A 1,153,433-nucleotide genomic window follows, 5' to 3' on the forward strand; every position below is an offset into this window, starting at 1 on the left:
AGTGTAACCTGGAACCAAAAGGAAGAAAATTCTCATCCTGAAAACACATGAAAGTGTAAAATTCACTAGTAAAGCAAACACACAAATGAGGAAGAGAAAGGAGTCACATGGTACCACCACTGAAAAACACCAAACCACAGGAATAAACAGAGGAAAAAAAAAGAAGCAAAGAATATACAAAACAACCAGTAAATAACTAACAATATGATAGGAACAAAACCTCGTATATCAGTAATAACCTTGAATAAAAACAGATTACATTCTCCACTTAAAAGATATACACTGGCTGAAAGGCTAAAAACAGATCCAACTATATGCTGCCTACAAGAAATGCACTTCACCTATGAAGACACATATAGACTGAAAATAAAACTATGGAAAAGATATTTCAAGCAAACAGAAACCCAAAGCAAACAGGAGTAGCTATATTTATAGTACATAAAATAGACTTTATGTCAAAAAGTAAAAAAAAGACTACATAAGTCGTTTCATAATAATAAAAGAACCAATCCAGTGAAAGGAAATAACAATTCTAAATATATATGTACCCAACATTAGAGCATCCAGATTCAGAGAGTAAATACTACCAGATCTAAACAGAGAGACGAACTCCAATACAATAATATTGCAAGAATTCAACACCCCACCTTTAGCATTAGGCAGATCATTGAGAAATAAAATTAACAAAGAAACATTGTATTTAAACTGCACTTTAGGGTTGGGCATGGTGGTTCATACCAGTAGTCTCAGCTACTTGGGAGGCTAAGGTGGGAGGATTGCTTGAGCCCAGGAGGTTGAGACTGCAGTGAACTGTGATAATGCCACTGCAGTCCAACCTGGGCAACAGAGTGAGACCCTGTCTCAAAAAATAAATAAATAAGTAAACTGCTCTTTATACCAAATAGACCTAACGGACACTTATAGAACATTTTCTATAACAACTACAGAAGACACATTCTTCTTATCAGCACATGCAACATTCTCCAGAAAGGACTATATATTAGACCATAAAACAGTCCCACTGAATTTTTAAAAAAATCAAAGTCATATCAAGCATCTTTTCAGACTACAATGAAATAAAACTAAAAATCCATAACAAGAGGAACTTTGGAATGTATACAAATAGGTGGAAATCAAACAACATGTTGCTAGGTGAACATCAGATCAGTAAAAAAAATGAAGATGGAAATCAGAAAGTTTCTTGGACAAATGAAAATGGAAACACAACATACCAAAACCTGTGTAATACAGTAAAAGCAGTGCTAAGAAGGAAGTTTATAGCAACAAATAACTACATAAAGAAATATTTCAAATAAAATCTGACAATGCACTTCAAGGAACTAGAGGATCAAAAACAAACAATACCCAAAATTAGCAGAAGAAAAGAAAAATAAAGATTACAGCAGAACTAAATGAAGTTGAGACTAAAAAAATCAATACAAAGGATCACCAAAATGAAAAAAATGGTTCTTCTAGAAAAGAATCAAAATTGATAAACTTCTAGCTAGACTAACCAAGAAGAGAGACACAAATAAACAAAAACAGAAATGAAAATGGAGGCATTAAAACTGATATCACAGAAGTATAGAAGATAATCAAAGACTATTATGAACAACTGTATGCTAACAACCTGCAAAACCTAGGAGAAATGAATAAATTCGTGCAAACATAAAACCTATCAAGATTGAATCAGAAAGAAATAGAAAACAAGACCAATAATGAATAGTAATTAGAATTGGTAATAAAATGTCTTCCAACAAAGAAAAGACCGGGACCAAATAGATTCTCTGCTGAATTCTGTCAAATGTATAATGAAGAACTTATATCAATCCTCCACAAACTATTCCAAAAGACTGAAGAGGAGGGAATTCTCCCTAACTCATTTAACAAGGCCAGCATTACCAAATGCTGATACCAAAACCAGACAAGGAAAACTACAGGCCAATATACCTGATGAACATAGATGCAAAAATCCTAAAGAAAATACTGGCAAATTAAATCCAATAGCACATCAAAAGGATAATACATCACAAACAAGTGGGACTTATTCCAGGGGTACTATGATGGGTTGACATATGCAGATGAATAAATATGATGATAAATCACATCAACAGAATGAAGGACAAGAAACATGATTATCTCAATAGATGCAGAAAAAGTATTTGATAAAATCCAACACTCCCTCATGATAAAAACACTCAACAAACTAGGTATAGAAGGAATATATAACAAAATAATAAAGGTCATTTATTACAAACCCACAGCTAACATCATACTGAATGGAGAAATATGGAAAGCATTTCATCCAGGAACTGGAACAAGACAAGGATGTCTGCTTGCATCACTCCTATTCAACATGTTACTGGAAACCTTAGCCAGATTAGTCAGTTAAGAAAAAGAAATAAAATGCATCCAAATTGGGGAAAAGGAAGTCAAATTGTCCCTCTCTGCAGACAACAGAATTTTATATTATTTAAAAAAAAGAAAAAAAAACCAAAAGACTCCACAAAAAACTCCTAGAACTGATAAGCATATGCAGTAAAGTTTCAGGATACAAAATCATAACACAAAAATCAGTCACATGCCTATACACCAATAACGAAATAGCCCAAAGAGAAATCAAGAACTAAATCCTATTTACAACAGCTACCAAAAAAATGCCTAGGAATAAATTTAATGAAGGAAGTGAAAGATTTCTACTAGGAAAACTACAAAACACTGATGAAAAAATTAAAGAGGACAAATGGAAAGATACTATGTGCTCATGGATCAGAAGAATTAATATCATTAAAATGATTATGTAACCCAAAGCAATCTACAGATTCAATTCAATCCCTATCAAAACACCAATGTCAGTTTTCACAAAAATAGAAAAAATTAGCCTGACACTTGTATTAATCAAAAAAGAACCAGAAAAGCTAAAGCAATCCTGAGCAAAAAACAAAGCCAGAGACATCACAATACCTGATTTCCCAACATATTACAAGCCTATAGTAACCAAAACAACATTGTATTAATGGAAAAATAGACAGATAGACCAAAGAAACAGAATAGAGACTAAAGAAATAAATCTATATATTTACAGTCAATTGATCTTCAACAAAGTCATGAGGAACATACACTGGGGAAAAGACACCTTCTTCAATAAATGGTACGTTAAAAAAAACTGGCTAGCCATATGCAGAAGAATGAGACTAGACCCCTATGTCTATGTACAAAAATCAACTCAAAATGGATTAACAACTTAAATGTGATACCTGAAACTACAAAACTACTAGAAGAATACATAGGGAAAACTCTTCAGGACATTGGTCCATGCAACGATTTTATGACTAAAACCTCAAAATCACAAGCAACAAACCCAAAATAGACAAAAGGGACTATATTAAACAAAAAAGCTTCTGCACAGCAAAAGAAACATTCAATAAGTGAAGAGACAACTGCTTGAATAGGAGAAAATGTTTGCAAACTACTCATTCAAAAGGGGGCTGTATCCAGAATATATAAGGAACTCAAACAACTCAACAGTAAAAAACCAATAGTCCCATTAAAAATTGGGCTAAGACATGAATAGACATTTCTCAAGAAGAAATACAAGTGGCCAAGAGGTATATGACAAAATGCTCAAGATCACTAATCATCAGGGAAATGCAAGTCAAAACCACAATGAGATATCACCTCACCTCAGTTACAATGGCTTTTATTTAAAAATCACAAAATAACAGATGCTGGTGAGAATCCAGAGAAAAGGGAACTATTAAACACTGTTGGTGAAATGTAAATTATGCAGCCACTATAAAAAGCAGTGTGGAGATTTCTCAATAAACTAAAAATAGTACTACCACATGATCCAGAAATCCCACTGAGAGGTGAAGCCAGTTGGACTTCCTGGGTCAGTGGGGACTTGGAGAACTTTTCTGTTTTACAAGAGGATTGTAAAATGCACCAATCGGCTGGGCGTGGTGGCTCACGCCTGTAATCCCAGCACTTTGGGAGGCCGAGGTGGGCGGATCACAAGGTCAGGAGATCAAGACCATTCTGGCTAACACAGTGAAACCCCGCCTGTACTAAAAATACAAAAATTTAGCTGGGTGTGGTGGCAGGCACCTGTAGTCCCAGCTACTCGTGAGGCTGAGGCAGGAGAATGGTGTGAACCCGGGAGGTGGAGCTTGCAGTGAGCCAAGATGGCATCACCGCACTCCAGCCTGGGCGACAGAATGAGACTCCCTCTCAAAAACAAACAAACAAACAAAACAAACAAAAACCGCACCAATGAGCACTCTGTGGCTAGGATTGTAAAACGCACCACTCAGCACTCTGTAGCTAGCAAGAGGTTTGTAAAATGCACAAATCAGCACTCTGTAAAGGGATCAATCAGCATCCCATAAAATGGACCAATCAGCAGGATTCTAAAAGTAACCAATCATGGGGAGGACTGAGAAAAGGGCATTCTGATAGGACAGAAACAGGACATGGGAGGGGAAAAATAAGGAAATAAAAGCTGGCCACCCCAGCGAGTAGTGGCAACCTGCTGGGGTCCCCTTCCACGTTGTGGAAGCTTTGTTCTTTTGCTCTTCACAGTAAATCTTGCTGCTGCTCACTCTTTGGGTCTGTGCCATCTTTAAGAGCTGTAACACTTACTGCAAAGGTCTGCGGCTCCATTCTTGAAGTGAGCAAGACCATGAACCCACCAGAAGGAACCAACTCTGGACACACCACTACTGAATATGTATCCAAAGGAAAATAAATCTGTATATCAGAGGGATACCTGCACTCATAGTTATTGTATCACTCTTCACAATAGCAAAGATATGGAATCAACCTAGGTGTCTATCAATAGATGACTCAATAAAGAAAATGTGGCATAAACACACAATAGAATACTAATTGGCCATAGAAGAAGAATGAAATCACATCATTTGCAGCAACATGAATGGAACCGGAGGTTATTATACTAAGTGAAATAAGTCAGGCACAGAAAGACAAATACCACATCTTCTCATTCATATGTGGGAGTTAAGAAACTTGATCTCATTAACATGGAGAATAAAATGCTAGATACCAGAGAGTGGGAAAGGTGGGTAGGCAGGAGGCTGTATAAAGAGATGTTGGTTAATGGGTATTACATGCATTTAGATGGAAAAAAATAAGTCCTAATGTTTGGTAGCAGACTATGATGACTATACTTAGCAAGAATATTGTGATAAAACTTGAAATGATACCAAAATATAGAAAGGATAAATATGCAAGGTGACAGATACCCCAAGTACCCTGATGTTGAAACCAACCCAATAGTCCCATATACTGTTCTTTTTGATAAATGTAGAAATCGATCCTTCTGCTCTTAAAGCTTGAAGCTTATATTTGTTTTATCTGAGTTCCTTCCTTTGGACAGGATCTTCAGGCCTCTCAGAAAAGTATCAAAGAACTGAAACTTGCCTCAGAAAAGTATCAAAGGACTGAAACTCGCCAGATCACAGCACCAGTTGTCAGACTTCTCATTCATGATGATGGCTTCCTTGCCCCTCGTTAGTTCCTGTTTTCTTATGCATGGTTACATTTCTTCCCTGCTATATAAACCCATAGTTAGTCAGTCAGGGAGATGAATTGGAGACTGAGCTCCCATCTCCTTGGCTGCAGCACCAAGTTAAAGCCTTCTTCCTTGGCAGTACTCATCATCTCAGTGATTGGCTTTCTGTGCAGTGAGCAGTAGGGCCTAGACCAAACCCTTGGTATTGCAGTAACAATGGGACCATTACATATTCTATCCCTGCAACAAACACTCACATGTACCCCATAAATATGTAAAATATTATATATCAAGGAAAGAAAAATAATGGGTAACTAGGTAATATGAACAAATTAATTTACATCACTATGGTAATAATTTTACTATCTATAGCTATATCTTAAAACATCATGTTGTATACCTTACATATATACATTCAAATTTATTTTTTAAAATGGAAGATATATTTCAATAACGTTAGAAAATGAGAAGGGATCAAAATGATAAAACATAAAAATCAATGGAAATGAAAGGAAGTGGCAATTGAGAAAATGAGGAACAATAACAGTATAAGACTAAAAATCCATATTAGCAATTACTTTAAGTGTAAATGGTTTAAACACTCCAATCCAAAGGTAGACATTGGCAGAATAGATTAAAAAAATAAACATAATCCAATATATACTGTCTGAAAAGACTCCTTTTAGATCCCAAAGCACAAAGAGGCTGGAAGTAAAATGATGGGAAAAGATATTCTATGCAAACAGCAAATAAAAGAGATTTGGTTTGGCTATATTAATATCAGACAACATAGATTTTCAGTCAGAAACTGTTATAGATTCTGGGGTGACCTGGCAGTGTTGCCACACAGGCATTTTAGTCTCAAGCGGGAGACTGGAGTGCCTGGCCTGGAGTTGGGTAGGGGCCTCCACAGCCAGAACTGTGGAAAGCATCTCAGCAGTAGGTGTTGGAATTGTGTTCTACCCTGTTGCAATCCTGGGGAAAGAGGAGTACTTCTAAAGCTGCAGTTTCTCCTGGACAGTGAGATTTGCAGCCAGGTCAAGTTTAGTAATCTGGAATCAGTCTGCATGTGCCATTTCTTGGTGCCCCAGCCTGCTATCCTGAGATCATGATGCAATGGGGTCCATACCACTCCACTCCCAGGCAGAATTTCAGGCACTTGGAGCATCTATTTGATTGGACAAACAGCCTGAGCCACCCTATCCTTCATAGACACAGATTGTGGTGCAGTCAGGCCCTCTCCACTCCATGCCCAGACAGATGTCCATGCATGCAGGGTACCCATTCACCTGCTTCAGCAGCCTGAGCTGCCCCACACTTCCTGGGCATAAATTGTGGTCTAGCATGGCTCTCTGCTCCATGCCTAGGCAAAGCTCCAGGTAGTCAGAGCATCCGCTTGCCTGATTCAGCAGCCCAAGTTGCCTCACCCCTCCTGTGCAGAGATCTTGATAGAGGGGGGCACTCCTTGCTTCATACCAAGCAGATCTCCAGGCACTCAGAGGACCATGCTTACCTGGATCAGCAGCCTGACCTGCCCAGTCCTTCCTGTACAGAGATCCTGGTGCATGGAGGCCCTCTTTGCTTCATGCCCAGGCAAATCTCCAGACATTCAGAGCACCCACTCATCTGGTTCATTAGCCTGAACCACCCCACTGTTCCTGGATATAGATTATGATGCAGTGAGCATCTCCCCACTCTGTCCCCAGGAAGATCTCCAGGAATTCAGAGCACCAATTCACCTGTATTACCATCCCAAGCTGCCCCATCCTTCCTATACAGACAACCTGGTGCAGGGGAGGTCCTCTCTGCTCCACATCCAGGTAGATCTCCAGGTACCCAGAGCACCTACTTTCCTCAAATAGGAGCTTAAGCCACCCTCCATCCCCAAGCAGAAAACTTGGGGCCAAGGAGATTTTCCAGCTCCATGCCTAGGCACACCTCTGGGCACGTGCTGGCCACCCACTGGATTCTCTCTTGGCATTGGCGGTGTGCCTGACATTGGGGGATAGGTAGGTGAGCCTGCCTAGTCTGTCCTCATCTATTGTAGCCCCTGCCCCCTGCCTCCAGGGCTGAGCAGGGAACTCAGATAACTGTGCATTTCATGAATCAGCCCTTTGCCTGAGGCAAAGAGAGCCTCTACCAGAAAATAAGGATCAAGTATATACAAAGCTGTGTTGGCTGCAGCTGGCTCTTTTCTATAAGCACCATCTAATATCTTGTAGGCAGAAATGCACAGTCTAATATAAAACCTGCTGAAGGAAGTAAATAAGACTATAGAAGCAAACCCAAAAGACCCTATTCAGCATTTTCTACAGTCACACCCCCTAGGGAGATAGGGAAGAGAAAACGAAAGAAGAAAACCCAATAATATTATAGGAAAAGAAATAAAACACAAAAAATCCTACCTACACAAAATAATTACAAATATTGGAAGTGCCAGCATCTCCAGATGAAAAAACCCAGTGCAAGAATTCTGGCATCACGAAAATCTGATTGTAGTAACACCACCAAAGAATTGCACTAGCCCTCTAGCAATGGTCACTAGACAAAATGGAAATTAAGAAATGACAATTTAAGAACTGAAAGCATGGACTGCAAGGAACCTTAACGAGATCCAAGACAAGGATAAAAGTCAACACACACACACAAAAAACCTCTATAGCAACCCAGTAAACAAAGGAAAACATTAACATATTTTTAAAAAATCAATCAGAGCTCCTGGAATTGAAAACCTCACTTACGGAATTTCAAAATACAATTGGAAGCTTTAAAGCTTTATTAATAGAATAGATCAAAAGGAAGAAATAATATCACAGCTTGAAGATTGGTTGTTCAAACTAATTGAGTCAAAAAAATTGAGGTAAAATAATTTTTAAAAATGAACAAAGTCTTTGAGACTTTGGGATCCCACACATAATATGGGACTATGTAAACCAACCAAACCTATAAATTTTGGCATTTCTGAGAGAGAAGGAGAAAAAAAGTAAACAGCATGAATAACATATTTGAAGGAATAATTCAAAAAAATTTCCCAGCTGGGTGCAGTGGCTCATGCCTGTAAACCCAGCACTTTCAGAGGCCGAGGTGGGCAGCCTCATGAGGTCAGGAGATCGAGACCATCCTGGCTAACACGATGAAACCCTGTCTCTACTAAAAATACCAAAAAAAATTAGCTGGGCGTGGTGGTGGGCACCTGTAGTCCCAGCTACTTGGGAGGCTGAGGCATGAGAATGGCGTGAACCTGGGAAGTGGAGCTTGCAGTGAGCCGGGATCACGCCACTGCACTGCAGCCTGGGTGACAGAGCAAGACTCTGTCTCAAAAAAAAAAAAAAATTTCCCTAATCTTGCTAGATAGGTAAACATCCAGATACAAGAAATAGAAAGAACACCTGTACAAAAATACCTATACAAAATGAAAATCACCAAGGTATACTCACCAGACCATCCAAGGTCAACAGTAAAGAAAATATCTTAAAGGCAGCTACAGAGAAGGGACAGGTCACTTACAAAAAGAACCACATCAGGCTAACAGTGGATTTCTCAACAGAAACTTACAATCCAGGAGAGACCACAGGCCTATTTTCACCATTCTTAAAAACAACAAATTCCAACCAAAGATTTTATATCCTGCCAAATTAAACTCCATACATGAAGAAGAAATATTTTCCAGACAAGTAAGAACAAAGGGAATGTGTCATCACTAGACCAGCCTTAGAAGAGATCCTTAAGGGAGTTCTAAACATGGAAACGAAAGAATGATACATGCTACCCCAAAAACACACTTAAGTACACAGTGAACACATAAAGCAACCACATAATAGAAACTACAAAACAACCAATTAACAACTTCATAATAGAATCAAAACCTCACATATCAATATTAACTTTGAATGAAAGTGGTCTAAATGTCCCATTTAAAAGGCACACAGTGTCAAGCTGGATTAACAACAAGACCCATTTGTCTGCTGTTTTTAAGAGACCGATTTCATGTGTAATGACACCAGTAAGCTCAAAGTAAAGGGTTGGAGAAAGATTCTCCATGCAAAAGGAAAGCAAAAAAGAGCAGGGGTCGCTAGTCTTCTATCAGATAAAACAGATTTTAAACAAAGAGCAGTAAAAAATGACACAGAAAGTCACTATAACAATTTATAACAGAGCTGTGGTGGGCTCCACCCAGTTCGAGCTTCCCCGGCTGCTTTGTTTACCTACTCAAGTCTCAGCAATGGCGGACGCCCCTCCCCAGCCTCACTGCCGCCTTGCAGTTCAATCTCAGACTGCTGTGCTAGCAGTGAGCAGGCCTCTGTGGGCATGGGACCCTCCGAGCCAGGCACGGGATATAATCTCCCGGTGTGCCATTTGTTAAGGCCATTGGAAAAGCGCAGTACTATGGTGGGAGTGTCCCAATTTTCCAGTACCATCTGTCACGGCTTCCCTTTGCTAGGAAAGGGAATTTCCTGACCCCTTGTGCTTCCTGGCTGAGGCGATGCCCCACCCTGCTCCATGGGCTCCACCAACTGTCTGACAAGCCCCAGTGAGATGAATCTGGTACCTCAGTTGGAAATGCAGAAATCACCTGTCTTCTGTGTCACTCATGCTGGGAGCTGCAGACTGAAGCTATTCCTATTCAGCCATCTTCACAATCTCCCAAGATTGAATCAGGGAGAAACAAAAACCCTGAATAGACCAATATAAATTTCCAAAATTGAATCAGTAATAAAAAACCAACCAATTAAAAAATTATTTTTTGGAATAATTTTAGTAGAATTGGTAATAGTGTTATAGCTCTTTATATTTCTGATCAAATTCAACTGTGAAGCCATATGGGCGTGGGTTACTCCTTAAATCACTCTATGAAGCCAGCATCACCCTGACATCAAAATGACATACTCATTTTTCTCACTATTTCATCTATATGCAGGCACCAAACCATCCTCTACCCGTGGTCTGTGGTTTTCCCTTTCACAGTCCAACAGCTGGCAGTAGTCACAAGACATGTGGAATGAGTCCTCACATGTGTTCTGAGAAGCTCTAGAGAGGCAGGTAGAGCTACACTTATTCCTGGAACTGAATTGATGGCAGCACCCTCTCTGTGCCAGCTGTCACACTGCTGTAGGTTTTGTTTCCTCACAGAGCTTTGTGTTTTGTTACAGCTTTAGAAAACAAAAGAAGAGTAGGTAGCTTATCACAGAATCCCATTTTTTAAAGTCAAAGCCCCTAGAAAAATATATGTCTGGAACACTGAAGGCAAAGGTTGAAAGTATATGCACATACACCTGCAGTCTCGCATGTGCCCCAGCTACTAACTACTTCAAGGATATAGCCCAGCCACTGCCTTAGACTCCCAGTCACGTTTCTTTCTCTTGTCACTTCTCCTTCTCCTGATTCTCCTTCTTCCTCTTCCTCTCCGTTTTATCTATTCTCCTCCTTTTTTTTCAAATTTGATTTTTAAATGTGATAAAGATCAGAGCAAGGTAGAGAAAATCTTGGGGTGATTAATTAGTCTTGAGAGTCACTAAAAATTATTCTCCATCAGCTCAAAAGTCTTGATGAGTGTAGAAACCAACACTTTGTATTAAAAAACTATCTGCTGAATGGAATCTGATGTCCAGTAAAAAATAAAAGCATGATGGAGAGCTCCCGTGCACGGACAGTGCTATGTAGAGAATTAGCACAATGAATTACCCTCAAGGTTTTAATGAGATGCAAGAAATAGTACTTCATTGTGATATGACCATCTTCATATTTCTTCACTTCTTAAGTATCAAAAATTAATAAGGTTAGAGAAAATTTGAATAATGCAATTAGGAACTTTTCTCTGATTGCTAGTACATGTAATAATTTGAGAATATACATATACAATCTTCTCATGCATATAAGAAACGTTTATGAAAACTAACCATGTATTAAGTCACAAAACTACTCTACAAAATTCGAAGAATAAGTGTCTTAGGAACTATGTTCTCTGACGACATGATCAGTAATGAAAGATAAATAAGAAAATCAAAATAAAATGGCTTATGTCTGGCAGTTAATAAGACTACTTCTAAATAACTAAAGAGGCAAAAGTTAATTAGTCAAAATACTTGAAATAACCTTAAAATATTTATTAAAATGTATGGAATGCATCCAAAATTATGATTAGAAAAATTTATATCTTAAATACTTTTATTGGAAAGAAGTTAGAATGAAAATTAGTGAGCTAAGCATCCAACTTAGCTAAGGGAATTAAAAGAACCAAGAAAAAAAGTTAAAAGGAGACTATTTTCTAAGAAAGTAAATTAAGGAGATAATTAATATTAAAAATTTATTGACACATAAAAAAGAAAAACGATTGATAAAGCCAAAACTAAATACAACTATGACTATGCCTTACTTAGCAACAGGATAAATTTAAGAAATGTGTCATCCTTGTGTAAACATCATAGACTGTACTTACACAAACCTAGTCTACTACATACCTAGCCTAACCTCCTAGGCTACCAACATACACAGGGGTGTTACTGTACTCAGTACTGTAGGCAATTGTAACACAATGCTATTTATGTATTTAACCATATCTAAACATACTAATGGTACACCTATATAGGGCACTTACCGTGAGTGGAGCTTGCAGCACTGTATGTTGTTCTCGGTAAGTTAATGAGTGAGTGGTGAGTGAATATGAAGGTCTAGCTCATTACCGTACATCACTGTAAACTTTATAAACACTGTACATTTGGGCTACACTAAATTTATAAAAAAAATTTTTATTCCTTCATTATTAAATTAACCTTGGTTTACTGTTAACTTTTTTACTTTATAAACTCTTAATTTTTTAAAATTTCTGACACTTTTGTAATAACACTTAAAACACACACCCAGGTTGTACACCTGTACATAAATATTTTCTTTCTATATATCATTATTCTATCACATTTTTTCTATTTTTTTAATTTTTAAACTTTTTTATTAAAAACTAAGACACAAACACACACATCAGCCTAGGCCTGCACAGGGTCAGGATCATCAATATCACTGTCTTTCTCCTTCACATCTTGTCCCACTGGAAGGTTTTCAGGGGCAGTAATACACATGGAGCTGTCACCTCCTGTGATAACAATGCCTTTTTCTGGAATAGCTCCTGATGAACCTGCCTGAGGCTGTTTTACAGTTAACTTTTTTTTTGATAAGTAGAAGGAGTACACTCTAAAGTAATCATAAAAAAGCATAGTATACTAAAAGTTAGGCAATAGGAATCTTTTAGTTCCATTATAATCTTATGGGACCACCTTCATATGTGTGGTCCATTGTTGACTATAATGTCATTATGTAGCACACGACTATATTTCAAAATAATAATAGTTCAACAACATGAGCTTGGACATGCATAGTGGTAGAAATAAAAAAGAAAATAAGTGAGAGATCCATTGTAAAAAGTATGTCAATAGACATGGATACAGATTGCATCCAGAGGTAGAAAATTAGTTTAAGGATGACAAATTCATTATGACAATAAGAAACAAAACTTTTGCAGACAACCTTAAGTTTTTATTTATTTCATCTCTTGTAACATACATGAACATCTCAGAAAGAAGGGAACAGCCCATGCCTAACAGTACCATTCTCTGGGAATACTAGTGGCAGTTTATTTATTGAATTCATATTTTACAGCGAAGAAAGAATTGTCACACAGTAAATAGCTAATAATCCACCAACACGTGCACACACACACACACACAAACACGCACACACATACACCCTTTCCAATGTCCCCTGGCAATAGTCCCTCACGTCTGGGTCCCTGGCAATACTCCCTCATGTCTAGTTTTTTTCTAGGCTTTACATCCTTTATTTCACTCCTGTTTACTTTCAGCTGATTCTATTTGTGTGTTTTCTATATATCACACCTGTTGCTAAAGAGATTTGTTTACACATTGATATGGCCTGGCTCTGTGTTACCACCCGAATCTCATGTTGAATTGCAATTCTTAATGTTCGGGGAGGGGCCTGGTGGTAGGTGATTGGATCATGTGGACAGATTTCCCCCTGCTGTGCTCGTGATAGTAAGTGAGTTCTCATAAGATCTGGTTGTTTAAAAGTATGTGGCACTTCCCCCTTCACTCTCTCTCCTGCTGCCATGAGCAGACATACTTGCTTCCTCTTCACCCTTCTGTCATGATTTTAAGTTTCGTGAGGGCTCCCCAGCCATGCTTCCCATACAGCCTGCAGAACTGTAAGTCAATTAAACTTCTTTTATTCATAAATTATCCAGTCTCACGTACTTCTTTATAGCAGTGTGACAACTGACTAATACAGAAAATTGGTACCAAAGAAGTGAGGCATTGCTATAAAGATACCTGAAAATGTGGAAGTGACTTTGGAATTGGGTAATGGGCAGAGGTGGGAACAGTTTAGAGCACTCAGATGAAGACAGGAAGATGTGGGAAAGTTTGGAATGTCCTAGAGATATATTGAATGGTTGTGACCAAAATGCTGATAGTGACATAGACAATGAAGTCCAGCCTGAGGTGGTTTCAGATGGAGATAAGAAACTTATTGGGAACTGGAATAAAGGTCATCTTACTATGCTTCAGCAAAGAGACTGGGGGCATTGTTCCCTTGCTCTAGGGATTTGTGGAACTTTAAGCTTGAGAGAGATGATTTAGGATATCTGGCAGAAAAAAATTTCTAAGCAGCAAAGCATTCAAGATGTGGCCTGGCTGCTTCTAAAAGCCTATGCTAATTTGCATAAACGAAGAAATGACACTAGAGAACATATATTTAAAAGGGAAGCACAGCATAAAAGTTTGGAAAGCTTGCAGCCCAACCATGTGGTACAAAAGAAAAAAAATTTTCTAGGGAGGAATTCAAGGCTGCAGAAATTTGCATAAGCAAAGAAAAGCCTAATGTTAATAGCCAAGACAATGGGGAAAATGCCTCCAGGGCATTTCAGAGACCTTCATGGCAGCCCCTCCCATTACAGGCCTGAAGGCCTAGGAGGAAAAAATGGGTTCATGGGCCAGGCTCAGGGCCCCACTGTTCTGTCCAGCCTTGGGACACGGCACCCTGCATCCCAGCTACTCCAGCTCCAGGAGTGGCTAAAAGGGGCCAAGGTACAGCTTGAGCCATTGCTTCTGAGGGTGAAAGCCCCAAGCCTTGGCAAGCTTCCAAGGCTTGTGCCTGCAGGGGCACAAAAGCAAGAGTTGAGCTTTGGGAGCCTTTGCCTATATTTCAGAGGATGTATGGAAATGCCCGGATGTCTAGGCAGAAGTCTGCTGCAGAGATGCAGCCCTCGTGGAGAACCTCTACTTGAGCAGTGCAGAGGGGTTGCAGCCCCACAGACAGTCTTCACTGGGGCACCGCCTAATGGTGCTGCGAAAAAAGGGCTACCATCTTCCAGATCCCAGAATGACAGATCCAGCAACAACTTGTGTCGTGTGCCTGGAAAAGCTGCAGGCACTCAACGCCAGGCTGTAAAAGCAGCTGTGGGACCTGTACCCTGAAGGGCCACAGAGGCAGAGCTGTACAAAGACTTGGAAGTCCATCCCTTGCATCAGTGTGCCCTGAATGTGAGACATGGAGTCAAAGGAGACTATTTTAGAGCTTTAAGATTTAATGACTGCCTTGTTAGGTCTCAAACTTGCATGGGCCCTGTAGCCCCATTGTTTTGGCCAATTTCTCCCTTTTGGAATGGAAGCATTTATCCAATGCCTGTACCCCCATTGTGTCTTGAAAGTAACTAACTTGTTTTTGATAACAGGCTCATAGATGGAAGGGACTTGTTTGTCTCAGATGAGACTTTGGACTGGAACTTTTGAGTTAATGTTGGGATGAGTTAAGACTTTGTGGGACTATTGGGAAGGCATGATTATGTTTTGAAATGTGAGAAGGACATGAGATTTGGAAGGGAACGGGGCAGAAGATATGATTTGGCTCTATTTCCCCACCTAAATCTCATGTCATATTGTAATTCTTAATGTTAGGAGAGGGACCTGGTGGGAGATGACTGGATCATGGGGTGGATTTCCCCCTTTCTGTTCTCATAATAAAGAGTTCTCACAAGATCTGATTGCTTAAATGTGTGTAGCACCTCCCCCTTTGCCCTCTCTCTCTCCTGTCTCCATGTGAAGATGTGCTTGCTCCCCTTCACCCTTCCACTGTAATATTAAGTTTTCTGAGGCCTCCCCAGCTATACTTCCTGTACAGCCTGAGTAAATTTGAATCAATTAAATCTTTTTTTCACAAATTACCCAGTCTCTGTTAGTTCTTTATAGCAGTGTGAGAACAGATGAATACACACATATTGTGTTATATATGCAAAAAATAGAATATAAATTTAAAATCAATGAATAAAATAAAGTAATGGGTAAATAAGGAAAGGAAAATACTTGAAGCCCAGATTGAGATGTATACTAAATGTCTCCCCTGAGATTCCCCTTTTCTAGTGCTGTGAGATGACCACAACTCCTTTATATCACGAGATATTTTCTCACTTTTGTATTTCACCCTGCAACTTATCCCCAAACTATAAATATAGTAATGATGGTGTTTTAGGAAGTTAATAATATATAATGCCGTTTTTATTCTTACACAGTTTAATTGGAAAATGACACAGGTGATAGATGAATGGAAATACAAATGTCAGCCTTGTGACTATAGTAAATTTTCTATTGCTGCTATTAATGAGTTACTATTAAATTAGTGGTAATATCACTGTTCTCAAAGTCAGATGTCTAAAATGGACCTCACATGCTAGAATTAAGTGGCTGACAGGGCTGTGTTCCCTTCTGGAGGCTCTAATGGAGGGTCTTTCTTTGCTAGACAAGGGAAGGGCTGGATCTACAAAGTAACTGAATAAGCCAAGGTGGAAAAATAATGGGGTCCATAAGAGTCATGTACCAGAAAAGAACATGAATATGTGCTAATAGATGTCTGCTAAAATACTTGTCTGTATTGTACATTTTTTAAACTTCATATTTTCCAAATACTTCAACATCCCCACAAACAGGCTGTGAACACCCTGCCCAGGCATCCAGGCGCACTTCTTTTCCTCCACTCACTGTCACCTACTGACATTCAAACACACCAGTGAAATCCCCTCATCCCTGATCCCCAACAAAGACACTTGCCCAGGGGTCCTTTCCCTCTCTTTGCTCCCCACCTACTTGGTTGAACCTGAATGGTGACCATTCCTCTCCCTCTAGAACCTGTGAGTACAATAACTTTTCATTTCCTATGCCACAGCAAGTGTACTGTCTACAGCCATGTTGGATTGATTTTTCAAGATCCTATAATATTTATAATCCAATTTATAACCCAATTTATAACCTGCTATCAATAAGCAAAAACCTAGATCATCCTTCATTTTTCTCATAATGTCATATTCGTTATATAATCCATCAACAATGTAAGCCTACTTGAGTTTACACCTTCTCTCCCTTTCTACTGTAGCTAATTTAATCCAAGCCACACACTTGTGTCATGATGACTGTCATAGCCTCCTTCTCTCCTTGCCTCCTCCAGTCTGCTTCTCACGAGGTAAAAGAACATCATTTGGAAACGCAAATCATAGCATGTCTTGACCATGTCTTGGCCAAAATGTTCCACTGTATTCTTCAAATCTATAGCCTATAAGGCCCCCTTCTTCTATTCCACTCTAATCTCTTACCACTTTCCTTATTTACTTCACACAGTCACACTACCCTTCTCAGTATATCTTAAACACAACTTTATTCTCCCATCAGGCCTTTGCACTGCTGTTTCTCTGCCTGAAATTTTTTTCGTAATTTCTTCCTTTTTTTTTTTTTTTGAGACAGGGTGTCACTCTGTCACCCAGGCTGGAGAGTGCAGTGGCACAATCATGGCTCACTGAAGCCTCGACATCCCAGGATCCAGCGATCCTCCTACCTCAGCCTCCTGAGTAGCTGGGACCACAGGCATGTGCCACCACACCTGGCTATTTTTGTATTTTTGGTAGAGATGGGGTCTTGCCATGTTTTCATGGCTGATTTTGAACTCCTGAGTTCAAGCAATCCATCTGCCTTGGCCTCCCAAAATTCCGGAATTATAGGCATGAGCCACTGCACCTGGCCTGCCTGAAAATTTCTTTCTCCAAACCTTTGTGTGGCTTTTTTCCTCCCCACTCCCAACAGTTTTTATATAATTATCTGACCCTTATCCTATTTTGTCAATGACTTTAATAGGACATAAAATTATGTTATATATTTAGGTGCAAAAACTGCAATTACTTTTGCACCAACCTAATATTTCAGCCTCAGTGTTATTGAACTGCAGACTCAACCTGCATAAAATCAGCCAGGGTTGGGGTATGATTCTTTCTCAGAGAATTAAACATCTATGTAGAGTTGTATCAAGAAAGCCAGGCCCTGTAATAAAAGGGTCTACATTTTCTGGTTTCTAGGACATTGTTCAGCTGCATCAGCTATGATGAAAGCTTGTTATCAACTTCAGAGTCACAAAGATGTGCAGTGCAAGCATTATTAATCCATTTATTACTGGGAAATTAGATTTGGTTTCAGATTGGTACACCCACATAAATAAAAGAGCTAATACTGGTTTAATCAAATGCATTGGTAAGACACAATTTTTTTTCATATGCACTCAACCTAGTAGGGACTTCACCTGCTTGTGATATAAAGATGATACAGTGGGTCTTTATTGCACAGGAAAATATAAACAGGATCACAAAGGGATATTGAGAGGAGCAGGGACTAGCTTTGAGTATATTCTCTGGTTATGGAAGCCTTGCTCACTTATATAAGATTTCTTGCAGTAGCAAAAATTCCTATAAAGGTCAGCATTTCAAGTTGATGAGGTAAAGCTTCCCTTGACCCAGTTACTGATTCATGCAAAAACTGTAGTATCAAACATCCCCCAACATGTTCAGACCTTCCTTTCTTTTGATAAAAATGTCATGAATGAAAACTTCCATTTCTGGGCAAGATGGAGCAACCTCATTTCTTCCAGGTCTTTTTTCTTACAACTCAAAAAAGGTCTTCTTTCTTAAAACGCAAAAACCTTGGACACAATATAAAAGTAAGAGTAAGAAGACTGAAACATGAGAAGAAGAAAGCGAACTACCTAGTGATCTCAAGTCAAGGAGCAACATGGCAATATGTTTCCTGGGTTTCCTTATTGACTCCCACATATCCTGGCCATGGTGCTACAGAAGTCCATGACCTAGAACTGCCAACTGGCACAGATAAAACTAGTCCAAGAAAAGCCTATTTTACCCCAGCCAAATGACCTGAACAAAGAGTGGTCTAATGTAGAAAGCCTTTTTGGCAATATCCGTTGCTATGCTTTGAATATGTTGTCCCCAAAACTTAATTGGAAACTTAATCTCCAATGAAACAGTGTTGAGAGGCAGGGCCTAATGGAAGGTGTTTAGGTCACAATGGCTCCACCCTCATGAATGGATTAATGCCAATTATAAAAGGGCTTCAAGCTTCAAGTTCAGTCTCTTACTCGCTCATGTGCTCTCTCTCTTGCCCACATGATGACTTCTGCCATTTTATGATGCAGCAAGTAGTTCTTCACTATTCTGTGTTCCCTTGATCTTGGACATCTCAACTTCCAGAATCATGAGCCAAATAAACTTACATTGTTTATAAATTACCCAGTCTGTGCATTCTGTTACAGCAGCACAAAATGAACTAAAACATCCATCCTACTCCTTCCAAACACCAATAGAAAAAAATACAGCAACTCTCCTCCACTGCAGTTTCAACAGAGCAGAGTGAGAAGCTAATCCACTGCCTGTGCCCCTGCCCCATAGAAGCAGACAGTGGCACTCTCATTCCCTTGCCTGTTGGTGCTGGCAGGGCTGAGCAGGGAGCTATTATTCCATTCCCTGCCTAAAAGAAGCAGGTGTTGCTCAGATTCCCTCACCAGGATGATGTCAGCAGGTTCCAGCAGCAAACTAAGCCCCTACCCTTACCTGGCAGCAATGAGAATTGATAAAGAACTAAGAGGTCGGGCTAATCACCACTACGCTTTACCCTCTCCTGGTGGCATTAGGGCCTTCTGAGTCTCTCCCTGACTTGCTATCAGTGAGAATGAATGAGGTAGTGTGAAGTGGGGCTCATTGGTACTCTCCTTTTACCTCCCTCCCTGACAATTCTCCATGTGTCCCTGAAGTGACCCAGTTCTCCTCCCTTTCTTGCTTGTAGTTGTCCTCAAGAATAACTATGGAATGTGCTGTGAATGCAATATTCTGAGATAAGGGGGAATTGGCTGGAATCATCCAGGCTCTGTTTTAGTCTTCCCCAGAATAGGCTGTGCATTGAAATTCTTTATCCCAGTGACTCCTGTTGCTATGGGGTATAAAAACCAAACCAGGCTGCTTTCTAAGGTCCCTCAGCTGTGGTGCAAGTAAGGCCCCAATAGTTGAGATTTCATCTTCCTTGCCAGCTTTCCTGAGCCTTGGGGCATTAGTTCACAATGAATCGGAGGCTTCTGTTGTACCTTGCTGCCTATCTGTGAGTTATAAATCTGCCTCATGTAGTTTGCTGTGCATGAGTGTGTTCTTTCTCATCAGACTAAGACAAGTTGGTAAACCAGTACTCAGTGAACCTACTTCACAGTGTGTACCAGGGTTGGGATGGTCCGCAGTGGAATGCTGAGCTTCCACTCACAATCAACATCAATAAGGAAGAATGAGGTGTAGCAAAGCAGGACTAATCAGCTCTTCCTCCATACATACTCCTGGTGGGAGCAGGGCCAAGCAGGCTGTTGAGCTTCCATCCCCACCCTGAAACAACAAAGCAATGTGAACCACGCCTCTGTTTTCATTCTCCCAGGTTGTCGGCAAGGCCCAGTAGTGAGTTAAGTATACACCCCCACTAAAAGGCAACAAGGCAGGGGAATTCACTGTCCCACTAACACCAGAAATGTTTCAGAGGAAGTATGGGAGAAGCTAAACTTCAACAACACCACTATCTGCATTGAGGCAGTATAAGCCTATGCTCCGTTTGTCATAGTGATATCAGCAAGACCTAGCAGGAAGCTAATACCTGCCTGGCTCTCAAGCTGGTGAGGCTACACTTCACCAAGGAGATGACCTGTTCAAAAAGCATATTAAATATGATTCAGTGTTTCATCATATAATATCCAAAATGTTCAAGATACAATAAAAATTACTCATTATACCAATAATCAAGATAATTAAAACTTGAATAAGAAAAGACGATCAACTGATGCCAATACCAAGATCAATCTGATGTTAGGATTATTTGAAAAGAACTTTAAAAGCATCTATCATTATACTGTTTCAACAAGCAAACACATTCTCTGGAAACAAATGGAAACATGGAAAAATCTGTGAAAAGAAATAGAAGTTATAAAGAAGAACCAAGTGGAAATTATTGAATGGAAAAATATAATACAATAGCAAAAATCATTCTTCAAATATTTTTGCATGGCTTTAATAGTAGAGGGAAGATGACATAGAACAAAGTCAGTAGACCTGAGGATAAGTCAATAAAATTTACCCCATCTGAATAACAGGGATAAAGTGACTGAAAAAAGAAATAAACAGTTTTAGGAACTTGCAGGACAAAACCGAAGAGCTAACATATCATTGGAGGCAAAGAAGGATAGGGAAAAAAGGGTGGATCTGAAAGGGTATTCAAAGAATTAACGGCTGAAAAGTCCCAAATTTAACAAAAGACAGACAACTTCAGATTGAAGATGCTAAGTGATCCCCCAGTAAGACTTGAAAGCAAGCAATGCCAAGAAACATCTTAAACTTCTGAAATCTGTCAGAAAAAAAAAATATTTAAAGCAGACAGAGAAAAGTAACACATAACTAATAAAGAATTGCCAATCTGAAGCCATAAAGGCCAGAGGAGCTTCAATCATAAGTTTTACATCCAGGGAAAATATTCTTTAGGAATAAAGAGGAAATAAAAACATTGTCCCATGGGGAAAAAATGAAGAGAATTTATCACCAGCAAACCTATTCTTAATGAGTGGGTAAAGGAAGTTCTCTCAACAGAAAGAAAATGAATACAACAGAAAGAAAATGAATACAAAAGAAAGCACAGGACTTCAGAAAGGAAAGAAGAAAACCAGAAAGGAAAAGAAATAGAGTTAAATATAATAGAATATTCTTCTCATGAGCTTTTTAAATCATATTTGATAGGTGAAGTGGAATTTTTAACATTATCTAAAGTGGTGCTCAATGTTTTTGGAGGAAATATTTAAGGAAATTATATTTTAAATGTGTGGAGGGCAAAAAAACCTAAATAAAAATAAAGTGATAAAAACTTTGATACCAGTATACTGTGATAAGTTACATGTGTATTGCTATGGTTTCCACATGTCCCCCAAATTTCATGTTTTGGAAACTTAGTTCCCAGATTCATATGTTGATGATATTTGGAGATGGGGCCTTTGGGATTTAATTAGGATCAGGTAAGATCATCTGAGTGAGATCCCTATGGTGGAACTGATGACTATAAGAAGATAAAAAGATAATTTGAGAGGCTGAGGAGGGTGGATCACTTGATCTCAGGGGTTTGAGACCAGCCTGGCCAACATGGCAAAACCCCATCTCTACTAAAAATACAAACATTAGCTGGATGTGGTGTCACACGCCTGTAATCCCAGCTACTCAGGAGGCTGAGGCACAAGAATTGCTTGAACCTGGAGGCGGAGGCTGCAGTAAACTGAGATCACACCACTGCACTCCAGCCTCCAGATAAAAAGAGACCTAAGCTAACATACTCATGCCCTCTCACTGTATGATGCTCTCTGCCACATTATAAAGTAGCAAGAAGGCCCTCACCAGATGCCAACACCATGCCCTTGGACTTCTCAGCCTCCAAAACCAGGAGCCAAATAAACTTCTGTTCTTTACAAATTATCCATTCTGTAATATTCTGTTATAGCAACAGAAAACAAAGACACGTACATTGCAACACCTAGAGCAACCACTAAGAATACTACATATAGTGATATACTCGAAAACAATATAAGTGAATCAAGAAGTATGCCTAAAAATGTTCAGGTAATTCACAGGAATACAAGAAAGGAGAAATAGGAGAATAACAAACAGAAGGAACATGAATATTTATAGCATAACCTAAAACTAGAAACAAGTTAAGTGTCCTTTAATGGGTTGATAGGTGAACAAACTATGGTACATCCATACCATGGAATGCTATTCATTAATAAAGAGGAAATAAACTATTGATATAAGCAGTGATTTGGACGGTCTTAAGGAAATTATGCTAAGTGAGAAAAGCATATCTCAAAAGGTTACATATTGTATGATTTGATTCCATTTATATAGGTGTTTGCTGTTGCTGTTTTGTTTTGTTTTGAGACAGTCTCGCTCTGTCACCCAGGCTGGAGTGCAGTGGCATGATCTTGGCTCACTGCAACCTCCACCTCCTGGGTTCAAGTGATTCTCCCACCTCAGCCTCCTGAGTAGCTGGGACTACAGGCCTGAGCCACCATGCCTGGCTAATTTATGGTATTTTTTGTACAGATGGAGTTTCACCTTGTTTGCCAGGCTGGTCTCGAACTGCTGACCTCAGGTGATCTGCCCACCTTGGCCTCTCCGAGTGCTGGGATTACAGGCGTGCACTACCTCACCTGACCTCCATTTACATAGGTCTTGAAATAACAAAATTACAGAAATAGAGTACAGCTAGTGGTTGACAGAGATTAAAAAAGGGGATGGTGTCAGATGGGGAAGAGAGAAGGGGTGTATGGAAGAGAGTGAGAGGGAAGTGAGTGTGGTTAAAAGGGCAAAGAGAAGCATCCTTATGGTGATGGAACTCTTCTGTATCTTGGCTGTGGTGATGGATATACAAACCTATGCATGCAATGAAATTGCATAGAACTAAATTCACATAAATGAGTGCATCTAAAACTGCACTATTAAATAATAGATCATTTAGTGTTAATTTCCTGGTTCTGATATTATATTGCATTATAATTATGCAAGCTGTTACCATTTGAGAAACTTGGCAAAGGGTATACAAGATCTCTTGTGAATTATTTCTTGTAACTACATCTATCTACAAATTTCTCAAAATAAATAATTTAACAATTGACTATTGCAGGACACCTTGTAAAGGACCAATGACAATACGATTTTTTTCCCCTCTTGGGAAAAGGATGGGAATGAATTGTGGCCACCATAATTTTTCTCCATCAAATCTCACCAAGGACTCTGCATGTGTTTCTCAAAAACAAAAATTACATTTTATTACCACAAATAAAACATAAAATGCTTTTAGAGTTCCTATGTAAACTCATTCTTCATAAATTGTTGCAGGTTACTCCTTAAAGTTGTTGCTAAACATCAAAAATAAAGCTGCCCATTGGACCCACCTCAAGGTGGTTAGGTATAACTCCTCTCCTTTAAGAAGATTCTGGATTGTAAAAAATATCTCAGTTTCCTCCTAAAAATGAGGAAGTCAGATTCGCTCAGTAATATGAGAAAAAAAATCTTCACGTCTCAATCAGACTCATGAAACTACAAATGGAGGAAAGCATCACGACAATATATTAACATTGTGTACCATTGTTTTGAGTACAGATTAACAGGCAGTAGAAAAACACTTTAGTCTCTTTTTTTATTATTATACTTTAAGTTCTGTGATACATGTGCAGAATGTCCAGGTTTGTTACATAGGTATACATGTGTCATGGTGTTTTGCTGTATCCATCAACCCGTCATCTACATTATTTCTCCTAATGCTCTCCCTCACCTTGCCCCCCACCCCCTGACAGGCCCTGGTGTGTGACGTTCCCATCCCTGTGTCCATGTGTTCTCATTGTTCAACTCTCACTTATGAGTGAGAACATGCAGTGTTTGGTTCTCTGTTCCTGTGATAGTTTGCTGAGAATGATGGTTTCCAGCTTCATTCATATCCCTACAAAGGACATGAACTCATCCTTTTTTATGGCTGTATAGTATTTCATGATGTATATAGGCCACATTTTCTTTATCCAGTCTATCATTACTGGCATTTGCGTTGGTTCCAAGTCTTTACTATTGCGAATAGTGCTGCAATAAACATATGTGTGCATGTGTCTTCATAGTAGAATGATTTATAATCTTTTGGGTATATACCCCAGGAATGGAATTGCTGGGCCAAATGGTATTTCTGGTTCTAGAACCTTGAAGAATTGCCACACTGTCTTCCATAATGGTTGAACTAATATACACTCCCACCAACAGTCTAAAAGCATTCCTTTTTCTCCACATCCTCTACAGCATGTGTTGTTTCCTGACATTTTAATGATCACCATTCCAACTGGTATGAGATGGTCCCTTCTCATTGTGGTTTTGATTTGCATTTCTCTAATGACCAGTGATGATGAGGTTTTTTTCATATGATTCTTGGCCACATAAATGTCTTCTTTTGGGAAGTATCAGTTCATATCCTTTGCCCACTTTTTGATGGGGTTGTTTGTTTTTTCTTGTAAATTTGTTTAAGTTCCTTGTAGATTCTTGATATTAGACATGTCAATTTTGGCTTTTGTTGCAATTGCTTTTAGTGTTTTAGTCATGAAGTCTTTGCCCATGCCTATGTCCTGAGCGATATTGCCTAGGTTTTCTTCTAGGGTTTTTATGGTTTTAGGTCTTACATTTAAGTCTTTAATCCATCTTAATTTTTGTATAAGGTGTAAGGAAGGGGTCCAGTTTCAGTTTTCTGCATACAGCTAGCCAGTTTTCCCAGCACCATTTATTAAATAGGGAATCCTTTCCCCATTGCTTATTTTTGTCAGGTTTGTCAAAGGTCAGGTAGTTGTAGATGTGTGGTGTTATTTCTGAGGACTCTGTTCTGTTCCCTTGTTCTATGTATCTGTTTTGGTACCAGTACCATGCTGTTTTGGTTACTGTAGCCTGGTAGTTTAGCTTGAAGTCAGGTAGTATGATGCCTCCAGCTCTATTTTATTTTGTTTGTTTGTTTTGTTTTTGTTGTTTTGTTTAGGATTGTCTTGGATATAGGAGCTCTTTTTTGGTTCTACATGAAGAACAAGAAGAGTTAACTATCCTAAATATATATGCACTCAATAGAGGACCACCCAGATTCATAAAGTTCTCAAAGACCCACAAAGAGACTTAGACTCCCATACAATAATAGTGGGAGACTTTAACACCCCACTGTCAATATTAGACAGATCAATGAGACAGAAAATTAACAAGGATATTCAGGACTTGAATTCAGCTCTGGAACAAGTGGACCTAATAGATATCTACAGAACCGTCCACCCCAAATCAACAGAATATACATTCTTCTCAGCACCACATAGCACTTATTCTAAAATTAACCACATAGTTGGAAGTAAAACACTCCTCAGCAAATGTTAAGGAATGGAAATCATAATAAACAGTCTCTCAGACCATAGTGCAATCAAATTACAACTCAGGATTAAGAAACTCACTTAAAACCACACAACTACGTGGAAACTGAACAACCTGCTCCTGAATGACTACCGGATAAATAACAAAATTAAGGCCAAAATAAATAAGTTCTTTGAAACCAATGAGAACAAAGACACAACGTACCAGAATCTCTGGGACAGAGCTAAAGCAGTATTTACAGGAAAATTTATAGTACTAAATTCCCACATCAGAAAGTGGGAAAGGTCTAAAATTGACACCCTAACATCACAATTAAAAGAACTAGAAAAGCAAGAGCAAACAAATTCAAAAGCTAGCCAAAGACAAGAAATAACTAAGATCAGACAGAGTAGAACTGAAAGAGATAGAGTCATGAAAAACCCTTCAAAAAATCAATGAATTGGCTGGGCACGGTGGCTCATGCCTGTAATCCCAGGACTTTGGGAGGCTGAGGAGGGCAGATCACGAGGTCAGGAGATTGAGACTATCCTGGCTAACATGGTGAAACCCCGTCTGTACTGAAAATACAAAAAAATTAGCTGGGCGTGGTGGTGGGTGCCTGTAGTCCCAGCTACTCAGGAGGCTGAGGAAGGAGAATGGTGTTAACCCAGGAGGCAGAGCTTGCAGTGAGCCAAGATCACACCACTGCACTCCAGCCTGGGAGACACAGCGAGACTCCGTCTCAAAAAAAAAAAAAAAAAAAAAAAAAAAAAAAAAAAAAAAAAACCAATGAATCCAGTAGCTGATTTTCTTGAAAAGATTAACAAAATAGATAGATCACTAGCCAGACTACTAATAAAGAAGGAAAGAGAGAAGAATCAAATAGATACAATAAAGACGATAAAGGGGATATCACCACTGATCCCACAGAAACACAAACTACCGTTAGAGAATACTATAAACACCTCTGTGCAAATAAACTAGAAAATATAGAAGAATTTGATAAATTCCTGGACACATACACCCTCCCAGGACTAAACCAGGAAGAAGTTGAATCCCTGAATAGACTAATAGCAAGTTCTGAAATTGAGGCAGTAATTAATAGCCTACCAACCCAAAAAACAAAACACTTTAGTTTCTAAGTGTCTTGGTGTCCAGAGTTCTTGCAGTGCTGATTTTAAGCAATGAAAATGAGATTAGCCCAAAGAAGGGAGAGACCTATAATATGGTACATGAAATGATGGGTTAGTCTCAGAAATCAGAATATTCTTCTATCTCCAGACAAAATGAAAAACAGGTTTTATTCTAAGCCAATGTAATCTATTTATAAATAATAGCATACAAAAGATCCTCTTTCAGTAAGACATCTGGGTGGCAGGAGACAGCAAACTTTTTACTCTGAGGAAAAAATTTTATGTTTTAGTTTAGGATCTAAAATAGATTCTAGAACTCTGACCTGAGGCTAAGGGTAAAGGGGGAAGATTATTTATATATAAATTACAATATATATGATGAATAGATTGTGCCAGAGGATTGATAGATGCATATATTTAACACAATGAGACCAATGGTAAACAGATCGAACCCACTTTATTTCTTTGTGCTTTTCCAGTCACTTATATACAATTACAATAAAGCAAATCATTCTCTATATTTTTGTTAAATCATCATAAAATGTATGTTTAAAAAGTAGTTTAAGTTTACTAGAAAGTACTATCTCAATAGCTGTATAGCTAACTTATGTAAATCATATTTATGCTAATTGAAGAGAATATATTTCACCTTCAGGATATTGTATTCATTTTTTCTAGCCTTAATAAACATTTTATAAATACTGACACTGGGGATAAAATTACTGATAATATTATATTTACCTTGGCTTCACAGAGTAAAAATTGTTATTCAGTCACATACAACATTCTCGCATTTTTTTAGTCAATCCTCAAACTACCTGAGACGTAACCATTATTACTCAGTTATAAAAAGAAACCAAGATTCAGGTATACTAAATAATTTGTGAGTATTCATGATAGAACATGGCAGGTTTGATTGCAACTCTGTTTGATTCCAAAGTGTTTGCTCTTTCCACTTCATCGTAATGTATTTCCACTTTATCATAATGTATTTTTGGCAAGAAGCATAAGAATCAAAAACGTGACCTGAAAAACTACTATGGAATTATTTTTAAGTGGTTTGCATAGACTTTGTTTTTAGACTTTGTTTAACTTTTCCCAAAAAGTTGTACTCAGTTGTTCAAAGGCTAAGACAACGTTGTCGTCTTCATTTTCACATAGCTCACGCAAGGAAACACTGGAAATGGGGAAAAAAATATAGGATCCACTTTAGTGAGATTGAATATTATAAGAAAGGCTTTCCTTGGTTAGGCAGAAGTAAGGAAATCCCATCAGATGATGAAATTATGTTAGCAAAATATGAGGAATAATGATAAGAAACATATTTCTCCTAAAAAATCTTGTATAAAAAATTTAAGAAAAGATAACAAAACAACCCCATGCAATTCTTCTCCATGACTATTACCAAGAGAGTCTGAAAAGCCATCAAATTCCACATAACTTGATCCCTTCTCCCTTCAAAAGTGCAACGCAAATTCCTTTTCTTTCCTCTATGTATCTCTTGTGGAGTCATTTTGTGTTATTTATGCTACTGTGTCCAGTGTATACTGAAACCCACAGGCAGCTACATCTACGAAGAGGAAAATATTGCTTTCTTTACCTAGATGTGTAAAAAGATAAGGACAACAAGATATGGTAAGCAGAATAATGGCCCTGCAAAGATGTCCACATCATATATTCCCCAGAAACCGATGAATAGGTCAGGTTACATGGCAAAGGGGAATGAATTATGGCTGCAGTGCGAATTAAAGTTGCGAATCAGCTGACCTTGAGATAGGAAAATAATCCTGGATTATCTGGGCAGGTTCAGTGTAATCTCAAAGGTCCCTGTAAGTGGAAGAGTGAGGCAGGAGAGAGTCAGAATGATGTAGTGTGAGTCTACGAACCATTGCTGGCTTTGGAGATGAAAGGGAGCCACAAGCCAAGGAATGCCGGCAGCCTCTAAAAGTTGGAAAAGGCAATAAAAGTAGATTGTCCCTTAAGAGCCTTTACAAAGAAATGCAGCCCTGCTGACAACTGGATTGAGCCCAAGAAGACACATTTTGGACTTCTGACCTCCAGAATTGTAAAATAATAAATTTGTGTTGGTTTAAGCCACTAGGTTTGTGGTAATTTGTTGCAGCAGCATTAAGAAACTAATGTACAGGTAACAAAAAAGGAGAGAAGAAATCCAAGAATGAACAGTACAGCTGGACTGATCAAGGGCTGAAAACTGTCATGATCTGACATCTTATCAGCCTTTTATTATTTGCCCCTACCTTGTTTCCACTAGAGTTCCAGTTATTTTCTAGTGTCATCACTGACCTACCACAAAAATTGATCAGTTCTGTCTCTACAACACCAAATTTCCTTCTGAGTTACAGACTTATCATTGTGACTACTGAACATTTCCTCCTGATTGATATCTCCCAGATATAATGTGATGTGTATAAATTCTAGCTCACTATTTTTCATTCTCATCCCCAAATGTCATGCTCATCCTTGTTTCCTATACATCCTTAACAAAAATAGGAACTTTGGTCATCTTTACCAACTGCATAAATTTTTTTACCAATTTCTTGAATTTTACTTCGTAAATATTTTTCTGATCACTCTTCTGCATCATATTTCAATTCCCTTAATTCAGACCTTCACTCATTTTCACCTGCATGACTGTTACAGCCTTTGCACCTACACATTTCTGCCACATATATAATCCGCATGCTCATGCTCCCCTCATGCTTATGCACTGTCTACACATTGCTCAAAAGATGAAGCCCAAACTTCTTAATGTTAACATAAAGACCTTTCCTGATATAGATCCAAATTCCATTTAAAGTCTCTTACAACAACCCAGCATCTTCCCCCATCTCTGTCAAATGCCCATAATCTCCATGTTGACATAGTGAGCTTGGAGTCTATCCCTGACACATCAGGCCCTTTCTCATTTCTGTACTTTGAAAATACTATTTCTTCTTCCCCATAATTTAAGGCTTAGTCAAAAAATTACCTCATTTGAGACTCTTTCTTTGAATGCAAGTCGCATTAGTCATTCCCTTATCTGCCATCATAGCTCTGACCATGTTTGTAAGGTCTATAAGTCAGCTTCTTTCACTACACATGTAAGAATTTTTTTAAAGCAGGTATATCAATTTAACGATCCTTTGGCCAGGCGCAGTGGTTCTTGCCTGTAATCCTAGCACTTTGGGAGGCCAAGGCGGGTGGATTGCCTGAGCTCAGGAATTTTGAGACCAGCCTGGGCAGCATGGTGAAATCCCATCTGTACTAAAATACCGAAAAAAAAAAAAATTAGCCAGGCATGGTGGTATACACCTGTAGTCCCAGCTACTTGGGAGGCTTAGGCAGGAGAATTGCTTGAACCTGGGAGGTGAGGTTGCAGTGAGCCGAGATCGCAACACTCCACTCCAGCCTGGGTGACAGAGCGTGACTCTCCGTCTCCAAAAAAAAAAAAAAAAATTATGAACCTTTATAGCTCAAATGCTTAGGAAGTGTGTCTCATACCAACAATGCTTCAATACTTCTTGGATGAATGTGTGAATGATTGATTGATTGATTGATTTCCTTGCCCAGGCTTTTGAGACAGCTTCCAAGTCTGTGGAGTTTCTTGGGCTGCTCTGGAGATAATAACTTCAGTAACTATGAGCCACTCAAGGAATACCCCATCTAGAGATATTCCAAGTGGACAAAGCAGTTTCCTTCTGCTCCCAAAAGTTTTACTCTGTTATTAAAAGTCCAAACAGGCCGATTCTGCTCAGATCCAAGATATAAAAAGAGAATTGATTAGCAAGAACCTAATAATGGAGAGAGTTGTGGCAAATTAAATATATAAAAAGGGATAGGACAAAGCAACACCTATGAAGTATTGAGTTGCATGCAGATTGAAGGCTTTAGAAAGATGGACATTTAGGCCAGGAGCGGCAGCTAATGCCTGTAACCCCAGCACTTTGGGAGGGCAAGGCAGGCGGATCACCTGAGGTCAGGAGTTCGAGACCACACTAACCAACATGGAGAAACCCCCTCGCTACTAAAAATACAATATTAGCCGGGCATGGTGACACATGCCTATAATCCCAGCTACTCAGGAGACTGAGGCAGAAGAATTGCTTGAACCCAGGAGGCAGAGGTTGCAGTGAGCCGAGATCATACCATTGCACTCCAGCCTGGGCAACAAGGGCAAAATTCTGTCTCAAAAAAAAAAAGAAAAGGAAAAGAAAGATGGACATGCAACTAAGCAACAGTAGATGGTCAATGAAGCCTAAGAATGGGGTACCCACATAAAGTTTGGTGTTGCTTGGGACCCCACTAGGTTTTGTTAAAGGTGAAAATAGGAGGCCAATATGAAAGATCAGAGTCAGACGGAGCCTGGAGAAAACATCAGAGAAAACACAAAATTCAAAGTATGTAAGTGAATATAAACTAGAGACCGGATGGAACCCTAAGGAGCCCTCTGAAATATCATGTCCCATGTCATTGACATACACTGCTTGTGGTAATTGAGAATACCAGGATCTAGGAGTCAATGAAGCTTTTGAATATTGCTGCCTGTCAGTGCATGATGCCTGGGGCTGAGACTCTAGTCTGGATGAAACTTCATCTCAACTAGACATTGGAATTAATTCTGTTATAGAAATAATACAACACGTTGAACAGACATTCTGCAGAGCCTTTGGGGAGTTGAAACGCATAGCACAGAAGAAGCTTAATGGCACCTTCATGTACCTGGCTTATAGTAACAGCTCAACATTTTTCAAATTATAAATAAATTCTTAAAAAATCTAAAATCAATATTTAAATATATAACACACCTGATAGATTTAATGGTGAGTGCAAAATCCTTCAACAAATAATAAGCATCTCCTTCATTCATCCTAAAGAAAACAACATTTTGAGAATTAATAATACAAAACATTAAAGAACATCCTATTTTATATTTAAATGCTGAATTTATCAGTAACAGGTTGCTTTTGTCTGTCAAGATCTCTTTCCAAAAATTATTTCTGCCACAGACTCCTAGATATTGATCTAACCTATGGCAATGGTGATTATGAATTCAAGAGTTGAAATTTCACAATCATAGATAAGCAATAAAAATAGGAGGCTGGCCATCTCAGGAGATAACCAAAACAGGAAAATAAAGCTCAGGAGGGTAAATTGGAACTAGAGACTCAAAAGGGAAGAAACAGTTGTATCATTTACTAATGTCACAGCTGCTTTATTCACAATGAGTCACTTTTTTTCAAAACAGTGCTCAACATCTTTGAAGAGTGTCAGATATTTTAATACCTTCATTCTATAAGGACTGCTCAACATTTTATGTAAAAAACAAAATTGGTTTCCTGCTTTGATGTGACAGAATGCCCCTCCCCAAATCTATGTGCTCAGTGCCCAAGTCAATTTCTTCATCCTGGATAAATCCAACAGTGTTTACCCCGGCTACTATTTTTGAAAATGTTTTTCCTGCCACAGAACTAAAACAATTGTCATGTACTCAGTCCTCTATCTACTCTTCTCAAATACTGGAGAGCATGCCATTATTTGTTATTCAGTTTTAAAATAACTAATAATGAATAAACAGGAGAGTAATAAATACAAATATATCTATGAGCATGTGCAAATATTTATATCGTTAGAGCACAGCATGATGTCATGTGAGCTGGGCTAAGTGCCAAGATTTTGCTGGAAAACCACAAAGAAAAATAATACCGAATTGTTATTCTCTCTTGCCATTAGTCTCTAAAAAAAAACCAATCTAGTATGTTTAGTATGATTTAACCTGCACTTGAAACTGTAATGAGGTTTCTTCCTTAAAATTCATTAAATTAATTCATTAGAGACGGAGATGGGAGGACAGAGAAACAGAGACAGACAGAGAGGACATACCTGTTATCCTGGACTAATCCTATCAAGGAACCATGTTTGTAGAAATCCAGTGCATAGGCATTAAGCGACATTTTCCTTCCTCGGTTATCAAATTTCTGTGACAACAGCACTGGAGCCTGAGAGCGATTGACACCGATTGTGCCTAGAGTAACCTGAAAAAATACGATTATTCTTAATGTATTATTTATGTATAAAGAAAGTTGATAATTTCTTTTCTTTTTTTTTTTTATTATACTTTAAGTTTTAGGGTACATGTGCACATTGTGCAGGTTAATTACATATGTATACCTGTGCCATGCTGGTGCGCTGCACTCACTAACTCGTCATCTAGCATTAGGTATATCTCCCAGTGCTATCCCTCCCCCCTTCCCCCACCCCACCACAGTCCCCAGAGTGTGATATTCCCCTTCCTGTGTCCATGTGATCTCATTGTTCAATTCCCACCTATGAGTGAGAATATGCGGTGTTTGGTTTTTTGTTCTTGCGATAGTTTACTTATGTGGTGCTTTGTAGATACATCCTTTAGTTACCATTTTTAAAGCCCATTCTTCGCTGTGAAGGAAGAGGGTGCCTTAGCCACACATTGTGGTAGCACCATCCTAAGCAAGAGTGGAGAGTGGCTCAGCTCCACCCCACGAAGATTATTGCCTCCACAAAATACCAATGGCACTTTCAACCATCCATCCACTAGAATATAGAAACACTCACTAGGAAAGAAAACCTAACACCATTTCATTCTCCTTATTGGTGAAAGGAATTTACTTGTAAACAGAATATCAATGAGCTAGAGGATTATACATCACAAGAAAAGAATTCAATTGAACAACTCTAACAATCTTGGGAATGCAATTACCTGAATAAAAAGGAGGAAGAAGGAAAACAAAAAGAAGGCGGCGAATAGTTTTCCCATGTCTGCTCATTTTTTGCAAACTGTACTGTAAAGGATCAATAGAACTCTAGCATACTGTTATTATGAGTGTAAATTGGCACAGCTACTTTTTTTTTGGAAGTTACAAATAAATTTTAACAACTAAGCAAATTCATACATAAATATCTATGAATAATAAGTTGACTCCATGTACTATATGCAGATCAGTGATGCAAATTATAAATTGCAGCAATATCTAAACAAGACTCTATTATTAAAACTTAATAATTTGCAGGTAACCATTCAAGTGACAGGTATCAACTGCGTTCACTCCTGCTGAGACTTGTTTGGCACAGCTACTTTTTAAATGAGTTGGTAGTAGCTTGAAAAGTTTAATATTTGAGTATTCTTATTCCTATATGACTCAGAAAATTATTTTAACCCAGAAAATCAATACCTAAGAGAAACTATTGCACATACACACGAGACATCCATAGCAACACTGTGTGTAATAGCAAAGACGAGAAACAAACACAACTATTCGAAACAGGAGAACAGATTAACAGGCTGTTTGATATTCACACTACAAAATATTATTAAGTACTAAAAATAAAAGAGAGTTTGATGTTGCAGCAGGGATGAACCTTAAGGCATAGCACTGAATGTAAATAAAAGTGACTTTCAGGTGACTGCAGTAACTATTCCTTCACTTTTCATAAAATTCAAAAGCAAATTAATATAAAAAGGGATTTTGTAATATGTAGTTTTTAAAAAGAAAAGTGAAAAACACAAAGTTTAGAAAGGTTGATGGCCTGGGGGAAAAGGGGAGACAAGAAAATGAAACGTGGGAGGAGTACACAGATCCTTAGTACATGGTGTTCATTTAGTTCGATGCTTTAGAACTTATCTATATGCTATAAAAGATATATTTGTATGTACACTTAGCATTATATTAAAATGTAAAATTAATTTTATTGTTAATTAAAATAATAAAAGCAAAACAATTTTAAGAGGTTATAACTTACTCTAGTAAAGTAAATTTGTATAAAGTGAGTTGGGTAAGGTAAATGTGAGGGAATATAGAAAGAAAATGTGAGTTCAAGAGGAAAAGAACTGCAAATTTATAAATCCTCATAAAAAGTTTTCCTGACTTGTTCTTAACTTACTGACCATGGGTATGAAAACACTTTCTTGTTGATATTCCATTTTATACAATTAAAAGAATGATGCATTGGTTTTAACACACCAACATTTATTTGAAACTAAAAACTATATCTTTAGAAAGTATTTAAATTTAGGATAAAAATGTATGTGTTCATTTAAAATGCACAAGATGTATATAGTTTTCAAAATTATTTTAAGTGATACATGACTATGATTTTGGAATAAAATAGAGTTGAGACACCAATGTCAATCCATCATATCAAATGTAATAAAACACTTTTTCTCAAAGTTTGTATTAAAATATAAATTAAATTTCACCAAGTGTCAACATTCAAATGAATTAGCCAGGATCTTCCAAATGTGTCTAGTTCTTTGCATTCCATTTTAGGCATCAATGATGCAGACTGTAAGTAGTATTTACAGCATTTATAGCAGTACTGAGAAAGTCTGAAGACAGTTTTATGTGCTACTTCCACAGCAAACTTGTGTCAATATCAGTAGAGCCTTCAAAGATGGAAGAAAAGTAGTGTGCCTGGAAACTCTCTGAGCAGGGTCCTCAGGCCAACTCTGAGAAACAGAAATCATATTGACTTCAAGAGCACCAATTCCTGAATATATCTGTTGATATATCCAGATTTTTTTTTCCTTTTTAATCTGGGAAATTCGGAGTTCTTTCTAAGCTGCCTAGCAATATAAATCCATTCTTTCTTAAACACCTTTTATTAATAAACCCCACTCTTCACTTACGTGGTTTGGAGTTTCTAGTCGAAGCAAATCATCATCAAAGTTCCCAGACAGACAAACAAATGGTGAAATTGCTACTCTTCCTTCCTTGCAGCTCATCAAATGAGATACGAGTTGAGAGTCTTCACATTCTTTACCTGTGAATTCTGACAATAATAGTTAGGGATAGATTAGTGTTTTGAACTCAGTCAAATTGTCAAACCTCAGATACTTTCTCTAGACCATGTTACAAGGGGAGCCATTCAGCTTCATGTAATGAAGACTGAAATGTTTTGTAAGTTATATCACATAAGGTTAGTAGTACAGCTTGGCACAGAATACATTCAATGAAAGTTGGCTATTAATGTTAGTATCACTATTATAAAAATGTGTATTATATTTTAGTTGCCTTAATCAGTAAGAAATGAAAGACTAAATTTAAATTATATACTCTTATCAGAGAATTATTGTTATTACCTTTGTACTTTTTCTTACTGAACTCAGACTTGCCTTCAGAATCTTTCCTGAAACCATGCAGCCTCAATTAGTAAGTTTGGAAGTAGTGCATGAGAATAAATATATTTTCCATTTATATTCTTATAAAACCCAGATCAGACATTCAAACTGGGCTCCAATTTGTAATTGAGGCATAATATTCACAGACTCCAATCTCACCCCACCTGTGATGGTCACCTTTTTGTATCTATTTTCCCTTAGAAAGCTTCCGTCTATTAGCTCATGAAAAAAAGCGCAAATGCTAAGAGTGTTAACCATGTACAAAACACTATTTTAAGATTTTCATATATGTTAACTTAATCATTTAAAACTCATCAAAACTACGTAGATAATGCTATTCCCTTTCTCATATATCCGTTCAGAAAACTAAGGCATGAGTATGGAGTCTCTTGCTCAAGATCTCACAGCTAATAAGTAGCAGAACCAGAGTTTGGACCCAGAAAATATGCTCAGAATCTGTGTTTATGAAAACTAAGTGTATTTCCTCTCAAGGGAGAGTGACAGAATTAGTCTCTAGTTTCTCTTCATCTCATAGATGCCCTTACTCTGTTTTCCAGGCTTGACCCTGAAGCAGCATTTAACAAGATGGTTATAAATTGCCCTGCTTAGTTTCAGTCTCTTTTGCCCTTTTAATGTCTAACAAGCAAAATTTTTTTCTTTAGAAAGGAAAAGGAATCTCCTCACTTGAGGGCAAAATAAACTTTCTGGGGTTCCACTCTTCTTCCAGAATAAACTATTCTTAGGCAAGATTATTTATTCTTCAAATTGTTCCACAATGGAGGTAAAATATACTTACTGATTTTTGACAATGGGAGTTGATATTCCTGATTCATATCAGCCAGTTTGGAAACAATTCGTAGGAAAGTGGTAAAGTCCTCCATAATTTTCATGTTATATTCATCTAAAGCATCACTAAAATCCTCAGGGAGATCATCAAGGAACACCTAGAAGCCGAATAATTTTCATAGAGATAGATCTATTCACCTTCCTTCAAAACTGAATCATTGGAAGAAGAAAGGTAAAGAACATTGCAATATAATTCTATAGTTATCTATTAATATTTATTCAATAATGCCACTGTTTTATTTTTTCACTGGTGAAGTTCAGGTAACTTCATCTTTTGTTTCTATTTGCAATTATGAAAACAAATACCTTACTCATTACCCTTAAAAATGTATTTTGACATACTGAATCAAAACCACTTTTAAATAGAAGCATGCCCTCAAATAACATTAGACTTGTGAAAATTTCAAAGACTCTAGTGACACTTTTGAATAGCAAGCAATGAGACAAAGTACATTTGCATGCCTAGAGTAAATCTCATTTTGTTTTGAGGGTTTTTTAAACCTCACTGGATTCATTTTGCTAATATTTAGTTAACTATTTTTTCACTTACATTCATGAAAGAGAAGTATCTCTAATTTTCCTTTTCATTATGTCCTAGTCAGGTTTTGGTATTAAAGCTAACTTTTGTCCTTAGAAAAAGTAAATATTCCCTCTTTTTGTATTATCCAGAAGAGTGTAGTGGACTGAATGTTTTATATTTTCTCAACATTTATATGTTAAAATATGAACACTTAATGTGATGGGATTAGGATGCAGGGCCTTTGGGAGATGATTAGGTCATGAGGGTGGAGTCCTCATAACTGGAATTAGTGCCCGTAAAAAAAAGACCCCAGAGAGCTCCCTTGCCCCTTCCACCATGTGAGAACACAGCATAAAGACAACCATCTATGAACCAAAAAGCAGCCCCCAGCAGACACCTTGATTTAGAACTTCCTTTTAATTATTAATTTTTTATTTTTGTGGGTCCATAGTAGGTGTGTATATTCATGGATTATATGAGATATTTCGATGCAGGCATGTAATGTATAATAATCACATCAGAGTAAATGGGGTATCCATCACTTCAAGCATTTATCCTTTGTGTTACAAACAATACAATTCTATTCTTTTAGTTATTCAGCCATAAAAAAGAATGAGATCCTGTCATTTGCAACAACATGTAAAGAATTGGAGGTCATTATGTTAAGTGAAATCAGCCAGGCACAAAAAGACACACTTCACATGTTCTCACTCCTTTGTAGGACCTAAAAGTTAAAACAATTGAACTTATGCAGATAGAGTAGAAGGATGGTTATCAGAGGCTGGGAAGGGTAGCTGGGGGACGGAGAAGTGAATGTTTAATGGGTACCAAAAAATAGCTAGAAAGACTGATCTCTTCTCAGCCTCCGAAACTGTGACAAGTAAATTTCTGTTGTTTATTAGCCAGCCAATCATTGCTACATTATAGCAGCCCAAACGGACTAAAATAAAATTTGTAAAAAGTTGGTGTTATTCTCTTTACAATAAAAATCATGCATATTTAAGGTATACAAACTGGTGTTTTAATATACATATATAGTGATGTTATCCTTACAAAGTTTGGAAGAATTCACCAGAGAAGCCATCTAAGCCTTGGGTTTTCTTTGTGGGAATGTTTTTTTTTTTTTTAAATAATAGATTAAATTTCTTTACTAGATATCAGAACCAGATTAATTATATCTTCCTTGCTCAGTTTGGGAAAGTTGTATTTTCTAGGAATTTGCCCATTTGTTTAAATAGTCAAATATGTTGCTATAAAGTCATTCATAAAATCTTCCTTTGCTCTTTGCGATGTCTAAAATAGAGCCTGTAGTACTGCCCCATTTTCTTTTCTGATACTTGTGCTTTTACTCCCTTATTCTTAATGAGTTTTGCTAGACATTAATCAATTTTATTATTCTTTACAAAGAACCAACTTAGAGGCTTTGTTGATTTCTTGTTCATACAATTGTTGTTAATTTACTTTATATCTGTTCTCATGTTATTATTTCTTTCCTTCTACTTACTGTAGGTTAGATCTTCTTGTTCGTTTTGTTATTTTCTTAAGCTAAAGTTTAAATCATCGACTTTTCAGCCTGTATTTTTTTCTAATTTATGGTTTTAAGGCTGCAAATTCCCCTGTGAGCACTGAATAAATTCCAACTTTTAAGCATTCTTATGTTTGCTTTATTTTTATTTAATGTAAAATATTTTTAAATTTCCATTTTATGTCTTTTTTATCCTTTGTGTATTTATAAATTAATTTTCTAACTTTTCACACAATTGAGATACTTCTGATTCTTCTGGTTAGTGTTTACCTGGCATATATTTTTAATCATCTTACTTTCAAGCTTTCTCAGTTTTTATACCTAAAGTGTGACTTGTATAAATAGCATATATAGTCTGATGTCACTTAATGGCAGGGATATATTCTAAGAAATGTGGCATTAGGTGATATTGTCTTTGTGCAAACATCACAAAGTGTACTTAAACAAACCTAGATCACATTACCTAGGCTTTATGGTACAGCCTATTGGTCCTAGGCTACAAACCTGTACAGCATGTTACTGAATTGAACACTTCAGGCAGCTGTAACACAATGGTAAGTATTTTGTGTATCCAGATATACCTGAATGAAGGAAAGGTACAGTAAAAATACAATATTATATTTATGCAACCATCATGTATGCAGTCTGTTGTGGATCAAAATGTCATTGTGTGGCACATGTCTATAGTTGTCTGTATTTTAAGATATAGCCTGAAAATCTTTGTATTTTACTCAGTGTATTTAGTACATTTACATTTAATAAAACTATTGATATAGCTATTTTCTACCTTGCCATTTGTTTTCTGTCTGAATTTGAACCACTCATTACATATTTTTTCTCTTCCCTTCTTGTTTTTACCAGTTTTTCCTTTTGTTAACATGTATGTGCACACTATTTTACTAGTCTTTTAGCTGTTACCCCAGAGATTATAAGATATAGCTTTAATTTTATATTTCTTAATCTTCCAAAATTTTAAAACATTTAAATGTATTAACCTTCTGAAGTCTTACATTATAATTTTCATAAACTTCAGTTCTATGTATTATTTCAAATTTTATATGTTACAATTATTTTTTGACACAATGTGTATTCCTTTATATGTAATCACACATAACCCTTTCTATTGTGATTCATTCCTTCCTGCATTTTCATGTTTCCAAATTTTGGATTTTTTTCTATGTACCTAAAGTATATATTTATTTTACTGCAGACTTGATAGCAATGAATAACCTCAGATTTCACGTCTGAAAACATCTTATCTTTATTTTGACGAATATTTCCTACAAGTGTAGAATTCAGGGATAGGAGTTATTTTAATTGAGCACATTAAAAATATTGTTCCATTGTCTGGAGAGCCAAAATAAAAATAAAAATAAAAAATGGCAGACAAGAGGCAGAACTAACTTGCAGCTCCCACTCGGACAGACAGATCAGCATGTGGAGACTCACACCATGAACTTCTGCTCCAAGAACTACCAAAGGAACACACCAGGAAAGCCAAGAGAATCCACAGACCCTTTGAAAGAAGTAACTTGCCTCTTCAGGCAAGCTGAAAAACTGTGAATGTCCAAAGTGTGAAAGGGGGAACATCCACCCCTTAACACGTATCATCAATGGGGAAACTGAAGTTCCAGATCATGGGAGAAGGATCTGGAATTGAGACAAATTTAGAGAGCCAAGTGAAATATAGGTGTAGAGGAAGCAGTGGGATAAGCACTCTGGGCACTTTCGGTCCCCAGAAAAGCCGTTTCTGACTTTGTCTCACAGGGGTCCTTGGGAGGGCTGCCAATGGAATTGGGGAAAGACCACATGGAGAAGGAAACTTCCAGCTGAACTCTGTAACAATTTCAACCAAACACAAAGTTTCCTGGAGAGAACCTGGGGCAGGGGGGTAAACAGGGAGTGCAGATACAAGCACAGAGGCTGCAGCAAGTGGGGAGGTGTGAAACCCAAGAGCCCTGCTTGCTTTCTCAGTGGGGAGGCTTGTAGCCTGGGGAAAGTTTTCCGCCCTGCTCACAGATTGCCTGGAAATAAATTCAGTGCTATTGGGGAGTGGGGGACAGTACTACAAGAACTGCTGAAAGGAGCTCTAACTCTTGAAACAAATCCCTGAAAGACACCAAAATAGAACCTCCTTAAAGCACAAATCTCACAAGACCTATAAAATAATAGCACAATGGAAAAAGAAAAAACAAGGTATTCGGGCAACAACTAGCATGATAAATAGAATAGTACCTCACATCTCAAAACTAAAATTGAATGTAAATGGCCTAAATGCTCCACTTAGAAGATTTGGAATAGCAAAATGGATAAGAATTCACCAACCAAGTATCTGCTGTCTTCAAGAGACTCACCTAACACATAAGGACTCACATAAATTTAAGGGAAAGGGGTGGAGAAACATATTCCATGGAAATGGACACTAAAAGCAAGCAGGAGTAGCTATTTTTATATCAGACAAAACAGATTTAAAGCAAAAATAGTTTAAAAAGACAGATGGACACTATATAATGATAAAACGACTACTCCAACAGGAACACTTCACAATCCTAAATATATATACACCTAATACTGGAGCTCTGAAATTTATAAAACAATTACTAATATACCTAAGAAATGAGAAAGATAGCAACACAATAATAGTGGGGGACTTCAATACCCTGTGACGGCACTAGACAGGTCATAAAGACAGAAAGTCAACAAATAATGGACTTAGACTACACCCTAGGACAAATGGACTTAACAGATATTTACAGAACATTCTACCCAACAATTGAAGAACAGACATTCTATTCATCAGCACATGGAACATTCTCCAAGAAAGACCATATGAAAGGCAACAAAACAAGCCTCAATAAGTGATCTCAGATCACAGTGGAATAAAATTGGAAATCAACTCCAAAAGAAATCCTCAAAACCATGCAAATACATGGAAATTAAATAACCTGCTCCTGAATGATTATTGGGTCAACAATGAAATCAAGATAGAAACTTAAAAAGTTGTTGAATTGAACAGTATTAGTGACACAACTGATTTAAAACCTCTGGGACACAGCAAAAGTGGTGCTAAGAGAAAAGTTCATAGCATTAAATGCCTACATCAAAAAGTCTGAAAGAGCAAAAATAGACAATCTAAGGTCACCCCTCAAGGAACTAGAGAAACAATAACAAACCAAACCCAAACCCAGCAGAAGAAAAGAAATAGCAAAGATCAGAGCAGAACTAAATGAAATTGAAACAAACAAACAAAACCAATACAAAAGATAAATGAAACTAAAAGCTGGTTCTTTGAAAAAATAAACAACATTGATAAATAGACCATTAGTGAGATTAGCCAAGAAAAGAAGAGAGATCCAAATAAGTTTCATCCAAAGAAATGAAACAGAAGATATTACAACCAATACCACAGAAGTAAGAAAAAAAAAAAATTATTCAAGGCTACTATGAACACCTTTACACACACAAACTGGAAAAATTAGAGGAGATGGGTAAATTCCTGGAAATACAAAAATCTCCTAGATTAAACCAAGAAGCAATAGAAACTCTGAACAGACCAATAACAAGCAGTGAGATTGAAATGGTATATATTTTTTAAATGTCGACAAAAAAAGTCCAAGACTATATGGATTCATGACTGAATTCTATCAGGCATTCAAAGAAGATTTGGGACCAAGCCTACTGACACTATTTCAAAAGAAAGAGAAAGAGGGAATCCTCCCTAAATTGTTCTATGAAGCCAATATCATCTTAATGTCAAAACCAGGAAATGACATAACAAAAAAAAAAAGAAAGAAAACTACAGACCAATATCTCTGATGAACATAAATGCAAAAACCCTCAACAAAATACTAGCAAACAGAATCCAACAGCAGATCAAAAAGATAATCTACCATGATCAAGTGTTTCATACTAGGGATGCTGGGATGGTTTATCATATGCAAGTGAATAAATGTAATATACTACATAAACAGATTTAAAAACAAAAATCACCTGATCATCTAAATAGATGCAGAAAAAGCATTTGACAAAATCCAGCATCCCTTTATGATTAAAACCCTCAGCAAAATTGGCATAGAAGGGACATAGCTTAAAGTAATAAAAGCCATCTAAGACAATCCCACAGTCAACATTATACTTTACAGGGAAAAGTTGAAAGCATTCTCCCTGAGAACTGGAATAAGAAAAGGATGCCCATTTTCACCACTCTTATTCAACATAGTACTAGAAGTCCTAACCAGAGCAATCAAACAAAAGAAATAAATAAAGGACATCCATATCAGTAAAGAGGAAGTCAAACTGCCACCATTTCCCAATGATATGACTGAATACCTAGAAAAGCCTAAAGACTCGTCTAAAAAGCTCCTAGAACTGATAAATGAATTCAGTAAAGTTTCAGGATACAAAATTAATGTACACAAATCAGTAGCTCTACCATACACCAACAGCAACCAAGCTGAGAATCAAATCAAGAACTCAGCCCCTTTTACAATAGCTGCAAATAGTAAAATAAAATACTTAGAAATATGCCTAACCAGGAGATGAAAGACCTCTGCAAGGAAAACTACAACACACTGCTGAAAGAAATAGTAGATATCACAAGCAGATTGAAACACGTATCATGCTCATGTATGGGTAGAATCAATTCTGTGAAAATGATGATGCTGCCAAAAGCAATCTACAAATTCAATTCCCACCAAAATACCACCATCATTCTTCACAGAACTAGAAAAAACAATCTTAAAATTCATATGGAACCAAAGAAAAGCCCATATAGTTAAAGGAAAACTAAGCAAAAAGAACAAATCTGGAAGCATCATACTACCTGACTTCAAACTATACTATAAGGTTATAGTCACCAAAACCACAAGGTCCTGGCATAAATACAGACACATAGACCAACGGAGCAGAATAAAGAACAGAAATAAAGGCAAATATTTACAGCCAACTCATCTTTGACAAAGCAAATGAAAACATAAAATGGGGAAAGGACACCCTATTCAACACGTGGTGCTGGGATAATTGGCAAGCCACACGTAGCAGAATGAAACTGAATCCTTATCTCTCACCTTATACAAAAATCAATTCAAGATGGATCAAAGACTTAAATCTAAGACCTGAAAGCATAAAAATTCTGGAAGACAATATTATAAAAACCGTTCTAGACATTGGCTTAGACAAAGGCTTCACGACCAAGAACCCAAAAGCAAATGCAACAAAAACAAAGATAAATAGATGGGACTTAATTAAACTAAAAGCTTCTGCACAGCAAAAGAAATAATCAGCAGAGTAAACAGACAGCCCACAGAGTGGGAGAAAATCACAAACTATCCATCCAACAAAGGACTAAATATTCAGAATCTACAAAGAACTCAAACAAAGCAGCAACAAAAAAACAAACAATCCCTTCAAAAAGTGAGCTAAGGACATGAATAGACAATTCTCAAAAGAAAATATATAAATGGCCAACAAACATATGAAAAAATGCTTAACATTACTAATTATCAGGGAAATGCAAATCAAAACCACAATGCAATGCCACCTTACTCCTGTAAGGATGGCCATAATCAAAAAATCAAAAATAATAGATGTTAGCGTGGATGTAGTGAAAAGGGAACACTTTTACAAAGCTGGTGGAAATGTAAACTAGTACAACCACCAGGGAAAACAGTATGGAAATTCCTTAACAAACTAAAAGTAGATCTACCATTTGATCCAGCAATCCCACTACTTGGTACCTACCCAGAGGAAAATAAGTCTTTACACAAAAAAGATACTTGGACATGCATGTTTACAGCAGCACAATTTGCAATTACAAAAATATGGAACCAGCCTAAATGCTCATCAGTCAATGAGTGGATCAAGAAAATGTGGTACATATGTATTATGGAATACTACTCAGCCATAAATAGAAATGAAATAAGAGCATTCACAAGCAACCTGGATGGAGTTGGAGACCATTATTCTAAGTGAAATAACTCAGGAATTGAAAACCAAAAATCAAATCTTCCCACTCATAAGTGAGAGCTAAGCTATGAGGACACAAAGTCATAAAAATGGTACAATGGACTTTGGGGACCCATAGGAAAAGGTGTGAGGGGTGAGGAATAAAAGACTACACATTGGGTGCAGTGTACACTGCTTGGGTGATGGGTGCACCAAAATCTCAGAAATCACTACTAAAGAACTTATACATGTAACCAAACACCAACTGTTTCTCCAAAACCTACTGAAATAAAAAAAAAATACCAAAAAAATTCATATATGGTCATCTGGAAAAGTATCTTTGATATAAGTATAAAAAAGCAATAGCATGTCTAATATGATTCTAGTCATGTAACACCAACAGTTTATATATGTATATATCGATGATTGCATGTATTTGCCTGTAAAATATCTGAATCAACAACAAAATATTGTTCCATTGTCCACTAGCTTCCATTATTTTGATTAAAAAGAAATCTAGCATTCTCATTGCTTCTTAGAAGGAAATGTGTCACTTTATTTCTGTCCTAGGTGATTTATGATTTTCTCTTTGTGCTTTTCAGCAGTTTAGTTTAATGTTTTTCTAAATTTATCCTCCCTGAAGTTGACTACGGTTTTAAAACTATGGTGTGTTATCTTTAATCAGCTTTGGAAAATTCCCAGCTATTATCTTTTTGAAAACTCTTCAGCCATTTTTCTCCACCATTTTTTTTCTGGGACTCCCATTATATACACATTAAACTTTTTCCATGTGATTCATGTTTCTTATGCTGTCTGATTTTTTTAATTTTTTTAATCTCTGTGCTATACTTTGGATGCTTTCTATTATGCTGTCAACTTACTGATCATGACTTCTGAAATGCATATTCTGATGGTCAGATTTTCAGTATTTTCAGTTCTAAAATGTCCATTTAGTTTTATACATTCTAATTATCTAGTAAAAATATCCATCTTTTTATCAGTTTTGTCTCTCTTCCTATTTTCTTGAACATATTAATCACACTTATAATCCTTATATGTTAATGCTAATGTCTGGATGATTTATGGATCTACAATTATCGACCTCTTTTCTTCCTGCTTATTGGTCATATGTTCATGCTTACTCACCATTTTAGGTTTTGTTTTGGTTTTGGTTTTGCACCAGAAACTGTTTTCAAAGGACTTTACAGGCTTTAGATGTTATCTTTCACCAGAGCGAATGTCCCCATTTTCGTGTTTGGCTAAGAGAGTGAAAGTATGATCACCTCAGTACAAGTACAGACTGCAGTGGGTACTGTTTTACAGTTTTAGTAAGCCTCATTTATGCTTTGTCTCTCTTTCTAGGTCATGGGTTTCTTAAGATTTTGAGAATAAGGCTAGTTAGTCTTAGTCTTCTCAAATCTAAAAGACTGCTAAAGATCCACCTTTTTCCTATAGCACTTCCTAACCTGCTGTTTAATTTTCCAGTCCTAGATAGCTTCGAAAATGTCTTGAGGGGGATACAAGCCTACCTATGAAGGCAGACCCAGATCCTTTTCTCTAGTGAGTTTTTATTTAATATAATGGGACTTTAGGAATTATTATCTAATTTTTTCTCTTTCTTAGAGATGGGCTCTCCCTCTGTTCCCCAGGCTGGTCTCAAACTCTCGGGCTCAAGCAATCCTCCCACCTCTGCCTCCCAAAGTAGTGGGATTACAGGCTTGAGTCACCATGTCTGGCCTATTTTTTAAAGCTTTTTGGTGTAGTACCCCAACATTTCACGCAGATCTGTCTGTTATGCAGTAAAGTGTATTTTTATCATGAGCTTCTTTTTTCAAAATAGAGATAGTGAATTTTCTGTTAAATATAAATTTATATAAACAGAACAATTAAATAATTGTTTCAAAAATGTATGGGTGGTGAAAAGTGTAAAGATGATAGGTCAATGACTAAAATTGTGTTCACTGCTCTAGAGAGCATTCTGTGAGAGCACAGATTTTTAATCCAGCATTGTGGGATTAGAAAATATATACTAATTCTTTTTGTTTGTTCCATAGCAACTTTTCACTAAGGTTATCTTATATAAACCAGCATATCCCATTTTATTCTAGGGAAGTATAATAGTAATAGTATTTGATGTTGACTTGATGGTAGAGAATCATAACCAAAGAAAATGTTGAATGTTACAAATAAAATTGAAAAAGTGTTTCTCTGTTTTTGGTCTCTGTGAGTCAAGTAATGATTTCTTAGATAACTATTCTAATATTTTCTCAGTGAAGACATTATAATTCACAACATATACTTCCCTTCCATAGTTCTACCTTAAGGTAAAAGGATCCTAAAAGAACAGTATATTCGGTGATACAGCTAGATGTTTCACTTAATGTATAATTAGCATATCTTTTCTTTAGTCACCTGATATTATAATTTGATACAATCAAATGAAAAACATGAATAAAATGTTTATCCTGTTTTTTTCACAAAGACTTTAACTTTTTGGTAGATTTACAGAGGGAGACATCAATTACAGATTAAATATCACACTGATTACAAAAAGAACAAATTATTCTATAAAACAAATGAACTGCCCTTTGAAAGAAAATTCTACAGCTGCTAAGTCATTTTAGGTAAGATCTATTTAGTGATTTTACATTACTAAATTTTATGAGAATCACACAGTTTACCTTTGATTGATAAAACTCGAAGTGTGCATCTTGGAACTTTGGTGGAAAATATCTTCTTCCAAAGAGATGTGCCAATACTAATACTAGCTTTTCCATAACGTCTTGAGAAAAATGTTTTGAGCCTATATAAAGCAAAGTGTCTTCTTGTAAATATGAAAGGGTATAACTCTATTTTTTCATGTTTAAATGGAATGTCATATTACATTTAATTTCATGGAAACTAAAAATTTATGACAAACATAGCAATTGAAGAATTACCATATATCCGCTAATAGTTTTTATCTGTGCCTTCTTTTTCATCCTTGCTACCTATACCCTAATTTAGATTCTAATGATCCCACACAAATTGCCTTATTTCCTTACCTAGATTTTCCTCCTTTAGTCTATCTTAGTGATTTTAAGAACTACCTATAGATTTAGTGTTTAAATGTAAAAATCAAAGGATTTTAATCAAAAATGTATTAAATAAAATGTATTTAAAAATTTACTCAATATGGATAAAATTGTGCTATTTTTAGGGGAAAATATGATTCTAAATTACACTATTAATATACTATTAGCTATTTAGGTATACTATACAATAATATTCAAAGAAAATATGATTGGACGAAAATATTCACAAACATTAATAGTGATTATCTGTGGATAGTGTAATTATGAGTAATTTTTTATTTTTAACTTAATGCTTTCCTATATCCTTTTTCTATGATGAATATATATTATATTTAATTAGAAGAAAATATTTTCTAAAAAGTGTATGTTATTTAATATGTTATTAATCCTGGAGGCAAGGAATCACTGAAGTTAATATTTTGGAGGTGTTGACATTGTAAATACATGTCATAAAACATGGCTGACTATCATTTAATATATATTAGTAGGTATTTACTTTATCAATTGAAGATCTATAAATTATCTACATATTAATTGTATTTTCTTTATTAAAAATATTCCTGAAGTGTTGGTTTTCTACAAATCTGTTGCTATTTTTGGACTCTCTCTCTACATATATATATAAAATCTCAAGCTTACCTTTCCTGGTTGGCTGACAGAGATCATGGAAGAGGCCATTTACAAGAAAACTGACAAAAACAAGATTAGAAGGTTCATGATAATGCAAATGTGATACAAGTCCAGCAAACCCCATAGGATTACCTTCTTGATCTAAATAGCCCTAAAGAACAAAAAACAATTTATTAGTTTGACTCAAGTCACCACATAATAAGTAACTTATTAAGTACCAGTTTAAAATAGTATTTAATGCCAATATAAGAAATATTTATAACTATTACTGGGCCCAACTTTTATAATTATACCATTTATAAATAATATCAATCATTGGATAGAACCTTCTAAAAGCTACAATTTGTTCAGCATGATAAGAAATCTAGATAGTAGTAATGCTATTTCCCAAAACAAAAGTGCAGTAATGCATACCTCTTTCACCAGGAACTGCAAAGAAAACAGGAAGTAAAGTTTTAACATGTCCATGACTCTGGGTTGCTTGAAGGACAGCAATGAATGCTTTAGCACTGATAGCACCTTTAAAGAAAAGAGTATTTTTAGACACACAATGTTAAGTGTTACGAAATACATTTGAAAATGATAATAAATGATAGATCAATATCTATTATACCACACAGATATCAGAAATGTATCAGAAAAAATTTGATTTCATATTATTTTATAGTGTTACATGGCAACTTCTTTAACAAAATAGAGCACATAAACTGAATTGTCAGAAATGAAACGTATTGCCAAACAGTCTGATTATTAAGGCCATTCCAGTTCAAGAGTTTATAGCTTTTAAGTTGTTCTAGGAGTAAAAAGATATATTATCCTATGTTCTGCAGTATTATTACAAAAATAATGTAACTAGGTTGATTTCACCAATGTTATAAAAATATTGCTTGTTTTCCAGAGTAAAACTGCATTAAAGTACATGTATCTTTCAACTTCCCATTGAAATGTCTATGAAATTCCGAAAAAAAAAAAAAAAAAACCAGCATCACCAAAATTGAAACTTAACCTGTCTTTAGGCCTGAGGGTTTATAGAACCTAGAAAGAATCTCGACTTACTATAAGGTTAATGGACTAGGAGGAGGAAGGGAAGGAAAAAAATAAGGAAGGGAAGAGAAAGGGAGGGGAGGGGAGGGGAGTGGAGGGAAGGGAAGGGAAGGGAAGGGAAGGGAAGGGAAGGGAAGGGAAGGGAAGGAGAGAAGGAAGAGGAAGGGAAGAGAGAGAAAAGGAAGAAGAGAGAAAGGGAGAAAGTGGAAGGGTAGAAGAAGGGAGTGCACTTTCCATCTCCTTACTGTGGGATGATATTTTTGAGGGCACCATATCTGGCCTTTTTTGCAACCTCTTCTCTCTCATATGCCACATTTAGTCAGAGATGGCAATAGTCAGAAAACAGCATAGTAAAGGGTGAGGGTTTCATGGTGGTTCACTATAACCACAGAGGTACAGACCTCATATTAAAGTCATACTAAGATTATAAGAATCCTGATAGCATTGCATACTATAGTTTATTGTGATTAATGTCATCCAGATAATCAATGTGTAATAAGACTAGCAGAAGTAGAACGCGACCTTTCAGTCCAGAAAACTACATAGATGAAGATCTGCTAAACACTGATATTTGGGCCAAACACTATTCATCCAGCTCAGCTCTGAAAGGGTATTTGATTAGCATTTAGGTGGATAGAGTGAAGCCAGAAGAAATTTCATACATCCTATTGCTTGGCAAACCATCAGATTTGGACAGATGTATCCAAAGTGATAAAATAGAAAAACACACAATAGATCAAATCTTCTTAAGAAAAATTGATCATCTTCCTAAAATTATGGTCATGCTGTAAATATTTACTGAATGTCTACATCAGAAAATCAGACAAACAAACATTATTGGCCTTGGAGTGCTTACATTCTAGTGGAAAATATAGAGAAAATATATAAAAACATGATAGAGATAGGAAGATAGAAAGACAGATGATAGGTAGATAGATGATTGATAGATGTAGATAGATGGATAGAAAGATAAATGATAGAATGATACATGATAGAAAGGTAGGTAGACAGCAGATAGCAGATAGATGATAGAAGGAAGATAGATAGATAGATAGATAGATAGATAGATAGATAGATAGATAGAGGTAGGTAGATGGATAGAAATATAGATGATAGACATAAAGAAAGATAGGTCAATGTAGATAGATACATAGATAGATTTAATGCTATAAAGGAACTGATGAGAACTCTATTTAACTGAATAAGGAACATTGTCAATGCAGCAGACAGGGAAACATTTACAATTTAGAAGGCATGGTGAGGGTAGGCTTCACTATGTAATGTTAGAGCAAAGAATTTAATGTGGTAAGAGAGTGAGGCCATGTATATGTCTCAGGGAAGATCTTAGAAGGAGAAGAAACAGCAAGAGCCATGGTCCTCAGACTGGAATGTGCCTGGGGTGTTCATGAAGCAGGTAGCAGGCCATATGGGAAAGAGGAAGGAGTGAGTTTTACAAGCTGGTAAGAGATCATATTCTACAGGATCTCATAGACTGTGACAAGGACATCTTTTCCTCTAAAGAAAAGATCTGACCTATGAAAATTGTTTTCTACATGCAGCAAAAAAAAAAAAGTTGTTTTGAAAAAATACTTGTATGCCCTCTCTCACCACCCTTATTCAATACAGTATTGAAAGTTCTGGCCAGGGCAATCGGGCAAGAAAAAGAAATAAAGGATATTCAAAGAGGAAGAGAGGAACTCAAATTGTCTTTGTTTGCAGATGACATGATCCTATATCTAGAAAACCCCATCATCTCAACCCAAAAGCTTCTCAGAAGCAACTTCAGCAAAATCTCAGCATACAAAATCAATGTGCAAAAATCACAAGCATTTTACTATAAACCAACAACAGGCAAGCAGAGAGCCAAATCACAAATGAACTCCCCTTCACAACTGCTACAAAGAGAATATAATACCTAGGAATACAGCTAATAAGGGAAGTGAAGGACCTTTTCAAGGAGAACTACAAACCACTGCTCAAGGATATCAGAGAGGACACAAACAAATGAAAAAACATTTCATGCTCATGGATAGAAAGAATCAATATTGTGAAAATGGCCATACTGCCCAGAGTAATTTATAGATTCAGTGCTATTCCCATTAAACTACCAGTGACATTCTACACAGAATTAGAAAAAAACTATTTTAAAATTCATAGTGGAACCAAAAAAGAGCCCATACAGCCAAGACAATCCTAAGCAAAAAGAACAAGCTGGAGGCATCATGCTACCCAACTTCTACCTTTAACACAAGGCTACAGTAACCAAAACAGACACACAGACCATTGGAACAGAATGGAGAACTCAGAAACAAGACTATACATTTACAACCATCTGATCTTCAACAAAAACAAGCAATGGGGAAAGGGTTTCCTATTTAATAAATGGTAATAGAAGACCTGGCTAGCCATGTGCAGAAAATGGAACTGGATCCTATCCTTACACCTTATACAAAAATTAACTCAAGGTGGATTAAAGACTTAAAGGTACACCCCAAAACTATAAAAATTCTAGAAGATAACCTAGGCAATACTATTCAGGACATCGGCATGGGCAATATTTCATAATTGATGTGGTTTGGCTGTGTACCCACCCAAATCTCATCTTGAATTGAAACTCCCACAATTCCCGCATGTCATAGGAGGAACCCAGTGGGAGGTAATTGAATCATGGGGGCAGATCTTGCCCATGCAGTTCTCATAATAGTGAATATGTCTTATGAAATCTGATGGTTTTAAAAAGAGGAATTCCCCTGCACAAGCTTGTTGTCTCTTTGCCTGCTGCTATCCATTGTAAGACATGACTTACTCCTCCTTGCATTCTGCCATGATTATGAGACCTCCTCAGCCATGTGGAACTGCAAGTCCATTAAAACTCTTTCTTTTGTAAATTTCCCACTCTTGGGCATGTCTTTATCAGCAGCATGAAAACAGACTAATACAGTAAGTTGGTACCAGTAGAGTGGGGTGCTGCTGAAAAGATACCTGAAAATGTGGAAGTGACTTTGGAATTGGGTACTAGGCAGAAATTGGAACAGTTTGGAGGGCTCAGAAGCAGAGAGGAACATGTGGGAAAGTCTGGAACTCCCTAAAGACTTCTTGAATGGCTTTGACCAAAATACTGATAATGATATGGACAATGAAATTCAGGCTGAGGTGGTCTCAGATGGAGATGAGGAACTTGTTGGGAACTGGGGCAAAGGTGACTTTTGTTATGTTTTAGAAAAACGACGGGCAGCATTTTGCCTCTGCCTGAGAGATTTATGGAACTTTGAACTTGAGAGAGATGATTTAGGGTATCTTGCAGAAGAAATTTCTAAGCAGCAAAGCATTCAAGAGGTGCCATGGGTGCTGTTAAAGGCATTCAGTTTTATAAGGGAAGCAGAGCATAAAAGTTCAGAAAATTTGCAGGCTGACAATGTGATAGAAATGAAAATCCCATTTTCCGAGGAGAAATTCAAGCTGGCTGCATAAATTTGCATAGGTAATAGGGAGCCAAACATTAATCACCAAGACAATGGGATGTCTCCAGGGCATGTCAGAGATCTTTGTGGCAGCCCCTTTCATCACAGGCCCAGAGATTTAGGGAAAAAAAACTGGTTTCCTGGGCCAGGCCCAGGGTTCATCTGCTGTGTACAGTCTAGGGACCTGGTGTCTTGCATCCCAGCTGCTCCTGCTATGACTAAAAGGGGAGAAGGTACAGCTCAGGCTATTTCTTCAGAGGGTGGAAGCCCCAAGCCTTGGCAGCTTACACGTGGTGTTGAGCATGACAGTGCACAGAAGTCAAGAATTGAGGTATGGGAACCTCTGCCTCAATTTCAGAGGATGTATGAAACTTCCTGGATGTCCAGGCAGAAGTTTGCTGCAGGGATGGGGCCCTCATGGAGAACCTCTGCTAGGGCAATGCAAAGGGAAAATACGGGGTTGGAGAACCTGCACAGAGTCCCTCCTGGGGCACTGCCTATTGGAGCTGTGAGAAGAGGACCCCCACCCTCCAGACCCCAGAATGACACATCCACTGACAGCTTGCGCTGTGTGCCCAGAAAAGCCACAGACACTCAATGCCAGCCTATGAAGGCAGCCAGGAGGGGCACTATACCCTGCAAAGCCATTGAAGTGAAGCTGCCCAAGGCCATGGGAGCCCACCTCTTGCATCAGTGTGACCTGGATGTGAGACATGGAGTCAAAGGATATCATTTTTGAGCTTTAAGATTTGACTTTCCCACTGGATTTTGGACTTGCATGGGGCCTGTGGTGCCTTTGATTGGCAAATTTCTCCCATTTGGAATGGCTGTATGTACCCAATGCCTGTACCCCCACTATATCTAGGAAGTAACTAACTTGCTTTTGATTTTACTAGCTCATAGGTAAAAGGGACTTGCCTTGTCTCAGACGAGACTTTGGACTGTGGAGTTTCGAGTTAATGCTGAAATGAGTTAAGACTCTGGGAGACTGTTGGAAAGGCATGATTGGTTTTGAAATGTGAGGATATGAGATTTGGGAGGGACAAGGAGTGGAATTATATGATCTGGCTGTGTCCTCACCCAAATCCCATCTTGAATTGTAACTCCCACAATTCCCATGGGTTGTGAGAGGAAACTGGTGTGAGGTAATTGAAACATGGGGGCGGGTCTTTCCCATGCTGTTCTCATGATAATGAATAAGTATTATGAGATCTGATGCTTTTAAAAAGAGGAGTTCCCTTGCACAAGCTCTCTCTCTCTTTGCCTGCTGCCATCCATTGTAAAACATGACTTGCTCCTCCTTGCCTTCTGCCATGATTGTGAGGCCTCCCCAACCATGTGGAACCGTAAGTCCATTAAACCTCTTTCTTTTGTAAATTGCCCAGTCTTGGGTATGTCTTTATCAGCAGCATGAACATGGAATAATACAATGATGAAAATGCCCAAAGCAACTGCAACAAAAGCAAACACTGATAAATGGGATCTAATTAAACTAAAGAGCTTCTGCACAGCAAAAGAAATGATCATCAGAGAAAACAACCTACAGAATGGGAGAAAATTATCCATCCAACAAATGTCTAATATCCAGAGTCTACAAGGAACTTAAACAAATTTATAAGAAAAAAACAAACAACCCATTAAATAGTGGGCAAAGGACATGAACGGACACTTCTCAAAAAAAGACATACATGCAGCCAACATATGAAAAAAACTCAACATCACCACTCATTAGACAAACGCAAATCAAAACCACAATGAGATAGCATCTCGCACTAATCAGAATGGCAATTATTAAAAAGTCAAGAAACAACAGATGCTGGTGACGTTGCAGAGAATCAAGAATGCTTTTACACTGTTGCTGGGAGTGTAAACCAGTCCAACCACATTGTGGAAGACAGTGTCGAGATTCCTCAAAGAACTAGAGGTAGAAATACCATTTGACCCAGCAATTCCATTGCTGGGTATATGCCTAAAGATATATAAATCATTCCATTATAAAGATATATGCATGTATATGTTCACTGCAACACTATTCACAATAGCAAAGACATGGAATCACTCCAAATGCCCATTAACAATAGACTGGATAAAGAAAGTGTGGTACATATACACCATGGAATACTATGCAGCTATAAAAAGGAATGAGATCATGTGCTTTGTTGGGACATGGATGGAGCTGGAAGCCATCATCCTCAGAAAACAAATGCAGAAACAGAAAACAAAACACCACATGTTCTCACTTATAAGTAGGAGGTGAACTATGAGAACACATGGACCCAGGGAGGGGAACAACACATACCAGGGCCTGTTGGGGCAGGGAGAGGAAGAGCATCAGGAAAAATAACTAATGCATGCTACGCTTAACACTTTGGTGATGGGTTGATAGGTGCAGCAAACAACCATGGCACATGTTTACATAACAAACCTGCACATCCTGCACACGTGCCTCAGAACTTAAAATAAAATAAGAAGATGGAAAAAAAGAAAAAAGTATTTGTCATACTTAATGGGTGCCAAATGATATGACTTCTTTGAGACAAGGCACTACAGCCTGTGGTATAGAGACAATATAAACTGACATTTAAAAAGTACATTATTATGATATAAAAGAGTGATGGATGGAGTAGTAAAGAATTTCAGGGGCCAGGTGCAGTGGCTCACACCTGTAATCTCAGTACTTTGGGAGGCTAAGGTGGGTGGATCACAAGGTCAGGAGATCGAGACCATCCTGGTCAACATGGTCAAACCCTGTCTCTACTAAAATACAAAAAATTAGCCAGATGTGGTGGCGCATACCTGCAGTCCCAGCTACTCAGGAAGCTGAGGCAGGGGAATTGCTTGAACCTGGGAGGCGGAGGTTGCAGTGAGCTGAGATCATGCCACCGCACTCCAGCCTGGGCTATAGAGCAAGACTCTATCTCAAAAAAGAAAAGAAAAAAGAAAAAAAAAAAAGAATTTCAGGAAAACAAAAGTCCAGTAGTAGCAGAACTAAAATCCACATTTGCATTATGAAGAGCCATAACTGACACTTAAGACCATCAGTGATATGGAAGGTAAGTTTTATGTTTTCTCATAAAGAAAAAAATAGCAATGAAGAACAGAAAAGTGGGTTTCAATTTAAAAACTATAACTTTTCCTGAAAAAACAACAGAACAACTAACAGAAGCAAATAACAAAGATATAATTCAAGGATCTCTTCTTCATTTGAAAAATACCTGAGCATTGCACAGCAATATGAATGTACTTAACACTACTGAACTGTACACTTAAAATGGTTAAGATAGTAAATTTTATGTGCATTTCACCACAATAAATAAAAACCTCAGCATGAAGATTGAAAGGTCTCATATAATAACTAAAACATCAATTTTTAAAGGATCCATAAAATAGAAAATCATAGGAAATAAAACATTTGAAATAGAATAAAGAAAAAGATTCATATAATTGCATAAACAGAAAAAAATATCAAGTTAACTGCAAGAAAACAGAAACTGCCATGGCTCCTCTATGTAAAACATTAAATGCCAGAAGGCAATGGAAACAATCTTAGTTTGATTTGATGAATGAAGATAATAATATTCTAAGAACGTTATGCCCACTTTTAAGAGTCCCATATGTGAGAAGTTTACATGTAGGTCTTCCCAAATATGCAAAGCAAAGAAAATGAAACACCCTGATAACCATTTAAAAAAATAAGAAACCTTATTAGAAGATGTACTCCTCTTTATAGAGAGGTAAAAATGAAGAACTCAAGAATAGGGAAATTTTGGTCTTAAAAATGATGTATGACTGCTCTGTAGGATCAGCCAACTCATCAAAAGAATCCTAGAAGAATCCCCACTTCAGAAAACAGTATCTGATTTAACTGGGCATGCTAATCACTATACAAAAACAGAAAGAACAGGTATCATTAACAATGCATCTCCATAAAGATGAGAATCAAATTATGTAATTATGAATTTTAAGTCTGTCATTGAGGGATTGGATACAAAATTTTTATCTGGGCAACATACATCAGGACACATTTACAACCATATTTTGAAGTTCAGTTACATAAAACGATATCAGTGTTTAAAAATCAAATGCACACCCATGCCTAGAAAATTGGCTGAAAAAAAAATGATAATGTGAATGTCTTTGGGGAGTGGAACAGGGGCACTTTTTCCTTATTTCAACGTTCTACATTTCCCACATATTCCTAAGTTTGAGTTACTTTTTTTATGAAACACTTAAACCTTTTTGTTACAAAATCATAAAAATAAATATTTTTTTCTTTCTAAATTGTAGAAAGGAATCTATTAATCGCCTAGAGCTTTTTAAATCCATAGCCAGCACTTAACTATTATAGGACGCTGCATTTCACACCTGAAAATAGTAATCCTGGGTAATTTTCAGTGCCCATCCAGCCACAAATGCCATGTCTGATGGTGGAAACAAACAATACTGTTATTCTCCCTAGCTACCCCCAATTCTATACGATTCAAGACATTACAAAACATTAAAAGACTGACGAAACTCAAGGGTGATTGCTACAGACTTCTAAAAGAACAGGAGACCTGACTAGAGTCAGGCCAGTGATGAAGACTGAACCTCAGGCAGTGTCCAGCATGGTACCTTTGCCTTGGCATCCTCTGGGTCATCTCCCTTGGAAGCCAGCAGCATGAGTCGCAGGACCAGGGTTATGCTGAGAGGGAACTGTCCTCTCAGCTCAGGAACATTGGATTTTATGAGTTTTCCTATTTTGGGGAATGGAATATCAAAGAAATATACATCTCCCATCAGGTCTTGACCTCTTCTTCCAGCACGGCCAGACATCTGAAAAGAGAATAGAATTACAATGTAAAAGTTCCCTAAATGCTTCTACTGCCATAGTGTAAGAATGAGCCCTTTACTCTGGTTTAGAGCATGGAAATTGTGCATATGTCTAACCATTAAGGAACAGACACTAACATGCAACTACATAGTGCTTAGGAAATTTGCCATGACTGAGATAGATCTAAAAACTGAGACATTTGTCATCATTATGTACGTATTTCATGCCATTAATTGCAGTAGGCATTTGTGTAATATATATCAAAGAAATAATGATCTATTGAAGAAACAAAGAACACCGGCAAAACAGTGATGTCAAAATCATTTACAGCTGAACTCTAATATACCAATTTTCTCTCCCGGCCCATCTTCCCCATCTCTCATCCCTTTTCTACCCTCTCTCACACACAAGTGTGTTGAGTTACAAATCACAAAATAAAATATGGGCACAAACAGAATAAATACATGAGTGAAATAAAATTCAGAAATGCTACTTGTGAAAAGCAAGTTATGAATAAACTCTTTACAGAGCTTATGTTAACTCTTATTTATTAAGTGCTTAGATTATGCTAAGGCACTGGGAATATAAGAGACGTACCCATACTGAAACAACCACAAAGTGGAAGATCTAGAACTCAAACCCTGACATTTCAGTTCCCAAGTCCGTCATCCCAAATATCAAACACCCTAGCTCCAGAGCCCAAAGGAGAAGATTCCCAAAAATGAGTTAGAAGAATTGATTCAGAGTATGGCAGCAGCAATAGAAATAAAAAGCAGGGGTTGTTAACATGCTGGGAAACGATATAAGAATGTTATATTGGGTAGGAACAAGGTCTATAAGGAGAATAAAAAGTGTTTAGAGATAAAGGGAGGGAAGCACGTTGATAAAAACCTGAATGTGGGTGACATCTAAATTTGATTCTGCGAGCAGAAATAATTATCAAATGTCTCTGAGCAGGGAGGTCGTATGAAGATAAACCACGTTGTCTGCAGGACGTGGTAGAATAAGGAGAATGGAGAATCAGGGAAATTGTACTAATAATACAAGGCTAAGAACATATGATGAAAGATGGTGGATACAGAAATTGCAAGGCAAAAATCAAATATCTCTATAGGACAGTAATGAAGTGGGCCTGGTAACAGATTTGGTGTCAGGAGTAAAGATGAGGTCAGCATTAAAGATAATTCTAGAATACAAAATCTTGTGCACAGCAAATGAATGAGTAAATGCTTATCAAGCACCTTTGATGTCTATCTTCCGTACAAATCACTTATTTAATTCTTGCAAATGCCGTGGGAGAGTAATTATTACCCATATTTTGGAGATAGAAAATGAGAATCAGGCAGTTCAGATATCTCATCCGAGGTCACACATCTGGTTAATCACACAATCCCAAATGCAGGTGCTTTCAACTATACCACAACTAAAACTGAAAGCCAGGCAAGGATGAATGTCCAGTTATGCTACTGTGAATTGTGGCATGTTTGTAAACTAAAGGTTCACATGTTTTACTATGCTATGGCCATATTTCAGCAATACAATAAGCAAGTTTATGCATTTTGCAATACCTGTCTATAATTCAACGCATCCAGATAGACTGAGTTTTGAGCAAAAACCACAGATTTACAAGGCATGTTGACACCTAAAGCAAGTGTTCCAGTAGCTGTCACCACCTTGAAAGAGAATAAAACAATTACTTCATAAAATAGCATTTTAATAGAATGCAAGTATTTCCTGTCATAAAGTTGCTGAAAAACTCTTTGAGCTTCAATTAAGCCACAATGGGAAAGCTAGAGAAACTAGACACATTGGTACTCTAGCTGTTTCACAAACACCACAAGTACATTCCCAAATGCGCTGTTTGCTTTGCACAGAATATTCTTCCTCAAATATTCATTTGTCTGGCTTCTTCAGCTGCCTACTCAAATGTCACAGAGGAATCTGTAGCCCACCACATCCAAAATAACCACCCCCTACCATCATTATCTATCTCCGTCTCACATGATTTATCTTCATAGCATTAATGACTACCTCAATAACATTACTTGTTTGTTCACTTGTCTTATACCAGACTCCAAGCAAGATTCATTACTGTATCCACAGCATCCGTAAGAGTACCTGGCAACTGATAGGTGTTCAGTAATTTTTTTTTTTTTGAGGCGGAGTTTCGCTCTTGTCGCCCAAGCTGGAGTGCAATGGCACGATCTCGGCTCACTGCAACCTCCGCCTCCCAGGTTCAGTCGATTCTCCTGCCTCAACCTCCCAAGTAGCTGGGATTACAGGCACCCACCACTACATTCGGCTAATTTTTGTATTTTTAGTAGAGACGGAGTTTCACCATGTTGGCTAGGCTGGTCTTGAACTCCCGACCTCAGCTGATCCACCCACTTTGCCCTCCCAAAATGCTGGGATTACAGGTGTGAGCCACTGCGCCCGGCCCAGTAAATATTTTTAAATGAATAACTAGAAAGAAAATTTTTTATGATAGGGCAATAATACTTTTACAAATCCACTTTTGGACAATTACCTATTTTGTCTATTAAAATTTGTTGAGATTATGCCTATGGGAAAAACATACCTCAGTAATTTTAAAAAGTTGTCTTTCCCCCCTAAATTGTCATAACTGAGCAGAAAAGGAGCAGGACAAACTTAAAAGTTTACTTAGATAATCCTCTTTTCATATAATGCTGGATATTTCTAATCATCTTCTCTTTCTTTTTATATTGATTGTCATACATGCCAATGGTTAGTATTAATGTTTAAGTATACGGAGTGATTTTCTGTAATTATTCTGTAACTGAAATCTATATATCTGCGAAAATGCAACACATCATTTATTACCTGTTTTTCTCAAGTTTTTTGATAAGAACAAAAATGTAGAAAATAATAATACATTTAGAAAATAACTAGAATAAATACCTTTTTAAAAAATGTTCTCTATAGCAAAGCTGTCACTATTTTCATAGTACTTTTGTGGAGTGATCTCATTAACCTATTAGTAATTGAGCAACTACTATTTAACAGGTACTATTTTAAACACAGAATACACTGATCAAAATAGGTGTGTCTCTCTTCTATCAATTCATAAGCATGTAGAAAATATTGTATGTGGTTATTAGACTTTAAAAGAAATACATAATTTGTTATTAGTTAAGAGAAAAGCATAGCAAAGTTGCAAATGCTACATCTTATTTTTTTTTTCAGGGAATAGGATTTTTAACTATGATGTCAGATTTTCCTCAACATTTAGTTTAAAAGATGCTACCTAGAGTAGCAGAAACAATCTCAATCTCTTTGTCTTTCTTCCTCTCTCTCTTTTGTGAATGTAATATATGTCATACAAAATTCAATGTGAACAATTTTTAAAAGTCAGTCTATTTTTGAATATTACTAAAGATCCAAATTTACAAGCAAACTATATAAAGCTCCTTCATGAATTTATCCAGAAAATCCCTGTGCACTGTCATGGGACACACTACACAAAACATAGCAAGACTTCAGTTTGAAAGTTATTTTAGTATTCCTTTTGTTCATTATCACTGATAGGAGAGAGAACATAGATATATTTCATGGTAGAAAAATTTGCCAAAGTATTTATTTAGGAAATGTTTTTATTCTCATGAAAAAGAGATAAACTAGGCCTTGTGCAGTGGCTAACACCTATAATCCCAGCACTTTGGGAGGCTGAGGCAGGCGGATCACCTGAGGTCAGGAGTTCGAGACCAGCCTGACCAACATGGAGAAACCCCATCTCTACTAAAAATACAAAATTAGCCGGGCATGGTGCCACATGCCTGTAATCCCAGCTACTCAGGAGGTTCAAAAACAAACAAACAAAAAGAGATAAACTGAGTAGTACATTTCAATCCCCTTTTCAATTAAATAAGACAGAGGATATCCTGACTTTTTTTTTTTTTTTTTGAGACAAAGTCTTGCTCTTGTCCGCCAGGCTAGAGTGCGATGGCATGATCTCGGCTCACTGCAACCTCCACCTCCCGGGTTCAAGCGATTCTTCTGCCTCAACTTCCTGAATAGCTGGGATTACAAGCACCTGCCACCACGCCCGGCTAATTTTTGTATTTTTAGTAGAGGCAGGTTTCACCATGTTGGCCAGGCTGGTCTCGAACTTCTGACCTAGGTGATCCGCCCATCTCGGCCTCCCAAAGTGCTGGGATTATAGGTATGACCCATCATGCCCGGCCAACTTATTTTTTTAAAAGACAATTACATGAGAAAAAAAGAAAAATGATGGTTGTATTCTTTACTTTTCCTGAACATTCAGCTTGAAACAGTCACAATTTCAATTTTTGGAATGAAGAAAATTTACCTACCCTAAGATATCCTTTTCTAAAGAGGATTTCAACTAATTGTTTTTCTTTGAAACTCATAGCACTGTGATGATATCCAATACCCCTTTCTGCCAAGGCTTTCAATTCTTCACCTTTTCTTTCAAATTTTACTCGACCAAATACCTTCTGCAAAGTCTAAAAGAAGCAAGACATTTAGGGATTATGATTTAATTTTAATTATAATTAAAAATGTCTAAATGAAAATAACATGCATACTATGTAATAATTTGGCTAAACAGGCAACTATTTGAAATTGACTCTACATGAATACAAAGAACATTATGGCAGCAATAGTAACTACAAGAAAAATCTTCCCACTTCTTTGGACAGACTATCTTAAACTGTCTTACTCCACTTCTGGGGCAGAAAATTTTGACAAAGTAGCAGATAAAACACCCAGCGGTGGTGAGTGCATGACTGCTCTTGCCTGAGGGATATCAGTTGGCTATTGGAGCCTCAGGAGTTTTCCCCAACAGGGAGACTTCTCCAAGAAGGCAGAGGAGGTTCCTTACCCTATGTGGTCCGGGAATGTCTACTTCCCATTGAAACTGCGCACAAATGGACTTAAAAATATCCAGGGCTTAAAGAAGAAATACGGTTGTGTCCAGAGATACATGGACAAAGATGAACACTGCTTATGAAGGAAGAGCGACAAAAAAACGCTTCCAAAAGCAAAAGGCTGGTTAGTGGTTACTTCAATTATGTATTCACTCACACAACAGAATATCAAGTATTCATTAAAATGATGATCGAAATACATGGTTATAAAAAATAAGACACCATGAAGCTTACAAAAGAAGGTGCACAATAGAATGATAGATATATGTGTACACACATACGCAAAATGTATGTAAGTTTGTATGTGTATAGTCACAGGAAAATGAGATAAAAGGTTGGTCTGGAAGGGCAGTGAGTACTATGAGTGATGACATTGATTTTATTATTACTATAGTTATATCTTCAAATTTGTCTACCATAAGCATGAGTAATTTGCATTTTAAAAGGTTTCTGCATACTAGTTTTAGCTATTCCAATGCCTCTTTGGTGTTTTAGCTATAATGTAAAAAGCCCCTGATTTTGAGAAATTCTGTGAATATTACTTAAAGTGTATTGGACCACATGCACCCAAATTTTCAAATGCAGCATGTGAAATTGAAGTCTAGATTTCAGGCTGTGGAAACAATGTAATAGAAAGAAATAACGAAACGGCAAACATTTTCAGAGGTGAACTGTTAACAGGCAAGAAATAATCTACAAATGCTAAATCTCTTGCACAGGTATCCTCATCTCAGTGTGTGCTACTAGGGAATTTGACCTAGGAGACTCCTCCATGAACCCTGGCTTAGACTATTATGTCCTTTTTAGATATGCACTGCAGAGCATTCAAGAGTGATATGTAGCTAAGGGAGAGTTCTCCTTTGGTAGGGATCTTATTAATTATGTATTATATTATGCATATATCCTATTAAGCATTATCTACAACTAACAAGCTATGGCTGACAAATGAAATAGTTTGGAGAACGATCAGGTTGTAAGTGCTAACCTCAGTGTCCACTGCTTTTTGATCAGCATATGTGCAGTCCTGTGGGATTTCCAGGTTCTTCTCTAGACACTTCACTAGATTATCATGTTCAGCTTCATGTATTAGGCTTTGATCCACATTTCTGGTTTTTTTCTGGCTCTTTTCATCTCTGTTCATAAAAATAAAATTTTAATTAATGAAATTGTAAATAATGAATGAAGTAATTAATTGATTTGGCCACCAGAGGATGCCCAAGACTTCCCAAATCAGTCTTCTCACCCAGACTTCCACGGCTGTGCATCTTTATTATTTTATTTTATTTTATTTTCAAGATGGAGTCTTTCTCTGTCACCCAGGCTGGAGTGTAATGGCGTGATCTCAGCTCACTGCAACCTCCACTTCCTGGGTTCAAGCAATTCTCCTGCCTCAGCCTCCCGAGTAGCTGGGATTACAGGTGTCCACCACCGCACCTGGCTAATTTTTGTATCTTCAGTAGAGACGGGGTTTCACCATGTTGGCCAGGCTTGTCTTGAACTCCTGACCTCATGGTCCACCTGCCTCGGCCTCCCAAAGTGCTGGGATTACAGGCATGAGCCACCATGCCCGGCCTGCTGTGCATCTTTAATAACTCAGTCTTCCTCTAATGCCCTTCCTCTTCAGCCTCTGGATGTTATGATCCATCATGAGAAAATTCTATCACATATTGATATTTTCTGGGATGTTCCCTTTCCTTCTGGCTGTAGTCTTGCCAAACCCAGTTCTCCCAAGATAACTCTGTTTTTCCTTGCTAAAGTGATGATCATTTTCTCTTCCTCGGCCTTCATGACCCTGGGCTTGGATGTAAGGTAGGCATTCTCCTTGCTCCACATTGCCAATTCTAGTCATTCTCCTTCTCTCCTTGTAGTGGATGCTACAGCTGCTTTGAGTTTGGTTGCTAAGGCTCTCAGCTGCACCATTCCCTGCACAATTGCCCTAAACTGACAGAGGCCTCTTGGAGATTCCTGGGTGGTTACAACCTCTCCTGGGGATGGGAAATAGCCCACACCCAATGTCTGAGTGACATGAAGTATAAAAATCAGCCCCCTTGACTCAAGGTGGGGCAATTCTCTGGTGTCCCAACATTCCCAGTAGGGTTAGAATCAGGCTATATTCTAGCAGAAGCCACATTCTTGCTTTTCTTCACCTTCCCTTTCTTGCTTCATTCATTTTCTCATAGGTCCCTCATGAGCACACATCTTCAATAAATCCCTTCCACAGATATCCTCATCTCAGTGTATGCTACTAGGAATCTACCTAGGAGACTCCTCCGTAAACCCTGGCTTAGACTATTGTATCATCATACTGTGTTGTCCATCCATCACCCCTCAATGTAACATGCACCCAAGTCACTTATCACTTATTTGATTTTTTATATTTTTCTCTTAACTGTGCACAGAAGACAATTCTAAATATGAGAAGATGTGCCCACTTGTATTTCATCATTATGTGTTAAGTAATGTTACCTTTAACTCAGGGGAGAACGCTCTGACTATGGAAGGGCCTGGCCCTAAAATTTGCAGAGCATGTGGCAAAGCTCCACATATTATTGCCTCACTATAAGTTTTTAGTCAAGGTAATAAACCGTCAAATAAAATAAATTCTATCCACCTACCTTGACAAATATAGCTCCATAATAACCTGGAATTCAAGGGTGAGAATGAGCTCTGGGTGGGCATGTCTCCTTAGCTCCACTGGCCCCTTGGGAATGGATGCAGATGGAAGAGGCCAGAATGGGACTATCTAAAGGGTCCCCTCACCCTCACTTTATTTTTATAACTTGAATTGTTGGTCACTAATCCAACCTGAAATGTGGCCCCTGGTGCCCTCAGGTAAAGTTGAGGATCAGTCACTAAGAAGGCTTACACCTCCTATGCTGTCCCTGGGTTTTTACCTCCCACACTTCTAAGGAAACAGAAAAATAGGTAGAGGAAATATAAGCAGAAGGATCAGCAGCAAATTCTAGTTTGCTCTAGAATTTGGAAAACCTAAATCAGAAATGCTCTAAAAGCTGTTTCAACTTGGAGAGAAATATCTTTCATTCATTCAAATATATTTATGGAATAATACTACCCGCCAGGTAATGTGCTAAGCACTAAAGACACAAGAAGAAAAATACACGGTTCCTGTTGAAAAGGAACTTAAAATTTAGGAAAAAGAAATACATATAAACAACAATACATTACAATAATTGATCTACTAGCTATTGAAAGTGTAGAAAAACATAGGAGAGAGGGTAGGAATTCTAACTGCAGGAATCAGGGAAAGATTCGGAGATGAGATACCAAAAAGGGAGCAATCAGGAAGGAGGGCACTCAAGGCAGATGGGTCAGTTCATGGAAAGGAAGAGGTAGAAAAGTAAGTCATGTGAGGAGAATCATAAATATTGAGTATTGGTAGAGGAGAGTGGTAGGAAGTGAGACTGATAGAGTTAAGGCAAATACCAAAACATTTTGGCATAATGGTAAAGAAGTTTAGACTTCATCAGCTAAGCAAGGGCAAAGGAATAACATTGAGCATGGGATAATTTAATCAATTCAAATGTGTGCAAGATCATTTGTTGACTGGATTGGAGACTGGTGAACCTCAAGGCTCTCAAGTCCAAAAAAAAGACCTCTGTGATCATCCAGGCAAGATATGATGAGCTTCTAAGCCAGGAAGTTACTTAAGATGGAGAGGATCATAGAGAGGGGATAAACATTTTGGCCCTAGAGTTGACAGAATTAGACATTGAGAGCAAGGAAGAGATGTTACATTAGCTAAGTCTTTCCAGGCATCAAATCAGCATTTCCATCCATTCTCAAGTTCTTTTTATGATCACTCATAAAACTGTGATGTTATATTAGTGAGACTTCTTTGTCATGACCAAAGACAAAGTGTGTAGTCTATATTTAAACCTTCTGAGAACTAAGTGATAGCCAGAGTTCATATATGTATCAAAGATGTGCTTATTGTGTAGGATGATTATGTTGGGTTATAAAATCTACCTAGGCTGACAGGCTGTGGTTCTACCTCTCCCAAGTCCTAAATGAGACTGATTGATGCAATTAAGGAATGAATGTACAATTATGGTCACTCATCTTTATCCCATTCTCTCACCCAAATGTACTCAATTTAGAAATAAGTGCAAGCGACAACTAGAACTTATTTATAGAACATATTCAATTTACGTTTCCTACTAGGACTTGGGGAGTATTTTAACCCTCTACTTATCAATTTGTTTAGTTAACTACTTACATGATCTTTTGTTTCTCTATGGATTTTTTAACTTTTCGAAGTTTGTTAGCCATGACATGGGCTTCTTTATCAGCTTTGGGAGGCCTTTTTGTCTCCTGCTTTTTCTTTAGGAAAGTGCTCACACTTTCAGCTGCATTTTCTACAGCTCCTAACTTGAATCTGGAAATAAAAAGAATGTGCGCCTTGAAAATAACATCATAAATACAATTCAAAACCATATTTCCATCTACTACTATCATCCCGACATCTGCCTGTTGGGTTTTTAATACCCACCTTTATAAATGTTACCCAGAATGTGCACACCAGGTGTTCTGAATCAGCAGACTCCTTATTAACTACCTTATAGTAAATAATGTTGCCTACCCTCCCCTTCTCCCTCCCCCACTCCGCTCCCGCCACCCAAACATTACCCCTGGGACAATGCAATCAGAACTCGTGGAAATTTTTCCTCTAAGAGTAGTCAAATATTCCATAAGCAAGGAACAGAGAACAATGGTTTTTCTCCGTTTATCTCCATTTATATACAGAAGACAGATAGCTATCCCCAACACCACCCTTCTCTAAAAATGAGAAAAAAAAGATTAATCAACAAAAAATTGTTCTTTTGGTAGAAGGTGAGAACCTATGATTCTTTCCCAAAGAATAAACCCTAGTTGTTGCTGGACTTTGCAATGCAGAAATGTCTCCAAGGTCTGGGCTTTATACTTCTTGAAATGTAAATACCTAGGAATATAGTGATCCATACTTCCTGGCACCCTGGGGCTCAACCTAGCAACCTGGTCTAGGTTGGCTTTCTCAGATCTGAGCAATTAGCTACAAATTGCTAGACATTTATAGACAAATGGCTGCAGATCAAATTCTCCTGATATATGAAAAGTAAAATGTTTCTAGAGGAAGTAAAGGCAAACATTTCCTATGTTTATTTCACATGCATTTTCCTGTGTCAAGAAGCTAGGGCTTTTTACAGGAGCACTGAAAAGCCCAGGGAGGTCTTATTTCTCCACTGCATCTTGGTGGCAAAATGCTGTGGCTGCAAGTAGCCAATAGCTATTGCCACTATATTAACCATAGCTTATTATAGCAAGTCATAGATTTGGTTTGTATAATAAAGCTTTTTAAATCTATGTTGTGAAGCAAAGGGCCTTTCTAAAGTTTTTATAGAGCTAATATCAAAAGGAAATGTGTTTAGCTACTAAACAGTAAATAAACTGGCACACTGGTGAAGTAAGAATTTTAAAACTGAGAGTCTATGCCACATGGCAAAAAATTTCATATAGTAGACAATAAAATAATAGTAATAGTAAAATTTAAGTTATACACAGTTGGCCGGGCATGGTGGCTCATGCCTGTAATCTCAGCACTTTGGGAGGCCGAGGTGGGCAGATCACCTGAAGTCAGGAGTTCGAGACCAGCCTGGACAACATGGTGACACAGAATACAAAAATTAGCCGGGCATGGTGGCACATGCCTGTAATCCCAGCTTGGGAGGCTGAGGCAGGAGAATTGCTTGAACCTGGGAGGTGGAGGTTGCAGTGAGCTGAGATTGCACCACTGAACTCCAGCCTGGGCGACAGAGTGAAACTCCATCCCCCTTCAAAAAAAAAAAATTATACACAGTTGTCAGGCATTATTCTCAGTGACTTCAGTATGTTAACTCATTTAGTACTCACAACAATCCTATGAAGAAGGCACTATTAATATTAATATTTCTATTAATATCCTTATTGCCAGATTCAGTGACCTGCCCAAGAGCCCACAGTTCATATGTGGCAGAGTCTGGCCTGCAGGCCCCTGTTCTCAAATCCTGTTTTTAACTGACATATGTTGCTTCTCTTTTTACATTAATGCAAGTTACTGGGGCCTAGGAATATATTACTTTTTTAAATAGTGTCACTTTCATCATAGCACTTCATTTTTTAAAAAACTCTTGTTCAAAGATCACTTAGAAATAATGTTGCCTCTTAAATCTCTCTGATAACCTACACTTTATGTCAACCCAAACAAAACCAAAGAAAAAATATCTCCAAATATGTTGACTATATTTGGAATTAGAAATGAGAATTATAACCCAAGATGCACAGCTATGGCAAGCCACATATGTATCTGAAGGGAGGAAGATAAAAGGAAGCTTGTACTGGCAAAAAGGGAAGTTCACATAAGCTGCTTAGAAACACAGTTCTTTGGTTTTGGAGACGCAAAACCAGAGCTGGCATCAATTTATCGGTGGAGATGCCATTACTGGGTGGGTGTTCTTTCAAAGGCATCTTATCTGAATTGCTTCAGCCCTAAATAAAGAACTGCCTGTGGGATTATTTTAGAAAGTCCTTGAGACAGTTTATCTCAGCCATGCAAGCATGAACACCCTGCCTTCATGCTCTCTCAGCTCCAGTCTGTTTGGATCTGACAAAAAGGGATCATCCTGGTATCTGCAACTTTCACAAGAATGAATGCGACCTAGAGATTAGACCTTATTCAATAACATTTTTGTAGCACTGTACTAAGTGCTTTTATAACTTATGTTTATTTAATTCTCACTCCAATCCTTTGTACTATCATTCTGATCATCTCATTTTGCAAATAAGTAAATAAAGGCTTAAAGTCATTAAGTAGCTGTCCAGAAATAACACAATTCATGGGGGCAGAGGTGGGATCCAAGTTTGGGCCTGGCCATGAAGTGTGTGCCCTTAAGCACACACTGCCATTGCCATCAAACACTGAATATGCTCCATGTATTTTTTTTAAGAGATCAGACTGCAAAAGGCTTAAGGGTACACTACTATTTGAAAAGCTCCTAGAGATAAAACTTGAGCCCAGACAAATCCTCAGATCTCTTGATGATCTGGGATCAAACTGTGTAATACCAAGGATGTTCACAGTTTATTTTGTAGAGAATTCAAGAGTCATATAAACATGCCAAGCTTCAATTCTTCAAGTATAATTAAACTTTTGATGTTTTGTGAAATATTTTAGTTTTAAAATATTTTAAGTATGTGGAGGATTTTGGAACATGCTACTCCCAAAATATACCACTCTGGCATATTAACTATTTTGAGTTAAAAGCACTAGAAAAAACAGCAGGGTCAAGAAGATCACTCTGATCTTCTTTCTTTTTCTTAAAAGTAGCAGATTAAATGCCCACAAAAATATGTTTTTATACCAGAAGGACAGTAACACTCCTATCTTCAAAGATGGGAACTTGAAGACAAGGAAAATCTATACTAACAAACCTTGTTAAACTAACTCTTACCTTCCCAGTCACATCTTCACCCAAGTTACCGTAGCCTACACCCCTTTACTTTGTCACATTTTTCACAATTTACCACTCTTTGTCCAATTCACTATGTAAGTGTCCAACTCTAACTGCATCGTTGGGTTTTCATCTCCTTATGGAGCCTTCTGCACCATATAAAACATACTACATACATGTGCATGCTTTTCTATTGATTTGTCTTATATCAGTCTAATTCTGAGGCCCAGGTAAAAAAGCCTAAGGTGGTAGAAGTAAAATTTTGCCTCCCCTATATTTGTATGAAGGTATGAATAATAAACAGCTATTTTTCAGTTTCTGTTTTGCAGTGAGGCTTTCAGAAATATCCCAGAGGTACAGAATTACTTTTGTTTCTAATTACAGTCTATAGCCACACTTGAAAGTGAAATGGGTGAGCTTTGTAAATCCTTGGCAGTGCAGAAATGTATTTTCCTTATCCCAACAACAAAGATAAAAGGAGTAATATTATTGCAATCCCCCAAATTTGCAAACACAATCTTACATTCACCCATCATCATTATTTCAGAAATATATCATCAATGATTCATCCCTATATGTCTGTTTACATGTGAGCAAGTTTCATTAAACTTTTCCACCTAACAAAGACTCTGGATTTATTTACTTCAGCTTCCATGGCTTAAGTGTAGTTTGAAATTGCCCAAAGTAAATAGAGTATTGTGTTCTAGTCCCAAACTATGTTACCAAAGTTAATCCAGGATCTAGTATGTTATCCATTTAATAAATTATACTTTGATGTCCAATGAAATTGCACTATTTTGTTCAATTTTAAGCTATTTGATACTATAATATATAAAATTTAGCAAGCTATCAGTGTATCTGGATCAGAGTTCTCATTACCATAAATCAAATATAATAAAATAGACTGTCAATAAGTAGTATATTGTGAAGATACTTTAATTTTATGTGGGATTCTTGTGTGCATATACATTCAATTTGTTTTGCAAAGAACCTTTATGTATTAAAAATTAACAAGGCTAAATAAAAAATAATAGTTTACAGTAGAAAGAAAACAAAAAACAGAGTAGCAAACTAAATAAAGAAGGTAATTCATAATAGCACAAATACAAATATAAGAATTGAACTAGAAAGTTGTATTTTTTTCTATGTCCTCTTTAATTTCTTTTTTTTAAATTATACTTTAAGTTCTAGTGTACATGTGCACAACGTGCAGGTTTGTTACATATGTATACATGTGCCATGTTGGTGTGCTGCACCCATTAACTCGTCATTTACATTAGGTATATCTCCTAATGCTATCCCTCCCCCTTCCCCCACCCCCACGACAGGCCCCAGTGTGTGATGTTCCCCTTCCTGTGTCCAAGTGTTCTCATTGTTCAATTCCCACCTATGAGTGAGAACATGTGGTTTTTAAACAAAACGTATGCATTCAAATAACCAGTGGGTCCCAGAAATAGTTATGAACACTGCACTACGATAGGGAACCTTGTATAACTCCCCTCACCTTAAAGCAGCAGTCCCCAACCTTCGTGGCACCGGGGACTGGTTTCATGGAAGACAACTTGGCAGTGGGTGGCGGTGGGGAAGTGGTGCACAAGGATTGAGGGGGATGGTTTCGGGATGAAACTGCCCCACCTCAGATCACCAGACATTCGTTAGATTCTCATAAGGAGCACGCAACCTAGATCCCTCACATGTGCAGTTCACAATAGGGTTGATCTGACAGGAAGTGGAGCTCAGGCAGCAATGCTCGCTGGCCCACCACTCACCTCCTGCTCTGTGGCACAATTCCTAACAGACCATGGGCCGGGCCAGTGATGGTCTGTGGCCTGGAGGTTGGGGACCTCTGCCTTAAAGGAATGAGTCTAATACAATTACAAGCAAAACCAAATTAAATTAAATAACTTACAAAAAAAATAGTGCAGGTAACTTCTCCATTTTCCTCAGTTTTTCAACTAGAAGTGGAAACATGGTGATCATGTTTTCTGGACTCAAATCTGCTTTAGGACTAAGATTCTGAAGTACCATTCTGGCCTGTAGTGGTGAATACAAAACAATTTTAAGTTCTGCATGAGAAAGAAAGAAATTGCTACTTTTTGCTAAAATATTTTCATAGTTGTCTAATATATGTTTTTGGGTTTTTTTTAAATAGTCCTATGAAAGTACATTATAAAACGAGGCAAAGAACCATCAAAGAAACATACAAATCCATACACTAGAGAACAAAAATTTGGCAGTAATATATACACACATATGCAATTTAACCTGCAATTTTTAAGACAATACAAATCAGGAATAGAAGGATTTTTCAGCAAATGATGCTGGTTTCACTATGACAGGAGGGCAAGTGTGAATCAGTTTCTACATTATGTCAAAAAATCACATCCAAATATATTTTCAAGGTCTGTAAATGACAAAATAGCTAGAAGAAAATGTAACTCAATTATATTATGTTTTTGAATGGGAGTAGATTAAGGTATTACAGCAAAAAAAAATCCAATGAGAAAAGTCTAATATATGTCATTCCTCAATCTGCGCCAATAAATCAAATTTCAAAATATGAAGACCATCAACTTATTAAAACAAATATCCGTAACTTATATAATTCCAGGTAAAGTTTTAATATACAAATAGTTCCTACAACTTGAAATAATAAGAAGAAAAGGACAATAAACTCCAAGTCAAAAAAGACAGAGGAGTAAAACAATCTTCTCAGAGACTGTTACTGTGAGTTCAGTTTCTCTACTGCCAAAGTATCAACAATATCATCTCTATGGATAGTGAACCTTCTGTTCTTATCTGCTATGCCATTTAGAAGCAACCAGTAGCCTCTGGCACATGGTTCAGAAGACACTGAGGATAAGACAAAGACCAGTTTACTTTCTCTTTTTATTCTATCGCAGAATTACTAGACTTCAAGTTCAACTTAAATTTCTAAAATAAAAATTGAGGATTAAAAAAAATCAGAAAATGGTATTAACTGAATGATATAACTCAAGAAAACAATAAAAATAAAGTTTGGCCAAAAAGTGTATGAAAATTACCTGCTCTACGTTGCCATTTTTAATCCAACTTGTTAATTCTGCCTTTAGACTCTCTTCATATTTTCTAGCATCCATCTTTTTAATGACTAATTTATTGTTAAAATGAATGAAGTTTTCTGGGCACAGTTCCTTGGAAACAAATATTACAAAATTAGGCACAATCATGCAAGAAAATCCAAAAGTATTTCTCAATTATATGCCTCATTAACAGCCTTACAAGTTTCTTGAGCGCAGAGATGGTTAAACTTTTTATCTCCACATGGCTTCTAATGCATAACGTTACTAGGATGGATGAGCTCTTCAAAAGAGAGGATACAAAGCAAAACAAAGTAGAAGATGAAAACAAACAGCAACTGGGACTTAGAAGGGAAGCAAGTGTAATAAAAAGAAATATGAATCTAAGGTGTAAGAAGACTGAAATATAATAGTGTTCTAGAAGTTGCAGAAGTTGAAAAGATTTCAAAAAAAAAAGAAGAAATATTCTCAGGAATTAAATAAAATACAAATTAAAACCCATTAAAAAACAAACAGATAATGTTAGAAATATGAGAAGAGGCACTTTTATTGTAGGAAGAGTCAACTAATAATTTTAAAAGATTAGATGCCAGTGATTAGAAAGGGTAAGAGTTTGTCAATGTTATCATCCTCTATAATAGGATTAATTACATCATTATTATTTACCTGGGCCCGGGGCCAACTTTTCCAAATTTGAAACATGGCATCATACAGCTGGATGCTTTCTCGAGGTGAAAGGGTAAGATCAGGAGGGAATCCATACCTTTCAATCTGTTTAAAATAAAATTAAAATTTTTACTCTTTATTTTATTTTATGTCGTATCCTTTGCCTCTTAGTCACTATCATAACCCAAAGACACTGAAAGGCAATAAACTAAAATGTTCAAATGCTGATAGGTGCTAAATGCTACCAAATTCTATCAACACAGTTCCCTGAATCACAAAAGAGGGAAAAAAGCCAAAAGCCCACCAAAAAATTTTAATATTACTTCCTAAGACCTTTTCATTGTGCTAATTTTCTATGAACTGACTTCATAATTGAAATCAGAGCGATAGGAAGCTGAAAGATTTGTGGACTCAGTTTAGACAATACATAACCTCTACCTTACAGCTAACATCAAAACTGATGTAATTAAGAATGTGATTCTTTACTTTTATGTGTACCAAGCCAGGCTAAAATGGGAAAATCTTATCTGCTTAAGTTTCAAGATAAGAACTGGGTCAACTTCAAGATAAAGGCTCTCAAACCACCTTCAAGACTCCAAGAAATTTCTCCCAAAGGTCACTGACAGGTCTGCTTTAAGTCTTCTTAATAATGTATGCCATTCATTTTTTCCACAAATATTTTTAAGTGGAAATAAAAAATTCCTGTTCTCAAAAAGTTTCACTGTAGTATTTTCTACTGGTTTCAATCACTACTGCTACAAATCATTTGCATGTAGAAACATACTCTCTGAGATGTTAATAGGAATGTAGTATAGACTGAATGTTTGTCTTCCCCCAAAACTTACATATTGAAACCGAATCCCCAATGTGATGGTATCTGGAGGCAAATCCTTTGGGAGATGATTGGGTCATGAAGGAAGAACCCTCATGAATGGGATTAATGCTGTTATAAAAGAGACCACAGAGATCTCCCCTGTCCCTTCTGCCATGTGAGGGCACAGCAAGAAGACAGCTATCTATGAACCAGAAAGCAGGCCCCCACAAGACACCAAATCTCCCAGTGCCTTGACCTTGGACTTCCCAGCCTCCAGAATTCTGAAAAATAAATCTTTGTTTCTAAAGCCTCTCAATTTGTGATATTTTTGTTACAGAAGCCTGTTGAATGGGCTAAGACAGTATTCTTCAAAAAAGAAAAAGGAGAGAGAAATGATATATATTGTATCAAATAGGATTCTTTGGGATTTCTCACTGGAAATGTTAAATCTCAAAGAAGTAAATATAGCATGCAAATGTATCCAAAATAATTTGACAATAGGGCACTTGCTTTCGTAAATAGCTATTAATACGTTTTAAAATTCAGGTTTCAAATTTCGGGGCTAAAAAAGCCACTCCAAACACAACACAGTTGAAAAAAACTGGAGATGATGTTTGGTAGAATGGAAAGTACAGGAGAGTTTGAATCAGAAGATCTGGTTCTAATTGCACCTGTAAATGCTAGTTCCTCATCCATAATATAGGAATGAAAATACAGCATTTTTACTTCCACCCTAAAGACTGCAGTGAGAGCAGACAAAATCAACATATGTTCTTCAAACCTTTAAAACTATAGAACGTAAAACAATTCCCGGAATCATCATTTAACATCTCAGTTGGAGTACTGAAAGACAGCTAAATGCTAAGGACTATATTATGTCAACACACTAAATAAAACAAAACACCTATTATTTTATAATGTTGGCATCTTGCTCTCTTGTTAGGTATTACTTGAAAGTGGTTACTTATTCGACCTATCTAAAATAAAAACATACAATAAATCCAAGATTTATTATAATTTTAAAATATAAATCTTCTGGTTTTGGTTGCTAGAATGCTTATGATTTCTTAAGTCTCTTAGCCTTTTAGAGAGGTCTGAGCTTCCTCATTTCTAAAATGGAGGATAATTCTGCCTGTGACATATATTTCTTATGAGAATTATATTAGATAACATATGTAACAGACTTAGTAAAATGCCTGGCATATGATTAATGCCACAGCCATCAATATGATTGACTAATTATCCCTTATAGTTCTTAATCTTTTAAAGCAGTTTAACAGTCCTATGCCTAAATACTGGGGATCCAATTCAGTTGTTCTCTACTACACAGTGACTAATGATCCTGCAAAAGTTGAGTGAGTCTAGGCAGAAAATGAACAGAAATAAAAGGTCACAGATTTGTACCATTCTTTATTTATAAACACAATAGTATTATACCATGATGCTATTTTTGTAAACCACATTGTCCCTAATGTCATAGGTGACGGTAGGCATTGATCTATGCTGAGCAGAAACAGATAGATAGCAGTTCTTTCAAGGACTTCCTGGGGCTGATAGCTCTCCAGGAGTCAGCAGCTGTTCCTGTGTGGCATGAAAATTGGGCCAAAAGCCAAAGACACTGTCCTTAGCCAGAAACAAGCCATGTATGGATTGAAGGCGATCCCTCATCATGGTTGGATTCAGACCAGCTCACTGGTCCTGCCCCCACTCCTGAAATCATTTTTATACTACAACTATAGAGGAAAGGACCCAGGTGGATGGCCCTTCTTATGTTGCCATAGTTTATTATGTTTTTTTCTTGCCACTCCATTTTTTCATATTAATCTGAAAAATGGACTACACAAGACCAGGAATTATTTACTCAGTTGAAAGGTGTCCTTGGTTTTTATCACTGCTTCTTTAGGATATGTCCTATATAAACACATGCTATACATGCAGCTGTCAAAACAGACTTACTAATACCTAAGTCTTTATGTTCATTCTGCATTCCTGCCACAAAAGTCTAGACATCTTAAGAAGACTCATACAACAGCATGACCTTTGCAGAAGTCATCTGGGGTCACAGCACACTGTAGCAGTTCTATTGCTTTCCAGTTACTCCATTAATAGCTACTGAAAATAGAGGAAAGGCACTTGGACCAAAATGACAATTTCAGCAAGTACTTCAAACCACTGTATTCATTGCTGCTTAAAGATAATCTGCCTTGAACCATCCTACACAGAATAATTTTTAAATACTATACTGTTTTTAAAATGCCAGGTAATGATGAAAATGTCAGATAACTCCTGGATATCACAAAGGAAAGAAAGGAGGGAAGGAGGGAAGGAGGGAAGGAGGGAAGGAAGGGAAGGGAAGGGAAGGGAAGGAAGGGAAGGGAAGGGAGAAAGAAAAATGAGAGAATAAAGTGCCTTTTATTCTTATATGTGGGTTATCATCCATATTCTAGATTTGGGGTATGAGTTAAGTCACGAGAATTTTGTCCATATTTAGGTTTATTTAGAATTTGGATTGGGCCATTGTCACACAAGAGATAAGTTCCCATAACAAAATCCTATTAGAAAATTACCATCAGCCAGCTTGCTTTTAGAAGCCAACTTGTTTGAGATTGTATCCTGGCCCCACCATTTACTTAATGATGCAACACTGAGTTAGTTAAGTTCTCTATGCCTCACTTTCCTCATTGTAAAGTGGGAATAGTATTAAGACGTCTATCATAAGATTGTTGTAATGGTTAAAAGAGGTTTAAAAACGTAGAATTTTTAGAACATGAAGTAAGTGCTCAATTTAGGTTAGCTGTTCTTATTGAACATACACTTAGTACCTTTTATATACATAGCAATTTGTTAGGAAATGAAGGACACAAAATTTGTCTTCAAAGAGTTATTCTAGTAAGTAAAGACTATATGCAGGTAAACAACTTAAGCAGTAAGCTCATCATGGCTGGTGTCATATTAGAAACACAGACAAGGTATTATTGAGAGAAGAAAGATTACATCTAGCTAAGAAAGTCAGAGAAGAATTCAGAAAAGGTTTCACATTTGAAGAATTATGGAAGATGAACAGGATCTGAATGACTGGTATTTGGGATCCGGTTTGAAATATTCTAAGAGCAATATATAGCATGAGGGCTGCCAGGTAAGATATCCCCAGTGAATGAATGGAAAGGAGATTGGGGCCAGGTCATAGATGACCTTGGTTGTCAAGCTAAGGAGGTATGCATTTAGCTTTTTCCAAAAGAAAGTCAAAAGAGACTTGGAAAGATCAAAATTATCTTTAAAGAAAGCTGAGAGTTACATTTAATTATATTCGTGTCAAATTAGGTTGACTTTTGTGCTCTAAAAATTTTACATATTTTACCTCCTTTAATCATCACAACAATCTTATGATGGATGTCCTATTATGTTTAACATAAGAGAATTTGGAATATATTTAAGGTTTTAGAAGGGAGACAAAACTATTGACTAATCATCACTTTGAAAGCCAAAGGAAGTTTAAATGGGCCATGTATGGGACTAGGATGAGAGAGGAAGAGAACTATGCAAGAAAAATGAAGAAATCTTTCCCCACTCACACCCCGGTGTCCCAGCTGAAATCTTCCTAAGACCTCCACCTTACTGGCTCACCACCAAAAAAATCATGTCATGATTGCTACATTAGTGAGAATGTCTTTTACCTGATTTTTCTATGTACTAGGGATTGTCTACATATAATTGTATGGCTGCACTATGAGAAGAATTAGTGTCATAGGGGTAGACAGACAGACATGGGAGCTGAGAGGAAGAAAAATTGCCAAAGAAAACATCCGAGAATAAATAAAATTAGCTAAAAATTCAGGTTAAATTTGTAGTGGTTTTTAATCTTTGTGTATTCAGGCATTGTTGAAGAACCAATGAGAATTAGAAAGAATACTCTTGTTATTTTTTAAATTAAGGTTAAAGTATCAGTTTCTGTAATTCTGTAATTCTATAATTCTGATAAATATCAATTAGGCAGCATTTATTTATAATATATACAAATATTTTATATTACTTAGAACAAATATGGCTAAAATATTACTTACATGATCTGTTGTTAGTGCAGCACATGGGTGAAAATGATCAAAATGAATGTCACCATGTTTTATTGAACATACATGCTTCTCTAGATCATTATACCTCTCTCCATAGAGCACTAAAAATGAAGAACAAGAATTTCCACATCAATGGAAATGTAATCACTGAAACAAATTTAAAGTAAACGGCAACAAGATCAAGGTAATGGTAGATTTTTTAAAAATAATAAAGTAAAAGGCAAGCTTTATATAAATATATCAAACATACCAAGTCTAACTTTATACGATTGTTTTACTTGCAAGTGGTCTTTGGGAACGCCGGCCTGACGACCCACATGCCTTTTAGAAGCGGTATTGTTTTCAATTATTTTGTCTTCTTGTTTCCAGTACCGTTTTACCGATTGTAGCCACCTTAAAAAATAAATGTACATATTATTTAGGCAGAACACGGAACTACTTCCTGTGAAATTAAGTAGTTTAAGTAAAGACAATTTCATCTTCCTTATAAAGTGTACTTAGGGGAATAGACTCAGAAGCCAGACTACCTGAAATTAAATCCCAGCCTTCTTAGTAATAGCTGTGTCTATTGGTTGAATAACTTCATCTTTCTGTACCTAGTTTTCCACATTTTAAAATGGAAATATGGTAGTTATATTGGAACTGTGACTATTTAATAGTAGTAATGGAAGTAAGCATAAATCATAAGGGTTGCTGGGTATTTAAAATAAATTAATACATGTAAAGCACTTAGTACTGGGCACATAGGAGGTATTATAGGATTGTTATTAGTAAATAAATATTATTGTAAAGTAAAAAAAATTATTAGTAGTAGGCAAAAATCAAGCCCAATGACAAGATAAAATGGGGCTTTCAACTAATAAGAATTTGCTATCTTTCTAAACATCTCTGTAAAGTGGGAAAATGGACCACAGGACCCATGGCTGAGTGTGTTGTTATATCATTTTATTTTTTATTTCTTGGTGAAGGACAAAAAAAGAAACAAAAATATATCTTTTCTGATGAATCATTTTTGGGATGGGGGAAATTTCCTACTCAATTGTAGATCTAGGTGGGGAAGACCTTAATTTATACAGGGTGGCTTTCCTCAACTATGGCCAGGAGGTGTAGAGAGATGCAGTTTCTTGAAGATCCAGAAATAAACTATTAAATTCACTAGAAAATTATGAAACTCCTCAGAATCCACAGAGAAATTATGAAATTCAAACATTCAAAATAGATAAACACTCTGTCCAAATTGAAACTTAATGCCTACTCGGTGAGATGTTCAGGATTACTTATGGTAGCTGAAAGAGCCAAAAAGGGACATCGGATCATGACAAGGAGATGTTCCCAGATTTCTGCTCCAATTTCTCCACCAAGACAATGAACCTATTAAACAAACAAAAGAAAATCTCAACTGAAAAGTTGATTTAAAAATAGCAAATGAAAGTTAAGACATGGAATCTTGAAATTGTCATGCATGCCTTCCCATTGCCTTTAAGTGACCATGCCAAGTTTAAAGAAATATTAAAAATCCTCATAACCAATGCACCAACAGTTCTGCTTTACTTTACTTTCAAAAATTTCCTTCAACTCAATGCATTTCTCTTCATGTCTACCGCCAACCTAGCTACTCTCATATCTCAGCAGCGTTACCACAATATCCACTTGACTACTGTACTTAGCCTCCCTATCTGCCCTTAAATTCTTCACATCACAGCCAAAATAAAAATGTTGGCTGGGCGCGGTGGCTCACGCCTATAATCCCAGCATTTTGGGAGGCCGAGGCAGGCGGATCACAAGGTCAGGAGATCGAGACCATCCTGGCTAACACAGTGAAACCCCGTCTCCACTAAAAAAACAAAAAAAATTAGCCGGGCGTGGTGGTGGGTGCCTGTAGTCCCAGCTACTTCGGAGGCTGAGGCAGGAGAATGGCGTGAACCCGGAAGGCAGAGCTTGCAGTGAGCTGAGATCACGCCACTGGGTTCCAGCCTGGGCAACAGAGCGAGACTCCATCTCAAAAAAGAAAAAAAAAAAGTTTAAAAAGATAAACTATATCAAGTCATGTCACTAAATAAATTGCTTTCATATCTTCCCTTTGCATGTGAAATAAAATATAAACTCCTTAATGGGATGTATAATGTCTGGCATCATTTGGCCGCTGCTGCCTCTCTGGCTTTATCTCAATCCACTGTCTCCACCTTTACTATGGTCCAGAAAGAATGACCTTTTCTTTCTTCCTTGAACTCACCCTTTCTACCCAAGAGCTTTCACGTATATTATTCCCTCTGCTTAAAATACTCTTACCCTCTATTATTCAAATGGTAGAGTTCAGCTCAATGCACTCCATAAAAAAGACTTTTCTGACCACCTATTCCAGAGTTGCCTCCTTCTGACACTCTGCCAGGACTGCAGTCACGACAGCCTGGTCTCTCCCTTCACAGTTTGTACCAACGTGGGCTGGCATCATCATTTGTGAGCTCACTTGTTTATTTCCTCTTTCTTGATTAAACTGCTGTCAGCTCCAGTGTCTAATAGATAAGGCATTAAGTAAACTGTAACCTTAGACCTGAATATTCTATTCCTAGCCACTGACACAAAGCCTAGCACTGAGGAGGCACTCCTTAAATATCTGCTGAGTAAATGAACGGATGAGCAAATCAAACTAGATTCAGAAAAGAGTCTCAAATGTGGTCTTCATTTAAGAGATTAAAGTATGACACCTAGCAAGCAACTGAAAAAGACTTACTATCAAAGTCAAATTATATACCTATTAGAATATGCATACCCACTGCCCATCTGGGCTTGTCCTGGTGAGATAAAATACCACTCCATCAAATATTGACCTTATGCTTTGCACTAGATAGCACTGTTCCCTGATTCTGCCAGAATAGACATTAGCCTTTAAAACCTTTTGGTTTTATCCCTTACACAAAATTTGAAAAACTGAAATAGCCAAAGTCATATCGTCATATCACTTCAGAGTTTTGAGATCAGATTTTAATTCAAAGTTCTAGATTGCATAGACAAAGTTGTTGGATTTTTGAAAACAAGAATATTCAAGACCTTCATGATGGAATATGAGATTAACCAAAAATAAATATAATAAATCAGTATCAAACAAATCCAAAGCACAGCCTATTTGGTGGCTCCAAGTTTACAGCAAGGAAAAGGTAAGTTACAGAGATTTGTTAAACTTTTCTCCTTTGAATGTAAAATTCCACAGAGTCAAAGAATATATCTTTCTATCATGTTTTAAATCTCTTTTAATAAATATTCCCCCTTTTTTTCTTTCTTTCTTTCTTTTTTTTTTTTTTTTTGGAGATGGAGTTTCGCTCTGGTACCCAGGCTGGAGTGCAGTGGTACGATCTTGGCTCACTGCAACCCCCACCTCCTGGGTTCAAGTGGTTCTCCTGCCTCAGCCTCCTGAGTAGCTGAAATTACAGGCGCCTGCCACCACACCCAGCTAATTTTTGTATTTTTAGTAGAGATGGGGTTTCACCACGTTGGCCAGGCTGGCCTCAAACTCCTGACCTCAGGCAATCTGCCCACCTCAGCTTCCCACAGTCCTGGGATTACAGGTGTGAGCCACCGCACCTGACCAATAAATATTCCAAATAATGCTGCAATATAGCTTTGCTAAGTATCTTCCATTTGCCCCAATAAATCATTATAAATCTACATTGTTTTTTATTCTGCTCTCTCTTCCCAGGGAAGCTGACCTATAGGCACTTCGTCAAAAGGACTCTTACGATTTCTGGTTCCACTGCGTTTGGCCTATGGAGGGCCTTGGCCATAGATGAGAAGTGGGGAGACTGAGGCTGAGGTCATTTTTCCATTGGCTCCTTTCCTGCAAAGCTACCTTGAATCAGCTATGTTCCTCACAATATGGCCAACTCAATTGGAATCTCCTTTTGAGTTTCCATAAATGCTTCCACGCCTTGCCCCTTTAAGCCTAGGGGTAAACTACTAGCTCTATATTACTGCACTAACCCTTATGGATTCCCTCACATACACCTTTGAAAAATACCCTTCTTGAATTATTGCATTTCAAGAGTGTCATTTAATTATGTTGGGATCATGACTGACAAAACTCATGTAATTGACATCATTGTTAGAGCCAAAAATTATTTACTTTAGAGGTCAAAGATTGGATTGAAATCTCTGTCCAGGGAAACTTGTACCAGGATGGTTGAATTCTATTTCCCCTGAAACAGTTGTCAATGAAAGATTCCACTCCCATACAGAACTCTGCAGGGTGCATCATTTTACCCTACTGAGTCACAACATGAAAAGGGAGCCAAAAAAGTGATTTTTCCTGAAAAATCACTCAGGAAAAAAAAACGGAGGCCTTCTCAATCTGAACTCCATCCAAGGGGATAGATGTCCTGAAACACCAAATATCTTCATTGCTATGCAAGTGTGCACTAGGGAATTAAGCAAAGAAAGAACACCAAACCTACCTCATCAAATATAACATATCTGATCTTTTTCACCCAGTTTTGGCGATGAGGAGCAAGCAGCAGAATTTCAAAGCAGGCAGGCACTGTAATAAGTACCTACAAAAAGAATAATATTGTGTGAAGTAACATTTTGAGCACTTACTATGTGTTGACTTAGTTACAGGAATATGTAAGATCTAGACTTATGAGTCCTGAATGTACCTGCTGATAATTGGCATACAACATTGCTTCTGAGAATTCAGGGTTTCATCAAAACTGTGCTATATTCATTGGAACCATATGAAACTGAAATTTTGTTAGGCCAAAAATGGTAGAAAATCAGATTTGAAGTTTACATCCTTGTTTATGAGCATTCAGGGTTTAAAAATAGAAATTATTCATTGTCACAAGTTTCATTCTTTAAAACCTGACACTGACATAGAGTTTAGATTGAAAGATGTTTATTAAGAATCAGCTAGTGTGAAAAGAGCAGGGAAGCAGGAATGAGCAGAGGGGGAAGCCTAACTGCAAGGCAGGCCTGATGGAGCCTCAGCCAACCTAGCTCGCAGTTCTGGAGTAAGGACTGCTGTCAGAGTTGTTCCACATCGAGCCACAGCAGCCCGCTGTTTATACTTCTACTTAGCTCAGTTGCAGGGTAGAGACTGTGGAGGCAGAACTCGGGGAGCTGATAGCTGGCATCTATCTTAACCACACTCCCCACATCAAGTCCTTCTTTGAAAGGCAATCTGGGTAGAACATCTCCATGTCTACCATGCAATCTTCTATAATCATGTGTTCATTCTTATTTAGTCTTAATTGTTGATCTGTGAGTTCATAAGGGTGAAAACTGTCTATGATTTAACACCAGGTATACGATTCATAATACAACATTTTCTAAATCATGAGTATCCTTAATAGATACTTATGAAGAAAAAGTAATTGATTTAAAATTGAGATTTATTAATTTTCTGTAACATAGCATTCTTCAGATCATTCTGAATCCCTTTACAAACCAAGCCAATGCAATAAAATATTAATGAAATCAGAAATCCAAAGGTCAGTGTCCTTAGAGAAAGATGAGTTCTAGTTCTCACTCTTTGAAATGTAACAATATTACATTTTTTCTAAAAGTATTTTGTCTTTCATAAATTCAAAGAAATTATTTTCACAAGCCTTGTGAAGATGTTGAATTTCTAGTCAAAGAGACATACAAGTACAGTTATATAATTTGATAACACACTTATTAATTAAAATACCCTACCTGACAGTTTAAGGCATCATGACGATACTCCCTGGTGAAAACACCACAGAGAGCTTCACCACTTGGCAGATTTTTCGTAAAACGATTCTGAACAGTTGCTGCCACTTGATTAACAAGGGCCTGATTGACAAAGAAAAAGATCCATTAGTCACATAAGAGAGAGAGGTGAAATATCAGAGGACAACAAGAACTGTCTAAAAGTGTGTCCTGCTTTCAGTGCAGAAAGCTTACTAACCCCTTTCATCAACCCACTACTCTAAACACACTAACACATTCTCTTTGAGATAGTTGACTCAGCATACAAACCTCATTGATAAACCTCAACCTAAAGTAAAATGGAATTTAAAAAGTATTCATCAGAAGGAAAAACAGAAAATGTTGCCTATACATCAGAAAAAAAATTGTGTCTCCTATATTTGGTGACTTTCCCCTGATGTCTAAAGTTTGAATATGTATATGTTATTTTATGTATATGTTTGTGTGTGTGTGTATGTATGTGTATATGTATATGTATATGTATATGTATATTATTTTAGCTTCAGACACTGGAACAAGAAAATGCAGGTTAAAAAATAAAGTGAACTAGATCTACCATGTGACCATGTTCATGATTTTTAAATAGTAGGTTCAGGAATGAAAGAGAATATTATAGTCACTTGAGCACTACCTTTGTGGGTGCAACGTACACGACCACCCCGTCGTCGCTCTCCTTCAGCACTTTCTCCATGCAGTAGTAGGAGGCATAGGTTTTGCCTGAGGACGTTGGGGCAACAATCACTGCTGACTCATTCTTATCCACAACATCAAGGAGCTCTCGCTGCAGGGTGCAGAGTACCATTCGTGTCAAGAAAGTGAACCGTATGTTACCAAAACAAAGACAGTATTTATAGACTTCCAATACGATTTTCTGAACCTCAAAGGATCTGTAGGAACATCTGAAGGTCTCATGTCATTCTCTCAGAAGAGATCATTTTTATGCTTTTGAACATCTGTAAGGTGGGTTTTATGTGTGAAAAATGGAGAGGATGTCTGAACAAAATATCTTATTATTGAGAAAACATCTTGTAATTATTTGCTATTTACTAAGTGCGGCTGAGAAACTAAGTTCTAAGAAAGAGACAATATGTATATTACTGATGGTGAAGAAAATAGCTGAGGAGAAGAAACATCAAACATTCTTAATTTTACTACTGATATTCTACTTTCTACATAGAAGAATGCCAGGATGAGAGCGCTCCATCCCTTCAGCCGAAGAATGCTGACTAGCCGAAGAATGATAATAAGTCTATGTAATAGGTAGAAGGTGGGAAAACAACTCAAAACCCCAACCGGTCCACTCCTGGCCACACCTCAGCGTGAATTGGGCATCAGAAGAGTTACAATGTGAATGAAATTAATGGAGAGCATTACTGCCTCTAGCCCTGCACTGAAGCAAGGAACCGGTCTTCCTATTCATGAAGAGGCGCCATGCATTTTTTAACCTACCCCACCATCATAAGAAAGATTCTGAAGGGGGCAGTCTATTAGACTGAAGCTATAAAACTGCATTTCTGTAGGCAAACATGTTCAATTTATCAGCAAGTTGGTATGGTTCAATGTATGTAGAAATGCATCCTTTTCTTCTAAATTTTATATCCCTCAATATTAATTTTATGTACGTTTTTAGAATAGCTACTATGGTGACAGATGCAATGTGTAAATATCTAAACAATTGTCCCTACTATTTAAACTATCCAAATTTCTCTATGCACTTTATATATTTACATATGAAATCCTATTGACACAGGGAAAACCTGGAGGCTGCTCCATGATGATACAGCTGGATGACACTGAGATAACATCAGAGCTAAACATATGACTCCATTAATGTACCTCCAAGGAAATGGTCTATATAATAAAAGAAAATCTCACTTTCTTTAAATGGGGAAAAAATAGTCCACATTTGACATTTTCAATAACAAAGTATCTTTAAATGACATGAACATCAAATATAACATGTACAGCCACAATAATGAGAAACCTCTGAGATCACATATAATAAGAAAATACAGTAATTTTTGTTTCATTTGCAGTATTACCTGCCATGTGTCGGGAATAAAATCCTGAACCCTGGGATCTGGGTCTTTTCTCTCATCTCGTATCAAATAATGGCCCATGTATTGCAGTTGGAACCGAGCTGGCCCAATGCCAAGTGAATATTTATTCCTTTTCTTCACTTTTACATCATTTTCTGCATCCTGCATTATTTTAAAAGTCCATTTTGAAAATGACATTGAATTAGAATATCATTTAAATAAGTAAAACATTTATTACTGAGCACTCTCTATGTGAAAAGCATTTTACCACCTTTTAAATTTAAATTTTTTAAATCATTGTCTTAACTAGAAAAAATTAGTAGACATCAAGATTTTCAAATATACGTCATGATATTTGTGGCTACAACCTGATATATTTAAAGACAATTGAATAATCACACTAGTTTTGAGATGTTTTGCTAGAATTAAGTGCAGGGTTAGTTTTAAAGGATCTGCAGAGATTATCTGGCATTTAATCTGTTTGTCCAGGTAAGCATTTGTACAAATTTTCTAATTATGCATTACTTCAAGATTGGGCAGTTGGGTTACTACTAATAATAGTATTTTCAGTAAAAAAAAAAATCTGGAAGAGATGACTATCTTTGCAAAACACTTTATGTATACCTAATAATTACCCTGTTGAAATTGAGCTATTCTGATAATATTACCTGGGTTGGATGTAAAGAACTTGCCAACTCATCAAATCCTAAATACTTAAGGCATCTGGCTATGAGTTGCCGATCATCTTCTTGTAAAAGTTCTGAGTATTTTTCCATCAAGGAGTGGATCCTTTTCATCATTTGAACAGCTATACTTAAATCTTTCGTGGTTTTACCTTGATAAACAATAAACAATAAAATTGTTATAAAGACCATCAAAAATAATTCATTTGATTATCCGAGATTAATCATCTAGATGGCCTCACTATCTCACTTGGCATTAGTGGAGGTTTTGGAGTAGAAAGGACCAAATAAAGTAAAATTGAAGTTCCACTATCCACACTTCATCATCTCTGTGGATTGTTGAGATGTAGCTATATCAGTGTTGGGAAAAAAATTGTAGTTCATAATAGAAATAAGATCAAAAAAGCTCAAGTTTGTAAAAGTTTAGGAAGAATAACAAATATTTTCTCCATCTTTTATTTTCATATGTGCTCTACTCTGTTCAAAGAAAAATATCTTTATGACTTGAAATATCTGGTTAAAACCTTAGCAACATTTATTGAGTCCTATGGTTGACCACAGATAAGTATTTGGTGTAATCATTGGAGCCCTTCAATTCAATCCACCTCTTCCAACTGTCACATTCTAGATGTTGCTAATCTCTCTCCATTGCTTTATATTCATACATACCCTTTTTGTTCCTCTGCTCTGCTAATTATTTCATACTTATTATGTCAGGGTTTCTTCTAATCAATCACCTATATTTCACCTATTTAACAATATTAACTAACACCTACTGAATACAGTAACAGGCTACAAAGGAAATGTAATACAGTTCATACTGATTGTTATGCACTGTTTTTCTAAGTGAGCAGTTCACTTAGAAAAACAATGCATAACACTTGATCATTCCCAATTAAGCAGCAGAAACAATAGGAGGTTGCTGGAGAGAAACAATAGGTCAGGGTGTAGGAGAGAACATGGAGGACATGTGTTAAATGGATCAAAGTGTGGAGATGCTCAAAACTGACAGATCAACTAGGTTTGCTCAGAAGAACAGTCAGTTTGGAGGTATTATGGAACAAGATCATTTCACTTGCTGTGAATTTACACATCTTGATGTAATCCTATTTCACCTGTATCTTCCTCTTTCTGCCTCTTCTTTTCTTTTTTACTACCTGCTATGGAAATTGTAAAGTAGAGCACATGGTATCCACAGCAGCTTTGGAAGAACTCAGCGTGCCAGGGAAGCATGAATACAGTGTTACCCAAAAAAGAAATGTTTACTCATTGGTCTCAAAGGTGAATGACAGATTCTTCCTGGGTGCCTCATCGTTTTTGTTGGTTCCCTTAACCATGCCCACAACTTTATAAATTGTTCTTTTTGCACCTGTCTTTGAAGGTGCTTATGGATGTGCTATATATTTGCCCTTGGGACCCTCTCTGAGATTTCATTGCTCATTGATAAAATACAAAATTGTCCTTTTATTGGTGGTGTCAGGGATCTGAGCTAAACTGTGGTTCAAAACTATTAAATGAAAATTCCAGGCCGGGCGCAGAGGCTCACGCCCGTAATCCCAGCACTTTGGGAGGCCGAGGCGGGCAGATCACAAGGTCAGGAGATCGAGACCATCCTGGCTAACATGGTGAAACCCCGTCTCTACTAAAAATACAAAAAATTAGCCGGGTGCGGTGGCAGGCGCCTGTAGTCCCAGCTACTCAGGAGGCTGAGGGAGGAGAATGGCATGAACCCAGGAGGCGGAGCTTGCAGTGAGCTGAGATAGTGCCACTGCACTCCAGCCTGGGCGAAAGAGCGAGACTCCATCTCAAAAAAAAAAAAAAAGGAAGAAAAAAAGAAAATTCCAGAAGTACATAAATCATATGTTTTTAAATTGCACACCATTTTGAGTTGTGTGATGAAATCTTGCACCATCTCACTTCATCCTGCTCAGGACATGAATCCTTCCTTTGTCCCCCATGTTCACACTGTAGACACCACCTTTCCATTAGTTACTTAGTAGCCACCTTGATGATCAGATTGACTGCATTGATGCCTCAGTGTTGGTGTTCAAATAACCCTTCTTTTACTTAATAATGGCCCCAAACTGTAAAATAAGTGATGTTGGCAATTCAGATATGCCAAAAAGAAGCCATAAAGTGCTTTCTTTAAGTGAAAACGTGAAAGTTCTTGACTTAATAAGTGAAGAAAAACTCATATGCTGAGGTTGCTAAGATCTACAGTCAGAAACAATCTTTTATCCATGAAGTTGTGAAGAAGAAAAAAGAAATCTGTGCTAGTTTTGCTGTTGCACTTCAAATGGCAAAAGTTTTGGACACAGTGTTTGATAAGTGCTTAGTTAAGATAGAAGGTGGAAGACATGAATAGAAAATATTTTCCAGGTGATGGAAACATGTTGCACCTGAAAGCATTGAATCTGTATGAAGACTTCAACAAGGCATCCTCTGAAATGAGTGACAATGACCCATTTTCTTCAAATATAGGATGGTTACACAAATTCAGGAATAGGTTTGGACTGAAAAATATAAAAAATACTGAAGCGGGCCAGGCTCAGTGGCTCACACCTGTAATCCCAGCAATTTGAAAAGCTAAGGTGGGCAGATCATGAGGTCAAGAGATCGATGATCCTGGCCAACATGCCAACATGGTGAAATCCCATCTCTAGCAAAAATACAAAAATTAGCTGGGCATGGTGGTGTGTGCATGCAGTCCCAGATACTCGGGAGGCTGAGGCAGCAGAATAGCTTGAACCCAGGAGGCGGAGGTTGCAGTGAGCAAGATCACACCACTGCACTCCAGTCTGGTGACAGAGCGAGGCTCCATCTCAAAAACAAAACAAAACAAAAAAACTACTGACTGAAGAGGCTCCATCTGCCAATGAAGAAGCTGCTGCCACATTTCTGGCAGAGTTGAAGAAGTTGGTTAGAAAGAAAGGATACCATCCAAAGCAAGGTTTTAATTGTGATGAAACCAGGCTCTTCTGGAATAAGATGCCCAATAGAACCTACATTCATAAAAGTCCAAAGGAGGCACCAAGACATAAAACATGGAAGGACGGATTAACCCTGGTACTAGGTGGCAATGCTGCAGTGCATATAATAAAGACAGGCATAGCATACAGACTGAAGAAGACATACACTCTCAAAAACAAAAGCAAAAATTATCTTCTTGTGTTCTGGCAACATAATCAGAAAGTGTGAATGACAGCCAACATTTTTATGGAATGGTTCTACCAATGCTTCTTCCCAGAAGTGAAAAAATACTTGAAAGAGGAAAGCTTGGAATACTAGACAATGCACCTAGCCATCCCAAATCTGTTTTTCTTGAAAATGAAAACATTGAGATTGTATTTTTACCTCCAAATACAAACTCACTGCTTCAGCGCCTTGACTATGGCATCATTCAGTTTGTCAAAGCCACATACAACTGCCTGGTGTTTGATTACATTCAATCAGCAATTGATGCAGACCCTAATCTGGACATGATAAGGTGCTGGAAATTATTCACTATTGCTGATGCAATAACACTCACTAAAGATGCAATGGATTAATTAAACCCAAAAACTATAAATGCCTGCTGGAAGAATTTATGGAGTAAAGTCCTGAGTGATTTTCGAGACTTCCTGGGGATCAATGGAGAAGTTAGGAAAATAATTCAGGCAGCAAGACTGATTGATAGAGAGAGATTTGCCAACGTGTTTGATAAAGAAGTGAAACAACATATTGAAGTTCATTAGGAAATGTTAACAAATGAGGAAATGGAAGAACTTATTGAGTCATCTAGGGAGGAAGATGAAGAACCTGAAGCAGAACCTGAATTTGCTGAAGTGTTTCAAATTACATGGATATTAAAAGAAAAAATATGGAATACAATTCTGAGATGGAACACAGCATTAAAGTCACCCATATAATCACAAAAGAATGGCAACCTTCACAGAGACACTTTGATGAGTTAAAAAGTGACAACAGTGGCTGGGCGCGATGGCTCACGTCCGTAATCCCAGCACTTTGGGAGGCCGTGGCAGGTGGATCACAAAGTCAGGAGTTCAAGACCAGCCTGGCCAATATGGTGAAACCTCGTCTCTACTAAACATACAAAAATTAGCTGGGCATGGCGGCGCACACCTGTAGTCCCAGCTACTAGAGAGGTTGAGGCAGAAGAATTTCTTGAACCCGGGAGGCGGAGGTTGCAGTGAGCTGAGATGGTGCCACTGTACTCCAGCCTGGGTGACAGAGTGAGACTCCATCTCAAAAAAAAAAAAAAAAAGGTGACGAGAGTTACTGATAATGTTATTCTTCTAAAAGATTTCAGCAAAACTTTTTCAACCATGGAGGACCCCAATCATCAATATCGTCTGCTCCTAACATCAGTCATTCACTCCATCATGGCTTAATGACGCAAGGATCACCTGAAGAAGACGCTCCTCCTTCTGTTGTATCATCAGAAGGTCAACAATAGCGTTCATCATTCACCTCACATCACCTCATCATGTAGCCATTTTATCATCTCACATTCTCACAAGAAGAAAAGGGTTGAGTATAGTACAATAAGGTATTTTGAGGAAGAGAGACCATATTTACATAACTTTTATTACAGTATATGGTTATAATTATTCTATCTTATTATTTGTTATTGTTGTTAATCTCTTACTGTACCTAATTTAGAAATTAAACTTTATCATAGGTATGTATGCATAGGAAAAAGCAATATACATGGCATTTGGTACTATCCACAGTTTCAGGCAACCATTGTGGGTCTTGGAACATACCCCCGGCAGGTAGCGGGAAACTATTGTAAAGGTAATAATATATAAAGTAAGATAGTGCATGTAAGTCTTCTAATGCAAATTTCCAGTTAACAAATGGCAACTATCATCATTACATTTGTATTAATTCTCCAACTCACCGAAATAACAAAACAGAATTACATACCTTCTTCACTTCGGCAATGTTCTTTCCAGGCTTTCAAGCAAGCAGTTAACCCCACCATTTCAACCTGAAGTTTCACAGAGCTACTTTTACAGGATTTCAAAAAATCTTCCAGGCTCTTTATTCCAGAGTGTAAATTTTCTTTCAATTGCTCTTCAATAGAAAATGACAAAGCATTCCACTTTTGCTCTTCCTTTTGTTCTTCCTTGGCAAATAACCTTTTCTTATTCTCTCTAGTAATTATTTCAGCCTTGGTCTCCTGCCCCAAAGGAAAAAACATCTCTTAAGACAAGTTGAAAATATTCCAAGATAACAGGTCATGAGCGAGACAATATTATGGGTGTATAGAAGACTTTGACCATCATCCCATTTTGAGTAGATGTGAAAAATTTCTTTTTTTCTTTTGGAAATTAAGCCTCTGTTAATTTATAACTTAAGACAATTTAATTTAGGGAGTGTAAAGGCTCTTTGTAGATAATTTTCTAGATTTCTGAGTGGTGTGGTTTATAAATAAAACAGTAAATGTTGCCGGGCATGGTGAATGACACCTGTAATCCCAGCACTTTGGGATGCTGAGGCTGGAGGATCACCTGAAGCCAGGAGTTTCAGACCAGCCTGGCCCACATGGTGAAACCTCTTATCTACTAAAAATACAAAAATTAGCTGGGCGTGGTGGCATGCTCCTGTAGTCCCAGCTACTTGGGAGGCTGAGGCATGAGAATCCCTTGAACCTGGGAGGCAGAGGTTGCAGTGAGCCGAGATTGAACCACTGCACTCCAGCCTGGGCAACAGAGTGAGACTCTGTCTCAAAAAAAAAAAAAAAAAGAAGAAGAAAAGTTAATGTCACAAAATCAGAGACAAGAGACTGCCTCTCTTTTCATTTCTCCATGCTATGATATCTGCTGCTCTCTCTGGAATCGCCTGTCCTCTTCCATTCTTCCCACATCACCTCCCTGTTCTCTACTTGTTTACGATATTTCCTCCATGAAGCTTTCCCTGACTCTCCCAAGTCGAAGTCATGTATTCTTCCTCTGCTCAGACACCTATTGAAGCACTCATTAACATAAACTGTAGTTGTATTTCATTTGCCATTCCTCCTCTCTTGATTGAGAACCTTGAGACAGGAATGTGCCTTTGTTGTCTGTATGTCTCAAGCACAAAGCATTTAGTCCATAATGTTTGATGAGTGAATAAGGAAAGAGGAAGAAGAGGAGTGGATAAGAGGAACAACACAAATACAACTGATTTGCTCTTCCTCAATAAGCACTTCCAATTAACTTAAACATAGTATGGACCCACTTTTACTATGCTTTTACCAACCTGACTCATTAATCTACAAAGACAAATTAGAGAATTGTTGTATTAGCAAGAGGATTCCAACACATTTTCCACACTTCTGGTTAGTCACGAAATTAATATGTAAATGCCTGCCTATAATGAAGTCAATTTTAGTTGTCATCACTCTCTAAATTAGAAACAAATAATTCTAATCAATAATATTTGAGCTTTCCCAGTGTTTAGTCTTCCTAATTTGCTGTGTTGGGCCAATTTAGCATGGTTCTGTTTCAAGAGTACAAGGGTTACCTTTGACCCTTTGCCATGCAGATTTTTCTATTTTCATACATTGTATTATGTAACAAGAATTTCTGCAAATTTACCATTTCATAACATCTCTCAAAACAACAACAACAACAAAACTGAAAAGCAGTAGCCTTTTGTCACCCATAATAAAAAAGTAAATGTTTAATTAAGTAGTCTCACTGACAATACAATTGGCTATAAAAACGAAAAGGAGGAGAGAAACAATGATCACACAGTTGGGCTCAGAGAGGCTTCTCTTTGGCTCTTAAAACAAAAGATGGGACAGCCCAACTGCTTAAACTTTTGAAGCAGTTCAAGAATAGAGGCTTCACAGAACATGTGAGAACGTTTTAGAGTAATTTGTGATTATTTTTTGCAGTTATCCTGAGTAGAAAATACAATAACTTTTTTGATAAGTCCTTGAACTGATGAACTATCTGTCTCTCGGAGTTCTGAAAATGTCCACTGACAAAGAGATGCACATTTTCCTGATCTTGCCAAAATTTTCACAAAAGTAATTATTCAGAAGTGAAAATAAAAATATTTTTTGAGGTCTTTATATGTTCCATTCCCGATAACTTCACCACATTTATTTCAATTTGTTAAGGTGGATATGTGACAAATACCTTTATTTGTGATTGGTTTTGTTAAGTTGGTACTTTCTCTAATATACTAAAACCTTTCATCTTGAGAGAAACTTTTTGTGAAAATAAATGCCATTTCCAAAACCCCAACTTTGAGGCCACAGAAAGATACTAAAGCCTGATGAGTTTTCTATTTGTTTAAGATGGAAACCATTTATGACCTGCCTCTAAAGTCAAATAATCAGAAAATTCAGTTTTAAAATAAAAATATCTGTACTTAGACATTAATGTTTCAGGAATTATCAACTGATAATTTTAGATCATAAACTACTAGTATTATTATTCCAGAAATAGATTGGAACTTTCCTTATTTACTCCTTGTATTCCATTCCCAGTTACGTCTCCCAGGAAAAGAGTAGAAAAACGACATCCCAAGAAGGAAAAAGGTAAGGTTGCAGGAGTACAAGCCACACAGAAAGAGGAAATGGAGAGTTCTAACCCTCCACTCACAAAATGTGGTGGATTAATCAATCATTTAAATACTTTGGAAAAGTGTAAACACTCTTTATAATTTAGAAAAAAAGTAGATAAACATTTCATATCCATTTTTACTACCTATATGAAAAAGATTTTCACTGTCATTAATGAACAACTGTATTTTTAACGTTAGTTTAAAATTTCTAAACTCAAAACTTTAGTCACTTAATTATTCTTCAAATAGATACATATGTTATTATGTATAGAATATCATTACAACTTTTTATGCAGGTTAGGCTTTTTCAGCAAGAAGTAAAAGAATAAGTAATCATATATAAAATATATGCATATATATATCAAGAAAAGGCATTATATAAAAAGAAACCACCAAAGGGATAACGCATATCAACCTGATAAAAGAAAAGGAAAATTTTTTTAATTGGATAGAATTTATAGAACCTACGTGTGCCTTTTTGCTCTTGGGCCCACTAAAATCCTTCTTTGACTTAATAGTTTGAGTCACGATGATTTTCGAAGAGACTGTTTCTAATGAATTCCCATAAAACCGTTGGAAAACATGATACTTTTGCACAGATCTAAGAACACGAGGGTCTCTAGATTTTTCTGAAAAAGAAAAGACTTAAAATGTAACTTTATTGTAGTTTTTCAATAGCATTCTCATCAATTCTTCATATCATTCCACATCCAGTAGTTAAATTAGTGGAAAAGTAATTTAATCTCATTATCTTTCTTAAAGAGACAATGTAAAATCATGTTATCTATGGATAATAATTCCTTTTCTTATTTAAAAGATGGAAGTGACAAAACACACTTTCATGGTCTACCTCCTAAATTAGGTATCAGGGTGCAACAAAAAAGTGACAGATTCCAGTCATTACCTATGTCCTGTGCCCTGTGAATTAGTTTAAGAAGAAGGTAGAGGCAGAGTGAAGAAGACAACCATCTAAGATATTCTGACTTCTTCTATCACTGGATAGAAAAAATCCTTACTCCGGACCATAGCCACAGAGCCAGAGCCCAGAGCATGGCAGCTAAAATGGTAAAATTTAATAACATAAGATGCCCCCAAAGTCAAGATATGCCTTACTCCCTTATCTCCATAAACACTGTAATACAGTAATGAAATAACTAAGCTGATTAATTTTTCTATGTCTGTAACTATACATATCACACCAAACCACTCTGAAGCATGTTAATGGTTCATCTAAAGTATCCCCCCACACCTTGGTCATTATTTACATACCCAGGTACTTCACAGGAGCATACTTGCTATGCCTACTCCTAGGTTATTCTCAGAGTAAGTTTTGTCAACTCTAACGGGGCTGGGGGTAAGCATAGGGATACAGAAAGTTGAGATGAAGACAAGATTCCAAATTCAGTCTCTGTTGATCCACTGTTAGTGGTTTCATGGGCCTCCTTCTGTAGTTTCAACCACCCTGAGCATGAAGGCAGAGAGAATGCTGGTGCTTGTTACATGCAGCCAATCGGGTGTTATGAAACAGTTAAAATTGCTTGAAAGACTATGGCCTCAATATATATGACTCCAAGGAATACATACATTGCTTAAACTACAAACCATCTTTCCTTGAAACAACTTCTAGCACTTCCTCCTAAAACACATACATATCTACATACGTACGACTGTCAATAAAGAGAAAGAGAATTTTTCATTACCATCTTTCCCAATGCACATCTAAATATCTTGTAGACTATTTTCATTCAAAAAAATTTAATTTGTGTCTTATGATAATTTTCCACTATAAAATAAGAGGCAAAGAGTAAAGTAGATTTAAATTTATGTCACTGGAGTCACAGAGCTTACCATCAAACTGACACCTGGACCTGTCATAATCATCACTCAGGGGTTTATGAGAATGCCAGTGCACAAGTTCATCAAATTCCTTTTGCTTAACCAGTGAAGTAACAATAGGATCATCACTGTGAGACAAAAAAAGGCATATTTTAAATTGCACACTTCCAAATATAACACAGCACAGATTTTATTTTATAATGTTTTTGAAAATCATAGTTCCCCTTCTTCTTTCTGCAATATGATGTGGGTGGCAGACTCCAAAGAGCGGTTTATTAGAGGTTTAATAAATCAAAATCTACTCCATGTCTCTAGCAGTCCCATCAATATCAACTAATAGGCATTCATTAATTCATTAATTTAAAATATGCAGCTGTAGTGATTTATTCTAAGATTAAAAACTATACAGATTTTTACATAGTAATGGCCAAAAGGCATTGAAAATTTTGATTTTAAATTCATTATGTATTTACAAACACATACTACATGTAATGTACTCTAATCGTCTGCATTTCAAATAATCCTTGTTGAGTAACTCATGTACTCCACACAAGTATTTATTGAGGCACAGTTTTTGGCCTTATACCTCTTTAGAAAAGGCAAATCTTTCAAAATATCTCCAGCAAATTTATCAACCACAAAAGATGACGTTGGAATAAAACCCAAATTGGGCACCATTTCATTGGAGCTGTCTGTAAACAAACAAAAAAAAATTGAGACAAGGTCAAATGTAAAACTTTCAGACAGGAATATTACATATTATTTTCTAAAACTTCATATTAAAAACATTTTATATTAATCTTATTTACATGTATCAAGTTCAGCCCTTCTCATAAAGCTATTTCCCACAGTAAAACACTTTGGAACACAGTAGAGTATAAAGAATTAGACAGCATTTTGGCATATATGTGGATATGCATGGGGGATGGGTGGGTGGATATGCATGGGGGATGGGTGGGTGAATGGATGCATGGATGGGTGGATGGATGGATGCATGGATGGGTGGGTGGATGGATGGATGGGTAAGCAGACAGATGACAGATGGATAAATCAGATAGGTAGGTAGATGGGAAGAAGAAAGGAAGGAGGGAAGAAAGGAAGGAAGGAAGGAAGGGAGGAAGGGAGGGAGGGAAAGGAAAGAATGAAAGAAAGAAAGAGAGAAAGAAAGGAGGGAGGGAAGGAAGGATGGAGGGAGGAAGGAAGGAAAGAAAAAAGAAAAAGAAAGAAAGAAAGAAAAGCAAGCAAGCAAGCACACAGGGAGGGAGGGAGGGAGGAAGGAAGGAAAGAAGGAAGGAAGGAAGGAAGGAAGGAAGGAAGGAAGGAAGGAAGGAAGATAAAGAAAAATACCTATGCCTTTTATTTTCAAATGTGAATTCCTTTTATTATCCCTTATTATAAGACAAAGATTTTGACGATGGAAGCCTCAGAGATTATATATCTATATACATATACATACACATATACAAAGACTTTCATGAAAATGAAATAAAAAAGAAGTAGGGAAAAATACAGATGGTAATGAAATTATTTGATATGATTACAGTATTCTCTTGAGTCCTCCTTGATTTTATACACACACACACACACACACACACACACACCACACGAGATAGATAGATAGATAGATAGATAGATAGATAGATAGATAGATAGATAGATATTACGTATCAAGTATATTATGATAATAGACAAATGAATGACTTTTTATTCTATTGAATGTCTGGTTCATGATTCTAGGTTAACCACCATTGCTCTGCCTGGGATCCTCCTAGTGCTCCCTGTGCCTGCGTTTGTCGGGATCCTTTCTTATTTAAGCCCCTGTAACTTGCTGCCTAAAAGAGGTGGAGAGCCCATGTGGCCTTCCCTAAATTTTTCAGCCCCTAGGATGTTTTGAGCTTAGCTATAATGATATAAAAAGATGTTTGGTGTCTCTTATTCAGCATCTCAAGTGCTTTACACAAAGAGATTTTTCTGTGGACCTATAACTGCCATATTGCTGGAAATGGAAGTCATATATATCTGGCTGTGTTTTTTAATTGAAACAATATTAATTATAAGCAAAATGTAAATCTTCATAATTATAGTCACAGCATACCACTCCAAGGATATAAGAATAAAGGTAATTTATTTTTATTATTAAAATTCAAGTGCCAGAAAATTATTTATACTTGCAGCACTGAATTAGTGGTGTTTCCTAAACACTTTCAGAGGAATAATGCTTTCATTTCAGATTAATTTAGAAATTTATTACCTTTGATTGGTGATGGTCTCTTTTCAAGAAAACAAACTTTTGTTGTTCTCAGAGGAAATGGCTGTCCAACCTCAAAGTCTCTGACCAACTTTGATACGGTATTCCAGAGATATTCATAATCTTTCATAATGGTATCTCCCAAATTCAAATGTAGGCCTACATAACAATTAAAAACACTAAATACTAGAAGCCATTCACTCCCACACAAAGAATCATTAGTCACATTTTGAGTAAATTCATGGAATTCTGAAATACTTTCCACATAGTGAAATTTTTAGTGAGTTCCACACTGGACATAAATGAAAATGGTCACTAGTGTTGACTATGAGATACAGATTGTAAAGTTTATCTTGTTTTTATTGTTAATAACTAAGTATTAAATTTGTAAGTACATTAACCCACAAACGCATCGTGAACATTTAACTACTCTTTAAGATAATAAAAATGTTATGCCACACATAACTTTACAACCAACAAAACAGAATAAAAACTTTAGTTTTTGAGAGATGAGAAAATTGGTAAAGGATTGTTAAGTTTATATGCAGCTAATTCATTACAATGATTACAACATGAAGGAACCACATCACAGTGGTCAAAGCTTCAATAATGTTCAATCAGTTAGAGTTCTGTCCAAATATGTTTTTGTTTTCTTTTGTTTGCTTTTACTATTAGGAAACATCAGAAATCTTACCCTAAGAAAAGATTTTAAAGAAAGAAAAACAAATTACATATAAAAATATATAAATTAGCCTTATCTTTTGGAAAAAATAAATTTTCTAAATATCTCAATAGTAGTGAAATAATTAAATTAATTAAACTTTATGAAGAAATATTATGCATGCATTTAAATGAAAAGTTCAACTTTTGAAATTAACTGAAAATGCTGGACACGCAAACATATATTTTCTCCTGAAATACTTTTAATGTAATATTAAGTGAAAAACATATTTTAAAATACAGCATTCCCTCTGATTGCAACTAAAATATTACATACATATGTGAACAAAGATGAAAATAATTGCTATGTTATATGTTGGAAGTACAGAAAAATTATTTTGTAGTTTTAAATTCCTTATAAAGTTTATCTGTGGATGGAAGTATGATTATAATATACTGAGATGGTACCTTTTACATTTTCATTTTCATAGTAAAAAGCAATATTCTTCAACAAAAGCTCATCATTTAAGTCAGAAAGGTGAATTAAATTCAGATTCCAAAATTCAAAAGTATGTATATTTCTTAAGATGAAATATTCACACCACTTTTTCTGAAAATTGAAAAGAAAACCAAGTTATTGGCAATATTCATATTAGCAATAGACTATAGGGTTCATATGCTTCTGAACTGAAAGGCAGTGGGCAGGATCCTTCCAAACCTTGTTAATGCAAGCCCATTCAGGCTGGGTAATGGTGAATGCTTTACACCTTAAGGAATTAAAGCATAAAATAAAATAAAAACTGATCCAAAAGTGCATTCTGTATAGTTCTTTATCCCGAATCAAGGAAATCTGCATTTGACTCTTAAAATAGTGTTTTTTTCACACTGTTACCCACAGATAGAATTCCAAAGCTACAGAAATACTTCTGCTTTGAAATGTGCTTCTGTTCTTTATTTAGATTTTAATATGTTCAGATTCAACTTTCAGGTCAAAAGAGCATTTAAAAAAATGTGTTTGAGTGTTCAGGGACCTAGAAGATGCTGAATCCTTCAAACTCTTAAGATTCCCATCCACCTACCTGGTTGGTCTCCATGCTTCAAGTTTCAGAGTAAACCTCATGGAATGATCCCTTCTATGATTTGCTTAGTTGCTTTCTCAAGAGGCCTCAAGAAATGTCAAAAATTTCTTTTATTTTGAAAATATTAGGGGCTACCTGAAATTACACTTCGAGCTACAGAGTGTTACCAAAAATCAGGCATGGACTATGGGAAAGGCAGGAAGGTTGGCTGACTATGGGCTGATCAGCTGTTACTCCATAGGGCATATATTTGGAAGCTGGACAGAGTGAAGTCAGATCTCAACTTGATCATTCATTAGCTGTGCTCATGGACCACATAGCTGAGTCCAAGTTTTTCCTTTGCAAAATGAGGACATAAGAGGATCGTTGTTATGTCTAATTAAAGACTAATTTTTTTATTAGGTAAAGTACAACCTAGACCTTAGTCTCTTAATTATGATCAACAGTGAGCTCCGTTTCATTAAAACCAATGTATTTTCAGTCCTCAACCTATTACAATCCTCTATAGCAGCTGAAACTATTAACCACATCCACATTTTGAACTGCCCAGTTCCTTTGACCTTCAGGACAACCCATTCTCCTTGATTTTATTCCCATCTATCTAAGTAGTTCCTTCTCAGTATCTTTTGCCACTGTCTCAACCCATACTTAAGTGTTTAATATTGGAATATTTGAACTCCCTGTCCTCAGCTCTCTTACCATATCTCTCTTCCAAAATAATTTCATCTCTTAGCATAGCATCAATTAACATCCACAGGGTAACAATTCCTAAACTTTTATCTCCAGCCCATTCCACCCTTCTAAGTCCAAAACATTATTTCAAATTGTTTACTAGATATCTCCATGTGGACATTGCATTGGCGCTCAAAACTCAGTATTTCCAAAAAAGAAACTCATGATCCTTCCCCACTAACGTGCCCTTCATACAATGACGGCATCCCCACAGATGCTCAAGCCTGGGGTCTAGGAACTATTTGACTCCTTCCTTTCCCTCATTACCCATACTCAATCACTAAACTTGTCATTCTTCACCTTAAATAACTCTTAAAATTGCCCACTGCTATTCAGCCCTACTTACCTCTCACTGGTCCCTGGCACCATCAACACTTACATGACTGAGGTAATAGCCACCTAATTTCCCCAAGTCCCCCCTGTTTTGCCTCTACAATGCACTCTCTGCATTGCAAGCCAGGGAAAGTTTCTGCAAATGCAAGTGCCACTCATCCATTTGAAACCACCCAGTGAATCCTCATTGTGCTTCTATCAAGTTACATCTCTATTTTCTTAATAGGGCCTACAGAATCCTACGTGACTTGTCTCTTGCCCGCCTCTTCAGCTTCATCACTTTCCCATATTTTTGCTACCCCTGCTGTGATAGATGTATCTCAGTTCCTTGGTTATGCCATCCTCGGGATAATCACACATGCTGCTTCATGCCCTAGAATCCAGTTTCATCCTCTCTGCATCCTGCTAACTCCTTCTATTCCTCCAGGACTTGGGTCACTTCACTTCTCTTCATTTCTTTCTGGTTTTTTTTTGTTTTTTTTTTTTTTTGAGATGGAGTCTTGCTCTGTCACCCAGGCTGGAGTACAGTGGTGCGATCTCGGCTCACTGCAAGCTCCGCCTCCTGGGTTCACACCATTCTCCCGCCTCAGCCTCCCGAGCAGCTGGGACTACAGGTGCCTACCACCACGCCTGGCTACTTTTTTTTTTTTTTTGATATATTTTTAGTAGAGACGGGGTTTCACCTTGTTAGCCAGGATGGTCTTGATCTCCTGACCTCATGATCCACCTGCCTCGGCCTCCCAAAGTTCTGTGATTACAGGTGTGAGCCACCGCAGCCGGCCTGTCTTCATTTCTTAAGAAACACCATCGTTTTCAGACTACGTTGGATCTTTTTATTATCAGATTATAAAGCATTCTATGATTCCGTCTTCATAATTACTTTTAAAATTTAATATCTGTCTTCTGTGGAAAATGTAGGTCTATGAAGGGGTTGGAGTGGGAAGGGTAAATATGTTTTTATTTTTCTCACTCTATCCCAGTGATTACCACAATGCACTAAATGTTTGTGGACTGGCTTCCTAGTTAATCGGTCATAAAATACTTTCCTTGAACATTTTCACTATATGTATAATGATCCTTAAAAAAAGTTCATGCCAATTGATCCTTTAATCCCATTTCTAGCTCTCAAGCCAAAATCAATAACCCCAAATTAAAGGAAAAGGCTTATACACAAAGAGAATAACAACATCTATAATACAACCATCAAAGTCTTCTTAATATTCCATAATAGAGAAATGGGTAAGTAAACCATGGTACTAAAAGATAACTAGTAGCCATTAAAAATGATACTAATATTGTGAAAGAAAATAGAAAAACATGAAAAAATATATGTATATATAGAGTTCCAATATAAGAAACAATAAAACATCAGAAAAATCTATGCATTTAAAATAAAAATAATAAACCAAAATGTTAACAGTTATCCTTATTGATTAAAATGGTAGGCCTCCAGGGAAGTTTTTCTTCTGTTTTTGCTTCTGTTTCTCTAAAGTATCCAAATTGTCTCTAAATATTCTCTATAACAGTTGAAAGTAATAAACTACGAAACTGATTTCTTCAGTTCCTCTTAAGAGCAGACCACAGTGATCACCAACCATCAACGATAGTTGATAACACAAAAACCTGACCTTCGCAGAGATTTAACAAACGAAAAATAGAGAGGCTTTTTCCTTAGGTTAGATATATATCATGCTATTTGTTAGTTCTCCTAAACATAGATGCTGAAGTTGGAAAGTGATTGATGTAGCCCATTAAACTTTCATAGCCCCCAAGGGGCTAATAGTAGTCCCACATAAGAGAATTTTGAAAGTTATTGTAGTTTCTATCAAACATTCAAAACACAAAAATAGTAAACTAATAAAGAGTACATTTACCATTTGTAATAAAGGCTTCATGTCCTCAGCCCAATGGGAAGTGATGACTCTAGCACAAGCTCTTTGAGAAAGAGGCAGATGGAGTAGAAAAACCACAGTGAGACAATGCAGTTTACACAAATCTTCCATCTCCTGCAGGGTTAAGCAATTACTGTTCACCTGAATAAAGTAAAGAAGGTATAAGCCAGAGAACAGCAGGGTGTGACATTGCATAATAAGCATCTAGGACCACAAAAGCTGGCAGCTACCTTTGCTGTTCAGGAATCATGAATTATTCCTTTCTTTCTCTTTTTTTTTTTTTTTTTTTTTTTTTTGAGACAGAGTTTTGCTCTTTCACCCAGGCTGGAGTAAAGTGGCCCAATCTCAGCTCACGGCAACCTCCAACCCAAGGTTCAAGTGATTCTCCTGCCTCAGCCTCCCGAGTAGCTGGGATTATAGATACCTGCCACCATGCCCAGCTAATTTTTGTATTTTTAGTAGAGGCGCGGTTTCACCATGGCCAGGCTGGTCTCGAACTCCTGCCCTCAGGTAACCCACCTGCCTCGGCCTCCCAAAGTGCTAGGATTACTGGTGTGAGGCACCATGCCCAGCTGAATTATTACATTTTTCATTCTACATTTTTTAAGACTTTCCTTTTCTTTATAACATAAACTGTACTGCATTTATACAGATGTGAGGTAAGTGGAATGGGAAGCTGCCGGCTTAATCGCATTTAAAATAAAACAATTTTCAGGATTTTTAGTTAAGCCAAACTCTACATGAGCTGATCGAGCAACTAATAAAGTCGTAATTTCACAGGACTCTACGCTGATGGAGCCACGCATTGAATGCTCTATCCCATCCAAGGCATCATATTTTTAAATAATATTGAAAATTACCAGGGCGAGGACACCAGGATGGTAATATATCTGAAAAACCTGCCCTGTGAGAACACGGGTAAAGAAGTGGACACATCTGATATCATGGGACAAGAACGTCATAGCTATCTTCAAACATTTGCAGGGCTATCAACAAAGCAAGTGTAAGATTTCATCAGGGCACCTCCAGAAGGCCAAATAGAGTCTAATCATTAGAAATTCCAGAGAGGCAGATTTGACTTAGTATCATTTTTGTGAGAATGATTTAAAATACTATGTCTAGTTATGAAGAAATGCTTCACTAAAAATATATTCAATCTGATAATTGGAAAAACAATTATAAGGATGCTAAGTAAAAGATAATGAGCCCTGAATATTTCTGAAATGTTCAGAAACTTCATTTCTCTTTAATAGAAACCTTTAGCCAAGAATCCCCCAGTAGGTAGATTGTATACAGAATAGTATGTATACACATGCGTCTGAGTGTGTGTGTGTGTGTGTGTGTATGTGTAAACATGCACACCCATAAGCACATATACTTAGAGACAACTGTATATTGGGGGAAGGAAAACAGACTGGCCAACAGATTCTTAATGGACCCTATTGGCCATAAAGAAAGTTAAAAACTTTAGTATCTCTCCAGCTAGGATGATGCCAAGACACTACAGCAGGAAGGTTCTTTCAAAAGACACCTTGATATTGTGGAACTTGCACAAGATGGATCGGAGTTCAATCCACATTGCTATTTAGTACGTTTGGTTTGAAAAATGTTACCTGGACTATTTGAACTTCAGTGTTCTCATAGGTGAAATGGGAATACTAATGCCTTTCTCACAACACTGTTGTGAGGATTTAATGGCACAATGCATACAAAAAGCCCAAAACATACTAGCATATTAGGCCTCCATCAAGTGCTAATATCCTGTCTTGTTTCATTTTCTTTTGGATGATTTAGACTAAATATATACTAAGTGAAACATGCACATAGTAAAACATTAAATTATTTAATGGCACAATAAGTGTTTCCTGATAGACACAAATTTCAGTTTTATTTTCTGAAGTTTATATAAATAAGAGAAAAACATGAAGTACCAAATAGAGAAAATGCAAGATACAAATCAACAAAATTTCAAATGTGGAGAGAAATAGTATTTCTCAGTAAAGTTATAACAACCACACCTGTTGGATCTCAGTTTCCTGACCAGAGGAGGGCTCTCTGTTTCCTAAAAAGCGATGGTACATTCTCAAAGATAATGAGCATGAAGTAACACAAAAGACACGCCGAATGTCAGATCCTTCTGGCCAGACTTGTGTAAGCAGAGATACAGTCTCGTGTGCCTGTCAAAGAAAAAAATTGTAATGTGTCATGCTATTTAGAAAAATATTTTTATTTGTAAGTGATCTTACTAGTGGGTACTACTAGGCTTAATACATGTGTGACAAAATAATCTGTACAACAAACCCCCATGACACAAGTTTACCTCCATAAAAAACCTACACATATACCCCCGAACTTAAAGTTAAAAAAATGAAATAATAAAATTTTTCTGAGAGGAAAGGAAACCTGTGTACATAGAATAAAAGAGCTCACTGTATAACAAGAGAAACAACGAAATTAGATCCTCATACCATATACAAAAAGCAACTCAAAATGGATTAAAGACTTACATACAAGACTTGAAAGTGTAAAACTACTAGAAGAAAACATAGGAGGAAAGCTCCACAACATTGGTCTGGGCAATGATATTTTGGATACGGCCACAAAAGCACAGGCAAGAAAAGCAAAAATAGCCAAATGGGATGGCATCAAAGTAAACATCTTCTGCACAGCAAATGAAAGAGGCAGTCCACAGATTTTGCAAACGATACATTTATTTATTTATTTATTTATTTATTTAGAGACAGGGTCTCACTCTATCACCCAGACTGGAGTGCAGTGGCCCAATCTCAGCTCACTGCAATCTCTGCCTCCCAGGCTCAAGCGATTCTCTTGCCTCAGCCTCCCAAGTAGCTAGGATTACAGGCATGTGCCACTACTGCCAGGCTAATTTTTGTATTTTTAGTAGAGATGGGATTTCACCCTGTTGGCCAGGCTGGTCTCAAACTAATCACCTCAAATGATCCACCCACCTAGGCCTCCCAAAGTGCTGGGAATTCAGGTATGAGCCACCGCGCCCAGCCAAACTATACATTTAATCAGGAGTTAAGAACTAAAGTATAGAAACAACTCAAACTCAATAGTAAGAAAACAAATAATCCAATTTAAAAATAGACAAACGACCTGGACAGACATTACTAAAAACACACAAACAAACAAAAAAACCCAACGGCCAATAGGTACTTGAAAGATACGCTCAGCGTTAATAATTATACCAATCATTAGGCAAATGCAAATTAAAACTACAATGAAATATCACCTCACATCCGTCAGAAGGGCTTTTATCAAAAAGATGAAAGATAACAAGTGTCAGAGAGGAAGCAGCGAAAAGAGAACTCTAATGCATTGTTGGTAGGAATGTAAATCAGTACAGGTATTATGGAAAACGATATGAAGCTTCCTCAAAAAACTAAAATTAGAACTATCATATGACCCAGTAATCCCATGTCTGGGTATGTATCCAAAGGAACCGAAATTAGTATGGTTAAAGCAAACTAAATATGGCTGGAGAAGGACCTCGTACTTCTATATTTGAATCCTTGTGGATGAATTGCAACGTAACTTAATAGGTAGACAAGATTGAAAACCTAGTTTAGGAGTATGTTCTTGTAACAGTCGCTGTCTTGGCCAATCCCTTACTTCAATCACTCATACACTGCTGAGCGTTCAAACTGTGTTCAAATAAGGCAAATGCAGAGTTGTACCCAATCCAGCTATTCTGTACCTCACTTCTGATTCCCGTACGTCACTTTACATTTTTTGTCTATAAGTTTGTTCAGACCATGAGGCACCCCTGGAGTCTCTCTGAATCTGCTGTGATTCTGGAGGCTGCCTGATATGTGAATCGTTCATTGCTCAATTAAACTCCTTTAAATTTAATTCAGCTGAAGTTTTTCTTTTAACAGTATTTTGAAGGTATATCTGCACTCCCATGTTCATTGACCCATTGTTCACAACAATCAAGACGTGGATCAACCTAAGTGTTTATCAACAGATGAACGGACAGTGAAAATGAGGTATATATACACAATGGAATACTATTGAGCATTTAAAACAGGGGGAAATCCTGTCATTTTCAACAACATGAATGAATCTGGAGGATATTATGCTAGGTGAAATAAGCCAAGACAAAGAGACAAATACCAAATGATCTCACTTATATGTAGAATCTAACGAAGTTGAACTCATAGAAATAGAGAAGAGAAACTCTTCTCTTCAGAGGGTGAGGGGAGAAACGGAGACTTGCTGACCCAAGGGTACAAACTTTCAGATAAAAAAGAGGAATGGGTTTTGAGATCTATTATACAGCAGGATGACTACAACCAAAAATAATGTCATATATTTCAAAATAAGTGCATAAATTTCAAATGTCTCACAATAAAAAATGATAGGTAAGCAAGGTGATCGATATGTTAATTAGCTCCATGTAATCATGTCACATTGTATACATATATCAAAACAAAACATTGTACTTCATAAATATATAGTTATGATGTGTGAATCAAAAATTTTTTTTTAATTTAAAATTTTTAAAAAGAATAGAAACTATTTAAAAGATATGAACTACCTAAGGGGACAATTTTCTGAAAACAGGTTTGGGAAAGAAAAGGAAGCTTTAAAAAAGGAAGAAGTATCCTTTGGCAATTAAGTGGCGAAAGGGTAAAAGAAGACAAAGAAGAATTTGAGGGCTCTGCAAGTCAGAAGAAAAGCAGGTAATTTGAAGACCCAAAACCACTCACCCACTACCAAACAAATAAATGAACAAACTAACAAAAACCCTACTAACATGCCTGGATTCTGACAAGCTAGCAGAAAAAGATTACATTAAATTAAATTATATTAAATTAATTGGATTGGATTAAATCGAATTAAAGTATCTTGTAACAAACCTCAGTATCATTAAAATGAAAAGAAAGTACATAGAGAGCTATTACAAAAAATAATAGCAGGAAAAAAAATTCACACAAATTGCATGAAAAAATCTCATCATTATCTCCAAAAGTAATAATAATATCAGCAATTATAAAGCAGAAGAAACCTCTAAGTCTACATTCTAAATATGGATATACTCAAACAAGCATTCGAACATACAAAAAATGATCTTTTTTTTTTTTTTTTTTTTTTTGAGACGGAGTCTCACTCTGTCTCCAGGCTGCAGTACAGTGGCATGATCTGGGCCCACAGGAACCTCCACCTCCTGGGTTCGGCAATCTCAGCTCATTGCAACTGCCATCTCCAGGTTCACGTGATTCTCCTGCCTCAGCCTCCCAAGTAGCTGGGACTACAGGCATGCACCACCACGCCCGGCTAATTCCTGTATTTTTAGTAGAGACGGGGTTTCACCATGATGGTGAGAATGGTCTCAATCTCTTGACCTTGTGATCCACCTACCTTGGCCTCCCAAAGTGCTGGGATTACAGGCATAAGCCACCACGCTCAGCCAAAAAATGATCTTTATTCAGCAACTGATAAACCAAAAACAGAGCTGGAAAGAAAGAAAGAAAAAGAAAGAAAGAGAGAAAGAAAGAAAGAAAGAAAGAAAGAAAGAAAGAAAGAAAGAAAGAAAGAAAGAAAGAAAGAAAGAAAAAAGAAAGAAAGAAAAAGAGACAATAAATAATTCTGCAAAATAATCATAGAAAAATGCAAAGCTATGCAGAAATAAAGAATAAGTTACAAGATGCCCAAAGGAGAATAATCTCAATAAAATTTAATGAAGACAGGTAAGAAAACAACCAAATGACATAAAATAAAAACCAAAAAAGGTCAGAAAAATAATAGTGGAAATGAAAGAAAAATATTTGTATCATCACACATCTTATCAAAAACAAAACTGGGCCAGGCGCGGTGGCTCATGCCTATAATCCCAGCACTTTGGGAGGCTGGGGCCAGGAGTTCGAGACCAGCCTAGAAAACATGACAAAAACTCATTTCTTATAAAAATACAAAAATTAGCCAGGTGTGGTGGCACAGGCCTGTAGTTCCAGCTACTCGGGAGGCTGAGGTGGAAGAATTGCTTGAATCAGGGAGGCAAGGAGGTTGCTGTGATCGCGTCACTGCACTCTAGCTTGGGCAATAGAACAAGACTCTGTCTCAATGAAAAATAATAATAAATAATAAAATAATAGTAATAATAATTTAATAATAAAATTAATATTTTAAAAATAATAATCCAAGAAAATCCACTATACACAATAAATGAGTGCTAATGGATACTGAGAAAAATTAAAACTTCAGAAACCAGATAGTGAAAGGTAAAATGAGGAAACAGAGAATTGAGATTATTCTTTTTATAAAAATGGTACAGCATGGTAATTACAAACGTAATTACCATAACGAAACATGTAAAACAGCCCAAAGTTTAAAATTGTTTAAATAAAATAACAAAGAATACACATATCATAAAGAAACTTAACAAACACACCAGAATACAAATGCCTATAATATATTATAGAATCAAGACCAAACGTATCAGTCATAACAGTAAATGTGAGACTTACCTATAAAAGAAAAAATAATTTCAACTTGCACCACATTCCATGTACAAGACACACAACTAAAACAAAGTGATTCAGAAATACTAAAAATAAAGGAATGGACATAATTCTATCAGGTAAATGGAAACTAAAAGAGAGCAGAAGTTAGTATCTTTATATTGGGCTAAGTAGAATTCAAACTCAAAAGCATTACATGTGAAAAAGAAAAGCAGTCTTTTATTCTAAAAGCCATAATCTATAATGAAAAGATAATCCTTATGAAAAATTATCCAACATATGCATGGCAACCAACTTTGTGAAACAAAAATGACAAAAGATAAAAGAAATTCTATAGAGAAACTCACCTATAATAACAAATTTTAACACACAAGAGAGACAGCTGGACAAAAAAATAAGTTAAGGGATAAAAGACAAACCACCATAATCAACAGAGTAGACCTTATGAATCAAACTACACTGTGGTGATAGGGAATCTTCATTTGTCTTAAATGTCCCCAGCACATCCATAAAAATTAACTACATGTTAACATCTTCATAATACAATAAAGGTAGTGGAAAAAAAAAAAGAAATTTAAAAAATCGTGAACGTAGCCGGGCACGGTGGCTCATGCCTGTAATCCCAGCACTTTGGGAGGCCAAGGAGGGCAGATCACAAGGTCAAGAGACTGAAACCATCCTGGCCAACTTGGTGAAATCCCGTCTCTACTTAAAATACAAAAATTAGCTGGGCTTGGTGGCATGAGCCTGTAGTCCCAGCTACTCAGAAGGCTGAGGCAGGAGAATTGCTTGAACCCAGGAGGTGGAGGATGCAGTGAACCGAGATTGTGCCACTGCACTCTGGCCTGGCAACAGAGCGAGACTGTCTCAAAAAAAAAAAAAAAAATCACAAACGTGCTTTAATCTGGAACTTAAAAACATTTCTATTCAGTCAAACTTGGGTGAAAGGAAATACAAACTAAAATTACAGAATTTATTTTTTTAATGACAAAAACAATTTACAGCACAATCTACGGGATATATTTAAAGCAGTGATTCAGAGGAAAGTTTATTTCACTAAATATGTTTAACAATAAAAATAAACGAATTTTAAAAATGAGTAAGTTCCCAGCCCCCCCAAAAATCTAAAAAGAAACAACAACATAAAAACCAAAAAAGTAAGATGAAAGAAAGCACAAAATAAATTAAAAAATCAACAGATCTCATTAATAAATCAAAATTCTTGGTTTTAAATAACTTAAAAACAGACAAACCACTAGCTAACTTGATCATAAAAAAAAAACCAAGAGAACTCACAAATACACAAAATAAAAACTAAAAGGGAAAGTAATTATTGAAACAGAAGATAAATCACAAAAGCCTACTTCACAAAGTTCTATGCAAATAGACTTGAAAACTTAAGTGAAATAGATAATTTTCACAGAAGAATAAATTACTAAATTTGACCCCATTAGAGTTAACAAGCCCAAAGAAGTCAATTGCCATGGAAGAAATACAGAAAATTAAGAAACTACCCCACAAAAAAGCACCAGGACTATATGGCTTCACAGGAGATTTCTATCAAATCTTCAAAGCCTAGATAATCCCAATGATCTACACATTATTTCACAATATTGAAAAAGAGGAGAAGAGATTCTAATCTTTTTTATAAAGAACATATCACACTGACATCTAACCAGATAAAGGCAATTCAAAGAAACAAAATTACAGAAATATCATTCATGCATACTGATGCAAAAATTCTAAACAAAATGTTAGTAAACAGAATCCAACACCATATTAAGAAGTAATAAACTACGACTAAGTTGGATTTATTCCAGTAATACAGAGTTGCTTCAATACGGGGAAAATCATTAATACCCTATACAATACTAATAAAACTGAGGAGGAAAAATCGTATAATTATATCCATAATTTTAATAAACATTCATGCATTCATGATAAAAACACTCAAGCAAATAGAAGCTATGGCTGGGTGCGGTGGCTCACACCTGTAATCCCAACACTTTGGGAGGCCGAGGTGGGCAGATCACGAGTTCAGTAGTTCAAGACCAGCCTGGCCAACATGGTGAAACCCCGTCTCTACTAAAAATACAGAAATTAGCCAGGCATGGTGGCGGGCACCTGTAGTTCCAGTTACTTGGGAGGCTGAGGCAGAAGAAGTGCTTGAACCTGGGAGGTGGATGTTGCAATGAGCCGAGATCATGCCACTGCACTCCAACCTGGGGGATGAATCGAGACTCTGTCTCAAAAAAAAAAAAAAAAAAAAAATAGAAGCTACGATCTATGTGTTTAACACCAGAATGTGTGTGTGTGTGTGTGTGTGTGTGTGTGTGGGTGTGTAGTGGAAGTGTTTCCTATACCTTTCACATACCTTTCAAAATGAACATAATTAAAAACAACCAGGAAATAGGTGGGAGGGACCAAGATGAAATACAAACACTAACCAATGACTGTAACTGTATTACATAATAAAGGATAACATAACCACACCAAAGGAGGTGGGTGAGAAAGTCACTAGCCTGAATAACTTTGGAAACAGTATATTAACATATTCTATGGCTACAGTTAAAAAAGAACTGCACATAAATCTTATAATCTCATTGACTTTTTCTCACAGGTATGGTTAGCAATTACAAAATTACTATACGGAGGGAGATAATAGACACGGGGGCTTCAAAACGGGGTGAGTCAGAGGGGAGTGATGGTTGAAGAGTTACCTGCTGAGTACAACATTGGGTGATGGGTACACTAGAAAACCAAACTTCAACATTATGCAACATATTCATGTAACAAACCTGCATGTGTATTCCCTGAATCTATAAAAATCAAAATAAATAAAATAAAATGACTTTCTGTGTGTATAAAAATTGAACAAAAAAGTGAATATATTGTAGATAATGAAAGCTGGATTTCTCATGATTGAAGAGAGAAATTAAAAATAAAGAAAGGGGAGGGGTAAAATAAACCATTATGGATTTGGATCCTAGTTCAATTTGCTGAAAAGCCCTAGTAGCAATGACACCCCAGTAGCAGTTCACCAACAAAGTTTTCAGATCTGAACTTCTAAATGCCTTCTTCCTTGGCAAAGTAGTTAATTTCAGGGGTGGGGCAGGGAAAATACAAGATGAGACTGGACCATCTTGTGATTTCAGAAAGTTAGAAAGCACAGAAAGATGAGGGCTTGTAAAAGAACACAGGCGCCAACCTAAAAGGGCTTCTAATGTTCAAACCTGGAATATTTTGAGCTCCAAAATAATTATAATGTTGGATTTTAACCTGTAATATAAAATGAATATATTTATCCATACTGACATAAATAAACAAATAAATGGCAGCACTAGGACAGCTGTTGTCCCTTACGGTGGAATTCCAAGGAAAGAGTGAAATAAAAAATCACCATTAGGCAAAAACATCAATAATTATTGTTGCAGACAAGATCCACGGTGGACATTAAAGTGAATCAACTAAAGTTTGAGAACAGGATCTGCATAGTCACAAAGCATGTCCTTCAAGATTTATTAACTACAAAGGGAAGATAGTAACTTCACAGTAGAGAAAACTGTCAGGCACCAACTTAACTAATGCTCAGACATATTGTTAGGATGTACTGAGGACCCAAGATTAATTCAGTGACATTCTGGCCAAAGATGTATAACCTCATTACTGATTCGCAGTCTTCAAAAATGTCAAGGTCATGAAAGACAAGAAAAGACTGAGAAACTGTTACAGACTGGGGGACACTCAAAAGTGTGACTGGCAACTGAATGGTTGTGGTATCCTGGACTGGATCCTGAAATAGCAAAGAGACATGAGTGGAAAAGTCAGTGTAATTGGAATAAGGTCTAAAGTTTAGTTAATAGGATTGACACAATGTTAATTTCCTGGTTTTCATAAATGTTCCGTGGTTATTTAAGATGTTAACATTAGGAGAAGCTGGATGAGAAGTATATGAGAACTCTGTATGATTTTTGCAACTTTTCTGTAACTAAAAACTTAGTTCAAATACAAAGCTTTTTAAAATGTTTTGTTACCTCTTCCATAATATTATTCCATTTTAAACTTCCAAAAAGAGGTGCTAATGCTGAAAGCTTAAATCTTTCCAACTGGTTAAGCAGGGTTGTATAAGCATCTTTAATGTTCTGCTTATTCTGTAAAATAAAGAAAAATCAGAAAAATTGTTATAAATAAAATATGTAGTTATTTTCCAACTATAGAAAATTACATATTTTAGATATAATTATGTTACGATATATTTCTAAGGAAAAAAATATGCCAATGTAATTGTAAGTTTTAAACCCCATTGAACATCACTATTGTGTCTTTGAAAGTTAATTTTTGCCTAGGAATATAGCGTATTTTGTTTTTTAACAGCTTCATAAAAGTATAATTAACATAACATAAAATTCCTTCATTTTGTTACAATTCAATGGCTGTTAGTAAATTTATCAACTTTGGAACCAATATCACAATCTAATTTTAGAACACTTCCAGCACCCTCCAAAACACCGTCATCCCCATTTAATGCCATATATTTTAACAAATTTCAAACATACACATGAATGAAAGATAGCATAACCCCCTTTCAGGTACCTATCACCCAGCAGCAGCCATTTTCAATATGCATTGTATTTTCAATCGTATTTCACATAATCCTCAAATTGACTAATAACATAACTTCTTTAAGGTGAATATTCAACAAATTAGGAAATAGATTTTAACAAAAATAAAATCCTTCATTAAAAAAATTATTCAGCCGGGCGCGGTGGCTCACACCTGTAATCCTAGCACTTTGGGAGGCAGAGGCAGGCAGATCACGAGGTCAGGAGATCGAGACCATCCTGGCTAACATGGTGAAACCCCATCTCTACTAAAAATGCAAAAAATTAGCCAGGCATGGTGGCAGGTGCCTATAGTCCCAGCTGCTCAGGAGGCTGAGGCAGGAGAATGGCGAGAACCCGGGAGGCGGAGCTTGCAGTGAGCTGAGATCACACCACTGCACTCCAGCCTGGGCGACAGAGCAAGACTCTGTCTCAAAAAAAAAAAAAAAAAATACTCTTAAGGAAAGACTCCACAGTGTGTAGGTACTGTTAAAACTCAGATTTAGAAATTGCTGTAACAGAGTAAAATGAGAAAATTAATAACAGTACTTCCTTCCAATATAAAAATGAATCCCAGGGCTATTCCTGCTCAGAGTAGGCAACCAGAATTGAAAATAGTTTAATAATAGTCAAGAGCCACATAACAATGTTTCTTTCAGCCACACTTATATGTTGGTGATCCCATAAGATTATAATGGAGCTGAAAAATTTCTACTGCCTAGTGATGTCATAGTGATGTCATAACACCACAGTGCAATGCACTACTCAAGTGTTCATGAGGCTGGTGTAAACACACTTACTGTGCTGCCAGGCATATAAAAGTACAGCATAGGCTGGGCGTGGTGGCTCACGTCTGCAATCCCAGCACTTTGGGAGGTCAAGACGGGCAGATCATGAGGTCAGGAGTTCGAGACCAGACTGGCCAACATAGTGAAACCCCGTCTCTACTAAAAATACAAAAATTGGCCCAGCATGGTGGTGCATGCCTGTAGTCTCAGCTACTTGGGAGGCTGAGGCAGGAGAATCGCTCGAACCCAGGAGGCAGAGGTTGTGGTGAGCCGAGATCGCACCACAGCACCCCAGCCTGGGCAACAGAGCAAGGCTCTGTCTCCAAAAAAACAACAATAAAAAAAGTACAGCATATACAATTATGTACAGTATATAATACTTGATCATGATAAAAATGACTGCTACTGACTTATGACTTACTGTACTATGCGAATTTTTTATTATTATTTCAGAGTATACTCTTTTCACTTGTATTTTTAAAACAGCTGCCAAACAGCCTCAGGAGGCCCTTAAGGAGCTATTCCAGAAGAAGGCATTGTTATCATAGAAGATGACAGCTCCATGTGTGTTACTGCCCCTGAAGACTTTCCAGTGGGACAAGATCTGGAGGTGGAAGACAGTTGATGTTGATGATCCTGACCCTGTGTATGCCTAGGCTAATGTGTGTGTTTGCATCTTTTTTTCTTTTAAGAAAAAAGCTTAAAAAGTACATATTTTAATAGAAAAAAAGCTGACAGAATAATGATATAAAGAAAGAAAGGCCAGGCACAGTGATTCACACTTGTAATCTCAGCATTTTGGGAGGCTGAGGCAGTCAGATTGGTTGAGCCCCAGAGCTTGAGACCAGCCTGGGCAACATGGCAAAACCTCGTCTCTATAAAAAATACAAAAATTAGCTAGGCATGGTGGTGTGCACCTGTAATCCCAGCCACTCGACAGGCTGAGGCGGCAGGATCACTTGAGCCCAAGACGTGGAAGCTGCAGTGAGCTGTGATCACATCACTGCACTCCAGCCTGAGTGACAGAGTGAAGACTCTGTCTCAAGAAAAATAAAGAAGGAAAATATTTTTGTACAGTTGTATAATGTGTTTGTACAGCTGTCAAAAATTTTTTGAAAATTAAAATTCACAAAATAAAAAATTACAGTAAGCTAATGTTAATGTATTAAATAAAAAAGTATTTTTTAAATAAATTTAATGTAGCCAAAGTGAATACTGTATATATTAATAACATCTACAGTGGTGTACAGTAATGTCCTAAGCCTTCACATTCACTCGCCAGTCACTCACTGACTCACCCAGGGCAACTTCTGGTCCTGCAAGCTCCATTCATGGTAAGTACCCTATACAAGTGTATCATTTTTAATCTTTTATACCATTTTCGAATGTACCTTTTCTATGTTTAGATATGCTTAGATACACAAATAATTATCATTGTGTTACAAGTACCTAGAGTACTCAATACAGTAACATGCTGTATAGGTTTAGCCTAGGAACAGTAGGCTACATCAGATAGCCTAAGGGTGTCATAGGCTATACCATCTAGCTTTGTGTCTGTACACTAACGATGTTTACACAACAGTGAAATCGTCTAATGATGCATTTCTTGGAATGTATCCATGTGATGCATGACTGTACTAACTAAAGCAATACAAACTAGCTTATTTTATGGCAACCATGTGGATATTTCCAAATACATGAGGAGTATGACATAATTCTCAAACAGTGACAAATGTTAATTGTCTCAAAAATGATTTTGATGAATTAAAGAATGGCCCTCATATTCACAATTCACCATCAGTAGTGAAAAATAAGCAGAAACTGGATGTATTTATAATTTTATAAATAAATTTAGTAATTTATAAATAGCTATATTATTTAATGTACTAATTTTATTAATTTACTATATGGTACTGTATTGTTTTATTTATAATTTATTATGTAAATAAATTTATTATAATTTCTATTATATATTATATTATTATAGCTATCATTTATTTTATACATATAGTAATTTATAAATACATCCGTATGCATATTTACTCCCAAAATTTCAATACAATAATTGTCATATATACTAATGTATCAAAATAATAACATCATGGAATTCGAACTCTAAGAACTTTGAAAATTCTCCTATTGATTACTTAATAATAAGAAATAAGCTTATTTCAGTTATTTTCCTTCTTTATTGACCTTCTCCATTGTTTTCTTATTAAAGGCTACCATATTAATAGCATTTTGTCAATATGTCTCAGCAACAGGGGCGTAATTTTTGCCTAATTCCATGCATTTCTGGCCTTCAATACCTTGAGGTCAACATATTATGCAGCGGTTAAGGACACAGGGGCTTGAGTCCAACTGTGTCTTTTCAAATCCATGTTCTACTATTCATTTGGTGTGTTTGGTGAGCAGATTACTGATTCTAGTACCTATTTCATCACTGTAAAATACAGACAATACTTAAAACCTACCTTATAAGATTGGTTTTAAGGTTAAATAAAAATTATTCATGAGAAATACCAAGCACAATTTTATAACAATAAGTGTTTGATAAATGACTGCATTTGCATTATCATTATTTACTTAATATTATTAATTGTTATACCTATCTGTTAAGCCTCTGATAATTTCCTAGAGGAGGAGGAGAAAAAACTGAGTCAAGTAACTTAGAACATTTTGAAAATTTCTAGAAGAAATTGTCTTTTGGATGTGAATTACCTTCCAGGAAAAAATCTGGTGTCTGTACATGCTTGGAAGAAGGTATGCATAAAGGCGAAGAACATCAGATTCTTGCCCTGAGGAAAGTACAACGTTGACCTTCCTTGCCCAAGAATGAATGATTAAAAAGTTGAAAAGCTGTGTTTGTAGATCGTTCAGGCCTTCGTCTGCAACTATCAGGAAATATGGGTAACTCTCTTCCAAGAAACTTCCCCACTCTTTTGATAAGCATCTCGAAAATGTTGTTCGAACATCAATGGTGGTATTCTTCTGAAGATGAAGAATTAAAGCAGTTCTCAAAGAAAGAAGTTCAGGGAAGTTGAAATACGCATACTCGGCATCCTGTGGAGGAGGAGGTGAAGTACATTTTATTTCAAAATTATCATTTAATCATTTAGTTGGCTAACACATCATTAAAGGCACTGAAGGAATAAAATCCAACAGTTTTGTTCTGTCTGATGGTCGGGGAATAGACCCCTAAACTTTACTACCATCTTACAGATATTTGCTGAAAAAAATCACAGTTTGGATTTAAATGCATGTGTCTCCTTTAAGCAGGCACTTAATACTCGGAGCTTATCATGCTTACCCTTCCCACTTTCTAATTCTTTTCCTCTCCAATCTCATTTCAGAAAGAAAAAGAACAGAAAGCAAGTGGTAGATATAAATCATCTGCATCAGAAAGCTGAGGTGAACCACTGTGTTTTAGAGGATTGCTCCAGGTTACTGCAACCCTCCTTAAGCAACTGAGATTGTCTCGGCATAACAAAATCGGGGCAACCAACTAGATTGTAAACATTAGATCGGAAGCCTAGCTCTTTATGCAAAACATGGCTGGCAAGCATTCAGCCATGTTCAGAAATGTAACAATAATTGAGACTGCAAAATGACTGAAAAGACCCACACCAAAGCTCTTTACCTTTAGGTATAGGATTAGGAAGGGTGGTAGTGGTTATACATATCTTTATTTGAAATTGTTAAAAATTATATTAATTATATTCATAATAAAAAAGCAAACCAAAAATAGTATTATTTTGGAAATACCTCGAACAAACCATCATAAAACATTGATTATTATTGTTAGAGACTGGGTCTCACTATGTCACCCAGGCTGAAGTGCAGTGGCGTGATCATGGCTCGCTGCAGTGTCAAACTCCTGGGCTCAAGTAATCCTCCCACCTCAGCCTCCCGAAGTGCTGGGATTACAGGCATGCACCACTGTGCCCAGCCAACAAAGCATTATTAATGACTGTCCCTAGGCTCAGATATATTTTCCTCTGGGCTCATATAAATTGCCTGCTGAGTTTTGAAAACAGAAGTAGTTCTCAGAGCAGGAGAACTAGAATCCAGAGTTCAACTGGGCCGCTATTGAGGAGCTTTCTCATCCTCTCTCATGATCCCGTGTGTCCTTACAATAAAGTTCTCTTCATTCAAATAAAACATAATCTCAATTGTGGTGATTTCTGAATACTGGGATTGTGGGTAATTTTTTCTCTTTTTTCCTTTCAATTTTCTGAACTGTTATAGATATAATCTACTTTGTAATAAGAAAAATATATATATAATAATTTAGGAAATTTTAGTTTTAGTTCTCATATTATAGAAAAGAACTCAACTGTCATGTTACCTTGAAGAAAACTATGGTGAATTGTCCTCCTTTGCTAATAAGATCCACAAGATAGCATTCAACCAGATAGAAGAAATGGAGGTTCTGCCCAGGCTTAAATGATATCTCACAGATACATGTGATAAGTAATGAATCCCCATCAATCAAAAAAAATTCAGATTCAACAAAATCATTGAATAAACTGGAATATCTAAAATGAAAAACAGTTAAAACAAAAATCACATATGCATTAAATCATGTTCCAAAAAGGCATCGTTCTTATTAGCTCATTATCATTATCATCAATAGCTAAATTTGCTGAGTTGTCTCATGGCAGTGTCTACACTAAGGCTTTTCAAATATATCTACATTCACAACTATCCTTCACAGGAGAAAGGCAGGATTATTCACATCTTAGGCTCAGAGAGCAAAGTATCCAAAGCCATATGGCACAGCCTGATTGGACCATGAATATAGTACTTGTACCCTGCATATAAACCTAAATTATATATATTTTATGCTTAATCAACCTCAGCCCCTTACAAGTGGATTCACTGACGGCTATTGATAAATTAAGCAAAAGGAAACTGTTTCCATTCACTGTCATATAGCTCTAAAAGTGCTGTGTTGAACAATCATATATACATATATATAATAGTGTACATAGTTCTATATACTGTTATATATAATATTCTATAATATATATAGATATATATTATATATGTATATATATTATACATAGATACACACCAATATAAATACTGATACATATATATATACTGATAAATGTATACTATATATTCAATAAATATATTAGAAAAATTTGTGAAAATTTGTGACTATTTGAAAAAACTCTCAAACCGTGCAGCCTACAAATATGAAAAAAATTTTAAGTTACCTATGTCACGAATGCATAAAGTATATGTAGTCTATTTTAGCATTTACTGCCATAAAATATACACAGATCTATTGTAAAAGTTAAAAATTATCTAAACTTATGCACGCACTTATAGACTATACATGGCACCTTTCAGAGTTGAGAGAAGTGTAAACAAATGTTATGCTGCACTATTAAATCATAACTGCATAAAATGAACTCTAGTACATACGGTACTACTGTAATAACTTTGTAGCCACTTCTTGTTGTATTGTGGTAAGTTAGCAGCTCCTCTCCAGTAAACTGCTCTCCAAACACAATAAAAAGTGATCTCTCATGGTTCTTGCGTATTTTTCCATCATGTTTATTGCAATATCATAAACCCTAAATAAAACCATGGAACCCATATGAAGTGCCATTAGTGATGCCAGAAGTGTTCCCAAAAAGCAGAGAAAGTCATGACATTACAAGAAAAAGTTGAATTGCCTGATGTGTGTCATAGATTGATGCTTGCAGCTATAGTTGCCCACCACTTCCAGATAAATAAACCTAATGTAACGACCATTGTAAAAAAAATTTTTTAAAGAAATGAGTGAAGGTATTGTTGCAGCAGTCATAAAAATCTTGCATTTTTTTGTGAAAGGCTTTTTTTTTTATCTCGCACTGAAAATAGAGCTTTTATGTGGGTGTGGGATTATCTAAAAAGCAAATTTATAGACTCTAATATGATTCAAGAAAAAGCAAAGTATACGACAAAGCAAAAGGAAGACGAAATATCTAAAACTGGAAAATCTAATGCCAGCACAATATGGTTTGACAATTTTGGAAAGAAGTTTGGCTTTAAAAATGTCAAGATAACAAGAGAAGCAGTTTCAGCCAACTAAGAGACAGAAGAAAATCATTGAGGGGAAAGAATATCTGCTTGAATAGGTTTTTAATGCAAATGAAATTATTCTGGAAAAAAAAGTCACAAATAATATTTATTAGTACAAAACAAAAGTGAGCACCAGGATTTAGGGCAGGAAGGGATAAGCTAACTCTACTGTATTGTGCAAAGGCAGTTGGTTTTATCTTCAGGCCTGTCTTTATCTGTAAAGCTGCCAACTCCTGAGACTCGAAGGGAAAAGATAAACACCAGCTGCCAGTCTCTCAGATGTACAACAAAAAGTCCTGGACATTGAGGACACATTTTCCGAATTAGTTAAATTGATACTTTGTCCCTGAAATCAGGAAGTACCTTGCCAGTGAGGGAGACTGCTTTTCAAAGTACTTTTGATACTGGACAATGTCCCTGGCCGCCTAGAACTCCATGAGTTCAACACAATGATGTTGAAGTGGTCTACTCGCCCCCAAACAAAATGTCTTTAATTCAGCCTTTAGATCAGAGTGTCATAACAACCTTTAAGGCTCATTACACACAGTAATCTATGGAAAGAATTGTCAATGCTATGGAAGAGAACCCTGATAGAACATCATGGAAGTCTGGGGGGATGGCACCATTGAAGATGTCACTATTGTTACGATCCACTCCCACTTAATAAATACATTTTTGCTTCCTTATGATTTTCTTAATTTTCTATACTAAGACCAGAGAAACAAGAGGGCAGGCAAGCCTTTGAAGGCATGTTTTGGGATTTTCTCTTCATCCCAGAATCAAATATTAGCCATTGAAGAATTTTAAGCAGGTGGCATTACGATGGGCTTTGCATTTGGAAAAGACTAGTCCAGCTACAAGATAGACAATAGATAGGATGGGTGCAAACTTCTTGGTAGAACAGAGAGAAAGCTATTGCAGTTAAGTTTTGGAGGAGTAAAAAGTTAAACACCATCCTTTTGTAGTTCATAAATGTGATGATTGGGTTTTCATGTGTATGTGTTGGATGTGCCCTACTCAACCCTTGTTACAAAGTTATCTCATTATCTGTCTGGCATGAATTTAAAAAAATATATAAAAATTAATTAACAATAATTTTTAAAAAGTTAAACATGGATTCTCAACTGCATAGTTGTTCAGTGCCCTTAGCCCCTACATTGTTCAATGGTCAACTGTCTATAAATCAGCATAAGGCCAAATAGACATACAGGGAACATAAGCTATGATTTCCCGTCTTTATTACTATAATAATACTCACTCAGCTTTTGGCATTTCATTCAAAATTAACTGGGACATTTTCTGTGAAAATGTTGTAAGAACATTTCTTTCTAAATTTAAAAAAAAAGAGAGAAAGAGAATGGGTTATTTTTCAATTGGTCCTTTTTACAGGAGCTATCATTTAGTTATTATTCAAGAAAGTAAAACAGTAATGTGGTTATTTTAATTCCATTAAATCTATGTAGTTTACAGAGTAACATTGTTTTATAATCTATAAATATTTTAAGTGGAAAATTACCCATTCTTGCTGCTGCCTGTGCCTCCAACCTGAACTGGCAAGTATTAAAGGTAGCAAATACCCTTTACTTTGGTACCTCTAAGTGGCAGTTCTTAATGAAAATGGCAGTCCTGCAAAAAAAGAAAAGAAAATGAGTCTTTATTCAACAAACATGTATTGAATGACTACTATATGTAAAGCAAAATATTAGACACAAGGAATACAAGAATGAACAAATCAACATTGCTGATGGTTCTCTCAAAGCTTAAAGATAATTATTAATCAGATAATCATAGAAACAATGGAACATTGCAAAAACGACAAAGTCAAGAGGTCAGAGGAAGTTTCCCTAAAGAAATAATGCTTGAGCTGAGTTCTAAGAAATAAACAAGAATTAATTAGGCAAAAAGAGAAAAAGTAGCATTTCTCGCAGAGGAAATACCAGAATACCATGTGTAAAAGCTCAGTGGCATGAAGGGTTGTGGGTGACATTGATTCCAGAAAGAAGCCAGTAGGGCTGGAGTGGAGACCATCAAGGAAAAGACTAGAGAGGACAAGAGAAATAGAAGGACTTGCAGAGCATTTGAAGTCATGTTATAGAATTTTCTTTTCATGCTAGAATGAAAAATTAGCCACTGATGGATTTTAAGCAGGTGGTATTGTGATTGTCTTTGCACTTTGAAAAGATTAGTCCAGCTACAATATAGAGAATAAACAGGATGGGAGTAAGCTTCTTAGTAGAGCAGAAAGAAAGTTACCGTGCAGGAGAGTAATGATGATAATTTGATGTAATATAGTTTGATGGTAGCTGAGATAATAAAGCTGGAGAGATGTGGATCCACTTGAAGGACATTTAGGAGATGAGCTTGACATAATTTGGAACTGGATTGGATGTGGATGGAGAAGAGAGGAAAGGGGGTTGTCAAGGATGACACAAGTTTCTAGCTCAAGTAACAGGATGGATGACTAGGCCATTCCCTGGGCTGGGAATTTTAGAACAAGGCTACATGTCAGGAAAAGATTATGGCTGCATTTGTGAACCACCTGAATTTGACTTGCTTTCAAGATTTCCCATAAGCCATGATATGTAAGTAGTAAAATATACAAGTCTAGAGGACAAATACAAAGTCTGGACTGGATTTGAAGAGGTAAGTAATCTGAGTATTAATGGTAAATGAGGCCATTGGTGTAGATGAGCTTGCTTGGACAGGGAGAGACAGCATCATGGGAGAAGAGTACTAAAAATCCACATTTGAAGATACTAATACTTAATATATCAAGAGAGGAGGAAGAATCTGCAAAGGTAATAGAGAAGAAAATACTAAAGAGGTAGATGAAAATGCACTTGAGCATTTTGTCATGGACACTAAATATTGAGACACTTGCCATTCAATATGTTAGGGCTGTGAAACAGATAGGTAGATACATACATGATTTATGGATAGATAGTAGATAGATTGATTGATATAGATAGATAATGATGGATACACAGATAGATAGATAGATAGATAGATAGATAGATAGATAGATAGATAGATAGATAGAGATGATAGAGAGAGATTCCTATTCCATGATAGTAAGGAACATATAATGGTGATGCACATGCTGATATTAAATATTACAATAATAATGCAAGGAAGTATATGACTGTAATGACAAATAAGTTTAAAGAAAAATGGAATTACTGTGGGCTGGGGAGTTTAGGGACCCTTAATGGAGACACGAGCGTTAAGTATGGTCTCTCACTCACTCAGTTACTATCTTATTTCAAAGATTATAGAGTATCTACACTTTACAAAATATTGTACCTGCTGAAACATATGCAAATATGCATGAAGCATGATTCTGTCCTTGTACAACCCAGTGTAAGTTTAAAGATAACTAAGTGACACATTACATCTAATTTGCTGTGTTCTAGCAGAAATGGCACAGGAAGCCATGAGAGAATTGAGAGGGAGCTCCTAAATCAGAATGAAGGGATCAGGGTCCTGTGTTCTGAGGTTTCAAGAACGGGTTGAAAAGATGATGAAGACTTATGAAAGCATGTTGGGGAAAGTGAGAGATATAGAGAATTACTTTGCAGGTAGCAAAATCAGCATCAGTTTAATGCATAAAGTTGTGAAACTACATGACAAGTCTGAGATCCTATGGGTTGTTCTACATGGCATAGGACAGGGTGACTCATTGGAGATGACATTGGAAAGGTAGGTTAGAACCAGGCTATAATGGGTCTTGTGCCCAGGTAAGGAGATTAGGTATTTTCAAAAAACTCTCCGTCACCCATTTCACGCAATCCTCAACCTCACTAACTGCATTGGCCATACTATCTTTCTTCAACTCTCCAAATTGTACCAAGCTCAAATGGAAAAAAATGGGTCAGTGAGAACTGAACAGGCAAGACAGAATTAACCCCAAGTATATTACAGAAAACTTCAGAAAGGATAGCGTCAGATTCTACAAGATGAAATAAGTTAATTTACAGGTTCCCAGATGTTCACGATGCTCTTAGAGTCTCAGGAATTTTTTTATGCCACTCCTAGGACAAAATCAATACCTAACCGTTTCATTTATTAAGTAGTTAAATACAAACAAATTAATAACTATTTATGTCCTGACAACTTAGAAATTGTTTTAAGAAATAATATACATAGATTAAAAGGAATAATATAGTTTTTATAATGAAATATAACTATGACTGAGACGTGGGTGCCCGTTAAACACTGTGAAACTTTCAACAATAGCTATGGTGACAAAATAAAACTGCGTTAATGGGCAATCCCTCCTTAATTTGACAATCAAGGGATTCCGTAGCCTGCCTATGGGAAGTTTGAGATCCTACAGGTTGCTCTGCATGACATAGGACAGGGTATATAAGACAATGCGTGTAAAGCCTAATAGGCTTTCCTCTTACATGCCCTATACTAAAGTAGGCTTACACACCCTAGGCTTTCCTCTTATATACCCTATACTAGAGCTACCCTATTAACCTCTGCCCCAACACATGCACGCCCTAACACCTAAACAGAATTCACAGTCATTATCCCCACTTCTCTGTCATTTAAGGGAGAGACATGCTAGAGATCCAGCCACCTGTAGTAACTGATGATTGAATACTCACACACACACACACACACACACACACACACACAAATTAGTACCAATAGACATTTGAGGCACACAAAAAAAGCAAAAATAAGAAACCAGATGAATAAGCATGATGCAGAGACAGAAAAGACCTTCAAAATTTTCTAATTACTGCTTTCAAAGAATTAAAAATATTTCTCATAAAATAGTAACAGGCTGCTAGAGAGAGAGAAAGAGAAAAAAGAAAGCATGCAAGTATTCATACACATTTAAAACATAATTTTACAAAGAAGAAAGTCATTGCAGAACAATAAAATGAGCATGCTGGAATTTTTAGTCAGTGATCTGTAGGGTTAAAATCCAGGAAATTTTGTAAAGGATAAAAGTAAAAGACAAAGAGATGAAAAAATTCTAAAAATACTAAAATATCCAGGAATAAGTCAATAAGCTCTTTCTCCCCCTACTAATAATTCTAGTATGAGATAACTAAGATTCCAAAATGAGTGGGGATAAAAATAATCAAAGATATATACTTAAACTAATATACTAATATTAGACTAGAACTAAAGAACAACATAATGTGTTTAGATTGAAATGTTTCTCCAACTACTGAGTAGAAATAATGACAAAAGAGAAAACTACACCTAGGCACAACTTGTTAAAATTGCAGAGCTCCAAGAATAAAGAGAAAGACAGAAAAGGTACAAAGAAATGGAAGTCAGGCCATATGAGAACTGGTTTAAGAAATGAACAATGTTGGCCGACTACTTGCATTTTAATCTTGGTTCTGAAATATACTATAGTTCTATAAGCTTAGACAAGGTATTTACCATCTCTGAGTTTCAATTTACTTATCTATAAAATTGGAACAATAATATTACTCACCTCAGATTGTGTTTTCAAGCTACTTAAATGTATGAACTGATGGATACGAATTGATTAAAATAACACCTGGCACACAGAATTAATTAAAATAAGCAACATTCCTGGATGTTTTCATAAAATAAAGCATTTTCAGATTTCTAAAGGGAAAATAATTTGAATTTAGAATTCTGCATCTAAATAGTGATTCAATTCATGAAGGAGGCAAAAAGATGTAATTAGACTTTTAAGAAGTCATAAATTTCACCAACCATATATCCTTTTTTTATTTTAAGTTCTGAAATACAGGTGCAGAACATGCAGGTTTGTTACATAGATATACATTTGCCATGGTGGTTTGCTGCACCTATCAACCCGTCATCTAGGTTTTAAGCCCCTCATGCTAATTTAGGTATTTGACCTAATGCTCTCCCTCCCTTTGCCCCTAACCCTCCGACAAGCCCCAGTGTGTGAGGTTCCCCTCCCTGTGTCCATGTGCTCTCATTGTTCCACTCCCACTTATGAGTGAGAACATGTGGTGTTTGGGTTTCTGTTCCTGTGTTAGTTTGCTGAGAATGATGGCTTCCAGCTTTATTCATGTCCCTGCAAAGGACACGAACTCATTCTTTTTTATGGCTGCATAGTGTTCCACGGGGTATATGTGCCACATTTTCCTTATCCAGCCTATCATTAATGGGCATTTGGGTTGGTCCCAAGTCTTTGCTATTGTAAATAGTGCTGCAATCAACATACATGTGCGTGTGTCTTTACAGTAGAATGATTTATAATCCTTTGGGTATATACCCAGTAATGGGATTGCTGGGTCGAATAGTATTTCTGGTTCTAGCCATCCTTGAGGAATGGCCATGCTGTCTTCCACAATGCCAACTATATATCTTAAATGATAATTTTATTTAAAGAGATAATACAGAAAATTGGGGAAAACCCATCAAGAATGAAGACAATCAAAAAACCATGAAACTTTGTGTGATTTAGAAAAGTTAAAGGAAGCTATAAAGAAAAACAAGAGAACCCATGGTACTTCGAATTTACAAAAGTCTATTTCAAACAGCAATTTTAACAACATAGAACTACATGTCTTAGCCTAGCAATTCCTAGATTGCTTCTACACTGAGTAATGTGTACATACTCATAATTTTGTCACTGCTGTTTACTTCTTTTTTACTGTTGACTCAACATACAAACAAATCACAAGAATCAAAGTCACAAACTGCTGTAAAATATGATAAACCTTGATAGTATGAAAATAATAATATAATTAACCAACTTGGCAGTTCACAAAGGGATGAATGAAAGAAAAATAAATATGAACGCTAAACTCTTCATCTTTCACAGCAGGATGTCCAGCAATAGCATCTGAAGACAATATATGAAAAAAAATAATGGTTTATGGAATCAAGAAATTATCCTGCTTTTCTTCTAAGTACTGCACCATCGCATTAGCAAAGAGTAGATACAAAAGTGATTCATTTCTAGAAATAATGCAGCTAATAAACACAAAAGGAATGATAGAATTAGAATATCATCATTTTACAACTCCTAATGAATTAACAGATCTTGGTATTTTTAAACGATAGCACAACAAAAATAGAGGCAAGTGTCCACACCATCACTGAAGTATTGTAGTTCCCCCAGCCAAAAATAAAAGAAACCCAAAACTTGGGAGGCCAAGGCGGGCAGATCACCTGAGGTCAGGAGTTCGAGACCAGACTGGCCAACATGGTGAAACCCCATCTCTACTAAAAATGCAAACATTAGCTGGGCATGGTGACAGGGACCTGTAATCCCAGCTACTTGGGAGGCTGAGGCAGAAGAATCGCTTGAACCTGGGAGGCAGAGGTTGCAGTGAACTGAGATCAAGCCACTGCATTCCAGCCTGGGCAAAAGAGCAAGACTCCATCTCAAAAAAAAAAAAAGAAAAAAGAAGAAGAAAAAAAAAAGAAAACCTGAATCTGATCAAAACGCTAGTAGTAATGATTAATTTACAAGAAATTTAGAGGCCAGCAAAATATGTTAAATGACACCACAGGGATTAGGACACATACACTCACACACACGTAAACACATACCCAACAGGACACACACATACAAAAACAAACAAACATAAGACCACAAATCTTACAAACGAATAAATTAAAAGGGGATGAAAGAAATTGCAAGAACCTTATAAGGCTTATCATCCAATCACAGTAGTGTCAGAACCATATTCTGATTCAAACAATCTTAAAAAGGAAGAAGAAAAGAAGAAGGGAGGAAGAGAAATGGAAAAGAGAAAAAAGGAGGGAAGAGGAAAGGCACAAAGGGGAGGTAAAGAGGAAAAAAATGGGGGCAAGGGAAGGGAAAGGAAATCGTGGATTCTGTATTGGAACAGAATGGTGGAGCTACTTGATGAAAGGCATCAAGCTCCTGAAACCCTGCCTGGAGAAGAGCTGGTGGGTTAAAATGGCTTCCAGTACCCGGTATAACCCTCTCCCCTTGAGTGTGGACAGGACCTGTGAATTTAATGGCATAGTCTCTTTAATGATTCGGTTATATTATGTAAGACTTCATCATAGTAGACTCGGGAGATGCCCCCAAAGAAGGCTTATACCTTCTTTAAAGGTACCCTATACCTTCTTTAACGGTATAAGCCACCTTGTTGTGAGAAGGCCACTGTAGCTAAGATCTCAGGGTGAAATCTAAAGACATGGGAACCCCCAGCCAACAGCCATCAAGAAAGCAGGTAACCTCAGTCCTTTAGCTGCAAGAAACTGAATTCTTCCAACAACCTGAATGAGCATCCATGGTGTCCCATGAGACCACAGCTCTGACAAACACCTTGATTTCAGCTCCATGAGATGCTGAGCAGAGAACTCACTTTACCCATGCCTGGGCTTCTGATCCACAGCAATTGTAAAATAATAAACTTGTAATGTTTTAAGCCACTATACCTGCCCCTTGACCAGGAATAAATTAAGTTACTGGAGTAGGAAATAAATTTCTATTGTCTTAAGCCACTGAAATTTAAGGGTGCACAGAAATTACCTGGAGGAATCTTATTAATAAACGCAGATTCTGATTCTACAAGTCTGGAGCAGGGATTGAAGGTGGAAGCTTCTTGCTGCTGTCAATGTACAGGTTTTACTGGCTGTGCTTAGATATGATGTCCCTTAATTTCTCCTCAACCTCCATTACCCAGCTCCCACCTTTGACGGGGACTCCTTAAATGCCTAACTAAGCACTCCTCTCTCTCTCAGACTTCAGGCCTTTCGCGGTTGTCCCTTTCCTCCGCCCCTCCCCGCGCCCGGCCTCCCGGGCCAGCAGGGGGCCCGTGCGCCACTGCTTTGCGATCCCAGGAGGCTCCCCAGATTCCCGCGCCCCGAGCCCAGCATTCCTGGGCCACCTCCCTGTCCGGTCCGTTGAAGAAGACCTAGAACTCCCGCTAGACAGCTCCGCCCCAGGCTCTTCCCAAGGGACATCCCCGGCTCCTCACCGCGGACTCAGGACCGGTGGTGTCCAAAGACCCGCGAGCTGCGCGCCCCGCGGGGAGGGAGTGAAACAGAGACCTAGCGCAGAGCCCAGGTGGAAGTTCCAGGTTACCCCAGACCTGGCCTAGGACTCTGAGCCACCGCTCTGAGCCACCGCAGCCAGTCTTTTATGCATCCGGCAGGAGTTTCGGTTTCCTTTCTCCCCTCAGAAGCACTTAGGTTTCAGTTTCCCTTCAGCACGAATTAGGCGAGGCACTTTCGTGGAAAGTTTAGCATCCTTCACTTCAATCAGAATCTTAAGAAGGGGATCATGGCGAGACGTTAGTTAAAGGGTATGAAGTTACAATAGCTAGGAAGAACCAGTTCTGGTATTCTATTCTGCAGTAGGGTGTGTATAGTTAACAAGAATGCATATTTCAAAATAGCTAGAAGAGAGAATTTTGAATATTCTCATCACAAAGAAATAGTAAAGTTTTGAGGTAATAGATGGGCTAATTATCCTGATTTGATCATCACACAATGTATACATGTATTGAAACGTAACATACCTCAAAAATATATACAATTATTATGCGTCAATTAAAAATAAAATGAAATTAAAAAAACCTTAAAAGAGAGAGACAAAGGCAATAAAAATGGGCTTTGGAATTTGGGCATAAATATAGAGTAAATTGAGGCAGAAAAATTTGTAACATCTAAACAAGATAAAATCAAGAAGAGTTAGAATTTAGAAATAGATAAAATGTGAAAGACACTGTGGAATCTGAAACCCCACAATGAAATGGGAGATCTTGCTGCTTCTACTTGTATGCAAAAAGAAAAAAGAAAGTATGTAACAATACATGAACTTTGAGTTTCTGTTATGAGAAGCTGATGATTACTGTTCTGTATAAACTGTAATTGGTACTTTCATGGGCCAAGAATCAACATTAAAAAATAAATTGAAAATGCAGAATGGTCACATTTATTTGTGCCTTAAATTGATGAAATGTTCTCTTAATTTTTGCCTGTTGATACTTGCAGTGTGGGTTTCGATACTCATCTCCTTTCCTTTCAGTGCCCTAGTATGCTTGATTTCATTAATGCTACAAATATGCATTCATATATTGGAAATAGAAGAGGGTGTGGAGGAAAGACAGCAGTGAATTTGGGTAATCAGGATGATAAGAAGCCACAGGCTGCTTTGTCTACAAGGAAAGAGCCAAGGTCCAGGCACTGCTCCACAGAGAACACAGAACAGAGAGAGTAGTGAATGATACTTTGTCTTGTGAAAAATTAGAGAGTCAAGTTGTTAAAAGAGGGGGATATGGGGAAGGAGGACATTTCTCACATCCATCAGACAATTACTTGTTTATTCATTTGTTTAGAAATTCACGTGTTTGTTAGTGATGAGATTAAGAAAGAAAATAAAAGACTCTAGAATTTAACACATGATTTGTCTTAAATCAGCCAATATTCCTGTCTTCTTCACTGTGATCTCTGATGTACCTGCCTGGGGTAGGCTGAATAATACCCTGCACTCCTCCCTCCAGAAGAGGCCAAAATCCTAATTCCTGGAACCTATGAATACAGTAACTTTCATAGCAAAAGTAACTTTGCAAAATAGATTAAATAAGAATCTTTAGAAGAGGAGATTACCCCTTACCCGGGATTATCCAGGTGGGCCCAAGGTCATCAGAAGGGCCCTTATAAGAGGGAGACAGGAGTTCGAGAGGGCAATGTGATGATAGAAACAGTCAGTGACAGAATGTGGGGACACTACACAGATGGCTTTGAAGACAGTGGAAGGGACCACGGGCCAAGGAGTCAGGTGGTCTCTAGAAACTACCAAAGGCAAGGAAACATTTTTTTTTTCTAGAGCCTCCAGAAATCAGCCCTGATAACACCTTGACTTCAGCCCAGAGAGACTGATTTTGAACCTCTGAGCTCAGAACTGTAAGAGAACAAACTTGTGTGGTATTAAGCCACTAAATTTGTGGTAATTTGTTACAGCAGCCATAGAGAACTAATACAATATTGCAAACTATATTGTAGGAAATGAATAACATATTGGCAAACAGCAGAAATAATGGATTGTGTTATAATAAGAGGTAGAATTAATTCAGACGGCTACTATGTGCTAAGCAATATGCTAATACCATATCAATGATCACAGCAAGTTCATGAGGTATGTACTATGATTTCTGTCATTCTGTATATAAGAAAAATAAAGCTTAGAGGGATAAAACAGCTAGTAAATTATACTAAGATTCAAAACGTGGTCTAACCCAATGGTCTATCTACAACATTCTCTATTACATAATTTCATCAAATGCTTCAAATTCTACAACTGAAAGTGTTTCAGCTAGTGGACAAATGATTTTATTTTGCTTAAATTATAAAGTTTTTTTAGAATATATGATGTTCTACAGTTGTTTCGACTTTCAGTGACCGGATTTATCAGGTGAGAGTTCAAGACAACTTTGACTCATCCTCTTCAATTTTCCACCCCAAAGTATGTAAACACACAGAAACTTTTTTTTTTTTTACTTTTTCACTTCAACAGCCTACTCCCATGACCACACCCTGGACTTTGTTCTGAAGCTTGATAGTCACATACTTTATTTTTCCTTTTAGACCCCTCCCTTTATGCCCTACACTTTAACCTCTGAGGACTCCCAAATGTTTGTCCTATCAGGGTGAGCTCCACGAGCCAACACTTCAACTCTCCTCTTAATTAACATGTTCAACTGCTTGAACCTACTGACTTTCCTCTACACTTGCCTATAATTTGTTAATCCTGATTAATTCAAGTTTTCTTTTCTTTTTGATACCTGGCCACCAAGGGTAATGACCCAGTTAGGATCTCATCAAATGTATTGTTTAACAACACAGCTGATACCTTTTTTTCTGTTCCCCTCAGCCTTCTGCATGTTTCACAATGACAGTTACAATTCAGCACTTTACCATTCTCAAGTCTTTTAAATGATAGTACATCTCTTCTGTTTTCAAGGAGAATTCTCTCCAGCTTTCTGATAACTCCGTATTCCAGTCTCACACAGAGTTTAAGCAGAACACACAGCATGCCACTTACACACAACATAACTAGCCTTCTAGATCTGGGTTTGGATCTCCCCTCAAGCATCCTAGCCCATCATTCTTCAGTTTGTTGTGTATTTTAACATCTCTTTGTCAACTAAAACATAGTGTTCATTCCACTAATAGGTTCAATCAGAACCTATTCAATTCAATAGAATTCAATTCAATAGAATTCAATTCTAATTGAACCTATTGAATTGAATAGGTTCAATAGGTTCAAACTTCCATTTTCAAACAATAACAGAAATGATGTCATGCGCGATTTCAACCCTTCTCTTTTCAGCATGGTGCCCTGTAGTGGTCTTCATCCATTGGCTACACTTCTTCACCTCCCTTCAAATTTCTCAGGCCCATTAGCCTAAATCTGATCTGGAACTGCTCTGTCAAAGATATCCAATGAGGATCCACTAATTGACAAATCCAAACAATGCTTGTTTAGTCCCTGTTTGATTTACTTGCCTCTGTTCAGCATTAGAAAGATAGTTTGTACAGTCCCTCTCTTCCAAAGTGCCTCTTCTCCCTTGATTTCAGTTACAATCTTCTCCTTCAGATCAATTTCTTTTCCCACCTTCTCTGTAAAGATCAGCAGAATCATCACATAACTACTGCTCAAGTTAGAAACCTGGGAGCCATTGTTGCATCCTCACTTCCCTCAAATCCCAGTAAATTCCAACTCCAAACACTTACAGAATCTTGAATCTCTTGTCTCTTCCATTTTTCCAAAGGCTAGAGCAAGCCACATCATTTCTCATCTGGATTATTGAAACAACCTTCTCACTTTCTAACTCCAGTCTGTCCCTCCAATTCATTTTCTACTCTGCTGCATTTTTTCAGCAGGTAAAACTGAGCACATCGAGACCCCATTAAAAAACACTTCAATATATGCTCATTGCTTCTAGATTAAACTTTCCTATCAATATTTCCTCTCTTCTTAGAACACTCCAAATAGTTTATTCACCTCCTCTTCTCTCCATTGGTGAGGGAATGATTCCCACCCTAGGGGAAAGGGATGGCCAGACTCATGGCACTTGACACGGAAGTTTGACAGCAGTTTATTAGTCACATGTCCTCCCAGCCAAGGGAGGAGGAAACTGTGTGCCACACAGGGCCACACTGGGATGGAACTCAGGAGCAAAGTGAAAAAGCAGGGACTATGGGAACCAGGGTCTGCAATTACCAAAGGATGGGGGGAAGCTCCCTGTTTCCCACAGGAGGATGTGATTGTTTGATTGAATAATTTTGCTGGCTGACTAGACAGTGAAAGCCAAAAGTTAAGTGCAACTGGTAGGGCTGATAGAGAAAGAGCTAGGTGGGAAGGCTTTGGAGCTGGGTGCAGAGTATATCTGGTGAGAGCCCAGAACTACTGGTTAGGTCTCTGGGGCCCCAAGAGCCTCAAAGCAGCCTCAACTTTCACATGGAGCAAGCACATGAAATTTTCAGCCTTATGATACAATGCCTTTCTATCCACTTAAAATTTGATGATGTCTGAGACTTACTGAGAGTAGGAGGGCTTTCCTAGGAAGCAAATCATGTATTTGACCAGGAGGGAGAGGATCAAATAGTGAGATGGAAATCAAGAACACAAAATTTAGAGGTGCCCCCATTATGACCAATAAAAACAATTGAGGGACTCCTGTGGCACTGGTATAGGGAGTGCGAGTCCCCAGTGGTTGTGAATTTACATTAATCAATGCATGCATGTAGCAGTGGTGACACCCACGAGGGCATCTATTTGCCACGTTGTAACTTTAATAAGAGCTCTTTGAACTGCCTGTTAGGCCTCTTAAATTAAACTGACTGGTACAGATATATAGGCAAGGTGGAAGTTCCACTGAATGCTTTCTTCAAGAGCCCACTGTTATATATTCTGAGAAGTGAAATGCACCTTTCTCACATTCATTAATGTCTAGAACTCCAAAGGGGATAAGAAATGTCCTTGTGAGGGCTTGTATTATGGCCTTAGTATGTATAGAGGTATCTATTACCTTAATTTATATTTTGGGTATCAGTAAGAAAGGAGATTTCCAGAGTTTTTTATCCCAAAGGAAGGAACTCATAGGCCATGGCCCAAGAATGGCCCAAGATTATGTAACAGTGGACAGATGGGACCAATTCTCAGTGAGGGCATCTAATGCTGAGATGACTTTCAAAGTTTAGCCAACTGTGCTGATGCTTGGGTTCCATCCTCTTTCAGAGACACCCTGGTTAAAGGATGGAAAGTCGCCACATTCCATTGAGCTCTAGCACATATGGTGGTGGTGATTCCATTCATTAAATCTATGAACTCCCATTTCTGTTCACTCAGTTGATCCCAGAGGCTCCCCAGGTAGTGTGGAGGCCTTCTCCAGCAATGTGGCATCTGGCAAGAGACTCAGGACAGGGGAGACCACCTCTTTCTACAAGTGAGCTATGCCAGAGAGCCCAAGTTTGGCTCCATCCTGCATCCAGGAGGCCTTGGTAGCAGAGCCAGGCCGTGGAGTGTTGCTTCCATGACCAAAGCATAATGGGCAACTGGATAGAAAAGGTCACAGGCTTGGGGGCTGTGAGAGCCTCTGTTTTCAAGAGAGCCCAGGATGTGGCCAGTAAAATGCCAACACAATGGTGTACAGTAGAGGGCTGAAGAAGGGCAATATTTTGTATCAGAAGTCCATGGACAAGTTATGGCCATCACAGGTGGTTCAGAGACTTCATGAGGCATGAGAAGAGGTTGTTAAAGCCTCTACAGTGAAGAAGTCCCTGAGGGCACTAACAGAGATGCCTGCCCATTTCAGTTTGGACAGATTTTACAGCATTTGTTGGAGGGGGCCCTGTTTAAGGTGGGCTGATTTGCAAGTAAAAGCATCAGCGAGATTAAGTAAAATTTGTAAATGTGGAATATGTTGCCTCCAGAACCCAAAAGGACTAAAAGATGATAGAGAGGGACAGTTATGTTCCTCTGCTCATCTTGACAGCATCAGAGATGGAGCAGTCCTCAGTTCGCCAAATAATTTTCAGGAATTTAACCAAGGTGGTAGGGTCTTATACTTATGCATGAACCAATGGTCCATCGCCTTTTTAAAGCTCCTTTATGAGTATTTGCATGTCTTGAATGAGTATCCCAAATGAATCTCTGCAGAGGAGGATATCATCAATGTATCATACCTGTGCTTCTGGAGAAGGGTAGAAGCAGTTAAGATCTTGTCTGCAAAGACTGTGTGCAACAGAAGGCTGCTGAGGTATCCATGGATGGCCTGGTAGAGGTGTATTATGTCCCTTCAGAAGTGAAGCCAAACTGCAGTCAAGAGGCTGGTGAAATACACACCGAACAGAAAATGTTAGTGAAATCTATTATAGCAGATTTTTTTAAAAAACAAATTTCTGGTTGGATAGAATCAGTAACTTTTTTTTGAGTATTATGTATGAGAGCCTTAAAGGGGCCCACAGCATTAAGTTTGTGAGGAGCCATTCATTCTTTCAAGGTTTAAGAACACGGCAAATAGGGCTGTTACCCACTGTTACCATATTGTTTTAGTTTTGATTTTTCTCTGACTCCAATGTGATTGTTTCAAGAGCTGTATCTGACATGTGGCTTTGTAAGAAAATTCAATGCTACTTATTTCTCCAGCTACAATAGGTTTTGACAAAGCCCAGATAATTGCATGCTTTCTTAAAATTAGGATGCCAACAATTTTTATTTTTTACAAAGAGAGTTCACTCTCTATTAATTTTGTTTAGGTTTGAATTGTGTAGTCATAACTTCAGTATTAAATTTATAAATCAGAAATAAACCTATGGTATTAATAAATTCATATGTGTATCTATGAAAAAGTGATTACATCAATAACAATTTATTTACAGAAACAAAGAAAACATTTCCTCATTTAAGAATACATTCAAACAAAACCACAGATGCAGGTATAAAATTAAAATGAGTACACTCCATCTGTGATATATCTGCCACAGGCTTTTTCAACACCTGTTGACTGGTCAGTGAGCGGAAACATTGGGGTCTAAGGATATGCCAGTTCCATAGAAATTCTTTCCCCAAATAGTCGTGAACAAACTGCTTGGCCAACAGATACACAACAGACCTCAGGATTTTAAGTTGCAGAGCAACTGTCTTCAGTGGTTGGCATTTCTTAAATATTTAAATCCTTCTTTGGTTCAACAGCTGATTTCCTCCTTTGTCATATTCTTTCCTATTTGTTTTCCCAGGGAGTGACAGCCACATCTTTCCACATTAGACTTCTTGGGTAAGCAGCTTCTGAAATTGTCCCACAGCAGTCCATAGCTGTCCAGCGGTGACCTCTTTGCTTGCAAGTTGGATATCCCTTTTGACAAATATCTCTATGAGGCATGTATAATGTAAACTTTAAGAGAAACAAAACACTGTGCATTTTTAATTATGTCAAATAAGTCTTAAAGCCATTTTAAATGTTCAATTATTTCGGTAGATTTCCCTTTTCCCTTTAGTGGAGAAAAATAAATAAAATAATGTAGAAAATCAAACTGTTTCATCTAGTCAATATGTTATCCTTTATTTCAACACAATTTAAAACATTAAAGCCTTCAGCCATAGAAAAGATGCTTACATTTTTAAATAATGCCTTCATAGTGTAAATGCAAATAATTTCTTCTTCTTTCCATTAGCATTCAGTAATGAGTTTTTACTGTGCTATATCACTTTAAATGGTCCCTATGACCATTTAAAAATTTCATTTATTTCCTTAGCCATCCCACAAATTAGAGATTTATGTTGTTTCCAATTATTAGTTATTATAAATAACAGGGTGAATATGATTTTATACATGTCCTCAGAGTAAAGTAGAATAGGTCAAAGATATGAACATTTTAAAGCGTGAATATTTTATTTTATTTTATTTTTATTTTATTTTATTTTGAGACGGAGTCTCACTCTATCACCCAGGCTGTAATGCAGTGGTACGATCTCGGCTCACTGCCATCTCCGCCTCCCGGGTTCAAGCAATTCTCCTGCCTTAGCGTCCCGAGTAGCTGGAATTACAGACACCCGCCATCGCACCCGGCTAACTTTTGTATTTTTAGTAGAGACTGGGTTTCTCCCTGTTGGCCAGGCTGGTCTGGAACCCCTGACCTCAGGTGATCCGCCTGCCTCGGCCTCCCAAATTGCTGGGATTACAGGCATGAGCCACCTCGCCCAGCCTAAAGCATGAACATTTAAAAGTGTGAACATTTAAAGTGTGAAGAAACTGGTACACTTAGAAATGAATCCAAAGATTTGCAAATCTACAGACAATAGATGGCCTGGAATACAGGACACCTTGTTTCAGGGATTTAAAATCAATTAGGGTCACCTTTAGTGCTCTGGGTAAAAATATACTAAGTTCATATGTACATATTTTTTTAAGCCACTATATCACTTCTCGGCCTTTGGCTAAGATCAAGTGTTTAAAGCCACTATGTTTTGTAGTAATTTCTTACCCAGCAATAGATAATTGACATACATTTTGATTTGGGATTTTGGAAGCAGAGCACATCCAAGTGCAGCTGTGAAACTGAAGGACTGAAGATGAATAGAGGTGAGGATCAACAGATGTGAACAGGTCACAAAACAAGCATTAAGCAATATGTGAAGGTGTAGGATAAATAGAGAAACAGGTGATGATGTCTCCCAGGGTAATGACAGGACTTGAAAAAGAACCACAAGTCCAAATGGATCCAAAGTCTTGATTAAACAAAGTAGGTCAACTCAAATGTCAAGAGCTTCAAAAGAGCAGGACTTTTTATAAGAAGAAGGAGTGATCATTTGGCAGCCACATCAGGACCCAGCCAAAAATTGCTCACCCCTCTTCCCAACTTCAGCTACATGTGGAAGTGGGCTCCAGACAACTGTGAAAATGCATGAGACACTCGTTTTAACCATATGACCCTTGGTGAGGCACAGTAAGGCCAGATGCGAGCAAGAGAGAGGGAGGCTAGAGAGAGTTTTTCAATTTTGTTACTCACAGTTCTCTGAAGGAACACCACCTGGAGGGTCACTCAGAGGAAGTACGGGTTTGGCCAAGAGGCATGAGAGAGGCACCTGCCAATAAGTGGCTATATTGTGGTTCATGAGAGGGAACATGGAAAAGAAAAAGCAGTTTGGATTGGCTAGTTTGAGTAATTTCAGTGGGTTCTGGGGCCGAAGGGCTGCCCCTGATTGTCTGGTATCTGGCCCTGTGGTGATTAGGTGGGTGCATACAACCCCATATGGGAGATGGATAGGCTTAATGGGCTTCTCACAAGAGGAAGCTGGCCAGCTTCCAGCCAGGACCTCAAAACTGGGTCAAGAAAACATATTTTTTTTGCTTTTTTTTTTTTTTTTTAAATTCTGGGATACATGTGCAGAACATGTAGGTTTGTTACATAGGTATACATGTGCCATGGTGGTTTGCTGTACCCATCAACCCGTCATCTAGGTTTTAAGCCCTACATGCATTAGGTATTTGTCCTAACGCTCTCCCACCCCTTGCCCCCCACCCCCCGACAGGCCCCAGTGTGTGATGTTCCCCTCCCTATGTCCATGGGTCCTCATTGTTCAACTCCCACTTATGAGTGAGAACATGTGGTGTTTGGTTTTCTGTGCCTGTGTTAGTTCGCTGAGAATGATGGCTTCCAGCTTCATCCATGTCCCTGCAAAGGACATGAACTCATCCTTTTTTATGGCTGCATAGTATTCCATGGTGTATACATGCCATATTTTCTTTATCTAGTCTATCATTGATGGGCATTTGGGTTGGTTCCAAGTCTTTGCTATTGTAAATAGTGCTGCAATAAATATACGTGTGCATGTGTCTTTATAGTAGAATTATTTATAATCCTTTGGGTATATACCGAGTAATGGGATTGCTGGGTCAAATGGTATTTCTGGTTCTAAATCCTTGAGGAATTGCCACACTGTCTTCCACAATGGTTGAACTAATTTACACTCCTACCAACAGTGTAAAAGTGTTCCTATTTCTCCACAGCCTCACCAGCATCTGTTTTTTCCTGACCTTTTAATAACTGCCATTCTAACTGATATGAGATGGTATCGAATTGTGGTTTTGATTCGCATTTCTCTAATGACCAGTGATGGTGAGCATTTTTTCATATGTTTGTTGGCTGCATAAATTCCTTCTTTTGAGCAGTGTCTGTTCATATCCTTTGCCCACTTTTTGATGGGGTTGTTTTTTTCTTGCAAATTTGTTTCAGTTCCTTGTACATTCTGGATATTAGACCTTCGTCAGATGGGTAGATTGCAAAACTTTTCTCCCATTCTGTAGGTTACCTGTTTACTCTGATGATAGTTTCTTTTGCTGTGCAAAAGCTCTTTAGTTTGATTAGATCCCATTTGTCAATTTTGGCTTTTGTTGCCATTGCTTTTTGTGTTTTAGTCATGAAGTCTTTGCCCATGCCTATGTCCTGAATAGTATTTGCCTAGGTTTTCTTCTAGGGTTTTTATGGTTTTGGGTTTTACACTTAAGTCTTTAATCCATCTCGAGTTAATTTTTGTATAACGTGTAAGGAAGGGGTCCAGTTTCTGTTTTCTGCATATGGCTAGCCAGTTTTCCCAACACCATTTATTAAATACAGAATCTTTTCCCTACTGCTTGTTTTTGTCAGATTTGTCAAAGATCAGATTGTTGTAGATGTGTGGTGCTATTTCTGAGCGTTTGCCAGAAATGCTATACAGAATTGTCTATATATCTGTTTGGTACCAGTGTCATGCTGTTGTGGCTACTGTAGCCTTGTAGTATAGTTTACAGTCAGGCTGCATGATGCCTCCAGTTTCGTTCTTTATGCTTAGGATTGTCTTGGCTATATGGGCTCTTTTTTGGTTCCATGTGAAATTTAAAGAGGTTTTTTCCAATTCTGCAAAAAAACTCAGTGGTAGCTTGATGGGAATACCATTGAATCTATAAATTACTTTGGGCAGTATGGCCATGTTCATGACACTGATTCTTCCTATCCATGATCATAGAATTTTTTTCCATTTGTTTGTGTCCTCTCTTATTTCCCTGAGCGGTGGTTTGTAGTTCTCCTTGAAGAGGTCCTTCACGTCCCTTGTAAGTTGGATTCCTAGGTATTTTATTCTCTTTATAGCAATTGTGAATGGAAGTTTACTCATGATTTGGCTCTCTGCTTGTCTATTGTTGGTGTATAGGAATACTTGTGATTTTTGCACATTGATTTTGTATCCTGAGACTCTGCTGAAGCTGCTTATCAGCTTAAGGAGTTTGGGGGCTGAGACGATGGGGTTTTCTAAATATACGATCATGTCATCTGCAAACAGAGACAATTTTACTTCTCTCTTCTTATGTGAATACCCTTTATTTCTTTCTCTTGCCTGATTACGCTGGCCAGAACTTCCAATACTATGTTAAATAGGAGTGATGAGAGAGGGCATTCTTGGGATTACATTTATTGATTTGTATGTGTTGAACCAGCCTTGCATCCCAGGGATGAAGCTGACTTTGTAACTGTGTATGTTTCACGAAGTTCTTGTGCTGTGTTTTTCAGCTCCATCAGGTCATTTATGTTCCTCTCTAAACTTCTTATTCTAGTTAGCAGTTTCTGTAACCTTTTATCAAGGTTCTTAGCTTTCTTGCCTTGGGTTAGAATATGCTCCTTTAGTTCAGAGGAGTTTGTTACTACCCACCTTCTGAAGTCTACTTCTGTCAATTCTTCAGTCTCACTGTCTGTCATTTTGTGCTCTTGTTGGAGAGGAATTGTGATCATTTGGAGAAGAGGCATTCTGGTTTCTGGAATTTTCAGCATTTTTGCTCTGGTTTTTCCTCAACTCTGTGGATTTGTCTACCTTTGATCTTTGAGGGTGATGATCTTTGGATGGGGTTTTTGTTTAGGGGTTCTTTATATTGATGTTGATGTTGTTGCTGTTTGTTAGTTTTTCTTCTAACAGTCAGGCCTCTCTTCTGCAGATCTGCTGCAGTTTGCTGGATGTCCACTCCAGATCCTGTTTGCCCAGGTATCACCAGTGGAGGCTGCAGAACACCAAAGATTGCTGCCTACTCCTTCCTCTGGAAGCTTCATCTCAGAGGGGCACTGGCCTGATGCCAGCAGAAGCTCTCCTGTTTGAGGTGTTTGTCAACCCCTGTCGGGGGATTTCTCCCAGTCAGGAGGCACGGGGGTCAGGGACCCACTTGAGGATGCAGTCTGTCACTTAGCAGAGTTGGTGAACTGTACTGGGAGAATCCCTCTTGTCAGAATCAGCTGCTCTCTTCAGAGCCAGCAGGCAGGAAAGATTAAATCCACTGAAGCTGTGCCCACAGCCACCCCTTCCCCCAGGTGCTCTGTCCCAGGGAGATGAGGGTTTTGTCTGTAAGCCCCTGACTGGGGCTGTTACCTTTCCTTCAGAGATGCCCTGCCCAGTAAGAAGGAATCTAGAGAAGCAATCTGGCCAAAGTCTCTTTGCCATGCCCAGCCCAGATCTCCCAGCCTCCTTAGCACTGCCAGGGGAAAACTGCATACTCAAGCCACAGTAACGGCAGACGCCCTTCCCCCTAATAGGCTCGAGCATCCCAGGTCGACTTCAGACTGCTGTGCTGGCAGCGAGAATTTCAAGCCAGTGGATTTTAACTTGCTGGGCTCCATGGAGATGGGATCCACTGAGTGAGACCACTTGACTCCCTGGCCTCAGCCCCCTTTCCAGGGGAGTGAATAGTTCTGTCTTGCTGGGGTTCCAGGTGCCACTGGGGTATGAAATAAAACTCCTGCAGCTAGCTCGGTGTCTGCCCAAACAGCCACCCCATTTTGTGCTTGAAACCCAGGGCCCTGGTGGTACAGGCACCCAAGGGAATCTCCTGGTCTGCAGATTGCAAAAACCATGGGGAAAGTGTAGTAACCGGGTAGGGTAGCACAGTCCCTCATGGCTTCCCTTGGCTGGGGGAGGGAGGTCTCCCAGCTTCTTGCACTTCCGGGATGAAGTGACGCCCCACCCTGCTTCTGCTCGCCTTCTGTGGGTTGGATCCACTGCCTAACCAGTCCCATTGAGATGAACTGGGTACCTCAGTTGGAAATGCAGAAGTCTTCCTCCTTCTGCATTGTCCTCCCTGGAAGCTGCCGACCGAAGCTGTTCCTATTTGGCCATCTTGGTCGCTCCTCAAGACAACATTTTTAAAAAATGGCTTTCAGATGGGGGTCTCACTATGTTGCCCAGGCTGCACCGAAACTCCTGCACTCAAAGGATCCTCCCACCTCAGCCTCCCAAGGAGCTGGGTCTATAGGCGCACACCACCAGCCTAACCTGACAGCATCTAAAAAACTAATTTGTAACACTGTATTACTTTCCAGGCACTAACCTCATCTTTAATGAATCAGTCCAACTTTGTTATAATAACTTAACAGTCTTAGTCTGGTGTAAATTTTCTAAGGAAGAGAAGTTCTGTATTTCATATTCTTGTATTGCAATATTTTTAACAGGTATGTTTTTCTCCACTCTGTACAGAATGAAAGAAATGTCATGTTGCATTATGTTTTTTGATGAAATCATATCCAGTTTTCAGACCTTTCAGGAGAATAAGCTTTTTTTTCCTTTTTTTTTTTTTTTTTTTTTTTTTGTTCTTATGGATTTCTTCCTTCACTGGCCTTATACCCGGATTTATGGGCCAAGGAACCCAGGCAAATGTCAGGGAGGCCTCCTCTGGTCGGTAGTCCACTGCGGTTCACCATGAGACTCATTGTTCTAATCTCCATGGTCCATTACAAAGAAGAGGCATCCACTACTTTCACTGCAGCTTCAAAGGCCATGATGCTTAATGCTGAGTGCTCAGGAGTCTATGTCCAGGACTGCTATGCCTTGACACTGTTCTGTCCTGCATGAGTGTCCTGGCCAATCACAGAACCCACCACCCACCTGCTTTTCCAGGCTCTGAGAACTCAACTCCTTCTCAGGCTGAGACCAGAATCTTCCTCTAGAAGCACAAGCCCCATCTGATGCTTCTAGAATTATTTCCATCATACGTATAAAACTGTATCATTTTGAGGGTTTTTACACCTATACTTGCAATTTTTTTATTCTTATAATTGAGAAATACGAAGTGAATTTCTCTCTGAGATAGAGGAAGTCTACCTATAATAAGACTTGGCAGGACTTCCTGAGAGGTAGAAGGGAAAACTTGTATTTTTTTAACACACCTTAAGAGGAAGGGAAACATTTTTTATTCATTTTAAAATGTCGGCCAGGCACAGTGGCTCATGCCTGTAATCCCAGCACTTTGGGAGGCCGAGGGAGGTGGATCACCTGAGATCGGGAGTTTGAGACCAGCCTGATCAACATGGAGAAACCCCATCTCTACTAAAAATACAAAATAAGCCAGGCATGGTGGCACATGCCTGTAATCCCAGCTACTCGGGAGGCTAAGGCAGGAGAATCACTCGAACCCATGAGGCAGAGGTTGCGGTGAGCGGAGATTGCACCATTGCACTCTAGCCTGGGCAACAAGAGCGAAAACTCGTCTCAAAAAAAAAAAAAAAAAAAAGAGTCAACAACAGCAAAAAGAAATGAGTAAGGTTTTATTAAAGGAAATATTAAATGAGTGAGCATTTCTTCAGCACTGCATTGAGATGGGGTTGTAAAGTTTACCTACGATTTATCAAAGTTATTGCCTGGGTGCAGTTCACTCTGGAGAAAAAAAAACCTGGTAAGACTCTGAGATCTGTACTATTCATTCAATAATAAAACATTGGAGGGAAGTGGGGAGGGTTAATGGGTACAAAAAAATTAGAAAGAATGAATAAGACCTAGTATTTGCTAGCACAACAGGGTGACTACAGTCAATAATAATTTAATTGTACATTTTAAAATAACTAAAAGAGTATAATTGGATTGTCTGTAAGACAAAAGATAAATGCTTGAGGGGGTGATACCCAATTTTCTGTGATGTGATTATTACATATTGCATGCCTATACCAAACTATCTCATGTAGCCCATAAGTATATACCTACTATGTATGCACAAAAATTAAAAATAAATTTTTAAAATTAAATAAAACATTTGAAAACATTAACTTGATGGTAGATTTATATAATTTAATTGTTAAGAGAAAAAGCATCTATTTTATTTAAAAATTAATAATATATTGTATATATGATATTATTCACCATTTATCTAATTAATCCTGATATTCCACTCCCTAATGCTCATACCACCACCAAGATTTTTCCAATGTTAATATTTTTACATATTGTACCATATCTTGTGTGAAGAAATAAAATTACAAGCACAGTTGAAGCTCTTATTTTCCCTTCCTCAATCCAATTCCCCAGACCTCTTCCAGTGATTCATCTGCTGTCTTCTAGGATGTGCGTTCTTAGGTCTGAAGGCTTCCGGATTAGTTTTTCCGGAGAAAAGTGGGGATGGGAAAGTAGGGTCTAACTGCACCTTAGGGATTCTTTCATCCTGGTTTGAAGCCCCTAACTCACTACGTATATCCATAGTTTGCCAATTAAAAGTATTTGTAAGGAAGTGACTGGTGCCTCCAATTCCTGAGCCTCCCTGGGCTCTAAGACAAATTGTTTGCATGTCATCAGCATCTCTTTCTGAAGGGGTTTCAGTTTTGATTCGCTCTGCTCTTCAATTCAGTTACATCACTACTTCATCTGTTTACCATTTCCAACAACCTTGTTGATTTCCAGCATATTTTACTATCTCTTACTCCAATCTTTGTCCTGTTAGGTTTGTATTATGATATCTGTGATGTTTTCAAAAGAAAAATCATATGTTAAATCAGCCAAGCTTACTTAGAAACTTGTTTAAATAAGAAGCAGGATCAAGTGTGATGATGAAGTATCATATAAATAAAAGACTCAGTACTTCAATTCCAAGTTAACATAACAAAGCATTTTTCATTATAGTTTCACCCTTTAGATATGGTTCTGCTACCAGACACTGGGACAGCCTTGATTTTTGTTCTATTTACCTATATTTGCTATTTGGAGGATTAAAATATTAGACTACATTAAACACAGACTCTACAGAATAGGTAATATGGGTCTTGTGGTGTCATTTTGACAACAAAAGAAAAGACTTATCCTTGTTATGAACAAGTGTCCTACCCTACAGGCTATACTTAATTCTGACATCTTCTGATGTTGTATGATCTAGTACCCATTAACAATAGGAAGAAATCTTTGACATTAGTCTTATATTTATATTATTTATAAGTATTCACAATCCCATTTATAATGTTGTTAATAGATGAAAAAATGGAACGTTGAGTCATTATCAACTGAATTAAATCAATATGTAGAGATAATTGCTTGGGCTTTTTATTTTAAGCCTAGATACAATCTTAGATTGCCCCAAATTAAAGGTATACAGTATAAAAATACGTAAGTTAGGTTCGTCCATTCATCCATTTAGTTATTCTTCCAACAAACATTTCTTGGACGCTTGATGTATTAGGAACTGATCTGAGAAATCAATGTATGACTTCAACCAGAGGTGTCCAATCTTTTGGCTTTCCTGGGCCACACTAGAAGAGGAAGAATTGTCTTGGGCCACACATAAAATATACTAATACTAATGATAGCTGATGAGCTAAAAAAAAATCACAAAAAAATCTCATAATGTTTTAAGAAAGTTTACAAATTTGTGTTGGGCCACATTCAAAGCCATCCTGGGTCACAGGTTGGGAAAACTTGGCTTAAACCCAGTCCCTATATGATTCCTGACAATCAATTTGATTTTCTTGTTATGAGCTATGTCTGTAATATTCATCAACATTGATGACCACTTTTACCTAACAATGTGAGTAAAACAGGTAGCTATTTTATAATAGTTACTGGGTTACTACGTTAAGATAATCTACCACTTGAATAAAATTTAAATGCACATAGAAGATCATAGGAAGAAGAGCTTTCATTGGAGTGTCACTTCTTCTACTTGGAATCACACACTATACCTTTAATTGATTAAAAATATGCTGAAATGGCAGGTGGTGATTTTCAGCTGCAAGTCCACAGTACAGAGGAACATGTTTAAATCCTATGTTTATCAGATCTGTAAATATAGTTCCTTCTATGTTAAGTGGCTTTATTTCTAAGCACTCAGCCCTCAGTCCTGGGGGTGCTTCCCAGCCTGCTGCTGGAATTCCTGATAATGGCAGTCTGCTGAAACATGAGCTTAGTTACCAAATATAGCTGAGGAGAGTAAGAAGACAGATGAGAGTCTGAGGCCACAGTTGCCTCAAAGTGGCCATGGACCAGGCATTCTTTAATAAATAGACAAGACCAACCTCCATTCTCCCAGTAAAGAAGAAATACTCATCTGAAATTCACCACTTTTCTGGAGGCCTCAAACTGACCAAGTGTTGAAAACATCTTTAAGGTGTATCTTGAAATGTTAACAAATAGTACAACATTTCAAGAACTTTAAAAAAAAACAGCTAAAATCATAACAATTTTTTTTCTGAAGTTATGATGCTATTTAGAAGATGCCTTGATTTTGTTTTTATCTGGAGAGGAAAGGTGATAGGAATAGTATAGTCTTTCCAAAATACGCAATACATAAGATTACCTGCAGGCTTTATATCCACCTATGCTCTCGGAGAACTACATTTCTACTATAATCACAAGCATGCTACACTGGTGCTTTCAATCACAAAAGGATTAAATATACTCACGGAGAAGATTGTGCATGTTTCACAGAAAATGATAATGCAGTTATAGGAAACTTCACCCATACTTAAGCTAAATACCGATGGCTAAAAACCAATACATTGCATATTTTAGTAACATTTGAAGTTGTGGATTATACTTTCAAAGGATTTTTAAAAATAATTCACTAGATATAATAAAGTAATTGGTACATTAAATAGAAGTTTTTAAAAATTATATTAATACATGAAATGTATATATTTCTCTTTCAAAAACTTAAAACTTGCCTAAGAAAACCACTATATAGTCTCTGGATGCTGGTTAAATTAAAACATTGCATTATAACATCACATTGCTTTAAGTTACATGTGGAATTTTCTTGCATCCAGTATATGAGGCTGATAGAGATTAATTTTAGGTTCATATAGTTTTTGACATTTGCTATAATTGCTAATTGCCTATTAGTATGAAGGCTACATATAAATGAAGAACACATATAAATTATTTCTAAAAGGTTACCATTAAAAATCAAGTAAATCACTTTTGTACAGAAATTAAATCCTTACTACATGATAAATATCCCTTTCCATAATCAAATCTTACATAGATATGATTAAGAGCTTGAGAAATAGTCCAATGAATTAGAGGAAAGTCTCTATTCTTCAAATGAATTATGCAAAATGATAAAATCATGGATGACTCATTAAATTATTACAATTATGGACAGGGGCTGGGAGATTTATTGGGCCAACAAGCAAATGTATTATTTACAGTCCTAGGAAACAAATTAGAAGACATACTTGCCTGGCACCAAAACCAACTCAAATCCAGTTTCACAGCAAAAAAGATGTCATTCTCCCATATTAAAAAAAAAACTTCACTTAATCTCATCAATGACTCCAACTATCACTCCATATCTCTGCTCCCTTTTATATGAAAACTAAAAACTTGTCTGTTCTTGCCTTCTTCACTGCTTCACCTCCCAGTCTTTCCTCAAACTACTCCATCAACATTTTTATCCTGATCACTCACTTGTGAAACTGCTCTCTCACGGTAACCAACAACCTCCACATTGCTACATCCCTTCTCATCCTACTCAACGTCGACATAGTTGATTATTCCCTCTTCTTAAAACACAGTCTACTCTTGACTTAAAGAACACCACCTTCTCCTTGTTTTTTTCCTGCCTCACTGGCTACTTCTCAATCTTTTTTTCCAGCTCCTCAATTGATTTCTGACTTTAAAATGTTGGAATGAACAAAATTTCATCTCTCTCCTATTTATACTCACTCATGGCGATTTCACCAACTCCTATGGTTTTATGTATTATTTCTGTGCTAACTACTCCCATCTATTTATCTCAAGCCCTGGTCACTGCCTGAGTCCAAGCTATTCCTGGAATGTCTCATATGCTGCTCAGACTAGTTTGTTCCAAAACAGAACTCTTGAATCCTCCACATCCTCATACCTCCTCTTCTCTATCTCTCTAAATAGTACTCACCCTATCACAAGGCAAAATTCTCCAGGTCACCCTCGTTTCCTCTCTTAACCTCCTAACCATTATATGGTTCATCAACAAGTTCTTTCTTGAATTTTCCAGTTATCTGGAACTTCACTCAGAGTTAACCTAAATACTGATGGTCAAATACTGATCCCTTCTAATTGTATCCAACCAATTCCAAGTTCCATGACTATCATAGTAACATGCTTCTCCTCCCATCTCCTTCTCTCTATGCTTGTGTCACTGGAAACATCTTTTATAAATGCAAGTCAGATCATATTCATATCCTGGCCAAACTGTTCCAATGGCTTTCTTTAATATTTAGGTTTCACAGCCTACAAGATCCAACATTCCATCACCTTTCAAACCCCTCCACGCTCATCTTGCACTGTGCTCTTTTGTGCCGCCTAGCTATGCTGGCCTTCTCTCTACAGCTTGACCACAGTTCATTCTTTTCTCAGGAGCACTGATCTACTGTCACTTCTGCATGGAAATTTCTTTCTCCCAAACAATTGCATAGCTTGTTTCTTCTCCCACATTCTACATCACTCCCTATTTAGTCACAGACTCTATTACTACATAAAACATATCATATGTTATATGTTTCTTTATTATCTTCCTACTTCATTAGAAGGCAAACTCCTTAAAAGCAATGACTTTTTTCTTTTGCTTATTTATGTCCATATCTAGATCAGCACCTGATGCATAGCGGGTGTTCAATGAACTAGAAACTCAACTGTTGTCAATACTGTCTCTTCATGACGTATTTTTCTTCTTTGTGCCAACTCAACTTCTCTGATCCACAGCAGAGAGCTTTACATCTTACTGCTTTATTTGCTAAAGAAATATTCTCTCTGTTGGTATTTTCATGTCAAAAAAATTCCAGAAAAGGAACTCATTGAAAGAGAAATTTTACATTATTATAATAAATAGAGCATGAAATGCTGCCAGGGTTCCCTATGAAACCATGGTGCCAGCTTGCTCTTTAAAGTTCCTGCTCAAAAACAAAAACACAAAACAGAACAGAGAAGTGCTGCTATTAGACCTACCTCAAATGTAATTATGATTGGACACAATTACCGTCAATAATTCCTACCCAAGAAGAGGTCTGAATAAAGAAGTTAGAAACAGATCCTCTTTTGAAACAGATACCAGGTTGCATCCCATCTCCTCTATTATTCTTTCAAAAAGAAGGGGTCAAAGATTCACTCATTCATCTGAAAAACAAACAAAAAAAGACTTTATCTTCCAGCCAAAGACTTGGAAATGTGATAAAGGGTATAAAACAAGTAAAGAGTGAAAGCTAATTTGGTAATATATTAAGATTATTTATTATTCCAATGACAGAAATAAACCACTCTTACATTAAGCATATGGTAAAGGGTAAGAGATGGTAAAAGTGTCTAGAGTCTCTCGGTCTCTATTTTTCTAAAACTGCTATCACTGCGATTTTTTTAATATATTTTCAGAGCAGTTTTAGGTTCATAGAAAAACTGGAAGAAGAAATAGAGATTTCTTGTATACCCCATCCTAAAATACGCATAGCCTCTGAGACTATCAAAATCCTTATATGAAAGTAGTACACTTGTTACAATTGATGAACCTACAGTGACAATCATAATCACCCAAGTTTCATAGCTTACATCTGTGTTCACCTGTGATAGTGTACGTTCTATGAGTTTTGGCAAATTTGTAATGACATGTTTCCACCATTATAGCATGACACATAGTAGTTTTACCGCTGCTAAAAAAAATCCTCCACCCATTCATCCCTCCCTCCTCTCAACTTCTGGTGACCAAAAATCCTTTGACAGTCTTCATAGTTTTGACTTTTCCCAAATCTCATATAAGTGGAATCATACAATATCTAGTCTTTTGAAATTGACCTTTTTCACTTAGTAATAATGTGCATTTAAAGGCCTTTCAGGTGTTTTAATGACTTGATGGCTCATTCCATTTTAGAGTTGAATAATATTCCATTGTCTGGATGTATCATTGTTTATTTATCCATTTACCTACCGAAGAACATCTTGGTTATTTTCCAAGTTTTAAAAATTATGAATAAAGCTAATATAAATATCCATGTACATATTTTTGTATAGGCATAAGTTTTCAACTCATTTGAGTAAATAACAAGGAGTACAATTTCTGGATTATATAAGAGTATATTTAGTTTTGCAAGAAACTGCCAAACTGTTTTCCAAAGTGACTGTACCATTCTGTATTTCCACAAGGAAGTAATGAGCATTTCAGTGGTTCCACATCCTTGCTAGCATTTGATAGTGTTTTAGATTTTGGCCATTCTAATAGGCGTGTAGTGGTGTCTCATTGTTCTATTAACTTCCATTTTCCTGATGACATATGATATTGAGCATCTTTTCATATACTTGTTATCCATATATCTTTTTGGTGAAATGTCCATTCAGGTCTTTATTTATTCAGATTTTTTTTTCATTTAAAACATTTTATTTATTTTTTTCATTTAAAACATTTTATAAAATCCAAACATATTTTGAAGAAAAATTCCCCAGACAAAATGAGAGAAATAAACCTCTCTTCCATTAAGTATCATATACTTCCTTTCCATTTAGCTTCATTTTTAGCTATTTCACCCTTGTAAAGAAGTATTCTGATAACCCCATCTCTCAGTCTTACATCATATATGGTCTGAAGGTCATAACTTTGAAATTTAAAGACTGTAAGATTATATTCTTTTATGTCTGTTTATTGAAGTTCTCCATGACATTTTCAAGTAGAGTACTATATTAGAATTTTGCATTTGCTGCTCCCAACCAAATTTTTACATTTATGTTTTCTTTGGTTGTATTTTTTTATTGTTTTAACTTTTAAGTTCAGGGGTACATATGCATGTTTGTTTTGTAGGTAAATTGCGCGTTGTGGGGGTATGGATTATTTCATCACCCAGGTAATAAGCGTAGTACCCAAAAGGTAGTTTTTCAATTCTCACCCACCTCCCACCCTCTACACTCAAGTAGGCCCTGGTGTCACTTGTTCCCTTTTTTGTATCCATATGTACTCAATGTCTAACTCCCACTTAACAAGTGAGAACATGTGGTATATGGTTTTTGGTTCCTGTGTTAGTTCACTTAGGATAATGGTCTCCAGCTCCATCCATGTTGCTGAAAATGACATAATCTCATTCTTTTTTGTGGTTGCATAGTATACCATGGTATATATGCACCATTTTATCTTCACCAGTCCACCACTGATGGACATTTAGGTTAATTCCACATCTTTGCTACCATGAATAGTGCTGCGATAAATATATGTATGCATGTGTTTTAATGGTAGAGTGAATGATATTTCTTTGGGTATATACCCAACAATGGGATTGCTGGGTCAAATGGTAATTCTAAGTTCTTTGAGAAATTGCCAAACTGCTTTCTGAAATAGTTGAACTAGTTTACATTTCCACCAGCAGTGTATAATTGTTCCCTTTTCTACACGACTTTGCCAGCATCTGTTATTTTTTGACTTCTTAATAATAGCCATTCTGACTGATGCAAGATAGTATCTCATTGTAGTTTTAATTTTCATTTCTCCCATCATAAGTAATGTTAAGCATTCTTTCACATGTTTGTTGGCTGCGTGTATGTCTTCTTTTGAAAAGTGTCTGTCCATGTTAGATCTTTCCTGCTTTCTCTTGTGGGCATTTAGTGCTATAAATTTCCCTCTATACACTGCTTTAAATGTGTCCCAGAGATTCAGGTATGTTGTGTCTTTGTTCTCATTGGTTTCAAAGAACATCTTTATTTCTGCCTTTATTTCGTTATTTACCCAGTAGTCATTCAGAAGCAGGTTGTTCAGTTTCCATGTAGTTGAGCGGTTTTGAGTGAGTTTCTTAATCCTGAGTACTAGTTTGATTGCACTGTGGTATAAGAGACAGTTTGTTGTGATTTCTGTTCTTTTACATTTGCTGAGGAGTGCTTTACTTCCAACTATGTGGTCCATTTTGGAATAAGTGCAGTGTGGTGCTGAGAAGAGTGTATATTCTGTTGATTTGGGGTGGAGAGTTCTGTATATGTCTATTTGGTCTGCTTGGTGCAGAGCTGAGTTCAATTCCTGGATATCCTTGTTAACTTTCTGTCTTGTTGATCTGTCTAATGTTGAGAGTGGGGTGTTGAAGTCTCCCATTATTATTGTGTGGGAGTCTAAGTCTCTTTGTAGGTCTCTAAGGGCTTGCTTTATGAATCTGGGTGCTCCTGTATTGGGTGTATATATATTTAGGATAGTTAGCTCTTCTTGTTGAATTGATCCCTTTACCGTTACGTAATGGTCTTCTTTGTCTCTTTTGATCTTTGTTGGTTTAAAGTCTGTTTTATCAGAGACTAGGATTGCAAACCCTGCTTTTTTTTTTTGTTTTCCATTTGCTTGGTAGATCTTCCTCCATCCCTTTATTTTGAGCCCATGTGTGTCTCTGCACATGAGATGGGTCTCCAGAATATGGCACACTGATGGGTCTTGACTCTTTATCCAATTTGCCAGTCTGTGTCTTTTAATTGGAGCATTTAGCTCGTTTACATTTAAGGTGAATATTGTTATGTGTGAATTTGATCTGTCATTATGATGTTAGCTGGTTATTTTGCTCATTAGTTTATGCAGTTTCTTCCTAGCATTGATGGTCTTTACAATTTGGCATGTTCTTGCACTGGCTGGTACCGGTTGTTCCTTCCCATGTTTAGTGCTTCCTTCAGGAGCTCTTGTAAGGCAGGCCTGGTGGTGAAAAAATCTTTCAGCATTTGCTTGTCTGTAAAGGATTTTACTTCTCCTTCACTTATGAAGCTTAGTTTGGCTGGATATGAAATTCTGGGTTGAAAATTCTTTTCTTTAAGAATGTTGAATATTGGTCTCCACTCTCTTCTGGCTAGTAGAGTTTCTGCCAAGAGATCCACTGTTAGTTTGATGGGCTTCCCTTTGTGGATAACCCGACCTTTCTCTCTGGCTGCCCTTAACATTTTTTCCTTCATTTCAACTTTGGTGAATCTGACAATTAGGTGCCTTGAGGTTGCTCTTCTCGAGGAGTATCTTTGTGGCATTCTCTGTATTTCTTGAATTTGAATGTTGGCCTGCCTTGCTAGGTTAGGGAAGTTCTCCTGGATAATATCCTGAAGAGTGTTTTCCAACTTGTTCCATTCTCCCCATCACTTTCAGGTACACCAATCAGACGTAGATTTGGTCTTTTCACATAGTCCCATATTTCTTGGAGGCTTTCTTCATTTCTTTTTACGCTTTTTTCTCTAAACTTCTCTTCTCACTTCATTTCATTCATTTGATCTTCCATCACTGAAACCCTTTCTTCCACTTGATCGAATCGGCTACTGAAGCTTGTGCATGTGTCACGTAGTTCTCATGCCATGGTTTTCAGCTCCATCAGGTCATTTAAGGTCTTCTCTATGCTGTTTATTCTAGTTAGCCATTCGTCTAATCGCTTTTCAAGGTTTTTAGCTTCTTTGCGATGGGTTCGAACATCCTCCTTTAGGTTGGAGAAGTTTGTTATTACCGATCTTCTGAAGCCTACTTCTGTCAACTCATCAAAGTCATTCTCCGTCCAGCTTTGTTCCATTGCTGGCAAGGAGCTGCGTTCCTTTGGAGAAGAGGAGCTCTGATTTTTAGAATTTTCAGCTTCTCTGCTCTGGTTTCTCCCCATCTTTGTGGTTTTATCTACCTTTGGTTTTTGATGATGGTGACCTACAGGTGGGGCTTTGGTGTGGATGTCCTTTTTGTTGATATTGATGCTATTCCTTTCTGTTTGTCAGTTTTCCTTCTAATAGTCAGGACCTTCAGTTTCGGGTCTGGTGGAGTTTGCTGGAGGACCACTCCAGACCCTGTTTTCCTAGGTATCACCAGCAGAGGCTTCAGAACAGCAAATATTGCAGAACAGCAAATGTTGCTGCCTGATCCTTCCTCTGGAAGCTTCATCTCAGAGGGACACCCAGCTGTATGAGGTGTCAGTCATCCCCTACTGGGAGGTGTCTCCCAATTAGGCTACTCAGGGGTCAGGGACCCACTTGAGGAGGCAGTCTGTCCATTCTCAGATGTCAAACTTTGTGCTGGGAGAACCACTACTCCCTTCACAGCTGTCAGACAGGGACTTTTAAGTCTGTAGAAGTTTCTGCTGCCTTTTGTTCAGCTATGCCCTGCCCCCAGAGGTGGAGTGTACAGAGGTAGACAGGCCTCATCAAGTTGCATGGGCTCCACCCAGTTCGAGCTTCCTGGCCTGGTTTTTTGAAAAGATCAACAAAATTGATAGACCGCTAGCAAGACTAATGAAGAAAAGAGAGAAGAATCAAATAGACGCAATAAAAAATGATAAAAGGAATATCACCACTGATCCCACAGAAATACAAATTACCATAAAAGAATACTATAAACACCTCTACGCAAATAAACTAGAAAATCTAGAAGAAATGGATACATTCCTCGACAAATACACCCTCCCAAGACTAAACCAGGAAGAAGTTGAATCCCTGAATAGACCAATAACAGGCTCTGAAATTGAGGCAATAATTAAGAGCCTACCAACCAAAAAGAGTCCAGGACCAGATGGATTCACAGCCAAATTCTACCAGAGGTACAAAGAAGAGCTGGTACCATTCCTTCTGAAACTATTCCATCAATAGAAAAAGACGGAATCCTCCCTAACTCATTTTATGAGGTCAGCATCATACTGATACCAAAGCCTGGCAGAGACACAACAAAAAAAGAGAATTTGGGACCAATATTCCTGACGAACATCGATGTAAAAATCCTCCATAAAATACTGGCAAATCAAATCCAGCAGCACATCCAAAAGCTTATCCACCATGATCAAGTTAGCTTCATCCCTGGGATTCAAGGCTAGTTCAACATATGCAAATCAATAAACATAATCCATCATATAAACAGAACCAAAGACAAAAACCACATGATTATCTCAATAGATGCAGAAAAGGCCTTTGACAAAATTCAACAGTCCTTCATGCTAAAAACTCTCAATAAACTAGGTATTGATGGAATGTATCTGAAAATAATAAGAGCTATTTATGACAAACCCACAGCCAATATCATACTGAACGGGCAAAAACTGGAAGCATTCCCTTTGAAAACTGGCACAAGACAGGGATGCCCTCTCTCACCACTCCTATTCAACATAGTGTTGGAAGTTCTGGCCAGGGCAATCAGGCAGGTGAAAGAAATAAAGGGTATTCAATTAGGAAAAGTGGAAGTCAAATTGTCCCTGTTTGCAGATGACATGATTATAAATTTAGAAAACCCCATTGTCTCAGCCCAAAATCTCCTTAAGCTGATAAGCAACTTCAGCAAAGTCTTAGGAAACAAAATCAATGTGCAAAAGTCACAAGCATTCCTATACACCAATAACAGACAAACAGAGAGGCAAATCATGAGTGAACTACCATTCACAATTGCTTCAAAGAGAATCAAATACCTAGGAATCCAACTTACAAGGGATGTGAAGGACCTCTTCAAGGAGAACTGCAAATCATTGCTCAATGAAATGAAAGAGGACACAAACAAATGGAAGAACATTCCATGCTCATGGATAGGAAGAATCAATATCGTGAAAATGGCCACACTGCCCAAGGTAATTTATAGATTCACTGCCATCCCCATCAAGCTACCAATGACTTTCTTCACAGAATTGGAAAAAACTACTTTAAAGTTCATATGGAACCAAAAAAGAGCCCGCATTACCAAGACAATCCTAAGCAAAAAGAACAAAGCTGGAGGCATCATGCTACCTGACTTCAAACTATACTTCAAGGCTACAGTAACCAAAACAGCATGGTACTGGTACCAAAACAGAGATATAGACCAATGGAACAGAACAGAGCCCTCAGAAATAATACCACACATCTGCAACCATCTGATCTTTGACAAACCTAACAAAAACAAGCAATGGGGAAACGATTCCCTATTTAATAAATGGTGCTGGGAAAACTGGCTAGCCACATGTAGAAAGCTGAAACTGGATCCCTTCCTTACACCTTATACAAAAATTAATTCAAGGTGGATTAAAGACTTCAATGTTAGACCTAAACCCATAAAAACCCTAGAAGAAAACCTAGGCAATACCATTCAGGACATAGGCATGGGCAAGGACTTCATAACTAAAACACCAAAAGCAATGTGAACAAAAGCCAAAATAGACAAATGAGATTTAATTAAACTAAAGAGCTTCTGCACAGCAAAACAAACTACCATCAGAGTAAACAGGCAACCTACAGAATGGGAGAAAATTTTTACAATCTACCCATCTGACAAAGGGCTAATATCCAGAATCTACAAAGAACTTAAACAAATTTATAAGAAAAAATCAAACAACCCCATCAAAAAGTGAGCAAAGGATATGAACAGACACTTCTCAAAAGAAGACATTTATGCAGCCAACAGACAATGAAAAAATGCTCATCATCACTGGTCATTAGAGAAATGCAACTCAAAACCACAATGAGAGATACCATCTGACACCAGTTAGAATGGCAATCATTAAAAAGTCAGGAAACAACAGGTGCTGGAGAGGATGTGGAGAAATAGGAACACTTTTACACTGTTGGTAGGAGTGTAAACGAGTTCAACCATTGTGGAAGTCAGTGTGGTGATTCCTCAAGGATCTAGAACTAGAAATACCATTTGACCTAGCCATCCCATTACTGGGTATATACCTAAAAGATTATAAATCATGTTACTATAAAGACATATGTACACGTATGTTTACTGCAACACTATTCACAATAGCAAAGACTTGGAATCAACCCAAATGTCCATTAATGATAGACTGGATTAAGAAAATGTAGCACATATACACCATGGAATACTATGCAGCCATAAAAAGGATGAGTTCATGTGCTTTGTAGGGACATGGATGAAGCTGGAAACTATCATTCTGAGCAAACTATCGCAAGGACAGAAAACCAAACACCGCATGTTCTCACTCATAGGTGGGAACTGAACAATGAGAACACTTGGACACAGGGTGGGGAACATCACACACCGGGGCCTGTCACGGGATGCGGGGAATGGGGAGGGATGGCATTAAGAGAAATACCTATTGCAAATGACGAGTTAATGGGTGCAGCACACCAACATGGAACATGTATTCATATGTAACAAACCTGCACATTGTGAACATGTACCCTAGAACTTGAAGTATAATAATAAAAAAAAGAGAAGTGTCTGTGTCTTTTGCCCACTTTTTAACAGGATGTTGTTTTTTTGCTTGTAAATTTGTTTAAGTTCTTTATAGATGCTGAATATTAGATCTTTGTCAGATCCAACAGTTTGGAAATATTTTCTCCCATTCTGTTAGATTGTCTGTTTACTCTGCTGATGGTTTCTTTTGCTGTGCAGAAGCTCTTTAGTTTGATTAGGTCCCATTTCTTGATTTTTATTTTTGTTGCAACTGCTTTTGGTATATTTGTCATGAAATCCTTACCTGATCCTATGTCCAAAATGGTATTTTCTTTGTTATCTTCCAGGGTTTTTATAGTTTTATGTTTTACACTTAAGTCTTTAATCCTTCTTGAGTTGATTTTTGTAGGTGGTATAATGTAGGGGTCCAGGCTCAATCTTTTGCATATGGCTACTCAGTTATCTTAGTACCATTTATTGAAGGTGGAGTACTTTCCCCATTGCTTGTTTTTGCCAACTTCATTGACCATCATATGGTTGTAGGTTTGTAGCAGTTTTTCTGGGCTCTCTATTCAGTTCCATTGTTCTATGTGTCTGTTTTTGTATCAGTACCACACTGATTAGTTACTGTAGTTTTGTAGTATAGTTTTGAAGTCAGTCAATGTGACACTTTCAGCTTTGTTCTCTTTGCTTAAGATTGTCTTGGCTATTCGAGCTCTTTTTTGGTTCCATATTAATTTTACAATATTTTTTCTAATTCTGTTAAGTATGTCATTGGTTTGAGGAAATTGCATTGAATCTACAAATTGCTTTGGGCAGTATGGCCATTTTAACAATATTGATTTTTCCTTCCATGAGCAATGACTGTTTTTCCATTTGTTTGTGTCATCTCTGATTTCTTTTAGCAGTGTTTTGTAATTCTCTTTGTAGAGGTCTTTCACCTTCCTGGTAGCTGTATTCCTAGAAATTTTATTCTTATTGTGGTCATTTTTTTTTTTGAGACGGAGTTTCACTCCTTTTGCCCAGGCTGGAGTGCAATGGCGCAACCTCTGGCTCCCAGGTTCAAGCAATTCTTCTGCCTCAGCCTCCCAAGTAGCTGGGATTACAGGTGCCTGTCACCAAGCCCTGCTAATGTTTTGTATTTTTCATGAAGATGGGGTTTCACCATGTTGGCCAGGATGGTCTCAATCTCTTGACTTCATGATCCGCCCACCCCAGCCTCCCAAAGTGCTGGGATTACAGGCGTGAGCCACCGCACCCGGCCTGTGGTAATTATAAATGGGATTGCAATCTGGATTTGGCTCTAGCTTGGATGTTATTGGTATATAGAAATGTTGCTGATTTTACTACATTGATTTTGTATCTTGAAACTTTGCTGAAGTTGTTTATCAGAACAAGGAGCTTTTGGGCAGAGACTGTGGGGTTTTCTGGGTATAGAATCATATTGTCTTCAGAGACAGTTTGACTTCCTCTCTTCCTGTTTGGATGTCTTTTTTTTTTCTTGCCTGATTCCTCTGGCTACGATTTCCAGTACTGTGTCAAATAGGAGTCATGGGAGAGAGCATTTTTATCTTGTTCTGCTTTTCAAGGAGAATGCTTCTAGTTTTTGCCCATTCTGTATGTTGGCTATGGGTTTGTCATAGATGAGTCTTATTATTTTGAAGTCTGTTCCTTCAATGCATAATCAAGGGTTTTAACATGAAAGAATATTGAATTTTATTGAAGGCATTTTCTTCACCTATTGAGATAATTATTTGTTTTTTGGTTTTAATTCTGTGTATGCGGTAAATCACATTTATTGATTTGCACATTTTGAACCAACCTTGCATCCCAGGGATGAAGCCTACTTGATCATGGAGGAATAGCTTTTTGATGTGCTGTGGAATTTGTTTTGCTAGCATTTTGTTAAGGATTTCTGCATCATATTCACCAAGAATATTGGTCTGAAGTTTTCTTTTTTTGTTGTATCTTTGCTAGGTTTTGGTATCAGGATGATCCTGGCCTCATAAAATGAGTTAGGGAGGAGTCTTTCCTCAATTTTTTGAAACAGTTTCAGTAGAAATGGTACAAGCTATTTTTTATATATCTGATAGAATTTGACTGTGAATTCATCTGGTCCTGGGCTCTTTGTGGTTGGTAGGATTTTTATTAGTGATTCAATTTTGGAACTCATTATTGGTCTATTCCTGTCCTGGACCAAGTTATTTCTTCCTAGTCCATTCCTGGGAGGTTGTATGTTCCCAGGATTTTATCCTTTTCTTCTAGGCTTTCTACTTTGTGTGCATAGAGGTGTTTACCATCACCTCTGTTGAGTGGTTTTTAATATTTCTGCAGGATTAGTGGTAATGCCCCTTTTGTCATTTTTTTCTTTATTGGTCTAGCTAGTGATTTATCAATGTTATTTATTCTCTCAAAGAATCAATTATTAGATTCATTGATCTTCTGTGTGGTTTTCTACATCTCGATTTCCTTCAGTTCAGCACTGATTGTGGTTATTTCTTGTCTTCTGCTAGCTTTGGGGTTGGTTTGCTCATTTCTCTAGTTCCTCTGGGTGTGATGTTAGGTTGTTAATTTGAGATCTTTTTAACTTTTTGATGTGAGCATTCAGTGCTATAAACTTCCCTCGTAACACTGCTTTAGCTGTGTCCCAGAGATTCTGCTATGTTGTATCTTTGTAATCTTTGGATTCAAAGAATTTCTTGATTTCTGCCTTAATTTCATTGTTTACCCAAAAAGTCATTCAGGGGCAGGTTCTTTAAATTCTATGCTTTTATGTGATTCTCTTAGTATTGATGTATATTTTATTGCACTATGGTCTGAGAGTGTGGTTGGTATGACTTTTTTTTTCTTTTAAATTTACTGAGGACTATTTTATGGCCAATTGTGCAGCAAATTTTAGAGTATGTGCCATGTGCAGATGAGAAGAATGCATATTCTGTCGTTTTGGGGTGGAGGGTTCTGTAGATATCTGTTAGGCCCATTTGGTCAAATGTCAAGTTTTGATCCCAAATATCTTTGCTAGTTTTCTGCCTCAGTGATCTGTCTAATACTGTCAGTGGCGTATTGAACTCTCCCATTATTCTTGTGTGGTTATCTAAGTCTCTTCATAGGTCTGTAAGAATTTGCTTTATAAATCTAGGTGCTCCTGTCCCGGGTGCATCTATATTTAGGATAATTAGGTCTTCTTGTTGAATTAACCCCTTTACCATTATGTAATATTGACATGGTTTGGCTCTGTGTCCCTACTCAAATCTCATCTCGAGTTGTAATCCCCACATGTCAAGAGAGAGCCTGGTGGGTGGTGATTGGATCATGGGGGCAGGTTCCCCTATATGCTGTTCTCATGAGTTCCCACAAAATAGTGCGTTCTCATGAGATCTGATGGTTTAAAAGTGTGTGACAGTTCCCCTTCACTCTCTCTTTCTCTCCTGCCACAATGTAAGATGTGCCTTGATTCCTCTTTGCCTTCTTCCATGATGATAAGTTTCCTGAGGCCTCACCAGCCATGCAGAACTGAGTCAATGAAGCCTCTTTTCTGGCCAGGCGTGGTGGCTCACACCTGTAATCCCAGCATTTTGGGAGGCCAAGGCAGGTGAATCACCTGAGGTCAGGAGTTCAAGACCAGCCTGGCCAACATGGTGAAACCCCATCTCCACTAAAAATACAAAAATTAGCTGGGCGTGGTGGTGGACGCCTGTAATCCCAGCCTCCCAGCCACTTGGGAGGCTGAGGCAGGAGAATTGTCTGAACCCCAGAGGCAGAGGTTGCAGTGAGTCAAGATCACGCCATTGCACTGCAGCCTGGGCGACAAGAGTGAAACTCCCATCTCAAAACAACAACAACAACAACAACAAAAAACCAACAACAACAACAAAAAAACAAAAAAGCACTTTTCTTTATAAATTACCCAGTCTCACGTAGTTCTTTATAGCAGTGTGAAAATGGACTAATACAAATATTCTTCTTCTTTTTTTTTTTTTTTCCTGGCACAGGGTCTCACCCCATCACTTACTACAATCTCTGCCTCCTGGGTTCAATTGATTCTCATGCCTCAGCCTCCCAAATAGCTGGGATTACAGGTGCCTATCACCACCCCTGGCTAATTTTTGTATTTTTAGTAGAGACAGGATTCTACCATGTTGTCCAGGTTGGTCTTGATATCCTGGCCTCGAGTGATCCACCCACATTGGCTTCCCAAAGTGCTGGGATTACAGGCATGAGCCACCATACCTGGCCTTGTCCTTTTTTATTGTTCATTTAAAGGCTGTTTTGTCTAAAATTAGAATACCAATCCCTGCTATTTTTCTGTTTTCCATTTGCATGGTAGGTTTTTCCCCATCTCTTCACTTTGAACCTACTGGTGTCACTGCCTGTGAGATGGATTTCTTATAGACAGCATACAGTTGGGTCTTGCTTCTTTATCCAACTTGCCACTCTGTGCCTTTTAATTGGGGCATTTAGCCCATTTACATTCAAGGTTATTATTGACATGAGCAGATTTTAAACTGCACATGTCTGACTGAGATATTTCAGGTAACTGTTCTGCAGTCTCTGAGATTCTTTCCTCAGCTTGGTCGATTCTGCTATTAATACTTGCAATTGTATTCTGAAATTCTTGAAGTGAGTTTGTCAGCTCCTTCAGTTCTGTTCGGTTCTTTCTTAAATGGCCCTTTTGTCTTTATCTCCTGTATTGTTTTCTTATATTCCTTAGAGTGCCAGGACTAGGTTTTGACTTCCTCTTGAATGTTGATGACCTTCATTTCTATTGTGTTGTTAGCTGGTTGTTATGCAGACTTGATTGTGTAGTTGCTTTATAGTGTCAATGGTCTATGTACTTAAGTGTGTTTTGTGGTGACCGTAACAGTCTTTCCTTTCCATATTTAAAGCATTCCCTAAAAGACCTCTTGGAAGGCAGGCCTCATGGTAACCAACTTCCTTAGCATTTGCTTGTCTGAAAAAGATCTTATTTCTCCTTCACTTATGAAAGTTAGTGTGGCTGGATATGAAATTCTTCAGTGGAATGTATTTTCTTTAAGATTACTGAATATAGGCCCCCAATATCTTCTGGCTTGTAGAGTTTCTGCTGAAAGGTCTGCTGTTAGTTTAATAGGGTTCCCTTTGTAGCTGACCTTCCCCTTCTCTAGAACTGCCTTTAACAATTTCTTTCTTCCATTTTGAACTTAAAGAATCTGATGACAATGTGTCTTGGTGATGGTTATCTTGTATAATATCGTAAAGGTGTTCTCTGTATTTACTGGATTTGAATGTTGGCCACTCTAAAAAAGTTGAGGAAATGTGCATGGATGATACCCTTAAATATGTTTTCCAAGTTGCTTGTTTTCACTCCCTCTCTTTCAGGGACAAGAATGAGCCATAGATTTGGTCTCTTCACATAATCCCATATTTCTTGGAGGCTTTGTTCATTCTTTATTGCTTTTGCTTTATTTTTGTCTGACTGAGATATTTCATGTAACTGTTCTGCAATCTCTGAGGTTCTTTCCTCAGCTTGGTTGATTCTGCTGTTAATACTTGCAGTTGTATTCTGAAATTCTTGAAGTGAGATTTTCAGCTCTATCAATTCAGTTTGGTTCTTTCTTAATATGACCCTTTTGTCATTATCTCCTATATTGTTTTCTTATATTCCTTAGAGTGCTAAGATTGGGTTTTGACTTTCTCTTGAATGCTGATGACCTTCATTCCTTATCCATGTTCTGAATTCTATTTCTGACATTTCAGCCATTTCAGCATAGTTAAGAACCATTGCTGGGAAACTAGTGTAGTTGTCTGAAGACAAGAAGATACTCTGGCCTTTTCGGTTGCCAGAGTTCTTGAGATGGTTCTGTCTCATCTGTGTGGACTGATGTTCCTAAAGTCTTTGACATTGCTATCCTTTAGATGGGCTTTTTTCCTTTCATCTTCTTTGATGCCCTTGCTTTCATCTTCTTTGATGCCCTTGGGGGTTTGATTATGACATAATGTGGGTTCAGTCTACTGTTTTTCATTCTAGTCTGCTCCTGGGTCTTGCAGGAGCCCCTTCTGATTACTGTCTCCATGCCCACATTTCTTTTGTTGTGTGTTCTGGTCCACAAGACTCCCTCAGGTAGGGACTCCTGTTGGCAGACAGGCTGAATCCTTGCCCGTCAGCCTTAATCTGCTGTCCAAATGCCTCCTGGGAGAACACGGGGTTGCACCTGCCCAGAGAGTTCAGGCAGAAGTGGTACCATTGGGCTGGAAGCTCTAGCAGATGTGGGCCATCTGGCTATGAGAAGCTGGGGCAGGTAGAGCTGCCCACCCTGCCTTTGGGTCATTTCCAGAGTAACAGCAGGCTAGGCCCCTCACTTAATTCAGGCAGTGTAGGACTCTGGTCCAGAAGCTGTAGCTGGCATGGTTCCCCTGGTTATCAGTGACGGGGATAGGTGAGTTCACCAATCCTGACATCTGGGTGCTTCCTAGAACAAGGGGCTGTGCCCTAGGGCTGAGTTCACACAAGTGTGACCACTAGGCCAAAAGCTCTAGCAACCATAGCACTTCTGGCCATGAGTGAAAAGGGTAGGTGAGGTAGCCCATCCTGCCATCTGGGCATTTCCTGGGACAATGAGAGGCTGCAGCTGCCAGTTGAGTTCAAATCAAAGCAGAACCACTGGGCCAGAAGCTAGCACCAGTACCGACCCCCATTTGGCAAGTAGGGTGGAGCAGTCTTACTACTCCCAGGCACTACAACTATGGCCTCCATTGGAGCTACCATGCCAGATTCTGGTTTGCTATAGGGCCCAAGGCTTGCAGATGTCCCCTTTGTCTCAAGAGTTGCCCCTACTAAATTTCCAGGTGGTTCTATGCCTCAGCCTAGAAGCAGGGTAGGGGAAATGTGGATGGGAAGAGACAGACAGGGAGATCCTGTCATTTCCAGTATTGCACAGGTGCCTGTGAAGAGCATGAGTCACCCAGGTGTCTCTTACTCACTTATCCTTTCCCATGTCAGAGAGATTCTTCTGGCTCTATGATGAGCCCAGACAGGCTGGTGCCTGGCTTCATGACTCCCTGCTCCGTCCTCCTGCTACCTTGATGGATTCCAATGTGGTTTCTCTAATGATCAGCCTTCAGGGTGAGTTTTCACTAGCTACTTTGTTTCCTTTCCATGAGAGTGGTGCTTCTAGTCTGCCATCTTAGCCCAATCCCCTTCGAGATTTTTATTTTGAAAAGGTAAATCATCGATTTAATTTCACTGGATGTTTCATATAAAGATACTGTCTTCAAATACTAATTATATTTGCAAAGCAAAAGAAGAATAAAAACAATATGTATAATCATCATTTAAACTCTGAATTTCAGAATTTTTAAGTCTCAAAAAGGGGAACATTTTTAGTAATATATTAGGTCAAACCTAAGTTGACTAAAATTATCTAACGGAATTCTTAGCCTAAGCAAAAATCTCATGAATCCATTTTATTTCTTTTTATATTTTATGTTGCCTTTTTGTAAGAAAACAATTTACAGAAATTCCAGAATTTTATTTAAGAGGGTATTGTTTTAGTTAGGGGTCTCCGGAGAAACAGAAACAATAGAACATATACAGAGAGATATGAGGAGATTTATTTTAGGAATTGGCTCATGTGGTTATAAAAGTCAAGAAGTTCTGTGATCTGCCACTTGCAAGCTGGAGAAACAGGAAAGCAGGAAGTATAATTCAGTCCCAGCCCAAAGACCTGAGGATTCGCGATGGAGCCTGTGGGTTGCCAATGGTGTATGTCCCACTCTGAGCCCAAAAGCCCCAGAATCAGGAGTGCTGATGTCTAAGGGCAGCATAAGATGGATGTATCTGTTCAAGCAAAGAAAGCAAATTTGCCTTTCCTCTACCTTTTTATTCTATTCTGTCCCTCAGTAAATTGGATAATGCCTGCTCCTCTGTTCTTGCTTGCTGCCTACTTTATCCATGGAAGCCCACAGCAAATTAATTATTTTAAATTAACTTTTAAATTTCCATTCTGATAATTCCAACACTTCTGCCAAGTCTGACTCTGACGCTTGCTCCATCTCTTCAAACTGGTTTTTTTGCCTTTTAGTAATTTTTTGCCCAGTAATTTTTTTCTTGATAGCCAGATATAATGTACTGGGTAAAAAGAACTGCTGTAAACAACAGGTCTTTAGTAATGTGGTGGTAAGTTGTTGGGGGAGTGGTCTATAGTCCTATACAGTCATGCATTGCATAATGACATTTTGGTCAATGACAGACTGCATATATGGCAGTGGTCCCATAAGATTATAATACCATATATTTATTGTACCTTTTCTATGTTTAGATATGTTTAGCTATACAAATATTTACCATTGTGTTACAAGTACCTACAGTGTTGAGTACAGTAAAATGCTATACAGTCTTGTAGCCTAAGAGCAATAGTTTATACCACATGGTTTAGGAGTATAATAGGCTACACTATCTAAGTTCATGTAAGTACACTCCATAATGTTCACACAATGACAAAAATCTCCTAACAATGTATTTCTCAGAACATATTTCCATTAAGAAGAGACTTATGACTATAATTATTTCTGACATTTAGTGAGCTTGTGCCTCAAGACTATGAACTTTACAAGTGCTCCTCAGCTTTATTCTACGTCCTGCTTTAGGTGGGATGGCTAGAGTGGGCTGAAGTTGGGTATTTCCCTTCTAACTGGTGAGTTAGTCTCTGATAAAACTCCAGCAGGCTAGTGTCTGAGTAACTAGTTTCTCTTGAGGGCAGACCTTATTAAAAAGAACAGAGTGCTCTGGCACATTTTAAAACAGTTTATTTTATTTTCCTCCTTCCAGAAGCATGAGGGGATTCTTCTCCAATGTTCAGTTCCCAGATATAAAACTCACAGAAGCATGGCTCCGAGCTGAACATATCCCCCTGGAGTTTTCAGCTCTCAGATGTGCCCACACTGAGCAATTCGTTCATTAAAGTTCAGGTTTTCCTACTCCAGCACTATTTCCTGTGGAGGTTTCCGCCTCAGTATGTTGTGATTCTCTGTATCCACCTGTCTTTTGCTTGAATTTGAGGGGCCTGTGACATCACTTCTCTCAGGGATGTAGAATAATTATCAATTTTTCAGTTAGTTTCTATTTTCACTAATTAGGATGGAGTGGTTGATTCCAAGATTCTTACATGAGAAACCAGAAACTAGAAGTCACATCCATTTACTTTTAATTTGCATATGTCTTTATATTTAAAAGAGGTTTCTTGTAGACAACACATAGTTGGTTATTGTGTTTTGATCCACTCTGACAATCTCTGTCTTTTGCTGTGTTTGAGCCTTTGATATTTAAAGTTATTATCTATAAAGCTGGATTAATATCTACTATGTTTGTTACTATGTGCTTATTTTAAATAAAAAAATTTAGGATTAGCCCTAAGAAAATAGTCACAAGTAAGATTTTGGCACATGACTGATATAAACCAATTTTGGGTTCAATTCTAAGGAAAAGAGGCTTTTCCATTTCTAGACAAAGTGTTTTTCTAAGCTTATATAATATATCTGTTAAGTAATGCCATATGATAAACGGTGTCTTGGTACATTCTGGATGATACAAAAGGTTACATCTTTCACCCTGAGAAAGAAATGCTCTGTGTTCAAGGTCTAGGTCTGAAACAGATTTTGTAGTATGTGACCTAGGGCTGCAGTAAAGATAGATAGCAATGAAAGCAAAGTACCTAATGCGTAGGTGTCTACAAATGGATGGACTAACAGATTTAACATAAGGAACACAACAGTAAATCAATTTAATGCCCTTTATTTTCTGATGGGTGCCAAGTCACTTACTACATAAACTACAACAATACCAAGTTTTCAGCTAATTGTTTGCTTAAAGAATCACAGAACTTACATTCAAGATTTCATTTACATACAAAATTCACTTGAGGTTTTCTGGTCGAAACTTTCAATAGCTTTAAGAATTCTATTCTCTAATTTTTAAATCACCTGCAGTTTAAGCTCATTTGAGAAACTTTTCTTCTCCTTCAGAGTACCGTATTCATTTATCACAGCAAAAACGCACCTTTAAAAGTTTGTTTTGTTATGGTTGCTGTTTGTTCCCTTATGTTTGTTTGTATGCTTGTTTTTTAAGTATGATATTGAGGGCAGAAACAATCTGAATTCCATATTCGGGTTCACAGGGTATATATATTTTTTCTGTTAGATACACACTCCTTAATCACTGCCAGGAAGTGTACTCTTGATCATTTAGAAAGAAGAAATAAGAAAGTGTAGGGGACTTAAACAAAATCTATCATTGCTATTGAACAAAACAGTTGAATCAGCATGTTCTGCTTTCAACAGGAAAGTGGTTTATAACTACTCCAAGTGACTGTCTTAGTCAATTCAGACTGCTTCAACAGAAAACCACAGACTAGATGGCTAAACAACAAACATGTATTTCTCACAATCCTGGAGGCCGGAAAGTTCAAGATCATGGTGTAAGTAGATTCAGTTCTGTTGAGGGCTTGCTTCTTGGTCTGCAGATGGCCATCTTCCCATTGTATCATCCAGTGGTAGTGAGCAGAGATTGGAGAACAAGCTCTCTTGTCTCTCTGTTAAAGGCACTAATTACATCCAAGGAGCTCCACCCTCATGACCTATCATCTCCTAATACGATCACATTGAGAGTTAGAATTTCAATATAAAAATTTTGGAGGGGAGGGCACAAACATCCAGTCCACAGCAGTGAGTTTCTTGTAATCTCAGAAGTCTTCTTACATAACTAAATTGTTGTTCAGAATTGATTTGGGTCCTTTGTGATTTATTGATCATTAATTTAAAATTCAATTAACTTGGGGATGTATTGAAAACTTGACAATGTGAAACTAATTTTGCTATACATTAACTTTAACTACTAAAAAAAACACTACCGTTCATTAAGTCGCCACCCAATCCCAATCACTTTTCTTACACTATCTCATTTAATCCTCAAAACAACTAGAGGTATTCATTTTTACTCCGGTTTTGCCAAAAATGAAGTTAAAGCTCAGATATATTACATAACTTAAAGTCATTCAGTTAGAAAATAGCAGAGCTAATATTGGAGTTTAATTCTGTTTGGCTCCAAGACAAACATTTTTTCCATTTCGTTGTGTAAGCTTAATTACATCTCTCCTTGCAAAGGGATAAATACCACATAATCAGACTTGAAAGTTTTCCATGGTGTTATTCTAAATGATTTTGACTCATTTGAATTTGCATTTCTTGAAGTTTCTCATAAAAGGTTTGACTCAATTGTTTAAATGCCAGGACTACATTGTCATGCTTATTTTCACATAGTTCACTCAAGGAGTCACTGTATAAATGATAATAATAATAAAAAAAATGAGCCCACATTTTTATAACAATCAATATTATTAAAAGGTTAGCAGAAGTAATTCCCCCCAAAACCTATCAGATGTAAATATGGAGAAAAAGTACGCAGAATATTAATAAAATGCACAGTTATCTTGTAAAATCTTTACAACATACATCATGTATCTTGAGAAAGATAAAGATATATACCTTCACATAGTTCTTCTTTTTTTCTTTTTTCTTTTTTTTTTTTTTTTTTTTTTTTGAGACAGAGTCTCGCTCTGTTGCCCAGGTTGGAGTGCAGTGGCGTGATCTGATCTCAGCTCACTGCAACCTCTGCCTCCTGGGTTCAAGCAATTCTCTGCCTCAGCCTCCCGAGTAGCTGGGATTACAGGCACCCGGCTAATTTTTATATTTTTTGTAGCAACAGGGTTTCACCATCTTGGCCAGGCTGGTCTTGAACTCCTGACCTCGTGATCCACCCGCCTCGGCCTCTCAAAGTGCTGGGATTACAGGCGTGGACCACCGTGTCCGGCCACAGTTCCTCTTTATATTACACCTAAACTTGCTCTGTGAGTTTGTAAGACCACAGAATTCCATATTCTTAGAAGCTAGAAGTGTTATTCAACTTCTTTTCTTCTCTCTACATATCTCATGAAAGCCATATGGACTTCCTAATATAGGGACAATTATTTTTAAAAACCCACAGTCACCCAATTCAGTGGAAAAAAATTCTGTCCCTATCCATATATCTTAGGATAGAAGCTGGGGTGAATGAGAGAAGACGTAGAAAAGTGAGTCCCTCAGCTACCTGACATGCTATTCGAGCATTGCAATCAATTGGGATTTGACATTTTGCCATCCTTTTTGTTTTCATGCTCCACCTTGTTCAGTCTAGAGCAGAGTTTCAGTTTTTTACTAGTCCTCAGTGGCTGAATATTAGGAATGATCACATCTTTTATCTCTAAGTCTGAAATTCCTCCAGAGTTTCAGACCTATTATTCTATTGACTGCTCAACATTTCCCCCTGGATGTCTTATAGACAACACATGTGACATTTTAAATTCCAACTCATACTTTTTTATTGTCAGTTCTGAAGTCATCATCATGTATTCCCTATTTTCATTAACACTATCATTAACCAAATTAGAAACCCAATTTGTCATAATATCTCTTTCCCCATTGCATGAATTCCTCCTCTTAAATATTTCTCCAATCCTTATCATTCATTTCTACCACCACTGCCTAATTCAAGCCTTCATTTTCTCTCACCTGGAATATGGGTATAGCCTCCAGCTTTAGCTCCCTGCTTTCAGTTTCTCTACCTCTTGAGTTAATCTATATACCCTGCCAGAATAATATCTCTAAAACATAGATCTATGTCATACTCATCCTTAGAAACTCCCCTTTGTCTACCGTTTGTCTCACCTTTGTCTACCATTTTAAATCCAAACTTCATTGCCTAACAAATAAGACCCTTCACATATACAACCAAATTCCTTTCAAAGACTCCACACTCACTTCTCAGCATTTTCCCCAGTCCCTGTCACAACCTCCACATTCTGTACTCCACCATCATTAGCTTGGGGCCTATCCCTGAATACATCAGGACCTTTAATATTTCTGTACATTTGGATACACTATTCTCCCTGCTTAAAATCTGACTACCCTAATTATTCTACTTAATTATCCGAATTAACTAGAATTATATTAAGTATAATTAATCTACTTAATGAATTTTCACTTCTCCTTTAAGACCTGATTGGAAATTACATCTTCTATAACGCTTTTTCCGATTATAGTAGCATTAATCATAAAGTTATTTATGTTATCTTAGTATTTTGTGTATAACTCAATCATAGCACTTACCACATATGACTGTCTACAAGAAAGTTTCTCCCACGACATTGAAGTGCCGGGAAGAGTGCCTCTAACACAGTAAGACCTTGATACTTTTATAATTGATAAATGAATGAAGGAATTATTTTTCCTGTTTAAACTCTTGAGATACGTTTAAAATCTCCAAAGTTTCTCAGGCTACTCAAAGAGGTTGTAGCTTTGGTAGCTATAAGCCACTGGAGGAATCCTTTATGTGGAGATACTCCAAGTGGGCGAAGTAGGGTCATCCTAAGACTTTCACTCTTTGTAGAAAGCTTCCCAAAGGGTCAGACTCGGCTCAGACCAAGGAAAACCACAAATATGTCCTCACTAACAAGGAACTCTAAATAAATATTCTCCTTCCAAAACTGAATTTATGTGAAAAACCACATACACTTGATAAAGAAGTAAGGACTAGAGGTAAGGAAAATGGAGCTAGACAAAAACTGGATGACCAATGGAGCATAGAGAAAGGAGTGCCCACATAGAGTTCATATTTGCTTGGGTCTCTGTTGAGCATTGGGCAGATGAACATAGGAAATCAATGGGAGATGCCAGAGTCTGGGAAAGGCACTGGGTACGAGAAAGATTTAACTGCTTTGAAGTGGATATAAACCAGAGACCTACTGAAGTCATTTATCTGACTCAGTGTGACTGCTCAGCATTTGTAGAAATTGAGTATAGTGAGAGTATAGCGAGGCCTGGAGATTTATGAAGTCATGAGGAAGACCCTTCCAGGCTCTGATCTGAATGAAATTCAATTACAAATGGATTTGAGATGAATCTTAACACACAAAAAAACAGTGTGACAGTGTCCTGAGGAATGGGTCTACAGAGCCTTTGGATAGCTGAATTGTAGAGAACCTGGGAGGCTCAATAGTATCTTCAGAGTGCTCCTTCATGAGAATCACAAACTTACACAAAGGAAGAGCTATATGTTTGCCAAACTATCATTAAATAATTGAGAAAATCAAACTCAGCATGAAACATACCTGATAGCCTGAATGTTGAATGCAAAATCTTTCAAACACTTTAAAAGCTGTCCCATACGCATCCTAAAGAGAACAACATTTCTTAATTAAAAAGTATAAAAACATAAACATAAAAGAATTAACTCAAACTTTAATAGTGGTCTGTCCATGGCAGTTAATTTATCTGCCAAATGCACTCCCAGTTAAGCATTCTATTGTATTAATCATAATGAAATTGAGAGGCATAGGTAAAAACCACAAAAAAAATTATTAAAGAGATAATTTGACCATTATCAAAGGGGGAGGGTGAAATATAAAAGTAAAGCTTAGAAGGGTCAATGAGGACTACAGATTAAAGTGAAAACAAAACAAGTTGATAGACTGTTATTTCTACTTACTTCTTCTACTTTCTTAGTTCTATTTCTACTTTCTTAGTTCTTCATAACTAAGAACTAGACCTAAGAAAAACAGATGTAGCTCAAGATTTGTCAAGAATAGGAGAACATTGAACAAGATGCAAGATGCCTCTGCCACACTGTCTCTCCTATGAGAAATGACTGGGAGTCAGGGTGGCTTCTTCCTACAGGAAAATGGTATGCAAAAGACTTCCAGCGGTTTCCATAGCCATCACAGATGCCAGCAGTTCTTGCTACAAGAGAGTCTCCCAGTCCTCACAGGCCCAGAATCTATTTTGGAGAGTTGCCAGAAGTTTAAGTAGTTTCGTTGCCCCAGAGTAAGAGCCCACATTGTGTATCTCCTCCTTCATGACCTAAGCAGCTATGGCATGATGACATTTTGAAGGCCAGTAGCCAATCTCTCTCTCCATCCCTGAAGCCCCACTATCATTTCACATCCAAAGCTATGTGGCAGCCCACCACCCACTGGGGAAAAGGCAGACATGCACAGCAAGAAAACCACTGAACAGGTGGCCAGGCCACTGCACCAGTGCATACTCCTGCTGCGTAGCCAGAAAAACCACCATGCCTGCACCAACCCATGCCAAGCCTGGCAGCCAGGGCAGAGGTGGCCCCACCTCCTGAAAAGACTGCGGCACGCCAGTCAGCCCAGCATGCATTTACATGTGCCTGGCCTGACAGCCAGTTCAGCAGAGGCCTCACCTTCCCAGGGACACTGCCACACAGCCAGCAGTCCCACTACACATGCACTTGGCCCAGTATCCAGTTCAACAGCAGCCCGACCTCCCCATAGACACTGCCACACAGCTGGCCAGCCCACATATGCCTGCACTCAAACCAACAGCAGTCCAACAGTGGTCTTACCTCCTCCAGAGACACTACTGCACAGCTGGCTGGCTCACTGCACCCACAGATACCCAGCTCAAGAGCCAGCCTGGTGATAGCCTCACTTCTCTGGAGAGTCCACCATACAGCCTGCTGGCACACTGAACCAAAATATGCCTGCCCCAAATAACCAGCTCAGTGCCCCTGCCCCCACCAAAACCATACTACCAACATCTGTAGCCTATCCTCCTGTAGATATCATACAAAAGAACCAAAAAAATCTTGGAGCTAAAGAATTCAATGCATTAAGTTTTAAAAGAATGAGAGCTTTAGCAACAGACTAGATCAAGCTAAAGAAATAATTTCTGAATTTGAAGACTGGTCTTTTGAAATAACCAGTCAAAGAGGGAAAAAGAATAAAAAGGAATTAAAAAACTGTATAGGACTTATGGGACACCATTAAATGAACAAATATTCACCTTATAGGGGCACCAGAGGGAGAAGTAGAGAGATATTTTGTTATTATTATTAACAAAATAATAGCTGAAAACTTCCCATGTCTTGGGAGACATATGCATCTAAGAAGCTCAAAAGTCCCCAATTAGTTTCAACCCACAAAGATACTCTCTGAGGCACATTATAACCAAACTGTCAAAAGTCAAAGACAAAGAATTCTAAATGCTGAAGAGAAAAGCATCAAGTCACACATAAGGGAATCCTCATGAGACTATCAGCAGATTCCCAGCAGAAACCTCACAGGCCAGGAAAGAATGGAATGATATATTCAAAGTGCTGAAAGAAAAAGAAAAGTCAGTCAAGAATACTACATCCAGGAAAGCTATCCTTCAGAAATGAAGGAGAAATAAAGATCTTCCCAGACAAGCAAAAGCTGAGGAAATTTATCACTACTAGTCTAGGCTTACAAGAAATTCTTAAGTGAATGCTACAACTAAAAATGAAAGAATGATCATTACTATCACAAAAATATTTGAAAGATTAAAACTCATCGATAGAAGTAAATTCGTAATCAAATTAAGAATAACCTCATGTTGTGTGGGTGCTACGGAAATCCTTCAATTCTCTAGTCCGAAAGCTTTAAGTCAAAATGGTCAAAAAACAACAAAACCTACAATTAATGACTAAAGAATACACAATAGATAAAGATGTAAATTAAGTCAACAAAAACAGAAATTATTGTGGGGAAGCAAGAAAGTCTAAAATATTTTTATGTGACCAAAGTTAAGTTGTTATCAGCATAAAATAGTCTATTATAACTACAAGACTCTTTATGTTAGCACATGATAACCACAAAGAAAGAACTTACAGCAGGCACACAAATGAGAAAAAAGAAGAAAATAAAGCTTAGCACCACAGAAAACCACCAAACCACAGACATAAACAACAAGAGAGGAATAAAGGAACAAAGAATCTACAAAACAACCAGAAAACAATGAACAAAATGGCAGATGTAAGTTCTTACCTACTTATAATTACCTCGAAAATAAATAAAGTCTCCAGTTAAAAGATACAGAGTGAATAAATTTTATTTTAAAGGTAACAGAGTAAAACCCTGTCTGTACAAAAAAGAAAAATAAAAAATTAGCCAGGTGTGGTGGTGTGCACCTGTAGTCCTAGCTACTCAGGAGGCTGAGCTGGGAGGACTGAATGAACCCAGGAGTTTGAGGCTGCAGTGAGCTATGATTGTGCCACTGTACTCCAGCCCCAGTGACAGAGAGAGACTCTGTCTCTTAAAAAAATTAACTAAATGTACGATTGTATGCTGACTACTACAGAATCACCTCACCATTAAAGACAAGCATAGAATGAAAGTGAAGGAAGGGACAAAGATATCCCATGCAAACAGAAATCAAAAGTGAGCAGGAGTAGCAATACTTATATCAGATAAAATGAACTTTAAGACAAAAACTATAAAAAGGACAAAGTCATTATATAATGATAAAGGAATCAATTCAACAAGAGGATATAGCATTGTAATTCTATATACCAAAACATCCAAATATATAAAGCAATTATTATTAGATCTAAAAGGAGAGATAAACTGCAGTATAATAATATTAGGGACTTCAACATCCCACTTTCAACACTGAATGGGTCATCCAGGCAAAAAAATAACAAGGAATCATCAGAATTAAACTGCACCATAGACCAAATTGACCTAACAGCCATTTTTTAGAGACAGGGTCTTGCTATGATGCCTAGGCTGGTCTTGAACTCCTGACCTCAAGTGATCATCCCACCTCAACCTCCCAAAGTGCTGGGATTACAGGTGTGGGCCACTGTGCCTGGCTGATATTTTTTACAGAATATTCTGTCCAACAGCTTCAAAATGCACATTTTTCTCAACTGCACATGGAACATTCTCTTGGATAGATCATATGTTTGATCGCCAAACAAGTCTGAACAAATTTAAGAATATAGAGATCATATCAAGTCACTTTTCTGAGCAAAATGGTATAAAACTAGAAATCAGCAACAAGAAATGCTCTGGAAAATTTACAAATACATGGAAATTAAACAATTACTCAAAAAAAACCCAACAGATCAATAAGCAAATTAAAAGGGAAATTTAAATATTTCTTAAGACAAATGAGAATGGAAACACATTATAACAAAACTTATGGAACACAGAAAAAGCAGTTTTAAAATGGAATTTATAGCAATAAAGGCCTAAATCAAAAAAGAAAAAAGATTTTTACTAAACAACCAAATGATGCACCTCAAGAAACTTAATACACAAGAACAAACTAAACCCAAAACTGGTAGAAGGAAAGAATAAAGCTTAAAGAAGCAGACGTAAACAAAATAGAGGCAAAAAGTGCAATTTGAAAGGTCAATGAAATGAAGATGGTTTTAAAAAGATAAACAAAATTGATAAACCTTTAGCTAGACTAAGAAAAAAAGAGGGAAGACTAAAATAAATAAAATTAGATATTAAAAAGGAGACATTACAACAGTTCCACAGAAGTACAAAAAATAATAAGATACTATTATCAACAACTATACACTAACACATTTGATAACATGGAAGAAATGGCTAAGTTCCTGGACATATACAACTTCCCAAAATTAAATAAAGAAGAAATAGAAAATCTAAACAGAGCAGTAATGAGAGAAGAAATTGAACTAGTAATCATAAGTTTTTCATCAGAAAAAAAAAAAGCCCACGACTTAATGGCTTCACTGCTGAATTCTACCAAACATTTAAAGAAGACTACTACCAATCCTCTTCAAACTATTAAGGGAATTTAAGAGGAGGGACTACTTCCAAATTTTTTTTACAAGACCAACATTATTCTGACTCCAAAACCAGACAAGGATACAGCAACAACAACAAAAATTATAGGCCAATATATCTGATAAACACAAATCCAAAAATTCTCAACAAGATACTAGCAAACCAAATTCAAAAGCACATTAAAAATGTCATTCAATAAGATCAAGGGGGATTTATCCAGGGAATGCAAGGATAGTGCAATATATGCAAATCAATAAATGAGATAAATCGCATTAACAGGAAAACAAAAACCATATGATCTTTCAATAGATACAGAAAAGGCATTTGACAAAATTCAAAACATCCCTTCATAATAAAAACTCTTAACAAATTAGGTATAGAAGATATGTACCTCAACACAATAAAAGCCATATATGACAAATCCATAGCTAACATCATACAATCAGGAATAAGACAAGGATGCCGACTTTCACCATTTTTATTCAACATAGTACTGGTAGTCCTAGCCAGGGCAACCAGACAAGAGAATAAATAATTAAAGACATCCAAATCGGAAAGGAAAAAGTCAGATTGTCCCTGTTTTCAGACAGGATCTTATATATAGGAAACCCTAAGGACTTAATGAAAAACTGCTAGAACTGATCAACAAATAATATAAATTTGCAGGATACAAAATTAATACACAAAAATCAGTAGTGTTTCTATGCAATAATAGCAAACTGTCTGAAAATAAAAAGTTTTTTTAAAACAAATTCATTTACAATAGCTACAAAAAATTAGATAATAAATAAACAAGAAGGTAAAAGATCTCTACACTGAAAACTGTAAAACATTGATGAAAGAAATTAAAGAGGACACTAAGAAATGAAAAGATATTCCATGTTCAGGGAATGAAAAAAATAGTATTGTTAAAATGGCCACACTACCCAAAACGATCTATAAATTTAATACAATCTCCATTAAAATACCAATGACATTTTTTACAAAAATAGGAAAAAAGTCCTAAAATTTGTAGGAAACCACAAAAAGTCCCAAATATGCAAAGCAATCCTCAGCAAAAAGAATGCAGCTAGAGGCATCACACTGACTTCAACACACTATATACTACAAAGCTATCATAAACAAAACAGTATGATTCCATCATAAAAACCACATACTTTGACCAATGAAACAGTAGAAAACCCAGAAATAAATCCACACATTTACACCCAACTGATTTTTTATAAATTAGCTTTTCCCTTATGTGTGCCAAGAACACACATGAGGGAAAAGGGAATGTGTGTTTAATATGTTATGCCATTATATTATATGTTAATATATTATATGCTATTATATATGTGTTTAATAGGTTATGCTGATATGTTATATGTTAATATGTTAATAACATATTAAATATAATAGCATAATTTAATATGCTAATATGTCAATATATGATGCTGGGAAAATTAGATATACACATGCACAAGAATGAAACTAGACTCCTACTTCTCACCATATACAAAAATCTACTCAAAATGGTTAAAGACTTAAATGTAAAACCTGAAACTATAAAACAATTAATATGGTTTGGCTGTGTCTCCACACAAATCTCATCATGAATCTTAACTCCCACAATTACCACATGTCGTGGGAGGAACCCAGTGGGAGGTTATTGATTTATGAGGGCGGGTCTTTTCTGCACTGTTCTTGTGATAGTGAATGAGTCTCATGAGACCTGATGGTTTTAAAAACAGGAATGTCCCTGTACAAGCTCTCTTTTCTCATCTGCCACCATGTGAGACGTGCCTTTCACCTTCTGCCATGATGGTAAGGTCTCCCCAGCCATATGGAACTCTAAGTCCAATAAAACTTTTTCTTTTGTAAGTTGTCCAGTCTTGGGTATGTCTTTATCGGCAGTGTGAAAATGAACTAATACAGTAAATTGGTACCAGTAGAGTGGGGTGCTGCTGAAAAGATAACTGAAAATGTGGAAGTGACTTTGGAACTGGGTAACAGGCAGAGGTTGAAACAGTTTGGAAAGCTCAGAAGAAGACAGGAAAACGTGGGAAAGTTTGGAACTTCCTAAAGACTAGTTGAATGGCTTTGCCCAAAATGCTGACAGCAATATGGACAATAAAGTCCAGTCTAAGGTGGTCTCAGATGGAAATGAGGAACTTATTGGGAACTGGAGCAAAGGTAGCTCTTGTATGTTTTAGCAAAGAGACTGGCAGCATTTTGCCCCTGCCCTAGAGATTTATGGAACTTAGAACTTGAGAGAGATGATTTAGGGTACCTGGAGAAAGAAATTTCTAAGCAGCAAAGCATTCAAGAGGTGACTTGGGTACTGTTAAAGGCATTCAGTTTTATAAGGGAAGCAGAGCATAACAGTTTGGAAAATTTGCAGCTTGGCAATGCAATAGAAAAGAAAATTCCATTTTCTGAGGAGAAATTTAAGCCGGCTGCAGAAATTTGCATAAGTAACAAGGAGCCTAACGTTAATCCCCAAGACAATGGGGTAAATGTCTCCAGGACGTGGCAGAGGTCTTCATGGCAGACCCTCCCATCAGAGGTCTGGAAACCCAGGAGGAAAAAGTGGTTTCATGGGCCAGGCCCAGGGTCCCTGTGCTGTGTGCAACCTAGGGACTTTGTGCCCTGCGTCCCAGCTGCTCCAGCCATGGCTGAAAAAGGCTAATGTAGAGCTTGAGCCATGGCTCCAAAGGGTGCAAGCCCCAAGCCTTGGTAGCTTCCACATGGTGTTCAGCCTGCAGGTGCACAGAAGTCAATAATTGAGATTTGGGAACCCCTGCCTAGATTTCAGAAGATGTATGGAAACGCCTGGATGCCCAGGCAGAAGTTTGCTGCAGGAGCAGGGCCCCCATGGAGAACCTGTTCTCAGGCAGTGCAGAAGGAAAATGTGGGGTCAGAGCCCCCACGCAGAATCCTAAGTGGGGCACTGCCTAGTGGAGCTGTGAGAAGAGGGCCACTATCCTCTGTACCCCAGAATGGTAGACCCACTGAAAGCTTGCACTGTGCACCTGGAAAAGCCACAGACACTCAATGCCAGCCTGTGAAAGCAGCCAGGAGGGAGGCTGTACCCTGCAAAGCCAAAGGGGTGGAGCTGCCCAAGACTATGGAAACCCAACCTCTTGCATCAGCATGGCTCGGATGCAAGACATGGAGTCAAAGGAGATCATTTTGGAGCTTTAAGATTTGACTGCCCTGCTGGATTTCAAATTGCATGGGGCCTGTAGCCCCTTTGTTTTGGCCAATTTCTCCCATTTGGAATGGCTGTATTTACCCAATCCTCATACCCCCATTGTATCTAGGAAGTAACTAACTTGCTTTTGATTTTACAGGCTCATAGATGGAATGGACTTGCCTTGTATCAGATAAGACATTGGACAGTAGACTTTTGAGTTAATGCTGAAATGAGTTAAGACTCTGGGGGACTGCTGGGAAGGCATGATTGGTTTTGAAATGTGAGGACATGAGATTTGGGAGGGGCCAGGGGCAGAATGATATAGTTTGCCTGTGTCCCCACCCAAATCTTATCTTGAATTGTAACTCCCACAATTCCCATGTGTCATGGGAGGAACCCGGGGGGAGGTGACTGAATTATGGGGGCAGGTCGTTCCTGAGCTGTTCTCCTGATAGTGAAGGAGTCTCACAAGATCTGATGGTTTTAAAAATGGGAGTTTCCCTGCACATGCTCTCTTCTCTTGTCTGCAGCCATGTGAGACATGCCTTTCAGCTTCTATCATGATTGTGAGGTCGTGGAACTGTAGGTCAAATAAACCCCTTTCTTTTAAAAATTGCCCAGTCTTGGGTATGTCTTTATCAGCAGTGTGAAAACAAACTAACACAGACGTTTAAAAACAAACAAACAAACAAACAAACAAAAAACCAGCAGAAAAACTTCATGATATTGGACTGGGCAAGGATTTTTTAAATAAGATCTCAAAAACACAAGCAATAAAAGCAAAAATAGACAAAAGAGATTACATCAAACTAAAAAGTTTTCCACAGTAAAGAAAACAACAGAGTGAAGAGATAACCTATAAGATGGGAGAAAAATATCTACACACTATACATCAGACAAAAGATTCACATCCAGAATACATAAGAAACATAACAGCAAAAAAAATCAATTTAAAAATGGGCAAAAAACTTTAATAGACATTTCTCAACAGAAAGTATACAAAAGGCCAACAGGTATATGAAAAAATGTTCACTATCACTAATCATCATAAAATGCCAATCAAAACCACAAGCAAATACCACCTCACTCTAGTTAGCATGGCTATTAATAATAAAAAGACAAAAGAAAACAAGTGTTGGTGTGAATGTGAAGGAAAGGGAACCCTTACACGCTGTGGGTAGGATTATAAATAAGTATATCCATTATGGAAAACAGTGTGTAAATTCTTCAAAACATTAAAACTAGAATTACGATAAGATCAAGCAATCCCACTACTAAATATATATCCAAAGAAATTAAATCAGTATGTCAAAGAGATATCTGCACTCCCATCCTTATTGCCACACTATTTACAATAGCTATGATATGGAATCAACTTAAGTGTCCAACAGTGGATGAATAGATAAAGAAAATGTGGTACATATACACAATTAGATACTATTCAGCCATAAAAAGGAATGAAATCCTGTCATTTGTGGCAACATGAATCAATCTGGAGGACATTATGTTAAGTGAAATAAGCCAGAGACAGAAAGAAAAATATTGCATGATATCACTCACATGTAAAGTTTAAAGGAAGAAAAATTAATACAATAGAAGTAGAGGGTAGAATAATGGTTACAAAGATTGGGGAGGGGAAGAGAAAGGAGAAGGTGGGCAGAGGTTGAACAACATGTACAAAATTACAGTAAGTAGATAGGAGGAATAAGTTCTAGTGTTTTATTGCACAGTAAGGTACATATAGTTAACAGCATTGTATTGTAGATTACAAAGTAGCCAGAAGAGAGGTTTTGAACATTCTCACCACAAAAAAATGATAAGTGCATAAGGTGATGGGTACCCTGGCTAACCTGATTTGATCACTATGCAACATGTATGTTTCACAATATCAAACTGTATCCTATATCCATGCACAGTTACAATATGTCAATTTAAAAACTTTAAAAAGAACAGCATTTAAATATTTAAAACTTATTTTTATCAGAATTATTTAAAAATTTATGTAAAATACATATAGAATTCCTGAATCACTGTTTAAAAGCATGACTTTCCCCATTTCTACCTACCTGTTTCCATGGCTAAATTCTTCACTTTCCATGTGAATTCTAAGTATTCATCCTTCTTTACTGCTTTGTAAAATGTTTTCCATGTCAAAGAACTAGAACAAGTGTCACTTTCTAACAGACACCTGCTAAGTTAACTTTCTCATAATGGAAGTTTCAGATTTTTTCCCTCCATGTCACATTTGTGGGAAAAAAATAAATATTAATTTATTTTGAAGGATAGTGGGGGGAGGAGCCAAGATGGCCGAATAGGAACAGCTCCGGTCTACAGCTCCCAGCGTGAGCGACGCAGAAGACGGGTGATTTCTGCATTTCCATCTGAGGTACCGGGTTCATCTCACTAGGGAGTGCCAGACAGTGGGCGCAGGCCAGTGGGTGCGCGCACCATGCGCGAGCCGAAGCAGGGCGAGGCATTGCCTCACCTGGGAAGCGCAAGGGGTCAGGGAGTTCCCTTTCTGAGTCAAAGAAAGGGGTGACGGACACACCTGGAAAATCGGGTCACTCCCACCCGAATATTGCGCTTTTCAGACCGGCTTAAAAAACGGTGCACCACGAGACTATATCCCACACCTGGCTCGGAGGGTCCTATGCCCACGGAATCTCGCTGATTGCTAGCACAGCAGTCTGAGATCAAACTGCAAGGCAGCAGCGAGGCTGGGGGAGGGGCGCCCGCCATTGCCCAGGCTTGCTTAGGTAAACAAAGCAGCCCGGGAAGCTCGAACTGGGTGGAGCCCACAACAGCTCAAGGAGGCTTGCCTGCCTCTGTAGGCTCCACCTCTGGGGGCAGGGCACAGACAAACAAAAAGACAGCAGTAACCTCTGCAGACTTAAATGTCCCTGTCTGACAGCTTTGAAGAGAGCAGTGGTTCTCCCAGCAAGCAGCTGGAGATCTGAGAACGGGCAGACTGCCTCCTCAAGTGGTTCCCTGACCCCTGACCCCCGAGCAGCCTAACTGGGAGGCACCCCCCAGCAGGGGCACACTGACACCTCACACGGCAGGGTATTCCAACAGACCTGCAGCTGAGGGTCCTGTCTGTTAGAAGGAAAACTAACAAACAGAAAGGACATCCACACCAAAAACCCATCTGTACATCACCATCATCAAAGACCAAAAGTAGATAAAACCACAAAGATGGGGAAAAAACAGAACAGAAAAACTGGAAACTCTAAAACGCAGAGCACCTCTCCTCCTCCAAAGGAACGCAGTTCCTCACCAGCAACGGAACAAAGCTGGATGGAGAATGATTTTGACGAGCTGAGAGAAGAAGGCTTCAGACGATCAAATTACTCTGAGCTACGGGAGGACATTCAAACCAAAGGCAAAGAAGTTGAAAACTTTGAAAAAAATTGAGACGAATGTATAACTAGAATAACCAATACAGAGAAGTGCTTAAAGGAGCTGATGGAGCTGAAAACCAAGGCTCGAGAACTACGTGAAGAATGCAGAAGCCTCAGGAGCCGATGCGATCAACTGGAAGAAAGGGTATCAGCAATGGAAGATGAAATGAATGAAATGAAGCGAGAAGGGAAGTCTAGAGAAAAAAGAATAAAAAGAAATGAGCAAAGCCTCCAAGAAATATGGGACTATGTGAAAAGACCAAATCTACGTCTGATTGGTGTACCTGAAAGTGATGCGGAGAATGGAACCAAGTTGGAAAACACTCTGCAGGATATTATCCAGGAGAACTTCCCCAATCTAGCAAGGCAGGCCAACATTCAGATTCAGGAAATACAGAGAACGCCACAAAGATACTCCTCGAGAAGAGCAACTCCAAGACACATAATTGTCAGATTCACCAAAGTTGAAATGAAGGAAAAAATGTTAAGGGCAGCCAGAGAGAAAGGTCGGGTTACCCTCAAAGGGAAGCCAATCAGACTAACAGCGGATTTCTCGGCAGAAACCCTACAAGCCAGAAGAGAGTGGGGGCCAATATTCAACATTCTTAAAGAAAAGAATTTTCAACCCAGAATTTCATATCCAGCCAAACTAAGCTTCATAAGTGAAGGAGGAATAAAATACTTTACAGACAAGCAAATGCTGAGAGATTTTGTCACCACCAGGCCTGCCCTACAAGAGCTCCTGAAGGAAGCGCTAAACATGGAAAGGAACAACCGGTACCAGCCGCTGCAAAATCATGCCAAAATGTAAAGACCATCGAGACTAGGAAGAAACTGCATCAACTAATGAGCAAAATCACCAGCTAACATCATAATGACAGGATCAAATTCACACATAACAATATTGACTTTAAATGTAAATGGACTAAATGCTCCAATTAAAAGACACAGACTGGCAAGTTGGATAAAGAGTCAAGACCCATCAGTGTGCTGTATTCAGGAAACCCATCTCACGTGCAGAGACACACATAGGCTCAAAATAAAAGGATGGAGGAAGATCTACCAAGCAAATGGAAAACAAAAAAAGGCAGGGGTTGCAATCCTCGTCTCTGATAAAACAGACTTTAAACCAACAAAGATCAAAAGAGACAAAGAAGGCCATTACATAATGGTAAAGGGATCAATTCAGCAAGAGGAGCTAACTATCCTAAATATATATGCACCCAATACAGGAGCACCCAGATTCATAAAGCAAGTCCTGAGTGACCTACAAAGAGACTTAGACTCCCACACATTAATAATGGGAGACTTTAACACCCCACTGTCAACATTAGACAGATCAACGAGACAGAAAGTCAACAAGGATACACAGGAATTGAACTCAGCTCTGCACCAAGCGGACCTAATAGACATCTACAGAACTCTCCACCCCAAATCAACAGAATATACATTTTTTTCAGCACCACACCACACCTATTCCAAAATTGACCACATACTGGGAAGTAAAGCTCTCCTCAGCAAATGTAAAAGAACAGAAATTATAACAAACTATCTCTCAGACCACAGTGCAATCAAACTAGAACTCAGGATTAAAAATCTCACTCAAAGCCGCTCAACTACATGGAAACTGAACAACCTGCTCCTGAATGACTACTGGGTACATAACGAAATGAAGGCAGAAATAAAGATGTTCTTTGAAACCAACGAGAACAAAGACACAACATACCAGAATCTCTGGGATGCATTCAAAGCAGTGTGTAGAGGGAAATTTATAGCACTAAATGCCCACAACAGAAAGCAGGAAAGATCCAAAATTGACACCCTAACATCACAATTAAAAGAACTAGAAAAGCAAGAGCAAACACATTCAAAAGCTAGCAGAAGGCAAGAAATAACTAAAATCAGAGCAAAACTGAAGGAAATAGAGACACAAAAAACCCTTCAAAAAATCAATGAATCCAGGAGCTGGTTTTTTGAAAGGATCAACAAAATTGATAGACCGCTAGCAAGACTAATAAAGAAAAAAAGAGAGAAGAATCAAATAGACACAATAAAAAATGATAAAGGGGATATCACCACCGATCCCACAGAAATACAAACTACCATCAGAGAATACTACAAACACCTCTACGCAAATAAACTAGAAAATCTAGAAGAAATGGATACATTCCTCGACACATACACTCTCCCAAGACTAAACCAGGAAGAAGTTGAATCTCTGAATAGACCAATAACAGGAGCTGAATTTGTGGCAATAATCAATAGTTTACCAACCAAAAAGAGTCCAGGACCAGATGGATTCACAGCCGAATTCTACCAGAGGTACAAGGAGGAACTGGTACCATTGCTTCTGAAACTATTCCAATCAATAGAAAAAGAGGGAATCCTCCCTAACTCATTTTATGAGGCCAGCATCATTCTGATACCAAAGCCTGGCAGAGACACAACCAAAAAAGAGAATTTTAGACCAATATCCTTGATGAACATTGATGCAAAAATCCTCAATAAAATACTGGCAAACCGAATCCAGCAGCACATCAAAAAGCTTATCCACCATGATCAAGTGGGCTTCATCCCTGGGATGCAAGGCTGGTTCAATATACGCAAATCAATAAATGTAATCCAGCATATAAACAGAGCCAAAGACAAAAACCACATGATTATCTCAATAGATGCAGAAAAAGCCTTTGACAAAATTCAACGACCCTTCATGCTAAAAACTCTCAATAAATTAGGTATTGATGGGACGTATTTCAAAATAATAAGAGCTATCTATGACAAACCCACAGCCAATATCATACTGAATGGGCAAAAACTGGAAGCATTCCCTTTGAAAACTGGCACAAGACAGGGATGCCCTCTCTCACCGCTCCTATTCAACATAGTGTTGGAAGTTCTGGCCAGGGCAATCAGGCAGGAGAAGGAAATAAAGGGTATTCAATTAGGAAAAGAGGAAGTCAAATTGTCCCTGTTTGCAGATGACATGATTGTTTATCTAGAAAACCCCATTGTCTCAGCCCAAAATCTCCTTAAGCTGATAAGCAACTTGAGCAAAGTCTCAGGATACAAAATCAATGTACAAAAATCACAAGCATTCTTATACACCAACAACAGACAAACAGAGAGCCAAATCATGAGTGAACTCCCATTCACAATTGCTTCAAAGAGAATAAAATACCTAGGAATCCAACTTACAAGGGATGTGAAGGACCTCTTCAAGGAGAACTACAAACCACTGCTCAAGGAAATAAAAGAGGATACAAACAAATGGAAGAACATTCCATGCTCATGGGTAGGAAGAATCAATATCGTGAAAATGGCCATACTGCCCAAGGTCATTTACAGATTCAATGCCATCCCCATCAAGCTACCAATGACTTTCTTCACAGAATTGGAAAAAATTACTTTAAAGTTCATATGGAACCAAAAAAGACCCCGCATCGCCAAGTCAATCCTAAGCCAAAAGAACAAAGCTGGAGGCATCACACTACCTGACTTCAAACTATACTACAAGGCTACAGTAACAAAAACAGCATGGTACTGGTACCAAAACAGAGATATAGATCAATGGAACAGAACAGAGCCCTCAGAAATAACGCCGCATACCTACAACTATCTGATCTTTGACAAACCTGAGAAAAACAAGCAATGGGGAAAGGATTCCCTATTTAATAAATGGTGCTGGGAAAACTGGCTAGCCATATGTAGAAAGCTGAAACTGGATCCCTTCCTTACACCTTATACAAAAATCAATTCAAGATGGATTAAAGATTTAAACGTTAGACCTAAAACCATAAAAACCCTAGAAGAAAACCTAGGCATTACCATTCAGGACATAGGCGTGGGCAAGGACTTCATGTCCAAAACACCAAAAGCAATGGCAACAAAAGACAAAATTGACACATGGGATCTAATTAAACTAAAGAGCTTCTGCACAGCAAAAGAAACTACCATCAGAGTGAACAGGCAACCTACAACATGGGAGAAAATTTTTGCAACCTACTCATCTGACAAAGGGCTAATATCCAGAATCTACAATGAACTCAAACAAATTTACAAGAAAAAAACAAACAACCCCATCAAAAAGTGGGCAAAGAATATGAACAGACACTTCTCAAAAGAAGACATTTATGCAGCCAAAAAACACATGAAAAAATGCTCATCATCACTGGCCATCAGAGAAATGCAAATCAAAACCACTATGAGATATGATCTCACACCAGTTAGAATGGCAATCATTAAAAAGTCAGGAAACAACAGGTGCTGGAGAGGATGTGGAGAAATAGGAACACTTTTACAGTGTTGGTGGGACTGTAAACTAGTTCAACCATTGTGGAAGTCAGTGTGGCGATTCCTCAGGGATCTAGAACTAGAAATACCATTTGACCCAGCCATCCCATTACTGGGTATATACCCAAAGGACTATAAATCATGCTGCTATAAAGACACATGCACACGTATGTTTATTGCGGCATTATTCACAATAGCAAAGACTTGGAACCAACCCACATGTCCAACAATGATAGACTGGATTAAGAAAATGTGGCACATATACACCATGGAATACTATGCAGCCATAAAAAATGATGAGTTCATGTCCTTTGTAGGGACATGGATGAAATTGGAAACCATCATTCTCAGTAAACTATCGCAAGAACAAAAAACCAAACACCACATATTCTCACTCATAGGTGGGAATTGAACAATGAGATCACATGGACACAGGAAGGGGAATATCACACTCTGGGGACTGTTGTGGGGTGGGGGGAGGGGGGAGGGATAGCACTGGGAGATATACCTAATGCTAGATGACGAGTTAGTGGGTGCAGCGCACCAGCATGGCACATGTATACATATGTAACTAACCTGCACAATGTGCACATGTACCCTAAAACTTAAAGTATAATAAAAATAAATAAATAAATAAAAATAAATATTAATTTATTTCATAAAAAATATTTATTTCATTAAAAATATTAATTTATTTCATAAAAAATAATTTATATACTCCTAGAAATCAACACTTTCTTAATGAATAATTAGTGTAATGGTAAATTATACTAATAATTTAGTATAGTTTATTACTAAATTATATTAAGAGAAATGTTAGTATAATTAAAATATATTTTTGAGCTTTGTAATATATCCAAATTTTCTGTCTTCAGAATTACATTCACCAGAACTAGTTCAAGTGCCAAAATTTTGGTAGTAGCCCCAAAATCCCAGATAATACTGGAGTTTCTAATCACCAGAAATCAGTCTTCTATGAAGTGATCTAGTATGTTTTTTATGATTCATCTGTATTTTAAACTCTTAAAAAGATTAAGTATTAAAATTTCTATTTAAAAATATATAATATAAATTTATGTTTATATAACTATATAATGTAAATTATATGCTGTTACATATATAATATGAATATACAATAATAAAACATAGATATATATGTATGTATATATTTTACAGAAACATACCCATAAACCTACCCATTTTTTTGGTCTAATCTTGTCAAGCAGTTGTGTTTATAGAAATTGAGCACATATGCATTTAGTGGCATTCTCCTTCCTCGGTTATCTAATTTCCATGGCCACAGCAGAGGAGCCTGAGTGCCACTAACACCGACTGTGCGCAGGATGACCTGAAGAAAGACATTTTCTATTACTTTATTTTGATATGTAAAGAGTAACCGTTTGCAGTTTGAGATTTCCTTTGTATAAATCTGTTTCTTAAAGTACGTTCTGAAGAAGTTGAAGTGAAGGAGGCAGGCAGAGGGGGATTCCCATGGGGGTTGAGGGAAATAGGGCCCATTACAGTGAGGGAAAGGGCGTGTTACAGACACTGGCCAGTGTGACACTAAGCATGTCTCGGGAATGGGCAGCACCGCTGAGGGAAATAGGAACTCTCGCAGCATACTGAAGGCAATTTCAACCATCCAACTACAGTACTGTTAGCAACATTCACTAAGGAAAAATAAATAGAAGCTGATTTTAAGGTAGAATTTTCATCCTTATCTTCATTGGTGCACAGAATGACCTTGAAAGGAGTGTCATGTAGCTAGTGTCTCCCTGTGCTCACAGGGAGAATAAAATGAAACAGCACAAACCTCTGGACTCCAGAGAGAAGAAAAAAGTGGCGGAGGAGGAGGTAGAAGAGGAGAAAATGAAGAGAAGCAAAACAAACAAACAAAAACTAAGTCTCCATGGTTCTGGGCATATTAGACAAATTAATCTGTACAGAATCAGAAGGAATCTGCAAATTCTGCCAGTGCATGGGTAAAATTAAACTGTGGAGCAAGTTGGAATAAAAATACAAGTTCAGGCCAGGCATGGTGGCTCATGCCTGTAATCCTAGCACTCTGGGAAGCTGAGGTGGGTGGATTGCTTGGGCCCAGGAGTTCAAGATCAGACTGGGCAATATGCTGAAACCCATCTCTACTAAAAATATAAAAAATTAGCTGGGCATGCTGGCATGTATGTGTAGTTCCAGGTACATGGAAGACTGAGGTGGGAGGATCACCTGAGCCCAGAAGTTGAGGATGCAGTGAGCCGAGATAGTGCCACTGCACTCCAGCCTGGGCAACAGAGTGAGACCCTGTCACAAATAAAAAGGGGGGAAAGGGAGGGGAGGTGAGGGAAGGGGAGGGGAGGGGAGGTGAGGGAAGATATAAAAGTTCAATGAGAAAAATACATAATGTAGAATTTGTAACTTTGAAGAAGTTTGATCATCTGTGTTCTTTTCTATTTGTTTACTCTGGGTATCAAATAGCTTTGATATCTATATTCTTTTGGATAAACTTTTAAATAATTTAACAGTTCTTTTAAAATGTCAATATTTATAATGAACCTGAAATTACATTAGCAGCTATTAAAATTTTGGTTAACAAAATTTTTAGATATCAACCCAAACTGTGCAAGAAGATTCATGGTTTTTTAAAATTCCTTTAAACGTTACATATGCAAAAATACTTGAAGAGCACATTTGACATGATGTGTGACTCTGACCCAGGCATAAAATAAGCCAGTGCACAGTGTCAATCTTTATTATTAAATACATTCAATGTGGAATTTATTTCTCATATTTCAAATTGAATCTAAAATCTTCCAGCACCCTAATATTTTATCCAGAACCTCCCAGAGGTTCTAATGCTTTGTGGCCCCCTTTGTGGACCACTGTCCCCAAAGATCCATGTGGTCTGGAGTAGAAAAGCACTATGAGGTCTATGATCAATTTTGGAAAAATGTGAGCCGCTTTCTTTTCCTCTTCCCACAGCAAACCTGTGGCAAACCTCATTAAAAAAATGAGAAAAAAAACAGTGGTGTCTGAAATTTTAGACAAAGAAGCCAACTCCATAGAGCATAAATCACACTGGCCTCCAGGGCTTCATTCTCTTAGGCAATGATGCTCATCAGTGACATTTTTCAGTGTTTGGGGTTTGAGGTCCTATCAAGGCTTCACAGCAATGTAACCCCACTCTGTCTGTCAAACACATTTTGTACATAAGATGTATCCTTCACTTACCTGGTTGATAGTCTCTGGTCGAAGCAAATCGTTATCTGTGTTCCCCGAAAGACAAACAAATGGTGAAATGGCTACTCTTCCTTCCTTGAAGCTCATCAAGTGAGACACGAGTTGGGAGTCTTCACATTCTTTACCTGTGAATTCTGACCATTTTGGACTAGGTCACGTTAGGTTTTAAAAATCAGCCCAAATGTTAACGCTTTTAAACTCACTATAGGTCAAGCCACAGTAGGTGACATTCATCTCATCAGAATGAAAACTGATTGAGATATGGTGCATAAAGTCATTAACACAGCTTGGCACAGAGTAATCATTCAATCCATGTTGACTATTAACTTATTATCATTACCTTTTTTTAATTACCTGTTATTTTTGGCTATGAACTCAGATATAACCTCAGAAACCTCCTAGACATGATGTTCAGGCAGCTCCTACCAGTGGATTTGGAGCTGGCATAAGAGATAAAACAGAGGTTCCGTCCAGCGAGTACCATCTCGCTGGACTTGGGAAGGCACCAAGTCATGCACTCAGGTCTGGCTCGTTTTTCCCATCATGACACAATCACACACTCCCATCATCTTTTCTCTGCACTACTTTTCTTGCTTCCACCATTATTGTCTGCATTTGCTCATGTTGTGTCCTACATCAACAAATCTTGAGTAACTACAATGCTTACCTCCCTGTCTTTTACTCCAACTAAGACTATATTAGGAGACAGGGGAATATGGGAATCATTTTATGGCTCCACTCTTTACTCTTAGTCTAGCTTCTTCTTTCCATTTATTCTCCCCTAAAAGTTTCCTGCTATAAAATTGAAATTTGGAAGCTTAGTTACTTTGCAATACCAGTTACTCCTCAATCAAGAACAAATAATTGAAGCAAAGAATGATATTTGCAACGTCCGCTAGAACTTTCCGTAATGATAGAAATATTCTACCTCTACTGTGTCCAAAGTAGAAGCCACTAGCACTGGAAAGTTAAAGTGACTAAAGCTAAAGTGACTAAAGAATTAACTTTTCAATTGTTCCATTTTTAATCAGCTTAATTTAAATAGTGACACGTAGCTAGCTGGTCGCTACCACGTTGGGTAGAATAGACTTACACGATGTTGACTAAGTGCCATGCACTGTTTTAAGAACCTTATAAACATTAATATACCTAATCCTCTAAAATTCTGTAAGCCAGGTAATATTTTTAGTCATTTCATTTTACAGATTAAAAAAATGAGACACAGAAAGATTAAGTGACTGGCATGAGACCTCATGGTTAATAAGTAGCAGAGCCAGGATTTAGACCTTGGCATTCTGCTTCCAGTGTTCACATTTGTAACCACTATGCAACTGCCCCTCAGGGGAAAAAAATGCCAGAAATTATGCCATTTTCTTTTTCATCTGTCACTTTTTCTGATCCAGTTTTCCAACCTGAACAGATAGGCAACCTTCCATCAAAATGGTTCATGAATGACTTTTATTTTTTTTCCTCCATTGCCCAATTAATATTTGGTAATTATAAAGTTTTTTTTTAATCGGAAAACAGAGCCATTACCACACCCTACAATGGGCTAAATGGTTTTCTGGGGATAAAACACTTGGGTTAGTACAGCTGCCCTGTAATAAGCTCCTTTACCAGCTTTGAAGCATCCAATATCCAGAGGCTTTCTTAACCAAGATTGTTTACTCTTTAAATTGTTCCAGAATGGAACTAAAATCTGCTTACTGATTCTTGACAAAGGGAGTTGATACTCTTTTTTCATGTTCACCGACTTGGAAGCAATCAGCAGGAAGGAGGCAAAATCCTTCATTACTGCCAGGTTATACTCATATAAAGCAGCTTTAAAATCCTCCGGGAGTTCGGCAAGGACCACCTGTGGGCGAAATACATTTCAGAAAGATCTCTTTACTTTTATTTAAAAAATTAAACTGCTTGGTGATAAGATTGCAGCATAGTTCTGTAGATTGATGCTGATTCATCAAAACCCTTGATTACTTTATTCACCTGTGAGATTAAGGTAAAATTTCCTTTTGATTTCAACCAACATTTATAAATGTAAGTATCTTTCCTTAAAAAAGTTATTTTGACTCCACTTAGCCAAAACCACCAATTTAATAGAAACATGTCCTACACTGATCTTAAACTTAGGTATATTTCAGAGACTTGAGGGACATATTTAGAGAGCAAGTAACAAGTTAGTGTAGCAGTAGTAGCGTCAATTCTTTATTGACTTCAGATTATGTGCCAACACTGTGCTGTGCTGCCCCAAGCACTTGTTATATGCTAGCTCAGTTAATCCTGAGAACAACCCTATGCAGTAAACATTTTCATCTACATTTTGTACATGAGGGAGCTAACCCTCACAGAGGTAAACTTGTTCCAAACCTGACAGGTAGTAGATAGAGAAGTAGCTGGTATTGCAAGCTAACTCAGCTTCCAAATTTCATGTTTAAAAACAAATTCTTTCAGAATTAGGACTAGAAGTTTTTTTAGTGTGGGTTAGAAATAGCTATGACATTAGAAATGTTCTTGGTTTTCTTCTGTTACAATTATGGGTTTTATTATTTATTTGATATTTTCCTTAATTTATTCATACCCTGTACTTTTCCAATAATTGAGGTATTTTATAAGGGTAAAGATAACACAATATGATCATATAAATCAAAATTTGGTAAAAAGGAAAGAAAAACAAGAAAGAGACTTAAATGGGGCACAAATTATATTCTAAGATTCCTAGGAGCAAGTGTGAATGACACATTTCAGAATGTCTATGAGATAAACAGCTATTTATTCTCAGCACTAATATCAGATAAGAATTTTCCAGGGGGATTCTTACAAAAGGCAACCGTGTGGACATAATAAAGAATGCCCCTACCAACTCCTTACAGTGGATAGTATGACAATTTCCAGAAGCCTACTTCGGACTCATCTCTATCTGTGGATGGACCAAGACAAAAGAATACATTGACAGGTGCAGCTCTACACTCTGGTCAAAGTGATATGGTCTCTTTACTGCTATGCCTTCCATGTCCTGCCATTGTGCCACTGCTGGACACCGTTCTAGGGCAGCACGTGCTGCTTACCATGTACACCTTGTGTTGTTTGCCACCTTCTCGAATGTGTATGCTATACAGCCCCATCAGGAGAGCAAGCTCTTGGAAGGTAGCAACTATGTTTCCCAATCATGATTTTTGCTACAGTTTACACATATTTATTGCTCAATAAATCTTTGCTAATTGACTAATATAGAGCAGTTATCCCAAATTATGGTACATAATATAAGAGGTACATGAGATGATTTAGTGTGACACACAGAACATTGAGTAATTATACATCAGTTTTAAAAAATAAAAAGTGGGCTGGGCATGGTGGCTCATGCCTGTAATCCCACCACTTTGGGAAGCCAAGGCGGGCGGATCACTTGAGGTCAGGAGTTTAAAACCAACCTGGCGAACCTGATGAAACCTCAACTGTACTAAAAATACAAAAAAATTACCCAAGCGTGGTGGCGAAGGCTGTAATCCCCGCTACTTGGGAGGCTGAGGCAGGAGAATGGCTTGAACCTGGGAGGTGGAAGTTGCAGTGAGCTGAGATTGCGCCACTGCACTCTAGCCTGGGTGAGTGAGCAAGACTCCGTCTCAAATAAATAAATAAATAAAAATATCTTCTTTCCAGTCCTCTTCTATTCTTTCTGATAACCCTAGAAAGTCCAGAGGCAATAGACCACTATTGTTTCTCTAAAAGTTTATAATCTCTTTTTGTAGCAAAGAGAGAGCAGCTTCAGCTGAGAACCATGTTAACTGCATCTATTCTTACGGCTTCCTTAGTTTTGAAATCAAAGATCCTGGCTTTCTATTTACAGTAGTAGTAAATATGAAGTTTCCTTTTTAAATACTTTAAAATGTGTATGCATTTAAGAAAATGATTAACAGTTCCAGTGGTTTGCAATGTGGATATATGTCAGTAACTAAAATTGGGTGCTCAAGTCTGGAGGTATATCCAGAGGCATTGTGAGGTCAGAAAGCCTAGATTAATGCTAATTCCCTTTTTGTTCTCTATTCACTAGGGTTACTGGATAGAAACAAGCTTCTTCTACATTCCCAGGTTCTAATGCACATTTTCTTGGGTTCTGTTTGCTCGTTATTATTTTGTTGTTGTGTCTTTAAAAAAATAAGAAATTGGAAACAAACAGTGTTACAAAAAAACTTAGAAAATAATTTTTCTTTCAGTCTCTCAACCCTTAAGTTAGGGGATTCTTTCTTAGGTGACCACCTCAATATTGTCTGAAGAGGACATTAGAGGTCATAATGTAATTCCTTCCCTGCAGTCCCATCCCTAGCTGTAAACAATCCCAAGGGAACTATAGGATCAGCAGTAGGGCTGTCATTCTATTTAAATGACTATTTGTGTATGTAATCTCTGTTGCTACTGAATTACATAATTTGCTCCAATAAAGTGAAAAAACTTTAGGGATAAGAATTGTTTGTTAGATTAGCAGGGGAAGATGTTTGAACTAAAAATTAAATAGAACTCTAATTATGAAAAGACAACACTATTAAAACAAATGGAGTAGCTTATATTAATTTAACCCTATAGGTACTGAATGCTTTCCAGTAGCATACATTTAATAACTATCATTATTATATCATTGTAAGTATAACAAACTTTACCTTTGACTGAGAAAAACTTAAATTAGCATTTTGGAATTTTGCTGGAATATATTTTCTTCCAAACAAATTTGCCAATACTAACACGAGCTTTTCCATCACATCTTGGGAAAATTGTTGTGAGCCTATTGAAATAAAGAGCATTATTATAAATAAGAATAATGTTGATTCCATGTATTTTCTGCCTAAATTTGTTTTTATAGTACATTTCCTTTTGTTGAAGGCAAAATTTTCTAGTAAATATACACCTCAGAAATTGAGCATATTTGCCATACTATGTGCACATTTATTTTTTTGGGTAAGACAGGAGATTTTATATTCTGTGCCTTGTTTTTCCATCCTTGCTATACCCGCCCTAGTTCCCACCCCAGAATGTTTACTAACTGGTTTCCTGACTTGCACTCTCCTTTCTTCAGGCCATCTTGAGAGTGATCAGCCTTTCCAAAGCATGAATATAAACATATCCCTCCTTTACTCAAAAATCTTTGAGGGTATCTCAATGGCTAATTGAAAAATCCAGGTTCCTTGGCCTGCTCTTTAGGGTGTTTCAAATCCTGTCAAAACAAAGCTTCCAAACTTACCTACCAACACTTCTAAACACTAGCTCTAGGTTCTGGTCATCTTGACCTACTCTCCACTCCCCATAACACATGAGCACCATACTATGGGCATTAAAAGGTGGCTAGGTTTAATTAACTGAGCTCTGAAGCATACTAAAATCATATGACCATCAGAAACTTATTCTGTTTCTATGCTTCTCCGTTTTCTCTTCTGCAAATATTCTTTATCAGTTAAGTAATATATAAGTAGCCCTCAAATACTCTTTATTAGAATAAATATCAGTTGACTTTTAGTGTCTAACTTTTTGGCATCTGTAAATCTGAACATATACTTAGTATTTATTTGCTTTAATAAATGAGAAGGAGGAAGAAGAGAAAAACATATCTGCGGTTTTGGCTATTCAATAAATATGTTGCCATTTTTCGACTACAGGTATAAAACCCAAGCTTACCTTTCCAGGCTGGCTTACAGAGATTATGGAAAAGGCCTCTCTTGAGAAAATTTACAAAAACAAGATTTGAAGGTTCATGACGATGCAAATATGATGCAAGTCCTGCAAATTTCTTTGGATAACCCTTTTTATTTAAATAGTCCTAAAAATGAGAAACAAAAAGTTGATTTAACTTGCCATGTACTCAAATACCATAAAATACCAGTGTGAGTGATTGACAAATATTACCTGACTTCATTTATTAATAAATGATAAGTAACATTATCATTGAATGCAGCTTATAGAAACTTCAGTTGGTTTAGCATAGAAAGAAATTTACATAGTACTAGTTACAGAGAACAAAAAGCCAAAGCACAATGATACCTCTTTGATCAGGAGCTGCAAGGAAAACAAAAAGTAAAGTTTCAAAGTCCCCATGGCTCTTCGTCTCTTAAAAGACAGCAATGAATGCTTTAGCACTGACAACACCTATAAAAGAAGAGTACTTTAATTTATCTAGTTTTAAACAGTATTTGTAAATACTGATATGTAATAAATAGTACACATACATACTATATAGATAATGTTACCAGATCTTATGTGAAAGTAAATTTCATTTGATTTCGTATTATCTCTTTGATTGTGTCTTCACATGGCACATGCTTCCTTGAATTAAATACATCATATAAAGCAGAACTGTTATACATAACCCAGATTGGCAAATAATCTGCTAAATCCCTGAAACAGTGGTGACCAATAGTGGCCTGAAAAAATAAAGTATGAAAGCCAATCTGGCTTACAAGATTAGTTCTCTTAGGCCATTCTAAAGGTAAATAGAGTAAATATATTGTTCTGAATCTTGAGTTATCCCATTAAACCTAATGGAATTAGGTAGATTGTAGTCAACAGAATGGAAATATTTGGATCTGTGTCATCATCCAAATTTCCTGTCAAATTGTAATCCCCAATGTTGGAGGTGGGGCCTGATTGGAGGTGATTGGATCATGGAGGTGAATTTCCCCTTTGGTGCTGTTCTCATGATAGTGAGTTATCATGAGATCTGGTTGTTTAAAAGTGTGTAGCACCTCCCCTCTACCTCTCTTCCTCCTGCTCCAGCCATGCATGTAACACATGGCCTACTTCTGCTTCACTTTCTGACATGATTGAAAGTTTCCTGAGGCCTACCCAGAAGCAGAAGCTACTTATGCTTCCTGTACAGCCTGCAGAACCATGAGCCAATAAAATGTCTTTTCTTTATAAATTACCCAGTCTCAAGTGTCTCTGTATAGCAGCGTGAGAATGAACTAATACAGAAAGTTGATACTGAGGAGTGGGGCACTGCTATAAAGATATCTGAAAATGTGGAAGCGATTTTGGAACTGCATAGTGGACAGAGGTTGGAATTTTGTGGAGGGCTCAGAAGAAGACAGGAAGATGAGGGAAAGTTTGGAACATCCTAAAGACTTGTTAAACTGTTGTGATCAAAATGCTAATAGTAATATGGACAATGAAGTCCAGGCTAATGAGGTCTCAGATGGAGATGAAGAACTTATTGGGAACTGGAGCAAAGGTCAATTTTGTTAAGTGTTAGCAAAGAGGTTAGCTGCACTGTGCTCCTGCTCTAGGGATCTGTAGAACTTTGAACTTGAAAGAGATGATTTAGGGTATGTGGCAGAAATAAATTTCTAAGTAGTAAAGTGTTCAAGATGTAGCCTGGCTGCTTCTATCAACCTATGCGCATATGTGTTAGCAAAGAAATCACCTGAAACTAGAACTTGTATTTGAAAGGGAAGCAGAGTATAAATCTGAAAAATATGCAGCCTAGCCATGTGGCAGAAAAGAAAAGCCTATTTTCTGGGCAGGAATTCAAGCAGCCTGCATATAATTGTATAACTAAAAGGAAGGCAAATGCTGATAGTCAAGACAATTGGAAAAGTCCTCACAGACATTTCAGAGACCTTTGCAGCATTCCCTCCCATCACAGGCTGGAGTGCAGTAGGTCATAGCTCACTGCAACCTCAAACTCCTGGACTCAAGTGATCCTCCTGCCTCAGCCTCCCAAATAGCTGGGACTACAGGTACATGCCACCATACCCAGCCAGTGAAACTTTTTCTAATAAAGAAACCAAAGCAATTAAAATAGAAATCAAATTAAAAATCTAATTTAATAAATATACTTCTTCAAAAACAACTTGAATGTGATAAATTGAAAAGGTTCTGAATATGATAAACACTATCATTTTTTTTAAAAAAAAAACTATAACTAGAAACTTCTCCTAAAAAAGTAACATATAAGAATAAAGAAAAGGATCCATATACATGGGCAGAAAAAGTCAAGTGACCTACAAGAAAACAGCAATCAGTAGGGCCACAGATTATATCTCTACAACAGTAGATGCCAAAGAAAATGAAGCATCAACAATTCTGAAGACTAATGGCTCAAATCCAAAAAATTTATGCCAGGTTAAATTGTCCTTACTACAAAAGAAAAAATCTCCTCAAATATGCAGGATCCCAGAAAATATGCCACCCTCACAAACGTTATTATATAAAAAACAACAACAAAAACCTTGAAAGTGTACTACTCTCTCTTCCTGGGAGAGTAATCAAAATCAAGAATGGGGCCACTTTTACATAGAACTGGGTGTCGCTGTTCTCTGTGACTATCAAAAGGCACACACCTGACTCATTACAGGGTTCTGGGAAGACTCTTTGTCTTGGCAAGTGGAATCTGACGTAACTGGCTATGATAATGAATATATAAGAATATGGAAAACTTGGTAAGCTTACAATGATATTTTATTAAATTTAAATTTTAATGTGAATTATATATTACTCAGCATGGGGTTACACCCCCCAAAATTGTTCTGATTGAAAACCTCAGGCAAATTTACCAAATTCTGACATCTAGTTCAACATAACTGCATCCATTCTTTAAAAAGCAAACACTTACCCACATTTAGGTAGAAAAGACTGGAAGAAATATACCAAAATAATAAAGCAGTTTCGAGTAGTGGAACTATCGCTTCTTGGCCTTTTGGCTAAGATCAAGTGAGTAGTGGAACTAGGTATGGGTGATTTTTCCTTCTTTCAGCTTCTCTATGGTTCCAAATAAACTTTTATAAACAGGTTATTTTATATTTAAAATATAATTTTTATTTTTAATACAGCAATACTGTTTTCCTCATTTTTATCTGGAATTAAGAGTGATACATTTGAGAACACATTCAATCTTTCATTTCACTTATAATTCTTCTAATAATTCTTTAATGTAAAAATTTCATATTGATCTAATTAATTAAGTGGCAAATGCTGACAACATAACAGAATTTAAGGTAGAAGCAAATCTATTTTTCCACAAAAAATATCTAGACAGTCAAAAACAAGTTATATTATCAGTTCTCACTCATACTTGACTTCCTTTATAAAGGAAAAAGTAAAAAACAACATATAAAAAGAATGAAAAAGTTAGCAAGTGCTTTTCCCATTCTTCTCTTTAATGAACACTAAAGCAAAACAAAAAAAAACCTAAAACTAAAATCATAAGACCTGAGACTACAAACAATAATAGCTAGCATTTATGTGTTTACTACTCTTCGAATATGATGCTAAGAAGTCCTTGACTTGCATTAACTAGTTCATTTAATTTAACTATAATCTATAGTGGTTGTTATTGCCATTTTGTAGCTGACAGTTCTGAGGTTTAGGAAAATGTAATTGCCTTATTAAAGTTAAATAGTCAGTAAATAATTGAACCAGGGACCTATTCCAGACCTTTATGAGTCTATAGCCAATATTCAACCACTATACTATATTGCTTTTCACACATTAAAATAACCCTGGTAATTCTTAATGCCTTATGGTCTTTGGTGGTAAAAAAAAATTATTTTTTCTGTCCTGAAGAAACATATAATAATCAGGAAAATACAAAGCATTAAAAGAGTGATGAAACTGAAGAGTCACTGCTACTGTTGACATGAAAAATACTGAGGCAAAATTAATATAGAGAGTTCATTTGGGCCAAGGTTGAAGACAGCTGTCTGGGACAGACACACTTCCAAGTTGTCCCAAAGAGTATTCTGCTCAGCCTTTGCTACAAGTAGATTTTTAAAGGCAAAAGGGGACAAGAAGTGGGCTGATACAAAGTTTTTTGACAGGAGTTCTCACAGTTTTACAGAAATAACATTGATTTGTGATTGGCTATACATTGTTGAACTACAAGGAATGAGGTATGGTGTCCAATGTATGGTGTTTTATGGCTACTTCATGTCAGTTAGCCTAGAGTCCACATAGGAAGTGGCTTCAAGAGGTAATTATTTAGCTCACGAGGGGAGTGAGACATGACTGCTGTCACACCCTGTCACACTCCAAAGCCTCTCTGGGCCTGATAATTAAAGGGCACTCACATTCCTCAGAAAAAAGTTTCTTGGCCAAGTGCACTGGCTCACACCTGTAATCTCAACATTTTGGGAGGCCAAGGCAGGTGTGATGGTTAACACTGAGTGTCAACTTGATTGGATTGAAGCATTCAAAGTATTGATCCTAGGTGTATCTTTGAGGGTGCTGCCAAAGGAGATTAACATTTGACTCAGTGGGCTGGGAAAGGCAGACCCACCCTTAATGTGGGTGGGCACCATCTAATCAGCTGCCAGCATGGCCAGAATATAAAGCAGGCAGAAATACATGAAAAGGCTAGACTGACTTAGTCTCCCAGCCTACATCTTTCTCCTGTGCTGGATACTTCCTGCCCTTGAGCATCAGACTCCAAGTTCTTTCATTTTGGGACTCAGACTGGCTTCCTTGCTCCTCAGCTTGCAGATGGCCTATTATGGGTCCTTGTGACCATGTGAGTTAATACTTAATAAACTCTTCTTTATACATATATCTATCCTATTAGTTCTGTCACTCTAGAGAACCCTAATACAGTGGGTGGATTGTTTGAGCCCAGGAGTTTGAGACCAGCCTGGGCAACAGTGAGTCCTCACCTCTACACAAAAAAATAAAATAAAAATTAGCTGGGCATGGTGGTGTACACCTGTAGTCCCAGCTACTCGGGATGCTGAGATGGGAAGATCACTTGAGCCCAGGTGATCAAGGCTGCAGTAAACCATGATTGTACCACCGCACTCCAGCCTAGATGACACAGCGAGACCCTGTCTCCAAAACAATCAAACAAAAAGAAAGTTTATTTTCTTTCTCAAGACAGACTTCTAAAAGAGCAGCAGACCTGACTAGAGCCAGGCCAGTGATGAAGACTGAACCTCAGGCAGTGTCCAGCATGGTACCTTTGCCTTGGCATCCTCTGGGTCATCTCCCTTGGAAGCCAGCAGCATGAGTCGCAGGACCAGGGTTATGCTGAGAGGGAACTGTCCTCTCAGCTCAGGAACACTGGATGCAAGGAGTCTTTTTATTTTGGGCAATGGGATATCAAAGAAATACACATTTCCAAGCAGGTCTTGACCTCTTCTTCCAGCACGACCAGACATCTGGAAGCAGCAAAGAATCACAATGTAAAACCTCCACAGATAATTATCCTATGAAGTCCAAAGATTTATGACTTTACACTTGTTATCTGGGATTGTGTTAAATTGTGTATTTAGTCCTGAAACTAATCTATGTTAACATGGCACTTAAAAAATACAGTGTGGCTGGGCAAAAGAGATAAGGAGGCATTGTGATATATATTTGGTCTTTGGCCCCAGTTGCTGGCATATGACTCCTAAAATCCTTGGACTCTCCAATATCTGTATGTGAATGAGTTGGCTGATAGCTGGCAGTCTCTAGGCAGCTTCAGGACGGGGACTGGTCACCAGAAAGACCAAGGCATGATTAGAGGATTGGGACTTTCAGGCCCTCCTCGCAATTTCTGGGGAAGGGAGAAGGGCTCAAGGTTAAGTTTATCACCAGTGGCTAATGGTTTAATTCTTCAGGCCTGTGTAGTGAAGTTTCCATAAAAACCTAAAGGGACTGTCTCAAAGAGCTTCCAGACAGCTGAATACACGGAGGTTCCTGGAGGGTGGTGTGCCCTGAGAGGGCATGGAAGCTCCGTGCCCCTTGAGCCATACCTTGCCCTCACAGCTCTTCTGTATCCTTTATAATATCCTTCATAATAAACTGATAAATATAAGTGTTTCTGAGTTCCATAAGCCACTCTAGAAAATTAACTAAACCCAAAGAGGGGGTCATGGGAACCCCAACTTGAAGCCAGTTGGTCATAAGTTCCAGAGGACTGCACTTGTGACTGGTGTCTGAAGAGGAGGCAGTCTTGGGGACTGAGCCCTCAATGTGTGGAATCTGATGCTATCTTCAGGTAGGTAATGTGGAATTGAATTGAGCTGCAGAATTGACTGCTCACTTGGTGGTGAGCAGAAATCCCCACACATTTGGTCACAGAAGTCTTCTGTGTTGATTGTAGTGATTATTATAGAGTGACAGAATAGAAAAAGCAGTTTGCGTTTTTCCTCATATTCAGAGGCAGAGTCATTAACAGGTATTCCCTATCATGCAGACAACTGTACTAGGGATGGTAAGATGATACGTAAAAGAAACTTACAAATGGAACCTGCTCTCAAGGAGCTTAGAGTCCATATACCCCCACTCTTTCTCACCACACACATACACACAAAGAGAAGGAGAGAGAGAGGGAGGGAGGGAGAGGGAAAGGGAGAAGGGGAGAGAGAGAGGGAGGAATAGAACTAGAGAGTGTCTTGAATAGGGAAAGTTCTCAGCCTTGTTTTCAATCAGATCCTTCATTTGCAAATGAAGGATTCAAACTTCTTCAGTTCTGCTTGGTTGAAATAGTTGAGCCCTGACTGGGTGGTTTCAAGCTCCAAACTAGAAGAGTCTGCCGGATGTTTCTTTCAAACGGCTGGAAGTGGGGAATTCCAACCACACTTGGCACCAACAACAGCAACTGTTCCCTATTTAAGCCATTTTCTCTAACTCTTTTAACAAATAGAGTTAAAAGTAATGAAATTTAAAAAGTGTGCCTAAGCTCCTTGAGATACAAATCAAGTAAATTTATTGAAAGAGACAACATTTTGAAAGGCTTCGTGGAAGAGGTATGTCAAGGACCAACTATTTGCAGAAGAAGTAACAGCCATTTATTCAATGCTTAATATGTGCTGGGCCCTTTATATAAATTAGTTTTAGGCGGTCTTCATAATAATCCAGTGAGGTACAGAGTATTGTCAGCCCCATTTAAAGATAAAGAAGGACTTCTAATGTGATGTTGAAAAAAAAAAAAGAACAAAGATAAGAAAAGTGAGCGCAGAGAACCTAAGTAACTTAGCCACAATCCAACAACTGAGAAGCAGCAGATTCAACTAATCCCTGATGTTTTTTTAATCAAAGTCACGTCCCCAAGGGCCATGTGAGCCTGCCTCTGGGAATCCTAAAAATGAGATTCCTGAAGATTACATGGTAGACAACCCATGCAAAACAATGACAGCAGAGAAGAAAAAAGCAAGAAGACAGAGATTAGAAAGATGGTTAGAAACAGTAAGAAGATTAGATTGATTAGGATAAATGTTCATGAGCATAAGAATATACATATTTTAGATAGAGAGCAAAAGGAATTTTATTGATAAAGGGCTTGAATATTGCCAACACTTCTATATTTGACCCTAGAGTAGAATTAGCCATCAAATATTCCCTTGCCAGAAAATGACATGAAGAAAAACGATGCTATCCATCATCTACAGCACAGAATAGAATACAGGCAAATCATAACCAGGAGGACTGTTAGAGTATGCCCCTGGCCAACAGACAGAATGGACTCCTGTGGCTGAGGTGCTCAAAGGTAAAACAGAACTAGGCAGTCACGGCAGGGTGAGGGAGTGGTCATGCATGCTGTGTTCTCAGAAAGATGTAAAGGTGTCAAAGGTTGCTTCCTACGATCAAGCCAAACCAGCTGCTGTTGGTGGTGCCAAGATAAACTGTGGTTGGAAATCTCCACTCCTAGCTGTTTGAAAGAAACATCTGATGGAAACTTCTGGTTCGGAGCTTGGAAACCACTCAGTCAGAGCTCAACTATTTCAACCAATCAGAAAGGAAGAAGTTTGAATCCTTCATTTGCAAACAAAGGATCTGATTGAAAACAAGGCTGAGAACTTTCCCTATTTAGGCCAGACCCTCCCTTTGTTCTGTGAAGAGCCCACTTTCACTTACAGCAAAGGCTGAGTTTCTCCAATCTGCAGATTGTTTTTATAGAAAATAAAACTGTTTTGCCTCTGCAGATCTCATATCCTTTTGTTAACACTCTTATTATAGCCCTGGGTAAAGAATGAAGGAAGAAGGATGCTGGCTACAGAAATTGTGATACAGAAATCTGAGGACACCACTGCAGAAGAGTAATTGGATGATCTGTGTAATAGATTAAGCATCAAAAGCAAAGGAGAGAAAAGCATTAAAGATGACTCTGGAGTGAAAAAGTGGGCACGGCAAATGAAGAAGGAAATGTTTATTAAGGACCTTTAATGTGTCTCTTTCCTATTTCACTTAATCCTCACATAGGCTGTGGGGTAGTGATTATCACAGCCATTCTGGAGATAGTGAAGGAAGATCCAGCAGTTCAGATATCTCACCTGAAGTCTCACATCTGTTTGGCAATAATCACCTCATGTCCACAGATTTTCCATTATCATGGTTTCCATTATACCACAACTGAAAATGACAGCCTGGCATAGATGGATGCACATTGTACAAAAGAAATCATCAGTTCCACAAATACCTTCAGCATCTCTTGTCATCCCCATGCTAATTGCTATTTGAGATACAAATTCCTTAATGGAATTTACAAGAGCACATAACAAGAACAGTGAAAGAACAAGCTCAATCACATTTCCCCAAAGCTGGAGTAATCAAAGAAGACTTCAAAGGAAACACATAAGGACAGTTCAATCAGACCCTTGTAAAGGGCTAGGATTTCAATCAGGGGAAAGAAGGAAAAGTCTCTAAGAGGACGAAGGAGAGCAAATGTCCTGATGAACAAGGCATAGCAGAAATGAGAGGTCAATTACTAAAACAATTTGTGCCAGAAGGTTCTCACTAGGAAAGAACAAGAAATAAATATATATATTTTTAAAAAATCGCATGGTGATCAGGATGCAAAGGGCCCTACTAATAACAGCTGGCATTCATTGAGCACTTACTATGTGCTGTGCACAGTTCTGAGTGGTGTACATTTTTCAGTTAGTCCTCATAATAGCTTTCTAAAATATAATTATTGTCACCATCGTACAGATTGAGAAACTGACACCTGAGAAATTAACTAACTTGTCCGTAGTTGCACGGCTAGTGAAGAATAAGGCAAAGAGTTAAGCCTAGGGAATCTAGGACCAGATTCCCCCATATTAATCATTATACATACTCCTTCAGAAGCACTGTGAAGATCTAGTGCATAGGTACCTGAGGCAAGACTTGAGCCAGGCCACCAGTGTGGTGGTGAGCAGTCCCAGCAGGGGAGGGGCAGGGCAACAGGCTGGTTTGAATGTAGGCAGAATCAAGGTAATGCTGATATGGTGGTGAAGAGGCCCAGGAAAGGATACCAAGAGACTGTGATAGCAATAAGGGCATTCTGATAACTAGAGCAATCCCAGGCGTATGCCAATAAGGAGACTTTTGGAGGCCCTGGGAGGCAGTGAATGTGTTTTTGCTTATGCGAAAGAAGTGACTCATTGGGACCCAGGCAGCAGACTGTGGTAGGCAGCTTTCTCAGTGGCTGCTCCCAATGATTCTAATAATCACAGCTTCCTGCTATTCACAGCCTTGTGTAATCTGCTCTCCTTGATTGTTGAAGAAAAGCCAGGAAGGTGAAGCTAACAAGTATTCTCTTTATTTTACAGGCAATAAAGTCCTACGAAGATTGAGTGACATGAGGAAAACACCTAGGAGCAGGTCATGACATGTATTTGACTCATAATAAATGCCATTTGAGGGAATATATAAATGAGTATATTTTGAAAGATAGAAAATAGAAAGACCAAAAGGAGAAAATGGCATGTTAGCAGAAAATCCATATCATTTTTTTCAATTAATACAGGAAAGCGTATTATTTGCTTTCAAGAGCTAATATAAAATACATAGTTCAGGGGTCTGTATTACCTGCTGTGCTAGGAAAAATCACACTCCCATGAGACTAGATTCCTCTATCAAAGAAAGCACTAGAAGGAAGGAAGGTGCATAGCTTCATGCCACATATTCAAATAGATCTAGAGAAAGAACAAGATTCTGATACAGCTGGACAAAGTCACTGAAGTCAGTTCCTGGGAAACCAGCTTTGGAGACTGAATTTTCTATTTATATTTCTAAGTAATAACTTAGTTGTTGAGTGAGAAACATAAATCCACAAGTAGATTTTCTTTTTTAAAACTTTTAAGTATAAAACATAGTAAATGCTTACTTCTAGTTGGAAGATGTGTCAAAATACTGACATGAAGTCAAAATAATGACTGCTAAACTAAGGCTGTAGCTATAAGATCATGACAAAACTGAGATGCATGAAATACTTTTGGTACAAAAGTGCAAGCAGTAGAACTAACATTTTCTGGTTCTCATTGTATGACAATCCTTCTAGACAAATTGTAAATAACATAGAAATAATATGGAAATACAATTCTGTTTTAAGTGCATTTCTCTAGACAGAGACAACCTGACATTTGGGATGATGAGGCGGTTGTTGAGGGATGTAAGTGCAAGGGGCAATTCCCAGAAACGTCTGCCACCTGACCCTCGAGAAACAAATAAAATCCGTTCACAGAGAAAGTATATTTTATTCTGTCCTAGGAGATAATGCTAAGTCATCAGGGCAGGATAACAAAGTAGTTCCACTCTCATTGTGGTCCATAGTAAATAAATGATGTTGGATTTCTTCCAAACTAGTGATTTTGGCAAGGAAGAGAAAAAAGGAGACCATAATTCTGAAGGAAACAAAAGTCCCTTAAGAGAAACTTTGCTCTCTACACGAAAAAGAGAAAGACTGAAAAATTCCAGCTCAGGGACTTCCTGTTTTTCATAACAGAACATGGTAAAAGGTGATATGGTCTATAGCTATACTTGAGAAAAGGAAAATATGGCTTTTAAAGTTGAAACAGCAACATCCTAAAAGGTCATGAAATGGAGATAAACTCCTTTTCTCTGTAAAATCACAGTCTTCATATTCCAGTCTAGGAGAGTTCACATGATCTAAATTTGAATAAGAAAAGAGGAAAATTTCAAGAATAAGCAAAATGATAAAATTTATATTTTATAATTTATCTTTTATATTTCGAGACTAGGCAAAGATTATTGTCAGTTTTTTTTTTAGCAGTGTATACAGAGGAGGTGATTTTTCTTCCCTTTGACTTACAATATATATCACATATAGGATGTCATATAAGGAAATGAGAAGACTCTCAGGTATAACATCTTTGTCTTTGTGTCTAAATCTCTGTTATATAGCCCTTCTCTTTTATTTTTATTTTTCTCACTCTCAACCTTGTTTTTGTTTCATTTATCTCTCTTTCCTCCCTCGCCTTATAATACAGACATATTTTTATCCTTGATTTTTAAAAAGTTATCTGGAGACCTCCGAGTAACATTTCTCACTCCAGAAATTCCACTAAAATGATAACGAAAACCTTTTTTAAAAAAAGCATACTCCCAAGAAGGTGAATGGTATTAAAGGCTTGGAATTTGGAAAACAGGTGGTCAATGACTCCTAAATACTCAATACTAAACTTCAAGTAAGGAAGTCAAAACCTACCTAATTTAAATGACAGGATTCCCAAAAGACCCAGGAATTGATAATACCAAGTGCCACACACAGAGAAAGGCAAATTAAAGGAAACAGCTAACGCAAGGAATTTCAGACCATTTTACATACTCCCAGAAAAATAAAATAAAGGAGCACTATAAAGGATCAAGAATCAGAACAGCTGTACATTTCTCAAGAAATATAAAAACTAACTAAAAACTGAAATACAGTAAGATTATTAAGCCAATAAACCCTAACTGTGAAAAAGTAGTAACAACAGATAGATCACACAAAAAGAAGCAACAAGATATGAGGCCACTCAACTCAAAAATGCTATGCCACATAGAAAGTAAAAGGAAGGACACAAACCGTAGCCTGTTACCAGATGTGAGTGCCACATGGTTCATTATTTCACACTCAGCTTTCAGCAATGGGAGTTAAAGAGTCAGAGAGTTACCTGTCTGTAATTTAAAGCATCCAGATAGACTGAGTCTTGGGCAAAAACAACAGATTTGCATGGCATGTGGATCCCTAAGGCAAGTGTTTCAGTAGCTGTCACTACCTAGGAAAAAAAAAAAAAAACAGTCAATACACAATATAGCATATCTATAAGGACACAAGATCTATTTTCCACTCCAGTCACTGAACAACTCTTAGAGCTTTAACAAACCACATGTCATTAAAACTAACATACTAGCCCTACTGTTCTTGCGACTGCCTGACTATTCAAAGAACACTGCTACTTCAGCATCCTAACTGTTGCCATTTGCTCACCCTAAAATCATTTTCCCCAAATCTCCATTTGCAGGCTTTTTCTGATCTCTATATAAATGTCCAAAAAGACTTCCTGCACCATCGTTTCTAAAATAACCATGTTTACTTGTCCCCCCAAGACCTTAAGTATCATGAGGACACGGGCATTGATCTCTCTTGGCCACTGCTGTATCCTCAACACTTGGAAGAGTATTGGACACACAGCAGAGGCACAATAAATATGTGTCCAATAACTGCATGAATGAATGAACAACAAGCATACAAATTTTCCTTAAGATAGGGTAATAATGTTTTGCCTTACGTACTCTGGACAACCACCTTCTCTTATTCTCATGTTTGTTTATGGAGGTTTTATCCAAACAGCTAACTGATCTAATTAATTGAAGGATAATAAAGTTACATTTTCCTTCTTATTTACTCTCTTAATATCAGTTATGTGCCCAATCACCTATGTAATGCTAGGTGCATATAGCTGCTCTCTCTTCCTGTCAAATACACTAATATTAACCTGTGCCATAATTATTTCAATTATTTAATGATAAAGAGTGAGCAAAAAGACTTTCTAATTGATATTTATAAACCCATCCAAATTCAACCAATTATTGGTTCATCTGTAAAAGTTCATCAATAAAAATGAAAGGCTCAAATCACTAAACTTTAGAATTTAGCCATAATGAGTATCATTTAGAAAAAAAAAAGTGTTCTGGCCAAGTGTAGTGGCTCACGCCTGTAACTTCAGCACTTTGGGAGGCCAAGGCAGGCCGATCACCTGAGGTGAGGAGTTCGAGACCAGCCTGACCAACATGGAGAAACCCTGCCTCTATTAAAAATACAAAATTAGCCAGGCATGGTGGCACATGCCTGTAATCCCAACTACTCAGGAGGCAGAGGCAGAATTGCTTGAACCCTGGAGACGGACGTTGCAACGAGCCGAGATTACACCATTGCACTCCAGCCTGGGCAACAAGAGTGAAATTCTGTCTCAAAAAAAAAAAAAAAAAAGTGTTCCGTGTAGCAAGCTCCCGCAGTCTCAGAATAACACTTTTATAACAATATGGCTATTCATTCATTTATATATTCATTCATTTACTCACTCATTAACTTTTATTGAGCCACTACTATGTGACAAGATCTACAACACTGACTGTGATGAACAAAATTGGAGTGACCTTTGCCCATAATTAATAACCTTTATGAAAACTTTTCTGGTAATTTGTCCTTTAAAATGACAAATAAATGATACAGATATGAAAACTGAGCAGAGTTGTTCACAATATTTTATTTTTATAAACAGCAAGAAACAACTTTTATTTATGATATCTAATACTCCTCACTCTTCTTAAGATTACAAAAATGGCTGGGCATGGTGGCTCACGCCTGTAATACCAGCATTTCGGGAGGCTGAGGTGGGCTGATTACCTGAGGTCAGGAGTTTGAGACCAGCCTGGCCAACATGGTGAAACCCTGTCTCTACTAAAAATACAAAAATTAGCTGGGTGTGGTGGTGCATGCCTGTAATCCCAGCTACTGAAGAGAATGAGGCAGGAGAATGGCTTGAACCCAGGAGGCGGAGGTTGCAGTGAGCAGAGATTGTGCCACTGCACTCCAGCCTGGGTGACAGAGCAAGACGCTGTCTCACAAAAAAAGATTACAAAATAAATACCCTGAATAGTGTAACGACTACCCTTCTACACAACTCTTCACACACTGTCCCCACCTAGAAATAGAATATTGCAAGCTTCTGAAACATACTAACAAAAAGTTAACATAAAGCATTTAACTATGAGCCATCTAAGACGTCCTTACCCTCTTCCAAGTTCATTTGGAGGTATCACATCTATCAGCTCTGTCTAAAACATGTTAGTCTAGTGCAAGGTTTTTCCAATTCTTAAAAAAGAAATGTCTTTCTCTTAGCTGAGGTATGACATTAGAAAACAGTCTGACTAAAAGTATAGTCATTTATACTAAATGTATAAATATCCTTATGAGCTGTCTAGGACAAAATTGTAAGAACTATGTCCTAGATACTAAGTGTTAAAGAGTAAAGGGTTATGACCAGGCACAGTGGCTCACGCCTGTAATCCCAGCACTTTGGGAGCCCCAGGTGGGTGGATCATGAGGTCAGGAGTTCGAGAACAGGCTGGCCAGCATGGTGAAACCCTGTCTGTAATAAAATACAAAAAAAATTAACTGGGCATGATGGTGCGCGCTTGTAATCCCAGCTACACGGGACAGCTAAAGTAGGAAAATTGATTGACGCTGGGAGGTGGAGGTTGCAGTGAGCCAAGATCGCGCCACTGCACTCCAGCCTGGAAAACAGAGCAAGACTCCATCTCATAAAAATTAAAAAAAAAAAAAGAGTAAAGTGTTATGCCTAGATTACCACAGCTATACTACTCCATTATAAATATTATTTTTCAATGTAGAAATAATTTTTAAACTCCTCTAATAAATGGGATAGATGGAGCAGTCCAGTCCAGCGAGTTGTAATAAAAGACACTGGTTAGATGAGAAAAACAACTGGTATAATTTTTTACCTTTTAGTGGTATTCAGCATCATATATGCACAACTTTATTTTTCAAATGCAAAGAAATTTACCTACCCTAATAAGCCCTTTTACAAAGAGTATCTCAACGAACTCTTTTTCTTTAAAATACATGCCGCTGTGATGATATCCAATCCCCCTTTGTGCTAAAGCCTTCAGTTCTTTGCCGTGTCTTGTTAATCGCACTCGCGGTAATACCCTATCCAAAGTCTAAAACAAGAAAGAAGTGTAAAACAATTGATGATGTATTTTATTTAATTTCAAGCTCAATCAGAATCAAAGGACATTTTCACGAGCAAATCACTTACATCTCACACACAGTGAGGCTGCCCTTTGACCCTGAACCTACATGTTTTATGACTACAGAAACAATCTGCCCATTTTTGTGAACAGACTCTCTCAGAGAAGAGGCATTCATAAACCAAAGGGGAAGATGCTATTGAAGCAGCAGATCAAATGCCCAGGACGGATGAGTAAACAATCTTCTGCTGCCTGAGAGAGACAGACTACTTCTCTACTGGAACCTTAGGAGTCCTTTTCAAGCAAAGAGAGAGAGACTTCTCCAAGAAGGCAGAGCGAGATCTCTACTCTAGATGATCAGACAATTCTTACTTCTCACTGAACCACTCACAAGTCATATCCAGCCCCTTAAGAATGTCCATACCCTCATAGCCTCACTTCTAAGAATTTATCCTCAGGAGGAAATCCAGCAGTTGGCAAAGATGTCAAAGGTAAAAATGTATTACGAGAACAAGAAAAAATAATAAAAATAGCCTATGCAGCCTGGAGTAAGACAACTGGTTACATAAATTATAATCATCCACATAAATATATACTATGAAGCTATTAAAATAATAATGTAGCTCTATTGTTGTTGGCAAGAAATAAGTAAGGGAGGAAAGGAGATTACAGACCAATTTGTATATAATATGGCCTTATTTTATTAATGAATAAATACATGAAATGTCTATGTGACTGTGGACATGCTTGCGACTACAGGCAATAGAATAAAAGATCTGATAGAACAGTGAGTCTCTCTGAGCTGCGACATTATTTTTATTTTCTATTTTCAAGTACTTCTGCAATGGACATAAATTACTTGCATAATAAAAAATGTTTAAATGCCATACCATCCTTGGATATTTCAATATCTGTTTAATGAAATTTTTTGAATGTTATATAGGTCTCTGAAATTGAAACTTTCAGTTGATATTATTTAAAATATATTGTGTCATAAAACCCAAACGAGACCAGAATTAAAATATATCATATTGAATTGAATTCTAGAATCAGGCTATAAACTAATCCAGGATAATAGAGTGAAATAAAATAAGAGGCTGACATTCACACTGAGCAAGGAAGAGTCACTTATAGAACTTTAGCACATTAAATTGGGATAATCATTGCAAAACAAACAAAATCATATGCAGAGATAATCATATTTCAAAGGTATTACACAAGTCATTTCAGTGTTCAAAGACATTAAACGATCACTATGATAAAATGTCACAACTGTAAAGTATTATATTAATAATTCTCTGACGTACTGAGCCTTTATTCCTGGTAATTTCAGTGCATAGGGCTTTGACATCAGCATACGTGCGGTCCTCAGAAATTTCCAGAATCTTCAGATTCTCCAGGAAATTAATATATTCAGCTCTACACATTGGTTTTCTTTCCAGTTTTTCAGCCTTCTTTGGGTTTTTTTTAGTGTTACTATTTAAAAAAAAAACTTTTAAGTAATGAAAACTCATATTCAGTTACTGCAAGAAGCCTAAGGCCCCACAGATTTCCCTTGGTCATCCGACGTTGACAGTAGCTCCATCAATCCTGAGTTGGTCTCCCCTTCCTCACGTGCACTTCCACCATTTCATCTAGAAGTCAGGTCCCCTCATCAGCAAAATCCTTCGTTTTCTCTGCATAATTTCTCCTCCTTCACACTGTAATAGATATCCAGTTCTTCTCAGGAAAATTTCTGCTACTGAATCTCTTTTGAGCAGTGGCCAGAGCACAGTGGAAAAGCAAAGGGGGCAGGATGTGTGGCACAGTCTAGAATTACTTGGCACATCCCCTGATCCCAGTAACTCTGGTCTTATGAAGAGGGTTCCAGAAAGAAAAAGGTACTTTAAATATCCATGCTGACAGCAGAGACCCTTCCCGACTAGGCCTAAGAGAAAAATTGATTATACCATTAAATACTCTTTATTTTCATGGCCCATATAATTCATTACACATCCAACTTGAAATGTAGTTCCTAGTCCTGAAAAAAGACTGACTGAAGAGAATCAGTCACCGAGAAGACCTGGAGCTCCGACATCTCTCTCCCAGGTATTTTTCCCTTCCCCTGCGTCCAAAAAATATACACAACAAGCAGAAAGAAGATCAAAGCAGTGGTGGAAACAATAGAGAGCTTGCCCTAGTCTTTAGGAAACGTCTGAATTAGAAGGGCTACGGAAGTTGTTTCAATATTGTTACAGACTGAATGTTTGTGTTCCCCTCAAAACAAATTCATATGTTGAAATCCTAAACTCCATTTGTGATATCAGAAGGTGGGGTCTTTGGGAGGTGATTAAGTCATGAAGACAGAGTTTTCATGAATGGGATTGGCGACCTTATAAAAGAGGCTCCAGAGACATCCCTCGCCCCTTCCACCAAGTAAGGACACAGAGAAGACAGCTCTCTATGAACCAGGAAGCAGCTCTGTCAACACCCTGATCTTGGACTTCCTAACCTCCAGAACTGTGAGAAATAAATTTCTGTTTAGAAGCCACTTAGTCTATGGCAACTTGTTATGGACTAAGACAAATATTGAGGGAAGGTTTAATTAGTCTTTCAAAAGTATTTATGAAGCACTATTACTATGTGTCAGGCAATATGCTATTACTGAGGGACTCATAGAAGAATATGCACAGTTCTGGTAAGGGAACTCCCAATCTAAAGAAAATAAAGATATGGAAACAACTGCAATGCAGTGTTATAATTAATCCAAATGCTTTAATGATTCAAAGTGGAATGAGAACAAAAGACAAAGGGTAATAGAGGTATCTGAGGAATCATTATAAACTTCAGAGAGAAGACAGATTTAAAACAAAAGATGTGGGGGAAATGAGCAGATTTATGAGCCAACAGAAAGGAAGGCCCTCCAGGTAGATGCAGTGTGTACTACATAGATTCAGATGGTGGAGAGCAATTCATGTGAGTGCCTACCCATTAACAACTCTACCAAGCCATTCAGAAGGAAGAACTTTGTATGTACGACAATCTAACTAAATATGCACATTAGAACTGATGGCAGCAGTGGCTAATCTGGAGAGGCTGCTGCCAGGACACCGGCTGCAGTGGGAGAGGCAAGTCCAGGGCTGCGTGCTCCATGGAGCCAGCAGGAGCTGGGAACAGGTGGAAGTCCTGCCCACTTCTGAGTGGACAGGGTGGGAGACACATTCCCCAGGCACAGCTGTAGCCACCCAAGCTGCAGCTGCAGACCCAGGCATCCCTGTGCTCTTGGGGGCTGGGAGCAGGCAGGAGCCCTGCCCTTATGGGAATAGCTGCAGCCACCCAAGCCATGGCTGCAGACCCGGGCCTCCCCGTGCACTTGGGTGCCAGAAGTGGGCAGGAGCCCCACCCTCCCAGATATAGCTGCAGCCACCCAAGCTGCAACTGTGGACCCAGGCATCTCCACACTCTCGGGGGCCCAGGAAGGCCCCCTTCCCTCTGCAGGTTTGGAAGCACCTGCTCCCACTACCTGGCCTCTCTCTGCTCCCAGTCCCTACTCCACAGGCTCAGAAGTGTCTGCTCCTGCTGCCTGGCCTCTCCCTGCTCCTGGCACCCACTCCAATCTCAGAGAAAAGTTGAGGCCAAGCCCAGGTGCTGTCACAACCTAGCCAGGTGTGTGCACGCTCAGGACAGCGCTGACATGCCAGCCCCCTGTTGACTTGGCCGTTTCCAGACATTGAGTGCCGGTGAGCATGGGAGGGAGGCCAAAGTGGGGGCTAAGAGCAGCTCGGCACTGGCCTGCAGGCGGCCCTTTGGCACAAACAGCCTGGGTGCCATGAACAGCAGCAGGAGGCAGACAGGCTCTGAGCAGAAAGGAGTGGGTCCCTGGTGAAGTCCCACCTTCAAGCTGAGAGAGGCCTGAAACCTGGGGGCTGGGCTGCCAGTCCTGTGGACCAGAGTGGGAACTTAATGGTGCTTTCTCCAGGCCTGCCCATGGCCACCCATGGATCAATGAGCACACACTTCTTCCCCTCTGAATCCTATATAAACCTCAGACTCAGCCAGACTTGAGGACTCAACAGACGACCAGCTTCAGAGAGGAGCTACCCACTCCAGGGTCTCCTCTCTGCTGAGAGCTGAGCAGATGTCAGGATTACCAGCTATGGAGGGGAGCTACCCACTCCAGGGCCTCATCTCTGCTAAAAGCTGAGGACTCAACAGGTCAACCAACTGCAAAGAGGAGTGACCCACTCCAGGGTCTTCTCTCCACTGAGAGCTAAGCACTTGATGGGATTACCTGCCTGCAGAGAGGAGCAACCCACCCCAGGGTCTCCTCTCTGCTAAGAGCTCAACACTCAATGGGACATCCCACCTGCAGAGAGAAGCTACCCACTGCAGGTCTCCTCTGAGCTGTTCCACTTCTCAATAAAGCTCTTCTTCACCTTGCTTACCCTCCACTTGTCTGTGGACCTCATTCTTCCTGGATACAGGACAAGAACTTGGGACCCACTGAATGGCAGGGCTAAAAGACCTGTAACACAAACAGGGCTGAAACACACCCCTTGCTTGCAACGTTATTGGTGACGAGCTGGAGAGAAGAGAGAAGGAGAGAAGAGCTGCAGCCCTTCGGGGAGCCCAGACCTAGGAGCTCCCCAAGCCATGGCTGTGATAACTTCTTTGGGGCTCTGCAGTTCCTGGCATCTCTGGGCACCACCATGTTCCCCAGTGCCAGCCGTGGAAGCTGCCTGCAGTACGCCTGGTCCAGCCCCAGCCTCACAGGAAGCTGGTGCCCGTGCCAGTGCCTGGAGCTGCCCACCCCTCTGCAGCTAGCATGCCTGGCTGTGTGCAGCAAAGGTGCCATTGGCCACAGAGGTTTCCGGCCAGAAAAGCAACACCCGTAACAGAATCCCATAACAGAACAACCAGACCAGCACCTGTATGTCAATAACATTGGAACAGGTGAACCTGGAACAAGAAATTACACATGAGAAAGACTCCAAAGAATGCCAAATAACAAATGGCAAGGACCTGAACCAAGGCAGAGCCAGTAAGTGAGGATGGAGAGGATGGCAAGGAGAGAAGAAATATTTTGACCATGGAACTGTCAGAATTAATCAGACCTTGGGGAGAAAGGAAAAAAAATCACAGCAGTGAAGTCCTATCCCAAGCATTCGATTGGTATGGCAATTCATTCTATAGGCCATTCTTTTGTTTTTAAGTTTTATTTTAAGTTCAATGGTACATGTGCAGATTTGTTATATAGGTAAACTTAGGTCATGAGAGTTTGTTGTACAGATTATTTCATAATCCAGGTATTAAGCCTAGTGCCTATTAGGTATTTCTCCTGATCCTCTCTCTCCCTCTTCCTCCCACCCTCCACCCTCGGATAGGCCCCAGTGTGTGTTGTTCCTCTCCATGTGTCCATGTATTCTCATAATTTACTTCCTACTTATAAGTGAGAACATGTAGTATTTGGTTTTCTGTTCCTGCATTAGTTTGCTAAGAATAATGGCCTACAGCTCTATCAATGTCCCTGTAAAGGACATAACCTCATTCTTTTTTATGGCTGCATAGTATTCCTTGGTGTACATGTACCACATTTTCCTTATCCAGTCTATCATTGATGGGCATCTAGGTTGATTCCATGTCTTTGCTATTGTGAATGGTGCTTCAGTGAACATATGCATGCATGTATCTTTACAACAGAATGATTTATATTCCTTTGGGTAGACGCCCAGCAATGGGATTGCTGGGTTGAATGGTATTTCTGTCTTTTGGTCTTTGAGGAATCATCACACTATCTTCCACAATGGTTGAACTAATTTACACTCCCACCAATAGTGAATAAGCGTTCTACAGACCAGGAAACCTCCAGGTTGTGGCCTAGGGCATGAATGCAGGTTACGGTTAAGTAGGCTGAGGGCCTCCTAGGAGGCCCAGTTGATCCTTAGGCTTACAGGCTGTAGTCCCACCTCCCCGATTCCTAAATGAAATCCGTCTACATGTACAAGAGGGATTCCCTTCCTCCCATCCTCTCACCCAAATTTACTCTATTTGCAAAAACTGTGAAGCAATAACAAGAACCTCTTTGTGGCTCAGGTCTCTAAACATTTCTGACAGTGTCTTGTAAATATTTTAAGTCTTCAGGGGCCAATTTGTTTAAGTAAACGTTAATACTTACATCCTTTTCTGTGTCTTCCTCACTTTTTCAAGTACTTCATCTATTGCAAAGACATAACTATGACATTCAGTGTGGGGATGGCTTTTTGTCTCTGTCTTCTCCAGAAAAGTGCACATACTTCCAGCTCTTTTTCCCACATCATCATTCTTAAACCTTAAAACAAATGAAAACAGTGCTTTGAAAAGACTATGTTTCTATCCATATTGTAAACCAAAAATAAAATTATAAGGCCCCTCAATCATCTGAATAGACTTCATCCTAGGCCAGGGCACTCTAAAATTTAAACTGAAAGACTGGTTTAAGCCCCGATGGGAAGCAGGGGTTCAACATACCTCTCTATACTCTCCAGCATTAACACCAACGCAGACCTTAAGTCTGATAAGAAACATTTACAGTCTATTTTCTCTGAAGCCAGTACCTGGTGGCTTCATGTGCCTGGTAAAACTTTGGTCTCCACAACCTCTTATCATAACCCAGACATCCCTTTCTGTTGATAACTATTTCAACCAATTCCCAATCAGAAAATTTTTAAATCTACCTGTAACCTGGAAGCCTCCCTCCCCAACTTTGAGTTGTCCTGCCTTTCTGGACCAAACCAAGGTATATGTTAAATGTATTTGATTAATGTCTCATATCTCCCTAAAATGTATAAAACCAAGCTGTAGCCCTTGGGCACATGTTCTCAGGATCTCCTGAGGGATGTGTCACAGGCCATGGTCACTCATATTTGGCTCGGAATAAATCTCTTCAAATACTTTAGGGAGTTTGACAATATCATATGTCCATTTACCATGATCATCTTGACATACAGTTTGCTAGAAAAAAATGTTTTGGCTCAATGTATGTAATGTCCAGTAATATAACACTCATTCTAGGCTGAGTTCACCATAGAATTTTTTCGAATATTACTTGTGAGGCCATGGATTTACTAGCATGTTTAGAAAACAGACTTCGAAAAGAAATCCTATTTAGCTGATCAGCATTAAATTAATACACTGAAGAAACAAAGACTAGGAAAGTCACAGTCTACTATGCATGGTAAGAAGATCTGGTATGTAAAAAAGCAAAAATAATAATAGCAAACAATGACCAAGTTCCAGGCACTGTTCTATGTGGCTTCAATATATTAACTAATTTAATCTCTACCATGACGTTATGAGGAAGGTAATATTATCTCTGCTTTGCAGATGAAGAAGTAAATGCCAAAGGAAATTTTAAAATGTCTTCAAGGTCACATAGCCTAGTAACTGGTCAGGTTAAGATTAGAACCAGGGCAACTCAGCTTCAACTTCAGAGGCTTTTTTTTTTTTTTTTTTTTGAGACAGGCTCTTGCTCTGTCGCCCAGACTGGAGTACAGTGGTGCACTTGCAGCTCACTGAAGCAGAGGCTATATGTCTAACTGCACTTCTAAATTTGCCTCCGTGTTCACAGTAATGCAAGTTAATATGCAACACCCACATATTACTGGTTGCAAACAGTACTCTAAATGACAGCATTAAATGATTCTTCTTACTGCTTTAACACAAACAAACCTAGGTCATCTAGAATTAATTTTCCTTTTTCAATCCCTCTGATAATCTATGACAAGAGTCCAGTGTAAAAAAAAAAAAAAATTCTAGTGAATGGGCCTCAATCAGTCATGTTTTCTACTGATTAGTTAAGTGTTTTATATAAATTATTTCATTTATCACAACCCAATGAATTAGTTATTATCTCCATTTTTCAAATGAGGCTGCAAGAAGCTAAATAGATTTTCAGAAGTCACATAGCCAAAGGAGGGCAGAGCTGCAGTTTAAGCTCAGATTTGACCCAAAGTATGCGCTCTTAACCACGCCTCTACATGGGCACCAGTCACTAATCGTGCATCTTGTCAGCACCATGTGTTTTTTCTAGGGTCCAGATTAAGGAAGGGAAGTTGACCCAGCTTGAGCCTAAACCAACTGTCATAGAGTTCTCAATGTTCCAGAGCTACAAACCAGTGGACTCAACCTAGGATTTCTGTAGCATATTTTCAAGACAACTGGAAACTCCATTAAAGCTGGCAAAGATCTCGTTCCCAAACATTTAAAATGTCTATTTTTAAAAATAATTTATTTTAAAAAAGTAAATGCATGTAAGTGTATAAATAATGAATCCTGTTTCTGTTCAGATTCCTATCCCAAAGTCATACTTTCAGCCATTCCTTAGTGATATATAGGGGTACATTTGTTTCTAACTAAAATTCAGAACCACACTGGAAAGTAATCTAGATAGATGTTATAACATGTTGGCAGAATACCTCATTTGTTTACTCTGGTCCAAGCACAAAAGAAGAAGAAATTTTCTTGTAATTCCCCACATTTGTGACTTCAGTCATACTACTCTTTAATTTCTCTTATCATCATCTTTTGGTTACTGACCACCAGCATGGACTTTGGATGCGTAACAAAACACATGCGGCTTAGTGCTACCATTTAACGTATCTACACACCTATGTGTTTGTGTGTTTGTCTTTGTAAACAATTTCACATTACCATTGGATCAAGGTCCTGGGAATTTATTTTATACAAACTTTCGTAGTTAAAATAATTTAAAATTCTCTGGGCTAAATAAGTTTTTTGGTTCTGATTATTAGAGAGGGTCCAGGGTACACAGTGTTACCCACTTAATGTGTCCCACTTCGGTTCTCTTAATCAAAGAGAGATGCTAAATACCACTCAAGGTCTTTTTATTATACCACACCATATCAAGGAAAGCCTCTGGGCTTAGTTTTCTTAGCTATAAATTAAAAACCAAACATTCGATAAATTATGAATGCTTTATGTGTTTTACATCTGTACATGAAAAATGCAAGTTAGTTCCTAAAGGAACATTTCTAAAGTGAATGATAGTTGCTTACAAAAAAACATTTAGGAAAGCTGAAAGCCTTTTTAAAAATCAAAAGTCAAGGAAGTAAGAGGGTAATAAGATGAAAAATTTTATAAGGATTGACCTAGAAGACTGACCCATTTCTTTAAAAATAAAATCTATATTATTTTTCTAAAATGCAACAAAATGGTAAAAGTAGGGTTACTTCTAACCACTATATATAAATGAGACTAATTGAAAACAAAACCAAACAAAAAATTCTAACATATAAACAAAGATAAATTCAGTTTCAGTTACTTACAAAAAAAATATTGCAGGCAACTTATCCATTTGTCTTAACTTTTCAACAAGAAGAGGAAACATTTTCACCATATCTTTTGAACTAGACAATGAATCTGGACTAAGGTTCTTCAGTACTCTTTTGACCTACAACAGTAAGTTAAAATTATTAAAAAAAAAAAAAGAATTTGTGGAAACAGAAGAAAGAAAGGAATTATTTTGTTGTCTAAAATTAGAATAATTTTTCATATATAGTTTTGGGTGGGTTTTTAAAATAGTCCTTTAATATTATCAAGTAGTGGTAAAAGTCAACAGAGTCACAGACATCTCTATACTAAAGAATACATAATAAAAGATATAAAATATAATATATGATATTTTGTAGGTACTACAAATAAGTCAGTAGGATAAGGATGTTCATAAAATGTTGCTGTTTCAACTGTTGCAGGAAGAGTGACAAAGGGTTTCTCCAGTTATTAGATAACAAAATAGCTGCCAAATATGTTAAGGAGTATATAAAACCTATAATGGAAAAGAACCTCTTAAAATTAAAAAGAAAAAGTTTTAACTATGTCTACCAATAATTTGTAATAGTATACAGACATGTTTATAATGCTTAACTGAAAATTCAAGAGATAAGTGAGTCACAAAATACAATGACCAATAGAAGTGTAATAAGTTGTTCACCTCAGACATTGTTGAAATGGTGGATAGTAACTTTTATCCTACTATTCCATATTTGATAATTTTTTTATAAACAGCATCTACTTCTTTTTTAATCAGAAAAAATAAATGTTATTTTACATCAGGAAAATTAACATTAAATTCCTTTACATAATATACAATGGAAAATCTTTGATGAAATAGTTATGGCTATCATGAATAATTTTCTTGACAAAGTTATTTTCCAGTTTAATTATCATTTGAGGGGTGGCAAATAGGGACATCCTTGGTATTCAGTTTTCCCCTGATTAACGTTTAATGGAACACAGCATTCTGTGCCAAACAGGCTAAATTATTTGTAATATTTCCTAACATCAGTATCATTTTTTTTTTTTTGAAGATGAGTCTCCCTCTGTTGCCCAGACTGGAGTACAGTGGCATGATCTCAGCTCACTGCAACCTCTGCCTCCCAGGCTCAAGTGATTCTTCCACTTCAATCTCCAGAGTAGCTAGGATTACAGGCATGCGCCACCACACCTGGCTAATTTTTGTATTTTTTTAGAGACAGGATTTCACCATGTTGGCCAGGCTGGTCTCAAGCTTCTGGCCTCAAGTGATCCACTCGCCTCAGCTTCCCAAAGTGCTGGGATTATAGGTGTGAGCCACCACTCCCGGCCAACCAATACCATTTTTATCTTTATTTCTTTCACCACCAGAGTGAAAAATGCAAATAAACATGACAGTCAGCAAACTAGAAACAAAGATGCATCAATGTTATGCTCAAAGATATCTTTGCTTCTCAGCATAGCCACCTATGAGTCTGTCATCTATAAATTTGCCTGAGCCTCTTTCAGGTATATTTATATTTTCTCATTTATCATCATGTACATGAGTTTCAGAAATTGGTTATTTTTAAATAATTTATTTTTATTTGCACAAAACTTTCTTAGATTAGCCCCTGTACTAATTCCTGATCTCCACTATCATTCCTCTGGAGCCAGTCCCTCTTCTGTGAAAGGCTCGGCAACATTGGTTCTCCTGTTAAAGTTAAAGGTTCTTCGTTTTTAGCTGTTTGTAGCTGTTACCTGAAGAAACCAAAAGCCTATGGTGCATGAAGAAATGAAACCATTAGGCTAAGAAATGAAACCATTTCTCTCCTCCTTTATCCTATCTCATACTCACTGGATAACATGTTTAAATGGAATTACTAACACAAAAATTGGAATAAAAAGATTACAAAACATTTATTGGCTAAATTATTATGCAACTCCAAACAATTAACAATTAAGTGAAACTTTGTCCAAGAAAGTGTGAAAATTACCTTCTTCACTTGGCCATTTTTAATCCAATTTGTCAATTCTGCCTTTAAGTTTTCTTCATATTTTCTAGCATCCAACTTCTTAATGACTATTTTATTCTTAAAAAGAATGAATTCCTCTGGACACAATTCCTCGGGGGGAAAATTATCACAAAATTAAGCTAAGCTATGCAATCTATAGTAAGAAAAATACAATGATGTATTTAAGTTTACTTGTCTCCTTAACAAAATTGCAAACTCCTTGAGGGCAGAGGCTGTTGAACATCTTTTTGCCTCCCAATAATTTCTAACACATAAACCTATGATGATGGGTGAACTCTTCAAAAGAAAGAATACAGGGCACAGCTGATGAAAAGATGAAAACCAACAGAGAAGAGCATAGAGGAATATAAGTCCAAAAACACAATTAAAGTAGTATGGTATCCCAAAAGCTAAAAGAAGACATATTTTTGAGAATTACAGAATATTCCATGCTACGTACAATAATAAAGTCACAAAGAATGGCTGAAAATAGGAAAAAATAACTGATTATTTCAAAACAGCAGCATCAACCAAGTAGAGAGAATAAGTGTACTTACCTGTAGAGTAATTTTGCTATATTCTGGAATAGCATTAACTAAAGTTCATTTTGGTGAATATATATTTCTATATTTACCTGAGCCCTGGGCCAAGTTTCCCAGACTTGAGCCATGGTATCATAAAGCTGGATGCTTTCTTGAGGGGTGAGGGTAAGATCAGGTGGGAATCCATACTTTTCAATCTGTGAATAAACAAATTAATGGATAGATGAAGAAATACAATTACAATGTTTATATTTCTTTTATTTTATCTTTCATGGCTAAACCCTCAAGTCTTTACCTGTGAATCCAGGGACATTAAAAGGCAATCAACTGTAATATTTCACCTCTGCAAGGATCTGTTAATAAAGTCTTAACAAAGCAGCATCCCTAACCTGCTGAAATGGAAAACTTCAAAATCCACTAATAAGTTTCAGTACTATTTCCTGAGACTATTTGCACTAGATAATAAACTAACACTGCTCTATGAAACTTCCTTAGAATGCCAGTGAGGGTACTGGGTGGCTGGAAAATATGAGCTCTTACAGAATAGCCTCAGTTTAGACAAAAAATATACCTTTCTTTTTGAAATATCCCTTTGAAACAGACATTAAAATGTGTTTAGTGATGAAGATGATTTTATGGGTACCAAGCCATGTAAAAAGGGACAAAGCTTTGCCCCTAGAGATCCAATGTAAGAGCCGGATCAAGTTTATAAGGGCAAAGACCCTCAGACAACCTTCAGATACTCAAAGAAATTTCTACCTGATGGTTACCCTGGTTACTGATCAGCTTCTGTCTGAAGCCTTTAGAACTCATGCACTACTTTTTCTCTCACAAATACTGTTGATGTTAGTTGTGTGCAAAGCACCACGTAGGGTACAAGAACAAATCCTGTCCTCATAGCCTTTGTGTTCTATACTCTTTTGGCTTCAATCACCACTTCTTTGAATCCATTATGTACAAAAGGGATAAAGTAACATCTAAACCGTAACACCAAGAAAAAAAAAGATGAGTAACTATGGGAAAGGCCCTATTAAGCAAGTTAACCAAGTATCTTTATGTCAAGGTTTCTGTTATGTTCATGTGTACTGTGAATCTCTAAGAAAGGGACAGGATATCACACTTCTCCCAAATATACTTGAGGAAGGAACCCTTCCTTTAAAAAATACCTATTACTGGTTCCTAGAAGATAGGAAATAGTGGGCTAAAGGAGCCACTCCAAAGATAGAGTTCAGAAAGCAAAGAAGGCTGTTTGGTGGACTGTGCCGCACAGCTGGGTTCTAATCACAGCTCTAATCACTACTCCCTGGGGTTCTGTTTTTCTTGTCTATAATATGAGAATGACAATGTCTTCATTGCTTGTCTTCAAGATTGTGGTGAGATTCAAGAGGTTAATATAGCAAGGTTTTCTTTTTATTCTATATTATGCAACATAAATATAAAGAATCATCATTTAGCAATTCTCAGATTGAATTTATGAAGCTAGCTAGTTGGCAGGGACTTCATTTGAACACACTAGTAACTGTATTCATTATCTCAGAAGGTGAGGATTTCAGTATCTCATAAACTGCATCTTGCAGGTGACCAAATATTCTGTCTATAAATGAAGCCATTCCTGACTTAAGTAATTAGTTTTCTAAGAATTATCAAGTACATACTAATGCTATGCTTCTATTTTGGTCTCTAGAATAATAGTGATTCATTTTCAAAGCATCTCCCTTCCTTTATGAATGCCTTGGTTTCCCGTCTCTAAAATGGGAATAATTATCCTTACACCACAGATTTGTTGTGAGGATTAAATGATATAATGTATACAATATGCTGTTAAAATGCCTGACTCTTTTTGAGTATCCCATCCATCATAGTGACTGATTATTAACTTTCAGGTATTCTTTTTCATCAGTTTGTCAACTGTATCACTAAAAGGATATATTCAATTCAATTGTTCTCCTCTGCACAACATGTAATTAGCTGGTTTCTCTTAAGCTGGCCTAGATAATACATAAAATTATATAGAAAGACAATATATAAAAGATCATTATATGGTTATATCGGTTTGTACTTCCTCATTCATAAACAAAAGCCTATCATACCACAATGCTCCTTCTGAAAAAAAAAATTAAATAAAATGAACAAAAAATAAGTAAAAAAGTTACATGCTAAGCATTTATCAGAACTACACAGAAAGAGACAGACAGTAGTTCTTTCGAGGACTGCCTGGTGCCGACAGCCTCTTCGGGCACTGAGCAGCTGTTCTTTTACGGCAGCATAATTCGTAGGAAGGCTGTGCAGCTCTTCCCTTAGCCCAGGAACAAGCCATATATGGATTGCAGTGATCCCTCACCACAGCCGGATTAAAGCCAGCTCACTCATCCTGTTCCCATGCCTTCCTTCCCAAAGCTATTTCCATGAGTGTTACAGAGAATAAATCCAAGGTTAGAAGGTTCCTTTACATTCTTCTCCTGTTGCTTCAATGTATTCTGCTTCCCCTCATGATTGAACAATTTCAGTGTAATCTCATGAATACTATACTCATTTGGATAGACCATCTTGCTATTGTCATTGCTATCTTAGGAGCACGAAGAAAGGTCTTATATAAATGCACACCTCACAAATTTAACCAGTTGTCTAAGCATTTTAAAAAGCATGTCTCTCTAGTTGTCTAGTTACTTTACAAAAGTAAAGTATCACAGAGTAAAGAGCTGAGAAGATTCATACAACAGCACAGCTCTGCAGAAGTCATACAGGGTCAGAACACACTGTAATGGTTCTGTTGCTTTCCAATTACTCCATTAATAGCTACTGAGAATAGACGAAGGCACATGGCCAAAATGATGATCTTACCAAGAACTCCAGGCCACTGTACTCACAAATGCTTAAAGGTAACTTCCCTTAAATCACTCTAAGCAGAGTAAACCATTAAAAAATTATAAAATACTATGCAACTAAAAACTTGCTGAAAGTTCAATGCTGAAGATATCAAAATATAATTGGAAGGCTTAAAGAGTGATGAATGCTTATCATATATCTATTCCCTAAGCACAGAGTCACAGGAATAGGGAGGGATAGGGGCAGAAATGCCATTTGAAATGAGTCATTGCAAAGCCAAGAAAAAACTACATAATAAAATTATGTTTGAAAATTTCTGGAAGACAGAATCACTTTAAGTGAGTTTTACATGCCCTTAATCACCATAGCTCAGAATCTACGAAGTAATTTCCATTTAATTCCTTACTCATGCATTCGATCCACAAATTATTTAGTATAACACTATGATTAAGAACATTAGGCTTTGGGGTCAGAACTTCTGAGTTTGTACCATAGTCTGACAATTACTAACTGAGTCCTTGGACTAGTTAAACAACCTCGCTAGCCCTCTTTTTCCTCATCTGTAAGTTGGGAATAATTATAGTACATTTATTATAAAGATGTTGTGAAGGTTAAAAGAGAAATACATACAAATATTAACAAGTGTCTGCCACGTAAATTCTCAACACATCTTTGCAATCATCATTCCACAAATATTTACTGAGCAACTTTTGTGTATATGGCACTATGAGCTAGCTATAAGGTAATCCGGGGGTGAAAAAGCGCAAAATTTTTCATTAACAATTTTATAATTTAATAAGAAAAAGAAGACATGAAAGCAAAAAATTATCACAGCAGGCTAAACATAATTGGTGTCATTTAAAAAGTACAAATAATAAGTTATATATTATCAGAAAAGAAGATTAATTCCATGTGGAGAGATCATAGAAAGACTTCTGGAAAAAAAAATCTCACATTAGCAAAGACATGGAAGATGAATAGAATCTGGAAACTTAGAGTTTGGCATCTGGAATGAAGCATTCCAGGTATAGTACACAGCATGAACCCTTCGGGTAAGCTACATCCAGGGTTTGAGTGAAAAGCTGAGGAAAGTCTAAGTTATAGAAGATTTGAATGCCAGGTTACAAAGTCTGAAATTTATTTCCAGTGGAGAAACATTGAAGACTTTTGAGTAGAATAAGGACAGGATCAGAATTATGTTTTAGGAAGATAAATGGAACAGCATAATTTTGGATATAAAGTAATAAAACAAGGACCAACTATTGGCTAATGTCATTATATCTTCACAAGGCAACTTGAACCTGTATAATTTAATAACAGAGATAGGATGGAAAAAGAGGAGAGAATAGCAGGAGAAATTAATGTCTTCCCACACTCATAATCCAGTGCCTCAAGTGAGATCTCCGAAAACTTCATCTTCTCAATCCACCATGAAAAAAGTCATGTTCCGATTTTTATGTTAGTAGGAAATGTCTCTTCCCTGTTCAGACCATTTGGTAATGGGAACTTCGGACATGAACGAGGACTGCCAATACAGTTGTGGTGGCACTGTTAGTCACAGAGAAGTAGAAGACAGAAATAGATACTAAGAAGCCGTAAATAGGAAAGGATAATGTCTGTAAATAAAGAAAAGGAATAAACTAACCAAAGAACCCGAATTAGAACTCTCCATTACTTCCTCTCCAGTTATTAAACTTTGGGTATCCCAAACGACTTTGAGGATCTAATGAAAGCTAGAAGAATGTATACACACACAATTTTTAGGGGTTTTTCACTTTTCTATGAAGTCCATCCTTGATGTCCGTGTACCTGAGGTTAAGATTATCTGTAAAGATGGCCTAATAGAAGCCTCCTGTGAGCATCAGCCCCTACAGGAACTCCAAATTGAACAACTATGCACACAAAAGGCACCTTTATAAGACCCAAAAATCAGGTGAGCGATCACAGTATCTGGTTTTAACTCTGTATCACTGAAGGAGGCACTGAAGAGGGCAGGAAAGACAGTGTCAACCTGCCAATGCCACCCATCCCACATCCTCCAGCAGTGGCCACATGGCATGCAGAGAGAGTCTGTGCACTTGGAAGAGGGAAAGCATGGTGACTGGGACTTTGCATTAGAATTCAGTGTTACCTTGTCACAGCGAAAAGCAACACCAGGCAGAACTCAGCTGGCACCAGTGGAGGGAGCATTTAGACTAGCCTGACCCAGAGGAGAACTGCCCATCCCAGCAGTCGAAACCTGACTTCCAGGATGGGTAATTCTGAAACTGGCAAGCTCATCACTGGGGGTTAAAGTGCCCGAGGGTCCTAAATAAACTTGAAAGGCAGCCTAGGCCACAAGGACTACAATTCCTGGGCAAGTCATGGTGCTGTGCTGGGCTCAGAGCCTATGGACTTGGGGTATATGCAATCTACTGAGACACCAGCTGAGGAGAGCTAGGGAGTGATTGCATCATCCCTCCCCCAACCCTAAGCAGTGCAGCTCGCAGCTCTGAGCAAAACTCCTCCCTTCTGCTTGCTGAGAGGAGAGGGAAGAGTAAAGACGACTTTGTCTTCAAACTTGGACACCAGCTTAGCCACAGTAGGATAGAGCACTGAGCAAAGTCATGAGGCCCCCATTCCAGGCCCTCGCTCCCAGACCTTTCTAGACACATGCTGAAACCTGCTGCCTTGAAAAGATGGACCCAGATTTGGCAGGATTCATCACCCGCTGAATAAAGAGCGCTTGGGCCCTGAATAAGCAGCAGTGGTAGCTAGGTAGTACGTGGCCGTGGGCCGGGGTGATACTCTGAGGCATGCTGGCTTCAGATATGACCCAGCACCTTCCTAGCTGTGGTGGCTATGGGGAGAGACTACTTCTGCTTGAAGAAAAGAGAGGGAAGAGTAAATGGGACTTTGTCTTGCAGCTCAGATGCCAACTCAGGCACAGTGGAGTAGAGCACTGAGCAGGCTCTTGGGGTCCCCAAGTGCAGGCCCTGGCCCTTGGATGGCATCTCTGAACCTACCCTGGGCCAGAGAAAAGCCTGTTGGCCTGAAGGGAGAGACCCAGGCCTTGTAGCATTCACCATAAGCTGACTGAAGAGGCCTTGGGCCTTGAGTGAAGATTAGCAGTAGCCAGGAAAAACTCACCATGGGCCAGGGCCGCTGGTGGCCACAGAGAGAGACTCCTCTACTTGTGGAAAAAAAAAAGGGAAGAGTAGATAGATCCTGACTCCAAGCCCTGGATCCCAAACAACATCTCTGGACCCACCTGAGATCCGGGGAACCCGCCATCTTGAAGAAAAGGACACCAGCCTGGCTGGCTTCACCACCTACTGATTGTAGAGTCCTCAGGCCTTGAATGAAAATTGGCAGTAGCCAGACAATGATTATTGTAAGCCTAGGGCAATACCTAGTGCTGTGCTTGATTCCATTCTAACCCAGTGCAGTCTCTGCAGTGGAGACCACAGGGGTGCTATGTTGCTTTCTCTTCCCAGCTCCAGGCAGCTCAACACAGAGAAAAAGATTCCATTTGTTTGGGAGACAGTAAGGGAAGAAAACTAAAGTCTCTGATAATCCAGAGAATTATTCAGGATCTTATCCAAATCACCAAAGTGGTTCCTCTATGAGACTGCAAGAGCCACAGCCTCACTGAGCTTGGGGTGCCCCCCAGTGCAGATAATGGCTGCAGTGACCAAAATCTTAGATCACAACATCCAAGTCCCTCCAAATACCTGGGAAGCCTTCTCAAGGACAAGTACAAATAAGCCCAGACTGTGAAGACTACAATAAATGCCTAACTATTTAATGTCTAAGCATCAATGAATATCCACAAGCATCAAGACCATCCAGGAAAATATGACCTCACCTAAGAACTAAATAAGGTACCAGGAACCAATTATGGAAAGACAAAGATATGTGACTTTTCAGGCCGATAATTTAAAATAGCTGTTTTGAGGAAACTCAAAAAGCCAGTATTACCCTGATATGAAAACAAGGCAAAGACACATTAAAAAAAGAAAACTACAGGCCAATATCCCTGATGAATATTAATGCAAAACTCCTCAACAAAATGCTAGCGAACTGAGTTAAACAACACATTTAAAAGATATTTCATTATGGCCACATGGGATTTATCACAGCAATGTAGGGATGGTTCTACATACACAAATCAATGTGATATATAATATCAATAGAATGATAGCAGGATCCTATTAGATAAATTTAACAAAGATATTGAAATAATTAAAAAGAATCAAGCAAAAGCTGACATACTGCAGAATCCACCAGAGTCTCTTGATAGCAAAATTAATCAAGCAGAAGTGAGCATTAGTGAGCCTGAAGAAAGGCTATTTGAAAATATATAGTCAGAAGAGAAAAAAGAAAAGAGAATTAAAAATGATAAAGCATTCCTGTAAGATATAGAAAATAGCCTCAAAAGGGCAAATCTAAGATTTATTGGTCTTAAAGGGGCTTAAAACCCCTAGAGTGAGGAGAAAGTTTATTCAAAGGGATAATAACAGAAAACTTCCCAAACCTAGAGAAATATACCAATACTCATATACAAGAAGATATAGAACACCAAGCAGATTTAACCCAAAGAAGACTATCTCAAGACATTTAATAATCATACTCCCAAAGGTCAAGAATAAAGAAAGGATCCTAAAAGCAGCAAGAGAAAAGAAACAAATGACACAATGGTGCTCCTATATGTCTGGCAGCAGACTTCTCAGTGGAAACCTCACAGGCCAGAAGAGAGTGGCATGACATAAAGGGCTGAAGGAAAAAATCTTTTATCATGGGATAGTATATCCAGTGAAAATATCCTTCAGACATGAAGGAGAAATAAAGACTTCCTCAGATAATAGCTAAGAGATTTCAGCAACACCTGTCCTACAAGAAGTGCTAAAGGGAGTTCTTCAGTGGGAAAGAAAAGGATGTTAATGAGCATTAAGAAACCATCTGAAGGTAAAAAAACTTACTAGTAAGTACACAGAAAAACACAGAATATTATAACATTGTAATTGTGATATGAGTATATCTTCAGTAGAAAGACAAAACAATGAACCTATCACAAATTACAGCCACAGCAACTTTTCAAGACAGACAATACAATAAGATATAAATAGAAACAACAAAAAGTCAAAAAACTAAAACTAGAGCTACCTTATGATCCAGCAATACCACTGCTATGTATATACTTAAAAAAAAGGAAATCAGTATATCAAAGAGGTATCTGGACTCTCATGTTTATTGTAGCGCCATTCACAATAGCCAAGATTTGGAAGAAACCTAAGTGCCCATCAACAAATTAATGAATAAAGAAAATGTGGCACTTAAATACAGTGGAATACCATTCAGCCATAAAAAAAAATAAGATCCTATCATTTGCAACAACATAGATGGAATTGGATGTCACTATGTTAAGTGAAATAAGCCAGGCACAGAAAGAAAAACTTCACATGTTCTAACTTATCTGTGGGAGCTAAAAATTAAAACAATGGAATGCATGGAGACAGAGAGTAGAATGATGGTCACCAGACGCTAGCAAAGACAGTGGGTTGGGTGGAAGAGGGAATGGTTAATGAGCACAAAAAAACAGATAGAATAAATAAGATCTAGTATGTGATAGCACAACAGAGGGATTATAGCTAACAGTAATTTATTGTATATTTTAAAATAACTAAAAGAGTAGAATTGGATTGTGCTTAAGGTAATGCATACATACCTCATTTAGTCTGATGTGGTTATTATGCTTGAGGTAATGGATACATAATTACCATTGTGTATCCATTAAAGGATAAATGCTTGAGGTAGTGGATACATACCTCATTTAGTCTGATGTGGTTATTATGCATTGCATGTCTGTATCAAAATATCTCATGTGCCCCATATATACAGCTACTTTAGACGCCCACAAAATTAAAAATAAAAAATGTATTAAATTTAAAAAATCAATGAATAAAATAAAAGAATCGGTAAAGAAAGAAAAAGATTATCTATACATGCTGCAATTCTATGAAGATTGAGTCCCTTTCCAGTTGCGATATACACTAAAAATTCCACTAACAGGACAAATACACTTTTATACTTACAATATCTGTCGTTAGCGCAGCACAGGGATGAAAATGATCAAAATAAACATCATCATGTTTTACTGAACATATATGCTTCTCTAAATCATTGTATCTCTCTCCACAGAGCACTAGATATGAAGAGCAAGAATATCCAAATTAATGGACATATAATTATTAGAATATGGATAACTTTGTAGTAAAATACAAAAATCCCTATTAAAAGCTTTATAGTAAAATATAAAAATATATAGTAAAACACAAAAAAATAAGCTTACCAAGTCTAACTTCATATGATTGATTTTTATATGAATTGTCTTGGAGAAAGTTGAGACATTTGTCAGCCTGTTTTTCAGAAATAAATTTCTCTTCCATAATCTTGTCTGCCTGTTTCCAGTACTGTTTTACTGATTGCAGCCACCTTACAGAATAAACATGCATATAATTTAAATAAAATATAGAAGTATTTATCAAGAACTTGGATATTTTAAACAAAGAAAATTTCACAAGTTTAAAAATTTAGAGCATGCCCTCTCAATTTAAACCACCTGAGTTTACTTCAGAGCTGTGGACTTTGGGCAAATTCCTCAGCTTCTCTATGCCTCCATTTCTCCATCATAACATAGAAGATAATGAAAGTATCTTTCTCATAAGGGTGTTGTATGGCTTGAATGAGTTAATATACCTGCCACATAGAAAGCACTATGTGTTTGTTACCAGTGTTGCTGTTACTACCATTGTTGCTGTTACTAGGAAAAATCAAGTCTGGTAACAAAACAATACTTGATGTTCATATAATGCTTTGTTATTCTTATGATTGTCATCTGCAAGGTCAATGACTGTGTCCCAGTTATTTCCATTTTAGCTTTAATTATTGGATAAGGACAAAGAAAGGGGGATACAATTCTCTCTCTTACTTCAGATGACATTTATTTGAAAATTTTTAGAAATTTTCCTACACAATTTCAGATCTGGCTATGGGAGACCTTGATTTTCTTTGGAGAAGATGTTTTCCTTCTCTAACTTCCAGGAAATATATCTTCAAAAAAATTTGAGAAAGCCAGACATGGTAATGTGCACCTGTGGTCCCAGCTACTCAGGAGGCTGAGGTGGGAGGATTCCTTCAGCCCAGGAGTTTAAGGCCAGCCTGGGCAACAAAGCAAGATCACTGACGTTTCAAAGATTGGGTAATAAATTTATTTGAAAGTTATTATAGAAAAAACCTTAAAGACTTCAGACCATATAGACAGTATATAATTCAACCACTGAATATATAACAACCACTCTTTTTACCTATACCTACTTGGTGAGAAGATTTGGGTTATTTATGGTAGCTGAAAGAACCAAAAAGGGACATCGAATAATGACAAGGAGGAGCTCCCAAAATTTTGTTCCAACTTCTCTGCCAAGATAATGGACCTAGTAAAGAAAAAAAAATCAATTGAAAAGTTGATGTCAAAATCGTAAATAAAAAATAGAAGCATAAAATCATCATGCATATTTTCCCAGTTTCCTATAAATGACCTAACCTAAATAAAGTGAATGGTGATAAATTCAGACAATAGACATCATGACACTTAACTGTCTCCAATCTCCATATCTAAACCATTATTAATTCCTACAGATTCCAATTCCAAAAATCTATTTTGAAGCTATGTTTTTCTCTCCATTTTTTGTTGTCATTGAAGCCACCATCACCTGGCTTTCTACAACAGCCTTCTGATTTTTCTCTTAGCTTCCACTCTTTCTCTATACTTTCTTCACATCATAGCCCTAATGGTATTATTAAACAAAAATCAAATTAGGCTACGTACCTAATTAAATCCCTACACTGTCCTCCCAATGCATTTACAGTAAACCACAAACTGCTTAACTGGAAGTGTAACTTCCTGCATGATCTGGCTTCTTCCCACCTTTCCAATCCCATCTCAGGCCACTTTCCCCGCCACGCACTCTGCTCCCAACATACTGGCCTTCTTTTCATACCTTGAACACACGTGTTCCACCTGAGGGCCTTCACATATATGACCCTGCTACTTAAAATCCTCATCCACCTCTTAGCTGACCATTCCTGCTTATCCCTGCAAAGCCCAGCTGAAAGTCATTGCCTCAGAAACACCTTCCCTGAGTACCTGCTCCAAAGTTGTTGTTCTTACTTCCCATTTTGCTATTGTCTTGGTGAAAACTGATTTTTTTTCCTTCAGAGTTTGTATCACAATGTTTACTTATATTTTCATTGGTACATTTACTTATTTAATTGCTCTCCCCTTCACTAAACCACAAGGTCAGTACTGGCATATCAGGGAGAAAGCACAGTGTCTAGCACAGAGTAGTACTCAATTAATATCTGTTGAATGAATGAATCAATTCTCTTTGGTTAAGTAATGCAAATTAAGACTTAGAGAGGAGGTCCAAATTTTGGTCTTAAACAGAATACATCGTGACAATTGGGTCTCAGCTGGAAAGACTTACTAATCAAGGCTAGTAATAAATACATAAAGAAGAAAATTTTCATATCCCTTCTGACTTTGATCTAGTCAGATAATCGCCCACTTTACCAAATGCTAATCTTATATTTTGTATCAGCAGGCAATTTCTCTGAACTTTCTAGAATAAACCATTTTTAAAGCCTTCTTACAATCAAGTTTTGTGCATGTATAAATCAGAAAACCAGTTACCCACATTTTGTTTTTTGTTTTGAGATGGAGTTTCGCTATTGTTGCCCAGGCTGAAGTGCAGTGGTGTGATCTTGGCTCACTGCAACCTCTGCCTCCCGGGTTCAAGTGATTTTCCTGCCTCAGTCTCCCGAATAGCTGAGATTACAGGAGCATGCCACCATGCCTGGATAATTTTTGTATTTGTAGTAGAGACGGGGTTTCACCATGTTGGTCAGGCTGGTCTCGAACTCCTGACCTCAGGTGATCCACCCGCCTCAGCCTCCCAAAGTACTGGGTTTACAGGCATGAGCCCGGCCTCATTACCCATGTTTTAACATTATTGTGCTTAGGCATTTTGAGACGAGACCACAATCCAAGGTTCTAGATCATAAAGATCAAGGGTTTTGTTTTGTTTTGTTTTCCCTTAAAACGGGAACGTTCAAAGTCAGCAACACACAATACAGTCTGATGCATAAAAGGAAACAGACTACTTTCAGGACAAAGAAAGCAGAATGACAGCATGTCTACCAACTCTCAACTTCACACAAAAAAGGAGTAGATTCACTACACAGGTTTATCACCTAGTTTTCCTTTAAGTTGAAAATTCCTTGAAGCAACAAAATACAAAGCTTGAATTCTATTTACAGTTCTTTCCATTCATTTTGATAATAACATAGCTATGTCCTTCCAGATCTACACCATTTGCCACCTTCCTCTCTGGCCAATGAGTCTGACCTTGGGAATTGGCTCACCCAGCCTCTTTAGCCCTCTAGCTTCTACTGGGTTTGGCCAGTGGGAAGCCTAGGCAAGAAATGGGAAGGAGAGAAGACAGTGAGGTCAAGGTCTTTATTCTTTTGCTCTCTCTCCCTAAGAGGTCAACCTTGGCCAGCTGCATTTCTTCACCAAGGTCACTGTTCTTCTCAAAGAGACATATCTATAGAATCTCTCTTCTGTTAAGGTTCATTATGCTTCCTCCTCCCTTCATCCTTACAGGGTTGAAAGGCTTGTACTATTCTGGATTACTGCACTTACCTTGTGGTTTCCCTTGTACAAACCTTTGTAAACAGCCCCTTAGTAAAAACACTTTTCTAAAAATTATACTAACGTGAATATGCAATCTGTTTTCCATTGGTACCCTGGCTGACGCACAACTTAACTACCATCATTGAAAAAGCCCTATATTCTTTAAATTACAAATTATAGGGTGTATGCAGACTAGAACATCAACCAGAGAACTAACACCAAACCTACCTCATCAAATATAACATATCTGATCCTTTCCACCCATTTTTGGCGATGAGGAGCAAGCAACAGGATTTCAAAACATTCCGGCACTGTAATAAGTACCTACAAATATGAACGATTAGTGTAGCTAACTTTATGGAGCATTAATTTTATATCAGGCATAGTAATAGGAACCTAGAAAATATGCTGCTGCTGATAGCAGTTTCATTAAGATAACATTGCATCTTTGACGTTTTTCATTTAAGTCTTTACATTTATGAACATTTGGATTAATGAAAATGAAAAAAAGCTTCTACTCTGTAACGACTGTTTTACATTTTGTTTAGTCTTAAATGTCTACTTTGTGAATTCAATAAGGGAGACAATCTATCTTAATCTATGATTTACCTATCGATGGGTCCACTATCAACACACAATCTTTTTGAGACAAGGTTTTATTATGAGGATCCATAAATATCATTCACAAGAACTAGCAATTTTGAATGGAAAGAAAAGGTTGGGTAGTCATTTAGTAATGCATTGGGTTTGTTAAATCTACTTGAATCCCTTTCTAAGTTATACTGAAATATCATAATCTTCTATTTGAAATTTCAGATCATAATGTAAGTATAAATATTGTTCACAAGACCTACCAATTTTGAATGGAAAGACAAGGTTGGATAGTCATTTAGTAATGCATTGGGTTTGTCAAATCTACCTGACTCCCTTTCTAAGTTATAATGAAATATCATAACTTTCTATTTGAAATTTCAGTTCACAATGTGAATATCCTTAGAGATGGTGAGCCTAGTTCTTACTTTTTAGAGTAGAACAACCTTAAATTTTCCTTAGAGCAATTTCATTTTCTTTGTGAATTCAATGAAATGATTTCTATAAGGGCTTGTGTTTTGCAGATTCCCAGCAAAACAGTTATATAAGTACTGCTCTATAATTTGATAATAAACTCATTAATTAATATGTCATACCTGACAGTTTAGTACATTGTGACGATAATCTCTTGTAAAAGCACCGCATAGAGTTCTGCCGGCAGGCAACGTTTTAGTAAAACGATTCTCAACAGTTGCAGCCACTTGACCAACAAGGGACTGATTGACAAGAAAAAAAAACCATTAGTCACTTAGTAGAGAACAGACATATAAAACCTTGAGGACAACCGAATCCATACACACACACACACACACACACACACACACACTTCAATGAAAATGAAATGAAGTAGGGAAAAATACAGATGGTAATGAAATTATCTGATACCACTGAGTATTCTCTTGGATCCTCCTTGATTTTAAACACACACACACATACACACACACACACACACACACACACACAGGAGATAGACAGATAGATAGATAGATAGATAGATAGATAGATAGATAGATAGATAGATAGATAGACAGATATTACATATCATGTATATGGTGACAATGGGCAAATGAATGACTTTCTATTGAATGTCTGGTTCATGATTCCAGGTAAACCACCATTGCTCTGCCTGGGATCCTCCTAGTGCTCTCTCTGCCTGTGTTTGTCAGGATCCTTTCTTATTTAAGCCCCTGCAACTTGCTGCCTAAAAGAGGCAAAGAGCCCATGTGGCCTCCTCTTAAAATTTTCAGCCCCTAGGATTCCCCTTCTATTGTTCTGAGCTTAACTATAATTATATAAAAAGATGTTTGGTGTCTCTTATCCAGCATTTCAGGTATTTTACACAAACAGATTTTTCTGTTGACCTATATGGCCATATTGCTGGAAATGGAAGTCATATATACCTGGCTGTATTTTTTAATTGAAACAATATTAATTAAAAGAAAAACATAAATCTTCATAATCATAATCATAGCATATCACTCCAAGGGAGGGAGGGAAAATAAAAAAGGAAAGGGGAGAGAGAAAGAAAGAAAGGGAAATAACTTAAAATGTAAATTTTTAAAAAATTAATCCTTAAAAATACTACAGTCATCATTTTTATATTCATGATAGTGAAATATTTTCTAAAAATAAGTATAATTGCAGTAACTATAAATGAAAATATTAACATATGAGATGAAATGAAAATATCAAAAATAGTTTCTTGGCCGGGCACGGTGGCTCACGCCTGTAATCCCAACACTTCAGGAGGCCAAGGTGGGTGGATCACCTGAGGTGATCGAGACCAGCCTGGCCAACATGGTGAAACCCTGTCTCTACTAAAAATACAAAAATTAGCCCAGCATAGCAGCACGTGCCTATAATCCCAGCTATTCATGAGGCTGAGGCGGGAGAATCACTTGAACACCGGAGGTGGAGGTTGCAGTGAGCCGAGATCGTGCCACTGCACTCCAGCCTGGGTGACAGAGCAAGACTCTGTCTCAAAAATAAAATAACAAACTGAATTAGATCTAGCATGTGACCGTGTGCATTCTTTTTAAAGGGGATGTTCAGGAACAAAAGCAAAAATGAAAGTCATTCAAGCACTACCTTTGCGGGTGCAACGTACACGACCACCCCGACATCGCTCTCCCTCAGCACTTTCTACATGCAGTAGTAGGAAGCATAGGTTTTGCCTGAGGACGTTGGGGCAACAATCACTGCTGACTCATTCTTGTCTACCACATCCAGGAGTTCCTGCTGCAGGGTACAAAGCACCATTCGTGTCAAGAAAGTGAACAGCATGTTACCAAAACACAGACAGTATCCTTTATACCTTCTGTCTCCTGTGCCTGTATTATGCTACCTTTGGGGGAACTCCCTGAACCCCTGAAGATTAGGTCTGGTGAACACTTGAAGGATTCAGGAAAATGCCTGGATTACTCATGCCATTCCCTCAGAAAAGAGATTTTGTTTTACATTTTGGCCTAGAGAGAGGGTTTCATTTCTGCAAAATAGAAAGTGAGACTGAGTAAAACATATTTTTCCATTAGAAAACACTTTTTCCAATTGTCATTGAGTAAGTACAGAAAGAGGTTTCCAAAACTGAGCTGTAAGAACTAGTAATGCCACATTAGCATGCCTTCACGTACAAACAGGTATCAGTATAACTTCCACTGATGGTGAAAATAAAAAGGCCAAGAAGGGGAAGAAGTGAATGATTTCTCATACTCTAGTTACATTCTTCAGGCACAGTAGAGGAAAGACATTAAACAAGATTAAGAAGTTTATGCAAAATTTAACATGTAGAGACACAGTAATGAAAAGTTCTGAAGTCACACTGATTAGAAAAGTACAATGTTTGTTGTCATTACCTGCCATGTGTTGGGAATAAAATCCTGGACCCTGGGATCCCGATCTTTTCTTTCATCTCTTATCAAGTAATGGCCCATGTATTGCAGTTGAAACCGAGCTGGTCCAATGTCAATCAAATATTTCTTCTTATTTTTGTCATGTCCTATCTGTTATTTTAATATATTATTTGAAATCAACTTAAACTTCAAAATTGAATAAACATTTATTAAATATCCACTGAGCACATTCTAGGCACAAGGCATTTTTACTACGCTTTTTTTTTTTTTGAGACAGGGTCTTTCTCTGTCACCCAGGCTGGAGTGCAGTGATGCCATCATAGCTCACTGCAGCCTTGAACTGCTGAGTGCAAGTGATCTTCCTACCTCAGCCCCACCACTCCCTATCCCATCCCCTGGCTGAGTAGCTGGGACTACAGGCACATGCTATCAATTGTGGCTAATATTGTGTGTGTGTGTGTGTGTGTGTGTGTGTGTGTGTGTGTGTGTGCGTGTGTGTGTGTGTTGTAGAGACAGGGTGTTGCCATGTTACCCAGGCTGGTCTTGAACTACTGGGCTCAAGTGATCTGCTCACCTTGACCTTCCAAAGTGCTGAGATTACAGGCGTGAGCTACCATGCCTGGCCTACTATGCTTTTAAATAGTGTAATATTTAAGTAAGAAGAGTTTTCCTGCCTAAAATGTTATTCTTGGGAAAAGTAAAATAGCAGATATTAACGTTAAAAAAAGTTCATCCTGGAATTGGAACCTGGAACCTTATTAAAGACCATTCTTCAATCTCACTACATTACAGTTTTTAGATTGCGCTAGAATTAACTATAGGATTCATTCCTGTTACCAAGAGGGTTTAAAGTGGCATCTGGGTATCATCTAGTATTTAATTTCTGTTTTCAGGAAGCATCTGTACAAATTTTCTAATTTTAATTTACTTCAAAGTTTGGCAGCTAGGTTATTAATAAGTAATCTCACATCTATTATTTTATAAACTAGAATCAGAGTAAACATAGTCAATTGATAACTCTATATGTGAGATACTTCATTAGACCTATTAGTTATTCTTCCATATTAAAATTGAGTAAAAATTTAAAGTATAAGAAATTCTAGTTCTCTTACCAGAGTTGGATCCAAAGAGTTTGCCAGATCATTAAAGCCTAAATATTTAAGGCATTTAGCTATATATTGATGATGTTCTGCTTCCAAAATTTCTGGGTATCTCTCCAGGAGTGAATGAATCCTTTTCATCATTTGAACAGCTATACTTAAATCTTTCGAAATTTTGCCTTGTTAAAGAAACAATAAAATTGTTATAAAGAACACCAAAAATAACTGCTTGATCACTCACAACAATCATTGAGTTAATCAATTAACCTCATGTGATTAAACCTCACTATTTTACTTGACTTTAAAGGAGATTTTAGAGCATTAAAAACTAAAACTCATGATTAAATTAAATTAAAACTCCATCTACACACATTTAATTATCATCTTAAGTAACTTAGACATAGCTGGGTAAGTACAGGCAAAAAAGAAAAGAAACAAACTTTGTGATTTATAGCAGAAATATGAACCATTTAAACTGAGCTCTCTACACATTTCCAGAGAAAAATAACACAATAACCCACATATTATTTGTGTGTCCTCTACTCTTGTTCACAGGAAAAAGTCCTATGATTTTAGATGCCTGATGCCTGACCAAAACATGAGCAACATTTATCAAGGCCTACTCTTGACCACATACAGTACTTGTATTTATGAAACCATCAGCGGAACCCTTCAATTATTGAGGGCTAAGATACAACCTCACTGCATCCCAATCATTCTATCCAGACTCTCCTAAGCCCTTCTATTACCTCCTGTTCACTTATAGCCTCTTTATCTCTATCCCACTACTAACCACTCCATATAAAGTCATATAAAGTCTTTATCCTCTTTCCTCTTTGTTAAGAAATATCCTCTTTCTTAACAAATACTACAGAGCAACTGCTTATGCAGACCACCAATGTATGCTTTAAGGAAGTACAAATGAAATTTAAGACAGAGTTGTTACATCGAGGAACCTTCAATCTAATTGGAGAACAAGGGATTAGTGTTGAAACAGATCAGTAAAATATCTAAGTGATTTACAATTCAGGGTCCAAATGGAGTCACAGAAGCAGTGTTATGTGAGCAGGAGAAGTTGGGAGGACTCCACAAGAGGATGGCCTTGAAGGACACACAGAATTTAGGCCTATAGAGACAAGCAGAAGAACATCTGTAGCAGAAACTGATATTACCTCCTCAACATCCATTCTCACCCAATGCTTTCTTATAAATCCCCATACTAATGGATACTGCAATAGGTCCAATTCAAAGTTCACATTTTCTAATCTCTCTGTGGTTTGGTGCGGTTTTGTTACTAAGTTTGGCCATTGAGAAGTAAGCAAAAATTGGTGGAATTTCTGGGATTAAGCCTCCTTCCATAGAAGAAATACAGCATGAATGTACAAATTTGCCCTTTCTCTTCTTCCTACTTTGTTTTGGAATACAGTTATCATGGCTGTAGCATCAGCCGCCAACTGCATTCATGACATACCTTTAAGAATACAACTCATGCACTAAGAACGGTACAATACGATGATAGCAGAGCCTAAGTTCCCAGTGACACTGAACTGCCTATCTCTGGACTTCTTTTACATGAAAGAGAAATAAACTATCTTTTTTAAGCCATTGTTAATTCCTATCTCTGTTAATAGCTAATGGCAATTCCTATCTGATATGGCATCAAGTAAAAACACATATGCTAAAGCTTAGAGATGAAAATGAGCATGGTCTCTGACAGCCCACTGAGGTACTGGCTTTGCTGGGAAGTAGAATAGAGAGACATGAGCTTGACTACAGAGTCATGTGGCCACACATGAAAATGATCTGAACAGGACATACTCAAGACAGGGTGATCAACCATAACAACTTGAGGAGGAATTGTCAGCTTGGTCTAGCATCAAAATCACATATCTCAGGCTGGGCACAGTGGCTCATGCCTGTAATCCTAGCACTTTGGGACGCCCTGGCGGACAGATCACCTGAGGTCAGGAGTTCAAGACCAGCCTGGCCAACATGGCAAAACCCCGTCTCTACTAAAAATACAAAAATTAGCCAGGCATGGTGGCAGGAGCCTGTAATCCCAGCTACTCAGGAGGCTAAGGCAGGAGAATCACCTGAAGCTTGAATCCGGAAGGTGGAGGTTGCAGTGAGCTAAGATCACTCTACTGCACTCCAGCCTGGGTGACAGTGAGACTCCATCCCAAAAAAAAGAAAAAAAAAATCACATTACTCAGTTTTTTCTGATCCTTTCCCTTAGTTGGCTCTTCCACAAGTCAATATTCAGGAAACTAAGTAATAAAAGCACACACTACAAGCCATATGAAGACGTAATACCTGGAAATAGTATGCACACATCATTTCTGCTACATATTTCGCCAAAATCATTCTCTGCTGCCAGTTGGAGACATTGATACAGGAGAGCACAGGGAGCCACAGAAATTTGAGGGAGCACTTAGAATGCTAGGCAGGCAGGGCCCATTCCAACCCACTTCCCTCCCTGCCAGCCCACAGTGTGGAAATGGTTGTGTACCATTACCTAGGACTGCAAGTGCTATTGGGCATCTATTCCCCCATAGCTATGGCTCTCAAGGAATTCTGGTAACCATTCACTCCCCTGCTCTTGTCAAGAACTAGGAAAGGGCTGAGATTTTATTCTATTTACAAGCTAGAAATTTAGTCTTTCACAGTCTCATGGTTGCTGGCAAAAGACATGAGACTCCTGGGTCAGAAACAAAAGGCTTTATTATCATGGCCCAGTTAACAATATAACCATCATGTATATGTCGGTTCCCCTTGTGCTCCATGGGGGAGATAAAGAGCCCAGGTAGAAACCACACACAAAGTAGGTTGATGTCACAGCTGAGGAAATCTACACTTAGAAAACCGAAATATTTTATAATGGGTCTCAGGCAAAACCTGCTTCTTTGCCCTGGAGGGAAATGTGATCTTTATTAACTGGACAGTAAACAAACTTGGCCTTTGCCCTGGAGAGAAACACAATTTCTTCCTTCCAAGCCTGTTCACTATACAAACACACTGAAAAAGATAGTCTGGAAGTGAACCTGTCAATGCTTCTGCTGGCTAGGCGGGCAGAAACATGGAAAAACCCATGGAGAATCACCTCCCAACAGCAACTTCACATCTCCCTGGTGCTGACAGTTTTCCTTCTCTGATAGGCCCTGTTGCTGCTGCTGAGCCTCACCTTGCTTTGCTAATCCCCTTAATTCTCTCCACACTTTTTGAAAGAGTTTTTTCTTTATACTCTCCTCATTTCTTTTTGAATGTGCCATCTTTTCCCTGTTGGGACCCTCTGTCTAACCTCTGCAATTCCACTTTCTTGTCTGCAAAATAATAACTATCTTAAAGGGTCATGTTGAGAATAAAATCAGACAATGGATTACACAAAGTTTTAGCACAACCATGCATTCAGTAAATATGTTAACATCATTAATATTTTCATCACTACTCTTTATCCATAGAGTATGGAGTCCCATACCTTCACCTCGGCAATGTTCTTTCCATGCTTTAAAGCAGGCAATTAATCCTAACATTTCAACTCCAAATTTCACTGAATTACTTGCACATGATGTCAAATAATCTTCCAATTTCCTTATTCCAGAATGTAAATTCTTCTTCATCTCCTCTTCAATAGAAAACAGCAGATCATCGTTTTGCTGAGCTTTGTTCTGATCTTCTTTGAGAAATGACTTTTTCTTACTCTTTTTGGTAATTTGGTGGGGTTTGGTATTCTGCTCAATAATAAAAGGAACATATGAAACAAGTGGGAAAATTCCATTATGACATTTCACTAGTGAGATTATTTTTTGTGCACTTACTGAGGACTCTGGCCATCATTCTACTCGTGCACAGGCAAGAATTCTTAATGTCTTTTCTTAAAATTAAAGTCTGTGTGATGCAAACCTACTTAAACTTCAGTATAAATGTAAATTGCCTCTTACTGCAGAATATTTTCTAGATTTCTAAATGGTGTAAATTATTAATAAAAAAGTAAAAGTAAATGGAAGAAAACAAAGAAGAGAAAGAGTAGCCACTGAGCTTGATTGTAGGGCAGCTTCTTGGGGATTTGGAACTTAATTAATTTATTCATTCTCCACCCCACAAAGCATTTTGGGCCTCCCAGATCCCACTCACTCTTTGGAGATTCATGTTGAAAAACACCAACGGTCTAAGCAGACATTAGTCAATGTGGGGAAAAAGCAGAAATCCCACTGGAAAATGGAGGAGTCACACACACTTAGTGGGGTGGTAATTTTTCCCACCTCTCCCCTAACTAGATCAAACATTTAATTCCCATTTTGCTTCTATTTCAGTGTGGAGGCTGCTCCTAGGCCTCACGCTACCAACATAACAGAACTGAGCAAGCTCCCATCAGTTCCTGGCCCTGCAATTAGCGCTGCCAAACGAGCAGAGGTGCACAGCCTGGGCCCCAGGAGCCAGCCTTGGGCACAGGGCTTGGCAAAGCAAAGGGCTCAGCTGGGTGAGGCCCTTGCACAAAGGCTGCAGAAGATGGTTGCTTCAGGATGCTGTATTCACTTTGATCCTTATGCTTGAAGCCAAGCCTGGAACTTTGCCTGAGCCAGCCCCACCTGGCCACCCTCAGCCCAGAGGAGGTTAGGTCTGTGGGCTGAGATGGAGCCTCTGCAGTTGAAAGCATGTGTTGGGTGGCTGGATGGACCCTTAAATAGCTCTAGGAGAGAGACCCAACAGCAGTGCTAAGAAACCTACAGTGTAATCAGTGATAACTATTATCTAGAATGGCTTTGAGGAGATATCCTCTCACTGATTGTAGCCTTTGCAACTTCAGCCTGGTTAATGAATTGACGGTCTGGCAAGGAAAAGGAAGACTCTAGATCTCTGATTAACAATTTTCTGAAATTAGTGGGAAAGAGAAATGTTTTCATGTTTTGGATCTTTTCCTTCTGGGGCTTTTATGTTTCATCCTCCAAAAATATTCCCTTTCCTACTCCAGTTAGGGTAAGGCAGCCATGATAAGTGCCATTGGTCATCAATAGTTTGGTTTGTGCTCTTTCACATATTTAGCATGGTTGACCTCAGGAAGGGGATTTACCAAAGCAAATAAATGTCTTTCCTTAATTCCCAACCATGAGGCTAAGAGAGAAGTACTGAAGCCTAATGAAATCCCCTCTGATGAAGAATGATCACAAAGTAGTACCTTCCCAAGCAGAACCATAAAATCTACCGTTTGTTCAGTTATAAACACTATCATTTGTGTTACCTGATACTTTTCCACATTATCTTTTTAAATTTTTTTTGAATTACAGGGATTCTAAGTTTGTAAACAAGCATGGTCTAGTGTAAAGGCAGGAAGAGAAAGAAAATAGGTATGGAAGATTCCCACCCTTTCAAGAAGACCTGGTCTTACCTTTAATATAAACAAAAGTCCAGGACAGATTAATGGCATAAATGACTTAAAAACATGGACAGTTTTCAAAATTCAGGCAAAATAATGAAGCTGATGGAAATGTTAGGCCTATTTTTACCACCTCTATGTAAAAAGATTTTCACTGTAATAAACTAATATACAAAAATTTCTTTTTTTTTTTTTTTTTTTTTTTAGACAGAGTCTTGCTCTATCACCCAGGCTGGAGTGCAGTGACATGATCTTGGCTCACTGCAACCTCCACCTGCTGGGTTCAAGCAATTCTCCTACCTCAGCCTCCTGAGTAGCTGGGATTACAGGCACCCGCCACCATTCCTAGCTATTTTTTTATATTTTTAGAGGCGATAGGGTTTCACCACGTTGGCCAGCCAGGCTGGTGTCAAACTCCTGACCTCAGGTGATCCGCCCACCTTGGCCTCCCAAAGTGCTGGGATTACAGGTGTGAGCCACTGCACCCAGCCCACAAACATTTCTTTTAACTTAAATTTGACTTTTCTAAATCCAAGCTTGTAATTATTTGATGCTTTAAGCTTGTTATCGGATAAATCTATCTTTTCTTATTCTAAAAAAGATAGAATACTAGATTTTATGTAATCTTCTTAGAATTTCTAATGGCAAGCAAGTAAAATAACTCATTTGTAAGTGATATGATTTGGGTCTGTGGCCCCACCAAATCTTATGTCGAATTGTAATCTCCAGCATTGGAAGCTGGGCCTGATGGGAGGTGACTGCATCATGGGGAGGGGGTTTCTGATAAATGGTTAACACCATCCCACTTGGTGCTGTTCTCATGATAGTGAATGAGTGACTTGTGCAAGATCTGGTTGTTTAAAAGTACGTAGCACCTCCCCAACACTTCCTCCTACTCCAGTCATGTGAAGTGCCATCTCCCCCTTTGTCTTCTATCATGATTATAAGTTCCCTGAAGGCTGGGTGTGGTGGCTCACACCTGTAATCCCAGCACTTTGGGAGGCCAAGGTGGGTGGATCACCTGAGGTCGGGAGTTCGAGACCAGCCTGGCCAACAAGAAGAAACCCTGTGTCTACTAAAAATACCAAGAATTAGCTGGGCATGGTGGTGGGTGCTTGTAATCCCAGCTACTTGGGAGGCTGAGGAAGAAGAATTGCTTCAACCCGGGAGGCGGAGGTTGCAGTGAGCCAAGATCGCGTCACTGCACTTCAGCCTGGGCAACAAGAGCAAAACTCCATCTCAGAAAAGAAAAAGAAAAAGAAAAAGAAGTTCCCTGAGGCCCAGAAGCTGATGCCACCACAGTTTCTGTACAGCCTGCAGAACTGTGAGCCAATTAAACCTTTTTTCTTTATAAATTACCCAATCTCAGGTATATCTTTCTAGCAATGTGAGAATGGACTAAGACAGTTAGCAAACATGAGAAAGAAGAGAATGGAAGACACCTCCAGAGACAAATATGAGACTAAAGAAAACAAAACAACATCAAAGAAAAAAATTAGGTAAAATCTATGCGATCTACCTGTAATATTTCACCACTGGTACCACTGGAATCCTCCTTTGGCTGAGTAGTTTGAGTCACAATGACTTTCGTAGAGATTGATTCTAATGATTTCCCATAAAATTGCTGATAATCCTGAATCTTTTTCAGGAAATCAAGAACATGAGGATCTCTAGATTGTTCTGAAATAGAAAGACTTAAAATGTAAACATGTATTTTAAAATATTGCTATATATGTGTGCTACCCACACATTATTTTTTTAACTCCAGAATAATAATTCAGTATTTGCCAATGAGGTCAGATTACCATATGCTAACAAAATAATTCCCTATATTATTTGAAGAAGAGAGAGGACGAAGCTCTGCTAATGTCCGGGTCCAAGTACCTGGACATTGCCCCTGTCATTTGGCAGGAGAAGAGGAGAAGAGGAAGGTTGGGGGCAGTCTAATAGCACATTCACCTACAACAGGGGTCTACAAACTAGGTCCACATGATCAAATCTGATGAGTACATTTTTTAAAATTGGTTACACTCTAAATGATTATATTAGTACCTACATCATGCTCTCAATTTTGGTCTCTTGGTTTGCAAAGCCTAAAATATTTATTACTTAGACCTTTCAGAAAAAGTTTGTTGACTCCGGACCTAAAACATTCTGTTTGCACTCCTAAAAAGGAAAACCTCTACTTCTGGTCCCAGTCAAATATTTAGGAGCTTCCAGCTGACAGATGCTGATACCAATTACCTTACACCATGCAAAAATTCAAATGACACAGAAAATTCCCAGGAAGCAAGGTTAGACTCACTTGAGACCTAGGAACACTCTTTACAAACATAAAAGATATAAATAAGCTAGTGTTTTGTTGGTTCAGATATTGTTGCTTTTTCCGTGTCTGTGTATGTGATCACAAATCAAACCACTCTGGAAACACACCATGCAGAATCTTCGTAGACACTTACATAAATAGCTTATTCCTATATGCAATTGGCATACTTACTTGACTTATTTCTAGATCCTTCTGAAAAGTTTTACCAGTTCTGCAATGAGAACACATGGACACAGGAAGGGGAACATCACACTCTGGGGACTGTTGTGGGGTGGTGGGAGGGGGGAGGGATAGCATTAGGAGATATACCTAATGCTAAATGACGAGTTAATGGGTGCAGCACACCAGCATGGCACATGTATACACATGTAACTAACCTTCACATTGTGCACATGTACCCTAAAACTTAAAGTGAAATAATAATAAAATTTAAAAAAAAGAAAAGTTTTACTAGTTCTGAAAAGGGTGGAAATAAACATCGGATTGGAGAAAGACACTAAAAGAATGAACCAGGAAAAAAAGATCTATGAATTCCTTTCCTTAGGACCCATTTTTAATTGTTTCATGGGCTTTACTTTTTGCAGATTCAACCCCTCCTCATTACTGAGTTTTCATGGGCACAATTATGCTGGTACTTGGCAGCATGCAATCAACTAGACAATAGTTTAGCAGGAAAAGAGCTAAAATGTTAGGAAGACTATGGCTGTATCAGCATATTTACTTCAAGGTATAGACAGATTCCTAAAACCATCAAGTATCTTTCCCACTTAAACAGCATCTGATATTTTCATGACAATACCATGCATATGTACATCCTTAAAAGATTAATAAATCTCTATTTGAATTAACAAATACATCTGCATGCATACGTACATATGCACACCAGATAATATAATGGGATTTTTTTCAGACAGCATGCTTCCTACTGTGCCTCTTCAATTAATATATATATAGTGTGTGTGTGTGTATATATATATATATATATACACACATATATGTATAGTATATATTGTATATAGAGATCTCATTCAAAATATATATTATATATAATATATAGATAGATCTCATTCAAAATAGAACGTGTTTACAATGTAATGTCTTTTCACTGTTAATAAAAAGAGCAGCAAAGGCAATTCATATAAGCTCTATTTTATCGTGGTTACAGAGCTCACCATCAACATGACATTTGATCCTGTCATAGTCATCACTAAGGAGTCTTTGAGCATGCCAGTGCAAAAGTTCATCAGATGTCTTTTGTTTAAACAGTGAAGGAACAACTGGATCATCACTGTAAAAATAAATACATATTTTTTTTAAATTTTAAGCTTTTCAAATTTTAGCACAAACTTCAGGCTGTGATAACGTAGAAATCGTACAACCTCTTTTTCTATTTGTGTGATATAATATGGGTCATAAAACCTCAGAGACATAAAAACCCTGAATTTCTGCCATTCCTGTAACAGTCACATCCACATCAACAACAATGTAGTAAACTTTATAGCTGGAGTAATTTTATTATATGTTCAAAATAATATAGATTTTTATATAGTAATGTTCAAATAATATTGACATACTAGATGTTACAATCACTTAAATGTATTATAGTCACATTATACAGAATTTACCATTCCTGATATGATATATTACATAGACATTTTGATGAGTCATTCACTTCACTAGTATTTTCAAGTTGATGGCACTAAATCAGGTACTTCATTAACTCTGTACCTCTTTAGAACAGGCAAATCCTTCATCATATCTCCAACAAACTCATCAATTACAGCAGATGTCATTGGAATAAAGCCCACACTAGGCATCTTTTCCAAGGAGATTTCTGAAAACAAATATAAATTTAAGATGAGAGGAAAGGTGTAACTATCCTATATGAATTTTGAACATTATTTTTAAAATTTCAAATGCATAATATTTTACATAAATTTTACTAATGTTTACCAAGTTAGAGCTTCCAAATGAGATATCCCTCAAAGCAAACATGTTGTAGCAAGCCAGTATATTAAAAATTAGTATATAACCATTTACATATGTATGTAGATGGTAGCAGATCACTAGATAGACAAACATGTAGATTTTCCATTTCCAAGTACTTATTCTTTTTTATTATGTCACAGTATGAATAATGTGTCACAGTATAGTAATAACAGCACTTGAAAAAAGAGCACCACTCAGAGTTCACCTACATAAAAGCCTCCATGAAAATTAAATCACAAAAATAGGAAAAAATTAATAATAAAAGTATTTTATTTATCACCCAATACTCTTTGGAGCCTTCTTTAATTTCCATTTTCACAGTTCCTATATATGGTTTACATGCTGAATATAATAGACTAGAGGATTTTTAAATTTAGCTTTGTTCAAAACTGTAGATGAAAAAATATAATCTTTCTCCTCCCTCATTCCTAAATTCTGGACAATATCCTTTTGCCAATGTATCCAAAATTCCCATCTGCATTCCTCTTGCATCTCTCACTTTCCTTTGGGACTATTTCCTTCTTCCTGAATTGTATCACATACAAATATTTTTAATGAGGATATGATGCTAGTTAACTCAGTTCTTGTGCATCTGAAAATATCTGTATTATCTCCTCATTCATAAGTTGTACTTACACTAGTTACACTAGCCCCCAACAACCATTATTTTGTCTCATTACTTAAAAGATATTATTTCATTACCATCTTGCTTTTATTGTTATTGTGGAGAAGACTGCTAGCAATTTAACTTTTATGTCTTTGTAGGTAACTGTTTTCTTTCTTAAGAGAACTTTGTTTTTGGTATGCTGCGGTTGCACTATAATGTATCTAGTGGTGTGTGTTTGTGTGTGTGTTGTGTGTGCATAGATGCGTGAGTGTGTACATGTGTATATCGTATATGAGACTCATTTCTGCATCCTAACTCCAGGTATTTGTGTCTTTCATTAAATCAGAAAAAAAATTATTTTCAGTCATTATCTATGGATATTTCTTCCTCTGATGTCTCTATCCTCTGCTTCTGAAACTCCAATTGGACATGTGATTGACCTAAGGTATCCAAAGGCTTAGAGAGATTGGAAGGTTAGAGTGACTTATCATGTAAGACCTGCTCACTCACCCCATGAGGGTGCAGAGGACTCACCTTCCACCACAACTATGAGAAATAAAATTGTAAGGGGAACCCCAGAATTCTGGAATAGCTCCATAGTTACTCTACTGTGTAAGTCAGAAATTGCAGTGGGAACTGCTACCAGCAAATTTGGATCCCTAAATGCCACAGGGATAATTCAATCCTGGGGTGGCAGGGGCAAGTGGCAGCACTTAATCACTAAAGATAAAGTAGTTATGGTTACCATAATGGACGGCAAAGTCAAAGCAGTAATCTGAATAGTCTGATTCACAGAAACCTACAGCATTGGCTAGCTGGTCATAGTGTTCCTAGAAAAAAACAAAAGATGGGCATTCCACTAAATTCTAAATTGATCTGTACAAAAGGAAGAGTTCTAAGATAAGTGAACAGATGCCTAACTTAAATCACCAGTCATAGCTCCTTAATCAGTTCCTAAACTTAAGCCCTGTTACAGACCCAGAACCCCTTGATTGGAGAAAAGGCTAAATCCCTTTGAAGAAGGACCCTGCTCCACTGCCAAAACTCATACTGTTCATCTTTCTTCAGTCTTCCTCAAAAGGACCTACTGCTATTTATCAGGGTGACTGTCCACTGGAGAAGGGGATTACTGGATACTGATTCTGAACTGGCACTAATTCCAGAAGACCCAAAATGTCACTGTGCTCCCAACCCCCAACCCCCAGTCAGTAAGGGCTTGTGGAGCGTCAGGTGACTGATGAAGTTTTCTCTCAAGTTCATCTCACAGTGGGTCCCTGAATCTTCTGTGTGGTTATTTCACCAGTTTCAGAATGCGTAACTGGGATAGACATACTCAGCAACTCAATACATCTCCAGGTTGGTTCCCTGACCTGTGGAACGAGGGCTTATGGAAGCCACTAGAACTGTCTATACTTAGAAAAATTGTAAGCCAAAAGTAATACTGCATTCCTGGAGGGATTACAGAGATTAATGCCACTATTAAGGACTTGAAAAGTACAGGAGTGCTGATTTTCCTCACATCCACACTCAACCTGACTATTGGGCCTATGCAGAAAGACAGATGAATTCTGGAAATTGCCAGTAGATTCCTGTAAATTTAACCCTATGATGACTCCAACTGCAGCTGCTGTTCCAGAGGTGGTTTCATTGTTTGAGCAAAATAATATACCTCCTGGTACACAGCTATCAAGCTGGCAAATGCTTTTTTTCTCCATTCCTGTTAATAAAGACCACCAGGAGCTATTTACTTTCAGCTGGAAAGGCCAGAAAAATATACCTTCACTGTCCTACCCTAGCCCCATGTCATAATTTAGCCCCCAGGGAATTTTCCAGAAGAAATTTTTTTCTTCCACAAAGTATCTCACTGGTCCATCACATTGTTCATATTACGCTGCTCAGATCTAGTGGATAAGAAGTAGACACTACTTGACATACCAATAAGACATTTGTATGTCAAAGTTGGGAAATCAATTCAGCAACAATTCAGAGAATTTCCATCTCAGCAAAATTTGTTGATGGTGGAAAATGAACGGAACAAAAATTCAAGGATGTTCCACCTCTGCAAAACTTGTAGGAGTCCAATTGTGTGGGGCATATCAAGATATCCTTTCTTAGGAGAAGGGTAGTTGTTGCATCTGGCCCCTCCTACAATAAAAAATAAAGTATAATGCCTGGGGGAGCCTTTGTGAATTTGGAAAGCTACATTTCTCACTTAGGTGTGCTATTCTGGCTTATTGATCAAGTGACCTGAAAAGTTGCTAGTTTTTATTGGAGCCGAGAATAAGAGAAGGCCCTGCAACATGTCCAGGCTGACACGATTGCAGGCTTCCCTCATGAAAGGAGTCATTCCCTCTTCTTACTGGAATAGACAGTTACTGTGGATATAGTTACCTTCCCTGCATGCAATGCTTCTGCCAAAAATACTATCCTTGGACTTACAGAACCCGTATCCACAATCTTGGTATTTCACACAATATGGTTTCTGATCACAAGGAACTCACTTTATAGCAAATGAGGTGTGGCGGTGGGTCTACGTTCATGGAAAGCACTGGTCTTACCATATTCTCCATCATCCTGTTCCCTTTGTTCCTTAAGTCCTTAAGTCCAGTCCAATCCAATGCAAACATAGAGTACTGTTTGCATTGGGTTGTTGTAGTTTTCCATTGACGTTAATCACATGGCATGGTAGTATGAAGGGATGTACTACGGGATCCTTAAGGGATCTCCTGTATTCTGGAACAAAGGATTAAGGAACAAAGGATTGGACTGGACTGTGTTCTTCAAAGAGACATGTTCGAGTCCTAATTCGCACTATCTGTGAATGTGACCTTATTTTGAAATAGGGTCTTTGCAGATGAAATCAAGTTAAGATAAGGTTATTCTGGATTAGGGTGAGGCCTAAGGTAATAACTGCTATTCTTACAAGAACAGAGAAACTTGAACACAGACCCAGAGGAAGCACACAGAGAGAAGGAGAACACTATGTAAAGGTAGAGGCAGAGATGAAAGTGATGCATCTACAAGCCAAGGAACACCAAGGATTGCCAGCAGCCTCCAGAAGCTGAGAGAGAGGCATGGGATTGTAAATTCAAAATAAAATCCAAAGTCCAACCCCCGCAACTCACTGAATGGACCCCCTAATGGCCAAGGTTACCCCAGAGAAACATTTAAGACTGAGTTCTGAGCCACGATGCAAAGGGAAGTCAGATAGGCCTCACTATACTCTCCTCCCTCTTGCAGTTTAGACACAAAGACTGACTAGCGTTAATGTTAAAATAGAGATTGCAAGACTGACAGAACAGAATCTTTGTGGCAATAAGATCATGAACAAGATCTAAGGCCATGCCAGTCAAAGGTGATGTCATGCACCCTATAGGTCACTAACACTCAGTATACCGTGACTTGCTCTGATGACCTGACTCTGGCAGAACATCACATGGTGATTAGCAGACTCCTGGTCTTCACTTAAACCCTTCGGCTGACTCCATGGGGTTTTTTTTTGGGTTTTTTTGGTTTTGTTTTTTGAAACGGAGTCTCACTTTGTCACCCAGGCTGGAGTGCAGGGGCGCAATCTCAGCTCACTGCAACCTCCAACTCCTGGGTTCAAGCGATTCTCCTGCCTCAGCCTCCCGAGTAGCTGGGATTACAGGCACGTGCCACCATGCCCAGATAATTTTTTGTATTTTTAGTAAAGATGGGGTTTTACTGTGTTAGCCAGGATGGTCTCGATCTCCTGACCTGGTGATCCCCCTGCCTCGGCCTCCCAAAGTGCTGGGATTACAGGCCTGAGACACCACAACTGGCCCCAAGTTTTTAGACAAAGCTTTGTTCCTTTAACCAATTGCAAATGAAATCATCTCCAAATCTACCTATAATCTGTAAGCCCCTGCTTCAAGATATCCTGCCTTTTGGGGCCAGTGTATACCTCCTATGTATTGATTTATATCTTTACCTGTAACTCCTGCCTCCCTGAAATATATAAAACCAAACTGTAACCCAACCACCTCAGGGCCACTTACTCAAGACTTCTTGGGATTGTGTTTTCCCCAGGCCACAGTCAACCATATTAGCTAAGAATAAACCTCTTTAAAATATTTTGTGTTTTCCCCAGGCCACAGTCACCCATATTAGCTAAGAATAAACCTCTTTAAAATATTTTACAAAGTTTAGTTTTTCCATTAACCGTTTGGTTTTTAATTCAGACCCTCCAGAAGAAACCAATTCTGTAGACAATTTGATTTCAGACATTAACCTCCAGACCTGTAAGAGAATAAACTTCTGTTGCTATAAGCCACCAGCTTGTGGTGCTTTGTGACAGCAACCCTGGAAAAGGAGGACCTCAGGCAAAGAACCATGACCAGCTTAGGTGCTTGCTGGGTGCAAAGGGTTTAGGGAATAGGTAATGGGAGGAGAAGGCAGTCATAAATACCAGCTATGACCATGTGACCAGTTGCAGAAATGAGGACTCTAATAGTTAGGGGTATTTCTTCCTTATTTTGTCTTGAAAATACGTATATATTAAGCAGATATTTTTGTTTTCTTCTTTTATCAGTTTACATACAATGTAGTCATAATAGTGTGCTTTGTATCACAGTATTTAGGTTACAGGATATCAAAGCAGACGAGTGAAAATTGCCCAAGAACTTCGCATTGTCTTTTGAAGGAAGAGTTAACATGCTGTTGCTTGCATGCAGTATAGTTGTATCACGTTAAGCACAAGTGTGATTTCGTTAGTGCCTTTATTGGGAGATTAAGTATGGTTTAAGGATATGTATATGGGTGCTCAGATGACAAGAGGTAGACTGAAATGGTCAGTTTTAGATGTCAACTTCATCAGACTATAGTTCCCTAGTTATCCTGTTATGCCCAGACCGTTAGTTCCCCAAAGAAGACCACCAGAGTCCAGAGTCAAAGCCAAGCGGCAAAGATCTTTACTACAAGTTCGAACCTGGTCCCTCCATTCCACAGCATACAAGAGGGCCCTGAACAATGCGAGTGTTTGCTTTTTATAGCCTGAAAGTTACAGGGGAACAAAGGAATTCTTTTGGTTCTCGCTCTTTCAGTAAAACTTTGAACGGCTGTCTCCTTATCGGAGACTTTCCTGGTGGTGTTTGTACTGGGCTCAGGAAGTTTGAGAGATATATGGCAATATGTGGTGGGATGGGAGGATGGGATGTGTTTGTACTGGGCTTGTTTGTTTTGAGCCCGGGGCTGAGGAATGTGCCCGGCTCCTTTCAATCCAATCAAACATGAATCCGGATGTTGTTTTAAAGGTATTTGTAGACGGGCTTAAAGACTATAATCAATTTTACTTTAAGTAAAGAAGACTATCCTAGATAATATAGAAGAGCCTGATCCAATCATCTCAAAGTCCCTGAGTGCAGAATTGAGGTTTCCCTGAGGTAGAACAAATTCCACCTGTGGGCTGCAACTTCAGTTCATGCCCCAAAGCTCCACCCTCCCCTTCCTTAAGACCTGCCCTATAAATTTTGGACTTGCCGAGCCAGTCCCTATAATCAGGTAAGGTAATTCCCTGCAATAAATCTCTTAACATGTGTATCCTACTAGTTCTGTGTATCTGGTAGAAACCTAACTGATACACTTCCCAAATGGGCCTTTGACTCAAAACAACAAAAATCAACCTGTCAGCAGACTATTATTAAAAATCAACAAGCCAATTATAAAATTTAAATGAAAATGCAAAGGATTCAGAATAAACTAAACAATCTTCAAAAGAACAAAGTTGGAGCACATATACTACCAAAACCAAAGTTTCTTACAGAACTACCATAATCAACTTTAATATTGGTTCAAGGATAAACAAGGCTCAAGGATAAACTTATGAAAGAGAACAGAGGGTGAAGAAATAACCCCTCTCTCACACCATACAAAAGTAAATTCAAGATCAATCATAGACTTGTGAAATACTTACGACCTATACTTTATAAACAGGCAAAACTCAGCAGGCACTTCACAAGAGGATATTCAAATGGCCAATAACAGACGAAAAGTCCAAGAAAATGCAAATTCAAACCACAATGAGCTACCCCCACGCACCCATCAGAATGGCCAAAATAAAAAAGACTAACAATAGGCTGGGCATGATGGTGTACACCTGTAATCCCAGCAGTTTGGGAGGCCCAGGTGGAAGGTTTGCTTGAGGCCAAGAGTTCAAGATTACAGTGAGCTATGATGGTGTCTCTGCACTCCAGCCTGGGAAATAGAGTGAGACTCTGTCTCACACACACACAAAAAAAGATTGACAAGGCTGGGAAGCAATTCTAAAATTCCAAAATGCCCACATGGAAGGTGGGAGTTTAACTTGGAACTATCACCTTAGAAAATATGTGGACAGTAGTTCATAAAGCTGCATTTCTATGTATATACTTGAAGTGAATAAATGCATATATCTACCTAAAGTTATATGTAAGAATATTCATAACAGTTTTACCCTTCAATCACTTCTCATTACTTTTACAATTTCCTAAGTCCTTAACAGAGCCAGCAAGTACCCCCTCCTCAGTTTCATCAGCTTTTCTCCTCTCTGGTCACACTAAACATATCTCAGCTCCTTGGGGAATTCTCAAATGCCATGTCCTCTCTGGAAAACCTTTTGCTCTTCCCTTCCCCCAGCTAACTGTTGCTCATCCTTCAGACCATGACTCATTGCACTTCTCTTCACTTCCTCAGAGAGGTCAACCTTTCCAGACTGGGTTGGGTCTGTTAATCATTAGTTTCCACAGCATTCATTAGTTCCTCCTTCATATCCATCAGCACCTTTGTAATCATTTTACCGCTTCTTCAACAATTCAATAGCCAATAGGAAAAGCTCCAAATGGACAGAGTGTAATATATTCATACAAAGAGACAGTTCACAGCAATAACTTTTAAGCATAATGGTAAATACAACAGGCAGGAATGTCTCAGACATTATACCGAGAGGAAAAAAGATAGAAAGAATGTACACTATATGATTCCATCCCAATGAAGTTCAAAGCAGACAAAACTAAGAAATCATATTGAAGTCTGTTAAAGAGATGAGAGGAGGGGGAGGATGGATTGGGAAGTGGCCCGAGGAACTTTCTCTTGAGGTGCTGGAAATGGCCTCTCTCTTGATCCAGGTGGTTATCACACAGATGTATATATCTGTGTAAAATTTCACCAGGCTTTACTCTGCACACTGGTTTACTTTAACCACATTATTATATGTATTTTAAACCTCAATTAAGAGGTAAACAAGAAAGCACAGTGAAGGAAAATTATTTACACTTGGAAGAATTGAATTATTAGGGCTTCTAAAAGTTGTTCAGGACAAACATGCTTTTGTTCCACTTTAATTTACCCATTTAGTACCTTGAATGACCGATTTCTCTTGTCTAAGAAAATGTCTTCTTGTTGTTCTCAGAGGAAAAGACTTTCCAACGTTAAATTCTTTAACCAGGTGTGACACAACATTCCACAGGTCTTCATAATCCCTCCTAATGGAATCTCCCAAATTCAAATGTGGTTCTGCATAACAATAAAAAATATTAAAATCTCAAAAGTCATACACATGCAGACACACACAGAGCATCTTTTTTGAATAAATTCATAGAGCTCTGGAAAGATGATCAAATATGGAAACTTACAGTGAGTTACACAATACACTTGCATGAAAATTAGTCATGACACTATGACAGTAGTTTTTTAAAGTCATTTTCTCTTTAAATATAATGCAGAGCCAGGTACTATGACATGGGCCTGTGGTTCCAGCTACTCAGGAGGCTGAGGCGGGAGCATCGCTTGAGCCCAAGAGTTCAAGACCATCTGGGCAATGTACCGAGATGCCCTCCCTGCCCAAAAAATTAACAAAGGAACATCACCATTTTAATCATAGTCCTTATTAAATAATGTAAATGATAAATATATAATTATTCCCCAAAATAATGAAGCACAATATGCTACATATAAGCTTGCAACTTTAAAAACTAATTTCAAAACAAGTTTTTAAAGAGTTTACAGAATATGGGGGAGAAGCCAAGATGGCCGAATAAGAACAGCTCTGGTCTACAGCTACCAGCGTGAGCAACGCAGAAGACGGGTGATTTCTGCATTTCCATCTGAGGTACCGGGTTCATCTCACTAGGGAGTGCCAGACAGTGGGCGCAGGCCAGTGGGTGCGCACACCGTGTGCGAGCCGAAGCAGGGCGAGGCATTGCCTCACTTGGGAAGCGCAAGGGGTCAAGGAGTTCCCTTTCTGAGTCAAAGAAAGGGGTGATGGACGCACCTGGAAAATCGGGTCACTCCCACCAGAATACTGCGCTTTTCCGACGGGCTTAAAAAACGGTGCACCACGAGATTATATCCCGCACCTGGCTCGGAGGGTCCTACACCCACGGAGTCTCGCTGATTGCTAGCACAGCAGTCTGAGATCAAACTGCAAGGCGGCAGCGAGGCTGGGGGAGGGGCGCCCGCCATTGCCCAGGCTTGATTCGGTAAACAAAGCAGGCTGGAAGCGCGAACTGGGTGGAGCCCACCACAGCTCAAGGAGGCCTGCCTGCCTCTGTAGGCTCCACCTATGGGGGCAGGGCACAGACAAACAAAAAGGCAGCAGTAACCTCTGCAGACTTAAATGTCCCTGTCTGACAGCTTTGAAGAGAGCAGTGGTTCTCCCAGGACGCAGCTGGAGATCTGAGAACGGGCAGACTGCCTCCTCAAGTGGGTCCCTGACCCCTGACCCCCGAGCAGCCTTACTGGGAGGCACCCCCCAGCAGGGGCACACTGACACCTCACACGGCAGGGTACTCCAACAGACCTGCAGCTGAGGGTCCTCTCTGTTAGAAGGAAAACTAACAAACAGAAAGGACATCCACACCAAAAACCCATCTGTACATCACCATCATCAAAGACCAAAAGTAGATAAAACCACAAAGATGGGGAAAAAACAGAACAGAAAAACTGGAAACTCTAAAAAGCAGAGCGCCTCTCCTCCTCCAAAGGAACGCAGTTCCTCACCGGCAATGGAACAAAGCTGGATGGAGAATGACTTTGACGAGCTGAGAGAAGAAGGCTTCAGACGATCAAATTACTCGGAGCTACGGGAGGACATTCAAATCAAAGGCAAAGAAGTTGAAAACTTTGAAAAAAATTTAGACGAATGTACTAGAATAACCAATACAGAGAAGTGCTTAAAGGAGCTGATGGAGCTGAAAACCAAGGCTCAAGAACTAAGTGAAGAATGCAGAAGCCTCAGGAGCCGATGCAATCAACTGGAAGAAAGGGTATCAGTGATGGAAGATGAAATGAATGAAATGAAGCGAGAAGGGAAGTTTAGAGAAAAAAGAATAAAAAGAAATGAGCAAAGCCTCCAAGAAATATGGGACTATGTGAAAAGACCAAATCTATGTCTGATTGGTGTACCTGAAAGTGATGGGGAGAATTGAACCAAGTTGGAAAACACTCTGCAGGATATTATCCAGGAGAACTTCCCCAATCTAGCAAGGCAGGCCAACGTTCAGATTCAGGAAATATAGAGAACGCCAAAAAGATACTCCTCGAGAAGAGCAACTCCAAGACACATAATTGTCAGATTACCAAAGTTGAAATGAAGGAAAAAATGTTAAGGGCAGCCAGAGAGAAAGGTTGGGTTACCCTCAAAGGGAAGCCCATCAGACTAACAGCTGATCTCTCTGCAGAAACCCTACAAGCCAGAAGAGAGTAGGGGCCAATATTCAACATTCTTAAAGAAAAGAATTTTCAACCCAGAATTTCATATCCAGCCAAACTAAGCTTCATAAGTGAAGGAGAAATAAAATACTTTACAGACAAGCAAATGCTGAGAGATTTTGTCACCACCAGGCCTGCCCTACAAGAGCTCCTGAAGGAAGCACTAAACATGGAAAGGAACAACCGGTACCAGCCGCTGCAAAATCATGCCAAAATGTAAAGACCATCGAGACTAGGAAGAAACTGCATCAACTAATGAGCAAAATAACCAGCTAACATCATAATGACAGGATCAAATTCACACATAACAATATTAACTTTAAATGTAAATGGACTAAATGCTCCAATTAAAAGACACAGACTGGCAAATTGGATAAAGAGTCAAGACCCATCAGTGTGCTGTATTCAGGAAACCCATCTCACATGCAGAGACACACATAGGCTCAAAATAAAAGGATGGAGGAAGATCTACCAAGCCAATGGAAAACAAAAAAAGGCAGGGGTTGCAATCCTCGTCTCTGATAAAACAGACTTTAAACCAACAAAGATCAAAAGAGACAAAGAAGGCCATTACATAATGGTAAAGGGATCAATTCAGCAAGAGGAGCTAACTATCCTAAATATATATGCACCCAATACAGGAGCACCCAGATTCATAAAGCAAGTCCTGAGTGACCTACAAAGAGACTTAGACTCCCACACATTAATAATGGGAGACTTTAACACCCCACTGTCAACATTAGACAGATCAACGAGACAGAAAGTCAACAAGGATACACAGGAATTGAACTCAGCTCTGCACCAAGCGGACCTAATAGACATCTACAGAACTCTCCACCCCAAATCAACAGAATATACATTTTTTTCAGCACCACACCACACCTATTCCAAAATTGACCACATACTGGGAAGTAAAGCTCTCCTCAGCAAATGTAAAAGAACAGAAATTATAACAAACTATCTCTCAGACCACAGTGCAATCAAACTAGAACTCAGGATTAAAAATCTCACTCAAAGCCGCTCAACTACATGGAAACTGAACAACCTGCTCCTGAATGACTACTGGGTACATAACGAAATGAAGGCAGAAATAAAGATGTTCTTTGAAACCAACGAGAACAAAGACACAACATACCAGAATCTCTGGGATGCATTCAAAGCAGTGTGTAGAGGGAAATTTATAGCACTAAATGCCCACAACAGAAAGCAGGAAAGATCCAAAATTGACACCCTAACATCACAATTAAAAGAACTAGAAAAGCAAGAGCAAACACATTCAAAAGCTAGCAGAAGGCAAGAAATAACTAAAATCAGAGCAAAACTGAAGGAAATAGAGACACAAAAAACTCTCCAAAAAATTAATGAATCCAGGAGCTGGTTTTTTGAAAGGATCAACAAAATTGATAGACTGCTAGCAAGACTAATAAAGAAAAAAAAAGAGAAGAATCAAATAGACGCAATAAAAAATGATAAAGGGGATATCACCACCGATCCCACAGAAATACAAACTACCATCAGAGAATACTACAAACACCTCTACGCAAATAAACTAGAAAATCTAGAAGAAATGGATAAATTCCTTGACACATACACTCTCTCAAGACTAAACCAGGAAGAAGTTGAATCTCTGAATAGACCAATAACAGGAGCTGAATTTGTGGCAATAATCAATAGCTTACCAACCAAAAAGAGTCCAGGACCAGATGGATTCACAGCCGAATTCTACCAGAGGTACAAGGAGGAACTGGTACCATTCCTTCTGAAACTATTCCAATCAATAGAAAAAGAGGGAATTCTCCCTAACTCATTTTATGAGGCCAGCATCATTCTGATACCAAAGCCAGGCAGAGACACAACAAAAGAAGAGAATTTTAGACCAATATCCTTGATGAACATTGATGCAAAAATCCTCAATAAAATACTGGCAAACCAAATCCAGCAGCACATCAAAAAGCTTATCCACCATGATCAAGTGGGCTTCATCCCTGGGATGCAAGGCTGGTTCAATATACGCAAATCAATAAATGTAATCCAGCATATAAACAGAGCCAAAGACAAAAACCACATGATTATCTCAATAGATGCAGAAAAAGCCTTTGACAAAATTCAACAACCCTTCATGCTAAAATCTCTCAATAAATTAGGTATTGATGGGATGTATTTCAAAATAATAAGAGCTATCTATGACAAACCCACAGCCAATATCATACTGAATGGGCAAAAACTGGAAGCATTCCCTTTGAAAACTGGCACAAGACAGGGATGCCCTCTCTCACCACTCCTATTCAACATACTGTTGGAAGTTCTGGCCAGGGCAATTAGGCAGGAGAAGGAAATAAAGGGTATTCAATTAGGAAAAGAGGAAGTCAAATTGTCCCTGTTTGCAGATGACATGATTGGATATCTAGAAAACCCCATTGTCTCAGCCCAAAATCTCCTTAAGCTGATAAGCAACTTCAGCAAAGTCTCAGGATACAAAATCAATGTACAAAAATCACAAGCATTCTTAAACACCAACAACAGACAAACAGAGAGCCAAATCATGAGTGAACTCCCATTCACAATTGCTTCAAAGAGAATAAAATACCTAGGAATCCAACTTACAAGGGATGTGAAGGACCTCTTCAAGGAGAACTACAAACCACTGCTCAAGGAAATAAAAGAGGATACAAACAAATGGAAGAACATTCCATGCTCATGGGTAGGAAGAATCAATATCGTGAAAATGGCCATACTGCCCAAGGTCATTTACAGATTCACTGCCATCCCCATCAAGCTACCAATGACTTTCTTCACAGAATTGGAAAAAACTACTTTAAAGTTCATATGGAACCGAAAAAGAGACCGCATCGCCAAGTCAATCCTAAGCCAAAAGAACAAAGCTGGAGGCATCACACTACCTGACTTCAAACTATACTACAAGGCTACAGTAACCAAAACAGCATGGTACTGGTACCAAAACAGAGATATAGATCAATGGAACAGAACAGAGCCCTCAGAAATAACACCGCATATCTACAACTATCTGATCTTTGACAAACCTGAGAAAAACAAGCAATGGGGAAAGGATTCCCTATTTAATAAATGGTGCTGGGAAAACTGGCTAGCCATATGTAGAAAGCTGAAACTGGATCCCTTCCTTACACCTTATACAAAAATCAATTCAAGATGGATTAAAGATTTAAACGTTAGACCTAAAACCATAAAAACCCAGAAGAAAACCTAGGCATTACCATTCAGGACATAGGCATGGGCAAGGACTTCATGTCTAAAACACCAAAAGCAATGGCAACAAAAGACAAAATTGACACATGGGATCTAATTAAACTAAAGAGCTTCTGCACAGCAAAAGAAACTACCATCAGAGTGAACAGGCAACCTACAAAATAGAAGAAAATTTTTGCAACCTACTCATCTGACAAAGGGCTAATATCCAGAATCTACAATGAACTCAAACAAATTTACAAGAAAAAAACAAACAACCCCATCAAAAAGTGGGCAAAGAATATGAACAGACACTTCTCAAAAGAAGACATTTATGCAGCCAAAAAACACATGAAAAAATGCTCATCATCACTGGCCATCAGAGAAATGCAAATCAAAACCACAATGAGATACCATCTCACACCAGTTAGAATGGCAATCATTAAAAAGTCAGGAAACAACAGGTGCTGGAGAGGATTTGGAGAAATAGGAATGCTTTTACACTGTTGGTGGGACTGTAAACTAGTTCAACCATTGTGGAAGTCAGTGTGGCGATTCCTCAGGGATCTAGAACTGGAAATACCATTTGACCCAGCCATCCCATTACTGGGTATATACCCAAAGGACTATAAATCATGCTGCTATAAAGACACATGCACACGTTATTGTGGCATTATTCACAATAGCAAAGACTTGGAACCAACCCAAATGTCCAACAATGATAGACTGGATTAAGAAAATGCGGCACATATACACCATGGAATACTATGCAGCCATAAAAAATGATGAGTTCATGTCCTTTGTAGGGACATGGATGAAATTGGAAATCATCATTCTCAGTAAACTATCGCAAGATCAAAAAAACCAAACACCGCATATTCTCACTCATAGGTGGGAATTGAACAATGAGATCACATGGACACAGGAAGGGGAATATCACACTCTGGGGACTGTTGTGGGGTGGGGGGATGGGGGAGGGATAGCATCGGGAGATATACCTAATGCTAGATGACGAGTTAGTGGGTGCAGCGCACCAGCATGGCGCATGTATACATATGTAACTAACCTGCACATTGTGCACATGTACCCTAAAACTTAAAGTATAATAATAAAAAAAAGGAGTTTACAGAATATGGAGAGGGTGATAATTTTGTTAAAACTAGTAAAATTTGCTACATTTTATGCAGTCAGTTTATTCAAGTGTTTGTAATTTAAGGGAATTAAATGCCAGAGGTCCAAAAAACTTCAATAATGTTCGTTCAGGAAAAATATGTTTTGAAATGTTTTATTATTCTCTGACTATGTAAGCCACTCTAGATAATTTACTCTATAAAAATATTCAAAGGAAGGCAAAAATTAAGTATGTACCAAAATGCAGTTTTATTTATTTTTATGAAAAATGCAATATATCCTTAAATGTTCAAAAGTAGTGAAAGGATTATATTAATTACAGTAAGCATTATAAAATATCATGCATCTACCATTTAAATAAAAATATAACTATTAATATGCTATCATATCATAGCATATCATATCATAGCATTATACTCATTTTCAAATGCTATTAAGTGAAGAAAAAATAAAATACGTAAAAAGTATGTACACACACAAAGGTTTTCAAGAAACAAAAATGTTGCTGTGGTATGTATTGGAAAATTTATAAGGGTTTTATATAATTTGTTCATGATATAATGTTAATGCATATTAAGGTACTACCTTGAGTACTTTCAAATTCATAGTAGAAGGCAATATTCTTTAACAATTGCTCATCATACAAGTCAGAAACATGATTTAAATTCAGATTCCAGCATCCAAAAACATTTAAGTTGCTTAAAATGAAATGTTCACACCACTTGTTCTGAAAATTAAAAATAAAACATTATTAGCAGGGAGGCATGGAATAATTTCATACTCCTGGTTAACCCCCTATAAGGTAGATCACAAGGGACATTTCTTGGTGGAATGATAAAGTCATTACAACCACAAATATTACAGATGGTGATCTATAAGTCCCCAAACTAATGCTTTCATATCTTTACTTTTAAAACTGGGAATTGCACTGCTTATCCTAGTACTCATTATTTACCTTATAGTACGCTGTTCCCTTAATGTGGTACTAAAACTATAGATGACAATACTAACACCTTTGTCATGCAGGTCCTGGGATCCCAGCCAGGCCTGCATGAGTACATTTAGACAGTTGCAGACTGGTTCCATTCCTCTCACTTTGGGGTCAACACCTACCCCCACTACACCACTGGTGAGCAGGAAGAAGTTAGAGTGGTCTTTGCCCTTTTTCCATCTTCTTTAGCCAAGACCTTAAGATTAAGAGGTTATAAAACCCAGAAGTAGGGATTGAAACCACCATTGCAAAATTATGACTGAAACGGTGAAAGAGATCTGACTTAACTAACTCCACCTTGCTTCTAACCTCCAAGCTGTTCTTGTTTGTTCCTGGGTGTAGGCTGAACTAACTTTGGAAGGAACTTTGTTTACAGTTTATAGTTTGAAACAAAGATGATAACAGCCCTTTCTCAAAACAAACCCCCTTCATTCCTGGGGACTAGATGGCCCATGGAGGACTAACAAATTAGTCAAAAGATTAGAAATTATGGCTTAGGAGTCATGCAGCTGGAGGCTACAAGATTCTGACCCTCCCCAGTATTGCTCCTGGGGATAAAATCACTATTGTAAAACCTAAGCCAGTACTTGAGATATTTTGCAGACCTTGCACGTGATGGATCAGCTGACATCAGCCAGCTCTATAAACTGGCTCATTTGATCTTGTGGTCCCCATCCAGGAACTGACTCAGTGCAAGAAGACAGCTTCAACGCCCTATGATTTCATCTGTGACCTGACCAATCAGCACTCTTGGCTCACTGGCTTCCCCCTACCCACCAAGTTGTCCTTAAAAACTCTGATCTCCAAATGCTCAGGGGAGACTGAATTGAATAATAATAAAACTCTGGTCTCCCTCAAAAAAAAAAAAAAAAGATTACAGATGAACTAAGACCAACTCCAAGGAAAGAGTTGCCTCCACTACCTTTATTTTATACCCATCCACTCACTATTGTTGAATATTCCATAGATTTTGTACCCCATCACTCTACCAAAACAGCTCTTAATAATAATTAGCCTTGGCTAGGTACCATGGCTTATGCCTATAATCCCAACACTTTGTGAGGTTGAGGCAGGAGGATTGTTTGAGCCCAGGCATTCAAGACCAGCCTTGGCAACATGACCAGAACTTGCCTCTACAAAAAATAAAATTAGCCAGGCATGGTGGCGTATAGTCCCATCTATTAGGGAGGCTGAGGTGGGAGGATCACTTGAGCCTGGGAGGTCGAGGCTGCAGTGAGCTATGGTCATGCCACAGCACTCCAGCCTGGGCAACAGAGCAAGACCTTGTCTCAAAACAATAATAATAATGATAACAATAATAATTGGCCTTGACTTTCATGCAATTAAATTAAAGTCACTGAATTTTCTGTCAACATCCTCATATTATCTGCAGAATTTGACACTAATAAACTATTTCCTTCTTTTTGAAATATGATTCATATGAACTCTAAGATATCATATTCTCCCAGATGTTCTACCATCTATCTTCACCACTCTTTTTCAGTGTCTTTTTCTAATTCTTAAGCTTCTACCTGACCACTAAATTCTGGAATATCTCTGGACGCTGAACCTAGATGTCCTCTCATTTTACCTAGAAAAACACATAACTGGTATGGTATTCAGAACCACTCATGGGCTAATGTGTCCCAAATTTTTATTCCCAGTCTAAAGAATACTTAAACTGCCTTTTACATATTTCCTTTGGAAGTCTCATTGCCACCACCTCAAACTCACTATTTCCCAAACTCATTATTTTCCTCTTCAGAATGTTCTTCTTTCAGTGGCAGCATCCATACAGTTGGCCTAGCCAGAAACCTGAAAGTCATCATTGACTCTTCCTTCTCCCTTCTGCCTCATATCCTGTTCCTTAACCCTGTCAGTTTCAAAGCCTAAAGAACTCTTGTATCTTTGACTTCTATTTGTTCCTATTGCCACCAACATTTTAGCCATGTTAGCATCATCACCATGTGATCACTGGGGTGGTTTCCTCACCTCTATATTTGGATGTCTACAATGCGCTCTATGAACTTCAGCCAAAGAACTCTTAAACAAAAATGTCAATTTCAGCTTGAAATCCTTCAATCACTTCTCATTATTCTTAGGATTTCCTAAGTCCTTAACAGAGCCAACCAGTACTATATTGATTTTTCTCCTACCCCCTCCTCAGCTTCATCAGCTTTTCTCCTCTCTGGTCACACTAAACATATCTGAGCTCCTTGGGGCATTCGCAAATGCTATGTCCTCTCTTGAAAACCTTTTGCTCTTCCCTTCCCCAACTAACTATTACTCATCCTTCAGACCATGAGTCATTTCACTTGTCTTCACTCTTCAGAGAGGTCAACCTTTCCAGACTGGGTTGTGTCTCTTAATCATTCATTTCCAAAGCTTCATTAGTCCCTCCTTCATATCCATCAGCACCTTTGTAATCATTTTACTGCTTATTCAATAATGCAAATTGAAGTTCCATGGAAGAAGAAGAGATATGAGTTTGTATTTTTCTCCACTCCTTCCTTGGTGCTTATCACAGTGAATATGCACTGAATAAACATGTGTGGACCAGCTGCCTGACAGATTGGTTTTAAAATGTCTATGATAACAATTTGACAGTATCTATCAAGATCCTCAAATTTTCCATACCTTTTTGGCTTATCATCTCTTTTCCCATTTCAGAAAATCTATTCAAGGTAATTCATTACAAATCATCCCTCAAGGCCAGTAGCATTTATGATACAAAAGCTTCAAATGATCCTAATGTCCCTTTATAGAAGTATGATTAAGTAAACTACAATACAATCACTCAAACGTATTTAGCAGCCATAAAAATTATGCTAACCAGCTTGAGTGAATGGGTACCCCGTTCTCCATGATGTGATTATTAGGCATTGCATGCCTGTATCAAAACATCTAATGCACTCAATAAATATGTACAACTACTATGTACTCACAAAAATTAAAAATTTTAAAAATTATGCTAACCAAAAGTGAAAACGCTTTTACAATAAAATAATATGTAGCATATATTGTATGATTGCAACCATAACAAAAACTAGGCCCTAAAATAAAAAATGAAAGAAATTAAACCAAAATATTAACCGTTAACAGTATTAATTTGAACAGTGGGTTACGAGTACATATTATTATTTTTTCTTCAATTTTTAACTTTCCTTTAATACACTTTTATTATAAACAGAAAAAATAAATTCATAAACACTTTTCCTGAGTTTCTCTACAAAGAGAATACAATGTCAATCAATTTTCTATGATTGATTATACAAAAACAAGATCTCATCAGAGATAAGAAGGAAAAAGAGGAAGGCTCTCATGCTTCTATAAAACAGATATACTGTGGTTTTCCTCATTACACTACCAAAAATAAAAGTTGTTGAAAATAGGAACTTGATTTATCAGCTAATTAGATCTGGCATTATTCCAATATAACTCTAGTTTTAAAGGTGATCATGGTTTTCATCTCTCATGTTCAGACAAAAAATAAACAAAATATGTTTACCATTTTTAAGAAAGAATCACTGTTCCTAATCCAAGAGCATGTGATGACTCGAGAACAAGCTCTCTGAGAAAGGGGTAAGTGGAGTTGAAAAGCCACACAGAGGCAACGCAGTCTGCAGAAATCTTCCACCTCCTGCAGGGATAGGCAATTACTGTGCACCTGCGTACAGTAAAGAAGATGAGAACAGTCACAATGTCATGCTGTGAAATGGCATTGAAATAGGCACTCCACGAAGATCATATCTTCAAAGTTTTACATCTACATTTGCGAGAAAGTCCCCTTCTGCATACACAAACTTGGCTGCACTGATACAGAAGTAGGTAAGAGGGAGGGAAAGCTCCAGGCTTAGTAGTTCACATAATGCATTTCTTACGATTTTCAGTGAAGCTGGACTTTAAATGAGTTGGCAGCAAAGGAAGTCCCTGACCCAGAGGTCTGAGCATTGACAGAGCCCCATGTAAAATGCTCTGTCATTTCAGAGAATGAAGAGTAATATCCACAAACCCATGGCAGGTTCAGGGTGAGAAATCCTGGATGGCAATCTATCTGTAAAACGTATTGAATGAGAAATCGGGGAAGGAAACAGTCAAGTTTCACCTCCTGTGGCAGAGACTTCAGAACTATTTTTGAATATATAAAAGGTTGTCATATGGAAGGTTTAAAAAACCTTAATCTGGGTATCTTCATAGAGCAAAATTAGGGATAACTGAAATTACAAGGAGATTGATTTGGGTTCAATATGTTCATTTTTTAAAATTAGAACCACCAAAAACATCGTGCATGGTCATTTGAAAATATTTTTCCAAAAACAATTAGGCAAATAGAGTAAAGGAGATTCATATGAGACAGTGATCCCTAGCCATCTCTAAATCATGTAAGAAAGAAGCAAATTAAATTAATCAATATGAACTTTTGTGAGAAATCAGCTTTTATACCCAGAACCCTATGATCGGTGCTATTCACAGTTCCCACCCACGGCACATCTTCAGCATAGCATAAAAGTGAATATATTAAGGTAATTATCATTTTTAAGTATGCTCTTAAAATTCTGACAATCATGCTGAAATAATGTAAAGTTTCTAAGTTCTTCATTTTTTACTGTTTATCTTCAAAATTTAAGTATTCAAATTCACAATTTTAGAGAAATCTACATAGCTAAGATCTACTGTACTACATACTAAATTAAAATATTGGAGTGCTCTGTCTCCTACATTAAAAAGACTATTGCACAGTAATTCAGGATCTGGGCTCTGAAAACCGTCTAACTCCAGTCAAGACACTGTATGAGTCAGTTCTCCTATATGTATAAAATTGGGATAGTAACAGTACACTTTCTCATACGGTTTCTGGAAAAACGTGAAATATCTAGAATATCACCAATACATAGTAAGCCCTAAATGTTACCTATTATTAGCTAGTCTTCATAACATCCCAGCTCTGTAGGTTGAAAGCAGCTATTAGCACACATTAGACAATCAATATCCTTAGCTAAGGGAATTAATAAATGTGTTATCAGTCAAGAGAAAGTCAAAGATGGGAAATTCAGACTAAGGAAAGAATCAAGAAGGAAGAAGCATAAAATGCTCACTGCTCTCTCCATTCTCCATGGTGCTCCCAAAGAGTAAAGAGCTTCCTTTTTTTTTTTTTTTTTTTTTCAGCAGCTAGAAGAATGTTGTTGTCATTTGTTGGGATGGAGAAGAGTGAGGCAGAAGCAGGTTTGGGGAGTTTGGTTCCAGAAATCCTAAATTTGAGATGTCTATTACAAATCCAAGTGAAAATGTTGAGTTGGTGGTTCAGACTAGAGGTCTGAAATTCCTCTAGTTATTTCAAAGGGACATTAAAATTGCCTTCCAAGGGACATTAAAATTGCCTTCCAAGATATGTATGATCAATGGGGGTAGATATCATGTCTATTTCTTCTCTCTCTCCAAATATATTTATTTTTGGCATGTATATTACCATGCACAAAGTAAATATTTTATGAAAACATGCTGATAGATTTAAGAAATGGACAATTTTCTCCTATAGAATACTAACTTCTTGAGCCCTGTACAGTCACATTATTTCTTTTTCTTTTTCTTTTTTTTCTATTTCTTTTATTGCTGTTTGTTTTAAGAACAGAGTTTTCAGCCTGAAACACACCGATATCTAGATTGCATACAAACTTTGTGTGTGTGTGTGTGTGTGTGTGTGTGCGTGTGTGTACTTATGCAAGCAGGGATGCATATAGTAGAGCGGAAAATCCATGTTCCTCAAAAGATTCCTAAAGGGCCCTATAAGCTGAAAACAATTATAAAAATTCAGGATCTCTATAGTCTCAGTGACACTAATAAACAATAACAGAACTGTTCTTTTAAACACACAGCTTAACAGAGCAGAATCATTACAAGCTGTGGAGCCAACCATCCTAGTCAAAATCCAGGCTGCCTTTTACCATGTGATTTTAGGTAGGTTAGGGAAGTCTTGGTCTCAAAGTCTTGAATCGACAGGAGAGAGTGATAATTGCTATACTGAAAAGTTGTAAGATTACATGGTGTCAGGTAACACAAAGACCCTGAAACACAGCGTATAGTGGGGCCCCTCCTCCAGATTTGTTTCTTTTCCTCTTCCTTCTCACTTTCTCTGTTTTTTAGAAGAACTGGGCTAAATAACTACTAAGTGAAACACCAGATAAAACTTACTGTACATTGTATTTTAAGAAAAACACTAAATTATGTAACATAATATTTTCTTATGTATACAGATTCTAATTTTTCTCCCCTTTTTGGTATTTAATACACGTAAATTGGTGGGGGAAGGGGCTAAATTCCTAATGAAGAAAATGGCGGTCAGAAACCAAGAGTATGTCAACAGTGGAGAACCTGATGCCACCAGTGAAGTTACACCAGTTACACCTGATGAATGACGGCTTTCTGCCTGGCGGCTGTGTTCTTTTTACTTACTAAGACACGATGGTACATTCTCAAGGATAGTGAACATGAAGTGACACAGAGAACACGCTGGATGTCCGATCCTTCCGACCATAGGTGCTGAAGCAGAAATAGAGTCTGATACGCCTATCAAAAAAGAAATTCCTTCAAATGTCAAATTATTTAGAAATATTCTTTTACTCAGAAGTGCTCTTACTTGTAAGAAACATAAAGAAAACCATTGTATAGATTTGACTAAACGGAACTTCAAATGTTTAGTTTAAAAATGTATGATCATTTTAATGATAGAAAATTGAAAAATAATTACAACCAATATGCCAGAGAAATGTGAAAACCTAAATATGTAAAGAAATTAAATAACTCGATAAGAAATTAAGATTTAGTAAAACATGAACTGATTCACAAAGAAGGAAATAGATTATTAATAAAAATAAAATCATCCCATTTTACTAAAAATCAGAGAAGTATATGTTAAAACAAAAATTAGCTTGTTATAAATATCAATAATATCAAAAATTTTAAAATAATATCACACAACATTGAAAATTGTGTGGTGAGTCACCTCTCTTACAGATTAAAGATAAAAGTACAGGTAGGTATAGAATTTCTGGAAAGCTCTTTGACAACGTCCATCAGGATCATTAAATATGTTGATGCCTTATGATCCAGTTTTGAATTTCTGGGAATTTAGCACAGAGGAATAATAACCCAATATGTACACAAAAAACGTATACATCAAAATGTTCATTATAACATTATTTATATGAGCCAAACTTTTGAAGTAATTTAAGTGTCTAGCATTAAGAAAACATAATGCACTCATTAGATACCACATTTATGAAAAATTCTTAATGACAAGAAAATATGCAATAATCTTAATGAAATGTACACTAAAAATATATATACAGTCTGGGCATGGTGGCTCACAGCTATAATCCCAAGACTTTGGGAGGCCAAGGTAGGAGGATCACTTGAGCCCAGGAGTTCAAGACCAGCCTGGGTAACAAAGTGAGACACCATCTCTATATAAAATAAAAATTAAAAATTAGGCAGGCACGGTGGCATATGCCTGTGGGTCCAGCTACTCAGGAGGCTGAGGTGGGAGGATCACCTGAGCCTGGGAGGTCAAGGCTGCAGTGATCCATGATTGTGCCACTGCACTCCAGAATGGGCAACAGAGTGAGGCCTTGTCTGAAAAAAAACAAAACAAAACAGCAAAAACATATATATAAACTATATATATATATACACACACACACACACACACATACACACACACACACACACAATATGTCCTCAGCTACACAAAAATATATGTTAAAATGCTAATATCAAGAAGTGGAATTATGGATATTCTTACTACTTTTCTGTTTTTTTCCAAACTTTCTTATGCAACCACCTTTTACCGCTTGAGCATCAGAAAGAAAAAAAAAAGAAAGAGGTGCTTAGTAATCCATCATGATAAATAGTAGTATAAAGCATAGCTTGAGAAGATAATCAGAAAATTAGACTTAAGGTATAATTAATTCCACATTTTGACTGTTTATATGGCAAATTATATCTTAGAGCCCTCCTCAATTTGAATACTGGAAAATAAACATTACTGTTGCATTAAGTACTACAATTTTCTAGTTTCCCAGAGTCTGTTTTAAAATATGGCTTCCGGAAATGAACATAAAATTACATATGCCATCCGATGAATTCAAGGTACATTGAGAGCATGACATTCTAAGATTCAGATAGTATACATGTACTAAGGAGGTACATGGCACCCTTTAGTCTGGTCTAAGGACTGAACTAATCACAAGTGCATTCTCATTTACCAAATTCTATCAAACTTTTATTTAAAGAAATAAAAATTTTAATACCTCTTCCATCATATCATTCCATTTCAAATGTTCAAAATGAGGTGCTAATGCTAAAACCCTTCTTTCTTCCAAGTGTTGTATGAGGCTTTTATATGCACTCTGAATCACTGTTTCATTCTGTAAAAGGGAGAAAACCATATAAAATATCTTAAATAAAGTATTTCCCAGCTGTAAAATATGAGACACTTGAGGCAAATCAAAACCACAATGAGCTATTATCTCATGCTGGTCAGAATGGCGATTACTAAAAAGTCAAGAAACAACATATGCTGGCGAGGTTGTAGAGAAATACGAATGCTTATACACTGTTGGTGGGGATGAAATTAGTTCAACCATTATGGAAGACAGTGTGGCAATTCCTCAAAGACTTAGAACCAGAAATACCATTTGACCCAGCAATCCTATTACTGGGTATATACCCAAAGGAATATAAATCATTCTATTATAAAGATACATGCATAAGTATGTTCACTGCAGCACTACTCACAATAGCAAAGACATGAAATCAACCCAAATGCCCATCAATCATAGATTGGATAAAGAAAATGTGGTACATATATTCCATGGAATACTATGCAGCTGTAAAAAGGAACAACATCATGTCCTTCACAGGGACATGGATGGAGCTCGAAGCCATTATCCTCAGCAAACTAACACAGGACCAGACAACCAAACACCACATGTTCTCACTTATAAGTGGGAGCTGAACAATGAGAACACATGGACACAGGGAAAGGAACAACACACACTAGGGCCTGTTGGGGGAACGGGGGAGGGAGAGCAACAGGATAAATAACTAATGCGTGCAGGGTTTAATACCTAGGTGATGGGTTGATAGGTGCAGCAAACCACCACGGCACACATTTACCTATGTAACAAACCTGCATGTTCTGCGCATGTATCCCAGAAGTTAAAATAAAGTTAAATTAATTTTTTTAGTGAGACATTTGAATTCTACATTTGTTATAAGGTATACTAAGTAAAATCACCCTCATATGTCTTTAGGACAATTTTTCTTAAGCTCTGATAAACATGCATATTTCCTCTTTGACAAATTAATTTTTATTTCAGAATATAATGAACTGTCTTGGTATTATGGAGCTTTCAAAAATATAGAAAATTAGAGAAGGTAGTATGAACCCTCAATCCTGAACAATTATCAACATATAATACATCTATAATATTTATTGAGACTAATTTAAACAGTCCAAAGGGGGTGAGAAAAATAACTTCTTTTAGGGAAATACTTATAGATAATGAATTAGAAAATAATTTTACAGAAAATAAAATCATCAATTTAAGAAGAAAAGAAGGCCAGGCATGATGGCTCATGCCTGTAATCTCAGCACTTTGGGAGGCTGAGGCAGGAATATCACTTGAGCCCAGGAGTTTGAAACCAGCCTGGGCAACATAGTGAGACCCTATATAAATAAATAAATAAATAAATAAATATGGTTATTCTTAAGGAGAGACCAATCAAGACCCTAGTATTGCATTTTTAAGTCAGAGTCTGGTATTTTTCAGGCAAAATAGAGACTTACTGGTAACAGTACCTCTTCTCAATATGAAAATAAAGTCTAGAGGCCAGGCACTGTGGCTCACGCCTGCAATCCCAGCACTTTAGGAGGCCAAGGTGGGTGGATCACCTGAGGTCAGGAGTTCAAGACCAGCCTGGGCAACATGGTGAAACCCTATCTCTACTAAGAATACAAAAATTAGCCTGGAGTGGTGGCAGGCACCTGTAATCCCAGCAACTTGGGAGGCCAAGGCAGGCAAGAGAATTGCTTGAACCAAGGAGGCGGAGGTTGCAGTGAGCCAAGATCACGCCACTGCACTCCAGCCTAGGCAATACATCAAGACACCAAAGGGAGAGAAGGAAGGAAGGAAGGAGGGAAGGGAGGGAGGGAAGGAGGGAAGGAGGGAAGGAAGGAGAAGTCTAAAGTTCAAAAAAAAAAAAAACCTGGGGAAATATTTTAATGACAGAATAAAAATAAAGCAAATAACTAATCTAAAAGCATGACAAACATCTGTATGTCTTAATTACATGAAGGATGTTTCTCAAAACATGATAAATTTTAGTTTTATTGCCATATTGTACATTTAGAAGGCAATTTTCCAACCAAAACAAAAAACAAAGGCGGAGTTCCAATTTCAAAGGACAGAGATCTGCTATAAAAAGTAAAAATATGAATTATATTGAAAGATTATTTTTGATAAACTATCGAATGGCCTGCATCATCAGAATTCACTTCAAAATGTGAAAACTGGAACAAGACTAGATTCACTCATAAGATTATTAACATATTTTTTGACTCCCAAGTTTCATAACATAAATACTGCATAAACCTAATGTCAACTATACCAAAATAATGAGCCTATCATAATGCTTTGAAAATTCTTCAGACTTCATGAGTTTATGTTAAGGAATGAAATTATCTCATTACTTGCTTCTTTGTCAGTCTTCTTCATTTCTTTCTCGTTAAGGGTCCTTCCTCCATGTTACCCATCATTTCACTGCCTATATGCAACACACGAACCTCTAAACACATGGATTTCCAGTTAAATGCATTTCTTGCTTTCCAGGACGGCAGGACACCCTATGGCTAAATATAGAAACTAGAGACATACTCCTTTGGGGAAATCCACTGCCAACCTTTTATTCGTAAAGGAAAACCACTTCTTTACTTATAACACTAACAAAAAAAAAAGTATGGGTTTTCCACACCAATAATTGCCTAATTCTCTCCAGACACCAACTGGGTGCCATACAATTTAATTCCATTCTGACACTAACTACCCTGAGTTAAGGCAGGCCGCACAGGGTAAGGACTCAGTCCAACAAGATGGCCTCCCACTTCAGACACGAATCACAAATGCCGGGCTTCACATGCTGACAGACCAGCTACAAATCTGGGGTTCCCTCCTTACGTTTGGTAATTTGCTAGCATAGTTCACAGAACTCAGGAAAAGTGGTTTGCTTGCTATTACCAGTTTATTATGAAGGATTCAACTGTGGAACAGCCAGATGGAACAGATGCACAGGGCAAGGTATGAGGAGAGGGGCAGATGGCCCCAGTAATGCCCTGGGTGCACCACCCTCCCAGGACTTCCCAACCTGGGAGTTGAACAAACCTCACTGTTCAAGAGTTTTTATAGCGCTTAATATCTAGCCCCTCTTACTCTCCTTCCCAGAGGTTGGTGGTGGCTGGGACTGAAGCTTCCAGCCTCTGATGGCTTGGTCCTTTTGGTGGCCAGCCCAACCCTGAGGCTATCCAGGGGCCCCACCCTAGGTTACCTCATTAGGAAAAATTCAGATGTGATCAAAAGCAGCTCCTTACAAATAACAAAAGACATTATTATTACTCAAGAAATTCCAAGGGTTTTAGGGGCTCTGTGACAGCAACTGGGGATAAAGTGCAAATATATTTCTTATTATACTACAATTAGGTACTTAACATGAGCAAATTACTTCAATACTCTACATATTCTTTTACAGATGAGGTGACAATACCATAATTAGATATGAATAGATATAATAATGCTACAAACCTTATAGGAGTACCCTGAGAATTAAGAGAAATTTAGGAAAAGGAATTGGCATAAGTGCTTAATAAATGTCCGTCATTATCATTGTTACCATTATTAAATGTATTACCTCTTCGGAGACTGCCTATAATAAGTTCCATTAAAAATACAGAAAGAATATTGAGTTAGTGATTTTGAGAATTAAAACAAGAAATCAGGACAAAAAATGAGTTCTTAATGTCAATTACCTCCTCGGAAAAAGTTTGGTTTCTGTCTGTGCTTTCCATAGTATGTGCATAAAATCTGAGAGTATCAGATTCATGCCCCGATGAAAGCACAACGTTGACCTTCATTCCCCAGGAATGTATGATTAGGAAGTTAAAAAGGTATGTTTGTAAATCACTCAGGCCTTCCTCTGAAACTATCAGAAAATACGGGTAATGCTGTTCCAAGAATAACTTCCAATCTTGTGATAAGCATCCAGAAAACTCCGTTTGCACATCAATGTTAGTATTGTGTTGAAGGTGGAGAATTAAAGCAGTTCTCAATGAAAGAAGTTCAGGAAAATCAAAATATGCATATTCAGCATCCTGTGGTGAGAAAAAGAAACAAGCACATCATTTTCAAATCTTCCTTTAATTATTTGTTAATTTTGTTGCTTACAGCACAAAGCTATACAGGACTGAACTCATGTGATCTAATTGTTTTGCTCAAGGGCCTTAAACTTGACTCATTTCACAAGTGCATGCCACAGGTCAAAATGTGGATTATATAGATTCATCTCTTTTATTTGAGCAGGCATACACTACTACTTCACTTCTAATTCTTTTACTATCTATGTTCAAATAGGGATTAAAGTAGCAAGTGGATAGATGTATTTCATCTGAATTGAGAAGCTGATGTGAATCACTATTAGTAGATAAAAATGTAACATTCCAGGTGACGTGTCTCCTCCCTAAATAATGTAAGTCTTTTCTTGGCAAATCAAAATTTCTATTTTTCAAATTTACAAGAGAAAAAAAATACCCACTAAAAAGTGGGCAAAGGACATAAACAGACACTTTTCAAAAGAAGACATATGGTCAGGCGCAGTGGCTCACGCCTATAATCCCAGCAGTTTAGGAGGCCGAGGTGGGGGGATCATCTGAGGTCAGGAGGACGAGACCAGTCTGGCCAACATGGTGAAACCCTGTTTCTACTAAAAATACAAAAATTAGCTGGGCGCAGTGGTGGGTGCCTGCAATCCCAGCTACTTGGGAGGCTGAAGCACAAAAATCGCTTGAACCCGGGAGGCGGAGGTTGCAGTGAGCCGAGATCATGCCACTGCACTCCAGCCTGGGTGACAGAGAGACTGTGTCTCAAAACAAAAACAAAAACAAAAACAAAAGAAGACACACATGCAGCCAGTAAGCATATAAAAAAAGCTCAGCATCCCTGATCATTAGAGAAATGCAAATCAAAACCACAATGAGATATCATCTGACGCCAGTCAGATGGCTATTATTAAAAATAATAAAAAATGAGAGTTAAAATAACTCAACATCAAAAAATAACAGATGCTGATAAGGTTACAGAGAAAAAGGAATGCTTAACACTGTTGGTGGGAGTGTAAATTAGTTTGACCATTGTGGAAAACTGTGGCAATTCCTGAAAGATCTACCATTCGACCCAGCAATCCCATTACTGGGTATATACCCAAAGAAATATAAATCATTCCATCATAAAGACACACGCACGCATATGTTCACCGCAGCACTATTCACAATAGCAAAGACATGAAATCAAACTAAGTCATTGATGATAGACTGCACAAAGAAAATGTGGTACATATACATCATGGAATACTATGCATTCATAAACAAGAATGAGATCATGTCCCAAATGCAAAAACAGAAATCCAAATACTGCACGTTCTCACTTGTAAGTGGGAGCTAAATGATGAGAACACACGGACACATAGAAGAAAACAACAGACACTGCAGCCTATTGGAGGGTGGAGGGTGGAGGGTGAGAGGTGGGAGAGTATCAGGAAAAATAACTAATGGGTACTAGGCTTAATACCTGGATGAAGAAATAATCTGTACAACAAACCCCCATAAGACAAGCTTACCTACATAACAAACCTGCACATGTACCCCTGAACTAAGTTAAAAAAAATCTGTTTTTAAATGATATTGACACTCTAGCCTACTAGACTGTCATAATTTTAAAAGAACCCTGACTTTTCTATAGGTATCAATCAAAACACTGCTTTCACTTTTAATGGTGCCAAAACTAACCCCCACCCCAAAAAAATCCTATGTATAAAGATTGAACAAATATAGACTAGAATTCTTAGGAGTAAAACAACAATTGCTTCTAGGAGTAGGATGAGGGAATGGGCTCATAATATACTTTTGTATTTGGGTTGAGATTTGTTAAAATTGGAAGCCATTCAATCTGTAATTTTTAAAAACCATAGTATAATACACTGTTGAGGATGTTTATATAGATCAATCCAAACAAGGATAGTGCCTCTATTGATTTGCCATTCTACTGGAATGTAAATACAATTTCTTCTCAGTTTTGATCCTAAAGTGCTTCCTAGAATTTAAGCATACAAAATCAGAGAGCAAAGAAAGATGGTTGAGGGAAGTCTCCTCCTACCTCATGTTCCCAGGTGTCCTTAAAATAAGTATCTATTGTTGCAAATAAAAATTAATTTTAGCTATCAACTACTCTGACTTAATGACATTTCTAGAAGATTATATTCAAGAACTGTAGAATATATATTATTTCCAAGAACACATGGTACATTCACCAAAATAGGCCATGTATTGGACGTCAAAACAAGTCCCAATAGATGTTTAAATAATTGAAATTATACAGAAATATTTTCTTCAACCACAATGGAATTAAATTAGAAATCAATAACACATCTAGAAAAAACAAGAATTTATACATTAAAACAATAGTTTTTTAATTTTTAAAATCATCCTTAAGTGACTTTATAATTGTATTTTTTTTTTTTTGGTAGAAACAGGATCTCACTTTGCTATTCACACTGGTCTTGTACTCTTGGCTTCAAATGATCGTCCCCACTCAGCCTCTCAAAGTGTTGTTATTACACATGTGAACCACCTCACCTGGACTAATTGCACATATCTATGGAGTACAGGGTGATATTTTGATATATATGTATACAATGCGTAATGATCAAATCAGAGTAATTAGCATATTGATCACATCGGACACAATTATTTGTGTGTGTGCGTGTGTTGGAAACATGCCAAATCTGCTCTTCTAACTATGTGAAAAAATGCAATAAATTACTGTTAATTATATCCACCCTATGGTGCAATAATGTCCTCCAAGATCATCATGTTGCCACAAATGACCGAATTTTGTTTTTTATAGCCAAATAGTATTATATAGTGTATATATACACCACATTTTCTTTATCCATTCATCTGTTGATGAACACTTAGTTTGTTTCCATATGTTGGCTATGTAAATAGTGTTGCAATAAACACAGGACAGCAGATATCTCTTTAACATACTGATTTCCTATCCTTTGAATATATATCTAGTAGTGGAGTTGCTGGTTCATATAGTAATTCCTTTTTGTGTTTTTTGAGGAACCTCCATACTGTTTTCCATAATTACTGAATTAATTCAAATTCATACCAGCAGCATATGAGTTCCCCTTTCTCTACATCCTTACTAGCATTTTTTTGTCTTTTTGACAATAGCTATTCTAATGGGGTGAGATGCTATCTTATTATGGTTTGGATTTGCATTTCTCTGATGATTAATAATGTTGACTATGCTTTCATACATGTGTTGGCTATTTGTATGTCTTCTATTGAGAGATGCCTATTCAGCTCACTTGCCCACATTTTAATTGGATTCTCTTTTTTTTTCTTTTGCTATTGAGATGTTTGAGTTCCCTGCATATCCTGGATATTAATTCCTTGTCTGATAAATACTGACAAATATTCTTCCCATTCTGAAGGTATCTCTTTACTCTGTTGATTATTTCCTTTCCTGTGCGGAAACTTTTTAGTTTGATATATCCCATTTGTCTACTTTTGCTTTTGCTACCTGTGCTTCTGAAGTCTTCTCCATAAGATCTTCACACTAACCAATGTCCTGAAGCATTTCCCCTATGTTTTTTTCTAATAGTTTCATAGTTTTGGGTCCTACATTTAAGTCCTCAATCCATTTTGAACTGATTTTTTAATATAGTGAAAGTGAGGGTTCAGTTTCATTTTCCTGCATATGAATATCCAATTTCCTGAGCACCATTTACTGAAGACACTGTCCTTTCCCCAGTGAACGTTCTTGATATGTTTTTGTCAAAAATCATTTGGCTGTAAATACGTGAATTTATTTTTGGGTTCTCTATTCTGTTCCACTGGTCCAACTGTGTTTTTATGCCAGTACCGTGCTGTTTGGGTTACTAGAGCTTTGTGGAATACTTTGAAATCTAGTAGTGAAATACCCCCAGCTTTTAAAACAACAAATTTCTAAATAATCCACCGGTCGAAGAAAAAAGAATCACAAGAGATGTTAGAAATTATTTCTAATTAAATGGTAAAGAAAAAACCATTAGATGCAAATTTGTGATATGTAGCTAAAACAGAGCTTACAAGAAAAATTTTACTGTTCATAAATAGAAAATAAAAAAGATCTTAGCTTAAAATTTCAATTTATGAAGTTAGTGGAAAAAAGAGTAAGGAAAATCCAAGAGAAACAAATAAAGACAAGAGTAGAAATCAGTGAAATTAAAAAAAAGACAATACAGAAAATTAACAAAGTGAAAAAAGCTAGGTCTTTGAAAACATCAGCAAAATTGATAAATCACTAACTAGATTAATCAAGAAGAGGGAAGACACAACTTAGCAATATAAAGGATAAATGAGGGCAGAAGAAAATGGAAATTATCACAATAGAGAATCTGTGAGGCTTTGTCACATACAGTAGATGATATTACGGCTTTCACACATTTTTTAAAAAGTTAACTCCTTATTTTCCCTTAGCAGTATATCAGGTTATAGAATCAGAGATACAACAATGACAAATTACATTTCAATTTGTAAAATTATGTGATGATATTTATCATTCGAAAATAGAGGAATAAAAATCTGTCCTCATTTCATCAGATGTGAATTTCAAGTAGAGCAGTTGCTATTAAGAGTTGGTGTCATGTTTCTGACCAGTCCCCTCCTGTTATGGCATCACTGGTTGTCACTAGCAGCTAGCCAAAAAATAAAGTCTTATTTTGCTGTATTAGTCAGGATTTCTGCAGTTTATGTTTAAAAACTGGTTTAGAGTATCCAGGTGATGGATATATGGTCCATGTATCCCCTTTTGGTAAGCTATAGTTACAATCTGTGTGCTTTGTTGCCTGCTACACAGAAAGCAGCAGATAATCAAAGATTTAAAGGACACAGACAGCTGCCAATTCACAAAATGGGAGTGTAACATGAAAGCTTTTTAGAGGTTTTTTGTTTGTGTTCTAACAAAACATGTTAGAACACGTTTTGTTAGAATACGTGTTGCTTTTGTAGTGTTCTTCTTTTCCTTAAGACAGGAATCAAGCTTACATATAAACTGTTGGTAATTTTAGTTTCCTTCTGTGTTATTCAGTGTAAAACTGCATAATCTGAAAATGAATGAAAAAATAAATATTTAGTGGCTAGGCACAGTGGCTCATGCCTGTAATCCCAGCACTCTGGGTGGCCAAGGTAGGTGGATTGCTTGACCTTGGGAGTTGGAGACTAGCCTGTACAACTCAGCAAGACCCCATCTTTATAAAAAATACAAAAATTAGCCAACCATGCTGCCACACACCTGTAGTCCCAGCTACTCAGGAGGCTGAGGTGGGAGGATCACTTGAGCCCAGGACACAGAGGTGACAGTGTGCCAAAATCATGCTACTGCTGTGTTGCAGCCTGGGATATAGAGTGAGACCCTGTTTCAAATTTTAAAAAAAGAAAATTTAGTTTCCATTCCAAAAAAAAAAAAAAATGAAAGAAGGAGCTAACTAACACTAACATCACTACAAATCTTTAGGCAATAAGAGGAAAATAAGAGAATATTATAGGCAACTTTATGCCAAAATATTAGACAACTTAGATAAGGCGGGCAAATTCCTTGACATATACAATCAACAAAACGGACACAAGATAAAACAGAAAGTCTAAATGGCCCTATATTTATTAAAGAAATTGACTTTGTTATCAAAAATTTTCTTCCAAGGAAAACTCCAGACCCAAATGGTTTCACAGGAAAATTTGATCACATTTTATCAAATTCGTCTGAGGAAATAATACCAATCTCATAAAGACTTTTTCAGAAAATAGAAGAGGAAAATGGACTTTTCAACACATTCACCAGGTCGGCATGATCCTGATACCAAAACCAAACAAAGTCATTATAAAAAATAAAATTGGCCTGGCACGGTGACTCATGCCTGTAATCTCAGCACTTTGGGAGGCTGAAGCAGGCAGATCACCTGAGCTCCAGAGTTCAAGACCAGCCTGACCAACATGGGGAAACCCCGTCTTTGCTAAAAATACAAAAATCAGCCAGGCATGGTGGCGCATGCCTGTAATCCCAGCTACACAGGAGGCTGAGATAGAAGAATTGCTTGCACCTGGGAGGCGAAGGTTGCAGTGAGCCGAGACCGTGCCTTTGTACTCCAGCCTGGGCTACAGAGTGAGACTCCATCTCAAATAATAAATAAATAAATAAATAAATAAATAAATAAATAAAGTAAAATTACAGATTAATGTTTTTCATGACTATATACCAAAAACACTTAAAATATTAGCAAATCCAACCCAGCAATATATTAAAGAAAGGATATCTATCATGACCAACTGAGGTTTTCCCAGGAATAAAAGATTGAATTAATATTTAAAAATCATTTATTGTAATCTACCAAATTAAGAAAGCAAAAGAGGAAAGGTGTATCAGAGTTTCCATAAATGTAGAAAAAGCATTTTTTAAAATGTAACACCTATTAATTATAGAAACTCTCAGAAAACCTAAAATAAGAAGAAATTTTCTCAATTTGATAATGGATATACATAAAATAACTACAGCTAATATGATACCTAGTAGGGAAATAATGGACACTTTCCCTTTAAGATCAAGAACCAGGTAAAGATTCCCACTCACTCTACTTCAGCGTTTCTAGAGGTGCCAATCACTGTAATAAGGCAAGAAAAAGCAATTAAAAAATAAAATTGGAAAATAAGAAATAAGCATGTATTTATTCACTGAAGACATTGAAAAATCTAAGAAATATACAAATAAGCCACTGAAATTAATAAGTTGTTTTAATAAGATTGCAGGATACCAGTTAACAAACAAAAATCAATTCTACTTCTATATACAAGCAGCAAAAAATAAAAAATTATTTTTAAAAATTCAATTTACAGTAAGATCAAAACATGAAATATCTTGAAATAGATTTAGCAAAAGATGTGCAACGCCTCCACACTGAAGACTACAAAACTGATAAAAGAAATTAGAGATCTTAAAAAACAGAGATACATATTGTGTTCACTAACTGAAAGACTATATTGGTCTACAAATTTAATGAATATCATTAAAATCCCATTGTTCTTTTTAAATAGAAATTGGCAAGCTGATTCTAAAATTCGTGTGGAAATGCAGAGAACCTAGAATAGCCAAAGTTAAACAAAGAAGAACAAAGTGGGCTTCAAGATTTACTATAAAATTACACAAATCAGGACATTGTGGTACTGGTAATTTGTTAAATCCTTTGATGGAACATAGTAGAAAGCCCAGAAATGGACCTACACATATATAATCATTTGATTTTTGATGAAGAAACCAAAGCAATCCACTGGTAGAAGAAAAATGTTCTCAACAATGGATGCTGGAACAAATCAACCTCAATCCCCCATTCACACCACAAACACACAAAATTTAATTCAAGAAATATCATAGACCAAAATGCAAAAGCTGAAACTACATACTTCTACAATTATTAATAAATATAGGAAAATATCTTTGTGACTAAGAGGCAACGATTCTTATCAGGATACAGGCACAATAACCATTAAAGAATAATAAATTAGATTTCACCAAAAAAAATCAGGTCATCCAAAGATAGTACTAAGAAAATGAAGTGGCAGCCGGGCACAGTGGCTGATGCCTGTAATCCCAGCACTTTGGGAGGCAGACGCGGGTAGATCACGAGGTCCGGAGATCGAGACCATCCTGCTAACACGATGAAACCCCATGTCTACTAAAAATACAAAAAAATTAGCCAGGCATGGTAGCGCATGCCTGTAGTTCCAAGTACTTAGGAGGCTGAGGCAGGAGAATGGCATGAACCCGGGAGGCAGAGGTTGCAGTGAGCCACGATTGCACACTGCACTCCAGCCTACGTGACAGAGCGAGACTCCGTCTCAAAATGAAGTGACAAGCCACAGACTGGGAAAATATATTTGCAAAAATATATATGACAAGAGGTTGTATACAGGATATATCAAGAACTACTACAACTCAATATTAAAAAGATAAAGAACCCAATTTAAAATGGTCAAAAGATATGAGCAGATGCTTCACAAGTCATAGTATACAAATGAACAATAAGCACTTGAAAAAGTAGGCAACATCATTAGCCATTTGATAAATACCAATTAAAACACGGGGACATAACACTACACATCCACCAGAATGGCTGGACTGACCAAATACAAATGTTTGCAACTACACAGGGCACCAGAACTGTTATTCATTGCTGGAGTGAGTGTAAAGGGGCACAACTACCTTAGGAAAAGCTTTGGCAGTTTTATAAAACATATATTTCAATCACAGATACATGCACAAGGAAAATAAAAACTTACGTCCACACGAAGACTTGCATGTGAATGCACATAGTAGCTTTATTCATCTAGGCAAGATATTGAAAGAGACTGCTCAACAGGAAAGTGTCCACTCAACAAGAAAATGGGTAAACAAACCATGGCTCATTTCTACAATAAAACCTTACTCAAAAGTGATAAAAGGAACAAAATACCACTGCACACAACAAAATGGATGCCTCTCAAAAATATTATGTTGAATGAAAGGTTTATACAAAGAGTTCATACTGTAAAATTCTATTTATTGAAAGTTCTAGAACTTTGGGAGACCAAGGCGGGTGGATTGCCTCAGGTCAGGTGTTCGACACCAGCCTGACCAATATGATGAAACCCTGTCTCTACTAAAAATACAAAAATTAGCTGAGCATGGTGGCACGCGCCTGTAATCCCAGCTACTTGGGAGGATGAGAGAGTAGAATCACTTGAACCTAGGAGGTGGAGGTTGCAGCGAGCCGAGATCACGGCATTGCACTCCAGCCTGTGCAAAATGAGCGAAACTCCATCTAAAAAAAAAAAAAAGAAAGTTCTACAACAGGCAAAACTCAAGAAGGCAATAGAAAGGATTTAAACAGTGGTTGCTTCTAGGGAATGGGGTGAGGATGGACTGGGCAGGGGCATGAGAAGACGTATTGTGGAACAAGAGTTTGGGTTACACGTGCATGCGTGTGTCAAAACTCAATGTACTGGTAAATACTATGCACGTGCCAAAGCTCGTTAAATGGCATTAGGCTGGAGCAAAACTTTTTGTAACACATTTAAGATCTGTGCATAAATTTTACCATCAAAAGAACCTGCAAATAAGTACCGAACTCTAGTTAATGGCATGTATGATGAAGTGTTTCAGAGTTAAATGTAGTGTCTACAACTATTTTGAAACGTACCTCCAAAATAAAAGGATTGACAGGTGAATAAAGGCATGGATAAGCTTACAGATATATGAAGAAGTAAGTAAAATAAAATGTAATTGTAGGATTTAGATGGTGGGATATAGATATTTGCTCTACAACCTTTCAACTTATCTGTATTTGAAATTTTATAATAAAATATTGAAACTTAAAGAATGGGATTGCTGGTGCTTACCACAGGCTGAATTCTTACACTGACTATATAGAAAAGGAGGTAGAGTAAACCTACCCAATATACCCCTCAGCCCAGGCTCTGTGCCTGATCTATATTGTGAATGTGGGAACATAGAGTTGAGGGAAAAAAATTTAATAAAATAAAAAATAAAGAATGGTTATCTCTGAGTAGTGAAATTATGGGTAATTTTTTCTTTTGTTAACCTGTCTTTTTATATTTTCTATGATGACATGCTTCATTTTAGGTCAAAGGCTCTTTAGGTTAAGAGATTTCAGTTATAGTCTTCAAAGGACTAAAACGACATCAATCATCATATATTACCTTAAAGAAAACCATGGCGAATTGTCCTCCGTTACTCAGAAGATCCACAAGATAGCATTCAACCAGATAGAAAAAGTGGAGATTCTGTCCCCACTTGAATGATTTTACACCCAGGCATGTGACAAGCAAGGAATCTCCATCAATCACAAAAAAATTAGATTCCACAAAATCATTTAATATGCTGGAATACCTAAAATAAAAATCAAAGAGAATAAAAATCACAGATGTTTCACAGAGACTTAGTTGCTGTTGTTGTTACTATTATTGCATAAGCTACTGTTTGTTGAGTACCTCATGCCAGTCCATGATGCCTTTTCAAATACCTCATTTAAGCAACTGTCCTTTATAAGAAGGAGATAGCACAATTACTATTTTATTAAAATAAAATTAGGCTCAGAGAGGCAAAGGAAATTATCCAATGCTAAATGGCAGAGCCAGGATTTGAACTTGAGAATATGATTCTAAAGGCTGTTATTCTGGATAAGGACATACATAACTCCCAGCTCCATGAATCTGATTGTTTTAGGAAACAATCTGTTCAGTGACAGCTAAGACAACTATAGGAAGAAGAGTGTGTTCCCATCATCTCCAAGCTGCTCCAAGATAAATAGGTTGAGTGATCATGTATATGTATACGGGTTAAGAGGGATGTGGAAACACAGAGCATACAATAGTATAGCTCCTTCTTTTTTACTTCACAGTACTTACCCAGCTTTTGGCATTTCGTTCAAAATTAACTGTGTCATTTCCCTGAAAAATACTGCATGATCCTTTGACCCTAAAAATAAGGAGATTTTTTGAGCCATCAATATTTTTACACAGCTATATAATTTAGTAATTATTAAGGAAATGAAATATAGACATCCAATTACTTTGTAACATTATTCAATCTGAATATCTTACAAGATTGTTGCTTTATAGGCTACAAATATCAAAGATTGAGAATTACCCATCGTTGCTGCTTCTTGGGCTACAGGGTAGAAGAGTAGAACTGGAATTTATTAAATATGGCTGATTTATTTTGACACCTCTAAAATGGCTACATTTGATGTGAATGGCACCTCTGTAATAAAAGAAAAAAATAGAACTGCAGTTATTCCTAAAACAAAGAAATGGACCCAAAAAATATGGTTACAATTTCCACAGAGCAAGCAGTCTAGTAAATAAGCAAAGATTGATCAAATAATCATACAAAAAATTTCAAATCACAAATGTGACAAAAGGCACAGAGATGAGGGTGGCTTCCCTAAGGAATTAATGCATGAACTGAGATCTGAAGGAATGAGTACTCCCTTATAGTTAATTTGCCCCCCAAAAAAGCAATAAAAAGTATTCTTGGCAAACGGAACAGCATGTGCAAAGGCCCTGTGACAGAGGACAGTATGGAAAGTACAAGATTCAGAAAAGAAGTTAGTGCGGCTGCAGCAGAGGGTAAGGCTGTGTCAGATAAGGTTAGAGAAAAAGGAAGCTAGGCAGTCTTTTAAGGAATTTTAAGGTGTTTCGTCTTCATCCTCAGAGCTAATTCAGCCATTGATGGGTTTTAAACTGGTTGTAATTTGATTACACTTGCACTTGGTAAACATTACTCTATCTTTAGTAGAGAGAGCAGATTGGATGGGGAGGTGCATAAAGAAAGCTACTGAAATAGTCCTGTAGAAAGATGATGGTGGTTTGAGCTAATGTGGTGCTATTTAGAGCTGGAGAGATGTGGATTTATTGGGGGGCCATTTTGAAGATAAATGTGACATAGTTTGGCAATAGATTCCACATGGGAAGGGACAGTTGGGAGTGTCACGGATGACTCCTCAGATCCTAGCAAGGACAGAAGGATGGACGATGGGGCTTGGACAAAGCACGCTGAAAGGTGGCCAGGTTTCTGGGCTAGAAATAGAACTATCAAGTCATTTGATTACTAAAGATAACTGAGGAAATGAGTATATATCACAGGTAGAAGAAATCACTGAATGCTGCTTATTAGTGACTCTGGGTCACTCCCAAAATAAGTTTCTGGCCATTCCTGATCACTCCCAAAATGAACTTTTGGCACTCAAATCCTTGTCTTGGGAGGTGATTCTGGGAGAACTCACTTCTTCACTTCATATTAACCATAAAGAATAGCAGCAAAATATGGTTAGAACTCAACATTGCCACAGGATTGGTAAGTAGAAAAGTATTTATAGCCAAAGTAAGTACAGTCTCTGTGAAACTGAAGGGACAGAAAGCAGAATGCATTTATTCAACAACTATTGAATGAGCAAACACCTGCTGTGTGACAGGCGCTGCACTTGGGGGTGGGAGTACAGTGAAAAGGACAAAAGTAGGCTTTGCTGCACTCTAGGAGCTTATCATTTAGTGGAAAAACATTAATAAAATTTTAAATATTTAAAAGTTAAGTACTATTTGAAAAATAAAAGAGTTATAACGAATTGGACAGGATTGCTACAGACAGTATCTCCAAGAAAGTGACATTTCAGATGAGCCCTGAAGGAGTGAATGGAGTGGTCATTCAAAGAGCCCCTCCCATTTAAGAGAGAGACAGGTTAGGAAAGCCTAAAACAGCTTTTTTATTAAGCACTGTAATTTTTAAAATTTATAGTATGAATATAAAAGTAAGGATCGTCAGATATAAAATACTGATCAGACAGAAAATAAACACCAAAAATGAAGACAAATAAATAAACTAAAAAACATCAAAATATTCTAAAAGACATACTGAGAAAAAGAGATAATTTAGAAGTCAGAAGAGAACTTTAAAAAATTCCACTAGAATTTTCATACAGAATCAAAGATACTGAACCTATGAAATAGGAGCTTGCATGCTGCTATTGAAAAGAAAAAAATACAGGAACAAGAAAGCACTCTTGAAAATTCAAAGCAAGATTGCAGATATAAAATAAATTAGTTTGCTGAACAATAAAACAGAATCCCAAGTTAAAAGACAGAGTCCAGAAAGACAATGAGATAGAAATAAAAGAAATATTAAGACACATGAAAGATTGATCGAAGCTTATATAATCCATTAAAAGGTAATCCTGGAGGAAATAACTGGGATACCAGAATGAGTGGTGAAAATAATTGAAAGCATACTGTGAGAAAATGTAATTTAAGAAGACTGCCTCAGGGCTGAAGAAAAATATGAATCCCTAGATTAAAAAGGTTCTCCAAAAACAAAGCAAGTTTGATGAAAAAAGAGAAAGCCACAGCTAGATATATCCTGATAAAATTTCAGTACTCCAAAGATAAAGAGAAAATCTAAAGTCTGGCAAAAAAGAAAGATATTTTAGCCACAAAAGAATCAAAATGAAAGAGGCATTAAAGTGAATAAGAACATGAGCTCTGAAACCAGGATGCCTGGATTGAATTCCTAATTCTACAACTAACTAGTTGTGTGGCCTGAGGCAAATTGCTTACCATCTCTGTTTCTGTTTCCTGTCTGCGAATTTGGAATAATATTATTATCTTAGGGTTGTCAAGATAAAATGTGTTAATACATAAACTGCTTAAAAAGCACCTGGACGTAGTGAAAACTGATTAAAATCGGCTCTTTTAACATTATGGCCAACACTGAATGCTCTGACATATGACCAATGTCTTTCATCTTGTTTAATGCTTTGAAAAGTCTACTGTAATCAAGTTTTAATTATATAGAATGCATTTCCTAGTTGGATCTGATCACAAAACTTGACTCCATAATGAATACTATGTATACAGTTATGTTGTGTTTGTTTTTCAATTTTTAGACTCAATGTATAGACAAATAACAATGAACTTAATTTATTCAGAGAACCAAAATGTAAATGCTTTGAACATTGATAATATATTAAAATAGCTAACCAATTTGAGAAGTACAAAGAGGGAAAAATGTTAGGAAAAGAGTAGGAATGCTATTATTATCATTTATAAAAAAAAAAAATAGGGAGCCCAGAAATAGCATTCAAAGATAATGTTATATACTAAATGTTTATGTCCCCCCAAAATTCATATTTTAAAGCCCTAAACCCCAGTGTGATGGTAATCCGAGATGGGGGCTTCAGGAGGTAATTAGGATTAGAGGAGGCTATAAGGATAGGGCCCTTATCTGATAGGATTGGTGTCTTCTTAAGAAGAAACATCAGAGAGCTCATACTCTCTCCCTTCTCCCTTCTCCCCTCCACCCCGCCCCTCCCCCTTTGCTCCTGCTTGCTCACTCTCTCTCTCAGAACACAGCAACAAGGTAGTCATGTACAAGCCAGGAAGAGAGCCCTCACCTCACCAGAAACAGAATCAGCCAGAATCTTGGTCTTGTACTTCACAGCCTCCAGAATAGTGAGAAATAAATTTCTGTTGTTTAAGCCACCACTCTATAATATTTTGTTATGGCAGCTTTAGCAAACTAAGAGAGAAGATAAATCAAAAAATAAAGATTTAAGAAATAAAAGTTTTTAAAAAGAACATGTTTTGCAATGAAAAAACAAACACTTATCCCCTATTGTCAATACAAAGTGTAACTCTGATTAAGTAAATAGTATGAGAAGTTTGTCTTTACAGAAGTAACCCAGTTCAAAAAAATAAAAGAAGAATTGAGGAATTTGTATTTTCCTCATTTTGAAACATCTAATAAATTAATGGATCTAGATATTGAACATCAATGGATACTAATACCATAAAAATGGAGACAGCAAGACATTCTCTGTCTCTGAATGGAATATGATGCCATCTATGTGAACTCTTAACAAAAATATAAAAAATTAAAAAGAACTGATTATGCCTCTAATTTTAAGAACTAACAGAGAATAGCGAGGGGAGACAAAGAGTCAGAGATGAAGAAAGAGAGAGAGAAAGAGGGAATCCTATAGATTAAAAAACAAGACATTTATACACCAATTGTAATGTGAAGACTTTCTTTTGGATTCTGATGGAAGTTAAAAAAATTGAAAAAAAATCATATGTATCGGATCAGAGGTATCAACTATCCACTAAAATTCATGCTCCTCCTTCCACATTTAAGAATTATCACTGAGAAGCAGTGATCTGGCCAATGACTACATTTTCCCCATTCTTTTGCATCTGGAGATAGCCATGAAATTAGTTCTTACCAATGGAACGTGAGTGCAAGTGATAGCCAGACTTTCGAGAAGTAGGTATACCTTCTCTATTCTTCTCTTTTAAAAAGTTAGGTGCAAAGAACATTAAGACTCCAGGGAACAGTGGACCTACTATATGGAAGAAACTGGGTCCCTGAATCACTGTTGGGCCCACTTGCCAGGAAAATCTGCTTTGAACTCTTAGAAGGACAACATATATAAATTTCTATTGTGTAATGCCACTGAAATTTAGAAGTTGTAATTGCTACAGAAGTTAGCATTCCCTTACTGCTACAGAAATTGGTACAAAAGTGAAATCTTGGCTGGGCGCGGTGGCTCACGTCTGTAATCCCAGCACTTTGGGAGGCCGAGGCGGACGGATCACAAGGTCAGGAGATCGAGACCATCCTGGCTAACATGGTGAAACCCTGTCTCTACTAAAAATACAAAAAATTAGCCGGGCGTGGTGGCAGGCGCCTGTAGTGCCAGCTACTCAGGAGGCTGAGGCAGGAGAATGGCATGAACCTGGGAGGCGGAGCTTGCAGTGAGCCGAGATCACGCCACTGCACTCCAGCCTGGGCGACGGAGAAAGACTCTGTCTAAAAAAAAAAAAAAGTGAAATCCTTCCTATCATTGCATAATGGTATAGTGCTATCGTTCTTTTAATCTAAAAATCCATGAATTGCAAGATGCACCATCATTTTATGTACCACTAATTTTCTTAATACTAACAAACCATAACATACCACAGGTTTGTAATTTTCATCCTCATCTTAGATGTAAAAAGAGAAGACGCAGATTATAAAACCAATCAAACATGGTATGTATCTCCACCCTAATGGACAGATAATAGGCAGTGAGAAACTAGGCTTCTTGGGCTTAAAAGTTGGAAACCCAGGTGATGCAAAGCAAAATATCTGGTAAAAATCATCCCCTTCAAAACTAGGAAGCCAACCACATGCCAACAAGCCTGATGCTCACAGAAAAGTGATTGGAAAAGGTTGATGGTCAATGTCTATAGTGTTTTAGTTGCTGTTTTTGAGGAGCTATGACCAAGGAAGAATGGGAAAGAGAAATGTCTTAAGAAGGAACTGGGTGGTATGAAAGCAGAGCTGGAAAGAAGAGAATTGGCTGGACACAGCGCCTCATACCTATAATCCCAGCCCTTTGGGAAGCCGATGTGGGAGGACTGCTCAAGGCCAAGAGTTGGAGACCAACCTGGGCAACAAAATGAGACCACATCCCTATTTTAAAAAGGAAGGGAAGGGAAGGGGAGGGGAGGGGAGGGGAAAGGAGGAGAAGAAGGAAGGGAGCCAAGAAATTTGGGTCGCACAGGTGACAGCTTCTGTACTGCAAATAAAAAGTGATAGGACAAAAAAAAAAAAAAAAGAAACCTTGCTCAACAAAGACTCATAAAGAATTCTCAGTTAAACAGAAGGACTTAGCCTTGCTGCAAGTATTAGGTGGAGGTGTTACCTTCCCAGGCCAGACTATCATTTCAAATGAATTTAAGACAGATTATGCTAATTTGAGAGGGAATTAGGATGAAAATAGAAACTCTCTGGGTGTAATTAACGGCATAGGGAACTAACTAGAGCATAAGAAGCTGGATACATTTCTTAGAGAATTGTATTTCCAAATAAACTATGAGCTGCCTTAAAAATGATTACATCAGTAAAACAAGCAGCAGGTTATAAAAAAGGGTGATATCAGTAAATCAACCAGCAGGTCTCCATACTTACAAAGCAGAAAATGAGCCTGCAGCAGGGAAAACCACAGAGATTTCCACCCACATCAACATAGCCGTGGATGATAATTAATATGGGTATTTTATTAAAAGCCATAAAGCTAATCATGAGAAGAATTTTTAAAAATACGTAATTCATATTGGAAGTATTTCTTTCACAGGGAGTCATCGCAGTCTGTCTAAAGTAGATAAAACAAAAGACTGATTTGTAAGCATATAATTTATAAGCAACCAAGAAAGAAATGTATATCTTTGGAGTCGTAACGCCTCAGGAGAACTAAAACTGTGAGACTAAGTATGAAGGGGAAAGTAGTAGAGAAGGGCATTTAATTTTTGTTTTATGTCTTTCTCTTCTGTTTCAAATAAAACTGATCAATTATGACCCAGCATACCATGGGGTATCATACAGCAATTACTAAGTAAGACTGACAGGTACCAATAAATCATGAACCAAGAAAAGCATACCAGTATGACAGCCAAAATATCTTTTAAAGTGTATGGATCTAGAGATAGACAGATGATGGATCGATCGATCGATGGATGGTTGGATGGCTGGATGATGGATGGATGGATGGATGGATGGATGGAGAGATATGAGCTATAGACAAAAACTTGTCTCTTTGTAGAGTATCAGGAAGGATTCACACTAAACTATCCCCAATATCTTTGGGATAGAAGGCGAAGAGCCTTGGAAGCATAACTCACCCTCATTTATTTTAGTACCCTCAACTCTCAGCACCTGAGCTCCACTAAACTTCAAACTGCAAATCTTAGATTGAATGGTATGTTACTGCTTTCAGGAGAACACTCGAAATCATGAAGGTCTGTATGTCGTTGATGTTATGGTTTGGACTTCTTATTGTGTCTTTAAAGGACTTGCTTCTGTTTGGTTCTGACCGCTTTTTCTAGCAGTCATTAGGAGCTTTCATAATCCTTAAGGCCCCATCACGGACGATGTCAGCTTCTTTGATTATGGAAAACCTTGAGAAGTTTATTATAAATTTATCAATGTAACTTTGTAAACAAAAGAGAAGCGGGAAAAGAGAACAAAGTACCTTTCCAGAGAAATAGTAAAACCTTATTTCCGCTATTAAGAGCTTAAATCCGGCCGGGCGCGGTGGCTCACGCCTGTAATCCCAGCACTTTGGGAGGCCTAGGCGGGCGGGTCACGAGGTCAGGAGATTGAGACCATCCTGGCTAACATGGTGAAACCCCGTCTCTACTAAAAATAAAAAATAAAAAATTTAAAAAAATTAGCCGGGCGTGGTGGCGGGTGCCTGTAGTCCCAGCTACTCGGGAGGTTGAGGCAGGAGAATAGCGTGAACCCGGAAGGTGGAGGTTGCAGTGAGCAGAGATAACGCCACTGCACTCCAGCCTGGGCGACAGAGCGAGACTCTGACTCAAAAAAAAAAAAAAAAAAAGAGCTTAAATACAAGACGGAAAAAAGGGAAGCGGCTTGCTGCCTGTCAATGTCCAGGTTCGATTGGCTGTGCTCAGATGTGGTGACCCTTACTTTCTCCTCAGCACCCCAGATCCCCAGGCTCCCTCGGGTGCAGAGGACCTGTTAAATGCCTGAGCACTCTCCTCTCTCACGGCGGTTGTCCCTCTTCCCTACCTCTCCGCGAAGCTGCCGCCCGAGCCCAGTGGGCGCCCCAGCTCCCCTCGCCCGGCGCGCACGAAGCCACCAGGCCACCTCCCCGCCCGGTCCATCTGGATGTTGAAGGAAACCTAGCGGGACAGCTCCGCTCCAGGGTCCCTAGCGACACCCGACGTCACCCGCAATCCTCACCCCGGCCGCCGAACCTGCTAGGTCCAAAGAGCTTCCGAGCTGCACGTCCCGCGGGGAGGAGGTGGAGCAGAGGGGACGGAGCGCAGAGCCTGGCGTCGGACTGGGCGCTCTGAGCCACACAGCAGCCAGCGCCTGAGTTTATATCTAGGGAGTTAGTTTCGGTTTCTTTTCTCCACCGCGAGGCCTTTTCGATTTCCGCAGTTTTCTGGAGGTAGAATATAGGTCTGCGTTGGTTTATTCTGAGAATCTTAGGGAAGTAATAGTAGAAGCGATGATATGCTATCTGGGACATGCATGTAAATGTAAAGGGAAAGAAAGCAGAGAAATCTGGGACTCTAAACAAGGAATTGAGGCTGAGAGTAAATGCAGCACGCTAAGCACTATGAAAGTCTATGGTGAAGTGTGGCGATTTTCTTCTCTGGCAAGGTACTGGACATGCAAAAATGGAGTAAAAAAGGATTAGGGGCTTTGAGTTTCTGTCCTAAGAAGTTCATTTTATGAAAAATTTCCAATAGTATAACTGTCCAGTGTGAACATTTGAAAGACCAATCATCTATCACAGAGAATTTAAATTGAGAAGAAGAATGCTCTTTAGTTTTGTCATCAAGCTCATTAATGTTTGAAATTCGAGTTTCAACCCCAGCCCATCATGGTCTTTAGTGCTCCAGACGCTTAATTCCATGACGTTATGCATGTGCAGAATATATTGAGATTCAAGGTGGTGGTGAGGGTGCCCCAGTAACGGCATTGGGTAATAAATGGAGAGAAATCGAAACCGGAAGTTCTGTCTTCAAGAAAAGGAAAGGGTGGAAGTGACTTGTTCACAATAGAAAGAGCCCGGAAGAACAAAGTTTTTTCTCAGACTCTGGAATATAAAGTGGCTTCGAAAAGGAGGTGAAAACATTGCTCACTTCTGTCAGGATTTTTCTTTAATTTTATGTTTGGTTGAAAATAGTTATGATTCTCTTTCTCAATGAGGATGACATTGAGAAAGAACCTGAAATGACTCATGATTAAGTCATGAGTTCATCTCAGATGAATTCCTCTCTAGCATCTGATACTGGACCTTTGTATCATAAGAATGCATTTGCTAGCAGCAGAAAATTGGGCTGCTGTAAAAGCATTCATTGAGCTTTTTATGTGCCAGGCAATAGGCTAAGCCCTTAACATGTATTATCACATTAAATCTCACAGAAATCCCATGAGCAACTTTACTGTTGCTATTTTATGGATGAGGTAAATAAGGCTTAGAGAATTCAATTACTTGTCGATGACCCTACAGGTAGTTAATGGTAGCCAAGACTTCAAAATTTAATTCCAAAGATAATATCTACAATATTCTCTGTATATATTATCTCATTCCAGTTCTTTTAAATACTACAGTGTCATTATTCCGCCCCCAAAGCACATACAATTTAATGGGGATTTCCTCTTTTGGTTGTAGAAGTGGGCCCTACATGTTCTTAATATAATTGACTGTCTGCTGTTGTTTTTCTCTCTTAAAGATATAGATGTATCAGTTGGGGATTCCCTAGATGTTAACTCCACACATCCCACTTCCCACCGCAAAGTATATGTACAATGCACATAAGCAGACTCTACTCCAAATCAATATCCAGTTCTCTTCCACTTTAATAATATGTTACCATAACTCCAGCCTGGACATTATCCAGAAACTTGAAAATCATAAACTCCATTTCCACTTTTTAGAGACTTCCCCCTTGCCTCAATCTCTCAGTCTCCTTAGGAGCCCCACTCTTTCACCTCCCCAGGATCAACTCTGTGAACAGGCACTGAACCTTCCTCTCACTAACATTCTCAACTGCTTCATCCACTCTCTTTCCTCTGCACCTTCCCTGCAACTTGATCACCTCAATCTAGTAAACCATTTTTTGCCCTTACCAGGACATTGAAGGAAATTGTCTAATATTTTTCACCTCAGATTTACTGTTTATGACTATAGGTCCCTGATCTTTTTTACAGTGGCCCTTAAAACCCTACAGCATCTTGCTGTTCTCTTCAAGTCCACTAAGAATATATCTGTTTTAAAGAGACTCCTCTCAACTGTCTGACACCTCCATCTAGTCCAAGAAGCCCATGACATGCTCCACATACAATATAACCACTCCCTTTTGAGTTGGTTACCTCCAGCTTCCTCAGGAATCTCACTCCATTCCTATATTGTTAACCTCTCTCTATTTACAGCTGTGGTAGACTGAATAATGGTCTCCCAAAGACATCTATGTCCTAATCCTTGTACCTATAAATATGTCATCTTCTGTTGCAAAAAGAACTTTGCAGATATTCCTAAGAATCTTGAGATGGGGAAATTACCCTGGATTATCTGGGGACCTGATATAATCAGAAGGGTCCTTATAAGAGGGAAGGACTATTATCAAAAAGGAACCAGGACAAGGATAATGTGGGAAATTATCAGGATTTCAAGACTGCAAAGGATGGTAAAAGTAAGAGACTCACTGCTGGGAAAACGTACTCTGGAGAAAAAGTCATGAGTACAGCTGGACAACCTTTTGCTACTGCTTCAAAAAGATCTCTGTGACATACACAGGAAATCCAAAAGATTTCTGAGAATATCAGCAGAAACACTGCCAGCTTGAACTGAAAGGTACAGAGAGAGAATAAAATGAAAGACGGTTATAGGACTCCCAAAATTCCATAAGCAATAAACAGTCTGATAAAACTATTCAGCCCCAAGCTTGTGCTATCTTTCATGAAGGATGACTCTGAGGGCAGAGCCTAGAGACACAAATGGTTATTCACAGGCCTTAAAACCTATAGAGTTAGCCTTGCAGATTTTTGAAATTTCTTGGCTTTTTCTCCTTCCATTTTCTCCCTTTGTGAACAGGAATATCTGTAACTGGTACCCTATTCCTGTTCCACCATTGTATTTTGGGAGCAAATAACTTGTTTTCTAGTCTTAAAGCTTCACATATGGAGAGAAATTTTGCCTCAGGATGGTTCATACCCAAAGTCTCAACTATACCTGATTTAATCATTTAGGTCTTTACAGCAGATGAGATTTCGATGGGATTTTTGGACTTAAGTTGATACTATAATAGATTAGGACTTTGGGGGGACCTTGGAATGGCTCATTTTGCATATGGAATTGATGAGAATGTTTGGGGCAGAGAGTGCAATGACAAATAAATGGCTCCCAAAGCTGTGCATGCCCTAATCCCCAGAATGTGTGCATGTTACCTTACACGGCAAAACGAACTTTGCATGTGATTAATTTAAAGATCTTGAGATGGAGGATTATCCTAGATTTTCCAGAGTAGGCCCGATGTAATCTCAAGGGTCCTTGTAAGAGAGAAATGGGAGATCAGAGGAGAGAGAAGATGCTGTGCTGCTGGCTTATACATGGAGAAAGGGACCACAAGCTAAGTAATACATGTGCCCTGTAGAAGCTGGAAAAGGTAAGGAAACAGACTCCCCGTTAGACCCCCTAGAAATAATGTAGCCCTACCAATACCTTGATTTTTAGGCTTCGGACCTCCAGAATTGTAACAAATGTGTGTTTTAAGTCACCAAGTTTGTGGTAACTTGCTATAGCAACAATAGGAACCTAATGCAACTGGCATTTACTATTCATTCCATTAAAATGATAAAGTCACTTTCCCCTCCAAAACAATTAAAAGAATGAGCCCTGCCCTATTTCACTTTTTTTTTTTTTTTTTTGACGGAGTCTTGCTGTCGCCTAGGCTGGAGTACAGTGGCACGATCTCGGCTCACTGCAGCCTCTGCCCCCCGGGTTCCAGCGATTCTCCTGCCTCAGCCACCTGATTAGCTGAGATTACAAGTGCATGCCACCATGCCTGGCTAATTTTTGTATTTTTAGTAGAGATGGGGTTTCACCATGTTGGCCAGGCTGGTTTCGAACTCCTGACCTCAGGTGATCTGCCCGCCTCAACCTCCCGAAGTGCTGGGATTACAGGTGTGAACCACCACACCAGGGCCTCATCTCCTCCTTTTGATCATGGCACTTCATAAGGGTATACAGTCATCATCTCCACTTCTCCTTCAAAGTCCTAAAGATTATTGGTCTAGTCTATCTTTAGACCAGAATCTGCCCTGAAGCTCCTCTGCCAAACATCATTCATGATGACCTATTAATTGCCAAATTCAAACAGTGCTATGTAGTCCATGATTTATTGACCTATCGGTGATATTCGAGATTTTATACCAGCCTCTCCTTTCTTTTTCTTTTCTTTTTTTTTTTTCCTTGAATCAGGGTCTTGATCTGTCTCCCAGGCTGGAGTGCAATGGCATGATCTTGGCTCACACAGTTGATACATCTGAATTCCATATTCTCTTTTATGTCATTCCTTCCACTCACTAGAATGAGCCTCATGTGTTGTCATCTGGTTTATTGCAAAAGCCTATTCATTTCCTGACTCCAGCCTGTTCTCTCCATTCTGTTTTCCACTCTCCTGCCAGGGTAATTTCTCTAGCATGTAAACCTGATCATGTTACTCCCTGTCTTAAAATCCATTAGCATTTCCTCATTGCTTTCAGATTAATCTGCCTATTGGTATTTCATCTTTTTTTAGAGCTCCCAAACACTATACCTTAATGGTGACAAGTAAGTGTTTTGATTCAGAGGATCTCTCTAATAACAGTTCCATCACGTATTAGCTTCAGCGTATTGGGTAAGTTAACCTCTGTCTTTCATCTCTAAAATGGGAGTTAAAAACAATCCACAGAGTTGTTAAAGGATTAAGTGAATTCAATGTTGTAAAGAGATCAGACACAAAGCAATAGGATGCAGGTATCATTATTATTATTCTCTTCAGGAAATACTGAGAACCATGAATGTAGCACTAGGTAGCTTGTCCTTCCTTGAGTTATGAGACATATAACAGGGTCTTACTCTGTCTTAAAAAGTCTTAAAGCCTTGTGTTGAGTGGCAACAGTAATATCAATCCATATGCACTCAAACATCGTAATTTCTGGACATTCCTTTCTAGGGATTCACTAAACATGTATGTATGGTGACCTACTACGCCAGACACTTTTTATACACTGATACAAAATATTAAAAACTCCTTCCTTCAGAGTTTACATTCTAGTAAAGAATATAAACAATAACAAGAGAAGTAAAAAGTCCATTGTGTTAGATAAAAATAAGCTATAAGAGAAAAAATATATAGAGAAGAGGAGATATCAAATCCTGATGGGAAAAGAAGATGAAATTTTAGATAGGATAGACAGGGAAAGTCCCACTAAGAAGGTGACTTGACTAAAGATTGGAAGGAAGTTAGGCCATTCTTTTTTCTTGGAGAGACCAAGCCTGGCTGAGGGACAGGGAAATCCCTGAGATAGAGTGAGCCATGTGGGTTCAAGGAGCATTAGAGAGGCCTGTGTGGCTGAAGCCGAAGGACTAAGCAAGAGTGGGAGAATGTCACAGAGATAAGGTGAGGAGACAGATCATGCCTGATCCCAGAGAACAAAAGAGACTGTGACTTTTACTTTGAATGTGATAAGAAGGCATGTCATGGCAAATACATTGAGATTTTATCTTATTTATAATTTACTTTTATTAAAATTTGAACAATTCATGTATACATGTTCCTTTTGTTTTGGATATATGTTAAAGAAAAAATCAAGAAATGAAATTTAATATAAAAATAGTATAACAAATTGTATTCCTTACGTGTTTGACAATCTAACACTGGATTTTTTTCTTTTTTGGTTTGTTTTTTCTCTAATACTGATCATTGTTCTAGTGGCTTTTTTGACAGTTTTTGAGACAAAATTAAGTCAAGATAATGTAATATGTAGCTGTCCCTAGTTATCCATGGGGAACTAGTTCCAGGACCCTCTTGGATACTAAAATCCATGGATACTCAAGTCCCTTATGAAATGGCATATTTGCGTATAAATTTTAAATCATCTCTAGATTACTTATAATACTTAAGACAATGTAAATACTATGTAAACAGTTATACTGTATTGTTTAGAGAATGACAAGAAAAAAGTGTACATGTTCGATACAGATTATTTTTTCTGAATATCTTTGATCCATGGTTAGTTGAATCCACAGATGTAGAAGCCACAGAAGGCTGACTATATTATTTCATATATCTATTGTCTTATAAATTTTAAATATACTGCTCATTTTCCTATCCATGTGTTTTTTCTTATTGAATTGCAAGGACACATCTTGCCAAGGTTTCCTTTCATTTTTTTAACTTGCCTTTTCTTCTTTTTAAATGAAGATTTTGTTTTAGTTTCACAGTTAGGAGCTTTTAGAAGTCATCAGATTTATCGCACTGTGCCTTTATATTTTCTTCATTTGCCCTTATGGATAGAAAACTCCTTCACTACCATAGAGCAAAAAAACAAACAAACAAAAAGGCATATATTTTATTATGGTTATTTTTGGTTTTGTTTTTTCCATTTAGCACCTGAATTTATGTTGGTATATGGTGTGAGGTTTGATGGCCTAAGTGTGTTTAGTGAATGCCTCAGAGTTAATTCTTCAGACAGATGGCTGGTAAGCCAGGCACTGCCATCTGAAGTGACCCTGATGGGGACAGGGACCAGAGCAGGCCAGGGAGCAGGGTATGCACTACAGCTGATCTCTCGGGTTTTGGAGACTTGATCCTACACCCTTGCTTTTAGGTGTGAACTTGCATTGCTGGGACAGTAGACCTTAGTCCTTTCTGTGGGGAACTGATTGCATTCCAGCCCTTCTGCCCTGGAAGGGGTCTGCCCTATCACCAACATCCTCACCCCTACATGATTCAGCAGGCTCTTCGCTCTTGACTCACATGGTAAAACTCCACCCCTTTTTACTCATAACCTCTGCCTGGGCTCACTCCCTTGATCTGAATTAATCTACTCTCATAAAGCTACTTCTTTTTTTCTTCAGAGGAATAACTGAAGTCCTCATCCATCCCCCGTGGCTTTCTACTTGATCAGTGTCCCCCTATCAACTTTCTGACCCACTGTCATCCACAGCCCCCACCTCTCTAGCTGCATACCACTTGAGTTTCTCAGAAAAGCTCAAAGGACAAGGCTTCACCCTTTATGCTACTGAACTCCATTCATCTCCTTATTACTCACCGTCCACACCTGTGATCATTGCCTGATTTAAAATCTCCCCACTTCCCCCAGTCACCTTTTCATACCAGACATAAACACCAGTGTGTAATAGCTGCCTACCCAGCCCAGTTAGAAGCTCCCAATTCCTCAGAGTGGCCTGAGGCAGAATAGTGTCCCTAAGGTCATCTCAGCTTCTAGATCCCAAGTCTGATTCTCTTTCCTTGCCTTCTCACTCATCTGCTAAGCTTGTTTATTGGGCAACACTAAGCAAAGTTAATAATTATTCCAGTCTTTAACTAGGACGTGAGAAGCTCTCTCCCCATCTTCACCCATTTCTGTGAAGCTTTCAGGGACTATGGGCCTCGCACTGATAGCACCTCCCCAGGCTGGGCTGGCCCAGACAGTCGAAGAGTAGGACCAGCCACTTCTCAGCCCAGCTGACATTTGGCAGCTTTGTGATTTTGGATAAGACATCTTCTCTTGGGAGGTCAGACAAGATCAACTCTTCCAGCTATGACATTGTGTGAGGCAATGAAGAGGGGAAAGTCCATGAATGGAAGGTGGAACTTGATTGGATCTGTTTTGTGGGTTCAGGAGAGGTCCTATCACAACTCACTGGAGGTAGGCAAGGTAGGTGAAGACTTCCATGGAAACTTCTGGCTCTGGGGTGCCTGTTTCACTGATGATTGAGTGGGCACCCTAAAGGGTACACCTCTGTCAAAGTAATTCAAAGTCCTGCTCATCATTCAGACTGGGCTTGTCAGGAATCAGGTACACTTGGATAACCTAGCCTTAATTCCATTCAATTTCCTTTTATCTCTTAGAAAAATATGATTACAGTTGTTCCTCAGTATCCAAGAGGGATTGTTTTCAGGACTCCCTGCAGATACCAAAATCTACAGATGCTCAAGTTCCTTATAAAAAAAATGGTGTAGTGTTTTATATAATCTAGACACATCTTCTCATATACTTGAAATCATCTCCAGATTCCTTACAATACCTAATACAATGTAAATGCTTTATAAATAGGTGTTATACTATATTGTTTTTATTTGTATTATGTTTCATTGTGGTATTGTTGGCTTTTTAAAAATATTTTGGATGCACTGTTGGTTGAATTACCAAATGCAGAGTCCACGGAGGGCTGACTGCATTTTTAGGCTTATAATGCCAACATTTCTTTGACAAGTTCACTCTGTGTTATATTAATTTAGCTTTCATCTGCACAATCATTAGTACCATATTCAATTTATAATTCATAAATAATAAAGCATATTAACAAATGCATATGCTGTCTCTATGGAAAAGTAATTACCTAAAAATGTTATAAATAATCTGTTTTGATTTTACCCTGCAGAAAGCCTTCTTAAGAAACAATATATTCAATGAAACTACAGTCACAGTTACAGAAGTCAAACGAGCACACTGGGTCTGTGATATTTCTACAACAGGCTTTTTCAACACCTGTTAATCAGTCAATCAGAGGAAACCTCAGGGGCTGAAGATACGCCAGCTTGGTGGAAATTCCTTCCCAAAATAGCAATAGCTGAGCAAATTGCTAGGCTGACAGAAGTAGAGTATGGACAGTTCTTGGGATTTTGTGTGAGACAGCAACTGTGTTCGACGGTTGGCATTTTATCAAAGTTTAAATTCTTTGGTCCAACAGCTGATTTCCTCCTTTGTCATATTCTTTCCTATTTGCTTCCCCAGGCAGTGACAGCCATGTCCTTCCACATTAGACTTCTTGGGTAAGCAGCTTCTGAAATTGTTCTACAGCTGTTAGTAGCTGTCTGGCAGAGACCACTCCATTTGCAAGGTTGCTGAATATCGCTAAGTATCTCCATGAGGCATATAAAATGCAAACTTTAAGGAAACAAAATATTGTTCATTTTGATTTAGGTCAAATAAATGTCAAAGCCTTTCTAAATAACTAATTATCTTGGTAGATTTGCCTTTTCTTTCTAGTGGAGGAAAAAAAAATCACCCTATACAGTTTATTGATGTCTTCATACGTTGTAAAATTCAAAAGCAACTCAGTTTAAAGCATTAAAACTTCCAGCCATGCAAAGAGTCTTAACTTTTTTTACGTTATATTCGGACTTCAAAGACTATTGATTTTCTTCCTGTTTCCCTTAGCATAATATAATCAGCATTTTTCCTTTAATATAAACACATCAGAAAAATCATATTTTATGGCTACTTTAAAATTCCATGAGTTTAAGCCATTCCATAACATGCACATTTAGATTGCTTCGATTTTTTCTTCTATAAATAATACAGAATTAAATGTGTTTTTATATAAAGTGTTTACTGTAGTTAGGATTCTGTCCTTGGAACAGATCAGAGAGAGAGTGGATCAAAGGTTATGACATTTTAAAGGTAGCCAGATGAAGGTGAATGTTCATACAGTATATGCAGAATATGGTTCGCTTGTATATGGGTCTGATTTGCAAATCAGCACACAAGAGCTGATCCACAGTAGAGGAAATCTGGTTTAAGATTTTTAAAGTCAGTAAAGTTTTTTTTTATTCTCCAAATAGAAACATACTGCATTCAAAATTTCTTTAATTGATTATTCTCTATTTTATACCCAAAGACTTAAAAAAATTTTACTCTCTAGTGGATTAAACAATTAAGAAAGGTTTTTTAAGATTAAATGGACTTCAGGCTCATGACCAGAATTTTTTTTGTTTTTTTTTTTTTTTTTCCTTTTTGAGAAATGGAGTCTTATTATGTTACCCAGGCTGGCCTCAAAGTCCTGGGCTCAAGGGATCCTCCTGCCTCATTCTCCCGCATAGCTGGGACTACAGACAGGTACCACTGAGCACAGCAATTTGATGATAAATATAATGCAAATACATACAAATTTCAAACACAAAAAGAAAAAAATGAAAGTTTCCTTTAATCTTACCTTCCAGATATAATAACTAGTATACGATGTGTTTGTTTCACTTAATGCTATATTTGGGATAGCTTATTTCTGTATCACCTCTTGTTTTAGTACCTTAGAAAACACATTTAAAAATCATAATTATTGATAGGGAAAAGTATAAAGAGTAAGAAACAGTAACAGTCAAGATAATCTCTGAAGCCATTTTTTTTCTCTGATGCCATTTTTAAAATAACAATACAGCATGTACGTTGGAGTCAACATACAACCCTATTTGCATCCTAGTCAGAATGCATTTTCTCACCAAAATTAACCTATCATCTTCGAGGAAAACTTCAAAATGTTTTATTCATATGTCAGGAAAGAGAGAGAAATTATAAAAATATATATAAGTATATATACAAATATGATGATGCTCTAACACACTCTCGTGTATACTCTTTTTATCCTAAATCTATGTTGAATATATTTCTATGACTACATACATATTTATCCATTCCACTATGTTTTTTTTCCAATTCATGTGAGCCAAAAGAACTTCAATTTGCTGAATGAAGTGAAATAGGAATCCAGTTTTTTAATAATGAGGGGGAAGTCAGTGGAACTGAACAAGGCCAAGAAATAAATCAAAACGTATGTAGTTATTTAATATATGCTGCCAATTCAAAATAATGTTCTTTCCATACAAGAATAAAATATGTCATTTTATTCATCCATTCCTCCATTCCTTGTATCACCATACGAAATCTGTTAGTACTCCAGTAGCAATGAAGGACTACTCCTCTGCCCTTAGCGTTCCTTTTCACACAATCTTCCTAGATATTTTGCCATGCTAATTTGTCTATGTAAACTTTTGTGTCAGTTTTTCTAAGTCCAGCAAAAAATGCCACTTTATTTTTTATTTTTGTTTTTATTTTTTAGAAAGAAGACCTTGCTCTGCCACCCAGAATGGAGTGTGCAGTGGTACAATCATGGCTCACTGCAGCCTGGAACTCCTGGGCTCAAGCGATCCTCCCGCCTCAGCCTCCCAAGTGGCTGAGACTACAGGAACACACCACCACACCTGGCTAAATTTTTTAATTTTTCTAGAGACAAGGTCTCACTATATTGCCCAGGCTGATCTTGAACTCCTGGCCTCAAGCAATTCTCCTTCCTCAGCCTCCTGAAGTGTTGGGATTACAAGTGTGAACTGCTGTACCTGGCAAAAATGCTATTTTAATTGAGATTATATGACAGTTGTAGATTATTTTGATAAAGAACTGATTACATTACAAAATCAATTCTTCCTATATAAGAACGGGATATAGCATTCCATTTATTTCGTTATTTCATTCCTTTCTCTTCTTTAGTATACATTAAAACCTGCATATTAGTTGTTAGTATTCCTTGGTGTTTTATCTCATTACTATATATTGCATCATATGTGTGTATGGATAAATGTGTGTATGTATACACAGTCACACATGCACCTATACCTTAAAATATAATGTTAAAGTAGAACCATTCTCTTCACTTCTCACAAAAGTTTTTTTTTTTCATTGGGACTAGACATTGAATTTTGTCTGAAGACTCACTAACAATATATGGAGCTGACCATATGGCTTTTTTCTTTCGAGTTTCCTTTGAAGAATTAAATACTAGAAGTTTGGATGTTAAGCCAGCTTTTATGACTTGGCTAAAACCCAATTGTCCAAAGTGTATTATTCTTTTAATACATTGTTGGCTTTTATTTATTACTATTTTTTTCAAATTTTATTTTACTGTTCAAAACACCAATGTGCACTCGTCTCTCTTCATTCAATTTTATATTACTGAATAATGACATAATGATAAAAGGATAATATAATGATATAATGATGTTATTCTGTCTTTGTAAATTCTGAGACTTATTTTATTTGCTTAAATTCAATAAAATCTGCTTTTGAAATTAATTTTACTGGCTTTTTCACCCTAAATAATACTTTTCTCTACATTTGGACCCTTGTAAGGCAGATAGAAAATGAGATTATTTCTAAGGATCATAATAGCTAACTGTACCCCAATACTCGTATACAGACATAGATTTTGTTTCCAGACTATCTCAATTCTACTTCTATTACCTATCATCGTAAGATTATGTTTCTCTCTTCATTTTTCTGCATATGCACAAGTTAGCAAACATCCCAAGTAGCAGAAACATGTGACCAAAAGATCACCCACAGGCTCAGGCTACATTTATGCAGATTTAATCACAGTTCATAAAATCGAGCTCATGAGGGACAAATCTGGAGTTCCCTGCTATGTACAGATAGATATACCAGTTTAAGCAGACAAGTCTTTGGGGCCGTACCTGATTCTGTGACATGTACGCAAGCCAGATACAAAGTATGGGGAAGAAGTAGAAAGACTGGTCGTGGCTTGAAAGACACTTGTTGCCAGGATCCCCAGATGGACCATTGGGACAATTCTGCAAGCGTTTCATGCCTCCAATTTTAGTGTGTTCCTTGATCAGACTTCTCAATTACCATTTTCTCACATGCTCCGTGATCCTTGTTTCCTGGTGGTTGACGCTGGGAATAAAGAGAGGAATAAAAGTGAAAAGGGAGTAAGTAGACTTGTTTCTTGAAACTTAGGATTTTCAAACTTCCTGGATCATAAGAGAAAGAAAACGTCAAAGGGGGATGAATGAGCAAGTCTGCTGCATTCCTTTGTACATCCCTTTCATCAAGGAAACTTTGAATACCTTTACTTTTTCTATTGGCTGCCCAAGAGTTTGTATCTCCTAAAACAAAGTTTGTAAACCAGTACCCTCGATTGACCTGAACCTGGGAGGCAGACTGATAGATAATCTCAAAACAGAGTGATCTACAGCCTGGAAATTCTGGTGAAGAAAAAAATCAGTGTATGAGAGAGCTAGAGGAAGAAAGTTTACAGTCAAATAACATGTTTGAACGTGCGGTTTTGAAAACAGAGCATGCCCCAATGTGGCTATAGGACTGATGGGTTAAAGGGAATAGAGGTGTGGTAGCCAACTGCCAAGATGACCACCAATGCATTGTCTTGCCAACTGGTTCTTACGCCTCTATGCAGTCTCCTCCCACAGTGGATACTGCCAATTTGTATAACTAAAGGATACTGCAGAAAAGACGAAATATGACCTCCAAGGCTGGATCATAAAAGATATAATGGGGCTGGGCGTGGTGGCTCACACCTGTAATCCCAAAACTATGGGAGGCTGAGGTGGGTGGATCACCTGAGGTCAGGAGTTTGAGACCAGCCTGGCCAACATGGTGAAACCCCATCTCTACTAAAAATACAAAAAATTAGCTGGGTGTGGTGGTGGGCACCTGTAATCCCAGCTACTTGGGAGGCTGAGGCAGGAGAATCGCTTGAACCCAGGAGGTGGAGGTTGCAGTGAGCTGAGGTCATGCCACTGCACTCCAGCAACAAGAGCAAAACTCCACTTTAAAAAAAAAAAAAGACATCGTGGCAGAATCCAGCTGCCATGAAGCTAGGAAACTCAGGCAGTGACACAGAGAAGTCAACAGGGCTCCAGCCAATAACAGGACTAACTTTCCAGGCATGTGAGTGAGCTGCCTTGGAAGCAGATTTTCCAGCCCCAGCCATGCTTCCACCTGAAAGAAGCTGGGGCAACATCTTCAGTACAATCTTATGATACCCTGATCTGGAATTACCCAGCTAAGACTAATGGATTCTTGACACATAGAAACTGTGTGAAATAACAAATATGTATTGTTTTAAGACATTAATTTTTGCAGTCATTTGTTATGAAGCAGTAGATAAGTTATATCTGATTTTGGAGGTGGAGGAGGTCTGTTTGTGTGATCTGTAAGAGGAACAGAGATGAAGATTCATAGAGAAAAGCAGGTCCAAAACCAATATGCCAACATATAGAATAGACAAATGGGTGCTGAGTCACCCAGAATAATGGCAGGGTGTGGAGTGAAGAAGAGAACCAAGAGCCCAACTAGATCCAAAGTCTTAATTTTAAAAAGTGGGATGGAGGATGGTTGATGCAAATATAAGTGCTTCAAAAGAGCAGGAATTTCTATAAGAAGAAATAATCATTTGAAAGCTGAACTGGAGCCCCACGAAGGAGCCGCAGACCCACTTTCCCAACCTTGGTGCCCACAGAAATGGGCTCTGGTGGGAAATATGAAAGTGCATGAGAAATGATATTACTGTCCACACACTAATCTCATCCTTAATATCAATTGGACCTTGCTATACTAACTTAAGAGTGTTGGTCAAACTTTCTAAATTGTTTTTGATGCCAATTTTCTAAGGAAAAGAACTTCTTATAAGATTTTTAAAACAAGCTTGGTTTGCTGCACTATTTGCAATACACACACACAAAGGTCACATTTCTGTGTCCTTTTGAGTAAAGTCATATTCATCTTTGAAGCCTCTCTCAGGACCACAAGTTGTTTTTTTTTTTCTTTTTTCTTCTTATGGCTTCATCACTTCACTGGTGTTATACCAGGATTTAGGAACCAAGCAATCCAAGGAAATGTGAGAGAGGCCTCGTCTGGCCAGTAGTCCAACATGATTGCCTCTGGAATTCACCATGAGACTCACAGTTCACCAGAAGGCAGAGGCAAAAATCAGAGTTGCCAATTAAAATTATTTCTAAAGATGGGTTCACTGCTTCCTATTCCCAAGCCTTTCTGAGACTCCATGGGGTGAATCACTTGCTTCTTTTCTGCATCTCCTCCTGGAGGCATTTAAGCTTTGTAATTTAGTTACATGCATACTTATATTTATCTCTTTCCAACAATTTTGTTCATTTCTGATATCTTCTATTGTCTTCCCTCCCAATTTCTGCCCTTTTCAGTTTTTACTATTATCTTGTGGTTTTAGGAAAAAGCAGATATAAATATGTGTTTAAGCAATGCTATGGTTTGAAGGTTTTTGTCCCCTTCAAAATTTTTGTTGATTCCTAATCCCCTATGCAACAGTGTCAGGAGGTGTAACCTTTAGAAGGTGATTCAGGAGGACTCCTCATGAATGGGATTTGATGCCCTTAGGGCTTCATGGAGGAAGTTTGACCCCCTCTTGCCCTTCCACCTTCTGCCATGTGAGGACACAGTGCTCAAGGCATCACTGTGGAAGCAGAGACAGGAACTTCACCAGACAACAAACCTGCTGGCACCTTGATCTTAGACTTCCCAGCCTCCAGAACTATGAGAAATCAATTTCTGTTCTTTGTAAATTACCCAGTCTGTGGCATTTTGTTATAATGACACAAACTAAGACAATCAATCAGAGTTGTATTTCCTTGTAAGTATAAATTTTATTTTTTTATTTTTTATTTTATTTTTTTTAAGAAGGAGTCTCGCTCTGTCACCCAGGCTGGAGTGCAGTGACGGGATCTCGGCTCACTGCAAGCTCCGCCTCCCGGGTTCACACCATTCTCCTGCCTCAGCCTCCCAAGTGGCTGGGACTACAGGCACCTGCCACCACGCCCAGCTAATTTTTTGTATTTTTAGTAGAGATGGGGTTTCACCGTGTTAGCCAGGATGGTCTCGATCTCCTGACCTCGTGATCCACCCACCTCGGCTTCCCAAAGTGCTGGGATTACAGACATAAGCCACCACGCCCAGCCGTAAGTATAAATTTTAAAATCACTTCTTAATTAATATAATAGATGAAATGACCCACAGAAGTATCCAGTCACAGAAAGGACCATTTCTAAAGGACCAGTTTGGCCTATAAAGAAAATACAATAGCAGACCTTCACAAATTTTCTACCATCAGAAAAGAAAAAATATTTAGATATTAAACTGAATCAAATGTGATGGTCTTATCCAGACAAAGGAAGACTCAGCACCCCATTTCCAAGTTAACTGGGAGCTTTTGTGTTGCTCTTTTTGCCACCCTTGTATTTGACTCTGCTACCTGACCTTTAAACAGAAAAGCTTTCTCTTCTTGCTATCTCTGTTTGTTATTTAAAAGATCAAAATATTAAACTCTTGCTATATCTGTCATTTGAAAGATCAAAATATTAAATGATTGTGAAACATTTTTTGCAACTGTAAGAGAGTTGATACTTTTCCTGAATATTATTCATTCAACATTCATTTATTTCTTTGACAAATATTTACGAGATGCTCATGATGTCCTAGGCATTGAGCTAAGAACTCAGTGTTGCAATGTGGATAACATCCAGTCCCTGTGTGTTCATACTTATTTAATACTATTATAGACAAGGCCGTTGGCCGTTAATACATACCATAGTCATATATCAATTTTTAATTAGCAATATGAAATAAGAGAACAATGGGACTTTCCACTCAATTTGACAGGTGGCTAAATTTTCAGTTACTGAATTTACTATTTTAGGATAATCTAGCACATGACCAAAATTTAAATGCACAGAACAGAAGATCATAGTAAGAAGAGCTTCCATTTGGAGTATCACTTTTTCTACTTGGAGTCACATACTGTACTTTAAATTGATTAAGAACATGTTAAAGGTCCAGGTGGTGATTTCCAGCTACAAGTCCAAAGTATAGAAGAATGTGTTTAAATCCTACGTTTATCAGATCCATAAATATAGTTCCTTCTATGTTAAGTGGCTTTATTTCTAAGAACCCAGCCCTCGGTCCTGGGGGTGCTTCCCAGCCCGCTGCTGGAATTCCTGATCATGGCAGTCTGCTGAAACATGAGCTCAGTTACCAAATATAGCTGAGTGGAGTAAGAGGACAGATGAGAGTCTGAGACCACAGTTGCCTCAAAGTGACCACGGACCAGGCAGTCTCTAATGAATAGGCAAGGCCACAACCTCCATTCTCCCAGAAAAGAAGAAATGCTCATCTGAAATTCATCACCTCTCTGGAGTCTTCAAACTGACCAAGCATTGAAAAGGTCTGTAAGGTGTATCTTAATATACTAACTAGTAGGGCAACATTTTAAGGACTTAAAAAAAAAACTAAAAATACAAAAGTTTTTCTGAAGATATGATACTATTTACAAGATACCTTAATTGTTCTTTTGCTTGGAGAGGAAACGTAATGAGAATGTTACGGTTTTGCCAAAAACAGATAATACGTAAGATTTGCCTGCCCACTTCATCTCTGCCTTTGCTGTCAGAGAATTACACTTTCTGTTACAAGCTTAAGCATGCTAAGATGGTGCTATCAATTCCAAAAGGATTAAATGTATTTATGGAGCCAGCTTTTGTCAAGATCGTGTATGTGTTATGTTTCACAGAAAAGGAAAACGCAGCTTTCTGGACCCTCACCCATATTTAAGCTAGATAAGTGATGATGGCTTAAAGTGATAGACCTTAGATTTCAGTAACATTATAAATTGTTAATTACACTTTCAAAAGATTCTAAAAGTAACTCACTGGACATAATTAAATGAGTTGGGATAGGAACAGCAGGTATTTTAAATTATATTCATGCATAAAATTTACATACATATTTTTAATAAGATAACGCTTACTAAGGGAAACCACAGTGCAATCTCGAGTCCAGTCAAATTTAAACGTCACAGAATAATTTTTGTCATGTTGTTTTAAGTTGCACATGAAATTGTCTTGAATCCAATATAGGAGGTTGACATAAAATGATTTTAGGCTCATATTACTTATTAACATTTGCTAAAAATACTAATTGCCTTCTAGTATGAATAATGTGGTGACGTATAAAGCCGTTTCTTGGCAATATAAAACTATTCCAAATCTATTCAATCACATATATGCAGAAATTAAATCCTCATTGCATGATAAAGGTGCCTTCCAATGTTTTTTCTCACAGAAAGAACTTGAATACTCACCTCAATTATTCAGATTTTTTTTTCAGATTTTTAAAATCAAAGTCTTTTTGACAAGTTATTGCTAACAGCAGAAAAGGCCGATGAGGTTTATCTGGCCACTAACTGCCCTGTAAATACATGATTACACATTCCTAGAATATAAATTAGTCCTCTGGCATCCTAGAATCTGGTATGGATTAGGGTCTGTATCCCAGGGGTTCTGTGTCAGCTTTTCCTCTGGGTTTCTCTGTGTTATTGCTAGAGCTGAATATTAAAACTGGCCTTATAGCATAGTTCACAATAGAATGAGGATCTGGATTGCACTGGACAAGTACAATCACTTTGACCTCCTTACCTCATTTTTTAAAAATGTAGAGGGCAATCATTATTCCGGTTTAAAAATAAATCTGACAAGTTCTTTAAGAGATACCAAGTGGAATCTGCAAGGCCCAGACAAGAGCTCCACTTCTTAAACAATATGTGTGTGGAGGCTGTCAAAGGGTATTGCAATTACTGAGCTCCAGTTAGAAATTCAGGCCATCTAGAGTTAATGACTGTGCCCTGGTGAAATTACAGCAAAGAAAACAAAGATTGAACAAAGTATCTTCGACTAAAATTTCTAACTGTTAAATCATATTAGAGAATATAGAAGCAAATTTGGTAAAGAGGTTTTGAATTTAAGTGAGAAGAATAAAGCCCTGAATTGGATAATGGTAATGGAAATGGATAATTCAGAAGTAAAATCTAAATATTTGCAATGGACTCAGTATGGTGAATAAAGTTGATAAGATGAAGAGGACATGGGATAACTTCAAAAACTCTGTAAAGTATCTTATTTGGCTGTTTCTGCATTAAATGAGCTATTAGATTATGTCCTTAAAATTGAGATTAAATAAGCTGTTTAAAGAGATATTTAAAACTGTAGGATAAATATATCTTCCTGCATTGATAATTTAATAATTAGAAAGGAAAATAATCCATGTGTATTTATTAAGAAATAAATTATAAAGTTGTAGTGCATTTTCTGCATCAAACATAAAATTTCATAAAATTTTCATGTTTGACTTTTGCCCTAAAGGACCCTTTGTAGCAAAAAAAAAAAAAAAAAAAAGGAAGGAAGAAAGAAAGGGAGACAGGGAAGAAGGAAGGGAGAAGGGAGGGAGGGAGGATGGGAGGGAGGATGGGAGGGAGGAAGGGAGGGAGACATGGAAGAAGGGGGAAGGGAGGCAGAAGGGAGGGAGAGAGGGAGGGAGGAAGGGAGGGACTTTATTGATTTAGTCTAGGGGGGTTGCCTGTGATTCTGAAGCACGAAAATTAAGTGTTAAAACTTTTCTAACTTTGGTTTTCATAGTTTAGGTTTTATTAAAAGATATTTCAATATCTAATTTTTGTATCAATAGTTTGCATTACTTTTTTAGTAATTGCTTAAATATGAAAATAAATAAAACTGCTAAACCTAAAATTAAAAATCACTTATAACTTTTTTCAAAAATTACAAAATAAGCAACAAAAGATCCCCCTGAATGTCCCACCTTTCAACTCTTACCCCTGCCTAAATCCCCCCACAGAGGTCAGTGTTGATTGTTTGGTGTATGTTATTCCAACCATTTTCATATATTTATTCCTATCTATATATACATTTTTAAATGACTATGGGAATTTAGCTATTCCACCTGGACTCTCTAAAGAATCTGCTGAATGTGGTACATGGTATTAAGTGATCCTTACTGCCTGTCAATGTTTTTCTAACATCAAACTTTTTCTTTCAAAATTGTAGCAGTTCTTCATCGACTCTAAAAGTATTTCACAAACAGACTTCAAAAGTTTTCCCCTTATCTAAATTTTTAAAGTAATTTCCTATAATATCTCCAATGAGAGAAGAAAACTTTGCAGTTAAATGCAGGCTTCCACCCTGAGTCTGCCACTTTCTGATGGCTCAGTTTGGGCCAAATAATTGAAACTTTTTCTGCTGCAGTTGTGGGTAATACAAACAATAAAATAGAAAAATAACACCTACTACATGGATTGTTCTGAGGATCAAACTGTTCACTTTTGAAAGCAGGTAACTTCCAAGCTGTTATGTAGGAACAACTTGCATTGTCACTGAATTCTTTCTACTTACTAGACTCTGCTCTTTCTCATGTATATTCCTTGTCTTCCCCAAGTTCCTCCACGTCAAAGAAATCTGTTTCAATTTCAACAGTCAATAGTGCCTTGATTCATGGGGAACATGCCAGGGGGTGGTCCCATAAGTCTTGTTTGTTTTTTGAGTCAGGGTCTCACTCTTTTGCCCAAGCTGGAATGCAGTGACCTGATCATCGCTCACTGCAGCCTAGAACTCTTGGACTCAAACAATCCTCCCACCTCAGCCTCTGGAGTAGCTGGGGCTACAGGCACACACCACCACACTCAGCTAAGTTTTTGGGTTTTTTTCTGTATTTTTGTAGAGATGAAATCTAACTATGTTGCCCAGGCTGGTATTGAACTCCTGGGCTCAAGCGATCTTCCTGCCTCAGCCTCCAAAAGTGCTGGGAGTACAGATGTGAGCCACCATGCCCAGCCCCCTATAAATATTTCTTAACTGACAACATAGAGGATTATCCCAAATATCACAGAGCTGGCTTTCAGGTAATCTATCCCCAAAAGTCAGCAACTTTAAAGGCAAATGGTAGTCATAATTTTTAAATTTGTCTATTTTTTCTATCATTTGTATATTCATATATGAATGTGAACCATATACATTTATGCCTATAGTACATATTCAGGATCTAAAAAATAAATGTTTTGCCAAATATTAGGATAGTCATGCCAAGATAAGATTCATAAAATTACTTATGTCAAATGTGTAATATACATACCAATGAAAACTTATTTGTATGTTCTATATTTTATAGTATACCATGAATCTAACAGAATTCAGATGACACTAACTTAGGGAGAAGTTGCAAACCATAAAATTACAATTAAAAGTAATCTATAAATTAAGTGACATAAAATTCCTTACGAAAGAATGAAATAGCCAGGCCTGGTGGCTTGTGCCTGTAATCCCAGCAGCTCGGGAGCCTGAGGCAGGAGGATTGCTGAGGCCAAGAGTTCAAGACAAGACTGGGCAATGAAGGGAGACCCTATCTCTACAGAAAATAAAAAAGAATTAGCAGGACTTGGTGACATGCACCTGTAGTCCCAGCTACTTGGGAAGCTAAAGCAAAAGGATCCTTTGAGCCCACTAGATCAAGGTTGCAGTGAGCTATGATCAGACCATCGCACTACTACAGCAGGGGCAAAATTGAAAAGAAAAGAGAAGAAGAAGAATGAGATATGCCCAGGGAGTTAACAAAATAGGTCACCGTGGATATTTACATTTGAAAGCAATATTTGCTTAGGATAAGCCAAGATGCTTATAAGGATATAAGCTGCCTGTTGACAGTTCAAGGTCGATAGGATTCTGTAATGACTCACAGTATTTGCCAACCCTCCCAAACCTTTGCTTCACCAAATGTTTGCTTAAGATGAAGAGTTTGGCATTACGCACACGTCGAAATTCACCTGGGATAATTTCCCTTCAGAGCGCCATGAGGTGACACAGCAGCTGCCCCCATGGTACACTCTGAAGGAACCTAAAGGACCATTGACCTGAGCATGTTCTCCTCTTGTGACTTTCACCACCCTCCCCGCCAAGGGTGTGCCCCTCAAAACAGCAGTGGTCTGTAGATGTGAACATTAACATGCGAATGTGCATTTCATTTTATCTTATATGTCTGCACCCTAACAACTTTCAAAGCTAGTTTGAGGCTGTATGCAATAAAAGCATAGTACAATTGCCCAAAATCAATTAAGAAAATACAGAAGATCAAACCAAGTATAAAAAGCTTTGAACTTGAAATGTTTTCTCAATTTACTACCCTTGTCCTTTCTTTTCTTAGAATCTTAACTCCCTAGGACAGAGAATCTATCTTCTTTCCAGCTATGTCCCTGGCCTATGAAAGAGGTGCCTAGCACATAGTAGGCACTCAATAAATAAACGCTGACTGAATAAAACAATGAGAAAAGTAAGCAAAAAAAATTTTTTTTTAGCTAAAAACATCTGAATTTCTATGACTGGAAATTTAACCCTGAGCTTGCTAGTGTCCGTGTGAAAGAGTCATCAAAGTTTACAGAATTCTTTGTCTAACAGAATTGCCAGAAAATAGAATAAATGCTTTTCTAGTTCCAAATTTTTTCATGAGAAACTTTCTTTGAGGGTAATGAGAAACATTAACATCCACGTCTTTATAGATACTTTTTTTTAACACAATGTCTGACCTATGACTGATTTTGCATTAGCGAAATGAGCAGGTAAAGTGTATTTTATATGTAGACACAAACAGCTATGTGTTATATGTATACACTAACATTTAGCACTGATTACTCTATCAAGTTTTTACCAGAAAACAGAGCCCAGGACACAAGTAACAGTTGATAAAACAGAAGAAAAACCTAGTTTAAGAGCAGAATAACGTTTAGCTGCACTCAGTGGCTCACGTCTGTAATCCCAGAACTTTGGGAGGCCAAGGCAGGAGGAGCCCTTGAGTCCAGGAGTTTGAGACTGGCATAGGCAAAAAAGGGAGACCTCGTTTCTACAAAAATATATTTTAAAATTTAGCCAGGCCTGACGATGCACACGTGTAGTTCTAGCTACTCAGGAGGATGAGGCAGGAGGATCCCTTGAGCCCAGGAATTCAAGGCTGCAGTGAGCTATGATCATGCCATTGCAGTCCAGGCCGGGAGACAGAACGAGACCCTCACTCAAAAGAGCAGAATAACATTTAGCTGAAGAGAGCATGTCCCAGAGAAATGTCACAGCAGGTTCTGGGAGGCTGAAAGGAAATCAGTCATCAGAACATTTCCTGCCTCGTGCCTTTGTTCACATGTGTGTCAAATCCTATCCAGGGCTCAAATCACATTTCAAACACCCAGTATTTCTTAGCTTTTCTCCATCATCTGCTGTAACCTAGGCAGTGTGCTAAGCATTTGCCATACAAAGACGCCAGTCACAGCTCCTGCTTCCATGGGGCTCACAGTTGAATGAGGAAAGCATTCTCTAAACAAATACTTGTAATTTAATATGATGACTGCTATGAGAAACGCAATGCAAAGTAACATGCTTGGAAGAAGAAGCAAATTATATTGATCGGGGAACTGTTAGAAAGCACCAAAAAGTGGTAAAATTTAAGAAAGTTTTCAAGGATGAACTGGAGTTTGAAAAACAGAAAGAGGGCTGGACACAGTGGCTCATGCCTGTAATCCCAGCACTTTGGGAGGCCGAGGCGGATGGATGACAAGGTCAAGAGATCGAGACCATCCTGCTAACAAGGGGAAACCCCGTCTCTACTAAAAATACAAAAATTAGCCAGGCGTGGTGGTGGGCGCCTGTAGTCCCAGCTACTCAGGAGGCTGAGGCAAGAGAATGGTGTGAACCTGGGAGGCGGAGGTTGCAGTGAGCCAAGATGGAGCCACTGCACTCCAGCCTGGGCGACAGAGCGAGACTCCGTCTCAAAAAAAAAAAAAGAAAAAGAGAAAGGAAGCACATATTAAGCAAAAGGAGCAGCAAGTGCAAAGGTGTGAAAACCAGAAAGAATCTGAAGTATTTGAGGAATGGTGAGTGGGCCAGGGAGGCCTGAGTGCATGTGTGTTGGTGATGACAGAGGGTGAGGCTGGAACATTTCCATCAGCTCAGGCTGTCCACGGGTATGTTTAACCTGCACATCGTGCTTTGGAACTTTTCTCATCAGCCGGGGAGCATCATAGGAAAAAAATAAAAACCAAAAGAGTGACGTGACACAATTTGTACCTATGATCTCTCTTACCATTTTTATCCCTTACTGCAATTTGTTGAAACTATTTTAATAGCAATTATCACGCTCCTCCTTGTAACTGAGTTATTTTTTACTCTCGTCTAATCCCTCCTACTGGATTGTAAGATCATTTAAGGAGAATAACTATGCCTGGCTCATCTTTGTCCTCCTTGAAGCTTCTCTTGCACAACTAAGCAGTTGTTCCGTTGATTTCATGTTCAACTTACTATTCCGGGAAAGGGAAGTAGAAGAAAGGAAGCATGACTATAAGATGGGCAAGGCCAAGGAAGAGTCATTTCCTCCATGGTGAAGAACATAATGCTATGCAACTTCAAGCAAATTAAAGAACAGTTGTGGTTGGCCGGGCATGGTGGCTCACACCTGTAATCCCAGCATTTTGGGAGGCTAAGGTGGGCAGATCACAAGGTCAGGAGTTCAAGACCAGCCTGGCCAATATGGTGAAACCCCGTCTCTACTAAAAATACAAAAATCAGCTGGGCGTGGTGGCAGGCAGCTGTAGCCCCAGCTACTCGGGAGACTGAGGAAGGAGAATCTCTTGAACCCGGCAGGTGGATGTTGCAGTGAACTGAGATCATGCCACTGCACTCCAGCCTGGGCGACAAAGTGAGACTCCAACTCAAAAAAAAAAAAAAAATGGCTGTGGCTAATGAGCGTTTTAGGGAAAATGACAATTAAGCTAAACTGCTAAAGCTGGAGATGATGGATAAGACAAGGATGAGAAAAAGAAGAGGACAGAAGAATTTCTAGGAAATTCAGATTCCTTCTGAGAAAAGTGAGGAGGCAGGGGACAGGACAATTTAAAGATGCCAAAGAATCCTTTATTCCTCAAAATTTCAAAATCTTTCAATGCTACTTACTAAAGTAGAACCACTTTAATGGCACTGGTGTTTACCTCATTTCCTCTTCACTCATTAACAGCAGTATTAGTGGGTCTTTTTAGTCTATTTCATCTTCTGTGTCTATCACACCGGCATAGAATTACCAAGAGCACTGTTTGACAGAAAACATGAAATCTCAGGCAAATGATGGAGATGTTTGTGGTTGTGTTTCATTCCTTTTGATTTTGACCTTTTCATTTTGGAGTGCTGACTGACATGGAAATCTCTGAAGCACAATTTTGCAGTGAACTTGGCCCGCTTGGAAACCGCCCTCGTTCATCCTCATTGAATGAGCATTTTCCCTAGACCACGTGCATGTTCCCGCGGCAATAACTGGGTTGCAAATTAAGCCTGAACCAGATATGCCATAGAACTACTATTTTCTTTTTCAATGTGCAAGCAGTTTTAAAGCTACACCTAATCCTGACTACTGGATCCTGTCAGATGGCGCCTCTTTAAAACCAAAATATGAGTTAATAAGCAGGTGAGATAATCTGCCTCCAGCAAACACTCCCTACATTAAGAATTGAAAATGTTTTCATCATTCAGAAGTTTGCTTTAAGCTTTGTTATATAATGCTCCTTGTGAAGTTTTAAAATGTATCATATTATGTTCATTTGGAACTAAAAAGCAATTGAATTAATAGCAGAACTCTGATTTCTGATCCACAGTTTTGTTAGTTTGATACATTGCTTAGGATTCTCAATTATGAAAACTACAATGGTAAGATGGTAAAGTGCATAGAACATGAGCTCTGGAGTTATTCCCTGGGCTTAAACCTTGGTTCTCCCACTCAGATTTTCTGCCTCCATTTCCTTCTTTCTAAACCAGAGGCTGCTGTGAGGATTTTAAATGAAATAATCTACATGATGACTCTGGGCACAATGCCCACCGCAGGGTAAGCAGTCCATTATTAGCCATTATCATTATCAACCATCGTGATCATTAATAGCCTTTATATGTGTTATATGAATTCATTAGGTAGCTAATGTTCTATAGAAGGGGTTGGCAATTTTTTCCTGTAAAAGCGCAGGTAAGTATTTTAGACTTCATGTGCCATATAGTCTCTGTTGCAACTACTCAACTCTGACATTGGTTCAAAAAAACAAAGACAATCTCTACATTCAAACTCCTACCCATGAATTCCAACCCAGCATATATGTCAAAGGCCACCTTTTCCTTGACCATATTTTCAATGGCCTTGCCCACTTCCCTCCCATTTTACCTGCATGTTAAACTGGGATCATCTATCTCTGTACCTTCACCTGGATGGCTGAGCTCTGGTGGAGAGAATTGCACAATCACACAGATTAATGACACTATAAATACATGACATCTAACTTCAACCAGGCCCTCACCTCTACCCATAAATCCTTCTTAGGAAACTTCCTTCCCCCTTTTTCTACAACAGCTATTTCAAATCATCTTCTGTCCTCATAAACCTCCAATGCACAGAAGTCTCAGTTTGGGAACTCTCCTTTCTTTCTATTACAAATTTTGCAGAGAATCTCATGTTTCTCTCTCTTTCCCTTTCTCTCTTACCGCCCCCCATGCCCCAACACACATACACCCTTTGTTACTTCTCTCCTTTAACAATGAAAGAACTGCCCCCTTCCTACTGGAAGCTGAACACCTCATACTCCGTTTGTCCTATAATAACTCATTTCTTCTTACATCTTTTGAGAGCTGACCTATAAATCATCCCCGCTTTCTTACATTTATTTTCAGCTTCTCCCTTCTTACTGCCTAATTTGGTTTGTATAAAACATGTTACAGTGCTCTATCCTAAAAATGAACAAACCTCACCAGAGTCTATACTTTTGTTCAACTACTACCTTCTGTCTCTCCTTCTTTCTATGATCTTTCCAAAACAAACCACCACATCTGTAATATTTTCTTTCTTTCCTTCTTTCCTTTCCTTCCATGTAGCAATCTGGCTTATATTTCTGTTGCATACACCGAAAGTGCTGTTGCAATGGTGCTAAATATTCCCAAGTTGCTAAAATCAAAAGGACATGTACAGCTTCCTGAGATATTTTCTTTCCCAGCTTCCATGATATCTAGCTTTTCTTGCTTCCCTGTGATTATTCGAAGGATTCTATCTTCTCCTTCTTTTTTCCTCGATGACCTTATGCATTCCCATGTCTTAAAGTGCCACCCATAGGCTAATAATCCCCAATCCAGCTCTGTTCTCCATTCTCCTGGGCTCTAGATCAGCATCTCAAATCTCCTAGACATCAACACCAGAGTTACCAAAGGTCCCTCAACTGCAAAAGGCTCAAATCAAAATCAAGCTTAAAAAAAAAAAAAAAAAAAAAAAAAAAAACTTGTTCCTCCACTGGTAGCATGTAAGTTAATGGTACCAGTCATCTGGTTGTTGAGGTGAGAAACCTGTAATCCTGCCTCTGCATCACCTCTGCCTTTAATCAATTACCAAGTTCTTTCCTTTCTATCATCTGTCTTGTGGACCCTGGACCCACTGCTTCCCTGAATCACCAGCTCTCACTTCAGAGTCCAAGAAGGACACATCTAATCGCTGTCTAGGCCAAATGCCAAGACTTGTGCCCAGTCTCCAAGGGGCTGGGAAAGAAAATACTTGGAGATTTCACATCCCATTACAAGTGAGTTCAGTTTCCCACTGAGCCTCAGAATATGAGGAATTCTCCAAAATGAAGACGTCCAGATGACGGCAACACCAAACGTGAAACCATGATAAATGTGCGCACCCCCTGGATTACTGCACAAGCCTTCTCACGGACCGCCCTACTGTCAGTCTTGTCTTCCTCTTTCCCTACCTCTGTCCCCGATCCAGACTGCAATCAGTTATCTCTCAAAAATGTAAGTCTGGTGATGTTTCTCAAGGACTTAACACTCTTCCTTGCCTACTGACTACCCATAACATAAAATGCAAGTTCTCTGCATGGCTCCAGGCCCTCTCTGACCTAACTCCTGCTTTCTAGCCTTATCTCTGGTTATTTTCCCATCTCCAGATAGATTTCTGTTTAGCTGAAATGCTTAGTGGAGTTACCTGAGTCTGCCATGTGCTCTCTGGGATCCAAGTCTTAGAATACATATTTGCCAGTATCCTCTTCACCTCCCCGCTCTTCCTCATCCCTCACACATCATTCTTTCAGCTTTCTCTCTTTCACAAAGGTTTCCTGATCCTGACCTTGCTGTTGCTTCTAGGTGCTATCACAGCACTTTGTTTTTCTATACCACTGCAGGATGACTATAGCTAACAATAACATACTCTATAGTTTCAAATGGCTAGAAGGACGATGTTGAATGTTCCCAACACAAAGAAATCATAAATGTTAGAGATGAATATGCTAGTTGCCCTGATCTGATCACTATAAATTGTATGTATTGAAACATCACTAGGTACCCCATAATTATGTACAATTATTATTTGTCAATTTAAAAAATAAAATACAATTTAAAAAAGACATACTCAATTATATAAGCTTATTATTTAGTTGTAATTTGTATTAAGTTCCATGAGGGCAAAAACCTTCTCTTTTTCAAGGTTATATCCCCGTCCCTAGCGCACTACCAGGCATGTGGTAGACAGTCCATAAATACACTTTGAATGGGTAATTCTGGTCCATGTAGTACATCTATCCCAGCTTAGGCTTCACAATTTCGTCATGTCAAGAATCAAAGGTTTTGTTGCAATTATTTCCTTGGATTTTCAGCTTAATCTACCACAGGTTTGGTTGACACAAAATGTTTTTTCAATCTCCTTTAGCACTGATTTCAACACAAAAACTGAATTTCTTTCAGGCCATAATAAATAAATAAATAATAAATAAAAAACACAGTAGCTTTCTTTCAAAGAAAAATAAATTTTACAAGAAATGCAATAAATGAAAATACAGTCTGTTGTGCCTTTGGTACACAAACCTACTTTCAGCCCCCGAGTCTCCCCCTCTCCACCTTCATGTCTCTTCTGGATCCATGTTACCTAACGGCTCATCTCCCCACACCTTGTAAGAGTTGATCCTGATCCTGGCTTCCCCTAAAGTTATCTACCATGTGTGCTGACTGAGGGGCCAATTGTACTTCAGAGCTCATTACTGAGAGAAACCAGGCTGCCTTGGTAGGACAAACTATAAAACGTTTTGAAATATACAAAATGGTACTGGGTGTCCTTGCAATAGACACCCAGTACCATTGCTGGATTGGCTCTGGTGGACCTTCCAGCATCATCTAATTCCACAGGGGTCTATGCCTTTTATTGTCTTTACAATTTTACAACTCTGTAAGTTGGAAAAATCTAAAAACAATGCAAATTATACTGGTGCATAGATATACAAATGATTTTTTTTCTAGTAGAAATGCTATAGTTTTCCACTCTTATGATTCCAAACATTGTATTTTATTGCTCTATAGATATTAACCCGTTTCAAATCTATTACCAACTTCATATCAGCATGCCTGATTGCCTACATGTGTCTCATCTTCAGCGTCTCCTTTGAAATAATTGTAATATATTACTGATTTTTTCAATTGTTAAATAAAAGCTCAAATACATGTTATTTGATTTTTATATATTACTATACCTTTGCCTTTTCAAAATCATACTTTAACTGCCTGTTTCTCATGAAGAAAATACATTCAAGTATTAAAAATACACTGAATATAATTGTTCCTCATATATGAGCCATATCTGAATAACTGGAGACCAGTCAGGATGTTTCTATCCTGCAGCACAGACAGGACAAAGGAATTACAGTGATATTTGGGTTAGTAAAGTCAGGGAGAATGATGACACCCTCTGAAGGATTAAGGATTTACTTGAAGAAGAGTGCGAAATATGGTTCAGTAGATAGAGTAGGGCTAGCATGTGGTGAATCTAATAATTCACGCACAAAAAAAGTAACTGTCTTTCTAAGAAGACATGTAAGACAAAAGTACAGTATTCCACTTAAGAAGATGGGGTATGTTAACATTGAGTTTCAGGATCTCTGATTAACTATCCTCTATTAAACAGCAGGTCTATGACTCACTGCATCCAGTGAAGCAGTAGGCTCTTGAGCTGGATTTCTACAACCCCCTCGACTCTTGCATAATGTTTTTTGAAATTAGAGATTTTCTTAGATGGGAAGATACTTCTACACAAGCAACTCAATTCAGTCCTCTGAAGACACACCATTTCTGGGGAATGTCCCACCAAGTTTACTCCTGACTGACACGAGGTAGAAAGTTGAGGTTCATCACATCCAGGAAGCTTCCGTTATTCACTCCTAGACTCAGTCTTGTGGCAGACATCACCGCTGATGTTTTCTAGATCTTCCCTCTCAGTATTCTATGAACAATATATAGCAAAAGAATGGCACACTTAGAGTAACAAGGAGTCATTGCCTCACAATATATAGTTCAAAATGTCAGTGGAATTTAAAGCTGTAATAGCTTACAGATAATGGAACACCTTTTATTTAATTCTGCTGATATTCCCATGTAAGTGTTCTATGCCAGGCCTCTAGTTATCTCACGCCCTTTAAGATTAGATTAGACTCTCATAGCCCCCAGGTTTTTCTCACTTTCCTTAAAAGCCTTATCAAAATTTTATATTATTAACATATTATTTGTTTAATATCTTCTCTATCTCCTCCACTTTACTACCTCCCATGACTTTTAACTCCTTGAACATGATAACTGTGCTGTAAGTCTGGATGAAGGGTCAGCAAATTTCAGCCCCTGAGCCAAACCCATCCCAACCCTTTTTGTATGCCCTGCAAACTAAGAATGTTTTTCTCATTTTAAAACTATTGTTTAAAAATTAAATATCAAAATAATAATAGTTTTAACACATTAAAATGACATAAAATTCAAATATGAGTGTCCACAAAGTTTTATTGGCACACAGTCATGCTCATTCATTTCCATCATCTATGGCTGGTTTCATGCCCATGCAGAGTTGAGTAATTATAATAGAGGCTGAACAGCTCACAAAGTCAAGAGTATCTACCATCTGGCCCTTTCCAGAAAAGTTTGCCCATCCCTGGCATACAGCACAGCTGTACTTCCAGCACCTAAAATTTAATAAGTGATTATTACCATCTGTTGGACTGTTGAGTGAATGAATATGAATGAACATAACTGGAGACAATAAAGTTTCAAAGATTTCACTGAAAACTATAAATAAATGAAAATTGGAATCCTTAAAATGCATTTTGTGGTTTAGGGTTGGATAATCAGAGTCAGATTTACTAAAAATATCAATATTCTATTGATCTCATTACATTAATCAAATTAGAGTTTGAGTAAGGTGGGCGGGGGGCTGACTGTGAGCCCCTGTCCTACTAATAGTGCCTACTGCACACATCATCTTTTTGAATGATTTAATACTGCCTAGTGAGATATTTGATAGCACTCACAGGGCATGTATTAAAATCATAAAATGATCAACACAAGTATACTTGATATTTCTTCCAACTTGTAAAATAAAGAAAACTTATATTCATTCACTTTAATGTTTCTCCCAATTTGTGACTTACAAGTTTTATGATTAAAATGGGGAAAAAATCATTGCTACTAATGACATTCTATGCTGTCTTTCAGAACACAGTTTCAGAAAACAGTTTCCAGTGCCTCTGGCCTTCCTACTGAAAGCAGACACAGAGTGCATGAAGACCGTTCAAATATGTCAGGGACCTCCTCCCATGAGTCCTTCTATGACTCCCTCTCAGACATGCAGGAAGAAAGCAAGAATACTGACTTCTTCCCAGGCCTTTCTGCTTTCCTCAGCCAGGAAGAGATAAACAAGAGTCTTGACCTGGCCCGGAGAGCCATAGCCGACTCCGAAACAGAAGATTTTGACTCAGAAAAGGAGATCTCGCAGATTTTCAATACTTCTCCTGCAAGCCTCTGTGAACATCCTTCCCATAAGGAGACCAAATTGGGTGAACACACCTCAAGGAGACCTCAGGATAACAGGTCAACACCTGTCCAGCCTCTGGCAGAGAAACAAACTAAGAGTATCTCTTCATCTGTTTCAAAGAGGAAACCTGCCATGTCACCCCTGCTCACCAGGCCCAGCTACATCCGGAGCCTCCGAAAGGCTGAAAAGCGTGGTGCAAAAACTCCCAGCACAAACGTAAAGCCCAAAACGCCACATCAAAGAAAGGGTGGCCCCCAGAGCCAGCTGTGTGACAAGGCGGCTAATTTAATTGAGGAGCTGACATCCATATTTAAAGCCGCAAAGCCAAGAAACAGAAGCCCAAATGGGGAGTCCTCGTCACCAGACAGTGGGTACCTGTCTCCTAAAAATCAGCCGTCAGCCCTGCTGAGTGCCTCAGCCAGCCAGAGCCCTACGGAAGACCAAGGGGAGATAGAAAGAGAGGTCAAGTCCCCTGGGGCCAGGCATTGCTACCAGGACAACCAGGACTTGGCAGTGCCACACAACCGCAAGTCTCACCCACAGCCCCACAGCGCCCTCCACTTCCCAGCTGCACCTCGATTCATCCAAAAGCTGAGGAGCCAAGAAGTAGCAGAAGGGAGCCGAGTTTATCTGGAGTGTAGAGTCACGGGAAACCCCACTCCTCGAGTCAGGTATGAATTTTTGTATTATGCATAGCAAATGATCTTGTTGACTTTGGTGTTACTTTAATATGGGAGGAAGAAAGATTTCCTGTGTCATTAGCCCTCTGGAGACTGAGGTAGAGTACTTGCAAGGAGAGAAGCAGCCCAGAATCGCCACTACGAGTTGTCCTAGTTGTCCCTGGCCTGATATATCTGTGGTCATGCACCCTCTGTGCTAAGGAAGGAAGGCAAAGGACTTGAGAAGGCAAAGAGCAGTGGAAACAGTTTGTTCTCTAAGATGGTGGAACTAGTAACAAATAGGCACACTTAAGATGTGAAACTGATGTACTCGAAGTACTATGAAAAGTGTGTGTATATTTGAATATGAGTTGCTAAAGACGGTTGAAAGCATGGCTAAAACTAGCTGCTATCTAGAAGTGAAAGGCACAAGTGTGTAGAGGCCAACCTTCAGATTAGCCCCCAATAACGCATTAAAGGGAACAATAAACACAGAGGCCTACTTGAGAGGGGAGAGTAGGAGAAGCCTGAGGATCAAAAAACTACCTATCAGGTACTAATCTCATTACCTGGGTGACAAAATAATCTGTATGCCAAAGCCCTGCAACATGTAATTTACCCACGTAACAAACCTGCACACGTACCCCCGAATGTAAAAGTTGGAAAGAAAAAAAAAAAAGATTCTCATATACAAGAAACAAAAATCAAACAAAAATTATCCCCCAAATGGATAATCTAGTCTCAGGCATGGACTAAATAGGCACATATTCAGTAACATACACACACACCCCTTCAATGTGATGCAAAGAAGGAAGGCAGAACTTTCCTAAGAAAGAAAGATAAATCAAGTCAGGAGCTCCGCAGGTCTGCCCGTTATTCCTACACAGGCTCTGGCCACTAGAGCATGGAGACAGCAAGAAATAACAGTGAAGGGAGTATGCACTTAGAGTTAATAGGCACTCATACCACCATGTTCATTAGAATTTCTATACATTCTTCTGACTTCATTGTAGAGTTTATACCTTCCCCTGTGCAAAAATGTTAAGGGGAAAGAGATCCTGGAGTCCCCCTGCAGGGTTTCCAGTCATGATTCCATTGCCCAAGTTACTCTACCCCTCTGTGACTCAGTTTCTTCATCTGTGAAATGGGAAGTATAATGATACCTACATCATTCTGTTTTATGATTAAATAATACATGGGGAAAATTAAAGCAGTACCTTGCAGCTAGTAACTGCTGCAGTAGTGTTACCTATTATCTTTATTATTTCTCATTTCTTAATTTTATATGGCAAAATGAAAATAACAAGTCAGGATTATACTACAAAAATAATGAATATTCATTTATCTGGGAAGTTTTGCTTTTATTCATGCAGAATGCTTTACCTAAATTACATAAATATTTAAAAAGTTAACTCAAGGGCCAGGCACAGTGGCTCATGCCTGTAATTCCAGCACTTTGGGAGATTGAGGTGGGTAGATCACCTAAGGCCAGGAGTTTGAGACAAGCCTGGCCAACATGGTGAAACCCCCTCTCTACTAAAAATACAAAAAATTAGCAGGCATGGAGGCGAGTGCCTGTAATTCCAGCTACTCAAGAGTCTGAGGCACAAGAATCACTTGAACCTGGGAGGCAGAGGTTGCAGTGAGCCAAGATCATATCACTGTACTCCACTCCAGCCTGGGTGACAGAGCGAGACTCTGTCTCAAAAAAAGAAAAAAAAAAGTTAACTCAAAATTATTTGATTTGGAAAAAAATGGTAAAGTAGACATCACTGCCTAAAGATTGAATTGAAACACTGGTACTTTCTTATTAATAGCATTTCACAGATCACAAACTTCCCTGTATCTCTGATCCTTTGCTCACTAACACAAGCTTTGCTAGTGTTGGTTTCTTAATCTGACCTCATTGTGCACACACATGAAGTAAAAATTAGCATTACTGGCTGAAAAGTGGTGTGATTAGAGGTGGGCGATTTTTTTCCCCCGACCAATTTGTTCAACTAATTCACTTTGAGTCAGCTTTACAGTAATTTGACTATAATTCTTTAAGAAACTGACAGCAGGGGGCAGTAAAAAACTTTTTCATGTGTTCATTTAATTAAATATGTCGTTCTAAATTCTGCATTTATATGTTATTTATGTAGATTATTTATACAGATTTATATACATGAAGAATTTGTTTCTTACATTTTACCTTTGACAGAAATGAATGTTTCAGATTCTATTTAGATTTTTTAACCTATCAATCTTGCAAATAAATAATTTTCATTAGACATTCATTCTCATGTCACTCAAAACAGTTCCACAGGTTTTCAAACTACATATGGTTCCACCTACATTTACTTCCAAAATAACCCTTAAAGTATACTACAACCTTTAAAAAAATGACAGAAAGCAGTCCATTTAGCATTGAAGGATTAATTCAGGTGAACAGACCATAATTACTGTATTAAAATTCACTTAACCATTTGGTGATTCTAGGGGTCATCAAATTCACACTTCTGCCTCTTTGGGGGTAGCAGAACTAAAATTTAATTTAGTTAGTATCTGCAGTATTATTAACTAGTTTTCTCTTATTCTGCAGTCTATGAAAGTCCAAACTTGACAAATTATGCCCTTCTAGAATAATTAAGTCTCATAAAATGTTCCATTGTTGAAAGTTAGCTGGTCATGTTTGTATCCTATAGAGTTTTTTGGGTTTGGAGGCTGTTTTTGTTTGAGAGGGAGAGCATAGATGCTCATTGGATTTTTTAAATTTCTGTTCCAAAGATCTTGATCCTCCTTGTCATGTATTTGTAAGTGCACCAGACGCCTAAGAACATTGAGCTCTTTTGACCATATGAGACATATGACAGTCATAAGAGAAAATCTTTGAAGGAAATTTTCTATCAGGAAGAAAACCTTTATTAAAGATTTCCTGCAATGGGGCATTTTAGAACCTGACTCAGACTGTGTCAGTCCAGAGGACCTAGGACCTGGGGCTTAGGCAGACCTATTGATTGGCAGGCCATCTCCTGAGGTCACAGAAGCAGTTGACAGACGTGTGGAGAGGCAAGGAGATGTCAGGAGAATCTAAAGCAAGCCATAAGCAGAAGCCCAAGAGACACTGGTTGGTGAGAGCAGAGACGCTCCTCAGTGTTGGGTAGTTGGCAGCTGTACTGGGAGGTAAGTGAGGTATGGTGCCAAGAAGCTTGGCGGTTGGCCAATGGAAAGGTCCAGGCTGACTTATAGGGACTGCGTCACAGGAAAACATGGCAGCAGACAGTAGGATCAAGATACAGGAGCTGGAACACGGGGGGGAAACCTTTACCTTGCAAGAGTTTAAGCAAGTGAAAGTTAGGACCATAGCTCCAGAAAGACAAAAGAACAGAGCAGAATCTTACTGACTCAACTGGGTCCAGATTAGGGAAACCAATTGCTGGGTTAACATGCCTGGGCTACTAAGCAGCTGGCTGGAGCTTAGATTAAACAACAGAGATTGTTTGCTTTTGAAAGCTGGCATGATGAACCTTACAAATGTGGATAAAGTAGCCCCCACTCAGGGAAGAAGTAACGGAAACAACAGGGTAAAACCAGGCCAGTCACTTCAAGGCAAGGCATTTGTACTTCACGTGCAGTCACTTCACCCTCTCACACTGTGTGAACACCACTTATGACTACAAACAGGACTGAAAATATGTTTTCCTCCTTTATTCTTGCATATCCAACAAAATCTCAACAAGAGAAAGAAGAGCTGATAGAAGAAAACCCTATGCATAAAAAAGGACGTTATATACAATTGAGGTAGTATTCACATGATATGCAAATTATATTAACAATTTGAATTACTACATTAAATGAAATCAAGTCAGAATTCATTTTTTCTCTGCTTATGCTCAAATGTCCCATATTCTCATATACTCCTTCCAAACAGCGTAAAGACCTGTTCCCTGACATCACTCACCTTCCCTGTTCTCTCCACTCTTGACTTTGTGAGTTAGTAAAAAATTTGTGAAGAATTTTAGTTCAAAATTACCTCTGGTATTATAAAAAGGAGGCCTTATATTTTTAAAGGTATTTATTTATTTTTAAAGCTATTATTTATTTATTTTAAAGGTATTTATACCTTTAAAAATATTTTATCAACTGTATGTTTTAAACCATTTAAATGTAAGGAGACTGGGATCAAAAACTGTGAAATGATGTGCCTAGTAATACAAAAATCATTCATTAATCATGGAGACTGGAGTATAACTCAGCTCTTATGATTCTTGATCTCATGTTGCAGTTGTTAACGAGAAGACTTAGCCACTGTCACTGTGGAGTTAGAAGTTATGCATAGCTTACTGAAAGCCTCCAGAAATGGAGATAGTGGAATTGCCATCTTTAAAAATCTACGCTTGGAATTCATATTCCAAATATCTTCAAAGAAAATGGTAGCCTGGCAATTTCCAGTATCTTTCTCTATGGAAAAAGAAAACAAATCCCTTCATGGGTATCCTTCCCTTTTTTTGTATTAAGTTAATCATGGTCAATCAACAGAAAATATTTTTTAAGGTGGGTATAGTTAGTGTAGAAACATTCAGTGTTGGGTAGTTGGCAGCTGTAGTGGGAGGTGAGTGAAGTGTGGTGCCAAGGAGCTTGGCAATTGGCCATTGGAAAAGTCCAGGCTGACGAACAGGGAATGCACCACAGGAAAACATGGCAGCAGGAAGCAGGATCAAGACACAGGGACTGGGACATGGGAAGAAACTATGTTATTCTCCATCAAATTACTACAAATAAAGTTATTATTCAGAAAATAACTACAAATAAAACAAAGCATTCCCGTTTTATGTACAAGTAGTGCAAACACATCTTTATATTATTAATATAAGGCAAATGTGTACATATGTCAAAAAAAAACTTTTAAACACCCACTTATTGTAGTAAAAGTGGAATCCAGTAATGTGCTTTAATAGTCTAAACACAATTACTCATATCTAATCATAAGATACCTACTAGGTCATCATTGTTAGCCCTGTAAAGTTTTATTTACTATATATAATTAAAAGTAATACAATTATTTCTTTTTATAATCGAAACACAGCATGTCCAATGCCTCCAATTAGTTTACATCAGCAAGACTTTGATCATCATCAAAAGCCAAAACAAGAGGATTAGCCATATCAAATCTATGCAACTCTGTCAGTAAAAATTTCCATCTCCTCAAAAACGACAGGAAGAAAAACAAGCCATGAATTTACTTTTCTTACTAAGGGTAAGAAAATATGGTATCTCCCATCTTTTGGCTGATTTGGTTTTGGAAAATGTAGCAACAGCACCACTAGCCAATAGTTTATGAATATTCAGTGCTTGTAAAGTGAAGATCCAGATGGCTTAGCCCAGGAGTATCGTTGTTGTTAAAGAATATAGTCAGCAATGAGATACCAGATAATACCATCAGATCATCAAAATGAAAAAATCCTGACAATACATGTGTTGTTACTGCAACATCAAATGTAAATAGGTACAACCAGTTTGGAGAACTGTTTTACGATACACAATTAAGATGTGCATACACTAAACCTTTATAGAATACACAATTGCCTACTTGACACCACTATATCGATGTCTGATACTCTTATCAAATTTGTTGAAAACTAAACTTCTGATTCTCCTCTCCTCCAAAAACCTTCTCTTTCCAAGTCTTCTCCATGTCAACAAAAGACAACCCTCCTTCCAGCTGTTCAAGAAAAAAACCTTGAAGTCATTCTTGATCCCTCTTTTTCTCACACCCCAAATCCAATTCATCCAGCAAATCCAGCTGGCACCACCTTTAATGTCTCCAAATCTGACCACTTCACCCCACCTCCATAAATGAGGCTGCACGTCAAGCCACCATCATCTGTCTCTTTGTTATTTGCATTACCTTCCAACCCATCTCCTTGCTTTCGTTATTGTTCATCACAGTCTACACAGCACTCAGAGTAATTCTTCTTCATGAAATCATTATCACAGCACTGCCCAAACGCCGTTCAGGGGCTTCTCACTTAGTCCGAGTAAAATCCATAGTTCTTATACATCCTAATCAGGCTTCATCTCTCTGATTTCACCTCTTGCCACTCCCCCAGTCACAGTGGGGGTCTTGGCTGCACCTCCATCACACCACCAGGCTTGTTCTTGTCTGGGGCCTGTGTACTTTCTGCTCCCTCTGTTTGTAAATCTCTCTCCCCAGATATCTGCAGGATTAAATCCTTGATCCCCTCCATATCTCTATCACCTTTACAATACGGCCTCCTATAACTACTCTATGTAAAAGAAAGGTCCTGCCTACCTTACTCTCTATTCCACTCTCTTGCTTTTCTCCATAGATCTCATGTGATACACTGTACATTTTATTTGTTTGATTTTTGTAGTTGTCTTTCTTCCTTCACTAGAATATAAAATTCTTGGGTGTAAGGACTTTATCTGTTTTACTCACTTTTGTGTCCTCAGAGCCTAGAACAGTGTCTGGCATGTAACAGGTACTCAATAAATATGTGCTCAAGAAACTGGAAAGAACCTAAATATTCATCAAAGAGAAAATGGATAAACTGTGATATAGTCACACAACAAATGAACTAGAGCTGCATGTATCAGGATATATGCAACTCATAAGCATAAAATCAACCAAAGAAAAGCAAGTTGTAAAAACTTACACATAAATTACATGGACAGATGTTTGCATATGAAGTTACATTTGCAAAATAGTACTATTTCAGGCTTACGGATGTAGTAGTACAGAGAAATGTGTGGGAATGAGGAACAGTCAATTCCAGACAGCAGTAACCTTTGAGATGAAGCACGTGATTTGTGGGGAGTCAACTGTGTTGGCAGTATTTTATATCTTAAGGTGGGTAGTAGAGACACAGATATAAACTACATCATTTTAATATTTAATAGTGAAAAATACTGACTTTCATGTTAATCTACTATCCTCATGATGTATCAATAAGTTCAGCAGCAATGTTTCTAATGAATACTTTGATTTACTCCATAAAAACCATCCAGAAAGTATCTTGGTGTTAAGCACCGTGAATCGGATAGGTTGGCTTTTAGCCATTTGTCCATATAATTTTCAGGGTTGTTTTAGTTATATTTTAGACCTTTTTAAAATTTTTTTTTGTTTTGAATTTATGGTGTTTCAGTAGAATATTATATGTATTCAGTCTTGTGCCATGGATCTTTTATGGTATAGTCTACTTTATTTGCTGCAGTCAATTAAAAAATCTGTATATGAGCTTCTTGTTTTTAAGGAAAAAGTCTGCATTAGGCACAAACACACACACACACTATGGACCTGGTTAGGACTAGTGAGAGGGAATTCGAAAATGAACAAGTGCTGCCTGTCACTATCTCACCAACCCAATTTCCTCTCCTCCCATCTACATACCTAGACAATAGGAACAAGCACACTAGGGCAGAATCCATAAGAAAGCAAAACCTAATTTTATAGTTGCCTATTTTCTTATTCTTTTATTTCTTAATTCATTTTAAATCTTTTTTTTCTGTGTATTTGCATTGAATTGAACAAACAAAAGCCTTTATATTTTGCGGAGGACAATAAATATTCCCTAGAACACCCAATTGCTGTTGAACTAGAAAGCAAAAGAAATTCGATAAGAGAATGGCACCTTTCGCCGGGCACGGTGGCTCATGCCTGTAATCCCAGCACTTTGGGAGGCCGAGGCGGGCGGATCACGAGGACAGGAGATGGAGACCATCCTGACTAACATGGTGAAACCCAGTCTCTACTGAAAATACAAAAAATTAGCCGGGCGTGGTGGCGGGTGCTTGTAGTCCCAGCTACTCGGAAGGCTGAGACAGGAGAATGGCTTGAATCCGGGAGGCGGAGCTTATGGTGAGCCAAGATCGCGCCACTGCACTCCAGCCTGGGTGACAGAGCGAAGATTCCGTCACAAAAAAAATAAAAGAGAGAGAGAGAGAGAATGGCACCTTTATTTTCACTTAAGTGAAAAGATAGCCTTATCTCTGACTCCTACCACACAATTTCTGGGAGTTAACTCATGAAAGGCATGCGACGCATTGAGAGGTTTTATGCTCTTTCTATCTTTTCCATTCTTTCTTAACCGCTGTTTTCATCCAGTACCTACCCACTTGTAATTTTCACTGTGAAAACTAGCTATGCCTCTGCAGTAGCTTACCTGCAAGGCCATCATTAATGAGAATATTGAGTCTATTTCTGCAGACCTTAGTGAAATGGAATAATTCAGTATCCAGCAAGCCCAGGAAATATTGCCCCTGTTGCATGGAATTCTTGTTTAATGACTTGAATATTAGAGAGTGGCAGCAGCTGCCTTATTACCTCTTCTGGTCAACCCATAACACCATGATGTTATGAAAAGCCCATTCCAGCTGTATAAATGCATAAAGCTGTGAAAATGTTGCTCACACTGATATCTTAGTGAACCAAGAAGTAAGGCTGATATTCAAGGCAAAAGTGGAATATCACTATACAGTTAGAAGTTTGAATTGGTTATGACAGTCATTGGTATCTAGTCATGAGTAGCAGTAGCTAAATTAGACAGTAGCATCAGTTTATATCTTAATGGACAAGTTTCTGGATTTAACAAGAAAACAATAAACACCAAAATAAATGTAGCTGAAGAATAAAGGTAGAGATTTTTTAATGTCTTTTGCTTTGAATTTGTGGTGTTTTAGTAGAATATTACATGTAGTCAGTCTTGTGCCATAGATCTTTTATGGTATCATCTACCCAGTTTACCTGCTGCAGATGGCAAAAACAAAACCAAAAACAAAATCAAAAACAAAACACCTGTATATAAGAAGCTTCTTCAGATAATCCCTTCAGAATTAAAAGGGATTCGTGGAACAAGCATCAGAAGCGCTTAGTGGTGGACAGTAGAGCTTCTAGAACCAGAATGTGACTCTTGGCTCCATCACGCATCAGTTAGGTCACTGTGGCAAGTTATTTCAACTTTCTGTGCCTCAGTTTCTTTGTTGGTAAAATGGAAATAATAGAAGTACCTACCTCTAGGGTAATTATGAATGTTAAGTCAATTAACACAGAGAAAGAGCTTAAAACTGTTAGCACATTGTAGTGTCTTAATAAATATTAATGTATTATTTAAAAAGTTACTTGTTATTTTAAAGTGCTTACTTTTATAGTTTATTGTCATTGACTTAGTATAAACTCCCCGCACTCTACCTTTTCAAAAACCTTTGACTCTGTTTCCTCTCTTTAAAATCTTCATAGTGCCATTTTCTCTTATACTACTAAGTATTCACAATGGTATAGAGCCTATGGAGATGGAACACCAACAGCATAAAATAAACAAATGATTTATCAGAAATACAATACATCTGGAAAGTTGCTTTTGACTATTTGTTGAGTCCTAGATTTGTATCTCAGAGTCGGAATCATCACAAAGGCTGCCAGGAAGTAGTGGGATACTTTCCCTTGGTCTCTGTATAACATACTATTTTTTTTATAAATGTTTACCTCACTTGGCCTTCTGTTCCTTCACTGCTGCAGGGTATGGGATCAAAGCCAAAGAAAAGTGATTTGTTTCCGTCTCTACTCCTCCTTCATACAACTAATTATCTCCCCATCCTCTCTTTCTAAATGTGGAAGCTGTGAAGGTCAGCCGTACTGTGGATTACTGTCAATTTAGAACACCTTCCAAAAATAAAATCTCTTTGACTATTGTTTTCTTACTGCTGTAAAAATTGTTTAGCAATTTCCCTCAGTTTGCTTTGTGAGCATGTGTTAAATATTTGCTAGAGTTAATTGAAAGTGGTTCCCCAATACTTTAGCCACTCTTGGTTTTTGTATTTCAATAATTTCAGCAGGAAGAAAAATCTAAAATAATTTAAGTAACAAATGCAGGCTTTTCCTCAGCTAGATAAATTGACCTTTTATTTTGCATTTTCTTACTACTAAGTATTATACCATGCTGCAAAGCTCTCAAAAGGAAAGGATGTGCTTTTCGGAAGTTTAATTTATTAGTATGCAAACTAGTATCAAATAGTTGTTTTGAAAGAATTTGACCCTGAAGTTTCAGATACCTTCACAGTCAAAACTACTCAATGTCTCAAATCTTTTCTGCAGAGTCTATTTTAAGTACTTTTCAACATGTTTCTTCATTTGCCTTGGGGCCATACCTCCTCATGGATCACTGAATCTGCTTAAGCATAATTACAGCAATTCAAGGACTCCATTTAGATATTGCATTCTTTTGACGTTTTGGAGTTACTTTATAAATGTAACTGTAGCAAATACAATTTTAAGTATGAAACTTGATATAGCTTACTGTGCTGACCAAGATGCAAAATAGTTCTACCAGTTGGTGTTTGAATGATATATAACAATAGAAATGGTTCTTTCCTATTTAAATTTAATTGATTTGAGCCAAGAAATAGCATCCTATTGGATATCTGCTGAAATAGGACTAAACTGCTGGTCTCCTGAACTCTGATAGAGAAATCCAATCAAAAGCTTTTCCTGGCCAAACATAATACTAATTGCAAGTGAAAACTAGCTTTGTTCTCTCGGTTATGAGTTCCAATGGTGAAGTCTAGTTCCATATAACAGTGTATGGTAAATTAGGCCACAGAAACAAGCTTCCAGTCACTGTTTATATGATCCACATGTTGTGGTCCGAAAAATGTAAATAAAAATACCCTAGGGAATAAGAACTTTTTCCTAAGATGACAGCTTTTAGCCTTGGTTGTTGAAAATGGTGAGTATTTCTAATGAAATTGAAAACAAGTCTAGGGAAATGAATTTCCAAGTAATGGAGGAGAATCTTTGAGAACGAGGAGAAAGAGGAGAGGAGAGGAGGGGAGGGGAGGGGAGGGTAAGGAAGGGGGAAGGGAGGAAGGAGGGGGGAGGGAGGAAGGAGGGAGGCAGGCAAAGAAAACTCTCATCTGAAGATTAATGGTTCTTTTAAAGTCAGAAAGATCTTCAAAATAATTTTCACCATTATATAGACATTACAGACCAATTGCTTTGACAGAGAATATTCTAATTGTGTTAGTGCATAGAGAATGCAATAGATATACAGTTGTTGACATCTAGGGAGATGAGACAGAAAATGTTTCAGTTTTGGACTTTGAACCACTACAAAGACCAAGAATTCTCCATATCAATATATGAATTTGATTATGTTAACGGAGCAGCATGGGCCCAGCATGCTTTCTAGAAGGATAGTAATGAGAAGGTATTGATAAATAAGAGGATTTGTTCAAGGTCAGGGCTTAGCTAGGCCTGGTCACTCCAGTCCAGGGGCCTTGTTATCCCCTAATGAGGAGGTCTTGAAAGTTAACACCGGAAGCACGGTAACATTCAACCACCATCATATATGTCTGTGCAGTCACTGTGTAGAGTTACACATAGTACTAAATTGTAGGAAGTTTATGCTAAAATTGCCATTTTCATGCTTGTCAACCCTATGGTCATCATTCTAAAGTCACCAATTAAAATAATTCCTCTTTATTTTCTTACAGAGCTATTAACACTGAACCCTCACGAAAGTTATTGTCATTCTCCTAGTAATACTAATAGATATAATAATATTAATAGCCAACATTTCTTGAGTACTTAGTGTATGCCACTCTTCTAAGGGCACTACATGTATAAATTCACTTATTCCAATAAGCTAGATACTGCCAGATTTCTGGGATTCTAAGACGTCTATTTTACAACACTTTAACATCTTTGTAATCAGAACTCTTTACAGAAAAGGACATACTTAAACAACAGCTGTCAGATGACTCATTTTGTGGTTGTATTGCTTGTACACATACAAATTTGGTCAGAATTGTTTGTCAGCTTAATTATTTACTTGGCCAGTACTATATGCTGTTTCTTTATTAGTGGTTCATAAAACAATGGTATCTAGTGGTGATTTCATGTTAGATTCAGTGAACTACAAATTTGTTTCCTCCATTTTAAAAATAACATACTAAGATATGAATAGTTTAGCAAAACTTCCCAATTGTCCAGTTACTGGTAGGGATGGAATTCACACTGAGACAAACTGGCTCCTGGGTCTGTACTTTTTTGTTTCTAATTTTTATGGGTACATAGTAGGCATATGTATATATGGGGCACATGAGATTTTTTTGATACAAGTATGCAGTGTGTAATAATCACATCATCATAGAAAATGAAGTATCCCTCCCCTAGAGCATTAACGAATCTGTACATTTTAACTGCTATACTCTACTGCCATAGCCGTTCTCAAGATCTGTCTCAATGGAGTTTGGGTGAGTCCTCCTGACCATCAGAAACACCAACACAGATAGTGAGCAGTTCTCTAAAAGCAAACCTTATGAATGTCTTCCTTCCATTGCCCCCAGACAATGTTAAGAAACCTTAAAAAAGAAAAGAGCCATGATTGATTCTTTAGTGGTCCTCATGAGAAAACTGTGCTGTATACATTCCCAGCCCACTTTGTGGTGTCACATGAGGAAGAGCCAGCGTCTTTACTCATAGCAACAACCTTCCTTGATGCAACTTGTGAGGGCCTGAGCTACAGTGCCTCCCCTATCAAAGCCATTTTGCTGGGTTTCTCTTTCTTTTATAAACAGAACTCTGATCCCAAGCAGAATATAACAGATATGACTTGTAATCCGTTATAGTACCATTTAATCCTTATGTTTAGCTGCCAGCATTCTAATTAAGAATGTGTTGGCATACGTTGGCCAGAATCCTGCAACATGGAATTATTCCATGGGCCAAGCCTGAGGACACACATTGCTGCCTAAAATCGAGGAAGAAAGGGCCCCAACCACACTTTAGTTCAAGTGACTTCTGATATACCTTTTCTACAAAAGGCCATTGCAAAATACAATTCTGCAAGATCATTTTTTACGAAATAAATAATTTTAACTTTGAACGGGGAGCTAAGAGGGAAGCATGAAGATTGAAGAAATCAAATTAACTTTGGAACAAGAGATTGTCGTCATAGCCTAAAAAGTCAATGAGCACATCAAAATGAGAGAGATTCCTCTGCCCACAGTAAAATTCATCAGGGGGCCACACGGTATAGTGTATCTAGGTGTTAGGTGTGCAGACAAGGAATGGAGTGCCTCAGTTTGGGGTCAGTTTCACTGACTGAACATCTGTGCTGCCCCATTGTACACACTCAGCTCTACAAATATCTTGACCAATTCATTTCCAAACTAGATGCTAGATATTTGGGAGAAATTTTTAATCGGAGGGGATTGGCACATATGTTGTAAGTGCCCCATTTGTTTTACTATTTATTAATGGAAAACGCCAATGGTATACCTCAAATTAAAGATACCATCACTCGTAGTAATAGTTTAAACAAGATATTCCACAGAAGAAGAATGAGAAGAATCACTCTAGTATGAGAGCTATTGTGTTTGGATTGTATTTTCTTTTCTAAATCCTAATAGGCCAATGCAGGTAAAATGATGAATCCATTAACAACGTGTTTCTATCCTATTACAAATCAAATTAACTTTACTACCACTGTGTAACCTATAATAATTATATACCGTATAATATATAACGTATACTGTAACATTTATGTTGCCAATTTTAAAATTGTATACCGATCTAGTCCCTTTCACCTGCAAATCTTAAAATCTTAACATTTGTTCATCCAGTGCACTATGTAAAATGGCTTCAGCTCTTTGGAATTGGAAGTTGTATCTTCTAACATGGCCTAGGAGCAGCCCCTGCCTTCCAGCATAGAGTTCAGCCTCCAACACACACCTCAAGAACCATGGGTTTTTTTGGAACATGAGGCCAGCTCTTAGCTACCTGCAATTCGGAATGTACTGTTTGGTTTCAGCAGTTTCTTGACCCTTCATGGGGTCATCTTCAAGTTCTGAACTGTCGCATATGTGTTTTTTCTCTTTGCCTTTGGATAGTTTTCTGGCTTTCAGATTTTGATCTTTCAGATTTTGACAAATCAGAAAAAGACCAAACCCAGCCAAAACCTGTCTTTCATTACAGTTTGTTCTGGTTGAAATGTTAAACCTTCTCACGTCCGTGGAATTGAAGCAAATTATGATCCAAAAAGAAAGAGGAGTTGGGTTCATCTTCTCTCTCTCACATCCACATTGCAAATCAGTCCTTTTTCACTCCCCATATTTAGTGCTATCTGTTGTCCTCTTGCCTCACTTTCTTCCAGGAGGTCTTCGTATCCTCAGGTAGGTCTATAGAAACACAATTTAGTTTTCCTTTCCTCATGCAAACACAATGCTACACCTGCACTAATCGTCCGTGCTTAAAGCCAATGGATGATGGGGGGCAAGTGTTAGAAATTACCCAAGGCTCTTAGCACCTGGAGTGTTTTCTCACAGCCTCACCTGTATGGATAATTTTGTCAGCCAAATAGAGTAAGTGGATCTTAGTTGATCAGAGTAGGAAACAAGCTTGAAGCCAGGGGTAAAAAAAAAAATTAAGAGAAGCAAATGAAGCCTCCAGAAAGGGAATCTGAAAGAGACAAGGTGAAGGATTAGAAGCAGATGGCATGAGAAACAGTTCCAAGAAGCAATGAGAAAAGGCAGAGCTGGTGATAGTTCAGTGCTAGAGACCATTAAACATCCATATCCCAAATGGTTCCAGATCAGACCTCCCAGGGAATGAAATTAATATGCAACAGTCTCCTCCTTTGCCAGCTGCTTGTGGCATTTGTCTCAGCTCTCTGTGAAAAATTGTGTGTACTCACAATAACAAACATGTACACGACAGCAATCCTTCCGAGGTGACACAAGTCATTGTTGAAGAGTCGTGCTCCCAGCACGTTGGGAGGCTGAGGACGGCAGATCACCTGAGGTCGGGAGTTCAAGACCAGCCTGACCAACACGGAGAAACACTGTCTCTACTAAAAATACAAAATTAGCCAGGCGTGGTGGCACATGCCTGTAATCCCAGCTACTCGGGAGGCTGAGGCAGGAGAATTGCTTTAACCCGGGAGGCAGAGATTGTGGTGAGCTGAGATCGCGCCATTGCACTCCAGCCTGGGCAACAGGAGCAAAACTCCATCTCAAAAAAAAAAAAAAAAGTCATGCTCATGGCATTACTTCCTTAAAACTTTGAGTAGGATACAGAAGGAAATAAAGACAGTAACCTCTTTGGGGTTCTGTACATCTTCACAAAGCTTTTCTTCATAGATCAGAAAAGAAACTTAAATATTCCTTGGGTTTAAGCTGCCACAGAATTGTGTTAAGATTATTAAAATACAAGCATTTAAATATGAGGATCATAAGTCTGCCTTACTACTTTTGCTCCATTATCCTCTGACTCATCATCTTTCATAGACCCTGAGAGATCCTCCTCTTCCCACTCTTCTCCACCCCACTGTCTTGCCCTGAGTGGCTGATCCACGTAGACTAGAACAGACTCCTTCAGGTTTCTGGTTGGGCTAAGTCCTGGAGGGCCCTGGCAGATCAGAAGGAAGAAAGAGAGGAACTCAAGGTACTTAGTGTCCCATCTTCCTCCTACGGGCTTGCCTTGGCCCTTTAAGTCAAATGAAGGTCTCCACTCAACACAATGCTTCCCTGTGTTCAGGAAAGTGCATCCACCCTCTGTTCCTTTAGGGTTAAGAGTGGTAGCAATTCTGCTTTGTAGTCCCCAGGTGATCCCTTATCCCTGGGTTTCCTCATACCCTGATGATACCTTCAGATATAATCTTTTCATGAAACCCTCCTTGCGTTGTTTGAGTTTTAGTGTGCCCTCTCTTTCTAGCTAGGACCACAACTGCTACATCCTCCTCCTGATTGCCCAAACCTAAAATGATGATGACCCATAATTATTATCCAGATACGGTGACACAAGCAATTCCTGAAATGCTTTCCTCTGAAATTGCTAAGGATTACTCACAGGCAAGTTACACAGCTTCAAAATTACTTTTCCAGCTCTATATTCCCTATTATTTCTCGCTGTTTGCTTTTAGACTTAAGTAAACTTCAACTCCAATTCTATAACTTAGTAAAAGAATCACATTGATGTGAAAGTCCAAAAAGACATTTGATGTTGTAGGTGGAATTTTCTCATTCATTCGTTCTCTGTCAATAAGAAATTAAATGACTAACACTAAATGGAGTGCTACATATGTCTGGCATTTTTTACAAAGGAATTTATATACTTTCTCTCATCCAGTTCTCTCGCAAGCTCTGTAGGGTAGGTTCTGTTATTACGTGTTTTAGATGTGAGAAAACTGAGACTCAGAGAGGTAGGCAAACTATCCAAAGACATAACGCGACAGTAATGTGTCTGGGATTATTAACACCAAGAGTTGGCTTTTTGGTGGAATTTGTAACGATGGGTGATTCATACATTTGAAGTGGTGCTTGACTTATTTAATGGTACATAACAAACCACTCCAAAACTTAATGGCTCAAAACAATTTATTATTTTCTCTCACTTACTAGTCTATTTGAAGACTAGCTACCACGGGGGAACTCTTAGGCATTTTTTTCATGTCTGTTATCCTGGAATGAGTAAACTCTAATGAGAACAAAGAATACCGAATATCATGGAGTTTGGATGAGAAGTGTGATACAACAGGGTTACAGTTTGAATTAGGAGTCACGCCAAAAGGAAGGTAGAAAGGAATCCAGATCAATGGAAAGGAGGAAGCACCTAACATAAGAACTAGGTGTGCCATTAAGAATTATGCTTTGGGCCGGGCACGGTGACTCACACCTGTAATTCCAGCACTTTGGGAGGCTGGGGCTGGTGGATCACTGGAGGCCAGGAGATGGCCAACCTAGTGAAACTTCATCTCTACTAAAAATACAAAAAATTTCGTTGGGCATGGTGGCACATGCCTGTAATCCCAGCTACTCTGGAGACTAAGGCAAGAGAATTGCTTGAAACCAGGAGGTGGAGGTTGCAGTGAGCTGAGATTGTGCCACTGCACTCCAGCCTGAGCAACAGGGCCAAACTCTGTCTCGAGAAAAAAAAAAAATGTGTTTTGCTCTTCAAAATCTGACTCCCTCCCTCAGTCATGTAACCTGCAGCATAGTATTAGCGCAAGTGCAGGGAGCCAGGCGAAGGAGGAGGGTGGTACACAATTAAGAAGGGCACAGCCTCCCCAGGCTCTCACTGAACTGCATTACCACATGACGATGGAAAGCCTTCAGCTAGTTTTCCCCCCAGAGAAATGAATCTGGTAAATCACTATGTTTAACTTACATCTGTTTTATTAAAACCTAAGAACAATCGTTTAATATAAAAAAGTTTTTTGAGACATTTTATTACCGAAAACTAAGATCCAATTACATGGCTTCTGTAGTGGGAGTTCTCAGCAGACAGAAGACAATTACAAAATCAAATAAAGCTGTTATAATTTTAAATCAAATAATTACAGACAAAATGACTAAGTATTGATATTTTTGTTTTTAAAAATAAAAACAGGCTAAATAAATGAAAATAAATACTTAAAGAAGTTAATTGTTGCAGCTAAAGCAAAGCATATACCTTCTTCACCTAAAATATTAGCTTACATGTTTATTTTCATTTTAATGAAACCCAGCCCCTGTACAATATGTGTAAACGTCAAACTAATTTTATGTTTCTCTATTAGGTTTCCCACCATTCTAAATGGTGCACATTTAACAATATTTTATATTTCATTGTTACTATGGCCCTCGGGTTCTGTGTTAGAACAATTACATATTGTAAAGAATTAGAAGAAGTTTTTGAGGATTTACTCTCCAGAATAGTGACTGAATATACTTTGATAGAAATGGAGTAACAATAGCTAACTCTAATTTATCTACTGCAATTGGTAATAAAGGAAGATAGTTAAGATCTCAAATCTGGAAGTCTGATATTTTAGCCAACAATCTCAACCTTCTCATTAAACAAAATATTTCTTTGCAGATAAGGCCTCTGCCCTTATTCTCTCATCTTGCTATTGATGTCTATTACGTGCATTTGGACTATGTTATGCATGTGTTGGACATTTATAGAACACTCCTTGAGGGTAAAGCTCTGTTGGGTATTGAAGGGTACAAAGACTCTATCCATCCCTTCAATAAACCTAGAACTGCAGAGAGAGATAGACACCTGCAACTGAAGTTCCTGCCTCTCACAATATTGATATAATTGGCTCCTCCCCTCACCAATTTTATGGTTTGTGAAAGTTCAAAGCATGTCTTCCATATCTTTTCTCACCTATTGGACTCCTGTTGCTGCACATGCTGCTTCTGTGATGCATTCAGTGGACTCAGTGTAAAACTGCACTGTCTCTTTGAGTTCACATTTAGCAATTTTTTATTCACACTTATGAGCTGAATAAACTTCACAGAAGATGGTCTGAAAGGAGACAGATGAGGAACTTACATCACAGGAATGCCCACAATCTGTAAGGGAGGCAAGAAGGCAGGTCATCTGGAAAGCTAAATATCATTCTAAGACATTCATATTCTCCAATAACCATCAATGACCACTACTCACCTCTCTCTCCAAACTGCCCTTTCTTCTCAGCTTTCTCTCTTATCCTGGATTGCAGTAGAAGCTCCAGATTCTTTTCCCTCTAATAAACAGGGAATGTCCCCCTCCTCTGAAGTCTTGGCACCATCTGATACCTAGATATTCCCAACAGAGAATCCAGTCTCTGGAAGAAGTGTTTGTGCAAATTACAGAGCATATTTTTAAAATATTCTCCCTTTTGTCAAATACCCTTAATTCAAGGCATGAATAAAAAGGACTGGAAAATAATAATGTTATGATATTGCTTATAGTAGTAAGATTTCTTGATTATGTATGTGTGAATATATATAATTGTGGGACCATGTGGTGATTTTTTCCCCTTTTTCTACTATTTGTCAGAATGTTTGGTAATAAGACTGCTTTGGAGTAACAAAGAATTGCTTAAGTAGACTAGCTATAAATTTTAAGCTGATGATGATCAATCTGAAATGGATGGTTAGACCCAGAACCTTATGATTATTTTGCCTGAACAAATTACAGAGATGAAAGGCTGCCTTCAAATTTTTGGACAGGATATCCCAGGTAAAGATGGAATTCATCCTAAAGCAGAGGAGTGATGTAATACCAATTCCATTACCACTCGGTGTCCGGCACTCCAGACCAGAACAAAGCTGAAAAATCGGCAGGTGTGAATGACTCACACTGGACACTGAGTGATACCATTCACGTATCTTCTGTCCCCATGACGGAAGAAAATTGGCCTAAGAAACTCAGGAAGTGAAGCTTATATGGTGAACCAAAAAAGTCAGGCCATGCATGCTTAAGGAATACTCAGTGAAAAATCATGAATGCTGATAGAAAAATCCTCCCTCACATTGATGCTACTACAGTGAAGATATAATGTAGGTAAAAACACTGTCTTCATAAGGTATTGGCCGCCAGGTCAACAAAAACAGCTGCCCTACAGAGGGCATGTTAAACAGAGAACCACTCTATCCCTGAAGTAAATCCTTTCCTGCTTTGGCAATTGAGGGGCTGGAGTTTTACAGGGGAAGGGGAATCTTCCGAAAGCCCTCCTTTTTTTTCTTTTTTTAAAGATTTTTACTTCTCTCGTTTTATTTCTTTTTTAACTTTTAAGTTCATGGGTACAAGGGCAGATTTGCTGCGCAGGTGAACTTGTGTCTTGGGGCTTTGTTGTACAGATTATTTCAGCACCCAGGTATGAAGCCTAGTACCCATTAGTTATTTTTCCTGATCCTCTGCTTCCTCCCATCCTTCACCCTCTGGCAGGCCCCAGTATCTGTTGTTCCCTGCTATGTGTCCATATGTTTTTATCATTTAGCTTCCACTTATAAGTGAGAACGTGCGGTATTTGGTTTTCTGCTCCTGTGCAAGTTTGCTAACAGCCTCCAGCTCCATGCACATCCCTGCAAGGGATATGATCTCGTTCTCCAAAAGCCCTACTCTTATTCTCTACAGGGAAATAAGATCTTCACTACTTCAGAGGAAACATAGCACATTACTTATACCAGTCATCCTAAGTCTTCATTCATAAACATAATCTAACTATCAGAATAGCCAGGTATTATAGGAAAACAAGAACTTGGCTTCTCTATCTCCACCAAAATGAATGAATAGGACCAATCCAAGAAGAAGCTGAGTTATCTCAAGAAAAAACTTTAGGAGAGAAGATTTTTAAATCCCAATTAACAATAGGAAAATACACCATCAATAAAAATAATATTATATTGCTTTGGGAAAAAGTAGGATATAATAAAATTAGAATAGAATTACGTAAGTAAAAATTTCAGAGGATTGTCTGAAAAATCAGAGGATAAAGCTAACTATCTTGTAGAAGAAAAAAATGACATTTCTTAAAATGTAGATCACACAGGAAAAGACATCATAAATAGGGGAAAAGGATAGAGACTTGAGGGAGATTCATGGAGGCCAAGGTGCATTCAGTAGAATTCCATAAGAAGAAATCAGAGATAATGAAAGAAAGGGAAACCATTGAAAGAAATATTAGAAGAAAATTAGCTTTTGCTGAAGAAATACAGGAACCTTCTGATTGATTGAAAGACACATCAATCAAGCATTGGGCAGGATAGATGTTTAAAAAATAATAAAGCTCTTGATGCAATCTCAAGATGAAGAGACAATTCTAAAAGCTTCTAAAGAATTAAAATAGGTTACCCAAAATGAAGAATCAGACTAACACCTGATATTTCACCAGAAGCACTAAAACCCTCGAGGACAATAATGCAAAGCATATTTGTGTGTATATGTTTTAGAAAGACATCTGGAAAAATATACATCAAACCTTTGGGAGTTGAGGGAGAAGACTGGCTTTTTACTTTCTACCTTGCTGTTGTTTTAATTTTTAAGATCATCTTTTATTACTTTTATAACTAAATTCTTTTAAAAATATCTTTCCCTTCTAATTAATTCTATCCATGGACAGAATTAATTAGTAGGCAAAGAGACTAGACGCTGTTACCTAATTAGAATGTTATTATAACAGTCACTGACGAGAAACTGAGAGGGGAAGAACCTACAGTAATAGAAATTAGGGGCCTGAATCAAGGAATGTTTTGAAGGTATTTTTCATGATTTGGTGAGTTATTGAAATTAAGAATAAAGGAGAAAGAAACAATAAAGGTGATTCCTACAAGTCTGAATGACTAGATGACTAGATAATTATGCCATTCAGATGAGAAAGACCAAAGGAGGAATAGATTTCTGTTGGATGTTACGGAGAAGTCCATACGATGTTTACATTACGGACTTGAGTCTGAGGTATAGGAAGAGCATTCATATAAAGGGTCTGGCCTGTGGTCTGAAATGGGGGCTGGAGCTTGGGAGAGATGTTGACTGGAGAGATAGCTGGGCCATGGGGTGAGCAGACAAGAAAGAAAAGGACTCATGACAGATCCATGTGGAGAGCCTGCACCAGGGGAAACTGAGGGAAGAGAAGCCAGTGCTGCGGGAGAAGGCGTGTTCATACGGAAAGGAGGATCTGGAGAGATCAATGTCACAGCTAAAGGAGGACATTTTCTCCAAAAAGGAGAAGGATTTGCCACATTGACGAAGACAAGAAGGAAGAGTTGAAATGCAAGTTTTTGATAACTGACAATGTCATTTCTTCTTCAGGAATTTCAGGTTAATAAATATTAGAATGGCCAAATAATCTTGTATAATATATTATGGTTCATCAGGTTGTTCTCATACAGGCATCTCTTCATTACCAAGGGGCTTTTAACATCTTAAGCAAGGCAAAGGTGGAAGACCCCTTACAAGGTTGCACTTTAGATCTCTGGAGAAAACATGGAGTCAAGGAGTCCACCCCTTAGGGATGAGTTTCCAGAATTCCAAGCTGAGGTCAATTCCTGAACCAGGAATACCAAGTTCAAGGAAAAGATGGGCTGAAGTCAGGACACAGAGGAGAGACCAAAGCCACCAGGAGCAAGACCAGAGCCAGAGACCAGACAGGGAAGACAAAAACACCATCAGCGAACGTGTTCATCTGAGAGTCAGTCAGAGGACATATTAGCAGTGGCACTATGAAACTAATACCTTCTTGCCTTTCAATCATTTGTCTGTCTTATTAGGGAAATGAATTGTTATCTGATAATATTTACCACAGAAGAAAGTGTTAATCATTTATATTCTCAAGATCTATGACCTATAAAATATGCATATGGAGAAGATTGATACTTTTCTAATATGCATTATGATGAAAAAGAACTATTCATTTCAAATGGTATAATAGGGGAAGTGGTTCCTTCAGCATTTTTGGCTTTTGTATCTTCCATTGAACACATTTTCTCTTCTGAACTTCTCCAGTACATATTGCTAATAGCACATGTCTGCTTCTAATCATTTATTACCTTCATACTGACATCTTTTCAACCACATACATTGTATCTTTGTCATGACAGCCACAGGAGCACCAATTCTGTCTTATTTTCCTTTGAATCCTCTATAGCTACTAGAACAGTTTACATAACAGGTTATCTCATACTAATTGGCTGTCTTTTATCGCATTACCCAAAGATAATGACTACTGAGGATTATTCCTAATACAACCTAATACAACCTCCATATCTGCATCTGTGGATTCAACCAATCTCAGATTGAAAATATTTGAAAAAAAAATGGTGTCTGTACTGAACATTTACAGACCTTTTTTCTTGTCATTATTCCTTAATAATACAGTATAACAACTATTTACATAGCAGTCATCATATTAGGTATTATGAGTAATCTAGAAGTGATTTAAGGTATACTGGAGAATGTGCATAGGTTTTATGCAAATACTACATCATTTTATATTAGGAACTTGAGCATCTCTGAATTTTGGTATCCAAGGGAGGTCCTGGAACCACTCCCCCATAGATACTGAGGAATGACTATATTATTTCCTTATGTAGGTTTCTATATTTTTTAAAGTATTTTAAGGTACGTAAGATCTCTTGATTTTCACAAGAATTAAGTGGCTTAAATGGGAGAGAGGGTGGATTACCACTTAATAGATGAGTAAACTGAGGTTCAAATAATTCAATGATTTTCCAAAAGATTCAGTATTCAAACTACAGTCTATACTTCTTATTCTTAACTGGGTTTACCTTCTACTACCAGAAGTGCTGTTGATTTTCTGTAATTGAGATTCAGATAACTGAACCCACATATCCTAGGCCAGTGGTTCTTATATGGTGGTGGCTGGGGCTAGGAGAAGACTTCAGGGGTGTATGCGTATACCACTTTCCAAGAAGAGATTGGAAATGTGCAGAGTTATCACATGGTGGGTATCACAATGGATGAAAAGTGATTGTGGCATTTAGTAGGATGGGGTGTTTAACACCTTGAAATACTGAAGCCACCACGGTGAGAATTGTTCCATTTGAACACCCATTGCACCCCTCTTAAGAAACTCAGCAAGTTTAGGCAAATAAAGGGAACTATAGCCACCTCTACAAATATCTGACCAAGAGTCCTCCTTTATGCTGTCTATAAGGGGTAAGTGAGCAAAAGCAGGAATTTAGCACACAATCCAGGCTCGTATTCTTTGTACATAAAAATACAACTATTACATCATCGCATTAATAATCACATAAGCAACGTGGTGTGTAATTTACAAGAAGACTTAAAGAACTCTCAGTACCTTGGTGCCGGTTAGAGACTTCACTGAATACATTTTAACTTATACTCCTTTATTTGTTTTGATAAAAAAGAGAGTCAAACAGAATTGTCTGGAATCTTTTCTTAAGGTTAACAGCTTTCTGTTCCCCTTTGTTCAAGTGTTCATTTTAATAATCTAATTATTCCAGATCTATGACTCCTGCTACTCAGGACTCTCCCAAAAGGCCCCTGACTTCTGATGTTCCACTCCTGCCTGTCCTTTAACCCAAATAGATTCCTGTTGCCCTTCCAGCAAAACAAAACGAAAGGAAATGACATGCTACAGAAGGCTTTCTTCTCAGTTTGCAACAAACCCTGTAACAAGGTTTTCCCTCTGTTTAGGATAAAGGTCTCTGGGCACCTAAGGCATTAAGCCACAGAGCATTGCCCTCCTGCATTATTACCATCCTGGGATTACCTTTTAAAACATTCTAGCATTTGTATTTGACCGTGTTCACATTGCTATAAAGAACTTCCTGAGATTAGGTAATTTATAAAGGAAAGAGGTTTAACTGACTCACAGTTCATGGCTGAAGAGGTCTCAGGAAACTTACAATTATGGCGGAAGGCAAAGGGAAAGCAAGACACCTTCCACACAATGCAGCACAAGGCAGGAAGAAATGTCAAGCAAAGCGAGGAAGAGCCCCTTATAAAACCATCAGATCTCGTGAGAACTCACTCACTATCACGAGACCAGCATGGGGGAAACGACCCCCATGATTCAATTACCTCCACCTGGTCTCTCCCTTGACACTTGGGGATTATGGGATTACAATTCAAGGTGAGATTTAGGTGGAGACACAAAGCCTAACTATATCAGCATTGAAAAGGTTCTCTCTTTTTTTTTTTTGAGACGGAGTCTCACTGTCTCCCAGGCTGGAGTGCAGTGGCGCGATCTCGGCTCACTGCAAGCTCCACCTCCCGGGTTCAAGCCATTCTCCTGCCTCAGCCTCCCGAGTAGCTGGGACTATAAGCGCCTGCCACCACGCCCGGCTAATTTTTTTGTATTTTTAGTAGAGACAGTTTCATCGTGTTAGCCAGGATGGTCTGGATCTCCTGACCATGTGATCCGCTGCCTCGGCCTCCCAAAATGCTGGGATTACAGGCGTGAGCCACCGTGCCCGGCGGAAAAGATTTTCTAGAGTTTAGTGCTTTCAAATTATCTTTACTACAGATACATTTCTAAAAGGATATGTCTTTCCAATTTCATTAAGTTGCTTAGGGTGAGAACACAGGACTGAGGAAATAATTGGGCACAAAAAACAGCTCTTACCTGTAACCCTTTCAAGTGCAAACTGTGATGACAAATGCTTTACTCACTCAATAACTAATAACATACTTTTGGTTACACAAACATACTGCTAAAAAATCGTATTTTCAATGATTGAAGCAATTATTCTACATAATTTTCACTTAGCAGTTCTAAGAATGTATTGATTTGTTTTCTGCTCATCTGGTATACTGGAGCAAATTGTTTAGCTGTGATGCTTTACAAAGTGCCATGTATCACTTTGTATCTCCAATTAAATTTCAATTAAGAAATCTTATAATTATCTTATATCAACCAGCCAAGAGCAGAAATTCCTCATATTGAATCATACTTATACTACTAATGAGACTGTCAAGGTTTGGCTTTATGTTTACCTCAGATAGGCGTCCAAAAACTGTGATGATTGTCCAAACTCTCCGAACATCTTGAGTCTGCAAAATTTCGCTGGCAGTCTTGTGGGAAGAAGTTTCTTTTCTGCATGAGCCATAGTGTCTGCTTCAAGTCCTGGCTCAAAGTCAGACTACAAAGTCAGACAAAAATGAGAGGGAAATTTTCATCTAAGTAGTTCAAAGCTTCAAAATGGATGAAAGGTTCAGGAAAAGGGAAAGTTTATTTTCTTTAAAACCGGTTCAACATATTTTGTGCCTATGGCCACATTCATGTTTAACCTGTTATAGCAGTAATAAATTGAATTCTATCCCCCTTCAGGTGAGAATAACCAGTAAGGAAACTTTCTGTGACATATTTTATATTCTTGGATCTTTTCCCTGTTTTAACACACGACAGTGGCAATACCAAAACAAGCTGTGTTTTTATTTGAATTGTGCGTATACATAGGCATCATAAGTATATACTGAAGTATTTGCTTAAGCAAGGAGGGTATTAAGTAGGATTTTAAAAATAAGTAGAAGCAAAATGGGAATGATAATTGAAAATGTATAGAATTATAAAATGTGCCTCATGATTTGAAGTATAGATCCAGTGAATTATTCTGAGTAAGTAAACAATCCACTTCCTTTTTTCTATCTGGAATCTAATAAAATGTTTTAAAGCCCTTGCCCTTAAAATGAAAAGGTAAGTATACAAAGAAAATTGAAAGATTTAATCGAATGAGAAATTGCTTAATATAATTCCTACAGTCATGACATTCCAAGTTCAGAACAATTTGTTTTAAATTTAAATAAAATAAAATAAATAAAATAATAAATAAAATTCAGTCCATTTTAGCCATAGACCTTGTTTTTCAAATGACCTTATGATTCAGTTATTATACCTGCGCTCATTCTGTGACAGTTCATTCCAGAAGACACACAATCGTACAAAGCTGAACATAAAATAAATCTTGGTTTCTTATTGAATTTTAAATTACATTGGGAATGCTTTTGGAATAATTCCAGACCTTAGGGGAAAAAACGTCTCCCAACTCTAAAGTCCCAGGTTCCATCTCAACTTTTCACATTCACAGGCAGAGGCTCCAAAAATAAATTACAGGCAAGCTTAAAAGATCAGAAAGGCTTTCCCATTGTGCGAGTGGGTGATTACCCGCGATTGGTGTCTGTTGCAGTCATTGTGTCTTTCTCTAGGATTCTTTCTCTGTTTCCGAAACACATATGTTCCAAGTTTTGGATGCTACGACTTCATGTTCATGTGGTTCAGAATTTAGCCCTCCCCCAGCCCCTAAAAAGGCTGATCTTATGGGCGTGAAAAACAGGCATTTCACAGATTTAGATAAATGTATAGTGTGTCATAAAACTAGCTCATAGAATTATAATTTGAAATTGTTAAGAACATTGTGAGTACCTACTACCTGAGGGATGAATTTTAATGGCACACCTTATTTTGTTTCATCCTTACTACAGCTGTGCTATCCCATTTTACAAATAAGGAAAACTGAGGCCTAGAGAAATTAAGTAACTTTTCCATAATTTGTCAGCTAGGAAATGATACAAGTTGAGTTCAGATCTAAGTTTTCAGACCCCACGTCAAGGGGTTTCAGCTTTAAAAATTACGAGTCCTGCCCGGGCGCGGTGGCTCACGCCTGTAATCCCAGCACTTTGGGAGGCCGAGGCAGGGGAATAACAAGGTCAGGAGTTCAAGACCAGCCTGGCTAACATGGAGAAACCCCATTTCTACTAAAAATACAAAAATTAGCCACCCGTGGTGGCGCACCCCTGTAATCCCAGCTACTCAGGAGGCTGAGGCAGGAGAATGGCTTGAACCCGGGAGGCGGAGGTTGCAGTGAGCCGAGATGGCGCCACTGACTCTGTCTCAAAAAATAAAAATAAATACATAAATAAATAAATAAAGATGCTTTGGAAAACCTAAAGGTTGTGCAAAGGCCTCTCACAATTTCTTTTCATAATTTATGAAAAATGCAACACGCAGTCTCATCAAAGCTCAAAATTATCTTTTTCATCCCCGTTGGTACCCTGTTGATTCTTCCAAACTAAAACACAGCTGCATATAATTCAGATTTATTATACTTTATTTTATTTTTTAAAATAATTTCAACTTCTAGATTCAGGGGGTACACGTGCAGGTTTGTTACATGGGTATATTGCATGGTGCTGAGGCTTGGGGTACGATTGATCTGGTCACCCAGGTACTGAGCATAGTACCCAAGAGTTAGTTTCTCACCCCCTTCCCTTCTCCCTCCCTCCCCCTTCTAGTAATCCCCAGTGTCTATTGTTGCCATCTGTATGTCCATGTCATACTTTTTTATGATGTAAACCAACTATAGTGTAGTCCAAGACCTTAAAGGCACCTGAAGCTGAAAATAATGTTAATTATGGCACCGTATTATAACCAAGTCATCCCAGTCTGTGCTGCGACATGAGCCCTAACGATTTTCTCATTAGCAGATGCTCTAGCTGGTTTCCATGAAGGCTTTCCATAGTGACTTCCATAGTCGTCATAGGCGACTACTATCAGATTCCATCTCAGCTTTTCACATTCACAGGCAGAGGCTCCAAAAATAAATTACAGGCAAGCTTAAAACATCGGAAAGGCTTTCCCAGCACGCGAGTGGGTGATTCATTTGATTTGTGCCTGTTACAGTCATTGTGTCTTTCTCTAGGCTTCTTTCTGTTTCCGAAACACAAAACTACAGAAACCACCTCACCCTCTTTCTGTCCTTAGGGATCACGCTAATTATGTTTTTACTCTGGAGTGGGTTTTAGGATTGAAGGGCCATGTCGAATGGTGATAACTCTATTTCAGTTAGACAAGAGCCTGGACAAAAAATTATTTTAAATGAGTTTCAGTTTGCGCATTTTTTTAAAAAAAGAGCAAAAAGTATGCATGTATGTTTGTTTTTACATTCTTCTTTATTTTTATCTTCTTACTTTGCTTTTTAATGAGTCATTAGCATTGGAAGATGAAAACAATTTTTCTCTAGCCAAGAAATATTGCAGGTATTACACATTCTCCTACATCAAAGCAAAGGCACTCCAAGCCCCCTTTTTAATGAAAAGAGTTTTTAGCAGCTGGGAAGAAAAGAAAAAAAAGCACTTGCTCCTGGGATGATAAAAAGCCATTTTTCACTGCAAAATTATTAAATTAGCTGTAAGGAGTTGGAGTTTGTATTTGGCATTCCATCTCACCTCACCCCAGCCTTCATCTCTCATTGCATTTTTGTGGAAGGGTTATAGATGTACTCTAAATTGTTGACCTATCATGGAGACGGTAGTTAGTCTCCAAATTCCCTGTGGGCAAAGATGATTGCAGTCTCCCTGCTAATAAGTACACTTCAGTTCTATGAAATTTATACTTAAAAGAAAACAATGGAAAATGTGGCACAAACACATTGTCATATTTACGCAGATATGTTGACTCACTGTTACTTAAGCGTCAATGAATTATTCAGGGCTCAAGATGGGGATAAATATTCAGGGAGGTAACTGCACTCATTCTTTATCCGTTTGTGTTATTTGGGTTTTTACTTGGTTTCTTTATTTTTGCTTTTCTCTCATATGAGAAGTGTTCAGATGACAGCACATCCAACAACAAAATTCAGCCCCCATCCTATAAAAACGTCCTCTCTTAGACTGTCTTGTTAGTTGTGACATATTTTATTGTAAACTAAAACTAACTGGGAATTGGGTTGTATTTATTTTACACTCTCACTCATTTTATTTATTTATTTATTTATCTGTTGAGACAGTCTTACTCTGTCGCCCAAGCTGGAGTGCAGTGGCACGAGGCCCAGGTTCAAGCGATTCTCCTGCCTCAGCCTCCTGAGTAGCTGGGATTACAGGTGCTCGCCACCACACCTGGCTAATTTTTTTGTATTTTTGTAGAGACAGGGTTTCACCATGTTGGCCAGGCTAGTCGTAAACTCCTGACCTCCAGTGATCCGCCCACCTCAGCCTCCCGAAGTGCTGGAATTACAAGCATGAGCCACCATGCCCAGGCTCTCTTACTCATTTTATAATAGATACAGTCTTTAAAGAAATATAAGCCATTTGATTGCCCAATTATATGTTGCAAAAAAATAAAAACGTTGAAAAGTGTCCCCTCCAGTCAACAGATATTTATTAAGCATCTACTCAGTGAAGACACTGATCAGGATGCCCAGAATACAGGAGTGAACAAAAGAGACAAAAATGCCTGCCTTTTGAAGCTGACATTTGAGTTGCAGAGGTGAGGGAAAGTGGTGGTGGATCTATCCTAACATTTGCGTTATCACTATGTGCTCAAATTCGTATGTGTATGTTTCCCAAACTGGTCTCATCATCACAAACACACACATGCACACACCTTTAAGGTTATACTGCTGTTATCCACATTTGGCAAGTGAGAAAACTGAGGCACAGCAAGGATAAGTAATGTGTCAGTCACCCAGGTAGTGAATGACATGTCCAAGATTCTAGCCTGAGCAGTTTGTCTCTGGGATCTGTGGTTTTATGGTAACTAAAACCGTCACTCATGGCTAGACATGGTGGGTTGTGCCTGTGGTCCCAGCTACTCGGGAGGCTGAGATGGGAGGGTCACTTGACCCTAGGAGTTCGAGGCTGCAGTGAGCTATGATCATACCACTGCACTCTAGCCCGGGCAACAGAGAGAAAAAAGAAAATTTTTTAAAATAAATTAAAAAAAAAACAACTGCTGCACCCTATTAATTATTGTGGCAGGTTTTTAGTGGCAAAGAATTCTGAAGTACTTTGTTGAGTGCTCCCTCCTAGGAAACTAGTCTTTTACCTAACTTGGCACTTTATATCAACTACAACCACAATCCAGCAGTTTCCATAAACAGAAAAATTATACCATGACTACTTATGTAAAGCTATATGTAAGGCTCCCTATATATTTATGTAAAGCTCTCCATATATATATATATATATATACATATATATATATATATATATATATGGTTTACATGTTTCTCCCAGCTAACCTTTCCATATATATATATATATGTATATATACATGGAGAGAGAGAGAGAGAGAGAGAGAGAGAGAGAGAGAGAGAGAGCTTAGGCAGATACCAACCTTGGGTGGGAATCTTTCACATCCTTAAAAAAGTTTGGGCCTATCTGATGGCCTTGTTGCATCATTGCCCTCTATGTGGCTGGACCCAGAGCAAGGGCCTTTTCCAGACAGTCTCCACCAGCCCACTGGATTCACCTGGCTCCTCAGACCTCTGCCTCTTCCATTTCCGTATGACCTAATTACCTGCTGTCTTTTGATATATTAGGATTTTGTGCCACTCTTCTACTGAGATGGACCTTAAATCCTCATGAGCTGATACTGTCTCGTTTACTTTATGAGAAAGTATAGCACAGTAATTAAGAGCACAGCCTCTGAGCGTGTCAGCTAGGACCACTTCCTAGCTCCATCATTTGCAAGCTGTGTGACACTGAGAACGTCACTTGCCTTGTCTGACCCTCATCTTCTTCATTTGTAAAATGGAGACGATACTACTGTTGAGAGGAATATATGAGTTAATAGATAGAAAGTAATTAGGATAACACATGATACCTAGTTGATAATATATAAATTATATTTATCTTTTTTTTTTTTTTGGCATCTTCCCTCTCCACATAATCTCATCTCAACTCCAGGGACTACAGTTAAGTTTAACTGGGCTTACTAGGCAAGATGTGCTACTAAATGGGCATCTAGTTTAATGTGTAAAACACAATCTCTGTGTAAGTTTTTCTCTATTCTGCCTCCGCCACAGTTGTAAGAGAGAGACATTTCTACCTCCATAATGGCGTAGATGATTGAATGCAAATGGCAGGAGGGCAAAAAAAAAAAAATTAAATGAAGTAGATGAAATGAGCTAAATGTTTGAAAATGAGCTACATATTTAATTATATTAAATACTGTATATTATACCCTGTCCCAAGAGTCTGAGCCATCATTTGAAGGGTACCTTCCCACAACCAGCCAAGCTAGGAAAAGATACCCCACCTTATAGACACTATTGGCTCCCTCCAGCCTTTCGAAAAGTCTTAACAAATACTAAATCTGCAGACTGCATTTCATTGCTAAAGTCTCGCAAAATTTTAGTTCTCAGCAGAGACATTAGTATCTTTGGGGAAAAAAAACCCGAAGGAAGAGATCCTTCTAGTTTTGCTCACTCATTAAAAATGTGTTGAATAATGAATGAATTTGGTGTATTTGTGTATACATGAAGATGTACTCATGTATATGCATATATAGAGAATATTTGCCAATAATTGTTTTATATATATTCTTTCTCCATTTTTACTGCCTGAATACTGAAAACAAATTTCTTGACTTAATTCTACAAGGCAAATACCACATAATCTGCTATTCCAAATGTCATTGATAAATCATGTATTTATCTGTGTGAATGTGTTCCAACTTTTAAAATTAGAAACTACATGTTCTGTTTATAATTTCTCTCACTGATATATGCTGATTATTAGATGATTTGAAATTTAGTTCTAAGTGCATATTTCTGCATATCCTGCAGTGTTAGCAAGATAAGAACTTGACTTATTTGTCCATTTCAACAAATATTTTCAGTACCTATTATATGCCTGGCATAGGCCCTGTGGATATCAAAATAAGTAAATGCAGTCTTGCCTTGAGTAGTATAATATTGCAGCATAGCTCATGGTACTGATAATTCTTGAGGTTAATGTGTGTGTTAATTATCTATTTATAGGTGTATCCATTAATGGAAAACTTCCCAGGATCTACTAGGCATTTAAAGATGGGAAAGTGAGCTTGTTATTATAAATAAATTAAGCCAACCATTTACTTAGAATTTTTTATCCTAATTTAAAATACAGATAAGATTATACGACTTTTAAAAATCATCTTGAATTACTAAAATACTTAAGTGAATTGTGAAATCAAAAAGGATAACTTCATTTTACACTTATTTCTATTATCAGCATTTGTAGAAAATTTTACACTTCTTATTTCCTAGTTTATTCAGAAAATTCCAAGGCTGTTCACTAAAAAAGTTAACTGATTTTGCAAGTAATCTCATGAGCTAGCCCACCCTAACAGAAAGGGACTCATTTTTACACCAGGACAATGTTTCTCCCAGCTAACCTTGTTTCTTGAGGGTTGTCCAAGTCATCCCCAGGGACACAACAGCAAAAGCTACTTCAGATTTTGTGGGTCTCTTCGGACACAAACACCATACACGTGCCTATATATGACCGTCACTCACTTGGGTAGAGGCTAGCATTGTCAGGACAGATGCAGGTCTGATTTCTCAGATCCAGCAACTTCAATCCTTGGAATATTAGATTAACTCTCTCAGCCTGTGAGAGGAAATCAAAGTGGTGGCAGAAATAATCCCGGAGCTCAGACTGAAATCATTTCCTCATGAGCTTTTTATTTTCATCCTCTCTGGTTTCCAAAACTCAAATTCCTTACCTAGTATCTCTCTAAAGCCTTAGTCCTTAATGTAAATGACTATTTCCTTTGCTCTCTTTTAATAGAACTCAAGATTGGCTGGGCGTGGTGGCTCACGCCTGAATCCCAGCACTTTGGGAGGGCGAGGCGGGCAGATTACCTGAGGTCAGTAGTTCAAGACCAGCCTGGCCAACATGGTGAAACCTCTTCTCTACTAAAAGTATAAAAAAATTAGCCTAGCGAGGTGGCGGGTGCCTGTAATCCCAGCTACTTGGGAGGCTGAAGCAGGAGAATCACTTGAACCCGGGAGGTGGAGGTTGCAGTGAGCCGAGATTGCACCACTGCACTCCAGCCTGGGCAACAAGAGAGAAACTCTGTCTCAAAAAAAAAAAAAAAAAAAAGAACTCAGTTTCTTTTTCTCTATTGCTTCCTACAGCTAATCTATAGCAAATTACATACCTTGTTTGATTTTTTACCTATTCACTCTTTTAATCTGAACCTTCTGTCTATCCTCCTTTTCCCACATCTGTCCTAGATCCATTCCAGGTGTGTGACTATTGCACTGCTCTTTCCTATTTCAAACACAATATCATTATGAATACCAGTATTTATTTACAATGACAAAACAACTGAGTTGTAATTACATAATGTCAGTTTATCAACATATAATATCCACTTCCTACAGTCAGAAAGAGGAACAGTTCTATCATGTACAATTATGATGGGAAAGGTGGAATGATCCCTTATGCAGCAATTTTAAGTGAGTTCATGATTTAAAATTACTTAAAATAAGTGCTAGGAAGCTCCCATTTTCAAAGCCTTTATTTTCCTGGCTTAACAGAGGAATAAAATGCTATTTAAATGCACAATTCCATTCTAGAAGAATGGATTCTGTTAGGAAAGAAATTTAGGGGTAGCTCTTTCATTTAACCAAGCAGCTTGATAGCTTCTGTATGTGCACAGGTTGGCCTGGAGCTGAGTTTGAGAGTAAGGAACAGAGAAAGACGAATTACTGTGTGTATTCATCTGAGAAACATATGGAGTTCCTGCAGGAAATATGAGAGGAAGAGAATAAAGAACAAAAATGAGAGTGAGAGCAGTCAGCAAGATCACAGTGCTCAGAACATATCGGAAGCCAGTAAAAAATTCCAACGCCCCCCACCCCCCACCCACCAAAAGAAAGTTTAAGAACAGAGATGCCTGCTTTTCAAATTAAAATGTTTATCATTCCAGCTCCTTAAGCTTTCCTTGCCTCCCCCAAATTACCAGTAAAATCTCTTAGCACAGAAAATCTTTGTGTGAGTGAAATTCTGTGAAAATCAGAACAAGAAGCTGAGCTATTGGGGTCCACAAAGCAAAGAACAGGTATAGCCCAGGCAAGATGCTGGGATTTGAACTTGAAGAAGGATCTTAGAGCCAGAAGTTACCATGAGAATTTAAGCCCCTGAAAATTCATAGACATCCTGCAGGTCTTTAAACTTTCCATAGGTGCCGAAATGAAAGAAGTTGGTCCAGTATAACCCAGTTTTTGAGGATATCCGCTGATACGTGTACTATAATCAAACATCAGTTTGTCACTGTCCCACTTAAAATGTGAGGGCTAAAACTAAGCACAAATTCCAAATGATTTATTTCCAGCACAGAGAAGAAGTTGGGACCTCTCTGATTTCCTGAACCTGATTATACTTCTATGGATACTATAAAGCAGCCTAGGTTTACGTTATGTATTTCAATACATCACATACCGATCTCATAGCCACAGATTTCTTTACTCACATGAACAACTGTCTTCTCTCCCAGTTCCCCAAAGCTGTATTTCATAATTTTTTTAAAGTAATCTGAACTTAACACCTTATATTTTTCTCTATTAAATTTTACCTTTTGGGTTTTTGTGCCCAGCATTCCAACCTGTTCAAACATTTTAGAGTTCTGATTCTGTTACCCCTTGTCTCAGCTGCAGATTTGATCCATCTGCCTTTACCTGACAAGGGGTTATAAGGAGCCGTGGACAAAGAGAAAGAATACAAATCTCAAGCCCTGGACTGTCGCCCCACACGCCTACTAACTGGGTGTGTGGCAAGCACCCGGCCAGTGATTTAACCTTTCAGAAACTAAGTTTCCCTGTTTGTAAAGTAGAAAAGCCAATTTCTGGCAAACTTGCCTCAGGTTATTAGGAAAACCAAGTGGGGAGTGTGTGGGAGTGTGTGTGTTTTGTGTGTGTGTGTGTGGCCAGCATAACACGCCAATAACACCACAATGAACGTGGAGCCCTTTGGGGTAACTGTGAAGATCTCCTTCCAGGCTAGGCGTGGTGGCTCACGTCTGTAATCCTAGCACTTTGGGAGGCCAAGGCAGGCAGATTGCCTGAACTCAGGAGTTTTGAGACCACCCTGGCCAACCTGGTGAAACATTATCTCTACTAAAATACAAAAAAAAAAAAAAAAAAAAATAGCCAGGTGTGGTGGCAGGTGCCTGTAGTCTGAGCTACTCAGGAGTTTGAGGCACAAGAATTGCTTAAACCTGGGAGGCGTGGCCAGGCACAGTGGCTCGTGCCTGTAATCCCAGGACTTTGGGAGGCCGAGGCGGGCAGATCACAAGGTCGAGATAGAGACCATCCTGGCCAACATGGTGAAACCCCATCTCTATTAAAAATACAAAAATTAGCTGGGTGTGGTGGCGTGCGCCTGTAGTCCCAGCTACCCAGGAGGCTGAGGCAGGAAAATTACTGGAACCCGGGAGGCGGAGCTTGCAGTGAGCCGTGATCGTGCCACTGCACTCCAGCCTGGGCGACAGAGCAAGACTCCGTCTCAAAAAAAAAAAAAAAAAACCTGGGAGGCGGAGGTGGCAGTGAGCCGAGAATGTGCCACTGCATTCCAGCCTGGGCAACAAAGAGCAAACAAACAAACAAACAAACAAAAAAGTCTCCTTCAGGCTCAGCACAATTAATTATCCAGCATGTGCTTCTTGAACACCAACTACACGTCAGACCCAAAGTGTTCAACATAAAAAAATTAATGAGACAAAAGGATCTTATCTAAAGCCATTAATAAGAAATTCTAAAAGATTGAAGGGGAGAGTTCAGTCACCAATGAGGTAATATTTACTGTTAAATTTTATTGCTCTGACTTAAAGACGGAAGAGGCTGTTCCTTGCTTTTTTTCAGATGAGAAAAGGAAAAGAGATCATTTCGTTCTAACTCAAGAAAAAAAAAAACCAGGGAAACACTTTAATACTCTCAGCAGATCATATTACTTCTAAATTATCTTTACACTTCTTCGTTTTCTGGTGTATACAAAGAAAAGAAGCAATGATTTGAGATGATTTTGAAGACAAAGTTCTTCCCAATGACTAGTTAAATGTAAAGAGATTCCCCAAGGCTGAATCTCAGAAGAGGCTAATAAAATACTGATATGAGAGATGAGAGAGTCTGGTGAAATGGTCTGGTGTGGGGCCTGGGCATTATCAGGGAAATCTAATGCAAGTCCTTGGTGAGAACCGTTGTAGGAGAGACAAAGTAAGGAGAGTTGAAGTTCAAAGCTCTGTGGAAGCGCATCCTATGATATAATAAAGGATAATAAGGATATACAAGTCTTATTTTTAAAACTATCTTACATGTTTCCTTTGAAAGGTTGCTTTAAAATTATTACCGTAAATGATTTTATTCTTGAAATTAACTATTTAAGTACAAATTTGAGGAGCGTGGTAAATAATATGAAAGTTGCAGACTGGGTACAGTGGCTCATACTTGTAATCACAATATTTTGGGAGGCCAAGGCAGGAGGATTGCTTGGGCCCAGGAGGTTGTTGTAGTGAGGTTATAGTGAGCCATGACTGTGCCACTGCAATCCAGCCTGGGTGACAGAGCAAGACCCTATCTCTAAAAAAAAAAAAAAAGAAAGAAAGAAAGAAAAAAAAATTAAAAAAGAAAGTTGCTATTAAATCTTGAGGAAAATATAATTATCTCAGAAAAACACCATCTGATGATTTAAGCCACCATCTGACAATTTAAATCACTTACTCTCTATAAATATTTAAATTTCCATGTGGTCTGCTTTTTGAGTGATGAATTTTCTTTTTTTACAAAGATATCATTGAAATAATTAAAATTGTCAATTGATTGCAATGTCACACTTCTCAAAAAAAAAAATTAGTATTGCAGCATCTAAACCAAAAGCATAAGGGCAGTGAATGGAAAACAGATGTTCATCTCGGTGGGTGTTCAAAACAATTTTTTAAAGTCAGATGTCTCTGTATATGTGTTTGTACAGCCTCAAAACACGGTCTTCACAGTTTATATATTTAAATACTCACTCATTTGATATAATGTCAAGTAAACAAGATAGCATTAAAATCAACTACTCAATTAATTTATTTTTTCCATCCTTTATTTCTATGGAGTTTTCAAACAGCTAGTACTGAAGGATCTTGACATTTTTAACCCAGTACATTCCCTCCCTCTTATTAATACTTCACCCAATTATCTTTTTTAAAGTATCCTATTTAGAAGGAAGCTAGAGCCTACAATTTATTTTAATATTCTGGTGAGAGATGAGAAGCAAAGATATCCATCAAAGGGCTATTTAATTTTAGAAAAGTTAACCAGCCATTAGACATTCATGGGCAATAGTTCAAGGAACAAGAACCACAAAAAAAAAATGAGAGTTAGAATTGAAGAAACAAATCTTTAACCCTCAGAAAACCAAGAGATTTTTTAATACCTTATTTTCTATAGTAGCATTTAGCAAAAGGCAATGAAATTCTATCCCCAAAATGAAGAAGTTTATGATGGTTCTGACAATAATTCATTTATGTAGAATTATATTATTTACACTTTCATCCATGTTGTCTCATTTATTCCTCCCAACATCTTTGAGTAATTATTTTACAAATAGAAAATAAATCTCAGTAATTTCTCCATTAGCCATAGTGAATACAACGCATTAGGAAATTAATGCCAGGTTCATCTCTCTCAATGCTCAGTGCCATTTCCCCTGTATCAGCAAATACTTAGGATAACTGTGGGCCTGGGATTGTGGAGGGATTGGAACTAAAGCACACTTAATAAAAAGGAGAGAAGAGTTCCTCAGGGCTAATCCTAAGTTAAAAGGGATGACTTTACTTTGTCTGAGTCAGTGTAAAACTACATTTTTTTTTATCAAAACAGAAAACGAAAACAAAGAAAAATGGTAAGTGCTTCAATCATACCATCCAAAGCAGAGAATTACCATATTCAAGTCATGGAGCTCCCCCATGCCTACAAGTATTTGAGTTATTCTAGTTCTCTGTTCCTCTGGGATAAAATAGAATAAAACCCTGCAAGACTCACAGGGAAAGCCAAATGTGGAACCGAAGCAAAAGGGGCATTTTTGGCAAAATGACAAAACACAGTAAGCCTCTATAACTAATCTGGACTTCAAGCTAGAGATATTTATGAGCTTCTAAAGAGCCACTGGGAGAGTCTCCCCGTGCCCAATGCCCACCTGAACTTCTGTAGTTACATTCCTCACTCACTATGGGGGTGCCCTCTTTGGGAACTTTGCTAATCAAGCCGGGCACTCAAGATCAAATTTTTGCTATGCAAGCAAATTAGTCTCACTTACAGGGGGTCAGTATTTAGTTTTGTCTCTTTAGAGGCATGTTATGAATCCCTCAATTACTAATTTAGTTTTGTTTTTCAGTTTGATACTCTGCCCCCAATCCATGTTCTTTCATTGAACTGTAATGTTTTACTACTTGTCATTATTTTTGGAAAAACAGTTTCTAACTCTCTTGTTACTAGTGCTAATTTGCATAATTTGAATTAATGGAGAATTTGCCAACACTTACGTAGCTTCTACAAAGTTTGCAGTTGCTTCAAGAATTTTCACATTTTATAAATCCAATGACAAAGTTTAGAGTTATCTATGCACTATAGTGTATACCCTTGTTACATTATAATTTTTATACCCCTGAAAGACTTATTACAAATCATAGAAAGCCAAAATCATTGTATTCTTGCCTGAATTGGGTAGTCTGTTTTTTTCAATTTCTCTTAATTTGATAAAGAAAAAATAAATCTATTTTTATGTGTACTTTTGAATATGAATTATATTTTCAAATGTTTTTACTTTCTCTTTCGTGAATTGTTTGCTCAGGTCTTTTGCCTATTATTTCAGCAATCTGAGGAAACTCTAGGGCAAAATTAGGAAGCTGCTAGCCACATTTTATAACTTGCTTAAGAACTGGCAATGACAGTTTATCAGGATTTTATACATAAGAATTCCAGGAGTATACTTCATAACCACAAACTTGGGAGTCACAATTCTTTTATTGTGTAAATGGTAGAATTCCTGAGTGCTTGGTGCATTAGTTATTAAAGGAAATAAAACAAAATTTCAAAATATAGTAACCATGAGGACTAATTTGTTACCTACTCTTTGTAAAGGAGATATCAATGTGGATAAAAACAAACCTGGGGGTACATATATTAAGACTTTCAAAGGCCCTTGACAATAGTTCAGAATAAAAATGATGTTTCATTTTTTTAACATTTTATAACTTGTTTTTTTTTAAATTTAAAAAAAAAAAAAACAGGCAATGTGAATCATGTATTTAGAGCAGCTTCTCCATGGCTAGTGAACTGGCTTGGAGGTAGCAAACCAAGGACAAATCTCCACTAAATGAAGTAAAATTAAGCACTCGTGTTGGCTTATGATCAGTGCTGGAAACATCTGACTCTGATATTATAGGGTGATTTGGAAGAGAAAATTCACAATGACATTTCCAATTTTCAGATGACACCAAGTTTTTCCAAGTCATGACATACCAAGTCAAATTGGGAAGGAAGATAGAGGAAGCTCCCATGAGTCTTTGGTTTTGAGGTACTACTCCACAAGGGTAAACCTTTGAGATGTATACATTAAATACATTAGGTAAAATCTTTGAGATTTACCCTATAAGATAAATCTCTAGTGTCATTGGCCCAATTTAAAGATGCGAAAACTGAGTCTCAGAGATGTTAGTTTAAGTCACCCAAGTTGACTCAGCCAGTAAGTGAGGAGTTTGTATTTGACATCAATCTAAATAAGAGCCTATCCTTTACTGCCCCCAACGTGAGAGAGGAAGGAATCACACTCATGAAGGGACTCAAAGCCAACGTGGGGTGAGGGGAGGGCAGGAACCTGGGAAGTTGGATTCATTTGGTTTTTTGAGTTGGTGAGAAACAAGCAGGTATATTTAAATGTGGGGAAGTATGAAGTGATATTTTTAAGGAAGTCCAGTGCTGCAGGAAAATGAATCCCTGGAATCCATGAGCTTTCTTATACCACTTACTGGCAACACAGGCTCTAAACACTAACCCGCCAGCAACATCAACCCAGTTCATTAGCTAACTTTTCCTGTTTGGAAACACAATGGCAAACATTATCCTACCCAGTACAAAGTCATAACCCCCATACAGGAAGAAAGCTGTGGAAATCTGAAGTGAAATTTTAAAATTGTTATATATTTCTATGTATTTAATATTTGGGTTTTTTGGGGGGTTTTCTTGTTTGTTTTTGTTTTGTTTTGTTTTTGAGACAGAGTCTCACTCTGTCGGCCAGGCTGGAGTGCAGTGGCATGATCTCAGCTCACTGCAACCTCTGCCTCCTGGGCTCAAGCGATTGTCCTGCCTCAGCCTCCTGAGTAGCTGAGACTACAGGCGTGTGCCACCATGACCAGCTAATTTTTTTATTTTTAATAGAGACAGGGTTTCACCATATTGGACAGGCTGATCTCGAACTCCTGACCTCAGGTAATCCACTTGCCTTGGCCTCCCAAAGTGCTGGGAGTACAGGCGGGTGCCACCGCGCCCAGACAATATGTGTTAAGCATTGTGCTAATACTTCACATGCTGGGCAACATCCAACAACCTATAACCCTACAAACCTATAACCCAACAACCCTATAAGATAAATCTCTAGTGTCATTGGCCCATTTTAAAGATGTGAACACTGAGTCTCAGAGATATTAGGTAAGTTACCCAAGCTTACTTAGCCAGTAAGTGAGGAGTTTGGATTTGAAACCAATCTAATTGAAAACCTATTCTTTACTGTCCCCATATGTGAGAGAAGGAACCACAGCCATGAAGGGACTCAAAACGACTGTGAGGAGGGCAAGTCTGGAAAAAAAAAGCCTTATAATGTTGTAATGGCTCTGGTAAAAATCTGCAAAAGGTAGAGATGGGTAAAGTTAAAGCAAACAGAGTCTAAGTCCAAGATAAGGTAATTCATTTATGAGAGTCATTAATGCAAGTGCTACAATTGAAAAATGTTTTAATGTAAAATGTTTAAACTAGTAAGTGACATATTTGCAATCAGTGGATTCAGAAAAATTAAGTTACTGGAGAGAATATTCCTGTGCTTGGGTTGGCACTAAAGAAAGATAACTCTGTCTGCCTACAAAGGAACCTGTGGTATTGCTGTCAGAAAAAGAAGGCTGGGGTGAATTAGACTGAACGTTTGTGTATAATGATTCTTAATCTGTACTTCAAAAATGTATCATTAGACATGCAGATATGTTTACCCATTTTTGTTGTTGTTGTTGTTGGCCTTGCTTTGTTTTTTTGGACTGTTTTTCCTTATGTCTAATTTAGATTCTGATAAGCACCAAGCTGCTTCCTTACCTGAGTGCCTTGGAATATGCATTTTTCCTCTTACTGGAATGTTCTTTCTCCTCTCCCTCCTACTACCATTCAATGGAGAGGGCTTCTGGGTAGGGTAGGGCATCATGTTATTTTTATTTGCTGAATCAGGGAATTCTACATTCTGGAAGGAAACTTCTGATATTTGTGACAACAGCGATTTTAAAAACTGTTCATTTACCACATCTTTCCCTAAGTCCAAGGTCCGTGGCAGCAGAGACCATGTCTGTCCAGCCCCTACTGAGGCCAGCGCAGTGCCTGGCACACAGGGAACCATCACTAAGTCCTGGTTCAATGCAGGACATCCTTTGGCTTGTACATGAAGCCCGGTAGCTCTGTTTTATGAGGGTAGGAAACATCTGGTCACCATTGTTTATGAAATATTTGCCACCTGAAAAACCATTATTATTAGGTCATTCCTTGTTCCTTGCTTTATTTTTGTGAGTTTTTTTCTCTCCATTAAGAACGTATTTCCTGAAACTCCTTATTGGCAAGGAAAGCTAACTCACTTTTTACTTTCTCCAATACCCTTATTGAGTTTCTCTCTTACTCTTCAGATCACCAATGATTAGTGGGGAAATCTACCAATGCTGGAGCAAAGACACTATCCCATCTTTAATGGGGAGAAATTTGTAGAACCATAAAACTACAGCAAAAGTGTTGAACACCTCTATGTCAGCCAATCCGTGGTCACCACAGATGTTCATAGTCTCACAGCAATGCATGTTACCTGTATTTTTAGAATTGTTTAAAACAAAAGTGACTATTATTATTTAACAAGTTGTAATGCTGACATGGTAAACATTAAAATATTTGAGGCTAAGCACGCTCTTAATTTTTTAAAAAGATTTTTGTTATGGAGCAATTTGAAAGTCTTTAATGCTCCATATATAAAGAAACTTTTTTATATTTTGCTTTTATATATCTTTCGTTTAATAATCTCGATTTCAGAATCTACCAGAATTTAATTCTAGAGCCCTCCAAAATAAATAATCAGCTTTCAGGTTATCTCAACAACTTCACTAATATTTTAAAGAAAAACCTATCATATGTATACTATTTACTTTTATACTATCATGTTTATACTATTTATATTTATAGTATTCATATTTATACCAAGATACAAATTAAAAACACTGGAACAAAATACATTAAAATGGAAACAATGTTTGCCTTCGTAGGGCATAATTTTGAGTGATTTTTTGTTTCTATTTTTGTATTTTTATTTGTATACGATGAGATTTATATGCAAGGAGAAAAAACAAACAAAATATTCAATTTTATTGGAGTCCAGTCTTCTAATGAAGTATGAAAGAAAGAAACATGTAGATCTACTATTATTAAAGATTTATACGAATATTAAAGATGTTTCCTGGGGTGTTTTCCCCAGTGAATTGAACTTGTGAGTAAGTCCTAAGTGCCAGCAATGAGAGCGAAGCAGGTATCTGTTAATGCTGGTTAGGAACGGAGCATAGAGAATAGAACCACATAAACTAAAGAAGACTAAAACTGGTTCTGAGGGTTGAGGCCTGAGAAAAATCCATACCAGGTTCCAGCCTTTCCCTAACTAAAAAGGAGGAAGATGGCTGAATCTGCCTGGTGGGGAGAGGGGTAATTTGCTGCAGGTGGAACCACTTTATTCAGACCTGAGCACTGCAGCGAGCCCTCTGTGGACCCGCTTTGCTGAGAAAACTTGCTGCTCCCTGGGTTCTATCCAGAGCAGCCTGTCGACTGTGTTCTAATTTTTCTTTTAGATAGCTGAATATGAGTATTAGAATGAAAGATCTGATATTAGCAGATCAATCATCTCTTTCTCCACTTTCTGTTACACAATTAAACCAGCAGGTGAGGCAGAGTGCCGCAAAAGTAAGTAGACCAGCTGTTCCATTTCAGAATAGACTTGCCAAGCATAACACATTTAGAAACAAAATGCAGTTCATTCCAAAGCAGTTGATTTAATCCCTCATTATCCGTCTATGTATTCAGCATCATGGCACATCTTGACACCTTATTAATAAATTATTCAAAAGCTTACCTCTGGATAGCATAGTTGTTAAGACCTAGGGATCCAGTCAAAAAGAGGGATCGATTCCAGGCTCAGATGCAAATTAACTCTATAACCTAAGACACCCTATTTAACCTTCTTAAATCTTCATTTCCTCATTTGTAAAATGTGTATAGAACCACCCCGAAGTTCCGGGACCATGGATTAGAGAGAGAAAAGGTTTAAGACCTCTTAGCACAGTTTCTAACACATAGTATAGTTAGTGTTCGTAAATGGAGTTCATATTAATACCTTTTTTTTTTTTTTTGAGACAGAGTCTCACTCTGTTGCCCAGGCTGGAGTGCAGTGGCGCAATCTCGGCTCACTGCAGGCTCCGCCCGCCGGGTTCACGCCATTCTCCTGCCTCAGCCTCCAGAGTAGCTGGGACTACAGCTGCCCACCACCACGCCCGGCTAATTTTTTGTATTTTTAGTAGAGACGGGGTTTCACCGTGTTAGCCAGGATGGTCTCGATCTCCTGACCTCGTGATCCGCCCGCCTCTGCCTCCCAAAGTGCTGGAATTACAGGTGTGAGCCACGGCGCCCGGCCGTATTAATACCTTTTAAAATAGGGACCAGAAGTTGAAGAAGAAGAAGAAGTGAAGAAAAAGGTAAAGTGTTTTCCCTCTTCCATTCACATATATTTTTCATTTTTTAAAAATGGGCTTTCCGGAAGTGAAACTCCTGTACCAGCAGAAGCAGGATGCTTTCAATGTGTGCAAATCAACCTCTTGGTAGCCTGCCTTTTAAAAGCCCAAACTATCCATCCCCACACAAGTCTGAGACTCTTACCCTGTGTTATTTTTTAAGTCATTTAAGTCATGCTTGAGAGGAACATCATTGTTACTATCAGTCTTAACATCTTAATTCAAACTAGCCTAACAAAAAAGACTGAGAAAATAAGAAAGTACAGAAATTTGTGCTAGAGAAAAAGATGGGAGGAAAAGTGTCACACCTTGGGGCTGCCCCGATGTCTCTTTGCCTCTTAGGTGCAGGGTACTCCATACTCTGGTGACTAAGGCATGAAGCCTAGAAGAAGTGGCTACTTCTGCCTGTGGTTTATAGCCCTACTTTATTTCCTAGACAGCTCCCTGCACAGATTAGAAGGCAGGAAGCAGAGCAAGTGTTCCTGTAATCAGCCTCCCCCGGTAAATGTCAGTATTCAATGGGCTCTCAACTCACATTTCCACTTGTTTTGTTTTGTTTTGTTTTGTTTTGAGACAGAGTCTCGCTCTGTTGCCCAGGCTGGAGTGCAGTGACGGGATCTTGGCTCACTGCAACCTCCACCTCCCGGCTTCAAGCAATTCTCCTTCCTCAGCCTCCCAAGTAGCTGGGATTACAGGTGTGTGCCACCACGTCTCAGTAATTTTTGTATTTTTAGTAGAGATGGGGTTTCACCATGTTGGCCAGTCTGATCTCAAACTCCTGACCTCAGGTGATCTGCCCATCTCAGCCTCCCAAAGTGCTGGGATTACAGGCGTGAGCCACCACTCCCGGCCTCCACTTGTTCGTTCAATATACGTTTGCCCTATAGAGTTCCATGCATCTGAGAACATTCCAACAAATCTTAGACCATTTCCAAGCAACGGATCCCTATTGTACTATTTCTTCTATTTCTCTCTGTAAGCATTAACTTTGAAACTACAGCCATTAAATCATATTCATTGGTTCATTCCAGGCATAATCAATATGTTGGACTAGGACAACTCAAGAAGTAAACAAATCATAATCAATTCCTCTTGTCCCCTTCCCCTTTAAATTTATTCCACTGGACTGCAGTAATCTTCCTGTGTCCCAATGTGGAAATGCATAGACACTATCCACTGTTACGTAAGGTGCCCTACATCTGCATTAAATCTCAAGCACGGTCTCCTTCAGTAGTAAGAAGGCCTAATCCCATGTAATTCTCAAACCTCTGAGCTTGTTGTGGTATGAGATTTTCTCCCCTACCCCAGTTAGGACCTACTTCAGGCTTGAGTCAGCTGTGAGCAGGGGGATTCCCTCCTGCTGTTAATCTCTCCCTGCTCACCCCGGTCTGTGTACTTCCTACCAGCAGGGATGTGGGAAAGGGAGGGAAGGTGGGGAGATAGGACAATCCTTACTTGGCTGAGTAGCTTTGCTCTCTCGGGTCCTGGTGATGGCTAAAACCAGCTCTTTTTCTCATTGAGTGCTTTGTAGGCTCTACAGAGCCTATGCAGAGCCCTTCGTCTCCTCATTACCAATGGCCATTTGGGACTCCTTCCTCAGCTCCTGCAAATCAGTTCCTCATCTTCAGCCTTTTTCTGATGAGGTCACCTCTCACCCCTACGGGCTACTGTGTTGTACCAACAGCAGCTCCATCCTTCGTGTCCCATGTTTACTCATCCCCCAGCTCTGGCCCCCAAACTGCAAGTGAAAACCAGTGCTGGCAGATCAGCGCTTCCCTGGCTCCTCCACACAAAGGGCACTCAGATCTCCTTTCCTGTGAAACTTTCCAGGACAGGTTAGACCCCAGTCCACCGTACACTTTACCTTTCTCAGGCAGGAGTCAGGCGCCAGCCCTCTGGGTATCCCACATGCAAGGAAGGCATTTCAAAGCGGTAGAGGTGGCCCTTCCTCCATCACCAGGCTTATGGTTTTGAGATAACACCCCTCCCTCAGCTCTTTCACAAACAGAAACATGCCTGGCAGCAGCTCTCTCCAAGTGAGTCTCTTCACCAGCCCTTCTTCCCTCTCCGAACTCTGACCACTTTTTATATCCTTGATGCGGAAGGGCCCAAGAGTCTTGGAACTGGTTTTTAATTCCTTTCTTTGAAAATCCAAATATATGGATCTGTCTCAGATACACGTGGGTACCCATTATCCACCACCATGCTTGTGCTTCCGTTGAAGCAGAGACCAGAGGAGCCCCATTCTAACATCCTGTTACATAAGTGAAAATGGAATTTCTTTGGAATGCCATTTATTGTCATGGTGCCAGGAGTTCATCATAATCAACATTACAAAGGAAATACCAAAGGAAGCAATAATGATCTGCCATTTATTGTAAAACATGACCTAGGTGTGTCTTTTTTCTGTGTTTATAAAATGACAAGGTTCAAATTATAATGTAACTTTCCACATAGCAATTGAAATCACAAACTGAGAGGTTATTACAGGACTAGGCTGGAATGAATAGATTATCCATATGATTTGATTTACCCTAATATAGTTTCTTTTAGTTCCAACATGAAATCTCCCCCTTTTAACTCACCCTGAATTACAAATGACTTAACAGAAGCAGAAATATTTTCTCTGGAAAAACGTAGTAAAGTGTAAAAGGAACTCTGGATTTTTAGCCATAACAAGATTTTTACACTGTATTTCCCCCTGATGTATCTGCCTTAAGATTCTTCAGTCACTTCATGTTGACTGTTTAGCCTCTGAAAACTCTAATTAGTTTAACAAGTTAGCCAGCCAACGCCACAGCAAGACTATACACAAATAGAGAAGATCAGGTCAGTTTTGCTGAAAAGAAGGATCATTAAAGGTACAGAGCACGAGATATTGACCCAACCCTTCTGATAAATGATACAAAAACTATTTGCTCATGAACGAGTAAACTATGCCCCCACCTTGACACTGAATTTTAATCACTAGAAATGGAATTATATCAAAATTCAAACATAGCTGAAAAATTTTAAGATAACATGTTTAAATATGCACATTTCAAGTAAAAGAACATTATTATAGTGATAATATCAGAGCCATTTGCAGAGAACTTTTGAGTCTTATCAAGAAAACAATACATAGGCTGGGCGTGGTGGCTCACACCTATAATCTCAGCACTTTGAGAGGCCGAGGTGGGTGGATTGCTTGAGCCCAGGAGGTCAAGACAGGCCTGGGCAACATGGCGAAACCCCATCTCTACAAAAAATACAAAAATTTGCCAGATATGGTAGTGTGCCTAGCTACTACAGGCACCTGCCTGTAGTACTGGCTACCCAGGGAAGTCAAGCTTGCAGTGAGCTGTGATCACACCACTGCACTCTAGCCTGGGCAACAGAGTGAAACCCTGTCTCAAAAAGAAAGAGAGACAGAAAAAAAGAGAAAGAGAGAGAGAGCATGCAAGCAAGCAGTATATAAACCAGTGAATTTTACCTGGCTCTTTTAAAAATAATATTTGAGTTCATATGAAATTCAAATAGCATCTTACAAATTTCAATGTATATTTCCTAGAAGTAATTCAAGGTACCCTCAATATATGGTGTCAGGTAGAGTATAAAGGGGTGTAATGATCAATGCAGCAACTTCGTGACAGACATGAGCTGAAATGGGTTGTAGAATGTTCTTTCTGAAGACCCATAATTAGATTTCTAGCTTGTTGTTAAATAAAATAGTTCAGGTACCGTAAGTGAAGTACATGACCTCTCTGAAGACCCATAATTAGATTTCTAGCTTGTTGTTAAATAAAATAGTTCAGGTACCCTAAGTGAAGTACATGACCTCTCAAACAAGAAAACTGTCTCATTCTGCAAGGCCAGTTGCTTGCTTTTCACAGTGACACCCATCACCTTACTGAATCCTTTAAGAATGAAGTTCTTCTTGTCCAGTAACACTGCAGCTGGAAACAAGGCAGACGCTGGAAAGCACTAGAACTGTGCACAATGTTGACAGTGTAATCTGAAACTACTCAGCAGTTCCTAGTATCAGGTTCACACATAATTTGAACCAGACAGATTTCTTTTGAAACTTTCTCTTAAAATTTCATTTAAATTGGAAGACAAAGAGTATGAGTATCAAGAAAGAAATTACTCTTAGTAATCCAAATGAATTAAATGATCCTAAAATGATTTAAGTGATTCATAGCACTTTCCCAAGCAGTCTCTGTCCCCATAGTACCGGTTTCTGTATCAAGCTGTCAGGAGATCAGAGAAGAAGCTCATTAACCCAGTCAGACATGTATTCAACCAACATTTGAGTTCCTAGTAAGTGCCAGGTACTGTCATAAGCACCAAACCTATTAGTTTTGTGGAAGGCAGGTCTAACCCTGTCTTTAGGAAGCTTTAACCCTTATATCCATATTCACAGAAAGGTGACCTACCAGTTGAATGCCCACTCTGGATATGGGCAAATATTTTATTCTATTTTTAAAGTGCATACATACACACAAGTACTCTAGCATAACTAAGCTGTTGGTTATGATTTATTTGCTTCGAAAAGCAGAGTTGCCTGCAATAATAGAGGAAGCACTGTCAGTGGAAAAGTAGGAAAACACATCTGCAGTCAAGAGGGAGGCATTTCAGTGCCTGTTATTATGCCCTGGAGCCAAGATGATGACAGTGAGACATGAGCAGCCCTATACCAACCCAGTTCTGTTGGGTTCTGTGCTCTGAGGCCTCCCTGGATGCAGTCAAGGATAAGTCAGTGAAGCCCAAATCACCACCAAGACCCCTTCCTTTCCCAAAGTTGCTATAGACAGATACACTACCTAATAAGGGCTAATAAGCAGATGACCAATTTTCTTTTTTTCTCTCTCTCTCTTTTTGAAACAGGGCCTCACTCTATCGCCCAGGCTGGAGTGCAGTGCCACAATCACAGCTCACTGTAGGCTCCACGTTCTAGGGTTAAACGATCCTCTTGCCTCAGCCTCCCAAGTAGCTGGGACTACAGGCTACTACAGAGAATGGACCATTGTGCTCAGCTAATTTTTAAATTTTTTTTTTTTGGAAATATGGGTCTTGCTATATTGACATGGCTGATCTTGAACTCCTGGCCTAAAGTGATCCACCTGCCTTGGCCTCCCAAAGCTCTGGGACTACAGGTCTGCACCTCTGTGCCCAGCCCCAGATGACCAACTTTCAAAAATCCTTTTCAAGTTAGAAAAAATATATTCAAAACATATTAATACGCTTTTTTCTTAACTTATTTTTCTTAATCTTCATTCATGCATATAACTCACAGATTATTCAAACTTCTCTTATTATTTTTCTAACCCTTTAAAGGGGATTTCCAAAGCTTAGCTTTACTTGAAGTAGAGTGGTTCCCATCCATTGATATTCAGGGGAAGTAGTTCATCTGAAATGAGGCCAGTATTGAGACTTCAACATATATAAACTTAATTATTTCAGGAGGAATGTCCATGGGAAAAAAAAGAGCTACCATGACTTTTCCCTCCACTAATCAACAGATATTTCCATATAATAATAATATTTAAATTACATGTATTTGCTCAGCACTTTACACTTTACAAGGCACTTTTACAGACATTGCCTAAATATTTATTCTCATAACAGCTGGATTATTATCTACAGGTGATGAACTTAAAACTCAGAGAAGTGGAAAGATTGGCTCAAAGGTCACAAGGATAAAAAAAAAAGGAATGCAGACACAGTACTTCTAATTCTAAGTCTCTTTTCACTCTATCAAATTACCTTCCAGTATGTGCCATGAGTTATAGGAAGAACATCATTTCTACAGTCACCGAATATCTGTTCTGTGCCTTTTATATTTCTGGCACTGTACTAGGTGATTTACATATATTATTTCTAAACCTACCAGTGTTTAAAGTAGCAAACAAAGGCACAGAGGAGGTGAGTACAGCCTGAGATTCATTCATTCATCCATCATTAAAGAAGTTCAGGAGTAAGTGTGTGTTGTAGGCACTGGAGATATCGCTATGAACAAGACAGATTAGGTTTCTGCCTTCAAGTTTATGTGCTGGCAAGAGGAAAAAGATAGCAAATACATAAACAAATAAGTAAGTAATGTAATTTTAAATGGTGTTAAGTTCTTGAGAAAGATAAAGATGCAGGCTGGAAAGTAACCAGGACTACAGGATTACTTTAGGTGGTGTGGTCAGGGGAGATCTCCCTGAGAAAGTAATAGTTCAGCTGAGAGGAAAGTGTTGCTGGAAAAGAAAACCAGTAGAGAAAGGCACTGAAATGGGAATGAGACAGGCATGTTTGAAGAGAGGGAAGGAGGCCAGTGTGGCTGAGCATGGAGGGTCCAGGAGGTGACCCTGAAAAGAATGGAGCCGTGTGGGGACTCTAGGCCGTGGAAAGGAGGTTGGCCCTCATTCTAATTGCAATGGGAAGCCATTAGATGATTCTAAGAGAGAAGAGTGATCTAAGTTTTGTTTTCAGAAGATGCCTGCAGCTCCATCGTTTGTGTAGAGAATGGACTATATAGAAGGGTATGTGAAAGGCAAGAGATGAGTGAATCCAAACGGAAAATAGAAGTGGAGATGGTGAAAAGAAGTTGGATTTGCGGTATATTTTTAGAGAGAGAGCTGGAAGAACTTCCTGGAAGATTGTTTGTGGGGAGTGGCAGACAGAAGAATAAATAATGATTTGGGGCCTGAGCAAGTGAGTGGATAGTGGATCTGTTAGCTGAAATGGGAACAACTGGTGGGTGGGCAGGTTTCACAGGCAGGTGGTTGAGAAGACAGTTGGTGTCAAGCTTCTGTTTTAGACATGTTAAGTTGGAGATACCTATTAGGCATCTGACTAGTGATCTCAGAGCAGTTGTACATAAGAATCTGGAGCTCGGGAGAAAGGGATCAGAAGTGGCTTACATAAGGCAGTTAAAGGCATGTCTTTTCTGCCAGGAAATGAGACTTAGGCAGAGCCTTGAGGTTCTCTATCATTTAAAGACACATAGACCATAACCAGAAACATCATGCTGTCAGTCAGATATCTTTCTATTACATCACTCCATCTCCATGATTAAAGTCAAATCTCAGTAAAACTGAGCACATCAAGAAACCCCAAAAATATTACATATAAAATTATTTGCCAATTTTCCTCTTCAGCCTTTTCTTTTGTTAGTAATTTTAATTTGTCTTTTAAATGAATGTAGATTTTCAAGTGTGACATTTTAGCAAGGTCAAACTATTCATTATCAGTTAAAGTCATATGAAAAAGTGGTAATGTTCCCTATTTATATATATAATGCATTATAAAAAACTTTTGCTTGATGTGATGTGAGTTACAAGCTAAGATTTTCCAAGAACAGGTAGTTCTCCATTATATAAATCTCTTTCTCAAGGCATTGTCTGTCTGTGTTCTACTAATGACCAAGAATTGTGAAGCAACTCTAGTTCTGTGGAAGAAAAACATTTTTAATAAAAACTTATTCGTATGAATTTATGGGGTACAAGTGTAATTTTGTGACATGCATAGATTTTGTAGTATTTAAGTCAGAGCTTTTAGGGTATCCATCACTCAGATAATACACCTCGTACCCGTTAAGTAGTCTGCCTTCATCACCCTTCTCCCAGCCTTCACCCTTCCCAGTCTCCATTGTCTGTCCACATGGAAGAAAATCTCTCTGGGCTCCATTAGGATGAGAAGATGAGAGTTTTATTCTGAGCCTAGCTGTCCTTTACTACGACATTATCATAGTTCACAGTATCCAAATGTGACTCACAGGGAATTCACTCAACAGTTACTGAGATACCTGAATTAACATTTCTAGGTCTCTTGTTCAAATGTTAATAAAGCCAGTGCTTCTTAGAGGTGAGGTGAGGTTAGATAAGGTCATGTAGACTCCAACATAACCAGTGTCTCAAGTGAGGTGACCTATTCTCCTTCAACCTACCATGACGTTAGCATTTCATCTCTTCACAATTTTTTCTATAAACATATAACTGCATATTACATTTATTTCTTTGTCTACTTAGCAAGGATCTGTTCAGTGTCTATGACATAACACTGTTAGGCACAGATAGAAATACAAATGAAATGCATTGCTCTTCAAGGTCTTACTAGAAAAGATGAAATAATCTAAAATTGTGGATAGACTAAACAAGATGTTTTCTATATATGGTCGAGGAGGGATTATATAATGCCTATTAAAATTCTTGACTGAGACTAATGACAGAAATCCATGGAGGATTTAAACATTTGGGGGCTAAACCTATGGAAATAAAATAACAGCCTATATAAATTACATGTACTATTATATATGCACAAAATGAATTTCTCTGGGATCTCAAGGACATTAATGTAATTATTCATTTCAAGTTTATATATTTATGTTTTTAGAGAAAATCACTATAGATTAAGTCATAGGTCTCTACATTGATCAAAAGCAGATCCACCCTCATATTTGCTCCCATAAGGGGACCACATACTTTCTTAAATTCAATATTATATTACCCTTAAGAAAACTTGGCTGGGTGCAGTGGCTCATGCCTGTAATCCCAGCACTTTGGGAGGCCCAGGCAGGCAGGTTGCTTGAGCCTAGGAGACCAGCCTGAGCAACATGGTGAAACCCCATCTCTACCAAAAAAAAAAAAAAAATTCACTGGGCATGGTGGCACATGCCTGTAGTCCCAGCTACTCAGGAGGCTGAGGCAGCAGATGGATTGAACCCAGGAGGTCAAGGCAGCAGTGATCCTGGGAGAAAAATGAGACCCTATCTCAAACAATAAAAGGAAAAGAAGCTTTAGTCTTTCACTTTTTTTCTTCTGACCAATGCCACCAACAAAAGCAACTATTCCTGTTCAAACTTACATTCATTAAACAAATATTCATTGAATGTTTATTATAGGCTAGATGTTTCCGTAGCCTCTGGGGATACAAGGGGATATTTAGAGACCATTCCATGCTCTCGGCACAAGTAATTACACATGTGATGAGTGCAGCACAGAGCTGGGGGAGATGCAACACCTCTGCAGGAGGCTTAGAAATAAGTCAGGAAGGAAGGTGTTCCAGACCAAGAAAACCAAACCTGGAGGTAAGAAAGAACACGGTGCATTCATTCAGCTAAAACCTATCCAGCTTGACTTAAGCAAGAGGAGCTCCAGAGAGAGGCACATGAGGAGACTGGAGAGGTCAGGTGGCCAGTTCTAATGTCATCTAGAGGTCAAGGGAAAGCCAGGAGGTCCTCCAGCAGGAAAACACAGGTTCAGATTTACACTCCGAGAAGAGCACTCCTAGAAGCTCAATTCTGCTTCATGGTATTACTAGTTTGTTAGTGAATAATATACTTTACATTGTCACCGTCACCCCATTTCATGAAAAAGAAGAGCTCATAAAAAAGAATCTGTATTGAATTGAAAGGTAAAGTTGTCATAATTGAAAAGCTGATTCCTTGTCATTTTTTTTAATGCTCCATGAAATTTTATAGCCTTGAGAAAATTTTGTCTTCTAAATCTAGCCAAATAATGCTAGTGGCTGTTGCAGAATTAGTGTGTTTTGTGTTATATAATGGTGTGGATTTTTTTTTTCTTCCTTAAAATACCCTTAGAACTTTTGACCTGTCCTGTGACTGAATTCTGGATACTATTGGTTATAATAGTGCAAAACAGGTCAGAGATAACATAGGATAAATAATATAGTCTCTTAGCACTTAGCCAATCTCTTTGGCCATCATCCCACAGAAAATATTCTTCAGGAGTGCTAAGGTATCAGTTATTAGAAAGTAATCTATTTTTAGAAACACCAAACTCAGCTTACCTTCTTTTCTAGATTTAGACCTTGTTTTAAAGAATACAATTCTTTCAGTTTTTCTTTTTTTTTTATTTTTTATTTTTTTATTTTTTTATTATACTTTAAGTTTTAGGGTACATGTGCACATTGTGCAGGTTAGTTACATATGTATACATGTGCCATGCTGGTGCGCTGCACCCACTAACTCGTCATCTAGCATTAGGTATATCTCCCAATGCTATCCCTCCCCCGTCCCCCCACCCCACAACAGTCCCCAGAGTGTGATATTCCCCTTCCTGTGTCCATGTGATCTCATTGTTCAATCCCCACCTATGAGTGAGAATATGCGGTGTTTGGTTTTTTGTTCTTGCGATAGTTTACTGAGAATGATGGTTTCCAATTTCATCCATGTCCCTACAAAGGACATGAACTCATCATTTTTTATGGCTGCATAGTATTCCATGGTGTATATGTGCCACATTTTCTTAATCCAGTCTATCATTGTTGGACATTTGGGTTGGTTCCAAGTCTTTGCTATTGTGAATAATGCCGCAATAAACATACGTGTGCATGTGTCTTTATAGCAGCATGATTTAGTCCTTTGGGTATATACCCAGTAATGGGATGGCTGGGTCAAATGGTATTTCTAGTTCTAGATCCCTGAGGAATCGCCACACTGACTTCCACAATGGTTGAACTAGTTTACAGTCCCACCAACAGTGTAAAAGTGTTCCTATTTCTCCACATCCTCTCCAGCACCTGTTGTTTCCTGACTTTTTAATGATTGCCATTCTAACTGGTGTGAGATGATATCTCATAGTGGTTTTGATTTGCATTTCTCTGATGGCCAGTGATGATGAGCATTTTTTCAATCTTTCAGTTTTTCACAGGGAGACATTTATCTATATTAAGCAATTCCACTAATTTATTTATTTATTTTTAATTTTGAGACAGATTCTCACAGTATCACCCAGGCTGGAATGCAATGGTCGATCACAGCTCACTACAACCTTGATCTCCCAGAGTCAATCAATCCTCCTACCTCAGCCTCCTAAGTAGCTGGAGCTACAGGCACGCGCCACCAAGCCCAGCTAATTTTTTATATTTTTGTCGAGACGGGGTCTCCCTATGCTGCCCAGGCTGGTCTCAAACTCCTAGTCCTATGAGTTCCTCCTACCCCAGCCTCTCAAAATGCTGGGATTACAGGGATAAGCCACCATGCTCAGCTATCTCCACATATTTATGTCATGGAAATTGTACTGATTCTTGAGTCCATGAAGAGTCCATGAAGATATAAACATGTTCTGTTTAATAAACATATTGTTGTTAGCATGCTTCTTTCTACAGTGGCATGAGGATTACCATCTCATTATTTTCCTATACTCTTAGTTTTAACCAGCTATTAAAATAAAGTGCTAAGCAGAAGAAATCTGCATATTAATATAAACATTGGGCTCATTTATTTGTGTGTTTTTCATGAACACATGATGAAGTGTTTCTGGATAGTGTGGATTGGTCAGGCCCAACAGAGATCAGCAAACGCAGTGAAGCCAGAGATACACCAGATTGTTCTTTCAAAACTTCCTCAGGAAACATGTTGTCTTAATTGAGGAGGCAACACAGAAAAACAACTGGAACCACATTCTGCAGCACTTTTTCTAGCTATGAGCATTTATTACCTCACTTGAACAGTGAGTTGTCTCTGTAGCTCCATTTTGTAAGTAGCCAAATTTTAGTAGCATCATGTGGTTCTCACGTGTTTGAGTTAAAAAATTATTTTTATAAAAACAAAAATAGACAAATAAGATTTAGTTTAACTAAAAAGCTTCTGCACAGCAAAAGAAGCAGTCAACAGAGTAAACAGACAACCTACAGAATGGGAGAAAATATTAGCAGACTAGGCATCTGACAAAGGACTAATAATTGGAATCTACAAGAAACTCAAACAACTCAACAAGAAATAAACAACTCTATCAAGAAGTAGACAAAGGAATCAACAGACATTTTTCAACAGAAGACATATAAGTGGCCAAAAACATATGAAAAAATGCTTAACATTACTAATCATCAGAGAAATAAAAATTAAAACCACAAAGCAAATGGAAAGCAAAATTGTGGAATCAACCTAAGTGTCCAATGTCCATCAATGGTTGATTGGATAAAGAAAATGTGGTGTGTGTGTGTGTGTGTGTGTGTGTGTGTTTGTGTGTGTGTGTATGTAGATATATATATTATATATTATATAAGTTATATATAATATATAATATATATATATTATACACACATGTACACCATGGAATACTACTCAGCCATAAAAAAGAATGAAACTGGAGGCCATTATCCTAAGTGAAATGACTCAGAAACACAAAGTCAAATACTACATGTTCTCACTTATAAGTGGGAGCTAAACAATCTATACACATGGACATAGTGAATGGAATAATAGACAATGGAGACTCCAAAAGGTGGGAGGATGGGAGGGGGGATGAAAAATTACCTATCGGGTACAATGTACGCTATTTGGGTGATGGGTATACTAAAAGCCAAGACTGTACCGCTACATAATATGTCCATATAATAAAACTACATTTGTATCCCCTAAATCTATAAACTTTTTTAAAAAAGAAGTGATTTTAAAAAATCAAACTTTTCCATTGGATTATCTATTGAGATTCTTTTCAATTATCTACAAATATTTTTCATTTTAGTTTTTAAAAATACTCTAAATAAAAGTTGAAATTTCTTTCTATTCTAGGCCAGAGTTTAAAGCAACATGGGCCCTTTTGGTTTTATGAATATATTAGTTTATTAGTTTTTATTTCTATTAGTAACCAATAAATACATAGCAAAAAAATCATTAGGCTTTATCGACCTAGTGATAAAGAGAAAATTAGAGGTACATAGATAATTTCCATCATAATTGATCATTTTTAGAAATTCCATAGCAGAACACTGAAAAGCATCCTACTTGTTAAGCAATTTATTCCATTTTTCTCATGATATTGGGTACACTAAAAATTGGTCATTAAAGGCATATTGAATATTCTTGTTTTCATGTACCTCTGTTCATTATATGAAGTTCAATTCAGGATTTGAAGTCTTTCCTTCACACAATCCCACAAAAATGCATATGGTCAGTATAAATTGAAAAAAATAGGGTATTTCTCTAAATGCAAAAAGAAAAACATCTGTCTTTAAATTTTTTTAAACCCTGCCTAAATTGACATGTGCTTTACATTAGTCCTGTATTATTCAAACTTTCATACATATGTGTGCATTATGTATGCTCACACACAGTTTAGTGATGGGGTTTGTGTATGTATAAGGTACCTGCAAATCCAAACTACTCCATTTGAAATTTGGGAAATTTTTCCTAAAATAACTTCCACAAATATATGTGTGTATGTAGGTATATATGTATATTTTATATGTAAATATTTATATATGCATATTATATATAATATACGTATTCTACATATGTATTATATATCTATAAAATAGTACCATGGAATGCTTTAAATATATTTTAATTGCTTTTCAGAGTTGGGGTGTGTGAGTTGTTCTATATTTTAAGGATAATGTCCTTTTTAGGAAAACATTTAAGTGTGATCTTTTAGATAGATGTGCCTTCCTGAAGAAGGAAAGACTAATTTAAAAAAAAAAGAAAGGAAAGAAATTATCTCCTGGTCTGGTTTACTTTTTGCAACATAAAATTCGGACAGTGACAGAGAAATATCTGTAGCAGCTCTACAGTTGTTCACAAAAGAAAAATATCTCCTTTACCTGCCTTGGTGAGCATCTTATCAGCAAGCACATTAACTCAAACAATAACTACTCTTATCTGCAGAGGCCAGGTTCAGGCTCATTAGTGAAGTGAACTGGCAGCCACTCCCCTCTACATAGCAACTGGAGCAAATATTGTTCCAGCCTGCCAAGTGACCAATGAGAACTGAGATAGTGCCGTGGAATCTTTTCAATACGAGTAGTGTTAGTGTGAACAACCTCTCTTTGACTCTCATTCGCCTTCTCATTTAATCTCTACCATTTCAAGAGAATGATCTCATCTACAGACTGTAAATACTTGGGGACTTTTATGAAGGGAAAATATTACAAAGGGCTGAAGTTTGCTTCAAGAACAACTTAGGTAGGCACTTCAGTTTAATTACTAGCAACTTGCATATGTTGTGGTATTTCAAAAGGGCTGTAGTGTTAGTACACTCATTATGGAAATTTCTAAATGTCAGTGTATGAATCAGTAACAGTGATGATTTTTATTATTCTAAAAAGATCTCTAAGATAACTAAAATTAAGCAGGCTGCACGTTCTCTAATCATGTAATGAATGAATCAGGATTCTTGTCTGAGATGCAGGCCAAATGTGCTCTGGAACTGGTTAGTGCGGCACATGGTGAATCTAAATCAGACTTGACCCCCGCAGGTTTGTAACTGAAACTTTGTATAAATCGACCACACCCTTCATTAACTCTTCTGCTGCCTAGAAAATAATAAAAATTGTGAAGTGGGACTGATGGCTTTTGAAAAATACAATCAGGAGCTTGTGTCTCTTTGCAATTCTAGAGGAAACGTCACAGGATTTTAATTCCTGCCAAGCAATATTGACCACGTTTCCTGTCTCTTCCCTTCTTGTGCTTTTTGCCTTGCTTTATGATGCTGGCAAGTATGGAAGCCTTTATCTACCGTGTAAATGTATATCGTTATAATTCAACAGGGAACCGGGCTTCAAATTACAGCCTCCGGATGCAATAACCTTGGTTATTTACCGAGTACAAAGTAAACAACTTACTTTACTGTCAAAAGTTTTACTGCAATATGTTGCAGGGCTTACTACTAGAACAACCATTCAATAATTGTCTGTCTATTTAACGGGGAGATTTTATTTCAAACCAAATAGATACTGTCTTTGTAAATGCTGAAATGTTTGGTTTTTGTTTTTAGCCCAGAAGAAAATTCCCACAAATACAAACCCATTCTGGCCACCTAAGAATTTTGTCCTAGAAGTAGCATGCTTTCTTTCCCTTACGGGTTTTAAAACTTGGCCACATGGTATTTTTAAGTTGGCAAAGTAATACCGTTTAGACGCGCCTTCAGGATTTTGCTTAATTGAGTACAGCAGGTTAACAAAAGTGCCAATGTTCCTTTAAAACAAAAACCAAAATGCTCTGTGGACTTAAAGCTAATGCTAAATATTAGATTAAATTGCCAATTGCACTTTTCCATGTTTATCTTCTGAGATAGGAATAAAATTAAAATGTGTTACCATAGCAGCATCTGTAACATTTTATGAGACAAAAGATCCTTTTTTCCACACAAAGATCCAAGCCAAAAGCATTATCCATTAAGGAAAGCAATAAGGCTAGAGGGACATTTTTTTTATAGTCATATTATGGAAATACTGAAGATCCAATGTCCTGAAGTCAAATTGGGAAACACAGCTGTTCACATTCATTTTTGTCCTGGATTGACACTGTTGGTTAATTCCTGAATATTGATCAGTTCTTATCCTCCAACATCCCTAAAACTGGAAAAGTTTTCTCCTATCCACATTTATTCTCAAATCACATTTTAGGGAATAACAAAGAGGTGAATATAAATCTATGCCTTGTGAAGCATTTATTTAGGCTCTATGCCTGACTTGGTTTTGTAATCTTGATTTTTATTCTCTGGAGCTTATTTCTTTGGCTCTCTTCTTTGAAAATAATGGCAGGGTTCTCATCTAAAGAAAAAACATGGAGAGCTTTTAAAACCTTGCAGTCCATGAATTTTCTTTGCATTTCATCCTAACCACCGTTGCCTTCTTTACCATTCAGTTCTCCTTTCTCCCAGAAGCTTTCCAGAGTTTCTTCCCTCTTTTCCTTCTGCTTCATTTATTCTGCACCACATGCTCTAAAACTTACCAGTTCATTCATCTATTTACTCTATGTGTGATTCTGTGAACTGTAAGTAGAAGATTCTAGCTGGCTCCATTTTAAAACTAAGATAACTTTTTTCCCCTAAACGTAAGCACTATGTCCAAGTTATCAATCAAATTTATCTGCTTTGATAGTTGACTCACTACATACCTGAAACTGGAAAAGTTTTCTTCCATTCACAATTCTTAGGTTAGCTTAATATTTACATAACTTATCAACCATTCAATTAGAAGTTTTTAAGTATATCTAAGGAAAAAATTTTAATTGCAATCCCTGACTTCATTTAAATTCCAGTTGACTCCCAAAATGTGTTACTTTTCACAGATCGAGAATTTATAAAACTATAGAAGTCAAGCCACTCAGTTCTCTGTATTCTCCTTGTCTGTTGACAATTTTTAGCATTCTTTAGAAATCTGGTTTTATCGGCAGAATGCAAGATTCTTGAAGGTAAATTTCATGCTATGAACATCAGCCTTCCACAACTGCTTATTGAGTAGACTACTAAACCAAAGAATCTTAAAGCTTTCTCTGTAGATTTTAAACCTGAAGAGAAGTTAATGTTCTGAATAATTCTATTGCCTCGAGACTACTGTAGATGACTGTGTTACAGCATTTTTGTTTATAAGAATTATCAGTGCCAGGCCGGGCATGGTGGTTCACACCTGTAATCCCAGCACTTTGGGAGGCCGAGGCAGATGAATCTATTGTAGTATGGTGGCTGGTCAATAGGCTTGGCCCTTATAGTACCTGAAGCACTAGAAGCTTAAAGCCTGAGAAGAAAGGCCTTTCTTAGTAAGAAATCGACTTCCTGTCCCTCCTGATACAGTACTCAGTGCAGTGGACACAGCTTTTTCTTCTTGGCAGTGAAACCTCCCTCTGTACTTGTCACCTTAAGCACTGCCTCATCACCACCATTATAGCCGTCAGTTTGTGGTATCATTTTTCAGCACTCAGTGTGGTCCAGGTACTCTATAAATATACCACATCCATGATCTGATTTAATCTTCACAATGATCCCATGATACAGATATATTTGCCAGATACGGAAACTAAGGCTCAAACAGAACAGAAATCCAAAATGGTTATGTAGGAAAACTGGGGTACAAACTCAGGTCATTCTCCCTCCAAGGGCCAAGATTCTAACTGCTTCTTCACAATGGTAGAAAAATATTAAGGGGAACCTCCACCTTTTGATTTGTTCTGGGTTAATAAACCCTTTCAGTAGGTGTGGACGTTTAATAGGCCTCTCAAACTCAACGTGTCCAAACCGAACACTTGATTTGATATCCCCCTTCCCAATCTGTTCCTCATATAGTCTCAGAAAATGGCACCACCATCTAGCCACTTGCTTAAAGCCAAAGCCTGAGAGTCATACTCTGTTCCTTCACAGCTTACTTCATCAGCAGGTCCCACTGGCAAAACCTCCAAATCTGAACACGCTTCTTGCCACCCACACTGCTCAGCCCTGGTCCAAGCCATCCTTCCACGGACATCAGCAGCTACCTCCTAAATAGTATACCTTCTTTTGTGCTCCATATAATGGTCAGAGTGTTCTTTTTAAATTGTAAATCTGATCCAGACATCAGCCTGCCGACAACCCACCAGCACAGGTGGTTGTCAGCAGGCTGATGTCTGGAGCAGATTTTTTTTTTTTATTAATTTAGAACAAAATCTTCTGTTCTTAATATAATCTACAAGTAAGGCCCAGCCAGCATGTTCTAGAGTCTGTCCACCTCTCCACCCTCATCTACCACTCTTCTCCCCAACTCATGCCTACAGCTGTGTTCTGAGTAAGTTTTCTTTCCATTTCTCAAGATTTCCAAGCGCAGGAAGTCTCAGGGCCTGTGCATTTCCAGTTCCTTCTGCCTGGAGTGCTCTTTTTCCTAGATCTTCTCATGATGACAGGTCTCAGCTCAAAAGTCACCATCTCAGGAAGCCCTGCTCTGGACACTCCCGCCAATTATCCCTCCCCTACCCCATTTCTTTCTACCCCATTGCCTTTTTTTTGTTAATTGTGTAGCATTTACCACTCTCTGCAGTCATTTGTTTATTTACCTGCTTATGTGTTGAACTATCTCTCTCCTTTCACTAGGTCTTTAGTTCCTTATCAACTGAGTTTGTCTGTCTTTCCCAATTCTATACCCCCAGTGTCCAAAACACCTGACATATAGTTTGAATGAATGAGTGAATGAATGGCTAAGAAGATTGATGGTCATGTAAGGAAACATATCCCAAATACCCTTCTGGCTTTTATTGGTGGGGGACAATAAATCAGTAACTACAATTTAGAGAGACGATTGCTATGACTGAAAGGTATGAAGAGTTCTAAAAGAACATGGGAAGTTGGGAAGGAACCATCTCAGGCTGAGAGGGTTAGAAAAGGATCCCTGGAGAAAATCATGCTTCTAGGAGGCCCTCTTTCCTATGGTCTGTTCATTTTGTAGTACAAAAGCATAAAGGTACCCTTCCCAATTATACGAAGCTGCATACCATTATTGGTGTGGAAAAACAGTAACCCTGGTATTGTGTTTCTAAATGCTTGAGACTACTAACATAATCTTGATCACTATGTTCATTTATCCTTGGAATACAGCCTTTTACGTTTGAATCTTAATTAAAGAGAAAACAACTTCTGGGAAGCGGCTCTTTTTTTTTGCAAGGTTTATCCTCAGCTTGCCAGGATAGCTACATTTTTGGATGATCTGTGCCACGTCTTGCTTTCAGACTCTTATTGGTATTGTCATGGTGCTTAATTAAGCATAATACTAGCATAAACAGTATAGTCATGGAATGCTGGAGATAATAAAAAGGGCATGTTGAGAAGCATCAGACACTTATTGCATAGTTAAAAACATGACTTTCAGAAACCTCCCAAAGTCAGAGAATGTTTAGAAACTTATTTTGGATATCCTGAGTCACTTCTTACTTTCAGTGGGTACAATGGGATCAATCACTGATTATAAATTATTGTGCTTTACAAGATGCTTACCACAAAAAAACCCCGAAGAAACAAAAAATTAAGAAAGAAAGAAAGAAAGAAAGAAAGAAAATGCTCACACAGATGTCTCTTCTAGCTTTTGCCACTATTTAGCCTCTTGGTTAAACTGTTCCAGTAGCTTCTTACTTGTCTTCTTCTCTTGTTATTCTCATCTTCAAACCACTGTCAGGCCAGTTATAGTAAATGATCATTTTTATGCCTCCATTATGCAAGGCAGCATATTGCAGTGAAATTATTTATTTGCTATGTCTGTCTCCCTAATAGACTGTATGTTCCTTGAGGGAAATAACTGCTTTCTATCTTTGAATTTTTAGTATCCAATATCATCTGACCTGTGGTAGATGCTCAATAGCAAGTTTGGGGAATGAATCATTCCCCAAAGCCTTCATTTTATTGTCTCTCCCATTTATAAGAGTGGAGAAAAGAAATATCAAGTACCAACTCTTTCGCCCTGAATGAGTTGGAAGTTGGCAGCACTTCAAAGTAGAACTTATTAGATACTATAGAGAACTCATAATATGATGGCTTTGTCACAGAGGCTCTAAAGAGTCAGAAAAACAAAACAAAAGCTAGAGTAAGAGATTAAAGCTAGAAGAGATTCCTGAGGCTTAGAATGTATTTATCACTCTCTTACTCACTTAAAAATGAGAGATCAACATTCACCAGCATATTATGTCTTGTCTTTTCCCAATTGTTCTATCTGCTATTATTTTAATATCTGGGATTAAAAGCTTAGTTAGCCTTTGAGATGCTAGTTAATGCCTCTTAATCACCATGACTGCAAATCAGGTGTCTGCCACCAGCTGAATCCCTTTGCCTTGCATGAATCTGATTCGCTACAGCAATAGTTCTCTCACTTTAGCATGCATCAGAATCACCTGGAGGGCTTATAAAACCGTAGATAACTTGAGCTCCACCCCACTTGGATTAGTCCGTTTTCACACTGCTATAAAGAAATACCTGAGACTTGGTAATTTATAAAGGAAAGAGGTTTAATTGACTCACAGTTCTGCATGGCTGGGAGGACTCAGGAAACTTACAATCATGGTGGAAGGGAAGCAGGCATGTCTTACATGGCAGCAGGTGAGACAGTGTATGTAGGAGGATCTGTCAAACACTTATAAAACCATCAGATCTCATGAGAACTCAGTATCACGAGAACAGCATGGGGGAAACCGCCCCCATGATCCAATCATCTCCCTCCCTCGACATGTGGGGATTATAATTTGAGATGAGATTTGGGTGGGGACACAGAGCCAAACCATATCACCACTCTAACCCCAGATTTTTTATTGGTGAGGTCTGACTTGGGGATGAAGAATTGGCATTTCTAACAAGTCTCTCGGAGCTGCCGTTGCTGGTCTTGAAACCACAACTTTCAGAACTCCTGGTCTACAATGCTTCTCTCAGTTTCATGCACCTATGAATCACCTGGAAATCTTGTGAAAATGCAAATTCTACTTTAGTACATCTGAGCTGGGGCTTGAGATTCTGCATTCTAAGAAGCTTCCAAGTTATGCCACTGCTATTGGCCTGGGGACCACTGTTGAAAATTTCTCTCCTCTGGCTGCATGTTAGAATCATCCAAAAGCTTAAAATATCTTGCTGCCCAGACCCTGCCACAAAATTCCGTTTCAATTAACCTTCAGGGAAGTAGGGGCAGAAATCTATATTTTTAATGAGGAGCTCCAGATATTTCTATTACAGGTAATCCATAGTCCACAATTGGAGGAAAACTGGTCTAGAAAGGATAAAATCATCTATGGAATTTTCATATAAATATAATTGTCTAAAACATATGTGAGTTATTTAAAGAATATATTTTTTAAAGTATCATTGCATTTAATTGTTCCTAAGATGCACTTTTTAATATTTCAATATCTCTAAAATTGGAAGACTTCATAATCTGTGGTGCTTGCAATTATTTAATATAATTGGCAGCATTTTCTTTTTTTTTCTTTTTTTATTATTATACTTTAAGTTTTAGGGAACATGTGCACAACGTGCAGGTTAGTTACATATGTATACATGTGCCATGTTGGTGTGCTGCACCCAGTAACTCGTCATTTAACATTAGGTATATCTCCAAATGCTATCCGTCCCCGCTCCCCCAACCCCACAACAGGCCCTGGTGTGTGATGTTCCCCTCCCTGTGTCCATGTGTTCTCATTGTTCAATTCCCACCTATGAGTGAGAACATGCAGTGTTTGGTTTTTCGTCCTTGCGATAGTTTGCTGAGAATGATGATTTCCAGCTTCATCCATGTCCCTACAAAGGACATGAACTCATCATTTTTTATGGCTGCATAGTATTCCATGGTGTATATGTGCCACATTTTCTTAATCCAGTCTATCATTGTTGGACATTTGGGTTGGTTCCAAGTCTTTGCTGTTGTGAATAGTGCTGCAATAAACATACGTGTGCATTGTCTTTATAGAGCATGATTTATAATCCTTTGGGTATATACCCAGTAATGGGATTGCTGGGTCAAATGGTATTTCTAGTTCTAGATCCCTGAGGAATTGCCACACTGACTTCCACAATGGTTGAACTAGTTTACAGTCCCACCAACAGTGTAAAAGCAAAACCACAATGAGATACCATCTCACACCAGTTAGAATGGCGATCATTAAAAAGTCAGGAAACAACAGGTGCTGGAGAGGATGTGGAGAAATTGGCAGCATTTTCTTTCTCTGTGATACATAAAATGGTTAGTAGTGATAAATGAAAAACTTCAACCGAATTAAATTTAAAAGAGTTTAATTGAGCAATGAACAATTCATGAATCCGGCAGGCTCGAAGACTCCAGCACAGCCATAAGGTGGAAGAAGATTTATGAACAGAAAAAGGAAAATGATGTACAGAAAATGGAAGTGAGGTACAGAAACAGCTGAATTGGTAACAGGTTGATGTTTGCCTTATTTGAACACAGTTTGAATGCTCAGCAGTGTATGAGTGGTTGAAGTATGACTACAGGAATTGGCCAAGACTCAGCTATTGTTACAGACACATACACCTAAGTTAGGTTTTTCAATCTTTTCTACCGACTAAGTTAGGTTATGGTTTGCCCACAAGGACTCAAATATGGAAATATAGAGTCCTTCTCAGGCCATATTTAGTTTGCTCTAACAGTAGATAAACTATGAGTATTCTTATTTCTATTAAATACAGTATATCAATTTTTAAAGATCTGAAAAAAATGCATGACATTCACAGGATTGTAACATTTGTTAGCACCCATTTAATTCAGGTTTTTCTTACATAGGAAGGATTTAAAATATATCAAAAGTATTTGCAATTTTTATTCTCTAAGAGATTGTTTGTTATGCTGGGGCAGGAGTCAAGAGTAGAGAGGCAATTTGGAAACTGAAAGAAAGGCTAAATTGACCATTACACAAAAGAGGCCACCAGTTCCAGGGATTCTTGGAGGACCCAAGAGTAGAGAGGCAATTTGGAAACTGAAAGAAAGGCTAAATTGACCATTACGCAAAAGGGGCCACCAGTTCCAGGGACTTTTGGAGGACCTTGGCCAAAGAAAGAAGAAGGGGAATGAAAGGACAAACCCAGCATGCAGCAATGGGCAGCAGAAGAGGAAAAGCAAACAGCTGAACAGCTGCCTGGAAAGTGGAACTTCGATAAGAGAGGACACATGAATGGGGCGCGGGGGACGTTGTGAATCTCTCATCACTTCCTGGAGAAAATGTTACAAAGACCCATACTACTTTTCAATGTTCTTTCAATTTAATGTGTGCTTCCTTTGGATGCAGCATATACTGAGGCAAAGTAGCCTAGAATATTCACAAACAACTTGTTAATTTGAAATCTGATAATAAATAACATTGGTTTGTTCTACATTATCTTCTAGGGTCAGCAATTTCCCTGGACATACACCTTCCATTAAGTTAGGATTTAAAAAACATCTAATTATGAATCAAATAGCCCTTACAAAAGCATTTCCAAAATTGGTGTTTGATATGGTTCAGCTGTGTCCCCACCTAACGCTCATCTTGAATTGTAGTTTCCATAATCTTCACGTGTCATACGAGGGACCCAGTGGGAGGTAATTTAATCATGGGGGTGGTTACCCTCATGCTGTCCTTGTGATAGTGAGTGAGTTCTTACAAGATCTGATGGTTTTATAAGGGGCTTTTCCCCCCTTTTGTGCGGTACTGCTCCTTGCTGCTGCCATGTGAAGAAGGACATGTTTGCTTCCCCTTCTGCCATAATTGTAAGTTTCCTGAGGCTTCCCCAGCTGTGCTGAATGTGAGTCAACTAAACCTCTTTCCTTTATAAATTACTCAGTCTTGGGTATGTCTTTATTAGCAGCATGAGAACAGACTGATACAGTGTTCTAAACAATAAGACTGTGGAAAATGTTTTACATGTGAAGAAAAAAACACAGAGGAGTTAGATAATAGATTGATAGAATAGATAGATGATAGATGATTGATAGATATCATAGGTAGATAAATATGTTGGTAGGTAATATGATAGATCAATGGATAGATAGATAGTCCCAGTGCTTAAAAAAAAACCTATAGTAAAGAAAGTTATTTGTGTTTTTAAACCTATTACTTCCCAAACTCATTTAAAAAGAGAACACTGTTTGAGGCTCACCCATTAACATTTGGTAAACACTATTCTGTAAAATTCCAGTTTGTGTGCTCTGTATGTGTCAATTTCTAGTTTTAACCAACTCCTAGTAGATTTCTATTTTTAAGTAGGGAAAGCGTTTTCACAGGAAAAGAAGAGCATTTGGAGATCAAAGAAAGGGATAAAGGAGACTATCTGAAAATAAGCTTCAGCTCTGTAATTTTGTCTAAGGCAGTTCTTGCTTTCAATCCCTAGAAAGTCCTAGTAAATCTCCCACAGTGGGGAGGTCAAGGTAGTTCACCACAATGGCTAATAGTGCCATGTAAAGTGCAGCTATTTGAAAGTTGGTTAATCTCCCTAAACGTCATTTCGTACCTTCATGTAATTAGGGTAAGAATGATGTCTCCTCCAGAGGGACATTGGGGATATTAAATGGAATGTCATATTGAAGCATGCCATAAGTAATCAATGACTGTCAGTTGTCATTATTAACAAATGCATCCAATTGCTAAATTTTAATCTCTAAATGTTTGAGAAATTGATTTGGAAAAACATAGGAATACTCAAACATTGCAGCAATTTTTTTTAACTATGCAATACAGCGCAAAAATATGTATAAATCAACATATATCTCGTTAGGTAAACAAGCACACAATATCGGGTAGTTAAAGTTGGAAAAGGTCTAGGTCAATGTTCTTAAAATAAATATTTAAAGGAAAATTAATAAATTAAAAAATATAAGAATCATGTTTATGCCCCTATTGTGAAGATGACTCTTTGGTAGCTTAACGGGGCATTGTTTTTTATTACATAAAAATTATTTTAAAATAAGTTCTTATCTGATATGTAAGACATAATTTTTTTCTGGAATTTTATTTTATTTTGACAGATAAAAATTATATATAAAGTATACAATGATGTTTCGATATACATATATGTCGTAAAATGATTACTTTAATCAAGCTAATTAACATATTCTCAGCTCACATAGTTACAGCTTGTGTGTGTGGTGAGAATACTCCAGGTCTACTCTCAGTAAACTTTAAATATAGAACACAGTGTTATTAATCACCATATTGTCCATTAAACCTCCAAAATTTATTCATCCTGAAACTTTGTACCCTTTGACCAATAGCTCCTCATTTCCTCCACCATCCAAACCCTGGCAACCACCATTCTACCTTCTGTTTTATGAGTTTGACTTTTTTGTCAAACTTTTTTGTCCAACTTTTTTGGATTCCGCATGTGTCAGATCGTGCCGTGTTTGTCTTTCTGTGCCTGGCTTATTTCACTTAAGATGATGTCCTCCAGCCTCATCAATGTTGTCACAAATTGCAGGATTTCCTTCTTTTTAAAGACTGAATATTATTTCACTGTGGTGTGTGTGTGTGTGTGTGTGTGTGTGTGTATCACATTTTCTTTATCCATGCATCCATCAACAGATGGGCAAAGGACATGAACAGACAATTTTCAAAAGAAGACATACATGTGGCCACCAAGCATATGAAAAAAATGCTCAATATCACTAACCATTAGAGTAATGCAAATCAAAACCACAGTGAGATACCATCTCACACCAGTCAGAATGGCTACTATAACAGACAAAAAATAACAGGTGCTGGCCAGGTTGTGGAGAAGAGGAAATGCTTATACACTGCTGGTGAGAGTATAAATTAGTTCAACCATTGTGGAAAGCAGTATGGAAATTCCTCAAAGAACTAACTACAGAACTATCATTTGACCCAACAATCACATTACTGGGTACATAGCCAAAGGAATATAAATCATTCTACTATAAAGACATATGTATGCATATGTTTACTGCAGCACTATTCACAACAGCAAAAACATGGAATCAACCTAAATGCCCATCAGTGGTAGACTGGGTAAAGAAAATGTGGCACATATACATCATGGAATACTATGCAGCCAAAAAAAAATGAGATCAAGTCCTTTGCAAGAACATGGATGGTGCTAGAGGCCATTATCCTTAGCTAACTAACACAGGAACAGAAAGCCAAATACTGCATGTTCTCACTTATAATTAGCAGCCAAATAATGAGAACATGTGGACAGAAGGAGGAAAACAATGGAAACTGGGGCCTACTGGAAGGAAGAAGGTTGGAGGTGGGAGAGGTTCAGGAAAAAAAAAAAACTGTCAGATACTATGATTTGTACCCATGTGACAAAATAATCTGTATACCAAACCACCGAGTCACAAGTTTACCTGTATTACAAACCTGAACATGTACCCCTGCACCTAAAATAAAAGTTACAATATTAAAAAAAAATACCCAGATCCTTAGGTTGTTTCCAAATCTTGGCTGTTGTAGATAACACTACCATGAACGTGGGAGTGCAGATGTCTCTTCAGGATACTGATTTCATTTCCTTTGTGTATATACCTGGAAGCAGGATTGTGCTGGATTTTATGCTAGTTCTATTTTTTTTTTTTTTTTTGAGCAACCTTCATACTGTTTTCCATAATGGCTGCACCAGTTTCCATTCCCACCAACAGTGTACAAGCGTTTGCTTTTCTTCACGCCCTTGCCAACGCTTAATCTTCTGTCTTCTTGATAGTAGCCATTCTAACAGGTGTGAGGTCATATTTCATTGCTGTTTTGATTTGCATTTCTCTGATTAGTGATATCAAGTGCTTTTTCATGTATTTGTTGGCCATTTGTTTTCTTTGAAGAAATGTCTGTTCAAGTCCTTTGCCCATTTCTAAGTAGGGTTATTTGGGGGTATTGTTACTGAGTTACTCAGTAAACTCAACTGAATTAAGTTTCTTATATATAATGGATATTAACTCCTTACCAGATTTATGGTTTGCTAATATTTTCTTCCATTTCTTAGGTTGTCTCTTTACTCTGTTGACTATTTCCTTTGCTTTGCAGAAGGTTTTAGTTTCATGCAATCCCATTTAACTATTTTTACTTTTGTTGCCTATGTTTTTTAGGTCATATCAAAAAATCATTGCCTAACCAATGTCAAGGTTTTTTTTTTATGTTGTCTTCTAGTAGTTTTACAGTTTCATGTCTTACATTTAAATCTTGAATTCATTTTAGTTGACCTTGTATGTGGAGTGAGGTAAGGGTCTACTTTCCTTCTTCTGCATATAAATATCCAGTTTTTCTAGTGCCATTTATTGAAGAAACTGTCCTTTCCCCATTATATAATTTGGGCACCCTTGTTGAAGACCAACTGTCCATATATATATGGGTTTATTTCTGGGTTCTCTACTATGTTTCATTGGTTTATATGTCTGTTTTTATGCAAGTATCTTACTGCTCTCATTACTGTTTTATAGTTCTCAGTGTGTCCAGATTTTTCACCTCCTTGATTAAATGTCTTCTTAGGTATTTTATTGATTTTATGCTATTGTAAATGGGATTGTTTTCTTAATTTCTTTTTCATATAGTTCATTGTTAGTGTACAGAAACACAACTGACTTTTGTATGTTGATTTTGTATCCTGCTACTTTACTGAATTTGTTTATCAGATTTTTTGCGGAGTCGTTAGGGCTTTCTATATAAAAGATCAGATCATCTGTGAACAGAGACTATTTGACTTCTCCCTTTTGTGATCTGAATCCCTTTTATTCCTTTCTCTTGCCTAATTGCTCTGGCTAGGACCTCGTGTACTATGTTGAATTTCTGATCTTAGAGGAAAAGCTTTCATTTCTTCACTGTTTATGATGTTAGCTATGGGCTTGTCATATATGCCTTTAGTATATTGAGGAACATTTCTTTGATACCTAACTCATCGAGAATTCTTATGAAAGGAGTTAATTTTGTCAAATGTTCTTTCTGCATCTATGGAGATGATCAGATAATATTTATCCCTCATCCTGTTAATGTGGTATGTCACATTTATTGATTTGCATATGTTGAATTATTCTTGCATCACAGGGAGAAATCTCACTTGATCCTGATGTATGATCCTTTTAATATGCTATGAATTTGGTTTGCTAGTATTTTGTTGTGGGAAAATATAATGTTACATGCATAGTTGCCTCCAACCTAAGCCAGTGCCTGATAAATGAAAGGCTTTGCACTCTTAATTGAACAAATTCCTTGGTTCCAGTACTTTACCATTCATTGAAAGCCAGGAAGTACTGGGACAAAGAAATTATTAGAGTTGATAATAAAAGAGTAAACAGCATACTCATTATTAGCAGCGTACTTTCTCATTTTCTCTCTCTGATAGGACTTTAACTCTCTTCTATATATTTCAGCCCTAATGTACTTATCATATAGTCTTTAGGAACAAGAGAAAAGACCAAGTAGAATATGTACAAAACTAAAATAAATACAGAGACATTTCTTTTTGTTTTATTAGGAAAAGTTAGGAGGATGAGAAACAGTGAAATCTAAGATATTGTTCCTACGATATTTTGCTGTGTGTATGGTATGGATGAATAAAGTGAAATATCCTTTATAATTATCTAAAAAGGATGTGAAAGTGAGTAGATGATGCTGAAACTAAAAAATTTTATTCTAGATCAGTGCTTCTCAAACATTAATGTGCATACGAATCACCTGAGGAGTTTTCCAAGCACATTTCGATTCAGCAGGTCTGGGCTGGAGACTGAGATTCCACAATCACAAAGAGCTCCCAGGGAGTGCTGATACTGCTGGTCGGCATATCACACTTGGAGTAGAAAGGTTCTAGATTACATAGACTGTCATCTTCATGCACCAGACTTATTTCCTAGTCTGGGTTCCTCTGGAAATATTTCCAGTGCACCAATCAGTTTGATGGAGTTGGATAAAGAGGGAGACTCAAGATTTACTTCACTTGAAAAGAATATTTATTTTCCATTTAAGGTTAATGGACTAATGGACTAAATATTACACATCTCAGCCCTTGGGATATCTGTGATAATATTTTTCTTTTCCTACCAATGTGCTTTTACTCTATACTTCTGCTCTGCTGGGTGGCCAATGGGACCTTGTCTGTTTACCAAGCCTAGTTCTCATGTCTACTTTCCTTCGATATCTTTTCTTTCCTCCAACCTTCCAATCCAAACTGAGGTGGTGGTATTCCCCACCACCAAGAAAGGCATAGTTTCCATTTTTTCTCTACCAGTTCTAGTACACACAATTAAATTTTCTGAGCCTAAAATTTCTCATCTCTGAAATAAGGAGCATGAAACTCTGTGCGTGGGTGCATATGAAGCTAATGAAATGGCACATAAAGTGTCTAACACAAAGAAGGAACCAAATAAATATCAGATTCTATCCCTATCCCACTTTTATTTTGTCCCATTCCAATGTGGTTTTGCATAATTGGAAATCATTATGTATAGACATCAGGTAAAATCTAGCACCAGCTTATATAGTACTCTAAGACCATCAAGTTTTTTTTTTTTTACCTCTTGTCTTCAGTTTTAATTTAAAGCAATTAAAATTAATATATTCAGATTTCAACAAAGTGTAAGCATCCCTCTGCTGAACCACTGTATCGTTATAGTGTGCGTTAAGAATGCCAATAGGCATGGAACAGATGCCAGATAACCAAGATGGTACTTTTACTGGGTCTGGCATTAAACAAAGAAATGTGTTCATAAGTCATCTTTCTTGGATCTCAACCAAAAATTGTTATTTTGGATTTTGTCATCCTTTCATTTAAATTTCTACTTAATCCTTCGTTAGAGTATGTGTTAACAATCTTAATTTGTGTGACTGCCTTCATGAAAAGTTGGATATATAAAATAAATGTCACTTTTAAGGCATCTAAGGAATTGTTTTCTATCTTAATCACCAAGTATGTCAGACACATTGCTTACAATGTCTTCTATTTCAATCTGTGGTTTGTTTCTGCCATCCAAAAATGAGTAAACTTTAGTTTCACCCAGCCGTGTTTCTGAATATGAACATTCAAATGTGGACCATGTGTGATGGAAAATCCTGCAATGGCTGAGAATATGGATAAACTTGAGGGGGACTGTTTGATGGAAAGTCATTATACAATGTATATTTTCTTTCATTCATTTAACAAACATTTATTCTAGGCCAGAACTAAGAACACAATGGTGAGCAAAATATTCCCTCAACAAAGTACCCATGCACACACACACGAAGAAACTACACATTTATTTGGAATGTCTAGTAGAGTTCCCCCCTTTCTTGGCTATTTTACACCAGTTCCCATGTAACTGGTTTATATAATAATAGTTATTTATGATAAAAATTTGACTAATTCTAACTGACAAGAAGATAGATATGTTTGTTTTGGAAACTATTTCTATTTGGTAATAGATTCCAAATGTATTGAATGGTCTCTAAAAGATGTAGGAACACAGGACATACTGCTCATGATGTACAACAAAAACTATTCAAAATTTTATGACATATTGCAGTTTATCAAGTGGTTTTATAACCATTATCTTGTTTAATTCTCACAACATCCTTATGAGTAGTGTGTGTGTGTGACCATGAGAATATATGAGTGTGTGTGTGTGTGTGTGTGTGTGTCCGTGTAGGAGAGGAAATGATTAACCCATTTCATAGATTAACCCATTTCATAGATGAGGTGTAACTAACAATGTAGCTTCAATTATACTGGCAGGTCACAGAAAAGAGATTTGCAACCAGCCTCATGCCTCTCCTCCCACCTCTCTCTACTGACCCACATCTTTTTATGAAGTAGGGATTGCAGCCATCCCACAGCTCATCAATGCTGTCATGTCTATGCACAAAGGCACTCTTAGATAGAAGAGAAAACAGAGGGGGCCTGGGATCCAGTCCCCAGCACAGGCACTGAGTGTGCCCCTGGCCCCATCAGTTTAATTCTGAGCGCTCAGGACAGTATGAGGAGCAGCCTGTCGTTTTCGGAGACACCAGCTGAGGGAGCCTGTGGACACAATACCAGATGAAAAGCTCCCCAGCCCAGGGTGGAACCAAGCGGCCCACGCCTGCTCTTAGGAGCCAAGTTTCCCAAACAATGTCAGAGTTAGCTTGGGGAATCTTCTTAGTACTCTTAAGAGGCCAGAGCTGAGATTTCCACACAATGACATATTAAAGTATTGGATCCAGGGTCCTTTGCATTGGTAGAATGTCAGGAAAATAGCATTAGCTAGATAAACTTCTTTCCCTGAAACCAAATACAGTCGTATTGTTTACTATTATAGGTCTATTAAGGTTGCTGTTTAAATGTTATCAATGGCCTCATATTTTGGTAATTTTGTTCGAGTTGGAAAGAAATGTCTTGAGAAATTTTTATTTAGCCAGAGTGTTTGAGCACTTTAAGATATCTTTAGTATACTACATCGCTTCTCCAGGTCCTCAAGAGACCTAAAAAAAAAAAAAAAAAAAGGCTTTCTAAGCAGTGCCTATCAAGCTACTACTTCTGGCCCTACAAAAAAGAAAAGCTGAGACCCTTCACCCCTTGATTCCAGTATTCCCAAACTCATGGTAAACCATTAGGAATTGGATATGCCCCAAATTTATGTAGCAACTCCCTTCTTAAGAATACAGAAAACATTTTTTTTTACACACCTTGTTACACCTCACAATTGAGCCTCAACTTGAGATTCCCTTGCCCAGCAAAGTCCAGAATTCACCACTGTCTAGATGCTGAACCCAATTCGTTTTGCTGTCGCTGATCACTAATTTGGGAATTGTGGGAGGGAGAGGAGGAGTGAGTCCCTCTCTTTACTTTAGAGCTGGTAAAACTGAGATAGCCAGAGATTTCTAGAACTGCCAAGCTAAAACGTAAGCTGAATCATTGTGCAAGTATGGATTAGAACCCAGTACTGGGTTTGAACTGTAAACCCAGTTTCTGATCATATGGCTGCCCAGTGCTCCTGGTGGCAGAGCTGATTGCTTCCTGGGTTCAAATGGGTCATGCTTTCCAGGGCACTCTGGACATCCATGGAACAAGCCTAATTTAAACATTAGAGGTCTTTCAAACCCTTATATACCAAATCATCATCAGTTCAGTCTCTCAATTCTCCATTAATTCTTTTGTGGAATTAAAAAATATTTTCTCCTGAATTTCCTTAAAAAAAAAATTGAAGGTTCCCTCCGGGCAAGGAGACATAGCTAGGGGTACCATGCGATAAGAGGGTGAGTAAAAAGGAAAAGTCTAGTATCCTAGACAGTCTCTTTGCAGAGCTGTACTTCTGCTCAGAAGACATTTGTCAATACCTAGAGACATTTCGGTTGTCACCACTGGGAGAGGGGTGTACTAGAGAGTAGAAGCCAGAGAAGCTGCTAAACATCCCACAGTGCCCTGGACACTCCCCGACGACAAAGAATTCTCCAGCCCAAAATGCCTGCAGTGCTGATGTTGAAGAATGCGGGTGTGTAGATATAAACAACAATCTGCTAAGCTTTCAAATGATAGCAGCTAGAAAGATCTTCAAGAGTCTAGGGATTTGGAAAATTCTGGCATCATGATAGTCAATCCCCAATGGAGACATTCTTTGAAGACCACATAGGCAATCACTTGACCAAATGCCACCTAAAAATTGAAATATTTTTCACGTTTTGCTTGGTTTGTTAGAACACACCAATATACTTTCACCCTTGAAGAAAGGGAACTGTTTATGTCATTCAGTAGCAGGACTCCTTGGCTAAAGCAGCAGACAGCTCACCAGATTTCACTGGAAAGACTGCCCAAACCAGTCTCTGCCAGGGACTCCAAAGCGCAGGGAGGCTTCAGTGCTAGGGAGAGTGGATGTGAAGGCAGTTATGAAGGACAGCTGTGCCAGCATCTCCCAACTTTTCCATTTTTTCTCAAACCTCAGCTTGCCTTGTGCATGGCTAAGGTTATCCCTGGCCAGCTGCTTTTTTCCCTATTCTACCTCTCCCCTGCTGTACCAATTCCCTAACCAGTGCTACTAAGACTAAGGATTTCACCACCTCCTCCCATTTTCCACCATACAGAAATCCACAAAACTGAGTTAAGAGAACTCTCCTGCCATTCCCAATAGCCAAAAAACTGAGTCACCACTTGGCCTAACAGCACTCAGATGATTCATTAAAATACAGTGGAGCGCTCTTCAAGGGGGTGCAGGGGAGATTCAAGTGGGAAGGTAAGGCTGCAAGCAGGAGGGGAAGTGGACAGGAGATGAGACTGCGAGGCGTGTCACAAGAAGGGAGTCTCCTGGTGCCTTTCTCCAGGGCTAAACCCCTTGAGGCAGAAACTCTGTTGAGTCATTCTGAAGTCAAATCTGGTGCTAACTGGCGCTCTTGGATCTGGGTCAGTCTTGATGGGGCCTGGGAATGTCTGCGGAGTGCCCATTCCTCTCAGCAGTTTGTGAGATTGAGAGCCACTGCTCTGCTTTTCTTCTCCCTTGACCCCATTCCCAGTTTCCTACCAGGATCACTGCGAGCCCTGGGAGTTTGGATTTGTAAAAAATTCCTGGAACCAAACACCCTGAGCTATGAAACTGGCCCATTATTCTGAGAATTTTCAAATGTTGAAGAAATGTGGGGTTGGGAAAGAGAGGAGCACCTTAGAGAAGATTTATTCACCTAGTCACCCTCAGATGGTTGTCTGCAGATTTTTAGAGAGAAATGGAAATAGTTTCAGATACTTTTTATTTTTTTTTCTGAGACAGAGTCTCACTCTGTCACCCAGGCTGGAGTGCAGTGGCGTGCTCACCTCACTTCATCCTCCGCCTCCTGGGTTCAAGCGATTCTCATGCCTCAGCCTCCTGAGTACCTGGGATTGCAGGTGCCTGCCGCCACACCTGGCTAACTTTTGTATTTTTATTTTTAGTGGAGACGAGGTTTCGCCATGTTGGCCAGGCTGGTCTCAAACTCCTGACCTCAAGTGATCTGCCCGCCTCAGCCTCCCAAAGTGCTGGGATTACAGGTGTGATCTCCGTGCCTGGCTGAGTTTCAGATACTTTTTAAGCATACTCTGGTTATCATTCTTCTCAGATTACTTCACTAAATTAAAATGTTCTAAATGTACAAAGAGCAAAATAGTTTGTTTAAAAAAATAGCCGTGTTCAATCTCTATCAGAAACAGCTTCAAGTAAAATTATTTTCCTCCAGCCAATTTCTTCTTTCAAGTATTCTCCTCTATGAAATACTCAATTTGCAACTCTAGATGAAATTACTGAATCAATTTGTGGAAATTTCATCTGTTCCTTGACAGTGAGTTTTTATGTTTGGGTCAAAATGAACTTAAGGCCAGGGGTATCTGTAAAACACTAGATAATAGGACAACAGTCCCTAAAGTCAAACGGGCTATTGTCAAGCACAACTGTACTGGTTCGTCAGAGCTGGCTCCCTTAGCAGGGAAAGTTTGTGTCGTTTCTAAAGTGCTTTACCATACTGTAATTTGTCATTCTTGATTGTAATGTATGGTAAATTATGCTTCTAGAAAGTTATCACTCTGATCCACGTCTGATCTAATGAGAACAGCTGCATCCACTGCAGGCCGGGTGCTTGTCAGCTTATTCCCTCAGGGCCAAACAGGTGTGGTCTAAGCTCCAATTTAGGTAGGAGACCTTCAGGGAAAGTCCAGGTGCTTCAGGAAGCTCCAAGATGAGATCAGAAATTGGCCCCAATCCCTCTGAGTCAGAATTCTGAGTCATCTTTTTTTAAGGCCATTTTTTGTCCGTTTCCTCCTGCGACTATCAGTGCCTATACTTTAAAGTGTTCTATAACCGTGAAATCTTTCCTGGGATAACCCAGTCCACTGTACCCACTCCCACCAACCCCCACCACCAAAAACTATAGATCTACTGCTGAGTCAATTTCTTCATATTTGAAAGCTCAAGAAGGGGGAGAACAAGTTGAAATTTCTATTCAGAGCTGACACTCCATATTAAAGATAGGAAAGAAAAGTTTGGGGAGTTGCTAAGCATGAGAGGCATTGTTGATAAATTATCTTAAGATCCAGATATTAGTTGAGCCTCACTCGCAACTGAAAGAATCAAGCCTAATGGACTTTTCTGCCCAGTGCCAGACTGGAAAGATTTAAACTCTTGAAGGTCTCTAAGGATTCCCAACTGCTTTTCCTCTCATGATCCTCTCTGCTCCTGTTCTGTATACCTGTGTGCTGCCTCATTTGGCCCCATGTCCACCTAAGCGTAAAACCCAGCTCTTCACCAGTTTTTACAAGGACGTCCATTTGCACCAAATGTCACATGGTGGAAGAATTTACTGAAGCCTCCAGGATTGGCACACTTAAAAGTTCTTTCCTCAGGTTGACTAGAAGTCTTAACCACACAGGCCGGGCTCAGTGGCTCACGCCTGTAATCCCAGTACTTTGGGAGGCCAAGGCGGGGGGATCACCTGAGGTCAGGAGTTTGAGACCAGCCTGGCCAACGTGGCGAAACCCCGTCTCTACTAAGCATACAAAGAAAAATTAGCTTGGCGTGGTGGCAGTCGCCTGTAATCCCAGCTACTCAGGAGGCTGAGGCAGGAGAATCACTTGAACCCAGGAAATGGAGGTTGCAGTTAGCCAAGATTGCGCCATTGCACTCCAGCCTGGGCAACAAGAGCAAAACTCCGTCTCAAAAAACAGTCTTAACGACTACACAAAAGTTTCAATATCCGCTTATCCCCAGTGCATATCTAAGTATTTTTTCCAACAAATAGCATTATTCCTCAGAAAAATTCTGAGACCAGTTAGAACCACCCTGTTAAAATATCATCAGAAATTCACAAGGAAAATGTTGGCTTTCTGTATAATAATGGCACAACAAGAATTCACTTCTACTTGTATCATCTATTAAATAATGAAATATTTAGTGGCTTTTAAGTAGCAGGGCACATGGTTTTGAATTTTGTTTTTCCAGTTGGAGTAAGAAACAATTCTTCATGATTATCCTAGAGAACCAGGAAGAAAATGAGCAAGGGACTGGCTGGGCTTCCAGGAGATGTCCGTGGCACACAGTAGGATCTTGGTAATAACTGACCTACTCTATAACTAAGCAAACCTGCACTTCAGCACAGGGTAGAACACCATGGAGTGAAGAATGGGATAAAATAGGTGAAGAAGAGTATGCCGTCTTTACTCAGAAGGGGACCTAGAAAGTTTTTTTTTTTGTTTTTTTTTTTTTTTGAGAGGGAGTTTCACTCTTGTTGCCCAGGCTAGAGTGCAATGGTGCGATCTCGGCTCACTGCAACCTCCTCCCCCCAGGTTCAAGCAATTCTCCTGCCTCAGCCTCCTGAGTAGCTGGGATTACGGGCCTGTGCCACCATAACCAGCTAATTTTGCACTTTTAGTAGAGACAGAGTTTCGCCATGCTGGCCAAGCTGGTCTTGAACTCCTGACCTCAGGTGATCCACCTGCCTCAGCCTCCCAAAGTGCTGGGATTACAGGCGTGAGCCACCACACCTGGCTGAAAGTATGTATTTTCTATCATATCATTCTCTAAGACCCTCTTAGCTTCTCTCCAAAAGATTTACTGGAACGGTTCCTCCCACTCAATGGTGTTAGAGAGATGTCAGTAATACTGTGAGTCTGCATGCTGAGGTGCACAACACAGGACTCTATAGTCAGGCGATGGGTTCAAATCCCAGTGGGCCAGATACCATTTAGCTCTAAGTGGGTCCTTATCCTCCCTGAGTCTGTATTTCCTGTATTTCCCAGTTTACGAAGAGGAGATCATAATACATCCCTATGAAACTGATGTGGGCATTAAAGACGTAAGTGCATAGTATAACTCACACTTAGTAAAAAGTAGTCACAATTTTACTACCATAGATTCTTTCTCATCACCAGTAAAAACGACCTTTCATAAAAATGTCACCTCCAACCCTGCATATAATCTCAGAAACTCACTCAATAACATCAACTCAAAGTTTATGTATGACTAATTCTATTTCTATATAATAGTGATGTATCTTTTTGAACTGTACTTTGAGAAATTCCAAAATATGTTATGATTTTTAGTGTAAAATTCCTGGCCTGAGATGTCATTATATCTTCTTTCCTAAAAGAATAATTTAATTACATTTCCTTTTATGTTAATGACTGAATTTATTATTATTAATTTGGCCCCCAGGAAATGTTCAATGTTATCTGTGGAGAATGAAAAGGAAATAAAAGACAAGGCTTTGGAGCAATAAAAATATTATCCTAAAAAGTCACTTGGGTATTTGAGAAATAACTTCCAAAATATGGATGAGTGAAATAAACCAGGGAAATGCTACTCTTCGGCTACTCTTAGTACTATTATGGATTTTTTTTTTTGAGATGGAGTCTCACTCTATCACCCAGGCTGCAGTGCAATGGCACGATCTCAGCTCACTGCACCCTCCACCTCCAAGGTTCAAGCGATTCTCCTGCCTCAGCCTCCTGAGTAGCTGGGATTACAGGTGCGCGCCACCACGCACCTGTAAGATTTAATAGATATGGGGTTTTAGCAGATAGGGGGTTTCACCACGTTGGTCAGGCTTGTGTCGAACTCCAGACCTCATGATCCGCCTGCCTCAGCCTCCCAAAGTGCTGGGATTCCAGGCGTGAGCCACCACGCCCAGCCTATTATGGATTTTTATGAGCTTGAAGGGGTCATGAGGAAGAGTCCCAACTATATCATGGAACATGTCTATGAGAACTCAGTTAACAGGAGAAAAACAACAGTATTGTCACAAAAAGATAAGAAACTTTACTTAGAACTTAAAGTACCTCGGAGTGTTTTTACTTTGAGACCTCAAAAACTAGTTAAGTCATGCTAAAATGTGCCTCAAAAAACAATTGTTAGAAGATGAATGCAAAATAGAATAAAATGATCTGTTCCTAAAATTCAGGAACTCCACTGCATGGAGATCACCAAGTTGCAGCAAAAGATCAAGTTAGATCTTATTTGACTTGACCCTAACTCTTCTTCTATTATGGTTATGCCTTACATATCATATCTCTCCTATAGAGGTAGTCATTTGAAGTATTAAAAAAAAAAAAAAGCTCTTCTTCATCTACAATGTGTATCTTTTCTAACTTAGCCTGCTGGTCTGTCTAGAAGCCAAGGTAGAAAGACTACTGCTGTTATACTGTGTGGGGCAACAAGCCCTACAGGACCAAACTTGAAGAGGAATCTAGGTCATTGTCCTGACAGATCTGAGCTTTAAAATTTTGAAGAGACCTACGTGTCTAGAACCATCCCAAATAGTCACATGAATTAAGGCTTTGCTCCTGAGATTTATAGTGGAATAAAATGCAATGTCATTTGCCTCTTCCTTTTAAAAAAAAAAAAGTCAACTATGCAAAAATGACTACAAGAGACTTCATAAAGTATAACACACAGTGAAATTACTGGTTCCCTAATAATCTGCTCTATAAATTTTATTTTATAGGCTCTGCTGGATTGTTAAAAATTATGATGATATTCTTTTAAATGTTTATGGTTAATTTCATCTCTTTCATCAGATTTTCCGTCTCCATTCTTCTAAACTCTCATCTCTCCTACTAAGCTTTTTTCCAACACAGCTAAAGTTTCTTGGATTCTTTCAAATATCATGGGCTCCAGCTTCTCTCTGCTGGATCTGTTCTGATTAAGGGGAGGAAGAGAGACCTCTTAGCTCTACCTTTTCTGCTCAGCATATATCTTGTTAGCCAAGAAAAGTACTTTGTTTAGTAAAGACACTACCAGTCACCAGGCAAAAAAAAAAAAAAAAAGGAAGATGAGTCCAATCAAAAAGTTCAGCTTTGAAATTCAGACCAAAAGCACATGCTCTCTTCTACGTGCAACCTCAGCCTTTCCCAGCCACCTGTCTTGGCAAGTTATCATCTAGCCCAGAAACTGGAGGAAGATGCCAAAAAGCAAGAGGATTCCAGTCAAATTGGTCATCCACAGATAATCAAAATGCAAATATACATCACTCCAACAAATACAGGAAGTCCCAATTTTAAAACGTAGTGAATTACAGTGTACTTGACAGTCAGGTGTTTAGAACCAATTTGGAACCCTTAGTGTTACAAAGCAGGCCCACCAAAAATCCCATGTAAGTCCCAACAACTTGGTTATGTTGGGTGTTCTATGTACATCTGTGTTTAAAATGAAAAAATAGAAAAAATACCATTGCAATTCTAATGATTAAAAATTTTTAAAGACATAAAGTGATTTTGTATTGTTTTTCCAAAGTGCTCTGCTATGGAAAGATGTTTAGCTAGATGAGTTTATTGGAGGCTTATAGAAAAAGGACCATCTGGGTAGTTTCACAGTCTTGGATGTCAATGGCCTCTTGGTTTTCAGTGTAGCATTATTAACTCTTGTATTTGTCAGTCACCATTAAGAAAATTCTTGAAATAACAAATAAGAAGTAGAGGTTATATATAAAGGAGTGGTTTGTTTATTTTTAAAGAACTGGACAAACTTTTTAAAAGAGGAAAAAAATAAAAATGAAATAGAGAGGGAAGGTAAGGAGACGGTTAACGATAGTGTAAGTAGAAGTGAAAAGGACTTTGACTAAGGTGGAATTTGATGATCAGTTATTAGTCAAAGGATGAATAAATAGACGTGGATACAAGCAAGGCATGTGAAAGCTTAGAATAAGCTTTACCTTAGTCGCAAGGTGATACCATCATTCCTGACAGTTTAGTTCCTAGACAGAGAAAGCAGGATGATGTTCATGAAGTAGCCTTAAAAAAAACAGACGTGTGAGGGGAGGTAGTATCCCACTAATACTTAACAAATCAAATGTTTGTAACACAGAGAATGAATGTCTTTTCAGAACCTTGTATAGAGCTTAATGAAACCGGTATAGTGAAAGAGCATCATTTGTAGTCAGACCAAAGAGGTCTTGAATTCTTGTTCATGTGATATTGGGTCAAATGATCTAACCTCTCTGGTGCCCAATTGGGATATATTACAAATGAGCATTCAGTAAGTCATCTCAAAGATATTATATACAGATGGTATCAACTAGACATTCAATAACTGACAGTTATTAGTCTCCCAAAGTCTGCCAGTAATGCCTTACAGGTTGTGTCAGTGACATCCTTGTAGTGTTTGATCCTGTAACAAATTCAGTAGCTATTTTACACCCATAGTATATTAAAGACAATAATAGATCAAGAACAAGGTTAACATAACTAACTCTATGTGGAATTGTCAGAGTTGCTATGGAAACTTTGCTAGGCTTATGACTTTCAAAAAAGAGTCTCAGTTAACAGAATCTTCTTACAGAGTAATCTATTTCATGTAAATGAATTATCTGTTTTGCAGCTGAAGGTCAAATGCATTTGAACCAGTCATTTTGGGATTTGTTTGCCCAAAGGAATGATAAATGACTAATCCAAAAGACTATGGATTAGAGAAATTGACTAGATGTCATTAAAGACCCCAAATAAATGTTTGCTGTCCTTGACCTCCATGAGGATAAGTTGTGGTGGGGCCTGTGGTTATCCGCTGTCTTTTATTGAATCAATAACTTGGTTTCTTTAACAATACCTGTTTATGTGCATGCCTAGAACCAATTAAATACTGGGCTATTTTAAGTTTCCCAATGCAGCTATATTTTGGCAAGTGTGAAAGAATAAATTAGACACTTTTCCAAAGCACAGTGATTTATTGAGATCTGTACTATGTAATAAACATGGGATGATGCCTAAGCCTGTGGTATGGTGGGGCCCAGGGGTCTTCTTTCTTGTACTAGTTCACATCGTTTACGATAAATGCTTAAAAGACTTTGAAGTCTTTGTCCAAAACACTTATTATGTATAATTATACAGATGAGCATTTATTAAAGTAAGTGTATTGGCATTTTAGTGCCAAAACCATCCCTCTCTATAGATGTTAGCAGTTTTCACTTAAAGTGTGATTGTATGAGTAAATGTGTTAACCCATTTATAGTGAAGCAAGACAGTGTCTACAAATTGCTGTGACAATGTCCTTGGCTCTTCGAAGCGAATATGGTTATGAATTCAGTCGTGAGAGTGCAGGACCTAAGAAACCTAAAAATAAAAATCTGGCCTACAGTGTATTATTTTTGTCTGCTCAACAGAATGCCAGGGTGAGGGTAGAAAAACTACCTATCAGGTACTGTCCTCACTACTTGAGTGACAAAATTATTTGTACACTAAACCCCAGCAACATGCAATTTACCCTTGTAACCAACCTGCACATGTAATGTACCTTGTGAACCTGAAATAAAAATTGAAAAAGAAAAAAAAAATACAGAATACCCAACTTTCAGTTATCACCAAAGCAACCCATACCATGCTTGTGTTGTTATAAATGTACTACTAATAGTAATTAGATTTTTTGGTAGTTTAAGTATACTATTTATACTCCATTTAAATCATGTTTATAGACTTTTTGTACATTCCACAAAAATGAAAATGTCTTGAGTACCTATTATTGCCAAACCCTTTGCTGGGTTCTGTGGATTTCAAGATGAATGAGACACACTCCTACCTGCAAGAAGCCCATGGTCTAATAGAGGAGAAAGATGCAGACTTTATATTATATTATACATATCTTAAGTGCTATAAAGATACTGTAAAACTACTGCTATGGAAACTTCAGTAAGGGTGTGATTATTTATTCCTTGGAATCCAGAAACATCTTAATGAAGCAGCATTTAAAGTGGGCCTTAAAGGACAGAAGTAGCTTTCCAGGCAGGTGAGCAGGTCTGTTGTCCTGGGGAGGCTACTGAAAGAACCAAATGTGTTTCTATGTAGGGAACTCTTGTCTTCTGTATGAGGTTGGCATGGTTCACTCATCAAAATGTATAATGAGCTAAGAGCCTGGAGAAATGACTTTTGGACATTTCATCCCAGAGAGAATAAACAGAGGCCCTTCCCATGGAGGCAGCAGCATAGGTAGCTTAGGTTTGTACTTCAGGGTCACTTCTTGACAAGGAAAATGCAAGTCTTATAGATTGGGTCCTATAGATTTCCTCACCAATTCCAAGTATAGACTAACTTGGCCTTGTTAAAAAAAAAAAAAAAAAAAGGGAAACAGGAAGAAATATCTAGAATTCTTGGTTTCTAAAAAAAATTACAATTTACCATCTCTCTGACTTGGAGAAAGTAAGCCAAAATATCTAGGTTTTTATGTTTCTTAAACTGTGCTTATCTCATTTAACCTTAAAGGTATTTAATTGAGTCAATCCATACTTAAGCCCCAATAAATTCAATATAACACTTTTACCCTTTTCAAAGTGTTGTCATCAATTGGTAAATCTAATAAAAATTGAATATTTTTTAATGGGAAAAAAAAATTACACCATAAGCAAAGTCAAAGAATCAACAAATAATTGAGAAAAGGATTTGAAGCATGATTGACAGACAGAGAGATAATTGTGTTACAGTCAGAATTGTCACAGATGAATTTTTTTAAAGACAACTCTGGCAAAGATAATGAAAGGGATTTCTATATAAGATAATAAAATGCTCAGCTTAATTTATAATTAAATATAAATGAAAACCATAAAAATATACCATATACTATTTATCAGATTGGCAAGTATATAAAATTTTAATACTACCTAGAATTAGCAAGAGTGTGGGGAAACAGGCACTCTCATAAAGTCAGGGATGGATCCACATTTGTGCCTGAAACTCATACAGTTTTGGAGACTTCTTTAAGAAAAAGAATACAATATTAAGCATGCTCTTGAATTTTTATTTAGAATGAGAATGATTCTAATAAATTATAAATTTTTAAAACATGACAAATACCACAAACATTGCAAAATCTAGAATAATAACATAATATTTATTGATGTACTGCCTGGCATAGCTCTCTACTAACTTTTCCCTATATTTTTGATACATTCTTTCTGAGTATCATTTCATGCAACAATGTTATAATACATTATGTAAAGGGAATAGAAATATAAGTCATTTTTCCTCCAGCATGGTTGGTCAAAAGAAAATTTTTTATTTTTGATATTTGAAAAAGTTTCTTTTAGTTTCACAACTTATTGGAAATATCTTATAAATTTTTAGGATAGCTGATAAATTTGAAAAAAACTCTAAAACATTTATTTCATATATGACCTGTAATGTTTCAGGGAATTTCAAGTTGGTTACTATGTAACCATATCAATGTTAAAGACCATTTCAATTGATGGCACTTCTTTGTAGTTGATGTCCTTGTCACAGTGGTGTGTTATGAGCTTTACATTATTGTCCATGCCAGTATTTCTGTCAAATCAATAAGAACTTCATCATTTTCATGTATTTATATGATTTGCTCTTCTTTATAAACATGATTATCAAATAATCCAAGAGCCTATTTACTACCCCTATAAGAAAAAATGTATATCCTTTTAATAAATTACTGCTTTTCAGAGTGATGAATTTTTTTAACAATGCACTTCTTTTTTAAAAATATGTATAATATTTATATTATTGAATAGCAATAGGCAATACACCCTGTATCTGTAAAACTTTGGAACCACTGGCTTATTTGTTAAATCTAGTCCATGCCAGCCTCCAAACACCAGAAAAAAATTTAGTTAGCTTCATTCTTTGATGCCTCACCAAAATATTCTACAAGATCTGAAACATCCTCCTCCTCATCATCGTCTTCTGGGTTTGGTTCTTTGCTATTCAAGACTTGCCATGGGAACTGTTTGGCTAACTTCCTGAGACTTGTTAAGCTGTCAGCACCAAGCTGACTTAATATTCCAGGAAACATTTCTGTGATTGGTTTGGCTTCTGCATGACTGGTAACTGCAAAGGTGTTAGCAGAGAGAGAAGAACTAGAGAGAGGAGCAGAGAGAGGTAATTGCAAAGATGTTAACAGAGAGGGGGCAGACAGAGGTTAGACTTTGGGATCGTCGAAATGAAAAACTGTCCCATCTTCAATCATGTTCACCTCTTTAATACCAGCTATATTATTCACAGCCAGTTTAGTTAGGGAACTCTGAAGCTTTCTGTCATCTGCTGTAACTCTCTAGGTTCCACCTTTGTTTTGCAAGCTGTACCCTTGCCTCCTATCTGGACCTGAGCCTGAAGTTTGGCTAACTTTCTTGATTCACACTGTTGGTAAATCCAAAGCAGGAAGGGTCCTCCAACACCAGCATACAGCAACAGCAAAATCACAATTCACTTCTGTATATCAAAATAATTCCATAGATCCCACCACACATTTTTATTGCCTTGGTTTCATATTTCACTGACTTTTAATCTGAATTTTATTTCTTTAATAAATAATTTTAAAGATGACCAAAAACATATTCTTCCTATATGTCAACATCAAGGGTCTGTAATTCCTTATTATATTAAAACTTTCTAAAAGGTCTTTATAAAATTCTGTTAAAATAACATATCCCAACTCAACTTCTCCAAGCCTGATTCCCAAAATAGCAAATAGCCACTCTAACTCCATGTGGCAAGTAAGGGGTGTAACAGTGAAGAATTCAGAGTTAAGAGATGGTAGTCATAACCGATTGTGGTTGAAATGTCTTACTTTTGCTAATTTTACAAAAACATTAGAAATGTCTACATATTTTAAGGGCTCATGCAGGGCCTTGGAAGAAGACCATACAAGTAAGATTCGAGGTTCACAATAAATTGGCTTACTATAAATATTCCTCAGTACACCCTTAAGGTGAAAGTCAAAATTCTAATCACCTATTTGAAGGACAAGTTGGCAGCATGTACCAAAATTTAGAATTAAACATCCTTGGATCCAACACTTCCACTTCTACTAATTCACTGTTACAGATAGACTGTCACAGACAAACAAAACATTTTGTACAAAAATATTCAATGAAGCATTGTTTGTAACAGATGAAAAAATGGAAATGCCGTAAGTAGAATAGTGCAAGTAATAATGGATATCAACAATATAATATGCTATGTAGTTATTAAAAAGAGCAAGTTAGCCAGGCATGGTGATACACACCTGTAGTCCTAGCTACTGGAGGCTGAGGCAGGAGGATCACTTGAGGCCATGAGTTCAAGGTTGTAGTACTGTGACTGCATCAGTGAATAGCCATTGCACTCCTGACTGGGCAACATAGCCAGAACTTGTGTCTATAGAAATTTTTAAAATAAAATAAGAAGAATAAGTTAAATCTTTCTATGTATGTAACCATGAAATGTATCCAAGTTGTATTTCAATTTGAAAAAGTAGTTTAAAACAGTGCATGTGTGTGTATATCACACACACACATATATATACACATGCACTGTTTCAGACTTTTTCAAATATGTGTGTGTGTATTGTATACACACATATATATACATACATGTGTATACACACATATATATACATACATGTGTATACACACATATATATACATACATGTGTATACACGTATATACATATACACTATATAAACTGTGTTTGTGTGTGTATACATATATAAACTGTGTGTGTGTGTGTGTGTTAATAGTTTGGCCACAATTTAGTTTACATATTATATTTATACAGATTTTTCAACAGTTACATGTTGTACCATTCCTAGTGGCTATTTTTGGGGATTAGACTAAAAGGACAGAGGACTTCTACTTATAAAAATTTGTCTATTTTTACTCTATTCCTCTCCCCATTTTAAGCAAAATGTTTTACTTTCATAATAAAAAATTATAGCTGCTGCTCAAATCAATTTCTATGACTTCTCATGCTTAAATTACTTTCCCTCTTTAAACTCATCTTTTTAAAACAATAAATAAATGAAAATATTTGAGAACACCTGCTTGCAAATCATATATACCATTTTTAGCTTTTAGCTGAGGTCTTGTTTTTTATTCCTCTATTTCAATCACAATCGGTGACCAGAACTTTAGGAAAAACATGAACCCAGAATTTCTCAGGATTTCTTAAATAATGCCTTAACATAATTAAATATAATGATGATTGAGTAATCAGAACCATTTTAGTACATTTTCTTCAAAAATCAAAATACTTTTATATTGGGGGGGCAGCATCATGATTAAAGAGAGGATGCAAAGAAAGTCTAGACTGCAAGCAGTTACCAACAGGGCACAAGAGACTAAAAGACTTCTAGTCATCTCAGGAGAGAATGATGGGAGTACTCTAGAATACTTGCAAGAGTGTCTTCCTTAAAAAGAAAAAGGTAACTCCTAAAGACGGCTGTGATATCTATGGTGCAATGTCAACTTTGCCTGGGGAGAGAGGGGAACGTCCAGGCTTGCCAGTGAGCTGTCTTTAGCATAATATTCTAAATGATGCAAGGATATTAAGAAATCAATGATTTATTGCTATTTCCTTGTGTCTCAGTGTTTTTTCTTCTGCAAGTTTGGATTTGCCTTAGGCTCTTCTTTAAAAAAAAAAAAATCTTAGCTAGTTGTAACATAGGTCCAAAATTCCTAGCTTTTTAAGAAATTTGTTAATCCAGTAAAAAAATCTATCTATAGGCACATTAGATTGCACATAGAGGGAAAGAGGCATCTCTCCCATCCCAGGAGACTGAATGCCTTGTTTTAGAGAAGAACAGCTTGTGCACAAATGGCCCCCAGGTGAATAAGACTCATTATGGTCATTTTGGTCACCTTTGGTCCAGAAGACCTCAAGGCATTAGCTCAATTTGTATGTCATCAGAAAGCAATGATTCATAAACTTCAATGCGTAGAATGCCATGAATAGCCTGTTAGAGAGAACCACCCTCCACCACTACCACTGTCACCACCAGCAGCACACAATCCTGATTCAGGACCACATTGACAAACCTGCCTTAGAACTTTGGGCTTACTCTAGAGAAAATTCACATGCACAAAGCCAAATCAAACTCCATTCCTCTCTTTGAATAGATCCAACCCTCTGCTTCCTGATCTGTATTAAATAAAAGAATAAAAATAAGTTGTCTGATAATCTAACATGCCCAGGTTAGCTTAAATAACAGAAGTTGAATGCAAGGACACAGGAGATATCAAAGAAAGCAAAATCTCAGCAATTGCACAGCTTGATTTGGAGAAATGTGAATTCATTCCTTGTTGGAAAAGAATATTTCAGGGGCTCCAGGGGCCAAGGGTAGCTCTTCGAGATCCAAAAGCACAAGTTTATTAATGAGCTCATGACTCCTCATCTCTACTTTTCTATCTCTTCAGTATTTCCTCCTACGTCTTATCTACCTTCCCTCTACTTGGTGTTCCATGGCATAACTTCTGCCTTCTAAGGGCCAACTTCCAGAGCCTCTCTACTTTCTAACCACTCAATCTAACCAAGACAGGAGGGGATAATGGGGCCGGGCAACCACCATCCAGCATAGAGCACTCTTGTGACTCCAGTGAGTCTGCAGATATTAATGTTTGAGTCAGACAGTTGGTCTGGCCAGTCAGGGCAAGAGTGCAGGGTCACAAGGTCCAAAGCATGGCAACTAAGCGTCGAAAACCCTTCAGGGTGAGATTTTGAAATGGACAGATATCTGTCAAAAGAGAGTTACGTACTCGCCAGGCAGGCACTTTGGAGTCTACTTATTCACCCAGCCATTCCACCATTTGTTGAATGTCTACTAAGGGTTAAACACTAGAAACAAACACTGATTGAGACATAGACTCTGAATTCCAGGACTTTGAGTACAGGGAGTATGGTTAACAGGTAAATCAACAAATATCACCCAGTGTGACAACTGCCAAAAGAGAAATGTGTTCAGGTCTAGGGAACCCAGAGAAGCAGGGAATACAAAAGACTCCATACGTGAACTTTGAGCAAAGTTCCATTAATTAGATGAAGCCATGCAGAAATATTGCCAGGTATGAAGGCACAGTGGGATTTGCCCGTGTTCAGCGGGCTGAACTCTAGCTCTGTTGCTCAGCGTATGCTAAGTTTGGCTTTGTTGTACTCATTTCCAGACTCCATTTTAGCCATTTCAGATGTTATAAGGAAAACTAAAATATAAATTACCTTAAAAGTAAGGGACTATTAGTATCCACAGAACTGCAGAAAAACATGGTTCCTGGAGGGCGGCTTTGGGAAGAAACATACCAACTTGAATATATATAGAGAGAAAAACACAAGGTCTCACTCTGTCACTCAGGCTGGAGTGCAGTGGCATGATCATGGCTCACTGCAGCCTCGACCTCCCAGGCTCAAGCAATCCTCCCACCTCAGCCTCCTGAGTAGGTGGGACTGCAGCATGCACCACCATGCCCAGCTAATTAAAAAAAAAAAAATTGCAGAGAAAAGGTCTTGCTTTGTTGCCCAGTATGGTCTTAGACTCCTGAGCTCAAGCGAGCCTCCCACCTTGGCCTCCCAAAGTGCTGGGATTATAATGTGAGCCATCATACCTGGCCCTGAATGTATTAAAACTATGCAGTGATACCCCAGTCATGGATTAACCACTCTAAATAGAAATTGTTTCTGTCAAATACATATTTATCTCTAATTTAAGGACTGACAATGGAGAATTTTTTAAAGATCCTAAGCAACCCATTGCCATCAAAACTTCCAGTGTTTATCAACATTTTAATAGACCACTTAAATATTCTTGATCTAAGTTATAATTAAAAGTATCTCAGGATTTATTTTTCTGAGAAAACATACAGCAGTTTTTTGTTCACCTAAAAATCTTTATATTGTAAACTTTATATCATAAAGTACTTTAAGACTGTTGATATGCTCCTTAGTAGACTTGCAGAAGAGTAATCAAATGTTATACAGATGAAAATGTGTCTAGTTAATTATGAATGTATAATTTTATCAATGACATTTTATTACCACTTAATAACTTCAGGAAAGACCTATTTTTCAAAATTCAGAAAAGTACAGCTTGTTCTATGTTAGGCACAGCTGCTTAAATGTGCTCATTATGTTTTGTTGGGGATGTTTCTTGTTATTTTCATAGTAGCCCTCGGGTTACAATGCATTTTTGCAAGGTGGTAGGAATAGGTGTCATTCTCTTCGTTAAAAATGACGCAAGTAAGGTTCAAAAAAATTAAGCGTTGTGCCCAATGTTACACAGCTGGTAAAAGTTGAACTCGTGTATTCTTTCCATATTTCCCAAAAGGTTCACAGGATGCAAAAAGGTTCCATAGTAAAAGTGGTTTGGAAAATTTTGGATGAAACAAAAATTAAACAGTTCTTTTTAAAAAATCGCAGACATCTCAGTGAATGGATATACACAAATGTGCTTCATAAATCTCGAAGTAGAAAGATAGTCTGCAGCATTTCCCAAACATACCTGAGTATAAATCCCTTTTATATCCAGAAATATCTCATGGTATTAATCGTGAAACATAATCTGGAAAAAACTATTCTACATTATTAGGCTTCTTCTCATGTAGTAATTGAAAATAACTCTGAAAACTCTCCCTTAGGAAAGTAATTCATGAGAGCTGCAGTGAGAAACAAGAAGGGAAAGAAAATAAACAAGCCTGACAAATTCTGTAGAAGCTGAGAGGTTAGACAGTAACATCAGTACTGTTATACAAACCAAGAAGGACAAAAAGACACTTGAAATTCATTACAAGCCAAATTTTCCTCTGGATCAAGGACAGCTATAGGGACCAAGAGTAAACCATATATCCATTATCTTTATGTTTCTCAGTTCTGCTTTAAGCAAGAAATGTAGCCAACCAAAGGAAATGTCTCAATTTATCTATGAAACACACAACACCCAGAAAAATCTCATAAAATCTTATACATGGAACACGTAACATGGCCAGTTTAACAATCAGCCAAACAATCTGCAAAAATGATATAACAGTGCCTGAATTTGAACATCTCTAGACATAACAAATAGAGCATAGTTACATTACCAGACTAACAACGTTTGATTAAGGCATACAGAGAATTTGGAAGACACAAAGAGCATATGTCTATAAAGCTTAAGTTTGTTATGTTGCAATATGAATATTAATAGTGCATGGGATTTAATAGCAAGAAAGTTACATAAAGTGCATGTCTCTGAGAATTCCTGCTGTCAGTGACTGGAAAGGATCCCACTGGGGAAATGCTCGCTACCTAACAATGCCATTGGTGGTGACTCATCCAAAATTCCGACACAGACCTAATGAGCTTCTGAGAGAATGCCTGGCAGACTCAGTCCTATTCAGTGTGTTAAATAGAGGGTAAGAAACAAAGTTCTCAACTGATACAGTTTTCTGTAAAGCTCTATTGTTTCTGCGAGTTAAGATATACTATTACATTGGTCAAAGGATATTTGATCTTCCAGCTACCACTTTGGTTAACTGGAGAAAGGAAAAACACCACAAAGTAAGTTTGCTTTTTTGTTTTTTGTTTGTCGAAGTCTTTGTACTCTGATACCTTCTTTGGAATATCAAATATAAACTGCCCCTCCGGTGCAGAGTGTGATCAAGGGGGTAATTAACTGAGCTCTAAATGTGATGTTTCTGGTGGTCACTTCAAGTCATTCTAACCAATTAATCAATCCTGGTGCTCTGACTTGGATCCTATGTTTTCAGCCCCTGGAGCAGTGGTTCTCAAGCCTGGCTGCCCATTAAATTCATTTAGGGGATTAAAAAAAAAAAATACCGATGCCTAGACCCCACCCTGGACCAACTAGATAGAATCTCTAGGGATAGAACTTCTGTATTTGTGAAAAGTTTTCTAGGTGATTCTAAATAAAGTCAAAAGCCTCCAAAAACTGCCGTTACGTTCATGTCCAGCTACTGAGTATCTAGTCTCCAATGAGTGATCCAAAAATCTCAAAGAATTAAGCATGAAAAAAATGCCCCCACCAATGACTGCCATACAGCTGGCTGTTTGGGACCAGCACATAAGACATTAGAAGACAGGCCCATGTTGAAGCAAGGAAATGTGAGGACTGTGATCAATGTTGGTCAGCAGGATCCAGGGAATGACTCACAGACTGGGCAGGGGAGCCTGGACTGAACGTGGGCTCTGCAGAGCTGTCTGGACACACTGGGCTTGGTGCATCTGCGGACCAGCGGCTAGCATGTTTGTTCTACCCAGTCTCTGTAGCTGCTACCACTCATGCTATCACCTCTACCAGTAGCCCCCAAAAATAAATAGACATAAAATGGTTTTCTTCTCACGAAAATTTGTAAGTAGTGTAAAAGATATAATATATTGAAGGAATTCTTGCCACCAGAAGAATTCACTGTTTGTATTTTGGTTTGCAGACTTGGGCTACGCCAATGTCAATATAGATTTTTATCCTTTTTTTTAAGAGTTTGCCCAATTTTTTTTTTAGGGCGAATTTCCAGAAATCTCTTTTTTTCATTAAAGGGCATCTATATTTTAAATTTCTACAATCATTACTAAAGTACCTTCTGTAAAGCTTGTATTAACTTATATTCCTATAAGTAGTCCTCTTTCTCTGTGTCCTTGCCTGTAAAGTGAATTAGAAGTTGTTTTAATCTTTACTAGTATGAGAGGCAAAAACAGAAACTTATGGTTGTTTTAATTTGTGTCTCTTTGATTATCAGGGAAGTTGAGCATCCTTATGTGTGATTTTTGGACACTTTGTTGTTGTTTTTGTTGTTACTTTCCTCTTTGTGCCTGTAATTTATTTTAGTGCCAGTGGTGGCTGCTGCTTTCAGACCTTCGCCACCCAGGACGACAGCTCAGCTATGCCCTATTTGCCCCCGTCAGCTGGAGTTGAAGCAATACCCTTCACTTAAGATTAAGCTTCCTGGCCAGGCGTGGTGGCTCAGACCTGTAATCCCAGCACTTTGGGAGGCCGAGGCGGGCGGATCACGAGGTCAGGAGATCGAGACCATCCTGGCTAACACGGTGAAACCCTGTCTCTACTAAAAATACAAAAAATTAGCTGGGCATGGTAACAGTCACCTGTAATCCCAGCTACTCGGCAGGCTGAGGCAGGAGAATGGCTTGAACCTGGGGGGCGGAGCTTGCAGTGAGCCCACTGCACTCCAGCCTGGGGTACAGAGAGAGACTCCATCTCAAAAAAAAAAAAAAAAAGATCAAGCTTTCTCAGAGAGTCAGTTTCCTCATATAAACTACATGTTCTTGAAAAAGACAAGAGCTTGGTGGCTGAACACCCCAGCAGTCTAGTGTCCCCTTTGAATCCCTACTGCCATCCTCTTCAGAGCCTGGGGTGGGAACACCCATGAATACACTGAGGGCCAGCAAAACCTACATGGCCCCTAGGCCTTCCTGAGATCAGAGGAGCCATCTTGAGGCACAAGCTGAGATTTTCTCTTGCTCATAACATTGAGTTCCAAAATTTAACGTGTAACAAGATGCAAGATGGGCCAGCCATTTTTCTTTAAGATGAGGGAGAAACGTAAAATCATATTTTGTATGTGTTTCACTAACCTATGCTAAGAACCTAAGATCCAAAAGGCACGGGGGCTGGGAGATGGGGATGGGAGTTGAGAGGGGAACATTATATATAGGTGCTTGCAAGGAAGTTGAGAAAAGGTACGATATGAACGGTACAAGGGAGGGAGTGAAAGGAAGAAGAGGCAGTGCAGATGACAAGTCATATCTTCGGAAATAAATTTTGAATGATAATGAAAGCAGATTCCCTCCCTCATATTCTTTGGAGCATCTGCCTGTCTCCCCTTTCACTCCCACCACACTTAATGTAGTTTATTAAAAAATAAACAATGGCAGAGGGAACTGGGAAGTACAAAACACACAGTGACTGGAGGTGTAACTGGTTGATTACTGTTCTGACTCATGTAATTTTGGCACTCGGTGTGAGCTTTTTTTCTGTAAGAATTGAATAATCAACTACAGCGGACCCTTGTATTCCAGGCTTTGATAGTTATATATCCATAATACTTACAACAGATAATATTTATTGAGAGCCAGACACTGTTCTGAGTGCTTTACCTGTGTTATTGGCACTTTTGATTATTTCAACAAACTTGATCTCCATTTAACAATTGAGGAAAGAGAAAGTTGAAGTAAGTCGTTGGAGACCACAGAGCTAAGGTAATTTGATAGCCAAGTAGTTGAGGCTGTCATGCTGTTATTCTGTTCCTCTATAATGCTAATTATTTGTGAGTGTTTTCTGGAAAAAAAAAAAAAATTGGCTGCAAGGAAAAGAAAATCCACTTGAGCTAGCATAAGCAAAAATAAAAGAGTATTATTAGGGTAAGAGAACTGAAAGACAGGGTTCAGAAACCAGGCCTCAGAAACAAATGGTAACAAGGCACCCTATACTGTTAGGGTTCTGCCCTCTGCCTCCCTGTCTTTGCTGCCAATCTTACTCTGTTCCTGCAGTCCAAGGGGCTGGAAATATGGCTATCAGCTGCTCACAAGTTTGCATTTTATAGGTCCCACCACTTAAAGAGCTGGCTCTTGTTCAGTAGGTCCCGTTTTTACAATTCCAAAGAAGAAACCTTGGTTGGTCCACCTGTTTAGTTTAACAATCGCTGTGGCTGTAGAGCAGGGTCCCACTGGGAGCAGCGCTGGCAACCTATAAATATGTGGTGCAGAAAGAGAGATGCTTGAGCAGATAAATAGGAGCCCATTCCTGTGAGTAACTCCATGCTTTATAACTAAAGTGGTCTGCCATTTCTCAGAGGCATGAATCTGAAGCCTGCTCATAGCAAGCCCTGCCAATGAGCGCATCCAATGAGCCCCCCATTTGCATCTCAAGATGGTTTTAGTCTCCTTTTAAATGATATAATTTTCAGGACATATTATAGTGTTGGTCTTCATGAGACTGAGACTTCATGACCTACATCAGTATGACATCACTTCCCAAAGAAACATGAATCCATATCCAAAATTCTTGCAATACATAATGTAAGTGCTTATTGAAGTTTCTTGAAGCAACTAGAAGAGGAATTACTACATCATGTAACATGCATCAAAACCTCTTTAGAAGGCCTCATTAGATATTTCTCTTCTTTCTCCCCACAAACTGTCTTTTCTCTTAATCCATCTCTGATATCCAGAGCTGTTTGTTATTATTGTCGTTGTTGCTATTGCTGCTGCTGTTGTTGTTGTTGCTGCTGCTGTTTTGGTTTTTCATTTGTTTGGATTTTTCTATACCCTAACTTCTGTGAATCACTCTGGCATTTTTTAGTATCTTTCATTTTTTTTCTACTACCACTCTGATCAGTGAAACAGGCATAGGATAATAGAAGATGAGGAAGGTGGAAAGCTATAACTATTTTTTTTTTTTTTTTTTTGCCTTACCAAGTTTTGTCTCACTGGAATCATTGCAGTTTTCCACAAAGAAGGGGACATCCCCCTGAGGCACCCAGAGTTTCTTCCCAGTTCATGTTTCAACACACACACACCCCACTTCCTTCCTGTGTCCTGCTGAGCTGAGTAGAATTATCTCCAAGGCCTTAAGAGCATTACCTCTCCATAAAATTGGGTGATCTGGAGTTGTCCTGAATTTCAGCAGCAGGACTCAAACTTCCTTTATTCAGACGCTGTGGCTCGGGTCAAGATACATATTAGCCAGAATTATGTTTACCTGTGAATAATTGGCAGCCCAATTTGCAGTGGCTTACGTTAATAGGGGTCTATTTTTTCCTATAACAAGAAGTCTGGCCTTAGAGAGTTGCTGATGTTGGTTTAGCAGTTCCACTTGTCAAGCAGTGATCCCAGGAGACAGGAATGGAGGTCGAGGAGATAAGAAAGCAGGAGTGAAAGCTGTTACAAAAAAAAAAAAAAAAAAAAAAGTTCTCCAGGTGGATGACTAGGCCTGTTCCTGTTGTGATCCCTCCAGGACATCTATACATTGTCCTTCAGAAATGTCCAACCAACAGATGAAAGAAAGGTGCATTGATCCCTCAGTCCCTGACCCCACATTGGGCAAGGGCTGCCCTGTGGGATGTCACCAGCACTTCCAGCTGTGCATGCTTGTTTGCTGAGTGGGGTTCTGGATGCCTTCATGTGGGGGTATCAGAGTGGCCTAGGGGCAGAACACAAGAGGTGCTGAGGGCAGCTTAGTGGATGTGGGCTGTCAAGATGTCCTTGCAGGGAGTTGTGATGGCTGGAGTAAAAGGTGGGCTCCTGTGTGGATACGATGTGGGACCCAAGACACATCTCATACAGCTCAGAACCTTCTGAATCTGAGGTTTCTACGTGCTTCCTTAATTCTGGGAAATTCTCTGTTACTGTTCCTTCAAAAATGTCATCCCAAGTATTCTCTTCTTTTCTTTTGGGATTCCTTCTATATCAATGCAGATATTGTCCTCCACAATGCTTAGTTTCCTTTTACAAATACTCTCTCCTTTTATCCCCTCCAGATTCCTTTAGAGCTAGCTCTGCATCCCAATCTTCCTACTTGCTAATTCATTTTTTGTCTATGTCCAATCTGTCATTCGATCCATTTATGATATTTGTTCCAATGCATATATTTTTCTACTTAGTATCTCCAATTGGTTCTTCATAACTTCTTATTGCTGTTTCATGTCTCACTATCTTCCCTCAACTCTTTTATAATATTTGATATGCTTATTTTAATCTTCCTGGCCCATCAACTATGTTGCATCTCGGATAGCTTTCCACCAGGAGTCTTTCTCTTTATTCTCCTTGGCAGTCTCAGCGTTTTTCCCTCAGAGCTCCTGTTCGCCTGAGGGCATTCATCTCCTTGGTTGATTAAGTATCTCTGGGGTGAGGGCTAGAAGCCGGGGCCTCCATCTGTCCCCTTCCTAGAGGGCCATTTCAAGGCTGAGATGCTCAGGTGCTACTCTCTGGGCTCAATCACTTCATGTAGGGCATTGCCCCATTCCCCAAATGGGTGGCCCTGTCCCTAGGGACTTCGTCGAAGGTTGTGTGTGGAGGGGTGCTGGGGAAGGCAATGCATGCAGCTGGCCAGACAGCTTGAGCATTTCCTTATCAGTCTCTCATGGAGCAGAAGTTTCTGCATCACCGGGTGCTCTTTAGCAGCCATTCAGTGGCAATCTGGCAATGCACAAGACCAAAGGGGCAGAAATAAACTCGTGCTCCCAACCCAGGCCCTCCTCTAGAGGCCAACTTCCATTCGGGGCCAGCACTTTTACACAAACATCATGATCCAACCACCTTCTGGCTCTCCAAGGGTTCCTCTTAGTTTTTCTAGTAACTCTGGCTTCAACATCCTCCCTCTCACCTCCATGCATCTTCAGAATTGGCTTCAGGAGTGGCAGCCAGCAGACTGGTCATTTCTATTCTGTCAGATTCCCTATCTGTACAGATAGGGAGTTCTTTTCTCCATGGGTACAGGGTGACCTCTTTGCCACAAGTAATAAAAGCTGCATGTGGCTCCATCTTCCCAAATCTTGTGTAGTCACAGGTATATTATCAAATCTGTCTCCCACCTACTAATATCTAGAGTCTACTCTTGGCTGGAACGGTTGACCAGTGTGATGAATCCTGGAAGCAGATCCTGGAAGCTGTCCATGATTACATACCAGGAGGCTCTGACTGGACCCTTGGTCACTGGGGACCAGGCCCTTGCTGGTTTGGACCTGATATCAGCAAACAGAGTTGTTTTCTGGCTCTGGGGTCTACTCCAAGAGCCTGCGCCATACTCCGCCATTTGCTCAGGTTTCCTGACAGCTGCCACAACTGCTCCTTCCTCTTTCTTCCCTCTAATGAGCTCCACCAACAATGAAAATTCAGTCAATCCCACCAGTTTGCGGTAAAGTCTAAGCTTGTTTAGAAACTCCTTGCTATAAATCACTCTCTGCTGAACTGAATCGATTGTCTCTGATCCTGTGAGCTATGTTCCATCACATCCTGCTGGGGGCCAGCTGCCAGAGCTCCTAAAGCACAAACACAAAGGTAGCACCTTCCTCTCTTCTTCTTGTTAACATACAAGAAAACAGCAAAACAAAAACGCCTAAACCTACAGATCGTATCAACTCTTCAATTTGACATATGTATCTGAAGACTATCAGATTAATCTATAAGCAAAACTGAGGTCCTTGAAGACTTATTCTATGACCAAATAGTAATGAAAAATTCTGCAGGCTACATTTCACTTCTGGCATTTGTCTGTTTTGAAGTTTTGCCTTTCTGGTACCATTTTAATGCTCAACTACCTGGAATCTGGGCTGATACTCCTCATGGATTTTTCTTCTTTCTGGTAGTACATGTTTCTCACCAGCGGTCTTAAAGCCTACTTGATTCTCTGTCCTACTAAAAGAGCTCAGAGGATGCAGTTCCATTAATGAGTCAGATTCATCAGTGTAAAGATGTCCAACAGGCCAGGCGCCATGGCTCATGCCTGTAATCCCAACATTTTGGGAGGCTGAGGTGGGTGGATTGCTTGAGCTCAGGAGTTCAAGACAAGCCTGGGCAACATGGCAAAACCCCATCTCAACAAAAAGTACAAATATTAGCCAGGTGTGGTGGTACATGCCTATAGTCCCAGCTACTTGGGAAGCTGAGGTGGGAGGACCACTTGAGCCCGAGAGGTTGAGGCTGCAGTGAGCCAGGATCGTGCCACTGCACTCCAGCCTGGGTGATGAAGTGAGACTCTGTCTCAAAAATAAAAATAAAAATGTCCACCACAGACCTCTTCTAAGCTTCCTAAAATGCCTACTTTTAAGAAATTCAGTGTCCTTGAAATCTAGGTTTACAAAAAAAAAAAATGCTCATCTTATAATTTCCAAAATCATCTCTTCAACCCCCTTGAAATAGGGAACTGATATATCACATCCCCATGTGGTTCCACCCCCCACCCAGGATTTCTCCCATAGTGATAATTGTGATCCCAGAGACGTCTCCACAGTTTTCTGATTCGTGGATGATCACTACAAGAACCATGAATGCTTGTGTCAAGTTGAGCCCAACTCCCTTGCTCCAATCTGTCCAGCAGCTGAACAATGGTGAAAGTTTTCCTTGGCTGCATTCTGGGGTAATAATTTTATCTAAGGTACAGCTGTGCATTGTTCTTTAGGTCAAAAATCTGGGACATTTGCCCCCAAACGTAAGGTGAATTAAACCAGACTGCCTTGCAACTGCCTCAAAGTCTGTCTCAACACAGTGACTCATCCAAGAGAAACAGAGATGTGTCACCAAAAATATCTATAAATTTTTTTCCTGTTTTACTAGAAACTCCTTAGGGATAGAGTCGAGGGGCTCATGCTGTGCTTAGAGCTAAACTTCCTGAAAATCTTCTCCCAGGGTCCTGGAGGCAAAAAGCGCAGTGCAGAATGCTCCTTAGAAGGGAGTGTGGAGGAAAATGAATGCTTATATTAGAGAACCCATGTCTCTGAAACCCTGGAATTCAAAGAGCTTTCTGGACTATGCCCTCACTGGATTCGGAACTACCAGGCTTTCATCATCAAGAATCCATCTTGCCAGCATAGGGCTGAAGTTTCTGCTTCCTGAATACCTTTTCCCCCATCAACTTCCTTCAGTAACTAGTGGAGAAAAATGAAAATATTCTGGGAGGTGGCATGACAGAAAAACTGAGTTTCTAATGTCTCCCTTTGCAATGCATCACACACATTTAGATATCTCAAATGCCTATGTCTAGGTGCCTTGTAGAGTGACCAACCATCCTGGTTTGCCTCGGACTGAGGGGTTTACTGGGATGCAAGACATTCAGTGCTGAAACCAAGAAAGTCCAGGACAAACCCAAATGAATTATTCACCCTAGTTTCATGCTCAAGATGAAAAGAGACACCAAAATACCACTAAGATAAACATCTTGACTGAGGTGTATGTATTTCTGACAGCCATACCGCATCAAAGAGCATGCACTGTAATTCTTTTCAGAATTCCCCTCACCTACAGACCATCCTCAGCCTCAATCTTTACCTGTCCACATCATCTTCTCCTCATCTTTTGGATATGTGTCAGCACTCTCTGCAATTAATTGTGTTGCATCCTGTATTACAGATAACAATGCCAGAAATGGATGCAGATTTTGGTTTTGGCTATAAGGGCTTGGTTGTGAAACATACATATTTATATTGAGAGGAAAGTAGTGGAGAGAAGAATCCTACCTCCTTTGGCTGGTTTGTGCAATGAGCTCAGGACTACACATTTAGATATGAAGTAATTAGAAATAATGAACCTCTGTGATTACCCCAAGACTTCCAGGAGACAGAGTGTGCCCCAAGTCATGCTGGCTACAAAGACTAGAACTCGTTATGTATAAGAATGGGAGAATTCGATTAAGCTAATTCGATTAAACTAATCCAAAGATTATTTAAAAATATGGTAGTGGTGCCACATAAATAATACATAGATCCTACAAAGTCATGCCAACATCGTGAAAAGAAATCTGAGTCGTAGAGCTCCACATCCTGCTGCCCTCCAGACCTAATAGTGTTATTCTTCTGGTTTGTAGCTGGGAATTCATTTAAAGGCTGGAGAATTCAGTTTTGACTGTTCTTTCTCTGCTTAAGTCATGTCATAAGTAATGTCCATCAGATGTAACTCTGTGGATGGCGCCTTCACTTTAGCAGAGAATCTCCAGTCTCAGGAAGAAAATGAAAAGTGTATTTTCCTCTTGGCTGGATTCCTGCCTCCTGTCTTTTTTCTCTATCATATTGAGCACTCTACTGGTCTTAATCATTTTTTCTAAAAAGTCCTGGATTGTATTATTTTTTAAAAAGATACTGTGGACTCTGTCACTCATATTTTTAAAATAATAATAGTAATAAATTAAAGGAAGGCCTACGTCAGTGACCATGCTGCGCTAGGGAGACCCCTGTGCCCAAAACAACAGCTCCCAGCTCAAGAGAGGGAGAGAGCAGCCACACTGGCTGGCCTGGTCAATGTTTTTTTGCCAAAGATATCTTTGTATCTGGAAATTGCTCTTATGTGTATCATACATGTTTGAAATAGCTTTCTCCAATTTGAAAAACCATAAAGCAGCAATAAACAAATGGGACTCTGATTAAAAAAAACTTTGTAAGTATCATGCATACTTTTACAAGTGTTTATTAGATGGTATCATTTTGCCTTTGCTTTTGCATAGTGGACTCTCATTGCTCATGTAAACTTCCAGATGTAGTTGGGTCCCTAGACCATCCACTAACTTGGGTATATTTTTCTCTATTAACTGTTTTTAAAAAAAATCACAGGAAAAGAACCTAATGCTGAAAAGGCAGCCAAAAGTACAATGAAATGAAATCAATCCTAATAACAAAGACTTCTCTTCTTTCCAAAAGCATGCGTTCCTCCCCAGTCCTGCACGGTAAACCACATCAGTGTGGGACGGTAACATTTCAAGAAGTTATTTGAATATCCCAAGACTAAGACCATGAATAAAAAGCAACAGCAGCAAGATTGCCAATAGGCTGTGGGTATTTAAAACACAATGGCGGAAGATTCCTCAAATACGAGGGATAGCTAGAGCCAATAAGCCCCAGTGCATGGATATTAGGAGGTTCATTGATTAGGGTTACATGATTAAAGAAATAGGCTAAGGGAATAAACTGCTGTATACAGGGTTTAGCTCATATTTCTTGCAATGCATTTTTTGAGTACTTTTGCCCTCATTCCTGGGAAAGATGGTAAGTTAAAAAAAAAAACAAACTTTATAAAGCATTACATTAAAAAATTCATACTAAAGGTACTAAGAATAGAAATCACATTCATGCTTCAGTTTCACACACTTTCTGTCCCAAACAGCATATAAATAAATATGATTTTTGTAACAGCTACATTGTGGCATATACCACAAAGGGCTCGGGTATCAGGCAAGGGAAAAACAATTTATCTTCATTACCATCTATCCACACATACTTTGGTAATCATGAAGACATTTCTCCTTACAATTTCACAAGGAAAATAACAGAACTTGGGCTCTGAGTGTCAGTATCTGGCCCGAGTCCATTTAGTGGCAAAAGGAATTCTTAAGTACTGACATTACATTTCAACAGGGCACAAAGAGACAGGATTTACATTCCTTCTTGGATTAGGTTTTGTTTTCATACTCATTCTCTTTAGATAATCAAAAGCATGTGTCCTCACACCTTGCCAGTTCCACCAAGGGATCCTCAGCACCCATCTCAGAGGGGTCTGATGTGACATCTGAAAGGCGACGTTGCTGCCTCCCCAGCCAAGGGGGGTGCTTGTAATTTCTCCTGCATTATCTTTGAGGTATCACTCACCAAAGCAATGAAGGGTAACCATTCCGAATCCCACCAGTGACTCCTTCTGGAAAACACATCAGTAGGAGCCTTCAGTTTTAAATAATCCCTGCCTTGTAGTCACACAGAGGAAGAATACCCCAGTCAATTTATGAGGTCTTTGCCTTCAAGTTGTAGATGAAAGGAGTTTGTTGCTAGCTGGGAAAGCTTATTTATGACATGATTATTAAGGACGGAATGATAGTGTTCCATTTTTTTCTTTTTCCTTTTTTAAGCCATCCTTGGGTTTTGATGATTGTGACAGTATTTTTTGCCTATGTTTTACATACTCCTTTTGGCCTTGAGTTTAAACTGGGTTGTATTCAAGGAGTCAACTTTAATTTTGTGACCAAAAAAAAATCTGTCATCAGAGCTATCCTGCCTTCATTTTGAGTACTCCCCACGCTATCTTCTCTTTAACTCTAACTTGTTTTATTTTGAATCGCACAGAAAAGGAATTTGAATGGCTGCATGCATCTTTGGAGATGCTTAAACATTTTCTCATTTTGGGTCTTAAGGATAAGTAGATCTACATCAGAAAAATTTTAAAGAAGGGATCCTATATTCTAAAAATATAAAAAAGTAATTCAGAGTAGAGTAGTTCATCAAATTAAAAGACTATTTGTTGACTTCATCCTCTTTAGTGACAAAGGAGAATTTAGTTGCACTTCTTTCAGTCGGGGAACTCCACTGTGGATACTACAGAAGCAGGCCAGATCATGTATATAATTTCACTAGGGGAGAAACAGATGGAATTTATTTTCTTACCTGAGTTCACCAGGTTTTCTCATACCTCGGCCTCTCTACTCCTGGTTTCTGATTGGAATCCCATATGGTATTTCTTAAGTGGGAGGCGAATCCCTAACCATTTGCATCAAAATCAATGAAATGAGCAGGTAGGGTGCTTGAGAAAAATAAGGATTCCCAAGCCCCATCCCAAGTCTGCTAAATCAGCATCTCTAACAGTGGCTCCAGGAATCTGAATTTTTAACAAGCTTCCCAGGCAATTCCTAAGACCCTAAAGTTTGGGGAATGACTACTGTGATGTCATAAGAGATTCTAGAATGGAGACTGGCAGGATTGCTGTTGCTTACCCCAAGACCAGCTTTGCCCTCATGCCTCAAGTAATAGAGCCCCTAAGTCTTGGCCAGGCACAACTCTCTTACTGCTAGGTATGTCCGTTTTATGGTTCCAGGCCACCATGGAGATGCAAGCATAAGTGCTGTGAGCAGCTTAAAAGAGTTAATTGACACACGCACTTGCTTCCTGCTTCTTCTTTCTTGCTGGCTGGAATCGGGGCATCATGGCTGGCACCCAAGCATCCATTTTAGAAAGGAGGCAACATACTAAAAAGCAAAAGAGAAAGAATTTGACAACAATGAGGCTGCCATAACAGGCCCAGATAGCCCAACTCTCCATTTCTTCTATATGATAGAGAAATAAATGTCTGCCTGGTTTAATTCGTAAGTCTCTCATTTTGGTGTTTTGTTTTCAGTTGTGGAATGGAGTAGGGTAGATGGTATGTGCAGCTAAGCCTAAACTAAATGATATAGACTCCAAGAAAAAAAATGTCTTCTTTTTCTTCCATAATCCTAGAACCTGCCTGGTACTGATAAGCTGATTTCTTATAAGCAAGCAGTCCATTGTGGGGGATGAGGTATGGAGATGGGTTTCCACGCTTGCAGATTCACAGCCTTTGCAGCTCCTGGGTCACCAGAACAAGACTAGGGGCCGGCCAGTCAAGCGGTAGGAAGATTATCTGCAACCTTATGCAATCATTAGAATTAAAGAGAGTATAATGAGGGGATGAAGAGCAAAGACTATAGGCAGAGTCAGACTCCCTGGGTCTGAATCCTGTGCCCTCACTTTTTCGTGTGCATTTCAGTAAATTGCCCAACTCCTTCGAACTTCAGTGTCCAACATTATAAAACGAGGAGACTTAGAAAAGCAACCATACAAGACTTACTATGAGGCTTAAATGCTATACGTAAAGTCTGGCATCTCAATAACAAATTTTCTCAATAAATGGCAAATACTATGATGGTTATTTTTGAAAACTGTAAGAGGAAAGAAAATGAAACATCAGGAAGTGTAGTTATGAAGCTCCCTCCACCAGCTACCCCAGAACCTGATTTTCTTCCACCTTGAGAAATAAATACTGTAAGCAGTTGAGATTTGGAGAGAGAAAGAGAGATGTTTAAATAGGATTTTGAAGTCCCTGCTCTTGCTTTGCAAAGAAATCATCAGTAAAGTTCTATATTTTTCTTAGGAAAGAAAATAAAGTAACACCGATGAGAACAGGGAAGTGGAATAAGAGGCTGCTATGAAGTGAGAGGTAGCTTCCAGTCCTACCACCTCTGATTAGTTTATTGGCTGGATGATCTCAACCAAGTCGCTTATACTCTAAGCCTCAGTTTCCTTTTCTGTAGAAAGGAACTCATAATATCTGCCTCAGATGATAACTGAGATAAGTGAATGAAATAACAATGTAGTTATATGTAATAATCATATAATTTGGGATTTATAAAGAACTATAGCTTTCTATGGTTTTATTACATATTCAGACTCCATGCTACATTCCTGGGGATAGCAGAAACTCTCTCATGTAAATCTTCTCTGTGCCAATTAATCTCAACTTCAGGGAGGATCTGGGTAGAGAAGCTTTGGGCACGATCATCTCCAGTTGCTGACTTTCTAGGGTTGTAAGGGCCATACTCGTACAGGTAAGCCACCAGAATAATACATCAAAGCATCTAAAAAAATTTTGTTACACACCCATCTTAGTCTCTATTTAACCCCTTTCATTGTACAAAAGGAAAGTGCTTTGAAAGGCAAGTATTAGGAGGAAATGCAGAAATCACTTTCAAGTAGGCTGGCTGTGCATAGCATGGAGGCTGTACTTACTCCATCATAGTCTGAAGCTCTTAGATGACATCAGCCATCAAAAATGCCACCTGTCACCGCTGCCCAGCCACAAGAATGAGTCCTTCCCTCCAAGGAAAATACTGACTGCTATCAAATATGTATTTACTTATTCACAAGCTTCCCTCCCGCTCAGCTCCTCACTGGCGTCACCGATTAGGTCCTTATAAATCCCAGTACAGTACATTTTTTCTTCCACATGGATCCTCTCTGTAACACTTTCAGGCTTCTAGAAGGCAGTGATAATTTCTATCACACTCAACATCCATCAGATCTAGATGTTTCACATGTAATGTGCAGTTTTAAAGGATGTGGATGCCGAGCCATGACGAGGCCTGATGGCTCCATCTTTTCTGAGTGTCCACAACGGGCCAGGTCTGTATCAGGCACTGAGCTGTGGATAGGAACATGCTCACGGAGGTCACCTTTCAGCAGGAGATCCACTTTGTACAAAGACACACATATCTTTGATAAGCAGTAGGAAAGCAGAGTCTAAGGCTGAAGGAAGAGTTTCTGAAGCGAGATAACTTGGCGACTTGGAGGATGGATAGGAACTGGTGCAAAGGCCATGTAAGTGTGAAAGGGCTGATATGGATTAGGAGCTGAATGAAACCCAGTGGGCTGGAATGTGGAAGGGAGCTGGCAGGAGCTGGAGAAGGAAGCAGCAGCCAGGTCATTTGGTTGGCATTTAAATGACTTTTGCTTTTAATCTAACTGAAATAGGCAGCCGCTTAGCTGTTTTAAACAGGGAACTGAGCTAATCCAACCTGCACATGAAGATGATGTCACTGCTGTTGTGGGGATAGCCAGTTAGGAGGCTCTTCGGGTGCCTGGTCTGGAAAGAGTTGTGACTCAGGTTGGGCTGATAACTGTAGTTAGAGAAGTTTGGAGATCAACTGTTTCTTATACTGTGGTGGGAAATCTTTCAGTAGAACCAACTCAGATCTGTGGATCCTTAACAGCTGGAGGAAGACAGTGATGGGGGAGTCTGTACTTATGACGAGCTCCAGGGTTATCTTACATACACAATGTTCGAGGGTTGGACTGACACTTCTGTATCTTCCTATTGCTAGTGAATTCCTTAAAAGGACTAAATTCATGAGTCTGGATCCACCCCAAACCTAGTCTCCTGAAGGTTTCCCTAAAACATCAGATTTAACTGTCACTAGAATGGTTATCCCCAATGAAAAGCACAGTTCTCCTAGCCAATGGTCAGTAAAGTCTGCACTTTAAGCTCTTCCAATAGTAGTGATGAGTTTGTGCAAATTGGTCCACACATTTTCCTGACTCACGATGTAAATGTTTAAGACTAGTGGGCAAACGCACAACCTGCTGACATGGAACAGAGCAAAATCAGCTGACTCCAAGCTACAAACCACCCCAGCCCCATGCTAAAAATGTCATTAATGGGCTTGATTAATGATACTTAATTTTGTGTTTGCTTTAATGGTATTTCAATAAAAAATTATCAGGCTGGGCCCAGTGGCTCACGCCTGTAATCCCAGCACTTTGGGAGGCCAAGGCAGGTGGATCACGAGGTCAGGAGTTTGAGACCAGCCTGACCAACATGGTGAAACCCTGTCTCTACTAAAAATACAAAAATTACCCAGGCGTGGTGTCATGCTCCTGTAATCACAGCTACTCAGGAGGCTGAGGCAGGAGAATTGCTTGAACTCGGGAGGCAGAGGTTGCAGTGAGCCGAGATCGCACCACTGCACTGCAACCTGGGCGACAGAGTGAGACGCTGTCTAAAAAAAAAAAAAATTACCCTTCATTGGGCAAAAAACCAGGGAACTCAACCAAAAAGATGTCCAAATTATAGTGCTCAGTGAAAAAAATACATCACAGGGTAATAAAGTATAATATTATGCCACAGTCGGATTTGCATTTGATGGATAACTTTGTGCACTATGTAGAGGCTGGCTTAAGGAACAAGCCAGGGGACAAAACACATGGCACCCTAGTCTGTGCGGCCAGCCTCACACACCCTGACTTTCTCTCCTTTTGGGAAAAGACAGCAGCATGCTTGTTAGTGGAAGATCCTAGACTTCAGATGCAGACCCTCACCAAATTTCTGGCTAAACCATGGGTCTCTACCTCAAAATTAAACAACACAGTATATGCAAAAAGTATGAGTAGTAAAAGCAACAAATGTTACTTTCCCCCACTTCTTTTAAAATAAAGTAATATAATATTCTAAGCTAGTGATTCTCAAAGTAGGCTTTGAAGTTCATTTTCATCAAATAGCTGAGAACACTTGTTTAAAATACAGAGAACCTGTGCTGGCCCTCTGAATCCAGCTGGTGGGGCCTGGCAATCCACATGTTGACAAGACCCATTTGATCTGATGCACACAACTTGAAAACTGCAATTCCAGACTAGCAGATGCGTATTTAAGTATTTTCCAATTGTTTCAAATGACTATAAGTTTGCTTTGTGTTATTTTTCTCTTCCCTAGCCATTGATAAACCTCTGAAAGTTCAGCCTAGGCTTCCACCAGACAACCTAGCAGAGGCAAGGCTCAATAAACAATGAATCAATACTTGATTGATCTATGGCATGCAAATTATATTATGCAAAACTTCTCTCATCACTACTAAAACTTTTCCAGATGTACAGTTTATTCACTGTTGCCATTGTCTTACAAATCCTTATCTAGAGTTTATTTCTGGAGAGAGGGTAAAAATCCCTAGCCCGCAAATGAGGATCTATGGAACTCCTACTGGGGCCGCTACATGACACAAACTAGAGTGAGAAAAAAAGGTGCCCTGCTCCTATTTTCAGCTCCTTACTCCTTCCACCACCCCAGTCTTGATAGTTAATCCTAGAAATTTTTCTCATTTGCTTACTTTAAGCTTTGCTGTTTATGGAAATATGCCTTTCTATCTGGAATTTGTAAAGACCATATTACCATATTTCCTTGTTTTGGTATGTAAGTCCCTCTCTCAAATGTATATAAATCCCGTAAGTGATGAAAGGAATTTTACTAAATGGCCCTTTTGCCATTTGCCAACCTCTCTCTTGGCAGGTGTGACCCAAGGGGTCCATCACTTTGTTAGGCGGCAGATAAGCAAGCTGTGAATTCCAGTGGCCTATGACCCACCTTTGCTTCTCAGAAGCTTCCTCCTGAATTTATGTAGGGATATGATGCTGTGTAAATCTACCATAAAAGTCCTTTGCACGCAAAAGACCTGATTCTTCAGGTCTGCGAACACATGCTTCATCTGTTTGACTCATATGGGCACCCTAGGGTTTGTATTTGCGCCAAAAATTGGAAGCCAAGCTTTCATTGTAAACAGATGGTGCTGCTAACAAGGAAAGTAAAAAATTCTTCCAGTCACTCCTCGCACCAGAGACCTGAAGAAGATTCTGCTTTAAAAACAAATGAACAAAACTATCAAATACTCCCTCTCCCCTATTCCATAGGCTCTGGGTCAAAACACACATACACACAGCCCCTCACATGCAGACAAAATCTGGTCTCCATTCCTCACTTTCCCCATCCTCCTCCCCATGCCAAATTCTACATTCCTTCAGTGTAGATACTATAAATATAAAAAGAACAAACTCAATCCCGAATCACGAGGGTGCTTTTCTTTGCATGACCACAACGTAAGCACTGGTCCATCATTTTGGGATTTTTATGAAGCCTTGAAGAATGTTCAGAATTCCAGTCTTGCTCAAACAATGTCTCTCACCAGTCGGCATGATTCAGATGTTGAGTTTCAGGACAACCTGGGGATTTCTGGTTAGAAGAAAACATTCTCCTGAAGTGCCTCAATGTGAAAGATTTCCATGTATTTCCCTCTTTTTTCTTTCAGCCCAGAAGAAAAGAAATGTGGAAACGCGTATGTTTTCTTTAACATGAGGGAATTTGAAGTTGATTGCAATCTCCCTGTCCCTAAGCCCAAAAGAGAAGTAGCATTATTATGCTGTAATCGGGTCCTTTCTTAAGTTTCTCCATTAGGTAGCATCTTATTACATAACCACTTTATGCTTTTAAATCTGAATATCATTGATAACAATCTCCTGACAGATCATACTTCCGGTGCCTAAGTTAGAAAGCGAATGACCCAGACACTCTGAGATGTCCTTTGAAGCATTCCAAAGGAAGGGGACACTGGAGGTTATCCAGTCACCCGTGCCTTGGGGCAAGACCACACTCAAGCTGTTCCAAAGAAATGAGGATCCCTTTTATTTTTGAAGTTTCCCCAGAGACGCAGATTCCACAGCCTCCCTAAGTAAACCCTCAGTGCTTCAACAGCATTAACATTTTCATAGGAGAGTTAAGCCCACTATCAACGTACTTATTATTTAATTGACACTCTGTCCTTTGAGCCTTAGAAAATATCTACATCAAGGCCTTTAGATTGTATACATGAAAGCTAAATTGTCTATCTACTTGTATAAGATACCATGAGGAAATACACATTTTTGGAAACCTTACCTCAGTCTCTGCCATCTGTTTAGTGGGGATACCTGCTCTGCCAAACTCACAGTACTACCTGAAGGATCCAAAGAGATCACGTGTCAGGCTGCCCAAGGTACTATTTGTATCACCACCTAAATAACTATTCTAAACCTGAATCTGGAAGTAGTTGTTTAAGCTACTCTATTATAGAAATAACAGGGATTCCTGAAATAATACTTTAATTATAAGCCTAAGTTACAAATACAAACATGTGGTTCGTGAAATATCACTTTAATGCTCACATAAGCAAACTATGTGTTGGCATCTCACAAAGCACCAGGGAAAAATTACTCCCCTGAAGATGCAGGACTTGCTCTGAAGAGCAATGGTAGAAAGCTATCTCCATGGTTTAGCAATCGCAGATGCAGGGACTAGGTAGGTGAGGATGGAGGCGGCGAACTGCCTAACAGAAGGAAGGCCTGTACAAGAGAGACACACATAGATCACAGTGGTTCAGAAAGCCTAAGTGTGAACGCATAAGGAAAGGCATACCAGGCAAACGGAACTGAAAAAGCAAGGTTATGACCTTACTCTCAGGTGAAGTGTAATTCAGGCCAGAAATTAATATAGTAAGAAAAGGGGCACTTTGTAATGCTAAATAGTGAAACTCAAAATGAGGCTACAGCAATTATGAATACATATTCATCAAACAACACAGTAGCCACTGTGTAAAGCACGAATTACAGAAGATGAAAGAAAAAATAGAAATGAAAACTCAGTCCATGATAAACAAGTCAACATATCTTAAGTTCAGAAAAGACATAATTAATAAGATACATGTTATTCAACTCTGTATCCTGAAACATCATTTTTTCAAGTGGCCAGGGAACATATATGAAAATTAACCATAGGTGAGGCCCACAAAGTCAACAAATTCCAAAAGATAGAAACATTACAAATAATATTTTTGGTCACAATGCAATAAAACAAAATTGTTATCAAAATCTCAGTTATCAATATCAATACAGAAAATTCTAAATGAATACTGGCAAACAGCATTTACTAGCACATTAAAAAAAAATTACCATGACCAAATGGAGCTTGTTGTAGGAGCTTGTTGCAAGAATAATTCATGGCCAAGAAATTTATTATATTCCATTAAATTAATAGCTCTATGGAGAAAAAAATATATGATCATTTCCAAAGATACCAAAAAGAGCATTTGGACAAAAGTCAATACTCACACTTGATCCACCCCCCGCAAAAAAGCTTCTAAGAACAAATTAATATTCTCTTAGCATAATAAAATAGATCATTCTCAGCCCAAAGCCCACATCATGCCCTGAATCACTGGGCATAGGTAATCACTGAAGCCATTTCCATTAAATTAAAAAATAAGACAAGAATGCCCACTCTTACTACTGTTATTTAACATCATACTAGACATAATAGATAATGAAATTTGAATAGAGAAACTAAAAGTATAAAAATTGGAGAGCAGATGGTTAATCTTTATTTTTAGATTACATTATATAGTTAGAAATACAAGAGAATTGGGAAATATTTATAAACAACTTGAGTAAGATAGAATGGCACACAAGGAATACACTGTAATTAGTTGCTTATATCCAGCTAGAAGATGTAATGAGAGAAAAGACCCCATTTACAATAGTAATAACAAAGATAAAATACCTATGAATAAACTTAATACATGTCTAAGACACATATGAAAAATCTGTAAAGCATTCCCAAAGGACACAAAATAAGATTTGAACAGATAGAAAGATCTACCTTTTTCTTAGCTAGAAAGACTTGATAACATGAAGAAGTCAACTTTCTCTATATTAATTATTTAAATTTAATTCTGATGATACAAATAGGAATAAGAGTTTCTATTATTGTTTACTCTGAAGTTTATATGGAAAAACAATAAGGAAAACTGGGAAACTGAGAAGAGCAATGAGAAACGATATTAAATGTATAATAGAAGTGATTAGATATTAGATATTAAGAAAATATTAAAAATTAAAAGCATTGATAAGTAATTGGTGTGGTGGTAGCACCCAAACTAAAAAAAAATCAACCAAGGAAATATAATGTCCAGAAATGACTCAGCTATACACAGGAATTTAATAGATGATGATAATAGCATCTCAAAACAGGGTAAAAGATTATTATCATGAAGTGGTGGTGAAGCAAAGCACAGGCAACAGAAGCAAAAATAGGCAAATGGGGCTATATCAAACTGAAAAACTTCTGTGTATCAAAGGACAAAATCAACAGAGTGAAAGGTCAGCCTATGTTACAGAAGAAAACAATTGCAAATCACATATCCAATAAGGGATTAATATCCAGGAGATATATATATATATATATATATATATATATCCAATAAGGGGTTAATATTCAGGAGATACATATATATATATCCTACAACTCAACAACAAAAATAACCTGATTTTTAAATGGGCAAAGGACTTGAACAGACATTCCTCCAAAGATGAAATTTACATGGCCAACAAGCATATGGAAAGATGCTAAACATCATTAATTACTAGAGAACAGAAAATCAAAACCCCAATGAGATATCACCTAACACCCATTAAGATGGCTGCTATGAAGAACACAAAAAGTAACAAGTGTTGGCAAGGGTGTGGAGAAATTGGAACTCATGTGCCCTGTTGGTGGAAATGTAAAATGGTGCAGCCACTATCGAAATCAGTCTCACTTCTGGGTACATAGCCAAAAGAAATGAAAGCAGGATCTGAAAAAGATATTTGCTCATCCATGTTCATAGCAGCATTATTCACAATAGCAAAGAGTGTGGGCAACCCAAACATCTACTGTTGGGCTAACAGATAAAGAAAAAGTGGCCTGTAATCCCAGCACTTTGGGAGGCTGAGGCAGGCGGATCACGAGGTCAGGAGATCGAGACCATCCTGGCTAACATGGTAAAACCTCGTCTCTACTACAAATACAAAAAAAAATTAGCCGGACGTAGTGGCGGGCACCTGTAATCCCAGCACTTTGGGAGGCCGAGGCAGACGGATCACAAGGTCAGGAGATCAAGACCATCCTGGCTAACACAGTGAAACCTCGTCTCTACTAAAATACAAAAGAAATTAGGTGGGCATGGTGGCGGGCGCCTGTAGTCCCAGCTACTCGGGAGGCTGAGGCAGGAGAATGGCGTGAACCGGGAGGTGGAGCTTGCAGTGAGCCGAGATCGCGCCACTGCACTCCAGCCTGGGCAACAGAGCGAGACCCCATCTCAAAAAAAAAAAAAAAAAAAAAAGTGGTGGCTGGGCACTGTGGCTCATGCCTGTAATCCCAGCACTGTGGGAGGCAGAGGCGGGTGGATTGCTTCAGCCCAGGAGATAGAGACCATCCTGGGAAACGTGGCAAAACCCATGCCTCTATTAAAACTACAAAACTTAGCCGGGTATGGTGGCACACACCTGTAGTCCTTGCTACTTGGGAGGCTGAGGTGGGAGGATCACTGGAGCCCTGGAGATTGAAGCTGCGGTGAGCCAAGATTATGCCACTGCATTCCAGCCTGGGTAACAGAGTGAGAACGTGCCTCCAGGAAAAAAAAAAAAAAAAAGTAAATGTGGTATAGACATACGATGGAATATTATTCAGCCTTAAAAAGAAGAAAATCCTGCCGCATGCCACAATATGGATGAGCCCTTGAGGATATTATGCCAAATGAAATAAGTCAGTCACAAAAAGACAAATACTGTATGATTTGTGGTGATTAAAGTAGTCAAATTCATATAAACATGGAAAAGAATAGTGGTTGCCAGGGGCTTGGAGGAGGGAAAAATAGAAAGTTGTTCAATGGGTATAGCATTTCCATTTTGAAAGATAAAATGTTCTGGAGATCTTTTGTACAACAACATGAACATACTTAAGACTACAGAACTGTACACTTAAAAGTGATTGAGATGGTATATTTTATGCGTTTTTTAACAACAACTAACATTTAAAAAATTATTCTTTTTGAAAGTGGTAGTGGGGCAACTGGATCATTAATAATAAAGCAAGATCCATACCTTAATACCTTATACACTAAACCAGGATAAAATATAAATGAACAGGCCAGGCATGGTGGCTCATGCCTCTAATCCTAGCACTTTGGAAGGCTGAGGCAGGTGGATCACCTGAGGTCAGAAGTTTGAGACCAGCCTGGCCAACATGGCGAAAACCCATTTCTACTAAAAATACAAAAATTAGCCTGGCATGGTGGTGTGCACCTGTAGTCCCAGATACTTGAGAGGCTGATGCAGGAGAATCGCTTGGACCTAGGAAGAAGTGGTTGCAGTGAGCCAAGATTGTACAATTGCACTCCAGCCTGGGTGACAGAGTGAGACTCTGTCTCCAACATATAGATAGATAGATAAATAGATAGATAGATAGATAGATAGATAGACCAAATACCTAAATATCAAAAATAAAATCAGAGTATATAGGATAAGATAGGCCTATCTATGACTCTTTTAAAAATTGATAAATTCAATTAAATAAAATTAGAAACTTTTTTTAATGTCATGAGATATCAAGAGCCAAGTCAAAAGACAAGTGGCAAAATGAGAAAACAATCTGAAACTCCTAACGCAAAGGGATAATCTCCTTAACATACGTGGAGTTTCAAGAACTGAAGAACAAGACCAAGAACCCAATAAAATATGGGAACACTATATAAACAATAAGGCCACAACAAAGGAAATAGAATTGGCTCTTAAATATATAAAAAACTTGTTCAGCCTCACTCAAAATCAGAGAAATGCAAGTCAAAACTATCTTGAGACATCACTTTTCACCTATCAGATTGGCAAACATCCAGAAGTTTGATTGCACATTTTGCTGGCAAGGCCGTGGGGAAACAAGCACCATTTAACATTGCTAGTGGAAGTGTAAACTGGTTCAGCCCTTTGAAAGGCAGCTTGGCTGTATTTATCAAAATTCAAAATGTAAAATCCAGTAATCCCACTTGTGGGAATTAATACTATAGATATACTTGCACAAGTGTAAAATGTCATGTGTGGACGTTTGTAACATTGTTTAATAGCAAAAGATTGGAAAAAAGTCAAATGTCTATCAGTGGGATTCTGATTGAATAAATTGTGGTGCATTTATCCAAGGGAATGCTATGCCACATTAAACATAGGCATGGTTACTCTGCACTGATATGCATGTACGTCTCATCATGTCCGTCCTCTTCTCAAGACCCTCCAATGGCTGTCTGTTGCTCTGAGGGTAAGTCCTGAAATACTTACACTGGTTTAGAGGGTCCTGCACCATCTGGTTGTCCTGTCTCTCTGACTTCATATGACATTCTACATCTCACTTTCTCTGTTTCAGCCACATTGTCCCCTTTGCTGTTCCTCAAACGTGCTAGGCATGGTCCCTCCCTAAGGCCTTTGCACTAGCTTCTTCTGACTGGATCACCATACTCTGCAAATAATCCCAAAGCTCACTGACTCCCTTACCAGGATCAAGTCTTTGCTCACACGTCACTGTCTCAAGAAAGCCGCCCCTGGCCGCTCCGTTTTAAATTAAAATTCCCCACTGACATCCCCAACCCCCATTATCTTGCTCAGTGTGTTCAACTGCTCTTATTATGTCCTAACTCAACACAGAATTCACTTGTTTAGTATGTTTATTTTCTGCCTAATGTGCCCCTTGCCCAAGATATAAATGCCAAGGGACAGAAAGTTTTGTCAGCTTGTCCCCTGCTGTGTTACCAACATACACAATAGTCTGTGGCATGAAGTAGGTGTTCAACAGGTGTTTGTTTCCAAACAAATGAATTAATGAACATACAATGTGGAAAGGACTATAAAGTGTATATGTATTCAAGTGAAGAAGTAAGACGAAGCCCAGTTATTGTTCTGCCTATAGTTTTTTTTTTTTTTTTTTTTTTGAGATGGAGTTTCACTCTTGTCGCCCAGGCTGGAGTATAATGACGCGATCTCAGCTCACTGCAATCTCTGCCTCTTGGGTTCAAGCAATTCTCCTGCCTCAGCCTCCCAAGTAGCTGGGATTACAGGTGCCCGTTGCCATGCCCAACTAATTTTTGTTTTAGTAGAGATGGGGTTTCACCGTGTTGGCCAGGCTGGTCTCCAACTCCTCACCTCAGGTGATCCGCCCACCTCAGCCTCCCAAAGTGCTGGGATTACAGACGTGAGCCACCGTGCCCGGCCCTGCCTATAGTATTTTTAAGAAATAAAGAAAAAGTGTAAGAATGTATTTAGGCCAAAAGAAACCTGGAAGTCTACAGAGAAAACTATTATCAGTGGTTACCTGGAGGGAGATGTATGGACTGGGCATATGGGGAAGAGTGGTAGAAAGGAGACTGTGGTGCATGTACTTTTATATAAATTATGTAAATGTATTACTTATTCAAAACACTGAATTAACAAAAGAAAAAAAAAAGCTGATGTCAGCTCCCAAAGATTGTAATTCAGTAGTTCTGAGCAGGGCTCAGGGGAATCTGCATTTTCAACAAGCTCCCCCACCCTCCCATCCCTTCCTGGGTGGGGTAGATCACCCTCAAAAATCACTGTCACCACTACCTCTCCTGACCCCAAAACGCCACAAACCGCGTAACGTTGGGATAGTTCTCATTTGGAGCACAAGCAAATGGGCAGGCACATCACAGAAACTAATGGCAGAGTTTTCAGTAACATTTGACACCACTAACAGCTACCACCCAAAAGGCAGCCTCCTTGTGTGGAAGAACAGCAGAAATTTCATCTACCCTTCAGTTTCATCCCCCCCACAAGCAAGCAGGACCAGTAAAAGGAGTGTCCTCTCTGTCTAAGACATTTATATATGTTGGGTGTTTAGACTAAATTTCAGACTTCTATACATTCACAGGTTTAGCGAAAGTAGTTGGAGGGGCTGCTTCAGATTTCTGCGCTCATGGTGATCATATACTGAAACCCTCCAAATTTTTCCTTCCACTTTCGCCCAGGCATTTTAATTAATACAATGTCCTTCCTAATTCACAGAGGAAAGATCTTTCTAAGAACCCTTGCTGGAGATGAGAAAGGTGGTAAGGATCTGAAATGTGTCTTAGCAAGACTCACCCAACAGGGCCACCCAGCTTCATTGTGATGCCTTTCAGATAAACAGAAGTATTCGGCTCTTGTTATTCAATGACCCTAATAAAACTTTACAACTGAAGTGTAGAGGAAAAAAATAAATAAAAAGATCTAATGACATACAAGAAGGGACTGAACCTGCCAACCCCAGAATATTTTCAGTCTGAAAAGCAACCTCGTCCTTATTAACTTTACATTGATTCCCAAAGGGGGGAAAATTTAATAAGGAAGAAAAAATTCAATATTTCATGACTCACCACTTCCTCGGGATAATAAATATGAACTAAAGATATATACACTAAATGCTTTTAACATTTTATTTTCACTTCAAAAAATACTGTTTGCACTATCTCTATTATTGACATCTCAAGATGATTCTATTTCCGGAACACATTTTTTGATATGGTTTCTAATCCAAAAATCTGTCACATCTTTGATATTTCATAGGCTCCATTAAAATTAATAGCTTCATGGGTCCCTCATGAGTTTCTTCCTTAAATTTTCAAACGGTTTGTGGTCTGTTTCTCAGACTGGCCGATGACAAGCAGTTCTGGGACTGGAAGATGGAAGTGGTGAAATAATCTTTAAAAATGTGTAAAAATTAAGCACTGTCTGCCAGGGGCTTTAGAGTTGGCAAATAGATAGGTCTTTATTAAATGGTTGGTTTTGTTTCTCCTATTGTTTCTTCCTAATACCCATCTGTGTGGTAACTGAGTCACTATGACATAATACCGCAGAGAAAGACTGCAGGACAACCAGACGTACACATGTTCATCCCTCAATGAGTCGCAACCTTGGGTCTGTTCCCTAGACATTGGTGGAAAGACTTGATTAATGGCAGACTTGTTCAACATAAAAAAGAACAAAGACCAGATTTATTCTTGGCATTCCCTTTCCTAGGGGCTTATTTGTAATGGGGTAATTAATTTATGGCTTTGCAGTAAGGCGGCATCAGAGGAGCAATTTAACTCACAAGAGGTAACGCAGATGGAGAGTACAACTGAAAGATACCTTGTGTGGAAGGGTACAGAAGGAACCTCAAGCTGGACGTTGATTTCTTTTATCAGTAATACAAATTCACTACTAGCTGCCTCTTGGATTTCCCCCTTGAGAGCTGCAACGTTTCCTAAATGAAGAGAGGTCTTTAGGGAATGCCTCAAACCACAGCTGAATGGGGAGTGGCTTTAGAAATCGCCGGTGGAACTTGCCTGTTACCTTCTTACAATTCCCCCCGCCCCTGGGCAACGCAAAAGCCGTCCTAAGTGCGATAAGAGCATGGAGTGAAGGGAGTTATTTCTGGACTTTAGCAGCATTCCTCCCCAGGACACACCCTCTCCCCTCCCCAGCAGCCCGGCTCTCCGACACACTCCGCGCACACGCGCCCCTCGGCGAGACGCGGCGCATTCGCGCGCTGCAGACTGGCGGCCTCTCACCGAGCCTGAGTCGTGGCCGCTGCGCCGCCAGGAGGCTTCCCGGGAGCCGGCGGGGCCCAGGACCTCTCGAGCGCAGCAGGCAAGGGGCCGGCCTTTTGGCAGCGCGGCTGCCAGTTAATTTTCTCCGTTGCATTCTGCAAACTAGATCGCATTCAGAGCCCAGAAGTTGCAAGCTGGGAATAAGCGAGATCTGAAAGACCCCCAAGAGGAGCTTGTTTGGGAGTGGGGGCAGACGGCGTTTTGCGCCCAACTGGTAAGTGGCAGCATTAAATCTATGTAGACATGGAGGAAATAAAGCTTTGCAGCGTTTCCAGGCAGTGGCATGCAAGTACTCGTGCGAAGAGTACTGTTTGGGGTGTTTAGTTGTAGTAGACTCAGAATACCGTGTTCCGCCACGGTTTTCCTAATCCCTTCTTCGGACTCCTCTTTGGGGGTTGGCGGGGGCGGGTCCTGCTCCGCGGGACTTTTCTGTTGTTAGAGTTAGGGTGGGGGAGGGGAGAAAGGCGTGAGGTTGAATAATCTCTCCTACCCACCTCACCCTTTTTTTTTTCATTAAAAAAAATGATACTTTTAGAGAAGCTTCTCTTTCATGTGTTTAACTTGCCTGCAGCGGTTTGAGCCCAGTGAGTTTGTATTTTTTCTAATTACGTTGTAATCGGCTCCATCCTCGGTTGAAATAGAAGGAAACGTTCACAAAGCAATCAATTTCTGACAGCCTAAGAGCTGCTCAGTTGCTGAATGAGGTCTAGCTGGAAACACTTTGTTTCTCACAAGGTTTTGGTGATTTTTCCCATGAGAAATCTGGGCGTTTTCACACCTGTTGCTTTTCAGTTGCCTCAAAATTGTTTGCTTGTTTGTTTGTTTTCTTGGGTTTCACTTGATTGCAGTTCTTTGTCTAACCAAATCCAATGCTACTTTCCCGGTTCTCCTCTCCCTTTGGACGGGGTCGTTGTTGTTAGCATTCAGTTGGCGGTGGTTCTTAGGGAACAAGTGGCAGGCAGAATACAATAGGGAAGAATGCATTCCTGATGACTCCTCTACCATGGAAAGACTGAAAAACTGACATTCTCCATTAGTTTTTATGGAAAGCATTGCTGACACTTATAAATATTCAATTTTGGTGAGTTCCTGAAATTATTTAATCCAGAAGTAACCAGCATGACTTTTACAGAGAGAGTTCCCCTAATCTATTTGCATTACAAGCATAGAGACCCTGGCACCTGAACACCCCCAGAATGCTGAAGTCACCTTTCACTTCACTGGCAGGTAGGCTACTGACAAGGAAAGGGGTGATGGAATGTTAGGAGAGGGGCAGCGGGGAAGACCCCCTGAGAAGGGGGCTGTCCTCCAAGGGACCAGCATGATTTCAGCTTTCTGATGATTAAGAAAATCATCAGGATATTGGAGTGTAATTTAACATCCTAGTAGGTTAAGTTGAATTCCTGTCCACATGATGAAAAAGACTTTCTATCAGCCCTTCTCACACTTCCAAGTGGAGCTCAATGGAATGCTTGTTTATTTCTGTTGCCGATAAATCCATGGGAAATCTCTGCTGAACCCAGCAATTTTAAAAAAGCAAGTTCCAGCTTATAATTGCCCATATAATGGCAAACAGGTTATTTTCAGTAACCTAAGACTCTTACATTTCCCCCAACGGTTGTTATAGGGGTTACATGAAGATGTTATGAGCATGCATTTGAGCTTACCCACCCCCAACTGAAATGGAAAGTTATCCTTGGGTGTCTGATGGAAAAGATTGTTGCCAGATACCTTAGGAGGCTATAAAATAACATGTTTCTGAAAAGATCATAACTAGTAGACATGAGTGTCTATAGCTACTATATAATTTTTCATTGTTCCTTTAGGAAAGAGACCTACTTTGATCACTACAGTGTTTACATTTGTTGTTTATTTGTTGTATGGTTTTTCTGAGTCTTTTTTCTTTTCTTTTTGCTATTGAAAATCTCCCTTCATTTAAATGAAATCACAGACTAGAAATAGCAATGATTGCTCTCTAGGGCTAAAATTAGAAACTACAAGAGACTTTTTAGACACATCCCTCTTGTCTCATGGAAGGTTCTGCAGAGTTTTCTTTAAAACTCCCACTTAAGCAATTATTGTAGGATGATGTTTACTCTGTAAAATAGCATTTTTATTTGGACAATTTTTTTCCATCAAGCTTTAATCATACTTTGCCAATGCATGTTGAACTTTGTTTCTCTGAGGTGCCTAAAGGCACATCCAATACATTTACCATCCCTTCAAAGTCTGTATACTTAACTCTTTGAAAAGTATCTTAAAAAAATAATAATAAATAAACAGAAGCTCCAATGGCACTTGCAAGAGACAAGACTGGGTTCTGTGATGTGATGGCAGATGGCAGTTGCATGAGCTTTGTTTATGCTCAGAACAAGCTCGGTGTCTCTTAAATTAATCATGAATTGAATAATTGATTTCTCACACCTTGGGCTGCATTTAATCTTCAGCTATACATTTAAAGATAGGTTATGATTGAGGTCTTGTTCACTTGGACGTCCTTTCAAAGCCTATCAAGTGATTTTACAGTTGGGTCATTTCTAATCGTAACACATATTATAAAATGTAATGACATAAACTTCAAGCTTTCCTGGCTTTTCAATTTCCAAGACGGGCTTCAGTGACCTTCCCATTTGTTGGTCAGCCCCAAAGATGGTGGGGCTAATGGATACAGTGGTTTTTCTGTAAATGTAATTAAACGTGCCTCTGCCAGCTGCCTGTGGTATTTGTGAATGTTTTCATAAGAAAAGCTGTTCTTCGACTTTATCTGCCCACTGTGGTTTGTGGCATGTTGTGCTATTCTGCAGCCTTGCAGTTTTTTTCCTGAATGATTGGGCTATGATGTCATGTGCTATCTCAGCGCAGAACCTTTTCAAAGCTTTGCTGGGGTCTGTGTGCCTGAGCGAGGGGAGTGGAGGCTCCCTCAGAGCGCACTTGGTAGCGACTCCCCGTCTACCCCAGCACATTCCATCGCCTGGAGACCAAAGCCACCAAATGATTTGCGGTCAGAGTGATTTGGGGCTGGTTAGAGATGATTTAAAAGGAAGGTTATGGGCATATGAAGTGTAGGGTAAAGAAAATATATTTTACTACTTTATTGAGACCACATGGCTCCAACTTGAACTTTTTTTTTGAACATGGAAATTGTTGGCTGAACTAGCTCACAGTATTTTTTCCCTTTTTTTCTTTTTTATTGCTCTGAGCGAAGAGCTGTACTCCCTATTTATTATATGCTTGACCTCCCCATTATTTCTGAAAGTTTGAAAAGCTTTTTATGTTTAAAGAAAACAGGAAAACGTAGGATTTATCTGTTGTGCTCTTCAAGGGCCAAATACCATTGCCAGAGAAGAGACCCAACTCTCTCCAATAACTAAAGAAGGTTTCTTTCTCATGTCAAGCTTGGGAAGCCATCGGTTATGAAAGAGACAAGGGCTAGTCTGTCCCAGGGTACCCGAGGGCCGCAGCATATCAGTACTGACAGTGTATCCATGTCTCTTGTTGACTGGGAGAGATGGTTTTGCTCAACCTCCTAAGGGTTCAATATACCCTACGATTAATAATGGGGCCAAATAAAGCATGGTCGATCTTTTCCAATGCCAGAATGGTGATGATAGGGCTCAGAGACCAGGGGCTCCTTCTCATTAGTGGTCCATGGGAACACAGAACACTTGGGTGCAACACTTCATTTGTGAGACTAAGCAGCCGTCTCCTGCCTCTCCTATGTGGGCTACCACAAACTGGCACAGTAAACCACCTATTACCTCTGAACAGGTTCCCAAATCTCTGTCCAGCATGAACTTAAAGTATCTATTATCACTTCACTCTGTGGCTCAGGTTCATCCTATTTCAATCCTCAAGGCATATGCCATAGTCTAATAGTCCATTACAAGCTATCAGATAGCCAGCTCCAACTTGCAATTTGGTGTTATGACACTAGCTAGAGAAGTGCCATGGAAAGCATGTTTGTGAGCATGCCCAGTCCCTTGGCAGCCATCAACCCAGGGTCTGAGGGCCATGACTGTGATGTAATGGAAGGCCTGAGATCTTCCCACCAACCCTTCATGGTTGCTGGTCTGTGATCCATCTGAGCCAGCCTGGATTCCCGCAGTTTGAGTCTGTGTGTGTGTCCAGGGATTTAAAGGAAAACATGTGGAGACCAAATTAGTGTGGTACCTGATGAGAAAATCTTATAGAATTGGAAAAATGTCAAGAAGGCAACATTGTATGATGGAAATCAAACTACATTGGAATTGAGGATCCTGGTTTTGCCACTATGTGACCTTGAACCAGCTATTTAGTCATGTAACATTGATAAAGCACTGTATTACATTTGATCATTTCCTTCCTGAATATGACATGTGATCATCAGAACCACATTTGGAAGCAGGTAGGGCAGGTGGCGTTATTTCCATTCTGCAAGTATGGAAACTGGAGCTCTAGAGGTTAATGACTTGCTCAAGGTCACAAAGCATGTGAGTGGTAGAATTTGACCTCAAACTCAGAACTTCTGCCAGACACGGTGGCTCATAGGCATGAGCCTGTAATCCCAACACTTTGAGAAGCCAAGGCAGGAAGATCACTTGAGGCCAGGAGTTTTGACACCAGCCTGGGCAACATAGTGAGACCCCATCCCTGCAAAAAATAAAATTAGCCCAGTGTGGTGGTGGGTACCTGTAGTCCTAGCTGCCTGGGAGGCAGAGGCGAGAAGATCGCTTGAGCTCAGAAATTCGAGGCTGCAGTGAACTACTATTGTGCCACTGCCCTCCAGCCTGACTGACAGAATGAGACTCTGTCCCAGAAAATAAACAAAAAAACCCAGAACTTCTAACTTCAAATCTCATGATCTGTCCACCATAGCAAGCAGCCCTCACAATTCTCAACCTCTATAGAACTCACTCTCCTCATTTGCAAAAATGGGACATTTGGCCCAGAAAATTACAGGCCATTCCAGCTTAAAATTCTGTGTCTGATGAATCACCGGCTGGAAGGGACTTTAAGAAATCACTTAGTCATATTCCTTGCTTCCAGAAGGACTCGATCTAAACTATTTTGAAAAGAAAATATCAGCCCTTTTCTTACAGTCCCAGTGCAGAAAAGGGCCCCAGAGAGTGTCCAAGTGCATTTGGGAGTGAGAAAGAAACGAGGAGCTACAGAGCCAGTGCTCAGCAGGGTGATCCATTTCTTGGGCTCAGAAGCAGTGAGTCTTGCCTCCCTGGATGTGAATGTTCAGCCCTGAGATCAATATCTGAAGTAGGAGAGGAGAGTCACAAGCTTGCTTTGCTGGTTAGAAAGGAAGTCTGTAAGAGAGATCAGAAAACTGGTAACTCTGTGAAGAGGAAAAGAAGAGCTAAGTGACTCAGTAATGATCTTAAAGTTTATTAAGGACTCCTGGAGAGTGCGATGACTACAAATCAGTGGTAATGTTTCCACTTAAAGATAGAAACGGCAGAATCCTGCTCATTCAGCAGGTGTGACAAGCAGAAAGCTGTACTAATCTAGCCTTACTTTGCTTGTATCGGAGGGGTTGGTGGCAGAATGGGAGTGAAAGGGGCTTCGCCCTGAGGACGGTGCCTAGGAGCCCCACTCCAGTCTTCCCTTCTCTCTCAGCACAGTTCTCAGCAGGCTGGTGTACCAGTTAGTGTCTAGTAACCTTTCTAGGACAAGGGACTACCAGTAGACAACTACCAGCAAGCACAGCAAGTTGCAAGTTCAGTCTCACATTGCTCAGCTAACCCGGTTATAATTTTAAAAACTGATCTGTCTCCATGTTCTTCCTATGTCACTCCCATGAAATAGATGTTACTTTTTATTAAAAAAAAAAAAAAAGTAGTGACTGAGATCAGAAGACAAGTAATTATCACAACTCTACAACTTATAGAGCTTGGACAAGGCACGTCCTACTCTGGGTCTCGATTTCTCATCTGTGAAATGGGCTAACAATAGCCACTTCAAAGTTAAATATTTCTGAGGATTAGCCAGGCGCAGTGGCTCACGCCTGTAATCCTAGCACTTTGGGAGGCTAAGGCAGGTGGATCACTTGAGGTCAGGAGTTTGAGACCAGCCTGGCCAGCATGGTGAAACCCCATCTGTACTAAAAATACAAAAATTAGTTGGGCATGGTGGTGAGTACCGGTAATCCCAGCTACCCGGTTGGCTGAGACAGGAGAATCGCTTGAACCTGGGAGGCAGAGGTTGCAGTGAGCCAAGATTACGCCTCTGCACTCCAGCCTGAGCAACAGAGGGAGAATCCATCTCAAAAAAAAAAAAAAAAAAAAAAAAATTCTGAGGATCAACTGGGGAAACATAGATGAGCATGCTGTGTAACAGTTTACATCATTATTAATAGGAGTCCAATTTCAGGCTTTTCTGTAAACCACAAGGTCACAGATGTTTCTTTTTATTCTGCCTTAATTCCATTCCCAAGCCAAAATCAGAATCACAGCAGTTTATCCTCACTTACTACGTGTCAAGCACATAACCACCTTTAATCCTCACAAAAATATTATGAAGTAGATATATTACCCCTATTTTATTATCTGGAAACTATATTCTCACAAAGATAAGCATCTTGCCCAAGATCACATGGCTACTAAGTAACAGAGACAAAGCGGAAACCAAGGCTGTCTCAAGGCAAAGCTGTGCTCTCAGACCTTCAGGGCTCTGAAGAACTGGGGCCCTGTCCTACCTGAGTACAGCCCCAGTCCTCTTGGTTTCAAGTTGCAGTTGATCTCCTGGCAGGCCTTCCAGGGGGTCTCCTCAGCTGTTCTGAGTCTAGATCAGGTCCTTTGCTTAGTCCCTTAGCTAAAGCTTCATCTTAATCCATAGTTTAATCCATTCTGGTGGCTATAACAAAGTACCATAAACTGGATACATTATAAACAACAGAAGTTTATTGCTCACAGTTCTGAAGGCTGAAAAGTCCAAGGTGAAGGTGCCGGTAGATTCAGTGTTTGGTGAGGGCCCACTTTCTGGTTCATAGATGGTGCCTTCTTGCTGTGATCTCACGTATTGGAAGAACTAACGAGCTCCCTTGGGCCTATTTTATAGGGGCACTAATCCCATTCATGAGGCTCTACCCTCGTAACCTAATCACCTCCCAGAAAGCCCCACTTCCTAAATACCATATGAATTTGGGAGCGGGGGGCAGGCCATAAACATCCAGACCATAGCAATCAGCTTACCCCGATTCGCACTCCACCGTCTCCTCCTTTTCCTGTCCTTATTCCTGGGTGGCTTGCTGACCCCTCTCATGTTCCTCTCCCACTCCACACATTCCTCTTTGGAACATCCTACATTCCCTTCCCCACCTTTCTCTCAGAAGCAGATACTTCCCCATAAGGATCTCGTACCTCTCCCCAGTTTTCCCAGCCCATGACATTAGCCCGTCAAGCCTAGATCAAATGCCAACTTCCCCAGCATGTTTACTGTGTTTCCTTTCACTGGAAATAAATTTTAGCATGTTAAATACAGCCTCTATATTACTTCTGAATATCACAGAATGTGAATTTTCAAAACTGTGAAAACCACAGAAGTCATTGGTCAGTTGCCTTTATTTTATAGATGAGGAAACTGAGACCCAGACAAGTTAATTTACTGCCCACAGTTATAACTGTAGGCTAGAGCTGGAGCTGATTCCAAATGCAGTCAGTATTGTTGTCAAAATAGTTTAAACTGGGCATGTTATCGTATCCGCATCCTCCAGTCTGGTGTGGCCCCTTGGTCAAAGTTTGGAAAGGAGTTTCGCCCTTGCCACAACAGTCTGATTGGACTCAGACCGTGAATCATAAGAAATGTTTTCTTTTACTTAAACCTGTTCACTCCTCAATAGGCTACAAAGAACTATTGGCCATCCAACTTTTTTTTTTTTTTTTTTTTTTGAGACGGAGTCTTGCTCTGTCGCCCAGGCTGGAGTGCAGTGGTGTGATCTTGGCTCACTGCAAGCTCCACCTCCCTGGTTCACACCATTCTCCTGCCTCAGCCTCCTGAGTAGCTGCGACTACAGGCACCCACCACCACGCCCGGCTAATTTTTTGTATTTTTTAGTAGAGACGGGGTTTCACCGTGTTAGCCAGGATGGTCTCGATCTTCTGACCTCGTGATCCGCCTGCCTCGGCCACCCAAAGTGCTGGGATTACAGGCGTGAGCCACCGTGCCCGGCCTGCCACTCAACTTTAATTTGTGGCCAGGAAGAGTTAAGTCTCCCCTTAGCTTGCCTGTCTTTTAGGTTCAATAATACCAGATCTTTTTGCTTTTTCTCACAGTTCTTGTTCTCCAACAATTTCATCATCTTTATTTCTATCTGTTGAACTATATCCAAGTGCTCCATGCATCTCAAACTGTGAAGTCCAGAAGTGGACAAAGAAGTCTCATGAAGGTATGAGAAAGTGAGGATGACCTCACAATTCCTTCAAACTGTGCTTCCGTTGGTGCGGCCAACTTTCACGCTCGTGTTTCAAGCGATAGCCGGGCCTCACTGGCTCAAGTTCAGTGTATTATCCTCATTTGGCTGGACACCGCTTAGCCTGTGTTTGTGATAATGATCGTTTCCTCCATGTAGCATCCAGAACTTTTCCGACTGAGCTTTTTTCCCTTTGTTCCTGACTACTACTCCAATTCATCAACTCATTTGGGACTCTAATCCTATTCTTCCACCTCTTAATTCTTAACCCCAGCTACTGTCCCAAGTAGCTTAGCACATTAAAAGTCCCTGGAATTCACCCCTGAGACTTCTGGCCCCTCAAAGCACTTCTCCCTCATGGCTCCAGGATTGGATAAAGCCAGTAGTCCATCTCCCAGTACACACAAGGCACTCGCACAAGGTTATAAGTTCTGGATAAAATAAGAGATCACCAGAGAGCCTTCCAAGAGGCGTGTAGCTAAGGGTCATTACGTGGGTAGATTCAGAGATAACTGACTACACTTAGACCTAACTTGGGTATGATGGTGGGAGTCTCCAATATTTTCCTTTGGCTCAGAAATGTGATAATTATGAATATTTGCACTTATAAACCACTTATCTCCATCAGCGTAAGCTACGCTTATAATGATATACATTACCCCAGTTTACAGATGAAGAAATTAAGGCTCAGTGAGGTTAAGGTCACACAGCCAAGATTAGTACTTATGTTTCCTGTCTTTAAATTCCTTGAACTTTCTGTATTTCAGCAGGTTTTAAAATCTTAGAATTCCTAAAAATCCCGTGTGTGAGTTGGGTATGGTGCTTTTGAAAAATAGAGATTCCAGGCCGGGCACGGTGGCCTACGCCTGTAATCCCAACACTTTGGGAGGTCGAGGCGGGCGGATCATGAGGTCAGGAGATCGAGACCATCCTGGCTAACACAGTGAAACCCCGTCTCTACTAAAAATACAAAAAAATTAGCCAGGCGTGGCGGCATGTGCCTGTTGTCCTAGCTACTCGAGAGGCTGAGGCAGGAGAATGGCACGAACCTGGGAGGCGGAGCTTGTAGTGAGCCAAGATTGCACCACGGCACTCCAGCCTGGGCGACAGAGTGAGACTCCGTCTCAAAAAAAAAAAAAAAAAAAGAGAGAGATTCTAGGGCCCTGGCTCTAAGACATACTGATTGCTTAAGTCTGAGTGGAGCCCTGGGATCTGCGTTTTAATACGCACCGCAGAGGGTTTTGAGTAAGCCTCGGCATGCCATGCTTGAAGAAACCCTCTCCTAAACTATGCTGTCTAGGCCAGACCCTTTAAATACTACAGATCTACCTTTGCCCTGGGATAAAGCTGGCACATAAAAACCAGCCACAGAAACCTCCTGATCCAGACAGTAGCTCAGAGGGCTCCCTGATGACCCTAAGACCCAGGACTGTGGTGCTCAGAGCCTGCCACCAACCCTGGTTCCATCCTGTTTTTGTCGTCTTCAGTTTTGCTGACCCATTGAACTCCCCTCTTTTGAGCACTCTGCTTTGATCCCACTCGGGTCTTAGATATGCTCTCACCCCGATTTTGTCGGCCTCGGCTGCTCCAGATGAGAAAGCCTATCTCCCTAAGGCCTTTCCAGATGCCGCTGTAAAATGGATCTGAAACCTGACTCATGAGAGACAATCTGAAGACTTTATCTGGGGAACTTTCTAATCCCGTGCACCCCAGCTGGGCAACATTTACAAACTGCTCTGAGGGAAAGCTTCACAGCCAGTTTCCTCAGAGAGGCATAGTGGTTCTTACAGTCCTACTAAACTAAGTTTACAATCTATTGTTCCTGAGAAACCAGATACTCCAGGAGGCAGATAGATGACTAAGGAATGGACAGCGCAATGAGTGTTGATTGGGCATGCACAGTACAAAGGCACTGCACTGATTTCTTTCCATGAGTTGTGTCTTCATCTCCTTTCACCCATAAGGAGCACAGCCAGGATGGTTTCACCTGGTGCCTGCTCTCTACTCCCAGGGCACTTAGGGATTGTGTGTTCCTTGGATTACAAACACAGCCCTGCTACCTACACATCCCTCGGGTCTTTCAGGATCACAAAATGTGCAAGTGGTCCCTGGCTGGATTCTCTTATGTGTGTTTTATCAAGGAACAAGTAGATTCCTGATGAAAAAAAGTTTTTAGACTGAAAGCAGACTAACAGAGTGGTTGAAAATTGACATGGGACACAACCGAACTCCCAGTCTTGGTAGACACGTTCCACTTACTGCCTCTTCTCTATTCCCTTTTCCAAGTGCAGGAATCTTCTTTTTTATTTTTATTTATGTATTTATTTTATTTTATATTTTTGAGATGGAGTTTCACTGTTTTGCCCAGGCTGGAGTGAAGTGGCGCGATCCTGGCTCACTGCAACCTCTGCCTCCCGGGTTCAAGCGATCCTCCTGCCTCAGCCTCCCGAGTAGCTGGGATTATAGGCGCCCGCCACCATGCCCAGCTAATTTTTGTATTTTTAATAGAGATAAGGTTTCACCCTGTTGGCCAGGCTGGTCTCAAACTCCTGATCTCAGGCAATCCACCCGCCTCGGTCTCCCAAAGTGCTGGGATTACAGACATGAGCCACCACGCCTGGCAGGCATCTTCTGCTCAATAGGCTTGAGTCTTCCTGCACTTTTTCAGAAGCAAATCCAGCTTGTGATAGTGGGGCAGCACGCAATAACATAGCTGGCAGCAAATCCCAACACAGTGGGAAGAAACTGCTTTTCCTGTACATTCATCTCTGCTATCTTGTGACAATCTGAAGAGAAATTCCCAAACATAAGTCTCCTGAGTGATTGTCAGGTGTATACCTTGCCTTATTGTTAGCAGACGTGAAAGCTCTTTGAGAAGACAGCAAAGTATTTGGAGCTGGAGGGAAAGGGGTGTTTGGAGCCTTGTTAGAGACCAGCTGTAGAGCCTTAGAATGTTCTCTATATAGGAAAGCTTAACATTGTGCTGAAAGAAACAGTTGCCTGTTGGGTTATAACTTGGCGAGTTATGTAATGATACAAATGTTGGATGACTTGTTAAAGGATCTGAGAGCATTATGGCAAAATTCTACACCCTATCCTTAATTAGATCAAGTTAAACTGAAAGGGAAAAGCAGTCTGGTTTGCTAACCACAGTGGAAGTATTGCTTTCGGGTGGAATTCATATCCGGATTGCATTGTCTGGCTTGAGGATAATACACAGGAAGCAATTTGGAGTTTTTCTTTCTTTTGGTTTTGATATTTCAGTTACAAGGAACTTGAAGTCTAGGAACTGGCTTTGCAATGTTAACAGTTATCACAGCCAGCTAGCCAAAATGTCCCTGTTTAAGATCTTGCTGTTTATCATAACATGAAGTGTGCTCTATGCCGTGTATGATTTCCAATACACATGTGTTAGTAATTACTACCAATATGAGTATCTACCCAGCCATTAATCAAGGCACCCAACACATCCTGCCAATGTACTTTGAAACTTTATCTGCTGAAAAAGCAAAATTCCCCTCCGCTAATGAACACTTTTAGGAAAGCAGGCTGGTTAAGAGTGTCTGAAGCATTCGAGTGACAGCTCCAGAGAACTCCATTTATGACCGCAGGTGACCTAGCAAAAACTGGGAAATATAAGCACAGTTCTACATTTTAGTTTCTCCTAAAGATCATCAGTTTAATAATAACAGTTGGCCTTTACTGAGCCCTGATCAAAAGTCTCTTAACATGTTTTTTCTCCTTTAATAATCCCAGGACATAAGGTCTGTTAATATCCCTACTTCCCGATTAGGAAACTGAAGCTCAGAGAGGCTAAGTAGTTTGCAAAAATTCATTCATGGAGGAAATGACAGAGCCAGGGTAGTAACCCTGGTGTGCTGACTCCGGAACTCATGTTTCTTGGATTCCATTCTTCTTTCAAAACCGCTTGGTGCCTCCAAAGAGAAAAATGGTTTGGTAATTAGTCCCATTTGCTTCCAGTGATGAAGAGGAACTCTTTGATGTTGATATCTTTTTTTTTTTTTAATGGAATCTCACTCTTGTCATCCAGGCTGGAGTGCAGTGGTGCAATCTTGGCTCTCTGCAACCTCCGCCTCCCGGGTTCAAGTGATTCTCTTGCCTCAGCCTCCCATGTAGCTGGGATTACAGGCGCCTCCACCAAGAATGGCTAATTTTTGTATTTTTAGTAGAGACGGGGTTTCAACATGTTGGCCAGGCTGGTCTCGAACTCCTGATCTCAACTGATCCTCCTGCCTCGGCCACCCAAAGTGCTGGGATTACAGGCGTGAGCCACTGCACGTGGCCGGATGTTGATATCTTTCAAACATTTATTGAGCACTGACTTTGTCCCAAGGGGTTAAACAGACCATATCACTGAATCCACCCAATAAACAAATAAGGTAGGTTGTAGCATCTCTGTTTTACTGTCAAGTAACCACCTGTTCCGTCCCATCATCCAGCGTTGCCCCTGTGGCCCTAAGGGTTGACCGACTTTCTGTTTGAGTGGAGTATGTAAATAGGACCAAAAAGCCATGTGGTAGTTGTAGGAGAGAGGACACAGCAATGGAAGCCCAAAAGTGTGGTTCTCATCCTGGACACCATCATGCGTGATAACTCTCTTCATCTCCTCTGTACCTGTGTTCCTTTTTCATGCCTATAGTATTTCCTTTAACTAAAGTGGAAGTGTTATCTGAAGTTTCATGAAAATAGCATATGCATCAGAAATAGGGAGATATCAGCTGGGTGCAGTGGCTCACGCCTATAATCCCAGCACTTTGGAAGGCCGAGGCAGGCGGATCACTGGAGGTCAGGAGTTCAAGACCAGCCTGGCCAATATGGAAACCCTGTCTCTACTAAAAACACAAAAATTAGCCGGGCATGGTGGTGGGCGCCTGTAATCCCAGCTACTCGGGAAGCTGAGGCATGAGAATTGCTTGAACCCAGGAGGTGGAGGTTGCAGTGAGCTGAGATCGCACCAGTGCACTCCAGCCTGGGTGACAGTGTGCGACACAGACTCAAAAAAAAAAAAAAAAGGAAATAGGGAGAAAGATATTTTTTCTAATTCAGGATCTTCCACTAAATATCAGTATTCAAATTATGTAGCCTTTTTGACCCTCAGTATCCCAATCCGTAAAATGAAGGCAATAGTACCCAGCTCTAAATGTTGTTGTAAAGATTAAATGAGACAACACCTATGGTGTGTGCAGCACAGTACCTGATGTGTATCAGTAGTAGGGCCCTTTAAATGTCACTTCTGTCCCTCTTCTCAACTCCCCACCTCACCACCCGTATTAGTAAGTAGTGCTTACAATACAGATAAGATGGGGTGTTTGCGAACAGCGTCGTGCCATCCACAGTGTCACTTATTGGGCGGCAATATCAAGTAGTGGTTAAACTCTTTGAATCCCTTTAAGTAGACTGATGAAGTTGAAATCTCTGCTCCACCATTTCCTATGTGACTTTGAGACATTTATTGAACCTCCCTGGGCCTCAGTTTCCTCTTTCTTTAAAATGGGTTAGTACTTCTCTCATGGGGTTTCTGAGAGGGCTGAATTCATTATATACTACATTCACTTAGAAAATACCTGGTCCAGAGTGAACACTTATTCGATGTTAGCTGCCATTATTATTATTTATTTATCTCTGTGACCTCTTGTAAGCTTATTAAAGGAGCTGTGCAGAGTGAGACCATGAAACAGATTTTCTAGTGCAAACGGGGCTGCTCACAGGAGGCTCGTGGAGTCTGAGTTGCTGACCTTGGCCCCGTTAGCAGCGTTCTCTAACCAGCTCAGGCACGGGGCTGTCATGAGGCTTATTGAAGTAACATATGGAAAACTCTTAGAGTTAGCTCTTGGGAAAGGAAAAAGGCACTACATAAATACAAGGAATTATTAAAAACCGGGAGACGACCTCACAGGGATGCTGAGCCTTGTATGTTATTTGCTATTCTAAGAAGACACTGGGGCAAGAAGCCAACTTCATCACCAGGTGACAAAGTGGTCTCCTGGCTGCTATTCAAGGGATGGCAGCATGCAGCGTCACCTCCAGGCCATCACAGCCTCTTCCTGGCTGCAGGAAGCTCAGCTTTCCCACGAAAAAGAAGGGCTGGGTCCTATGCCAGATGCTATGCCTGCTGCCTCCCATATCTCGTGCCCAAATACCCCTCCTTTGAGGAGAGCTGGGAGGTGGTATTCTAAGTGAGAACCTACCAAGTAGAATATTGATGGTAAATTCCCTCTGGTACTAGTGCAGATGACTTAGGGGCCACCAGCAATCTGCTTCCACAGCAGGACTCCAGTCCCAGACTGGGCCAAGCTCGGGGCTTCGTTGCCAAGCCTTAACAAGTATGTGGAGAGCACACAGCTCTGTAATTCTGGAGATAACAGTCCATCAGTCTCTACTTACAACTTTACCACCCACCCCTGTGACATTCCTCTCTCCAGAACCAATCCTAACCCTAAAATGAAATATACTTAAAGTGGTCTCCAGGTATCACTTGTGAAATGGTACACAGGAGGCACCCAAGAATGAATCAAGATCTGGCCCACAGCCACCACACAGCTTGGGGCCTCTGGTTTCCCCGTGATATCAGTGGCATAAGATTAATTTCTATGGCTCCAAGCAATGATTACAGAAACATCCTATTTCTCTTTGCTACAAAATAGAGAATATCTTAGCCATGATGTCTTATACTATAAAATCTTAGAAGATGAGGATAGTGTCTAAGTCTCATCACTCAAGAATATAGCACTTCATGACATGTACCTTTATTTATACTTTTCTGGTAACAATATAGTTTTAAAATACTCATGGCCTTTCTAAATAATGGTATAAATATGATATCTCAATCCTCAAAACTACCAACAAATTTAAGGTATTTGTAACACATACAACCAATACTTATGCATAAATATTATAAAAACATGGCCTACCTCTCAATGTGCATAGCACAAATAGTTTGGAAAAGAAAAAACAGAAATAAAAATTCCACCACTCAAAATAAAAAATAGTTATCTTTCCTTCTTCAACCAGTTTCAAAGATGCTACATTAACCATCCACTATGAAAGGGATCAAACATTTCAGCAGCCTTTTAAACCTAGAAGAAGTCCTTAAAAATGTAAAGATTAGACAGTAGAATATTTTCTCTGGCATTTAAGATTTTTGAAGGGTCTAGTTAGGATCTAGTAAGTTCTTCAGAAAGGTTAGGCTGACTATAAAGACAACACTGCAAAATTTAGAAGATTCTCTAGTTCACTTACTACAATGGACTGTGCTTTTTCTTAGAGATCAGGATTAATTATTAAAATATTTAAAGAAAAAGATGTTTCTAAGGCTGCTAGGAAGACAAATCATGGCAGTAGATCCCAATAATAAGCCTATGTGTAAAACAGTCTCTTAAAAAAGAGGTGGCATGTGGCCGGGCGTGGTAGCTCATGCCTGTAATCTCAGCACTTTGGGAGGCCAAGGCAGGCACATCATCTGAGGTCAGGAGTTCGAGACCAGCCTGGCCAATATGGTGAAACCCCGTCTCTACTAAAAATACAAAAATTAGCTGGGCATGGTAGTGCACACCTGTAATCTCAGCTACTCCGGAGGCTGAGACAGAAGAATAGCTTGAACCCTGGAGGCGGAGGTTGCAGTGAGCGGAGATTGTGCCATTGTACTCCAGCCTGGGTGACAGAGCGCGACTCTGTCTCAAAAAAAAAAAAAAAAAAAAGAAGTGGCATGCATATTTAAAAGTAGTTGCAAAGAAAGTCTTGGCAGTTTTTCAGAGCTCCCTTCGTGTAATCACTCTATTACAGTGCACTCCTCAAGTTGAAAAGCTCCCATTTATTTAACATTTTTTTAAAGAATTAAATATTTTCCTTATTTATCCAATTTGCAAACGTAAAGCAAGGCTGCATCATCTCTCCTTTTTCCGCATCCTTCTTTCCGTCCACTAAGGTAGTTCTCCGGGACTGTTGACAGCTTCTGAAGGTGATTTGATGTGAACTCCCCCCTGACTTCTGGTTTGTCTGCTTCTTATAAAGAGCTAGTATGCTCCAGAGAGCACCAGAGGCAGTTCTTACCCAGCAATCCCAGAAGCAATTTTCTTCTGCTTTTCTTACTCACCAGAGCCCTCCTGGAGGTTTCAGACAAAGAAGCTGAGCAGTTTGCGGTAGCTACTAGATAGAGGTTCATAATGGAATAGCAGCTTCGGGTTTTTAATCCATCATTAGAAATAGTTGTTTTACAACTTGAGAGAGAAAAAGTAGAAATCTATGGCATAATGAAGGGGGAAAAAATGGGTCATGTTACTGTAGAGATAGACGCAAATTCTATATTATGTCATACGTGAAAGCTTTTTCGGTCCATATGGGTATAAATTAATAAGAGAGAATGCTGTCAGCGAAGAAAGTGTAAGTACTTTGTCTGGAGAGTAAGAGACCGGCCAGTTAGTCCTAATAAATCCGAGGGTTTGGGGAGCCTCTTTTGAGATAGGTGATGCATTGCTCATTATTAGAGAATCTCTTGGCATGAGTACTTTTGCACCAAGCATCTGCTTTTAAGGTCTCTTCATGAATGTTCTTCTTATGTGCTGATATCTTTATGCTTACACAAACTTGGTGGAAGGCACTATTGTTGCATCATTAAATTACCTCACTGTATTCTACAACTACCCTACCTAATATGCTCCAATCACTCTTACTGTATTTTGTTTTCTTCATAACATTTCCCTGTCTGAAATTATTTTATTCATGTGGTATCATTTGAGTGCTTATTATCTCTCTCACCCTGCTCCCATCACCACTGGAGTAAAAGCTGTAAGTAGACACCTTGTCATCTTCTCCTATATATGCAAGTTTCCATTTGGTTTCATAATTAGCTTCTCTCTCCTCCCAGCAAGGTTTTCAAGATCCAACCCAAAGACTGCTTAAGGAGTGGAACTTAGACTTCTTTTACTTCTTCAAGAGTCACTTCATGGATAAAAAGCATCCTGTTCTTGGGACTTTGACTCAGCAGAGCCAAGAACTTTCCTATAAGCTATTGCTTGGTTGTTAAGGAAGCACAACAGAATACCAGCCTGACGTGTCACCTTCTGCATGCGCTCATTTATAATACAGTGTGGTATTTTTCACCTCGTATCTGCAGCAAGATGAGATAATCGCTGGCTGGTGTGAGTTTTTTTTAGCATCTCTTTGCATCAATAGATCTAGTTTTCAGACTATATACTTAAGTTTATAAAACAATTGCTAACATTTGTTTTCTTTAATCAGATTCAATTTGATTCTTATTAAGACCATGTTTTAGAAAGCCCCCAATGGCCCTCATAATAGTGGGAAGTTTCAGAAACAAAGGCCAATATTATGAACGCATTAATATATAACCCAGGTGTCATGGAAGTGCTCTCAAATAGGAAACATGGAAGACATTAGTTGCCTGCATCCCAAGTCAGAGACTTATTTTCTTAATTTGCTTTCTGTGCCTCCACAATGGTCTTTTTCCTTAGCTTTGGAAAGAAATTATAACAGCCAGCTAACTTTATTGGGTAACATGCATCAAGCCCCACAGCAGAGGTTAGATATGCATTACCTTGTTTGCGTAACAACCTTATGAGGAAGGTACCAAATAAAATGTGGATATAAAAGACCTCCATAGTTAAGGAATGAGGAAATAATAATGCAAGTCTCTTTTCATACAACATAATGGTCCTAAAACGTATGTGTTTCTTTGCATCTTTTAAAATGCAGCATAAATGGGGTATTCTAATATCATTTTGTTTTTCTTTAGGTTTCTCTTTTGTACATTTTAATAAGTTTAAAATATATAAAGTGGCCAGGCATGGTGGCTCACGCCTGTAATCCCAGCACTTTGGGAGGCTGAGGCGGGCACCTGAGGTCAGGAGTTCGAGACTAGCCTGGCCAACATGGTGAAACCCCATCTCTACTAAAAGTACAAAAATTAACCAGGCATGGTGGTGGGTGCCTGTAATCCCAGCTACGCAGGAGGCTGAGGCGGGAGAATTGCTTGAACCCAGGAGGCGGAGGTTGCAGTGAGCTGAGATCACACCACTGCACTCCAGCCTAGGCGACGAGAGTGAGACTCCGTCTGAAAGAAAAGAAAAGAAAAGAAAGAAAAAGAAAAGAGAAAGATTTATATTTGCTTGCAGTGAAAATAAATGCAGAATTCTCCACAGTGAAAAGTTAAAGTTCTTCTCTAACTTCTTCCCTCAGCCTCCGCCCCTCCTCTCAAGATAAGTTACAACCCTCCAAAAATATATTGTTCAGTGAAACCACGATGGTATAGAATAGAAGTCTACAGTTAGTCTACGATGTGTTGTTGACAGCTGCGTCTAACATTCTTTTTAAAGATTGCATAGTATTTCATTGTGCAGGATACCATAATGGCCGTTTCCTTTTTGATGGACATTTAGGCCAAGTTTAGTGTTTTCCTTTGTGAAAAGTGCTGAAATGAACATTCTTGTCTTTCCTGTGTCTTTGTATCCTTTTGTGAGTAAATTAAGCACAACTTCTTAGAAATGAAACTGCTGGGTCAATTGTATATGCATCCTAAATTTTGTCAAATTCTTTTTTTAACAGCTTACACCAAATTATATTCCCACATTGGTTATAGCAATTTTCAATATTATGAGTTTTGGCTTGTATTTTAAATATCTTCATTTTCCTTTTAGATGTTCACATAGCTCCCAACTGGAAAACTGTACCCATACCCTGCCACCATCTCCACCAAGAACCCTCTTGCCCAATGCATATCATATTTGTATAACAGTATTACCAAGTATAATAGTGCTTTCTGAATATCCCTTTCTTTCCTCCTTTATGTAAAATATGTACAATCTGATGATATTATTTGCTAAATACATAAATGTATTTACAGATGGCTTTCTAAAGACTAAGTGATATAATCCAAACTTTAGAAAATCAGATTTTGCTCCCAAGGGGTTTGGAAAGTGCCTTTTCAGGATCGTAATTAAACTTAGCTAATTGTAATTCCAAGATTGATGCAAGAAGGCAAAAGGTTCAAGAATGAAGTCAATTTTTCCTGAGGTTAGGAATAAATCTGTAAATTCTGGTTATATGAATCGCTAAAGAATTATTGCGCAGGGATCAATAAATCACTTCTAAAGCAGTGTTAGAAGGCTGTTCCACCTCCTCAGTATACTAGTTATTAGGCTCAAGAGTGTTGGGCAAACTGGTTCTTTTAGCTTTTAACATTGCAGTAAATGGCTTGGCAACAGATTTAACGTTTTCTTTGTAACATCCAAGGTTAGCTCTTTTTTTTCCTTAAGATCTGGAATGTTCCCAACACAAAGAAATGATAAATGTTTGAGGTGAGGGACATTCCGGTCACTCTAACTGGATCACTACCTGTCACAAACATGCATCAAAATAACACTTACACCCTAGAAGTGTGAACAGTCACCATGTATCAATTAAACAAACAAAAAAGCCCAGCCTGACCTTGGACCAATTAAAACAGAATCTCTGAAGATGGAACTCTTCCCCCCACCCCCCCACCCCCCCACCCCCCGCAAGGTTAGCTCTTTAGTCACTGGCCAGAAAACCTCTAATCCCAGCAGAATTTTAGAGCTATTAAGTACTTTAGTTCTTAGCCACTTAGAAATCATAATGACATAATGATGATTTACAAGAAGAGGAGGTAGGGGAGGAGGGAAGAATTTCTACTCCTCCTCCTCAGTGACATGAGAGTAAAGAAGAAAAATGAGAGGTTATAACCATGAATATCGGCATGTTATGTTTACTTGAACAAAAATGCAAATTTTATCTCTTATTGAAAAGAATTGTTTTTGAACAAAAGCGAATAGCTAAAAATAGTGATTCTGTACAACCAACTGAGGGACTGGTTTTCCTTTAGTTTTTTTGTATTTGTTTGTTTGCTTTGTTTTTGTTTTGGCTTCTCAACACTGAGCATAGCTGGTGGAGCAGAGGCAGATTCAACACTCCACACCCTCTCAGGAGGGTAGGCTCTGAGGGTTAAAATGTTGAGGGGCAGATGTCGCTTGTGAAGCGTCACATACCGCGTGACCGTGGCAGAGAGTTCCTTGAGCAGTGAAAAGCACTTTCCTTTCCCAACAGATAGTCTTATGTGTGCACCAATCCCAAGCAGAAATCATGATTTTCTTTATAGGTGATAAGCATGAGATTCTTCCCCAAGAAGAATGCTGAAAAATCAGAAAGGATATAAAAATGGAGGAAAGGGTGGGATATTCAGGAAACTACCAAAATATGTACATGTGAAAATAAATTTCATGAAACTGATTCTTTGCTTAAATAACGTTTTAAAAATCTCTTCAAAGCTCTCAAATGGGCCTTGGAAAAATTAAATTACACCACATTGGATCTGAATTTAGCATGTAATTTTCTAACACATTTTTATTTTTTTATTTTTTAAATGTTTCTAATTATACTTTAAGTTCTAGGGTACATGTGCACAACGTGCAGGTTAACACAAACATTTTAAAGTTAGAGGTTCTACATCGATGAAATAAGGCTAAAACATGAACCTGGGGAAGAAACATTGGAAACTTTAGTATGAAGGAAGTTACGAATGAATATGATTAAGTTTAGAAAGCTTTCCTAGGAGAGGAAACGTCAGATGTTGATTCAGGTTTTCGTTCAAAGAATGAAAGCATTATTTAAAATATATTTTGTGATGCAAACAGGGAAACATCATAGTATTTTTGTGTGTGTGTGCTGAATCTAAGCTCCATTTTACAGCTAGTGTGTCCCCAATAAACCATCCTAATTAGAAAGCCCCTGGAAATCTCCAGCATTATCTTAATTAAATTAGGCTAATCTAATAAATGCATCATAATTAAGAGGACTGTGCCATTCTTTAGTATTCAGCACACCAGGCATTAGATGATTTGTCCCACTTTCAGCCATCAGTTGTCATGCTTGCTAAAAGAAAAGAAAAATGATAGCACCAGTCATCGTAGTCCCTCAAGGAATCATCCATCTAGTTCTTGAATTTTCTTTACAACACCTCTGTCAATTATTTCTTCCTCTTCAGAGCATCTAGTGACAGGGAACTCACTAAGCCATTTTGATCTATTTCATCTTTGAACATATGGAATAATTTTAGCCATAAGAAACCTCAGGGAATTTTTTTTAATTCCTTCAACGTAGACCTAACATAGTACCCAGACAACTATTTTTAAGTCCAATTTCAAACAACCTGGAAAAACAGCAGATCAATGGAACACTAAAGGCTATAGGGAGACTATGATCATTCTTGCCCAAAGGAATTGCAAAAAGGCAGGTATGTAAATAGTATTTACATATAGGATGGACCTCTCCACCTTTTTCTAGTACAGATTAATTTTTAATTTTCCCAACATCTATAAATTGCCAGAATGGTAAGGTAGTGGGGAAACACTTTCTCACAATGTACACAGACTTGAAAGCTGTTGACCTGTCCTCCTTATCACAGACAGTTCTTGGCAACCCCAAGGAGAGATATGGCTGAGGCAGAGATCACATTATCTAGCTCTTCGGCTATACACATATTGGGCTCTGATAATTAGAACATTGATCCACAAGACAACCTTTGAGTATGCTGTTCTTTTCCTTCACAGCAAACACGTATAGTCATTATCATTTGTTTGTTTGTTTCTTTCTTTCTTTCTTTCTTTTTTGAGACAGAGTCTCATCTGGAGACTCCCAGGCTGGAGTGCAGCTCACTGCAACCTCTGCCTCCCGGGTTCACGCCATTCTCCTGCCTCAGCCTCCTGAGTAGCTGGGACTACAGGCACCCGCCACCATGCCCAGCTAATTTTTCGTATTTTTAGTAGAGACAGGGTTTCACCATGTTAGCCAGGATGGTCTCGATCTCCTGACCTCATGATCCGCCCACCTCGACCTCTCAAAGTGCTGAGATTACAGGCATGAGATCAGTTATTTTTTTTTTTAAGACACAGAGTCTCACTATGTTGCCCAGGCTGGCTTCAAACTCCTGGGCTCAAGCAATCCTTCAACCTCAGCCTTCTAAGTAGCTGGGACTACACATGGCTCATCAGTGATATTTTTAAACACAAAAATACACATTTTTATTTGCTTATGCAAACAAAGGAACTATTATAATTTCCTGCAACTAGTAAATATCATATGCTAAATCCTTTTTTTCTAATTCCACCTCTTCCCCACCACACCATGTAATAGCTTTAGAGTTGTTTTTTTTGGGGAGGAGGGAAGGGGTGTTATGTGTATTTTTTTGTCTTTTGCCAAGTCTCTAAGTGCCTCTGAAGCCAATTTTTAAAAGTTGTGCATTGTGAGATCACAGTTGCTTTGGGGCATACAGGATATAAACACAAAATGATGGACTGTAGCCAGGTAGTGAGGCTCTAACTGTGTCAGAAAGAAGAACATTTTCATCATGACGTAACGAAAACTGTATTTTTCAAAGAAAAAGATCTAAATCTGTATCAAGTGATAACATTAGTTTTCCTACTTTTAAAAACAAAATCTAGTCTATTATTAATAGAATGAAATGTCAGCCTTAGGCAATTTGCTGTGAAAAACCAACTGAAATGAAACATGGCATTTTATTCGTTATTCAAATGGCCAAATAAAGCAAGGTGTAATTAGTCCTGACTTCCTGTTCTTGCTCACACACCTGAGGCCCCTCCCCGCTCTGCTGCAGCTCCGCATACCCAGGCTCTCAGGGGAAGCAGTGGAGGCAGCCTTCTTGGACAACAGCTCACTTGTCTACACAGTCAAAAGTATGTATTTGATCAAAATGGTTGGGAGGAGGACAGGTGTTACTTAGAGAATTACCTGTGTAACTAGAACAAGAAAAGGAGGCAGCATTTGCAGAATGTTTGCAAATCTTTCAGGAACTTGATTCAAGGAGTGTGTCAGATGTTAAATCCAGGCATATATGTATATGGCTACTTGTGTGTGTGTGTGTGTGTGTGTGTAATAGTGTAATTTCACTTTTTTAAAAAATGAAGACATTCACAATTTTAGCCAGAATAGTTGGTGCAAGGTCCATAAGTGCTACCTGCTAAGAATATAATTCCTTCTACCTCTAATGTTTCATTATCAAATTAAAAGAGTTCTCTCCTCAGTGGATACTTCATTTATCATAGCTCTCCTTGGAAAGCTGACCTCTAAACATGAACTTCTAGAAGGAACACAGAATAAGAACAAGGGAAAAGCATTCGGGAAGGAGGGTGGCTTTGAAAGGAGTTAGCTGGGAAAACCCTTGAAAAAGAAAGTGAATCCATTTCTGTACATACAATTATTGACTGACGGGGCAGTTTACAGTTTTAACTTCGTGTGCACTCATGCCCTGTTTGAGATGCCTGTTTTGTGGTTCCACAGAGACCACACTAGCCACATTTGAACAACATTAGATTAGACTAGAGCCAGAACTCTGCAAAGGGAGGCTCTTCCTCAGCCTCTGACAGAATCACCACCAAATCTGGCTGTCCTCCTTGCCCTGAGCAATTGAATTTGGCTCTGTGGAGGGAGCCTCAACCAACTGAAGCATCATTTGGAGAACAGATGAAAAATAAAGAAGCGAAGCCTTTTGAATTCTAAAGTTTTAGCTTTTTCCAAAAGGAAGGCATTTTCCTCTCATTCTCAATCTCTTCTTCCATTCAGTTTTCTCCTCCCGTATTCTTAGTCGTGATTACATAGATTAAGGCAAGGAACTGGGGGTTTCACTAATGAACTCGGGGAAATTTTGAGGGACATCTCCTGTCCTTTGACTTTGGGGAAAGTTCTTCCATTGCTAAGGAAAAAAGTTGTATTGGATGTAATTGTTTGTTAAATGCAAAGAACTGACTGCTGGGCATTCTAGGAGTCCGTACATGAACTGTTTTACGTGGCTTTCTGCAGTTCCATAGAGTCGAAGACACCAATAGGAGCTGCGGCCCCTTTGCCTAGTTTGACTTTAGTCCTTTGGAGTTTCATAATTCTGAGGGGATCATTGTATTTCAGTGGACAGGTTCCAAATGCACAGAAGACTGACAGCATTGTCTGATGAAGCATCTCCCATTTTATCCCATTTGGAATGTAATCCAAGTTACAACAATAGCTAATAATTACCTGCCGTAACTGTAGCAACAGAATAGCTGAATGTGCACCTCTAGCTGATTTATGTATGCAATTTCTCATTCTCAGCTCTCTATAATCCATTCTCCCCCCACCCCCACCCCCAATGCTTTGAAGCCTTGAAAGCATTCAATACAAATTTTCACCATGTAGGTAACTTTGAAGTGTGGCTTGTCAGGTCATGCTGACTTATTTTTGTACTTGCATAGAGAATTGGTGAGGATGAATCTATTTTTTTAGCTAACAAGTGTAACTTGAGAATTTGTGAATGAGTGACAGATGGGGTGGGAACCTTTTTTTCCTTCACGTATTGTGAAATGTACTCCTGTCTACTCATGGGAATGAGTCACATTTGCAAAAAGCCATAATATTCATTAGTGCCAAAACGACATTTTTTAGTTGCTCTTGCAATGAGCTGTAAGTAGGACAACTGCCCATCCTAGTTTACCTGGAACAGTTATTATTTATTCCTATAATTATCAATGGTTACCTATTTATTTCATCCTCAGAAATGTCCCGGCTTGGGCAATATATGTTTACCCTGCATATCCAGATTGTGGGGGGAAATCCAGTATTTTCATGTGCCATGGCCAAATGGCAGCTTATTTAAAAAAATAGAAAATTCTTGGAATTAACGGTCAAGGATACGTGAGAGATTAGAAATCAACATTTCACATTAATTCCTGTGTAAGAAAATTATACGTAAACATAGACTGTTAAAACAGGCATAGCAAATATGTTTCAACTCAGGGGCCAACACTAATTGGTTGGTAGTGGCTGCCCCTAGCATCACTGGAGAAGGACTCTGAAACCGAGTTGGGGATCAATGGGATATAGGGCTTGCCGTATTACTGATGTCTGCCATAAGCTCTGGAAAAGCTAGTTGTAAAATGTATGCTAGGTATTAAATGTCACCACCATAGAGCCAGATGAGGTTTTAGTGATAATCCAACCCAGTGTTTTCAAAATGTGTTCCCAGAACACTGATCCTTCAGCATGATTCGCAGAACACATGTTCCATGGTCCAGTAAGATTGAGAATGATGCCTGCCATATTTCTCTCTCAGAAATTCAGTGTATATTGGCACAGAGCTCTAAAAAGTTCTGTTTAACTTTCTGACGATGTTTAACTTTGTTTAACCCAGTGCTTGGTAAACCTATTTGGCCACAGAAACCTTTTCAATGTTATCTGTCAACTTGCTACAGAACTAGTTTCTTGGTACACATTTGAGGAAACTCTAGTCTTAGCCCATTCCTTGCATTTCACGAATAAGGAAACTATAACCCCAAATGAGAGACTGACTGGACCACAGTCAACTTAGTTGATCTATGGACCAGGCAAAACTGGAACTCAGTGATATAGGAGTTAAGAAGAAATTATTTAGGCAGATAGTGAGGGTATCGGAGTCCTTGGTAAGGTTTTCCTTTTAATGAAAAGCAGCCCCAAAATTATACTAACGAGCAGCCTGTAAAATCGAGCTGCAGACACAGACAAGCAAGCAGGAAGCTTGCATGGGTGAATGCCAGCAGTTGTGCCAATAGGAACAGGCACCTGAGACTAGGCATGTTCAAAATGGCAGCTCCACCTTCCCTTTTCTTTGCCAGCCACATGTACAGTAAGGAGCAGACGACATGGGCTAGCCAAGTGGAAAGCCCATTTGCATAATAGGATTAGGGTGGGGTGGCCAGCCTTCCCAAAACGTCATACCTGGTCCAACCAGTCTGTGGGCCCTATGTAAATCAGACACCGCCACCTCAAACCTGCCTATAAAATCCAGTGCACTCCCATTCGGGAGCCCCTCTGTCTCAAAAAAAAGAGAGAGAGCTGTTCTCCTTTATCTTTCTTTTGCCTATTAAACCTTTGCTTCTAAACCCACTCCTTGTGTGTGTCCATGTCCTTCATCTTTTTGGTGCAAAATGACGACGAACCCTGGGTATTTACCCCAGACAATGAGGCTGCTTCATCAGAACTGCTGACTCCAAGTCCTAGGTCCTTTCCACTGCATCAACAATGAGGAAAATATTAGAAGCAATCTAAGATTTTAATAGCTTCTGGCAGCACAGATATTTAGTAGATTTCACTTATCTATTTTTATAGGTTTTGGTTTTTTGTTGTTGGTGGTGGGTTTTTATTTATTTTTTTTTTTTGTGATGAGATCTTGCTTTGTCACTCAGGCTAGAGTGCAGTGGCACAATCATAGCTCACTGCTGCCTCGAATTCCTGGGCTCAAGTGATCCTCCCACCTCAGCCTCCTGAGTACCTGGGACTACAGACACGTGCCACCATGCCCAGTTAGTTTTCAAAATTTTGTTGTAGAGACAGGGTCTTGTCATCTTGCCCAGACTGGTCTCTAACTCTTGGGCTGAAGTGATCCTTCCACCTTGGCCTCCTAAAGTGCTGGGATTATAGGCGTGAGCCGCCATGCCCAGCCTGTATTTGTTTTTAAAAGATGGTAAATAAATATCTGTATATTCCTAGTGTCAGACACTAAGCTACCTCTCATGGTCAAAAAGAAAAAAAAAAAGGCAAGATAAAATCATTTTTGTAGTTGAGTTTTATCTGGGCTGGTCCATCCTTCTATTTTATCCTTTTTCCTTAGGAGATAAAGTGGTTATTTGAGGAAAGACTTGCTAGACATGAATCTGGTTTTGGTTCAAATTCTATTTTATTATTTCCTGGGCTTTGAATTTCAAAAAGCCAATCTATTTATTGGTCTCTTTGGGGCCATAAGGTTAAAGTACATCTGTTGTCCACACAAATTTAGCTATTGGCCTTCGAGCTAAGCAGTCATGAAATTATAGCCATAGTAAATTTAGACAACGATTAATTTCACTTCGGTCTGCCTATAAATCCACATGACAGAATAAACATAGTGTGTCATGTGGTTAATGTGAACACATGTAAAAAATTAAGAAATCTTTGGTGACCAGACAAAAAATACTCCATAAAAATTAATTAGTGTTTCATTGTGGATGTATGAAATGCAGTACTTACAGATGGCCTGACTTGGAGCTTAGGCAGCAACAAAACTTATCTTGGGCATCACTTTCAAATTTTGTTTTGGTGGTTCTCCAGTTCGGGGCAGACCACTGCCATTCCTTTGAGGAAAAGGAACACCTGGAAAATATAACCATTGCTGAAGCACTTATCTCTCTGGGGTTTTTTCCTACCCTTTATTTTCATTATTATACCATTACAGAAACTGGTTGCTTCAGTTTTCTTCAAGTATGGACTTCATGAAGCCATGTGGTTGCATGTGCTTTGGGAGGAGGAGGCAGCTGGGGGCTAAATTTGCCATCCTGAAATCACCCGTGACATCCCTTTGAAGATACATTTTGTCAGGAAGCACAAATCAGTGAAGTTGTGAGGAAGAAATGGAGAGACATCTTTCAACATAACCTTGTTTCCCCTTGAGCATAAAGGAATTGATTTAAAGGAGAAAATAAAGACTCAACAGTTTTTAAAGGCTTTTATTTAATAAGCACCTGATTGTTTCCATTAACTGGCTTTTAACATTTACCATTTTGCTTAGCAAAGTTGGAGAACATTAGCCAAGATTCACTGATGAAACTTTATAAGTGTTATAAGTCAGATTTGTTTCATTTTAAAAGCCACATGTTTAAAATACAGTGCACAGAGAATTTTCATGATACGTAGTTGTGGTTCAATAAAATAAAGATAGCCAAAAGAAACTGTCACTCATAAAATCTATATTTCCTGCTAAGTGTTAGTATTAAAATAGATACTGCTAGTCAACTTGTAAGCCAAGCAATGCCATATGTGGTTTTTTAACATAAGCTGTTTGTAGTCTATACTAGAAAGTGTATCTTAGACTTTGCAGTGATTTGTTGGTTCCTTTCATTAATCATGAATTTATTATCATAAAAATCAACACTCATGACCCTATCTTGGAGAATCGGAGTGTTCTGAGCCTTCCCAGATGTGTACTGCAGCTCCAGTATACAGTTCAGAGCCCCACTGCCAGTTGCCAGGATCACAAGAGAAAGATATTACTAGACCACGTCAGGGAGGTGAATTTTTAAATGTTCTTACACCACCCAAGAATGGAAGTGACTGGTGGTTTTCAAGGACAGCCATTTGGTCTGAAGCAGCTGCAGCCCCTTGATTTTAATTATCCTCCTGACCCTTTGATCCCTAACCAAAAAGGCCCTAGGACTGTGGACAGATGCAGCCACTCTCCTTTAACAACTGGACTCAGACCAAGTCAGCAGTCACATTTAACCTCACCTTGAAATGTAGAAAGTGAACAATTACATATTGAACATTTTCATGTAAAACATCTTGAATTTCAATCCAGCCACATCCTGCTAGTGCAATAATGTGATCCTTGAATTTTTGGCACCATCTCATTTTTAAGCTGGAATGTTTGGAAAATACTTACGGGGAGGGAGGAATCATTGTGCAACAACAACAATACACACACACACACACACATATGTATGTGTATGTATACATATTTATAAAAAACAATTTCAAAATCCCAGCACAGAATAGTATAAAGAAATATGCCATCTTACAGAACTATAATGTTACAATCCTTTTTCCTTTTATGTGCTATAATCCTTTATGAACAAGGAAAATTCAAGACTGGGGAATATTATCTCCTCTCCAACAAATTGATTTCAACTTGAGTATTATATCCAAAGAAACTTAATCTGTAAGTGTGAAGCTATACCCAACTTTGAAAGATTTTTGAAGCAGTACAAGTTTCTTTCTTCTTCTTTTTTTTTGAGACAGAGTCTCGCTCTGTCACCCAGGCTGGAGTGCAGTGGCACGATCTTGACTCACTGCAACCTCCACGTCCCGGGTTCACGCCATTCTGCCTCAGCCTCCTGAGTAGCTGGGACTACAGGCATGCACCACCATGCCCGGCTAATTTTTGTATTTTTAGTAGAGACGGGGTTTCACCATGCTGGCCAGGCTGGTCTTGCTTGAACTCCTGACCTCGTGATCTGCCCGCCTCGGCCTCCCAAAGTGCTGGGATTACAGGCGTGAGCCACCATGCCTGGCGCAGTACAGGTTTCTATGTGATGGAAAAATCTAAGCTCATTAAGTAAAATATAGTCATTGTATTTCCTTATGTCTACAATTGGATTTTCTTCTCCGTTAGCCCCTGCTACTAGTCTCATGAACTAAGAAACCTGGCTTAGCTGACATCTATGCTTCCAGTCGATTCCTGCATTGCGGTTGAAGTGATAAAAGCCCCTTGATGAATGAATGAATGATTGATGAATGAATGAATGAATGAGTATGACTAGATCTTCTAATCCTTTTACATTTTATTTCCAATTAGTACAAGGTAATTTTCATACGCTGTTTATGGTCTTGAAATCTGACAGCCAGTCCCAACTGGTTTATTCTTATATTAGCAACTTAATTCTTTTGAAGGGGCATGTACCATGCCCACTAATTTTGCAAGGTTTGGCTCTCCAGTTTCCCTCAGCTCCTTGTTTGTGTGGCAATTACATAGCTATTTAACAGCTGCACTAGAAATTAAAGAGGAAGAATCAGTAGGCTTTGTTAAAACATGTTTCTATCCATAGATACATGTTTTGATGAAAGATGAAAGCCAAAAGCATTAAGGAAAATGAAATTTTGGAGACTACGTGGTTTTTATTGTTTGTGTTCTTATTTTTAATTGCTATAGATAAATGAGAGTTGCTGTATCTAAAAATATAATGACAACTACTTCACAAGGTACTTGTGAAAATAAAATAAGGTCATATTTGCATATAATATGCATTCAATAAATATTCTCTTTCCCTTAATTTGAATTTCTATAAGTCCTTAAGAATTGTCATTGTTCCCAAATATTGTATGATCTTTCCATCCTAATTATGAGATCATAATTACATATTTTTATGATTTTATGGCAGAAAATAAAAAATGTGATTAAAGTTGAAATTTATCAGAAGTTCAGAATGGGAATGTAGATAATAAGATTTTAATTTTTTGATATGCTACCCAGATACTATTCACTAGATAAAAGGCTTGCAGGTATTCAAAATGGAATGAATAAATGTCCGAGGGGGTTCTCAAGTCAAATTTTACTTGAGTGGATTCTCTCTTAGCCACATTCCACCCACACTCCTCTCTCAATCAAACCCCTCTCCACTCTTAGCCCATAGCAATTAAACAGGGCTTTCAGGATCTGGAGGAAAGTGAGAATGTATCCCCTAGAAAGAGATCAAATTGAGGATGGCAAATGTGTTTCATTTCAGCCTTCAACTTTAGTTGCTTTGTAGCCTTAAACAGCTGTGCTGAGGATTCTCAGACATTCCATCTCACTAGCAAAGAACATTCTGATGAGTGAGTGACGTCTGCCACAGGAAGAAGGGGGATAGTGTCCTTGCCTGTTCCATGCATTTACCAAACCTATACTTCATCCTATTTTGTATGTTTCACAGTTTAGCTTGTCACCCTAGTATCTCTTTCCCTAAATGACACCAGCAACAAGAATTTAATGTGAGAGAAATTTCAAGAGGTCAAAATTTAACCAACAGATCTCCTCCCATTTACCTCTTTAGAGAATAGTAAATGTTTTGAGTTCTTTGCCAGGAAGCTGGTGGAATTATGACCTTTGAGAAACTGAACTAAACAAACATGACTGTAGCACACCCATCTCGTCCAATGTGTGGTGCCAAGACTTCAAAACTCTAAGATTCTGTTAGTTTAGACAAGAAGGTGATGTGTCTTTAATCAGCTACATAAAGAGTGGATGAGGCAGATTTCCTTTTCTCATATATGCACTAACTAGATTATTTTCAGTTTAATTTTATGCTTTTTAAATGGACTTCAGTTTGAGTTGGTGAAAGTCTATAAGCCTCTCTCCATATATATTTTAAAGCACAAACTGTGGCCGATATTAAACTATTTGTTCAGTCCTTTCTTCATCTGTAAGCATATTCTTCTTTGATAAGCTCAATGGCAATGTGCCCTGTTTGAAAATGTAGGTTTGACTGCTATTCAGATGTGGTGAGGTCAACAGATTAGGAGATGACTGTCATTGGAAAGATACTAAATAGTTTGTTATTCATAGTTCCCAAGAGGAGGGGGCATGCTACACCACAGGGGACTGCAGGGGACGTGCCAGGGTCAGTCAGAAGGCCAAGGAGCAAGGGGGAAATGTGGACAGGAGCCTTTGCCTAGGAACCCCCAGGAAAGGGATAGGTGAGGCAAGGTACGCAGGGTTAGAACTGCCTGTTTTGAGTAATTTCAGTGGGTTCTCAAGCACAGGGGCTGTTTCTGGTTGTCTGGTATCTGGCCCTGGGTTGATGTGGGGAGGGAAGTTGTGGCCCTGAGTATGAGAGCCCAATAGAGGGGGTGCAGAGTGTGTGGACTCTGGACTGGTTAGTTTGCATATGGAGGGCACGCTCCCAGGATGGTCTTTAACACCTCTAGGAACTGGCTAACCCTGGGATGGGCAGTCCCTGCAGGGTCAGCAATGTCCTAGATGCAAAATTGAATGCATGCAAAATTATGTTCTTTTTTTTTTTGTATGTTTCTCTCTGTACTCAAAAATAATTAACCTCATTCATTTGATAATTGATCACTTGTCCCTTTCTGATATCATCTGTATTGTTTCCTCATGCCATTATTTGATATCAAATGCATTTATGCCAGTTTCCCCAACTAGAAATCAACTACTAGTTGATTGTTTTAAAAAAATGCAATTTTTGACTTTTAAAATTGATCCATAGAGTACTGAACATAGTTGATGCTTTAAAATATTTATTATCAGCCCCACATTACTTTAGAACATGCATCCAATGAAATAACAAATAGTGAAGAAATCTGTTCTCTAATAGATTTGTAAAATGCTACATACATGTTACATCTCCCTCCTTGATGTTTGCAATTCACATTTCCTTATTTAAGGCCCTGGGAAGGCCTGCAGCAAAGAAATTTGTTTAACGTTGTCTCAGTCCAGCCATTTACTAAACTTATTTGACCATGAAATTTTTTCTCATTGAGTACCTGCTAACAACCCATGAATATGTTGCAGAATGCTTCTCTGTCCTGTTTCTTCCATGGAATTTGTACTTTAAAAAAATAAATTAAGACTGATTATAAACTGAGTGATAATGATAAGTTTAAGGCTAAAGAAAATAATCAGTAAGTGCTGTAAAGTGCTTGAAATATACCTTAATACTGGCAGAAAAGTTAAGACAATGAATGCATTTTCTGCCTCAGTCTAACTCATCTATTTAGTCATCTGAAATGGTTCATTATGTAATAAAACTCTTCAGCAACTGCATATGGCAAAATGATTGGTGCTTGTAAACCACTAGGCTGACCTGTTTTTGCTTTTTAAATATGCATGTTTTTTGTTCTCCACCTCAGTGAATAAAATTGAAACAGCATCTCAGATTGTAATACATAGGAGAAATAATGCAGAGAAAAGAATAAATTTGCCCAGTAAGGTATAAGTAAAATAATTAGCATGAGCCATGCATATTGCTTTCAGGGAAAGCAACTGACAGCCAGGGAACGTCAGTTGTTGATGTAAGTGCCTGTCAAGTCGCCAGTTCTATGTTGTTAAAATGTGGTAAGTTAGGGTGTGACCCAAGAGGAGGAGGGAAAAAAAAAAACCCTGCAAATATTTGGATGGCAGGCTCTCCCTAAAAACAAAAAGGGCAGCATAGTTTCTGGCCAATATTTAGATCAGTGTGTGTTTGATCTGTGATTGGAATCATTTGCTCAATGGAACTAGCAATGGCAGAGCAAAGAGGCTCAACTGTGACTTTAGGAAAGTCATTTAGCCTTCCAGTTCAGGTTCCTCATCTGTATGAAGAGACGAAATGTCAAGGGTTTTTTGTTAAATGGAAGAGTGTATTTTTAATGATTGTGTTAAAAAATATTTCACAAAATGATGTAGAAAATTCTTTGATGAAGGGTGCAAGTAATTAATGGCTTAGCTCACTTGGAATATACTAGGATACAATCATGTTTCTGAGATCACAGGCCCACATTGGACCTTTAAATGTATTGATGGATTTGGCACCTTGTCTTTATCACAACCATGGTACTTAACTTTCCATGTTATACTGAAATTAGCTCTTGATGGGCCTTTCTATCCTATTGGAATTTAAGTTTTTCCAGGGTAGAGGCCTGGTCTTATATTAACTTACTCTCTAGGTTCTAGCACAATGTTTGGCATATGAATGTATTAAGCATGCCTTTTAATTTTCAGTGTCTCTGCTGCTTTGGCATGCAAGGGACCAGAGGTACAATATACATTTTTTAAAAATGGCCGCTTGGGAGGTTGAGGCAGGAGAATGGCATGAACCCGGGAGGTGGAGCTTGCAGTGAGCTGAGATTGCGCCACTGCACTCCAGTCTGGGTGAGAGAGCAAGACTCCGTCTCAAAAACAAACAAAAAAAAACGGTTGCTATGTGAAACAAGTGAGCAACCTGGATGGAAAGCCAAGACTCTGTGAGGCGGGTCATTCTGGTCCAGAACTTATCAGACCAACACTTCTTAAAGTGCACATGATCACCTAGGGGATCTGAACTGATTCAGTAGATTTGGGGTGAGGGTCAAGATACTGCACTTCTAACAAGCTTCCAGGTGATGCTGATGCTGCTGGCCTCAGGACCACACTTTGAGGAGCAAAAAGCAGGAGTGGGGAACCATTTTCTATAAAGATCCAGATACTAAATAACTGGGGCTTTGAGGGCCATATAGTATGTTGCAACTACTACTTGACTCTGACTATAATGCAAAAGCAGACATAGACAATATGTAAATGAATGAGCATGGTTATGTTCCCCGCCCCCCTCCAAAAAAAAAAAAAAAAACCATATTTAAGGACTCCGAAATGTGAACTTTATGTCACAAAATACTCTTCTTCTTTTGATTTTTTTCAAACCTTTAAAAGTATAAAAACCATTCTTAGCTCAAGGACCATATAAAAACAGGCGGTAGGCTTGCAGGCTGTAAGTTCGCTGAGTTAGAGGACAACATACTTGTCACTTAGGTAGTTGGCAAAGGTTTCCCTATGGAGTACATCTAACCAAAAGAAACGAATCCTTCTCTCTATGGAACCTCTGTTGCATTTTTTTTATGCTTCATTTTCCCACTAATAGGTGGTTTATATCTTTTTTATGGAATGTAGAAACACTCTAATTCACAGACAAACTCAACTAGTTTCAGAGTTTAGCAGGTGTTATTTTTTCTATTACCTGTAGTAGGTAATGCAGTTCCTCACACATAGAAGAAGCTCTGTTAGTGTATATTCAGTTTATTTTAGTCTGTTGAAGATGCCTTTAGCTTGGTCTTAAGGAAGAATAGTTCCTAGATGGGATTAATGAAGAGGGTAAGGAGATAATTCCAAGGAGAAGAAAATGTGGGCACAGAAAAGTAGGCAGGTAATATTTGAGGGCTATGTAAGGAGCAGTAAGTCCATGCAAATATTCGACAGAAACAGAGGATTAGTATAAGAAAATGATAGGGCCAAGTTATATGAAAACCCACAGTGACAGATCTGAAGTTTAGAGAATGATGTATGTAGGGAAAAACCTCAAGAGCATTAATCTGATGACAGAATATAGAAAGAATTTATAGTCTGCTGGTGATGGAGAGACCAATTAAAACACTAAAGCCACAGTTAATACTGATGGGTGAGGATCTGGACTATGGCTTTGGAAAGATAACAGGAAAAAAAAGAAAGAGACTGGAGGATGACTCTGGGCTGGAAAGTTCTTCAAGACTTTATGACAACAAAGAAAACCATACAGTGCCCCAGAATCAAGAAATACTGTCCTGCTCCGTTGCCCCCAAAATAATATGGTTTGCATTGCATAGAATGCTCAGTTGGCTGATTATTGTATGTGCTTTAATTCCGCAGGTCTTATCTCTTCTTTGGTGGGAATCACATATTTACTGTTGAGCATGGTTTCTGGGGTTGATACTCAGAGTATTAGCAAACTCATTTGCTTTATTAACTTTATTTTCAAATTAAATTAGACAAAAACTTGTATTATTCTACTCTAAATACAGAAAAAACATGTCTTCCGTGTCATATTTCACAAAAGGATGTGAAATCCAAGTAATTTTATAGGAAACTAGACTTAGAGAAAATCTCTAAGTGCTCATTAAGAGCTAAATGGACAATATTTTCCCGGAGAATTCAATCCTTTTAGTTCTAAGTGGCAGATTTCTACACATTTCTTTAAAAATAAATCCCATTTGGGGTTTTTTTAGGGCAGCTTTGGGCTTTGTTTTGTTTTGTTTGTATGTTTGTTTCTTGGTAAAATGTAAAGGCCACCAAATGTTACTGAGAATTTGAGGTGCTGGGGGAAGAGAGAGGAGAGAGTGAGAGAACCTGTGTTCAAACAGTCTGGCAGCCTGAAATTTCCCACACGAAGGACCTGATTGTTTGGGAAAGGAAAAGTGCTGACCAGCAAGAATGAATTACAGCACAACTGCTATATCTCTCCACATCTTGGAGGCCAAGGCGGTCTGCTAGAAAGTTTTGTAAATATCAGAAATGTGGAAGGCATTAAATCTGTTACTGCTCAGCTGATCAGAAGTCTTAAGGTCAACAAAAATATTGCTGCCTGTGATTTTTTAACATGATGATAAGTTTCTTTTCATATATTAAATATTTTGAGCATAATGTTTACATTTTCTATTTTTCTTTAGATAAGACTAATAGATAAAATTGTAATAAATGGATGAGGTATTTGTTATAAAGCATTTTATAAGACACTGAGTTTCTGTTCCTTTTATAACTGAAATGGTCTTTCTGAGTTTGATAGCGTCACTTGGGTTGATAAAATGTACAAGATGCTTTACAAAGAAAACCTGTGGGAATTGTCTAGTCATTAATTTCACAGTCTAAATTGTAGAGTTTCCATTAGTAACACTGACATTGATTTTTTTTAATCAAACAAGCATCGTTTTGCATAGCAACCAGCCTTCACTTCTGCTTTATTGTTTTAAACATCACCATTTCCTTTCTTTCCCTCCTATCCTTTGACCTCCATTTGGCCTGCAGATGGTTCTGTGAAGGGAAAGAACTGCACAACACTCCTGATATTCAAATCCACTGTGAGGGAGGGGACCTCCATACCCTGATCATAGCAGAGGCCTTTGAGGACGACACAGGTCGCTACACCTGTTTGGCTACGAATCCCAGCGGCTCAGACACAACATCTGCTGAGGTGTTCATTGAAGGTAAGGAGGGGTGCCTGGTAATGGGGGATAAAGGGGTGTCAATGGTCTAATGACTTCAGTATCTTGGGCATGCAAATGTGCCTTTCCAATGCAGACGGCACAATGGTGTTCTAATTCAAACTTCATTTCCCTGAAAACCTTTATAAATTGAACTGTTCCGACATTTAGGCACCCATCAACTATCTCTGATGTCAACATTTGTTCCTTTTAATGTAGAATGCTTCCACTCCATTAACTTGAATTATTTAAAATGCAAGGTATCCAAATTATTTTTGTCTTTCTCTAGTAAATGAAGCATAGAAACATAATTGAAATACCATATCAAGCAAAGTTAAACGATAAATGACTCAGGAAATCATTCATGAGAATTTTAAGTGATTGAATACTTTTTAATGTTCTCATTTTTACTAAATTCTAGAATTTTGTCTCCTTTGTTGAGACCCCATTATTCATTCTAAATGTACTATAAACTTGCAATCACTAGGTGAGAATATTCAAGAATCAATGTTGTATTAAAGAGGGGTAAGCAGAGAATGGGCTATTTCTGTTGTTCTGTTCATTTTTGACAGGATTTAATCTCCAGGGAGTTGAAAAACTTGATATCAAAGTATTATATTTTACATTTTTATTGTGTTTTGATCAATACCAATAATTTAGAATAGTTGGAAGTGTTTTAAGCACTGTAGTGTTTATACTATTCCTAAATCCATAAATTGATGAGTGCTCTGTTAATTGGTTGCTTTCAAAATAATGGTTAAAATATAGAAAGAATATTAAAATCCTTGAGGTCTGTACTTTTTTAAACTATTTAATAGCACCAATATCTTCATTATGTAGAGGTGAAGAAGGCAAGATGTGAGCCACCATTTATAGCTCCTTCAAGAACTGACCCGCAATAATTAGCTTTAAAAGTAGGGCCAGGTGAGGTAGCTCATGCCTGTAATCCCAGCACTTTGGGAGCCCGAGGCAGGAGGATCGCTCGAGGCCAGGAGTTTGAGACCAGACTGGGCAACATACTGAGACCCTGTCTCAAAAAACAAAACAAAACAAAACAAAAAAACACTTTTTTAAAGTTAGCCTGGCCTGGTGGCGTGTACTTGTACTCCCAGCTATTCAGGAGGCTGAGGAGGTAAGGAGGGAGGATTGCTTGAGCCCATGAGGTCAAGGTTACATTGAGCTATGATGACACCACTGCCCTCCAGCCTGGAAGACAGAGCAAGACCCCATCTCTTAAAAAAAGAGAAAAATTTAAAAATGAAAAGTAACGATTACTGATGACTAAAAGTATGTACCTTTACTTTCAGTGAAACGATCCTCCATATTACCTTTGGTAGCAAACATCTTGGAGTGCCTCAAGGGACTTTGTCCTATTAATAAAAACAAACATTCTATATGTAGTAACAACTAATACTTACATGACACTTACAAAATGCACACACACACACACACACACACAATCATTTATGCTTTGCCGTAGCCTATGAGGTATTATTAGTGTACCTTTTTTGTAACTGAGGCCCAGAGAGGTAGAAGAAACTTGTTCAAAGTCACACAAGAATTTGAACCAAGACAGTCTTGCTCCAGGGCCCATATTAACCACCCTATCATACTGATAGGTATTTCAAAATGCTGCATGAATGAAAAATGAATGATAAAAAGATGTTTAAAATTTCACTGATGAGTTAGCAGTATTATTCAGGGGTGGGTTATGTAGCAAACTTCTTAAGGCATCTTAGAATACAGCGAAGGAAACAAACTTCCATAAAAATCCTGTCTGCTAATGATGATCAGATGTGTCTCCAAGTTCAGATAGAGCACTTTTAAATGAAATTCTTTATTTGCTTGCAAGATTGCTAGAAATATGATAAATTTTGGGTTGTGCTGCTTTCATACTACAAATATTAAATGAAATCATATTAGATTTAAGTAAAAGCCTGTCAACTTAATTTAACCAACATTTATTAAGACCCTACTAAGTGCCACACAGTGCAGGTATAAATGTGGTTAAGAGACAATTCCTGATATCAAGGAGTTCTCAATCTAACAGCAGATAAACACATTTTTTTTAAAAAAAGCCAGGCGCAATGGCTCACACCTGTAATCCCAGCACTTTGGGAGGCCAAGGAGGAGATCAAGATCAGCCTGGCCAACATGGTAAAACCCCATCTCTACTAAAAATACAAAAATTAGCCAGGCATGATGGCAGGCACCTGTAGTCCCAGCTACCCAGGAGACTGAGATCATGCCACTGCACTCCAGCCTGGGCAACAGAGCGAGGCTCAGTCTCAAAAAAAAGAAAAAAAAAATGTAAAATGATAAAGTAATATTATAATAAGTGGTATAAGAGAAATCGAAAGCATATTAAGAACTTATAAAAGTTAAATGCATGATATATAAGATATATATAAAATCATATATATACTATAAAATGAGATATTTCACTGCCTCTTGAAACCAGCTGCAGAATCCAACTGGGATAGACTCAAACTCTCACCATACTGATCTTTAACTTTTAATGTGGTTCTTCTGTATAAAAGCCTCTGAACTGCCAGTCCTCTTTTGCCAGTCCTTTCAAATCATCTGCCTGAGGTACTGAATATAAGAAAAGTATCCCTCTAGTTCTATATGCCACGTATCTTTCATGTTCGGGACTTCAACAGAGATAGTGGATTTCTTCCAGTGCCCAGCTTTCCACGTGACACTGCTGAACTTACTGAGACATCCGACACCTTTGGGTACCTCTGACTATAGATAGATCGTACGTGACTTTAGATAAATTGAAGGGAGGGTAAGGAAGCTGGACATAGCAAGAATGGAGAGGTGTGAAGATTCAGTCTGCTAAGCCTAACATAAAGTGCTTTAGAAAACTGGCTCCTTGGCCTTGTGAAATATGAATAATTTTTTAAAAAACCAAAGATTTTAGTGTTTTAATCCCTAAGAACAGTTATGTGAAGTGGGAGAGAACCTCAGATAAATTCTTAGCCTCAACTTATGACTCAAAGTAAGAAATTTTTATATTTTACTTATTCCAGCACTAAATTAGACTCACCCATATTCCTATTTAATTGCTTCCTGAAGCATGTTATTACTACATCAGCTGTCGATGGCAGCCTATCTATCAGAGGGTAGAAAGGTTTCTTTTTGAAATTAAAATCTCAGCAAAGCCATCTCTAAAAGTTTAACAACCTACAAATTAGAAACTTTCTAAATTCCACTGTCCCATGCGTCAAGTTTTAGAATGATACAAAAGAAATTACAGCTTAAGAACAGTGGCTGGCATTCATTTAGTGTCACCTAGGAGCCAAGCACTGTTCTTCATTTTTACAGAGATCACCTCATTTCATCCTCACAAATATCACACCATTTAAAATTTTCTTATTTTTTTAAATTGACAAATAATAATTGTACACATTCGTGGGGTATGTGGTTATGCTTTGATACATATTACATATAGTGATCAGATCAGGGTAATTAGCATATCCATCATCTCAAACATGTATCATTTCTTTGTGTTGAGAACACTCAATATCCTCCTTCTAGCTACTTAAGACCATATAAGGTATTATTGTTAACTATAGTCATCCTATAGTGGTATGGAACATTAGAACGTATTCCTCTTACACTTTTAGCTGTAATTTTGTATCCTTTAACAGTCTCTTCCCATTCCCCCCTTCTCCTTCCCCTTTCCAGCCCCTATTAGCCCCTGTTCTGCTTTTTTACTTCTGAGATTAACTTTTTTTTCTTTTTGAGATGGAGTCTCGCTCTGTCGCCCATCCTGGAGTGCAGTGGCGCGATCTTGGCTCACTGCAAGCTCTGCCTTCCGGGTTCACGCCATTCTCCTGCCTCAGCCTCCCGAGTAGCTGGGATTACAGGCACCTGCCACCGCGCCCGTCTAATTTTTTGTATTTTTAGTAGAGATGGGGTTTCGCCGTGTTAGCCTGGATGGTCTTGATCTCCTGACCTCGTCATCCGCCCGCCTCGGCCTCCCAAAGTGCTGGGGTTACAGGCGTGAGCCACCGCGCCCGGCCAAGATTAACTTTTTTAACAGCAAGTTAAGCACCGCATGTTCTCACTCATATGTGAAAACTAAAAATCACCCTATTTTATAGTTGAAGAAACTGAAGTTTTAAAAGGCTAAGTAATGACCAAGATCACACATATACACACAGCACACACACATGCCTGGGAGTCAAGGATTCAAACCTAGGCAGTGTGACTCCTGAATCTGCCCTCTACCCTACAGCATAAAATCCAAATAAACTCATCATCACTGGGGCAGCTACAGTTCCTTGCCTTCATCAGGCAACAGGATTTTGGATCTGAGCACAGCATTTTTCAGGGCATATAACTGAGCACTTTTCGGTCATTCTCAAGAATACAGTGAGTGACTACGGTAAGGGAGGCTGTAGTTCACCCTCGAGGCGCACAGCAGCGAACAAGCAGGCCTCTGCCGTCACTGCACGAACACTCCAGAAGAGGGGCAGAGTAACCCAGTAAACTCATAAGGCATTCCAGCAGCAGCAAGTGCTGTGAAAGAAATAAAGGTGGCTGATGGGATGCGGTGATCAGGAAGCCTGCTCCAAAGAGATGACATTTGGTCTCCAATAGGAGCCTGAGAAGGAGCCAGTAGGGAAGGCTGGGGAAAGAGTGCTCCAGACCAAGGGAACAAATGCCCTGGTGAGGACAGCCAGATGTGCCTAAGTTGCAGGAAGAAGTCCAGGGTAACTGGAACATCAGATGGAAGAGTTAGCTCAGAGGCTTGGGCCTCAGCCGGGGTATGCAGGACACAAGGCCTATAGTCACTGTTAGTTTGGCTAAATAAAATTGAAAATCATGGAGGGTTTAAACTGATTCATATTTTCTAACTGACTCTTTGGTTGGTAGAAGTCTATTGCAGCAGGACAGAGGAGAGATGCGGGTGCCTCAGGAGGATATGGCGGAGATGAGGGAGTGAGTCAGATTCGAGTTGGGTTCAGAGGCAGGTCCAAAACCCTGCAGTGGTTCCATGTGGAGGCGAGGGGAGGAAAGGAATCAGGGATGACTCTGTGGATTCAGCTATACTGTTTGTGAGAACAATGGTGCCAATCTCTGAAATGAGGAAGACAGAAAAGGAATAGGATTGGGGACAGAAGGAATTAAGTGCTGTCTTTTGAACATGCTGTGTGTGTGTGTGTGTGTGTGTGTGTGTGTGTCTGTGTGTGTGTATTTGGAGATGGAGTCTCACTCTGTCACTCAGGCTGGAGTGTAATGCCGCGATCTCGGCTCACTGCAACCTCCGCCTCCTGGGTTCAAGTGATTCTTTTGCCTCAGCCTCCCAAGTAGCTGGGACTACAGTCACGAGCCACCATGCCCAGCTAATTTTTGTATTTTTAGTAAAGATGGGGTTTTGCCATGGTGGCCAGGCTGGTCTCAAACTCCTGACCTCAAGTGATCTGCCCACCTTGGCCTCCCAAAGTGCTAGAATTACAGGCATGAGCCACTGCGTCCAGCCTGAACATGCTGTGTTTGAAGTCTCTATTTAGCCACGTGGATGTGTCAGGCCGGTAGTTGCAAATATAAACATAGATGTCTAGAGCACAGGGTGAGAATGCTGTATTTGGGGAGCATCAGGATATAGGTGGTAACTAAAGCTGTGGGACTGGATACACCTCCAGACAGATCAGCTAGGGAGGAAGAGGGAATGGGGACGAGGAAGGGATCTGAATCTGAGCCTGGGATACTCCTGCCTGTTGAAAGAGGAGTTGCCAGCAAACAAGATAAGAAAGAAAAGCCCCCAGGGTGTGAGAGAAACCAGGCAGAATGGTGTAAGGGAAGGCAAGAGAAAGAGTTTCCAGAAGACAGGGCTGCAAGATGTGTCTGCTGCTGCTGAGAGCTCCAATCAGATGCGGGCCAGGAGAAAACCACTGGGGTCAGCAACAGTGGATGTTGTCAGTGATTTTAGCAAGAGGAGCTTGAGGAATCTGAACAGGGTTAAAGATCAAATGGTACTGGTTGAGAAAAGTTTGTGAAATATGGAAAGAGAAGTAGCAAATAACATAGTTGTTGGAGAAGTTTTGCTTAACTGCCAACTAAGAGATAGGAGCTGGTATCTGGAATGGAGCATGGGGTCAAAAAGATGGTTTTTACAATGTGTGTGTTTTCAGGCAGGATTTACTAGAATATGTTTATAGGCTGAAGAAGATAATGCAAGAGAGAAAAATAGATCATGCAGGAGGGAGGAGAGTAAGATGGGGAAAGGAAATGGAATCTGTACTAGATGGTGAGAGGGTACCCTCAAGAACTAGCTGGCAGAGAGAGCTTCTCAAGAATTTCCTATGTAAATAGGAAAGATCCATGTAAACATGTAAAATAAATACAGACATCTCAAGTTCCCACCACTGCCTCCCCCTGTGATTGTAAAATGAATTACACAGACTGTCAAATGAATAGCTTTATGAGCTCCAAAGAGGGCAAGATGGTGGCCCTGAAATGTGGGATGAAGGAAGCTGGATTAAACCGGACCTTGTGGATAAAGAGGATTGAGGTCAGGAGGAGAGGAGGGCAGGGCAGCATTAAAAAGGTAGGGAAGAGAACCAGCGTGACACAGATTGGCAGGTCCTGTTAGACACAGGTTCTCAGTGCTACGAATAATCAGATAAAATGTGTGCCCCTTTGAAGTGACATTGTGAAGCGTGCTGTGATGTGAAATGTGGAATTGTTCCTGGTAATCACATAGGGTAAAGCCCTTGGTGCCAGGACCACTGCCATGCCTCTCTAGGCAGAGATTCCATTCACTGGGTTTTGAAAACTTTTGGAGAAAAGCTAAACCAGTTTAGCTTTGGCCATTCTTCGTGTTATCTATTTTAAAATAACCTTTCATGGTATTTTATGATGGCTCTATGCTTTGGTTTCTTCATCTGGAGAAAATCAGATTGTTGCAAGGGTTGAGTGGGTTAATCCACTGGGGTGGTGCCTAGCACACAGTGTAGGCCATTATTATTTTTAAATACCACATTTTTATTTTTAAAAAGCTAAAATGTACGGATAAAAAGAAGATATAAAAATCATGTCTGGGCCAGGCATGGTGGCTCATGCCTATAATCCCAGCACTTTGGGAGGCTGAGGCAGAAAAATCACTTAATCCGGGAGTTCAAGACCAGCTGGAGCAACATAGTGAGACCCCCATCTCTACAAAAAATAAAAAAAATAGCCAGGCATGGTGGTGCACACCTGTAGTCCCAGCTACTTGGAAGGCTAAGGTGGGAGGGTCACTTGAGCCCAGCAGGTCAAGGCAGAAGTAGCTGGGATGGCACCACCGCACTCCAGCTTGGGCAACAGAGTGAGACCCTGTCTCAAAAAATAAAAATAAAAAAGCATGTCTAATCCTACTGCCTTATGACAGTCACTCTTAATATTTTTATCTTTCCAATTTTTTCCTACATGTGAGTACCTAAATTTTGCTGTATCTACTCTTTTGAACTTTTTTTTAAAATTTAACCTATTCTGTCACAGACATCTACCCATGTCATTAAACGTTCTTTAAAACCATTCTAATTCCTTTGTAGTTGTTCATCATTTATAAAGTTATGTGTCACTGACATTGCTTCAGTTACTCTGATCTGTAAATGATTCTTGCTGTATTGGTAATTATAGCAACTGATTTAAAAGAGAGGAAAAGAAGTAAATAATAGAAATGAGAGAAAGGATGTATTTATTCCTCAAATCTTGAAAGGCAAAATATGTATAAAAGGATAAACTCCATGACTCAGTTCAGTAAAGTCAGAGATTTAAAACATATCTGTATAATATATAAATATAATATATATTATGTTTATTTTATTTTTATATGTTTATATATTTTACTTATATATATTAATTATATATATTAAAAAAAATTTTTTTTTGAAGAGTCTCGCTCTGTCGCTCTGTTGCCCAGGATGGAGTGTGGTGGCGTGATCTCGGCTCACTGCAAGCTCCACCTCCTGGGTTCACACCATCCTCCTGCCTCAGCCTCCCAAGTAGCTGGGACTACCATGCCCATCTATTTTTTTTTTTTTTTTTTTTGTAGTTTTAGTAGAGATGGGGTTTCACCGTGTTAGCCAGGATGGTCTCGATCTCCTGACCTTGTGATCCGCCCACCTCGGCCTCCCAAAGTGCTGGGATTATAGGCGTGAGCCACCGCGCCCGGCCGGTAGGTTTTTAAAATGAAAAGGGAGCACCTTTTAAAGTCAAGGCAGGAGACTCATTTTTGTGACACTTCCACTGGCTAAAGCCTGGAGCACGATCGTCGGCGTGTGATTCCTTCACTCTGCGTGGGAGGCAGAATAGGAAAAGTTAAGGTTTAGGCAGGTAACTGTTAGGTGAACAGATGATAGTAACTACAAGGGCTAGAACATGTAACTCTTTCAGACTGGAGCCTACATCCAAAACTGAAAGTGACGGTTAATAAATACGGAGAAAGACGTTAACCTGAGACTCCGTAGTGTTTTTTTTTTGTTTTTTTTTTTTTTTCTCCTGACCAGCAGGTGCAAAGCAGATGACTGAAGTGGGAACAGAGTGGGAGAGGGCGGGAGAATCGCCCTGAGGGGAAGGCAGGGAACTGGCTGGCACAGAGAGGGAGATTTGATCTGCCCCCGTCTGCAAGAGCTGCTCTGACACCTGAGACATAAGGTGACTTTCAGATTTCACAAGGGTTGGACAGGTGTGCGAAAGCTAGCAAATGTGTGTTTATTCAGGCGGCCCCAGCCTTTTTGGCCCCTTTTTCCTTTGAAAATCAGCTGGAAAAAAGTAGCAAGAATGGCTTTCTAAAGAGAGGTCATCAGAAGGAATTTTTTGTTTTTTAATGATTGAAACATTTTGAATCAGGTGAAAAGTAACTGTTTTCTCTCCCCAGTTTTTCGCTACCTTGAGAGTGTCTGTGATAACTTCCATATGATTTTTGCCACCCCTCCCCTTCTCCTAAATGCTTTTATGATTCCAGTAAAATGGTCTCCCGGGTCACCCCCGACCTTCTGATCGCCTTCACTGGCTTTTCCTCAGGGGTTCTCAGCTCCCCGCATCTCCTCATCACAGAGAAAACTTCTCCTGGCCCATAACTTGTTTTTGATGGTTTGTTGTTTGCCCCGTTTGTGTCCCTACTCCGCCAGTTAATCCTGCACACTGACTTTTCCAGCCCCCACTCTCGGTGCCTACACGACCAGGTTCAAACAAGTCAGCCCCAGCATCCCAGTCCTGCCTGTGTTTCGAGATTTGCCTCCCGTTACTGCCCCCAGCCTGCTGCTCCTCTCTCCTTGCACGATCTGCGCCTCGTCCCCAGACAAGCTTTACCACTTCCCAGTTCTCTTTCTTCATTCCAGCAGAAGCCTGGAAGGTGTGTGTGAGGAAGGCATGAAGCTAGGCCCTCTGAGGAACCCACACGCGTGCACCTCATGAAGGTCACGTGGAGGTCACGTGGTGTGGGGGCAAGGTCACAGACCACGAGGCTCAACAACAACAGTGCTTTGCCTGTCACCACTGCTTTCTAGTTATGTGACCTTCAATTACTTCACCTCTTGGTTCCTTGGTGTCCTTGTCTATAAATTGGACATAATTCGCTTCTTAGTGAGGTTCATTATGGTGATGATTAAATGAGGTAAAGTGCCCAGCAGACGCCGGGCACATAGGACACATGCAAAAATTGGTAGTTCCCTTTCTAACCCAGCGTCCATCCTCAGGGAACTCATCATTTTCTAGCAGGCGTGATATTCTAGGTGACGTGAGTGCTGTCAACAAGAACGCTGGGAGTTCAGAGAAAGAGCACAGAACAGTGCCTGGGCTGACCGCGGAAGATAGCGTATCAAGAAAAGATGGATAGGAGTTTCCTAAGGAGTGAAAACTATGACTAAGGCACAGGCATGGAAAACAAGCAGGGAGAGAGAGTCCCCACCTTCTCTGTGTCCTAGGAGAGGCTTCCTTGCCACCATCCTTAAAATTGCAGCCCCCCGGGAAGTCCCATCACGGCCCGTGCCCCTCCCCTGCTTGATGATTTTCCTGCTTCACTCACCACTGTATCATGTACTTATTTCTCTTCTGTGTCCTCACAAGAGCAGAGGGGGGGGTGTGTGTGTGTGTGTGTGTGTGTGTTGTACGTGGTAGCTGTGGGTATGGTGTGTGTGGGGGGTATGGTGTGCGTGTGTGGTGTGTGGGTGGTGTGTGTCGTGTGGGTGTGGCATGTGTGTGTGGTGTGTGGTGTGTGTGGTGTGTGGTGTGTGTGGGGTGTGTGGTGTGTGTGGGGTGTGTGTGTGGTGTGCAATGGGTATGTGTGTGTGGTGGGTGTGTGTGTGGTAGGGTGAGTATGAATGTGTGTGGGGGGGTGTGGTGTGTGGTGGGGTGTGTGTGTGGTGGGTTATGTATGGATATGGTGTGTGGGGTGTGTGTGGGGGGTGTGTGTGTGGTGTGTGTGTGGTGTGTGGGTTGTGTGTGTGGTGTGTGATGGGGTGCGTGTGTGGTGGGATGAGTACGAATGTGTGTGGTGGGGTGTGTGTGTGATGGGGTGAGTATGGATGTGTGTGGTGGGGTGTGTGTGTGATGGGGTGAGTATGGATGTGTGTGGTGGGTTGTGTGTGTGTGTGGTGGGGTGAGTATGGATGTGTGTAGGGGGTGTGTGGTGTGTGGTGGGGTGTGTGTGTGTGGTATGTGGTGGGGTGGGTGTGTGTGTGTGGTGGGGTGAGTATGGATGTATGTGGGGGGTGTGTAGGGTGTGTGGGGTGTGTGTGTGTGGTGTGTGGTGGGGTAAGTATGGATGTGTGTGGGGGGTGTGTGGTGTGTGTGGGGTATGTGTGGGGTGTGTGGTGGGGTGTATGTGTGGTGGGGTGAGTATGGATGTGGTGTGTGTGTGTGTGTGGTGGGGTGAGTATGGATGTGGTGTGTGTGTGTGTGGTGTGTGGTGTGTGTGTGTGTGTAGTGGGGTGAGTATGGATGTGTGTGTGGTGTGTGGTGGGGTGTGTGTGTGTGTGGTGGGGTGAGTATGGATGTGTGTTGTGTGTGTGGTGTGTGGTGGGGTGTGTGTGTGGTGGGGTGAGTATGGATGTGGTGTGTGTGTGTGTGGTGGGGTATGGATGTGGTGTGTGTGTGTGTGGTGTGTGGTGGGGTGTGTGTGTGGTGTGTGGTAGGGTGTGTGTATGTCTTCTTCACTGCGTATCCCCCTTACTTATGGAGTGCACACGATAGGTGTGCAGGTGAACTCAGCTCTCTGACTTAGGGTTACATGACTTGGAAGTCCAAGAAATTCTGGCAGATAGAGGTAGAAAATGAAGTTGGAAATCATGAGGGCCATTAAATGACAAATTTGGGGTTTTTTTTGTAGAGACTCTAATCATCTCATTTTTAACAGGGAAGGTGTGCTCTAGGAAAATCTAGCTGACACAGGGAGGGCAACGATGAATTTGAGAAGGAGGAGATGGGAAGACAAGAATGGATTGTGATAGTCCAGGCCCCAGGCAAAGAAAGCCTACACTGGATGGTAGACACAGAAATAAATAGGAAGGGACAGCAAACATTCCAGCAGAGTTACCTAAACATGACTGTTTTCAATGTCAATAAAAGACTGGAAAACATATCACAGTAGAGTCACTGGAAGGAATACCAGGCAGCTGTCCAAGAGAATGCAGTGAATGTATGTATTCCAAATCTACTGATAGGCAAAAGTAGCCAAATGCCAAGTGAACATGCCATGTGAATCCGTTTGTATAAATATGTACATAAATATAAATATGTTGATATGCTGTATTAAACTTATCCAGGCCATGTGCAGTGGCTCACGCCTGTAATCCCAGCACTTTGGGAAGCCGAAGTGGGCGGATCACTTGAGGTCAGGAGTTCGAGACCAGCCTGGCCAACATGGTGAAACCCCATCTCTGCTAAAAAAAAAAAAAATACAAAAATTAGCAGGGCGAGGTGGCACATGCCTGTAATCCCAGCCACTCAGAAGGCAGGAGAATCGCTTGAACCCAGGAGGCAGAGGTTGCAGTGAGCCAAGATTGCGCCACTGCACTCCAGCCTGGGTGACAGAGCAAGATTCCGTCTCAAAAAAACAAAAAAAAAAAAAACAAAAAAAACCCACTTATCTGGAACAGTACACATCAGACTTAATGTGGTATTTGGGAATGGCATTTAGGAAGGTACCCACTGATCTTTACTATTAGGCTGCACAATTCTGTGCTGTATGGTTATTTTCCTATAAGCATGTATTATTATATAAAAGAATATAAGTGACCCAAGTTAAATGTATCTTGGAAACATTAAGAATATACTTTGAACCATTGCAATTTTTTAAGTCTGTCACCTAAAATCCCTTGACATGAAATATGTAAACATCAAAATCTGACTGCAGTTTACCTTTTGACTAAAAATCTGGTAAGTTGACCCTTTATTTAAGAACAGTAATAATGCAAGTGAATTTGGGAAGGCGTGATCCAAAATCAAAGGCCCTCTTATTCAAGAACAGAACCGCTGTCATACTCAGTTTTACCCAGGAGCCAGAAAGCATCAGTCCTTACCCTGCAATCTCTGGAGAAGGTTACAGTTTAAAAGCGTGGGTATTGTTCACACAAACACACACACATCTTTATTTCATAGTTTATAGCCATTTAAAAGTACGGTTGTGATGACCACAGTGATAAAAATGAAACTAATAATAAATCTGCCATTAAAAGTATATTGCTTTGAAGAAAGCTATTTATAGTAGTACTTTTTTAAAATGAGTTTCTGAAGAAACAGTACAAATAAAAAATTGTCTGAGCCTGAATCACTCTATTTTATTGTGTGTTTCGGTCAAAAAGACTTTGTATGTTATTTTATTTAAGGGAAATATAATTCTTTGCAATTATTATAGATAACACTGATATCCTAACTTTACCATTATCTTTAATACTTTCCCAGGTGCCAGTTCAACAGATTCTGACAGTGAAAGTTTAGCTTTCAAATCAAGAGCTGGAGCTATGCCACAGTAAGTGCCTACAATTCCATTGATTATCTGGAAACAAAGAATGGCAACAGAATGGTTGGGGTATGAAACCATGTTTGCTGTGCTTTGAAGAAAAAAGTCAACTGATGTTAATCAGAGATCAAATATTGAGGTTGGAACACAGTTTTTTGTTTTTTTTTTTTTGAGACAGGGTCTCACTCTGTCACCCAGGTTGAAGTACGGTGGTGCGACATGGCTCACTGAAGCCTTGACCTCCCAGGCTCAAGTGGTCCTCGTACTTTAGCCTCCCAAGTAGCTGGGATTATAGGCATACACCACCACACCTGGCTAATCTTTTTTTATTTTTTTGGTAGAGACGGGGTCTCACTATGTTGTCCAGGCTCATCTGGAACTCTTGGACTCAAGCGATCCTCCTGCCTCAGCTTCCCAAAGTGTTGGGAGGGATTATAGGCATGAGCCAACATGTCCAGCCCAAACACAATTTTAAACTTGTAAATTTGAACTTTGAAGTCTGCATTTCGTCATTGATATGCCAGAATTTTACCATATACAATGTTAGTTTCAAAGACAGCCATCTAATTTATTATAAATGTATGGAAAGAGAAGTCACATTAAGAGAAAATCAATTAAATCATTACTAAAATGTGAGGACCAATTTATTTACGCAAGTTGGAAAATATCTAATTAGGCCAGAAGTAGGTTCTCCTTTGGATATGATCTATATTTATTTAGATCTTGTACCTGAAATTCACAAAACTTAGTTATTCCTACAAAGACATACCAATTATTAAAATGTTAATATCTTAATTATTTGGCAAAAATAAAATCTACCAGAAATTCCTATTATGGAAAAGTCCATAAATATTGAGTCTGTTCTAATAAATTTCTTTTATCTGCTAGTATGTACATAAAAATTATATCCATTCAGCATCAAATAATCAGTGATGCTTAAAGGATCTTCTAAGGTTATTTTACCACCCCTGATTTTTGATAAGGAGCTCAAGTTTAGTGAAGTTACATGGCTTGCTTCAGATTTCACAGCCAGCTACTTGACAAAGCTGGGCCTAGAAATCAACTCTTCTTAATCTTCTCTAAATATCTCACTAACTTATATGCACTAAGAAAACACAAAAATTCCAAGATACCGACAACAAAATTAGAAACCAGAACAAAGAACAGCTGCTAGACTTAAAGTAGACAACCAAAACTTTGAGTTAAATATAGGACCCTAACCCTAAACATTTCAAATCTCTGCTTGTCAATAAAGCTTGGATTTTTTCCAAATATTTTCTGTTAGGATTTTCAAGTTTAATACGTTAGCGTCTTCAACAGTGTCTCGGTTACATCTAGCTACTTTTCTTTTACTCATGTTTTGATTTTGCTTAATGTCTATAAGGTACATTCTATAAGGTACATGTATATACTGACCACAGCTATTCTAGCTGTAGGTTATGCATTCCCATGGTGGAAGCAATTACAGTTGAAGCGGATTGTGTATACTGAAAGAAACCCAGCTTTTCTGTTGAAACGTTTCAAGGAATTATTTCTGCTAAAAAAAAAAATTCTGACTAAACACTCACCTTCCTATTTTCCAGAGCTCAAAAGAAAACAACTTCTGTTTCCTTGACAATAGGATCATCATCTCCAAAGACAGGGGTGACCACAGCTGTGATTCAACCACTGTCTGTCCCTGTGCAACAGGTAAGTATGCTTTGAGCCAGAGCCCATAAGGGGTCGAACTCATCAGCAAACTTGTGGATTTTAAGAATATGACTTTGATTCTAACTAGTATACTCCCTTGAAATATTTTCTAAGTGGACACAAAATTCAGAGCAAAGAAAATTGTAGGTAATGTTTCTCCTTTCAGTTCACTAAAAATAACCTTTAACCAAAACCACACTGCCAATTCGTCAACATTTGCATTTCCATTGGGAACTTCTTTCTCTAACAGCTAATAATCTGATAAACTGGTGTCTGTTTTAGCTGTAACTATTTGATTAGTCCCTCACATGTGTATGCTCTTTCATATAGCCAAATTTATTAGCTCATTACAAATTAAAAGACAAGTCTGCATACCAACAAAAAGCTTTCCCACTCCTGAAAGCTAAACAAATAAGAAAAAACAAGTCGAATTCCTTGACTTCACCATGCTTTTTGATCTTGCTTTTATTTTATTGTAAGACTGCTATAGCCATGAAAGAACAATAATATAAACTACTGGAAAGTAATTGTAATGAATTTACTTTGCAAACACAAACAATATGAACTTTTTTTAAAAAAATAAAGTAAAAAACCATTACATCTGGATGTCTCTAAATCATGATTTAATGAATATGTTCAAAGACAACACTCACAGAAAGGTTTTCCCCCAGAGTCTTGAAATGTAAACTCATTCCTAAGTAATGAGTATGTCTTATAAGTATCACCATGTCCTCCCTCAGCCTTTATTACCTATTGAATGCTCAGGGGTGTTTCAGCCACTATAGAGGCCAATAGGTGCTATCGATATGTGGAAAATACAAACAGTAGAGAGAAGACATTTGGGTCCATAAACTTGAATCAACAAGTATCAGTTACTCAGAGATGGCATATATAGTACATATTTCTTTTAAACCCCGTAACCAGAGTGGAATTTATAGAAATATTTGATTAAATCAGTGGGCATTTTTTGGTATTTGATGTTTAAATATTGATAAATATTTATTGAGTGCTTAGTACGGTGCTAGGCATTTCATGACAGGAAAAAATGTCACCCACCCCATTCCCAAATGAGGTGAATGTGACAGAATGTATTTAGATGTAAGACAGAAGCCTAGGAAATAGAGAGATACACACACATCTAGATATGTAAATACCATAATAATGTAAAGAGTGAATTTTTAAATGGATTAAATTCTACAAAGACATGGAATGGAAGGTAATTTACCCCATGTTTATAGTTGGGAGAATGAAGCACCCAGAGAAACTCCATCGCTTTATTATTGCAGGCAATGGGACATCAAGTAATGCTCTGGAACCAGACTGCCTGGGTTTGAATCCCAGTTCTATCACTTCCTAACGGAGGGAACTTAAGCAAATAATGTAACCCTTCAAGCCGAGTTTCTTCATCTGTAAAATGAAGATGATAACACTATGTATCTCATAAGTTTGTCCTGAAGATCCAGTGAGTTAATCTTCATATGACACTTGGAACAGTCCCTGGCATAGAGTAAATATTAATACTATAAGAGTGTTCACATATTCTTGGGACATAAAAAGACAGTGAAAAGTGAAACCCAGACCTCTTGAATCACAGGCCAGTAAAGTCTTCCAGGGTTAATGAATAAACTCCATTAGCATCCTAGCATCTCTACCGCTCTGCCAAAATTCTTCATGATGTCCTGTGGCATATTTAGACACACGATACCAGATCACCATCATCTTGGGTTAAGAAGCTAACAACCACTTACATAAGTGAATAAATCCAGATCATTTAAAAATAAGTGATAGTACACAAAGAAATATTTTCCATTCACTACTCTGAAATCCTTATATTTCTCCAGAGATGAATGTCATTCAATAGGTATTTTAGCACGTTTGTTTTTTGCACATCAATAAAAAAAAATCTTTTCTCTCCTTTCCCATAATCCCTATATCAAAAAAGAGTACAGGTTAAATAAGATAGGTAGATGTTTGATAATTTACCCTCCAGTACCAATAGCCAATAGCTTTTATGCATTGAATCCAAACTGTATTTAAAAATAAAATACAGTGTCTACGAGAACTTTAAAAAAGACGCATGTGGAAGTCCCACACACAGAAATCCATTTGGTAATAGCATTTAAAAGCTCGTGGATCCCCAAGGACCCAGGGAACTTTTACCTTGAATATCCTTTTGAACAGAGAAGAGTAACAGATGTGAAATGAGGAAGTGGAACAATGTCTGTACTGTAAGAGTAGACGAGCAAAATGATGTATGGTGATACTTTCATTCACTCGTTTCCTTCAAGTGGGTGATCCCCATAATGAAAGGTTTCTTCAGCCCATCTTTTAGGCAATTTATGTATTTAGAATTTGATCCACATGTCTCTGCTTTTGCAGGTTCACAGTCCAACTTCATATCTCTGCCGACCTGATGGAACCACTACTGCCTACTTTCCTCCTGTTTTTACAAAGGTCTGACATCTGGAAGTCTCATTCTCTGTGTTTGCTTTGGTCCTTAAATTTCATTTACATGTGGCTTCGTGTAGCAATCTTTAAAAATTAAAAGGAACAGATTAGTAGGCTGATTACCATGGTTACCTTTGGGACTAAATAGATATTTGTTGAATGACTGCCTTGTGACTATAATCTTGTGATGGGTTCTGAGAGATGTGAGCAGGAACCTGATAGAGCCTAAAATCTAGTGGGAAAGCCAAGACAGATAGAAAAAAAAAATTTAAAAAAAAACCTGCTGTGTAGGAAATTGCTTAGGAGATCTAGCAAGTTTTATAGAAATTCAGAAAAACTGACTAATTTTCCATTTGTCTTGAGTCCGGAATTTGCATTGCCAGGCTGAATGACATCCATTTCATTGGTCAGCCTCTCAAGTCAGAAATGCTTCCATATAGCATTTCTTCTCTTTCTTTTTCCTTTTTCCTTCCTTTTTTTTAGAGAAAATTATAAAACTTTATTAAAAGACATTTTAAAAGGCCCAAATAAATGGAGACATATGCCATGCTTGCAGACTAACAGACTGTATAAAGCCATGACTCCCTGATTAATCTGTATTTAATGTAATCTGGCTAAAATTCCAGCAGCTTCCTGGGTTTTTTTGTTTTGGTTTGGTTTGGTTTTTTTACTTTAAATTCTGGGATACACGTGCAGAATGTGCTGGTTTGTTATGTAGGTATACACGTGCCATGGTGGTTTGCTGCACCTATCAACCCATCATCTAGGTTTTAAGCCCTGCATGCATTAGGTATTTGTCCTAATGCTATCCCTCCCCTTGTCCCCCACCTCCCGACAGGCCCCAGGTGTGTGATGTTCCCCTCCCAGTGTCCATGTGTTCTCATTGTTCAACTCCCACTTATGAGTAAGAACATTCAGTGTTTGGTTTTCTGTTCCTGTGTTAGTTTGCTGAGAATGATGGTTTCCAGCTTCATCCATGTCCCTGCAAAGGACGCGAACTCATTCTTTTTTATGCCTGCATAGTATTCCATAGTGTATATGAGCCACATTTTAAAATATGGAACGCTTCACGAATTTGCATGTCATCCTTGTGCAGAGGCCATGCTAATCTTCTCTGTATCATCTCAATTTTAGTATATATGAGCTGCCAAAGCAAGCACAGGTTCCTGGTTTTTAATTGTTTGTTTGATATGGAATTTAGCAACCTGATTCAAAAAGTTGTGTGGAGGAAAAAAGTGGCTAAGAATAGCTAGGATACACCTGAGGAAGGAAAATAAGGTAGTGTTAGGAAGGAGTGGGATTTGTCCTATAAGATAGCAAGACGTTTTAAAGGTATAGTAATTAGGACAGTATGGTACTGGTACAAGGCTACAGAAGTTGATGTGTAATCGGAGTAGAGCCCACAAAGATACTGAATACCTACAGAAACTTGCAAATTGCTGGAGAAAGAATGAATTCTTCAGCAGAGGTGAAAAAGTATCCAGTTGGACTCCTACCTCATACTTTTCATGACAAACAATTCCTAGTAAACTAAAGACAAATGTGAAAGCAAATCTATAAAACTTTTGTGAGGCAGTAAAGAAAAGCATTTTTGTAATCTCCATATAAGGAGTGATTTTTTTTCCCTTCAGCCGGTTGAATCCAAGCTTTATAAAATATCTTTTCATAAGCAGTTATAGTATTTCCAGTTGGGCACAGGCAACAAATGATAACAGGTGGTAACAACTTGGAAACTACCCTCCTAGCTAGACTACTAAAAAAGAAGTTATGTAAAACCCTGCCTAAAACCATGTCAATCTGATAACCAATGAAGTCTTCCTTTGATGTTTAGAACAGGAAATGTTTACAGAGGGGTGGACACTCCACATTTAGGATGTAGTTTAAGAGTTTTGCACAAGCAGCTTCCCAAGGTCATCACCAGAAAGGGTGTGTTGTCCAATGTATTGGTATCCAAGACACAGTTGATTTGGGGGTGCCAGGGCCCAACACGCCTCTTGGGTTAAACAAATAAAGTCCATGCTGGTGGCACAAGGGAAGGAAAAGAGGAAGCAAAGTTTTGCTTTCTTTCACTACCGGGCTTTCCTGCATGGGTCTGGCATGTGTAGATATTATGGAATTCCTCCTGGGCACCAAGAGGAACTCTCAAATACTAAGTACAAAATCCTGTTTCCTCCCTTGCAATCCAGCTCCCGCAACATAGACTTTCTATTAGTGGTCTTTCCCCCTTCCCCAAAAGAAAACCATGAAGCATTCTTTGTGCTAACAGCACAGCTTTAAAGAGAAGTAAACCAAAACTCTGTTCTTTATATAGGTTGATTTTTAAGAACTCTCAAACTGTCAATTCACTGGAAGCTCAGAGCCACTGAAAGCTCAGAGCCACTAGAAGCTCAGAGCCACTGGAAGCTCAGAGCCACTTCTCCAGCCTTCCTACTTTCTGTGTCTGGACCATGGAACATCTCTCTTCTGCAGGGCTGTTCCCTTCCTTGCTGCATCTGCTTTTCCCTTCCTCACTTTAGGCAGCTTCCATCTCTGATTTGCAGGGTCCTTCTTAGGCCTGGTCTCTGGTTTTGGAGGGGTAGGTTTAGAAAATAATCCTGCTGATCTCCTCTGTAACTCAAACTAGCCTTTACTTTGTCACTCATAGCACCTTCACTGGGCTTTCTCTTAGGCATGATGATGACAGTGAATGGCAGGTGGGCTGGCTTTCATAGTCCAAGGGTTACCTCCATCTGTTTTCTCATGCTACTCTGGAAGAGATTCCTAGGTCTCACAGCTGGTCAGAGGCAGAGCCAGTGCTCCTGCCTGCAGGCCACCTGGCAGACTGGTGGACCACAGGACTGTGGGTAGTATGGACGTACATGTGACATTTCTTCCCAAATAGACCCCTCCAAGGAATCACAATGTCAGGTGGACTTGATGGTATGGCAAGAGGGGTCCTTGTATGGATCCTGAAACCCCCAGGGCCCCAGATCCTACACAAAGTATATGATCCAGGTTGCCAGGTGCATCCTGTAAAGGTTGACTTTCAGTCTCCTTTGGGGCTCCTTGTTATGTTCCCGAAGGTTCTCCTAATGGCTTACTATGTTTAGCCATGGCTTTTGCCAAGATAAAAATGTTAGCTCCAGGAGGATCCAAACGGCAATCCTGGAATAACTGTGGAGCTTTGACTGATTAAGTTACTTGGCATCTACCCATTTCCTACATCTTTGACTTTCCGACACTGAAAAAAAAAATGCATAATCTTAGGAATAAATCAAAGTCTCTTTTGGTGCCTCAAAGCTGAAGCATGAAAAATATTTTGGTGCCATTTGTAGTCTATCCTGAACAGCTTCCTGGACAAGCCTAGAGACATTTAATAGGTTAATCTGTAGAAGCTGGACCCCATAAGTGACACTTACCCTGTTTTGATCTAATAAATTAGCTATTCTATGGACCCAGTCACAAAGGAAGGAAAATATGATTTAAAACCAGAGATTTTCTCAATTTTAAAATAAGGAAGAAGAAAGAATGCAATCAGAAATAGTTGATCATCTAAACCTTGTCACTTAAAGACATTCTAGTTAACTACCAAAATGTCTATCAAATGTCTTCTCAGACTTCACATTAGACTTTTATAATTCTTCTGCCAACGTCATAGGTGTTAGAATTCCCTCAGGGTTTTAGCACACTTACTGCAGGACATTGGTTACAGAATTGGTTTTTTCCAGGACATCATTTGTTGTCCCATCAGATAATTTAAACACACATGCATACAAACAAAACAATTCACACTTCCTAATGTGAATTTGTTCGCTTTTGGTGTATATATGGATAAATTATGTTTGAGTTATTTTGAGAGTCCTACACCTTACATTCGATCCACTATTCTTTTTTTTTTTTTTTTTTTTTGAGATGGAGTCTTGCTCTGTCACCCAGGCTGAAGTGCAATGGTGTGATCTTGGCTCACTGCAACCTCTGCCTCCTGAGTTCAAGTGATTTTCCTGTTTCAGCCTCCTCAGTAGCTGGGATTACAGGTGTCTGCCACCACGACCGGCTAATTTTTGTATTTTTAGTAGAGACAGGATTTCGCCATGTTGGTCAGGCTGGTCTCGAACTGCTGACCCTAGGCGACCCACCCACCTTGGCCTCCCAAAGAGCTGGAATTACAGATGTGAGCCACCACACCTGGCCTAGATCCAATATTCTATAGTCAGAAGTTTAAATAGTAAGAAAGTTTAAAAGGCCCTATTGCTAGTTAATTCTGGAGAAGGAGGGTAGACAGAAGATATATGTGAGGGAAATATTAATGTCCTGATATTTAAGAACAAGTATAAAAGCTTTACTTCTTTGTATCTGTAAAGCCAAATTAATTTCTGATCTGTTGGATTGTAAAGATTTATTGGTCTGGAGTTGGAGTGCGGTGAGGGACAACAAAGGCAGGAGCAAAGAAGGAGGAAATGAAGGTCAATAAGGAAGAAGTACAGCATGTTTCATTACTTTACTCAGAATCTCAAAATGAGAAAATACAGAAACCCCTTAGCTTAATAAACTCGACATAGGAAACTAGTCAGGCAGAGGTGGTACATGAAAAGGCTGAGGCATGTGAAAACAAATGCATGTCTTTTTTCTCTTCTTGTCTGATTTTCATAAGAATCTACTTTTATTTAGAGTGTGGTCGTTTCAAGAAATTCACATTCCACCTGCTTCCTTTTAAATGTAGATAAAGAAAGTTAACATTGGTTACCATCAAATTGCATAAATGCAGAGCGGTCAGTGCAAATTTGCAGACAGGCCAGAAAGCTCTACAGGACTTATGGTACACTTTACTCATTTTATGACTTGGAGAGGGTGAAAAGCTGATAATCAGTGGGTTCAAAGGTGTTTATCCTTACCTGAGTCAGTGCTAATTATTTGATGATGCAAGTTTTGCATTTTGTGTTTGTATCTGTTTTGTCTGAGGTTTGGAATTTTTATTCTGTGTTGTGAAATTGCTTAAAAATGCACCAAAGTCTGATGGGGTTTTCTTTGAATTTCCTTGAATTTCAGGAACTGCAAAACACAGCCGTGGCGGAAGGCCAGGTGGTGGTTCTGGAGTGCCGGGTCCGTGGGGCACCCCCTCTGCAGGTGCAGTGGTTTCGGCAAGGGAGTGAAATCCAAGACTCTCCAGATTTCCGAATTCTACAGAAAAGTAAGGAGAAGTGCCCATGTCCCCAAATCTGACCATTTTATTCTCTCCAGCTTCAAGAGAACCAAGAAGGGCTAAGTCATTAAGATAAATTGATCTCTATTTTCAAAGAGTGGCAGGATCAGATAATCTACAGTGTGTTGAAATCCAGTAAATGGAAACTATGACCCCCTTGAAACTCTAATGAAAGTCATAGATTCTTTCTTCTTAAAAAATGCATATACACATTTGTACTCAAATTTGCATGAATACTTTTAGGAGGTTTACAAGGCTCCTAGAGCCCATCTATGAACTGCAGTTGGAAAAATTTCTTAGTGTAAGTTGATACAGGAATTTGAGTTTTTATATTTATAGAAATATAAACTGATCTATCACTTTATATCTTTTGTATGATGGAGTTTGACTGTAACATTTCTTCAGACATGTCCTAGACAAGGTAATGGAAAGGAACAAGTAGGTTTTTTTTAATTAAATGGAACCCCATTCTAATACTTTGTTCTAATTTATTTTTTTTCATGTGGCAAACAGAACCTCGATCTACAGCTGAACCTGGTAAGAATATTTTTAGGGTTTTTTTTTTTGGTGGTGGGGGAGCAGATAATGTATCTTTTGGGTCTCAGTAGTTCTTTGTTTCTATCTTAAAGCCATAAGCAGAACAATGTTTTTGCGGTTCCCTGGAAATGTGAAACCCCCTTAAAAACAATACCTTCTTTATCATGGAGTCTGTACACTGCATTTTACATCAACGTCTTTATTAGTAAAACATTAAGTTCCATTCAGACAAGAAGGTCAAGCTCAGTGACTTCAGGCTTTTTAAAATACAGTCTTTTAGGCTCAGAAAGCAAACTAAGCTGATGATGAAAAAACATCCTCCTAAAATTCCAGTAGAGAAGGACAATCTACTGCCTATTTGTACTGATCAGAACCCACTAACAACCCCAGCTTAGAAATGTGTCTCAAATGAGAGCAGCTCAAAGAGGTAAGCAAAATGGACCCCCAGGCGTTTCTCATTTGTGTGCCCTGAGCCATAAACTTTTACTATTCTGCAAGCATGAAGAAAGTCATCTTGCACCCAGATCACTCTTAATTATCAGGTCGTTTGACCAGATCACAGTGCTATGTGATCCAGGAGCCTCGGGCCCAGCTGTTCCCTGCCTCAGACATATTGCATATTTATGGTTCCTCATGGACTGAAATAGTGTTTGTAAAGGAAACAAATTTTTGTCTAAGTACTTCATCGTATGTCCTCCTCAAGACTATTTTCTTTTGTATTTTTCCCATCAGCAGAGTCACAATTTCACTTATTTCTGAACAAAGGGTAGAAAAACAAGTCATTTTCCTGTTTCTCCTGTTTGTTCCTCTGCTTCAGTGTCAAGCAGATCTTGCCACATGTGTCTTAGGAGCCATGACCTTGCTCTGACTCTTCTTGGGGGAACTGGAAAGTCCTCTGTGGGCCACTGCAGGTCAGATTACTGCAGTCAGTCCCTGAACTTCTCACATCTGTGTACTGGATCTTTAAAAGCAGAGTTTGACCCTATTAGGATCCAACGTTTAAGGGAGGCTGAGTAGCATCCTTAGGGAACAACTGGAATTGATCTGCTGCCCTCCTGTCATGAATTATAAGCAGAGCAAGTCCCCCCACTTAATGTGTAAGTCATCACATCAAATACTGTAGTCACTTTCCAGACTGTGGAAATATACAACTGCATATTTTGTCTGTGAAATGTCATTGAATAAAATTGCATAATGCTACTTTTCTAATACATGGATTTTCTGAGATTAAATCTGCTGCATGAGCTAATATGGGAATCCTGTAGGGAGTTAGGGCACATCTTGTGCATTTGCTATTTTAAACAACTTTAGATAGGTAGATATAAAAGTAGGAACCAAATATCTTTTATCTACAAGAAATAGCTTTTTATGTGAAACAAACCTATAAAGCAATTTATGTCTTTTAATGCTTTGTGTATAAATAAGACTAAAATTTTGAGCCAAAAATTGTAAAAATGTTACTGCTAGCATGAGTTAAGGCAGCTTTTGACATTGCGTTTTGGATTCGGAGTGAACTCCTGCAACTCTCTTTTCATCGTGTTGTTATACGTTGTCATCATGCACATAGGTGATGATGATTTATCAAATGTAGGTTGGAAAATCACAAAGTCATCTGCAAAGTCAAAACATTAGTTAGAAACTGCACAGCTTAGTTTTCAGTATGTGTATATTTGAAAAGGGAAAACACTCAGAATATGCTAGCTAAGGAAGAATAAATTTGGATGAGAAGGGAGGAAGGAAACATCTCCCCCGCACCCTGCGTCTTCATCACTTATCCTACATACACTCCTTCTGTTTCAGATCTCCCCCACGCCCTGCATCTTCATCACTTACCCTACATACACTCCTTCTGTTTCAGTTACAGTTGGTTGCTTTGCTTCTAAAATATAGTTTTGATCGTGAATTATTTAATAAAATTAGTCCTAAACAGCTTCATGGAATCACCTGACCTCTAGAACGTACTTAAATGCCATTTGCTTTAATGTAGCAAAATCATGCAGAAAAGAGCAAGATATGGAAGGCCATCCTTTTAAATCTCTTGTCCTAGCAATGCAGAAAAATGTTTCCTCTTTGTGTTCACTGAATTTTCTTATTTACATAGTTAGATCTGAAAGCGTTTAAGAAAACAGACTCCTTCATTCCAACTACAATAATAGCATTTTCTGAAAAATTTCTCCTGGCAGAGAAATATTTCTAGCAAATCTGTCAATACACCAAAAAATATTATATAGTCAGGAGCTATTAAAAACTAACACAATGAGTTTTCCTGACCTACGATGATTTCTCCACAATTGTTTATACCATGACACGACGAGACTTTCTTCTTTCCCTTTTACAGCATTAAAATGCTGTGCTTCAGGAAATCAGCAGTTGGCATGCAGCATTAAATAAAATCCATGATCATGTTTTTTAAACAAAAAAAAACCCTTAAACACATGAATGACTACTCAAGTGACTAATTATATGAGTTGTTGTGAGTAAGAACTTCAGAACAAGCAAATGTTACAGCATATTTGTGCTTAAACAATGTTTTGTCATGCCTGTCAAAACTAGGTATGATCCTTTTACTAGTTGCCAAGTGTTTTCCTTACATTGACCTTGAAGTTGCTATGTCAAAGGAAAAAACAAAAAATAAATATGACTGTTTACCTTCTTTAAATGACCTGATTGACTGTTATATCTAATGGACCTCTGAGCTATTCAACTATATAGAAGTATGTAGGAACCGGCTTCCCTAAAAACTGTTTTCTTAGCCATTGTTAAGTGGAAGGAAGAAAAACAGACGTGACTACAATACATCTGAGGCAAGAGATAAATTTTATAGGACTAGGTCAGTGATATTTTCCAAATGCTAAAACATAAATAGCCTTTGAAATTCAGGAAAACATTTAAGCATTCTGTTTTTATTACTCTCTCTTCCTACCCTCTTCCTTTCCTCTGAGAGAGTCACTCTTGCTCGCTCTCTCCCCCCTCCTCTCTGTCTCTTTCTCTCCCCTCACCTCCTTCATTCCCTCCCTCTCTTCCTCTTTCTCCATCTCACTCCCTCATTCTTTTTATTTCTTTTTTTCTCTTCTCTTTACTCTCTTCCTTATTCATGGGCAAGATGTTTTAAAGCTCCAGAAATAAAATTGAAATTCCCTAGTACCTAGATATAGCCCCATTAGGAATTAGATATTTAGATAAAGAAGGAAATAGCAGGTTGTCTCCAAATGCATCTGTGCAACTGAAACAGGTTTTTCTTGTCACTGCTGCGTCGTATCTGTCTGATGTGTTTTACACTCCCCTCTCTGTCTAGACAGAAGTCAGCTTGCATCACAAATCTTTTCAGACTGTTTTGTGAATTAATAGCTAGTCAGCTTACTTAAGACCAACATCCGTTTGTCATAGTACCTTCTCTGGCCTTCTTTGAAATTCTGACTTTGTTCTGATAGACTCCTTCAAAGACTAGTCTGGGGGGTGAGGGGCACAGAAGACTCATTTGACAGCTGTTAATACTCAGTCTCTTACTCACTCAGCTGTCTGGAAACAGCCACAAACTGTGTTGAGTTACTTCTATAGCACTGTCTAATAGCGTGCAAAATTAAAAACACAAAAACGCGTGTTACTGGTTGTGGAATTATACATATAAAAGTATATTGCCTCCTGCTTTCAATTTTAATTTCTGCTAACCAGTGTGACCCATGCTAGATCTTGTACAGTAGAGTCTAGGCTTTGATTCTCTGATTCAGAATATAAAGTAAGTTACACTTAGTTAAATGTACTAAGGTGCTGTTGTAGGAGGGCAATGATAGGGATGTTTCTTGAGATCCCAGTAGATTGTATGCAGTAAAAACTTCATGCATGTTCTAGGTTAGGATGGTGGGTTGAACAAAAGTAGGCCATATGAAGCTTATGAGTTCACCAAGAGTGTGACAGGATACCCTGGGGTGCCACACCACGCTGACAGGGATGCTGTAATATATTTGAAATTTTTTTATGCAAACACATTCAAACTTGACATTTGACAGATATGACACAATGACTGGCTTGAACTAGTTCAGAATTTCAACATTAGATCACCCTCCATTCTTTTCTATGACATAATCTCTTTGTGAAACTGAGTTTTTGATGAGTGTGTGATAAAAAGTAAGTACCTCATGAAAATCCATGTAAAACATGAAATGAGGCTGGCTCATCCAATCTGATTCCAAGAGAGGTGGTACAGTGCCCAGCAGATGCACACAGCCATTAGTAAGAAATAGTGGCTATTTAAGAATAAAATAATAGTATTTTTCTTTCAATTTATATGTATTTTTAAACACTAAATTGTTTAGGCATAAATACTTGTTAAGTTCTCTGGAAATAACTACATAACAAACATAACTATTAGTTATGTCTTTTGGCTTAGGAGCACCATTTAAAAAGTATTGAGAAACTTAGAGTCCCATGAACCAAGAAAGTTTGTTTTACTCTCTAGAGGAGGAGTGTCCAATCTTTTGACTTCCCTGGGCCACATTGGAAGAAGAATTACCTTGGGTCACATATAAAATACACTGACACTAATCATAGCTTATGAGCTTAAAAAAAAATCTCATAATGTTTTAGGAAAGTTTATGAATTTATGTTGGGCCACATTCAAAGCTGTCCTGGGCCACATGTGGCTCAGAGGCCACGGGTTGGACAAGCTTGCTCTAGAGGGAGAGGGGGAAGACTCAAGACACATTTGAGTACACAGCAAAAAGAAAATTGAGTGGGTTTTGAAATTCTTAATGCCAAATGTGCCTATTTCCAGTCCTCTTCCAGGACTCACATTCCAGCCTGCTGGCCTGTGAACTTTACCTCTCTCAGCAGAGACTGAAGGACTCTTCTCTGGGCAATTTAAACATCCCGAGAGAAAAAATAAATCCAAAGATAATGATTTGGGAGTTTCTCTTATAAAGATGCCACTTAGATTGTGCTATAGGGAAGGCCAAAGTGGATAAGTTCCTCTCTTATACTCAGAGCTTAATAAACTCCCATCCCTGTCAGAGAAGCAGAGAGAAAAGGCATCTGGAGAAAACCTCTAGCATGAATGATATAGAAAAAAACAAGTGACCTTCCTAAAAGGGAACTTTGAGAAAATGGATTTGCAAAGAGAGGAAAATGTAAAACAAAAACAAACAAACAAAATCTCTCTTAAAGGATCCAAGGAAATCATTCCACCCAAGAAATAAAAATGAAAAGCTAGAAAAAAAAAAAGAGAGGGGAGGACACTTGAAAAACCGAGTTCTTGAAATGAAAAGTTCATAGCAGAAATAAAACGAGCAAATGTCCCACAAAGTACAGCAAAATGACAAAGAAGGGATGTAAGAGAGAAAAGGCAACAAAATTAGAGATGCATAGCTGAATAACTGGGATTCCAGAAGGAGAGAAGAAAGAAGCGGCGAGAGACAGGATTATCAATGAAATAATTTTTTTAAAGTTCCCCAAACTGAAAGTTATCAACTTCCAGATGGAAAAATCCACTGATTGCACAACGTATGGAATAAACCCAGACCCAGGCACGTCATCATGAAACTCAGAATCTCCAGGACAAGGAGATCATTTTATAAGTGTCCTGGGAGAAAACATCAGGTTATATATACAAACTAGCAAGATGCAAATAGCGTAGGCCTTCTCAGCAGTCACACTAGACACAACGAGACAATGAAGCAAGAACTTCAAAATTGTGAAAAAAGTTACCTGCAACTTGGAATTCTGCCCCTAGGCAAAACTTCACATGGAAATCTAGCAAAGATATTTTCAGACTTGTAAGGTCCCCCAAATTTTCCTCTGGAACCCGACAGTGTGCTCCACCACAGCAAGAGAATTAATCCAGAAAGGACAAGATGTAGAGGTGGGGTACAGGAAGCAGGAGATCACATAGAAGCAAGAGGCAAAGGGCACCCCCAGGAGGGTGACAGCTGTGCATCAGGAATGAAGGGCAAGTTCAGATTGAAGCCTCGTGTCTCGAGGGACAAATGCAATGAGGCTTTCATCATTAGGAGGTTCATTGCCTCTGGTCCAGCCCGTCTTTTATTTGGATGACAGAATGGCAGGGTGGTAAGCCTGACCCAGAAATCTCATCTCTACTTGGGCTGTCCTGCTCTCCCCTCCATGGAATGTCACCTGGATCAGGTGGGAACACTCATTTTACCCCCACAGAAGCGTTCTGCTTTGGTCAGTCCTGACATCTAGAAGTCGGCCATGTTGAGTTTAATTAACCCATCTATGCCTGAGGTTGCAATTTTTTGAATTTTTGCAATCAGACCTTGACGATGACCTTGAGCAGTAGGATATAAGTAACTCCCAAATGCTTAGCGTTCCAATAATGGAACACTAGGCATAAATGGGTAAAAAGCAGAAAATACCAGCAATCTCATTGCTGGATATATACCCAAAAGAAAGGAAGTCAGTATATCAAATAGATATCTGCACTCCCATGTTTGTTGCAGCACTATTCACAATACTTAAGATTTGGAAGCAACCTAAGTATCCATCAACAGATGCATGGCTAAAGGAAATGTGGTACATATACTCGATGGAGTATTATTCAGCCATAAGAAGGAATGAGATCCTATCATTTGCAACAACATGGATGGAACTGGAGCTCATTATGTTAAGTGAAATAAGGCAGACACAGAAAGACAAACATCACATGTTCTTACTTATTTGTGTGATCTAAAAATCGAAACAGTAGAAGGATGGCTACCAGAGGCTGGGAGGGGTATTGAGGGGCTGTGGGGGGAGATGCAGATGGTTAATTGGTACAAAAATATAGTTAGAAAGAAAGAATAAGACCTAGTATTTGATAGCACAACAGGGTGACTGTAGTCAATAAGAAATTAATTGTACGTTTTAAAATAACTATAAGAGTGTAACTGGATTGTTTAATTGGAGTATAATTGGATTGAATAACTAAAAGGATAAATATTATAGGGGACAGATACCCTGTTCTCCATGATGTGATTATTTCACACTGCATGCCCTTATCAAAACATGTCATGTACCCAGTAAATATATATACTTCCTATGTAACCACAATTTTTTTTAATTTAAAAAAACAAAATATGGAGCTACCATCTCCAGCAACAACTATATTCCTGCTGGATGCCCACATGAGGCCCCACCAGACTGCTCCACTGAGTGAGCCTTATATTTCCCAGATTCACTCAAGACCTTACCCACTGAGTGCCCCGTGGGGCTTTTGGAAACTTTCAAGGACGTTCAATCTAGTTGATGGCCCAAGATGGTTCTTGGGATCTTTTTCCTAACAGTGACAAGGTTACCTTTTCTTTAGTCAGCCAAGATTTGTGCTCACTACTCAATTTTTTTAAACTAAAGAATGCATTTTTTAAGGATACATACATATATGGTAAACACATAAAGAAAATCGAAGCAATTATTATCTCAAAGGAGAAGGAAAATTAAATTGGGGAGAGCCTATGAGGTATTTCTAAAGCACTGGAAATGTTTTATTTCATAGACTTGAGGATAGATACACAGGGGTTCATTTCACTGTTATTCGTTAAATGGTACATTTTAAATATCCTTCTTTATATATGATATTAAATACAATTGACAATTTAAAAAAATCCTTTGCAATTTTTTTTTTTTTTCTGAGACAGAGTCTTGATCTGTTGCCCAGGCTGCAGTGCAGTGGCATGATCTTGGCTCACTGCAACCTCTGCCTTCCAGGTTCAAGTGATTCTCCTGCCTTAGCCTCCCAAGTAGCTGGAATTACAGGCGTCTGCCACCACGCCCAGCTAATCTTTGTATTTTTAGTAGAGATGGGATTTTGCCGTGTTGGCCAGGCTGGTCTCGAGCTGCTGACCTCAGGTGATCCACCAGCCTCAGCCTCCCAAAGTGCTAGGATTACAGGCGTGAGTTACTGCGCCCAGCCTCCTGTGCAAATATTGATACAAGCATTACATTTACCCACACTGGATTTCATCTTGTTGACTTTAGCTCAGAGTTCTTTTTTACCAACTGTGTTAGCCAAACCATGTGGTGTGAAAGGTAAAAGCTGGATTTCTTTTTTAGGGACTTAGGACAAAAAAAAAAAAAAAAACAGTTGCAAAGGAAGCCATTTATGAAAATGTCCCCTTATTACCCAGGGGACCCAGTAATCTTATCCTTGCTGCCTCATCATTTTATGAGTTTCCACAAACAAAATGGTTTTTATTTGTATTTAACCAAGTGTTAAGTAGGTCCAGGAACTTGAATGCAATTCAAGGTTGCCTTCTGGGAGATATTGCTGTGATTTTGTAATTTTTAGGTAACTATAAAGAACAGAATTTATCACCAGTAAAAACAGTTTCTGATTTAGTAATTTATTAAATGCCCTCAAATCAAAACCTTAGGAAATCCAAACATGGGAAAATTAGATTAAAATGCATCATAATTGAGGTTATTAATAACTTTAAATTTTTCCATTTATACTGGAGACAGTTTCTTTAGTACAGATAAGTCTCTAACTCCCTTTATGTGACATAAGCAGTCATTTTCTGATTTCCATTCCTTACCAAAATTTATTTTACAGATGTCTTATATGTCTTTGTTCAAGTAAGATGCCACCAGATGAAAATTCAGTATTACAACCTGGCTCATCTCATTTCCTCATGGCTTTCTTCATTTTTATAATGTCAGAACCATACAAGCTATGATGCTTCTTTCTCTCAACAAAATGTGAGCCTCTTGTCACTGTTGGATGAACTTTTCTTTGAGAAGAAAAGCTGAGGAACCTGTGGGACATTGTATTAAAATTTTATCTAGTTAAAAAAATTATCTAGCAAAAATTGCTGTGACATTTCAATGCATGAGGATCACTAAAAGAACATCCTAGTGTTTATTTTTTATTTTCCTATTTTTGTTCTTTAATTCTGTAATTTTTCTAAATGTTCCACGTGAACTATATACAGGCATATACCTTATTTATGCATGGAAGTATTCCTATAAAATCATACACAATGAATTCTGCTCAAGCAACTTTGAAACACACAAAGGAAGCTTGTAGGAAAATTGGTCTTACTGAGAATTCCTTTAGAAAATAGTCTTTTTACAAAGCAAGTGTTTTTTTCCTTCATCTAAATTTCATGCATGCATTTATTTAAAAATAATTATAGGGAGCCTACCATGTGTGAGATGCTAAGAATATGGCCATGAACAAAAATTGTTTCTGCACTCAGAGGTTATATTTCAGCGAACCAGAAACTAACAAACTAATTACACAATAAATTATTTAGCAGGGTGAGGTGGCACATAGTCCCAGCTACCCAGGAGGCCGAGGCAGGAGGATTGCTTGAGCCCGGGAGTTCAAGGCTGCAGTGAGCTATGATCATGCCACTTCACTCCAGCCTGGGCAACAGTGAAGCCCCTGTTTCTAAAAAAAGATTTTAAAAATAAAATAAAACTAAATTGCACCAGCTTTATTTGATTTTGTGATTGTCTTCTACTGTCTGTTAAAATCTCCCACTAGAGGCCTGGGCAACAGAGCAAGACCCTACCTTTATGAGTCAATAGATAGATAGATATTATTTAATTACAGTTGTGATGATATTATTTGTGATAGATATTATTTCATTACAGTTGTGATGTCTCCAAAAAAGTTTACCATCCTAAAATTGCTTTAAGGTGGTAAAACTGATTAAGTTTAATAAAAAAAGGGATTCTCTGAGAAAGTAATGTTTGTGGGGAAACATAAGACTGAGTAGGAGAGTGCCAAGTACTCCAGGAGGAGCCAGGGCTTAGAAGCTTACCAGAGCGTGGCTTCACAAGGAGCTGCCCCAGAGCCCATGTGCCCAGTGCTCAGAAGGCAATGATGTGCGAGGCACAGAAGGAGCCTGACAAGAAGCAGGGACCTAATTATGCAGGGCTTCAGAGACCACGTTAACATTTTTTATTTTATCCTCAAAGTCATGGAAGGATGGGAGGATGATAAAATTTCATTCTTATTAAGAGAGCCCTCTGATTTAGAAGGGGCAACTGTATATTCATCCTCAGGTTTTCTGAAAAATGGTGTGACTAAAAGAACCACAAAGTCGTAGAAGCATCAGAAGGAATTCTTTACAAGTCATCAAGATCATCGATCTAAAACCACTTTATATTATCCCTACTGAATAAAATTGTATCCTGTTTTTAAATGTAGGTTTCAAGGCACAGAATTATGTCTATGTTTATAGTTGAAGCATCCTCAGGCATTGAACTGGCAAGGATATTTTTCTCAGTGTTCCCAGAACCTCTGTCTTTCCAGGTGTAGATGATTCAAGGTTGAGAGAAGTGCTTTCCAGAGAGCGCTAAGCCCTGGGAAGATAGTCCAGGGACGTAAGCCCTGGTTGTCTAGGCAGGAAGTGCCCAGGTGTTACTGAAAGCTGAGAAGCCTTCACCACTCACAGCAGCATCTGCGAAGGGAGAAGGAAAGTGACTTAGCACTGCCTGAAGCCCACTGCTTCAAACCTCGTAAGAAGGGGCTGTTAAGCATGTCCACATTACAAGCTTATATCCTGTTCCAATGTGTCTTATACCTCAGAGGACATATTGCCCTCCCCTTGTGCAGATGAATAATTCTCATGAATCATTTGGATAATGAGAATAATTAGTTTTTTCAGCATCGGGAAACTCCATTCCCTGACTTAAATCTTTCATTACCTTACTTTACGTAAGATTTCTTGTGTCCTGAACTAGGAAAAATGCAGAACAACTAGAGAGGCTAGAAAAAAAGAACATCAGCTCTAGAAAAAAGAACATGTGCTCTAGAAAAACAGACCATCAGCTGGGTGTAGTGGCTCACGCCTGTAATCCCAGCACTTTGGGAGGCTGAGGCGGGTGGATCACCTGAGGTCAGGAGTTCGAGACCAGCCTGACCAACATGGTGAAACCCTGTCGTTACTAAAAATACAAAAAAAGTTAGCTGGGCATGGTGGTGTGCACCTGTAATTCCAGCTACTTGGGAGGCCGAGGCAGGAGAATCACTTGAATCTGGAAGGCGGAGGTTGCAGTGAGCCAAGATAGCACCATTGCACTCCAGCCTGGGTGACAAGTGAAACTCCATCTCAAAAAGAAAGAAAAAAAGAACATGCGTGTGGGAGATGGGATGCCAACCTTCAGCATTTTGGCTCTAGCATTAATTAGCAAGGACCCTGAGAGAATCACTTTGAACACCCAGGACTCATTGATATTGAGCCTGAAGAAATGAGGGATTTGACCTAATCAATCTCTTACAGTACTGATCTTGTATTTCCCCTTCTATGGCTAACCACACTTTTAACTCATTCTGTAACCATATGCATTCAATTTAAAATTTCCCAATCCCTTGTAACTTTCCAGAGACATCTCACTTTCCAAATGATTAATCTTATGTGAAGCTCCAGCTTGAATTATTTCCACACTTTCTATCTTCCTCTTCAAATGGAAAGCCAAGAACTGTGTGTAGTACAGTCGAAAAACACAGGATTACTTCATGCTCTCTCTGTTATCTTATTGTTTTCCTTCTATTCAGTGAACCTTTTAATCAAATAATTACTGTATGCTCTACATGTATCAGTATCTCTCAAACCTTTATCTGGAAACCCTTTTCTTAATATGTCAGTCACTCAGGATTCATTGATATTTATTGAGCCAGGAACTGTGCTGTGGGGCAGTATTTTTAAACTGCTGCTCATGGCCCGTGAAGGTGGATGGCAACCACCATGTTATAAAAGTAGAATAAAAATAGTAGCATGCAACTTGTGTAATAACTTTAAATATTCTTTTGTGAAACTTTTATTTCCATTATATATATATATGTGTGTGTGTGTGTGTGTATGTATGTATGTATATGTACCTATCCTATACATGTGACTGGGTTAGACATAAAATGTATCTCTTCTGTGGATTTCAATCAAAAATATTTGAAACCTATTTTTTTAGGACACAGTTCTCTATACTTTTCTCAAGATAAAAATAATCTGGAAAGGGCATTAAAAAAAAAAAAAAAAAAAACCTTGGCCCCAACCCAGATCCACTAAATCAGAATCTCCAGGGGAGGGAGGGCCCTGTGTAATCAACCAGTGAGTGCTCCAGGTGATTCTTCCCATCAAACAAGTTTGGAAAATGCCACCATGAAAGACTCAAGATTCAAAAAGTTAACAATAATCTCTACCCAATCTTATAAATAGCCGTGTCTCCCCATCCCAACCAGAATAACCCAATCTTATTGAGGAATTAAGGCATATCTAATACAAATGTTAATAATAGTTATATCTGCATCCTTGAGCGTATATCAAAGGCCACATGTAGGATAGAAATAAAATTAGAGTAATGCAGAGTCCTGCCTATTTCAGAGTTGCCAATTCATTTTTCTATCCTTTAGTTTTTCTTCATCATTTTAAACAAAAATCACTGATTTAAAAATATCAAAATAGTTTAAATATACATTATGCTTCATAGTTTTGACATGTTTTTATATTTATTTTTGTCTTATTTTGAATTGGTAAATATCATAATACATAAATACATATAAGATACATTAGCATATATTATGGGAAAATAATTTTAAGTATTTATGGGATAAAATGCAAGCTTTTGACATATGTATACTTGTAGAATGATCAAGCTAATTAACATATCCATTACCTCAAATACTTATTTCTCTTTAAAATACTCTCTGTTAGCTATCTTAAGATATACAGTATATTATTGTTGGCTGGGCGTGGTGGCTCACACCTATAATCCTAGCGTTTTGGGAGGCCGTGGCGGGTGGATCACAGGATCAGGAGTTCGAGACCAGCCCGGCCAACATGGTGAAACCCCGTCTCCACTAAAGATACAAAAAATTACCTCAGTGTGGTGGTACATGCCTATAATCCCAGCTACTTGGGAGGCTGGGGCAGGAGAATTGCTTGAACCCGGGAGGTGGAGGTTGCAGTGAGCTGAGATCGCGCCAGTGCACTACAGCCTGGGCAACAAAGCAAGACTCTGTCTCAAAAAAAAAAAAGAAAGAAAGAAAGAAAAGAAAAAGAAAAAAGATATGCATACATTATTATGAACTATAGTCACCATGAACCTATTCCTCCTGCCTAACTGAAATTTTGTACACTTTGACCAATGTCTCCCCTTCTCCTGTCCACCACACACCCCTCTCTGATTAACCATCTTTCTACTTTACATTTTTTTTAGATTCCACACATAAGTAACATCATGCAGTATTTGTCTCTCTGTGCCTGGCTTATTTCACTTAGCATAATGTCCTCTGGGTTCATCTGTGTTGTCTCCAATGACAGAATTTCCTGATTTTTTAAGGCTGAAAGGTATTGCATTGTACATATATGCCACATTTTTTAATCCATTCATCCACTGATAAATGCTTCCATTGTTTTCATACCTTGGCTGTTGTAAATAATGCTGCAACAAACATGGGAATGTAGATATTTCTTCAACATGCAGATTTTCATTCTTTGGCAATATAGCCAGAAGTAGGATTGCTGGATCATACCTCATAGCTTTACACCATTGAGTTATGGTGTTTTCCCAGTTCCCACAATGCATCTTGTGAGGGGACATTTGCCTGATGGAGATGCTACGGTGAGCAGAGGTGAGCCTGCCTGAGTTTACACCTTTCCTCCCTATGACACCACAGCTGCCTATTTTATGGGATGTGGTCTTAATGTGCTTATTCTTTATGGAGATACAGTATTGAAATTATAAAGCACAGCATATAACCTGAGTTCAGGATTTCAATAAATTAATTTTTCATTTTGCTCTTATCAACACTACAGAAACCGAAAGTAAATATTCCGGTAATATTGAACCCAGTTGGCTTTGTTTTCCAGCTGGGTCAACATTGGGAAAGCTAGAAAATTCTGTAGCATGTTATCCATATAAGTCCACAATCATGCTGGGCACAATGCGTTGTCCTTTAAAGGTCTATTTTGATCTTAAAATTTAAAAACATAACTTGTGTTACTCAGTGGCGAGACATGAAATGAGCTATCAACGTCAGCTGCCATCACCATGAGTCAGATGAGGGCCAGTATTCCATATATAATACTACCTGCTGCATTATGACCCGGCATCCACATTACAGTGTTCAAAAAAGTATTCCAGGTATTTGTGAAAATTACCCAGTATTTTCCACTATTTCTAGCATAGGAAGTCTTGAGTGATACCATCATTTCAGGAAAAAGGAAAAAAAACCTTGTTTTATTTGAAACAAAACGGCAACATTATTAAGAACTCAAAGTCTCAGACCCAGCGCGGTGGCTCACGCCTGTAATCCTAGCACTTTGGGAGTCTGAGGCAGGGGGATCACCTGAGGTTAGGAGTTTGAGACCAGCCTGACCAACATGGAGAAACCCTGTCTCTACTAAAAACACAATATTAGCTGGGTGTGGTGGCGCATGCCTGTAATCCCAGCTACTCAGGAGGCTAAGGCAGGAGAATTGCTTGAACCTGGGTGGCAGAGGTTGCAGTGAGCTGAGGTTGCGCCATTGCACTCCTGCCTGTTTAACAAGAGCGAAACTCCTCTCAAAAAAAAAAACTCTAAGTCTCTTGTACTTGAAATATAGGCCATTGAGCTCACTTGAGATTGCTGTACTTTTTGGTGTTTTTCATATATTGATGCCTATGCATATATGCTAAACTTGTTACAGAGAGACAACAGAAATATCCAGTTAGATAAGGGATAGATTATTTCAGGTTATTTGTATATATTTTTAATATATTATTTTAAATTTTTTTATAATTTTTGAGATTTGTATCTATATGTTTTTCATATATAGATATGAAAAATATATATATAACCTGAAATAATCTATCACTTTATATAACTGGATATTTATGTTGTTTCTTTGTAACAAGTTTTAGTGTATAGATACAAGCTGAAATATATTGTCACTGTTTTAAAATTGAAGCTTCATGAAAATTTTTTTTTGAGCTTCTTTTTTTATTATTATTATTATTATTATTATTATTATACTTTAAGTTTTAGGGTACCTGTGCACAATGTGCTGGTTACATATGTATACATGTGCCATGCTGGTGTGCTGCACCCATTAACTCGTCATTTAGCATTAGGTATATCTCCTAATGCTATCCCTCCCCCCTCCCCCCACCCCACAACAGTCCCCAGAGTGTGATATTCCCCTTCCTGTGTCCATGTGTTCTCATTGTTCAATTCCCATCTATGAGTGAGAACATGCAGTGTTTGGTTTTTTGTCCTTGCAATAGTTTACTGAGAATGATGATTTCCAGTTTCATCCATGTCCCTACAAAGGACATGAACTCATCATTTTTTATGGCTGCATAGTATTCCATGGTGTATATGTGCAGCATTTTCTTAATCCAGTCTATCATTGTTGGACATTTGGGTTGGTTCCAAGTCTTTGCTATTGTGAATAGTGCCACAATAAACATATGTGTGCATGTGTCTTTATAGCAGCATGATTTATAGTCCTTTGGGTATATACCCAGTAATGGGATGGCTGGGTCAAATGGTATTTCTAGTTCTAGATCCCTGAGGAATCGCCACACTGACTTCCACAATGGTTAACTAGTTTACAGTCCCACCAACAGTGTAAAAGTGTTCCTATTTCTCCACATCCTCTCCAGCACCTGTTGTTTCCTGACTTTTTAATGATTGCCATTCTAACTGGTGTGAGATGGTATCTCACTGTGGTTTTGATTTGCATTTCTCTGATGGCCAGTGATGATGAGCATTTTTTCATGTGTCTTCTGGCTGCATAAATGTCTTCTTTTGAGAAGTGTCTGTTCATATCCTTTTGCCCACTTTTTGATGGGGTTGTTTGTTTTTTTCTTGTAAATTTGTTTGAGTTCATTGTAGACTCTGGATATTAGCCCTTTGTCAGATGAGTAGGTTGCGAAAATTTTCTCCCATTTTGTAGGTTGCCTGTTCACTCTGATGGTAGTTTCTTTTGCCATGCAGAAGCTCTTTAGTTTAATTAAATCCCATGTGTCAATTTTGGCTTTTGTTGCCATTGCTTTTGGTGTTTTAGACATGAAGTCCTTGCCCATGCAGGCTACAGTAACCAAAACAGCATGGTACTGGTACCAAAAAACAGAGATATGGATCAATGGAACAGAACAGAGCCCTCAGAAATAACGCCACATATCTACAATTATCTGATCTTTGACAAACCCGAGAAAAACAAGCAATGGGGAAAGGATTCCCTATTTAATAAATGGTGCTGGGAAAACTGGCTAGCCATATGTAGAAAGCTGAAACTGGATCCCTTCCTTACACCTTATACAAAAATTAATTCAAGATGGATTAAAGACTTAAACATTAGACCTAAAACCATAAAAACCCTAGAAGAAAACCTAGGCATTACCATTCAGGACATAGGCATGGGCAATTTTTAATTATTTAAAAGATAGAGAACCATATACCTGTTTGTACCTTAAAAAATTTGTATGTTGACTGGGCGCGGTGGCTCACGCCTGTAATCCCAGCACTTTGGGAGGCTGAGGCGGGTGGATCACGAGGTGAGGAGATCCAGACCATCCTGGCTAACACAGTGAAACCCCGTCTCTACTAAAAATACAAAAAAATTAGCCGGGCGGGCGCCTGTAGTCCCAGCTACTGGGCAGGCTGAGGCAGGAGAAGGGCGTGAACCCGGGAGGCGGAGCTTGCAGTGAGCCGAGATTGCGCCACTGCACCTCCAGCCTGGGCGACAGAACGAGAGTCCGTCTCAAAAAAAAAAAAAAAAAAAAAAATGTGTATGTTGTATTTGTATTACCTATTCAAAAAAATAAAAATTTTTAAATGGTAGAGATAAATCTTAAGAATAAAGAAAAAGAAAACAATTCAGGAAACTACATTTGGTTCTGTTTTTACAGACTCAATAGGAGGGGTTGCAAAGCTATCAAGACAAGTGGGAGAAAAAGACCAAAAAGATCCTGTCTTTGTGATTATAGGATCATTACAGTAGATCAAATATTTGTTCAATTTTTTAAAATACTGCATAATGAACTAGAATTTTAATTTCTTCAGAAGTTTGAAATAAACTTTTAATTTTTAATTGCCTAAAAATTTTAATTCTATATTATATTTCCTACTTCCATCTTATATTTCAAAAAACTTTTGCCAAATAGTTTCTGGCAAACATTTTTGCTTGCAGCTGACTTAACTGCCTCTTTAAGACAGCACAATTTTGAAGGAAAGAGAGAAGGAGGGCTTAAAAAACTATACCATTGTCATGTGGGTATTAAGAGTGTAAGCTTTTGGAGTTGGAATAGACCTGATGATTTTCTAATTCAAGTTTAATTCATGTGAAAGATGTGTCTCAACCTCTTAATAAGATTACAGACAACTCAAAGGTAGGAACCATTAATTATCTCTATATCTGCAGCTATAAAATATTAAGACAGTGTACTCTTAAAAATGCTTAACAAGTAGATAGATGACTGTAAAAGCTTCTAGGAGCTGTTCATGGATGGAGATTCCAGACTTTATCTCAAAAAAATTTCTCGACATCTTAAAACCTTTCCTTAACAAGTCTTTCCATTCATTTAGCCCACCTTCTGCTCTCTTGCTGCAATTAGGAACCATTTGTTCTTATTGTTCTTCAAGAAAGATGTAGAATGTTTGAGCAACTTCTTCCTGATTTTAATGTCTTTGCATTTATGATACCCATCACAGTGTTTTACTTAAATTAGCATTTTTGGCTTTCTTTTTTTCCTTTGAGACAGAGTTTCACTCATGTTGCCCAGGCTGGAGTGCAGTGGCCCGATCTTGGCTCACTGCAATCTCCGCCTCCCGGGTTCAAGCAATTCTCCTGCCTCAGCCTCTCAAGTAGCTGGGATTACAGGCACCTGCCACCATGCCTGGCTAATTTTTTTGTGTGTGTTTTTAGGAGAGATGGGGTTTCACCATGTTGCCCAGGTTGGTCTTGAACTCCTGACCTCAAGTGATCCACCTGCCTCGGCCTCCCAAAGTGCTGGGATTACAGGCATGAGCCACTGCGCCTGGCCTTAAATTACCATAAATGGATGAATACTTAATATAGATTTCATTGCCCTTTACTTTTTTTATTATGGTTAAAGAAACATATAACATGAAATCTACCTTCTTAAATTTTTAAGTATACACTACAGTATTGTTAACTATATGCTTAATGTTGTGCAGCAGATGTCTAGAACGTTTTCATCTTGCATGAGTGAAACTATGCCCACTGAACAGCAACTGCCATTCCTCCTTGCCTCCAATGCTTGGCAGCCAGCATTCGACCTTCTGCTTCTAAGAGTATGACTAGTTTAGATACCTCTTAAGTGGAATTTTGCAGTATTTCTCCTACTGTCATTGCCCTTTACTTTTACCTCAACTAAATAATTTAGATTCAATGTAGAACACAAAATTAATAATAGAACGTAAAGAATAAACTAAGTTTTTCACACCCCATTTAAACATCAAATTGAATAATATGCTGAAAGAATAAGGTGTGTGTTTTTACAACTCTTGCAATTTTAAACCTGTATTAATATATCTTAGAAATGAGTTGACCTTGAGCTACACTACAATGCTAAACTCTCAGAAGCTTATAATCACCGTAGTCCTCAGATCTTTCCTAAGGAACATAACATTTTGACACAGAAGAATCCTTGTATTTTAGCTTTTAACAAAATCTCAAGCAGTCTGTTAACCAGATTACCATCAGCATCATCAGAAATGGGGAAAAGGAAAGGCTTTGGTGGGTGGGGCAGGGGGTTGATAAAACCTAAGAATGGAGTGAGAAATCGAGTAAAACTCAATGATGCCTATAGGCCATATTACTTGGTAATACAAAAAAATAGATATATATATTTGACCCAATAACACGACATCAAAAACTATATAGCTTGATAATACTTGGACAAATTTTGAAATGATAGATACATGAATTTTTTTCTAGAATCAAATACAACAAACTCTGCATTTGCCTTTGAAGAGTGAGATTATTAAGGGGTATTAGGTATATAAAGGGAATTCGATTATAAAGAGAAACATTTACACTTTATTTTATACTTTATTGTTTAATTTATTTACTTTTGCACTTATTAATTTGATGTATAGGTAAAAAATTAAAATATTTAAAGCTCTCTTCAATAGACAAAAATGTTTTTTTTTAAACATATCACTTTTACCTACAGTTAGTACTTCTTTTGTTTCAGGGTTTAAAACATAAAATGTTTTGAAACAGATTTGCTGATTTTCGTTATTGATGGTCTGAAACGTTTGCTCTTAGAAGGGTGTTAGTGAAGGAGGTTTATCTTATCAAATTCTATGAGTTAGCTACTGCAATACAGTAGAGCACCCCAAAATTTAGTTGCTTAAAGCATCAACCATAATTCTGTGGGTGAACTATTTGACTTGGCCTCAGCTGGGCGGTTTTTGTGATCTGTGCCAGGCTGGGCTGACCACAGCTGGGCTCTCTCAGTGCGGCCATGGTCAGCTGCCAGGATGAATAGGAACGAGTCAGTTAGTCTAGGATGGTCTCTTTTGGAAGGGCTTATGTCTGCTCCATATGGTCTCTTCCTCCTACAGGTTAGCACAGCCTTGTTCACCTAAGGGTTCATCAGGGTTCCAAGAGATGGAGCAGAAACAGGCCAGGCCTCTCAAGGATTTGGCTCAGAATTGGCCAACAACATCACTTTCACCACATTCTAGGCTAAAGCAACTCACAGGGCCAGCCCGGGTTCAACGGATGGGGAAATAGACTCTGCCACTTTATGGAAGGTGTTGCAGAGGCACATTAAAAAGAGGCATGTCTACAAAGGAAGGAATAATTGCAGCCATTATTACTAAGAAATTTACAATACACGGTCTTATGCTACCCCCAAAATTTGTGAATAACCAATAGAATCACTTTGTGGGAATCCGAAATATATCCCTTTTCTTAACGTTTGCCCACATAATTATCTTTATTTTACTGGTACAATAGAAGCAATTATTCAACTAGTAAAACTAATTAATACTCTAGATATAGCTTCCTTTTAATGTTAACAGCTAACACTGGCTATGAAGCATTTGCTCTGTGCCAGGCAATGTCCTAAGCACAGTATGTCATATCACAAAAGTAGGTGGTGGTTAGGGTTTGGAGTCTGGACCCCAGCTTGGTTTGAATCCCTATGTTAGTATTTATTAGCTGTGTGACCTTGGGCAAGTGAATTAACCTTATTGTGCTTCCATTTTCTACCTATAAAATGGGCTAATAATAAACTTACATAACTCATAAGATTGACATGATGATTAGATTTAATCTATGTTAAGTGCTGGTAACAATACCTAGTGTATGGTAAGGGTTATATAGCTGTCAGCTCTTGTTATCGTCATCATCATCATCATCATCCCCCTCACAATAACCGGGTGGTGGTTAATTTTGTGTGTCATGCATGACTAATACAAACTCTGTGAGGTAGCTTCTATTATTGTCTCCATTTTATGGAGAAGAACACTGAAGTTCAGGGAGACTGACCAAAGTCACAAAGGCAAGATGTGGCAGGACCCTCATTCAAGCCCTGGCAGCTGTTTCGAGTCTGGGCTTTTCATGCCCTACAACACTGCCATGCCACTTAACAGTACCTTCCAGAATAGTTGTCTACAGGTCAAACATATACAGGTCATGTTCTTTTTTCCCCCGTGGTTAGCATTTCAGAAGAGCTTTATTTTCCCCACTGCTTGGTTTGCAGCTGAGCAGATATAAGAGGTAGCTGTATGTACAGAAAGAACTCTGACATGCAATCAGCTTAACTCCTACATGCAAAATACAGAGCTGCACACTTGCAGACATCTCGTTTTATCTTCACAGATAACCCATTAGGTATGTATTATCTCCATTTTATAGATGAGGACACCGAGACTGCTCTTGTCCAACATCACAAAGAATGGGTCTACCTCCAAAGCTTTTTCTGCTAGGCAGAATTGCTAGATTAAATGTAAAGAGATTCTATTGCAAACACTTTTGTAAAGTGAATCTGTAATAATCATAACCTAATTTGTTTGTTGTGGAAAGGTGGAGGGTCTCACTTCTTAAAAGTGACTTCATGGTTCAACTCTGATGAATGATTCTGTTCTCTTCACTTCCAGAGGAGATTTGCACCCTAGTTATCGCTGAGACTTTCCCTGAAGATGCAGGGATCTTTACATGTTCAGCAAGAAATGATTATGGATCAGCAACTAGCACTGCCCAGCTGGTTGTCACCTCAGGTATGTGAGGAATAAAAAAAACGACTGGGTTCTGTTCCCCAGCACCAGTGTGGTTGGCCACAGCAGAAAGGCACTGTCCTGGCCAGGTGCAGTGGCTCACACCTGTAATCCCAGCACTTTGGGAGGCCAAGGCAGGCAGATCACTTGAGGTGAAGAGTTCGAGACCAGCCTGGCTAACATGGTGAAACCCTGTCTCTACCAAAAATACAAAAATTAGCTGAGTGTGGTCGTGCGTGCCTGTAATCCCAGCTACTCTGGAGGCTGAGGCAGGAGAATCACTTGAACCCTGAAGGTGGATGTGGCCGTGAGCCAAGATCATCCCACTGCACTCCAGCCTGGGTGACAGAGTCAGACTCCGTCAAGGAAGGAAGGAAGGAAGGAAGGAAGGGAGGAAAGGAGGGGCGGAGGGAGGGAGGAAGGAAGGGACAAAGGGACTGTCCCAGGAAGAGAGCTCAGCTCAGCCTTCAGGAATCTGGCCACTCCAGGAGTCACCCTAACAATCTAAGTTCATCGTGAAACAAAGGCTTTAGGGGAGGGGAGGAGAAGGAGTGAAGTGGAGATGACAAACAAAAAGATAATGATCGTGTAGCAACTGAACACACAGGGGGCTTTCTTTAAAATCGTGCAGTCTTGGTCTTGGAAACGATGGAGCTGGTTTCCTAACATTCTCCTGCTAACCTAGAATCATATTCACATTGGAAAGCCACCTCTATATCGGAGGTTCAGTCACTTTCTCAGCAGTGCCAACACATGAGATCTGGAGATACTTGTACAAATAAGCCATTGTCTGATCCACTGTTGAAACTTCTGAAAAGGTAATACAAGATAAGCCTTCTTGTATAAAATGTAATACAAGATAAACTCAGAGAAGCTGTAAAGGCCTTCAAACTCAAATTTCATTGATAGTCTATATCAATGATAGTATATAACTAATATGAAAAAGAAAGCAATGTATTGTATTATTGAAGTCAATTTTCAAAAATATATGGATATTTTCTAAACTCAAAAACTTACCACTAGGGAAGGCAATGTGAAACAGCTTTTTTTCTTTTTCTTTTCTTTTCTTTTCTTTTTATTTGTCTGTTTTCTAGTTACTAATGAGCATTAGCTTACTTTAATTGCCTCATCTCTGCCATTCATCTTAAAGATATTTTTAAAATATGTTTTTGACCAAGCCTGGCACATAATGTACATAGTAGGGAATCAATAAATGGGTCATTTGTTGAATGATACGGACTTGGAGAGAACAACTGAATTGTACTTGGATTCCTTCAGAAGAGCAAGAACTTGGTGCTAGGTGGCAGCAGAGACACAACCAAAACTTATTTAGGGACCTTAGAGTGGCAATTGTAAATGCTTTTTCATCTTAATTAAGAAAAGAAATGGGAGGGTCATCTTAAGTGGGAAATGGTTTCTGTGAATGACTACTGTAAGTGCTGAAAGAAACCTAAGTGTCAGGATCGGAGTTACAGAGCAAAGAGGACCCCAGCGTTTTGATTCCGAGTTGGCTTCAACACTGTCCCATCAAATGGCCATAGCAGGAGTGCAGTGTTTAAACAATATGGCCAAAACCCTGGGCTCTATAAGTCTGAGTGGCAAAAATTTGTGTGTAATATTTTCCATTTGTTTCTGCAGTAAATCTGCTATAGGTCAAACATAATCAACAAATATTTTGTTTTTGAGCTTTTTGTTTACCTCAGTAAGCATTTTTGAGTGCATGCCAGGAGCTCTGCTGGGCTGTGGGCAAGGTGCAGAATCTAAAAAAGACGTGATCTCAAGATGCTTTCAGCCTATTGAGGGCAACAAATAAAAATCTCTTTCGTACTGAGTTATAGTTGGAGCAATCATCTAATATGGAAAAAATATTTTTATGAGATTATGAAATTTACTTGGACTCCAAGGTTTACCTTCCCTAGCTTTAGATGAATATCCACATAAAACCTTTACAGCTTGAGCCAATTTGAGTAGTGACAGCTAGGATGTTCAGTCGGACCCATGGACCAAAACGTGAGAGGACAAAGCATTGTTGGTTGATACTGTTTGTGTTGTCACTTTTTTTGCCAAGTTCTATCTTTAGCTCTTGTTTGAAATTTTTATGATTCGGTAGCTGGGTTCCCCAAATGTGAGCTCAGTCAGGAAATGAAACGGTAGCACTCGTTCAAAACAAGCTTGAAAGAACCAGGCCCTCCAGCTGGCAGTGCTTCTGCATCAGATGAGAGCAGCACAATCACCTCTTCTTTAACAACTTCACACAACATGGGGATTCTCAGAAGACTCTGACAGTGTGAAATCACTTGTTGAACTAGTGGCATCTTCTTATGTTTTTCCTCTCTTTCCCCTTCCTTAGCCAACACTGAAAACTGTAGTTACGAGTCAATGGGAGAATCCAACAATGACCACTTCCAACACTTTCCACCTCCCCCTCCAATCTTGGAGACAAGTTCCTTGGAGCTGGCTTCAAAGAAACCATCTGAGATCCAGCAGGTGAACAACCCTGAGTTAGGCCTGAGCAGGGCAGCCCTTCAAATGCAATTCAATGCTGCTGAGAGGGAAACGAACGGAGTCCATCCCAGCCGTGGAGTAAATGGACTGATTAACGGCAAAGCTAACAGTAATAAATCTCTTCCAACACCAGCTGTCCTGCTTTCACCCACTAAGGAGCCACCACCTCTGCTTGCCAAACCAAAACTGTGAGTATTTCTGCATGGTTTTATAATAATTTCCATACCCCTGTTACATTTCCTGTCTGGTGAGAAAAAAACTTTTGCCTGTATTCAACTATGTGGCAAGTTGGCCTTGACTCATGGGACCTTGCTGCCAAGTGGTGTTCAACAATATAAAAGACACCTAAAAATAAAGAAGGGAAATGAAAAGCTTGGTGAAATCTGCCCTTTGCTGAAAGCTATAACTGGTTATGGCTGTGAAAATATCTGTGCCCAGTGTGGGCTTCCAACATACAGCTAAGGATGTAGCCACTCCCTGGAGGCCATGGAAAAGGGGGATCTACTTTCAGCCCTTTATTAAAAGCATTTCAAAAAGTGAGTATAAGTACTTTGCATTTGTTACTTTAAGTATTAAGTATCAGTAAGAAGATCTGATATAGACAAGCGGGGAAAGACTAAAAACTGAGGCTGGAAATTCAGGGTGCAGATCCTGGCAGGGCAATGAAACTGGAGGGAAGCAGGCTTGTGGGCAAGAAGAGCGCCCTTCACAACACAGGCTACTTGGCTTGGAATTCCATGGAGCTGCATATTTCCATGAATACCATCTTCACAGTTGATGTCCATTATTTTCTTAGGATGATAAACCTTGCATGAGCTGTTTCCATTGGCACCGCACAGCAGAGAGTTGTTATGAATGGAGCCATTACAATGTCAGAGAGAGGCAGAAATAAATTAGCTCAAAAGGGTTCTATCATAGCACAACAGACCCTGAATTACTGCCCTGCCAGAGGTCAGTGGAAATGTAAGAGTCATAGTGAATGTGTATGTATTCTATGAAGTCACATTCCCATGAGAATGTATTTGCCAGAACCTAGGAAAGCCCCTTCTATTTACCCATATCTGATGTTTTTGATTTGGGGCAGGAAGGGCTTCTTTAGGGGTTATTCTTTATTTCCCTAGCATTGACTAGCCTACTCTTTTCTCTCTGTGATCAGTTCATTTGTTAGAAATGTTAGAATTTAAAAGATATTTGAATTCGAATAACACCTTACCTTTGTACATCACTTTATTGTTTACTGAGTGATTTCATGAACAACATTAGACTAATCAAATAACAAAAGCAGTCAAAAGAATACCTTAAGTTAAGAAATGGGCAAACAATTTTATAAAACCAGACTTCTGGACAATCTTGGGTTGCAGTTTCAAAAATCTATATATTGCTACCCTCTACTTAATTTTGCATTGTGTTCTGGCTCTCTTTTAAGACAGTAGGGCTACTCACTAAGCTTGTACACAATAGTGTGAAAGGTGCTGGTGAACATTTAATACCTATGCGCCATCTCCATTCAGAGGCTGAACAGGTATAATGAGCTAAAAAATGGTGGCCTTAAAAGAGATTTATGCTCTTGTAGCAGCAACCCGTAAAATTAATTGCCACTGCTGACTTCTTTCATCTTTGCATTTTGAATATATATTTGCAGTGCTTTTAATGAAACAAGGGACCTGCTCTCCAGGGAGAGAAAGGGCAAATGTGTTGAATGACTAGGACTTGACTGTGGTCTTGATTAAGTAAAGTCTATCTACTCTAATGGGTATCATAAATTGGATGTAAATCACAGGAGAGCAAATACGAGGAGCTGTTAAGAGGCATCTACAGCCCGTCTTATCTCAGGAGTTTCAACAGCTCTGCAGCTTTTAGCTCTGCTTTGCAGCCAGGTTAATGTATATGGCAAGGGGGTAATATCTACAGAATGCAGACAAAACAACTTCATGTTCATTAAGAGGATGACAGCTTAAGCACAAGTTTAAAGAACATCAGGATTTGCCTGTGAGTGAGTTAAAATATAAATATATATAAATATAAATATATAAATATAAATATAAGATAAAATATAAAATAAGATGCAGAAAAAATGGACTTAAATGTATGAGGCCCAAATAAATAGGTTACTCTCCCTTCATGAGGAAATTTAAGGGAAAAAGCAGAACACCTAACCACAAAACCCAACAGCTTAGAAACAACATTTACTTGTACTAGGTTTTCCCATTTTTTTTTTTTTTTTTTTCCAAATCTTCATATGTTTAAACATATTCTTAGGGCATCACTTGATTTTTGTTTTTTCGTGTTGCATATTTACCTGCCATTTAACTAGGTAGAAAATAATATGTGATGATACTTTTTAAATATATATTTTTAAATTTTCTTATGATTTAGAATATGGTATTGGATTTTGTTTTATTACAAAATCAGTGGATGCTTGATGTGACAATTCAAACAACACAGAGGCTATTAAAGTTTATACTCTCTGCTTCCCTTCTTCCAACCAAGCCCTCTGAAAGTTGTGGTATGGTGTATTATCAGAGCCTTTTCTAAAAAAGTTTTTTGCAGTGTTTTCAAAGTTTTCTTTCAGTGTTTGTTCAGTTTTCAAAGTACTCTTTGCTTCCCTATTTCCACCCCTCTCAAAGGTGTGATATTCTGTATTATCACAACCTTTTCTAAAAAATGTTTTGTTCAGTGTTCTCAAAGTTGTATTATTGATAGAGAAATACTATTGAATGACATCTACAAATAATGTAGAACAGCATCTGAGTTATTGATAATGAATGACTATAGGTAACTGCCAAGTGAAATTCTTACACATTCAATTTTTTTCTTTTCATACATTGTGGGAAAATATGAGATTTTATTTGCCTCGTATGGTCAGCAATGAAAAACTATGGTTTGCTCAAATCTTCTTTTCATCAGTTTATGATTTGATTTTCTTTCACAAAAGGAAAGGCTTATATTTGGTGGCGTTATGGCAGTTTGTGCATCTTCATCATTTGTAAACAAACTAATAGGAAACAATTCGGAGGGCGCAAGTAATAAGAACTAAAATATTTACTCTCACAATGAATTAATCTGAAAATGGTGTCTGATGTGTCAGATGTCTGGGGGAAAGAAGATCATTTTCAAAAAAAAAGAGGAAAACTGCATTTTTTTTCTCTCTTGAATAGCTCCAATACTGATTGCGGGAAAAGAAAAAAAAAATTCAAGAATGAAACAAAAACCTGGAAGGGCCATGAACTCTTTTCTCTAACTAGGCCCAGCCCCCACCCTGTACTGTCCAACAGAAGTCGTCACCTATAGACTCACAGCCATCCCAGACCTCCAGCCGAGTCCATGGTACCGCTCATAAAGTAGGGGTTCCTGGCTCAGTCTGTGGTACCGCTCATAAAGTGAGGGTTCCTGGCCCAGTCTGTGGTACCTCTCATAAAGTGGGGGTTCCTGGCTTAGTATCGTGGACGCATCCACTTCAGCTCCTACATCTCCCTTTGTTTCTAACACTCTCCCTCAAGTGTAAGCAGAAGATAATTAAATGTAGGCCATTTGGTGAGTCCCAGATGTCCCGCACACAGGATTTGTGCAACGTCTTACCACCCGCTGTGGGACTGCGAAGTGTGCTTAAATGCTGCACAAGAAAAAATTAATAGCATTATTTCTGCAACTCAGTGGCTGACACTCATAATCTTCAATCACAGCATGAAAGAAGCAACACAATGCTTAAGTCATAATCTTAACAGGAGAAAAAAGGAGGGAATGAGCGTAAACCTAACTTATACACTATTCTTTTCTTTGGTTCCTTGCTGCCCTCTCATTACAAATGATACTTGAAGATCAAAATAAAGGTAGGGCTCACTGTGAAAAATCTCTGCTTCTCTTTATTCCTACGAAAAAAACGGTCCTTCAGGCAGGGTGCGGTGGCTCACCCCTGTAATCCCAGCACTTTGGAAGGCCAAGGCGGGTGGATCACGAGGTCAGGAGATCGAGACCATCCTGGCTAACACAGTGAAACCCCATCTCTTCTAAAGATACAAAAAATTAGCCGGGCGTGGTGGCGGGCGCCTGTAGTCCCAGCTACTCGGGAGGCTGAGGCAGGAGAATGGCGTGAACCCGGAGGGCGGAGCCTGCAGTGAGCCGAGATAGCGCCACTGCCCTCCACCCTGGGTGACAGAGCGACACTCCATCTCAAAAAAAAAAAAAAAAGTCAAAACCATAGACATGCCTGGAATCCCCCTAGGAATAAGCTCTGAAGGGAAACCTGTGAATGGCAAAATGTGGTAGGCGATTTGCCAAGCATATGGAAAGGCATGGTCATGTTTTTCCACTGAGCTCACCTCCTACAGCAGATCCAACAATATATAAATAACAATATGCTATTTTCAAATCCCCTTTGTTACTTCCTTTTTTATCTTCTTCCTTTGTCTTGTGGGAGAAAGGTAGGACTCTAAGCCTGTAGACGAGCAAAATGAGAACTCCAAAGGGAGATTACTGAAGGGTGATGCGATGGGCAAGTTCTTACCCTGGGACAGATCAGCAGATAAAATGATGCTTATTTGTTACTCTAGTGCCAAAAATATGTGCATTGCCATGAAAGTCTGTGTCCTTTTGCCTGGGAAAATAATAATGAAATGATTGTTAAGTGTTCACATGCTAAATCAACAGCTCCTCTTGCTCCTACTCTTACTACTTGCTCTTACCCCAGTCTCTAAAGAAGAAACAGTATTATGATTTTCTATCTTAAAAGAGTAATACGATTTCAGGCTGAATCAACCTTTTCAAAATTACTGCATTTTACAACCTTTGCTTTTCTCTTCCTTTCTCTCACTACCACACTTTGATACCCTATTGTTCTGCAAGTCCTGTCTCCAGAGAAAGACATAGCCTATAAAATCATTCATATTGAGCTGTTAGGGATTGTTAGCATCACCTCGGTCCAGTTCTAGGCTAACAAAGTGAAGTACATCTTAATAAGCAATAATAAGCACTGCAGAAAATCAGGAAAATATCATTTCATGACATGATGTATTTGAGAGATAGAAGAGAAGGAAATAGCAGCCTTTATCATTCTCTTTATTAGTGAGGTTTTCTATATTTGGAAATTCCTGATGGGTTTCCTCCACACTCCTAGACACAAATTGAAGTACAAGTTGTTCCCTTGCCTGGAATGTTCCACTCCCCAGAATGTTCTGCTTCTTATGGCTGGCTCTTACTTGTCTTTCAAATCTCAGCTTAATGTCACCACTTCCCTGACCACCCAGTCTAAAGCAGCCACCCAGCCATGTTCCAATAACTCATCCTCATTAATTATCGCATACCACATAATTATTTCCGACAGTTACTTGCTTTTTGTTTTTTTTAATTGCTCCCTGCCTCCAATATTATTATGTAGCTTCCTGAGAATGGGAACCCTGTCTTATTTCATTGCTCTTTCACTAGGACCCTAGAACAGGGCCTGACAAATAGTAGATGCTCAACGATATTTTTTGAATGAATGAAGCAAAAGCAGAACAAAAAAGAGGAAAAGAAAGATCTCCCACCTTTAGAGCAACCCCCATTTGATCTGCCTAACGTTCTTTTTTTTTTTTTTTTTTTTTTTTTTGAGATGAAGTTTTGCTTTGTCACCTAGGCTGGAGAGCAATGGAGGAATGACGTACATGATCTTGGCTCACTGCAACCTTCACATCCTGGGTGCAAGTCATTCTCCTGCCTCAGCCTCCCGAGTAGCTGGGATTACAGGCACGTGCCACCACGCCTGGCTAATTTTTGTATTTTTAGTAGAGACAGGATTTCACCATATTGACCAGGCTGGTCTCGAACTCCTGGACCTCAGGTGATGCACCCACCTTGGCCTCCCAAAGTGCTGGGATATCAGGTGTGAGCCACCATGCCCAGCTGATCTGCCTTTCACCTAGATATACCATAGGACTTCTATTTTCAAACCCCATCAACTCCAGAGTTTTCCCACATTACAGTACTTTTCCAGCTGACATCATTTATCTTGTAAACCAAATGAGTATGAAGAATTAAATAAGAATCTCATGGGATAGAATTACATTAGAAAAGTTTGTCCAAGTTACTTAATTTGGGAGCGCTTTCAACTCCTTCCTCATTTCTTCTGTGTTCTCATTTGATTAGCATCTTAATTTAAAACATTATGAAAAATGAGACATTCGGAAGGACTAGGAGGACATTTTCACTCTCTAGTACATACTTGCAATGTCAGTTGGCCACAGTGCAATCACACTGCTATTTCAAGGTGTGTGTACTTGACATGTTAACACCCCATCAGATGCCAGACTTGTGGTGAAGGGCCAAGAGCTTCTGTGCTACTCCCTTCCTGTCCTGTTTATGTTGGACTGCAGCTTCAACTCCAACGTGTGGCTTTGGCAATGGAACTTACAAAGTTGAACATTATCCCGTCCTTCAACCTCTACTAGTTAGGGTTCAAGATCTCACTATATTACTGTTTGACATTAGTATACAAATGGTTTCTTAGGTTCTATTCTTGTATAAACCTTACCTGGTTGATTGAAAAGCAAAGCAAAATAAAAACAAAAAGGACAAAGACAAGGTAAGCAAAAACAAGTTGGGGCAAAATAACTAACAAAGGGTCAAGGAAATGTAATCATTGAATGTACATAAATGTATTTTAAAATCTAGCACACTTTTTTTTCTTAACCAATATTTCTAATTTTTTACATGTCTGCAACCTGTAGACTTAAATCATCCGTAATTTCCATGGAATTTCATGTATGTTCAGTTAGCTAGCCATTACTTTCATTTCTTTTCAACTTAAATTTTTTTCTAGGAAATACAATCACACAGTTAAAAGTATAAAGAAATATATGCACTGAAAAGTCTGCCTCTCGGACTCAGTAACCAGTTGTCACTGTCTTGTGTATCCTGCCAGAGATTGTTTACATGCCTATCAAGCAAATATATATGTATATATAAAATGTGTATTTTTTCTTTTATTTTTAGACAAGTGCCTACCCACCACATATACTCTTCTGCACCTTGCCTTTTCTATTTAGCAGTAGATTTTAGAGATGTTTCATGTAAGTAATTAAAAAGTCTTATTTTTAAGTGATTGTATATATTTATTGTAGAAATGATTGATACTTCCTTTCTCTATTGTTGCCAATCTAATTTTTTTTTTTTTTGAGACGGAGTCTCGCTCTGTTGCCCAGGCTGGAGTGCAGTGGCATGACCTCAGTTCTCTGCAACCTCCGCCTCCTGGGTTCAAGTAATTCTCCTGCCTCAGCCTCCTGAGTAGCTGGAATTATGGACGTGTACCACAACACCTGGCTAATTTTTGTATTTTTAGTAGAGACAGGGTTTCACCATGTTGGTCAGGCTGGTCTCAAACTCCCGACCTCATGACCCACCCGTCTTGTCCTCCCAAAGTGCTGGGATTACAGGTGTGAGCCACTGCTCCCAGCCACCAGTCTAAGTTTCAATGACCTAAGTAATTATCAAAAGTAATCTTCCTTTTTTTTTTTGAGAAAAATTCTCGGTCTGTCACCCAGGCTGGAGTGCAATGGCACAATCTCGGCTCACTGCAACCTCCGCCTCCTGGGTTCAAGTGATTCTCCTGCCTCAGCCTCCCAAGTAGCTGGAATTACAGGCACCCGCCACCTTGCCTGGCTAATTTTCTTGTACTTTTAGTAGAGACGAGGTTTCACCATGTTGGCCAGGCTGGTCTTGAACTCCTCACCTCAGGTGATCTGCCCGCCTCGGCCTCCTCAAGTGCTAGGATTACAGGTGTGAGCCACCATGCCCAGCCAAAAGTATTATTTTAAAAAGTTCTTCTTACTTGTATTTTAGGTTCAGGGATACATGTGTACATTAGTTATATATTTGCCTGTCACAGGGGTTTGGTGTACAGATAATTTTGTCACCTGGGTAATAAGCATAGTACCCAATAGATAATTTTTCTGATCCTCTCCCTCCTCCCGCTCTCCACCCTCAAGCAGGCCTTGGTGTCTGTTGTTCCCCTCCTAGTTTCCATGTGTTCTTGTTGTTAAGCTGTCACTTCTGAGTAAGAATATGTGGTATTTGTTTTTCTGTTCCTGTGTTAGTTTGCTTAGGATCATGGCCTCCAACTTTGTCCATGTTGCTGGGAAAGACATGATCTTATTCCTTAATATGGCTGCATAGTATTCCATTGTGTATATGTACCACATTTTCTTTATCCAGTCTACCATTGGTGGGCATTAGGTTGATTCCCTGTCTGTGCTGTTCTGAATAGTAGAACACCGTTCATCTCCTCACTGTTAGTTGAACATCTGCAAAATGTTGGGTAATGTGGGGTGCTGAAAACACAAAGATGAAAGAGACAAGGGCAGTACCTTTGAATAATCTATAACCTGGTTATCTCTGCGATGATTTTGGCAAGAACGTGCAGATGCATACACATATACACAAAATGCTGCACATCTTTCAGCATCATACAAATTTTGTAGAAGAATGGCCAATCCCTAAATTAGATTCAGTGCAATCCAAATGCCTTCTCTTCCCACTTTAATGTTTGAAAGATACATCATTCAGTTTTTGATTCTGAAGATTTAATATGCACCAGCTTCTGTTTCTGGTTAAGTGATTTTCATTATCCTCAAAGGCTAGTCAAATAACAAAGCAATTTAGTAATGGCAAAAGTATAAAGTATGGACCAGAGGGGTCTTCAAAATATTAGGGAAGATAGAGCAGAAAACCGTTTTTTTCAGTTTGTTGTTATAAAATTATACACACACTCTGAGTCACCAAACACAGTGGAGGTTGATAAGGAATGTAGGAGTAGTCACGGGTCCTAATTCTGCAGTACGTGGCTACGCGGGTATGAACTCTTCATAAATACAATGTGATGATGACTTTGCATTTGCATTTCTCTTCCTCCTTTCTCTCACTCCCAGTCTTAGATACCCGATTGTTCCATAAATCTTGTCTTAAGAGAAAGGCATATCCTATAAACTCATTCATGTGAAGGTATTTGCATTAGCAGTGTTGGTCTTGGATCACTTTGCAAACAACCCTTCCCTGAAAATGAGAAGTCAAATCAAGGAGCTTCCTGAAGTATAAAACTTCTTTAACTAAGTAATAACATTTAGGTGCATTCATCCTCATGATTTTTTAATGTAAATACTGGCTCTGACACAGTGCCACGTTCTTAGATATTAGGCTAATTGTGCTTTGCTGTGCCAGTCTCTTGGTGAACGTAATGTTTAATTACATTTCCAGAAGAAAGCTGAGTCCTATTTTTACGATTAGGAGTTTTATTTGATGTCTGAAATATAATTGGAAATACTTGCAGATACCCTATCTGTGTTTGAAGTGGTACTCAATCATCCATAAGAAATACCATATGTCCATTTCAAATATTAGGTGTTTTACATGAAGGAATACATGATGATAACAATATTTCTTCAACATATCTTCATTTTACCTAAGTGTGTAGGAGAGCTCTTTTAGTAGTTACAAAGTAAGGTGAAAATAGTCATCCCTACTGGGTAGAGACCTTTTATTTTAAAAGGGGGAGTGGCTAAGCTCAGAGATAAGATGGAGCCACATATGAACAATATGCTCATAGATAAAGCTATGAATTTGATGGAAAATATGAACAATATAGTGTTAAGTGAAAATAGACAAAATGATATATGTAACTTAATGTCAATTTTATGAAAAAATAAAAAAAATACACTTTAACCAACTAAAATGTATATTATATATTAGAAGAAAATACACCAAAATGTAACCAGTGGTTCTTTGAGTGCTGGAAATTTGGGCAGATTATATCTTCTCATTAACTATTCCTGATTTTCCAACTTTTTGAAATAATGCTTTTATAATTACAAAGTATTATTTTAAAATAAATAGGTACTTTTGATCCTTTCTCTTCCGTCCTCCTTCTTCCATTAAACTTCAGTTCATTTGACTGTTCATCATGGATGCTTCTTGTTAAATAATAGTTGCTTGCTAAGTAAGCTTAATTTTGAGCACCTTCAGAAGTGGAATGCTCTGGCACTGAATGTTCTCACCTCCCCGGTGGGATCTCCTTCTAGAAACCAATGACCTTCAGGATTCCATCTGGATTTTTAGAACTCTTCCTAGGAATCCTTCCCCAGAAAATGTCCTATATTCCAAAATAACTTTACTCCTCCACAAACACTGTTTTCCAACAACACCTGCCCCCACCAAACAAAACTCTTATCCCTTTAATTGTACATCTCAGGTGTTTAAATGAATATGATATGAATAAGCTATTTATGTATATATGTATGTATGTATTTTCAAGACAGGGTCTCACTCTGCCACCCAGGCTGGAGTGCAGTGGTCTGTCACAGCTCATTGCAACCTTGACCTCCCTGGGCTCAGGTGATCCTCCTGCCTCAGCCTCCCAAGTAGCTGGGACTACAAGTGCACAACACCACACCCAGCTATTTTTTTTATTTTTTGTAGAGATGGAGTTTTGCCATTGTTGCCCAGCCAGGTCTCAAGCAATCTGCCTGCCTTGGCCTCTCAAAGTGTTGAGATTACGAGATGTGAGCCACCACACCTGGCCAATTTTAAAGTTAAAAGTAAACCAAATACTTTAAAGACCAACATTTACAGTATAATCCATACCAGGCCTTCCATGGAAAGTAGGATGAAAACTTTACCCTCAGAGACAATGGTGAAGGAGAAAAGATGCAATGAAGGCAAGACTAAGATTCCAATTCAAATAACAATAATGTCAGGAAAGTATGCGATGAAGGCATCTGCTGAAAGAGGAAAGACAGTTGTGGTAACTGTGGGTAATATTACAAAGCACGAAAAGTGTGGAGAACTAAGAGAGAGAAAGAATACCAAAAAAGGAATGTGTATATTTCCTGGCAATCAAGAGAACCCATTTGAATTTCAAGAGTGTAAACCCACATTCAATTCAGTGAGCATGGTTTCATGACTTTATTTCAGCAATAATGAGCACTGTGAAGGTAGAAACAGGACATATGTCTTTGGCAGTACTGGCACAGTGGGATGTTATGGTATTTAATTAGATGATCCTTGAGAAACATTACTGAGATTATCAGCCAAGCCGTGTGTAGGTTCAGAAAAGGAAACAGATTCAACAAGATTAAGGCTTGAGGGGAAAAGAGAAAGGAATCAAGAAAATGGAAGATATACCAAGAATGAAAATGGGGAGTGTCAGATGAGAAAATATGGAGAGGGAGCAGTGGTTGTGATCAAAGAGAGGATTCTGAAAGTTTAAAAATCTTAAACTCTTTCCAAGTGATGAAAGAATGTAGATGCATCTGTTCGAGTGGATAGTTTAAGTGGAAGTTAAGGTCGCAGGAGCAGAGGAAGTGGTCAGGGAACCATGAAGCCAGGATGTTAGAAGGAACATTAACGTGGATGGTGGCCAACAGTGATGGCAGAAAACCAAATGCTAAATAGTAAAGTCACTGAGAAAAGTGAGGAAATGACCAAGGTTGTTGGTGACAAGCAGGGAAGACAGAATGACTGTAGGTGGAGTGCACCGACTTCAAAAGAGGAACAGATATTTCGTAGTGATGGCAAAACTCTTCTGAGAGTTGCCTTGGGAAACAAGGACCCTGCAGAACCCTCCTTGCTCAGAAGGATACTGAGGAGGCTGGAGACATCATCAGGGACAGCCAGACTTCAGTTAAGACAAAGCATTTCCAAGGAAAAGGTTTGAGGAAGCAGAGTTTGGTTAGGAACAGCCAAGGAATCCCATAGGCAATAGAAGAGATCTAGAAAAGGGATTCAAGGGAGAATTGGAGAAGGAAGATGAGGAGGAAGAAAGCTATAGTGCAGAGTTTTGCACTACGAACCTCTGGATGCTAGGGCAGATACAGAAATTCTGTGTCGGCATTCCCACTGTTGTGTTAGAGCGCACTACTCTATACCATCTGATGCTGGGGAGCAAAAGCATTGTCCTGAGGATCACTTGCTGCTATTTCATGAAGAGTGACTAAGATTACTTGCAGTTGGAAGCAAATAGAGCCATTTCCAATATAATTACTACTTATTTTTTAGCCTCCTATTTATTTTAGTTACATGGTAGCACCGTGATCCATTTTGTGGTTACTAACCTCTAAGTACGACTTTGAGTTGGGCTTTTTTTTTTTCTGGTGGAGTCTCACTCTGTTGCCAGGCTGGAGTGCAGTGGCGTGATGTCAGCTCACTGCAACCTCTGCCTACCAGGTTCAAGCAATTCTCCTGCCTCAGCCTCCCGAATAGCTGGGATTACAGGCACATGCCACCGTGCCCAGCTAATTTTTTTGTATTTCTAGTAGAGACGGGGTTTCACCACGTTGACCGGGATGGTCCTGATCTCTTGACCTCGTGCTGAGTTGGGTTTTTATTGAACAAGCCCAATTCCTCATTTGTGTATTTTAAAATGATTGTTCTCAACTAATGACTCTCTAATTCATATTTGCTTAATTTCATTTTATGTTTACAACTTTTACTACTAGAGAATTTATTTTTGTCTACTACAGGCTGAAATACATTAGGTTGCCAATTTTTTTACCATTGATTTATTTTTTCTGCAAATGTGTGAGTTTTTCATTCATACTAATACATTACCTAATAGTGAGAACATTAGTTACAGGGAGGTTTATTTTAATTGGTTTCTATTACAAGTATAAAACCAGAGAGTTCATTTTCTCAACAAATCTGAGAGTGACTGTTTCCTTACCTGACTAAAGTGATGATTACACAAACCTTGTGGATGACAGTGGAGTCAATGTGGTTTTTAAAAAACCTTTTCCATATGTGACAAGGAATTAGATAGTACGTAATTTGATTTTAACAATGATGAACATGTTAAATTGATTCTGTCAAATGTAGATTTTTCTAAAATAAGTTGGCTGGATAAATCACACGTCAATTTGAACACACATCTTTGCTTCATTATTCAAAGAGAAACCGTAATTACGATCAGAACCTCAGATTTTGCTCTAGGAGCATACCAGGTTCATGCCTTCTAACCTCTGTATGTGAAGGTTTCCTGGTAGGATGATACTGGCTCCTCTTGCCCAAGGCTGTCATGAGGATGCACACTCACTGCAAGGGTTTTTTATGGTGCTGAGAGGAAAGGCCTTCATAAATATGTACATTTACTTAATTTCTGTATCTACATTCCCACTGTGTTTTCCTAGAGCTCACTACTGTACACCATCTCAACTCTGAAGCCCTGGGAATGTCTGCTCTATGCTCTGCTCCATTTCACGATGTTCTTTAGGTCTGTTTTGTTATTTAAATGTAATGATGTATGTATCCACAATAGGTAGCATTTGAGGGACTCCAGCTGTAAGCCTCTGGATGTGAAGCTAGTGAAACAATTGAATGACTAACAGTTGAATGCCTAGCCAAATATTTTCACTTCACTTTATATGTCAGCAATGGAAAAGAGTAGGTGTAGCCATCGACTATTCTTTTTGCTCAGAGAAGTTTATAAATAGGTCAAAAATGGGTAATTATATGCCTCAGCTACAATTTCAAACTTCTGCTTTCCTAGTATTTGCCATTAAATGAGTAAGTTGTAAAAGATTTCTGGAAAGACCACAAATATTTTCTTTTCCTTGTTTCTTTGTTAAAATAGTTCATATACCATCTGGTTTCGGTGATGTATCATTATGCTCAATGTTTGAAACAAAAAAACCCTAAAAGCCATAAAAGGTGGCTTGAGTACAATGCAGTGAAAAAGAACAATATATTTTGTTCTCTTTAATTTCTTTTTTTTTTTTTTTTTTTTTGAGATGGAGTCTTGCTCTGTTGCCCAGGCTGGAGTGCAGTGGTGCGATCTCTGCTCACTGCAAGCTCCGCCTCCCAGGTTCACGCCATTCTTCTGCCTCAGCCTCCCGAGTAGCTGGGACTACAGGCACCTGCCACCACGCCCGGCTAATTTTTTGTATTTTTAGTACAGACGGGGTTTCACCATGTTGGCCAGGATGGTCTCGATCTCCTGACCTCATGATCCGCCCGCCTTGGCCTCCCAAAGTGCTGGGATTACAGGCGTGAGCCACCACACCCAGCCTGTTCTCTTTAATTTCTAAAATAAAGTTTTAGAAAAAACTAAAACTCTAAAACGAGTAGCTTAGTCTTCCAAACAGTGCTAGTTGCAGGGGCAAATTCTTGCTCCAGGTGACTGTTTTTATGTGCCTTCCCTTCCCTCATAGCCACTGCTTTCTTCAAAGGGCATCCTCTAACTCAAATGTGAAATATTCATGTGTATTTTTATTCTATCACGAAACAATTTTACACAGATAGGATTACTCATGATGAAGCATTCTAGAACAACAGCAAGAGTTTCACTTCATGTTTGTTGTAATTATTCTATCTTTGAAAAGCAGAAATATATGTGGTTATTATCATAATTAAGACTTCCTGATACTGAACAGCTGCCTTACTGGAGAGAAATGTTAGGAATTTTTTATTTTTACTAAAAACTGTCAGAAGTTTCTAAAAGGAATTAGATGAATCCTGAAGGTCCTGTAACTTGAAAAGTTGATTTACGCTGAGGACCCCATTTTCATCAAGGTATCAACTAGAGAGAAACTTGTATTTTTCTTATTTTGCATTACAATAATGCATCTTGCTTTTCTTTTTTATGAAGTGTTCACTTTATTTTTATTACTCCAGGTACCCAGGATCATTCATGCTCTCTTCTTTAAGGTGTTGTACACCTTGTGTTCAGTAGACATTTTTAATTTTTTTCTTCTCTGAGACAAGGTCTCACTCTGTTGTCCATGCCTGGCTAATTTTTTTCTTTTTTGTAGAGACAGGGTCTTGCTTTGTTGCCCAGGCTGGTTTCAAACTCCTGGCTTCAAGCGATCCTCTAGCCTTAGCCTTCCAAAGTGTTGAGATTATAGGCATGAGCCACCACACTCAGCCCAGGGTTCAGCAGACACTTTGAGAGGTCAGATAGAGTTCATCCTTCAGGCAGTTGAGATGCTGTCCCTTTAAAAAAAAAAAAAAAATCAACTTTTATTTTAGATATAGGGGATACATGTGCAGGTTTGTTACATGGGTATATTATACCCATGTAGTGAATGTAGTGTCCAATAGGTAGTTTTTCAACCCACAGCCTCCTCCCTTTCTTCTCCTTCTGGTAGTCAGCAGTGTCTGTCATTTCTACGTTTATGTCCATGTGTGCTCAATGTTTAGCTCTCACTTGTGAGAACATGCAGTATTTGGTTTTCCATCCCTGCATTAATTTGCTTAGGATTATGGCCTCCAGCTCCATCCACATTACTGCAAAGTACATGATTTCATTCTTTTATATGGCTGCATAGTATTACATGATGTATATGTACCACATTGTCTTTATCCAGTTGACCACTGATGGGCACCTAGGTTGACTCTATGTCTTTGCTACTATGAATAGTGCTACAGTGAACATACTAGTGCATGTGTCTTCTTGGTATAATGATCTATTTTCCTTTGGGTATATAACCAGTAGTGGGATTGCTGGGTTGAATGGTAGCTCTATTTTAAGTTCTTTGAGAAATCTCCAAGCTGCTTTTCACAGGGGCTGAACTAATTTACATTCCCACCAACAGTATGTAAGCATTCCCTTTTTTCCATAGCCTGACCAGCATCTGTTGTTTTTTGACTTTTTAATAGTAGCTGATGTGACATGGTATCTCATCATGGTTTTTATTTGCATTTCTCTGGTGATTAGTGATGAGCATTTTTTCATATGTTTGTTGGCTGCTTGTATGTTTTCTTTGGAGAAGTGTCTGTTCATGTCCTTTGCTCATTTTTTAAATGGGATTCTTTTTTATCTGTTGATTTAAGTTCCTTATAGGTTCTGGACATGAGACCTTTGTTTGGTACATAGTTTGCTAATATTTTCTCCCATTCTGTAGGTTGTCTGTTTACACTGTTGATAGTTTCTTTTGCTGTACAGAAGTTCTTTAGTTTAATTAGATCTCACTTGTCAATTTTTAGTTTTGTTGCAATTGCTTTTGGAAACTTCACCAAAAATTATTTGTCAAAGCTGAGGTCAAGAAGGTTATTTCCTAGGTTTTCTTCTAGGATTGTTATAGTTTGAGGTCTTATATTTAAATCTTTAATCTATCTTGAGCTAATTTTTGTATATGGTGAAAGGTAAGGGTCTAGTTTTATTCTTTTGCATAAGGCTAGCCAGCTATCCCAGCACCATTTATTGAATAGGGAGTCCTTTCCCCCATTGCTTGTTTTTGTCAGCCTTGTCAAAGATCAAATGGTTGTTTGTGGCTTTATTTCTGAGCTTTCTATTGTGTTCCATTGGTTTATGTATTTGTTTTTGTACCAGTACCATGCTGTTTTGGTTACTGTAGCCTAATAGTATAGCTTGAAGTAAAGTAATGTGATACCTCCAACTTTGTTCTTTTTGTTTGGGATTGCTTTGGCTATTTGGGTTCTTTTTTGGTTCCATATAAATTTTAGAATAGTTTTTTCTAATTCTGTGAAGAATGACATTGGTACTTTGACAGGAATAGCATTGAATCTGTAAATTGCTTTGGGTGGTATGGGTATTTTAACAATATTGATCTTTCCAATCCATTAGCATGGATGTTTTTTCATTTATTCATGTTGTCTCTGATTTCTTTCAGTAGTGTTTTATAGTTCTTGTAGAGATCTTTCACCTCCTTGGTTAGCTGTATTCCTAGGTATTTTATTTTCTTTGTGAATATTGTAAATTGGATCATGTTCTTGATTTGACTTTCAGTGTGGACATTACTGGTGTATAGAAATGCTGCTGATTTTTGTACATTGATTTTGTATCCTGAAACCTTTCTAAAATTGTTTATCAATTCTAGTAGCCTTTTGGTGGAGTCTTTAGGAATTTTCTAGATATCGAATCATATTATCAGTGAAAAGAGATAATTTGAATTCCTTTTTTCCTTTTGGGTGCCTTTTATTTCGTTTTAAATTTTTTTTTATTTTCCCATAAGTTATTGTGGTACAGGTGGTATCTAATTACATGAGTAAGCTCTTTAGTGGTAATTCGTGAGATCTTGGTGCACCCATCACCCGAGCAGTATACACTCCACCATATTTGTAGTATTTTATCCCTCGCCCTCCTCCCACTCTTCCCCCCAAGGCTCCAAGGTCCACTGTATCATTCTTATGCCTTTGTGGATGCCTTTTCTTTCTTTCTCTTGCCTGATTGCTCTGGCTAAGACATCTGTGTCTTGCCTTTCTAAGATGAAGTTCTGTTTTAACTCTTGGTGATAGTAGTAAGCGACCTAAATTAGGTCCAACTAATTTAGTAAGCGACCTAAATAAATTGTGTTCCAACTAAAATGGGAAGTGAAATGGATAAAAAGAAGGTACACGTTTTAAATTTTGTCCAAGTTCTTGGTCTTTTTAGTCAGAACAAAGGAGGAGGACACCAGCTGAATTCGGTTCTAGGGTTTTGCCGGGTGCTACATCATGGGCAACTACTGTGCTTTTGCTTTGGATCTCAACCTCAAACTCCTGGGCTCAAGGGATCCTCCAACCTCAGCCTCCTGAGTAGCTGGGACTATAGGCATGCACCACCATACCTGGCTAATTTTTTTTTTTTTTTTAGAGATGGGGTCTTGCTATGTTGCCCAGCCTGGTCTTGAACTCCTGGGCTCAAGCAATCTTCCTGCCTTGGCATCCCAAGGTGCTAGGATTACAGATGTAAGCCACTGTGCCTGGCCTGGGCATCTTCTTAAACATTGTTTTTCTCATGACATTTTCCTGCTCTAAAAGTAGTGCCTCTTAAAGGCAGGAAAACTCCCTCCCGGAATTCCCCATCATTCATTCCACCCTTGACTACTGCTCCCTAGGATCAGTGCACAGTTGTTCTCCTAGGACTTCCCTTCAACATCATTCTTGTGTACTTTTACCCTCTTCTTCTCCTGGCTCCCTTGGTTCCTAAATGCCATATATTTCACTTTTTAATTTATCGTCTCATTTACCAGAAGCACATTCTCCAGTAGCTTCCAAAGAAAGGGTACAGACCACATTAAGCTTCTAGACCCTGCTTGTCTGAAAAGTGTCTTTATTCTAGCCTCACACTAAATTGACTGTTTGGCTAGGTTTAAGAGTATGGGTTTTTCCTAAGAACGTTGAAGGAATTGCTTCATATTCTAGTTCCTAGAGTTATTGTAGCAAAATTCAGGGCCAATCTGGTTTCTAATCCTGTATATGACTGACTTTCATTGTAAAACTATCTCTTCACCCCTAGTACTTTGAAATGTTGTGATGATATGTAATATTTTTCAGAAATTATAGAAAATAATGGGCCCTTTCAATCTGAAAACACTCATGTATATACATTCTGAAAATTTTCTTATTTTTAAATTTCTTCTCCATTTTCCCTGTTCTCTCTTTGTGAAACTTGTATTATTACAATAATAAAACTCCTAATTGATGTTCTCACTTTTTTCTTTTCTTGCCTATTTTTATTGTACTTTCTTTAGACCTCTTCACCTTTGTCTTCCAGACCTTCTGCTGAATCTGTTATTTCTGCTATTGTATTTTTAATTTCCAAGAGTTCTTTCTCATTCTCTATATTCTTTCATGGCATTCTGTTCTGTCTCATGGATGCAATCGTGCCCTTTGCCTCATATTAATCATTGGATTTTGGAGGAGGGAATCCTATTGTTATTGTCATTTTGTTTTGTTTTTTTCCCCTGTTCCCTGCATTGTCTCTATTTCTTAAAATGCCTTTTTTGTTGTTGTTTTTCTGTGTGTGCATTTGGACTAAATTTCATGTTCGAGGCTTTCCATAAACATGGAAAGCATGATCTTTGGCACCAGCAAGTTGATTGGAAACTATATGCTTAGCTAGAATGTGTCAATGGGCAGGCTTTACCCTAGGATTGGGCAAGACCCCCAAGTGCCAATATCTTCAGGTCTTGGGTTAATCAGTTTCTCTAGAAAGACAGACATTCAGCCACCTTCCTTGGGATGGTGGGGGTGGTTGTGGGGGCAGGTAACATGCTTGGCAGACAGCATTTGGAGGCTGAGTAAGGGAAGGGGGTTGGCTTTTATCATTTAGTAGACATATGCATCCATCTAATTCCTTACCCCCATTTTTCACCCTCTTCTCTTACCTGTTCATTCTGCTGTGCCAGGTGTTTCTGAGTTTGAAACCCTTTTGGCTCTCCATCTCCATAAAGTGAGCTTTCTGTATTCTAGAGTAGTAGAGGAGGAATGGTTGACTACCTACAAGAAATGGGGGAAAGGATTCAGCTGCCTTCCTACAAACTTTCAGCCAGTCTTCTTGTACTAAGCTCCATTCCTCTTCCCCACCTTCAGAGGAATCTAGTGATCAAGGTTTCTGCTGCTCACATTAGCATCATTCATGTTTGATTCACTCTCTGTAGGCACTTGGGTTTTCCTCTCCTGCTAAGTGAGTGACAACTCATCCTTTTACTTTTAATTCCAGTGAACTTACAGTTTCACAATCCATTGCTCTCAGTTTTTTCACGATGAAGCAAGGAACAAAAATAAACACATCCATTCAATCTGCCATCTTTAAGTGGATGTCAATTTATGAGACTTCACAGCTTGTTTTTGAAGATGATTCTTTCCAGCTAAAGAAAGCAGTATAGGACAGACAGAATCTCCCCTATTCCCAAGCTAGATGACCTTAGATAAGCTACTCAGTGCCCCATTTCAGTTCCCTCTTCATTAAGAGGGAATCGTGACAGTACCTACTTCACAGGAGTGTGGTCACGTGAAATAATGTGCTAGCACAAGGCATGCCAAAGGGCAGATAGTCCAATTGATATTATTTGTCTTTGTTTTTGTTATTATTAAGACAATGTTCACAATGAATCCTTTGTTATTTGACGCACATATAGAAAGTTTCAGAAATAAGCAATTTGCAAAACTTGCAAAAAACTGTAAGTGAATTATTCCTCTGCTATGCTGAGTTTTCTTCCTCCACCTTCAAGAAGTGGCAAGGAAAAAAAGATAGAAAAATCACTGACCAATTAGGAGTTTTTGTTTCAATTCAAACCACCCTAAAGTTCCTGGAAATTGCATATATGAACTCTAGTAAGCTGAATACCAAAAATGAGAGGGAAGTAGCTGATACCAGGCTACAGATTGTGGGCTACAAAAGATTGATAAACAAGTGGTTCTTTTGTGCAAATTTAGATATGAAATCATGCAGAAAACACTTAACAGACCACTAGATAGAGGATTTTATGAGACATGTTACACATGGATGGTGAAAGGCTGAAAATTAATACTTAACTTGTCATGCTTTCTGCTTTGAAATGCTGGAGCCCTCCAGGAATTTTGTTTTAACAACCAATGGAGATATCATTAGGGAGATACTTCTGAATTTGCTGCATCTCATTCTGTGACAAAGTGCTGCACAAAGTAAAATGTACCTACCACTTTCATCCGAGTTTGTAGCGTTGGACAAATCCCTATTCCACAATATCATGTGTACAAAGAGTTTCCGAAGAACTTGTGGCATATTTCTTGTCAGTTCTCTTGAAGTTCTCATTTCCCCTTTTCCTCTCCTACTGGCAGGTGATTGATTGACTTAGAGTCAGTGCTGAGTAGTAAATAACTTAAAAAACAAATCTAGAGATGATCTAGAGAAGGCTCGAATCATTGTATTTAGAAGAAATGTGATATGTATTATCTGGGATAGGCCTAGAATAACCTGAATTTACAATGAAGGAGCCCAGTAGCCTTTTCTAGAAAGCCGCTTGCTCTTCCACTCTTGTTTCCTCTTAGGCAAGAGAATATCACTAGAAGCTCAGAAAATTCAGTATTGATTGGAAATGTTTAAAAAGTGAAAATAAACACAAATTTCTATAAGGCTAGGAACATAACCGGAAAACTCAGAAAAACATAGGGGCTTAAGGATGGTTCCAAAGGTAAAAATGACCTCAAAGTGAATTTCTTTCTTTTCTAATCTTGATGTAATTCAGTTCTTATTCAAGCTGAGACTACCCAAAGACAAAAGTGTTGCACTGATTTAAAATATGATTCATCAGAACATTAAAATACTTATGATACAGATTTTTATACAATCTGATAGTCTATTCCTCACAACTCATTATTTGCTCCCTTTAAAATATTTCACAAAGAAAGTCTAAACCAGAACATGATCATGTAACTAGGAGCTCCACATTCAGTAGTAGGATAGGTCAGAAGACTTATAGGGATGTTCCTCATGCTTACAAAAAGAAATTTGATATTGTGTGATAATACACATAAGCTAGAAACTTGTGGTTAAAAGAAATGGTTAGGACTCATGTAAGCATAAGTTCTTGGTATCTTTTTTTAACTGATATATCATAGTTGTCATTTTGGGGGGTACATGTGATATTTTAATACATATATATAATGTAACTATTAAGTCAGGGTAATTGAGATATCTGTCACCTCAAACATTTATCTTTATGTTGGGAACATTAAAATTCTCTTCTTTTAGCTATTTTGAATAATTTATTGTTAACTATAATTTCCTTACTGTTCTATCAAATCCTAGAACTTTGTATTTTTGTACCCATTAACCAACTTCTTAATTTAACCTTTAAATAAAAAATATTTTCATTCCTAACCCTGAAATTCTACAAATTTACTGCTTAGGGATGACTCCTGCATGTTTTCTCTTCCTTTTAAGTAGACAAGTTCTAAATCTTAGCTGGCTTTCATTAGCCATTTGACTAATCCCATTTTTTAAAAGTGTTTGAGATGGGTTGAAAAATATGACCAATGTGATGAGTATAACTTGATTTACAATAATAATTGTAAAATATTAATGTGCTTTAGGTGTTAGCAATTAAGAAAATGTGAAATGTTTTATTTCTTTTCTTTCCTTCCCTTTTTTTTGAGGGGTGGGGGTGGGTGGGTAGAGACAGGGTTTTGCTTTGTTGCCCAGGCTGGTTTTGAACTTCTGGCTTCAAGCAATCCTCCCACCTTAGCCTCCTGAAGGGCTGGGATTACAGAAATGTTTTTTGTTGTTGTTGTTGGTTTTGTTTTATTTTTTTGAGACGGAGTCTTGCTCTTTCGCCCAGGCCGGACTGCAGTGGTGCTATCTCGGCTCACTGCAAGCTCCGCCTCCCAGGTTCACGCCATTCTCCTGCCTCAGCCTCCTGAGTAGCTGGGACTACAGGCGCCTGCCACCGCACCTGGCTAATTTTTTTGTATTTTTAGTAGAGACGGGGTTTCACCATGTTAGCCAGGATGGTCTCGATCTCCTGACCTCGTGATCTGCCCGCCTTGGCCTCCCAAAGTGCTGGGATTACAGGCGTTGAGCCACCACGCCCGGCCACAGAAATGTTTTAAGTAGTAACATGATTGTTAAAATCTCAAATCCTGAGTATCTGAGATATCGGTTTGATACTTAGAAAATCATGAGCTCTGGAATCATTTTTCAAATGCCTATCTAGGATTTGAATTTGCATCTTAGTAACATCAGTGTTAACTATGGCAACTCATTTGTTTCCCAAAAAAAAATTACTATTTTAAGGTTAAATATAAAATAACGGTATAAGTCCTGGGTTTGATTTTTTTTTTTTAAGTGTAAAAAGTTATCTGTGTTCAGTAGGTGGAGAAGCCAACTACATCCTGCTGACACAAAGCTAATCAGTGGCTTGACAACTCTAGTCGAACATCCACATAGAATGTCTTGGCCATAATCTATGTGTCTCCTGTATTGTTTTTGTTTCAAAAGATTTGAGAGGAGGGGATGTGGTGGAGGAATGGTGCAGCTCGAAATTGCACGTAGTTGCCAATTTTCTTTTTTCTAGTTTGAACATATTTCTGCTTTGAGCTTCTTTCAGCTCAAGTGAGCCATTTTCACCTATTGTTTCATCTGTCTTGCTCTGTCTTCAATCTTCATTAGCCGTTACTATGGATAAGCTGCTGTAAACGTTTTTAAAAATCACCCTCAAGGAGTACAATATTCTATTAAAAAATGACCTTTCCAGGAAACTAACTAATAGCATTAGAAAATTAACACTATTCCTTTAAGCACTAAAACTGAAAAGGAGAGGAGGAGGAGGAGCCAGGCATGGTGGCACACGCCTGTAGTCCCAGCTACTTGAGAGGCTGAGACAGGAAGATCACTTGAGCCCAGGAGTTCAAGGTTGCAGTGAGCTATGATGGCACCACTGCACTCTAGCATGGGCCACAGAGCAAGACCCCATCTCTTAGAGAGAGAGAGAGAGAGGAGAAAGAGGAGGGAGAGGGTGGTGCTAGTAGTAGTAGTGTACTAAGGATGGCAATGTTCTGAAGTGTCTACTTTTCTATATAATAACTGAAATTTTTCTTGGAGGCTGAGTCATTCTCATGAATATCAAAGATTGAGCCTGTTATTCATTGAAGAGCTCTTGCAATATAATATTTGATTCTGTTTGCCCCCTAAACAATGTCTTACTCCTACACAATCAGCACGGCCACTGAGTTCAAAAGTTATGTGCTCTCCCCATTGGCAGACAGGCATCCGCACCACAGACTAGACTGCCTGTCTCCTGCCCTCACTGCTCTCGCCCCACTGGGCTTTTCTCGAGGTCCCAGCCCTCACTTCATCAGTTCCATTCAGTATATCCCCCAAACAGCATTTCCACTCAGCCTGCCAAGGAGAAGGAAAGAGAGTATTTAGAATACGTCCTTCACTTTCCTGAGAGAACAGCTTTAAGAAAAGAAAACGTCACTCCTACTCATGTTAACCACCTATTGCCATATAATAGAACACATTCTTATGCTCTCTGAGCCTGTCTCTTTTCTTCATCTCACTGTTTCATGACGATTATGTTGCGACCTGAGGCAGAGTGCCAGAAAGAGATGAGAGGGATGGCAAAAACCCATTCATACTTTGAAACTCCTTTTCTCTAATTTTTAAAGCTTTTTCTCTCCTTCCATTAGATACTGTTGTTTCTGTGTGCTTCTAGTATACGTAGTCAGCAATCATGTTGGTGAAAACTCCCTCAGGGCCTTTTTTTTCTTTTTTCTTGTTCTTTCTCTTTTCTTCCTGGCTGGGGGCAGTATTTCAGCTTTGGGTCTTCGTCTTTGATGATTGCTGAAAGTCTGTCTTCTGTACAAGTGAGGATTAGTTGTATCCGTTTTGACTCTGACTTTCTCTTTCCCTGTTCCTCTACCTCCCACATTTGCAAATTACTTTCTTTGCCACTCTGTGAAAAGCAGAATTACTCCTATTAATAGCTGGGCACTTGACTAACATTCCACAGGTTAACCCAAGCTTTGCCAAAAGGAAACAGCATAGAAAGACCCAGAAACTCTCCAGCGATGTGGTATCAGTGGAATAAGCTCTGCCACTGGAGCTCATTCAGTGGCTCAATGAGTGGCAGAGCTTAGGCAGCAATGCAAAGTCTGCCTATGACCACATCTTTAATTTGAGTCTATTCGTTGCCACAATTTTGCTTTTGTTTTTCCTTTCTCAAAAATGGCCTCATTTTGTGAAAACAAAGTGTTTGCACTGATAATTAATAATTACTGCACTTTTATTCTGGTATGTATACATACTTAGAAAGCATCACACATGCATGTGTGCACACATACACACACACAGTATGTATGTATTGGTAGCTTAGGCCTGGGTCAGTAGCTCAGAACCATCAGAATGCATTTGAAGGCTATAGCCTTTCCTTCATGATTAGAAGATAGCTGTAGCTGCTCAAATACCAAGTCCTGTCACCATCTCCAGAGCAGGAAGGATGGGGCAGAAGCAATACATTTTGTGAGGCTCTGCTTATTTTATTCCGAAGTCCTTTCTGGGAGACTTCTTAAGTGCCATTGAACACAACGGTGTCTCGGGTCAATGTTTAGTTGCAAGGAAGGCTGGGAAATAATGATCCGGCAAAGGCGAATGGAATCCTCATGGAGACCAGGCATAACTCGTTCCTGGACTTGCAGAAGGCCCTAGGTGCAAAGGATCTCCATCCACCATCTGAAAATCAGGATTCCGCCTGGGTGGAGATGGCTGTGAGGGAGCTAACAAGCGGAACAGCATCTCCCACAACATGTTTTAAAACATTCACAACACTGACCCTCAAGTTTGTGCTTCCAATTGCTAGTGACCTCAGTGTCAAAAATGTGCTGACAACTGTGATGAAGAGACAAGGAGAGAAAAACAGACCCTCAGGAGAAACAATGGGAGGGGGAGGGGAGTGGTTATTAACTTGAAGTTTAAAATATTCAAAGATAGGAAACAAGAAGCTTAACGTGATTGTCTACAGTGGTGTAAAGAAGATTTATATGTGTGTGTTCTTCTTTTCAAAAGGCAGATTTAGGTACCTTTTGGAGCACAATTGGAATATGCAAATTGCTGACCACAATTGCTATAATGTATTACATTCTGTGCATGCAAAAAAGAATACCAGGGTTTGTTCTCTCCTCTTTTAAACACCCAGATTTAATCTGACCTACAAAACAAATAGGGCTAAAACACTGGGCACGTTTATCAAGTCTTCAAAAGAATCGAATAGAGGCTAATGAACAAAATGCTCACATCCCTTAAGATAACTCGAAGATTCTTGCTGTAGCACATTTGGGGCCTCTTTTTTTTTTTTTATAAGTCAAATGATATGCAAGTAACAATATTTTTGAGTGCCAGATGGAGAAGACGTCTGTAGAGTGAGAAACTAAAGAAGACACACTTCCAAGATTAAGGCACATTAGAAGAGAATTGTTGGCTATGTGAGTAATGAGGAGTTTGGAAAGGGTTTTCTCTATGTACAACATGCTCACTTACTGGGTGACACAAATGGCAGATGTCAATTTGTTTTTTTGGTTTTTTTTTGAAAACAGTTTTCTTTACTAAAAAGGGGCTTTGCAGTCAAACAAAAGCACACTACTTTGCTTTCTTTCCTCATCTTTTCTGCATTCCTCAGTGACATTCTGATTGTTTCCATGAAGGTGTGGCAGTTTTGTCAATCTCCCAATATATGCTTAGCCTTACAAAGAACCTATCTTTGTTCCTTGTGTCTATGGTGACCGTCTGTTAGTGACGAACAGATCAAGGTCAAGTAAGAAAGAGAAGAAATAATTCGGCCCATACCTCTAACCCTTCCAAAGGGCGTAGCTTAGTAGTTTAGTAGTTTTGCTTCAAACACTGAGGACAGGGTGATTGCTGAGATGCTGTGGCAGTGGTTTCGGGCTGAGCAAAACATGCATAGCATGCTGACCAGAGACAGCAGCAGCTGTGAGGCTCATCTGTTTCCCAACACATTTTCTAAACTATGAAGTCCCCTTGGAGGAGGATTGTCCATGAATTCCAAGCATGGAAGGAATCTGACCATTCTTTTTCATTTTAAAACCACATTACCTTTGTCCTAGCCTTCAGCTTTCAAGGCCATTTCACTTTGCGTTTTTCATTGATTTGTGGCCAGAAACTGATGTGAAAAAGGAGAACTTAAAATCTGTTATTTGTCAGGGTTTGGAATCAATTATGCTTCAAGAGTCATTTTCTATAACTAAGAATTTCATTCGCAGAAGACATACACTTAGAACAATGGCTTGACCATGGATTGGCTGGGGGTGGAGGACAAGAATGAAAGAGGACTGAGATGGCTGAAGGAGTCTCTATGGAAGACACAGAGCATACACGGGACTTGTATGTAGCAAGCGTTAAGAAGAGTCCACAATGTTCGATAATTTTTATTTTGTTTTAATATGTGTTCTATCTACTTTTCATTTTTTATTTTTATTTTTTTGAGATGTAGTCTCACTCTGTCACCCAGGCTGGAGTGCAGTGGTGAGATCTTGACTCACTGCAACCTCCGTCTCCCAGGTTCAAGCAATTCTCCTGCCTCCACCTCCCAAAGAGCTGGGATTATAGGCGTGTACCACCATGCCCGGCTAAGTTTTGTATTTTTAGTAGAGATGGGGTTTCACCATGTTGGCCAGGCTGGTCTCGAACTCCTGACCTCAGGTGATCCACCCACCTCGGCCTCCCAAAGTGCTGGGATTACAGGTGTGAGCCACCGTGCCCAACCAGTGTTCTCTCTACTTTTCTTTTCTTACTGCTACCACCCTGTTGTAGGCCTGGACATCTCACTTCTAAGTGCTCCAAAACATCTAAACTGATCTTTCTCCCTTCAGTGTCTCCCCGTGTTAATCCTTCTTAAACTCTTATTCACACCCAGCCCAACTACAGCAAATCAATTCCTCCAGTTTTCATTATCTTACTCTTTTTTTATATTAATACCTAGCATATCAAAAATTACAGATGGCAACATTAATGAGTACTGTATAATATTTCTTGAAAAAAATAGCTAATTATAAAGCTTTCTTAGAAATAAAAGGAGAAGACTTTCAAGCATAGAGTCCAGGCAGGTATCTATCATTCTGCTTTCTACCTTCATGGAATCAACATTTTTAGTTCCCATGTATGAGTGGAACATGCAATATTTGTTTTTCTTTGTCTGGATTATTTCACTTTACACAATGATCTCCCATTCCATTCATGTTGCTGCAGATGACAGCCTTTCATTATTTTTTTATTGCCAAATTGTATTCCATTGTGTATATATACCACATTTCTTTATCTATTGGTCCATTGATGAGCATTTAGGTTAATTCCATATCTTGGCTACAGTGCTGCAGTAAACATGGAGGCGCAAGTATCTCTTTGATATACTGATTCATTTTCCTTTGGATCAGTACCCGGTGGTAGGATTGCTGGATGGTATGGTAGTTCGGTTTTTAGTTTTTTGAGAAATCTCCATACTGTTTTCCATAGTGGCTATACTAACTTACATTCCCAACAATATATAAGTTCCCTTTTCTTAGAGGCTGGGAAGGGTTTTTGGAGGGAGATAAAGAGAGCTTGGTCAATAGGTGAAAACATCAGTTAGAAAAAATAAGTTCTAATGTTCGTTAGCAGAATAGGGTGACCATAGTTAACAGTAAGGTGTTGTATGTTTCAGAATAGCTAGTAGACAGGATTTGAAATGTTCCCAACACAGAAATGATAAATACTTGAGCTGATGAATACTCTAAATACCCAGACTTGATCCTTACACATTCTATGCATGTGACAAAATATCACATATCCCCCATTAATATGTACAAACACTTGCATCAACTTTTTAAAAGTCCAGACAAGAAAAAAGCCCATGTTGATGATAATGTAGAAGTTGCAGTCTTCTCCATCACACACGTCATAAAGGCAGCACCAGAAACAAGCCATTGCCCAAGATAAGGGTACCTATCTACTGTGTGAATTTTTGTTTCAGATTTACTTTATTGCTGCTCTAATTAGAATTCTTGTCCTTTTGTTTCACACTCGTAGCGTGTATTTATGTCATCTCTTCTCTGATTTGAAAGATACCATTGTTTCAGCTTAAAACAGCCCCTGGTTTGAAAGTTGCATGGGATGCTTATATAAACAACAGGCAGCATGATAATTCATTGCTTCCTCTTAATTCCCATGTCAGTTGAAACTGGAAAAAAAATGACACATGCCATTTTTAATAGGTAGTTGAGCTTCCTGTATAAAAAAAATCTTGTAAATTTTGTAATGCTCCTTGGGACATATGTCAGTAATCATCACATGGTTTCAAGCACTGGGAAACATCTTAAAAGATGCTTTAAAGGATGAGTTACAAAAGAAGAAAAGTAGTCACAAGATTCTCTATAATCCCTATTTGGTCACTCTACATTTTCCTTCTGAATGCACTTTTTGAGAAAGTAAACTAACTTCTTCTCTTCAGTGTCATCTGAAATTTTGATACTTTAAAGAGACCTTTGCAGTTTTGAATTTTGAATATAATATTCCTCAATGTATGAAAAACTACATTAAAAATCTAACTGTGGATGCCTATACTTGAATTAACAAGGAGTTTCATCTCCCAAAATTTCCTCATGCTGCGGTTTTTTTCTGAGCTGGAATTGACAGATACTAAGTTTCTTAGTCAATCTTGCAGGTGCTTTCAGAATAATTAAGCCTGAGACTACCAGAAAGAACCATTAAAAATTAGAATCGGAGTTGGTGGTATGGAAAGTTCTTTTGAAAGATGGAAAACATTAATTTAAAAGAGTTCAAGAGTTTAAGCCAAAAGAGCCAGTCAGGTTATGGAGCAAAAAAACTCTGCAAGATTCCCACAACTGTACTTCTCTTTGAATAGATTTTCTACTGCCAGTTATATGAAATGGATATAACTCCTCCCATTCCAACAACTCAGGAACTTACTTAAGTGCAGGGTACGATAGCAACTGCAAACGAGTCTAAGAAAATAGGCTGAATGTCATTAAAATCCTTTGAAAATGTTCTGTGACATCTGTTTTCCATTTTGCTATGCTGTTTAATTAACTTCAGTCTTGCAGAATTGCAGAAATCTTATTTGTTCAAAATTGTATCTTGAAGGAAGATAACTTTATTTAATAGAGAAGACTGTTAAGTGTAATATGGGCTTGATTAACTTCATCTCAAGTTTTAAATTTTTCCCATTGGCTTCATGATCTATCCCTATATATGGCTCATTTCCATAAAACTAAATCAAACTCTGGATGGCGGATCACTCTTATCCAGTTGGTACTGCTGTCATGTTTCAAGGACACCAAAAATGGAAGAAATTACAGAGAATAGTGACAATTCAGAAACTATTCTTATTTGTCTTCATCGCTATAATATGAGGTCACTGGCTCCTGAGCTAGTGAGGAAGTCCAAGTTCTAAAAAACATTCCTTCCTTATATTTGTTTTGTGTGTGTGTGTGTGTGTGTGTGTGTGTGTGTGTGTGTGTGTGTGTGATCTTTTTGATAAGAATAGTTGTCAAGGCTGGGCGTGGTGGCTCACGCCTATAATCCCAGCACTTTGGGAGGCAGAGGTAGGAGGATTGCCTGAGGCCAAGGAGTTTGAGACCAGCCTGAGCAGCATGGCAAGATGTCAAGACCATGGCTCTTTAAAAAAAAATAAAAGTAGCCGGCATGGTGGCTCATGCCTGTAGTCCCAGCTACTCGGGACAGTGAGGTGGAGGATCACTTGAGTCCAGGAATTCAAGGCTGCAGTGAGCTATGATTGTGTCACTGCACTCCAGCCTAGACAACAAAGTACAATCCTATCTCAAAAACAAAAAACAAACAAAAAAGAATGGTTGGAGAGAGAGAGAGAGAGAAAGAGGAAAATAAAAAGAGCAATTCATCCTGCAAAGACCTAGAACATGAGTGCCTCTTCTGATGAGGCTCAGTGGTCCTGGAAAGCTCCTATTGGACAAATCTTGCAGAATAAACAGAAACATTTTGGAGGGGTGGGAGAGCGAGGGAACCAGTCTTCATTGACAGCTGACTTTATTTTTCGATTTGTCAGAGCACACAAAAGCCCAGTGCCCTGTGACCAGGACAAAAGGGGAAGTGGCTGCATTTCGACATGTCCCAGCTTCACTAGAGAAAGCCCACTGGTTTCTGACTTTCCAGTGCGGGCAAAAGCTGGCAGATCCACCACCTGTGCTCTTGCTGCCCAGCATCTAGAGAGCTTTGCTATTCTAAGTGTTTCTGAGGAAGCCATATAGATGGTGCTCAACTGGATTTTTCTACTTAGAGGGCTTTATGGATTTTAATGTAGAGGTCATGGCTTCTCTGCATCACTGGCAAGTGTTGTCTGTCTCTCCATCCTTCCTGAGTTCCATACCCAGTGCATCTTGAACAAATCCATCTTTTTTTATCTGACCTGCGCTGTGTCTACTCTCTCAGCTCCTGCTTTTGCTTATCCCTCAAAGCGGAGGTGTTCTTAGCTCTCTGACCTCTGGGTTGATAACAGAGGCCAAATTTATCCCAGGGAAGGAATAAGTACATTTGAAATAAGTCACTGAGAGGAGAAGACTGTGTGTTTTAAAGCCAGGTTTGTTTAAAGTGTTATGATAGTATTAAGATGTTCTTTCATTTTCATAGAAGTACTTCATTTGGCTAGAAGGCCAAATGCCTGGTGCTTTGAGGACCTGAACAGTTTCTATTCCATGAACATACCGGACTCAGGAGTTCTTTTGCTCCAGATACTAATTTAGTAGAACAGTGTTTCCCAACTATGGTGAAAGAAAATCAATAATCAGAATTTTTTAGTAGTTTTCAGTATTTCAAAAGATCTAGTTCGTTGCACAGGTCAACTGAAATGATGGGTGTATTTGCATCTAGTGGCAATCATATTCACTATGTTAACCCTACATATGTTAATCATAAGCTCTGATTGACAGTTATATATTTTCTGTTTGGCACTAAAGAAGGAAAGAATTCTAGTAATTTATTGAATGTAGTTGGATTTCCTTCAGACTACAAAGAATGCCTTGACAATCTCACTCCCTCCTTTTGATTTTCAGTGATTCAGGTCATCTGGACTCCTGGCCTTCCTCCTGCTATTCTCTTCTGTAATCTCCATTTGCCCGAACACCTCCTACCATCTTTTAGTTTAAACGCCATTCTCTGCCTTCCAGGAGCTATAGACTAGAATAGATTTCCTTCTGTGTCCTCCCCAGCAGTAGAGATTTCTACTGCGTGATAACTCCCATGCAGTTACTCTCTCAGGGTTCTCTGACACCAGAGATTGTGTTATATCTTGTTCTTTACCTTGCCCCAGCCCCTGCCCTGGTGTTTGGCACATAATCTACACTCAATAAATATTTCTTTGTTTAATGGGTGGATTGAATTCATTGTCACACTGAGTGACATCCATTTGGATGCTTGATTACACCACGAGGCTATCATATTCTGAAGGAACATGATATCTATGAAGATATCAATCATGGTTTAATCCCCAGCAACTAGCACAGTGTCTAAGACAGAAACTTAATATGGTTCAATTACTTTCGAGATTTTTTTTAATGGGGACACTACAGATTTTGATAAAAGACATTAATGATGATGTTTCCTGTCCTATCACTAGGCAGTTCTATGAAAAGGCACTCCTTTTTTCAAAATTCCAACTTATAATGTAAGATTTGATGGGTTTTTTCAATTCCTACTAAGTGAGCAGTACCATGATTTTAGGTCTGTAAGTAGCTTAAAGTTAAACTTAGAACTTTGGTTGGCGATGCTCACCCTGGTCTCTGTTACAGATAAACAGTTTGAATGAGGTTGCTGACTGGGTCTTTTAACTTGATGTCCTTGTTTATTTTCTGCTTGTTTTGTTTGGTCAGGTCTGGCATGGAGCCTAAAAATAAGAGCTTGCTTGCAGTTTGACTTTCACTGTGATTCAGTTTTGCAATCTTTTAAAAACATCCTTCAGGAGACCGCCATGTATCTATCTGTGGACATCTCCCAGATTTTCCAAAACAAGCACAAGATAAATAAGGGGAATTTGGAAATTTCCAAATTTTAACAGATGGGAATTTGCTTCCACTGTCTGAGAAATCTTTGCTATAGATAGAGGGGAATCCCAGAAAAAAATCTAAGCCTGAAAGCTCCACAGAGTTCTCTGCCTTTGCCTTCCCTGGAAAAGGGGTTGGGGGAGAGCAAACAGATGCCAGAAGCCAGTAAAGTCCTGTCCTCATGAAAGCTCTCAGCCCAGAGGACAACACTCTGGGGCAGTCACTTCAGTCATAGGATATTTCCCTCTCCAAATAACCGAGGAGAGAGCCTAACCTCTGGGGTGAGTGTGGTGTATAAAGTGTGAGAATCATGCGTGTCCAGGAAGAGAGTGCTGCTAACAGATGACTCCTTGGGGGCCCCCTTTGTTCTCTGCTTCTGTTTGTATTGAGTCAGCTTGCTTAGGAATATAGATCAGTGAGACTAAAGTATCTCTGTTGGGCCAGTTCTTTCTTCTCTGTACCATGGTCAATCTACAGGGTGCCTGCACACCCTCCACAGCCTTGAGGTCACAGACTTACTCTCTGTGTCTCCAGGCTATAGAGCAGAACAAAACAGAGCCAAGACAAGGTGTCTGGAAAAACAGAACTCCAGTCTCATGGTCTTCCAACAGGGCATCAAAGGGTTTCTAAAATTTAAAGCCAAAGGGAACCTCATAGGTCACCTGGTCCAACCCCTGTGTTATTTTAGGAGGACAAGAGGCATTAAGTGATTCAGAAGACACAGTTTAGTGGTGGCAAAGAGGACAATTCAGACAGTTCCCAACTTACAATGATTCAACTTATGAAGTTTCAACTTTATGATGGAGTGAAAGTGATACGTATTTAGTAGAAACTGTATTTCAAGTATAACCATTCTGTTTTTCATGTTCAGTACAGGATTTAATAAATTACATGAGATATTCAACACTTTATTATAAAGTATGCTTTGTGTTGGATGAGTTTGTCCAACTGTAGGCTAATATAAGTGTTCTGAGCACATTAAAGGTAGGCTGAGCTATGATGTTCAGTAGGTTAGGTGTATTAAATGCATTCTCAACTTATGATATTTTCAACTTACGATGAGTTTATTGGGCCATAACCCCACTCTAAGTCAAGGAGCATCTGTATAGGCTTTGGGGTCAGGCATCAGCTGGAATCCTGACTCTACCTCTTTAGTTCAGCTATGACCTTGAGTAAGTCACTTAGCCTCTTTAAGCTTTAGCTTTATCGATAAAACAAAAGTAATAATAGCACCATAGGACTGTTAAGAGGATTACATTAGAGAAAATTCATGTAAGGCACATAGCCTAATGCATGGCACTCAGTAAGTACCTAAAAATTAGTAGCAACTATTCATCTTCATCATCATTATCATGATCATCAAAGCTGGAGCCTAGGACCCAAGCCTCCTAGCTCAGCATTCCTCTTACAACAGCCCTTTGAATCACCTTCATATGTCGTTAATACTTCACTGGGTACCCCAATCTATATTAATTTAAGTAGACTGTGGTGACATCATTAGTTAGAGTCTGTGAGATGGGGGGAGGGCAAATAATGATTCATTCTCTTAAAAAGGGGATGTAACACTTTTTTTTTTCCTTCTTCAACTGGAATAGTTAGGGATGTAACACTTTAAAAGAGCATATTGTACATCAAGGTAATATAGGTAACTTAAATTTATTTTGGATTTTGTTAATGTATGGTTGCAATCCCATTAGAGTTTAATGGTATTTTCATTTTACAACACATTCTAGTGTGTTAGGAAGTATGTGTTAAGAGTTCTCTTCTATTTATTATTTTCATTACTTTCCCATTCCAGTATAGACACAGTAAACTCCTAAAATTAAGTATATTCTTCTTAAAGAATTCTAAGTGACCATTTTGGTGGAAAAACTGCCTGCGCTAGTTTGCATGTGATCTAAATGATCCAAACTAATGGGTGAGCTTTGGGTGCTTGAGGACTATATGCAGGAGAAAAGAGGAGGGATGGATAAAACTTTTCCAACTTTAAAATAAAAATTATTTTCTGAATGTGCTTTAAATGCATCTGCTACATGTACTCAAGAATGTTGAGTCTGACCCCTCAAATTTATTCATTAAGTTTTGCTACATCAGACTACACAAAGGTCGGGAAATCATGGGTCCAAAATAAAATCAGATTTGAGCTCCACTTTATTCTGGCCTATACAATGTCCCTGTTCTTACCACCTTTTCTCATCTTTCACAACCTTGAATCAGAATCTCTAGTTCAACATCATTTCCTTTTTTCCCTCCCCCACTTAAACATAAAATATAGATATGTGAATTCTATAAAGTCTGCTTGGATAATCAGCTTACCCTAATTCAGCTCTTTTCCTCATCAAGAGGAGGGACTTGACAGCTACTCAGGAGGCTGAGGCAGGAGAATGGCGTGAACCCGGGAGGCGGAGCTGGCACTGAGCTGAGATTGCGCCACTGCACTCCAGCCTGGGCGACAGAGCGAGACCCCGTCTCAAAAAAAAAAAAGAGGAGGGACTTGAAACCTTAGTGCTGGTAGTAACACCTGAGACAGAAAACCCGTGTGACACAGAATATGAGTCCTTAAGCATAAGGACTGTCGTATTCATCCCTGTGTCTCTGGAGCTAGCACAGTCCTTAGTGCATAGTACATTTGAACAAATGTTTGAGTGAATAACAAGCCCGTTCTCCATTCTGGTTAACTTATGAGTATTGTACCAATTTTCTTCCCTGGGCAGAAAAAATTATGAACCATGGTTCTTGTGAAAGTTATTATTTTTAAATGCCTAGACATTCATTCCCAGAACTAGAAACATAAGAAACAAGTTGATACATCAAGGGACCAAGAGATATGAATGATAATAACTTGGAAATATTTAAAGTTGTAAAGATCCTGCTTAGAAGAGGGAAGTTATCAAAAGGGGTTGAGACAATAGTTGAATGACTGAGAAGACATTAATGAAAATCACATAGGAGTATGATCTAAGAAAAGGTACTTGACATTTTTCCAAGTGAGAAAACTGCATGATCAGATAACCATGCATAGGTTGGAGATGTGTCCAGAGAAATTTATGCCTAAAAGACAGCGATAAAGTACCAGAGCTAAAATAGTCCATTTGATAGAAACATTGGAGCTAAGATCTGAAATGATGCCTGTTTCTTATTAAGTTGGATTCTATTTACTACACATTTTTTAGTGTATAGATAGAAAAGGGTATACAATAGGTACCTAAAAGCAGATAGCTGTAATTACTACTATTTATCTTTTGTGCTCGGAGGTTTCTCATACTGTGTTGGTGCCACACTCTAATCAGCTGCATAAATGGGTAGATCACTTGCTACCACAGAGGCATGTGGGAGAAGACAGCATGTCTAGGACATTACGCTGAGGCTGAGGCAGTAGGCAAGGAAGTCCAACCTGCAGGCTAAGAGTCAGTTTTCACTCCTGTGGGAAAAGCATGCCCAGCTCTCAGCAAAAGCATAGAAATCAAGAGAGAACAGTAAAGGCAAACAGGATATGTAGCCTAGTTCCAGTTGAAGGTATTATTCCTAACAATGAAAAATGTCAATATAACTATTTCCAGAGTTAAAACTTCAGACACATACTATGACAATGAGACAGTATGTTTGAAACTACAGATGTCCAAGGAAATTCAGGCTATATGGTCACCATATGTAGAGAAGGCAGGGAAATTTAATTGTTTGTAGAGAAAGAGACCCAAGACTTCGTAAAGCCATGGGATATGGAGGTGGGGGACCTGCCAGTCGCCTTGTCAGTTCACTTCATTTTATAAAGAAAATTCCTAGTCTCAGGGAAGCCAAGCAACTTTCCCAACCTAAACTTTAGCTTTGCGTTAAGAGAATTTTAGAGATAGATTATTAACATCTTGCGGCTGAGATACTGTAAATATCTTCAAGAATTCCAACATTTTGAGCAATTGTAACTCCCAGAATAATTATTTTTGCTATAAATATTTTGCCCATTTTATGGTAGTATTCCAGAGTCTTTACTCCCAAGTCAAACTCAAATATTGGGAAAAGTCGGATCCTTTTTCTTATCAATTCCCACTTCACATTCCCCGTTGTGATCAGCTTTCTGAATTTATTTGTAATTATTTCTTCAGAAGAGAGAAATATGGATAATGGACGGAGGAACAGGAGAAAATGTTAGCATATTGACACAAAGGTTTCAGTATTCTAAATAATCAAATATTTGAAAAATATATATTTTATCCTTTTGCCCTAGAGATATAAATTGACACAAAAATATTTACAAAACACATTAGTAGACATCAATGGGTTTAAAAATGTGGTCCTCCAAACCAGCAACATCAGCATCAGCTAGGAATTTGTGGAAAATGCAAATTTTCAGTCTCACCCCAAATCAGTTGAACCAGAAACTCTGGGGTGGGACCTGGCAATCTGTATGTATTTAAACAAGTCCACCAGGTGTTTCTAACCACTGGTACAGACAAATCAGACAAGCATAACCAGATTATTGGATGTCAGTTCTAAGTAATATAGGGGGTGAATATATCAAATCCTTTGGGAGAATAAAAGCTTAGTTGACTTCTATGGTGTATTCGTTTCCTATTCTGTGTAACAAATTACCATGAATTTAGTGGCTTAAAACACCCCACATTTAATAAGCTTCGTAAGTTCCTGTGGATCAGGAATCCAAGCATAGGTTAGCTGGGTCCTCTGCTTTGAGTCTCACAAGGCTGCAATCAAGGTGTCACTCAGGCTGTATTCTCATCTGGAGGCTCAACTGGGGAAGAATGGGCTTCCAAGCTCCTTTAGGTTATTAGCAGAGTGCATTTCCTTGTGGTTATATGACTGGGCCTTGGTCTCTTATTGGCCATTTAATGGAGGCAGCCCTCAGTTCCTAGAGGCCACTCCAGTTATCTGCCATGTGGCCCTCTCCAGAGGCAGTTCACAGTGTGGCAATTTGCTGCTTCTTCAAGGCTTTCAAGGCCAGCAGGAGTCTTTCTCTAGTCTGCTAAGATGGTGTCATATATGTCATATAACATAATCATGGGAGTGACCTTCCATCACCTTTACCCTGTGACAGAGTTTGGATATATGTCCCTGCCAAATCTCATGTTGAAATGTAATCCCCAGTGTTGAAGGTGGGGCCTGGTGAGAGGTGCTTGGGGCAGGAGGGCAGATCCCTTATGGCTTAGTGCTGTCCTGGCAGTAGTCAGTGAGTTCTCATTAAAAGTGTGTGGCACTTCCCTGCCACTCTCTCTCTCTTGCTCCTGCTCTCACCATGTGACCTGCCTGCTCCTGCTTCACCTTCCACCATGAGTAAAAGCTTCCTGAGGTCTCCTCAGAAGCTGAGCAGATGCTGGTGCCATGCCTGTACATCCTGCAGAAACATGAGATGAATAAACCTGTTTTCTTTATAAATTACCCAGTCTCAGGTAGTCCTTTATAGAAACACAAGAACGGCCTAACACACTACATAATGTAACTAATTGAGTGAGTGACTTCCTATCACCTTTAGAAAAAAAAAAAAAAAAATTGGTCAAGAGCAGTGGCTCATGCCTGTAATGTCAACACTTTGGGAGGCCGAGGCAGTTGGATCACCTAAGGCCAGAAGTTCGAGACTAGCCTGGCCAACATGGCAAAACCCCATCTCTACTAAAACTACAAAAATTAGATGGGCATCATGGGCACCTGTAATCCCAGATACTCAGAAGGCTAAGGCAGGAGAATCACTTGAACCCGAGAGGCAGAGGTTGCAGTGAGCCGAGATCATGCCATTTCACTCCAGCCTGGGCAACAAGACTGAAACTCCGTCTCAATAACTGTAATAATGATAATTTCACCCTTTATTTTAGGTTCAGGAGGTACACGTGCAGATTTGTTACATGGGGGTATTGTGTGATGCTGAGGTTTGGGGTACAAATGATTCTGTCACCCAGGTAGTAAGCATAGTACCCCAATAGGTAGTTTTTCAGCCCTTGCCCCCTCCCTCCCTCCCCTCTCCTCTCTCATAGACCCCAGCGTCTGTTGTTGTCACTTTTATGTCCATGTGTACCCAGTGCTTAGTTTCCACTTTTTTTTTTTTCAAGTTGGAGTCTCGCTCTGTCACCCAGGCTGGAGTGCAGTGGCAATATCTCTGCTCACCGCAACCTCCACCTTCCAGGTTCAAGCAATTCTCCCTGCCTCAGCCTCCTGAGTAGATGGGATTACAGGCACCTGCCACCACACCCAGCTAATTTTTGTATTTTTGTAGAGACGGCGTTTCACCATGTTGGCCAGGCTGGTCTCAAACTCCTGACCTCAAGTGATTCACCCACCTCACCCTCCCAAAGTGCTGGGATTACAGGCGTGAACCACCGCGCCTGGCCAGTTTCCACTTATAAGCGAGAACATGTGGTACTTAGTTTTCTGTGCCTGTATTAATTTGCTTAGGATAATGGCCTCCAGCCATATCCATGTTGCTGCAAAGGATAAAATTTTGTTCTTTTTTATGGCTGCATAGTATCTCATGGTGTGTATGTACCACATTTTCCTATCACCTTTATATTCTGTTGCTTAAAAACAAGTCACAGGTTCTGTCTACACTGAAGGCCAGGGGATTCTACAAAGGTTTGACTTGTGGTTTAGGATATGTTCACCATGTTGCAGAAATTATATATATATTTTTTAACAAAATTGACCACTATTTAGTATGCTTTTTTCTTTGTACATGAAGCACTTTTGAAAAAAAGTCACTGACTACAGTCTTAGTTAGCAAATTGAAATCAAAGATAGATTTTTCTTCCAACTGCAAGAAAAATTCAGTGAGTTTGGAAGAAAAAAGTTATTCTACTCAGCTGGGTTTGACAGAAACACTATTTCTGTGGCCTCCTGTCCCCATCCCCTAGTTAGGCCTTAAGGCCCTTCTCAAATATCTTCTCCAGAAAGACGTTCCTAATACTTCTAACTGGAAGTGTTCTCCATTTTAGTGCCCATTTATTATTGTACTTCCGGTTTACTTTACCATTATTTGGATAGATGATTTGTCTCTCTGTCTGGATGGTAACTGAAGGTAACAGAAACTCAGCAAATAGATGTTACATTCATGAGATCACATATTTTATATATGTATGTGTGTGTGTGTGTGTGTGTGTATTTTTTTTTTTTTTTTGAGATGGAGTTTTGCTATTGTCGCCCAGGCTGGAGTGTAATGGCACAATCTTGGCTCACTGCAACCTCCACCTCCCAGGTTCAAGCGATTCTCCTGCCTCAGCCTCCCGAGTAGCTGGGATTATAGGCATGTGCCACCATGCCTGGCTAATTTTGTATTTTTAGTAGAGACAGGGTTTCTCCATGTTGGTCAGGCTGGTCTCAAACTCCCAACTTTAGGTGATCTGCCCGCCTCAGCCTCCCAAAGTGCTGGGATTACAGGTGTAAGCCACCGTGCCCAGTCCACATATTATATTTTTGAAGCCTCTCAGGCAGTATAATATATGCTAACATAAGGTTTGATGAATTATAAAAGCAATTAATTTTAGATATTGGGACACACTAAAATCTATCCAGTGTAGATTTCCACACTGGGAGAGCAATAGCCTGTCATAGCAGCTTTGCAATCAGATAGCCCTGAGATCCATGCCTGACATCTCCAATTAATGGCTGTGTGACCTGGAGCAAGAAACAAGGTCACTAAATCTCACTTTCCTTAATAGAGTCATTACTGAATAAATATCAAGCTGTTCTTAATATCAACTTGGAAGTATTCACATTTCTTAACACAGTTCACACCAGGGCACGGACTCCACAGTTTAACCTCATCTCCAGGAGGTTAGCATGCACATGTATCATGTTCATTCGGTAGGACAGTAACCTGCTAGCAAATGTAGACTAAATAAACACTGGATCGTTCCTATAGTTATTTATAAATAGTCTCCATCTTTGGTTGTGATTTTAGTGGTTAGAATACTAGAAAAAGAGTGGGTAGGGGGACAGGACATAAGGAATTCCATGTTAATCAGTAGCATGGGAAGGCTGGTCATTTTCACAAAACCAAGGGAGATGAAATAAGATTGTCCTAAACACTGTTCTGAGGATTACACAGAACATGAAAGGCTGCTTGGAGTGAGTCAGAGCTGGGATGTTATGACAGATCCGGGCTCTGTTGAACACTCAGTCCCCCTTGCCAAATGTAGGAATTCACAAGATCAGGCTCAAACTTAAAAGTCAATTTCTTGTAGGCTGGGTGCTCACGGCTGTAATCCCAGCACTTCGGGAGGCCGAGGCGGGTGGATTGCTTGAGCACAGGAATTCAAGACCAGCCTGAGCAACATGGTGCAACTCTGTCTCTACAAAAAAATCCAAAAATTAGCTGGGCTTGGCGGCATGCGCCTGTAGTCCCAGCTACTCAGGAGGCTGAGGTGGGAGGATCACTTGAGCCCGGGAGGCTGAGGTTGCAGTGAGCAGAGATCACGCCACTGCAGTCCAGCCTGAGGGAGACCCCGCCTAAAAAACAAAACAAACCAAAAAGTCTATTTCTTAAATACCATGCTAGAGTTATGTTCATTCCTTGCAGTCATCTAATCAGTTCACATAACTTTCTTGATAAAAGGCAGATGTCGCTTTTCCATAGAATAGAGATGGTTATCTTGGCCAAGGTGTTTATGCAAGAGTGCGGGTACTAAGATGATTCTAGATTTGTACGTTTTTAAAAGTCTGTTGTACAGTTCTGTGTTCTGAGATTAGGTGACATTGTGGTTCCTTTTTACGTTTTTTATTCTGTTTCCACAGAGAACATTTACACACTTTCAAATGAACCTGGTAACTATTCCATACATATGATAGCATTGGCATCTATATACTTTGAAAATATGGTAGTAATTTTTTTTTTTGCCATTTGTGTCTACTGGTGACCTCCGTAACTTGAAGCTACTTTTTAGTGACCACAAAACTTACTTAAATTCCCAATGTATATTGATTATTATTTCCAGTACCTAAAATCTTTTAAAACTTATAGTATAAATAATTACAAAATAACTTTGAGGAGAAATTTAGAGAGTGAAAAGAGTAAGAGAGAAGAGAAACAAGAGGAAGAGAAGAAAGCGGAGGCAGCCTAGACTTGTGACCAAAGCTTTTACATGGGGTGAAAAAAAAGCTAAACTATATTAAGAGTACATTTATGAGACAATGGCAAAGCGAACAAGCAAGAGAAAGGATTTTGACATATCTCAGTTGACATTATGAAAACTCTCATTGCTTATCCTTGGAGGAAATATAGCAACCACCTGACTACTCACAAGTAGCAAATGCTAGAGAAGACTCTCCCCTCTTAATATCAATAACTAATCCCCACCTTACATGCCATTTAAGTACAAGGAGAAAGTAGGGAGGTATATAGGCTTTTAGTTCTTTTAACATTTGAGAACCCATTTTGGCCCCAAGTTTAGATACCTCAACATTTGTCACTAACCTTCTTCTTCCCTCCCTCCTTCCCCTGCTTCCTGACCCCCCAAACCCACCCCTTTGTCTCTCTCTCTCCCCCGACCCTCTCCTCCTCTTCCCTTGCTTCTGAGTTGGGAGGGATTTGAGAAGAATGAACCCATACCAACTCCGCCCTAGCCAGCATTCAAGATGGCCCCATGAATCTTGTCTCCTGGTATTCATGCTTTTTCTGTAGTCTCCTCCTATATGGTCTCAGAGTTGGTCTGTGTAACTCACAGGGTATAGTGGGGGTGACAGTGTGTCACTTCCAAGGCTGGGTTAAAAAAATGCATAGTGGCTTCCTACTTGCACCCTCTCTGTCAACTTCCATTTTGAGAGGATGCTCACTCATCATGTGTAGAGGCCCATGCGGATAGGAACTGGGGCCTCCCAATGACGACCAGCACCAACTTGCCAGCTGTGTGACCGAACCACCTTGGCAACGGATCCTTCAGCCATAGTCAGGCCTTTAGCTGACTGCGGCCTTGGTCAACATCCTGACTGCAAACTCATGAGAGACACAGAGCCAGACCCCCCAGCTAGACCACTGCCAAATTCTTGCCTCAGAGAAACCATAAGAGACAGTTAATGCTTACTGTTGTTCTAAGCCAATAAATTTTGAGGTAATAGGTTATGCAACAAGTACATACTATATAATAGGTATGCAATAGTATACAATAATACAAATACTTTAAAAGAAAAGTCAGAAATCTAAAGATAACAAATTCAGAGCTTTTTTAAAATAAGAATATTATCTCCCTTGAGTGTTTAGAGCCTCTAGTAATTGTCCTTGTAGAATTTGAAGAAGGTTGCAAACTTTCCTTCTTTGTTATTTAGAGAAAATGTGTAACAAAACCTATAAGAAATCACTGCTAATCTATACCTCAGAAGCCTCATCTCCTGATAACTTTTTTTGGCAAAATATCAGCGCTCTTCCATTGTGTGTGTTCAAAGTTTTAGTCATCCTTACTTAGTTAAGATGATTATATATGAGTATACCTTTTAGTTAACTTCCTTTTGATACATGGTTTATTTCATGCCTAGGGTAATGATTGATGTTTATTCAAATGAGCTGATGTGGATGCAAGTTCCTCAGTGCTATACAGTAAAATTGCTATTGACATCTTCCAGAACAAAACTGAGATAAGATCCTAATTGTGGATTCCCAAATATTACTTTTCAAATACTGTTACATTATGCTGACTATTATTTTCCATTCTGGTGCTTCTTAAGCTCATTACATGGTGATGATTTGTATATGGGAACAGTCTGAAGAAAAACAATTGTGTGATTTTAGGTAAAAACAGGATTCAACCGAGATATGGAGTATCTCAAAGTAAAATGTGCTATTCCCATTTCACTGACTCACTCCCATCTTTCTGTTCAGTGTTTGGCTCCAAGTCCTTAAACATTCATTCAACACACACTATACAGATGTTCAAAGAATGCCTAGTGTGCATTGCTTAGTGCTCAACTGTGCTAAGCATTATTCCACACATGGGGATGGAACAATGAACAAGACAAACAAAGGTTCTGCCCTCATGAAGTTTACATTTTAGTCTGGGAGACAGTTAATAGGAAAACAAGTATAACACAATATAATGTGGGATATTGTTAAGTACTAAAAAGAAAAGGGTGGCTGGGCGTGGTGGCTCACGTCTGTAATCCCAGCACTTCGGGAGGCTGAGGTGGGCGGATCACAAGGTCAGGAGATCGAGACCATCCTGGCTAACACGGTGAAACCCCGTCTCTACTAAAAATACAAAAAAATTAGCCAGGCGTGGTGGCGGGCGCCTGTAGTCCCAGCTACTTGGGAGGCTGAGGCAGGAGAATGGCATGAGCCTGGGAGGCGGAGCTTGCGGTGAGCTGAGATTGCACCACTGCACTCCAGCCTGGGCGAGAGAGCAAGACTCCGTCTCAAAAACAAACAAACAAACAAACAAAAGGCAGGGTAGAGGAACAGACAATGGCTGCAAAGTTGAGGGATCTAATTTAGATGGAGGATCAGGGGAGTAAAATATGGACAGGGACTTGAATTATATAGAAAGAGCAAACCATGCAGAGATCTGGGGGAAGAACATTTCTAACAGGGAAAGATCACGTTTTTAAGCCGTGAGTGAACAGAAGCTTGGCATGTGGGAGCTTAAGAGTAAGAGATGAGAGATGCTGTCGGAGTACATAGGGCATGATGGGGAAGGGGGATACAGTAGAAGATGAGATTGGAGAAATAAACAGGAAACTTGCAAGCCCGGGTAAGGACTTTGGTGTCTATTCAATGCATGATGAGAAGCCACAAGAAAATTCCAAGCAAGGAAGTTATGTGATCTAATTTAATTTTTTAAATAGCACACTTTGCAGCTGCATGAAGAATAGTCTGGAGGTAGCGAGAAAGCCAGCAAGACCCCTTGAAGGGTTACTGTAGTTCAGGCCAGAAACCATGGTGGCTTGTGGGGTGGAAGTAGTTAGTGGAGGCAATAAGAAGTGATGGGAGCTGCATCTGCTGCAAGAATGAAGGCTATTCTCAGTGATCAGACTGTCCACATTCCAGAAAATGTCGACATCACTCTGAAGGGACACAGTTCTTGTGAAAGGCCCTAGAGGACCCTGCAGAGGGACTTCAGTCACATCAGTATAGAACTCGGGCTCCTTGGAAAGAAAAAGCAGAGGCTCCAGATTGACAAATGCTGAGAAGATAGGAATTGGCTGCCATGCGTGCTATCTGTAGTCATGCACAGAAGATGATCAAGGGCGTTACACTGGGCTTCTGTGACAAGATGAGGTCTCTGTGTGCTCACTTCCCCATCAATGTCATTATGCAGGAGAATAGCTCTATTGTAGAAGTCAGAACTTTCTTGAGCGAAAAATATATCTGCAGGGTTCGGGTGAGCCCAGGTGTTGCTTGTTCAATATCCCAAGCCCAGAAAGATGAGTTCATCCTTAAAGGAAATGACATTGAACTTGTTTCAAATTCAGCTGCTTTGACTCAGCAAACCACAACAGCTAAAAACCAGGATATCAGAACATTTTTGGACGGTATCTATGTCTCTGAAAAAGGGACAGTTCAGCAGGCTGATGAGTAAGATCTAAGAGTTGTATAGCTACAGAAACAAGATGTCAGATAATTCCTAAGACCTATTTGTGATATTTTAATAATGTAATAAAAGACAGCTATTGAAAAATAAAGTAGTGATGAGGTTTCAAGACATGAATGATGGGATTTTCTGATGGCTAGCACTCAGGATGTAAGGGAAAGAGAAGGATCGAGGATAACTATTGAGTTTTGGTCTAAGAACTGCATGAAAGGTGGTATTTATGGACGTGGTGAAGAGTAAGGGAGAGCAATTTGGGAGGTGGAAGAGAACTGAGAGATCTGTGGCCAGGTTAAGTTTGAGGTGTGTTTATACATTTCCATATGAAAATGTCAAGTAGGCAGCTCGAAATACAAATCACAAAGATGTTGGACTCAAGCTATAAACTTGAGAGTCACCACAGGAGAAATTGTGTTTAAGGCCATGAGACTATTTGCTGTCTCTTAAGGCAGTGAATGTAAATAGAGAGAAGTTCTAAGAACCGGCCTTGAAGCACTCTATCATTAGAGGCCGAAGGTGAAAAGGGGTACCCAGTAAGATGGAAAGCCCAGAAGAGTTTCCAGATGAGGACGATGTTTCAGGAAGAAAAGAAATGAGTGATCCATTTTATCCATGCTACAGAGTGTCCAAAACAAATGAGGACGAGAATAATCTTTTGAATTGGACAAGACGAGGTCCTGGTTGACATTCCAGGAAGGGGCGGAGACAGAACCTGAGTGAAGTGTGTTGAAATAATGAAAGGTAGGAAAGTAGACACCATGAAATACAAACAGATCTTTCAAGGAATTAGCTGTGAGGACAAACAGAAAACTGATACATGACCCAGCTGGAAATGTTGATTTCCTCAGATTTCTTATCTACAAGGTGAAAAATTTTAGATAACTTCTAAATCCCGATGTATTACATTGCCAAGTCAAAAAAACATCCTAGGGTGAGTGCCTGAAAGGCTAAATTGTGAAAAAGAGTCATTACTCGGGTTGTTGATGTCCTAAATATGATGGTGTCATTACTGACTAGGGAGGGTGCTAGCATCATTTGTATCCAATGCCCATGTAATGATTTGAGATGACAATGGAAACGTTAAGAAATAATTTAAATCTTCTATTATGAGAACAACTCCCATTTATTAGTTTACTTATAGCCATTTCTGTGATTCAAATGAGCATTATGATTATTTTCTGACAGAAAGAACTAAATCTCAGGACAGTTCCATGTCCATCTGTAATTAGACCTCATGGCCAGAGGGCCACAACAGTGAGTTATGTGACACATCACCTCTGGGCTGCTGTAGCTGTTGGCGGCATGATGACTAAGTGAAAATGACAACGGCAATAGTAACAGATGTCACCATACCACTTTAGAATTTACAAAGCCTTTTCATAAAATTTAACATATTTAGGCTGGGTGGGGTGGCTCACGCCTGTAATCCCAGCACTTTGGGAGGCCGAGGTGGGAGGATCACCCGAGGCCAGGAGTTCGAGACCAGCCTGACCAACATGGCGAAACCCATCTCTGCTAAAAATACAAAAATTAGCTGGGTGTGGTGGCGCATGCCTGTGATCCCAGCTATTTGGGAGGCTGAGGCAGGAGAGTCGCCTGAACCTGGGAGCTGGAGGTTGCAGCAAGCTGAGATCACGCAACTACACTCCAGCCTGGGCGACAGAGCGAGACTCCATCTCAAAAAATAATAATAACATATTTAGTCGTAGGGACCATTTAAAATGCTCTTTCATTTGTATTAAATTAGTTCTCCAACTCTGACAGTTTGAGCATGGTTGGCCCAGCTATCCTGATGGCTCCTTCCCGCTATTTTTTTTTTAATGTTTACAACTCATCTTTTCAAGCTCGAGAGCTGTTGCTTTGAAGAGGATTTGAATAAGCATCTGAAACTGTTGGCTCAGACATTGATCCAACTCAAATTTCCAAAGCTGCTACCAGAATGCTTTTCCCATACAGATCCAAAATGAATGTGAAATGCTGCCTGTCCTCTTTCTCCTGTCTTCCTTTCAGTGACTCCACTTTCTCTACAGTGGCCCTCCACATCAGGCAGCCCTTCTAAAGAATCCACTGCTTGGGTGTGTGTGTTCCACACGTTACATTCAGAAGGCACATCCATGCATCTCAGGCATGTAGGTTCTTCAGCATGAATCATGCAAACTTGGTGAACCATAAACCTCTCCCTGTGGATATGAGTTTGTTGGTATTTTAGTCTGCTTGGAAACAGTCTGAGAAACATTAAACCCAGCTTTTTTGAGGTTAGTCCAAATTATTTTTTTAGACTAGAGAAAAAAAAATATTATGTCTCCTAAGGAAACTTGTAACCACGAACAGTAAATTTTAAATGTTTTAGAATGGTTTTCTTTTTCCCCCTCCCACATCCCCCACTTGTGCATAGTTGAAATCCCTAGTTTCTCTCACCAAGAAATACTACATGCTAGACTCACAGATCCATGGGCTGGGCCTGTGCAAATGGATTTCTTAGATTAAAAGTATAAAAACAAGGCTGGGCATGGTGGCTCATGCCTGTAATCCCAACACTTTGGGAGGCCAAGGCGGATGGATCACCTGAGGTCGGGAGTTCAAGACCAGCCTGGCCAACATGGTGAAACCCCGTCTCTACTGAAAATACAAAAAAAAAATTAGCCGGGCGTGATAGCAGGTACCTGTAATCCCAGCTACTCAGGAGGCTGAGGCAGGAGGATCACTTGAACCCGGGAGACGGAGGTTGCAGTGAGCCGAGATCGTGCCATTGCACTCCAGCCTGGGTGACAAGAGTGAGACTCCATCTCAAAAATAAATAAATAAATAAATATATATATATATATATGAACAATATATGCTCCATTATACTGACCCCACCAATCTTATCCTTTCTCCACTTTTCCAGTTCAATCATCCCCTAAGTATTCGTGTATAGTAGGATTTTAAAATGCACAGTACCATTCATGTGCAGAAAAGCACCTTTATTTATAAAATATGAATTCAACTTGCTCTACTTGGCAGGAAGGTACCTAGACCTCACTCACCTATTCAAGGAAACTGAGTCACTTCCTGTTTCAAACCACAGTTTTTCCAGGTTAACTCAATCTCTGTAGCATTTACCATATCCAGCCTCAAAGGACCCCACCCATCCATCCTTTCTTTGTTCCTTTGGGGAAAGAGGAACCTGTGAGAAGAAGAAAACCACAGGGAAATAAGACTTTGAGTTGGAGAAGAATAAGAGAGCATTATAAAGTGATAAAACCTAAACATGGTTCATTAGGAAAAAGTGACTAAAATTCTAATCCTGTGCAGGTCCAGGATTATGAGGGAAGCAAAAAGAATGCCACTGACACTAGAATAGGGTATTTCCTGCTGGGCATGGTGGCTCATGCCTGTAATCCCAGCACTTTGGGAGGTGGAGGCAGTGGATCGCTTGAACCCAGGAGTTCGAGACCAGCCTGGCCAACATGGTGAAACCCCATCTTTACTAAAAATACAAAAATTAGCCAGGGGTGGTGGCTCACGCCTGTAATCCCAGCTGCTGGGGAGGCTGAAGCATGAGAATTGCTGGAACCCAGGGGGCAGAGGTTGCAGTGAGCTGAGATGGCACCACTGCACTCCAGCCTGGGCGACAGAGACTGTCTCAAAAAAAAAAAAAATTTATGTGCTGTCACAACTGCAAGGCATGAGGCATCTCTCCCTCCCTGGCGTTTCCACATGGCACTTCCCCTTGTGTTTGACGTGTCAGCCTCTGTCCTCATTGCAAATCTTCTCTGCCTTCCAGCCTCAGTCTCTGTACAGACTCTGCCCTCCTCATCTTGGCTGCAGGGTTGTCAGGTTCTTTGGCCTTCTCATCTCACAGCCACAGGAGCGTTTGGGAACTTGTGATTCTCCCTAGTTCCCGGCTCTGGCAGTGGGTTCGGGGGGCCTAAACACAGCCAGCCCCTTGGTTACTCTACTGTGACTACCTCCTTTTGGCTCCGGGCTCGGTGACCTACTTCCAAATACCAAATTGCAGCATGGGACTTTTCTGATTTTCATTTGCCCTGTCAAATCTATGAGGCTTCTATGATCTCTTTCATCTCTTCTCTTTTTCGTGAGTTACAAGGGAGTAGGGGCGTACCGGGTGCCTCAGAAGGAACCCAAGTAGCAATTTCACCATAGTCTCATCCCTCCAAATTTCTCCTAAAAAATATTCCCTCAGTCCAGGATTTTTACTACTTCCCTCTGTGGAGAGAAACCCCATGTGTAACATCTGTCTCACCCAAGAGCATACTGGAAAATTCTTTGGCTTCAAAGTCCAAAGATTGATTCTGGATATTGAATGTCCAGCTATGGGAAACCAAGAAAAGACTTTTCTGTTTTCTCCTTCAGGTACGTGGTCCTTGAAATTGAAACCTAGACACTTATGCCTATTGTTTTTCTTGTAACTTTCAAAATCTATTTTGATGTCAAAATGGAACAATGGTTTTTTGTTATCCATCGAGTTCTGCCCGTCTCAAGAAGTATGGATGGCTCAACCTCAGCAGATGGAAGGCTACAGGGAAATAGGAAGTACTATCTCAAGGAAAAGAAATGTGCCTCATTAGAAATGTCCGATGCATTTTTTGTTCTCAGTCGTTCTTGCAACCCACGGACTGAGTTGCAAGTCAAAGTGTTTATCAATGTTAAGTTTGAACCAAAGACAAAAATCTCTGTTGTTCTTTCCTTCTTAGTAGTTCTTAAACTACTTATATATTAGAACGCTGCTGTGGAGGAAGAAATATTTTTAGTTTTTCATACAGAAAAGTTTAAGACACACATTTCCATGGAGTATATTTTTCCCACAGTGTTTTCCAAAGCCTCTGTCTTTGGCTCAGCATTTCTCCAACTGGAAGTTTCACCAATGAGTCCCCTGTGTTCCTGTGGTCCGCTGTAGGGCTACTCTGGAGTCTCTGGCTTATTAGCATGTAAAACTCGGAGATTCTTTCCCTCCAGTTAAAGTCATATCCACAGGATTTATGTGAAATATATTATATACGGCACCTTTCTTTGTAAGGTAGCTAAAAAGTGGCTTTGGGAATTTTTTTCTGAGACGAGTCTCTCTCCGTCACCCAGGCTGGAGTGCCATGGTGCAGTCTCAGCTCACTACAACCTCCGCCTCCCGGGCTCAAGCGATTCTCCTGCCTCAGCCTCCTGAGTAGTTGGGACTACACGCACACACAACCACGCCCAGCTATTTTTGTTGTTGTTGTTTGTTTTTTTGTTTTTTTTTGTTGTTGTTTTTGTAGTTTTTTGTTTTGGTAGAGATGGGGTTTCACCATGTTTCCCTGGCTGATCTCAAACTCCTGGGCTCAAGTGATCCACTGCCTCCGCCTCCCAAAGTGCTGGGATTACAGGCGTGAGCCACCGTGCCCGGCAGGAAATATTCTATTCTAGTGTCAGTGGCATTGTTTTTGCTTCCCTCATAATCCTGGACCTGCACAGGATTAGAATTTCAGTCATTCTTTCCTAATGAACCATGTTTAAGTTTTATCACTTTGTAATACTCTCTTATTCTTCTCCAAACTCAGTCTTATTTCCCTGTGGTTTTCATTTATAAGGGAAGAAAAGAAAGGACGACAAGTCTATTTTTAGGGATCCATTAAAAATTCATTTTTTAATAGTCATAAACATTGCGAAGTAACTTGGGACTCATACATACAAATTCTGATTATTTTAAATTGCTTCATGTGATAATTGCAAGCATTTATTGAGCATTTACACATTACTGAACTTAAAACACATAAAAATGCCATTCTCGGCTGGGCGCAGTGGCTCACACTTGTAATCTCAGCACTTTGGGAGCCAATCCAGGCAAATGGCTTGAGTCCAGGAGTTCGAGACCAGCCTGGCCATCATAATGGAACCCCATCTCTACTAAAAATACAAAAATGAGCCAGGTATGCTGGCATGTGCCTGTCATCCCAGCTACTGGGGAGGCTGAGGTAGGATTGCCTGAGCCTGGGAGGTTGAGGTTACAGTGAGCCAAGATTGTGCCTGTGCACTTCAGCCTGGGCGACTGGAGTGAGACCCTATCCCAAAAAAAAAGAAAAAGCCATTCTCTGGCGATCATTAAGAAGTCAGGAAACAACAGATGCTGGAGAGGATGTGGAGAAATAGGAATGCTTTTACACTGTTGGTGGGAGTGTAAATTAGTTCAACCATTGTGGAAGACAGTGTGGTGATCCCTCAAGGATCTAGAACCAGAAATACAATTTGACCCAGCGATCCCATTACTGGGTATATGCTCATTGGATTATAAATCATTTTACTATAAAGACACACGCACACGTATGTTTATTGCAGCACTGTTCACAATAGCAAAGACTTGGAACCAACCCAAATGCCCATCAGTGATAGACTACATAAAGAAAATGTGGCACATATACATGATGGAATACTATGCAGCCATAAGAAAGGATGAATTCATGTCCTTTGCAGGGATATGGATGAAGCTGGAAACCATTATTCTCAGCAAACTAACACAGGAACAGAAAACCAAACACCACATGTTCTCACTCATAAGTGGGAGTTGAACAATGAGAACACATGGACACAGGGAGGGGAACATCACACACTGGGGCCTGTTGGGGTAGGGGGCAAAGGGAGGGAAGCATTAGGAGAAATACCTAATGTAGATGACAGGTTGATGGGTGCAGCAAACCACCATGGCACATGTATACCTATGTAACAAACCTGGACATTCTGCACATGTATCCCAGAACGTAAAGTATAACTTTAAAAATGCCATTCTCTACAGAATTTGATAAATTTTTAATCTCAGAGCTTGAAATCAGTTACAACACTGTTTTAATCTATGAAATTATTTCAGTGTCTTTCTAGGAAATTTAGACCCAATCTTCAGATACCATAGAGTACCTACTATGTGCCGGGTACTCTAATTAGAATCTTCCATTTCATTGTCATTTAATTCTCACAAGAACCCTGCTAAGCAGGTGGCATTATCTCCTTTCCACCTGTGAGGAAACAGGTTCACAGCCGTTCCACAGCCCCAAGCCTCACATGGAGTAAGAGGTTGAGTAAGATCTGAAGACACATGGCACTTTTAGGCCACACAGTGTCCAAGGTATTTAAATGAAGTAGATGACTGAGTGTTTTTTAAGCCACACACTTACAGAAAAGACACTAGGAGATGAGCAGAAGGTGTTTCCCTGGAGATGCTGCCCTGGTACCATAGCAGCAGGAGGTGGGACAAGCTGACTTCTACTCTGAGTGAGTTAAGAACCTCAGGGCTGCTCTGGGATAGAGACAGCATGAACACCAGTGCATGAAACCATTGTACCCTGGCCATGGTTTTTGTTTTAGATCAGCATCAGGTTCAGAAATCCAGAACCAAAAAGAAATGAATGCAACTCCCATTCCATCAGGTCAGGAGTGACCAGGCCTCCCGCAGACCTTTGCCTGTTTCCTCCCCAAGCGAGCCTCAGAGCCTTAGAAGCCCTCTCCTGCATGGTCCTGTATTAAATCATGTTCTTCTAGGTCAAATAACAAGGGTCCGTTATTCATGCCTCTGTTTATTTATTCATATGTTTATTCATTTTATTCACCTATAAATATTTACTGCTGTAATATTAACCAGCGTCCTTGTGGATAGCAGAGTGCCACGGATATGAATATGGGAAGAAAAAGAAACCACTTTAAAGAAAAAAATTCTTTTAGAGAGTATACTTACTATATGTCTTCTTATAGATATGGGACTTTGTCAATGATGAGTGCTCAGTAAATATTCAGAGACGAATAAAATGAATAAACATATGAATGAATAGAGGAGTGAATAATGGACTCTTGTTACTTGACCTAAGAGAACATAATTTAATACAGGACCAATTTCTATCATTTTCCTATAAGTAATATATTTCTATATTACGTATGATATTTTGATATAAAATATATTTTATCAATAAATCACCTCTAGGCTGGAAAACTCACCCTATGTTGGCCCTTAGGAACATTTAAAAAAATTTTTTTAGAAACAGGATCTTGCTATGTTGTCCAGGCACAATAGCTATTCACAGGTGCAGTCATAGCACACTACGGCCTCAAATTCCTGGGCTCAAGAGATTCTCTCACCTCAACCTCCAGAGTAGCTCCGACTACAGATGTGTGCCACTGTGCCCATCTTTTAGAGATTTTTTTTTCTGGCTCAGAAAAAATCCCTCTCAGTATGTTTATTCCAAACCCTTTCTAACAGGTCTCCATGCGTTAGGCAAAAAGACTTACAGCTTCTCAGATTCTTCTCAGATTCAAAGATTCATCTCTTTGAGATTCATCTCAAAGACTTGCTTGGAGATGACTGTACCATCTCTAAGCAAGTTTTCCTTTCTCTCTAACCTGCTCCTTTGGTTCCCGCACCTCTCTTGGCTCCAGGTGTCAATAAACAACACCTTTGTCAGCTCTTTCCACTGCCTCCTCCTGGTCAGAGCATGCTGAGTGAGCTTCACTTAAAGCCTCACTTTTGCATCGGATAACTTTTTCTCATTTAAATCGAGGGTTTATACACTGCCCAATATACCATTTCCAATATAAACAGGAAAGAACATGATTTCTTTGTAGTAGGTAGCCTCCCCTCTAGGTCTTCTTTTACAGTGTGATGGTTATCAGGCTTCGGAATCAGAAAAAGTTAGTCTGAATCTAATCTCTAGTCCTTAGCTTTAACCTGGGCAAGTTATTGCCATCATCTGAAAAATGAAGATAAAAAGAATGATGAACAAATGAGATCACGTATGCAAAACATACAGCACAATATTTGAAAATAGAGAAGGTTTAGTAAATGGAAGCGATGATGCTGAAGGAGGGAGAAGGAAAAACAGAGTAGAAGAAGAAGAGGAGAAAATTGCTAAATAATGAGTAGCCATCTTGAGAGACACAGAGCGTGGCCCAGAGGACATGAGAGATTAGGAACTGCTGCGTTTTATAGGGAAAGGGAACACAAGGGTAGGAATGTACTGGAAATTCCATCCAAAGAGGACTCAAGGTAATGCAAGTCAGAATGGGTACTTGGGAGCATGGGATGACCTCAGAGCCAAGGTGATATTACATCCCACTGTCACCCACTTCAAAAGGTGGTCTTAATTTAGCTACACGTTCATGGACAAGAAGTTCAGAGCCAGCTCACACTGCAGAACTGGGTTCCAGTTTTATAAGCTAACTTACTGTTTGCCACAGATTGTAATCTCTTTCCCAAAGAACAGACATACCGGGAGCCAGAAAGTAGCTTTTAATTAACGAGTTTGTCATCTGCTGCTCAGTGGTAATGAGGGAAATCCTGTGCCATACATTCTTTTAAGTGTAGATTCAGGATCTGGATATGTACTAGTGAGGTCAGCAATTCAGCCCTTTACCTCTGATTGTGGGCCAAATAAATGGCTGAATTACTCATGGGGGTGTGGATTTTGTTAAGTGTGGTGGGTAGGGGTTGGGAGGAAGAGAAGAGGGTGTGTCTTTCTTGGCATAGGCCAAAATGAATGAAAATGCTTTGAATGTTATTATAATCTATTCTGTGACCGTGTCCAGGTGGCTTTCTGCCACGGCTCTGGGCACACCCATATGGACTTAGTCCCTTTCTGTAGGGATTTCACAGTTTCTGGTTGGCAGAGTAAGGACCAAAGCAGGAAGATTTTCTTCCCCACCCAACACACCCCTGAATCCTGCCAAATGTGAGGTGTGGGAGTGATAATATCAACGCAATAATACCAATAGTAACCACAATGGGTTCTTAAGAAACTGGAAAAGGGTACTGAGAAGTTTTTTCCACCTTTTTTGTATGCCTAGTTTGCTACATTGCTCCTAAGTTCCTAGACTTCTGGGCAGCTCTGCCTATGGAATAGCCATTCTTTTACTCCTTTACTTTCTTAATAAACTTGCTTTCACTTAAAAAATAATAAGTTCCTAGACTTCTCTTTAGTGAATACTAGAGCTCTACCTGAAAGAACCCACATTTTCGGGTCAATTCCCAAAACTCAAATGGTAGTGTCATGGACTTGAAAGCAGTCTTAGGGACTGTCCATTCCAACATTCTGCCCATCACAGACATTCCCTGGGAGCACCCAAGGCAGGCGGTCATCCAGCCTGTGAATGGACACATGCAGAGACGGAGAGCCTGTTTCCTGAGAAGGCCAAGCCATGATGGGCATCTGTAGTGGCTGCAAGACAGCATAATGCGGGGGAAAGAGTATAGGATTGGGAGGCATGGGAATTGGTTCAGTGCTTGTTCTTCCACTGACCAGCTGAACGACCTTCGGGAGAAGTCACTGCGCCTTAGAATGAGTCACTTATCAACTATGAAGCGGTTGGATATGATCTCAGTCATTCTAGCAATAACATGGTCATTTAAAGTTGTTTTTCTACGTCTAGTCAAAACTGGCCTCCTGTAACTGCCAGCTATTGGTGTTAGTTCTAATTTTGAGAAATGTAGAGGATGGGTCTTATCTCATTGGTGTGGCAGCTCATCAAGTATTTGAAGATGGCTGCAATGACCCTGCAAGTTATCTCTTCTTTAGTATAAACATCTCAAGATACTGTAAATCTTCCTTTTATGACTTGGCTTTCAGAAATCCTCCTCCTGACAGTCCTCTTCCAGACAGACTCAACTCTTTAAATTATGGTCCCTAGAATTGGACGCAACATTTCACAACCGGCCAAATAAGAGCCCAGGAAGTACTGGGACTGTAACAACCCAACCCTCCACAACTACCTCTGCCTTTCATCTAGACCCTGTGCTGCTTTTCACTTAAGTTTGCCTTTGCGTTAGTTATTTCAGCCTCCATCGTCATCTCGTGCAACAGACTGTGCTTGTGGTTGGGTACAGCCACCAGGCCCTTACACATGACCTGCTCTCCAGCCAGTTCTCCCCTGTTCTGGACAAACACATTGAATGATTTCCCCCTTTTCACTATACAATTAATATATATGCATAGTAATGTACAAAGCTGAACAATAGCTGCCCAAATTGCAGTATCCAGAGATAACATTGTTAACTTAGGCTAATACCAGTAAATTATTTTTAATAAAAATGTCAGCATTCATGGTTTTCCTTACATACTGAGGTTTATTTACTCCCTGTCTCTGATTTTTTTTTCTTTTTTTTTTTTTTCCGAGACAGAGTTTTGCTCTTGTTGCCCAGGCTGGCCTGCAGTGGCGTGATCTCAGCTCACCACAACCTCCGCCTCCCGGGTTCAAGCGATTCTCCTGCCTCAGCCTCCCAAGTAGCTGGGATTACAGGGATGTACCACCACACCTGGCTAATTTTGTATTTTTAGTAGAGACGGGGTTTCTCTATGTTGGTTAGGCTGGTCTCAAACTCCCAACCTCAGGTAATCCACCTGCCTCGGCCTCCCAAAGTGCTGGGATTACAGGCATGAGCCACCGTGCCCAGCCTCTGATCTTATATCATTCCTCTTACCCTCAGTGGAAGACCTCAGTCCAAGCCTGGCTTTCACCCCTACACCAGCCCATCTTTCCAGCCTTGTCTCCACCATTGCCCAGCTGTTACCCATACCCACCATGGTTCAGACTTCCATACTCCCTGTAAGCTCCTAGAATCTTCCCTCATCTCCCTCATTTGACCTTTTGGAAAACCTCCTGTTCATCCTTCAAGATGTAGTTCAAATGTTACCTCTTCCATGAAGTTTACCCGACTTCCTCTCCCATCCGCATTCCATTGGAATCCCCGGTTCTCTTATCTATATTTCTGTTGATCTTTGATACTACTCTTTTATAACACATGAGATTGTAATTAATTGGATGCACCTGACCACAATCAAGTCCTACCCTGGGAGCCACAATATCATTGGGCAAACTTTAGTCTATTGTCCAAACTGTAGCATATAAAAGCCGTGTCAAAAAAGGAAAAGCTAAAACATCTGCTCTACCTGTGAGTGCTCTTCTTTGAATGTTCACATTAATTACCCTGAACCTGGAACACTTTGTTTTAAGACATGGATGATCAGACGGTGGACTAAAGGTCAAGATGAAGGATAGAGGGAAGAAACAAACATATGTTCTATTTAGTAGGTTCAGGGCAATTCGTTTCAGAAAAGTTTCTTACATTTATATACTACATGCATGACTATATGCTTATGATCTATTTATTAAAATTGTTTTTATTCAGCATGTGTCACATAGACCCAATTTATTTTTGGAGAGCATAGACTAACATAAAAAATAAATAAATCTGGCCATGGCAGCTAATTTGAATGGTATGTTTTTTCTTTTGTTTTTTTGAGATGGAGTCTTGCTCTGTCACCAGGCTGGAGTGCAGTGATGCCATCTCGGCTCACTGCAACCTCCGCCTCCTGGGTTCAAGCACTTCCCATGCCACAGCCTCCTGAGTAGCTGGGGCTACAGGCACACACCACCATGCCCAGCTAATTTTTTGTATTTTAGTAGAGACGGGATTTCACCATTTGGCTGGCAGTGATGCCATCTTGGCTCACTGCAACCTCCGCCTCTTGGGTTCAAGCAATTCCCATGCCACAGCCTCCTGAGTAGCTGGGGCTACAGGCACATACCACCATGCCCAGCTAATTTTTTGTATTTTAGTAGAGATGGGATTTCACCATTTGGCTGGCAGTGATGCCATCTCGGCTCACTGCAACCTCCGCCTCTTGGGTTCAAGCAATTCCCATGCCACAGCCTCCTGAGTAGCTGGGGCTACAGGCACATACCACCATGCCCAGCTAATTTTTTGTATTTTAGTAGAGACGGGATTTCACCATTTGGCTGGCAGTGATGCCATCTCGGCTCACTGCAACCTCCACCTCCTGGGTTCGAGCAATTCCCATGCCACAGCCTCCTGAGTAGCTGGGGCTACAGGCACACACCACCATGCCCAGCTAATTTTTTGTATTTTAGTAGAGATGGGATTTCACCATTTGGCTGGGATGGTCTCCATCTGACCTTGTGATCCGCCCGCGTCGGCCTCCCAAAGTACTGGGATTACAGGCATGAGCCACCACCCAGCTGGTATGTGTTTTATTTGAGTGTGTATAGATGAGTTTTCCAGTGAAGAACATTCATTGTATCCCAGTCAAATATTAAAAATAAGCTGTTCTCCTGGCTTCTATAAATCAGATTTCCACGCACACAATCCTGGAAGAGTATATCTGTGCACATGCCTGCCCTGGAGCTATCCGTTAGAACTGTCCTCACAGTGACGTGGAAAACTTTGCCTCATCTGTATAAGGTCTTGTCTTTAGAAAGAGGAGAAAGGATTGGGAATTTCAGGCTTGAATCTCTGAAGGTGCAAAGCTTGAAAGGTTGAGATGGAGAGCAGAGTCTGGGAACTCTGTGTCTCTGCCTTGGTCTGTGAGAGATGGGGCTGGGCTGGTCTCAAAGCTGTTGCCTAGAACTCAACCGTGGGCTGGCGTTACCCTTTTGAACTCCCCCTGCCTGCTACAATTCTTCTCTGCTCTGTCATGGGTCCCAGGACAGTTTCTGCTCCAGACTGTCTGAGGAGCTTAGGGAACTCTGAAAGGAAACCTTTTAAGTCTGCTTTTCTTGAGAATGCTAAACCTGCAAAACTTGGCCAGACATCACATTGGGTCTCCCTCTGTGGTGACTCAGAAATCTCAAGGAGAGCAGGAAAATCTAGAGGAACACTCATAATGTTGAAAGGGCCAGAGGGCAGGAGGGATGAAATTTGTATTTCCATTGAGTGGGTGATATTTTTCATTTCAAAGCCCGATGTAAAATCTTGCTGGTTTTTAGTTATCTACAGATTGAGAATATAAACACTGCTATTAAAATATTTCATCTCTCCCAAATGAGGCCATGCACAAATTTCCTTCTATGTGCAGAGCCTTCAGCAACATCCATACCAAGCACAGGCAGACATCCAAATCTACTCTTTTTACTTGAAGGGAAACAGTGCTATCTCTGTAGGAGACAGAGGCTGGGGGAAGGGAAGAGAGGGGTCTTGGAAGGTCAAGGCTGAGTTGGCGGAGAGGGCAACATTAATAGGTCAGGAAAGGCAAACCAATTATAATGATTTCTTTCTATCACTAGCAACATCTACTCTGGAAACGGTTGTCTAAGGTTATGCCCTTTCTGGTAGTATTCAGACTTGGAGTACTTAAGCTTAGTTAAAAGAATTTGCTAGCACTTTAAATGTTGGATTGCTGGCGAGAATAGAAAAGCCTGTCCCCCTTCAGGCAAGGTCCTGCCCTGTGCTTTTGTGTGTACCCCTCCGCCCTGAGAATAGCTGGGCTATTGGAGGTTCACACAGTCAATAACCACTGAACTGCACCCGTGGGTAGCTCTCCAGTGCTGCCTGCTCATTTAACAGGTCCTTATGGAGATGGGCCTGATACACAAGTGCTGGCGATCTTCAGGACAAACCCAATAAAATGAGAGAACCTAAGCTTGGCTTCTAACCTTCCTGGGAAAAGGAAGTGTCTTTGGTTTTCATAGAGCACTCAAATCTTTTCTGTACTTCTGTCTTTTTCCATTGAAGATGGAATTGTTCTACCCTCTCCAAAGTGAGCCCTGAACCAAGGGGTTTTCCATGACTTTCTGTGAACATCAACATTCAACTGATGCCTGTTTCCTATACACTTCAGAGAGAGCCAGAGCTTCACAAGCCAATTAACACATTCCTAAGAATCAAAACTTAGTTTCTGGGCTGGGCGCCATGGCTCACCCCTGTAATCCCAGCACTTTGGGAGTCTGAGGCGGGTGGATCACTTAAGGCCAGGAGTTCAAGACCAGCCTGGCCAACATGGCAAAACCCCGTTTCTACTAAAAATACAAAAACTTAGCTGGGTATGGGAGCGGGCACTTGTAGTCCCAACTACTTGGGAGGCTGAGGCAGGTGAATCACTTGAAGCCAGGAGGCAGAGGTTGCAGTGGCCAAGATTGCACCACTGCATTCCAACCTGGGCAACAGAGCAAGACTCCATCTCAAAAAACAAAAAAAAAAACAAAAAAAAACCTTAGTTTCTGAAACCCATAATGCAAATACATATTCCTCCAAAGGTCTCAATGTTCTTATCTCAAAATACACATTTTATTGCTTTTGAAATACATGATTATCATATCCCTTTGGCATGAATTTGTATGAATCCTTAGATTTAAGTATGTAAAATATAATAAAAACAAAAGTGTATGAATACCCCCTACTGCAGAGTTATGCAAGCCTAATATTCAAAGCATGACATATTAAATATTATACTTTAAAGACAGAATTAGAACATGAACACATGTATAATGTCTTTGCCTCAACTTCAAAAGTGCACAGTTGTTGAGAGCCTGGAAGAGACATTCAGGAACGGGCTGCAACAAGCCTTGCTCTGGTGTGGTCCTGCTTATCCAATTGTTGATCAATAATGTCCCTTCCCGGAGGCATAGAAGGCAGGCACCCATACATTCACACCCACAAAAATGTCACCTCATTCCCCAGAGATCGCCAGTCTGGGCATTGACCTTCACTTAAGCAGGGCATCAGTGTGGCGTGGTCCCCCTGCTGGAAGTGGAATTGTTTCTAACTCTGGGTGCCCACACCGTAGAGGGCTTGTCTACACTTGGTCTCAGCCATCACCCCCCAAACACACCCAGCTCTTTACCACCTGATTCCCTCAAGGCCACTCTCCTTCCCTCTGCCAGCACCCCTTGGTTGTAGCTTTGGGGACCCTGGATGTTTGAAAGTTTCATTTGTCCACAATCCAGGTATAAGTCCCCCTTCCCTGGATGCTAGGGAGGGCAGCAGCGGCATGTTGTTGTCACTCAACTTGCTAATCAAGAGAGAACCCCAGAAAGAGTATTTAGGAGATAAGAGGGGTAGTATATATTTTTGTAAATAGAAACTTGTTTTCTATTAATAATTAACCATTTTTCTGATAGCAAAAACATCAGCACAGGTATACTCTGTCCATTTATGGTTGGTTAACACACAGAACCTTTTCTACTGAGTAGGGTTAATAATACTTAGTATGTGCCTAGCATTCAACACTCACAACAGCCTTGCGAAATAGGACTATTTTTATTCCCATTTTACAGGTAAGGAAACAGAGACCAGAGGTGCAATAACTTTCTTAAAACGACTAGAGTGAGCAAGTGACAGCTAGGACTTGAACACAGGCTGTTGGCCTTCAGGATCTAGGCTCCTAACACAATGCACCAAAGCCAAGTCAGTGCCAAAGTTATTCCATACAAACGGCACTTGTTTTCTCACCCTTTCAATGTTCATGTTATCTCTGCTCTTATTTTCATCTTCATTGTACACCTCCCCTTACATGTATTTGCAAGTCTCTCACTTTGCAAAATGGAACTGATAAGTACTAAACCTCCTCAAAAAGAGCACAAACAGCCCCAGAGTGATGATGCCCAAAACTTAAATGACCACAGCAACCAGTGCCATGCCAGTGAGTTTTGGAGCTGAGCTTTGGTCTTGTCGATAGAAGCTTTTAAGTTGAAAGCTTATAAATAGAGGGTTTCTATATTCTGTGAATGATAGAGGTACATAGTTCCAGTTGTATTCTGTATTACGTGTATGTGCCCTCTTTGCATAAATGTGCCTGACACTGTAGTGGAGGCCAGCTTCTTGAAAGCAAAAAAACACGCATCCCATTCATCTCTGTATTTCCAGGGCTCAGCACTAGTGGGTGCTCAATAAATATACTGAATGAATGAATAAAAGTATTACTGCAAAGATCAGTAAGTCCCATGCCAAAAAAAGAAAGGAAGAAAAAAGAAAGGGAAGGAAGGAGTGAGCGAGGAATGAAAAGAGAAAGAGGGAAAGAGGGAAGGATGGTGAGCCTCTTCAGAAAGACGGCCACTCATGCTTGCTCTCTTGGGCATGGAGTGGGTCACTGGGTGGACGTTTAATGGGTTTACATTATTCCTTAACAGTCATTGTTTCAAAATGAGGCATCTCTGATGGCTCCATGCTGGCTTGTCTCTTTCCGCCTATGACATTCTCTCAAGAGTTTAGAGTAGGAGAGGATTTTAGAACATGATAGTAACAAGTAAAATTAGCATTTTTTGGACTCCAGGTACCTGTTTGAAATTATATTGTTTAGAATATAACAATAACAGTGAAATTAAATTGTTGTCTTAAAGTGAATAACTGTAAAGCCGTGTGTGATCTGAACCCCCGAGCCTGCCCTTATCTATCAAAATCCTGGTGTCTGAAGAAGTCCAAAATGAAAACACACTCTGAACAGATTTCCAGCAGGAGCTTCCACCAGGTTTTCTTCGTGGCAAGCCCTAGAAATAGTCTGGACTACAAGCAGGTCTTTTTAAAACCATGCTCCTTTATTTAATCATGAAGATTTAAAGTTTATAAGTTTAGAAATTCAGGGATAAAAATAACCCACTGAGTGTCAGGCCTGATTTCTAAGTGCTGTTCAGGTGTGATCTCACAGCTCTCTCAGCATTTTCATCACTGCCACCACTTCACAGATGAGAAAAGTGAGGCAGACAACAGGCAAGTTACTGGTCTAAGTGGTAGAATAAAAATATAACCCCAGCTCCAGAGCCTCTGCACTCAGCCATCATCGTGTACTGCCCCACGGTGAATTTCATCTAGGATATGCCAAGACCTGCTGATTTTTCGTCACTTGCCTTTTCTTATTAATGTGTGTTCCTTGGCGACAATGGCATCTGCTGAGCCCCACCCGGCCTCCCCACCCACCTCACCGCCTGTTCTCTCCCTCAAATCCGAAAGGTCACGGGTACACACCCAACTTCAGATAGCATTTAGTTAGCTTCCCCTCCAACACTGAGGAAATGTTCATTAAATGCTCCAGCCATTTAACAAGTCTATTTAACTTCATTTTCAATTTAACCATGTATTATTTCAGTTTCCTTTTCCTCCGTATTGTATAGCCCTGGGAATAAGAGTTGGAAATGTGCCTATCATAAGCTGAGTCACATTTTATGTGTCCCCTCCTCTCAAGCCACTGTTTTCTCTCTTTTTTTTTTTTTTTTTTTTTTGCGGTTAAAAAAATATATATATCCTGTGTAAAATAAAACAGATTCAGAAAACTGCGTAAAACAATTCATTATATAATTTGTATATATAATGAATGAAAGAAATAGAACTTTCTCCTTGTACTTGCCTCAGAAGCCATGTGACCCAAGCCAGTCACAGCCCCTGCCACCTTCAAAGTCAGCATTGTATTAACTTATAGTACTTAAACATCCTTGTGGATTTTTTTCATTGCAGATAATTTTTAACATTTTTGAGGTATAATTGCTATATATAAGAAAGAGCACATATTTAATGTATGCAATGTAATAAGTTTTGACATATGTACATGCCCTTGGAAGCATTATCACAATTAAGATAGCAAATACTGGCTGGGTGCGGTGGCTCATGCGTGTAATCCCAGCACTTTGGGAGGCCAAGGCGGGCGGATCACTGGAGGTCAGGAGTTTGAGACCAGCCTGGCCAACATGGTGAAACCCTGTCTGTACCAAAAATACAAAAATTAGCCGAGTGTGGCGGTGCACACCTGTAGTCCCAGCTACTTGAGGCACTAAGGCATGAGAATTGCGTGAACCTGGGAGGTGGAGGTTGCAGTGAGCCGAGATCATGCCACTGCACTCCAGCCTGGGAAACAGAGCAAGACTCCATCTCAAAAAAAAAGATAGCAAATACATCCATCATCCTCAAAAATTTCTTCCTACCCCATTATAATCCCTTCCTCCTGCCACCTGCTCCCTCCTGGTAACCGCTGATCTGTTTTCTGTCACTATATATTTGTCTTCATTTTCTAAGGTTTTATATAAATGGAATCTTTCCGTATATACTCTTTTTGTTTGATTTCTTCCACTCAGCAGAATTACTTTAAAATTCATCCATGTCTTGTTATATGTATAATACCTCATTCCTTTTTATTGCTAAAGAGTATTTTTTGTACATAAATATGATATCTATGCTTATAGAGCATATATATTACAATTTATTCATTCATTCAGTTGTTGATATTTACATCATTTTCAATTTTTTACTATTGGGCTTTTTTCCAAAATGGTTATATCGTTTTACCTTTCCACCATGATTGTATGAGAGTTCCAGTTTCTCCACATCCTAGTCTGCACATGGTATCATTAGTTTTTCTTAATTTTAGCCACTTTAACAGGTGTGTAGTAGAATTTCATCGTGGTTTTAATTTGCACTTCCCTAATGACTGATGATTTGAGCATCTTTTCATGTGTTTATTTGCCATCTGTATCTCTACCTTGGTGAAGTGTTTGCTTAAATCTGTTGCCCATTGTTTAATTGGATTGCTTGTTTTCTTATTATCAAGTTTCTTATTATAGTATTTATATATTCTAGATACAAGTTCTTTATCAGACATGTGCTTTGCAAATATTTTCTCCTACTCTGTGGATTTTTTAAAAATTTCCTTCATAGTGATGGAGCAGTTTTTAATTTTGATGAAGTCAAATTTATCAACTTCTATGTATCATGCTTTGATGTCTTATTAAAGAAATTCTTGCCTAATCCAAGCTCACAAAGATTTTCTGCTATGTTTTCTTCCAGGCACACATATTATAGTTTATGTTATATGTTTAGACCTATGATCTATTTTAAGTTAATTTTTTATATGATATGAGGTATGAATTGAAGCTCTTTTTTATTTGTTTGCATATGTATTTGATTGTTCCAGCACCATTTGTTGAAAAGACTGTCTTTTCCTCCACTAGATTGCCTTTGTAACTTTGTCAAAATTGGTTGTCCATGTATGTGTGAGTCTGTTTCTGGACTCTATTCTGTTCAATTAGTCTGTTTGTCTTTATGCCAGCACTGTACTGTTTTGAGTACTGTAGCTTTACAGTACATCTTAAAATCAGATGATGTTAGCCTCTCACCTTTGTTCAATCTAAATAGAAAGTTGTTTTGGCTACTCTTGGTCCTTTGCATTTCTCTATAGATTTTTGAATCAGCTTGTCAATTTTTACCAAAAAGCTTGCTGGGATTTGAATCAAGGTTGTTTTGAATTTATAGATCAATTTGAGGAACGTTGACATCTCAAAAACATTGCATCTCATGTCTCATGAACAAAGTATATCTCTCCGTTTACTTAGGTCTTCTTGAATTTCTCCCAGCTATGAGTTTTCAGTGTAACAGGTCTTGTACATCTTTTGTTAGATTTATTCCTATTTTATGTTCTTATGCTCTTGTGAGTTCTTAAATTTCATTTCTGATTATTTATTCCTAGTATGTAGAAATACAGTTGACTTCTATATTATTGATTCTATAATCTGCAACCTTACCAAACTTATTCTAGTAGCATTTTTATAGATTCCATTGGATTTCTACATAATAGTGTTGTTTGCAAATAAAGACAGCTTTCTTCCTCCTTTCCAAACTAGATGCCTGCTATTTATTTTTCTTGCCATATTGCAATGGCCAAAGCCTTCAGTAAAATGTTGAATCAAGTGGTGAGAGCAGATCCTTGCCTTGTTCCTTATATTAGGGAGAAAGCATGCACCCTTTTACTATTAAGTATGATGTTAGCTGTGGTTCTTCAGAGATGCCCTTTCTTAGATTAAGGCAGTTTCCTTCTATTCCTAGTTCACTTAGAATTTTTTATCAGGATGTTGGATTTTGTTAAATGCTTTTCTGCCTCTATTGAGATGATCATACAGTTTTCCAAAATTATATCTGTTGATTTTCAAATGTTAAACCACCTCTACAGTCTTGAGATAAGCCCCATTTCATCATGATGTAATTACCTTTATTGTTGTATTTGATTTACTGAAATCATATTTAGTTTTTTTATGTTTTAAATATTCCCAGTACACTTGATAATTTGGGATCCCAATCTGGCTTGTTATATTTAGTCTCTGCACTAAACTCTAGCTACGGTAGCTACAGTTTACTTAATGACCAAATAACAACCTTTTCTTCCATTTTAAATTTTGTATGACTTTGGCTGAGGGTCATTGAAAATCAAGGATGGGAATACACACACACAGAGGCACACACATATACACACACACACACACTCCCCACAATCTTACATGGTGAGGTCCTGACTGAAGTTTATTAGGAAAACTAGGAGAGACAGGCCACAGGACTTTTCAACCTTCCTGAGTAGAGCTAACATGAGACTAAGCCTACTCAGTGAGTCTCAGTGAAAACTGGGAAAGAGGGATACAGAGGAGAAGCAGTAAGCACCGCTGCAGTATGGCTTGGAAGAATGCTGTTAATACTGCTTTATCCCATCATTGCTCCATTGTCCAGTCTTGACACAGGACTTCCTGCCACCTTAGACTGAAATAGAATCACTGCCCCAAGATAAATGTGATGGGGGAGACGGGGTTTAGGAAGTGATTATCAGACACCTGCATGATAAGAGAAAATGGAAAGCAAAAACAAGGAGATAAGAAGGAAACAAGCCCAGCATGTTCCCGTGGGTTTTACACATAGACTCAGAATATCAGTAGCAGCAGGGACTGTGGCAACCCAAGGCCACAATACCCAACTAACAGATAAGAACACCAAGGCTAGACTAGAGAGGCTGTTCATCTGGGAGCATACTGGTTTGTTTTGTTTTGTTTTTCCCTCTTCTTGATATATCCAGAAAATACTTCCTCCTCCCAGCCCAGTTTAGCAGTAACTTACTTCCTTGGAGAACAATGCCTCAACCCATATTCAGGCCTTAGGTTGGTACAGACAATGGCACTTTACATGCGTGGGACTCTCCCCACCCCCTTCATTCAATGCTGCCTAATGAGCACTCACTTCTTGGGTCTCATCACCAGTCCTGCACTGTAATTCAGGGAGCCAGCTGCCTCTGCCAACAGTGTAAGTAATCTCAGGCTCTTTTATAATCAGTCCTGAAGAACCCAGAGGGGGCACCAGACTCACCTCAACCTCAGATTATGTTTTGGATCCACTTTTCTTCGTCTTGGATGAACTTTGTGAACTTTGTGTTTGTGGGAGAGCACAGTGAAGGATGACAAGGAAAAGGAAAAACGGGGTAGGAGAACCAAAGGCAGGACAGCTTTTCCTTCCTCTTTTCTTTCCTGAATTTTTTTTTCTAGAGAAGTCTTCAAATATTCCAGCCTCAACTTTTTAAGAAGAAAAAGCAGAATGTTTTTAGTAGGATCTTTTTGTTTCTAGCTTACTGGGAGACAGTGGGAGGATGGACACTTTTGAGCAGATATGCATCACCCAGTCATCTCCAGAAGAACATCTGAATCTCTAAGGAATTGATCCAAATTGTTAATAATACTTGTGGTTTAAGACAGATAGATGAAACACCTTGTATAATCACTACATTCAATGTATTTGACTCATGTATGGGACTTAGAATATAAATTTTAATAAAGTAGAGGCTTAAGCTTGCATCTTTGCTTGTGTGTCGTACTATGGCACGTAACTGTGATTTCCTTGCTGAATCCCTTTAGGGCAAAGCTGGCTTTGGTCATGATCAGATTTAGGGTGTCTAGCACATAGTAGATACTTAATAAATATTTACATAACAAACCTTTACATGGTACTGATTATGTACCAAGCACCGTGCTAAATACCTTAAAAATTTAAGCTCATTTATTCCCTACTCACGTAAGGAAACTGTCATTACTATCTATATTTTACAAAAAAAACTGAATCCAGAGAGACTGAGCACCTTGTCCAAGGTCACACAACTAGTAAAGGGAGGAGCCAGCATTTGAACCCAAGCAGTCTTGCTCTTTTTATTTGTTTATTTAATTTTTGTACAGGCAGAGTCTCACTATGTCACCCAGGCTGGTCTCAAACTCCTGGCCTCAAGCAGTCCTCTTGCTGTAGCCTTCCAATGCTGCGGGATTATAGGCATGAGCCACCGTCCTCCTCCGCCAAAGAGGTCCTGCTGTAAACACTTGCTAAGACTACATTGACATTGAATTTTTCAGTCATTAATGTTATGATGCTTTTGAAATTGTGATATGATTCTGCATGAAAAATGGGGATTATATGATGATTTCATTGACCTAAGACAGTTAACTAGACATCAGAATATATCTTCACTTCCTAAGTTACCCACTGGTTATTGATTCTATGTTGGTTGATCCATAAGGAGGCATATGTTTGTTAATGTACTTACTCAACATTACTAATTACATTTTTACTTTAAAAAGCATCAGTGCTTCTTCTCTTACTATATGGAAATTAAAGATTCCTTTTGCAATTTTGTTTCTTACTCTTTCTACATTCTGTAATATATTAGAAACATGAAATTACTCCTTTGTTCTTCAGGAACTGTTCATTTGAAACTCTCCAACGTAAGGATGCTGGGGAGAAAACATTCCTATGTTTTATTTTGATAATGAAATATTGTGTAGTTTTAAAGCTTAGACATATAAACTTCATGTGCACATCATATATATATATAAAAATCATATATATATAAAATATCATATATATATACACACACACACACGTGCACACCCTTGCATCTAATTTATAAATTCTAAGATAGTCGTGAACATACATTTTTAGATTCTGTGACTTATTTGGCTTTTAATGCACCACACGGTAAAACTCTTTATACTCTGTCATATTTTTGTATTTTCTACCCACTTAGGGGAGACTACAATTATATAAAAGTTGCTATAACATTTTTAATTAATTACTTGACTCCAAATAATTCCCTGTAACATTCTAAATTTAATCATTTGACTCTGAGTAGATTCGTTCCTCATTTAATATCTTTGTCACTTTCCCTTCAGATTTCTTCTACTGTTCTTTACTTTGGGCTTACTTTTGCTGTGCCTCTTTTTCTTCATTTCTAATCTACTATACGTTCTTTTTTTTTTTTTTTTCTTTTTGAGAGAAGGTCTCGGTCTGTTGCACTGCAGTGGCGTGATCTCAGCTCACTGCAACCTCCGCCACCGGGGTTCAAGCGATTCTCCTGCCTCAGCCTCCCGAGTAGCTGGGATTACAGGTGTGCGCCACCATGCCCGGCTAATTTTGGTATTTTTGGTAGAGACGGGGTTTCACCATGTTAGCCAGGCTGGTCTCGAACTCCTGACCTCAAGTGATTCGCCCACCTTGGCCTCCCAAAGTGCTGGGATTATAGGCGTGGGCCACCGCACCTGGTCTCACTACGTTACATTCTTAATATGGTTTTGTTAGCACTCTCTGTGCCAAAATCCTATTTTCCCCTTTTCCCTTAGGCAGGGCATGCACAGAGCAGATCTATTTCCTACCAACCTTTTTTCCCATGGCACACACAGCTGCCCCTTGGCAATAAGATGTAGTCCCTGACTGATGCAGCATTGCTCTCTGAAGATTTTCATCCAGCTTTCTTAGTCTCATCTAGCTTTATGAAAAATGAGAGGCTAGATATTTTGCTGTTTCTTATTAAGATTTGCATTGCTCATACTATAGGTGTCCTGTGTAATTGCTCTAACATTTTCTCTTCACACAAGATTATCCAGTATTCTCTCTTATCCTGCCTCATCCTTTTCCTTTTCTGTAGCCAGTTGTTATGAAAGGGGTGGCCATGGCAGACACTGTTGCAGTGTAATGTCAAATATTATATATTTAATGTACATGTGCCTGCATGTGTAGTTTTGGTTTTTTTGTTGTTGTTGTTTGTTTTTGGAGACAGAGTCTCACTCTGTCACCTAGGCTGGAGTGCAGTGGCACAATCTCGGCTCACTGCAGCCTCTGCCTCCCAGGTTCAAGCGATTCTCCTGCCTCAGCCTCCCGAGTAGCTGGAACTGCAGGCGCCTGCCACCACACCTGGCTAATTTTTGTAATTTTAGTAGAGACGGGGTTTCGCTATGTTGGCCAGGCTGGTCTTGAACTCTTGACCTTAGGTGATCTGCCCACTTCAGCCTCCCAAAGTGCTGGAATTACAGGCATGAGCCACTGCACCCGGCCATGTGTAGTTTTCAAAAGAGCCATAGAAAGGAGTCGACATTTGAAACCATTAAAAATGAACATTTTTTTTAATGCCAACAGAATACTTCCCTGGAAAAAAGAGCCACAGATACTTGTTGGCTTTCTTTCTTTCAATTTTTGTGATGACAAAGCTGTTGGATTTGACTTTTGAGTAGTAAGTTTATCCTCAGGGCCTTTAATAACACCAGCATGGAATCAAAATTAGGAAAATTACTGGACTTTGGCTATGTATACACCAGGTTCGTGACTGTTGAACAGGATGATGTTTGAGAAGATTTACTGAGGTTTTGGGAGTATCTTCCTTCCCTGCATTTTGGCCAGTTTCAAATCAGAAGTGGGCAGAGCCTAGTTAATTGCAATGGAAAAGGGCAAACCAGGAGCCAGCAGCTGGAGAACCACCTTGTGCACTGGCACACAGAGCACGGTTGCTCAGCATGGCTGGTGTGGTGGAGGGGATAACTATGACATGGTGCATGGCCAGGGGCAGAGGCCGGGAAGCCTGTCGCAGCATAGCATGTTGCAGTGACATGATGACAGGAAGCCTCGGAGCAAATGCTGTTTGGAGATTTGAGGGAGGTGAACAGGCTGTCAGCATTGAGGAAAACTGTCGGCAGACCACAGTGATGCAGGCTCTGGGCTGTAGGTCAGAACTCTTAAGGATTATTAAGATCATACCAGTTTAGTAGGGCTGGTTACAAGGTAGGATACCAGGAGAGGAATACAGAAATGAGGGACAAGACAGGCAATTCAGAACACAGCTCACAGAAGCCCAAAACAAGACTGGACCAAACAAGTTCAAGTGCAAGCTAAAAGTCATGGCATCATTATATTGAAAAGATGTGATGAAAAAGTAATGTACCCACTGACTGATTTTGCCTTATTGCTTGGGCATAGTGAGAAGGCCCTCTCTTCCTATCATTGTTTTGGTAAAAGAAAAAAAAAATTACCCTGGCACCCATCAGAGCTAAATGATGTCTCTACCTGCCTTCCCCAACCAGGTTCATGCCTGGTTTGCTTAGGGATTATCTGATGTTACTAGCCATGTCTCTTCTTGCCTCCACTGGCATGGAAAATCTGGGTAACCACAAGCAAACTTGACCAGACTGCTACCAATGCCTGAAACTGAATATTATAGTACAACCGTGTGACACATTCAAAGATGCTGACTGCTGTGGAACACTGAGGCGCAACAGAACTTCACGAAAAGAAACTTTTCAGTGCACCCTCTGTTAGCCAACTCTTTTTGAGTGTGCTTGCAACTGTGCTGTTGATGTAGAGCGAATTATATGTTTAATTTTGATCCCAAACCATAGGTAGATGCTTAATTTTTAAAATAGGCAGATAGTGTCTAGAAAATTAGTAGAGAAAAGTAAGTTTAAGCTAAATATAAAAACAATGAACAGAATGTTTCCTATTAACATGTTTTGTTTACTTTTTGTCTAAATCAGAGATGAGCAAATTTTTTCTAAAAACAAAGAGCCAAATAAATATTTTAGGCTTAGAAGGCCGTATGGACTCTATAATAGGTATTTTACATAGTCCTTGTTGTGTGAAGCAGCAATAGACAATGCATACAAGAATGGTCATGGCTTTGTGCCAATAAAACTTTATTTACAGGCTGGTCACGGTGGCTCATGCCTGTAATCCCAGCACTTGGGAGGCCAAGGCAGGTGGATCACTTGAGGTCAGGAGTTTGAGACCAGCGTAGCCAACATGGTGAAATCCTGTCTTTACTAAAAAAAAAAAATACAAAAATTAGCTTGGCATGATGATGTACGCCTGTAATCCTAGTGCTTTGGGAGGCTGAGGCATGAGAATCGCTTGAACCTGGGAAGTGGAGGTTGCAGTGAGCCGAGATCGCACCACTGCACTCCAGCCTGGGCGACAGAGTGAGACTCTGCCTCAAAATAAAAAACAACAAAAAAAACCTTTTTTTACAAAAGCAAGCAGTGGGCCAGATTTGGACCATGGACCATAGTTTGCCAACCCCTAGTCTAAAGAAAACAGCATTTCCACTCACAAATTATATATATATATATATATATATGTGTGTGTGTGTGTGTGTGTGTGTGTGTGTATAGTACTGTTTCTATTGAACAGATAAAACCATATATTCATGGTAGCTGCAGAAAGCAAAAGATACCTTTAAGTGACTTCCTCCTTTTTAATGGATAATGGCAATATTTATTATTTTGATTTAGTTAAATATTTATTGCTGAGTACCAGTTATGTTCTTATTACTCAGTATTAAAGGAAGATTTTAAAACTCCTGGCAGCCTCTGATCTCCAGGAGCTCATAGTATAAGAGAGCTAAGCAATAATATTGCAAAGCAGTAGAATAAGCATAATACAGAGAGACCCATGTGCACTGGGACAGTTTGGTCTTCAGGAGGAGGGGTAGATCTAGATGAGTCCTGAGGGCCAGCGCATATTTCTAAAGACGGGAGAGACAGGAGAGCATCTAGGGGAGAGGTGATGAGACCAGGAGGAGCATGAACAAAGATTATACAATCAGAGAAAACGAATAGTTAAAAGAAAGCAGGTAACTAGGCTAGCCAGGGCAAGATGATCATGCTGGCTGTGCCTCTTCACTTTCATCCATAAGATACGGAGAGTAACAGTAGCTTCCTTGTAGGGCTGTCATGAAAATTTAGAAAGTTAATATTTGTAAAATTCCTGGAGTTGTTCCTGACAAAGAATATATAACTATTTGTCAAACAAATAAATGCTGGAGGTAGAGGTGGGGATTGGTTAATAAGATATGGTAAGGTGGAGTCAGGTTGAGGACAAGAATAATTTTCCAAAAACACTTTGATGATGTAGCTGTATAGTGAGGGACCGGTAGTGTCCACTACCTTCAGGACAATAGCCAAACTCCCAACTAGGCTTTCATAATTGTCCCCTGATCCCAAATGAGTGATCAGTAAGTGAGGAATGTAAAAGGTAACTCCTGAGGCCAGGCACTGTGGTTCACATCTATAATCCTAGCACTTTGAGAGGCCAAGGCAGGAGGATAACTTGAGGCCAGGAGTTCGAGACCAGCCTGGCCAACAATAATGAGACCCCATCTCTACAAAATATTTTAAAAAATTCTGGTCTGAGAGCTAGGAGCAAGAGCTTAGGGAAAGGAGGAATAAAAGGAGGTAGTTGGCTACCAACAGACATCTGAATTCTTAACCAATGAAGACAAAAAATGTAAAAGTGGTCCCAGCCGCTTGGGAGAATGAGGCAGGAGGATTGCTTGAGCCCAGGAATTCAAGGCTGCAGTAAGCTGTGATTGTGCCACTGCACTCCAGCCTGGAAAACAGAGCAAGACCCTAAAAAAAAAAAAAAGAGAGAGAGAGAGAAAGAAAAGAGAAAGGTAACTCCAGTTCTAGCACACAGTGCCACTGCAGGAGTGAGGAAGCCACGTGGGAGAATTATTTTATGGGAAAAGCTGAGGAATGCTTTTGCACATGTTGTATTGGAGGTACTGGTGCCCAAGTGGAGACAGCCTGCAGGCAGAGGGCGGCTTGAGTTGGGGCTAGAGATGGACACTTGGGAACCATGAGCACAGAAGAGACCACAAACATGTTGAGACAAGGGAAGCGGGCGGGAGAAAGAGCAGGGCATTGAGCCTTGAACATTGCTCACACCTTCATTGATTTGGAAGAGACAAACTGCTGCTGTCAACCCAAGTTTGGGGTAGGCGGAAAAGAGGATACAGAGATTCTCTACCTCCTCTTACTTGGGAATGTAAGTCAAATGTGAGTTTCATGGCAGGAAGAGTGTGAAGTTGTTAAGTGCACAGTAGTCCATGAGAACAGATTTTCCCATCTTGAGCAGACCCTGCAGAGCCACAGACAATGCCGCCTTATGAGCTCTGGTCAGTCTGGTCACGGGATACCTGTGGGGATTTCTTTCCTGTCGGAGCAGTGGCTTCCGTGAGACTTGGCAAAGAGGCTGGTCTGAGGAATGCTTCTGGTTGTGGGTACATTCCAGCCCAGGGTGGTGTCCCAGACATTTTCCTTTTAATGAAGCCCCAGCTTTTTTCTCCCTCTTGCTTTTTTTTTTTTTTTTGTAATGAAAGGGTTGTTACAAGGGAAATATAATGGGGCCCTGGCTGTGTTTCATTAACTTTTAATTTAAGCTGTTAGTATGGAATTAGTTAGCAGACTTGTGAAACAATTAGCTAGCCAGTGGGATTCCATTTTAACAAGGGGAGCACTGTGCGCTCTAGGATGCTAGCTATGTGTGTGAATGCGGAGTTTAAGGAGCTTCGCTGTTTGTTCGACATACGAAAGTGAATCACAGTCCTTGTTCCTGCCTCCTCTACTGGTTCCAAGTTCACTCGGCTAGAACACGCTGTGCATCACCCAACCCTTATCTTCTCTACAAATACAAATTTGGATTACTGAATAAATCCAGTGGAAATTCATTTTTCATGCTGATGAACTCAAAGACTTTCAGAGTTAAACCAAAACAATGCACTCGGACCTATAGTGAAACATTTGAACATTTACCCTTTGATCCAGAGTTTCCCCATATTCTGGGAAGCAGTAACTCCTGGGCATTTCTGCAGTCTTCTGAAAGTTCTATATAAGCTTAATTGTCCTTCCTCATTTGCAAACCCCACCTTGGGTTTGGGAAGATCTGACAGCTGCTGTCTGGGTTTGGCGTACTTACCCCGTTACTGGTTGAGAGGAGACCCAGTTAACAGTTTCAGCCTCAAATTTAAAGTCCAGTCATCTCAAAGGAAGACAGTGACATAACAGGGAGGCCTAGCTGGCTTTAAAATAAAGGGAGAAGGGACAGAGTCAGTTCTAATAAACTGTAGAGATATATATATATATAGCATTTTAAAACCAACTTGAAGAAAGTTGCTGAATTAGCATCAGAAAGCCACAGAAAAATGCATAGAGGGAGAGAGATAGGCTTGTGATTCACATTAATATTTTGGGCAATGGAATACAGTGTGACCAATAAAAATGATTCAGATAGTATGGTAGAAGTATACTACTGTCGGCCAGGCGCAGTGGCTCATGCCTGTAATCCCAACACTTTGAGAGGCCGAGGAGGGCGGATCATGTGGTCAAGAGATTGAGACCAGCCTGGCCAACATGGTGAAACCCCGTCTCTACTAAAAATACAAAAATTAGCTGGGCGTGGTGGTGTGTGCCTGTAGTCCCAGGTATTTGGGAGGCTGAGGCAGGAGAATCGCTTGAACCCGGGAGGTAGAAGTTGCAGTGAGCCGAGATCGCACCACTGCACTCCAGCCTGGCAACAGAATGAGACTCCGTCTCAAAGAAAAAAAAGAAGTATACTATTTTCATGGAAGTATACTTATTGGCATAGAAATATGTTTACCTGTCAGGTACGGTAGCTCATACCTGTAATCCTAGCACTTTGAGAGGCCTAGGCCAGAAGATCGCTTGAGCCCAGGAGTTTGAGACCAGCCTGGACAACACAGGAAAACCCTGTCTCTACAAAATAACTTTTTAAAAAAATTATCCAGGCATGGTGGTTCACACCTGTGGTCAGGAGGCTGAGGTGGGAGGATAGTTTGAGTGCAGGATGTCGAGGCTGCAGTGAGCCATGATTGAGCCACTGCATTCTAGCTTGGGCAACAGAGCGAGACCCTGTCTCCAAAAATACATATATGTTTATGAATATTGGAACATTTAAAAAGCAGTAAATATACTATGAAGTACAATTGAATTTTAATTTCAGAATATTATATGCACACACATATATTGTCAGCAACAAAGAAAAAACTGGATAGAAAATTATAACACTGTTATTAATTAAAATTGTTATACAAAATTTGAGAACAACTTGGGGGTTATAAGAACATGAAAAGCTGTGGTTTGCAACCTTCATAGGGTCCCAAAGCAAGATGGAAACATCCCAATGGGAGGTTAACACTTGACAATCTTATAACAAGGTCTATATATCAAACTTATTATCTATCCATCTAGCTAGCTAGCTAGCTAACTTACCTTCTATCCATCTGTCCAGCTATTATGTATATTCATGAAACTCATTTTTAAAACATGGGAGATAATGGCTCTAAATTTCAAAGAAATGTTTACACCTTGCCAGGAAGGTTTTCTTTTCCCAAGTCAGGGAGTGAAAGATGTCTGCTAATTCATTCGTGAACTTATTTACCTATTTTTTCCACAAATATTTATTAAGAACCTGCCCATCAGCCAGGTAATCAGGAATCCTAAGATTAAATTATTAGAGTATTTTTCATTGTTCAAGTTTTCTCTTTTCAGTCATATTATGTGTGTGCCTCCTCTGAGCACAAGAGATCAAGGGAAACTACTTACAATCTTGATTTATAATAAGTGCAGTTTATCTGGAAGTAGTATTGAAGTTTTCTTACAATTGAGCATTTTTTCTAGAAGGGTGATGGTACTACATTGGTAAGACTATCTAAACCTGTGCTGTCAGCACAGTAGCCACTAACCACATGCGGCTATTTAAATTTAAGTAAAAATTCAGTTTCTCTATAACTCTAGCCACACTTCAATTGCTGAATACCCAGATGTGGCCAGTGGCTGTCATACTGAACAGTAGATATATAGGACATTTATGTCATCACAGAAAGTTCTCTTGGACAATGCTGGTCTAAACCTAATTGCTGAGAACACTTGTGTATAAAAAGGCACTTTTCACATTTTTTCTCTTCATTGCTTAAGAATTCAGATGTTTGCTGATAGTCAACTACTTTCTTTTATTCCTCCTTTCCGTAAGCTCTTGCTCCTAGCTCTTGAAGCAATAAGCTTTTCAGAATTTCATTATTTGTCAGCACCGGCTCGAGAGAGCAGGCATCAAAGGGCCAACATTACACACTTATGTATGTTTATATAAATTTGGTTAAATATTAATTTGAAATGGTTGTAAATGAGATTTCAGGTTTGTAACAGCAGGAAAAAGTCTGTATAACTTCGCTGTAAACATGGTCATTGGTGTTAAGTTGTTAAACTGTAACTAATCTGGCATCTTTGTTACGTAGTCAAGTTCCACTGGGTTTTGCTGTGTAGCATGCGATTCCAAAAATCTCAGTGATTTTTAACAAGAAATATTGCTCACTCCCATAGATAGAAGGTGAAATGATCTCATTCCTAATTTGCATTTGAGTAGCAACCTAAGGACTAAATCACAACCCAGGAATTTTCCAAAGTTCCTTACAAGTACTTTGAACTGGATCTTCCTTAGAAAAATGTCTAGAAAAGGAAAATACATAATGACTGGTTATTATTCTACTTTCTTTGTGTTTAGGGGCAGCATTAATTTTCAAGTAGAAATTATATATTTTTTTAATGTGAAGCCAATCTGGAAAAGCTGCATGCTGTATAATTCTAACCATATGACATTCTGGAAAAGGCAAAACTATAGAGTCAGTAAAAGGATCAGTGGTTGCCAGGAGTTGAGGGGAGCAGAAGATGAATAGGGAGAGCATAGAGGATTTTTAGGGCAGTGAAATCATTCTGTGTGGTACTGTGATGGGGGATCCCTGTCACGATCCATTCGTCAATATCCATACAATGTACAACACCAAGAGTGAACCCTGGTGTCAGCTGTGGACTTTGGGTGATAATCATGTGTCGTGAGGGTCATCAGTTCCAGCCAGCGTACCACTCTGGTGAGAGATGTTGGTAATGGGGGATGCTGGGCATGGGTAGGGACGGGGAATACATGGGAAATCTCTGTACCTTTAGCTCATATTGCTGTGAACCTAAAACTGTTCTTAAAACTAAAATTTTAAAATTAATGACAATAAATGAATTTAAAAATAAATGAATTTAAAAATCTATTTTAAAATTAATGACAATAAATGAATGAGTAAAGCATGATTAATACATATACTACCACCCAGATCAAAAGAATAGAACCTTGCCACCCCAACTTCATATACTTCTTCCTTTTTGCAACTCTCCACACCTTGAGAGGTAAACCAGAATCCTGACTTTCATGATAAAATTTCTTTTCTTTATAATTGTATGATCTATGTATACATTTCTAAAGCAATATAATTTAGTTTTCCTGGTTTGGAACTTTATATAAGAGGAATCATGACATACATACTCTTTCGTATCTTGATTCTTTTGTTAAAATTTTATTTTTGACACTCTCATTCATGTCTTTTAGTGTTGGTGAGCATTTCTGTAAATCTTGGCTCTAACTGGAACATTATACCATCTTTAAGAGGAGAGCTCAGATCAATGCATGCTACTGTGCAATGGGAAGAGTTGGGGCAGGAGGAAAAATATGAAGAAAATGTTAACCAGTGTATTTGATTTGTTTTAAAATACATTTATTACTTCTGTAATTTTTGCAAGTGTATAATTTTCCTAGGTTCTAATGCAGTATAGAAAAGACATTTAGGGCCGGGTGCAGTGGCTCACGCCTGTAATCCCAGCACTTTGGGAGGCCAAGGCAGGCGGATCACAAGGTCAAGAGATTGAGACCATCCTGGCCAACATGGTGAAACCCCATTTTACTAAAAATACAAAAATTAGCTGGGCGTGGTGGCATGTGCCTGTAGTCCCAGCTACTTGGGAGGCTGAGGCAGGAGAATCACTTGAACCAGGAGGCAGAGGTTGCAGTGAGCCAAGATCGTGCCACTGCACTCCAGCCTGGTAACAGAGCGAGACTCCATCTCAAAAAAAAAAAAAAAGTAGGAAGTAATGCTGATAACTTGAACACAAACACTTTCATATTTTCATTTCAGGTTTAAAGTATTCATATATCATAATTTAACTCACTAGCAGAGTGTACTTACCCTGCAGTCAGACAATTTCCTCTCTCTTTAAGGAAAAAGTATAATCTAATCTGGTAGGGGATTTTTCTCTTTATTTTTAACTTAACACTGAAAAATCAAAACACTGTCCTTGAGAAGGCATAATTTTTGAAATATGCAAATTTAAACGGTATCTTCCTTTTAAGTTGTGTAAAAACAAGACTTTTGCCTAAGTGTAAGACCAGAATTTTGCAAAATTCTGGACCTGCCTCTCTGGCCTGCCTCTCTCCGGTTTTGTGTAGGGCAGCAGGAGGCCTGGCCATGTGAATGTCTCCAAATCCTGCTGCTGCTCTAAACTGAGATTTTGTGGTTTCTTTTTTTTTTTTTTTTTTTGAGACAGAGTCTTGCTCTGTCACCCAGGCTGGAATGCAGTGGCGCAATCTCAGCTCACTGCAACCACCACCTCCCAGGTTCAAGCCATTCTCCTGCCTCAGCCTCCCCAGTACCTGGGACTACAGGCACGTGCCACCATGCCCGGCTAATTTTTGTACCTTTAGTAGAGACAGGATTTCACCATATTTTCCAGGCTGGTTTCAAACTCCTGACCTCATGATCTGCCCACCTCAGTCTCCCAAGGTGCTGGGATTACAGGCCTGAGCCACCATGCCTGGCATCTTTTTTTTTTTTTAATGTAAGAATTTAAACCATCTGGAATTTATATTGTCATCTAACATGAGGTACAGATTGAAATTTATTTTTCCCTGCAGTTCATTGACCAATCTATGCTTTCTCACTGATCTGAAATGGCACCTTTATCATTCTGAAATTATTCATGCTTATGGCTCTTTCTGATTTTCTGTTCTATGCTGTTGTCCTCTATGTCTTCACTTTAGCCAGTGTCATGCTGTTTTAATTATTGTACCTTTAAAATCTGTCAGCATCTGCTAGCAGAGATATTAGCATGCATACACACACAGTGAGTATTCCTCTCTTTCATTACTGTTTATTATCAGATAAGCTTTTGCATATATATGTTAATTTCAGAAAAGTATTCCATTGTGATTTTGAGATATTGATTTAAAATTAAAATTTGATTTTGTGGAGATTTGACACCTTTAGATCACTGACTCTTACCACCCATGAAAATGACTCTCTCTCCATTAATTCTAACCCCTTCAATAAAGTTTTGCCATAGTCTTCATATAGACCTTGTATATTCTTATTCCATATCCCTATGTTATACAGACATCAGACCTATCATTTGACACCAACAACTGGCATCCAAGACCACAGGAATGATCCCCAAAGCAGTCTACACCCACTCCCCACTAGGGCCCGGGAGGAAGTGTGTTTGCAGCCCTGACCTGAATCCACTTGTACCTTTCTCTCCTCTGCACAGTGACCTCTGCCTGGCCAAAGCCCCATGGAATGCCCTAATCACGTGTCCCTCTGCAGAGTCGTCCTTTCTCCAAAATGATCCCTCTTTTATTCCACACCACCATAAGTCAATCTCCAGTTTCCCCTCTGAGACCCTGTATTAGTCCGTTTTCACACTGCTATAAAGAACTGCCCAGGACTGGGTAATTTATAAAGGAAAGAGGTTTAATTGACTCAGTTCTGCATGGCTGGGGAGGCCTCAGGAAACGTACAATCATGGTGGAAGGCAAAGGGGAAGCAAGTACCTTCTTCACAAGGCAGCAGGAGGGAGAAAAAAACGCAGGAGGAACTACCACACACTTATAAAGCCATCAGATCTGGTGAGAACTCACTATCACAAGAACAGCATGGGGGAAACGGGCCCCATGATTCAATCACCTCCACCTGGTCTCTCCCTTGACATGTAAGGATTATGGGGATTACAATTCAAGATGCGATTTTGGGTGGCGACACAGCCAAACCATATCAGATCCTGATAGATTTTAAGCTTGGTGTTGATTATCTGATTGAAATAATTCTGAAGATTGTTTTAAGCTCCTAGACAACCAACTATGAACAAAGCTGCCTTCTAGAGAACAGGATCAGGAGGTTGGGGGAAGGATACTTTAGATATTTCCTTACTGTTTTGTGTCACTTTATGACTCCAAATAAGTACTTCTTTTATAACGTAAAATCTTCTTAAAAAAAAAAAAAAAAACTGTTTGACTGTTTTCCCCCTCCCAAGATAAGTTCTGTTTTAAAGGAGGAACTATTCAAATGAATACTTAGTCCTGAACAGTCATTCCTATCTTTTGGGACCAAGGAACTCTTCAAAAATTTGATGAAAATGGTAGACGCTTTCCTCTGAAGAATGCACATATGTACATAGCTACAATTTTGTGTAGGATTTCAGAAAATAAAAGGCTGCTGCCCTCAGCAGAGATTCGTACCTCTGTGTAATTGGTTTCTGGTAAGGTACACGTCACTGGATCAAGATTCCTGGGGGGCTTCTGGTGTCCCCAGCTTCCTTGTCACACCTCATGTTGCATCACGGAGCAGAGGCTGACTCCCAAAAGTTACTCAGCCCCTTTTTAGAATAAAAATAGCCTCAGAACAGGGTTGCTTTAAAAAAAAATAGGAGAGTAATTTTACACAATACTTAATGAGTTGAGGAAAACAGAACTAACCTAGGGAATATTGCCAAGTAAAAGAAGTTTACTTCCGCAGCCTCCCCTGTCCCCCACTCTGAGTCTCTCTATGACTCTTCTACTTCCTCTCGCCTACCCAAAATCTTGGCATCCTTAAGGTGCACCTGAGTCCTCTCCACTCCAAGAAGCTTTCCTTCGTTCCTCAACTCAAGCCTCCCACTCGTCAAACTTTCCCACAAAAGTAAGCCAAACAGAAGAGAGAGGTGAGCCTGTATAGCCCAGGAACTCTAGGGACAAAGTTCAAAGTAGTCTACACAATCAAGGAATTCCACTCCAAAACACATCTGTGTGGGAGGATGCTGGGTGTGTGAACCCAGCAGATAAATTCTATTTAATGATTCTTTTTTTTTTCTTTTTCTTTCTTTTTTTTTTTTTTGAGAGGGAGTCTCACTGTGTCACCCAGGCTAGAGTGCAGTGGTGCCATCTCAGCTCAGGGCAGCCTCTGCCTCCAGGGTTCAAGCAATTCTTCTACCTCAGCCTCCCGAGTAGCTGGGATTACGCCTGGCTAATTTTTGTATTTTTAGTAGAGATGGGGTCTCACCATGTTGGCCAAGCTGGTCTCAAACTCCTGACCTCAAATGATCCACCCACCTTGGCCTCCCAAAATGCTGGGATTACAGGAGTGGGGTGTATTTTTAAATGTACATAATACATGTATGTAATTTACAGGTAAATATACCTACATATTATATATATATGTGTGCGTATATGTAGAGATATACATATATGTGTGTGTATATATGTGATATATATATCACATATATATATACACACACATACCTATCACAATAAAAATATAGAATGGAGACCAGTGCTTTAACTGAATACTAGTTAAATTACTTAAGTCTGCTTTCCTTCTCCCTCCCACCTCACCCCAAATCAGATTGCCTCAGAAAGAAGGGTAGAGAGTATTTAAGTGAGACCAACTGAGTTTGAATCCTGGCTCTGCCACTCACTAGCATGAGATGACTTAACCCTTCTTTGAGCATCAGTTTCCCCATCTGTAAAAAGTGGGTGGCAAAGTGGGGTTGCTGGAAGGAGGAAATGGGTAAAGTGATCAATCAACATTGGACATGTCGAACATCATAAAGATACGCACAGGAAGAGCACAGCTAATCTTTCCCTCCCACAGTCGTTATCTCCTACCCTGTGGTTCTTTCTCTGCACTGGGTGAAATCCCAAGAGACCTCATAGCTTTCTAGTAGCTTTCAGATAGAAGTCTTCCCATCAGAAACAGATCATTCTCAGTATAGTAATTAAAATCTTGTCTGGTTCAATCATCTAAACTTGGGTCTAGGCCTAGGTGAAACCTCTCCCCACCCTCACACTATTCCAGGAAGGCCACGTTCTGCCTAGGGTATCCACCGGGGAGGCACAGGGTTGGCCTCCTCTCTGGCTGTCCCCAACTTTTTAGGGGCTGTTTCTCCTCTAGGTGAAGTAGCACAGTGCCTCCCGTCCTCAGCCTCGGGGCTTTTCCAGGGGTCTCCAGGCTCGCTCCTCCAGCTGCCCTCTCAGTTAGGTTCCCTCCCCCTGCAGGATGGTCCTGTGGATGGCATTCCTGTGATAGTGACCCGGTAGGCTCCTTCCAGGCCCACCTGGCCTGAGACGAAACTCCTGCATGCCTATGGCCTGTCCTCGGGCAGTGAGAGTGTCACCCTCTCCCACCTGCCTGAAATTCCAAGGGACTTACTCAGGCCCTCTAAGGGGTTCTCTTGAGGCCCCTCCCACTTCACTGAAGGTGAGGGGAAAGCAATCCTCTCCTCCCCCAGGGTGGAAGACACAACACACATGCACACACGCATGCGCACGCACACACACACAGACATACACGCGCGCACACGCGCACAGACGGACGAGTGCGCACACGCACACACACAATGCTCACATGCACCCGCGCACGCGCACACACACACGCACACACACTCTGGCTGCCTCAACCCCTCTTTCACTAGCTAGAGGGGTAATCAGTGGCCAGGCTAGCAGAACTGATTTCTGGCTCTGTGGACATAACCTACACGTCCGTCTTTTAGCCACTCGGTATGGTGGCTTAGCCCTTTCCTTCGGTGGGTAGAGTGTTCAGCATCTGTCTTACTGCTCACAGCCTGTGGGGAATCAGCCAAAAGTGAGGCTGAAAGAATCGCCATGTAATATCTTTAACCCTGTGCTTAGTAAATAGTAAATGCTCAATGAATATTAGCGATCATTAGTAGTAGTGGTAGTCATAGTAGTGTGTTTTCTTATGTTCTTACTCTGTTTGGGCTGCTGAAACCAGCCATTATAGACTGGGTGGCTTATAAGTAATAGAAATGTATTTCTGTTAGTTCTGGAGGCTGGGAAGTCCTAGATCTAAGCACCAGCAGATTCAGTGTTTGGTGAGGGTTGGCTTCCTGCTTCATAGAAGGCTGGCCTCTCACTGTGTGCTCATGTGGTGGAAGGGACTGGGAGCTCTGGGGCTAAGGGCGCTGATCTCATCCATGAGAGTTCCACCCTTGTGACCTAATCACCTCCCAAAGGTCCCACCTCCTAAAACCATCACGCCAGCAATTAGGATTTCAACATAAGAATTATAGGGACACACAAACATTCAGTCTTTAGCAAGATCTCACAGTGTCTGCACTATATATAGCTTTACCACCATTTGAAAAGTACAGTTCCTGTCAGTGTTTTTGGTAACCCATTGTTGTGAAATCAATTTAAAGGTTCTTGAGTGGCAATTTGAAAATGAAATCGAAGAGTAGAAAAAAGAATAGAAAAATCAAGAATGCATAATAGGTGTTGTTTGGAAAATTTGTGATTTAAGATAATTAAGTATATATATGTTGCCATTTTAAATGTATGTATTATATTGGTTGCTGTCAACAAAATGTGAACGCTACAGCATCCGAGGTTTTCCAGTTGTCCACCACAATGATTAACATGTGAGAATCTTCCTGAAAAAGTTCAATGATTAACATGTGAAAATCTTCCTGAGAAAAGTTCCTATGTGGATGAGCTCTAAGGAATGAATATAGAACGTTCTATTCCCCACAGGTCTCTGCAGTGAATACAGTTAATTGGGAGCTAATCATGAACTGCTTTATATTTTTCCCTAATTGTCTTTTTTTTTTTTTTTTTTTTTTTTGAGACCGGGCCTTGCTTTATCACCCAGGTTGGGGTGCAGTTGTGTGATTATAGCTCACTGCCACCTCACATTTCTGTGCTCAACAGAATTCTCCCCCCTCAAACTCCCCCGTAGCTGTGACCACAGGCAAGCACCACTACATCTGGCTATTTTTTGTACTTATTTTTTTTTATGTTTAATGTTTGTGGGTACATAGTAGGTGTATATATTTATAGGGTATATGAGATGTTTTGATACAGGCATGCAATGTGAAATAATCACATCATGGAGAATGGGGTACCCGTCCCCTGAATCATTTATCCTTTGTGTTACAAACAATCCAGTTACATGCTTTTAGTTATTTTTAAATGTACAATTAAGTTCCTATTGACTATAGTCACCCTTTTGTGTAGTCAAATACTGGGTCTTATTCATTCTTCTATTTTTTTGTACCCATCAACCACCCTCACCTCCCACCTCGCCCCCCACTGTCCTCCCCAGCTTTAACTAATTTTTTTAGTATTTATGGAGACAGGGTCTGCCATCTTGCCCAGGCTGGCCTAATTGTTTCTTGAGAATAATTGTTGTATCCCCCAAATATAAGGAGGAGAGAAGTCGTTTTACATTTCTGATGATGCTTTCTCAGAGCCCAGTGCAAAGGAGAACACCAGTCACTGCTGGCGGGTGTCTGACATTCAGTTTGGCTGTTTCACTTGTCCTGTGATAGCTAACTGATCTTGCTGTCTCATCATGCATTATTTGCACGATTGGCAGTTATTAAGGTACACCAGGCTAGAAGGGAGTCCATCTGGCTCTCCGCTGGGCCCTGTACTCTCGGCCCAGTATCTGAACCATAGCCTATGCTTAATAAATATTTGTGGAATGAGTAAGAGGTGCCATCTATGAGATGAAAACCACTGGTGGCTGATAAGTATTCAAATGGCATATCTTCTGTAAATGTTACAGAACGTCAATGCCATTAGGTGCTTGAAGAGAAGTTTTAAAATATTCATATGCCGGAAATGAGATCATAGAATTTCTCATAAAAATGCAGTTTGATCAAATTGAGGGGATGGATACCCACTTACCTTTTCATAGTAATAGTAAATTTGTTATAGAAAACACATTTTACCCTCCTTGTCTCCTAATTCGAGGTCATGTGAAGCTTAGCTAGAAGGAGCAAAGTACATTTTGTTCTGCCTGAACTGTCTCTAGTGAATACAGTTACCCTGGACTTTATTATGAATACCTGGCCTGTTCTACAAAAGCAATGAATAGTGCTTCAAGGAAGAAGTTTTACTTGTTTTATTTCCCAAGAAACTCACCAAAGTGAGTTGTCTCTACTTTCCTTTCAAAACTATAACTAAGTACAGTAGTAATGTCCGTTCACTCATGATTTTGACCTGTGCCAATCTTTGAATATTTGAACATGTTTATCTCCTGAAAAATTACTTGGCTTGAGGGAGACACAGTTGGATGAGCAAAGAAAAAAAGAAACAATCAAATGATTTTCTGATGCTTTTGAATGTTCATAGGCTTGCTTTGAAATCCCTCTGTCTATATCACCCCATCCTGTTTTTGACTTCTAATCTCCTTTACCAAATAGTATGTAGCAATATTTTGTGACTCATCCAAAAGTTGAGTATATTTAGACCACCGTGACAATCCAGCACTATAAACAGAACTACTCATCTGTCTGTTCATCATCATCCCACACAGGGAGTTAATTCCTAATAAAGGAGTTTGGGATAATTCCATCACTTTGGGATGATTCCATACCCAAGGAAATTTGAGGCATTTTTGCCTTGGAAAAGAGCAGGTGCCTTACGAAAAAGAAACTAGATTTGTGAGAACTGGGCTTATGTTTCAAATTTATATTCTCAACTTTACTCTGAAGAGATGGCTTGGAAGAAGTGACGGTAACACAGAATTGCCAGTTTGCTTGGCAAGGTCAAACTATTCCATATGTTACCTTGCAAGAAAAAAATGTTAATTTAAAAAATATCAGAGACCAAATGAGAAATTGAACACACAGCTGATTTAGCTCAGATTTTTGTTTGTTGTTATACCGATTGCCATATTAGCTCCCTCTTCTACCACCTCAACCCCACCCCCACCACCATACAGCTGCTCGCTTGCTCGTTACAAAGCATATTTCCCCCTGTATGTTAATGTCATATTCAGTAAATCAGGAAATTTTGCAACTTCCCTTCTGATCCTAATCTGGCTATTTTTCTTGAGTTCAGTGTCATCAAATCAGAACCAGACACTTTTGTTAAGGGTGTCACATACAAAATTGCACACAAACAAGCCCCACCTTATTTTTATGAAAAGTCTGCCCAGTTACCCGCTTTGTCCTGACACTAATAGAGCCAAGGCTCAGGATTTGCAATGTAAAGAAATGTGGAGTACATTCCAGAATGCTTTCTATGATGAGTAGATGTTTGATAGTACACCTCACTTATCTGTGCCTCCCCAGTTGGGGAGCCTTTTTCTTATCTAAAAGGCCTTGCCGTATCAAAGGTAAGGATACTGTTTGGTAAATTCCTCTAAATAAGAATGCCACTAGGAGAAATTTAAATTATATGTAAAGGAATAAAAGTTGAAAAATAAAGGGTTTTTTGTTTGTTTGTTTTGAAAAGTTGGTTTCAAACTTAAAAATTTGCAAGTGTCATTTTCTGAATTGTGGAAATAGAGTAAAATTTATCATTTCTTATAAAGTTTTAACATTAGAAAAAAAGCTTCTTATGACTAAAACTAAGGCATTTGGTAAAATTTTCTTACTGCTTCTACTATAATATCTATTTCTCTTTAGATAGATAAAGATACAGATTTGCAGTAACATTGGAAAGTAAGTGAAAAACACAGAGGAAATTAAAACTTTACTATAACCTACCTGTGTAGAAATAATCACTGTTAATTTTAATGCATAAATATAAATTTTTAAAAAGTGGAACCGTATTGTAAACTGATTTTTATCCTACTAAAACAAACATTAAGTATCTGCTGAAATGTTTTAAATTTTTTCAAAATATATGTATTTTCTGACTCATTTGCTATAATACTTAACTCATTGCTGCCCATGTAAACTTGAACTGTCTCATTTGTTAAAGCGTGAGAGAATTCATAGTTAATTCTTTGTACAGCTAAATTGTTCAGTAGGAAATGCAGAAAGAAGTGTTAAAAGAAAATCTTCAGCCAAATTTAATTTAATTTAAAAGAGTTTAATTGAGCAATGAATGAATCATGAATCGGGCAGCCCGCAGAATCACAGCAGATTCAGAGAGACTCCGGGGGTGCCTTGTGGTCAGAACAAATTTATAGACAAAAAATAATAATAATAAAGTGACGTACAGGAATCAGAAGTGAAGTACAGAAACAGCTGGATTGGTTACAGGTCAGTGTTTGCCTTATTTGTACACAGTTTGAATACTCAGCAGTGTGTGAGTGGTTGAGGTATGGCTGCTGGGATTGGCCAAGACTCAACCACTGTTACAGACGCAAACTTTTAGGCTGTCAATCTTGTTTACCTATTAAGTTAGGTTGCAATTCATCCACAAGCACTCAAATATAGAAGTATAGAGTCCTTCTCGGCCATATTTAGTTTGTTTTAACAGACGTAGAAGAGAAAACCCTTGTTCTTTGCTTTGTCCAGGGTAGTCAGTTGATTGGAAAGGTAACCAAAGTCTCTCAACATCAAAACATTTCTAATGCAAATTCTTTAAGTCGTACTGTTCCTACTCACCTTGAACTTATGAGCAAATCCCTTATCAATTGTGCTACCTTTTATTCAGATAATGAGTTTGGGAATAGGGTTTGGAATTCAAGTCCCATAGCTTAGAAAAGATTGAGTACCTGGTAATTCAGTATAGTTGTGGATTGCAGTAATTCCTGTGCTTGTTAAGTAACCAAGATTAGTGTGTGTGTGCAAAAAGCACGTGTAAAATCATTGAAAATCAGCACTTCTGTTGGATAGATGGGTTCCTGAAAGAGCATATGTGAATAAATTTTGGTGTATCTGATGCTACTTTCCTGTTAAGCTACTATGGAAATTATCTTAAACATTATATTCTTTTCCCTGAGGCAGAAAATGTAAATAATACATTCCCACAGGTAACAACTATAACTGTTTCCTATGTATGTTTTCAAAAATGGTTCATGCACTTACGAGCATTTGTGTACTGTGTGTATTCATGCACTTATATAGGGTACCCTAGGAGATGATTTTTACATGAGGGCCTATCACACTTACATATTCTTACTTCTTAAGGGAATTCAAAGGTAGATACTTTGTTGTCCCTAAAAAAGGTACATGAAGATCTATTTGTCTCTTATCAGAGGCAGGCTTCATATCTGTAGTAAAGGAGAAAAATATAGAACATTTGCTTTAAAAGTTCCTCTTTTTATAAGTAATACTTGCTAACTTTTATGCTTCTGTTTTATAAGGAATTTCTTCCTTGTGCTATATACAAAAGTTGCTTCCAGGTGGATTAAACAAGGCATAAAAAGATAATAAAGGAAAAGTTTGATAAGTAGTTCAAATAAAAAAATTCTGATCATTAAAAGTCACGCTAAGGAGTATTAAAAGACAAGTCATAGGGTGGAAAGTGTTTGCAACTTATGTAGACAACACTGGACCAGAATATGTGGGTTACAAATGGAATAAATAAAGAACTCGTACAAATCAATTTTTAAAAGCTACCAGGCAATAAAAAATAAATAAGTGAAAAGTAGAACAGCCACTTCACCAAAGAGAGAATTCAAATTGCTAATAAACATGAAAAGATGTTCAATCTCATTAAGTAATAAGAAAAATATGAATTAAAACAACAGAGATACCATTACACACCCATTTAATTGGCAAAAATTTAAGCCTGATAATACCAAGTTCTGGCAAGGATGTGAAGTAACAGGATATTTCATATACTGCCAGTGGGAGTATAAATTGTTAAAAACCACGTTGGAAAAGAGTTTGGCATAATTTGATAAACTCAAAGTTGTGCAAACTCTATGACCTAGCAAACTTCACTTGAGTACATTTCTCAAAGAAATGCTTACATACGTGCACCCAAAGACACATAACCCAAATGTACATAGCAGCCCTGCTCATAATAACCCCAAACTGGAAATATTCCGGAAGTCCATCAACAGTAGAACAAGTAAGGAAATTGTGGTAGAGTAATTCAATTAAATATTATTCAGCAATTAAAATAAATGAACTATAGCTAGACGAAACAACATGATAAATCTTACACACATAATATAGAACAAAAGCATACAGACAAAAAGAATACAGATTCCACTGATATAAAGCTGAAAAAGGAGGGAGAAACCAAGTACCTTGCTCAGAGATGCAAAACTGAATAGTAAAGTTAGAAAGAAAATCAAGGAAATGATAACTCTGCAAGTCAGGATTGCGGTTACCCTGGGAAAACCCAGGGGTATGAGGGGGAGGCACACACAGGAATCTTCTGTTCTATTTTTTTACCTGAGCAGTGGTTACAATCTGGGTGTTTGCTCTATAACTCTTTGTTAAAGTGTAAAATTTTTTTGTTTGTTTGTTTGTCTGAGATGGAGTCTCACTCTGTTGCCCAGGCTGGAGTGCAGTGGCACGATCTTGGCTCACTGCAACCTCTGCCTCCCGGGTTCAAGCGATTTTCCTGCCTCAGCCTCCTGAGTAGCTCGGATTATAGGCGCATGCCACCACACCCAGCTAATTTTTTGTATTTTTAGTAGAGACAGGGTTTCACCACGTTAGCCAGGATGGGCTCGATCTCCTGACCTCGTGATCTGCCCGCCTCGGCCCCCCAAAGTGCTGGGATCACAAGCGTGAGCCACCACGCCCAGCCTGTAAATATTTTTTTAAAAGACGTGCAGATAGAAATTATCTTAAATAAAAAAAAAATAAAAAAAAATAAAAAAAAAGAAATTATCTTAAATAATTGCTTACAAGACAAAGAGAACGACCTGCCCCCAAGTCCCCCAGATAAAGTAGGATATCACTAAGAATCCACACCCAAGTAAAGTAATTAAAGGGGTTAAGATGTCTCTCCTTTTGTGATTAACACCCCGTGGTGCTTGCAGAGGCACCGCTGGGTGTCAGGGAACCTGCCTGCTGCTCACCTGAACACCCCATAAATAACACCAGCTCTAGGACATGGTCCATGTGAACAAATGAAGAATCTCTCCTTCAGCCAGAGGGTGAGAGTGGCACAGGTAACAACTAGATAATGCTTGGCTCTGCCTTTTTCTTATTGATTTGTAAGAGTTCTAATTGCAAGATAGGCTGAGAAAAGTAGTCTAGCCATGTTCCATGAAGAAGAGAACATGGAATTAGGTTAGTAGCTAGCAGCCTCAGCCACAATAACTTTATTTTGTTTGTGCACTCATCATTTAAGAAGTATGTGAGAGCCTACAAAATTGGGGAGTTACTTCTCGGGAATGCTCCATTGAGAAAAACTGCTGCCTCTTTTATCTGTGTAGTCAATATCATGGCCTAAATTCTAGAATCTTCTCACATAGCCAGAGTTTAGTGATCAAGCACCACAAACCAAGAGATATTACATAACAATAGGATCGCTCAAACAAATCTACGTGAACTAGGAAACTGCTTTTTGGCTCACTCAGAGGTACAAACTTTACACCCACTGAAAATTGTCCCAGGATTGGATAAAGAAAATGTGGTACCTATACACCATGGAATACTATGCAGCCATAAAAAAGAAATCACATCCTTTACAGCAACATGGATGGAACTGGAGGTCATAATCCTAAGTGAATTAACACAAGAATGGAAAATCAAATGTTGCATGTTCTCACTTTCAAGTGGAAGCTAAACATTGAGCACACATGGACATAAACATGGGAAAAATAGACACTGCAGACGACTAGAGTTGGTGTGGGGAGGACATGGGTTGAAAAAATATTTTTCAAATGTAACTACTGTTTGATAAAAAGGAACTATGCTAAATGACCACTTCTCCCAGCTAAAGGCAGACCATCTACATTACATTTTTTTTTTTTTAAGACGGAGTTTCACTCTTGTTGCCCAGGCTGGAGTGCAATGGCACCATGTCGGCTCACCGCAATCTCTGCCTCCTGGGTTCAAGCGATTCTCCTGCCTCAGCCTCCTGTGTAGCTGAGATTACAGGCATGTGCCACCATACCCGGCTAATTTTATAGTAGAGTAGTAGAGACGGGGTTTCTCCGTGTTGGTGAGGCTGGTCTCGAACCCCCGACCTCAGGTGATTCACCCACCTTGGCCTCCCAAAGTGCTGGGATTACAGGTGTAAGCCACTGTGCCCGGGCTACATTACATTTTTACTCAGTTAAGAGCAAACAATAATAGGTGAATAGCAGCCTGATTCTGTATGTTAAAAATGATTGGTGATTGAATCTCAAATGTATTAGTCCGTTCTCACACTGCTATAAAGAACTACCTGAGACTGGGTAATTTATGAAGAAGAGAGGTTTAATTGACTCACAGTTCCACAGGCTGTACAGGAAGCATGGCTGCGTGGCTGGGAGGCCTCGGGAATCATACAGTCGTGGTGGAAGGGTGAAGGGGAAGCAAGCACATCTTACCATGGTGGAGTTGGAGAGAGAGAGAGCAAAGGGGGAAGTGCCACACACTCTTAAACAACCAGATCTTGTGAGAAGTCACTCACTATCATGAGAACAGCAAGGAGGATACGTACTTGCATATATACTCCCTGAATCTAAAATAAAAGTTGAAAAAAATTTTAAAAAGAAAATTGTTGGGAGGCTGAGGTGAGAGGATTGCTTGAGCCCAGGAACTCGAGACCAGCCTGGGCAACATAGAAAGACCCTGTCTCTACAAATAATCAAAAAAATTAGCTGGGCTTTATGGCGCACGCCTGCAGTCTCAGCTACTTGGGAGGCTGACATGGGAAGATGGACTGAGCCTGGGATTCTGAGGCTGCAGTGAGCTACGATGGCGTACTGCACTCCAGCCTGGGTGATAGAGTGAGACCCTGTCTCAAAAAAAAAAAAAAAAAAGAAAAAAGGAAAATTGTCCAAGGAATTTAAAAATTTTCGTTTTGGCTCTCTCATGCGCAGTAACCATGAGGGTTTAAAGGACAGTGCCGGGGCCCCGTGTTGTTAGAGAGCACTCTGTTGTCTTTGGCACGGGTGAGGACTTCAGTGCAAAACGGTGTACGAAGTGTGTTGTCAGCGGAAGCTAATTTACACCCTGTGCTGGACGGAGGGTTGCTTGTTTGGAGTTGTTTTTCCTGTGGCTAAAGGATTCCTGGGAATGCTGTTCAGGCATGTCTCTGCTGGTGGTATGCTGTCATCCTTTTCTTTTCCATTTACAGTGTAGAGCTGTTACAGTTGTAAACAGGCCTGGCTTTTTACATTGTTACTCACTGGTGTGGGAACAATGTATGTTAATGACATAAGTCCTGCCCTTGAGAGTACTGCCCAAAACAGCCCCAGGTTGAAAATGTATCCTCACAGATTTAATTTTTCTTATAAAAGAAAGAGGTATGTTCCTTCTGTGTAGAGCGAACTAGAAATGTATTAACCCTGAAACTAACATGCAGCACTTCACAACTCATTAGTGAGGCCCCTGGGATATGGCTTCATATATTTGCCCACAAGTTGGTATAGGCCAGAAACCAGCTGCTTTTTCACCTACGTGGTGAGAGCCAGAGGCCAGTCAAGGAACTACAAATAGACTCTAAGGAGTCTAACTACAAATAGATTCTACAAATAATCTAATCTAACTACAAATAATCTAACTACAAATAATCTAATCTAACTACAAATAGATTCTAAGGAGAATCTTCAGATTTTCAAGCCTATTATTGTTCAATACATAGTAGTTTAAAAAACTTCAACAGTTGTACTTAAAGTCCCTTCTCATCCTATGAGTCTCTGCCTCTGCCAGTATGTGATGTTTCTGGCTCATGGTGATGAGAAATTCGGATGCAAAGGTAAACAAATAGGCCCCCATCAGCCCATCGGGGCAGCAGCCCTAGGCAGTGACAGTTAAACAGTTGCAAAGACCTGTTTTCAGAGGCATGTACCCACACCTGACCTACTATTAAGTAAGCATGGAAATTAGCATTTCTATTGGCTTTAATTAAGTAAATATTATAGTTTGATCCACAACACCAAATCTTTGTCAATGTCCTAAAAGAAATTGTTCTTTTCGCCGCAAGAGTTATGTATTCAGAGTAAAAATGGGTAGATGTATATTTTCTCTGTGAAGGAAAAGAACTGGAAGGTGCTTATTTTATTTCAAGAGTTCCCAAAGTGAGGCCGGGTGTGGTGGCTCACACCTGTAATCCCAACAGTTTGGGAGGCCAAGGCGGGCAGATCACGAGGTCAGGAGTTCAAGACCAGCCTGGCCAACATGGTGAAACCCCGTCTCTACTAAAAATACAAAAATTAGCTGGGCTTGGTGGCAGGTGCCTATAATCCAGCTACTCAGGAGGCCGAGACAGGAGAATTGTTTGAACCTGGGAGACGGAGGTTGCAGTGAGCCGAGATTGCGCCATTACACCTCAGCCTGGGTGGCAGGGTGAAACTCTAAAGAAAAAAAAAAAGAGTTCCCAAAGTGAGACCATTACTCAAAAATTTGAGATGGGAGGCTAAATTGCCCCTGCTGTGTATTTAGGAGGTTAGTATTGAATAGGTCAACAAGCATTTCCTAAGTCTCTAGGCTGAATTTCTAATACGGTTTCTTAGTACCCATTCTCTTAAAGAATGTGAGATTTCAGGTAAGCTTTGCTTTAAGGGAGGGACAGATGTGAACCCTAATACTGGTTAGAAGGACATAAGAGAAGAGAGAAAGTAAAACTATTTAAGGAATTTTTTTCTCTCATTTTAGGCCCAAAGCAGCCTTTCCTTTTCTCGGTCCAATCCGATGCTTAAACTTGCCTGAATTTCCTCTGGGGTTAAGTTCAAACTAATTTTCACTGTTCTAAGCATGCAGGGCTCTTGCATAACTTCATGCCTCTGTGCGTGTGTTTCCACCAGTTGGAATGCCCTTTCTCCCACCCACCCCTAAACTCATACATGATTATCCTTGCAGAGACCTCCTTTGTAAACCAAGAAACCCCCGACTCCCCTGTTACAGAGGTAATTGCTTTGGCCTTACCTGTTTTACCTCCTGGTAAGTTACAGCACTTAGCACCTTGCAATTAGAGGTCATAGATTTCCCTGCTTCTCTAGAATGTGAGATTCTTAAAGGCAGGGATTTTATCTCATTTATTAGATTTGTATCCCATGTACCTGACCCAGTATCTAGCACAACTTAGTAGATATCAATTAATGTTCATTGTGTAGTCCTTTGATGATGTGGTTTGGCCTTGTGTCCCTACCCAAATCTCATAACAAATTGTAATCCTGATGGGAGGTAATTGAATCATGGGGGCGGACGTTCCCCTTGCTGTTCTCATGATAGTGAGTGAGTTCTCACAAGATCTAGTTGTGTATTTTATTATTTATTTATTTTTTGAGATGGAGTTTCACCCTGTCACCCAGGCTGGAATGCAATGGTGCAATCTCAGCTCACTGCAACTTCTGCCTCCTGGGTTCAAGTGATTTTCCTGCCTCATCAGCCTCTCAAATAGCTGGGATTACAGGCATGTGCCACCACGCCCGACTAATTTTGTATTTTTAGTAGAGACAGGGTTTCACCACATTGTTCAGGCTGGTCTCTAACTCCTGACTTCAGATGATCTGCCCACCTCCGCCTCCCAAAGTGCTGGGATTACTGGTGTGAGCCAGTGAGCCCAGCCAAGATCTCGTTGTTTAAAAGTGCGTGGCACTTCCCCCTTTGCTCTCTTTCTCTATCCAGCTCCACCAAGGTAAGACGTGCTTGCTTCCCCTTCACCCTTCCACCATGACTGTAAGTTTCCCAAGGCCTCCCAGCCATGCAGCCATGCTTCCTGTACAGCCTGTGGAACTGTAAGTCAATTAAACCTCTCTTCTTCATACATTACCCAGTCTCAGATAGTTCTTTATAGCAGTGTGAGAACAGACTAATACATTTGAGATTCAATCACCTATCATTTTTAACATACAGAATCAGGCTGCTATTCACTTATTATTGTTTGCTCTTAACTGAGTAAAAATATAATGTAGATGGTCTGCCTTCAGCTGGGAGAAGCGGTCGTTTAGCATAGATTCTTTTTATCAAGCAGTAGTTACATTTGCAGAGTACTTTTTAAAAGCAAAATGTTTGTTCTTATTTTCCTGGAGTTTACAACCTATTTGGGCTGACAAGATGTATAGATACGTGTGTGTATATATGTATACATATGTGTGTATAAACATGTATATGCACACACATTTACACACATACATATATGTAGTTTCACTTATTCTTTCAACAAATGCATGTGGAGTGCTAAACACGTGCCCGGAGCTGTGCTGGGTGCTGGCAACCGGGATGCGGACTCCACGGTGCCTAACCACAACACTTCAATACCCAGGGCGATGAGAGCCAGAAACAAAATAAGTAAGATAACTTCTTGGTAAGCAGGAGGAAGGGGAAAAGATTAGAGGAGGGTAAAGAAAGCAACCTAAGTAAAAGTTAGAAGGTACAAATGGGCATGGAATTTGCAGGAGTGGTGAGGAGATTCACGAGACTAAAGGCTTTAGGGAGAAATTTGGGGGCCAATAAAAAGCTATGAGTACACACACACACGCGCACACACACACGCGCACACACACACACACGGTGAATGATACTCAGTTTAACCTAATTCAACAAGCACTTCCTGATTCCTGATTGTATAGAAAGTACTGTGCAACATATTGAGACTCATTCAGAGACGTTTTTCTTTCTTTCTTTTTTATGTTTTTGAGACGGAGTTTCACTCTTGTTGCCCAGACTGGAGTGCAATGGCACGATCTGGGCTCACTGCAACCTCCGCCTCGCGGGTTCGTGCGATTCTACTGCCTCAGCCTCCTGAATAGCTGAGATTACAGGCAAGTGCCACCATGCCTGGCTAATTTTGTATTTTTAATAGAGACATGGTTTCTCCATGTTGGTCAGGCTGGTCTCGAACTCCTGACCTCAGGTGATCTGCCCACCTTGGCCTCCCAAAGTGCTGTGATTACAGGCGTGAGTCACCAAGCCTGGCCTCATTTTTTCCTTTGAGACAGAGTTTCACTCTTGTTGCCCAGGCTGGAGTACGATGGTGCAATCTCAGCTCACTGCAACTTCTGCCTGGCAGGTTCAAGTGATTCTCCTGCCTCAGCCTCCAGAGTAACTGGGATTACAGGCATGCGCCACCATGCCCAGCTAATTTTTGTATTTTTAGTAGAGACAGGGTTTCACCATGTTGGTCAAGCTGGTCTCGAACTTCTGACCTCAGGTGATCCATCAGCATCGGCCTCCCAATGTGCTGGGATTACAGGTGTGAGCCACTGTGCCTGGCCCAGAAATTTTGTTTTAAGAGAACATTTAGAGTGTCAAGTGCTAGCAGTTCAGTGGGAAAAACAAAACATATCTCGTATCTGTAATATAAGTACTACATATCCCAGTAAGCCCATGAAAATATAAGAGGAAAATATAATAATATATATGAGAATATAAGGGAAAATATATTAATCTATATAAGAATATAAGGGGGGCCAGGCACAGTGGCTCATGCCTGTAATCCCAGCAATTTGGGAGGCTGAGGTGGGCAGATCACAAGGTCAGGAGATCGAGACCATCCTGGCTAACATGGTGAAACCCTGTCTCTACTAAAAATACAAAAAATTAGCCAGGCATGGTGACGTGTACCTGTAGTCCCAGCTACTCAAGAGGCTGAGGCAGGAGAATTGCTTGAACCTGGGAGGCAGAGGTTGCAGTGAGCTGAGATTGCACCACTGCATTCCAGCCTGGGCAACAGAGCGAGACTCCGTCTCAAAAAAACGAAACAAAACAAAAAAACATATTTGTGTTGGAAATTGAGTAGATACATAAGAGGAAGCACATCCAGAGAAGCTTAACATAAAGCATTGTATTAGTCTGTTTTCACATTGCTGATAAAGACATACCTGAAGACTGGGCAATTTACAAAAGAGATTTATTGGACTTACAGTTCCACATGTCTGGGGAAGCCTCACAATCATGGCAGAAGGTGAAAGGCACATCTCACATGGCTGCACTGTGAGAGAGAATGAGAGCCGATCGAAACGAGTTTCTCCTCGTCAAACCATCAGATCTCATGAGACTTATTCGCTACTACAAGAACAGTATGGAGGAAACTGCCCCCATGATTCAATTATCTCCCACCAGATTCCTCCCACAACACGTGGGAATTATGGGAGTACAGTTAAAGATGAAATTTGGGTGGGGACACAGCCAAACTATATCAAGTATATAAGCAGGCCAGGGATTTTAAGCATTTGCAGTGGGTGGACTACCATCTTTTGAACCAGGAGATGAAAAAATATCCTCTTATTTATTTAAACACAGTGTCATTTTTATGTACCCTATGTCTAATACATCCAATATTGGAAGCATTTGTGGGTGAGTTTCTTTTGCTACTGTTTCTCATTCACTTTACAGGGAATGGTCTATGATTAGCCTCTTCACCTCAGGCCAGCCTTGGGTTTTGTCTTCTGTCTCTTGTTTTCATGAGGCCATGAAAACTGAAGCTCATTCTCTAGCTTCTGAGAAATTCCCTCAGGGTAGAACAGCTTTAAGTGCTCTGCTTTCCACTCTGTGTTCCCACTTTTATTTAAATTTTCCCTTATAAATCCTTCTTCTTCATTTTTTTTTTTTTTTTTTTTTGGAGAGACAGGGTCTCACCCTGTTGCCCAGGCTGGAGGGCAGTGGTTGGAAAGATATTTCTGGAGCTCAGAAGAGAGGTTAAGACTAAAGACATGTTTTAGTTATCCACCTAGAGAGAAACATAAGACCATAAGAAAGAAGAAATGCTCCAGGGAAAGTCTTAGACTGAGAAGAGAGGAGGGCTAAAGACAGACTCTGGAAAATGTCTCTATTTAAGAACCAGACGTGGGGCTGGGCACTGTGGCTCACGCCTGTAATCCCAACACTTTGGGAGGCCAAGGTGGGTGGATCGCTTGAGGTCCAGAAGTTCTAGACCAGCCTGGTCAACATGGTGAAGCCCCATCTCTACTAAAAATACAAAAATTATCCAGACGTGGTAGCAGGTGCCTGTAATCCTAGCTTCTTGGGAGACTGAGGCATGAGAACTGCTTGAACCCGGGAGGTAGAAGTTGCAGTGAGCTGAGATTGTGCCACTGCACTCCAGCCTGGGTGACAGAGAGAGACTCTGTCTCAAAAAAAAAAAAAAAAAAAAAAAAAAAAATCAGACATGGGGCAAAATGGAGTTGGTGAGCACAGCTAAGAAGGAGTAGTCAGGGAAGTATTAATAGAAGGAGGGTGGAGAGAACAATGTGGGGGCAAGGAGTGGAGGTCAGCCTCAGGAAGACAGGGCTCATTCTAAAGATTAACATTCTGAAGATCTTAAGGGGGAGCACTAGGAAGAGGAATTAGATTTGGTGTCTCGGTGGCTGCTGAGGACTTTTTCAGGCATTTTGGTATAATTTGAGAGGAAGAAGCAAGATCGTAAGAGGTTGAGAGGAGGACGGGAAAAGAGAGAAGAACAGGAAAAGAGCAAGAATGGGAAAAGAGCATATATAGACCATGTTTTTAAAACATTTGGTGGTGAATGGAAAGAGAAAGAATGATTCTTGATCACCAAGCCAGGTCATTGAAAGATGTTCTTAGCATAAGAGAAATTTGTAAGGAGCCCATTAACAAGAGGAGATTTGAGGATTGAAAATTCAAGATAGGCTGATCATGGTGGCTCATGCCTGTAATCCCAGCACTTTGGGAGGCCAAGGCTGGTGGATCATCTGAGGTCAGGAGTTCGAGACCAGCCTGGCCAACATGGTGAAACCCCGTCTCTACTAAAACTACAAAAAATTAGCCAAGCATGGTGGCAGGCACCTGTAATCCCAGCTACTCAGGAGGCTGAAGCAGGAGAAGGTGGTGGTGGTTGCAGTGAGCCGAGATCGTGCCATTGCACTCCAGCCTGGGCAACAAGAGCAAAACTCTGTCTCAAAAAAAAAAAAAAAAAAAAGAAGAAGAAGAAGAAAATTCAAGATAGCCAAAGTATGATAGTTAGATGTGGACCCTGTAAGAGTCTGGAAGGAGTGGGGCCATGACCACAAGTTGGGGCTTAGGTAGTATTTCAAGGGAATGGAAATACTTCCCCTCCAAAGTCAGAGGTTAAGGACAAAAAAATTGAGTGCTCACAGGTCAGATGACGGAGATCTCCTAGATAGAACAGATGTTGAAGGACATGAGATTTGGTGACTTAAGGAGAATGGGAGAGAACAGCAGCATTTATTACAGTGAATCTTCCAAGGAATCAACTTTGCACCCAAAAAACTAAGATTGTGGACAACCAAAAGAGTTAGAATTGCCTGGATTCGTGGTTCAGCCAACATGTAAAGTGACATCCCAAACATATTCTTCAGGATCCACTCTCAGAGCGTCTTGGTGTTTTTCCAGTACTGCCATCATACCTGTGTTCCCTTTCCTTTTGTTCTCTACTAGCACCTGGCTGTTTTGGAGCGGAATTGTGTGTGTGTCTGCTTGGAAGGAAAGATAAATATCTTGATTCTCTTTTGTCCTGAGTAGATAAGGAAGTGTATTTTTAATCAGTAGGTATTCAAAAAATGTTTACTGATGGCCAGGCATGATGGCACATGCCTGTAATGCCAGCGCTTTGGGAAGCCAAGCTGAGAGGATCTCTTGAGTCCAGGAGTATGAGACCAACCTGGAAAATATAGTGAGACCTTGTCTACAAAAATTGTTTAAAAAATTAGCCGGGCATAGTGGCATGTGCCTGTAGTCCCAGCTACTCAGGAGACTGAGACAGGAGGATCACTTGAGCTCAGGAAGTAGAGGTTGCAGTGAGCCATAATCGCAATCATACCACTGCATAACAGCCTGAGTGACAGAGCAAGAGCCTGTCTCTCTTTCTCTCTCTTTCTCTCTCTCTCTCTCACACACACACGCACACACACACACGAGTTTATTGAATTGAGAGAAACAGGAAATTTTGGATATTATGGTGGCTTCTGTTCAGCGTTGGATATTAGGGGTGTCAAATGGAAGTATAAAAACCATATCAAAATATTGGGTGAAGGTGACAGTCCTACCCTCACCTGTTTCCTGAAGGTCTGTTGAGTGAGATAAGAAAGGTGGTTGCTATGGAGCTGCTTTGGGACTTTTGTTTGACAATATAGAAAAGGCCAAAAGTATAAAGCAGGACATCAAGGAAAAAACGTATTTCCATAAAAGAAGAGAACATGAGGTGAGAGTGGTTATGATGACTGATGAGAAACATGTTAATAAATGGCTTTATAAAACTCTCCTTATTCTCTTAGATTGGCAAGACAAAGACTAGACTTTTGTGTTAGGGAAACTAACCACAAATTGTGGCCTGGAGCCAATTAAGATTGTTCCCAACCCCCTTGTCCAAGCTTGGCCTCCTTAGAAATACGGCAGTACAGACGATTAGTAAGGGGTATCTAAGAATCTCTGCTTTCTGTTTATCGCTTCATGAAGGTGGTTAGCTTAATTTGGTTTGTCGGGGCACTGTATACACAGAAACATCTCCCTTGGGCCTCTTATGGGTAATTACAGAATCTGTCAAATAGGGCTGATCTGCATGGAGAGACAAGGAGCACAGCATCTGTGGAACAGGGAGTTCGGCAGAAAGTTTAGCAAAGAAGCCTCCAGGATGGCAATCTGAGTCATGGCCAGATGTCAGGCGAGAATGCGTTTCCAGCACATTGCTGTGATGATCTAAGTTACACACTCTCTCCTGCTTGCTAGTTTGCAAAGATTTTCCATCTCAGGAGATATTTCTGCAGCTCTTCCTAAGAGTGAAGACATTCTGAGCATGTTACATTCACAATCAGGCCTCCTTGATGAGTATTGAGATTGAGAGTCAAAGTTGGGAAAGCAGCCTTCAATTGTACTCATTCATGTGAAGTTTTATAATGAAGAGTGTATGTGTGTCTCTTTTTGCACTTAAACAAAGGTAGGGAAGTTGATGGCAACTATTTTCCTTCTTTCCCCATCAAAACCTGGAGTATAAATGTTGGTGTGGAAATTAGAGGGAAGCCTAAAATTTGTACTGGTCCCCAGCCCCCATGTAGATTCATCAGCGAGATCCCAGGCTGTTTGAAAGAATGCTGGGCCTGGAGCTGAGGGACCTCCCCAGAGGCAAATTGATGGTTGGAATGCTGCTGCAGAAGGGCTCAGTGTCTCTGTGGTTCTTTAAGTCTGGAATTTTTCTTTCTTTTGAAAAACGTAATTTTTTTGGGGGGGGAAATGAATTTGAATCTATTTTCTACCACATGTTTAAAGACCGAGGTGATGTATTTTTTCCTCAAATTATTATAACTCCCAGTAAAAATTCAAGCCTGTAGAAGGTAAGGAGGAGATTATATGATGGAAGTATTATTGATTTTAGTGGAATCATGGAATTTAACATATCTTCTTTACTTCCAAGTTAGTGCTTTTCACTCTACATCATGCCCAACACTTTCCTAGGTAAACAAGGGCTATAAAAGAAGGGCTTTTAATGTATCTCTTCCCCTGCTTTGGAGGAAGGCAGTTACAGAACAACAACAACGACAACAAAAATAGCATTATCTGATTGATTGGTTGATTGGTTGGTTGATTTTAGAGATAAGGTCTTGCTCTGTCACCCAGGCTGGAGTGCAGTGGTGTGATCATGGCTCACTGCAGCCTCAAACTCCTGGACTCAAGCAATCCCCCCACCTCAGCCTCCTCAGTAGCTAGGACTGCCAGCACATGCCACCACACCCAGCTAATTTTTAAAAAATGTTTTAGAGTTGGGGGTCTCACTGTGTTGCCCAGACTGGTCTTAAACTCCTGGCCTCAAGTGACCCTCCTGCCTCAGCCTCACCAGTAGCTGGGATTACAGATGTGAGCTGCTGTATGATTATGTCTCGCATAATTGGATATATTTTAAATGGTAAACTTGATCTGTATAATATTTGGACCTCCCTCAAAAAGCAAATCATTCATGAAGCTTTGGAAAGGCTATTATAACCAAATAATGTGTGCATAAGAAACCTTCTCCCCACATCTCTGAGCCCCTTTTCATTATGGAACCTCACAGCATCCCTCAGGATATCGCTGAGCCCAGGGGAAGATGAGAGTGGGAGGAATTTCAGTGATGGGAAATAGAATCAAGTTAAAGTAAACTCTGAATTCAATAGAGACAGTGTGGGATGAAGCAACAACAAAAAAATGTATAAAGACGCTATCAATAATACATTTTGCCAGCATTTTTGAGACGTTCCAAACCAGTCTCAGAAAGTTTGAGACTGATCCCAAGAAAACAATGAGAAAGGTTGAGTCTAAGCCTAAAATTTTGGCTGAATTTGGAAATTATCAGTGCGAAGGCTACACACCAAAAATATAAGAATCAACTGTCCTGAAAGTTTGGGAGTTTAGATTTGGGGAAATTATTTGAGATCATTTCAATCTACCAATTCCTGATTTTTTTGCACTAAGAATTGAAATTCTGAATCCCTTAATTTATGTATCAAATATGTCTACCAGCAGTGCAGGGACAATGAGGGTGGAAATGCATTAACTAATAGATTATATGGACTGCCTTAAGCAACTGTATAATTTCTGTTAGGATGAAACCGAACCATGTTGGGAATTCTGATTTAAAATGAGGTCTGTACTTTATAGAGGTGGAAAGTAAGGTTCATAGGACGAAATTACTTCCTCAAAAGCGACATAACTGCATTGCAGCAAAAATGGCAGGAGAGTGCAGGTCTCTAAGCCCAGTCTTGGACTAGGTTCTTGATTCCAACAGTTCTCCAGTGATGCTTCCCAAGACACTGGGCTGAAAGTGAACAGTGACCCTCTTTCCCGAATGTCTATAATTTTCTCAATTTAAAATTTTTCTCCTAAAAAACAATGGCTATTTTAATCTTTTCTGTTTGTTTGTTTGTTTTGAGACACAGTCTCGCTCTGTCACCTAGGCTGTAGTGCAGTGACGCGACCTCGGCTCACTGCAACCTCCACTTCCCGGGTTCAAGCAATTCTCCTGCCTCAGCCTCCCAAGTAGCTGGGATTACGGTTGTGTACGACCATGCCTTGCTAATTTTTGTATTTTTAGTAGAGACGGGGTTTCACCATGTTGGCCAGGCTGGTCTTGAACTCCTGACCTCAAATGATCCACCTGCCTCGGCCTCCCAAAGCGCTGGGATTATAGGCATGAGCCATCGCGCCCGGCGAATATTTTAATCTTTTAGTGACCTCTGCCATTTTTCTTTTCAAGAACAAGATGAATGAGCAAATGTAAACATTTTAAAATTAACTTGGAAGGGCTTTGACAGATTTCGTTTCTCATGGACATGTGCTTGTGACTGTTTCAATATTGCAGGCATACACTAGCATCATTTTCTTTTAGCAGAATTGCTTGGTGCTCCTGTAATAGAATGAAGTGTAATAGTGTGCAAACATTCACAGCTTCCATGTGCTCCAAAACCTAAACAAGTTTGAACCCACAAGTCACTTTGTAAGGCACATCCAGGCTCGTTGAGATTCTAACTGGTGGAAATAGTTGAAAGTATATTTGTCACTTACACCTTGCCTGTATCCAAGAAGGATTTGAGTCTTCCTCCAACAAGAATGCATCCAAGCCAGTCTAAAACTGTCCTCCATAAAATAGGGAAATACACTTTGGGAATTTCATAAGCTAAACACTATTTCCACATTGGTCACCATGGTGAACACAAATAAGCAAAATCGACTGAATGGTAACAAGGCAGGGAGAGAACGTGCTTCCTATAGGATTTGATCTGCTGCTTATTCTGATAAAAGTGGAAACTGTAAAGGTTGGTTGGAGTGGATAGCCCAACGCCTGCCCAGTAACAGGGCTGCAGGAATTAACACAGTGGACGAGGGAAGGTACAGACCATTTTCGGTGGCTAAATGAGAAATAATACTAAGCGATAGGATATCCTGTATGTTTAGATTACTTGCCTCTGAAAACAAGCTCCAATTCTTTTTCAGAACAAGTGTTGGGAACAAACTGTGGATATTTAATCACTTAAGGGTACTTTCTTCTGGGAAAATCGCTCACTCTTAATTTTTCAGTTGAGTTAGACAAGGGCTAATTGCAAGAGGATTAAAACCTTGAAAACTGCTTTGTTCAGCTTATTGTTTCAGGTTTCCCTTTGGAGTGTGGATGATGTGTTTATTTGACATAATGAATACCACCATCCGCTTTGTTCCAGGAACCAAAAGGCTGTGTGCTTGCCCAAGGAATTTCTCAGTTGTTTATATGTAAGGAAACACTGCTCTGTGTTATTGGATGGGACCATTACAGCTCTTTCTTAAATAGGGAATGCAGAGAGCCGTGCTTTCCTCACTCACATCTGAGCAGAGAAACCAGAAAATAGCCTTCAGCACTCCAAATGCCTGCTTGTTTTCAACTCAAGAGAGCAAAGGGAACATTTATTGAAAATGTGTGTTCTTCGCTTAGGAACCCAGAGCTTTACTTTGTGTTATTGGCACATCTACTTAGGCCTATGTTATATGTGTATGTGTGTGTGTATATATATATATATATATATTTTAAGTATTAGATTGGAGTGCTTGGCGTGAATCATAGATTAGAAAACATTGACAACTAACCAGATAGTGAACTCTGCCTCTATCAGCCAAATCTAACTGCCAAAACACTGAGGAATAAAGTAACCACTAATTAAGCAGCCTGGAGTTTTGTTTTTGGGGTTTTTTTTGGTGGTGGTTGTTTTTAATACATACCCTGCCATAGGATGAGGGCAATTGTGTGAAATACATGCTTTGCGGTGACTTCCAGTGATGCAACATAGCAGTCTTTTTAAACAGCTGAAAACTCTCTGGTCCTTTATGGTTTCCAAAAGGTACTCCTTAAATGGGCATAACTGATGGGGGATTGGCTAGTGAGCTACAGAGAAGGCTGAGTCAGAGTGACCTGTTGGAGCCAGCCCCGTGTGTGTGTGTGTGTGTGTGTGTGTGTGTGTGTGTGTGTGTGTGTGTGAGTGTGTGTGTGTGTGTGTAGAAAAGGGGGAGCGGTGGGCAAGGGGCGGGGGTGAAGGGAGGCTGCAAGCTTAGCAGAATGTTTGAACAAGACAAAGAGCAGTTCCAGCGACCAAATAAGGAAGTGAGTGCTGAAGTATTTCAGAATAGAAGTGTGTCAGGGACTCAAGGCAATTGCGGAGAGTAAAAATAGGCAAAGAAAAAAGGGCAAAGGATTTTTGTTTTACTTGTTCCACAAAATAAACAGGGAAAGAAGTATCTCTGGTCTTTCAGCTAGAGTGAGAAAAACAGATCGTATCTATCCCTTTCTGTTGGCTTTTTATAGACATGTGTCTGAAGAGATGTTTAGAAACTCTTTTAGTGGCAACGGCAATAATAAGCATGCTTTTGTTAAAGATAGAAAAATGCAAGTTGTGCATTAGACGCACCATCACATTCCCTTTATGTGTAATGCATGAAACTTTTAGCCCAAGATGATGGAAGTTTCCAAGAACCAACAGAAATATCTAGAAACCCATTTTCAGACATGTCCTGAACACTGAATTACAATTGTATCCTTTGAGAAAAATCTTACCTCTTAACAAATCAGTTAAATGTCCATTAGATACAGTGTCTAACTTAAATATGTTGATAGTTACTGAAAAAGATGTCAAAAGAGGCAAATTACGCAAAGAAACTGTCAGTATTTGTTTTAATCTTCTCAATACCATCTCCCCAACTCTTCAGAGTGGCCAATAATGTGTCACTGATCCTATGGATAAATGCTGCTCTTATTTTGATACTTTTTTTGCAGTAAGGGTGGAAGAGAACAAAGATTTGGAAGGAGAATTTCAGATACTCCTAAACATAATTTGAAACAACCTTTTTTTGTCCTACAAAACCAACATTGGGAAATTATTTCTATTAACCAAGAAATCAATTTACTTATGTCCACAACTAGGAATAAATAGAAGACATTCATCCTGGGTAAGACTTTTGAAAGCCCTCAATAACTAAATTGTTGGCAACTCTAGGATTGGCAATTGAACAAATCTATCCTTCTGTTCTCATGCAAAATACAAAATTGGACAGCCCACACTTGAATCAGAAACTACCAGAACCTGCCCAGAAGAGTTTAGGTAGAGAGCTAAACTGGAGTGCGAAGCAGGGAACACACAAAGATTGACCACAGCATGTAGATGATCTTACAATGTAGTGTATTCTGGCTCCAAAAATAACCTGCCCCCCACTTAAACTGAAATATAAACTCTATTGAATAAGCTACCTTGATCATGCTTCAAGAAAATGTCAGGCTTGTGACAAAATGTTTATTATCACAAAGAAAAAATTAAAATGAGACACAGTGTTATGCCCACAAATAGTCATTTTAATGACCAAGCTCCATCCTACCAATGCTTCACTAGTTGACTTTTTTTTTTTTTAAGCAATTTAGCAATAGATGTCAAGAGCAGGGAAAAAAGGCTGGGTGTGCTGGCTCACGCCTGTAATCCCAGCACTTTGGGAGGCTGAGGCAGGAGGATCACTTGAGCCCAGGAGTTGGAGACCAGGCTGGGCAATATAATGGGACACCATCTCTACAAAAAAATATTTCGAAAAAACCAGACGTGGTGGTGCACACCTGTAGTCTTATCTACTTGAGAGGATGGCTTGGGCCCAGGAGGTCAAGACTGTGTGAGCCATGATTGTACCATGTACTCCAGCCTGGACAACAGAGTGAGACCCTGTCTCAAATAAATAAATAAATAAATAGTGGTAAAAAGAGTATTTGACTTCAAAATCATACTTCTCAGTATTTGCCCTGAGGAAGTAACTCAAAATGGGAAAAGAAATGTATAAGCCTGAAGATGTTTAGTATAGCATATTTTTTATAATTTCAAAACAAAAAATTTAGAAGTCAAATACACAGAATATTCTCTTATCTCAACAATGGAATATTATGCAGCAATTAAAACTGGTAATGATTAAGCCTATGAAGGCAAAAAATGTTTATGATAAATGATATAATAATGACGAAAAGTTACCTTGTAAAATTACACACTATCTGTATAGCTATGTTTTGAGGACTAGAAAAGAACATGGCGAAATAGTGCTAGTGTGTTATACATAGAGGTAGATTTTTTGTCATCTTTATTTTGTGTGTTTTAATAATAAATGCCTTTCAAAAAAAGATGATGATGAACAAGCTTACAGGCAAGAGGCAGGATTCCAGAGTCAGAAAGAACTGAGGCTTCAGAGTTTACCTATCCAGCAAATATAAGTCACAAAGTTTTGTGTAGCTAGTTAGTGATGTTGTAATAGACTTTGCCATTTACAGAACTGCCTTTACTTACTGATTTGACTTGTCAATTATTTAAAAATAGCAAAGCTAGCAAAAATAGCAAAATGTCAATTATTTAAAATTAGCAAGTGTAATTCTTTTGAGAGAAAAACAATCACCCACAAAAATGTAACTGCAGAGGCTCCGAGACCATTTGTGTGTGTGTGTGTGTGTGATTCCTCCGGTATAGCTGTGAATAATGTGAGGTAACCAGAGACTGGCAGAGTCAGCCCAGGATTAAACACCGTCATCAGCAGCACCCCAGTTTAAAGAGAAGATTCAGAGCACCTGCACCAGGATCTCCTTCTAAAGCCCTGAATGGCAATTGGGAGCCAATCCTCACATTGAGATCACATAATAAACTGTTCTCACAAAGAGCAGTTCATTTAATCTTTCCGTGCTTTTGTTTTGGTGACCCCGCTACTGTTGGGAGTAATTATAAAGAACTCCAAGTGATTAGAAAGCATTTTGCATAAATCAGCTTGTTTGAATTATTACATTTCCAGGGAAAATTAATTGCGACTTAGAACAATGCAGAAATTATTTACACACCCAGGTGTCAAAAAGCAGAGGAGAAGCAAAGGAGTAAATATATATTTATAGAATTTCCTGTGATGGCTTATAATAACTATTGAGTAATCATAGAATGTTAAATGTAATCTCATCCAACCCTCTATAGTGGAGATTTGAAAATGGAGACACAGGACTCGAAGTGAATTGTGCAGGGTCTCATAAAGAGTTAATGCCAGAGCCAACTCCTTTGTTGAAAATAGTAGTTAAATCCTTAGTGGCTGTTCTCTAGAGCTCTACTTACTGCCTTTGCCTTCTTGCCCCTCTCCTGTGGCGAACTTAAACAGTACTTCCATCAGTCTTACTTCGAAAGACTTAAGAGTTTGAAGGAGCTCTAGACAATTTATAGTCTTGTCTTAGGCAAGGTGATTCTGCTTCATCTAGTTACTTATTTAGAATATTAACTCCTTAGTGGCAGAAGTCATGTTTCTCAGTAATAACTAAACTTATTGGCAGCAATGCCATGTGCGCTGTGCCAAATGCTTTCCAAAGTCTCGTTGAATCCTTGCAGCAATTAATGAGGTGTGCAGTGCTATTATTCTCATTTTACTAGAGGAGGAAACTGAGGCACAGAGAAGTTAAATAACTTCCCCAAAGCCTTACACCTAGCAATGGAATATTATGCAGCAATTAAAACTAGTAACAATTAAGCCTATGAAGGCAAAAATATTTATGATAAATGATAAAATAATAGTTACCTTGTGAAACTGCAAGCTATTTGTATAGCTATGCTTTGAGGACTAGAAAAGAACATGGAGAAATAGTGCCAGTTATGCATATGGATACATATGCCTCACAAGTGCGTATGTTGAGATTTAGACAAAGTATCAGCCTTGGGATTTACACCCAAAGCATGAGCTCTTAAGCATGAACTTGCATTACTTCAGTAGGTGTTCAGTGAAAGTTTTTGAAAATACACCTAAAGTATCCCAAGTAGATGACAATTCTCTTGACTATGACCAAAGGTATGAGGAAGAACTTCTACTCTGAGTAAATAAAATGATGGGCTTCCAGAAGCCAGGTATCCAGGTGATAATTTTTCTATTTGAATATGAGAATGATAGTTACACAGATAACTCCAAAAATTAACCTGCATCAGTGAAAATTTGGAGGACAGACATATATAAATTTTGCAATGTTGTATGTCATACCAGTGAAGGAATCTAATGATACTATTATTTATTAAGTGAGGATCGCAATAAGAGTTATTGAGTTATCAATGTCTCTGTATTTCTTTGGGTTATGATTCCTGTCACATCAGTATGGAAAAAGATTTAGCAAGTCACATGCTTTGCTTGTCCACAACATCCAAGCTCCAAATGTCGCAGACATAAAGATATGCCCAGAATAATCTACTCTGTAACTCACAGTGAGGGTATTTAGTTGAATCTCCATATAAAGGAATGATTTGAAGGAATTATCTTTACCTAATCCATCCTCCTCCCCAAAGTAGTGGAAAATAGACTCAATTATTTCACCTGAAGTTAAATTTGCATGTTTGAAAGTGTATGTTTATGAACCAAATAGTGCTAAGCATGACGTTAGAAATGGAAATCCTAAGTCCTCTGCAAAACATTATCTGATAAGTTGATTACGTATTTGTTCTCTACTTATTTCATCTTACCTTAAAACCATGGGATACTAAGGTATTTTTTTTTTCATCATTCATCCCCTTTGGTAAAATATCATGTATATGTATGTGTGTGTATGCAGATATGGGTATATATATGTATGTACAAATATATACATGTTTAATGTATTATTACACATACAGATATACACAAAGAGAGAAAAATTTGAAGAATGAGATGAATATACGTATAAAGAGAAGTTTTAGGCCAGGTGCAGTAGCTCACGGCTGTAATCCTAGCACTTTGGGAGGCCGAGGCTGGTGGATCACCTGAGGTCAGGAGTTCGAGACCAGCCTGGCCAAAATGGTGAAACCTCGTCTCTACTAAAAAAAAATACAAAAACTAGCCGGGCATGGTGGTGCGTGCCTGTATTCCCAGCTACTCAGGAGGCTGAGGCAGGAGAATCACTTGAACTCGAGAGGTGGAGGTTGCAGTGAGCCGACATCGCGCCATCACACTCCAGCCTGGGCAACAGAGCAAAACGCTGTCTCAAAAAAACAAAAACAAAAACGAAGTTTTAGTATTTTTTTTCTCATCTCTCAATAGACTCTTGTTGAAGCCCACTGCTCTGTATAATACCCATTTGAAGAGTTGCTGAAAGTTCTGTGCCAGGCCATGGTGGGCTGGCCTGAGGCCTGATCCCAGAACCCTCCAGCTGAAAGGAATGTTAGAGCTCAGCCATCCAGCCCCTCCGCAGAACACATGGGGAAACTAAGAGAGTATGAGAATTTTGTCTCAAGACCTCATTTCCAAGAGGACTCAGGACCTGATGAGGTCTTTGTTATATTTAAAGTCTAAATAGCTGTGTGATAATAATGAACCTAGCTTAGGAATTGTTTTACATACTAGAGCTTTTGTTTGGTTTTAGATTTTTTTCTTTTTGGGGAGGGGGCGGGGTGGGGAAGGGAGGCAGGTAGCAAAGTACTCTCTTCTCACCACAAAGAAGTTGAAATTGAAAAGGAAATCTGTAGGTACTTAAATGAAAAGCAGGGCATTTTGCTGATGAGGTCAAATGATACTGATCAATGGGAAACTCTGGGAGAGGTGGCTGTGTAAAGGAGAGAGTGGGTGACCCAGGGAAGTGTCCGGAGCTGAATGAGAAGTTGGAATCACATATTCCTATGTTGCAGCCTTCAACCTGATCCTAACTCATTCTTCAGACACGGAGTCCAACTTCCAAGTGCTTCAGGGATTTTTGTTAAGCCTTTTAAGGGTATCCAAATGAATTAACTATTGTGTTTCACCTACGCTCTAGTAATTCACTTTCAGTGGGCAGTTTTATTTTCCCAGATGTGCAGATTGTTCACCATGGAGCTATGAGTAATTAACTCATAAAAGAAATGTCCAGATGAATGAACAACTGCAAAGCACCTGTTGTCAACAGCTGATTTTTGTCTCCGCGCTTTGATTATGAAGAGCTTGAGAATACTGGAGGTTGTTTTCTTCTTCTAAAACCTTGTGACACCTGCTGATTTAGGTTCACATAGAATACAATGGTAAATAGAGAATAGGTGGTAGAGCTTGTCTTTATATCTAATGAAAGAAAAGTGTCAAAGTTTCAGGTGAATGTCAGATACCCAAGGATAGGGCTGCATTATGACTTTCATGGGCCTTAGGCACTTTTGCCTTTGTAGGTCCGTTTCTCCATTAAAAAAAAAATAGAATTATATTTTATAGTTGTATTGGTATAACGATGAATGTAACCCAGGCTGGATTCATTATTATATGGTCATCATTGTTATATTTATTTATGTTCACTTTTTCCTTCTGGGTTTATTAAAATTTTTTCTTGGGTTGCCCAAAGTGTCAGCCCTGCCCACTGAACCTAATGAATAAATTGGCCCTGCCTAAGATTGTGGACAAAGAGACTTCATGGAACCATAGCTGGCCCCATCGATTTTTACCGTCACTGTAACAGAGAACACTGCTAGGCCCGTTTCTTCTATTTTTCCTGATGTTGTCTCTGAACAATGAGCAGCTCAAGAATCAGAAATCCCTTTCTCGGCGAGGTAGTTCACGCCTGGAGTGCCAGCACTTTAAGATACCAAGGCAGGTGGATGGATCACTTGAGCTCAAGAGTTTGAGACCAGACTGGGCAACATGGTGAGACCCTGTCTCTACAAAAAATACAAAAAAATTAGCCACGGGGTGGTGCACGCTTGCAGTCCCAGCTACTCAGGAGGCTGAGGTGGGAGGATGGCTTGATCCCAGAAGATGGAGACCGCAGTAAGCTGAGATCATACCACTGCACTCCATCCTGGGCAACAGAGCAGGACCCATTTCAAAAAAAAGAAATCCCTTTCTCCTTATGTAACACTACTTGGCCTAGAAAAGCCAGTATTTGTGTCCACTGTGCTCTGCCAGGGCTGCTTATGTAGGGCCCTTTGTTCATAATATGACAACGAAGCAGGTGACTGAATCAAAAATTAATTCCTCCATGATGCTAAAAGACTGTGTCTGTGTTCTCCAAAAGAGTCAGTTTGTGAAGAGAATTTTTGTCAGACCAGTTTATTCATTGCTACACAAAGTTTTCTTAAGTGACATGCAGTGGGCAAACAAGGGAACAATGACACCAAAGTTATGTCAAGCTTGTACTTATACCACCCACAAATGAAGATGGAATAATAATGTTGCCACCTATAAGCTAATGAACAAAATGCAACAATGGGCCCAAACATGCATATACCCATTGCCAATAAATTAATCTCTAATGAGACTTTTGCTAAAATTGAGGTAATGGTTTACGGAAGGCCTGGCTTTTAAAGAGGCAGGACTGAATTTAGTCTTTACTTATGGTTGCCGTATTTTCTTTTCACTTGCATTGAAAACTTTACTTTCAAAGTCTTACTTTGTCAACTTTGTCCAGAAATACATTTATTTATTTTTTTATTTTTTTACCAATCCTCTTAAGTGAATACTTTTTAAATGATATTCTAAACTCTTATTTCTCTCAGTGCAGTCTTCTCTCTGAACTCTTTTCATGAGCCATATCTTATTAAAATCCATTATATATTGTAAAAGAAATAGCCATTTGAAAATATTCATAGGCCACCAGTTCCTTTGAACATAGCAGATTGAACCAAAGTTTAATTTGAAACATCTTTTGATAAATCTTATAAATTGACCAAATTTTCTCAAAATCATTGAACTTTTTCTAAAGTTACTAAAAACAGACAAATATCATATACTAATACAAGAATAATGATCTTACTTCTTTGGAGCAATGGAATTATTTTTTACATTTACGACTATGGAAATCTTGGGTTAAAAAAACCTTAATTTTTTTTCCTTGAAATCTAGTACTTCATTGTATCAGCAGTGACCTAGTATAACTCACTTAAGGGGCCTGTAACAGGCAATATCAATATTATTGTCAATTGTTTTAACTGTCAATTATATAAACTATGTATCAGATAAATTCTTTTTTTTTTTTTTTCGAGACAAGTTGTCACTCTGACACCCAGGCTGGAGTGCAGTGGCATGATCTTGGCTCACTGCAACCTCCACCTCCCAGGCTCAAGCGATTCTCCCACCTCAGCCTCCCAAGTAGCTGGGACTACAGACGCACACCACCACACCTGGCTTCTATTTTTTGTAGAGATGGAGTTTTGCCATGTTGCCCAGGCTGGTCTCCAACTCCTGGGCTCAAGTGATCCTCCCACCTTGGCCTCCCAAAGTGCTGGGATTATAGACGTGAGCCACTGTGCCTGGCCAAATTCATTTCTTTAATTGCCAATGTTACCAAATATTCTCTCCTATGGAGCTTATGGTCTATAGTCAGAGAATTTTCTAATTTTAAATACATTTATTACATTTTTATATTTAAAGAAAGTTTAATTGGAATATTTGACTTCTCCTTATTCTCTCTCTTCTCTCTCTCTTCTCATTCCATTTCCATATTGGAGTCTAGGTTTGTACATTTTATTTTGTTAAAGATATATACTGCAAAATAATCTCAATGATTCTCTTAGTAGTTGGATATCTTTGCTAGAAAACCTTTAACTTCAGCACTGAAGCAAATCATTATGTATTTTCCTAATGAGAAAAATAAAGTACTTCAGATAACATAATCCCATTTATTTGACGCAGAGGATTCGTGTATTGATCCAGAAGAATGGATATTCAAGTTTAAGATGTGAAGTGCTGGGTAGAAGGAAGGTTTCAGAGATGACAGGTTAATCAGAGTTAGGGAAATAGATCCAATTCCCTCCTTCTTGTGATAGTCCCCTATGTATAGCCTGTCGGAGTCCATGGTTTCCTTTGAATTGACTTCATTCTTCTGAAAACGGCGCTGCAACACCCTAAGCAGCTCCATTGCTGAGAGAGTTTTACTTCCTGTATTTCTGGGAGCAACAATGGAATCATGGCTGATCTGGGTGTTTTCTAAGCACCCTGGAAATCTACATGAAATGTGACACAAGATTCCTTGTTATGGTGTCACCAGAGGTAATATTAATAGTATTAAAAGAACAAGCTGAGGACTTTATGCATGATCTTACCCATGACTTCATGAATTGCCACTGGGATTAACGTAAAATCTGTAATCCTCGCCTAAATAGGCCATCTTTGTCTATTATCCATCACTATATATATAAGATACAACTTAAGGTTTTTCTTATGTAGGATAAGTTCAAATATTTAGTCCACTGATAACGGTATTTCACTACTTATTCAGGAGAATCACATAAACAGGCAAATTCTCACTATGCCTCTTTAGTAATCCACATGGAATCTGTGGATGATTCCTTCAGAGCCAGCATAACTCATTTGATTTGGAAAAGGGTGCTCAATAGTGAGTCAGATTCTACTGTGGATCAAGCAGGACATGTTTAGAAGCTGCCTTAACTATTTCAGATCAAGCAGACCTGACTATGCACAATAAAACTTGGCAATAATCAATTGCTCCATTGGTAAAATGGAGATCTTAGGGATGGTGAATGGATGGTGAATGCACTTTCCATAAGTATGTATTTTTTACTCCAAATATATATATTCCTTGGAGCTTGGACTCTGGAGTTAAGGATTTACATCTCCGCTCCTCCCCTTACCAGCTCCGTGCCCTTGGGTAAGTTACCTAACCTCTCTGTGCTCACTGTCCCTGGGATGATAGTTATAGTGATACTTCTTCATGGTTTCTAGAGTCAGATAAACAGGAGAATGCATGTGACATGATTGGCATAATGCCAGCCCAAAGTAAAGTTCAGATTATTATTTTTTTACTCTGTTTTTTTATTATCTGAAACTAAATACTGTGTTTTGCAAAAACAAAATTAAAAGGCAAAAACAAACAAAACCCAGTTCCCCACCTGCTACATACCAAACAGTATGTTAGGCACTGCAATGACAGCATTGCACTGTGTCTTTTCAACAGCAGTCCAGGGTAAATACCTTAACCTCCACTTTACAGATGAGAAAACAAAACCTTTGTGATTTCAAGGTCATGGAAACAGTGGAACTGACCCCACTCTGTCCAGCTCCAAAGGCCATGCTCTTTTCAGGACATGCCTTCACTAGATAATCTCTTCAGCCCCCTCCCGACTCTGATTTTGAGTCCTCTGGAATTGTCTCGGATGTTCAAGGCTTACCTCACTCTCATAAGCTCAGCCTGTTTTTTGTTTATCGTAGTGTGGCCTTTCTTTACATTCCAACTGCAGACCTGGTTGTCATTCTCCCTGTGACATAGCATTTGATGTCCACTGGGTTCTAGTTATGTCTATATAAGTACAAACAGTCCCATTTCTTTTTTCCTGATCCATTCTCCCTGCTCTTAATAAAAAGTTGTGAACAAACCAAAGAGCCATAAAGTTATCTTTACCAATAGGATAGATGAATTTGTTTTCATGTTCAAAGTATGAGTTGTCCTCGGAGGGGTGCCCTTTCCCTCCTCCCCTAATGGTCTGTCTTCATGATCAGATAATGCGTGAGGCTGAGCCTCTTTAGAATACCCACATTTTGGTTTGTAAAAGTTTCTCACTTTTGTTAAAATAATTACTAGTTGTTGATATGGAGACAAATGTGTTTTGTATAAAATGTTACACTTCATTACAGAGTCCAAATTCAAAATAGTCCAAGATTGTTAAAAGTTGCTTATTCTTAAAAATGAATGGACTAAAAGCTGATCTTAAGCATTCTACTCTCCGAAACATTTTCCCAAACATAACATTACTATGAAGCAATATCAGGTAAAATCTATAATTAATCTGTTATTTCCTTAGTCTTGTTCTTGTTTGATAAATGTAGTTGGGAGCCCTTGCAAAGGTAGCAACTACAATAGAAGAAACAGGCCATTCAGGCAAGATTCTGTCACTCTAAAAAATATAGTAAGAGCTAAATCAAGTTTTTAAAAATAACATCAAAGGCCAGGCACGGTGGCTCATGCCTGTAATCCCAGCACTTTGGGAGGCCGAAGAGGCAGATCACAAGATCAGAAGTTCGAGACCAGTCTGGCCAACATAGTGAAACCCTGTCTCTATTTAAAATACAAAAAATTAGCTGGGTATGATGGTGCACGCCTGTAATCCCAGGTACTCGGGAGGCTGAGGCAGGAGAATCGCGTGAACCCGGGAGGCGGAGGTTGCAGTGAGCCGAGATCACGCCATTGCACTCCAGCCCGGGTAACACTGCAGGACTCCGTCTCAAAACAACAGCAACAAACATCAAAACACCAGAAGTGAATGGAACAAGATCCTGATGCTGACCTGATTATCAGAACATCTGTTATAGACAACATTGATCACTCTGAGGAAATACATAGCAAAAGCCTCCTTGTAGAAAATGTGCCAATCCAGAAGCCAGGAATCTTCTAGGAAAATCTCAAGTTTTGGTAATTTTCATTCAAATATTAAGCAAAATGCCTGAAGATATATTAATATTCCTTTGCTGCTACATGGAAATAAAATAAATGAAAATATAGATTTTGGGCTTTAATTCTTAAGTTAGAAAAGCATGATCGAACAATGTTGATTTGTGGTAGCAGTAAAAAGACATTTACTTGGTTTGCTAATCATATCTACTTTATAAAATATTATCATGTTACCTATGCTGAGCATTTTGAGCTAGATAGTGTGCAATACCTGTCAGTAGTTAGATAGATCAAACAGTCGATTGATAAATAGATCTGTGATTTGGTTTCACTGCCAATATCTTCTTTCTTTAGTGAATACTGTTGGTTTTTAGTGTCTTTCGTTTTAGTGTTTTAGTTTTTAACCACCTATGTTTCACTATTTTCATTGTGAGAAAAATATGAAAAGGAATGATTTGAAGGTTACTTTCACCCTTTCCACTTTTCTCCCCAAATACTTGGCGAATTGAGCACAATGTTTCATCTCAAAGTAAATTTGCATGTTTGAAGCCTTAGGCCTCTGAGCCAAAGCCTGTGAAGGTAAAGCCAGAGATGCACGCCCTAAAGCAGAGACTCTGGCAGATACAGCCAGCGAAGCTGGAGGGAGTTCCTTGAGTGTCACTCCTGACGGAATAAAAGTTCATTGTGTATTTATTCTCTGCCCCTTTCATCTTATCTCAAATCCACAGAAAGCTAAGTTTTAGTCAAGGAAGAATGAAATAAAAGTAATATAAGGAGAAGACTTGATCAGAATCTTCAGTGTTCAGAGGAGGATGGAATATTCTTTTTCAAACTTGGCAGAAATTCTTATCAGTGCTTCTACTGATACTAGTTTTAGCAATTCTGGGGCTTGTTCAAAGTGTATCCACACCTCCCACGGTTCACGTGTAAAACCTTCAAAGTTGCAAACATTGGAATATTCAGTGTTTTGCATCAGTGCCTTAAATCTTCGTGGATTTCAGCACTGAAAAGTGAAAACTGGTCCACATGCATGCATCTTTCTGGGCACCTGTAGTTGGAATAAGGCAGACACAGAGATGACAGATCTAATGGATCATCCTTCTTTTGCTGTCTCCTCAGAGTAAAGGAAGTGCGTATGTTTTCTCACAGCCAATCAACTCTCCAAGTCTATTCTACCCCACAGTCCCTTCCATGGCCGGTAAACACTACAGGTGGTAATATCAGACATCTGTTTTATTCTTTCTGCTCTTTATGTTGTGAAAGGACTCCTAAATCATAAAATCATAAAATTTAAGAAGCGTAACTTAAAAATCCATCAGATTAATCCCATTATTGTGGAAATAAGGAAGCTTCAGAGTCCCACAGTTAATGGCACAGATCACACGTCCTAACTCTCGTCTGGTGGCACTCTTTAGTCAGTGTCCCATCACAGCCTGCAAGAAAACCCTGCTGCAGGCCAGGTGATGTCATTGCTGCAGCCCTAAGGGCCATTTGACATGGGTGTAAACAAGCTGAGAATTCAAAGAAAGGTGAAGCTAAACAGGGAAATACTGTTAGAAATATTAGAATAGGCAAAGTGATTTTTACTCTTTAAAGCTTGTGTTCCAGGACAATGAATTGTTGGCCTATCACCCTCTCAAAAATGCAAGAGATGATAATGCTTTGTATTATCCCCAGAAAGATGACTATGGTCAGTATATTATTAGGTTAAAAAAAATAGGTTACAGGCCAGGTGCAGTGGGTCATGCCTATAATCCCAGCACTTTGGGAGGCCAAGGCAGGTGGATCACTTGAGGTCAGGAGTTCAAGAGCAGCTTGGCCAACATGGTGAAACCCCGTCTCTACAAAAAATACAAAAATTAGCTGGGTGTGGTGGCAGGCGCCTGTTATCCCAGCTACTTGGGAGGCTGAGGCAGGAGAAACGCTTGAACCCAGGAGGTGGAGGTTGCAGTGAGCCAAGACCATGCCACTGCACTCCAGCCTGGGTGACAGAGTGAGACTTTGTCTCAAAAAAAAAAAAAAAAAAAGTTATAGGCTGAGTGCGGTGGTCACGCCTGGGAGGCCGAGGTGGGAGGATCACTTGAGATCAGGAGTTTGAGACCAGCCTGGACAACACAGCGAGACCTTGTCTTGAACAAAAAAAAAATGTTTTAAATTAGCTGGGTATGATGGCACGTGCCTGTAGCCCTAGTTACTCAGGAGGCTGAGGTGGGAGGATCACTTGAGCCTGGGAGGTCAAAACTGCAGTGAGCCATGACTGCACCACTGCACTTCAGCCTGGGCAACAGAGTGAGACCCTGTCTCAAAAAAAAAAAGTTACAAAATTGTATGGAAACAATGATCTAAGCTATTTTAAGTGTGTGTTTAAATACACATACAAAAGCCTGGAGGACTATACTTTAGGCAGCTAACAGTTTATCTCTGGGAGTAAAATCACAGGGACATTCAATTTTGGTTTATTGTTTAAAGAACAATATTTGGTTTTTAATATTTACAGACATCGTTATTCATTTAAAAGTCAATAAAGATATTTCTGAGAGAGGAATAGACTACCTGGCTGAAGACAGTGAACCTAGCAATGCTAGTGTTAGGTATCAGTAATGACAGCAGGATACAGTTACAGTACTAAACCCTTTAAACAAGTGGTCTACTGGCTATTCAAAACTAGTTAGCATTTATTGGCAGTTACCAAGTGACCACGTTACCGAAACAGCCTGGCACAACAGTAAGTTCAGTAAATGGTAGATATTACCATTCGTTCATTCATTCATGCATTCATTTTGTTAACAGCTTATTGTGTGTGAAAGATTTGGTCCCAGTGGCCAAGGAGCACACTCTGAAAGGAGAAAGAAGACAGAAATTGTTGTGACATGGTGTGCCAACCCAGCTACCGGAGGATTATACACAGAGCCAGGCGTGTCCTTAGCTGATCTGGTGAAAGAAAAGTTGGTGATCTGGATTTAGGGCTAAGCCCACAATCTGTCACAAATTTTGCATAGAATATTAATTCTGGAACGAATGAGTCCAGTTCCTCTTTGAAAACACTTCTACAGAAGTTCCTGTGTAGATGAGCGTTAAAATAAGTGACTCAGGACCTCCAGTAGTTTATGAGCTAAGAGGATCACAGGATAGGATAGGGACCGGGTTCCTCAGATGTTGCTAGATCAAAGTGCTTTACTCTTCTCACCCTAAGGGCTCCTGAATTTAGCTTTTTATTACACAGAACCCAGTAAACTAATTAATGGAAATCTAAAAATTATCCTTCCTCTTCCTTAGAAAAGAAATATACTGCATGATGATTTGTGCTTTTCGATTTAATGTCACACAATCGTTTTTACACTGTATGTGCTTTCCCTCCCCACAGCCCCAGTCCCAGCCCCAGTCCCAGTCTCGTAGTTCCATTCCTTCAGGGCAGCTTCCATTCTACCGTGAGTTTTTATTGCTTTCCCCTAAAACGCTGCCCTGGAGTCGCGTTTATTGGACACTCTTTAGTCTGTAAAGGAAAAAACACAAACACCGGAGGAGAATCATCCTAACATGCCGACAACACATCTATGGGCCTAAAAAACTTAAATTCCTTCCCGTTATTAGCACTTCTCGATCGTTCCAGGAAAGCCCGATTTGTAGCTTGGCTGCCCCAGGAAGGGGCCTGCGACCAGAAAGATGCAAAGGGCGGGACAAGGTTACGAGTGGGTGCGGGGAAGCCTCCCTAACCTGGGGGCCGCGTCCCAGAGCTGCGAGCCACGCCTCCTCTCTCCCGCCCGCCGCGCCGCCGGACTCTTATTTTGAAGGGCGGCGGGTGAAGGCTCGGAGCCTCCTGAGTCACCCGGCGGGCGAGGTATAAAGCCCGATACCTACCCCGCGCCCGGTCCGCGGAGCCCGCTGCAGCTCCCGCTCGCTCCGGACGCGGAATCGGGCAGCAGCGGGAGGCGGCCCGGAGAGCCGAGGTAGGCGCGGGGAGTCGGCCCTGAGGCTGGTGGAAGAAATGTGTGAATTAAAGGGAGTGCAGCGTGCAGGGTGGGCCGCGAGTCGGGAGTGCAGGGCTCGGGACAGGGTGGGGGCGGGGAGGACAAGAGACTCGTCAGCGCACTTTCCACCCGGCCGGTTCCTTCCCGAGCCCTCTCCCTCCCCCGGCCCGCGGGAGCACAGATCCCTGAAAGCGGAGCTCCAGATAGGAATGTCTGCATCATCTTGGCAGGGCCCAGACGGGAGAAGATGCTCTGCTGCCACGGACGATCCCTCCCGCTCTCCTAACTCTTCTCTGAACACCTCGCACCCCCCCGGCCCCCCGCCCCTCTCTTAATCTTGGCCACGCTCCCTGAGGGGTCAGACCTGGGGTGGGAGGGCAGAGAAAGCGGGGCTGGCAGAGACAGGGGTGAGGGCCGGGAGAGGCGATGACATCATTCCCTGGCAGCTGGCGGGGAGGGAGTGGGGACGGAGGGGTCCCCCCGACCTGAGCCGAGCCCTCCCTTCCCAAGCCCATCCTCCTTTCTTTGGGATGGTTCACCCCACCTGGGCGCCATTCGAAGAAAGTTTGCGCGTAACTCGGGGGGTCCTTTCCCCGGCCGGGTGCTGTGCCTGGCCCGCAGTCGGTGTTTCTTCTGGGCCTGGGGGCGGCGTGGAGCCGGCGGCTCAGTCCCCGCAGTCCCAGGCCTTGGCCGCCGCTTTGTTCACGCCGGGCGCGGGCCGAACCCGAACCTCAGCTACAGCACTGGCAGCGCGCACCGGCCACGCGTGGGTTCCCGGCCACGGCCGGGCCAACAAGGGAGGGTCCCGTGAGCAGCCAGGCTGGCCCTCCCCGGGCCTGGGTGAGCTCCCAAAGCTGGAGCGCAGGGCTCTAGGCCGGCCCCGCCCCGGGGCTGGGGGCTTCCCGCCCGTTTGTCTCATTTTAACTTTTGGGGGCAGCTCTGTCCCGAATGGTGAGTGGTCCAGACTCCAGAAAGGGGTTTGGTCGCTTGAGCCCGGATTGAGGCTTGGGACCTTTGCTCTCTTGCTGGGGACGGAAGGGGGCGCGCTGGGCAGGAGAGGGGCGTCTCGGTCGGGTCTCCCTGGGCTCGGGCATCTTCCCACCCTGCGGAGCCGGGTCTTGCGCTGCGTGCCCCGAACAGGCCCGGGCACACCGAGTCCCGTTACTGGTCTTCAGGCGAAATTCCAGGACGGGTGTGCATTCATCAACCTGGGAGTCTCTAGGAGCCAGAGATGACTGGCTCTACATTTTAATGCGTAATCACAGAGAAACTAGCACGAGAAAAGGACAGAGGGACCGACCCAAGTTTCAGAGACATGGAATAATATGATCCTGGTTCGTAAGCCTTGAAAAGCTCCCCTCCGCCAGGTTAAGGAATGGTGTCACCAGCCTTGGCTGTGAGGATAATTTCTTGATTTGTGTTATGCAGGCTCCTGTCAGGACTGTCTCCTTAACTCCCACTGCCTAAGGAAAAGATAGCCAGAGAATTGTCCAGGGATTTGGGTTTGGGTTGCTTCTAGAAAGACAGCATCTTTGTTGCTATTTTTTTTTTTTACATCCCCCCAAAACAATTTTTTTCCCCCTTCAGACTTGGCAGACTTTGATTTAGATAAGAGGTTTGAGTTAATTTGATTTTCCCCATGTCTGTTTAGATCAATGGATATAGGAGATAGTTTGAAGCTAATGTACCCCTATGCCTTTGTGTGAGTGTAAGATTTATAACTTGAGGGAGGCAGTTAATAAATAGCACATCCTTGAACCATAAACATACGAGATAGACAAGAGCTAGATAATAAACAGTTTTTCCCCCAATCCCTAAGCTTTACTTATTTTTTTACTGATTCTTGTACTTTGTCGTTAGAAAAAGGAGTGGGGTTGGTTTCCCAGTGACCGCATTCATTAAGAAACTGGGAATGTACAGCAAGTAGCAAAATATGCCAACATCCACACCATCTCTGGCTATGTGAAAACTTGGTGCCCTGTGTGAGGAGCATGGGGGATGGTTGGAAATAATGCAGCTTTATTTTTATTGTGATTGTTGGAATTCATGAATCATGAAATTCTGATAGCTGGGATGGTGTGGTAGCTCACCTGCTTTAAATAATGTAATAACGACAGGCCCAGTCTGTCCCAGGTGAGGACCACTGACTTAGTAAACAATAAACAGGTGTCCTACTCATAGTAGCCTTAGTGTTGCTTTAGTAGATCCTTATGAGCTCTAGATAGTTTTTAGCTGACTTTTAATATTTTTAAAGGTAACAATAGGCCGGGCATAGAGGCTCACACCTGTAATCCCAGCACTTTGGGAGGCTGAGGCGGGCAGATCACAAGGTCAGGAGTTTGAGACCAGCCTGACCAACATGGTGAAACCCCGTCTCTCCTAAAAATACAAAAATTAGCCAGGTGTGGTGGTGTGTGCCTATAACCCCAGCTACTCAGGAGGCTGAGGCAGGAGAATCACTTGAACCCAGCAGGTGGAGGTTGCAGTGAGCCAAGATTACACCACTGCACTCCAGCCTGGGTGTCAGAGCGAGACTCCATCTAAAAATAAAAAAAAATTAAATGTCACCACCTTGCATTCTACTTGATCTTCAGAATTTTACTCTATTGTCTTAAGCCTTTAAAACTTTGCTCATGAACTATATTATTTGGACTACCTTTGAGGGTAGTTGCATTTTTGCATTTTTCCAAAATATTATTTTCCCTAGGTTACAGTAAACCTTTGACTCTGTTATATTTGAAGCAACTAATTATTCCTGAAACATATAAAGCATTTCCTGGCAATGTTGATGGAGTTCATACTGCTCAAGGTGCTAAAGTCATTATTTCAAGGGGAAATTATTAGCGTGTTCCAACAGTTCTTAATTGTCCAAACAATTGTTGATTTCCCCCCTTTCCAGATTTCTTTCACAATCACTGGGAACTATAAAAAGGTGTATTCGACATTTTCTTTTGTGTATATTTTCCACTTCAACAATTTTGTATCAAAACGTATGGCACTTTTTCAGCACTTATTTCAAGAGATCCAGATAAACTCTGAGTAATCACAATTCACTATACTTCAAAAATTGCCTCCCATTCAATATTTTACAAATAATCTTCTTCAAGTAAATGGGGAAAATAGACACTAACCATATACTTTTTAAAAATAATACATTAAAAGAGCATAAAGTGTTCTTTGAAAGTGCTCCTGGTACTATATACATATTGGCTCATTCTAGCAATGTTCTTTTGAGACACCATACAAGAAATGGAACTCGACCAGATTTGAGAAAAAGCTGCAGAGAAGGTGAGGATTTGTTCCAGGGCCATACAGAGAGGAAATTGAGACACTCATTTCTTCTTAGTTCGGTCTCCCAGGTGTTTAGCCCTAGATCTCTTTGAGATTGCACGAATTTAAGGGATTTTTTTTTAAAAAACAGGGAAGCTCTGTTATCAAATTTTAAGAGAGGATAAAGAATTAGAGATGGTAGATGAGAAATGTTTCATCCAAAGAGTTTTTTGTTTGTTTTGTTGTTTTTTTTGAGACATAGTCTCGCTCTGTCACCCAGGCTGGAGTGCAGTGGCATGATCTGGGCTCACTGCAGCCTCTGCCTCCCAGGTTCAAGCGATTCTCGTGCCTCAGCCTCCTGAGTAGCTTGGATTATAGGCGTGAGCCACTGTGCCTGGCTTGAAGAGTTTTAATTAATAGAAAACAGTGACCCATTCTTGTAGAAAAGACATGGAGATAAAATGAAATAAGGAGAGCCTGAGGTGTCAGGGAAGGAGAAAGAGCATTTTGAAACTGGTGGCAGGTACAATTCTCTGCCTAACTCCGTGGACTACTTAGGGCACAGATTTCTTCCTGCTCAGTCAGTGTTAGCTGCCTTCCTGGTTATGTGCTTTAGGGTTGACCGTAATTGGTAACATAAGCCATTCCAGTTAGGTGAGCCTCTCTTCCTTGTGTATTTTGGATAATGACTACGAGGAAACAAGATGGAAATGTGGGATGGTTAGCTAATGTCAGTGCCGAGTCTCCCTGCTCAATGCGCGTTAGCCCAACTGCCAAAGCTCTGCCACTATGGTAAGCGAAGATGGTGATTTTCAGTTTGGCAGAGACTGTTGGAAGGCGTAATGGCTTATTTGATGGAAAAGATTTCCTGCTGCGGGAGAAGCTGCCATTTGCAGACAAGGTGTGTCAGCCAGAAGAAATGAGCAATAACCATTTTCTGGTTTCTACTGGCAAAAGCTTTGTATTTTTTTCATATAGAAGTGTTAAAAATAGATTCATAAGAAAATGCATGAAACCAAGTAAAAAGTACAGACACTGAAATTTCACCAATGAAGGGGAGAGAAGAGAGCTAACCTTTGTTGAATAGTTATTGCTAACCAGGTGCTTCAGTTCTCACAAAATTGTGTGAGGTAGGCCCGCCACATTAGAGAACGGGGATCAGGCAAACAGAAATGAAGGACTGCTGGAGCGCCACGCAGGAGACTCTTAAGCTTGGTGTTGACGTCTGTGACATTCAGATGCCTTTGTGAGGCTGTCAAACCTACTGTGAAGTAGGCGGCCCTCAGCTTTCAGATGGGTTGTGTTCTGATTGTGGGTTTGTAAAAACTCATTGCTGGGAACCCTGAACACACTTTTTCACTGAAACTATGTCATATTTAGTGGTTTCCCAGGCCAGCCCAGAAATCGTAGCTGAAGTATTCTGTCTTATTAATAGTACCATAGAACCAAACCACTATATATAACATGGTTTTTGTGGGAAAATGCACTCAGAGCTCCAACTTGAGTTTTTTAAGGTTTTTAATTCCAGTTACAATGGCAAAAGGGACTCCACCTTCTCTCTTTTTCCATTTAAGCCCTGGAGGGAAAATAAAGGTACACAGAGATACATTTCCTTTCACGTTTCCTCATGCTAACAGAGACCCCACCCTGGACTGCAGAGCGATGGGGAGGGGGGATCCTGGCAGTAGCTGGCTTTGTGACAACAGAGGAAAGAGAAGAGGGGGAAGAGAGCACAGGTAGCGGAAGAAGTGAGGTCTAGATGTCATCACCTATGGGACCAATTTTAGATGGCTTATCAATATGAGCTGCAGGCTGACTGACATCATTTCCTTACTAAACATCATTTTTACTGAGAACTTAGTAACCTAGACCTAGACATTAATGTTACTTAGTTGTATGTTCAGTATTTTTTAAGTGAAGGTTAGTTTTTAAATAGTCTTCAGTAGTAGAAGGAAAGCACATATGTAGACATCTTATTTTTCTTTTTCATGCCAGTCTACTGAATGTCCAAACCAGCACCTATCGGTAGCTGAATAGACTCAAGGTAAACCTGGATGCTAATGGATATGATTCGAATTAATCATAGAATATATACCGTTTGTTGAGTACTTCAAACCAGAAAATGTGCTAAAATGTTGAACACATTTTATGTCATTTAATCCTCACCACAATCCCACGTAGTGAGTACTATCAGCACTCCCATCTTAAAAATGATGAAAGTGAGATTTTAAGAGGGTAAGTAATTTGTCAAGATCACACAGATCAGAAATGGCAAGTCTGGGACCTCATTAATTCAACAAATATTTTTGGAGCAAGTCCTGTGGCCCAGGCTCTGTGTTAGACTCTGGGAGTAAAGCAGTGAATGAAATGGACAAATATGCCGAAATCCTTGCCCTCGTGGAGCTTATATGCCAGTGGAAAGAGATGAACAGTAAGCAAAACAAACTAAACAGCTAGTGCCTCAGATAGAGTTATGTGCTATGTGGTAAAATAGATCTAGGGAGCATGAGGAATGCCAGGTTGGGGTTGCAGTTCAGGCAAGTAGAGAATACAGGCTGAAGGACAGCTGTGAGATAACAAAATCAGTCCAGGAGTACATACGCTATTGTTTCTCGCAGCAACCCATTTTATGTCGTAACACCAAATGTTGAGTACATGTCACCCTCATCAGTCACTGCTTCTACTGCAGCAAGTGACTGGGGAGGTATCCAAGAATGACTGGTGACGGGCTTGGCCTTTTCTATCCCAAGGTCGGGAAAGATGAGGACAGTTGCTGGAGGGATGTCCTAGAGCGGCTGGGGTTTTGTGCACAAGCAGAGGGCTTGACCTCAGCCAAGAGCGCAGAGCTGATTCTCCTGTAGCCCCGGAAAACAGGTGGAATCTGGGGGCACAGATGAGGGCTGGGTGGAAGGAGCAATGGAAGCTCATGGAAGTTCTGTGTTGCTTCTGTTTTCTTAGAGGAATGGGGAGTGTGGTCATCAGTGGGGAGCGAGGGTCAGGGAGGGAGTGCGGGGCCGGGGGTGCAGTTTGAGGAGAGAGATGTGAAACAGTCACCTGGCAGAAAGGGAGCCTGAATTTAGCTGGTGAAATGTACACTCAGGATCTGCCCATGGTCAAATTCTGACTCTTAACGTCCTTCCACAGTATATTGGAGATCAGAATTCTCTAGTTCACTTCTTGAGGAGAGAGATTATCTTCTAACTCCTTTTTTTTTTTTTTTTTTGCTGTGTCATTTACTTGGAGCAGAGTCCTGCACTTACTATGTGTATGGTTAATGCTTGTTGAGTGATTGCTATAGGAAACCTACACACTTGTCCAGAAATTTCATTTAAGCTTTTCATTCTAATTGTCACATTATTCTCTCCCTTTTCTGAAATGCTGTGATGTTCCTAGTTCCCAAAACAGTACTCGTATAGCAATTACTGTTAATTATTTCATTGAGTTAATCTCATTCCCATAACGGATTAAGTTTTAGACTAAGAAATAATTTTTTTTGTTTGAGACATGGACTCACTACCTTCACCCAGGCTGGAGTGCAGTGGCATGATCATGGCTCGATGCAGCCCTGACTTCCTGGGCTCAAGTGATCCTCCCACCTCAGCCTCCCAAATAGCTGGGACTACAGGCATGCGCCACCATGCCCAGCTAATTTTTTGTATTTTTAATAGAGATGAGGTCTTGCCATGTTGCTCAGGCTGGTCTTGAACTCTTGAGCTCAAGTGATCTGCCCTCTCAGCCTCCCAAAGTGGTGGCATTACAGGCGTGAGCCACCACGACTGGCTAAAAATTCTTAATTGTATACTCTTTTGTAGTATTCTCTTGGGACCACCTAAGTCAAGCCTCATTCCCACCAGATGGTGCCCCTGTTGGGGGCAGTGAGGAAGCCTTCTATGTCTGTTTCATGACTCCTTCTTGGCTGGCACACTGTTGTGGGCGCTCTGTAGGTAGTCAGTGGGAAACGGGAAAACCACTTGCGGTTAGAATAATACGAGAACTAGATATTGGTGATCTCAGCTGAGTGAATGGCAAAGGAACTGATGAAGCAGGTGGATTCCAAGGCTAGTTAGGAGAAGGCATTGACTACAAGTGGTGTTGGTGGGATGGGAAGGGTGAGGGAGGGGGAATGGGAGGGGTAAGGGAGGGGGGTGCATCAGAGGTTACTCCCAGGGCTCTGCCAGACCCTGGGTAGATGGAGCCGCCGTTTTACAGAGGTAAGGACAAGAGTTTAGTTTTGAACATTCCAAGTGGAGATGTCCAGGACACAATTATATACCTAGGCTGCCATTCTGGGAGGAGATCTGAGTGGGAGACCATGATTTGGGAATTATCACCACAGATGGTAATTAAAGCCTTGGGAGAGGATGAGTTTGCCCCCAAAGAGAGCATAAAGTAAGAAAATTGGGCTCTCCGTGTTTCAAGGTTGACTAAAGATCCTGTCATTTGACTAGGCTCTGCTATAGTCTGCAAAATCTGCCCAGGGACAGAATATTGAAGTAAATAAAGTGTATTCCAGTGAAACCTCAAATAGATTGATTCAAAACTGGAGTTAGAAAAACTTGTGGTTTTTCTTGGTAAAGCCTCATTTTCTATTTGTCTTCATAACTATAAATGGATGTATTTGTGTGGAAGATGTAGATTTTTTTAAAAAAAATCTATTTTTGGCTCTATTAAGAGACAAAATGAATCCAAATGTATTCCATACTTCTCTCACATTGCACCATTTTGTTATGTAACAGAGAATGTTTGAGTACATACTGTCCACACCAGCAACTATAAATCTGTCCTGGCAAGTGACTGTAAGATACCCAGGAACAAGAGATAAGGAGCTCGCCTCTCCAGGGAGAAGCTTTTATTTGCAAGAGAGAGAGTGATATACAAGAACTTGCAAATGTCTTTGAAGGTCAGAAAAAATCAGCTAGGGCTAATAAGGCAGCTGTCCAAGTTCGTGATTCCTTGGCCCTTCTTTATACACAACCACCAAGAGTTGTCAGTTTGCAAACCTAGAAAAGTATACCATTGTAATATCAGTTCATCTCCAGCTTTTCCAGAGCTACTCAGAAACGTGGTGGATGCTTAGTGAAACGACCAGAGGTGTGAAGCTGCCAGACCTTTACCCAGATCAACTTCTTTGACTCAGGGTACAAATGAACAACGTAGTCTGACAGCTCACCTAAAAAAGTTATTTGGAATGATTTTATATTGAGAGATTTTTTTAAAGCCTAAATTTAGATTCATCAAAGCATATCAAGGTTGAGATATGTGAAAGGCAGTGCTATATGGGAGGGTCAAGTTCCATTCATTTAAAAATACCAGGACATTTGCTGCTGTTTAGTAGGGGAGTTGGGTAGGGTAGATATCCTCACCTCCACTATACAGATTTATTTATTTATTTATTTTTTGAGACCAAGTTTCGCTCTGTTGCCCAGGCTGGAGTGCATTGGTGTAATCTCGGCTCACTGCAACCTCTGCCTCCCAGGTTCAAGCAATTCTTCTGCCTCAGCCTCCTGAGTAGCTGGGATTACAGGTGCGTGCCACCACGCCTGGCTACTTTTTGTATTTTTAGTAGAGATGGAGTTTTACCATGTTGGTCAGGCTGGTCTCAAACTCCTGACCTCATGATCCTCCTGCCTCGGTCTCCCAAAGTGCTGAGATTACAGGTGTGAGCCTCTGCGCCCGGCCCACTATATAAATGTTTAAGAATTAACACGTATAAAGGTTGGGACTTTCCCAAGGTGAGCTGTTGGACCTGGATCTCCTGAGGCCAACTGTGTTTTTCTTTTCAGCACAGCAAGCATCCTTTGAGATGCAGAGTGATGTTACCACTTGAAAATGTGCATCAAGGGCAACTGCAGAATTTTCCAAAAGCTTAAGCACAGATGGCAAATCTGGCAAAGTCAAATTGAGAACACTGACTACATGTTCAGGAGGAAAGTTTTTAAGGGTAAATGCTTAAAAATCCTGAAGACCAGTTTATTTGGGAAAGCAATTCCAATGGAAAAGTGCGGTTGGCTTACTGAGGGAACCACACAGTGGCAGTTTCTACAACTTGGCCAGCTGCCCTGGGCTGGTGGTTGAGGAGAAAATGCAGCAGTGGGGTTGAGTAGACACCTCAGCCACGGAGTGACAGTCATTGTGTTCTAGGTACCATCTGACCGCTCTCTGTCTGCTCCTTCTGTGGCTCTATAATATCTGAGCTCCTGGGTAAGCTCCATGCAGCCTCTACAACTCTGCTTGGAGCTCAGTTTTCCTGTGTGTTTATTTTGATTTTGTCTACTTATTAAGTTAAATACAAATCTGAAAATGAAAGAATAATCACCTTGGACTCCTGAATGTTTGCCCAATGTCATTTAGCTCCCATTGTTTCCTGTCAGCATAGCAGTCTACTGAAATCTCTCAGCATATATTTCAGAATTACTCTGATAGTGAAAGATTTCCTATCCTGTGTAGTCCAACAATTATTGGTTTATTATGTGAAAAATAAAGCAAGTATGTAGCATTTACAGAGTAATCCAGCTCCACTGTTAATACTGTCATTTGAAGAGTTAGCAAGGAATGTGATGAAGACTGAATATCTTGAAACAAAGTTTGGTTGTGCAGTTGCTCTGCTATGAATTATGGGTCCGATTCCCCTCTTTATATGTGGCTTTTGGATTTTCTTCTGATCTTGAGGTAATCTGCTCCTCCTTTCATTCACTGTGCTTTTAGGTTTGGTTTCAGATACAGCATCCCTTCTGCTACATTCTTTAAAGTTAAAAAAAGAAAAACAATTTCACTTTTATTGGTGATGGGCATTCAACTGAAATTACAAATCGGGAAAACATGACATTCCAGTTCACAGCAGTGTGATTAAAGGTGAAACTCTTATGAAACCACAGGATCTGACTGAACATATGGATCATCTTCTGGCAAGCTTAACAGACACCTGATGTTTTCCTTGGCCATCCAGAAATCTGCATCCTGGTGTAGATATCGTGAGTTAATGATGGAGTCAAGTGTAGAAATGTGTCTGGGACTTGCAGACCTCTTGCTTTGTGATACTTTCTTTTATTTTCTAAACTGGCTGAGAAAATGGCTGTCACTCCAAGTCTATCTTCTGATGGGCTGGTAGCTCTCATTCAGGCCATCCACAGCCAGCTGCCTTTCCCCAGACAACCCTACATTGCCTTGAGTCTTCTCTTAAAGCAAAAAGACTAGAGGAGAGGAGTGCTACTTTCTTCTCAGCCTTGCTGTCCCTGTGATGTAAGGAGGTACTTAAAAAGCATTCCTATCCAGTTCTCTCTATCTGCTCTGTCTTCTCTCCACGCCCTCATGGAGTACTTGGTAAAAACATTTAAGTAGATGACTTTACGGAATATGATTCCCCGGTTTTGGAGAAATAAAAAGATGAATCTCAGACATCAGTAAGGGCCACATTCTAGTTCAAATTATAAGCCTGTACATAATCAGTAAAACTATATTAGAAATAAAAGCTTCTCAAAAATCCCAAGTGCTCGTTACCCAAAAAATGATGATAGACGGGGGTCCCACAAATGTGTAGTTGTGTATATGTCATAGTATACGAAGGCCAGGGAAATACATAGTGCCACCTGACCTAACCAGCTGTTAAGCATAATTACTGTGGTTTTGCCGGAAAGGAATTCTAAATGCAGGAAGGTTTGCCATTAGTGGGCCACAGAACATGAAAGACTTCCCTGCAAACCTTTTAGAAAATTTATGCTAGTTTATATTTCAGGAGGTAATACCCATTGGATATACTCTAATTTGGGAAACGTGGGATGATTAATGAACTGATACAACCTCTAGACCAGGGGAACAGAAGAAAGTTTGGCTTGCAAAATCACAGGCTCCACCTGGTCAGCGCTTATCTTCTTCGTTTAGCTCAAGTTAGGAAAGTTTACCTAGTTTAAAAGGAGTATTTTAAATTTATGTTTGACATTTAATGATTTCAGATAGTTCTTGGACATCAGGATAAACAAATTCAGTGTAGCACATACGTAGTATAAGAATTCTGTTGATATAATGCCGCAGTCATAGTTGTAGCCCATTATTCCAGGTAATAATGATGCTACAATCAGAAAGTTTTCCAATTGTAGTTTTGATTTGCACAGTAGTAATTGCTATTGCTATTTTCATAGGCAAGGAGAGTCCACACATGAATTAGAGGCTTTCCATATTAGGCTTTTTGGAGACATAGACATGGTGGTGATCGCATGGGGTGTTTGAGAAAATGGAGACTAATTGAATGCAAAGTATTCTGTGGGGCAAGCAGAGTAAAGAATCCAGTCAAATGATGTCAGCCAAGGATGGCAAGCCCATGCCCGAAAAACTGGCAGCAGCTCACCCATACCAAGCCACCTGAGACATTTCCTGGGCTGGAAACAATGTTACGGAAATTGAACTTCCGTGCCAAATTTACCACACCTCGCCAAAGCCTGGGCACCTCTCTTATTCATGGGTGCCTCAGGAGTAATTACAGCTTTATAGCATATCTACTAAGAACTTTAGTGAAAGTGAAAAGGAGTCGGTAACCTTGAATTTTAGCAAACTAGAGAAGGAAGATGTGGGTGTCCTTTCCTCACGCGTTAACAAGGATGCTGTTAGGTTGTCTATCTACTGTGAATCCCTACTTAGGAGGAAAGTCATGTATCTGGTTGTGCAAATCAAAGAGCTTTGACAGTTTGTTTTTTGTTTGTTTTTATTTGGGTGCAATTTTTCTAGAAAACTAAATAACCTGTAAAAAATTAAAAACCATGATTGAGTGTGCCTAGAAATAAAGACTACCCTTGACTGGGCTTTTTCTACCCAAGTCCAAGTGAACTGCTTTATCCATTTAGTCAATACATATTCAGTGATGCTGGTTATTTACAAAGTATTTTATCTACATTCTGTATTAATTCTCAACAGTCCTGTGAGATCATTGTTTATTCTTGTTAATACACATATACGCACACAGAAGAGAGAAGTGGGGAACCCCACAAGCCTTGAGAATTTCAAGAATCTGTGGATTTCAGAATGGTTGAGCAGCTCATAGCTTTTCTAACACTGAACTTTTCTCTCTCCAAGTCCCAGTCGCTCGTCAAAAACTGTGCCATCAGCGCAAGACCCTGTGATTTCTGTGGTATTCTAATTTTATCTGAGATTTATTAGAATATATGAGGTGGAAAAAAAAGTTGTGCAACAGGAAATTGGACTATGGCATCCCACAGCGTATCTTCCCTGCCAACTTCCTAATAAAGGATGAACTCCAAATATTAAAAAGTTATTAACGTGCTTGAAAGTCTTTCCAAATGCTTTAAAAAGCTAGCAGACACATCCAGTATCATTTATTCAGCAAACATGTACTGAGTTTGTTCTGTGCTCAGCATTCCCGAGTAAGTAGGACATTGACCAGGCCATCATGGGTTAGGCTCGGAAGGGAGGGGCCCAGATGCAGAATGAATTGATTAGTTCTGTGGGTGAAACAGATTTAGTGTCCTCTGAGGAGGGACTGACCAGCTCTGCCTGGGGGAGTAAGGAGAAGCTTCAGGAGAGAACCAAGAGCTGAGAGTGGAGAGTTTGGGAGAAGGCTGAAGCTGGGTAGAGAAGCTGGAGGGGGAGGGCCGTGTGTCTGGAGGATGGCAGGTGACTGGTGTGGCTGGAGAGGCACCGGAGCAGAGGAGGTGAGGGAGGCTTTACCAGCTGTGGAAGGCCTTGCTTTCCACACCCAAAGTGCCATGGAAAACATGAAAATGTGCTTTCTATCAAGGGATACAGTCATAAATTGATCAAAATATTTCCTACCTGTCTATATCATTGGAGAAATTGTTCTAGATCCTTTAAGGAATTTTAGGACCCTTACTAACACCTTTCTTCTTTTCCAGTAGCATCATCTGTCTTAGATAATAGTTGGCCTCTGGATCCCTGGGTTCCACATTCATGGATTTAACCAACCACAGATCAAAAATATTTGGAAAAACAAAACAAAAACAATAATACAACAATAGAAATAATACAAGAAAAAAAGCAATATAGCATGACAGCTATTTATATAGCCTTTACATTAGGTATTATAAGTAATCTAGAGATGATTTAAAATATACAGGAGGATGTATGTAGGTGATGTGCAAATGCTAGGACATTTTTTTATCAGGGACTTGAGCATCTGTGGATTTTGGTATCCGAAGGGTTCCTGGAACCAGTCCCCCTCAAATACCGAGGGACAACTGTACTCACGAGACAGGTTGTTAGAGTTTAAGATACTCCTAAATCATAAAACCTTTTGTAAAAAGGAAGATTTATACATACAAAGAACTCAGCTAGTCAAGACTAAGAAAGTACCGGTGGGAAGTAAAGCCACGGTTTTAAATAGTAATGTAATGAATGCTTCCCAAGGGCTTGAAAGTCGTTTGTCTTAAGCAGCACTTTTGCCAATTGTTATACTACTGATTTATTTGACAAGCCCCCTTTTTAGTTGTTAGTGAAAATCTCAGAGGTATCACAGATTTCAAATTAATGTGGTCTCAATCAGTGAGGCTTCCTCTTGCAATAATCTGAGATGGCAAGTAGCTATTCTAGGATACCTCTTTTTGCTACTCTTCTGTCCCTTAACTGAATGTCATTTCATTACCAAGTCCTCTTCTCTAATATGCATTCGACCATGCATGTACAAATATTGACTTGTCCCTTTGCTCAACCCTACGCCCACTGCATGCTTTACTATTTTCATTCTTACATAAAAGATCTAGAACAGAAAATAGATTGGAAGTACTATATAGATCCACTACATACAGTCAAGGGGAAGTCTCAAGTTTTCTCATGTTTCCTTTTATAACGTGGACAACCGAAAGTTAAATATGTCCGTTTGATATGGGTAATTTAAGCAGCTATAGGTACTTGGTGATTATTATAAACCTAAGACCTTAAATAATACATAAGGAATCAATTTCAACACTAATAACATCTGATCAACAAAGAGTTCCTTTTATAAGATGAGAATGGCATGGAATTATTTCTAGTTGCCTTAAATGAATTTTAAACACCCGTTATGCGAGGGAGAGTAGGTATGGTCTGTAAGAGGAACTCCAGGAAGCCCATGTGGAATTTTGCAGTTTCCTCTTTACAGGTGACCTGTTAAACAGCCTGCATGTCATGGTAGTAAGATGTAACAGAAAAGCTGTATTAATTAAGGTGACTGATTACCATTCAAATACATGTAAATCACAGTCTACCCAGAGGAAGATAGGAGTCCTCTAACTGCAGGCTTCTTCCGAAGAATTAAAGGGCTTTCTGAAAAGCTGAGGCTCTCAAAGTGTGGGTATGGTACCCACACTGGTGGTGTCAGCATTGCCATCACTGGGTACATGTCCATGGCATCCAGTGGGTACCAGGACATCCATTTCTTACCCACTACTAGAAATAAGCAATTCACTTATGGTTAGCAATATTACCATGAAAAAATGTTAATTTGACAATATTAAGACCAAAGCAAAACAGAATTTTGATATTTGCTAAAAAAGAAAAGGCCTGAAATTAGTGGGCTGGTTGAAACGGGACTGGAATTGCAAGCTGCTCCCATCTGCCATTCCAGCTTTTAAGGCTTCTTAATTGAATTGGAAGCTCAGTTGAAAAAAGAAAAGGATCATCTATTCTTTCCTCTGTTTTCAGATAAAGTCCTAAGAACTTTTTTGAGGGCAATTTATACCCATTAAAATGTCAAATTCACATATCCTTTGACCCAGTAATCTCATTTCTAGACATGTTTGCCACAGAAAACTCAAAACAAGTATACAGTACAAGTTAGTTGTACAGGAAGCTTTATTGCTACACTGTTTGCACTAATGAGTACTTGAAGAGAGCATGTCTATCATTAATAAAGAATGGTTTATACTATGGAATACTATGAGGCCATTCAAAAGCATGAAATAAACCTTCATGTACCAACATGGAAGGATACCCATGATACATCGTTGAAAGATACAAGATCACTGAGGGAGCATGTGCATATGCTTGATCCAACTTTTGTGAACAAAAACCCAAACATGCAAACATATGGGTTTGTAAGTATTTATATTTGTATAGTAAAGGTTCTGGAAAGATAGCACCAAGATATTATCGGTGTTTTGCCCTGTGGAGTGGAATTGTATGAGGATTGGTGGTTATGTGGGAAATTCTTTACATTTACTTTATTATTGTACTACTTTCACTTTATTTTTTAATTAATATTTTATCTTTAATTTTTGTGGGTACATAGGTGTGTATATGGGCTATTTGGATATGGACATGCAATGCGTAATAATCACATCAGGGTAAATGGGGTATCCATCACCTCAAGCACTTATCCTTTGTATTGCAAACAATCCAGTTATACTCTTATACTTTCTGATACTTCAATTTCTCACAATGAATATTCCTTTTGTAAAAAAGAAAAAAAAAGGAAGAAACTAAGTCCCAGGCATATTAAGAGAGAGCTAATTAGCTGTAGAACTAATTCTGACACTCTATTTCCCAATCAGTATTATTCAGAATTATTTTTTACTTCCCTGTAATAGTTACTCAATTTTAGAGCCAGAATTTAGCCTAATCTACTCATTTAACCTCTAAGAAAACTGAGCCCAGGGGGTGCTAAGTTCCTGGAGAGTGGCCCTCAGGTGGTGACTGAGGACTCAGTTAGCCTCCTCCAGCAACCCTACCCCCGTCCCACCCCAACCCCACCCCGTCCCACCCCACCCCACCCCACTCCACCCCACCCCACCCCACCCCTGGGCAAAGTGAAAGTGAAGCAAACTGAGAGGAACTCCACTGTCCCTTCTGCTTACTCAGCAGATGGGAGCCAGCCACTTTGTTTTGTCTTGGGGCCTGTCCTTGATGGCTTCTAAGACTAAAAAATCAAAGCTGTAAATTTGTGTAATTTAGAGATTGAAGGTACTGATCGTTGTTGTCAGTGACTGGAAACCAGGCCTATTGAGAAAGAGCCATTGTTCAGTGCCTGTCAGCCCAGAGAGTGTGCTGAATGCACTGGACATCTTAGACACAGATCTACGTGGTGGTGTTCTGTGTTTTTTCTCCTAAAAGAAGGCTTCTCACACCACCACTGATGAGAAAACAATTCGAGGAAAATGTAGGCACACTCAGTACATGAAGGGAGACACTATTAAAAGCAAAAAGAGGGTTATTGTCAAACTTAGAACGATGCTAATTTGAGTTCTGAGCTCTAAAACTGGTAGAATTCAAACATTAAATGTAGAATGTAGTAGTATTCTATGCCTTAAACAGTTGAAAGGAAAGGCTTACATTGGCAAAATGTATTTCACACCAAATAATGATCCTAAATCAGTCTTTTGCAACGTAATAAGATGCAGCTTTGTAAGTATACTTTATTTCTAAACTTTACCAATCTCAAAGGCTACTTGGAGCTCTTATTTCAGAAATAATTTCAAGATGTTCATTCTCTACAGTTCTGTGGTATGATTAACTTCGAAGTCCACTGCGACACAAATGAACTTTCCCTAAAATGCAACACGAGAGTACTAACTACAGTCAGTAAAGATGAGAGGGGGTTCTTTTGTAGCTCTTCCTGCAGGCTGTGAGAATTTTTTTCGTTAAAAAATTCGTTAAAAAAGCAGGATATACTGCTTCAGTCCTTACCATGAGAGCCACTCCCATCGGAACATAAATTAGTCTTAGTGTATTTCAAGTTCTCACACATGTTCACATTCCAACTGGGTGCAACAGTTGACTTTTGTCTTTAACTTTCCTTGGCAAACCGATAGCATCAGAGGAAGAGATAAGCTGCCCCTTAGGGAGTTGATTGTAATGCGTTCCAGACGTCTGCATGCCCCTGGTGCAAGCACCAGCTTTCTGTTAAAGACTCAGGGTTATGTTGTTTGAATGTTTTGTTGTTTGCTTTTTGAAAAAGCCAGATCAGATTTTTGTCATTGTATAAACTCCAGTAGGAGAAGAGGGATGCGTTTTTAAGGTGATTTCTAGAATGCTCTGGCTGACTTAGCTGCAGAAGAAAAAGGAGAAAGGAAGAGACAGTGTATATTTTGGCACTTAAACTTCTGTAGTAACAATGCATTCATTCACAAATCTGGAGAGAACTGAATGTCTGCTTTTTAAAGTCTGAATTGAATTCTCGACCAGACTTTGAGACCCTGAGAAGGTTTTCAATCCAAACCATGCTTAATATTCACGTTTTATCATTATTGATGGAAAGTGAAAGAAAATTTGAATTCTTGGTAGCCAGATTTGGCATTAGACTTTTATAACCTCACTTAAACTTTACAAGAAATCTCATTACAGGTATTATTATCCCCATTTTTAAAGCAAAAAAAAAAAACACTGACCCTTGGAAAGAAGAACTGGCACTATTGAGATTCACACCACGTGTGGCTGGCTGCATCAGGGGGCTCATAAAGAATTCAGAGCTGGCCCCCAGCTTATCTTCCCCATTCCCTCTTCTCACCCCCAAGCTACCTCCATTAAAAGAGATGCCAGGCTATATTTATTTTATTATGTATACTTACGAATGCATTTGCTCATCTTTGGTGTCATAAAATACAATGAATAAACTCCTATCCAGTTTTTCAGTGTATTTCCTTAATTTTTAAAGCAATAAACTCCTTCAATCCTCCCTTGTACTCAATACTAAAAAATGAAAGATCTGATTTTAAGCAGGAAAAGTTTTGTCTTAGCATATAGCCAGGAAACTTCATCTGCCTAGGTCCTGAAATGTAAGTGATCTGCCAGAACCAAGCGTGGGGGTAGCTCGCGAGGCCTCAGCCCTCCTGCTCCTGCGTGAGAGGGCTTTCTTCTGCAACCTGGCTCCTGGAAGGAATGAACGCTCTCCCTTCAGCCCCTACTCCCCACCAAGAATTTAAAAGATAAGAGGGAAACATTTCCCTGACTCTAAAATGGTTTGTTTTTAATATGGTATGTCCAGGCCTGCACTACTAAAATCCTTCATAAAAGTCCTCTAAAAGATAATGATTGTTCACATTGCAAACCTGTTTGAAAAGCCTGGAAAAATGCGGTATACTGTAGGGAAAGTCAGTCTCCTTTTCTCACTTATATAATTTGTAAGTCTGTCATTTCTTTTTTTTTTTCTTTTTTTTTTTTTTTGAGATGGAGTTTTGCTTTTGTTGCCCAGGCTGGAGTGCAATGGTGCGATCTTGGCTCACCACCTCCACCTCCCAGGTTCAAGCTATTCTCCTGCCTCAGCCTCCTGAGTAGCTAGGATTACAGGCGTGCACCACCACACCTGACTAATTTTTTTTATTTTTAGTGGAGACGGGGTTTCTCCATGTTGGTAAGGCTGGTCTTGAATTCCTGACCTCAGGTGATCCGCCTGCCTCGGCCTCCCAAAATGCTGGAATTACAGGCATGAGCCACCGCGCCCGGCCTAAGTCTGTCATTTCTAATATGCTCTCCTAGTTTTAGCTCGGTAGTAGCTGAGTATTGTACAAAATAAGCACTTTTTACTGCTGCTTAGCATGTGTCCGTGAACCCTAGCTCAGTACCTGGCATTCCATGGGCAGGCAAGAAAAGTTTGCTGAATGAATTAATCTGGCCCAAGTGTGATTGAGAGGCCAGAGGAGGTCAGTGGGTGCCGTCTCCCAGGCCAGCAGCACACACACAGCTTCCTACAGTCTCCCTTCTTGTCTTTGTCTCAGTTACATCCTCTTCCCTTCCTCCTATGTGTCTCTAACCTGCCAATTGCACCAACATTTATTACCTGCTGCAGAGCCTGTGGACCCACAGTTTGGCTTACCTTTATTTTCTCCATCTCCAGAATATGTCTCTCCTCCATACCCCCATAAATTAAAAGTGACTTAAATATATAAAATGGAAGAGAGAGGCAGGATAAAACTGTTTGATAACTTAATAGTACAACTGGCCAGTCTCTCGTAGATTTTTTGCATTCATTCCAAACCTGTTTTTTGTTTTGTTTTGTTTTGTTTTTGAGACGGAGTCTGGCTGTTTCACCCAGGCTGGAGTGCAATGGCGCAATCTCGGCTCACTGCAACCTCCGCCTCCCGGGTTCAAGCAATTCTCATGCTTCAGCCTCCCTAGTAGCTGGGACTGCAAGCGAGCACCACCTCGCCCAGCTAATTTTTGTATTTCTAGTAGAGACGGGGTTTCACCATGCTGGCCAGGCTGCTCTCGAACTCCTGACCTCAAGTGATCCACCCTCCTTGGCCTCCCAAAGTGCTGGGATTACAGGCATAAGCCACCGCGCCTGGCTGAAACCTGTTTCTATTAAAAGACTTATACCTTGGAACTGTAATAAGTAATTTATTAAAGAACCGTTAATATTAGACATTAAAATAATTATGACTCCCTTACCCCTATTTGATAAGCATATAGGTGACATTACACTAAATACTCTCCCTGTCTACCAAAATAATCTAATGTTGAAGCAGTCCACCGCATTTCAGGTCTCCTGGAAATGTGCTGCGATTTTCTGAAAAATAGAGGCAACAACTTGCTGTTAAGGACAGCAAAAAAGAGGAGGCTAAGACGCAAGGTCCTCTGAAGCTTCTGCCAGCTCTCTCACCAGAACCTAACTCTCGATACCAGTGGAGTGAATCTGGAAGTCTCCTGCCTTCCTGAGTGAGTTGGAGACGTAGACACTACCTGGACAGGCTGGAGAAATGAGGGACTTAAAACGTAGCACACCCCTTGCCCCATGCCACCTGACTAGAAATGCCTGCCAAAGGTATATGGACATGCAAAGCTGGCACAGATGTAAAGCTCAATATATTAAACTAGATAGCAAAGAAATATACACCAAGCCCAGCAATACAAAGCACCCTGCTTTCATGCAGTTAAACATTCTTCTGTTTTAGGCCACACTGTACTTGCTGGCTTCATGTGGCTTCATGAAGGTAAGTGCTGTGTCTGTTTTGATCACTACTAGATTTCTGGCACCCAACATGTAGTAAAAGCTCAATCAGTATTTGTTAAATTCATTGAGAGAGCTGGGAAAGAAGGTAGAATGAAAAGAAAAGAAAAGAAAAGAAAAGAAACAAAAACACAAGCCTGGGCAACATAGCTAGACTATCTCTACAAAAATTAGCCGGGTGCAGTAACTCACACCTGCAGTGCCAGCTACTCGGGAGGCTGAGGCAGGAGGATTGCTTGAGCCCAGGAAGTCAAGGCTGCAGTGAGCCGTGACTATGCCACTGCACACTCCAGCCTGGGCAACAGAGTGAGACCCTGTCTCGAAAGAACCATCCACAAAGTTAGTAGTGCCTACAAGAGTGTAGTTGCTCTTTAAGCTTGAATTTTTGGTTATTTTGCAAGAGGCATTATTTGCCTTAAGCCGTGGTAATTAGATTTATTCTGCTTTGTGGGCTTTTAGATGAGTTAATCGGCTACAATTTCTCTTAATTCCCTCTAATGCTTTCTAGGTGTGGATATCAAGAAACCTACATGTTGTGTTTAGAATATTTTATGTATGACAGATATCAGTGGGTAGTAGACTTTGCACTGGAATTGCCCTTTTCCCTGCCTCAGTTGTTTTTGGTAATATTAACTCTTTATTTACTGTTAAACTTTACAAAAAATGTCAAGTTTACTTTTTAGGACTAATAAATTAGTTTTCATAATTTTAGCCATTTAGGAAAAACAGAAGAAACCACATTGCAATGTAAAGGGAGAAAAGTCACACATAGCTAATTATTGATAGGAAAATGAGAAGTGAGATAGCAACATCTGAGAGGACTTCATATATGAGCATCTCACAGAGTAACTTTTTCTTTTAGCCAGCATAATTACTAGCTTTTCCCATGTGTGTACAGACATTTTTTTCCTTAGAAATTTTGGCCTTAAAAGTCAAATACAGGTTATTTTACAGATGATCAATGGTCCTTCTAGAAAAAGTCCACAGAAGCTCTCAGATGCTCTGTAGACCAGCCTTTACTCACTCCTCTATCAGCATCCTGCCTCCCAGCTCGCATTTTACCAAAGCTAGAAAAGACCCTCAAGGGCCTGGGTGCGTGGAATTATTAGAGACCAGATAAAAGACATGTAAGGAGTGCTGGTGTGGCAGATGCTGCGAAAAAAATGTGCCACAACCTCTGAGGGCAGGAAACTGAAAGACCTCGTGTGGTTTGGAGGCCTGAGGAAAGAGCCTCAGGAAGTGATGTTTGACCTGACATCTGAAGGCTAAATGGGAGACAGAGACAGGTGTGCAGTCAGGAGGAATCGCACATTGAAGGGAAGGGCTGAGACTCTGAGAATGGGGGTGGGAGGGAGAAAAGAAGAGGCTCCAGGGGGCGACCAGGCCTGGTGGGCCAGGTGAAGGAATTTGGAGTTGATCCCAAGAGCAAGCGAAAGCCACTGGGGACAGGGAAGTCAAGAGTCACAGGATTCCATGTGGTTTTTGAAACTGGCTGCATGGAAGAGAACAGCGTGTGGGAGAAGTGTAGGAGAGGGAAAGGCAGGACTCATGATGGTTGAGATGAGACGGATGGGGACAGGCAGGCCTGACTCCTGCGGTTCTGACTTGTGAAACAGGATCAGGGATGGTGCCACTAACTAAAGAGGAAGAGAGGATTCCAGTAACAACTAAGCATTATTCTCTTTTAATCTCTGCAACAGCCCTACTCTGTGGGTTCTATTATTACCCTATTACATAGATGAGAAAACAGAGGTACGAAAGATTAAATTTGTCTAGAGTCTCCTAGTAAGTGTTCAGTAAATGTTTGCTACTACTGCCTCTGTTTACTCATGGAGTCATTCATTCATTCATTCATTCATGGATGGTATGCTGTATCTAAGATAATACATTGCTGAACAGAATAGATGTGAACTCTGCTCTTGAGAAAGACTGGTAGTGGGAGAAAAAGACAATAAACAAGCAGTTATCTTGCTTGGACAAGCTGGTCAGGGATGGTAGGACGGTCTAGGTTTCTTAGACTGGAATGTTAGAATTCTAGCTCTTGCATAAATCTTGGATGGATATACAGAGGAAAAATACGTATTGACAAAGCCAAAAAAAATGTTTCCCAGATGTTCTCTGAGGTTCCACAGGCATCCCCAATGAGTTAGATCAGAAGTAGGCCCTGTGCCGATTTTGTAGGTGGGAGGCTGAAGATGCAAGAAGAGAACAGCCGTGCAGCTGTGCTGAGGTCTCAAAGAGCAAGGGTTCCAGGTGCCGCCGCTCCTGCTGTCCAGCAGGTTCAGCTGCCTTTGGGCCCACAAAGGTAGGAAATGGCCCATATCTGACTGCCTCTGTACAGGTCAAATCACAGCTCCCTGTTCTCTACTATATATAGTAACGACCTTACATAAGAGTGCTATTAAAAAAGGACGACAGAGAGGAAAAGAGAATGCCAGCTGAATTTTTTCCACTAAAGCTCATTTTTAACAGATGTGTTTTCTCTGTTTCCACAATGACAGTGTACCAGGGGACTGTTCTCCAGGTCAGGAGGGAAGCAACCCAGGTACTTGTAGGACTGTAATTGGGTCCGTCTGTGCTGAGCACAACAATAAAATTACTTGTACTTCCCTTTTTATTTAATGTTACTCTCCTCATCAGTTCCCATTTTCCTGATATTTGTGGGAAGGAGGCCATGAAGAAGGATGAAAACACTGTAAAAATAATTTAAACTAAACTTTACAATATTTTTGGGATAATGCTGAGAAGGAATGTTCTTTTTTTTGAGACGGAGTCTCACTCTGTTGCCAGGCTGGAGTGCAGTGGCGTGATCTTGGCTCACTGCAAGCTCCGCCTCCCGGGTTCAAGCGATTCTCCTGCCTCAGCCTCCAAAGTAGCTGGGATTACAGGCACATGCCATCACGCCCAGCTAATTTTTGTATTTTTAGTAGAGACAAGGTTTCACCATGTTGGCCAGGATGGTCTCGATCTCTTGACCTCGTGATCCACTCGCCTCAGCCTGCCAGACTGCTGGGATTACCGGTGTGAGCCACCTCGCCCAGCCTGAAAAGGAATGTTCTAAGTTCAGCAAAATGAGTGATTAACATGTAAGTGGTATGTCTATCTTAAATGCTTTAAATTATAATTCATGATTTTTTAATTAAGGCTTTCTTATTCCATCTGATCTCTTATACACTCTAGTACCCAGTGATACACAAATTTTGTTAATTTTGGTAAGTCAGTCTGTCTGTGCAGTGTGTGACCTTGACATTATGTAATATGAATGGGATGGCTGCGTGTTCCCTTTTCCCCAGGACAGTCAATCTGCCAGTTGTCTAGAGTTCTATATAGTTCAGCCTTTGTCCCAGATTAAAGGGCCCACATTTGGACACTGAATTATTTACATGACCGTCCTGAATACTAATAGCTCACATTTATCAAAGGCATGCTTGAACATTGCTCAAAATACTTCACATGTACTACCACATTTCATCTTCACAGTCTAGGAGGGAAGTGCTATCATGACCCCCATTTTATTTATTTTAGATTCACTGGTTACATGGGCAGGTTTGTTACAAGGGTATATTCATGATGCTAAGGTTTGGGTTTCCATTGATCCTCTCACCCAGGTGGTGCACACAGTACCCAAGAGGAAGTTTTTCAGCCCCTCCCCACCTCCTTCTCTCCCCACTTTTGGAGTACCCAGTGTCTGTCGTTCCCATCTTCGTGTTTGTGTGTACACAGTGTTTAGCTCCCACTTATCAGGAGGTATTTGGTTTTCTGTTCCTGCATTAATTTGTTTAGGATAATGGCCTCGAGCTGCATCCATGTTGCTACAAAGGACATGATTTTGCTCTTTGTTATAGCTGTATAGTATTCCATGGTGTGTATGTACCACATTTTCTTTATCCAGTCCATCATTGATGGCATCTAGGTTGGTTCCACGTCTTTGCTGTTGTGAACAGTGCTATGAGGAGCAAGTGTACATGTACCATGTGGGGTTTTTTGGTAGAATGATTTATTTTCCTTTAGGTATATACCCAATACTGGGATTGCTGAGTCTAATGGTAGTTCTATTTTTAGTTCTTTGAGAAATTTCCAAACTGCTTTCCACAGTGGCCTAATTTACATTCCCACCAACAGTGTATAAGCATTCCCTTTTCTCCACATCCTGGCCAGCAGCTGTTGTTTTTTGACGTTGTAGTAATAGCCATTCTGACTGGTGTGAGATGGTATCTCATCGTGGTTTTGGTTTGCATTTCTCTGATGATTAGTGATGCTGAGCATTTTTTCATGTTTGTCAGCTGCTTTTATGTCTTCTTTTGAGAAATATATGACCCCCATTTTAAAGATGAAGAAGCAGGTTCAGAAAAATTAAGTGATCAAAGAAACTCAGCTAGTAAATAATAGAGTCTAAAATTTAAACACAGGCAGTCTAACTCCAGAGCCTACATGGCTAAGAAGTACAGCATTACCTTTCATTCTTAAACCAGTTAAGAAGTATATGAATAAAACTCCTAGAGGATGGAAGGGTCCTTTGGAACTGGGAAGTTCTTGGAGTCCTTGAATAGAAATGCTTTCCCAATTTGCCAGTGCAGGGGCCCTTTATGGGAAACAGTGAGGACCATCCAACAGTCCAATTAACTGAGCACAAAGCACAAGGCATATTTGTTTTTCTTTCTTTTGAAAGCATAAATGTTAGAAAAGTTCAGAAATGAAGAGATTTAGAAGTATAAACTTATAACTGTTGGAACCATCCTCGTATTTTCTAGACCAGTCTTCTCTCGACAACCCTTCTCTCATGGCCATTCCTCGCCCTCTGTGTTTTCATGAACAGTGTGATTGACTACTCTGATTTTGTTAGCTAGCCAAAGTGGAAAATGAGAACTCGGTGAGTGGGCTGGTATGTGCTGCCTGCCAGAGGCAGCGCTCTGTAAGATGGCTTCATTGTTTGCTTACGCTAATGCTCCATTGCATCTCAGGATTTATTTATAAATTATTTGTTTTAGGATATGGTACTAGCTTCATGAACACCATTGTAGACTTCACATTTAGAAGTGTTTTTTCCAACTCTTTTTTACTTATTTTTCATGAGAATAGTCCTTACGTCAAGATGAAAGAAAGGTGAAACACCAGGTAGAATCAGCAAACTGATAAGCAGCCCTGTTTAAATCCATGGAAAGGTAATGTTTAAAGAAGACATTTGTTTTAATTGATTTTTATTTTACGTGTACACATTAACTTCATAAATCTTACCTTTCATACCAGGAAGCCTAGATCAGCTAGCGTGTTAATATGCTGACAGCTGAGAGCAAAAATAGATAACCTAAAGTTGTCTAACAAATAAGACATCACTTAAGAGGAAACTCAAGTGTGTTTCAGGGAGCAGTGGCAGATCTGCCTTAGATTTCATACCACTGCATCATCCTGTTAATCAAGATCAATCAGATACAAAAATCTTTGGTCAGAACCAGTATTACAAAAGAACCTAAGAATTTCTGCTTTCTCATCTTTCTGTTTACCATAACACAGGCATATATCCAAAAATATATAGAAAGCAAAAATTTGGAGAGAATTACATGCGCTTTCCTAAATGCACCTTAATGCTTTCCCTGGTGTTACTATTACTACTGTTGGAAGCATCACTGTTGAAATGAGCCTGTACGTCACACACATTGCTCCCCACACAGCAACACTTCTGATGAGGGCAGCCCCCTGCCTTGTTATTCATTGAGAAATAGAAACTCAGATTATTTAGAGCAAAATTTCAGATTTGAAGAAGTTTTCCTAATAAGGAAGAATGATGTAATGTTCATGGAGGGGGGCCAGGTTCCCTTCATTTGTTTTATTTATATTAGCTGAATTCCAGGGGAAAATGGGCTATGAAGCATGAGGGCTGCTAACTATATTTAGCCACACAAAGTTAGTACATCAGGGGTCATTTTTTCTTTAAGTTATACACTCATAAATGGGCTGGAAGATATTTTTCCAGGCATCTTGTTTTTATAAAGTTTGATCAAGCATAAATACTTTTATTAAGATGCTACCTTTTATTTTGAGTGTGAAGAAAGTATCCATTGTAATCTCTTTAATTTGGCATGTTTCTCTGAGATACTGGTTTTTGGGTCAAAAGATAGATAACTAATAACAATACCTTGGTTCAGAAGATTGTATTAACTTTCCAGAGTGCTCACGCCTGTCATCCCAGCACTTTGGGAGGCCAACTCAGGAGAATTGCTTGAGCTTAGGAATTGGAGACCAGCTTGGGCAACACAGGGAGACCCCATCTCTACAAAAGTAAAAAAATTAGCTGGGCACGGTGGCACATACCTGCGGTTCCAGCTACTTGGGAGGCTAAGGTGGAAGGATCACTTGGGCCTGGGAGGTCGAGGCTGCAGTGAGCCGTGATAGTGCCACCGCACTCCAACCAGGGCAACAGAATGAGACCCAGTCTCAAAAAAAATAAAAATTAAAAAAAAAAAATCCAGAGCGGGCTTTAAGAAGGAAGCAATAGTAGTTTCTTGGAAGAAAGATAATGTGTGTTTAAGAGTCACGTTCTGCCCATTGTCTGGCACTATTCAATCTGGATTCACTCCCATCCCCCTCACCTTACTCTAAATATAAAAATAGTTGGTGCGTCTTAAGACAGTAGACTATCCATTTTTGTACTTTTGCATTAAGACTTTTATTTAAATGTATTTATAAACTGGAGAAAAATTTGTAGCATTTAAACATAAAACCTCAGCGTTATAATTGGTCATTCCTTCCGCTTGTCAACGTGTTACAACATTTTTGCTTTGCTCTGTTACATGACTCAGGGCTTACCTGCATTTCACGTGAGAGAAAAGTCAAATTCATCTCCACCCCACAGCCTGCTATCTTCTGCCTTTTACCCTAAGTCTTCGGAGGCGACAGCTTCCTCCCCATGACTGATAGTTATCCATGCTCACAGCTGCTGGCAGGACTGACTCCTTTACAACTGTGGCCTTGTAGTTGATCTGAACAGGATGATCCTGTCTATGGAAGCGGAGTCTTCTCTCACTGTCTGAAGGAGAAGGCTCTGCTGGAGATGGAGGGCTCTCATCTGTCGATGGGTAGCACCGACGGTGCCCCAGACGTGCTGACCATGTGTGGATGTCTCAGAAGAGTGGAAAGGCTTGAGAAATGCAAGCTTAGAATCATTTCTAATATTACTTGATGGGAAGTCAGCAAATAGGAAACTTGTAAAAAATTGGAGGACAACTTTTTGCCACTATCATGGACAAATCTATCACCACTACCCCAAATATTGGTCCCTCAGAGACCAAGTCCTTAGATTCTGAGGCTCTGCTGTATAATTCCTGTTCAGTAGAGCATCTGGCGAACCTCTAGTAGGACAAACAGACAGTAACCCTTGTGAGAAGTGAGGGAACTTTTAGAGCTAGGCCTCAAGGAGCACTGTACAGTAGAAATAGAATGTGAACCACCACAATGAAGACCACGTATGCAGTTTGTTTCCTAGTAGTCACATTAAAAAGGAAAAAGAAATTAATTTTAATAGTATGTTATTTAACCCAATATATTCAAAATATTATTTTAACATGTAAATAATATAAAAATTGTCATAAGATCATTTTCCAATATCTTTTTAAACTAAATTTTTTAAATCTGCTGTGTACTTGACACTTACAACACGTCTCAATTCTGACTAACCACTGTTCAAGCACTTAATAGCTACACGTGGCTAATGGCTACCATAGTGGGACAGTGCAGGTCTGGAGGATGTGAAATCAGGTAAACACACAACCTTTACACCCGAACCAGTGCTGCAGAATTGATGATAATTACTCTAAATGCTCATCTCTTATCTTTTCGCGTCTGAAAACTGCTGCTGAGTGTACAAACCAGGTAACAGTAATAAGGGCCAATCCCAGTGGTAGAAATGGAGTTGATATGGTGGAGAAGGATCTGTTGACACCAGATCCTCAACAACAGCCATGCACAGCTGGACAGAAGCCCCCTCGGACTCCCAGGGCTGGAGTCGGGGCAGAGGCAGAAAGTCTAAAAAGAAATACATCAGTGTAGTCATTTCAGTAATAAATGCTGTGAAGTAAATAAAACAAGATAATAAAAGAGAGATGGGAGTACTCTTCTTGCTCACTCCAATAGTTGAGTGAGTCATCTGGGAAGTAAGTTGTGCTGTGGAGTGTGAAAGGTGATTTTAATTCAGCCTCAGAGCCAGGCGCAGTGGCTACTGCCTGTAATCCTGCACTCTGGGAGGCCGAGGTGGGCAGATCACTTGAAGTTAGGAGTTTGAGGCCAGCCTGGCCAACATGGTGAAACCCTGTCTCTACTAAAATACAAAAATTATCTGTGCCTGGTGGTGCACGTCTGTAATCCCGGTTATTTGGGAGGCTGAGGCACAAGAATCACTTGAACCCAGGAGGCGGAGGTTGCAGTGAGCTGAGATCGTGCCACTGCACTCGAGTCTGGGATGACAGAGTCTCAAAAAACAAAAAATTCAGCCTGAGGAAAATACTTCCTCTAGTCCTCAACGTGACTAAAGAGATCCTCATTTTTCTTTAAGAGAGAATTTCATTATTTAAAAACACAATGCCCAAAGAAATGGAAGAAATTGAAGAAGCTGGTTTCTATGTACTTCAAATAATATTTTGGTGTGAGGCCCCACATGACAACATCTTTCCCCCAGGATACCACAGCTGACATAGCTAAAATATGAAGTATGGCCTAAATAATACACAGTGAGCTGATAACTTAGGAAATATTTTTTGTTTGTTTTAGCCAAGGCAAACGAATTAAAAATTTTAATGTTTTGTTTCCATATTTGCTTAAGTAAACTTCAAAACTAATTACTTCCAAAGAATTTTGCCTCGGCTACATGGATGACCAGTGAATTCTGTTGGGAGTGTAGGACTACACTGAATAATCGAATAAATCTATTGAATACGGAATTTAAAAAAAAAAAACTCGGTAAAAAAGCATTAGAACCACCATACAGCCTATATCTATATGCTTATTATGTATGGGCTGGCTTAGGAGGGAACTTGAGAAATGGTAACAGTATTTGGTTGATGCTGGAGAGGGAAATTGGACTGGGAAGAAAAAGTAAGAGATGAAGATGTACTTTCAGTGTTCTCTTTATATCTTTTGCATTTTGAAGAGCAGAGGCTTTTAATTTTGATGAAGTCCCAGTTCATCAATTTTTTTTCTCTTATGGATCACCCTTTTGTTGTCTTACTAAGAAATCTTTACCTAACTTATGGTCACAAAGATTTTCTCCTATGATTCCTTCTTGAAATTTTATAGTTTTAGACTCACATTTATGTTGAAGATTTTTTTTTATTTATTTTTATTTTTTTTAGAGATGGGGTCTCGCTCTGTCCCCCAGGCTAGAGTGTTGTGGCTGCAAGATCATGACCTCCTGGGCCCAATTGGTCCTCCCATCTCAGCCTCCCGAGCAGCTGGGACTACAGGCGTGCATCACCATGCCCAGCTAATTTTTTAGTTTTCTGTAGAGACAGGGTCTCACTTTGTTGCCAATGCTGGTCTCAACCTTCTGGACTCAAGTGATCCTCCCCCTTCGGCCTCCCAAAGTGCTGGGATTACAGGCATGAGCCACCATCCCTGGCCTGTTGAAGACTAATATTAGTTAACTTTTGTATAAGGTATCAGTTGTGAGCTGAGGTTGGAAATCCAATAGGGTTTGGAGGGGTTTTTTGTTTTTATTTAATCATGTGTATTCTTTAAAAAATAGGATTTAATTTCAAGAGATTAAAAAGAAATATTGTATAGAAATGTCTGCAGTTATAATAAGTAGTTCAATTTTAAAAAGAAAAAGTTGTTTTGTTTGCTTTGTTTTGAGACAGGATCTTGTTCTGTCATCCAGTCTGGAGTGTAGTGGCATGATCATGGCTCCCTGCAGCCTTGTTCTCCTGGGCTCAAGCAAGTAGCTGGGACTACAGACTCACACCATCACACCTGGCTGATTTTTTTTTTTTTTATTTTAGCATAGACGAGGTTTCACTGTGTTGCCTAGGCTGGTCTCAAGATCTGGGCTCAAGTGATCCTCCCACCTCAACCTCCCAAAGTGCTGAGATTACAGGCATGCAACACTGTGCCCAGCCAAGAAAAAAGTTTTATTATGACTACTGTACTGATTTTCAGGAACAGTCATTGTGCTTTAATTCTCTAAGCCAAAAATGTCCAATTCTGTTGGGCAAAAAGACTATGTTGTTGATTGCGCTCTCTCATATGGTCCCTTGCCTTCAGCCATTTTCATAATCAAAACTTGATGGCAGTATTTTGTTACAGGGTAAGAAACTAAAAATGGTAAAAGCCATTTGTCAGGGTAAATCTGAACTAATTATTTAGATCAGCTGAAATAAAAAGGGTTACAAAGACAAGTTTTCTGTTTTCAGGAGGCGATGTGGATACTAAAACTTCAATGGAAATGAAAAGATATGGATAAATTTGCATCTGCCAGATCTGCTTAGGGAAAGCATATACATGAAGTGGAGGAAGTCTTCCCATATCCCTTACGTAAGGATTGAGATCTGGGGCCAGAGACACATGTTGCAATATCAATAGAAGGTCGTCAGATTGCCTTCCATGAGGGAGTGGGTCTGTTTAATGCTATCATTTTGTGACATTGAGAACATGTGAGGCCACCCACACCTTCTCTGCCCTTCACCAGAGCTGGGGCCAGCCTCTTCCAATAAATGCTAAATAATGACTATCGCTTTGAAGGTGCACTTATTAGCAAGGGAGTCCATGTGTCTAGGGTTCTTTGACGCCATTACAGTGTATGAATAATGTACATTTGACGGGGGATGATCCTCTCACCCTACTCAAGTTTGGAACCATTTGACAGATAAACTGAGGAGTCAGAAAGAGATCCAAGCACCAGATTTGTACTGGGGAGAACTCAGAGAAGAAAGGGGATGCACTGCTGGGCCTCATGAGCTGGCTTATACTTCACCTTGAGCTAAGCATACTAATACCCAGTCCAGGCAGCATTGAACAGCTCCGCGCAGATCTCACCCTCCAAAAAACAGGAAGAAAAAGCCCTCTCACTGCAAGCAAGATCCAAAGAGAGAAGAGCAAGGGAGGGGCTGATGTGAGCATGCCCAGATCCATCCCCCACCCATATTCGCCACAAAGGGCGGAGACAGGCAAAGAGGGCCCCTGTCCTGGAAATCCCTCCATGAGGAAGCAGTGAAGGATGCGGGGCCCACTCTGTCAGTGTCTAGTGTTCCACTGATCCTACATAGTAATTTTGAAAGACGATAGCATGATGTTCCTGAAAGGAAAAAAAAAGTTTCCTCTATGAGGTCATTAACATGTATCATGAATGACTTTATTGTCTTCTGGTTCATTTTGACATTTTTGTAAATTCTATAGATCTTTTATTTACTCCCATGATATATTTTAAAGATCAACAAATGTCCACACCAAAGAAAAAAATCACCAGTACGTAACTTTTATATTTCTATACTTTTAACTGTTACATTAATCCTGTCTTATTCAAAAGGTATTCACCACAAAAATACTTACTAATCTTGATTTCCTGGTATGAACTCCTGTGCTTCTGAGATTAGAGATATGCTTTTCTTTATGGGTGGCCACAATCAAGAGATAAGATCATGCCTAAAAGGACAAGTTAGGAACAGAAGTGTGATTAAGTATATTCTGTATTAGTTTTAATTAGGACTATAGTCCTTTAACAATTTCATCATATTTAAGCTTGCAAATATACATGATTGCTGATACCACTATAGTCATATACATGTATATATGCACACATACACATGAGAGATGAGACTGTGTTACTCAGACATAGAACCACGGGACAGTCAGCTACACATTACTTCTAGGCAATGGTTCATCTTCTCTCTTCAGGGAAAAAGTAACCCTTGTTGGAACCTGACAGATTTTGAACATATCTTTTCTTTGTTCTTTGTAATGTTTATCTGTATTCTTGTTAGAAACGACTTTCTGGTTCAGTTATTTAAAAGATTAAGCCTTTTAGTGAAAGAAGTTCTCACCTTGGTGTCATCACTTGAGGGGCTAAGAGTGAAGCAACCCAGTTACTACTCTGGGCTCTGTTCGTGGCCTCCTGTGTGGCACTGCACCAAACGTACTTATTACTCAGCTGGATGAGATGATCCCGGTTCCTTCCATCCACATGTTCCATGCTTTCCTGTGTATCTCGGCACACAGATACTATACATACTTCAGTGGCTTTTTCCGTTGTTTAAATCTTAAAAAGAAAAGGCACATTCTGGTGTATATACTACTTCCCTAAATGAAGGGCCATCTACTATATAAGTCTTACAGTATAATCATGAAATCCAGATGTGGTGTGCAACAAACTTCATTATTTACATGTTTTGGAAAAGATTAATAAAGTACAGCAAAATAAGCTCAATACTACAGCTGTACACACTATACTATAAAGTATTCTTCTTTTGAAAAGCATTTCAAGATTTTGCAGCATTTTTATTGTATTGGAAACAGTCACAGATACCATATTATAGAAAACTCTGTTTGATAGAACGCCAGATGAATAACTGTTGACTATACACAGTCATATATAACCACATTGGAAACTTCATGTAGCTATGATAAATTTCTCTCATTTTTTCCTTAGGAGTAATTACATTAGATAATTGAACAGTTTCATCTAAGAATTTATTTTCGTGGTTTTAGTCATTTCTCAGGGAGGGAGCCTCATTTATTACAGTTCTCCCCAAGACACACTGGATAGACTTCATCCACTGCTGGAAGGACTGGTGCTGCCCCCTGAGGGGAAATGGCTAGGCAGCACTGTCTTCACTGCATCTCATCCTTTGGCCTCTAAGGAATGTCAAGGTCAGCTGGTCAAAAGCTAAGAAGGGCCAAAGCCATTTAAAATTTACAGTTCTTTTCCACAGTCACAAGTCTCTTAATTCATGCTGCTAGGCTGCATCTCTTGTGCTTGCCAAAATGCATTTTTGAGCTTTTTCAAGAACTTTCTCCTTCTTTAGAGAAGAGGTTGGGAAGGGAGTCTGGTGATCAGGCAAGCCCTGCATTCACACCACGGACCCTTTGGCTTGTATATCTTGGCCATTAGCATTTAAACTATCAATGGTAGACTTGTAAGAGGAAATAAATTGCTCTGAGTATCCAGATCCAACTGTGCATTCCTCACATTGATTGCAAGACCAAAATATGTAGAAAATGTTATTGGCAACATTATTTATTCAAAAATGTTTAGTTCTTCAGTTATAGGCCTATGTTAATAGAAATTTGAAAAGTCGTCTTTATACTGTTGTTCACCACGTGATATAATGTTTCTAAATTGTATCACATTTAGTGATACAGTATCTCAAGAGATGGAACAGCATAACAGATGAGTAATATTAGTGATATTCAGATGTTCAAATGTACAATCTTGAAAGACTAAAGAACGAATTTATAGCATGGGCACATTTTAAAAATATTTAAAGGGGACTATTTAAAAATAATCCTACTATACTGCAAAGATATGAAAGAAAGACCGAGAATGATTTAGTGAAGGCCACACAGAAAATTGGTGGCACAGTCACTTCTACCCGGGAAAGTACTAAGTAGCCCAGTGGCAGCAGATGCTAAAAAAGGGCTGTCGGTGATTTAAAAACAAAGCTATTTAGGCCACGTGTGGTGGCTCACACCTGTAATCCCAGCACTTGGGGAGGCCAAGGTGGGAGGACTGCTTGAGCCTGGGCAACATAGTAAGACCCTGTCTCTACTGAAAAAAAAAAAAAAATTCCACTGGGTGTGGTGGCACACACCAGTAGTTCCAGCTGCTCATGAGGCTGAGGCAGAAGGATCACTTGAGCCCAGGAGTTTGAGGCTGCAGTGAGCCAAGATGACACCACTTTACTCCAGCCTGGGTGACAGAGCAAGACCCTGTGTCATTCATGAACAAACACATAAGTAAATACCAAACTATTTTAAGAATTCAAATCCAATTATTTTGGAAATGATTCTTTTTGTATTTATTTTTTTCTACCACAAACATTGTGTTCAAAAAGGAGAGTGAAGGACAGAACCATAAGTATGCAGGAACTTCCATACCATGAAATTCTATGGTAGTATTTATTGCCCTTATGTGATATATGTCTCTTGATTTTTCTCAGAAATTTGAATTAATACTATACTTGGAAGATGTGAAGTAAGAACCTTTATCAATTGGTTTCATCTTCCTGTTCACATTTTGGATATACAATATTTAGCTGTAAATACATGATGTTTGTTTAGTAGAGAACAACCATTCATTAGTTTCTCAATATAATGAATGCTAGTTGATGGTACTTACACTGAAGTAAGAAATTCTGGAAGCAAATTTAATTTCTTAGTTTCAAAGTCAGCTCCTCCAGGTTGCTTTGTACATTCTTATAGTTTTTCCAGTAAATGTTTTTAAGTCTAGCATATGAGACATAACTACCTAACATTATATGCATGGAATGTGTTCAGGACATAGCCCGGCTGTCTCTATAGCTGTTTTGGGTGCCATTGCAATATCTGTATCTCAATAACAAAGAAATAGGGGATAGGAGGGGCAGACTTAGAGCCATAGTCTTGAGTGGAGCCCAAATCAGAAAGGTCCTCTGTGTCTGAGGAAGTCGCATTCATTGCACATGGTAAATATAAGGTAAGTCGTGGTGCTTTGGTTAGAGACATGGTAACGTCATGGTCATGAGCCAGAGCTCCTCAGTTTAAATCCTGTCTCCACTTCTTTCCAGCTGCATAATCTTGGACAACTTACTATATATCTTTGTGCCTCAATTTCTTCATCTGTAAAATGGAGATAATAAAAGTGGCCTCTCTCCTCGGGTTTTTGTAAAAATTAAATGAGTTTAGAGGGAAAAGTGCTTAAAATGGTGTTTGGTACATAGTAAGTGCTCTATAGTAGTTAGCTCTCATCACTAGATGTGGTGACGCTGTTGGTGCTGGCAGTAGTAGTAGCAATAGTCATGCTTGATGAAATTATTTGGAAAAGGCCTCCCCTGGTGGCTTTAAACACAGGAAATGGATGAATGGATACCCTTCTCAGGCCTCCAGGATATTTTGTTACTGTCTAAGGCCTTCTTTTAAGTTACAAACTTATGGAGTTTTATGTTTTAAGAGTCTTTTTAACCACTATACTTTTTATATGCACATAGTTAAAAACAGCCAAATAGTATAGAAGAGTGTAAAATGCAAAAATAAAAGATGTCTCCCCTCCACCTCATTCTAGTCTTACTTTCCAGAGGTGAACACTTTAAACTATTTGTTTTTAGCCCTTCTGGTGGTTTCTTTCACAAGTTTATGAACAATATATGAATTCATCCATTTATTGATTCATCAACTTCCGATAGTGCTATTAGATTAATTTTTATATTGTTCGTACCAGCAAGATGTTCCTGTTGGGCCTTTGGTACCAACCAGCTGATAACAGCAATTTCTTGATCTTCCTGTGTCTCCATCTACATATCGTAAAATAAGGATATTGGACTTGTTGGTTTCCAAGGCCACTTTCTAAAAAGTGTTAAGAGACCATTTGAACTAATTTAAGTGAAGAGAAAAAAAAAAAGAAAAAAAAATTCTGAGATAAAACTGGTCTGAGGGTTATCTGGATCCAGCGGCTAAAATAGTATTCCGATTTTAACTGTGTCTCTCCCTTTTTCTTTTGTATAAGGAATTGGCTGCTTTTTATGTACTGGCTTCCTTTTTGTAGACCCTTCCATGATGGCAGGAACTCTAGGTGATTCTATCCTTTTAGACACATTTCCCTTCCATCTTCAGTATGAAAAGTCCCAGGGAAAGGCCCTGCTTGGCCTGGCCTGACCTGGATTATATACTTATCCTTGGATAATTTGCTGAAGCCATATACCAGTTGACTAGTCCTGGATCACATGCTCACCCTGCAACCAAGGGCAAGAGGATTGTGACTGGCAGACCCACAAGGAATAGGGTAGAAGCGTATCTGTAAAGGGAGGGAGGAGTGCTATTATCAGATGAAAGAAGAATGGTAGAGAATAAAAACAGATGTCTGCCACACTTGGAGTTTCAGGAAATTGACTTTAAGAAGAAACTCATTCAATTCTCCACCTACTAGTGAGTCATTACTTGCTTGTATGAATGCTTACTGCCATGCATTCAACCATTGGCCTCATTCTCCTTCCAGAAATATAGCATGACCTCCACCTACACATTCTTTAACTTAGTATCAGCCATAAGCGATTCCTGGCAGTACTTCACAACACTTGAAAAATGAATACAGACATCAGTGTGATGTTCCAGGCAGACATCAGTGCTTTAGCTTCTAGCCCCAACACAGGCACTCAATGCGGCCTTGTTAGAAACACTCTGTCCGGTCTTTTATGACTTGCTACACTACACAATGGACACACAAGGGAACTGTTTCCTCTCTCTGTATAGGGACCAACTTTGTTATCTCAGGATACAGTCTATGTTTTGAAAAAGTGGCTGTAGAACAGTGCAGGGATGGGAAGAATGGGTCCTATCAAAGGAAAGAACTGCCTAGAGATGACTGAAGTTCTCACCAAGTACTGAAAATATCCCCAAGGCACTTCTCTTCAAGGTAAACATAAACTTATTGCGTTTTTGACTGATAACCAAATTAAATGGAAAATGGGCACTGGTACAGGCTGCCACTGCCTGGAACATGATGGAGTGCCTCACAGATGCCAAATTAGGAGCTGCATTACCAGGTTCACAAACGCTCTCATTCGGGTTTGGGAGTTTCACATTTTGGATACTAACAAGCCAGAAATATATAAGTACTGTTACTATAAGAGCTGTGATACATATATATCTCCTTTATTAGAAGATGCGTTTCCCTTTCCTGTTTTCCACACAAAAGGATGCCTGGCAATCTTTTGACAGGTAGTAAGTGACATCTATGTGCAAAACACTGTAATAATCAAGAAGATAGAACACATCTGGCTCTGGGCGATCTGGGCTGGTGTGTGAGATGATAATGCCACTGCCAAACTGACAGTGCCATGCCAGCCTTGTGGGCTGGAGTAGTGTGGAGGAGGGAGTAAGAACTGCTAGATGTTACTGGGGAGGGCTTCAAGAAGAAATGGGCATTGAAATGGGCACAAAAGGATGAAGACAGTGGATGGAGAGAAATTGGTGGGGGTGGCCCTCCAAAAGAGGGCAGCGCATGAGAAGAGGCCAACAGGAAGGAAAACTCAAAATGGGTTTGGGGAACAATAAGAGCAACAAACTTAGAAGAGATACAGCAGCATTAGTTGGAGATAAGATTGTTAAGACTGTTTGAGGCCAAATTATGGGTATCTTAAATATCAGATATTATTTTAGGGAGACAAGTTAGATCAGGGTGAGAGGAGCTCTGTCTAGACATAAGTTTGAAGTGAAGTAGCACATTTATGTCACATGGAAGTGGATAATGGAATTCAGGACTGAGGGCTGGGTTAGAGAGATCAGGGAGTGAGAGTGATGCAGCTGACTGACTCCTTGTGCAAAGAGGAGCGTAAAGTTTAGATCTTGGTAAGGTACCCATATTTAGAGAGATGGAGAACCAGTGAAGGAAGTAAGGCACAGTCCCAGAAGCAGGAGAACAAGGAGAGTTGTTAGTGATGTCAAGGGAGAAGAATGCTTCAAGAAAGATGGAGTGGGTGAGCCCACTGTCAGAGGCTGCAGAGATACCAAGAATGAAGGCAGAGAAAAGCCATGGGACTGCTGAGCATAGCACAACCCTATCTTCATATTTGAATGAAATGTCAAAGCCAAAACATCCAAAAGAGTTGTGGCAGAAAGAGGGGAAAGGGTTATTAACAGAACATTGGCCACTTACCACTGAAATAGTTTCCATGTTTCCTTTAAGGGAAAGCATTATAGCAGAACCACATCCAACTCTAGCCCCATAGAAACTATTTTGAGACACACAAAACATAAAAGCTATTTTTCTCTTGATCTGGGTAGAATTTATCTATAGGTATATCTGTCTTAAGAAAAAAAAATGCAATTGACATTAGCTAGTTAGTTGACAGAATATTCACAGAACAGATTATTTACAGAATATTCTTCCTTTTTTAAGATTTACCATGGAATTGTTTTTATCTGCCTCTCGAATGCCTTTAAAATCTTCTTCTGTTTTCCAAAAACTGATATATACGTTTTTCAAAAACAGTTTAAATAGGTGTGAAAACAGCATATGCATAAGGTTAATATATGCACACACACAAATAAGTACCATACTTGGACTTGTTTAGTTGTCCAAGTTTACCAGTTTCTTTGAAATCAGGTTCTTTATAATATTTAAATCTTACAGGGCTAAAGAGGACAGGTCATAAAATCTAAAAGTTTATTAGGACGTTAAAGTTGAAAAACTACCCCAGAAAGGATAAATAAAATATCCAAAGTCATAAACAGAACGTGGCAGAGCAGGAGCCGCACTATCTGAACGTTTCTCTACTGGGCTGACTCCATGTTTTTACTTGTAAATAACCTGCATGATAGTGGCTTTATTTCTAAGAATACTCTCTTAGGAAAATGCAACTGTGTGTTGCTGAATGCCACAGAGCTTGATGGAACAGGGAGTTTTACATTGTATAGAAATCTAGGGATTTAACTTCAATTCAACAGATATTTATTGAGTGGCTTCCCTGTGAGTAAAGAGGAAGATACTGAAAATGGAGGGCTCAGCGAAGTGGGAGGATTGCTACTTTTTGTAAAGCCATTTGGGGAGTAGATAATGGTTATTTGTTTGGAAAGAGATGACACTCTGCCCTTAGTAGTAATCGACTCTTATAAATACTGACTGCATACCACTGTTTTGGATGTATTCAACCCAGCAAGCATAAGCTATGATGGGACTGACACAAGGGATGGCACCAGCCATTGTGTGATGAATGAAAATGAAAAGTCGGGGAAAACATTAACCATATGAAACCTTAAAATATGCCAAATTCGTCATTTCATTGGAAGACAGAAAGTGAAATATCTGTCTGTCCTTTCTTCCCTAATTCTTCAAAATCTCAGAGAAATTTTATACTTAAGACCTTAAAGTTTCTCAACATCTGTCTCACAGGGAGCTTTTCCTTGGTATTTCAATTAGAAATGAGATCACTGATTTTGCTTCAAGCATTGAAAAAAAAAAGGTTGAAAAACAGATTTTTCTTCAAAAATGTACTTTGTCTATGTTAAGAATTGAAACCAAACATTTTCTATTAGGAACAGTCGGTATTAATTCATTTTAATGTTCACTAAATTAGCATAGTTTTTATAAGAATCAACTAATATCTTCCTGCTGTTTTTACTGGCCTTTGCATCAGTAGAAATGAAAATCATTTTGGGCATTTAACTGTGATGCAGAGTCAACTCTTTTAGAAGCTGACTTTCGGATTCCTCCCCCAAAAAGAGGCTGGGACTGAAGCGCCAGCATTCTGTGTTAGATTCCTCAGGCACATCACAACTGCAGGCACTGGCAAAGCCTGTCCCTTATCATATGCAATTTATGTCAGGCTACAAATCCTGCTCTTCTGGTGGGGCTATAAATTCTTTGGACCACATCCTGCAGCCCTCTCAGAGCCAAAGTGACCATTTACCCCACAGAGAGTTGGATCTCCACAGACCTCCTAGATGAGACATCTCAACATCTGGGAGCCAGCGGCAGGAGTCAACTTTTGAGAAACAGTTCACATTGCTACTGACCCTTGAAGAACACCATCTCCCCTACCTCTCATTCCTATTCTTCGTGTTACATGAGAGACTCAGCCATCCTTTGATATTCCAGAGAAGTTCCCAGGAGGATTAGGAATTGGTCATCAGTTGCTCCTTCTCTCTCTCTCTATTGGTACATGGAATGACTTCAAATAGAGATCAACTTTATGCATTAAGACATACAAAGCTACTGTTTTTCTGTGGCAGAGCCAAATATGGCTCTTACTCTAAGTACAAAGGAAAAGTCTCTCTAAAAGAGACTCAAGTCATGTGCTGATTTCACTCAGGTCACTTCTCCCTTGAGCCCTCCTCCATAATTGTGTTCAGTTCTGGCTTTGTTTGGAAAGTCAGCACAATTTACAAAAGGTTCAGAATGCATTAAAGGTCAAAAAATAGGGCTTTGTAAAGAAACCTATGTCCTTTTGCAATACATTTTAAACTTATACATAATCCCAAGCAGTAATCAATTTTAATTTAATTCTAGCATTTTTTTGTTTATGGTACTTTGTAGAAAATCCAGATTTTTATCCCTGCCTTCTCCCCCAACCTTAGGGGAATGTATTTGAATTATTTTTGCACTCACAACCTCCCATAAGCCCAGTGCAATACATTCTCATTGGTCTTTTATTAATCCTTACTGTGTAAATAAATGATCATTCTTAAGATTGGGATTTATATACCTTTTCCTAAGGGGCAATCATAAGTTAGTGCTAAACAAATCAAGTTGTTAGATATTGACCTTCATGCAGTGGACCTAGCTTCTGTGATATGAAGATATCAATTGAGCTCTGAGTAATAGAATTTTAAAAGACAATTGAAGCATTACTATAATAAAGTTATAGATGGAACTGAATCGGTACTACCTGAGTGGCAAGCCCTTGTAGGAGTTTTATTTTCTATTTTATACATTCCCAGAATTGATACATTGAAGTCTCATGCATATGATACTGAGCTAATCTTAGCCAGATGGGAATATATTGTGGAAACACCTACCAGCTTATCCCTAATTCACTTACCTACCTTCATTTGAAAATTCTTAAGATTTCCCAGTCCAATATGGGACCCTCCTAGTATAGGAATGTCCTACTGAATATGCCTGATGAACCCAATGGGGTACAGAATTGCAGTAAGAAATTTATATCATTGTTGTCATTGACAGTGATGAGTCCACCATGTTTAGTGTTTGGCCAGGTGCTGTGAGGATGCTGAAAGTTACCCTCCTTACTTTTAAAGTGCTTATAAATATCAGGACCAGAGGAGCTTATGGTTCAGAGGGTGCAGTCTTGCAACTCTTCATACAGTGGCTTCTGTCACACAATCAAATATTAAAGAAAGCATATAAACCAATAGCATATTTATTCATAGATCACAAATGTTTTTCAGCTTTGTGATCTCAAGAGTTTTTCTAGACAATTACGAATACCCCATCTTTATTATGAGCAGGGGATAAATTACTTGCAATCCAGATATTGCTCCAGAGAGACATACCAGGAATTTCCAATTTACATAAAAGTTGTTTTCCAGAAGTTTACTTTCATATCATTTATTTTAAACTTGGGTTGCAGTTTCCCAGAGAAAAAGGGATATGTAGTGATAATAGCCAACATTTTAACAAACCTTTTTTGTTTACTGAGCACTCTATAGAGAATGATGTGGCACCAGGCTTTCTAAGCCAGCCAGCCCTTCACATCCAGGTTCTGCCCTTGGACACATTACTTGACCTCACTAACTGATGGTGAATTTTTTAAATGGGGATAACCATCCCTGCCTCCTAGGGTTGGTGTGTGTCTCCAGTGCTAGGCACGTGATAAGTGCCCTATGGCTTCGTGATGAGGAGAAGGCGGAGGAGCAGTGCTAAAACCAGCCATCTTAGCTGGTCTCATGACAGCCCCATCTCCAGTTCCCCATCTGCCCACCTGCCACTGCTGTTCCCCTGCTAGCCACTTGCAATGGACATAGGTGAAGAGAAACATCCCCTGCAATAAGTAAAACATTGTTCCTGTTTTAAAAGGTCTGGTTTGTAAAGTAACCAGAATTGGCATGATTCTCTTCTGCTATGAAAGATAATTTATTGAGCTCATACTCTGAACCAGGCACTGTGCCCATTTAATTCTCACAATGACCCCACAAGCTAGTAGCCAGCTGAGCTGGGGTTCCAAGCCAGTTCGATCTAACTGTGACTCTAGCCCTTTTTGTCATATACCATTCTGCCACTTGGGACAGTGTTTTTAGTGTGGTTAACTTTTTCTGAACTTGCTTTAATCTAGTGATAGGAGAGATGACTGAATTAGAAAATAAATTGGGTCATACACCTCTCCTTATCTCTGTCAAATCTAAATCTTTGCCCCATCCAACCATCTGTAAAATTATTCTTGTTGAAAGCTTTCTGCAAACCACTGGGGTAGAGGAGTTATTTTCTATAATGTATGAGGGGAATCTATTGAGTTAGCATGAAATCAAGTTTGAAGTCAGATATTCTTAAATATATTCTTAAATATGTATTGAAAACCTTAACTGATGATTCAGATCCTAAAGGCCCTGGATGTTACAGCTGCAGTAAGGTATAAAAGTGAATAAAGTCCTCAAAAGGAAAATATAGCCACAGATTTTTTTTTTTTTTAAGTCACATTGAAGGTCAGGGTCCTTTTATGTGTTACATGCCTGAAGTAGTGTAAAGAGCAGGGACAGACACAGGTTCTAACCTGGCTCTGCAGGTAACTTGCTCTGTGGCCTTGAGTGTTACTTAAAACCAGTCTTCCCATGTGTAAGTGGACTGTGCCAGGTCTAGACGGTCCCCTTTCCTTCAGTATCAAAACTTTTAGAATTGAAGGATGGGCAAGAGTGGGGAATCGCTTAGATTTTTTGAATTAGGGGTATGGAGGAGAGAGGGGAAAAAAGAAGCTGGGAGAAATTTGATGGATTACTTGTGCAAGACCAAAGATTTAAACAAATGACACTCAAAGTACATTTGCAACTAGGGCTATCTAGAACGCTTAACTTGTCGTACTATTTGGAAATACATAGTATTTCCAAAATACTATGGAAATACATACTATTTGGAAATACATAGTATTTCTAAAAAGTTCAGTTTCATGTTTTCAGAGAAAAGACAGCAGGAAAAAATGGAGAAACTAAAGAAGTAATGAATTTCTTATGACAAATAACTTCTAAGTAATTTCCAAAAGCTATAGGCAACCTTGCCTTTCTGGTACCTTTCATTCTTTCGGCCTTTTTATCTCTGTGAAAATCAACTTTTCTAAAAATAGCTTAATGAGGAAGAAGAAAATGGTAAAATTGTGCATTTCATCACATCACAGTCCAGATATGAAATCCATTTAACTCAAGTATTTAGAAGATTATCATTTGCACAGAAATAAAGTCAGACACTTTAAAATTCAAAATAAATGTTTTTGCGCTCCTTTTCCCCACCCCCTCCAGTCCCTGCATATTATATTCTTGATGCCTCACTGAACCACTTAAAAATGGTGAAGTCAAAACGCTAGTAAAGTTCTTCACTACAGTATATACTAGCAGCCAAATCACTAGAATGCCCATTCATTTCTTGTGAAATGCTACGTTAATAATTTCTTAAACTGTCACTTCATACTAAAGTTAGTGCTTCCACAGCTTTAAGCCCACTTGGGTTAGCAAACATGATGGTTCTTTTTAATGCCCGAATGAATAAGCTGACCCATGGAGAAGTTGAGAACCAATATAGTCCTGGTCTGGGCTTTCCTGCCCTGGTTTCTTTGAATACTGGCTCTCAAGAGTCACTCCCTAATTCTGGGACCAGGGAATCCTCACATCAGGTACAGAGCGTGATATGATGTCTGTAGCTCCTTCAGCAGAGCCACCACACACAGCAATTTGCTGATGCCAGGCCAAGCCTAAAATACTTAAAACACAGCTGTGGCTTTGGCCATTGTGAGCCCAGGTGGGGACAGAGTAGGGGAGCAGCACCTTTGAGGAGAGCCACACAGATGGCTTCTAATCCAGATGCAGAGGTCAGCTGAAGGGTGTGGAAGAGTGTTGATAAACATCCTGGGACTGGGATGCATGCTGCCCCAGTGAGGAAATGTAAGAGAGACAGCAAAGGCACGGAGATGAAGCATTTGGGGACTCGGAATGGAGAGTGCTGGATAATGGATTTTAGAGCTAGTGGGTGGTTTTTATGAGTTCTATTCCTGGGCCAGTTCTAAATGCATGAATGCCAGAGCACATGTGCTGGACAGTCTACCCAAACCACACAGACATCTGGAACTTCAGGGCAGTGGTGAATCCCAGCAGTGACATGCCTACTTTTAAAACACTCAAGTTCAATAGGACCCCACAAAGTTCTTTGCTGTTCAAGTATTTGATGCTCTGTACATATTAAGAACATAGAACCATCTCCTCATTACACCTTTCAGTTCCCAGGAAAGTGTGTCTTTGTCTTCTCATGGACTTAAGTGTAATCACTTTACTGGATAATTATAGAAGGGAACAGAAGACACAGGACAGAGTTTAGAACTTGCTGATGTTCCCACAGCTCATGATACTTGAGAAAAGACCTAGATATTTTTTCACTTTTTATTGGCCACTTCAATTCTTTGTATTGCTGAGTCTCTGAAGGCTTGATTTTTGCCTATGGATAAGAAAGTTTTGGGGTCTGATTTTTAGTTTTAAAAGGTTTATTGTCTATTCATAGATACTTGTTTTATCTGCTTGTTACAGTGCCACCTTCTGTTGAAGTTTCTTTTGACAGCTATTGGTCCCTATGTTTACCTCATGTGAATAAAGGAAAACATCCTGGATGTACAGCAAAGTTTTTGAGTAAAAGAGTGAGATATTAGATCATTGCTAGCTGCTTACTCTTATTTCAGAAATAAAAATTTGAACTATCTCTTCTCAATGGTAAATATTTGGGGAATTAAATATACATCATTTTAAAATTTTTGCTATTGTTTATTGAACACCTACCTGTTATAGAAGTCACTTCTTTACATGTGTTTGAAATAACATACAATATCAATGTGTATTAAGGTTTGTGTAAGAAATTCGCAATTCAGTTTACTACTAAAATTTTGCATAAAGAATTTCTTAGGGGACAAATGTAGAGATTAAAGTAAATTTTTAAAAAAATCCACCTGTGGTATTTATTGAATGTAGAGTTGACAGCACTGAAATAGGCAAATTGGACTAACCGAAATCTGCCAAATATAACTTCAACCAAGTGTTTTTTTGCTTTTAACTTTCTCATTTTGATAGAATTCTTTTACCAAAAATTGGCTACGAATGAGAGGACTGAGAATTGATGTCGAAACGTTTTTCTCTTAATATTTCTTGATCCGTTAAAAACAAAATATGGCTCCTGGAAGTCAGACAAAATTTCCATCAGGATTTGTAAACTGGTTGGGATCACCTTATGTGAAACTTAAATGAGAGTGAAATGGGCGAGCATACTTCACTGACTTAGCGCTTGGTCCAGAATGAACTGCTGGCCCCACACTTGGGGCTGCTAACGTGTGCCCGTTCCCTGGGTGTTCTCTGCAGCTGGCCTAAGTGCCAAGCGATGCTCACAAGCTGAGCTCACTCCTGGAATACACGTTCCTGGCCGTTCCGTCTCTGAAGGTGTCACTTCTCTTTCTCCCCCCAGGGACCCTCTGAAGATCCAGCAACTCCAGAACCAAATCCGACTGGAGCAGGAGGCCGGCGCTCGGCAGCCTCCGCCAGCCCCGCGCAGCGCGCCGCCCTCGCCCCCCTTCCCGCCGCCGCCCGCCTTCCCCGAGCTCGCGGCCTGCACGCCGCCCGCGTCCCCGGAGCCCATGAGCGCGCTGGCCTCCCGCTCCGCCCCCGCCATGCAGTCCTCCGGCTCCTTCAACTACGCGCGCCCCAAGCAGTTCATCGCCGCGCAGAACCTCGGGCCCGCGTCGGGCCACGGCACGCCGGCCTCCAGCCCCAGCTCGTCCAGCCTCCCGTCGCCCATGTCCCCGACGCCGAGGCAGTTCGGCCGCGCCCCCGTGCCGCCCTTCGCGCAGCCCTTCGGCGCTGAGCCCGAGGCCCCGTGGGGCTCCTCCTCGCCGTCGCCCCCGCCCCCGCCGCCCCCGGTCTTCAGCCCCACGGCTGCCTTCCCGGTGCCCGACGTGTTCCCACTGCCGCCGCCACCACCGCCGCTCCCGAGCCCGGGGCAGGCGTCCCACTGCTCGTCGCCTGCCACCCGCTTCGGCCACAGCCAGACGCCCGCGGCCTTCCTCAGCGCTCTGCTGCCCTCGCAGCCGCCGCCGGCGGCCGTCAATGCCCTGGGGCTGCCCAAGGGTGTCACCCCCGCGTGAGTAACCGCCGCGGTCCTCCACTTCCCTGCCCCTCCTCCTCGGGTCGCCCTGGGACTCCCACATCTCCATATACGCGCTCCCATCAGCCTGCAACCCAGAGCGCCCCAGTAACATTTCACACATTTCTCTCCGTGCGATGTAAAAATTCTTAACGGCAATTTGACTCAGTGATTCTTGCGTAGCCACTTAACATTATCAAAATCAGAACTTTTTCGTCTGAATTAATATGAGATTCTCATGAGGAACTATTCAAAATCTATGAGTGCCCTCTCTTAATCATTATGACGGGGGGGGGACTTAGCTATCATTTATTGAGCACTGTGCTAAGCAACTCACATGTATTATTTCATTTGATACAACATTCCTAAGAGGTAGCATTGCCCCAGTTAAAGTACTGAGGAGTCTAGGAGTTAAATAAATTGCCCAGGGTCACATAACCACTAAACCGAGACACGAATCCATGCTCTCACCACCAAACTATGTGTTTTATTATAATATTTCATGCCAGCATTACAATGGATGTGAAGGAGTTTGGTTATTAAGTATATACTTAGTGTTTTTGAAAAACCTTAATTAACAGATTTAAGAAATAAGCCTTTGTGTAAATCTAGTGATTGACTGGAAGGGGGCAAAAGCATGTAAATGTCTTTATGTTTTGATGTAGATAAATGAGGGTGTATGCAACCTAGTGGAGAAATGATGATGCCAGTTTTGTCCCTGGCCTGTGATCTCGAGATACATTACATGCCTCCTCTATCTCTTTCTGTTTGCAGGTGATCTAATATGTCTCTCTTTACATCACAGTGATGATGTGGCAGCCCTATGAGGTCTTTAAAATGGAAAATCTTTGAGGATAAATAACACCTACAGAAGTACAGTAAAATCCTCAAAAAAATACAGTACAGGTGTTTGGCATGTTTGGTTGAAGAGTAAAATGAGTAAATGCTAGTACTTACTCATTTTACTGAAGATTTCAAAAATGAGGAAGTGCTTGCAAAGGTTAAGCCAGCACCCATATCTCAACTCTTCCTTCTGAAATCCTACTTCAGAGTTTGCCAGAAGCATACTATTGTTCAGAGAGAAAAAGAAGGAACTCTACTAAAGAGTAAAAAGGAGATCTTAGAATTCAAGTTATTTTCATTCATCTATAAAAGTGTTCCATTGCTAGGATACACTAATGCCACCTTAAAGGCAAGCATTGCTATGTCGGGCCTCGACAAAGGTGTACCAGGCAGCTTCAGTTAGCAATGCTTCTTTTGTTGGACACTTCCTAAATGTTGATTACATTAATTTGAAATCTGCCTTCTTCTCAAATCCTTATTGGGCGAAACACAGTCCAATGAATATGTAAAGAAACAAGTCCAAAAAAGGAGCCAAATATAGTAATGATGTGATAATGGACTTCTGTTAAAAGTTGTCAGTCAACTTGTCTGAGGAGAACCTTTGTCCTTCTCCCTTGTTTTTTCTCTTTGAGCTTTTATTTAGCTGTTAGAAAAGGAAGTGTATTATCTTGGTACAAAGAAGCTGTTAGAGAGACCCAAAGAGCCAGAGTTTGTTGCATGACACTTTTTCATCCTCTCTCATTAAAAGGGTACCAAGTCTTGCTTCCCAGGAAGATGAGTACTGTGTAAATAATCTGTTCTAATATTTCTCATATAGAATTTGATCAAAGATTCGTTTTTCAAAGGTGGTGATGATTGTGCCATTTATCATTTTTAGTAGAAAGAGCAGTTTGTGCTGATCAGTGACTTTGAAACCTTCTTAAGATAAGCAAGTTTTAATGGCTTACCTCAAGTAACAGGAGCACTTGCTTCTTGTCACCATCTATCACAGTGACTCATTTTATGGAGTCAAAATAGCTTATAATTGTTACCACAAGAGTCCAGTCGTTCCTGCCATTTCTTAAAAATTAATGGAGAAGTCGTGCCGATTTTGTGGCCATGGAAAACTGTACCCAAAGATAGTGAAGTGCTGTGACATCGAAGTGGCAATACCAGACTACAGATTTTTAGCTCCATGCCTGCTCAGTAAGCCATTATTATGTGGTTACCGTTTTGTCCTCAAGGAATTTTCCTGTTGCTAAATCACGCACACTTGAAGAATTCATTATTTTGGTTTCATAGATGTGTCTTTTGAAACATGTTTTTCCTCTGGCATACTATGGGATCTGTCATTTGCATTCTGAATTAAAAACAAAAATGTTACTATTTTTGTTTATCATAATAATCCAAATAATTTGCCAAAGATTGAGTGTCCCTATCAGGGCTGCCATGACTTTGGCATCCTGGAACTTGCAGGAACTGCCAAGTTATCATAAGATGTATATATTCAGTTTCACTTATAAGTGTTATTTCTTTAGCTGGATGGTTTTGCCATATATATCAAGTACCAACAAATTGATTGATTATATGTAACGCAATTAAGTAGAAATTCATTAGGTTTTTTTCACTTGCCTTGTTTTACCAAAATCTTAAATATAAATTTCTAATATCTTAGTTTTCTTTTCTTTTCTTTTCTTTTCTTTTTTTTTTTTTTTTCTGAGACAGTCTTGTTCTGTTGTCCAGGCTGGAATGCAGTGGTGCAATTGCAGCTCACTGCCACCTCCGCCTCTGGGTTCCAACAATTCATGCCTCAGCCACCTAAATAGCTGGGATTACAGGTGTGAGCCATCACGCCCGTCTAGTTTCTGTATTTTTAGTAGAGATGGGGTTTCACCATGATGGCCAGGCTGGTTTCAAACTTCTGACCTCAGGTGATCCGCCTGCCTTGGCCTCTCAAAGTGCCGGGATTACAGGCCTGAGCCACTGTGTCCAGTCTCTCTTAGTTTGCTTAATCATACTTGTATACTTGCTGTTTTATTCTGTTTGTTTCACACTGTTCTTATTTTCATCTGTAGACAGGAAGGTTAGTAAGTACTAAGTTTCTAAACAGTTGGTGGAGATAAGGTTCTGTTTCTCATATGTTTGGGTAGCAGAGGTCAAAGCAGGGAACAAAGGTCATGGATGTCAGTGATAAACCACAAAGCCGAGGCAAAACACAGTAAATCTGGGGAAGAAAGGCATTTGAGGAACTGTATGTATAGAAGTTCCCCAGACCGCAGTCAACCAACTGCATGCTGCTCTGTGAGCCGGAGAGAGGTTGACTGCGGTCTGGGGAACTTCTATACATACAGTTCCTCAAATGCCTTTCTTCCTTTATGCTACATCTTCCCCAAATTTACTGGGGTCACTGGCAAAATATTGCCCTGCACAAAGCTGTCAACAGATACAAATATTAAGTTGACAAACTCTTTTAGATGGAGGCAGTAAGGAGAGCATGCCTTAGAGAGAAATCTGTTTGCACTTTTATAAAATTAATGTATTCTATTCCCCTCACTATTGCTGGTAAGTTGGTGTTACAGCCTGCATTGCTGTAACCATGTTTCTCCACATAGTAAATCAGCCCTAAGACATAGAAGAAACCCAGAAGATTTGGCAGTGCCGACAGGCATAGTGTGGCAGTTCTGCTCTGCTGGTCTCTGAGTGGCCATACTAAGTCTGAAGGGTGAATCAGATCAGACCCATCCCTGGAACCAGACTGGCACTGTTTCTTTTGCCATCTTCACATTCTTGGAATCTGTGCTCATAAGGGAGTGCCACATAGCCACAGTGCCACAATGTTGTATGCTCTTAACTACCTGTTTTATATAAGCAGGACTTTGGTTTGAAATGTTGCCCCATGTTTGTCACAAAGAAGAGCATGTGTCAATAAGAGCTTTTATACAGATGTATTAATGACAGCTTTTATTATATAGGCCCACAGCTCCTTATGGACATTATCTCATTGTCGCTCTCTTTCTCCCTGATAGGAAACGGGTAGGTGGGGACACTGTCATTGTTACTCAAGAGGTGATGGGATTTCCCAGGGTTCTGGAAGAAATGCCTGAGCAAGGAGAGAATAGCGTGACTTAGGTTCATCTCGAATAACTCTAATGTCTAACATTTCTTGATTAGAGAAAACTGTTGTAGAAGCAGCAAATCAGAATCCCCCGAGTCAAGGAAAACTTTGTAACAAATTTAACTGTACTTTAAGATTCATGACACAAGGCATTTTCAACAGTTTTCAAGTCAAGACCGTGGTTAAATAGTAACCAGTGAAAAAGATTCCAACAGATACAAGCCGCAATGTACTTTGCAGACATCTCATCATACCTTTCTCCTATTTTTCAGGAAACAGATAGTGGGGGGCTTTTCATTCTCTGACCTGAAGGGGTTGGAGGTGTTATTACTGGGCTCATTAGGGTCCAGTATCTTATCAAGTTGTATCCAATCCTGGGCAAGTATTTACCAACAAATTAGTAGGCAAGGCCTCCAGGATCTGCTGCGACTGGGTTATTCTGTTGAAATGTCTCTGCCCCTGGGGCAGCTCAAAATCAGACCTGTATGGCTGTGTACCAAGTTTTACAGAATGAATGAACAGAAGTAACCCGAAGCCAGCGGATCACGAGGTCAGGAGATCGAGATCATCCTGGCCAACATGGTGAAACACCATCTCTACTAAAATACAAAAAATTAGCCGGGCGTGGTGGTGTGCGCCTGTAGTCCCAGCTACTCAGGAGGGCTGAGGCAGGGGAATCGCTTGAACACAGTGGATGGAGGTTGCAGTGAGCTGAGATTGCGCCATTGCATTCCAGCCTGGTGACAGAGCAAAACTCTGTCTCAAAAAAAAAAAAAAAGTAACCCACGTGCCTTTGTCATTTTCTTTTTTAAAGAACCCAAAATATAATGTGAGGAGAATTTGATATTACAATAAAGTTATCTATTTTCCTTTAAATATGAGCTTAAGGTACCCATTTTTTGTACTTTAACAGCCTTTGCTTTACCATAAAATTCAGTAAAAGGAAAACAGAATTGATCTACAAAAGCTCAGTTTGTGTATCTTGGGCTCTTTTATATATTAATACATTACATTCTTGAATATAAGTGATATTTAAATGCCAACATGTTAATGAGTTTGCTCACTCTGAAATTCTGTGGAATTTAGTTACCATCAGATTTCACTGAATGTGAGAAGAGTAGAATAAGAGGACTTGTAATAGTTAAATTCTCTGGTTGATTCTGCTACCTTATCTCTTCAATCAATATTGTGCTCTGGAAATTTGAGTTTCTGAAATCTGCTCACAGAATTGACCTGCAATAGCATATCAAGGGAAGGATGCTTTCAAGATTATTCAGTAGCCAAAAAAAGAGACCCTCTTGGGATTTGGTGGTGATTGAATCTGGAAAATTTTACCTTCCAGATGCTTGTGTATATGTTTGAGATGTTTTTATCCCAACCACATGAATATTGTTTTTAAATGACAAATGACTTACTGTTAAAGCCAGAGTAAACAGATCAGTAATGTTTTTTGTACAGTTGGGCTGAGTGTGTATACAATGAAGTATTTAGTGTAGGAGGCCTGTTACAAATTGTTTATTGGTTAAGGTTTGCCTCTGAGTATGGATTTTTGTGAAGAGTTCTGGTTTTGGTAACTACTAACTTTGAATACTATTTTATTTTTTTTTAATTGTGCAAACCATCAAAAAAAAAAAGGAGATCATCTCTTTGTCACCACTCTTTTTATTTCCTAATGAGTTGCTACTCTTCATTTATCAAAAGAAGGTGCCACTTCAGGGAGCAGAACTACAACCATCTTACATTAAACTCTAACATAGCATTAGTTTTATAGGAAAACAAACTCAGTTGCCAAATTTTTGCCTCAAAACTTATAATTGCTTTTCTTTCCTCATGCCTCCCCTTTCAAAATACTCCACTTTTATTTCTAACTCTCACCTTGCATGCTACCCCTAAACCCTGTCCTCAACTTTTAATTTCGTAAAGTGTTTCTGAATTACGTTAGTCCAGTGAGATGCTCTGAAAAAGAGAAGAGGTTCCATATTAGAATAAGTGTGAGAAAACTGTATTCCATACCTCTTTCCTCAGGGTTCACAGTGCCCATCCGTTGGCCCTGCCAGGCTGGTTCTGGTCACAGGACCTCTGCACTGCCAAGCTCTCCCTGTAGGTCTCACATAGCCAGCCACTTCCTATGGTTTAGGCCACCACTGTAGAGTCACCTCCTCAGAAGTCTGATGGACCACACTGTCTGATACAGTCATCTACTCATACTTCTGTCCTTTCATTGCGTTTACCACCTCCTGATATGTTTTGCCTTCCATTCTTTTCTCTTATCTCTTTCTGCCATATCCACCATAAAAATACAATTTTTCTAACTATTGTGACCTAGTTCAACATTGTATTTCTAGCACCTAGAACAGAGTTGAACACTGAGAAGGCAATCAGTAAGGGTTATTTGCACATTCTTGTAAATTCTGGTCAAGAATTCTTGGCATCTTTTTAAACTCCTTCCCCTCTTCCATTCTGTTTATCTCAGCCAATCTTGTCTCTGTGACTTACTTCCATGCTGAATATTTTCTGTTTGCCACTTCAGATCCACTTTTACTACACCAGGCGCTGTTCTAAGTGTTTAGTACACATTAGTTCATGTAGTTTACCCAGTGATCACATCAGATACAAGCTGTTAATACCCACATTTTACAAAGGAGGAAACTGAGACATATGGTCATTAGGTCACTAGCCCAAACCACACAGCTTTTAAGTGGTTAAAACAAAACAAATAAACAAAAAAACAGGTTCTCACATCTGTTTCTTTATTCACGCTGACTCTGAATTTCTTCTTCTTCTCCACCCTACTTGTCTACATCCTTGTCATCTTTCAAGGGCTTATAACTTGCCTCTTTCATGGAGTCTTCTGCAGTCATTCTAGCCAGCACTGTTTTCTGTTTTTTTATTCCCATTGCATCTAGAATTGGTACCACATGGTTTGCTCCTTAACTTATTCCCCAACTTGGTTATTAGCCTTTGTGATCAAGGACCATCCTTTAGGATGTGGGGGGGGTCTTTGCCATCTCACTTAAATAATGTTGAGTGCTTGCTTTGGCAGTGTGAATACTAAAATTGGAATGATACAGAGAAGATTAGCATGGCCTCTGTGCAAGGATGACACACAAAGTCATGAAGTACTCTGTATTTTTAAACCATATAGCCTCTATGAAACTGCCATTTTTGTAAGTTAAAAATGTTCAAATATTAATCGTTGTAAATAATTGCCCACTGGAATCTTTTCTTATTCCCCCTCAAGTTTCAATTTCAAGCACTGACTGCTAAGATTGGCATGTCTCCAGCCACGTACATTTGCAAAAAGTCAGATTTGCAATGTAATATGTCATGGAGCTCATGCTTGTTGAAGAGAATCTTTGATAGGCTGGACACATTCATTTTAGTAGGAGGCAGAGGTGGCCTAACAGCAAACTCTAGGTTCAGGATCTAATTTTCATAGCCTTCAAGGATGAATGCAATATAAACTGTGTAGTAGATTGTGATGCTCATTCCAACTAGGGAGGCAAGTATTTGTACCTGCTATCTACAAGGCACCAAATAATGCATGTGTCACCATTGCTATAAATTGTCCTCTTCCAGGACCTAACTATTTGGGTAAAGAACCTACAGTTCCGGCCGGGCACGGTGGCTCACGCCTGTAATCCCAGCACTTTGGGAGGCCGAGGCGGGTGGATCACGAGGTCAGGAGATCAAGACCATCCTGGCTAACACGGTGAGACCCCGTCTCTACTAAAAACACACACAAAAAAATTAGCCGGGCATGGTAGTGGGCGCCTGTAGTCCCAGCTACTGGGAGGCTGAGGCAGGAGAATGGCGTGAACCCAGGAGGCGGAGCTTGCAGTGAGCCGAGATCGCGCCACTGCACTCCAGCCTGGGCGACAGAGCGAGACTCCATCTCAAAAAAAAAAAAAAAAAAAAAGAACCTACAGTTCCACCGATGTATGTATGTACAAACATAAATTAGTCCAAATTCTAATTTTCTCTTATTTTTCTTTGTGGAAAAACAGATAAGAAAGATCAGTAAAGGAAGATATAAGCAATTAATGTTACAGTTCTTCAATATACTAATTTGAATTAAATGTACTAAGAAGCAAAAACTATTAGTGTTGAGACTATCATGAAGCTTTTGGTTTTTTTAATATATTTTCATTTTTATGCATAAAATCTTAATACATAGAATTCCATGACGTCATTAGGCATTAACCATCACTTACCTTAGAAACCAACTCTTTTTTTCTAGGCTTAACAGGGTTTGTATTAATGTATTGGCCTAGCACTGGGCCCTGCTAGATGCTCAATAAATATTTGTCTAATCACTATTAGACATTTTAAAATATCTTTTGGCTGGGAACAGTGGCTCACACCTGTAATTCCAGCTCTTTGAAAGGCCAAAGCAGGAAGATCCCTTGAGTCCAGGAGTTTGAGACCAGCCTGGGCAACATAGGGAGAACCTGTCCCTACAAAAAATGGAAATTTAGCCAGGCATAGTGGTATGCACTTATGGTCCCTGCTACTTGGAGGATGACTCAGGAGGATTGCTTGAGCCCCCTAAGATGTCAAGGCTGCAGGGAGCTGTGATCACACCACTGCATTCCAGCCTGGGTGACAGAGCAAAACCCAGTCTATAAAAAGAAAAAACATATTTCAGTTTATTTTTATTTCTGTGTTAATTGTTTCGAACCAAGAAAATATGAGTACCTTAAATTCTGTAAGTAAAGAGGAAAATGTCTTTAACATTGTAGGAAAATAGGAATTAAGTAACTGCCCTTCATACTGGTAATCTTGATATGTTGAAGGAAGTGACTTGTTAAAAGATAGAGGCCAGGTATGGTGGCTCATGCCTGTAATCCCAGCACTTTGGGAGGCCGAGGCGGGCGGATCACGAGGTCAGGAGTTCGAGACCAGCCTGACCAACATGGTGAAACGCCATCTCTACTAAAAATACAAAAATTAGCCAGGCGTGGTGGCGCATGCCTGTAATCCTAGCTACTCAGGAGGCTGAGGCAGGAGAACTGCTTGAACCTGGGAGGCAGAGGTTGCAGTGAGCCGAGATGGTGCCACTGCACTCCAGCCTGGGCAAAAGAGTGAGACTCTGTCTCAAAAAAAAAAAAAAAAAAGTAGAATAATCAGTTTTCACTTGAGCCAAAGACTAATTGTAATTATACCCTTTGAAAGGATAAATTACCCTTGTGGCAGGGACACAAACCAAGGTGACAACTCTATGGAATGTTCCAGAGCAGTTGTTCTAAGTCCCTTTAAGAGTCAAATATACTGAGAAATGCTTCCCAAGGAACAGGACTTATTCTACAGTGAATAGACAGGTATTTTCTTGTCCAAGGGAACTTGTGGCTGACTTTTAAAAACCAGTTCTCCGCTCCTCCGATTGAGATGACCTGTTCTGACCTTGATGGTCCCCCTGTCCCCCCTTTCTTTCTCATTTGTGCTGAGAACACAGCTCTTAGTGTAGTCTACCTGCAGAAACACAGTGGTGCCTTCTGTCATTGAAGGCTGCTCATCAGCACATAGTTGTTCTATGGTCTACATCGCACAGGCTTAGAGTAATAATGGGAATGTGTGTGTTCCCAGTCCTTGCTGATGTAACAGAGAGCTGGCTGTCTTCAGTTTACCTTTAAGATGACTTCAAAACCTAGCTCTTCTAGTTCTCAGATGAAAGGCTGTAGTCAAATGCAGAGAACTTCACTTCCAAAATTGTATAATTTTTACTTGTCCTGAGCCTGACTTTTTACATATGGTCTGATTTCACATGGCTCTGGCACAAGTTTTCTTGACTGAGGAGGGGAGGGGAGAGAGAAATCAGAAGTAGAGATGGACAGTACATCCATTCACTCATTTCAGAAATATTATTTGAGTGTCTGTTAACAGCACTGTGATTAACAAAGGAGCTATGGTAAGGGAGAGACAATATGAACAAATAGTAGAGTGACAGATGCTATCAGGAAAACAACTAATGGGACAGGCTTAGTCAGGGACATCCTTTCCAAGGAGTCATTAAGCTGAAGACTGATGATAACAACCCCAGATAAAGGAGTAGGAGGGGAGAGAGGTTCCAGGCTTAGGAAAACTAGCAAACTATGCACGTGTTTGTTAAAGGATTGCATGGTACTAGAAATTGAAGTTATAAATAATTCCTATGGTTCTTACTGTCTCAGGGTCTCCTTAAATATCAAAATCAGTTTGTAAAGTCTAGTGTTACCTTATTTGAACTTCAGGGCAAATGACTAAAAGGGACAAACCTAGAATAGCAGGTTTTAATCAGTTAGCATATTTTCCACTGTAGGTATCAGAAGACTCAACTACAAGGAGATTCGATGCACAGGGTTTACTGACTTATGAAACAAGTCTGGGGTAGGGTAGTTCCATGGTAGGTTAAGACAGTGCCCCCAGAACATTATCAGGGCCCAGGTACTCTCCATCTTTTCAGTCTATCATCATTGGCACATATGGGTTCTCCTCTTACAGTTATGGAGTGAACAATGCCGCTTTTGACATTGCATTTCTGACACAGTGATATCCAGTGAAAGAAGAGGGGCATTTCTTCCTTCTGTTTCTTTTCAGAGATGAGAGAATTTTAACTAGAGCACCTCCACCCTCTAACTACCCCCCACTCCCCCAGTCTCATTGGCCCAGGCTATATCGCATGTCTTTGGCCAAACTAATCACTCTCGAGGGGATTGAGACCATTTAAATTGGCATACATTAATTACCCCCTGAGTCTGGGGAGGGGGATCACATTTCTATAAGCACATTGAAGGGTGAACACTCAGCAAAATTAGGAAAAATTCAGCAAGGAAACAAAGGGGAGTGGCCAAGAGGAAAGAACGGCTGTTGGGAAGACCAGGAGCACAGGCCTCAGGAGTGCATGGCATCATGACTTAGGAGGGACGGTGGCAGAGTCTTTACAGGATCCTCAGAGTTTCTGCTGCATACTTAGTGACTGTTTTGTTCCCAGCACTGGTGGGTGAAACCGTGAACCCAGTGTTTAGGTACATTCTTAGCCTTACTTGTGCTTTCTACTGTATCAGTGAAGTGACATGAGGCACACAGTGCCTTGACGCTTTGGCAGTAAAGTTTTGTTTGTTTGTTTTATTTTGTGTGTGTGTGTGTGTGTGTGTGTGTGGTTTTTTTTTTTTTTAGACGGAGTCTTGCTCTGTCGCCCAGGCTGGAGTGCAGTGATGTGACCTCGGCTCACTGCAATCTCTGCCTCCAGTGTTCCAGCAATTCTCATACCCCAACCTCCCAAGTAGCTGGGACTACAGGCGCCCACCACCACACCCAGCTAATTTTTGTATTTTTAGTAGAGATGGGGTTTTACCATGTTGGCCAAGCTGGTCTCCAACTCCTGACCTCAGGGGATTCACCCACCTTGGTCTCCCAAAGTGCTGGGAATACAGGCGTGAGCCACCACACCCGGCCTGCAGTAAACTTTTTAAACTTAGAAATATCTTATCATGAATTATGTAATATAAATAAGGAAGTATATACAATTTATACGTATACCTTAATAAAATGAAATTCTTATCCATTTCTAGTACCTTTGAAGCCCCCATTTGACCCTCCCCAATTGCATCCACTACTCTCCCTGAGAGGTAACTGCTACCCTGAATTTCTGAGTTAATCATTCTCTTCTCTTCATGGTTTTACCATGTATGTATGCTCCCCTCAGTTTCTTTCTAAAACTTTTGCATGTAACACCTAGAGAACTTGTTAAAACACAGATTGCTGGGCCCCAACTCTGAATTTGTGATTCAGTAGGTCTGGAGTGATGCCAAAAATCTGCATTTCTAACAACTTCAGGTCATGCTAATGCTGCTGGTCCAGGGACCACACCTTGAGAACCACTGCTGTAGCAGGGGGCTGTTTTGCTTTTGCCTGTTTATAAATACAAGTATATCATATATATTCTTCTGTGACTTGCTTTTTTTCACCGGAACTTTGTTTTTGAAGTTCAGCTTTGTTGATATGGGTAGCGATAGGTCAGTTCATTTCCCCACTGCTTAGTATTCTATTTCTCATTAATTTTTGTCCACTGCCCTATGAGGGAAGAGGAAGAAAAATAGGAAGCAACTTGCTTAAGGCACCAACAGAAGTGATTCTGTACCCCTCAAGCATCCAGCACCAATGACCCTTGGCTCACACAGCTCAGGTCATTGTTGCTGCCTTTGGAAGGAAAGAGGCAGTGAGATATCACCTGTCCTAAGAGCCCTGGGCTCACCAGAAGTTCAGGAGGCTTTGAGACACCAGGCACAGCAGGACCTGCAGACCTCCCAGAGCTCTCTTGTATAAAACAGACCTCAAATAACATTGGCCTACCCTAATCAAATCAGGATATAAGGGGATGGAAGGGAAGGTAACAAACTTAATATTGATTTCAAATGGGCTAGGCACTATTGTTGAATAATGATTACAAAGCACTAAAAGACTGAATAAAAGTATGATAGAAATACGTTCTCTTTCAACCTCTCAACATTCATATGTGGTATATATTTTTTTAAAACTTGCCCAAGGTCACAAACTTAATACGAGGTAGAGTCAGATTTTAAACCTAGCTCTACTTACAAATCATATCATTCTTTCACTTTATGCTGCCGCCTCGCTAAGACTAAAATGTAGGCCTTCCCCATCCTTGGCATCTACCTACCCACTAAGGCATACTCCCCTAATGTATGTGAACCTTCTCTGAAACCTGGATCCAATTAGTGTTACCTGAACCAGCTTTCATGGTTCTTTCCATCATAGTTGCAATAGATGTAGCATAAAAAAGAGTGGGAGTGACATGCTGACACCCTGCACTGTCTTTGTTGGACTTGAACGTTTGACTTGGATTTATATGCCTGACAACTAACTATACTGCCTTGTGTTTTTATCCTGCAGAGGATTTCCAAAGAAGGCCAGTAGAACTGCTAGAATAGCCTCCGATGAGGAAATTCAAGGCACAAAGGATGCTGTTATTCAAGACCTGGAACGAAAACTTCGCTTCAAGGAGGACCTCCTGAACAATGGCCAGCCGGTACTGATAGATTTGGGACCTGGACTTGGAATGTTAGCTACCCACATACCTTTCTTCCTTTCTCTAAGACTTAGGTTCTTGATATTTGTCCACAACATCATCATCATCATTATTATTATTTTTGAGACAGGGTCACACTTTGTCACCCATGCTGGAGTGCAATGGTGTCATCACAGCTCACTGCATCCTTGACCTCCCAGGCTCAAACAATCCTGTGACCTCAACCTCCTGGGTAGCTGGAACCACAGGCACATGCCACCATGCCTGGCTAATTTTTTATTTTTGTAAAGACAGAGTCTCCCTATGTTGCTTAGGCCGGTTTCAAACTCCAGAGCTCAGGCGATCTGCCCGCCTTGGCCTCCCAAAGTGCTGGAATTACAGATGTGAGCCACTGCACACAGCCACATTATTTTATTACCCTTGAATCTCAACATTTCTCTTGATATTAGGATTTGAATCCAAAGACAAAAGAGAAAACAAAAGGCCTTCCTTCTATTCAGTCTTCACTGCTTTCTCCTATGCATAAAACCTTTCTAAGAGTGAAGAGAGTAAGTGGGAAAGAAAGGAAGAAGGAAGGGCAGATATCTGGTTGGGAGAGGAACAAATGAGCAATGCCAATGGTATTAAAAAAAAAAAAAAAAAAAGGAACACAGGGATTCCATTCTGGCTGATAGGGTTGGGGAGGGATGGAGAAGGTGCGCTTTGGAATGGTTTGTATCTACCCAGAAACAGCGAACTGCAATGAAAGTATCAAAAAGAGAATTTGTTTTCCATGGTATGTACTACTTACACACGCACACAAATCTACTAGAGAAACCATTGGGGAAATTCTGTTCTTTTCTCCCAGACTACTACTAGATATTAATTCAGCATCTGAAAGAGTAAAGGCTGTTCCAAAATCTTGTTCTGGTTTGTTAGAGCAAGATAACTAAACTGTAGGAAAAAATAATTGTTTTACAGCTGCAGAACTGTAGAGTACCTAAATAGATTTGGTAAAATATATAGATAAGATGTTTTCTCCACTGGATTTAAGTCTTTCCTCATCAGTTTTTTTTTTGTTTTTTCATCTCTTTTGTTGATGCTATTCTTTTAAAATACTCTTTTCTTTTTAAAATACTATTTCCAGAATATTTTAAGGGGATGGGAAAAGCAAATCTAGAAAATAAGACTTACCAGGTAAAGGAAAGGAACCTTCTGTAGCTTTATTAAGGAATTGTCACTGGAAAAATTTGCCTGGCTCTTAAGTACAAGACAAGGATCTTTTTGTATAAAATCTCCCTTTCAGACACCTTTTTCAGAGTAGAAAGCTCTCTATAATTATGTTTTCTGAGAATTTTAATTATCAAACATTGATAAGTAAAACTGTGAGAACAGACCACACTTGAAAGCTGGAGAGCAGACGAGGGGTGCTGAATGCTGATTTTATTATTAGGGTATCTTAATCTGATTAAGAAAGATTAAAATTTGAATGAAGTTTTGTGTTAGTTACTCATTTCACTGAGTATAGAAGATTTTCACAAGAGGAAAATATTTTCTCCCTGAAATAAGTGATTGCATGTGTAAATGTACATACTCTGGAAGTTTTCCCTGGCTCTGTCAACTAAATCTTTTAAAAGATTAAAATAAATACATATGGGAACTTTTTCAAGCCAGGTAAGGCATCACTCCAGCTTTTTTTTTTTTCTTTTTGGCTGTCTATGTCAATGTTCCTTATGAACTAAGATTCTCTTGATTAAGGTAAGACTTCCTTAAGCTATTGGTCAACCCACATTATATATATTGTATGTATATTTATATTCATCTGTTTAGCAGTGAATAACATTCACAGTAAGTTCCACAGGTATCCACATTTGAGAGCTTAAAATGACAAGTAAGGTTTCCCTTTTTAGAAAATGGGATTCTCAACCAACTTTTTCCTAATATTATATATCATTCTCTTTCTTATCTTTAGTGTCTGTAGACACGGGCTTTTATAGCCAGATGGCACAGTGACTTAGAAACAAAACTGTGAAGTATATTTGGCTTCTAGTGGTAGCAGGTGCATTCTGGTGAAGGAATAGATATGAAATTGATATTTCTGCTTATAAGGAACAGAGTGAAAATCACTCCAGGCCTGCCTTTGATGTGTTACAATTCTCCATGAAAAGATTAGGGAAGCTTTTTAAGAGATCAGGTATTTAAGACTCTCTTTGAAAACTGAATTCACTGATTTTTTAATAGGTATGAGAAAATTAATTTAATAACATAGTGGACTCAGATGCTTCATGCCGCCCTCAGACTCCTACCTCTGCCTCTTCTTGTCCTCTGACCTTTCTTTATTAAGTGAAATAATTTGAACTGCAGGACTATTTGTCATTTGGCACTTGACTTGTTTCACTTCCCGGTTTCAGCTGGGATTGAGATCAGCAATTACTGGAAATTGTAAATTTACTCAACATATTTTCCTGATTAGAGAGCTTCCAATCGAATTTGCATTTATATTTAGAAGTTTGGAAGTTTATCTGAAATAATTTCTGTACATTTTTTAGATTCTGCCTTACCAATTATTCTCTATTTCTAATCAAACACTTGCTTATAAAATGCTCCCGATGAGGCAGGTGGTATCTGAAAGTTCCTTCCAGACCTGTAAGTCTAAGGCACTTTAGAATGAGTATTCAAGAGCAGGTATCACCCCAACAGTCACACAAAAATGCCGGCATTTCTTATATATAAGAATGGCATAGGTAAAACGGTTTGGGCCAATTCCAAAGTGCTAGCTGCGAGATGCAAGAACACTACCACTTTCTTTGCCTGATGGGCAAGCAGTCTGCTTCTGAGTCAAGTCAATTGAGGCTGTTAGCTTTGGCAAGTGTCTTGTGTAATCCTGTTGCTAATTCAGCCATGTGCATCATTCTCTGTGGATTATAATAGTTGCCGCCAATCCCCTACATTACACAGCAGCCTGGGAAATGCTCTTAGAGGTAAGAACCCCATCACTGCCAGCTCATCCAAATCTTCCTTTAGCTAACATTTACTGAGCACATACTGTTAAATGACTGATAGAATTATTTCCATTAGCGATACCTGTTCTTTTTTTAGTCAGTTTATTCTCCTTTTGAGTATCTTTGTTTTTTCTTTCAGTCAGTATTAGAGCTGACTTGGGTGTTCCGAAGCTGATGGATGGCTATAAAAATAACATTTCTTTTAAATTGTATTTTGCTGTTTAAATATCTTTTTTTCCATGTTTTTCATTAAGGACATGACAAATCTTTTCTGTGTGGTTTCTGCCTTGTCGCTTATTGCTCACTTTAAATTTGTGCTGTACCAATTGGTGGCTCTCTGGATTAGGCCATTAGTACTAGAAAGGGAGGTAAAAAGGTAGAACAACTGAAGCAAGAAAAAGAAATACGCAGGCATCTGAAGCTGGAGGGAGAACACTTACAGAAAATCATGAAAGTGTGTTGTTTTTTACTCTTTTTCATAGGGCAATACATATTTGTGATTTTTTTCTAATTTGTATTTTTTGTGACTTACGTTGTTTAGAGGTTAACATACGAAGAAAGAATGGCTCGTCGACTGCTAGGTGCTGACAGTGCAACTGTCTTTAATATTCAGGAGCCAGAAGAGGAAACAGCTAATCAGGTACCATGTTGCTCTGGACTTCTTAGGGTAACATTTATTCTGTCCGCTTTTTCCATCTCCCTTATGGATACTGTTCTTGGGATGAGTTCTGTGGAAAGTAGAGGGCAAGTCACAGAAAAGCAGTATTAATATCATCAGTCAACCTCACAGCTAATTTTTATTGAGCACATACTATGTTAAGTGACTGACAGAATTCCTTCCATCAGTGATAACTGTTCTTTTTATTCTTCTTTTTGATTATTCTCCTTTCCAGTACCTTTCCATTTTCCTATCCTATGTTTTATGCAAAATAATTTTCTGTGGAAAAACACATTTTCGCTGACATTGTCTGAAATAACTAGTGAATATTTCCCATTAGAGTTGGCCCTTGAACAACACGGGAGTTAGGGGGACCAACCCCAAGCACAGTTAAAAACCCACATATGGCCGGGCGCAGTGGCTCATGCCTGTAATTGTAGCACTTTGGGAGGCTGAGGTGGGTGGATCACAAGGTCAGGAGATCGACCATCCTGGCCAACATGGTGAAACCCCGTCTCTACTAAAAATACAAAAATTAGCCAGGTGTGGTGACGCACACCTGTAGTCCCAGTTACTCGGGAAGCTGAGGCAGGAGAATTGCTTGAACCCGGGAGGTGGAGGTTGCAGTGAGCTGAGGTTGTACCACTGCACTCCAGCCTGGCAGCAGAGTGAGACTTCGTCTCCAAAACAAAACAAAACAAAAAACACACATACGACTTTTGACTCTTCAAAAACTTAACTAACAGCCTACTGTTGACCAGAAGCCTTACTGATAACAAAGAGTTGATTAACACGTATTCTGTATGTTATATGTATTATAGACTGTAGTCTTAAAGTAAGCTAGAGAAAAGAAAATGTTACAAAGAACATCTTAAGGAATAGAAGATACATTTACAATTCATTAAGTGGAAGTGGGTCATCATAAAGGTCTTCATCCTCATTGTCTTAAATTAGAGTGGTCTGAAGAGAAGAAGACAAGGGGTTGGTCTTGCTTATCTCAGGGGTTGCAGAAGAGGAAGCAAATCCATATATAAGTGGACCCATGCAGTTCAAACCTGTGTTGTTCAAAGATCAACTGTTTAGTCTTAATATCTAGTCAAAATAAAATAGAAAATATTATCTCTTTATCTTCTTTCACATATATACAGATGCTCTTCAACTTAGTATGGGGTTATGTCCTGATAAACTCATTATAAGTTGAAAATATTGTAAGTTGAAAGTGCATTTAAGGTGGGGCGCAGTGGCTTACGCCTGTGATCCCAGCACTTTGGGAGGCCAAGACCGGGTGGATTACCTGAGGTCAGGAGTTCAAGACCAGCCTGACCAACATGGTGAAACCCCGTCTCTACTAAAAATACAAAAATTAGCCGGGTGTGGGTGGTGTGCGCCTGTAGTCCCAGCTACGCGGGAGGCTGAGACATGAGAATCGCTTGAACCCGGGAGACAGAGGTTGCAGTGAGCCAAGATCATGCCACTGCACTCCAGCCAGGTGACAGAGCGAGACTCCATCTCACACACACAAAAAAGTGCATTTAATACACCTAACCTACTGAACATCTTAGGTTAGCCTAGTCTATCTTAAATGTGCTCACAACACTTACATTAGCTTACAGTTGGGCAAAATCATCTAACACAAAGCCTATTTAAAATAAAGTATTGGATATATCATGTGATTTATGGAGTCCTGTACCAAAAGTGAAAAGCAGAATGGTTGTGTGAGTACTCACAGTACCATTACTACCAAATGCATATTGCTAGCACAAAAGTTTCACTTAAGGAAAATTGGAAATCTTGCTGCATTCTTATTATTTCTATTATTAGTCTTCACATCTTTTTTTCTACCATTACAGGACATTGGTTCTCCTCATGCTTCTGTAGGGAGTCCTCTGGATGGTCAAAAGGTTAAGCTTTTCACCTTTCTTCTCCTGCCAGTCTTTCACTGTGTCTGTTTTCTTCTGTTCTTCCTGTTTTACGTGTGTTTCTATCTTTTCTGCCATATATTAATGATAATGACCAGTGTCTGTTTCATTTAATATCAGATACACAAAATTACTGCAACATGAGTTTTCTTGTCATGTATTTACCAGCTTGAATTTATTTATTTATTTTTATTTTATTTATTTATTTATATTTTATTTATTTATTTATTTATTTTGAGATGGAGTTTCGCTCTTGTTGCCCAGGCTGGAGTGCAATGGTGTGATCTCGGCTCACTGCAACCTCTGTCTCCTGGGTTCAAGCGATTCTCCTGCCTCAGCCTCCCAAGTAGCTGGGATTACAGGTGCATGCCAACATGCCTGGCTAATTTTGTATTTTTAGCAGAGATGGGGTTTCACCATGTTGGTCAGGCTGGTCTCGAACTTCTGACCTCAGGTGATCCACCCGCCTTGGCTTCCCAAAGTGCTGGGAATACGGCATGAGCCACAGTGCCTGGCCTCCGACTTGAATTTAATTGTGTCATTAGTGGATACTCTGAACATTAAATCAAGAAAAATTTTTCATTTGTTATATATACCTTTCTATGGGGAACAAAAGTGCTAATTCTTCAAGGGATTAATTTGATAGTAATTAGATGAAGCAAAACAACTTGTGGTATAACTCTTGCAGTTTTATTCATACTGTTGTATTTCTTCCCTCAAACCAACAAACTTGTTTTTTAAACACTGAGTAACTTCTTTAAGAGAAAACATAGTTAAAATTATCTTTCATTTAATATTAAATAGGGAATATTTACATAGACTCCCTTGTCTTCATTGCACTTTTTTGTTTTGGAGACAGGGTCTCACTCTTTTGCCCAGGCTTGGGTGCAGTGGCACAATCACGGCCCACTGCAGCCTCGACTTCCCGGGCTCAAGTGATCCTCCCACCTCAGCCTCCCAAGTAGCTGGGACAACAGGCATGTACCACCATGCCCAGCTACTGTTCTTTTTTAATTTTTTGTAGAGATGGGGTCTCACTTTGTTGCCCAAGCTGGTCTCAAACTCCTGGCCAGAAGCAATCCTCCCACCTCGGCCTTCCAAAGTGTTGGGAATTACAGGCATGAGCCACTGTACCTGGCCTTTATTGCACTTTGTAGGCAAGGAAATTGTAGGATCCACCTTAATCACCACAGGAATGTTGATGGGTTGTTTTTTTTTTTTTTAAGCAAAATTTTGGCTAGACTGTCCTATTTTTTCTTCTAAAGATGGTGGGTTCCTAACAGCTGCAGAGCTGAGGAGGAGGCCCCTGCAAGGCAGGGATTGTTAGAGGTGGGGAAAAAAGAACATTTTTTTTTCTATTATTCTTTTACTATTTTTTCTATTCCCATTTTTTCTAGTACCATTTTTTCTATTATTCTTTTACTATAATTGTATATAATATGGCAGCTGCTTGCCACATGTACTATGTGGAGACATGCACCACCCTGCATCAGCTTTTACCCTACAGAAGGAAATCAGCGTTTCATTATATTTTATTGTTATCAGCAGTTTAGGAATACATAGCTTTGCTTTTGCCTTTTTCTTTCCTTCCCCTTGTTTCCCCTTGCCTGAGAGAAAAGAAGGGAAAAAAAATTCATCTTTCTTACCCCCCTCTTTTTGGATGATAGGACTTGAAGACAATCTGAAATACCACATAAACTCACTTCCAGATGTTTTTTGTTTCATATGCAATTGAATTGGGCTCAGACTGTGTTTTTAAGCTCTATGGTAAAAATATCACTGTCTTCTAGGGCCTTATTCGGGGGCAGGGATAGACTTGACACTTTGTCAGAAGGGATTGAGTCTGCTAACTTAAACTTTCTTTGATTCAGGAATACAAAGTCTCCAGCTGTGAACAGAGACTCATCAGTGAAATAGAGTACAGGCTAGAAAGGTCTCCTGTGGATGAATCAGGTGATGAAGTTCAGTATGGAGATGTGCCTGTGGAAAATGGAATGGCACCATTCTTTGAGATGAAGCTGAAACATTACAAGATCTTTGAGGGAATGCCAGTAACTTTCACATGTAGAGTGGCTGGAAATCCAAAGCCAAAGGTGAGCTGGGAGATGGAGGCTTTTTAAGAGTCATTCTCTGAGGAAAGGTTTAGCTTCCAAAATATAGCATGCCGGTAGGAGAAAGAGCTACAAATGATCTTTCTCAATACCCACGATATAAAGGGTTTTAAATATTCTTAAGTTCTGGGCCATCTTCAGGAGGCATTAGAAACCAAAAAAGGTGGTGGGGGGAGTGGAGTTTGGGTTTGAAGAATAGAGTAGAGAATAACTAACAGGGAGCTCTTCACACACCTATATCATTTATTCCTCATTGTTATTCCCAAATCACAAATAACTAAACTGAGTTCTGTGAGGTGAGTTTCCAAGGTCAGAGAGCTGGTGAGTGGCCAGGCCTGCATATGAACCCAGTGCTCTGTACCATACAGACAAGTAATGCTCACCACTGGTTGTAAAAACTTACAATCTTTAATCAAAAAAACCAAGGCTGCTTATATTAATATTTACAGAGGGAGGTGGGGTGAAGAATATTGTTTAGAACGGATAACGACAAATTCTGATACCATGCAGGACTAGGATGACCTGGATGGGAGCTCTCTCCATATAAACATATGGAAATGCTGGATAAGGAGCTGCCCTATCTTTAAAGGAAGGACTAGAATAACTGTTTACTAGCCCAGCAAGGCAGTAAACAGGAGTACACTTTTCCCTAGAGCTTGAGTGAAAAGAATAAAAAAAGGGAAAAAATTAAAACCCCTAAACTACACTATCACATGATAGGGAGCCAAAAGCTGAGAAATGTGAAATTTAGTGCTGGATGATTAAAATTCTTAGAAGCAAGCAAAAAGTTGCCTTATAAAAAGAATAATATGTGAAGAAATAACCATGAGGAGAGTTGTGTTAGGCCGTTTTTGCATAAAGGGATTCCTGAGACTGGGTAATTTATAAAGAAAATAGGTTTTATTGGCCAGGCATGGTGGCTCACGCCTGTAATCCCAGCATTTTGCGAGGCCGAGATGGGTGGATCACCTGAGGTCAGGAGTTCAAGACCAGCCTAGCCAACATGGTGAAACCCCATCTCTACTAAAAATGCAAAAATTAGCTGGGCATGGTGGTGGGCGCCTGTAATCTCAGCTACTTGGGAGGCTGAGGCAGGAGAATTGCTGGAACCCAGGAGGTGGAGGTTGCAGTGACCAAGATCGCGCCATTGCACTCCAGCTCAGGGCAACAACAGTGAGACTCCGTCTCAAAAAAAAAAAAAAAGAAAAGAAAAGAAAATAGGCTTTACTGGCTTACAGTTCTGCATGGTATACAGAAGTGTAGTACCAGAATCTTCTCCTGGTGAGGCCTCAGGAAGCTTACAATCATAGTGAAGGCAAAGGCGAAAAAGGTGAATCACACAGCAAGAGTAGGAGCAAGAGAGAGAAGTGGTGGAGGTCCCAGACTTTTAAACAACCAGATCTCATGTGAACTAATTGAGCAAGAACTTACTTATCACCAAGGGGATGGTGCTAAACTATTCATGAGGGATCCACCCCCATGATCCAGTCACCTCCCGCCAGGCCCCACCTCCAACACTGGGAATCCCATTTCAGCATGAGATTTGGAGGGGACAGACATCCAAACCATATTAAGAGTCAATAGTACAAGAAACAGAAAAACAGAAGGCCAAGTACTGCACAATATTGAACAATCTTAAGTAACCTCTAAAATAACTTTAAAAAGATTGAAACAATTTTTAGAATGGAAACTATAATGAAAGAACAAGATAGTACCAAAAAATACAAATTTATAAAATAAGCATAGAGCAATGTACTCAATGAAATAAAAAGCTTAATAGTGGCATAAAATGAAAGAGGGAAAAGTGATAAAAAAATACCTGACACTTTTAGGTGTTAATTTCCTATAGCTCCATGGCATTGTTTTGTTTCCCCACCATGGCAAGTTTTACCATCATATTCTTTTCTTAAAACTGAATTGCAACGCCAAAGTCAAAGATCAAAGAAAAGAGCTTTGAATTTTCAAACCCTATATACTTCCTAATAAAATGGGATTTTTAAAATAAACTCCATTGTTATAGAAAACTTTTTACAGTATTCTTGGCATAATCTGCGTTAACAGCTGTGTATTCACGTTATCAAACGCATGTATTAAAAATAAATTTGTAGTTTATGAACGAAATTCAATAAGGAATTATATCTTGAACTTCCAAGATATTCACAAAAATATTCCATATTACTTTCAAACCTTACACAAGGCTTAAGATCACTGATCAAATTCTAAGATTATTGATTCTTATAGAATACTACATTAACATGAAAGATGGGCTTTTGTTTTTAATATGACTGTACTTTTTTCCTAATATAAACTTAAATGTTTCACAGCTAGAAGGGACTTAATTGTTTAAACTTTTCATTGTTAAATGTTATTCTTTCATCCCTCCCTTCCTCTCCCTCAACCTTCATTCTCCTTCTCATTGTTTTCTTCCCTCTCTCATTTATTAAAGGTCTACTTTGGCATATGCCATATAAATTACATTAGGATTGTTAAAGTATGGAATATTCATGTTTAAAGAAATACATGTTTTTTTAGGCTTATGTTTTAAAAATATTTTATTCCTCCCTTGACATGCTTGTTCTAGTTGAGCCATAGGAAGACTGAAAATAATTTCTAATTTACCCTGTTCTCGTTCTTGTGCCCTCCCGAATTTCACCCTCCATTAGTAGGCTTGGTAAAATTTTGGAAATATTTCTTAGATCTTATTTGAAAGTTGTGTGCCAAGTATAATGGAGGTGAAAAATATGATTAAAGAAATAACTCAAGAACTGGCATTGTGGCAAGAATGCAAAAGGAAGAAATCGTATACTTATTACAGCTTCTTTTTTCCATCAGAAATAGTCAACCATAGCCAGGCACGGTGGCTCACACCTGGAATCCCAGCACTTTGGGAGGCTGAGGCAGGCAGATCTCTTGAGGTCAGGAGTTTGAGAACAGCCTGGCCAATATTGTGAAACCCCATCTCTACTAAAAATACAAACACTAGCTGAGCATGGAGGCGCTCACCTGTAATCCCAGCTACTCAGGAGGCTGAGGCAAGAGATTCACTTGAACCCGGGAGGCAGAAATTGCAGTGAACCAAGATCACACCACTGCACTCTCTAGCCTGGGCGACAGAGCTAGACTCATCTAAAAAAAGAAAGTCAACTACTAAAAAGTAAAATAATTATGAAGTATGATACTTTACATAATTTAAGTTTTACAACTGAAAGTTATTAGTCTAGTTGGTGATTACTTTTTAGATTCTAGAGTTTAATACATAATATAGTTTCTGTAAATTTGGAGCTACCTGAAAAATACGAGTTTGAAAAGTTAGAGCAGTCATATCCTGATAATTCATCCATTTATTTAGTGCTATATATTTCTGGTCTTTTCCTTTCTTAGAATGGAAGTTTCAGAAAGATTTTTCAGATTCAAATACTTTGACAGACAGTTGAATTTGAATGTCAGTTTATGTTACCAGTTTACATACTGATTTATATTAAGGAAGAAGTTTGTTTTAACAACTAAAGGGTCTAAAGTATATTTGTTTTGTTAGGAATCAGGAATACTTTTGGCTGCAAGGAACAAAAAATGACAACAAAGAACTTGCTGTGGTTTAAAAAAGGAAAGGTTTATTTGCTTATCTAATAAGTCTGCAGGTGGGGTGATGTAGCTATTAATTCAGCATCTCAGCCATGTTAGGGCTGTTGGCACTGTGATTCATTATGATGGGCCTGTCTTTCAACTGTGTTGTTCATAACTTAAATCGAAAATAATAATGAACTTAGCCAGGCATGGTGGCTCACACTTGTAATCCCAGGTACTCTGGAGGCTGAGGCACGAGAATTGTTTGAACCTGGGAGGCGGAGGTTACAGTGAGCCAAGATTGCACCACCGCACTCTGCACTCCAGCCTGGGCAACAGAGCGAGACCCTGTCTCCAAAACAAAACAAAACCTTAGAACTCGGACATCCATGGACAACTGGTTTTGTTTAAAAGTGAGGGAAGGAAGGAGGACCCTTTGGACTACTTAAAAATATTGTATTTAATCAAAATTTACTTTTATTTTTTACATTGTTTCTTTTGAGACAGGGCCTCAGTCACCTAGGCTGGAGTGCAATGGCATGATCATGGCTCACTACAGCCTCAACCTCCTGGGCTCAAGCAATCCTCCTGACTCAGCCTCCCAAATAGCTAGGACTATAGACATGCACCACCACACCCAGATAATTTTTTTATTTTTTGGGTCTTACTATGTTGCCCAGGCTGGTCTTGAATTCCTGGGCTTGAGCAATCCTCCTCAGCCTCCCAAAGTGCTGGGATTATAGGTAGGCATAAGCCACTGTACCTGGCCCACATTTAATTTTTTATCAACCCAAGTTACATATCTGAAAATTGTTATACTTTTCAATACTACTGTGTTTTCTTTAACATAATGGGGATAGGTGACAAACATTTAACCTTTGATCATATGCTTCCTGGCCCAGAAATAAAGCAGTAGTATTCCACCCATCACCAACCCTTAGTCATCACCTCCCTCCCTACCAACCTCTTTTATTTGTCAAACACAATTCAGTGAAATGATTAGAGTTTGGGGTCCGCTTTTGTTCTCCAAAACAACCTTTTTACCTTTATTTTATAAACAATACATTTTAATTGCTGGTACATTTGAAAAAAGAAGCAAAAAGAAAAATGGCCTTCATAGAAGGCCACTTCATAGAAATAATGGCATTCTATGAATGCCATGAAGTAATGCCACTTCATAGAAATAATCATTGCCAAAATTCAATATATCCCTTCATATAAATAATATATGAATGTAAGTGCAATATTTTTAAAAACAAAAGGAAGATATATAATTTAAAAACTCAAATAGAATTTAAATTGTTACCTGCCTTTTTTCAGTGAAAAATCAATTCCTTAGTCAGGTATTTGGTTTAACATTTTAATGTGAAAACTCAGATCAGCTCTGCAAACCACACTGTTACTATTTTCAGTTCTCCAAATAGAGTAGGAATACACAAACTCCTAATCTTTAATCTTTGTTTCTATTCACAGATCTATTGGTTTAAAGATGGGAAGCAGATCTCTCCAAAGAGTGATCACTACACCATTCAAAGAGATCTCGATGGGACCTGCTCCCTCCATACCACAGCCTCCACCCTAGATGATGATGGGAATTATACAATTATGGCTGCAAACCCTCAGGTAAAGAAGGGTATAGGTCTGGGCTCAGTTCTGTGTCTAGTGCTTACAGGCATTTGATTGGACAAAGGAACTATTTAAAAGGTGAAGTTAAGAAGTTTCTTTGATTTATGAAACTATTTTTCCAAATTCTACATCCATCTTGGTTTCAGAGGATAGAAAAATTCTTTGTTTCATGAATACTTATTTATTCCATCAGGTGTTATTCTACTCCTTCCACAAATATTATTAAGGGTCTAATAGGTACACACTTTCTATGTGGGTGATGGGGTTGCAGTGGTAGACTGGACAAAGTCCTATGGTAAAAAATAAGCAATTAACAAATAATATAACTTCAGGTAGGATTACATGAAGAAAATAAAGGAGAAAAAGAGAGTGAGTGGCATGCATAGGCTGTATAAGAAAAACTCAACAAAGTAAGATATTTTAAAAGAAACACATCAGTGGGATTTAATGTGCAAATGTAGACAAATGATAACTTTGATAGCATTCAGTTTTATCAGTTTTCATCAAAATGTTTTCTCTTGTATTTGCCTTTAGACTTAGGGTCAAAAAATCAGTTGCCTTCTTAGAATTTAATAGGAGGCTGCTGGGTATCATGTTGCCAGTTCGAGCCTGCAAATTCTTTTTTATTATGTTATACATTTTAGTCACTATGCTGGATATGGGGGATACAAAACTGAGTAAAAAGTTATTTTGTACCTTAAGAGCTCAATGTATGACAGGTAGTTTTACTAAAGTCTGCAAAAGTAGTATAAATAACACACTTTTAAAAAGAAAAAAAAAGCCATGGTAAAATGAACAGTTTTCTCTAGAAGTCATCTTTTTAGAATCTCTGATCTATTTATATCATTCCATATTATTTCTTTTGAAGAAAATATTTAGCATTAGAAACTATATAAATAATTTTAATGACACTACAAACTTTTAATTAAAGTTTCTGGCCCGGGTGCAGTGGCTCACATCTGTAATCCCAGCACTTTGGGAGGCTGAGGCAGGTGGATTGCCTCTGCCCCGGAGTTTGAGACCAGCCTGGCCAACATGGCGAAACCCTGTCTCTACTAAAAATACAAAAATTAGCCAGGTGTGGTGGTAGGCACCTGTAATCCCAGCTACTCAGGAGGTTGAAGCATGAGAATCACTTGAACCTGGGATGCGGAGGTTTCAGTGAGCCAAGACTGCGCCACTGCACTCCAGCCTGGTTGACAGAGTTAGACTTTGTTTTTTGTTTTGTTGTTTTTTTTTTTTTTTGAGATGGAATCTCGCTCTGTCGCCCAGGCTGGAATGCAGTGGCGCGATCTCGGCTCACTGCAAGCTCCGCCTCCTGCATTCACACCATTCTCCTGCCTCAGCCTCCCTAGTAGCTGGGACTACAGGCACCCACCATGCCCAGCTAATTTTTTTTATTTTTAGTAGAGATGGGGTTTCACCATGTTAGCCAGGATGGTCTCGATCTCCTGACCTCGTGATCCGCCCGCCTCGGCCTCCCAAAGTGTTAGCATTACAGGTGTGAGGCACTGCACCCGGCCTGAGACTCTGTTTCTAAATAAATAAATAAATAAAGTTTATTCAAGGTTTATTATATTCTAATATTCCATGGTCATATAAATATATTTTTCTGCAATAATATTAAGATCAGAATGAAAACAGATTATCCAGCTAATCAGGTTGTGATAGAGCGCAGCAAACTCTTCACTGTTAATGAAAAGCTTCTATATTAATGCACATTCTTAAAGTTCTAAATGTTTTAATCAATGAATACATGACCATCACCCTGAAAAAGTCTAAATCACTATTAAGAAGTTGCATTTTAATGTTTGTGTTCATATTTGATATATATGAAGAAACAAAAGCGGAACTTGCTTTTTTTTCTTTCTTTTTTTTTTTTTTTCTTTTTTGAGACGGAATCTTGCTCTGTTGCCCAGGCTGGAGTGCAGTGGCATGATCTTAGCCCACTGCAATCTCCACCTCCTGGGTTCAAGCAATTCTTCTGCCTCAGCACCACCACGCTCAGCTAATTTTTTGTATTTTTAATAGAGACGGGGTTTCACCTCAGGTGATCCACCTGCCTTGGCCTCTTTTTTCCTTATTATATTTTCAGTGCATTTCCTTGACATTAACAAATTCTAGCTTTTAGTTTAGTTTTCTGCCTGTTTAAGAAAATGGTGGAGAACTGACAAAATCCAAAATTTTTCTTCGTGTTGGGTCATTTATTCCTCTTTTGCCCTAGAAAGGCTGGGGTATATTATGGAATGGAATTATCTGTGGTCCTTACGTATTTGCCAACACTGGGAACCTGCTATTAATTTCAAGGCATTTTTCTTAGCATGTTTTAAATTGTTATTGGAATAAGCCATTTTATAGAACAAAAGAACATAAACGTAAAACTGCAATTGTGAGTCCGCTTAGTGTCTTCCTCAAATTATAATAATGCATTTTTACATGTGGAAAAGTTCTCAGTGAGGAAGGACTGACTCAGTGCTCATGGCCAATGGCAGTGTGCAGAGTTTAAGACAGCAGGCCAGCCTTGGGGGTCAGTAGTCTCTAGTCATTTAAACTCTCTTGACAAATTATTATGAAGTCACTAGATGAAGGTGAGCTGCTGAAAATCTCCCTTGGATCATTCCATATTACATACATATAATATCACATTGTACCCCACAAATATATACAATTATAATTTGTCAATTAGAATAAAAAAGAAATTTTTATTTATTCATTTAGAGACAAGGTCTTCCTCAGTCACCCAGGCTGGAGTACAGTGGCATAATCATGGCTCACTGCAGCTTAGAACTCTTGGGCTCAAGCAGTCCTCCCATCTCAGCCCCCAAAGCACTGGAATTACAGGCGTGAGCCACTGCCATTAGCCAAAAATAAATTTTTAGAAAATAAATGTAATCTTACCCAAAGCCCAATATATAACGCCAAAAAAAAGAAACCCTTGTAAACATAGGAAAAAAAGGAAAGGAAGGAAATAAAAAAGAAACGTTACTACAAATACCAAGATTGTAGGGCAACACTGATGATACTGAAAAACCTAGGATGAGGCCGGCAGGCCATGCAGTACAGGGGTTATGAGCATGAACTTTGGCATCAGGCAGATCTCAGCTGGAATTCTAGCTCTGCCACTCACTACCTGTGTGACCTTAGCAAGTCACTTAACTTCTCTGTGCCTGTTTCCTCCCTCATAAAATGAGGATAATAATAATAATAATAATACAGACTTAAATAGTACATGTAAAAAGCATTCAGTTTACCTGGCACATACTATGCTTTCAATAAATGCTAGTTATTGTCATTAATTTAATTCAGAGACAGTAACTACCCCATCTTAAAGCAACAGGCCTACAACAGAAGCCTGTGGAACCAGATGTAAAGAATCAGTTCTGTGTCTAGGTACTCCGTTCCCACAGTACTGTCAGAAAGTAAGCAAGTCAATTTGGGATGGAATTTCTACCCAGTATGTTGTTGCTGTGTGGTCTTCTGACCTCCTGGCTTTTCCATTTTATCACCTCCATGGGAAAGGACTTAGGCAGCAGATGTGGCTGTGCCACAACTGCCACAGCTGTGGGCTTGGGTGGAGGAGCTGTGAGCTAGAGGACGGCCACACCCATAGCACAGCTGACATCAGCCACACATGAAGCTGGGAAGCTGCTCTCTGCTCTCAGCACCCTCAGGGCCAAGAGAAGCCCCAAAAGAGAGTGGTTACTACCCTCATTCCAGGCCCCAGAATTCTCTGCTTTGCAAATCCCAGGCTGAGCCCCATGGTTAACCCTCTCTGGTTCTTTGCTCTACCCTTTGGAGAGAAGACAAAGCAATGAGAAGTGGACCAAGAACAGCCCTCCTAATAGAATATCCTATCCAACCTGTGATTTCAGCCAAGGGTAAAATGACTACCCTGGGTCTACCAAAAGGAGAAAAAAAAAAGATTCAAAGAACCCAGAGCATCACAGTAAACAGACCAGTTTCTAACACTACCTATTATAGTATTCCAACCAACTCCAAAGATCAGTTGACACTCCCAACATCTTAATTAAGGGGTAGGGCTAAGAGTCTTCTTTACCTAAATAACCCAAGACAGGCAAAAGGAAGGGAAACTCATGAAGTCTAGGCCTCAGTGTGTAAATGTATATATCCCACTGAAATTGCTGTGAGAGAATTTTGATATTTATACCACTTAGCAGTAGTAGTATTTGTTCCAAGTTTCTGAGCATGTTGCCTAGTTGATTTTAATTCCAAGAGTAAAACCCCTTCTTTTCTGTCTTGGGGGCTTCAGTAACTGGTATGTCCAAATATGGCAGATATAAGTTCTGTGAGTCATCACTTAAAAATTGGAGTGAACTTCACTATCCATTAGAAAAACAAAGTGGCATTTAAACCATGACCAGTGACAAACCATTTTTCTACCTAACTCTTGGCATAAGTTACCATTTGTTGCTGTAAGGATGCCATTCTGGAAATGTTTAATGCTCTTAGAATCTCAACTTTACAACATCTATTACTGTATATTAAAACTTTTTTCTTATAATTTATGAATTAAGACATGAGTTTAAATAGTCATGTCATAAAAGGCGGTGAAAAAAAATTCAAAATAGCTAAATCTTTCAAGATATAGTAATCCCAAAAGCATAAAGTGTAGTTGACAGAAAACTGAAGTTGACTCCTTACTTCCTTAATGCCCTTTAGTTACCTTAAATTTTGAAATTTTAAAGTTATTTGAGTTTAGAAAAAAAAGTATTTGGGTTTGAAAGGGAGAATACATGTATGTTTTCTAGTACACTGTAGCCCAGATTGAAATAACCAAGGAAAAGAGGAAGACTAGAGTGGAAAAATTAGTTCAGTAATGAAACACAGACAGTAGAGCTCTCCTGAGCAGTGGAAAATAATTACAGAAAGCAGCCAAGAGAAGGGTGAGAACCAAGGAGGGAGGAAAATATTAAAGTTCAGCAGAATATTTTATAGAATATGATATTTTTCCACCTGGGTTAATCTTTTGGGAATAAGAAAAACATTAGATATTGTTGACTGCATCCAAATTCTACTTGGGATAGAACACACAGCTCTAAACATATACTGGGCTGTGTATCACACTCGATGTGTGTAGCTCAAGCAGTTCATAAGAGACCAAAGCAATCACATAGTTTAGCAAAATAATGAGTGACTGTGCAGTTACACCAAAGAGAATGCCAAAATGAGGATCACAAATACAGTTTATTTTAGACTCTAATCCTATCTTTAAGAACAACTACATCTAAACACGAATGTTTTACTTTGTTTTGTTGTGTTGCTAAGTTACTTTGTATTGCACTTGGATTTTGGAATGGCTATTTTGCAGTCTGATGTTTCCTCAAACTGCATTATGTATACAAGTGGCAAGCTTTTATGAAGACCTGTGTGCCACAAGTTAAATTTCATAAACTATGAAATATAAATGTTATTTCCATATTACATAAATAATTGGCCTTGCACAAGGTATGAAATAATCTTTACAAGCTAGATGTTTAATACAGAATCACTTTAAGAATTCAAACTTATTTGTAATATAAGCTTTAAACTCTGTGGATTTGTTTGGAATAGAAAAGTAACACACAACTGAGTTAAATATAAAATGTTAGTTTGTTGCTTGTGTTTTGTTTTAGCATTATAAGGTTTCCTGGCTCATTTCAAGCTTCACTCTAAACATTCCCTTCCATTATTCTTACATTCATAGTAAAGCAGATAGAAATGAGAAAACTAATAAAAGCAAATGCAGCAGCATTAATGTGCATCAGAGCCTACTATGATTACCAGGGTTAATAGGCATATTATTATTAAAATCACTTATTGCTAATTCTATATGACCTTTGTCAAAAATAGTATGTTCAGACTTAAAAACCTGAATTTTCTATTATGCACATGGAAGGCATCTTTTCAAAAAAGCTTCACTGAACTCTGGGGGTTTTTTCCCCCAAACAAAAACGACAAAATTATACAACTTCTTAGTTTGGATGCTCTCTAAATGCTCCTGGTTATGTATTGGTTAGTAATATATTTAGCCAATAACACTGTATAAATCAAACTAATAATTCTGCCTCCTGAAGACCACACCTTCCCCTTTCATGTTCAGAAGTGCAGGTTGGTATCAGAATGGAGAGATTACAAATGATAACTATTCCTTTTTCTTAAATTTGGGAAGTTAAGGAAATATTCTGTGGCAATATTTGTATATATGGTTCTAAGCAGTAGCAGCAAAAACCCTGAAAACAGTGTAGAAATGTGTGACCTTTCCAGAGTAGTATGCCAACCTGTTTACTTTTTTTTTTTTTGAGAGGGGAGGAAGAGGCAGGCTAAGCATATCAAGGATCTGTTTAGAGCTGAATAGGGCATATTTCCTCCTCCACATCAAATGCAGCCATCACACTAACAAGTACATTTCAGTATGATTGTGCTTAGCACCTTTCAAGCACCAGCAGAAGTTAAAAAGGTTAATCTGCTTCCCACATAGTCTGCCTCCTATGCCAAAGGTATTTTGTTTTTCCTTTGGAGTAAATTACATTCTAATACCAAGAAAAATAAAATTCCATTACATAAACAATTCTAAAGGATGCCTCAAAACTGGTTATTATAATTATATCCATAGTGAGTGCTACAATAATTTAACATTTTGAGCATTGGCTTCATGCAAAACACAATGCTGCCAGGTGCTTTACAAGTATTAATGCCTTTAATCTTCATAAGAACCCATTAGGTATTAACTATATGGCCTTGTTTTACAGAGAAGGAAACTTAGAAAGATTAAGTTACCTGCCTAAAGTCACTCACCTGTAAGGGACAGCAGAACTGGTTTACAAACTTAGACTGATTCCAGAGCTATTGAATGCCATACGAAGGTATTTAAGGCTCATTCCAGGATTAAGAGCACTAAGTGGCAGGGGAGATATTGGTTAAATATGAAAGAATTTTAGAAGGAGGTAAGCATATACCTCATGTAAAGTATATTCACATGGAAATTCTTGCTGGGGTCCGCCAAGCTGCTGGGGCTCCTAAAAACCATCTTGATGCATGTCCATGCATAATGTCTCAGACCCATGATAACACAGTACCAGCTATGAGGAATTTAATAATGATAATTTATGATGTCACATACCATTTGATATTTATAAGAGCATTTAGGTTACATCATTTAACCCTTAAAACATCCTTGTGAGAGATATATGTAGCATCCCTATTTGCACAGAAGAAGAAACAAAGGCTTGAACAAATTCAGTGATTTGCTCAAAGTTTTAGGAAAAGTCAGCACTCAAATCCAGGTTAGTGAGGTGTGTTTGTTTGACTGTTTGTAACAACCCATACCTCCTTGTCCAAATTCAAGTTTAAGTCTGAATTTAACTTACATTATATCTTTTTCTAACCGCATAAATGATTAGTTCATTTTAACTTACCATGGATCTTCTGAGCTTCATATCACAAGGAAGGATATATCCCAATTATAAGCATTTCATCATGGAAGCCGCAAAGCACATAATAAGGAAGCCATATCCCGCATCAGGACAATTGAAGCTATTTGTGTAAAACAATACACACACTTCCTTGTCCTCAACCTCCAAAAAGAATCATTAATTTTAAGTCTTCATGTGTTATCTTGTATGATGCATCAGTTGGATAGTTCATGATGGAGGTTTTCTAAGCAAGTTACATCTAGATTTTCTACAGCAAGTACAGATCTGGAGAAGTTGGATGAAATTAATTTTTAGATTTCAGGCTAGTTTAGGGAATCCCAAATGTTTGCCAAGAGTTTAGCATAAGAATCTGTATCAAGTGGCCTGTGCTTCAGGTACAGTTAATCTGAGCTAGAAATAATTCTCCTTCATAATGTTAGACTTCATGTCTCCTTGGAAATTTTCAGGAAACACAGTGTTTTAACTGTGACCTCAATAGCGAACACCGTGAATGCCAGAGGGAGTCACATATGTAGTGGTATAAAACTAGTTATGTTTGTTTCTTTGTGATGACCTCTCTTTGGTAATTCCTCATTCTTCTCCTGTCTGTATTACATTCCTATGTGTCTTTGCCTTTTCTGGGTGGTTATAGCCCTAAAGAAGTCCAGGTTTTAGGAGACCTAGAGAACCCCCCCAGTTAAGAGTCCTGCCCTTCACTGAATCTTGCTATGGGATTTTTCTCTGCATTCCCTCCACTAGTGCCCTCACCCTGACCCCCACTCCAGTCTACTCACAGTTGGAAAGCAGTTCTTCAAAACACACAGAACACTGCAGCTTCTGTTACCTGTCTCTATAGGCAGCTTGCAATGAAAATGAGAGCCAATGGGAGAATTTTATTCTGAGTGTAAGTGCATGAGGGCTTCTCATCAACTCTGAACTAGAATTCACTAAGTCTAATCATTGATGGTACATCTGCTTCTTGTTTTTCCTCTCTTGCTGTTACCTTTGGCAGTCATCACAATTTAGAAGCACATCTTCTCATTCTTCTGAGAGAGTGAAGGAGAAAAATCATCTTTTTTGCTACTCTGCTGGTAACAGTGAAAAAAACAAATTAAGAGAAAGAGCTGAAACAAAAACCAAAGTAACAATGTGTGGCTTATCCATGTCATCTGGGTGCCCTGAGTATTACTTGTCTGTTCACATATGACAGTGTTTATCAAACTCTTTTTTTGCTTTTATTATTTTTAGTTGACACAATGATTATACATATTTATGAGGTACAGTGTGATATTTCAAAGCATGTATACAATGTGTAATGTTCAAATCATGGTAATTAGCATATCTGTCACCTCACTTATCATTTGTGTTGGAAATACTCAAAATCCACTCTTCCAGCTATATGAAAATACACAATAAATTATTGTTATCCTACAGTGCTGTGAAACACTAAAACTTTTTCCTCCTATGTAGCTGTAATTTTGTATCCATTAACCAACTTCTGGCTATCTCTCCGACCCCACCACCCCATCAAAATTTCAACTGACAAATTTCAGAGAACAAAATATAGGTTTTTTTAATTACATAGGCCCTTATCATATGACCCACATATTTTAGGTATTTAACTGCTTCTAGTTTTTAAATCTCAAATATGTTCATTTCATGAGAACATGGCTTCATTTAGTCATGAAGCTCTCCTTATCATCCCATGCATACTTCTTACATAACACTCATTTTATCATGCTCATTTTAATGTATGGTTTGGGGAAGGGATGCCACTAACTTTTTTTTTTTTTTTTTTGAGACAGAGTCTTGCTCTGTCACCCAGGCTGGAGTGCAGTGGCACCATCTCAGCTCACTGCAACCTCCGCCTCCCGGGTTCAATCGATTCTTCTGCCTCAGCCTCCCAAGTAGCTGGGACTATAGGTGCATGCCACTACGCCCGGCTAATTTTTGTATTTTTTTAGTAGACACGGGGTTTCACCATATTGGCCAGGCTGGTCTCGAACTCCTGACCTTGTGATCCACCCGCATCAGCCTCCCAAAGTGCTGGGATTACAGGCATGAGCCATCGTGCCCGGCCCGCCACTAACATTTAATTAGTATATTACTATAATTAGTATATTACTAAAAAGAGAAAACTGAAATCATCTAGGTTTGATTTCAGAATTGGCTACAGCTGGTAGATGACCATGAAAACGGAATCTTCACAAGAGACTGATGTCCTCCTGCTATATTTTACAATTCAACATCATGTGTTATGGAGACCTTTGCAGGTTACAATTAATCAAGGGTTGTCATTTAAAATACCATCCTAGATAAAACAATAAAGCTTATTTAAGAGTTCCAAAAAAAGACCGTGTCACCTTCAAGTTCTTCAAGTAAAAATAGTTTTACTGAGGCACTTAACTCACAGGGAAAGTGTTTTTCTGAAAAGGGTTAGTCATTACTCAAATGGCATACTGAATTTTTTATGAAATAATGTCTTATAGAGAATAGGACAGTAGGCATGATAGTGCTTAGTGGTTAATAGTTTTAAATAGCAAATCATTTATTTCCTGATATTTCTACAGGGCCGCATCAGTTGTACTGGACGGCTAATGGTACAGGCTGTCAACCAAAGAGGTCGAAGTCCCCGGTCTCCCTCAGGCCATCCTCATGGCAGAAGGTATTTAACATGTTCCTTCCCAGAAGTGTTACATTATTTTACTTATTACTATAAATGTAGTACTATTAGAATCATCATATGACCACAAAAGTAAACATAACTGGAAGATAGAATAGGAATGCAAACCTGAAGCGTGTGGCTCCTTGATTATTATGCTTCCTTGCGATGCAGAAAGGGAATGGGAACAAACATTCGCTAATGTGTGCTAAGCCCATTCACATATACTATTAGTTTGTTAAATAGACATATTTTATAGACAAATAAATCAAGACTCAGCACTTTTAAATGGCATATGAAAATACTACTAAATGGTACACAAATGTTGGAAACCGAACTTCTGTAACCAACAGCTGTGTGAGTGGACCATTAAAAGCTATTACCACTGGGTTTCTTAAAATCAGCTCATTTATTAATGTTCATTTTTCAGCCACTTAGTTCAAAACATAAGACCATTAGACTACAAATCTTGTAGGTGAGATCTGTCACATTTTAAATACTCAGATATCTGCTAGCAATAGAGATGCTTTCCATTCCTAGTAGTTCTGAGTCTATGCAAGGACACTGATGGAACAATGGTAGGCAGAGATAGAGAAAGGATTATTACTTCTTAGTAACACATTTGCACTTAAAAAAAATTCAGTAAGTCAACCATCCTGTCAACTTGGCCTGTTTAGATATTTTATAGACAGAATATCCTCAAATAGTCCTGAGTCTAAATTACAGGCCATAGGTGCAAACTCCTTTAGTGAAGAGAATACATAGTTAGCTCACAGAGAGTAGGCAGGAAAACTGAGTAAACATCAAACAAGTGGTGTGTCTATACCTCCTTGTGTGACTGCATCCACACAGGCTTTTGTTCAACATTTGGAAGACAGTTCTGGCACCAGAGCATGTGCAGATTTAATTCTAACTTCATCATGGCAATACCTATTCACAGGATGCTAGCCTGTATCTTTGGGTATAAACATAGCATATACAGTATTAGGTCCATTGTCTTGCATTATTCTCTTTGCTTTTCTTGTTGTCTGTAACACATTTAAGCCTTTCCTTATATCAGTGGGTCCTGGAAAGCTTTTTTTCCCATAAATTAGATCTATACTTGGAGAAGGGTAAACTATATTAAAAAGCTAATAACTATTAGCCTAGTATGCTTCTTTCATTTGTTCCACCCTTGCTTTTCCTAGTTAAGTGTTTTTAAACTTATCTTCTAGTCACTACTGACAGAATTTGTATTCAACATCTTTTAAGTCTTCCCTGCAATTACTTTCAACTGTATTCCTCTTAAAGGTTTCTCTGGCAACCTTTAAAAGTGACAGAGATGCACAGAATCTGGGAGATTTGTACAATCTCATTTTTTAAAGCAAAAAATAATGCCTCTAGGCATATGGATAACTAATGCAAAAGAAAACTTGCCTAAAAATGTAATTTGTTTTCCTGCTTAATATGAAAAGGAATTTTAATTAAAAATATATTGAATTTTTATCAGAACTTTTAATTTCCTACAAATTTAAAAATCACAGTGGAAAGTTCTAGTAACTTCTGTTGAAAAAGATTTGGTAATAAGCAATAATGCTACTTTTCATAAAGCTTTAAAAATATTTAGGAAAAATATGTTAATATGTAATACACCATTTTTTTCCATTTCCCCTTTTATGATTTATAGTAGCCTGCAATTGGCAGACAATTAAATTTATAGTAAACTTCCAAACTAAACAAGATTTTACTTTTCTGATTTTTTAATGTGTAAATCTTAGATGTAGGGATCAGATAAGGAAATCATATTATTACCCCATGTATTTTAAGAAAACAGATGACTAAAAGTCTGGAAGTAACTACTATCTATATTTCTATCTATCTGTCATCTTTCTTGTTTCAAGGCCTCGTTCTAGATCAAGGGACAGTGGAGACGAAAATGAACCAATTCAGGAGCGATTCTTCAGACCTCACTTCTTGCAGGCTCCTGGAGATCTGACTGTTCAAGAAGGAAAACTCTGCAGAATGGACTGCAAAGTAAGATTTTGTTATTGCTTGCATATCCTATTGCCTCACTTCTCCCTCACTTGCCATTTCTCTATAGTTCCTTTTGGGGAAATTACATAAAGTATAAAATGAGAGCTGGGCACAGTGGCTCACACCTATAATCCCAGCACTTTAGAGTCCAAAGCCGGGCAGATCGCTTGATCCCAGGAGTTCAAGACCAGCCTGGGTAATATGGAGAAACCCATCTCTACCAAAAATACAAAAGTTAGCCAGGCGTGGTGGCGTGTGCCTATAGTCCCATCTACTTGGGAGGCTGAGTTGGAAGGACTGCTTGAGCCTAGGAGCTGAAGCTATGTGAGCTATGATCGAGCCACTGAATTCCAGCCTGGGTGACAGAGCAAGACCCTGTCTCAAAAAATGAAATGATTCTAGCTTAAGGGGTGGAAAAAGTGAAATATGTTGGATATTTATATATTGTTTACTATGATTCTTTACTTTAAATCTAAATTAAATATGTTCTTTACTCAGAACCCTACATGACATTACTCTAGAAAGTCATCAGGAGGTTTTATTTATCCCTTTAAATGTTGAAATAATAAATATGATAAATCCACCATGTCTTCATTCTTTTTTCATACAAATTTTGTATCCATATATCTACTCTGACTTTTATTCCTCCCATTTTCTAATTCTTTTTTTTTTTTTTTTGAGACGGAGTCTCACTCTCACCAGGCTGGAGTGCAGTGGTGCAATCTTGGCTCGCTGCAACCTCTGCCTCCTGGGTCTCCTGCCTCAGCCTCCTGAGTAGCTGGGATTACAGGCACGTGCCACCAGGCCCAGCTAATTTTTGTATTTTTAGTAGAGATGGGGTTTCACCATGTTGGTCAGGCTGGTCTCAAACTCCTGACCTCATGATCCGCCCACCTCAGCCTCCCAAAGTGCTGGGATTACAGGTGTGAGCCACGGTGCCCCACCCCCATTTTCTAATTCTAAGATAAGTTAGAGGGACATCTTTCTTTCATCTGTTTTGCAGCAGGGCTTTTTGTTTTTTTGGGTTTTTGTTTGTTTTTTTTTTTTTTTTTTGAGACGGAGTCTCCCTCTTTTGCCCAGGCTGGAGTGCAGTGGTGTGATCTCGGCTCACTGCAGCTTCCACTTCCCAGGTTCAAGTGATTCTCCTGCCTCTGCCTCCTGAGTAGCTGGAAGTACAGGCACGCACCACCACGCCCAGTTAATTTTTTGTGTCTTTAGTACAGATGGGGTTTCACCATGTTGGCCAGGCTAGTCTCAAACTCCTGACCTCGTGATCCGCCCTCCTCGGCCTTCCAAAGTGCTGGGATTACAGGCGTGTGCCACCGCACCCGGCCTACAGCAAGGCTTTTTAACCCAAGGTCCTTGGGTAGGCAGGCTTCATTAGGTGTTTGAACTCTGAAATTACCTACAAAATTATGTGTGTAAGATAACGTTCATCCATTTCTCAAAGGAGTTTAGGGAAAAAATATTTAAGAAACACTGCTCTAAAATTTTTTGTTTGATTTCTTTTTTGCCCCCTATTTACTGATCTTAAATTTAGTTTAACTCTTAAATATGGATAAGGTTTTAAAAAGTTATTTGGGCTCCCTCTGCTGGTTCTGTATGGGATATGAGAACACAAATATAGGCTGCTTAGAGGATTTGGGCATTGTTTCTTCAGAAAGTAAATCTGGGATTATAGAAATGTATAAAAAGAATAAATATAACAAAAATATTTTATTAGGATCATTATTTTTTACAGTATAAATACACAAATTGTGTTTCAGTCTGTATATATATATATGAGTGTGTATTCATTTTTGGTCTATAATTAAGAATTATACAGTACAGCTACCATATGATCCAGTTAATTCTACTAGTGCTTATATATCTGAGGAAAATGAAATCAGAGGCTGGGCACAGTGGCACACGCCTGTAATCCCAGCACTTTGGGAGGCTGAGGCGGGTGGATCACGAGGTCAGGAGTTTGAGACCAGCCTGACCAACATGGTGAAACCCCATCTCTACTAAAAATGCTAAAATTAGCCAGGTGTGGTGGCATGCATCTGTAGTCCCAGCTACTCAGGGGGCTGAGGCAGGGGAATCACTTGAACCTGGGAGGCAGAGGTTGCATCACTGCATTCCAACCTGGGCAACAGAACAAGACTCCCCGTCTCCCCAAAAGAAAAGAAAAGAAAATGAAATCAGTAGCAATATCTGCCTTCCCATGTTCATTGCAGCACTATTCATAATAGCCAGGATATGGGATCAGCCTAAGTGTCAACAGATGAATGAATAAAGAAAATATGAGATATATATATATATATACATACATACACACACAGTGGAAAATTATAATCCTGTCATTGTGACAACATGGATGAACCTGGAGGACATAATGTTAAGTGAAATAGGCCAGGCACAGAAAGATAAATACTACAGGATCTTACTTATATGTGCAATCTAAAAAAGTTGAACTCATAGTAGAGAATAGAATGGTGATTACCACGGGCTAGACGGGGAGAGGGAAAGTTGGGGAAATGTTAGTCAAAGCATATAAAATTTCAGACAGGAGGAATAAGTTCAAGAGATCCGTTGTACAACATGGTGACTATAGTTAATAACGATGTACTGTATACTTGAAAATTGCTAAGAGTAGGTTTTAAGTGTTCTTACTACAAAAAAAAAATGAAGTCATACATATGTTAATCAGCTCAGTTTAGGTATTCCACAACACATACATATTTCAAAATAATGTGCATAATTATATACAATTTTTATCAATTAAAAAACACTTAAAAAAATTCATACAGACCACTTGTAAAATAATGTTTTGAGTTAACCAGGGAAATTTTATTTTAAATAGATCACTAGATTATACCAAAGAATTATTAATTTTACGTGTAAAATGGAATTGTGATTATGGAAAAGTCTTGTTTTTAGAAATGCATACTGAGCTATATGGGGGTAATGGTATATAAAATCTGGGATTTATTTTTAAATATAAAAAATAAGAGAGTGACTAAATGATGGGTATATACACACTTACCATACTGGTTATCTCTATTTTTAATCATATTTAAGAAAGAAATAACAGTACTGTCTTTCACTGGACTGGCACATAACTGTCCTTAAAACGCCTGCCATTAAAAGAATATTGGAAACAAAAAGTAAACTGCCTATTGATTTCACTATGATGATCTGACCTGGATAAAGAAAATGTGAAAAATCGGCCAGGCACGTGGGTCACGCCTGTAATCCTAAAACTTTGGGAGGCCGAGGCAGGTGGATCACCTGAGGTCAGGAATCCGAGACCAGCCTGGCCAACATGGTGAAACCCCGTTTCTACTAAAATACAAAAAAACCAGCCAGGCATGGTGGCAGGCACCTGTAATCCCAGCTACTCAGGAGGCTGAGGCAAGAGAATTGCTTGAACCCGGGAGGCGGAGGTTGCAGTGAGCTGAGATTGTGCCCACTGCACTCCAGCCTGGGCAAGGAGCAAGACTGTCTTAAAAAAAGAAAAAAAAAGTGAAAAATCTTGCCACATGTACAGATAGATCAGGAAAAAAAAAAAGTCAGTGTATTTAAGCTTTGAAAGGGGAAAAAATCCTGACGATAAGCCAAACACTAAAGCAGCAGCTTGCTTTTCCTCCAAAAAGCCCCCTCCCCTTTTAGCCCCTGAGGAACATTCCTAGACACTGATTATCCTTAACTGGTACTAAATTTTCGGGAAAATAACTAATTCCACTCCCATAGCAACAAGCATCACTATTTCCATGTGTGCTGAGAGTACAGATCTAGTTACATTGTGACCTGCTGGTGGTGACCTTCAGCTCCTGAGATCATGCTGTCTTTACTTAGCCAGGAGAACTGGGGTTAGAAAAAAGGTACAAGGGGCATTCTCTTTGCCCTAGCATGAGTAACTATCCACTGGGTAGGTTCACTGTGAATCACGTGGTTTGAGAGTACGCGTGCTTTGGGCATCTCTCCTACATGGCTTCAGTCAGTAGATGGCTTATCTAGGATCTAACCTGGTAAAGTAGGAACAAGCAGTGCCGCTTTGTTTCTAGATGTGGGAACAACAAGGAGCCTGACCAAAGATGTCCACTCCCTCTTCCTCCACACCACTTCTGATGACCTCCAAACAGGTCAGGCAGTGTACATGGAGAGCTGGGGACAGCAAGTGGATAGATAGGAGAACACAGAGCCTGAGTGTCTCAGAAGCCAAGCTGCCTAACTACTGCTGTTTGTTTCCAAAACATCTTCATCCTTTTAACCAGTCATTTAAGTTTACTTTAAATGCTGTAGCCCTTTGCTACATGTGTGGTGGGAGGCATCTTGCAGGTAATATCAGTTGAGTATCACGTAGCAGGAATGGAATTTGTGAGTCCTCTGGCTGATGCTGGCAAAGCTAGTTCTTCAAAAGAACTGTTTTACAGTCTAAGTGACATCTTTTTGTATATAACTTCGTAGTAGTAAAGTTGGGGGTAGGGGGTAAAAAGGCCTTCCTTAACAGTGCATTTCTTCTATTCAAAATCAAGGGCAAAACTAAAAAGCTGGCAGATGGTGACCATCCTGACCTTTTGCGGCACAACATCTTATTAGCAATTAAATGTGCTTTTATCTGATCTCTGGTCCACACAACTGTCAAGGTCTCAAGATTTTATGATGTTTCCATTGTGATGGTAATTTGTTGAGATGGCTTTCTGGGTAATTTCGTATTGCTCTTGTTATTCAGTTTCAAGGATTATAAAATAATAATAGCAGCTCTATGTGCTGACGAATGCATTCTCCATAACTATGGCTACTCCTTGATGAGAAGCTTTACAGTACTATATATAAATGCCAGCTGAGTATTTGTTATTATTGTTGGACATCTTTTTTCAAAGAAGCCCAGAGCCTGGTGCTGATATCATCCCATTAATCTCTATAGCCCTGGGCAAGGTAAGACCATAACAGCAATTTTTTAAATCCCATCTCGGTCTTCTCTAGGTTGCTCTGTAAGAATTGTTTAGATGTAAGCTGGTGAGTGCTCAGGAAGCCAAAGTTTTAAAGCAAAAGTTTTAAGCAAAAGAGTAACATGAGCTGATACTAAAAGCCATCTCTTGGCCCGGTGCAGTGGCTCATGCTTGTAATCCCAGCACTTTGGGAGGCTGAGGCAGGCGGATCACCTGAGGTCAGGAGTTCAAGACCAGCCCGGCCAACATAGTGAAACCCTATCTCTACTGAAAATACTAAAAATTAGGCTGCATAGTGGCAGGCACCTGTAATCCCAGCTACTCAGGAGGCTGAGACAGGAGAATCGCTTGAACCCGGGAGGCAGAGGTTGCAGTGAGCTGAGATTGTGCCACTGCACTCCAGCCTGGGCAATAAGAGTGAAACTCTGTCCAAAAAAAAAAAAAAAAAAAGCCACCTCTTGTACTACTGAAGGAGGAATTTATGCAGACTTCTTAGCTACCAGTGATTTCACTCTGTTTTAATACAAAAATTTACATGTATTTCTTTTATGATTTAGGTCAGTGGGTTACCAACCCCAGATCTAAGCTGGCAACTAGATGGAAAGCCCGTACGCCCTGACAGTGCTCACAAGATGCTGGTGCGTGAGAACGGGGTGCACTCTCTGATCATAGAGCCAGTCACGTCACGTGATGCCGGCATCTACACATGTATAGCCACCAACCGAGCAGGACAGAACTCATTCAGCCTGGAGCTTGTGGTTGCTGGTAGGCTCATCTGTGAATCCTTGCTCTCTGACAGAATGAACATCAGACTTACAAATGTAAACTAATTCTACATTACTAACCAATACGGAAAATTGAAATCAAAGTATTGAAAAAATAGATTGTATCATCAAAATAGCCAATGAGGACATGGTTATAAGGCCTAGCAAAACAGAAACAGAAACCTTTCATTTCTCCCACTAACCTGGCAAAGAGAGAAAAAGATTTTATTAGCTCTTTTGGGTCATTTGACCTCCTGTGTGTATAGTGGCCCCCAGTGTTACATAGAGAAATAGTAACAGCAGCATGGACTCCAAGAACCAAAGAATTTGCTTATATATAAAGTTTTATATATACACACACACACCTGGTTTTTAAAACAACACTGTCATCTACCCTCATAGTCATTGTCAAACTACACTCAGATTTGCTTTTTCACTGATTATTGTGTAGGTAAATTCTGTAGAAGTGCTGTTACATGAATTCTTATGCTTTGAGAAGCCTAAAAGGAAAACACATGTATGGAAAGGTTTTTATACCATCCTTAAGAGTTAGGTGTAAGTAAAGATTCTGATTACCTGATCTCTTTTAAGAAAGAACATAACAAAACATTTATTTCTTCTACCTCTTTATGCAAAGTGCTTCATGTACGTTATGTATCAGTTGGCCCTCACATCAGCCTTATAAGATAATCAGAGCAAATCTTCTCTGACTTTTCCAGGGTCCCACTTAGTAAGCTGATGATTGGATTTAACACAAGACTCCTAGTGCTCTTCTAAACATACTAAGTCACTGAGCTCTTTCAAGAAATAGAGTAGCAATGAGAATAAAACCCAGGAAGTCTTGACAAAACTCTTGGATTATGATTCTGATAATGGTACCAAGATGTTTTCACATAAAAATGTGGTAAATATGTGGACTGTGGTGCTACAGGTTAGCCATGCTTTCAAGTTTTGTACAAAGTACTCTATATTCTTACATGCTACAATTGATTTCATTCCTCTAACCTCAAACTAAAACTTCACTTCTGCTGTTAAGTATGCCTTTTGATCATATAGATATCTCAGTGCGCATCAGCTGGCACTCCTGTCAGAAGATGGTGATGCACAGTAATTGGAAGCAAAGTCTTTGGGGTCAGATCTGCTCCAGTCCCGGCTCTTGTCGATTTTACTAGTTGTGTGACATTTGGCAAATAGCTGTCTCTGCGACTTAGTTTCTCCATATATAAAATGGAAATATAATGCCTCACAGTGCTTTCCTAAGGATTAAATCATAAAAATGTGTATGAAGCTCTGCATAACTAGTACCCTGCACAGCAATGCTGCAAAGTGGTAGATGTTATTCTTACTGATGAGTTGCTACAACATTAAGACTTGTTTTATACATTTTATGTTCTTTGCAAAACTGGAGCCCCAGAAAGAATACAAAGTGAGCTTCTGTTCCCACTTCTCCCAGAATAGCCTAGGATGGGCAACCATGTAAAATTCAATAAAAATCCAACCTTCTAACTAACTCATGGTGTTGGAGAGTATTAAGCATTTGAAAAGTTCAGGTAGAATTTTCATCCTTTTTGAGCTCTTTCCTAGCTGCTTTGCTGTGATATATCTGTCACTCCAGATGAGGGAGTAGTGGTGGAAAAGGAATGCATTCTCAGATTCATTGTTGGTAGTTGAAAAGAAAATAAGTAAACCTTATTCATTCTCTGAAGTACTTTCCACCACTACTACAACTGATCCAAGAAAACAATTTCCCATTGGATGGTATTATTCAGAGTGTTATTAACAATCAGTCCTGAATTTTTCAGAATAAGTACTAAAGTTGTCTTTTTTTTTTTTTAATGGGTTCCTTCCTTCAAGGTTATAATAAAGCTTTTTTATAACCCTCAAAGAATACAAAGTGGAATTTGTAATTTATAGGATATACATTCCTAGTTTACAGGTAACTATTTAAAGCTGCCAAATTTAGATAAAGATTCCTCCCCTTTAAATTGCCCCCTTTAAATTATATGGCATGTCTCACTTAAGAGTTACAAATATTCAGAATATTCATGGCAAACATGGCAAATGGCAGTGACGGAATCTAAGTGGTCAAATTCCTAGAAATACTTGTCCTCAGCACCACTAGGTGGCAGTAGTTGGTTGAGGCTGTGAATGATAGGTAACGTAATTAGTAGTGAAGCCATCACAGATGCTAGCAATGACTTAGGAGTCTCCCACAGCTGGTCAGACAGGCATTCTGTGAAGCAGATGGCCAGTGGACAGTGTGAGCCTATCAGACTTGAATTAATTGAGGAAATAAATGAGCGGAATGAAGTATACAGACCTTTGCTTGGTAAAAGAATAATTTGGAGAAGGGACTAGCATCTTACCACCTGGAGTAAAAAATGGTATCATAAAAGATCTATTCAAGCAATATTCCAAAAGCCTTCTGAATTCTTTCTAGTGCTCCTTTTGTATATCATTGATAGAGAATTCATCTCATGTTTTCTTAGCTAAAGAAGCACACAAACCCCCTGTGTTTATTGAGAAGCTCCAAAACACAGGAGTTGCTGATGGGTACCCAGTGCGGCTGGAATGTCGTGTATTGGGAGTGCCACCACCTCAGATATTTTGGAAGAAAGAAAATGAATCACTCACTCACAGCACTGACCGAGTGAGGTAAGACTGCACAATGAGAACCTGATCCTTAACTGTTCAGTCCTAATGATGTATCAAAAGATACATTTTATATAGCATGGAAATCTATGTGTAAAAGCCACATAGATGTTTTGATTTTTGATGAAATCAATCAAAGACAAAAACCATGCGTTACCCAATGTAGGATTAAGCTTTTAGAAGGAAGCTATGGGTGTTTGATCTAATGTTGATTTCTTAAAAGTGTTTATCATTCTATCTAAAAGAAAAGATGAATTCATTTGCTTTAGTGATAAAAGACTATTCAGTGGTTTTTGTAAAGGCAGATCCTCAACTAGGAATTAAGCACACAGATGTATTCAACTCTTGATGTCTGTTCTTTCTCCCATTAACTTTAATGGAGCTCGTAATCTCTACAGAATAAGTATGACCCTATTATCAGCTACTTGCACAATTCTGTTTCTAATGATCTAATTAAAAATGATGCTTCATGTCCAAAGCCACTTTTAAAAAATTTAGAACCCTAATGACTTTATCCTTTTCTCCAGCATGCACCAGGACAACCATGGCTACATCTGCCTGCTCATTCAGGGAGCCACAAAAGAAGATGCTGGGTGGTATACTGTGTCAGCCAAGAATGAAGCAGGGATTGTGTCCTGTACTGCCAGGCTGGACGTTTATAGTGAGTGCCACTTCATCTCATTTCATTGCATTTACTCATTAAATTATGAAAAATTAGACATCTGGACAGCAAATCACATTACTCTTTATAAACAACAACTATTGTGTTTTATTTGTCAAAAAAATTCATATTGCTCTCTCTCTTTCTATTTATAGTTTCTCGACATTAATAGTGAACCACACCAGGAGAACAAATACCCAAGTATCATTCAGGAACTTTGAATTATTAGCAAAATATGCATGTTGATTTCTCTTACATTGGCTAGTTAGTTGTGGCTTCCTTACTCAAGCATCCTTAGGAGTTAACAGTAGGCAAAGGCATAACCATGTTTTTCACATGTTCTTGTTACTGTGTTCTGCAAATGACTGCCTTTTAACATTTCTTCCTATATTCTATCGCAGTGTCCTAATGCACTCTAAACGTGTGTTCCATTGATCCTGGAATGCGTACTTTTGTGGCTTAGTGCTTTTCTCATTAATATATCTTAAGCAGCCAGCAGTAGACTTGTGTTTGTATATTTGTGTACATGCATCCCAAATTTAAAGAAAATTATTCCTATTGAATTTACAGTCTAGTACAATCAGCATTATGTGATCCATTGACATAAAAAAACACTAGAAAAAAATTAAGAATTTATTTAAGAATTTATTTCAGATTTTGCCTCTTCTTGAAATAACTATGTGAGGGTCATCAAGAAATGTGTGGCCTCAACCTTCCCTACTGTACAATTCCTTTCAGTTGATTAGTGTTAAAGCATCCACATCCAGCAGAATTCCTGAGTGCTATAATTATTTTAGAGAAAATATTTTTTAAAAGGAGAGGGGGGATGAGAATTAGGAAGCTTATCAGCTATTCCAAAGGATTCCCTGTCCTGCAGTGTTTACTTAAAAAAAAAAAGATAAACTACACTCGACCTTTGTAATCCAGCTGCTTTATTCCCACTATCCTGTATACTATCCTGTATAGACAGTAAATCTGCAACATGTGAGTAAAATGCAAAAGTGTTCCTAAATTTTCCATGTTTCTACCATGGATGTGTTCAGTTTTCACAGAGTGTGCCTTGCATCTATCTAGACATTCTGTATTTATTTGAAATATCTAAAGGCTTTCCAAGTATATCTTGATTAAAAATCTTAATTTACTCTTTTTCTTTGTAGCCCAGTGGCATCAGCAGTCACAGAGCACCAAGCCAAAAAAAGTACGGCCCTCAGCCAGTCGCTATGCAGCACTTTCGGACCAGGGACTAGACATCAAAGCAGCGTTCCAACCTGAGGCCAACCCATCTCACCTGACACTGAATACTGCCTTGGTAGAAAGTGAGGACCTGTAATCCAGCATTCTTGTTAAAGCTGAAACACTGAAACAGCCATTGCCTTGACCAACATATTCCTTTGTCACATTATGTAAAAGGCAGAAACATACCTTTGACTATAAGAAATTTAAAAAAAAAAACACCAAAATAATATTTTTCTTAAAATAATATTTTTCTTACTTGATATACCAAACCTAGTTTAAGTAGATAATGCTAATACAAATATACACATTGCACAGAAAATACACATTTACTGTCCAATTTAAAACTTTGGAATTGCTGTGATTAAAGTGATCAAAATGCCAAAATACTAAAGGAAATCAATTGTACACAGGTAACTACAATCTGTATTATCTACAAGTGCCTTTAAACACAAGATATAGGTGCTGTGTAGCCTGATAGTGTGAAATGTTTAATGAGGGAGTTGTACCACAAACAGTACTACAATGATTCTGAAGCACAGTGTATTCAGACAGATACAGTGAACCAAGTGCAATATGTAAGGATGAAAGAAGAAGAGATGACAAAGAAATCCAAGTAAATGCCTTGTCTTTGCAAATGTTTTTATATTAAATCATAAGGAAGGAACTACTTGCCTTAAATGTTATTAATATCAAAAGAGTTTTCTAACAAGGTTAATACCTTAGTTCTTAACATTTTTTTTCTTTATGTGTAGTGTTTTCATGCTACCTTGGTAGGAAACTTATTTACAAACCATATTAAAAGGCTAATTTAAATATAAATAATATAAAGTGCTCTGAATAAAGCAGAAATATATTACAGTTCATTCCACAAAAAGCATCCAAACCACCCAAATGACCAAGGCATATATAGTATTTGGAGGAATCAGGGGTTTGGAAGGAGTAGGGAGGAGAATGAAGGAAAATGCAACCAGCATGATTATAGTGTGTTCATTTAGATAAAAGTAGAAGGCGCAGGAGAGGTAGCAAAGGCCAGGCTTTTCTTTGGTTTTCTTCAAACATAGGTGAAAAAAACACTGCCATTCACAAGTCAAGGAACCCAGGGCCAGGTGGAAGTGTGGAGCACACATGCTGTGGAGATTGCAGTGTGTCTGAGGTTTGTGTAGTAGTGGAAGATTTTAGGTATGTAGAGCAAGTTGAAAATGGATTGAGACTGCATGGTGGCATAAATGAGAAATTGCCTGTAGCATCTAGTCTACTTGAAGGAAGTGGAGACATAAGGAGAGACAAAAACAGGTTTGTGCCATAAAGTATTTTTTCAAAGGCACCAAGATGTGGTAAATGAAAATTATTAGTTCACTTCCCTGCTGCCATGAAACTTTGCCTTAAGAAGGTGCTGGATTCCAAGGTTTGTAAAGGCATCTCGGTAAAGACTGCTTTTTGAATGCATATGATTTTGCATCAGCTAGACTGAGTTGATTCTGACCAGACTTGATGGTTTTAAGTCGGAACCGATAAATTTTAAAAAGGAGAAAAAATAATTTGACCTAGTAGTATAAAACATGAGGCTTTAATGGTACTTTGCTATGAAAAGAAAACACTGTATTCCTTATGCAAAACACATGTATCTTTCATTATTTATAAGTGGCCTCTCTTAGCTCAGTTACTCAATTCATACGTAGTATTTTTTTAAATAATTTTATATCTGATAATTTTATATCTGTGTACCACCCCATATATTTCATATTACTGTTTCACATGTACAGCTTTCTACTTCTTTGTAAGAACACCAACCAACCAAGGTTTAAGTGATTAATAGGCTTGAGCACCGGGTGGCAGATGTTCTATGCAGTGTGGTTCAAGTTTCTTTGACCGCACTTATATGCATTGCTAATATGGAATTTAAGATACCATACACAGTCTCTCATGGACCTATCTCTATTGTAGAATTATGACTTATGTCTTACTTGCCAAATTTTTCTGAATGTGACCTTTTTTTGCTGATTTGCTGGGTTTGGGATTAACTAGCATTATTTTGCCACCTTTATATTGTATTTATAAAAAAAAAGTACTATCATACTACTTTGGATTGTTGTGCTGGTGTAATGTGGATTTAACATCAATAAATATTTGACAAATAATAGTTGCAGTTTTGTGAAGCAAAATATTCAGTTTTAGTTTTCTATTGCTGCCATAACAATTAGCATAAACTTTGAGTGATGTTTGAGGCTTCAGCATCACTCATTTATTACTCACAGTTCTGTAAATCAAGTTCGGGCAGGATGTAGCTGGGTTCTCTGTTCAGGATCTTACAAAGCTAAAATCATTGTATCAGCTGGACTGTATTCTCATCTGGAGCTCAAGATCCTCTTCAAAATTCAAGCGGTTGTGATAGCTCTGTGCAATTGTAGAAGAGACGTCTCATTTAGTCCCTCAGCCAGGAGCTCTTCTCAGCTCCTGAAGGCCGCCTGTATTCCTTGCCATGTAGCCCACTCCATCTTCAGGGTTAGTGGTGAGAATCTCCTTCACCTCAGATCCCTCTCACACTTTCTCTTTGTCAAAGGCCCAGTCCCTTTTAAATTACGTCAGGCCCATCCAGATAATCTCCCTTTCTTAAAGTCACCTGACTTTGGGAACCTTAATTACATCTGCAAATCCCTTCAAAGCAGCAGCTAAATCGCCATTTGACTGGAATAACTGAGAGGTGTGTATACACCAGAGGATGGGGATATTAGGGGCCATCTTACAATTCTGCCTGCCACAGCAATGTACTGTAGGTATGCATGTAAATACATACCAGTGCCATGACGTACAAGGATACATAAAATACAGCAAGATGATATAAATTAAAAGTGAGGGGAAAAGGAAGAAAATAAGTATAAATGGAACAAGGAATGAGATATTACACACACACACCCATATTCATATACACATATAGCATTAATATCTACATAGTTACAACAGACGGACAACATATTTGGGCCTAGGCTTTCCTACTACGGGAAAGAGAAAGCTGGTCATTTATCTAATTCACAGCCTCCATAAGGTAAAAATATTTCATCTTTTACATAAGCAATATAATGGAGCTTTGAGGATACATTTGAATTAGACTAGAATTGTGTATTTCACATTGTCTTCTATACCCCATGACTTGCTATGTAGTTTACAAGATTCATTATATATTTTAATGCTGAATTTGTCCTTGATTTTCCCTTTTATGAACATGCATAACATGACAATCCCCTTGGCTTGCTCAGTAGCTAGAACCTCCTTTATCATCATGTAAATTTAGTTTGACCCCTTTAAATTATAGAAATACAACTTCTGTATTATGGTGGTGAGGAACTTGAGTGTTGGAGTTGGCCAACCAGGATTTGAATCCTAGCTCTTTTGATCATGTGTGACCCATAAGCAAGTTACTTTACCTCCCCAAGCCTCAGTTTCCTTATTTGGAAAATGGAGATTAAAGTAGCACCCCTCTCTTTGTGCTGCTGTGAAGATTATATGGGATGATAATTTTGACATGGTACCTGGCACATAGTAAGAGCTCAATAAATTTCAGCTATTATTTTAGTGTAGTTGGAAACTAAAGTAAAATTTCAATTACAAAATGTGTACACACCTAACAAAATTCCACAGATGGTTAAAATTTGTGAACTTGGATGGAAAAAACATTACCCCCTAGCTGAAATTTAGAATTTCCTTCAATTATGAATGTAGGCAACAAAACACAACAGTATAAAATACCCGGGACTGTCCTAGTAAAAATTATATTACAAATATTGAAATATCTTAAAATCCATCTAAATTCAGCATTACTTCAAAATTATGGCAGTTGTTAGAGTTACCAATAGATGTTGTAATTTATAGGCATTTGTATTATAAATTTGTTAATACTTTGATAATTACTTAAAAATAATTTGTTTTATGTATTTTATGCCTCCATGAACATTATTTTGAGAAGGGATCCAGAAGATTTACTAGAGGGTCAAAAAGGCATATGGCACCAAAAAAATGAAGAACCAGACCCTACAGAAGCTTAAATACGTAGAAAAGGATAAAAAATTTGAGGAAAGCCTAATTTGTCATTAGTAGACGAAGGAACAAAACTAATTAATTCATACAATGAAATATTACTTACTATTCAGAGTTAAAGGTAAAGAAATGGATTTACTTCTATTGGCAGGGATAAATATGAAAAACAGCATTTGACGAGGAAGGGAAGTTACATAAGAGTGATGTCAGCAAGATGGCTGACTAGAGGTTCCTGGCATTCATCCCCCCAAGAAAGGATCAACAAATGAACAGTTAACATTCAACTGAAGTGTCAAAGGAAGAGCACTGGAGTGCAGTGGGGGTAGCTACAGTCACTGAAAGTCCAGAAGGCAGCATGGAGACACCTTGTCTCTGCTGCCCATGCCCCTGCACCCCCCAACTCTGACTGGCCTGGAGTCAAGAGGAGAAACTTTCCTTTGCTGGGAAAACGTAAGCAGAGCCCCATCAGCCCCCATTACCACTGCAAACACCTACAATCCTTACTACAGGAGAATTCCACAGTCCTCACAAGCCCTGAACCGACTTTAGAGAGCCACTGTCAATTTGCACAGCTGCATTCCTCTGGATTAGGAACATGAGATATGTACTCTCCACCCCTCAGGTGTCTGCTGTGGGGCCCAGGAGCAAATGCACCTCTCCAGCCCAGCGGCTCTGTCATTCCACCAAGCACACATGGGTGGCTGCAATGCCACAACCCTGGAGGCTCAGAACCTGGGCCCAGGATTGGCTGTGACTCTGGTTCTGCACAGCAGGAAAACCAACCATCATTGCCTGAACTTCCAGGCAGAGAAACAGTCTAGCAAATTCTCCCAAAGCATACATACCTACCCTTGAGCTGGCCAAACTGGGCCCCTGAGCTGCTAAGCACCTGACATGCCCTCAGGCCAGAACCAGTACCAGCGTATCTCCTAAGCCTGAGAACCAGCCCAATGCCCCCTACCTCCATGGACATGCCTCCAGGCCTACCCAGTGGACCTGTGCCCAGGCTAGGGTATGAGAAACAGTCCAGTGGGCCCAATCCCAGCATACATGTCCCTAGACCTTCCCAGCAGCCCTGTGCCCATGCCCAGGGCCTGAGAAACAGCTTGGGAGATTAACTTCCAGTAGACACACCCCTGGGCCAGGTGAGCTGTCACATGACCATGCCCAGGGCCTAAGAAAGAGCCCCATGGGGTCAACCCCCATGGACACACCCCCTGGCTGGCTGAGAGGCACACCACTGTCCTAAGCCCAAGAAACAGCCCACTTGGCCCACCTCTGGCAGACACACCCCCAGGCCAAATGAGCATGCCTGTACCCAGGGCCTGAGAAACATCCCTGTGGCCCCAATCCCAGCAAGCAAGACCCCAAGTTGGTTGACACCATTCACACACATGCCCCCAATTTGAGAAACAGTCCAGTGAGCCCACCCCAGCAAAGCTGCACCACCACTGCTACAAATCCTCACAGCCTAGGCCACTGGGCACTTACAAACATCAGCAGACTGGATTACAGCTGAAGAATCTGCACAGACACTACAGTACTGCATCCACCTAGAACCAAAGCCAACACACCCCACCTAACTGACACTATAAGATCCCCCAATACAAATAAGTCTTTCCCTACAAAACCTTTCATCAAATTGGAAGAGGTGACTGTTCTACCAGATGCATAGAAATCAACATCAAGGAACATATCAAACATGAAAAAACAAGAAAACATGATACCTCCAAAAGAACACAATAATGCTCCAGTAACACACCTTAATCATAAGGAAATATGTGAAATGCCATAAAAAGAATTGAAAATAATAATCTTAAGGAAGCTCAGTGAGGTAAAGAGAATATAGCTAAACTGTTCACTGAAATCAGGAAAGTAATTCATGATTTGAATGAGAAATTCAACAAAGAACATAAAAAAAAGAACCCAACAGAAATCTTAGAGTTGAAGAATTCATGAATAAAATAAAAAATGCAATCAAGAGCTTCAACAACATATTAGACAAAGCAGGGGAAAGAATTTCTGAACTTGGAGGTAGGCCTTTTGAAATAACTCATGCAGACAAAAAAAAAGAATAAAGAAAGCCTACAGAATGTATGGGACACTGTTAAGTGAACAAATATTTGCATTTTGGAACTCCAGATGGAGAAGAGAAGGAAAAAGTTATAGAAAACAGATTTAATGATATCATAGCAAAAAACTTCCCAAGTTTTGGAAAAGAGATGAACATCTAGCTCTAAGAAGCTTAAAGTCCCCAAAGAGATTCAACCTAAACAGTTCCTCTCTGAGGCACATTATAGTCAAATTGTCAAAAGTCAAATACAAAGAAAGAATTCTAACAACAGCAAGAGAAAAACGTCAAGTCACATATAAGGGAATACCCATTAGGCCAACAGCAGATAGCAGAAACCTTACAGGCCGGGATAAAAAGAAATAATATATTCAATGTACTAAAAGAAAAATACTGCCAGTAAAGAATATTGCTTTAATATTCTTTATTAAATATAAGCAAAGCTATTCCTCAGAAATGAAAGAAAATAAAGTCTTTTTCAGATATACAAAAACTAAGGGAAGACTAGCCTTACAAGAAACACTCAAGAGAGTTTTAGATCTGGAAGTGAAAAGACAATAACCACCACCATGATGAAAACAAATGAAATTATAAAATTCACTTGTAGAGCTGATATACAAAAGAGAAAGAGAAAGGAATCAAACCTTATCACTACAGAAAACCACTAAGCCACAAAAATAAACAATAAGGAGGATTAAAGAGAAAGGAATATACAACCGGAAAACCATCAATAAAACGACAAGAGTAAGTCCTCACCTACCAATAAATAACCTTGAATGTAAACAAACTAAATTCCCCAATTAAAAGACATTGAATGAATGAATGAATAAAAAAACCATGCAACTATATGCTGCCAAATAAAAACTCACCTCACCTGTAAAAGACACACAAAGACTGAAAGTGAAGGGATGGAAAAAAATAATCAATGCAAACAGAAACAAAAAGTGAGCAGAAGTAGCTATTCTTATTTCAGATAATACAGGCTATTTAAGTAAAAAGTGATAGAGACAAAGAAGGACATTATATAATAATAAAGGTATCAATTCAGCAAGAAGACATAACAATGGTAAATATATATGCACCCAACACTGAAGCACCCAGATATATAAAGCAAATATTATTAGATCTAAAAGGAGAGATAGACCTCAATAAAATAACAGTTGGGAACTTTAACGCCCCACTTTCAGCACTGGACAGATCATCTAGACAGAAAATCAACAAAGAAACATTGGATTTAAACTGTACTACAGACTAAATGGACCTAACAGACACCTACAGAACATTTCACCCAACAGCAATAGAATACACATTCTTTTTATCAGCACATGGAACATTCTACAGGATTGACCATATATTAGGACACAAAACAAGCTCAAAAAATTTTTAAACACTGAAATCATATCAAGTGTCCTATCTGACCACAATGGAATAAAACTGGAAATCAATAACAAGAAGAATATTCAAAACTGTACAAATACATGGAAATTAAACAACATTCTCCTGGACTGACCAATGGATGAAGGAAGAAATTAAGAAGTAAATTTTAAAATTCCTTGAAACAAATGAAAACAGAAACACAACATACCAAACCCTGTGTGATACAGCAAAAGCATGATTAAGAGAAGTTTACAGCAATAAACATCTATATCAAAAAAGTAAAAAGAGTTCTAATAACCGAATGATTCATCTTAAGAATCTAGGAAAAAACTGGGCATAGTGGTGCACACCTATAGCCCCAGCCACTCAGAAGGCTCGGGCCAGGTTGCTTTGAGGCCAGGAATTTGAGACTACAGCACACTCCGATTTGGCCTGTGAAAAGCCACTGGCAAGATCTAGTCTCCAAAACAAGTTTTAAAAGAAACTAGAAAAGCAAAAAAAAAAAAAAAAAAAGCAAGCCAAACCCAAAATTAGCAGAAGGAAAGAAATAATAAAGATTAGAGTAGAATTAAACAAAATTGAGATTTAAAAATACAAAAGATCAAAAAAAAAGTTGGTTTTTTGAAAAGATAAACAAAATCAACTAGCCACTAGACTAAGAATACAGAGAGAAGACCCAAATAAACAAAATCAAAAACAAAAAAGGAGCTGTCACAACTGATACTACAGAAACACACAGGATCATTAGAATCTATCATGAGCAACCATATGCCAATAAATTTAAAAACCTAGAGGAAATGGATAAATTCCTGGACACACAAGCTACCAAGACTGAACCAAAAAGAAACAGCCTGAACAGATCAATAAAAAGTAATGATAACAAATCAGTAATAAAAAGCCTCCCAACAAGGAAAAAACCAGGACTGGATGGCTTCTCAGCTAAATTCTACCGAACATTAAAAAAGAAAGAAAAAAAAACTGCCAATTCTTCTCAAACGATTCCAAAAATTGAAGAGAAGGGAATTCTTCCAAACTTATTTTACAGGGCCAACCTAATTTTGACACCAAAACCAGATAAGGACATAACAAAAAAACAAACTACAGACCAATATCCCTAATGAACATACATGCAAAAATCCTCAATATAATATTAGTAAATTCAATCTAACATCACATCAGAAAGATCATACACCGAAGATGGCCAAATGGGAACAGCTCCGGTCTGCAACCCCCAGCAAGATCAATGCAGAAGGCAGGTGATTCCTTCATTTCCAAGTGAGGTACCCAGCTCATCTCATTGGGACTGGTTAGATAGTGGGTGCAGCCCACGGAGGGCGAGCAGAAGCAGGGTGGGGTGTCACCTCACATGGGAAGTGCAAGGGGTGGAGGAACTCCTTCCCCTAGCCAAGGGAAGCCATGAGGGACTGTGCCATGAGGGACGGTGCATTCCAGCCCAGATACTACACTTTTCCCACGGTTTTTGCAACCATAGACCAGATGCCTGTGCCACCAAGGCCCTGGGTTTTAAGCACAAAACTGGGCAGCCATTTGGCCAGACACTGAGCTAGCTGCAGGAGTTTCTTTTTGTACCCCAGTGGCTCCTGGAACACCAGCGAGACAGAACCATTCACTCCCTGGAAAGGGGGCTCAAGCTAGGGAGCCAAGTGGTCTAGCTCAGTGGATCTGACCCCTATGGAGCCCAGCAAGCTAAGATCCACTGGCTTGAAATTCTCGCTGCCACCAAGCATTCTGAAGTCGACCTGGGACACCCCAGCTTGGTCGGGGAGGGGTGTCTGCCATTACTGAGGCTCGAGTAGGCAGTTATCCCCTCACGGTATAAAAAAAAGCCGCCAGGAAATTTGAAATGGGCAGAGCCCACCACAGCTTGGCAAAGCCACTGTAGCCAGACTGCCTCTCTAGATTCCTCCTCTCTGGGCAGGGAATCTCTGAAAGAAAGGCAGCAGTCCCAGTCAGAGGCTCACAGGTAAAACTCCCATCTCCCTGAGACACAGCACCTGGGGGAAGGGGTGGCGGTGGGTGCAGCTTCAGCAGACTTAAACATTCCTGCCTGCCAGCTCTGAAGAGAGCAGCAGATCTTGCAGCACAGCGCTCAAGCTCTGCTAAGGGACAGACTGCCTCCTCAAGTGGGTCCCTGACCCCCATGCCTCCTGACTGGGAGACACCTCCTAACTGGGAGACACCTCCCAGCAGGGGTCGACAGACACCTCATACAGGACAGCTCCAGCTGGCATCTGGTGGGTGCCCCTCTGGGACGAAGCTTCCAGAGGAAAGAACAGGCAGCAATCTTTGCTGTTCTGCAGCCTCCGCTGGTGATACCCAGGTAAACAGGGTCTGGAGTGGACCTCCAGCAGACCTGCAGTAGAGGGCCCTGACTGTTAGAAGGAAAACTAACAAACAGAAAGGAATAGATTCAACATCAACAAAAAGGATGTCCACACCAAAACCCCATTTGAAAGTCACCAACATCAAATACCAAAGGTAGATAAATCCACGAAGATGGGGAGAAACCAATGCAAAAGGGCTGAAAATTGCAAAAATGAGAATGCCTCTTCTCCTCCAAAGGATCACAACTCCTCACCAGCAAGGGAACAAAACTGGACAGAGAATGAGTTTGACGAATTGACAGAAGTAGGCTTCAGAAGGTGGATAATAACAAACTCCTCCAAGCTGAAGGAGCACGTTCTAACCCAATGCAAGGAAGCTAAGAAGCTTGAAAAAAGGTTAGATGCGTTGCTAACTAGAATAACCAGTTTAGAGAAGAACATAAATGACCTGATGGAGCTGAAAAACACAGCATGAGAACTTCGTGAAGTATACACAAGTATCAACAACTGAATCGATCAAGTGGAAGACAGGATATCAGAGATTGAAGATCAACTTAACGAAATAAAGCATGAAGACAAGATTAGAGAAAAAAGAATGAAAAGGAACGAACAAAGCCTCCAAGAATTAGGGAACTATGTGAAAAGTCCAAACCTACGTTTGACTGGTGTACCTGAAAGTGACGGGGAGAATGGAACCAAGTTGGAAAACACTCTTCAGGATATTATCAAGGAGAACTTCCCCAACCTAGCAAGATAGGCCAACATTCAAATTCAGGAAATACAGAGAAAACAAAGATACTCCTCGAGAAGAGCAACCCCAAGATTCATAATCATCAGATTCACCAAGGTTGAAGAAATGAAGGAAAAAATGTGATGGGCGGCCAGAGAGAAAGATCCTCCTTTGGAGGATCACAAAAGGTCAGGTTACCCACAAGAGGAAGCCCATCAGACTAACAGCAGATCTCTCTGCAGAAACCCTACAAGCCAGAAAAGAGTGGGGACCAATATTCAACATTCTTAAAGAGAAGACTTTTCAACCCAGAATTTCATATCCAACCAAACTAAGCTTCATAAGCGAAGGAGAAATAAAATCCTTTACACACAAGCAAATGCTAAGAGATTTTGTCACCACCAGGCCTGACTTACAAGAGCTCCTGAAGGAAGCACTAAACATGGAAAGGAACAATTGGTCCCAGCAACTGCAAAAACATACCAAACTGTAAAGACCATCAACACTATGAAGAAACTGCATCAACTAACGGGCAAAATAACCAGCTAGCATCATAATGACAGGATCAAATTCACACATAATAATATTAACCTTAAATGTAAATGGACTAAATGCCCCAATTAAAAGACACAGACTGGCAAACTGGATAAAGAATCAAGACCCATCGGTGTCCTATATTCAGGAGACCCATCTCACGTGCAAAGACACACATAGGCTCAAAATAAAGGGATGGAAGAATATTTACCAAGCAAATAAAAAAAGCAAAAAAAAAAAAAAGCGGTTGCAATCCTAGTCTCTGATAAAACAGACTTTAAACCAACAAAGATCAAAAGAGACAAAGAAGGGCATTACGTAATGGTAAAGGGATCAATGCAACAAGAAGAGCTAACTATCCTAAATATGTATGCACCCAATACAGGAACATCCAGATTCATAAAGCAAGTTCTTAGAGACCTACAAAGAGACTTAGACTCCCACACAATAATAGTGGGAGACTTTAACACCCCACTGTCAATACCAGACAGATCAACAAGACAGAAAATTAACAAGGATATTCAGGACTTGAGCTCAGCTCTGCACCAAGTAAACCTAACAGACATCTACAGAACTCTCCACCCCAAATCAACAGAATATACATTCTTCCCAGCACCATATCACAGTTATTCTAAAATTTATCACATAATTGGAAGTAAAACACTCCTAGGCAAATGGAAAAGAATGGAAATCATAACAAACAGTCTGTCAGACCACAGTGCAACCTAATTAGAATTTAGGATTAAGAAACTCACTCAAAACCACGTAATTACATAGAAACTGAACAACCTTGCTCCTGAATGACTACCGGGTAAATAACAAAATTAAGGCAGAAATAAGTAAGTTCTTTGAAACTAACGAGAACAAAGACACAATGTACCAGAATCTCTGCGACACAGCTAAAGCAGTATTTAGAGGGAAATTTATAGCACTAAATGCCCACAAGAGAAAGCAGGAAAGATCTAAAATCAACACTCTAACATCCCTATGAAAAGAACTACAGAAGCAAGCACAAATAAATTCAAAAGCTAGCAGAAGACAAGAAATAACTAAGATCAGAGCAGAACTGAAGGAGATAGAGACACGAAAAATCCTTCAAAACATCAATGAATCCAGGAGCTGGTTTTTTGACAAGATCAACAAAATAGACCACTAGCCAGGCTACTAAAGAAGAAAAAAGAGAAGAATCAAATAAACGCAATAAAAAATGACACAGGGGATATCACCACCAATCCCACAGAAATACAAACTACCATCAGGGAATCCTATAAAAACCTCTATGCAAATAAACTAGAAAATTTAGAAGAAATGGATAAATTCCTGGACACATAAACCCTCCCAAGACTAAATCAGGAAGAATAGACCAATAACAAGTTCTAAATTTGAGGCAGTAATTAATAGCCTAACAACCAAAAAAAGTCCAGGACTAGACGGATTCACAGCCAAATTCTACCAGAGGTACAAAGAAGAACTGGTACCATTCCTTCTGAAACTATTCCAAACAATAGAATAAAAGGGAATCCTCCCTAACTCATTTTATGAGGCCAGCATCATCCTGATACCAAAACCTGGCAGAGACAAAACAAAAAAAAGAAAATTTCAGGCCAATATCCCTGATGAACATCGATGCAAAAATCCTCAATAAAATACTGGCAGACAGAATCCAGCAGCACATCAAAAAGCTTATCTACCACGATCAAGTCGACTTCATCCATGGGATGCAAGGCTGCTTCAACATATGCAAATCAATAAACGTAATCCATCACATAAACAGAATCAATGACAAAAACCACATGATTATCTCAATAGATGCAGAAAAGGCCTTTGACAAAATTCAACACCCCTTCATGCAAAAAACTCTCAATAAACTAGGTAGTGATGGAATGTATCTCAAAATAATAAGAGCTATTTATGACAAACCCACAGCCAATATCATACTGAACGGGAAAAAGCTGGAAGCATTCCCTTTGAAAACCGGCACAAGACAAGAATGCCCACTCTCACCACTCCAATTCAACATAGTACTGGAAGTTCTGGACAGGGCAATCAGGCAAGAGAAAGAAATAAAGGGTATTCAAATAGGAAGAGAGGAAGTCAAATTGTCTCTGTTTGCAGATGACATGATTGTATATATAGCAAACCCCATTATCTCAGTCCGAACTCTTCTTAAGCTGATAAGCAACGTCAGCAAAGTCTCAGGATACAAAATCAGTGAGCAAAAATCACAAGCATTCCTATACACCAATAACAGAGAGCCAAGACGTGAGTGAACTCCCATTTGCAATTGCTACAAAGAGAATAAAATACCTAGGAGCCCAACTTACAAGAGATGTGAAGGACCTCTTCAAGGAGAACTACAAATCACTGCTCAACGAAATAAGAGAGGACACAAACAGATGGAAAAACATTCCATGCTCATGGATAGGAAGAATCAATATCATGAAAATGGCCATACTGCCCAAACTAATTTATAGATTCAATGCTATCCCCATCAAGCTACCACTGACTTTCTTCACAGAATTAGAAAAAACTACTTTAAATTTCATATGGAACCAATAAAGAGCCCACATAGACAAGACAATCCTAAGCAAAAAGAATAAAGCTGGAGGCATCATGCTACCTGACTTCAAACTATACTATAATGCTACAGTAATAAAAACAGTCTGGTACTGGTACCAAAACAGATATATAGACCAATGGAACAGAACAGAGGCCTCAGAAATAACACCACATATCTACAACCATCTGATCTTTGACAAACCTGACTAAAACAAACAATGGGGAAAGAATTCCTTATTTAATACATGCTGCTGGGAAAACTGGCTAGCCATATGCAGAAAACTGAAACTGGACCCCTTCCTTACACCTTATACAAAAATTAACTCAAGATGAATTAAAGACTGAAACGTAAGACCTAAAACCATAAAAACCCTAGAAGGAAACCTAGGCAATACCATTCAGGACATAGGCATGGGCAAAGACTTCATGACTAAAATACCAAAAGCAATGGCAACAAAAGCCAAAATTGACAAATGGTATCTAATTAAACTAAATAGCTTCTGCACAGCAAAATAAACTATCATCAGAGTGAACAGGCAACCTACAGAATAGGAGAAAATCTTTGCAATCTACCCATCTGACAAAGGGCTAATGTCCAGAATCTACAAAGAACTTAAACAAATTTACAAGAAAAAAAAAAACATCAAAAAGTGGGTGAAGGATATGAACAGACACTTCTCAAAAGAAGACATTTATGCAGCCAACAAACATATGTGAAAAAGCTCATCATCACTGGTCATTAGAGAAATGCAAATCAAAACCACAATGAGATATCTCATGCCAGTTAAAATGGCAATCATTAAAAATCAGGAAACAACAGATGCTGGAGAGGATGTGGAGAAATAGGAACACTTTTGCACTGTTGGTGGGAGTTCAACCATTGCGGAAGACAGTGTGGCGATTCCTCAAGGATCTAGAACAAGAAATACCATTTGGCCCAGCAATCCCATTACTGGGCATATACCCAAAGGATTATAAATCATTCTACTATAAAGACAATGCACACGTATGTATACTGCAGCACTGTTCACAATAGCAAAGACTAGGAACCAACCCAAATGACCATCAATGATAGCTGGAAACCATCATTCTCAGCAAACTAACACAATAACAGAAAACCAAACACCACATGTTCTCACTCATAAGTGGGAGTTGAAAACACATAGACACAGGGAGGGGAACATCATACACCACAGCCTGTCGGGGGTGGGGGCCTGGGGAAGGGATAGCATTAGGAGAAACACCTAATGTAAATGACCAATTGATGGGTGCAGCAAACCACCACAGCACATGTATACCTATGTAACAAACCTGCACGTTCTGATGTATCTCAGAATTTAAAGTACAATAAAAAAATTTTTTTAAAAAGATCATACACCATGATCAAGTAGGATATATCCCAAGGATACGAAGATGGTTCAATATATGCAAATCAGTAAACATGATACATCACATCGACAAAATAAAGGACAAAAACCGTATGATCCTCTCAACAGATACGGAAAAAGCATTTGGTAAAATTCAACATCCCTCTACACAAACATCAACTAAAATGGATCAAATTCAACATCAAAATCCTAACTGAAAAATAAAAAAAGATACATACCCAGTAATGGGATTGCTGGGTCAAATGGAATTTCTGGTTCTAGATCCTTAAGGAATCGCCACACTGTCTTGCACAATGATTGAACTAATTTACACTCCCACCAACAGCGTAAAAGCCTTCCTATTTCTCCACAGTCGCCCCAGCATCTGTTGTTCCCTGACTTTTTAATAATGCCATTCTAAATGGCATACGATGGTATCTCATTGGGGTTTTGATTTGCATTTCTCTAATGATCAGTGATGATGAGCTTTTTTATATATGTTAGTTGGCCACATAAATGTCTTCTTTTGAGAAGTGTCTGTTCATATCCTTCAAAGGATTATAAATCATTCTACTATAAAGACACATGCACATGTATGTTTACTGCAGCCGTATTTACAATAGCAAAGACTTGGGAACCAACCCAAATGCCCATAAATGATAGACTCGATAAAGAAAATGTGGCACATATATACCACAGAATACTATGCAGCCATAAAAAAGAATGAGTTCATGTACTTTGCAGGGACATGGATGAAGCTGGAAGACATCATTCTCAGCAAACTAACACAGGAACAGAAAACCAAACACCACATGTTCTCACTCACAAATGGGAGTTGAACAATAAGAACTCATGGACACAGGGAGGGGAACATCACACTCCAGGGCCTGTTGGGGGTGGGGAGCAAGGGGAGGGAGAGCATTAGAACAAATACCTAATGCATGAGGGGCTTAAAACCTAGATGATGGGTTGATAGGTGCAGCAAACCACCATGGCACATGTATGCCTATGTAATAAACTTGCACATTCTGCACATGTAATCCCAGAACTTAAAGTACAATTTTAAAAAAAAGAAAAAGAAAACAAAGAAAAAAGAAATTTTAAAATTCCACATTCAAATCCTAATTGAAAAAGAAAAAATAATGGATCAAAGACCTAAATGTAGGACTCAAAATTACAAAACAACTAGAAGAAAACATTGAGAAGATGCTTCAGGACATTGGTCTAGAAAAAGATTTTATGAGTAAGACCTCAAAAGCACAGGAAACTAAAATAAAAATAAATATTATTAAATCAAACCAAAAGCTTGCGCACGGCAAAGGAAATAATCAACGCAGTGAACAGACAACCTACACAATGGAAGAAAATATCTGCAAACTCTTCACCTGACAGGGGATTAATATCCAGAATATGCAAAGAATTCAAACATTTCAACAGCAAAAATATTTTTTATTAAAAAATAGGCAAGGGATCTGAACGGATATTTCACAAAAGAAGACATAGAAATGGCCAACTAATATATGAAAAAATTCTCAACATCACTAATCAAGGAAATGAAAAACAAAACCATAATGAAATATCATCTCATCCTAGTTAGAATGGCTATTAACAAAAAGAAAAAATAATAATAAGTTCTGCCAAGAAGGTAGAGAAACAGGAACTCATACACTGTTGGTGGGAATGTAGACTAGCACAACCTCTATGGAGTACAGTATGGAGATTCCTCAAAAAACTACAAAGAGAACTACCATACGATTAAGCAATCCTACCAGTGGACATTTATCCAAAAGAAAGGAAATCAATATATCAGAGATATCTGACAATAGTGCCACCTATAGGCCTGAAGGTCAAACTACACAACCCAATACAAAGCCGCTGACAAAAGGGTACAGCACTGGAGAATGAGACAAGCTTCCTGAGACCTCTGCAACCCCAGCCCTGTAGAAGGTAGTGAGCCAGCTCATACACCCAGTACATCACTACTACAACTGGCATTTGAGAAAGCCACCGCACAAAGGCTATCAATAACCAAGGAACTCATACAGAGTCCTTTCCACTGAAAGCACCCAGGAGCAAAGCCAAATGACCATACTCAACATACATTATAGTCATGCTTGAGAAAGCTAACTCAGCCATTGGTAAGTTGGGCAGAGCTCTAAAAGGTCCTCCATAACCTTTTACATCATAACCATCAAAATATGCCGGGAGTGAACAACTTCCAGCCCAAGTATCAGAGAGAAGTTGAACACGTGAATGGGGAACTAAACAACCACTACAGGCTGGGCATGGTGGCTCATGCCTGTAATTCCAACACTTTGCGAGGCTGAGATGGGTGGATCACCTGAGGTCAGGAGTTCAAGACTAGCTTGGCCAACATGGTGAAACCCCATCTCTACTAAAAATACAAAAATTAGTCGGGCATAGTGGCACGCACCTGTAGTCCCAGCTACTCAGGAAGCTGAAGTAGGAGGATCGCTTGAACCTGAGAGGTGGGGGCTGCAGTGAGCCGAGACGGAGCTACTGCACTCCAGCCTGGGTGAAAGAGGGAAACTCTGTCTCAAAACAAAACAAAACAAAAACAAAAAACAAAAAGCCTCTGATAATGCAATACCATTTTACAAGAATCTGACAAAGTATTGAACAGGGAGACTCTACAAGATTTCAAGCAATCAAAGGCTAATAAATGCTTTTTAGTACTTTTTAAATTTATAAAATGTTGACTTTCCCTTTTGAAAAAGTATCTTAATTATTTTAGCAAACACTAAAATACTTCTATTTTTATGAGTTCACTCATAAAGCTTTGAGTTTTTACCTGAGTGTAGTGGTTCACACCTGTAATCCCAGCACTTTGGGAGGCCGAAGTGGGAGGATGGCTTGAAGCCAGGAGTTTGAGACCAGCTTAGGCAATGTAGTGAGACCCCCATCTCTAAAAATAAATTAATTAATTAAATAAAATAAAAAATAAATAAATTAGGCAGGCGTGGGCCTGGTGGTGCTGCTTGTAGTCCCAGCTATTCAGGAGGCTATGGAAGAAGGATTGCTTGAGCCCAGGAGTTTGAAGTTACAATGAGCCATGATCACATCACTACACTCCAGCCTGGGAGACAAAGTGAGACCCTGCCTCTAAAAAGAAAAGAAGAAAATTTAAAAAAAAGAGAGAAAAGAAAAGAAAAAAGTTTTATGAGTTTACTCTCAATCTTAGTCTCGCAACCTTATTTTTCTGAGATCTTAAGTTCCTCAACCATAAGCGATAGTTTAATAATGAATTTAGACAATATATACATTTTCATAAACTGTATTTCTTCAAAAGAAAAGAACACGGAAGAATTTAATAGGAAAAAAAGTGTCAGAGATAATTCTTTTCGTGTTTATAAAGAATTGGACAAGATGATGTTTAATGCCAACATGCCTCTAAAGTGCAATGGAATTTATATGTATTCATTTATATTCCTATGTGGTCTAGTTTTCAATTGTTTCTTACTGACTCTCATAAATACAGCCTGTCAAGCAAATAAAACCAGAAATATCAATCATAAACTTGTGCTGTTCAGAGCATGTGACATTTCAGGACTTCATTTGTAGCATGTGACATTTTGTTTTATTCATATTCTCTTCTCTCTGTTAAAACCTTATCTAATTAAAGAGTTTGCCTACTTCACTAGAAATAACTGTGTTAGACAACAACCATTCTTTCACTAAATTCCTTCTTTTGGAAAGTTTTAAGGTTAGCTCCTGTATACAGCAGTACTCCAAGTGTGACCCCCAGTCTATCAGGAACTTACTAGAAATGCAAATTCCTGAACACTACCCCAAACCTACTGAATCAGAACCTCTTGAGAGTGGAGCCCAGCACTCTGCATTTTAACAAGCCTTCTAGATGACTCTAATACACACCAAAGCTTAAGAATCACTGTCTTAGGAGGATCAGGTATCTTAATTCCCTCCCTGCTCAATTGATACTAAGGTCTGAATTTATCCACTGTATTCTCAAGAACCTCGAAGAATCTCTACAAAGTTAGTAATAAATAATCTTCCTTCAGGAAAGACAGTGGTATTTGCACATGGTTCTTTACAGTTACTTGGTGAGAACAACAGACCAAGACAGTCTGTTCTCTGCTAATGAGATTATCTTCAGGGGGCCTTAGGAACTTTGTTTTTCTTATCTGCTGAATTCGTGGTTACTGCTTCAGCAGAGGCAGCCTCACTTGATTTGTTCAGGCTCCCAAGGATGCTGGATAATATCACTAGAATCCTTCCCCATGTGAGAATGAGGATTATCTGATGGGAAAGGCAAAGCCTCTCTAAGGACATGCATTTATCCCATGAAAATAATATACTACCACAAAATACAAATAAATGCTAGAGAAACAACCATTTAAATGGCACTGCTGGGATTTCCAGTTAAAGGTAGTACCTTGAGCCCTACTATGTCCCCAAACAACAACAAAACCTTAGACAATTTTGTGTTTATTTTTTAAAGGCATAAATCCAAAAGAACAAGAAAGAAGAGGAGACAAATGCTAGAAAGCAGATGGGAGTTAGGCACTAACTTACAGCAGACCCACAAAGCTGAATTTTGGCCAGAAATAGGAAAAAGTGAAAAACAACCAAACTTCCATGACAGAATTCCTAAAAGACAATAAAATTAGTTGATTTTGGTACTTCTGCAAGTCAACAGGAGGGCACTGCTTAAAAGAGCAATTAGACTTCTCTCATCCTCTCCTATACCTTGCATAGGAGACGGAACCTTAAAATATAAGCTTCCTTGGCTGAGAGATACCAGGAATAGTTTATTACAGACTACCATGCTAACAACTGAGGAATAAAATGAAAGTTTACAGCTTTCTTCCCTCTTTGGGTTCCAGAATGCTGCTAGTTAGAAGACTGATGGTCAGGAATGTTGACAGTCAGCTTTCCAGGCAGGAGAGTCTTCTCTGGAGAATCTGACCAGCTCAAGAGAAAAATAGCTATAACAATGGTTCTCAAAGTATGGTCCAGGAACTCCAAAGAGTCCCTCCTCTCAGAGCGTGAGCAAGGTCAAATCTATTTGCAAAATAATACTACAATGTCATTTGCCTGTTTTACTCTAATTCTCTCAAAAGTTCACAGTGGAGTTTTCAAATGCTGCACCATGTGTGATACTGTAAGATACTGAAGGCAGAAACAGATGTGGATCCACCTGTCTTTTATTAAGCTGGACATTAAAATGATTCACAAAAATGTAAAGTAATGTCACTCTTCCAATATTTTACTTTAAAAAATAGAGTAATTTTTCATTAAAAATAGATTATCTATGTTAGCATGTAACGGGTTTACTCTTGTTATTTTTGATGAATAAATATTTTGAAATTCAATTTTAATTTCTATTAGTAAATATTGACAAATGTAACCCACATAAACAAAAGTTCTCTGTGGTCCTTAGTCATTTTTTAAGCATGTAAAACGGTCCTGCGACCAAAGCATTTGACAACTGATGAGCTAAAGAAACTGACATTGGGGTTCCAGCAGTTAAAAAGTCTGTCCACATACACCATCCCACAGTGAAGACTACTACCCGCAATCCCAACTACGCACATGGAGCTTCCAATCTGCTTTTAAAAATTACTTTAAAACACAGATACAGAAAACCACATAAAACAAATATATACCTTAGCGATTTATCATAAGGCTAACAATCTTGAAATTATCATCCTCAAGAAATAAAACTTTGCCAGACACGTCAGAAGTCCCTCTACATGCCTCATAGAGTTTAGTCGTACCCCTGTCATGTTTTTTTTTAAATTGGGATAAGATATACAATGTAAAATTTACCATCTTAATCACTTTGAATGTACAGTTTGGTTTACCCATTTTAAAATTTAATAAGTTTCTATGGTTTCTTTTAGTCTAAAAATTCCTTCCCATCACTTTCTTTTTCTTACAATTTATCTATTGATGAAAGCAGACTGTTTGGGCCAGTAGAGTGTTCTGCACCCTGAATTTTGCTGATTACTCATGGTGCAATTCCGTATGTTCCTCTGTCCTCAATGTTTCTTTTCTTTTCTTTTTCCCCATAGGTTACTGGGGTACAGGTGGTGTTTGGTTACATGAGTAAGTTCTTTAGTGGTGATTTGTGAGATTTTGGTGCAGCCATCACCCGAGCAGTACACACTGCACCCTATTTGTAATCGTTTACTCCTCACCCCCCTCCCATCCTTCTCCCCAAGTCCCCTAAGTCCACTGTGTCATTCTTATGCCCTTGCGTCCTCATAGCTTAGCTCCCACATATCAGTGAGAACATATGATGTTTGGTTTTCTATTCCTGAGTTACTTCATTTAGAATAACAGTCTCATCCAGGTTGCTGGGAATGCTATTAATTCATTCCTTTTTATGGCTGAGCAGTATTCCACCGTACATATATATCACAGTTTCTTCATCCACTCATTGATTGATAGACATTTGGGTTGGTTCCACGATTTTGCAATTGTGAATTATGCTGCTATAAATGTGTGTGCAAGTATCTTTTTCATATAATGACTTCTTTTCCTCTGGGTAGATACTCAGGAGTGGGATTGCCAGATCAAATGGTAATTCTACTTTTAGTTCTTTAAGGAATCTCCACACTGTTTTTCATAGTAGTTGTACTAGTTTCCATTCCCACCAGCAGTGTAGAAGTGCTCCCTGATCACCACAGCCATGCCAACACCTACCGTTTTTTGATTTTTTCATTATGGCCATTCTTGCAGGAGTAAGGTGGTATCACACTGTGGTTCTGATTTGCATTTCCCTGATCATTAGTGATGTTGAGCATTTTTTCATATGTTTGTTGGCCATTTGTATATCTTCTTTTGAAAACTGTCTATTCATGTCCTTAGCCCACTTTTTGATGGGACTGTTTGTTTTTATCTTAATGAGTTCACTGTAGATTCTGGATATTAGTCCTTTGTCAGATGTATACATTGTGAAGATTTTCTCCCACTCTGTGGGTTGTCTGTTTAGTCTGCTGACTGTTCTTTTTGCCATGCGAAAACTCTTTAGTTTAAGTCCCAGCTATTTATCTTTGTTTTTATTGCATTTGCTTTTGGGTTCTTGGTCATGAAATCCTTACCTAAGCCAATGTCTAGAAGGGTTTTTCCAATGTTATCTTCTAGAATTTTTATGGTTTCAGGTCTTAGATTTAAGTCCTTAATCCATCTTGAGTTGATTTTTGTATAAGGTGAGAAATGAGGATCCAGTTTCACTCTCCTACATGTGGCTAGCCAATTATCCCAGCACCATTTGTTGAAAAGGGTATCCCTTCCCCACGTTGTTTTTGTGTGCTTTGTCGAAGATCAGTTGGCTGTTAAGTTATTTCTGGGTTCTCTATTCTGTTCCATTGGTCTATGTGCCTGTTTTTATACCAGTACCATGCTGTTTTGGTGACTATGGCCTTATGGTATAGTTTGAAATCAGGTAGTGCGATACCTCCAGATTTGTTCTTTTCATTTAGCCTTGCTTTGGCTATGTGGGCAATTTTTTGGTTTCATAAGAATTTTAGAATTGTTTTTTCTAATTCTGTGAAGAATGATGGTGGTATTTTGATGGAGATTGCATTAAATTTGTAGACTGCTTTTGCCAGTATGGTCATTTTCACAATATTGATTCTACCCGTCCATGAGCATGGGATGTATTTCCATTTGTTTGTGTCATCTATGATTTCTTTCAGCAGTGTTTTGTAGTTTTCCTTGTAGAGGTCTTTAGCCTCCTTGGTTAGGTATACTCCAGAGTATTTAAATTTTTTTGCAGCTATTGTAGAAGGGGTTGAGTTCTTGATTTGATTCTCTGCTTGGTTGCTTTTGGTGTGTAGAAGAGCTACTGATTTGTGTATGTTAATCTTGTATCCAGAAACTTAGCTGAATTCTTTTATCAGTTCTGGGAGCTTTCTGGAGGAGTCTTTAGGGTTTTCGAGGTAAACAATCATATCGTCAGCAAACAGTGACAGTTTGACTTCTTCTTTACCAATTTGGATACCCTGTATTTCTTTCTCTTGTCTGATTGCTCTGGCTAGGATTTCCTATACTATGTTGAAGAGAAGTGATGAGAGTGGGCATCCTTGTCTTGTTCCAGTTCTCAGAGGGAATGCTTTCAACTTTTCCCTACTCAGTATTATGTTGGCTGTGGGTTTGTCACAGATGGCTTTCATTACATTGAGGTATTGTCCCTTGTATGCTGATTTTGCTGAGAGTTTTAATCATAAAGGGATGCTGGATTTTGTCGAATGCTTTTTCCACATCTGGGTAATGCTGGCTTCACAGAATGAATTAGGGAGAGTTCCCTCTTTCTGTATCTTGTGGAATAGTGTCAAAAGGATTGGTACCAATTCTTCTTTGAATGTCTGGTAGAATTCTGCTGTGAATCTGTCTGGTCCTGGACTTGTTTTTGTTAATTTTTAAATTACCATTTTAATCTCGCTGCTTGTTATTGGTCTGTTCAGGGTATCTAATTCTTCCTGATTTAAGCTAGGAGGGTTGTATTTTTCTAGGACTTTATCCATCTCTTCTAGGTTTTCTAGTTTATGTGGGTAAAGGTGTTCATAGTAGCCTTGAATAATCTTTTGTATTTCCGTGTTGTCAGTTGTAATATCTCCCATTTCGTTTCTTATTGAGGTTATTTGGATTTTCTCTCTCCTTTTCTTGGTTAATCTTCCTAATGGTCTATCAGTTTAATTTATCTTTTCAAAGAACCAGCTTTTTGTTTCATTTATCTTTTGCATTTTGTTGTTTCAATTTTATTTAGTTCTGCTCTGATCTTGGTTATTTCCTTTCTTCTGCTGGGTTTGGGTTTGGGTTTGGTTTGTTCTTCTTTCTCTAGTTCCTTGAGGTGTGGCCTTAGAATGTCTGTTGTGCTCTGTTAGGCATTTAGGGCTATGAACTTTCCTCTTAGCACCGCCTTTGCTGTATCCCAGAGGTTTTGATAGGTTGTGTTATTACTGTCATTCAGTTCAAAGAATTTTTAAATTTCCATCTTGATTTCATTTTTGACCCAAAAGCAGGTTAATTTTCATGTATTTGCATGGTTTTGTAGGTTTCCCTTTTGGAGTTGATTTAGTTTTATTCCACTGTGGTCTGAGAGAGCGCTTGATATAATTTCAATTTTCTTGAATTTATTATGGCTCGTTTTGTGGCCTATCATATGGTCTATCTTGGAGAAAATTCCATGCACTGCTGAATGGAAAGTGTCTCTGATTGTTGGATGAAATGTTCTGTATATATCTATTAAGTCCATTTGTTCCAAGGTATAGTTTAAATCCATTCTTTGTTGACTTTCTTTCTTGATGACCTGTCTAGTGATATCAGTGGAGTACTGAAGTCTCCCACTGTTATTGTGTTGCTTTCTATCTCATTTATTAGGTCTGTTAGTAATTGTTTTATAAAATTGGGAGCTCCAGTGTTAGGTGCATATATGTTTAGGACTGTGATCTTTTCCTGTAGGACAAGGCCTTTTATCACTATATAATGTCCCTCTTTGTCTTTTTCAACTGCTGTTACTTTAAAGTTCATTTTGTCTAACATAAGAATACCTACCCCTGCTCACTTTTGGTGCCTATTTGCATGAACTGCCTTTCCCTGCCCCACCTTTACTTTAAGTTTGTGTGAGTCCTTATGTGTTAAGTGAGTCTCTTGAAGTCAGCAGATAGTTGGTTGGTGAGTTCTTATCCATTCTGTGGTTCTGTATATCTTTTTTTCTTCTTTTTTTTGAGATGGAGTTTCGCTCTGTCACCAGGCTGGAGTGCAGTGGTGCAATCTTGGCTCACGGCAACCTCCACCTCCCAGGTACAAGCGATTCTCCTGCCTCAGCCTCCTAAGTAGCTGGGATTACAGGCACCCGCCACCACGCGCAGCTAATTTTTATATTTTTAGTACAGATGGGGTTTCACCAAGTTGGCCACAATGGTCTCGATCTCTTGACCTCGTGATCCACCCGCCTCGGCCTCCCAAATGCTGGGATTATGGGCGTGAGCCACTGCACCTGGCCAGTTCTGTATCTTTTAAGTGGATCATTTAGGCTATTTATATTCAATGTTAGTATTGAGATGCAACGTACCATTCCATTCATCATGCTATTTGTTGCCTGTGTACTGTGGTTTTTTGTTTTTGCTTTTTAAATTGTATTTTTCTTTTATAGGTCCTGTGAGATTTATGCTTTTAAAGAGGTTCTTCTTTGATGTGTTTCCAGGATTTGTTTCAAGATTTAGAGCTCCTTTTAGCAGTTCTTGTAGTGGTGGCTTGGTAGTAGCAAATTCTCTCAGCATTTGTTTGTCTGAAAAAGACTATCTTTCCCACATACATGATGCTTAGTTTCACTGGATACAAAATTCTTGGCTGGTAATTGTTTTGTTTGAGGAGGCTGAAGACAGGGCCCCAATCCCTTCTAGCTTGTAGGGTTTCTGCTGAGAAATCTGCTGTTAGTCTGATAGGTTTTCCTTTAAAGGTTACCTAGTGCTTTTGTCTCATAGCTCTTAAGATTCTTTCCTTCGTCTTAACTTTAGATAACCTGATGACAATGTGCCTAGGTGATGATATTTTTGCGATGAATTTCCAAGGTGTTCTTTGTGCTTCTTGTATTTGGATGTCTAAGTCTCTAGCAAGGCTGGGGAAGTTTTCCTCAATTATTCCCCCAAATATGTTTTCCAAATTTTTAGATTTCTCTTACTCCTCAGGAACACCAAATATTCTTAGGTTTGGTCGTCTAACATAATCCCAGACTTCTTGGAGGCTTTATTCATATTTTCTTATTCTTTTTTCTTTGTCTTTGTTGGATTGGGTTGATTTGTAGACCTTGACTTCGAACTCTGAATTTCTTTCTTCTACTTGTTCAATTCTATTGCTGAGACTTTCCAGAGCATTTTGCATTTCTATAAGTGTGTCCAATATTTCCTGAAGTTTTGATTTTTTTTTATGGTTATCTATTTCCTTGAACATTTCTCCCTTCACTTCTTGTATCGTTTTTTGGATTTCCTTGCATTGGGCTTCACCTTTCTCTGGTGCCTCCCTGATCAGCTTAATAACTAACCTCCTGAATGCTTTCTGGGGTAAATCAGAAATTTCTTCTTGGTTTGGATCCATTGCTGCTGACTTAGTGTGATTTTGGGGGGGTGTTAAAGAGCCCTGTTTTGTCATATTACCAGAGTTGGTTTTCTAGTTGCTTCCCGTTTGGGTAGGCTCTGTCAGAGGGAAGGTTTAGGGCTGAAGGCTGTTGTTCAGATTCTTTTGTCTCACAGGGTGTTCCCTTGATGTAGCACTCTCCCCTTTTTCCTATGGATGTGGCTTCCTGAGAGCCGAGCTGCAGTGATTGTTATCTCTTTTCTGGGTCTAGCCACCCAGCAAGTCTACCAGGCTCCAAGCTGGTACTGGGGGTTGTCTGCACAGAGTCCTGTGATATGAACTGTCTATGGGTCTCTCAGCCATGCATACCAGCACCTGTTCCGGTAGAGGTGGCAGGGGGGTGAAATGGATTCTGTGAGGATTCTTGGCTTTGGTGGTTTAATGTTCTATTTTTGTGCTGGTTGGCCTCCTGCCAGGAGGTGGCTCTTTCCAGAGGGCATCAGCTGTGGTAGTATGGAGAGGAACTGGCAGTGGGCAGGGCCCTAGAACTCCCAAGAGTATATGCCCTTTGTCTTCAGTTACTAGGGCGGGTAGAGAAGGACTAGCAGGTGGGGGAAGGGCTAGGCATGTCTGAGCTCAGACTCTCCTTGGGCAGGTCTTGCTGCAGCTGCTGTGGAGGATGTGGGTGAGGTTCCCAGGTCAATGGAGTTGTGTACCTGGGAGGATAATGGCTGCCTCTGCTGAGTCATGTAGGTTGTCAGCGAAGTGAGGGAAAGCCAGCAGTCACAGGCCTCACTCAGCTCCCACACAATCCGAAAGGCCAGTCTTACTCCCACCGTGCCCCCCCCCCCAAAAGCACCGCATCTATTTCTGTTTCCAGACAGTGGGCAAGCAGGGTTGTGTCCTCAGTATTTCTATTTCCTACAAATTGGCAGCTGGATCCAGAGGTAAACAGTAGATTTAGAGGCTTAATAAAACCTACATTCACTCTGATCTGCATTTTTTTTTTTTTGGTTTTTTTTTTGGAGACAGGGTCTCATTCCGTTGCCTGTGCAGTGGCACAATCACAATCACAGCTCACTGCAGCCTCTCAACATCTCTGGACCAAGCAATCCTCCTACATCAGCCTCCCAAGTAGCTGGGACCACAGCATGCACCACCTGCAAAGCTAATTTTTTTTTTTTTAATAGAGACAGGATCTCGTGTGTTGCCCAGGTTGGTCTCGAACTCCTAGGCTCAAGTGATCCTCCTGCCTCAGCCTCCCAGAGTGCTTGGATTATAGGCGTGAGCCACAATGTCCAGCCCAATCTGCTTGTTAACACTTCACTGTTAAGCCTAAGAAGATAGCCAAAGATTGCCAAACATTTTAAGACAGCATCTAATATGACAGGGATCTAAATAATACAGAAGCTTGGAAAGTTAGAGCACACAGAGAAGAAAACTTCTATTATTAATTTGTCCAAGCTCAAAGAAATAACAGAAGACACTGCATCCAGGAAACAAGCACAGGATGCTATAGATAAGGAATATTTAGAAAAGGAACTCTCAGAAAGTAAAAAATAAGTAGCTAAAATTAAAGACTCAAATATAGTTTGAAGATAAAACTGGGGAAATCTCCCAGAAAGTAGGACCAAAAAGAGAGAAAGAGAGATTTATGGAATCCACCAACAGATGAAAAAAGACCTAAATCAAAGACTACCACAATAAAATGTTATAACAATGAAAGCAAAGAAAATGTCCTGGGCATTTCCAGAGGCAAATACACACACACACAAATAAAATACATTTTATTTAAAACTTCTTAAGCACAACACTGACAGACTTAAGACAATGAAACAATTCTTTCAAAATTCTGAGGAAAATGTTTCCAAGCTAGTATTCTGTCTTAGTCCATTTCCTGCTATTATAAAGAATACCACAAACTGGGTAATTTATAAAGAAAAGAGATTTATTTGCTTCATGGTTCTGAAGGCTGAGACATAGTACCAGCATCTGCTTGGCCATTTGGTGAGGGCCTTCTTTTTGCATCATCCCATAGCAGAAAGCAGAAAGGCAAGCAAACTCCACCCTCATAACCTAATCACCTCTTAAAAGTACCACCTCTAATACTATCACAATGGCAATTAAATTTCAACATGAGTTTTGGAGGGGGTACTTAAACCATAGCATATTCTACACTCAGTCAATTTAGTATATGGGAAATTAAAACATCTGCAAATACTGAAGGTCTCAAATATTTTGTCTCCCAAACACATTTTTTCAGAAAGTTACTTGAAGATGTACTCCACCAAATGAAGTCATAAACCATGAAAAGGAAGACATGAGATCCATGGAAGAGAGGATCCAACGTATTAGATAGGCAAAGAAAATCCACAAGATGATACCGCCCCTAAACAACAGCTATGCAGCAGAAAACAATCAGTCAAGATTGGAACAGATCAGAAGACTCCAGGAAATATTTATTCAAGATAAGAAAATGATAAATTACTCAATGTTTCTGAATGATATGAACAGGATATTTATACAACTGAGAATGGTTTGGAATTAATGAATTAGTGTTGAGAACACAGATAACTAATTAAATGAACAAGAAATAGAATTATCAATTCCAGGAAAAACAAACTACTGTGCAGGCAAGGAAAAGTAACTATCAATCCTACATAGTTTAGCTGTGAATTATATTTATGTAATTGTCATAATGTAGTTAATGATTATGATATAACTATATTGGAGGATGGCAGGATGGGAAGTATGCTTGCATACAGCAATGTAGGGTGCTGGTCAAAGAGAGGTAAATCCTCCTCTTCCTTAGTGAGAAGTCAATAGATGAGGCCTAATTCTGAAAAATCAAGAAATATGATAAATTAGAAATAAGGGGGCTAATACCAAATGAATCAGAGATTAAAGTGATTCTCTTTGAGAAACAGGAAATGACTCTCCAAATAATGTTAATATATAACTGATAAATAGAAAAGCTAAATTTAAACAAACACTATTAGGTTGGTGCAAAAGTAATTGTGGTTTTTGTGATTAAAAGTAACAGTATTGCTGGAGCTATGGATAGTAGACACTCTTTCAAAGACAGCTGAACATATTTTATGCTACTATAGTTTTCTCTTTCATTGCTTTCAGGTTGTAGCTTAGGTCACATTTCTCACTCACAAGAGTGAGTGAGTGGAAAATTGTAAAGCAAAGCAGGATTACTATGGAAGGTAGCACTCCAAAGTATCCTGTAGGAATATATCCCCATCCCTAGCCCCAACCTGCCCCAACTATGGATCAAAGATTAAAGGCTGGGAAAACCAGCCTTAGAACTGACATCAAGTGCATATGTCAAGAGACTGGTCAGGACGGACCATGGACTATGGGCCTAGAGCATAAAAGCTGCCAGCTATGGAGCAGCAATGGCCACAAGGGATTAATCTGAGCTCAATACAACTTGACCACAGAGAAAGGTGAGATTAAAATGAGTCAGACCCTAGTACCATGGGAAAATTTCATGGTTGCTTGGCAGCTCCTTAATAACCTATGGGCACAAATATTTACTTCTAACTGACCCCTTAACTAAGGGGATTAAAGTGTCTGATGTATATAAAATACAATCGGCACAGCAGCACTGCTTTTAGAACAAGTGTTCACTCTCTGAGATATGTTCAGCAATATAGATCAGAGTTAACATTTTGTGAACAAACCAGAAATCATACTGCTCAGAACCCATATGTTTCAGATCAAAATGAATAAATTTGAAAATAGGACTTGAAAAATAAGGCTCAGAATGTATATCAGCAAAGTGGAAAAGACCGGAATACGAAACATAATGCTTCCAGCACTGGGAGGACCCCAGATACAATACACCAGCATTCCTTATCAAGAGTAAGGGAAATAGGCTGGGTGCAGTGGCTCACACCTGTAATCCTAGCACTTTGGGAGGCCAAGGCAGGAGCCTAGAAATTCAAGACCAGCCTGGGCAACATGGCAGAACCCTGTCTCCACAAAAAAAACCACAAAAATTAGTTAGGCACGGTGGCGTGTGCCTATAGTCCCAGCTATGTAGGAGGCTGAGGGGAGAAGATTGCTTGAGCCCAGGAGGCAGAGGTTGTAGTGAACTGAGACTGCACCACTGCACTCCAGCCTGGGCGACACAGCCAGACCCTGTCTCAAAAAAAAAAAAAAAAAAAAAAAGAATGGAAATAATATTTACTAAGTACTTACTATATGCCAGGTTTACACCAGTACCTTAACGCTATTTCATTTAATCCTTACAATAAGTGTAGGAAGGGTTATTCTCTTTTCCAGGTGAGGAAACAGGCTTAGAGAAAGGATATAATTTGCCAAAAGCACGATTAGTTACAGAACTGGAACTTGAAACCAGAACTATCTGGCTCCAAAGGCCTTATCTTTCCATTAACCTCCCTGCAAAATACATGAAACTCTATACTCAGATGTTTCACATCTATGAAAGGGCACTAAGAATTAGTGACATAATCACCTTATAGTAGATGAGTAGTATAAGACATCACTCAAAATTCCAGTAAAGATATACAAGAACAAGATTCCTATCTTCCCCCTGGCAAAAGCAGTAGGTATTAATTTCAAATATGCCCACAGATACTTAAATAATATGTGCGTCAGCTAAAATGATTTAAAGATGAGGCATAGATTTCCATCACTCTCAGGAAGAAGAAATTGTCTTTTCAGAATATATTCTGAACACTACATCGCCACCATTCACTTGAAGCCTTTATCAATCAAAAGCTTTCAGAGGAGGAAACCAATATTAAACATTCTTATTTAGACTAAATTTAAAATGCTTTACTTATTCTTGAAGAGGCTTCTAATTAAAAGAGTAAAAAATCACTTTGACAAACATCACACTAGATGACATATGACTAGTCACTACAAGACTAAACATTGTACCCCTTAGTGTAGGCAGGGGGAAATTTTGTTCTCCAATGCTGTGTGCCCCAGGTTGTTTCCTCAACCAAAATTCAGAAACCTTCTCCCATCACTGCTATCCTCCCTTTGTTTTTACCAACTTAACTGAGGTATAACTCATTCATTTAAATTGTATCTGAATTGTGAAAACATATACACCCACGAAGCTGCTACCAGAATCAAGATACAAACTACTTCCACCACCTATAAAAGTTTTCTCATGCACCTTGTAGTCCACCCCTGCCTTCACTCCCAGGCCCAGACAACTGTTGTTCTGCTTTCTGCTATGGTAGATTAGTTTGCATCTTCTAGAATTTTATATGACTGAAATCACGCAATATGAATTCTGATATGGTTTAGCTGTGTTCCCACCCAAATGTTATCTTGAACTGTAGTTCCCATAATCCCCACGTCGTGAGAGGGACCCAGTGGGAGGTAATTGAATCATGGGGGTAGTTACCTCCATGCTGTTCTCGTGATAGTGAGTTCTCACGAGATCTGATGGTTTTATAAGGGGTTTTCCCTGCCTACACTCAGCACTTCTTGCTGCCACCATGTGAAGAAGGACATGCTTGCCATGCTTCCCCTCTGTAAGTTTCCTGAGGCCTTCCCAGCCCTGCGGAACTATGAGTAATTAAACCTCTTTCCTTTATAAATTACCCACGAGGTCAATAGTTCACGACCAGCCTGGCCAACATGGTGAAACCCCGTCTCTATTAAAAATACAAAAACTAGCCAGCGTGGTGGTGAGCACCTGTAATCCCAACTACTTGGGAGGCTGAGACAGAAGAATTGCTTGAACCCAAGAGGCGGAGGTTGCAGTGAGCCAAGATCACACCACTGTACTCCAGCCTGGGTGACAGAACAAGACTCCATCTCAGGAAAAAAAAAAATTACCCACTGTCAGGTATGTCCTTATAGTAGCATGAGAACAGACGAATACATACTCTTTTTTGAATCTGGCTTCTTTCACTCAGCATAATTATTTTGCAATTTATCTATGTGTATAATAGTTGTTTTGTATTCCTAAGTAATATTTTATTGTATGGATAGATTATATTTTGTTTATCCATTCTCTTCTTAATAAATATGTGGATTGCTTACAATTTTGGCTATTACGAATAAAACTGCTATGAACAATAATATACAAATCTTTGTGTGAACACGTATTTTTATTTATATTGGGAAAATATGTAGGAGTAGAATGGCTGAATTTTATGTTAAGTGTATGTTCAACTTTTTAAGAGAATGCCAGTTTTGCAGTTTGTAACATTTTACATTCCCACCGGCAACAAAGTTCTAGTTGCTCCATATCCCCAATTGGTATTGTCAGCCTTTTTCCTTTCAGCCATTCTAATGGATATCTGGTGGTATCTCATTGTGGTTTTACTTTGCATTTCCCTGGTGACTAAAGCTACCGAGCATCTTTTCACATACCTACAATTACTCAGATATCTTTTGTGAAAGGTCTATTCAAATCATTTGGCCATGTTTTATTTTGTTGTCTTATTATTCGTTTGAGGAGTCTGTTATATATTCTGGTTAAAAGTCCTTTTTCATGTATATATGTATATACATAGTTTCACCTAGTCTGTGACTTTCTTTTTCATTTCCTTTTCTTAATGATATCTTCCAAAGAGCAAAATTTCTTGATTTTTATAAAACCCAATTTACCATTTTTTTTCTGTATGGTTTATGTTTTTGGTGTCTTATCTAAGGAATCGCTGCCTACCCCAAAGTCACTTTTGTCCTACATTTTCTTCCAGAAGTTCTATAGTTTTAGTTTTTAGATTTATGTCATATCCATTCAAATTAATTTTTTTGTATGGTGTGAAGTAGGGATTAAGGTTCATTTTTTTCACATGGCTATCCAGTTGTTCCAACCCCATTTGCTCAAAGTCTTTCCTTTTCTTCACTGAAATTGCCTTGGCACCTTTGTCAAAAATCAATTGACCACACTTTTGTGGATCCACTTCTGGGTTCTCTCTTTAGTTCCACTGATCTATATATCTATCCTTTCACCAATACCACACTGTCTTGATTACTGTCACATCATAGTTCGTCTCAAAATCAGGTAGTATAATTTCTCCAATTTTGTTCACCTTTTATAAAACTGCTTTGGCTAATTTCGGTGGTTTACATTCCCACAAATTTTTAAATCAGCTTATCAATTTCTTTTCTTTTTTTTTTTTTTTTTTGGAGATAAGAGTCTCACTCTGTTGCCCAGGCTGGAATGCAGTGGCATGACCTCGGCTCACTGCAATCTCCACCTCCAGGGTTCAAGCAATTCTCCTGCCTCAGCCTCCTGAGTAGCTGGAATTACAGGCACGTGCCACCATGCCCGGCTAATTTTTGTGTTTTTAGTAGAGATGGGGTTTCACCTTGTTGGTCAGGCTGGTCTCAAACTCCTGACCTCGTAATCCACCTGCCTCGGCCTCCCAAAGTTCTGGGATTACAGGCGTGAGCCACCACACCCAGCCTCAATTTCTATTAAAAAAAAAAAAAACCTTCTGAAATTTGTATTTGAATAGTACTGAATTTATACACAGATCAAGTTAGAGAAAACGAACATGTTAACGATATTGAATCTTCCAACCCAGGAACATGGTAAATTTGTCTATTTAGATCTTTAATTTCTCTCCATCAATATTAACTAATTTTCAACATACAGGTTTTATACTTCTGTTAAATGTATTCCTAAATGTTATGGCTTTTAATGCTACTGTAAATGGAATTTATTCCCATTTTCCTATTGTTTGCTGCCATTCCGGAAGCAGAACTCTCTGTCTTTGGTACAATTTATCTGGTAAAAGAGGGTATTTTCCACATGGAATTATTATTTCATAAACACATTATAGCCACATTATCTCAAAGTTAACCACTTTTGTTTTTGTTTTTAACGCAGTAAACATTTCTCCAGTGTCTACTATTATTTGAAAGTACCAAAACAAGGGAGGAGAAACATGGAACCATATAACAAATACTACATAAACTCACAATCTAGTGGAAAAATGAGTAAATCATTTTAATATATGCAGTATATGCTATAACTAGAGAATGTATAAAATATTCAGGAAGTCTTAAAGGATCCAGAGAAGTTCACCAGAGGCATTCAGAGAGAAGAAATACATTTTTCTACTATTGTATACTATCAGTCGTACTGAAAAGATATACAGATCAATTAACAATATTGAGTCTTCCAACCCAAGAACACAGTAAATGCTGTATAGATGCTATTTACTATTTCCTTTTTAAAAACACCTTTATTAGAATAAGTACTACATGAAACTACTCTTGAATATAGTGTAAGTGATCATATTAATATTTACTTTCTTAAATCCATGTACTTTCTTAAAAACAAGATTGCCACAAGAAAGAAATATGTTTGCTGAGATTTAAAAGTCTTTATGTTAGAAGAGAGAGTACCTCTTACCAAAATGAGCATGTTTCCTGTTGCTAGATTATGCTGGTAGGTATGCGGTGGCATCTATTTCAACTTAGGTAATAACACAACTCTATAAGCACAAGCTCTTTCCGGTCGAAATTATTAGTCATGAACACCAAAATCTGAATGAGCTCTATCCACTCTCAAACTGCTTGCTGAGCAATTCCACAAGAGAATTTGATGGGGACAGCCAACTTTAGAGCCTAGAAAGTGATCATGTACTACAAGACGGTGGTTATGGGTACTAGGTAACAGCATAAAAGCAGCACTGACCAACTGAAAGGCAAGAGATGATACTGATGCTTTCTTTGTCCTACTGAAATTTTTTTCTATGACTGGCACTAACTCTGAGACATAAATCATATGAATACCTTGTTCAGTTGCAGATTCAGATTTAAACAAGGAGCACTTTGCCAAGTTTTCATCCCTATGCCAAGTGTTTGAAAAGTAAGTTAGAAACTGTAAATCTTATGTCTTTTCTACATATATATATAAATTTATTCTGTCTTGTATGTAAAGAGTTGTCTCAATATCTATAGAATATTATATTATGAACAAAAAAGAATTTCTAGACAGTTTAGAGATGCTTTATCCAAAAGAATCTAAAACATTCACGGACAGGTTTCTGGCTGTCTACTGTGAAACCCCTAAAAATGTAAAATTCAATATGTGTACTTTTCTAGGTGGAAAGTCCACAGTTTCCAGTTTCTCCATGAGATCCATGAACTAAAATAGCTTTAAAAACACTATATTTAAAAGAAAAGAAAAGAAAAGAAAAAGAGACCAGGTGTGGTAGCTCATGCCTGTAATCCCAGCACTTTGGGAGGCCAAGGCAGGTGGGTCACCTGAGGTCAGGAGTTCGAGACCATCCAGGCCAACATGGTGAAACCCCGTCTCTACTAAAAATACAAAAATTAGCTGGGCATGGCGAAAGGCGCCTGTAATCCCAGCTACTCATGAAGCTGAGGCAGGAGAATTGCTTGAACTTGGGAGGCGGAGGTTACAGTGAGCGAAGATCGTGCCATTGCACTCCAGCCTGGGCAACAGAGTGAAACTCTGTCAAAGAAAGAAAGGGAGAGGGGAGGGGAGGGGAGAAGAAGAGGAGAGGAGAGGAGAGGAGAGGAGAGGAGAGGAGAGGAGAGGAGAGGAGGAAGGCAGGCAGGCAAAAAAAAAAAACCATTATATTAAAGAGTTAAATGTTTTTAAAAAGAAAAAAGATGTAAACAATTAAAAATTAGGTAATCTCTGAAAGAGTACAGCAATGAAAGAAAACACAAAGGAAAACCATTTTACTATGTATTTCAAATAAAATCCTAAAATTAAAAGGTAAGTCAAAAACTAAGGATTTTTTTTTCTACTCTCTCCCCTTCTTGAAAGCGAAATATTTTATGGAAAATACACAACCATATGTTACATTCACAGCAAAGTGTTTTTATAACTCAAGACAGGTGGAGATGTTATAAAGTAGGCATTCTGATTTACTGCTGATATAATTTTCCAAGTCTGGACCATGTCAATGGATATCAGGATGGAAGGGGTTAGAAGAACTCAAGGTTGCTTGGAAATTAGGCTTAATAAGATATGATTAATGAGTAAATGTACAGGATGGAAGAGAAGAAAGACTTGAGGATAATACTCAGGTCTCTGGCTTGATCCACTAAATAATTGAAAGTGAATATTAAGATTAAGAACACAGAAGAATTGCTGGTTGGTAGAGAAAGATGATGAGTTCCATTTTGTACATGTTGGATTTGAGGAATCTGTAGAATATTCAAGAAAAATACAGTTAAATATATGAATCCAAACTATAAAAAAAGCTAAAGTGAAGATATACTTGGATATTATAAGCATTTTTATAAAAACTATCTAGATTGCTAATGGAAATGTGTTGAATAAGAAGACAGCCCAGGACAGAACTTTGAGAAATCAACAGCTAAGAGACCAGCAGAGTAAAGGAGCACATAAAGGAAATCAATAAAGAAAATCAGAAAGAGGAAGAAAATCAGGAGTGAGATGTCACAGAACCCAAGGGGCAAAAACAGTTTTGGAATTCTTAAAGACAGAGAAGAGAAGGGGGACTAACCTGTATTAAATGTCTACTAGATACAAAGTATTTCAAACACTTACTTTAACAAGTATACTCCTCATTTTGAGCATTAGGAACCTATCATTCAGATAGTTTAAATAATTGTCCAAATAAAACTGTAAGTGCTAAAACAGAATTTTAATTCCAGTATTTCAAAATCCATGTTCATTCCACTGAAACTAATGGAAAGGACTGAGGAAGTGCTCAGAAAGATTTGGATGGTCAAGCCCTGACTTAAATTGTGGTTGATTTCAGCACAACTGACTGCCAAAAGCCAGTTTTATCTTGATGTTATCATAGCATCTCAGCTAGGAAAAATTAAAATGCTAATAATTTTTAAAATCCAGATACTTCATAAATTAGTCAGATGTTCTTCAAAAAGGTGGGTAACTGTTGAAAGCAGAGTTACTTACTCATTCAGAGAAGATAACAGAACACAGATGTCTTATGCCACAATGGATTGACAATTAGAGCACCTGAGTTCCCAAGAACATTAGCAAATTCAGAAACTCCTGTATAAATCTTTTTTTTTTTTTTTTGAGATGGAGTCTCACTCTTGTCGCCCAGCCTGGAGTCCTATGGTGTGATCTCAGCTCACTGCAACCTTCGCCTACTGGGCTCAAGCAATTCTCCTACCTCAGCCTCCCAAATAGCTGGGATTACAGGTGCCCACCGCCATGCCCAGCTATTTTTGTATTTTTAGGAGAGACAGGGTTTCACCACGTTGGCCAGGCTGGTCTCGAACTCCTTACCTCTGGTGATCTGCCCGCCTCAGCCTCCCAAAGTGGTGGGAGGCATGAGCCACCGCGCCCGACCTCCTGTATAAACTATTAATAGCTACTGTACCATCAGCCACAGAATAGGTTGCAGAGGGATGCTCCAAGACCAAAAAAACAAAAAGCGCCTATGGGAGTATAATCACTGTGTCTCCATGCACAATAAAGATTAGCTGGTTGTTCAAAAACCGTTTTTTTTAATGTCAAGCCCAAGAACAGTTGGGGAACATCCAAATCCAATCACAATGAATGGCAGTATTCCCAGGATGGAATAACTAAAATGCAACTGACAGGAAATATAGATCATCAGTAGTATAGTAACCCATCAAGCTAAATGCATAAATGGCATCCAGCACGTGGGAAATTTTGCTCTGACCAGCATGATCAAGCAAGCAGGTATATTTCTGTGGAAATGGCATCTGAGCCATCACAGAACAATACTCTGACAATATCATTCAATTACACTCCCCTTGCTTGTGTTGCATGATTAGACAACTGTCTGGTTAAAATTTAGGCTGTTGTAGAAAACCAAGGTCTGAGTATGCCTATGTTCTCTCAAACTCTCTTCCCTTTAACCTCAGCTTTCTTGAGGCCACTAAGTTTTGTCAAAATCAATTGATTTTCTTATGTCATAATGCCAGACACAGAGCAAGGCAAGGAAAATAAAAAATAAAGATGACCTTCAATCGAAACACACAATCCAATGGAAACAAGTAAAGCCTAAAAAGGTATTTTTCTCCCCACAAGCCAATGCACCTTCTCTCTTTTGGTAAGCAGTGGTAAAAATGTCATAGAATAGTATGCAATACTCTTCATATCAAAGAAACCCAGCCACTGTAACAACCACACAGAAGTCACTATCAAGAAAATGGGTATCACCTGTAATTCCCCAAACTGAAGTATAAACATTAATATAAGAAATAACTCTAATGGAGGAGAGGACAAGGAAAACTTCTTGGATGATATGGTGTTTGAGAGTAGCCTTGAAAACTAAGATTTCAATAAGCAAGAAAAGCTCTGTCAGGAAAGAAGGGTCTCCAAGGTTGAAGAAACATTGATTTAGTAAGTCAACAAATATTTATTGTGCAAGTATGTGTAGATCACTGTGTTCAGCACTTTGAGTTACCATGAACCAGACTCTAAGGCTTATATTTCATTGGTCAGCATTCAGTCACATAGCCACACTTAGCTTTAAGGCAGTTTGGGACATGTTTTTTGTTTTTGTTTTGGTATCCATGTATCAAACTAAAAATTTGCAGATGACATGACTGTATATTTAGAAACCCCATCATCTCAGCCCCCAATCTCCTTAAGCTGACTTCAGCAACTTCAGCAAAGTCTCAGGATACAAAATCAATGTGCAAAAATCATAAGCATTCCTATACACCAATAATAGACAAACAGCCAAATAATGAGTGAACTCCCATTCACAATTACTACAAAGAGAATAAAATACCTAGGAATACAACTTACAATGAACGTGAAGGACCTCTTCAAGGAGAACTACAAACCACTGCTCAACAAAATAAAAGAGGACACAAACAAATGTAAAAACATTCCATTCTCATGAAGAATCAATATCGTGAAAATGGCCATACTGCCCAAGGTAATTTATAGATTTAATGCTATCCCCATCAAGCTACCAATGACTTTCTTCACAGAATTAGAAAAAACTACTTTAAATTTCATATGGAACCAAAAAAGAGCCCACACAGCCAAGACAATCCTAAGCAAAAAGAACAAACCTGGAGGCATCATACTACCTGACTTCAAACTATACTACAAGGCTACAGTAACCAAAACAGCATGGTACTGGTACCAAAACAGATATATAGACCAATGGAACATAACAGAGGCCTCAGAAATAACACCACACATCTACAACCATCTGATCTTTGACAAATCTGACAAAAACAAGCAATGAGGAAAGGATTCCCTATTTAATAAATTTAATAAATTGTGCTGGGAAAACTGGCTAGCCATATGTAGAAAGCTGAAACTGGATCCTTTCCTTACACCGTATACAAAAATTAACTCAAGATGGATTAAAGACTTGAATATAAAACCTAACACCATAAAAACCCTAGAAGAAAACCTAGGCAATACCATTCAGGACATAGACATGGGCAAAGAATTCATGACTGGAACACCAAAAGCAATGGCAACAAAAGCCAAAATAGACAAATGGGATCTAATTAAAGGGCTTCCGCACAGCAAAAGAAACTATCATCAGAGTGAACAGGCAACCTACAGAATGGGAGAAAATATTTGCAATCTACCCATCTGACAAAGGGCTAATATCCAGAATCTACAAAGAACTTAAACAAATTTAGAAGAAAAAAACAACCACATCAGAAAGTGGGCAAAGGATATTAACAGACGCTTCTCAAAAGAAGACATTTATGCAGCCAACAAACATACGAAAAAAATGTTCATCATCACTGGTCATCAGAGAAATGCAAATCAAAACCACAATGAAATACCATCTCATGCCAGTTAGAATGGCGATCATTAAAAAGTCAGGAAACGTGGCTCATGACTGTAATCCTAGCACTTTGGGAGGCCGAGGAGGGTGGACCACGAGGTCAGGAGATCGAGACCATCCTGGCTAACAGGTGAAACCCCATCTCTACTAAAAATACGAAAAAAAAAAAAAAAAAAAAAGCCAGGCATGGTGGCAGATGCCTGTAGTCCCAGCTACTCGGGAGGCTGAGGCAGGAGAATGGTGTGAACCCGGGAGGTGGAGCTTGCAGTGAGCCGAGATCACGCCACTGCATTTCAGCCTGGACGACAGAGCGAGACTCTGTCTCAAAAAAAAAAAAAAAAAAAAAAAGAAAAAAGTCAGGAAACAGATGCTGGAGAGGATGTGGAAAAATAAGAACTCTTTTACACTGTTGGTGGGAGTGTAAATTCCTTCAACCATTGTGGAAGACAATGTGGCGACTCAAGGATCTAGAACCAGAAATTCCATTTGACCCAGCAATCCCATTACATTATACCCAAAGGATTATAAATCATGCTACTACAGGGCCGGGCACAGTGGCTCACGCCTGTAATCCCAGCACTTTGGGAGGCCGAGGCAGGCGGATCACAAGGTCAGGAGATCAAGACCATCCTGGCTAACACGGTGAAACCCAGTGCCTACTAAAAATACAAAAAACTAGCCGGGTGTGGTGGCAGGTACCTGTAGTCCCAGCTACTCAGGAGGCTGAGGCAGGAGAATGGCAACCCGGGAGGCCGAGCTTGCAGCGAGCCCAGATTGCGCCACTGCACTCCAGCCTGGGCAACGGAGCAAAACTCCATCTCAAAAAAAAAAAAAAATCATGCTACTATAAAGACACATGCAGACGTATGTTTATTGCGGCACTGTTCACAGTAGCAAAGACTTGGACCCAACCCAAATGTCCACCAATGATAGAGTAGATTAAGAAAATGTGGCACATATACACCATGTAATACTATGCAGCCATCAAAAAGGATGAGTTCATGTCCTTTGCAGGGACATTGATGAAGCTGGAAACCATCATTCTAAGCAAACTATTACATGGACAGCAAACCAAACACCGCATGTTCTCACTCATAGGTGGGAGTTGAACAGTGAGAATATATGGACACAGGGCAGGGAACATTACACATCGGGGCCTGTCAGGGGGTTGGGGGCTGGGGAAAGGATAGCATTAGGAGAAATACCTAATGTAAATGACGAGTTGATGCGTCCAGCAAACCAACATGGCACATGTATACCTATGTAACAAACCTGCACATTGTGCACATGTACCCTAGAACTTAAAGTATAATTTTAAAAAAATAGGGAGTTCTATTATTATGAAGGAAAGGAATAATGGACCTTGGAAAACAACCAGCAGTCTCTGCTACCTAGGAAATAGGTCATTGAAAACAGAAATAAGCCAAAAGAAATTTCTAGGATGGTGGTGAAGGAAAGTCCCACTTTAAAAATTGTGCAGCACACTAAAAACCATTCAGTCTGTACTGGAGCAGGTGGATGGGGAGTAGGCAAGAGGGGGTACTAAAAAGTGTATCTCAAACAAACAAAAACTGATAGACCATGGTATTGAGAGAAATTCTAGAGTGCTGTTGAGTTTGAAGACAGAATAATAATAGACACATTTCAAACTACACAAATATAAAACAAAGCAATTATTAATGCCAGAAAATCTCCAAAAATGAGTATGGGAGGAAACATGATTATAGGATACTCCATGCCTCAACTGTTGTGGTAGCTCATCTCCAAAGACGGCCCTCAACACTACCTGATCTTTATACTCTCTTCTAACCACCTCACTCTCTCACTTTCCATAATGACAAATTCAAACCTCCTCTACTCTCCTCAAACACCAGTGCCTTTCCTTTGCCACACCAAAAGCCAGCAAGTAATTTCTTAGAGAAAATAAAAGTCATCATTTGAGGTTGGTAATCATGAATTTAGCATAAAACCAAACTGCCCTTTTTTATGACTTTCTAATATAGCCCTTATATTTTCTACAGGAACAAAATCAAAAGTTTATCATGTAAATTATGGTTTTACCAAACAAGTGTGATAAAAATGCAAGGGAGAAAAGGATTGTAGGGCATTGTCAAAGTGTGTTACTGACTAACATGCTATCATCAGTAGAGAGGATCATGATGTTTCACTGAACGTCCGGGCAATCAAGGTCCCTTTGGACTATACTGTGACAGAGGGCAGAAGAGTTGATACAGCCCTAGGGCACGACCATAAATGTATACTTTTGTCAATTCCAAGTGAATGTGAACTCCTTCTGATTCTCTTTCCTGTCAGGCAGGAACTGAAAGAAGGCACTCTCCATGTCAATAGTTGCTTACGAAGTACCACAGGCTGTGTTCATCTCATCTAGTCAAGATACCGTTTCTGGTACAGCAGCTGTGGCCAGGAAGTTGCTCGATTAAATGTACTGTAATAGTTCACCATCACCTAGCACATTCCATCAGTCCTTTGCAAGGACAGTCTCATTAATTAAGTAGGAATATGATAGGAATCACCACACTTCAACCATTAAGTCACTGAGACTGACATTAATCTCTGCCATTCTACCAGGATATAATATTATTTCCGATTTACTATCTTGCAGAGAAAGAGAAGAGTCAGTGGTTTCTATTTGTCTTTTCCTACCATGATAATTCTCTCTCCATAAGTCAAAGAACCAGTGTGATGGTTCTGCCTGTTATTAAATATGTCCATGCTGATTATGCATTCAGGAAGTGGGAAAATGACCACAGAGTATGTCTAGGGACACAGTGGACCGAACTGTAAAACAGATTTGGGCCAGCACTCCATTCATTACCCCATCTCCATATGCTCCCATTAACATCAGAGCCACTATGGTGTTTTGGGTACCCAAGTAACAGTGTTAGCTTGACTGTATTCCCAAGAATCTTTGAAACACCTGGTTAGATTCCTTTCTCCAGTGTACTGTTACTTGGACAAGTGAACATAGATTCCTTTGAGAAAGGTTGGACAGCTGCTCTGTGTACATTTGCTGTATTATTGCAGGGTTCTTCATGAAGGAGACCCTTCAACTGATTAGGTCTGGATCAGAGAACTGGTCCAAGTCTGGGAACTGAGCAAAATATCATAATTTTTCATTACAGTAAATAGAATGATCCCCCTAAAGATGCCTATTCCCTAATCCTTGGATCCTGTGAATTTTACATGACATGGCTCATGGGATTTTGCAAATATAACTAAGGTTATACACTTCAAAATATAGATCATCCTGGATAATCTGGCTAGACCCAGTATAATCACATGAACCCTTAAAAGCAAATAAATTTTTTCTAGCTGGTCAGAAAACAGCAGCAGAAGGATAGAGTTCGACAGATTCAAAGCATGAGTGGGACTCAACCTGCCACTGCTAGTGGACTGAGCCTCCATGTTGCCCATGGAAACATGAGAAGGAATGCAGGCAGCCTCTAGAAGCAAAGACTGGCTGCCGGCTAACAGCAACAACAACAAAAACGGACCTCTCATATTTAAGAGATCCCGCTATCTACATACTCTTCAACTTTGCAACTGAAATTGTAGTCCACAGAACAGTGGAATCAGCATCACTTGGAAATCTGTTAGAAATACAGCATCTCAGGCCCCACTCCAAATCTACTAAATCAAATGATGCATTTAAAAAAAGATTCATAGGTAATTCCTGCTGATGTTGGAGAAGCCCTGCCCTATATCAATTGATATTATCAGACTTATTAATTTTTGCCACTCAAATGTCAACGAAATTTCATGTGGTCTTGATTTGCATATCTCTAGTGTGAACACAGGTTCAACATATGTTGGCTATGTGTTTCCTCTTCTATGAAACGCCTGTTTTTTATCTTTTGCCCATTTTCCTAACAGGTTATCCTTATTGATTTATTGTTGCATTATATATTCTTGATACTGACTCTTTATTAGTTATCTATATTGCATAAACTTTTTATCAGTTTGTAATCAGTCTTTGCTATCTTTAAGGGATTTTTTTGATAAATAAAAGGACTTAATTTTAATATAGTCAATTTGACCAAACTTTTCTTTTTTATGTTTAAGAACTCCCGCCACACCCCAGAATCAGAAAAATATTCACTTCCATATGTTCTACCAAGCATTTTATTTTGATATTTAAGTACTTTTTTCCATCTGGAATTTACCTTTGTGTATCATGTAAAGAACCAATTTCAATTTCTTCCCTACCTGATTTTTGCTTTATGTCCTCATCAATCCACAAAAGAACATTTTTTTTGAGTAGACTATTTTTTTCAAATTATTATTATTTCAAGTTTCTAAGGAACAGGTGGTATTTGGTTACATGGATAAGTTATTTAGGTGTGATTTCTGAGATTTTGATGTATCCATCACCTGAGCAGTGTACACTGCACCCAGTGTGTAGTCTTTTGTCCCTCACCCCCCTCCCACCCTTCCCTGCAAGGCCCCAGAGTCCATTATGTCATTCCTAATGCCTTTGCTCCCATTCATAAGTGAGAACATATGATGTTTGGTTTTCCATTCCTGAGTTACTTCACTTAGACTAACGATCTCCAGCTTTATCCAGGTTGCTGCGAATGCTGTTATTTCATTCCTTTTTATGGCTGAGTAGTAGTAGTCCATGATATATATATATACCACATTTTCTTCATCTACTTGTTGGTTGATGGGCATTTAGGCTGGTTCCATATTTTTGCAATTGTGAATTGTGCTGCTATAAACATGCGTGTGCATGTGTCTTTTTCATAAAATGACTTCCTCTGGGTAGACACCCAGGAGCGGGATTGCTGGATCAAATGGTAGCTTTTGGTTCTTTAAAGAATCTCCATACTGTTTTCCATAGTGGTTATACTAGTTTACATTCCCACCAGCAGTGTAAAACTGTTTCCTTTTCACCATATCTAGGCCAACATCTATTTTTTTTTTATTTTTTAATTATGGCCATTCTTGTAGGAATAAGGTGATATCACATTGTGGTTTCGATTTGCATTTCCCTGATAATTAGTGATGTTGAGCATTTTTTCATGTGTTTGTTGGCCATTTGTATATCTTATTTTTTATCTTTTTTGAGACAGGGTCTCACTTTGTCACCCAGGCTGGAGTGCAGTGGTGCAACCTTGGCTCACTGCAACCTCTGCTTCCCAGGTTCAAGCAATCCTCCCAACCTCAGCCTCCCGAGTAGCTGGGATCACAGGCACACACCACCGTGCCCAGCTAATTTTTTTTTTTTTTTTGTATTTTTAGTAGAGACAGGGTTTCACCATGTTGGCCCTGGTCTCGAACTCCTGACCTCAAGCGATCCACCAGCCTTGGCCTCCCGAAGTGCTGGGATTAGAGGCATGGGCCACTGCACCTGGCCCATTTGTGTATCTTCTTGTGATAATTGTCTACTCATGTCCTCAGCCCACTTTATGATAGGATTATTTGTTTTTTTCTTGCTGATTTTAGTTCCTGCAGATTCTAAATATTAGCCCTTTGTCAGATGGATAGTTTCTGAATATTTTCTCCCATCTGTGCGTTGTTTATGCTGCTGATTATTTCTTTTGCTGTGCAGAAGCTTTTTAGTTTAATTAAATCCCATCTATTTATCTTTGTTTTTGTTGCATTTGCATTTTGGTCCTTGGCCATGAACTCTTTAGGCCAAGGTCTACGTGAGTTTTTCCGATGTTATCTTCTAGAACTTTTATGGTTTTGGGTCTTAGATTTAAGTCTTTGATTCATCTTGAATTGATTTTTGTGTAAGGTGAGAGATGAGAACCCAGTTTCATTCTTCCACATGTGGCTTGCCAATTATCTCAGCACCATTTGTTGAATAGGGTGTGCTTTCCCCCACTTTATGTTTTCATTTGCTTTGTCAAAGATCAGTCGGCTATTAAGTATCTGGCTTTATTTCTGGGTTCTCTATTCTGTTCCATTGGTCTATATTTATACCAGTACCATGCTATTTGATAAGTATAGCCTGTAGTATAGTTTGAAGTCGGGTAATGTGATGCCTCCAGATTTGTTCTTTTTGCTTAGTCTTGTTTTGACTATGCAGGCTCTTTTTCGGTTCCACATGAATTTTCGGATTGCTTTTTCTAGTTCTGTGAAGAATGGTGATGATATTACGGCAGGAATTGCATTGAACTTATAGATTGCTTTTGGCAATATGGTCATTTTCACAATATTGATTCTACACAGCCATGAGCATGGGATGTGTTTCCATTCGTTTGTGTCATCTATGATTTCTTTCAGCAGTGTTTTGTAGTTTTCCTTGTAGAGATCTTATACTTCCTTGGTTAGGTATATTCCTAAATATTTTATTTTCTTTGCAGCTGTTGTAAAAAGGGTTAAGTTCTTGATTTGATTCTCAGCTTGGTCGCTGTTGGTGTATAGCAGTGACATTTATTTGTATATACTGATTTTGTATCCTGAAACTTTACTGAGTTCATTATCAGATCTAGAAGCTTTCTGAATGAGTCTTTAGGGTTTTCTAGGTATACGATCATATCATCAGCAAACAGTGACAGTTTGACTTCCTCTTTACCAATGTGGATGCCCTTTCTTTCTCTTGTCTGATTGCTCTGGCTAGGACTTCTAGTACTGTGTTGAATAGAAGTAGTGAAAGTGGGCATCCTTGTCTTGTTTCAGTTCTTAAAGGAAATACTTTAAACGCTTCCCCATTCAGTATAATGTTGGTTGTGAGCTTGTCATAGATGGCTTTTATTACCTTAAGGTATGTTCCTTCTGTACCGATTTTGCTGAGGGTTTTACTCATAAAAAGCTGCTGGATTTTGTCAAATGCTTTTTCTGCATCTATTGGGATAATCATTATTTTTGTTTTTACTTCTGTTTATGTGGTGTATTGCATCTATTGGCTTGTGTATGTTACACCAACCTTGTGTCCCCATCATGAAATACACTTGATCATGGTGCATTATCCTTAATATGTTGTTGAATTCAGTTAGCTAGTATTTTGTTGTGGAGTTTTGCATCTACGTTTATTGGGGATATTGATATGTAGTTTTTTTTGTTGTTTTTGTTATGTTCCTTCCTAGTTTTGGTATATAGGTAATACTGGCTTCATAGAATGATTTAGGGAGGATTCTCTCTTCATCTTTTGGAATAGTTTCAGTAGGATTGGTACCAATTCTTTTCTTGTTGCCTGTGATGGAATCCAATGGTGTGATCTCAGCTCACTGCAACCTCCACCTCCTGGATTCAAGCAATTCTCCTGCCTCAGCCTCCCAAGTAGCTGGGATTACAGGCACCTGCCCCCACATCCAGCTAATTTTTGTATGTTTAGTAGAGATGGGGTTTCACCATGTTGGTCAGGTTGGTCTCAAACTCATGACCTCAGGTGATCCACCTGCCTTGGCCTCCCAAAGTGCTGGGATTACAGGTGTGAGCCACCACACCCAGCCCCAATTCTTCTTTGAATGTCTGATAGAATTCAGTCATGAATCCATCTGGTCCTAGCCTTTCATTGTTGGCGATTTTTTATTTATTTTTTTTATTTTTTATTTTTTTATTTTTTATTTTTTATTGATCATTCTTGGGTGTTTCTCGCAGAGGGGGATTTGGTAGGGTTACAGGACAATAGTGGAGGGAAGGTCAACAGATAAGCAAGTGAACAAAGTTCTCTGGTTTTCCTAGGCAGAGGACCCTGCGGCCTTCCGCAGTGTTTGTGTCCCTGGGTACTTGAGATTAGGGAGTGGTGATGGCTCTTAACCAGCATGCTGCCTTCAAGCATCTGTTTAACAAAGCACATCTTGCACCGCCCTTAATCCATTCAACCCTGAGTGGATACAGCACGTGTTTCAGAGAGCACAGGGTTGGGGGTAGGGTCACAGATCAACAGGATCCCAAGGCAGAAGAATTTTTTCTTAGTACAGAACAAAATAAAAAGTCTCCCATGTCTACCTCTTTCTACACAGACATGGCAACCATCCGATTTCTCAATCTTTTCCCCACCTTTCCCCCCTTTCCATTCCACAAAACCGCCATTGTCATCATGACCCGTTCTCAATGAGCTGTTGGGTACACCTCCAAGACGGGGTGGTGGCCGGGCAGAGGGGCTCCTCACTTCCCAGTAGGGGCGGCCGGGCAGAGGTGCCCCTCACCTCCCGGACGGGGCGGCTGGCCGGGCAGGGGGCTGACCCCCCCCACCTCCCTCCTGGACAGGGCGGCTGGCCGGGCAGAGGGGCTCCTCACTTCCCAGTAGGGGCGGCCGGGCAGAGGCGCCCCTCACCTCCCGGATGGGGCGGCTGGCCAGGCGGGGGGCCGAACCCCCACCTCCCTCCCGGACAGGGCGGCAGGCTGGGCGGTGGGCTAACCCCCCCACCTCCCTCCCGGACGGGGCGGCTGGCCAGGTGGGGGGCTGACCCCCCACCTCCCTCCCGGACAGGGCGGCAGGCTGGGCGGTGGGCTGACCCCCCCACCTCCCTCCCGGACAGGGCGGCTGGCCGGGCTGAGGGGCTCCTCACTTCCCAGTAGGGGCGGCCGGGCAGAGGCGCCCCTCACCTCCCGGACGGGGTGGCTGGCCGGGCAGGGGGCTGACCCCCCCACCTCCCTCCTGGACGGGGCGGCTGGCCGGGCGGCGGGCTGACCCCCCCACCTCCCTCCCAGACAGGGCGGCTGGCCGGGCGGGGGGCTGACCCCCCCACCTCCCTCCCGGACGGAGCGGCTGGCCGGGCAGAGGGGCTCCTCACTTCCCAGTAGGGGCGGCCGGGCAGAGGTGCCCCTCACCTCCCGGACGGGGCGGCTGGCCAGGCGGGGGGCTAACCCCCCCACTTCCCTCCCGGACGGGGCGGCTGGCGGGGCGGGGGCTTGACCCCCCCACCTCCCTTCCGGACGGGGTGGCTGGCCGGGAGGGGGGCTGACCCCCCACCTCCCTCCCGGACGGAGCGTCTGGCCGGGCAGAGGGGCTCCTCACTTCCCAGTAGGGGCGGCCGGGCAGAGGCGCCCCTCACCTCTCGGACCGGGTGGCCGGCCAGGCGGGGGGCCGAACCCCCACCTCCCTCCCGGACAGGGCGGCAGGCTGGGCGGTGGGCTAACCCCCCCACCTCCCTCCCGGACGGGGCGGCTGGCCGGGTGGGGGGCTGACCCCCCCCACCTCCCTTCCGGACGGGGTGGCTCGCCAGGCGGGGGGCTGACCCCCCCACCTCCCTCCCGGACGAGGTGGCTGGCCGGGCGGAGATGCTCCTCACTTCCCAGACGGGGTGGCTGCTGGGCGGAGGGGCTCCTCACTTCTCGGGCGGGGCGGCTGCCAGGCGGAGGGGCTCCTCACTTCTCAGACGGGGCGGTTGCCAGGCAGAGGGTCTCCTCACTTCTCAGACGGGGCGGCCGGGCAGAGACGCTCCTCACATCCCGGACAGGGCGGCAGGGCAGAGGTGCTCCCCACATCTCAGACGATGGGCGGCCGGGCAGAGACGGTCCTCACATCCCGGACGGGGCGGCAGGGCAGAGGCAGGGCAGAGGTGCTCCCCACATCCCAGACGATGGGCGGCCGGGCAGAGACGCTCCTCACTTCCCAGATGTGATGGCGGCTGGGAAGAGGCGCTCCTTGTTTCCTAGATGGGATGGCGGCCGGGCAGAGACGCTCCTCACTTTACAGACTGGGCAGCCAGGCAGAGGGGCTCCTCACATCCCGGACAATGGGCGGCCAGGCGGAGACACTCCTCCCTTCCCAGACGGGGCGGCAGCCGGGCAGAGGCTGCAATCTCGGCACTTTGGGAGGCCAAGGCAGGCGGCTGGGAGGTGGTTGTAGCGGGCCGAGATCACACCACTGCACTCCAGCCTGGGCACCATTGAGCACTGAGTTAACCAGATTCTGTCTGCAATCCCGGCACCTCGGGAGGCCGAGGCTGGCAGATCACTCGCGGTCAGGAGCTGGAGACCAGCCCAGCCAACACAGCGAAACCCCGTCTCCACCAAAAAAATACGAAAACCAGTCAGGCGGGGCGGCGCGCGCCTGCAATCGCAGGCACTCGGCAGGCTGAGGCAGGAGAATCAGGCAGGGAGGTTGCAGTGAGCTGACATGGCAGCAGTACCATCCAGCTTCGGCTCGGCATCAGAGGGAGACCGTGGGGAGAGGGGAGAGGGGAGAGGGAGAGGGAGAGGGAGAGGGAGAGGGCGAGGGCGAGAGCGGGAAGAGAATTCTTCGGACTCTCACTCTTGTCACCCAGGTTGGAGTGCAATGGCGTGATCTCGGCTCACTGCAACCTCCACCTCCCGGGTTCGAGCGATTCTCCCGCCTCAGCCTCCCAAGTAGCTGGGACTATAGGCGCCCTCCACCACACCCAGCTAATTTTTGTCAGAAGTCTCGATTTTTTAATTACTCTTAATCTCGCTACTTGTTATCGGTCTGTTCAGAATTTGTTTCTTCCTGGTTTAATCTATGAGGGTTGTATATTTCCAGGAATATATCTATCTCCTCTAGGTTTTCTAGTTTGTGCGCATAAAGGTGTTCATAGTAGTCTTGAATGATCTTTATCCATTCTGCCATTCTGTATCTTTTAAGTGGACCATTTACACCATTTATAGTCAACTTTAGTATTGAGATGTAAGGTACTATTCTATTCATCATGCTAGTTTTGCCTGAATACCTTGGGCTTTTTTTCATTGTGTTATTGTTTTATAGATCCTGTGAGATTTATGCTTTAAGGAGGTTCTATTTTGGTGTATTTCAAGATTTTCTTTCAAGATTTAGGACTCCTTTCAGCATTTCTTGTAATGCTGGCTTGGTAGTGGCGAATCCGCTCAGCATTTCTTTGTCTGAAAGACTTTATCTCTCCTTCATTTATGAAGCTTAGTTTCACTAGATACAAAATTCTTGGCTGATAATTATTTTGTTTAACGAGGCTAAAGAGAGGACCCCAATCACTTCTGCCTTGCAGGGTTTCTGCTGAGAAAACTGCTGGAAATCCGATAGGTTTTCCTTTATAGATTACCTGATGCTTTTGCTTTACAGCTCTTAAGATTCTTTACCTCATCTTGACTTTTGATAACCTGATGACCATGTGCCTAGGTGATGATGTTTTGTGAAGAATTTTCCAGGTGTTCTTTGAGGTTCTTGTATTTAGATGTCTAGATCTCTGGCAAGACCAGGGAAGTTTTCCTTGATTGTTCCCTCAAATAAGTTTTCCAAACTTTTAGATTTCTCTTATTCCTCAGGAACACCAATTATTCTTAGATTTGGTCATTTAACATAATTCCCAAATTTCTTGGAGGCTTTGTTCATTTTTTTATTCTCTTTTGTCTTTGTTGGATTGGGTTAATTCAAAAGCCTGGTCTTTGGGCTCTTATGTTTTCTTCTATTTGTGCAATTCTATTGCTGAAACTTTCCAGTGTATTTAGCATTTCACTAAGTGTCTGTTTCATTTCCAGATTATGATTGTCTTTTCTTTATGATATCTATTTCTCTGGAGACTGTTTCATCCATATCCTGTATTTTTTTTTAATTTCTTTAAGTTGGTTTTCACCTTTCTCTGGTATCTCCTTGAGTAGCTTAAATAATCAACCTTTTGAATTCTTTTTCTGGCAATTCAGAGATTTATTCTTGGTTTGGATCCATTGCTGGAGAGCTAGTGTGATCTCCTGGGGATGCTATTAAAGAATCTTGTTTTGTCATATTACCAGAGTTACTTTTCTGATTTATTCTCATTTGGGTAGATTGTTTCAGTGGAAAGATCTGGGACTCAATGGCTGCTGTTCAGGTTCTGTCCCATGGGGTGATCCCTTGATGTGGTTCTCTCCCCCTTCCTCTAGGAATGGGGCTTCCTGAGAGCCAGACTGCAGTGATTGTTACTGCCCTCCTGGGTCTAGCCACCCTTCAGGGCTACCAGACTCCAGGCTGGCAATGGGGAATGTCTGCAAAGAGTACTGTGATGTGATCCATCTTCAGGTCTCCCAGCCATGGATACCAGCACCTGCTCCATTGGAGGTGGCAGGGGAGTAAAGTGGACTCTGTGGGAGTCCTTGGTTGTAATTTAGTGCACTGGTTTTCTTGAATGCTGGTTATGTTAGCAGTGAAGTTGTCACAAGGACAGACTCAGGACCTCTAGTTAGCTAGGGTGTGCAGGTGGTAGAATTACCTGTTGTTTTCTCCTTCTCTGGGGCAGAGTTGTTCTGAGTTGCTGTAGTGGCTTGAGTTCATTGGCCTCTAGCGAGGAAGTGATGCTTTCAAGAGCTTGCCAGCTGCAGTAGTAGAAGGGAGATATAATCTTGCCCTACTTTGGCCAGGATGAGTACTCAGGTTTCTCGGGTAATGGGCAGGGCCACAGAGCTCCCTAGAAATTACATCTTTTGATTTTGGCTACCAAGATGGGGACAGAAAAACCATCAGGTGGGGGCAGGGTTAGGCAGGTCTGAGCTCAGATTCTCCTTGGGCGGGACTTGCTGTGGCCACTATGTAGTGGGGAAAGGGTGGCTCCCAGGCAAATTAAGTTATGTTCCCAGGGGGATTATGGCTGCCTCTGCTGCATCATACAGGTTGCCAGGGAAGTGGGGGAAAGCTGACAGTGACAGGCCTCACCCAACTCCCCCACAGTCAGCAAGACCAGTCTCACTCCCGCCGTGCCTCCCTAACCGCACTGGAGTTATATCCAGTCAGCCAGCAAGCTGGGCTGAGATCTTGCCGCAAGCTACAAGCCTTCCTGCTGAGAAAGCAAGCAGGGCTCTCAGGCCTTGCCTCCCCACCTGCCCACACGTTCAGCTGCAGCTTCTGTGCTCATATATGCACTTCCCATTTGCCCCTCACCCCAGATGCTACTCAGGAAAGTTCATGCTTAGTCAAAATTATCACAAAATTCAGCTAGGAGGTTCCTTCACTCTGCAGCCCCTTCCCAATTCTGCTGGCTGCCTTCCCTTCCCCAAGGACCTCTGTGAGGTAACGCCAGGAATAGCTTCCATGGGCTCGAGCTAAGGACTGGGAGTACCTATGGGGCTCCTCCTGCTGCTGCTTCTACTTTTATATTTCACTTGGCTCCCTAAATCCATTTTGTCATGCACATCCATGTGAAGAGTCCACCAAACAGGCTTTGTGTGAGCAACAAGGCTGTTTATTTCACCTGCATGCAGGCGGGCTGAGTCTGAAAAAGGAGTCAGCAAAGGGTGGTGGGATTATCATTAGTTCTTATAGAATTGGGGTAGGAGGTGGAGTTAGGAGCAATTTTTTGTAGGCAGGGGGTGGATCTTGTAGTACATTCTCAAGGGTGGGAAGAATATTACAAATTACCTTCTTAAGGGCAGGGAAGGATATTACAAAGTACCTTTTTAAGGGCGAGGGAAGATATTACAAAGCATCTTCTCAAAGGTGTGGAGGGTGTATCATACGAAGTACATTCACAAGGGTGGGGGAATATCGCAAAGTATATTATCGCAAGGGCGGGGAGGGTGTATTGTCACAAAGTCAATTTATCAGTTAGGGTGGGGCAGGAACAAATTGCAATGGTGGAATGTCATCAGTTAAGACAGGAACTGGCTATTTTCACTTCTTTTGTGGATCTTCACTTGCTTCAGGCCATCTGGATGTATACATGCAGGTCACAGGGGATATGATGGCTTAGCTTGGGCTCAGAGGCCTGACACATTTCCCCAGTGGGTATGTGTGTTCGGAAGCCAACTTTTCCCCCCTCACACTTTGGGAACTCAGTTTTTTGCTGTCTCACAGCATTTGCAGTGACAAGCCACTTCTTACAAACGGTTTGTGAATTCTTTCAGTTTTCCTGATATGCTCCTGTGGTGGTTCTTGGAGTAAAAGTTCACAGTGTTAGTCTCCAGACCCTGTTCTGTCCATCTAAGCGGGAGCTGCACATTAGTCCTGTCTCCTATCTGCCATCTTTTCCAGCATCTCCCCCACAAAAACAATTCTTATTGAAGTTACCAATGATTTTCATGTTAGCAATCCATCTTATATGCCTAGCAGTATTGATATCCAGAACTCCTTCCTTCAAGAAAAGTTTATTTCATCAGCTTCTAGCACTCAGCTTTCTCCTGATTTTCTACTTACTGCTCCAACTAGCCCTTCTTAGACTCCTTTGCAGGCTCATCTATCTCTAACCCGTCAGTAAATGCTGCTGGTGTTCCTCAAGGTTCCATCCTATGCCCACACATAGAACAGTGCCTGACAATAGTAAATACTGAGTATTTGCGATTATCATCTAAACGCTCACTCTAAACTCTCTACCTAAGCAATCCCTTCCATTCCTTAATGCTCAAAACTTTAGTAACTGTTTCTACACAGATGATTGATATATTTCTTGCCCGGATTTCCCCTCTGAGTTTCTGACCCATACATACTTGATGTCTCCTATCCTATCTCCAAAGCACCTGAAATCAGCATGTTTAAAATTAAACTCATGATCTCCCTGCCAAATACCAACAAACCTGCTCTTATGCAGTGTTTTTTGCGAACGGCGCCACCACTCATCCAGATTTATACATCAGAAACACATTTCCTAGATTCAGTTCATCACAAAGTATTGATTTCCTAAATCTCATTTGACCACTTGTCTCCATTTCTATTCTCACTATCCTAGACTCAATTTTCTATTACCTCTCACATGAACTACTACAAACATGGGTCTTGCTGCACTATTTGAGCCCCTTTCAACCCTTTCTCCATACTATAGCCAGAATCATCTTTCCTAATGCATCATGTATCCTCCTACTTGAAATCTTTCAATACTTCTTAGGATAAAGTTCAAAACCCTTAACACGGCCTCCAAAGATCTGCATCATCTAGACCTACAGCCTCATCTCATACCCATGTTCTCCTCCTCTGCATTCCAGGCATCATGGCTGTTCAATTCTCGACTCACAATGTTCTTTGTCACCAAAAGATCTTTACCCATGCCGTGCCTTCTGAATGAAAGGCTTTACAGTCAGCCCTCTGTGTCTGTGTGATCACTTCCTTGGAGTCAACTAACTGCAGATCAAAAATATTTGGGGGAGGGGAGTGGCAAGATGGCTGACTAGAAGCAGCCAGTGTGTGCTGCTCTCACAAAAGGGAGACAGAGGGGCCAGTAAACACTAGCTCTTTAACTAAACAGTCCAAGAGGACATGTTGGGATTCATCAAGGAAGCAATGTAGTCAACATAAAACAGAAAAAAGACAGGACAGCTGCCCACCTGGGATTGGCACAGTGCCAAGTGAGGCTCCCCCCTGCAGGAAAATGGTGAATAAGAGCCCCAGGAAACCATGTTTCTGCCATGAACCTTTGCAATTTGAGGCTCTGGAGACCTCCCCTGACCCCCTTCCCCTGTGGCCTCCAGGCTGACACACAAAGCATGTGGAGTGTGCCACTCAGGCACAAATGGAGTGCCAAGGGTCTTGGAACCGTGAGCACTCCTGCACCAGCAGCTGTAGCTTTGCCAACAAAGGAGGCCAGGTTCTCACCCATACCCCCAGGAGAGAGGCTGCATCCACAGTACTGAGAAGCAAACGAACTACAGGCCTTGCCCCAACTACACCTCCCTAGGCAAAGCCCACTGGCCTGGGATCCCAGTGCAGCCACCCCACCCCTGCCTGAGCTCTCAGGCTGGTAGCAGCTCTGCAATTCCCTGGAACAGAGCTCCCAGGAGTAAAAGACAGGCCCACCATTTTTGCTGCTGCACAGCCCCCTCCCCAACTGCTATCAGAATCAGGAGGGAGCAAAGAGGTTAGGGACTATCTTGAGCCTCCAGCACAGCAGAGCATGCCTTGCAGAAAAAGAGGCCACACTATTTTCCACGCAGGTCCCTCCTCCTGTTACTCCTCTTTGGGCAGGGCCTTGGGACTTGCCCCCAACAAGCCCCCTCCCTGCCCCCACACCCCAAGCACAGTCACCCCACCCCCACTGAGCTCTCAGCTGGTAGTAGCTCTGCACTTCCCTAGGATGGAGTTCCCAGTAGTAGCAGGCAGGCCCGCCATTTTTTGCCACTACTGCAGCCCCTGACCCTACCGCCCTCTGGTTTGGAATGGAAAGAAGAGCTTAAGGACTATCACAGGCCCCCAGCACAGCACAGCTCCCTTATAGAAAAGCAACCAGACTGTTTTCCACACAGGTCCCTGTCCATGTGCTACTCCTTACTACACAGGGCCTCCTGGACTGGGCCCCCAGCACAGCCACCCAGCCCCCGCCTGATCAGTCAGTGGCAGCTCTGTGTTTGCCTGGTGGGGAAATCCCAGAGACAACCTCTGCCATTGCGGCTTCAGCGGTACGGCCCTAGCTGCCCTTGGGCTGCAGAACGAACAAAGAGCCTGGTTGCTTCACTGGTACCTCCAGCATGTCGCAGCCACCACAGGGAGAGGAACCAGTCTCTCTTCCCTATTAGCCCCCACCGCCTACTCTTCACCATGTAGGGCCTCTGGCTTTGGCCCCCAGAGCAGCTGCCCCACCCCCAGCTGAATATTCCCATTCGCAGTGGCTCTGCATTTCCCAGGGGCGGAGCTCCCACAGGCAACTGACAGCTCCTCTGCCACTGCCACTGCAATGGTACTGCCCTTGCTAACTACCCTCATACTGGGGAAGAAAGAAAGACCCTGAGTGCCTTACTCTCACCTCCAGCATGCAGCAGCCGCCCTATGAAGAGGCTAGTCTGTCTTCCCTGTGAGCCCCCAATTCCCCTGCTCTTCACCAGGCAGGGCCCCCCCAGCTTGGGCCCACAACACACTGGGATGATTATTCTGATTGACAATGGCTATGTATATCCCTGGGGTGCAACCGAAAGAGACACATGAAAAGCCCTCTACCACTGACACTGCCAAGGTCCCCCTCTCTGCTACCCCCAAGACGGAAAGAGAACAAAAAGTCTGGCTTGCCCCAGGGCTACACTGCCAAGCCTGGGAGTACCAAGCTGAGGTCTGCAGCACTCAAGTGGGAGAGGAGCCCACACCCTCCTCTCCCACTTGAGAGGAGGCTCACTTGGAGCACTGAGAAGGTACATGACTGCAAATGGAAGGAAATACAAAGGAGCCACAGGGCTGAGCAAGAGCCTACCTACTGGCCAGTATGCTTAAACACATCACAGCCCAAACTTCAACACCAAAAATACTTTGCTAATATACCGCCTATGAAAACACAGACAAGAATTCAGCCACAAATAGACCAGGTGTGGTGGCTCACGCCTGTAATCCCAGCACTTTGGGAGACAGAGGCAGGCAGATCACTCAAGGTCAGGGTTCAAGACCAGCCTGGCCACCATGGTGAAACCCTGTCTCTACTAAAAATGGAAAAATTATCCAGGTGTGGTGGCACATGCCTGTAATCCCAGCTACTCGGGAGGCTGAGGCAGAAGAATCACTTGAACCTGGAAGATGGAGGTTGTGGTAAACTGAGATCATGCCACCATACTCCAGCCTAAGCAACAGAGCAAGACTCTATCTCAAAAAAAGAAAGAAAAAAGAATTCAACCACAAATAAAGACCCTGCACAGACTTGGCTCTCTGAAAACATCCAGAAATGAAGGCAACTGACTACAGTCAAGTTACACCATGGTTAAAGGAACATTAGCGCCCACACAGATGAGAAACAGCCAGTGCAATAACTCTGGCAACTCTAAAAGCCAAAGAGTCTCCTTATTTACAAATGACCACACTAGCTCCCCAACACTGATTCTTAACCAGAAGGAAATGGCTGAAATGACAGACACAGAATTCAGAATCTAGATGGCAATTAAGATTATCGAGATTCAGGAGACAACTGAAACCCATTCCAAGGAATCTAAGGAATCCAGTAGAACAATTCAAAAGATAAAAATATGAAAATAGCCATTTTAAGAAAGAACCAGGCCAGGCGTGGTGGCTCGCACCTGTAATCCCAGCACTTTGGGAGGCCAAGGTGGGTGGATTGCTTGAGGTCAGGAGTTCAAGACCAGCCTGGCCAACATGGTGAAACCCAGTCTCTACTAAAAATGCAAAAATTAGCCAGGCTTGGTGGTGCATGCCTGTAATCCCAGCTACTCGGGAGGTTGAGGCAGGAAAATTGCTTGAACCCAGGAGGCAGAGGTAGCAGTGAGCCGAGATCGCATCACTGCACTCCTAGGCAACAGAGTGAATGAGACCCAGTCTCAAAAAAAAAAAAATAAAAATAAAGAAAAGAAAAAACCAAACTGAGCTGATAGAGCTGAAAACCTCCCTATAAGAATTTCATAACAATCACAAGTATTAATAGCAGAACAGATCAAGCTGGGGAATGAATCTCAGAGCTCAAAGAACAGTTCTTCAAATTAACTCAGTCAGATAATAAAGAGAATTTTTTTAAATGAACAAAACCTCCAAGAAATATGGAATTATGTAAAGATGCCAAATCTATGACTCATTAGCATCCCTGAAAGAGAAGGGTAGGTCATATACAAAGGAAACTCCATCAGGCTAACAACAGAACTTTCAGCAGAAACACTACAAGCCAGAAGAGATTTGGGGCTTATATTCAGCATCCTTAAAGAAAAGAAATTCCAACCAAGAATTTCATATGCAGCCAAACTAAGCTTCATAAGTGAAGGAAAAATTAAATCCTTTTCAGACAAGCAAATGCTAAGGGCATTTGTTACCACCAGGTCTGCCTTACAAGAGGTCCATAAGAGAGTACTAAATATGAAAATGAAAGACCATTACTGATCACCACAAAAACACACTCAAGTACACACTCTATTAACACTATAAAGCAAATATAATAATACAATCAAGTCTACATAACAATCAGCTAAAAACATGATGACAGGATAAATTCCACACATAACAATATTAATCTTGAATGTAAACAGGTTAAATGCCCCTCTTAAAAAGCACAGCATGGCAAACGGGATAAAGAAGCAAGACCCAACTGTATGCTGTCTTCAAGAGACCATCTCACATAGAAGGACACTCACATGCTCAAAGTTAAGGGATGGAAGAAATCTATCAAGCAAATGGAAAACAAAAAGGAGCAGGGGTTGCTATTCTTATTTCAGACAAAACCAACTTTAAACCAACAATGATCAAAAAGGACAAAGAAGGGCATCACATAATGATAAAAAGGTTCAATTCAACAAGACTTAACTATCCTAAATATATATATGCAGTCAACATTGGAGCACCCAGATTCATAAAACAAGTTCAGAGACTTACAAAGAGATGTAGATAACCACAAACTAATAGTAGGAGACTTCAACATCCCACTGAAAGTACTGGGCAGATCACTGAGGCAGAATACTAACAAAGATATTCAGGATCTAAACTTAGTACTTGACCAAATGAACCTAACAGACATCTAAAGAACACTCCACTCAAAAACAACAGAATATACGTTCTTCTCATCTGCACAAGGAACATACTCTAAAACTGATTACACACTGGGCCATAAAGCAATTCTCAACAAATTCAAAAAATCAAAATCATACCAACCTCACTCTCATACCACAGCACAGTAAAAACAGAAATCAATACCGACAAGATCTCTCAAAACATACAATTAAATGGACATTAAACAATCTACTCCTGAATGACTTTTGGGTAAACAATGAAATTCAGGCAGAAATCAAGAAATTATCTGAAACTAATTAAAACAAAGATTCAACATATGAAAATCTCTGGGACACAGCTAAAGTAGTGTCAAAAGCAAAGTTTACAGCACTAAATGCCCACATACATCAAAAAGTTAGAAAGATCTCAAATTAACAACCTAACATCACACCTAGGGAACCTGAAAAACAAGAACAAACCAACTCCAAAGCTAGCAGAAGAACAGAACCAAAATCAGAGCTGAACTGAATGAAATAGATGAGAAAAACCATACAAAAGATTAACAAAACCAAAAGTTGGTTCTTTAAAAGAATAAATAAGATTGATAGACTGCTAGCTATACTAATTTTTTAAAAAAGGGACAAGATCCAAAGAAACACAATCAGAAATGACAAAGGAGACATTACCACCAACCCCATAGAAATTTTTTTTAATCCTCAGAGACCATTACAAACACCTCTATGCACATAAACTAGAAAACCTAGAAGAAATGGATAAATTCTTAAACATATTATCTCTCAAGATTGAACCAGGATGAAATTGACACCCCGAACAGACAAATAACAAACAGTGAGTAAATCAGTAATAAAAATCCTTCCAGCTAGAAAAAGCCCTGGACAAGAAAGATTCACAGCTGAATTCTACCAGATGTAAAAAGAACTGGTACCAATTCTACTGAAACTATTCCAAAAAGTCAAGGAGGGACTCCTTCCTAACTCATTCTGTGAGGCAAACATCATTCTGACACCAAAACCTGGCACAGACATAATGAAAAAAAAGAAAACTTTAGGCCAGTATCTCTGATGAACATAGATGCAAAAATCCTCAACAAAATACCGGCAAAACAAATCCAGCAGCACATGAAAAAGCTAATCCACCATGATCAAGTAGGCTTTATTCCTGGGATGCAAGGTTAATTCAACATAGGCAAATCAATAAATGTGATTATCACATGAACAGAACTAAAAACAAAAACCACATAATCTTCACAAGAGACAGAGAAAAGGCTTTAGGTAAAACTCAACATCTCTTCATCTTAAAAACCCTCAACAAACTAAGCATTGAAGGCACATACCTCAAAATAATAAAAGCCATCTAAACAAACCCATAACCAATATCATACTGAACAGGCAAAAGCTGGAAGCATTCCCTTTGAGAACTGCAACAAGACAAGGATGCCCACTCTCACCACTCCTATTCGACATAATATTATAAGTCCTAGCCAGAGCAATCAGGCAAGAGAAAGAAATAAAGTGCATTCAAATAGGAAGAGGGGAAGTAAAATGATCTCTCTTCACAGATGATGTAATGCTATACTAGAAAACCCTATTGTCTATGCCCAAAGGCTCCTAGATCTGATAAACATCTTCTGGAAAGTTTCAGGATACAAAATCAATGTACAAAAATCAGTAGTATTTCTCTATACAAATAATATCCAAGCTGAAAGCCAAATAAAGAATGCAATTCCATTCACAATAGCCACACAAATAAAATACTTAGCAATACAGCTAACCAGAGAGGTAAAGCAATTCTACAATGAGAATTATAGCACACTGCTGAAAAAATCAGAAGCAACACAAACAAATGAAAAAAAAATATTCTATGCTCATGGATAGGAAGAATCAATATTGTTAAAATGGCCACAATGCCCAAAGCAATTTACAGATTCAATGCTATTCCTATCAAACTACCAATGACATTTTTAACATAATTACAAAAAACCATTCTAAAATTCATTTGGAACCAAAAAAGAGCCAAAGAGTCATAGCAACAGCAATCCTAAGCAAAAAGAACAAAGCTGGAGGCATCACACTACTCAACTTCAAAATATACTAAAAGGCTACAGTAACTAAAACAGCATTGTACTGGCACAAAAACAGACACACAGACCAATGGAACAGGTTAGAGAACCCAGAAATAAAGCTGCACACCTAAAACTATCAAATCTTCAACAAAGTCGACAAAAACAAGCAATGGGGAAAGGACTTCCTATTCAATAAATGGTGCTGGGATAACTGGCTAGACATATGCAGAAAATTGAAACTGAACCCCTGCCTTTCACCATACACAAAAATCAACTCAGGATGCATTAAAGACTTAAATGTAAAACCTAAAGCTACAAAAACCCTAGAAGAAAACCTAAGAAATACCATTCTGGACATGGGCCCAGGTAAAAACTTGATGAAGATTCCAAAAGCAAATGCAAGAAAAACTGACAAGTGGAACATAATTAAAGAGTTTCTGCATAGCAAAAGAAACTATCAACAGAGTAAACAGACAACCTACAAAATGGGAGAATATATTTGCAAACTATGCATCCAACAAAGGTCTAACATCCAGAATCTATCAGGAACTCAAATGAACAAGCAAAAAATGACAACATTAAAAAATGGGCAAGGACATGAACAGACATTTCTCAAAAGAAGACATACGTGCAGCCAACAAGCATATGAAAAAATGCTCACTATCACTAAACACTAAGGAAATGCAAATCAAAACCACCATGAGATATCATCTCACACCACTCAGATCGGCTATTATTAAAAAAGCTAAAAAACAACAGATGCTGGTGGTTGTGGAGAAAAGAGAACGTTTATACGCTGCTGGTGGGATATAAATTAGTTCAGCCACTGTGGAAAACAGCCTGGAGATTTCTCAAAGAACTTAAAATGGAACTACCATTTGACTCAGCAATCCCATTACTGCATATATTCCCAAAGGAATATAAATTATTCTACCATGAAGACTCATGCCCTCATTGCAGCACTGTTCACAACAGCAAAGACATGGAACCAACCTAGATCCCCATCAATAGTGGACTGGATAAAGAAAATGTGGTACATATGCACCATGGAATACAACCAAGCTACAAAAAAAAAAATTAGATTATGAGATCATGACTTTTGCAGCAACATGAATGGAGCTGGAGGCCATTATCCTAAGTATCCTAATACCACATGTGAAAATGTGGCATTTGGTTTTCTGTTCCTGCATTAATTCATTTAGAATAAGTGGGAGCTAAACCCTGAGTATACATGGACACAAAAAAGGGAACAATACCACTGGGGCCTACTTGAAAGTGGAGGGTGGGAGGATGGAGAAGATTGAAAAACTACCTATCAGGTATTATGCTGATGACCTGGGTGACAAAATTATCTGTACACCAAACCCCTGTGACATGTAATTTACCCATATAACAAACCTACATATGTACCCCCTAAATCTAAAATAAAGTTGGAAAGGAAAAAAAAGAAAATATCCGGGGGGGGGGGGGGACAATAAAAATAAGAACAATTAAAAATAATGCAAATAAAAATATAACAGCTATTTTCATTGCATTAGATATTATAAGTAATCTAGAGATGATGTAAAGTATATGGGAGGATATGCATAAGTTATATGCAAATACTACACCATTTTATGTAAGGGACTTGAGCATCCACAGATTTTGGTATTCTCAGAGGATCCTGGAACCAATCCCCAAAGATACTGAGGGCCAACTGTACTCTAACTTTAGTTCAACAATCCTTGCCTCAGAGAAGCCATTCCTGACCTTCTAGAATAGGTCAAATTCCCCTAACTATATAATAGCAATAAGAGCTTCTCATTTTTGTAATGCATATTTTGGTTGCAATTTTATATGTGTGTGATTAACTCTGCCTGACCCCACCATACTGTATTACTCTGTGAGCTCCAGAAACTTAGAGTTCGGTTTTTTGTTGTTTTTTTCTCACCATTCTACCTCCTATTACTAGCAGTGTTACATATGTAGTATGAATAAATAAATATTTCGTGAATGAATGAACAATCTGAATACTTAAGAATTTTTCCTGGCTGGGCATGGTGGCTCACGCCTGTAAAAATCCAGCACTTTCAGAGGCCAAGGAAGGAGGACCACTTGAGGCCAGGAGTTCAAGACCAGCCTGGGCAACACAGTGAGACCTTGTCTCTACAAAAAAATATAAAAAATTAGTCACGTATGGTTAATACCTGTTGTCTCAGCCACTTGGGAGGCTAAGGCAGAATCATTGGAGCCCAGGAGTTGGAGATGGCAGCGAGCTGTGATCATGCCACTGCACTCCAGCCGAGGCAACACAGCAAAACCCTATCTCAAAATAAATTAATTTAATTAAATAAATAAATAAGTGTCTTAAATGTATCTCCACATTTCCCTCACCCTGCCTACCACTTATTCAAATTTCCAGGGAGGGGGGCTCCTGATGTATGTTTCAAATTTATTTTTAAAAATATTCTGCAGGTAATACTGATACCATCTCCATTTGGATTATTAGGCCAAAGCTTTCTAATTAAATTGCTGGTATTAACAATTACTCAAACTGAAGGCATACTACCTAAGATAAAATAGTTGATTCACTTTGCAAATTCAGTTATAAAGTGAAAGCAAGCATCAAAGTCGCATAAAAAGCCAAAGGAATCTGATCAAGAAATATTCCAAGATATGAACTGAGAGTCAGAACAGATTTATCTCAATGATCTCCCCAACTATGGCACAATGTAATGACTAAAGAATATTTTACTGCATATATCCAATATACTCAGAGATGAGTAGGCAAGGTGTGGGTATCAAAACAAATACAAAATATTTAGTACCCACTCAGTATCTGTTGAGTTACTTAATTAGCTAAATGAATGAACACAGTATGGTCTCTTCCCTCAAAAGTTTTACAATGTAATTGAAAGACAAATTTTTAAACTCTACTCTCATAGTTGCAGAGAAAGATAAAAATTAACATCAGAAAGTTTAAAATCATTAAATACTTTATTTAAGAACAGTTTGTTTACCAAGTTAGGACAGTGGTTATGATTTCTCAATTTACACATATTCCTTTTGAAAATCTTAGAAAAAATGTTTCACCAATGTTAAGGCACAACTCTTGAATATGCAGCATAGTCTTCTCTCTTTATTCTGAATAACAGAAGCACGTAAATTAAATTATCCTCTTTGCACAATTATTCCCCCCAAAACTAATTTATAACATATAATTATCTCCCTAAAAAGCAGTTACAAACCATAAATTGAACATGAATAAAATATGAAAAAGAGCACAAATTTTAAAGCCCTCCATGGAAAAAAAAATTAATACATTGGCTTTACCTATAAACCTTATTTTGTTAATGCTAAGCACAGAACCCTTACGGGTTCATAGGAGTCAGCAAACAGCTACAGATGAGTCTTCTTGTTAAGAATTCATTCAATGCTTCTCAGAATAGCAGATTTTAAAAAATGAATTCACTGAGGTTCTTAAACCTCTGAACATAAGGCAACAGTTCACAACTGATTTCAGAAATAGAAGGTAAGTATTAAATTACAAATTCTACTAGGTCAGTGGGAGTGGGTGGATTCACCTGGAGTGGAGCAGTGAAGGTTTATTTTACCTCTTTCAAGATCTCTCCATATATTCCACCAGTTTGAGATAGGCTGGGGGAGGAGGTGGAATAGCTTAAAAGGTTATATTTCTTATTTTAAATTATAAAAACATACACTTAAAGGCTAAACCTATCTATAACCTACATCTTAATGTCAGCAAAACATACTGCTTTCTACCCAAATCACCAATTGAATCAGCCTCGCTCATGATTTCAGAGCATAAGGTGTCCAGAGAAGAAAACTCAAGACTGAATGGGCTGCCATAATGGGGAAGTACAGGTAGCCAAAGGCCAGCAATTGAGACAGCATTAGAGAAACTACCTACTATGTCTGAATAAGCTCCCCTACCTTACAAGCATCAACTACTACATTGAAACCATTCTGAGGGCTGCATTTCCTATATGTGCCTAGACTTGGTAATGCCTGATAAATTCTGTATATTACCACGTCTTGCATTTAATAGACAATTTGTTTAATGATACTAACTTTACTCACACTTAATTGACTTTCTCATATCCTAAGATTAATCTAAGAAAACTATTTCAAAGATAAATTTAAAATAATTTTTAAGGAACCCAGAATTTTTATTTAGAACACTGCTTTGACTTTTGTTATTACTTTGTATTTATTATATATCCTATTCATAATTTTGCACTGACTTTCAATATAAAATTAAATCTCTGCTTACACAAAATAACTGTCAGCTCCAAATCAACATGAATGGAGTGACATTGAAAATATCCTACTATTCCCCATAAAAAGAGTTTAGTGCAAAATAATTATTACCTGGTATTTTACATTCGGTTTATGTCTTTACCTCTACTCCCAGGCAAATATTCTCACTTAAGACCAGTGCCTTCACTGCTTCTTGTAAAGACATTTAATTTAATGTTATTGCATTGCATATTTATTTATTTTTTATGCTTATTCATACAGAATTTATTACTTTCTAGAATTTTGGGATAAGAATCATAATCACTAATGCAAAATACTCTTAATTTTTTTAATGTTGTATTTCTCGTTTCTAAATATTAATAGTTCACTATTCTAAGTCTTTCACGAATAAAAAACACGTCCTAAGTTCATGAAATCTGTGCGGTTCACTACTGTACCAGGTATTAAGCCTTAAGGGCTAATCCTCTTCACTTATGAGAATTTCTCAAGAATGAGTCAAATGCGCCACATTTAAATTTGCAGATTATTTTGTCCAGCTGCTCAATCAAGAGAAATACCACTCAAAGAAATCAATTCTAAATTCATGTCTTTAATGAATACTATGTTTTGCAACCTGTATAAAAACTGATCACCCAAGCACATGCAAAAGGAGTATAGTTTTTAGTGGGCTTGCTAAAGTATTGACAACTAATCAGTGTCCTCTAAATACTCTTATTTTGGCAACAGCCCACAAGGTTAACTTTTAGAAAATTCAGCTTGATACAAGAAAATAATTCATCATAATTAGACAATATAATTTTTCCACTTTTGAGACAAAATATATAATACTTGTTTATATGACTTGCAAAATGTCTATACACTAAGATTGCTACAGTCTATGAGGTAACCAAAGGTAAGTGATACACATCCTTTAGAAAACACAATTTGTCTGGGGGGATGGTTGCACATGTATTTAAATATGTTAAAACCACTGAATTGTGTATTTTAAATGTGTGATTATATGGTATGTGAATTGTATCTCATGAAGGCTTTTTAAACAAAACAACACTGATGTAATTTAGACCAAAAAAAAAAAAACCACAATTTGTCACACACATTGTTCTTTTCAGACATATTTTTATAAAGACAGAAATTAACATTTGTAGCATCAGCAGATTTGATTAGCAAATGTTACCCATGTAGGTATAATTGTCTAATCAGTAGCCAAAGTGTGCCCTTGATGCTAATCACCCCTATAACTGAATAATCTACAAATTACAAAATGAGTTGTAATCCCCCATCCACTACCAGAACATGCCCTGTAATATACGGTGATTCTAAAAGAAACACAACTGCATGTGCCACCTCAATAGTTTCTCCAAACCTCCCAAGAGGAATATTTTTCTTTAAATGTTCTTCTTTCAAGTCTTTCGTCATATCTGTGTGTATAAATCCTAAAAGAGAAATGTTTGTTTAGTTGAAAAGGGTACACACTAAGACATCTGCTGAATTTCAAAAAAAATAATAAATTTGTTTCTGAAAATTTTAATTTGAAATTATTTAAAAAAAAATTTTTTTTGAGACAGGGTCTCGCTCTGTCACCCAAGCTAGAATGCAGTGGTACAAACACGACTCACTGCAGCCTGGACCTCTGGGGCACAGGTGATCCTCTTGCCTCAGCCTCCCAAGTAGCTGGGACTACAGGCATGCACCACCACACCTGGCTAGTTTTTGTACTTTTTGTAGAGATGGGCCAGGCTGATCTCAAACTTCTGGACTCAAGGGATCGGCCCACCTCAGCCTCCCAAAGTGCTGGGATTACAGGCATGAGCCACCATACCCACCCTATAATTTGAAATTATTAATAAACCTTGTTTATAAAATAGTTTTGTTGGCCACGTGCAGTGGCTCATGACTGTAATCCCAGCACTTTGGGAGGCCGAGGCGGGCAGATCACCTGAGGGCAGGAGTTCGAGACCAGCCTGCCCAATATGGTGAAACCCCGTCTCTACTAAAAATACAAAAAATTAGCTGGGGGTGGTGGTGGACGCCTGTAATCCCAGCTACTCAGGAGGCTGAGGCAGGAGAATCGCTTGAACCTGGGAGGTGGAGGTTGGAGTGAGCCGAGATTGTGTCACTGCACTCCAGCCTGGGCGACAAGAGTGAAACTCCATCTCAAAAAAAGCAAAACAAAACAAAATAGTTTTGTTACTAATCAAGACACCAAGCCTACATTTTTATACAATTTAACTCAATATTTATTGGACACTAAAATATCTGACCCCCAAGTATCTGGCCCACCTAGCAAAATATAAGTAGGTAGACACAAATATGAATAAAACAAAATTCCACTCTTTGGGGAACCTATGATTTGTGGAGGAAATGGTCACTTGCACACCCGATTATAATGTAAGGAAGTCTGGTGAATATCCTGATAGAAGTATATATAAAATATCACAGAATAGATTAATTTTCACTTAGGTAGGGATAGAAAAGTAGAAAGTAGTGTCAAGGGAAGGAAGGCATCACAAAAGTGGTCACATGAACTGATTTGGTAGCTGATGATTAGAAAGGCCAGTATTTCCCATATCTGGATTTTAAAATCTTACGGTCATATCCAATTCTGATACAAGTGAACACAGAAAATTCAAACTTTAATATGGTACTGGAGTATTCAGTAAAGCCTGCCAAGAAAATGTTCTAAAGAATGTATTAAGTTCTACAGTATAAAGAACTAACTACATAATATATAACCAACCAATCCTAAATAACTACAAATACATACCAGGGAGAACTGTAGACTTATGAAGAAAATCTTACAAGATTAATACAGGACATACAAATACGTATTAATAAAACGCTTAACCCATATAATCAGTATCCTGTATATTACTCAATCATTTGGGTTATTAAAAAGAAAGCAATATTAATCCTCATGAAAAGAATAGAAAAAAATTTTTAAGGTCATGAAAAATAGATGGACTAAAAGTTCAACATGACGTGTGAAGTAAACATTTAATGTGCAATCTCAAAAATACAGTTTTCAAATTGCCTGTTAAAACTAAATCATTTATAGCTCAAACTATAGATAAACCTAAATATATTACCTTTTAAAGTACCATAATAAATGTGAAGTAAACAATGAATTAAGAATTAACATTAGGCCATTGGTTTATTATGCAATACTATGTAATTACTTAACTTTCCTTTCTTTAGGTTTGCAGTTATAAATATCTAGGCATTTTCTTAAAAGTCTTGTGAAAAATATTCACAGATTTGTCTATCATGAAGCTTATGAATGACACTTTCATTAGGAAAAAACTGAAACAAGCTGAATGTCTTTCAATAAGAAACTGGTTAAATAAGTTACGATACAGCCATACAACAGAATAATGCAGGTATTAAAAATAATGCTATATGTTCTCACTTGTAACTGGGAGCTAAAGAATGTGTACACATGGATGTGATGACAATGGAGATTCAGAAGGGTGAGAGGGTGGGACAGAGGTGAATAAGAAATTACCTAATAGGTACAATGGGTGTTATTCAGGTGACAGATACCCTAAAAGCCCTGACTTCCCACTATGAAATCTATGCATATAACCAAACTGCATCTGTACCTGCATTCATTTGTATTTATACAAATAAATGAATAAGATAAAAATAAAAAATAAAAATTATGCTATAGAAGGATACTTAAATCTAAAAGTAACATTTGTGTATAAAATGTAGGTTACAAATGAATTAAGTTATACCACTATTAAAAACACAACAAAGAACTTATACTAATGACTGAAAAAAGTACTATATACCAAAATATTAACAGTGATTATCATTAGATACTAGAATTACAGGTAATGATTTTTATTTTCTTTATATTTTTCTGCTGTTTCCAAACTGTCTACAACAGACATATATATTATTTTTGTATTCAGATAAAAAGTTGTTGAAAAAATACACACAGTACTACCTTCAGATAGTCTGTAATGAAGGCCTGGAACAACAAAACTAATTTTGTATTATGTATGTTTCACTGTGAAATTACACGGTGAAATACAGTCTTCTCTGCCATAAAATCTTACCACATTTATTTTAAAAGTCAGCAATATTTCCTTCATATCCTCTCATCTTTAAGAAGAATGAGAAGGCCAGAAGGAATGCAAGAATAAAAGGAGAAGCAGCTAACACAGATATTGATACTAGCCTCTGCAGAATTTCCAACAAACTATAAATGAAACTTAATCTACAGTGAAGAGCCACAATAATCAACAGGCAATCCAATCAGCTTAAGAACAGTATCATGGGGGTTCTCGCTGTCCAAAGTTTTCTGTCTTTAGACACATGTATTTTCCTTTTTTTCTGAGACAAGAGTCTCACTCTGTCACCAGGCTGGAAGGCAGTGGTGCAATCTCGGCTCACCGCAACCTCCGCCTCCTGGGTTCAAGCGATTCTCCTGCCTCAGGCTCCCCAGTAGCCGGGACTACAGGCACACGCCACCAAGCCCAGCTAATTTTTGTATTTTTAGTAGAGACGGGGTTTCACCAGGTTGGCCAGGATGGTCCTGAACTCCTGACCTCAGGTGATCCACCCACCTCAGCCTCCCAACGTGCTAGGATTACAGGCATGAGCCACTGTGCCCAGCCAACAAAAGTATTTTCAAAAGTGCCTCAGAGAGTATCCTAGGAAGAAAACCTCATCTCACACTTTGTAATAAAAGCAGAATGAATAAAAATTGTCAAAAACATGTAAAAGTTCATGTTACCTTCTCAAAGATAGACACAATTATCCTTTAAGTTCTTTTCTAACTCTAGCAAAATTAGCATAGAATACTTCCTAGTAACTCTCACAAACTGTCAGCATAAAAATCAATGCATTTTAACCTAAAAAACAAAAACAGAAAAACACAATAAACTACAGTAGAAATGGTTTGCAAGAAAGACCTTGTGACTATGCAAATCCCAGGCTCAACTTCTGACTCTGCTGGCCTGGCCTTTTCTCAAAGGCAGTATTTTGTGGTTAAAAAAACCCACTGGATTAGGACACATTAAACTAGATTCTGTTCCCTGCTCTGCTGATACTATTAAAGCTATCACCCGAGAAAAGTCATGTGCTGAGACCAGCTCGGTCACGGAGACCTTAACACAGCAGCACTAGAGGAATTAAAGACACACACAGAAATATAGTGTGGAGTGGGAAATCAGGGGTCTCACAGCCTTCAGAGCTGAGAGCCTCAAACAGACATCCACCCACATATTTATTGACAGCAAGCCAGTGATAAGCATTGTTTCTATAGATGATAGATTAACTAAAAGTATTCCTTACGGGGAAACAAAGGGATGGGCCGAAATAAAGGGATGGGTCTGGCTAGTTATCAGCAGCAGGAGCATGTCCTTAAGGCACAGATCGCTCATGCTATTGTCTGTGGTTCAGGAACGCCTTTAAGCAGTTTTCCGCCCTGGGTGGGCCAGGTGTTCCTTGCCCTCATTCCAGTAAACCCACAATCTTCAGCGTGGGTATCATGGTCATCACGAACAGGTCACGGTGCTGCAGGGATTTTGTTTATGGCCAGTTTTGGGGCCAGTTTATGGCCAGATTTGGGGGCCTGATCCCAACAGTCATGTACTATCTGTAACTGAATGACCATTTCTGTATCATAAAATGAATGAAATAGATGGAAAATGACAGATCTCTGAGGTTTCTTTTCTGTTTTTTTTTTGCTTTTTTTCTTTTGAGACAGTCTGGGTCTGTCACCCAAGCGGGAGTGCAGTGGCACAATCGCGGCTCACTGCAACCTCTGCCTCCCAGGTTCAAGCAATTACCCTGCCTCAGCCTCCCCAGCAGCTGGGACAACAGGCGCCTACCACCAAGCCTGGCTTATTTTTTTTTTTTTTTGTTTGAGACGGAGTTTGGCTCCTGTCACCCAGGCTGGAGTGCAATGGCATGATCTCGGCTCACTGAAACCTCCGCCTCCCGGGTTCAAACAATTCTTCTGCCTTAGCCTCCCAAGTAGTTAGGATTACACGCATGCATCACCACACCAGGCTAATTTTGTATTTTTAGTGGAGACAGGGTTTCACCAGGTTGGTTGGGCTGGTCTCAAACTACTGGCCTTAAGTGATCCGCCTGCCTTGGTCTCCCAAAGTACTGGGATTACAGGCGTGAGCCACCATGCAGCCTGGCCTGAGGTTTCTTTTAGCCCTACAACACTACGATTCAAAGATTAAAAGTATGCCTCATTAAGTACTCTTCATGACAACTTGACTTGAACTTTAGGAATGTAAGTTCCCTTAAAAGGGCCCTCAGTTCTTACACTGGTAGGTACATACAGGTTAGAATACTTCCAATTCAAGAAGCACTAACGCTAACCTGGGTTTTCATCCATGCTGTGTTGAAAGGAACTGATCGGCCCTTTTTCTGGGTGGATGTTAGTTCTGATATGTTTGTCCTTTCGGAGACAAAAAGTAAGGCCACAAAAGTTGTGAGTGACCATTTGAACACCTTTTTTCACCTTGGGAAAAAAGCAGATCTAGAATAAGGCATGAGATACTGGAAGGCCTCCAAGCCTTAGACAGGCAAGGAGACCTAAGCAGTGAGACACTTTCAGGGACAATCCCAGTGAGATGGAAAGATGACCTCTACCACACAGACATGGGCTGACACCCTTCTTTCTGCTTGTATTACTTTCTAGTCTGTGCTCTCTCTCCTTGGCCCCAAAGGACTCTCCCCCATATCATCCTTTCATTTCATTTGTAAAACTCTGGAAATTTTGCTCTACTCCCCTTTTTGCTAGGTATACATTTACAATGCCTTTCACGCTAGGCTATAAACATTACAAACTACCAGTAGGTGCCACTGTCCAACAAATAATGCTACTGCATCTCCTGGAGAGTTAGACGTTTCCAGTTTGGAGGTCAGACATGTGATCCCCCAAAAACAACCAAGTAAGCTAGATATGGAACAGATAAAGGCTAACATCTTGAAGCTTTTAATAAGGTCTTGTTAAATGTTATAGCCTGGATTCATCTCTGCTATAGTCTATGTCTATGTTAGGTCAGATCTGTACAAGAGAGAGTGGTGCCCTCTGAATCCAACATGATTACAAGAAGTCCAGAACAGGAATGATGATGTTCAGCCACCCACCTCGAATGAAAAGTCTCCCTCCACTGCTCAAGCTTAGAAGATAAGGGTGTGATTTATTTAGGGAAAGCTTGCCACAACCTCTCCCCAGACCTATGAATGGATACTTGGAATAACAAATATCAGGGGACAGCTGCTAGCCATCACTGAACTCTGCACTAAAAGTAAAGTGGGTGAGAGAGGCCAAGTTGAAAGGAAGGGATGAATTCACCAATGCTGGTTTTTCCTCTTTGATTATGTTATTTTCTATGGAGGACATGAACATGTCCAAAGAGCCTCTCTTCATTTTCTGTAGCTTTTTAAAAAATTTATAAACTTTACATTTTTGAGGAATTTTAGGTTTACAGAAAAATTGAACACAATGTTCAGATAGATCCCGTGCACTCCCTTTTCACATTACCCCCCCTTTCCATTTCCCCCTATTACTAACATCTTACCTTAGTGTGGCACATTTATTACAACTGATAAACCAATATTGATACATTATTAAGTAAAGTCCATAGTTTACATTAGGGTTCACTCTTTATTTTATATATTTATTTATTCATTTATTAATACCATTTTGTCTTCACAAGCTAAGGGTTCACTCTTTAGACTGTACAGTTCTACAAGTTTGGACAAATGCATAATATCATGTGTCCACCATTATAGTAGCAGACAGAATAGTTTTACTGCCCTAATAATCTGTCTGTAGCTTTTTAAAACTCATGTATCTGTCCCCACTTTATCAGAAATTAAATAAAATTTATCAGAAATTAAATTAAAAATGTAAAGCTAGTCTCTAATGATAAATTACTCTGGGCTGTATGGAACTTCCGTGTCATTTTATATTAAAGGTTATGAACCACGTGATCTTCATTTATAAATATATTCACAACCCAGGGCATGACATATAAATGGTCTCTTGGGTTCCATATCATGTATCACAGACCTGAAGAGAGAGATTAATAGTCCTTAAACAACTCACACACCCTTCTTTCTACTTGTATTACTTTCCGGTCTGTGCTCTCTCTCCTTGGCCCCAAAGGACTCTCCCCCATATTATTCTTTCACTTCATTTATAAAATTCTGGAAATTGTGCTCCACTCCCCTTTTTGCTAGGTATATATTAACAATGCCTTTCAAACTAGGCTATAAAATTTACAGACTACCAGTAGATGCCACTGTCCAACAAATGATGCTACTGCATCACCTGGACAGTCAGAGGTTTCCAATTGGCTACAAAGTTATCACTTCTTAACTCAACGAAAAGATAACTGAAATGACAAGCACTAAACCAATTTAGAGCAAAGATACTTCTAGTTTAGTTCCATACATGTGATTAAAAACCCAGTTCAATTTTTATAGGAACTCTTTAGGAACAGGGACACTCTTGCTCAAAAAAGTAAATGCATGGCTCCTGCCCAATGAGGATTTATATTTGATAAACTCTAAAGATATAGGCCAGGTGTGGTGGCTTATGCCTGTAATCCCAGCTACTACTGAGGCAGGAGGATCGCTTGAACCCAGAAGGTCGAGGCTGCAGTGAGCCAAGACTGCACCACTATACTCCAACCTAGGCAACAGAATGAAACCCCATCTCAAAAAAATTTTTAAACAATTTTTTTAAGAAGATTATATCCTTTATCGATGTCTGACTAGCTATAAAGTATAAATAGAAACACCTTATTTCCATATCCCTAGGTCATTATTTTAGTTTTCAACATTTTTATATACAGCAGAGCCTTTATATTTAAAAAGGCATCAGGATTTTAGCCTATCACTAGTACTAACAATTGTGAGATGGGGCACTATTTGATGTACCTGCCAGCTCAGATGTCCACTCTCTGATGTAAGTTTCTAGGACTCAAAAAGAACAAAAACAACCCAACACTTTTCTAAGGGAGAAGAAATAAGGCTCTTACCAAAAAGCTAAACCAAGATTTTAACCAGAACAAATTTCTATGTCTTAATATTATATTTGTAGAGGGAAGCAGAGTGGGAAATCAACTTCATTCCAAACAGCACATAAGAACACTTAGAATATCTTCTCTGAGTAGCTAACAAACTCATGCAAATCTTTGTCAACAAGATTTTCTCCAAGTAGTAAACATAAAAGCTCTTCAACTTAAAAAATAAATAAAGTACTGAAACACTTAAGGTATCCTGTAGAAATAAACATAATACTATTTGTCAAAATTAAAAATGCACATACCTCTGAAGCCTTTGCAGTTCCAGTCCCAAGATTACACTCATATACTTGCAAATATGCAAAATAAACTCCATACAAGTATTGTCACTGCATCATTAGTTGTAACAGAAAAAGTTCAGAACAAAACTAAATGTCCATCAAAAGGCAACGGGTTAAATAAATTAGGTATACCCTTAAAACAAACATTATTTTCTGTTTTCATTCAGTCATTAAAAGTGACACAACAGGCACAAAACACCAAATATTACATGATTCCATTTATATGAAATGTCCAGAATACGCAAATCTGTAGATACAGAAAGTAGTTTAGTGTACTGGGGAGATTGGAAAGAAATAGGGAATGAATGCTAATGGGCTTAGGATTTCTTTAAGGATGATGAAAACGTTCTAAAATTTACTGTGGTGAAGATTGAACAATTCTGGGACTATACTAAAACCACTGAGTTGATTGAATTGTAAACTTTACATGGGTGAATTGTACGGTATGTGAATTGTATTTCCACAAAGCTGTTATTTAAAAAAGTGAAGCAGCTCTATATGGAATAACACAGAAACATCACCAAGGTATCTTGTTCTATGAATAAAGGAAGATACAGAAAGCTGTGAACTGCATGACACAATTTGTGTTTTCTTACACTCATGCCCAGCACGCTTTATTGGCTTATATATGAAATACAAAAGAAACTTTGTAGTTAACAGCAACTACTTTTAAGTAACTGAATGTCCAGAGGAGAAAAGACTCTTTATGCCTTTTCGTACTTTTGAATTTTGTACAATATGTATTATCTATTCAAAACACATATATTTTAAGGTAATACAGCCATTATAGTTTCCATTTATCAAATATTATTTCTAATATTCAATATTTTCCAATCAGTAAGATTTCCCATGAACAGTTTATTTTATATTTAAAGTAATACCAAAGATTAGCAGCTATTAATCTTTAAAAAGTCAACAGTATTAGGCAATGAATGGCAGCCTAATTTATTATTTTCCTTGTTCCTTGCTTTTCCTGTTATAATTTGCTTTTAAACTGTTTTCCTGCTAATTGGAAACTCCATTTGAAGGTGACCAGGAAAACTGACATAAAAGGACACATATTTGTTAACTGTGATGTTTGTTAGCTGTGTTACAAGATCTGTTGAAGAATCTGGTTGAAATTACTATCTAAAATAAAGTTGGTAAATAATCCACAGAACTGATTTAATTCTACTATTTCAAGTTGCACTTTGCTTCTGACAAATGATGCATATTCATACCATCAAATCTGCTAAATATACATAAAGGCCACTCTATTAAATGGCCACATTTTCAGCTACAGGTTTTTATCTGTAGTATAAATTGCACTGGAAATCCATAAGATATAAATATATATTATGCTCTATAAGGGTTGTATGCTCAACAAAAAAGGGGAGTGATAAATAAAACCACCACTTTCAAAAAAAAAAAAACTGCACTGGAAAGTAAAATCTTTAAGAAAGAAAGACTACAACCACACTTCCATAACAATCTTAAAACTTCCCCTTAGTATGCAAACTGGATTCCCACTATTTAGTCTACTGCCTTGACAACTATTTACTCTAAACTAGACAAAATTAAGCATTCTTTCCTTCTTCAACATTTCTATAGCACCATATATGTACCTCTATTTTATATTCGTCATATGACACTGCAATTATTTGTTTACATGTCAGTCTTTTTCACTATACTTAGCTCCTTGTGCAGAAATATCTTATTCATTCCTGTAATTTGGGGAGCTAGCTCAGCCCCTACACGTAGGAGACATGCCAGAAAGTTTGCTGCATGAGTTACTGTTAGCTAAGAACACTTCCATTCCCCTAAACCATTCAGCTTTTAAATTATCATGAACTAAAATTAACCCTTCATTACCCACAGTATTCCAATCCTGAAAAGAGAAGGAAGCAAATACACGTAGTTCCAAACCACAAATAATTTATTCCACAGATAGTTCATCTAGGCTAACGCTAAAAATCAATCAGCTTGCATAAAGCATACACAAAGAGAAAACAGTGCTAAGATAACAACAATGCTGCTTTTGGATTGTTTTTTCTTTTTCTTTCTCTCCCTACTCCCAGCAAACAGATGTATCTGAACCACAGTCACTTATCAAATATTCATAGATTTAGAATGTCTGAATGTAGCTAGTCGCTGTGAGAAAAAAAAAAAAAAAGAAAAGAAAAGAATTGAAATAAAGACACACTATAGACCAAAAGGGTTAACAAGATATTTTGATAAATCCTTGATACCTGCTGGCTCAACTTCAGTGCCAAAGAAAACACCAACTGTAAGGTCCAAGCTGGAGCCATTAGTGACTGGAAAGGGAAAGGTAGCAAAGGTCTACTTCAGCCCTCTCTTTCTTACAAACGACCAGCAAACCAAAACAAACTGCTTTTTCTTATATAGGTGATTAATTCTTAAGTACCTACAGTAGGCTAGGACAAAGATTCCATGGCTAACTCGCAGAGGTAGATAAAAACACTTGTGTTACTCAAAAACCAAGTAAATACCTAATCAAAATTTCTAGCACACCAGCTAATTAGTGATCATATATTTTTGAGTTTTAGCACCTTTTTATTACCCTCTTCATTAATCCAGGCAATTTTATCAACTAGTACCCTGGCAAAAGGCAAATAATGGAAAAGTAAAAATTAGGAAAATGGGAGGTTCCAGATAGTTTAGACAGACCATAGTAGTAAAAGGACAAAACTATCTAAAGTTTGTGTAATGATATAAAGAAAATCTAAAAAGAATTTTTTTTTTTTTTAATTTTTATAGAGACAGGGTCTCAACAGGGTCTCGCTCTGTCACCTAGGCTGGAGTACAATGGCATGATCATAGCTCACTGCAACCTCCAACTCCTGGGCTCCAGCAATCCTCCTGCTTCAGCCTCCCAAATAGCTGGGACTATAGGTGTGCACCACCACACCCAGCTAATTTTTTTTTTTTTTCGGTACAGACAGCATCTTGCTATGTTGCTCAGGCTGATCTGGAACTCCTGGCCTCACAATACTCCTGCCTCAGCCTCCCACATGAGCTACCACACCTGGTAGGACATTATTTTTAAGCTCCCATTAGGTGGAAATCAAAAGACAAAGCTTTTAGTAACAGTTCTTCCATAAACTAGCTGTGTAACCTTAGGCAAGTCACTCTGAATCCCAGGTACAGTTTTCTAATCTACAAAAATGACTGGAAAAAATTATTTCTAAGACCCTCTCCACCTTAAGTTATTCCACTAGCGCAAAATTTAAAAATAAAGACTCTTATGGTTTGGACGTTTGTCCCCTCCAAATCTCATGTTGAAATGTGATTCCCAGTGTTGGAGGTGGGCCTAGCGGGAGGTGTTTGGGTCATGGAGGCGGATTCCTCATGAATAGCTTGGTGCCCTCCACATGGTAAATAATGAGTTCTCACTGTTAGTTCATGCCAGAGCTGGTTGTTTAGAGCCTGCCACCTCCTCTCTCTCTTGCTCCTGCTATCCCCATATGACTTGCCTGCTACCTCTTTACCTTCTGCCATGACTGAAAAAAAGTTTCCTGGGCCTCACCAGAAGCTGAGCAGATGTTGGTGTCATGCTTGTACAGCCTGCAGGCCCAAGAGCCAAATAAGCCTCTTTCCTTTATCAATTACCTCAGATAGTCCTTTAGAGCAATGCAAACAGGCTAACACATAGACTTTATATAGAATATGAGGTACAAAAAATTTTTGAGTCCCCCAGTTCATTATTTGATTCTTTTCACAATCATTTTACAAACTATTCTACCCAGATGTCAATTACTAATGTTCCAAATAATGGCTTCCCTATAAAACAATCATAATCAAGTTATTTTAATAAAGTTTTCACTAACCTGGTGCAACTACATTAACTCTAATTTTCTTTCTTGCTACCTCTTTAGCAAGAGCACGTGAAAATCCAACTAATCCTCCTTTACTGGCACTGTAAACGGACTGGCCAGAGTTGCCTTTTAAGCCAACAATGCTTCCTAGGACAAAAAAAAGAAAAAAAAAAAGCGTATTAAATTCAATTAATGGGGTTACTTGAAAATTCAGATAATTTATAGTAAACAAAAAGGTAAAACCCACTTCACCTTGTCCTTTGTTAAAATTAGAAATTCTAACCATTGTCATCAGTCATTTATGGAAGATTTAAGAGTCCAAGTCTGCTCCAGATACATACAGAAAATAGCATCTGAAAGCAGCTGATATAAAACTGCCAATGCAGGTGCTTGCGAATTGATCCATTACGTGAAGGGGATGCACTCTAATCTCTGAGTAGGTCAGATATGATGAAAATTCTGTGGTATTTATAAAGGCTTCCAGCAGGTAGAGGTTAAAGCCAGAAAAAGTCAGACAAAAGCTGACTAATTTTATGATTCTACAACACAGACATAAGGCAGAAAGCTCTCATTTTCACCCTAAAAACTAGTTCATTTGAAGCTAAATCTCACTAAAACTGAATTACATGCATAACTCATTTTATTGTTCTGCTTTATTGTGCTTTGCAGATATTGTTTTTTTTTTTTTTTTACAAATTGAAGGCTTGTAGCAACCCTGCAACAAGCAATTCTATTAGCACTTTTCCAACACCATGGCTCACTGTGAGCAGTGCTCACTCTGTGTCTCTTTGTCACATTTTGGTAATTTTCATACCATCTTAAACTTTTTCATTATTATTACATCTGTTATAACGATCTGTGGTCAGTGATTCTTGATGTTTACTGCTGTTGGGGTGCTACAAACAAAATATTACTGCTCACTGACAATGCATCTGGTCACCAAAGAGCTCTGATGGATATGTACAAGGAGATTAATGTTGTTTTCGTGCCTGTTAACACAATATCCTTTCTTCAGCTCATGGATCAAGGGATAATTTTGACTTTCAAGTCTTATTTAAGAAACATTTTATAAGTCTATAGCAGTCATAAATAGTAATTCCTCTTAGGAATCTGGGCAAAGTAAATTAAAAGCCTTCTGGAAAGGATTCACCATTCTATATGCCATTCAGAACATTTGTGATTCATGGCAGGTCAAAATACCAACACTAACAGGAGTTTGAAAGAAGTTATTTTAACCCTCATGGATGACTTTGCGGGGTTCAAGACTTCAGTGGAGCAGAATTACAAATGGAGCCTGAAGATGTGACTGAATTGCTGCAATCTCATGATAAAACAAATGGGTGAGGAGTTGCTTCTTATGCATGGATAAACAAAGTTGTTTCTCAAGATGGAATCTCTTCCTTGTGAAGATGTGAATACTGCTGAAATGACAAAGGATTTACAATATCCTACAAACTTAGTTGATAAAGCAATAGCAGGGATTGAGAGGAGTGGCTCCAATTTTTAAAGATCTACTTGGATAAAATGCTATCAAACAGCATCACATGCTGCAGAGAAATCTCTCATGAAATGAAGAGTCAATAAATGTGGCAAATTTTGTCTTATTCTAAGACTTGGAACCAAATTAAATGTCCAACAATGACAGACTGGATTAAGAAAATGTGGCACATATACACCATGGAACACTAAGCAGCCATAAAAAATGATGAGCTCATGTCCTTTGCAGGGACATGGATGAAATTGGAAATCATCATTCTCAGTAAACTATCGCAAGGACAAAAAACCACACACCGCATGTTCTCACTCATAGGTGGGAATTGAACAATGAGAACACATGGACACAGGAAGGGGAACATCACACTCTGGCGACTGTTGTGGGGTGGGGGGAGGGGGGAGGGATAGCATTAGGAGATATACCTAATGCTAGATGACGAGTTAATGGGTGCAGCACACCAGCATGGCACACGTATACATATGTAACTAACCCGCACATTGTGCACGTGTACCCTAAAACTTAAAGTATAACAATAAAATAAAAAAATAAAAAAATAAAAAGAAATTGCCACAGCCACTATTATCAGTCAGCAGCCATAAACATCAAGGCAAGACCCTCCGCCAGCAAAAAGATTATGACTTGCCAGAAGCTCAGATGATCATTAGCACTTTTTAGCAATAAAGTATTTTTTTAGCAACAAAGTATTTACATTGTTTTTTAGATATAATGCTACTGCATACTTAATAGACCATAATATAACTTTTACATGCACTGAGAAACTAAACAATTGGATAAGACAAAGTTTGCCACATTGATTGACTCCTCATTTCATGAAAGATTTCTCTGCAGCGTGTGATGCTCCTTGATAGCATTTTATCCAAGTAGAACTTTAAAAATTGGAACCACTCCTCTCAATCCCTGCTATTGCTTTATCAACTAAGTTTATAGGATATTCTAAATCCTTTGTCATTTCAACAGTATTCACATCTTCACAAGTAGATTCCATCTTGAGAAACAACTTTGTTTATCCATGCATAAGAGGCAACTCCTCACCCATTTGTTTTATCATGAGACTGCAGCAATTCAATTTGTGTGACTTACATTCTTGAGATATTCGCTTTATTCTGGTGGAGTAGAACCAAAGCTACAATATCTGCGAGACAGGCTTGTACTGTCAATCTAAATTGGCAAAACTTCAATTATACACTTTTTGTAAAAGTGCAATTTCATTACATTCAGTGATATATTGTAAACTGTACTGCCTACTGAAGATTCTTGAGTGACCACATCTAATGAATATGTAATAATAATTTTTAATTCAAATATCAACTATATGCAAATAAACTCTTGCAAAACAGAAGTGGGGAAGTAATTTTCTGCACCACTGACCTGTACCTATGATATAAAAATTAAACAAGAACCTCACAAAATTTTTTAAAGTAATTTTAAAAAAAGAAAACATTCCAAACATTTCTCTGTTAGAATCAACAAGTTCAGTATTAGAATATTTATCTACATTATATATTGTAGGCCAATTAATAACAAAGGAAGAGAACTGTGAAGTACACAGAGAGAACAGACATCAGACTGAAGAAATGCATATGGATAGAGGGGTGTTTATCAGAAAGAAAAATACAGAGAGACACAAAAAAAGAAAAATACATGCACGAAAAAAATACCAAAACAGGGCTGGTCCGATGGTAGCAGGTTATCAGAACTTATTAACAGTAGTGTCACTAAAGTTAGTATACAACCACCAACTGCTAAATATGAGTGGCTTTTAAAAGAAAAAAACCACAAGCTTTAGCAGCTTTGATTCGTGCCATGCACTACTGTTCATCAGGTCAAAAAGTGGTAATTTCTGAAATATCAATGAAGTGTCTGGCAGTTTACAGTAGTCCTTCCTGTAGTAAGATTCTCAATTTACTATCTATTATTTACTTTTAGCTCAATTCTAAAAGTTTTGCATGCATAAGGAGGACTCATGGGTTTTTTAAATACACCTAAAAAAAAAGAAGATTTTAGAGTTAAACAAATATACCTCAGGTTATCAGGTGACAGATACAGGCCTGTTTGCCTGCTTATAAGTATCCAAAGTCCTTATCTGGCTGTGTTAAAAGGCAAAGGTTGACTCACTGACTAATCTCTTACATAAGAAAACGGATCCCTTAAATTTTTAAGGGTAAATGTCCAAAATGCTCTCATGTCCCCTTAGTTTATTAGCATAGTACTCTTTCCTTTTCTCACTTTCAAAACAGAAAAACTCTTAAATTCTGGCTTGAGAAACCATTTCCTACATTTAAAAGAACAGGGTCACTTACTTTTATGGAGCAGCATCTCCCTTCTGTGGCCTTTTAAGGTATTACCATTTGAAAATAAAAAGCAGATGGTATACTATTATTTCCAAATTACCAAACTGAAATAAAATTTCAAGTCATTTTGCATTTTAAGTTCTACAGGCATATACTCCACAGTTTATCTGCCCTGTGGGTTAGATGAACTGAAAACTAGGGGTTACTTACATCCATTCTTAAAAACAGAGAAATTTTATCTTCCTTTAAACCTCTACACAAGATTTAACAGTAACCCATGCAACTGCTGTAGACAATATTACTTAGCCACCACTGTCTACTTTAATTCCTTGTCCATGTTTTAAAAATCAGGTTCCTGGCTGGGCACGTGGCTCACCTCTATAATCCCAGCACTTCGGGAGGATCACTTGAGCCCATGAGTTAAAGACCAGCCTAGGCCACATAGTGTGACCTCGTCTCTATTTAAAAAAAAAAAAAAAAAAAAATTCACATAAAAATCAGGATGATCCAATTTCTCTTGAAAAATCAAAATTGCTGGCAAAACTGGGACCACATTCTTGCACAGCAACAATCTACTGAATCTAAGTGGTGGCCTCCACCATTCCATATGGGCTCTGGACAATGAAGCTGGATATCATTTATCACATGGCTGGTACTGTCATTTTTCTAGTTCTCAGTGGTGTCACTCATTTAACACCTGCCTGACTCCTACAGGGATGTGAATGTGTGATTCTTATTTTACTCATTAATCAATTAATTAAATCCTTTTTTCCATAGATAATATAAATTTCATTCATGTTTCACAATAAATCACAAATTCGTGGATTAAATATTTTTATGGTATGGTATTATGGCATAATCATAAATTCACAAAGGTGAAGACTCACCTACATTAACAATAGACCCTCCCTGTTGTTGAATCATAGTCCTCATGGCAGCTTTACAGGTCAGCATGGAACCCAAGAGGTTAGTATGAAGCTGAGATACCATATCTTCAGTTTTTGTTCTTACTAAAAGACTATCCCTACAAAAAGAAACAGCATATAATAGCATACAATAACAAGATAAAAACCAAAAAGGTCAAGACTAATACAACATTTTTACTGAGAGTGCAAGAAGTGCTTCCTATCTGAGCTAGAATAGCTAGAATACCTAGAGTCCCATTTTGAACTTGGCTTGAGAAACATTAAAATAACAATTGATAAACCAGAAAGGATCCACTTAGAAGACAGGTTGCTACCCCTTCTCAGCTTGAGTGGCAAATATTCTTAACCCCTAAAAGTAGTAACATATAGCCAAAATAGTTTGAATGGCCTGAGCAACTGCCATACTAAGCCTTGTTTAGCAAGAAAATTAATATGTTATTCTAACTATTCTCTCCTAAATTCATCTTTTAAAAAATAATATCCACTCCATGATTCTATTAAGTTCACAAACTGGCAAAACTTATCTGTGGTGACAAAACTCAGAAAATAGTTACCAACAAGGAAGTATTGAGAAGACACTACCTTCTGGAGCACTGGAAACATTCTACAGCTCAATATGGGTGATGATTACAATGTTAAAATCGACTAAACTGGACATTTATTATATGTTGTATCTCAATATAAAAGAAAATAATTTATGGATTGACAAGTTTTAGAATAGTTTTTCCTCCCAGTTAGAAGCAAAATAAACATATTAACTTATACCAATCAAAGACATATTAGGAATAAAAGTTTTAAATATATATATAAGAAACTTATTTAAATCTGTGACCAACCTGTTAATACCAGCTGCATTTACCAAGAAATTTACTCGACCTAAATGTTTCTCCATCTCTTCAAATGTATTTTGAACATCATGTTCTTTAGCAACATCACAGCTAAATGCCAAATGATCTCCTACACAACAAAGTTAAATAAGAATTACTTATCACTCAAATTTTAAATTTACTCAATACACATTTGTTAAGCATCTATCTAAGATGGCAGGCCTGTGCTAATCTAGAACCTAAAGATTAAAAAAGTAATGTCATGAGGCCTGGCTTTCATAGAGATGGTCTAATGAAACTGGGATGCGGGAACAAAGAGGAAATAAAGTACTACTACAGAAAGTTAATTTTAAAATTTTCTTTTTAAACAACAAAGAGGGGAGGGCTTTTTCAAGTTATAAAGGCTCTGTTAAGATTCGTCTAATATTTATAGCTTTAACACTGAATTCATGCTACCCCATTCGACAGTCTTCTGGGTTTTATATTCCTTTTTTGAAATTTATGTCTAATTCAAATTTTTTTGTTGAATTTTTGTTTTTGTTGAATTAGTTTCTTCGGCCCTGAACAGGAACTCTTGGGTTTCTTCTTTTTAAGTGCTACGGATGCACTATGGCACATATATTATAACGACTATTATTCAAACCTGACCATCAGGAGAGATGAGACAACACAGGAAGCTGTAAAAATGCTAAAACTACAAACCACGGGGCGAAAAAAACACTTTTTACTAAAAGCAACTGTTACTTACCACTTTTAAAAAATGGTTAAATGCCAAAAAAAAAACTACACTTCAAAGGAAAACAAAGCGTTCCCTATGTAATCTACCATTTTAATACTCTAAAATGTAGGATTGTTTTTAAAAGCTAAAACAATTCTTTATTTTCTGTCTGACCTTGATAAATATGCTTACACCAACACTACCCCATCAAGCCTTTGGAAACAGTAAGCGACCTGGGGAATTATACTTTCTAGATGAAAACCAATCACTCACGGAACACGATACAAAGGAATGCAGGGCCCAAAAGCATCCTGTCTTACTCTTGGTTTTCACCCGAAGACTTGTTGTGTCCACAACCACCTTTGAAAGCCCAACTAATGGCTTCAATCCAGTCCAGCAAACACTGATGGCTTGGGGTGACACAGTAAGGGTCACCACTCTTCCCCTCCTTTGTTGGAATGGCAAGGAATATGAGCTTCAAGAAGCATTCACTGACACTCTCCCTGACCTATAACTTACAGAATCTTTTTTCTTTTAGAGAGCCCAATAGTCTCCCAACCAGCACTGAACAGGTGATACCAAACCGATCAATAATGTTAACTTAAAAATGAACAGCCACACCTGGCGTCTATAGTCCCAGGTCCTTGGGAGGCTGAGGCGAGAAGATCTCTAGAGCCAGTAAATCAGGAGTTGGGGTCTAGCCCGGGCAACATAATGGGAGGCCTTCTCAAAAAAAAAAAAAAACAAAAAAAAACAAAAAAACCAGATACACAAAAACAGTAAGAGCCACAAGACGCACCCCTAGGCCTCTATTCTCCCCATGCCTCCCTGATAGTAAATGAAGTATAATTTTGTCCATTCTGGTGATTAAACAAATAGCATCTTCGGATCTAACGTCCTATTTCTCCCTAAACTCAATGAAGAGTTATATTCACAAAATGACTAATCCATTCATAATAAGCCGGAAATAAAAAACCCTGAAGTTTAAATGCAATAAAAAAGAATTTGGCAGAACAAAGTTCAATTGTCCATTTGCAAAACTCACCAAAACAATTTAATAACATTAAAGCAAACCAGGTATATATATCTCAAAACTGGCTGGTACTCAAAAGGGTTTCTCTATCAAACACTGCTTTGTGCATTCGCGCAGGGCCAAGGCACGGCCCTTGGGCAAAACTGAAGGGAGCCGTTGATACCTGCACTCCCACCTTTCCTGCCTGAACTCCTTTCGACCCAGCCCTGTCTCCGGGGGCCGAGAACTCGCCCTTTTCCCTACATTAAAAGTAAACTGTTACGTGGCTCTCTCCCACAACAGGGAAGCTCCTCAGCGTTAGCACTAGCCGCAGGGCGGAGGGTGCGTATAGCGGGGCCTCACAAGACTACGAGGTCTCAAAGAAAACCCCAAGTGTTCAGCCCTCGGCGGCAAGCTGCGTGGCCGGCATTCTGCGAGGCATAGGGAGATCGCGGGTTTCTGCACGAGACGCATTCTACCCTTGGAACGGGAGAGCGCCTGCACGCGGCTGCATCGAGTAACCCCAGAGCCCTAAAGGCCAGACCCGCTCTTTTTACAAAGGAGATTTTGTTTAGGCGCCTGGACCGCGGCCATACAACTGGACAACTCCAGTTTGGTACCTACCGCCGAGGTCACCGGCGGCGGCTTTGGCCCCTTCCAGGTTTCTGGCAATGACCGCCAGTCGGTAGCCTTTCCGGGCCATTAACTGGGCCACAGCCCTGCCAATGCCTCGGGAGCCTCCAAAAACAGCACACACTTTGTCCATCTCGGAGTCACAAACTCGGAGGAAAGAGGGTAGGGAGTGGGAGCCCCTCTCCAGGTTCCCTCAGGCTTTTAAACAACCGCGGTTCCAAAAAAAAAAAAAAAAAAAAGGCAAACCGCAAAAAAAAATAACGCCGCTCGACACCTCCTGCAGCCGGACAATAGTAATGCAAGACGCCGTGAAAAGGAGGAAGAGTTCGACGCCGTCGCGTCGACGTCATCACGCACGGACTCTTCCGCGCCTCGCCTAACAAGTACGCCGACGAGAGCTCCCCGCCAGCGGAAGAATGGCCTGGAGAGGGCCTCGATGCATGCTGGGACCTGTAGTCTTGACGCACGAGAGCAACTGGTGCAGGCGCGCTGCTCGGTGGGAAATGTACTTGTGGCACTGAGGGGGATCCTATGTCCCCGCTGGGTCATATCAGTCGGGATTCGAGCCCCGGTGACCAATCGACCTGGTTTGTTCGGAACTGACAGGGTTGTCAAGACGCTGGGCTTTCCCTGTCAAACCGAGACGACCTGATCATGTAGTTAGAACCCAGAGAAAGCATTACTGGGCGTGAGCCGGTTGGGGCTCCGGTATTTGCCCTTCGCCCAGGTGTTGTTTTGGCTACAGACTTGATGTCCTACCTGTTGAAGAAGTCCCCAAGAATCGCACCCACACCAAAACCTACCCTACCTGTTCCTCCCCCAGGTTGCTGTAGAAATGGACCTCTATCCGCCCAGATGTTACCATTCATCGCGAAGGGTGTCTTGAAGATGAATGCCCTGTCGAACATCATCCAGCAGGAGGTCAAGGAATTTTAACTGAATGATTGAATAGTCTTGCAAGATCTATGAAACAAGCTTCGGCTGCTGTAGAGAAACAAAAATGGGTTCCTGCAATTCTAAATAAGATGTACTGGGTGCTCTGAGAGTTAATAAGCTAAAAAATTCAATGTTTGTTACAATTATAGTGTAAACAGAAAGCATTTCTTGATACAATATTATTTTACTAGATTCAGAAAAGTGTGAGCCATGGTCCCTACCACTAAAAAAACTACAACCCAGAACTACAGGACTAATACACATGAAACACTAGGAGGTATCCAAAATCATACTTAGTAAAATGCAAAATTATATTAACACAAGAGCTCCGAGAAAATGGAGATCAGTGAAGAATGAAGGGGTGCATGGAAAAGCTGGATTTGAGGGCTGGATGAGGTTTGAAAAAAGGAAAACAAGGGCAAAAAGTCTATAAATAAGCAAGTTGAGCATTATTTTAAATTTGTTATTCCTATTCCATTTAGATCCAAAAAAAGATTTGAAATGGTTTGCAAAAATACATGAGTATTTGAATTTAAAAGGCAAAGAGGACCACTGCCCCTTCTCCCACAAGGCCAGAACAATAAATTAGGTCAGTGGAAAAAAATACGAATAAAGTCATTTATTTAGTATTAGTAATTTAGTATTAAAGAAGAGATTCATAAACTTAGAGTTTCCTGCCAGCAAAAGCAACAAAGGAAATATAATTACAAGTGGTAATTTCTGTAAGAAATCAGCCTCCTGGTTATGCAGCAGAGAAGCCTGAGCAAAACTCCCTCCTCATAGGTCCTCCTAAATGGCACACTAAGCATTGTAGTAGACAGTGAGCTTCATGAAAAGGAAAAGAGATTGTAAGGCTGTTTTCATAGCATCTATTAGACTTTATTAAAAGCAAATACAATAGGAAGTTAAACAACATAAGCAAACAGTCACACATAAAAATTGTGTCTTTGAAACAATATATGTTTGAAACAATGAGGAAACAAGCCTGAGGAAATTTGGGATGGTGCTATATTATAGTCAGCTTTAAAGTCAGGTGCCAAGCATTAAAGTCTGTTTAACTGCAGAAGTAACAAGATAAGAGCTGCATTTAAGAACTATTAGCAGGCCAGGCGTGGTGGCTCATGCCTGTAATCCCAGCACTTTGGGAGGCCGAGATAGGAGGATTGCTTGAGTCCAGAGGTTCAAAACCAACCTGGGAAACACAGCAAGACCCCCGCCACCCCCCCGACCCCCATCTCTACAGAAAATACAAAAAAAATTAGCTGGACACGGTGGCCTACCTGTGGTCCCAGCTACTCGGGAGGCTGAGTTGGGAGGATCATGTAAGTCCAGGAGGTCAAGGCTGCAGTGAGCCATGATTGCACCACTGCAGTCCAGCGTGCATGACACAGCAGGACCCTGTCTCAAAATAAAAGTGTTCTAAAACACAAACAAACAGTTTCCCAGTGATGTAAAAATGGGTCCGATCAAATTTGTCTATTCACTTTCCTACTATACACTATGCAATCTTGGAAAGAAAAAACTGTTTTACATGAATTACCAATATAAGGGTCAGCCTAAATGCCAACTGTATTCCTGCACCTTAGGTCAAACCAGAGAGGTTTATCTTTTGAACAGTTCTCTCCATTTGCTAAGAAAATGATTATTTTTTTTCTACGCATTGTTATTTTAGCAAAAAAAAAGGTTTTTAGATCTATGCCATCTATCATGAAGATCACTAACACATGATATGAGGTGACATTCAGAATTCTGAAAACCTTCCAACTTTTCTCACTGTATATATACAGTAAATGGATAAGCTGGGCTTTTTCTTCAACACATACCTCAGGTTAAACCTCAAGGTTATTATTTATTTTTTTCCCTCTTAATACAATATCACCACTATCCCGGGTGAGAATACATCTATCACAGCACATCACCCATCAGCTGAGAAGGTTACAGCAGGGGAAGTTTCTCTGTAAGCCCCTGATAGTGAAGTGAGGATCTGTAAATTAAACTGGGTCTCCCCTACCCAGCAGGACATTGAAGGAAGCCATTAGAATGACCCACCTTTAGTCTTTCCTTCTCACTAAACATGCCACTTTTGTGGTAATATTTTAACCATATTTTATACTTTAACTTAAATCCACATAGGATATATTTTCTCTTGGCTCCCACAAAGGAGAAAATTCCTTATGTATAAGGACTGTTATACAAATTTTTAAATATGCATACCTAGTATTACTTTTCTGATTACAAAAGGAATACCATTTAATTGCTAACAGTTAGAAAACATAAACTTTTTAAAGTAAATAAAAACTCGTTGAAAGCGTTGTACACTTTAAGCGTGTGAATTGTATCGTATGCAAATTATATCCCAATGGAACTGTTATTGAAAAAGGTGTAATTTAAAGCCTACTGCCCTGTTATATGAAATTTGAATCTGCAACTAATTATAAGGGGGTTGTACCTTTCATGAATATTTTTTTCATACGTCAAGATTTATAATGCCCAAGATTCCAAATATGCAGGAAAACTTATTTATAAGAAATTTATGAATTATGATTGAATATTCATTGAGAATCCTCTTTACAAATGCACCATACTAAACACATCCAGCTTATCAGATCCATAATTGAAGCGTAACCCTTCCTGCCAGCAAGCAGTCTCCCAGGATTCTTCAGGCAGTGATGATAATCTGCATGACCCAAATTGCATGTGGCCAGCATAGCTTCTCCATACAGACCATGCTCTTCTTTCAAGAAGAAAGATTAGAAAGCTGCCTTAGTGTGGCTGCACAGATATAACTTTTATGATTAAAAAGCATGTTGATTTCCTCATTGGCATTCTTGTATCCAATCTGCTGGGTAATCTAAATTGTAAGGAATGTACTTTTTATCACTTACAAAAGCTTATTTCATTTTGATTGGGAACAAAAAATGTGGCCCATGAGCTTGTTATTTTGTTGAATTGGCGTTTATGCCTCTGAGGCTGCCCACGGAGACCTAAACCTAGCACTCAGTTGCCTAAGGCAGAAGCAAGGGGTTTATTCCTTGCCTCTCTCAACATCCCACATCCAATCAGTCACAAAGTACTGCTGATTCTACTCCCTAAATACCATTCCCACTTCCACACATCCATGCTTTTCCAAACACTGTCTTCTCAACCTCGAATGCTCCCACTGCTTTCCCTGGTAACATCAGATTTATCATTCAAAATGTGGCTCAAACATCTCTTGCAATGGAAGCTTCTCCTGACCCAAAGGAGGACATGCTGATGTCCTTCTTTACCCGTCCTCTTACCTTGTATTTGTCTTCAGGTCTGTATTTCATGGAGTTACTGTGACGTCAGAATCCACATAATTTTAGGAAGACAGAGAATAGATTCTCAAGGATCTGTGAACCTACCAAGCTGAATACAAAATCTCATGTGCTTTTTAGATGAGTAGCTTCTTGAAAGAGGGTCCACTTCCTTCACTGGGTTCTCAAGGGGAACTTTCACCTAAAATGGTTAAGTGCCAGGTGTAGTGGCTCACGCCTGTAATCCCAGCATTTTGGGAGATGGAGGCGGCAGGATCACTTGAGCCCGGGCATTTGAGACCAGCCTGGGCAACATGGTGAGACCTCATCTTTTTAAAAAAAACATAAAAAATAAAATAAAATGGTTAAAAACTTTCTGTTTTTAATTGCCAACTCTTTGAATCCAGAAATGATCACATTGGTTTTTGTTTCCCTGTTTGTAGCACAGTTCCTAGGGCTTGTGAATGCTAAATAAATGAGTTAACAAATGAATCAATGAGTGAATGAAATAACTCACTTAAAAGGAATTTATTGCTATAAGCAAGAACCAGTGTCGATACAGCTATGATTAAGATAGACCTGGTGCCTGTTTTCGTTGGGAAAATAATCTGGCAAGGAAGACAGACATTAAACAATTAATCATGCCATCACTATTTAATTCCAATGGTGGGAAGAACTGTAAAGGAGAAGTACAGGCTGCTAGGAGGGATCATAATTAGTGGCATTGATCCAATATGGAGGCCTGGGGTCAGAGAAGGCTTCTTCTCTCAGGACATAGTGTTCTATAAAGTAAATGAATAATAACAAAGAAAGATTGCAAAGAATGATAACTACAGCTACTATCCATTCATTATGTTACAAAGCCAACTAGGTGATAACATAATTTATACATAAAGAATAAAATTCCGAATTAAAAATTCACTCTTAATAATGAAAGAGATTGTTAGTCAAAGTAGAGTTAGTATTACGCCTAGATGGGATCACTTAGGTTGGACATATCACCAGGAAGTATCATGGGAGAGCATAATGCCTGAAATTTTATGAAACTTTTTTTTTCCAGCCAAAAATTTTATAATGGTATAAAGCCAGCTCTGGATACTTAAAATCAGGCCCCAAATGCAGCACGCCTGCCAAGCCACATAGAAGAGGAGAACTCAGTGTTCCCGAAATTAGTTCTAAGACTGGCCTCAATCCTCTGACCCCAGCCTCTTACTATTCCATTTCCATCTCTTTGTTTCAGGGCCTTCCCCCGTCTATCCTTCTGGCTGCATAGTCTCACGTGGCTCTCAACTCACCTGCTGCATTTCCCAGACTTAAGTGAGCCTTTCCCATCCAGGCCCTGCAGCTACTCAGACTCCTAGATCTGTATCAGAGGCACAGGCCTGGCAGCCTTCACTGCACTTGGGCTCTGAAAGACGTTCTCACTCTTGCAAGTCACCTGGGAAAGCCAGAATCGATACTGTATGGTTTAACATTCGAAACTGACTTGCAGGTAATAGCTTCTGCATTTCCAGATGGCACCCGTGTGCCTGTAGGGATCTCATTTTAAGGATCACTGCTTTTTGTTTCTCATCTACAGGCTACAGAGACCCATCTCTCAGTTTGGATTTTGATTAAATAGTTATGCAGAGTAGAAAACTTGGGCCATACACAAAACTTAATTAAAATTGGCCTCCACTTGGGATTAATGTGTGTTATTGACTGAATCGTGCCCCTCCCCGCTCCCCCCTCTCCTGCCATATTCATATGTTCAAGTCCTAACTTCCAATGTGGCTGTATTTGGAGATAGTGCCCTTAGGGAGATAATTAAGATTAAATGAGGTTCTAAGGGTAGGGCCCTAATCCAATAGGACACCAGAGAGCTTGTGCTGGGAATCTCTCTCTCTCTCTCTCTCTCTCTCTTGCCTCCCTGTACAAGGCCATGTGAGGACACAGTGAGAAGGCAGCTATCTGCAAGCCCGGAAGAGAAGCCTCACCAGAAACCAACACAATTGCACCTTGATCTCAGACTTTCAGGCTCCAGAACTGTGAGAAAATTAATTTCTGGTGTCGAAACCACCCAGTCTGTGGTATTTTGTTATGGCAGTCCCAGCAGACTAATACAATGTGACTGTTTACTTTCTTCTCTACTACAGGCAAGCTGCAAAGTGCTGCTAGGTAATATCACACAGCCACTGCTGATTGTGTGAGTTGAGTTGGGAGAGGTTGTTACTATGAGACCTATTCCAGAGCAGAAACAGGAAGATTGTGAATCTCATCCTCATCACTTGCCCATGGCCTGCAGCATCCAGACCCCTCCAGGTCCTCTCCTATCTTCTTGCCAAAGCTTACTTTCAGGGAGGACTTGGAAATTCATTCCCTCTAGGTGGTAAATAATGTAACAGCATAAAGTGTTATGTCACCTAGGGACATGTAAATTGAGCCGAGGGCCAAGTGTTAAGCTAAAGGGATGACAATCTAACAGTGAAATATCATCTAGCATCTACCTGTCCAAAAATATGAATCTACTGCGAGCTCAGGAACATCCCCAGTATCAGATGTAAAGCTCTGGGGATAAGAGGGCAAAGAAGGCAATTACCTGAATTGTGGAGCTCACATGTGTTGAGAGAAACAGACAAATAAGCAGATTACGATACAGTGTGATAAAGGCTGTAAATGTGAATGAAGTGCTATAGGAACATAGAGCTTCAGGCTCAGGCCAAATAGGCAGGGGGGCATGTGTGTGTGTAGACATCTATACATGTATATATATATACACATGTGTATATTTTATTATAGGTATACATTATAGGTATGTATGCATTATTATATGTATGTGTATACATATGTGTTTGTGAGAGTGTGTAGGTGGGTGGGTGGGTGTGTAAAAGTAAGCCCTTACTGGCCAGGCACGGTGGCTCACGCCTGTAATCCCAGCACTTTGGGAGGCCAGAGCGGGTGGATCACTTGAGGTCCAGAGTTTGAGACCAGCCTCACCAACATGGAGAAACCCCGTCTCTACTAAAAATACAAAATTAGCCGGGTTTCACATGCCTGTAATCCCAACTACTCGGGAGGCTGAGGCAGGAGAGTCGTTTGAACCCAGGAGACTGAGGTTGCGGTGAGCCAAGATTGCACCATTGCACTCCAGCCTGGGCAGCAACAGTGAAACTCTGTCTCAAAACAAAAACAAAAACAAAAACAAACCAAAAGTAAGCCCTTACCAAGATAACAGCAAATGCTCATTGGATAACTTAAATTCTATGTGCCAAGCACACTGTCTACTTGTGTTTAATTCTCACAACAAACTATGATGTAGAAAAATATTGCTACCCTTGTGTTTGCAAACAAGGAAGCCAAAGCACAGAGATGTTTGATTGTCCAAGATCACACAACTAGTAAGTGGCAGAACTTGTAGAATTTCTACTCAAGCAGTCTCGCTACAGAGCCTTCTCCCCAACCACTACATGATATTGTCTCTCCTTCATCTTCCCAGGAATCCTGAAAATGTACCATATACACATAAATCCAAATCTGGAAACTGACTTTAGATAGTTGTAATTGTAGTTGAGATTCTTTTTTGGCTGCAAGAAAGAGAAGCCCTCGAAAGCAATTCAAATATGTGTTTATGATGCAGAATATGACATCAACAAAAAGCAAGCTGGGACCCCATGGAACTAGAGATGGGCCTCAATGGGAGCCCCAGGGACCACAGCAGCACATCCCTCTGCCCCCTTAATGCTCTCTGAGGCCGTAAGAGCCCCCTTCTCTGCTGTCCTCTGTTTTAAATTTCTCCTTCCTGCAGACCCACTTTATTTACTAATCACACAGTTGAAAATGGCTGAGCCCCATAGGACTTTTCAGTTCAAGGGATTAAACTCTGACTCCCTTTGTTCAAGACAGAGAATTGGATTGGTCGTCAATGAGGGGATAGATTAGCGCCTGTGGAGAGCAGTTCGCGGGGGAGGCAGGTTGCCATGTGAGTGAGTGGGGTGCTCAAAGGCGGAAGGTGCACCCGCAGCCAAGCACCGTTGCCACAGGGGCTCAGAGTGGGCGGCCTTATTAAAGGAGGCTTGGCTGGGCATGTGCTCCACAGCAGATCAGATACACCATACAAGCAGCATCCCCCTAGGGGATCTTTGCTCAAAATAAGCTCTGTTTTAAACGCAACATGTACACCATTTAGTCTCCTTAACAGACAACTGCCTTTTTCTCTTTTTCAAATATTATTAGCTGAGCTCAATGCCCCACGAAATCTGTAAATGTTTTGTTCCAAGTAACCAGTAGTGAGTCCCAGAACCAGCACGCAACATATAATAATATGAAGAGAAATGGAAAAGGAGGTGATAATGTATGAGGAGAGAGATACGAATTTTTAAGAAGTGAAACAGACACCAATCCTATAAGGAATATGAATCAGTCCCCTCTGGCAAGTAATACTCATAATTTGCTTAAGTTACTGAGTTGAGGAGTACATATTTATGGGTCCCTATATAACCTATGAGTGGGAAAAAATGGGCCAAAATTCACCTTATTTTTAAAAATGACATATTAATTTATTTGGCTAATTTACTAGGCTAGCCATTAAACCACAATAATTTTAAATAAATGAGTATAAAGTAGATGATCCTTAACCAAAAATATGGAATGTATCCTTTTTCCCTTCTACTAAATAGAGATGGAATAAATCAGTTGAAAAGAATTGGCTTAGAAGGTGACAGAGGCCAGGCACCATGGCTCACGCCTGTAATCCCAACACTTCAGGAGGCCAAGGTGGGAAGATCACTTGAGCCCAGGAGTTTGAGACCAGCCTGGGTAACACAGAGAGACCCTGTGTCTACAAAATTAAAATTGAAAAATTATCTGTGTGTAGTGGTGCGTGCCTGTGGTCCTAGCTCCTTGGGAGACTAAGGTGGGAGGATTGCTTGAGCCCAAGAGGTCTAGGCTGCAGTCAGCTGTAACCATGCCACAGCACTCTAGCCTGGGTGACAGACAGAGACCCCCTGTCTCCAAAAATAAAAAAAGTGACAGATGACAACATGAATACTTTTCATTCACAACGTCCACTCTAACTGTTTCAGGCAAAATTCCATAAACATATATAAAACTGGCAATATAGCATCATATATAACTCTGGCTTTAGTCTACTGAATTTGAATTCTGGCTCTACCACAAGCTGTGTAATCTTGGGCAAGTTATTAAACTCTCTAGGTTAAGATTTCTTTATGCAAAAAATAGGGAAAATAATACTGGCATGAGGTTATTGACAGCCATAAGGTAGGTTGATCCTATATAAAATACTTAGCACGATGCCATCGCCTTACAATTATTAATAATTAGTAGCACCTCCTTTCAATAGGAAATAGGCATTCTGGACTTATGCATCAGACAGCCATAGTTTAGCCATCACTACTGAGAGACTTGCCTTATATTATTATTCTGGTTTCTCAGGTCAGAAAACATCTTCTTCTGTTTTTATTTTTCTTCTGATATTCCTTACTTCTTGTATCTCACACAAAATATGTCAGTCACAATTCTAGGTCTGGCATGGTGGCTCATGACTATAATTCCAGCACTTAGGGAGGCCGAGGTGGGTGGGTCACTTCAGGTCAGGAGTTTGAGACCATCCTGTCCAACATGGTGAAATCTTGTCTCTACAAAAAAATACAAAAATTAGCCAGGCATGGGGCACGTGCCTGTAATCCCAGCTACTCAGGAGGCTGAGGCAGGAGAATCACTTGAACCCAGGAGGCGGAGGTTGCAGTAAGCTGACATCGCACCACCGCACTCCAGCCTGGGTGACAGAGCAAGACTCCATCTCAAAAAAATAATAAGAATAAAAGTAAATAAATCAATAAATTCTGGCTTCTAACTTCCATTTCTTTCAAATCAATGTATTAAAAATATATATCTGAGGTCTGAGGGTTCAACCTGAACAAGTTTCTTTATTTGTAAAAGATTATCCTCAAATATATTTCTAAAGTTCCAGTCCTCAGAATAACATAATAAAGTGTATTTCCCTGTTAGCATCTATTACATCCTCATTTTCCTTTTTAGCACAAGTCTGGACTTATGTGGAATTCTGAGAGACGTTTTGAAGCTATTGATGAAGTGGTGAATCCAACAGAAATAGATACACATGCAAAGCAGTGTGTATTGGACATGAATCACCATAGGGGTGTCTCATCCTCATCGTATCTATGAAGAAGAGATGTTAACACACACCAGCCTTACAGCAATAGCATAGATGACACAGGGAAGACATGGAACGTTTTTCTTTCCTCTCGCTTTGTTTTATTTTTTATTTTTGTCTTATTTATTTATTTATTTATTCAAGATAGGATCTCGCTCTGTCACCCAGGCTGGAGTGCGGTGGCTCAATCTTGGCTCACTGTAGCCTTGACCTCCTGGGCTCATACAGTCCTCTCATCTCAGCCTCCCAAGTAGCTGGGACCTCAGGCGCATGCCACCATGCCTGGCTAATTTTTTGTATTTTTTTGTAGAGAGTAGGATCTCACTATATTGCCCAAACACATCACAAACTCCTGGACTCAAGCGATCTGCATGCCTCGGCCTCCCAAAGGGCTGGGATTACAGGTGTAAGTCACCACATCTGGCCTATTTTTGTGTTTAACCAATACCTTTATTTTTTCTTTTAGGTTGGACAAAACGTCTAATGTATAATATTAATATATTCACCTTTATACCAATACAGTTGTGAAATATAATTTTCTTTCTTCTTTTTTTTATTAAGTCCAACTTTTATTTTAGATTTGGGGGGCACATGTGTAGGTTTGTTACATGGGTATATTGCATGATGCTGAGATTTGTGATACAAATAATCCCATCCACCAGGTAGTGAGCATAGTAGCCAATAGTTTCTCAACCTTTGTCCCGCTTCTCCCTCCCAACCCCCACAAGTAGTCCCCAGTGTCTATTCTTTCCATTTTCAAGGACATGGAATTTTTTGTGGCGCACCACAAAATATCAATATATTTAATTTCATCACATGATCTAAGAATAACTTAGTAGCAGAAAATGTATACTTCATATTATAGATATTTCATGCTTAAAAAAATCACAACACAGGTCCACATCAATGAGGAGAAGACTAACTCTAAAACTATGTGATGGCCGGACACAGTGGCTCACGCCTGTAATCCCAGCACTTTGAGAGGCCAAGACTGGTGGATCACCTGAGGTTAGGCGTTCGAGACCAGCCTGGCCAACATGCTGAAACCCCATCGCTACTAAAAATACAAAAAAATTAGCCAGGCTTGGTGGCACACGCCTGTAATCCCAACTACTTGGGAGGCTGAGGCAGGAGAATCGCTGGAACCCGGGAGGTGGAGGTTGCAGTAAGCCAAGATGGCGCCACTACACCCCAGCCTGGGCGACCGAGCGAGACTCCATCTCAAATAAATAAATAAATAAATAAATAAATAAATAAATAAATAATAAAACTATGTGATCAGCTGTGTTCAGGTATTTAAATTAATATTTAATTAGCACATCTTTGTTAATCTGGGGGATTCATATATCTGAAGACCTGAGCCCACGGATGCATGGTGAGAAGGTGTTGCATTCCCTTCACCGTGGCAGAGCCAAGGCAGACAGCAGTGAACCGCAGTTATTCCCCTCATGCTGCAAGATGTGTGCTGAACAAGTGATTTTAGTTATGAAAAATGTTAAGAAAAGAAAGTGCAGGTGGAGGGGCCGTAGAAATGAGTAATGGGCAATTAGCCTAGCCTGGGCAATCAGGAGAAACTGCCTAGGAAGTTCCACTTAAGTTGAGTCTTGGTGAATGAGAAAGGGTTAATCAGGTGAAGAAAGCTGTGGGGCAGGGGCTGTTAAATGTGGAGAAGAGAGGTCTAGGCACCTGGCTACATAATGACCCAGATGGAAACTATTCCAGAAACTGAACCTCAGGTAATGTGCCTGAAGCTTGAGAAAGAAGGGAATAGAAAACTACAAGATGAGGAAAAGAGATTAAGCATAGGTCAGATTATGCTAAACCTCATAGGACACATTGCAGATTTCAGTGTTTATCTTAAAGAAAATAGAAAGCCATAGAAGAGTGTTTTTGTTGTTGTTGTTGTTGATGTTGTCTGTTGTTTTGGTTTTTTTTTTTTTTTTTTTTTTTTTTTAAGACAGAGTCTCACTCTGTCACCCGGGCTGGAGTCCAGTGGCTAGAGAATTCCATTCCCACTTTCCTGATGATCTAGTGAGGCTGCCAGTGACTTAACCCAACCCTCCAGCCTTTGTAAAATCAGGTAACCTAGTCCAGAGAAATGAGCGTCTTTCTCCTAAAAATATACATCTTAAGAAGAACCAAGAGTGGTTGAAGATGAGCCCAGTCATTCATGGAGATGTTGTACCCAGAAAGCTGTCAGGACTTCCTGCTGTGAAGATGCCCAGAGTCCCCCAGTTCTGAAACTGAGTTGTTTACCTCTTCCTTGATTCTATGAGGTCCCCAGTATTATTCTAATAAATGGGCTTTTCTCATTTAAGTTTGGCGGGGTGGGTTTCTATTGCTTGTGTCCCAAGAACTCTGACACTGCCAGGCAGTGTGCTAGGTGATGTATATGATAATTTATTTAATTTAATTTTCAAAGGAAGGTATCATAATCTCCATTTTACACACAATGAAAATGAAGCTAGTTGAGGTTACAGTAATTTGCTCACAGACACACAGTTAGTAAGTGGTGAAGTGTGACAAGGGGCTTGAGTCTTTGCCTGGATGCCAAAGGCTCTGCATGTTCTTCTATGTCACAAATGAGCAAGGATATTAAAAAGTTTTCATTCATTGCCACATAAGCTTAATATTTCAGACACATTTTGCATTAAATGATCTTACCAGGTAGATCATTTGTTATATCTGCTGATAAAATAGAAATTTTCTTAGAAAAGCACAAAATGAAAGCAGAGAGAGACTATTAACAAGTTAAAGTTCTGTATATTGTTTTAATATACATATGTGTGTTTAGTTCCCTACCTAAAATACATCACAGTCACACAACATTCCGATCTTTTATTCTCTACAATTTTTTTTTTTTTTTTAGATGGAGTCTTCCACTGTCGCCAGGCTGGAGTGCAGCGGCGCAATCTCTGCTCACTGCAACTTCCGCCTCCCGGGTTCAAGCAATTCTCCTGTCTCAGCCTCCCGAGTAGCTGGGACTACAGGCATGTACCACCACACCCAGCTAATTTTTGTATTTTTAGAAGAGACGGGGTTTCGCCATGTTGCTCAGGATGGTCTCGAGCTCTTGACCTGGTGATCTGTCCACCTCGGCCTCCCAAAGTGCTGGGATTACAAGCGTGAGCCACCGCGCCCGACCTTTCTACTCTTTTGTGTTCCAAATTCTTTTGTATTCCATCATAATAATAACAGTGTAATTGCATGCAGTCTTACAATTGTTTTTAAGTCTACTTGTGACAAGAGCACAGTTATAGCCATCATATTAAACAAAAGGAAAACACGACAATCAGTAACGATGTATCATACATATAAGGAATTGTACTAAATGTCATGGGATAAACAAAATAAAAGAAATAAACATTTTCTTCAAGACACTGTCTCATTGGAAAGGCAAATAACAAAGATATGAAAAATAAAATAGGTAGAAATGGAATAAAAATGCAAAGGTAGCACGTGACTCTCTGTGAAATGATGTTTTAAGAGAGTTAATTACAAAGTCCTATGAACCCAAAAGGAAAGTGCTCAGATCCAGAAGAATAGGAAATGAAGAACAGTATGCTTGTGTCTGTCCACAAGAAAAATATATGATGTCTAAATAACAACCTAAAATAATGAAAGATTTCTGTGATGCATGGCTGACACACAGTACATCTTCATCTCAGGGGAGAATTTCCAGAAGTTGATTTTCCAGATTTATAGAACGCAACTCCTGAGTGGTCACTGCAGCAACTGTGTCATTTTTCTACTTTTTCCAGCTGAACCAGTGACAAGTTACATCACTAATCCTGAGCTTATTAAGAAGTGTCACCATCTCATGTTGGAAACCTCTCCGGAGGGTTTGGTACTGTTCTCTCAGGTTGATTATTTAAGATTAATGTCCTGATATGACAAACTGCATTTTTAATCTGTCATCAAAGCAGATTATCAGAACCAGAAATGACAAGATTTAACACACAGTTTTTCATGCCTAAAACTAACAGCAAAAACTACAATGCATTTCACTACATTCAAAGTAAACATGATATATTAATGAATGGTTTTTCCTCTGTCACCGAATAATTATAGATTCCTTCTTACTAAAAACAAATTATGTTTATTTCCCTTAAGAAGACTATGATTAATTATACACAATTACACTTGCCTTTAATTTAACAGATTTCTTCTTTACTCTGGATTAGTGGGTTATTGTATATTATTAAATAGCTTCAGAAAACCCAAAGAAGGAAACCTTTCTCTTCAGAACTAAAGCTGGGTAAGTAATGGTGGTCGTGGAACTATGGATAGGGGTCAATAAAGTTTCATTTTCTTGTTAAAATGACCTATGGCAAACAGAGCTAACAGTGTCTTACAGTTCTGATTTATTGGTAGCACATTGATATGCCTGAATCTCAGAAATTGTATTGGAAAAGCCACAAATGAAAGCTGAGAGAGATTAACATGTGGTGGGCTAAGACTTTGTAAAGATAGATTCCTAAGGCAGGATTTCTCAACCTCAACAATATTGACATTTTAGGATGTATAATTTTTGTTGTTGTTGGGGGTTGTCTTGTGCACCACAGAATATTTACAGCATCTATCCACTAGATGCCAGTAACGTACATCCTCACAGTTGTGACAAACAATGATATCTCCAGACATTGCCAAATGTCTCCTAGAAGGGGATGGGGGCGGAGTGGGGTAGAGGGGAGCAAAATTGCCCTGGTTGAGAACCACCACCCAAAATTGTAGCATTCCTGTCTGGCCCCAAATCTAGAGGACATTGTACCTGATTCTGCTAGATGCTGAAAGTGTATAATTCTGTTGTGATAACAGAATATCCAGAATAAAGACCATACTTCCCAGCCTCACCTCCATTACAGCTAAGTAGGGCCATGCTTCTAAAGTCAGGTTAACAGGATTTAAGCAAAAATTGTGTGGGAACTTCCTGGTCATGCCCAAAAAAGGAAAGAAATATTTCCTTCTATTCTACTTTCCACCTTCTTGCTGGCTAGTTATAGACATGATGGTGAGAGCCAGAGCAGCCATACTGGGCACAGGGATTGGAGCTGTGTGTTGAGTATGGCAGAGTAACAACAGCATGGGTGGCTGGATGTTTGACATGGTAGAGGTCCCATATCAGCTTTGAGACCTGAGAGAGAATAAACTTCTCTCTTGCTTAAATCTCTGTTCTATCGGGTTCTTTGTTATAGCAACTGGCATTTTCGTGGTTAACTAACACACATCCCAACTACTGTTGCATGCACTAAGCCAAAAAGTCAGCAATGAAAAGAGGAGGGATCACTTCTTGTCCTTTTGGGTAAGACCAAGTATAAAACAGGGAGCTTCCTTTGTCCCACTGGAATCTAAAGAAGCTCTAACTGGGTCTACATCCTTGATTGGAAAACAGTAATTTTTAATTGTAACATAAACAAACACCAGGGAAAGAAACAGTGAGCAGTGAGGGAGGAGGGAGTTAGTGATTCAGTCAGACCAACTGAATTCACACAGGCGATCCAATAGGAAGATAGTGTGCACAGTTGGTCTTTTCTCAGCTTACACTGAGATTCACGTCTGGACAGGTGAGGCTGGCAAAGTCCCCTGCACAGCTGTTTATTTGCATGAGCTGGTTTGCCATGGAAAGAGCATGCTAGGCCAGGCACGGTGGCTCGTGCCTATAATCCCAGCACTTTGGGAGGCTGAGGCGGGCAGATTGCTTGAGCCCAGGAGTTCAAGACCAGCCAGGCCAACATAGGGAGATCCCGTCTCTACAAAAATTAGCTGGGTGTGGTGGCGCCTGTAGTCCTAACTACCCAAGAGTCTGAGGTGGGAGGATTGCTTGAGCCCAGGAGATCAAGGCTGTGGTGAGCCAAGATTGCATCACTGCACTCCAGCCTGGGTGACAGAGCAAGACTATCTCAAAAAAAGAAAGAAAAAGAAGAAGAAACGAAGGAAGGAAGGAAGGAGAGAGAGAGAGAAAGAAAGAAAGAAGGAAAGAAGGAAAGAAAGAAAGAAAGAAAAGAAAAAGAAGGAAGGAAGGAGAGAGAGAGAGAAAGGAAGAGAGAGAAGGAAGGAAGGAGAGAGAAAGAAAGAAAGAAAGGAAAAAAGAAAAGAAGAAATGGCATGTTAGGTTGTACTTTTGTGGGAATGTAGGAATGAGAAAGACATTATCAGTGGAAAGGATGGCCTTTTGTCTGGTCACCTGTCCAGCCCCATGGACAATGTATGAAGCAATGAAGAGTGAACGTTCATAAGCTCAAGTGAGGAAATGGGTTCAGAAAGGTAGTCATGAAACGCATGGCACAGAGCATGACAAAGACTGCCCAAAGCAGGGGGGAGAGCTCTCTCCCCACTTTGGCAAGGAATGCAGCCCCAACTGTGTGAACTTTCTAGTTCCTCCATGGTGACAACCAGAAGACCAGGGCGGAAGCTTAGGGGAGGGGAGGGCCCTGCAGATAACACTGTACCTCACAAGGACCTGCAGAGAACAATGGTGTTGAGCAGTGGGACTGGACTTTGCTTATAAGCACAAGTGAGATACCCCGTAGAAATACCCAGAAATGCTTTAGGATGGAGGACATTACAATAGGATGAGGCCATGCATCACTGGGGGAAGCCTTAAGCTGGCAAAAGTTGACCATTAATGTTGATGGTCCCCTGCGGCAGATAATAGTGAATTCCTGACCCAGTCAGCATTCCAAGGCCCTTCTCCCTACCATGTTGTTCCAGCCATGAGGGGATCTGAGGCAGTGTTCTGGGCAACATGACCAAAACAGAACACTAGTGGTGTTCCTGAAAAAAAAAAAAAAAAAAAAAATTTTTTTTTTTCTGTGATAGAAACACTGCCTTTTCTCCTTCTGTCTTCTTCCTGGAGGAATGTGAACATGATTCCTGAAGCAACAGCAGCAGCAGCCATCATCTTTAAGCCTCCGCAGTCGCTGATTTCTGCACCTCTTGTTCTGTGAGGAAAATAGCCCCATGTGCTTAAATGGCTGTAGTTGAGTTTTCTAACACTTGAAGCCACTGCTGATTCATGGCTACAGGCTGATAAGAGCAGGGGAAATTTATATTACAGCAAATGTTGCTGTCATCTCTCCTGAAAAAGTGGTCTGAGGCTCATATACAAGCCAAATATCTCCTTTCACATACTTTGCCCAGTCTATATGTGGCCTTTGTCATCTCACAATGTTTTCATGTTCACTTACTCATCTAAAAAGTTTTGTTACTGGCAAGGATGTGGGAAAACTGGACCCCTCCTATACTGCTGGTGGACATTTAAAATGTACGTCTACTCTGGAAAATTTCTTGACAGTTTTTCATAAAACTAAATCTGCATTTGCCACATAACCTAGCAATCATATCCTCTTGGGCATTTATCCCAGAGAAATGAAAACTTATGTTCATATACACAGAGAATAAGTCTGTATATGAATGCTGATAGTAGCTTTATTTGTAATAGCAAAAAAACTGTGAACAATCCAAATGTCTTTCAAAGGGCAAATGGTTAAGCAAACTCTGGCATATCCATACAGTGGAATACTATTCAGCCATGCAAAGGAATAAACTATGGATACATGCGACAAACTGGGTGGGTCTTAAGGACATTATGCTGGGTGAAAAAGTCAATGTCAAAAGGTTACATACTGTATGACTCCATTTATAGAACATCCTGGAAATGACAAAAGTGTAGAGATGGAGAACAGATTAGTGGTGGCCAGGGATTATGAACAGGGGACGGAGGGAGGATGCAAAGGGGTAGAATGAGGGAGTTCCTTTGTGCTGACGGAACAATTCTGTATCCTAATTGTTGTGTTAGCTACAACAGTAATTATGTACTGATCTATAACTGGGGTCAAATTGCATAGAACTATAAATACACACACACATGAGTGCATGTAAAAACTGGTGAATGCAGAGTAAGGTCTATACTCTAGTTACTAGTGTTATTCCATGCCAGTTTACTGGTTTTAATATGGTACTATGGTTATATAAGATGTCACCACTGGGGGAAGACGGGCGACGAGTACATGGAACTCTATGTGTTAAGTGTTGCAGCTTTCTGTGAGCCCATATATATTTCAAAATAAAGAGTTTTTTTTTATCAGCCTTAATAATCAGAAAAAAAGGAATAACTGACGACTCAGAGTATCTTTTCTGAATAAAATCTATAATCATTTTCCTTCAAATTTCTCATATGATTTTAAGCTTGATAGATATTTCGCCTCATTAAAATTAACGTGACATGGCCGGGCGTGGTGGTTCATGCCTGTAATCCCAGCACTTTGCGAGGTGGAGGGGGGCGGATCATGAGGTCAGGAGTTCAAGAGCAGCCTGGCTAACATAGTAAAACTCTGTCTCTACTAAAAATACAAAAATTAGCTGGGTGTAGTGGCACACACCTGAAGCCCCAGCTACTCGGGAGGCTGAGGCAGGAAAGTTGCTTGAACCCGGGAGGCGGAGCTTGCAGTGAGCTGAGACTGTGTGACTGCACTCCAGCTTGGGTGACAGATAGAGACTCCGTCTCAAAAAAAAAAAAAAAAATTAACATGACATAACCATAGAAAGAAAGAAAAAAAAAGTTTGGCTTTAGGGAGAAGAAAGCAGAGAACGATATGTATCCTTTGGTCTTAGAAACGAATGGTAATGAAACAACAAAAATAGTTTCACAAATTTTTACTTAGAAAATTGAACTTCTTAAGAGCCTTGTTTTGTTTTGTTTTTTTGGTGAGGCGGCGCGGGGAGTTTTGTTTTTTAGCTGGGCATGGTGGCATGAGCCTGTGGTCCCAGCAACTAGGGAGGCTGATGTGGGAGGATTGCTTGAGACCAGGAGATGGAGGCTGCAGATGGAGGCTGCAGTGAGCCGCGATTGTGCCACTGTATTACAGCCTGGGTGACAGAGCAAGACTCTGTCTCAAAGAAAAAAAAAAGAGTCTTGTTCAAGCATAAGCAATGGGTCAAAAAATAAGGTAACTATAAATACAGTGCAGATGTGAATTTTTAAGTCAGTAACATTGTTTGGGGACTTGATCCAGTTACCTTTTATGGTCCAAAGAAAGACTCTCTGTCATCCACCACACGATTAGTCATTTTTTTCTACCTCTCTTGAGAAAAAATGATGAAATTAATAAATTGTGACTATTAAGCAAGTTATACCAACGCCGTATGCAATTTTCCCAGAAAGACAAATTGTACAGGAAATGCTTGCAAAGTTCTTACACAAACTCTCTTGGAAGAGAATAAAAGAGCAGCTGTGCACTGAGCCCCCCTGGTTGTCTGAAATGAGGTGGTGAGCCACCATTGAGTGTATCAGTTACCTTTGAAAGTTATTACCGTCCTCATTTTCATCTAGAGGGTAATAAAAGGTGTCAGAAAGTTTTTGCTTTTTGAAGCAGTCATCTGCTTATTTCCAGAAGTAACTGTAGATTAGCGACTAAATCCCCAAATTAAATAAAAAGAGGAGTCCAAATTGCTAGAACTTTTGAAAGAATTACTGCAGCGTAAGCAGGTGTGGGCGTTATCTAAATGTGTAGCATTATCTTGGGTAGAATTCAGAGGGCCCAGCAGAAAAACTGGTTTTGGTCATCTTGTGTCCTCAAGCTTCAGACCCATTACTTATTAAAAAAAAAAAAAAAAAAGTAAACTACAAAGGGAAGGGAGATATCCCGATTTTGACAAAGCCCAAGTATGTTCATGAACAACTCTCATGTTTTAAAATTTTACCTGTGACCTCTGGTAATTTGCAAACATGAAGAGACATGGAAGACATTCTGGAAGCACTAACTGGATTACGCAAATTGAAAAACTGCAGATATCTTCACTCCGAACATGACCTACCAATGTCAGACCCACATTAAAATCATGACAAATAGTGGCCACTAAATGAATTCCTGAGTAAATGAGATTACACCAAAACTTCTAGTTTATACTCTCAGTTTAAAATATATTTGGGGGTTATTATATCATTAAATTCAAATTTCAATGGTAATTTTCAGAATATGTGAAATGCCAGAAGATACATCACAATTATTCGGAGTTATTTATAAGGATTAAACCTCTGGGGGGAAAGGAGAGAGCCATTTAGGAGGTTTGTTTATTTAGCATCCCATCTGCAGTAGAACTGAATATTTTAAAAAAGCAAAAAGCTGAATGATGACATCAATCTAAGGATCCAAGGTATCCAACTGTTAGGAAAGACTGGATCGGAGAAGATTGTAATTGTGACCATAATTCATATTGTTGTACACATTGGTCAATTTCTTTAACAGCGGCTGCAGAAAATGTCAAAGCTCAATTTTTTTTCTCCTCCAACTCTTTGATATTTTGCTGTGTGACTCACGTCCTGTAGTAACCCCTGGCTGACTTGAAAGCCTTTCTAGGACATCAGTTCTCAGGACTCAATTTTCTCTATCAGATTGTTGCAAATAAATCTCATTTTATATCTCAGCTCATAAGAGCAGTGAAAATGCTTTACTGTGTCTCTGCTTTCTATTGCTGTGTTTAACGCTACAGCTGAGGACTTGATTGTCCCTCCAAGAGACACGTAAGATGGGAATGTGACTTCCCTTCCCCCATCCCTTGGCTCCCAGTGACAATGGAGCATGAAGATAGTAAATCATCGTCATACTTGCCTAGACCTATCTAGTCAACTGGCTTAATGAGACGGGAAGTAGGTTGCTGAGAAAGAGGAATGACGTTTTAACAAGACGACTCAAATCAAACTATAATTTATCCTTCACAACACCTTTAATTTTTCCGGAAAGTTATCAGAGGCAAAATCGCCATTTTGAAGATGCCAAACATGGCTTAACCCTTTTCAATCACTTCATTAAGTCAACAGAAGCATACAAAGCATTCTTAAAATATTTGCAAATATATGCTAGCAAAATTCCATCTAACTACCTCATTATCTGGTAGTTTCGTAGCATTTGAGTTTTAAAATATTGTCTTTGAAAAGACAGAAGTTCAAAACTGCGTTTTTCTGCAAGACAATTCCGTACTTGCATTTCCACCTTCTGCTAAGAAATTGGGTGGACCTGAGCTTTGTGCTCACTGCCTCCAAACCTTGTTAAATATTTAAAAACCCCTGGCAGCCCAGCAGTCCCAAGTCCGCTTGGGGCTGTGTTCCGATTCAGAAACAAAGTGAAAGGTTTATCAGGGGATCACCCTTACAACAGTTTCCGCAGGCACCTCTGGGGGCTGGGACACCGCACGCACCCTGGAGGGGCATCCTGGAGGCCACCACACGCACCCTGGAGGGGCATCCTGGAGGCCACCGCACGCACCCTGGAGGGGCATCCTGGAAAGCACCTGGGAAGGTGCGAGCTTGGCGGCGGCTGTGCTTTTTCCTTCCTTGATGCATGGCAGCTTTGTATTGTCCAGTTTCTGACCTCCATGTAGATTAGGCCTCAGTAGAAAAAAATTGAAATCGCAAATACTTCTCTTAGTTCTCCCTTGATTTTTTGGTTGAAAGGCTTTGCCTGTGCTGGCCAGGCGCGGTGGCTCATGCCTGTAATCCCAGCACTTTAGGAAGCTGAGGCAGGCAGATCATGAGGTCAGGAGTTTGAGACCAGCCTGGCCAATATGGTGAAACCCCATCTCTACTAAAAATACTAAAAATACAAAAATTAGCCAGGTGTGGTGGCGCACACCTGTAGTCCCAGCTACTCTGGAGACTGAGGCAGAAGAATCGCTTGAACCCGGGAGGCAGAGGTTGCAGTGAGCTGAGATCGCACCACTGCACTCCAGCCTGGGTGACAGAGCGAGACTCCATCTAGAAAAAAAAAAAAAAAAAGAAGAAAGGCTATGCCTGTGCTTTGTTTTTACTTGAACACTTTAGATCTGAGAACTGAAATCACAGCAGGGCTGGGGCTCACCTGTTTCCTTGTACTTCCTCACCTTCTCTTTTCTTCCTTTCCTTCATCCTAACTTACTTTTTAACCCTTTTTTCTTTTCCTCTTCCTTCCTTATTCCCTCTCTCTCCTCTTTCCTTTCTTCCTTTCTTTTCTTACCCTCTTCCTTTGTTCCTTTCTTCTCCCTTTCCTCCTTCCCTTCTTTCCTTCTTCCCTTTCTCCCTTCCTTCTCTTTCTTCCTTCCTCCCTTCCTCCCTCTCCTTCCTTCCTCCTTCTCTCCCTTCTTCCTTTTCTTTTCTCCCTTCCTTCCCCTCTTCCTTCTTCCTTTTCCTTCCTTCCTTCTTCCCTTTCCCTTCTTTCCTTCTTCCCTCTGTTCCTCCTTCTTTGGGTATCTCACCTTCACAGAGACCCTCCCTCTTGCTGTCTGAAATGCCTGCTGGCCCTTGAGTCAAATGTAAGTTCTGAAACTTACATTTTTCAGTTACTTCCCTGAATCTTGTACTTGTACTTCCCTGATCAGGTACTTCCCTTGAATCTTGTCAGTCAGGATTTTGTTGCTCTTTAAAGCCTGCATTTATGCCACACTGTTGAGGAGATTTAAAGTGTGCTCTGTGCTGGCATGAAAATATGCAACCTCCCTGCAGCCTTAGCTCTAAGCAAGAGGCAAGCACTGATGGGGGGTAGCCCTCAGCTGGTGTCCTGAAAGGGAGTAGTCTAGGAATGTGTGTTCTACACTGGCAATAGGTTTATTTGCCCATAATTTTGACTTTAAAAAGAAAACTTCAAACACAGAAGTAAGTATACTAAACAGTGACTGTATTAGGCTTGTCCTTACTGATTTCCTCTTCACAACTATGCCCAATTTACACCTGTGGAAACAGAGGCACAGATAGGCTAAACACACCCCCAGTGATGCACAGCTTGTCTGTGTCAGGGCCAGGATTTGAAAGCCAGGTGGCCTGGTTCTGGAGCTCTGCCTAGAACCACTATTCTACAATGCCTCTGTCAGTAGACGGAAACATAGGACATAGTTTGGAGGGTTTTGATACATATATAGGATGACACTGTTCATACTACTCTGACATTTAAAATCTTTTCTCAGCCAGGTATGGTGGCTCACACCTGTAGTCCTAGCACTTTGGGAAACTCCTGGCTTGAGGCCAGGAGTTCAAGACCAGCTTGGACAACATAGTAAGACCCTATCTGTACAAAAAATTGATAAATTAGCTGAGCATGGTGATACACACCTGTAATACCAGCTACTCTGGGAGGCTGAAGTGGGAGGATCGCTTCAGCCTGAACGATTGAGGCTGCAGTAAGCCATCATTGCACCACTGCACTCCAGCCTGGGCAACAAAGCGAGACCCTGTCTCAAAAATTCAAGAAATCATTTCTCAAGGGTGATGAGGAGTGACTGCTTAATGTGTATGAGGCTCCCTTTTGGAGTGATAACACCGTCCTGGAATTAAACGGAGGTGATGGTTGTATTGTAGAACCTTACTCCTTAGTTCAGCTAAATCTCAGGTTCTTGTCACACGACCAGGAAAATTTAGGCACACGGACACATTGAAGGGTGAGTAGAGCAAGACTTTATTGGGCAAAAAGGAAAAAAAGAAAAAAAAACACTCAGCAAAGTGAGATGGAGACCTGTAACATGCCGTCCACCTCACAGACTGAATCCCTGGCCACCACACAGGAACCTGGGAGAGCCGGCTCCTCCCCTGTGTAGGGTGCCAATTCCCCATGGCTCCACCCACTTCCCCCAGTGCGCATGTGGAGCTCCAGTACACTGTGGGCATGCCCAGACAAAGCCTTGGGCAGAGTCCCTCATCTGCAGGAAAGCATCCGATGTAAACACTTGTGGGGCAGGTTGGAGATTCTCTGGGGACCCCTTCTTATCTGCCTAAGCATTTGGCTGTCTCAGTTGCACACTATGAATGTATTAAATGCCACTAAACTGTACACTTAAAAATGGTTTGTGGTTAATTTTATGTTATGTGAATTTTGCCCCAATTAAAAAAAAATTAGTATACTGAAGATTATATAATCGTATAATAATCAGTTTGACTATTTCCCTATTTATGGACAATCAGGTTATTTCCAAGATTTTGCTCTTACAATTTATGCTTCAAAACAACTTCCTTGCACTTACATATTTGTACACATATTTGAGCGTTTCTATAAGGCAGTTTCCTTGAAGTATACACATATTTGAGTGTTTCTATAAGGCAGTTATTGAGTTGGAGGTTGTTCCTAGTTTAAGTTTTGATAGATACTACCATAGTTCCCTCAAAATAAAAAAGTGCCAATGTGTGCACTTAAGTAAGAATCACCACTCAAGATTTTTTTTTTTTTTTTGAGACAGAGTTTTGCTCTTGTTGCCCAGGCTGGAATGCAGTGGCTCACTGCAGCCTCTGCCTCCCAGGTTCAAGTGATTCTCCTGCCTCAGCCTCCCAAGTAGCTGGGATTACAGGCACCCGCCACCAAGCCCCCCTAATTTTGGTATTTTTAGTAGTAGAAACGGGGTTTTACCATGTTGGCCAGGCTGGTCTCGCACTCCTGACCTCAGGTGATCCTCCCACCTTGGCCTCCCAGAGTGCTGGTGTGTCCGGAATTGGTGGGTTCTTGGTCTCACTGACTTCAAGAATGAAGCCGCGGACCCTCGTGGTGAGTGTTACAGCTCTTAAGGTGGCGCGTCTGGAGTCTGTCCCTTCTGATGTTCAGATGTGTTCAGAGTTTCTTCCTTCTGATGGGTTCATGGTCTCGCTGGCTCAGGAGTGAAGCTGCAGACCTTCACGGTGAGTGTTACAGCTCTTAAGGCAGCACGTCTGGGGTTGTTCGTTCATCCCAGTGGGCTCGTGGGCTCGCTGGGCTCAGGAGTGAAGCTGCAGATCTTCGCGGTGAGTGTTAGAGCTCATAAAAGCAGCGTGGACCCAAAGAGTGAGCAGTAGCAAGATTCATTGCAAAAAGTGAAAAAACAATGCTTCCACAGTGTGGAAGGGGATCCAAGCGGGTTGCCAATGCTGGCTGGGGCAGCCTGCTTTTAGTCTCTTATCTGGCCCCACCCACATCCTGCTGATTGGTAGAGCCTAGCGGCCTGTTTTGACAGGGTGCTGACTGGTGCATTTACAATCCCTGGGCTAGATACAAAGGTTCTCCACGTCCCCATCAGATTAGTTAGATACAGAGTATGGACACAAAGGTTCTCCAAGGCCCCACCAGAGCAGCTAGATACAGAGTGTCGATTGGTGCATTCACAAACCTTGAGCTAAACACAGAGTGCTGATTGGTGTGTTTACAAACCTTGAGCTAGATACAGAGTGCTGATTGGTGTATTTACAATCCCTGAGCTAGACATAAAGGTTCTCCAAGGCCCCACCAGAGCAGCTAGATACAGAGTGTCGACTGGTGCACTCAAAAACCCTGAGGTAGACACGGGGTACTGATTGGTGTGTTTACAATCCCTGAGCTAGACATAAAGGTTCTCCAAGGCCCCACCAGAGCAGCTAGATAACAGAGTGTCCATTGGTGCACTCACAAACCTTGAGCTAAACACAGGGTGCTGATTGGTGTATTTACAATCCCTGAGCTAGACATAAAGACTGTCCACGTCCCCACCAGACTCAGGAGCCCAGCTGGCTTCACCTAGTGGATCCCACACAGGGAATGCAGGTGGAGCTGCCTGCCAGTCCTGCACCGTGCGCTCGCATTCCTCAGCCCTTGGGTGGTCGATGGGACTGGGCACCGTGGAGCAGGGGGTGGTGCTGGTCGGGGAGGCTCGGGCTGCACAGGAGCCCATGGAGTGGGTGGGAGGCTCAGGCATGGTGGGCTGCAGGTCCCGAGCCCTGCCCCGAGGGAAGGCAGCTAAGGCTCGGTGAGAAATCGAGCACAGCGCCGGTCGGCCGGCACTGCTGGGGGACCCAGTACACCCTCCGCAGCCGCTGGCCCGGGTGCTAAGCCCCTCACTGCCCGGGGCCGGCAGGGCCGGCCGGCCGCTCAGAGTGCAGGGCCAGCCAAGCCCACACCTACCCGGAACTCCAGCTGGCCCGCAAGCGCTGCGCGCAGCCCCGGTTCCCGCTCGCGCCTCTCCCTCCACACCTCCCTGCAAGCTGAGGGAGCCGGCTCTGGCCTTGGCCAGCCCAGAAAGGGGCTCCCACAGTGCAGTGGCAGGCCGAAGGGCTCCTCAAGTGCCGCCAAAGTGGGAACCCAGGCAGAGGAGGCGCCGAGAGTAAGCGAGGGTTCTGAGGACTGCCAGCACGCTGTCACCTCTCACTGGGATTACAGGCGTGAGCCGCCACGCCCAGCCTGGAGATAGATTTTTATATTGCAAAGTGGTTCTCCTGCTGCGTGTTATCTCTGCAACCACATATTAAAATACAGCACACTCAAAGCCTCATTTTGTTTTACTCTGAAACTCAGGTATTAGGTGGGGCCCACTATGGTTCCTGTGTCCCTAGCACAGACATAGTGGTTTTAGAGGTCCTCTGCTCCAGACCCTACTTCCACACATTGTATCTCTGTTCCACTCTAGGGGCCCAACTTCACTGGTTTAAAAAAAAAAAAATCTATTTCCACCAAACATGTTGTCAGTTTGATTATTATGAAGATTTGAAGAGCCAGAGAGAGGAGTCACATCCCGCGTAGACCCAGTCATTTCATACCCAGGTCCCTCTGGAAGCCTTTTTCTATCTCTTTCTTCCCCTTCTTCCCAGGTTCCATCCTCTATAGGCAGCCTTACCTCACCCTGGCCTCTGAGAGCTGGGCCTTGGCCTAGCCAAACCCTGGAGGCTCAGCCCCTACCCAGGGAGACTTGGAGAGGCAATTTCCCCAAAGATGGCTCTCTCCTTAGGAGGAATTTTCACAGCAGCAGCTAAAAATACACAATATTCCAAACCTCATCTCAGAATGTGTTGTATCCTTCACCCTGAAGCAAGAATGTGCTGCCTCCCCTTTGTGGGAAAAGCACTCACCCTCCCTTGCGGACTTACCTTTCCCATACCTGCCTCCTACACGAGATATCTCTTTCTCTGGCTCCTGACACTCAAGATCCTTAATTAACTCTGTCAGATTGTCCTTCATCTGTTTAATAACACCCGTCCTGGCATAAATACCTCTACTCTTTCTCAGCAGGTAAAATGAGAAAATCACTCTCCTTTGCACAAAGGCATCTGTGCACTCCCTGCTTTCTGTCCGTGCCTAATAACTCTACCCGAATCACCACAGAGATCACGTTTCACTTTTCTCAGGTATCTGAAAGATGGAGGCCTAGTCACCTCCCCCAGTGTTCATGCTGTCCTAAGAATGAGGTTAGTACAGGGACAGAAACAAATATTGTCTCCTCTCCGTTACCCACTGTAGGAAATACGGCCTCTTAGTTGTTGTCTTTTCTCGGTAGGAGAAGGGATTTCTTTTTTCTATCACAGAAAACACCCCAGAAGTACATCTGTGGCGGAATCTTGCAAAAGTAATGCCCTCCGAGAATCCAATTATTCAGGTTCTCTATGACTCAAAATCTTTAACTCTCAGGGGTTTGGGTTTACCCTGCAGGGGCAGGCAGCCAAAAAATGAGCAGCTAGAAGGAGTGAAGAATTTCCTAAGGGACAGCAGACACCTGTTACATTCAAAGCCCCAGAAGCCAAAGGCTATCCTCTAATTTTCTGAGAGCTAATTGCTCCAAGGCCCAAAGGGACCCTCTACATAATCAATTTCTGCAGAGACTTCATTCCCTGGTAAGAATAGCCTTTTCCTTTAATTTTTTTTTTTTCTGATGAGCTTAACCCATTTAATTCCATCTAATTCTTTAATGAAGTTCTGTTTTCCATATGGATTCTCACATTTTTAAGTATATTGTCCACTTCTTTCCTATAAGTATTGGTGAGAATGTCTGGCTTGCACAACTTGAGCTGTGCCTACCCAATGTCAAGAACAAAGCAAACGAAAAACAAAAGATCCAAAACAAGACTGGTTCATTGATTTGATCATCAGTTGGACAATTAGTTAAGCTGATTGCTTTACTGAATTAGCCAGTGATTTGGTCAATGTGATTAGTTGATTCACTTAACACTGTCAAACCATCTAGATAGCCAAATTCCAGAAACCCTTTCAAATAACTTGTGTTCTCTTCCTTTAAAAGTAAGCAAAAATAAGGCTCCTCTGAATTTTTTTTGGGGGGGTGGGGGATTCTGTTAACTCCTGAGGAAAGTCATGTGGCTAAGAATTGTACAAAGAAGCAGTGCAAAGGCACTTGCCATCCACAAACAACAAACCCATCTAAGAAGTACTGATACTACAGTAAAGAATCTCTGGAAATATAAATATTCAGGCTCCTGAGGAATTTTTAGTTAATCTTATTGGACATTTTGCAGTCGCAGACTCCTATCTATGAATTTCAAATGGATTCACTTTTTTATTTTTTAAAAAATGGCAAAGGGTAACAAGTTGATTTTTCAATATGGTCTCACAGGGCCTTATTGGTGGTCTGCAGTTTGACCCCTGATGAAATATTAATTATAAACTGCCATCCTGGGCAGCAGTAGGTCTCAGATGGGGGTCCTGTATTCACTAAGTAAGTGGATATTTTTTCAAATTCTAAAAGATTTTATTCCAAGGGCACCCTGGTCTGACAGAACTATAAAGTACATAATTTTTCATCAACCTCGCTAAACCAGCCCCAGTCGCTGGCTATATCCCAGGCCCTCTGGCTAATTGGCTGCAGCCTTCAGGGAGGGGCAGGTACTCCCGGGTTTGGTGGCTGCAATGAAGTGCCCTCACTTCTTCCTGTCTTTCTATCCTTACTATTTCCTGACCCCAATACCAAGGCATACTCAAACATGTGTATGTATGTGTGTGCGCACACATGCACACACAGGCACACGTGCACACACCTCATTTTAAAATTATTTTAAGAAGTTGGCAGCTTATAAAAGTAAAAGCTCACCTTCTCTATAGCCTTTTGTTAATTTCTCCCCTTTTTGGTGAGTTTTCAAATACAATGATCAGAACAGCTGAGTAGGGGAGAGACATAAAAACATGTTGGATATGATGATATATGAGTCTCTAAATAGCCTGCTAAACACAGAAAACAGTCATTTGTCTACACCTCAGTTTCCCCTTTCAAAAAATGAGGGCAACTGTGTCTGCCTGTGATTTGAGAAGGATGAACAGGATCATGTTTTCAAAGTCTCTTTAAGCTTCTCTGTACAGCGGTGCCAGCAAAGAGCAAAGTATTGTTTTCCTTCGGGCAGAATAATTAAAACAAAATCTCCTGAGTCACATCTTCATGCATGTCTCTCAAATTGATCATGTGGTGATTTTTAAGAACAGAGCAGCTCTGTGTCATTTATTTATAATCGTTTTTCATTGTTATAGTGGGGCATTCATAGCCATACCTTCAGGCTCTGGGGGACTGTTCACATTCATTAGGGAAAGGAAATAGTCTTTCTTTCAAATAAGCAATTTGATTGCTTCAGGAATGGGTCTGTAATTACTAGAGCGCTGGGATATGTTGTTGTTAATAAGTTAAAGAAACCAGGCTTTCTGCAGATCAGAAGGGGTTCGGCCTCTTCTTCCAGAGACTGTAATTAAAAGGGGTGGCAGTGGTTCCCTGTGACCTGTGACAGGACTGGCCTCAGGCTGCAAACACCAGATCGGAGGTGAATCTTTCAGTCTTGTCCTTTATGGAGTTCGGCAGCCCAAGTACAGCAGCCATTAAGATCTCAAGAGTGGTCACGTAGAAAGAGTTCATAGTGAACTCCCTATTCACATATGCAGTGGGGAGGTTGGGGTCCTCGGGTTGTGGCTTATATCTATATTCTTTAAAAAAATTTTTTTTTGAGATGGAGTTTCGCTCTGTCACCCAGGCTGGAGTGCAATGGCATGATCAAAGCTCACTGCAACCTCCGCCTCCCAGGTTCAAGAGATTCTCTTGCCTTGGCCTCCTGAGTAGCTTAGATTACAGGTGCCCAACACCACACCCAGCTAATTTTTGTATTTTTAGTAGAGACGGGGTTTCGTCTCTACTAAAACCAGCCTCAAACTTCTGACCTCAGGTGATCCACCTGCCTCGGCCTCCCAAAGTGCTGGGATTACAGGTGTGAGCCACTACGGCCGGCCTATATTCAAAATAGTATAAGAGCAGCGGCCAGGCGCAGTGGCTCACACCTGTAATCCCAGCACTTTGGGAGGCAGAGGCGGGCGGATCACTTGAGCACACCTGTAATCCCAGCTACTTGGGAGGCTGAGGCAGGAGAATCGGTTGAACCCGGGAGGTGGATGTTGCAGTGAGCCGAGATCTCGCCATTGCACTCCAGCCTGGGCAACAGAGCAAAATGCCATCTCAAAAAAAAAAAAAAAAAAAAAAAAAAAAGCAGTAACTAGGGGAGCCTGATGAGCTTTTAGAATCTTACTTTTTATATCCAGAGGCTATATCAGATTCAATTGGGTGGACAAATTCAAGAGGATGTAATACTTTAAATTTGACAGCAACCAATTTGTGTCCTATTAGCAATGGGTAATATAGTTTTCTGGCTTTCATTTTATCAATACTTTCAATCATGTGTTCATACAATCAGTTTACTCTGTAAACATTTATTTCCTGTTCTATTCCAGGCAAAGTGCTTGGCTCTGGGGCAAAGGGCACTTGCCCTCAAGGAATTTGCCTACTGATCTGCCCCACACCCACTGCCTCTGGTTGTGCTATTTGGGTTGTTAGCCTTTTTAATTTTTTTTTCTTGTTTAAAAAATATAGCTTATTTATTTATTTTTGGAGACAGAGTTTAGCTCTGTTGCCCAGGCTGGAGTGCAGTGGTGCGATCATAGCTCACTGCAACCTTGAACTCCTGGGCTCGAGAGATCCTCCTGCCTCAGGGTCCCAACCAGCTAGGACAAAAGTTGCATGTGACCACACCCAGCTAATTTTTTATTTTTGTAGAGATGGGGTCTCGCTATGTTGCCCTGGATGGACTCCAACTTCTGACTTCAAGTGATCCTCCTGCCTCAGCCTCCCAAAGTGCTGGGATTATAGGTGTGAGTCACTGTGCCCAGCCTAGACTTTTACTTTCCTTATTTCTTGTGTTTCTTGTTATATTTAAAGTATTTTACCATTTTGGGGGGATACTCTTTGCTCACCCTTATGAAGTTACCATCTAAACACAAGAAGGCACATTACACTAAAATAAGAAGCCTTAATTCCCCTACTTTTTGCTAACCATTTGAAACTGGAAACATCACCTTTTTCATCAAATAAAATGCAGTTTGGTGGCATTGTACATAGAACCAAGACCGGGAAAGCAAGTCTATTTGGTTATACTTGATAGAGTTCGTTTTGGTAAAGGACAGTGCAAACAATTTCTGAGGACATTGCAGCCACGGATATCTGAGGGCAACTTTTCATTTAGTGCAGATCTGCTGGCGTATAAGGATTTGAAATTGTTTTTCAAAGAGCAGATTCTTCTGTCAGTACCTTAGGGAAACTCTTTTCTAATAGAAAAAAGTCAATTCTGGAATAGAAAGAGGATTTTTCCTTGCTCTGCAGGATGGGATGCAACTGGCATTTGTGTTTACAGATGATAGTATTGGTATCATTCTAGAAGAGACTGCTCTTAAATTGTTTCCACTTCAGTGACAATGGATTCATACTTATCTATGTATTCCTTCCTGACCCTTATGACCAGTGGAATTCCCTGGGGAGACTGTGGACAAGCTCTAAAGTCATATTAGTTAAGACTCTTGGGCAGCAAGTGACAGAAACCAAAAGGACTCCACTTAGGCACAAAGGGGGAATTTCGTATACGTATACAAAAGTGTGTTGAGGAACCAAACGCAGGAGTACAGCCAGACCTTAGGAAGGGCAAAGTTGAGAACGAAAAAGCATCCGCATTCCCAAGATGCACCCTTGGTTCATCTTTCCTCCACTTTTTTTGCACATCTAGCTCATTCTCTGACACTAGAGTCCTGCTTTCTCTGCTTCTTTATCCACAAGGCTGAATATGGCTGAACCACAGCAACAAGTTTAGAGGTGATTGTTCTCTCATTCACAGAGACTGTGTGCCTGTCTCTCCATTTCTACTTCTGGGAGAAGGAATCTGATTGGCCCTGCTTGAAACAAGTGTTCAGCTCTGTCCAATCACCTGAGGCCAGCTAGGTGAGTCACTCACATGGGCAGAGTCCCTGGAAGCCCACTTCTGTGGATGGGGTGCGTCTCAGAAAGGTAGAATGGTTTGAGAGCTGGTATGTTGAGTTTTGGTAAAGATACCCCAAGAAGTGTCTCCAGGGTGGCCACCAAATTCTTGAAACACAGGGAAAAGCATAATGAATGGTTTATAAATCGTACATAATAAAAATAGTATTATCTATGTTTCCAGACTTGCTGGCCACCTCATACTACAAGGAATAGAGTTTACAGCCCTAAAACAGAAGGATTCTACAGGGAATGAATTTGTGATGTTGTCATTAGCCTGGATGTCCATTTATCTGAGCTAATCGGTCATAAATGCCCATGTGGCTCATGTAAATAAGATTCGTACATAATAAAGAGATAATTACCTCAGCTTTCTAGTTGCAACCAAATATCCTCTAGTTACAGAGAATACTTAGCAGGCTAATTAGTAGCATTCATTACCCTGCCCCTAGTTCCCCAAGAATGATTCATGTGAGATCCTAAGTAACTCAAACCCTAGTGCTCTGATTTGGAACAAAAGGAACTGAGAACTAGAGGGATGGCCCCAGAAGGAGGCTCTACAGCTTGTTGCCATACAGCCAGAGAGGGGCATTAATTAACAACACCTGCTTGAAATAATGCACAGAACATGCCTGGCTTCAGCTTTAAACTCAGTGTCTGCATCCTTGTGCTCCTTCTATTTATCCTCCAAATACCATACACATAGGCTCAGAGGACAACCGGATGGTACACTCAAATGATAACAAAACCATTGAGATTCACATAAATTAATAATTTGCCTTTCCAGTCGATGTGGAAATCCGTCAGCACTCTATTGGCAATTTCTATCAGCTCTCTTTCAAGCTCTGTCTCAATTTATCCCAGATCTCAGAGCTCCTCACCACCTCCATTGCCAATGTGTAATCAAGCCGTAATCATCTCTTCTTGATTACTGCCACAGCCTTCTAACGGGTCTCCTTGCTTCAACTCTTGCCCCTCTGCACTCCATTCTCCACAGTGTGATCTTTTATAAGGGCAAAGCATATCCTGTCACTACCTTTAACGTTGCACTTACAGAAATAACATCCAGATTCTTTACTATGGCTTACAAGGACCTAAGGGATACGGGTCCTGCCTGCTCCCCTTCTCTCACTTAGTACCATCTCCCCCACCTCACCCTCTGTCCCCACTTTTTTTTAATTTCTGTTCTGGACTCTACCAACCTTATTCTGGCTACAGGCTCTTTGCATTGGCTATTCCCTTAGTCCGAAGCACTTCTACCCCAGAACTTCCCATGGCTGGCTCCCTTCATCATCCAGGTCTCATCTCTGATGTTTCTTCTTTAGAGATGCCTTCCCCGACATTTTAACTAAAGCAAAACTATCTATTCCCCATCTCCCCCACATATCCCACACTAATTTCTTCACATTATGATCTGAAATTATTATATTAACATACTTGTCTGCATTTTTATCATGTTTTCCCCCCCAGAAGGTAAGCTTCATTAGGACAAGGATCTTAGGTGATTAATCTTGTTCACTATTGTGTCCTTAGCACCTAGCACATAGCAAGTGCTCAATGAATGGATATTAACTCCACTAATGAAAGAGTAGAAGAGGCCGGGCACGGTGGCTCATGCCTGTAATCCCAGCACTTTGAGAGGCTGAGGCAGGCGGATCACCTGAGGTTGGGAGTTCGAGACCAGCCTGACCAACATGGAGAAACCCCATCTCTACTAAAAATACAAAATTAGCCAGGCGTGGTGGTGCATGCCTGTAATCCCAGCTACTCAGGAGGCTGAGGCAGGAAAATCACTTGAACCTGGGAGGCAGAGGTTGCAGTGAGCTGAGATGGTGCCATTGCACTCCAGCCTGGGCAACAAGATTGAAACTCCATCTCAAAAAAAAAAAGAGTAAAGGAAAAACAATCTAGCCAAGATTTTTAATTATAGAAATCTGTTAATGTAAAATTTATAATATCAACTTTATATTTTCTATAAAATGCTACACAGAGGCCAAGAGTGGTGGTTCATGCCTATAATCCCAATACTTGGGGATGTTGAGCTGGAGGACTGCTTGAGCCCAGGAGCTCAAGATCAGCCTGGGCAACATAGTAAGGCCCCATCTCTACAGAAAAAAAAAAAAAAATTATAAATTAGCTGGGCATAGTGGGGCCTGCCTTTAGTCCCAGCTACTCAGGATGCTGAGGTAGGAGGATCATTTCAGCCCAGGAGTTTGAGACTGTGCTGAGCCACGATTGTGTCACTGTACTCCATCCTGGGTGACAGAGCAACACCCTGTCTCAAAAAAAAAAAAAAAAAAAGCTACCCATTAGGTCCAAGTTGTACTCGAAGTGATTAGGTTATGAAATTGAGGCTTGCCATGAAGGTGGTTATACTAAACAAGTACCTTGTATTACCTTGATAAGATTATTACACTTTCTTCTGCTTATTAATGTTGCAACATTTATAAGTTAGGAATGCTTTGGTTATAAATAGCAACATATCTGACTATAATTTACATCTGTAGAGCTGTTCTGGCTCCTTATACTATGTAACAAAACACTCACAAATTTGTGGCTTAAAACAATATTCATTTTGCTTCCAAATCTGCAATTTGGGCAGGGCTCAGCAGGGGCAGCTCATCTGCGCTCCACTTGGCTTCAGCTGGGAGTGGGCTGCAATCACCTGAAGGCTATTCACCTGCTTACTTGGTGCCTGAGTAGATTCAAATGTCTAGGGGCTGGAACAGCTGGGGCCCCTTGGGCATGTATCCCTTTGTGCTTCTTCCATGTGATCACTCCAGCATGTTGCTCTCTTCCATTTGTTAGAAGCAACAAGCTCAAGCTGATCCATAATCAAGGGAAAAAGAATTAGACTTTTCCTTTTGATGGGAAGAGAGTCAAATAACTTGTGAATCTGTTTTTCTTGCATAAGAAAAAGTACAAAGAGCAATATCCCAAGGCTATTGCAATGGCTCAACAATGTTATTAAGAAACCAGACAGTACTGGGCGTGGTGGCTCACGCTTGTAATTCCAACACTTTGGGAGGCCAAGGTAGGAGGATTACTTGAGGTGAGGAGTTTGAGACCAGCCTGGGCAACATAGGGAGACCTCCATCTCTACTAAACTTTGTTTTTTTTAATTAGCTGGGTGTGGTAGTGCATGTCTGTATTCCCAGCTACTTGGGAGGCTGAGGTGGGAGGATCACTTGAGCCAAGGAGGTTGAGGCTGCAGTGAGCTATGATCACATCCCTACATTTTAGCCTGGGTGACAGAGCAAGACCCTGTCTCTAAAAAAACCAAACCAAACAAAAAACAGCCCAGTCTCATGCAGTGGCTCACACTTGTAATCCTAGCAGTTTTGAGAGGCTGAAGCCTGAGGCCAGGAGTTTGAGACCAGCTTGGGCAACACAGTGAGACCACTGCCTCAAAACAAAACAAAACAAACAAACAAAAAAAAAAACCAAAAAAAACCCCAAGCTCTTTTGACCATTTTTCTCAGCACCTTTAGGGTCTTGGCTTATCATGTTATCTTGATATAATGGAATGGCTTCTGCATCTCCAGTCATCACACCTGTATTTTAGGCAGAACAAAGGCAGAATGTCATTTATTCTCCACCGTGCCACTGTATATCCATGCAGCTGAATTCCTCTTAGATTAAATTGCCCCAAATTGCATCGCATGGCTCTGTCAGGAGCTCAGTAGAGCTGGAAGAGAGCTGAGCTGTCAGGTGTTAGAGTAGCCACTTGAAGCTACAACAAGCACAAATGGAAGTAATAGCGAAGACTTTAATCCCGCACTGCAGTAGTACAAGCAAGAGGCTAACACTGGAGGGAGTGCTGAGCTCTCCTGCTTCATTTTCCCTTTGGAACAATGCACCCATACGGTTCAGGGTCAGGAGGATCAGCACAGATGTGGGGGTCGTCTCACTCTTGAGGGGGCCCCTAACCAAAGGCTTCCGGAAGGGTTGTGGACCAGGGGCTGGGGAGTTGGGTAGTGAGAGGGGAAAAAGCTGAGAGTGTAAAAGTACTGAGTCAGAGTGAAGAAAGGTGTCTTCCCTTAAGGGTCCCTGAGCCCTCCGAACAGAGCACCTGGACTAGGAAAGCAGATCCACAAAAGGGCAGGAGCAGCCAGAGGAGGCTGACCTCTTGCCAGAGACTCTCTGAGGTGGCACTGCCTGTGCAGCCTTCCTGTGAGGCCTGACGGGTGATGCCTCTGGAATAGCAGTCGGTCAGGCCTGAAAAAAATCACACATGGGTTTGGTTTTGTTGTTGTTGTTGTTGTTTTGTTTTTGCTTGTTGGAGACGGAGTCTCGTTCTGTCATGCAGGCTGGAGTGCAGTGGCGCGATCTTGGCTCACTGCAAGCTCCGCCTCCCGGGTTCAAGCGATTCTTCTGCCTCAACCTCCCAAGTAGCTGGGATTACAGGCGCCCGTACCACGCCCAAGCTGATTTTTGTATTTTTAGTAGAGACAGGGTTTCACCATATTGGCCAGGCTGGTCTCAAACTCCTGACCTCAGGTGATCCTCCCGCCTCGGCCTCCTAAAGTGCTGGGATTACGGTCGTGAGCCACCGTGCCCAGCCACACATGGGATTTAAGCAGGAACCAGACTCCTCGGGTTCCACCTAGCCATGGGCAATTGGGGAAGTTGAAAATTTCTCTCTTTAGCCTCCACAACAGAGAAAGACAAGGGCAGAGGTGACTGGCAATGAATGCCGAGTGAACAGATGGACGTTATCTGCCAGGCAGCATAAATTCCCAGAAAGAATGCTCAACATTTGATGATTCAACTATACATTTTAAAACATGTTGTATGTTATATATGTAGCAGACATCAAATAAGAGAAAATGTGAGTTTGAGCAGAGAAATGTCAGGGAAAAAAATTGGGGAGGGAGGAAATGAGAGGAAAGGGTAGGGACAAAGACGGATCCTCTGAAGTCCACAAGGACAAGAGATGAGTCCAACACCTGGGACTTTAGTTTCTCAAACCCAAGTTAGGTTGGTTTTGGTTTCATGTGACTTGCATGGTGGGGACAGGCCCTCCTGTGTCCTGTCCCTTCTGCATCTCCCACCCACTGTGCCTTGCCTCATAGCATCACAAAATTTGTGTAGCTTCTTTCTGGAAGTAGCAGGATAACTCCTTTGTCAGCATTAAAGATTTATAATCCAGGCCCGGCGCAGTGGCTCACGCCTGTAATCTCAGCACTTTGGGATACCGAGGCGGATGGATCACCTGAAGTCAGGAGTTCGAGACCAGCCTGGCCAACATGGCAGAACCCCATCTCTACTAAAAATACTAAAACTAGCTGGGCATGGTGGCATGTGCCTGTAATCCCAGCTACTCAGGAGGCTGAGGTGGGAGAATCACTTGAACCTGGGAGGCAGAGGTTGCAGTGAGCTGAGATAGCACCATTGCACTCCAGCCTGGGTGACAGAGTAAGGCCCTGTCTCAAAAAAAAAAAAAAAAAAAAGGATTTGTAATCCCAAATGAGTCCTGCAGTTTTCCAGGCTCCTCTTCAAGCAGAAAGTTCTGCAAATGAACGCCCCTAGCCCTGCATGTTTATTTACCATCTTCTCTGTTAGGCTTCAACAGCTGTAGGACCATGCTCATATAAAAAAGAAAAGAACAGAAGGGAAAAAAGTCTTCCTGCTAAATTCATTTCTTTAACATTTAATTTTTTTTCCTGCCAAAGTCAGAGATGAATTAGCAATTACTTGGGAGCCAATTAAAATTCATAGTAAGCTGTTCTCTGACCCTTGGGTCAGGAACAAATTTCCTATAAACCTTAGGAGGGTATCTCTCCTGGGTTTTTTGAGGGTGAGAAAAATTCATATCCTGCTCTCCAGTTCTCATTCCTCATACAGAGTGGTGGCCAGCATGTTCCTGAGACATTGTTTGTGCAACCAAGAGACAACTCTTAATTCCCCGCTCAGTTATTTCTCTGTGATTTGGAGAGAAGATGTGGCTACAGCTGCCAGTGACTCTCAGCTGTGATTCTATGGAAGTTGTGGCAAGAAGACACAACTGAAGAAGGGAAAGATTCTCTGTTTTCCACAGTTCTGAGATGTGTGCCTTGCCTCACAGCATCGCAAAATTTGTGTAGCTTCTTTCTGGCAGCAGCAGGATAACTCCTTTGTCAGCATTAAAGATTTATAATCTGTAGAGCTGAGAAGAGAACTGAGTAGAAAGCTAGCATTACCAGGTGTTTAGCAGGTGTCAAAAACATGTTAAAGTTGAGGAGCATCTTCTTTTCCATGAGGCAATGATACAATTGCATGGTGTAGGATCTGTGAGTGACTCTATACAAATAGAAAAGTCTATGTCACAATGTTTAGAACTTCCCACCCCAGTAGGATTAGAAAACTCTCAGATTCCTGGTAGTTGACAAATCCTTTTTGTTGGTGAGAAAAAACAACCTTTGACTTGGAGTCATTAAAAGGATTGGATACATGCGAAGAAAGACAGTCTCTTTCTGTCTCTATATTTATATAAGAGCAAACGCTTTCCAGCATGGCACATCTGAAGATAATATGCCATCTCTGATACTGTGCTGTCAAAGGGACAGGAAAAAAAAAAGATTTATATAAAAAGAAATGCAAATATAACTAGCTAGTTAGCCAAGAGGGCAAAAGGAGGGAAGGCTTACATTAACCTGATCTTCACAGTCTCTAAAAACCTGACAAGAGAAATATGAATTTTAACTAGCTGCCAAGCAATTGGTTATTCATGCATGACATGAAAAGCAGGGGAAACTTTAATTTTCTCCTTGTCAGTTTTAAACAGAGAGGCTGTCAATTCAGCAAGTGCAGCTACTAAACATATTACAGAAGGGCACCATCCTACCAACATCCAGTCTCAAGATGACATCAGGCCCAGGACTGCAGCACCATTATGCTTTCATCATATTGCAAACAGCCCTGCCCCTGTTATGCACTGTTTCTTTCTTTCTTTCTTTCTTTCTTTCTTTCTTTCTTTCTTTCTTTCTTTCTCTTTCTTTCTTTTTCTTTCTTTCTTTTTTTGAGACGGAGTCTCGCTCTGTCACCAGGCTGGAGTGCAGTGGCGTGATCTCAGCTCACTGCAGCCTCCGCCTCCCAGATTCAAGCGATTCTCCAGCCTCCCGAATAGCTGGGATTACAGGCACTCGCCATCATGCCCGGCTAATTTTTGTATTTTAGTAGAGACGGGGTTTCACCACATTGGCCAGGCTGGTCTTGAACTCCTGACCTCAGGTGATCCGCCTGCCTCGGGCTCCCAAAGAGCTGGGATTACAGGTATGAGCCACCACACCCGGCCTATGCACTGTTTCTTTTACTGGGTAGCACCGTGTTCCCTGAGTTCTGCTGTCACCCTGCATTTCCAGTAAGGAAACAAGGAGCCGCTATGAACTCCTCTTCCTGGGTCATCGTCTGACACCGTCAATGGGATTCTTTGGTCACATGTGATTTTTCCAGTCACTGGTCTGGTGTTAATTTAGTTAGAGTCAATTTAACAACAACAACAAAAATATTAAGCCCTTTGTTAATAGTAGGTTCTAGGGCTCTGTGTCAAGTACCAGGTTTTCAAATATGATTTTAAAAAGTGCTGTCAGGCCTGTTTTAAAAGTGGTGGCTCACACCTCACTGAGGTTGCAGTGAGCCAAGATCGTGCCACTGCACTCCAGCCTGGTGACACTTTGGGCAGCTGAGGTAAGACTGCTTGAGCCCAGGAGTTCGAGACTAGCCTGGATAACATGGTGAGACCCTGTCTCTTAAAATAAAAATAAAATAAAATAAAGTACTGTCATCTCCTATGGGTGGGCTGTAAAAAAATATAAAAATAAAGTGCCGCAAACCATTGGCCATCTGGTAATAGTCATAGACATCCCCAGAAAACCTTTGGGTGTTTAGTAAGTGTGATGCATATTAATTCACTCAACAAACATTTATTGCTATAAATTGCTATAATATTCCTGCTATGAAGAATAAGAAATATGCTAAGGACATAAAGAGATGCCGTGGGGAAGGTCCAGAACTGCTACAGAAAGACTGGCCAGGAAGGACCTCCCTGGGAAGGAGAGCTTTGTTATTTGAACAAAGCTCTGCATCATGAGGAGCCAGGCGAGAAAAGATGAGGCGGGAAAGAGTTTCAGGTCAACTCCAAGGCCAGGACCAGCTTCCAGAGAAGTCAGAGATACAACCAGGGGCCAGACTCCAGGGCTGCGTAGATCCTGGTAAGGAGATGGAATTTTATTCGAATTGCAACAGGAAGCCGGTGGAGGGTTGATAAAATTCTTTGGCTGCTGTGCAGAGCAAGAGTGGAAGCAAGGATTTCAGTTTAAAGGCTTTGCAGCCGCCCAGGCAAGCCGGGATATTGTTCTCTGCAAATGAACACTCTGTCCTATCAGGTTCATACTGACATTCTGATTGAGCCTTACATGAATTAAATGCCTAGTGTGTGTTTGGCTAGATGATTTTCAGTCTAAATTAGATCATTATGTCCTTAGAATATCAAGGTTCCACTGACCTATTGTTGAGAACTCTTGAAGCATTTGCTGTGATCTAGCTACTCCGAATGTACCCCTTTGGAAACAACGTCAGGCATTTGAGAAATATCTGACTAGGGCCAGAATCGGAGGCCCATGAAACACAAGAATTCACTGGTAAAGAAACAGTACTTAGTTCACAGCCTTGTTCATAGCTGTATCCCCAGCCCTCGGCATAGAGGCTGACACACAAATATTTGTTGAAGGTGTTAATATATGAGCCTAGTAAGAGTTCAGGAAATGCTACAGTGAAATTTTAGTAGCCCAGCACCCCAACCAGCTGAGCTAAGTAGCCTTGGACACTAGCCGTGGTGTTTGAAGACTGTTTTTTCAGAAGGATGGGAATGGACCCATATCTCCTCCAAGCTTGGCATGCCTACATCCAAGCTTTATTGCTGCTGAAAGCTTCCTGAACTGCCTGAGCACGGACAATCCCATCTCTAGCTAGTCCCCAGCCCCCACCTGCGAAACCCTCATCCTCCAGAGATACTCTGACCAGCTGCTGGCTCACACCCAGTGGCCCCCCTGCGGGCGCCTGGCCCCTCACTCAGCTTCCCAGCTGCCTCTTCCTCTGCCCCCCTTCCCACCCTGCACCAAAACAGGGGTGCCTTTTGTGGGAGCAATCAAGCCCTAACTCACTATTTATATTTTTCGGAGTAAACTTAACGCTGAGAAAGGGTTCTGGAATGACTGCACTGGGGACTGAAGCCCATCTGGAAACATGAATAATGTGAAATATATCCCCCCATGGATCCCCCACAAGACCAATTACATTATCATTCTTTCTGAGAATTTCTGCCAATTTTTTATGGGGTCACCAGAAAGTTATATCTTAAGTGAAAACTGCACAGATTTATATAGGGGGTAGTTAACTGGTGGAGTGAGGTATGTGGAAGTAAACTGCAGGAAACTGTGATACTCCACAGATGGGAATGTGTGTCGATTTGGCTCTTCACTTTAGGAAGTGGAATGAATTCATTCTGCCGTTTACTGAATGACTACTGTGTGCCACACACTCTTGTAGGCACTGGGAAGAGAGCAATAAACAGTACTAATGTTGCCCTCATGGAGCTGACATTTTAATAGCCTTGGAAGATGGGCTATGAAAGGTTCACGACAAAACGGTGCCCAAAGCCAACATGTGACTTTTAGTCCTGTTTGTGGTATAGACTCACCGAGCAATGTGAAGAAACTGAGTTTCTTGCTTCATCACAGCTGAGGGTGAGATAGGTGTGCTGCCCTTTCTCAAGAATGTGGGGTGGAATCGTATTCATTGTTTGAAAACTCAGAATAATAAGAGATTTGGCATTTATGTGTTCGTGCATACTTCTCTCCTCAAGCTGCAAAGTTCAACCAAGAGGTATTTGGCAGAAGGCCTTTTGCTAAAGCAATCACCTGACAATGTGAGTGGGGATCTGAGCCAGCCAGGTTCTACCTCCACTGGAGAGGTTTGATTAGGTGATGAGCACACATTATTCATAAAATTGCAGAGCGGCTGTAATTCACCACATCATGGCTGGAAATGATCTGCCTCCGAGGAGCAATGTCAATGAAGGGTCATCTTCCCTAGTGTCAGTAGTTCTTAAACTTTAGTTTCCAAGGAAGCGCTGCATGTGTCTGTAACAGAAAGATCCCCGTTTCTCCCCTAACAACTCAAAATGAGAAGGTCTGGGAAAGGGTCCAGGAATTCATATTTTACCACTATCCCTGCTCATTGGGCTGCAGGTGGTTCTACATTCGGAGAACCCCCACGCTGTATTCACCATAAGACAGAGGATTCAGACCTCCAATTCCCCTCACCCAGACACAAGAGCATCTTGGCTCAAACCTCTTCTTTGGAAGGGAAGGAGAAAGGGAAGCTGGTTGGAACAGTTTCCTTTACTGATTATAGCTTATTCCTTTCTCTCGTGCATTCAGCAAATGGAGTTTGGCAACTACAATGCGCAAGGTGCAGCCTACCCACTAGAGCGAGGATTTTCCAATAATGAACTGATGCTTCCCAGCCCCTGCCCCCTGGAGCGGAAGAAGTTTGTTATGGATGAGGGAATGGAATTAACGGAGCCTGAGCTGGCCGGCACTGCACTGTGCGAAGTGCCCTCTCAAACACCCTTTCATTTAGTCTTCCCAAGTTCTGCTCCTCATTTCCTTCAAGTCTTTACTGAACTATCTCCTTTGCAGTGAAACTTTGCGGGATCACCCTAAAGCAAACTCAATGCATCAAAAGCTGGACTCCTGATAGTTCCCCCCAACATTTTCCTCCCAGAGTCTTCCCTGCCTCAGTAAAGAGCTATTTCATTCTCCCAGTTGCTCAAGCCAAAAATGGAATCAATTTAGTTCTTCTGCATCCCGTATCTGATCACCACAAGTCCTGTTAGCCCTGCTTTTAAAATACATCCAGAACCCTGCCATCTGCCCGTCTTCTGTTGCCATCACGCTTGTCCACACCCTCCTTACCCCTTGTCTGGGTGATTGCGGTGGTCTCCCAGCTGCCCTGCCAGTGTCTGCCCTGGTCCCCCTTCTTGACTATTCTTGACCCAGCGCCAGCATGCTCTTGTTAAAATACAAATCTGATCGGGTAACTCCTCTGCTCCAAACTAGGTTTCCTTGTCACTCTGAGTAAAAGCCAAAGTCCTTACAATAACCCACAGGGCCCTGACCTGCCTTGCTCTCCCCTGTTTGCTTCTTTCTGCTCTCCCCTCACTCACTCCTCCTGCCCACACCATGCAGTCCCAGTGTGGCATCTTTGCACTTGCTGTTCCTGGAATTCTCTTCCTCCATTTGTTCACACGGCTGGCCTAGATCCCGCCACACCTTTTCATAACTACTGCTTTCTCAGTCGGGTTAGCTGGCCGCCCTGTCGAATGTTGGAACTCATCTACTATTTTTCCTATCCATCTTTCTATTTTGCACTAACATCTCCATATGTTTTTTTCTTTTCTTTTTTTTTTTTGAGACGGAGTTTCACCCTTGTCACCCAGGATGGAGTGCAATGGTGCCTTCTTGGCTCACTGCAACCTCCGCCTCCCAGGTTCAAACAATTCTCCTGCCTCGGCCTCCTGAGTAGCTGGAACTACAGGTGCGCGCCACCACGTCCAGCTAATTTTTGTATTTTTAGTAGAGACAGGGTTCACCATGTTGACCAGGCTGATCTTGAACTCCTGACCTCATGATCCACCCACCTCAGCCTCCCAAAGTGCTGGGATTACAGATGTGAGCCACCAAACCTGGCTTTTTTTTTTTTTTGAGATGCAGTCTCGCTCTGTTGCCCAGGCTGGAGTGCAATGGCACAGTCTCAGCCCACTGCAATCTCCACCTGCTGGGTTCAAGTGATTCTCCTGCCTCAGCCTCCCGAGTAGCTGGGATTATATGCATGTGCCACCACACCCGACTAATTTTTGTATTTTTAGTAGAGATGGGGTTTCACCATGTTGGCCAGGCTGGTCTCAAACTCCTGACCTCAGGTGATCCACCTGCCTCGGCCTCCCAAAGTGCTGGGATTACAGGTGTAAGCCACTGCGCCCGGCTACATCTCCGTATTTTTCTATTTTTATTTTGCTTATCTCTCTTTCTGATCAGAATGTAAGCTCCATAAAGGCAAAGATTATTGTCCATTGTTCCCTGCTATACGCCCAGGGCCTAGAACAGGGTGTGGCATGTAGCAGACCTTCAATACTATTTGTTTGAATAAATGAGTTAAATAATAAACAAATGAATAAAGTTGCAATTCCCCCCTACTCTCTGTCTCCCTTCTCTGATGTATTTTCCCCATAGAACCCATCGCCCTCCAATATACTCCATAATGTACATATTTATCTTATTTACTGTCACCTTTTCCTTACTAGAATGTAAGCACCATAAGAGCCAAGATTTCTATCCTATTCTTAAGTGTATCCTTATCACGGAGAAGAGTATGTGGTTCTTGGGCTTAATATTTATTGAATGAATAAACTCTGTAATATAAGAGTATTTCTGCTGGGCACAGTGGCTCATGCCTGTAATCCCAGCACTTTGGGAGGCTGAGGTAGGAAGATCGCTTGAGCCCAGAGGTTCAAGACCAGCCTGGGCAACATAGTGAGACCCCACCCTTACAAAAAAATTGTCTTTTAGTTAGGTGGTTATAGTGGTGCACGCCTGTAGTCCTAGCTACTCAGGAGGCTGAGGTGGAAGGATAGCTTGGGCCCAGGAAGTCGAGGCTGCAGTGAGTTGTGATCGTGCCACTGCACACCAGCCTGAGCAACCGAGGGAGACCCTGTCAAAAGAAAGAGTATTTTTACAGATTCAGAGATTGACTCATATTGAGAATGAGCAAATTTTGCATGGTCATATACACAACTAGCATGTAGCAGAGGCAGGGTTAGGATTTGTTTCTGGATGACTTTAAGTCTGTGTTCTCACAGTACACCACTGGCCTGATCAAGAAGGCATTTGAGGCTGGGCGCAGTGGCTCATGCCTGTAATCCCAACACTTTGGGAGGCTAAGGCAGCCGGATCACCTGAGGTCAGGAGTTCAAGACACGCCTGGCCAATATGGTGAAACCCTGTCTGTGCTAAAAAATACAAAAATTAGCCGGGCATGGTGGTAGGCACCTGTAATCCCAGCTACTCGGGAGGCTGAGGCAGGAGAATCACTTGAACCCAGGAGGCAGAGGTTGCAGTGAGCCAAGATGGTGCCACTGCACTCCAGCCTGGGTGACAGAGCGAGACTTCATCTCAAAAAAAAAAAAAAAAAAAAAAAAAGGAAGGCATTTGAGGTGGGCGTTAAAGGATGGATAGGGGCTGAGCAGGATGATTCTCTCTGCTGTAGCGTTCTTTTCTGACCCTTCTCCCTCTCCTTCACCTCACTAGCCATCATGAAGAACAGATCATAACTTGGTTGGGTATCCCTTCCTCTGAAAAGCCTGCTCTGAATCCCCATGCCTGGCTCTGGGGTCCTGGCCTTTTTTTTTTTTTTTTTTTTTTTTTGAGACAGCGTCTCATTCTGTCACCTAGGCTGGAGTGCAATGGCACAATCTCAGCTCACTGCAATCTCCACCTCCTGGGTTCAAGAGATTCTCCCACCTCAGCCTACCGAGTAGCTGTGACTACAGGCGCCCACCACCACACCAGCTAATTTTTTTTTATTGGTTTGTAGAGACAGGGTTTCACCATGTTGGCCAGGCTGGTCTTGAACTCCTGACCTCAAGTGATCCGCCCACCTCAGCCTTGTCTTTCCTTGTCACAGTTCTTCCTGCACAGCCTGGCATGCCAACTGCCAGTTCATCTTTTGTTTTCTCTACTAGGCTGTAAGGAGTATATGGAGGCAGGGGTTGTTTCTGTCTTGTTCACTGTTGTATTAGAGACCCACCAGATGATCTGGTTCATATTAAGCACCATGAAGATTGGTTCATGTAGTGAAGGAGGGGAAGGAATACTTAGGCCAAAGAAATACTTGAACAGGAATCAGAGAATTAGCAAGCCAGTAGTGCCATGCGCCTGGGGCAGAGGTTTCAATGGGTTCCTAATGTGGGATGTGTCTAGGAAGGTGGGCATATAAAGATCGTGAAGATCACTGAAGGTTCTGGATTTTTTTAAAAGCTGTTATTTGGTAAGCCATCGGGGAATCACTGAATTATGTTGAGCAGGATGGCACACGGTGCTTCTTTCAGCAGATTAATCTGATACTGATAATGCATTGAAAGGAGAAAGGGGAGATGCAGAATCTGCTGCAGGAGCCGAACCACACAGGTGGAAAATACCTTATTAGAAAGGTGGCAGTGGGAGCAGAATGGAGTAAACAGGTGCAAGAAATATTTTGAGAAAAGATTCAACAGGATTTATTGAATAATTGGATGTGGAAGACGAAGGAGACAAGGAAATTGAGGCCAGCTCTGAGGCTGTGAATCAGGATGGCTGGAAGAATAGGGGTGCCTTTAATGAAAAAAGGGGAACATTGGAAAGAGGATATAATTGGATGGAAAGAAAACAAGTTTGGCTGCAGGCATTTCAAGCTTGAAACATTCACAGAACATTCTAGTGGACACGAGTTGCATTGGAAATTCAGGACTAGAATTCAGGAGAGATTCCTTAAATAGTCTAGCCTCTCCAACAGTAGGTGAATTAATGCTTAGCTTTCCGTGGGTTTGGCTGATGTGGACATTGAAAAATTGTGAACATTGTTTAAAGAGTTGTTTGAGTTTCCAGAAATATTTAATAATCCTTACTTATTTCATGGGGCAAAATTCTGAGTAGGCTAAGGTGTATTTCACACCTGTTACCTTTGGAGACCCAATGCTCTCTTTTTTTTTTTATTTTGATTTTTTAGAGCAGGCTCTTGCTCTGTTGGCCAGGCTGGAGTACAGTGGCTTGATCATAGCTCACTGCGGCCTCGATTTCCCAGGCTACAGCGATCCTCCCACCTCAGCCTCCCCAAGTAGCTGGAACAGATAACAGGCGTGAGCCACCGCACCTGATCCCAGTGGTCTTTTCATTTGGCTGGGCGGGTACTAACCTTGTGGACATTTAGCAAACTGGTGGAGAAAAATATACAATGTAAGTTTGAGAAAAATTTGTTCAAGTATTAAGACAAACATTTTGTTGGCAATCTTTCTGTTGGGGCAGATCTCTGGGGTTTGGGTGCTGTGCATAACTCCACAAAGTTTCCATTATCTGAAGACTGAAAGGAAGTTGTTGTGTAGAGTCAGCAACTTACTAGAATTAAACTTATTTAGGTTTTTCCCTCTACTAAAAATAGATAAGCAAGTTTTTAATTCTATCTGCAATTTAAAAAAAATCTGATATAGGCTGGGCATGCTGGCTCATGCCTGTAATCCCATTACTTTGGGAGCCGCAGGCAGGGGAATCACTTGAGCCCAGGAGTTCAAGACCAGCCTAGGCAACATGGTGAGACCCTGTCTCTGCAGAAAGAAAAAATGTTTTAATCAGTCAAGTGTGGCAGTATGCTCCTGTAGTCCCAGCTACACAGGAGGCTGAGATGGGAGGATTGCTTGCACCTGGAAGGTCAAGGCCACAGTGAGCCAAGATCATGCCACTGCACTCCAGCATGGGTGACAGAGCAAGACCATGTCTTAAAAAAAATAAAAATAGGCTGGGTGAGGTGGCTCATGCCTGTAATCCCAGCACTGTAGAAGGCTGAGGTGGGCGGATCACGAGATCAAGAGATCAAGACCATCCTGGCCAACATGGTGAAACCCTGTCTCTACTAAAAATACAAAAGTTAGCTGGGCATGGTGGTGCACACCACTAGTCCCAGCTACTCGGGAGGCTGAGGCAGGAGAATCGCTTGAACCTGGGAGGCAGAGGTTGCAGTGAGCTGAGATCATACCACTGCGCTCCAGCCTGGGCGACAGAGCGAGATTCTGTCTCAAAAATAAGTAAAAAAGAAAATAAATAATATCTGATATAGATGGGGCAAAATGTTAATATGTTGTCCAATCTGGGTGGTGGATACTTAGATATCTGTTGTATTATTTCCTAAAATTATTTTCTGTGTATTATTTTCTTCTGTACAGTAGATTGTAATTTTTAAAAACCTTTCAAAAAAGACGTGCAAAACAGAGCAGAAGACTGAGATTCTGAGGCTTAGGCAAGTCTGGGAAGATGACCTGCGGAAGCAATAGAGCGACCCCACTTTCCAAAGTTCCTGTCCCTCTCCAGGAACAAAAAGGCCATGGTGGTGACCGGGCCGTTAGAGGTCATGGGATAGAGAGGGAGGTAGCCATTCTTTTCTCAGGCCATGGTCCCACAATGTCTATAATAGTCCTCTTGAGGTCAGCCACCAGCTTGGGAAGTCACAGCTCCACCACCGATGGTTAGAAATCAACATGCTCCCATGTCGAGAATTACTTGTAACCCAAGCACAGTGACAGAGGAGCCTCCTTTATGTCACTCCCACATGATGTCCCTGAGCCTAGGCTAGGCTTGGTTCCAAGGACGAGGTTCCTATGACACTTTATATCATAGGGCTTTTCTGAGCAAAGGCATGCTGGAAAAGTCAGCATTTCCCAAAGCTGAGAAACATCTCTCTCTCCATTTTTTTTTTTGAGATGGAGTTTTGCTCTTGTTGCCTAGGCTGGAGTAAAATGGTGTGATCTTGGCTTACCGCAACTGCTGCCTCCCGGGTTCAAGCGATTCTCCTGCCTCAACCTTCTGAGTAGCTGGGATTACAGGCATGTGCCATCACACCTGGCTGATTTTGTATTTTTAGTAGAGATGGGGTTTCTCCATATTGGTCAGGCTGGTCTCGAACTCCCAACCTCAAGTGATCTGCCAGCCTCAGCCTACCAAAGTGCTGGGATTACAGGCGTGAGCCACCGTGCCCAGCCTCCTCTTTTTTGTTTGTTTTGTCTTGTTTGAGAGAGTCTCACTCTGTTGCCCAGGCTGGAGTGCAGTGGTACAATCTTGGCTCACTGCAACCTCCGCCTCCCGGGTTCAAGCAATTCTCCTGCCTCAGCCTCCCGAGTAGCTGGGACCACAGGCACATGCCACCACACCCAGCTAATTTTTGTATTTTTAGTAGGGACAGGGTTTCACCATGTTGGCCAGGCTGGTCTTGAACTCCTGACCTCAAGTGGTCTGCCACCTCGGCCTCCCAAAGCACTGGGATTACAGGCATGAGCCACCATGCCCGGCACATCTCTCTTTTTATTTCTTCTTTCAGTTTCTTCTTTCATTCAGGCCTAAGCTGGAAACACCACTGTCTGATAAACACTGGCCACACCAACGACATGGTAGGCCAGGGGGTGATAGCAGTCTTCCAGTAAATCAGCTTTTCAGTCTAAACATACCAGTCATCCTACTTGAAAGAAATGTGTCCCTGGGAACAACCTGTGAGCCTTAGCCTTCTGTAGGGAGAAGCACTCTTGATGGGAGGAAATTTGGGAGCGAATATTTCTTTCAAGACAGAACCTAAGCGGAAATCCTCTTGGGTAAAGTATCTCAATAGGCTGAAGCCTGCCTGCTTCTGACTGTCAAGCCTTTGGAAACAGTCAGCATCTTGCTTCCAGTTCATCCCCTCTGCGTCAGAGGAGCCCTTCCCATAGTTCCATGAAAGGTTCCTTCGGGCTTCCTACCCAGCTGATGGGTGGGGAGAAATGAAATCCATTTCTCCTGGGGCTTGATGTCTCTTCTCTGATCTGGGGCGCCTCCAGATTGCTGCCTCTTCTGTTAGATCACACGACAAGCCTATGCTGTTCCTGCCAGCACTGCCGATCAATCCCCTCTTCCAGCCAACGTGCCACTCTGCGCGGCAGTCGCCCTCCTTTCCCCACTGCACGATTAGGAACCGTTTCAGTGTTCTCAGCTTTTCCTTCCTGTGCCTGTCATTTCCCCCACGAACACAAGCTGCTTTGCAGTCCTAGTCACACGCATGGCACCGTTCCTGAGACAGGTCGTACGTATGGTGCTGATCAAATTCGCTGCACCAAGTTGCCAGGACTTTCTGGAACAAATAACATTTCACATTCAGCTCCTGGAGCACCCCCGAAACCAGACCTCCTAAAGTCTGCTTCATTTCCATCAGAGCTTTTGAGTCCCAGATTTCATTCTGGGGGATGAGTGATCAGAGATTTTTAAAGCCTCGCTGACTCTTGCCCTCATTTTTAGCTTCCTGGGACCACTGGACTCAGCGCCTCCTGGGGTCTTGGGCTCCAAAGAACATCACTGAGTCGTGTTTCTAATTAAGGAACGCTGGAGAATTCCCAACACGTCTCCACTCTTCCAGGAACTCACATCTACCCCTCTCCCCGTGTATTTTTCTTCACAGACAACTCAGAAGAACACATGGGTTCTCCTATTCTCTATGGCCCAGTCTGTGTCCAGCATGGCAGGCAAAAAGGCCTGGAATCTCATGTTGTTGTGACTGGAGCCTGTTGCTGGCACAAAATCAACTATACAGATCTATGTTGATCATCAAGACAAACAGAAATATCTTCTCGGTGATGTTGTTGCTTTTTTTGTGGGGGGATAGAAACAGTGCAAGTCAGGCCTGGCTATCTGTGTAGCAGAAGAGGAAATGGGTTCCCTCTGAGCAAATTTTTTTTTAAAACTTTCTGTCCAGGCACAGTGCCTCATGCCTGTAATCTCAGCACTTTGGGAGGCCAAGGCGGGCAGATCACCTGAGGTCAGGAGTTCAGCCTGGCCAACATAGCAAAACCCTGTCTCTACTAAAAATACAAAAATTAGCTGGGCATGGTGCCACAGGCCTGTAATCCCAGCTATTCCAGAGGCTGAGGCACTAGGATTGCTTGAACCCAGGAGGCAGAGGTTGCAGTGAGCCAAGACCACGCCTGTCTCAAAAAAAAAAAATTAAACATTAAAAAGATTAACTTTTTAATGTTTAATTTTTGTGGGTACATAGTAGGTGTATATATTTATGGGTTGCATGAGATACTCTGGATACAGGTATGCAATGCATAATAATCACCTCATGGAAAACGAGGTATCTGTCCCCTTACGTATTTATTTTTTATGTTATAAACAATCCAGTTATACTCTTTTCATTATTTTTAAAAGTGCAATTAAATTATTATTGACTATAGTCACCCTGTTGTGCTATCAAATATTAGGTCTTATTCATTCTTTCTATTTTTTTTTTTGGTACCCATTAACCATCCCCACTTCTCCCCCACCCATCTTCCCTCTGAAAAAATTCAGACAGTCTTCCTGGGTTAGCGGGGAATGGATTGTACCTCCTGCAGTGCTCATTGAAGACAATTTGAGAGATGTGTTCTCTGCGATAAACCAAAGCATTTGAAATCTTGGGCTTGCAGGTTGAAAAATACATAGTATCCTCATGTATGTTCATCACTTAGTATTGGATGAGGTTTCCAAAGCCATATGTACAAATTCTAGAGTTAAAAACAAAAGCTGTCAGAGTGGGGAATAACGTCATTCAACTTGGCCATGCAATTTGCCTCTTGTCCCAATAATATATGTTTTGGTAAAATAACATTTGAGGGACAAAAAGAGGATGCCAGATCTAAATTAATTTTAGAACAAAATAATATATGCCAGGCATGGTGGCTCACGCCTATAATCCCAGCACTTTGGGAAGCCGAGGCGGGTGGATCACCTGAGGTCAGGAGTTCAAGACCAGCCTGGCCAACATGGCAAAACTCCGTCTCTACTAAAAATACAAAAATTAGCCATGCATTGTGGCAAGTGCCTGAGGGAGGCTGAGGCAGGAGAATTGCTTGAACCCAGGAGGTGGAGGTTGCAGTGAGCCGAGATCACGCCACTGCACTCCAGCCTGGGTGACAAGACACTCTGTCTCAAAACACACACACACACACAAAAGTAATATAAAGAAGCAACCACAGGTGAAATACCCAAAGGTTATTATTTACAGATGTCTCATATTTTCAAAGCCCCCAACTTGGCAGCTGTCTTTCCCAGACCCTGTGTAGCATGTTAAAAACTGCTGATTAGGCCAGGCACAGTGGCTCACGCCTGTAATCCCAGCACTTTGGGAGGCCAAGGCAGGCGGATCATCTGAGGTCGGGAGTTTGAGACCAGCCTGACCAATGTGGAGAAACCCTGTCTCTATTAAAAATACAAAAATTAGCTGCGCATGGTGGCGCTTGCCTGTAATCCCAGCTAGTCGGGAGGCTGAGGCAGGAGAATTGCTTGAACCTGGGAGGCAGAGGTTGCGGTGAGCCGAGATCGCGCCATTGCACTCTAGACTGGGCAACAAGAGTGAAACTCCGTCTCAAAAAAAAAGAAAAAAAAACAAAACTGCTAGTTAACTCTTAGAGTGTCACCGGACTTGTAAACTGCATGATTTGTTTAGTATCAAATAAAAACCAGAGCCTTTCTGATTTAAACCAACACTCCTTTCCCCAGGTTTTATCTCATTTATGTGGGGCACAGAAAGTTGCAGCCTTTCCAACATAAACCTCTGCCAGCACCAGCTCATATTAAGTAAATGTGTGGGATCAACAACGGAGCGCTGTTGACATTTTTTCAGGCCCCTCCCATGCTTGGGTCATCAGGATCCAAGCCTCTCCCTGAGCTTCCAGCTCTAAAATTATATGACTCTAGTTACTTTGGCAGCTATTCAGAGGAAAAAGAAAATAGGGAGGAAGGAGGGAAAAAAGATAATTACTGACGCATCGTCCCTAAAATTCTGATGGCATTGGGTAGGAAGGGTGTTTATAAAATAGTCCTGATCACAGCAGATAGACATGGCAGTGATCAGAGAAGCGTCCTTGAATAGCCCCTGATGTTCACGCCTCCATACTGACATTTGTTATCATAACGGCCTTGGTGGTTAAACTGAGATGTGTTCTTAAGCAAGAGGCCCCAGGTCTGTGTGGCTTTATCTTTTCACCTCTGAATCACAGGGAGAAAGAGCAGTTCCACAATCAGTTCTGTGTATTTCTTATTATGTTCCTTAGCGGTTCCTAAGGTGGTCATAAAGAGAATGACTCTGTTACATAAGACAGTCACTGTTGAACCAGGATCTCCCAGGGCCTGCGTCCTTACCTAGTAGCAACCGTGAAACACACGAACTCTTCCAGGCAGAGTAAACTATACCCAAATGGGTAATGACCGTAATTCCACAGCTAAATGCTGCTTTTGCGGCATCTAAATCAATGTGCTCCCCCATCAAACTCCAGCATATGAGGGTAGAAGTGTCGCTGCATTTTATTTTATTTTATTTTATTTTGTTTTATTATTTTATTATTTTTTTGAGACAGGATCTCACTCTATCACCCAGGCTAGAGTGCAGTGGCATGATCATGGCTCACTGCAGTCTTGACCTCCTGGGCTCAAAGGATCCTCCCACCTCTGCCTCCCAAATAGCTGGGACTGCAGGCTAATTTTTAAATTTTTTTGTGGAGATGGGGCCTCACAATATGGCTCAGGCTGGTCTCGAATTCCTTGGCTCAAGCAATCCTCCTGCCTTGGCCTCCCTAAGTGCTGAGATTACAGGCGTGAGTCACTGCACTCAGCTGGCATTGCATTTTAGACATTATCTAAGTGTAATATTTGTTCACAGATGCATCAGAAAACACCGAGTTTGATCAGCCATCTGAATTAGAAACAGTAATAACAAAAACAGGGTGCTAACAACAATCACAACACTTTAGCATCCAAACAGTTAAGGGAGGAGAGCCGTTGTTTAATTCTCTCTTGAAACTCATCATGATGAGGCTGTACCAAGAGGGCGATGTAACTGTGGGTACCGGGGCCTGCAGAAAATCCCCCCTGGCTCCTTCTGAGCTGCCACTCAGGGCTTTATTTATCCCACCCATATCTCTCCTGCAGAGTGACACAGTCAGCAAGTCACTGAACTGCGGACTGTGGCATCGTGGTCTTTTGTGCTGGTCTTCTCAGCAAGAACCTGATTTCTGGCTTTGCTCAGCATCCATCCTCCCACCCCATCAGCTATGGCTGTGCAGTGAAGCTAATGGGGTTGAAGCTTCAGAATCCCTCATTTGCACGGGCTCCTTCCAAGGCCCTACAAGGACCCTTAGCCGTGTGTGTGTTTATATATAAAATTTCTATAAGAAAGAAACTGTAACTGTAGGGGATTAAGACCATTTGCATTCTGCTCCAACGCCGCTTGTGTTAGGGGTCCTAGAAGTGGCTGTGAGCATTTTGGGGAATTGGCTAACGGCAAGTTGAGTTAGGGATACATTTAGTTGGACTTGGTAAAACACAGTCATCTGATTTGCAGATGTGTCTGTGCATAGCTGAAGTTATCGCTACTCATCCTGATGTAGGAATGGCTTCCAGGAAAACGCCCTCTCCCCGTGCCAACTCGCTGGGCATCAGGACATGAAGGTGCAGGCCAAAATTTGCATCATGATATAAATGTGGGCTGTGGCTTCTGGCACCACAAGTATGTGTCTCATGAACATAAAACACAGTTTGGAGCCAGAAGCCAGTCTGGGGGAATATTCTTTCCAATTTTATAGCTTGTATGTATATCAAGAGAACTTGATAGAGGTTATACCAAACTTAACAACAACCTTAGATAGAATTTTAAATGACAGGCCAGGCGCAGTGGTTCACACCTGTAATCTCAGCACTTTGGGAGGCTGAGGTGGGCAATCACCTGAGCTCAGGAGTTCGAGACCAGCTTGGCCAACATGGTGAAACGCCTATCTCTACTAAAAGTACAAAAAGTAGCCGGGTGTTGTGGCACACATATATTATCCCAGCTACTTGGGAGGCTAACGCAGGAGAATCACTGGAACCCAGGAGGCGGAGGGTGCAGTGAGCCGAGATCATACCACTGCACTCCAGCCTGGGCAATAGAGTGAGACTCGGTCTCAAAAAAAAAAAGAAAGTTTTAAATGACATTACCAAACAAAACTTTCAAACTATGTATAAGTACATTCCAATCCACCATGCTAGAAGAAAAACTGAATGATTCTATTCTCTTTAGAGAAAATGAAATTATAAAATTGTTTTCTCTCAAAAGGTCACCTAAGAATACACAGCCAAAAAATACAAGGGGTAGGGGAGTATGATAGAAGTATAGCAAGTGGGCCAGGCGCAGTGGCTCATGCCTGTAATCCCAGCTACAGGAGGCTGAGGCTGGAGTATCTCTTGAACCTGGGAGGCAGAGGTTGCAGTGAGCCGGGATCGAGCCACTGCACTCCAGCCTGGGCAACAGAGTGAGACTCTGTCTCAAAAAAAAAAAAAAAAAAAAAAAAAAGTATAGCAAGTGGTTAATAAAATATTATGTATTTTTTGGAGTTTTATGATTTTGTGTGATTTGTTAGCTTTTGATAATGTGATTTGCTGTACATTCTTTGCTCATTATGTGATAACTATTTATCTACATAACTTTGTATTCTTCTACTTAAAAAGGGCACCCAGATTCTGTAAGCTTCAGGCCTCCCAAAACCTGGATCCACCTCTGCCCCCTGCAGCATGTGGTAAACTGTTGAAAACAGTATACACTAAATGTTTGTGAATCAAATGCTGCTCCCTCTGCCTCATTAAAAATCATTTCCACTGGGCCAGGCACAGTGGCTCACGGTAATCCCAGCACTTTGGGAGGCCGAGGCAGGCAGATCATCTGAGGTCAGGAGTTTGAGAGCAGCCTGGCCAAAATGGCAAAAACCCTGTCTCTACTAAAAATACAAAAATTAGCCAGGCGCGTGGTGGTGCACACCTGTAATCCTAGTTACTCGAGAGGCTGAGACAGGAGAATCACTTGAACCTGGGAGGCGGAGGTTGCAATGAACTGAGATCGTGCCACCGCACTCCAGCCTGGGCGACAAGAGCAAAACTTCATATCAAAAAAAAAAAAATAGTTCTGCCAGATGAGGTGGCTCATGCCTGTAATCCCAGCAGTTTAGGAGGCTGAGGTGGGTGGATCCCTTGAGCCCTGGGGCTCAAGACCAGGCTGGGCAACATGGCAAAACCCTGTCTCTACTGAAAATACAAAAAATTAGCTGGGCATGGTGGCGCATGCCTGTAGTCCCAGCTACTCAAGAGGCTGAGGTGAGAGGATCGCCTGAGCCCAGGAGGTCATGGCTGCAGTAAGCTATGATCACACCACTGCAATTCTCCTGCCTAGGCAACAGAGCAAGACCCCGTCTCAAAAACAAAAACAAACAAACAAAACTATCAGTTCTTATAGGTGAAAATAGGAATCCAGATGGTATGAGGCTCCACCAGATATTAGTGAGGACAGTGTGACCTACATGTGATTTTCTTTGTGGAAGGTTTAAAAACAGAAACATGAGCAACCTTGGTGAGAGACTTATACCTATAACGAGGGCATCTGCTTTTCCTTACTCAAGCTACACCAGGATTGGGACAAACTAGAGTGATGTCATCTTGATTTTTTTTTTTTGTCACCCAGGCTGGAGTGCAATGGCATGGTCTCAGCTCACTGCAACCTCTGCCTCCCGAGTTCAAGCGATTCTCCCACCTCAGCCTCCTGAGTAGCTGGGACTACAGGCACGTGCCACCACTCTGACTAATTTTTGTATTTTTAGTAGAAATGGGGTTTTCCTATGTTGGCCAGGCTAGTCTCGAACTCCTGACCTCATGATCCGCCTGCCTCAGCCTCCCAAAGTGCTGGGATTACAGATGTGAGCCATCACACCTGGCCTGTCATCTTGAATTTTATTCACATATTTTGATCTTCATTTATTTGGAGTAAAGGCATATAAGTTATCAAAAATTAAAAATAATATTTTGAAATTTTAAACTGAGGTTCTTTTTCTTCAAAGTTATTGACTCTGCCCCCATTGGCTCAATGGCATTCATTACTTAAGGAGAAAGTGAAAACAGCGAGAACTAAGCAGCCAGGAGGTGCTGAGCAGATGGATAATTCACAACATCTGAAGCCACAGTCGCTTGAAAGAGCTAGTCATGTGAGAGAGAGGCAGTTTTGTTCTGAATTTCAAAATGGCTTAGTTTTAACCCATTTATGGCTGAGGCAGCAATTTTTTTAATTTGAAAAATCAGACCTTGGAAATGCCTTGAGCAGTAGGATATAAATAACTCCCACATGCTTAGCGTTCCAATAATGGAACACTAGGCATAAATAAGCAAGATGATAGTAAAAGCTTGGGGGATGGAGCATAGCATTTATAGGTGTTACGGTAAAGCAACTTGTCCAATCTGTGGCCAGGATGGCTTTGAATGCAGCCCAACACAAATTCATAAACTTTCTTAAAACATTATGAGACTTTTTGAGGTTTTTTTTTTTTTTTAGCTCATTAGCTATCATTAGTGTTAGCATATTTTATATGTGGCCCAAGACGATTCTTCTTCCAATGTGGCCCAGGAAAGCCAAAAGATTGGACACCCTGCTCTAAAGGATGCAGCTCATGGCACAAGGTCATTTCTCCACCATAAAAGAAAGCAATACAAATTGCTGCCCAGGCATGGTGGCACACATCTGTATTGCCAGCCACTTAGGAGGCTGAGGCAGGAGGATTGCTTGAGCCCAGGAGATCGAGGCCAGCTTGAGCATAGCAAGACCCTATTCCTTAAACAAAAAAAATGTTTTGGCCGGGTGCAGTGGCTCACGCCTGTAATCCCAGCACTTTGGGAGGCCGAGGTGGGAGGATCATGAGGTCAGGAAATCGAAACCATCCTGGCTAACATGGTAAAACCCCGTCTCTACTAAAAATACAAAAAAAATTAGCCGGGCGTGGTGGCCGGCGCCTGTAGTCCCAGCTACTCAGGAGGCTGAGGCAGGAGAATCACTTGAACCTGGGAGATGGAGGTTGCAGTGAGCTGAGATCATGCCATTGCACTCCAGCCTGGGAGACAGAGCAAGACTCCATCTCAAAAAGAAAATCATAATTACTTTCATGATGTGTACTCTAAGGCAATCTGATAAGTAGTAGGGTATCTGTTCTTTCCCTCATTTCTCTCCCACCCTTACTCTGACTGGTATCTTGGAAGCAGACAATTCTAATGCAATATTTGCTATGAGTGTTCTCTTTAAATGTCATCCACAATGATTAGGAAGCCCTCACAGACACCAGCCCTGTTTAGCTGGGTGGAGCCGACCAGGTGTTCAACCAGTTTGACTACTCCGCCTCCCTTTGTTAGGCCTCTGAATTATTTATCTCCTGGTATGCGAGTGAGAGACTCAGACTGTGGCTCTCCACATGCCGTGGAGCTAAACGTCCTTGTTTGTTTTCTCTGGAGTAATTTCACTTATTCCCCTCTCCCCTCTCTACAAGGAAGCTGTGGTTCACAGGTATCCATGACTGTAATGATTCATGAGGAATCGAAATAAAAGCATTACAAACCCTCTAGATAAAATGAGGACATTCTTTAAGTTCTATTATAAATTGAGTGTAGCCCAAGAATTCAACGGAGAATGAATAAGAGATTACCGGTTGTCTGGTTAGAGATTAGTGGTTGCCCCCAGGGAATAGCTTGTTGGCTTGTGTGGGCGGCCAGAAAACACGGCAGCCTCAGCTCTCTTTGGAGTCCTTCCTTCAGAGAGGAATTGACTTCCTAGCAATTTATTTCCCCGTGATTGTGGCCCATGCTCACAGAGGCCAAAACAAACAGGCCCAGGAAGATTCTTACCGTGGCCAGTGGAGAGCCCGGCCTGGCAGCACCCCTCAGCCTTCGCAGCTGCCTTGTGTGCATCCCAAGCAATCTTTGTCAGCATCCCCATGGCCACAAAACTTGCTTTTTTAAAAAAAAACTAAAAATGTAGTTTAAATGTTCACATGCACATCACAGCTAACTTATATTACCTTTAAAAATGCTTTTAAATCTTTTAGACTTTATTTAGTGTAAAATTAAGTTTAGCCCAATGCTGCCTCCTTATAGTTTACATTCTGCCTAAAGCTGTGCTCATGCATAGTGCACTGTCACCTGACTGGGTGTGTAAACACACGGCTGCCTACTCTTGTGTCAATCACTGAGTTCCGGCCAAAGGCGGGCAGTTCTTCAAACCATGAACAAACAAGGCAATCATCCAGCGGTAACCAACCTGGCTCTTTCTGTGCCTCACTTCTGTTTCCTGTACATCCCTTTCCTTTTTCTGTCCGTAAATCTTCCTCCACCATGTGCCTAAGCTGGAGCTTCTCTGAACCCATTCTGGTCCAGGGGCTGCCCTATTCACAAATCGTTTTTTGCTCAATTAAACTCTGTTAAGTTAAACGTCTCTGTGGTTTTTCTTTTAACATTAGAGACAGGGTCTCACTCTGTCACCCAGGCAGTGGTGCAATCATGGCTCACTGCAGCCTCTATCTTCTAGGCTCAAAAGATCCTCCCACCTCACCTCCCGAGTAGCTGAGACCATAGGCATATGCCACCACACCTGGCTTATCTCTCCTTTGTAATGCCTTATGTTTTCATTAAAAATACATATACTCTTAAGGCTGAAAGTTCGTTTAGACTAAACATAGCTTGAGGCCCCTTGACAGCACCCCTGGATGCTGGCCATCCAGTCTCGAATCTGAACGTCTTCAGTGACAGGGAGGTAACTTGCTCCCTCCCAACATAGACTCATCCACTTTTGGGTTGCTCCAATGGAAACCCTTTCTTAGATTGAAGATTCCCTATAATTTACATCGATTGTACCTAATTTCATGCCTTGACACCCCGTGGGATAAATCGTACCCATCTTCCATGTGAAAGCTCTGTAGATAATTGGTGACCACTATGTCATCACTCCCTCCATGGCCCTTGTTCACGGCCGAGCTCCTGCGGTGGTATCATTCTTCCTCTACCAAGGGGCTGAGAGTGTTTACCACCCCGCTGCTCCCCTCTGAACAGCCTCCAACTTGTCGAGCCCTTTGAAAACTGTGGTGCACATAGCTTGACACAGGGCTCAGCTGTGGTCTCTCCAGTGCAGAATGAGGCAGAAGGCTTTGTTGGAAATACCATACATCTGTTAATGCAGCCAAGGATTTAATGAGCTTTCTTGGCAACCACGTTAAATTATGGCTTTTTTTCTTACCAGCAACTACATATTTGAGTGGTTGGATTTTGTAAACCAAGACCAGAGCCTTCCGTTTACCATTATGGACTTTATCTTGTAATATGGGCTGATTCATTCAGACTTTTAGAGATCTTCTGGGGTTTTGATTTTGCCCTTGAATGTATTAGTATTCCACTCATTCTCTGTGTCACCTGCAAATACAACAAGTTTATTTTTGGTCTTTGGCCAAGCCACTGATAAAACAAAAACAAAAACAAAAAAACACAACAATAACAAAAAACCCTCATGTGGCATGAAAATGCAGAGTTCTGTGGTATTCCAATAAAACCAGTCCTCTGGATTAAAAAGAATCAATTAATTAGCAAGCTTTGGCTATGATCCTTCAACCCGTTAAAAACCAGCACAATTACCCTATCCCTCAACCCCTGTGAGGACAACATTAGCCATTCTTTATGGCAGCTCATCATCTGACCCCACTTTCTGTGTGAGAGAATTCCCTACTTTGGGAGTCTGTCAGAAGGCAGAGACGACCTCCTCCCACGAGAAGTGAAACAGGTCAGCATCTGGCTTTCCCAGCTCCCTTCATAGCTAAGGTGTGGGCATATGATCTGGGCTCCAACAAACAGAGGCATCGGGCTGAACTTTGACTCAGGAGCTGGAGAGGCAAAAAAGTTGGGACTTTAAGGACTCAGTTCTGACAGAGGATGGGGACAGCTTTATACCCTTTTCAGGACACCAGGGTTAGTGTTAGCCGTGTCAGCAGGGCAAACCTTGGTGTTCATGCCGATGTTGACAAGCTGTTGTGCCCTCCAAAGACCAGGGCTGTGATTGTGGATGCGGCTCCGCATCCCAAATCCATAAATCACATCAGATGTAGGATATCTGAGCCTGATTGTCTGGCCCTTCTGGAGAGCTGGTAAACTTCCCTATATCCTTGAATAAAATCCCTTTTCTGTTTAAACTCACTAGAATTTGTTTCTGTTCTTTGTGACCTAAAAGCTGCGAGTGATACTCTGCCTCTGTACCTTATCCCCAGGGCACCCAAGCAACTATGTCAGTTTCCTTTCTGAAGTGTAGAGGGACCATATCCATCTTGTATCTCTCAGTTTGCCAGTGGAGTAATCCTATCAGAAAAGGAGATGGAATCAGGCTAACACAATTTGCTTTTAGTGACATGGGGCTGACTATAATCACTGCCTCCTGGTGTCTAAGAGCTCAGAAACCACCTTCTAGCATTCTCTTCAACACTCTCACCAAGAATCAATCTCAAGCTTACTGATCTACAGGTCATAGAACCCACCTTCTTTTTCTTTTTGAAAATTAGAATTGTGTATTTCCCATCTCTGTGGCTCGGTTATTTTTCATACTTCCTAGAGATCATCCAAAAGATTTCCCAATCACTTCCACAAATTCTTTCCATTTTCTTTACTATGAAAATATTCTCATACAATCTCCTCATAGGTTTGATTTGTTCTTTTTGATTTGAAAAATGTTCTTTTTTGAGAAGACAGAAGCAAAGCAAGAGTTAAGGAATTCCATTTTCTGTGTTATGTTTGAATATTGCATTGTCCAGTTGACACTACAGACATTCCTCAGAACCTGTCCTAGACCTGCAGACAAAGGCGAGGCATAGCCCATCTCTCTGCAATTTCAAATATCTAAACCCAAACCCCATGCCCTCCAGTCTAAATACACTGTCTTAGTCCATTTGGGCTGCTGTAACAAAATACCTTAGACTGGGTAATTTATAAAAAGCAGAATGTGGCCGGGCGCGGTGGCTCACCCCTATAATCCCAGCACTTTGGGAGCCTGAGGCGGGCAGATCACTTGAGGTCAGCAGTTCAAGACCAGCCTGGCCAACGTGGTGAAACCCCATCTCTACTAAAAATACAAAAATTAGCTGGGTGTGGTGGCAGGTGCCTGTAATCCCAGCTACTCTGGAGGCTGAAGCTGGAGAATAGTTTGAACCTGGGAGGTGGAGTTTGCAATCCCAGCTAATCTGGAGGCTGAAGCAGGAGAATAGTTTGAACCTGGGAGGCGGAGGTTGCAGTAAGTCGAGACTGCACCACTGCACTCCAGCCTGGATGACAGAGCGAGACTCCATCTCAAAAAAAAAAAAAGTGCGGAATTTTATTGCTCATAGTTCTGAAGGCCGAGAAGTTCAACATCAAGGTGCCACCGGATTCGGTGCCTGGTGAGGGCCCTCTGCTTCATACAGGGCACCTTCTTGCTGCATTCTCACATGGTGGAAGGAGGAAAGGGGCAAGCAAACTCCCTCAGGCCTCTTTTATGATGGGATTATTCCCATTCACGAGGGTTCTGCCCTCATGACCCAACAGCCCCACCTCTTAAAGGCAAAACATCGGAGATTCGATTTCAACAGATGAGGGAGTCTCTGAGCCTACTCTAGCTCGGAAGGCTACCTGCAAAAAAAAAAAAAAAAAAAAAACAAGGAAAGAAAAAGAAAAAAAAAAGATTTCAACATGTGAATTTTGGAGGGATGCAAACATTCACACCATAGCGCTGTCCTTGAATATAGTATGTGCCTTATGAATGCTAGTGGCATAAAGCTAACAAAAGGCTATAACTTATCCCAGGCATACCTGCTTGGCTTTTGAACCTCATTTCTGTCACTGTACACTTACAGCCTACCATAAAAAATATTAATGATCACATAAAAGGTGGTTTATATTATCCAGGTCTTATTTAGTATCATTAAACATCACTGTTAGTCTCATTTAATATAGCTAACTTATATTTGGCCAAAAAAAGCATTGCAGGCCAGATGTGGTGGCTCACACATGTTATGCTAGAACTTTGGGAGGTCAAAACAGGAGGATCGCTCGAGCCCCAGGAGTTCAAGACCAGCCTGAGCCACATAGTGAGACATTGTCTCCACAAAAAATTAAAATTAAAAAAGCATTGCAGGCCAGGCGCAGTGGCTCACGCCTGTAATCCCAGCCCTTTGGGAGGCTGAGGTGGGCAAACCACCTGAGGTCAGGAGTTCGAGACCAGCCTGACCAACATGGAGAAAACCTGTCTCTACTAAAAATACAAAATTAGACGGGCATGGTGGCACATGCCTGTAATCCCAGTTACTCAGGAGGCTGAAGCAGGAGAATCACTTGAACTTGGAGGCGGAGTTTGCAGTAAGCCAAGATCGCGCCATTGCACTCCAGCCTGGGCAACAAGAGCGAAACTCCGTCTCAAAAACAAACAAACAAACAAACAAAAAAGCATTGCAATATTATTCCAAATTGTTTTTTAAAAATCACAAGTCTTAAAATCATAATTATTTTTTTTGAAACGGAATCTTGCTCTGTCCCCCAAAGTTCTGGGATAACTCCCAAAGTTCTGGGATAACAGGCTGGAGTGTAATGGCGCCATCTCAGCTCACTGCAACCTCTAGCTCCAGGGTTCAAGCGATTCTTCTGCCTCAGCCTCTTGAGTAGCTGGGATTACAGGCCTGCACCACCACGCCCAGCTAATTTTTGTACTTTTAGTAGAAACAGGGCCTCACCATGTGGCCAGGCTGGTCTCGAACTCCTGAGCTCAAGTGATCTGCCAGCCTTGGCCTCCCAAAGTGCTGGAATTATAGGCATGAGCCACTGTGCCCGGCCTATTTTTTAGTTCTAAAGCATGCGTATGTTCAATACTCAGTTGCTTTAACTAAAGGTTTCCTTTTTCTATTCACTCAAACAAGTCTCTCTGAGATGGCTACTTTGTAGAAGGCACGTTCTCTAACTCTGCCTGCTTTTCAATTCAACCCAGCAGCATTCTTTCATGAAAACTAAGTTGTTAGACTGTTTGGTGTCCTGGAAGTGTTAAGTGACTCCGAGATGTGGAGAATTTAAGACACCGTGAAGTGACCAGGGCTCCTTGGTGGAACTCAGTTGTTTCTTCTGCTTCAGAGGCTGGGTTCCATGAAGCGCTCCAGAAGAATTCTCCATACCTCACGCCCAGAATGCCTCTTTTTCTCCTAAATTCCCAATGAAATGACCTCAAGAAACCTGGTTTAAAAAACCATATATACATATATGTTTTGAGATGGGGTCTCACTCTGTTGCCCAGGCTGGAGTACAGTACTGCGATCACGGTTCACCGCAGCCTCAACCTCCAGGGCTCAAGTGATCCTCCTGCCTCAGCCTCCCAAGTAGCTAGGACTATAAGTGTGTGCCACCACGCCAGGCTAAATTTTGTATTTTTTGCAGAGACAGGGTTTCACCATGTTGCCCAACCTGGTCTTGAATGCCTGGGCTCAAGCAATCTGCCCACCTTGGCATCCCAAAGTGCTGAGATTACAGGCGTGAGCCACCACACCTGGCCTAAAAAACATACATTTTGATAAAAATATTCCAAAGTGTGTGTGTGTCTGTGTGTACTTTAAAACCTATTTAATTCCTAGTAGGTAAGGGATAATGTCATTCACTTGACTGAAACTTAGATTCAGGCCAAGATCAGAGAGAAAGAAGGACCAGCCAGGTCATGATCCATTGCACTGGAGGGAAGAATCCTGCCTTTGAGAAGGGAGGCACCCTCAGAAGGAGCCTACTGATTTCTCTGGTTGGGGTGAGGTGGGGTAAGGCTGAGAGGAGGCCATGGGCCATTGGAACCATCCCAGCTTGCCCCACTGATGCCTCTTAGCTTCCCGGATGCTGGATCCCATGCCAGGGAGACCTTGCTGACGTGCTCGGGCTTACCCTGAGCATAGACGGGCTGCTGAACGAGTCGCGTCCCTCTCAACCCAGGCTTCCAGGAGGGCAGCTGCATAGGTAGAGAAAGGCCAGCACCCTGGATAATTTCAGATGGGCTTGAGGCATGTGTGTGATGGGTGCCTTTTAAAGTAGCACCCTACCAGAAATGAACTTTGTGTCATCTCCTTTTTGGTAAGAGTGGAAGAGGGGACCCTCCCTTGCAGGAGTAGGTCAAGGATCCACATTGTCTGGAGAAAAGGGGCAAACTCACAAGACACTTTGGGCTTTCAGGGTTTAAGAAGACACCTGCTCAGTTCCCAGGAGCGTAGATCCCTGGAGAGCGGGTGTGGGGGATGGTCTTGGTCCACAGGGTGGTGAGAATCAGAGCGGGAGATCATCCCAAGCCGGGGTCCTGGCAGCGCTGCTGCATCCCGCAGGTTCAGGAGGTATCATTCCCTCAGAAGCCAGAAGGAATGGTGTTCTCTGCGGTGGCACAGAGTTGAGTCCTATTTCCTGGGGTGGGTTATGCCCCTGGGGTGAATGTACTTATGATGAAAGAGTTGGTCCCTAAGAGATAGAACACTCTGAGCTTGGGCCTAGCAGGGAGTGTGGTCCCAGCAGCCAAGCCCAGTTGTAGGCAGTCACTGTTTCCAGAACTGCTGCAAAAGGGCTTGGTTCTAGCCTAAATGCTACAGCAGGGAAAGAAGACACAAAATTCAGAGGCAGGCCGGCATGGTGGCTCGTGCCTGTAATCCCAGCACTTTGGGAGGCCGAGGCGGGAGGATCTCTTGAGCCCAGGAGTTTGAGACCAGCCTGGGCAACATAGTGGGAGCCTGTCTCTATAAAACAAACAAATAAAAAACCACCAACAACACAACAACAACAAAATCCAGAGGCAGATGCAACCCCTACCCTAACCCCTTCTACCGAGAAGACCCAAACACTCCCAACTCCTTATCCACCTACCACCGTGACTCTCTGCCATGCTACACCCATGAGCTGACAAGGAATTGAAGGAGTTTGACTCAAAGTTCCTGGACCAATTTAGCTGACCTCTTCCTTGAATGAGAGAAAGGCAATGTGAAAGGTCTTCACCTAAATGTCTCTGGCCCAGTTAGACCGGAAGAGATGGCAGCACAAATGCTGAGACCAACTTCCGTAGGAGTCACTGCCTCTCCTGAATGCCCTTGGCCACTAGGTGAGTTCTGGGCTTTGTCCAGCTCCAGGCTCAGGACATGACTTGCTGACACCAGGCTGTATGCCTCAACTCCTCTCCACCCTAATTATAGGTAGACATGGGACCAAGCCCATCTGGACCCAACCAAGCTATGAGGAAACTCTTGGATGCGTGAGAAGGAGGGCACTGGGGCATTTCAGCAAGACTGACATCTACATTTTCTGCCCTTATAGGGAGAAGGTTCTTGAACACTTGCTCCTTGGGGGTAAAATGAATCAAATTATTCCTACAAGAAAACGTTAGGTCCAAAGAATATGGTTGCCTTTGGTATTAACAACTTTCCACCTGCACTTATCGTTATCTGTAAGATGTCACTCATGCCTGTAATCCCAGCACTTTGGAAGGCCGAGACGGGCAGATCACAAGGTCAGGAGATCAAGACCATCCTGGCTAACATGGAAACCCCATCTCTACTAAAAATACAAAAAACTAGCGTGGCGTGGGGGTGGGCGCCTGTAGTCCCAGCTACTCGGGAGGCTGAGGCAGGAGAATGGTGTGAACCTGGGAGGCGGAGCTCGCAGTGAGCCGAGATCGCGCCACTGCACTCCCACCTGGGCAACAGAGCGAGACTCTGTCTCAAAAAAAAAAAAAAACAAGAAAACAACAACAAAAAAGAAAACGACAATAAATCTAAATATGGCTGGGCGCAGCGGCTCACCCCTGTAATCCCAGCACTTTGGGAGGCCGGGGCGGGTGGATCACCTGAGGTCAGGAGTTCAAGACCAGCCTGACCAATATGGTGAAACCCTGTCTCTACTAAAAATACAAAAATGAGCCATGCGTGGTGGTGAGCGCCTGTGGTCCCAGCTACTCAGGAGGCTGAAGCAAGAGAATTGCTTGAACCAGGGAGGGAGAGACTGCAGTGAGCCGAGATCGCACCACTGCACTCCAGCCTGGGTGCCAGAGTGAGACCCGTCTCAAAAAAAATAAAACAAAAAACTAAATACATCCCTTCTCCCTAAGGTTGGCAGCAGAATCCACACCATTCTAGAAGAACACTTTTTTTTTTTTTTTTGAGATGGAGTCTTGTTCTGGCACCCAGGCTGGAGTACAGTGGTGCAATCTCGGCTCACCGCAACCTCTGCTGCCCAGGTTCAAGCAATTCTCCTGCCTCAGCCTCGCAAGTAGCTACAGGGATGCACCACCACGCCTAGCTAATTTTTGTATTTTTAGTAAAGATGGGGTTTCACCATGTTGGCCAGGCTGATCTCGAATTCCTGACCTCATGATCTGCACCTCGGTCTCCCAAAGTGCTGGGATTACAGGCGTGAGCCACTGTGCCCTGCCTTTTTTTTTTTTTTTTTTTTTTTTTTGAGATGGAGTTTTGCTTTTGTTGCCCAGACTGGAGTGCAATGGCTTGATCTCAGCTCACCACAACCTCGGTCGCCCGGGTTCAAACGATTCTCACCCGCCTCAGCCTCCCAAGTAGCTGGGATTACAGGCATGTGCCACCATGCCCAGCTAATTTTGTACTTTTAGTAGCGAGGGGTTTTCTCCATGTTGGTCAGCTGGTCTCGATCTCTTGACCTCGTGATCCGCCCACCTCAGCCTCCCAAAGTGCTGGGATTACAGGCTTGAGTCACCGCACCCGGCCAAGGACACATCTTAATTCCCCATGATCAGATATGCACAGACTCCCTTCTTTAAGAATAAGCAAGATCACAACAGACAAAAAATCAGCCAGGATGGTGGCTCACGCCTGTAATCCCAGCACTTAGGGAGGCAGAGGCAGGAGGATCGCTTGAGCCCAGGAATTCAAGACCAGCCTGGGCAACATAGCAAGACCCCATTCTCCACAAAACGGGGGTAAAAGTCAACAGACACAGGAAAAGATTGAACAGTGCAAAGCTGACCAATCTGAAACGCCAGACTAATTGGCCCCTTTCAAAGACCACTGCAAGAAACTGGAGAAATGCTTAGAAAACGTTCACTTTGTATTCTCCGTGAATAATTACAGGAGAGAGAGGGAGACACTGCAGCTGGGCCTCCCTCTGTGGCTTCCTCATGGATGCTTGAGTCACCCACAAGCAGAGGAGCAGGGCTGGGCCCGGGTATCCGAGCTGGCGGCAAGACCACATGGGAGAGCCCCACCCTTCACGCTGCCTGACACTGCATAGGTGGCGACCCTTGGCATCTCTGACCGTCCCTTTCTTTTTCATGGTTGTGTGTGATAACTGATCAACCCAGAACGGAAGAAACAGGTGGGAAATGTACAAGCATGGGTCACGGGGTTGGGGGGCCGGACCTTGAGTCACATCAGATAACGCGCCCGTCCCAGGTCTCCCAGCCCACGGTGAAGCCAGCTCTGTGAGGGTAGCTTTAGTCTCCCAGCGTTTACACACAGGAACATGCTTTGCAATTTGAGACACAAATCTGTGGTCTGGACTTGCTATCTTTGAGGATCAGCAAAGAATTGTCTGGCTCCCGGGATGTTTTTGTGCTGCAAAGCAGAAACACAAACAGTTCTGGGTACTTCTCCATTTTGTCCTGTCAGGAAGGAAACATTTTTAAAAGTCACCCCATGTTCATGATCTTGAGAAATCCCCAGCAGAGTTAATAGACATCACAAGAACTGCAGAATCAACAACAATGTGTGTTTCTTTCCTCTCTGTGGCCATGTGCCCAGAGTGAGAGATGTAATATAAGAAGCAGAGAAAATTAGAGATGGAAAAAATCGCAGAGAGGGAATGACTGGCCGAGATGTGAATCCTAATAGCAAATGGAGATGCTTGTAAGCATTCACAGCAGCAAGCACTTGCCGAAATTGCTACTCATACCAGGAGTGTAAGTTCTCCGCACACAATTATATGAACAGCACAGTAGGTGAGGTGATATGGGACTATTCTCAGAAACGATCTGCTCTTATTTTGCACAAGAAAAATCAATGTAAGGAAAACATTGTCATATTTATCCATCAAATGTCATGCAGTGTTCAATGAGATTTTTATATGATTTTAAAGACATCCTTTTTTATATGTCAATCCCCATATGATCTGCCAGCAGGATTTACACATCACTGCACACATTATAGTGAGAACACAGAAATTTTATTTTAACTCTGATTGGGTCTACAAGATCTTTGCATTCTTTTCCTGAAGAAAAATAGCTTTTTCTTTTTTTTTTTTTTTTTAACAGAAGAGGGGAAAGGGCCAGGATGGCTGCCAAGAACTTCTTGGTTTGGTTCCAAAGCATTTTGAGCAGAATCTCTCAGAATGTCAAATGTAACGTCCCGTTCAGGGATTCAGTGGGATTGTTGGTGATGTGAGAAGAGATTGGGAAATAGAAAGTTCTTTCTCGGTTCTTCTCTCTGCTATAGTAGAGACTGTTGACTTCTACTTTTGGAACCTCCTCTCTTAGCTTCAGGACTTATTCTGATCCTCTCTTCCTACCCTGTTACCAAAGGAAAAAAAGACAAAAGCTTCTATGACAGTCCTCTTCATGATGTGGTTAACTCTCTGTGTTTCCAAACCACAGCCATTGGTCACTGGCTTGTCCACCTACATATACCCCTTTTCCTTAAGGCAAGGAGTTCGAGATCACACAACTGGTATTTTTCTGTCACCCTACTTTAACTCAAGATTCATATTTTCAGCTGCCTAGAAGACATTTACATTTTAAATGCCTGTCATCATCTCCAACTCAACATTTCCAAAATAAAACATACTACCTTGACCTGGAAATACACTTCCCATACAACTTCTGGATCCCTCCCCACCAACCCCAGCCTGACACCACTTTTTATTTTTTTTTGACAGAGTCTTGCTCTGTTGCTCAGGCTGGAGTGCAGTGGTGTGATCTCGGCTCACTGCAACCTCCACCTCCCGCGTTCAAGCAATTCTCCTGCCTCAGCCTCCCAAGTGGCTGGGACTACAGGCGCCCGCCACCACGCCCAGCTAATTTTTGTATTTTTAGTAGAGGCGGGGTTTTACCATGTTGGCCAGGCTGGCCTCGAACTCCTGACCTCATGATCCACCTGCCTCGGCCTCCCAAAGTGCTGGGATTACAGGCATGAGCCAACGTGCTCGGCACCTGCATCCCTTTCAAAGTCTCCACCATTGCCACAGTCATCTTGCTATAAATCTTAGGTGTAATTTTTTTTTCTCCTCTATTTGCTGTATTCATTTGGCCATCAATTCCTATTGGCTCTTTTTTCTAAAATATTAGTATCTCTTCTAGCTTTACTTTCCTCTCCACTCCTCTGCCACCTGCTGTGGTATAACTCTTTGTGATCGCTTCATGATCTCATCTTGATTCCCCTGGCCCTGCTTCTCTCTCTAACTCCAGTCTCATGTACCAGTGCCCATCTAATCTTTCCGCCATGTCACTTCCATATGCAGAACCCATTAGTAACGTCAAGGTAAAACTTCCACTTGGCTTTTTTTTTTGGAGGAGGGAGGACAGAGTCTTGGTCTGTCGCCCAAACTGGAGTGCAGTGGCGCGATCTTGGCTCACTGCAAACTCTGCCTCTTGGGTTCAAGTGATTTTCCAGTCTCAGCCTCCCGAGTAGCTGGGATTACAGGCACCCACCATCACGCCTGGCTAGTTTGTTTTGTTTTGTTTTGTTTTGTTTGTTTTGAGACGGAGTCTTGGTCTGTCTCCCAGGCTGGAATGCAGTGGCACGATCTTGGCTCACTGCAAGCTCCACCTCCCAGGTTCACGCCACTCTCCTGCCTCAGCCTCCTGAGTAGCTGGGACTACAGGCGCCCGCCACCATGCCTGGCTAATTTATTTATTTATTTTTTAGTAGAGATGGGGTGTCACCGTGTTAGCCAGGATGGTCTCGATCTCCTGACCCCGTGATCCCCCCGCCTCGGCTTTTTTTTTTTTTAGTAGAGATGGGGTTTTGACATGTTGGCCAGGCTGGTCTCGAACTCCTGACCTCAAGTGGCCCACCCGCCTTGGCTCCCAAAGTGCTAGGATTACAGGCCTGAGCCACCACACCTGGCTCACAATACCTTTTATTGTATTAGCCAAACACAAAATGGATTGTGAGAACTCACTCAATAAATCTGTAATTGGTTTTTAAATATAATAGGATAGAACACATGTGTATTAATTTTAGGCAAATAAAAAGTATATTTTAGCCCTTTAAGAATGTGAATCTAGCCAGGCGCAGTGGCTTACGCCTGTAATCCCAGCACTTTGGGAGGTCGATGCGGGTGGATCATTTGAGGTCAGGAGTTTGAAACCAGCCTGGCCAACATGGTGAAACCCTGTCTCTACTAAAAATACAAAAATTAGCTGGGCGTGGTGGTACATGCCTGTAATCCCAGCTGCTTGGGAGGCTGAGGCAGGAGAATCGCTTGAACCTGGGAGGCAGAGTTGCAGTGAGTTGAGATCGCGCCACTGCACTCCAGCCTAGGTGACAGAGCAAGACTCTGTCTCAAAAAAAAAAAAAAAAAAAAATCTGAATCTAAATGGAATAATTTGTCTTTTCCCCACACTGATTTAGCTGTGATGTCCTCTTTTATTATTCCAGAATCCTGATCATGACTTGGTTACAACTAAAACTAAAGAGATAGAAAAGGCGAAAACAAACTACAAAAACAAAAACAAAAACAAAAACAAAAACAATGGCTGGGAGCAGTGGCTCAAGTCTGTAATCCCAGCACTTTGGGAGGCCAAGGTGGAAGGATTGCTTGATCCCAGGGCAACATGGCAAAACCCAGTCTCTACAAAAAATTTAAAAAATAATTAGCGGGGCATGATGGCATGTGCCTGTCATCCCAGCTACTCAGGAGGCTGAGGTGGGAGGATTGTTGAGCCCAGGAGGTCAAGGCTGCAGTGAGCTGCCTGGGCAACAGAGTGAGACTCTTTCTTTAAAAAAAAAAAAGTGCTTTTCAGATGGGAATTTATGGGGAGTAGTTGAGAATACCATTTCTGGATGAGGACACTTGGACTATTCCAGCGGACATCCAGCTCCATTACCAACGCCACCACTGAAGAGAGTGTTGGGGGCTGGGGAGCGGAAGAGAGGAGGGTAGGGTCGGCAGAGATGCAGACATAGGGAGACAGACAGGGAGAAGGTGAGATAAGGAAGAAATAGAAGAAATAATCCAAAACATAGGACTTTTTTTTAGAAGAAAATGCAAAAATGCATTCTCTGGCATAAGGAACAGTTTAGGATCAAAGGGTAAGATTTTGATTTTAAATGTTTTGAGGCCATTTTCTTTAGGCCTAAGCCACTGGGTAGATTTAGATGGTGGGAGAGATTATTACAGCTTTCTCATGGGAAGCATTTCCTTTGCGATACCCTCTTCTTGAAAGCTTCACTCACTTCGGTTTTATTATAGGGAATGACTGATAATATGCCAATCCTGCACATCTGTCTCAGTGGGTAAATAAATCACAGGAAAGAAGCATTTTGGTTTAAAGGGTAGAAATTCCAGCCCGACTTTGATTTCTGCAACCATCAGCACATCATAGGAATCCCACAATTGCTACCCCAGTAGAATGGGTAGTGCCAGCTATATATGGAGCCCGCCTTATTGCCATGGCGGCCTGTGCCACAGGGGGAGGCAGGCAGCTCACACCTCCTCAGCCCCGCAGGAGCTCAGCAATTCCTTTCCAGGCAGGAATGAAGGAAGGAAGGATCCTTCACTCCTTACCTGGGAATTGTGTCCTTGCAGGTTGCTATTTTTTACGGGCTTGGCTGCTTGAGCACCCTGGGGGCCCATATAATACATGAACCACTTTTCAGCACCATGTCTCTTAAATTATTCTCTGTGTCCATCTTTATTTACTGTACAGAGATGGTTTCAACAAACAAGGTGGTCTCATTTGATATGGAGTTAAAGCCAGCAGTTGCTTTGCACAGAAGATCCACAGATTTGGTGGTGCTGTTATTTTTTAATGTTTATCTAAAACATAAAAAGGATTTTACTCATGGGATCCTCACCCACACCCCCCAGTTCTCAGTTAGAATCTGTTTTTAACAGGAGCTCTTACTAAACCTTAGTAAGAAAGGAAAAAAAGAAAGAGGAGTTACAAATTATGACTCCAGGGGCTGGCTGAATTAGCTTATATTAGAGAGTGAGCTGGCGGCAGGTATCAGTCTTTACTGTGTTTCTGCCTCTAGGGAGTTTGTTGAATGTGCTTTTGCGATGTAATTTATAAGGAAATTGGTTTTACCCAAAAGGACGTTTTTGCTTTATGTCTTGTAGCACCGTTGAGTGCTTAGAAAAAAGGAGAAGGTAATTCCATTAAGCTTTCAATTTTCACTGGCAAAAGAAATGAACGAGATGTGATTGGAAAGATAAGGCACTGGCCTTCACTTGAATGACCTTGCTACAGGGGTTGGGGAATAAGAAGCATGGCCTTTGTTCCAGAGATGTCATTTCATGTTTAATTAGAGGGCCAGAGTGCCATTTTTCTTCTTTATAAACCCCAATCTCACCCTGCTGAGAAAATATCCATTAAGTTCACAGTAGGCGGATCATCGGATCATCATCCTAACAACTTTGGGAGTCATGTGCTCATGCTGGTGATGCTTCGTGAACTAAAGAGCATGAGCAGGCCGGGTGTGGTGGCTCACGCCTGTAATCTCAGCTCTTGGGAAGCCAAGGTGGGCGGAACATCTGAGGTATGGAGTTCAAGACCCCCCAGCTTGGGCAACATGGCAAAACCCCGTTTCTACTAAAAATACAAAAATTAGTCGGGCATGGTGGCAGACGTCAGTAGTCCCAGCTACTCGGGAGGCTGAGGCAGGAGAATCGCTTGAACCTGGGAGGTGGAGGTTGCAGTGAGCCGAGATCGTGCAGTGGCACTCCAGCCTGGGCGACAAAGCAAGCTTCCATCTCAAAAAAAAAAAAAAAAAAAAAAAAAAAAGCGCGGTCAATGTTAAAATCGAGACATGCATGGAAGAGACAGGCCTGATGTTTGGGAAAGTGCAGATCGCCCTTGCATGGAAGTCAGCAGTCCATTCAGCCAAACCAAAAGGTTTCAGTAGAATTCCCCAATTCTCTTACTGAATCCACTCTCTTCATCTATTTTTTGAAGGACATGAGGCAAAAGTAACTTCAAAATTAAATAAATTGGCTGGGCGCAATGCTCACACCTGTAATCCTGGCACTTTGGGAGGCCAAGGCAGGAGGATTGCTTGAGCCCAGGAGTTTGAGACCAGCCTTGGCAACATGGCAAGACCCAGTCTCTACAAAAAGTTAGCTGGGGCGTAGTGACATATGCCTGTAGTTCCAGCTACTCAGGTGGCTGAAGCAGGAAGATCGCTTGAGCCCAGGAGTTCGAGGCTGCAGTGAGCCGTGATGGTGCCACTGCACGCTAGCCTAGGCAACACAGAGAAATCCTATATCAAAAATAAGTAGGCCAGGCATGGTGGCTCACGCCCGTAATCCCAGCACTTTGGGAGGCTGAGGTGGGCAGATCACGAGGTCAGGAAATCAAGAGCATCCTGGCCAATATGGTGAAACCCCGTCTCTACTAAAAGTACAAAAATTAGCTGGGTATCATGGTGTGCGCCTGTAGTCCCAGGTACTCGGGAAGCTGAGGCAGGAGAACTACTTGAACCCGGGAGGCGGAGGTTGCAGTGAGCCAAGATTGTGCCACTGCACTCCAGCCTGGCGACAGAGTGAGACTCTGTCTTAAAGAGAAAAAAAAAAAAAAGTAAATAAAATTAAGGAAATAATCTCTGTTGCTCAAAGTTAAGATGTTTTCATGTATCTGGTAGGGTTTCTAACACAATCAAGTTCTAAACTGGTGCCTCCAAATGAGAAGCTGGTTACAGTACTGCAATGCTGTGTTTTTGTTTTTCCCTTTTTGTGGGTGATCACTTAAAAATAGAGTTTCGGGAAGGCATGGTGGCTCATGCCTGTAATTCCAGCACTTTAGGAAGCCAAGGCTGGAGGGTTACTTGAGGCCGGGAGTTCAAAACCAGCCTTGGTAACATAGCAAGACCCTGTCTCTATACACACACGCATGCGCGTGCGCGCGCGCGCACACACACACACACACACACAGTATTTTATTCTCTAAAATGGAACTGTCCAATATGGTAGCCATTAGCTACGTGGCTATTTAAATTTAAACTGGGCCAGGTGCACTGGGGCATGCCTGGGGGTCCCAGCCACTTGAGAAGCTGAGTTGGGAGGATCGCTTGAGCCTGGGAGGTCAAGGCTGCAGTGAGCTGTGATTGTGCCACTGCACTCCAGCCTGGGTCCTCATTACCATCCCCCCACCCAAAAAAATAAAAATACAAATAAAGAATAATTTAAACTGATTACAATTAAATCCAATAAAAATTCACTTCCTGGCTTCTTTGGTTTCCTGGTTAAAAAAAAAAAAATTCACTTCCTCAGTCACTGCAGCCACATTTCCAGGGTTCAGTAGCCACATGTGGCTAGTTGCTACCATATTGGGCAGCACAGATCTAAAACCTCCCCATCACTGTTCCAAGGAGTTCTGTTGGATAGTACTGCTCTAGGAAAGATGGATAGATAAAGTTGTTCTCCTATGCTCACATTTATGTATTCAGAATGCCCATTTATGTAGCAATTCAAATTCAATTTTTAAAATGTCATCAGATTTTTTTTTTTTTTTTTTTGAGACAGAGTCTTGCTCTGTTGCCCAGGCTGGAGTGCAGTGGTGCAATCTCGGCTCACTGCAACCTCCACCTCCTGGGTTCAGGCGATTCTCCTGCCTCAGCCTCCTGAGTAGCTGGGACTACAGGCCCGCACCACCACGCCCGGCTAATTGTTGTTATTTTTAGTAGAGACAGGTTTCATCATGTTGGCCAGGATGGTCTCGATCTCCTGACCTCGTGATCCGCCCACCTCGGCCACCCAAAGTGCTGGGATTACAGGCATGAGCCACGGCACCCAGCCATCAGACTGTTCTAGCTATCAATTAGGCCTGGTGATTTCATGGCCACCTGAATGCAACAGATTGGTCTCCTTCAATGGTGCATCTTCACTGACTCTACCTTCAAATATAATTGAATTCTCTTAAACTTGAGAATCTGCAGAAAGAGCTATAGAAAGCTGATAGTCATAGTGCCAGCAAGGACCCTCTGAATTTCACATCTTACTTGCTTTCTGCTTTGTTGAGAGAAGTCTTGTTTTTCATTGTTTCTATTCACCTTTCTGCCTGAAGAAGCTCTATTGAGGGGGTGTGGCATTAAGGCCGGAAGGCTGCTCTGTTCCACATGAACCAACAGGAGTGGGCAAGGTCTATGAGCTGATATTTGCCAAGCAGACAACCCTTGCTCTTACTCTCTCATCTTCCAATACCTGGATGCCAAGCTACGTGTTGAAGATCTGAGTCTGTTTCCATGGACGTGTAAGTAATGTGCTTGACTAGAACTGCTGACAACCCCTCTGGCAGCTTCTGTACCAGGAGACACAGGAGTGACAGCCACCTGTGGAAGTCCTGCCTTGTTTCAGGTTTGTCCTCAGATGAGATCCCAGTTTGGATACGTGTACCACAGATTCATCTTTGGTTGATACTTTTCCTTAACTTCACACCATGGAAGGAGACTCTCAGGGGTTCTGCATCTTGGGAATACATGCAGAGGCCCCAGTAGCATCTTATTACTGATTTAGATACATGTCCAATTTATATTGTAAGGCCTTTTTCACGGGTTCCATTGCACCATAAAATATGTCAGTTGGTTCTCAATTTCCCAAATGGCAAAGAAGTAGAAGTTAATCCTTTGTGGAAAGGCAACCTCAGGGCTATCTTGAATTCTTAAAGGTAGTGTGTTCTGAATACTTATTAAAGGAGGAGAAATTCGGTATGACTGTCTAAATGATGTCATTTTTCTGTCTGCTTTTGAACTCAGTCATTAAATAATTAATAATTCTCACCAAAGTGGGTATCCCTTGTTTTCTAAGTTAATTTCAAATATCTCATTTTCCTAAAGCAATTTTAATATTTGTCTCCTCCCTTCTTCACTCTCTCCCTTCAAATATATGGCTTCCATAGGTCAAGGGCTTTATTTTTGATACAGGAGTTAAGAAGAAATTACTTAGATAGACAGTGAGGGTAGGTAAGTCCTTGGGTAAGGCTTTTATTTTTAATGAAAAGCAGCCCCAAATCATTTTTTAACAAAGAGCAGCCTGTAAAATCTAGTTGCAGGCATAGATGCCGGCAGTTGTGCCAATCATGTTCAAGATGGCAGCTCCATCTTCCCTTCTCTTTGTCAGCCACATGTATAGTAAAGAGGAGACAAGATGGCCCCGGCCAAGGGAAAAATTCATATGCATAATAAGATTAGGGTGGGGCGGCCAGCCTTCCATGCACACTATGCAAACCAATCTGTGAGCCTTATGTAAATCAGACACCGCCACTTCAAACCTGACTATAAAATCCAGCACATCCCCTGCTGGCCGGTCTTTTTCCTCTTGGAAGTCCCCTCTCTCTCACTAGAGAGAGAGCTGCTTTCCTTTCTCTTGTCTATTAAACCTCCACTCCTAAACTCCTCGTGAGTGTCTGTGTCCTAATTTTCCTGGGGCGAGAAGACGAACTCCAGGTATTTACCCCAGACAATGTAGCCACTTCACTTTGATGTGTCTGTTTTCTGATGAGACTTTAATGTACTTTAAGTTAGCACAAGGTCCCATCTTCAATGGTAATGCAACCATCATTCCAGTTTCTTTCGAGTGTATCTTTCCAGATATTGTATTATATAGAAGTTTATTGGTATATATATTCTCTCCCCTCCTTTTACTAAATGGTAGCACACTCTACCTTATCTTTTTTGTTTAGCTATCTCAGAGATGTTTCCATACCCGTGCATAAAGAATTTCCTCATTCTTTTTTATGGTTATGCAGTATACTGCTGTATAGATTTACCATAATCCATTTAACCATTTCCATATTGGTAAACATTTAGGTTGTTTCCAATATTTTGCTATTATAAACAACACTGCAAAGAATATGGTGCTGTCATTTTACACTTGATGAATAAGTATATTGGAAGAAATTCTTGAAAGTAGAATGGGTAAACAACATTTGTAATTTTGGTATTTTCTATCTATATTGCCTTCCCTATACATTTTTTGAAATTACATTGGCATCAGCAAAATACTGAATGTCCCTCATTTAGCCAACATTTCAAATTTTTAGAAATTTCCCATTTTATAGGTAAAAAACATTTCATTGTTGTTAATTGCATTTACATTACGAATTAGGTGGAACATCTTTTAGTGTATATATATATAAATAATATAGAAATAATATTTACATAAAAAATATATTTTTAATGAACTGTGAGTTTATATTGATACCAGTCAGGTTGGTGGTGGCTAAGACTACAGTAGCTTGGACTCAAGAGGTTTATTCTCAAATAAATCATATTTAAAGATGAGTAGTTCAGGCTGGCATGAAGGCTCAAGTTTACTAGGGTATCATGTTCCTTCCTTCTTTCTCCAACACATTAGTACATCTCTTGCATCTTAAAAGTCACTGTTATATGTAAAATGTTTATTTAGAAACAGACTGCTTATTCCTTGGTACTGCAAGGAAAAATCAGCATTCAGACAAAAAGTTCTCTCAGTGAGACAATTTTACTTTCTGCAGAAAGGGTGCTCTTCGCAGATGGAACAATGGCGAGAGCACACCTGAACAAAGGAGGGAAGCAATTTTTATCCCTTACGCAGCTTGTCCCTGCTACTGTGTCCCGTCTCCACTGGCTGGAGCCAGACCGCACAATCTAAACTAAAACCTGACTGGCTAATAATTTAAAACTGTCCTAAATAGGTAAAGGCAAGGGAGAATGAAGGAAAAGAGGAAGTTGCTTATGCCAAATAGGGAAGGGGCATAAGCTGCAAGCTGGAACGTGCCTGTGAGCATGTCTAGCACAAATATCTTGGTTAAGGTACAAAGACATAGAATGTCTTATGTGCCTTGTGAGCATGTCCAACAGCTACATAGGCTAGGGCTTAACAAAGAGTTATTAGCACAAAGCAAGGAGGCTTGAAGGAAGTTAGTCTTTAAATTATTTCTAACATTTATTATTTATTATTATCCTTTAACAAGAAGGGAAACTTTGAAGAGGAAACTATATTTACTTTCTACAATTCTACAATAAATCGCTTTTATTTAGAAAGGGTGCTCTTGCCATTGTTCCATCTGCTAAGAGCACCCTTTCTGCAGAAAGTAAAATTGCCTTGCTGAGAGAACTTTTTGTCTGAATGCTGATTTTTCCTTGTAGTACCTGGGAACAAGCATTCTGTTTCCAACAGTCACCTATGTTCTCACAATAACTATAAAAAAAAAAACTAAAAAAAAATTTTTTTTAGTTTTTTTTTTTTTTTTTTTGAGACAGAGTCTTGCTCTTCTTGCCCAGGCTGGAGCGTAGTGGTGCAATCTTGGCTCACTACAACCTCTGCCTCCCGGGTTCAAGTGATTCTCCTGCCTCAGCTTCCCGAGTAGCTGGGATTACAGGTGTGTGCCACCATGCTTGGCTAATTTTTGTATTTTTAGTAGAGACAGGGTTTCATCACGTTGGCCAGGCTGGTCTTGAACTCCTGACCTCAGGCAATCCACCTGCCTCGGCCTCCCAAAATGCTGAGATTACAGGCGTGAGCCACTGCGCCTGGCCTCCTCTCCCTTTTAAGAAGCCTTACCAGAAGTTCCCTGTGATATTTTCGTTTGTGTCTCAGCAAGAACTTAGTAACATGGCTGCACCTAACCTTAAGGGAGACTGGAAAATGAGTTTTTTTGTTTTGTTTTTCCGAGACTGAGTCTGCCTCTGCAGCCCAGGCTGGAGTGCAGTGGGGTGATCTCTACTCACTGTAACCTCCGCCTCCGGGTTCAAATGATTCTTGAGCCTCAGCCTCCCAAGTAGCTGGGACTACAGGCATGCACCACCACAGGTGGCTAATTTTTGTATTTTAGTAGAGACGGGGTTTCACAATGTTGGTTGGCCAGGCTGGTCTCAAAACTCCCGACCTCAGGTGATCTGCTTGCCTTGGCCTCCCAAAGTGCTGGGATTACAGGCATGAGCCACCACACCCTGACAAAAATGAGCTTTTTAACTAAGCACAAAGCCCGGATATCCGTTAATAAGAAAAAAGAAAATGAAAATATTCAGAGACAATTGGCAATTTCTTTTTTTTTTTTCTTTTTTTTGAGACGGAGTCTTGCTCTGTCTCCCAGGCTGGAGTGCAGTGGCGCGATCTCGGCTCACTGCAAGCTCCACTTCCCAGGTTCATGCCATTCTCCTTCCTCAGCCTCCCGAGCAGCTGGGACTACAGGCGCCTGCCACCACGACCGGCTAATTTTTTGTATTTTTAGTAGAGACGGGGTTTCACCATGTTAGTCAGGATGGTCTCGATCTCCTGACCTTGTGATCCACCCACCTCGGCCTCCCAAAGTGCTGGGAATACAGGCTTGAGCCACTGCGCCCGGCCACGACAATTGGCAATTTCTGTCACAAATCCTTGGTTAGTGTTACTTTGGGTTTTTTTTCTTATTTGTAGAAGTTTTTTTTATATGTAAAGGAAATTATCTCTTTGCCTGCTACAGGACTTACAAATGATTTATTTCATTGTTTATTCTTTTGACTTTGATTATGGTATTTTGTCATGTAACGATTTTGATTTTTTGTACAATTTATCAAGGTTTTCTTTTTACAGTTTCTAAATTTTGAATCATATTTAGGAATGCCCTCTCATGCCAAAGTCTATCATGGTTTCTTCTAGTACTTTCACAAGGATTCAGAGCTTGAAAGATTCAACCCCAAGGTCAGAGACCTCTTGGAACCAAATTTCGTATCTAAGGTGTAGGCAATAGAAGTGGCAGCTGGCTCACTGGTTACTGGCTGGGATAATTCCATTATCTTTGGAGACTTATTAGAGTAGTCTGACTCTATAATAGTATTGAATGGGACTCAAAGATTAATGCCACTCGCAGGTGCCTGCAGCATGGTTACAGAGCCTGGATGGCCATAGTACAGTAAGAATTTGCACTGAGTGAGATGCAGGTGGTGTTTCTGAAATGGAAAAGTAGCCAAATCAGAAATTTATTAGTAGGAAACACAAAAGGAATCCAAGGGATGTTCATCTGTAAACCTGAGAGAAGGTATTTTAAAACTGTCACTGTTCACATTGGCAGGTGACTACTCACTCTAATAGCTCCTTTCTGCCTCTGGTGATACTAATGGACAGGGCAAAGTTCCCCAGCATACCCCATTACAGCCTGCAGCCACAGGGAGTTAGCGAGGGCTACACCCCTTTGCCTGGACATGACTAATCTCTTATAAATATCTTATTGATTTTGGTAGGCTGCTAATTATTTTTCCTGGAAAAAAAGTAATTTAAATAGGATGTGACATTGATAATGACATAGTTTGATTCAAAACACATTTTTAAAAATTTGATGAATACACACAAAGAGTTGTTAGTCAAACATCTATTAAACTTAGTCAAACATCTATTAAACACAATTTCCAAAGCTGAATTCTAATGTTGTTTATAGCTCTGGATTGAAATATTCAGAGAATTGAATGTTCTTCTGGAGGTATGCAAATATGTTCTATTATAGGAACAGAAAGTTAAATGCATAGCAGTTGGAAACATCACCTTAATTTGTTCCTTCTAAAACCAGTTAGACCCTGAAAAGCATTATATCATATACTCCAAGAGAGTGAGATGAAATATTTGAAACCAGAGATAAACTTAATGCCACACATTAAAATAGCACTTTTCAAAAACAATGAGATTATCTCCTTTGCTCCTCATCCTCACCCAGTGGGGTAGATGGGACACCAAAAGGAGGAAACTAAGTAATAATCAACTTGCCCAGGTGGCTACAGAGATAGTTTTTGGAAAAGCTACAATACAACCTAGAATTCCTGATTTTCAATTCTGATAAGTCATTTGACAGTAGCCAAAAGTTAATAAGAAAATAGTTTTTAACATGACTTACATGGCCCTTTCATTTCATGGGAAATTAAAACCATGGTGAATCTAAAGATTTTGTCCCCAAGCCATGCTGAGACTAACGGGTTATCATACCATTGGTTGATAGGTCTGCTTTTCCTTCTATGGCTAAGACAACTTCTAGCACTCATCAGATTATTTTAGTAACCGGAAGAGGGGAACACAAGTGCCATACATGACCTTGTGTGACTCCACAAACTCTTTTTAAGCTTCTTGGAGAAATAAACAAGGTTTGTTAGTTGCAGAGGTAAAACGTGTCATAATCACCAAATTGATTCCTGTAGACATCTTCCACTTGAGATGTATGCAAAGAATTTTTGTGAGGTACAAATTAGGTCAAATGTGTCCCGGGTTTTTTGTTTTGTTTTTTTAAAAAGCAAAATTTTAAGGACTGACACAAGGGACATACAAAGGTTGAACATCAAATTTTAATCTTGAAACCTTTTATCCAGTCCTCAAATTATTAACATGAAAAGGAGTGATAAATTGCAATTTTATCATTACCATATCACTGTGTAACAAGCCCTTGTTACAAAATCTCCCTCTACTGTCTCCAAAAAACCAATAGAAAACCCATACATTATATTACCTAATGATCTATTAACAGATGAAATTTTAACCAACTTTATACCAGGAAACTATGAACAGAGGTACTTCAATCACATAGCTTAAAATATGGAGAAAAGACAGGTAAAAAAATTATCTTAACCTGTAGTAGTCTTTTTTCTTTTTAAAATTTTTATAAAATACACTAATTTCCCAAAATAAAGAATATTATGACACATTGGTGTCAACTTACACAGATGAAAGCTGATGCCAGCTTTTTCCTAACTAAAGTTCATTTCACCAAACCTTTATATATTACATGAATATCCAAGTAAAGTATTTTTTTTTAAAAATTCAACACACAGGAACATAATATACATTGTTTTTTTTAAAAAAAGGTTAATTTAGGAATGATTTCATCTTCAACCACATAACGTATCTTTTTAAGACCATGAAACCTCTTGTCATTGCAAGACTTTTCAGTTCATGTTTCTATTTCCCAGTTTTAATTCTTAAAGGAAAAAAAAAAGATGAAAGGGTTTATTATGTATTTCCCATGAGAAAACTGTGGTAAGGATCTTATTCATTACCAGGCTGTCTTCCTCCTTTTGTTTTCCGGACTACCCAGATCCATGACTGCGTGGCACCGTAATGAAATCGGTGGGAGAGGCCAATGACATCAAAGAATGGATATAAAAAGACAGGCTCTTCTGGATCCCGCCACAATTGTAAGGTGTGGGCAAATTCACTCCCACCAAGCCTTCCAGAGCTCCACAGTCACAGGAGTAGTCTCCTGGTTAACTCATCCTTGATGTCTGTCTGCTGGGAGGACATAAAAGACCATTTTCACTAATGACTTGTGTAGTGGCTAATGCATGCCTTAGCCAGAGAGGGAGCGAGTGCACTGAAGAGACCTTGGTCAGTAGTGGCTTTGGGGTAGAGAAGAGAACACTGTTTGTTTTTACACCTCCTGAATTGGTCAATTCTGAGTACAAACTCATCTTAACAGGAAATCGCAATGAAATATACACACCATGCACAGTCTATATTACTGTGGGAATCCAGTAATACATGCAAGACGTGGGGAAAGAATCACAATGGATGAATATGAACTTTTCACAGTGTTTCTTATAGCCTTTGACTTAACACGAGTGCATCACTTACCACCACTATCTCACAAATGTTTTACTTGTGTCCTGGGCATGCAGGTCAGTTGGGGTAAAATGTGAAATGACGCTTCATAGCCATTCTCAGACAGTGACTACAACTTCCAATTTCCCCTACTTTCCAACCAAACAATTGAGCTGCTTCTGCTATAAAACTAAATATATTTCTAAATACATTTTGTTCAAGGGTTGTGCTGTATTCTTTCTCATTGTTTCAGTCACTTCATTCTAGGAAAATTAAAAACCCACACAATTAAATTGAGGACTAGGTCTTCAGGGTGATTCCTACCAAACTAGAAAGAGAGGGAATCACTAACTTCTCTTCTCTCAAGTTTCTGTCTCTCTACCCCAGGCCCTAATTGATACGGATTCATTTGTATGTTTGGTTTCCCAAAGAAGAAAACCAAATTAGAGAACTGGGACTTCTATCTTAAAGAAGCAAAACATAACCCCAAAATATAATGGTAGCAGGGAGGAGGAGAGGGGAAAATGCATTCACTCTATGTCAAAATGAATCTCTTGCTCTCAACAGGAGATAATCCAGCTTCTCCTTACCTATCATTTCATAAATTAATAATTTCTTAAAATCATAATCCAAAGAATGTATCTATTATACGAAAAGTTCAAGTTTAAAAAAGCAAATAAATTAGTTAAGCCTTGTAAACAATTGTCCATTTTAGTCATATATCTTAAAAAAAAAAAGGTTTCTCTGTGTAGTAAATCAGACAGTACAAGGCACACCTTATACATCCGAATCCAGACTAACAAAACCCACACAAACATCTTCTTCACTCTGCTCGCTGGGGTAACTGTGCTGGGGCATCGGAGTCACATACCAATCCTTTGCCCATCTCCTGACCACCTGGAAGTCCACAAATGTGCTCTTTCTGTTAAACTGCTTTGTGCTACTTTGTTGTGTGAAGTGATTTTAAGCTTCTTCAGTGTCAGTCTCCTCATATGTTTTCCACAAAGCTTCCTGGGAAAAGGCCAGTTTTCCCATTACGTTGTAATGTGCCTTTGAACCAGCCATCCTCTCGTTTTTTATGAACAAACACAATATCTCCTTCTTTAAGTTCAAGTTCTGCCTCACTCTGAGGAGGATAGGAAACCACCACCCTGTGCCTAGAAAAGAAAGAGATTTTGGTTAAGGAGATTCAAAGCAGTGATTTTAAAAAATGGTTTACTGTTAGTCTGCACGAACCTTCAACATAAATAGGAAATAACATTAATTCATTTATGATTGTAAAACAACTCAAAATGCTGCTATTTTCTGTTTAGTAGAGACTTAGTACTAACAAAGACCGGATTTGGATATGTGTGTCAACCCACTACTGATGGCCCAGACTGGTTCATCTGAGTGACCTTAACAAGGACAGCCATCCTTGTTCCCTATCAGTGTTTGTATCTTGGCCATAAAGGAGAGTTTCATTTCATTTCCCGGGAGGGGTATCATTTCTATCCCTCCCTCTTCTCCAAGGAAACAGGAGTGAATTTATTTGATTGGTGAGACTGGGAGAAGTAGCTGAGCAGGGGGAGTTCAGTCCTCTCTGAACCGCCTGCCCACAGGCTAAGGAGGCTCTGCTCCACCTCTATGTTGTAAGCACACAGAGGTCAGGAAGGTGAGTCTGGAAGTCTGTCTCTGTGTCCCTGTGTCCCTTACACTGGTGTTTGACATGGGCAAGGCAGCAATTCTGAGGAAGGTAATCTGCCCCACATACCCAGATTATCCCTTGGGAAGGTAGTCCCAAGGTCCAGACGTGGAGGGGAGGGCTGTGGCCACAAATTCAATCCAACATTACCAGTAATGAGGTTGACATTCTCATCTCTATTATTCTGACATTTGGGTCTGTTTCTCCTTGGCTCAGAATTTGGAGTTAGTGGGAAAGGTGTCATTATCGCTTAAAAATGGCAGAAGCCTAGTTGGTTTAATATTATCTATGCCCCTGCCTCCATGCTCCTTAGCTTTCCTGTGCAGAATTACAGCTTGTAGGAAACGAGAGGGAGGTGACTTGTTTTACACTCTATATCCTTTTATCTTTCTCTATTTTTCCAGCATTATTTGCATTACTCCTTTTCTCAACAAAAGGGGGGAAAAGAATGGTGGTGTATGGTAGCCAACCTCCAAGATGGCCCTAGTAATCCCTGCTTGCTAGTATTCACACTCTGGTGTAGTCTCCTCCTATGATGCACAGGATGACCTGTGTGGCCAATAAAATGTTGCAGAAATGACAGTGGGTGATTTCTGAGGCTAGATCATAAAAGGCATTATGGCTTCCACTTTACTTTCTCTTGGATCGGTCACTCAGGAAAATTGGCTGCCATGTTGTGAGGACACTCAACATCTCTATGGAGAGGAAACACATGGTAAGGCACTGAGGCCTCTTTCCAAAAGCCTAAACTAACCAGAAAAAGTGATGTGAATAAGCCACCTTAGAAGTGGATCCTCCAGCCCCAGTTGAGCATCAGCTCAGGCTGATGTCTTGACTACAATCTCAAGAAATACTCTAAGCCAGAACCACCCAGATGAGCTGTTCCATAATTATGTGACCCACAGAAAGTGTGAAATAATACATGCTTATTATTGTTTTAAGCCACTGACTTTTGGGTGTAACTGGTTACATGGCAACAGATATCTAATAAATACATCTTTCACTGTTTGATGCTAAGTAATGAGTAGTCAGTCATAAAGTTGATTTTGGGTTTCTACTTTCATTTGGTTCTCAAAGTCAGAAAATGAGTTTATAGCCTCATGGGACCCACTCCTGACTGAAAGTGAAAAATGTTATGGCTTCAAAATGATAGGCAGAACAAATTCTATACAACTGTCCTCAAACTTCTGAAACCCATTACAGCCTGCCCCTTTCACCAATTCCCATTCCATATAAACCAAAATCCATTAAAGAAAGACCACAGCAAGAGTCCCAGACTATTACACTAAAAAAAACACATCTCTGCAAAAGGTAAGTGGCTGCTTGAACAACCTGAGCTCCTTTGGCACAGGGACCAAATTACTACCCAAGATCTGAAGCAAAAGCACAGCACAGAAGTTGGCTTATCATATCTGAGAAAGGTTCAGCTAATTCAAACATGAATATTCATAGACCACAAGGCTAGGGTTTGATCAAGCATGGAATGAGGAAGGAAGCATGACACGGTGGGAGAAACACTGGCCTAAGGATTGACACAGTCTTTAAGGTCAGTTAGAGCAGCTTAACTTTGGGCCAGTTATCTCAGCTCTCAATCTGTTTCCTCATCTGTAGAATAGGACTGTAATGAGTTAAACAAGTATGATGCTCTTCGTATGGTGTCTGACAAAGAGTTCAACCTGAAAATATTAGCTCCCATTATGATCATATGGCTTAGACAAGAGTAGGCAGAGGCCTGGCACTTCAAGGAGGTGAAGAATGGGTCAGTCAGTGGCTGGACATCTCTAACTAGGAAACGAACTCAGGCCACAACCTAAACATTTCCTGAAAATGAGATTTGTCAAACTTTAGATCAACACAGTTAAGGTTTTGGAATCCCTTCTTTGACATCTTTACTTTATTTTGAGACGGTCTTACTTTGTTGCCCAGGCTGGTGTGCAGTGATGCAATCACAGCTCACTGTAGCCTTGAACTCCCAGGCTTAACTGATCTTCCTACCTCAGCCTTCTGGCTGGGACTACAGGTGTGTGCCACCAAACCTGGTTAATCTTTTTACTTTTTGTAGGGATGGCATCTCACTATATTGCCCAGGCTGGTCTTGAACTCCTCGGCTCAAGCAATCTTCCAGCCTCAGCCCCAGAAAGTGCTGGGATTATAGACATAAGCGGCTATGCCCAGCTCTCTGACACCTTTAAAAGCAAGACAAATAATTTCATCATGAATTTATCTGAAAGAAGGATCCAGATGACATTTCTCAAGTCTAATGTCAACATGCTAAAAATCCATGAAAAAGCAATGATGTAGTTGCCATGTGGGGCAAGTTAAACATTTAAGGCAAAGCTTTATAATTCTGGGAAAAAATGTACAAGTGACTCAAAACATATTCAGAGTAGATTTCTCATGAGATATATTCCCTACTTGTTCTCTGTGAGCTGCCTTAAAGGTGAAATGGAATAAAAATGGTTATTGAAAAACTTGAAGTGAATTAGATTAATATATGCATTTTATAAAATGCACTAAACCAATTTTGTCAAAAAAAATTTCGAACTAGAACTGCTGCGGGGCTAAGAACATACTCTTCCTGCCAAGTTCCCAGTGGGAGCAAATTTTCATTGCTAAGTTTTATAAACCTCTGGGGGGGCGGGTGGAATGAGAAACTACGTGCATAATGGAAACTGTGACACAGTCTTGATCGTATGAAGACTACCAGGTGCAGGAGTAATAGACTCAGAAATCTTCCAGCTCAGGTCCTGATCTTGAGCCTTGTGAGGTGGTTTGCACAGTTTTCTAACACAGATTTGTAAGGCCAAATACTGGGCATAACTGGCCAACTATTTCAGGCATTGAAAGGCTTCGCCAAGTAGAACATTTACAGACCAACAAACAGATGTAAGGCACAGCTGCAGAGGCCCTTTACATCTGCTGCTCCACCCTCTGCCTCACTCGGATTATGCTTTTCTTTATATGAACAGGGGTTTGGGGAAGTTCTGAACCTCAGGGGTCAATGAATACTCTCCCATGACCTACATGGGACCTGCTGATCTACCTTCAAAATCTGCATCCCATCCACTCCTCTTCATTGTCACTGTCACTATCCTGGTTGATGACTTCATTACCTTCCACCTGGTCAAATATCTTTTTTTTTAAGACTGAGTTTCGCTCTTGTCACCCAGGCTAGAGTGCAATGGCACGATCTCGGCTCACCACAACCTCCGCCTCCTGGGTTCAAGCGATTTTCCTGCCTCAGCCTCCTGAGTAGCTGGGATTACAGGTGTGTGCCACCATGCCCGACTAATTTTTGTATTTTTAATAGAGACAGAGTTTCAATATATTGGCCAGGCTGGTCTCTAACTCCTGACCTGGTGATCCACCCACCTTGGCCTCCCAAAATGCTGGGATTACAGGTGTAAGACATGGGGTGGGCCCGGCATCCACCTGGTCAAATATCTACCTTTCTTGCTTCAAGTCTCTTCCTGTCCCCAACCCAGTCTATGCAGAGCTCACATACTAATATTCTTAAGTGGCAACTCTATTTGCAGCTACCCACTGCCAAAAAATCATTAACAGCTTTACAATGCCTGTGAACAAGGTTAATCCTCAGCCTGGTATGCGAAGCCCTTGGTGATCAGGCCCTAATCTCTTTTTACACAGCTGTAGCTACTACTATCACCACAAAAGTCCCAAACACTCCCCTAAGCCTGAACATGTGCCCTATTCAGGGCCTTTACTTCCCCCACGCCACACCTTGGCTCATGCAGTTCCTTCCAGTGGGAGTCTCCTTTGACACTATCTCTCCCACCCATACCCTATCACTCTCTCAAAGCCTGGCTCCAGTTCTCCCCCGTGAAATCTCCAGCCCCATGGCTGGAGGCAATTTCATGCTTGACTAAATCGCAGAGGCCTCCATGTATATGTCTTACAGCACTTAGCACAGTCTACATTGTATTATTACCATCTGTGTCCGTCTCATTTATTCTACCAAACCATAAGCTGCTTGAAGGGTGAGATGATGCTAAATTCACTTTATATGCCTCATAGTACTTAGCATAGTACCTTTAATTCTTAATAAGCATGTCAAGTGGCAAAAAGAAAAAGCCTAGTTGTATAGAAAAACTGTTTTTTAAAATGTACAAAGCTCCTTAAAAAGGAATGAAATTCTGACACGTGCTACAACAGGGATGAACCTTGCAAATGTTATGCTAAGTGAAATAAGCTGCATGCACACAGAAGGAAGACTATTGCATGATTCCACTTATGAGATGCCCAGAAGTCACTTACGGGGAGAGAAAGTAGAAGGGTGGTTGCAGGGCCTGGAGGAGGGGGAATGAAGAGTTAGTGCTTAACGAGTACAGATTCAGTTTAGGATGAGAAAAAGTTCTAGAAACGGATAGCAGTGAATGGTTGTATGATAACATGAATGTACTCAATGCCATTGAATTGTACACTTGAAAAAATAGTAAATTTTCATGTATACTTTACCACAATTTAAAAAATAAGATATATGAATGAATAAAATTTTTTGTTTAAAAAAAAGGCAAAAAAAAAAAAAAGAAAGGAAAAAGGTATAAAGCTGACTGGCACCTCGGTTGGAAAGCACCCCTTGTTCCCTTTGAACAAAGCGCTGTGGAGGCATTATGGGGTGACCAGAGTGGCTCACAGACCGGTCCCTGAATGGCCTCTGCCTCTTGGTGGCTGTGTGACCTTAACTCAACTTTTGGTGATAACTGCCAAGGTAGAATTCAAGAAACAGAGTCTTGCAATATAAAGAAGCTCCACAAACTTCCAATGCTATGGTATTTTAACTTCCATCTGAATGGGCATTTACAATCTTTTATTAGTATACATTTCCTGTTTCCTTTATTTTTCTAGCCTCTCTGGTGTTCTCTGTAGTTCATACATTTTCATTTCTAATCGCCCCTGGTATAGCCCAAATTGGCTCCCATGTTGCTCTGGGAGGCACTCAGTTCATCACTCTGACCTGGGTGAGTAACCACTTACTGCTTTCTACCAGTTGCCACAGCAATCTAATATTCAATTAAGTATTTCACTGGCATAACCATACTAGTTCCCTTTGTAGCTTGCTCCAAGTCCAAGTAAATTACGTCCATTTCTTCACCCAGTGGGTTCATTGTCACTGATTCAAAGAAATTAATCATGCTGGTTAAGCCCAGCTGCCTTTCTGTAAATCTATCTCTATCCAATTTGTATGTTTCCAAGTGTTCTAGCTTAATCCCTGATCAAAGATCATACATAGGTGTTTTTTTTTTCCCCCAATTTAGGAGATGAGCTTATAGGTATGTGGTTCTCAGTTTAATTCCTACATTTAAAAATACACACAGATAAAGATGACTTGCTGTGTCTCCCTGAACTCTTTATATATATATTTTTTTCCTTTGGAAGAAAAACCTGTCATATACTTTCTTTTATTTGCCATCCCTTCCGAAATATTTTCTTTCCACTTTCTCTTTGCAATTTCCTAATTATTTTTTCTCAATCCCTCTAAAACAGAGCCTAAAATATTTGTTCTATTGTTTCTGCTGTCATCAATTATACATTTTCCGCCTCCAGGATATAGCACTATTTCTTGCTTGTTTTCTCCAGTCTCTCTAACAAACACAGAAGAATCCTTTTGTTCCTAAGAGAATTCTCTCTGCTGACACCAAGACCTGTCAACACACTTCAAGGTTCATCCTTTCTTACTATGAGATTGCTTAAGTCTTTATACCACATGGTTGCTTCTTTCCATTGACAGCACCGGCTGCCCCCGTCACATTCTTTTTTTTTTTTTTTTTTTTTTGAGATGGAGTCTCACTCTGTCACCCAGGCTGGATGGAGTGCAGTGGTGCGACCGTGGCTCACTGCAACCTCCACCTCCTGGGTTCAAGCATTTCTCTGCCTCAGCCTCCTGAGTAGCTGGGATTACAGGTGCCCGCCACCGCGCCTGGCTATTTTTTCTTTTTTTGTATTTTTAGTAGAGATGGGGTTTCACCATCTTGGTCAGGCTGGTCTTGAACTCCTGACCTTGTGATCCACCCACCTTGGCCTCCCAAAGTGCTGGGATTACAGGCATGAGCCACCATGCCTGGCACATTCTTTTACTTTAGATGTATGAGATAGGGTCATGGTTTGAGAGGAAATTTTATGCTTGTTCTCATTATAATCTGTAGGTGAATCCTACCTCATAGTGTCCCAATAATATAAATTGAAAAATACTTCTGTGAAATTCTACCAGTCAGTAGAATTTTTACCAAAAGAACCCTGGGCTCCTTCTGCATTTTGCCAGGGCAAGAGTTGTTGATGCTTGTATTGTAAATCAAGGATTATTCCTAGATTCTGAAATGTTTTCTCAATCATACTGATATAGAAGTTAATCTTTCCTTCATTTTCAGCATTGAGCACTTTTTATTGTGTTGAAATGTTTAAAATATGAACACAAGTAATCCCTAAATTCTATACTTGGTGGCTTTTAATTAATCAAAAAATTTCATTCCCAGTGAATAATATAACATTTTCCTATATGTTACCGCACATTTTTCCTGTTATTTTTACTGTGAGACAGATCTAAGAATCCAAGGTAAATAAATACTATCACCATCACTGTATGAAAGCAAAGGCTGTGGAAAGTTAGTCAGATTGGCTATTATATTTAATATTCCATTGAACATATGGATTATAAAAATATAAACTTGGGTAGAAATCTTCTCCAAAGACCCCTTTCCCACTTGTAAAAATTTAAATGTTATACAAAAAAACCTATCAAAGAATTCCAGCATGCCCGGCCCATCTGTCCTGTCATTACATTCTCCGTGTTCCCTATCTGATGTGCATCCCCCGCTCCCTGAAACGCCATCACCTGTCTGCGCTAGCAATTCCTTCTTTTCAGATGAACTGAACAGCAGGAGCCTGCTGTTAGAAAGGAGCCCCTCTAAGAGGAAGGGACCGGAATGCAGAAGCCGCAGAGACTGAGGACATCTGGCAACTGAAAAGGAATGCACTGGGGGAGGGAGGCTGCAGTGCCCATGCCAGTGCCTAGGGAGAGTCTGGGCAAAGTGAACCATCACTCAAAAGAGTCACACAAATACCACAAATGAGGGGGAACACAGGAGAGATGCCCTCAGGGCTTGAAGGAAAAACTGCAGATCAATGCCTGGAGGGAGGGAGGGAGGCTTTGTGACCAAGAGAAAGCAAACAAGTAACTGGACCAACTCCAGGGACAGAAGGTGCTATCCCTGGAAAGCAGACCAATACAGCAGGAAAAAGGCTGACTCTTAGAATAAGAGATTCAGTGAATTCTGGACAAACTTTCAAAGCTTTACTAAGAGCACAACAGATGAGAGGAAAGATAAAATGATTTCATTTGTAGGGAGAGAACACTTTTTTAGGGTAACGGCTCATTTTAAAACTGGGTTTATGGGGATTAGAACTATAGAAAATTATTGTACAGTACTATAAAAATAAATATCATAAATTGTGGCTGGGCTCCATGGCTCATGCCTGTAATCCCAGCACTTTGAGAGGCCGAGGCAGGTGAATTGCCTGAGCTCAGGAGTTCGAGACCAGCCTGGCCAACATGGCAAAACCCCGTCTCTACTGAAAATACAAAAAAATTAGCCGGGCGTGGTGTGCGCCTGCAATCCCAGCTCCTCAGAAAGCAGAGGCAGGAGAATCACTTGAACCCGGGAAGTGGAGGTTGCAGTGAGCCGAGATTGCACCACTGCACTCCAGCCTGGGCAACAGAGTGAGACTCCCATCTCAAAAAAAAAAAAAATCATAAATAGTGAGCTTTGTACTTAATGTAAGTAGGTTTGAAATTTATTCTTTTCCATTTTTCCTAGTTTATTTTTAAGTTAAAACGTGTGCCAAAAATATGAATGCAGGCCTCAGGTTTTGGTGGATACAAATATACCTATGGCTTCATCTGAAATACAGAGGTAAAGTGAATTTAAGGCATTTAAAAACATAATACTTTATAGTAAGATTTCAAGTCGGCAACATAGAAAATGCTACCAAAAAAAGCAATATCTCCACAAAGCAGAAATTTGCTTTATTTATGAAATGCAGGCACAGAGGAAATGAAGCTTACAGAAACAATAAAACAGATGACACTTAAGACAAATACTATATATTTATATGAGATATAAAAAGAGTCCACTATTTTGAGTATACTTCATGATGCTTTCCTATGTAATGAATAGTGCTTCATTGTTGAGTTTAAATAATCCTAGTAGCTATTTGTCTCATTAAATAATATATTTTCTTTCCTAACACATTCCTAGAACCCCAGTGGGGTATCAAACAGAACTGCTCCCTTTTGTAATAATTATTCAAGGCTGGAATCACTAAAACAGGGCTTATTACTCTGAGTGTAACTGAATCAAGTCACTTGGTCAGGAGGAGAGTCAGAACTGAGACTGAGAACTTAGCCATATCCTTCTGCCTCAGGAAGAAGAAGAGAGTTCTTCGCTAGACATCGTGGCTCACGCCTGTAATCCCAGCACTTTGGGAGGCTGGGGCAGGAGAATGGCTTGAGTTCAGGAGTTCAAGACTAGCCTGGGCAACATGGGAGACCCCGTCTTTACAAAAAAATTAGCTGGGAATGGTGGCACAGGCTTGCGGTCCCAGCCACTCAGGAAGCTGAGGTGGGAGGATCACTTGAGCCCAGGATGTTGAGGCTTCAGTGAGCTGTGATTGCACCACTGCACTGAAGCCTGCACAGCAGAGCAAGACCCTGTCTCAAAAAAAGAAGAGAGTTCTCTTAGCTGACAGAATTCTCTAATTCAAGCTTGTCCAACCCGTGGCCATGCAGTGCAACACAAAATTCATAAACTTTCTTAAAATATTGTGAATTTTTTTTGCGATTTTTTTTAGCTCATCAGCTATAATTAATGTTAATGTGTATATATGTAATGTAAAATATTTTTTAACAGTATATATGTGTGTGTGTGTATATATATATATTTATTATTATTATTATTATTTTGAGATGGAGTCCTGCTCTGTCACCCAGGCTGGAGTGCAGCGGCATGATCTCCACTCACTGCAACCTCTGCCTCCTGGGTTCAAGCGATTCTCCTGCCTCAGCCTCCCAAGTAGCTGGGATTACAGGGACTCGCCACCATGTCTATTTCTTTGTATTTTAGTAGAGACAGGGTTTTACCATGTTGCTGGGATTACAGGCATGAGCCACTGTGCCTGGCCATATGAGTATATTTTAAGTGTGGCCCAAGACAATTCTTCCTTCAGTGTGGCCCAGGGAAGCCAAAAGATTGGACATACCTGCTCTAGTTGCTTCACAACTAGCAGGAAACGATGTAAACTTTTAATAAAAAAGGCAAAAAATTAAAAAAAAAAAGACAGCAATTAGTGGCAACGGAATAGAAATAAGAAAGAAGTAAATCCATGAACAATTTCCCAGTGATTGACAGTTTTTACCTGGACACAATTCAGGCGTGGCAGAGTAGAGAAAATACAGGAAAAGGAAGGCTGGGGACCAACCCATTAAGAAACACGGAAGGAAAAAGGAAAACAGAGTATGTCATGTCAAGTGGGAAAAGAAATTCAGTGCTTATTTTCATAAGCTCAGTTTCAAAACATTTAGGAAGATGTGGCAAAACATCTTAAATATCACAATAATGTTCCAGCCTAAAGCCTGTTGTTCATTTTTTAGTTTTTTCCTGGAACGAAGTTGAACTTACCTTTCACAAACAACAGGTCTAGACTCATTCAAGACAGGACCCAGGGAGGAACAGGCCTGGCGAGGAGGTGGAGCGATGGGGACTGCGGAGTCCAGGGAACTTGCCTTCCTATGAAAAGCATCCTGGGCCAGGGCTGCTCCTGCCACTGCAGTCGTGACCGGTCCATCCCCGTCCACAGGGCAGGAGCCTGCCCTGCCGTGGCCACCTCCTGGTGGCAGTTCGGGCCCCACCGCTCCCTGGAGAGGAAGCTCTGCACTGCCCAGCTCCACTTCTAGGGTGGGCGATGCTGGAGGAGACACGCGGGGCTTCCGTTTAGTGGAGGCGCCAGAAAGCAACTTCAACAAACCCTTTTTTTCTTTCTGGAAAAAAAAAATAATGAGCCTTAGTTGGAGAATGACAGTACTATTGCTGGTGTAATCTAAAGGGCCCTATAGTTCATTACTACTTTTTAATTTTTAATTTTAATTTTTGTGGGTCCATAGTAGGTATATGGGGCCTTATGGTTTCAATGTTCGGTTTGATCTTTTTACATTATTTCTGTTGATAACTGGTTATTCATAATCTGGCCACCAAGTTTTGTGTGGTGCTAACCTGACCTTTTGCTTCTCCTCCTTCTCCCTTTCTGCTATATATTTTTTTGTTTGGTTTTGGACATTCCGTTGAAGTAGGATAAACCGATAAAAAAGATGTAAGACAATAAAACTCACCCAACTCACATCCCAGGTTTGGTAAAAGCATTAGTAGATATTTTAGGATAAAATGGAAATTTCAGATTATGGATTTAATTTCCTGAACTTCTGCCTATCCTATCTCTAATTACTGTAAGAGAGTTGACTATATGCAGAATTAAATGTAAACCTGACAGCACTTTATTCCAAAGGCATGGACGTGAGCCTTATCATTTACAGGCAGCGATCAGAGTTAAGAGCTAAACCACTTCTCACATGTCGCCACCTTGATTAAATGTAACAAGCCAATAAAACAGAAGTCAAACCACATCTCCCTTGCAAGTACCTCCTTGATTAGACATCCATTTTAAGGAAAGCTTCAGTATATTTATAAACAAGTTGATTTCTCTTTTTGCAAGCAAATAGACAAATAAGCGTGTTTTTGTTTGTTTGTTTGTTTTTTCAACTATCTCAATTCCACAGAAGCCATCTCTTGAATTTTTCTCTCTTGATACTTTCTCTCTTTGGTCTGCTAGGAAAATCAGATGTCAAGAGAGTGCTCCTTCATTCCGAAACCTTAAGCATGAATGTTCTTTCTGATGACCAAGCTTAACATGATCCTTTTAAATTGTTTTACCAAGATGTCAACTATATCATTAAGTTCTCTGAATGGAAGCACTGCTTGAAAATGAAACACTTCATAGAGAACTATTTCTTTAGAAAATTCTGTAGGCAAATTGGAATTATTAAGGCCTACTAACAGGAAAACAGAAATTATAAGGGACCTGCTGAGGAATTTTTCTTGGGAATAATAGCTTAGGCTCAGTAAAAACTCCTTGGGAAAATGAATCTAAATCCCTAACAACATTGTTCCATTAGAGACAGTATGGCAGAAAAAAGGAGACAAAAGCAACATTTATCAGACTATGAGGAAGCATCCCAGGGACAGTGCACCATAGTCCCCAGTTACCTAACGCTGCTCAAGGACATGTGAACCCATGGGCTAGAAATGGGAAGAGAGGGTGGGAGTGGGTGCTAAGGTCACTTCTGTACTTGCTTGACCTGGGCTATAGATGAGCAGAGCCAGCTGATCCCCGCCACCCTGCAACTCTCCCGGGTAGAGGAAGATCCTTTTGCATTTCTCTTTATAGCCTGTCCTCAGCTGATCTTATGCGCTTTCGCTTCACTCATTCTATGCCACATTTTCCGTGGGGCTATTATATGCATTCTAATGAATGTCCTCACAAACTTGGACTGCCTGCATAAGTGCAGTGGCAGTGCTGTATATACCTCTCTATCTCACCCAGTGCCTAGTGCAGGGCCCTACACCTACTAAAGCTTAGAGGCTGAGAAAATACTGGAAGAGGATGAAACCAGTGGAAGGAAGGAAAAATATAGCTAGTGCCAGGCCTAAGGAAATAAAGGATATGTTGGATTCCCCAGATCCAGACGCAATAAAGCCTTTCAATGAGCCTTTCAATAAAGCCTATAGTCAACGAAGTGGTCTGACTAAACACCTGCCAATGCTGCTCTGTACTTATTGTAGACAGCCTGAGGTCTGGAAGGCCAAGAGATGACATGCAAAAGAATAACGTCCAGCAGCTACCACTTCTAAGGTAGCAGTCAGCTGCAACTTCCAGCTATTCTTGCCATGATGTAAGAAAGCACACACTAGTCCACTAGACCCCCAAAAGTCCAGTGAGAACATCAAGTCCATTGATAAATTACAATCTCAGCAAGCCACGGCTAGAGCCGTTTCTTAAAAGCTCAGTTCTGAGCACTCAGTAAAATATCAGATAACTCAACGGCACTCAGGGAACAGCCTCTAAAGTGATTAAGAAGAAAGATGACTTAATTCATCTAAAATGATTAAACATATTAAATACAGCTTGCTTTAATGACTTCTAAGGGATGTCTTATCATCATCAACTGATGCTGACTACCCACAGAACAGAAGGCAGAGGATTAGGAATCATGGCAGGGCACAAGGGGTAAGGGGTGGGAGGTGGTAATACAGAAAAGATGCTGTCCTAGTTCCAAGGAACCATGCTTTCAATGGCATATTCTGATTTTTTCTATGTTAGCAGAACAATGTTCCACTTGAGAGAGATCATTTTGCAAACTCAGACACTTAGCATCTATGAGCACCATTATTTTTCCAAAAACCAACAGCAGAAATGAAAACTAAATGAATTAATAAAGACTACATTCAGGCTGGGCACAGTGGCTCACATCTGTAATTCTAACACTTTGGGAGGCTGAGGCAGGAGGATCACTTGAGCCCAGGAGTTCAAGACCAGCCTGGGCAACATAGGGAAACCCTGTCTTTACAAAAATAAAAATAAAAAAACTAGCCAGGTGTGGTGGTGCATGCCTGTGGTCCCATCTACTCCGGAGCCTGAGGTGGGACAGAGGGTTGCTTGAGCCCGGAGGTTGAAGTTGCAGAGAGCTATGACCATGCCACTGCACTCCAGCCTGGATGATAGAGGGATACCCTGTAGCAAAACAAAACAAAACAATACAAAAAAAAAAACAAAACACACACCTGGGAGGAGGAAGAAAAATCATTTGAACAAAGAAAATGAACGTTAGAGGCCGGGCACAGTGGCTTACACCTGTAATCCCAGCACTTTGGGAGGCCAAGGCAGCAGGATTGCTTGAGCCCAGGAGTTTGAGAGCAGCCTGGGCAACATAGCAAGACCCCATCTCTACCAAAAAAAAAATTACCTAGGTATGGTGGCTCATGCCTTTAGTCCTAGATGGGAGGATCACTTAAGACCAGGAGTTCGGGCTGCAGTGAGGTATGATTGCACCACTGCACTCCAGACTGGGTGACAGAGTGAGACCTCGTTTAAAAAAATAATAATAAAATAAAAGAAGAAAGAAAGAAAATGATCAGTAGAGACTTCAAGAAAAATGTTCAGAAAATAAAATGAATATTTAAAAACCAGATAGGACCTCTGCTTAAGAAAATCAAGAATAATAAGCCAGGTGCTGTGGTGTGAACCTGTAGTCCCAGGTACTTGGGAGGCTGAGGTGGAAGGATTGCTTGAGTCCAGGAGTTCAAGGCTAGCTTGGGCAACATGATAAGACCTTATCTCTTAAAATAAGCAAATAAATAAATGAATAAAAGAACAACAGGAAAGGTCCTAAAACACTGAAGAAAATCTGTGGTTGGCTCCTTAAGGGAGAGTCATTGGGAATTTGGGGGCGGGGGATTTGAGACACTAAATGTTGACCTTATGTGGCCCACCTGTAGGAATGCTGGCTTTTAGGAATGGATCTAGGATATGGCAGAGTGCATGTTGACCAACACCCACTTCTGCTGACTCATATGGAATTAATGTCAATGTCAGGCGAGACTTACAAAGCACCTCTAGAGATTCTGAAGTTATGAGTAGAAAATGGAAGCACTTGGGTAGACACCAGCATCAGAGGTGGTTCCTCCTCTTTTTCTAAAGCAAGGGTTAGAACTTAGAGAACTTAAGAACAATTACACAATTGTACTAATCAAAAATATTTTTTTTCAGGCCAGGCGCAGTGGCTCATGCCTATAATCCCAGCACTTTGGGAGGCCGAGGCAGGGGGATCACTTGAGGCCAGGAATTCAAGACCAACAACATGGTGAAACCCTGTCTCTACTAAAAATACAAAAGTTAGCTGGGTATGGTGGTGCATGCCTGTAGTCCCACTACTCGGGAGGCTGAGGTGGGAGGATTACTTGAACCCAGGAGGTAGAGGTTGCAGTGAGTCGAGATCACACCACTGCACTCCAGCCTGGGTGATCTAGTTCTGTCACCCAGGCTGGAGTGCAGTGGCATTAACATAGCTCACTGTAGCCTTGACCTCCTGGGCTCAAGCCATCCTCCCACCTCAGCCTCCCAAGTAGCTAGGACTACAGGCACATACCACCATGCCCAGCTAATTAAAAATAATTTTTTTTTTTTTGGTAGAGATAGGGTTTTGCTAAGTTGCTGAGGGTGATCTTGTATTTCTGGCCTCAAGTGATCTGCCCACTCTGGTCTCCCAAACTTTTGGGATTATAGGTGTGAGCCACTGTGCCCAGCCTTAATGTTTTTATAACAACAAAACACAATAAAACATATATACATATACATAAGTATCTCCCAAAGATTTGGAGACAGATTTTCCTGGAGATTAGTTGATCAAATAATGAAGACTTTGAACTGAATATGAAGTTAGCAGTATGTCCAGATAAAAGTTGTTATACTGATGATGGTGGAAAATATTAGGGATCTCATAGAAGGAAGAATAACAATGGTAGAAAAAGTCTAGGATTTCAAACAGGAAAGAACTGAGACGAAACATAGAGTTTCAGATGCCTGTTTATCAAACCACGGAGTGCAGACACCAAAGTTAGCTAGAGATTTTAACACAAGGACAAAAATGCAGTGTCTAGAGATCCCTGAGACTTTGCGCAACAGGACTTCCAAATAAAATACTGTTCAAAGGAGTAGCCGGTTAGAAGAGAAGCTGCGACAGTCCCATCTGTACATTACAAAATTATATTTCTCTGTGGAACAGCAGCAGTAACCCACTGCAGAGCAGCTGGGTACAGAGAAAAGGAGGGGGCAATAGACAGGCTATCACGTGGGAGATGTACCATGGACTGCTGGTAGGTTTAAGTAAATGGATGATGATGCTCACAAAATGATGAGGAAAGATAGAAATAATGATGGCGTTATCAAATACCTAGATATCTGCTATAAGTCTCAACTGAAACTAGGATCTCTAATACACTTTTTCCTTGCTGATAGTTTAATCTCACAGAAAGTTGAGCAAACTGCAACTTTGGATCTAATTCTGATCAACTAGAGGGAGGGCAGAAACCAGACGGGTGGAGATGCTCTGCTGATGAAGCAGAAATATCGAGAACTTGGAATAAAGCATGGAAAAAGAGGCTGATGATAGTCAGGTTTGAACTTTACGGTTTAAAAGAACTGATTTTTAAATGTTCAAAGAAAATATATGCATGACCTGAAACCCAAAAGGGAAGATGCTTCAAGAGGAATAGGAAGGCTCTCAAAAATGAAATTCTAACCATACAATTGCAAATCATCCCTGCAGATGAAAACATAGAGGCATCTAAAGGTACTGATGTGATCTCCCAGGGAGCAGCCTAATGGCTCAAATTTTTAAAGGGCACGTACAAAAAGATCAAGAGAAGAGCCCATAACAAAGAACATAACGTGGCCCATAGCAATTCAAGAAGGCTTAAAGATCAGAATGAGCTTAAACTTGCAAAAATGCTAAAGACAAAAAAAAATTTTGTAAGAGCTCTTTTAAAGTTATGTTTGAAACAAGAAGAACAAGAAAGACACAGACCCGCTGTGGAGGATGGTGGTTCTTGGATGGCAAGAAGAAAGGGAAGGATAATCTTCAGACTGGAGGGGAAGAACAAACTTTGACGAGAGGGAAATGAGTGAAGAGTTGGGATTTAGAGATCAAATGATTACTCTTAACAGGCTGAATTCACTCCAGGGTACAGAGAAAAATAGCAGAAGAAATGCAACCAATAACCTTTGATAATCTGGTGAATCTGGGATGAGGGTCAACTGAACAGGCAAGGAAAGGCATGTGCAAGTCCCAGTTTTCTTTTTTTTTTTTTTTTTCCCCTGAGACAGAGTCTCACTCTGTTGCCCAGGCTGGAGTGCAGTGGTGTGATCTCGGCTCACTGCAACCTCCAACTCCCTGGTTCAAGTGATTCTCCAGCTTCAGCCTCCTGAGTAGCTGGGATTACAGGCATGTGCCACCACACCCAGCTAATTTTTGTATTTTTAGTAGAGACAGGGTTTCACTATGTTGGCCAGGCTGGTCTCAACTCCTGACCTCAGGTGATACACCAGCTTTGGCCTCCCAAAGTGCTGGGATTACAGGTGTAAGCCACCGCGCCCGGCCCCAATTTTCAAACACATGACACCAAAGCACTTTGCAGATCATCTGGGAAATTCTAAAACAGTATTAAATGAAAGATTTATGAACATTTAGAAAGGGAAATAAAACTCTTCCAGGAGACACTCGCTAACAATAAGTCACAGCAGAAATGATGGGGCAATGGGGAGAACTCTGTGGATGGGAGGATGATGTAAAAGGCAGGTGAATCTCAATGTGGCATCTGGCGAGGTCTCCCAGGACATCCTTGTAGATGTGATGGAGAAATGTATACTAAAGACACTCTAGTCATGAAGATTCATGATTAAGTGACAACAATCATGGAATTACTAAATTTATATCAACCAGAAGTCTCTTTAGCGGACTTGGAACACTAAATGAGGTAGGAGATTTAATAAGGGAAAATTTGAAATCTGTGATATGAGGAATAGGAAAAGAAAACTTCAAGGGTATAGCATTAGAGAAAAGACACAAGGGGACACACCTGCAAATACCTCAGGGCACCATGTAGAAAGGAGGTCTGCATTTTCTGTGTGGGCCCTCAAAATAAAGGACAACGGTTGGAAGGTTGAGTTGAGTTACAGCTGTCTGAAGATGGCACAGGGCAGTCTTGGGCTAGGGCACTGCTTGCTCAATGGGGCACGCACCTAGGCAGAAGCCATGGCCGTTTGTCAGGGATGGGTGCTCCACAGGATGACCAGTAAGGACCTGTACTAGATGGTGCTGTAACAGGTTAACTCAAACTTTGTGGTAAAAATCAGGTCCTAAAATCAAGGTGTGGCAGGGCTGGTTCCTTCTGGAGGCCACTGGGGAAGAATCTGTTCCCTTGTCTTTTCCAGATTCTAGAGGCTTCCTGTATTCCTTGGCCTGTGGTCTCATTTCCCTGACATTCCTACCTCTGCTTCAGCATCACGTCTCCTTCTCTGGCCCTAAGCTTCCTGCCTCCCTTTTAAGAACATCCTTGTGTTTACATTGGGCCCACCTGGATAATTCAGGCTAACCACCTTGTCAAAAGGCTATTAATTTAATAAAACCTGCAAGGTCCTTTTGGCCATGTAATGAAACATCTTTAAAGGTTCCAGGGATCAGGAGGTGGACATCCTTGGGGAGTCACTATTGTGTCTATCACAAGTACCTTTCAAGCCTTAGAGATTTAGTGAATTCTACATTGGAAGGGCCCAGCTGAAGAGTCCCTGTTCTTATCAGTGGCAAGGGCTCTGAGACACATTGCCGTCAAGCCTTAAAATCTAAACCATAAAAATAATTATTTATAAATATATTAACAAAGTTGAACATGTTGGCTTGAGTGCAAGTTTAATGTAGTTAATTATAAACACTGAACAAATACCAATCTTTTTCAAAAACTCTCATGTTAACCGAACAATTAAATATTAACTTTTTAGTAGGCCATAAAGTTTATGTCCTTATAAACTGCTGTTTACAGGCTCCCTTAACCATTTAAATAGAACGACATACATTACCACTTAACCAGGTGGCTAAAAGTCTATGATCACCCTCAAACTTCCCAGAACTAGTATAGAACTTCAGGGGAAATGTGTGAAATACTGAGGAAAAAGTAATAATGACAATAAAATTATCCAGATCTGTTACCATCTCTTCTTTTTCTTTTTACATTTAACCACTCTCAATTTCTCTTGCCTCCAATCACCTGTCTCTAAACCCAGCCATCAGTTATTCTTTCCAATATAACTTTCCATTTATATTTTCTTTAAAATTCAGCCCCAAATGAGACATTAAAAAAAAAACCAAAAACTATGGATTTAGAAAATAATGTTTCATTATATTTCAAGTCTTACCTCTCAAGGAACCATGCTGCTTAAGGTCAGATGTACTGGGCCATGGACCAGTACTAGCCTGTGGCCTGTTAGGAACCAGGCTGCACAGCAGGAGGTGAGCTGCAGGTGAGCGAGTGAGGCTTCATCTGTATTTACAGCCACTCCCCATCACTTGCATTACTGCCTGAGCTCCGCCTCCTGTCAGATCAGCAGGGGCATTAGTATCTCATAGGAGCATGAACCCTATTGTGAACTGCACATGCGAGGGATGTAGGTTGCACACTCCTTATGAGAATCTAATGCCTGAGGATCTGTCACTGTCTGCCATCATGCCCAGGTGGGACCATCTAGTTGCAAGAAAACAAACTCAGGGCTCCCACTAATTCTACATTATGGTGAGTTCTATAATGATTTCATTATATAGTACACTGTAATAATAATAGAAATAAAGTGCACAGTTAATGTAATGAGCTTGAATCATTCTGAAACCATTTCCCCGCCACCACCCCTGGGTCCATGGAAAATCTGTCTTCAACGAAACTGGTCCATGGTGCCCAGAAGGTTGGGGACCACTGTTGTAGATAAAATAAATCCATAAGTAACACTTTTGATCAACAGTTTCATCCCCCTCACACATATATATTTTTAACAGAACTCTCATCAAGCAAGACTCACTGAGCAGGAAGACTTGAGGACAGCAAAATGATGAAAGAATGAGTAACTAAAGGGAAAAGGAAATTCCTCCACGAGACTGTAAGCTGCACAAGGAGGAGTGACTAAGTCTCATTCACTGTGGTCCCTCTAACATGCAGCACTGAGTCTGGCAAGTAGTGGGCGTTTAAACACAGAGAAACATGAGCTCTGGATAAGAGGATGGGGTGGTGCCTGCGTTTCTTCCCCACTCTACTCCTAGCACCTGGCATAGTGACTCACACGTAGGGAGCACCTGAGGGTTTGTTGAACAATGAGTCCTCTCATTAGCTAAAAATGACAGACACAACATAAGAAGAAAAACAGGGAAGTAAGTAAAGCAGAGAAACAGTAAGTAAGTATGGTCTTACTTTGCTATCCTTGTCTGGTTTGGTTGCTGAACTGTTCCCACAAGCTGATGAAACACTGTCAGGAGATGTGGGGAGTCCAGGGAGAACGGTCACTATCCGGCCACTGGGCTCAGCCTCCAGAGAAGCACTGGTGATGCTTGGGGAGGTCAGTGGAGCAGCTGCTGCACAGGCCAGAGGGGCACTGGCTCGACTGATACTGATGGCAGCAGTGTGCGTGGCTGAGCCTGGCATCAGAGGCGCAGGTTGTGGGGAGGCCAGTGAGTGATGGGGCAGGCCCACAGATGCAGGGCTGAGGCCGGCGGCATTCTGTACCTGGATGGGTGTCACTGCTGCCGTGGGGCGTTCCTGGTTGTGCGCTGCAACTAGTAGATGGAAAGAGGGAACACAGCAAAATTCAACTATCTAATAGATGCTGCTCACCAAAACATGAGTCATTTCACTGCATCAGACCATGATGAAAGGCTGCTATTGTATTTATTACAATAAAGATGGGATGGACGGTGGCCTAAAAGCACTTAATCTTAGCTGGATTCCCAGACACTATCTATTGTCCTTCCAGGTCAGCCCTTGAGTCTACTGAGTGCCTGGAAGCTCAGTTTTGACCCAAGTCCCTTTACTTAGGAGACAGCCTCTCCACAGTGTTAGAGACACTGAGCCAGTTTTTGATGGTATTCTACAGTGTCAAGTGATGTCTCCCTCTAGTCCTTTTCCTATTATTCATTCCCTTTTCTTATGAATCATTTTCCTTTTTTTCTGTTTTTCTGATAGAGTTCACAAGCCTTTAGTTTACCCCTCATCCCATTAGTTACCCAAGATTCTTGGGAAGGTTTTCAGTGCTACAGAACTAAGAAAGCTGTTTAAGATCCCATAGGGTCCAAAGCAGACTTGTGCTTAAGTTAATCAGAAATGATCAGCACACCCGTTAGTAGAGTATCACACAATGTCACACGGATGGTAGTAGTGAGATTTGAGATCATATGATCTCAACTATAGAAGTCAAAATTTCAAGTATTATTGACATTCTTAGGATCAGCCTAATTTCTTTCAGACTTTAGATCTATCCATCAGGCTTGAAGTAATACGCAGGGCACGCTTAGCCCAAATAAACAGATACAAGGTGCCACTGAGTAGGCTGTGCCTAATGTTGTTCATTATTTTAATTACATCTACATTTCTCAACATCTGTCATAAAAGATCTACTATTAGGCAGGTAAGCCCTTTATCCTGATATGTTCTGGCCTGGGTTCCTCCTTACCTGTCCTCACAGCATTGCGGGCCTGGTTGACTGTCATTTGCCCCGTCATGTGCAACAAGACCTTAGCCTGAGGACTTGTCTGGATGTGAGCTGCTGATACCACAGCTGTGGGGACAACACTGGGACTCCCAGCCACGCCATTTCCCTGGAGCTTCTGGGCAGGCCCTCCTGCCGTGGAAGGACTGACCATGGTCACCCCCCGACTTGTCTGGCCAGCTGTAGACATAGGGATTTTAGCTTGGGAAGCATTTGTCACCGCCCTGCCAAGACACAAACATAGATGGAAAGCCCAGTCCATCAGCAAAATGACAGAAAGAACAATTAAATGCAAGAAAAATGACTCAGAGCTTTAAACATAGAACATTTTAAAAAATGAATGGAATTATTTTTATAAAGTTTAAGAATAGAAAATTCAAAGTAATGATGGCTCTGAGACAGAGAAAGGTCTTGAAATATATTCTGAGTCACCAGAAACCACACGTCATACTCTGCTCAAGAATATACAGTTTATTGCATTCAGCTTTCCATAACAAGACCAAATATCTCCACTGACTTTCAAGGCCCTGGATTCTCCCCCTTCATCTACAGAACAAGCTAGGATCATTCCCTGACAATATCCCCATTTCCATATCTTTGCTCCTGCTTCCTGGCTTCATACTTGCCTCCAGCTCCACATCACACATGTGCCCGTGTACATGCATGCACACACATACACGCACTAGTGGAAAGTCCTCTCCGTCTTCTCTTGACATATTGTAATCTCATTTATGTTTCCAGATCCAGCATGAACACTGTCAGTTCAAGAAGCCTTGCCTCAGATTCAGGTTTAAGATCTTATGATTCTATTGTTTCATGTGGATTTCTTCTTTCATTCTGTTTCTAAACTCCACAATTGTTTATGCTTTGGCCCTTGATTACAAAATGTGGTATATTAGTAGTAGTAGTAGTAGTATTTTTTCTGAGACAGAGTCTCACTGTTGCCCAGGCTGGAGTGGAGTGGTGCGATCTCGGCTCACCCCTCTGCCTCTCAGGTTCAAGTGATTCTCCTGTCTAAGCCTCCTGAGTAGCTGGGAGTACAGGCACACGCCACCATGCCCAGCTACTTTTTTGTATTTTTAGTAGAGGTGGGGTTTCACCATGTTGGCCAGGCTGGTCTCGAACTCCTGACCTCAGGTGATCCACCCGCCTCAGCCTCCCAAAGTGCTGGGATTACAGGTTTGAGCCAACGCGCCTAGCTGGTGTATTATTTTTTAAATAAATTCTTTATCAAATACTGCTGACTTGGTAAGTTCCTTGAAGGCAGGGCCAGTGTGAAATAACTCTCCTGTATTCATCCTGTATTTGCACATGTTCAGGGTTACTGCCAACTCTAAACATCTATTTACTCACTGAATGTAATTAAGTTCAGTATAGTTTTGTGTAATGTGTTTTTTTCCATATTCCAAATTCATTTAAATGATAACAATTCTGTATATAGTAACTTTCTACTAAGAAAACACTTCATTAACTTGAACATCCTTATTATTTACCATGAATGACAGAATTTACTGTAAGCACATATTCCTCTAGAGTTAAACAAACAGATTTTTTTTTTTTTCCTTAGGATGGAGTCTTGCTCTGCCACCCAGGCTGGAGTGCAGTGGCATGATCTTGGCTCACTGCAGCCTCCGCCTCCCAGGTTCAAGTGATTATCCTGCCTCAACCTCCAAAGTAGCTGGGTCTACAGGCACGTGCCACCACGCCTGGCTAATTTTTGTATTTTTTTTTTTTTTTTTTTTTAGTAGAGAAGGGGTTTCACCATGTTGGTCAGGCCTCAAGTGAACAACTCCTGACCTCAAGTGATCTGCCCACCTTGGCCTCCTGAAGTGCTGGGATTACAGGCGTGAGCCACTGCACCCGGCTATACAAGCAGAGAGACTTCTAATAATTGGTTTTTGATAAAAATGTTTGATAAAAAAATTTTTATAAAAATGTTTTCCTTCATTAACTTTATTTTTTTTGTTCTTTGTTGCATTTCTCTTATCTATTATTATCATTATTTTGCACCAGGGAGGTTCTATCTGCCATTTTCTGGATGGGACGGATTCTGAATGTAGATTTTAACATACACAGAAAAGAATGTTTATATTGATTAAAAATTTGCAAGTCAAATTAAAGTTAACATTCTGTCACCATCTGCAACAATAGTGATTTTCATTTGATTAGGCTGCTGGCCAACCTATAAATCAAGGCCAACAGCTGACAAACATGTCAGTTCATTAAGCTATTTGTTTAAAATCAGGCGGTTTGAGGAAAGATTTAATGCAGTTAGACCTGGACTGTATATTAAACGGCCGGTGGTCAAAAACTAGGGCTCCCTCAGTGTTGATTTCATTACAGGTCATTTAACTGTTTCCAAGGCTTCTTTCCTCAGTGACCAAAAGCTGAACTATCTTTACATAAAATATATAAAATTTTGCATATCTAAAGCTCCTGTCACTCTATAACAGGGTTTCTCAACCTCAGTGACATTTTAGGCCAGATTATGATTATTTTTTGTGGGAGGCTGTCCTATGCATAGGATGTTTCACTCTTAGCCTCTATCCACTAAAGCCAGTAGCACCCCTAACCTCCAGTCATGACAATCAAAAATATTTCTGAATATTGTCAAATGTTCCCTGGGGAGCAAAACTGCCCTCAGTTGAGAAGGATCTATGCTATACTTAAAATTTTTATTTCTGACTATATTATAGAATTCATTGTCAGAATTCAGAGGTAATTACCAAGTTAATGAAATAAATATAAATCTAGACCACCAGGGTTTGACTTTGAGCACTTCTTCACTATGTGATCTCAGACAAGCTGTATGATATCTCTGTGCCTCAATGTAACAGCAACTAAGAAGTAAGGTTAATCAGTGTAATGCATTTATAAATCTGCCTGCCTGGCATATAGTACGCATTATATAAACACATAAGTATTAATAATATAGCTTTTCTTTGTATCAACACTATGCCTTTTCTAGTAGAAAAATACTGAAAATGGTGTTGTTGAACCTTCTCCCATTAAAGCAAATAACTTAAAACCCAGTACATTTACTGGTAGAAACCTATAATTTCACATATATCCATGTGAAAATAAGCTAAAAATTTTAGAGTTAGAAGGGATTTTAGCAGATGTAGACATGGATTTTTAAAACCTTGGCTATGTAACAGGCAATTATAATGTGAAAGGAATCTGGACAGGCTGAAAACCATGGAAAAGAACAAAGCTTCTCTGTTTAGAACATAGTAAACAATGTATTCAAAACCATACCTTGTGACTGGTGCCACATAATTGCCAGGGAAAACCCCTATCTTGCTGGTATGCATGGATGTCCCTTTGAACCAGCCATCCTGGCAGCGCTCAAACACTAAAAACATCTCCCCTTTTCTCAGCTCTAGTTCATCCTCTTTCCGAGGAGTGTATGGATATATAGCAACATACCTAGAATAGAAAATAATATTTGATTTCAGGTTGAGTAACAGACAAATCCCAAGATTCTCAAAATTCTTCCTTGGTACAAAGTGTTGAACATTTTGTACAAATGTAAACTGAAAGTATAATCCTTTAATCTATAAGTAGCATTGACAATTCTCCATTGAAAGAGGTTTTGCTGTCTACATTTTAAAAGTAGGCAGAGGCCTTCCTGATTAAGAACCTGTTCCTCCCAGTGTGGAAGTTACTATCCCGCCAAATAGTATTTGCATAGTGTGAAAGAATTAATGCAGCTTCCAAGAGTGCCTAACTTGCTACCAGAGATTTTATGTACCCACTGGGAAAACTGAGGTCTTCAAATGGCACTTGTTATAGGCTTGAGAAGTAGCCCCAAATGAGAACATATGGTATGAAATCCCACTGGGAAGCACAACACGCTGGCTTCTACACACAAGCTGAACCTAGAGGCTTGAGCTACACCTGCTTTTTATGCTCAGTTCTAGGGAAAAAGACTGAATTTGAAAAAATCAAGGGAGAACAAAGTCCAGATCACAAAACGTACAAGACAACCCCAAGATGCAAGGTGACTGTGCCCACGAACACATGGTAACCAGGCAGGCAACATTAACCTATAGTTCTTACCAGTGCTCTAAACAGTTGGTGTATAAAATTACACAATGCAGGATCCATGAAGACCTGGCTGTATTCTGCCATAAATAAACTCTCAACAGGATAAACTTTTCTGGATACTCATTGCTGAGGACTTAAGCTTTTTACATTCACACTGCAACTAGACCTAGATATGATTTGTGAAGAATACCCTTCTGTTATTAGTATTCTTATGCAAGAAATGAAAATAAAGATAAAAAGTTCAAACAGGAGTTGTACAAAAGAGGCAGTTTCATACACATATAATATTCTGGCAAGCTCATGTATCAGACTGATTTTCTTCCAGCAGTTCCCTAGTTACATGCATGACCAGGTAGAAGTTTGCAGGACACAGACCGCTTGGTGAGCCATAACGCTGTCATCAGCTCACGTCAGAAAGGTGTTTCTTGACCTCTGAGGTTTGGACTTAGTTTAAATGAACACATAAGCAGTAATAGACGACACCCTCACTTACACACTGGGGCGAGTCTGCGGCCGTAAATGTGCAATCTGGTCAGTGGATCCTGCCATGGGCCTCGGTCCCATTCCAGCAGCAGCAGCGGCGGCGGCGCCTGGTGGTGTGGAGGCAAGGACAGTGGCAGCCAGGAGAGGGGGTGGTGGAAGAGGAGGATTCAAAGTCTAGTATAGGAAAAACATAAAGAGAAAGGGAAAAAAGGGAACAAAATACTGATTTACATCTTCCTATGGAAGGTGGGAGAGAAAAAGAATCATAAATCCATAGAACAAGACTTTAATGGAATCCACACAGGGCAGAATCAGCAGGCTAACTGATATGAAAGCCTGCTTCTATAAATTCATCTCTTGTTCTCCTTTAAAATCTTAAAGCCAAAGCAACCTTTTCAGCAAACAGGTAAGTAATCACCCTTGGGAGGAGGGAAAGAAAAAAAAAATGAAACAATTGCATGTAATCTTAAGATTAATAGCATTTTAAAGTATGGACTTGGACAAGGATCCAAATGCCTTTCGAGGCGGGTAGCCATGTCATGCTGCTTGCTAGGAATTAATTTGTGATTGTTTCTGTAATCTGAAACTTAAACACAACACACAATGTAGCTGTACTATATCTCAAATCATTCCTACAGAAGAAAATTTCCTTTGATGCCTGGTCTACAAAAAGCCCAAACAATAGTAAGCCACAGTCACTGGACCATTGTTGCTACTTTTGCTTATTCTTTTCTTAACTTTGCCAGCTTTTGAAATTTGGTACTATCGAGGCTAGTAATCTTTAACAAGTACACCAGTGAAAAGCTGCTGGTTCCTTTATGGGCACAGCCTAATGGGGTTCTGCCTACAGGATTCCATGCCTTTTGAAAATCAATGGAGCAATTGTTACCTTCTGATCTATAAACCCAGATAATTCTTTAGGGTCTGTATACTGAAACTCTTGGGAAAACAGGCACACAAAGACTGCCTGAACCCCTACCTCGTCCTCTCCAGATCTTTGAACCACTAGATGTAAAAACTAAGTCAAAGGAGAAATAAGAAGACTAAAGAATTTACCTAGTTAAGTGTAAATGGCTTCTATATGTCAGCATATTAACAAAATAAAGATCCAATGATTTCTAAACAGAGCTTATACCAGTCATCTTATTTCTGTTTTTTGGAATAAAAATTTGAATTTCATCACCATTCACTATAATACATCTGGCTGTTAATATAGACATACGCAGTCCCAGAAACATAACGAACTGAGTGGAAAAAAATTTCAAATTTCTAGACGTACGCTGTAACTATTCGATGCGTTATGTTTAATTTTTTGTTAAAGCGACTTTCAATAAAGATTTTTCCCACACTGTAGCTAAAGTGGTTGCAGAACATTTAGTGCAGAAACAAATGAGGTGCAGAGCCACTTACAAAGTGCAAACCAGGAGAAGGCAGAGGTTAGCTCAAAAAGTTGGAACGTCAGGAAAATGTGGCTCACATTCTCAATTCAAAATATGGCAGCATTAAGATTTGTTATAACTCGCCAGGCGCAGTGGCTCACGCCTGTAATCCCAGCACTTTGGGAGGCTAAGGCGGGCGGATCACGAGGTCAGGAGATCGAGACCATTTTGGCTAACACGGTGAAACCCCATCTCTACTAAAAATACAAAAAAATTAGCCGGGTATGATGGCGGGTGCCAGTAGTCCCAGCTACTCGGGAGGCTGAGGCAGGAGAATGGCGTGAACCCGGGAGGCGGAGCTTGCAGTGAGCCAAGATCGCGCCACTGCACTCCAACCGGGGTGACAGAGCAAGACTCCGTCTCAAAAAAAAAAAAAAAAAGATTTGTTATAGCTCTGGAATTTGCATGTACTGAGGCTTGAGCCTCCAAAACCTTTAACCAGGAGAAGGGCAAGCATTTATCCTGTTAGGCTTCTTTCCAGTGACAAAGCAGAGATAAAGATAATCCTGGTCACAGCAAATGTGACCTGGACACAGTTCATGGATAATAATGCATCAGCAGTTTGACAGGTGAGATAATCGGTCTACACTGTATATAGAGTAATATATGGAGAAACTGTAAAATTACCACTTCACTGATTTCCATTTAAATCTTTCTAAGCTCAATCTCAAAACAGTGTGGCTGTGGAAAGGCAGAAAACTAATGGCATGTGCTCAAACAGAAATTAAAATCATCTATTATAGCTTAACTTTATTAAAACAGAGGCTGTACTAATTTGACCTAAAAAGAAAAAGACAAAAATCATCTATGCACCTGATAAAAACATGTCATCTTTTGTAATATAAATAAAATTTTGTAATAAAATATAAAATCACTTCTTGTCACAAAATACACTAAGCTAAATGTTTCATGTACATTACTTTTGCAAACAGTGAGAGTTAGACATTAAGATATGGCATCAAAGAGGATATTCTGAAAGATCCCAAAGGTTCTTCCTGACAGAAAAGAGTTCTCTCTCACTTTCTGTGGCTGAAACATAAATGGTTTAATAAAATTGGGCAGATCTTTTCCCAGTGCATGCATGTTTGCATGTGTAAATTTGTGTGTATGTGAGCAAACAGATGAAGATCAAGAAACTCTGATTAAAATCAGATTCCTAGATGTTGCTTGCCCCTGTGGGGTTGGTAAAATGATAGGGTTCTGGTGACTCCAGAGCTGTGACAGACTAGGAAATTTTGTGGGTTGCTTTATAAACAACCTAAACCAAAATAATCTGGTGATGTGGAAGTTCAAAAGGTAATCCACTGTGTATTGTGCTTCAGGCAGTTTGCTGTCCTGCAAGACCTGATATTTCCACAGAGTAAAACCACACGTAGCCTTTCATTCACCCGGAGGTGACCTGGAGTCCTGCTTATTATTTCGTAGTCCAGGCCAGCCCAGGCACCAGAGGCCAAGTATACACTCTCTACTACAGGCAAAAAACAGCTATGGACCTTCTAGAAAATGACACAAAATTCACATTTTGTTAACAATATTCTGCTCACCAAAACTAGGACTTAAGAGTGGTGTGCTAATGGGAAATGGTCATATTTTGCCATGTCCAGGTTCTCTTCTCCTGACCCAGTGATCTTGAAAGAAGAGACAGTGTTACATCACTGAAGGAGCATGGCCTTTGGGGTCAAAAAAACATAGATTCCAACCCTGGCTCAGCCTCTTGGGGCAGTCTTCGACTTCCTTCCTTTGCTAGAGTGAGCACCCAGGGAAGAAGTGTCTTCTCTCTGAGTGGGCAGCATTTCAGAACACTGGCAGGCCACAATGCTAGTGACACTGTGAGTGAAAAGTTCAAGTATATGGGTGTGAAACTTCTCCCTTCTGGCACTCTCCCCTCTGCTTGCCCTTTCATGCAACCCGCCCAGGTAGTGATTAGATCTTAGGATCTGGCTAAAGAGAGGGGAAATGGTCCAGTACGTCTCAAACTTGGGCCAAGGGCTACAGGCCAGCTTACCAGTAAAGTGCTTTGCATTGGAGCTTTGGACACAAGTTCAACTGAAAATAAAGGGTTCATTTCCTTTCTAATTGTCTCTTATGTGTGCATCTCCCTCACACACTCCCAGGGTAGAAAAGTGACTGGCAAGATAGACTAAGCCTTTCTGGGTCCCTTGGGCAAATATCATTAATATTCTCTAATCTACCACTATTTCTTTCTAAATGTCTGATTTCCATTCAGCCCACTTTCAACCCTACATATCAACATGTCTGAACAGTCCTTGCGTGTACTGAACTCAGATGCATGAATACTGGTTGATGAGGGAATGGTTCAAGCTACTACGTGGAGATGCCTGTTGAAATTGGTCAACAGTGTTACCAAGTTCAGCAGCATTACCATCTACATGCATAAATTATAAATTTATTGTTCCACATTTGATCTACAAGAAACAAGAGAGATGTGTATATCAGTTAAGTGACTCTGTAAATTCCGTAAGGTCTCTATGTTTCACTATACCAACCTGAGAGATGGAGTTAATAATTAGAAATAATTTATGTAAATTGTCTTTCCCAGTGCCCTGGAACACAGTAGAAGCTCAATAAATAGAAGCTATTGCTACGATTAATGAGATTGTGAAGTCAGGGACTGTCTCACCCGTCTTTGTATTGGTGGCACCTAGCTTTGCAGCTAGAAGATAACAGATCCTCAATGAGCATTTCATGAATGAAAATACACTATGTGCTTCTATCCCCTTCTTAGAACAATATGGTATGGAATAAGAGGTCTCAGTTCCCGAGATGCTAGAATCCTTTCCTGTTGCTGCTATGAAAGTTCTGACCATATCCTACTCTTCACCCTGATTTTTAGATCTCCTGCCAATTCCAAAGGCTCTACTTCTAACTTTCAAACTACCAAGGTTGGCAGCCTCATTCTCTACTTCCAATTCCCTGAACCCACCAACAACAGTAAGTTCTGCTTAGCCTCCACCATGGCTACATATTGGCTATTCTGAGAATCTGACATTCAACTTTGTTTAAATACACATGTATGTGTATAAAATTTTTATTATTTTTATTTTTGTTTTTTTTAGGAACAGCATCTAGTCCTGGCTGGAGTGCAGTGGCACAATCATGGTTTACTGCAGTCTCAACCTCCTGGGCTCAAGTGATCCTCCTGCCTCAGCCTCCCGAGTCGCCGGGACTACAGGCATGCACCACCATGCCCAGCTAATTAAAAAAAAATTTTTTTTTTGTAGAGACAGGGTCTTTCTATGTTGCCCATGCTGGTCTCAAACTCCTGGCCTCAAGTGATCCTCCTACCTCAGGCTCCCAAAGTGCTGGGATTATAGGCATGGGCCATCACACCCAGACTAAAATTTTAAAATTTGGAATGCAATCTGTTTATAAATTGGCCATGAGTGGTATTTACCTTTATTGACCTGACTACCTTATAATACCTTGCAGTTAACCATCTCTTGGCTGGTCCAGAGGATCGGGGATTATTCATCACTTGTTTTAAAAGGCCTTCTGCCATTATGCAGAAGATACGAGACTAAGATCTTCAACCTCCTCCCCTACAAAGAGATTTTTAAAAAATCACTACTATTAATAGTTTGATGTCTGAATTAGATACATGTAATACCAGTATTGCTCATAATGTTGGATATTTAAAATTTTAACTGTTACATGTGAAATGTACGGGACAATGTTTATAACTTCATTCTGCATAAAAGATTTAAAAATCTCAATTCATGAAAAAAAGCATTGGAAATAATTTTCATTTTTTATTCTACTGGTGGCATTTATTAACTATAAATCTATACCATGAGAAGCCTGCCTTCTTTTCTACCAAGCTGTGTGCCATTGCTGTAATAGTACTCACAGTCTTTGGAACCATTTCGAATTTTAAATAGAATGCTTGACACAATTAATATAAGATGCAGAGGGCTCCTGCTACTGAGATTTTCCACTTAAACCTGACATATTACATCTAACACATTTCTGCCAACCTACCAGGCACTCTGAGATCTAGACATCTCCTGGGATGACAGACAGGTTTGTTTATAATTAGTTTTTCATCAAATGAAACTGGCACAGTAGACATACTGTTTAATCAACCTTCCTCTTGCTTAACATGCAGGTTTTCTTATATAATCCTAAAATAAAATGGCTGAATGTAAACTAATTTTTGTATATCCATGTTCTCTTGTGACCTGTCCCATTGATTTGCCTCAGAGTGAGCCTCCAGGTAAGAGCAACTGGCCATTTACTACATTGTATAATTTTCAGCCCACAAGAGCTAAAATTAAGCCAGCCTTATGTCTTTTCCCACTACAGGTTGAATATCCCTTATCCAAATGCTTGTGACCAGAAGTGTCTCGGATTTTGAATTTTTTTAGATTTTAAAATATTTACTTCACCAGTTAAGCATCCCAAATCCAAAAATCTGAAATCCGAAATGCTCCAATGAGCACTTCCTTTGAGCTTCATGTTTGCACTCAAAATGTTTCAGATTTGGGAGCATTTTGGATTTCAGATTTGAGATGCTTAACCTGTAATTAAATTTTCTATTATCTGAAAAGTTAAGTCCTTTTCTTTCCCTTAAGAAATCAAGTTAGAATTTTATCATGCAAGGCAGTCGTCTGGAAATGAAAATATCAACTCATTGTGTACATGTACTGTGAGTGGGAAGGAAAGGAGAGAGTCTCCCCTGGAGATGAGAGGTCATGATGGTTAAGGAACTTGGCTCTGGTCAAATATCCAGGGCTAATAGAATCTCAGGGAAACCAAATTTCACTAAAAGTTAACTGAAATTCATCTTCTCCCCAGATGAATCCAGGCATCTTCTCCTTCGCCAAGCAGCTGTACTATCAAGAAAGTTGTAACTGTTCAGGAAACATTAAAAACGAAAATAAAAAAACAAACAAACAAAAAACACCTTTAACCTCTAGCTACAACATTATTAACTTCCATTTAAATACAAGAACATGCTTAACTCTAAAAAGTTTTCAAAAGCCTAAGTCAAGCTAGGTAATAACTCTACATTTATTTACATCCCACCTTGTTTCTAAATCAGTTTTCAATTATTTATAGATGTATCAAGACAAAATAAATAACAAATAGGAAAAACAAGGCAAATGGAAAATGAGAACAATAAAACTAGCCGGAGCCAACATTTTGACTAATTATGTTGTGGAGTCTTTGCTGGAGGGGCTACAAATCTGGCCCTTAAGCACTCTAGCAGAGGAAAATAAAATCTTTACAACATGTATAAAACCCACAACCTAAAAACAAACCAGCTGCTTAGAAGCCTCCCTATTCCCTGGTACAGACAGCAAAGAAAACTGTAACAAAGTGAACCAGGCCCAACTTGCAACAGCCCTCAACCGAGCCCAAAAAGGAGATCAATAATGTTCATCCCTTTCTATGATCTAACTCTGTGAAGTAGATACTTATTTTATGGCTAGGGATACTGAGGCTTAAAGAGGCAGAGTACCTTTTCCATGGTCATATAACAAATAAATGGCAGAGCTGGGCTTCAAACCCTGACTGTTTCACCGCAGGCCTGCACCCCCATCATCAGGACACACCAATGGTATTCTCTGCAAACAGCACAACTTACGACTGTCGGCAGGCAGGGTGATGCAATGGTGTAGGTACTAGGGCAATCTAATTTAATGATCTTTTCTATCGTAATTCAACTCAGCACTGGAGCAAATAGAAAATATAAGCCAAAGCTTTGGCCTGGATGAGAGATGTCTCACAACTGCTAGTTCCTTGCTTACAATTTTAGGAAACAAGGTCTTAAACAACAGTCTTTCTCTACTACTGAAGGTTGCATTTGCTTGTTGCTTCCCTTTTAATTTTCTTTCCAGAATGGCCCTCTTCTTTGTATCTGTATCTCCTGGCTACCCTAATTCTCCCTATTATTTTCCCATTTCGATGTTTTTAAGCAATTAGCCGTTTAGACTCTATCTGTAGGATGTTATGTTTTCAGAAGGGAAATCAACATAATCTAAGGGGGCCTTCCAAGACTGAACGTGCCTTTAAATAGCCACAGCTACAGACCATATGGACATAAGACAAGAAATTAAAGAATGAATCTTTAATGTAGAGATTTGGTATCGATCTGCCATGTGACTCAAAGTAAACCATTCACCTTCAGGACCTGTTTCCTTAGTATTTCCATAAATGTGTCTTTATAAGGAATAAGCAGGATCTAGAAACTCAAAAGAAATAAAGGTTAAGCTTCAGAAAATCAGGTTGAACTTTAATGAAAATTAAATGTATTTTTGAGTTCTTCTAATAGCTTCAGGCCACTGATCCTCACTGTTAAAAATTTTGCAGGATGCAGGCAAGGGACTTTCTAATGTTTTGTTAAGATTAACAGAGATAATAGATGAAAGATAGAGACCCACCTCACCTAACAAGTATGAACATACGCTGCAGGTGTTAGGAGGTGGAGTGTGCCAGATTAACATGACTAAAGACCTAAAAAAGAAATAAAAATGGGAGAAACTATACTCACTCCAAGGGCAGCTTGGTAGGGAACATCTGATGGGAAAGTAAACGAGGGGCCAGTTGTCACTGGGCTGCTTGGGGGCGGGGTCACAATTAACCCGGTGGTACTTATATGAACCTGCCGAGAAAAGAAAAGTTATTAAAAAGAAGACTATGTTTAATACAACAGAATATACTGGCTAAACCTTAGAAAGGCAAGTCACATTAAAAAAAAAAAAAAATCTGTACTTTCTGTTATTTGGGGAAGGTAGAATCCCTTTTAGTCTGCTCAACCCAAATTTACCAGTGACCTAATTTGAGCCAGGCATTTTACTAGATGCTGGGGAGTGATGTGATAAATACAGGTCACGACAGTGTCTTACCTACAGAATGCAACTGCCATTGGCTTTCACGGTAACACATTGCCTCATTTTGTATGCCACCATGAATCAAACTGGCCTTCCAATGGTCAGCCTGGTGCTCAACTAGCCTCCTAACAATTTCCCTGAAGATCCTGTTAAGGTGGGTAGTGGCTGAACACTCACCTGTCTATCAATACGTTAAATCTATGTGAAATTCTTCAGGTATTTTGCTATTTTCAGGATCATTTTTCATGACTTCTACCTTTCGGTGGGGATGCATAATTAAAATGCAGCTGCCTAGACATGCTTAGAGTGGGCAATTACTTATAAAATCTTTAAAGGAACAATGTCAAGCCAAATTAGTTGTTTTCAAAGGTGTCTTATCCATGATACAACCCAAGATTAATTTACAAGAAAGAAATTGAGTTATTCAGGTCATTTCATTGCCTGTGTTAAGTTACTCGATCAATTTCACTCAGGTTGCATAGCAGGTCCAACTGCAGAATGCAGTGGTGTTACTAGAAGCTACAGAAGTAGGGGGATGGGTTCCTGCACAAATGGAAGTGTTTCTTCCCCTCCAGTGTGAATAGAAGCAATGTGGTTGGCTGGTACCTGCCTCCCTAAGAAAACAATAACCCACCCAAAATGCTAGGTTTTATAATAAAAATGTAATCCCAAACATAGTTTTCTCAGTTCCCACACATTGAAAAAAAGATTGTCAGGACAAAGAAAAGCTCAGAGGTTAGTTCCCAGAGGACCTAATGGAAACTTTCAGTTTCCCACCGGGGTAGGCCCGACCAAAGCCAGGCATAATCAGCATCACGGCATGTAATTTATTTTCACAAATAAATCTATGCTATACACGGAATCTGCAATCTTTTAAAATTCATCTGTATCTATTAGTCTATATATTGATTGAACTAAAGTTTGAAACTAAGTAGATCCAGGGGGTGGCACTAAAAAGAGTTTCTCCCCAAACCCAGTTTCTTTCTTTTCTTCTTCTCCTCATTATTTTTTATTAGACAGGGTCTCACTATGTCGCACTTCTTATTAGACAGAGTCTCACTATATTGAGCAGGCTGGTCTTGAACTCCAAACCCTCATTTTCTATTTTTCCTGTGAACCAAAGTCTATTTCCAACCTATTTCTAACGGGAAGCACACTGGATTCAAAGTGGACATGAGGCAGGAGAATAGGGTCTGAAGGCAGGGAACCTAAGGCTGTTTCACGCTGACTTCCCAGAACTAAACTGAAAAGAAAACCTTAACTTTCCACGCCTAAGTAACAAATGGACCAAAGGCTACTTTGCAAACCCCCACCTTTTCTGAACCGCAGGTGGGAAACTGAAAGTACCTCTGACTGGCTGCTTTTTGTAACCAATCAGCCATTTGCATAGGAGTATAACTTTGTAACTTCACTTCAGCCTCTGATTGGTTGCTGTCCTCAACCATTGATTGTGGGCCAAGTCTTCGTTTGCATAGAAATGCAACTCTGTTAACTTCACTTTAGCCTCTGGTTGCTTTCCCCAACTACTGATTGTGGGCCAGCACTTCATTTACATGTGGTGAATACCAAGTGGCCAATGGGAAACCTCTAGAGAGTATTTGGGCCTGAGAAGACTCTGTATCCAGGGCCCTTGAGCCGCTGCTCGGGCTGCTCCCACACTGGCATGTACTTTCATTTTTAACAAATCTCTGCTTTTGTTGCTTCATTCTTTCCTTGCTTTGTATGTTTTGTCCAATTCTTTGTTCAAAACGCCAAGTGCATGGACACCCTCCACTGGGAGCAGACATTATTATCAAGGAACCCTTGGGGCAGGAAAAAACTTACCAAAATACAACTTCCTGGGCCTGACCCTATACATATCTGAGAAAGATATCATTATTGATTGACATTTCTCTAAAAGCCCAGAGTGGGAGACAGAATAATTAGCTGTTAATGACCTCATGGTTTTGGGATAAGTCCCTTCATGTCTCTAGGCCCCTGTAAGCAGGTGGACCAGAGGCTACCTAAGGTGTCTGCCATCACAGGCACTTCAGGGAAGCACTGACATGGAGAATCCTGCAAGTACCCCTTCAATACAGGGCTTTCCTAGCACTGCAGCAAAGGAAGAGACAAAGTCACCAAAGAATGACTAAACGCAGAAGGACAAGAAGTAGAAGTAAACCAGTCTGAAGGGTGAGTATGTCTAGAATAAATGCCCTGAATAGGGACAACCTGAGTTTCTGCTGGGCTTACCCTTTTCTCATGGAACTGCAAAAATTAGTTCTACCAGAAAGGCTAAGTAAAGTGGGGAAGAGTTGGGGTAAGCAAAAAGGAGGTGGGGGTGGGGGTTTCTTGCTTTCCCTGAGGCCACTGAATACAAAGATGCCATAGAAACACTGAATATTATGAATCACTCCTCTGGAGGCCAAAAAATATCCTAAGTGTGGTCAGAGGGGGAGACAAAACATCTTGGCTGCTTGTACCACCATGTGCTTTTACAGACACTCGTGTCACAGTCACAGACACTCATGAACATCTATCTGATCTGGCGACCACCTGGAAAGCACTGCCTATAAGTAATCTTCCAATTTATGTATTTGAAAGTTCAGCCATCACTCAATAGTCACTAAATATAATAGCAAGCAAGCCCTTTGGCTTCCTTCTTGTCCCTTTCACCTTCCAGCTGCCAGCAATTTGGACGTGACAGTGACATCTCTAATTGCCATATAGAAACAAGGGCATAAGGACCCACTCATATGGTGTAGACAGGAGCTGGAAGGTGCCGAGGTCCCTAATAACTTTGTGGTGCTATTACGCCAGCACCCAACTGCCTATATCTAGATTTCATTGGGATGAGATAAAAATGAATACTAACATTTTTAAGCCCCTTACTTTCAATTTTCTAATCAATTCAGCCAAACTTAATCCTAACTATACTAAAAAACTACAAAAATTAGACGGGTGTGGTGGCGCACACCTGTAATCCCAGCTACTCGGGAGGCTGAGGCAGGAGAATTGCTTGAACCTGGGAGGCGAAGGTTGCAGTGAGCCAAGATTGTGCCATTGCACTCCAGCCTGGGAGACAACAGCAAAACTCCATCTCAAAAAAAGAAAAAAAAAGAGGTTGTGCATGGTGGCTCACACCTGTAATCCCAGAACTTGGGGAGGCTGAAGTAGGTGGATCACCTGAGGTCAGGAGTTCGAGACCAGCCTGGCCAACATGGTGAAACCCCATCTCTACTAAAAATATAAAAACTAGCCGGGTGTGGTGGTGGCGCCTGTAATCCCAGCTACTTGGGAGGCTGAGGCAGGAGAATTGCTTGAACCCAGGAGACAGAGGTTGCAGTGAGCAGACAGTGCCACTGCACTCTAGCCTTGGTGACAGAGTGAGACTCCATCTCAAAAAAAAAAGAAAAGAAAAGGAAAGGAAATTGTAGGCAAAGGTTAACATGTGTAAGGAAAAGGAAGACAGCAATCAGGTCAATAGCAGGGAACAGATTCAGCAAAGGGTCTCAGTTAAATCTACAGCCAGGCCCTTTGCTGGGCAGGGGAAAAGGCGAGTCCTGTTTTAAATGGTCTTACATGAGCCATTTCCCCATACGCACTGATCTCCATGGTTGGAAGAGTTTTTGCACGTCACAAATGCTACACATGCTCAATGCTCTATTGTGGCCTGGGGTGCCCTCCAATGTACACAGTGCCCTAGATAAGTAGTGTTTTCTGTAAACCTCGGCTGGAGAAACCAGGCAGCACTTCAAACACCTCCCAGCCTCTTCTAGAAATAACTTCTCCCTGAGGCAACACTCTGCCACTGAAAACAGAACGAACTGGAATATGGAAGGAGGGGTGGAATGGTTGAAGGGGAAACTTTTAATGGAACACAGAAAGAGCCTTGTTTCCTAAGCTACTTGAACCAAAACAAAAATAGCTCTACTTTTATAGTCTTCATTCCCAGCTCTGGTGTGGTAACGTCAGGCATGCTCACACCTGAATGCTGAGCTCTCTGCAAAAGATGAAAATGCTCAGTATATCTTCTTTTCTCTTTTCATTTTCTCTAATGCCAAAAGATTATTGTCCACTCTCTTAAAGCTATTCCCATTCTGAGCTGTCACTATTCTTGGCAGAAGCTTGTCTTTTATTTCAAGACAACATCATTGTGCAAATGTTGCTAGGTCCCAAGATAAAAAGCACAGAATCAAAATGATTCCATTTTCTCTTAGTGAGTGGCCATCTTCACTAGCTCCCTCCTTCAGAACCTTACTCAAAAATCTTTAGTTCTGAACCTTTCTGGATTAACCTCACTTTGCCCTTCCTACTCTGATCTATGATCCATGTCTTTTTCTCACACGGATATGATTAGTTACATGTAAAACGACATGGTTCCCCTCTCTACCCATTTTTCAAGTGACTCATTCATCCAACAAATACATGTTGAGTGCTTTCTGTATGTCTTATGTCTGCCATTTAGAATATAATCAGTGTACAAAACAAAGACCCTTGCCTTCACTGCACTCATGTTCTAGTTGTGCGTTGTGCGTGTCTTTATTTCTCAATAAGAGTTTCATGGCCCTACCACCTAAAAATGCCACAAAACAACAATCCCACAATCCCATTCAGAAAGTGAATGCATTTAACTTGAAACACGCAGTATAAATCTAAAGGAGCAGGGTCAAATAAATGAGGCTGAGGCTGTGGCTCATACTTGTAATCCCAGCACTTTGGGAGGCCCAGGTAGGATGTTCACTTGAGGCCAAGAGCTTGTTACCAGCCTGGGCAACAAGGTGAGACCCCATCTCTATTAAAAACAAACAAACAAACATGAGGCTGAGAAAAAAATGGCAAGGGATATCAAAAACTGTATTTTACATTTTCATTCTGTGGTCCAAAATAGGCACTTACTAGAATGTAAACTCTTTGAGGACCAGGACTGGTATTTCTTTCTTTTTCTTTAAGGGGACATAATTTCATTTTAATGTTTAAAGAAAAAAAAACCCACCATAGCTATATGGTGGAGCAGAATGTAAAATCTGCATGAATTTTCAAGATGAAACATGAGACTTGAAAGAAATTCCTTCTGCTTGTGACAGGCAGCTTTGAACTAGATTCTCTGACCTTTAAGTTGAGCAAAATACAGCCATCACCTAAGTGGATAATGATAGCAGCCCCGTGGCTTGGGCAGGGTTATAATTAGGTTCTTTTTGTAGTGCAGAATTAAAGCCTAACACAGCAAATTGCTATATTTTATATATCATGGTATACACAGTGCCTAGAAGGGTCTAATAGTAAAGTGCTCAATAAATGTCTGCCAAATGAATGAATGAATGAATGAATGAATGCCCCAGTCATCCCATGTATTTTTATAAACCTAAGAATAATGCGTGGCTATTTTTTACATACCAGTCCAAAGTTGTAATGAACTAATGAGCTTAGAAAGTGTGAGGTCAATTTCTAATTTAAATTAAATGCTTCTTTCTGTCCTTGCTCTTTTTCTCTTTTTTCTCTATAATTCTGGGAAGCCTACATATTAAGGTAAGTTACATAGATACAAGCAACTACAAACGTCACGAGTTTGGACTATAGCATCTTAAATCTGGGTGGAGATAAAGTTTTAGTTGGCAAGATCTCCCAAAGCAGTACTGTGAGAAAGTTCTGTAAGGCTGAGTGATTGCTTGGTGAAACTGGTAAGTATTATGTAACTCATCTTATAAGTTCTGATCTTTCCTTTGAAAATGACAGAGTAGTTAGTTCTGGGTTGATACACTCAAGTTAGCTTTCCCTTCTCCATTTTTCCACTTACAAAATGAAGACAGGTTTTGCTTCCCAGAAAAGCTACTATCTTCAGAAGTTCAAAATAAGCAATGTTTGTCAGCCAGTGAGCAAACATGTTTGTAAGTTGATCCTTTTGTGGGTGAGCTCTTTTTATATAACACTTGTTTGAGGATTTACCTGAGAAGGGGCACTGCAGGAGAGCCCAGACAGCTCGCTGATCCGTGCAGCAGCAGTGGGGTTGCTGGAGCTGATGAGGACGGGGGGGCTGATCTCCATGGAGTGGCGGTTCTGGGATGCCTGGGAGGACTTGTTGGCCATAGTGAGGGAAGTGAAGGAGTGCCGCTTTTTGGTGTTCTTCTTGGTGTCGGAGTGCTTTGGGGCAGTGCTGCTCTGGGCTGCTGCCGAGGAACATTCTCCAGCATCAACTCCTGGCACAGGAGGCTTATCCCATTCTATCAGCTGCTTAGCAGCCGAGTTAAACTGCAAAAGCAATGAACAAACCAACACAATAAGGTTAAACAATTCCTAAGAATTCCCTGAGGTTTATTTCCAACATGATTTCATGCAAAATTTAAAGTCACTACTTTAAAGTTTGCCTATGCAGTGTCTGTTTTTCCCATGTGAGATATCTCTTCTCTCAATATTGGGACTTCATTGTATCTATATCACAGGTAGATATTAAATCAAGAATAAACAATTCCATTGCAAGACTGAAAGAGTAAAAGACAATTTTCTTAAGAATTTCCATAATGTCTGATTTTAAAACTTGCCAATAACAAATGAAAATTTATTTCAGCTCACTGTGAAATTTCGAGAAGAGCAATCAAAATGGTGTATTTGTCACCCTTTTCGTGACACCCTGTGGCACAATAATGGTTGGGTATTTGCTCAAAGCACAACTGAACAATGAAGGGGCAACTTCTGGGTTTGGTAAAAATGAGCAAGAAGACAAAGAATAAAACCATTCAAAATGAACTCATGTGCTTCCATGTATATTTACCTCCTGCCTTTCTTTCTGTATTCTGGGAGAACCTCACAAAAAGCTGGCAGAAACTCTTAATATGTTTTTTGTCACATCATTGTATCAGCTATCATCCTATGTGCACATACTTTAAATCATAACAGGGTAAGACATGAAATTCAAGTCCTATTGGCAAGTTAACTTCATCTATCTGAAAAGCCCCAGTGTAAATTAAGAGTACCAGGGGTCAAAATCTGTGCACTCCACTGATATTATCAGCAAGAAAGGAAAGAACACAAGCCTTTTGTTTTCCCTAGGGTAAAATAAAACATTTCCGGAAAGCTTCAGTGACAATAAGCTGCATATAACTTACCCAGATATTACAGTAATGGAAACATAGCTCAACCTCTCAAAAAAAATTGAGATGCAAAATAATAAACTTTTAAAAGGTAACTTAAATATAATATTAAGGAAAACAGTGATTTTTCCATCTCGGCATTACACATTGGGCACTTCACAAATGTCTTTATATAAAATAATATCATGTACTATTTTTCCCACTTAAATTGTTCAGGCTATGTCTTCTCATCCTGTTGATAAGATCACTCTACTAGAAGAATGGAAACCCTCTCAGTCAATATTTTATGAAATGAACTTGCTTTGGAACAACTGCTTCCTCACAAAGCCATGTTAACTGGAGCTCAGCAGTCACTGCTTCTACAGATGATTGCAAATTGACTGACAATTTGTTCCTAAGGCTCCTTGGGGACTCAAATTCAGGTGGCTTGTCTCATCTATAATTAGTAAGATAAATCTTTATCAAACATGACCATATCTCTTCTTCAGACTTTAAGAAGTTTCTCCACATGAGAATCATTCAGAAATAATAGGCAGTAACGCCAGAATAACACCTGTCAATGCCTGAAGTACCAATAGCGGGAGAAAGATCATAAAGACTTCTTCTGGTATGTGTTTAGGGATGAAAATGAGGTGCTAGTAAAGGGTGGCCTTATTAAAAGCATTTTCATGGCAATTGGCCAGGAGATCCAGAATTTACAAATCCTTTCTTGGTCTAGCTCTCCCACCTTGAGAATAAAAAGCCCAAATGAAGCAAAGTAATGCTTTATATTATAGTGGGGGTGGCCTGAACCTCACCGTAGAGCTCTAATAAACTGCAGTGAACCATGGAGGGGTAGGGTCCTCTTTCCTGCACAGGCTGGGTGTAAGGAGCCTGGAAACAAAGCAGATTGAAAAGCTACTTCATCTTCTCCATCCCAAACACAACATCTCTCATGAAATGAAGGGCCAGCGCACCTGGCAATGCTGGAGAAAAAGGAGCCAGAGAATGTCTTCTTCCACCATAAGCTTATTTAGACACCTAGAAACAAATCTTTCAAAGTGCAAACCTAATCAGTGTGCTGGAAACTGACTGATCAACTCAGCACTCCTGTCCCAGTGAGTAAGAAGTAGAGGAGGGAGTTGAGAAGACTTTCTTCTCATTGAGGCAAAAAATATGAATAGAGGAAACTATCAAATCTAGTTGATATCATGTTTAGATTAATTCTGGGGTCAAACAATAGGCTCCATTACTGGTGCCTGTTTTGAAAGGTTCTGAAAAATTACTATAGTCTCCGTGGTCATACCTGGCTGGCCAAGTGTCATTTATATATTCAACATTGTGTTAGTATTTCAGGTTTCCATATGCTGTGCTCTGGTATAAACATCTGAGGATTAAAATATTGTTCCCAATATTTCCTGCTGCTTTCTCAACAGAACAATACTGGGTGCTTCCTTTGTGTCTTTCTTCATATCATATATTCTCCATTAAAATAAATACACATTGAGCATCTATTTTTGGGGGGGCTGGGGGGAAAGGTCTCACTCTGTTGCCCTGGCTGAAGTGCAGTGGCACATTCATTGCTCAGTGCAGCCTCGAACTCCTGGGCTCAAGCAATCCTCTTGCCTCAACCTCCTGAGTAGTTGGGACTATAGGTATGCAACACCACACCCAGCTAATTTTAGTAGCAATGAGGTCTCATTACGATATCTAGCTGGTGTCGAACTTCTGAGCTCAAGCGATCCTCCTGTCTCAGCCTCTCAAAGTGCTGGGATTACAGGCGTGAGCCACTATGCCTGGACTCTGAGCACCAATTATGTGCTGAATAATGTGCTTGGTGTTAAAGATCTACAAATGCAGAGAAATGATCTCTGCCCTTAAGGAGCTTACAAACAGGCATAAAAATAACACAGTACTTTCCATAATTTCTTATGTCTAGCTACTTTTGCTCAACAATATGCTTTTTGAGATTTATCCATATTGCTCCATGAGTCAGTAGTTCTTTCTTTTAAATTGCTGTGTAATATTCTATTGTGTAAATACACTATAATTTATCTATCCATTCTACTGCTGATTAACATGTGGGTTTTCTTTCCTCCTTTCCTGTCTTCCTTCCTTCCAATAGACAGTGGCTATTAAGAACAATGCTGCTGTGAATTATCTAGTTATGTGTCTTTTGGTGGACATAAGCTCCCATCTGGATATTGGGTACATGTCCAGGAGTAGAACTGCTGGACCAAAGGGTTGGATGCTTGGAAAAATTTATGCAGAATCATGTGTATGCAGGTAGACACATCCTGGAGTGGTGTAACAAGCCAACTGGCAAGTAGAAGACCACAGTTCTAGTCCTAGCACAGCCATTACCTAACTTTGGGGCCTTAAGGGAGCCATCTTACCTCTATTGTTCACAGCTTCCTAATCTATAAAGTAAGTTGGAGCCAATGATTTTTAGGTCTCTTTTAGCTCTCCACATGTATAATGCATAATCTCACTTTAAATGAACAAGTTTCATTTTTCTATTTGATTTCTATTCCTCTAAATAGCCTAGCATATTTTTTCTGCATTTGATTTTTATGCATGGACAGTAATATTTGTTAGCAAGATGCTGTCATACTTTAAAATTACTTGAGATTTCTTCTGAAGCAGCACATATTAGTATTAAAAAACACTGCTCCTTGCTTCCTGTATCAGTTCCAGAGAAAATCATAAAGTTAAGACTATTTGGTAGAGGCATTAAGTAAATCAGGCAGAAACATAAAGCAGCTTTTGCTGTAAGTATAGCAACCTTTGGTAACAATAGGAAACCAAGAATCTGATAGCTTTTAGTAGAATTTTGATAAAATTCATGTATGAATGTTTGAGCTCAGTAGTGTGAGCTTTCTGTGACATTTATCTAACTATGACCTTTAATGTTAGGAGTACACTCATCACCTGCAAAATAAATTTGTATCCTAAAAAACCTTCTTCCAAGCATTTGGTAAGGAGCTTTGATAAGACTTAGGTTGGATATAAGGTAAAATTCAGTATACTGGAGATAAAAGCAGGGACTCTATTTATTACTCTTAAAATTCTTATGCCCCTTTTTGGAGAAAAGTCTAAAATGTAGAAAGAATGTGTTTTTGAGAGTTATCAGAAGTATAAATAAATATGAGATGAAATACTGACAAAAATAATATCAATAAAAACAACAAGGCAGCTTAAGAAATATTAAAATAAACTTTTTTTTGTGTATGGTTGCCCTCTTTCCTAGAGAGAATATAGCCTTTTTTAAAAGGCGGGACTTACAATATTTTAAAGAGAAAAAATTTTTTAATGAGAACTAAGTTGAATAGTTACTATTTTATAGGAAGCTTTACAGATGAATCAGTCTGTAGCTTCTGAGCACTACAGGATACAAACAGTAGATCTGAGAAGTAATTATTTTAATTCACGACCCACTAGAGCAAGCTTGTCCAACCCACGGTCCTCTACATGTAGCCCAACACAAATTTGTAAACTTTCTTAAAACATTATGAGATTTTTTTTGAGGTTTTGTTTTTTCTTTTCTTTCTTTTTTTTTTAAGCTCATCAGCTATCGATAGTGTTAGTGTATTTTATGTGTGGCCCAGGACAATTCTTCTTCCAATGTGATCCAGGGAAGCCAAAAGATTGGACACCCCTGGTATAGAACATTATGAAGTAAAAAGTAAAAGGCCTCAGCCAGTTCCCCACATCTGTCTCTTACCAACCCACTTCCCAGATGGATTTCCATTTAACAATTTAAAACATATCCTTCATTTTCTATGTAGATGTTGTTACACATGTATCTACTTTATTGATTTTTAACACAAATAAAACCAAGCAATCCATTCTATTCTCTCATGAAACAATATTTCATGAACATCTTTGCATATCAATAGGGACAGGCTGATAGCATGGTATTCCATTTTATAGAGACGTTGCCATTTACTATGTCTTGGCAGGCTCGTACAAGCATATCCATAGGGTAAACTCCTAAAAGTAGAATTTGCTAGATCAAAGTGTAAGTTTAAAAATCGTTTTTTGAAGTAACAAGGTGTATTATATTGTTTTAACTTGTATTTCTATTTATTAATGAGATTAAGCATCTATTTTCTTTTTTTAGGATTTGCTTATTTCCATACTCTATCCATATTTCTATTGGATTGTTAGTATTTTTCTTATAGACTGATATAAATACTTTTTTTTTTTTGGAGACAGGGTCTCCCTCTGTCATTAAGGCTGGAGTGCAGTGGCACAATCTCAGCTCAGTGCAACCTCTGCCTCCCGGATTCAAGCGATTCTCCTGCCTCAGCCTCCTGAGTAGCAGAGATTATAGGCAAGTGCCACCACGGCCCGGCTAATTTTTGCTTTTTTTTTTTTTTGAGATGGAGTCTCGCTCTGTTGCCCAGGCTGGAGTGCAGTGGCGTGATGTCGGCTCACTGCAAGTTCTGCCTCCCAGGTTCATGCCATTCTCCGGCCTCAGCCTCCTGAATAGCTGGGACTACAGGTGCCTGCCACTACACCTGGCTAATTTTGTTTTTGTATTTTTTTAGTATAGACAGGGTTTCACCGTGTTAGCCAGGATGATCTCACTCTCCTGAGCTCGTGATCCACCTGCCTCGGCCTCCCAAAGTGCTGGGATTACAGGTGTGAGCCCCTGCACCTGGCCTAAATTTGCAATTTTTTAAGTAGAGATGGGGTTTCACCATACTGGTCAGGCTGGTCTCAAACTCCTGACCTCAGATGATCTGCCTGCCTCGGCCTCCCACAGTGCTGGCATTACAGGCGTGAGCGATTGCGCCTGGCCATAAATACTCTTTTTATATTATGTAAAGTGCTCTTTAACTTATATGTATATATGTGTGTATATATTTATGTCTATTAAATTAAAAATAATGTTCTAATTTGTTATTTATCAGTTTTTTTCCACTATTGCATCTTGATTTAACATCATGCTTTAAAAACCTTTTCATTCCACAATTGTTTTAAATAAGAAACCTACATTTTTTCCTACTTTTTAAAATGTTTCCTTCTTTTCATTCTTTCTTTTTACATCTCCGTCTGTGAACCATATGCCCATCTGGTTTTGCATAAAGAATAAGGTCGGGAAAGCATTTAGCACTTTGTTTTTCCACATGACTCAGCAGTTGTCCTATCATCATTTAAATAACAGTCCATCCTTTCCTCACTGGTTTGAAATGCCATGTTTTAAATGTAGCACTTCAACATTCTACTGCATCACTAAGTCCAATGTTCCTTCCCCAGATAAGTCAGTCACTTTGAAGAATATCAGGGAATGAATGAAATGCTATGGGATGGAAATTCATGCCCATTTACATCCTCTCAGCAGACATGAAAATATTTTGCCTCACATTATAGTCCTTTGCAAAATGGTCCATAATGGCAATGAGAAACTGGTATTCCCATTTGTCTCCTGTTCTTCCCTACAATTTAGGTAATAAGGTTTTTGTTTTTGGATGACCTAAATATAAAAGCAAGCTCAGCCTTCATTTATAATACAAGACTTACCCACAGAAGAGGAATAACTAAGAGACTGAAGGGATTACTCAAGAGTCTTTTAAAATTGATATGAAAGCCTCCCTCAGGTAACAGCTCCATTAAGGTCTCTGTAAATATTTGTTGAATGAATAAAAATGTTTGTCTCTTAGAACTATCAAGGGAAGGAAGTGCTGCCTCTAGCCCAACACTATGCAACTGAAATATAATATGAGCCACACTTGGAATTTAGATTTTTTGGTAGCCACATTTTAAAAGACAGAAAGAAATAGGTAAAACTCATTTTAATAACACATTTTATTTAGCCCAATGTATCTACACTATGATCACTTCAACATGTAATCCATGTAAAAAAGTACTGAGATGGGTACATTCTTTTTTTGTACTATGTCTTTGAAACCCGGTGCGAACGGAGTGCTTCCATCCCACTCAGTTTGGACAAGTCTCGCTGCAAGTTGCTCAACAGCGACATGCGCATTGGATGGCACAGCTCTAGACTCTCCACAGCTCCTGTAGGGAAAGAAGCTGCAACACAGGGTGGCTGTGCTCCCGAGGCTCATTAAGCACAAAGAATTTGCTGAACAGAGAAAAGAAGACTGAAATGACTCCCCTGACCCCCTATGGCCCACATTTCTGAAGCCTCCTGGGTCCTGAAGCAGTGCACTGGCAGCAACTACAAGGGTTACTCATTTAAGCAGTAGGACAGGGAGGAACACGGACTCCTAATACAAGCCTCACTACATCCTGCCAAGGGAAAAGGATTTTCAAAGTTAACTACCTGGCTGCACTAGGTTAGGAAGGTGAAACATCAGTTACATAGCTCTTCACTTATTTTCATTATCTTCACTTCTGTTGGCCCTAGCTGTTAAAAACAAAATAAACTAGAATTTTCTTGTTCAGGTTTCAGACTTTGAAATGTAAGGTATAAAAAGAGGGTACATGTCATTAAAAGCCTAAAAAGAATTTTAGCTGAGGTAGCTGAAAAAGGGACTGTCAGAGAAAATCACAGGAAAAGCCCTGAACTTCACACCGAAAGGTTTAGGTTAGAGTTGGGTCTTTGTCCTCACTGGTTCAGTAACCTTGGGTGGACCATATAAATTCCATGGTTTTGGTTTCCCTAGCTGTACAAAATGAGAAGGTAACATCAATTTTACACACCCCAGGTAGAAATGGGCATGGGTTAAAGTGCTCTGTAACATGTAAAGTGCTATATGAACATGAGTTATTCTTACTACTCAGAGTCCCAGCTTGCCATTAACTTGCTTTGTTGACTTGGGCAAGTCATTTGACCTTGGGTATGCCTCCCATTTCTCATTTGTAACATGAAGCAAGACTTAATGATCTGTAAAATTTTATGCCTAGGTAAAGTACAATACCTATTCTCAACCCAAACAAAAATATCCCATTCAAAATATTCAATAGGCAAAGACCTCTGTGTTGGGAATAGGGTCCTCAGGTATTCAGTGACCAGAATCAAACCTAATGGAGCCTTTTACTCACCCAAATGTTTTTTGAGTGACTGTTAAAAGCCAGGCACAGTACTAAATGAGGGAAATAGGGAAACAGAGACACATCTTTTCTGACTCATGATAAAAGAAAACCTAAGAAACAGCACGATGGATTAAGGATAGGAGGCACAAATTCACGTGTCTGCATAGCTTGGGCAGTTGAGGTCAATGAATGAGGAAGGCCAGATAGAGACCAACAGAGAATGGCAGGCACACTATAGTGAACTATGGTCAACTGGGGAGTGTCTGCTTTCTTTCAATGGGCAACTGCTTGGCAAGGTCAACTGATTTTTTTTTTTAAGGAAAGCTTATGTAAAACCTCCTGAGTTTACATCTTAACAACTAATTTTTAAAAACCACTCTAAGTCAAGCATAAAAGTCATGGGGATCATACTAGTTGGTGATCTCTGATTTAGGGAAGAAATAATAGAGAAGAAAATAGTAGGGGTAAGAGGAAAAGCAAAAGGCCCTCAGAATCTCAGAATCTACAAGAAGACCTTGCAAAGTTTCCCAGGCCAACCATCCAACAACCCAGAAATGAAAAAGGCAAAGAGTTTCAGAGAGATTAAGAATAGTGTACTTAACCCAGCAATTCCACTACTGGGTATATACCCAAAGGAAAAGAAATCATTTTACTAAAAAGAAACCTGTACTTGTACGTTTATTGCAGCACTATTCACAATAGCAAAGTCACGAAATCAACCTGAGTGTCCATCAATGGTCTACTGGATAAAGAAAATGTGATATATATGCACCAAAGGATATTATGCAGCCATAAAAAAGAAAGAAATAATGTCTTCTGCAGCAACATGGATGGAGCTGGAGGTCATTATCCTAAGTGAAATCACTCAGAAACAGAAAATCAAATACTCCATTTTCCCACTTATAAGTGGACATAAAGATGGAAATAACAGACACTGAGGATGCAAAAGTGGGAAGATGAGAGGCAGGTGAAGGTTGAAAATTTACCTATTGGGTACGATGTTCACCATGTGAGTGATAGGTACATTAAAAGCCCAAACCTCACCAATATGCATGTAATACCAATGTAATAAACCAGCACATGTACCCCCGAATCTGTAAAAAAATATATATATTATATATTATATATAATAATGGTCATATTATATATTATATATAATAATGGTCATATTATATATATTATATATAATAATTATATATACATATATAATAATGTTGGTCAGGCTGGTCTCGAACTCCTGACCTCGTGATCCACTTGCCTCAGCCTCCCAAAGTGCTGGGATTACAGGTGTGAGCCACCGCCTGGCCTAAAAACTATATAAAATATATAAAATATTATATATTCTATGTAAAATATTATATATTCTATATATTATTCTATATAAATTATATATTCTATACATTCTATATAAAATATTATATATTCTATATAAAATATTATAAATTCTATATATGTTTTATATATATATATATATATATATTTTTTTTTTTTTTGAGACCAAGTCTCGCTCTGTAGCCCAGGCTGCAGTGCAGTGGCGCTATCTCGGCTTGCTGCAACCTCTGCCTCCTGGGTTCAAGCAATTCTCCTGCCTCAGCCTCCTGAGTAGCTGGTATTACAGGCGCATGCCACCACGCCCAGCTTATTTTTGTATTTTTAGTAGAGACAGGGTTTCACCATGTTGGGCAGGCTGGTCTCGAACTCCTGAACTTGTGATCCACCTGCCTCAGCCTCCCAAAGTGCTGGGATTACAGGTGTGAGCCACCACCCGGCCTAAAAAATATATTTTTAAAAAAGAATAGTGGTAGATGTTATTGAGAGGACAAAATGACAAAAACAAGAGCTAAGAAAAGTCAGTTCGTAGCAAACAGGAGGAAAATTTCAGAGACTGGAGTGACCAGAGGCTAACACTAACTGCAGGGAGTAAGAAAGCAGAGGCAGAGAGCAGGGGTAAGCAATTCTCTTGAGAAGTTTAGCAGAAGTAAGAAAAAAGGTAGAATCATAATTTGAGGGGAGTGTAGTCAAGGAATAGGCTTTTGGGGAGAGTAAAAAGCTGATCATTTTCCTATATTAAAGGATAGCCAGGGGAAAGGGAATAACTGACATGCAAAACAGTAAAGATATAATAGATGTGACCAAGTTCCTGGAGGATGAAAGGCCTGGGCAGAGAAGACAGCAACCGCAAAGGAAGAAAAACCCTTCCCAACTGTGAACAGTGAATGTGCATACAAATTTAAAAGTTCAACCCTGAAAATTAAGTATAAAGAGGTACAAATACCTATTACTTTTGGAGCAACAGATGTACAGTCTATTCATGGTGCTGGGGAGAGAGACCAATGGATAATTTTTAAATTGGCCTCAGTTCACTTCACTGTGTTTACTGGATCTGACTATATATGTTTCTATTACATATTTGTTCACTGAATGCACACCATAAATCAGAAATGTCTGTTAGCCAAAAGTATCATTCCAATGACAAATTTTATTTTCTACAACCTGATTACCAGATGTAGGGATACTATAAAAGAAATATACATGTATCTCAGGAGGTTATGAACATGGAATTGTCATTAATTCTAAGTGAAAATTTGTCAATGTGAAATGACACACTGACAGAAATTCCACAGTGATGTGTAATCAGCTAATAAATCAGTGAACAAGTATTTCCCCTACCCTGGATACTTAAAGCACGTGTGGATGTGCATGGGGGCAGGGTGGGGGAATGGTGATCGCCAAGAAAGAATCTGGCACAGAAAGAGAATACTGTACCAAGGATATTGACCATCAGGACTTTGCACGTTTGTTTGAGATCTTCCTTCCTCTCAACATATAGAGGAATTTTCGCCCCACAAATATGTGAAGCCTAATAGGTACATTATCACTAAACTTTATTTTAAAAAGCAATGTTGTTTTGTAACACTTAGGAAAAATACTTTCCTAAAACATTCCATTTCATTCTAGAGAAGCCTGTTCCCCATTGATGTAATAAAGATGCTCCTGTTCAAGTCATTTATATGCCACACATGCACACACATGCTGGACCAGTATAGAATATTCATTCAGTCTTTTTTACACGATATAAGACATGACTTAACATTTGATTAATTAAAATGAATCTATTCTGCTTATTAAAGCTTTAGTTACTGGAAAAATTTAGTGTGTATATAGCAATAATAAAATATTTAAATAATAAAAATAAAAAGTTGAAAAGACATTAAAATATCATGGTTTTAATTAGTTTGTGATTTTTCTCATAAAAAAGGCAACCTCAGATATTTAAAATTGTTGAGTAGTGACTCATTTCTGAAAATTAACCTTTTAGGTGTGAGAAAATGAAATGTTTCATAATTTGTTATGAAACATTAAAATGCCCTATACACTTTTTAAGCAAAGTTGGATAATAATAGTGATTCTGCCCAACCATTAGGAATGCTAGCTATTGAATGTGCTCTGAGACTAGGGCAGGGCAGAAGTCTAGGGAAGCGATGAACTGCAGAGTGGAGGCCACGATTCCTTTCTCGATTCCTGGCTCTGTGTCCCCCTGAGCAAGACATTTGTCTACAAAATGGTAAAAATAATTAAATTATAGGTTAGCTACTAGAGTGTTTATTAGACAGTCATAAAAACTGATGTTTAGTAGTACTACAATTATATGGAGAGAGGCAAAAATCATGTGTGTAATATCATTAAAGCATAAGGAAAAAGAATGGAAGGATATTTACCAAAATTATACACGATGAGACTTAGGATTATTCATTTCCTTTCCAAACGTTCTGGAACATGATTATATTGTAGAAATAAAATCATTAAAAATATCCTTTACATAAGATATGGCTCTAAGAAACACAGGAAAATAATAAATCATCAACAAACCTAATTATACACTTAGCATGTTCCAGGCAAGTAAGAATGGTACAAACGGGGTACTGTAGAAGTTTAAAGCAAGGAGAGGGGTTTTTTTTTGGTTCTGTTTCATAGAATTTGTTTTGTTGCATACGAAAATTAGGGAAGAAAGGCTTCATGAGGAATGACAGTATTTATTTGGACCTTGAAGGTGAGCTTTCTATACAGACAAAGAAATATCCCTGATAAGCTGTAAAGAGAGCAATTCCAGGGTATGTTTTCCAGGAATTATCAGTAAACTTAGCTAGGGCCCTGGGTACATGTAGCAAGATATGGCCAGGTTAAAGAACTTGGCGATTCTTTAGGGAGTCATTGTGGACCTTAGATACCATTTGGTGATTAGCCTAGGCCTCTGATTAAGGCTATGCAGGAAATCTGCGTTTTTATGTTCTATGAAACTACCTAGAGTACTGGAAACTGTCCATTAGTGAAGTGGGAACTCCATAAACATTAACCGATCTTTACAATCTCAGCTCTCTCAACGTTTTCCTGATGGAAAGCAAAAAGAAACTCTTAAATTAGAAAGAAGCCTCTGAATAATAGATGGAGCATAAACTACCCTAAATCCTTACCTAAACAACTCCTTTTTAGATTGAGTCTTTAGCCATATTTATTAAACAGCTGTTCCTGGAGCTCAGAGGAGACCTGCTTTTGCCTTTAGAACTTCAGGAGCCAGTGCTCATTTTTCCTTATTCCTTCTATTGTTCTGGCAGAAGGAAAAGCAATAATTACTTGTATCAAGTGGATAGCATTCAGAAGATATGAAAACCTACACCATGGGACATAGTCTACAGTGCTTAAAAAAAAAAAAGCTGCTCAAAGGCAGATCCAATGTATTCAGTCAGAATTACAGATGAAAGTATGGTGCTAAGCAACGAGTAATTCTCCCTTACTGACTTCTCAATAATGTCTTTAAATTTCACTTACAAAAATTTATTTACTTCAGGTTTGAAAGGGAAATTTGGATGCTAAGCAACACAGTAATTCCCTCTTCCCAACTTACCCACAATCTCCCTAAATTTCTTTTATAAACATTGATTTAACTTTTTAATTTTTAAAGGAAAATAATACATCTAAAGGAAAAAAATATATCCAAAAGTATAAATGATGCTATCTTTTTATATAGTTCAATCAACTCTTTGATTATTAGATCAAAGGCTATTATTGTGCCCTTCTGCTATCATTATTCTCAAGAGGGAAGACTTTTAGTTAAAAAATAAAGTTAGCATTGTTATTCTTAGCTCCTCCAGGGGTCACCTTGGCAACTTCAAACTATGTACCTACACTTCTACTTCTTATTCTTTGGAACACAGACATTACCTTCCAATTCTCTCATTCCCTAGAAGAGGAAGCTAGCACCCCCACCTTTAAGGCCACTTGTGCTCCCTGAGCCCTTTGATTTCCCATTGTTAAGGCTGATAACACACTCTATTCATAGCCAGAGAAATGTCTCCCATGATTTGTCTATGGTTAATTCTAGAAGTTGAATACAACTAATTACTCCAAATTGTACACTTTAAATATGTGTAGTTTATTGTATGTAACTTACGTCAATAAACTTATTTTAAAAGTGAGGATCCTTGACAATAAGTCTGTCCTACCTCAGCTCAAAGTAAGTCAAAGGAGAAATTGCGAATAGGTGAAAATTCATCTCAGAAAGAATCAGTGAGTCTTTTCTTCTTAACATTTTATTTTTTAAATTGACAAATAAAATTGTATATCTTTATCATGTATAAGATGATGTTTTAAAATATGTATACATTGTGGAATGGCTAAATTGAGCTAATTAACGTATGTATTACCTCACATAGGTATCATTTTTTGTGGTGAGAACACTTAAAAATTCACTCTCAGCATTTTTCAAGAATACAATAATATACTGTTATTAACTATAGTCACCCTATAGAACTCTTGAACTTACTCCTCCTACATAACTAAAATTTTATATCCTTTGACCTACGCTACCCCCAGGGGGGTGTTCTCTACAAAGCTGGCCCTCTACATGCATCTTAGGGCCCCATGTCCAACGAATGGAGGACTGACTGCAGTACGCCATTTTATGTCAGGGACTTGAGCATCCGCAGATTTGGAAACTGTGAGGAATCCTGAAACCAACGCCCTGTAGATACTGAGGGACAACTGTATTTAAGAAATAAATAACCAGTAGAGATTACAAGATCTAAGCCATAGAGTATTGCTACCATTAATTTGGGAAAATTCTAAACTAGGTACAATCAAATAGCCTAGTTCTTAAAAAAACAGGAAAAAAGCTTGCATTAAGGTCACATAGACCAGCTGGTCTGAAGAATGTAACATCCTGACGTAACACCAAGATAAACCAATGATAAGATATACACATAGGCAGTGAATGATGGGAGAATTAGCTGAAAAATGTAGAAGTTGGCAAAATCTACAAACATGTTTGTTTTGAGTTTAGAACCTTTCATTATAAAAGTTCATAGGTTGCTCATTCATTCAACCAATATTTATTGAAAGCCTACTACAGGCGCTGTGCAAAGACCCTGCGGAACCGGCCCTTGGGAGTTTGAATTCTAACGGGGAAATGGAGGGTGAGGGGTCATCTAGCAACCACATCAACAAATAACTGGAAATACTCACAGAGAGAAAAAAGGGTTAATAATTTCTAGGGATAATAATAACAATGGTGATAATAATCACAGCCATCACTGACATTGCTCTTGCTGGTACCAGGCACTATTCTTAAGTATCACTGGAACTTATTATTTTACAAATGAAGAGCCAGGCCCAAAGTCACTTAGATAATTAGTAGTAGAGTCAAGACTGGAATCCTGGCCATCTGGCTCCAGAGTCCAAGCTTTCTCCCACTATGGCACCAGTATGTGTTTGGGGTACAGCAAGTGAAGAGGAGGCACTCCCTTAGATGAGGTGAGAGAAAGTCTGTCAGAGGAAGTGACAGCTGACACGAGATCTAAACAAATGAGAAATGTAGCCCTTGTTTCTAGCAGTAACTACTGAGTAAGAATAGTTGTCTATGAGGCCACTCCAACTCTGCACATTACCTTTTATCATCTATAGCAGAGGAGCAAGTTGCTAAATAACTTTTTTGGTGTTGAAAAACTGAGTGGGTGATATTTCAAACAAATGACTAGGAATCAAAATAAAATGAGAAACTTAATAAAAATTTATAGTTCACCGTAAGCCTACAATACACAATTATGTTTGGGAAGCATCCAAAATTCCATATTCAGCACTTATTTCATTCATATTTTTTGCTTGCTTAAGAATCATGTCATCCAAACTTGAATGAATGACTCAGCTCCAAATTAATAGGGTTAAAAATCTTTCCTTCTATTTTACAGAAAACTAGTGTTTTTGAACAAAGAAGCAGATTAAAAATCTGTTTTTTTAAAACTGTATTCAGTCCTTAAAAAATACACCCTTTTATACATATCATGGCATGGTGTCTTCAAGAACTGCTTTTAACCTTTACTATTTTCCAGCTTACACAAGTGAAGAAAGGGCCTGTCTAAACTGAATAGAATCCATAACCTCTAAGGCTCAACCAAAGAGAGGTCTGAAAGAATCTCCGGAGGGGAAGGGTGAATGTGATCAGAGCAAGAGAACCCTTACCCTTATCTTAAGAGCTCAACAAAGGACTCCAAGGCAAAGAATCCACGGCCATTTATATAGCCATTCTTTCCCCTACTCACTTCTCCCAACCACACTCTCCTCCATTCAAGCCTTGAAAAATTTTGTGTTCTACTTTAATAAGCAAAGTGTTTTGCATTATTAAAAGGAGATGTGGCTGGGTGCGGTGGCTCACGCTTGTAATCCCAGCACTTTGGGAGGCAGAGGCAGGCGGATCACCTAAGGTCAGGAGTTCGAGACCGGCCTGACCAACATGGTGAAACCCCATCTCTACTAAAAATACAAAATTAGCCGGGCGTGGTGGTGCATGTCTGTAATCCCAGCTACTTGGGAGGCTGACACAAGAGAATTGCTTGAACCCGGAAGGCAGAGGTTGTAGTGAGCCAAGATCGTGTCATTGCACTCCAGCCTGCGAAACAAGAGTGAAACTCTATCTCAAAAAATAAAAAAGGAGATTTGTTTGCAAGTCACTGTACCACCATCGCTATTTTATCACCTTACTCCAGTGCACGTGGAGATCACAGTCCACAGTCACAGGATGTTGAGGAAGAAAAGGATAGTTGAGGACAGGAAGGGAGGGCAAACTATTCCAGTAGCATTTCTCACCACCTCAATCCTCTCTTTACCCACCTCCAGTGCTCAGCTCCTTACAGTTCACCTTTACCTTCCCTCCTAATTCCACAGCTCCACATCTGAACCTCTGATCCAGAGATTCTACTCCAGGTCCACAATCCTACCCCAGGGCCCATCCCGTGCAGACTTTCTGCCATAGGCGAGTTCCTTGGGCATATCCATTACCTAAGTCGGCCAGCAGGAGTCAAGGGGGAGTTTCAGCTTCTCTCATTACACATGGTAGTTAGGTTCTTTTATTTGATTATTACCATGCTCTGGTACCCTCTGCATGATAGTCTAATCTGAGCTCCAAACCACTATGCATAAGACATAGTGGTGTCAGACCCTTGGAGATACATCATCTCATTCAATCTTCTCAAAACTTCTAGGAGATAACAGTTTTTGGCAGGACTGTACAAAAAAAGCAAAATACCTAACACTGATGGAGACTTAAATGTCTATTTATAAGATATAAGAGAATAATTTACCAATTTTTGTGATGCAGCCTGTTTTTATACTGGGATTGTCTGGCCCCTGAAGTGGGGCAAATATGAATAGGTTTACAGAGCTAGAGAAAGACCATTACTTAAGAAAAAGCCCCAGTTTTTATTCCTATAGTTTGCTTTACCACAGCTAAGAATGCCCTGTAAGACAATCGACATTACTGAAATAGTTGAATTTCAGTAGGTTGCGACTGAAGTCTGCCTCCACTTTATTCCCCTAAGGGCTAAACCAGGTGTCACTAATCCCTAGATGCTCTGCTCCCTACCAGGAAGTTCAATCTGATGGCTTGACATCAAAGAAATGTTCATAGGCTCCTAAAGATAGACAACTTGTTTACCACATCTCAAATGGCAAGATTCTGGTTCAAGTGAGGAAAATGCTCATTTGAAAGAAAAGACGCAGAATGAAAATACTTTCTACTTGGGCAGAAGTTTATCTTTCCAACTTAAGTCAGAGTAAATAATCCTGATGAGTCAAGTAACTTGAAGTGACTCTGGATTTGCCATGGGTGGATCTTTTATGCCTATCTGCACAATTCTATACTCGCCCAATAACAAAAATATAGTAATCCCTTTTCATGCATCGCAAACCAAGTATCAGCATGTAATATTGATAATACCTAAAAAGTAAAGACAGGCTTTCATTACTAATCCTGTGCTTACCCATGCTCTTCAGTGTAACTATTCAAATGCTTGGAAGTGCTTGTAGTTTTCCATTACCCACAGTTAGAATATATACATAATGTACAGGAAGGACTGCCTGTGAGTTAAGGGTTGTTTGGTTTTTTTCTGTTGTTTGCTTTCAAAGGAGGAAAAAAATATTTCAATAAACAGGAACATCTGAAGAGTATGGATAAAATTCAAGACTCATACATGGTTTGAATTACTTTCCCATGGATATACAGTAGTCAAATTGATTTTTTATGAAAACGTTGGCAATCTCACTCTCTATGGAGGAAATTGAGTGCTGGCTACAATGATACAGTTTGTCATTTTAGTTTTCAAGATCATGCCAAAACAAATGCCTCAGATAAAAAGACTGCAAAATAAGTGACAGTGGTTTTTCAGTTTTACATGCGTAAGATACGTGCTTTGATATTTTAAACAACCGGATTACTTTCAATTCCCCAAATAATCTTGTGCTCTCTCTTACTTTTTGGCTTTTGAACATGCTGGTCTCCCTGTCTGGATGTCCTGCCATAAAATACACCTATTCCATGTCTCTTGGTTAACCCTTATTTATCCATCACACAGATATCTACTAAGACCTCACTTCTTACCAGAAGCCTTCCATGGCCTCAACTAACCTTGAATGGTTGTCTGGGCCACGCTTCATTCTTTGAAAATGCCTTCGATTTTATTTTCAGCAAGAAATTCTTATTCCCAAAGGACATTTAATTTATGATATATGATGTAATGAAAATCTACTATGAATTGTAACTCCTTTATGTTCAGCTTGTATTATTCTTTAAAGTAATACAACTATGTGACTACACATACTCTCTAAAAAGACTTTACTATGTCAAGCTTGGCCACAAGCTTTCCAAGCAAAGCTGATTTAAAAAGGGAAAGGGGGCTAAGTAGTCGCTGGGATGGGATGGAGGAAGATTCACTGACTTATTTAACAAATGTTTATTGAAGCCCTACTTTGCAAATCACTATTCTGGTTCTGCTGATGCAGCAAGTAACCAAAGAAGTTAAGTAAAAAATAAACAAATAAACTTTTCTCCATCTTACTTAAGAACTTTATCAACTTTCTACTCCCACCAAAGCCAGCAAATGGAATAAACAGGAAACAGTGTAGGTGACTGACAATAAGCATACAGTGACATTTAACAAGACATAGGAATGCTTTTAGCAGGGAGAAAAAGTAAAGAGTTTCAAGTATCTCACTATCTTCAATAATTGTTGGATAGGATGGAGGAATTCTTCCTGATCTGTCCAGTGATCTGTAACAGGGCATTCCTGGTGCTTTTTGTTGTGAGGACTTCTTAATACTCAAATTGCATAATTAAGATTTATTTAGTAAGCTGAATATTAACACAGTTCAAGTTTCTACAGATTAATTTACCTCAACATATGAAATTGGAAATATTCCTATTTTGTCTGCCAGCATTCCTTCAGCCCAGTTTTCATCCACTCTTCGGATCACAGTCAGAACATCATCCTGAAGAAACAGCAAATCATTAATCTACCTGATCATTAAGCTGTACCATTAAGCTTGTCATTTAATTTTCCTTTTCAATAAAGAGACTCATGTTTTAAAGAGTACATGAATAAAAATGCTATGACATATCTTTAGTACATGGATTAAATGTTTTCATGAATTAAACGGTAGCTACCAGCCCACCTGGTGTCCTTTCCAACTGTTACAAAGCTATGAACTCCTATGCAAGGGAGCTGGCTGCTAACTCTTAAGATCTACAAATTGCAACCTCAAATGATACCTACCCTAGCCTCCTGGGTTTCTGTTTTAGATTGATTCTCAGATGCTCCTCATTTTCTGAAAATAAACCAAATGCCTACTCAAATGTACATCCTACCGCTTTTCTCCACAAAAATCACAATATTCTGCTTAAAACTCCAAACCATTTTATCAATTCGGCAGATATATTCCTGTATGCTTTTAGGCAAAGAAATTTACATATAAAATATGAAAGTAATGACATTTCATTTTGTTATTCATAATTCAGTACTTTAAAATCCCTGAGTGGTGCATACACCCTTTAAAGTGGCTTAGAAATAAATTCAGACTCTAAACATGAAAATGATACCACATAGAGCATCAACCAAGATAATCTTTCATATAAGAAGTCTGTGCATAAAATTACCTTCCTTGTGACTTAAAGACTGCTTCTAGGCATTTTCAGAAGCATAGTGAGTAGTTCACACAAAACTTGTATTTTTTTTGCAAAAGGCAACACAAGCTATATTTCTATCTATCTGGGTACAGAGGTAGAGCTGGCAAACAGAAAACAAGCGCATTCTACCTTTACCTTTGCAAATGGAAGGCAATCTTTGTCTGCTTCCTTGTCTTTCACTTCAAAGTCATAAAGTGCTTTGCACTGAGGTGGGGGCTGAGGTAACGGTTTAATAATCTGCACAAAGTTGGTGGGGAAAAAGCCATGGATTCCATTGACTTCCCCATGGTACCAATTTTCATCCACTTGTCTTCGCAAAATGATGATGTCACCTTTGCTGAATTTAAGGTCTCCAGGCTCTTTTCCTTCGTAGTTGTATAATGCTTTGGCACATGGTAACTGAGGTATACCCTTTAAAAAAAAAAAGAGGGATGAATTTTAATAAAATAATGGTCCTAAAATGTCTCTGAAAATACAGCTGTGTTGTCATTGTTTTAAAGTCAAGGTCAAATCCACACTGTAACCCTTGAAGAAAATCTCACACAAAAACAATATATATGTGTTACCAATAAATAGAAAACACAAAACAATTGTCCATAGTGACATAAGAACAGTACGACACCCATGCACCAGCCATGATTTAGGCTTCTATTCTTAAGTTTAACTTGGTGGGTGTTTTGCCTTGTTTCTTTGAGGTTATCAGTATATGAAAGCATGACTGCCAGGTCTGCCTCTCAAGAACTCATAAAAAACAAGCTTAACTTCCTACATTAACTACTTTATTCATCAGGATAAATGATAAACACTGAGGAGAAATGATAGATACTGAGGGGAAAAATTCAAACCAAATTTATTAATTTACTAAACTGCTTTTAAGCTTGGTTGATAAAAATCAGAGTTTGGCTTTTAGGCAAATCTCTTCCTGATATTGCTTTTAATGTGGGCAGTAGGTCTTACTCTTTCATGAGCTCAACGAGTATTTAATGAGGGTCTACTCCTGGATACAGCAGTGAGTGAACAGTCACAGTACCTGCCATCCCCAAGTTTATAATCTGTAAGTGTATAGACACGTGGTCTTTTACAGCCTAAGATCATTCAACTTTGCTCTTTCCTGGAAGAGAGCACATTGTTAGGCTGATAAGCTAAGAGATGAGGAATTTAATGTTCCTGCATTGCATTACTGTTTTAAATGACAAGTTTAAAATTGTGTACATAAACCCCAGTGCAATTTAATCATCAACTGATTAATATGATACTTTTCAACGGCTTGGGGGTGCCCAATCTTGAGCATCAGTTGTCACTTTAAGATCTCTGGCCTCTCTGAGTGCTGTTGCATATCGTTGATTCAGGAGATACGTGGCAAATCCAACATGTCTATAATAATTCCCCGAACAAGATTACAGGGCTCCTGCTTTTGGAGTCTTTATTTATTTATTCACTCTTCCAGAAAACATTTATCAAGCTTTTACTTTTTTTTTCATTTTTTTTTTAAGACGGAGTCTTGCTCTGTTGCCCAGGCTGGAGTGCAGTGGTGCAATCTCAGCTCACTGCAACCTCCGCCTCCCGGGTTGAGTGATTTTAACGCCTCAGCCTCCCAAGTAGCTGGGATTGCAGGCAAGTACCACTATGCCTGGCTCATTTTTGTATTTTTAAGTAGAGATGGGATCTCGCCATGTTGGCCAGGCTGGTCTCAAACTCCTGACCTCAAATGATCCACCCACCTTGGCCTCCCAAAGTGCTGGGATTATAGGCATGAGCCATCGCACCCAGCCCAAGCTTTTACTTTTTACCAGGCAATGTGCAAGTGCTGATGACTTAAAGAAGAATAAGACAGTTCTTTTCTTAAAGGATATTAGTAATAACTACAATACAGTGTAATAAATGTAATGATAAAGATATGCACACCATTTATGGGGACAAAAAACATAGGTCTCTGGTGTTTGGTGAGTAGGAAAATGAAACACTTCCTGGAGGAAGTGACACATGAGCCAAGACTTAAAGGATGCACAGGAATTAGTTGTCAAGGTTGGAGTGAATGAATGAAAGAGAACAGTAAGGGCATTCCAGGCAGAGGGGTCAGCACCAGCAAAGACCTGGAGGTAAGAAGTCACATGTGCAGCGGGACTGGGGAGCATAAAGAATGCAGTATTCCTGGATAAGAATTACGGAACATAAAGGAGAGGTAGGCAGAGGCCAGTTTATTGAGGGTCTTGTATAACATACGAAAGAGTTTTTATTGCTGCATTCTTCTGGTAATGGTAAGTCATTTCCATGTTTAATGCACAAACAGACTTAGGTCCTATGTGCCGGACACATCAGTCTGGCAGTAGTGTGGAAAATGGACGCGAAGTGGGCAGGCAGGCAGGCAGAGAGCTATGTGGAAAGCACAGGCCTCAACTAGTTGAATATTTTTTAAGTTTAATATTTCCAATGAAGTAAAGCAATATAGTTAGCATTACTTATATCATTGTCTGCCCCCCGACCTGTAAAAAGTGGATCAAAGTTTTATACCCTTGATGGCAACAGAACTTCATAACACAATTTTCAAAAATTAGTTTGGTTTCTACTTAGAGACTTAGAGTCTGGACTACCTATAAGCCAAATTTGTTTTGCTAAACATTTGTTTAGGAATATTAATTATTGCTCTCAAAATGCTATTGGCAATCATCTTGCCTTGGCTTAGTCCATGTGATGTTGTAGTTGGTTAATTAGAACTTCCCTGAGAGGCCAATGTCCTGGGAAGACAGGGGTTGAGCCTTCCAGAGTAATGACACCCTCCTGTGACCTCTGACTTTCAGATTCTGTCTTAAGATCTGGCCTCCAATGGCGTCACTCCTGTTACTCTGCCTTGACCTAATCTTGTAAGCAATTCTGCTGTGCCCAGAAAGGAAATGCCCACCAAGAACTCTGGTCATTCACAACGCTGTGTACTCTGGTCACATTACATTAGTGTCCAACTCTGGGGAAAGAAGAATTCTAATTTTTTCTACCCTCACAGATGCCTCATTATATTCTCCACTATATTATGTATTTCTTCAAGGCTAGTTATCACAGCTTAACAATATTTCCAAAAATAGGTTTGAGGAAATAATAGTAAAACACAGCAATTGACAGAGAGAGAGAGACAGAGAGAGAGAAAGAGAGAGAACTGGCAAGTACTGTACTAAATCTCTTGCACAATAGCTAAAGAGACTCTGATCAGGCAGTATAGGGTACTGGCTGGAAGCACAAACTCCAGAGCCAGATTGCAGGGTGTGAATCCCATTTACTAGCTCTGTGATTTGGGGCAGGTTAACTCGCTGTGCCTCTTTCTTCATTTGGGCTGTTGTGAGGATTTAGCGAATTCATATATATAAGCCACACCTTAAATGACCCAGCAGGCAGTACATGCTACATGTGTGAACCATCATCATTGTCATCATCGTCATCATTACCCAGTGTAAAAAGCCTCTTTACCAGTGAAATGGGGCACCTGACAATGCATTTGTCTCTCCACAGCTGGATGCTTTCCCTTTTAGATGAATTCACATAGCAATTACATTTTTAATACATATTCACTGTATAACAATGCAAAGAATGTTCCTCCTAGGAAGTGTTCAGGATTTTGAAATGTGCATTTCTGAAGCACACATTTGTTTTCTGAGTAGAATCCATTCATCTTCTGGTTGAACAGAAGAAATTACAAATTCACTGACATGCACCGTTTAATAGGGGATGGCATTTTAGATGTGGCTGTAGTTCATCTTGACAGGGCTAATGTAAGGCATTGGAAGCCTGCATGAATTAATTGAAAATCCCATTACAAACTCGGTGACAAATAACTCTATTCACCATTATGGCCTGTTTTTTTCCCTACCTCAATTAGCTCTGTTTGGCCCACTCTGTCCAAATCCATGCCAGCCAAACCCATGCACCAAGATACAGATTTAGCACTCCTAGAAACCATTCTGAACTGCTCCTTGAAGAGATCTGTAAAATTCCAAACGACCCACAATATGGTTTTTTGTGATATCCTGATGTGGGAACTGAAGGAATTTATTTCTTTACAGATCACTTCCACACACCAGTGGCCTAATGGACTTATTAACTTTTCCACAAAACAAATCTATTACATGTTCCTAAAATCATCAAGGATTCTAAATAGACCAGTGGCAAGGAGAAAGCTTACTATGATAACAGTGATATACATTATGGTTAGCCTAGGGTTACGTTTCCGTGATGCAACTGAAAATTCATTAATTCATCCCAACTTGCTAAGTCTTGACTGCTAAAATTGTTTCAATGATCAGTAACCACAAAGAATCATAAAGCTTATGACAATCTAACCCATGAACAAACATTTGTGCATCTGGCTGTGTTTTTCTACGGTATTCTTTTTCAATTAAATTCTATGAGGCTAGAAAGCCAGTTTGGGTCAAGTTTCTAAAAAGAAGGCTTCCCACATTAAATAAAATGAATTCTACTCTAATTTTAAATCAAGCAAAGTTCAGTGATCTTTGAAAGACTTATTCCCACACAGACTGCAGATGATTAAGGATAAATGGTTAAACGACTTGGAAAAGCAATAAAAGAACACATTTTCCTTTTGCAACATCTGAAAGATAAAGCCAAAACAATTGGTTTGATAGCCTAGGACTACTCTGTGGATAAAATATGTCCGGAGCCCATGGAGGCACTGCCCTCTCATTCATCTCCTTCGAAAGGTCTGAGAGTCATGTCATCACTGGGCCCTCTGCCCTCCAAGCCTTCTGCAGGCTTTCCAAACTGCTGCTTTTCTTCTGTATCCTCTCATCAGGCCAAGGCCCCCAAGGATCCACAGAGCTTACATTTCACTTGGAGACTTTCACTTGGCTACACATGAAAGGGACGCTTAAAAGGAGAGAAAGCCAAAGAGAAACCGACTCTGCAGTCTAACCTTGGGTTTGCGGCTGTCATTCACACTGCCAGCTTTATCAAAAAGCTTGGCAATTTAGACAGGCAAACTGTTACAGTAATTCGGCATCTAAAAACATTTTGATAAACATCTACTATATTGTTCATTTAAAAAAATAAGTATGATAGTGGGCCAGCTTTACATTTCAAATAATTTTTGTTTCCAAATCATACATACAGGTTAGGTTGTCTTTTAAGATATTAAAATCCTCATGTGATCTGCCTATAAATATTTTTGATTAAATGCTTTCGACTTCCATTTCCATACCATCAGCTGTATTCCAATACATCTGGCAAAATGCTACTTGATGAACTAGCTGAGATTCTAACAGGTAAATAAAACATTCACTGCCAATTTATTTTATAGACTCTAAATGCCAATGCCCAGATGTACGTGCAAGACAGCCTCTCTAAATTCAAACTCCTTCATGCATTTCTTACTGCTCCATAAAGTAAAAAAGATTCAATGACCTCCTAAAAAGAAAATCTAGAAGACACTCTTGTAGTGGGAACAGCTATAAAATGTGTATAATTTAATAACTCAGTTATATCTAAATTGGCATCAATGCTGGCTGATTTTAACTTGACTTTCAGAAACTTTCCAGAAAGAACTGAGGCACAAAGAAATCACAGTAATAGAAAGTACCACACAGAGTAAGAAGTAGAAAAATGGGTGGAAGAAACAATTTTTTAAAAATGTCTTTTGGGCCAGGCACGGTAGCTCACACCTGTAATCCCAGCATTTTGGGAGGCTGAGACAGGCGGATCACTTGAGTCTAGGGAGTTCAAGACCAGCCTGGATGACATGACAAAACTCATCTCTATAAAAAGTACAAAAATTAGCACGGTGGTGGTGCGCCTACAGTCCCAACTACTTGGGAGGCTGAGGCAGTAGGCAGAGGTTGCAGTGAGCCAAGATGGCGCCACTGCACTCCAGCCTGGGCAACAGAGTGAGACTCCATCTCAGAAAAAAAAGTAAAAAAAAATCGAATGTCTTTTGTATAACAAAAAACATGTTGGCTTTTCCCTACAAAGTAAAATATCTGTCAAGATATAATAACAGTATTTCATGAAAATATTGATTCTTTAACAGTTAATAACTCCTAAGTATTGTTCTCAAGATATCTACATCAGATAATCACTCAAATATGATTTGGCTATCACTACTAATGTTTCAACTTCAATGACGGCCAAGACGAATATTAAAAGTTTTATTTTTCCAAAGTAACATCAGAAGGGACTGAGAATCCCATAATTCCACAATAGTCCATCTTTCATTTGTTCTTTCCTTTAACATTTATTTCTGGAAAGCACTGTGCTGGGGAATTTTTATCTGACAATCATTTTCTTAATCTTCTACCTCCCACCTACCCCAAATTCACTACATAAAATTTTCTAATCATACTAACTTTAATCAAATCTACCAGCACTTTGAGGATGGCAGCTGCAAATAAACAGAAATTAAGACAAAACGTGTTTCTTCATTCACGTCTTCTTTTTGCCCTTATTCTTCTATCCCAGTGTCCCCTTTTCTTGCATGCTCATTTTCTCCAGCTTTCTCCAGAAGTAGACTCTGCAGCCAGCCAGCCTCCCTCCTTATTCCAGACCTGGTTCCAGTTCCATACCAGCTCAAGAATGTGGGCTGACCAAGGCCAGCCTTTGGGCTCTTTTAGCGCTTGGTGGCTCCTCAGCACACACTCTGTGCTGTCTGCTGCCCTGCTCACGCTCATCTGTGGGCTCCACACCCTCCATCCTCTCCTTACCCAGCTCCTGCAATCCAATCCACCATCGCTAATGGAGTGTCTAACTCAGCTCTTGACCAAACAGCAATCAGTCAATTATAGTCTCCAGCAGCCTTGCTGTTTTGCGGGGGGCATTAATGGTTTCGGGGGCAAGGTAGAGGGAGAGAAAAAAAAAAAAAACTAGAGATAAAGGAAAGTAGATAAAGTAGCTTTCTTACCAATTTCCCTGGGCTGTACTCTCATCGTTAATCATTTGCATAATGAATTTAGCTGAAGTCAAGAGTATATTCAAACACCCAGAAAAAAAGAAATGAACAACAGTTTTCCAAATTTCAAAACGAAAAAATGCTATTAGACTCTTCATTAAATGTTTTTCCTAGAAACTAAAATACAGAAAACAAACTGAAATACATTTGTCCCACCTCCTGGATTTTCCTCTCCTACAAGTACAGGAGAACCTGAGGGGGCACTCAGGAGCATGTTTAAAAGGCAATGTTGCAGGAAAGTGGGCTAAGGGGCATCGCTTAGTAAATACCTATATTTAGGAGGCAGAAAAAAGAGAGATATAGGAAACTAGAGAGGTAGGACAAAAACCAGCAAACTATAACCACAGTAACAAGGATAATTCCTGAAACACGGTTTTCTCCCCATCACCTATGTCTTTACAATCTGGAGACAGTTCCCAATTACCTCTTAAATCATATTAATGGTCTAAATCATGAGTTTTATGGCCCTCCATTTGGATTGTCCGTTCCACCTCATATTTTCCACCCTCAGCAGGCAAACCAGTCTGCTGTCATCACCTTCAACTTCATACATGCCATCTCTCCTCCACCAAAATTCATCGAGAACAGTCCATTTCTCCCTCCACCTCCCCACCTTGTATATGTATCATGTGCCTGATAATTATGCTGCATTTCTTTCACTTGGATTTTTATGTCTGTCTAGGATGACTGCTTTTGTTGTTTGGAATCAGGTGTAAATAAGGCCAAGATCAATGATCTGATTCTTGTGTGGGTCAATAGGACAGTCTCTATTTCCCAGATGTGACAGCCACTACTTGTCCATCAGGACCCAGCCCAGGCATTGCCTCCTTGGGGAAGCTTCTCCCAACCTTCCTCTACCCAAGTCTAGAGAAGGTGCTGCTCTTTTTATGTACACCTAGAGTGCCTTATGAATACTGTTATCATGGCCCTTATCTTACTCAGTTTATAACCTATTTCTTCCTGCTAGACTGTAACCTCCTGGAGACCTGGGACTATGTGTTATGCATCTTTGTATCATGAGTACCTACCTCAGTGTCTGTGAAAAACTTCTTGCTGAATAAATAAATGAAAGAACAAAAGTTAACTCTAGTGGACTGAGTGGTAAGGTGTGGATAGGTTAAGTGGAAAAAGAACACATCTAAAGGAAAAGCAACTAAAAAGATGATTCTACTGACAGGCTCAACAGTTTTACACAAATTGCAAAATATATACAAACACATATTTATGTGTCTCTGGGAACTCCTCATGAATGGTAGATTGCTAATCCATCTTTTTGAAACTGTCCTCCCAAGTACACAGCAGGTGGTGGGCACTTGATTCTGAGACATGGGAGGTACAGAAATACTGAAGGAGACATTTTTATTACCATTTCCTAGGCTGCTGGGAAACCTGGGGCATGCTAAGGTGCTACAGAAAAACCTGGGGAAACATGATCAGGCACTGCAAATTGGTATCAACTTCACTGTGTTCTAGACACTAGAACTAAAACACAGTCCGTTCTGGAAATGGGCAGTTGAGTGTCTTATACTAAGCAAATGGCTGGCATTTGAAAAATGTGAAACAAATTATGCAGCAAACTACAGCAAATAAATATTTTCCTTATAAACTCATTTGGTGGTTAGGAGGAAACAGTCATGCAGTTGATATGGCATTTCTCTTGGATGGCCTTAGTACCCAACTGACAGATAAATCATTAAAGAAAACAAATTTTATGAATTTCTCCAAGTGACGATAGCTATTGAGAATGCAGTCACTCAAGTAAAATGCAAGAAGTTTGTGTCACTCATTGCCCTGAATATTAGTTTTCTGTTTCATCACATGTTTAATAATTACAATAGTATTTTGCAGAGAGCAGGAATATTTACTGGGAAGATTCTCTGCAGTAACTTGAGTTACCATCTTGAAGACTCATCACAGGATGGGGACTATTTCCTGGGAAAAGGTCAAGTTTCTACCTATTTGAAAAACAGATTCCTGGCAAAGAATCTGCCCTTCTCTTGCCACTGCCCTGCCCTAGGCCTCCAACCTGACCCTGGGGTGTAGAGCTAAATAGGGAGGAATGATCATGTACCAGGAATTCTGCTTGCATCTTATCTAATCCTACAGAAATCCAGGAAAGTAGGGAGATTCAGAAACACAAAGGGAGAGGGGTGTGTTGAGAACATGTTTTAGTATTAAAGAGGTTGGGTAACAGCCACATGCAGTGGCTCATGCCTGCAAACCCAGCACTTTGGGAGGCTAAGGCAGGCAGATCAATTGAAGCCAGGGGTTCACAACTAGTCTGGGTGATCTGGTGAAACCCCATCTCTTAAAAAACTAAAAAAACAAAAAACTAGCAAGGTATGGTGGCACGTGCCTGTAGTCCAATATTGTGCCACTGCACTCCAGCCTAGGTGACAGAGCAAGACTCTGTCTCAGAGAAAAAAAGGAGGGGGGAGTCAGGTAAGGCCTCAGTGAAATTCAATTGCCTAGTTTTAGTTTTGTCCAGTGTTTACATTAATACCTTGGAGAGAGGATGCTCATATAATTTAAACATAAGGTTAAATGTAAAAGATAGTCCATAGTTTCAGAATTAAAGCAATATGGAAATAGACCTACACACATATCAACAACTAGACAAAAGTGTCGAGGCAATTCAACTGAGAAAAATAAAGTCTTTTCAAAAGATGATTTCAGAACAATTAGAAGCCCATGGGGAATAGATGGGGATGAATCTTGAGCCCCTACCTCACACTTATACAAAAATTAATTTAAGATGAATCCCAGACTCAAATGTAAAAGCTAAAACTGTAAGTTTTATAGGGGAAACAAGAAATTACCTTAGTGATATGTAGGGAGGGAAAAAAAGCCTAAATTAACCATAAGCTGACAAATTTGACTGTATCGAAATTGAAAAATTAGGTTCAACAACAAAAGACACATGAAGAAAATAAAAATGTAAACCACAGATTGGGAAATATATACATATAATAAAGGACTCAAATCCAGAATTAAAATGACTCCTACTAACCAACAACTTGATTTAAAAACAGGCAAAAGTTCTTTCCCATCTTGCCAGATGGCAGTGAAAAAATTGAGAAGCTGGATACTAAAGAGAAGGAACCCGAAGCCACGAAGGCTGATGCTGGTGGTAAGGTGAAAAGGGGTAACTTCAAGGCTAAAAGCCCCAAGAAGGGGAAGCTCCACTGTGGCCAAAATCCTATCCTTATTAGAGGAATTGGCAGATATTCCTCATCTGCTATATATTCCAGAAGTGCCATGTACAAGAGGAAGTACTCAGCCAATAAATCCAAGGTTGAAAAGAAAAAGAAGGAGAAAGTTCTTCCAACTGTTACAAAACCAGTTGGTGGTGAGAAGAATGGTGGTAACCTAGGTGGTTAAACTTCACAAAATGCCTAGATATTATCCTACTGAAGATGTGTCTCAAAAGCTGCTGAGCCACAGCAAAAACCTTCAGTCAGCATGTGAGAAACTGCAAGCCAGCATCACCCCAGGGACCATTCTGATCATCCTCTCTAGGTGTCACAGAGGCAAGAGAATGGTTTTCCTGAAGCAGCTGGCTACCGGCTCGTTACTTGTGACTGGACCTCTGGTCCTCAATTGAGTTCCTCTAGAAGAACACACCAGAAATTTGTCATTGCCACCTCAACCAAAATTGGTATCAGCAATGTAAAAATCTCAAAACATCTTACTGTTGCTTACTTCAAGAAGAGGCAGCTGCAGAAGCCCAGATATCAAGAAGGTGATATCTTCGACACGGAAAAAGAGAAATGACCAGTGCAAGGTTGATCAGAAAGCTGTGGGCTCAAATTTTAACAAAAATCAAAGCCATTCCTCAGCTCCAGGGCTACCTATAATCTGTGTTTGCCCTGACAAATAAAATTTATCCTCACAAAGTGGTGCTCTAAATTTCTTAAGAACCTAATTAAGTAACTGATAACATTAAAAAATAAAAACAAGCAAAAGATGTGAATACACATCTTGAAAAGAAGATGTTTGTATAGCCATGGAAGGGCCCTCAACACCATCAGGCAACTGCAAAATAAAACCAAAATGATATATTATAATGCGTTCATTAGAATGATTAAAATTTAAAGACTGACAACAGAAAATTTTCTAAAAAATGTGGAGCAACTAGAATTTACATAGATTGCTAGTGGGGGTCTAATACTGTTTGAAAAATTCTTATAAAGTTATATGTACATTTACTCTTCAATCTACCCCTCTTAGGTATTAACCCAAGATAAACGAAAACATACATCCACACCCAGATTTGTACAAAAATGCTCATCACAGCACTATTTATAATACCAAACACTGAAAACAATCCAGATGTCCATCAACATGGGAATAAATGGAATCCTGTTTAACTATTTCAAAAAATGAATTACTGACACATGTGAGTAAAAAAAAATACTATATGATTACATTTATAAAATATTCAAAAATAGGTGAAATGAATCTATTGTGGTAAAAATCACAGTAGTTGCCCATAGGAGGTGGGCAAATGAGTGAAAGAGGGTGTGAGGGAAATTTCTGAGACTATAAATATATTCTGTATCTTGACTGAGGTGTTAGTTATCCTGGTGTAGAAAGGTATCAAAACCTATTAGATCGTACACTTAAGAACTGTAATTCACACATAAAAATTTTACCTCAATTACCAAAGGATATTAAGGTAACACTGGGAGGCCAAGGTGGTAGGATATCTTGAGGCTAGGAGTTCAAGATCAGCCTAGACAAAATAGTGAGTCCCTGTCTCTAAATAAAATTAAAAATAAATTAGCTGGGCACGGTGGGACAGGCCTATAGTCCCAGCTACTCAGGAGGCTAAGGTAGAAGGATCACTTGAGCCCAGGAACTCCAGGTTGCAATGAGCTATGATTGTGTCACTGCAGTCCAGCCTGGGCAACAGAGTGAGACCTCACCTCTAAAAACAAAAACAAAAGCAAAAGTATCACAATGAGTAACAAGCCACACTGGCTTTCAAGAGAATGGCAAAATGAGAAAAACAAGAAATCTGAAATTCAGAGGTACGGAGATGAATGCACATAAAGATGTCTACTTTTCCAAAAGGAAATCACAGAACAGAAATGATTGTACATAATGTACTGTCACTCCTAGAATCTGACCCTATTAGCACCAGTCAGTCTCTCACTAGATGTCCAGGATACATTCTGAATCCCATAAACAAAAGGAACAGAGAAGTTTGGCATATTCAGTAGAGGGAGATAAAGATGATAAAAGTGTTGGAAAATATTGACAGAAAAGCTGTAGAAACTGAGATGTATTAGTACAGCAGTGTTATTTTAGAATAAGTCTTCAAATACCATGAAAAGGTCTTACACAAAGAGAGTAAGTCTGATTGGAACTCGCTGAATAAAAAAATACAGGCTTAAACTCATGCATGCATTATTTAAGTTGGATAAAGGAATTTCCTGACAGAGAGGGTTGTTAAATATTGCAGTGGATTATGATATCTTTCACTGGAGACTTTGAAAAAATGAACAGTCTCACATTTGGTTCTGCCCAAAGGCAAAGGGACAGACTATGACTGATGATCTCTAGTAATCTATGATTTCTTCGGCAATCAAATCATTTGAGAGAAAAAGTTTATTCTTGATGATTTTGTCCTTTGTTTCTTAGGGGTGGAATCTCAATAATAATGATAGTGATGAGGTATGAGAGAGTGAGCAGGGAGGAGACATTTGGAAAGAAAATGAAATGAGAATATGAATTCGCCTACAGAAATCAAATCAAGCCAGCTTCAATACTCCAAAGTCTGTCACGACCTTCTACAATGTCATTAGGAAAAGCAGAAACAAGCTCAGCTGTGGTCAAACCAAGCTGCCTTTTATCTTCTTATTTTTGCTGTCGAGAGTAATACATAATATGTGTGTATTACTGTTACTGTTCTTCAAAGGAGCATTCTTCTAGTCAATTAAATGTGAAGTTTACATAGTAAGGATTAAACAATTACTTCAGGAAAATATCTTCTTACTTTGAAATAAACTTATTACAAGGATATAAAACCAATCCTGTGAACCCTATAGGGTAGGCTCAAAGTCTTTAAAACATAATTAAGTCTTTTCATTAAAAAAAAACAAGAGACCGGGTGCAGCAGCTCACACCTGTAATCCCAGCACTTTGGGAGGCTGAGGCAGGCAGATCATATGAGGTCAGGAGTTCAAGACCAGCCTGGCCAACATGGCAAAACCCTGTCTCTACTAAAAATTAAAAAGTTAGCCAGGTGTGGTGGTGCATACCTGTAGTCCCAGCTACTTGGGAGGCTGAGGCAGGACAATCACTTGAACCCGGGAGGTGGAGGTTGCAGTGAGCTGAGACTGCACCACTGCACTCCAGCCTGGGCAACACAGCAAGACTCTGTTTCAAAAAATAAATAAAAAATAAAAAATAAAAACTCAGACATCCATGGAAAACTGGTTTTGTTTAAGGGTGAGAGAAGGAAGGAAGATCTTTGGACCACTTAAAAATTTTTTATTTAATCAAAATTTACTGTTATTTTTCACTTTTTCTTTTGAGACAGGGTCTTACTCTGTCAACCAGGCTGGAATGCAGTGGTGTGATCAGGGCTCACTGAAGCCTCGACCTCCTGGGCTCAAGCAATCCTCCTGTCTTAGCCTCCTGAATAGCTCGGTCCATTGGAAATGAGGCTTTAAAAATACTTTGTAAATATTCTGTGGTACTAAAATGAGTGTTACTAGAAGATCCTAATTGCCTTTATGCTCTAATTTCTCCATTATTCGACTGTGCAAGAAATGCTACTGGAAAAAGTAATATCCATTTGCAATGAACAATTTTATCAATAGATAGATTAATGGGCAGTTTTATTGAGGCTTCCTTAAAAAAAAAAAAGTCTTCCAATTCAAATATACTGATCACCAAAAATAAGAAATGAGAGCAACTTAAAGGGAAATGGTTTACTAAGCCAGTTGCAGCAAGCCCAGACCCAAATGTTATTTTGTTCTAAATAAATAAATAGTAGAATATGAATTACAGGTGTTTTCAACCAAAAATGAACCATTTATATTAAAATGACACATTTTTTTCTGTTTCTAGGTGATTAAATAAATAGCAAAGAAAATCAAGCAAGAGCCCATGCGTGCACCTGAGACTACTTTTGTTAAGCATTTCGTGTATACTGCATAAGAAGGTAACAGATCATGCTAGCTGTATTCCTACTAACAAAAAATTTAAGATGAGAAAATTAATAATTGGAATACTTTTGGTCATGGCAACAGATTAAATTACTATTTTTAAACATCTTGCCAATATATTAAAACATATGCTTTTTGAAAATTGTTTAAATTTTTTTTAGGCAAAGCAACTAATTTTACATGTTCACCAGGCTATGAGCTATGTGAGGGCAGGGCTGGAGCTCATTCATCTTCATATCCTGGGGGCGCAACACACAGCAAAGAATCAGCTCATTAGATGACTACTTTTCTGCTACTTCTTCCTTCATTCCATCCTATATAGATCTGCCAGATTCATCTTCCTGAAATACAACTTTTATCATCAGATCACCTGTCTGATCTAATCTGTCTGATCTGTCTGAAATACAGCTTTTTACCATCAGAGCATGTGTCTCATCTGGAAAAGAAGAGCTGAAAAATGACACAAGGGTTCAGAGATACGGAAAACAGCTCTAAAAAGATCTAATATTTATCTAAAGTGAGTGTTACAAAGAAGAAAGTGACAATAAGGAGGAGAACTGTAAAAGAAATACAGTAATTGAAGGAAATTTTCCTGAACTAAAAACACTTGTCTTTAAACTTAATTTTAGGCTAAAGCTACTTCCTTATATTTAAGTTTGACCTAAAGGTTTCTCCACACATAGTGAAGTATAACCTAACCAGATTTGTAAACAAACTGTAACCTACTCTTGCAGGAATCAGAGTTCTGGCCAATCGCAGGGGGCCAATCGTTCAAACTGGGTTCAAATGAGGCAAACACCACGGTGTAACCAATCAGGTTGTTTCTGTACCTCACTTCTGTTTTCTGTGAATCAGAGAGGATTTCTGTCCATGAATCCTCTCTGACCACACAGCAGCACCAGAGTTGCTCTGAACCTATTATGGTTGGGGGAACTGAATTGTTCTTTGCTCAATTAAATTATGTTGAGTTTAATTTGTTTCTCTTTTAACACACCCAAGATCTCAGAACAGTCTCATTAAGTGCTAAGCAGATTAATGAGGGGGAAACAGACCGTATTCAGGCACATCTCATTACAATTCAAAACTCCAAAGATAAGCGAAAAATTCTAAAAGATTTGGGTCAGAGGAGTTTACCTGGTACTGGAATGTAAGTAGAATCTGACTTATTGATAGTAATATAGGAGAAAAGTAGACAGCAGAAAAAAGGCTTTACATTTCTAAGGGAGCATGATTTAGAAGAACTTGGCCAGCTAAATTGTTAAATATGTGTCTGAACAAAATACTGATTATTTTTGAACACTCCAAATCTCAGAAACTTTATTACCTGTGCCTTTCAAGTGAAAACTATAACAATTATGCAAGGAAGTATCTCCCAGCCTACAATATTCCCCTCACAAAAAACCACAGAAGACTCCTAGAGAAATGAAATGTGATACAAGAAACATGGATGGCTCAATATGATCTAGAAGAGATGAAGAAAATGAAATTTTAAAAAGATCCACTGGATCTAGAGGTGGGGCAGGGTCTGGTGAAAAGGTTACATCTGCTTCTTCTCCATCCGCACTGCAGTGAATCATGTTTATATAATCATAATACTGCAAATGCTATTTTTATGGGACTTGGGGAATTAATTACAGCTACAGAATAGAATGTTATAAACTCTGACAATATCAAAATAACAATACACTGAACTAAAACCAAGAGTTAGGCTTAAAGGAAGGTGGGAGGTAGAAGTACTCTAAATTTTACCACTCTGAAATTGATACTGTATGAGCCTAAGAAAGCAAGAGCTGAAAACATATTAGTGAAGGCTTGGGTCACCCCACCAGGTAAAAAACCATGACCAGCTCAGTTGCTTGCTGAAGGCAAAGGGAATACAGAATGAGTAGTAGAAGAAGGCAGTTATCAATACCGGCTAAAACCATGTGTCCAGTTACAGAAAGGAGGACTGTACTATCATGAGTAATTCCTCCTTATTTTAAGAATATGCCTGTACATGGATATACCTGTACTCAGAAAATATCTTCATTTTACTTCCTTTCTTCTTCCTTTATTATGTAACATGAGATTTATTGACTTCATATCAGCATTTAAATGTCATTAACTTTATATAATAGCATTTAGGTTAAGGATTAGGGCATTTTCAGTTGTACAAAATATAGTTGTATTATGTTAGGTGTAATTATGACCTTATTGTTTTTATTTGGAGATTAAGTATGATTTAAGGAGATGTGTATGGGGCTAAGTTGACAAGGGGTGAACTATTATGGTTCACATTAGGTGTCAACTTGATTAGATTGAGGGATGCCTAGATGGTTGCTAAGGTATTGTTGGCTGGCAGGGGTGAGGGTGTTGCCAGAGGAGACTGACATTTGACTGACATTTGGGCTGGGAGAGAAAGACCCACCAATTGGCTGCCAGCGCGGCTAGAACAAAGCAAGCGAAGAAGGTGGGATGTAATGGTAACCAGTAGAACTAAAGAATAGAAAACAGTAATAGCACTTACCCCTGGAAAGCAGGACTAGGGTAGGAGAGAAGAGAGAGGGACACTCTTGCTCTCTATTTTAGAATCTTCTGTGAGGTTATGTATTTTCTATCATGAACAGGTATTACTCTAAAACTAAAATGTGTAAGAAAAAGTGTGTGAAATTCTAATACACTTGCTATAGAGTATCTTGTTTACTAAATAATTAAGATATACAAAGAGGAGTAATAATAAAAAAGATAATCCACTGTATCCACAAACTGACTTGAGAAATAAAGCATTATAAATGCAATTGAAGCCTTCTGTATTTTTCTTCGCCAACCACATAGTAGATCAACTTTTAAAAGAAAAGCAGCAAGTCTAGATGGACCCTTACTATTGTCCCTGCTCATCCACCTAGTCCCACTCCTACTCGCTCCTGACCATTCCTGATTAAGATATTCAGTTGCACCAAATAATTGACTCAGGCACCTTAACAAAATATTAATACGACATTAGTAAAACTCCCACCGTGCCCCCTTGTTATTCAGACTGTATGTCTTATAATAAATACAAGCTTGCTGTGCTAAGTTTTTTCTGGGATTAAAAAAAAAAAAGTAGCAAAAGAACACAGTGAGTCCAGTGATTGAGGAAATGAAAAACAAGATATAAATTGTCACTACAATCATGCTCCCTGCTTCTGCAAGACCTTGTGATTCAATTAGTATGATTTCACCTTAAGTGTTTGTGTCTGAGGAGCTGGTGATCCTGAGGCGCTGTAGATCCTGGGGTCTGGAGGGTTACACATGTTAGCTCTGGAGAAAACAATAAAAGCCTAAATACCTTCCCTTAATTCGAGAGGGGTTAGCTTACTGAGCTTGTGAAATATGTGGAAACCACTATCTAACCATTTACAAGCTACCTTTTTTTTTAAATAAGCTACTTTTAAAGAGGAGGGGTAGCAAGTTGGCCATGTCTTAGAACCTTGGTTATGAAAACTTCATCAATCAGAGACAAGATTTTTAAATGTTTAAAAGAATATGGCTATTACCCTCTTTCTCACCAAGTCTTTTAGAAAAATAAGATCACCCTACCCACACACCACCACTACCAAATACCTGACTTTAAGGATACGGCTAATGCTAGTTCTTCAATTGTAATTTCCTGAGTTATATATATATATGGTGACTGAATTCATACCTGAAGCAGCCCCATCCTGATAACACAATAAAAACCAATGCTTTTCTTGAGACAGGGTCTCACTCTGTCACCCAGGCTAGAATGCAGTGGCGCAATCATGGCTCACTGCAGCCCCGACCTCCCGGCTGAAGTGATCCTCTCTCTTCAGCCCCTCGAAAGCTGTGACTACAGGCATGTACCAGCACACCTGGCTAATTTTTGTACGTTTTGTAGGGGTAGGGTATCTCTATGTTGCCTAGGCTGCTCTCAAATTCTTAAGACTCAAGCAATCCTCCCGCCTCAGCCTCCCAAAGTGCAGGGATTATTGGCGTGAGCCATCGTGCCAGGCCAGAACCGGTGCTTTTCAAGCTTTAATGAGGGCACGAATCACCTGGAGTTCCTGTTAAATGCATACATAGTCTGATTCAGTACCTCTGGGTGGGGCAAGAGAGACTGCATTTCTAACAGTCTCAGGTGATACTGATGCTGCCCAGGGAGCCACACTTTGAGTAAAAGGGGAATCCAGTATCAATCTCCTTCCCAGTCTCCTTTGGGTGTTTTTCTTTCTCAATTGCTCCATCTTCTGACATTTGCTCTTTTCTAACTAAATTTACTCCCAAGATGATCTCATCTATTTCCTTCTTTTAAAACCATTTACACAAGCCATTCTCAGCCCTGACTGCATATTAGGATCAACTAGGGAGTCATTTTTTCTTCTTCTTTTAAAGTTTTCTAAAGCCCCACCCCAAACCAGTTAAATAAAAATCTCTGGGGCTGGGTCAGAAGCATATGGATTTTTAAAAGCTCCTTAGTGACTCTCATATAAAGCGCTAAGAACTGTGGATCTACACAACGATGTCTCCCAGATCTAACCTCAGCTATGACCTCTCCCCTGCGCACCAAGGGCCTACTTCACATCTCCTGTTGAATATCTAATAGGCATCTACAAATCAACGTGTCCAAAACAGACCTCTTGGTTTCCACCTACCCCCATCAAAACCTGATCCTCTACCAGTTTTCCCCAATGTCGGTAAATAGCCCACTGTTCACCTCATTGCTTGGGCCAAAAGACTGGGCTTCACCGTGATGCCTCCGTTCCCATTCTTTCACATTGCACATCCAGTTAATGCATCAGCAAGTCCGCCAGCTTTGACTTCAGAACAACCCCCAGTCAGTCCACTTCTGACAATTTCTACTGCTACCAGCCCAAGCCAGATCAACACCATCTGTATTGCCACTATTAACACCCTAGCACCGATTATCCACAGTCTTGCCTGTTAACCTCAGAACGGCTTTCCCTCCCACTTGAAATACAAACTCCTTCCTGTGGCTCCCAAGGCTTTCTATCATCTGGTCCCAGCTAACCTCTCTGGCTCCCTCTCCAATTCTTCTCCCATCCCTACCTCCTACTCCTGCTACACTGGCCTTGTTGTTGCTTCTTGACCACTCCAGGCTCTTCCCTGCCTCAGGATCCTTCTCTTACTTTTCCTTCTCCTTAGAATATTCTTTACAGGCTTATTCCTAATCATCATTCAGGTCTCTGCTCTAATGTCATCTCAGAAGGCTTCCCTGATTATCCCACAATAGCCTCAACCCAACCAGCACCCAACACAACTTCCTCACCCTGAACTTTCTACCCTGCTCGTTTTCTTCATGACATTTGTCATGACTAGGCACCGACCCACCCAAAACCACTAGACCATAAGCTCTAAAAAAACTGTCTTGTTCAACAGAGAATCACAGGCCTATATCCACACCTGGGGCAAGTTGTACGCACTTAATGCATTTTGCACTATTTGTATCTTCCCTCTCCCCCCATCCCCCAATTCATAAATTGAAACCCTAACCAGTGCGAGAGTATTTGGAGGTGGGACCTTTGGAAGGTAATTAGGTTTGGTTAGTATGAGAGTGGAACCACAGGGGATGAGGTCATGGGGTGGATGCCCCATGATGGGATTGCTGCCTTTGTAAGAAAAGACACAAGAGAGATTCCTTTCTCTTCCTCTCTGTCCACATGCACACACCAAGGAAAGGCCATGGAGCACCCAGTAAGAAGGTGGCAAGCCAGGATGAGAACCTTCACCAAGAACAGATTCTGCCAGCTCCTTGAGCTTGGACTTTCCAGCATCCAGAACTGTGAGAAATAAATCTCTGTTGTTTATACTCCCCAGTCAGGTATTTTGTCCTAGCAGCCCAAGATTCCTAAGACATTGGTGAAAGGAATAAACAAGTCAATGGGGAGCAGCCTGGATGGATCTGTCATGTGCCCCCCAAGCTCTGGGACTGTCCATCCTTTGGAATATCTAGCATTTTCATCAATAATTTGAATGACGGTACATTAGGGCATATTTAATTTGCCAGTGACACAAACCGGTAAGTCATGCTAGCTACCTTACATGTTCAACAACAGAAATATGATTTTAGAATATTTTCATGGGTGATCAATTTTAACCGAACAAAACAAATATTAATTTTAACTGAACAAAACCAATATTAATATTTACTAAGATGAACATAAATGTTGAGGGCTTTGTTTGGTTTTTTTTTTGAGACAGAGTCTCACTCTGTCACCCAGGTTGGAGTGCACTGGCCTAATCTCGGCTCACTGCAACCTCAGTTTCCCACATTCAAGCGATTCTCCTGCCTCAGCCTCCCAAGTAGCTGAGATTACAGGCATGCACCACCATGCCTGGCTAATTTTTCATATTTTTAGTAGAGACAGGGTTTTACATGTTGGCTAGGCTGGTCTTGAACTCCCTGCCTCAGGCAATCCACCCGCCTCAGCCTCCCAAAGTGCTGGGATACAGGCATGAGCCACTGTACCCGGCAAATTTATATAGTTCCTTGATTAAAACCACTTGTGCTGGGCATGGTAGCTAGGATTAAAGGTGCATGTTACCGTGCCTGGTTAATTTCTGTTGTTGTTGTTGTTGTTGTTGTTGTTGTTGTTGTTGTAAAGACAGGGTTTCGCTATGTTGCCCGGGTTGGTCTTGAACTCCTGGCCTCCAGTGATCCTCCTACCTTGGCATTCTTTAGGAGGCTGGGATTTTGGTGCTGGGATTACAGATGTGAGCCACCTCCCCCAGCCTACAACTCTTCAAAGCACTGTTGGTTACTTATATTTGATGGATAATAAGCCATCTTTAAGTATAGCACTTTTATGTAATTCAATTATTACAAAGCAAATAAGGGATGGTATGGCATCCTATGTCAACCCTGCACACACAGCTGCCTGGTAAACAGAAGAATACCTGTCATTATGGTTTTGCTTATCTTTCTGCCCTTCAATTTCAAATTTTTCAGAAAACATAGATCATTTTTCTAAAGACTTCCTCAGCTTGTACACTAGAGAATCTTTATAATCACCCACTTGTACCAAAGGGGACATTTTTCATTCTCTAATTAAATAAGAAGACAAATAAGCAAAGGCCAATACTTGCAAGAACAGAAACAAAGAGCTATTATAAAAGTAAGCACTGAAATTATCCCCACACTGATTTTAATGAGCACACAATAAATTTGTAAATGCAATAAAAATATATTAAATACACATGAAAGAACATTCGTAATCAATTCTGTATGTCCATATCACTGAAAGAATTAGTCTAAAAGAACTATGTTAGATGTTAGCTTTATAATTAGGCACATTTCAACTATGTGTTAACTGTCTGATCTACTATTTTAAAATAAACCATTCAAATGTTTTTAAATATCTATAATGCTTTCAAGTTGCTTACATATATGTAAACAAGTTTCCATAAAGTTTAGAGGTTAAAAGATAGAGGAAAGATCTTATATGTAGGTAACAGATATAGTTCCCTGTATATTTGAATGAAAACCTTACATATGTGTATGTATTATAATATATATAATATGCTCACGTTATACATACACATATATATGCACCTCATATATGTGATAGTTAAAGGCCTTGGTTCTCTCAGGCAAGATCCTTGAGAGTAAAAAAGAACTTTTTTTGGTTGGGCACGGTGGCTCATGCCTTTGGAAGCCTGAGGTGAGTGGATCGTTTGGGGTGAGGAGTTTGAGACCAGCCTGGCCAACATGGTGAAACCCTGTCTCTACTAAAAATACAAAAATTAGCCGGGCATGGTGGTGGGCACCTGTAACCCCAACTACTCAGGAGGCTGAGGCAGAAGAATCGCTTGAACCCAGGAGGCGGAGTTTGCAGTGAGCCAAGATTGCGCCAGCGTGCTCCAGCCTGGGAGACAGAGTGAGACTGTCTCAAAAAAGTAAACAAATAAACAAACAAAAAAAAATTTTTTTAAATAAGCAACTATGCTTATTTAAAAAAATAAGCATTGTTATGTTTTGAGGCACAGAATCACAGGGATTTGGGGCTAAAAAACTTTAAGAATTATTTAGCCCAACTTCCTCACATCAGGACGAGGAAGTACATTCAATGCCCAAAAGTCACACAGCTGGTTAGCAGCAAAGCCAAGACTTGGGCCCAGACCTGGGTGACAGGGCTCTGGAACACAGGTACTTTGGTTCTGACATACTGTGGGGGCAAGAGGAGTCTGAAGGTGATGAAAATGCAAATGCACTGTCCCAAAACAGGTTAGAAGAGGTATAAACTGGGATCCGAGGCGCCAAAATTTATGGGATTTAGGCCTTTCTCTCCTGAATGTAAAACCAGTCCAATCAGTCCTAGACCATGTATGCAATAAATTTGTGTTTCTTTGCTATTCCCTAATGTCTCAGTCTTTTCCCATTCTTAGATGCACAATCCATTAGATCCAGATCAACACAAACTGCTCTCCCCCAAAATGGGTTGTACTCTTGAAAATTACTTTGTAGTATGGAAGAGTTTTAGGTAATATCAAGTTACTTATTTTTCACTGACAGCTTAATACAAATGTAAAACTCCTGCCAAATGCTGGAAGTCCAGGGAAAAATACATTGCATAGTAGACCCTACCCATGTGTGCTAGGCATAATAATGGCCCCCAAAGTAGACCACACCCCAATCCCTGAACCCCATGAATCTGTTACCTTACGTGGCAAAAGGGATTTTACAGATGGAAAGATTATCCTGGCTTATCCAGGTGGGCTTACTGTAATCACAAGGGCCATTAAATCAGGGAACTTTCCCAGATGGGTTGAGAGTCAGAGGGTAACATGACTAAGGGAGAATGGTCACAGAGATGCAACTTTGCTGGCTTTGAAGACAAAAGGAGAGGACCACAAGCCAAAGAATATTTCTTCTAGATAAAAATGTAAACAAGGAAACATTTTGTCCTTAGAGCCACCAAAAAGTAACATAGCCCTGCCTACACCTTGATTTTGGCCCAGGGAGACCTGTGTCAGACTTCTGACCTACAAAAGTATAAGTTAATAAAATTACTTTGTAGTTTTAAGCCATTGAATTTGCTGTAATCTGTTACAGCAGCAAGAGAAAACTAATACAACCATATGAACCAATATCCAAAATTCTCATCCTTTGGCCAGTCTGAGGTTCAATACCAGACATAGTAACCAATACCAGCAACAGACATAGCCTTGTATCATACCTCTCTGAAGAACTTCCCACTCTCTTCAGGTTATATACGGATAACTTCAGTAGAATGGTGCACAGCTTGAAAACAGAAAAGAAGGCTCCTGAGAGCCCCACGCAAAGACAACACTGCGCAAACTTTGAGTAAGTTCAATTTCACTGTTTATTTTAGCTCATTCTTTGAACTACATTTGCTTCCAAGTGAAACAAAATTTACTTTGAATAAATTTTGCAGTGCTCTACTTGAAACAGCTGGTTGGACTTTTCAAAAAGCATCTTGTCAGAATTATGTATTTTTTTTCCTAAGACATATTCCACCCACTAAGTCATACCAGAAGCCTTGGTAATCATGGTGGATGGTGTGAACGCAAATCCCTTAGATTTCCATTCTGCAACAAGCTTTCTTGGAGGAAGGTGTGAATATATCAAACATCTTAGATGTAATGCTAAAGAAACCTGCATAAACTTTGGCCACATCCACTGCATGGGGACGTAAGCAGAAACAAAAGAAAAAACTTGTAGTTCCAGTGCTGAACAGCCAAAGCCAGACCATCTGCGTGACAGCAAAGGCTAAAGAAACAAATGCAGCAAAATGCAACCCAGGCTTTAACTGATTCTTTCCTTTCCAATTTCTAATAAGGTATGTCCCAACTTGAAAAGGGATTACCCACGAAGAATAAAGAGGTATAGAAAAGAAAAAGAAGAGTTAAACTGAAAACCTGTACAGAAAAATGCACCCAAACCGGAGAGTCTGAGGACTCGTGTTCCAAGTCCCGCTTGTATAAATACTGATCCTCCACCTCATTGAATTGTTGACATTACATAATTAGCCAGTTACAATAATAACACTGCAGCTTAACACACTGCCACAACCGGAGGAATTTTAACTACTCTAGTGAATTGCCCCTCACCAGCTACATCTGTGCTGGTCTTCAAAGCAAAAGTGGGGAAAGAAAAGAGATGGCCGTTTAGTATGCAGACTAACGCAGAGTAAACAAGGGGAGTCTGGCCTATCCAGCATTTGGGTTCTTGGGGTTCCCCTACCCGCTTGTTTTTTGTTTTTATTTAATTGGTTTGGTCTTTGGTTGTTGCCCACTTAAGTAAATAATATTCAGTAAAAGCACTTCATAGACACTGTGAAATCGTTAAAGAAATTATATTTATATCAGATTACTGTGTACTTGAAACAAACTCACTTATTCTTCAACTTCATAAACTTCAATATAAACAACAAAAAATGTAAACCCACCACTTTTAGACACTTATTCTTTAGCCTTTTTAACTCTAACATAAACAAATAAGAAAATATTGTTAAATATCCTTAGAAATCTTGAGCACCTATTAGCATTCTCAGCATTAGCCGGACGAAGGGTTTGAAGGGTTTCACCTGCCAGCAACCCTTTCTTTTCTCTTTACTCACAAATTCGCTCTAGGGACCAGAGGATGCTGTATTCTTTTCTTAGTAAAATAGATGAAATCTGAAATGTAGCCTAACCCAGACACAGAAAAACCACATATAAAATTCGAATGTTCTTAGACATACTATACAGTGAGCCGTGCTGAAAATAATAGCCTTTCTGTGTAATTTATCCTGTTTTTCTCCTCCCTTATTTGGTACCTCAGCTTCTCATTCCTCCTGATCTGATGTCTCATACCCAAAATTCTTTTAGCCAACACTCACCTTGGGAAAGCCTTTTTTTTTTTTTTGAGACACAGTCTTGCTCTGTTGCCCAGGCTGGAGTGCAGTGGTGCCATCTCAATTCACTGCAACCTCCGCCTTTCAGGTTCAAGCGATTCTCCTGCCTCAGCCTCCTGACTAGCTGGGACTACAGGCTCATGCCACCATACCCGGCTAATTTTTGTATTTTTTGTAGAGACGGGGTTTCACCATGTTGGCCAGGATGGTCTCGATCTCCTGACCTCATGATCCACCCGCCTCAGCCTCCCAAAGTGCTAGGATTACAGGCGTTAGCCACCGCGCCAGCCCTGGGAAAGCCTTTTAAGTCCTCACTCCTGAAGATTAATAAAATCTTTCAGGTCCCCAAAATCTGAGGCATCATGATGATGATAACCTGAGTGTGTAAAAATCCTCCCAACACTCCTTCATCTACTTTATGTGGATAATTAATACATTTATGTCAATTTAATTCCTTATCTTGCCCAATTGTTAAAATCCATTATCTCCTTTACTCCTTCGGAACTCTTCTAAGATTATGATGCCAGAGAAGAGTGGATACTGGCCTGACAAAAATGTTCTGTTATTTATGTGCCCACCACTATGTAAATCCCCTTATCCTGCTTTATTTCTCTTCATAGTCCTTACAGTCCATCACATACCCATCTAACATATGATATTCTATTAGACACCTCTTTGAGTTGTTATTTGTCTCTCCCACCGAAATGAAGAGAGAAACCATATTTGTTTTATTTACTGCTGTATCTTCAGGGTCTGGAACTATGCCCAGCACATAGTAGGCACTCAATTTTTGTTGCAGAAATAAATGGAGATTTTGTGACTTAAGTGAAGAATGGAATAGAATATTTGAAATGGGGAATATTCCAGAAAATCCAAATATGCAGTTGCCATACTTAGACCACATATCCTTGATTCAATGCAATCAAATTAATAATTTTAAAGTTATTTGTTTTACTCTATAAATGAAAAGATAATACATTACTGCAACTGATTTGCTAAAAATAGCTGACTTTTATATGCGAATCAGGTAAAATACACTCACAAAGGAGGGTGACCCAAAAATCACTGAGCAGTTGCTTGTGTATGATAACAGAGTGTAATACAATTCATGTGTTTCAGCACATATATAATTAATTAAGAATGCCAATATATTCTTTCTTTTCAAAGCATTCTTAATTTCTTAATTGCCTAGAAAATTTAAAACTTCTTACAAATATTATGATGAAGGTTTTGAGGGTATAGAAACTAAGGTAACATAAACCAATTTCTACAGACTAAAGTAAAAGAGACAATTTATTAGTCTCTATCACAGACTAATTTGGGGATTTCAGATCCAACCTTGCTCTAATATGACTTATAAAAGGCTTACAGGAAATATGGCTGGTTTCACTGTTAATGATTCCCCTCTCCTTTCTTCCCTCTCTTCATAGCAGGCTTTATTGCAAGAAAACTTACAGGAGGCAAAGTGTTCAAGTGTAAAGAACGATACACTGACTATCCAGATATTAGAATAATTTACTCTGTTTCCTTGAAGAGATTACACCACAAAATAGATACGTTAGTAGGTAAAGAACTGCTTTCTTCCAACCAAAAAAAAAAGGAGAAAGGTGGTTTTTAGTAGTTTCAGTTTCGTCAAAACTACTGAAGTTGAAGACTTCCCAAAACTACTAAAGGAAGACTGAAGTGGAAGGACTGCTTGAGGCTAGGGGTTTGAGACCCGGCTGAGCAACATAGCAGGGCAGGGAGTTGGGGGGTGGGGTGCGGGCATGGTGGTTCATGCCTATAATCCCAGCAGTTTGGGAGTCCAAGGTGGGAGGATCACCTGAGGTCAGGAGTTCGAGACCAGCCTTGCCAACATGGCGAAACTCCATCTCTACTACAAAAATTAGCCAGGCATGGTGGAAGTCACCTGTAATCTCAACTACTAGGGAGGTTGAGGCTGGGAGATTGCTTGAACCCGGGAGGCAGAGGTTGCAATGAGCCGAGATTGCATCACTGCCCTCTAGCCTGGGCAACAGAGCAAGACTTCGTCTCAGACAAAGTCTCGCTCTTGTCCCCAGGCTGGAGTTCAATGGCGTGATCCTGGCTCACTGCAACCTCCGCCTCCCGGGTTCAAGTGATTCTCCTGGCTCAGCCTCCCAAGTAGCTTAGATTACAAGCGCTTGCCACCATGCCCAGCTAATTTTTGTATTTTTAGTAGAGACAGGGTTTCATCATGTTGGCCAGGCTGGTCTCAAACTCCTAACCTCAGGTGATCCACCTGCCTCAGCTTCCCAAAGTGCTGGGATTACAGACGTGAGCCACCATGCCCAGCCAAAACAATTTTTTTTTAATTAGCTGGGTGTGGTGGTGTACAACTGTAGTCTCAGCTACTTGAGGGACTGTGGTGGGAGGACTGCTTGAGCCTAGGAATTCCATGCTATAGTGAGCTATGACTGTGCCACTGCACTGCAGCCTGAGCAACAGAGTGAGATGCTGTCTCTTTAAAAAATAAAAAATAAAAAAAACTGGAAAAAAAAGTCAACAAGAAGCAAATGTGTTAGGACACGACTGCTTGTTGGAAGCCTTTGCTAAAATACTAGAAATGTAGGAAAGTGACTTTTTATTTCTATAAAATCATGAAGTTTATGAGACTACAAAGATAAAGCTGACAGACTCTCCACGAGCAGGGCTAACAGGAAGTTTTGTTTGTTTTTTAAAGCAGTAATAGCTTATGTCATTCTTTTGCCTAAATCTGTTACCTGGGATATGGCAGTAAGGAGGCTGGAGGGTGTTCACAAACAATCTTTGAGGACTAATGCAAATTCACTCACATGAATGCATGGACTGCTCTGAAGGTACCAGACCTCAGGGAACTCCCACCGGCAGGCTTACTATGAACCGACATCCCCTACTTCTGAAATCCATTTGGTACGGCAGGAGATCTCTTGCGGGATGTCTACATTTTCAGAACAAATTATCTACTGACTGCTTTGGCCAATGTGCTTTTTCACCTCTAAATTTTAAGGTGTTTTTAGCTTTATCAGCAATACCAGAGCACATCACACATGCACACATCCAAATAGATCTCAGCTTCCACACTTGAAGATTCTAGAAAGCCAGATGGCAGGGCCATGAAGCACATGTAACCAACATGGGCTGTGAAGTCAGTCAGACCTGGGCTTGCATCCAGGTGGCTTCACTTCATTGTAAGCTCCTTCACCTCCCTGAGTCTCACAGGAGGATAGCTATTCCTTTCCTTTTGAGCCAAATTTAACAATGTAATAGTATTCTGAAGAGAGCTAAACCTAAGGACCTTTAAATTCAATCCACGGGGACCACTAATTAACTATGAGCCACTAAAAAGGAGATGCCTATCACTGGATGAGGAAGGCTGGTAGAGAAAAGATTCCTGACTTCCTAATTATCTGAGGTAAGAAAGTTTTGTTTTGGGGTATTTATTTATTTATTTTTTGCACACTGGCTAAGAATAGAATATGCCAAGACAAAGTCTGCACTCTAGGGTGTACAATCTAAATCGTATCTTGATTAGCATCACCTAAACCTAAACTGGACTAAGCAGTAGAAAACGGACAGCAGTGGGCAAGATTACACTTGCAAGGGATTGTCTGTGAGATAAACGGTTTTATTTCCTGACTCCAACTCTAGGTCCCTCACCTTAGTTTTCAAATAGCGAAGTTACAGGACCACGAGGATAAAAGCCTCCTCATTCCAGACGTCCTGCAAGTGTGATCAGGGGTTATCTGCTTCCTAGAATGGAGTTTCCAGTGGAAAAGAACAAGGTTTAATAGGAGTGTCAAGATTTCCTTCCTTATATATTAAGATAGTTACCTAAAAACTGTTGTTCTTTCATTTTGTTCAATCATCCACAAATATTTATTAGGTCCCTACCACATGCCAAGCACTGTGCTAAACATTGAGGATAAAATGAATGAACAAGGCAGATACGGCCTCTGCAATCTGGGATCCCACACCTGAATGCAGGGTGAACAGCCAAGAGAGAAACAGCGGTGGGAGGCAGTGATAGCCTGCCACTACAAGCCTCACACAATTGATGAATACCAGACGTAGCAAGGAAAAGGGAAGAATTCTAAAATTTTGCAAGTGAGCTGCAGTCTGAGCTGATCTCTTTAGCTGCCCAGAAAAAACAAAACAAACAAACAAAAAAACCACAAAACATTACTCACAGGGAACATTATTCTTTTCTTTTAAGGAAGTATTTTAGCTGTTGAAAAGGGATAACTAACTGCTACACCCACAAAGCTGGCATGGATAGGAAAGTGAGATAAAGAAAGGTGAAGGCCTAGGTTACCGAGAAGGTGGGTGTAGTTTCAGGTTGGGAGTGGAGGGAGATGAGCTGACTACAGTCACAGCCACAAGCCTGAGGAGGTTCTCAGACCCATAGGAACTTGAACTATGTTCTAATTCCACCTCCTTTACTCCCCAGCCTTCAGAAGAGTCTGTGCTAATAACAGCTTTGGGTAAATAAAGCTTTAAGGAATGAAGGAGAGGGAAATTTTCCCTGCTTGAGGCAATGAGATCCGAGAGGGGGCAGCAATCATGGGTGGAGAGAACTACACAGGGTAATCAAGAATCAAATGGGGAAGCAGGATTCCAAGACTAGAGACCAGAAAAGTGCCTGTCATAAGCTTATTGACTCATACCTTCACCCATACACTCTCTACTGCCTGCTTCCTCCCCAGGAATCCTCAGAAACACCTAGGACAGTAGACCTCCCAAAATACATGTGATGGAGACTGGAGTCATTTTATTACTAGTAAGGAAAGAGTGTCACCTAGATTAAAGATTTAAAGATCTGCAGGTTATATAGAAAAATTAGTGCAAGTAAAGGAATGATAACTTCTCCAGTAAGAGCGATGATTGCCCTATTTTCTAAATAGAGAGTACGGTAGCTTTAAGGAGAGTGGTAGCTGGAAAATGCCTGGACTTATTGTTAACAAATTTTGGGGGCAATGAAATAATCTGTATAACAAACCCCATGACACATGTTTACCTATGTAACAAACCCGCACATACTGCACATGTACCCATGAACTTAAAAGTTAAAAAAAAACGAATTTATTTGGGCAGTATAGGTATCCCACTTTAAAAAACTGGTATTATTTCTCAGAGACTAACTATAAAACACTTATTTCTATCAAATCCCCTATTTTCTTTCTGATTCCATTATAAAACATCCTGTTCCTTCAGGTGCAAAAAATAGAATTACACTATTACAAAAGGACCCTTTAAGTTGACTTATGTTGTTTTAGAAAATACCAATGTTAGCAATACAATTTCTACAGATACAAACATTCTGACTATTAAAAGTCAAGAAAATAAACTGAACTTAAAGGAGAGATTCCCATCATATCAATAAGGAATCTCTCCTTTAAGTTCAGTTTATAGCACCATCCCCATTACAAGTCATATTAAGATCCGGGCGTGGTGGCTCACGCCTGTAATCCCAGCACTTTGGGAGGCTGAGGCGGGCAGATCACGAGGTCAGGAGATCGAGACCATCCTGGCTAACACAGTGAAACCCCATCTCTACTAAAAATACAAAAAAAAAAAAAAAATTAGCCGGGCGTGGTGGTGGGTGACTGTGGTCCCAGCTACTTGGGAGGCTGAGGCAGGAGAATGGTGCGAAGCCAGGAGGTGGAGCTTGCAGTGAGCGAAGATGGCACCACTGCACTCCAGCCTGGGGACAGAGCGAGGCTCCATCGCAAAAAAGAAAAAAAGAAAAGATTCTTTTTAAAACCTCAAGGCTTCTATTTTACACAAAAATATTCTTTTTGCTAACGCTTAAATTATTAGAGCAACCTGCAACTCTTCCTAGTTTCTGGTTAAAAGATTTAAATTAGCTTGCTTATACAGTGTACATACTTATATATGTATGTATGTGCTGACTGATTGAAACAGGGTCTCACCGTGTCACCCAGGCTAGAGTGCAGTGGTGTAATCTTGGCTCATTGCAGCCTCCCAGGCTCAAGTGATCCTCCCATCTCAAGCCTTCTGAGTAGCTGAGACTAAGATGCAGTCACCATGCTTGGCTGATTTTTTAACTTTTTGTGGAGATGGAGTCTCCATATTACCCAAGCTAGTCTCAAACTCTTGGGCTCAAGCAATCCTGACTCAGTCTCCCAAAGTGCTGGGATTACAGGCATGAGCCATAATGCCCAGACTACAGTATATTTTCTTTACAACGAATTTCTGTGTGCGTGTGTGTGTGTGTGTGTGTGTGTGTAGTTGACAAGCAACTTTTTAAGCTTATTCCCTTTTTCACTAGAATAATCTCCAATAACAACAAAGTAATGAAAGTCTGATTAAAGACAAATTATCTGACCAGGTAACTGCAATCTATAAATTAGTTCAGCAAGTTAATGTCAGATGTAAAAAGTTACCAGTAAAAGTAAGTAAGTGTGCTTTGGAACAAACAGGGAGGATATTGTTTGTGTTGGACTGAACAACACGTTGTCCATCCCCCTGCAAATTCATATCTAGCTGGTACCTCAGAATGCAGCCTTATTAGAAATAGGGTCTAGGGTCTTCACAGATGGAATCTGCAAAGTTAAAATGAGGTCATGCTGGATTTGTGTGGACCCTAAATCCAATGCCTGATGAAGGCCATGTGAAAACACAGAGACATCAGAGTGAAGAAGGCTGGGTGGTGAGAGGCAGACGAAATGATGCAGGCACAAGGCTAGGAATGCCAAGGATTGCTGGCAACCACCGAAAACTAGGAAGAAAGAAGAAGGGATTCTTCCTAGAGCCTTCAGAGAGTGCATGGCCCTGCTAACACCTTGATTTCAGACTTCCAGCCTCCAGAACTGAGAGAGAATAAATTTCTGTTGTTTTAATCTACAAAGTTTTTGGTAATTTGTTACAGCGCCCCTAGGAAACTCATACAGAATCCTTGACCAAAAGGCATGATTGGTGAAAAACAACTTTCCCATGGCCCATTCATTCTTAAAGTGAAATACTAATGCAGCAAAGATACATAGTACTAGTGCAAATTCCTACTTCATATTAACAACCACACAATCTTTACATTTCCTTCATCACTCTCATTGTAAACAATAGTGTCCACAAATCCAGGCAGCTCTGTGCACCCTGGACTGCTGGAAGGTTGAAGCAAAACCTAACTGCAAAACTGAAAGGCCCTATATACAGCTTGTTACTCTAATACTATAACCATTAAGAAACGATACACTGCTTTTCTCTAATTATTTCTGAAAAACCCTCCCCTTATTTACAGTATAAAAGCTAATGAAAATGTACTTGTGATCGTTGTAATTCACTGAAAATCTGACAGGAAAAAAGCCCACATGTAAAAACATCGACACGCTCACAATCTTTAAAGCTTTCTGGCTTATGTAACAATTTCAACCTGTATACGGCAGTTCAATAAATTCTAAATGAAAAGCTTTATGCAGAAGTGGCCAAAATTGGCAAAATAATTTCTTCCATACTCCCTCTATCAATTTGGTGCATGTGCTTCAAGCTTTCAGCAAGGAGTGTTAAACACATGCTCTTCTCTTCCATAATATTTTGGTGGTTGCGTCACTAAGAAAATAGTTTGTCAATGTACCACTTGTAACTGACTTTTTCAATGGAATTATGTAGTTACCTCAACCTCTTCAAAAAGATAAATATAGTGCAAAAGCAAAAAACAAGAAGAAAAAAAGAAAATGAAAACTTCCAGGGATACAATTTAACTGTCTCATTCTTGTAGAAAAAAGATAGTTTGGGCTTAAATAGTTATTCTGAAGAAATTCTTGTCAGTTCAAGTAGAAGCTTTTGTAAATGTCTAAAATGAAGCACATTGTGGTTCTCACAATTCTATTTCCGTTGATGCAAAAGTGAATATTTACCACAATAAGCAAACACAATACCATTTCCCAAAACACTTAAATTCAGAAAAAACTATCTGCAATTAGTCAACTATGTCATAAAGCAGGCAGCACCTCGTGCTGACATTTTGCTGTTATTTTAGTCCCATTAAAACACTTTTAAAAAAAATCTGGTATTCTGTTTTGACCAGTCCCACATGGGGCCAAGACTGGCAGAAGTCATGGTAAGTTAGCATGTGTTTTCTTACTCCTCATCACAGCTCTGGAGGTGAAAAGCCAGAACAAGATCCATGTCAGGGCAGGAAAGAACTACATGTGAAAAGAAAGCAGGTATGCTGTTGCTTTCCTCTCCCCAGGACTCCTACAGATCTTTCAAATCATAAAGTTTCTGTTGCCACGGCTATCAGTGCAACACCACAGGTTAAAAACAAAACCAGTGGTGGCCTATGCTCTTAGAGAAAGTTGGGTGCATAGGAAAAGACAAGCTTTGGGACCAGGCAGGCGTGGGCTCCTATTTCTGACCCACTGCTGGTTAGCTGTGTGCTCTTGGGCAAGTTGCTCGAATCCCCGAAGTTTAATTTCTTCATTCAAGGGTTGTAAGGCTGAAGGGAGATCAAGTATGTAAAGCACCTAATGCTACTCAAGTCTACTACACTCAATAAATGTTACCTCCTTTTCAACTGAAATTATATCAAGCACTCTCTCAGACCACAGTGGAATAAAACTGGAAATCAACTCCAAAAGGAACCTTCAAAACCATGCAAATACATGGAAATTAAATAACCTGCTCCTGAATCATTGGGTCAAAAATGAAATCAAGATGAAAATTTAAAAATTATTCTAACTGAGTGACAATAGTGACACAAACTATCAAAACCTATGGGACACAGCAAAAGGCAGTGCCAAGAGGAAAGTTCATAGCCCTAAATGCCTACATCAAAAAGTCTGAAACAGCACAGACATTCTAAGGTCACACCTCAAGGAACCAGAGAAACAAGAACAAACCAAACCTGAACCCAGCAGAAGAAAGGAAATAACCAAGATCAGAGCAGAAGTAAATGAAATTGAAACAAACAAAAAATACAAAAGATAAATGAAACAAAAAGCTGGTTCTTTGAAAAGATAAATCAAATTGATAGACCATTAGCAAGATTAACAAAGAAAAGAAGAGAGAAAATCCAAATAAGCTCAATAAGAATCAAAACGAGAGACATTACAACTGACAACACAGAAATACAAAAGATCATTCAAGGCTACTATGAACACCTTTACATGCATAAACTAGAAAACCTAGAGGAGATGGATAAATTCCTAGAGAGATACAACCCTCCTAGCTTAATCAGGAAGAATTAGATACCCTGAACAGACAAATAACAAGCAGAGAGCCTGAAATGGTCATTTTAAAATTACCAAAAAAAAAAAAAAAAAGTCCAGTACCAGATGGATTCACAGCAGAATTCTACCAGACATTCAAAGAAGAATTGATCCCAGTCCTATTGACACTATTCCACAAGACAGAGAAAGAGGGAACCCTCCCTAAATCATTCTATGAAGCCAGCATCACCCTAATACCAAAACCAGGAAAGGATATAACCAAAAAAGAAAACTACAGACCAGTATCCCTGATGAACATACATGCTAAAATCCTTAACAAAGGACTAGCTAACCAAATCCAACAACATATCAAGAAGATAATCCACCATGATCAAGTGGGTTTCATAAAAGGGATGCAGGTATGGTTTAACATACACAAGTCAATAAATGTGATACACCACATAAACAGAATTAAAAACAAAAATCACATCATCATCTCAATAGATGCAGAAAAAGCATTCAACAAAATCCAGCATCCCTTTATGATTAAAACTCTGGGCAAAATTGCCTTACAAGGGACATACCTCAATGTAATAAAAGCCATCTATGACAAACCCACAGCCAACATAATACTAAATGGGGAAAAGTTGAAATAATTCCCTCTGAGAACTGGAACAAGACAAGGATGCCCACTGTCACCACTCCTCTTCAACATACAAAATTAATGTACGCAAATCAGTAGCTCTTCTATATACCAACAGCGACCGAGCTGATAATCAAATCAAGAACTCAATCACTTTTACAATAGCTGAAAAAAAAAAAAAAAAAAAAAAACCTTAGGAATATACCTAACCAAGGAAGTGAAAGACCTCTACCAGGGAAACTACAAAACGCTGCTAAAAGAAATCATAGATGACACAAACAAATGGAAACACATCCCATGCTCATGACTGAGTAGAATCAATATTGTGAAAATGACCATACAGCCAAAAGCAATCTACAAATTCAATACAATCCCCATCAAAATACCACCATTATTCTTCGAGGAATTAGAAAAAACAATTCTATAATTCATGTGGAACCAAAAAAGAACCAATAAAGCCAAAGTAAGACTAAGCAAAAAGAACAAATCTGGAGGCATCCCATTACCTGACTTCAAACTATACTAAAGCCATAGTCACCACAATAGCATGGTACTGGTATAAAAATAGCCACACAGACCAATGGAACAGAATAGAGAACCCAGAAATAAACCCAAATCCTTATAGCCAACTGATCTTCGACAAGGCAAACAAAACCAAAGTGGGGAAAAAAGCCTTTTTCAACAAATGGTGCTGTGATAATTGGCTGGCCACAGGTAGGAGAATGAAAATGGATCCCCATCTCTCACCTTATACACAAATCAACTCAAGATGGATTAAGGACTTAAACCTAAGATGTGAAACTATAAAAATTCTTGAAGATAACATTGGAAAAAAAACCCTTCTAGACATTGGCTTAGGCAAGGATTTCACGACCAAGAACCCAAAAGCAAATGCCATAAAAACAAAGATTAAATAGCTGGGACTTAATTAAACTAAAGAGCTTTTGCACAGCAAAAGAAACAGTCAGCAGAGTAAACAGACAACCCACAGAGTGGGAGAAAATCTTCACAATCTATACATCTGACAAAGGACTAATATCCAGAATCTACAATGAACTCAAACAAATCAACAAGAAAAAAAAATCTCATCAAAAAGTGGGCTCAGGACATGAATAGACAGTTCTCAAAAGAAGATATACAAATGGCCAACAAACATATGAAAAAAATGCTGAACATCACTAATGATCAGGGAAATGCAAATGAAAACCATAATGCGATACCACCTTATTCCTGCAAGAATGGCCACAATCAAAAAATCAAAAAATAGTAGATGCTGGCATGGCTGCAGTGAACAGGGAACACTTCTACACTGCTGGTGGGAATGTAAACTAGTACAACCACTATGGAAAACAGCGTGGAGATTCCTTAAAGAACTAAAAGTAGAATTACCATTTGATCCAGCAATCCCACTACTGGGTATCTACCCAAAGGAAAAGAAGTCATTATATGAAAAAGATACTTGAACACACGTTTACAGCAGCACAATTCGCAATTGCAAAAACGTGAAACCAACCCAAATGGCCATCAACAAATGGATAAAGAAGCTGTTTCATATATATATATATATATGTTTCTTTTATATATATATCATATATATGTGATATATATATATATGATGCAATACTACTCAGCCATAAAAAGGAATAAATTAATGGCATTTGCAGCAACCTGGATGAGACTGGATACTATTATTCTAAGTGAAGTAACTCAGGAATGAAAAACCAAACATTGTATGTTCTCACTTATAAGTGGGAGCTAAGCTATGAGGATTCAAAGGCATAAGAATGACACAATGGACTTTGGGGACTCAGGGGGAAAGAGTGGGAAGGGAGTGAGGGATAAAAGGCCACAAATAGAGCTCAGTGCATACTGCCCAAGTGATGGGTGCCCAAAATCTCACAAATCACCACTAAAGAACTCACTTATGTAACCAAACACCATCCGTTCCCCAATAACCTATGGAAATAGTGAATGAATGAATGAATGTTAGCTCCTTTTCCTTTTCTCCTCCTTCCCCCAGGTAAGTTTAGGTTTAAATTTTAACTTTCAGCAGAAAAGCTGCAGATGTGTTAGCTTCCAACAGACAATGCACAAGGACTCCACCCCCAGAGAGTTATTTGGGGGATATTTATTCTTTTAAACATAAATAAGTGCCTGCAGCTATTCCAGGGCTGTTATGTTTTACTTCAGTATATACAGATATTAATGCTTCAAGTTAAAACTGTCATTCCAAAGTTGTTCCCTCTAGGACAAATAAATAGACATTTACCCTGTTACTAAGGATGCTACGGCTTATTGTGATGGCTGAGTAATTATTACAGTGCAGGTCCTGTCAGGGAACACATCACTCACTATGTATAATAAGGAGGTAAGGTCTCACCACACAGCCCTGCCAGTCACCTGAAGGAAAGGTCCCTCAGCCTGGGAACTGCAACTGAATATGAGCTTTCTATTTAGAAGTTAACACTCAGTGATGAAAAAAGAGTCTATGAGCCGTGGGAATAAATTAGCTGTTAACTTCAAAATCTGAACAAAACGGACTGTTTCAGGTTTATGTTTCTTTGTTGCTGTTACTGGTATTCTTTTCCTGTTTTTTCCCTCCTTAGATATTTGGTAAAGTCTTTTCTCAGCTGTGCTAAGGCAATCTCAAGGATAGAGTCTTTTTTTCATGTTTGTGCCAGACTTGTAAAAAGGGACTAGCCTACTACCTTCGTAGTCAGCATGAAATATGCTGGAAAACTACCAAGAGAACATCCCAACATTTTTTTTAGAAAACAGAGACAGAGACACATACTCAGAGTGTATGAAGTTCAGGTAGTCGTCATCTAAAAATTTTTCTAGACAGTACTAAAATTGCATGAGTGTCTGTTTTAGGCTTTTTGTACTATAAAATAAAGCATATAAAACTGCACAAAACCAAGATGTGCAGTTCAAATATTTGTCACAAAGGGAAACACTCATGGAACAACCACCAGGACAAGACACACAGTTTGCCAGAACCTAGAAGTGTGCCTTATGACCTTACTAGTAACTACCCTCTCCCTTTCCCAAAATGCAACCACAATCATGGCTTTTGCCTAAGTATGCATCCTTAGACACTCTGGTTTTGTTTTGTCTTTTAAAATGTTATTTAAATGGATCATGCAGGCTGTATTATTTTGTGTCTGGCTTCTTTTGATCTATATTATATTTGTGAAATTTATCCGTATGATTACGTGTCAGTTTATTACTTTTCATTGATGCATACTGTTCCACTATACAAATATAAAACATTTTATCCATCTAATCTTGGTGAACACTTGAGCTCTTTCCAGGTGTTAGTTATTATGAATGATGCTATTATGAATGTTCTTGAATGTGTCTGTTGTTTGCATTTCTGTTAAGTGTATTCTAAGGAGTGAAACTGCTAGATCATAGGGTATGCATTTCATAAACTGTTGTACCAGTCTCCCAAAGTGATTGTATCAATGCATGTTCCCTACCAGCTGCATATGAATGTTCCTGCTGCCTCACATCTCTGCCACACTTTGTGGGTATAGTGGTTTTGTCTCTCATCTGTAACAAATGACATTAAGCACCTTTTCAAAAGACTATTTATCATATGTTTCAACTCTCATACATATATTTTAAAACCCAACAAGACATTGATGTTGTTTTGTATGGTCATTAGGTATTTAGATTTTTCCACACAGTCACATTTATAGTTGCATTTTTGGTCTTTCATCTGAGATAATTTTTATCCTACCTAAATAACATACTTTAACATTTCCTTTAGCTAAAGTCTGTTTGTTGGTATCAAAATTTTCCAGTTTGGCTGAAAATGTCTTTATTTCACTCTCATACTTGAAGAATATGGTTGTTGGGTATAGAACTCCAGGTTGACAACTATTTACTTTCTAGATATTAAAGATGTTGTTCCATTGCCTTCTGCTGGCTGCTGTTTCTCCTAAGAAGTCAGCTATTACTACTGGTTATAATTATACCTCCTAGGAAAATTTGTCTTTTCCCCCCCCTCTGGTTGCTTTCAAGATTTTATCTTTGTTTCTGCTTTTATTAGCATTACAGTGATATGTCTAGGTATGAGTTTCTTTTTTATTTATCATTCTTGGAGTTCATAGGATTTCTTGAGTTTGTAAATAGAAGTTATTTATCAGTGTTACAAAGTTCGCAGCCATTTTCTATTCAAATACTGCAGTGCTCCACTTTAGTGCTCATCTACTTCTGAGATTCCATTTACAAGTATTTAGAAATCTCGTACCATATCCTTTAGGTCTCTTAACCTTTCTTCTATATTTTCCAGTCCTTTTCTTCTCCATATTTTCTTTTACATATTTTCTTTCAGCTCTTTTTCAGTGTGTCAATCTTTTCTTTAGTTGTATCTGATTTGTTACAAACCTATGTAGTGAGCTGTTTATTTTGGTTATAATAATGTGCAGTTCTAGAATTTGCACTGTTGTCTTTTATACTCACAAGTTCTCTTGAATTTTTGTCTTTGCTTGAAAACAGTAAGCACAATTATTTTATTTTTATTCTTTTAATTTTTTTTAGACAGAGTCTCACTTTGTCACCCAGGCTGGAGTGCAGCGGTGCAATCTCGGCTCACTGCAACCTCCACCTCCCCAGTTCAGTTTACAGGTGTGCACCATTATGACCAGGTAATTTTTATATTTTTAGTAGACAGGTTTTTGCCATGTTGGCCAGGCTGGTCTAGAACTCCTGACCTCAGGTGACCCACTCACCTTTGGCCTCCCAAAGTGTTGAGATTACAGGAGTGAGCCACCATGCCCAGCCAACACAATAATTATAAAGTCTATTTCTATAATGCCAATCTATGAAGCTTTAATGTATTTTTTTCTATTGCTATTGTTTCCCTAGTTTTTGCTGATATTTTCTTCCTACTTCAAGTGTGTGTTTACAGTAAGTCCTCACTTAACATCATCAATAGGTTCTTGGAAACTGTGGCTTTAAGTAAAACACCATAAAATTAAGCCAATTTTTTCTTATCAACATTACAATGAAACATATTGAACAAAACAATGTTATTCAAGGACCTGCTATATGTGTCATTTCACTTAAAATCAGTTTCTGAGAACCTATAGACGATGTTAAGTAAAGATGTACTATATTTTTTATGGTGTGATACTGCTTTTGCAAAACTGTTAGTAGAAGTAATTAGAGAACTAGGATATTATTAACATATTCTTCCAGGGAATTTAAACTTGTTCCCGCCAGATCTTGTGGGACTAGTACTCTAGAATCACCTTAATCTAATTTCAGGGCATGAGAAAATTAGAAGCTGGACTTCCTTTCTTCCCGATTTTGGACCCATAATTCTTTACTATGTTATAACCTCTCCAATGCCTCCAAGCAGACTTTTTTATACTTTATCTTGCTTTTCTAGTCTCCTTCATCAGGAATGTTAATCCAAATTACTTGCTCTACCATTATAGAAAGCTCCTGGCCCTATGTTTCATTTTAATAAGCTGTTCCTTTACTATATCACCTTAAACCCTATAACTTAATCTATGAAGTAGGTCTATTATTGCTTTAGTTTTATCCAATAAGACATGTTAATCTCTATTTTTAAGTCTGTTAATTAGTTTTGCCTATTTAAAAAATAATGAATAAAAAAGCACTCAAAAAAGTAAAAGAAAAGGTCATCCTTAATTCTATTACTTTAATTTATTATTATTATTTTTTGAGACATTGTCTCACTCTTTCACCCAGGCTGGAGTGCAGTGGCACTATCTCAGCTCACTACAACTTCCACCTCCTGGGTTCAAGCAATTATCCTGCCTCAACCTCCCGAGTAGCTGGGATTACAGGTGCCTGCTACCACGTCTGACTAATTTTTGTATTTTTAGTAAAGATGGGGTTTCACCATGTTGGCTAGTCTGGTCTTGAGCTCCTGACCTCAGGTGATCCACGTGCCTCGGCCCCACAAAGTGCTAGGATTATAGACATGAGGCACCACGCCCAGCCAATTCTATAATTTTATTTTTACTTATAAAAAAGCCCACCCAGCAGGGCGCGGAGGCTTACGACTGTAATCCCAGCACTTTGGGAGGCCAGGGCAGGTGGATCACCTGAGGTCAGGAGTTCAAAAACCAGCCTGGCCAACATTGTGAAACCCCGTCTCTACTAAAAACACAAAAATTAGCCAGTCATGGTGGTGCCCCTGTAATCCTAGCTACTCAGGAGGCTGAGGCAGGAGAATCGCTTGAACCCAGGAGGCAGACGTTACAGTGAGCCAAGATTGTGCCACTGTACTCCAGCCTGGGCAACAAAAGCAAGACTCTGTCTCAAAAAAAAAAAAAAAAAAAAAAGCCCACCTTAGAATAATTGTTTGTTGTTTTATGTCTTATAAAACGAATTGTGTCCAGAATGATGTAATAACCCTTTCATAAGTATAAACTTACTGACACTTTTTTTTATAAAATCACAAATTCAAAGACCTGATACTACTACAACTAATAAATGATGAAATTTCTTCAGCACTTTTTGGTTAGAATAATATTATATCCCTTTAAAATATTACTAAAAGTGGACTCCAGATTATAATAAGACTCTGATCAAGATAAAATACACAAAGTTTCAACTGTTTTCTTTGCTGTATAAGAAAACTGTGGTTCATACATTTGCCCAGACTGCCAAATACAAAGTGACCCCTCAAAATTAGAATGTTCTCCTTTAAATGTAGAAATGTAAAGGCTTCATAATACTATTGTGCTTTAAGAAGAATCAATTGGTCCAAATTATTGCATCTAATGAGATTTTTCAGCCTTTCTGGCAATATTTGTGAGTTGGAGAAAAAGGCAAATTGCCTTATGGAAACATCTGAAACAAGGTCCTCTGTCTCCATCTTCATTTGCTTTCCATAATCACAAATTGGTTTTCAGGTTACTGTGGCTTTCAACACTTTAAACCACAAATGAAGGCCTAATTCTTAGGATACTGGCACAATGAATACTTTTAACATCCCCAGTTATATTAATATTAGTGTTCTCCTTCTGTACTGCAAACAGTCTACAAATAGAGTGAGTGTTAAATCAGGAGATTCTTCATGCTTAATATGCTGTAATTTTCCATAGGACTAGTCAATATAAATGTATACTTTAAAATATACACATTTGTGAATGTCCACAAAATACATATACTTGTTTTTGCTCCTTTTTATATTATGCTAAATATAGTATATATGTATTAATACATGCATCCTGATTTGTATATTTTGAAACATATTTACATTATTAGAAATAATGCATTCTCTATGGAAATACATCAAATGATCTTTTTTAGAGCATCTAATTTGTATAAATCTTTACACATGTATACATAAGTATATTAAGCAAAACGATTACTAAAGAGAATAAATAAAAAGAAATTACACCTAGACATATTATCATAAAATTGCAGAACATCAAAGACAAAGAGAAGGCTTTACAAGAGAAAAAAGAGAATCTAACAAAGAAATGACAATTAGGCTGAAAACAGACTTCAACAGAAACAATAGAGGCCAATGGTTTGTGGAAATATCTTTAAAGTGCTGAGAGAAAATACATCAGTCTAGACTTAAAACAAGAACAAGAGAAAAATAATGACCTGTGTAGAAAGATAAAAACTGAGAGGATTTATTACCAGCAGGATTTTGCCCACTGGAGCTTCTAAAGGAATACTTTAAGAAGGACAATACTTCTACAAAGCAGGTCTGAGTTGTAAGAAGGAAAAGGAAGCAAATAAATTGGTAAAATAGTGGCAAACCTAAACAATCAATAATACAATAATGAAGTCTAGGGTTTTAAAAGGGCAGCATGTAAAGTAGGAGAGAAGCAACTGGAGTTGTATTTGAAGATCCTCATGGTATTTGGGAGGCATTTAATATCAGGTTTAGACTGCTGGGTATGCATGGACAATTTCAAAGGTACCCATAAAATAATAAAAACAGTGTACAATTTCTACGTTTAGAAAAACATTAGCTGCTGTTACAAACCCCCAGATTTCAGTGGCTTAACACATCATTCTCATAACAGTCTAATGTTTGGTTGGCAGGTGGTTTTCCTCTACACAGACGTTCAAAGACTCGGGTTCTTACCATCTTGTGGCTTCACCAACCATTAGGGTCTTATAATCTTGTGCATCCAGAGAGCAGAAGTGAAAAGGGGCATGGATGAGGTCCAAGCACTCCCTAAAAGCCTTGGCCCCAACATGGTGAAAGTCACTTCTGTTCGCATCCCACTGGTTAGATCTCAGTCACACAGTAATGTATAACAGCAAATCGTCCTGGAAAATGTGGCTTAGTGTATGCGCAAAAAAAAAATAATAACAGAGGAGACTAATACGTTTTTGAGAGCAGCTAGGAAGTTCTGTCACAGCTTCCAATCCACTGGGAATAAGAAAACAAACAAAATTCAAACAATTTAAAAAGAAAGACAATAAAAGAGAAAGCGAAATGGATAAAAAGGTGTGACAAATATAAATAAAGTATTAAGGTAAGGTGACAGTAACAACATCAAACATTCAGCAAGCATGACACATGTAAATTAATCTACCAGTTAAAAATTAGATATTATAATGTATTTTAAAACAATAACAAAATGAAGCAGTATGCTCTTTATAAGAGGCACACCTAAAACATAAAGACATAAAAGATCGACATCATGAGAAAATATTCCAGGCAAATATGAACCTAAATAAAGTTATGTACTACATCAGTATCATTTCAAAATGGACTCCATCCAATAAAAGGAATAAAGAGAGTACCTACATAATGGTAAATTTAACAGGAAAGTATACTAATTCCATATATTTAAATATCTATTAAAATAGCCTCAAATATGTATACAGCAATATTTAATAAAAACACAGAAGAAATTAATGAACCCATCATATAGTCAGAGATTCTAAAATATGTTTGATGCAGAGGACATGTGTAGTAATGCCAAATAAAAGTACACTCTGTTTTCACATACATATTTCCAAAACCTGTGTATATGTTACGCCACAAAACCAGTCTCAATGGAGTTCCAACAATAGGTATTTTATAGACCATGCCCCTTAATCACAAAGCAATTTAGTTAAAAATCAATTATATAAAAATAAAATCTCCATAGTTAGAAAATTTTAAAGCATTTCTAAATAACCCATGAGTCAAAGTAAACACTAGAAAATAAATATTTACTTCAGAAAAAAGAAGTATTTACTTCAGTAAGAATGAACCACAGCTCACAACAGGGATGAATCAGAAGCATAATGTGAGGAAAAAAACAAGTTTCATAACTTACATATACCTTACATAATCTTTCATATGTATCATATGTATTACTATGTGATACACTGGCACATATATTTGTGACCAGTTCAACTACGTGCTCCCTTTACCATTTAAAAATCTTTCTATTTAACAGAAAGTTCCACAGCTATTCACTCTTCTCTTCCCAATCACAGATTAGGAAGGTACTTTAGATACCAGAGTAGTCTGGTGAGATAGGTATATCAGATTCCAGAATCATTAGTCCATCCCAACTGAGATGAGTAAACTGGGAAGTTTCTAGAGCTTAATGGGTCAGAACAGCTATGAGGTCCCTGTCTAGAATACTTGGCCCTTTCAAAGTAAAACGACAGCAGTAAGAGAACAGAAGTCTTCAGTGTGCTCTCGAGCCAGTCAGACACAATGTCAGTTAAATAAATTTTAAAAACACAACAGGATTCCAAATATAAAGAAATTAAGATGGCAAACAATAATACAGTATTGTCACCATTTCTGATTACTGGCAATTTGAAAAAAACCTTTTCTATGATAAAATTTAAAATATACGATCCATATTTTTAAAATTAACATTTTTAAAAGGATTAAATTTAGTGAAAAGTAGCAGGAACAATGAAATTTGGAATTAAAGTTTCTATTAGAAAAACACCACGGCCTCTCCATCTACTGCCAGAGCTGGCTTTAACAATTAACAAATACTTATTCTGCAGGGAATTTGTTGATGCAAAACCAGGAAACAATTTATCTCCACTGGGAATACTTTGAAGAAGGGATTAGAGCGGGGCTAGGGCAGGGAGGATCTGTAAAAAACAATATTTGCCAAACTAAAAACACATAGGCACACATGGGAATTATTTTACTTTCAACAAGTTCTGAAAGTAGTAACAAAACCAGGGAGAGTTAAAAGAATAATTTAACACTGATGTTTCAGGAATGCTAAAGGAGACTAGGCATTTAGACTTCATGTTGCTAAGTGTGTTCATCTCAAATCTAAAAGCCACTTTCATAACAACAACTTTGCTACTCCTTAGCATTTTGTCTCTTTAGGCAGCTTATTTCCCAGTCAAAGTTATAATTTTGTATTCATAATACCATAATCATTTCCATGGTAACTTCCTGTGAAGTCACAGAGAAAACACTATTGACTTCTCCTGAGGCTCTGATTTCTCAGTTGAAATCATATGTTGATTTTATTTTTTCCAATGTAAGTCAAAGATTTACTATTAAAAATCCTGGGGATGAGGTCTTAACACAGAAAATCCATCTGTGGTCGCTACAGAGGCAAGTAGAGAAACCTAGTAGCACAGGATACTTGGTTCAAACTGCAAGGACCTGTACCAGGAGTCAGTGAACTTGGGTTCACACCCCAGCTCTGACAGCTATGAGAGAGGAGTCTTTGGACACAGTATCTGATGTTCTCAAGTTTCCCTTTACCCATCTGCAAAATGAAAAAGTATCTCATAATGTTGTGAGAATTAAATGAGAGACAATGCTGTCAGCTTAAAAAAAAAAACTCACTCCCCCAAATTTACAGTTATCTCTGACCTAAGGATATAGATACTGAGTTGCAATGGAAGTACTTATTCAGCAAATATTTATTAAGGGCCTACTTCGTGTTCTTGGTGCCGGGAAGACAAGGAATAGTGTTAGTGCTTTGGCCCTAACATAAACTGTTTCTTTATCCTGATGCTTCAGTTTAATGTTTACCTCCCTCCGTAGGAGGCTAGTTCTTGATATGAGGTCAACCTTGACTCTCAGCCCTCTCTATTTTTCTCTTGTGCCCACATATCAAGGCAAATAGAGTACACATTTTAAAGCCTCAAACAGTGAGCCTCTGTGTGGATGAGAAATGAAGTCCAGGCTGGGCAGCACTGTTTCAATTTACCATCTCATCTGAAGGAGGGGATGTGGTTCCTTTTAAAGGACAATGTATAATGAATAAAAACCTTCAGCTTACAGCTAGCTTATAATTAGTATTTGGGTTAATAGCACAGTGACAATTGTCTGAACCTCTGAAAACACAAGGGTAGTAAATACCTACCTTCAGAAACCAAAGCATCAGTTAATTCCAAGCCTGCCTAACTCCCTATTTCTACAGAAATAACACAATAATTTTACCTAGCAACTTCAAGAAAAGTGGAGAAATAGCTTATGACAAAAAGAAAACCTAACCCCTTTGAATCCCTTAGATATGTTGTTGTCATCAGATACTTAAACTTTGTACCTAAAGTAAAGCTTAATAAATTTACCATTATAAATGCTGAGGTGGTCTTCAATAAAAGAAACTTTGAAAAACTGGCAATTGTGTGCTTTCTGAGCAGGAAAACAATTTAAAATGTATATATCCAAAGGAAGAAGACATAGCATTCTGTATCTAGATAGCAATGTATATCCTCCTGAACACTATTTGGGATAGACGGCTCTTGGAGAAAAAAAGGTCTATGGTAAGCATGGAAGGGCTCTGAGAAGTTCTGCAGCAAAGAAACCTGTTTATTGTTAAGAAAATGCTAAACAAGCATTTTCCAAAATTATTTGACCAAACGTCTCACAGAAAACACTTAAGAACATGCTGTTATTTAGTAAGCCACACATTCACATAGCTGCTAAAGTGTATCACAGAGTATCAACTCATAACTCAAAGCATCTTGCTCTTTGTAGTTGAAAGAGCAAATAAAAATATCCCAGAACTGGCCAAGCACGGTGGCTCATGCCTGTAATCCCAGCACTTTGGGAGGCTGAGATTGGTGGATCGCTTGAATCCAGGAGTTCCAGACCAGCCTGGGCAACATGGTGAAACCCCACCTCTACCAAAAATACAAAAATTAGCCAGGCACGGTGGTGTGCGCCTGTAATCCCAGCTACTTGGAAGGCTGAAGTGGGAGGATGGTTTGAGCCTGGGAGGCGGAGGTTGCAGTGAGCTGAGATGGCACCATTGCACTCCAGCCTGGGCAACAGAGCCAGACCCTGTCTCAAGAAAAAAAAAAAAAATCCTGGAATTCTGTTCTAATTGCTCTGCAATCCCTACCAGAAACAAGAATTTCCTTCTATAAGTGTATGGAATATTTAAATGATAGAAAAGAATGTAAGCTGTTTTGCTTGTTTGGTTGAAGATACACTTATACCTAGAACAGTATCTGGTACACAAAAATAACTGTGAAACGAATGACTGAATAATCTCCATAGTTTTCTTATCTTCTCTTCCATACTCCCTACAAGATACTAGAGATCTGTGATTCTACAAAATTGTGTATTTAGAAGCACATTACAGAAAATAACGCAGACACTGGTACTAAACAGATAGGGTTTTAAAGTCTGGTTGCACTACTAATTAGCTATGTGACCTTCAGCAATTACTTTTTACAAAATGGGAATAAACTTTTTATCCCACAGGACTACTATGAAGAAAGCGCCTGGCATAATCTTGGCACATCTAAGGCATTCAAAAAATACCAGTCATCTCTCTTCACTCCCTCTAACTCTAACTTATTTTAACCTCATTTAAACTTTGAGGAAAAAGAACTCAAGGGTAAGTAAAACTTCCTGGTGGATTATCAAATGAGATGAGGTAAACCAAAACAAACAAATCCCACAGAGAATATGATGAAAACAGAGTTACTTTCTAAAGACTGCAGCACTGTTCCTCAGGTGCTTCCCAAAGGTTCCGAGTACTGTAGTTTACGTTTCAGGTGTGCATCTTCTTTTAATCAAACTAATTCAATGAAATTTCCAGCACCTCATTTCATTCAATCATCCTATTCTCTGTCAAAGGTTTTATCTCCCTCAAAATCAAAACAACATATTTTTATAATAATGTCTCTTTCTCCCAATACTCAAACAAAAAACTTAAACCAAGTTTAACACTCCACATATATTAGAAACAGCATGAAGTAGAGTATTCAATACACAATTAGTTTACAGAAATTACACTAACTCTTACCTGGTTATCACATATATTACCTTCTCTTTTTTTTTTTTTTGAGACGGAGTCTCATTTTGTCGCCAGGCTGGAGTGCAGTGGTGTGATCTTGGCTCACTGCAATCTCTGCCTCCTGGGTTCAAGTGATTCACCTACCTCAGCCCCCTGAGTAGCTGGGACTACAGGCATGCACCACCACGCCCGGCTAATTTTTTGTATTTTAGTAGAGACGGGGTTTCACCACATTGGCCAAGATGGTCTTGATCTCCTGACCTCGTGATCCACCCACCTCGGCCTCCCAAAGCGTTGGGATTACAGGTGTGAGCCACTGCACCCCGGCCACCTTCTCCTTTTGAAGAGTCTAAGCTCATATTTTATCTTGTTTCTGACATTTGAAAAAAAAAATTCTAATATTAAGAAGCTGCTTGCTGATTTTTGAAAAGGCTTTATAAGAGGACTGAAGTTTCTTTTTCTGGGTCAATCAGTCATTAGTAAACTAAGGAAAAGGAGGAATCATACATTAAAATGGAAATTTACTAGCAACATGCAGTGGAGTTACCTGATGTGCTGACAGAGTAACAAGGGAGTGAAGGGAAATAGCTTCATTAAATGAACTATTTATGTTCCAGTAAATCCAGTGTTTTAAAATTCTGACATTTGTTTTGAAACCAGATTCAGATTTTGTACATAGTATTTCTTTGTTGGCAAGAGCTGGAAGAAAGTTAATGCCAATAAGTCTAGCTTTTTTGCATATGCTTTTTGTGTGTTAGGGTATCAGAGGACCTATGAATCAGGTCAAAATTAACACCACATGTGTATGTCTTTGGAGAAACAGAAATGACTTGTCAGATTTCTATCATAAAAACTAATTTATATTTTTGTAATCCCACTGATAAGGTAGTAATAAGCATGGCAACTCTCCCAAGTGCTATCTCTTTTATATTAATAACTGGTTTTGTAAAAATAAGATCAAATCACCAAAAAATGCAGGCCAATTTCCAGGCATGTCAACATACTGCCTGCCCTGAACTCCGGAGCACAGTGCAGCACTGAGCATATCCTTCTTGGGTTCTTTTTTCCCATTTGCTCTCATTAAAGTGTTGACAAATACGCACCTGTCAGAAAATCTTCAGCATATTTTTTCACTCTGAAAGGAGCCCAATGACGTTAGCAGGACTAATACATTTCTCTTTCCCTTTCTTGAAATTTACCAACGTACCATACCAACACAATGAAATTTTTCTGACTCAAGGAAAGCAAAAGAGACCCCAGGAATATTTAAAGAATTTCTCAACCACAGATATAGACATGTACAAAACCCATATCCTGACTTGAGAAAACAAACATGCATCCAAAGGAGATTTCAAATCCTTGGCAAAAATAGCCTATGAAAAAAGCAATTTTTGGCTCATTGGGGACATTTACATTTTGGGCCTTTTACAACTGGTTCTCTCCTTCACTGCTAACATTACAAAAACAATATATTCATATTTTTAACTGATAGTTTTAAATGGAATACATAGTGATAAAACTGGGGAACACAGCAAATGCAAACATTAGTGACAAAGAAAAGTCTCTTTCAAGATCAATAATTTCAAGGATTTTAGAACAGTGGTGCTAAAGAGCATCTCTTGCATATCACAACTCTCAAGAGAACATTAGGAAAATATGATAAAACCTATGGAATCTTCACTGCTATAAATGACAGCACTTCTAAATATTTGAAAATTATATCTTAGCATGCCACACATGATTCAATCTAAAATGGATGTTTGAAGTCCCACTGGATTCATCCCCCTTTGCAATCATTTAGTGACCCACGCCCACCTAGGAGTTTGCCAGCACTGCCCTAGAGTCTAATATCCATTCAAGGGGCTGGGGGAAGGGGGGTGGTTCACACCCATAATTCCAGTACTTTGGGAAGCCAAGGTGGGAGGATGGCTTGAAGCCAGGAGTTTGAAACCAGCCTAAGCAACATGGTGAGACTCCGTCTCCATAAAAAATTTTTAAAAATTATATAAAAACAAAAAAAGTCCATCAAGGGATTCACTTTAAATAAATGAAGTCAAGAAACATTTGGGACGAGTGCTTATTATGTGCAGTGTTCATCACTGCTGCTACAAAGATAAATTATACAGAGAATCCCTGCCCCAAGCTAACAGGATACCTTGGGTGCATCAAAGGTCTAACCTTTATAGGGTGCACAGAGGAAAACACACAAGCCATGGGAGACATAAGAAAATGACATGTAGCGTTGCATTCATTTTACCAGTGGGAAATAAAGAACCAATAAGGTCAATGACAAAATGAATAGAGAATTTTCTATTATAAAAAGAAAGAGGCCAGGTTCAGTGGCTCATGCCTGTAATTCTAGCACTTTGGGAGGCAGAACTGGGATCACTTGAAGCCAAGAGTTCAATACTGGCATGAACAACATAGTAAGACCCCATTTCTCTTTTTTTTTTGAGACAGGGTTTCACTCATCACCCAGGCTGGAGTGCAATAGCATGATTGTAGCTCACTGCAGCCTCGATCTCCCAGGCTCAAGCTATCCTCCCACCTCAGCCTCCCAAATAGCGGGGCTACAAGTGGGTGCTACCATGCCTGGCTAACTTTTTTCTCTAAAGCAGAGACAAGGTCTTGCTAGGTTGCCCAGGCTGGTCTCAAACTCCTAAGCTGAAGCAATCCTCCTGCCTCAGCCTCCCAACAGGCTGGGATAATAGGCATCAGCCACAGAGCCTGGCCAAAAGACGCCACCACTACAAAAAATAAAAGAATTAGTCAGGCATGGTGGCATGCTCCTGTACTCCTAGTTACTCGGGAAGCTAAGGCAAGAGGGTCACTTGAGCCCAAGAGTTTAAGGTTACAGTGAGCCATGATCGTGCCACTGTGCTCCAGTCTAGGTGACTGAGTGAGACCCTGTCTCAAATAAATAAGTAATTTTAAAGAGAAATGAGATCTAATTTCTGGATATTATACCATTTGCTAAACCAAAATTCCTACATTTTAAAACAAGTCATATACCAAAACCTTTTAGGATTAGACTCTGGCCTCTGAATCAACAATACCCTAAGAAGAACTGCGAAGACTAGAATTCTGTCCATAGTATGTGGTCAGCTCTGCAGCGGTCTTTCTCATTCTTGAGGCAGTCCAGGTTCTGGATGCTTTGAGCTTTGCTATGAAGATAAACCCAACTCTAGAATGTGATGGCTGGGCCAGTCCCAGTCAATCTACATCTACGTAAGACACTTGTTTAGAAAGCTCCCTTTTTCTTAACTCCTTGTCTACTATGTCAAAAGCCAAGACTCAGCAGAGGACAAGAGACAGTTGTTTATACAGGTGCCACTTTCTAAAGGGTCCTCACAGAAGCAAACCTCTCCCCGCAGAGCTGGACTCAGATCACAGGCCTAATGACACCATGGGGGGTGTCAGTAGGGGTGGGGGGATCCTGCACCAAAGAGAGAAGCAGGGTCCTGGGATGAGGGGGATGGGAACCAAAACAAAATTGAATGAGCATAGACTCTACTTTGCCAGGCTTCCACATCTGGGGGTAGGATGCTATGCACTAGGTAACATGAAACATACTAAAATAAAAGCATACTTGGAAATGTAAAGATTGAACCCAGAATTGCTTATTTAAGTCCTCAAGTTTTATTTTTTTTTCCTAAAAGGAAACCACATTCCTTCACTAACCCTCCTTCATCCCCACCCCCACTGCCTGACCCCAAGTAATAGCCGTTTCTGTCCAGAGTTTAAATGACCTCTGCCCTTCCACCCACTTTATCTTCTATAGGAATTTCATTCATCCTTTTGTTGCCCACTGGAACACATTGTGCCCTCATTTTCCCTCTCACTTTTAATCATATGCCTAAAGAAAGTCTTGTAATAGGCAAAGGAAGCAGCAATGGGTAGGAGAGAAAAGATGAAAATTAAGTCTTACTGTGATAAAATTATACTTCTTTTTAGTAGGACAGACACAAATGTTTCTTAAAAATATGAGTGTATGTGTATGATATAATAATAAATAATTGTTTTCATTCCTAATTACTAAATTAAGAACATATAATCTAAAAGGCAATTAGTCATCTTAGTTATACCAATTTCACTCTGTCTTAGTGCCCCGAGGAGAAGAGGAGATGACACACACTGAGTTTTGAATCAGGCATCAAACATCTAGTCTGAAGCTACATCAGGCTTGGCATCAAACATCTAGTCTGAAGCTGCATCAGGCTTGCCTTATCTCTCTGCCTCCTTCATTCAGGTCCAGCTCCTGGAAAGCTACCCAACATTCATTTCAAGTCCTTTGTAATTCAAGGGAAAGCCAAGAAGTAGGAGTGGGCCTACGCAGAAACCCCTGGGCATGAATAAAGATTTGAGAACTTTTCTCAAGATAGTTACTGTGACTAAAAAAATAAGCAAGGGACTGAAAAAAAGAAAAAAAAAGAAAAGAAAGAAAATGAGACAAAAGATGAAAAACACACCAAACAAAATAAAAAATGAGGCAGTAGGACAGGGCGTGGTGGCTCACGCCTGTAATCCCAGCACTTTGGGAGGCTGAGGAAGGTGATCACTTGAGGTCAGAAGTTTGAGACCAGCCTGGCCAACATGGTGAAACCCCATCTCTACTAAAAATACAAAAATCAGCCAGACATGGTGGCGCGCACCTGTGATCCCAGCTACTCAGGAGGGTGAGGCAGGAGAATCACTTGAACCCAGGAGGCGGAGGTTGCAGTGAGCTGAGATCGTGCCACTGCACTCCAGCCTGAGTGACAGAACAAGACCCTGTCTGAAAAAAAAAAAAAAAAAAAAATGAGGCAGCAAGTTATAGAAAAAGAGTGTCCTTTCAGCCAACTTGTCCTTCAGATCTCAGATAACGATCCACTTCATCCGGGATGCTTTCCCTGATGCCAAGTCAGTTTAAGGTATCGTCCCCCGGGAACTCTCCTACTACATTCCTCATCCTACAGCACCTATCCTCGTGGACTGTAATTAAATAGTTAACAGTCCACCTTCCCTACTGGAATAACAGAGTGAGGACAGGGACCATATCTTGCTTGTAATTGTAGTATTTTCAGTATCAACATTAGCTCATGGTGAGAGTCAGTAAGCACTATTAGAAAAGTAAACAATATAAGTTCAAACCCTGGTCCCACCATTAACTCACACTGTGACATAAATATACTCAAGTTTGCTTATCTGTAAAATGAAGATAAGAAGATAGATAACACTGTAATGTACCGGAAAGTGTTGGTGCAATTCATGCCATGCAATAAATGTTAACTGCTTTTTCTTCACGCCCTTTCTTTTATTTTTGGAGACAGGGTCTCACTCTGTTGCCCAGGCTGGAGTGCAATGACACAATCACGGCTCACTGCAGCCTTGACCTCTCAGGCTCAAGCGATCCTCTCTCCCTAGTCACCCAAGTAGCTGGGACTACAGGCACGCATCACCACACCCAGTTAATTTTTGTATTTGTGTTTTTTTGTAGAGATGGGGTTCGCCATGTTGCCCAGGCTGGTCTCAAACTCCTGAGCTCAAGCAATATGCGTGTCATGGCCTCCCAAAATGGTGGCACCACAGGCATGAGGCACCATGCCTGGACTCTACACGCCATTTTATTAGTTCTCACACCTCTATTCTGATAGGTCCTTTCCTGCCTTCCTCTCTCACTAATGCATCTCCTCCTCACTTCCATCTGGCGTCTTTCTGCTATTTTACCCTTCTCTCCTCTTGCCCTTCCCTCCTACTCTCCTTTCAATATTTATTTCCCTTACATATTTGCATCATCTTATAATGAAGAATTATTTGCATTTGAAAACTGAACTTTACCTTCTAATTCACATGAAGACAAAACACCTTATATGACTACTTGGCTCATACTCCAGATATGCTTTAACCTATGATTATTTGTAGAATGATTGAAAAATCTGAGTAAATGCTAATTCTATAAATTACAGTGAAACATTATGCAGATTTTAATCTATCACTTCCAAAAGTGGTGTAAGCCTCTTTTAAAATTAAATAAAACCCTACTAAAATAGAATTACACTTATGTAAATTATGTATGCAAAATATTTTCTTTTCATAATAACATGTTAAATTAAGTTTAGCCTAAAGTGGCCTCCTTACATATTTTAGGTTCTGCCTAAAAGTTTCTCCATGCATAGTCGACTGTAACCTGACTGGATGTGTAAAAAGACTGTAACCTACCCTTGTGTCAATCACTGAGTTTCAGCCAATTAAAGGCTGTTCATATCATATTCAAATAAGGTTCAAAACATCAAGCTATAATGAAGACAGTTGTTTCTGTACCTCAGTTCCATTTTCTGCACATCACTTTCCTCTCTCTGTCCACAAACCTTCAACCATGCACAGTGCCGGAGTCTCTCTCAACCTATTCTGGCTCAGGGACTTCCCAATTTGCAAATTGTTCTTTACACAATTTAGCTTGTCTAAGGTTTCACTTTTAACACATGCATAATTTAGCATAATTATTACTTAATTTTTGTGATGCAGCTTTAATGCTCTCAAAAAACCCCACTTCCTCAAAACATATTTATTTTTATAGAACAACGCAAATAAGGACAAAAGACAAAACACTTATATCCTTAAACCCAAAATCCCATAAAATATCTCTACTGACCTTTGGTGAGCAGGATTTAGTATTATGACCCATTCTCCAAAGAAGAAACTAGCCGGGCATGGTGTTGAGCACAGTGGCTCATGCCTGTAATCCCAGCAATTTGGATGGCCAAGGCGGGCAGATCATGAGTTCAGGAGATCGAGACCATCCTGGCTAACACAGTGAAACCCTGTCTCTACTAAAAATACAAAAAATTAGCTGGGCGTGGTGGCAGACGCCTGTAGCCCCAGCTACTTGGGAGGCTGAGGCAGGAGAATGGCATGAACCCGGGAGGCGGAGCTTGCAGTGAGCTGAGATTGGGCCACTGTACTCCAGCCTGGGCAACAGAGTGAGACTCCGTCTCAAAAAAAAAACAAGAAGAAACTAAATCAAAGAACGCCAAGCTACCACCTCTCCCTGGAGAACTCAGAATAAGCAGGTTATCGCAATAGCACTTGTCTACTATGAATAAGGGACGAGTCTAAACTGTACTTAGTACAATTCAAATGAAGGCCTGCGTGCTTCTAGAGCATTTTTCATAATTAAAAGGGGGGAAGTGTTATGAACAATTAAAGCCTAGATGCAGATGTGTGAATGTATGTGTGTGGTTTATGGATGAAAATATTCTCAAGTTTTATTTCAGTATATGTCAGAGAATCTGTCAGATGCCAATCAAACTGGCATATCACACTGACTCCATCCCAAGTCACCATCTGGATAACTGCACTCCTGACACCATCTCTTGGAGAGTGGACTTTTCAATGTAATGAAAATATCAGAAAAATTGCAAAAGTCACTGTTACATGTTTTTTCCCAAATGTAACTAATCATTTCACCTGCCATTCCATTACTTAGTTTTTTGTTAATAATGTTGGAAGTAATAAAGGTTTCTATAAGATCTTGTTTTCTAATTTTTTTTCTTTTCTTTTCTTTTTTTTTTTTTTTTTGAGACGGAGTTTCGCTCTTATTGCCCAGGCTGGAGTGCAATGGCACGATATCAGATCACTGCAACCCCTGCCTCCCGGGTTCAAGCGATTCTCCTGCCTCAGCCTCCCAAGTAGCTGGGATTACAAGCATGTGCCACCATGCCCAGCTGATTTTGTATTTTTAGTAGAGACAGGGTTTCTCCATGTTGGTCAGGCTGGTCTTAATCTCCCGACCTCAGGTGATCTGCCCGCCTCAGCCTCCCAAAATGCCAGGATTACAGGCATGAGCCACCGTGCCTGGACTATTTTCTAATTTCTAAAAGATTCTCTGAAATATTTAATCAATTACAAAGAAAAAGTAAAACTTTCTGGCTTGATACAAGAGAATGACACAATAATCCCAGGACTTTTTAATATTTAAGCAAGTATCTATATGTTTTTTCCCTTTTCATAATTTCCTTCCATTTTTTTCCCTTTTAAAAAGACTCTTTTACAGCAGTTTTAGGTTCACAGCAAAACTGAGCAGGAAGTACAGAGTTCCCATATACTCCTAAACACAGACAAGCACAGCCTCTCCTACAATCAATATCCCTAACCAAAGGGGTACATTTCTTACAATCAGTGAACCTACATTGACAAGCATCATCAACCTAAGTCCACAGTTTATATCAGGGTTCCCTCTTGGTGTTCTATGCCATGGTTTTGGAAAAATGTTTAATCACATGTATCCACCATTACAGAATCATACAGCATAATTTCAGTGTTCAAAAAAATCCTGCGTGCTCAACTTATTCATTCTCCCTGCCCCTTAACTTCTGGCAACCACTGATCTTTTTACTATCTCATAGTTTTGCTCTTTCCAGAATGTAATATAGTTCAAAGGACATCTTGGTTGCTTCCAAGTTTTGGCAGTTATGAGTAAAGCTGTTATAAATATCCATGTGCAGGTTTTTGTAAAGACATAAGTTTTCGACTAACTTAGGCAAACACCAAGCAATGCACTAGATCATATAGTAAGAGTATGTTTCGTTTTGTAAGAGACTGCCAAATTGTCTTCCAAAGTGACTGTACCGTTCTGCATTTCCACCTGCAATGAATGAGAATTCCTGTTGATCCACATTCTCACCAGCATTTAGTGTTGTCAGTGTTCTGGATTTCTGTCATTCTAATAGGTACCTGGTGGTAGCTCACTTTAATCTGCATTCCCTAATGACATGTGTGTGAAGCATCTTTTCATATGCCATATGTATATCTACTTTGGTGAAGTGTCTGTTCAGGTCTTTTGCCCATTTTTCAATCCAATGGTTCATTTTCTTACTATTGAGTTTTAACAGTTCTTTGTACATTGTACATTTTAGCTAACAGTCTTTTATCAGATATATCTTTCACAAATATTTTCTCCTAGTCTGTAACTTGCCTCATATTCTCTTGACAGTGTCTTTTGCAGAGCAGAGTTTTTAACTTTAATGAATTTCAGCTTATCGAATGTTTCTTTCATATACTGTGCCTTTAGAATGCATCTAAAAAGTCACCACCAAATCTAAGTTCATCCAGATTTTCTCTTCTTGGAGTTTCATAGTTTTGTGTTTTACATTTAGGTCTGTGGTCCATTTTGAATTAATTTTTGTGAAGAGTATAAAGTCTGTTTCTAGATTCATTGTTTGCATGTGAATGTCCAGTTACTCCAGCAGCCATTTGTTGAAAACACTGTCTTTTCTCCATTCTATTATTTTTGCTCCTTTGATAAAAGGTCACTTGACTATATTTATGTGAGTCTATTTCTGGGCTCTCTAATCTAGTTCATTAATCTGGTTTGTCTTTCTTTCACCAACACCACACTGGCTTGATTGCTGTAGCTTTACAGTAAGTCTTGAAGTTGGATAGTGTGAGTCCTCTTTGTTTTTCTCCTTCAATATTGTGTAGGCTATTATGGGGCTTTTGCCTCTTCATATAAACTTCAGAATCAGTTTGTCAATATACACTGATATAGTTTGGATGTCTGTCCCCTCCAAATCTCATGTTGAAATGTAATCCTCAATGTTGGAGGTGGGGCCTCGAGGGAAGTGTTTGGGTCATGGGGGTGCATCTCTTATGAGTAGCTTGGTACTGTCCTTGCAATAATGAGTGAGCTCTCATGAGATCTGGCTGTTTAAAAGTGTGTGGCACCTCCTCCCTCACTCTCTTGCTTCTGCTCTTGCCATGTGAGGTACCTGCTCCCACTTCATTGTCTGCCATGAGTAAAAGCTCCCTGAGGCCTCACCAGAAGCCAGGCAGATGCCGGCACCATGCTTCCAGTACAGCCTGCAGGACTGTGAGCCAATTAAACCTTTTTTTCTTTATAAATTACCCAGCCTCAGATATTCCTTTATAGTGATGCAAAAATGGACTAAAACATCCACAAAACAACTTGTTTGGATTTTGATTGGGATTGTGTTGAATCTATAGATCAAGTTGGGAAAAAAACTGACATCTTGACAATATTGAGCCTTCCCATCCATGAATGTGGATTATCTCTCATTTGTTTTTTATTTCTTTCATCAAATTTTTGTAGTTTTCCTCGCACAGATATTGCATGTTTTGTTAGCTTTATAGCTATAAGTATATAGGTCCATATATATGTGTATATATATATAAGTATTCATTCTTTTAGGTGCTAATGTAAATGGCAATGTGTTTTTAACTTCTAGTTTCATTTGTTGATGCCATATAGAAAAGTGATTGGCTTTTGTGTATTAACCTTGTATCCTTCAACCTTGCTAATTGACTAATAAGGACTAAAAAAACTTTCAGGAGTTTTGTTGTCAATTCTTTTGGATTTTCTACGTATATTATCATGTCATCTGTAAACAGACATTTTTATTTCTTCCTTCCCAATCTTTATACCTTTTCTTTTCTTTGTCTTATAACATTAGCTAGGACTTCCTGTATAATGTTGAAAAAAAGTGGTGAGAGGGGACATCCTTGTCTTGTTCCTGACCTTAATGAGAAAGCTTCTCTTTTCTCCATTAAGTATGTTGTTATCTGTAGGATTTGGGGTAGATTTTTTTTCTTATCAAGTTGAGGTAGTCCCCTCTATTGCTAGTTTACTGCCAGTTTTTATCAAGAATGGGTGTTGAATTTGGTCAAATTCTGCATCTACTGGTATGACCATATAGTTTTTCTTCTTTAGTTTGTTGCTGTGATGGATTAGATTAATTGATTTTTCAACACTGAACCAGCCTTGCATACTTAGGATAAATTCCATTTGGTAATTGTGTATAATTCTTTTATACATTGTTGCATTTGATTTGACAATATTTTGGTAAGATTTATACATCTATGTTCATGACAGATATTGCAGTTCCTTTTCTTGTAATGTCTTTATCTGGTTTTGGAATTAGGTTAATGCTGGCCTCATACAGTAAGTTACAAAGTATTCCCTCTGCATCTATCTTCTGAAAGAGACTGTAGAGAGTTGGTATAATTTCTTCCTTCAGTGTTTGGTAGAATTCACCACATCTGGGCCTGGGGATTTGTTTTGGAAGGCTATTAATTACTGATTAAATCTCTTTAATAAATATAGACCTATACAGATTGTCTCTTCACTTCCCTTAGTTTTGTTTATTATTGAAGTTTCATTATATTTCTCTCAGAAACATCAAATTCACAGATTTATTATCTATAAATATGTGGGATACTAATTTGTTTTCTAATAGTCAAGTAATGTATTTTTTGTTTTTTTTTTTGTTTGTTTGCTTGTTTGTAACTCCGTGTGTGTGTGAAGCGTGAAGGGTCTCACTTCATCGCACAGGCTGGGGTGCAGTGGTGCAATCATGGCTCACTGCAGCCTCAACCTCCTGAGCTCAAACAATCCTGCTGCCTCAACCCCCCAAGCGGCTGGGACCACTGGCACACACCACCATGCCTGGTTAATTTTTGTATTTTTTGTAGAGACAAGGTTTTGTCCTGTTGCCCAGGCTGGTCTTGAACTCCTGAGCTCAAGAGATCTGCCCACCTTGGCCTCCCAAAGTGGTGGGATTATAGGCATGAGCCACCATGCCCAGCCTAATAGTCAGGTAATGTAGTATGTGTGATATATGTTAGCTATATTTGTATCAGTAGTTTAAGGCAGGCAAAATATTACTATTGAATCTTTAGAAGTCCATATTCTTAGCTTGTTATAACACATTTGGAAAAAAAGAAATAAAGAAATAAAAATAAAAGTCTATATTCTGAAAAAGCTTCGAAAAAATTGGAAATTATAATGTTTTAGAAATTATAATTGTAAATTATGAAGTTTAAGCATTTAAAAATTTTCATTATTTGTCTTCATGAGACCTAAATTAAAGATATTCAGCTATTTTTAATTTTTTTCTAGAAGATTTTGAGACATATTTTCTGGCTAAAATTTTCCGTAACTGTTCTTGCTCCTTTTATTGTTGTTGTGAGGATAAATAAAATCTATGCATTTACTACCATGGAGCACATAAATGTCTGTTCAGAAATAAGAAATGCTTTCTCCGCCAGGAATGGTTGCTCACCTCTATAGTCCGAGAACTACGGGAAGCTGAGGTGGAAAAATCAGTTGAGCCCAGTGGTTTGAGACCAGCCTAGGTGATGAAGTGAGACCCCCATCTCACTCAAAAATCACTAATTCAAAAATAATTTTTAGAAAGCTAGTTAATTGTCTTCAGTATTTTTCCTTCTATTTATATTTTTGACAATTTGATATTTCATTTTTCAACATTATAACTTATAATAAAGCAAAATACTATCTAGTACCTCATGCAGTACACTTCCCATGGTCTTCCATTTTTAAAAAGTGAGTTTGGGCTAGGCGCAGTGGCTCATGCCTTTAATCCTAGCACTTTGGGAGGCCGAGGCAGGCGGATCACTTGAGCTCAGGAGTTTGAGACCAGCCTGAGCAACATGGCGAAACCCCATCTCTACAAAAATTACAAAAAAAAAAAAAAAAACCAGCCAGGTGTGGTGGTACATGTCTGTAGTCCCAGCTACTTGGGGAGCTGAGGTGAGAAGATCGCTTGAGCCCAGGAGGTTGAGGCTTCAGTGAGCCAAGACCATGCTATTGCACTCCAGCTGGGTGACAAAGTGAGACCCTGTCTCAAAAAAAAAAAAAGCGAGTTTGAAATTTAAAATTTTCTTGCTGTTTCTTATATAGTCAGACAAGGCTTGGTTCAACACCCTGAGCTGGGTTGGCTTGACAGGACTAGCACTAGACCTGACCCAGAAGTAAAGGCAATTGTGGGAAGAGCAGACGGACCTGGGAAGAAATCTAGAAGCCAACGAGCAGAACACCAAAGCTTGTCACTGGGCAACAGAGAACTGGTCCAACAAAGCTGTCACCATCAGAAATGTGTGTCACCAGGTCAGAGAAACAGGAAATCAAGGCAGGTAACGGGAGACAAAATCAAGGAAAGTCAGTTGGCAAAAGGGCCCAGGACACGAGTCTGGAACTCGGGTAACTGAAAGAATAGGAAGTACTAGAGACAGAAAGAAAAGCCTAAACCTGAAAGGTGTACAAGACAAGTTACTAAACCAGGGGTTCTGGACAAAGGAATAAGGCAAAGGACTACAAGGTCCTGGCTAGCTGAGCATCAGATATGAGGAATAAAACATTGGCCTGGGAGAAGGGAATAGGGAGTTACTGTTTAATGGATACAGAGTTTTAGCTGGGGAAGCTAAAAAACTCTATAGATGGATTCTGGCTAGTGATGGTTGCTCAACAATGTGAATGTACTTAATGCCACAGAACTGTATACTTTAAAATGTTAAGTCTTATGCACATTTTACCAAAAAACAAAAAAAAAGTTTAATGAGGGAAAAAATGTTTTCCAGCTTCATTGATCTAAGCCACTGGGTCTCTTCAATTTCCCTGAGAACATTCCTATGGTTTTCCAACTCATCACAACACAAATAATATTCTTTTAGATTGAACTTCCAGCAAGAAATTAATTTAAATGTGAATGCTATTATCCCTATGGGGAATAAGCAGTAGCCAGGGTTTGCATCAGAACTGAGTTTGATATAGTCATTTTTATCTTAAATGTATATGTATGCAAGTGTGTAATATATATTATTATATATTGATTATACATATATCAATATATGTTAATGATATGTGTAATATATGTAAATATAATATATAATATAATATAAACATATTCTATCTATAATATAGAATATATGTTTATATATAATATAGAATATAAATATAGAATATAGAATATAGAATATATATTATATAATATAGAATATAGAATATAAATATATATTATATAATATAGAATATAAATATATATTATATAATATATAGAATATAGAATATAGAATAGAATATAGAATATAGAATATAAATATATATTATAGAATATAGAATATAATATATATTATATAATATATAATATAAATATATTATATATTTTATACATAGTATATATATATTTGCCCCCAAAACAAAAGCAAAACACTGGCCTGGTGCAAAAACTCCTTTTACCCTTTCCCTGGAGCCAGGAGAGCCTGGGGATAAGATTCAGTCACTCACAGGGAAGGGCAGCTGCAGACCAGGGACCAAAAGTGAACACCATCATCTCAATCTAAAATGCAGATGCAGCCAAAGACTAATTTAAGAATTAGAGCAGCATTACTGCCTTTTTATAGCTGGTGAAAGCTAGTACTGAAATACATATACAGGTATGCAAACTAGGTAGCATCATACTCAATAAATACATGAATTAATTGATTCATTAATGGAAAGAAGCATTTAAGAATAAAAAATGTTAAGTAAAAGTAATCCAGGAGTAAAATTTTGCTTTAAGTAATTATGAGTCAATGATTCATTCAAGGTACCTTCAATATATTCAATAAATAATTTACAGTATTTAGCAGTCAGACTTCTTAACAGACTTTGCTCTCTAAAATATGCAAAGAATCATGATTCCTCCCTCCAAATACAACTTCCCAAAAAGTTACCAGACTCAAACTCCTTAATAACCCTTTCTTACATAACAGAGAATTCACAGTAAGCTTAATTATCTGATTTCCAAATTACAATGAGGAGCTGATAGACACAAGCATAAGAACAGTGGAAGAAGGAACAACTGACCTTTACAGAAGACAGAGAAAACCCCAGAGTCTGTATTAAGACAAGGTGCAATAATGAGTATACATACTGGCAACCCTAAATCATCAGGAGAGGGTTAATTTATGCCAAATCGTTTCTGTTCAATCAATATAAGGAATACTTGATGCATTCAAGAAGGTATTTAATAAAAATTACAGAAATTTAAAAAGGGCTCTGGTATTTGGCGTAACAAACTCCAGTTAGGTATATATTCACCCATGACAACACCTTACTTCCAATAAAGGAGTCATTACTTTATTTTCAGGTTTTTCCTCCTAAAAGAAACTATTTCAAAGCTATCAGAGATTATTCGCTTACAAAAAAAAACCAAAAACCCCCAAAACTAATGTACTCTCCTCTGAGATCTCTAACCAAATATTTGAGGGATGGTGTATAAGGGGCAGCTTGTGTTTGTTCTTCCTTGTCTACTGTTTTGTATTTCCTTCAGGCCTATTTGCAGCCAGAGGGCCAGTAGACAGCTGCTCTAATTACTCAAAGAACTCAAACTCAAGAACTGTGTTCACGCATTCTTGTTGTTCAAACCAGGGGTTTATAAATTTTGTAGGTGAGAATACTTCTTCATTTTTATCCCTCTACTACTTTCTCTCATTAATTATTAGAAAATCAATTATTTACATGTCACCCTGTATGCAATCATTATTCACTTAAATGTCATGCTTTTTATTCCTAGATTTTTATTTTGTCTCAAATGACTAAAATGATACTTGGATAGACAGTTTGTTATTAGCAATCAACTTCCAGGCAATCAGTACAAACTAGCGTGTGGTACTCTAAATTACAGGAAAGACAGAAGAGAGAAAAAAAGAAAAGAGAAAGCAGAAATGTGGGTTTTGCTGCAAAGAAATACCAAAATTATTTCAAATCAGTCAAAGTGAATCATCTGTCTACCAACATGCCTCATTTTTCATTGTCTATAGGTAACTTAGAAAAAAGTAACTAATGCAAGGAATAGTTTTGTTATAAAATGTGCATAATTTTGACAGCTTTAATAATGAAATTTAAATTCACATGTATTTCCTTCTTTTCTATGAACTTCTTTTAACCATAACTGGAAAAAAAAATGTCAAGTGGTGTCCACAGCTAGCTGACACTTCACATGAAGATTGAAGAAGAATAAATTTCATTTTAAATACATGTTCCTTCGCAAGTTCTGTGATTAAACATTTACGCTAGCTTTCCTCGGTCAAAAATGAAAGAACCGAATGAACTTCTGTTTGATCCTCTCCTCCACAGGATAAATTTTCCTTTTTCTAGTACATTTAGAGTGCATATTTTGGCAAGTGTGGACTAGGGAGTGGGGAAGGTGTTGTGGGTGGGGAACACTTGCTTTCTTCCATGAGAGCAACCCCTGCCTGGCCTTCGGAGAGATTTTAGCAATTCCCAATCCTGCCCCACTTCCAGCAGTCTGGGCACCTGGGCACCCAGCTCCAGTGGGATTAGTTTTCACTGTACTGGATTCCTCTGTCAAACAACTGACCCGCAGACTCTATAGTTACCATCATGCAACACAAAGCTTGAACATACTAACAATCTGTTACTATTCACTGGTGTGTAATGTACACAGGAATGTGAAATTACATGGAAATGCAATCCGGAGTAAAAATCTAAAAATTCATACATTGTATTAGGTTAGTATTTATAATTTCCAAAAACAAAGTCATTGAAGAGGTCATGATTTTTGTTAAAATTAATGAGATTAAAGGTCAGGCACAGGTTAAATTTGCCTTCAAGGCAGAAGTTTAGCAGACAATTCTGGTTTAGTTAAAAGTACATGGTCTTTGAACTCTAGTGTCGAAAGAGTTGAACACAACTAAACTTTAATGTGAAAAGGTCTCAAGTAGTTAATCAGAAATGAGAGGCGCACATAGCATTTTATACTGTTTTCGATTTGCTGACACAACATCATTCTGTGCTCTCTAGTGAGCAAGAGTAATCCTCAATAGCATTGAGACGAAAGGCTGAACACAAAACCGCAGGCAAGTCAAGTAGTGATTTTATTCTTTTTGTCATTTTTCTTTCAAGTGGAAGATCCCTAACACTCTCTGCTCCTGACAATGTTTATAAACAGAACTCTGAGAAGCATCTGAATGTAAAAAAAAAAATAGGTCTCTCCAACAAACTGTGATAGACGATCAACCAGCTGAGTCCTCTTCCAGATGACATGGGGTTGGAAGTACTTTTAAGACCTAGTTTCCACAAAAATAAAACTCTTAAAATTACTCAACTTGCTGGGTCTGATCACTATGAAAGAAAAATAGTGTATAACATAAGATATACCATAATCAGTTATACCAACAACTCAGTTCCGAGAAAACTTTGAAAACATTAACATTGGAAAAGAAAGTTCAATCAAAGACATGCATTAGGCTAAAACATTCTTTATGATAGCATTTCATTTTAACATATAAACACTATGCTCCTTATAACATACCTTGTAATCTATAAAATAAAGGCAACATATTTTATGTCTGATAATAAAAAATAAGTTAACTGCTAAATCCTAGATGACAAAACATTTCATCTTTTACCCCATAAAATTTGCCCTGAATTTTAAAATTCATCACTTACGTAATATCTGAATTCTACAACTCTGATAGCCTTTTATTAGCAGGCTATGTAAAGATCCAAAATCGTTACACAGTACAAACAGTGAACTGCTAAGCTAAAGTATAACCTTTTTGCTTAACTGGATAGACTAAAGTAATAATAGACTATGTAATACAAACTTCTCAAAGTAAGTCTTCCTCCCCTCATCCATCCAAAAAAAACACTACTAATAGTTTTTCCTTGACCATCTATACATTATCAAGTGTAGGTGTCTACTATGTAATAATAATATACATTCAAACCACCTTTTTGGGTTTTCTTAAATGTAGGCTTATCTTCTGCCCAAGGCAAAGATACTGCAATAGAAAATCAGCAATGTGACAATTATAATATGCTCTTAAATTATAAATCATTAGGCTGGTCATGGTGGCTTACGCCTGTAATCCCAGCACTTTGGGAGGCCGAGGCAGGTAGATCACTTGAGATCAGGAGTTGGAGATCAGCCTGGCCAACATGGTGAAACCCCGTCTCTACTAAAAGTACAAAAAATTAGCCAGGCATGGTGGCAGACACCTGTAGTCACAGCTACTTGGGAGGCTAATGCAGGAGAACTGCTTGAACCTGGGAGGTGGAGGTTGCAGTGAACTGAGATTGCACCACTACACTCCAGCCTGGGTGACAGAGCCGAGACTCGGTCTAAAAAATACATATATATGTATTTTATATATATATATTTTATACATATTTATATATATATATAAATCATTAACTGTTCTGTATATTTTGACAACTTCCTAAGAGGAATTTAAGATAATAGAATTTCATTCCAAATTAATAACATTGTTAGATAAATACTGTAACAAAATAATAACAAAGTCTCCTTCAATAAAAGTGGAATAGTAATCTGAGGACAAATTTCAGTCAGTTTATTGCTTCCCTTGTTAATCTTTCACCTTCTAAAATGCATTTTACAACTAAAACTGAGAAAGAACTTATGTTAACAACTCTCTATTTTGTGACACTTTAACTTTAATGGAACATGTTTATTCCTTCCTGCTCCCAATGACATTTCCAATACATGAGTTCAGCTAAGAAAACTCAGTTCTAAAATGGCAAGTTCTCAGCTGTCTATGAAGCCAAATGGGCGGCTACAAATGCCTGTGTGGACAGCACCCCTGTCCTCGCATGGATTTTTATGAGGCACCACGTGGCACCCCTCGTGGTTTGCCCAGCTGCAGCTCTTCACAAGGCGGGAAACACATGTGACATTGCCTCCAACTTCCTCTGCCTTCCCAAGTGGCATCAGTCCTCCAACACGCAGACTCACTTTAAGGCACTGACCCTGGACCTTCCTGGGGCCTTTCTGCCAGGAAGATATAAAAGAACATCTATTCATTCCATTGACAGGTAACAGACCCTCATCAAGTGCAAGGTGCTGCACTCAACATGTAGGGATAATAACATGCAATGGCCACTAAGCATGGATCAGAAGGGAAGATAGAAATATAAGCCACCACACCTCTCAACAAAATGCAGCACATATAATAAGAAACACACATCACATTCTATGAGAGTTCTGAGGCACTGGCAAGATCAGAGAAGGCAATGTGAAAGGGGTGGTGGCTAAAATGGCCCTAAAAGTATGGGTAGGAATTAGAGATGCAAATAAAGTACACTATGGATAGTTAAGAAAAGAGAGGGAAACCAGAGCATGAGGCAGGCAGGGAAGAGACATCTGCTCACTCATTCAGACAACGAATGTTTACTGAACATATGGTCCCAGATGTGGGGGATACACCATGACACACCATGAATAAGACAGGCAGTCACTGATTGCTTGGAGCTTACTTTCTTTTTTAAAAATTATGTCCTTCTTTCCATGTTCAAATATCTAAAGGAGCTTACTTTCTAATGGGGTGATGGGCAAACATATCAACAAATAATTATAGAAGTTAATTTCAGGTTGTGATAAGCACAAACAAAAATAAACCAGGGTAAGAGCACAGTAGGTGGAGATAGGTAATCAATAAGAATGTGATATGTGAGCAGAGACTGGATTCAAGTGGGGAAGAGGTGATCCTAAGGAGGGGAGCCAAAAAAGCACAGGCAAAAACCCTGGGGCAGAACAGCTGGGCATATTTAAGAACAGCTAGAAGGCCAGTGTAGCTGGAAGAAAATACGTGAATCAAAGAGGTAAGAGATGTTGCTAGAAAGATAAGTACAGGTAAGAATGAATGTTTCTCCTTAAAGGCACCATTGACATTTGGGGCAGAATACTGTGGTCTTGTTGCATTTAGCATCATGGCCCTTGTGGCACTAAATGCCAACAGTACTGTCCTTGTAACAATTTAGAAGCTCCACTAATTTCTAAACACTCCTATGAGGGACAGGAAGCAGGCAGTACATCCCACTGAGAACCACTGAGACAGATCCTGTATGGCCTTGTGGTCATAAATATGATTTTGTTCTAAGTGTAAGGAAGAATCCAGTAGAGAGCTATAAACAGAGGAAATGGCATATTGCCTATTTCTAGAAGGCCATGATCTAATTTCCTTTTTTTTTTTTTGAAATGGAGTCTTGCTCTGTGGTCCAGGCTGGAGTGCAGTGGTGCGATCTTGGCTCACTGCAACCTCCACCTCCCGGGTTCAAGTGATTCTCCTGCCTTAGCCTCCCAAGTAGCTGGGATTACAGGCTCGAGCCACCATGCCTAGCTAATTTTTGTATTTTTAGTAGAGACGGGGTTTTGCCATGTTGGCCAGGCTGGTCTCGAACTCCTGACCTCAGGTGATCTGCCTGCCTCGGCCTCCCAAAGTGCTGGGATTACAGGCGTGAACCACCGCCCCCGACCTCTAATTCCTATCTTTAAAAAATGTCTCTGTCTACTATATGGAAAACTGGCTCCAGAGGGTAACAGTAGCTGCAGGGGTAACCAGGTACAAGACTACTGCAGTAATGCAGAAGATTATGACAGCTTGGCTTGGGGAGGTGCTCAGATGTAATAAGATGAGGGGGATCTTGAAGACTGAGCCATCAGGATTTGCCTAATGTGGCTTCACCTAGCTGGAGCAGAGTATTGAAGAGGGGAAGTCAAACATGAGGCTGGAATGGAAAATTGGGGCCAGATTCCCTGAGGGCCTAGAAAGCCAGCCCAAGGGACATGGAGTCTCATTCTGTAACAGGGTGCCCAAGGGACATGGAGTCTCATTCTGTAACAGGGTGCCCAAGGGTTTTATACTTTAAGCAGAGTAATCCAACAGCAGTTGGGAAAGAGGAGAGACTAAAAAGAGGGAGACCAGCTCAGACAGAGAGACACCAATTACCACATGCCTAGGAGTAAAGAGAGCAAAGCTCTGCATTGATGAATTCAAAAGGTATTACCAAGACAAGGTTAGTGCCAGTTAATGACCAGCTGACCCTGAGATTTAACCCTGGGCAACAGAGGGATGACATGGACATGACCAAAGCTAAGCATCATGAAAGGAGAAGGGGATTTGAAAAGGAAGGTAGTATGACCTGCTTCGGCTTCAGACATATTAGGTTTGAATGCTGGCCAACTTCACAGGTAGGAAAAGTCAGCTGGATTTGTGGAACCAGAGCTCCAGCACAAGTGAGGGCTGGAGGCAATTGTTTGGGAGTTATCAGCAAGATGGTGACCCCTAAAGTCATGAGACGGAAAGAGGATCACCACCAGAGAAAAGGCAGACCTCACAAAACACCTTAGATAGAACGCTAGGGACATGAGGAAGGGAAGTCATTTCAAGAATCACGCTGTGTGCAAGAGGGTTAAAAGCACAGATGTAAAGGAGGGTAAACTGGGTAAAAGGCCAATGGATTTAGTGACTAAGAGAGTCTGGAGACTGTCAAGACTGCAGTTTCATCAAGACAGAAAGGTGACTGCAGTGTTAAAGGAAGTGAGTCAGTCTGAGGAAATGTGGATGAGCCTACACTATTTTTCAAGGATTGGTTATAAAAGGAAAGTGATAAAAGTGATGGTAGCTTGAAGGAGTAGCAGAGTTGAGGGAAGGTTGGGTGAGTGTGTGTGTCTTAAAAGTAAAAATAATTAACTTGCAGAGCTTAAAGAGCAGAATCCAGTGGAGAGATTGAAGTTGCAGGATGATATGACCCACCAACGACAAGAAAACAGAAGAGATGAGCAGAGACATGTTACCCTTAGAAAGAGGAAGGGACACCTGTTCCTCTGGCAGATAAGGGAAGATGATCAAGCAGTGGCTGCCATGTTGCTGACAGCCCCCTTAAACACAACAGAAGAAACAATGAATAAAGCTATTATATATATAGCAACACACTTCTGATAACCACTTCTAGGAGAAACAATATTCTGACTAATGCCATTATTCTACTTAATGTCGTGACATCAGAACAACCAAATGTTGTGACTCATAGTTTGTCTCTTTTGTTTAGTGCACTTAATGTGAATGAAAGAGGTAGGTGGATAAGTACCTTTGGTAAGTGAATGAAGAACCCCCCAGACAATGCAAATCACGCTATAGATAAAAGAGTATATTTTGTTTCTGAAATTAATTTAAACTCCCACTTGGTTTGTCTTTCACAGTCACTTGACATTTATAATTCAGTTGCAAATTCATAAATCAAAAGCATTCTGCTTTTCATCACAGCTGTCGTGTCTACATATCAAGGTTTTCCTGGTCACCATAACACTACCATTCCATAGCAGTGAAAAGCAAAATACATGGAATGCTATAATGAAGAAAAATTTGAGGGAGCCTGATTTAAAGAAAAAAAAAAAAAGAGCAAGAAAGATCAGAATACATAAACTAAGTAATTAATGAGATCATCAAAGCCCATGCTAATCTCATTTAACCATTCCTTACCCCCCTAGAAAGGGAGATACAGAAAGGCACACAACAGCAGCAAATGACTTTAGGTCAGCAGCTTTTTTAAAAATTGGCCACAATGCACCATCAATTTTATAGGAAACTATTGTAGATAATAAAACCTATCTTTGTAAATCTATTTTACACAGTATGCCAAAACTGTCAGTGAAGCTAAAGTCTTATAATAACTGTGATTGGGATGATGAATTGAATGTGTTAGCCTAGCATTAGTCACCTAATTCTAAATCTAAATTGTACTACCTCAGTCACCTAACTGCTTTTAAAAATACATAAGAGGCCAGGCATAGTGGCTTATGCCTGTAATCCCAGCACTTTGGTAGGCTGAGGTGGGAGGATCACTTGGGGCCAAGAGTTTAAGACCAGCCTGGTCAACATAACAAGACCCCGTCTCTATAAAAAGTGAAAAACTAGCCAGGCGTGGGGGCACAAATCTCTAGTCCTAAATACTCGGGAGGCTGAGGCAGGAGGATTGCTTGAGCCCAGGAGGTTGAGGCTTCAGTAAGCTGTGATCATGCCACTGTACTCCAGCCCGGGTGACAGAGCAACACCCTGCCTTGAAAAAAAAAACACATAAGAAAGAACCAAGAGTTTAATTAATTCCAATTAGAAAATAAGAATGGGAAATAACAAAAATCATTAGACTATAACATCAATCAATAACCTATTTCCAAAAAACTCTGAATTAAACACTAAAAAATTTGAAATGGCAAATGAAAAACAACTATTCTCTCTTATGTGCATTTGAAAAATGTTCCTCTTGAATAAGCTGTATTTATCACCAAATATTTCATCTTTCACTGATAGGTACATGACAAAGTGATTCATGTACTATCCATGGACTACAAAAATACGTAGTTGTCTTAACAGGTATCAGGCATAGAGTTGGAATTTATGCTTTAGAACTTGTAATGGAGCCCACAGCAATAGAATGTTTAAAATCTGAATTAGCATTTGATATTCTGAAACAACATTTGGCAGGGGTAGCTGGGATCCCTGGGTGTTCCATAACATCTATGCATTATTTATTTTACTATACTACCATACTGATCTACAATTACTCTCTCTGTGTGCCTTTCTCTACCAGTGGCCTGGAAACAACTTACAGGTAGAAAGACCACATTATCTATAGCCACAGAACAGTGCCCATCGAAGCCAGACCCAGTTACTTTTAAGAGGAATGTCAAAGGGCTATGGGATAGACAGTGGAATTTCCCATAGGAAGATGTACCATCCCTGGACACAAGAACAGAGTTTACTGCATTTTTCAATTCAGGAAGAGAAACTTTTCAAAATAATGTCACAAGAGCGAATGAAGGGAACTCTACAAATCACAGTCATGAAGTGATTCAGAATCCCAAATGCCTGAACTGAATTTTATTAAGGATTTCATTTCCTATAAAAGCAACATAATGCATTTTTAACTACTATTTTTGTTCACGTAGTTATCTCCCTATTCTACTTTTTCAGCTGTTTCCAGGAACAGTGAGCAGACCATCATTGAATAGAATATATATTAAGTACATATTCTAAATGTATACCTTCTGCAAGAATTAAAAATCTGCACTAGAAAATATTGCCTACACAGGCAGATAGTCTTCAAACACAAGTAGACCATCTAAACACATTTCAGTAGACATGTGTTTCCCACGGCTGCTGTAACAAATTAGCACAAACTTCATGGCTTAAGATAACACAAATTTGTTATCTTGCAGTTCTGGAGGTCAGAGTCCAAAATGGGTCTCTCTGAGCTAAAAATCAAGGTGTTGGCAGCGCTGTGTTTTTTTTCTGGAGGCTCTAGGGGAAAAATCTGTTTTCTTGCCTTTTCCAGCTTCCAGAGGCTGCCTGCATCACTTGCCTTGAGGCCCCTTCCTCCATCTTCAACAGGAGGTTGAGTTCCTCATCACACAACATCACTCGGACCTTGTCTTCTGCCTCGCTCTTCCACTTCTAAAAGCCCCTGTGATTACACTGGACTCATCCAAATAACCCAGGATCATCATCTCCTCTCCAGGTCAGCTGATTAGCAACCTTAACTCTTTGCCATGTAATAACACATGGCTCTGGGGATTAGGATGTAAACATCTTGAGGGGAGGGAAAGGGAATGACACATTAGTCTGCCTACTGCAGCATGTAATCATCCATCAGTACACTTTCTATTTTATTTTTCATACAGACTCACAGACATATACCACACCCATACCCGAAAGTTTTTTAGATTTCCCTGCCCTAATTTGATAATTCTAGACTAATTCTAATGAAGACTTCCACAAGTGTCTCCTAAAATTTTGTAATGTTAGAATTTTACTTTAAAAAACTAAAAAAAATTCTGTTCTTCGAAAAACAAACAAACAAACAAAAAAATTCCAGATGGTTCCAAGAGTGCAAACCTGAAAACAGCTTAACCTGATTTACTTTTTTAAAAAAAGGCATGACAGTCTCACCAGGAAAGAGCTCTTTTAGTTTACAGGGTTTGATATGTAATATAATCATACTTAAGAGTTTTGTTTTGTTTTTTGTTTTCTGTTTTGAGACAGGATCTTGTTCTGCGGCCCAGGCTGGAGTGCAGTGGCTTGTGGAAAACTGAACTCATCTTTATAATTCCTTTTTTATTGAGACTTACCTAGAATAATTAACATTTGAATTTAATTAAAAACAGTTCTTTTGTCAAACTTAACCCAATTCTCCAATACTTTTGTAGGTCACCTTCTTTAATAACAATCAGAGGAACAATTTTCTGACTCTTCAAAACAGCAATCTAAATATAATACTTTATTGTACAACACATGATGTCTTTTTTTGTGTGTCCCAAATTGTGTTCCTTAGAACACCTGGAAACATAAATTGGTATACCACCCCCCCACCCAGAAAAAAAAACCTATTCGGTGGCCACATACATTTGGAAAAGGACGTATACCATGCCTCCCTTTTAGAGGGTCACAATGCATACTAAGTGTTAAAAGTCCTCTAACTTTGCTTAACATCACTGTTTTCAGAACGTTTTCCTAACATCCCTATAAATAACCTGGGCTGAGGCAAGAAAGTGAGAAGTGAATACTAATGTAGAGCATATCTCCACAGAGTATTACTCATGAGTAAGCCCCACAGCTTACTCATCACAACTGGGAACAAAACCAACCCCACTTTATGCTCCTGAGAGTATACGACGGATGAAAGGCATTTCAAATATCAAATGTCAAATCAATGCCAAATTGCAACTACGATTAAAATCTACTTGAAACAACGCAAATATGAAAAGGCTCCTGCTGTCTCTAATTGTATTTACATGAGTGGGTCATTTAAAAAACAATGCTTGGCCAGGCGAGGTGGCTCATGCCTGTAATCCCAACACTTTAGGAGGTGGAGACAGGTGGATCACTTGAGGTCAGGAGTTCAAGACTAGCCTGGTCAACATGGTGAAACCCAGTCTCTACTATAAATACAAAAATTAGCCAGGCGTGGTGGTGCATGCCTGTAATCCCAGCTACTCGGGAGGCCGAGGCAGGAGACTGCTTGAACCCAGGGGCAGAGGCTGCAGTGAGCCAAGATCATGCTGCTCCAGCCTGGGCCACTGAATGAGACTCTGTCTCAAAAATAAAAATAAATAAAAATAAAATAAAAAACAATGTTTAATTCAATACGACTTTAAATGGTGCACAGCTAAACGAACCTACCCATGTTTATAAAGAATCCAAATGTATCTGATTCAAAATACTGACCCTCAAATAGAGCCATGGATGCCCCATCCACTACACATAAGCAAGAGACAGATTTATGAAAAGCATTTCAAAATGTTTTTTCCTTCATACAGAGTAATAAATACTCAATTAAAAGGAATTAAGGTTAATTCTAAAGAGATGGGAAATTTCCTTTAGTTTTCATTTGTTTTTCTATAAAATCTAGAAATATTTCAATCTAAAATAAAAATCTCAAAGCTAAAAATATTAAGTATCAATTATTCAAATATCACTGATTCCACGCTGGGCACAGTGACTCACACCTGTATTCCCATCACTTTGGGAGGCCAAGATGGGCAGATCACCTAAGGTCAGGAGTTCAAGACCAGCCTGGCCAACATGGTGAAACTCCATCCCTACTAAAAATACACAAATTAGCTGGGCGTGGTGGCACACACCTGTAGTCCCAGCTACTCAGGAAGCTGAAGGAGAATCATTTGAACCCAGGAGGCAGAGGTTGCAGTGAGCTGAGATCGTGCCATTGCACTCCAGCGTAGATGACAGAGTGAGACACCGCCTCAAAAAAAAAAATTACTGAGTCCCCCTCTAAAAAATCCTATTAAAATGACAATTATTTTTTAAGTTTATAGCCCTCAAGTATAAACAATAGGCTCAAAAGGTTGAAAAACAGTGTCTTGGTCCACTCCTGTGAGGTGCTAAAATGTAACGAAAAGGCCACCGGTGCTAGGGCATAGGAAGGCTACTTACCTTCCCAGAGCCCAAGTTTCTTCATCTGTAAATAGAAGGTGGTCGTAATACTTACCTCATGGGGTTGTTGTGAGAATTAACTGGGTTAAAGTATACAAGGCACTTAGAATAGTACTGGCACATAAACATTCCACAAATGTGGCCCATTATTACATTATTGTTGTTCTTACTATACTTTTTCTGGTCACGTTTGTTATCCCAAATTCGTTACTCATAAATAAAAAGGAAAATAAGTTGGGTGTGGTGGCTCATGCCTGTAATCCCAGCACTTTGGGGGGCCAAGGCAGGCAGATCACGAGGTCAGGAGTTCGAGACCAGCCTGACCAATATGGCGAAACCCTGTCTCTACTAAAAATACAAAAATTAGCCAGACGTCATGGCACATGGCTGTAATCCCAGCTACTCAGGAGGCTGAGGCAGGAGAATCGCTTGAACCCAGGAGGCAGAGGTTGCAGTGAGCCGAGATTGCGCCACTGCACTCCTGTCTGGGTGACACAGCAAGACTCCGTCTCAAAAAAAAAAAATTTTTTTTTAAATAAATAAATAAAAAGGAAAATAAATTTCTCCTACACTCAAGATTCTAAATAACCAAGATTAGTTTTTGCTCAAAGCTGCTATAGAATACTCACTCCTCCATCCAACATAACCACCCACTATGCATTACTGCTCCCTTCCAAATCACCTGGACAACTAACGCCTCTTTCTACTTCTGCGTGAACCATCTGTTTTCAATTACTGACTCATTCACCTAATAGTCATCAAATACCTACTACATGTCAGGTACTGTTTGACATTAGACATTCAAGGATATATAAGTATCAGGTCCTGTCTTTAAAAACCTGTTATTCTAGAAGGAGAAGAAGGGGAAAAGTATTTCAACAGTTTAAAATTTTTTCCTCTAATGGAGACATATTCCAGACATAGTATTAGCAAAAAGGAAGACCTTACTGCCTCCACTGAAGGGAGAGAGCACCAGGCCAGGTTTCTGGTTAGGTAGACAGGTACTGCAGGACAGGAGAGTTTGCAAAGCCAGGCATACAGGAACTGGCTTAGAGCATTTTAAACACTGGATGGCCAGTGTGGCCAGTACGAGCGCTAGTAAGCACCTGTGAGGCAAGAAAGGATATCAGACCCAACAGGCTCTTGGAGACAGTGCCAAAATTTTTGGACTATTGTTAAGGAATTTTAAAAGGGAATGATGTTCAAATCCACATTTGGGAAAGACCACCATAGCAATGTGAAGAATGAAATGGAGAAAGCAGAAACTAGAAACAGGTAGACCAAGTCAGTGAGCTTCGTGTTTTTCACAGTGTCTTCGAAATTAGTTCACTGTTACCATAACTCTGTGTGGAGTGAGAACTGTTATTCATTTGTAATGGATATGAAATGGAGCTTCAAAAAGATCACAAGACTTGCCCAAAGTCACATAATAATGAATAAATGGCTGAAATGGCCTCCAGAATCCAAGACTTCTCATCATCCCACTGGTCCTTTCTCTCCAATCCCTAGAGGTTAAAATAAAGTATAAACTTTGGTCACATCCTATCCCAGAGCAGCAGTTTGGCTGCAGCAAATGAATTCAAGTTTACTTGAGTTAATAATCAGATACTTTCTGGCTGTAACAGCATGGAACATTTATCATAGCTAAATAAAATGGGAGTTGATTGGGTAAATTTTGATAAACTGTACTTTAATCCTGAAAAATGGCTGCTACTAGATATGTTTTTACCCCTCTTCAGTGATACACTTCAAAGCCACAAATAAGGTTCATGCTCATCAAACAAATAAGCAAGACTTCAGTTTAAACCCTAAACTCTGAACATATAATCTACTAGTCTACTGATCGGTAGTGTGAACTGCCTGGTTGTAAATATCAAGCCTTTGTATGCAGCAGATTATATTAATGGTAAACTGGGCCAAGTGCAGTGGCTCACACCTGTAATCCCAGAACTTTGGGAGGCCGAGGCAGGCAGATCACCTAAGGTTAGGAGTTCAAGACCAGCCTGGCCAACGTGGCAAAACCCCGTCTCTACTAAAAATACAAAAATTAGCCAGGCGTGGTGGTAGGCACCTGTAATCCCAGCTACTCAGGGGGCTGAGGGAGGGGAATCACTTGAACCCAGGAGGCAGAGGTTGCAGTGAGCCAAGGTCATGCCACTGCACTCCAGCCTGGGCAACAGAGCAAGACTCCATCTCAAAAAAAAAAAAAAAAAGTAAACCGTGGTTTACTCAGAACAGTTGGTAAATGGGATATTCTGCTTAATTTAATGTTCCAGTTATCTGGAAGTCAACATGTACAGTAGCATATATATCATAAAATAATTACCAAATTTCAAAGAATTAGAATAAAATAATTTAAAACTAAAACTATATTGAGTATGATTATTCACAGTCATCATTTCAACAGCTATTGATAACTAACGTTTATTGAAGGCTTATCACAGGACAGGTACTTTTCAAAGTGTTTTATATCTATTAACTCATTGCATTACACTTTACTTCATTTAACTCATTGATAAACACGAATTGTCATTGTAAGTCATAAAAAACAAATGTGGTTGTCTTAGATGGCTTTGGTTGTTTGGCTTCTGGAAAAATGGAAGTTATATTTGACTGCAATAATTCATTGACTGATTTTCTTCATTGCCTCCAGATAATGAGCAACTTACTCAGCAAACCACCTCCCTCTATCCTATTATTTCACAGAACCATTACTCTTTCATACTTGTCAGCTCTGCCCTTACAAGCTGACATTTCATTAAGATACGTAATTGAAAATCTAGCTTTCAGGTAAGTCTGAGGGTCTTCCTTCCCCCACGATTTCTCTATTTCTGCCCCTGCCTCAGAGCAGCTATAAACCATTTTCTGTCCCTGTTAGTTACCATCTGCTTCCCCATCCTGTATTCTGAGATACCCTCCAACTGCCATTCTGATTCACAGCTGAAAAGCACTCCTGATTTTTTGTTGTTGTTTTTCCTTTCTGATGTCACTCTGTTCACTCTCAGTCTCTGTTTAGTCCACCGGAACACCCCGAGAAAGCAGTGTCCTCATACAAATTATTCTAGAACAGTGGATCTCCACTGGGGGCAATTTTGCTCATCCCCACCTGCCAGGAATGTGTGACAATGTCAATTTTTTTTTAAATCGTCCCACCTGGGATAATCAATCGGGGGTCCAGAAGGAATGTACCACCAGCATCTAGTGGGTAGATACCAGGTATGCTGTTAAGTATCCTAGAATGCACAAAAGAAACACCATCCCCACCCCCCAAAAAGAATTATTCAGTCTAAAATGTCAAGAGTGTGAGGCTGGGAAACCCTGATTTAGAATATGATCTCAGACGAAATACCATGGTCTTCCAGTTCTCCCCTGAAGCAAATTAAAACATAACTCCTCAAATATACTGCCATAGCAACTTAAGAACATTTTGGTGAAGTTCATTTGGGTGAAGAACATTTACATCTAAACAATGATATCCTAATAGCTGCTTTCATGGGTGAGAATTAATTAACAAACTTCTAACACTGGACTTGCCATTTAATAGACTTTGCTATACCTCACAGCACAGCTTTGGTAGAAAGTACTGCCTGGCATTGTTTGGAAACACCCTAATACCATTTCCAATAGATCATTACAATGATATTTACTGCAAGCATCTACCTGTATTTTTTTGTACTCTAAGGGATCTTTTCTATTAAAAACAATTCACGGTAAATTGATTTCTATTTCTAAGTCGGGGTTTCTCAGTCTTGGCACTACTGACATTTGGGCCTGATAGTTGTTTGTTGGGGAGCGTGGCTGTCCTGTGCATGGTAGGATGCACAGCATTTCTGGCTTCTACCCACGAGATGCCAGTAGCAACCCCCTCCCCCGCACCCCATGACAAAATGTCTCCAGACATTACCAAATGTCCCTTAAGAGGCAAGATCACTCTCATACCCCCATTGAGAATCACTGTTTTAGAGGGTTTTTTTAAAATCAACTTCTAATTTAAGTTTCCCACATCTAGATTTTGATATATTGGGTTTGCTAGGTACAAATATATTGAATAACTAAACCAACAAATTCCTGTATGTTGATATTCTTAAAATAGAACTCCTATAATCCTACTGTGCAAAACAAGAATGAATACAAATGGAAATTTTAAACACTAAACAGTACCCAAGTATCATCTAGCTTACATAACAACACAGTGATATCCTTACAGACTAAACTCGTCATCAAAGTATTCTGTTTATGGTTAAGTTTTTAGCAATGTCATTTACTCTCTGGCATGACAAAATTCATAATAAAAAATAGTTAATACTCATTCAACATTTACTATATTAGTGTTTTATAGTGACATGCACACAATTTTTAAGTCCCTTCCATGATATGATAACTCTGTAAGATAGGTACTATTATTATTTCCATTTAAATATGAGCCAACTGAAGCACAGAAAGGTTAAGTAACTTGCCCAGGGTCACACAGGCAATCTGTGACAGAGCTGGCATTTCAGCCCAAGCAGCCTAACTCAATAACTCAATCCACATTCTTCCGTGTTATGCTACATTGCTTCTCATATAACAATATGCCATATTAATCATTACATCAGCAATGAGCATATATTATAAAGGGATTTTACTTAATTTCCTTCTTTTCTTTTCTTTTTTTTTTTTTTTTTTTTGAGACATAGTTTTGCTCTTGTTGCCCAAGCTGGAGTGCAACGGTGCAATCTTGGCTCACTGCAACCTCCGCCTCCCCAGTTCAAGCCTCAGCCTCCTGAGTAGCTGGGATTACAGGTGTGCGCCACCACGACTGGCTAATTTTTGTGTTTTTAGAAGAGACAGGGTTTCACCATGTTGGCCAGACTGCTGTCAAACTCCTGACCTCAGGTGATCCACCCACCTCAGCCTCCCAAAGTGCTGGGATTATAGGCGTGAGCCACCGTGCCTGGCCTACTTAATTTCTTTCAGTGACATTTCCTCTGCACCCTAAGTGACAAAACTGTTCTGGACAACATTTGCCTCAGGATCCTTTCCATGTGTTTTCTGACAGTTCTAGCCACTGGCACAGCATCTGTAGCCCAACTGCCCAGATCCCAGTCCTGGCTCTACCATAAACATTACAATTCTTCTCTCCCTCTAGACACATGGCAGGACTGCCCTTTCCGACCTCCTTGAAATGGAATCATGGCCTAGTAACTCGCTTTGGACAATGAAATGTGGGAAGTAAAACATGTCACTTCCAGGTGGAAGCTTTAAGCCAGAACTCGACTTGCCAATTCCCTTCCTGGAAGCATGTACTGAGATGGAGCCTTTGTCGGCTGGGTCTCTGAGTGACTCTGATGACTATAATGAGCGGTGTCCCTCTGCCAATCCACACAACGTATACCTTGAGTGAGAAATAAGCCTTTGCTGTATTAAGCATCTCAAATTTCAGGGTTGTTTCTTACTATTCCACAATTTAGACTAAGTAATATTGTTACTTATTAGTTGGTGTGACCTTAAACAAGTTATGTAACCTCTCTGTGTCTGCTTCCTCACCTGGAAAATGGAGATAATAGTAGCAACTACTTCGTAGTGTTGCTATGAGAATTAAATAAGTTAATATACATAAAGTACCTAAAACATTGCCTGGCACACAGTAAGAACCCACTACTGTCCCCAGAAATTCACATGTAAGCTAACTCATGGATATTATCACTCTGGTCACCAGTCTCTAACAATCTGAGACATGGATATGTAAATACATACATTGCTTCTATATTATTATTCCCATAATAAAATGCTAAATATGTAGGCTCAAAGGCTAACAAATAATTCACTGACAGACACAAAAGACTGAATAATAAAACCCAGGATATCATCTGTTACAAAATGGCATGGAAAAATATCTCCAAAAACTACAAAGTAGAAGAGAGACGATTGTATTTAACTGACCCAACTTTTGCTTCTGTCTCATCCCCTGCCAGTAATACATACATAAACAAGCACAAATATGCACACGCTCCCTTCTCAATGAACAGATTTAATTTGCCAGCCAACTAGAAAGAGATTCAACAGAAGGAGCCAAAAATGTGGTGCCAACTGGCTGTGTGACATGCACAGCAATGTCTCCTAATAAACCAACACCTGATGTCTAGTAAGTGGGAATACAATAAGCAGAAGAGGAGTGATGTGATGTAGGAAATCAACCTGAAATGTTCCCAGACACACGGTGAAGGTGATTTGAAAGTCATACTTAGACTCATGGATTATTTTCAAAAGCATTAAATTTCCAAAGGTGACTTTCACCAGGTGTTTATTTACCTGGGGGACAATTAAAGCTGATTTCAGGCTGGACACGGTGGCTTATGCCTGTAATCACAACACTTTGGGAGGTGGAAGTGGGAGGATGGCTTGAGGCCAGGAGTTCAAGACCAGCTTGGGCAATACAGCCCAACCCCATCTCTATTTTTAATTTTTTAAAAAAGAGAGGCTGATTTCAAGAGGGGAAATGGTTATACATACCCATAAGGTAGCTGCCTACATTGACCACCAGCATGCTAAAAATATGAATTTGGGAATTATATCTCCAGCTGAATCACAGGTACAGTAAAGAAATCCAGGAAATTTGGCTGCAGTGAGTTCCGGACAGATTTCAAAACTTATTAAGGAGAGTGCCTTAAGACCAGAAGAATAAGCAAAAAGACACAAGACAGTAAAGATGAATACATATTACTGATAAAGAATTAGTAATAAGACTGAAAAGAGTATACCCTACAGTCTTACAAGAAATAAGAAATAAGCTTATTCAAGACCTGTAGGACCAATTTTAGCAAGAATCCTGCTAAATCAATTTATGAGTCCCCCCCGCTCCACACCCTTGAAATCTGATCACCCTTGATATATAGCTCCTCATCTCCCACTTTTGATCTGTAAGTCCTTGGCCTGCCTTTAGCAAGAGTCCTATTAGGTTGGGTTAGCAAGAATCCCCCTACACTTGATGTCCCCTCTTACTAATTTTCCCCTCTTAGTGAATTTTCCTCTCCCCTCACACTCTGCCCATTGGCTATAAATTTCCAGCTGTCTTTACTGTATTCAGAATAGAGCCCTATCTCTGTCTCCTACTGTAATACTCTAATGCAATATAGTCTTCAATAAAGCTTTACTTACCATCTCAACCAGCATCAGAATAATTTTTCCTTTAACATCTCCAAGCTTGGTCAGAATTAGGGTGTACCTACACCTACCTGCACTATTAATACTCCGCACAGCAAGGAGAAAGGAACTACCTACCAGGTGTCATGGGCATGGAAGGATGTGAGGAACGCTAGCACTGGCCAAATACTGTGGCCTCACAAGCCATCTTCACCTTCAGGAAAATGAATATTGAGCTGCCACAGACACTCTGCTGCCCTCTTAATTTACCATTACCATGAATCTACAGGATGCTCTGTTCCAAACACCCAGTACATTCTTATACATCTTGTCCTGATAGATGCCTGTGAGGTAGGCAGGGCTGAGAATTATGAATTGTTGTCTATCAGGCTGAAGTGACTTTCCGAAAATTGAAGTTGACAGCAATAAGGTCAAGAATCAGCTCTGTGCTGTTTTGACGGAGTGAGTCATTGCCTCCTTGAATCTGGCACATACCAGCCAACTGTCAAGGTTTGTTCTTCCACATGGTCTAACTGCTAAATACAAAGTATTCTAGGTTTGTCAGCTTAGGGCATGTTTGCTTCCACTCTGAAAACATTTCAGCTGCCCTAATATATTGCTATAAAGAATTCTCTTATTATTACTGTCTTCCTCCTCATATTTAGCTCTGTCTTCCATCACTTCAAAAGAAGCATTTGTAGCTTCCCCATCCTCTTTCTTTCTAGCTGACTTTGAAGACTATCTATATAAGTATTTCCGGCATAAAACTGACAGGTAAATGACTTCAAAGCTAATTTCCGCCCCCCCACCCCTTGCCCTTTTTCAGTCTCAAGATACCATGTCAGTCCTCTATTCACTCTCAAAAACGATGGCTTAACTGCACAGCGCCGTTCTGGGTCAATTCTTAAATATACTAGAATATACTAGACACATCTGGCTCATTTAAGTCATTCTTCACCAATCTTTCTTCTTATTTACCTCCTTCTTCAACTTGGAAATTTTGCCTTTTCACAATATGTGGATAGCCATTTCTGCCAAGATTGTGCCGACAAGACTGGTTATAAATCTACCTACTTTGTACGAGGGGAATATTTTTGTAACCATTGCATATCTCTATTAAAACATGAAAGATACACTGAAGGCCAAGTGTTCGAGTGACATGCAGGAAAAAAAAAGCTGATATTCAGAAAGCCAAGCATACAGAGAAATAATGAGAGGTTAATGAAGTGAGTTCTGAATCACAAGTGCTGTTCAGAAAACAAAAAAAGACATCTGTGAGGGCTGACCTTGGAACTAGTCACTGTTATTCAGTCCATATGTATGTATGTTTTTATTAAAATAACTGTTCAAAGTTAACTTTCATCCAGGTTAACTTCTGAAGAAATAAAAAGGCATCACGTAAGGTTTCAAAAATTTAACCATTCTACCTTTAGCAATGGTTAGTCCACCTTATTTTCACACATTTCCATCTTAATGAAATCAAGTACATTAAAGGATACTCAGAATAGCTGCAAGGCATACCACAAGATGTACCACAAGATTAGAAATTTTCTTTAAAAGTAATTAAGATCGGCCGAGTGCAGTGGCTGACTCCAGCAATCCCAGCATTTTGGGAGGCTGAGGCTGGTGGATCACCTGAGGTCAGGAGTTCAAGACCAGCTTGGATAACATGGTGAAACCCCGTCTCTAATGAAAAAAATACAAAAATAAGCCGGGCGTGGTGGTGTGCACTTATACTCCCAGCTACTTGGGAGGCTGAGGCAGGAGAATCTCTTGAACTCAGAAGTCAGAGGCTGCAGTGAGCCAAGATCACGCCACTTTACTCCAGCCTGGGCAACAGAGTGAGACTGCCTCAAAAAAAACAAAAGTAATTCACATCTACAGTGAGAATTACAAAGCACAAACACTCCAAATGCACACTGGAACATCTAAGAGTAAAGTCACCAAGGTATTTCTTAAAATAATCAACTTTTCAAAAGTCAATTAAAATTTCTCAAGGGGTATTATAATAAATTCAGTTTTACTTAATTTTTTTTTCTTTTTTTTTTTGAGACAGGGTCTCACTCTGGCACGCAGGCTGGAGTGCAGTGGTGCAATCTCGGCTCACTGCAGCCTCAACCTCCTGGGCTCAAACAGTTCTCCCACCTCAGCCTCCTGAGGTAGCTGGGACCACAGGCACACACCACCATGCCCGCCTAATTTTTTTAATCTTTTGCAGAGATGGGATTTCACCACATTGCCCAGGCTGGTCTCAAACTCCTGGGCTCAAGCAATCGACCTACCTCAGCCTCCCAAAGCTCTGGGATTACAGAGCGTGAGCCCTTGCATCTGGCCCCCTTCACTTAATTATTTAAGAAAGCAGTTTGAGAAACTGTTCAATTGAAAGATACCAACGTGTATTAAGGAGTTTTTGAGTTTTCTTCTTTAACAAATAAATAAATTGTATCTATTTGCAGTGTACAGCATTTTTAATATGTATACATTGTGAAATTATATCAAGTTCATTAACATATTCATCACCTCACACACCTGTCATTTCTTGTGAGAATATTTGAAATCTACTGGCCTAGCAGTTTTCAAGTCCATAACACATTATTACTAACCACAGTCACCATGCTGCACTTGCCTGTTTTATTCATTACCATACTTATACCGCTTATACCTCAGTAAGATGATCCATGTATTCACCAGACCAAACTAATCATCACCCAAGCATCCCCCTCATTGCAAGGAAGCCTTTTAAGTGAAGTGAAGCTTTCATTTTTAAAACTGCCCAGGCCGGGCGTGGTGGCTCACGTCTGTAATCCCAGCACTTTGGGAGGCTGAGGTGGGTGGATCACGAGGTCAGGAGATCAAGACCATCTTGGCTAACACAGTGAAACCCCTTCTCTACTAAAAATACAAAAAATTAGCCAAGCGTGGTGGCGGGCGCCTGTAGTCCCAGCTACTCGGGAGGCTGAGACAGGAGAATGGCGTGAACCCAGGAGGCGGAGATTGCAGTGAGCCGAGATCGCGCCACTGCACTCCAGCCTGGGCGACAGAGCAAGACTCCGTCTCAAAATAAATAAATAAATAAACAAACAAATAAAATAAAACTGCCCAAGTCCATGTGAAAAGTATCCAAGTTTACACATTGAAATCAATACTGGAAATACATGCTAAATACTATTCAGAAGCGACTTGAATAGATTTTCTTCAGCAAATTCACTCTTCAGCCTAAAGGCAGTGAACTTCACCCCCAATTCTGCATAGGATTATCTGGTCTAATTTTGTAGGAGCTCTGTTTGCATTTTAATCCATCATCCATGGAAGTAAAGGCCTTAGGAAGTAAGGCCTTAGGGGCTGAAAGCATCTGGATGTGCTTTGGCGCAGGCCATAGCTAACATCAGCACTCCTGAACTCCACAACTCCACCCGGGGAGACAGTAAGAAAGCCAGTGTGCCCTGGAGTAGGGCCCAAGTTCAGCTGCTCCAGAAATGCCTCTACACCAAAAGGACAATGTAGCTATCTTTCTAAAATGAAAAATAAAAAACACAGGCTGAAACAAAATCCTGCAGAAACACTGTGTGGGCAGAACTTGACCTGGCAGCATGGTTACTGAGATACTGCACTTCTTGGGAAATGGGGACTGGTTTCCTCCTGTGAGGCCCTCAGATGCTCAGTAAAGTCAACCTTGAGATTTCCCTCTTCTCTGGCCCTTATGGCTGGAGGCCCTAAGTCTGTTACCAGACTTGCTTGTAGTTAAACAGCAGAAAGCACAGCATTAAACACTAGATTTAAAATGTGAAATAAAATTTCAAGTCACTTGAGAGTTTTATTCAGATTTTAAATAAAATCTGAAGATTATATATATGAACAATGAAGATTATATGTCAAAGAATACTATAAATAGGATCCTTTGGTGGGAAAGGAGGGATCTATAAATTCTTAATCAAATATTTTTCTATTTCAATTTAAAATTTTTTTTTGTAGAGGAATGAAAATTATAATGCTAAATGATTCTTTCATTCTTCCCCAAAGGAGAAATACTCTGCCTAAACCCATTCCAATCATTGATCTGATGTATAATTTAATCACAAATATAAAACTGCTTTCACTTGGAAACTTTTCTCCCCACAAAAATACCACTTATGCAGGGACCCATGTTCTAACATCTTTGTAATTTTTCCTATCAAGCAATGTTTTTAAAATGAAATATTGCTTCTAAAATTATCCCCAGTGGAAAAAGAGATTTGAAATATTAAATTCATATGTCCTAATAGCTAAGATTTGCACTTACATTTTGGATGTATTTTTCTTCAAACATTAGTGTGCATAAAAATCTCCTGGGAAACTTGTTTGAAATGAAAATTTCTGGGTCCCAGCTCCAGGAAATCAAATTCTGTGGATCTGAGGTGGGGCCCAGATACTATCATTTGAATGTGTCACCCAAAATTCATGTATTGGGAACTTAATCTCCAATGCAACAGTGATGGGAGATGGGCCCAATGGGAAATGTTTAGGTCATGGGGGCTCTGCCCTCATAAATGGACTGTCCTTTATGAAGGGAGTGGGTTTGCTATAAAAGCGCGTTTGGCCCCCATGGCCATCCATCTCCTGCCTACTCTCTTGCTATATGATGCCTTCTGCCATGTGATGATGCAGCAAGGAAGCCCTCGCCAGATCTGGCCCCTCAATCTTGGACTTCCCAGCCTCCAGAACCATGAGCCAAATACATTTCTATCATTATAAATTACCCAGCCTGTTATAGCAGCACAAATGGACCAAGACACCAGGTATGTGCATTTTTAACAGGCATCTAGGTGTTTCTAATGCAGGTGGTCCTTGGACCAGACTTTGAGAAACAGCACTGCATGAAAAAGAACTCATTTCCAAGACAGCTGTCCAGTCTTCAAACCCCTTCTCCCAATTCCATACTACTTTTATTTCATTAGACAGTTTTTAAACAATCTCTCATTAGCCTAGAATAAAGAAAACCTTTGAAATGTTATTCTCATTACAACTACACAATAAAAATACCAAAAGGCAAGGCATATAAGAATAAGGGAAAACTGAAAAGCTCACTTGCTCTAAGGTATCATTTAAAATTAGAACTGAACTTTGGGAGGTCGAAGCAGGCGGACCACCTGAGGTCAGGAGTTCGAGACCAGCCTGGCCAACATGGAGAAACCTCGTCTCTACTAAAAATACAAAAATTAGCTAGGCATTACAGCGCATGCCTGTAATCCCAGCTACTCAGGATGCTGAGGCAGAAGAATTGCTTGAACCCAGCAGGCAGAGGTTGCAGTGAGCCAAGATCGTGCCACTGCACTCCAGCCTGGGCGACAGAACAAGATTCCTTCTCAATAAATAAATAGATAAATAAATAATAAATAATAAAATTAGAACTGGATAGAATCTTGATTATGCTAGGCTAATTCCCTCAGTTTAATCTTCAAACAGTATTTTAAGCACTCCCCTATTAGTTTTGTTATCTATATTCTCCAGTTATTTCATTCATGCCACAAGGTGAGGTAATGCCTGAAATTTAAATCTGTCCTCAACAGATTCTTGCACTGGATATTCAAGAAGTCTTGCTTTCATTTACTGTTTTCCTATTTGAACTTTTTAGAATCAGAATTATTTATTTCTTCTATTTCATGATTTTCCAAAAGATGACTTAGAATGTCTAGAAATTCCCTCCTGACTAAAATGTAATTTGTTGCACTGACTACAGTAAACTTGTATTTTTAAGTTACAAATTCAGATACTTTTACTTAAATAACTGCAGACATGGCAAGCTACCCTGGAGTTGCCAAAGTCAATATGTGAAGTCTGTCTCTAGGGCAACAGACTAAAGAGTAGTAAATGAGGTTTTGAACTGCATTCCTGTTCATTTCTGATTTAGCAACAGGCTTCTACATGCTCCTATTATGCTCTGGCCATCCCTTTGTCTGATCTCAAAATTACATGGAGTGAGTTTTGGGTTGCTGTTCTAATATGTTTTAAGACATTTATTTCAATCTGTCTTGCTGTTCTCATACATGTTATTTCTAATTTTCACTACCCAGCAAATCATATTTGGCTGCCCTGCACAAACACACAAATGTGCATGCACCCACCACCATTTTTAAATTTTTCCATGTGAATTGAGGACTGTAAGTATTCAGCAGCTTAATTAAAAATCTGCAAACCCCTCCACACAATGGACCAGTGCTGATTCAGTAAGTACTTCCTGCTGCTTTTGTAAAAGCTCTTCCCAGTTTTTTTTTTTTTAAGCCACTGCACAGATGATCTCTTTCTACCCAATTCTAGAGTTTCACAATACTTCTTTTTTGTGGACTCAAGAACACACTACACCGTCAATGGCAGAATGTCAATCAATCTAAATTCTCCTACAACGTAAGTTAATAATTTAAATTCATCTAACTATAACTAGCACTGCTTGGCAGAGAAAGACACACAAGATCCAACATCCTGACTAACCAAAATGTAGGTAGAAAGAGTTAACCTAAACTGATACGTAAAGGACATTTTACAAAGTAACACATGACAGAATTTTTTTAAATTGCGCATGTTACGAAAACACAATGACAACCCCACAGTGCTGCACTTTTCTAAACTTTATTAGTGTTTTTTGCTGTTGTTATTACCTGTTGATTAATCTTTAGATTGTACTATTATTTAACATTTTATTAATTTAAAAGTGGTATATAAGACTGTGTGAAAAAAGGTAAAAGTTAACAAACCAAAAATACAAGTCATCCAGTTTTTAGAAAAGGTTTTGCAAAATAAAAGTTGCTTATTTATACAGATCACCTGACATACAGAAGTAAATATACTACAGTACATATACTCGTATTCTGTAAGCGGATATTCCATCTTAATGATAGTAGGACTGGCATCAAACATCTGCTAAAATAATATATCTATCATGCTACATTATAAACCAAAATCCTAAATTGGTCTAGATTTTGAAAGAAGTTGTTTATATTTACCACAATAAGAAGAGTAATTTGTTTCAAAGAACAAAGTAACAATCAACTTATTAAATACAACTTTAACGCTACCAACTACTAACTGTGAAGTCAGAACTGGATGGATGTTGAGTAACCACAAAGAAGAAAATAAAATGGAACTTCCTCTTCTGAGCAAACCTACTTAGATTTAAGCCTATATCTATGGATAAAACGTGAACATCAGAAGGCCCTAATGATTGTGTATACTCAAGGCACAACAAAAGCCATGTGGACCAATAGTCTACATATTTAAATGTCCATGTTTCAATTATCCATCTAAATTTATCTATATAGTCCACTAAAATCTACTATATTTTGATAGCACACAGATGACATAAGCTTATGTCCTTATACCAGGGGTAGCAAAAACAGTCCAGAAAACAAAGCTCCAATTGGTCTAACATCATCAACTAACTGTCCTCAAGATCCCATTCTTGCCTACTTGGAGAAAACTGGATAATCCACCTATAAATATAGCAATGATAGTAAACCTCAGTTTCTGCTACAAATAATATGGCCAGAAATACAGCAAGTTCAGCTAAAAGAAAAATCCGTATCACGGCGGTAGGTCAGTAATAAAGACTGTAACCTTGTAACTGCAGGATATTCTATAAAATGAAATGTAATTTGTAAGTAATTTTTAATGTTACCAGAAACCAAAGGAAGGGCAACAGGGGAGTATCCGTACAAGAACACCTTCAATAGATTCTTCCAATAAAACCAAATGTACTGAAAAGTGGTCACATTAGTTTTTAATCAAAGGCAGGCAAGACAATCATAAACATCTATGCTCATTCACCTGTTCAAATATCAATTGCTTAAGTCAAACAGGAAAACACAGTCTGCCAGGGGTGTCATATCCACTTTAAGTCAGAGCAATTGAAGATGTGATGGGTATAAAACTACTACAGAAGCCCAGATGATACTTTCACTGGCTCCTCTGAACCATGTGTCTGAAGTTGGCAAAGTCATTCATGCAAATGGTATATTACTATGCAAGGTGTTACTTTGTCAAGTTTTACTTTGAAATCAAATTATTTCAGAATATTTGAAATAAGACTCAGCTATAGTTTATTCCAAATTGAAGCATGAGACACGTATTTCATAGAGAGCTCAGATTTCCAAAAATAAGATTACCCAAAAAAGGGGGAGTTAACTAGAGAACACAAATTTTCCCCAGCATATTTTAATATTTCCACCTCGGTGTGCTATATAGATATTATCACTGAAGTATCAAACTGAGCTAGGAGTATGTGCAACCCTGCTCATCTGTATTCTGTCACTTTGTTCTGCTCCACAGACACTGAAGAGGTCATGCTTAATGGCCAAAAAATTCACTACGTGCCTAAAGGAGAAAGTAGAAAAAGATAGGCAGGCCTGAGGGTGTGACTGTCTATTTAACCATGCAACTGTATTTTAAACATAATTAGACTAATTGCCTCCCAATCTTAGCTGATGCATCTGCACATGCAATTAATTAGAACTGATTTTAAAAGACCTGTTTGGAATCCTTTGTTCCCCACTTCCTACAAATCAAATTACCGAGGAACAAATTTAATTTTTCAACTTTTATTTTAAGAAAGACACAAACTTACATTAACTGGGTCTGATCCACTAATGTAAGTCATTTAACTAGCAATTATTTCATTCTGAAACTAAAATCCCATTCAAATTTTTTCATCTATAAAATAATTCCCTGGTAAATATGACAATCTTGCAAGACTGCTGTAGAAAGAAAAACTTGAATAATCTCATAGCTCTTCATCTAAAAGAGGAAGGGGGAAGCAATAAAGTTCCATTTTGCAGGAAAATTAGAAATGTACACTATTAAAGCTACCTTTTACCATGTGCTTTACTCTCCACTGATTGTTCTACCATAAATCACAAGTAGTTAAAGCATTAAAAGAGGACTTCAAGGGGCTATTTAGCAGAGTAAGACATGATGTGCTCACTGGGAAAAGCATAATGACTGAGGACAAAGGTTCAGACACTGAAACTGGAGATGGGGCCAGAAGAGGACAGTGGAGAGGGTCAAGAAGAGGCAAACCAAAAGTGAAGAGGTGGGGAAAAGAGCAAAAGTGAGCTTGATAGGTTTAGACAGAGATCACAGTGGTAAACAGGAGAGGCAGACACACTCGCTGAGGGATCTTCCCCCTAATAAATATTTACTGAGACAGTGAATGGTGGACGGCATCCACAGCAACATTAGAGCTATGCACCTGGTCCAGGGGAGAGTGATGAATATGTGATAAGTGAAGGAAGCCACAGAGCTGCAGGCAGGCCTGGTAACACGAGGCACGTATGAAGGTGTGAGCTAGAGCCTGGAGAAGATGCAGACTCCAGACTACCATGATCTGTGTCTGAGAGTCTGGAATCTAGAGAGGTGAACAAAGTAGCATCACTTGATAAATGGTAATAACACATATAGGGTGGGGGATAGGAGTACAACTATATGGGCCAGAGAGAATAGGATTACTGTTCTGAAGACAATAAAGGGGTTGTGGACCTTGCAATCTGAGTCTGAGGAGGCATCATGACATTCCTGCACACGATAGAAACTGTGGAGCTAACAATGGGAATAGAAATAGGAAAAGGGCTAATATCCAGAATCTACAAGGAACTTAAACAAATTTACAAGAAAAAAACAACCCCATCAAAAAGCGGATGAAGGACATGAACAGACACTGCTCAAAAGAAGACATTTATGCAGCCAACAAACATATGAAAAAAAGCACATCATCACTGATCATTAGAGAAATGCAAATCAAAGCCACAATGAGATATGCCACTCCAGTTAGAATGGCGATCATTAAAAAGTCTGGAAACAACAGATGCTGGCGAGGATGCGGAGAAATAGAAATGCTTTTACACTGTTGGTGGGAGTGTAAATTAGTTCCACCATTGTGGAAAACAGTGTGGCACTTCCTCAAGGATCTAGAGCCAGAAATACCATTTGACCCAGCAATCCCATTAGTGGATATATACCCAAAGGATTATAAATCATTCTACTATAAAGACACATGCACACGTATGTTTACTGCAGCACTATCTACAATAGCAAAGACTTGGAACCAACCCAAATGCCCATCAATGATAGACTGCATAAAGAAAATGTGGCACATATGCATCATGGAATACTATGCAGCCATAAAAAAGAATGAGTTCATGTCCTTTGCAGGGACATGGATGAAGCTGAAACCACCATTCTCAGCAAACTAACACAGGAACAGAAAACCAAACACCGCATGTTCTCACTCATAAGTGGGAGTTGAATAATGAAAACACATGGATACAGGGAGGGGAACATCACACACCAGGGCCTGTTGTGGGGTGGGAGGCAAGGAAAGGGAGAACATTAGGACAAATACCTAATGCATGCCAGGCTTAAAATCTAGATGATGGGTTGATGGGTGTAGCAAGCCACCATGGCACATGTATATCTATGTAACAAACCTGCACATTCTGTACATGTATCCCAGAACTTAAAGCAAAATTTAAAAAAAAATTCAAAAAAAGTAATAGGAAAAGGGGAAACATCCACGTGAGCAGTCCAGTTTCCCAATCTGGAACTTGGAGCTGTTCACCTGGTGGGTGTCTGTGACTATTCAGACACAGACAACAAAGGCAGCTCCAGATTGAAGTGCACTGCTTACTTTCAGAGACCTCATAGGACTATTCAACATTGTTTTTGGTGATTCCTGTGCTATGGTTTGAATGGCTCTGCTCCAAAACTCAGGTGTTGCCAATGTGATGGTATTAAGAAGTAGGGCCTTTAAGAGGGAATTAGGGACGGGCCCAGTGGCTCACGCCTGTAATCCCAGCACTTTGGGAGGCCGAGGTGGGCAGATCACGAGGTCAGGAGATAGAGACCATTCTGGCTAACTCGGTGAAACCCCATCTCTACTAAAAACACAAAAAAATTAGCCAGGCATGGTGGTGGGCGCCTGTAGTCCCAGCTACTCGGGAGGCTGAGGCAGGAGAATGGCGTGAACCCGGGAGGCGGAGCTTGCAGTGAGCCGAGATCGTGCCACTGCACTCCAGCCTGGGCAACAGAGCGAGACTCCGTCTCAAAAAAAAAAAAAAAAAAAAGAGGCAATTAGGCCATGAGGGCTCCTCCCTTGTGAATGTGATAAAGCCCCTTATAAAAGAGGCTTCACCCACCATTAGGCTAGCTTGCCCATAGAGGGCCATGTGAGGACACAGTGTTCCTCCCCTCCAGAGAAACCATCTTGGAGGCAGAGAGTTGCCCTCACCAGATAACTGAACCTACCAGCACCTTGATCTTGGACTTCCCAGTCTCTAGAACTGTGAGAAATAAATTTGGGGTATATTTGTTTTCACAAATTTCCCAGTCTCTAGTTACAGCAGCAGAAATGGACTAAGACACTCCACTGAAGATATAAGGGTATTCTCTAATTCTATGTGGAAAGCAGATTATGTACCAATGCATGTTACAGCACACAATTATCTGCTGGTTAAAAAAACATACAAGGATCCAATCCCCCCATTGGAGACACACAGAGCAACAGTAGGAAGGATACATTTCCAGCAAGCTGTGACTCTTTAAGTAAATACGTAGGAGGAAGCAAGTGCAGATTAAAGTACAGTAATTGTGAGGCATATGACTGCAGTCATGTTTATGAGTGACTATACAGAGAGATTTCAATGAGTTGTACATATAACCCATACAGCAATGATTATATTAGAAAAAGGAAATTCATCTCTGACATTAATCATCAGGCTCCAGACACTCAACAGAATCGGCCCACAATATGGTTGTATTATTTTGCAAAGGAAAAAAAATGATTATCTGAAGTCTAATTTGAATCCACATTATATCAAATGAGGAAATATGCTCAAGTCACGACACAGCCAAGATTAATAGGTGTTTCCACCCACTCCTTAAACAGTTTTAGGTACAAAAAACAATGTCACTTCTCTTCCTAAGAATATGTTAAGCATAGAAATTTGCAGAAATGCATAAAAAAGCATTCCTTTCCATGCTCTCATTTTCTGGTGTTCTGGGTAGCTTTAAAAGTATGAACACTGAAGTACACCAATGCTGTCAGTTATAAAGGATTTGTATTCATTTCTGGGAGCTAAAAACAGAGATGCTGCTATGGTTTAGAATCATACTGCTCATCTCTTGGGTTTAAAAAAAAAAAGCTTGTGGCAAGATTATTTTTTAAATCATTCCACATTTATCTTCATAAAACAATACAAAGTGAATTGCCAAATAAGCATATATGACACTTTAATTTACTCATCTATTAAAACTGTTTCAATTTAAACATCTGAATGAATAACAGTCATTCTCCTATTTGCAATATTTTTCAACATGAGATGTGCTCAGTAACATCAACATACATCAAGTATAACCATTCACTGATTTATTTGTTAACAAATTCTTACTGAGAACCTACTATGTACTAGGCAGTGTTCTAGCTGCTGGGGATACAGACAGGAATAAATTTAATCAAAGTCCTGGTTCTCATGGAGCCTACTGCCTATTGTGGGGTAGTGGGGATTGGGGGTAGGAGGGATTAAACAAATAAATGTATAATGTGATTTTAGATAGACATAAGTGCCATGAAGAAAAACAAAGCAGTGCAAGGCTAGAAGATTGGCAGTAGAGTGAGGGGTGGGGCTTTTTTTGGATATGGTGGTCACAGAAGACCCTTATAAGGAAGTGACATTTGAAAAGAGACCAAACTGAAGGAAAGGAGCAAGCCATGTTGAGACCTGGGTAAAAGCTGACCTTCCTTCCAGGCAGGGCAAAGACTAAGTGCAAAGGCCCTAGGCTTTGGTGGTTTGATAAACAGCAAGAAAGTCTGTATGGCTGGAGCAGAATACTTAAGCTGAGGAGATAAGGTGGAGGAAAAGGGCAGGACTCAGTTATGCGACTGAAGTCTAATGGACCATTATATAACATAGTTTTGAGCAAGAGTGACATGTCACACTAACTGAGGTTCAAGGGAGCTACTCTGGGAGACACAAGTGGACAGAAGGTTAGTTAGGAGACTATGTCAATACATAGAGCTTAACCTGATATCCTCAAAATGCTTTCACCCTTTAGGTTTTACAGGGAGGGTGGAAGGTAGGAAACTACTTTTTAAATTTCATTATATCTAAACAAATACACGTAAAGTCACGTATACACGCTGTGACACACATTCCTCTCAGTGACTTTGTTAGTCAGAATAACTGAAGAGTACGGTTTCAGATAATCTCAGTCAAGCAGCCTTAAAATCGTGCACAAAACAAGATGACCATCCTCATCCCTTTTATTATAACTAAATGAAAGTCATGTAAGAGTGAATAGTTCTTTTGTCCTTAAACAGGCTATCTGAAAAACAGAAGCATACTGTCTTTCATTGTCAATTCATGGTTCACAAAGCCTCTAAGTTTGGCTTTCGTCCTTCAAAAGCTTTTAATGGACAGGTACATTTAAGCCTTATTTTACGGATTGTGAGAAATGGAATGCACTGGGAGCGGTCCCCATCTCCCTTTTATGAAAGGAGGAAGATATCAGCAATGCAGAGTGACCTCACCTATAAGGAATGCATCAGTGACATGGAACAAAGGTGGCTTCCTTCGTAAGGAAACCCAATCTGTTTCAGAAAACTGCTTCATTACTTTTGAATGATTTAGGGCTGCGCAGCCTACTAGAAACAATTCCATTCTTTAACCTCTATTTTATTAACAAAACTGTGATATCATTCTTCCTTCAAACATTAAAGCCTTGCATATTCATCAATCAAAACTATATTTTATTCAGATCACCTTTGATCATACATGTGTTTGTGCCAACTAAGTGTATTTTTCAGTTGAAGCCTATAAAAGATAGGTGGTGTGCCTACAAGTGTGAGGACTCTGGTATGTTCCGCAGAGACTCAAGAACCATGTGAGATGTGTTAGGTAAAGGCAATTCACTCTTGTTTCAGGTTGCACTTAAGAGGGCCTGCGTTTTCACATTTTATAGCATATTGAGTTTTCCAGCTTATGAATTCTATCACAGCTTACTTTTTCAAACAGTGATATCAATGCAAAACAAGTTCTTTGAGAACAGAATGAATTCATTCATGGCTAACCCAGATGCAACAAATAGGACACAGAGTTGCTAAAATATTACTTCTCTCTTTCAAGATTATAAAATATCTTGTTACATATTTTTCCCCAAGGTAATGTGTCAAAAATTTACTTTCTGGAGTCAGATATACAATATTCCATAGGATCAGCTCTTAAAATGTTTTCATGACCATTGAAAAGGGCTATGAAAATTGCTACTATTCTCATTCTAAAGCTACTGATAGATAAGATAGTTGTAATCTAATTACACCCTACCATCTGGCACCTGGGTGCCAATAATTAGCAACTCTGCCTGATTGCCAGATAATAGTCAACTGACCAGGAAAGTTTAAGTATCAAACTGTGAATCAATTTTTGCCTCAATCTATCTTTAACCAACCTATTCTATTTTTTGGCTTAATATCCCAGTATGTCTAGTAATGCTGCCAAGAAACGATGACCTTCAGTTCAGGGACAGAGAATAAATACGTGCTGATGGACTGATGTATTCATAAGCAAAACACAGGCTCTTTTTTCATACGTTCTAAATTTCAACATATATCACTGAACATAAGGCATGTTAAATAAATCCTAAACTGGCAACAACCCACAGTAACAGGCAGGATGGGTGGATTATAGCAAAGGGGAAGTTAAACAAAAATATGACTCTAGCTAGTTGTTAATGATAAACACCCTCTGCCCAAATACTGACCTGATACCATGAAACTGGATGGAGAAAAAAGCCCTAGGGGTGGGAGGTGGGGGCGACTGAGAAATTTACATATCAGGTTAATGTGAAAAATAAACTTGCCTCTCAAGGAAAAGTTTGGATCGCAAAGAAGAAACTTAAATAAACCTAGTAACACATGAGAATTTACATAATAAATATTCACATAGAATTCCCACTTCTTACACACAAAGCTCTTCATTCATAGCATACCTAGAAACCACAGCGTGGCACATTTCTAAAGTTACCAAGCCTTCCTAGCATGTTGCTTCTCAAAATCTGTCATTCTTTTTAATCCATAAGGAAATGTTAGGTAGACCTACTGTTAACTTATTTGTAGGTATCAGATAGCTTAGTCTCCTGAGAGAAGTAATAACTCAAGGTATTTCCATGTATATAGTTAAATTGTTGATACATTAACAATCACAGAGAGTCCAGCCTTGCAGCTTTCTGAGCTACAGAGCCTATGGGCTTTTGTCATGTTTCATATCACAGCTGGCTGGCTTATGATTTGAGACTTGGAAAGGATCCCTTGGGACTAATTTATTCTAACTGCCCTTTTCTTCCCTCTTTCCGCTCCATTCTCAAGAATTTTAATTTAATTTTGAATGTGCATGTTGCCTCTCATAGGATTCAAAATGTAGAGGTGCTATTGCTAACCACATTACCTGTGCTTCCTACCATCCACAGGATTACCCACCTCTGGAATTACTTAGTATACAGATGATCTGCATCAAAAGAAGCCATTATACACGTAACATTTTGCATTCTAAAAGATTTGCAAGCAGAGAAATTATGAAGTGTTTGGTAAAGATCAACATGACAGTTGGACAGCCAATTCCTATTAGATCAATTTCATTTTCCTCTATGTCAGAAGGATGTGCCTGGGGGATAGGAGATAACATATCACATATTTTAACTTTTATAAGGCTTTTGACTCAACTCAGCAGAACATTCTTTCTAATAAACTAGGAAAACATGATTTCTAGACCACCATGGTGGGTGCAACCAAAATGTTTCAAGGGCCGTTCTCAAGAGAATTGTTATTCAATATCCAATTACAGTCAAGTTTCATAAGGGTTTACCTAGCCTTTGAGTACTACTGTCATTGCTGACTTAAATAGTGGGAAAATGAATGTGATTAAGCTTACCAAAATATACGTGTGGTTAGACACTCAAACTTACAAGGATGTGAATGTGTTCCAACGGACCTTGGAATTCTGGAATGTGAGTAGTCATCTATCAGTTCCATCAAGAAGTATTTACTGAACTGACCACCTACTACTTTTTCCACAGTCATGAGCAGAAAAGAGGTATAAAATTCAAAAAAGCTCCTGATCTCAAGTTCCTTATAACTTGGTACAGGAGACAACACTAAAGCACAATTAATTAGAGAACAATACCAAATGGGGCCAGAGAATATTCAAAATAAATGTAATAAACAAGGTATATATGTGTTTAAGATCAGGTATCCATATGATCACAAATATGTATTAAAGCAATTGCATTTTGGATTGGCATTTTTCAATTCCTGTTGATAGTGGCCAATTGCTGACACTATCGTAAAGATTACAGAAACAAGTTTAATCCGGAGGGTAGTAAAAACTAACCACTCGAGAGATGGGGGAAACTGAATTTATCTAAGGAAAAGAGAAAATCTGAGATCTAGGCAAAGCATGAACCAGCAACGTAGTGAGTTATTTTTAAAGGTACATAACATGAGGATGTAAAAACAAAGAGCAGGAGGGTCCCATGACAGCCCTTCCACAACTTGAAGCCCCATTCAGAACTTTATCACCACACTAAGAGCTCTTCTAGACCTGAACCCAAGCACAGCAAGCAGGGGTTGGACAGCGTCCAAAGGAGAGTGACTAAAATGATTAAAATGTTAGGAAATGGGTCCTATGAGGACATGTAAATGAAACTCAGTTATTCAGTCCAGATAAAAAGAGAGGAGGTCAGGGCTGCACCACAGCCTGCAAGGTCAGGAAGAAGAGGTACAGGGGAGCACTTCTTTTCCATTAAGGATGGGATGAGAGGAATGAGAGTACATTGCAAGGACGGGAATTTATATTTAACAGAAAAAAGAACCTCCTCTGGCTAGGAAGATGGTAAGGCACTGGAATAAGTTTGTATCAACAAGTTTTTGAAATGTCCTTTAGAAGAGACTTTCTAAAAACCCAGTAGATGACCATTTTCAAAAACTGTTCACCCAGTGTCGTTTCTTACCCAAAACAGTACATGAATATTTTACCTACAAAATCAGTACGTGAATATTTTAACTATAAATAGAAACTCCATTAAAAAATATATAAACTTATTGAAATTTGAAGCATAGCAAGGCTCTTCACTGTTGCAGCATTTGCAAAATGCATCAGAAAAGTATATAAATGCATTTGTTTACATCTGTTTATATATGTCACAATTTTTTAAAAGGGAAATCAGCTGCTGTAGATATGAGCTATTAAAAAATAACCAAAACATGGAAAAACTGACCAGTAATAACTACTTAAGCCACATAATCTTAATGGTAGGGAAGTGAGGGGAAGGGTGGGCAAGGTTGGGGAAGGGTAAGCAAAAATCAGCCACGAAGGAATAAAACACTACACACATGTGCATATGCATGGATACATACACACATACACACACACACACACACACACACACACACACACACAGAGTCCAGATAGATCGACTGACCCACCCATCCATCCATCTATCCAACAGTGCATTAAAACATCCATGTTTTAACAATGGGCATAATAATCTTTCCTAACATTACTTTTTTTTTTTCTTTTTGAGTCAAGAGTCTCGTTCTGTTGCCCAGGCTAGAGTGCAGTGGCGTGATCATGGCTCACTGCAGCCTCGACCTCATGGATTCAAGCGTTCCTCCCCCCTCAGCTTCTGAAGTTGCTGAGAGAGCAGGCACAAGCCACCATGCCAAGCTAATTTTTTTGTTTTTGGTAAAGATGGGGTTTCGCTATGTTGCCCAGGCTGGTCTCAAATTCCTGGGCTCAAGCAATCCTTCCGCCTGAGCCATCCAAAGTTGTGAGACTATAGGCATGAGCCACCATGCCTGGGCTCCTTAAATTTTAAAAATTAGGACTGCACTACAAAGCACATCTAGTTTCCCTTACGGAAAGTCTTAGGAGTCTAAGTCTTTAGTATTATGCTAAATAAATAACTAAATTGAATTTTTTTTAAATTACTTGAGCTATTATTTTCCCCAATCACAGGGAAGGAGGCAGAGAAGGAAGAAAGGGACGGAGGCAGGGAGGGAGAGAGAAAGGGAGAAGGGAGGAAGAAAGCGAGGAAGGGAAGGAGGAAGGAAGGGAGGGAGAAATAGAGGTAGGGAGGGAGTATAGATAATGTTGCTCTCCATTTCCTTTTACAGATGAGGCCCAGAGAAGCTGACTGACTCAACCAGTGTCACACTATAGTTGTAAAACCACAACTATCTTCTGTAGTCACTAATTTATGAACAGCTTGGGTATCTGAAGTTTAAGCCAGCTGTTTAAAACAGAACAAAATGTTCCACGGTATTAACATATAAGTGTTAATTAATTAAATTACCAGACTACATACACACCAATAGTCTGTTTTGTTTGTTCCTTTCCTTCTTTCTTTGTTTTAGAGACAAGGTCTCATTCTGTCACCCAGGCTGGAGTGCAGTGACAAGATCACAGCTCACTGCAGCCTCAAACTCCTGGGCTCAAGCGATCCTCCAGCCTCAGCCTCCTGAGGAGCTGGGACTACAGGTGCATGCCACCATGCCCAGCTAATTAAAAAAAAAAATTTAGAAGGGGGATGGGGATCCCACTATGTTGCTCAGGCTGGTCTCAAACTCCTGGCCACAACTGATCCTCCCACCTTGGCCTCCCAAAGCACTGGGATTACAGATCCCACAAGCCAATCCACTTGCCCCAGAGTTTATTTTACAATATAACTGTGATATGATATTAAAAGTTCTAATTTCTAGAAAGAGGGAAAACTGAAGATACTAATGTTTATTGAGCATGTACTAGGTCTTGGGCATTTGAGATTCCTTATCTCATGTAATCCTCACAAATTTGGAAAGCAGCTCTTCATCATTCTACAAATGAAGAAATTAGGTAAGGAAGTAACTTGCCCAAGAGCCACACAGATAACAAGGAACAGAGGAAGTTCTGCCTGATAATAAACCTCCTGCTTTTCCTATTACCAGACACTTTCTGTCCAGCAGGAATCACAGAGCACACAAAAAGGAACATTCAGAGGAAGAAATTAATTCCTCTGCATTTCCCCTGAACACTTTTGAAAAGTTCTGTACTCTCTGGCATCTCCCCTATGCTTAATGAATCCTGTTTTCTATATCCTGTGCTCATTCACACTGCTCTCAGCTAGCGTAACCTTATGGCCCTGTTCGCCCCAGACAGTCCTGACTTACTCCTGTTGACTCTGCAAAATTATCAACAACATCCTTTTCACTCTCAAAAATGTCCCAGGGTAGAGGATAAACGACACGGTCGCTCTGCCTAAACCCCTCACTACAGCTTCCCCCATCCAGGCTTGCCTGACCTCAAAGAAGCTCAGTTACCTGCCTCCCCGCTCTTTCAGCATAATAAACGCCCTGTCCGTCAAAGTAGGGGTTCTCACATTAGTAAAAAATGAGAAATGAAATATGGTTAGGTAATTCTAAATATGGTTCTAAAGTGCAGGACATTTTAATATGCAGACAATCTCTAATTGTTGGAATTTCAAGCAGTGTAACAACTTTAGATGAAGATAATAATCTGGCAGAACAGGGGTGGATAATTCTAGCAGATGAGATCTAGCAAGCAAACCAGCCCCATTTAGAGCTTAATCCAAAGTCGGGCTCCCTAAACTGTCCTTGCTTTTCTGCTCTACCTCACTTCTAAATCTAACAGTTCATCTGAAGGCTCCTGTGGCAGGCACAGTGTGGGCTTCTAAGAGAACATTAAAGGCAGATTACTGGTGTCAATGGGCAAATGTGAGAGCCACATGTCACCTCAATGCACGAAGATCATATCCAGGTGCCAATCTGAGTTTGTCCTAAATGTTCAATATCAAAGTTGGCTTTTGCTACGGTAATTATTTTTTAAATTTCAGGGCTACAAAAGAACTCAGATATCAGAAAAGCCTCATTTTATAAAAGAGAAAACTATGTCCTACAGAAGAGAAAACACTGGCCTCAAATCACATAGCCAGGACTAGAAAGCAGGTCTCCTCATTCTTTCCACCATATAGGTGATTCTCAGCTTCCACACATCATATATTTTCATGCTTCATATATGGAGACCCAATACTTTTCTGCTGCCAGATTTGAACTTTCTTGGAACAGCTGCTATGTAAACATTTCAAGCTGTCACACTTTGGGGCCTTTAACCAACACTTCAGCTTCAGCAACATCACAGGCTTTGTACAACAGTGTTAACACTTCCAGTGTCTTCTTAATATTTCAGACTTGTTTTACAAAAATGAGTAGAAAAAAGAAAAAGTGCTACTATAGTACAGTTAAGACAGGAATGAAAATAATAACATCTACCAAAGATGGCAAAAATATTTAGCCTCAGACTTCAACTGTGGCAGAAAAAAAGCATATGAAATGCTGAAAAATAATCATCACTGTGCATAAAACACAAGTTCAATAATGGGGAAAAAACTGTTCAAAGATTTTGAAAAAAACTGAAATAATAGAGATTAGTAAACTAAATGTCACTCTGGATAAGGTGGGCAAATGAAAACTTAAGGTCTGAAATCTAGTTTTATTATATAATGTTTATTCTATGTGTTTGTTTTTAAAAACTTTTAAAGTTTTTTAAGGATATTTAAAAACTAAGCAGTTATATAATTAGGAATGTAAGAATATTTTTTAGCTCTACAAGAATTGAATCTCCTTATAACATATCTAATGTTCAGCTTTTCAACATTACTGCTCACATTTCCAGGAACTTTATACAAATGCTAGGGATATTTGTATCCCACACTGACACTCTTACTTACATTGCTACGGTATTATTTTGGGGTACTTCACATAAATTAAAACTAGATATGAAGCATCCTATAGCTAACTTTAGCTTTCTTTCTGTATAAATGTTCATTGCCTAGGACCACTCATTACGCATCAAAATAATGAAAATTCACTCCTGTTCATTCATTCCTGAATTGATAAGCAGTGAAACTACAGTGTTTCAAAAGGATTTTTTCTGGCAAATAATAATAATAATAATAATTTCCTTAATCCTTAAGGAATTTATTTCCTTAGGCTAACAGAAAAATGCTCAACATTGACAGCCCTTGCCTTTCTGCACTACGTAACTTAAAAATTCATTTGTACATCCTCCTACTGCTCACTTTTTTCATGTTTCACAATGCAAATAATCTACTATTTAACTGCTCTGTCAGCCATCTGAAATGGCACCTCCATTCCCTTCCCAGCTACCCTGAAAGAGCCCACTCACACATCTATCTTTAAAATGGCTGTGTTTACAGCCACCCATATGTCACCATTCATGAAGCAACTGCTACCATCCTCTTGACTAGGCATTGGCAGACATATACGCGACAAAAGGATTGCAGAGCCACAAAAAAGGGTGCCTGGGGCTCTGAAATTTTCTTTTTAAGGTTACTACCTTCAGAAGAAACTAAAAATCAAAACTTGTAAAAGAACAGAAGATACATGTACTCTTTATAATAAAAGCTTTGGGAGGGTGAGGGAGTTGAAGTTTCTAAATGAGGGAGCCTTACCAGCAAGGCAGCCTCCAAGCATAATATTTCTATCATATGTACACCTCACTATACTATGTTGCTATGTAAACGAGGCTTGCCTGCTATCTGAGTTCCTCACTATCCATACTATGTCGCTATGTGTAGTATTTCTATCACAAGTACATCTCACTATAATATTTGTGCTAGGTTGCTACAGTATTGTGGATCCTTAGGAAGAATCCTGCCACAGCATGAATTACAAAGTCATTTGCCTTTTGATCTTAAAATTTTAAAGTCTTTTTACATATTGTCTTGGGTTTGCTTAAACTACATTAAGCAATATACTAGAGAGGGGATAGATTAATAAATGGAGTGAGCGTCTGACCAGAGTGGAAAAAAGCAGGCATTCTTCCCAATAGAGTGAGTTAAGGAACGGAGGTGTGCAAAGGAGAGCTGGGGGCTCATGGAATGCTGAGAAAAGACCACAGGCAACAGCAAAATAGTCAGGGGCTTGAACTGACATACTGCCCCTACTCACATGCCTTTTTTGAGCCTCTGATTTTATTCTTTTGCTTTTCTGAGACCAGAGACTTAATTATGGGGCAAAACAAAGCATTTTGAGAAGACAACCCAGAGAAGCAGTTTTAGGAAGGCAATGGAGAAGGACTGCTTTCCTGCTCCCCCTGTCTGTTCTACCGTCTCCCCACTGCGCCTCTTTTAGCCACTTGGAAAGAACAGACCACAGTTGCAGGCCAGGGCAGTGCAAGGTGCTGCAAGGCAGAGAAGTTAACACTCAACACAGGTTCTACAGCAGCTGATGCAAAAGCCAGGGATGAAGTGCTAAAGCCAGAGAGCCAGGGCAGAGGTGGAACTTTTCAAAGAAACTCAAGAACAAGACAGACCTCCAGCTAAAGCAAAACTAGATTTTATCTTTCCTCCCTTTCCCTCGGATTTTCCTTTTCCCTGCCCAGCCAGCAGTAACAGAATAATTTCTCTCCTTCAGTCACCCAAAAGAGAAATATAAATAAATAAATAAGGACTGGAGCAATAGTGATAATAAATGAAGGAAACTGGGACGGGTGGGGGATCAGGGTTGCCAAAGAGATCTGCATCAGGCTACTTTTCACACACAGGAAACCAACATAACTGAGTTCATGTCTGTATTTTATGTAGCTCTACAGCCAAACACTACATCCACTTTATAATCTTTTCTGTATCTTTTCAGTAACTTTGGTTCTCATCATCCCAAATAGAAATGAAATTAAATATACAGCTAAGGATCCCTAGAGAGGCTGGTACTCACTTCACTCACTTATTCACTCATTTATTCAACAAACCTCTTGTGAGTGTGTACTCTGTGCCAGACACTACAAAGGGCTCTGAAAAGTCAAAGATGGACCAAACTCAGCCCCCTCACCACCCCCATTCCCACAACCACTCTGCATGGAGCTTAGGTCCCTATGGCTCCGCATCTTTGAGCTGAAGAAATGAAGCCCAGAGAAACCCCACAGCCAGCCCATGGCAGTGTTGGAACCAGAGGCCACAACTTCTGACCTCCAAACCACACTCTTCCCCATACATCAAGCTCAGGAGAGTCTGCTTTCCTGGTCCACTGTCATTGTAATGGAGCTTTATTTGTCCTCTTTTTGTCAAAACAAAATAGGAAGCACGGACAGTGAGGAAAGAATAACCTCTGCCAGCTGCAACTGAGAAAAGATTCCCCTGCTAAAAGCAACATGAGGTCCCAGGGAAAATGTTTGTCACTTAAGTCAACTGCAGGTAAGGGAAGGAAGCATTTGGAATCAGAAATTGGACAAGTTATTTAAAGTCTTTCAGCCACCCCTCCTACATCCATGAAATAAGAATAATAATGTATAGTGAGCTGTAAACATGCCAACTGCACTCCGACCTGGGCAGAAGTGAGACCATCTCAAAAAAAAAAAAAGAATGCATAATAGCTTCTTATAGATCAATGTGAGTAGATACGGAAGCTATCCAAGTTTTATCATTAAATTAAAAACCTCAAGTTGCAGAACTGCATATACAATGTGATTCCATTTCTATTCAATTTTTTTGTCTGAAAGAAAACACAAAAAAACCTTGTGACAGTGGTTACCCCTAGAGATTAGGAACAAAGGAGTAGAGATATTGGAAGCCTTGATTTTCTCCTTTACATCATCTTCTACTATTACATTTCTTACCATAAGCATGTATTATTTTTAATTTTTAAAACAAAGAAAAATACTATGAGTATTTTTCTTACACTGAGTATTTTTTAAACAGAAAGAAAAATGCTATGAGAAAACTACTATGAAGAAAAATTCTGAGTAAAAATACTATGAGAAAAATACTATGAAAAATTAAATGAATGGTACACATAATTAGTACACTTTTCTATATGTATATTATACATCAATAAAGAGTTTTTTCAAAAACTGGAGTAGGTCTATGTGCTTAAACATGAAGAGATTTCATAGATATAGTAAATGAATTAGCAAATCATTGAATCTCCAGAGCATGAAATTCTAGTTCTGCAAAAAATCAAGAAACTATATGCATACACATATAAATGTATATGAAAAGATCTGCAAGTATATACACACTTAATAACATATTCTTCTATATGGTTGAATTTTTTTTTACAACCAGAATGCTTTTACACACATTTTCAAATCTACATTCTTTTTCATTTTAAAAATGATAACACTTAGGCTGGGTGCCGCAGCTCACGCCTGTAATCCCAGCACTTTGGGAGGCTAAGGTGGGTGGATCACTTGAGGTCAGGAGTTGGAGACCAGCCTGGCCAACATGGTGAAAACCCACCTCTACTAAAAGTACAAAAATTAGCCAGGCATGGTGGTAGGCGCCTGTAATCCCAGCTACTTGGGAGGCTGAGGTGGGAGAATCACTTGAACCCAGGAGGCTGAGGTTGCAGTGAGCCGAGATCTCACCATCGCCCTCCAGCCTGGGTGACAGAGTGAGACTCTGTCTCAAAAAAAATAAATAAATAAAATGATAACACTTGACCCCAGAAAGCTGTTGTGAGGTTTACATGATTATGGTTACATGACACTTTATGTGATATAAAAAAGAATCATTACTTTTTTAAAAAAATTATCAATTAGTATGCACCACAGACCCCCTTTCCCATACCTGCCTTCTACCCCGTTCAAGATCTCATCTCCGAGCCTCACCATCAAGCCTAGCTCAGGAATGAAGTAAAGGTCAGGGATGGGGCAGACATGAAGCCTGGAGTAAGGATCAAGGATGGATAAAATAAGAGGTCAAGCATGCAACAAACATGGTTTAGCCAAAACAAACAAACAAACAAACAAAACCCACCTCTTCCGTTTTAATTCAATCATTCTGAAACACACAGAAACATTTCCCTCATCCAAACCACCACATTAAATGTCTTGCTTGGGTCCGGTATGAGTTAATACACATCCTCATCCCCATCTGTGAGAAGACAACAATTCCTTTGTCCGTCAGTGTTTGTAGTGAACCTTACACGCCAGGGGAGCATGTCCCAACCACTCTGGTCCACACTTGGTATTCTTTGACCATGCACTTAATCCAAGGACCACGAACTACAAAAAAGAACCCCATCATAGATAGAGACTTATTCTATATCTTATCCCACCCCCTGATGCTTCACTATCTGCTGCCTTACTTGTTGTTTCTTGTGTGTTACCTCCCCCAAATGTAAACTTTTTCAACAGCAACATGCATTAATGTCATCTTTGATCTAGTATAGATTATTGAACATAACTGGACCTGAAATCTCTCTACAGGTGCTTGTTCATAGATGGATGTCAAAGATGTCCCACGGCACAGTTCACAGCTGGCAGTTGCTTTCCACACCAAACCTGGAGCAACTCAGTTGTCCTAACTTTCTCCCACTACTTCCTTCAATTCTTTCTGCCAATGCCATTCCTTGGAATAAAGCCTAGAATGCCTTACTAGGGTGCTACTTAGCCCTGGAAAGCACCAAGTAAGGATCTGTATCTGGTTTGTCCATCATTACCTATCCCTTGAGTAATGCCTTAGGTACTACTGAGTCCTGGAAAGCACTCTCTCCAGACTCCAGCTACAGATCAATCCAATTTGTCAGAGATAAGAAAGTAGTAGTTTTCCCCTCTCAATATTTCCTCCATTTCCTCCAGAACTTTCTGTGCATCTGGTATATTGTCACATAAACTTCAACTTCCTTATAACATGCCTGTCTATTTTAAGAAATTATGCCAGGCAATGTGGGTAGTTGAGGGAGTAGGGAGGGGCTGAACAGCTTCTCAAAGGTATTCCATGACAGAACACAGAAGGCTGGACCACTGCCAGTTTCTGGGGAAACCAGGACTGAAGGGATTGGCAGTGGACCGAGAGGCCACTCAAGGGGCTGACCTTTAGGAGTGTGTCTACAGTCAGAGTACAAGTCGGCTAGGGCTACCACATCCAAGGACACAGACTGGGTGACTTAAACAACAAAAATGTATTTCCTCACAGTTCTGGAGGCTGGAAGTCCAAGATCAAGGTGTCAGTGGGGTTGGCTTCCTTTGAAGGCAACTCTCCTTGGTTGGTAAGTGGCATCTTCTCCATGTGTCTTCACATGGTCTTCCCTGTGTGTCTGCATCCTCATCTCCTCTTCCTATAAGAACACTGGTCTTATGGATTAGGGCCCATGCATGTGACCTCATTTTACCCTAACCCCCTCTTTAAAGGTCCTATCCCCAAATATGGCCACATTGTGAGGTACTAGGAGTCAGAACTTCAACGTAGCAATGTTGGGGGACATAATTCAGCCCCTAACAGTCAGCAATACGGAAAGAGGGAGAAAGGAGGTATGACTGTGCTATGGAGAAATGAAAGCAGACACAGCATTTACAGGGGAAAATAAATTTCATGTGTGTTCCCTCATATCTAGAATTCCCTACCTTTCTTTCCCGATCTCTCCATTCTTTGACACAAGCTCCAATCCCGTATCTGTTCTGAAGCCCTGCTAATCGTCTCAGTCCCAATGGTCCCTCTTTCTTATCCCAAATGCAGAGCACTTCCTATCTATCCTACCCATCTGACCCTTCACCCTACGTGGCCCTTGGGGCAGTTCTTGATGCCTTCTACATTATCAAATTTGAGGCCTCATCTTACACCATCCCTGTGGCTTGCCTAGTTCACACTTACCTTCTGTCAGTTCTTCCTAGGAGGCACACCCCTTCCTGCTTAGGTCAGCCCCTTTGAAATATTCTTCCCCTCTGCCCCTTCCCTGCCCAGCCCCCATTCCCTAATTAATATCATTTCACCCTTAAGATCTCAGCTCAGATGCCTCTTCCTCAGGAAGCTTTTGAAGATCACACACACAATTCACCCTCACGCTAAATGCAGGTCTTTCTTCTATCCTCTCCCCTAGCTTTGTGTCTTAGAACTTACTTAATTACATGCCTGCATTGTTATTATTTTATTAATGTGTCTCTCCCACAAGATGGACTACACATTCAAAACCTAATGTGTCTCTCCCACAAGATGGACTACACATTCAAAAGCTAAGAATGGTTTGTCTACCATTACCTATCCAGCAGCTAGTGTAGTGCCTGGCACCTAATGAGTGCTTAAGAAGTATTTATTAAATAAAGCAACGAATAAACTAAGTATAAATTAGTATAAATCAGTATAATGAGTGCTTAAGAAGTATTTATTAAATAAAGCAACGAATAAACTAAGTATAAATTAGTATAAATCAGGGGGTCTCATGTGATCTATTTTTTGGATGAATAAATTTGCTGTGAAGTAGAGGCATCATGACATCATTAGGTAATGATATCTAAACAGAAACATGCACAGATATTAAGAGAACTTAATGTTAAGAGATATTAAGAGAACTTAAAAGCATTTTTTTTTTAGATGGAGTTTCGCTCTTTTTGGCCAGACTGGAGTGCAAGGGTGCGATCTCAGCTCACTGTAACCTCTGCCTCCCAGGTTCAAGCGATTCTCCAGCCTCGGCCTCCCAAGTAGCTGGGGTTATAGGCACGTGCCACCACACCCGGCTAATTTTGTATTTTTAGTAAAGACGGGGTTTCACCATGTTGACCACGGTGGTCTGGAACTCCTGACCTCAAGTGATCCACCCACCTCCTTGGCCTCCCAAACTGCTGGGATTATAGGCGTGAGCCACCACACCTGGCCAGTTTAAGAGAATATTAAAGAGAAGTTAATATCTATGCATATTTATGTTTACATATCATTACTTAATGATTCCTTAAATCATTGGAACTGTGCATAAAAAGCAGAAACTATTAGGTCTAAATTCTATAGGAACTACTTAAAAACCATGCTTTCCTTATCTAATTTATATATATGCATTTTAACTTCTGCAGCTACATTTCTTAGGCCATTGACAGGTATCAGCAGTGTCCCTCTCCCTATGGCTCATTCCACTGCTTGACTTTGGCCTAAAACCAACAGGAATTCTTTACTTAGAGGTAAAAAACTGATGGATTCCCATGGTGATTCCAATCCCACACTCTCCTTTTCTCCTTCAAATTAGGCAGGAAACACTAAAATTTTGGGAACAAGATGTGCGTCACACATTGGAAATGTTCAAATCTGTTGATAACATTCAATATACTTTGGCTAAACGCATGAGGAGGCCACATGGTCACAGCCTAACCAAACACAGAACATAACTAATAAACTGAAGCAACATTCCACGTTATCACTTTCAGCTTTGCACAACATATGGAAACAGGCTCACTGCACCACTTGGTTGTGTCAGAACACTTAAGGGAGGAGGATGCACATTTGGGATTTATTACAGTCACTCACCTAAGGGAAGTGTCCAAAGAAGTGCCTTACAATATCCATGTGGCTTCATGTTACAGAATTCTCACTCTTAAAAGGAGTCTTTTCTAGAAATGTATTGATCTTTCAGGTGTTTGAACTATATGTATGGCCCTGACTGTTCTGAATATTTGAAAGCAAAAGGTACTAGTAACTTATTGAGAAACCTGTTTTTAAAAAAAGGGGGGTGGGGGGCAGGGGATGGGGGAGGGTTAGCAGGGGGAGGGGTCTTGCTATGTTGTCTAGGCTAGACTTGAACTCCTGGGCTCAAGTGATCCTCCGGCCCCAGCCTCTGGAGTAGCTAGGACTACAGATGCAAGTAGCTAGGGGCTAGAGGCGAGTGCCAGAGTACCTGGCTCGAAAAACTATTTTAAACTAGAAAAAAGGCTGTTCTTTTTCTAAGTATTGCATCAATTGCATCAACTCAGACTACTGAATAGGTTTGTTTTTGTCCTCCATCCTCCCCCAACAAAGTGACAGACATATTTCCTGTTCCATCCACCTCAACTATTTTATCCCAGTTATAAGGCTCAAGTTTAGTTGAGTTTCTTGGCAAGTAATTTTTCTCATGCTAAAGAAGAAACATGAAGTAAATTAGGAAAAGCATATAAACCAGAAAAATAATACTAACATGATCAAAATCTCCAAATAATTTACCTAAGAAGTTCAATTTTGGGAGCTTAGCAGTTCAAATAAATGAGAATTACATAGTCAATTTCCATGTTAGCAAGAAAACTTAAAATTCAAAAGACATTAAGTTGAGTGTTTGAGCCTCTCCTTAAATTCCTCTTTATCGGTGAACAAACATTCAATGCATTCCTCACAACAGGTAAGGCAGTGTCAACAACTAAGATACAGTATTCCAGGAAGCCATGCCTTCCCTAGTCTAATTAACAGGGAAACAAAACCTTTCCAAAGATGCGAATCTACACCTTTATTAAGCTAAACAGACCTACATCAGGTGTCTCAGAAATTATCAACTTGATCACTGGTTCTGGGATTAAAATATTCGAGTCCAAATAAGTAAACTCCATAAAATAAAGGAAATCTAAGAAAAGCACTGTAAGCAGATCAGTTTCACAACATGTGGGCTCCAAATAAGGAAAAGAAAACCTCCCTATCCCAAAGTTCTCACTATCTTTAAATAAATAAATATGTCAAAAGAAACCTGGCAGCCTTAATGATGAAATTGTTTTCTGATCAGGTTTTCTAGTGATTAAAATGGTCTATATACTTAAATACTTCCTATCATTTACAAAAGATGAGCCTGAGAAAGAAGTAGGAAAACTATTCTGTTAAAACTGCCTGGTATCCACATCTGCGAATTATGGGATCTAACGCTATCCCAATGGGCAGTTCCTGTATTAAATGAAAGACATCACTTTTGAGTGCTTACTGAAGACATTTGAAAGAAATATTCTCATCTAGATTAATTGTTCTTTAAAAGCAGATTTTACCAGTTTGGCCAATAATTTAGAATTCCTTCTTCTTACAAAAATGAAGTTGTTTTAATTACTGATGCTCTTGACTACTTTTTATTTTTGCAAAAATGAGAAAGCACATTTTATCAGGAATCCATCACCTGCAACATAATTTATATTTATTAGAAATACCTACATTTCTAATAAATATAGATTATTTATATATATTTCTAATAAATACAGAAATTTTGTGTGACAGTTGTGGTAGCTGTCCAAATAATTAGCTTCATCTAAAATTATTTCAGCCCAAACTCAAATCCCAAGAAAAATCATTTCGATGGAAATACTTCATTTCATTCACTATAAAGCCCAACATAAAGCTAGATGTTTTAGTGTAGTACTAAGTGACATTTTGTTGCTACAGCAACGAAACTCTGCTACCTGTAGCCATGATTTGTTAAGAATTCCACCGAGTAAATTCTGTGCTGTGTATTCATAAAACCAATAGAATGATTCTAAGCAACATAAAAATTAAGGCTTGATTTCCTATTTATGATTTACCCACACACATACTTACAACATATATACTACATATGTACTACATACTTGTAATTATGACTCTCAGCCCCATCAAAATGATAAAATACGAAATTTCCATTTTAAAATGGGCACAGAACAAAAGCTGGTTTAGATTTCATTCACTAATTGCTACTTGTTTCCCAAAATTTATCTTAAAAGATAACAGAGACTATCTAGAGATAATTTTCAAAACAATAAAATTTATTATTTATATCCAATCTTATTCCAAGATGGGGGAAAAAATATTCAGAGGTATAATCTATCTGTTCCAGTATGTATGGTTTCCTAAGCAATGAGTTGACTTCGAAAACACCAAGCTAAAGAATAAAGAAAAAATGTGGACATTACCACCTTTATTCACCAAACTACCTCTGTAGGCTACTTACCCTCACTGGGGGGCTCCAGGCTTGCACCCGAGGCTGCTGTCCACCCTGGGAGCTCTGCAGATCTTTTGAGCTACAATTAGCCACAGTGCTGCTCTGAGACCTTAATGCATTTGTGCAGTTGGTCCCACTTCCCCCACCAGGACCAGGTTTCCAAGGCCTCTGTTTGATGCCATCCAGAAGTCTGACCAGCAAGATGTTACTGGGAAGCTCCTCGACACCCGAGCCAACAAGAGTCCTGCACTCGGGACATCTGAGTTCATTTCGAGAACCTACGATCCCCAGCAAACATCGCTTGCAAAACGTATGCTGGCAAGGCAAGACCTTCGCAGAAGCATCAAGGCGCTCTAGACACACCGGACACTCCAAAAGATCCAACAAGGCTGATTCATCCATTTTTATCTACTTTACTGAGTAAAAATCTTCAGAAATGTTCATAGTTGTGTGCATCCCTTAAAATGACTCATGTAACATCCATTTCAGACTTTGCTCTAGAGTCATGGGGAAAGGGGGGAAAAGAGAACATGAGTGTTGTTATCCAGGGAAAAAGTTCACAAAGGAGCCAAGAATCAAAAAGTACCCAAAAGTACACTATTCCCTGTCTGAATAGTGTAGCTTTGCTTTGGAATGTGGGTTCCTAAACTCCAAAGTCAACAACTGAAAACAAAACAGGCTTTCTAAACAACGCAAAATTAACCCCTAAAGATATCTAGGGATTCACTGGGCAAACACAAGGCACAGAGTATTACATAATTCCCGCAGAAGGATTTATGAAGTGCAATAAGGAACATAATTTCTTAAGCTCTGAAAGTGGTATCAGCTGCCTTAATAAAGTCTTCAACTCATAGGAGAAGCTGACAGAAGCCATTGAAAGTTTCCTCTACCTGAAATTTACTTTTATATCCAACTAAATTCCCTTTTTTAAGCCACTTTAGCGTTTAAGAAACCATGCCTCATGTGATCGCTCGTGGTAAATGATCCCAATATTAAATACATATGTTTCTTCGCTGTTCTTAAAAATAGAACTGTTTAATTTTGCCCAACCAAAAAGAGCTGAAGGTTGACAATTCTAAAAGACACAGATTTGCTTGAAAGCAGCTAAAACAGAAAAGCGCCCTTCAGGGCAGTAGTTGATAAACTCCGAAACACATTTCTGAACGGCCTGTCCTAATCCCATTCAGAAAAGCTGGCAAAATTATCACCAAAAGAATTCGACAATGGAATGTTGGACTGGAAACTGTGGGCATATGAAAATGAGGCCATTCAGGAAAAAGCAAGCCACTTACTGCGCCGCTCTCCCCCCACCGCCAAAATAAATGTAAAAGTGAATGCCCAGGAGAACGGGAGTAAAAAGATTTGGCTGGGAGCATTAACAGCTGTTCTTGACAAAGCCGGAGCGGGGGAGCCCCAGGGCTGCACCCCCGCTCCCACGGCGCGGAGCACAGGTACTCCCAAGCCCGCAGGGAGGCGCGGCGGCCGCTCGCCGCAGACACACCCCGGGGCCAGGTGTCGGCGGCACCCGGCAGGAGCCGGTCGCGGCCTGGGGCTGCGGCCCGGCCGGTCCCGGCGTGGGGATCTCACCTACAGCCTCCCTCATCTCCGCCTCCCTTTAGCTCAGGCCGGGGACACAAATCCCTCTACACGACTGCGGGAAGTTTTCAAGGACTTAAAAATAAATGCGCAGGCTTAAGTTGCGAAACTCAGCCCCACAGAGTGCCACGGGGAAGCAGCTTTCTAGCCCAGCCGAGATAAGGCGACAGTCCCCAGAGAGACCGCGCCATCCGGGAAGCAGGGGGTGCTGGGCTGCGCCCGGGGAGACCGCGGCACGGAGCCCTGGCAGCTTCCTGCCCGGAGAAGGCAGAGGCCGCGGGCTGCTCCGCTTCCGCAGGTCCTGATTCCCGGCCCACGGGGACCCGAGGGCGAGGGTAGAGAGAGACCGACCCAGGGCGGGGATGGGGGAATGCCGAGACCACCGCCTTCTCCGCGGCTAGGGGTCCGCCGACGCTGGGTCCCCGTCGACCCCGAGCCGGCCGCGCGCCCTACCTCGCGCCTCGGCTCCTCCTCTTTGTTCGCGGCCCCGCAGCGGCTGCGGCGGCTGATGCAGATGCGGCCCCACCGCGCTCGCCGCTCGCAGTGTCTCTGACGCCGCGGCGGCACCGGGAGACTCCTCTCTGCTGCCCCCCTCACGCGCGCACACACACCACGCCGCCGCCGCCGCCTCCCACTTTCCCAGCCAAGGAGGGCGGAGGAAGAGAAGGAGGAGGCCGGGCCGCAGCCGGCGCCCGGGGCGCAAGGGGGCGGCTCCGCGCCACAGCGCCTTCCCAGGGAGCGGGCGCGGCACCTCTCGGAGCCACCCGCCGCCGCGCCGGCCTCCCGCGCTGAGGTGACCTGCGCCCAGTACCCCGCCGGAGCCCGGGGGCGGGATTGGGGCGGCGGCCTGAGGGGGCGCTGCAAGAGCCTAGAGGATGGGGAGCGGGGCCCCCAGGGGACTACGAGGGGAAGGCTCGGGGACGGACGCCTCCTCCCTGAGGAGAACGCGCCTGAAAAATGGAGCCACCGGACGGGGAGGCGGCGGGAGTGGAGGCTGGGGGAAGCAGGAAGAAGCCCCGGGACAGGGTCCCGCCGCCTCCTCCTCCCCCCGGCGGGGCTGGGCGCCCTGGACGGACCCTTCCTCCCCAGGCTGGGCGAGTCGCGGCGCGGGAGGGGCTGGGTCCGCGGAGGCGGCGGGAGCAGCCCTGGCGGGAACCGATCCCGCTGCGCTTTGCATCTGGTTGCCCACCCCGGACACTTACTTGGTAGAGTCGGAGCGAAGTGTTGCCCCTTAGGGCCGAGAGCGGCGTGGTGAATCGATGGGGACAGTGCCGCGGCCACCTGTCCGCACCCAGCCATCAGTCACCCCAGGACCCAAACCGGAGCAAGCCTGGAGGACCGCTGACCCAAAAGCCCAAGACTAGGAAAACGGTAGTACGGACTTCCAACCCAGGCTCGAGGGCTCTGTTATCCCTGCCCTAAGTGGGGATGATTGAGTCTGACCTCAGGTGGGCTGGCACCGCAAAGCACGCTGAGAGGCGCCTCTTTTATCTGAGCCTGGGTGGCTGCCATCATCGCAGTAATCTTTGTTTTTGTTGCCCCAAGCACACACCTGTAAACCGAAGTGGAGTTTTGAAAAACATCTTGTCCATAGGTTTTGAGGTTTTTTAGTCTCGATTTAGTGGAGAAGCAAATTAAAATTTTGTCACTGATCTAAAGTTGACATTACTATATTTGCATTTACCATCAATTTACAAAAAGTTATCCCAAATACCCTTCCTCAAAGGTGGGCAGAAACTAGGTGGTTATAAGAAGAAAGGGTTACAACAGATGATGCAAGAAATCTCTGCCCAGCCACCAACTAGGTTTATGATTTGACGAGGAGTCTCAGTTTATCCTCTAGTCTCCAGCTAGGGCCACAGCTAAACCATTCAAGACATAAGGATCACATAAGCCTGAAAAAATTATGACAGCTAACAATGATCACTCACTGTAAATCAGGCACTGTGCTGAACATTTTTCATGCATCAGTTCAATTCTCACAGCAACCCTCTATGTCATCTTTTCTCAGTCTTGTTCTAAATAGATTCATATGCTGAGAGTCATAATGTATGAAAACCAAAAATAATAGCCCACTTCCCCTTCCATTAGAAGTGAGCAAATACATGGGCATTTGAGCTGAGAAAGACGACGGAAGGAATGAATGGAATGGAGAATTTCTAGTCCAGTTTGCAAACTGAAAGTTACTACTTAGTTCTGCATGTGGAACTGGGCAGATAGATGAAGATGAGGCTGACCAGAAGATTACAGTCAATAAACAGATAGGGATTATTTGCAGTTATTAAAACTGAAGCTCAAATAGGTTAACTTTCCCCTGGTCACACAGTAGGTAATGTTGAACCAAGACTCAGTCCCAGCTCTCTGGATTCCAAGTCCAGTTCTCTTTCCACCATTCCAAGGCCCTGTCTTTTGCACAGGACCGTCATATCCCCACCCTAGGCAAAGCAAAGCAGTGTGTCTCTTCCCAAGGGAAAGAAGAAACTGTTAATCATGTAATTACTCGAAAGCAAGGGACAGTTTTTATTGTGTTCTTATTTTGGTTTCCTGTGTATTTTTAGAGAGCAGCACACAAGGTCATAGGTAGAATGGTGCAGCTCTTGAAACTCCCGGCAAAAGAAAATCAATAGTCACACCCATTTTCTTTTCTTTTTTTTTTTTTTTTTTTTTTTGAGACGGAGTTTCATTCTTATTGCCCAGGCTGGCACCCACCACACCCGGCTAATTTTGTATTTTTAGTAGAGACGGGGTTTCTCTATGTTGGTCAGGCTGGTCTCAAACTCCTGTGACCTCAGGTGATCTGCCCGCCTCAGCCTTCCAAAGTGCTGGGATTACAGGCGTGAGCTACGGTGCCTGGCCACACCCGTTTTCAAAGAACTGAAGACAGTGTGTCCCAAGACTGCAGTGGTCAAAGAATCTGGCATACATCTCATGAATATTATCTGGGATGTGGCTGCAGTTCTTTGAATGCCCCTGGTGCATGTTCTATAGTTTTTAGAACACAACACTTTTATTAGCTTTAGTTACTCCAGCTGTAAAGTGAAGTTTTAGGCAAGTTACTTTAGCCTCCTGAGCCATTTTCTGTCAAGTGGTGAAAAAAAAAATATCTTTCTCAGAGTGTTGTGGGATGACTAGATGAGACAACATGCTGGTTCTTTGTAGTCTGTATATCTATTAAAGTCAGATAGCATCATTATCATAATCTGCCAAGAATCACCGAGGCAGTTATTCTGGGCAAAGTCCTTTCTTCCCAGGGTCTTAAAAAAGTTTGGGACAGGCCAGGCACGGTCGCTCACACCTGTAATCCCAGCACTTCGGGAGGCCGAGGCAGGTGGATCACCTGAGGTCAGGAGTTCAAGACCAGCCTGGCCAACATGGTGAAAACCTGTCTCTAGTAAGAATACAAAAAAAAAAAAAAAAAAAAAATTAGCCAAGCATGGTGGCAGGCACCTGTAATCACAGCTACTTGGGAGGCTGAGGCAGGAGAATTGCTTGAACCTGGGAGGTGGAGGTTGCAGTGAGCCGAGATTGCGCCACTGCACTCCAGTCTGGGTGACAAAGCAAGACTCTGTCTCGAATAAATAAATAAGTTTGGTATAATTCTAGTAATTGCAAAGTCCTGTCAATACTATAGGGAAAGGCGCAGTTGGGGAAGAGAAGCATGTTCATCTTTTCATGTCTGGGAACTGAACATGAAGGAAGGAATGTAAGCATGTTGTGCTTAAGATCCCTGTGACTTTGAGTAGAACCATGAAAAACATAAAACACACCCTGTGACCTAATAATGATAGCTTGCGTTTACACAGTTCTTATCCTCCCAAGACTTCAAAGGACTTTCATATATATTATCTCATCTGTCTTCTCAGCATCCCTCAGAAGCGGTAAAAACAGATATGATTATTTCCATGTAGACGGGAAAAAACAAGATGTAGATAAGTTATTGCTCTAAGTGGTGACAAAAATCAGGTACTTAAATATCCAATCCAGAGCACTCTTTGGTAAACTTTGGTACTATGCTTTCACACGGATATATATACATGTGTCTGATTATCATTTTCCTTCAAACCTTGTTTCTTCTCCAGTTGCCATGATATTGGTAAATGATAGCACTCTTCATTCAGTTGTTCAAACTAGAAACCTAGGGGTCATCTTTGATTTCCCTTTTCCTCTCCATCAATTCTGCTAGCTTCTCCCAAAATATATTTCAATTTATACCCACTTTCCTTTGCCTCCAGTGCAAGTTTATTTAAGCCACCATCACCCTTTGTCTCTGTCCGTCCCAAACCAGCCTCTCTGTTTCCACTCTTGTCCCCATAATCTCGCCCAGAATGTAGTAACATTCAGAGTGAGCAACAAAAAATGCATAACATATCAGTTACTACATTGCTCCAAATTCATCAATTACTTCCCATCATGCCTGAAATTTACAGTCAAACATAGTCTTTGTCTTACAAGACTCACTGCCACTTGGACCCTGCACCACTGCATCCCAGTATAGTACTCTTTCTGTCTTCTTTGCAGCACTTTTTGCTAATTTTTTTGATTCCTTATTTATTGCCTATCTTCTTTACCTGAATATAAGTTCCCTGAAGTCAGTGACTGGGTCTGTCTTCTTTACCATTACGTCCTTCACAGCCAACACATAGTGGGTTCCAGTAACTAATTCTCAAATAAGGAGTTAATCAAGTATACATTTACATTTCTTGCTATCCTAAATCTACATAGATATTTAGTACCTCACTGCCCTACAGATGGGAAATCAGGCAAGCAATGTTCCAAGTTCCATTGAGAGTCTTTCTTATAAACTATCAATCAGTAAGTTTGATGTAGAAGATGAGGACACATGATTCTTGATTCTTTCTCTTATGTTTCACAGTTAAGCTGCAGAAACAGCTAAACACCAGCTCTGTAACACAGAACATAAACGCAATGCCAGTTTATCTTTATTCAAGGTCTTAGTTAATGACGTCACCATCCCCTCAGTTCCCTAGGCAAGCAAGAAAATGCAGATTATCTTCAGCTTCCCCTTCTCCCCCTGATCCCTCCCCCTCCTACCATCCAGATGGATGATCCAGAGAGCATCAGAAGTGCTTCTTACATCTCTCTTTTCCTCCCAATCCTTATTTCAGTCCTGCCTATCTCCTACTTGGACAATAAGTACCTGCTTCCATTTCTCTCTAGTGTACCTGATTATGGAGAGAGCTTTGGAGTCAGCGTTTCTACAACCTACTAACTGGGTGACCTTGAGCAAGTTTCCAGTCTTCTGTGCCTGAGTTCCCCCTGTAAAATAGGTATAACAATACTACCTACCACAGAGTTTTTGTGGTGATTTTATATACGTTAATAAAAATGAAATGCTTAAAACTATGCCTGACACATGGTAAGTGCTTAAGAAATGACAGTATTATTTTTATAGATCCACTACCTAACTGAATGACTTTGCAAATTTCTTTAATTTTTTTGAGTTTCAACTTCCTTATCTATACAAATGGATATAATATATACTTTGAAAGCCTGATGTAAAAAAACTAGGGACAAAATGAAAAACCTAGTATAGCACCTTCCTGGCACTTAGTAGGGACCCAATAAAATGTTTGTTTCTTGCCTTTTTTACCATGTATCTGTCTGCATCTGTTTCCATATAATTAGGAAGTGGATTGGATTCTATCTAAGGTTCCTTCCAGCGTTAATTATTTCCATCCCAACTGCACAAAGGACATCTAAGGGCAATGGAATCCCCTTGTATAAAGCCAAGTGGTCATGAGGCACCATAGTTGTCAGGAAACCGGGCTCTTGGAGTCAGGCAAGCCCAGAGAGGCTATTTTGGTCGGCAGTAGTGGGAAGGTGGTGCAAACTCCACTGTCTGGCAAAAAAATCTGAGCAGATGGAATATTTATAGGCACTCCCCAAGGATTTCAGTTCGATCAGGAAGGATGCTAGGAAGAAAGTTAGACTGATGAGTAGGAGGTAACTGAACTGCATCTTCCTCCAGCCTTCTTGAAACAGGTCTGAACATTTGAGAAGCTGTTTTTTTGGGTTGGTTTGTTTTGTTTTGTTTAAGACAGGGTCTTGCTTTGTCACCCAGGCTACAGTGCAGTGGCACAATATCACTGCAACCTCCACCTCCCAGCTCATGCGATCCTCCCATCTCAGCCTCCCAAGTAGCTGGGACTACAGGCACACACAACCATGCCCAGCTAATTTTTTGTATTTTTGGTAGAGATGGGGTTTTGCCATGTTTGCTAGGCTGGTCTTGAACTCCTGAGCTCAAGCGATCCACCCGCCTTGGCCTCCCAGAGTGCTGAGATTACAGGCATGAGCCACCACACCCGGCTAGAGAAGCTGTGTTTGACAATGAAATACCTGGAGAAAGTTAGAGTTCTCTATATGGACTAATTCTAACCCAGCCTTCAGGGAGAGATTCTTGAGGTTTAATGCAATCAGAACTACCTGCAACACTGGTTTAAAATTCAGACGTGCTCCCCTCATCCCTGGAGAGTTAGTAGGTCCAGCCTGGGTTCAAGAATCAGGTGATTCTCATGTACATGATGCTGGGACCACAAACTGAGAAACACATATGTAGGCTTGTCCAGAGGCACATTTAAAGGGAAATAACCCAGGCACTGACCAGGGAAGCTAATTTTAAAAGGGCACTCTAGAGCTTTGTTTTTGTTGAGAAGGATATGGGATCTATGAGCCAGGGCTAGTTTGCTAGGGACAAAAGGAGAGGGATTGAGTGTGGCCACCTCCATTCATTCCAGTCTGTGCCCCTCTTCCCTGCCCACCCTCCATACAGCACTCAGCCTCTCCTCTTAATAAATGCTGGACAGATTTTTAAAGGATATCAGTTTTAAAAGGGAGCTAAAATATTAGCCTACCCAGAGAAACACACACGCTGGCCCCAGCCCACTCCAGGACCCCAAATGTGAACAGAGGTCACCCGTGTCAAGCCTCAGAAGGTCCTGTTGTTTAGTACTGTTAAATATCAACAAAAACATGCCTGAAAATTAGATGCCTCTAATATATTTCTGACCAAAGTTCAAAGATAAATTTAACCTATATGAGGAAAAAAAAAATAGGAGTTGTTCCTTTCTATTAAAACTAATTTTTCTTGTCAAATGCCATTATCATTTTAAAAGTTCAAACCTTGAAGTGGTCTTTTTGCTCACAAGCAAACTTTACCTAAACCAAAGTATTAGGGAGAGACTAGATAAATATCCATCGCTTTATCTAACCATCTTCAGGAAATGAAATTCCATAATCTTCCTCGGTAACCATCTTTATATATTAAAGATTATTTATCAATTTTCAGATTTCTTTCTTTCTGATCAAATTTAAAGATAATGGTAAACTTTTCTAATGCATCTAAATAGGCCAGCTTAAAAATACACACAAAAAGCAAACATGTGCATGGATTCACCAGAAACTCAAAAATTATGACCCAGGTTTCTTTTTAAATTATACTGTTAGGCAAAGGATGTTGGCTGCCTTTATCAGTTTATCCACCCTAATTCATATGTGTAATCAAATACAAGCCTATATTCTCTGATTCCATAATGAGTAGAAATGATCCCATCATAACATTTTCTTCTGTTTATAGCTAACTCTTTTATTTATTTATTTATTTATTTATTTTTATTTATTTATTTTTTGAGACAGAGCCTCACTCTGTCGCGCAGGCTGTAGTGCAATGGCACGATCTCAGCTCACAGCAGTCTCTGCCTCCCAGGCTCAAGTGATTCTCCTGCCTCAGCCTCCCTAGTAAATGGGATTACAGGCGCATGCCACCATGCCTGGCTAATTTTTGTATTTTTAGTAGAGACGAGGTTTCACCATGTTGGCCAGTCTGGTCTCAAACTCCTGACCTCAAGTGATCCACCTGCCTCAGCCTCCCAAAGTGTTGGGATTACAGGCACAAGCCACCGCACCTGGCCAACATAACTTTAAAAATTAAATTCCATCATCTTTTTATGCCATATAAATTAATCTGATAGAGTATCTGATACATTTATTACAAAGCTTTCCCCATGTAAATTATACGTAAAATAAAAGTACTGAGTAACTCATCAAAAAATTTAGTAATGATTGATGTTACTGAATTAAACCTAAGTGTAGCAATATAGAAAATAATGTTTTAAATAATCTTTCTCAAACAATCTCTTTCCCCTGTAATTCAAATAAAAGGCTGTAGAGTGTTTAAAAAAATAGGAACCCAAGATGATATCAGTCCAGTTGACATTCTTTCTCTTTGACAAGATTGTGGAAGACTAAAGATTAAGATAATTTCCTTGTTTTCCATAATGCTTTTATGCAAAAATGATGATTTGCATAATTTCTTTTCAGTCTCAATTGAATTTCTGAAGCTATTTTTCAAGCAAACTTCCACATGTCTCCAGTGTACACCATCTGTCTCATCTCTCTTTCTCTCCTTTTTTAAAGTATTACAATTATCTTGTAACAGGAGCTGTCAAATCTTTATTCCCCAAGGATTCTTTCTTTTGATAAATGAAAAGGAACTGTATATATTGTTATGTGTAGTTGTATGAATGTGACAGGGGTTAAGGAAAGGTTAGATGTTCAAAGCTGTTATGGCTAAGTTGACATATTAGAGGAAATGTGATCAGGTAAGTTGGCCAGAGTTCTAAAATCAGATCCTTCACTATAGGAAAATGAAGAAATGTTTAGTCAAAAGGTCAGGGGGAGGGAGGATCTTAAAGCAAAGAAGAATTTGAAAATAGTCTGTGGCCCATACTACAAAGCATTAAAGAAAATATGGAGAAAAAAGAGGGATGGCTTTACTCACAAGCTGCAAATTACTTATAAAGCCTATTGGCATTTGGAAATGGTTGATGCTTTTACTAGGAGAATCAAGTTTTATGTTTACATAGTAAGTATATACTCAGCAGTAACTTCCAGGAAATCATATGGATTGCCAAGAAAAAGTCCTTATTGAAGCATTATTTAGAAAAAAAATCCTGCCAAAAACATTAAAGAGGCTTTTTAAAAATTGAAGTTCACAAGGAAATGCAATAGATAGAATTTATGTAGTACTCAGAATTTACAACTAATTTATTTTATAGCATTTCATAAAACTTTTATTTGCGACTCAATTTCAATCAATTTGTAAAGCTCCAGTTACTAAAAAATATAGTTAAAGTTACAGCTTTCCAGAGTTATTAAAGAATGGTTCGCCTTAAAAAACCAACTCTTATTTGGAGGAAAACATTTAAAATACAGTAGGTATTGGCCGGGCACAGTGGCTCATACCTGTAGTCCCAGCACTTTGGAAGGCTGAGGCAGGCAGATCAGTTGAGGTCAAGAGTTTGAGACCAGACTTGTCAACATAATGAAATTCCCTCTCTACTGAAAATACAAAAAAAATTAGCCAGGTCTGGTGGTACATGCCTGTAATCCCAGCTACTCGGGAGGCTGAGGCAAGAGAATCATTGGAATCTGGGAGGCAGAGGTTGCAGTGAACTGAGATTGCACCACTGCACTCCAGCCTGGGCAACAGAGCAAGACTCTGTCACAAAAAACATAAATAAATAAGTAAATAAAATTATATATATATTATATATATTATATATATATAGACAGAGTATGTATCACTGACTTTTGAAATAGAGGACATTGAAAAAATTAACATTTACAGATGACTGTGAGCCATCATTATAAACATCAGTTACTGTACAAACGTAGTAGTTAAGACTATAGAGTCAGACAGACTTGGGTTTGAATCCTGGCTCAAAATTTCTACTTATGCGACTTTAAGAAAGATATTTAACCACCAGGCGCGGTGGCTCATGCCTGTAATCCCAGCACTTTGGGAGGCTGAGGCACGTGGATCACCTAAGGTCGGGAGATCGAGACCAGCCTGACCAACATGGAGAAACCCTGTCTCTATTAAAAATACAAAATTAGCCGGGTGTGGTTGCACATGCCGGTAAACCCAGCCACTAGGGAGGCTGAGGCAGGAGAATTACTTGAACCTGGGAGGCAGAGGTTGCAGTGAGCCGAGATCGCGCCACTGCACTCCAGCCTGGGCGACAAGTGTGAAACTCCATCTCAAAAACAAAAAAGAAAGAAAGATATTTAAGCCTTAGAAACTATCTTAAGAAACTAAGATATGAGCCTTAGTTTCATTGTCTGTAAAATGGAGATAATGGTATCTACCTCATAGGTTGTCGTGAAGCTTAAAACAGATAATACATTTGTTTGTTTGTTTGTTTTAATTTTTATTTATTTATTTTGAGACAGAGTCTTGCTCTGTCACCCAGGCTGGAGTGCAGTGGTGTGATCTCGGTTCACTGCAACCTCCGCCTCCTGGGTTCAAACAATTCTCCTGCCTCAACCTCCTAAGTAGCTGGGATTACAGGTGTGCACCACCACCCCTGGCTAATTTTTGTATCTTTAGTAGAGATGGGGGTTTCACCATGTTGGCCAGGCTGGTCTCGAACTCCTGACCTCAAGTGATCTGCCAGCCTCTGCCTCCCAAAGTGCTGGGATTACAGGTGTGAGGCACTGCGCCCAGCCAAAAGAGGTAATACATTCGAAGTGCTTAGTGTATTTACATGGGACTTAGAACTCAGTAAAGCTTAACCAGTCCTAGTATTATTAGTATTAGTGTTGGTATTGCCATGATTATTTTGCATTGAGGCTTTTAGTAGCAGTTTTCTCTTGATAACACTAGAATTCTATATTTTTAAATCTTGTACAGTCATGCCACAGAGTGACTTTTCCATCAACAACACACTGCATAGATGATGGTGGTCTCACAGAATTATAATGGAGCTGTAAAATTCCTGTTGCCTAGTGAAGTTGTAGCCGTCATAAAGTCATAGTGCAATGTGTTAATCACATGTTTCTGGTGATGCTGGTGGAAACAAGCCTATTGTGCTGCCAGTGGTATAACAGCATAGCATATACAGTTATGTATGGTACATAATACTTGCTAATGGTAATAAATGATTATGTTCCTGGATTATGTATTTCCTCTACTATACTTTTTAATCATTATTTTAGAGTGTACTCCTACTTATTAAAAACAAAACTAACTGTGAAACAGCTTCAGGCAGGTCCTTCAGGAGGCATTCCTGAAGAAGACATTGTTATCGTAGCAGATGACAGCTCCATGTGTGCTATTACCCCTGAAAACCTTCCAGTAAGACAAGATACGGAGGTGAAAGACAGTGATGCTGATGATCCTGACAGTATGTAGGCCTAGGCTACTGTGTGTGCTTATGTCTTTTTTTTTTATTTTTATTTTTTTTAGATGGAGTCTTTCTCTGTTGCCCAGGCTGGAGCGCAGTGGCACAATCTCGGCCCACTGCAACCTCCGCCTCCCTGGTTCAAGCAATTCTCCTGCCTCAGCCTCCTGAGTAGCTGGGACTACAGGCATGGGCCACCACACCCAGCTAATTTTTGTATTTTTAGTAGAGACAGGGTTTCACCATGTTGGCCAGATGGTCTCAATCTCTTGACCTCGTGATCCACCTGCCTCGGCCTCCCAAAGTGCTGGGATTACAGGCGTGAGCCACCGCGCACAGCCTATGTCTTCATTTTTAACAAAGAAGTTTAAAATGAAGAAAAAATTAAAGAATGAAATCATGTCTTTTGCAGCAACATGGATGGAGCTTGAGGCCATTAACCCAAGTGAACTCAGAAACAGAAAACCTAATACCACATGTTCTCATTCATAAGTGGGAGCTAAACAATAAGTACACATGGAGATAAAGGTGGAAATTGTAGACACTGGGGACTCCAAAAGGAGGGAAGGTGGATGAGGAGCAGGGATTTAAAAAGTACCTGTTGAGTACAATGCTCACCATTTGGGTAATAGGTACTCTAGAAGTTTAAACTGCACCAGTACACATATACCCATGTGACAAGCATGCACAGGTACTCCCTGAATCTATAATAAAATAAAAAAATTTAATAGAGAAAAGCTTGTAGAGTAAGGATATAAATAAAGAAAATATTTTTGTATACCTGTAAAATGTGTTTGTGTTTTAAGCTGTATTATTGCAAAGGAGTAAAGAGATTTTTAAAGAGTTTATAAAGTAGAAAAGTTACAGTAAGCTAAGATTACTATACTATTGGAGAAATAAATTTTTTTATAAATTTAGTGTAGTTTAAGTGTACAGTGTTTATAAAGTCTACAGTGGTGTACAGTAATGTCCTAGGCCTTCACACTCACCCACCACTCACTCGCTGACTCACTCAGAGCAGCTTCCAATCCTGCAAGCTCCAATCACAGTAATTGTCCCTAGACAGGTGTACCACTTAAAAAATCTTTTATACCATACTTTTACTGTGTCTTTTCTGTTTAGATACACAGGTATTTACCATTGTGTTACAGTTGCCTGCAGTATTGAGTACAGTAACATGCTGTACAGATTTGTAGCCTAGGAGCAATAGGCTAAACCATATAGCCTAGATGTGTAGTAGGCTATACCTTCTACATTTGTGTAAGGGTACTCTATGATGTTTGCACAAAGATGAAATCACCAGTGACACATTTCTCAGAACATATCACTGTTGTTAAGCTATGCATGACTGTACTTAGAAACTTTTCTTTTGTTTTCTCCTTCTTCTCTTTTTACAGCCATCAGAAGCGCCCAAACCTTTAATGGTGAGGGTTTGGAAGTGCCATATAGGAGGAAGAGTTTTGGAGGGCCCACTCCAACCATACTGCTTTGCCAGCACCTTTACTTCTCTGATATCGCTGAGCTCCAGACCCAGATTTCATTGACGTGATTCTCATTGTAAGAACCTGATCCTAAGTCTTTACACATTCTTGGCCTGTGCCATCCTCTGATGCTTGACTCTTACGTTTGGAATCCTCCTCTCCTACTCACCACCTCTTCACCCACTTTTGGTAAATAATCTTTCCCTGTAGATTTTATCTTTAATTCTTCTTGGACCTCCGTTCTCACATTTTTTTTTCTGAGCATGTTAGTCACTTGTCTTGCTTCCAACTGCTGGTTTTCTCAGATCCAGCCTTATTACTTGAGGCTTGGCAGCAGACGATTTCTTCTCACTGTTTCCACAGTAGCAGTCTTTCTCACTTAGTTTATCCACACTGCTAGCATCTCAGTAATCAATTAACCTATAATGTAAGACTTGTGAGTAGAGTGATAGAAATTAGTCAAAATGCAACAATACCATCAAAGTTCTTCATCTCCTTTTTCTTTTCTTTTCTTTTTTTTTTTTTTTTGAGATGGAGTCTTGCTCTGTTGCCCAGGCTGGAGTGCAGTGGTGCAATCTCGGCTCACTGCAAGCTCTGCCTCCCGGGTTCACACCATTCTCCTGCCTCAGCCTCCCCAGTAGCTGGGACTACAGGCGCCCGCCACCATGCCCAGCTAATTTTTTTGTATTTTTAGTAAAGACGGGGTTTCAACGTGTTAGCCAGGATGGTCTTGATCTCCTGACCTTTTGATCTGCCCACCTCGGCCTCCCAAAGTGCTTGGATTACAGGCGTGAGCCACCGCGCCTGGACTTCATCTCTTGTTTCTTACCTGTATCCATCATTCCCTCCTAACCAATGTAATGGCTATGTGGCTTGCTTTCCTATCTTTCTACATGCTCATGTAACCATTTATAAAGCATATGTACATATAAAGAAAAAAAAAGGATTCAGCTAGGCACAGTGACTCACTTCTATAATTCCCAGTGCTTTGGGAGGCTGAGGCAGGAGAATTGCTTGAGACCAGGAGTTTGAGACCAGCCTGGGCAACATAGCAAGACTCTATCTCTACAAAATAATTTTTTTTTTAATTAGCCAAACATGGTGGTGTGCGCCAGTAGTCCTAGCTACTCAGGATGCTGAGGTGGGAGGATTGCTTGAGCCCAGGAGTTTGAGGCTGCAGTGAGCTATGATCACACCACTGCACTCCAGCCTGGATGAGACAGTGAGACCCTGTCTCTAAAAAAAATTTTAAAAAAAAGGATTCTGTTTTATACATATACATTTCTCTGCATCTTGCTTTTCCTCTCTAAAACTGTATATTGTAAGAATCCTATTCAGTCAACTGGCATAGAGCTAACTTATTCTAATGGCTGCATAGTTTTCCATGAGATGATTGTATCCCAATCATTTTTCTTTCCTTTTTCTTTCTTAATTTTCTTTTCTTTTTTTTCTTTCTCAGTCTGTCTCCCAGGCTGGAGTGCAGTGGCACTATCACAACTCATGGCTCACTGCAGCCCTGATCTCCCAGGCTCAAGCAATCTTCCCACCTCAGCCTTTCAACCATGGGAGGCACACACCACCGTGCCCAGCATTATTTTTTATTTTTTATTTTTATTGGTAGAGATGGAGTCTCACTATGTTTCCCAGGCTGGTCTTAAACTCCTGGGATCAAGCATCCTCCTGCCACAGCCTCCCAAAGTGCTGGGATTACAGGCATGAGCTACACCCCCAGCCCGCAATCATTTTGCTGTTAGTAGTCATTCATTATTTTGTTTTTTGCTATGAAAAACAAAGCTGTAATAAACATTCTTGTTTCTATATCCTTATGTAGAGAATGGATTCTTCAGGATGGAATTTGCTGGTCAAGGGGAATGCGTATTTCTAATGGATGTTGCCACATTTCATACCACAAAAACGGAACATTTAGATATCTATCATGAAAGCATGAAAGTATCCATTCCACATTCCCAAATCACCCTTGCTGGCTGTTGTGCTTTTACATTTGTATTACTTTGGTAGGTGCCTCATGATATCTGATATACATATATGAACATATTATATATATGTGTATATATGTATGTATGTGTGGTTATATACATGCGTGTGTGTGTGTGTGTGTGTCTGTGTATTTATTTATTTATTTATTTATTTTGAGACAGAGTTTTGCTCTTGTTGCCCAGGTTGGGGTGCAATGGCACGATCTTGGCTCGCTGTAACCTCTGCCTCCCAGGTTCAAGCGATTCTCCTGCCTCAGCCTCCTGAGTAGCTGGGATTATAGGCATGCGCCACCATGCCCAGCTAATTTTGTATTTTTAGTAGATATGGGGTTTTACCATGTTGGCCAGGCTGGTCTCGAACTCCTGACCTCAGGTGATCTGCCTGCCTCAGCCTCCCAAAGTGTTGGGATTACAGGTGTGAGCCACCACGCCCGGCCAATATATATATTGGGGCAGAGTCTTGCTCTGTCACCCAGGCTGGAGTCCAGTGGCATGATCTCTGCTCAGTGCAACCTCCTGGGTTCAAGTGATTCTCCTGCCTCAGCTTCCCAAGTAGCTGGGATTACAGGCGTGCACTACTGCCAGGCTAATTTTTGTAATCTTAGTAGAGACGGAGTTTCACCGTGTTGCCCAGGCTGGTCTCAACTCCTGGCCTCCAGCAATCCGCCCATCTCAGCCTCCCAAAGTGCTGGGATTACAGGCATGAGCCACCATGCTTGGCCAGTATTTTAAATTGCATTTTTTCCTGACTACTAGTAATCTCTTTTAATTAGTTTATTTGTCAGTTGGGTTTTCTCTTAGTTGAATTGATTAGTCTTCTTTTTTTCTTTTTTTTTTGAGACAGGGTCTCGCTCTGTCACCCAGGCTGGAGTGCAGTGGCATGATCTCAGCTCACTGCACCCTCTGCCTCCCGGGCTCAAGCAATCCTCTGACCTCAGCCTCCCAAGTAGCTGGGACCACAGGCCACGCTACCATGCTGCCTGGCCAATTTTGTGTGTGTGTATTTTTGGTAGAGCTGGGGGTTGCCATGTTGCCCAGGTTGGTCTGGAACTCCTGGGCTTAAGTGTTCTGCCCACTTCGGCCTCCCAAAGTGCTGGAATTACAGGCATGAGCCACTGTGCCCACCCGTGAATTGATTAGTGTTTATCTCCTCAGTTTAATAAGGGCTTTTTGTATGTTAAAAATTTAACCACTTATCTGATATTTGCATTGCTAATACTTTTCCCAGTTGGTAAATAGTCTTTTCACTTTCTCTATAACTTTTTAATTTTAAACAATTTTGAAACACTTTCAAACTTACAGAAAAGTTGCTAGTACAATATAAAGAACTTTTATTTTCCTGAGCCATCTCAGAATTTGCCAATGTGATGCCCTGGCATCTCACAGACATTCTCCCACATAACCAAAATACAACCGTCAAAAATGGGACATTAACATTCATATATTGCCATCAGTAAATTTTGCTAATAATAATAATAATCCCCAATAATATCCTCTAGGTCAGTAGTCCCCAAACTTTTTCGCACCAGGGACTGGTTTCATGGAAGACAATTTTTCCACAGACCAGGGGTGAGGGGGTGGTTTCAGGATGATTCAAGTGCATTATATTTATCATGCACTCTATTTCTATTATTATTACATTGTAATATATGATGAAATAATTATGCAACTCTCCATAAGAATCAGTAGGAGAAATAATTATGCAACTCGCCATAAGAATCAGTGGGAGCACTGAACCTGTTTTCCTGCAACTGGACAGTTCCATCTGTGGGTGATGGGAGATAGTGACAGATCATCAGGCATTAGATTCTCATAACCTAGTGCACAACCTGGATCCTTCGCATGCACAGTTCACAATAGGGTTCATGCTCCTATGAGAATCTAATGTCACTGCTGATCTGGCAGGAGGTGGAGCTCAGGAGGTAATGCAAGCGATGGGGAGCAGCTGTAAATACAGAAGAAGTTTAGCTTGCTTGCCCGCCACTCAACTCCTGCTGTGTGACACAGTACCAGTGATGGCCCCTAGGGGTTGGGGACCCCTGCTTTAAGAGAAAAAAGCCATCCCATTCTGAAGCACACATTGCATTTCTTTCTCATGTGTCTTTAATTTTCTTCAACTTGGAAATTATTTCTCATTCTTGAATTCTTTTTAAGTTTATAGGCCAGATATATTGTAGAATTTGGGTTTGAAAATATTCGTCATTATTAGATTCAAATTATGCACCTTTGGAAAAAAATTCAATGAAGCAAGAAGCAACATTGTATTCCTCGTGTCAGATGGCCCATGCCTTGGATTTGTTGTCCAATTTGATAGCTTATTTAAGATGATGTCTTTTCTTCTTCTCCAGCATGAATTTATGTTTTCTTTCTCTAGTATTCTTTCAGGAAGTACTTTGAAACTAAGTAAATACTCTCTTATCAAACTTTTAATTTATTCATATATTTATATGTATCAATATGTACTCATGGTTCTTAATTTCCTTCAAAGGACTATATGTGTTACTATCATTAATTCATAATTTTGATGCTTAATTTCTCCCAGTCCAGTGAAGGAAAATGATAGCCAGAAACACAGGTGTAACAACAGGCTTATTGACTTAGCTGGGCTTAATAGGGTGTAGTCAGGGAACAGCTTTGTTTTCTTCCACTCTTGCCTCAAGCATTTTTTGTCAGAAACATTTTCCTTGCTCTTGGTGACTTTTCCGATAGATCCCACGAGTTTTTCAGTCACTTCAGATTCTAACAACACTACCATTTTTAGATTATGTAGTTCCATCCAACCTAAACTAAAACCTCAGTATCTCATCCAATTCAAAGTTTATCCTCTCTCCCTAGCTCAGGCCTGATTCACTACCCTCCATGCCACCGGCTAGGAGGGGTCTGATCACTCCTGTTACCTACCTGCCCCCCTGTATTAGTCTGTTTTCACACTGCTATAAAGATACTACCCGAGGCTGGGTAATTTATAAAGGAAGGAAGTTGAATTGACTCACAGTTCTGCATGGCTGGGGAGGCCTCAGGAAACCTATAATCATGGTGGAAGGGGAAGCAGACACCTTCTTCACAAGGTGGCAGGAGAAAGCGAAGGGGGAAGAGCCCCTTGTAAAACCACCAGATCACATAAGAACTCACTCACTATCATGAGAACAGCATGGGGAAACTGCCCCCCGATCCAGTCACCTCCCTCCCTCTACACATGGGGATTACAAATTAGAGATGAGATTTGGGTTGGGACACAGAGCCAAACCATAACACCCCCACAAGGCTCCTCCAGAGTTGGGGTGGGCAGTGTGTGGGGGGGAAGAAGGCACGCCAGCAGCACTGTTTGCGCTTTTCCCTTGCCTGTCATATGACCTCTCTCACGTCACATTTTCAAATTCTAGTTCTTTCTTGGTGTGCGGCAGTTGAGCCTTTGGAGATTTCCCTGAAATTTTATCTCTTTGGGGGAGTCTTACATAAGAATCAGCTTTTAGATTTATTTCCCCTTTATACTTTGTTTTCTGTTCATTAATTTTCATGTTTATTCTCTCTTCCAACTTTATGTTTTGTTTATTTTGGTGTTCTTGTTCTAAATTTTTTAATTGGACCTTAAATATTTTTTAAATTTTTTTCCTTTTTTTTTGAGACAGAGTCTCACTCTGTCACCCAGGCTGGAGTGCAGTGGCACAATCTCAACTCACTGCAACCTCTGACTCCTGGTTCAACCATCATGCCTGGCTAATTTTTGTATTTTTTGAAGAGGCAGGGTTTCACCATACTGGCCAAGCTGGTCTCAAACTCCTGACCTCAGGTGATCTGCCTGCCTTGGCCTCCCGAAGTGCTGGGATTACAGGGGTGAGCCACTGTGCCTGGCCTAAATTTTTTCCTTAATAATAAAATATTTAAGGCTATGAATTCCCATAGGAATAATTTGAACTATGTTGTGTATATTTTGGTATGAACTTTTTCCTCCTTGCTTTGTATATGGTTTGTAATTTCAGTTTTGTTTACATTTTGATAAGAGTTATTTAGAATATTGTTTCTTTCTTCTTCTTTTTTTTTTTTTTTTTGAGACAGAGTCTCACTCTGTCACCCAGGTTGGAGTACAGTGGCACAATCTCAGCTCACTGCAACCTCTGCCTCCTGGGTTCCAGCTATTCTCATGCCTCAGCCTCCCAAGTAGCTGGGACTGCAAGCACGCACCACCACACACAGCTAATTTTTTTTTTCTTTTTTTCTTTCTGTATTAGTAAAGATGGGGTTTCACTATGTTGCCCAGGCTGGTCTCAAACTCCTGGCCTCAAGTGATCTATCCACCTCGGCCTCCCAAAGTGCTAGGATAATAGGCGTGAGCCACCGCACCTGGCCTAGAATATTGTTTCTTAATTTTCAAGTAATTAGAGGGTTTTTTGAGGGGTATCCCTTTTCATTACTTACTCCTTTTATTTCTTTTTTGGATTATAATCAGGGAATGTGGCCTATAAAATCTCTACTCCTGTATATTGACTTAGATATCCTTTGGAAACAAAAACAAGATTAACTTTTGTAAATGTTCCATTAAAACACAAAAGAAATATAGTTATGAAATGTAACATTCCATACATGTTTTAGGTCAAATTTGTTGTTTGTTTTATTCTATTCTTCTGTTTCTATTTATTTTGTCTGTTAGATATATGTGAGTCTGAAAAAGGTGTGTTAAAATCTCCTAACATAAAGATTATGCTTTATATGTTTAGCTACTACAATGATTGGTGAACATGATTTATGATTGTTATACCTCTGTTATCAATTTGCCTTTTGTCATTACATATTAATATGTATGCTGTTTGGACCACTAATAGGACCGCTAGACTTGACTTCTTTTGATTTGTATTTATCTGGTGGATCTTTTTTTTTTTTTTGAGATGGAGTCTCGCTCTGTTGCCCAGGCTGGAGTGCAGTGGCACGATTTCAGCTCACTGCAACGTCTGCCTTCAAGCGATTCTCCTGCTTCAGCCTCCCAAGGAGCTGGGATTACAGGCGCCCGCCACCACGCTTGGATAATTTTTTTGTATTTTTAGTAGAGAAGGGGTTTCACCATGTTGGCCAGGCTGGTTTCGAACTCCTAACCTCAGGTGATCCACCCGCCTTGGCCTCCCAAAGTGCTAGGATTACAGGCGTGAGCCACCGCGCCCGGCAGTATCTTTTTACATATTCTCTGAAGTTTAACTTTTCTTTCTCACTTTGTTTAAAGTGAGTTTCTTTTGTTTGTTTGTTTGTTTGTTTGTTTGAGGCGGAGTCTCCCTCTATCACCCAGGCTGGAGTGCAATGACGTGATCTGGGCTCACTGCAACCTCTGCCTCCTGGGTTCAAGTGATTCTCCTGCCTCAGCCTCCTGAGTAGCTGGGATTACAGGCATGTGCCACCATGCCCAGCTAATTTTTGTATTTTTAGTAGAGACGGGGTTTTGCCATGTTGGCCAGGCTGGTCTTGAACTCCTGATCTCCAGTGATCTGCCTGCCTCAGCCTCCCAAAATGCTACGATTACAGGTGTGAGCCACAGTGCCTGGCCTAACGTGGGTTTCTTAAGTAATATGTGTTTGGGTTTTGATTTTTAAATCACACTGTCAGTTGCCACTAGTTATTATCCTACTACTTTCTGATATTAAAGTTGTAGTTAGAAATCTAAAGCCAGTCTTAATCTTTTTCTATGTAAACAATTTGTTCTTTCTATCTAGACGACTGTAGAACTTTGTCATTACCCTTGGAATTACAACATAGTAATGGAATCTCTAGTGTGTTCCAGTTTTCATCCCCTGTTCCTTGAAACTCAAAGAATTCTGAGGATGAAACTCTTTCTTTAGCTCTGTAAAATTTTCTTCACCTGTTTGTTTAAATATTGTCTCTCCTCCTTCGATTGCTTTACTCTTCTGAAATTCCTATTTATTTACAAGTTACAACTTCTAGATCCATCTTCTGGTTCTTTTATATTTGCTTTTTTGATGTCTGTCTTTAAATGTTTGCTTTTTTGAGAGATTTCTTTCCCTTGTACTTCCAGACCTCTGTTCACTTCTCAATAGTTACCATACACTTTTTCAGTACATCTGCTATATTTTTAAACTTAAAAAATCATGTTCTTGAGTTCCAGTTTAACGCTGTAATTGAAGCTCCTCAATTGCACTAATTACTTTTTCTGCTCAAGTTGCCATGCCCTTTTTCAGCAGTTCTATTTTGTTGGCAACCGCCATTTCTGGATGCTCTGCTCACTCTTCCCCATTCTGGCTTTGTTGTTCCTTTGCCTATGTTATTCACCTGGGGCCAGGTCTTCAGCAGCAGCTATCTCTTAAGTATAGGAGGCTCCGTGGTCTCTGATCCTGTAGACAGACAAGGCTTCAGCTGGAAAATGCTTATCTTATCTTCTCTGCTCCCCAGTTTCCTTAGCTACAAAGGTTAATTTTCTCTTAGTTGTAAAGATACAAAGTCTTTTTTTTTTAATTTAAATTTTAAAAATAATTGAGATGGAGTCTCGCCATGTTGCCCAGGCTGGTCTCAAACTCCTGAGCTCAAGCAATCTACCCGCCTCAGCCTCCTAAAGTGCTGGGATTACAGGTGTGAGCCACCAAGCTTGGCCAAAGATACAAAGTCTTATTTCATTCGCCACTCCTTGAGGGCCAGAGAGACCAGCAAGTCCTTCTAGGTACAGTTGTGTCAGCTGTAGGCTGGGTTGCTGGGTAGAATATATTACATGGGACAGACTTACATAAAAAGAATTATTCATTATTGATCTAAAATTCAATTTTTGTTTTGTTTTGTTTTTGAGACAGGGTCTCACTCTGTCACCCAGGCTGGAGTGCTGGAGTGCAATCAGAACTCACAGCAGCCTCGACCTCTTGGGCTCAAGCAATCCCTTATCCTCAGCTCCCTGGAGTAGCTGGGATTATAGGTACGCACCACCATGCCTGGCTAATTTTTGTATTTTTTGTGGAGACGGGGTTTCCCCTTGTTGCCCAGGCTGGTGAAGTTGGAATTTAGCTGTGTGTTCTTTCTTTCTCTCTTTTGGGTAAATTTGGCTGCCCTAAGGCCAGGCGTGTTGGCTCACACCTGTAATCCCAGCAATTTGAGAGACTGAGGTGGGCGGATCACTTGAGGTCAGGAATTCAAGACCATCTTGGCCAACATTGTAAAACCCCCGTCTCTACTAAAAATACAAAAATTAGCCGGGCGTGGTGGCAGTTGCCTGTAACCCCAGCTACTTGGGAGGCTGAGGCGTGAGAATCACTTGAACCCTGGAGGCGGAGGATCAGTGAGCCCGCAATCACACCACTGCACTCCAGCCTGGGCAACAGAAAGAGACTGTCTCAAAAAAAAGAAAAAAAAATTGGGCTGCACTGATCAGCTAGGTTGTTCTCCTTCTTGTCTTTTCTCTTGTCTATGGATCCCATGGGCCAAGCTCTCTTCAGTAACCTCAGAGCTCTGACCCTTGCCTCAGGGTACCTCTCAGGCCCCAAGCTCTCTCTGGCCTGAAGGATGCTCCGGCCCAGGTCCAGTACAGGCCCTCTCTGTATTGAATCCCCACAGCACCTAAAACCCTGCATGCCCTTCCTTCCGCCTCCTAGGCTCCATTTGAGAAGGAGTTACAGTTACATGGAGCTGGGAGAGGAAAAGGAGACACAGAGGTGCACGTTAGGTAGCTGTGGTAGAATATGTGAGGAAAATGATTCTTAGAGCCAGCTAACCTATCATTTAAGTAGGAAGACGGGCAAAAATATTTCCAGACCTGAAAACCCTCAGAAATCCTCTTTCTCGAGTATTTTTATGAATAGGTAATGTGAAGATGTCCTCAAGCAAACAAGAGAGTAAAACAAGAAAGAAGAAAATGTGAGCACTAAGAAAAAGTCGATCCCGGCAGGGAGCACAGTGAGGGGCCGTTCCCGAGTATGAGCGGTGCAGCAGGCCTGGAGAGGAGCCAGGTCAACCGGAGGACACGCACAGAACTCCAGAAGGGAGGGGGCCGCAGACGAAACAGCGCACGGGAGAGAATGGAAGAACCTAAGGATGGGATCAAAGAGAGGCAATCTGAGTCCTTCCAGTCAACTTTTATTTGAGATGTGATAGGATCATTCAGGGCCGATCACATCAGGGATCCCACTCAAAATGTACCGTATTTAGGTTCATATCCCCAGGGCCAAGTTGAAATCAAACCAATCTCTGAATAACGATATAGGATATATGTAAAAGGCCAATGAATGCGATACACTCTGCTCAAATTCAGACACCTGAGGTCTCAAAATAACTCATTTCAAAACTTGGATTCCCACTTTTGTCCTGCCTCCATTCATTCTACCTAAAGAAAACCAAACTAAAAAATAGGCTTGTGGTTCCAGTCTAGCTTATAAGAAGTTGCTACTCTTTCCCACCACAAATAAAATGCAGAACAAACTGAAAAATCAACAATTCTATTCTTAGATCCATAAGAGAAGTGAAGTCACAGGGCAAACTGCTGCCCCCATAATGGAGCAACTGAGCGGAAACCCACAAGCTGAAACCTCTCAGGAACCTGTGTTGGGGAAGGGAAACCTGAATTGCAACTGATGAATTGCTGGAGGCTCAGTGTGGACAAGTTTGAGAGATATTAATAAATATTCCAGGGGACTGAGTCCCCCTCCAGGAGCTCAAACAGTTCCTCGCAGTGAATATTGGAGAAGAATCCTCTCCTTCTGGCATGGGGAGGAGAAAAGGAACCATTCTGAAATACGCCAGAAAACTGTGTTCTTAACAATGCCTGCCCTCAGGAGAAACTATTTAACCAGAGCCTAACCTGCTGGGGTTTCATCAGACCCTAACTGACCCAGGGAAAATAAATGCCCAACTCCAACCCACTCTAGCCATTCAGTCCACCTGTGCAGGGTGGGAACTGAGACACATCTGTGAAGTTCACAGTCCAGAGGCACAGGCTGCCTAAAGGACAGATACCTAATCGTGAAATTATAGAACACTTCCCCAGCCCGACACCATACCACCACATTACTAAAGGCTAATCGACAGCAGTTCCTTTTAACCAGTGCCTCATGTCCAGCTATCAAGAAAAAATTACAAGACATATTGAAAGGCAAAAATGTAGTTTGAAGAGACAGAGAAAGCCTGAAAACCAGCCTAAAATATGTCAGGGATGGTGGAATTATTAGGCTGGAAATTTAAAACAACTATTATTAACATGCTTAGGGCTGTAATGGATAGAGTAGACAGCATGCAAGAACAGATGGGCAATGTAAGCAGAGGGATGGAAATCCCAAGAAAGAACCAAAAATAAATGCTAGAGCTCAAAAGCAGTGTAATCAGAATAAAGAATGCCTTTGATGGCTTATTAGCAGACTGCACACAGCCGAAAAAGAATCTGTAAACTTGAAGATACCTCAGTAGAAACCTCCCAGACTAAAGAGCAAACAGAAAAAGAAGACTGAAAAAAAAAAAAACCAGAACAGAATATCCGAAAAGAGTGGGACATACGCATAATGGAAACACCAGAAGGAAAAGAATGAGAGAAAGGAACAGAAGAAATATTTGAATAGCAATGATTGAGAATTTCCCCCAAATTGTCTTCAGTCACCAAACCATAGATTGAAAAAGCTCAGAGAACACAAAACAAGATAAATTCCAAAAGAAAACTCTACCTAGGCATATCATTTTTAGACTAGAAAATCAGAGGTAAAGAAAAAATATCCTGGCCGGGCGCGGTGGCTCACGCCTGTAATCCCAGCACTTTGGGAGGCCGAGGCGGGCGGATCACGAGGTCAGGAGATCGAGACCATCCTGGCTAACACGGTGAAACCCCGTCTCTACTAAAAATACAAAAAATTAGCCGGGCGTGGTAGTGGGCGCCTGTAGTCCCAGCTACTCGGGAGGCTGAGGCAGGAGAATGGCGTGAACCCGGGAGGTGGAGCTTGCAGTGAGCCGAGATCGCGCCACTGCACTCCAGCCTGGGCGACAAAGCAAGACTCCGTCTCAAAAAAAAAAAAAAAAGAAAAAAAAGAAAAAATATCCTAAAAGAAGCCAGAGAGAAAAAACTTTGCCTATAAAGGAGCAAAGATAAGAATTACATGTGACTTCTCAGAAACCATGCAGGCAAGTAGAAAGTGGAATGAAATACTTAGCGTGGATGGAAAAAAACACCACAAACCTAGAATTCTGTGCCCTGTGAAATTATCCTTCAAAAGGTGAGGAGAAATTAAAACTTTCTCAGACAGACAGAAATTGAGGGAAACTGTTGCCAGTATACATCCTTGGCCAGAAATGTTAAAAGAAGATCTTCAGAGAGAAGAAAAATGATACAGGTCTGAAACTACCATCTACATAAGTAAAGGAAGAGCATCAAGGAAGGAATAAGTAAGGGAAAGAAAACTTTTATTTTTCTTGTTCTTAATTATCTAACAACAGTTTGTTCAACATAATAATGGCAACAATGGATTCAATTATATATACATACAGATTCCAGAGAAATTAAAAGAATAATCAAGCAATACTTTGAATAACTCTGTGTCCACAGATTTGATAACCTAGATGAAATGGGGATAATTCCTTCAAAGATCCAGTCTGCCAAAAGTCATACAAGAAGAAACAATCTTAATAGGCCTATATCTCTTGAAGAAATTGAATTAATTAATTAATAACTTTTCAAAATAGAAAGCACCAGGGCCAGATGGGTTTATGAGTGAATTCTACCAAACATTTAATAAGGAAATTATATCACTTCTCTACAATCTCTTTCAAAAGATAGAAGCAGAGGGATTACTTCTTAACTCATTTTATGAGGCCTGCATTATTCTAGTACCAAAACCAGACAAAGGTATTAGAAGAAAACTACAGACCAATATTTCTCAAGAATGTGGTTGCAAAAATCCTAAAATATTAGCAAATCAAATCCAATGTTATATTAAAAGAATGATATACCACAACCAAATCGGAGCTATCCCAGGTATGTAAGACTGATTCAACATTTGAAAATCAGTTAATGCAATCCATCACATCAACAAGCAAAGAAGAAAAATCATATGATTATATCAACAGATGCAGAAGAAACATTGGATAAAATCCAAGACCATTTCATGATAAAGACTCTCAATAAAGTAGGAAAGAGTGAAACTTCCTCAACTTGATAAAGAAAATCTACAAAAGACCTACAGCTAACATCATACTAAGTGGTGAGAAACAAGAAGCTTTCCCACTAAGATCAGCAACAAGGCAAGGACGTCTCCTCTCTCACTACTGCTTTTCAGCATCATAATGGAAGTCCCACCTAATGCAATAAGTCAAGAAAAGGAACTAAAAGTACACCAATTGGAAAAAAAGAAATAGAACTGTCTTTGTTCACAGATGACATGATTGTCTATGTAGAAAAAAAAAATGACCAAAAAAAAAAACTCTCCACAAAGCCCTGGAACTACTAAGTGATTATAGCAAGGTTGCAGAATGCAAAATTAATGAAAAATTCAATCACTTTCCTATTTACTGGCAATAAACAAGTGGAATTTCAACTAAAACAATGCAATATCATTTACTTTAGGATCCCTAAAAATGAAATACTTAGTTAGAAATCTAACAAAATATGTTCAAGACCTATATGAGGAAGACTAGAAACCTCTGATGAAAAAAACAAGACCAACTGAATAAATGGAGAGACATTTCATGTTCATGGATAGGAGAACTCAATATTGTCAAGATGTCAGTTCTTTACAACTTGATCTATAAATTCAACATAATCCCAATCAAAATCCAAATAAGTTGTTTTGTGGATATCCAACAAACTTATTCTGAAGTTTATATGGAGAGGCAAAAGCCCCAGAATTACCAACATAATATTGAAGGAGAGCAAATTTGGAGAACTGACATTATGTAAGTTTAAGACCTACTATAAGCTACAGTAACCAAGACAGTGTGGTATTTGTGAAAGAATAAACAAATAGATCAATGGAACAGAAAAGCCCTAAAATATACACACATAAATATAGTCAAGTGATCTTTCACAAAGGAGCAAAGATAATACAGTGGAGAAAAGACAGGTTTTTCAACAAATGCTGCTGGAATGAGTAGACATACACATGCCAGAAAAAAAAAAAAAAAAAAAGAAAAGAAAAACCTGGCCGGGTGCAGTGGCTCATACTTGTAACCCAGCACTTTGGGAGGCTGAGGCGGGTGGATCACAAGGTCAGGAGTTCAAGACCACCCTGACCAACATGGTGAAACACTGTCTCTACTAAAAATACAAAAATTAGCTGGGCCTGGTGTCATGCACCTGTAATCCCAGCTACTCAGGAGGCGGAGGCAAGAGAGTCACTTGAACCTGGGAGGTGGAGGTTTCAGTGAGCCAAGATCATGCCACTGCACTCCAGCCTAGGTGACAAAGTGAGACTCTGTCTCAAAAAAAACAAAAATCAAAACAAAAACAAACAAAAAACCTAGACACAGACCTTATACCCTTTACAAAAATTAGTTCAAACTACATCACAGATCTAAATATAAAACACAGAAATGAGTGGCTGAATGGATTAAAAAAAAAAAGACCCAACAATCTGTTGCCTACAAGAAACACACTTCACCTATAAAAATACTCAAAGACTGAAAATAAAGGGATGGAAAAAGATATTCCATGCAAATGTAAACCAAAAAAGAGCAGAAGAAGCTATGCTTATGTGAGACAAAATAGATTTTCAAGACAAAAACTATAAAAAGAGACAAAAGTCATTACATACTGATAAAGGGGTCAATTCAGCAAAAGGATATAACAATTTTAAATATGTATACACCCAACACTGGAGCATCCAGATATATAAAAACAAATATTATTAGAGCTAAAAAGACAAATAGACCTCAATACAATAATATCTAGAGACTTCAACACCCCACTTTCAGCATTGAATAGATCATCCAGACAGAAAATCAACAAGGAAACATCTGACTTAATCTTCAGTATAGACCAAATGGACCTAATCAATATCTACAGAACACTTTATCCAATGGCTGCAGAATACACATTCTTCTCCTCAGCACATGGATCATTCTCAAGGATATACCAGATGTTAGACCACAAAACAAGTCTTTAAAAATTAAAAAAAAAAATTGGCCAGGTGTGGTGGCTCACGCCTGTAATCCCAGCACTTTGGGAGGCCGAGGCAGGTGAATCACAAGGTTAGGAGTTCGAGATCAGCCTGATCAACACAGTGAAACCCCATCTCTACTAATATAAAATACAAAAATTAGCCAGGCATGGTGGCATGCGCCTATAATCCCAGCTACTTAGGAGGCTGAGGCAGGAGAATCACTTGAACCTGGGAGGCGGAGGTTGCAGTGAGCTGAGATCACACCACTGCACTCCAGCCTGGGTGACAGAGCAAGACTCTGTCTCAAAAAAAAAAAAAAATTTAAAAATTGAAATTATATCAAGTATCTTTTCTGACTACAATGGAATAAGACTAGAAATAAATAACAAGAGGAATTCTGGAAACTATACAAATACATGGAAATTAAACAATATGCTCCTGAATGACCAGTGAGTCAATGAAGAAATTAAGAAAGAAATTTAAAATTTTTTTGAAATAAATGATAACGGAAACACAACATGCCAAAACCTATGAGATACAGCAAAAGCAGTACTAAGAGAAAAGTTTACAACGATAAGCACCTATATCAGGAAAGTAGAAAAAAATTAAATAAACAACCTAATGGTGTATCTTGAAGAACTAGAAAAGCACAAGCAAACCAAACTCAAACTTAGTAGAAGAAAAGAAATCATAAAGATAAGAACAGAAATGCATGAAATTGAAATGAAGAAAACAACACAAAAAATCAATGAAATGAAAAGTTGGCTTTTTAAAAAGATGAACAAAATCAACACCAACAAACTTTTTTTCAGACTAAGAAAAAAGAGAAGAAATCTAAAATTAAGTCAGAGATGAAAAAGGAGACATTACAACTGATACCACAGAAATTCGAAAGATCATTAGAGGCTACTGTGAGCAACTACATGCCAATAAATTGGAAAACCTAGAAAAAATGGATAAATTTCTAGACAGTTACAAACCACATAATTAAACCATAAAAAAATCCAAAACCTGAACAGATTAATAACAAGTAACAAGAGTGAAGCTGTAATAAAAAATCTCCCAGCAAAGAAAAGCCCTGGACCAGATGGCTTCACTGATGAATTTTACCAAACATTTAAAAAAGAACTAATACCAATCCTACTGAACTATTCCAGAAAATAGAGGATGAAGGAATACTTCCAAACTCATTCTACGAGGCCAGTTTTACCCTGATACCAAAACCAGATACAGACACTTCAAAAAAAGAAAACTGTAGGCCAAAATTCCTGATGAACATTGATGCAAACAGCCTTAACAAAATACTAGGAAACCAAATTTGACAATACATTAAAAAGATCATTCATCATGATCAAGTGGGATTTATTCCACAGATGCAAGGATGCAACTAAAGTAATACATCATATCACAAGAATGAAGGACAGAAACCATGATTGTTTCAACTGATGCTGAAAAAGAATTTGATAAAATTTAACATCTCTTCATAATGAAAATTTTCAAAAAAATTGCATATGGAAGGAACATACCTCCACACAGTGAAAGCCATATATGACAGACCCACAGCTAGTATCATACTGAATGGGGAAAAACTGAAAGGTTTTCCTCTAAGATCTGGAACATGAAAAGGATGCCCACTTTCACTATTGTTATTCAACATAATACTGGAAGTTCTGACTAGAGCAATCAGATAAGAAAAAGAAATAAAGGCATCCAAATTGGAAAGGAAGAAGTCAAATGATCCTTATTTGCAGATGATATGCTTCCATATTGGAAAAAACCCAAAGACTCCATCAAAAAATGATTAGAACTGATAAATTTAGTAAAGTTACAGGATACAAAATCAACATACAAAAACCAGTAGTATTTCTGTATGGCAAAGCAAACAATCTGAAAAAGTAATCAAGAAAGGAATTCCATTTACAATAGTTACAAATAAAATAAAATACCTAGGAATTAACCAAAGAAATGAAAGGTATCTACAATAAAAACTATAAAACACTGATGAAATAAATTGAAGAGGACATGCAAAAGAAGGAAAGGTATTTGATGTTCATGGATTGGAAGAATCAATATTGTTAAAATGTCCATGCTACCTAAGCAATCTAGAGATTCAATGCAATCCTTATCAAAATACCAATGACATTCTTCACAGAAATACAAAAAAAAAAATCCTAAAATTTATGAGGAGCCACAACAGACTCAGAACAGCCAAAACTATCCTCAGCAAAAAGAACAAAACTGGAGGAATCACATTACTTGACTTCAAATTACACTGCAGAGTTGTACTAACCAAAATAGCATGGTACTGTCATAAAAGCAGACATTCAGACCAATGGAACAGAAGAGGGAACCCAGAAGCAAATTCATACATCTACAGTGAACTTATTTTCAACAAAGATTCCAATAACATACATTGGCAGAAAGGACAGTCTCTTCTATAAATGGTGCGGGAAAACTGGATATCCATATGCAGAAGAATGAAATTAGACCCCTATCTCTTGCCATATACAAAAATCAAATCAGAATGGATTGAAGACTTAAATCTAAAACCTCCAACTATGAAACTACTTAAAGAAAACATTAGAGAAAATCCCTAGGACATTGATCAGGGCACATATTTCTTCAGTAATACCCCACAAGCACAGGTAACCAAAGCAAACATGGACCAATGGGATCACATCAAGTTAGAAAGCTTCTGCACAGCAAAGGAAACAATCAACAAGGTGAAAAAACAACCCACAAAATGGGAGAAAATATTTGCAAACTTTCCATCTGACAAGTGATTAATAACCAGCACATATAAGGAGCTCAAACCACTCAATAGGAAAAAATCTAATAACCCAATTTTTTAAATGGGCAAAGGATCTGAACAGACATTCTCAAAAGAAGACATACAAATGGCAAACAGGTATATGAAAAGGTGCTCAGCATTACTGATAATCAGAGAAATGCAAATCAAAATGGCAATGAGATATCATCTCACCACAGTTAAAATGGCTTTTATTGAAAGGACAGGCAATAAAAATGCTGGCGAGGATGTGGAGAAAAGGGAACCCTCATACACTGTTGGTGGGAATGTAAATTAGTACAACCACTATGGAGAACAGTTTGAACATTCCTCAAAAACTATAAATAGAACGACCATATGATCCAGCAATCCCACTGCTAGGTATATACCCAAAAGAAAGGAAATCAGTATATTGAAGAGATATCTGCACTTCCACGTTTATTGCAGCACTATTTACAATAGCCAAGATTTGGCAGCAACCAAGTATCCATCAACAGACAAATGGATAAAGAAAATGTGGGACATACACACAATGGAGTACTATTCAGCCATAAAAAAGAATGAGATCTGGCCAGGTGCAGTGGCTCATGCCTGTAATCCCAGCACTTTGGGAGGCTGAGATGGATGGATCATGAGGTCAGGAGTTCAAGACCAGCCTGGCCAAGATGCTGAAACCCTGTCTCTACTAAAAATACAAAAATTAGCTGGGCATAGTGGCACACGCCTGTAATCCCAGCTACTGGGGAGACTGAGGCAGGAGAATCACTGGAACCCAGGTGGCAGAGATTGTAGTGAGCTGAAATCATGCCACTGCACTCCAGCCTGGGTGACAGAGCAAGATTCCATCTTAAAAAAAAAAAAAAAAAAAGAATGAGATCTTGTCATTTGCAACAGCATGGATGGAACTGGAGGTCATTATGTTAAGTGAATTAAGCCAGGCACAGAAAAACAAAATTTGCATGTTATCACTTATTTGTGGGAGCTAAAAATATTAAAGCAATAGAACTCATGGAGATAAAGAGTAGAAGAATGATTACCAGGAAATAAACAGCCATGTTGCTCACAAAAAAAAAAAAAAGAAAAAAAAAATGATTACCAGAGGTTGGGAGGGGTAGTCAGGGGATGGAGGGGAAGTGGAGATAGTTAATGGGTAGACAAATGTAGTTAGAATGAATAAGATCTAGTATTTAATAGCACTATAGGGTGACTACAGTGAACAATAATTTATTGTACATTTTAAAATAAGGAAAAGAGTTTAATAGGATTGTTTATAACACAAAGAAAGGATTAATTCTTTAGGCGATAGATATCCCATTTCCCCTGATGTGATTATTATGCATTGTATGTCTATATCAAAATATCTGAAGAACCTCATCAATATATACACCTACTGCATACTTACAAAATTTTGTTTTATTAAAAAAATTAGAAAAACCCCACAAAACTATAAAACTCCTACAAGATAACATAGGAGAAAATCTAGATGACCTTGGGTTTGATGATGACTTTTAGATATAAAACCAAAGACATAATCCAGGAAAAAAAGAATTGATTAGCTGTACTTTCTTAAAATAAAAAATTTCTGCCCTGCAAAACACACTTTTTTTTTTTTTTGAGACAGAATCTTACTCTGTCACCCATGCTAGAGTGCAGTAGCACAATCTCAGCTCACTACAGCTTCCACCTCCTGGGTTCAAGCGATCCTCCTGCCTCAGCCTCCTGAGTAGCTGGGATTACAGGCATGCATCACCACACCTGGCTAATTTTTGTATTTTTAATAGAGATGGTTTCACCATGTTGGCCCGGCTGGTGTTGAACTCTTGGCCTCAAGTGATCCACCTGCCTCGGCCTCCCAAAGTGCTGGGATTACAGGCATGAGCCATTGAGCCTGGCTGAAGGACACTTTCAAGAGAGTAAAAGACAAGCTACAGACTGAAATAAATATTTTCAAAAGTTATATCTGATAAAGGACAGTTATACAAATATACAAAGTACTCTTAAAACTCAACAATAAGAAAACAACAACCCAATTAAAAAAATAGACCACAGAACATAATAGACACTTCCGAAGAAGATCTACAGATGACAAATAAGCTTATGAAGATACGCTCATCATATGTCATTAGGAAATGCAGCAAGTGCAACTTAAAACAACGAGATACCACTACACACCTATTAGAATGGCCAAAATCCACAACTCTGACAACACCAAATGCTGAATCTGTATTAGTCAGGGTTTTGCAGAGAAACAGAACCAATAGATATAAAAGAAGATTTACTATATGGACTTGGCTCACACGATTATGGAGGCTGAGAAGTCCCACATCTGTCATCTGCAGGCTGGAGACTCAGGAAAGCTGGTGGTGTAATTTACTCTGAGTTTGAAGGCCTGAGAACAAGGGGAACTATTGATGTAAATCCCAGTCTGAAAATGATATGAGATGTCCTAGATGCAGCAGTGAGGAAGGTAAAAAAGAGGAGGCAGGGAGCAACTTCCTCCCTCCCCCACCTTTGTTCTGTTTAGGCCCTTAATGGATTGATTGATTGCTGTTGTGGATGACAGCCACAATAGGGAGGGCAATCAACTAAATCCATGGATAGTCAAATGGTAATCTCATCTGGAAACACCCTGACAGACACATTCAGAAACAATGTTTCATCCAGGTGCCTCTAAACCCACTCAAATTGACACATAAAATTAATCTTCACAAATCCACCCCTGTCAACTTCGTACCCATGCATACCTCCCCAATCCATATTAATAAAGACAACATAAAGTCTTAATTCTGCCTAACATACCACTACTATCCTGCAAACAATCAAAAGCGCACAAACCTCTTCCCTAGGAAAGGAGGTAAGGTCCTTTAGTGATACTTAACTCTTCTCCTTCGTATCTCATAACTCAGATACTATGATGTAAAGTTAACAATACTGAAATACTATGATATGAAATCAGTACATCTAAGGTTACATGATAAGGCAATAAGAAAGGAAGGAAAACAAAGATTATATACACATATATTCATAGCAACATAGGAGAAAATAATCATGACAATTACAGTCCTAACTGATCTTGTAGTCATGGTGGTAGCTAGTGTTTTTAACTATGGGTGGAGGAAGGAGGAACCTTCTACTACATGTTCTGTATTCCCTCTGCCTTCAGCAAGCTCCTCAGCTGGTTGTGATTCTTCTTTGGCGTGGTGACCCAAAATTTTATTCCTGAAGGATTTCGGACATTAATAATCCTGGCTGGACTGGGTTTTTGTAATTTAATCACAGGATGTAGTAATACTAAGAGATGCCCCACGTGACCTCCTGTATTCCACATATGCTCTTTCTTTGGTTGTGGTTGGTCTACCACAACCAAAGTAGACCAACTTTCCCTTGGGAGTCAGGATCAATCACCCCAGCCAACACCATGACTCCCTTTCACGAGGAGACACAACAATGATTCCACTGAACTGGAAGGTAAGACCAGCCACAGTAGGAACTCTCATTCATTGCTTATGGGAATGCGAAATGGTACGGCCACTTTGGAAGACAGTTTGGTGGTTTCTTACAAAACTAAACATCCTCTTCCCATACGATCCAGCAATTATCCCCTTTGGTATTTACCCAAGGAAGCTGAAGTATTATTTCCACACAAAACCTGCATACAGATGTTTATGACAGCTTTATTCATAATTGCCAAAACTTGGAAGAAACCAAGATGTCCTTTAGTAATTGAATGGATAAATGAACTGCAGTATATCCAGCCAGTGGAATATGATTCAGCAGTAAAAAGAAATGAGCTACCAAGCCAGGAAAAGACATAGAAAAGTCTTAAATGTCTATTACTAAGTGAAGGGAGCCAATCTGAAAAGACAACATACTGTATGATTCCAACTCTATGACAACCTGGAAAATGCAAATCTATGGAGACAGTAAAAAGTTCAGTGGTTTCCAAGGGTTGCGGGGAGGGAAAGGTGAATAGGCAGAGCACAGAGGACTTTTAGGGCAGTGAGACTACTCAGTATATCATTACAGTGGCAGAGACATGTCACTATAAATTTGTCCAAACTCATAAAATATGCAACACTAAGAGTGAAACCTAATTTAAACTATGGACTTTGGATGACAAGATGTGTCTGTGTAGGTTGATAATTTGTAACAGATGTACCACTCCGTTGAAGGAGATTAATAATGAGTGGGTTGCATGAATGGCGGCATGGGGTAGATGGGAAATCTCTGTACCTTCCACTCAGTTTTGGTGTGAACCTAACACTGATCTAAAATATAAAGCCTACTAAAAAAAAAAAATACACTCACACACATGCACACACACACACACACACACACTTTTGGCTAGTGAGGAAAAACTCATGTGTGTGTGTTATACAATATATCCCTATCTCTTGATATAAAAAAATAGCTTTCAAAATTTTTGCTTGGGGCCTGGTGTGGTGGTGCGTACCTATAGCTCTAGAGCTTTGGGAGGCTGAGGCAGGAGGATTGCTTAAGGCCAGGAATTTGAGACCAGCTTGGGCAATATAGTGAAGACCCTGTCTTTAAGAGACCTTGTCTCTTAAAAAACTAAAAATTTTTTGTATTGGTTCAGTTCCCTCATCTGGTAAGTGAAGCAAATAAGAGTACCTTAAAGAATTGTGGAATTAAATGGGTTATATATAGGGAACAGTGTGTGGGATATGGTAAGCACCATGTAAGAGTTTGGTATTGTAATTAATGAAGGACAGCAATGCTTTAAACTACTGGAAAAGCTCCAGCATAAAACTGGTAATAGGAACAATGTAAATTTGTAACTACCATAGATAATTATATCACTATGCAAATAAAATGTGAAAAAAATTTCCTTAGTTCCTGTAACTTGGTAGTAGCTGCAACCTCAGTGCTTGCTTTGTTGGCATCTACTTGAAGATTGTGCCAATTAGTGCAAACAGAAAAGTAGCACAATGGATTTAGAGTCATTTTGTTCAAAATAAGGCAATACTTTCCTATAAAGCACTGTATTTTACTGTAAAAAAATTAAGAAAAGTTAAAAGCAAACTGAATATAGATTTAGACCAAAGAGAAAATTTAAATATTTTTGTGCTGAGAGAACATGATGCCATCTCCTTCTGGGTAGACAATGACAAGGCCCTGAAATCCTGTGAGCATGAAGTTTGCTTGGATAATGAGATTGTCACTGTGACCTCCTCTTGGCTCAAGGCCTCTTGTTTATTTCTGGTTTTCAGTCATGCTCTTGGCATAGCTCAAATGCTCAAGAATATTTATCATCCCTGTTCATGTTTCCAAAGCAGACAGGATTTGCTGTTCCCTGCCATGAGAGGGGAATACAGAGTGAGGACACCTGCTGTGGGGTGGGACGGGGAGGGGGGCTCCTGGTGTTCCCTGGGCCATGTCTTACTAGGAGATAGATTGTATGTCTCAGGTCACAGGTGTCCCAGCCTGTGGTTCTAGTGGGTCTGTGACCATTAGTCAGCCTGAACCTCCCTTCACATCCTGTCCGCTCTGTGTAAAGTATTCCTCCTCCCTCTATCTTCTCCTTTCTAGCAATTGGGAGGATGAGGGCAGCTTGAGGTTCTCTGTGGCTGCTGTGTAAGTGGACTAAGTGGGCCCTCAAAGTCTATTTTTCAGAAGGGAGCAGAAAACCCCAAAAGGCTTCATTTCTAAGCTTCATCCTCCAACACAGTTTCCTGGAAACTCTACTCACCATCAATCGTTTATGCCCTGCTCCACATTTGACCAGCAAAACTCCGATCTAACCTTCCTGTTTGTGAAAGCTCTGGAGGGAAAGAGGAATGAATGGGAGAAGTCAGAGCCTAAACTCCTTCACATGCCTAATACTTCATGTGCATCAAACCCTACACAAAACATTTGGAAGAGGGGAAGGAGGGAGGAGGCTTAGTATTTAATGGGTACAGAGGTTTCATTTGAGAAGATGAAGAAAGTTCTAGAGAATGGATGGTACTGATGGTTGCCAACAATGTGGGTGTACTTAATGCCACTGAACTGTACACTTTAGAAGGGTTACAATGGTAAATTTTATGTTTGTATATATTTTACCACAATTTTGAAAAGATGCAACTAAAAAATAACCCCAATATTTAGAGTAAGCAATAAGCATCTGTGTATCTACACACACAGAGGAATGAATATGTTTATTCATGTCAATTTCTTATTAGAATGATCAAGGTGATTATAAATTTTCTCATAATAGTCCCAGGATGAGAGGCAAGTATAATACTGTGGAGTCAGATGGTTCCAGATCTGAATTCTGGCTCTGCCACCTATTCTGTATATTATCTTGGGCAAGTTATCAATCTCTTGAGCCTCAGTTTCCTGATCTTTTAGAAGTATAGAATCTTACATATGGCATCAGTTTCAATGAACTAATACATAAAGGACCTAGTGGCAGATCTGGCAGAGAAGGGACACTCAAGTGTTTCATTCATGTCTGTGTTTCCCCTTTCAGGTGTAATGCAAGTGGGCCTACAGGCAATGCCCACTCCTGAGAATCCTGTTCCACTTCCAAGGAGCTCCAGGAGCTCTGTCTGCTCTATTGTGAATCCAACTCAATTTGGTATCCCCAGGCTTATCAAAAATCAATCCTTACACTGTGGGCTCATTATTTTATAGGAAGATTGGAGTCACACTCTATTTACAAAGTCTTTGAGATAAGTGATGACCTGTTGGAAAAATGCTTATAGTTTTAGAATTACCACACAATGCCTCTGACAAGACCTACTCCTGCTGGGATGGACTGGTTTCATGTGTATTAGATTATATGCCAAGAAAGACTTGCCTTAAGACTGGCCCAAAAGCCCTGTCGGTCAAGACTCCAAGTCAGCCTCCAAGCAGGTACCATAGAAACCCAAACCCTTAGGCTGGCCCAGCAGGTTGACTTCAGAGGCAGCCAATCTGTGTGTGTATCTCAAGCTTGGTAAAAACATGCAAGTATAAAAGCAAATTGAGCCATAATCTCCACAAATTAAATAATAAGTAAACTTCTTATATAAGCCAAATAATGATTAACAGCTACACTTTACTATCAGGGTAAGATAATTTGTGTTAAGAACTCATGAAAGTAATAGAATCATTCTGTGATGGTTTAAAGTATTTTCAAGCTTTACATCCTGTAATTCTAGGCTCTCTGGGACAATGCTGCTTTAGAATTCCATCCATAGGTGATTAGGTGTAAACTAGCTAGCCTATCCCCACTGTTGACAAAGTGAGGTCACTATGAGCTGTCAACACAGAAAAGGAAGGACCTTAATACAAGGGCTGCTGACGTTCAGGTGTCAGGGAGGGTGTGTACATAAGGCAAGAACCCAGCCGTGCAATGAAAGCAAGTTGGAGACAGGCTGGGATCAGAAACCTAATATATTTTAAGACTAATTTATTCTAATGGCCACAACAGATAAGCCACATTGCTCACCACCAAACAGGCCACTCATGAAGCCTTTATATGTCCATGGTGCACAGCCAGTAGCATCTATTTTGAAACTTTTTCCAGACCAAAACTATTTCTGCCTTGCTTTATAGGGTGAGGAATCCAGGGTCTCAGGGTAACATTTGTTTAAATACTAAGGTGAGTCCAAAGCTGTTCCTGAGAACAATGTATATTTATGTGGCCACTCTTTGTGAATGCGGGATACCTTTCTACTCTGTCAAAATCATAGGCTAGGCTCCACAACTTCCGTATTTGAAGATCACCTCTATAATCACCTCTTTTGGCTTCCTAAAAAGAGCTGATTTGAATTAGCAATAGAGAACACCAGCACTGCAGCCCTTACCAGGGAGCAAATGGTTAAGCTTTTTGCCAGCTGATATGGTTTGGCTGTGTCCCCACCCAAATCTCATCTTGAATTGTAGCTCCCATAATTCCTACATGTCATGGGAGGAACCCAGTGGAAGGTAATTGAATCATAGGGGTGGGTCTTTCTCATGCTGTTCTTTTGATAGTGAATGAATCTCATGAGATCTGATGGTTTTATAAAGGTGAGTTCCCGTACACAAGCTCTCTTGCCTGCTGCCATGTAAGATGTGACTTTGCTCCTCCTTTGCCTTCCACCATGATTGTGAGGCCTCCCCAGCCATGTGGAACTGTGAGTCCATTAATCCTCTTTCCTTTATAAATTCCCCAGTCTGGGGTATGTCTTTATTAGCAGCGTAAGAACAGACTAACACACCAGCCTAGTCTTACAAAGAGCCCTATTGAATGGCAATATTTTGGGAGTGTCATAGAGATGAGGCATCTAGAATTCAGCAATTCTAGGCTCTGTAAATTCTACTTAATTCAAGTTAGCCTGCTGAACACTCTACTCTAGACCCTATTTACTGAGTGCTTAGTGCTAAAATCATCTTTACTGGCTTACAGTTCAGTGTTTAGCATTCAGTTTTTACTGAAGAAGGCTGTAAGTACCAGTTCCTGTGAAATCTGTTTTTGTAGTTGTTGCAAAAGAAGAATTCCATGGAAGCCATGATCTCTTGCAGTGGTATCTCATTATACATGCATTTAACTTATGTGAAGCAGATATTTGTGCTTGGACAGTGGGTACAGAGAGGGAAATAATTGAAATGATGTAACATAAAATACTATAAAAGTTATATTTTGCATATGTTCTATTGATTATTATACTGTATAGGTCTACATATATTGTGTGTATGTACACTTCACTTAATCGACAATATAAGGAGTTTTGTTAGAGGAATTTGGATTAAACATGCTTTTTTCCTCACACCCTAATCTGGAACCTGATTCATGTGGAAAGCCGGTCATCATCCGCTGGACATGACGATTGACATCACCACTTAAGATGCCGTCTCTGGCCTGGTGTGGCTCCTGTCAGGTGAGGCCCTGGATTCCATGAGCAGAGTTAAGACCCATGTGAAAAGTCCACCCTAGTAAAAGGTGCAGTTTCTTGCCTCGGTCCAAATGTCTCAGCATTTTGCAGTCACATGTTGGGCAACTCTCCTGCACAGCCCACTTTCTAGACCTGAACTCTGCCCACTTGTTAGGGCGGCTGCGTGCTCAGGGCACAACCTTTGGCTTCTGCTGCCAGCCCCTGTGTCACTTGCTCATCAGCTTCTCGGGAGCAGGACCTGTCTTACTCTCTGTTTCACAAATGTTTAGTAGAATATCTGGCACATAGTAAATGGCAAATCAATAGTTGTTGAACAAAACTTAATCTGCATGTGACTTTATCCTTGTTCCCACTGCTGCATTCCTGAGAACAGAGCCACTGGTAACCTCCCATTCAGCAAACATCCTTTCCTGTGTCCAGCCTTGGAAGTATCCCGTGGAGTAAATCTCTCTGTAAAGTCCCCTTGCAAGAAATACTTTTTAATGCCAGGCACGGTGGTTCACGCCTGTAATCCCAGCATTTTGGGAGGCCAACGCGTGTGGATCACCTGAGGTCAGGAGTTCAAGAGCAGCCTGGCCAACATGGCAAAACCCCGTCTCTACTGAAAACACAAAAATTAGCCGGGTATGGTGGTGGGTGCCTGTAATCCCAGCTACTTGGGAGGCTGAAGCAGGAGAATCGCCTGAACCTGGGGGGGCGGAGGTTGCAGTGAGATGAGATGGCACCATTGCACTCCAGCCTGGGTGACAAAGTGAGACTCCGTCTCAAAAAAAAAAAAAAAAATACTTTTTAGTATCTGATATTAGGAAAATACTTTCTTTTCCCCTAAGGAACTAGTATATTCTACTTTTTCAATAGTAAGAGCCATGTAAACTATCATCTCTCCCTTTCTCTGTAGCTCTCTCTCTCTGTAAGAGTGGCCAAGAACCTCAAAATAACTGTAAACTCAGTGAGAGCCACTGTATTGACCCTTTCAGTTCCATCGTGTTTATATGACTTCTTCTCTTAGATCCTGATTTTCAGCTTGGGGATTCTATTGCAGTTTTTCTCAAAGTGTGGCCTGGGAACCTGTATCAGAATCATTGTAGGTGTCTGTTAAAAATGCTGATTTTCAGACCCCTCACAGACTTGTTAATCAGAAACTCCAGAAGTGAGATTCAGAAATTTGCATTCTACACAAACATCCCAGGTATCCTAATGCTCAGTTAAGTTTGAGAATCTATGGCCTATTTTTTTTTTTTTTTTTTTTTGAGATGGAATTTTGCTCTTGTTACCCAGGCTGGAGTGCAATGGCACGATCTTGGCCCACTGCAACCTCCGCCTCCCGGGTTCAAGCAATTCTCCTGTCTCAGCCTCCTGAGTAGCTGGGACTGCAGGCGCTGGCCACCGTGCCTGGCCAATTTTTGTATTTTTAGTAGAGACAGGGTTTCACCATGTTGGCTAGGCTGGTCTTGAACTCCTGACCTCAGGTGATCCACCGGCCTCCGCCTCCCAAAAGTGCTGGGATTACAGGCGTGAGCCACCGTGCCCGACCTCATTTTTATATGTTATTTGTTGTAAAACACTCAACATTCTCCTTGGAAGAAAAATAAATTTACATAAGTGGTATAATATAAGAAAATATGCTGCATAACATAATGATGATGGCCTTCAGGTAATGTTAACAGCATTACTTAAAATAATTATTAATGTATTATCTTAATTTTTTTTTTTTTTTTTTTTGAGACAGAGTTTCACTGTTGTTGCCCAGGCTGGAGTGCAATGGCCCGATCTCGGCTCACTGCAACCTCCGCCTCCCGGGTTCAAGGGATTCTCCTGCCTCAGCCTCCTGAGTAGCTGGGATTACAGGCGCCCACCACCATGCCCAGCTAGTTTTTTGTATTTTCAGTAGAGATGGGGTTTCACAAGACCAGGCTGGTCTTCAGCTCCTGACCTCAGGTGATCTACCCGCCTCGGCCTCCCAAAGTGCTGGGATTATAGGCATGAGCCACCACGCCTGGCCATTATCTTAATTTTTACTTGACCTTTGTACGATGGTATGAAAATAGTTTTCTATCAAGATTTATTCTGTTCACAACATTCTACAAGTGACTATTTTTCTTCAGAAATTATGACAATATTAAGTAGGTGTATTAAGTAAAACAAGAAATCGGTGCCTAAGAGTTAGAAATAAACTAACAGATACGTACAATAAGATGTATTGAGGACCACCAAGCCCCAGGAGCTGCACTTTGTCAGAGAAACACTGTAACAAGCAAGACTCAGTTCCAGCCCTCAGATTGCTTATAGTCTAATGGGAAATGTAGACAGGTAAATGGGTGAAACCTCTTGCTTGTGTCCACAGCAACTGGCAGGGTCTGCAGGAACAGGCCATTGCCAGAAAGAAAATCATCTTACTATTATCTACACAGAGTCCAGAACATGATGCAAAACCAACTCTTTACTGTCCCCAGTGGAAAAAATCCTCTTCAGTCCATATGGCAACAACCAGAGGGCCCTCCAAGAATCACCATGCTCCTGGCTTCTTCAGTTTCTTCCTCTCCCCACCGTGGGCTTAGTCCTAGCTTCTTGCAAGGGGTAGGTTCTGATTTCTCCTTAAAGACTGTTGCAGGGACAGAATTCCAGTCTCTCTGATTCTTCCCAGGGGCATATCTAAAATATCAGCAAACTGTTCTCTCCCCAAAATCAGCGGACTCGCATTGAATCTCTGTTTTAGCAAAGCCCAGGCTCCACACCTCCCCTGGGAGGCGCAGAAACACAGGACAGTCCCTCCTACCCCGCCATGCAGGCAATTGCTGCACTGCTGGCATCCCCAGCTTGGGACCCAGCACAGAAGCCAGACATAGCCCCAGGGAGCCAGTGGCCAGGAGGAGTGTTCAGGGCACAGGGACCAGATGAATAAAAGCTGGAGACAAAAGAGAACGCTAGGCCAGGCATGGTGGCTCACGCCTGTAATCCCAGCATTTTGGGAGGCCGAGGCCAGCGGATCACCTGAGGTCAGGAGTTCAAGACCAGCCTAGCCAAAATGGCAAAACCCATCTCTACTAAAAATAGAAAAATTAGCTGGGCATGGTGGTGGGCACCTGTAGTCCCAGCTACTCGGGAGGCTGAGACAGGAGAATCGCTTGAACCTGGGAGGTGGAGGTTGCAGTGAGCTGAGATGGTGCCACTCCACTCCAGCCTGGGTGGCAGAGTGAGACTCCATTTCAAAAAAAAAAAAAAAGAGAGAGAACACTGGTATTGAGGGAATTTCAAGCCATTCTAAATGCCCGGAGAAGTAATTTTAAATTCTACTCATATTTCAAGGTTTCATTTAAATCACACCTTATCTATGAAGTGCTCTGGGATTAGGCTACTCTCATTCATCTCCTTCCTTTCTAAGCATCTACGATATCTATCATCATGTGGCACAACCTTATGTTTCATTCTGTAGGGACTTCTGTTGTTCACTTGCTTGATGTGAGCAAACTGGTTTCCTTAACTAAACCATAAACTACAGGAGGGCAGGATCATAGTTTAGAGTTTTGCTTTATGATGACAGTTTTATTGAGCTATAATTCATATACCACACAATTCACCCATTTAAAATGTACAAGTCAGTGGGGTTTTCTTTAGCATGCTTATAAGAGTGGGGCAACCACCCTCACAATTAATTTTAGGACGTTTTCATCATCCCCCAAAGAAACTCTCCTGCAGTAGCAGTCACTCCTTATTTTCCACACCCAGGCTGTGGGTTGGATTGTGTCCCCTCCAAAAAGATTATGTTCAAGCCCTCACCTCCAGAACCTGTGAATGTGACCCAGTTTGGAAGTGAGGTCTTTGCAGATGTAATCAAGTTAAGATGAGGTCATACTGGATTAGGGTGGGTCCTGAATCCAACATGACTGGCATCCTTATAAGACTGCAATTTGGATGCAGGGACAGAGACACACAGGGGAGAAGACCGTGTGAAGATGGAGACAGAGATTGCGGTGAAGCACCTACAAACTAAGGAATGCCAAGGATTTGGGGGCAAACCCCAGAAGCAAGACAAGGCAAGAAAGTGTTCTTCCCTGAGTCCTCCAGAGGGACCGTGGCCCTGCCGACGCTGACTTCAGACCTCCAGCCTCCAGAACTGCGAGAATACGTTCCGGTTGTCCTAAGCCACCCAGTTTTATTCAGCAGCCCTAGGAATCTAAGGCACACCCCAACGATGCTCCCCACCTCCACCCTCTAGTAAACCACTAAACCACTTTCTGCCTCTGGAGATTAATCTGTTCTAGACATTCTATATAAAAGGAATTACATAATATGTGGCCTTTTGTTACCGGTTTCTTTGACTTAGTATAATATTTTTAAGGTTCACCTATGTTGTATCAGTACCTCATTATTTTTGTTGCTGAATAATATTCCATTGTATGGCTATATCATATTTTGTTTATCCATTTATCAGTTGATACACACTTGGCTTGTTTCTATTTTTTTAGCTATTATGAGTATTGCTGTTATGCAGATTCAGACATGTTTTCATTTCTCTTAGGTGTATACCAGGAGTGAGATTGCTGAGTCATGTGGTAACTCTATATTTAACCTTTTGAGGAAATGTTACACTGTCTACCTAAGTGCCTGCACCATTTCATATTCCCATCTGCAGTGTACGAGGGTACCAATTTATCTGCACCCTTGCCAACACTTATTATCTATGTTTAAATTGCAGCCCTCGTAGTGGATGTGAAATGGTATCTCTTTGCAATTTTGATGTCAATGTCCCGGATGGGCAGTGATGACGAACATATTTTCATGTGCTTGTCAGCCACCTTTTTTGGAGAAATGTCTATTCAGATCCTTTGCCCATTTTTAAATTGAGTTATTGGTCTTTTTGTGGTGTAGTTATAGAAGGTCTCTGTTTATTCTGAATAATTGGATTGTCTTTTTATTCTTGTATTATTTATATACTTTATAGTTTTAAAATATTCCTCAGTTTGCCTCATGATCCTGAACCCATGAGGAGGGTTATCCTTGTGCTCTTAGACATTTCTGGTGTTCTAAGAAATCATTGGTTTTTATTTGATATTTAATGAATGGCCTGGAATAACATATTTCAGAGCTTTCAGGTCAACTTTGGGGTAAAGAAAGGAACCTAATATTTACTGACTGCCTACCGTCTGCCAGATGTTGTTGGCATATGTGTGATCCTCACCCCAACCTAGGAAGGTTCTGTGTTATCATCTCCAATAAACAGGTAAGCACAAAGAAATTAAATAACAACAGTTTTTTAAACACCCTGCCCCTTTGTCCCTTCATGATGTGGTAAAACAAAGACATATCAAAACCAGAGGACCTGCTTGTCAAGTTTCTAATGCCTGGAAAATGTCACCTTGGTACTTCAAGTCTTATTCAAGGAACTATTAAACAGTTTATATGGTTTTTCAGCTCATAAATTAATAAAATCCCTTCAAATGTTTCCCTTAAGTGAAGTATAGGAACATAAGTATTGTTCCAAGTCTTCTGTTAAAAATTGAAGCACAGAAATGGGACTATGACTAAATTAACTGAATAGTAAAAGAAAGAGCGTGTGATTCTGGAATTCAGGGAGAGAGTTCGTGAGCTCTGCAGAGGTAACCTGTATGTGCATGCTCCAAAATCCACCGGCGCTTTCCCGGCAGTCCAAAGTGCAAATGGTTTCTGCAGCTCATGATTCTGGCTCCAGGCCAGCGCCATGCTCACTTGAATTGCAGCCAAACACCCTCGGACTCATTGCCTGAACGTGTGACTCAAATGCTCACGTTCCCGCTGCTCAGTGTACTCTCCTGGAGACCCCCTGACATCAAATTCCCAAGGATCTCATTTCATTTTTTATAGACAAGTGTCTTCACCCTTCCAACTCTAAAGATAGATGTGAGGTGAACATACATTCTGCAGGGTTTGAAAGCTCTATATAAAGTCCCCCAAACATTTAAAATCTGGAGATTCATCTCTGGAAAACAGTGCATCTGATCATCTTGATTTACAACCTGTACTGGAAGTTTTTCTTTTAGAAAAAAAGCTATTTGCAAAACATTCCTGTTTGTAAATAAATTATTTTCCTAAATATCAAAGGAAGACATCAGAAAGTACAAAAAGAAATAATAAATGGAATAATTTCTTGAAATTTACCCAAATAGATAATGAGCAAGACAACTGATAGCTCTCAGAATAACTATTCTCTGAGAGTAAGACTAATATGATCATGCCAATAGTTTAGTTTGACTTATTTTCACAGGGCTGCCCAAACAGATATGGAGAAAGGAATTATTTTGCCATGAGATAAGACTTAATCATCCCTGGGAAAGGGAATCCACAGGAACATTTTTGCTTATGCAAGAAAGATCCTGTTTATACTGCATGATTCTTTGCAGTTTTTCTCTCCCATCCCCTGTGGCTGTGTAGTTCTATCCTATTTGTGGCCCTGCTTCTAGATTGAGGCCCTATAAAGCAGGCTGCACAACGCCTGCAGCACATTATTTCTTGAAGAAATCCCAGGGAAAATAGACAGTGAAACTTAGCTTCCCTGGTCTTAGAAAAGGGCAAAGAAATTTTTGTTTCCCCCAAAGGCCAGTTGAAGAATGTCGTGTTGCCCCAGAAGTCCAGCCCTGGCCCTTCCTTGCTGCAAAGAGTCAATTGGTGCCTCCAGGTCCTTGCTTTTCCTTGACGACAGACTGGTGTACTTTGAGACATCCCTGGCCCTTATCTCAGCCCAGCCCTTTGAAGCACTTGACAGCCACTGCTGCTGCCACTTGCTTATCCCAAGGGAGGAAGTAGCTTCTGAAGGCTTTGAGGTCCAGTTCAGTCTGGATGTTTGAAAGGGTGAAAGGTAATTTTAATATGACTTCTAATTTATGTGATGCTTACATTTTTTTGAATTCTGTGCTTCCCAGGGGACACAGTAATTGAAAGTGTTTTTCATCCCATAGCAGGAAGGGATGAGGGTTGATGGATTGATTTTCCTCTGATTGTTAACCCTCCACCTCTCCTTCCCCCTCAGCTTCGCTGTGTGTTATGTCTGTTTGTCTATCATGTCTGAAAACCTAGTTTGAATTACAAAATAGGTTGAGAGGAGCAGTGGGTGAAAGTATGGAGTTTTCTCTTCGATAATTTATTCAGCGGGTGCTAAAGATTTGGGGATCTTCTTGTCTTGATTGAATGGTGTAATGGTTAATACTGAGTGTCAACTTGACTGGATTGAAAGATACAAAGTATTGATCCTGGGTGTGTCTGTGAGGGTGTTGCCAAAGGAGATTAACATTTGAATCAGTGGGCTGGGAAATGCAGACCCACCCTAATCTTCGTGGGCACAATCTAATCAGCTGCCAGCACGGCTGGAATATGAACAGGCAGAAAAATGTGAAAAGAGAGACTGGCCTAGCCTCCCAGCCTACATCTTTCTCCCATGCGGGATGCTTCCTGCCCTTGAACATCAGACACCAAGTTCTTCAGTTTTGAGACTCGGACTGTCTCTCCTTGCTCCTCAGCCTGCAAACGGCCTATTGTGAGACCTTGTGATCATGTGAGGTAATACTTAATAAACTCCCCTTCGTATATATTCCACTAGTTCCGTCCCTCTAGGGAACCCTGACAAATACAGATTTTGGTACCAGGAGTGGCTCTAGAGGGACAGAATATTAAGGATGGAGTTATTTCATTGGTTTTGGGGTTTCTGGAGTTTGCTTCTTAATATGATTAGACCCCAAAATGCTAAAGACTTTACTTCTAATGGTATGGAGAATGCTGATAGTCCTTGTCATGAACTGTTTAGAGAGTTATGCAAAATAAATGCATTTGACACTCCTGATTCATCACTCGTGAGAGGCAAAGAGTTTAGTGACTCTGTATGTAATACCTTTGACCATATGTGGAGAACCAGGGAGCATAATGAAGCTGATTGGTTACTTCTAAGTTCAATGGACAAAGTGATGAAAGAAAATGATGAACTCAGGGATTCTGTCTCCCGGCTTTAGAAGCAGACACTGAGCCTCAAATCTGCTAAGATTATCCTAATGAGAGTCTTATCGCCTGTAGAAAAAGAGCTGAAATTATGGAAAAACAGACACAAGCTCTTATCATGTTGAGTGGCTGACCTGCAACAAAAGGTGCATCCACAGCCTTGCCAGGTGTCTACTGTTAAAATGAGGGCATTGATTGGAAAAGAATGGGACCCTGCAACATGGAATAGGGACATGTGGGAGGACCCTGATGAAGCTGGGGGCACTGAGTTTGTAAACTCTGATGAACCTTTTTTGCCAGAGGGAACATCTTTCCCATCCCCAGAAGGGGCAATATCCCTCCCTGACCCATGCTGCCATCAGCCTTTCCACCTCTGTCTGAGGAGATAAACCCTGCACTGCCTGAGGCAGCAGTGATGGCCTCCCCTGAGGCAGCTGCCAGGCAAGATAATGTTGATTCTCCCCAGGAGCCACCCCCAACACCCCTGTTTGCTTCCAGACCTATAACTAGACTAAAGTCCCGGCAGGTCCCTGGAGGTGAAGTTGAGAGTATAACCCATGAGGAGGTGTGCTACACTCAAAAAGAACTGCTTGCATTTTCTAATTTATATAAACAGAAATCTGAAGAACAGGCATGGGAATGAATACTAAGGATGAGGGCTCTTATGGTGGGAAAGGCCAAATGGAAGCCATTAGAGCTTCCTCTACCTAGAAAAATAGTAAATCAAAAACAATATCGCATCCCTGGAGGGATTACAGAGATTAGTGCCACCATTAAGGACTTGAAAGACACAGGGGTCATTGCTGAGGCTTGAGTAGGTAAACAAAGCGGCCTGGAAGCTCGAACTGGGTGGAGCCCACCGCAGTTCAAGGAGGCCTGCCTGCCTCCATAGACTCCACCTCTGGGGGTAGGGCATAGCCACCAACAAAAGGCAGCAGAAACCTCTGCAGACTTAAATGTCCCTGTCTGACAGCTTTGAAGAGAGTAGTGGTTCTCCCAGCACAGTTTGAGATCTGAGAACGGACAGACTGCCTCCTCAAATGGGTCCCTGACCCCCGAGTAGCCTAACTGGGAAGCACCCCCCAGTAGGGGCAGACTGACACCTCACACGGCCGGGTACCCCTCTGAGACAAAACTTCCAGAGGAACGATCAGGCAGCAACATTTGCTGTTCAGCAATATTCGCTGTTTTGCAGCCTCCACTACTGATACCCAGGCAAACAGGGTTTGGAGTAGACTTCCAGCAAATTCCAACAGACCTGCAGCTGAGGGTCCTGACTGTTAGAAGGAAAACTAACAAACAGAAAGGACATCTGCACCAAAACCCCATCTGTACATCACTATCATCAAAGACCAAAGGTAGATAAAACCACAAAGAAGCAGAAAAAAACAGAGCAGAAAAGCTGAAAATTCTAAAAATCAGAGCGCCTCTCCCCCTCCAAAGGAACGCAGCTCCTCACCAGCAACGGAACCAAGCTGGATGGAGAATGACTTTGAAGAGTTGAGAGAAGAAGGCTGCAGACGGTCAAACTTCTCCGAGCTAAAGAAGGAAGTTTGAACCCATTGCAAAGAAGCTAAAAAGCTTGAAAACAGATTAGATAAATGGCTAACTAGAATAACCAGTGTAGAGAAGTCCCTAAATGGCCTGATGGAGCTGAAAACCACGGCATGAGAACTACGTGACGAATGCACAAGCTTCAGTAGCCAATTCAATCAACTGGAAGAAAGGGTATCAGTGACTGAAGATCAAATGAATGAAATGAAATGAAGTGGGAAGAGAAGTTTAGAGAAAAAAGAGTAAAAAGAAATGAATAAAGCCTCCAAGAAATATGGGACTATGTGAAAAGACCAAATCTATGTCTGATTGGTGTACCTGAAAGTGACGAGGAGAATGGAACCAAGTTGGAAAACACTCTGCAGGATATTATCCAGGAGAACTTCCCCAACCTAGCAAGGCAGGCCAACATTAAATTCAGGAAATAGAGAGAATGCCACAAAGATACTCCTCGAGAAGAGCAACTCCAAGACACATAATTGTCAGATTCACCAAAGTGGAAATGAAGGAAAAAATATTAAGGGCAGCCAGAGAGAAAGGTCAGGTTACCCACAAAGGGAAGCCCATCAGGCTAACAGCTGATCTCTCAGCAGAAACTCTACAAGCCAGAAGAGAGTGGGGGCCAGTATTCAACATTCTTAAAGAAAAGAATTTTCAACCCGGAATTTCATATCCAGCCAAACTAAGCTTCATAAGTGAAGGAGAAATAAAATCCTTTACAGACAAGCAAATGCTGAGAGATTTTGTCACCACCAGGCCTGCCCTAAAAGAGCTCCTGAAGGAAGCACTAAACATGGAAAGGAACAACCAGTACCAGCCACTGCAAAAACATGCCAAATTGTAAAGACCATCGAGGCTAGGAAGAAACTGCATCAACTAATGAGCAAAATAACCAGCTAACATCATATTGACAGGATGAAATTCACACATAACAATATTAACCTTAAATATAAATGGGCTGAATGCTCCAATTAAAAGACTCAGACTGGCAAATTGGATAAAGAGTCAAGACCCGTCAGTGTGCTGTATTCAGGAGACACATCTCACATGCAAAGACACACATAGGCTCAAAATAAAGGGATGGAGGAAGATCTACCAAGCAAATGGAAAACAAAAAAAAAAGCAGGGGTTGCAATCCTAGTCTCTGATAAAACAGACTGTAACCAACAAAGATCAAAAGAGACAAAGAAGGCCATTACATAATGGTAAAGGGATCAATTCAACAAGAAGAGCTAACTATCCTAAATATATATGCACCCAATACAGGAGCACCCAGATTCATAAAGCAAGTCCTTAGAGACCTACAAAAAGATGTAGACTCCCACACAATAATAATGGGAGACTTTAACACCCCACTGTCAACATTAGACAGATCAACGAGACAGAAAGTTAAAAAGGATATCCAGGAATTGAACTCAGCTCTGCACCAAGTGGACCTAATAGACGTCTACAGAACTCTCCACCCCAAATCAACAGAATATACATTCTTCTCAGCACCGCATCGCACTTATTCCAAAATTGACCACATAGTTGGAAGTAAGGCACTCCTCAGCAATGTAAAAGAACAGATATTATAACAAACTGTCTCTCAGACCATAGTGCAATCAAATTAGAACTCAGGATTAAGAAACCCACTCAAAACCGCTCAACTACATGGAAACTGAACAACCTGCTTCTGAATGACTATTGGGTACATAACGAAATGAAGGCAGAAATAAAGATGTTCTTTGAAACCAATGAGAAGAAAGACAAAACATAACAGAATCTCTGGGACACATTTAAAGCAGTGCATAGAGGGAAATTTATAGCACTAAATGCCCACAAGAGAAAGCAGGAAAGATCAAAATTGACACCCTAACATCACAATTGAAAGAACTAGAGAAGCAAGAGCAAACACATTCAAAACTAGCAGAAGGCAAGAAATAACTAAGATCAGAGCAGAACTGAAGGAGATAGAGACACAAAAACCCTTCAAAAAATCAATGAATCCAGGAGCTGGTTTTTTGAAAACATCAACAAAATTCATAGACTGCTAGCAAGACTAATAAAGAAGAAAAGAGAGAAGAATCAAATAGATGCAATAAAAAATGATAAAGGGGATATCACCACCAATCCCACAGAAATACAAACTACCATCAGAGAACACTATAAACACCTCTACGCAAATAAACTAGAAAATCTAGAAGAAATGGATAAATTCCTGGACACATACACCCTCCCTAGACTAAACCAGGAAGAAGTTGAATCTCTGAATAGACCAATGACAGGCTCTGAAATTGAGGCAATAATTAGTAGCCTACCAACCAAAAGAAATCCAGGACCAGACGGATTCACAGCCGAATTCTACCAGAGGTACAAAGAAGAGCTGGTACCATTCCTTCTGAAACTATTCCAAACAATAGAAAAAAAGAGAACCCTCCCTAACTCATTTTATGAGGCCAGCATCATCATGATATCAAAACCTGGCAGAGACAAAACAAAAAAAAAAAGAAAATTTCAGCCAATATCCCTGATGAACATCGATGCAAAAATCCTCAATAAAATACTGGCAGACTGAATCCAGCAGCACATCAAAAAGCTTATCCACAACGATCAAGTCAGCTTCATCCATGGGATGCAAGGCTGCTTCAACATATGCAAATCAATAAACGTAATCCAGCATATAAACAGAACCAAAGACAAAACCACATGATTATCTCAATAGATGCAGAAAAGGCCTTTGACAAAATTCAACAGCCCTTCATGCTAAAAACTCTCAATAAATTATGTATTGATGGGACATATCTCAAAATAATTAGAGCTATTTATGACAAACCCACAGCCAATATCAGACTGAATGGGCAAAAACTGGAAGCATTCCCTTTGAAAACTGGTGCAAGACAGGGATGCCCTCTCTCACCACTCCTATTCAACATAGTGTTGGAAGTTCTGGCCAGGGCAATCAGGCAGGAGAAAGAAATAAAGGGTATTCAGTTAGGAAAAGAGGAAGTCCAGTTGTCCCTGTTTGCAGATGACATGACTGTATATTTAGAAAACCCCATCGTCTCAGCCCAAAATCTCCTTAAGCTGATAGCAACTTCAGCAAAGTCTCAGGATACAAAATCAATGTGCAAAAATTACAAGCATTCTTATACACCAATAACAGACAAACAGCCAAATCGTGAGTGAGCTACCATTCACAATTGCTTCAAAGAGAATAAAATACCTAGGAATCCAACTTACAAGGGATGTGAAGGACCTCTTCAAGGAGAACTACAAACCACTGCTCAATGAAATAAAAGAGGATACAAACAAATGGTAGAACATTCCATGCTCATGGATAGGAAGAATCAATATTGTGAAAATGGCCATACTGCCCAAGGTAATTTATAGATTTAGTGCCATCCCCATCAAGCTACCAATGACTTTCTTCACAGAATTGGAAAAAACTACTTTAAAGTTCATATGGAACCAAAAAAGAGCCTGCATTGCCCAGACAATCCTAAGCCAAAAGAACAAAGCTGGAGGCATCATGCTACCTGACTTCAAACTATACTACAAGGCTACAGTAACCAAAACAGCATCGTACTGGTACCAAAACAGAGATATAGACCAATGCAACAGAACAGAGCCCTCAGAAATAATACCACACATCTACAACCATCTGATCTTTGACAAACCTGACAAAAACAAGAAATGGGGAAAGGAGTCCCTATTTAATAAATGGTGCTGGGAAAACTGGCTAGCCATATGTAGAAAGCTGAAACTGGATCCATTCCTTACACCTTACACAAAAATTAATTCAAGATGGACTAAAGACTTAAATGTTAGACCTAAAACCATAAAAACCCTAGAAGAAAACCTAGGCAATACCATTTAGGACATAGGCATGGGCAAGGACTTCATGTCTAAAACACCAAAAGCAATGGCCACAAAAGCCAAAATTGACAAATGGGATCTAACTAAAGAGCTTCTGCATAGCAAAGGAAACTACCATCAGAGTGAACAGGCAACCTACAGAATGGGAGAAAATTTTTGCAATCTACTCATCTGACAAAGGGCTAATATCCAGAATCTACAAAGAACTCAAACAAATTTACAAGAAAAAAACAAACAACCCCATCAACAAGTGGATGAAGGATATGAACAGACACTTCCCAAAAGAAGACATTTATGCAGCAAACAGACACATGAAAAAATGCTCATCATCACTGGCCATCAGAGAAATGCAAATCAAAACCACAGTGAGATACCATCTCACACCATTTAGAATGGAAATCATTACATTAAAGTCAGGAAACAACAGGTGCTGGAGAAGATGTGGAGAAATAGGAATGCTTTTACACTGCTGGTGGGACTGTAAACTAGTTTAACCATTGTGGAAGACAGTGTGGCGATTCCTCAAGGATCTAGAACTAGAAATACCATTTGACCCAGCCATCCATTACTGGGTATATACCCAAAGGATTATAAATCATGCTGCTATAAAGACACATGCACACGTATGTTTATTGCAGCACTATTCACAATAGCAAAGACTTGGAACCAACCCAAATGTCCATCAATGATAGACTGGATTAGGAAAATGTGGCACATATACACTATGGAATACTATGCAGCCATAAAAAAGGATGAGTTCATGTCCTTTGTAAGGACATGGATGAAGCTGGAACCCATCATTCTCAGCAAACTATCGCAGGGACAAAAAACCAAACACTGCATGTTCTCACTCATAGGTGAGAATTGAACAATGAGAACACTTGGACACAGCAAGGGGGAACATCACACACTGGGGCCTTTTGTGGGGTGGGGGGAGGGGGGAGGGATAGCATTAGGAGATATACCTAATGTAAATGACAAGTTAGTGGGTGCAGTACACCAACATGGCACATGTATACATATGTAACAAACCTGCACGTTGTGCACATGTACCCCAGAACTTAAAGTATAATAATAAAAAAGAAAGAAGGAAAGATGCAGAGGTGGTGTTTCCCACCACATCCCCATTAGGGTCTCTCATTTGGCCTGTGCAGAAGACAGATGGATCTTGGGGAATGACAGTAAGTTTAACCAAGTGGTAACTCCAAATGCAACTGCCGTACCAGATGTGGTTTCATCGCTTGAGCAAATTAACACATCTTCTGATACCTGGTATGCAGCCTTTGACTTGGCAAATGCCTTTTTCTCCATTCTTGTCCAAAGCCCCACCAGAAGCAACTTACCTTCAGCTGGCAAGGCCAGCAATATACCTTTACTGTCCTACTTCAGGGGTATAGCAACTCTCTGGCTTTGTGTCATAATCTGATTCAGAGATACCTTGATCACTTTTCTCTTTCACAAGATACAACACTGGTCCATTACATTGATGACATTATGCTGATTGGATCCAGTGAGCAAGAAGTAGCAAACACACTGGACTTATTGGTGAGACATTTGCATGCCAGAGGATGGGAAATAAATCCAACTAAGTTTCAGGGACCTTCTACCTCAGTTAAATGTCTAGAGGTCCAGTGGTATGGGGCCTGTTGAGATAGTCCTTATAAGGTGAAGGATAAGTTGCTGTGTTTTGGCCCCACCTACAAGCAAGAAAGAGGCACAATGCCTAGTGGGCCTATTTGGATTTTGGAGGCAACATATTCCTCATTTGGGTGTGTTACTCTGGCCCATTTATCAAGTGACCCGAACGGCTGCCACTTTTGAGTGGGGTCCAGGACAGAAGAAGGCTCTGCAACAGGTCCAGGCTGCTGGGCATGCTGCTCTGCCCTTTGGGCCATATGACCCAGCAGATTCAATGGTGCTTGAGGTGTCAGTGGTAGATAGGGATGCTGTTTGGAGCCTTTGGCAGCCCCCATAGGTTGAATCACAGCAGAGGCCTCTAGGATTTTGGAGCAAGGCCCTGCCATCTTCTGCAGATAACTACTCTTCTTTTAAGAGACAGCTCTTGGCTTGTTACTGGGTTTTGGTGGAAACTGAACATTCAACTATGGGTCATCAAGTCACCATGCATCCTGACCTGCCTATCATGACCTGGGTGCTTTCTGACCCATCTAGCCATAAAGTGGGTCATGCACAGCAGCATTTCATCATCAAATGGAAGTGGTATATATGTGATCGGGCTCGAGCAGGTCCTGAAGGGACAAGTAAGTTACATGAGAAGATGGCTCCAATGACCGTGGTCTCCATTGCTGCCACCCTGCCTTCTCTCCCTGAGCCTGCACTGATGGCTTTGTAGGGAGTTCCCTATGATCAGTTGACAGAGGAAGAGGAGACTAGGGCCTGGTTCACAGATGGTTCTGCATGATACGCTGGCACTACCTGAAAGTGGACAGCTGCAGCACTACAGACCCTTTCTGGGACACCCCTGAAGGACAGAGGTGAAGGGAAATCTTCCCAGTGGGCAGACCATTGAGCACCGCACCTGGTTGTGCACTTTGAATAGAAGGAGAAATGGCCAGATGTGTGGTTGTATACAGATTCATCGGCTGTAGCCAATGGTTTGGCTGGATGGTCAGGGACTTGGAAGAAGCATGATTGGAAAATTAGTGACAAAGAAATTTGGGGAAGAAGTATGTGGATGGGTCTCTTGGAGTGGTCGAAAACTGTAAAGATATTTGAATCCCATGTGAATGCTCACCAACAGGTGACCTCAGCAGAGGAGGAGTTTAATAATCAAGTGGATAGGATGACCCGTCCCGTAGACACCACTCAGCCTCTTTCCCCAGCCACCCTTGTCATCGCCCAATGGGCCCAAGAACAAAGTGCGCATGGTGACAGGGATGGAGGTGACACATGGTCTTAGCAACATGGACTTCCACTCACCAAGGATGATCTGGCTATGGCCACGGCTGAGTGCCCAATTTGCCAGCAGCAGAGACCAACACTGAGCCCTTGATATGGCACCATTCCTCGGGGTGATCACCCAGCTACCTGATGACAGGTTGATTTTATTGGACCTTTTCCATCATGGAAAAGCAGAGGTTTGTCCTCAATGGAATAGACACTTACTCCAGATATGGGTTTGCCTATCCTACCCGCAATGCTTCTGTCAAGACTACCATCCATAAACTCACAGAATGCCTTATCCACCATCAGCGTATTCCACACAGCATTGCCTCTGACCAAGGCACTAACTTTATCACTAAAGAAGTGCAGCAGTGGGCTCACACTCATGGAATTCACTGGTCTTACCATGTTCCCCTTCATCCTGAAGCAGCTGGATTGATAGAATGGTGGAATGGCCTTTTGAAGTCATAATTACAACACCAACTAGGTGACGATACTTAGCAGGGTGGAGGCAAAGTTCTCCAGAAGGCCGTGTATGTTCTGAATCAGTATCCAATATGTGATACTGTTTCTCCCATAGCCAGGATTCATGGGTCTAGGAATTAATGGGTAGAAGTAGAAGTGGCACCACTCACCATCACCCCTAGTGACCAACTAGCAAAATTTTTGCTTCCTGTTCCTGCGACATTATGTACTGCTGGCCTAGAGGTCTTAGTTCCAGAGGAAGGAATGCTGCCACCAGGAGACACAAGAAGGATTCCATTAAACTGGAAGTTAAGATTGCCACCTGGACACTTTGGGCTCCTCCTACCTTTAAGTCAACAGGCCAAGAAGGGAGTTACAGTGTTAGCTGGGGTGATTGACCCTGACTATCAAGATGAAATCAGCCTACTACTCCACAACGGAGGTAAGGAAGAGTATGGATGGAAGTCAGGAGATCCATTAGGGTATCTCTTAGTATTACCATGACCTGTGATTAAGATTAATGGGAAACTACAACAGCTCAACCCAGGTAGGACTACAAATGACCCAGACCCTTCAGGAATGAAGGTTTTGGTCATTCCACCAGGAAAAAAAACCACGACCTGCTGAGGTGCTTGCTGAAGGCAAAGGGAATACAGAATGTGTAGTAGAAGAAGGTAGTCATCAATACCAGCTATGACCACATGACCAGCTGCAGAAATGAGGACTGTAATTGTCATGAGTATTTCTTCCTTCTTTTGTTAAAAACATATTTGTGCATGTGTACACATGTACTAAGAAAATATCTTCATTTTATTTCCTTTCTCCTTTATCATGTGACATAAATTTATTGACTTCATGTCAGCATTTAAGTATTGTTAACTTTATGTAATGGTATTTGGGTTGGAGATTGGTGCATTTCCGATTGTACAAAGGATAGTTGTATTATGTTAGGTGTAATTATGACCTTATTATTGTCTTTATTTGAAGATTATGTATGATCTCAGGAGATGTGTATGGGTTCAAGTTGACAAGGGGCGGGCTTGTGATGGTTAACACTGAGTGTCAACTTGATCGTATTGAAGGATGCAAAGTATCAATCCTGAGTGTGTCTGTGAGGGTGTTGCCAAGGAGATTAATATTTGAGTTAGTGGGCTGGGAAACGCAGACTCACCGTTAATCTGGGTGGGCACAATCTAATCATCTGTGGGCACGGCTAGAATATGAACAGGCAGAAAAATGTGAAAAAGCTAGACTGGCCTAGCCTCCCAGCCTACATTTTTCTCCCATGCTGCATGCTTCCTGCCCTCGAACATCGGACACCAAGTTCTTCAGTTTTGGGACTCAGACTGGCTCTCCTTTCTCCTCAGCCTGCAGATGGCCTATTGTGGGACCTTGTGATCATGTGAGTTAATACTTAATAAACTCCCCTTTATATGTATATATATATATTCCATTAGTTCTGTCCCTCTGGAGAACCCTGACTAATATAAATGGTTACCTTTAGTTGGGTTAAATCCAGTGAATTCCTTTGGATGTGTTCTTCAGTTGACTTAAAAAAAGAAAAAGAAAAAAAATTTCAGTGAATTCTTGAAAGAATTAAACAGACTGGGCATAGAAAATTGTATGTTACATTAAAATATGTACAAACATTATTTTAAATATAAATCCGTATTCCTACTTTACCAAAAAGCTGATTATATTGATGACAATAGTGCAATTCTGTTGGTTTGGGAAAATGCAAAATCACCAGACTAATTGCAACAGCACTTCTGCAATAATGCTACTGATTTATTGAATACCTACTATGTGCCAGTCACTTATTGAATATGATTTCTAATAATCACAGGGAAGATATTATTATCTCCACTTTACTGATGAGCAAACTGAAGTTCAGAGAGGTATCGATCATTTGTCCAAGGTCTGAGTGCTGTGGAATTGAAATCAAAGTCCACCAGCATTTATCAGACCAAGTAGGTCTGAAGTTCCTAATGCTGAATACAAAAGGGCACAGTTATCTAGGATAAATATAAAATGCATGAGATGCCAGGGCAACAGGCAAACCAGGACATACGATCACCTACACTATACAGCATCATCTTGAGAATATGTGCACTGCTGCCGCAGTCTTTGCAAACAATCAAATGTACAAGGGGTTGAGAAAATAAAGTACAGTTATAAGGAGTATTCAACAGAAGAGTGAAATGTAACAAGATAGAATTGGAGGGTTAATTTCAGGTAAGTTTTTGAAAGCTCTAAGAGCCAGGAGAGGAGTTCACTCTTTATCCTGTAGTCAATGCTACATAGCTACAAACATTGGTACGGTGTTTGACAAGTGCTTTCATATACACTATTACACTTGACAATGAAAGTATGATAGTTGGTACTTCCAGAGAGGTTATGTGACTTTCCCAAGACTGCTAAACTGGTAAGCAGTAGAGTTCCCTGTTTCTACAAAGTCTAGGCTTTTCCTACTTTTCCATATTACTTGCTAGTTTCTAAAACATCCAGTCCCTTGAGATTACAAGTTATCATCAGAAACCACAACAAAAAACACACTATTTCACATGGAAGAATAGCACATGGCTGACCCATTATTCTGTTAGCATGGGTTACAATCATTTTCCTAGAAGAGCATTAAGTCCTATACAATAGACGTTAGGAACAAGAGGCTGAGGCAGGCGGATCACGAGGTCAGGAGATCAAGACCATCCTGGCTAACACAGTGAAACCTCGTCTCTACTAAAAATACAAAAAACTAGCCGGGCATGGTGGCGGGCACCTGCAATCCCAGCTACTTGGGAGGCTGAGGCAGGAGAATCCCTTGAACCTGGGAGGCGGAGCTTGCAGTGAGCTGAGATCACACCACTGCACTCCAGCCTGGGTGACAGAGCAAGACTCTGTCTCAAAAAAAGAAAATAAATAATAAAAATAAAAGGAAGGAGCAAATGGTTATTTGTAACCTTTTCTTGATCATGAATGTCCTAAATACCTTATAGAAAAATTAAGAAGAAAAAATATATAAAGAAGAAAACAAAAATCCTTTATAATTTTACAACTGAGAGATAATTTTAACACTCTGGTGCATTTTCTTCCAGTCTTTGGCATACCCTAAAGCTTGAATGTCATTGCACCCATGCCGTCTCCACCTGCTGTGACCCTATCTTTGGAATACCCATCTCCACCTGCTGTGACCCTATCTTCGGAGTACTTCTCAAATCCATCAATTCCTATGAGCTCTACCCTCATATATGCCACATCACCTCGTGCCTAGATTAGTGCACTTTCCCAGCAGCCAGTCTCTTGAGCTCCAGTCTGGCATACGCTGTCCACATTCATTTGGCGTACTGCAGACAGAGGAGTTTTTGGCTTGTTTGTTTTTTGAGACAGAGTGTTGCTCTCTTGCCCAGGCTGGAGTGCAGTGGTGCGATCATGGCTTATTGCAGCATCGACCTGCTAGGTTTAACTGATCCTCCCACCTCTGCCTCCCAAGTAGCTGGGACTACAGGTGCATGCCACCATGACAAGCTAATTTTTTTTTTTTTTTTTTTTTTTTTTTTAGTTTTTTTGTAGGGATAAGTTCTCACCCTGTTGCCCAGACTGGTCTCAAACTCCTGAGCTCAAGCGATCCTCCTGCTTTGACCTCCCAAAGTGCTAGGATTACAGGCATGAGCCACCCACCCAGCCCAGAGTAATTTTCCTAAAATGCAAACTGTTTAAATGCCTTGAATGGCTTCCCCTTATCCATAGGATAAAACTCAGACTATTTGACTATTTGCCATGTCTTTTTTTTTTTTTTTTTTTTGAGACAGAGTTTCACTCTATCACCCAGGCTGGAGTACAATGGAGCGATCTCAGCTCACTGCAACCTCCGCCTCCCTAGTTCAAGTGATTCTCCTGCCTTAGCCTCCCAAGTAGCTGGGATTACAGGAGCCCACCACCACACCTGGCTAATTTTTGTATTTTTAGTAGAGACAGGGTTTTATCATGTTGGCCAGCCTGGTCTCCAACTCCTGACCTAAGGTTATCTGCCCACCCTGGCCTCCCAAAGTGCTCGGATTGCAAGCACGAGCCACCTCAACCAGCTTAGCCGTGGCTTTCAAGGCCCTTCACCCCGCTGCTCCCACCTCCGCTCTCTCCACTGGGGCCTCACAGTCTCCCTGCCTTCCCACCTCCCCACGTGGCTCTACAGACCTTCTGAGCCATGCCCTCTGTCTCGAACCTCCCAATGGCACTCTCGCAGCTGGAACACTCCTCCTCAGGCTCTCTGCCTAACTGCTTTTCAGTTTTCAAACCTCAGCTCATATTTTAATTTTGGGGGGATGATTTATTTGACCCCCTGCCTCTCTCTGCCCAGGATTAGAGGCTTCTGCCACAATCTCAAGTTCTCCCTCTGTTCCTGTGGTAACACTTATCTCCCTGTATTATTATCTTCTTGTTTCACTGCCTGTCTCCTTTCCTAGATTGTAAACTGTGAAGGCAGGGTCTTATCTCTTCTATTCCCCACTCTATACCCCGCATGTGTCACAGGACCTGGCACAGGGCAGGCATTGAATATTCTTCACTAAATGTGTGTGTATGGGGCAAACATGCATACACCAATATATAGCATATGAAGTGTTTAATAAATATGTATAATTTTCCCACAGATTATTTTGCATTTTCTTTGTAGAAATTAATGTTATCTGTGTGTTAGATATGAGTTCTAAATTTCTTTTCAAAGAATTAATATGTCAGTATGTTCAATTCTTTGCCTTCTACTCTTAAACTTAACTTCTTCATAAAGCAACCTTTTTCGATTACCTACTCCATCCTGACTCATTCCGATCACCTGCTCCACCCTAATTCATTCCAATCACCTGCTCCACCCTAACTCATTCCAATCACCTGCTCCACCCTAACTCGTTCAGATTATCTGCTACCTGCTCTGCCCTGACTCCCGCGGAAACACTCACCTGGTCATTCTCTTTAAATTAGCCAGTCAGAATTAGTTTAGCCTGTGCGGTCTAACCCTAGCCAGTAGGGGAACGACACAGCA

The 1,153,433-nt window shown here is 39.6% G+C and overlaps 5 protein-coding genes, 3 long non-coding RNA genes, 4 other non-coding genes and 2 pseudogenes across 35 annotated transcripts; 7 read left to right on the forward strand and 7 right to left on the reverse strand.

Moving 5' to 3' along the window:
• Positions 1 to 27,409: 27,409 nt before the first annotated feature.
• On the reverse strand, positions 27,410 to 137,917 carry DDX60 (DExD/H-box helicase 60). Of its 5 annotated transcripts, none has more exons than XM_055385763.2 (39): positions 137,796 to 137,917; positions 136,867 to 137,010; positions 123,236 to 123,345; positions 122,978 to 123,047; positions 119,990 to 120,179; positions 118,363 to 118,704; positions 114,287 to 114,403; positions 105,783 to 105,941; positions 103,747 to 103,905; positions 100,197 to 100,338; positions 99,072 to 99,227; positions 97,407 to 97,512; positions 96,833 to 96,948; positions 95,453 to 95,613; positions 92,351 to 92,606; positions 87,407 to 87,573; positions 86,742 to 86,900; positions 85,331 to 85,480; positions 84,664 to 84,783; positions 83,424 to 83,519; positions 80,234 to 80,349; positions 79,229 to 79,371; positions 78,970 to 79,079; positions 74,095 to 74,199; positions 73,414 to 73,542; positions 72,279 to 72,403; positions 67,123 to 67,281; positions 63,871 to 64,018; positions 62,310 to 62,462; positions 59,547 to 59,651; positions 57,780 to 57,980; positions 49,075 to 49,179; positions 48,670 to 48,811; positions 47,638 to 47,759; positions 36,919 to 37,066; positions 35,631 to 35,773; positions 32,852 to 33,003; positions 31,777 to 31,839; positions 27,410 to 28,148 (listed from the first exon to the last, which is right to left on the reverse strand). In XM_055385763.2, the coding sequence occupies exons 3-39, from the start codon at positions 123,237 to 123,239 to the stop codon at positions 28,049 to 28,051; spliced, it is 5,139 nt and encodes a 1,712-aa protein (XP_055241738.2). In that variant the 5' UTR covers positions 123,240 to 123,345; positions 136,867 to 137,010; positions 137,796 to 137,917; the 3' UTR covers positions 27,410 to 28,048. The 5 variants fall into 5 exon arrangements, with proteins under 5 accessions (XP_055241738.2, XP_055241736.2, XP_055241737.2 ...); XM_055385761.2 differs by lacking the exons at positions 136,867 to 137,010; positions 137,796 to 137,917 and adding exons at positions 130,205 to 130,283; positions 130,653 to 130,866; XM_055385762.2 differs by lacking the exons at positions 136,867 to 137,010; positions 137,796 to 137,917 and adding exons at positions 130,205 to 130,280; positions 130,653 to 130,865.
• Positions 122,673 to 122,776, forward strand: LOC115934500 (small nucleolar RNA U13). The gene has a single exon (XR_004070291.1). It is a non-coding gene; the product is annotated as a small nucleolar RNA U13 (small nucleolar RNA).
• A 30,808-nt stretch (positions 137,918 to 168,725) lies between the features above and the next one.
• On the reverse strand, positions 168,726 to 297,773 carry DDX60L (DExD/H-box 60 like). Its single transcript, XM_063705634.1, is given in 38 exon segments — positions 168,726 to 170,280; positions 173,150 to 173,212; positions 189,691 to 189,842; positions 191,723 to 191,865; positions 193,439 to 193,586; positions 196,384 to 196,505; positions 197,393 to 197,534; positions 197,756 to 197,860; positions 202,657 to 202,857; positions 209,563 to 209,663; positions 212,479 to 212,635; positions 213,973 to 214,141; positions 218,820 to 218,972; positions 221,968 to 222,092; positions 223,930 to 224,058; positions 224,582 to 224,686; positions 233,390 to 233,499; positions 233,647 to 233,789; positions 234,672 to 234,787; positions 237,277 to 237,372; positions 238,236 to 238,355; positions 239,728 to 239,877; positions 240,492 to 240,638; positions 241,601 to 241,767; positions 245,064 to 245,316; positions 248,479 to 248,639; positions 250,458 to 250,573; positions 251,014 to 251,119; positions 259,235 to 259,390; positions 266,507 to 266,648; positions 270,421 to 270,579; positions 273,363 to 273,476; positions 275,219 to 275,335; positions 278,992 to 279,333; positions 289,033 to 289,222; positions 289,741 to 289,810; positions 289,982 to 290,095; positions 297,632 to 297,773. Coding segments are annotated over 37 exon segments (5,124 nt in total). The 5' UTR covers positions 289,986 to 290,095; positions 297,632 to 297,773; the 3' UTR covers positions 168,726 to 170,150.
• LOC115934469 (small nucleolar RNA SNORA51) lies at positions 288,695 to 288,825 on the forward strand. Its single transcript, XR_004070262.3, has one exon. It is a non-coding gene; the product is annotated as a small nucleolar RNA SNORA51 (small nucleolar RNA).
• A 16,523-nt stretch (positions 297,774 to 314,296) lies between the features above and the next one.
• Positions 314,297 to 749,748, forward strand: PALLD (palladin, cytoskeletal associated protein). Of its 11 annotated transcripts, none has more exons than XM_055385765.2 (22): positions 314,297 to 314,456; positions 328,648 to 329,637; positions 486,180 to 486,358; positions 499,256 to 499,322; positions 500,897 to 501,002; positions 503,382 to 503,456; positions 508,476 to 508,617; positions 509,143 to 509,166; positions 530,222 to 530,341; positions 532,689 to 533,031; positions 698,775 to 699,446; positions 712,279 to 712,414; positions 715,937 to 716,035; positions 717,904 to 717,954; positions 719,844 to 720,065; positions 725,121 to 725,270; positions 735,256 to 735,350; positions 737,228 to 737,360; positions 742,855 to 743,062; positions 745,551 to 745,716; positions 746,241 to 746,374; positions 747,532 to 749,748. In XM_055385765.2, the coding sequence occupies exons 2-22, from the start codon at positions 328,730 to 328,732 to the stop codon at positions 747,702 to 747,704; spliced, it is 4,203 nt and encodes a 1,400-aa protein (XP_055241740.2). In that variant the 5' UTR covers positions 314,297 to 314,456; positions 328,648 to 328,729; the 3' UTR covers positions 747,705 to 749,748. The 11 variants fall into 11 exon arrangements, with proteins under 11 accessions (XP_055241740.2, XP_063561705.1, XP_063561707.1 ...); XM_063705635.1 differs by lacking the exon at positions 747,532 to 749,748 and adding an exon at positions 746,530 to 747,499; XM_063705637.1 differs by lacking the exons at positions 698,775 to 699,446; positions 747,532 to 749,748 and adding an exon at positions 746,530 to 747,499.
• On the reverse strand, positions 415,476 to 434,739 carry LOC129533302 (uncharacterized). The gene is made up of 3 exons (XR_008679440.2): positions 434,537 to 434,739; positions 417,714 to 417,844; positions 415,476 to 416,005 (listed from the first exon to the last, which is right to left on the reverse strand). It is a non-coding gene; the product is annotated as an uncharacterized lncRNA (long non-coding RNA).
• Positions 504,502 to 504,610, reverse strand: LOC115934379 (U6 spliceosomal RNA). The gene has a single exon (XR_004070192.1). It is a non-coding gene; the product is annotated as a U6 spliceosomal RNA (small nuclear RNA).
• On the forward strand, positions 562,514 to 584,153 carry LOC134758371 (large ribosomal subunit protein uL6-like; annotated as a pseudogene).
• LOC129533303 (uncharacterized) lies at positions 652,612 to 654,133 on the reverse strand. The gene is made up of 3 exons (XR_008679441.1): positions 653,837 to 654,133; positions 653,183 to 653,297; positions 652,612 to 652,817 (listed from the first exon to the last, which is right to left on the reverse strand). It is a non-coding gene; the product is annotated as an uncharacterized lncRNA (long non-coding RNA).
• LOC115934385 (U6 spliceosomal RNA) lies at positions 706,416 to 706,520 on the forward strand. The gene has a single exon (XR_004070197.2). It is a non-coding gene; the product is annotated as a U6 spliceosomal RNA (small nuclear RNA).
• CBR4 (carbonyl reductase 4) lies at positions 716,020 to 834,409 on the reverse strand. Of its 10 annotated transcripts, none has more exons than XR_008679437.2 (7): positions 834,036 to 834,370; positions 831,691 to 831,811; positions 830,816 to 830,952; positions 829,938 to 829,967; positions 826,134 to 826,268; positions 749,864 to 750,004; positions 716,020 to 716,123 (listed from the first exon to the last, which is right to left on the reverse strand). XR_008679437.2 is itself a non-coding variant. In XM_055385776.2 (7 exons), the coding sequence occupies exons 1-6, from the start codon at positions 834,175 to 834,177 to the stop codon at positions 822,308 to 822,310; spliced, it is 612 nt and encodes a 203-aa protein (XP_055241751.1). In that variant the 5' UTR covers positions 834,178 to 834,370; the 3' UTR covers positions 814,259 to 814,393; positions 822,271 to 822,307. The 10 variants fall into 10 exon arrangements, 9 of the variants coding, with proteins under 9 accessions (XP_055241746.1, XP_055241750.1, XP_055241744.1 ...); XM_055385776.2 differs by lacking the exons at positions 716,020 to 716,123; positions 749,864 to 750,004 and adding exons at positions 814,259 to 814,393; positions 822,271 to 822,354; XM_055385772.2 differs by lacking the exons at positions 716,020 to 716,123; positions 749,864 to 750,004 and adding exons at positions 822,361 to 824,436; positions 824,535 to 824,600 and having other exon boundaries at positions 834,036 to 834,371.
• On the forward strand, positions 834,375 to 835,144 carry LOC129533304 (uncharacterized). The gene is made up of 2 exons (XR_008679442.2): positions 834,375 to 834,771; positions 834,868 to 835,144. It is a non-coding gene; the product is annotated as an uncharacterized lncRNA (long non-coding RNA).
• Positions 835,145 to 916,566: 81,422 nt separating this feature from the next.
• On the reverse strand, positions 916,567 to 1,093,073 carry SH3RF1 (SH3 domain containing ring finger 1). The gene is made up of 12 exons (XM_004040605.4): positions 1,092,723 to 1,093,073; positions 1,090,683 to 1,091,170; positions 978,460 to 978,735; positions 977,535 to 977,630; positions 958,690 to 958,992; positions 952,425 to 952,535; positions 944,482 to 944,645; positions 943,197 to 943,367; positions 939,903 to 940,162; positions 938,648 to 939,009; positions 929,210 to 929,568; positions 916,567 to 918,990 (listed from the first exon to the last, which is right to left on the reverse strand). The coding sequence occupies exons 2-12, from the start codon at positions 1,091,073 to 1,091,075 to the stop codon at positions 918,822 to 918,824; spliced, it is 2,664 nt and encodes an 887-aa protein (XP_004040653.1). The 5' UTR covers positions 1,091,076 to 1,091,170; positions 1,092,723 to 1,093,073; the 3' UTR covers positions 916,567 to 918,821.
• On the forward strand, positions 982,978 to 989,172 carry LOC109026459 (large ribosomal subunit protein eL6-like; annotated as a pseudogene).
• Positions 1,093,074 to 1,153,433: the final 60,360 nt, after the last annotated feature.

The sequence above is a fragment of the Gorilla gorilla genome, chromosome 3, assembly GCF_029281585.2.
Source record: "Gorilla gorilla gorilla isolate KB3781 chromosome 3, NHGRI_mGorGor1-v2.1_pri, whole genome shotgun sequence".
NCBI classification, from domain to species: domain Eukaryota; kingdom Metazoa; phylum Chordata; class Mammalia; order Primates; family Hominidae; genus Gorilla; species Gorilla gorilla.

What these genes read in the sequence shown, in the direction of transcription:
- DDX60 (XM_055385763.2), bottom strand. An exon ending in ACCAGATTTTTTCCTGGAAG is followed by an intron (nt 114,404 to 118,362) that starts GTAATTCACATC and finishes TTTATTTTACAG; the next exon opens with AATAAGCAGAACATTAAAGA. An exon ending in CTGTCAGCCAACCAGGAAAG is followed by an intron (nt 47,760 to 48,669) that starts GTAAGCTTGAGA and finishes TGCTTTATATAG; the next exon opens with GCTCAAAACATTTTTCTCAA.
- PALLD (XM_055385765.2), top strand. Translation starts at nt 328,730, where the DNA reads ATGTCAGGGACCTCCTCCCATGAGTCCTTCTATGACTCCCTCTCAGAC. An exon ending in TTTCCGAATTCTACAGAAAA is followed by an intron (nt 508,618 to 509,142) that starts GTAAGGAGAAGT and finishes TGTGGCAAACAG; the next exon opens with AACCTCGATCTACAGCTGAA. An exon ending in GTCCTCTGGATGGTCAAAAG is followed by an intron (nt 717,955 to 719,843) that starts GTTAAGCTTTTC and finishes TCTTTGATTCAG; the next exon opens with GAATACAAAGTCTCCAGCTG.
- CBR4 (XM_055385769.2), bottom strand. Translation starts at nt 834,177, where the DNA reads ATGGACAAAGTGTGTGCTGTTTTTGGAGGCTCCCGAGGCATTGGCAGG. An exon ending in GGAGATGCTGCTCCATAAAA is followed by an intron (nt 826,269 to 829,937) that starts GTAAGTGACCCT and finishes TTTTTGTCCTAG; the next exon opens with GAAGCATTGTTGGCTTAAAA. An exon ending in AGTTAATGTAGTTGCACCAG is followed by an intron (nt 814,394 to 826,133) that starts GTTAGTGAAAAC and finishes TTTCTCTTTTAG; the next exon opens with GATTTATACACACAGATATG.
- SH3RF1 (XM_004040605.4), bottom strand. Translation starts at nt 1,091,075, where the DNA reads ATGGATGAATCAGCCTTGTTGGATCTTTTGGAGTGTCCGGTGTGTCTA. An exon ending in CCTGGAGCCCCCCAGTGAGG is followed by an intron (nt 978,736 to 1,090,682) that starts GTAAGTAGCCTA and finishes TTTTTTTTAAAG; the next exon opens with GGTATACCTCAGTTACCATG. An exon ending in TTCCAATTTCATATGTTGAG is followed by an intron (nt 958,993 to 977,534) that starts GTAAATTAATCT and finishes TTGCTTTTGCAG; the next exon opens with TTTAACTCGGCTGCTAAGCA.